This window comes from Mastigoproctus giganteus, chromosome 4 (genome assembly GCF_048544385.1).
Source record: "Mastigoproctus giganteus isolate SK-2022 chromosome 4, ASM4854438v1, whole genome shotgun sequence".
NCBI lineage: Eukaryota > Metazoa > Arthropoda > Arachnida > Uropygi > Thelyphonidae > Mastigoproctus > Mastigoproctus giganteus.
Window position 1 is genome coordinate 126,448,047 of NC_143578.1, and position 861,787 is coordinate 127,309,833.

At 37.9% G+C, this 861,787-nt stretch overlaps 2 protein-coding genes across 2 annotated transcripts; both read right to left on the bottom strand.

Moving 5' to 3' along the window:
- Positions 1-29,513: 29,513 nt before the first annotated feature.
- LOC150087049 (intracellular coagulation inhibitor 1-like) lies at positions 29,514-60,603 on the bottom strand. Its single transcript, XM_090371780.1, has 2 exons — positions 60,525-60,603; positions 29,514-30,735 (listed from the first exon to the last, which is right to left on the bottom strand). The coding sequence occupies exon 2, from the start codon at positions 30,726-30,728 to the stop codon at positions 29,514-29,516; it is 1,215 nt and encodes a 404-aa protein (XP_090227906.1). The 5' UTR covers positions 30,729-30,735; positions 60,525-60,603.
- A 101,865-nt stretch (positions 60,604-162,468) lies between these two features.
- LOC150087050 (uncharacterized) lies at positions 162,469-660,626 on the bottom strand. Its single transcript, XM_090371781.1, has 2 exons — positions 659,727-660,626; positions 162,469-162,907 (listed from the first exon to the last, which is right to left on the bottom strand). Exons 1-2 carry the CDS (start codon positions 660,598-660,600, stop codon positions 162,522-162,524), a joined length of 1,260 nt encoding a protein of 419 aa, XP_090227907.1. The 5' UTR covers positions 660,601-660,626; the 3' UTR covers positions 162,469-162,521.
- Between the last annotated feature and the right edge of the window lie 201,161 nt (positions 660,627-861,787).

Consider the following 861,787-nt stretch of genomic DNA (forward strand, 5'->3'; position numbering starts at 1 on the left):
ATGTGTTTCGTGGCATTTTAAAATGAGTGATTGTAACGAGCAGCGATCTTGCGTCAAAATTTGTTGAAAATTAGAGGAAAGTGCAACAGAAACCTACGAAAGGTTTAGAACAGTTTTTGAAAATTATGATATGTGTGTTTTGAATATTTTTCAGCGGTCCAAAAAAGTCTGAAAAAAAAAAAACCCGCTTGTCCATCGAAAACCCTAGGGACTAACATCTGATGACTACGGGCTTGGCATACCCAGGGTCCTGAGCTCGATATCATCATTCTTCTCTTTCTTGGTGATTCCTTTCTACTTCTGACTCTCTCTCTCTTTCTTTTTCTCTCTCACTTTCAGGATAAGTCGGGATATATATTAATAATATATTCCCGGACTTATTATATTACCTTAATATAATAATAATATTATTATATTAATAAAATAATGATATTATAATATAATAATAATAATATATTATTATTATTATTATTATTATTATTATTGTTATTATTAGCCGTATAGTGCAAGGAAGCTTGAGGCTTATGCTGCACCAGTCAAAAAAAAAAAAAAAAAAATTCCTCGACTTACCCTGAGAGTGAAAGAGAGAAAGAGGGGCGCGATGGCCCAGTCGTTACAACACTGGACCCGGGATTCGAGTACCGCCTTGGCGGAAGCGAAGGCGGCTCCATCACGCTGGGAGACCTGTATAATAATAATAGCAATAAATTAGAATAATAATAATAAATAAATTAATAGTAATAAAAAAATTAATAAAATATATAAACATTTTGAAAGTTGCTCCAAGGGCCCTACCTACCCCAAGGTCGGAGTGGCCACTAAGGCAGATTGTGGCGCCATCTGGCGTCACTCGCGAGAACTACCATTGGACATAAGCCGAACCTAAACAGGTCCACCTCCAATAATGGATGATATCGCAGAAAAATATTAATCATACTGCATCGAGTGTGGCACAGGACTGAGTCACTTGCGTTCAGGCCTTAGGCAGAGGGATCGGTTTGAAAAATCAGAGACGGTCACCCGAGGATGACAGTGGAGCGAGTGATGCTATCCCCCATATGGCTGCCACAAGAGAAAGGCAAGACCATCCAGTCCCACCAACTGGAAGTGCTTCCTGCACAACTGCGCTAGTGACCACTCAGGAAGGCAAAAAACGCCAACGCATGAAGTGGAGCATCGAAATGAATGCTTACATCATGCAAACATACTACGAAATAACGAAACTAGAGACCGATATGACAACTTACAGGGCGAGACTACATACCAAGTGGCTGTACCGATTCCCGGATAGCCAGGTCACCGAACAGCAAATAGCAGGCCAGAGAAGGACCATCGTCGCGAAGAACCTAATAGCCCCTGCAATCTTGGAAAAAATCAAGCAGGACGTGAGAGATCAACTACAAAGGATAAAGAATGTGGAACCAGAGGAGGAAAAACATACCGCGGCCAAACCAGAGGAAGAAGAGCAAGAGGAAATACAACCAGCAGCAGCTGAAGTGGAAACAGACGAGGTCATGATATCCAGAATAGAGGACGAGTGGAAGAAGGGCCTAACAGAATTCAAAGGAATGAACCCCAGAAAGACTCACGTGACTCCGAAGCAGAGGTCGAATAGAACCTTGTGGAGAGTCACAGACCACCTGAATCGGCACATAATACCGCATTACATCGACAGCAATGGTGCAACACTGGAGGCCATCCACACAGCCGTCTATTGTGCTGCGGTAGCAGCCACGAGGATTCATTGAAGAGAAGCGAGAAATCAGCAGCAGAAGAACTGAAAATAGAAGGAACCACTAGCTTGGGAAAGAAGACTTCAGCAGAAGATAGAAGAATTAAGAGTCAAGATAGGTCAATTGACCAATGAGGCAATAGGAGTAATAAATTAATTGGAGAAGTGAAGAGCATCCTCAAGAGAGACAGCGTCCACTGCAAGCATGAGACAAAAAAATCATAGAATAGGAGAGTACTTTGACATATTGAAGCAGAACCTCCTTGCACTCAGCAAGAGACTACGCCGATACAAAGGGAACTCCAAGAGGAAAATAAACAACCGAATCTTTAATCACCCGCCTCCCAACAATGTACAAGATCCTGACCAGCTGCATAACCAGGAAGATAACAGACCACTGGATAACAGACTACTTCGGCCAATATGCCAGAGCATATTGGCCAAACAGCAGATAGGATGCAAGGAGCAATTAACCATAGATGCTGCAGTTATGTTACACGCATACAAGAAGCGCCGCAACATGTACACAGCCTACATCGATTACCGCAAGGCTTTGGACTCCGTGCCTCATAGCTGGCTAATAGAGGCGCTGGAAATCTACAAAGTCAATCCGATAGTGACAAACTTCCTAGGAGAAACGAAGGCGAAATGGAATTTCGACCTTAATGGTACCACCATTAAGGTCGAAAACATCACAACCAGGCCAATCCCCATCAGGAGAGGAATCTTTCAGTGAGATGACCTGGGAAAATTGTGGTTCTGTCTAACACTTAACCTGCTATATACCATGCTCAACAGTAGCAAGTACGAATATAACCTAAAAGAAGGAAGGAACAACCTGTACACCCTCACCCACCTGATGTATATGGATGACATCAAGCTCTACGCGGGAACCGAGAAGCAGCTTCAGCAACTACTCCAGATCACCGAAGAATTCAGCAAGGATATCAGGATGGAATTTGGTCTAGACAAATGCAAGACCCACGGATTGCAACAGGGAAAATTAGTCAACCCAAAATACCAGCTGCAGACTGATAAAGATCGAAGCCGTGGCAGAGGGAGAGGCCTACAAATACTTGCGGATGATGCAGGCTCAGCAGTTACAACACAAGAAAATTAAGGCCTGCCTGACCGAAAAATACCAACAGAGACTCAGAAGCCTGCTGAAAGCAAAGCTGAACGGAGGGAACACAGTTAAATCCATAAACACCTATGCAGTCCCAGTGCTAACATACTCCTTCGGGGTCATAGATTGGACCAACACTGAGCTGGCAGATATCATGAGAAAGACAAGTGGGCGGCGTTTGGTCAATGATGACCAAAAGCCGCCAACAACACCGGAGAGTTGCCACGGAGAGACTGACAATTTCCCGGGAAGTAGGAGGAAGTGACCTGATAGACCTCATTGAGCAACAGAAGACAGCAATAGTTAACCTGAAGGATTACTTCCAGAAACACACAGCAGCACTCCACCAGGCAATAAGAAAGATAGACAAGCGGTATATTCCACTCAACCTAAGCGAGGAGTCTCGCACCAACCAGGAGGTACAAACGAAGCTACAAAGGTGGGCAGAGAAGACAGTGCAGGGCAGACACAAGAATGGTCTCCATCAGGGTCACAGATAAAATTGTTTCCAATGCATGGTCTCACGAGCGGGACGCTCTTCCCCGAGACTGAAGGATTCATGCTCGCCATCCAAGACCAGGTAATTGCACCAGGAACTATAGAAAATACATCGCCAAGGAGCCCGGAGAGTTAGATGACACATGTCGACAATGCCACCTGGCCTAAGAAATGATCCAACACATCACCGCGGGATGCAAAGTGGTCACCCAGACTGGGTACACTCATAGACACGACGAGGTAGCCAGGATGTACTGTACTACAAGTACGAACCCCAGGCAGTACTAGAAACCCCAACCCACAAGCTGACTGGGACCGCACCATAATAACGGATAGGATAATTCCGCACAACAGACCGGACATAACCCTTGTGGACAAGAAGGAAAAGGCTACCTATCTGATTGACATAGCGGTACCCAACACTAGCAACCTGCAGAAATCCCATGGGGAAAAAGTCAGGAAGTACATGAACCTAAGACAGGAGATCAAAGAAATGTGGCATATGCAACAAGTAACGACCATGCCAATCAGCGTGTCAACCACAGGTATGGTGCCAAAGACCCTACATAACAGCCTAACAGCAATAGGTGTCCCAGCGAACACGTACAAGGAACTCCAGAAAGTTGAAATCCTGAACACCTGTAGGACAGTCAGAGAATTCCTCGACTAACAGTAACATCAGATATAACAACAACCCTGTGTACTTGGTAGCAATACCCCTAACGAGGTGGAAGCCCCAATCAGGGAGAAATAATATAAGAGCAGCAATAATAATAATAATGATCCTCGTTGGACAAGCGGCCATTTTCAACCCCAGTGATTCAATCATTGATTGAATCACTGGGTTTTAAAAGGGCCGCTCATCGATCTGTTCATAGTTCAAACCTAATGATTGAATAATTGGATTTGAAAATGGCCGCGCGTCCCCATGGTGATCTGATCAGAAGTGATCTACGTTCAACTATCCACGACATTGATAGTGAAATTGGTATTCTTATGGTACATCAATCAATTTTTAATACAACATTTGACGGATTGCAGCCAATGATGTGCTTCATTAATGATCATAAAGAGCAGCGAGTTTTTGCATGTCAGGATATCGTCAACGTGCTGCTGCTAACCCATACTTTGTTTTTTCTGTCTTTACCGACGAAGGATCTTGGGTGTATGGCTATGAACCAGAAAGTAGCGCTTTCAGTGAAAGACCACCTACTCCAAGCCCAAATAAGAAAGATATTCTCGATCAAATGTGAAGATTATGCTTATTATTTTTTGACTCATATTGGCTCCTTCAGTATGAATTTGTCTCATATGGCAAAATTAGGAACCAGAACATAAAAAGAGATCGAAAGCAAAGGCCCGATGATGTATAGTGCCGTTATGTGAAATAATGCAGGACCATCTGGATAGTAATGCAATTATACTGCAACCACAGCATTAATTTGTGAAGGGGTAGTCTTCACATTCATAAATGGCTTAATATCAAAGTTTTCAGATAATACAAAAGTTGGTGGGGTGCTTAACCCTCCCTACACCCCGCTTTTCCAGCGGGGTGTAGGGAGGACGGTGACGATACCACTGTGCTACACGCGCAGACATTCATTCCAAATGATTGCCTAGTTCTGCCTTGAACTTATTTATGTTTTCAACCTCTACTACAATAGATGAACGTTTTTTCCATCTATCAACCAGCCGCAGGCTAAAGGCAAATTCCGAATATCCATTGTACAATTGTCTTTTCTCAATTTGAATTTATTTGAATTCAGGTAAGTTATTTAAGCAAAAGGAAGAATCCCATCAGCATTGAGCTTGCTCAAACTATTCAAGTCCTTATACACCTCAGTTAGATCATCTCGCAGGTGCCTAGACCCCCAGACCTGCAATTTGTAAAATCTTTCTTGGTAAGTGCAACCCTTTGTTCCCCTCACAAATTAGTTTTCATTTGTCAGGTTAAGCTTCAGTTCTCACCTTTCAGCCCATCTGTTCGACTTTACTAGATTCTGTTGCAGTAGCATACTGTCTTTACTGTGATTAACAATCCTGCCAACCTTCGTATCGCCTGAAAACTTGGACATTAATCCTGATATACATATCTTCATCAATATCATTGATAAATACAGAAGAAAAAAAAAACAACGGGCCCAGCACCGAACCCTGGGGGACCCCACTAATAATATTAGTCCACAAAGAGCAGTGTCCATTGATTACCACTCTCTGTCTTCTCCCACTCAACCATCCTTTTATCCATTGCAGCAACTTGTTCCTATTGCCACACTGCTCCAATTTGTACAGTAGTCTTCCATGTGCAACAGTATCAAAAGCTTTCCTGAATTCCAGGTATATGAATAACAAAATTATTTTTTGCCTCCAGTTCCTTTGTGACCACATCATAGTATCCAATCAGATTTATCCTACAAGATTCATCTTTAACAAATCCATGCTGTGTCTGAACTATAACTGTAATCTTGTCTAGATGACCTTGCAGTGCTTTTTCAACCAGTGACTCTATTATTTTCCCTGGACCAGAAGTTAAATTATTAAATTGTACAAATTACTCGTATCACCCTTCGATCCGCTTTGAGAATTGGAGACACATTTGAACATCTCCAGTCCATGGGGACCTCCTCTGAGTCCGAAGAAGCGTTCATTTTTGTGGTTAAAGGCTTGCTTACTTCCTTTGCTGCCGCCTTTAATATAACTGGATAGATCGTATCCATTCCATGTGCCTTTTTTATGTTCCATTTCAACAATTTCTTCTCCTCTTTGCTCTCAGTTATTGCATCCTTTAGCTTTCTATTAAAGTTCGATAAACTTCTAGCATCCCCTTCGCGAAAGAATTCCTCATGTGTGAATGTAGACGCAAAATACTCATTCAGTTTATCAGCTACCTCAAAAGGTTCATCAACATTACAGTGGGCCCATCCTTTATCCTCGTCCTTCTAGAGTTTACTTAAGTAAAGAAGACTATTGTTTTTCTTTGCATTCTTTGCCGAAGATTTGTTATAACCTTCCTTCGCTTGCCTAACCTCTTTTGGACTTTATTAGAGACCAGCTGATATCTACCATAGTCTATTGTGTCACATGATAATTTATGCATGTCATGCTGTCACGAGTCTCATTAGTCCTCCATTTAGGCATAAACCTTGAACAGTATTTCTTAGTTGGGACAAAAAGTCTAGTAGTTCCAAGATTACTTCCCATTTAGAATATGTTGTTGGTAACATCAGCAGGTGATCCCATTGTATAGAATTTAAAAAGTCTGAGAACACTGTTCTCTTTACGAAAGCAAAAACGTTTACCTCTGATTGTAGTTACATCTTTAAGTAAATCCCACATCAGCACTCTGTGGTCACTGCCACCTAGTGGTTCCTTTTTCTGCAGATTCTTAATGCATGAATAATCACTGCTGATAATCAGCTCAAGAATAATACTTCCTGTAGCTGCATCTCGAACATTCTGCTGGAGAAAACAATCATCCAATAAATCCAGACAAGCCTTGCTAGTGTGCGAGTGACTATCCCACAAGTTCCACTCAATACCTGAGAAGTTAAAATCCCTATTTATAAGGCAATCTTATTTACTAGCCCAATATTTCTCTGTCTAGTTGTTCGTTGTAGTGAAAAGAATCATTAGGCCTATAACACACTCCTACTCTCAATTTTGTTTTCCCGTGCTTACGTCACACCAAACTGACTCAACATTGCACTGTCCACACTGCCTGTCAGCTGGATGCACTTCCTTAGATTTTGTGTTTCTAAACTAACAGCATTATCTCTCCTCCCTTTCTATCGCGTATCTCCTTTCTGTACACAAATTCCCCAAATTCCAATTCCGCTTTCCCTATCTGTGTGTGACACTACTCTCTGATATTTCAACAATATTCGCCTTTGATGTCTTCACCAGAACCTCAAATTTATCAAACTTATTTACTATATATCAAGCATTGGTATTCATGCAAGTATTACTACTATTATTATTATTATTATTATTATTATTATTATTGCTCTTATATTATTTCTCAATGATTGAGTGTTCCACCTCGTGACGGGTATTGCTATCAAGTACACAGGGTAGTTTTTGTTATGTCTGATGTTACTGTTGGTCGAGGAACTCTCTGACTATCCTACAGGTGCTCAGGATTGCGACTTTCTGCAGTTCCTTGTAGGTATTTGCTGGGAGACCTATTTCTAGTAGGCTCTTATGTAGGGACTTTGGCACCATACCTATATGCAACAGGATAACTGTTGCATATGACACATCTCTTTGATCTCCTGTCTTTGTTCGTGTGCTTTCTGATTTTTTCCTCATGGGCATTCTGCAGGTTACGAGTGTTGGGTACCGCTATGTCAATCAGATAGGTAGCCTTTTCCTTCTTGTCCACAAGAGTTATGTTCGGTCTGTTGTGCGGGATTGTCTTATCCGTTATTATGGCACGGTCCCAGTACGGTTTGTGGGTTGGGGTCTCTAGCACTGACTGGGGTTCGTACTTGTAGAACGTTACAGTTTGTTCGACCCACCGGTATTTCCATCCTAGCTTCTGATGTATTATCCTGGCTACCCGGTTGTGTCTATGAGTGTACAAAGTCTGGGTGATTACCTTGCATCCCGCGGTGACGTGTTGGATCGTTTCTGAGGCCAGGTTGCATCGTCGACATGTGTCATCGGACACTTCGGGCTCCTTGGCGATTAATACAGGATCTAAAGCCAACTTAACAAATTGGGTCATTGTCTTCCCTGCAAAATTTCTAAAATGTCTTTTTGAACAGGACAGACTTTATTTTGGGTATGAAGCCCATAAGTACAGTCGATTTACAATAGTGAAGACGTGCTTTAGATGCCTGGCTTTCGGTCATTCACCCACAACTGTAATCAAAAAGTAGTGTCGTGTGGTCATTGCGCCATCGGAGGACATGTATACGCAGACTGTCCTCAAAAACAGGATACACCAAAATGCATCAACTGGAAGATGCGTCACAAGGATTGCGATCACTCTGTAAAGGACACTTCATGTCCAGAATACCTTAGAGCACTGGAACAGGCTAAAACAAGAACCATTAATGAGTTACATCAACCAGACCTCTGCCCTTAATGTAACTTTCCCTAACCATCAGGATATTACCATACTGCAACTGAATGCTCATCGCTCCAAGAATGTCACAGATGAAGTCCGAGTTGCCATCACTGAGAATTCCTATGATTTGCTCTGCTTACAAGAACCCTATTTTTCCAGAAGTCTCCATGGACACAACTCAAAGTTAATGGGTTTCCCAATCTCTGCCCTGATCATACATGCTGACGCAGAACATCCAAAATCTGCAATAGTGTCATTTAATACTTCACTTGACATAACAGCCATTTCTTCCCTGTGTAGACCAAATGCTACGTTTACAAATCTCGTCACTTTCTCATACTTTCTATTTGGTATCACTTTACTGTCCTCCATCTGAAGCTGTCCAAATCTCCCTGAACTATCTATATTCTGTCATTGAAAAACTATGCCCATCACCAATCATTATAGCTACGGACTCCAATGCCAAGTCTCCATTATGGTTTAGTACCTCCACTGACCACAGAGGACGACGACTGGAGAACTTCATACTGGCACATAACCTGCACATCCTAAATAAATCCAATCAACCTTCTTCACAATAAATGGTGAGTCTAACATCGACCTAACTCTCACAACTGCAAACATCACTAACAAAATATCAAACTGGGCTGTGATGGAGGATCTAACATGTAGCGACCGCCGTGCAATTTCATTTAAACTAACCACAAATTTACAAAATCAGAGGTTACCTCAAGACTTGAGAAGATTTGCTATAAAACATAAAATGGCGACTGTTCTCGGAATCAGTTAAACATGACTTCCGTGATGAAATTTTAGATTCATTTAATCAGCTTAATGCTGAAGAACAAGCCTTCTATAGACAAACTGCCTTACTACGAGCAACTGAATGCTCGACTAAGAGAATAGCTCAAAAAAAATCATCTGTTCCCTGGTGGAATCCCTATCTAACGGTTTTAAGAAGACGTGTTCACAGGGCAAGAAACAGTATCAAAGACGGTGCTCTTGGCCTCCCAATGAAGTACAAAGAGGCAAAAATGAATACAGAACCATAAAATATCAGTATAGATATGAGTTGCCAATAGAGGATGTCCTCAGGGCTCTGTTCTGGGGCTGCTCTTCTGGAACATTACACTAAATACGTGGCTAACCAGACAGTTCGATTTTGTTACTCCATTCGCATATGCTGATGTCCTTGTCATTGTCTTCTCAGGCAACTCCAGGCAACAAATTCAAGAAAGAGCTTCTCTGGTCTTAAAGGATCTCATTAAATGGGCAACTCAACAAACTAAAAATAACTCCATCCAAAACCCGGCTCATGATCTTTAAAGGTCAACTAAATATCCATCGTCTTCCTATCTTGAAAATAGCTAACAAATAAATACCATATGTCAAGCACTTAAAACATCTTGGTTTGATCATTGATGATAGACTCAGTTTTACTCTCCACGTAAACCACCTAATAAATAAAATCAAGAAATTTACTATGGCTATTGTTCGGATTACGAGAACCGACTGGGGGCTTGGACGCAGAGTTCCTCTCTTATATTACAAGGCCGTATTCATACCTATACTGACAGTGGTAGAGAATGAAAAGGACCTAGGGGTAATTGTGCAGGCAGATATGAAGTTTTCTGAGCAGTGCAGACGGTCTGCAAGAGTAGCTCATGGTGTCTTGTCAGTGATATACAGGAATATTTTTTCTAGCAGAGATAAGGAGGTGATTATCCCCTTGTATAAGTCAATGGTCAGGCCACACCTTGAGTACTGTATACAGGTCTGGAGGCCTCATTTCAAGAAGGATGTAGAGCTGCTGGAACGAGTACAGAGAAGGGCAACAAGATTAGTGAATGGAACAAAGGATTGCTCTTAGAAAGAAAGGCTTAAGTTTTGCAAATTACAGTGTCTGGAGACTAGGCACTGACGCGGTGATCTGATAGAGGTGTATAAAGCCTTGGAGGGTTTGATAATGCTCAATGCCGATGGGATTCTTGCTCTTGCTGAAAATAATCACCTGAGAGGGCATAAATTCAAATTGAGGAAAGACAGATGTAGGATAGATGTGCGGAAATTTGCCTTTAGCCAGCGGGTAGTTGGTTGGTGGAACAGACTTCCATCCCTTGTTGTGGAAGTTGATAGCCTAAATAACTTTAAGGCTCAGATGGACAGGTATTTCAAACGATGGAGTGGTGAAATGGGAGTGGTTTTTTTTATTTATTTATTTTATTATTTTTTTTTTTATTTTTGGCTGATGCGTATGCCTCTACTAATGCTAATGCTGTCGCAACCTATGCTGCTCCGGTTTGGTATGACAGAATTAAGAACTTCAAACTGAAATCGAAACTACTGTCCTTGCAAAGATCCGTGATTCTTACAATGCTCTGTGCCTGCAGAACTGTCTCAACAGATGCCCTGCAGGTCATAGCTGGAGTATTACCTCTGGACTTGCACATTTTACATCATGCCTTCTGCTACTTTCAAAAATATGAGACCTCCATGGAATTCTATGGAATACAGAATGATGTCCTTGTAGACACCAAAGTTGAAAAAACCCGGATTTGGTCTGCTTTAACAAAATTTGGCAAGATAGTTGGAATATAACCCCTAAAGGCAGAACTACATATAAATTTATACCAGATGTTTCCTTTACTGCCAACAAGAAAAATTCCCTATGGTTCTCTCCAAACCTCTTTTATCATAACTGGACATGGCTCTTTAAACTCCAAACTCTTTCAGTTCAAAATAAGCATTACTGATTCTTGCCTTTGTCTCCAAGTGGAAGACTGGAACCACCTGCTTTATCACTGCCCTCTTTATGCTGACCTACAGAAATCCCTACAAGACTGTATAAACACCTTTTCACCTGACAACGAAAAACATCTAGTAGAATCTGCCTCACACCTTAGAATCCTACAACAATTTGCTTCTGATTTCTTTGCTAGAACAAAACTGCTGTTGTCCAATCCTGCTTCAGATTCACCTCCTACGGTGCTTCCAGCACCTTCAATAATGTCAGCCTCAAAAGTGAGCGGTGTCTTGCAAAGATAAAAAATTGTCACCTTGAATAGCTTAGAAGATCACATAGTTCCAGTTTTTTTTATTATTATTATTTTTTTTTTAATTTTATTTTTATTTTTTAGTTTTATCTCCTCAGGCCTGGGCAACCCGAGGATTGCTAGCACCCACTGGTATTGCACTACCTCCAGTGGGTGCGGGATTTGTCCAATCTTAGACAATTCACTTTTATTTATTTTTTTATCTATTTTTTTATTTTTAATTTTTTATTTTAAATTTATTTATATATATATTGTTTCTCTTTTTTTCTCTTCTTTTTTATTTTATTTATTTATTTTTTAATATATTTTATTTTTACTTTTGTGTAATATTTTTTTCTTTCCTTCTATTTTCTTTAGTGGTACCGGCTAGGGAAAATAGAAGAAAGTCTGGGCAACTGTTTATTTATTTATTTATTTATTTATCTGATTTTATTTTATATAATTTTACTTCACCATCATTTTATTTATTTATTTTATTAGCAATTTCCTTTTTCTCTTTCTTTGTATCTATATATATTTTTTCTTTTTTACTTTATTTTACTTTTTTTAATTCTGTTTTATTTTATTTTCATTTTTTTAATTAATTTTTTTTTATTTATTTTCCTACTCTTCTCTATAAATTTTTATCCTAGTTTATTTTATTTTACTTTTTTGCTTTTTTTAACTAACTTTTTTTTTTTTTTAATTATGATTTTATTTATTAATTTTTTCCTCTATGCTGGTACCCTAAGTTTGGGTAGCTGTGGGTACGGGATTTGCTGGCACCCATTGGTATAGTACTATCTCCTGTGGGTGCGGGACTTTGCCCTCTTCAGGGCAGACAAAGATTGTAATGGTCTATCTCCACTTGGCTAAGGACATATCTAGTTGTGGCCCACCTCCTCATGGTGTAGACGGGCATCGAGCACACTTTCCAGGAGATCGCCTGCCCGGTGGCAAAGATGCCAGAAACAACTAAACAACACATAATATACACAAACATAACACTACACGTTGCTGGCAGCTCTACAGAGTTTTGTATCATCACAGAGTAATAGGGTGGGGATGAACTCATGTTCCTGGAGCCGCTATACAGAAGATAATATACATGTCTACATGCTCATTCACAGGGAGGGGAGGTTAGAGTAGGACCTTTCTTGATAGATGCAGTACATGTTTGCGGACTTTAAAGGTGCCGTTGATGCCCTGTGTTGGAGAAGTATCCTCCACAGGCTAGAGCCACTCTATGTCCCAGAAATTTCTATAACCTCTTGAAGGATTACTCTTCAGACCACATTGTTCTGGTTCATTCAAATTTTGAACAAATATCATATGACATCCAGCGAGGTTGTCCCAGGGATTCATACTTTGCCCCCATGTGGCCAACAGTTCTTGTTGAGTTTCTTCTGAGTCACTTGGGGGACACTATAGCTGTTACCTACGATGGTGATCTGGTTTTATTTGTGTTGCGTGACGTGACTCCAGTAAAGAGATTGAAGACAAAGTTAGTACAGTTTTAAGCAAGCAGTTAGATTGGAGTGCCCTTCACAGACTCACTATTTCTAAGAAAAAACAGTGACTTTGTTATTGAGGGGTGGGCTAATGCATACTAGGCACCCATTATTAGGAGTGCAGGTGTCTCTTTGAAGAATGTTTCTAGCGTCAGGTATCTGGAGTTGCAATTGGAGAAGTGTCTCTTTATGACAGAACACGTAAAATATTTGAAAACAAAAGTTAAACTATTATATGAGAAGCTCCTGAGGGTTGTTAGAGTTAAGTGGGGCATAACAGGTCACACCTTAAATATGCTGTATGAATGTGTGTTTGTTCCCATTCTAACGTATGCCTCTTGGCTTGGTTTGAATGAGATACAAATGTGATAATTAAGAAGCATTTGTTTTCCGCCCAGAGATTTGCTCTTCTGGGGGTGACCAGGGCCTGCTGTACTGCAGCTACTGATACCTTGCAGGTCATTTTGGGCAAATTGCCTGTTGATTTTGTTTGTAATAAGAGCAGGGTCGAAATATTGTCTGCAAAGAGGCATTTCCACTGAGATTTTGGGCATCCGGTTGTGTCCAGTGGGAGGCCGCACTCAATTTTCATCAGATGGCTGCTGACGAGCAGAGAATACATGACGAATGTATGAATATTTGGCAAGACAGATGGAATCGTTCTGATAAAGGCAGGGATGCATTGTGTTTCTACTCTCCATCCCAACAGTAAGTTATAAGTTGTGGCCTTGGCTACAATTTAGTATGAGGGCATGTTTTCTTCTCACAGGGCATGGCACGTGGTCCAGGCTGAACCGGTTTGGCTTAGTCCCCTCTGAGTGTGGGGTGACAGAGACGGGCCGTCCTGTTGTTGTCTATTGTCCAAATTATTAGGACAGCTCCGAGTTAGTAAGAAGCACTTTAATTTTTAATGAGGATTCTCTTCCAGAGTTAGTTTTGGATAAAATTTTATATAAATTATTTCCAGAGTTTATAAATAATGTATTTAAAAGAAGAGCTGGAATTTTATCTATGAACGGCATACCTCTGCAAGGTCTGGGACGGTAACTGGATGCCTTAGACAGTGCAATGTGTTGTTCATTGCCTTCAGGCTAAACTACCATAGCTCTCTTTGCTCTTCATGATACACACTTCATCAGTTTTAGTATTATACTGTTCAGATAGATAGGTTTTATAGTGAATTTTATTCAGAATTTTATTTTTAAATTGAATTGTAATATATTTCATTCAACCGATTATGAATGGAAATGGAAATAATGCATATATAGTTTTTATAATATAAATATTTTATAAATAATATAAATATTAATTTCAGGGTGAAACAAAATTAAACATGAATGTAATTAGTGCTTATGGACTTCGTTCCAGTAGGTACATTTTAGTGAAGTGCCTAACATTAAGATGATGAGTATGGTAACACACCTATGAGTTTTATAGCCATTACTATCACAAGTGCATGAAGTGTTTTTGGCCTAACATTTACAGATAGAAAAACAAGATGATGGAGTTCCTATGTGATGAAACTATGGACCTTTAGACTTTCCTTAAGACTCAAGGGTATGAAGTGGTTTCCATATGGGAATGCCAGTTGAACGAACGACAGAAAAACGACCCTGTCATGAAAGAATTTTCTGCCGCTTTCACAAAGCAAGAACTGATTGTGGGAAGTAGCGTTCTCTGAGGTGGCAGAGTTGACTGCTTTAAACTTTACCACCAGGTGGCGGAACGTGAGAAAATACGTTATGTCGATTTATGCTTGCTCCACCCGTGGATCTGCCTTTCTTTTCAGGCACCCTATAGTCATCCTTTGTGACGTTGACAATTGTGCAGAGGCATTATTTGGAATTGTCCATTTTGGGTGCTCATGTTAGAAAAGCTATTTTTGCCTGTCTTGCCAATAAGCTCCAATGACAAGCTTGTCTTTCTGCTCTGCGGCACTTGTGCAGAGCAGATGTTGCCCAAATGTAATCGCAAAGACAGAAGTTTTTCTGGAATCTGGTGTACACCTGAGTTTTATCTTGTGGTTGAGATTGTCAAAATCTACAAAGTTTTGGCAATTTGAAGAGAGGCATAAGTCTTTGTTTGGTGGCTACATTGATACCTTCTTAAAAATTGAACAGGAAGCATCAGGATAGCCCGAAGGGATGTACCCTGACACGTATATCGACGACTTTAAGAAGAAAGAAGGTATCATTTTGCATACACACAAAATAGGGGCAAACCCCACATGGGGTGCACTTGCCAAATTATGTTTGAATTCTCTGTGGAGCGCCTCACCATGAGAACTAAAAGGGTGAACCTACAGTTTGTGATACCCAGTGGCTGATTCAGGGTAGGGGCACTGGGGCAGGTGCCCCCTGTTGTTTTTTGGAAAATATACACCAATCGTTTAAATTCCCTTTAACTACAAAAAAAATTTTTTTTTCCTTGTTAACATAGGATTTTATCTATTTTTGCATTGTGTCTCAGCTATTTTCAACTGACTACAGTTGGCAACACTGATACTGATATGATCGCCATTCTAGTTCGAGGCGTCATGCAGTTTGGTCCTGTGTAATGTTTACTTCAAAATAATTCAGAATTTAGCTGTGTGCCTGTGTGCACCAGTCACAGTATGTTTCAGTGTCATATTTATTCAAGGCAAAAAATGGTGCTCCCTCCCTGTCACAAATGGTACCCCTTTTGTCATTTTTTTTCTGGATTTGCCACTGGTGATACCTATCAAAGTATTGTAGAGCTTTTCTTAGATGACACTAAAATCATTCTCGAGGCCATGATGACAATGGAGGATATAATGATAATTGGATTCTCGCCGATCGAGGAAACAGAGGAACCCTAGAGATGCAGGAATGCAGTCATTGGCTCTTTTGTTGCTTCCTATGGCCGAAAAAGCTGTACAAAGCTATGGCCTTGTAGAATTTTATCCTCTGTGCCAATGACATAATACCGCGACACCGACAGTATAATTTTCATCTGCAATCTGGGCAACGAAAGTCCACCAATTGGTCACTCGCTTGGTAAGCTGATGGACGATTATATGGTGACTATATTGTCGAGTTCGCATCCACCCTTGGATGTCTTACTCCTTTAGGTCTGGAGGAGGAAGAATGGTGACTAAATGCAAAGGTCTGATGCTAAATGCCAAAAACGCCAGTGTAGTCAACTTGAACATTATGGCCACTGCAATACAAAGCCAACCAAATCAAATAATGTTTCCGTCCCTGTCTCCTTGAGTCCTCCGTAACAAAGAGGTTTGGCTTTACCGTCACTAAACGTGTAGTTGGATACGATACACAGACCTTCCCTTTTGAATATTTCTACGACACAGAGTGATGGATAACCACCTATCATGATAGCATTTGAAAATTCTGGTGAAATCTCCATATTTAACACTTGGCAGTCTTCAGTGGTTCCCTGGTGATGCCTCCTTTCCAAGGAGCCGTTGATGCACGGGAACATATTCATAGTCAATGAGTACGAATCTGTCTTTAGTCACAGAAAAAATGTTTTCTATTTCGCAATATAAAATCAGTTATATTCTCAGGAAGAGGAGATGCAAATTTCATTTCAAATCGAACACTTCTGCAATGCGTATAACTGACATATTCGCCGACTGCATTCTGATCCGGAGTTAAGTCGTTTACATAAAGACTGTTGCTTTCTGTGTAATACAAGAACGAGATATCATTCCCAGCATCGAGGTTACACTTGTTTAAATCTGTAAAAAGTGACAGGTAGGATCTCAAGTTATGTCCATGCTTGAAATTGGGACTAAGAGGGATGGAAGGATACTAAATATGGTCGGCAGTCAAAAGCAAGAAACACAAGTAGTAATGGTAAAATTTAAATGGGTTGATTTTAAAGGAACCATTGAAACTTTCACTGGACATAATACCTACGATCAGACATGCAGAGAACTGACCCATATAAATAATGTCTTGGGTTGAATCGCTCATCAAAGGGATGGATGGGAAAGGAAAAATAAGTAACATTAACCTTATTAATAGGATAAACAAGTGAGTGCTTTTCCAGAACGTTCATGTGGGCAAATTGAATCTGTGGGTCGTTTAACTTTGCAGACAAAAAGCCACACTTCTCTTATGAGTATTTTTGCCACGGAGTCTAGTGATAGAAGGCAGAATTCTGGGGAACTGTGAATGATTCTCAGGCGGAGCAACAGGTTGTTAACAACGTATTTTGCTCATTGGCCCAAATTTAGTCTGAGAAGTCCCAGCAGCTCTATAGATTTTAATTTCGAAAAGAATTTCATCACGTTGATGCTTGCCACTGTCAGTCCTGGAAAACATCTGCCCCATCTCACAAACCTTGTCTTTAACAAATAGCTCTGTACAAAATTGTGAATTTTTAACTTTGTGGTCAAAATTCAAAAGCGTTTCCAAATAAGCACCATAGGCTTATTATTATTATTATTATTAACCATATGGTGCAAAGAAGCCTAAGGCTTATGCTGCACCAGGCAAAAAAAAAAAATAATAAATAAAAAAATCTGAATTACCCAGAGAGCGAGAGAGAGAGAGAGAGAATCACAAAGAAAGAGAAGAATGATGATATCCAGCTCAGGATCCTGGGTGTGCCAAGCCCATACTCACCAGATGTGAGCCCCCGGGATTACGTAAGTGTCTGAGGCAAGGCTGACGAGTTTATCTTGCACAAAAAGATCAATGTAACTACATTGACAGTGGAAGAAATTATTAACAACACCCACGTTTTCGCATACATCCTCACCTGTAATTTGAGACACAAATAAGTTTTTCCTAGATCGAGATAGTCTTCCGACGTTCCCGGGTTGAAAAATTCAATCAGACTTGGCGTATCTACCAAAGCAAAAATGAAAGAGGTGACATAGGAAGAATGCTCGATGCAAAGATTAGTTGTGGGTTGAGTGGACAGATCCAGTTCTGACATCATGAGTTCTATCATTCGGAAATATTGTTTTGTTTCAAACGTCTGCCTCTTTCCTCAATGCGGACTTTTTACTTAATAGCCTGTCCCACTTCAGATGCATGATTTATAAATGCTTGATTCATGAGCACCCCAGAAATGACATCGTCAACTATACTACAACCTATGAACAGAACTTGGTGACAGATGAACCTAGCTGCGGATTTCAGAAGAGGGTAAAGAAATGTGTATGCATAACAGAAAAGACTTCCTAGCCCGTGACCTCTCTGGACCAGGGACCCCCTCTCTGGACCAGGGACCCCACGAAGTACTGACTTCCTCCAGTCTGCACGGAATAGTAATGAACATAGGCATTCGTAGCGATCGGAAATGCAGCTTAATTACGATTATTCCCAAAAGCTGACCGCTGTCTGTGCAAATTTGAATAGATATGGAGTAGAAAGTTGAAAGTAGCAATGGGTAATAATAATCTAAATGTGAAAATTCACCTTTATTTCTGAACGGTACTACTCGCAAAAGAGGTGCCTTGGTATTGCCTACAATCTAGTCTTTGATCACACTGCTGTATACGAAGTAGGAGTTAATGCCCCTATTTATATCACTTGGATTTTTAGAATGCACAGGCTCCTTCAAAGTCAGTACCTAGGTTGTCAAAGCCTAACAATACACCTAGTCCCATCTTAGGGAAGCGAAGATATATGTTGCTATCAATTTCAACGGAAACAAAACCATGGGTATTTACACTTACCTTAATTTCAGGAACAATTCATCGTAGCCTGTAGGATTTCTGAAACAGTGCTGTAATTACTATGGTGAATTTTGTACTCGTGTCAGGCTGCAGTCGACGGTCCACCAAATATGATTCTCCTTTCATCAGTGTTCGACAAAAGCGCACGATGTACAATGAAATCCGCGCAGATGGGAGAAATCCCAGGTGCCGTCCGACACGAACGTACCTTGTACAATGAAATCTTTCTCTTAACTCGGTGTGAACAACTTTCAACTCTGTGTTGTTATTAAGACTACACATATGTTCAATCAGTTTGGAAGAACTTTCATACTCTGGTTCTAAAAAGTAAAGCTCTGTACGCTGGGAAATATTATTCCAAGAATTAGGAATGTAGATTTCTGCTAAGGCAACTTCCCACTTGCCAGCGAGTGACAGTGCTGGGCAAAACAGCAGTAAAATTAGACGGCGTGTTTTCAGGATGTAAATCCATGCACGCGTTACTTTGAAGAGTTACGAAGAACATCGTTGGAACTAATTCAGGAGCTATATGAGGCACGATATCTGGTCCACTTTATGAGAACTTGATGTTGACTGCATCTTGTTCTTTACTGAAGTACTTTTTCAATCAGGAAAACGTCTGATGGCAGTTCGTCTTTGAGATTAAACTTCTGCAATTGCTGTTTGTAGAATGATCCCTCAATTGTTTCACTGGTACGGTCTTTAACTCTGTACACAACTGATCATCTTAGTTTTAAAACTTGAGAAATTTTAAACACTTCTCTACTCCAGTTCCCCAGAATCCTTTGTGGAATGGATGAGATGCACTGCTTAACTTGACACGATCGCGACTTTAAATTTAGGAATCTATTCTTTGGGTTTTTTTAAGTAAAATTTTCTATATTAATTATCTTCATTAAACAGGTGTTCATCTGCAGACGCTATCCCTATGGTGCAGTGAACTGCTCAGTTATAAGTGTCGACAATGCCGGGGAGAATGTGAATATATTTCTAGCTTTTAGATAAAGTTATCCATTTAAAGATTTTTTCTTTCAGGGTTCTGAAGAAACTTTTCGCTATCTAGTTTCCAGTCGTGTAAAAATTAATGTTAAGAAGCTTAAACAATGCATGTACAGCTTTATTTGTAAACTCCTTTCCCTGGTTGGTGTTAATGTTAAACGGAGTTTCTTCTTTAAAAATCGACGAATGCCTTAACCACTTTACTGTGAAGTCTTATTTTGAATTAGATGAACCCAGAAATCTCTCGAAGGCAGTCTACACAATACCAGAAGAAAATATATACTCTCATTCTCTTTGGACAGATTGGACACTTGTATGACGAACTCCCGGAACTATTATTTTGTTCCTCTGAAAATTAAATCATTGGGACTTATGTCGCACATAAGCGTGCTGGCTGGACAGTACTCTTTCACGATATGGCTGCGTAGCTTTGTATATTTTTGAAGGATGAGTACTATTGTGAAATTAAACTTTAAAAATTAAATGCTAAAGAGGTTAATGCTGACAAAAAACTTAACGGGTTTTAATGATGCAGACAAAATAAACAGCCTGATTTTCAAACGTTTGCATTGGAAATTTTTTAGTTTCAGGAAAACTCTTATTAGCTGGTAAAAATATACACTTAATTCTTGGTGAGGATTTGCACAAGTCAGGTTTGTTTTCAGCTTTCAACCAACAGATGGAGCCACACCGTGAAAATTCTAAAGTCAGATGGACTGCAACCAACAATTTGCTTTGTGGAAATGTCTACAAACATTATGGCTGCAGCAGAGCAACTGCAGGGCTGAGTGTGGTTTGCAGACGTGTGGTGGGAGACCCCCATCACAACACACAAATGAACACACGGACCCAGAATGCACTGGCACAAAATTTTCATCCCGAATACAAAGAATGCAACACTCCAATTTTCAAAATCATAATTAAGGTTTCCACAGAATGCAGTGCTCACGTAATTAACTTTTAAAATATTCACAAGTCCTGCTTTTGACATCACAACTGCTACATTCAAAGGCAACATCTAACCTGAAATTGCCATGGGACCTGTCAGGTGTGAGGATAAATTGCCAGAAACCAAGCACGGCAACTAAAGACCAGCTCAAGGTAAATTTTAAAATAAAATTGAAAAAATACTACTAACACCATCTGGAGAGATAAAATAATAACAAAAAATCAGTGCAACCAACCAGAAGAAACAACTGGAAGTAAGCAGCAGTGCCTGATGGAGTAGAAAAGAAACAGATCCGGAAGCAAACAGTGCCACCTGGCGGGCTATAAAAATTTGTGGCGTCACTTCCGTCTGCCATTACACTCGTTCAAACCCTCTCGCGATACCACTAACATGGACACGAGAAGGATTTTAACGGATATACTAGGTGCCACCCTTACATATACATGTCTTTCATCATTTATTTAACACAATTGGAAATCTTTTAGCACTTGTCAACAGAGTAAGAGAGCTGAAATTTGCTGGCTTTGTAATTTTTTGCTTTTTATGTTGATTTACACCAATGAGCCAAAAATAAATAAAATAAATTTTCTGTTTATACTCCGGGACGACCAAATGGTCAGAAGAGTTCACAAGATAGAAGAAACAGCACCATATTCAGCAGCCACAGGTTTGAACCCCAGTCACTCAAGGCATGTGTACTTATTCACCAGCATGCTGACCACTTGGCTATGGCAGCCTTCTGAAACATTATGACCAGCAAGTTATTATGCAAACCGAAACAACTGCAGATGAACTACGGCGCGTGCACGGATAGGGACACGGTACAAAAAACACCTGATACTGAGCTCTGTTAACCAGGGTTACTCTTGTTCTTCAGATAAAAAAAGGCAGCAAACTTAAGCGAGTTTGACAAAGGCCAAATAAATTGTAATGGCCAGACAACTGGTTCAGAGCATTTCTGAAACAGCACGGCTGGTGGGATGCTCACAGTCAGCCGTGGTTTGTATCTATCAAAAGTGGTGTGAGGAGGGAATACCCACTAACCGCCAGCGAGGTGTTGGGCAATCGCGGCTCATTGATACTCGAGGTGCACAAAGGCTCTCCCAGATGGTATATGGCAATAGAAGGGCGATTGTGGCATAACTCACCAGTAATTAGAATTCTGGTGAGGGGAGCAATGTGTCACAACACAAAGTACATCGAACACTGCTGAAAATAGGATTGTGTAGCCACAGGCCGCACCGAGTGCCCATGCTAACCATGATCCACAAGCGACAGCGCTTACAATGGGCTCGCGAGCATCGAAACTGGACCTTGATTGATTGAAAGAAGGTCGTTTGGTCTGATGAATCATGTTTCCTGTTACACCATGTGGACGGTCGGATACGTGTGCGTCGTTTACCTGGGAAAGTGATGGTATCTGGATGCACCGTGAGATGAAAACAAGCCGGTGGTGGCGGTGTCATGCTCTGGGCGGTGTTTTGCTGGATTACCCTGGGTCCAGTCATCCATGTGCTGGGCACTATGTCTACCATCTACCTAGACATCATTGCTGACCAGTAACACCTTTCATGGTAACGGTCTTCTCCACTTGTGGTGTCGTCTTTCAGCAGAATAATGCGCCATGCCACGCTGCCTGGATTGTTCGAGACTGGTTCGCGGAACATTAGGAGGACTTCTAGGTATTGCCCTGGCCTCCAAATTCCCCAGACATCAATCCCATCGAGCATCTGTGGTTTGTGTTGGAACAGGAACTGCGATCTGCGGCATTCAGCCACATACCTTACAGGAGTTAAAGAATCTGTTGGTTACGTGTTGGTACTAGATACCACAAAACACATTTAGAAATCTTGCAGCGTCCATGCCTTGCCGGGTACGAGCTGTTTTGGCTGCACATGGAGGACCAACATTATATTAGGTAGGTGGTCATAATGTTTTGGCTCATCAGTGTATTATTGGTATCATAATGGCTAGTGATGCAAGGAAGTAATTTTTTTTAATCTGCCAAAGAAAAAGGGAAATTTTCTCAATCATTGCTATAAAGTGATTATCCAAAGTGATTTGAACTGTACCAAATTCTCTGCCTCGACCACTGTATCAGTCAATTTATTCCAATGACCTAAAACAAGCCACTGAATATAAACTTCATGAGATCCAGCTTTTTGTTACTGTAAAATTTCTAACTCAAAGCCTTTTCACTACAACCACTGAAAATATACCTTCCTCGTTCATTCTACTCATCTGCTTCATGGTTTTATATACCTCTATTTGCTGTCCATCCCTGAGATATCTAGCTGCTAAATTTTGCAGTCATTACCTTCTAACCGTTTTTCATATGGAGACATCGACTACCAACGTTCATAAATGGTTGTTCCTCTTCTTTCAATCCCTCCTTGACGGTCTATGTCTTTCTTGAAAAGTGACCTCGAGACCTGAACACAATATTGTAAATGTCATTTTCGTCTTATATAAAGAGACAATGGCATCTTTTCCAGCTAAATCGTAGATATAGCTTAGCTTAATTTTTCAGCACTCGCCTCATAGTAATCCGCTTAGTTGGTTGAAAGTTTTACCGCGTACATAGTGGTTATGTGATTCTAATGACTTGCGAGAATTATAAATTTAAAAACTAAGTTATGGGCTTTAAAAATTTTTCTAAGAAAGGAAAGTGCACCTTCCATTCTATGGTTATCTAATTAATATAAATTAAATGAAGTGAGATAAAAGCTAATAGCCGCGCACGAGCGACTTTCGAAATCGTCTTCAGTTAGCTAACTGAAGACGATTTCGAAATGGTGGGGAGGAGAGAGAGCGCGCGAGTGTGTTATATACAGGTTGAGTTCCCGAGATGCATTTCAGTGCACGTGGAAACTTAAGTTTAGTCATTACATCACAGCACATAAGGACTCCTTAAAATATCATCATTCTTTTCCTCCTTGTTAAGGTCTTATACATCATAGACAGGATATGGTTTCCTAGCCCTTTGTTTACAATGCATGGAAATTTCATATCTAACTTAATTGATCCTAAATCTTCTCTGTCCTGAACCGCTTTTATCCACACTCTCCCTAGCTTATGAATAACCATTTGATTTCTCTTCCCTATGTGTAAAACCATACATTCAGAAGCATTCAACTTCAGTTACCATGTTCCAGACAATTTGTGTAGCCGATTGAATTCGTTGTAAAGCAAATTGGCCTGGTTCTGGTTGTTAACCACTTTTCACTCATCAGCATATTTCAGCTGCACTCTAGTCAAAGTCACTAAGGATGGCAAGTAACAGTAATGCTTTCACTTCTGATCCCTGAGGATGTCGACTTGCTACACGGGTCCGCCCTGAGATATGTTAATTTATGACTACGCTTCGTTTCTCATCTCTCTGCCAGCCTCTCAACGAATGATCTTACCAGTAATTTCAATTTGTTCCAGTTTTTGATATGAGGAACCATATCACGAGGTTTATGGGAGTCAGGTGTAAGTTGTTTGTTTTATCCAAATATTCTACAACCTAGTTCTATAATTAACTGAATTAGTCATAAAAGAACTCACATTCTCGAACCCATTTTGTAATCCATTAAATATCCTATCGCTATCGATATGATGCTATGTCATGTCCTTAACTGCAGACTCCATAATCTTTCCCAATATTGACATTAAAATCACTAATCTCTAATTGCCCACTAGTGGTCCTTTGCCCCTCCTTTGCGGATTAGGAAGAATTAGCACCTCAAGTCACTGGAGAAACTTAGCAGTTTGTAATTCCCTCGAGCGTAGAACATCCTCCACACACACACTGGGTGGAAAAGGCCTCGGCTCGAATCCCGTTAGGTATACCAGGAATTTTAACGTCTCCCCACCAATGTGATCAAGTTAGTTGGCCTTAGGTAAGGGTTGTATGGATTGTTGCTCCGGAAATTTGGGGTTTCGTCCAGCAAATATACAACAGAATAGACGTAATTTACACGCTTAACGAGAGTATCCACGAGCTAGGCAAAGAATTTAACTCCCGGGAACGGATAAGTTATTAAAAAAAATTGCTTTTTTATGGACCTAATTGTCATAGTAAATCGTATTCTATAAATAGCTTTATAGTCCTAGTCACGCTTTTTATTTTATTTTTTAATTTAGCTAGTGATTTTGTAGGTTACTACTTAATATAAGTAAAATATTTGTATCAATGATTTTGCGCGAATATCGTATTCCGTAACTTTGTACTGTAGTGGCAAATAGGTATCTCGGAGATGTGCGAATGTGTCCAATTCACAAATGTAGATCATAGGATGTCATGAGTAATTAGATCTGTAGCCCTTGTGGGTAGAACAGTTGGTAGAATTACCGTCCTCCCCACACCGAGTGGAAAAGACCAGATCTGGAGTCCTATCGATGATCGGAAGAATTTTTATGGACCTTTTCGCAAAGTGGCTGAGTTAGTACGTCTCAGGAGAGGGTAGCATGGTATTTTCTCTCGGAAACTCGGGTTTTTTCGTCCAGCAAACAGAAAATCGACATCGCAATTTACAGACAATGTGCGGAGCAATATGGCCTTAGGTCACTGATGCTCTAAAACCCTACAACAACAGAACTGTCAGCTTAACTTCTGTTCCAGGGAAAATAATGAAGTCACTGGTTAAAGAAGTGACACAGGACCATCTAAACAGGAATGCAGTTATACTGCAGTCACAGCAGTGATTTTTTAAGGGGTGATCTTGTTTGACCAATTTCATTGGATACGATGATGCAAAGGAACTGAATCCAAAAAATAATTGTGATATTATATACTTAGGTGTCAAGAAAGCTTTTGATACTTTTGCACATAAAGGACTGCTGTACAAATTGGAGCAGTAGGTCATTCGGGGAAAGTTGCTGCTTTCGATATAGGGATGGTTATTATATTGGTCTGATTAACATTGGTCTGATATTGGTCTGATTAACATCCTCAATGGGATGATGCAGAGCCTTATTTAATACCATCTGGTGGTTAACTTTGCTCAGTTTCATTCATTTTTACAATAAATATTTCTCTCTTCCTTTGTGGTTTAAACAGTCTTTGAACCGTAATGATCGTTGCAAAGTATTTTGTCAGCCATTTCTGCTGATTTCTTATGGCATTTCCTCTTCGATCAAATAAGGTGATTTATCTAATTCAATTTCTTGTGTTTTTTTTTTTTTTTTATATTCACTTGCAAAACGAATTCTGTCTCCATTTTGAGCTCTTTTCGCTAGTTTCAGCAGAATATCATACGAAATCAAGAAATTTCCGAAAAATTTAAGGTATTTTAGTTCTTTGTAAAGAAAGAATTCCTGTATGACATCTGATTTCATTTGTTGTTTCTGAAACATTAATCAGTTAGTTGTACACTTCAGTTATCTGATACAGAATTGCTTTAATCAGAATCATCTTAAACTGTTCTGTTCCACTTGATATGAAAATTTTTTCTACAACTATATCAGTTCATCACACTGTCCAACTGTTACAACATTTGTTTGTTCATGGAGTATAATGGTACTATAACTTGTAGAAATACACTGCAACATCTACAAATAACCTTTATTTAAAAGAAAGCTAATACTGTGTGCTGAAACCTATAACCTTTATGACAGCCTCTGATTAATCTCCATGAAACACTCTCCACCATTAAATGTTCATTAATATTTTCCACAACAATTCGACCTCCAAAGCAGCGAACAGTTCATCTGGTTTTTTTTTTTTTTGGTTTTTTTTTTGAGGGGTGGGGACCGTCTCTCCTCACATACACCCGACGATTCAATTCATCCAAAAGGTTCACTATAGGTCAGAGCTTTAGGCTGGCCAGTCCAACTTTCGAAGCTGATATCCTTAAACCAGTCAGTCACAACGCAAGCAGTATGAAGGAATATTGTCCTGCTGCTATAGAGACTTCCCTGAGGTGCTGCCAGGGTAACGGATTATTGTCCAGGCGTCTAGATAGACCCCGTAATCACGGTTTTGTCCAAAACAACCAATGGTCCCTGCGAAACCATGAAAACCGGTCCCAGACCATCACACTGCCTTCTTCAACTTCATTGTCGGAACAATGCAGTTTGACAGATAGCTTTCTCAGAGCATCTGCCACACCACGCATTAATATCAGACTGGTAGCCATGTACCATAACTTACCACTCCAACGGAAAGCTTTCCAGTGGTTTCAGCATGAGTCCGCTTCTATTTACTAATCACATCACCAATAATTGATCTAGGGAACTTAAATGCTGTTGAAATGTCATATACAGACTGATTGCTTATGTGGCACCCCTTATTATTCTGTAACTCCGTCAACTGCAGCAGCTTGCGTTCACAGTCGCCTTCAAAGCCTACAAGCATACTTTCAGTTGTCTGACACAGAATACTTGGTTAGGACGTGACCAGCTATCAACGGAGTGGGGTCCAAATTTATTTATTTTATTATTTTATTTTTTTATAAAAATAAAATAAAATAAATAAAAAAACACATGCAAGGTTTTTTCCTCCCAGAAACTGAGGACTTTGAAAATAATAAAATTTGAAAAATTTTCGGCAAAAATTAATTACGACGTACTGAAGTAATCGCCAAAAATATTTTGTCCAAATGAGACTTACAGTACATTAATAATATGGTAAGTTGGCAGGGACCTAGAAATATTTTAGTTATAGCGAAAATTTCGTTAAAACCGTATTTGTTGTAACGGCCTTTCACTTTAGTGTTTCACATCGAACTAAAGTTTCACTTTAGTTCGATGTGAAACCCAACTTTTACGTTATATGGCTAGATTTTAGTAAGGCTTTTGCTACCGTTCCTAATGAAGGGTTATTGTATAAATTATAGCAGTTCGAGACGCACACAAAAAAAGGAAAAAAAAAGAAAGAGAGATCGAGTGGTGGTTCAGAGTTTTTCAAAAATAAATAAAGAACAAATAAAAAAATAATAAATAAATAAAATAAAGAAATAAATGGGTATTTCTCAGAATGATGTGGAGTAAGTGTATGTCCCTCGGGGGTTAGTGCTCTTGTTTAATGATACTGATTAGGGAATATAGGAATAGTTGCTGTTTGTTAAAGACTTAAAGGCTGGGAGGGCCGGTAACGATCAGAAACAAGTTGCAATTGATAATGCCGCTTTAAATTCTTTTAAAGCGGCATTACAGATTGTAAGTGTGGTCAGAAAAATGGCAGTAAAGTTTAATCTACCAAATGCAAGGTATTGCACTTGGGGAATAGAAATACAAGCTTTCGAGGTAATAAATAAGCATAGAATAAAGATATAAGTGAAGTCTATGAAGATATAAAGAATAATTTACAGGCTTGGGAGAAGATTAAAGGATGCTCAGGACAAAGGCTGGATTTTGGTGTTCGTAGGCCTTAGGCACTTTTATTCTGAAATGTGCTAAAAAAGGGGGGGGGGGTAAAATGTTTCTTCTATTTTAACACTTTGACTGCGAATACGTCAATTAACGTGCCTCAAGTTTCAGCTATAATAAATGATAAACCACCTTAATTGACGGAGCAACCATCACTTCGATTCTTCGAGAACAGTCGCTAGATAGCATATGCGTATTGAATTGAAGCACCTAGATTCAACTGCGCACATGTTTTATCAGCTTGTTTTTCGTAAGTCACAATGAAAAGAATGAGGTGTTTTTTTTTGTTTTTTTTTTTTTTTATTTTCCCCTTCCTTCGTAGACCCTAAAAATTTCGTAGGCCCTAGGCACTGTGCCTATGGTGCCTAATGAGAAATCCGGCCCTGCACAGGATAACAACGAATTGAGATTAACATAGAGAAAGATATTAAGTTCTGCATGCAGTGTAAGCAGGCGGCATGAAAAATACTTTGTTTCTATTATTTATCGAATTTTGCAAGTAGAGAGGAGGCCATTATTTCCCTTTATAAGGCGACTGCGAGCTCACACTTGAAATATTGCATCTAGGTCTGAAAGTCATATTCTAAAGAAAGTTATAAGTGTAAAGCCTTTAGATTGGAGAAGACTTCTAAGCATTGTCCCCAAGAGGAACGGCTTATCAGATGTGGTTTTCCGAGCTTGGCAACTAGAAACCTCCCCAAAATTGGAATATTCTCACTGGTAAGGCAAGAGCGACAGACTACAACAGGATAAAATCTTAGAGAGAAACAGTAAAGTAGACCTTACGAAACATACCTCTGGAAAGCGAATTATTAACGTTAAAAGCAAATGCCTGCAAGGGAGGCGAGGCTGATCGTTCAGCGAAATTCAATGAGGAATTGTATAGGCACTTTCTGACCATAGAGTTTTCACCCTTTCATCCTATGAAGAATAAGTTCACTTTCGTGAATCATAATATTATGCCAATTTAATACTAATCATGTGACCTTTTCATATAGTGGAGTGGAAGCGTAATAAATATATCAATACTCGCTTTTTTATGCAGTGGGGAAGAGTAGCATTTTCTTGTTTGCCTCCAACTCATAAGTGCTTTGACAATTAAATGCCAAAACATCTATGAGCTTAAATTAATTAAGATAATTGGTAGTAATGACTTACTTAGGTACTACTACTAATGGTAATGCTCACACACACACACACCACATGCTTACAACATATGCTCCAAGGTTTTGCAACTTTTAAACACTAATTTGTTTTGCTAGATATATAAAGCAAAGAGGGGATCCATTTCAATCCAGCAAGAAGGTAAAAGTAGAAATAGTAATGTTTAACTTGAGACTTATCGCATTGGCACACCCAATGGGCAATAACATTTATTTATTTAACATGAGAAAATTAAGAACAAAAATAAAATTAATTAATTTTAACTGGAAAACTTACCATTTAAAATCATAAAATGAAAGATGACAGCATTTAAAATTAAGTGGAACGACTAACTCATTTTCAAAATTGCATTTTAATAGTGAAAAATTAGTTTTGTTTTTTTCACATTACCATTATGTTTTATTTCCTTACAGTTGACTGACTCGGCCCATGAAGAGAATAACACCTGTATGAGCGTCTCGGATAATAAACAAGAATGGGTGATCAGCAATGAATGAAGACACTAGTGGGCCGCCAATTCGGACTCCAGCTGCCACTCCTGTAACAGTAGTAGCTTCACTTCCTTCTTCGTCAACATCAATAACTGACTTATGAATCACTTTAGAAACAAACAATCCTTTCTTTGAAGTGATTCCTGACAGATCGGCTTCATCTTCAAACAATGATTTGATTCCCATCTCTTTCAACACTGTGATAAGATCATATTCTTCTTCAAGGTGGAAACGAGGAAGTGTAACCTGTAAAGGCACTTCACGCATACCTTGTATTATGTCTTCAATTACTGCAGCAGTTATTAGAGATTTTATTTGTGCTAGCCCATCGCGTTTCTCTGGAAGGATTACTAACATTGATACGTCCTTACCACTGTAAGGCAATTCTAACGCATAGCTTTCTAATTTTAGAACATACGTGTAACGAAATTTCCTTTTAATTCTCATCATAGGTACAGTTTTAGGGACCTGACCATTGTTATAAAATGTATCAGGCATAGTTAACCGTTGATCAAATCGTGTTTTCCAAGTACCTTTGAAGTAAACGGCATTAAGAAAAAACAGTCGGGTAAGGGGTTGTAGCGGTTCTTGTAGAAGAGTGGTAATTTTTCCATTTGTTTTCCAAGCGGTCCAGGCATTAACCCTTTTCAATATACTTGATGAGTCAACAAAATTCACTTCATGCACAGAAGCATTATAGAAATTGTCAATTTTATCTTTGTAATTGAATATAATGTGATAATCTTGTTGGACTAGCATTGTGTTGGCCATTCGAAGATCGTAATCCTTCTGGCCGATGGAAATAATTTGTAATATGCGTTTGAACCCTTCATGAATAGCATCTGGTTGTAGATCAGCAGAGTCATAACCTAACACAGATCTCATTTCTGCTTCTGTGTTTCCTTTAGCTCCAAGATAAATCATGGCTAAGGCAATAGAGGCGCTGAGAGGGGAGAAAAACTGGTTACCAGCAACAGGAAGATGACTCGAAAGAGAAAAGGCAAAGCCATTGACTGCTTCTATAACTCTTAATGGAGTACCTGGATAAATGACATCAACGAACTGGGATATAGCATACACATTCTCTTCAAAAGTAACGATCAAGGCGCACAACAGCAAAATTCTTTTCATGGTAACTCTGAAATTAATAAAAATAAAACTCAGTTTATAGAAATATTACCTATCCAATCTATATAAATTATGAACATCATACTACAGTATTTTAATCAGGAACGGATCCTGATTATCCCTCACTGATCCGTCACTGATGTTACGTAGAGTTCTTTTTAAAACTGACTATAGTAAACCAAAGTCAGTTTGAAAAGACAAAAATACTTTTACAACAAGCAGAAAACAATAACCTATAGAAAAACCAATATCATACTGATATTATTTTTCAAGATATTTTATATCTATAATTAAATATTTTTCCATTAAACTATTTTTTTTATTTTTAGCTTTTTTGTGTTACATGTTTGTAAATATCAGAAATATTGTCATAGAATACAGTATATATCCTTCAAATCAATATCGATATTTATTGAGGGAATGGTTCATTAAAATACGCATGATCTAGGTGCCTAATATGCTGAAAAAGTTCTTATGATGCTCTTCCTACATTATAGAAGATTACAAACTTCCTTTTTTTTTTTTTTTTTTTTTTTTTTAAGCTGTTAGTGTTTCGAATTATGCAATGTACAACTGTTTTCTTGAAGCCATAAAAGTGTACAAATTAATCAAGCAAACTTAGTTACATAACATTCTAAATTATGTGTATTTATTATTTCTTTCTTAGCACAGAAGATAGAAATTTTATTACCGAGTTTGAAGTTCCGACAAGAAAAATTACTTCGAAAAACCTTCATGGTCTTTGTAACATATTAACCTGTCTCAGCAAACATCGAGGATCGTTTAAAATGTTCAGAGGCGTTCCATCTAATTTATTTCTAAATTTATTACTAGGGCATTATTTTTTTTTAGTAACAAAACAGAAAAAAATGGCTTCTACTCTTTCAGCGTGACTTGAGTACCAATGTACATGCTCACGTGAATCGTTGCTAGGCAGCACATACTCTGGTAATGAACTAGCCCGTAGTTGCTTTGTCTGTTTAAAATTACGCTCCACTGCTCATATGCCGCGTTTTAAATGTTTGACTTCGTCTGCTTGACAAAATGAAAAAGAAAAAGTACGTAAATATAACAGTCCAACTTTCTTTCGCTGCGAATGATCAGTTTTCTGAAGTGATGATATAATACGAATCATAACCAATAATCTGAATTTAAAAATAAATATAAAATTATAATAAACTATTTTGTTGGAATTACTAAAAACGAAAAAAAAAAAAAAAAAATCCATCCCAACCCCCAACAATTTCAATTAGTTTGAGTACATGACTTCAAATTCTTATCGTTGTTTTTAACTATTATTGATTTTATTGCTAGTTGCGAGAACCCTATTCTGAATTAGTACGCCATTGAAACTGCTTAGAGGTTATCACCTACATCAATCTGTTGAATATTTTCAATAAAAATGTTCAGCGAATAGTGACGAACTCGAGAATATCAAACTCCAGAGTTTTATAACAAAGGCTAACATCAACAAAACAATTAACGGAAATAGTAGGGACAAATACACTTCACCTTGTGAAAGAGTTTCTGAATATAATTTTATGAAATTGCAACTGAAATGCAGAACAGCAAACTTTTGCAATTGTAGTATAATCAAGGAAGTAGTGAGAGATAAATGGAACAAAGGAATGAAAAGAAGAGGGAGCGTAAAAAAAAAAAAAAAAACTAACGAGCTGCGGATGGAGACTAATACTTTTTCAGGGGAGATTATAACGAAGGATACATTTTTTATGGCGTATTTACGTTGAGTTTTTATTCAGAAAACAGAAATTTCAAGTACTCACAGCGACAATCAGTTTTGATTTACAGAAAATGAAAAATGCACATTTTGAACTGCAACGGCAGTAATTCAGAAGTAGAAGGGTACTTTGCAATGGTTTCAGAAACATAAAATGTTCAATGAGAACCAATAACAAATTTGAACTAAATCCAATATACTGATATTTTGAGTAGCAGCTTCTGTTATAATATTATTAAAGCAGTGCGGTGGCAACGCTTTTTAAATCATCTGCATGCAACCAAGAAAATGTCATCCCACCGCACCACCACAAAAATGAAATGGTCTCTGTTCAAATAAAATGTGTACACTTTACTGCACTGAATTTTGATCATGGGGATCTCATTCTGCTCCCACTATAGACCGAGGGACGATTATTCAACCCATAAGGTGGGCTTAATGACCAAAACAAATACCATTATCGACAATTCTGCTTAAGTTGCTAATATCTGTTTAAATTAAAAAAAAAAAAAAGGGAATAAAAAATAAAAAAGATATTATTCAAATCTGCCTAAAACAATGACCCAAAAAAAAAAAACAAAATTCAAATAGAATTCAACATTATATATTACAACAATAAAATTCTGAAAAGTAAGTTTTAAACACAGATTACTAAATTCTTTCTTCGGCTAACAAAATCATAACAACGTCAAAGTTCGTATTGCCAGTAAGCTGGAATAAGTGTCTCGGAAATAACTTCAAAACCAAATTTCATAGAAACACTTTCGAATTTCTTTAAAAACAAATCATTTGATTTAACCCAAGCACATTTTAATATGTTTGCTATATAATCTGGTGAGTCATCGGAACGCCAAAAGACGACCCTGGTTTTAATAACTTAGGTAGAACTGGTTCGAGCTCACGTGATCGATGAATAGGGCAATTGTTTTTGATATCCTCTATCTTGTAAACTCCTTTGATCCTCACTCGATGCCGTCCCGGGGTATGAATAGAATTTGATATACTTTAATTTTAACAACCCTGTATATATATATATATATATATACAGGGTTGTTAAAATTAAAGTATCCCTATGTAGAGGGCTCTGGAGCGAGTTCTAAGGCTCGTACTGAAGAGAAATTTGGACAACAGGTACAACAAAGAATGCGCTCGCCATTTATTGGAAAAAAAAATTGTTTCAGAATTTGTCACTATATGGCGCTGTGGCAATACAAATCATTTGAACAGCGCTACAATTGTTCAATGTGTCCTCCATTTTGGTCAACAACAGTTTCCATTCGAAAAACAGCATTTTCTACAGCAGAATGTAACATGTCAACTGGAATAGCCAGCAAATGACGTCTAACTTCAGATCTGACATCCTTCCCGATACACCTGGTTCTTCAAAAACCACCACAACCAGAAGTCGCATGGGGTGAGGTTCGGTGATCGGGGTGGCCAAGATGTCTGGAAACAACGGCTGATGACCCGTTTCTCTGTAAAGTGTTGCCTTACCAATCTTTGGACACAACGGTGGATGTGGAGTGGCGTACCATCTTGCATGAATATGGTATCCTGAAGGCACCCACGTTGTTGCAGCTCTGGTATTGCGAAATTTGCCAACATTTCATAATATCGCTGTCCAGTGACGGAACAGTGTGGGGTCCAGTCGTTGTTACCTGTTCAAAAAAATATGGCCCCATAATGAATGTGGCCGTAAATCCACACCACACCACACTGTCACTTTTGGAGAATGCAACGGGACCTCTTAGATAACTCGAGGGTTTTCTTTTGCCGACAGTTGTGCGTATTCACTTGTCCATTTAAGCAGAAGTGGGCTTCATCACTCCAAAGGATGTTCCATGGCCAAGTGATGTCCACTGCCATTCGTGCCAGAAACTGAAGTGCGTATGTGAAACGAATATCTGCATCACCATGCTTTAGCTGCTGTAGCATGTGCACCTTGTAAGGACAGTACCACAACACCTGACGCATTACTAGCCTTACAGTAGAATACGGCATGTCACTTCACGAGAAACAGCTGGCACACTTGCGCTACCACATGGAGATTGACTTGATAAATCCAAGACAGCCATAGCCACATCTTCAACAAGAGAAGAGTCCATTCGTTTTCGACCTCTACCTGGTTGAACACCAAGATGTCCTGTCTCATCAAATTTCGCAATCATTTTGCGGACAGCACAAACAGTCATAGGTCCACATGGGCCTTATGCGCTTCTGACGCTGGAATTCTCTGATAGCCGCAGCTGCAATACTGCTGTCTGATAGTACAGCTTCACTAAAGCGCCTTTTCCTGATAGTACAGCTTCACTAATGGCGCCTTTTCCTGATAGTACAGCTTCACTAATGGCGCCTTTTCCTGATAGTACAGCTTCACTAATGGCGCCTTTTCCTGATAGTACAACTTCACTAATGGCGCCTTTTCCTGATAGTACAACTTCACTAATAGCGCCTTTTCCTGCAACGTTGTTGGCATTGCTGCTGTAGTGCAGGCAAACATCTACTGCGTGATTTTGAAGAGACTGCTTTGCTTTTATACAGTACAGTAGAGCTGAGTAGTGGCGCTGTGGCAATAACTTACGATTATGCAAATAACGTAAGTTATTTGCATAATCGTAACTAAGATAGTTACGCGCCATACAGTGACAAATTTTGTAACTTATTTTTTTTTTCCCCAATAAATGGCGAGCACATTCTTTATTGTACCTGTTGTCCAAATTTCTCTTCAGTACGAGCCTTAGAACTCGCTCCAGAGCCCTCTGCATAGAGATACTTTAATTTTAACAACCCTGTATGTATACAATAGGCCTTCGATTTAACAGACCCCACTTTAACGAACTTTGGATTTAACGGACAAAAATTTCTGTCCTAGAGGAAAAAAAATTCAGAACCTATTTATATCTGATAGCGTCGCACATCAGACAGATGTGCTAAAAATTCCTTCTAATGAAATAAAGGCTCTTTTACTGCTAGATAATGCACCTGCTCACCCTAATGCTGAGAGGTTAGTTAGCAGGAATGGGAGAATTAAACGCAACTGTTCCACATCATTCCCAGTTGCATTTTTGTTGCAACTTACAGTAATAAGGAGGCAGCACCTTGGTGCTGCCTCCTTATTACTGTAAGGCAAGTGAAGCTTGATGATTTCTTCAAGACCACTTCATCAACTGGACCTGTTTCACCACAACCCTCTACCAGCAAGGGATTAACACCTCTCTCTCCTGCCGACCGGGCTAGCCGAGTGGGTAAAGTACCTGCCCGGCAACCCAAAGGTCGCGGGTTCGATTCCCGCCTCGGGCTTGGATCAAAGTACTGCAAAAACGTTGGGAGGTGCAATATGGCCACAGAAGCCGATGCGCCAACAACTACCAAATCAAAAAAAAAAAAAAACCTCTCTCTCCATATGACAGTTGTTTCTGACTCTGAAAATTGAGATTCTTTCAATTAAGTTACTGTTAATATCGAATATTATGTAACTTTTTTTAACGTTTTTTTTATGTTTCTTATTCAATGGAGTTTAAGAATTTTAAAGTATTTTTTTCATTAAAGTTTTAAAGTATTTTTTCATTTCCGTCTCCACAGACGATTCATACAGGATAAATTTGAGGGTCCCCAACAGAAAGAAATCAAGGCTCGATAAATCAGGTGAGCGTGGGGACCAGGCAACGGGTCCACCACGGCCAATGCATCGATGCCCAAAACGCCTGTTCAAATGGTCACGAACACATCTTCCATAATGGGCAGACGCCCCGTCATGTTGAAACCAATGTTGCGTCTAACATTTGCTGGAACATCGTGAAGTAACCCTTGTAGAACTTGTTCAAGAAAGGTCCGATATTTAGCGGAGTTTATGCGGGATGGTAACAGGTATGGGCTGACTAAACAGTCACCGACCATACCTGCCCACACATTAATTGCGAAGCGATGTTGTGCCACATGGGACAGGTTCTTTACATATAATCTAACAAACTGGACAGTACATCCATCATGGACAACCAGTGATCACAACCCCATTACCTTCACGATAGCCACATTGCCTACAACACCAACCTTCCGCAGGAACTACGACACCCCAAGGTACAAAACTAAAAACGCAAACTGGGAACACTTTGACAGGAATCTAATAGATCTTACCAGGGAGCAACTGGAACAACAAAATGGGGATGTGAACAAGCTCCAGCAGAATATCACAGATACTATTAAAGAGGCGGCTAACAAAACCTTCCCACTCAAACAAAGGAAGCCCAGAACAGTCCCCTGGTGGACCCCAGCACTTGCAACACTAAGGAGGGAACTAAGAAAGGCTAGGAAGGAATTCCAAAAGGCAAAAAGAAACAACCACAATCAAGCGGAACTGGCCACTCTATATGAAACGTACAAAACAGCTAGGAACAATTATTTCAATAACATTCAAAAGGAGAAAAAACTAGCATGGGACAGACTAATTCAAAGAACACTGGGAAAAGATCCTTGGGGCTTACCGTACAAACTACTTATCAATAAGCTACATCCAACAACCCCATTAGCATCAATAGTAAAGCCTGACACAACGGAAACACTCTCCTGGAGTGCAACTATGGACACCATATTAGATGAAATTATATACCAAGATATAACTGTACCAGAAAACCTGGAACAGACAAACATTAGGATTCAGCACCTGACATATACTGCAGTGGCAGAAGAGGCACCGTTTACAGAACAGGAAATAGAAGCTGCGATCACATCTTTAAAGGATGGTAAAAGCCCTGGAATAGACCTGATTGAGGTCTCCATAATAAAAAGGGTATGGAAAACCTGCCCAGATATGCTGAGAAACCTTTATAACTCCTGTCTTGTAGCTGGCACCTTCCCTACAGCTTGGAAAACAGCCAACCTGAAAATTATATTAAAGTCCCCAGAAAAACCGACAAACCAGGCCACGTCATATCGACCAATAGCACTGTTACCCTTCCTTGGGAAAGTGCTGGAAAAACTCCTGGCCCAAAGACTCAGAAACTACTATAACTCAAAGGCACTAAATTCAAACGGGCAACTAGGCTTCACTCCACACAAGTGCACCACAGATGCAATTAACCTTATGCTAACAACAATTAAAAATTATAACCACAAATATGTCCTCGGCCTCTTCGTGGACTTCAAAGGGGCATTCGATACACTATGGTGGCCGAGTGCCCTTGCGAGGTTCCGAGAGGCTGGGGTATCAGCTCCAATCTACAAGCTTATGGACAGTTACTTTCAAGACCGGCGCGCAGTAGTCTCCTCGGGCTGTTGCTCAGTTATGCGAAAGATAACAAGAGGATGCCCGCAGGGTTCAGTCCTGGGACCCCTGTGCTGGAATATGGTGCTGGACGGGTGGCTAAATCTACCACATGGAGAGATTATACCCATCGCATACGCGGACGATCTCGCCCTGGTAATCCCAGGAAACTCACGCAAGGAACTCGAGGATAAAACAAACACAATCCTGCAGGAACTTTACACATGGAGCAATACTCATAAGTTGATAATATCAATACCAAAGACCAAGCAAATCCTTCTCAAAGGCCACCTCGACCTCAATAGACCACCAAATATTAAATTAGAAGGTCAAAGAATTGAACTAGTGCGTCAGCATAAATACCTGGGCATCTGGATAGATGACAAGCTATCCTTTCTGCCACACATCAGGCATATCGTCAAATCAATCAGGAAAATAGCAGGATGGCTCATTAACATCACAAAAGCCATATGGGGAATTAAATCCTCCACACTAAGCCTATACTACTCCTGCTTGTACATTCCCATTGTCTGCTATGGAGCCGGGGCCTGGGGTTACAGAGCACTGAACTCGGCTTGCAAAAAATACTTATTGCAGTCACAAAGAGTCTTTCTCCTGGCAACCTGCAGAGCATGCAGGACAATTTCTACTGAGGCCCTCCAGGTACTGTGCGGGAGACCACCCGTATACTTTGATGTAATCTACCACTACCTGGCACACAACCAACGGCTAGGCATACAGGCTACGCTGGGAGGAATTGCCAACGACACCAACCAAAGTATAAAAGAAAACAAAGCAAGAATTTATAGGGACATAGGCACAAAATGGCAGGATATCTGGCAAACAACAACTAAGGGAAGAGACACCTTCACCTTCTTCCCACAAATATATCTGCGAGACAAATCCAGGAACTGGTGGACACCAAGCATGCATACTACTTTTCTAATCACAGGACATGGTAGTCTCAACTCCAAACTCCACAAATTAGGCCTAACTCTCTCCCCCCTTTGTCAATGCGGCGAAGAAGAAACAGTGAAACACCTCATACTTGACTGTTACCTCTACACAGATCTGAGACATCCCCTGCTATTGGGGACTAACGTAACTAACGCTGGAGAATTCCCACAACTGATAGCTGGGGCAGAATCGCTCAAACTTCTTTCAGCTTTTGCAGGAAAATTATTCAGGCGAAGGGCGGCCCTCCAGCAGGAAGCACAGAGAGACAGTAGGTAAATGGGAAAATGAAAAGAAGGAATGAAGTGGAAGGGACTCAACAGAACAAGAAAATAGGAAGTAACGCAGAACGGAAGCACAATTATACTGAACTGAATAAGAAGCAAAAGTAAGGACTCAAGAACAAGACATCCCACAGCTTAGGAGCAGCGGAGCACACATAACTGTGATGTAGCTTCCTTGAAATTAGTGACTAACACTGAACATGCCCTAAAGAACTGGGTCGATGTCATAGGCCACATAGTGTCTTCAGTATGTGCGTTTTTTTTTTTTTTTTTTTATTTATTAGTGAGGACCCTACCTTCATAGGACAGGACCGAGATCTACGAGAAGCTGAGCAATCGAGAATTTCACTTGGTTATAGCCCTACAGGACTGGGTCGAAGCCACTGGCAATAATCATGTTTCCCGTTAACTACCCTGCCACACTGGCTTGTCCGTCCTTTTACTCGCAAAACACACAATGAACTCATCTCCACACACTCTAGGACAGGATTGAGCCCTGCAAGAATGTGTGTCTTGAATGCGGTGCTTCCCCTCAAGATGAAATTAAACCCTGTAGGACAAGCAAAGATAACTGTGAACTGTATAGCTATGATAATTATAAGATATTCTTAACTACCTTAGAACTGTTAAGTTGCTGTTGCGGTAGCGCTGTGGTTAAGGACACTGGTTGTGTCTTCGGCCGTAGTGTTGTTGCGACAGTGGCTGTTTTGCCAAGTATTTATATTGTCAACTGTAAAATTGTAGTAATTACTAACTTAGAAGAGTTCACTTTTGTTCAGGTTTGCTGTGGCTCCGGGGGTGCCGCGGTTGTGGTGCACTGGTTTGTGTCTGTCGCCGCGGCTCCGTCGTGGCTGCCGCAGGTGCATGGAATTGATTGTTACGCCGTGCCCTCTTCTGGCAGGATGGGCCCCTACAAGGGCCAATATTTGGTATAGATCGTTGGACAACCTAAACATTGAACATGCTAAATTCACTAGAAACACCCACTACTTTACTGCTCCCCTTAACTAAATCTAAATTCATCCACACGCTATGCTTTAATCTCCTGACGAAACTTAACTTATTTTAAATTATTACCACATTGTATGTAAAACACACTAGAAACATTCACTCCATTAATTGATCCCCACTCAACTAAACCAACTCTATCCACACTTGATGATTTACTCTTTTATTGCTATATTTATCTCTATTTTAATATTATTGTATAAACATATAGAGGTTCAAGAACCTCCTTTTGTGATAACCAGACTCCCTGGAGCGCCTCCACGTGGCTAGGGACGGGAGTCAGGACGCAAGATATATCTGTTCTTGCCTCCTGGCTGCAAAGTCTCCAGGTGCCGGCATACAACACTCAACAAAACAAACACTCAAACAAAAACCTCCCCATACACACACTCGCCGGCTTAAAAAACCTACAAGAATCATAGCGGCAATAGGGGAAACCCTGGAGGCTGCAGTAAACAAAAATACTTTGAATACTTTGTGCCACATGGGAGCGCACACCGTGCAGGTCCTCTGCTAATCCATACACTAGGTCCATAGGCACCTCCGTAGCCAGGTGGGAAGGAACAGCAGGTGCGTAGCACACGCTTCTTGATTAGACCGGGGTTGGAGCCCTTCACCACCAAATACGGAAGATGCGGAAAGGTCAGGGAATGACCACCGCATATCCCGGAGCAATATGGCCTTAGTTGCTAATGCTCCTAAAAAAAACCAAAACAACAACAACACTAGGTGCATGTCTGCCAGCTCACAGTTCGTATATCGAAGCATGCTCTTCGTGCGGCGACTACTGCTTGAATGAGTAAATCAGAAATTTTCCCTCTCGCGAACTGATGAACAGCGCCGTGTACCGACTTACGGTACTACATTTAAATAAACCCATGCAATCCTATAATAGCTCTGTGTTCATTTCTCCCTCCCAAACATAATTAAGAAAAGTTGTGTTTATACTCCATCCCCAACCTCGGTACGTGTCTCTTGATAGTAGAATATGGCTGCTTCCTCGTGGCTTGGATCGAGAGTTGGGGTAGGGGAGTCTTTGTTCTCCTTCCCCCTGACTGCTAAATGCCAGTTGCCGGCTTACAACATACAACAAAACACACATTGATATGGCTCCTCCGCAGTCAGGTGGGCAGGAGCAGCAGTGCGTAGCACACGTTTCTTGATTAGATCCGGGGTTCGAGCCCGTGACCACCAAATACGGAGGATATGGAAAGGTCAGGGAATGACCAGCGCATATCCCCCGAGCAATATGGCCTTAGTTGCTAAAAACCAAATAACAAACATAAATATACAAACGTTTCATCAGATTTTTTTTTTTTTTTTTTTAATGCCGGGCTTGGCACTTTGCCGTTAGATGACTCGGCGGCGTATAGGCGAAACCCTGGTTACCCCCTTTACAAACAAGAATTCTTTGAATACTCATGCTCCATCCCGACCACATAGATCAGAGGAGTTACAATTGGTCATTTGACAAGAATATTATCAACAGTATTGAACCATAGTAAACTCAAAGGCGTGCACTACTGTATTTCGTCATGAACAATTGGTTACTCCAAGTCAAAATGCGTACTCATTTTGCCGACCCAGAAAGACGGTGCCTGGATGTAGTCACTTCAAGTTTTCTGTGTTAACATTGCCTCGCTGTTAGGTATTAATAAAATTACATTGTGGATATTCATTTACTCATCAATTAGTTGTGGGGGTAATAAGACCAGCTAATTTTATGACGAGTTTAAAACAACGGTAATATTTTCAGCAGATATGTTATACTCTGTTCTAAGAGTATAACATTTCGAAGCAACGTGATTTGAATGAATAGCTGTGCCACTCGTAAGCAATCGGTACTTAGATAATTTAAGACTTAGGTAATTAAGTTTGTTTTGTAATTACTTAGATAACAAGCCTCTTGCCAATTAAAGAAAGGTAACAAAAATATTAGAGCAACAGTTGCGAGTGATTCATATAAAATCAGACGAGACAAAGCTGAGAACTTGCCTCAAATAAAAAAAAACAAGTTTTCTTATAATGTCATTGACCTTTTAGATTCACAACGATTTGCCAGTGCTAGCCAACCAATCGAGGGTTTAGTGCCAAGCAACGTTAAGTACAAAATTGCATTTTCTTTTTGCGATAACTTTAGTTTTACTTTATACAAATAACAATGCATATTATGTCATAGAACTGTATCTCTCTCTATTACTTTACAAGTTAGATTAAGCTGTAAGTACATTTCCGGTAAACCAAGAAAATTTAAAATGACTTTTTTGGTAAATTACAACAACGCATAAACTACAAAATGATTTTGTTTGACGCTAAACCCTCGAAATAAGCCTTCGTGTTATAATCACAGTCTTCCCCACACCCGGTGAAAAAGACCTGAGTCCTAATATTGTCAACGACGGGAATAATTTGTCTTTTTCGCAACTCAGCTGAGTTAGTCGATTTCGGGGTAGGGAAGCATGGCTTTTCTCCCGGAAACCCCGGTTTTTTTCATCCGGAAAACAGCAGATCGACCATAAAACACACGCAATTTGCAGACATATATATAGCGCTTTATGGCTAAGTTGCTGATGCGCCTAAAACCTTAAAAAAACCAACAACAAATATCACTTCTCAAAAAAGAAATAAATATAAAGAAATAAAATAAATGTGTTGTTTAAGTCCATATCAGGACTAAAACAACCGGATGAAAACACAGAAATGCTGCTTCTTAGTAACGATGTGTTCATGAAAAGCCACACTATTTGGCAACTATTGCTAAAAATTATTTTTCCTCGAAGCGAGAGCATTCAAATTGAATTTTGAATGCTGTCGCTTCCAGGCTTCCATCTTAACACGGCTCTAGTTAATATTGCCACAAATTAATACAGATAGTCGAATCCCATAGATAACCATGGTAGTACAAAAACAGTTTCAGCACCGCCACCGGCTACCTAGGTAAATACGCTGTTATAGGAGATATTTCGACCAAACAGCCACCACAGCCCGCTACAGTAATTGCTACAGCGCAGTTTGCGGTGGCTATACGATGATAGTTGTTGTAATAAGGTTTTAGGAGCATCAGGGACTAAGGCCATGTTGCTCCATGTATACTTCTGTAAATTGTGTGTGTGTGTTCTGAGGTCGATTTTCTGTTTTGTTCGGAGAAAAACCATGCTAACCTCACCACAGACTAACTAACTCAGCCACGTTGTGAAAAAGGCCATGAAAATTCTTCCCATCATTGACGCGACTTGAACTCAAGTCTTTTCCACCCGGTGTGTGGGGGACGGCGATACTACAAACTGTGCTTCAAACAAAGGAGACTATACGGTTAATGCATCGCTCGTGAGGTACAAACAGTTACTACAGTGAGCTACACGTCTTTAGCCAACTTCGGTTTATATTCATTTCGTACATTTGTACTTTAGCCAATTTCTGTAACCTAACTGTACACAAGTGTTATTATATTAATGTTAGGTTTCACTGTGTAATCACCGCAGCGCACTATGGACATTGCGGCAGAGAGGTTTGCAGTGGCTACGTGTAGAATGCATAGACTGTGAGCTACAAAACTACCGCATCGCAGTTTGTTTTTCCTCTTCTTGTACTTCGGTGATCTTTCACTCGCACCACATCAATTGGCCAGATCTACCAGAAATATCACTGCCTTCTTTCAAAAATACTCGAAGTAATTTATTCATATTCGCAAAATATACGACCATCCTTTCAGGAAGCACAAAAGAAATATGCATTTCTTTTGTGCTCTGTCAAGCGAGGCGTTGCAAACTTCATGGAAGTTGAATATCTATACTTACTAATTTCTGTAATATTCCTTATTTTTAATGAGATGCCTTCATCTCCCCTCCCTTACTTCCCCGTTCCAGCACAAACTGAACTCTATGGGTATCCAGTCACATCCCTTCTGCCATTGTGGAGATGAGAAGTCCTGGGCTCACGTTATGTACGAGTGCCCCCCCCCCCACCGGTTACAACTGTTAACAGTAATCCGAGGAACTCCCCGCAAGATCTATTAGATGACGAGAATGCATATATTGCATTCACTCGATTTGCCCAGGCTGTCTCACCACAAGGAGTGCCAAGATCATGCTGGTAGGACAGTCCAGAATGCTCCCCACTCCCTGCTAACCTCTTCGGGTGTAGAATAAATGTAGATCCGTGCTGCAGATAATATACTTAATCGGTAGAATACATGCTGGCGCCCAATTTAGGGTGCGGGATCACACAAGCGACACACTATATACTAATACATAAAGCTTTGCAGAGTTGACACGTGAAGGGTGGAGATGGGCTTAGTGGAGATGGGCTAAGAGCCACCTTCGGTACAGATAAAACACACACGTTTATTTCACCTGTTTATTTTGCTGATTTATTTTTACTGTATATAAATCTTGTATACTTTGAGAATGTACATAAAATGGTGTGTAAATAAAAATATGAAAAAATGAATGAATGAATTATTATTATTAGCCATATGATGCAATGAAGCCTGAGGTTTATGCTGCACCAGTCAAAAAATTTCTCAAGTTACCCTGAAAGAGAGAGAGAGAGAGAGAAAGAGAGAGATGGTGATATCCAGCTCGGGACCCTGGGTTCATCCCAGAGGCCCGGTAGAGACCTTAATATCACATTTTAAGTAATTAAATTAATTTTTAAAAATCGGTGAAAGTTCTATAAACTTAAAATAATAAAAAACGATTTTATTTTATTAATTTTTTTATATCATTGATATGTTAGAATTGACTTGCAGTGTTTTTAACTCTCACATCCAGATGTGGACACACGCAAACATAATGGGAGCGTAAGCACTCTGCACATGGATCTCCGTTGGCTCTCGACGCCCTCAGTATAATTTAATCTAATTGGAACACTAATGTTAAAATTATAATAATTAATATTAGAATTGTAATACATCAATATTAAGTATTCATTAATATTACAATTGAAACGCACACATTAAACCTAATTTTGAACTCTTATATACTCATTAAGTAAATCTTTACCAGACTTGGCCGAATAAAAACAGCTGAGGATATTGATTCTGAAATTGGGTCAAGAGCTGCATACCAAAGTATCTGCACATTTACTCAAAAAGACAACGCCAAATTATACCCCATTTACAGTGGAATGAGTACTTGGGGCTTCAGATCAGTTGCATTTACATCAATGTGGCCAGTTGGCACCCTAATCACAAAAACAACGGATGATACCGTATCCCATACTGACTGCAATTCAATACACCAACGGTTATATGCTAAAACTTTTATTAAAATAAATGAAAATAGAATGCAATTTTGATGTAAAAATAAAGTACACTGACAACTGTAGAGTCAAAAGCGATAAAAATATAGATAAAATTAAAATATACAGAATTGTAATACGGATTCTCAACTATGGATCACCTTCACGTAATATCACAGCTAATGGAGAAAGCAAATGAATATAAAACACCATTATGCCTGGCATTTGTGGATTATGAAAAGGCATTTGACTCCATACAGCATAAGGCAATGGAAAGACAAGGGCACTGGAAAGACAAGGCATAGATACCCCATACACTACGATTTTGAAGAAAATATATAAGAACGCTACCTCCTTTATTAGACTATACAAAGCCAGTAGCAAATTTAAAATTGAGAAAGGTGTTCGACAAGGAGACACAATATCTCCGAAGTTGTTTACTGCTGCCCTTGAGTAAGCTTTCAGAAGATTGGACTGGTCGCAGAAAGGAGAGTACCTAAACCATTTACGATTTGCAGAAGACATTGTGATCATAAGCCATGATTCCAAAGAATTAGAAGAAAATTTTAATCAGTTATGCAGAGTTAGTAAGGATTTCGGACTAAAGATGAATATGGCTAAAACAAAAGTAATGATGAACAAGTATGCCACAGAAAATTATATAATGATTGAAGGAGCTGTAATTGAAAAGGTGGATTCATATACTTACCTGGGACAAGTCATTAGCTGTAATAATGATAAATGGCTAGAAAACAAGAGAAGAATAAATTTCGGATGGACAGCATTCAGGAAATACATATATTCACATTCTGAGGAGCAATGTCCCAATTTGTCTGAAACGTAAAAAAATGAACCAATGTATACTCCCCACCATGACTTATGGAAGTGAAACTTGGTCACTTGCCAAAAGAATGGAAGAGAAGCTGAGAACTACACAGCGAAGAATGGAGCGAATTATATTGGGAATCAGACTATTTGATAAAAAGAGACACACATGGATTAGGCAGCAAACTCAAGTAAAGGACATTCTTATCAAAACTAAAGAACAAAATGGTTTTAGGCAAGGACACATAGCTCGAAGACATGATGACAGAGGGACTAAGAAAATAACAGAATGGTACTCAAGAGGAGCTAGAAGAAAACCTAGAACACGACAGAGATGGACAGATGAAATTCACGAGTTCATGGGTAGTAAATGGATGGCCATTGCACAAAACAGAAGGAACTGTAAAGTTCCTGGAAAGGCCTTCATCCTGCAGTGGATTGACAATGGCTGATGATGATGAATGCGTGTCCCTACTGACGTTATTGAAGAATGTATCGTGACAGTAAAGTTCAACTGTTGATAAAGGAGATGGTTGCCTTTGAAAGCTGCGGTGTTGTTTTATCACTTTTAATTTGTACTATTTCGTGTATATTTTATTTTTATCGCGTTTAATGTGGTTGTCAGTATATTTTATTTTTATATCAAAATGTTATCCTGTTTTGTTCTATTTTAATTAATTTTACTCAAGTTATTCAGTTGGCGTATTCAATTGCAGTTAGTACATTTCTCGATAAAATTAATAGAACACATAAAAAAAACGTGGTACAACTCGTGCAGCTTATGATGAAGCGAGACAAAATTTGGTATGGCGGTGTACTATAGAATAATGATGAAGTGAGAAACTTCGGACACGTATAAGGGACATTTATAGGGGTTGTATAAGAATTACCGAAAAAGGCCACATTGCAGAAGTCGATGCAAGATGCTTGAAAATATGGTCATATGACATCATTACGGCGTATGATCCACCTCCAACGGCTAAACAGCCCTGACAGCGGTGAACCATGCTCGATATAACGGTGTCTATAAGATTCTGTAGAAACAAATCCCATTCTTCCACCAGTGCAGATCTTAGCTAACCAAGTGAACGAGGAGTTGGCTGTCGGCGTGTAATGCGACACCCAAGAGCGTCACGCACACGTTCCATCGGATTTAAGTCTGCTGATCGTGCCAGCCACGGCAATCGTTGGATATCTTCAGTTTCAAGATATTTCACACCACTTGAGCTCTATGTGCAGTAGTGTTGTCGTGCATAAAAAGAAAATCTGTGCCAACCGCACCCCTAAAAAAAGTCACACATAGGGTTCTAGAATCTGTACTCGGTACCTCTGTTCAGTTACGATACCCCTATTAAAAACATGAAGGAAGGGTGCGGCCGTTGATCATTGTTCCGCCCTACTTTCTGTGATGTTGGAGGGATGGTATTGCATTCTTCGTTGTCTCCAAATTAAAAAAAGTCTAGAATCTGTTTGTGGGCTAAAACGGGACTCGTCAGAGAACAAAACTGAACCCATTTGTCAGGATTCCACATCACATGTTCATGGCACCAGTTTCGACGAGCTCTGCGATGGTTAGGGGTTAATGGGATACAAACCACCGGCTTCCTTGCGCAAAGTCCACTTGAATTTTGCCTTCCTTCCTAACACAGTCGGGACAAAAAAGAGGAATGATGTGGTCGCAAGCCGTGTTTTATAGGCATGAATAATTTGCATAATGTGCGGCTCTGTAAGGTGGTACATAGATTTCTATTGGATAGTCGGAATTTGCATGCCAGGATGCCTATTATATCAAATATATGCCTTTGGCGACACTGTTCACAATAAAATATTATTATTATTATAATTACTATCCACATAGTGCAAGAAAACCTGAGGCTTATGTTGCAACAGCCAAAAAAATTTTGGCTGGTGCAGAACCCTTAGCACACCCAGGACCCTGGGTGTGCCAAGACAATATTCACGAAATGTGTGCCCCTGGGGGTGTTCGTGAAAAACATTTTGTTCTATTAATTTGTTGAGCAATGTATGAGTCATAACTTTCCCAACCCTCGAGGTCTATTTGATGAATAGATACCCGTACCCCATTCATGACTGACAAACTATGAAACAGCACAATTGTTGGTCAACTTTCGAAAACCGCTACATCACACGTTCAGCTCCAATCACGATCTTCCACCAATAACTGCTATCGACCTGATATAACATTTTATAACCCAGCTTTTCGATCACTACCAATTCAGAGTATAATTTCCCCCAGGCCAAAACTGCTGAGGTGCCCAAAATCAACAACAGATAGATGAACATATCAAAATTCCCTATCACGCTGTCTTTACAGCGGCGCATTATAGCCGCAGTTGCTAATGCGCCAAAAAACCCAAACAAACAAGTCTTTACAGTTTTCTACCAAAATGTTCGGAGCCTCCGAAATAAGCTTGAAGCCCTCGAACAACTCCCTTTGTTCAACAACGCAGATGTAATTTGCCTATCTGAAATAGGGCTCGAACTTCAATAAGAGTCCATAACCTGTGCTGCTACTGCTGGATATTCTATACATCAGATTCATTCCAGAGGGAGCTAGGCATCTTCATAAAAGATGACAACCTTAAATTTGTTCACACCACGTCTAGTAACTCCTTATTCTATGAAGCAATACTCGTAACAGTGAGCTCAATGCCTATTTAATGGATATAACAGCAATTAACATCTCCCTAGTACCAGATATTGCTAGCATCGATGATCTACTGGCTGGTCAACTAGTAAATTGCACCCCTCTGCTACTCATCTGCTCTGCGGCTATTTTAACCTTCCACTGCATCCTTTCTCCTACGACTAATGAACAATCTGTTCCCAGCAAATAAAACAATAGGTAATGGTGAGCCAACAACAGGACTAATCGTCTCGACCTCATTCTACAAATCTGTCGATTCTGATAGATTTGTGCAAACACCCTCATTCGGGTGTTTGCAGAATCGAAATTCCACCAGAAACCTTCATATCAGATCAAGACCTGATTGCATTGCCTCTTTTATTGCCGATGCCTAACTACAATAGCCGTGACAGTGTGGAGAAGAGGGTTATAATTTCTCCGACTTTTCTTGATTCTAATAAGTGCTTAGAGGGAGCACAGCGTATGCCATGGCATGTACTAGAAGGATGTGACCCAATCCTCGCAGTTGATCTCATCACGAGATGGACATATACAGTCACCCTCTATGCATCGGCTAAAACTATTCACATTTCCCTGATGACCAGGACTTGGTGGACCAAAGATTTATCGTACAGTTTTGAGAATTAGCAGTTCTTTCACAAGTAGTGGAAAATCTCTGGCACCATTCAAGATAGGATCCTGTATTCCAGAGAAGGAGCTATTTTCAACCGACAAGGCATCAGCAATAAAGATATACAGAAGCTACCTTATCTAGGGTAAACGCGCCATAATCTACCAGACAGCATATTTAATGTTCGAATATTGATACAGATAACTGAATGGACTACATTGATAGATTGCAATCCAATACCACTATTGCAGCATTTGAATTTGTTCCTATTAATAATCTCTGTCTCTCTCTCTTTATCGTTTCTATCACCAGGCAGCAACTTATATATGCTATACACTCTCTACGCCCATCGAGTGCAGCAGACCAAGATAAGGTGCCTCATTTTAAAATTAAGTGCCTTAGCACCTACATCCTAGATGCAGTGCTCTCAATCTATAATTCAGTCCTCTCCACACGAGTATTCCCTGCCCAAAGAAAGGAATACTCTGTGATTCCACTGCCAAAAGTTCAAGTGCCAACAAGTTAAAGATCTCAGACTTATTTAAATTTTTTCCATCCTCCTCAAACTACTAGAAAACGCACTCCTTCAGGCATTAAGCCAGCAGCTCATGCCTCAGAAACTGAAACAGTCCACTTCGCAGTCACAAATAGATCAACCATAATAATAAACCTTATGGCGGGCACAGACATCCATCCTTCAAGCCTTGGAAACTAAATATGAATTAGCTATTGTATACTCTGATATTGAGGCTGCTTTTGACACCCCTGACATTACAACCTTTCTTAACATTTTACAATCCTTCGAGATAAATGCCGATTTTCTAGCTTTCTTCACCTCATATTTGAAGAATAGAAGTGCCGACCTCACAATGAAAAAGTCCCACTGTACCTGGAAAATCACTGCAGGAGTACCACAGATGGAGTTCTTTCTGGCCCTTTGTTCTTAGCCATGATTAACCCTTTTATGTCTCCCCATGACGATGCTACAATATATGCTGATGATGTAAAGATACTCTAATCCCACCAACAACAAATCCAATGGAAATAGACTCTTCAATTACCAACAGTCTGACCACACTTTAAACTTACTTGCAGAATTTCGATTTAAATTTTAACCCAAATACAGTAGACTTTCAGAATAACGGCACCTTTGGGGATTCAAGGTGCCATCATTTCGATGTTTTCCGTTATCTAGAAAGTTTTATATTTAATGCAGAAATAATTAGGCTAAATAAGAAATAGAGAGATTAAGAATGCAAGTTTATTAACTGCACATAAAAAACACAAACATGTTGACGATCCAATGTTATATTCTGCCATTAATACACTCCTTACGCCCCGTTCTATTTTCTTGATTATATCAAGTTTAGTCTGTGCGGGTAGCACGTGGTATCGTCACTGGCCTCCCCACACCGGATGGAAAAGGCCCTGGTTTGAATCCCGTCGATGGCGCGAGGAACTTTTATGGGCTTTTTCACTCCGTGGCTGAGTTAGTCGGTCTCAGGCGTAGATAGCAAGGTCCCCCCCCACCATAAACTGGAGTTTTTCGTCCAGCAAAACAGACAAATCGACCAGAGAGCACATGCAATTTACAGACACAATTACAGGTTTATATAATGAATTATGGGTGACCCTAATATAATAGTTTGGATTATAGCAAGTTCGTCACTAAGCTTTAATGTTGTTCTTTTCTTCTCTGTATGAGATTTATTAACTCTAGGAGCCATAGTGAGGGGTTTTTAATTTGAAATAAATGTAAAACAGCGTAGTTCCGTGATATCAGTACAGAATTCACTTTCAAAATAGCGAACGTAAACAAATACAGCAATCACGTGACTTGCAATTTTCTTTTTCCAGTTCCTACTATTAGTTCACACTCACACTATATATATTTATATATCTTGTTCAAATTTTCAATCGTTAATAAAATACTTTTTATTCATCCATTCAAGTTCAAATACATTTTTTTAAACTTGTAGTGGATGACACTTGATGTTAATACAGTTTTTTCAAATATTAATTCATTAATTAAATTTAATTAATTAATTTTAGTTTTATATGGGAGAAAAAAAATTCTCTTATATAAGATATTTAGCAGGATATAAATTTAGGAATAAAATTGAAATCAACAGGCAGTAGCTCAATCGGTAAGATGCAAGGATTTCATTATTTTTCACGAAGGTGAAGGTGAAGAATGCGAGTTCAATTCTTGCGAAAATCAATGAATTTTTGAAGTCGAAAGTTCGTTGTTGACCTAAGTAGGAATTGACTTCAAAATTTTTTTTTTTTTATATTACTTGTTTTTCGGCAAGACATCTGCGCTGTATGTAACTATCCGGTCTCAATTTGCCGTTAGCTCGAATGTTTATTTGGGGTATCGTTATTTCGACAGTCTATGGTCCACTTCCCTTAACATGAATTGTTGAGGAGGCTTCCATCCTGCAGTGGGTTGATAACGGCTGCACGTTACTTTTTTTTATTTCGACAGTCTACTGTAAATATGCAATAATGATATATTCACTCAAACCGAGCTCAACAGTGATTCAACCATCAGTAGTTTGTGGCACTCTCATCCTAGTTGTTACTAACCATGAACACCGTGACATCTATTTTGATCCTTAGCTAAGATTTATTAGCCATACAGAATTCCTCAGTAAGCGATTTAACACCTTACGCTGGAGAGCGAAACAGCACTTACTTCATATGAACGATGCTGCAGACCATAATTTATAGTTTGTAGATATCGGATAGTGGTTGGAGCATCATAGGAATTTGGGCATCTGCTTCGTCCTCACTCCAGAAACCGGAGTGCGCATGTGAATACTGGACCCTGAAATGGACCACTCATAAGCATCGCCGACCACCTCAACTTAGAACCGCCTGACATGGCTGAGCTATTAAATGTACCGAAGTTTCCCAAGTTAATTGATATCAGACGTTTTACTATTGCAAAAATTCGCAGGCACGATAAATGTCCCGAACATCTGGGACATCGGTCAGTGGCACAACCCTCTGCTGTCCTTGAGGTCTAACCCCACACTTATCCTAGTTTGAAACTGTCATCGTTTCTTACCTGCCCAGGCTCTTCCAAAAATACAGGCACCTCTATAACTTCGAAGTGACCTGCAGATTATATCTGTACAACTGGTATAATTCTTCCTAAAATTTGTTATAAACTGTGCCAGATTACCTAATGATGAAATCAGCCATCCGTATCGCCTGTTCGAGCAGCGTGGTAATTATTGAACTGCAACATCAGTTGTATTTCATCACAAGTTTGTAGGATCAACTCTGGTAATGCAGACCCATGGGGGCTACTTTATAAAATTGTAGGAAATAAATTATTTACCAAGAAGTGTCGAGATCGTATACAATGGTTTGGAAACCACTAACTGGACGGATTCTGTAAACATTATTCTCGATAATATTTTTCTACAGGACAATGTGTGTTCTGATTTTCACACCAATATTCGTTCTGCCAATACTCTGTATGTTTCTTCAATTAAGACTGAGCCTTTTAGTGCCATTGAGTTGGACACAGCGGTCAAGCAAGTGAAAGTTAATAAATGCTTAGGAATGGACATGCTGGAGAGTACCTTTATTGTGCGTCTCGCCAAGATTAAGCCCAGTATACTTCTACACTTTTCAATAAATGTTTATATGCTGGAACTTTCCCGGATCTGTGGAAGAGTGCCCTTATCAAGCTGATTAGGAAATCAGACAAGCCTTATTGGCCTTATTGGCCAACCTTGGTAAGCTATTAGAACGTTTAATTGCCCTGCGATTAAACACTTGTTATTGGAACGGGGACTAATTGCACCTAATCAATACGGATTCACTCCTGGAAGGCCTTGCGAGGACGCCCTTACTGATTTCATTTCTTCTGTTGAACACTCCAGTTTCAAGTACATATACTCTTGCTATCTTTATTAACTTCGAGGGTGCTTTTGATTTCCTTTGGTGGAAAAGTGCCCTCAAACGTTTACGTCATGCCGAATGTTCCCAGCAACTTTATCTTCTAATTAAAAGCTATTTTTCTAACAGATTTATCACCGTCCGATCTAAGTACAGACAAATTTTGCGTCAGGTCTTTCGAGGGTGTCCTCAAGGCTCATTTTGGGACCACTTTTCTGGAACACTTTGTTTTGCAAGGTTGAATTACCCGAACCTTTGACAATGTGAAGATCATCGCATATGCGGATGATTTGACAGTCCTTGTTAATTTCAATTCAAGATCTTCAATTGAAATATCTGCTGAGAAAGTTTTATCTTATCTTCAACAATGGACAGTTAAAAATTAGTTCTACCAAGACAAGAATCATGATCCTTGGCTCTAAATTGGACGTTCGTCGACCACCAATAGTTAAAATAAACAATACACAAATACCTCTAGTAATGGAAATTAAACTTTTGGGAATAACTATTGAGAGCAGCTTCAATTTTCTCCTTCATTTATCCAATCTGCGAATTAAGATCAGAAATTTCACCGGCGTTCTTGTCAGAGTTTCTAGAGCTGAGTGGGATCTTTCTAGAAAGTCTTTAAGAATTTACTGTAACTCTGTTTCTCCGTATGGTTTCCTATGCTGCTGGCGCTTGTTTGCATAGGGTGCGGACTGTACAATTTCGATCAGAATTGATGTCAATCCAGCGTACAATGTTACTTTGTATTTTGAAGATTTGTCGAACAGTTTCAACACCTGCTTTGCATGTTTTAGCTGGGACGTTACCACTCGATCTCTCTCTCTCCGTAATTTTCGGAGGCACATGTTATCGTCTGAAACATCAGATTCCCACTCAGATCCTTGGAATTTCTATTAACACTCAAGTCGATGTTAAAGCTGAACGACAAAGAATTTGGCAAGAGTTGATCAATTTGTGATCAACTCTTGGTGGGATAGCACAACACTGGGCAGTGTAACACGTGTTTTTTCTGAAGTTGACACTCTTATAGATAAAAAAATTTACAGTCTGGTTTAGTCTTGATTTGTTTACTTCCTATTTGTTATCAAGACATGGATCATTAAATAAGAAACTGTTTAAATTTCGCTTGTCTCTTACGGAACTCTGTCATTGCGGCGGTGTGGAAGATTGGCAGCTCTTGTCCCTCACACAGTGAATTTCGAGTAACTTTGCAGAATGCAATTCCCAACTTTTCATCAGGATTGGAACATAATTTTGTATCAAATGCCACCAGTTACCACGCGGCGCCTCCGTAGCCAGGTGGGAAGGAGCAGCAGTGCATAGCACACGCTTCTTGATTAGACTGGGGTTCGAGCCCATCACCACCAAATACGGAGAATGCGGAAAGGTCAGGGAATGACCACCGCATATCCCGGAGCAATATGGCCTTAGTTGCTAATGCTCCTAAAAAAAAAAAAAAAAAAAAAACCAAATAACAAAAAAAAAAAAAAAACCAGTTACCGCGCCCTTCAGGATTTTGCTAAGGCAACCTTTAATTTCTGATATTTATGTTAATTTTTAAAATTTAACGAGATTACTTGCTCTTTGAAACCTCAAAATATCATTTGTTTACCTCAATATTTTGAGGTTAATCTTGTGTACAGTATTTCATTTTAGTATAGTTGTTAAGATACTTTTTTTTTTTTTTTTTTTTTTAAACAATTTTTGGCTAGAGTCTTGGGCTCGAACTTTGTTGGGCTCTTGGCGTCCTTCTCTTCTGCTGCTGCTGGCTGGTAGCCCCTGGTCTACCTTCCCGTAGTGGTGGTCGCGCGCTTCCGACCTGTTCATTTCTGGCCATTTCTACAGAGTCCTCTATCTTAAAAGTGAAACGAGGCGGAGATGAACTAACGTTCTAGGTGCCGCCCTACACAAATACATACATTCCCTGCCATACTTTTTTCAGTGGTAATGTACAACGTTGTAAATATTTGTTATTTTTGTGATTTTTGCTTTTATTAAACATGCATTATTAATCAACTTTGTGTAATTAAATATTCTTGGTCTTTGTCTTCCTATTTTGTTCTTGACAATTTTATGCATCATTAATCACATTTATGTTATTTTATCTAAATGTAATACTTGCCATATAGCCGTTATGAGTATTGTAATAATGTTTTTCTAGTACTGCGAATTACTTAGCAACAATAAAGAACAAATTTATATACTTGACCGTGGTCTTTAAGATCACGGTAACATATTACAAAAAAAAAAAAAAAAAAAAAAAAAAAAGACTTCCGTGGTCATGGAACCATTCTAAAGGTATAAAAAAAGATATACTGTATATTGGTTTCCGTTGTTTTTATTATTATATATTTTTTAATATAATGTCCTGGTACTTGAATGCACTGTTCCATTTTTCGAATTTGATTCACTTCTGAATATTGTTCCTACACAAATTTCAGAAGTAAATCGAAATCGAAAGAGTGACTTTTTCGAGACTTTTGCCACTAATGGCTCTTTTCGAGATTCTTCCTAGTGAAAAATGTCACGATTCCATTTGAAAATCTGTTCACGTGAAGGTTAGATTAAAATTTTCTAAATGGACAGTATTTGCTGGAAGATAAAAATGGCTTTTGGAAGGGTATTTATCCTTTCGTAATAATACCCTTTAATGGCATATTGAACAGCACTGCACTTGTGAACAAGCACATTGTCAATTTTCGTTGGACCCCTTCTTGTAGCCACGTTAGAGATGTATAGACGCTGATGAACGAACTTTTCAATACCATATTCCAAGTGTAACTAAACACAAAGATCTCGGTGTAACCTTTGACCCAAACCTTAGGTTCAACTGTCACATCGAATGTGTTCTACGCAAGATCAGCCGAATGCGCTGGATTGCCCGTCAACATCTTCTTCATAACACAGACGCAAGAACCACAATCAGATATCTGGAAACCGTTGTGTATCCTACCTTTCTGTATGCCTCTGAAATATGGGCCTCCGCAGTACCTTCTCTCATGAAGCCCATCCTCGCCAGTGAATACTGGATACTGAAGTGGGCAACCTGCAAACATCGACTCCCCCCAACAGAGGACCACCAGCATGGCCGACCAACTTCAAACCCCCCCGGCTGCCTCAAATAATCGGCATGAGGAGAACTGCGACCACAGTCAAAATGCTGGTTGGCAAAATGAACTCCCCTGACTTCTGGGATATATGTCAGTGGCATGTTCCACTTCCTTCCTTACGAGCCGCCCCTCTTCTTCAACTACAATGGAACAGGCTGAAGATCAGTGACAGATTCCTACCTGGCCAAGTACTTCCTACAATACAAGCCCTGCTAACGATCGGAGTTGATCTCAAATTCGCTTCGGATCGCAATTACTGGCGCTCGTTGGCCAAATTTGTTCCCCTTTTGTTTGGCCCCTGATGTCGACTCATACCGATATCTCCAACCGCTATCTGCTATGAGGCGCAGAACGGCACGTCGCAGGCAAATCGACGAACTGTTTCACAAGAAAATGCGATACCGAACATCAATTTGGCACTGTGAAATATTCTGACTTGTGTGAATATGCTTTGTACATATGAACGTGTACATACCTTGGTGTATGTCTGCCTTATACTCATATCAATTGAATGGTTAATGCTACGTTTTTAAGTTAATTTAATGTTATGTTATCTTTTTGTTATACTGTACATATTTTTATATATACTGTACTGTACATATGTTTATATTACCCCATATCATTGTCAAGCTCCTGGCCTCCTGGCTGTGGCGGGCACATGATTGTATCTTTAGTGTACAATAAAGATTTTCACTCTCTCTCTCTCTCACCAGTAGATATATACATCTGTAATAGTTTCTGGAACCCTTATACGTAGATCTTTCATGATTAATTTTTCTATAGAAGCAACTCTTTCGGTATTGACAACAGCAGATAGTCGTCAAAACCTTAAGTCGCCTTCAATAAATTTCTGCCATGTTTAAATTCGTTGAGCCGCCCGGTTATTGTGGTATAATGAGGAGTAATTTTCTTATAAACATTTATCGTTGCTTTATGAATTTGCTTTCGATTGTTTCCATCCAGACAAGCGTTTAATAACAGTTTTAATTCTTGCTTCGAGATTTTCATTTCTCTATTACCTCGGGGGAAAAAAAAAGAAAGAAAGAAAGAAAGAAAATAAAACTTTTCGTTAAAAACAATTTGTGTTGAAAAATTCCTTTTTCCATTCAAGTATGCCAGAAATATAATTATATTATCCACTATTTTAATGTTTGTAGTTCCCTTATTCATTTGAAAATTTCAAAATTTTTTGAATGCTCCTCGTATTAGTTCAAATAGTTAGTAATACTTCCATAATAATATATTAATATTATTTCTATTATTTTAATAAAACTAAAATAAAATTTGTTGAAATGAATTGTAGTTCGTAGCGTCGGAACACTTAGGAATCCTTTCCCTAAATTATCGAGCTTTGCTTTGTACATCTATTGACATTTCTCATCTTTGCGAATAGCATTTCTCATCAATCGTAAAGTCAAATTTCGGGTTTTTACTAAAGCGAATTGGTAAATAGTAGACTTCACCCGATTTCGGGCGTTTACAACAACGTATATATAATCCGGCCAGATACAAATTGTAAGATTTGAGTGTTATAGGCCAGCGCAAACTCGACAATCTCGGAAGATGCGCAAACATGCCTCCACCATACCCTCTTCCGTGTTCGTTAACTACCACACCAAACAAAACTTCTGACTCTTCGTTTCCTTTCCCTTTCCTCCTAACGGCGGTATAGCAGTTTCGACACTGTCATACACCAGTTGCCATTACACAGGACCTTGAAAAGTTAGAAATTCAGGAATTTGATCGTTTATTTTATTATTAATGTAACGAAAATAATTCTGTGATATATTAATATTGTCATATTATTAGACAGTTTCCCTTGCTAATATTATACGCCAATCGGTTTATGCTTCATTAGATCAATCAGATTTGAGGTAATCAGATTCGATTTGGAGAAGAATTTTTGATAAAAAAATTATTAACTGGAGCATTTTAAAAGAACGAGTGTTCTCTTCCATTAACCATTATATACAGGTAGTTTCCTATTTAGAGATGAGTTCGTAGAAAGTATGATTTAAATCGAAACATTTTTCCATAGAAATAATTGATATAAGCAATAGATGCGTTCTTCCTATGGGAGACTTTATGTCCATACTTCTATATATTGTCGACTTATTTTCACCATCTGTGCCAAATGGCATAACAATAAGGAAGTACGAGTGTCAAAATACCACAAGCCCGAAGAACCTTGTTCACCCCCACACTACTCGTATGGATGGACCACGTCAGTGAAACTTTGCCACAGTCTTTGTACTTCTGTGTCATTCTGAAGTCATTGCACTTCTGTGTGCTTTCCCCTCATTGTGTTTTTACATTACAAATTTCACTGCTAAAAAGATTGCGTTTTACAACTTTTCCGCTGGCGTATATTAGTTACTTGCTAGCCTCATGAAGCGATTTAGGGTACAACTTGGTGAAACATTTTTCATAATGTAACTTTCTCAAGCTTTTCATTTTCTTTTGACCCCTACATTCCCTTCAGCTCATGGCTCAGGTACTGCTGTGCCATGAGATTATACACCACCGGTTACTATCATAATGAGTATCAAGCCAACAGAAAATTTGAACTATTCTGGCACATCTTTCAATTTTCAAATTGTCATTATAGTATAAACTTGCGACACACTTAAAAATTGTTATAATATATCACTGTGATTTTAGCGAAACCACTTAAATAGAGAAATATATGTAATATCTCGAAAATGTTAAAAAATGCAGATTCAAGAGAGAAGTAATTGGCGTAATTACTTTCACTATTATTATTTCAAAAGCATATTTTTACATTGTTTCTTTGCATTTCTGCAAAAATTGATATTTAATTTTGTTACCCCCCCACTTCCGTTTTTCTTTGATCTCTCTCGTTTTTTTTGTTTTTTTTTTTAGGTTCCCTTTCCCACTCCTCTCGAGAGTAATGTACTGGTTATAATAACCGCCTTACCACACCAAGTGGTAACCCTCCGTGACAGCACAGTGGTTTCGCTGCTTCTCAATCGTTTGGAGAGTTCTAAGTTCGATTGCTGTCAAATTTTTAACATCCTCTTCTATCGTGGCTGTAGTTGTTGAGTTTTAGGCGCATCAGCAATTTAGGCTACATTGCATCGTATTTAATATGGCTGTAAATTGCGTGTGTTCCGTGGTCGATATGCTTACCACACGGAAGGAAAAACCAGCTACCCTCGCCTGAGACGGATTAACTCAGCCAAGTTGTGAAAAAGGGCCATAAAAATTCCTCACGTCATTGACGGCACTCCAACTCAGGTGTCTTTTCTATCCGGTGTGGGGAGGACGGTGATTATAAGAACTGTGTTACACACGAAATAGAGGCTGTAGCCAGCCCTCTTAGGCTGAAAAAATACGGTTTCATATTTCTTCTACCTTCTACCTTTTCAGCCCGTGACACACACACAGTTGTACCCATATAATAATAGCACAGTATGGACGAAATTGCTAATACGCCAAAAACTCAGTGGCGAAACTACCATACTGCTAGGCCCACTACCGCCTGGGAACGCGAAGAGTTAGAGAGCCAGACAGCTGATTTGGTATTGTTATTAAAGATCACGTGGGAGCGGAGCTGTTCGTCAATGTTGGTGGTGGGGTGCCCAGATTTTATAGTTTCGGTCTTGCTAAAATCCGACAATCGCGTGTGAAAAACCAAGTTCGAAGTCCCTCAATGACGCGAGGAATTTTCATGATTTTATTTTAAACGTGGCTGACTTAGTCGGTCTCAGACGAAGGCTGTGTGAGTTTTTTCTCCAGAAAACTTGGGTTTTCGACCAGTAGACGGCAAAGCGACCCAAGAACAGACAATTACAGACATAATTCCCCCACCAATTACACCAATTCCCCCATCCCCACAAAAATAAAAACGTGAAGGCTAGATATGTCTTTGTAAGGCATATAGAGATATATCATACTGAATTAATTTCTTACTAATTAAATATTTTATCACTATAAAATATCTGTTTTCTTTGAATGGATTTCTTCTTAGTTCGTTCTATCACTGGGGACATTTTTTATTTAATAAAAATAAACAAAATAATTAAAACTAAAGTAAAATGAACGATAATTATTAATAATTTTCGAAGTGTTATTATTATTTATCTTTTTTTTCAAGGAAACATACTATTAAGAATAAATGAGGTTCATTTATGAAGCGCTTATTAACACGGCCCCTCACCTGAGTAATTCTGCACACTTGGATTGTTTTGGAGTCTAGCAGCTGGTGTCACCGTGCCCTTCCCACACTGTTCGTTTTCTGTGACTTCGTCAACACAGCGGCTACGATGTCTTAGTTTCCTTAGAAAAACCGGTTTCCTTTCTTACTATGACCGCTCTTATCGCCTCCTCTCGCTCACTCACCAAAAGACCTTGAGGAATACCCCCGGTATACTAATGATGATTGGCCATGACTTACGTTTGGAAGTCTTTCGCGTAGGTCAGATAACTGGTAGTATTACTTAATAAATGTATAGCGTGTATGAACTGTGAAACCAGTCCAGTCCTTGTTTTACAGCATCTAAGAGCAATGGAATTTAACTGCTATAACCTCTCGTGAACTCAGTGTATTATACTATAAACAGATGCAGTATTTGTATTACAAAGAAACGCAACGCCATCTATTAGTATTAGTGGAAAAATCTAATAATTTTCAGAATTTTAAGAATTTAGCGTATTTCGAGTCACAATAAAGTTAATCTCACTGCTAAATTTTTTGTTCCATGTTTGGAAAAAGCGGCTAAACAAATTGTCGACACAAGTTTTAAAAGTCAGTGTTAAAACTGACTTTTAAAACTTCGAGTTTCTTTTTAAATTTTTCATTTATTTCTTTGATTTGCTAAATGTTTGGAATCAACAATTTATTAATTTGTCTTTCTTCATACTGGAACAGTTATTTAGACTTACGGCAAAGCGTTGTCAGAGAGCTCGGAAGTAACTGAGAAAATGCTTAATCAGCATGCAATGTGAAATAATTTGATAAATTGAAAATAATTTGATAAATTGGAAATAATTTAGCTGAAATGTAAAAGTTTAATAGAAATGCAATAAAGTGATAAGCAAATTGTTATTAATTTAATTTAAATCTATAAAATTATATCGTAGGGCTGTTTTTAAGGCAAGTAAACAATAGGGGTACTTGGGTAATAGTCAAATAGTTAAGCAATTAATTATATTAACCAGTTGAATTTTGACATTGGGTACCAAAACAGAAGTTAATTAACCGCCAATGTAAAATGTTTTTAATTAACAAAAATTCAAACTTCTCAACGTCTGTCGGATATTCTGAGCATACAGTATTTGGTATTTTGTCAGATATTTTGGATAAAATACCAAATATCAGATACACATTACTTAGATGGCGTGCATGATTAATGCACTGTTTGAGAACCGCTGAAAGCTGATTTTGAAACAGTGGAAATATTTTTAGTTCCCAAATTTAAACTGCAGTTAACTGCCAAAAATTAAACTAAAATAAAATAAAACAATAAATTATTTTACAATAAAACAATTAGGCAGAATTAATTAAATCTGCCTAACCAGTTAGTCAGGATGGAACTGGCTTTTATTCGAATAAACTATTTTATTCATTTATTTATATAAAATAAAATGTCACCAAATAACTACTGACTGTTATATCGGTTAGGCAGATTTAGTATTATAGTATTTAACAATTTTTTATTACAATATTCGTTTGAACAACATTCATGTTTCAAACAGCTATAACTGTCTTAAGTAACTAAATAGCTCTTTATTTTGGAACCCTTTAGGAGATGGATTAATGTACCTAAACTCCTAAGGGCTGTTGTTACTAGAGGTTTACAGCGCAACAGTAGCTAAAGGCTATTTTAGGAAGCGCCATCTAAGGGGCATCAAGTATATTATTCAACAGCAAGTATTACTCACGTAGGTTTCAATATATTTAATTAATTAATTCATGAAATTTTCAAGAAAAATCTGTAGTGGCGTCTGGTTTGGGTTTGAAAAAATTATATTCTAAAATTTCTATATGTACTCCTGGATGACCACATTTTATAAATTGGTGTTTACCTGGAGGTCTGGAGGCCTCATTTTATGAAGGATGTAGATTTGCTTGAGCGTGTACAGAGAAGGGCAACAAGATTGGTGAGGGGAATGAAGGGATTCTCTTACCAAGAGAGGCTTAAGTTCTGCAAATTGCAGCGGCTGGAGACTAGGCACCTGCGAGGTGATCTGATTGAGGTGTATAAGGCCTTGAATGGGTTCAGCACGCTGAATTCTGATGCGATTCTTCTACTTGTTCAGATTACGAACATAAGGGGGCATAAATTCAAATTGAGGAAAGACAGATGTAGAATAGATGTGCGGAAATTTGCCTTTATAGCCAGCGGGTGGTTAATTGCTGGAACAAACTTTCATCTGTCGTTGTGTAAGTTGATAGGTTAAATAAATTTAAGGAGGAACTGGACAAACATTTAGAGGAAATTGTTGTGTAAATTTTTATTTATTTATTTATTTATTTATTTATTTTTTTTTTGGCTGATGCTGCATAAGCTTGCTTTCTTGCATCACATGCCATTAATACTGCTACTACTATTACCTCTTTATGAAACGAAAACCAATGTCAGGGAGAAAAAGGCAAAGTGTAGTCATCTACTGAACAATATAACTCGGTTGCCCCTTAAAAAATAAACTAAAATTAATAAAATACGAAATAATACAAATACATGATCCCTAAAAGAATCGATTCAAGGTCTTTTTATATAGGGCAGAAGAAAATTTCATACTAGTCTCTCTTAAATTAAAAGCAACACTTTTTTCCATATAAAAAATATGTTATCCATATATATTGTAGTAAAGTAAAGTGTAAAGTGTATTTAGTGTCAAGCGACTCCAGGGGTTTCCTCATCTCCGCGTTGGTTACATTTTGGGTGTACCAGTTGACTGGAAATGCCAGAGATTTAAAAGTGCATGGGCATTGTATATGTGCAGTGTCATGTACCATTGTTCTTCTGGTATTTTAGCCGCTGGACCCCTGCTGAGGCCCAACGTTTTCCCACTTTCGCCCCGTGGAGGCAGACCAGGTACCCAGTAGTCAATAGTTCACTCTGGCAGGTCCTGCCACCTAATTTCCTAAGGTATCAGTGACTAGGATCTAAAAAAAAAAAAAAAAAAGGTGAGGGGAGTGCACATGTACATACATACAAACATGCATATGCATACACATCAATTGGTATAGGTTAGTTCGCGTGGTGAAGGCGCTAGAATGAGAAGCGGAGAGTTTTGGGCGAAATTTATTTTGATGGTTAAATTTAGATTGTGGAGGACTTTCGCTTGCATATAGTTAGAGTCGGGGTAGAGACTGAAGACTTGGGGGATATTATCAGAGATAAGGAGCCGATAGAGAAGGTAGCTGCAGCTTGCAGTGGGGCATGCCCATGCCCCACCAGAAAGAAGAGAAGGGTGGCGGGAGTTGCAGGAGATATATTGTAGTGCAAAGTGCAAAGTGTGTTAAGTGTCTAACGGCACCAGGGGTTCCCCCCATCTCCGCGTTGATTTCATTGTGAGTGTACCAGTTCACTGGGAAGGCCAGAGATTTAAAAGTGTATGGATCATGTGAGTGTGTTGTGTTATGTACCGTTGTTCTTCTGGCCATTTAGCCGCTGGACCCCAGCTGAGGCCCAACGTTGCCCGCACTTCGCCCCGTGGAGGCAGACCAGGTAACCACTAGTTTAAATTTTCACTCTGGCAGGTCCTGCCACCTAGTTTCCTGGGATTTCAGTGGCTAGGACCTTAAAAAAAAAAAAAAAAAAAAAAAATTTTTTTTTTTTGCATGGGAATATTGCGCTAGAATTAGAAAAGCCAAAATGGTGGGCGAACAGCGTAATTTAGACACGGTTATTTTTGGCGTGTGGGACATTCGCTTGCATACAGATAGAGTTGGGTAGGGAGAATGAAGACTGGAGGATAAAGACAGAAGAATGGGGTCAATAGGGGAGACAACCCCAGGTAGAATCAGTGGGGCATGCCCATACCCCACCAGAGGGAAGAGTGGGGTCGGCAAGGAGGGGAGGAGACAGGAAAGCCATCACCTCCCCCCGCCGGGGTAAGGGAGAAGAAAGGGCCGAATAAGGGAGCCGGCTCAGATCACTAACATGGCGTGTACGTAGCAAAGCTGTGGCTTCGTCAGGTCCATGACAGTGTACAGTCCATTAGTTGGTCAGTGTTGGGATACGATCTCATCCACTGCTGTTCCAATAATCAGGGTGTCAGTGTGGGATGATGTCACTAAGGGGATATAGGTCTCCTCCAGTTAAGTCCTAGTCATTGTTGTCCGTTTCAGTGTTCAGATATATTGTAGTACTGAACACCATTATAAATGAATAAATTTTTATTGATTGTTCCATAACCTATAAATAATCAATGAAAAGGTACATTATGATTGTCGCGATAGGAAGCAGGGATTTAAAATATGACCTAAAATTTTTGCTATGACATCTGCTTTTTGATAGAATTTTTGTTTTATTAGTTTATTTAATAAATCATTTAACAAATGTGAATTTCTTTATGAGCTTAAAATCTGTTTTAGCACTGTTCCACTTCTGTATTGTCCCCTGTTCTCTCCGGCTTTCCTTATGAGGAAAGCCGGGGAGGAGAATAGGGGACAATACACAAGTGGAATCAGTAGTAATCGGCAAGCACGTTCAGACTCCACTTGCCTTCAAATCGCTTTTCTGTGCAAGAAATGTCCTGGTGAAATCATTCCCCATATTCATCGCATCATCAATGGTGGATGATTAACGTTCTGTTCTGGAATGTATGCTGTTCGAGATGACTAATTCTTGACAATGTAATGAGAACACTGCTGTCCCATTCGTACAAGAAACCAAGCTGATCAAGATGATTGTGTTTTATCTGAAGAGAACACTAGTTCCATTATGAATATAAACGGATACGTTATTCTTACACATTATGTAGCGACTTAAGCATCACAAACTGTGATAAATGCATATTAACCCTGCAATGATCACATCAACTTTTGACAACACCAAAATCTCAGTTGTTGATTTTCAGTTTTTGATCTCAGTTGTTGACAACACCAAAATCTCATTTTGTTCCTACTTGGGTATGGTATTCGACCTGAAACTGAGGTTTAGGATCCAACCAAATGAACTCATTTCACATGCCACTGGTCAATTATTTTCACAACTAAACAAAATACTGTAATCATGAAGAAAAACATCAGGACTATTGTTTACCCACTAATAATATGTACTTTGCAAGTATGAGCATCCTTTACCCCCCCCCCCCCAACTAACCAGAATGCTTTTCATGTTATCTGAATATTAGCTACTGAAGTGGGGCAATTGGAAATCGAATCTGCCATCTCAAAACAGAACAAAAATACTAGAAAATACATTAGGGCTTTCATATCTTTCAGACTGTATTTATTCTTAGCGTTCAGCCATGAAGCGGGGTTAATCTTTGCATCCCTCTCATAGGATATGCTTCACGAGGATTCTTATCCCACCTTAGATCTACCCCAGTCAGTTAGGTGTAGTGTAGTATGCTAGGGGACTGAGCCCTTCTGTTCCGGGAAAAATAATGGAGTCACTGGTTAATGATGCATTGCAGGATATCAACTAGACAAGGCTGCAGCAATAATTCAGACACAGCATGGGTTTGTTAAAGGAAAGTCTTGTCTAACAAATTTGATTACATACTTTGATGTGGTTACAAAGCAACTGGATGAAAAAAATAATTTTGATATCATATACTTGGATTTCAAAAAAACTTTTGACACTGTTGCGCATGGAAGACTACTGTACCAACTGGAGCAGAATGGTATTTAGGGTAAGTTGCTACAATGGACAAAAGGGTGGTTGAGTGGGAGAAGACAGAGGATGGTAATCAATGGACGCTGCTCTTCGTGGACTAATGTTATTAGTGGACTCCCCCCCAAAGTTCGGTGTTGGGCCCACTGCTGTTTTGTATATTTATCAGTGATATTGATGAAGGTATATCAGGCTTAGTGTCGAAGTTTGCAGATGATACAAAGGTTGGCAGGGTTGTTAATGACAGTAATGGCAGCGTGGTACTGTGATGGAATCTAGAAAATTTGGGCAGATGGGCTGAGAAATGGCAACTGAAGTTTAATACTGACAAAAGCAAAGTAGGCATATGGGTAGAAGTAACCCGAGAGGAACGTACCAACTGCGTGGTACCACAATGCGTGGCACAACTTAGGGTGGTAGAAAATGAAAAAAAATCTGGGAGTAATTGTGCAGTCAGATATGAAGTTATTTTGAACCATGCAGATAGGCTGCAAGAGCAGGTCATGGGGTTTTGTCAATGATATACAGGAATTTTGCTAGCAGGGAAAAGGAGGTCATCCTTCTGTATAAGTCAATGGTGAGGCCACGCCTTGAATGCTGCGTACAAGTCTGGGGCCTCATCTTAGGAAGGATGCAGATTTACTTGAGCGTGTACAGAGAAGGGCAACAAGATTGGTGCGGAGAATGAAGGGAACTTCTTACCAAGAGAGGCTTAAGTTCTGCAAATTGCAGCGGCAAGAGACTAGACACTTGCGAGGTGATCTGATTGAGGTGTGGAAGGCCTTCAATGGGTTGGGCACGATGAATTCTGATGGTATTCTTCCATTTGCTCAGATTACAAACCTATGGGGTCATAAATTCAAATTGAGGAAAGACAGTTGTAGAACAGATGTGTGGAAATTTGCCTTTAGCTAGCGGGTGGTTAATAGCTGGAACAAACTACCATCGTCGTTGTGGAAGTTGATAGCTTAAATAAAGTCAAGGAGGAACTGGACAAACTTTTAGAGGGAATGGTTGTGTGATTTTTTTATTTATTTATTATTATTATTATTTTATTTTATTATTATTATTTTTTTTTGGCTGATGCTATATAAGCTCATATGCTTGCTTTCTTGCCTCACATGCCTCTATTATTATTACTATTACATGGTCAAATGTCCATGAAGAATGGTAAGCACTGACTCAACAGAAATATTTCATTCCTTGGCAAACATAGACACTTTATGAAATCTGCCCTTCAGTGTTTTGGCACATTTTTGGAGTTGTCCCTTCCGTTGGTCGTCCTGACGAGAGTCGTTCACTAGATTTCCTACCACATTTAAATTGCTTACGCCAAAATTTTATCTGATATTCAGGAGGATCATCACCATATATAGCTTTCATGCGTTCATCAATAACGTTTGGTCCATTTCTGATTTTTTTTTTTTTTTTTAATTTGATGATGACCTAATGCTCCAGTTTCGAGAATCCATGTTTTCCTTTGTGTTGACTATTTAAATCTCTTCTCTTCTTCACTACATTGATACAAACCTGCGAAAATGAGATAAACACATTTACAGGAGTTTAATAATACTACAAATTTTTATATATCAACGTATTTAGAGTCCGGACAGACAACTTATTGAAAGCCCACGTATCAAATTCGACAACTTATTCCCAACAAGGCAAAATACACTGAATATTACCTTTAGGACTATTAGCATTAGCATAGGAACATGATGCAAGAAAGAAAGCTTATATAGCGCCAGCCAAAAAAAAAAAAATCTAATTTCACCCATCCACTCGCTCCAAATGATTGTCGGAGTTCTACCTTGAATCTATTTAAGCTATCAACTTCTACAACGACAGATGGAAGTTTGTTCCAGAAATGAACTACACGCTGGCCAAAGGGAAATTTCCACACATCTATCCTACAACTGTCTTTCCTCAATTTGAATTTATGCCCTTCCGGGCGATTATTCTGAGCAAGGGGAATAATCCCATCAGCATTGAGCATGCTCAAACCATTCAAGGCTTTATACGTCTCCATCAGATCACCTCGCAGGTGCCTAGCCTCCAGACACTATAATTTGCAAAAACATAAGCCTTTCTTTGTAAGAGCAACCCTTTGTTAAATTCACTAATCTTGTTGCCCTTCTCTGCACTCACTCCAGCAGCTCTACATCATTCCTAAAATGAGGCCTCCAGACCTGTATACAGTACTAAAGTTGTGGCCTGACCATTGCCTTATACAATCACCTCCTTATCTCTGTTAGAAAAAGTATTCCTGTATATCATTGACAAGACACCATGAGCTACTCTTGCAGACCGTCTGCACTGCTCAGAAAACTTCATATCTGCCTGCACAATTACCCCCAGGTCCTTTTCATTCTCTACCACTGTTAGTGTAGTACTACATAGTTGATACGTTACTCTGGGGTTACTGCTTCTCATATGCAGTACTTTACATTTGTCAATATTAAACTTCAATTGCCACCTCTAAGCCCATCTTCTGAACATTTCTAGATCTATTGCAGCAGCGTACTGTCATTAGTGTCATTAACAACCATGGCGACCTTCGTATCGTCTGCAAACTTGGACATTAAGCATGATACACCATCATCAATATCATTAATAAATACAGAAAACAACAATGGACCCAACACTGAACCCTGAGGGACTCCACTAATAACATTAGTCCACGAACATTGATTACCACTCTCTGTCTTCTCCCAGTCAACCATTCCTTTATCCATAGTAGCAATTTGCCTCCAATGCCGCACTGCTCCAATTTGTGCAGCAGCCTTCCATGTGCAACGGTATCAAAAGCCTTAAACAAAGGTGGTGCAAATGTTTTTTCCAGTATTATTGAGGATACTTTAAAGGTTCAGGGAAATTGCTAGTTATGGAGAGGGTGGATGTGGGCAATACTGACACGTTTATCTGATAATATTGGTCAAAGTAATTCTTGCACATACCTCAAGAGTTCTTATCTGTTTCCCCAACTGGACATATTATCTAGATGTTCTGGGGACAGAAAAGTTTCAAGTGAGCGGGTAGCTAATGCCAGGGAAGAGAGCCTAAAAAACTTCAAGGGTTGTGAAATATACAAGAACAGTAAGTCTTAATTGTTTATACAGTAATGTTAGAATTGTCGTCATTAAAATGAGCGAATTCGAACTGCTGGCTAAAACAATAACGCTGACATAATAGGGCTTACGCAAACGTGGTGCCACCCGGAAATAGGGGATAATGAGTTTCAGTACGGCTTATATAATGTATTTAGGAAGGATAGGGTAGACAGAAGGGGTGGTGTGGTAATGCTTCTTATCAGAAGCAGCCTGTGTGCGACGATAGTTTTCCCGGATTCAGACATTTCAGGTGCTAGTATAGAATCTGTATGGTGTGAGATAGTTGGAAACAAAGATATAATGCGAGTAGGAGTAATCTACAGACCAGGTGATTGTGAAGGTTGTGACGAAAGCCTCTACATGCAAATGGAACGGGCAAGCAAGCGTCAATGTCTTATTATGGGTGATTTCAATTTGTCTCTAATTGATTGGAGAAAATGGGAAGGAAACTCGACATGGGGAACAAAATTTTAAAATCAACTAGATGGCTGTTATTTGAATCAATATGTCAGGGAAAGTAATAGAGAAAAGAATATCCTAGACCACATGATCACCCATGAATCAGATGACATAACAGGGCTGACAGTAGAGGAACCATTAGCAGGTAATGATCACGGAGTTCTACGGTGGATGATGAAAAGAGAGGTAGCAGTAGTAAAAGGCAAAAGAATGGGTTATAATTTCAGAAAGGAAAATTACGATGCCTTAAGGTGCTACATGGCCTCTATTAACTGGGCAGATATCGCACAGAGAACGAATACAATTGAACTGTGGTATGCTTTTAAAACATTAATCACAGACGCCTTGAATGCGTATTTACCATTAAAAAAATACTCAAGGATACTCAGCATGGTTTTGTAAAGGGAAAATCATGTTTAACAAATCTGGTTCGCTATTTCGAAAGGGTCACTCACGAGCTGGATTTAGGGAATAATTTCGACATTGTTTATTTAGATTTCAGCAAAGATTTTGACTCAGTCCCACATGAGAGGCTGCTTTATAAGCTGGAACAGGTTGGAATCACTGGGAAAATCCTTAGATGGATATCAGGATGGCTTCAGGACAGGAGGCAGAGGGTTGTGATAAATAACTATTCCTCATATTGGGTTGATGTAAGAAGTGGGGCTCCCCAAGGATCAGTATTAGGATTGCTGTTGTTTTTAATTTTCATAAACGACATGGATGAAAGGATAGAGGGCGTCATGTCTAAATTTCCAGATTATGTTAAAATTGGTAGAGTAGTTAATGATCACTGTCAAGCTGAGCTTCTTCAGAGAGACCTAGATAGACTTCAGGAATGGTCAGAAAAATGCCAGCTATGCTTTAATCCAACAAAGTGTAAGGTATTACACCTGAGAAACAGTAATCCTAAAATAATTTATTCACTTGGCTTGGTGGAGTTCAACTAAACCCAGAACTGGAAGAAAGGGGCTTGGGTGTTACGATACGGTCAGACATGAAATTATCTGAGCATCGTAAACAGGTTGCAAGGAAGGCCCATGGTGTCCTATCGATGATCTATCAAACTTTTGCAAGTAGAGATAGAGACGTGATAATCCCATTATATAAGGCTTTTGTTAGACCACATTTGGAATACTGTGTTCAAGTATGGAGTTCGCACCTAAACAAAGACATCGAGCTTCTTGAAAGGGTGCAGAGACGGGTCACTCGCCTGGTGAGATCGGCAAAAGGGCGTCCTTATGGAGAAAGACTTCGAATATGTGGGTTGCAGAGTTTGGAAACTAGACACCTTAGAGGAGATTTGATTGAGGTGTTTAAGGCTCAGAGAGGCATCAGTAAAATGAATTAGGACGAAATTTTCAAAATTATAAATGATGCTAGAACTAGGGGACATAAATTCAAGTTACGGGAGGGGAGATGTTTAGATTGGATTGCAGGAAGTTTTATTTTAGCCACTTAGTTATAAATTACTGGAATAAGTTGCCTACATGGATGGTAGAGGCTGGGAAAATTCAAAGGTCATCTGGATAGTACCTTCAGGTGAGGGAAACGCATAGGATGATAGGTTTAATTTCCTTTTCTTTTATTAATTATTAGTTTGATTTTTTTTTTTTTTTTTTTTGGTGCAGCATAAGCCATAGGCCTTTTTTCACCATGTGGCCATTACTAATACTAATACTAATACTAAGACCCAAATATATGATATCAAAGTTATTCCCTGCATCCAGTTCCGTTGTGACCACATCGTATTATCCAACCAAATTGGTTAGACAAGACTTTCCCTTAACAAAACCATGCTGCTTCCGAGCTATAACTGAAGTCTTGTCTAGATGATCCTGCAGTGCTTCTTTAACCAGTGCCTCTATTAATTTCCCTGGAACAGAAGTTAAACTAACAGGTCTGTAATTACTTGTGTCGCCCTCTGATCCTCCTTTGTGAGTTGGGGTCACATTTGCACATCTCCAGTCCATGGGTACCTCCCCTGACTCCAAGGAAGCTCTCATAATTATGGCTAAGGGTTTGCTTACTTCCTTTGCTGCCTCTTTTAATATACCTGGATAGATCCTACTCACCTCAAATGCCTTTCTTATGTTTGTCTTCAACAATTTCTTCTGCACTTTGCTCTCGGTTATTACAAAATCATATAGCTCACTGCCAGAGTTTAATCAACCTCTGTCATTCCCCTTCCTGAATAACTCCTCATGTGTGAATGTAGATGCAAGATACTCATTTAGTTTGTTAACTATCTGAGCAGGATCATCAACAGTTGAACCATCGATATCCAGTGGACTAATCTGATTCACCCCCTTCCTTCTAGAGTTTATCTAAGTAAAGAACTCTTTGCTGTTTTTCTTTGCATCCTTTGCCAAAGATTTCTTGTAATCTGCCTTTGCCTGCCTTTTTTTGTTTTTTTTCGTTTTTTTTTTTTTTTTTTTTTAGGAGCATTAGCAACTAAGGCCATATTGCTCAAGGGATATGCGGTGGTCATTCCCTGACCTTTCCACATCCTCCGTATTTGGTGGTCACGGGCTCGCACCCCGGTCTAATCAAGAAGCGTGTGCTATGCACTGCTGTTCCTGGCTACGGAGGCGCCTTTGCCTGCCTACCCTCCTTTGTGACTTGGTTACAGACGATTATATCTATCTATCATAGGCTTCCGTTCACCCATTAATTTATATGTATCTCATGCATTTTTATTCTCCCACATGCCTCATTAGTTCATCTGACATCCATTTAGGCCTAAATTTTGAACAATATTTCTTAGTTGGTATGAAAAGCTTAGTAGCTTCCAAGATTAATTCTTTGAATACTTCCCATTTTTAATTTGCTGTTGGTAACATCATCAATTGGTCCCACCGTATAGAATTTAAATACTGGCTCAGACGTCCGTAGTCGCCTTTATGAAAGCAAAAACCCTTCCCTTTACCCCTGATGGTAGTTACCTCTTTGAGTAAATCCCACTTCAGCACACTGTGATCACTGCCACCTAGTGGTTCCTTTATCTGCAGATTCTTAATGCATGAAGAATCACTACTGATAATCAGATCAAGAGTATTACTCCTTCTAGTTGTCTCCTGAATATGCTGCTGTAGAAAACAATCACCCAATAAATCCAGAAAGGCCTTGCTAGTATGTGAGTGATCAACTTACAAATTCCAGTCAAAATCTGGGAAATTAAAATCCCTCATTATAAAACTCTCTGATTTACTGACCCACTCTATTTCCTTGTACGGTTGTTTAATGTACTCATCAGAGTCATTAGGCATATAACAGGCCTCTAACACACTCCTACTCTAAATTTTGATGTCGCAGTGCTTATGTCACACCAAACTGACTCGACACTGTACTGCCCAGCCATGTCGATTGGCTGTACTTCCTTGGAATTTATAAATCCAAGGAAGTACAGCCAGTCGACGTGTAACTGAATTAGTCGAGGAAATTTTAAAATTTTGCATATGCTGTTATGTGGAAAACCTGGTTATAGGGAAATATTTTTTTTTATGTGAGTCGGATAGTCGAGCACAAAATGAGCACTGGAACAAAGATCCGAATAAGGTTTTGTTTCCTCTGTTCCACATTAAACTGGAATTAATGAAACAATTTGTTAAAACATGAGATAAAAATTGTGATTGTTTTAAATATTTATGTACTAAATTTCCAAGTTTGTCAGAAGCAAAACTCAAAAAATGAATATTCATTGGGCCACAAATCGATTGAGAAAAATAGTTTGAATAATTAACGAGGAAATGGAAGGAATGGTTAGAACAGAAATGTAACTGAAAATTTCTTATGGAAAAGATCCAAATTATAAGATCATTTGAAAATATGTTAAATAAATAAATAAAAAAAAAAATTGGGAGATGTAATATCAGCTTGAAACTTCATTTTCTCCGTTCACACCTTGACTATTTTTCTGAACATTTCGAGGAGTTTGATGGAGAGTAAGGTGAACTATTCCATAACGATATCAAAGAAAGAGAGAGAGAAGATATCACGGTAGACAGATTATTAACTTTATGGCAGACTATTTTTGGACATTGAAAACAGAAACTTCCAACGAAACATCATGCAAACGAATATCAACTAAAACTCTTTGGAGAATAAAAGACTTAGAATTTTTAACATATATTTATTTATCATTTATAGTTTCTTCATTGTATTATTATTTCTCCCTGATGGAGGGTTCCACCCCCATAAGGGAGAAATAATAATACAATGGAATGATTACCTCCTGATCCCTGCTCCGAAAATTCCTCTATGTCATTGGAGAAAACCCTATGAGTCCTGGCAGGCCGTCTGCACTGCTCAGAGAACTTCATATCTGACTGTACAATTACCCCAGGTTTTTTTCATTTCACGTGCTGAGTGTACCACATAGCTGGGATTACTGCTCCCTATACGAGGTGCCACACATCTGTCAATATTAAATTCAGTTGCCACTTCTCAGGCCATCTGCCTCATTTGTCTAGATCTTGTTGCAGTAACATACCCTGATTACTGTGATTAACTACCCTATCAACCTTCGTCATCTACAAACTTAGACATTAAAGTCATTTTTTGCCTACATCAATATCATTAATAAATATTGAAAATAAAAATGGGCTCAGAATTAAACCCAGAGGACTCTGCCAATAACATTAGTCCAAGAAGAGCAATGCCCATCGATAACCACTCTCCGTCTTTTCCCATTCACATATCTCCTTACCCATAGCAACAACTTGCCCTTAATGCCACACGGCTCCACTTTGTACAGCAATCTTTTATTTGCAACAGTATCGAAAGCTTTTCTGAAATCTAAGTATATGAAGTCAAAATTTTTCTTTTGCATCCAGTTTCTTTGTTACTGTGTCGTAGTATCCAATGAGATTGGTTATACCTTAACAAATCCATGCTGTGACTGCTGTATAACTACATTCCTGTCTAGATAGTCCTCATTACTTCTTTAACCGGTAACATCCTTAGCTTCCCTGGGACAAAATTCTAGCTAACAGGTGCTTAATTACTCACGTCTTCCTTTAATCCCCCTTTGTGAATTGGGGAAATATTACTTCTTTCCAGTCCATGCGGACCTCTCCGAAAGCCAGGGACGTTCTCATAATTATGACTTAAGTTTGCTTACCTCTTTTGCCGCCTACTTTAATATAACTGGTTAGATCCCATTCATCCTAGGCGCCTTTCTTATATTTAGCTTCAACAATTTCTCCTTCACTTTCCTCTTATTCGTCACAAAATCATTCAGCTCCCTGCCAGAATTTGACTCACTTCTGGCGTTCCCATTCCTAAAAAATTCCTCATGTGTGAATATAGATGCAAAATAGCAATTCTGTTTGTCAGCAACCTGAACAGGATCATCAACAGTTAATCCATCCATATTTAGTGGACCAATGTGATTCAAACTCTTGCTTCTACTCTTTACGTAAGCAAAGACGTCTCTGCAGCTTTTCTTTGCATTTTTTGCAAGAGACCTCTTGCATTATGCCCTAGCTTGCTTAATCTACTTTTTGATTGCAGACTAGTTTATGTCTGCTGTAAGCATTTTTTAAATACTTTTTTATATTTAACAGTGAACTGTTTTCCTGAAATGGGAAAAATAAATAAATTTAACTAACTAATCGCTTTATTACTTTTGGATTTGTATGTTAATTTTATGTAATATGCAAAGAATTAATACGACGCGATTTTTGAATTCACCATAGCAATATATAAAATTACATAAAAAAAGTAAAACCACTTTCAAAAAGTTTTAATTTGAAAACTTCTATATGTATATTTAAAGTATGTCATTATTATTCATAAATAAATAGGTTAAATATTATTTATGCATTTTTCTACCGATTTACCAATTACTGTATATTATTTTGTACAATTTATCTAGAGGACACTAGAAGCATATGTGCTGGAAACCATTAATTGGTTAATGCCGCCTACTATTTCGGACCAAGCGACCGTACATATGAAGATTTTTGTGTGAAAAAAAGATTCAGGTTTGTTTTATAAGTTATTGTTTTTCTTATTACAGTTAAAACGTGTTTACCAGCGCAGTGCATGCTTAAAAACTTCCATCCATTTTATGTAATATTTATGCTTCAGTATTAATTTAACAAAATTCGACGTAGTTGCCCATAAATTTAATAAACAAGCATGTTCCGTTGCATTTTTGTACTGCTTTTATTTGTGTGATCGGAAAAGAATGTTCCGTAGCATTTTTTACTGTTTTTAGTTATTATATATCCAGGATGCTCCAGTACTCGAAATGTGCCGAAACGCCCTGGTTAGTATCACCGTTCCAGGTGATACTTAAGTTCAAAGCATTCGGGTCTTTAAACTTCCAAAACATTTTTACAAAATGTTAAGACTATCGATTACAAGCACGGGAATATTATGTCATTGATCTTAGCGCCTGAATATCAGAACCCAAAGAACTGGAGCATGAGGATTGTATGAGCCAGTTAAACTTTTGATTCCAGGAAGAGGAATAGGGTTGCCAGATTTCGCAAATAAAAATACAGGAAGCTCAATAAATTTGAATTATTTCTAATTGCCTATGCATATGTACATTAAAATAAAATAAAAATATTGCATGGGACATACTTATACTAAAAAGTATTCGTTGTTTATCTGAAATAAATATTAAGTATCTAAATTACATACCTCTTTCGTTATTTAAGTATACACTAATAAAAAATTAGATAATAGCAACCGCCGCAAGAATTGAAATGATTTAATTTAATTTAATCAATTTTAAATTTAATCTCACGGCAGCGTAAAAGGAGTTGAACCGTCATAACTAACCGTAAACAGGAGTTGAACCGTTGAAAGGGTTGCGAACTAACAATAAATTGAAGTACTGTTGCCATTTAAGTGATTTAAGCGCCAATTTCTGTGGCGGAAAAATAGCTCTAACCGCCGAATTTTTGTAATTTATTGAAAAAAAGCTAAATTCAGGACATTTAGGGTGTCCTGACAAAGTCAATACAAGACACAGGACAAAATCATTAAATACAGGACATGTCCTGTATTTAATCACATCCCTGGCAATCCTAAGGAGGAATCAAAATGTGTGTTAAATCCTGTTTTTGTTGTCATGTGTTAGCGTTTCAGTTATTTTTACAGTTCCAAGTCTGGATACTCCATTCTACATTATAATTCACATTAGCTACTTGGAATTAATAATAATTATTATTATTTTGAATTGGTCAACTTACTGCCTGAATCCAAATAATCAATTTAATCAATAACACATTCTCAGTTATATTTGTCTTGTATGTTAAATCCTGTTGTATTCTTAAATCTTAAGCCAGAGGAAACTTCTTTCGAAATGGTGAAAATGTATTTTTCCCTTTTTTAGCAGGGGTGAACACGAAAGGGAACAGTGAGATTATCTTTACTTATTATTAATTTATGGTTATTTATTTTTTTTTTCCTGCTAAGCCCGCGATGGGAACGCATAGTCTCTACCGTAGCTGTTGTTCAGTTTATAGCGTATTAGCATGTAATATCATGCTGCGATGTATATTATGTCTGTACAAGCGTGTGTGTTCTCTGACTGATTTGCATACTGTGGGGAATGAAAAACCCAGAATAACTCACGGGGGAAAGGAAACCCTACTCCTTCCTCCTCCCGGAATTGCCTAAGTATAGCCCTATTATGGAATTCTCCTAAGTATAACTCTGTTATGGAATTTCTCCAGTCTTCAAACGGGATTCGAACCTAGACCTCTTAAAACGGGTAGCAATTAGTGAAATTACTGTATTGTCATGAATTGAGTGGGTAGTGTTACAGTAGAGAGTTAGGTCGCGTGTTCAAATTCAGGCATTCCACAAATTACGGTGATGTTCTTAAATTCTATTTTGTAAAAATCCTAACCGTATTTAGGCATCCCAGAGCAAACCGAAAATTTATTTTGAATATCATCCTTTTCTCCCCTCCTGATTGGCCTCACAACTAACACAGTCCTATTGGTCACAAGCTTCGTTTCATGGCTAGCACAGCGCATATAGTCACAGTTCTTCTCGACATTTTTTCTCCACGCCGTGGCTGAGTTAGTCGCTCTCAGGCGAGGTTTATAGGGTTTTTCCCACTTGAAAATACTGATATGATACATTTCTGCTTTTAATTAGTGAAAAATTTAGAGCGAGCCTCTCATATAGAGGGTCACTCTAAATTTCTTTGAATATTTTTTGTTGTTTAACATGAATTTAAATATTAGTTAATAGTGTTGTCAATCGTCCTACTTTCGGTAGGGGACGGTTGGCAACCTTCTTTATCTTCTTTTTAATTATTTTACAATTAAAAAATAATAGCCAAAATGCAGAGGCCAGAAAAAAAAAAGAAAATATATAACTTTTTTGATCAACACTAGTGATATTTATTTATATTTTTATTGTTATTATTTTATAAGTACTGTTTTGTTCATGTATTCACTTTTTCATTCGTTCCTATCTGAATTGCTTTCACACTGTTAACCGCTGCACTGCTACCCGTATTGGGTATTATTGTAGGTCACACATGACACATCTCTTTTACAATATTGTTTATTTATATGTTTATAATAACTGTTATTGAAATTAATTTTGTAATTACAAACTCAGTTATTTTCCTTAAATAAATATTACTAGCGTGCGAAATATTTTCTTAAATAAATATAAAAAAAAAAAACATTTCTTTAATTAAATCAATGTTACTAGCATAGAAAAATGACATTAGCGTTTCCTTCATATTGTAAAAATATGGGCTTTTGTATTTACATACCAAGAAAAAGAAAAAAAAAAATCTAGTTAAGAATTTTTAAAAGTTGGCAACCCTAGTATTAATTTTATACTAACTGGACAATAATGCGTGCTATAAAAAGGAGGTGAATTAATAGAAGATATGGGAATAATAGTATTTTCTTGCTTTATAAACAGTATTTTTTTTTTTTTTTTACTTACAACGCGATAATGTAACATTGTATATATGATAATAGCGTGTTTGAGATTTTGGCCGCTTTGGCGCTAGTGCTACTTACGTTTAGCGCAAGCAACAAGCGTTTGTACAGCTAGAGATAAGCGAGTAGCAGGAAGTAAATAAGTCGATATTCAAGAGTGTAAGGCGGCAACTTTAAAAGTGAAGTTTTTTTAATATTACTAAAGGAGAATTAAGTAGTGAACTTCACTTTTGTGTGCGTTACATATTTATATGTAATTTTGCATTATTATTTCTAAAATAATTCTTTCATTTATTTTGCTTTGTAGACGTTTATAACTTTTATGTACTTAGAGCTGCTTACACTGAAAAGTGGAACTAGCTGCTATCGTCTGCTCTTGTGACTTTAGTGAAGGTCGAGAGAAATAATTCTGTAAATGAGTTTAATTCTGCACTCTAATTGGAACTAATCTTTCTACACAGGAATGGGGTTATAAAAGGATCTGCAGTAGTATTTTTAGAGAAGAAAATTTCTTATACTCGTAAATCGTCAAAATCACCAGGTAGGAACTTTTTATGGTAGGAGTATTTCTAATGGAACTTTTTTGAAGAATATCTTTAGATTTAAGGAGAATTTAGAGATGCTTTCTATTCTGAATTTCGGAGGCTTTTAATACACAAACTATAAATTTCCATAGTTTGCAAAATCTTTATATAAGCTTTCCATACTTAAAGTTATTTACAGTACTAAATTTTTATTACACAATTTCAAAGTTTATTGGATTAAATTCCTATGCTACTTATTAATATGTTTTATATTAAGTGTTTGGATGGCTTCCCTTACAAGATTTTTTAAATCACTGTATTATTAATTCCTAAATCTTAATTGTATTAATTGTTGTATTACTTAATGAAGTCAACTTTTACTTAACTGTTATGTGCAGTTCACTAAGTTTTTCCGTGAACTGTTATGTGCAGTTCGTTAAGTTCATCATTTTCCGAATATGTGAAAGATGTATGTGTAAAATGATATTTAAATAAAATATAAATGCTCAAGGCATAATATATTATGCGTTTAAAATACACCATAAAATATCAGCCGTAAATACACCATAGTGAACTCATAATGAAAAACTACGTCAGTAGTGTAAAGGCATCGATTTGATTCGATTGTATTTCATATTGTCACTACCTTCAAAACGAATCAGCATGTATTGAATAAGTAACGCCTTCCTCGGATAAGTAACGCCTTCACTAATAGAGAATGCTATTGTTACTTATTCTCAGTGGGCACTATCATCCAGAGTGTATTTTAAACTCACAATATATTATGCCTTGAGCATTTATATTTTATTTAAGTATTATCTTGCACACCTTTTGGCATCTCTCATATTGTGGAAATAACTTCACAACTGGCCTGACATGATTGCAATACCAGGGTACCTGCCCACCCACCGATGAAGGCACAACAAGCCTTGAAACGGTGCCGTCTGGGGGACCTGATGGCCACTGAGTTTCCTCGAATAGGTAACAACAATCTTCTCTACTGGGGAAGCGCTGCCTATTCGAGAAATATATGAGCTTTGAGTGTGAGTTGAAGGAGCAACTGTCCCTTTCTTCCTTCTGCGGCATTTTCTTCCTATACCTCTCCTACTATCACCTTCCTACATCTTTATCTCTTTTCTAAGTCTAATAGGGTACCGAGAACTTTATCCCATACCATATTTCAAAACGATACCGTCTGGGAGGGGGGGGGGGTCTTTATGAGGCCTTCGTTACCGCGAATAGATAACAACAGTCTTCCCTAATGAGGAAGCGTTGCCTATTGGGGATTCATGAGTGTTTAGTTCAGTGAGTGAGTATGAGGGGTAACTGTCCCTTTCCTCTTTCGACAGCATTTCTTCTTCTTCTCCTACTATCACTTTCCTACACCTTTTTTGCTTTCCTAAGTCTAATAGGGACAGTGGTGCCGTTTGGATGGTGGTGCCCACTGAGAATAAGTAACAATAGCCTTCTGTGTTAGTGAAGCGTTACTTATTCGAGGTAGTGCAATACATGGCAAGTCTTTGCGAAGGTAGTCACAATACGAGATACAACCAATCGATGGCTTTACACTAGGCCTGACGTAGCTGAGTGGTCAGGAGCGAGAGTCCATAGCACGCGTTCTTTGAGTGGACTGGGGTTCAAGCCCGTGAATACGATAAATATTTGTATTGACGATTTATTGTAAACTCTACTGACTTGGTTGTCGTGCCGGAGTATAAACAGAAAATTTATTTACTTATGTAGTTTTTCATTATGAGTTCACTATGGTGTATTTACACCGATATTTTATAGTAAATAGGGCCAGGGATCCTTTTTACAAAGTTTGTGATATTGTAGAAATTATCTTCAGAAAGAATTATCATCTTTCGAGGGCACGAAAGACAATATTGTTAGATGTAGGTACTAATGATATTAAGCTTAGGCAATCTGGGAACTGTGCTTCAGAGTAATGAGACGATATTGAGAACGTTATGGAGCGAAAAAAAAAAAAAAAAAGGTTGGTCTTAGGGCTGAATTTGAAAATGTCCCAGGCATCTGACAGGAAGGAAAACAGCTAATGATATTAAGCTTAGGCAATCTGGGAACTGTGCTTCAGAGTAATGAGACGATATTGAGAACGTTATGGAGCGAAAAAAAAAAAAAAAAAAAAAAGGTTGGTCTTAGGGCTGAATTTGAAAATGTCCCAGGCATCTGACAGGAAGGAAAACAGCTTTGTAACCACTTTAGTCCTAGGGAAATTTCGCAGCTCTTGGAGGGATTTTTCTCAGAAGTGATTGCGTTTATAGGAACAATTAACAGTAGCGACTGTTTTTATAGGGACGAGATATATTTGAATAGAAGGAGTAAAAGAATGTTTGTTGAGTGAAACAATATTATGTGATATGGAAAACTATTTGTGAGGGGGGAGCGATACAAAGAATACAAACTTAATGGTATCCATAAAGAGAGCTGAAATTTATTCTTACATAGTTGCTATTGGAAAATTCAGTAAGCTGGAAAGCAGGGCAGTGGATTAAAGGCCTATTGGGATCTTCATAGGACATGCTTCAAATGAGGTGTCTTAGAGTTACTAAGAGCATAAATAGGTAGACACATACTTACTTGCTTATACATTAATGCTAGGAGCATAGTAAATAAATTGGAAGAATTTGAAGTGTTGGTGAAGTCAAAAAATGCTCTTAGGAATATCGGAATATGGAGTTACTCTGATAAAGGGAATGCAACATTTGAAACGGAAAGTACAATGTGTACGGAAAGCACAAACATGACTGGAGAGGGGTTATATAAGGCTATGCAGTTATATGAAGGGCACAGTTTCTAAAACAGTACACCCAATATACAAGCAATGGTAAGTTAGGCTGAATATAAGCACGAAAAACAAAAATAAGAATAAGAAATGTCACAGTCCAGGCCATTGTGATAAGTGTAACCAAATATCCAGACAAACGGGGGGGGGGGGGAGAAATTAGGATGTTTATCATTCGGGATTTTAAATTTTCAAATACTGATTGGAACTTATGGTTTGAGTATTCACTTAGTATCAGAATAATTATGAATTTCTTGGATGACTGCTTCGATAATATATTAGAGAGGTTACAAGAGAAAGTATCAAAAAATCCATTTTGTATTCAGAATTATCAAGGAAAGGAACCTCTATATGCTAGCGATCATAATGTATTGATCTGGATTTATTCAAAGAAATTTATACTGCCAGGAGTAAATAGAAGAGATTTTTGATTGCGTAAAAGGTCAATACTAAAGGTATCCATAAACTAAAAGTTCTTAGTTTTTAAATAATTTTCAGTAGAAATTGCTGATGATGATTTAAATGGGAAGCATTCAGGGAATCACGGATGCTACTAAGCTTTTTATAAGACTAAGAAATATTGTTTAAGGTTTAGACCTAACTGAATATTAGATGAAATGATGAAACTAACGACAGAGAAGAAAATGCATGGGATTATTATAAATTATCAGCGGACAAAGAAGCTTAGCTTAGGTATAAATTACTCTGCATTCATGTTTAAGCGTAAAGCTTCTTTAAGCATGCTAAAGCGGCTTATGAGGAGTTTAGATATCTTTGCTTATGTTAAAACTAAAAGGAGAGGGGTGAACCACTAGTGCTGACCAGAAGCTGCTAAGTGGAAACCGAAGACTTCGATCGTATTGATGCGAAAGTGGGAGTGGACACTCTCTTACCAGTACAGTATATATTTTTGCTAGGGCGGCTCATAGAATGGTAGTTCAACTCAGCCTCGCTTCACTGTGATGCTACAAAACTCTGCAACAAAGGCTTGGCATATATTTAGTGTTATGTTTGTGTGTGTGTAGTGCGTGTTTTTTGTTGTTTTAGCCTCTTGGCTACCCACAAAAAAGCAATCACCTGAAAAGCTGCTTCTGAGTGTTATGGTGCAAAATAAACTAATACTTTAGGTATGTCTTGTATCTTAAATTCCTTGTACAAATACGATTAAATTATTCGTATTGAGAGGTTCAACATTAAATATAAAATCGCATCTTCAATATATAAATAGAATTAATACCGAATATTAAATATGTACCGAAGAATTTTTCTTACGAAAAACCAGATCTGTTCAATTATGAAACTTTAGTCAACTCTTTGTCTATTGAACATTTCATTAGCAAAAGTATGGAGCGCCTTCAAATTATAAGGATTTTCAATAAACTTAGTTTCTTGGCAGGTAATAACTAGTCCAACACATAACTCAAGTTTGTCCTAATATGTAGTGTGAACTATCTATTCTGCCAATTGTCCCCTAGTTTGTTCCAACATCTGTGTTTCTCTTTCTTAACGTCCTGATGTATATCAATCACAACTTCCATATATTCAGTAGGGATTTTCTTACGAACCTCTTAAGGGAGGGGCGCCTACGGTGTTTGTGGAGGGGGCACCACCGATGGTTTCCCACAACTGCGCCATAAGTACTCTTGTAAAGTATATATCATTCTGTAAAAGCTGGACAAAAGTATTATGTGTTGTATGTGAGAAGTATTATGTTGGGTTCTGTTTTTGTGGTCTGGCTTTTGGCTGTAGTACACCTAATGGGATCCCACTTTGCTAGGAGGCAAGCCAAGCTTCCCATTAAAGTGTAAAGTGTTTTCTGGTCAAAAGGCACTAGGGGTTTCCCCCCATCTCCGTGTAGTAAACATTGTCGTGTGATACAGGTAAAGGCCAGAGATTTAAAAGTGTATGGATATTGTGATGTGTAATGTTTTGTACCGTTGTTTACTGGCCTTTTAGTCGTTAGGCCCCTAATGGGACCGACCATTGCTCACAATTGGCCTTGTGGAGGCAGAGTAGGTACACCCAGTATAGTTATATTTACTCTGGCAGGTCCTGCCACCTAATTTCCTGAGATTTCAGTGGCTAGGACCTAAAAAAAAAGAAAAGTTACTATAATTTACGTTGAAAGGGGATAGGCCGAATGGTAACAGGGTTATTGAATGGTTGACTTAAGTTTTTGAGTGTGGGTTTGGAATAATTTTGGTTTCATTACACACGGTCGAAAAGTTAAGAGAGGGTGGGGAGGGTAAGACAGAGGTGGGGTCAATAGAGAAAGCGATCCCAGACGGTCAGTGAAGCATGCACATGCCCCACCAGAGGAAAGAAAATGAGGAGCAGCAGGGTCCCATTAAAATATAATACACTTTACATTTTAATGGGACCCTGCCCATTAAAATGTAAAGTGTATTTAGGGTCAAATGGCACCAGGGGTTTCCCCCCATCTCCCCGTAGTTTACATTGTCGTATGTAAAGACCAGAAATTTAAAATTGTGTGATCTTGGAGTGTGCGGTGTCATGTACTGTTGTTCGTCTGGCCATTTAGCCGCCAAACCTCAGCTGAGGCCCCATGTTGCCCGCACTTCGCCCCGTGGAGGCAGACCAGGTACCCAGTAGTTTGCATTTTAGTCTGACAGGTCGTGGCACCTAATTTTCTGAGATTTTAGTGGCTAGGACTTAAAGAAGAAAAAAAAAAGATTGTATAGTTTGACGTTCAATTGCATGTGGAGAGCGCTCGAAATCTGAAAGGCCAAAAATGTGGGCGAAAAGTAATTTGGAAAACGTTAAATTTTCACGTGTGGGGCGTACGCTTGCATGCAAGTAGATAGAGAGGGGAGGGAGACTGAAGACTGGGATCAAATAGTGAAGACGACCCCAGTCGGATGTTAGCAAGGCATGCCCATGCCCCACCAGAGGAAAAAGAAAGTGGCGTGGCGAGGAGATAGGAGGACCGTAACCCCACCCCGACAGGGAGGGGAGTAAAGTGGGCCGCGAAAGGCAGCCGGGACAGATCGCCAATAAGGCATAGCAGCAATATGTCTGCTATTTGGTCAAATCATTGGGTCGAGTCCGTGGATGTCACACAGTAGCAAACATAGTGCTACTGTGTGCTACTGTGGTTGTCACACAGTAGCACTATGTTTGCTATTTGGTCAAGAGTCCTTGGGTTTAGTCTGTGGGTCCAGTCCGTGGTTGTCACATAGTAGCAATATGTCTACTATTTGGTCAAGTCCTTGGGTCAAGTCCGTGGTTGTGACATCCGGGAGAAATCCCGGCTGTGAGTTGTTCTGTTTTCTCGCTCCACTGGGGCGATGGGCAGGAGACGAATTTACTTTGGTCCTGGTTGCTCCTGGTTCTGTAATACGTATTGGGTTTCGGTGATGAGGAGGCATCGAAGGTCATCATATAACTGGCAATGATACATAAGATGCTCCCATGTTTCTATGAGTCCACAATGGCAAAGAGGGGCGTCGCTGCGTCCAAAGTTCGACAGTTTGTCTGATGGCGCCGTGACTAGTAAGCAAATATGTTACTAGTAGTCCTGGGGAGAACCAGCGTGGATATTCCGGGTAGATAGCTTGTACTGTTGGCACGAATTTTCGTGTTTTTTGTCCTTTTGGTGAGTTCTTTCAGCGTGTCTGCCAGGTTTGTTGAAGATGTAAGGTGAAGAGAAGAAGAAGAAGAAGGGATAGTCTCTTCTTCTGCTTCTTCTCTGTTTTGGTGTCATTGGTTAAGTCTATTGTGAAGTTTTGACAGGTGGCAGTTGTGCCTTTGGAGAGGTTGTAGAGGAGACCACAGTGAACTGTCTCCGGGCCCATAAGGACTTGGAGCGCGTGAGTGCTGACTGTGTTGGAGGCTCTAGAGATAGTGGGCAAGATATAACGCTGTATTGTTTCAAGCTTTCTTCTATTTATTGCAGCGGTCGCTTTTTTATACCAGACTCCCGACGCATACAGGATGACTGGCAGGAAGACAGTTTTGTATGAAGAGGGCGAGGGTCTTTTTTCTCAGGTGCCAGTCCTTACGGGTGACCCTTGCGAAGAGGGAGCTGTAATTTTGTTCTGGAGGTAGTTTATATGGGGGGGGATGAAGGATAGATTCCTGTCTAATATGATACCAAGGTGCTTTAATTCAGTTGTGAGTTTGCAAGTGATCCCCAAATCAAAGTACACGCCTTTGATTTGGGGAGGTCTCCTGATGTCCAGGGTCCCTCGGAGTAGGATCGAGCTCTTTTTTTTTTTTTGAAGATATTGTCAGGTTGCTTCTATCGGCCCATTGTTTTAGGATGGCAAGCGCCCAGTTTTCTGTATTTTCCAGTTGTGCTCGGGAATCATCAGCCAGCATCTATTAGGTATGTTGAGAGTCTGACGGCTCCTGAGATTTCTCCCACCTCCGCATATGTTCTGTGTATCGGACAAGTCAGGGGTTTAAAAGTGTGTGGGGTGTGTACTATGTAGTATGTTGTGCCCATTGTTCGTCCGGCCTGTTAGCCGCCGGGCCCCTAGTGAGACTCGACGTTACCAATACCAGCCGCGGGAAGGCCGGCCGGCTATTACCAATATTTGTACTCTGGCGGATCCTGCCATTTACTTTGCAGAGATTTCTGCAAAGTAAGTGGCAGGACCACTTACTTTGCAGAATATTAATATGTAGGCAGGAGAATATTAATATGTATTAGTATTAATACTTAGCATCTAGTAAGTGTAAGTGCAAGTGTTTTCAGTGTCTAACGGCACCAGGGGTTTCCCCATCTCTGCATTGCTTTTATTGTGGGTGTACCAGTTCACTGGGAAGGCCAGAGATTTAAAAGTGTATGGATTATGGAAGTGTGGTGTTTTGTACCGTTGTACCGTTGTGGAGGGTGATGTTGCTTGAATAAATAAAGACCGAAATATGGGCGTAAGTTAATTTGGATTCATTGAATTTATGTGTGGGGGGAATTCGCTTGTGTAAAGATAGAGAGGGGGAGAGACTGAAGACTGGGAGAGTTAAAGGAGGAAGGATAAGGCCAATAGAGTAGGAGGCCTCAATTTGGTGTCAGTAGGGCATGCCCATGCCCTGCCAGAAGGAAGAAGGAAACAGTATGACCGTGGAGGGGAGGAAACAGTATGACCGTCTCATCCCCCCTGCCTGGGTGGGGTAGAAAGGGCCGGACAAGGGAGCTGGCACAGGTGGTCAATATGGCGTGTGTGCAGCCTGGCTGCAGAGTGGCTAGGTCAGCAGGTTCAGAACAGCATCACGACACTGGCCCCACCAGGAGGTACATCCAGGGACAAGGTCTCTAACGACTTGTTCACAGATCGGTTGAATGCCAGCGTCGGTTATGGGATCAAGGTCTCATCCAGTTTGGTCGTGGTCATGGTCATAGTTCTTCTATTTCCATTTTGGTCGTGGTCATGGTCATAGTTCTTCTATTTCCATTTTGGGTGGTCATTCTTTGTATGTGGTCACTTTCACTGTTTGTTCTGTTATCTGGGCGCCGATGCAGTGTTGTCACTTCTGCATATGGTGATTGTCACATTCTAGGGTAGTTCGTTGGGTAAATTACATGCGCTGTCGGTCCAGTTGACAGGGTGTCCATGTTTGATTGTGATGTTCGTGGGAGCAAAGTCCCGTCCGATATCGTGGTACTTTGATCTTTCTGGTTCAGTTGACAAAGTAACGGCACTCATGACAGCAGAGTCCCGTCCGATGAGTTGTAGTTGTAGTCAGGTCCTGCATCAGGCCTGGGGAGGTTGGGTCATTGCCCTTAGCCGGGTAAACAGCTCATGTGCAAAGCACGAGAGGGCCTTGTAGTGCTCCTCCTCATGTAATATAATGTGCTCCCGTTCCTTCGGATTAAAGCGTATCTTTGTGATGAAATGACATCTGATGTCCCCAAAGAGGGGACAATCGTGCATTAGGTGTGACCATGTTTGGTTTTCTCCGCAGTGGCATAATGGGAAATCCCTGATGCCGAAAGTTGCCAGCTTGGCATTAAAAGAGCCGTGCCCTGTTAGAAGAAAGGTGGTGTAGAGCCCCGGTGAGAACCAGTTTGGCTGTTCGGGATACACTTGGGTAATGTCCGGGATGAACGTTCGGGTTATCTCACCTTTAGTTAAGTCCGCCCATCGAGACTGCCAGGTTTGTTGAAGATATTTGGTTAGTCATTTCTTTTCTGCGTTGCTGTTGTTGGTCGGGTCTGTGGTGAAGCCAATGCAAGTTACATTGTTCCCTCTTGATAGTTGATATAGCATGCCACAGCGGACAATCTCCACGTCCAAGGGTAGGAGCCCCACAAGGGCCTGCAGTGCGTGTGAGCTGACCGTGCAGCATGCTCTGGAGACGGTGAGTAAGATGCTGCACTGTATCGTTTCTAGCTTTCTTTTATTGACTGTGGTGGTTGCTTTTTAAAACCAGATCCCTGCTGCATAGCTGATGGCTGGAATGAAGAAAGCCTTGTAAAAGATGGTCAGGGTTCTTTTCCTTAAGCCCCAATCCTTTCGCGAGACTCTTGCTATGAGGGCTGAGTAGTTTTTGATCTTTTTTTGTAGATATACGAGGTGTGGGGTGAATGAAAGATTTTTGTCAAGAATGATTCCTAGGTATTTTAATTCCGTGGTCAGTTTTATGGTTTTTCCTTCTATTTTTATCTGAGGTGGCCTCCTGATATCAAGGGAGCCTTTTAAAAGTATTGAGGATGTCTTATAAGGTGATATTCTTAAGTGATGATTTTTTGACCATTCTTGGAGGGTGTCTATGGCCCGGTTTGCAATAGCCTCAAGTTGTGCACGATTGTCCGCTTCTAGCATCAGGACCAGGTCATCTGCGAAGGCTTGAGCATCTTCTCCGTTTAGATCCTGGTTGAGGAAGCCGTCCAACACCAGGTTCTAGAGGAGAGGCCCCAGGACTGATCCCTGTGGGCATCCCCGGAACACCAGCCGGGTGAATTGGCTATAGGGTGTAGATACTGAGATCCTTCTGTCCGAAAGATAGGTTTTAATGCATTGGTATAAGTTGCTGGGAATGTTTGCCTCCCGGAGTCTGCCGAGGACACTTGGCCACCAAAGTGAGTCAAATGCCCCGGCAAAGTCGATGGAGATAATAAGGAAGTATTTACTATTGCTGTGTGTAGCTGCATTTATTATACGTTCCAGGGCATCCACGGTGGAACAATCGTCAAAAGCCAAATTGCTTGGGAGAGGGGAGGCCTGCTTCTTGGTAGTGAGTTTGTATCCTGCTGTGTAGTTGGTGTTCATACAATTTACTTAGTACTGGCTGTAGGGCTATGGGTCTGTATGACTCTGGGAGTTCCTGTGGTTTCTTCGGGTTCTTCAGTATTAGTCTAATTCGTGCTGTTCTCCAATCATGGGGAAAATATACTGCAGATGGAAAATATACTGCAAAAATAAGAAATAGGCAGTGGTTATATAAGTTTAATATAGTTGTTGGGATATATTCCACGGCCTTTTTTACAATTTCTGGCTCCAGGTAGTCTTCGCCGGTCGCCTATTTCTTATTTTTGCTGTCGCCAGATGGAGGTCCTCAAGTGTGAACGGGTCCTCCCGATGTGCTGGGCAATAATTAGTATTTTCCTCACAGACCAGAAGTTGCTCAGGAGTGTGGTCTGAGGGGAGTTTCTGGAAGGTGGTATTCAGGATATTGTCTATAGATTTGTGCCAGGATGTGGTATAGTGGCCATCGGGTGTCTTTGTCGAAGATATTACTTCTCCTTTTGGTAATTTATTAGTTGCCACTTTGTATACAACCCCCCAGGGGTCCTTATTTCCTGTTGTTGAGACTAGTGTCTCCCATGAACATTTTTTCCGGGTTCTTTCAGGGCTGTGCATTTGTTTCTGACCTCACGGTATTGTTGTCTGAGGACTTCTACCTCTGCCGCCGGCCAGCATCTAGAGTGTGTAGAGTGTGTTTAGTGTCAAAAGGCACCAGGGGTTCCCCCTATCTCCGCGTGCTATACATTGTGGGTGTGAAACAGAACACTGTCAATGCCAGAGGTTTAAAAGTACATGGATTTTGTATTTGTGTAGTGTCGTGTACCGTTGTTCATCTGGTCATTTAGCCGCTGGGCCCCTAATGGGACCCAACATTGCCCCACTCCGCCCCGTGGAGGCAGACCCACCACTATTATAGTTATTTACTCTGGCAGGTCCTGCCACCTAACTTCCTGAGATTTCAGTGGCAAGGACCTCAAAAAAAAAAAAAAAAAAAAACCGCTATAGATAGGGGTCAACCAAAACAAAGGGAATACTAGTTGGGCGATTTGATGTTGTGTTTTTGGGTGTAGAACTCAAGCAATCTGGAGTTGATTCGGACGCTAGTTGTAAGTTATAGAAGGGGAGGGAGACTGAAGACTGGGGGGAAAAGATAGAGATATGGGGTCCATAGGGAAGATGAGCCCAAGTCAGTGGAACAAGCCCATGCCCCACCAGAGTGAAAAAGAGGGGTGGCGAAGGTGGGAGGACACCAGGAATGAGCGGAGGCAAAGGACCACGCAAGGCAGCGTGGTTAGGAAGGCCTAATGGCAGCGCAGCTGAGCTGTGCTGGTGGGTTCTGTCACTCCTGGGACGAAGGAAGGAAGGAAGGAGGGTTTTTTTTTTTTTTTTTTCCTTCTCCTGAGAGGACTGTCATATCCAGGAAGTTTCTTACTTTGACCTTCAATGGGTGGTGTTTGGGTGCCGAACCCGTCTAGCAGTGAAGACAAACTGCGCAAACTCTGTAAAGGCGGCGTAGCGCTGCTCGTTCATCATAATCAGGTGCTCACAGTGCCGGGGATTTTCTTGCATTTTAATGGCAAACCTTAGCCGGAACTCGTCATATTCATGGCAATTATACATTACGTGATCCCACGTTTTTTTCAGCCCTGCAGTGACACAGTGGATCATCTTCAATGCCTAGGGATGTTAGCTTCGCTTTAAAGGGTCCGTGGCCTGTCCATAGAAATGTAGTATGGAGGCCTGGTGAGTACCAGGGAGGAGGCTTTGGACTGATGAGGTTCACAGAGGGAATGAACTTTTTGGTTATCAATCCTTTGTTGGTGGTGTCCCATGTCTCTTGCCAGATCCTGTACATAATTTCAGAGATTCTCTTCCTTTCCTGTTTGGGGTTATTATCAAGGTTAAGAGTGATGCTTGCTGTTTCGGTGGGAATTCTCTTCCTCAATCGTTGATACAATCCTCTTCTTATTACCTCTAGGTGTAGGGGTATACATCCAGCTAGAACATGTAGAGCTGGGGTGCTTACTGTACGGCACGCCCTTGTCACGGCATAGAACGCTGTATGGAGCCTAGTTTACGGCTATTTCGGTCGAGGGAGGCCCTAGTACACCATACTGAGGTTCCATAGCAAGCTATTGGGACAAATATGGCATTATAGATGAGGGCCAGAGCCCGGCGCTTAAGGCCCCAGTCTGCACGGCTCATACGGATGATCATGGCCGAGTATTTTTTTATTCGGCCAGCATCTAAGTGTAAAGTGTGTTTAGGGTCAAGCGGCACCAGGGGTTTCCCCCATCTCCGCTCGGCCAGCATCTAGTGGACAATAGATATACGTTCCTGTGGTTCACAATTTTATTTTGCAAAATAAAAAGTCTTACTAATGGGTCTATGCCATAGCTCCGCCGATTCGTATAGAAACAGCAGTCGAAGTCCACAGAAATTCCAGATAACTCAACAAAAACTCTGATATCTGCTTTGGTAAAAATATCATAAAAAAAATAAATCGGCTTCCCCCCCCCACCCAATCCCCAAGCTTAGTGCTTTTCCACCACGACAGTATTTCACAATTCCCGCAATTAATATGTAGGCAGAAACGCAGAAAACGTCACAGCCAAATTTGTGGAGTGAATCCTGTTATTTGTTAGTTAGGAGATAGCGGGAGTTTTCGGTTTGAGATGCTTTTGTGATGATACTCGTTTTGTCATATCATCTTTGGGGACCAATGCTTCTCTGTAGAACAGGCGTGTTAAACTTAGAAGTGTTCGCGGCCGGGGTTTCGCAGAGCGCATTCCGTGTACACAGCAATACCAGTATAACATTATTGAAAGCAATAAAATAAATATTTATTTTCAACTATTTCTCTTTTGAGCTAGATAAGCAATTTCATACCTGTAACAATTATTAGGATTGTGTAATTTTATGATTTTTTTAAAAATTTTATATTAGTTTATCTGCCAACCCGCTCTGGACCAGCGTGGCAGATTATGATCCAATTCCCTCAACATGAATTGATTGTTGAGGAGGCTTCCATCCTGCAGTGGATTGATAATGGCTACAGTTTACCAGTTTATTTACCATTATTTTAATGTATTAAAAAACAAAACAAAAAAAAAACTGTCATATTAAGGCCACCCTAGAATTACCTCATAAATCGGTGTGTATTATGCCTGTAAATTTCTTGTGGTTTTTTGTGACCTTGCTATCATTGCCTGAGACCGACTTATTCTGAATAGATTGAGCAAGTTTAATGTTGATGGAATTCTTCCTCTTGCTTAGACTTCATATATGACGGAGCATAAATTCGAATTGAGGATGGATGGCAGCAGGATAGATGTGCGGAAGTTTGTCTTCAGCCAGCAGGTAGTTGATTGTTGGAACAAACTTCCTTCTGTTAGTGAGGAAGTGGGTAGTTTGAATAAATTTAAGTAAGAACTAGACAAAATATCGGAGAGGATGGACAGGTGATATGGAATTTTTTTTAGCTGTGCTCTATAAGCTTGTTTTCTTGCATCATTTTCCACCAGTTTCCAAAGTTATTATTTACTAATACTGTGACTGAGTTAGTATTTACTAATATTAACTCAATCACAGAGTGTCCTCGTGGGTAGCACAGTTTTTAGAATTGCCGTCCTCCCCACACCGGGTGGAAAAGACGGAGTTCGAATCCTGTCGATGACGCGAGGAATTTTTGTGTCTTTTTCACAACGTGGCTGAGTTAGTTAGTCGGTCTCAAGCGAGGTAACATGGTTTCTTCTCCAGGAAACTTTGGTTTTTCGTCCAGCAAACAGAAAATTGACAGCAGAATTACAGAATACACGCAATTTAAGACACTATACATGGAGCAATATGGCTTTAGTCGCTGATGCGCCTAAAACTCTGTTACAACAATTACAGTGTCCTTTCCACCCAGGGTGGAAAGGACAGCCTGACTTCGCGCTACGGCGAAGTCAGTAGCCATGGTTGGTCTTGCGATCCTGTTCAAAGGCCAGTGTTCAATACTGAGAAAAGCTTTCAAGTTCTCAGTTGGCAGAGGACCAAATCTGTATGCTTATACAATGGGTTGGGGGGGGGAGAGCAAGTGGGTGCTAAGTGCCAAAGCAACTACGGCTATGAGGCGATAGATATTTCGTCTGTAAGATGCATGTGCTTTGTGATCGATTTTACTATATGTAAAAACCGAGTTTCAGGAAAAAATTAACTTTGAAATCTTCGCCTGTGACCGACTATCTCAGCCGCACGTTGTGAAAACAACGCCTTTATAAATTCTTGATGTGATTGTCGGGATTCGAATTCGGAAAGGGCGATGATTATATCCACTATACTACCCTGGAGGGTAATTGTATGGGAATATACTTTTTAAATAAGCTTGGGTTTCTAATTCATTTAACTCTTCTTTAACTGCCCAGAGTGCCACATAGGTTTTTGCTTTGATGTGATCATGTTATATTTTCTAAAATTCTATAGTTCCAATATTTCTAAAATATTACTGAAATATTCAAAGTGTAAAGATCCCAAAGATAATTTCCAAAATTATGGTAATACTATTTTTCATATGTGAAAATAATTATATTCAGTGGCGAAAGAAGGAATTTGGAGTGGAGAGACAGGAGGGCAATAGAAAGTACATTTAAAAACTCGATTTTCATAGTACGCCTTATAATATACGTACGAGTTAGTGCATTTGCACTAACTTGTACATCAGTTAACTCCCTACGTAACCTGAGGCTTTAGCCCTAAACTATTCTGTATTATAATATATAAAACTAAATCCAATTTTTCTTTGAAGGTTCATATGCATGCCTCTTTTCTTTCTGACCACTAATTAAAATAATTCAACATTTTTCTGACAATTGTTTAAAATATTTTCAAAGTAACTGCACAAAAAACAACAGTAAACTACCTTTCTTTTTGCTAGGAAATGACTTACACCCTTTTTATCATATTATTAGCACCATCTTAAAATTCGAAAAGTCTTAATTTCTCGGTCTCTTGGACTTTGAGATGCTTTGTGTGAATAGCCACCATGTCACCACGACCATTCAAGTAAGTAAAGTATTGTTCTTATGTCTTATTTTGCAGTTTAAAAGACAATAGTTCCATTTTTGTTTTCTATGTGTAATTGAACTTGTCCGTTTCGTGTGCTAAAACAGCATCTTGGAAGAATCCCTCTTCCAAGACGATGTTTTATGAACATCTTGGAATATGGAACCTTCTGTACTTCTTTCTTAGACATCATAAGGATATGTTATTGTGAGGTGATGAGTCAGTTTGATCTTTGTATTAACTTTAGTTTCGATTACATTTTGTATTCCAATCTAAATAAACATAAGGTAGTGGGGCTTTCTAGACAGATACACAGAGAAAAAGAAGAGAGAAGAACGCTAATTATTTTTCATCGATGGTACCCCATTGACCCTAGGGTTAAACTTGGCATTGACTGAAGTTTTAGTTTGCTCTGATAGATAGAACCTATTTGTGTAATCAAAAATTTTCTGTTCTAGTTGGAATAATCAATATACGTGTATTAGGAAAACTAAATCGAATGCACCCGAGATGCAACGCAGCACGTATATTGCCTAACTGATATTTTCGTTTGGATTGTCTTATAAATGTGTTTGTTTTTAAAGTGAAAGGACTCATTTTTTGAAGGACGGTTTCTTGCATTGGCTAAGGTAAAGAAAGCCAACACGAGAACTACGAGAAACGTCGGATAACTTACGCGGAAAATTAGTTTCCCGACACCGGACTCAAGCGCTGCTCGCTCGGTAAACAGACGGTAGGTGTTATCGGTCTGGAGCCGAAATCGAGAAGGATATATTGATTGACAGGTAGGCGTGGCAAACGATGAAATGATTGGTGGGCGAGACAAGACAAGTTACTGTGTAGTCATTGGTTGGCATTATAATGTGTATTTATGAGTAGAGAACGGTGCATAATAGTCTTGTGATGAACGGTAAACAGGTAATAGCAGCGATGAATCTTTTAAAGGTGAAAAAAATTTGTAAGGAAAATAAAATTGGGTCAAGATTCAGTAGCGGGTACAGCCAATGAGAATGAAGGAATGAAGGCAGCCGGCTCCACCCAGTGGGCGGAGTCAATTACGTCTAGACTATCACACTGACACGCAGTGCGTGTCACCTTGTGCCGCGCCGTGTTAGTTGTGTGTGTCATCCTGTGCCGCACGTGTTTTGATGTCACATGGTTGCGGTATAATAATCGGTCTTAATTTCATTCGTAAATTAAAGGTAAAGTTAAAAAATCCGGGGGTGTGGGGGGCAGGATCCCCCACATAGACGGGGGTCTGGGGGCAGAGCCCCCAGAAAAAAAAAGAAAAAAAAAATTAAATTAATTTTTTTTCTGAAAAATAAAGTAATTTCGAAATGTCGACTGAGGAAAGTGACGTGGCCACTTTCCTCCTCTTCTGAGCCTTCTCATTGGCTGATTAGTAATTTAAAAAAAAGAAAAAAAAAATTAAATTAATTTTTTTTCTGAAAAATAAAGTAATTTCGAAATGTCGACTGAGGAAAGTGACGTGGCCACTTTCCTCCTCTTCTGAGCCTTCTCATTGGCTGATTAGTAATTTAAAAAAAAGAAAAAAAAAATTAAATTAATTTTTTTTCTGAAAAATAAAGTAATTTCGAAATGTCGACTGAGGAAAGTGACGTGGCCACTTTCCTCCTCTTCTGTGCCTTCTCATTGGCTGATTAGTAATTTAAAAAAAAGAAAAAAAAAATTAAATTAATTTTTTTTCTGAAAAATAAAGTAATTTCGAAATGTCGACTGAGGAAAGTGACGTGGCCACTTTCCTCCTCTTCTGAGCCTTCTCATTGGCTGATTAGTAATTTAAAAAAAAGAAAAAAAAAATTAAATTAATTTTTTTTCTGAAAAATAAAGTAATTTCGAAATGTCGACTGAGGAAAGTGACGTGGCCACTTTCCTCCTCTTCTGTGCCTTCTCATTGGCTGATTAGTAATTTAAAAAAAAGAAAAAAAAAATTAAATTAATTTTTTTTCTGAAAAATAAAGTAATTTCGAAATGTCGACTGAGGAAAGTGACGTGGCCACTTTCCTCCTCTTCTGAGCCTTCTCATTGGCTGATTAGTAATTTAAAAAAAAGAAAAAAAAAATTAAATTAATTTTTTTTCTGAAAAATAAAGTAATTTCGAAATGTCGACTGAGGAAAGTGACGTGGCCACTTTCCTCCTCTTCTGAGCCTTCTCATTGGCTGATTAGTAATTTAAAAAAAAGAAAAAAAAAATTAAATTAATTTTTTTTCTGAAAAATAAAGTAATTTCGAAATGTCGACTGAGGAAAGTGACGTGGCCACTTTCCTCCTCTTCTGAGCCTTCTCATTGGCTGATTAGTAATTTAAAAAAAAGAAAAAAAAAATTAAATTAATTTTTTTTCTGAAAAATAAAGTAATTTCGAAATGTCGACTGAGGAAAGTGACGTGGCCACTTTCCTCCTCTTCTGAGCCTTCTCATTGGCTGATTAGTAATTTAAAAAAAAGAAAAAAAAAATAAATTAATTTTTTTTCTGAAAAATAAAGTAATTTCGAAATGTCGACTGAGAAAAGTGACGTGGCCACTTTCCTCCTCTTCTGAGCCTTCTCATTGGCTGATTAGTAATTTAAAAAAAAGAAAAAAAAATTAAATTAATTTTTTTTCTGAAAAATAAAGTAATTTCGAAATGTCGACTGAGGAAAGTGACGTGGCCACTTTCCTCCTCTTCTGAGCCTTCTCATTGGCTGATTAGTAATTTAAAAAAAAGAAAAAAAAATTAAATTAATTTTTTTTCTGAAAAATAAAGTAATTTCGAAATGTCGACTGAGGAAAGTGACGTGGCCACTTTCCTCCTCTTCTGAGCCTTCTCATTGGCTGATTAGTAATTCCTAATTACATTCGTAATTTAAATAAAAATTCGTAATAAAAAATAAAAGTAGCGTGAGAGCGACCCGAAAATTCGCTGAAACGGGGGTCTGGGGGCAGAGCCTCCAGAAAAAAAAAATTAAATTAATTTTTAAATGTCGACTGATGAAAGTGACATGGCCACTTTCCTCCTCTTCTGAGCCTTCTTATTACTAATCACTGATTAGTAATTCCTAAGTGCTTCTGCCGTATTCCTTTGTTTCCTCCTCTTCTGAGCCTTCTTATTACTAATCACTGATTAGTAATTCCTAAGTGCTTCTGCCGTATTCCTTTGTTTTAGGTATGTATTCTAATTTTTTTGTTCTGTGTTTAACCTATTTTTATTGCGCAATTTTCAATTTCGTGGTGTTTCTTCGTGAGCAAAAAAGACTATTTCGCAAACATCAATTAACATTGATGTTTGCGAAATACGTAGTCTTTTTTGCAATTCCCGGTCGAATTTTACGTTGTGCTGTATTACCTGCGGTCGAGAAAAGGGTTAGTTTTTTAATTTTAGTTTAAAGGGTTAGTTTTTTAAAGATAGTAAAGGCGAACTACAAAATAAAATTCTAATTTTTTTGTTCTGGGTTTAACCAATTTTTATTGCGCAATTTTTAATTTCGTGGTGTTTCTTCGTTTAATTGATGTTTGTGAAATAGTCTTTTTTGCAATTCCCGGTCGAATTTTACGTTGTGCTGTATTACCTGCGGTCGAGAAAAGGGTTAGTTTTTTTAAATTGTTCAGTTTATTTGCCTTTCCTTTTAGCGAAATTTCGGTTTAAATTACCTTTTCCCCTTTCCTTTTTCATCTTCTTTTTAGCTCAATCAGACTTATTCAAATGTCACGTGACATTTCGCGAAACCGTAGAAACGTGTATTTTGGTATTTGTATTTTTCTGATTATCGGGTTTATTCTTTGTTTTCAGCCGCCACATTCGTTGCTGTGCTACGTGCCATCTGCGTGTCACTTCGCATCCGCCGGGCGAGGAGAGGAGGGGGAACGCAGTGAGTGGGTGGAGTCACAACCCGTCATTCACTGCTTTCCCCCTTCCTCTCCTCGCCGCCATTTTTGGTGGCCGTACCCGATATTGAATCTTTACCTAAAATTGAATGTATTTCTAAATATGACTGTGATTCTAAAGAAAAAATGTAAGTTACCCCCCCTCCACTTCGGGAGGGGTTCAAGCTCCCATGGGATTCAAGTGGAGGTAACCTGACCTTTTTTTCACCATTATGGAAAGTGTTCATTAGGACAAGTTACGATTAGTGCTACTAAAGATACTAAACCGATATTATCGCGTGTTCTGTTCGCACACCAATTAGCACCTCGTTTGCCACGCCTATCTGTCAATCAATATATCGTTCTCGACTTTGCTCCAGACCGATAACACCTACCGTCTGTTTACCGAGCGAGCAGTGCTAGAGTGCCGTATCGGGAAACTAATTTTCCGTGTAAGCCACTTATTTACCAGCATAAAAATTTTCATGTGTAACTGAATTGTAACCTATAAGTCTCTTTCATTCTGAATCACTTTTAACTCCACTCTCCCCTAGCTTATAATTCTTGCAGAATTATAGTTGCAGAACTTAAGCCATTCTTGGCAAGAGCAACCCTTTTTTCCCTCACCAATCTCGTTGCTCTTCTCTATACTCCAATATAAGTGGAGAGCATGGAATTGGTAGGTTATCTCCATGTGCGTCTGGTCTAATGGCAGATGAAATATTAGGATACGCAATGTCTTTGCTCTGCATCCCTCTACATTAATTTAGCAAAAGTAACAGTCATAACAATAGTTTATAGGCTCCTGACAAATCATGGGAATTACAAATGGCATAGCCTTCTTTTTACCATTTTTCCCATAATCTCAATGCTTCAACACAGGTTTGGAAAACTATATGTAGAGCCCATTGTTTATCTTGGTGACTTGAGTTTCACTCCAAAATAAGCACAATATGCACTTTTTACAAATTCTGTAATACCCTGCCTTTGCTTGAGAACTATATAACTTGAGGACTTCCACAAATATAACAAAATAAGTTGGGATTGTTCAAAAGCTTGCATGAAGACATTTTACTCACTTTTCAGCACAAGTCTGACACAATAAATTCAAAAATAAACTGAGCTCACACTGATAAACACTGCTGTATGGAGCTCTCAAAGTCGAGAAACAAATGACTGAAGGCAGAGTTGCCAACATGTGATTTAGTTTACAAATTCCCAATGTTTACTCCTAACTTAATATATTCAATAACCCAACTCATGGCATCAACTTAAGTAATTTGTGATAAAACGGTATAGATAGAAAAAACAACAAAAATCATATTTCTGAAATCAGTGTAAAAAACTTAGTTAAAAATAGCTTACAAACATCAAACACCATGCAGAGTGGTGTTATTAGATGGGATTGACAGATGAAGTAAGGTGGGTAGCATCTTTTTTTGCTGATTTTGTAGTTTGTTTCCACTACTAATACTAATAGTATGGAAGAGTAGAGAAATTGTCCGGTTTTCAAGTGTATCATATGGCGGCATTCATTGTTCCAGGATCAATGACCAATAGTCCAAGCCCAAAGCATAAGATATAACCATAGATTGTGGCAGTACCTGCACAAACCATTATAGTTCGATAACACTCTTGCATTATTACTTTTATAACTATTGACTTTGCATTATTACTTTTATAACTATTGACTTTGCATTATTTTTCCTGGTGAGATCACACTTACATGTATCTAATTATTCACTTCACTCTTTGAAATACCTTGTGAATGGCACACTTATTTGTTCATCTCCAATCTCTAGATACTTTACCTGAATTCAAGGATGTTCTCATTATTTAGGGATAAAGGTTGGATTATACTACCTCTTTTTTTTTGCTTCTTTTAATAATCAGAGAGATTTCATCATCTAAGTTAATTTTTAGCTGCAATAATTTTGGTAGTCCAACTTCTTTTCCATTGTCATAAAATGATTTATCTTCCAGTCAGTATTAAGTAGAGTTTTGGTCTAATTGCCCATTTTAATTCCCCTCTTAAAATCTCATTACATGTGAATACAGATGCACATGATTTATTCAGTTTATCAGCAATATACAGGACTATCAAGCACTACTTGGTACTGCTAACATAAGCAAAGAATTCTTTTCTGCTCCCTTTGACTCTTAGCCAAAGGATACTCACATTTTTCCTTAAAATGCTGAACCCCCTGAGTAACCTGATTATAAACTAATTTATATGTACTATGGGATTCTGTGTGTAGTGACAAATTATATTCATTCAATACATTTTTTATTCTCTGCCATTAGTCTCATCAGTTCATTTGACATCCAATTAGGTCTAAACATTGAAAGGTATTTCTTAGTTAGTATAAAAAGCTTCTGTAATTTCTATGAACACTTCCCATATAGAATTTGCATTTGTTAATTTTCACTTTTTCCCATTTAAAAAGAATTTAAAAAGGATTAAAATTAAAGTTTTTTAATTTACAGTGAATCACTGCTGACAATGTAATCAAAAATATTGCTTTCTCTTGTCATCTTTCTAACATGTTAGCATTAGCATTAGTAGAGGCATTTGATGCAAGAAAGCAAGCTTATGCAGCATCAACCAAAAAAAAAAATAAATAAATAAAAAATAACCACTTCCACTTCACCCCTCTGTTCATTCAAAATACCTGTCCAGCTGAGCCTTAAACTTATTTAGGCTATCAACCTCCACCACAAGGGATGGAAGTCTGTTCCACCAACCAACCACCCGCTGGCTAAAGGCAAATTTCCGCACGTCTATCCTACATCTGTCTTTCCTCAATTTGAATTTATGCCCTCTCAGGTGATTATTCTGAGCAAGAGGAAGAATCCCATCAGCACTGAGCATGCTCAAACCATTCAAGGCTTTATACACCTCTATCAGATCACCTCGCTGGTGCCTAGTCTCCAGATACTGTAATTTGCAAAATTTAAGCCTTTCTTCATAAGAGCACCCCTTTGTTCCATTCACCAATCTTGTTGCCCTTCTCTGTACTCGTTCCAGCATCTCTACATTCTTCTTGAAATGAGGCCTCCAGACCTGAATACAGTACTCTAGGTGTGGCCTGACCATTGCCTTATACAAGGGAATAATCACCTCCTTATCCCTGCTAGAAAAATTCCTATATATCATCGACAATACACCATGAGCTACTCTTGCAGCCCGTCTGCACTGCTCAGAAAACTTCATATCTGCCTGCACAACCACCCCCAGGTCCCTTTCATTCTCTACCACTGTCAGTGTAGTACCACAGAGTTGATACGTTGCTCTGGGGTTGCTGTTTCCCATATGTAGTACTTTACATTTGTCAATGTTAAACTTCATTTGCCACCTCTAATTTATGCCCTTTCCAGATCCTGTTGCAGTAGCATAGTGTCAGTAGTGTCCTTGACAACCCTGCCAACCTTCGTATCGTCTGAAAACTTGGACATTAAGCTTGATATACCATCATCAATATCACTTATAAATACAGAGAACAATAAAGGACCCAATACTGAACCCTGAGGGACTCCACTAATAACATTAGTCCACGATGAGCAGTGTCCATTGATTACCACTCTCTGTCTTCTCCCCCTCAACCACCCCTTTATCCATAGCAGCAATTTGCCTCCAATGCCACACTGCTCCAATTTGTGCAGCAGTCTTCCATGTGCAACAGTATCAAAAGCCTTTCTAAGATCCAAGTATATAATATCAAAGTTATTCCCTGCATCCAGTTCTTTTGTGACTGCATCATAGTATCCAATCAAATTGGTCAGGCAAGACTTACCCTTAACAAAACCATGCTGTGTCTGAGCTATAACTGAAGTCTTGTCTAGATGATCCTGCAGTGCTTCTTTAACTAGTGCCTCCATTAATGTTCCGGGAACAGAAGTTAAACTGACAGGTCTATAATTGTTTGTGTCGCCCTTTGATCCTCCTTTGTGAATTGCGGTCACATTTGCACATCTCCAGTCCATGGGTACTTCCCCTGAGTCCAAGGAAGCTCTCATAATTATGGCTAAGGGTTTGCTTACTTCCTTTGCTGCCTCCTTTAATATAACTAGATAGATCCCATCCATCCCAAGTGCCTTTCTTGTATTTATCTTCAACAATTTCTCCTCCACTTTACTCTCAGTTATTACAAGATTCTCTAGCTTACTGCCAGAGTTGAATACACCTCTGGCATTCCCCTCGCTGAATAACTCCTCATGTGTGAATGTCGATGCAAAATATTCATTTAGTTTGTTAGCTACCTGAGCAGGATCATCAACAGTTGACCCATCGATATTCAGTGGACCAATCTGATTCATCCCCTTCCTTCTAGAGTTTACATAAGTAAAGAACTGTTTGCTGTTTTTCTTTGCATCTCTTGCCAAAGATTTCTCGTAATCTGCCTTCGCCTGCCTAACCTCCTTTGTAACTTGGTTACAGATCAACTTATATCTATCATAGGGTTCTGTGTCACGTGTTAATTTGTATGTATCCCATGCATTTTTCTTCTCTGCCATATGTCTCATTAGTTCATCTGACATCCACTTAGGCCTAAACTTTGAACAATATTTCTTAGTTGGTATGTAAAGCCTAGTAGCTTCCAAGATACGTTCTTTGAATGATTCCCATTTTGAATTTGCTGTTGGTAACATCATCAGTTGGTCCCACTGTATAGATTTTAAATATTGTCTCAGTCCATCGTAGTCGCCTTTACGAAAGCAATAACTCTTCCCTTTACCCCTAATGGTAGTTACCTCTTTGAGTAAATCCCACTTCAGCACACTGTGATCACTGCCACCTAGTGGTTCATTTATATGCAGATTCTTAATGCATGAAGAATACTGATAATCAAATCAAGAGTATTACTCCCTCTAGTTGCCTCCCGAACATGCTGATTTAGAAAACAATCATCCAATAAATCCACAAAAGCCTTGCTAGTGTGTGAATGACCAGCCCCCAAATTCCAGTCAATATCTGGGAAATTAAAATCCACCATTATAAGACTCTCTCTCTCTGATTTACTGGCCCACTCTATTTCCCTGTACAATTTCCTATTATACTCATCAGAGTCATTAGGCCTATAGCACACTCCTACTCTCAATTTTTATCTTCCAATGCTTATGTCACACCAAACTGACTTGACACTGCACTGTGCAGCAATGTCGATTGGCTTTACTTCCTTGGATTTTATGTATTTCTTAACTAATAGCATAACCCCTCCTCCCTTCCTATCCTGTCTATCCCTTCTGTAGACATTGTACTCCCCAAATTCCAGTTCTGCATTCCTTATATCTGTGTGACACCACGTCTCTGAAATCCCCACAATATCTGCCTTTGATGTTTTGAGCAATACCTCAAGTTCATCAAATTTATTTACTAAACTCCTAGCATTGGTGTACACGCAAGTATACATGCACCTGTTCTTTTTCTTAGCTACCCTAACACAACCCATGTGTTTACTTGTACCCCAATGATTCTCAGCAGTCTCTGAAATATCCTGCATCTTATTTTCCAGGCTGCGGCTCATTCCAATAGAAGCAGCGCAAGAATCACTTTCACCCCTGCCAGTGGCTACTGTTAATCTATTAGTCCTTGTATCCCCCCAATCTAGCAGTTTTCTGACCCACCTAACACTGCCTCGATAGCATCAGCAAACATTCTTGCACCTTTTCTATTTAAGTGTATCCCGTCTCTGTAGAAGCAGTCTCTCCTGTTAACAAGTACAGACCAGGCTGAAACCATGTTGATAAAATACAAAAATGTTCTTTTTCTGAGGTGGCACATCCACAAGTTCTAACTAATATCTGGAGAGTTAAAATCCACCGTGATAAGACATTGTGATTTTTGGCCAGCTCTGTCTGTGTAGTTATTTATCATAGTCACTTTGCCTAAAACATACTCCTACTCTCATTGCTTCTGTCCCACCAGACTGTTTCAACATTATATTTGCAACCTGTGTCTGCGTGTACTGTTTTGAAATTTGAAATCCGTGGGCATCTTAATGAAAAGCACAACTCCGCGCTATCCTCCTGTCATGACTGTCCTTTCCATGTACACATTGTACCCCCAATCTGAATTCTATATCTAAAATATCAGAGTGATAGCCATTTCAGCAACACCACTTTCTTATATCCCTATAATATCTGCATTTGATGTTTTAACTGAAATTTCGAATTTATTTTCTTTGATTCCAGCATTAACGTATAAGCAAATAAATATGTGTCTATTTGTCTAACAGAATCTATATAATTGATAATCCCATATGGCCTCTCAGGAAGCCTAGTAATCTTCCCCTCCCTCCCTGCTTCCCAGATTACTGAATCTACCAATAGAAACAAAGCAAAAATCAATCCCACCTTTGCTTATGGCTGCGATTAAACTATTAATCCCTTCTACCAAACTGACAGTTTTCTGGACCACATAATATATTCATAACGCCATCAGATATTCTTGCATCCCCTTCTATTCTGTGTATCCTATCTCTGTAGAAAAAGTCTTATTTATTTATTTAAATCCTATAGTACAATATATCCATTTCCAATATAGTCCATAAAAAGAAAAAGTCATGATATCAACTTATGTAAAAGTAGTATATTTATATATACACCAACTTCTTTAAAATAAATATATGAGTTAGATACAAGAATGAGAAAATATGCATACAAAATTTGATAATAACATGAGATATAAGGGAATGAAGAACAGAATTTATCCTGTATGTTAGTCTTTAATCATAAATTTCATTCATGATGAAAGACTAACATACAGGATAAATTCTGGAAAGAGGTAAAATATTTACATTGAGCTGTAGGTTGATATATATACAATTGATTGAATGTCAACTGTACCTTTCAAAATCACTGTTGTCAAATATTCAAATATTTGATGGCAGTAATTTTGAAAAATGATTTAATTTTGAAAGAAATACATGCTCTCACAGATTAAAGCTTACATACATTGTAAGTATCTGAGGCTGCTAATGCATACCTTCCCAGTAATATTGAATACACTGCTTACTTTTTTTTGGAAATGAAAGAAACCAGGGAAAGATTGAATCCAAGGCTGTTCAGATCAGCTGACATCCTTTTGATAAAGTTATATCTGGCTTGATCCAGTTTTTATTTCTTCATTTTAAAGTTAAGTTGAAGTCTCATAGTGGTTCTCACTATAATAGGAAATTTGACATAGAAGCTCTGGGACGTAGGAAATGCCATACTAACCTTATTCAAAACCTTGAGAGCCATAGTTTTCCCCTTTTCTTCTAGAGGTTTCAGTTTGAAATAGTAAATAAGGTAGTCATAGTAACCACTGATGTACCGATTGTAGTTGGATTTGAGATAAATACTGTAATAATGTAGGGATTCCACATTTGTGAAGAGAACAGCAAAACTTGGGTTACGAAATTGATAGGTTGATGATTCTTGACTGACATTATTATTATTAGTATAGTGGAAAATAATGCAAGAAAGCAAGCTTATACAGCATCATCCAAAAAAAAAAAAAATACCCAAACCAAATCTTCCCATCTCCCCTGCCTATACCCTCTAACAGTTTATCTAGTTCTTCCATGAATTTATTCAAACTGCCCATCTCTACAATATCAAGGGATAAGGTATCACCAATGGCAAATTTGAATGGGAAGCATTCAGGGAAGTAATCATAGGAGCTACTAGGCTTTTCATACCAACTAAAAAAAGGTTGAAGGCATAGACCTAAATGGATGTCAGATGAAATACTGAGACAAGTGGAAGAGAAGAAATTTAAGTGCATATCTCAAATTTTCCTTCTCTGCCACAAGTCCCATTAGTTCATTTGACATCCATTTAGGTCTATGCTTTGTTATGTATCTCTTGATTTGCATTAAAGTCTAGTAACTTCTATGATAATATTCCTGAATGCTTCTTATTTATAATTTGAAAGGAAAAGGCCTTTCCTTTTGTATTTGACAGTAGTTACATCTCTAAGTAAATCCCACATCAATACATTGTGATTGCTGTCACCTAGTGGATCTTTTATCTGATTCTTAACGCTTGAGGATCACTGCTGATAATCAGATCAAGAGTATTAATATCTCTTGTTGCCTCTTTAACATACTGGTAGGAAACAACCATCCAATAAATCCCTAAAAGGCCTGCTACCTTGTGAGTGACCAACTCACAAGTTTCAGTTAATATTCTGATTTATTGGCCCACTCTATATGTTTGTACAGTTGTTCATTATACTCATCACAGTCATTAGGCCTGTAACACACACACTCATACTCTCATTTTTGGTTTCCCATTGTTTATGTCACATCAAATTGTCTCAACATTGCATTGGATATCCGTGCCCACTGGGTGCACTGCCTTTGGTTTTATGTACTTCTTAACTGAGAGCATAACCCTCTCCTCCGCATGTCTTTTCTGTACATATTATGCTCTGGATATTCAAATTCTGAATCCTTTATATCTGAGTAATGCCATGTGTCGGATATCCCCTAATATCTGCATTTGATGATTTGATCAGTACTTCAAATTTATTTGCTCTGCTTTTATCATTAGTGTCATCATCTGTAACTGTTTTTAATTCTTAGTAACCCTAGAACACCCTATTTATTTACTGTTAGCATTAGTAGTGGCAAATGATACAAAAAAACCAAGATTACACAGCATCAGCCAAAAAAACAAAATTCCATTACATCTATTCAGTCCCTCCAAAGGTTTGTCTAGTTATTCCTTGAATTCATTCAAACTATCCACTTCCACAACAACAGATGGAAGCTTGGGCAGGAAATTAACCACCTCTTGTCTGAAGGCAAACTTCTGCACATCTGTTCTGCAACCATTCTTTCTCAGTTTGAATTTGTGCCCCCCCCATCACATTTTTACAGCAGCCTTTTATGTGCAGCACTATCAAAAGCTTTGTTGAAATCCAAGTATATATCATATCAAAATTATTTTATGCATCCAGTTGTTTTGTGAGCACATCATAATATCCAATCAAATTGGTTGGTGAGAAAAGATTTCCCCTTATCAAACCCATGCTGTGTCTGAAGTATAATTGCAGGCTTATCTAGAATTCTGCATTACTTTTTGAACCAGTGACTCCATTATATTCCTTGGAACAGAAGTTAAACTAACAAGTCTGTAATTACTCATGTCACTTTTTGATCCCCTTTGTGAATAGATTTGCACATCTCCAGTCCACGAGGATCCCCGGAATCCAAAGATGCTCTCATAATATATGTCTAAGGGTTGGTTAATGTCATTTGGGAAATCCAATTGTATTAGCCAAATTAGCGAAGCCAATTTGGCTAATACAATGATTTGGTCAATTCTGTGCAATATGGTGTTTTACACCATATTGCACAGAATATGGTGTAAAAGCAAGGCTGAAAAATGCAAAAATACTGTTCTGTAAAAAAGGTAATTTAATGATCATGCTACAGTTCATACTTCTGATAGAATGCATTAACCAGCCTCTTTTTTCTAATACACATTCTACGTTTTTTTTTTTTTTTTTTTTTTTGGGGGATCCTATAAAAAATAGATAAAGACAGGTTAAAGAATGGAAAACAATTTCTTTTCAGTTACTTTGTTTTCGCTGCTGTTGGTTGTATTTTTAGGAAATCCATATAGAATCAGTTGTTGTGGAGAACAAAGAAGAGATCATTAATGGATACTGGCTAGTTAATCGCATCTTCTCACATTCATTTTGCAACCCACGTTATGCTTTTTATTGAAAGCATTTAAAATTAGTGTGACCACCAAATACGGGGGATGCGGAAAAGTCAGGAAATAACCACCGCATATCCCCGGAGCAATATGGCCTTAGTTGCTAATGCTCCTGAAAACCAAATAACAACATTTAAAATTAGTGGTAGGCTAGTTCCATAGTAGCGTCCATAGGTTAAACGCAGGAGTAGCGACCAGGACAGGCAAGTAAGCTTTTCCTAGCCGTTGTGAAGGGGTCTTATTTTGCAGGGACAGGTAGTTTTACCCAGTGACGTGTTTCCCGTCGACCCGTGTTAACTGTCTACGCCCCTTAATTAGAGGCGTCCAGTAATTTCATGCAGGAAGGTGATTAAAAGGTGTTTTCACACCAAGCAACTGTATACAATGGCTGTGAATTTCATATTATTGTTTTGCCTCGTTTGTTTGATAAAATAAAAAAAAAAAAAAAAACTCTAGCTACCCGGTGTAAAGTAAAGTAAAGTGCAGCCATTATCAACCCACTGCAGGATGGAACCCTCCTCAGAAATTCATGCTGAGGGAAATGGACCATAATCTGCCACGCTGGTCCAGTGCGGGTTGGCAGATCGACCGTATTCAGCAGTCAGGGGCTTGAACCCCTGTCTACTCAAAGAGCGTGTGCTACTGAACTCGCGCTCTGACCACTCGGCTACGGAGACCTACCCGGTGTACCCCATAATAATTCTCCCGTCATGATGGGATCTGAAACGACGCATGCAGGCCGCGATATAGAAGGGTCCCCCCAAAGAGTTACTTAAATGATATAACATAGTTATAACAAAAAAATGGGGGAGCCCAAAAACAGCCATGCTCTCGGGCCATCGGACGGTACTAAAATAGTTGCGTGGATTGGTTGAGTATGCGCGTGTTGTCTTCAGTATAACTGTTCGTCCATATTGTAAAGTTGTTACAATATAGACAGATAGTCTTACTGAAGATAATAGGATCATACCCACTTTCCAATCTGCCTGCTTATAGGCAGGTTGGAGAGCCAGTTGAGTACTTTTGCACAAAATAAATTGATAAAAAAAATATTGTTTTCTTTTTTCTGTTACTTTATAAATTTCTTAATTCAATATATTGTTTTCTTTTTTCTGTTACTTTCTAAATTTCTTAATTCATCCCATTTAAGTGACGAAAATTTCTCTTAATTTTCCAAACTTTTTACTTCATTGATTTTAATATCTAGTCTGTATATGACACACCGAATTGTGCAGCTTACATCGAATTGTTATACTTACCAAATTGTCGTAGCCATCAATTGTCTTTGACCAAATGGTCAAACACCAAACTTCTCATACACCAAATTGCCTCGTATATCGAATTGTCATGTACCGAATTATCATGCGTCGAACTGTCGTACAACGAATTGTCTTACACCCAGTTGATGTGATCACTTTTGCAGGAACAAACAGTGAGTTTATGTTACGTGTTATGTTACTTTATGAGGGTCAGGAATGAAGTGTAGCAACATCTCGGGCATTCAAAAGAATGAAATGGATGCTTGTGATTTCAGCAGTTTTCTTAAGTTGAGGTCCGAATATGGCATCTTGCAGCCTTCATATATTTCAGTAAAATGAAAAGTTATTTCATTTCTTCTCTTCACTGCATTTTGTTTAACTGCAGTATAAAAAAGTTTTCTTTTTTTATTTATTTACTATCAGTTTATTAACACAAGGTTCACCCCCTGTACAGCAAGTGGGCTAGAAGGGTATACAGAAATTATAAAATATACTTTATACACTTTTGTACAAATTTTCAGCTCTTTACAATATAATGTATAAAAAAAACTATTAAATAGATATATACATTTACTAAATGTATTCCCTTTGAATTAACATAGATCTTGATAATTGAAGAGTTAAATACATAGGTTGACTTCTTTATCAGTAACTAACATAACAGATTTATTTATTCATTACATTATTGCATTTTATTTGGTCATATCATCAAATTTCTAATAAAAACTGCTCAATTTTCACAGCAATCCTGGTGATTTAGTCCAGATTTGGTCTATAATTTGGCTTCTGAAGGTTTTGTTGACTTCAAACTTTATCGGATCAGTGGAGACGGTGTTGAAGTGTTCCATGGTGTTACATGGGAACATTCCTTTTAGGGAGCCCAAGTTTAATAGTTTCATCCTAAGTGGGGAATGGCTTCTATTTCTTCTTCTTCTTGTTGGTGCGATGATATCTTTTATTGATGGGGCATCAATATGGCGAGTTAGCAGCTTGATAAGCGTTGACAGATTTTTTTTTAGGACAATTAGCTTCCAGGAGGTCATGCCTAGGTTGATTAGGAGAATGGATTTCGAGATTGTGAAGGGGTTCCCTCCCAGACCGTTCAGCCAGCGCAGAATCCAATATTCCATTGATAGAAATTTATTACATCGAGAGGTAGATGCAGAGGACCAGATTTCTGAGGCATATAGTGGTATGGGTGTGAGACATCTATTAATATATTGTCCAATCAGTCTGGTGTTGTGACAGCCTGCGAGCTCTTGGCGGATAGCCCAGAAAGCAGCATAGGTCTTCTTCTTTGCCTTTAGGAAGTGTTTCTCGAAATTTAAGTCTTCATCCCACGTTAGTCCCAGGTCAGTGCAAAGTGCAAAGTGTGTTAAGTGTCTAACGGCACCAGGGGTTCCCCCCATCTCCGCGTTGCTTTCATTGTGAGTGTACCAGTTCACTGGGAAGGCCAGAGATTTAAAAGTGTATGGATCATGTGAGTGTGTTGTGTTATGTACCGTTGTTCTTCTGGCCATTTAGCCGCTGGACCTCCAGCTGAGGCCCAACGTTGCCCGCACTTCGCCCCGTGGAGGCAGACCAGGTAACCACTAGTTTAAATTTGCACTCTGGCAGGTCCTGCCACATAGTTTCCTGGGATTTCAGTGGCTAGGACCTAAAAAAAAAAAAAAAAAAAAATTTGCATGGGAATATTGCGCTAGAATTAGAAAAGCCAAAATGGTGGGCGAACAGCGTAATTTAGACACGGTTATTTTTGGCGTGTGGGGCATTCGCTTGCATACAGATAGAGTTGGGTAGAGAGAATGAAGACTGGAGGGATAAAGACAGAAGAATGGGGTCAATAGAGGAGACGACCCCAGGTAGAATCAGTGGGGCATGCCCATACCCCACCAGAGGGAAGAGTGGGGTCGGCAAGGAGGGGAGGAGACAGGAAAGCCGTCACCTCCCCCCGCCGGGGTAAGGGAGAAGAAAGGGCCGAACAAGGGAGCCGGCTCAGATCACTAACATGGCGTGTATGTAGCAAAGCTGTGGCTTTATCAGGTCCATGACAGTGTACAGTCCATTAGTTGGTCAGTGTTGGGATACGATCTCATCCACTGCTGTTCCAATAATCAGGGTGTCAGTGTGGGATGGTGTCACTAAGGGGATATAGGTCTCATCCAGTAAAGTCCTAGTCATTGTTGTCCGTTTCAGTTGTCAGAGTTCCAGTGTCGAGTTTAGGGAAGTTGTGGTAATGCTCGTGGTCTGCTGAACAGTTCGTGCGCAAATTTCGAGAGGGCTCTATAGTACTCCTCCTCCGACAGTACAAGGTGTTCCCGATCCTTCGGGTTGAAACATATTTTTGTTATAAAGTGACATCTTATATCATCAAAGAGGGGGCATTCATGCATCAGATGTGTCCATGTCTGATATTCACCGCAGTGGCATAGTGGTGATTCTTTTATTCCGAAGGTCGAAAGTTTGGCATTAAAGGAACCATGTCCCGTTAGAAGGAAGGTGGTGTAGAGCCCCGGTGAGAACCAGGCCGGCTGGTGGGGGTAGACTTGGGTAACGTCCGGGATAAATTTCCGGGTTATGGCGCCTTTAGTTGATTCTGCCCATCGGGACCTCCAGGTTTGCCGGAGATGGTTGATAAGACGTTTTTTCTCTATGTTGCTGTTGTTGGCTGGATCGGTAGTGAAGCCGATGCAGGATACACTTTTACCTCTGGACAGTTGAAAGAGCATGCCGCAGCGGACAATTTCCACGTCCAGGGGGAGTGATCCTGCCAGGGCCTGCAGCGCATGAGAGCTGACAGTGCAGCATGCTCTTGTGATGGTGAGCAAGATGCTACGCTGTATTGATTCTAATTTCCTTTTGTTCACAGCCGTGGTTGCTTTGTTGTATCAAACCCCTGCAGCATATGAGACGGCAGGGATGAAACAAGCCTTGTAAAAGAGAGACAGGGTCTGTTTCCGTAGTCCCCAATCTTTTCGTGTGACTCTTGCTATGAGGGCTGAGTAGTTCCTGATCTTTCTCTGGAGATAGATGAGATGTGGGGTAAAGGATAAGTTTTTATCCAATACGATTCCGAGGTATTTTAGTTCTGTAGTTAGTTTAATCGTGGTTCCTTCTATTTTGATTTGTGGTGGCCTTCTCGTGTCGAGAGAACCCTTGAGGAGTATTGAGGATGTCTTGGTTGGTGATATTGTTAGGTGGTTCTGTTTCACCCACGTTTGCAGGGAGTCAATTGCCCGGTTTGCAGTGGCTTCCAGTTGTGCCTGGCTGTCCCCCTCCAGCATCAGGACGAGGTCGTCTGCAAATACTTGTGCATCTGCCCCATTGAGATTCTGATTGAGGAAGCCGTCCATCACCAGATTCCAAAGGAGTGGCCCCAGGATTGAACCTTGTGGGCACCCCCGGAAGATAGGCCGAGTAAGTTGAGAGTAGGGAGCACATACTGAGATCCTTCTATCAGATAGGTAGGTTTTGATACAGTGGTACAGGTTATTGGAGATATTTGCCTCCCGGAGTCTCCCGAGGACACTTGGCCACCAGAGTGAGTTAAATGTCCCGGCAAAATCGACAGAGATCATTAGGAAGTATTTGCGGTTACAGTTGTTAGCTGCGGTTATTATGCGTTCCAAGGCGTCTACAGTGGAGCAGCCTCTACGAAAGCCAAATTGTTTGGGGGATCGTAGCCCTGCTTCTAGGTAGTGGGTTTTTATTCTGTTGTGGAGTAAGTGTTCAAATAGTTTGCTCAGTACCGGTAATAGTGCTATAGGTCTGTACGACTCCGGAAGTTCCCGTGATTTTGTCGGATTCTTCAAGATCAGTCGGATCCGTGCAGATCTCCAGTCGTGAGGAAAGTAGCCTGCAGAGAGACAGTGATTGAACAGATTTAGGATAGTTGTTGGTATGTATTCTACGGCCTTTTATACGATCTCTGGTTTCAGATAGTCTTCACCAGGCATTTTCTTGTTTCGTATTTTGGCGGTCGCCAAGTAGAGGTCTGCTAGTGTGAATGGGTCTTCACGTTCTACTGGGTTGTAGTTTGCATTTTCTTCGCAGAGACGGAGCTGCTCCAGGGAGTGAGCTGTCAGGAGTTGCCGAAAGGTGGTATTGAGGATATTGTCTATTGATTGGTGCCATGATTTTGTATAGAAGCCAGCAGGTGTTTTAGTTGAGGGAACTACCTCTCCTTTGGGCAGCTTGTTCATTGCGACTTTATATACAATCCCGCAAGGGTACTCGTTCCCGGTAGTTGAAACTAGCATTTCCCAGGATCGTTTCTTTCGTGTTCTGATCAAGGCGGTGTATTCATTCCTGACCTCACGGTATTGCTGCCTGAGGACCTGCACCTCTGCTGCCGGCCAGGATCTTCTTGCTCGTTGAAAATTTTTTCTGCGTGTATTTACCTCATGTCGGAGTCTCTGAAGCTCCCGGCACCACCAGGGGACCGCGCCTGGGGATGGTTTCTTCCTTCTGATGGTTGCGTTTGCAGCCTCTATAATTATGTTTACAATGGCGCGTTGGTGTTGGTCCGGGGTAAGAGTTGCATAGTCAAAAGTTTGGACAGAGCCAGTCAGTGCTTCTTGAAATTGTTCCCAGTTGGCCTTGTCCACGGTGAATCTGTTGATGGTTATTCTAGGTGTGGGTTGTCTGTTAAGGGCACGGTGCATCTGGAATGTAATAACTCTGTGGTCAGAGGTTGTCCAATCCTCTCTGACCTTCCATGAAGATATATGTCCAGCAATGGAGCGGGTAGCAAAGCTTACATCTATTGTTGCTTCCCATAATGTGCTTGAGAACGTGGACGGATTGTTCGGCTGGTTTAGTATTGCCAGGCTATTGTTGGTGAGGAATTCTTCGAGGCGCTGGCCGTTAGTAGTACCACGTCGGTCAGGGGTTGCACTGTGCCACGCCGGCGACCTGCAGTTAACATCTGCACAGACTATTACTTTGGCGTTGGGGAGCTCTTGGAGAACGTTTTGCAGGTAATGTATTTCAGGGGGGGTGTCTTCACCAGGTCGACAGTATAATGATATTGCATAGAATTCTCCTAATGGGGAGATGATTTGAGCACAGGCAGCCCATTTATTGCAGAGATGAGTTATCTTTGTTACCGTGAGGTCAGGATTGCGAACTATCAAGGCTGCCCAGGGGATATCTCCGTCATGCTGAACTATTTTATATGTGAGGGGATAGCCTTTCACCTCTTTCTTGTGCGTGTAAGGCTCCTGGAGAAAGAGGACATCAAGATTGTCTTCATCGGCCTTCTTCTTTAGTTGCGCGGCAACAGCTTTAGCCCGTTGTGCATTATGTTGAGCAAATTTCATTGTGTTTACATTATTGCTTTTATGAAGAGTTCCCATAATCGGTTCTTGATTGTCGAGCACTTTTGGCTTTTATGTATACGGGGCAGTTTCTGTCTCTAATGGAGTGATCTGCCGGTAGTTTTAAGGCTTTGCAGTTTGCGCACACTGGTCGGGCGGTTTTATTAGGGCAGGAGTTGTAGTTGTGGCCTATGTCTGCACAGTGCCCACAAGTTGGGGAGGTTTATGGTTGCACACACGTATGTGTGGTATGGCCGAATCGGCAACACCGGAAGCATTTGGTCACAGCCACGTGCTCTCTAAAGCGGTGGCTGCCCCAATTGATATAAATCCGTGTCTGTTGGCTGATTATCTTCCAGGCTCTTGGGGCTAACTCAATCACCCAGTTTGTGGCGTTACCGTTTCTGGGCTTTGTCTGGTATTTAGGTGTGATTAGCACCGATGGGTCAATATCTGGAATGTCGTGCTGCAGGTTTCTTCTGTAGATTTCGTCCTGTAGTTGGGTTGGAGAGAGGTCACTTCCAGTGTCGTAAATTACAATACTCGGTCCCTTTCTCTTGGGGATCTCTGCATGGAGACCCAGGGAGGGCACTTTCTGGTTTTCAATGATTTTATTCGCCTCTTCCTGTGTCTCAGTTTCAATAATAATGCCGACGTTGCGAGTCTTCCTCATCGATTTTATTCTGGTGGTTTTAAAATCTTCACCAAGGTTAGTAATTACCGAGTTTTTCACCTCTTCGCTTGTATGGTGAGTCTCTGGTGTGGCTGGCCTTAAGATGACCAGATGTGGGCGTTGTAGTAGGGGCCCCTTCTTCATGCTGGGGGCAGCAGGAATCGGCTGTTGCTCTATTGTTGTGGTCCTCAGCGCTTGGGCGTATGTGGGGACGCGCTGTGGCATTTTGTTCGCCACACAATCCATATAAGCCTGGAGCTTCGCTGTTGCTCTTTCACTCTCTAGGAAAGTTTCTATCAGGAGTGTGTCCAGCTTATTCCACAAGTTGACGATTTGGGCTCTAAGCCCTGTGGTCACCCTATTGGTTTGCTCCTTGAACAGTGTTTCCAGAGCAGCCTTGAGGAACATTGATTTTTCATGTACGATGCCCTCTGGCAGGGTGGGATCCAGAGGCAGATCCGGTTGTTTCTCCTCGCTGGCGTCTTTTTGACTTTGCTGGTTGTCGTGTATTTCTTTTGGCTCCTTAGGCTCAGTGTGTGAGCGTGTCTCCCGCTGCAAATTTGGCACTATTCCCTTCCTATTCTTTCTCTTGCTTGTCTGGGGGGCCCCAAAGCGGGGGTCCACCGCTTCATCCTTGTGTTCGATGATAATGGGATCATCGTTTGGGTTTTGCTGCATGGTGTCCTGGTTATTATCAGGTTTTCCCTCCATGTCGGGTAAAATCCGGATTATTGAGCCGATTCGGTTTAACGGGGTTTTGTGGGTTCCCGTGAGAGGGCTCGTGAAAAGGTGCTGATTGTCGCCGGTAGCAGGTCTGTAGGTGGAATAGCGGCTGAACAGTCCGTCAGCGAGGTTTTGTGCTGGCCCCCACTGCCCACAGGTTGGGGGGGAGAACAAACAAATGTTAGAATGCACCTAGAGCAGTGGAATTAGTACCCTATAGCGTTTTTGGGGCTGCTGAAGATGATGGTGATGCCAAAAACACAATAGAATTCACTGGAGAAGAGTTTGTTCCTCACCATGAAAAGTTTATGGTGGGGGGGGGAAGTTCACTAAAAACATATTTCTCAGCTGTTTAAGACAGTTAAAAGCACAAATTGTTGTAGCTCTCTTTCAGCCCGATAAAAACACTGTTGGGGCACCCTCCCCAGTCAAGTGCACACTACCAACGTGGCCTCCGCTTTATAATCGGTGCCTCTCTATGGCCCTGCTTCCAGCCACATGGTGACCATTGTAGTCTGGCAAACAAAGGACACAGATAAAAACGCTGGTCCCAGGTCAGTATGAAATGAAACTTTGGGGACTGACTCACCATTAACCATAACTCGAATGTCATTCTTAACTCGAATGTCATTCCTCTTTGTGATTGTAATGTGCGCTGACTTGGCATTGTTGAGTTGGAGTGCAGCTCGCTGTAAAAAGTCAATTAACTGTTGGATTTGCTTGGAGGTTTCATTGTTAATTTCATGTATCTGATTGGGGTATTTTGAATTGATAAAGAATTTTAGATCATCAGCGAAGGAACTAAAATTTAGTTTTTTTGCGAGGAATGGTTCAAGTAAATAAATTTTCTGTTTATACTCCGGGAAGACCAAACGGTCAGAGGAGTTCACAAGATAGACAGATTACAAGAAACAGCACCGTATTCAGCAGTCACGGGCTTGAACCCCGGTCACTCAAAGCACGTATACTTATGCACCCGCGCACCTGACCACTAGGCTACGGGTTGTCGACATCACCCCACCTTGAGGTACACCCCTCGTTGCATAAGTTATTTTCTGGTGAGTTCCGTTGGTTATAATTAAGTGTCTCCGCTGTAGTAAGGACTTCAGAATGCTGACAATTTGGTTAGATACTTTGAAATATTCTATTAAGATGCGTATAAGTGTAGGAATGGAGACAGTATCGAAGGCAGATTTGATATCGAAGAAGATTATGTCTAGTTGGGCTCTGTCATTCAAGGCTTTTTGTGCTCTGAAGAGAGTATCGAGGAGATTAGAGGTCGTGGACCTATGGTGCAGGACTGTGTGGAGGTAGGGTGGTCGGTGAGAAAAACAGTGTTGAATAATCACTGGGTGTATGAATTTTTCAAATATCTTTAATAATGTGCATCCTATGGAGATTGGACGGAAGTCCTTAGGCATCTTGGGATTTCCAATTTTAGGGACAGGTTTGACATAATAAGATTTCCAGATTTCCGGTATGGTGCCTGTCTTTAGAATGGAAGATGTTTAAGAGAAGATCCACTATGTACACAGAGCACACCTTAACTATAAACAGCGGTATACCGTCAGGGCCCTTAGTAGCTTTGTTGGGCAGGCCATTTATGGCGTCAATGAGCTGCTACTTAGTGATAATAACATCATCCATGGAGAAAGAGTGTTCTGGTTTACACTAGGTAGGGGCGAAAATTCAGTGGTCGCATCTTGATGATCGAAAGAAATGCGAGTCCACTCCTTAAATAGCTTTCAATCCATGTTGAGATGGTTGTTGCGCTTTGGGAAAATTCTCCTGGTTTTTGTAATTTGGGATAATATATACTGTTGATGTGCTCCTCTCTTGAAGCGAAGGAAACGAGCTCTCTCTCTTTTAAAGGTTTCGTGGTCTGTACTGCTTCTCGATTTTAACCATTTTCCATATGCCCTCTGCTTACTTCTAAAGGCAATTTTCATATCCGAATGGAACCACCACTGGGTTCTCTCAGTAATTCTGACTTGTTTAGACGCTCCGATCGTGGCGATATGTCTCAATTGCTCAACTAGGGTCTGGATTGCTTCTTCAACGGATAGCGACGATAAATTATCCCAATTAATTGTTGAGAGATGGTTGATAACTATATCAGGTTTCAGGAATTTTGGAGAAAAAATCAGATCAGAGTGAGTATCCGAATAGTAATTTCTAATTTTCTTTTCCGATAATGTTGGTATGGAGAAGGTACAGGTGATAGGTGAGTGATCTGATGAAAATGTGAAGGGGTTGGGTATGTTATTACAGTTGGGGAAGTTGTGGAACACTAGGTCTAAAGCTTGACCTTTTCTCGTTGGCGGTGTGATATGTCTCCTAAGGTATAAAGAATTCAAGGTTAACGTTAAGTCTTGTAGAGCTTTTACATGTCTTGGGACTGGCATATTGAAGTCTCCACCTACAACAGTTTGTTGAGTAGGGGCTAAGCTTGTTACTAACCAGGTCTGAAGTTCAATCCGTGTAACTTCGGAATGGTCAGGAGTTATTAGAGAACTGTCGAGAACGTTTCTATTCGAAGAGTAGTGGTCTTTTGAAAACTGGCAATAGTCGTCCACACTAGCACATCGGCGTTAGGTTGCTTTAAAAAATCAGGAACAGTGATCGACTGCGAACCGAACTGAGACGAATGATACAGTAACACCGTCTGCCTTTGCGTATTCTTTTATGCTCAAATGTGGACTCAGCTTTACGTTTCAGAAGCGAAGATGTTCGACAGTCACTGCTTCTATGTTGCTGACATTGATATTCACTTGTGGGACTTCATGTGCAGAAAGTGGCGATTGTCAAAATTAAGCTGCTAAACTTAGTTAATGTTCATTTCATTGATTGTTTTTGGTAGCTCTGCAGAATTAGGAAGATTGCTCACTGTCTTACGACTGTGTGCGTCTGCGCGTAGCACAGTGGCATCTTCACCGTCCTCCCCACAGCGGGTGGAAAGGCCCCTTTTCGAATCCTGTCGATGACGCGAGGAATTTTAATGAGCTTTTTTCACTCCGTGGCTGAGTTAGTCGGTCACAGGAGAAGATAGCAAGGTTTTCCCCCCTAGAAACTGGGGGTTTTTCGTCCAGCAAAACAGGCAAATCCGCCAGAGAACACACGCAATTTACAGACATATTACATAAATGGGTATATGTAAAAAATTACGGGTAGTCCAAATATAATATATATATATATATATTGTCTTACGACTGTTCTTGAATGCAATAAAATCAATAAACTTGTCATTGGGTTTTAGAAGCATCAACAACTAGGGCCATGTTGCTCCGTGTATTGTCTAAATTGAGTGTGTTCTGAGGTCGATTTTTTGTTTTGCTGGACAAAAAACCCGAGTTTCCGGGAGAAAAAACCATGCAATAAAAGATCCTTTTCTTTTATTAATTATTATTATTTATTTATTATCATTGTTTTATTCGTTTTTTTTTTTTTTTGTTTTTTTTTGGCTGGTGCAGCATAAGCCATAGGCGTTCTTGCACCATGCTGCCATTCCTAATACTAACTCTCACCTGAGACCGACTAACTCAGTCACGTTGTGAAAAAGGACCCATAAAAAATTCTCCCGTCATCAACGGGATTCGAACTCGGGTCTTTTCTACCTGGTATAGGGAGGACAGTGATCCTACCAACTGTGCTACTCGTGAGGGCAATAATCTTATATTGCACACAACCAGAGAGTGGCCAATGAATGCCCATCACAGCTTATAATGTTAGGGTTTTGACACATTTGACAAGAGTATACGAAAACATACAATTAGAAATTCGCAATAATGAAAATTAATAAGTTATGTTAACAGTTGCGATAATGGAAAGTTAGGTGTAATGAAATATAGGTTTACAATTTTCTTTAAAAAAAGTTGAAGGTAAATTATAGTTAAAGAGAAAATTATGTGATATTTACATAAAAATTACATGTAATTATAAAAATACGTATACACAAAATATCAGTTCCGGTTGGCATAACTGCCAAAGCGTGCAATTTTAGTGTCGTGCAATGCGCGACACCAGATATTCAGTTGTACATTCCATAACATAGCCGAGATTTTCCATCTTAAGCGTTGTTGTTTGTGTTGTAGGGTTTTAGGAGCATCAGCGACTAAGGCTGTATTGTTTCATATGCTGGTTTTTTCTCCCAAGTTTCCTGGAGAAAAACTATGCTGTTCTCACCTAAGACCGACTAACTTAGCCACATTGTGAAAAAGGACCCATAAAAATTCCTCATGTCATTGGCGGGACTCAAACTCGAGTCTTTTCCACCCGGTGTCTAGAGGACGGCTATTCTACTAACTGTGCTGCTCATGAGGGCATCTTAAATGCAAACCAAATCCTGCGTTCACTGTTGATTTTTATACGTCACAATTTGTACCAGATCCCAATGAGACAGCTCACCTATTGGACTGGAGAAGCATTGGCACTCATTTTGGTGGGATATAGCTCTAGGCTTCATCACTAGGCTAGGCCTGAGTTTAAGGGAAATCGAAGTGATAGGATGAGTCCCTATATAGTCCCCATAGAACAATTAGAACAATGTTGTTGATAAGTTCTTCCGGTAACATCGTCCATCCCTCTGTCAGTGCCATCTTCAGCTGTGAACATTTTCTGGTGGGTGTGGACGTGCCGCTAGGCGTCTCCCCAGAGCGTCCCATATGTGTTCGATGGGATTTAGATCGTTAGACGGGCAGGCCAATCCATACGAACAATGTCCTCACTTTTCAAAAGCATGTGAACAGCTGCAGTGCGATGGGATGTAGCGTTATCATCCATAAACACGAACTCGGGGACAATGGCACCTCGGAACAGACGCACGTGAGGAAGAATTACCTCAGTACAGTAGCATGCACCGGTTACAGTACCGCCTTCCAGTATCTGTAGTTGTGTAAGTTCATATAAGATAACGCATCCCCAGACTAGAACACCTCGACCACCATATCGATCCCTTTCAGTGATGTTTGCGAGGTGATACTGTGTGCCAACCTCTCGCCAGATTAGCTGACGTCCAGAATCGCTGCTGATACTGAATCTACTCTCATCAGTAAAGAGGCCCTTACCTCATTGCTCTGCTGTCCAGTCCTTGTGTTCGATGCACCACCGTAAACGGTGTTCCGATGGGCAGGTGTTAAAGGGATTAGCATTAGTAGAGGCATTTGATGCAAGAAAGCAAGCTTATGCAGCATCAGCCAAAAAAAAAAAAAAAAACCCACTTCACTTCACCCCTCTGTTCGTTCAAAATACCTGTCCAGCTGAGCCTTAAACTTATTTAGGCTATCAACCTCCACCACAAGGGATGGAAGTCTGTTCCACCAACCAACCACCCTCTGGCTAAAGGCAAACTTCCGCACGTCTATCCTACATCTGTCTTTCCTCAATTTGAATTTATGCCCTCTCAGGTGATTTTTCTGAGCTAGAGGAAGAGTCCCATCAGCATTGAGCATGCTTAAACCATTCAAGGCTTTATACACCTCTATCAGATCACCTCGCTCTATCAGATCACCTAGTCTCCAGACACCGTAATTTGCAAAACTTAAGCGTTTCTTCGTAAGAGCACCCCTTTGTTCCATTCACTAATCTTGTTGCCCTTCTCTGTACTCGTTCCAGCAGCTCTACATCCTTCTTGAAATGAGGCCTCCAGACCTGTATACAGTACTCTAAGTGTGGCCTGACCATTGCCTTATACAATGGAATAATCACCTCCTTATCCCTGCTGGAAAAATTATTGTATATCATTGACAATACTCCATGAGCTACTCTTGCAGCCCGTCTGCACTGCTCAGAGAACTTCATATCTGCTTGCACAACCACCCCCAATCCCTTTCATTCTATACCACTGTCAGTGTAGTACCACAGAGTTGATACGTTGCTCTGGGTTTGCTGTTTCCCATGTGTAGTACTTTACATTTGTCAATGTTAAACTTCATTTGCCACCTCTCAGCCCATCTGCTCAACCTTTCCAGATCCTGTTGCAGCAGCATAGTGTCAGTAGTGTCCTTGACAACCCTGCCAACCTTTGTATCGTCTGCAAACTTGGACATTAAGCTTGATATACCATCATGAATATCATTTATAAATACAGAAAACAATAATGGACCCAACACTGAGCCCTGAGGGACTCCACTAATAACATTAGTCCACGATGAGCAGTGTCCATTGATTACCACTCTCTGTCTTCTCCCCCTCAACCACCCCTTTATCCATAGCAGCAATTTGCCTCCAATGTCACACTGCTCCAATTTGTGTAGCAGTCTTCCATGTGCAACAGTATCAAAAGCCTTTCTAAGATCCAAGTATATAATATCAAAGTTATTCCCTGCATCCAGTTCTTCTGTGACTGCATCATAGTATCCAATCAAGTTGGTCAGGCAAGACTTCCCCTTAACAAAACCATGCTGTGTCTGAGCTATAACTGAAGTCTTGTCTAAATGATCCTGCAGTGCTTCTTTAACCAGTGCCTCCATTAATTTTCCTGGAACAGAAGTTAAGCTCACAGGTCTATAATTACTTGTGTCAGCCTTTGATCCTCCTTTGTGAATTGGGGTCACATTTGCACATTTCCAGTCTATGGGTACCTCCCCTGAGTCCAAGGAAGCTCTCATAATTATGGCTAAGGGTTTGCTTACTTCCTTTGCTGCCTCCTTTAATATAACTGGATAGATCCCATCCACCCCGGGTGCCTTTCTTGTGTTTATCTTCAACAGTTTCTCCTCCACTTTACTCCCAGTTATTTCAAGATTCTGTAGCTTACTGCTAGAGTTGAATACACCTCTGGCATTCCCCTTGCTGAATAACTCCTCATGTGTGAATGTCGATGCAAAATATTCATTTAGTTTGTTAGCTACCTGAGCAGGATCATCAACAGTTGACCCATCAATATCAAGTGGACCAATCTGATTCATCCCCTTCCTTCTAGAGTTTACATAAGTAAAGAACTCTTTTCTGTTTTTCTTTGCATCCCTTGGCAAGGATTTCTCGTAATCTGCCTTCGCCTGCCTAACCTCCTTTGTAACTTGGTTGCATATCGACTTGTATCTATCATAGGCTTCTGTGTCATGTGTTAATTTGTTAGTATCCCATGCATTTTTCTTCTCTGCCATATGCCTCATTAGTTCATCTGACATCCATTTTGGCCTAAACCTTGAACAATATTTCTTAGTTGGTATGTAAAGCCTAGTAGCTTCCAAGATAAGTTCTTTGAATGCTTTCCATTTTGAATTTGCTGTTGGTAACATCATCAGTTGGTCCCACTGTATAGAATTTAAATACTGTCTCAGTTCATCGTAGTCGCCTTTACGGAAGCAATAACCCTTCCCTTTACCCCTAATGGTAGTTACCTCTTTGAGTAAATCCCACTTCAGCACACTGTGATCACTGCCACCTAGTGGTTCATTTATCTGCAGATTCGTAATGCATGAAGAATCACTGCTGATAATCAAATCAAGAGCATTACTCCCTGTAGTTGCCTCCCAAACATGCCGATGTAGAAAACAATCATCCAATAAATCCACAAAAGCCCTGCTAGTGCGTGAGTAACCAGCCCCCAAATTCCAGTCAGTATCTGGGAAATTAAAATCTCCCATTATAAGACTCTCTGATTTACTAGCCCACTCTATTTCCCTGTACAGTTCCTTATTATACTCATCAGAGTCATTAGGCCTATAGCACACCCCTACTCTCAATTTTGATCTCCCAATGCTTATGTCACACCAAACTGACTCAACACTGCACTGTCCAGCGATGTCGACTGGCTTCACTTCCTTGGTTTTTATGTGTTTCTTAACTAATAGCATAACCCCTCCCCCCCTTCCTATCCTGTCTATCCTTTCTGTAGACGTTGTACTCCCCAAATTCCAGTTCTGCATTCCTTATATCTGTGTGACACCACGTCTCTGATATCCCAACAATATCTGCCTTTGATGTTTTCAGCAATACCTCAAATTCATCAAATTTATTTACTAAACTCCTAGCATTGGTGTACAAGCAAGTATAAATGCACCTATTTCTATTCTTAGCTACCCTAACACAATCCATGTGTTTACTTGTACCGCAATGACTCCCGGCAGTCTCTGAAATATCCTGCATCTTGTTTTTCAGGCTTCTGCTCATTCCAATAGAAGCAGTGCAAGAATCTCTTTCACCTCTGCCAGTGGCTACTGTTAATCTATTCGTCTTTGTCTCCCCCCAAGCTAGCAGTTTTCCGACCCACCTAACACTGCCTCGATAGCATCAGCAAATATACTTGCACCCTTTCTATTTAAGTGTATCCCATCCCTGTAGAAGCAATCTCTCCTGTTAACAAGTACAGTCCAGGCTGAAAAAAATTCTACCTCAGTACAGTAGCATGCACCTGTTACAGTACCGCCTTCCAGTATCTGTAGTTGTGTAAGTTCATATAAGATAACGCATCCCCAGACTAGAACACCTCGACCACCATATCGATCCCTTTCAGTGATGTTTGCGAGGTGATACTGTGTGCCAACCTCTCACCAGATTAGCTGACGTCCAGAATCGCTGCTGAGACTGAATCTACTCTCATCAGTAAAGAGTACCTTACCTCATTGCTCTGCTGTCCAGTCCTTGTGTTCGATGCACCACCGTAAACGGTGTTCCGATGGGCAGGTGTTAAAGGGATACAGCGTACTGGCCATCGGGCAAACAGTCCCCCTTTGTGGAGTTGCCTGGCCACAGTAAACCGCGATATCCTGCGTCCTGTGCTCCTGTGCAGTTGGTTTGCAGTGGATCCCGCTGTCTAGTGTCGGTCCCTCTTGGCCTGTAGGAGTATATAGCGGTCATCATTGAGCGTTGTTTTTCGTGGACGACCACCTGGTCCTTGGAACAGCTGTACTTGTCGTTCTGAAGGCAAACCACGCGCGTGAGACGATGCTATTGGCGATACCGAACTCTGCAGCCACACTCCTCGCACTTCGACCTTCCCAATTATTAGACCCCAGGTAAAGTCATCCAGATGTTGTCTACTGGCCATTTCGTTCATGGATTGGCATTGATACTCTTTCAGCTTGGACTTAAAGAAAATGGGTTGTGTAAATGTGGAGAGCTTGAAACATCTGAGCATGTTATGCTTGACTGCAATTATTATGTTGACTTGAGAATGGAATTGGAACTATCAATTGGCTATCTGGAGAAAGAGAGACTCCATGTTATGTTCACTGATAAAAGGTTATTTACTTATTTTAATAAGTACGTTTCGGAAGTCTTTAAAAGAAGATTTAGATTGCTGGGTAGTAGTGGCACGCCTCCAAGTGGCAGGGATGTCAACTCATCCAATTAGGATCAATGGATAGAAAATCAAAGTTGATTCTCCTTGCATGAGGCTAAGTGGCCAGATAGGAATTGTTTATTGTTCGGTTATTATTTATTTATTTATTTATTAACAAAATTGAATTCTAAAAGTTAGGAAAAATCCCATTCTCTGACATTACCGCGGATAGGCTACGGCCTCGGTAGCGGATTCGGCGAATGGAGGTTAAAATGGAATGGAATGGCCATTTCGTTCCACTGGTATTGCACTACCTCCAGTGGGTGCGGATTTCGTGCACTTTGGCATATAAAAGGTTTTTAAAAAAAAAAACCCAGGCCTGGCTACTCGTGCCTGGGGACAGGCACCAGACAGCAGCTGCACAGGTGTTGGCTGCTCCTTTGCAGAGGTCCTACATTCAATACAGATCCACTAGGTGGAGATGGGCTGTGCCTAGGGGGCCACCCTTGATACCAGGACACACACACACGTGTTTTGTACTGTGTTTCCTCAACTGTATTGTGAACAAAAAATATATATATATATGCTATGGTAATTATATATATGAGAATGAAAATGTACATAAAATTGTATATAGATTATTGTTTATGTTTCTTGAAATTGTACATAATATTTGGGTGTGTAAATAAATGAAAAAAAAAAAAAAAAATGAATGGCCATTTCGTTGTCTGTAGCACTGTATGAAACCAATCGAACGTCTGCAACAATCGTGCTCACCATTCGGTAATTTGCACTTAACTGCTGAACTAACTCCTGCTTTTATCTGTTTATGTGAGCCCTCTCATGACGATTCACATTTTTGCTTGTGCACCAGCTTTCTACTGAACGGCCACATTTATGCAAATCGCCGCAGGCTGTTTCGTTTGATTTTGTAATTGTAACCTTTAGAAATAGTGTTAGTCCTTAAGTTTTGCAGGCGCCTCCGTAGCCAGGTGGGAAGGAGCAGCAACAGTGTAGCACACGCTTCTTGATTAGACCGGGGTTCGAGCTCATCACCACCGGATGCGGAAAGGTCAGGGAATGACCACCGCATATTCCTGGAGCAATATGGCCTTAGTTGCTAATAATGCTCCTAAAAAAAATAATAAGTTTTGCCCACCAGTGTACAATTTGCTATGCTGACGTGAACACAAGGCATGTTTTTTTTTTATAACATATATTAGGGGTACAATACAGCTTACAGGTATCTGACATTTACATTAACAATAACTTTCTCGCAACATTTATCTTGTTCCATTCGTCACTCTGCATTTAGATCAGACAGAAACTCCTAATAGACACCCACACATTTATTATGATTATTTTTTTACAAATCACAATCATTCACCTAGTTTTCATATAGCTTGTACATGACCTTCCATTCATACCACATTTTAAACATCTTAACCTGAAAATTTTAAGGTTTTTATTGTATTTATTATTATTTTTATTTAAATATACATATTCAAAGTGTTTAAAATAATTAAATGCACTTGGCATAATACTTTAAGAGTTTAATATCTATATAATATCGGTGTTTAGATACACCATAGACACTCTTAAAAAACTACAAAGTAGTTGTTGTGGGCATCATTTGCTCTTTCTCATGTTGTGCTCTGCCTTCACGACGAGTTGCCATGATACTGCACTACCTCAAATAAGTAACGCTTCACTAATAGAGAAGACTATTAGTCTTCACTAATAGAGAAGATTATTAGTCTTCACTAATAGAGAAGATTATTAGTCTTCACTAATAGAGAAGATTATTCTTCTCTTTTAGTCTTCACTAATAGAGAAGATTATTAGTCTTCTCTATTAGTGAAGCGTTATTTATTTGAGGTAGTGCAGTATCATGGCAACTCGTCGTGAAGGCAGAGCACAATATGAGAAAGAGCAAATGATGCCCACAACAACTACTGTACTTTGCAGTTTTTTAAGAGTGTCTATGGTGTATCTAAACACCGATATTATATATTCAAAGTGTACATTGAAACAGTTAATTGGCATTCTCATTCAACTCATCAGTCGCACACATTTGTTTCTATTCACTCGACACGGCATTCTGAGTATGGACAAGACTCACTTTCTTTTGTGTGGTTAAGTTTATACATGTTTCTATCCTGAATATATTCACTCACATATAACAGAGGGATATACCCTTATAACATTTAGCACATGCATTCGTTCATTCAACAAAGACATTACACATGCATTCTTTCACTCCTACAATTACTTGCTAACAACGACGACCGCAAAGAGCTCCAAGTAGATATGCACATTCACTTAGTCCTTGCAGTTGCTCATGTGCTTGCATACAACATTTACTTCTATGCTTACATACAGTCATTAAAGCACATATTTACCTACACTATGCGATGACTTGTGTATTAAATATTACATGGTTGTAATATCACCCATATCTTCACCCATATGCTTGTTCTCATATAATTTCGGGCTTGTATGCATCCAATCACCCTATCACTCAGTCTTACTAGATCACACACACACACGCATTTAAAACCTAACACTTACTATAGTGCAGGGCAAGGATCATGTATTACCTAGTTGTCTATGTCCGGGGTTTGTCACAGTCAGTATTTTCTTGATTTGTTTATGTTGGGAGTTATCGCAGTTTGAGTAGTCATAGTTTGGTTACTTCTTCGCGTCTCAAAGACTTTTTGGGCGAAATCTGCGACGGTCGTGTAGTGAGTTTCCTCACTAATGAGGAGTTGCTCATTTCCACGTATTAGAAGTCCAATTGTTGTGATCAGTGTACTTCTGTAGGGATGATAACTGGGGCAGTAATAAAGAATATGCTCCCAATCCTCAGCACCACAGGTACATTTCGGGTACCAAGTGAGACCTAACTGGCCTAATTTGATATTCAGGGGAACCATGCCCTGTAAGTAAAAAGGTGCTGTAAAGATCAGGGGCATACAAGCGAGGTGGTTTTGGGAGGAAGAACAAGGGTTACCTGTGGAAGGAATCTCCAAGTGACTTCCCCTTTAGTAGTCTCAAACTCTCAGTTTGCCAGACAGACAGACAGACAGAGAGAGAGAGAGAGAGAGAGAGAGAGAGAGAGAGAGAGAGAGAGAGAGAGAGAGAGAGAGAGAGAGTATATCTGGGATTCTCTTCCTTTCTCTGTTGATGTCGCTTTCCAGTACTCAAGGTAACTGTTGGATCTGTCTTTCTACTCCCTATTGGATAGCATACTTCAATCCACGGTAGCACCTGGAGTGGGGTATGCTTAAAGTACAGAAAGCCGCTGTGCTTGTTAATAAGATGATTCACTGGATGGAGTCATGTTTAGCTCTGTTTCTTGCTAGCGTTGCTCTTTAGAACCAGGTACCTGCACCATAATTGATGAATGGGAGAAACATTTCCTTATATTTAAGTGCAAGAGTACTAATTGCAAGTTCTCATTCGGCATAGATAATTCTTGCTATCATACCAACATAGTTTCTACTTTTCTGCCTATGTTAATAAGATGCGGATAGAGGGTAACTTGTGATTGAATATTATTCCTAGGTATTTCATTTTGACAATTAGTGCTATTGTCTTACCTCCTGCAATTTTTATTTCTGATTGTCTTCTTAGTTTGCCTTTTAACTGAATTGATTTGGTTTTAGTATTAGTAGAGGCATATATTGCAAGAAAGCAAGCTTATTTAGCATCAGCAAAAAAAAAAAAAAAAATCCGTCCATTCGCACCAAAAGTTTTCTAGTTCAGCCTTGAATTTATTTAAGCTGTCAACTTCCACAACGACAGATGGCAGCTTGTGCCAGCAGTCAACCACCCGCTGGCTAAAAGCAAACTTCCGCATTTCTATTCTGAAACCGTCTTTCCTCAATTTGAATTTATGCCCTCTCACGCCCGAAATCTGAGCAAGCTGAAGAATTCCATCTGCAATGAGCTTGCTCAAACAATTCAAGGCATTTATACACATCAATCAGATCACCTTGCAGGAACCTAATCTCCAGACGCTGCAATTTGCAGAAGTTAAGCCTATATTCGTAACAGCAACCCTTTGTTCCGTTCACTAATCTCGTTGTCCTTCTCTGTACTCGTTCTAGTAGCTCAATATCTTCCCCAAACCTATATGCAGTACTTAAGGTGTGGCCTGACCATTGCCCTATACAAGGGCATAATCGCCTCTTTATCCTTGCTAGCAAAATTCCTATATATCATTGATAAGACCCGATGAGCTACTCTTGCAGCTTGTCTGCGCTGTCTGGAAAACTTCATATCTGACTGCACAATTACCCCCCAGGTCTTTTTCATTCTCCACTACCCTGAGTATAGTACCGCACACTTGGTATGTTACTCTGGTGTTACTGGTACCCATATGCAGTAGTTCGCATTTGTCAATGTTATAAACTTCAGTTGCCGCCCCTCAGCCCATCTCCTCAACTTTTCGAGATCCTGTTGCAGTAGCGTACCGTCCTTGCTGTTATTAACAACCCTATCAGCCTTCGTATCGTCTGCAAACTTAGACATTAAGCCTGATATACCTTCATCAGTATCATTGATAAATACAGAAAACAATGGGTAAAATATTGGGGAATTTCCCCAATATTTCCCCTAATTAAACAATGGGGAATTCCACAAATAACATTTGTCCATGAAAAGCAGTGTCCACTGATTACCACTCTGTCTTCTCCCACTCAACCAATATTTTACCCACTGTAGCAAATTGCCATTAATGCCATACTGCTCCAACTTGTACAGTAGTCTTCAATGTGCAGCAGTATCAAACGCTTTCTTAAAACCCAAGTACTGTATATGATATCAAAATTATTTTTTTAATCTAGTTCCTTTGTGTCCACACCATAGTATCCAATTAAATTGGTCAGACAAGACTTCCCCTTGCAAATTGGTCAGACAAGACTTCCCCTTGTAAATTGGTCAGACAAGGCAAACCCATGCTCTGCCTGAACTATAACTGTGGTCTTGTCTCGATGATTCTACGTTGCTTCTTTAACCTGTGACTACATTATTTTCCCGGGAATAGAAGTTAAACTAACATGTCTGTAATTGTTCGTGTCACATTTCGATCCCCTTTGTGAATTGGGGAAACATTTGCACATCTCCAGTCCGTGGGGGCCCTCCCCTGAATCCAAGGATGCCTTCATAATCATGGCTAAGGGCCTGCTTACTTCCTTTGCTGCCTCCTTTAATACAACTGGATAGATCCCATCCACCCCAGGTGCCTTCCTTATGTTTAAATTCAGCAATTTTTCTCCACTTTTCTCTCAGTTATTACAAAATCATTTAGTTCCCTGCCTGAGTTTGATAAGCTTCTAGCATTCCTCTCCTTAACTCCTCACGTGTAAATGTAGATGCAAAATACTCATTCAGTTTGTCAGCTATCTAAGCAGAATCATGAACAATCGAAACATCGATATCAAGTGGACCAATCTGATTCATCCCCTTCCTTCTAGAATTTACATAAATAAGAAGTCTTTAATGTTTTTCTTTGCATCCTCTACCAAAGATTTCTCTTAAATTTCCTTTGCTTGCCTAACCTTCTTTGTGACTTATTTACAGACTATCATATATCTATCATAGGCATCTGTGTCTTCTGATAATTTATATGCGTCCCATGCATTTTTCTTTTCTGCCACAGGTCTGTGCTTGTTAACAGGAGAGATTGCTTCTACAGGAATAGGATATACTTAAATATAAGGGGTGCAAGAATATTTGCTGATGCTATTGAGGCAATGTTAAGTGGGCCGGAAAACTGCTAGCTTGGGGAGATTCACAGACTAATAGATTAACAGTAGTTGTAGGCAGAGGTGGAAATGATTCTTGCACTGCTTCTATTGGAATGAGTAGCAGCCTGTAAAGCCAGTTACTGGGGATTTCAGGAACTGCCTGGGGGTTATGAAACAAGTAAATACATGGGCTGTGTTCGAGTAACTAAGAATAAGAACAGGTGCATGTATACTTGCATGTACACCAATGCTAGGAGTATAGTAAATAAATTTGATGAATTTAAAGTGCTGGTCAAGACATCCAAGTTGGATATTGTTGGGATATCAGACGTCGTGCCACCCAGATATAACGGATGCAGAATTGGAATTTGATGGGTACAATGTGTACAGACAGGATAGACAAGATAAGAAGGGAGGACTATGCTATTAGTTAAGAAACACATAAAATCTAAGGAATTGCATCCATTTGATGTAGATGGACAGTGCAATGTTGAGTCAATTTGGTGTGACATAAGCACTAGGAAAGCAAAAATGAAGGTAGGAGTTTGTTATAGGCCTAATGACTCTGATGAGTACAATGAGCAATTGTACAGAGAAATACACTGGGCCAGTAAATCAGAGTGTCTTATAATGGGAGATTTTTAAATTCCCAAATATAGACTGGAAATTGTGGGTTGGTCAGTCGCACACTAGCAAGGCTTTTGTGGATTTATTGGATGATTGTTTTCTACAGCACCATGTTAGAGAGGCAACAAGAGGGAGTTGCTCTTGATCTGATTATCAGCAGTGATTATTCGTGCATTAAGAATTTGCAGATAAAGGAACCACTAGGTGGCAGTGATCACAGTGTATTGATGTGGGATTTACTTAAAGATGTAACTACCATCAGGGATAAAGTGAAGGGATTTTGCTTTCGTAAAGGTGACTACATAGTCTCAGAGATTTTTTAGGTTCTATACAGTGAGACCAACTGATGATGTTGCCAACAGAAAATTCACAGCAAATTTTAAATGGGAAGCATTCAAGGAAGTAATTTTGGAAGCTACTAGCCTTTTTGTTTCAAGTGAGAAATGCCGTTCTAAGTTTAGGTCCAAATGAATTTCAGATGAAATAATGAGACTCGTGGCAGAGAAGAAAAATGTGTAGGATGCACATAAATTTTCAGGCGAAACAGAAGCCAATGGTAGATACAAGGTAGTCTGTAATCAAGTCAGCAAAGGATGCAAAGAAAACCAGCAAAGACCTCTTTATTATATAAACTCTAAAAGGGAGGGAATGAATCATATTGGTGCACTTGATGTCAATGGTTCAACTGTAGATGATTATTCTCAGATAGCTGAGGAACTAGATGAGTATTTTTCATCTACAATTCACACATGAATAGTTATTCAAGGAGGAGAGGGCCAGATGTTTATCAAACTCTAACAGGGAGTTAAATTATTTTGTAATAACTGAGAGCAAAGTGGAGGAGAAATTGTTGAAATTAAACATAACAAAGGCACTTGAGGTGGATGGGATCTATCCAGTTATATTAAAGGAGGTGGCAAATAAAGTAAGCAAACCCTTAGCCATAATTATGAGAGCTTCCTTGGACTTAGGGGGAGGTCCCCATGGACTGGAGGTGTGAAAATGTATCTCCAATTCACAAAGGGAGATCAAAGGATGACACTAGTAATTACAGACCTGTTAGTTTGACTTCTGTCCAGGGAAAATAATGGAGTCACTGGTTAAAGAATTATTGCAGGATCATCTAGACAAGACAGCAGTAATAATTCAGACACACCATGGGTTTGTCAAGGGACAGTCTTGTCTAACCAATTTGATTGGATACTATGATGTGGTCACAAAGGAACTGGATGCAAAAAATAATTTTGATATTATTTACTTGGCTTTCAGGAAAGTTTTTGACACTGTTGCATATGGAAGACTACTGCACAAATTGGAGCAGTATGGCATTAAGGGAAATTTGCTACAATGGATAAAAGGATGGTTGAGTGGGAGAAGACAGAGAGTGGTAATTAAAGGGTACTGCTCTACGTGGACTAATGTTATGGGTGGTCCCTTATGGTTCAGTTTTGGGCCCATTGTTGTTTTGTATATTTATCAATGATATTGATGAAGGTATACAAGGTTCACCGTGTACCGGTGAACTCTACAATAAAGATCTTATTTATTTAGTATATCAAGCTTAATGTCAAAGTTTGCAGATGATACAAAGGTTGGCAGGGTTGTTATTAACAGTAACGACAGCATACTGCTGCTACAGGATCTGGAAAACTTGGGTAGATGAGCTGAGAAGTGGCAACTGAAGTTTAACATTGACAAATGCAAAGTATTGCCTATGGGTAGCAGTAACCGCAGAGAAATGTACCAACTATGTGGTATTACACTCAGGGTAGTGGAGATTGAAAGAGACCTGGGGATAATTGTGCAGTCAGATATGAAGTTTTCTGAGGAGTGCAGACAGGCCGCAAGATTAGGTCATGGGGTCTTGTCAATGATATACAGGAATTTTTCGAGCAGGGATAAGGAGGTGATTATCTTCTTGTATAAAGCATTGGTCAGGCCACATCTTGAGTACTGCGTACAGGTCTGGAAGCCTCATTTTAGGAAGGATGTAGAGTTGCTAGAACGAGTACAGAGAAGAGCAACAAGACTGGTGAAAGGAACAAAGGGGTGCTCTTATGAAGAAAGGCTTAAATCTGCAAATGGCAGCTCCTGGAGACTAGGCACCTGCGAGGCGATCTGATTGAGGTGTACAAGGCCTTGAATGGATTGAGCATGCTCAATGCTGATGGGAGTCTTCCTCTTTCTCAGATTACAAACCTAAGGGGGCATAGATTCAAACTAACTGAGAAAAGACAGTTGTAGAATACATGTGCGGAAGTTTCCCTTTAGCCAGCGGATAGTTGATTGCTGGAACAGCCTTCCATCTGTTGTTGTGGAAGTTGATGGCAGAACTAGACAAACATTTGGAATTAATGGATCAGTGAAATGAGAAGGGTTGTTTATTTTATTATTATTATTTTTTTTTTTGGATGATGCTGTATAAGCTTCCTTTCTTGCGTCATGTGCCTCTACTAATGTTAATGTTTATGTCTCATTAGTTCCTCTGACATCCATTTAGGCCTAAACCTGGAACTGTATTTCTTAGTTGGTATGAAAAGCCTAGTAGCTTCCAAGATTAATTTATTGAATGCTTCCCATTTAGGGTTTGTTGTTAATAACATCATTGGTTCAAATTTAAATTCTATACATTGGTTCCCACTGTATAGAATTTAAAAACTGTCTGAGACCACTGTAGTCACCTTTAAGAAAGAAAAACCCTTCCCTTTACCCCGGATGGTAGTTACATCTTGGAGTAATTCCCACCTGAATACACTGCGATCTCTGCCACCTAGTGGGTCCTTTATCTGTATATTCTTAAGCATGAATAATTACTGCTAATAATCAGATCAAGAGCAGTACTCCCTCTGGTTGCCTCTCGAACATGCTGTTGTAGAAAACAATCATCCAATAAATCCACAAAATTCTTGCGGGAAGGTAAATCCCGCATTATTAGAAAATCTGATTTATTGGCCCACTGTATTTCTCCGTAGAATTGTTCGTTGTACTCATCAGAGTCATTAGGCCTATTACACACTCTTACTCTCAACTTTGCTTTCCCAGTGCTTACGTTACACCAAACTGACTCAACACTGAACTGTCCACCCATGTCAACTGGATGTGCTTCCTTAGATTTTGGGTTTCTTGACTAATAGCATGACCCCTCATCTCCTATCTTGTCTATCTTTTCTTTACCCATTGCACTCCCCAAATTCCAATTCTGCATTCCTTATCTCTGTGTACCACCACGTCTCTAATATCCCAACAATATCCGCCTTTGGTATCATCACCAGCACCTCAAATTCATCAAATTTATTTACTATACTCCTAGCATTGGTCTACCTTTTTTTTTTTTTTTTTTTTTTATGAAAACCCCAAACACCAAAGGTATGAAAACCTATAGTACTTAGTACCGTGCATGGGTTTAAGGAGAAGAATGGAGAAGGGGGATGCCGGGAACTTTGGTAGAGACTAAACATGGGTTTCACCACTTGCAAGTATTAGTATTAGCATTAGTAGAGGCATTTGATGCAAGAAAGCAAGCTTATGCAGCATCAGCCAAAAAAAAAAAAAAAAAAAAACCACTTCCACTTCACCCCTCTGTTCGTTCAAAATATCTGTCCAGCTGAGCCTTAAATTTATTTAGGCTATCAACTTCCACGACAAGGGATGGAAGTCTGTTCCACCAACCAACCACCCTCTGGCTAAAGGCAAATTTACGCACGTCTATCCTGCATCTGTCTTTCCTCAATTTGAAGTTATGCCCTCAGGTGATTATTCTGAGCGAGAGGAAGAATCCCATCAGCATTGAGCATGCTCAAACCATTCAAGGCTTTATACACCTCTATCAGATCACCTCGCTGATGCCTAGTCTCCAGACACTGTAATTTGCAAAACTTAAGCCTTTCTTCATAAGAGCACCCCTTTGTTCCATTCACTAATCTTGTTGCCCTTCTCTGTACCCGTTCCAGCAGCTCTACATCCTTCTTGAAATGAGGCCTCCAAACCTGTATACAGTACTCTAGGTGTGGCCTGACCATTGCCTTATACAAGGGAATAATCACCTCCTTATCCCTGCTAGAAAAATTCCTATATATCATTGACAATACACCATGAGCTACTCTTGCAGCCCGTCTGCACTGCTCAGAGAACTTCATATTTGCCTGCACAACCACCCCCAGGTCCCTTTCATTCTCTACCACTGTCAGTGTAGTACCACAGAGTTGATACGTTGCTCTGGGGTTGCTGTTTCCCATGTGTAGTACTTTACATTTGTCATTCTCTACCACTGTCAGTGTAGTACCACAGAGTTGATACGTTGCTCTGGGGTTGCTGTTTCCCATGTGTAGTACTTTACATTTGTCAATGTTAAACTTCATTTGCCACCGCTCAGCCCTTCTGCTCAACCTTTCCAGATCCTGTTGCAGCAGCATAGTGTCAGGAGTGTCCTTGACAGCCTGCCTACCTTTGTATCGTCTGCAAACTTCGACATTAAGTTTGATATACCCTCATCAATATCATTTATGAATACAGAAAACAAAAACGACCCAACACTGAGCCCTGAGCGACTCCACTAATAACATTAGTCCACGATGAGCAGTGTCCATTGATAACCACTCTCTGTCTTCTCCCCCTCAGCCACCCCTTTATCCACAGCAGCAATTTACCTCCAATGCCACACTGCTCCAATTTGTGCAGCAGTCTTCCATGTGCAAAAGTATCAAAAGCCTTTCTAAGATCCAAGTATATAATATCAAAGTTATTCCCTGCATCCAGTTCGTTTGTGACTGCATCATAGTATCCAATCAAGTTGGTCAGGCAAGACTTCCCCTTAACAAAACCATGCTGTGTCCGAGCTATAGCTGAAGTCTTGTCTAGATGATCCTGCAGTGCTTCTTTAACTAGTGCCTCCATTAATTTTCCTGAACAGAAGTTAAACTCAGAGGTCTATAATTACTTGTGTCAGCCTTTGATCCTCCTTTGTGAATTGGGGTGACATTTGCATATCTCCAGTCTGTGAGTACCTCCCCTGAGTCCAAGGAAGCTCTCATAATTATGGCTAAGGGTTTGCTTACTTCCTTTGCTGCTTCCTTTAATATAACTGGATAGATCCCATCCACCCCGGGTGCCTTTCTTGTGTTTATCTTCAACAATTTCTCCTCCACTTTACTCTCAGTTATTACAAGATTCTCTAGCTTACTGCTAGAGTTGAATACACCTCTGGCTTTCCCCTCGCTAAATAACTCCTCATGTGTGAATGTCGATGCAAAATATTCATTTAGTTTGTTAGCTACCTGAGCAGGATCATCAACAGTTGACCCATCGATATCAAGTGGACCAATCTGATTCATCCCCTTCCTTCTAGAGTTTACATAAGTAAAGAACTCTTTGCATCCTTTGCCAAAGATTTTTCGTAATCTGCCTTCTCCTGCCTAACCTCCTTTGTAACTTGGTTACAGATCAACTTGTGACTATCATAGGCTTCTGTGTCACGTGTTAATTTGTATGTATCCGATGCATTTTTCTTCTCTGCCATATGTCTCATTAGTTCATCTGACATCCATTAAGCCTGAACCTTGAACAATATTTCTTAGTTGGTATGTAAAGCCTACTAGTTTCCAAGATACGTTCTTTCAATGCTTCCCATTTTGAATTTGCTGTTGGTAACATCATCAGTTTTTCCAACTGTATAGAATTTAAATACTGTTTCAGTCCATCGTAGTCGCCTTTACGAAAGCAATAACCTTTTCCTTTACCCCTAATGGTAGTTATCTCTTTGAGTAAATCCCACTTCAGCACACTGTGATCACTCCCGCTTAGTGGTCCATTTATCTGCAGATTCTTAATGCATGAAGAATCACTACTCATAATCAAATCAAGAGTATTACTCCCTCTAGTTGCCTCCCGAACATGCTGATGTAGAAAATAATCATCCAATAAATCCACAAAAGCCTTGCTAGTGTGTGAGTGACCAGCCCCCAAATTCCAGTCAATATCTGGGAAATTAAAATCTCCCATTATAAGACTTTCTGATTTACTGGCCCTCTCTATTTCCCTGTGCAGTTTCTTATTATACTCATCAGAGGCATTAGGCCTATAGCACACTCCTACTCTCAATTTTGATCTCCCAATGCTTATGTCACACCAAACTGACTCGACACTGCACTGTCCAGCGATGTCGACTGGCTTCACTTCCTTGGATTTTATGTGTTTCTTAACTAATAGCATAACCCCTCCCCCACTTCCTATCCAGTCTATCCTTTCTGTAGACGTTGTACTCCCCAAATTCCAGTTCTGCATTCCTTATATCTGTGTGACACCACGTCTCTGATATCCCAACAATATCTGCCTTTGATGTTTTGAGCAATACCTCAAATTCATCAAATTTATTTACTAAACTAACTCCTAGCATTGGTGTACAAGCAAGTATACATGCACCTATTTCTATTCTTAGCTACCCTAACACAACCCATGTGTTTACTTGTACCGCAATGACTCCCCGCAGTCTCTGAAATATCCTGCATCTTGTTTTTCAGGCTTCTGCTCATTCCAATAGAAGCAGTGCAAGAATCTCTTTCACCTCTGCCAGTGGCTACTGTTAATCTATTCGTCTTTGTCTCCCCCCAAGCTAGCAGTTTTCCGACCCACCTAACACTGCCTCGATAGCATCAGCAAATATACTTGCACCCTTTCTATTTAAGTGTATCCCATCCCTGTAGAAGCAATCTCTCCTGTTAACAAGTACAGTCCAGGCTGAAAAAAATTGTACCTCTTATTATGTGCATGTACACAAGTATACATGCACATATTCTTACTCTTATTTACCCTAACACAACCCATGTATTTATTTGTTCCATAATTATTCTCAGCAGTCCTTGAAATCCCTAGCACCTGGCTTTCCAGGCTGCTGTTCATTCAGTGCAAGAATCACTTTCGCCTCTGCCTGTGACTACTGTTTATCTTTTACTCTGTGAATTCCCCCCCCCCCCTAAGGTAGCAGTTTTCCGACGACTTAACACTGTCTCGATAGCATCAACAAATATTCTTGCACCCTTTCTGTTTAGGTGTATCCCATCCCTGTAGAAAGAATCTGTCTTGCTAACATGCACAAAACACGCTGCGAAAAATTCTACCCCATGATCTTGCACCCTTTTTGTTTAAGTGTATCCCATCCCTGTAGAAAGAATCTGTCTTGCTAACATGCACAGACCACGCTGTGAAAAATTGTACCCCATGAGTCTTGCACAATCTCTCCAGAGCCGAATTGATTGACAAGGCTCTCATCATATACTTCCTCTTATCATGTCTGGGCAGAATTGCAGATTCTTTCAAATTTAACCGTGACTCGCGACTTTTTTTCAACATTGACCTGAACTTGTTAAGTAAGTCCGCAGCTCTACTTTTAATGTCATTAGTGCCAACGTGTACAACAATATCACCCTTTGTCTGAGCAATAGCGCAGTGGTATCGTCACTGTCCACTCCACACCGGGTGGAGAAGGCCCGGGTTTCGAATCCTGTCGATGACGCGAGGAACGTTTATGGGCTTTTTTCACTCCGTGGCTGAGTTATTCGGTCTCAGGCGTAGATAGCAAGTTTTTTCCTCCCGGGTTTTTCGTCCAGGAAAACAGGCAAAACGACGAGAGAATACACAATTTACAGACAAAATTCATATGGGTAGCTGAATTAACATTCTGTGTGATCCTAATAAATAGTTAATGTCACCCTTTGTGCCGTTAAAAGATGATATCTGATCTACAACGTCTTCAACCTTTGCCTGGCAGACATTCCACCTGGTCCTATTCCTATTCCGTCTATCCTTTTTGCACAATATCCAGCACAATTTTAGTGCTGGATATTGTTACCGTGTGGGTTTTACCCCATTCCTGAAGAGTGTTTAATGCGAAATTGGCATGCTGCTCTCGAACAGCCTTCACAAGCAAAGCAACGTCGTCTACAAACTGACTGTCGGTCCTATATCCATCCAACGAACTCATTCAGTACTAGGTTCCAAAAACAGGGACCCATCACTGAACTCTTTGGGGTATCCTTGTGCTACTCTTCTTGTATTGCACTGGCATCTGGTTTTAACTGAAACATGTCTTTCTCAGAGGTAATCCTCTATGCTCCTATTTAGGTTTTGTGGTAAAGTCTGCGAAGTATGCTGGGCCACCATAATGCATCAAAAGCACCAGCAAAATCAGTGCATTTGGCAAGAAGGTATGTTTCCTGTGTTGTGTGTTGCTACTTTTATCACATAATCCATGGCATCCTCTGTGGATCATCTTGGTTTAAATTCATATTACTGTTCGGATTTCAAGTTTTCACCCAGATAGTGGCTATCAAGGCTCCTTGTCCAAAACTGGTAACAAGGGCAATAGATCTGTATGATTTAGGATAAGTTGGCAGTCTTTATGGATTTTTTAGTATTAGTTTTATGTTTGCTTGTTTCCAGATGGTAGGAAAGTATTAGTTTCATGTTGGCTTGTTTCCGGATGACATGGAAGTACAACAGTTATCTTTTCTAGACAGTGGTTGTACAATTATAAGAGATGATCTGAAAAGTTTTTGTCCAGTTCTTTAACCATTTCGATTTCTATTAAGGTTACCTGAGCATTCCTTGTTTAATACAGGAAGTACATAATGTATAGTGTTTCTTGTCAAGCAGCTCCGTTGGTCTCCCCTAACTCCGCATCAACGGACAACATTGTAATGCAATACAAACTCTATAAAAGCTATAGAGTATGTGTTTACCGTGTAGTCTGCATCATGTAGTGTTGCGTTATGTTGGGCTAGTAGTGGCATAGTAGTATTTAGGGTCAGGCGCCACCAGTGGTTTCCCACATCTGGTGGGAAAAAAAACCCCACTCTCTGGAAGTTTTTATTGGAAGAGGAGTGTGGGGGGGTGATAGTTTTATTTGGAGAAAAGGTAAAGGTAAAGATGGTGGATGATGGGAAGACGTTCACCAGCAAATAGGAAGTTAAAGGTACAGAAACCTCCTTCGCAGGGGAGGAATGTTAAGAGTAGAGTAAGGTTTTGTGGTGGTAGGGTCCATCAGGCGAAACGTTTGGGTTGGGGGGGGTTGGCCATGGACACAGCGGGAAGCAAAAGTCACAGACCAAGGGGTTCCCGTGTGGGGAGAGTGGGAAAGATTAACGCTATGGTTATCAGTACATTATTTAAATCGCATACTGCCCAGACCAGCTGCAGCCAGTGTCAGCAAATCCCACGCCATACTGCATGCCACTAAGGGGGTGGGAGGCACCTCCGTAGCCAAGTGGGCAGGAGCAACAGTGCGTAGCACACGCTTCTTGATTAGACCTGGGTTCGAGCCCGTGACCACCAAATACGGAGGATGCGGAAAGGTCAGGGAATGACCATCGCATATCCCCGGAGCAATATGGCCTTAGTTGCTAATGCTCCTAAAAACCAAATAACAACAAAACTAAGGGGGGAGGGTGCATGTCAGCAACAGGGGATTTCCTAGGTTGGTTGCCGATCTGCGTTAGTCAGGTTGGGGATCTGTCAGAAGAAACATACACATTCCACGTATATGCAAGTGCCATGTCATGCAAACAAATACACAGGAAACTTCTTTTTTTTTTTTTTTGGACATATATATTTGGATGTTTTTAGGTATATTGAGGTGTTTAAGGCCTTAAGTGGATTGAGTTAGCTCAATATTGATGGCATTCTTCCTCTTGCTGGGACTATACACACACACACACGTGAGTGGGCATAAATTCAAATTGAGGAAGGAGGTTGCAAGACAGATGTGCATAAATTTGCCTTCAGCCAGTGGGTGGTTGATTGTTGGAAGAAATTTCCCTCTGTTGTGAAAGTGGGCAGTGTGAATAAATTCAGGGAAGAACTAGACAAATTCTTAGAGGGGATGGACAGGTGAGGTGGGTAATTTTTTTTTTTTTTTTTGCTGATGCTCTATATTCTTTCTTGCATCATTTACCGCTATTAATACTATTACTAGCATCAGAAGGCAGCGCACGCACACACAGACTGACAACGAGTATCATCAAATGCACACGAGCGTTTACATAATAAGTAAAGTGGGAACTTGCTGTGCCATTCGGCATCGGTATTTGGATTGGGTTGCAAATTTATCCATATCCACTCCACCCGATTCCGATATTTGAATGGCTGGTAGTGACTGCACTGGTGTGAATTTATCGCTCAGTTTGAATCTACATAACTTTGGCATCAGCGTTGGGGCTATCCTTAAGGATTCTAGAGATTCTAGAAAGAATCTCTATAATCCTTTAGGAGAATTTCATCCCAAAATTTCTAGAATCTCTGTAAGAGATTCTAGAAATTTTGAGATGAAATGACACTAGCTAGCAGTTTGGTAGAAGTTGTGAGCCTTCTGGTGTTTATTGTGATGGTAGCCTTGGCAGCGCTATCTTGTCTTGCCGTTTGGGTAGTCCTTAACTCTGGAGGAATCTAATGTTTCCGAAAGGCCCACTTTTCAGTATAGATTTTTTTTCTTTACTTCTGGGACTGCTGATGCCAAATACACCACTCAAAAGACGTTTTCGACAGTGCAGAGTTCCCGAACTGTAAGTGTTTGGTAAATATTAGCCGGTTTGCACATTCTTTCACCAAACATTTCAGTGCTCCTATTCCACTGTCTTGCTGCCTTCTACACGTGCTGTCTTGCTGTGTGAATAAGCTCCTATGCTCAAATATGGTTAACGCGAGAAGGCGAAAATACAATATGACGTCAAAATCACGCAATATATTACAGAGTTATCGGTTAGCACAATATTCTTGATGATAAAAAAACAAAAGTGTAATTCTCCTACGTCCTAGAATATAAAATAGCTCAAAAGGTGGCATGATAACTACATCGGTCTAGGGTCATGCTTCTACCTTTTTCAGCTGGGCTGTTTTGTAAGTAAAAGTCTGTTTGTTGCTTATACTCTTATATCAGTGAATGAAAGCTCTGGGATTGTCTGTGAGAAGGTGTTTATTTCATCTCGTTTGCTAATATGGAAATAGATTTACTCGTCCTATAAAAGTATTATAAGTATAAAAGTAGGATAATGTATGAAAACAAGTTTCGAAAACAGAAAGCAGGATAATGGAAAGAACATCAAAGCAAACAAGTTAGTGACAAAATTTTGCCAGATTTAATCCCCTAGTACAGCGTGTATTTCTCGTTGATACGGCATGCAGACTGAAGTGAAAGAGATGAAGTGTTACCGACAAGGCCATATGGAAACGGCCTTTGAAAAAAATTGGACAGTTTTCAAATAAAGAAACCGTATAACAAAAGAAATAAACGTGAAAAAAATTACTCCAGAGAATGATGCAAACGCTTGCTGTTTTTTTCGACCGGGATCCAAGTGGTTCATGAGTTAAGAAGTAAGACAGAAGCAGTATGGTCTCTCGTTGCTCACTTGTGCTACTTATGTCTTACTTTTTGTCAGGACCAGATCAGTTAGTATCTTAGTAGGGTTTGATCCGATTTTAATGGCGGCCAAGAGATATGAGCCGATTGTCGGTATGGTAGTTTTGCCACTCGGGTTGGGAGGGGAAAAATGTATTTACATTTTGCAGCCAGGCGCCATTTTGTTTTTGTTTTTATTTTTTCTCGTTAGATGGCGATAGTGGTCTTTTCAGAATATAATTTTCAGTGAACTTGCAGGTAGAGCTGGAACTGGACAGGAGCGCTAATCCTCTTGAAAAGTTATTTTTAAAATCAAGCTCAATGCGTTGCAGTTGTTAAATTTCCAAAGGAAAAAAAATATTTCGATATGTTAAATTAATATGTTCATTGTTAATGCACATTACAAGGCCGAACACCTTCGTTTATTTTTCTTGATAACCTTTTTGGAATTTGCTTTTGCTATACTGGTAGGTATTTGGACTGGTAGGTATTATGGTTACCTATACCATAATACTTTTCTCTCCACTGATAACTGATATTTATCTATTTCATTAACTGGGACGTCCGAATGCCAAAACAATGAAAATGTGTATAATGTTCGCATGTTTTTTGTAGAATGTTTATTAAATAGATATTTGATAAACATTTGACAAAATATAATTGCCAGCAAAGAAATTGCAAAGCAGGCTATAAAGCCACCCACATGCGATGAATGAGTTAACTTGAGGATATCGCTAGCGATCCTCATGATATGTCATTACCCTTCGTTGTGATGTGCCTACTTGCTAGGTGCTGAGTGGTTTAGGAAACGCAGTTCTTGGATAATGAGTACATCCATTCGTGTGCTAGAATACGATATACGGTAAGTTGTTCTGTGTGGCGTAGAAAAATGTTCATACCATCCATTATAAATATTTGAAAGTGTAGACATTCATTATGAATGCACGAGAAGTAGGTAATGAATTTACATGTTAGTTAAAATGTCTATTGAAACTTGTTACATTCGAATGTCACTATTAGGATAAGCCATGAAGAATAATTTGGGCATAGCTTACAATATTATGGGATTGAACTCTACTATCTCCCCAAGGTAACAGTTGTCACTGCCTCTACATTCTTTTCTTATGCGAATCATAAGGACTGCTTGTAGGGAAAGTGCAATAAGTCCGATCGACTTATTGCACTTTATAATCGGACAGAAATCTGACTATGGAGTGCAACAAGTAGTGAGATTTCCCACTGCTTACAGAGCGAAATTACTACTGTTTCTTGATAAAATACAATCACATAAAATTTATGTAAGTGTACTAAATGTGTAAATGAATCCAACGAGTAAATGTAAACATATAAGCGATGCTTACAGATCGGGTTTATTTTTCTTGATCACCTTTTTCAGAGATGCACTACTTTCTGAAACTTTTGGTGTGTAGAATAGGGAGCTGAGTATGCTGAATCTGTAGTAGTTATTGCGTAGAAATAACAGTAACTGTGCTACGAGGGGCGCTGAATAATATCTACCTAAGGTACTTCCCATAGTTATATTTCAATGATTCATGATTTATCATGTTCCTACATATTTAAACTTGAATCATGCTATTTTGATCCCATTATATTTTTAGGTTGTGCTGCTGTAACAAAAAGATACCTATATCAAATTATGGATTTTCTGAAATTGGAGCATCGTTCAGTCATCAAGTTTCTCACCAAAGAAGGAAATGGGCCAAAGGCCATTCATGAAAGGATGTTGGATGTGTATGGCAACAATGAACCTTCAGAGTACCAGGTGAAATTCTGGTCAAAACAATTTAAGTGGGATAGGGAGTCCATCGAAGGTATTCCACATCCCGGAAGGCCTGTGACAGCGACCCGAAATGTACCAAGCTGTGGAAATCCTTGTGCTGAATGATAGACGTTTAAAGGTGTCCCAAATCTCTAGGGAATGTGATATATCTGAGGAAGCAGTTATAACCCTCCTCCATGAACATTTGGGGGATTACTAAGGTCAGCGCAAGGTGGGTCACCAGATTTCTGATCCCTCTGCAGAAGCTATTCAGAGTACGGTGCTGTGAGGAGAATTTAGAGTTTTATGGAAGGGATTCTGAAACTGTCATCGCCAGAATTGTTTCGGGTTCATCACTGGGATCCTGAGATAAAGCAAGAATCAATGCAATGGAAGCACAAAGGTTCTTCCCCACCCAAAAACTTTTAGCTGCCAAGATTATGACCACCATTTTTTGGGATGCTGAGGGAATTTTGCATATTCACTACTTGGAACACAAGCAGACAGTCACTGGGGAGTCATATGTATACCTACTGTACAACCTAATGGAAGTCACAAAGAAAAAATGCTGTGGAAAACTTCCTAGAGGTGTGCTGCTTATTCACGACAACGCACCATTGCACTGGTCACATGATATCGCTGCTGCTGTGAGAGACTTGTGACTTTACAGAACTTACTCACCCACCTTATAGTTCGGATCTGGCCCATAGTTACTATTTCCTATTTCGACACCTCAAGAATAAAGTATGTGGACGTCGCTTTGCTGATGATAATGAACTGAAGTCTGCTGTTTCTGAGTTCTTTGATGGACAGGATAAAGAATTTTATTTGTCTGAAATTTTCTCATTTCCAACAAAATGGAACAAGTGTATTGCAGTTCAGGGGAGTTACATTGAAAAATAAAAATAGATTTTTGCCTTTGTCTCAAATGCCTTTCCTAGGTAGGTAGATGATTTATTGAACGTCTCCTGTAATTCTCTGTTCGTTGCAGCTGATGTCTACTTTTATGCCTCTAACCGTCGGAATGAGTGATATAACCTCTTTGTTTGTGTCGTGGACTTCGTCATTTAATAGCACAACATCACGTGGCATACAAGTTAAGTCCTTTAGATTAGCGTCAGAGCAACTCATCTTATCTGCAGTATTAAAATCAAGCCTTTTCTAGTAGGTGGATTTGGACGTCATATTCGTTTCAGTGTTCACTTTTGGCAATTCAGTTTAGACTGAGTGAGTAGTAAGTTTGAAGTAACAGATTTTTTTAATATGTAATTTGTAAAAGAAATATTTTTGCATTTTAGAGATATGCAATTTGTGTTTTAGATTTACTACGGATCATGTTAACCAAAAACTTTCGAAATAACAGTGACAAAAATATTTCAAGTAATATTCATTACATCTGTTTTCTATTTTTAATTATCAGCACCAAGTAGATGGAAAAATAGAAATACATAAACATTATTTATTTTACTTAATTGGTGTTTATTTATTCATCTGCATATTTAGTGAAAAGAAAACAATGACACGAGTTATCTTTCTTCTAAACTTTATTACATTTCTCACACATAAAGGAAACAGTGACTGCTCGGATTACAAGCCTGTAGGTATGTTGCATGACAGCATCAGAGAGGGAAAAAGAAAGAAAGAGAGAGAGAGAGAGAGAGAGAGAGAGAGAGAGAGAGATGTGAAGGGATGCATAGAGGGGATGAGATAGATGTGGGGGTAGTAATGAAAATGAATTTAGACTTGCCAAGCACTGTTAAGAAGAAAAATAAATAAAAGACAAGCAAAATATTAAAATATCCAAATACACAGAAAGAACTAATGGAATGAGGAAATTTGTGGGCCGAACACAAATCAAACTAACGAAGTGTTCGACACTTGAGTATAAATCAGCAAGGAAGATGTTTGCCAGCATACACATTATAAATGTTTATTGCCTCGAGGTCGGATACCAAGGAATGAACTGATATGTTTCACTTAGTATGAATAATATACACGAGCCTGCACCTTTCATTAACAACAACAACAATAATAAATAAATAATAAATACAATAGCGACTAAATTATTTCAGGATTTTCAAAATAAAAAAAAAATAAAACACAAAACCAAATTTTAGATAATTCGGGATATACAGTAATTTTTTCATTCATTCATTCATTCAAAAATCTTATTCCATGTAATCAAATAAAATATTAAATGAACAATTTCACATAAAATGCAGCTGTTTTGACGTTGGCATGTGAAAAGCAAAAATAAAAGTAAATACAGTTATTGTTTAACAATTCTGGTATATAATAATAAGGCAACGACAGTTAAAAACTGACAAAATATTGAATCGACTTAACTAAAATTATTTAAATATTTGAATAGTACACATCTGAAATGTAAAAATCGGAAAACATTTTATGATTGTTGGAAAATACACATCTTCATTGTAAATAATTTACAAGTTTTTCATTAAAACAAGTATTAGAAATGGCACCTAATCGATACTATCACACGATATAAAGCCTATTTACAAATTATCATCTAACAATTGCCTTCCATTGAATAAAAGCTGATTTTACAAAATAAGTGTAACTGAGAATGGAAGAAATTAAAAGAATAAAAGTAATTCTCACAGCAATTTGACTGTAATGTGGACTAAGCTTCACTTATGTTACATGGTTAAAATAAACTCATAAACAAATGTAGATTATTGAGAACGAAGTAAGAACAGAGCAGTATTATCAAAATGAGATTACTTATGATACAGTATTAAGCCCTGGCAGGAAAAAAAAAAAACCTTAGTTGCAACATTACATTAACAAAAGTTATACAGTAATAGTGTTCTGTTTGCCCAACATTCACCATTTTTATTAACTACATCTAATAACAAAAGAAAATGCAACGTGCTAAAATAAAAGGGATGAGGGTCCAGAAATATGTACACAGTCAATGCATATTTCTGTGGTAAGGGGGATCGCTAAGACCCCAGCCACATTATATAGTGCAAGAATGTCAACTACGGCAACATACACAGTGAGGAAACAATGTTCTAAACACGCCTATACAAAGATATTGCTTTTTACTGTGCTCAGTTTTATAATTACTTTCCACAGTGGGAAGCGGCGAGTTGCCGAGAGCATGGAAAAGTTCGGAAAAGAACTTCCATTCGCCCTGCCGAGTCTGAGTTCGAGAGGAAAGAGAAGATAGAAAGATAGAGACAGAATAGGTAGACAGAAGATAGATAGATAGACAGAGATGAACCGTTTTACAAAAATAGGATACCTGCTCCAGCGTCTGTCTCGTGTACTACGAAGCGTGAACTGAGCCCGCGAGCAGCTGTACAAACGCTGCATTGTTGTGAAAGTACTCTGTAATGACTCTAAAATAGCTTGCTGTTGTGGACAATGAGATTTAGCTACAATACCAATTCTAAACTATCAGGTAAAATGGTAATCGTGGCTCTATGGGTAGAGAGATTCTAATTGAAAATGAACAATCCAATAAAACCTTTTTGGTTTGATACTCGTAATAAAATTCGGCCTGATAAATGGAATTAACACGAGTCCTTCTTTTGGAAAAAATAATAAAAAGAAAAAAAAACAAAAAAACCGTCCTTCTTGAAATCGTATCGATAAAAGGCATCCATAACCTTTCGTAGTGAAAGGAGTGAGACGTTCATTAACATTATTAATTACTCCAAAATGTAATTAACAATCATAATTCAAACGTTGCGAAAAGATGACGCGCCACACACGGCGGGAAATTAACAAAAGTGGCCGATTGGAGGCGCTAATTAATGGCAGCACGTGATTACGTTATGAGTCTTGCAGACATGAAGTGGGGGGGGGATTATGATCTAAATAACATCTGTACAAGAACGCTGATCGACACAGCGACATGAGCATTGATATTCAGGACACAATGTTCCGTAGTTTGCACTTTCGAAAATAATCGATACCAACATTGCAGGCACTGTTGACGAGATTATAGCGTCGGGAACTTAACAGTCTTGCACAGGTTGTTTGCATGTGGAAGATAACCCTAACATGGAAAATGGCTTACATTTCTTCCTCTGTATCTGCTGCGCATCACAAAATATATGAGGACTGTATTAGGGTTAACGTTCCATTTCAGTCGAGAGAGAGAGAGAGAGAGTGTGTGTGTGTGTGTGTGTGTGTGTGTGTGTGTGTGTGTGTGTGTGTGTGCGCGCGCGCGCGTGGTGGATGAATATATAATTTTTGTTGAATGGCACAAGTTTTTTTTATATTTTCAGACAGGTATGATTTTATAGATTTCTCCTGTTATGGGAGAGTGACCTTAAATTTAGGATTCACTTATCTCCTATTGTATATCCCGTACTGAATATTTTTAAGAATACCTTGGTTCATTAGAATATAAAAGAAAAGGGAAGAAACAGCTTTGAAACCTTTGTTTAAAATTGGCACCCAAGTCGGATTTCAACGTCTTAAATATTTTAAAGGAAAACGTGCCATCCTCTCTAACTAGCCTGACTGTCTCTACCCATATTAGCTTATTTTTCTTTTTTGTTATTTGGTTCCTTTCTACATCCAAATTTATTGCTGTTCAAATACAGATTTATTCTGCTTTCTTTTTGTTGACCATAACTTACATACTTACACATTTCTAAAAGTTGTGTACTGATTATTGAATAAGTTTTTGATCTGAGAGATAAATTGAATTTTAAATAAATACACTTTAAAAATAATAAAATGAAGTAAGCTGAATAGAGTAACAAAGCCCAGTATTAAATAAAGTAACAAAACGTTTTTTCTAGAAAACACAGCAAAATAAACTAAATAACCAAACAAATAAAGAATGTAAAAAAATAGCATGTAAAGTGTTACCTGTAAATAAGCAAAACAGATATTTATTTAAAGTATACCCAGTAAAATAAAATAAAATAAAATATTTCCAGAAGCTTTCGGAACTCGTGTCCCTTTCTCAACTGACAGAATTTTTTTTAAATACATTACAAGCAAACTGTGGCACGTTACTCATTCGTCATTGTTGTAGCACGGACGTGTGCTGCCTTGCGCCAGTGATCATCCATCAATAAAACGGTTGTCTCCAGGATTGGATGTATACGCATGCCTTTCTGGCGATTTAATGCCTTAGGGTTGTTCATTATGTTTAGTGACTCTAGCCATAGGCGGTGGCGAAAGTGTCGCGCGTGGTCCACTATCTCAAAGTCGCGCTTGGGGTCAAGATCGTGGTTGGTAGCCCAAAAATGTTCTGCAAGCGCGGACTGGTCAGTTTCGGCAAGCCGGATTGCTCTGTCGTGTTCCGTGAGGCGATCCTGGAGACGTCTCGATGTCTCACCTACGTAGCAACTGTTACAGGCCCTACAGGTGATACGGTACACTACATTGCTGCGTAAGACAGGTGTGACAGGGGTCTTCACACTGGAGACAAGTGAACGTAGGTTCCTACCTGGTAATTGTACACATTTTATGTTGTAACTTCTCAGGATCTTCGAGATACGTCCTGACACTCCTGGATAGTACGGAATGTAGGCGGATGATATGCCGACTTGCTTCGGAGGTCTTGGGTTGGAAGTAAGCTCTTGTGCCTGTAACAAGCATCTGTTTAGTACATGGGATGGATAACCGCATCTGGTTAAGTCCGCCTTCACACGGGAGATCTCGTTACGTCTAATTGTGTCGGTGCTGGAATGGCTCCAGGCCCTGGAGAACAGGGTGCGGGCAGTGCTATTGAGATGGCTTGGAGCGTGGCCGGACCCGTAGTTGGTGAATTGACCGCACCACATGGGTTTGCGGTATACTGAGGTCTCTAGATGTGGGCCTACGCGATGCACTAGCACGTCCAGAAACGGGAGCGAACCGTCCACCTCTGATTCTACGGTAAACTTGATGAAATTGGATAGAGAGTTGAGGTATTCTAGTAGTACCGTTTCAGAACCACGTGGTATTATGGTAAAAATATCGTCGACATATCTACACCACGTTGTAATAGGTGTAGGTGGGTTCTGGTGTATCTGCTTCTCCAGATCTTCCATGGCGATGTTAGCTACTACGGAACTGACAGGGGCACCCATAGCAGTGCCATGTACTTGTTTGTAGAGTGAGTCTTCAAAGGTGAAGATGCTGCTAGAGAGGCATAGGTTGAGGGCGGTACAGATGTCATCAGTGGATAGTGACGTCCTGGATTGGAGGCTTAAGTCGCTCTCAAGGAGCCTTCTGGCGCAGTGCACGGCCTGTTGGACGGGAATCGAGGTGAATAAAGAAACCACGTCAAATGATGCCATGACAGAGTTATCAGGGATTGAAATGTCCTTAATGGTGTTAATGAATTCACTGCTGTTTTTAACGGTGTGAGATGTATTACCTATAAGAGGCGAGAGGAGGCTCGCGATGTGTTTGGACAGTTCATACGTTGGGGCACTGCAGCAAGACACTATAGGTCTGAGAGGAATACCCGGTTTATGGATCTTTGGTAATCCGTAGAATTGTGGTAGTTGACAGCCAGTACCACGCAGAAGATGGTGAGTCGCGGTCGGGATCTTCTTATCTTTAAGCCATGCGTGGACAAGTTTATTAACATTTGCTTCCAGACGTTTCAAGACTTTAACGGGAGGATCAGGTAGAGGTTCATATACGTTAGGATCGAGTAATAGGGCCAAGGCTTTCTCTCGGTAGGCTGATCGGTCCAGCACAACAGTCCGGCGCCCTTTATCCGCAGGAAGTACAACGATGGAGTTGTCTTTTCTTATAGATGACAGGGCGGCACGTTGGCGGTGGTTGAGGTTTGAGCACGTTTTTCGAGTGTTGCGGAGGACTGCGGCAGTCTTGAATCGGATCTCGTTGGCAGTTTCTTCGGGAAGGTTGGTAATACTGGCTTCTATGCCCATAGCGAGCTGTGTGATGGGAGGTTTCGATGGTATAACGGCGAATTTCATACCGTTTGATAAAACACTCAGCTGCTCGTTGGACAGTTGTTTGTTACTTAGATTCAAGACGAAAGAAGTCGTGTCGTCTGAACGAGTGTTCGTCTTTAAGGAGTTGGTTTCTATGCTCAAGTTTATGAACTTGCGCTGTTGGCGTAAACGGTAGGTATCCGAGGTCTGACTAGCCCGATGGCAGATGGTATGTATAAGGTTTGTAAATACAATAGGCGAGACCTTACCTTGTATATGTTGTAACAGTCTGGACTTGTTGTAGTCAGCGTTCCTGATTTCATGGTGGAGATGGGATATCCATAAATTTAACGTGCGCAGGCTGAAGTTAAAGCAGGCACGATCCATATGAGAGTTGTGGAACGGGGCTTTGTATCGGAACCCTTTAGGTATAATTCGATTGCTTTTGCATCTGTGGGCGAAGCGTAAATGTTGCCTGTAGCGAGCTATTGAGAGGAAGCATTTTTGCAACTGTGCACAATCGTTGTAGGTATTATGGCCATAAAGTGATCGAATAGTGACAAATGGGCCTGGAGTACTGGGGTCCATAGTTTAACAGATATTTATTTAAAGTATACCCAGTAAAATAAAATAAAATAAAATATTTCCAGAAGCTTTCGGAACTCGTGTCCCTTTCTCAACTGGGACACGAGTTCCGAAAGCTTCTGGAAATATTTTATTTTATTTTATTTTACTGGGTATACTTTAAATAAATATCTGTTAAACTATGGACCCCAGTACTCCAGGCCCATTTGTCACTATTCGATCACTTTATGGCCATAATACCTACAACGATTGTGCACAGTTGCAAAAATGCTTCCTCTCAATAGCTCGCTACAGGCAACATTTACGCTTCGCCCACAGATGCAAAAGCAATCGAATTATACCTAAAGGGTTCCGATACAAAGCCCCGTTCCACAACTCTCATATGGATCGTGCCTGCTTTAACTTCAGCCTGCGCACGTTAAATTTATGGATATCCCATCTCCACCATGAAATCAGGAACGCTGACTACAACAAGTCCAGACTGTTACAACATATACAAGGTAAGGTCTCGCCTATTGTATTTACAAACCTTATACATACCATCTGCCATCGGGCTAGTCAGACCTCGGATACCTACCGTTTACGCCAACAGCGCAAGTTCATAAACTTGAGCATAGAAACCAACTCCTTAAAGACGAACACTCGTTCAGACGACACGACTTCTTTCGTCTTGAATCTAAGTAACAAACAACTGTCCAACGAGCAGCTGAGTGTTTTATCAAACGGTATGAAATTCGCCGTTATACCATCGAAACCTCCCATCACACAGCTCGCTATGGGCATAGAAGCCAGTATTACCAACCTTCCCGAAGAAACTGCCAACGAGATCCGATTCAAGACTGCCGCAGTCCTCCGCAACACTCGAAAAACGTGCTCAAACCTCAACCACCGCCAACGTGCCGCCCTGTCATCTATAAGAAAAGACAACTCCATCGTTGTACTTCCTGCGGATAAAGGGCGCCGGACTGTTGTGCTGGACCGATCAGCCTACCGAGAGAAAGCCTTGGCCCTATTACTCGATCCTAACGTATATGAACCTCTACCTGATCCTCCCGTTAAAGTCTTGAAACGTCTGGAAGCAAATGTTAATAAACTTGTCCACGCATGGCTTAAAGATAAGAAGATCCCGACCGCGACTCACCATCTTCTGCGTGGTACTGGCTGTCAACTACCACAATTCTACGGATTACCAAAGATCCATAAACCGGGTATTCCTCTCAGACCTATAGTGTCTTGCTGCAGTGCCCCAACGTATGAACTGTCCAAACACATCGCGAGCCTCCTCTCGCCTCTTATAGGTAATACATCTCACACCGTTAAAAAACAGCAGTGAATTCATTAACACCATTAAGGACATTTCAATCCCTGATAACTCTGTCATGGCATCATTTGACGTGGTTTCTTTATTCACCTCGATTCCCGTCCAACAGGCCGTGCACTGCGCCAGAAGGCTCCTTGAGAGCGACTTAAGCCTCCAATCCAGGACGTCACTATCCACTGATGACATCTGTACCGCCCTCAACCTATGCCTCTCTAGCAGCATCTTCACCTTTGAAGACTCACTCTACAAACAAGTACATGGCACTGCTATGGGTGCCCCTGTCAGTTCCGTAGTAGCTAACATCGCCATGGAAGATCTGGAGAAGCAGATACACCAGAACCCACCTACACCTATTACAACGTGGTGTAGATATGTCGACGATATTTTTACCATAATACCACGTGGTTCTGAAACGGTACTACTAGAATACCTCAACTCTCTATCCAATTTCATCAAGTTTACCGTAGAATCAGAGGTGGACGGTTCGCTCCCGTTTCTGGACGTGCTAGTGCATCGCGTAGGCCCACATCTAGAGACCTCAGTATACCGCAAACCCATGTGGTGCGGTCAATTCACCAACTACGGGTCCGGCCACGCTCCAAGCCATCTCAATAGCACTGCCCGCACCCTGTTCTCCAGGGCCTGGAGCCATTCCAGCACCGACACAATTAGACGTAACGAGATCTCCCGTGTGAAGGCGGACTTAACCAGATGCGGTTATCCATCCCATGTACTAAACAGATGCTTGTTACAGGCACAAGAGCTTACTTCCAACCCAAGACCTCCGAAGCAAGTCGGCATATCATCCGCCTACATTCCGTACTATCCAGGAGTGTCAGGACGTATCTCGAAGATCCTGAGAAGTTACAACATAAAATGTGTACAATTACCAGGTAGGAACCTACGTTCACTTGTCTCCAGTGTGAAGACCCCTGTCACACCTGTCTTACGCAGCAATGTAGTGTACCGTATCACCTGTAGGGCCTGTAACAGTTGCTACGTAGGTGAGACATCGAGACGTCTCCAGGATCGCCTCACGGAACACGACAGAGCAATCCGGCTTGCCGAAACTGACCAGTCCGCGCTTGCAGAACATTTTTGGGCTACCAACCACGATCTTGACCCCAAGCGCGACTTTGAGATAGTGGACCACGCGCGACACTTTCGCCACCGCCTATGGCTAGAGTCACTAAACATAATGAACAACCCTAAGGCATTAAATCGCCAGAAAGGCATGCGTATACATCCAATCCTGGAGACAACCGTTTTATTGATGGATGATCACTGGCGCAAGGCAGCACACGTCCGTGCTACAACAATGACGAATGAGTAACGTGCCACAGTTTGCTTGTAATGTATTTAAAAAAAAAATTCTGTCAGTTGAGAAAGGGACACGAGTTCCGAAAGCTTCTGGAAATATTTTATTTTATTTTATTTTACTGGGTATACTTTAAATAAATATCTGTTAAACTATGGACCCCAGTACTCCAGGCCCATTTGTCACTAAATAAGCAAAAGTCAAATATACTCATGAATAAATGATCAGGATCGGACTGGGCCAGGAAGATATCGAGCAAAATCGTAGAAGCTTCAACCTCCCCTTGGATCTTAATAAGGCCTTTGGACGCGTACTACATTTCCAAACAAAAACACTTTTTTTTTGTGGGAGGATTTCTTTCTAGTCCGACCCTGTAAATAATGACGTGCATGATTAGTGAACGAGAGAGAGAGAGAGAGAAGACATGCAACATACTTGGACTTCCCGTTTGATATTGATATATGCGTACACGAGACAGACTTCACATTTTACGTTGTGTGATATTTATATCAAACTGCAGTTTTAAGCGATTTCTTCTTTCTCCCATTTATTGGCCTCTTTACTACTAATGAGTATTATTTTTAATGCTTTGTAACTAAAATATATATTTTTCCTTGTTATTTGTTTTCCTAACCGATTTGCAATTAAAACCTAGATTTACTTGTTTACACATGCGGTCTCAAATTGAATTCTCCTCATTTAATATATCGGTTCTTTTGCTGATTATATTATACCACATAGCAGTATTCGCTCATCGTATGTAGTTTGATCTCTTTCCGTCTTTGAAACACTCTAACATCATCCTATCTCTGTACCAGTCTTTGTTTTTCGTTTTTTATTTACCTCTAACAGCTCTCTCTCTTCAATTTGTATGGGTGTCATTCTGGTCTTTTAACGATTGAATAAATAATTAATGAACGTTAAATAAGACTAAAGAAAAGATTTTAATGTCATTTCCTCTGTTTGCATTGAATATTCACTTGTATGTGAAGCATCAGGTTACCTAACAATTAGCTATTAATTACGATTCGTTACTTGATAATTAATAATCACATATTGAGACTACATATATCTACAGAGTTTGATCTTCTTAACTTTATTTTATTAATATATTTTTAAGAATTAGTTTTTCAGTCTCTCTGAGATATGAAATGTGTTCGAAATTCATATGCTCTTTCCTGTTTTGCCTTTCCAATTTACCTTGTTTTTATCAACACGCAGTGGCTGTCTTTAGTGAACTATAGAGAGGGGGACAACTATATATACAAATCTGTTAATCAGTACAGATTACGGTTCGATTTTAAATTTCTCTTTTTATATTGTGATAATGTCGATGTACAATGAAGAAAGTAGTATTCTATTTTATTGTAAATAAAGTGTGGAAAACAGTTTTGTGAACGAATCACGATGAGTGTAATTCAATTTAATTATTAATGAGATTTCAGTTCTTTTTGAAATTTAAATCTCGTTTGATAAAATATTATGATTGCGTACAATACTTTAAAATACATTATTTTGTTTTAATATGTTTAATTATCAATATAAAGTGTTAATTGTTAAAGAATTTCTTATATTGTAGTAAAATGATAAGTGTCATTATTTTCAAAGGGGGTTATACTAATTAAAAATGTGGGTTAGACAGTTACTAGGAATATTAACAAAAGATTATGTAAGTGTTAACACTAATTATTAATATTGTATAAAAAAAAGTGAAAGTGTAAACACGATTACAAGAACTTTGATCAAAGCGTTTTTGAAAAGGTTAATATTACTTTAAATCGATCAGTTAATAGAGATAGGCTTGACGACCTCTGCTGAGACTTCTGCTAAACATGGATTATTATGCTTTAAAGCCTTTCAATTATTGTTGGTGGATATTCCATGCTTAACTACGTTAAGAGAAACAAACTGGAATCATCAATGATTAAATTGGGACTACAGACCGAAAGGAAAACAAACTTCAGAATATATTTGAGCATGCAAGAAATCACACCGAAGACAAAATCGAAGACACGTCACCTTTAGAATACAAAAATATCAAATAGTTATTACATAAAGAAATATTATAACGCACTCAAATTTGATTAAATGAAAAATTATATTGGATATGCTGGAAGATTTTATTTTTCTCAAACGTGAGAAATTTGAGGAAACCTTGAGACTTAACTCATAAAAATTAGTGAAATATTGTTTAGGAGCGAACATTTGTCTAGAAATGCATTGCTTTTACAAATGAAAATACTTTAAATATCATTGTAATAATGTTATTATGATAAAGTTTTAAATTTTTTCTAGATACTGAAGTTTAAAAGAATAAGTTAGATGGTAGATAGTTATTATTATTACTTTTTTTTTTTTTTAGAAATCGCATTTTCTGTTTGAAATGTTACCTACCAAGAATATCAAAATATTTGAAATATAAATAAAAATTAATAATATTATAATATCCTTAGGTGACAAATTTTTGGTTTATGGTTTAATTAGTTATTAATATTTTTAGGTAAATCTTATAATTCAGACGACTTTCCAGGCTACTAAGGGTATTGTTAAGAATGTTTTACTTTATTTTATTTTCAGAAATTAATACTGTCATAATAATTTTTTCGTTGTTATTTTTCTGGTGAAACGAGTACCATTACGAAATTGTTAATTTTTTTTTTACAAGTATAGAGTAGCCAAAATCACGTAATTCTAAATAAAAATAAATAATAAGTGTGCACGTCTAATAACTTTTTATTGCAAAAAATCAAGTTTATAACGTGTTGAACGTTTGAATGCAAACCCTCCAAGAATTCAACAAAGTTTGCCGCTGTGTGGAAAATGCAGTCACTCTTCGAACTGGACACCGTATGTAGCTAAATTATAATTAACTGATTACCGTTTTATACAGAAAGCGTCAGTGCATAATGTGAGAAAGCAAACAGAATGTTAATTACGTAGATAATAATAACAAAGAAACAAAAATAATTTCATTTATTAAAAAAAATCGCATAAAATTGTACCTGAAAGTTCATTGATGTGCAGTGTTTTTCAGAGAAAAAGAAAAAGACATATCAAGTTTACTGGAGAATAAACACCCTTATGTAATATGATCGTAAATATAACGTGTTTGTTCCTAGTCGGTTTGCTTGGTTCTCTGGATGAAAGAGCCGAGTTTCTGAGGGAAAAAGAAAAACCTTATTTTTTACGCCCGAGACCGACTGATTCAGCCACGGAGTGAATTAGCCCATAAAAGTTCCTTGTGTCATTAACAGGATTCGAACCAAATCATTTCCGCCCGTGTGAGGCGAACGGTGATCATAACCACTGTGCTACTATCCGACCCGCACAGACGTTGCTAAGAAAAGTACAAAAAAAAAAAAAAAAAACAACAACAAAAAAGCATATATATATTATATTAGGGTTACCCGTAATTTAATACATAAACCCGTATTTGTGTCTGTAAATTGTGTGTGTTCTCTGGTCGATTTGCTTGTTTTGCTGGACGAAAAAACCCCAGTTTCTGGGGGAGGGGAACCCTTGCTATCTACGCCTGAGACCGACTAACTCAGCCACGGAGTGAAAAAAAGCCCATTAAAGTTTCTCGCGTCATCGAGGAAATTCGAACGCGGGCCTTTTTCATCCAGTGTGGGGAGGACGGTGTCGATACCACTGTGCTACCCGCGCAGACAAAAGAAAAGTACAACTTTTCATTTTATAGAAAATAAAATATGAAGTAGTTAAAGCTTAAATGTACTTCATTAACAACAAAAAAAAAAAAAAAATCAAAAATCAAAATGAGGTGTCGCCACTGTCTACAACCAAATATCTATATTGAGCAGCAAATGCAATGGCCTTCTGATATTTAGCATGTAATAAAAATGTATTGTCATCTTTTAACAAACCGTTCTGTTGATAACAGTGCTTATCTTCGCTGTTAATTACATCTGAAACCTTAAGTAAATGAAAGATCATTAAAGTTCAGCGAACTATTTGCCATCTGAATTCAGCATGACATTAAATGTTTCAATTGTAGTAATTTGTTCAATTCTGGCAGTCATTTTCAGCTTATTACGCTAATTTCAATAAAAAACTTAAGAGTTGTAATTACGGCCGATAAAGCTCAGTCTGATGGCATCTAGGCATAATTAGACACGTGCCAACAGTATTGGCTTCAGACAACATAAATTGTGGACTCGAGGAACAGATGATCTTAGAGCAGTTGCTGTCTGGCGGCACTCAGCGGAGGAGTTGAGAACAGATGGCAGATATAGAACTATATTGTATTACTGTATACCTGAACCGAGCATATGCATTTTCATAAAGCTGCTAATCTTATATTACAAAAATGAATTCCCTAAGTTTTTTCAGTCAACAAGTTAGAAAAATCATTACCGTTTCCTGTGCAGATTGTGAATATAAATGGTATATACCAAGAAAGAAACCAAACTGCAGCTTTTATGTAAATATTTCTAAGTTCTTTATGTTTTAGTTTTTATGTAAATGTTTTTGACGTTAATAGATTACATTTATTAATTGTTATTGGATGTGATTTGTACAAAATGGGTGTATTGTGCAATTATATACAACTGCTCACTTTAATATCTTATGCTCCTTTACAAATATTTAACTTTTTATTAATATAAAAGCTACATTCTTAGAATTTAAGTGCTTTTTGCACTTTATATAGCCTTATTGATTGAGAAACATTTAAAATCGTCACTTCCAGTTTAAGTTTAAAAAAAATATGTAGTAAAATTGCCAGAATGTTTTGCTTTTTTACAGAATTTAAATTTAGGGAGATTAGAGAGCATATGAGGGCCGGAGGGGGCGCAGACAAAGTATCTAAAATATAATATAGATTAGATGAGTTCAACCCACTTTAAAAGTATTTTAGTATGAGAATGAAGGGACACAAATATGATTAGGGTCGGAGTACACCTGCTTTTATGTATAATTTGGAATCATACCAATTTGCTCTACTTCCTCAGTGAATGGTTGTAGTTTAGTGAACGAAAAGCAAATGATAATACATAAATATAAAATAGTTATCATACTTATTTAAATACCTGTGCGAGTGAAATCCACTTGTATACAGGTATATACAATACGAGTGTGATATTATGTGTATAAATGTTTTACAGGAAGCTGGCATACTTCGTGTTAGTTATTTTTATTATGCTATCCATGACCATTTATATTAGTATTATTTATTTATATTTACATTATTAGGCTATCCATAACCATTTATAATTACTATTAGGTATTAAGTTTCGAAGTTATTGATAATTCATAAAAGCAGTTATTATGCTTCAGAATATGACTCTTAACCCACAATGCATCGCAGGCTGGTGTGTACCGCTCTAAGTCGACGTCCTGCTTAGTTTTTAGACAAGGAATATAGCAGTAACCGTTTTGCGGACTGACAAAACATATCCGCAGGCTGGCGGTTGAGAAACACTGCTTTAGAACACATGTAATAAGGCCTAGAGATTTATGTATTTCACAATAAATCTAAATATAATTTTATTAATTAGTGTTTTTTAGGTAATTCGAGAGAGAGAGAGAGAGAGAGAGAGAGTAACCAGCATTTTTGGTTTTTATGCAACAAATTAGAATTTCTGGTGAACTTTTTTCAGTTTCCAAATTTTTCTTAAGTATTTCAATTAAGATCTGCAAACAGCCAAGATTAATGAAACAAAAAAATACGCAATCGCTTCTTAAGTTTAGAAAGAATTTTATATATGAAAATTCTGTGAGACATTTATAGATTTATATAGTTTAAGGTCTCCCTATTCAACTTCCAGCTTATCCTTTTAATCTCTTTGGTGGAACGTTTTACATGACTAGAACTGTGAAGTTTTTCAATAACTAAAGGAACCATTCTGGAAACAAATTATAAATTTCTATGAATAATGAAAAGAAAAAAAATTAAATTCCCATTTCGGTAAAATGGAGTAATATCACGATTTTTCTGTGCTTCTAACTATAAGTATAATCAGAAAGATACAAGTGCAAAAACCTAAAAAGAGCCAGTCTGGAGATTTCTGTAAGCTTATGTGTTCTTTCTTGAAGATATAATTCTTTCTTGGGATATTTACTCAAAATTAAGCAAATTCTATTAAATAGAGCAATAGAGGGAATTGTGTTCTGGTTTCTCACCACAAAAAATATTTTCATTGAAGCTTATATCGTTCTGTTCGGCTATGTAATAAATAAATAAATTGAGAGAAACCTTTTGGTTGGAGATTTTATCTGATTACGAGTTTATCAGAGCTGTTTGCTATCTAAGAGATTTTTATGATCTAAAAGCGTTTCTTGATTCTTTAGGCACTCTTTAACTATATTTCAATCAAGGCTGGTTTAAAATTTTCCAGCGTAGGTAAAATTAAGAGCGCCCGCTGTTTCAGACTGATAAAATTATGAAATACGCGCATTTGCATTCCTAATATGTTGTAATATCGAGGCATTTCTAAGCAAACCCATTGACAGCGTGAAACTCATTTGTAGCCTTCAAAATTTTGTCGCCGAAAATCCGTATAGGTGAAGTCAGACTTGATTTCGATTATTGATACTATACACTTATTTGATGAATTATTTAGCATCTGCTATACACTGCAGATGCTAAATAATTCCTTTATATAAATAATAAATAAATTTTAGTTGTAATTTTCTATTGGTTTTTATTTGGCATAATAGCCTATACAAATTGTTTCGAAGTCCGTCTTTCAAGGTTTTATAAACTATTCAGTTTAGTGAGAGAGTTCAAAGATTTTCATTCCGAATATGTATAGTTACACAGCATTAAAGATTAGCCTATTCCTAAGGGCCGTATTGTGAAACTCCAGACTGACCTTTTTTAATTATTGATTTCTTGCTGTTATATTGACACATAATATAAATAATTACAATATTCTATAATATAAATTAACATTCAAAATATAAACGGCATAAATAAATATATTCATAAATAATTATCTACATATATAGTTACATTTGTGTTTTTATGTTTTGAAATTTCGATGTTTGTTAAATAAATACATTGTATATATATATTTTACAAATTATATTTAAATAAATGGAATCTCACAGGTGTGTTAAAATCTACGACCGTTTACTTTTAATATATATATATTTTTTCTAAACATCACATTACAAAGATGCTCTATCTTGTCACCTAGCGGTACATTTAGACGTTGTTCTTTCGTTTTTACAGGAACGGAAACAAGCCAGATAAGCCTAGGCGTTACTGTACACATTTATAGCTTTCTCAACTTATCTACCCGGTCGTGTTTCCTTTAGGAATGTTGCAGCAGTATATAGAACTTTGAGCCGTAAGTTATTTCATTGTCAGACCGCCTCTCCTAATATTGACATCAACCTACGAGCATGCTAAGCCTAATCATTATTACCAGTCCTATTTCTGCCTAGAACTAAGCATTCTTCTGTGTTTTTGTCATACCCCTGATGCAGCGAGGGAAAAAAACAAGTTCTAACTTACGTCGTTAATTCTACTGAATACAAAACACGCGCTTTGAAGGAACTTTTGGCATGTCCTTTCAAAAAAGATTTATTTATGGAACAGTGTGCTTTTATTCACTTTGAGTGAAAATTGGGCAAGTTTTAAGCTTTTATAGGGTATGATACTTTTAAAGACTTCATTTTGTTTTTTTCCCTGCTTTTTTTATGATCAGGCTTAGCAGCGAGGATTACCTCGTTTCACAAGTACATGAATAATTATTCTAAATAGGCTTAAAGACTAGATTGTGCATGGACTGGTGACTTCTCCTGGTGTTACAGCGAACTATCTTCACCCATCCTTCTTTAGTCCTTTATGTGCTTTCACTTCGGCAGGTAGCGCTGCTGTTGAAAGAGAGGGTTGGTTATGACGTGGTTACAGCCACAACTGTTGCAACAGGCGTTACTGTGGTTGTGAGGATGGGTGTCGGTGTTGGGGTGGGAGTAGTGGAGGTGGAAAGAGAGCTGTTGGCGATTGTTGCACTGCTTGAGCTGGTTGTCTTGCATTTGTCCTCATCCTGCCATTTGTCCTGGGAACGCCTCCTGGCATTCATAAAGAAGTTACCCACAGTGCTTAGCTCGAGCCCTAACTGCTGTGAAATGGTGATCTGCATCTCCTTGGAGGGCCGTTTGGTTTCCTTAAAAATAGCTTGTAGGGTACGCCGTTGGAGGTCTGTAAACACAAGACGAGGCTTTTTGGGGGCGTTGGGATGCTTTTGCTGTTGCTGTTGTTCTTCTTTCCGCTTGCAAGCTGAAAAAAATAATAAAGAATGTGAATAATACTTTTTTACTTAGGCATGTTATTCATATTGTAATGAAATTTGAATTTTTCTGGCATTTTTTGCCATTTCTTCTTTCCCATCAAGTATATTTCCTGAAATTACACAGAGGTCCTGATGTATATAAATAAAGAAAAAGAGTTAAATGACATGTATCAATATATAAAATAAGTATTTAAAAACAACAGTAACATCAACTTGCTAGTCATTTCATGATGAACAGATTTTGTCCTAGTATAGTTCATAAATACAAATTCGCCAACGGGAATTTCTTTTGGACTTTTTTTTTTTTTTTTTTGCTTGATTTATCTTAATTTATTTGCTATTATTACATAGCCCATAAGATATCATCACCACATTCTGGCTAAATCATTAAACCATTATTCAATATCTAGTAGTTTTACGTTTGCCCGTATTACAGCGTGTACACATCGTCGTATGAATTCCACTAAGTGTCGTCGGATGGAGTCTAGCTTAGATAACCCAGCTGATGTTTTGGATGAATTGAATAGGTACTTTGCATCGGTCTTTACTGATGAAAGGCCCTTCATGCTGAGAAGAGACTGTGCGAGTGAGGCTGAGCCATATGAAATTAGTGATGTCGTAATTACAGATGATTGTTTATTAGAAAAACTTTTTTTTGAGCATAAAGGCAAGTAAGGCTCCTGGAGTTAATGGCATATACTCTGTAGTTTTGAGGGAGAGCGCGAGCGAGTGCATTAAACCGGTGTGGTTAATTATGAGGGCATCTTTGGACACAAGCGAGATTGTTTTGTATTGGAAAATTGCCAATGTATCGCCAATATATAATGCGGTTCTAAGGGTGAAGTTGGTAACTACAGACCCGTAGTTTGACTTCGGTGGTAGAAAAAATCTAAGTGGCAATGATTAAGCGTGAAATCCAGGAACATTTAGATATATGGAATTCTGAAGGTCACACAACATGGCTTTGTTAAGGGTATTTTGTAGGCTGTTTTGGCACAGTCACAGAAGTTACTGAGCTGGATTTAGGGAACAATTTCGACATAGTTTATTGGGATTTTAGCAAAAAATTTGACTTGGTCCCTCATGAGAGGTTACTGTAGAAGCTTGAACAGGTTGGGCTTACTGGTAAGATCTATGCTGAATTGCTGGGTGACTGTAGGGCTGAACTGTAGGGCTGAAGGCAGAGGGTTGTAATTAATGGATATTCTTCAGACTAGTGTAACATCGGTAGTTTGTTTGTTGTTTGTTATTTGGTTTTTAGGAGCATTAGCAACTAAGGCTATATTGCTCCGGGATATGCGGTGGTCATTCCCTGACCTTTCCGCATCCTCCGTATTTGGTGGTGACGGGTTCGAACCCGGGTCTAATCAAGAAGCGTGTGCTACGCACTGCTGCTCCTTCCCACCTGGCTAGGGAGGCGCCGTAACATCAGTAGTGGAGTCCCTCAAGGATCGGGTCTTGGACCACTGTTGTTTCTCATTTTCATAAATGACATCGACGAAGGAATAGAAGGCGTGATGTCAAAGTTTGCAGATGAAGTAAAGATTGGCAGAGTCGTTAATGATCAGTGCCATGCAGTGCTCCTTCGGGATGACTTGAACAGACTTCAGAGATGGTCAAAGAAGTGGCTATATTTTAATTCTGCTAAATGTAAGGGCTACACTTGGGGAACAACAACCCACAAATAAATTATACACTTCATGGGGTTGAATTAAAAACAGTGGAGGAGGAAAGGGATCTGGGCGTTACGATACGAGCAGAGATGAAGTTTTATTAACAGTGTAAACAGGCAGCCAGGAAAGCACATGGTGTCCCATACATGATTTATCGAATGTTATCCTGTACAGATATGGAGGTCATAATCTATCTGTATACAGATAGATTATTCAGCCTATGGACGAAAAACTCGCGTTTCGGGGAGGGGAAAAAAAAACACATGCTACCCTCACCTGAAACCGACTAACTCAGCCGCGTTGTGAAAAAGGCCCATAAAAATTCCTCGTGTCATTTACGGGATTCGAACTCGGGTCTTTTCTCGTTCACCTATCAATTGTGCTACTCGCCATGGCTTGCTACCTGGCCCCTGTCTTTCTTATCAAAAATAACACTACTCTAGTTTATTTTATTCATTCCTATAAAGCATTTAGGGCGTAAGCCTCAAGCTATGGAAAAGTCTAGACTATGTATAAGTATAGTGCGAAAGCATCAATAATACATAGCCAAATCTGAATGAACAGAATATTAGCAAAGCGGCATCGTTTTAAGTTATATCTCATATTGTGAATACCTTCACAACGAGTTGCCATGATATTGCACTACTTCGAATAAGTAACGCTTCACCTGAGGAGAAGACTAATGTTACTTATTCTCAGATGGATACCACCACCCAGACTAACTCCACAATATGAGAGATGCCTGATGGTGTATGATGTATTTAGACTATAAAGCAATTATTGATGCTTTCGCACTATACTTATACATCGTCTAGACTTTTCCATAGCTTGAGGCTTACGCCCTAAATGCTTTATAGTCTAAATACATCATACACCATCAGGCATCTCTCATATTGTGGAGTTATACTTCATAACTGTTTTGCCATCATTGCATCACTCGGGTACCTACCCACTCACCGAAGAAGGGCCAAATAGCCCTGAAACGGTGCCGCCAGGGGGAGCCTGATGATGTCCGGAGTTTCCAAGAATAGGTAACAACAGCCTTCTCCACTGGGGAAGCGTTGCCTATTCGAGGAGTTTATGAGTTTTTGAGTAGTGTGAGTTGAAGGAGTTACTGTCCCTTTCATTCTTCTACACCGTTTCTTTTCCTCTTCCACTCCTACTATTACTTTCCCTCTACCTGTTTGCTTTTTTTAAGTCTAATAGGGACAAGTGGATAGTCGAGTTATTATCCCACACATATACAAATAGCCCTGAAACGGTGCCGTCTGGGTGGTGGTATCCATCTGAGAATAAGTAACATTAGTCTTCTCCTCAGGTGAAGCGTTACTTATTCGAAGTAGTGCAATATCATGGCAACTCGTTGTGAAGGTATTCATAATATGAGATATAACTTAAAACGATGCCGCTTTGCTAATATTCTGTTCATTCAGATTTGGCTATGTATTATTGATGCTTTCGCACTATACTTATACATAGTTTTTCATTCCTTTAAAACTTGATACATCTCAGTCAGGCCGTCCTCCCTACTTTAGATAACCTAGTTTCTAGTTTTTGTGGTTCACAGTCTTGCGTGACGGTTTAGTGCTTATGCCACTTGTCACTCATTTGGAGAGGTCTGGGTCGAAGCTCATCAATTTCAAGTTCTGTAAGTTACTGCCGTCATAGCTAGTGGTAAGATGCAACAGTAAGCACTACGCCCGCATGATTATTAATACCACAGTGTTCTTCTTGTATTCTTTCTTTCTTTCGTAAAATACTCTGACCGTGTGTCACAGTTTCGAAGTTGATACAGAAAATTTACAAGAGTTGTTCAATAAAGAATAATCATAAATTTTTATGAACAACGGTACTGCTTGCTATTGTAGTTGAGCTGCGGAATTTAAGACGAAACCAAGCTGTATCTCATAACAACTGCGCAGTTGACTCGTGCGCACGGTGTGTTCTTGGCGGTCTGTCAAGTTTATCCTATTCAGTTTCGCCTACGTAACAATGGGCCTGACACGCGAGGAACAGTATGCTGCTCTCAAATTTTCTTTTCGTCTCATTAAAACATCAGCTGAAGCTTACCAAATGTTAAAAGAGCTTATGGTAAATCTATGCTTCCATATAGCACACTCTGAGGTGGTTTAGAATGTTTAAAGATGGACGTGATCCAATCACAAAAATCGGTGGTCCTGGAGCTCTAACCACTGCTGTCACCACAGAAACCATAAACACTGCTGTAATTTTGAGAGAAAATCGTCGTATAACAGTAAGGCAACTGGCAGAGATGTTCATAATATTAGTAGGAAGCACGCATAGTATCCCCCATGACCATTTGCATATGACATGTGTTTGTGCACGCTGGGTTCCAAGACTACTCACACCTGAGCAACAGCAAGTTCGTATGGAGGTGTGTCAGGAGCTCCAGCAGATATTTACCGAAGACAGTGAGGTTTTGCACAAAGTGATAACGGCGGATGAGACATGGTTGCATTCTTTCCACCCAGAGAATAAGCAAGCAGCTCTGTTTGGATGGCTGCATCATCGCCAATACCTTAAAAATCAAAAGTTGTGGCTTCTGCAGAAATATTATGGTCATCTCTTTTTCTGACATCAAGGAATGGCGTACCAGCATGTTGTGTCATCATACTACTGTTATGGTACCTTACTGCAGAACTGTACTGCACTTTGTGGGAGCATATTTGTCGCAAACGACCGCAACTGCACGCAGGTGGGTGGATGCTGCATCATGACAATACGAGACCTCACATTGGTCATTCTGTTACCCAGTACTTAGCCAGAATTAATGTCAAATGTGTTCGTCATCCGCCCTACAGCCCTGACCTTGCTGCGTGCGATTTTTTTTTTTATTTCCAAAGTAAAAGGAGAGGTGCTGAGAGGTTTGCAGAGGTGCTGCGAGGAAATCTTTTCCAGTCCAAAAGTTGTAAAGACATCGGAGGCGATTCTCAAACGCATGTCAAAAAATGGCTTCCACATGTTTTTGAAGAATGGCAGAAACGTTGAAGTACATTTCATCAAATGGGGGCAACTTTGAAAAGGACATCAAAATATGGATAATTAATAAAGGTATGTGGATGCTGCATCGTGAAAAAAAATTACGATCATTCTTTATTGAAAAGCCCTCGTATTTAATTGCAATCACTTTTTAATATTACGATAATTAAGAGGTTTACGCTAAATTATATTTTTTAAAAGTGTCATGTGAAATCACAAAAGTTGCATAAAATTGTGAAAACGTCCAAAAATTTTGAAGATCATTTGATGTTCGCATTACAAATGTATCTCCCGAAACCAATTACAAACGTATGCAGGCCGTCAACAGAAATACATAAAAAAACTTCTTTGCTGTAAAATCTGAAATATCAAAAAAGAGATGTTTTCCAAAAATATTCTTTTAGTTTTGGATCAAGCTTACTGTCACCGGTGTTTTCACAAAGAAAACAAAACCCATAAAGAGAAAAAAAAATTTAAAACACGCACTTGAAGGCAGAGCCATCTGTCACTAACGGCGGAGAAATCTACAACAATTCACCCACAAATGTATTCACGTATTTCTTTGAGCAGAGTCTTTCCATACCGGTCTGTGATTGATGGCGCAGCTCTGGAGCGTGTATAATTGATAACGGCCCCAGTGATCTCGAAACGTGCGCATTCTCTGATTTCAGTTTAAAAACTATGAAGTACATCAGGCTTAAAATTAATATTACTGCTTTCCGGAACTTTTGTTAAAAGAAAGCTAGATAAATTATTTAGAGGTAACCTTCACTGACTGCGCTTAGCTAAATATTGTTTGTTGTCGAGAAGAAGTACCATGTAAAGGCAGTAAAATGAGCCTGCAGTAAACGATTACAAAAAAAAGGGTGCTAATTCACTTTAATATACCTTATATTAACACCATTAGATCTGCGCTCTCTTTACTTGTAAATTTATATTCGTAATACAATGAGACTTTGATTATCCGAACGATCAAGGAACCGACAGATAGCGCCACCCACATGCACTACACATATATCAGTTTGTTTTATTCCATGGAATATTTTAGAGGAAAACATTTAATTTAAAATAACGAGAAGGCAAACATTTTTTTGGGGAAAACACTTGATAGTGCTAAAATCTTTTGGAAAAATTCAAACGCGAAGTGTTTTTCTCTTTAAGGTTCAGTGAAGTGGTAGTAATATAGTGTAGTACTAGTATTAGCCGTATGGTGCAAGGTAGCTCTGAGCTCTTGCTGTGCCAGCCAAAAAAAAAAAAAAAAAAAAAAAAAAAGAAAAGAAAAGAAAAAAAAGTAACAACCAACTATTTGATTCCTTCCGCACGTAGGTATCCATTTAACCTGAGCTTTGAATTTCTCCAAGCTGGCGACAGTTTAGCAGTCTCAAACATCCCATGGAGGCAACTTATTCCAATAATCAACAACTCGCAAAACGAGTGACTCAATTAACAAGTAATACGAATTAAAAAGTAATACTGTTTATGTAACCTTGCCAGTAGCACAATGCTTATATAATCTCTGACCTTCAACACCACGTAGAAAATGCAGGAGTTCGAATCCTGTCAAAGGAGGAATTATTAAGGTCTGTTTTCACACAGTGGCTGAGGTAGTCGGCTTTTATTCCAACAATGGTTATGGAATACATAATCCGAGTCAATCACAAATTTGGTATAACTAAGAAACTGAAGACTATTAATGGTACCAATTTAGCCACTGAATACGTTAACGAACAGTCTCGGACATTAAATTCTGTTTTGGCTTTCCAAGTGGCCTGATATCTTCTTGGTTTCCAGCTGATGAGGATCTTGTATATCGTTGGGAGGCATGCGATTGGCCTGTATTTTTCAGAGTTTCTTGTATCTTTGTCTTTAGGTTTCAGATATGTGATTCCTTCGGGATTGTCTCTGGGTGCCTTATCAGTGGAGTGAACTGCTCAGCTAGGTGGTTGTGTGTGCAAGTGAGCTTATTGTACAAGTACGCTGAAAGGACAGAATTCATGAAATACCTGGTTTCTGGGCAACGCAATGCTGTCATCCCTCTCGCTAGTGGACGAACCCACAGCTTGTGAGGTATATAGGCACATTGAATTCACTGAATGTGGGATGATAGTGGGTGCCCGACGCATGGGTCACTCTATGGCGAGGGTGGTACAGAAATTGCACTATCCCCGTTCGACAGTATACAGAGTGTATCGGGAATACGCCATTTCCGGAATAATATCTCATCGTGGACAGCACTGTGGGCGGAAAAAGGTGGTGGATGAACGTAGCCGTCGACGTCTGTCTCGCATTGTTTCAGACAACCGGAGAGCGACAGTGACACAAATCACTGCCGACATCAAGGAGAGAAGTGCCAGAAACGTCTCCACGAAGACCATCAGTCGATCATTAGCCGCAATAGGTTATGGGAGCTGCCCACTCCCATTGCTAACACCACGACACAGGACTCTACCCTCAACTGGGCGAAAGAACATCGGCACTGAACCTTGGATAATTGGAGACGGGTCTCCTGGTCCGATGAGTCACGTTTCCAGTTATTTCGAGCGGACGGAAGGATGTGTATCTTTCCGTCCGCTCAACAAGGAACTGTTCAGGCAGGTGTACGGTTCGGTAATGGTCTGGAGCGTGTTCAACTGGCACACATTGGTACCTGAATTCATGAAATTCATGGTACGTACCTGAATTCATGGTACGTCTAAACGCATCAATGAACGGTCCAGGTTATTATTATTATTATTTTAGGGTTGCCCGTAATTAAATACATTAACCCGTATTTTGTGTCTGTAAATTGCGTATGTTCTATGGTTGATTTGCCTGTTTTGCTGGACGAAAAAACCCCAGTTACTGGGGAGAAAAACCTTGCTATCTACTCCTGAGACCAACTAACTCAGCCACGGAGTGAAAAAAGCCCATTAAAGTTCCTCGCGTCATCGACGGGATTCGAACCCAGGCCTTTTCCACCCGGTGTGGGGAGGACGGTGACGATACAACTGTGCTACTCGCGCAGACAACGGTCCATGTTAGGTGTCCATCCTTCCAGACCAGCTACATCCCATCATGGCCATCATGCACCCACAAGACGATGGACTCTTCCAGCAGGAAAATGCGCCTCCCCACAGAACCGTAGTGACTAGAATATGGTCCGAACAGCATTCCGCAGATTTTACCACCATGGAATGGCCTCCCCGTTCATCGGACATGAAGCCTGTGGAGCATCTTTGGGAAGCTGTGGAAAGGTCCGTTCGAGCTTTGGATCCTCCACCCAGGAATGCGACGGAATTATGGACAGCGGTGCAGCAAGCATGGATGTAAATACCTGTGGAAAGCTTTCGTGAACTAGTGGACTCAATGCCTTGCCGTGTGACTGCCCTTATCCGGGCGAAAGATGGGCCTACCCGTTACTAGGTAGGTATCCACTCAGTGTAGTTGGGGAGGTGATCTATTTCTGGAGTTCGCCAGTTGTGGGAGTTCCTGATCGACTGGTTTACTTCTTCCTCTCGAATCTCCCCTCCCCTCTCTCTCTTCTCTTGTATGTCCTTGGTTTTCTTCTGTTCTAGTTCTATCCAGGAGGCTCGTTTGTTATGTCTTACTTCCCTCCTCCATATGTTGCTCCAGAACTCCTCGATCGTCTTCTGCTTGGGTGGTCCGTTTCCTTCTTTCCCATGTACTCCTGCAGAAGGCTGTTTGGTCCTCATTGAAAATTCGGTTATTTATTTCCTCTGGAAGCTCGCTTTGTAGTGGCGTAGTCTTTTACTGAGTGCGAGGAGGTTCTGCTTCAGTGTTTCCAAGTATTCTCCTATTCTCTAATTTTTGGTCTCGTGTTTGCTGTAGACGCTGTCTCTCTTGAGGATGCTCTTCACTTTTCCAATCAGTTTCTTACTCCTATTACCTTGTTGGTACTGGGTTAATTGGCCTATCTCGACTCTTAATTTTTCTATCTTCTGCTGAAGTCTTCTTTCCAAACCTGGCGGTTCCTTCTGTTTTCGTTTCTTCTGCTGCTGCTCTCTCGTTTCTCTTCTATTAATCCTAGTGGCTGCTATGGCAGCACAGTATACGGCAGTGTGGATCGTCTCCAGTGTTGCACCGTTGTTGTCGAGGTAATGTGGTATTATTTGCCGATTGAGGTGGTCTGTGACTCTCCACAAGTTCTGTTGGGCCTCTGCTTCGGTATCATGTAAGTCTCTGTGGGGTTCGTTCCTTCGAATTCTGTTAGGGCCTTCTATTCTGGATATCATGATCTCGTTTCTTTCTACTTCAGCTGCTCTGGGTTGTATTTCTTCCTGCTCTTCCTCCTATGCTTCCGTATTGGCCATATTCTTTGTTCTTTGTAGATGATCGCTCACATCCTGCTTGATTTTTTCCAAGATTTCAGGAGCTATCAGGTTCTCACAATGGTCCTTCTCTGGTTCGCTATTCGCTGTTCGATGACCTGAATATCCGGGAATCGTTCCAACCACTTGGTATGTAGTCTCAACCTGTACATTGTCATATCGTTCTCTAGCTTGGTTATTTCGTAGTATGTGCGCATGATGTACATATTCATTTCGATGCTCCACTTGATGCGTTGGCGTTTTCATCCTTCCTGGGCGGTCAGAGTGTGTGTTTAGAGTGTAGAGTGTGTTTAGTGTCAAACGGCATCAGGGGTTACCCCCATTTCCACGTGCTATACATTGTGGGTGTGAAACAGAACACTGTCAATGTCAGAGGTTTAAAAGTACATGGATTTTGTATTTGTGTAGTGTTGTGTACCGTTGTTCATCTGGTCATTTAGCCGTTGGGCCCCTAATGGGACCCAACGTTGCCCCACTCCGCCCTGTGGAGGCAGACCAGGTACACTACTTAGTTATTTACTCTGGCAGGTCCTGCCACCTAATTTCCTGAGATTTCAGTGGCAAGGACCTAAAAAAAAAAAACAAAAAAAAAAAAAAAACACGCTATAGATAGGGGTCAGCCAAAACAAAGGGAGTACTAGTTGGGCGATTTGATGTTGTTAAGTTTTTGGATGTAGGGCTCAAACAATTTGGAGTTGATTCAGACACTAGTTGTAAGTTAGAGAAGAGGAGGGAGACTGAAGACTGGGGGGAAAAGACAGAGATACGGGGTCCATAGGGAAGATGACCCCAAGTCAGTGGAGCAGGCTCATGCTCCACCAGAGTGAAAAAGAGGGGTGGCGAGGGGGGAGGACACCAGGGATGAACTCCCCCTCCCTCCAGGGAGTGGAGTTCATCCCTGGCGTTCCAACCACTTGGTATGTAGTCTCGACCTGTACATTGTCATATCGTTCTCTAGCTTGGTTATTTCGTAGTATGCCCACATGATGTACATATTCATTTCGATGCTTCACTTGTTGCGTTGGCGTTTTCATCCTTCCTGGGCGGTCACTAGCGCAGTTGTGCAGGAAGCACTTCCATTAGTGGGCTGTACGGTCTTTCCTTTCTCTTGTGGTAGCCATACGGGGGAGCAGCGCCACTTATCTCCGACCTTTCGAATCGACCTCTCTGCCTAAGGCGGTCAGGCCTTAGGCAGAGGGGTTATTATTATTATTAATTTTTTTTTTTTTGGCTGATGCAGAAAATGTTTTCTCATTTGCATCATTTGGCCTTACTAATATTGATACTAGTAGGTATACAAACAATATACATTTTTGTATGTAGAAATAACAATACATATTCATAACTGCGAATAAAATTAGATTTTACTAAATACTGGAGACCCACGAATTTAAATCTCCATGACAGATATCATTGAATGAATTTAATGACAGGTGTAATCATTGCTTTCACAGTCGAACAGTAAAAGGTTTATAAAGTATTTATTAGAGATTTCTTTACGTGAAAATATAAGGCTAACTTACTTGTGATCATCACAACTGCGAGTAGAGAAACTGTTAATTTCCTTTCGTATCCAATTCTCATATCCTCCCATCCTCACCCAGCGAGGATATGAGAGGTTTTGTTTGTTTCACACTTTCTTTCTGTGAAGCTGGAATTACTATTAGATTCCTTTTGTAGTCATCAGTTGTTACCTGCTCATGAGCAGGAGAGTTGTCTCCTGCTCATATTGTGTGAATAATCGTAATATGGATTGTAGATTTTTTTGTTTGTTTTTTGGAATAAAACACGTAATAGTCTAGGGGTAATAAACCTTGTATCTCCTCCCTTGACGTACACATTCCCAGGTGGATATGTAAAAAGTTCCTTTGTTTGCGATGGGATCAAATTTTTAATCGCACTTTTCCAGATTGGTGGCGAGTACATTATTGCTACCCAAGGCACCAATCTGCTACTGAATTTAAGCAAAATATGTTTTATAAAACTTCTCTAGTGGTTAGCGATTGAAAGAGATTTAATTCTTTTTACCATTTAAGAAAGAAACCGTGCTGTTTTCATCTTATTCACCTTAACCTAAGGTAAATACATAAAGAAACCCGCAATTCATACAGAATACCTGACGACACTGATTTTATTTCAATGGTAAGATTTTTAACAGTTAAAATGGGTTTTGAGAATTGTTATCCTGTATAATTGATAACGTTCTGTTTATCCTTCATTCTACTCAGCTATCTGATATGCAGCGAGAGAGAGAGAGATATCACAGCAACTGGGAGGGATATGTTACTTCAATAAGACATGATAAATTCTTTGACAGGCTGAAAAATAGCAGTTTTTCAGTGGTATAAAACTATAAAATTGAAGGTTTTTGCATCTGGTGGGCAGTAATCCTAGAGTAGCATACAATTTGGACAGTCCCAACTCAGTATAGTTTGTAAAGAAAAGGGCTTTGGACTAACTATACGATATAATCTAATATAAATTTCTCAAGACGGCATAGGCTGATGGAACAGTTTATAATAGAGTTCTCTTAATGGTATACAGGAATGTTTTTTTTTGTTATATAAATCAGTAGCAGGGCTATTCTCGGATGTTATATACATGACTTAGAAACTTCATTTTAGGAAAGAGACGGGCCTGTTTGGGAGGATACAAGAAGCGCGACAGGATTAATTAAGAGCCCTTTGTGCTCTTAACTAATCCAGTCGCTCTTCCTCTTCAAATTTCTCTTGATAAAGGCTATTCTTATCAAGGGATAGACTCTTGGGTCAGGTAATTTTGGAAACCACTGATTTGCAGGTTGACCCGATTTAATTGTTTAAAGCCTTAAATTGGTTGAGTAAACAAAATGGCGAGGACAATCTAACCTGTTCATTACATACACAACAGGAACATAACATAAAATAGATATCCAAAATTTTTATTTAGTCAATAATGATTTACCATGCTCTTGTTGAGGTTGAATTTTTGCCTAAATTTAAAGAGGGATTGGACAAATGAAATGAAAGTTTCTTTTTTTTTGTTTATGTTAAATATATGCTTGTTCTCTGCATCATTTTACTAACACGGATACTGTACTAAGTTATTTTATGATTATGATGTATGTTTTTTTTATATTGATATTAACGGCTCCGAAGAGTGCAGTCATAACTGTCAGTGTGTTACGGGTATGTATTCATGGCCGATTTACATTTTGTGCGGACTGAAAAATCCAGAATAATTCACGAATAAAGAGCTCTCGATGTATATAATCTTCTGTGCAATACAATAAAATATAATACTAATGGCGAATTATATATATATATATTTTTAAACCTATTATGTTCCTTAAACCCACGAAATGGCAGTTTCCCCATTAGTAATTCAATGTTTCCAACATTTTTTTTTGGTGGGGGGGGGGGGGGGAATAATTCACTGCTGATATTCACCGACCTTGTTTTGAACTAATTTTCCACAGAAGCGACGAAAAGCAGTCAAAAGCGTGTATCAGTTAATCAGAATCATTCTAAATTATTGTGCATTACTCTAAAACGCTGATCATTTACAAAATGAAGTATTCTAATTTCATATTCCCAATTTACAGTATCATGTTTGTTGATTTAGATATCAATGAGATTATATGGTTTGTGATAAATAGGCTGCATAAATAGTCATGTATATATGCACTCCTCTTTATGTGTTTTCTGGAAATGTTTGCCTGCTTTTTAATGAAAGCGGTCCGCGAAGAAGAAACAATAGGTTAACAAAAGAATAGGCCCTGAGAGTCAACGTCTTCGGCAAACAATGCGTGGGTACGTGAGGAAGCATACAGTGGTGTGGGTGGGGGTGGTTTTACTGCATCACACCGTCCAATATAGTGATGAGAACTCGCACACCTGGGAGGAGCTAATCGCGTGACGCTTCTCCACAATGAAGATAATGCAGTAGCTTGGCAATGCTATGAGAAACTGAGGTATTAGTCTGCTCACATGATGTCGCATCTCGGTCTGTCAGGGTGGTTCTACTCTCTCCTCCTAAAAATAAGTTCAGTACAAGTCTTTGCTTTTATTTCAATTACTGCTGTTTTCTGCTGTTTCGATCAGGTTTAGACTTTCGGAGTAATTCCGGAGATATCTTGAATTGTGTTTTGTGACTCTGCATATTATTCAGAGATAATGACTTAATAAAATGAAATAAAAATAATAATTAATAATAATCAGATATTTTACTGTAGTCGAGAAGACGATTTATTTTACAATAATATGCTTTTGAAACCTGCCTCATTGAAAGCTAATTCACTGTTAACACTTTTGCGATTTAGATTGAATTGTCGAATTTCAGGTGGCCACAACAAGAACAACTTAGAGTGCCACAACAAGAAACGCATTACCGCTCAGAAAGGGTCTAAGAACTTCGGTTCAAACGTGTAGTATGCACGTGCATACTGCACCCGATTTATCTTGATTGTTAGAGTCAGGATGAGTTGTTTTGTCCAAGAATATATTCTGACCTTTCACGGGGTATCGGTGTATTATTAAACTTTTTCTTGGATTAAAGTAGTAATAAAAAAACTCTTCTACCACATGAATGGAGAACTAAGGATTTTTATTTAGAGTCACATCAATACGTATTGTTAATGACTATATCAGAAAGCTACTTTTCAAGACAATACTGCTTATCGTATTCAGACTTTATGGTTGTGGTAAAGCATACAGTTGCAGGAGATCCGCTGAAAACCAGTCAGATTGCGCTCAGCGGAGATTATAAGCTCACTACAATTATAAGGCTTGAACACGAATATGAGTGATTTCATTATTATTTTAATCTTTAAGATGGTAAATCATTTAATACTCTTGTTCTAATTTATTATTATGTATTATTTTTGCTTATAGAAATATTCACGTAAGAGCTTCATGGACCATTTACTTAAGAATAAGTAACAAATGCCACTTGGATACACAGAAGCTTTTTAATGTACTGATGTTTCAAAAATTATAATCAATAGCATTAAAATTATTATTTACACCAAGTGGTCACTTATTAGGTACACTTACCTAATAGCAAGTAGATCCCATTTTACCCCAGAACAGACCCTGGATGCGTCATGGCGTGCACTTCACGAGGTATTGAAAGAATGTTTAAAGGATGATGATCCATGTTGACTCCACTGCTTCCCAGAGTTGTTGAAATTAAATGGTTGCAGATCTCTATTGCGAAGAGGCGCCTCCGTAGCCAGGTGGGCAGGAGCAGCAGTGCGTAGCACACGCTTCTTGATTAGACTGGGTTCGAGCCTGTGACCACCAAATACGGAGGGATGCAGAAAGGTCAGGAATGACCACCGCATATCCCCGGAGCAATATGGCCTAAGTTGCCAATGCTCCTAAAAACCAAACAAACTATTGCGAAGAGTTCCTTCCACCTCTTCTCACAGTTGCTCAATTGGACTCAGAGCTAGTGACTGGGGAGGCCCATGCAACAGGCTGAATTCACTTTCGCGTAACCAGTTGTGTGCAGCTCTGGCCTTGGGACATGGCGTATTATCCCTTTGGAAGAATCAATTCGCAAATGGATGCACATGAAGGGATGTGGCTGGTTGGAAAGTTTACACATAACCTGTGACATCAAAATGTTGCTCCATCAGTGCCAAGAGGAGCTCAATATTCATCACGAAAATCCTTTCTTCACCATTACTCCGCTGTCACCAGCTTGCAGTGTTGACTTGGTAGGATGAGTCCATTGAATTATGCTATTTCCGCCATACTATGCTCCTCCGGTCATCGAAGAAGTGGAATAGCAGCAACTGGGATTCGTGAAATCAGGAAATGTTTTTATAATTCTTCACTGTCCAACGTTGGTGTTTCTGATCTTGCCTTAACCGCACTCGCATGTTTTTAGCTGACAGGACTAGAACGCGGTTCAATCGTCGATTGCGATAATAACTCGTCGTACTATGCCATCCGTGACAAGGTACGACGAATTCCGCATTCTGAATGATTTTTGTAATGGGTTGTTATTTGACAGACTGCAGCCTTTCTGTTACCCTGAAAAATTCCTTTGGCACCTCGCATTAACGAACTGTTTCTGACTACAGGATTTCCGTTGGTAGTAGTAGTAGTAGTGGTATGTGATGCAAGAAAGCAAGTGTATAAGCATATGCAGCATCAGCCAAAAAAAAAAAAAAAAAAAAAAAATCACACCATTCCCTCCAATTGCCTGTCCAGTTCCTCCTTAAATTTATTCAGCCTATCAACTTCCACAACGACAGATGGAAGTTTGTTCCAGCAATTAACCACCCGCTGGCTATAAAGGCAAATTTCCGCACATCTATTCTACATCTGTCCTTTCTTAATTTGAATTTATGCCCCCTTAGATTCGTAATCTGAACAAGTGGAAGGATCCCATCAGAATTCAGCGTGCTCAACCCATTCAAGGCCTTATACACCTCAATCACATCACCGCGCAGGTGCCTAGTCTCCAGCCACTGCAATTTGCAGAACTTAAGCTTCTCTTGGTAAGAGAATCCCTTCATTCCCCTCACCAATCGTGTTGCTCTTCTCTGTACACGCTCAAGCAAATCTACATCCTTCCTAAAATGAGGCCTCCAGACCTGTACGCAGTACTCAAGGCGAGGCCTGACCATTGCCTTATACAGAGAGACAATCACCTCCTTCTCCCTGCTAGCAAAATTCCTATATATCATTGACAAAACCCCCAGGACCTGCCCTGGCAGCCTGTCTGCATTGCTCAGAAAACTTCATATCTGACTGCACAATTACTCCCATGTCTTTTTCATTTTCTATCACCTTAAGCGTAGTACCACACAGTTGGTATGTTTCTCTGGGGTTACTTCTACCCATATGCAGTACTTTGCATTTGCCAAGGTTAAACTTCAGTTGCCACTTCTTAGCCCATCTGCCCAAATTATCTAGATCCTGTTGCAGTAGCACGCTGCCATTACTGTCATTAACAACCCTGCCAACCTTTGTATCATCTGCAAACTTCGACATTAAGCCTGATATACCTTCATCAATATCATTGATGAAGGTATATCAGGTATATACAAAACAACAGTGGACCTAACACCGAACCCTGTGGGACTCCACTAATAACATTAGTCCACGAAGAGCAGCACCCATTGATTACCACCCTCTGTCTTCTCCCACTTAACCATCCTTTTATCCATTGTAGCAACTTACCCTTAATACCATTCTGCTCCAATTTGTACAATAGTCTTCCATGCGCAACAGTGTCAAAAGCTTTCCTGAAATCCAAATATATATCAAAATTATTTTTTGCATCCAGTTCCTTTGTAACCCATCATAATATCCTATCAAATTTGTCAGACAAGACTTTCCCTTAACAAACCCATGCTGTGTCTGAATTATTGCTGCAGTCTTGTCTAGATGATCCTGCAATGCATCTTTAACCAGTGACTCCATTATTTTACCCGGAACAGAAGTTAAACTAACTGGTCTGTAATTACTCGTGTCACCCTTCGATCCCCCTTTGTGAATTAGGGATACATTTGCACATTTCCAGTCCGTGGGAACCTCCCCTGAGTCCAAGGATTCTCTCATAATTATGGCTAAGGGTTTGCTTAGTTGCTTTGCCGCCTCCTTTAATATAACTGGATAGATCCCATCCACCCCAGGTGCTTTTCTTATGTTTAACTTCAACAGTTTCTCCTCCACTTTGCTTTCCGTTATTACAAAATCATTAAGTATCCTGCTACAATTTGATAAACGTCTGCCATTTTCAAACCTTAATAATTCGTCATGTGTGAATGTAGATGCAAAATACTCATTCAGTTTGTTTGCTATCTAAGCAGGATCATCAAAACTCGAACCATCGATGTCAAGTGGACCAATCAGATTCATCCCCTTCCTTTTAGAGTTTATATAAGTAAAGAAATCCTTGCTGTTTTTCTTAGCATCTTTTGCCAAAGATTTCTCGTAATCCGCCTTCGCCTGCCGAACCTCCTTTGTGACCTGATTACAGACTAGTTTATATCTGCCATAGGCTTCTGAGTCGCTTGAAAATTTATATGCATCCCATGCATTTTTATTCTCTGTCACGAGTCTCATTAGTTCATTAGATAACCATTTAGGCCTAAACCTTGAACAATATTTCTTAATAGGTATGAAACTTTTAGTAGCATCCACGATTAATTCCTTGAATGCTTCCCACTTAGAATTTACTGTTGGTAACATCGTCAGTTGATCCCACTGTACAGAATTTAAAAACTGTCGGAGACCACTGTACTCACCTTTACGGAAGCAAAAACCCTTTCCTTTACCCCTGATAGTAATTAAATCTTTAAAGTAAATCCCACATCAGTACACTGTGATCACTGCTACCTAGTGGCTCCTTTATCTGCAAATTCTTAATACACGAATGATCACTGCTACCTAGTGGCTCATTTATCTGCAAATTCTTACTACACGAATGATCACTGCTGTTAACCAGATCAAGAGTATTACTCTCTCTGAACATGCTGCAGCAGAAAACAATCATCCAATAAATCCACAAAAGTCTGACTAGTGTGTGAGTGACCAACCCACAAGTTCCAGTTAATATCTGGGAAGTTAAAATCCCCCATTATAAGACATTCCGATTCACTAGCCCACTCTATTTCTCTGTACAATTGTTCATTGTACTCATTCGAGTCATTAGGCCTATAACACACTCCTACTCTTATTTTTGCTTTCGCAGTGCTTATGTCACACCGAACTGACTCAACAGTGCACTGTTCATCCATATCAAGTGGATGCACTTCTTTTGATTTTGTTTTTCTTAATTAGCAGCATAACACCTCCTCCCTTTCTATCCTGTCTATCCTTTCAGTACACATTGTACTCCCCAAATTCCAGTTCAGCATTCCTTATATCTGTGTGACACCACGTCTCTGCTGTCCCAACAATATCCGCCTTTGATGTCTTGACCAACACTTCAAATTCATCAAATTTATTTACTATACTTCTAGCATTGGTATACATGCAAGCATACATGCTCCTACTCCTATTCCTAGTTACCTTAACACATCCCATATACCCACCTATTTCAGGATGATTGCCATCCGTTCCCTGAAACCCCCAACACCCCACGCTCCAGGTCGCTACTTATTCTAATAGAAGTTGTGCAAGAATCACCTTCACCTCTGCCTACGGTTACTGTTAAACTATTAGTCCTTGTATCCCCCAAGCTATCAGTTTTCCGACCCACCTAACACTGCCTCGATAGCATCAGCAAATATTCTTGCACCCTTTCTATTTAAGTGTATCCCATCTCTATAGAAGCAGTCTCCCCTGTTAACAAGTACAGTCCAGGCTGAAAAAAATTCTACCTCTTGAGCCTTGCACATTCTTTCCAGGGCAGAAGTGATCGACAAGGCTCTCATCATATACTCCCTTCTATCGTGTCTGGGCAGAATTGCAACACTTTCAAATTCAACCCTAATTCTCGGCTTTTGTTCAACAGTGACTTGTACTTGTTAAGTAATTCTGCCGGTCCCCTACTCCTAATATCATTAGTGCCAACGTGTACAACTATATCACCTTTTGTGCACTTAAAAGATGCTATCCGCTCTACAACATCATCAACCTTTGCCCCTGGCAGACATTCCCTGGTCCTGTTCCACCTATCCTTTTTTTTCCCGTTTCCCTGACAATAGAGTCTCCAACAACTATTAGTTCCTGTGGGACCAGCGCATTCTGCCTTGGGGGTTGCTGCAGTGTTGCGTGATGACCAACTGCAAGCTCTGGCGTTGATGTGGGCAGCTGAGAGCCTGACGGGCCCCTCAATTTAGATCTTTCGGGGGCATCCACCCTGTCCTTCAAACTTTCATATAGGCCCATAACAACGCTGAGTTGTCGCCTGATTTCCTTACACTCCTTTCATCGCGCACACACAATGGCATCCCCCATGGCAATATCATGTTCCGTTCCAGAGAGTTCGGCAAACATTTCACAAGTAGCACATTTTTTTAGGCTCTGATGCGTTGGAGAATTGCCTTCCTCAGTTCTCCCCCGAGTCACAGCACTCCTGCCACTTTGTGCTCGTTGCTTTGCTGCTCTAGTTTGGGGCATGATACTTTAAATTAATACAATCAATCAGTTAAATTAATTAAATGTCAATACTACACTATCTAATAGAAACAGTGAAGCGTTTTACTCTATAAATTATACGTTAGAGCTACCTAACTACCTCAATTAAAAATTTGAATTCCCAACCACTATATACAAAAACAATGGCTGCAAGATTCGAACAAAATAACGGTTTTACGTATATTAAGTATTACGTATATCTACAAAAACTGTTTATCTAAATTAAAATAAAAATAACCAGCGTAACTATAACTATAAGACTACGTATTAAGTACAATATAAAATAACAATTATGTAAATAAAAAGGCAAACACATCGTTTTTTCGGAGCCTGCAACTCACAACTGTAATTTTTAAAGAGAGTCAGCGACTCTCTCATGTATAAATAACGATATACCCGAGACACAGTTGTACGTGAAAACTTCCGTAGAGTTTCAATTTCCAAGTTACTCATACCGGTTTAAAAAAAAAAAAAAAAAAAAAAAATTGTTATTATTTTTTTATTTATTTATTTTATTTTATTTTATTTATTTATTATTATTTATTTTATTTTATTTTTTATTTATTATTATTATTAAAAAAAAATTTTTTTAAGGTCCTAGCCACTGAAATCTCAGGAAATTAGGTGGCAGGACCTGCCAGAGTAAATAACTATAATAGTGGTGTTCCTGATCTGCCTCCACGAGGCAGAGTGTGGACAACGTTGGGTCCCATTAGGGGCCCAGCGGCTAAATGACCAGAGGAACAACGGTACACGACACTACACATGTACAAAATCCATACACTTTTAAACCTCTGGCATTGACAGTGTTCTGTTTCACACCCACAATGTATAGCACGCGGAGATGGGGGAAACCCCTGGTGCCGTTTGACACTAAACACACTCTACACTCTACCGGCGTTTCTGACACCGACTGCCATGCCCTATTTAAAGTAAATTAAATGTTTCGTTTTGCTCATTCTGGCATTGAATTGTAGGAACTGAGGATGCCGATACTGAAGGAGTTCTCTATTCCATGAAAAGGTCTCAATTGCACCTTTCGACACCTTTTTGAATCCAAGTTATATAACTAATCCAGGTTGTAATATTCCCAGGCTTATCCAGCACCAGCCAAAAAAAAAAAAAAAAAAAACTAAAAAAAAAAAAAAAAAAACCTTTTAATTTCTTCCTTCCTTCCAAAACTTTTTCCAAATTACGTTTATTCAAATTAGCCACCTTCACATTAGGTGGAAGTTTATTCCAACGATTGATTGAACAGCATTCTTTTCCAATATGAATTTATGTCGCCTTATTTTATTCATCTCAAAAAGGGCAAAGATGCCATCAGAATTTAGTTTACTTGAAAATGTACTCCCGCAGGACCATCAAGTCAGAGAAGTTTACAATAAATCATGAATACAATCGTTAATTGTATTTAGTTATCACGCGAGCTTGAACCACGGTCCGGTCATAGTGTGTACTACTGTACTCTCGCTCTTGACCACTCGACTGGGTGAGGCCTAAATTCATTATCTGTTTTATTTTATTTTATTTTATTTATACTCAGGTACAACCACACGGCCAGAGGAGTTCACAAGGTAGACCGAATACAAGAAGCAGCACCGTATCTAGTAATCACGTGGGCATGAAACATGGCAACTCAAAGCGTGTGTATTTTTGCACCCTTGTGCCTGACCACTTGGCTACGGCGGCCAACTCTTTTTCAAGCCTTATACACTTCAGTTAAGAACTTATATATGAATACTGAAAGGACAGAATTCATGGGACACCTGGTTCCTGGGCAACGCGACCCTGTCACTCCTCTCGCTAGTGGACGAACCCACCGCTTGGAAGGTACACTGCATCACTGTACTGTATTCACATAGACGGTAATTTAATATCAGTTTGAATAAATGTCGTGAGTAAACCGACTTTGAAAGAGGGATGATAGTGGGTGTCCGACGCATAGGTCCTCTATTGCGGAAGTGGTACAGAAATTGCATTATCCCCGTTCGACAGTATCAAGAGTGTATCGGGAATATGCCATTTCCCAAATAACATCTCATCATGGATAACGCTATGGACGGAGAAAGGTGGTGGATGAACGTGGCCATCGACGTCTGTTTCACATTGTTTCATCCAACCAGAGAGCAACAGTGGCACAAATCACCACCGACTTCAAAGAAGGAGTGCCAGAAACGTCTCCACCAAGACCATCAGGCGATCATTAGCTGCAATAGGTTAGGGGAGCCGCCGACCCACCAGAGTCCCATTGCTAACCTAACACCACGAATGAGGACTCTACGCCTCAACTGGGTGAAAGAACATCGGCACTGGACCTTGGATGATTGGAGACGGGTCTCCTGGTCCAATGAGTCCCGTTTCCAGTTACTGTATTTCGAGTGGACGGTAGGTACGTGTCTGACAGAAACCGCACGAAGCTATGCACCCGCCATGTCAACAAGGAACTGTTCAGGCAGGTGGACGGTAGGTAATGGTCTGGGGCGTGTTCAACTGGCACACGTTGGGACCTCTGGTACGTCTAGACGCATCTCAGAACGGTCCAAGTTACGTGTTCATCCTTGAAGATCATCTGCATCCCTTCTTGGTCATCGTGCACACACAGGGCAATGGACTCTTCCAGCAGGAACATGCGCCTCCCCACAGAGCTGTGCGGACTAGAATATGGTTCGAAGAGCATTCCGCAGATTTTTTGAGCACCATGGAATGGCCTCCCCGTTCACCGGACATGAACCCTGTGGAGCATCTTTCGGATGCTCTACAGGATTTTACACCCAGGAATGCGAGGGAATTATGTACAGCGGTGCAGCTGTCCATCGAGTTTAGTAAAGAAGTTTGAACAGTCTGGTTTGTAATACACAATAAGAAGAGTTATTCGCAGGATGAAGTTCGTAAGTATGCTAGAAAATATTTTACCTATATAGGAAGCAATTACTCGCAATCCACGGAATCTATAAGACGATTGTCTCACTTTTATACGTACACCCACTTTAAGCATTTTTCCACAAGACTTAAAATTGTTTCTTTACAAAACGCGCTAATTTGAACAGTACAAGAACTGAAAAATAACAATATAAAATATATATATGATACTGGATTAGGGATGATTGGAATTATTATATTTAGTTATGACGAAACCCAAAAATAAGGAAAGGATGTGATGCTACAAACGCCGGGAAATTTAGGTTACTTAAAGGCATTTTGACTTTGAGGGAGTTCGAATAATGGGAACATAGAAACGTTAAAACATTTAAAAATTTTCAAGCTGCGTTTCCAGTTTGGTTGGTGTTGACAGGGAATAATATTACACGTTTTCTGAATAATTTTCCAGGTGATGGTAGATGGCTCTCTGTCTTCTAATTTCTTAGCTAATTCTGGTGTTCCACAAAGTTATAGTGCAAGGAAAAGAGTGTGTTCTTTCTTCCACTCTTTTCTTCCTATATGTTCATGACCTTCTTCAAATGTAGTTAATTTCAATCCTTCTAAAACTCAATCTACTTTACTGGAAAAAAAATAAAAATAAAGGAATCTGTTCCTCCCGTGCTCGTAAACACAACAGAAATAGAGCATCCTCTGCGTCGAAGAAACTAGGTTTTTTTTGCTGTTAGTTTCCTTATAAACAGCTACCGATTCTGTACACAACGCAAATCCACCCTACCGTGGAACTCTCTCTCTCTCTCTCTCTCTCTCTCTCTCTCTCTCTCTCTCTCTCTCTGATACACACATGCACATACATAGACGTTCATTTCTGCTATAATATTAGAGCTCAGATGAATCAACCTACACTTCTGACACTTAAGTGTATTGCAAGTAAAATTTCTGTTTCATTACAATAATATAACCAATTTTAAATTAATTTTTAAATAACAGCAAATAACATTCTTAACTATAACATGCGTTTTCAAGCTGCGCTGCAGTAAGTGATGCAACGATTTTGAAAAATGTGATGCGCCAATACAAAACTGAATTCGATTTTATCACAAAAATCCTTGTACGTAGCGAGTGGATAATGTACTGTTCTCTCTCTCTCTCTCTCTCTCTCTCGTGGACTGTAAAAGGGCTGGTTTCAATTCCCGCATCTGACTATCTAAGCTGAAGGTACTTCCGTCGGGGACGAACTTGAAGGATTACTTCCAGAAAAACACAGCGCCACTCTACCAGGCCATAAGGAACATAGACAAGAGGCATATCTTATTAAACCTAAGCGAGGATACCCCTCCCGCCGAGAGGGGGAAAACAAAGCTAGAAAGATAGGCAAAGAAGACACTACAATGACTTCCATCAAGACCACATAGATAAAATGGCTCACAAGCGGTTCCCTCTTCCTCAAGACTGAAGTATTCATGCTCGCCATCCAAGGCCAGGCAGTCAACACCAGGAACTACAGAAAGTACATCGCCAAGAACTTCGGAGTGACAGATAATACATGTCAACGATGCCAGTTGGCCCCAGTAACAATCCAGCACACCACCGCGGTATGCAGGATGATCACTCGTAGACACGATCATATTGCCAGGATGATACATCAGAAGATAGTGAAAAAATACCAGTTGATCAAAGAAAGTGTACCATATTACAAGTACGAACCTCAGGCCGTACTAGAGACCCCTACTCACAAACTATTCTGGGAACGTGCCATAATAACCAGGCTGTTCGGGGTGCCCACTGATGTGGAAACAAAAATGTTAATAATAACAGACAAGACGATCCCCCACAAAAGACAAGATATCCTCATCGACAAGAAGGAAAAGGCTATCTACCTGATCAACATGTCGGTGCCCAACATTAGCAACCTCCAGAAAACCTACGAGGAAAATATCAAGGAGTCAAAGAAATGTGGCACATGGAACAAATAATGGCCATCCCAGTGATCGTGTCAAACCACCGGTATGGTGCTGAAGATCCTCCATGAGAACCTAGCAGCAATAGGCCTCCCAGAGAACACTTACATGGAACTTCAGAAAGCCGCGATCCCTAACGCCTGTAGGAGAGTAAGAGAGTTCTTCGACCAACATTAAAAGCAATAATAGTACAAGCCATCCCATGGTACCAGTACCCGTAATTGGGTGGAAAAAATCACGTAAAGGATTTTTTTCACCCCAAGGCGAGTAAAGGAGAAAAAGTTTTTAAAATAATAAATGCCAGTTTATTCTAAACGATTGAGCTCCAACACAGCCGACAGGCTAGAAGTGTGCATTACATCCTCCTGTCGCGAACTAAGAAAGGAAAGCTGAACTGGTAGAAGTTGGGATATCTTTTCATTGCTGTAAGAATGACAGTTTTATATGATTGTACATTGTTGACTGTTTGGCAGACATATTTTTGTCTCCACGTATGTTATGTAATCGAAATTATTCGCATTCTAAGAAACAAGACAACAATTGGAGACCAGATTTTAATAGGCTGTAAGGCTTCCTTTAGCGTTTGGTACTGCACGTAGTCTTAGTGGAAAACTTTCTACCCGCTAATGGTATTTATAGACGGAAATATCCTTTTTTCGGTAGAAGTTTTTTTTTTTGTTTTTTTGTAAGTGATGTTGATCTTCACAGATGGACTCCGACCCCGCTATGAACTAAACAGAACTCCTAGCCAAAGTTTTGTGATGAGGTCATCACCCCTTTAAAAAATATAAGACGTTCCTAAAAAAATTGCATTCAGTGTAGAAGAATGGCGTTTTGTCATTGAGGGTGTTATTATATTACTTCTTTACAGTCCACCACCCCTACCACAAAATGCAAGCCCAAACCAGCAGACTGCTACTATCATGGTGTCAGCTAAAATCATTAGACTATAAGGAATCCGAATTTCAGGGGCGAATACGATGGTGCCATTCTGATAGGTTAGTACCTCTGAGCAGAATACCATCCTTCACCCTCTTGGATGATTATTTGGAAACGTTTCAGAGATTTCGCGTCAAATTACACGGTTTTTTTAATCAATATTAAACTTAAAAATTTTCATAAATTTCACGCGCCTACCTCAAGTTCCAGAAGAAGTACCAATAAATAGATCTGACCTAAAATTTAGCTACGAATATGTGTACTTTTATAAATTAATATATAGTATCGGTGTAAATACACCATAGTTAACCCATAAATTTGAACTACGTAAATAGTGTAGAAGGCATAGTTTTAATTGTATCTCATATTGTTGACTGCTTGTATCGGTGTAAATTCACCATAGTTAATTAAATTAAAACGATGCCTTCTACACTACTTACGTAGTTCAAATTTATGGGTTAACTATGGTGTATTTACACTGATACTATATAGATAATTACCAAAACCCATAAGAATTATGCCTTGTGAATTTCGTTTTCAAATCACATTTTTACCAACACCCTTTGGCATCTCTCATATTTTGGATATAACTTCGCAACTGTAAGGGTATGTTGCATTATCAGGGTACCTGCCCGCCCACTGATGAAGCCCGATTGCTTCGAAACGATTGTTTAGAAGCTAGTTTGTGAATTGTTTCGTTCAGATGTGTTCTACTCGTTCTGAAGGTTGAGGAAAGTGTCCGATCGTATCAAGAGGTTAGGGGCGGTCCTTTCAGCTGAGGTTACCCCCTTGAGGGGAACCTCCTTTAGGAGGGTAGTAAGTGATTGATTTTCTTTTGTTTTACATTTCTTTGAAATTTATTTCTGCCAAGTTAGGTATTTTCGTTTTGCTGGTGTCAGGCAGGATACGGGATTTTTAACTATTCATTTTCCTTAAGGAACGGAGATTAATTATGGCACAGTTCTTTTTTAGGGAAAGAACAGTGAAGTTTCAGACTACAGAGGTTTGTCCAATTAGAGAGGTAATGCGGGGAGTGACTCAGGTTGTTTCGGTTCACGAGGCAGAAATCTCAGTTGGTCTTGAAAACAGTAGAGGCAAGAGAAAAGGTTTTGAAAGGGTTTTCTATTAGAAATGTCATGATCAAACCTGTGCAAATTGGTAACATACGCAAAGTGGTTACTATTGACAGGTTTCCGGTAGAAATGTCTAATAGTCCTGTCGAGAGCTTTTTTTAACAAGTTTGGTAAGGTTGTTAAGATTCACAGGAAAGAATATGAGGAATGGCCAGGTGTAGAAACAGGCACGGTGCAAATTCATATTGACATGAAAACGCCCGTGCCAAACATAATCGATTTGATAGGTCACAGGTTATTAATAAATTACCCAGGAGTTCAGAAAGTTTGTGTGAGGTGTGTGGAGGTAAAGACCATTTGGGAGCAGAATGCCAAAAATCACGTTGTTTTGATTGTAATGGCACAGGTCATATTACGGCCAACTTCCTTAATAATTGTAAAAAATGTGGAGCTTCCACACATAAATTCATTCAATGCCCGGAACGCACGTTTGCCGAAAGAGTTACTGGTGGGGAAGGACAGCAGAAAGCGAGCGAGCCGCCAAAAGATATGCCTAACGCTGAGAGCGCGGAAACTATAGTAGCGCAGAGAGGTGAGACGCAGATTAAAGAAATCACACCAACATTTACAATAGGGTACGATATGTCGGCAACACAATCGGAACACGCGGAACTAACCGAGGACATGGAAGCGGAAAATACAGTACAAAATGTACATAAGCGAGGGGAGAAGGAAGAAATAAGCGGTAAAACTAAAAGAGCAAAAGGGGGAACAGAGGAAATTCAAGAAGAGACCGAAACAAAACAAATAGAGGGGAAAGAGGTATCGATTTTGTCAGGCGGTAAAAAAGATTTGCAAAACACTTTCGGGGTCTGATTCGGATTCAGATGGCATACAAACAAGGGAATACGAAGGAATAGAATGGTTAAATGTAGTAGGAAACACAAAATAATACAGGGAATATACTCGTAGCTTGGCGGAAATTGTTAAAACTCGAGGAGAACCGATTTTTCTTTGGAATGAAAACGAGGAGGGTGAAGTAGTAAATATACAGTTCGCTTGAGGAGATTTCGTTATTTCCAATATTAGAAACAAGAATGTTGGAGATATCACTGTGTTGCTCACCAATAACAAATTAAAGTTAAATGCTAAACATAGGAATATCTTAGCAGAAGTTGTAGTAAAATTCTGCTCATAATGTCTCGAATAACATTTATGTCGTTAAATGTACAGGGTCTGAGAGCAGTTAACAAACAAAGGATGATATGGCAAATTATGATGAACATGGGGGTGAAGATTTGGTTTCTACAAGAAACCCACTTCGCAAGTTTAGCAGACATCCAGCAGTTTCAAAACAGATACCGGTTGTTAGGATTTTGGAGTTTTGGGACAAATTGATCCGCAGGGGTGGGAATAGTAGTGGTTCCTCCAATTTTAGGGACTGTACGACTGGCGGGTAGGGATACAGAAGGTCGGGTTGTGGCAGTGGATTGGAGTTATGGGGGGGCGCACAATTAGACTAATCTGTGTCTAGTCCAAATTCGACTTTAGGAAGGAAAACTCTGTTTCAGGGACTGGGCAACTATATGAGGGGGCTGCAGTGGGTTGTAATGGCAGGGGACTGGAACTGCGTTCCTGACCCCATTATGGACAAAATTCTGTGGGGGGGAACCCCGCATCATGGTACAGTAGGGGGGGTGTTCGTGAATTAATCAGGGTTTGTACTAAATGGAACTTGGTAGACGTCTGGAGGGAAAAAAATCCGGGGGAAACGAGCGACCACCAGAATAGCCAATAATATAAGAACTAAGATAGATCGCACTTATGCAACGAGTCAGTTGAAGGATAAGATGACAATGATACGGCATGTGAAATTTGCGGGAGGTCGACAAGTTTCAGATCACATGGCAGTAATGTGGAAGGGAGATTTATTTAATTACCAACGTTAGTGTGGGAAAAGGCTATTGGAAGCTCAACCCAGCAGTTCTGGAGAGAGAGGATTGGGACTTTACAACAGTTATGAAAAAGATAGAGCAAGGTGGAAATGAGTGGGAAATGTGGACGAAAATTAAAGAAAGTGCTAAATCATTTTATTACTCAAAAATTAAGGAAAGAAACGAACAACACAGAAATAGACTGAAAGATCTCTTACAAGAAAAAAGAATTTACCAGCGGTTCGGGGATGAAAGGGCAACAGCAGAAGTACAAGCGATTATTGACGGTATAATATTGGAAGAAGAGAAAGAAAAGGCGCGAAAAATACAGCTGAAATTTAGGGAGGCTGATAGTCCTTCAGCTGCGTTTTACCAAAGAAGACTAAGGCTAAATAATTTAGCCAAAACGGTTCAGGAAATTAAAGACTCTGACAACACATTCTACAACGCTAACTATTATGAATAATTTTGTAAATTACTATGAAAAAGAACTTTCTTTGCAGAAAAAAAGGGAGAGACGACTCCATTCGGACGATTGAACAATTCACACCCGAGCAAAAAGCATTACAGGACAGGGAAATAATTATGGGGGGATCTAACTGTGGCTCTAAAATCATGTAAATTATGACGCGTGCCGGGACCGGATGGTTTGGGCGTTGAACTTGTTAGCGCCTATTCTTCTGGCCGTCTTTAACAAATTTTTTCAGGAAGGGGTTGTACCCGAAGGCTTTTTAAATGCCTACACTACTTTCATTCCGAAGCATGGACAAGATTTAACGAAAATTGGTAACTGGAGACCTATAACGTTGGCTAACTGTGACTACAAAATATTTGCAAAGATTTTGATAGCTAAGTTAAAACGCGACGCAATCCAAGTAGTTAGAAGCACACAGTGCTACGGTATACCGGCGAGGCGGATAGAATATAACCTTTGGCTATTAAAAGATATATTAGAATATCGGAAACGAACGAGTTACAATTTAGCGTTAGTAGCAATCGACCTAGAAAAGGCTTTCGATAGAATCGACCACGACTACCTTTTCTCTATAATTAAAGATACGAACATAGGATCTCAGTTGTTTACGGTCCTGAGAAATCTATATACACGTAGTAGCACACGACTTTTGATAAATGGAGAAATTTCGAAAAACATTAAAATTGATAGGGGAGTAAAACAAGGATGTCCGCTTAGTCCTTTGTTATTTACCTTAGCACTAGAACCACTACTGGGAAGAATAGACAGATCTGAGGCCATTCAGGGGATACCGTTGCCAAAGCCGGCAGAGCAGTGTAAATGTATAGTGTATGCGGATGATGTTACCGCCACTCTCACGACGAGTTATGCGGTGGAAGAATTTATGTCACTCGTTACTTCTTTTGGTAAAAAGTCGGGGTTAAACATAAACGAAGATAAAACTAGGATCAAATTGTTAGGGGAATGGGTACATCGACCTTTACCACAACGAGAAGTGGAGTCGGATAAATCGATTCAAATATTGGAGTTCCGTTTAGATAGAGTCCCATGCTACCTGTAGGAGGGCTCACCACTAAAATACGGGAAGTGGGACAATTTTCTTTTGAGAACAAATCCATTATTGTTAGAACCGTAATTCTTCCTATAATCTTATACACGGTGTTTATAACAGGAATCACAGCTAGGACAATGAGACGATTTTACGTTCCAACATTTCAGTTTCTATGGGGAGGAAAACGGCAAGAGATAGCGCAGAAATTTTTATTTTTACCGTGGGAAGATGGGGGAATAAGTATCCCAAAAATTAATTTGAGGTGTAGCTGTAAGAGACTGCTGGACGTGGCTAATATGGTGCAAAATATTTTATGGGATTTAATACAGCCTTAATTAAAGGCGGCAATTATCTAGGGCCAGAAGCAGAGACAATTCCTATATATTACAAAAAAATTCGGGATACGTGCACGCAGTTAAGGGAGAAAGATATAGATCCTTTTAAGGGTGGTTTAAAACGACTCTACTGGGCACTGTTTAACTCAGAAAAGCCAAATTTAGGAAACCATAATGCGCAGTTGTTTTTTAAAAATCTAAAAATTGGCGGAAACTACCCATCGCATATTGATTTTTCGTGGAGGGTTAGTTACGGAAACATACCAGTGAACGATATCACATATAGATTTAGTCAGACAGGCAACAGATTATACGAATTTTGTACCGAAATTGAAATAGTGTACCATTTATTTTATTACTGTCGATTCGCGCTGGAAGTTTGGAAGAGAATTTGTAGATTTTTGAGGGTAAGACAGTTCACGCTGGAGGAGGTAATATACTTGCAATTCAATCATCCCTTGGGCAAGAAAAAAATGTTCACGATATTTTTAATTACAGAGGCAAAATATCATGTGTGGAAGCTTCGAAAACGGAAAAGGTTTGGGACCTTTAGGGGATCTCTTTTGTACTTGAAACAAACAATGTCTGCTTCCATGCAAAGGTTTTTACAGTTGGAAAAATGGCGTTTAGGGTCTGATAAGTTTCTGAAAAGGTGGCGAGAGTACTGGTTTTAGTTATTTGGAAAAAAAAGCACCTGGTTTTTTTTTTTTTTTTTTTTCGTTTATTACAAAATTCAGTTTTCTTGATAAAAAATCTAGATCTATTAGGCTCTCAAAACAGTTCCATGATATAGGTTTAAATTTTATAACTCATTTGTTTGGTTTAATAGATCTGGTCCAATGTTTTTTTTTTTTTCACATTAAATTCACAATAGCTTCGAAACGATCGTCTGGGTGGTGGTATCCTCTGAAAATAAATAACAGTAGTCTTCTCTACTAGAGAAGCGTTATTTATTTGAAGTAGTGCAATACCGCTATCTCGTTGTTGAAGGCAACCACAATATGAGATACAATTAAAACGATGCCTTCTACGCTACTTACCTAGTTCATATTTATGGGTTAACTATGGTGTATTTACACCGATACTATATAGTTAATTACTAAAACCCATAAGAAGTAAGCCTTGTGCATTTCGTTTTCAAATAAATAAATATATACCTGAATACATTTAATCTCAAAGAAATAAAATGCGAATAAGAGAAATAAATAAATTAAAAATGCTTCGTACCTGTATTAGTGGGATTCGTCCATATTTCGTTAAAAAGTGTTTCATTAAAACAGTATTTCATTAAAAAAGTGTTTCATTAAAAGTGTGGGACACGTCCTACACTTTGCGAGTCACTGGCGTGTACTATTTCAGCTAATTCAGACGGAGGTCTATGGAAAGTCGATAAGCTCCGAAATGCGTCGTTCGCAGTCCTCTCGTGTAGCTCGTTGGTTATAGTTTGTCTTTCCACACGGTGTGGAAAAGTCCTGAACTCGAGCCCTAATGAGACGAGTGGAACTTGTCAGGGCTGTTTTTATTATTCAGAACGTAACGGTTTAGTTCAGATTCCAGTGGTAGCATTACATCCAGTCAGTCGAATCACATGGCTTAAATGATGGTAAAAGCGCTGTCTAGAGGAGCATTGACTTTGAGTCTTGTCAAGCCATTACACATGAATTCATCATAACCTGTAACTTTTAACGGTTAATCCAGAATTGGCTACCCGGGTCTAATTGTGATGAGCGCTACTGCTATAAATCAAGTTGTGCAACAAGTATACTGTAAAGAATTAAATGAAAATCGAGCATGTGTAAATAGGTTCAATAGGACATTTAACGTTTACATTTTGAACTTAAGATGAAAACGATCTTTTTCCATTGACTGAGCTATAGCTAGCTGGCTTACTATACATAGAGGTAATACCGCCCGCCAACATTGTGGCATAAATGCTTATTCTTTAAATTTATTAATCAGTACAGATTGAAGTGCTATAACGCATTTTTTGTCGATTATTTTTTTAACATAGCATGTGCAACAAAAATGTGCCATATGTCCTTTGCAGTTTTATTGCATCAAGAGCTTGAAAACCGAGAAACTGTCCGGAGTCCCCGGGTTTGGCAGTTGTAGATAATTTTGTAGCACCTATCATCACTGGCCCCGCTAAAGGAAATGGCTTGCCTGACCACTATTCAGGCTAGCTACTGCTGTGCTTATCATAGCGTGATTTTACAATTAATGTGCCTACTTGAGTTACTAATGCTTTAAACGATCTGTTAACAGATTCATGACTGTTTATAATTAAGTATTAATTTAATTCAGTTATATAAATACATTTGAGAGGTAATAACATGCAAAGCGGCTTCATTACTCCAAATAGCATACATGCAGGGTTTCTATTAATCTCTTTCCCATTGGGCAGTGGCGTGTACCAGGTAACTAAAACTGGTAATACTAACCAGGCAATAGAGTACATGATATCATTGAATATGGAATGAGACATTTTTAGATTGGAGGCAGAAGGTAGTTTATTTGTGAAACAATTCTAGAATAATGTATTGGTGTTTGAGGAGGAAGTTGGCATTTATCAGTCGGGTGCGTAACATGCATATTTTCCGAGAAGGAGATGTATATGTATTTATTTTGTTTATTATCCAAATTATTTTCTGCAATGCTGAGAGAGAGAGGAGATGATAAGATAAGATCAAGTTAATGTATGCAGGCGTTACGTTTCAGGGGCGTTCATAAATACAATGCAATCCGCTTGCTCTAATTATGAATAATGTTAGCATCTTTGTGCAGCCCGATCGGACTATATAAATAAAATTTATATACGTATAAATAAAATTTACTGGTGTGCTGTGAAAGTGATTACGTAACATACCAATTTGTTCTTGAACTCACTTTCTATTCCTACTAATTACTTTTTTTTCAGTAGAGCGTTAACCCTTTGTAATTCTTGATTTTATTATTCTCTTTATTTGTATTTAATGGTTTGTATGGATTTCCAGAAACATTGCGACAGTTTCATTTGTATTGTGAGTTTCTCGAAGAAACGGTGGATAGTCAAATTAAAGTATTTTATATTACTCAATTTTAATATTTTTTTCTGCCCACTTCCACCTTTTTATGTACACATTTCTGTCTTGCATCAGTAACTAATGCTAAACAGCTGCATTCTTGTTCCATCGGTTATTGTTATCACCTTAGTTGATTCCAGAAGTGATCACAATAAGCGGCGTCGACTGTAGTAGTAATTCATGATTTATAACAAAAAAAAGTTAAATGTCTGTTTATTTCCAAAAAGCAACTACTTTTATGCGCAAACTGAGAACATTTCGTTTCTGCGCATCTTTCGTATTGCCTCTTCATTCCTCCAGCGCACGGCAAAAATACAATAATATCCGATGCTTCAGATACAATATATGGTATGTGGATAATGCGATATGTATAAAAACAATTATAATTTCCTAGTTTCAATTGGCCCGATTTCAGTGAAATTTGGGATGGCTGGACAAATCTTTCTAAAAGAGCCAAATATAGCGTTTTCTGAAAATCCATATATTGGGAGTCGAGTTATTGCATGCGGATCGACGGACAAAGAAATAATAATTGCCAGATTCTGCTGGTCAGATTTTAATGAAATTGGATTTTATGACAAATCTTTCGAAAATAGCGAAATATAATATTTTTCGAAATGAATCCACTGGGAGTCAAGTTATTATTTGCGGACGGGCGGACAGCCAGCCGGATGGACGTGATGAAGATAATAGGCGTTTTACGCAAATATCATACATGTGCCTAAAATTAAGAAGTTCGGAGTAAATTCCTAGTCATTGAGCCAGAAGGCTCTTTTACATATCAGTGACTTAAGTTTTTCTCCTCCATGTAAAATACTAACTATAACCAATTCATGTTTACAGTATTTACATTATTACACTGTGATTGAAGTATTTTCCGAATTATATTATTACAGGGTTTCTCAAAGTGTGGAATGCTACTCCCTAGGGGATTGCAAGCATCTTAGAGGAGGAGTTGCAGCTGAATACAGTGTAATGTATAAAAAATCACCTTCGTTCATAGTAAAAATTAGGGTTAAATTTCAGATATGCTATTAACACTCGCTTCATTCCAAATCACAAGACACAAGCCCCTTTTCCCGGTCACATACTGTTTATGTCTTTCTTCTATTTTCATCATGGTGTTGGCAGGTGCAGTCGTGGCAAAAAAATCTAAGGTTAATAAAGTTTTATTTGATGTCTGTTCATTAGTTAACCGTATTTATATTTCTTACTACTGGATTCTAAATTTAATATTTTTTGTTTATTTCCAACAAAATATTAGTTATTAAAGTTACGGGAATATTTATTTATTGCCCAATTTTAACCTCAAGGTAATCATTAGTTTTACTCATGGGGGAAGGAGGAGGTGGGGTCGCGCTATCACAAAGTTTGAGAACCTCTATTATTACATTAATAAAAATATCCAATAAATATTACACATCAAAGATACAGGGTGAAGACTAAGTAATTTCCCACTTTTCAAAATTAATAACGAAAAATGTTTTACTGTGATTAATCAGTACACATGGGATTTTTTAAACAATAAAAATTGGAAAAAAAAGTTGAACACCAGGGATGCCAAAGTGACAAATTAGAAAAATAGCACGAAGATAAATTTTTCAGCAGTCTATTGACGATCGAAGCTCTAGGTATCCACCAATTCCTCACAGCTAGCTTCAAATTTTCCTATGGAATGTTCACTACCGTCCGAATTGTGCCCTTCACATCTGAAAGAGTTGAAGGGAAATCTCTGTAAACACGGTGTTTCAGATGTCTCCACAACCAAAGAAGTCCGCTGAAGTAAGGTCGAACGATCTTTCAAGGCCAGGTACAGGTGAAACCCGTTATAACGCGATGCTCGGTGTCAAAAGAATCACATTGCGATATAAGCGGGATCGTGTTACAAAATTATAGCCATTTTTCGGCAGTCAAATTTCATATTTACTATCAATTTTGATTGTCTTTTTTTGTGCGATAATTGCAATACTACGTCTAAGAAAAATCACGCAAAGAATAATAATGGAAATAATATGCAATTGCGTTGTTTCAATCTTTTATTTACGCACTATACAATTAAGTATTTAAAAAACCAATAGTCGTCTTGTATTTAACAACGTGAATATTGGTTTATTTATATTGGGTTTATGTATATTTAATGCATTAACTCGATGGCACACACCTGTTGTCAAAAAACAAATCAATACTCATAAAAACTGCTTTTCACGTGGTTGTACTGACTGTTACGTTCGTGTTTTGAAATTAGCAAACAGTAGAAAATTCTGGACAAAAAGGAAAACATAATGCACTCCGTGTTCTTTTAACTACTAAGTAAACATTAGCGAACAAACTTTTGCACATTTGAGTCGTTACTTTCAAGTCTTTCATTTAAAAAAAAACAATGAAGGGTTGACTGTTTCATTACAATTCTGTTTCTTTTTAACAATTTCAGTAAGGCGTTTTAACTGTAAAATTGAAAGGGAATCTACCTTTTTTGTTTCAAGAAATTTTTAAGGCCAGTTTGCAAACCAGCAAGTGCCTCCGCGACCTTAGGTGGTGGTGGCTCTGGCTCCTCGTCTTCATCGTCTTCGGTTGCATCTGGATCATGGCTTTCGCCAGTAACATTTTCCATTATTCCCAACATTCTGTCTGTTGTGGCCCTTCTTTCTCTATCGACGAACTGTGCCAGTACTCGATCGACATTGGCCATATCATCTTCTCTCAGGCCTTCATTAGTGTACTTTTCCAAGAACTGGTCAGCAGCAACGACATCTTCCTCTTTAAAGCGCTCAAAGTCACTTTCTACATCACTGTCACTGGCTACTTGAGAGTTATCCGGGATCAGACTTGCACCCAATATATTTCTCCTACAATCTTCTTGATACCCTCTTCAGAATTCAGCGCACCCTTAACAACAAATCACAGATTGATATCATATTCCTCGACATAAAATCGGCTTATGACAGAACACACCTCCCAGCTCTTTTTACCATTCTGAATCACTACTTCGGCCTGGCGGATACCTTACTTCAAATTTTGAAGTCTATTTTATTCCCTAGACATCTGTCTGTGACCCACAATGACTTTCAAGTAACTATTAACGTCTCAAGAGGCATCCCACAAGGAAGCGTACTGTCAGCTATCCTGTTTGCAGCAGTTTTGGAGCCTTTCCTTGCTCAGAATCCGAACTTTGTCTCTTATGTCGACGATCTGAAGTTCTACGTGAGCTCAGATTATAATCATCAGATTCATGATATCAAACCAACGAGCTTCTAGGCAGATATTGAGCTTGGAAAGTTATCTTGCCACAATAGGGCTGCATCTGAGCCCTTCTAAATCAGCACAACTGACGATAACCAAGAAGAAAGTCAAAAATGATATCCAAATCTTTGTTAGTGGGGAACCGGTGCAAAAGGTGACCTCTTATACTGATCTTGGCCTCACCTGGGACATTGGGCTCACATTTCAGCCTCACTTTGCCAGGATGAGGCAGAAGACGTACGCTGCTCTTTGGGCATTGCGTCAAGAGCTCGTTGGTGTGCATCAGCCAGCGCTGCTTCTTCGGCACATGCTGAGGTGTATTACGCCGATTCCTCTCTATGCTTCAGAAATTTGGTCATCTGCCCCTGCCTCATACATTCAGAAGTATCTCAGTTTAGAATACTGGTTGCTTAGATGGATGAACAGGGTGGTAGGCCACCCCCTAACTATCTCCAGATCTATCCTACAAGCAAATCTGGGCACCACTCCCTGGAGACATATCATCATGACAAAAAATGTCCTCACGCTCGCACGGCTTATAACGAGACGAATTGATGCTTCATCGGTATCCACATTAATCTCTGGCCCTAGGAGGGCAAGAGGGGAGCACCCTGACTCCTGTCTCCCTCTACGTCTTACGCTGTCAAGCATTGATTCCCTGAGGAACATGTTTCCAGCCAATTGTCTTCGGATCTTCAATAAATTTAAGTTCCACCCTGATAGGTTCTGTGAAGACAAGCCCTACAGGAAGGAAATCTTCAAGAACTGCTACCAGATTATGAGCTTATAATACTCACCTGCTCCTGGACAGACTGTGTTTTTTTTTTTTTTTTTTTTAAACTTGCCTATTTGTATATGACAAAGACTTTGTCTTCATGCAATCATATGTTTTGTATATTTTGTACATTTCTGTATATTTAATCCTGTAAAAGTCTCGGGTAGAGCACGCATGTACTCTTGTTTATTGTACATTGTGTTCCTCGCACCTTAGTCTGTAAATATTCACACCCTTCTGGCACAGAGCCGTCCCCGGGTGACCCAAGGTTTCTTGGGAAATAAACTGATTTTAATAATTTTGATATTCACCTTTTCGTCACAGTTTCCCACGCTTCACTACCAATATAACTTCCTTTAAGTTCAGCTTTAAAAATGAGGTAACAGAATCCTCACTAGTGATTATGGTGTTTTTCGGTAAGTAGCTCACTTGGATTTTACCATCTCTGTTTATTAGGTTATCGGCAGGAAGATAGATAGGGCAGCTATCCAGCAGCAAGAGAGCTTTGGTATCCAGCCCTTGTTGCCGTAAGTGTTTATGTACATCAGGTACAAATTGCTTATGAAACCAGTTTTCTTAAATACTGGCAGTCATCCATGCATTTTTGCTAAAGTCATAGGCAAATGGCATAGAGGCCATGTTCACATGATGAAAGCACCGTGGCGATTTAAAATTTCCTACACAAAGTGGCTTCAGTTTGTGATTTCCTGTTTGGTTTACACAGAAAAGTACGGTCACTCTGTCTTTCATTTGCATAATGGCCATGTTCACATGATGAAAGCACCGTGGCGATTTAAAATTTCCTACACAAAGTGGCTTCAGTTTGTGATTTCCTGTTTGGTTTACACAGAAAAGTACGGTCACTCTGTCTTTCATTTGCTTGAAGCCTTGTGTTCTTTGAGCGTTGTTCTTACAAGCCAAAGTGGAATTGGATAATATTTTATAACCAAGTCCAGTCTTATCACAGTTATATACCTGTTCTGCGGTATAGCCACCGTCTTAAATTATATTCTGAAGCTGGGCAGGGTAAGAGAATGCACCTTCATCATCGGCTGAACGTATCTCACCTGATATAGCCGCTTTGGTTATTCTGTGCTGCTTTTTAAAACGCGTTAGCCATCCTTTACTTGCAGTGAATGCTGTGGACTCATTTCCATGAAGATTGTTGTGGAATTTTTTAGCTTTGGTTTACAGATGGGGTCCAGATAGAGGTGTGTCTTCAGATCGTTATTGAACAAGCCACTGAAACAGCTTTATCCAATTGTTCGTCTTGAGGTTGCCGATTGTTGTTTCCATAGACTTGGCTGCATCACGAAGTTTCTCCTCTTCTTTCTTCCATCCATGCACTGTAGATTCATTCACTCCAAGGTCTCTAGTCAATTGAGTTTGCTGGATTTCATTCTTGATTCTGCCAAGAAGAGCAATTTTTTCTTCTATAGTAAACTTATTCCGGTTTTTTTTTTTTTTTTTTGAAGTTTCAGACATTTCTTTAAATTTATACTGTATTTTAAAAATACAGCTTGCAATTTGAGAAACAAGAAAAATTGACATTTTTCCGTGCGGAAAAAGTTTTCTGCACGAAAATCCTACATATTTCCCTCTTATTTGCATATCTTCGCCTAACTAATTTGTACAGACCCAATTACTATGTTATTTCTTAAACTTATTCTTCTCATACATTACTACAATATGATCTAAGCCATAAGGCCGAGAAGTGATTCTCATACGTTACTAACGCCAACTTTGTTTCCCTTACCACGGTACCTTTTCCGTGGTAAGGTAACAAACTATGTTACTTTTGAACTACACCGAGCCACCTTTCCCAAAAATAACTAAATACCGCGTCTTAAATGGTATGATAGAGGAATTAAATTGATGTTGATTACCTCGCTGAGCAGCCTTTAAAACCACAGTCTTTTTACTTTACTACTTTGCTTTGTCTTATTGTTCCTTTAGAACAATATTGAAATTTGAACACTAATATTCGAACAATATTATTGTGCATAAACACGAATGGAATTTCTAAATGATTTCTGATCATGAAATGAATTTATAATTTTATAAGAGAAAGTTTGCTCAAATAGCATACCTAAGTTTGGAAGAAGGGAAATAGGACAGAAAGATTTTGAATGTGCAGGTTGCCCGGCTTTTTATTGTGATTAAAAATTAAGTTAATACAGGCCCACCTTCTCGTACCGATCCACCTGCTGAGGATGGGTACCGCTTTGCTGCTGCCCAGTTAAGATGGCACATGCAGACCATCTTTGCTTCTGTTCTATGGTGGCCCCAAGACTTTCGTCCAAATCCACCTAGAATTATAATCAAACATGTACTCTATGAATATTACAAGTGGCCTGAACATATATTCAGGCTAGCTCACCACCAGGAAGCAGTCACCTGGGCAGCTGCTTCCCAGGGGTGGCTCTCATTGTGCGAATTGGCACCAATCCAGCACCCACCTGAGGTAGTGCTATACAGGCGGGCGCCCGCACCCAGGCTGCCCAATCCCGAGTGCAGCAAAAAATATATATATATAATAAATAAATACTTATAAATAAAATAAGAAATAAAAACAACAAATTAAAATAAAATAATAATTAAACAAAAAAAAATTTTTTTTTTCAATTAAATTTCTCCCCACATAGCCAAAGTAAGCTAGGGGGAAAAATAATAATAAAAAAAAATAAACAACCTGCCATTCCATTTATGGAAAAACACATTGCAATCCCGCACCAAGTAGTCAATACTAATTATCCTGGCGCCAGCATCCCGCGTTCTAATAACTCACTAGATTGCCAGAAAAAAAATAAAATAATATATATGTGTATATAAAAATAGGGATAAATGTAAAAGTTTTTTCAGATCAGATTAATGCCATCAATAGTAGATTGAACATTACATCAGTCTGTAATCTAGTTATTATAGTAAAAGTATAATATGTACTACAGTATATAGATGCTGAATATGTATATAAACAAAACAGTATACAGAGGGCCATAAGGCCAAGATAACTTATAAAGACTAAGATAGCCTATATATGTCTACAATGCCATACTCTGGAAATAAACATATAATTAGTAATAGTATATAAATATATAAGCCAATAATGATTATGTAGCTAATTATTGATATACAGATACATAGAAAGGGCCTTTTTCACTAACCCTTTCAATATATCCCACCAATAATTAACAGAGCTATCTGTTTCTGATTGCTATCTGCCTGTTTAACTAAGTCCAATTCTTAAACATAAAGGCTAATTTGGTTATAATTTAACAGTAAACAGGCAAGATAACATTTAGCCCGACAGATAACTTCGAAACGAATAAATAGAAGACCAACTATAATTTTCAATTTCTGTTGTTGTAGTTTTATTTGATTTATATTTATGCAAAAGAAAGCTGCTGCTGACGTAAGGAGAAAGGAAGTAGGGATAAGTATAGTAATAGTACCTCAATTTCCCTCGAATTGCTCTTAATAGATCTTGAGGTATGAAAAATTAGGGTTATATAGTAAAAGGTGAAAAGTAAAGAAAACAGCTTTATATAATTGTACTTAGGATATATACCAGGAGCGTAACTTCCCAACCCTTTAGTAAGGGATCCTGGTATGTCTATAAGAGGACACCAGTTGGTGTTTAATAGATAAAGATAATGATGAAATATGGAATAATAAGGAAATAAAGGAATGGCTAATTCGAAAAATTCCTAAAGACTAACTGATTTTATAATAAATTACTATTACTAATTATTACTATACTATTACTAATTATGTTTATTTCCTGGATATGGCATTGTAAACCTACATAGGCTATCTTAGTCTTTATGAGTTATTTTGTCCTTATGGCCAACTGTATACTGTTGTGTTTATATACATATTCAGCATCTATATAGTACATATTATGCTTTTACTATAATAACTATATATATATATATATATATATATATATAAACTAAGTATAAACTAAGTTATGTTTATATACATATTCAGCATCTATATAGTACATATTATGCTTTTACTATAATAACTATATATATATATATATATATATATATATAAACTAAGTAAATAAAAATAAAAAAATAATAATAAAATAAAAATCCTCCCCCTCCACAAGGTAAATTTAAGCCAGGGTGGAAAAAAAAGTAAGCATTTATGAACTGTAAGCAACAGAAAAGAGTTCTCCTCTTCTTAAAAACTAATCTTGCAAAATTTTGTAAGGCCTGAAAGAATTCTTTATTATCTAAATATACGTACTCTTGGCTTCTCACAAGGTGTGGCACAACAAGCATTAACACCCTCTTATAGTCCTCATATATTGGGAAATCAAATAAAATATGATCCCACGATTCTGGCAGTGTGATTGTACAATTAGGATGAGTTTCTAACCCGAAATAAAACAACTTTTGGTTCAAAGACCCATGCTTCGTAATTAAATATGATGCTTCCATATTTGGATAAAACCATTTCTTATTTTTGACATTGTGATTAAACGGCACATTGGGAATAAATAATCTGATAACTTCTCCAGTTAAACTCTGCTCTCGACGATATTGCCACATCTCTACTAATCTACTTCTAATCACTTCCTTTTTTTTTAACATCATCCATACAAGTAACATTTAATCCCCAAAAGCTTGTTCTTACCATTTTTCTCAAGAAATAACAAAACTCTATAAATATCATATAAATCTAAAGGCAATACCCCTCCAATTACCTGTAAAGCATTTGTTGAAACGGTCTTGCATGCTCTTATAAAAGCCGTCATTATTACTCTCTCTCTCTAGGGATAATAACTTTTGTCTAAACTTACCAGGCAGGCCTGATGTAGCAGTGTGGTTAATAGCGCGAGTGCAGTAGCACACGCGTGATTGACTTAGTGATTGATTTATTGTAAAATCCACTGACCTGGTGGTCGTGCCGGAGTATAAACAAGAACATTATAATACAAAGGGTACTAGGAAAGTTTTGCAATACAGCTTTGTTTATTTAATTTTTTCAAAGTAATTTCCTCTACATTCAATACACCTCTCCATCCTCCGAAACCAATCTTTAAACCAGTTCTGCCAAGTTTCACTAGGGAGTAAAGCACACTCGTTGTCCCAAGCCCGTAGAAGGTCCTCATCACTGGAAACCGCCTCCCTTTTAGCTTCATTTTCACATGCGGGAACAGTGCAAAGTCGCAGGGAGCAAGGTCAGGACTGTAGGGAGGGTGCTCGAGAAGTTTCAGTCCTGTCGTGGTCAAATATTCGGTGCAGGCTTTGGCGCGGTGAGCTGCAGCATTATCGTGATGGAGGTACCAGGTGTCCATTCTTGACTTTGGCCGCAGGTTCTTCATAGATCCAATGACTTTAGGCAGGCATTGTTCAGTATACCACTTAGCTGTGACTGTCTTCTGCGTGTCCAAAACGACACGTTCCACAATTCCACTCGATTTGAAAAATTCAGCTATCATTTTCTTCTTTACAGATCGGGATTTTCTGACAATTACGGGTGTGTCGTCATCATCAAAGACCCAAACTTTGTTTTGAGCCTTGGTCGGCAGATCGTAATAGTACAGCCAAGTCTCGTCACCTTTCACGATGTTGTTCACATACCGAGATTGTCCCTTATCAAACTTTTTTAACATCTCCCGGCACCAAGTCACACGTTGTGTCATCTGCTCTTCAGTCAGTTGATGAGGCACCCAGAGAGAACAAAGTTTCTTCACGTGCAAATGATCTTGCAGAATCGAACGAATTGCTGGTGCATTTAGGCCCAAAGTATCCTCTGTCTGTTGGTAGGTCACTCGCCCGTTTTCGTCAAGCATTTTCCTCACAGCAGTAACGTTTTCCTCCGTAACTGACGTTCGTGGCCTTCCCGGCCTCTCAGAATCCTCCAGAGTGAAATTTCCCCTTTGGAATTCTCTATACCACCTGAATATCGTTGTACGATGTGGACAATCATCATCTAGTGCAAGAGTCATTTCTTCTAAGCACTGGTCTATGGTTAAACCACGCACGAAATTATACCGCAGAACTGTCCTTATCTCATTTCGTGACCACGATGCCATCGCAAGCACTTTACACTCTCACTACTAATGAATAACTGAGCCCATCGACTTGGCGCGGCGGCTACTATGCACGTATGAACATGTCTCAACATGCAGCAACAAGCAGCTTCCTGTGATTCATTGTTGCGTCATATTGCAAAACTTTCCTAGTACCCTTTTACACGCTTAAACCATACAGAGACAGCGTATACTACGAATGGGAGAATTATTGCCTTATAATATAAACTCAATACCCTTTTCCAAAGTCCTCAATCAGTTTTTGTTACTCTAATAATATAATTGCTGATGTAAAGTTTTTGATCTTATTACTTATATAATGAAGATGCGGGAAAAATGTCAATTTGTAATCTAGTAAAATGCCTAAGTATTTAACTTGAGATCTCAAAGGTATTTGCTTTCCATTAACTATTAATTTCGGTGGCCTTCCATAATCTAACTTGCCTTTCACCAACATCATTACTATCTTACTATCTGAGATCTTAAGTTTATTTACACCTGTCCACATACTCAGATCTTTTACTACAACTCCCATCGTCTGCTGTAATACTAACCTAGATTTACCCTCAGTACATATTACTAAATCATCTGCATACGCAACCAATTTACAATGCGGAATTTCTTTCTCCAGCCACTGATTTAACAACAAATTCCAAAACACCGGACCGAGCACCGATCCTTGCGGACAGTCTCTATTAATAGATCTACCAAATTTCAAATGTTGTGAATATACTTGAACTATCGTACTACTTAAATAACTTCTTAATGTTTGATACAATATTTGAGGACAATTTATTTTTCTTAATGAGCATAAAATGCTCTCGTACCACACCTTGTCAAGCGCACCTTCAAAATCTACAAATAATGCCAAAACATATTTACTTGTTGATTGTGAACTATAACTGACTAATGTATTTATAGCATCTTCGGTTGAAAGACCTTTTCTAAATCCAAACTTACCTATAGACTCAAATTTTGGACTTAATAAACACAAGTTCTAATCTTAAAAGTAACAACGTCTCAAAACTTTTTCCCATATTTGCCAACAGCGAAATAGGTCTATATCCTCTAGGATCACTAATAGCTTTACCAGGTTTATGTATAAGCCTTAGAAGGGCAATTTTCCAGAACCCGTGGAAAACTACCTTCCAATAAACACTTATTATACATAACTACCAATATCTCAGGATAGTATTCATCCATCTTAGTTATACAATTATTTTCTATCATATCCATGCCTGGAGTTTTTTATTTTCATTTAATTTAGAACATATCATTAATAACTCCTGGTAAAAAAAAAAAAAAAAAAAAAAGGTAAACTGCAGCCATTGTCAACCCACTGCAAGATGGAAGCCTCCTCAACAATCCATATTAAGGGAAATGGACCATAATCTGGTCGCTAAATCGACCGTATTTAGCAGTCAGGAGCTTGAACCCCGGTTTACTCAAAGAGCGTGTGCTACTGCACTCCCGCTCCTGACCACTCAGCTAGGAAGGCCTTAATAACTCTTGAGTAGTGAACAATTGTATGTCATTATTTCCTACATAACTAAAATTATCAACCCTAATTTTCTTTTGTTCCTCAGTATCATTATCCATAGTATCATACACAAACAGCTCATCTGTAATAGTTTTAATGGTTGAAAGCCAATCACAAGTTTCTATATTATTTGAATTAACCGTATTAATAACATTATTAATATGCAATTTGTCTTTTGACAATTTAAACAAAAGGCACATACAGACCACATGTGATTTCCATTTGGACAAGCTAGAGCATTCTGTAAACAATACGATAACTGGCGAAGTTGAACTCTATTCCAGGTGCCGCCGCTACACTGAATAGCTGTATGTATATACGCATACATGTTTTTCTTTAGAGTATTTTATTATTTATGGATTTGTATAAGATGATCTATAACCAGAAGGAGTTTCTCTGCAGAACCGGATAATTGTATAAGAAAAGTATTTGCATATAAAAAAAAAATGAAAATGTCTATTGTTCTGACGGGTCCCTCCCACTAACTGAAATATTTCTGAAATTTTGTTTTCTTTGTTCGTAAAATTTTTTTGTTTTCACATACTATTCTTGTCCAGATAAATAGCCATTTGCAGGACTTTTGTGTTTTACAAATTTTTAAAAATATACTGTATGTTCAAACACTTTGCAGTAAAGTTACAAGTCGTTTATTATTACGGAAATCAAAGGCTAATGCGTATTATCGCGGTTTCGCGTTAAACTGAAAATATCACCACGTGTTCATAAGGAATATAAAATATTGATCTTCAGTGGCTAAAAATACGTTTCAACTGACGAAAAATGGAAGCCATGCTTGCATCGCGTTATAAGCGGAATCGCGTTTTAACGGGTTTCAGCTGTATGTGGAAAAATGGCGATTGATAATTCGCTCTTCCGTGAGGGTTTCACATAGGGGCTGTAATTATTTTCAAGCAGCACCACACTACATCCATCCAGCACCAGAATTAATAAACTACGTTAATTTATCTCGGGATAATTCTAGTCCTCAGTTGTTAATGGTTTCAAAGAAAAAGCGACCATTAATAGCATGTTCCGTAATTTAGAGTTGAGTGATTCCTCAATGTGCAGATGACCATTATCTCTAGCGAAATTCGAAATTTGTGCCATTATAGATCCATCAAGGTGAAAGTTTATATCATCTTTTCATATGATGTATAGCCATTCTGGATCTTTTGGAGAAAATCTTTATTGCAACTAGTGAATACAATGTGAAGTATTGGTAAAATTGCAACTGTCCCGTCACGGCTAAAGACCAGGGGCTCACATCATAATTAATTAATTATGTACACACGATATAAAAGTACAAATTAACGTTGATAAAATAAAAGTAAAAAATGTAATATACTATAATGATACCTCGCATGATGCAAGTATTAACTGTATTTACAGGTAAGGTTATATTTACAATTTATGTAATAAACACGAATGGTATTCATACCGGCTATGTAGGTATTACATCTATGCGCTCTGGTTTACAGAAGCATGGCTATGGTGAGACCTAGTCCCCCACACGTAGCAAACAAATTTTGTTACTAGGAGGTTTAATAACAGTGCTTTTTTTGCGTGGGTCATTGTTGGCACTCCTCGGATAAAGGCAAAATGCCATCTAGTACTTAAAGTCTAGCACACCGCAGTACGGCATATTGCAGATCATTCTTATCCATATACAACGGTATGGCAACAGGCAGGTCCCGTATCACTGAGTTTTGTTTTTGGAAACTGGAAATAGTACACACGGGAGACCTTTACAGGTGTTACTGAGGGGAGCACGACATTTTTCTTGACTTCTGGGATGCGAGCGAGCTTCTAAGACCTTTCCTATAGCTTCTACCGGTGTGAAACTTATTCAAGTCGGCATCGAGGTGCTGTACTTCAGTTAGCATTTGATTTTGGAGGAAGCGATCTGAGAGATGAAGTCTCCGATGCTTCGTCGTGTAGAGAATTGGGGTTGACCGAAGTTCTGGCCTGGGTATTGTCCAGTAACACATATCACAAATGGACGGTGTTGAGGTTTGGTCTGTGATCATTGTAACTGCGGCTACCAGTCGCGGTATTTCAGTAATAACAGGTAGTCGCTGCATGTCTATTGAAGTAGTGGAGGTTGTACTTCTGACCTGTGGTGGGAGACAAGAGTTCCGGTTGGCCAATTTAAGAACCCAGAATTCTGCTGCAAGGATTGGCTTTTTCGTTGTAGTAGCTGCCGATGCCTACACTTCAGCGGCGTAGAGGAGGAGATTACTGTTTTAATGTATTTTTTAATTATTTGAGGATCCTTGATATAAATTAAGTGATGTTAATTGTTCATCGAAGAGGTTTACGCTCTAGCACAGTAGTATCGTTACGGTCCTCCCACATCCAATGGAAAAGATCCGGATTCGAGTCCCGTTGATGACGCGAGGAATTTTTTTATGCTTTTTTTTTTTCACTCCATGGACTGAGTTAGTCGGTTTCAGGGCGTAGATAGCAAGATTCCTCCCCACCCCGGAAAGTCGGGTTTTTCGTCCAACAAAACAGGAAAATCGATCAGAGAACACACGCAATTTATAGGCACAATACACATGGGGTTGAAGTGACTTTCTAGCTGACCCTAATATAGTAGTTTTATTTTTCCATCGAAGAGAGGCTGCCCTGGACGTAAACTTGTCTACGTGAGCATAAAACCGGAGTTTTGGGTAAAATACTATTCCCAAATCTGAGTGGGTAGGAGTGGCTGATATTGCAGTTCCATCGAGCTTTGGAGCTATTACTGTTGGGATTGGTTTGAGGGGGAACCACTCGTTTTGTTTTTTGTGTATTAATTGACAGTCCATACTGATAGATATGAGGCTACGTTGATAAGACTGTTATTAATGTTATGTGGTGGCTTCAGGGTCATTGTTGAGGGCAATTGGCGATGATGATTTTCTCTTTCTTTCACGGACAAGAGATGCAAATGTAAATAACAGGCCAGATTATGTATCGTGGTCCAGGCAATAGCAGTAACACAAGAGGTATGACGAGAACTAGATAAGCGCAACGAATTTGATCAGGCTTGTTGTTGCCCTGGATCAATTGTTTGAATTACTTCTTGTAATGCTGACGGACCATCACTTCTAGGATTTGGAGTTAATTAGCCCTTTTCGAAATGCTGTGCAATGTTTAATACGGTTGCTATCGATCAAGTAGGCTTTGACAAATTTTTCTAATCCTGGTACGCTCTGGGGACTGCAATAACACTGTCGCCATCCTTGTAAAAATTTTAATTAAAAGTGCTTTATCTTTAGGCAACATTTAAGAAAAACCTCGACTGGGCTTGGTACTTAAGTTAGGGATATAGCTTCAATCTCTTTACCTTGACTATTACAAAGACTAAAATGAGTAGCCATTCGAATTCTCCGCTCACATTTGTTTTTATAATATTCGACCAATTGCTATTGTTTAAAGAATCCAACATATACTTGTAAAAAAAAAAAACCTCTTTTTTTATATATAGTTTGCCAGTTATTTATTTATAAACGTAGGAAAGGACTTTATAACCACCCCATATAGAGTAAAAAATAAATTTTAAGAATCAATTTTTTATAAAACTGTTATGTTAGCAATAAATCTTTCTTATTGCATGTCGATGATCACAAACACAACATAACATGGAACTTTTATTTAAAAAAAAGTTAAATCCTTAGTGAAACGGCATTCTGATACGGTTACTTTGACATTGTTAAAGCAATCCTATGTTTTCTGTTGCATATTAATACAATGCTACTAGAGGCAATACGAAATATAAGAAATAAGAAGCGATATTTTCGTTTTTCGTTAATCAGTTGAACTATAGTTTTAATAATTCAGATAAACGTTTAGGTTATTTGAATTTAGTGTATTTCAGTTTTGTTTTTGTTGTCTTAGATAGAAATAAAAATACTTTCATATCCAGTTCATCATTTAGTGAGGAATTAGAGCTACCGAAACCTAGAATTGAACGGTAGATATGAATTTGAACTGAAATAAATACTACAACGGGTTGCTATAAAAATTTTTTAACAACAAAAAAACTAATAGTAAATAAAATAAACAATAAAGTAAAACTTAAAACAACTGGCTACTTAGATGTTCGAACAGTCATAATTTGTTTAGAATGGAAAGTTTTATTGTAATTTAATTAAAGTCATTATTTTCCATTAATGAAAAACCGAGAATTCTATGTGATATAGTGAAGTGAAAGAAACGGAGCCCAATGAAGAAATTTAAAACTAAGTTGCAGGAAATGTTTTGTATTCTCAGTTGCATCTATTTTAACAGCGCGGAATATTTGAGCTTCGCATCATCTTAAAGAGACCAGACCCATTCAACTACCGTCTAGAATTAAAATGTTTTAAATTTCAATAGTTTTACATACGAAAAGAGATATATCAAAAACTGCTGTGAGGGTAACTTCAATACTTAATGAAAAATTTAGTTTCTTAAGAAATTTTTAATTTAAGAAATCTAGGCGAGAGATAGATCAATAGGTAGGTAGCTATATGAGAAAATGAATAGTCACTTCTCTCCATCATAAACTCTTTTTAACTTTCCAGTCTCTTACTGCTGCTGGCGCCGCCCCTTTCGTGCATTTTTTTGTTTTCGGCTTTTTATTTGTGTTTATATTTATACTGCGCCGTTGCATATAATAATGTGGGTTTAGTTTTTCACACGGTTTAATTTTAGCTAAATTTTTGAGTTTATTTGGGTTTATATTTTCAAGTGACCTTAGCTGTTTGTAATGTATCAGTTGAGATCCCATTATAGGGTGACTAAGTTTTCCTTTTATAACGGGACGTCCCGTTGTCGAGTGAAATGTCCAGTTGGCCCTACAAAGCGTGGTCACGTTTTCTACAAAGCCGTTGATACTTTTGGGACTAAAACACTTAAAACTCATCATATCTGTAAAATTCAGTTTTATAAGACATTATGTGGATAACATTTCAGGTTAAAAAAGTATTTATGAAACACTCATAACAATCATTTATTAGTGGAAATAAGAATATTCATACTATTCTCATTCCACAAGCAGCCGACCAATTCAACTTAGTCAAACTCACTGCCTCTGTCATGTTGCTTTCGAACTGGCAAAGACAGTGAGTCTTGCTAAGTTTAATGCGAAATTGGATGGTTACCTTGTGCAATGGGAATAGTATGAATATTCAGTTTTGTTTTTTTTTTTTTTTTGGCTGATTGATGTAGAAATCTACTTCTATGCATCATTTGGTCTTACTAATACAGTACACAATAAATTTCATTATGATAGAGTTATCTATGTTATTTACTGTACGTTTCTAATTTACGTCGCAGTCATGTGTTTGCGTCATTTTAAAACTATAGATATGTACCGCTTTTTTTATTTTTTAAAATCTAGTCAGCTTATCCTATTAACAACTGAAACTCCTATGGAGATTGGTAACTCGCAAAACATTAGCAACAGTTATTACGAAATATTTTTACGTAAGCTGCCAGATTTAGGTTCGTTACTTTTTTTGTATTCTCGCATGTGTTGCCATTATTTGTGATATTTCTAATCTTAACAAATCTAAACATTGATCTATGAATAAAGTATATTTTGATGTCACAATACATGACCAGGGACAGAAACTTTCGTGGAATTATTCAAATCAAACGTCAGTATTATGTGCTGATTATAATTATTTCAATAACCAATTTGAGAAAATGCATACTTTCTGTATGCGATCCTTGCAGCGATGATTAAAAGGGGGGGGGGAACTACTTTTCTTTATATAGTTGAAAAGAAGACGCTCGTGAAATTTTAGAATGAAACCTACATTATTATTTTTACTTCCAACAAAACCAGATCTACCAATTATGAACAATGTGATTAAATACTAAATATATAACGTAAAAATATTGAAAAAGCCGGCCATTGAGAACGTATTAGGTTATTACACTTTGAAGTGTCATATTTCAATTTTCTTGGTGGGTTAAGAGTTAACGAAGAAACAAAAAATGGAAAAAAAAAAAAAGCCAACAAAATAAAATCCTAGGTCTTCTCCTGAGCATTAATTATTTAACAAAGAATTGTTCAGCAGTCATGGTCAAAACGAAACAGCACGAAAACATAAATTAATATAAATCATTGATGAAGTTATAAAATTTAACATTTTCATTGTGTCAAAAAAAAAAAAAACTGCTGTACACCTACCGTGACTAAAGTCCGGTGGTCCGGACGAGAAGGTTCCCGGACCTGATTCGGACTGCGATCCGGCTTTTGCCTCTCGGCCTAAAATATCAATATTGAAGAAATAAATTTTAACAAGGTAAATTATCTGAGCATAAATTAAGATGAATGAAGCAAGTGGGTAAATTAGACTGTTATATACAGATTATTTCTCACTCTTCCTTTGCATTTTCTCCTTCTCTCGCTTTTATCTATCTTTCTTTCTGTCTTTCTCAATTAGTTCTCTCGCTCTTTCATTCAGCTTATTTGTTTTTGGTTGTTGTATTCTTGTTCTCTCTCTCTCTCTCTCTCTCTCTCTCTCTCTCTCTCTCTCTCTCTCCACCCCCCGTCTCTGTCTGTCTGTCTGATTGAGATATTTAAGGCTAGTGGTAGTTTCTCTTTGTGTATTTATTTTATAACCCGTATTTATGTTATATTGGATATTATTATATGTTTAATTCTCTTACGCCCTTGCTTCCCCTTCTCGAAATCGATAAATACTTCCTGAGGAATGGCAGAAACTTTTATGAGCTTTCTCATACCGTGGTTGAGTTAGTCGGTCTCCACTGAGAATTGGTTGTATAGGTTTTTCGCCATTCAAATCAGACAAACTGACCATAGAATACACGCAATTTTCAGACACAATGCACTCACGCGTCATGGCCTTCTTTTTCTTGGAGTACAAATTATAAACAACTCAGCCTCTTCTCTTCTAAAGTACAGGTGGTTATCTCTGATTTGTCTCGTTTATCTTTTCATTATGACCATATTCATCTATTGTTTATCTGTTTTATTAATAATTGTTTCTTATTGAGTTTTTTATTTTTAAGTTTAAATTCCTCCGTCTTCCTCTCCACTTCCATGCTGTAAGTAATCTCGAATCTGGCTTTCTTTTCATTTACGATTGTATTCCATTTCCGCAGATTCTTTAATATTTCTCTTCAAGTATTCACATGATTTATTTTACTCTTGGATATAAGCATAAAATAGATCAATAGGAATGACTATTTTCAAATAAAAAAAACTGGGAGGAAAATATGAATTTTCTAACCGTTTATTGACAATAATAATACATTCTCAAGGTAGGTTCCAAGAAACGGCACATTGCATGCAAAAAGAGGAACGATCAGAGAAGGAATTTGACTCTTATTTGAGTTGCTCACTAATTCTACTGTCAAAGTCACAAAACATACATATCTACAGAACTAACAAAAACTTATAAACTATAAAATATAGATATACTTCTTCAAATGAATTAATTTCAGGCGACACTTACAACTGGATATAGTAAACTTCTTGATATAGTTTTTAATCTGTAGTTATTATGAAATTAACGCAATTTATCTATGTATATATTAATAGCATCATTAATACACAGCCATTTCTGAATAAACAGAATATTTGTAAGGCGGCATCGTTTTAAGTTATATCTCATATTGTGGATACCTTCACAACGAGTTGCCATGACAACTCGTTGTATTCAGAAATAGCTGTGTGTTAATGATGCTATTGCACTTAATATATACATAGTCTAAATTTGCTCGCAGCTTGAGGCTTTAGCCCTAAATGCATCTTAGTCGCAATCTATCTACTATTTTAAATAAACTCTTATATGTTAGACCTTATCGTTGAGCATATGGTTAGAATTAAAGCAACTAAAGAGAGCTTCACCGTATGTGCTTTGTCAATAGAGGAGACAGGAGAAATAATAATAATAAAAGTAAACAGATCATTCCTTAGAATTTATAGATCCGATTTCGTGGAAGTAAATAGAACTAATCATGCCTAAATCACTTTATTTAACAGTATCCAAGAAGCTGCTCCTCGAAGTAGGTTTCTTTCTATGCCTTTCTATTAATTTAGATTGAAAAATGTTACACATGAGAACCATGTGGAATGTGAGTGAACGAAGAGCTTAAGTGCTCTGAAGAGATGATATAAATAATGTATGTAATGTATCTATGTATAATATCAATAGTGTGTCTATAAGTTTTTATGTATACCTCAGATTTTATACTTATACATGCTATTTTTTAAGAGTGATTTCAAGATCTATAATAATATACGTGTGAGTTTGCTATTGCGATAGAAGTTATATTATTCGTGGCAAACCCTGCCACAAAGCTTGGTTTGTCAAGTAATAGTTACGGGGACTAAGTGGTCGTAAATGGATGTGTTTTTTATTGTTAATTATTGAGACTTGATGAATAGTTGGGCTACAGTCCAAGTAGCGCCTTAATAAGGGAGGTCATCGCTATCTGCCACTTGCGGGTTGAAGCGATCTGAGAAATTCTTCCGGTCGAATCCAGGAAGAATTTCTAAAGTCCTCTTCAATGGAGGCCGTAGTTAGCCGATCTCAGGCAGAGGGAGTACGGTTTTTCACAGTGAGTTATTTGGGATTTTACTGCCCGCACAGCATGAAAATCAGCCCACGAACAAACGGTTTTTTGACAAAAGATACAGAAGTAGGCGCTTGCTGCTTCAGACTGAAGCAGACATAGATGCCTCAGACTAAAACAGATATATATTCCTCAGTCAGACTAGAGCACCAAAGCAAAAGGGCTCAGGGAAGAACTGAAGGGATAGTTTTCCTATCACGGCTTTACAAAATGTGCTTTACAAAATGTGCTATTTGACGTTTGTAGAAGTATGGAACGGAGGTGTGGTGTGTGTGTGCGCGCGCGTGCGTGCGTAGTTAAAAGAGTGTGAGAAAATTAAGAACGAACTCAGCGTTTTGATGGGCGTTATAGGAGCTTGGAGAACAGAGTAGATGCCCTCGAAGGAAAGACGGGTAGGCAAGTTAAGGAAAATTATGAAAGGTTTTTGGCAAAGGATGCAAAGAAAAAAAGCAAAGACTTCTTTACTTATATAAAAATTAGAAGGAAGGGAATGAATCACATAGATATCAATGGTTTAACTGTTGATGACCCTGCAGGTTGCTGCTTATAAACTGAATAGGTTTCTATCTACATTCACACATGATATATTCTTTAGGGAAGAGTGATGTTAGAAGTGTATTAAATTCTAACAAGGAGTGAAGTGATTTTGTAATAACTGAGAGGAAATTGGAAGAGAAATTTTCTTAGCTAAACGTAAAAAACGCACCTGGGTGAATGGGATCTATCCAATTATATTAAAGGAGACAGCAAAAAGAGGTACACAAACTCTCGTCAACCGGTGCACTACCACCACTTTGCTTATTGGACACTTGACGTGGGGAAACCCGTGTTTAGTCACCAGAGCAAAGTTTCCGGGACTTCCTTCCTTCCAATCTCCTTCAATCCATGCACAGTACTAAGTACTTATAGGTTTTGATACCTTTCGTGTTTGGGGCTTTCATAAAATGAAAAAAAAAAAAAAAAAAAACACAAACTTTAGCTATAATTATGAGAGTATCTTTGAATCCAGGGGAGACTCCTGTGGACTGGAGATGTGCGAATGCATCCTCATTTCAACAAGTTGGGGGAATCGAATGGTGATAAGAGTAACTTTAGACCTATTAGCTTAACTTCTGTTCCATGAAAATAATGGAGTCACTGGTTAAAGAAGTAATGCAAGACCATCTAGACAGGAATTCAATTATACTGCAGTCACAGCATGAATTTGTTAAGGAGCGAAAGTTTCTGACCAATTCTGAGATGCAATAAAAAAAAAGAACTGGATCAATAAATTAATTTTGATATCATATACTTGAATTTCAGGGAAGCTCTTGTTGCTGTTGCACATGTTGTTGTAGTAGGGTTTTAGGAGCATTAGCGACTAAGGCCGTATTTCCACGTGTATATTTGTAAATTGCGTGTGTTCTGAGGTGATTTTCTGTTTTAATGGACGAAAAGTCCGAGTTTTCGGAAGGAAAAACCACACTACCCTTGCCTGAGACCGATTAACTCAGCCACGTTGAGAAAATGACCCGTAAAAATTCCTCATGTCATTGACGGGACTCGAACTCAGGTCATTTCCATCCGGTGTGGGGCCGTTGCACATAAAAGACTGCTGTACAAATTGGAGCAGTGTGGCATTAAGGGCAAGTCACTGCTCTGATTAAAGGGATGGTTGAGTGGGAGAAGACAGCGAGTGGTTATTAATGGACGCTGCTCTTTTCGGACTATTATTAGTAGAGTCACCTCCCCCCAGGGCTCAGTGCTGAGACCATTATTATTGTCTATATTTATTTATGATATTGTTTAAGGTATATGTCTAAGTTTGCAGGGAAGTTAATGACAGAAAACAAGGTATGCTACTGCAACATCTAGAAAATTAGGCAGATGGACTGAGAAATGGCAATTGAAATTTAGCATTGATAAATGCAATGTACTGAACGTTGGTAGCAATAATTCCAGATTAATGTACCAACTGTGTGGTACTAAACACCAAGGTAGGGGAAAATGAAAAAGTCCTGTGGCTAATATCAAGATCTGTGCAGTCTGATATGAAGTTCTCTGAGCAGTGCATACAGGTTATTGGGACCGCTCATGGGGGCTTTGTGAATGAGATACAGGAATTTTTTCTAGCAGAGATTTGAAGGTGATTATCCCATTATATACAGGAACGATTCTGTTGTATCATGAGTACTGCATAGGGGTATGGAGGCATCATTTATGAAGGATGTGGTTTACCTGGAACGAGAAGGGCAATGGGATTAGTGAGGTGAACAAAAGTGTTTTCTTTACAAGAAAGGCTTCATTTCTACAAAATTTCAGTCTGAAGAGTATGCGCCTGCGAGGTGATCTGATTAAGGTGTTTAAGGCATTGAAGAACAAAATCATTTTGTTCTTCAGAAGATTGAGCAAGGTCAATGTTGATGACATTCTACACTTGTCCAGGCTACACACGAGGGGTATAAATTCAAATTGAGAAAGAATGGTTGCAGGATACATTTTATTAATGTGCGTCCCTTGCCACTGCTAACACATATAACACGAATATTACTAGCGATAAAAATACATATAAAATGAATATTGCTTACTAATCAAATTGAACAAATATGCAACACTGCATATTTCGTTAATTTTATTGGTTTTTCAGACACTAATTTCTGAAAAATGATTTTGTTCTTTGAAAACGTAACAGAATATTACATAAATATTAGCTCGGACAAACGTTTCAATTAGCGTCAGTATTATTTTTATCTAATTTTCTTGCCATTAATAAAGTTGGATGGAATACATTCTTTGTATTATATATGTATTAACAGTTCAGTTTTACTGTAAACTTTAGAGAATATGCGGTTGTAGCTACCTTTCAAAAAGCCAAAAATGAAGTCCACTGCTAAACTTAGAATCTTGAATTTCCAATCGCGGAAATGATTTTAATATGGATGACTGTATTTTTATTTTCTGTTTGTATCAAAAGAGTTCCGTGCAGGAAAAAAAAATTCAAAATCGACCAACATATGAGAAAAGCATCGTACTTCGTAGCAAAAAAAAAAAAAAAAAAAAAAAAACGAAAAATTGCCAGATAAGTCGCTTTGAATTAAGCCATTCACCTCAACAGAAGAGAAAAGCCACTTTTCATTTGATTAAGTTAAATAATCAAGTTTTAGTTTTATTAAAAAATTAATAAATAAAAATATTTCAGTGGAATTTACCTTGAGAAAGGATTATCTTAATGCTATTTTATGTTATGGAATTCCTGAAATTTGTCAAGATATTGGAGGAAAATAAATCTGGTTGTCCGCCGCCGATGAAAAGGCAGATGCTTGTGGCCATTATAGTGCTCATTTGGTATATGGGAAATTAAAACACGGAACTTTCTCGTCTGCATTTGCTTGCTTGTAAGGTTCTCCATAATAAGAAATACTGTATAGTTGCAAGCTTTGTGAATGAATTATGGCCAGACTGAGAATCCAGATTCTGCTTTACAGGTTTTCTATTCAAACTTTAACCGCATTATTTGCTTACATTCAATTTAAGAGAATTTTGGCAAAGTTAATAAAGATTTTTCTTATATTTTATAAAAACGATCTCCGTTAAAGCTCTTACACGCATAGCTATTTACAGACATATGAAACCTGGCCTTTATCTCACAATAGAGCCTATTTTGGGGAAGTGGGATCATGGTTACATGTAGCAATGTCTTATGCCAGAAATTTTGGCATTGTGTTATTCTAAAGAGTTGTCAGTGCTTTGGATATCGCAGATGCTACAGATATTGGCGCTGCTAAGGCAATTTTTTCCGCTTATTTGGTTGGAAAATTTGTTTCATCGAGACTCATTTTTCTTGGTTACCTAATTCTATAATCAAACTTAGCAATGAAACTTTTTCGGTGCAATGCAACTGGAATATTTATTTCTTATTTTCTCCTCTGGTAACGTTCCAGGAGAGAAAATAAGAAATAAATTATAATACGTTAAAATAAGGATTCCGGATTACATATTTTAAAAATAAAGATGTGACTGTCTTAACAGACAATGAAATGAAATGAAAAGGTACTTTTTATTTCAAGTTGCTGTATTCGGGTTTTAGGAACATTAGCGATTAAGGCCATATTGCTCCGTATATACTGTGTGTAAAGTAAATTGCGTGTGTTCTGTGGTCAATTTTCTGTTTGTTGGACGAAAAACCCGCGTTTCCGGGAGAAAAAACAATGCTACCCTCGTCTGAGACCGACTAACCCAGCCAAGTTGTGAAAAGGCCCATAAAATTCCTCACGTCACATCATCGACGGAACTCGAACTCAAATCTTTCCACCCGGTGTGGGGGAGCACGGCGATTCTACCAACTATGCCACGAGGGCTTTATTTCAAGTAGAGGCTGCGAAGACTTATTTCTGGATGAGAAAAGATCATTTTCTATCTTTATAATGATTTTAGATGATAAAAGCCACAGATATACAATGGACACATTGAAAAATATTACTAAAACAAAAGGTTAAACATATGCAATTTGTAGAAACAATCAATTAACATTTGCGCAAGTTGTAAAATGATCCTTTTTAGAAAATTCTTTATTAACGGTTTCGTACTTTAAAGTATTGGATATAAAGAAATTGTTATTCAAATAACCGTATTAAACTGATAATACATATAACATATTTTATATATAATATAACAGAATTATTCAATAATTCTGTTATATAATTGCATATAACAGAATTTTTGTATAATTTATTGCGTGTCACATTTTTTCTGCTTTTAATTCATATTATGCTTATTTTTAGTGCATATTATCTGATGTCTAGTTATCAGTTTGATAAATATACAAATCATGAATTAATACTATTTGCTCATCATAATAATCACAGCAAACGTGAAATAACGTTATATTTCAATTGTTATTAAAATCCAGGAGGGAGGAAGTAAGTAAGCAAGTAAAGTAGTACAAAACTTTACTTGTTAAGTTTTTTGTAATAAGTTGAGTGAATATTACGTTGAGTTATGTGCAGTAATGTGAAAACAGTTATCTTTATTCACACACTGCCCAAAAAAAAAATACTTTATTCAGTATCGCATTGAGCCGCCTTTGTCTTGTTTTCAATAATAGCAAGTGTGCGACATGGATTTTATAAGTTGTTTTGGTCTAATTGTAACCAGCAAAATATCGCACAGCTACAGCAAAGTTGAAGGAGGAGGACTTCGTTGCCGAATAGCTCTCTCCTACATATTCTCAATAGGATTGAGGTCAAGTGAATGTAGGGGCCAGGGTGGCAATCCGTGTCATGTTCTCTGAACTATTCTTTGCAAGATTCTGGCACGATATGCTGTTGTATTATCATCCATAAAGTGGCCGTTACCTTCGGGATGAAAGTACAGTATAACATTGTAGGGTACAGTAGATCTGATACAAAATTCAGGTACTCTCTGGATGACATTCGAACTTCCACCGGTATCAGCGGATCCAGTCCGTGCCAACATAACATTTCCCATACCGTGATACCACCTCCAGTTGCTTGGATTGTCTTAACAAGGCACGCAGGGTCCATCTATTCGTGTGGTTCTTGCCACGCTGGCTACCTACCATCAGTGCAAAATAGTGCGTATCGTGATTTGTCTGATCACACAACTTTCTTACATTATTTCCAATGTCCAATCAAGACGTTCTCGGCACCATTGAAAGTGAATTTTTTTCTATTTTTCTCTGAAACACGTGGCTTCCGCATAGGCAGGCACGTTTTTGAATTATGGCTCCTGCTAAACATGCACACACACACATGGTAAGACCCTTTTCAAAGTCTGATGGATCACGCGTTTCCCCCATTCTGACTTCAGTTACTGCAGTCCAACACCTTGTTCAGTCTTTTTACTCAACAAGGCAACACGTTATCACCCACTTCACAGTTTTCTTTGCATCTATATATAAAAAGTTGAGTGCATTTCTTCTATCTGTGACTGTATTAAAGGTTCGTATTTTTTCGCCGGTGTATGTATATTATTGGTATTTTGATCAATTAGTAACAAGATAATTAGTTATTTTATTTTCACTTCCATTAATCATACAAATGAAAAAATTCATATAATGTAAGAAATAAAAATCGAACTTGCGAAATTGTCGCACGCACTACCGCGTTATCTAACCTGTTTTTTTCGAACCATTCATAAACAAGCATCTTTACATCACTCGCTAAAGTCATCCCTCGCAGCTTAGTCGGCACGATACGCTACCGTCTGCCAGTCTTGCCCTTGTGGGTAGCACAGTTGGTAGAATCACCATCCCCCCAACTCCGGGTGAACGTGGTTGAGTTAGTCGGTCGCAGGCGAGGGTAACATGGGTTTTTTCTCCCGGAAACTCAGCTTTTTCGTCCAGCAAAACAGAAAATCGACTACAGAACACACGCAATTTACAGGCATAATATACCGCGCAATATGACCTAAGTTGTTGATGCGCCTAAAACCCAACAACAAAAACTGACACTCTTGTCCAGATTCCATTCCTGTTGACTGGAGTTGTCTTCTTCAATCAAGTTAGCCAATGTGAAGCGGAGAGGCGCACACACACCGTAATAATTTGAGTTTGAATTATTTGCTATGCTCAGCGGATATGAGGCGATTCCCAGGTGCCGCCAAAACAGAATGAATACTCATGCACTACTTGCTATGCTTTAGTGTTCCGTGCAGTATCCACTAGGAAGTGATGACACCTAATTAAGTACTATTTATTCGTGAACGTCGGCAGTAATCGGGAAAAAAAAAAAAAAAAACTGGGTTATTTCACCTCGGTTTTTCATCAGTCCTGCTTCTTGGAAATCTATCAATTTCAGATCAGCACATACGATCACCCTCTCGTATAAAGAGAGGAAATTTTTCTTCTTATTCAAGAAGGAAAAATAATACATTTTTGCTTGCGTTCCAAAGGATGTATTTTTTCCTAATATCAACGAAATGAAACTGCAGCAGCTTTCCTGGTGCTAGAAACTTCAAGTGACCACGAACTAGATTATTTTGAAAACATTTCATAAATAATTCATGCACAACTGAAATTTCTTCATTTAAGTGATTTTCTTGAAACATTAAGATACTGTATGCATATCGCTAGAAAAATACATCACATTTTCATACGAGTTATGTATGCGGATAATCTCAAGTAGTGATCTGCAATCCTGTAATTGCGTGTCAGTGTAATTGCTTGCCAGCCAACTAATCCACTATTAGTTGGCTGGCCCGTAATTAAATTTCGAAAATTAACCTCGAATAGTCTTTTTTTTGAAAATAAAAGAGAATACTAGAAAATATACAAATAGTTAAAATCACTGATGCTCAGGTGTTAACAAAAAAAAAAATAAAATAAAATAAAAAAAATAATAATAAATAAATAAATAAAAAAAAAATATATATATATATATATACTCGTCATTTTTGAAACAAAACTCTAGGTTTTAACCCGTAAACAAAGATGCGCATAACATAACTTCTTACGACGTACATATATATATATTTTTTTTTATGAAAACCCCAAACACGAAAATTATCAAAACCTTTAGTACTTAGTACCGTGCATGAGTTGAAAGAGAAGTATGGGGGGGGGTTGCAGGGAACTTTGCTCTAGAGACTAAACATGGGTTCACCACTTCAAGCCTCTAATAAGCAGAGTGGTGGTATTGCACCGGTTGATGAACCATCTAAAAAAAACCAGCTGTTTTCTGTGTAATTTCTCTGGAATCTTTGTATTTTTCGTTGTCGTTGTCACTATCAAATTCAGAATAGCCATCATTTAGAAAATGTTACAAAGGCATTGTTTGGATGATTCTTTGAGTTAGAAGGCAATATGAAGTAAGATAGCAGGATAAAGTCAAGGCGAAGTGGCTAGGTGACTGAATGTAACTCGCTGCGTTGTAACCAAACTTTGCAACCAGTTCCAAAATAGGCTAATTTTCTCTCGTAAGTCTAATTCAAGACCGTTCTCGTGTAACTTGGAAGAAGTTGGTGTTATTGGTAAAATCCTAAGCTGGCTAAAAGATAGAAGGTTGTCATAAACGGTTGAGATTCAGGGTGGACCAACATAACAAGCGGGGGGGGGGGGTCCTTCAGGGATCGGTGTTGAATCATCCCCTCCTATTTCTAATTTTCATAAATGATATGACGAAGCTGTCTAATGTAAGCTCTTAAAGTGTGCTGACGATTTGAAGTGGGAAAGGTGGCTAACCATTCGAGCCAGGCCATGTTTCATCAAAAAGGTTTGGATAGGTTGCATATATGGTGCGAAAAATGCCAAATAAAGTTTAATGCGTCTCTTCTAAGGTTATGTATTCTCTTCTAAGATTATGTAAAGTTATATATTTGGGGACCCTGCAACCGCATTTCGGATATTGTATTCAGGTCTGGAAGCTGCACATAAAAAAAAAATGACATAGAACTTCTGGAGAGGGTTCATAGAAGGGCGACATACTGATGATAAGTGCAAAGCGATGCACATATGAAGAACGGCTTAGAAGGTGGACTGCAAAGATTGACTACCAGACATCTAATGGGAGATATAATTGAAATGTATAAGGCACTGAGCAAAATTATTGAGGAAGGTCTGTACTTCCTCGTAGGTTAGACACCAACAATGAGACACAAATATAAAAACCTCAGGGAATAACAGAAGTCTGGATCTCATGAAGTTCATCTATAGGAAGCGAGCTGTCGAACATCGGTATGAATTGCCTCCCAAAGTGGTGAAATCAAAGAGGCTGGCTTATTTTAAAGCAGAATTGGAGATTACCTTGCGGGGATAGAATAATGTGAATATTCCGTTTATTGTTATTATTAGTTTATTTTTGGCCGATGCTATTCAAATTTCGCTTTCTTGCTTCATTTGTCCATACTTACTTACTAATAAATACACTTACACACAAAATGTTGTTATCTGATCCTAACTGCGACGCGCCATATCGCTGTGGGAACTTGCTTCAGAGCTTTCTTGATGTACAAGGAGGGCTTCTCTCTAGACCTTCTGTTTATAGAAGACTTCAAGAAGGTTGATTTTGCACGACGACCGCCTACTCCCTTGATTCCTTTATGCAAAAAAAAAAAAAAAAAAAAAAACTCATTTGAATTGGTGTTGAAAGCACCAATTCGAATTGACCTGAGACCAATGGGTCATGATGTTTCTCACTGATGAATCGAGATACAGTTCAGTGGGATTCTCGACACACTTTTTTTTTTTTTTTTTTTTTTTTGAGGGACTGGGAATCAGATTCCACCTCATTAACATCTCGGATAGAGGCACGTTTCGAAATATGCACCTAAATATTCCGCTATTGTGGTTACTTAAACCCCAACTAACTATACCCTGATTTTTCATTTGTTGATTAGTTATCGTTAATCAACAATCAGGAAAATCTGAAGGACGTTTTATTGAGTTTCCAATAGTACATGGACATTCTTCTGAACATTTGATGATGACAGTGTTGAAAAATTCAAGAATTCGGATTAAACATTCAGAATTGCGTTGGCTAGTGCTATTTTAAAGCAAGGAACATGGTAGGAAAATATATTGGTCAAGAATAAAAGATGAAGGTGTATATCGAACTTTGTATCCTGTGATGCTCTTATCCTGTGGGAGAATGTGGTTCAAAGTAATTCTTTTGCTGATATTTCAGCATCCTGCTCGTGTCGTGGACGGGTACTAGGGAGCTGCCTTCCTGGTGATCGCCGCTTACCATAATAAAACAACAACACCGCACACACTATGCAGACATAACACCATACTCATTTCTGGCCATTTTATAGAGCTCTGTGTTCATCACAGTATACAGTGGCGGAGTTGAACTAACTTTTACGTGCCGCCCTACCTAAGACATAACACACGTTCACATGGCCCTCCTGCAGGGTATGTTGAACTATTGTTTGGGAGCCGCCATTCTTAAGAAACTAATTATATCCTGCAGGGCCTTTATTGCTTTTATCTTTAATGAACCCATTGATAGGAGATACAATGGCTAAACTTAGTTCAAAAATGAAACATTTAATTTTTTTTTTTTTTTTCGGACAAGGTGGTCACATTTCCCCGTATCAGTTTTCAATGCTTTGGTTGCGTCAACAATCAAAGTATCTCACAGAAGCTTGACTTTCTTGTTCTGCTGTTAATTGAATATGATTTGACAGCCGCTGTAGATTTTTAGGATGCTATTGATGAATTTTCAAAAAACTTGATTAAAAATAATTTTAGTTAAATTCGTTTTCTTTCTTTCTTTTTTTTTATTTTGAATTTCTGATAATTAAGGTCTTACTATTTACTTTTTGGTATGGATTTTTAAGATCTTCATTATTCCATTGTGTTTAATCTGTGCTGATATTATTAAAGAAGCACTACTATCTAAAACTACAATAAAATTAATAACCCACTTAATTTTAAGTGCCTACTATGCTGGTCTATCTTAAATCTGTATCTTATATTAAAATTTTTTGATCAGATAAAAATTTAAATAAATTGATATAAGTTTTCTTAGTCGTTGTTGTAGGGTTTTAGCACATCAGCGACTTAGGCCATATTGCTCCGAATATATATATATACATACTGTCTGTAAATTTCATGTGTATGTGGTAGATAGTGTGTTTTGTTGGACGAAAAACCCTAATTTCCAGGAGAAGAAACCATGCAACTCTTGCCTGAGACCGACTAACTGAACCAGTTTGCGAAAACGATCCATAAAAATTCTTAAATTTTCTCTCGTCATTTAAGGGTTTCAAACCCGGACCTTTTACACCCGGTGTGGGGAGAACGCTGCATAGATGCACCGTGCTATCTGTGAGTGCCGCCCTTCTTAGCTCTTCAAATAAAATTGATTACCAACTTTATAAAGTAAATAAGTTATTGAAAAAGAGCAAAAGTAGGCCCATTCCACGAATATGAATTGTGTGTTAATTATCATAAATTATTTAATGCATAAATTTATGAATTTTCACAATATGCTCTGGCCCTACTTTTCAGGAAAATGGCCCGTTATACATTACTAGCTCCTTATCGATCAACTTGAAATGATGCGAAAAACTGCAGAATAGTCCGTACACGTTTCGTCTTCCAGTTATGGTTCCCAACCTTAAAGAAACCTGATATACGATATGAGCGTTCTCAATACTTTGATGATTGGGGCAAGAGGAAGAGGGTAAGTCAAAAATTAAATTATTGATGCATATGTCAAAATTAAGTCAATTTGAGTTCGAACACTCAATTTTTGTGTATGTAAATGCTAAATTAATTCGCATAACAAATTTATAAGTCAATGAGACCAGAGGGATGAATATAGAAGGATGGGGGTAAACACTTGTGCTTAAATCCCATTTTCATTTGGTTCCGTGATATTTCTTTAAAATACTTGTATATAGATTGCTTCAATTAAAATGACACCAAGGTCTATCTCGTTTATTTTTACGTTTAGAGTATTTGTCTTCTGAACCTTTTTTGCAGTTTTTAGGCTGAAATTCTATTCTTGAATTTAATGCTAAAATTGGACTATTTCTAAATTGAATTTTCCGAATGAACTGCTTCTTTTTTTTTCCGGTGGGAAGTTTTCTTGTCCTCAGCGTACTCTGAAAACGTAATTGATTTATTTCTGAAACGAACTTAAACCGATTTTATTTGAAAAAAAAAAATGATCGCAGTGTGAGCAATAAGATGAAATCAGAAAAATAACAAAGAAACAAAGCATTTGCTCATCCTCAGTAGTGTAAACACACGACTCCCGAAGAAGACAAATCCACCAAAGCATGAGTGCCACTTTCGCACTAAATGAAATTACATAAATACAAGGAATCCACACGAATTATGTATTGAGGGGAATATCCAACTTGTGAACTCCAGTAATTCAAATTGTAGAATTAATTTGCTGCATTAGTTTCGTGGTATATTTAGTGATTTTTTTTATTCATAACCATTTTTATCTTTATAGAAAAGTTAGTGACCTTTCATATTATTGAATATAGAGAAATTGAATTTATTCATGGTACATTGGCAAAATCAAAATGTCGTATAAATCGAATAAGACTGCACATATCTCATTATAATTATACCTTAAGAAGAATAGTTTTTAATTCTCCAATGCAATTTTTTTTCACTGAAACATTAATGAATATTCTCTTAGATAGATAGATAGATAGATAGATAGATAGATAGATAGGTATTATTAATATCTCTTATCTTAGATATTACTAACCGTGCAATTAAAATTGACTTTACGGTACACGACAACATTTCTGTGACTTTATTTATTGTCATTTGTTTACATTCAACGAATTCAACCACTAGCACTACCTTTTAGTCATTATAGACGTTTACAGATGTAAATAAGTTCCGTTGTTAGTGGTTAATGTTTATTGAAATCTGTTTCTCCAAAACAGCAAAACCACTGGGTATATTTCTCTGTTCTTTTTATTCTATTTTAAAATCCGGTTCCTCTCAGTCTCTCGAGGGTGCGGGATTTTAAAGAGAGCTTAATGTTTGTTGATTTCTGCGGGAGTGGGATCGAGGAAGCGCATGTAATCACAATTGGTCATAAAAGCTTCCCATGTACCAACGAAATATGCGATGAAAGTTTGGCGTTGATCCGACTTTCCCTCCTCGAGTAATGTTAGAACATCAAACTGTAGAATGATTAGAACGTTGAGCTGTTGAATCGGAATTGATCATAAAATCTTTCAGAATTGAAAGAACATACACTGAAAATTTGTTATCAATCTGAGTTTTCTTTATACAGCAGCGATTTACAACCCGTTTTTAGGATGCGACATATTCACATTTCAGCAATTTCGCGACCTAATGTGTTCTGTGATATCACAGCAATACTGGAATCCTAAAATTTTTACTAAAAATTTTAACACTATTGTAATTAAAATTACGGTTAAATTTATTATGACTTTATGATTTACGATTTACCTATGTGTCAGCCATCAAAGTTTGAGAAACTTTATGGTACTGTAATCCTTAAACATATGAAACATATCTGTAGAGAAAACTCGAAATTTTGCTAAAATTTTCGGAACTTCTGTTGATCCGATTTTGAGGAAATTTGGGACAGTTCGGCAAATCCAAAAAAAAAAAACAAAAAAGGATTCATATATAAAATTTAATGAAAATTTGCTCACTGTGGTCGAGTTATTACTTGCTTACATGCCAAAAAGGTTTCGGGAAGGCATAATTAAAATCATGTTTTTCAAAAAAGACCTTGTGGAATGGGGAAAGAAGAACCAGACAGGATTCATAATGCGAAACTTGGCTGAAAGAGCAGCAGACATGTGAGGAAATTTTTATGTAAATATATTTATTAATTAATACAATAAAAATATTGAAACGTAATTAAATGTTAATAAAAATGGTAAGTACATTCCTTGTATTGTATGGCTAAATGAACCCGTTATTCATTCATGCAATTATTACAGTGAACACGTAACTGTATTTGCTGCTTGTCTGTACAAATTTCATATAACCGTGTCTTTCTTTAGTCTTTAGTACATTTTACTATGGTCCTGTAATTTAATTTGTAATTTGTAATGTAATTTGCCATGTATAGTCTACTTTTATGGTCTTGTAATTTGCTATTGACCTTGGTTGTTGCGATTTATCTGTTCAGGAATGGGCTTTTTTTATGAAAACCCCAAACACGAAAGGTATTTGAACCTATAGTACTTAGTACTGTCTCAGCTGAAGATAGAGAAGATGAAAAAAGATACTTATTGACATTAGACTTAAATTTCTGTAGATTGTAATTTTCAGGAAATACGCGTGAAGGGAGGTAATTTCAGAAAACGGGACTTGAAGGAATAAATCAGTAAGAAGAAGAAAAAAGTTGGTTCTGAATTTGAAGTTGGACAGTAAACTTTTGGATAATTGTTTTTAGCTACTTTTATTGCTAGCATACATTGGTACCACATGCGATGGAATTTCCATAAACAGGAAATAATGGAGGATTTACCTGATTGTTTGATATTGGGAGGAAAGACCTATTCGTATGTTCCTTTGGTTGTTTGTAAGTTATTTTTTCATAGCCATTGCAGTGAGCTTTGCGCTTCAAGTAGTAGTAGTAGCTTATGTGATGCAAGAAAGAAAGCTTGTGTAGCATCAGCCAAAAAAAATTCACACATCCATTCCCCTTCTAAAAGTTTGTGCAGCCCTTGAATTTATTTAAGCTATCAACTTCCACAGCGACAGATGGAAGTTTGTTCCAGCAATCAAACACCCGCTGGCTAAAGGCAAATTTCCGCACATCTATTTCACAACTGTCTTTCCTTAATTTGAATTTATGTCCCCCCCCCCCTCAGGTTTGTAATCTGAGCAAAAGGAAGAATCCCATCAGAATTGAGCTTGCTCAATCCATTCAAGACCTTATGCATCTCAATCAGATCACCTGGCAGGTGCCTAGTCTCCAGACGCTGCAATTTGCAGAACTCAAGCCTTTCTTGGTAAAAGGACCCCTTCGTTCCCCTCACCAATCTTGTTGCCCTTCCCTGTACTTGCTCAAGCAACTCTACATCGTTCCAAAATGAGGCCTTGTACGCAATTCTCAAGGCGTGGCCTGACCATTGCCTTATACAAAGGGATAATCACCTCCTTTTCCCCTGCTAACTTTATTTCTTTGTATCAGCCTGACAAACTCCGCCTAATGGCATTGCCTTGTACAAAGGGATAATCACATCCTTTTCCCTGCTAACAAAATTCCCGTATTTCATTGACAATACCCCATGACCTGCTCTGGCAGCCTGTCTGCACTGTTCGGAAAACTTCATATCTGACTGCACAATAATTCCCAGGTCTTTTTCATTTTCGACCACCCTAAGTGTCGTACCACACAGTTGGTACGTTTCTCTGGGGTTACTTCTACCCATATGCAGTACTTTGCATTTGTCAGTTATAAACTTCAGTTGCCACTCCTCAGCCCGTTTGCTCAACTTTTATAGATCATCCTGTTGCAGTAGCACACTGCCATTACTGTCATTAACAACCCTGCCAACCTTTGTATCATCTGCATACTTGGATATTAAGCCTGGTATACCTTCATCAATATCATTGATAAATATACAAAACAATAGTGGACCCAACACCAAACCCTGGGGGACTCCACTAATAACATTAGTCCACGAAGAGTAGCGTCCACTGATTACCACTCTCTGTCTTCTTCCACTGAACACCCCTTTTATCCATTGTAGCAACTTGCCCTTAATACTATACTGCTCCAATTTGTACAGTAGTCTTCATGCGCAACAATATCAGAAGCTTTCATGAAATCCAAGTATCTGAGTACTGTCACTGTCCCATGAATTATTATATTATTTATTTAAGTACTTTCAACTCAACATCTGCAGGTCACGACTCTAGGTGAGGATTAAGAAAAGCACACAGGCATGTTACCTACTATGATTTCCCACAAAACATTTGAATAATACCGTTGTATGCAACAAGTTAAATAAGAGATTGTCATAAGATTACCTTTATTTTTTTATAACAAGAATTACCATAACGAGTAGCTAGTTTATTCTAAACTAGTCACTCGCACCCCCAGTTTGTTTCTACGTTCCATTTGATAATACCTTGACATATATAATGATATTCTGTATTAAGGAGCTATACAGTTTATCTCTACATTTTTCTGTAAATTTATAAATTGTCAAATTTATAAATATACAAAGAATTTACCTTTTATTTGTTTGTTTTTTTATATTGGAGCTTTTTATTACGCTTTATTATTTCATCAACAGTTTTATGAAAATCTTTCTAATATATGTTTATCAATCAAGCTCAGCATCGGTTATCTCTTTCCTTCTCAACCCATATTACGGTACTTCAGTATTATACGTTCCATAACTGTTGTTATGGTAACCCCAAAAAATGTTCATGGAATCTCTTTTTGTTGCTATCATAATGACAGTAATAACACAGCAAACCCTCACTTTAACGGCCTTCGGAAACAGTAGACAGTGTCAATTGAACCAGGTTTGTCCGTACGAAGCAGATCGACGTAAAGTGTCTCAGACTGAGTATTTACTATCAATTAGAAACTTTTCTCTGATAGAAAGCCAGGATTTCTTCCATCATCGTCCACCGGCCTGTCGAGCGGTTAGACGTTACTAGTGTGGCATGTGAACCTCAAGAGTGGATATTGGAGAACTGCAGACCCTACATAAGCTGTAGTTAGCGTCACCACAATGCTACACTGCAAAATTTCAAGTTATGCTGTTCCACTGATTTCACCCTTTTCATAAAATTAACATAACTTGGGCGACTACATGTAAGTTGTATCACCAAAAGTATCTGAACGCACTTGGAATTTCGAAAAAAAATTTTTTTTAACTCAGACTGACTGAACTTTTCTGAATTTTGACCCAAATACAAAATTTTATTTTTAAGTAATCCAGTTTTGCCTTTTGTTGTACTACAGCTCATTTACTATTCAAATTATTTCTTTGAAATTTCAACTTTTTATTTTGAGTTGCTTTGCAGTGGAAATTCATCGTTCATCTTGGTGATCTTAAAAGATTTTCCAGTCTTTTGAAATCGTCTGTACGAGAAAAAATTCCAAAGTGAATTCGAAACGCCGACGAAACTGGGGAGGTTATCTAGTTAAATGGAACTTTTGTTTGAATTTTACGTGGTATCTAATAAAGTAATAATTTGCTCTGAAATGTGACGTTCGGAGTTTTTGTTTACATATAATTGAACGCTTTAAAGTTTCTTTTTCAATTAAATTGAGTTGTTGGGGATACAAAAATATTTCACTTGCTGTCCCGAAAATTCGTGTAACAAATGTATGGGAAATTTGACAGATAACATTTGACAGTTCTCCACTCTCACCGGTAAGTATAGCTTGTTATCTAACCACTACCCACTGGTAGTGCCCTCTTGCGTCAAGCTGTTGCTGCGCCCCTAGCGGTGACCGTATTAATTATAGAGGAGTACAGCATTTCTTTTGAATTATGGATGGATAGGGGTGCAATTACCAGCACGTGCTGCAGTGGCGCGGGGCATTTACATCGTGAATAAGCAGAGGGGAGCGAAGGAGGGATAGGTCATTTATATTCAAAATTTCCTCTACATAATGGCTATGGTAACAGTGTAGAACTTTCCTGCGCCGTCACGAATGCCATCTGTTTCAGAAACAACAACAAACACGGCTATATATCTAATGTATCTCGATAGGAGCTTTTAGGAAGGGAGAAAATTCCGGAATAGGTGAACAGCTGGTGAGCTGCTGTTGGAGTCGAAAAGTTCTTTCCTTTCTGAGAAGTCCGTTGTTTAGAAATATAGAACTATCAGTACTACTTGATAAAAAATGATTCATATTCGAGAACGGGACGTATATACATATACTTGGTGAACGTAAGAAAAACAAAAGGGAAAGCGAAAACAAAAAGGATTGCAGTCTAGAAAGCAGGTAAAAAAATCAAAACAGTTCATAGGGAGTGAGAAGAGGAAAAGATAATGTCAGTATATAAAATTGTTGCTTTGGATTTAATTATAGTACACAACGGGACTTATGCCATGAATCATCAGAGTGTATCGTATCTGTAAATTGTGCCTCTTCTATTGCTATTAAAAAAAACTACACTGACGTATCTGTAAATACGTATATGTATCGTATCTGTAAATTGTGCCTCTTCTATTGCTATTAAAAAAAACTACACTGACTAAATGCAGTAGATCTTTGAAGGAAAGAAGTATTTACAGAAATTTATTGTCCTTCCAACGTGATCGGATCACAAACGTATTACAATGAGGAGTAGCGAAGCCACTGTACTGTTACAGAGGTTCTTTCTGTTTGTCCGTTTTCAGGTTTAACTGTATAATGTTATTCTTTTAAAAAGTTTTTGAAACAAAAATAGTTTTGATAATCTTATTTCGTATCTGCAGAAAGTGAAGCAGACACTAAAAGATTACAGATCTTTGTAGCTAAGTAATAGAGAAGCTTATGCATATTGCTATGGTTGTGGTGAAAATGCTTCACTGGTCCAGAGCGCTTTTTATGTAGGGGACTTGGACACCAATTCCGATCCCTACACCATTTCCAGGGAAGCTTACCTGTCTATCCTTAACCCATCCACGGTACTAGCCTGCTATTAACTTCTTTCAATAAAAATTATAGTGCGGGTTACAAATCGAGCGTTAGAAGATGCGCATTATCCATCCGGCATCCATTAATGATCTCTACTTTTGGTCTCTGTAACAAAGGGACCATGTGCCATTTCTTAAAAAATGCAGCTTACAGACATGAAAGTTAAAGTGTGAACAAGGTTCTTTTGTATCTCAAACTTTAACCCGTCCGTGGCATAGTTTTTAATCTTTAACCTCTCAGTACCACTTTTTTCAAATTCTGAAGCAAAATGTACAGTTCCATCAAAAATATAAAATATCAAGAACGGTATCATGATCAATCAGTCCGCCATTTTCATTGCAATTGTCTGCTTTGCTTTGCCCTATTCCGAATTCTCCCAAAGAATTCGCGGAATCGTACTCACCGAATTATCAGTCGCCAAAAAAAAAAAATATATATATATATATATGTATTATTTGCCACCCGAATAACCAAATTCATCTGCCGTGCATTATGTCCGTAAATTGCATGTGTTCTGTGGTAGATTTGCCCGTTTTGCTGGACGAAAAACCCGTGTCGGGAAGTAAAAACCTTGCTATCTACCCCTGGCACACATTCATCAGGGTACATTACGCCTTAGAGAACATGGGCGCTTCGCACATAGAGTACGAGCAGGTAGGCCCAGAAGCATAACACCTAATGTTGAGGAAAGGGTTAGAAAGAATAATAAAAAAAAATTGATATTAGGGTCCCCTATAAATGATTACATCTACCCATATTTATTTTGTCTATAAATTGCGTGTGTTCTCTGGTCGATTTGCCTGTTTCCTGGACGAAAAAACCCCAGTTTCTGGCGGGGGGGGGGGAAACCTTGCTATCTACGCAGCAACAGAGTGAAAAAAGCCCACTAAAGTTCTTCGCGTTATCGACGGGATTCGAACCCGGGCCTTTTCCACCTCGTGTGGGGAGTGCGGTGACGATACCACAGTACTACACGCGCAGACTGTTAGAAAGAATATAGTGGATATAGTTTTATTGTTATGCGGTTCCCGTGGTTTCCCACAAATCCGCGTTAAGTACTCTGTTAACATTGCAAAGCCAGTCAGTGTGGGTTGTGTGAGTAGTGTGTTGTTTGACTGGTCTCTTCGTTACTGGGAGGTGCGATCACCAGGAAGGAGCCTCCCAGCATCCGTCTACTGGCATGAGGAGCCGGACCAGGGAGTTAAAAGACATCTGGCGGGCCGTCCACACTCCTGCAGGAGCGAGAGTGGGAAGGGCCAAGGAAAGAGCAGAGAATAGACAGGAAAGTGGAAGACAGCGGGGGATGACAGAGCGTAGGTATCCCCCCAAGGCGAAAAGGAGCAGGAAGAGTGCTAGGTGCAGTTGTGGGAGTCCTGGAGAAGAACTGTTGGTAGGGCGAAGAGAGTAGGTAAAGTTCAAATTAAAGAGTCCGAGATCGTAAAAATGGAGAATCACGGAGCGGCGTCGACAGGGCCGGCCGCAATTTGCAGTTACATGACTGGAAGTTTCCGGTGCTGGGTATCAGTTCCTGTGTGGAGGAGGTTATCTAGGAGTAGTGTTTGGGAGTTGCAGGTGATGCCAGCGACGACGAAAGACCTCGTTAGCATAAGTGGTTAGTGCACGGAAAGCATCGTTAGATTCCAGTAACTTGGTTTCTGGCCGAAGTATATTGTATATTGTCCAGAGCACATGGGCTTTCGGTATACCGAAGTTTCCAGATGTGAGCTCACCCGCTTCACTAAGACATCCAGGAAGAAAAGAAACGGTGTTGTTCGACTCTAATTCTACTGTGAACTGGATGAAGCGGCGTAGGGAGTTGATGTTGTGCTTCTGAAACTCGGGGGATAATAGTGAAGATGTTATCGACATTCTGGCACCAGAAAGTGACAGGGCGAGCAGGTTCAGGAACATGTGCTCCTCCAATTACCTCACTTTTACTAAAAATGAGGTAATTTTCTTTGGCGATTTTAACGTTCACAACCTCAGTTGGTTTCAGTTTTCGAGTTTCACTGGCCCAGCTTGTCAATATGCAGAAGTTTTTTGCAATTATTTATGGCCTCACTCAGCTTGTTAATTTACCTACCAGATGTACCAGACAGTCCTAACCACACACCCAAAACACTTGATCTTTTTCTCACACACAAAAAAAAAAAAAACCCTTCAAAGTACACGGTCAATGTCAGTGGCCCTCTCCGCACCTCAGATCACAACTTGACGATGGTTTCTTCTGCAGTGGAATCTCTCTCTCTCTCTCTCTCTCTCTCTCTCTCTCTCTCTCTCTCTCTCTCTCTCTCACATGGCCATTCGTGTTTTTTTTTTGGCATAACTTATGATATGTGATATCATCCCATTTCATAACTTATGAAATGGGATGATCCGCGAGATTTCTATTTTCTTTTTCCTCTGTTGGAATTAATTTGAATTACTGTTTTAATCTTCTGATCACAAAGTTTGCTCAGATCGTGTCTGCAGCTAATTTTGTAGAGATGAGATCCTTTATTCCACATTCCACTTTAGAACCTCTTTGTTTATCTAAACCTTGGTTTTCCAACAAATGCGGAAAGGCTGTTCAAGATAAGAACATTGTATATCTCAAATGGCTTGCATCAAATATACAGCTTCATTTTCTACCTACAGTTAAAGCTTGCAACAATTGTAAAGTACTTATTAATCAATTGAAACTAGAATTTGAACAGGCTAAGAGTAGAAAACGTGTTTCTTTTCCAAAGCTATTGGCGGCAACTTCTTCCCATCTACACTCCCACTTCTGTTAAAACCTGATGGTTCTATTTCTTCCTCAGCTGAACATAAAGCCGACTTACTAGCATCCTACTTTTCTTCTAACTTTTGTATTGATGATAAACCTCCTCCTACCATACCCAGCACACTCCACTCACTAGTTGCCTTCCGTAAAACGATAGAAGAATTCTGAACTCACCTGCTGTTAAGAAAGCACCAAGTCCTGATGGTACTTCTCCACTTGTTCTCAAAAGCTGTGCTCCTTAGCTTACTCCTCTTCTGTGTCGCCTTTTTACCCATTCTTATTCCACTAGTGCTTATTCCTTCTGCTTGGAAATTTGCTCATATCTAGCTAGTCTCTAAGAAAAGGATAAAAAACCCCTCCCCTCCAGTTATAGCCCTATTCCACTTACCCGTACGTTTCCAAAGTAGTGGAACATATGATTAACCACCAACTCGTAAACTATATCGAAACCTTCCATCTGATCAATGAACTCCAATATGGATTCCGTCAATGTCGATCATATGGTTATATATTGGCTTATGTTACTCATCTGTGGACAAATTCAGTGGAAAAGTTTGGTGGAACTTAGGCAGTTGCTCTTGACATTTCTAAGTCTTTTTATCGTGCTTGGATCAAAAGACTTCTAAACGTGACCACAGCCTATGGATTGCCGATCATTTTTTTGCAACGGGGGTATCACATTTTTTGTCTGACCGCTCACTGCGAAACTGCAAGTGATATTAGATTGCTGTCTGTCTTCTAACTTCTCCGCTAATACTGGTGTTCCCAAGGTGCAGTTCTTTCTACTGTTCTTTTCTTCTTGTATATTAATGACTTTCTCCCACTGACTAGAAATCCTATCTATAGTTTTGTCGATGATAGCACATTGCATTCCACCTTCCACTTTGAGAAACCTTGCTCTGCACAAACAGCTTCGACTTCTAGATTATACACTATCAATTTCTTAAATGGTAATGTCCAGGTAATTCTCCAGTGGGAAAAGAAAACGTAAGTTAACTTTAGTCCCTCCAAAACTTAGTCCTGTCTTATTTCGCGCAAAAAAAAAGAGTGTACCGCTCCTTGCTCATCTTCGATGACCCTCAGATTCCTAGATTCACATATCCCTATTAGGGATTGCATGCTGTTCCTGAAAATTACAACCTACAGAAATTCAATCTACTGCCAACAATTATCTTCCGCCTTCTTGATCCTCAATCCGCACAGGGTAACTAAGTACTATAGGTTCTAAGTTCTAATATGTTTCGTATGTGGGACTTTCATAAAAAAAAAAGATAAAGAAACTGATGATGGTATCAGAAGTTCAGATTACGCTGTTATACATGATTTCCACAGTATGAGTTACAGAAGCATCATTTTTATTAAGTTAAAAAACAAAACAAAAAAATAAATAAATACAATGGATTTTCATCAGATGAACTGGTGTATTATCCGAAATTTCCAACGCTGCACTAGCCTATATAGGGAAAAAAACCTCTAAAATTATAAGTTCGGTTATTTTCTGTAACAAAAAAAAAAAAAAAAAAACCAAACTATATTTAGGCCACCCGAATAATTAAATTCATCTGCCGCGTTGTGCCTGATGTCTGTTAATTGCGTGTGTTCTATGGTCGATTTGTCTGTTTGCTGGACGAAAAACCCCAGTTTTCTAGGGGTAAAAAACCTTGCTATCTATGCCTGAGACCGACTAATTCAGCCACGGAGTGAAAAAAAGCCCATTAAAGTTCCTCGCGTCACCGACGGGATTCGAATTCGGGCCTTTTCCACCCGGTGTGGGGGAGACTGTGACGATACCACTGTGCTACACGCGCAGACGGTTATTTTCTGTAACAGAGCATTGAATGATAATCATTACAATAAACGTGTATTTTATATATATATATATATATATATATATATATATATATATATATATTTATTATTATTTTTTATCGCTGGAACACAATGTGTCTCTGTAACAGCTTCTGTAGTGGCATAATTAGTTTTAGACAGCCTAAGAAATGTGCCTTTAGAAATGATACCTTCAAATAATTATGCACTGAAACAGTTTTCTAGTTGACGGAAATGCAGTTTCGAATATGCGATTTTAAATTACGAGCAATATGAATACAGCTGTAATGTATATGGTAGCGCACTGTTTCTTGCCCATATAAAGTGCATGTGTAGCGATAGTTAATAAGTAGTAAAGCCAGGTCGTTAAAGTGCTAGGTCGTATCCAAGACAACCAACAATGGCAAATCTTTGCTGCTTGTAAGAGCTGGAACGGCTGACGCACCGCTGTTTGGCTGGAGTCTTTAAACACTCACTTTATAGATTGCTGTAAACAAGGAATTATTGCAGGGACTAGGAAATTCTCGAGACTTCTTACTGGGCTGTTTTAATGGCCATCGTGAGGCTCTTAGCAAAACCATCAAATAGAATATATTAGAGCCAGAGAGAGAATGTTCCCCATCCTAAAATTATGTAATTTTTATATAAAGGCAAACATTTTAGATAAAAATTTCCGAGCTTTTGTTTTCATTTTTGCAAGACGGATTAATTGAATACATTGACTCGGTACCAAATAGACAGTATCACATTATGGAGTTGCGTTTAATGTTGTCTCTCAGAAAATAGCTGAACTTTTATATTTTTAAGGATCTTTCAGTATGCGTAATTTTTTAATATACTTGTGACGGCAGTTGTATACTGTAGTCTAGAATTTAAAACCTTTTTTCTCAGGTACCACAAAAAAAATGTATTAAATCTCATACTACTACAATTTTTTTCACAGTAATATGATTTTTACTATGAAATAATTATTGAAAGTTTCTCGTAAGAAATCTATACTATCGTACCAAAGGTCATGAGACACTTATAGATACAAAAAAAAACAAAAAAAAAAACACTTATTTCTTTAAAGAAATTAAAATGTCGTTTAGCCAACATTTAGCCGTAATGATTACTTCGCTGAGTCGTAGAATGCTTTCCTTCTTCTAATATCTGGTAGAAAGATGGTAGTATTGTGTTCCACTCTTTCTTTGAAGCATTCTTGAGCCAACTCAACTAACAAAGAGTCATCTTGGACCTGCCGTAATTTTGAGTTCTAGTTTATTACAGAAGCTGATCGTTTCTGTAATAAAGATAAAGTTGAAGATAAAGTCCTGTGCTCATCCCGGAATGTTCCGATATTTTACCCCTTCAGACTACGCATTCACAATTCTTGCTTTGAGATATAGAGCTTATTGGATGGTGTAAGAGCAGCTTTAATAAAATATCGAAGATGTAGGGCACGCAGATTTGCATTGCATAGAACACCAATGCGACGCAACATTCGTGGTTCTATGCACTGCTGCCAGTGAACCTATTCCATACCATGAGAATCGCTCCCAGATTGACATACTGTCCTCCTCTTCCCAACTTTGCAGTTGGAACAACGCACTCAAGTAATAAGCATCCTCCATATCCAGACACATACGTCAGTATGAAAGATTGTGTAGCGTGATTTCATCCCTATCACTTTAGGACAAATTTTCATTAATCATAGACCAGGTTCAGTATGCCTTGCATTATCATTATCAACATATATTTTCTGTAAATGTTTGGTGTGGCATTCTTAGGTACAATCTTATTGGTCCTGATTTTTTACTAGCAAAGCTTTCAAAAATGATCTACCTACATTTTCTGTGGAATAATTTATGGGAACTATTGGAAGACATGTACCGTGAAAATCGGCAGAGGGTTGGTTCTTGTATGAATGTGCACCACCCACTATCCTAGATGTTCCTGGATTTTTAAATACGGAATACAATAAGGATAAGGAATGGATTGGTCGGAATGGCGCTATACAACAGCCACCATGATCACCCGAACTCATACCCTTAGTTTACTTTGTGTGTGGTCATATGAAATATAGGGTTTATTCTGCTCGTATTACAACGTAGGATAAACTTGCATTTTGAAAGTTTCTGAAACCCTTAAGAATAATCGTGAAACGATAACACATGGCAATAAATCATGGATTCGTCGTGCTGAAAACTGCATTGAACAAAGTGAAGGTCACGTTAAACAGTTGCTGCAGATGTTTTCCTTTTAGAGTTTTTTCAATTTCTTTTTGTCTATTTATGATTAATGTTTAATATCTAATAAAGACTTTTGAGGCATATGTTTATAGGAACCTTTTTTACCTGTGCTATATATTACATAATCCAGTTACATGTAGAAGGGTTTGTCTATCAATTATGCTAAAATAGATGAAATATAGTGGGTGGGTGGATAGATAGATACTCCCGCTTAAAAGTTTGGAATCACGTTTCATTTTTCTCAATTTTCAAAGTTTTTATTAAAATAGGACCAACTTATTTACTAATTTTTATTAAAACATTTTCTGTTATGTATAAAAGTCAAAGAACTTAAATAATATTTACGAAATTTCTAGAATATTTCAGGAAGGTGTAAAAGACTCCTTCTAGGTGATTCTAGAATATTCTATAAAGTGGTAGTGTTGTTCCATTATTATAGAAGATTATTGATGATTTTACAGTGTTTTTGCAATAATATAAATTGAGGAGTAAGAGCTATAACTTATAAAATCGAACACCCTTCATTCAGAAATAGCGTTTTGTGAAATAAGGAAGAAATAAGAAAGTGGGTTGAAAAAAAGAAGTGCTATGATGTCTGTATAAAGAAAATTATTCTATGAGAGGTATTGCCAAAAAACCTAGTGTTTCATTTAAAGGAGCACAAACTACCATTGGACGAGTCAGAAGACTAACAAACCACGATCGGGGCGACCGCGCATGACAACGGAAGCCCAAGATAAGATCATAACACCAATTTCCAAACGCAGTCGATGACTTACTGCACCTAAAATCCGAACTCAGTTCAATAGGAACAGAGAAAATCTAGTGTCTACATCCAAAGTAAAACTACCAGGACTTCACGGTCGTGCAGCAGTCAAAAACCTTTATAAAAAAACGGTTGATTTAGGCTAAGAACATTCAGTATTCGACAGTTGAAGATTGGAAAAACGTACTATGGACGGATGAATCCAAATTTGAAAATTTTGGGACCAAGCATAGAGTTTATGTGAGACAATCAATTGAAACAAAAAATGGAGCCACATTATTTAGTGCCTACAGTCAAGCAGGGTTCCATCATGATCTGGGGTTGCTTCTGTTTTTCGGGAGTAGCTGACATAGTCAGAATTGAAGGAATTAAAAAAAAAAAAAAAGGCTATAAAAACATTCTTGAACGTAATGCAGTATCCTCTGGACTTGGACTTTGTGGAATAAATTTTATATTACAACAACATAATGACCCGAAGCACAGCTCTAAGCTGTGCAGAGACTTTCTGGCAACTAAACAACAGGAGGGTATTGCAGTTATGGTTTGGCCACCCCAATCACCTGACTTAAACCCAATAGTGCTTTTATGGGATCATATAGACCGGAAAGTCTGCCCATGTTTACTAAATTTATGGAAAACTTTTCAGATCGCTTCGAATGATGTTTTTCAAGCACTATTATAAAATTAATCTACATAATGCCACATCTGAGTAAGCTAGTGATAAAATCGCGTGGAGGATATTTTGATGAAAATCAGTGTAGTTGTTAATATTAATCATTTCACTACTTTTTGCTTGTATATTTTGTAATGCCTAATAAAAAATCTTAATACTTTTTGTCTGCCATACGCTGTGATTCAAAACTTTTAGGCTAGGCGGTAGTGTATATAGGAGTTATAGAACAGGGAAACCCCGTCATTCTTCTCTGAAACCTAAAAGGTTAGAAGATTGAAAGACTAGGCATACATTAGAAAGATGTCGAAATTACAAAGCAGAAAAAGCCTGAACCGAATATAACTACGGTTTACCAAGTTCGTTATTTCCGTCCTGAACAGTAGATAGCTGAACAGTGGACAGCGTCTGTGCGTAGTATCTGGATATATAATTTACAAAAAGCGACAAACAACTAACTTCAGCTAAAATAATTAGAACAACCAAGAACTCGTATTTTATAATTAACGGACTCAATATGCAAATAAGAGTTATCATTTTCCATCGCTAACTTTCCAAGAAGTTCATGTTTGTTTATGTTAAGGAAGTAGTCTATAGGAAAGCAGAAACATCAATTCCCTCTTCTGGAGAACCGATTAGTTCAGAAAGTGGAAAAATTTGGAAGCATATACACTGAGTGGACAGAAATCATGGGATGCCTACCTAGTAACGGGTAGGCCCACCTTTCTCCCGAATAAGGACAGTCACACGGAGAGGCATTGAGTCCACTAGTTCACGAAAACGTTCCACAGGTATTTCCATCCATGCAAAGCTCGAATGGAACTTTCTATAGCATCCCAAACGTGCTCCACAGGGTTCATGTTCGGTGAACGGGAAGGCCATTCCACGGTGGTAAAATATGCGGAATACTCTTCGAACCATATTCTAGTCACCACGACCCTCTGGAGAGGCGCATTGTCCTGCTGGAAAAGCCCATTGCTCTGTGGGTGCACGATAACCATGAAGGGATGCAGATGGTCTGAAAGGATAGACACGTAACCTGGGCCGTTCAGAGATGCGTCTAGACGTACCAGAGATCCCAACGTGTGCCAGTTGAATACGTCCCAGACGACCTGCCTGAAAAGTTCCTTGTTGATATGACGGATGCATAGCTTCGGGCGGCTTCCGCCAGATACACATTCTTCCGTCCGTTCGAAATAACTGGAAACGGGACTCATCGGACCAGGAAACCAGTCTCCAATCATCCAAGGTCCAGTGCCGATGTTCTTTCGTCCAGTTGAGGCTTAGAGTCCTGTGTCGTGGTGTTAGCAATAGGACTCTGGTGGGTCGGCGGCTCTCATAACCTATCCTATTGCAGATAATGATTGCTTGATGGTTTTGGTGGAGACGTTTCTGGCACCTCCCTCGTTGAAGTCAGCGGTGATTTGTGCCACTTTCGCTTTTCGGTTGGCTGAAACAGTGCGAGACAGATGTCGATGGGCACATTCGTTCACCACTTTTCTCCGCTCACAGCGTTGTCCACGATGAGATGTTATTCCGGAAATGGCGTATTCCCGATACACTCTTGATACTGTCGAATGGGGATAGTGCAATTTCTGTACCATCTCAGCGATAGAGTGACTCATGCGTTGGGCACCCACTATCATCCCTCTTTCAAAGTCAATTAACTTACGACGTTTATCCATACTGACATCGAATTACCGTCTACGTGAATGCAGTGTACTTATATATCTGCCAAGCGGTGGGTTCGTCCACTAGCAGTAGGGGTGACAGCGTCGCGTTGCCTAGGAACTAGGTATTTCATGAATTCTGTGCTTTTATGTAGTAGGAAGATGTATAAAGCAAAGAGCAAAGGTATTATACCAATATAACTTCGGGTTTACCCAGCTGATCCATCCGTCCCAGCAGCTGAGCAGTGGATAACAACGTTGTGTAATGCCTTAGAAAATAGAAGGGAACATAATTGATAAACAGTGAAATATAATAAAACTTAAAATTTAATAAAATATTAAAGTAACTAAAATAACTAATACATATAGGCAACCACCAGTCATCATTTCAAGCACGTGCAACTGGCAGTTGCTCACAGACGTCCATAGTACTGCGATTACCAAAATTACTAGACAATCGATCACGTTACCCCAATGTGTTGTATGAATTTAGGATTAATTCATTTACTCTAGAAAGGATAGCTATAGTGTATGGAAAAAATTGCATTACTTGCCGTACCAGCGGTCAAAATTTTCACTCTTTAGCGAGTGCTTCAAATCGGTAACGAATTAAAATTGAACAAATTTAAATTAATTCAAATTAATTTGACTTTTTTGCCAATAGAAATACTAATTAATTGATCAAATTTAATCGAAGTTAAATTTAAAATAAAGGAGATTTTTTAAGCTAAATAAGGTCAAAACTAATAAATTAGACTAATAAAACAATATATAACTATAAAGGAACTAAAAGGTCGAGGAAAAAAAAAAACTAATAAAATCGAAACTAATAAAATGAAATGCGAAATTAATAAAATACTTGTTCATTATCCAGGCAGAATTGGTATGACTTTTCTACAGTATAATAATCCAGAATAATATACATATTTATAACTTCAATCCAATTGTGAATCAATGGTTATTGTCTTGGGAAGAAGCCTAGATTTAGAATATTGTTAAATTTTAGGTTGTTACTGTTTTAAGGTGGCAAATATTCATTGGTAAATCAGAGCACTGCTTCAGTGTAAGAAGTCAGCAGTGCAAAAATCAGATAGGGGAATTAGCTAAAAGATGAGTAAAAACACTTAATTGTACTTGTCATCATAATTTGTGCTGTTCTGCTGAATGTAAAATATAACAGTCATTTAACATTAATTTAATTTTTTCGATATCTGCCAGTGAATAGATATCGTAAAAGCATTTTTGTGATAGACCTTCGAGGAACTGTTAAGTTACATGTAACTGGCAATTTCGCATTTACTGGATTACACATACAGTGGTAGTAGCGAAACTGTTAAAATACAATGGCACAAACGGCGGTTAATTCTAATACACACAATTTATTACAAACCTGCCCACAGAACTGCTTTAATAGTACTTCTTTACGCTATTATAATCCATGGAAATGTTTATGCCATTGTTTGACGTACACACAGTGCTACATAACAGCAACTGACGCTCAAAGAAGGAGGGCTTTCATGTCTCTATTGGTGTCCAAGCGAATATAAGGTATGGACAGGATAGAGGCGGCTTTGTTTCCCGTGAGCACCTCACGCGTAGGAATCCTGCTGTGCAACCTTATGTCAGATGTATTCCACTTCAGAGTCCAGAAATAATGCTCATGTTCCGGCCACCACCCAATCTGAGATCTAAGACGGTCTCAGATTGTGCGATGTATACAAAGGAGGTATCAGTATGTAAGATAATATCGGTTAGAGCAAATTGAGATCATGTTCGTCGGTGCTAAAATAGGCAGTTTATTATTGTTATATTTTTTTAAATCTTGCATTTAGCGTAAAACTATCAGATACACCATCGGAAAAGCAGTTTGCAGACACAGCTGGACATCTAAGTTAAGTATAAGCAAATCGCCTCCGTAGCGGGCTCCGTTTTCTAAGTATAATAAAAGACTATCTAACACACAGTTCTAAATTGTGAATGATTATGAAATTTACTTATTCTCCACTAAAATTGATCAAGCAGATATGTGGACAGATTCAAAAGCTATATTGAAAAAGTAAAATACAATTAAAAATCTGTTTTACCAAGAATAAAATACTTGTACACTGAGTGGACAAAAATCATGGGAATATATCTAGTAACGGGTAGGTCCACCTTGCGCCGGATAAGGCGAAAGATGGACCTACCTATTATAAAGAAAGGGCAATCACACGACGAGGCATTGAGTCCTCTAGTTCACGAAAGCGTTCCACAGGTATTTTTTCCATGCCTGCTGCACCGCTGCCCATAATTCCGTCGCCTTCCTGGATGAAGGCTCCAAAGCTCGAACGGACCTTTCCACAGCATCCTAAAGATGCTTCACAGGTGAACGGGGAGACTGTTCCATGGTGGTGAAATCTGCAGAATGCTCTTCGAACCGTGTTCTAGTCACCACGGCTCTATGGGGAGGCTCATTGTCCTGTTGGAAGAGTCCACTACCCTGTGGGTGCACGATGACCATAAAGGGATGCAGATGCTCTGCAAGGATGGACACGTAACCTGGATCGTTCAGTGATGCGTCTAAACGTACCAGAGGTCCTAACGTGTGCCAGTTGAACACGTCCCAGACCATTACCGACCGTCCACCAGCTTGAACAGTTCCTTGTTGACATGGCGGGTGCATAGCTTCGTGCAGTTTCCACCATATACGCACCCTCTCGTCCGCTCTAAATAAAGGGAAACGGGACTCAACGGACCAGGAGACCTGTTGCCGTTTCTTCGTCTCCAATCATCCAAGGTCCAATGCCGACGTACTTTCGCCCAGTTGAGGCGTGCAGTCCTGTGTCGTAGTATTAGCAATTGGACTCTGGTGAGTCGGCGATTCCCATAACCTAATGATCGCCTGATGGTCTTGGTGAGACGTTTCGGGCATCTCCCTCGTTGAAGTCGGCGGTGATTTGTGCCACTGTCGCTTTCCGGTTGGCTGAAACAATACGAGACAGACGGCCACGTTCATCCACCACCTTTCTCCGTCCACAGCTCTGTCCACCATGAGATGTTATTCCGGAAATGGCGTATGCCCGGTACACTCTTGATATTGTCGAACGGGGATAGTGCAGTTTCTGTACCACCCCCGCCATAGAGTGACCCATGCGTCGGGTACCCACTATCATTCCTCTTTCAAAGTCGGTTAACTCAAGACGTTTATCCATACTGACATTGAATTACTGTATACGTGAATGCAGTATGCCTGTATACCTGCTAAGCGGTGGGTTCGTCCATTAGCGATAGGGGTGATAGCATCGCATTGGCTAGGAACCAGGTCTCCCATGAATTCAGTACTTTCAATGTGTTCAAACGTTGCATTTCCATTCCACATTTAGCACAGAACTAGTGTCCATTGGATTTTGTATATAGGACGGCGACATATAAAATATAAAACACTTAGGATAGAGTCTTTAGTTTAATAGTAATGTGATTGAGGGGGACCAGAAACACAGCAACAAAAATAATACTATAATCCGATGAATTTTGCGAGAAAAAGAAATCAAAATGATTCATTTAGGTATTTTATGATAACGATTTCTTACACTATCGGCTGCTTAAATTCCCAACATTAAAGTTTAATTTTTAAGCGATTAAGATTGTGATCAACATTTTAAACATATACACGTATGTTGCATTGACCTATAACTACAGCACTATCGTTTAGGAAAATGCAGTCTAGTAGAACAAAAATTAAGTCCCATAAATATCTATTCGAATATATCCTTGTAACACTAATGAACTGTGTGGGGTATGGAAAACTTGTACAACCGTGGATGTAAATTCATACCTTATTATAGCAAGAACAAAAGAAGAAAAATATGAATAAATAAATCTTTCTTATTTCCTCTTTCTCCACCAGTTGAGTTAAATTCGAAATAGTCCAGCACGAATATCTTTTTTTTTTTTTTTTTCTGTCTTTTTCTTATTCTCAAACGACTTTCCATCGCTCTTTATCTGTGGCAGTACTGTGTATGTTTAGTCCTGTTCGTTTGGTTGTTACCATAGCGACGCTTGCGCTGTACCTAGCGTGGAAATGTACACCTGGCTCCATGCTGTTAGCTACAAACAACAGAAGCAGGTGGTCATGATATTTTGATATAAACGACCTATTTGCTGGGTACTCTAACAGTCGGCCTTTCGTGCGGTGCTTATCTAATAGCGGCGTTCGTCTGCTGCATTTTCATTAAAGTTCAGTTTTTCCAATTGTGTCCGCTGGACGCAAAATGTGGATTTATATAAATACATATGTACACAGAAAATATCTTTTGCTTTTTCTGTTGTCTGTCCCAATGCGATTATATAACGATCGAATCATTGCTTTCATTCATGCTGTCAATATTATTAAAAACAAGATTCTCTGTGCTACTCATATTTTTTTTCAGTGTATAAACATGTGAATTCCCCAGTCTTTTCTGAAAATTTCAGTATTTTTAACCACCTTCTTACTTAATATGGTTTGTTTTTTCCCAACAAAATAAAATAGGAAAACATAGAACAAATAATTGTTGTGGTAATTTTTTCGCTTACCACCAATAATTGATTGTAAATCCAATATGGTAGGTTGATAATCATCAGTATACAGTACTGAGATTATGGGCTAGTGCCATTGCGACGGCAATAGATCCACTACGTCCATAATATATATATATACTGTATTATTTTATTAAATATATGTATTGGTTTATGGGGAAGGATATCGTAAGAGACATACCTAAATAAGTAAAGTATGTTACATATACACAAAGGAGTTTACATAAGTAAAGAATTCTGCTGTTTTTCTTTCCATCATTTTCCAAAGATTTTTCGTAATCTGCCTTCGCTTGCTTAACTTCCTTTTTTTGTGACTTGATTACAAATTAGCTGGTATCTATCACAGGCTTCTGTGTCACCTGATAATTTATACGCATCCCATGCATTTTTCTTCTCTTCCACAAGTTTAATTAGTTCAACTGACATCCGTTTAGGCCTAAACCTTAAACAGTATTTCTTAGTTGATATCAAAAGCCTAGTAGCTTCCAAGATTAATTCCTTGAATGTTTCCCGTTTAGAATTTGCTGTTAGTAACATCATCAGTTGGTCCCTATTCTATAGAATTTTAAAAACTGTCTGAGACCACTGTAGTCAGCTTTACGAAAGCCAAAACCCTTCCCTTTACCCCTGATGGTAGTGACACTGTGATCAATGCCACCTAGTGGTTCCTTCATCTGCAAATTCGTAATGCACGAACAATCACTGCTGATAATCAGATCAAGTATATTACTCTCTCTGGTTGCCTCTCGAACATACTGATGTAGAAAACCATCATCCAATAAATCCACAAAAATCTTGCTAGCGTGCGAGTGACTAATCCACAAGTTCCAGTCAATATCTGGGAAGTTAAAATCCCCCATTATAAGACATTCTTATTTACTGGCCCACTCTATTTCTCTATACAATTGTTGGTTGTACTCATCAGAGTCACTAGACCTATAATACACTCCTCTCATTTTTGTTCTTCCAGTGCTCATGTCACACCAAACTGACTCCATATTGCACTGTCCATCTATATCAACTGGATGCGCTTCCTTACATTTCATGTGTTTCTTATATAACCCCTAACAGTATAAACCCTCCTCCCTTCCTATCCTGTCTATCTTTTCTGTACACATCGTATTCCCCAAATTCCAATTTTGCATCCCTTATATCTGGGTGGCACGACGTCTGATATCCCAACAATATCCGCCTTGGATGTCTTGACCAGCACTTCAAATTCATCATATTTATTTACTATACTCTCTAGCTTTGGCGTACATGCAAGTATACATGCACCTGTTCTTACTATTAGTTACCATAACACAGCCCATGTATTTACTTATTCCATGACGATTCCCCCAGTCCCTGAAATCCCCAGCACCTTGCTTTCCAAACATTTTAGGTAGGATATAGAGTTGCTAGAACGAGTACAGAGAAGGGCAACAAGCTTAGTGAGGGGAATGAAGTGGCCCTCTTACCAAGTAAGGATTAAGTTCTGCAAATCGCAGCGTCTGGAGACTAGGCTTCTAAAAGGTGATCTGATTGAGGTGTATAAGACCTTGAGTGGTTTGAACAAGCTCAAAGCTGATGGGATTCTTCCTCCTGCTCAGATTATGAACCTGGGGGCATAAATTCAAATCGAGGAAAGACAGTTGTAGAATAGATGTGTGGAAATTTGCCTTTAGCAGGTAATTTAACCAGCGGGTAATTGATTGCTGGAACAAACCTCCGTCTGCCAGTGTGGAAGTTGATAGCTTAAATAAATTCAAGGAACAACTAGACAAAGTTTTGGAGTTAACGTTTGGGTGAGATGGGATTTTTTTTATGGTTGATGCTGTGTAAGCTTCTTTTCTTTCATTATATACCTCTAGTAATGCTAATGCTAAGATGAACTTAGGTAAAATTAATTTTTGCCTCAGTGCATGTTAATCATTACATCGAAGATAAGCATCGGAGCAGAAGAATTGTTTTTGTGAGATATAAGAATTGACTGAGTTTTAGAAGGATTAAAATCAACCAAATTATCTTTGCCCCACTCGAGAATTACCTGGAAATAATCATTTAAAGAATTGATAGTGGATATTCGAGAAGTTGTAGCTGGTTGTGCAGGGCAAGGTTTCTCAAACTGGAAGGTGGAATGTAACATGCTATCATCAGTGAAACTATGGATAGGATTTCCATTCAATGGAAGAAGTTCATTAATATACAAGAGAAAAAGAATGGGAGAAAGAACTGAGCCTTGGGGAACACCAGCATTAGTGGAGAAATTAGAAGACAGAGATCCGTCATCCGCAGTGAGCGGCCAGAGAGAAAAGTAGATACGAAGTTGCAAAACAGTTGGCAAACCATAAGATGAAAGCTTATTTAGAAGTCATTTATTCCAGACACAATCAAGAGCGTTTGACATGTCAAGAGCAACTGCTTGAGTGTCACCAAACTTTTCCATGAATTTGTCCATAGATGGTTTTTTTTTTTTTTTTTTGTAGTTTGTTGGCGCATCGGCTTCTGTGGCCATAATGCACCTCCCAAGGTTTTTTTTGCAGTACTTTGATCCAATCCCGAGGCGGGATTCGAACCCGCGACCTTTGGGTTGCCAGGCAGGTACTTTATCCATCTGGCTAGCCCGGTCGGCCCATAGATGGGTAGCATAAGCCAGAATATCACCAGTGGCTCTACACTGACGGAATCCATACTGGTGATTGTTGATCAGACGGAAGGTTTCTAGCTAGCTTAAGAGTTGGCGGTTAGTTGCTTTCTTCATTAGTTCAGAAATAAGAGGTAAGTGCAATGGGACGATAATTGGGTGGGAGGCAGGTCTCCACCTTTTAGAAGCGGCTGGATATATGAGCAAATTAACAAGCAGAAGGAAACACCTTTAGAATATGAAAGCTACAAAAGGCGACAGAATAGGAAGTAAGTTCAGGAGCACAGGTTTTACGAACAAGTAGAGAAATACCATCAGGACCCGGAGCTATCTTATTATAAGATTAGTCAAAGTCCCACTGACATTCTTTTGACGGAAGACCACAATAAGCATTGAATGAAGTGTACTGGGAATGGTAGGAGGTGGCTTACCAAGATTACCAATACGCGAGCTGGAAGGAAAATAGGATGCTAGCAGGTCAGCTTTATCTTTGGCTGAAGTGGCTATAGAACCACCTGAGGTGAGAACAGAGATGGGCAAAAGTTGCGGCCAGTAGCTTTGTCAGGAGGACAGAATGCTCGACTACCATTTGGACAAAAAGCAAGTTTTCTATTCTTAGCCTGTTCGAAATCTGGTTTGGACTGATTAATAACTGTTTTACAATTTTTGCGATATTTGGTGTAGGCAGAAAACGAACCTGGAGATTTGGATACAATACAATTACGATATGCAACATTCTTTTCTTGAACAGCCTTAGCACATTTATTGGAAAACTAAGGTTTAGATAAAGGACAACATTTTAAGGTGGAGCGTGAAATAAAGGATTTCATCCCTACAAGAATAATAAAAAAAATCTAATTATTATATTGAATACATAAACTCCCCGTATAAGTTAGTGCAAACCATCATATTAGTACGCAGCAAACTCTGAATTAGCAAAAACGGCATCGTTATAGTTAAATCTCATATTGTGAATACCTTCACAACGAGGTGCCATGATATTGCACTACTTCGAATAAGTAACGCTTCACCAAAGGAGAAGACTATTGTTACTAAATCTCAGCGGATACCACACAGACGGCACCGTTCCTTTAGTAACTCCTTCAACTCACACCACTCAAAACTCCTCGAATAGGCACTGCTTTCCCAGTAGAGAAGACTGTTGTTACCTATTCTTGGAAACTCCTGGCACATCGGATACCACCCAGACGGCACCGTTTCGGGGCTATTTTGTATATGTGTGGGATAATGAGTCTACTATTCACTTGTCCCTATTAGACTTAGTAAATCAGAAAGTACAGGGGATGTAATAGTAGGAGTGAAAGAAGAAAAGAAACTGTATAGAAGAATGAAAGGGACAGTAACTCCTTCAACTCAGACCACTCAAAACTCCTCGAATAGGCAACACTTCCCCAGTAGAGAAAACTGTTATTAACTATTCCTGTAAACTACGGGCAGCATCTGGCTCCCCTGATGACCGTTTCAGGCCCTTCTTCGGTGGGCGGGTGGGTAGGTACCCTGGTGATGCAATGATGACAAAACAGTTGAGTATAACTCCACAACATGAGAGATGCCTGATGGTGTATAAAGTGAATTTAAACTTAAACACTGTAAGGGCTTAAGTCTCAGGCTGGAAAGAATTAGACAACGTACAAGTTAGTGCAAACGCATCATATTAGTAAGCAGCAAACTGTGAATTAGCAAAGAATGCGTTTGCGCTAACTTGTACGTTGTCTAATCCCTCGAAGCCTGAGGCTTAAGCCCTTACAGTGTATCAATTTAAATTCACTTTATACACCCTCAGGCATTGCTCATATTGTAGAGTTATACTTCGTTTGTTGTTTGTTATTTTAGTTTTTAGGAGCATTAGCAACTTAAGGCCATATTGCTCCGGGATATGCGGTGGTCATTCCCTGACCTTTCCGCATCCTCCGTATTTGGTGGTGACGGGCTCGAACCCCGGTCTAATCAAGAAGCATGTGCTACGCACTGCTGCTCCTTCCCACCTGGCTACGGAGGCGCCGAGTTATACTTCACAACTGTTTTGTCATCATTGCATCACCAGGGTACCTATCCACCCGCCCACCGAAGAAGGGCCAAATAGTCCTGAAACGGTCATCAGGGGGAGCCAGATGCTGCCCGTAGTTTACAGGAACAGTTAATAACAGTTTTCTCTATTGGTGAAGTGTTGCCTAGTCGAGGAGTTTTTGAGTGGTGTGAGCTGATGGAGTTACTGTCCCTTTCATTCTTCTACACAGTTTCTTTTCCTCTTCCACTCCTACTATTACTTTCTCTCTACTTTTTTGCTTTTCTAAATCTAAAAGGGAAAAGTGGATAGTAGAGTTATTATCCCACACATATACCAAAATAGCCCCAAAACCGTCACCAGGGGGAGCCTGATGCTCCCGGGAGTTGCCAAGAATAGATAACAACAGTCTTCTCTACTGGGCCAGCGTTGCCTATTCGAGGAGTTTGAGTTTTTGAGTGGTGTGAGTTGGAGTTACTGTCCCCTTCATTCTTCTACACCGTTTCTCGTTCTATTCCACTCCTACTATTACTTTCCATCTACTTTTTTTGCTTTTCTAAGTCCAATAGGGACAAGTGGATAGTAGAGTTATTATCCCACACATATGCAAAATAGCCCCGAAACGGTGCCGTCTGGGTATAGTCTTCTCCTTTGGTGACGCGTTACTTATTCGAAGTAGTGCAATATCATGGCACCTCGTTGTGAAGGTATTCACAATATGAGATTTAACTAAAACGATGCTTTTTTGGTAATTCAGAGTTTGCTGCATACTAATATGATGCGTTTGCACTAACTTGTACGTTGTCTAATTCTCTCGCAGCCTGAGACTTAAGCCCTTAAAGTGTTTCAATATAAACCCGTATTTGTGTCTGTAAATTGCGTGTGTTCTCTGGTTGATTTGCCTGGTTTGCTGGACGAAAGAAACCCAGTATCTGGTGGGAAAACAGAATAGCAAGGGGAACCTTGCTATCCACGCCTGAGGCCGACTAACTCAGCCACCGAGTGAAAAAAGCCCGCTAAAGTTCCTCATATCACCGATGGGATTCGAATTCGGGCCTTTTCCACCAGGTGTCGGGAGGACGGAGACGATACCACTGTGCTACAGCGCAGACATTCTACAAAAATAATTTCACCGAAACGATCTGAGCAAATTTTGACATCGGAAGATTCGGAACAGTAATCAGATCAAGGGAAAGAAGAAAACAAATCTCGCAGATCATCCCATTTTGCATTCTTTTAATGCAAACAACACGAGTACGGCCACGAGAGAAAGGCTCCATTGCAGAAGAGGCTATCACCAAGTTGTGATCCGAGCTGCCTAGAGGACCACTCACCGTGTACTTAGAAGGGTTGTTTGTGAGAAAAAGATCAAGCGCATTGGCTGCGTCGTTAGAATTGTCTAGTAGGTAAATTTAACAATCTGTGTGAGGTCATTAGTAATAAAAAAGCCTCAGCATCTCGACTAGCTGGGTTCGTGTGAGTGGGCAACGGAAGGCATCTAGAGTTTTGAACATTAAAATCCCCAAGGAAAATTGCCTCACTGTTTAACTCAAGATTCAGTAAGAATACAAAACACACCCATTAAGGAAAAACCGTCAGGGGGTATGATAAAAAAAAACATATACTGAAAGGATATTGAAGTAGAGTCCTAAGCACCAACAATCAACTCTCCCAAGCCAACATAGGCCCATCGCTTGCGCCTCTGTATTGCTAAAAATTCTGGAAAAAGCACTGCTACCGTCCATCACCCATCAAATTCTCTGTGACAGTCCTCAGCAAATACACTACGGGATATCAAGAAGGTCAATTATAACTAACCTTGCAACAACCATACTGCACATCTTAGAAGTCTTAGAACAAAGACAGGAATTGTCAGTTATATCTCTTGACATCCATTTTGCATTTGATATCGTCTATATACCCAATCTTCTACATCTCTTAGAAAACTACTTAAATTTTCTAGGCGATTTTCTCTGGTTCCTAGAATCTCTCCTATCCAAGAGGACCCTTGTGCTAAAGATTGGAATAAAGACCTTCCTGCGTCACATAACTGCCGGTGTGCCTCAAGGAGGAGGTCCTGCCTGGCGTTCTCTTCACGACAAACATGGTGCCTTTTGTGGCCAACAAATGCAATTGGATCACATATGCAGACGATGTCAAGCTCCTTACTAGGATATCGCCATCCGACTCGACAGCCGAAACCACTCAGAAAATCAATAGCAAACTACAGGACATGGGTGACTACCTTAATGCTTTCAACCTCCAAATTAACCCCCTGAAATCGGCACAAATAATTTTTTCACTAAAGGGCAGCCCAACAACGTTGTAGCCTGTTCTCAATGGCTCCTCAGTTCCAAGTGTTCAAACGCACAAAGATCTGGGGGTCGTTTTCGGCTCGAAGTTATCCTTCAACGATCACATAAACCTCATACAGTCGAGGCTGAATTCACTACTCTGGGTCGCCAAACAACAGCTGCTCCACACCACCGACCCACAACTGGTTTAAAAAGATACATCATATCAATCCTTTATCCGACAATACTGTATTCTTCAGAGATATGGGCCTCGGCTGCCGAATCCAACATTAAAAGAATATTATCTGCCGAATTCTGGCTTCTAAAATTGGCTAACACCAACCTCCACCTTCCCCCAGCTCTCAGATCGCGCAGTTAGCAGATGCCCTTCAACTGCGCAGGCTCCGATCCTACATCGGAGAAAGAAGGCTGCTGTTCACCATGAAGATTGTCACCGGTAAAATTACAGAGCCGAACTTCTGGGATCACTGCTCTTGGCGCATTCCTCCACCTTATCTCCGGTCATCAGCACAGCTGCTAGCAAACCATAACCGGCTAGTATTAACCGGCAGATTCCTGCCAAAGCAAATGCTCACTGCAAAATGACGGGCACTTCCAAGAAGTCAACAATAAAAAATATAGGAAGGGAATCCTCGTCGAAGTGAAAATGTAGACCTGTGCTTTGTTGCCTTCCAATAATCTGGTTTTATGTAACATATGTTTTTCTCATGTGTATCTCTTTTGTAAATATGTATTGTAAACCCCTGGAACCACCATGCCGGATGGGACTAATTGTTTGTATATCATGCAGCAATTAAAGATTCTGTTCTATTCTATATACCTAATATCGAGTCCGAACTCCATGGGCTCTCAGACTGTCATGCACACTTTACGTCAAAGCTATTACAGGGTGCTTGAACGCCTCTGGGGACTTGAATTGTGATGAATCTATTAGCGTCTGGAGGTTGGTGGATCTGCACATTTGACAGCCGGTTTAACCTCGTCCTACATATGCTCGATGGGGTTAAATTCTGGGGGGGGGGGATTATGGGACACTTGAGGCAAGTGGTGTCTTCAAAGTGTTCAGCAAACCCTTTTCTGCATACGTCTGGCTCGATGGCATGGTGCATCCAGAAGACTCCGTCATAGTCAGGGAATAGTAGCAACATCGACGTGTGTATGTGGTCTGCAATTATCATGATGCGATAGGTCTCTGCCTTCAAACATCCTTTCGCACGTGTCAGAGGAACATGAATATCCCATAAAACATTCCTCACACCAGAACACTGTCGCTATCAGCTACATTGCCTGTACCATACAGCACATGGAGTCCTTTGCCTATGTTTTCGTCGCCATATGTGATCATGTGTATGGGTTTCCTGTCCATGGTAACTCTTAGGCATATTTTATTTTATTTTTTTATTTTTATTAATAACAAGGGACACAACAAGTAACTATTAACAGTGTATCTGTGATCGAACAATGAACAGACTTGATAACAATGATAAGAAATCCAACAGTAAGATAACACATTGATATAGAGATTCAAACATTAAAATCATGTGTACAAAAAAGGAAAGTATGTGCATTAAGTTAAGTTACCGGTAAAACAAATAATAAATAAATGAATTAGAGAATATAAAAATAATAAAAATAAATAATAATAATAAACTACAATAATTAGATGAGAGCTGGTCACTTTGCAGTTCAAGAGAAGAGGCAAACTTGTGGATGGAGTTCGTCAGTGACTGGGAGTTATCAAAAAAGTCAATGAGAGAGTCATTTGCTGATTTGCATCAGCAAATGACTGTTCAGTCGACTGAACTATGTCTCTCTCCTCGTGATATCTCTGTGATGGAATACAGAATCTCTGCAAAATGGGCCCGACATAGTGTTAATGTGTGTTTGTGTATGTGTTAGTGCGTGTACTGCAGTATGTGTTGTTTATATTAGACCACTTTGCCTGGTGCCCATCCATCGGCGCTGGAACCCTGCCTGGTCCAGTAGTCTGTGCATATAAGCACAAAATCCCTCACCGACCGGTCGGTCTGCCATACCAGTGGATGTCAACGATCCCGTACTCGGGGTGCCTAGTCCTGAGTGCCCAGCAAAAAAAAAAAAAAAAAAAAAAAAAAAGGAAAGGGGGAACACCCTAAAGGAAAGAAAAACCCAAGCTGCTTGGAGAGGAAAAAAAATAATAATAAAAAAATGAATAATAGAAAATGGAGAGAGTCTTAACTATGTGGCTTGCAATAATTGCCTTCTCTTAGAAAATACACTACAACAAAAACGCTGAAAGGCATGAAAATTAATACTATCAGCTTAACATCAGTAACGTCATGTATATGTACCGTTTGAAGTAGTTGTCTTTCCTCTTGATACAGATTACAATCAAATAAAACGTTTCCAATCATCATACAATACAGAGACACAAGCACTATCCTTCACTAACCCCAACTGAAACAATTTCGCTTAAGGATCCATGTCCTGCTAATATAAAAGGCGTTTTCATAGCTGGGTAAAACCACATGGTTTTATTATTCAATAAAAGATGTACGTCGGGTAATAAACATCTGGTCACTGATGTCGGGTAATAAACATCTGGTCCACCTACTTTTCCATATATTATGCAGTTCGTTTAATATCCTGTTTTTTTGGTTCAGACTTAATACCGTTGACCATATCAGTAATTATACTTATAAAGTCAACAACCCTACCCTTCTTAAAATGATCTTGAAGGGCATTTGTTGATACTGTCCTACAAACACGGTATATTGCTAGTAATATTATTCTCTGCATAGAACTTAATTTATTTTTCACTTTCACTTGAACTACTGTCCTAAACCAAATTCCAGCATGGTATGACTATTGGAAGAAAAATTACTTTGTAGTATAAACAGAGTTTTTTTTTTTATTCAAACCCCAACAAGATCTAGTAACCCTAATTAGAGCACCACATGTGATCAAAAGGAAGCTCAATTTTTCCGATCACCACAACTTCATCCAGTTATCTTGCCTAACCGGAATGTTCCCTGCTCCAAGTTGAGACGCTGACGTCTGTGATGTATAGTCAGGCTGTGACGATGAGTTGGCAGTCTACTCTTATACGCCAGCCGATGGAGAGCACGTTGAACGGTTTTACTGCAAAGTACTCTGGACTGTCCTACATTGCACTCTGCGCAACCATGACCGTACTGTTGTTGATTCGCAACAGAAGCTGCAGTTGACTCTCACCCGTTTATCCATCATCAGTTTCGAATTACAGGTTTTGTTTGTGCAAGCTGATTGTTTTGTGTCTTGTCTTCTACTCGTAGTACACTCGCGCATGGTTAGGTCAGAAACAATCGACAGACTCACTGTCTCAGAGATGGACACATTTCTTGATCAACATATTGGCAGTGTTTTGTGAAAGGCGCCACCGGTGGTTTCCCACATGTGCGCCATGGTACTTTGTGAAGAATTACAGATTCTCTGTAAAAGCCAGAAAAAGCGTAATGTCTGGTTTGTGTCAGAGGAGTGCTACGTTTTGTTGTTCTGTCTCTAGCTGCTTGGCCGCAGGGTCCCTAAGGGAACCCCACGTTGCCCGCCACCACCCCACCACTGGAAGGTGAGCCTGGCTGCCCATTATACTCTGGCTGGCCTCCGCCAGGGTTGCCTGAGCTTCCCGACAGAGACCAAGTTAAAAAAAAAAAAAAAAAAAGAAGAGAACTAGAAGAAGATCGGATTGAAAGGGGAATGAATTTGGGTGGATTGACAGGAGAGAATTAATCCACCCTAGCTTAGACGAAGTAAGGGAAAGGATGAGGGTTTAAGAGTCACAGGGGACAGGCGCCGCTGTGTAATTGCCCTGTGTAATCTGTTTATACTACAAATATTGGCATAGTACTTGTAGATCCTGCACTGTGGTGAGTGCCAGCAATCCCGCACCTAGATCGGTGCCAGCAGTATATCCTACCCATCTTAGGTTTGCAATGACTTTTAAATCCCGCACTCCGAGGAGTGCCAGCATCCTGCACCTTGGATGGTGCCTGCAATAAATCCGACGCTATTCAGGTTAGCATGGTCCTGTCTATTGTTCTGGGGGGTTGGAGAGTTATCCCACGCCGGTCTGGTTTAGTTCTTGGGCTTTGAGTTTTGCAATCTTAGCTCGCCTAAGTGCAAATGTTTCCTGCGCGTAGGTGGTTAATGCCCTTATAGGTATCTTCCTCGAGTAGCAGAGTGAATTCTTGATTGGGAGAGTTCCTCTATATTGTGGTGAGGAATTTAAGCCTAACGTTGTCGTAGCTGGGGCACCGAGTGCCCCAGCTACGACAACGACACATGGTGCCCCCAGCACTACTCTTCGCCGCAGTGGCAACGTGGATCATTCTCGATTCCCATGGCCGTCAGTGTTTGTTGGAAGGATCCATGCCCGGTGATGATAAAGGTTACATGGAGACCAGGCGAAAACCAGAGTGGAGGTACTGGGTGAGTTGTACTTATAGCTGGAAGGAATCGTTTCGTGATTGCCCCCTTTGTTGTGGTGTCCCAGTCATGTTGCCATATCAGTTGTTCGGTTATCAGTTGTCTTTCCTGCCTGGGGCCGTTTGTGATGTCAAGTTGAAGATTGAGCAGTTGGGTTGGAACTCCCTGGCATCCGTGGTCTTGGCGCATTATAGCCCTAGCTGCTAATGCGCCAATAAAATCGAAATCAAATCAAATCAAATCAAAAATCCCTGGCATCCAGTTATTACCTGCAGAACAGCGGTGCTAACGGTGCAGCACGCCCTGCAAATTGAAAGGAGCATGAACCTCTGGCTTGAATCCAGCTTACGATTGTTTCTTGCTAGGATGGCTTTTGGGTACCAGACCATAAGCCCCCAGTCTGCCCTGCTGACCCGCCTTGTCATAGCAGTGTACCTTTTGTATTTTGTTGGCTAGACACTTTAGGTGGTGGTAGAAGGTAAGCCCCGAGTCTAAGAAGAGGTAGCTTGACTTCAGTGCGCAGTCATACGGGTGTAAAGTTTAATTTTATTGTATGCGGTCTCCTGATTTGTAGTCTGCCTTTAAGGAGTATGGATTTTGTTTTCTCTACTGAAATGGTAAGGTTGTGCAGGGCCGCCCAGTTCTGTAGTTTCACCAGTGCTCCATTTGCCATTGTCTCCAGGGTCGCCCTGGTATCAGCACATACCAAAAGGACAAGATCATCCGCGAAAGCCAAGGCTCAACCCCCCCTCCCCCCAGGTACATGCCAGGAACTCGTCCAGGACAATAGACAAGAGGAACGGGTCAACCGCAAGCCCTGCCAACAGCCTCGATCGATGTACCTCTTCACTGTCTGGAATTTGCTGGTAACCTGGACTTTTCTACCAGTTGGATATGACCTTAAGCTGTTATTATTATTATTATTATCTGTTTATTTCCATAAGGTAACCACCCCGGGACGGCAAAGTGCCAGGAGGGTGCTAAGTACATATCAGGGTACGAGATATGTACTTAGTTGTTGTATAAGTTGATGGGAACATTTGACTGCTGAGCCGCCCTAGTCGATCAAAGGCCCCAGCGAAGTCTACCATGATTGCAAGGCAGTACTTAAAGGCTGTGTGGGTTGCTTGAGCGATTAATCTGTTGATGGCATCTTCTGTACTGCAACCTGCTTTGAATCCAAATTGCTTGTCACTTGGAAGTTTTTGTTCATCATATCTGGCGGGTCTTCACGAACAAAATTCAAATTATTATATTAAGGCCACCTGTAATCTCTTACATATACCCATATATGTATTATGACTGTAAATTGCGTGTGTTCTCTGGTCGATTTCCTGTTAGAGGTGATTGTTGCTTTGTTTCTAGCTTATTTTTATAATTTAAATTTATTTTGAATATTAGGGTATATTGGTACTCTGGTATCAGAACTGTACCTTTGACGCATTCATTTCGTGGTATGTTAGTCTTAAGAATATCTTTTATTTCTTCGAAAGTCTCTATTGTCAAAACGAATATAATTCAGATACGGATATTTAACTTTTATAAATGTGCGACCAAAGTGTCTTTAAAAACCAAAGTTTATTCAGAGTATCATTTGCACTGATGTATTCTTCGCTCAACTGGCAATGAGTGTATTTATTGAATAAGAAACTGGACTTCCAACAACCTGACTGAAAATCATAAAATAAAATTAAATAGTTAATTCTAAGAGAATTTCAAAAACTCACTGACGTCTTCGATGTGGGAGACTGTCTGCTCTCTGGTTTTCATTGCGTGTCTGATACTCTGCAATGAAACAAGAGAGCAAGTCTCAGTACCCAGGAATACACACTGTTATATTGAAGCTTATGTATACAGTTATATATATCACAAATCATTATGTACACCATGTTACCAAAAGTTTCACCCTTGTTGGTAGCAGAGTGATTACGATTATTGAATTTGTACGGGGTATGGTAAAGACCACACGTCGTACAAATTCAATAATACTCCTCCTGTCAAGACTGGAGGAGTATTTATGGGTGCTTTTTTTCACTGGCTGGGTTAGTTGGCCTCATAAACGTCGTATGGTCATCCCACCAAAAACTCGAGGTTTTATTATTATTATTAGCTACATGGTGCAAGGAAGCCTGAGGCTTATCAACCTTTGAATGTTACAGACAGAATACATTGACACTTCACAGCCTTAGTTTCTTTGTCTCAAAAGAAAAGTGTTGGGGCATGAAGAGGACAACGGTTTACGGATCAAATTTTTTATAGCAGAAGAACTTTTTTTGCGTATGGGATAATCCAGCACAGAGTTTTCGTGGAACAGTTTTCACAGATCTATATTATGAATAGACGAGTTTGATTTTTCCATTCCTCTAACAGAGCAATTTAAACTGGGAAAGTGACGTTTATCCCCGTGGATGAGTTTCACATCTTTCTATTTCAACCACGTGTCTTTCAGTCTCATATCGGAGTCTGAATGACTCATCCATCAGTATCATTATTTCCCCAGAGTAAACGATAAAACACCGAAGTTTTTGAACTGAAGTTTCTGGAGAAAGGTTAGCTCCTACGCCATAAAACTGCAACAACGTTCAGCTTCATCTACAAAAACTATCAGTCTAACATCATAAGAGCTCGGCATTAAGGTAGATGTTAGCGCCATCAAAACCAAATTCCTATCCTATTCTTCTTTTGTGCTCTCTTGCCCTAGAGCTCACCTCCACGAGTTTCTTAACCCAGTAGTCTGGCCGACAGGTGCCGTAATTAAGCCATTTATTGAAACAAAAAATGACACCAACCACAAGACCCCTATTATACACTAATAGCAATCAATTTTCAAGAGACAAATGGATGGTACACAAATGTCATTAACTTTCTTTCTACAAAATGTTAGGAGCCTAGCTAACAAGCTCCATACTTTGCAAGCCCTGCTCCTTCAGGAAGACATAGATTTCATCTGCATCTCGGAAACTTGGATTTATGAGGGAAAACACATCGGGGTGCTCCTCTCCTTCACTCGTTATCACTATCTAGCAAACTCCAGAAAAGATAAGAGAGGAGGCAGAGTTATCATCTTCTTCAAGACCTGTTTCAGGCAGCTACATGTTCACAGCAGTAAAACGCCACACTACGAAGCAGTCATTGCAATTTTCAGCAAGAATGGAAAAAGGATCCAAATCGGCTCGTGTATCTCCCGCCAGGACTCATCCCATCAATCAGAGAAGACCTTTTTGCATGATTATGGTCCCATCTTCTGCCAGAAATCAAAACAACCATTTTAGGGGATTTTAATATGCCTATGCCAAGGTTCAGGGAGGCAAGGCAAGACATGGAAAATACCATGCTTACCTTGGGACTTACCCCTCCTCCCCCGAATACTCCACCGACCAGGGGTAATCAGGTTCTTGACAGCATCTTTCACAATTTCGAGAAAATTCACATCATTCCCTATAATTCCAAGTTCAAGTCGGACCACTTCCCAATTGTTTTTGAATCCGCACAGGCACCTGCAACCTCAGTCTCAGTGAGCAAATTCCTGGACCCCGTGCGTATTGTAACTACGTTCTCAACTGACCTGATGAAGCCAAATGTTATCCTCACTGAACTTAAAGCGTTCAATTGGAACAACCTCAACTCCAAACCTATGGACAAAGCAATAAATGCTCTTTCTAACGAACTGAAACACATAGCTCTCATTGGTGCGTCGAAGGCATGTAAAATCTCCTCAAAAACCAAGCGGTGGTTCTGCTTTGAGGCAAAGCATGCTTTCAATCTAAAACAAAAAAACCTACTGAACTTGGAAAAGGTCTGGATCCCTGCAAGTCCACATAAATTACAGCAAACAAAGAGCCAATTTCCTGCGCGTAAGGAGGAAGGTCCATCAGTATACTCAAAGAAGATTCAGGCGTTCTAAACGCATCGCTACTACACGTGGACGTTAGGTGGTAATGGATGAAGAAACCTTCAATGGGTACAGTCAACCTTCCACCCTGATCTAGAACATCTTCCCCTTCATGTAGCGGCCATCACAGATACAGCCAGGACCTCACTTACGCATGTTACGATCTCGCAAGATATGATAATGAAAGCAATTCATAGCCTACCCAACAAACCTACAGTTTGTCCCGACGGATTTCCGCTCTTCATTCTCAAAATTTGCAGCGTCTACGTGATCGACCTTTTGCATAGCATATTCAACCGCATTCTATCACACCCTACCAGTACCGAAAACTAACAAACCGAATGTCCTAAAAGGCTACAGAGCAATCTCCATACCCTGCGGGCTGCTAAAAGTCTTTGAAAAATCGATCCAGCCCATCTTAGTCGAACACTGTTTCAACGGACGACCACAGCATCTCCATACTGTTATTCCGACAAAGTCCACACTGTCTAATCTGTTAATGACCAGCTGGGCAATCCAAAAGCCCTAATTACCAAGAAACAACTCGAAACCGTGTTCCTGGATGTAGAAGCAGCTTTTGACACATTTTGCACAAGAGAGCTGGTAAAAATTTCCTTCATCAGAATTGAAGGAAACCTACTTGTTATTCTAAACCAATTTCTTAACAACAGAAAAATTATTATCAAAATTAACCATACATTGGAGAGCGCCATCACGGCCTCCGTCGGCATCCCACAAGGGGGTGTTCTTTCCTCGTGGTTTTTGCCACTGCTTTGGAGCCTTTCCTTGCGAAGCACCCAAGCTTCCTTTCATATGCTGACGATATCAAGATGCTCGTCACATTAGATGATCCAGCAAAAGCAGATACAGTCGCCTTTAAAACGCAGAACATCCTGGTTGAACTTCAGGATTATCTACGATGTCTCGGACTGAAGTTAATCCCTCAGAAAGCAGCTCAGATGACCTTCACAAAAAGGAAGACAAAGAATGAAATTACACTGAAAAATCAGCGGACCGTCATTGAAAAGGTAAACTCGCACACCGATTTGGGGTTGAAGTTGGATGACAGACTAACCTTCAAAGACCACCTCAAAATGGCCAGGCAGAAAACGCTCGATGCTCTCTGGGCAATCCGACAGGAGCTGGTTGGTCTTAGGCCTCAAGAGTTCATCTTGGATTACGTGCAAAGAAATTTGATCCCCGTACCACTCTATGCATCTGTGCCTTGGGACAGAGTATTGGCTCCTGAGACGGTTAAACAGGGTGATGGGCCACCCTTTTACCATCTCTCGGAGCGTGCTCTATGCAAACCTCGGCCTGAAACCATGTGAAACCATCATTAAGGAGAGGAACCTGCACACATTGGCTCAACTCCTTTGTGGCCGAATGGATTCACCCGACATCTAATCTGGGAAGTGACGACAAACTCTCGGACTATCCAACGAACCCGGTACAGTGCAACACCTTGTCCACGATATTCACTACGAAACCTGCAATACCTAGAATCAGTGTTTCCGGCTAATACGGTCGGACCATATAACTCCTTCGGAATCGATGCCTCAGCTTTCTGCAGCTCGAAGCGCTAGACAGGACACCCTGAAAGAACTGCACAAAGTAGAACTATTGGCTGTATCGCATTCACAGAGTTGAAACTTCAATGTTATATCATATCAGCTTATTTGTAAATACAATTTGTGTTCATATATTTTTTAAACTTAATGTGTTTATATATTTATTATATAATTTGAATATTTGTTATGTATACCCCTCTTTCCGAACCAGGCCGTTCCGGGAAATAAAAAGATGTTAATAATAATAATACAGTGAAACTTCTCCTAACGGACACCTCTCGTTAACGGACATTTTCAAATTCCCCAACTCACCTCTATTGGTTTTAACGTGTTTGCAGCTTCTGTCTAGCGGACATTCTCTGTAACGGACGCGGACAGACAATCTGCACTGTTTCGTTTAGATTAGCACTTAATTTGATCTCCCCATAACGGACTGCGGGAGAGCTCACGGCCCTTTTTCTAGGAACTTTTCTTCCACGTATTGCCTCAATCATGTGTTTATTTTCTATTTCCGATTCTCTGAATTTTATCAAGGTTTACGTCGCGGTTCTAAACCCTTTTTCAAGAATTTTAAGGCTCGTGTAAAACTTCTGATGAATTCGGTGTGTGCACGGGGGGAGAATTTTGTCGGCCTTTCGTCTTTTCAGTTTCAGTTTTCAGTTTTGTTCAGTGTCGTGTGAAATGCACAATGTCTTCTCGTAAACATTTAACTTTAAAAGATAAAGTCGAACTCATTAAGGTGTATGATCGGCAAAAAAATAGCGTTTGCAATCTCGCTGCAAAATTCAAAATCGGGAAGACGCAGGTAAGCGACATCCTAAAGAAAAAAAAATGAACTGCTCAAATAATTTCGGCAACACGGAAATGATTAGGTTCAAAAATCATTTCCGAAAACTGTTAGACTTCAAATTGACAATGTTATGTATGAGTGGTTTTGTCGCGAACGTTCTAAAAAAATTCCCATTAATGGGCCTATTATTAGGGAAAAGGCTTTGGAGGTTGCGAAATCTATGGGAGTAAATGAGTTCAAAGCTTCTGTGGGATGGCTAGACAAGTTCAAAACTCGGCATAAAATTTCTTGGAAAACCGTAAGTGGCGAAGGTGGATCTGTTGATACTGGGGTTGTAACAGAGTGGAACTGGAAGATTTATGTCGTGATTTTGAAGCTAAGGATATTTACAACTGTGACGAAACAGGGTTGTTTTTTAAAGCTCTTCCTGAAAAAACAATGAGTCTAAAAAACGAAAAGTGCCAGGGCGGAAAAATTTCTAAGAAACGCTTGACTGTACTATTGTGTACAAATATGCTGGGAGACTTGGAACAACCTCTTGTTATAGGAAAACAACAAAATCCTCGTTGTTTCAAGGGCATAAAGTTGAATCTTTTGAATGTTGACTGGAAGTCTAATAAAAAAACGTGGATGACACGAGATATCATGAGCGAATGGATAAGTCACTTTAACCAAAACATGATTCGTCAAAACAGAAAAATTATTCTTTTCATGGATAATGCTGCATCTCACCCGCACATTGAATTGTCCAACATTCAAATCGTTTTTCTGCCACCAAACACATCTGCAGAGTGTCAGCCCTTGGATCAAGGGATAATAAAAAATTTTAAACTTCACTACAGAAAACGTGTTTTAAGACATCTCATTGCAAACATGAACGATGTAACATGTGCGAGTGACCTTGCAAAGAAAATCAGCATCCTAGATGCGATTCAATGGATTTCCTCTTCAGTAAACGCAATTAGAAAACAAACTGCCGTGAACTGTTTTGTAAAGTCTGACTTCTCAAACGCAAAAATTGAAGTTGTGAATAGCAATGTGGAGCACCAAGAAGAACAAGAACTTCAACATCTATTGATAATGTACGACACTTCAGCTACAAGTGACCCTGGCTACAAAGATATAGACTCGAACCTCACTACAGAAGATGGTGCTCTAGATATCAACGACATTATCATCGATATTTCTCAAGAAGTTCCTCATGAGGATGAAGAAATGGAAGGAGGTCATTCTATCGAAGAACATATTAACGACGAACCACCGATGAAAATAGAAGCGCTCATACAAATCAATCGTTTAAAAATGTTTTTCGCCGCTGAAGAAGATACTGAAGGACTTTCAATGGTTTCTTCACTCCAAACAAATGTTGAAAACAAAATTATCAGCCGGAAGAAGGTGCAGAAGAAAATAAGTGATTACTGTATGTATTTTTCTTAAGATAAAGTCATAATATGCATAGCACAATTGTATGTATATTATTTACAAAAATATTGTGCAAAATCTGTATATAATTTAATTTAATTTTACATTAAACGTTTACCGATTTTTTTTTATCTCTTGTGTATGTAATTGTATATTATTTACAAAAATATTGTTCAAAATCTGTATATATTTTAATTTAATTTTACATTAAACGTTTAACGATTTTTCTTTCTTTCTTTTTTTTTTTTTCTCCCTCAGACTTCTTGTTAGCGGACACTTCTCTCTAACGGACACATTTTCGTTCCCCATGGCTGTCCGTTAAAGGGAAGTTTCACTTACCACGAAAAGTAGTACTTAAACGATCGGACTACCACCTTGCTTCGCAGTTGGTTTTGGTTCGTTGCAGGCCAATTTCAAAACGGTGGGTGGCTACCGGGTTGTTTTTTCACAAGGACCTGGATAGTCGTACATGCACGTTCTCTGTAATGAAAACAGTGGATATCGAGATTCGTCACTGCAAGGAATCTTTTCCATTTCTTTCGAGGCAAGTTCCTATGAGCAAGACACTTGCACCAGTCGCTATTTATTAACTTTTGTCATGAAGGGTTTGTGGCGGCAATTTGTCCTTGGAGCCACTGTTCATACAACGCTCTGTGTACAGGTACCTCATGCAGACTGACAAATTTCTCTACGTTTGGCTCCTTGGGGAATTTATTTGGTAGCGAAGGAATGACGAACTGCCTTCTTCTTGTACGACGTTCCCAAAGGTTTTCGGAATGTTAAGAAGCTCCTAAATCCAAAATTTGATGTCTAGCCGCGTGCGTCTGCGCGGTAGCACGGTGGTATTGTCGCCGTCATTCTCACACCGGGTGGAAAAGGTCCGGGTTCGAATCCCGTCGATGACGCGAGGAACTTTAATGGGCTTTTTTCACTACGAGTTAGTCAGTCTCGGGTGTAGATAGCAAGGTTTTTCTCCACAGAAACTGGGTTTTTTTGCGTCCAGCAAAACAGGCAAATCGACCAGAGAACACACGCAATTTACAGACAAAATAAATATATGGGTAGATGTAATCATTTACGGGTGACTCTAATATCATAATTTCGTTGTTTTTTTTTTGTCCAGCCGTGTGCTATTCCATCACTTTCCCATATCTAAATTTGCAGAGCTTGTTTTGCTTGCATGCCTATTATAAATGGCACTTTGTTTTGCAGCTTCATTTTTAGCTCCGTGCTCTGTTAAAGCTTTCCATAATCAGCAATTTATGCATAAAATATAGTTAAAAATTAGTGTAAGAATACTTTGGTAATATACTGTAATATGTATTTCTTATGCAGCATATAGAAAATATACAAAAAGTACTAGTCTGCTAATGTATCCTATACCATTTTACAAAACTAGACAACAGTTAATTAGTAGCACCAACACTTTTTCCCATTTACGAGGTTAACCCCCTCAAATTCCATTTTTTTTTTTTTTTTTTTTTGCCGAATAACGTTTAATATGACTGACTTGTGATCTTCAGGAAAGGAAACAGGCATTTTGCTTTCCTATGCATAGTTTTCGTCTCCACTTCCAGAAGTATTTGAATGCAGCTATCAAGAATGGAGGATGTCTGAGTCGATTTGGAAATGAAATATTCGCCTATAGGCAAATATTTCATTTCACTGAGAAAGGAGTGAAAAGATACAAGCTGTAGACAGGAAGAAAGTGAGTTAACAGGTTCAAAAGTGGTGCCATGCCCTGTGGATAACAATTGGATGTCCGAACAACGACTGATTGCAATAAGTTGGGGATTGTCGAATTGATAGTATATTACGCAAGCCGAATTGAGTGATGTTGTTATTGGTCATCATGCTGTTTATGACGGTTAACCAACTTGATTGCGGTAAGGTTTGTGCTAGGCAGGTACCGCGCTTGCTTATCGACGTGCATACTGAGGAACCTGCTTCATTGATATAAACAACTGAGAGGAGACAACTTCCCTTCACCAATGATAACTGATTAAGAATCGGAAGCACCATTATGAGCCTCTGACTAAACAGTAGTCTAAGGGATGGAGATAAGGCAATTTTCTACTTACGAAAAAGCTCAAAGCATAAGCATCTACTACTACGCTTTTGGAGAGTTACGGGCAGTATTCTGCGTGTAAGGCGGTTGATGGTAAGTACTCGAAATCAATCTTAAGATAGATACTGAGTCTACGGTGCTATACAGTGATGACTGACAGGTCTTGACAATCTTAAAGGTTTTGCTGAGGTAGGCTACAACAGTTTCCGATGCCGACTCTGAGGCTACAGAAATAGATGCTGTTTTCGTATACGGTAATAACGTTAGTTGTTATTTGCTCCTCTATGAAAGACCTGAAGAGGAAGGAAGGGTCTGAATTGGATATATAGTTTATTATATGCAGTTTTATAAACAGTTTTGCTTGTAAAGAGTGTGAGATTGAGATCACTAGATCCTCCTTTTTTACGAAGGGTAAGAATTTAGTTTAACGACCTGAAGGAAGATACCATTTTAAAGAAACGAATGTTAAAGAATCAGGAAAGATGTAATCAATTCATCTTGACAGGTCTTAATTAGAATAGGCGGTACTTTGTCAGGTCCAGGGAAAATATTTATTCTGAAATCGATAATTTATGAAACACTCTTGATAATTTTGTTTCTCTTCAGCATTGCGCACCTCGTTATTCAATACATGGTATATTTCATCACTTGGGTGAAGCAATATTACATCACTTCCTTTACTTACACCTCATTTTTACCAGAATTACAGTGGACAGAGTAGGAAGAGGGCTTTATCTGTCCACTTCCTAATGTCGTTTCTTATATTTGTCATTCACTGTTTGACACCGTTGTTCTCTTATAAGTCGTCATGTTTCCAAATGTTTCCCGCGTCAGATAACTTCGATCATTCAGCAGTATCGTTTTACCAAGAACGCACCGGGTGAAAGGTTCCCAAATTCTGCAGATTTTGTGTTTTCTTTTCTTATGTATTATTTATACTTTATTTTTGCAACAAAATCAGTGGCTCTGTGCGCAGGTTAAATGAGAAGAAACGATTATCCCCACTTTGGAAAGGAAATCAAAAATTTTGAGCAGTCGATATCGAACGTGAAGAAGTGACTAAAATTCTATAGGATAAAAGTGTCATATTAGTGCCACCCGAAAACTAACTCATCTGCCCATGTGTATTATGTCCATAAATTGGGTGTATCTGTGGTCGATTTGCCTCTTTTGATGGACGAAAAACCCGAGTTTCTGGAGACGGGGACCTGCTATCGACGCTCACGACTGACTAATTCAGCCACAGAGTAAAAAAAGCCCATAAAATTTCCTCGCGTCATTGACGGGTTTCGAACCCAGGCATTAAAATTCCTTGCGTCATCATTCTTTTCCATCCGGTGTGGGGAGGACAGAGATTCAGCCACGATGGCAGAACCCCTGGTCTATCAGTTATAATTAGGCATCGCGGTTACGACAGTGAATATAAGCACCGTCCTCTCCACACCGGGTAGAAAAGGTCCGAGTTCGAATCCCGTCAATGACGCCAGGAAATTTTAGCGCTTTCTCTGCAACGTGGCTGAGTTAGTCGATCTTAGGCGGGGATAACAATGTTTTTCTCTTGGAAACTCAGGTTTTTCGTCAAGGCAAATCGACCACAGAACACGCGCAATTTACCGATTTACAATATCATCTAAGTCGCTGATGAGCTTAAAACAAGAACTGTTGTTATGAGTCCTTAATCTTGTTCACGAATAGTAATCATATAAACCTATGGCCTAACACATTTCTCGATATCGTTGAAGCAAAATGAACACTAATTTTTCTGAGGAAAGATTTCCACCATGCACAATTAGCTATAAAGCTGCTTTGGCGAATGGCCAATTCAAACAACTTAATTTGCCGATTCTCCATCTTAATTCGTCCTGGTTTGACGAATTTTCTCATTTCCTGAATAGAACCGGAAGTTTGGTTGTGCCGGATAATAGATTGCCGAATTTGAGGTGTCCGACTCTGTAAGAAACTGAGGGATGGGGTTTAAAAAACATGAACGACCTTGGAATTCTCACACTAAAATTGATCACAAAAACCTGAGGACGTAAATACAAACCATTGGAGAAACTTAGTAGAATAGACCTCGGGAAGTTTCCATTTGGCTAACGTGTTACCGAATACTGGAATAAACTGCATTCCTATGTGGTCAAGGTTGACGGTCTGGTGAAACTTAAAGAGCAGCTCGATCGATTCCTTCCGGAGGTGAAAGGAATATGACAGTAGCGGATATATATTGCTCGACAAAATTAACAGAACAAAATATTTTCCATGAATATTTTATGGTGAGCAGTGTCGCCAAACTCGAATATTTGATATAATAGGCATCCTGACAGGCAAATTCTGAGTATCCAATAGAAATCGATCTACCACCTTACAGAGCCGCACATTATGCAAATTATTCATGCCTATAAAAACACGAGTTGCGATCACATCACTTAATTCCCGTTTTTAGTCTTTCTCAGTGGTATAGCCACATCTCCAGTTCTCAGGATGGCAAGTCATCGTCGTTAAAATGATTCTTTGAGATAGCAGGCCGTTGGACGACTTGAAGACGGACAGTCGCAGTCGCAGGTGGAGGTCTCACATTGGCTAAATGTGTCACATAGTGGCGTCTCGGTACTATGGAACTAGTTTTCTCACTCCGTGGCTGAGTTAGTCGGTTTCAGGGGTAGATAGCAAAGTTCCCCCCCCACGGAATCTGGGGTTTTTCGTCCAGAAAAACAGGCAAATCGACCAGAGAACACACGCAATTTACAGACCCAATACACATGGATAGTTGAATTAACATTCTGAGTGATCCTAATAAATAAATAAACTGGAGACAGGAACCATTACAAGAAGAGCTGGCCAAGGGCTACGTCAATCAGAACAGACCGCTAGCTGTGCTAGCTGTACTATCTGGCTCTAACAGTAAAACCTGTGGCCGCAGCAAGCTGAACTGTTTCTTAAAGTTGTTGCGGCCACGTGAAAACATTTCCAACCAGACTGTGTTCAGAAGGCTCAATTAAAGTGGACTCTACTCAGGGAAGCCAGTGGTTTGTATCCTATTAACTGTCTGCGCGGGTAGCACAGTGATATCGTCACTTTCCTCCCCACACCGGGTGGAAAAGGCCCGGATTCGAATCCAGTCGATGACGCGAGGAACTTTAATGGGCTTTTTTCACTCCGTGGCTGAGTTAGTCGGTCTCAGGCGTAGATAGCAAGGTTTTTCTCCCCAGAAACTGGGGTATTTTTCGACCAGCAAAACAGGGAAATCGACCAGCGAACACACGCAGTTTACAGACGTAGTATATAAACGGGTGTATGTAAGAAATTACGGGTGGCCCTAATATGAATTTGAAATCTGAATCCATTAACTCATAATAAATTTACTAAATACTTGTTTAAATGAAGAGGTGTTTCCAAAATCTTGGAAACTGGAAAATCTGAAACTGCTATTAAAGAATTATGACAAGCTGCTAAATGTACCTGCTTCATATAGGCTATAGCCCTTCTGCCGATTCTCGATAAAGTTATGGAGAAATTAATTGTAATAATGTTTCAAAATTGCTATTGGCTAAGGAGTTACATGCAAAAACGCAATTTGGTTTTACAAAAGGAATGTCCACAATAGATGCAATTAAAAAGATCATGGATTCAGTTTCTTCTTCACAGTCTAAATATGTCCTCGGCCTCATCGTGGACTTCAAAGGGGCCTTTGACACCGTTTGGTGGAAGAGTGTCGTGGCGAGGTTCCGGGGTTTCTGTTCCTATTTACCGGCTTATTTCAAGTTACTTTAGTGATAGATTTGTTTCTGTTACTTCAGGTTATTGTTCTGTGACCAGATCTATCACTAGGGGCTGCCCTCAGGAATCCGTTCTCGGCCCTGTTTGCTGGAATCGTGGTTCTTGATGGGTGGCTCTCTGTGAACCGGGATAAAGTTCTGAAAATTGCTTACGCCGATGATCTTGTTATGTTAATTTTTGGAGAATCAAGGTCAGAATTAGAAAACAGAGCTAATGATATATTGGATGACTTAAATTGTTGGTGTTTAACACATACATTAAAAATTTCAATCCCTAAAACTAATCAGATGTTGTTAAAAGGCTGCTTAAATTTAAATTGATCCCCCCCTCCAATTAATAAATTTCATAGTGAAGCAATTAATTTTTTTTTATGTAAACCCCAAACAGGAGAGGTATTAGAACCTATAGTACTTAGTACCGTGCCAGGGTTGGAGGTTGAGAAGTCGACAGAAGATATTTGTTGACATTGGACTTGAACTTCTGTAGATTGTAATTTTCAGGAAATACGTATGAAGGAAGGTTGTTCCAGAAAACGGCAGCTGAAGGAATAAACGAGGAAGATGAAAAGTTGGTTCTGTGAGTTTGAAGTTGGACAATAAATGGATGTTGGCTGGTGGCGCCATGTGTTCGGACTGTTTTGAAAGAGAGAGAGCAGGAATTATAGAAGCCAAGTCAGAAGAATAGTGCCAATGGAAGAATCTTTTGAAGAGGCATGCAACAGAAGCAGTACGTCTATGAGACAGCGAGTGGAGAGACTCTGTTAGAGATGTATTATTGATTAACCCAGTGGTTTTGAACCGGGGTGCCGCAACAACATTCCAGGGGTACCACGTAATTTGGGTTTAAGTTACTTAAACTTATTATTTTTTTAAAATTTTTATGTTTATTTAATTATAAAAAGGTATACAGTATCTTATTAATTTTGTGGTTATCTATAATTGATGTTTACTTAGTACCTCTATATAAAGAACAAAATTATTATATACTGTATATATATAATTTGTAATATGATATGTAATTTTTATAATTATATTATTGTAATAACTATCATATAACATATATATATATATATAACATATACACATAATTATAAAATGCATATACACAGAGGAAGCAAATCATATCTAACAGGCAGAATTGAGTAGGGGTGCCGCAAAATAAAATAAATTACTTAGGGGTGCCGTTATTAAAAAAAGGTTGAAAACCACTGATTAACCTAACTGCCCTCTTCTGAACGAAATCAAGAAGCCTGAGAGAAGTTTTGGGGGCACCACCCGAGATGTGGGAACAATATTCCATGGTAGGACGGATTTGCGATTTGTACAGAGTGAACAGCTGTTTGGAAGAAAAGTAACGTCGAGAGCGAAAGAGAAAACAAAGTTTTTTAGATGCAGAGGAAGCAATATTTGTAATGTGCTTGTGCCAAGAGAGAGATTAGAAGTCAGGGTAATCCCCAAAAGATATATATCATTTTGGCTAGAAATCGGAGTGTCACTAAAGATAAGCATAGGAGCAGAAGAATCCTTTTTGAGAGATATAAGACAAGACTGAGTTTTAGAAGGGTTGAAATCAACTAAGTTGTCTTTGCCCCACTGGAGAATTACCTGAAATTGGCATTTAAGGAATTGGTAGCAGATTTTCGAGAAGTTGAAGCTGTTTCAGCAGGGCAAGGTTTCTCAAAATGTAAAGTAGAATACAATGTGCTATCACCGGCAGAACTATGGATAGGATTTCCAGTGAATGGAAGAAGGTAATTAATATACAAGAGCAAATGAGTGGGGGAAAGAACTGAACCTTGGGGGACACTGGCATTAGTGGAGAAGTTAGAAGACAGAGAGCCATCTACCATCACCCTCAGTGAGTGATTAGAGAGAAAACTGGATAACCAATTACTAAAAGCAGTTGGCAAACCATAAAATGGAAGCTTGTTTAGAAGACCTTTATGCCGAACACGATCGAAAGCCTTTGAGATGTCAAGAGCAACTACTTGTGTTTCACCGAACCTTTCCATTGAATTAGTCCATAAATGGGTAACATAAGCCAGATATCACCAGTGGATCGACACTGACGGAATCCATACTGGCGATCGTTGATCAGATGGAAGGTTTCTAGGTAGTTTAAGAGTTGGCTGTTTGATTTCTCCATTACTTTAGAAAGAATAGAAGTCACCCTTTGTGACACAGCTGTTTGTTTTGATTTAGTATGCTACATCTCCAGCTGGGCTTTTCAAATTATTTTTGTAAAGCTTATATGATGGGCCCCCAAAAGGTCTCTCTATTTCCTCTTGTTTGAACAAGCTCTATCCATGGTTTAAATTTTTCATTTGCAACTCTACCTCTTATGTGGGTTTTTTTTTTGCAACCACTGATATTCCAATCTGAGTTGTTGCTGACAGTCAATTCCCCATGCTTATTCTCTTGTTACTTCTTTCTTCCTCTATTTTGATCCCAGAATAGAGTTGGCGGTTAATTGATTTCTCCATTACTTTAGAAAGAGTATAAGTAATTGCAATGGGACGATAACTGGATGGGAGTGATTTGTCACCCTTTTTAGGAACTGGCTGGATATGAGCACAAGTGAAGAAATATCATCGGGACCTGCCTCTTTCTTAGCATCGAGATTCGTCAAAATCCTTCTGACATCCTTTTGACGGAAGACCACAGGAAGCATTGAATGGAGCGTGTTGGGAATGGTGGGAGGTGTTTTACCAATATCATTAATACATGAGTTGGAAGAAAAATGGGATGCTAGCAGGTCAGCTTTATCGTTGGCTGAAGTGACAACAGAACCATCTAGTGTGGACAGAGGTGGGAGCAGAGATGGGCAAAAGTTGCGGCCAATAGCTTTGACAAAAGACCAGAATGCTCGGCTACCATTGTGCAAGAAGCAAGTTTTCTACTCTTAGCCTGTTCAAACTTTAGTTTGGATTGATTAATAACTGCTTTACAATTGTTGCGAGCTTTGGTGTAGGGAGAAAATGAAACTGAAGAATTAGAAACAAGCCAATTACGATATGCAACGTTCTTCTCTTGAACAGTCTTAGTTCATTTATTGGAAAACCAAGGTTTAAATTAAGGACGAGATTTTTGGGTCGAGTGTGGAATAAAGGATTCCATTCCGGCAAGAATAAAAATCAAATTATTATTATTTTAGGGTTGCCCGTAATTAAATACATTAACCCGTATTTGTGTCTGTAAATTGCGTATGTTCTATGGTTGATTTGCCTGTTTTGCTGGACGAAAAAACCCCAGTTACTGGCGAGAAAAACCTTGCTATCTACGCCTGAGACCAACTAACTCAGCCACGGAGTGAAAAAAGCCCATTAAAGTTCCTCGAGTCATCGACGGGATTCGAACCCAGGCCTTTTCCACCCAGTGTGGGGAGGACGGTGACGATACCACTGTGCTACTCGCGCAGACTTCCGGCAAGAATAATTTCACTGACATGATCTGAACAAACATTGACATCAGAAGTTTTGAAACAATAATCCGACCAAGGAAAAGAAGAAAAGAAATCTCGCAGGTCATCTCATTTTGCATTCTTGTAATGCCAAACCATACGAGGTTGGGAAAAGCCATCAGATAAAGGCTCCATTGGAGAAGAGACAATCACAAAGTTGTGATCTGAGGTGCCTAAAGGGTCTCTCACTTCGACGGTGTACTTAGAAGGGTTGTTTGTGAGAAAAAGATCAAGCGTGTTGGCTGTATGGTTAGGATTATCCGGTATTCTTGTAGGTAAATGAACAATCTGTGCAAGGTCATTAGTAATTGCAAAAGCCTCAGCATCTCGACCAGCTGGCTCAGTGTGATTGGAGAATGGACGCCAGCTGGAGTTGTGAACATTAAAATCACTAAGGAAAATTACTTCACCGTTAGTAAAGTTGGAGTGGAGAAAGTCAAGTTGCAAAGAGAGGAAGTCAAAGAGCTCCAAGTGATTAGTGGAGTTGGGAGAACGGTAGAGACAACAGATGAATTTGACATAATGAGGTAGAGAGATTTTAAGACAGAGAAGATCGAAAAGAGGAGATTGCAAATTACCAAGTCTCTGAGAGATAATATTGGAACGGACATATGCACTAGTACCACCTTTGAGGCGAAAGGAATCATACAGTGAATAATTTGGGCAACTGAGATGAGCAGTAGTTGAATCAACCGATTGAGATTCTGTCAGAAAAAGTAGTTGGCGTTTGGCAGACTGCAAGTGGAAATGGACGTCGTTGAGATTAGAATCGAGACCTCGTATATTTGTGAAATGAATTAGGAAGTGTTTGGGAGGTTTAGATCTTTTCGCAGATAAGCTTACTCTATTCGTTTGACAATTCATTGTGTATTCAATAGTACGAAAAAGTGGATGGGACATGCTGTATGAAGTAATCAAATTTTTGGATATGGCATACACATTGTAAGAATATACCCAGATCCTTGACATAACGTGGCCTCGACAAAGCCCCCGCATACACACTCTCGGACTCCGTCCAGTCACTATCTGGCAGAGTAGAGGTTGCAAGATTATATATTAGCTGATCCGGAACCCTCCTACAGAGTTACCTATTGGTTCGGTCCGGTGTACTAACTAGCGGCCAGCCTGCGAACACCGTTTTAGAGCTGTACCCTCGAAATGTAAGGAAGATTGGATCTCGCCACGTTGCTCATCATAACCTCAAAAATCATCAATCATCTGCATGATGGAAGAGATGGGGTAGTGTTGACCGGAACTTAACTCTGGAGACTAAACATGGGTTCCAACACTTAAAGCCTCCAATAAGCAAAGTGGTGATATTGCACCGGTTGATGAGAGTCATCTACCACCTAGTACTGCCTGGTAACACAGATGGGCGGCATTCCTCCATGTGGTGTAGGCGCCACAACTCGACCCCTGATTACGTTGGTTCACATCTGGGTGGTCATCCACCGTGTGTTTGTGCATGGAGGTTATGCTCAGCATCACTAACAGTCCCACCCCACCATCGGGAAGGTGGGACTGTTAGAAATGCTGAGGATTTAGCTGATACAGACCGTCCGGATTTCGCCGAAATTGGGTCCACTTGACTTGGGTGTCACCCGAATATCAGTTCTATCAGCGTTTTAGACTCCCAGGTTGCAAGTACAGCTTGTCTGGCATATCTGAGAGAATGTCTGTGACAACATGAAAATATTTGTGAATTATGTTGGATGACCGCTTTAATTTTGTTAATCATGCTAAATACGTATTAAATAAGATCAAGGTGTTGACAGGTAAAATAATGAGAATCACCAAAAATGTCTTGGGCCTTAAGCCCTCTAGTCTCAAATTCTATGATACTTGTTTATTTTTACCAATAACTGGTAAATTGTAGCCCCAGGCTCCAGATCTGCTGGAGCCTGGGGCTACAGAGTTAATCGTTGTTTAGTTAGAAAATGCCTTTTCCAGGCACAGTGCTTTTTTCTTTTGGCTGTGTCTAGAGCCTGTAGAACAATTTCGACCGTTTCTCTGTTGTAGGATACCAGTACAATATGAAGTAATTTTTGATTACCTGCAGTATCATCATAGGTAGAATCTACTAGCTGGTGTGGGGAATTACTTTCTTAATCTCGTTTTACCAGAAAATGGTGAAATTGCTAGGCTTCGGAGTGATTTTTAAGGGTGCAGCAAGACTGGAGTGAATCAGAGTTAGGTAGAATTACAAATAAATTCATTCCTCATATCTTGGAATATAATAAACAGATGAACTGATTTAATCCTGTGTTTAATCTTACGTTTCTGTTAACAGGACACGGGAACCTTAACAGCCAGTTATTCTCTTTTGGTTTGGTCAACTCTTCTCTCTGTCATTGCGGTGGTCCCGAGACTGTGGAGCATCTGTTATTTGACTGTAATATTTGGATATTAGACGTGACCTACAAATCCTAACTGGAATGTTCGATTCCATCAATTGGACTCAGTTCTTAGAGAATAAGGATAATTGTATGGCTTTATCTGAATATGTAGATAAGATGTTTAACAAAAGAAATTCTATAATGAATAGAATTATACCTTGAAGTGACTAACACAGTTGTGGTTCTTTACTTAATTAGTATGCATTTGGATTCTAAGATTAATAGAAAACAATGATATGATATTGAGCTGGTTGTTTCATGAATGGAATTTTGTACACAGTTGTAAATAATCTTCGGACCGAAGTTAAGGGTCGTGTTTCTGTCCAGATTAATGATTCTGGAATAAAACTTGGAAAGAGTATTAAATGTATTTATGCGGTATTGCTAAACGTTAAACTATAGATCTAGTTATATTAGGATTGAATCAGACAGATGATTGGTTTAATTAGTTTTGAAAGTGATATGTTATTGAGTATTATGTTTATTGAACTTGGATTGCACTGCTGATACCTAGCTACTCTATATGAGACTTGGTTTGTACATGGTTGGATATCTGTCCCATGTATGCGACATTGGCTCACAGAAGTATTGTGGAAATTGATGATTGGTTTGTCCACGCTGTAGATATGGCAATTGTAGATGGATGAGACAAGATTCTTAGGTCTCTGTATTTAGCTTAGTGTGAATAATAAGTGTTTTTTTCTGTTTCGAGTTGTTTGTAAGGACCAAACTTAGGATGTTTGATTTGTAGGGCAATATGGTGGAACTTGACGATTTAAGCATGGTAACATACATGCTGTATATTGATTTCTCTTTTAGGTGTATATGTGTTGGGGGCGCCTCCGTAGCCAGGTGGGAAGGAGCAGCGGTGCGTAGCACACGCTTCTTGATTAGACCGGGGTTCGAGCCCGTCACCACCAAATACGGAAGATGCGGAAAGGTCAGGAAATGACCACCGCATCTCCCGGAGCAATATGGCCTTAGTTGCTAATGCTCCTAAAAACCAAATAACAACAACAACAACAATATGTGTTGGTTAACCTACTTGATAGGGTTAATTAAATTCTATCCTCTAAAATGGATGGAGTTTACATGCTAAAGCTAATTTTATCGTTATTGTTTCGTTGTAGAATGTTAGAGTTTTCTTTACTGTTTATTATGAGTGTTCTGATTTCTTCCCATAAGTGCAGGAGTGAAAGCACCCTTCTTGCACTGGTTAAATTAAATTCATCTCTAAAAATGATTGTAGTTTTGATAACCAAATTTGGTATTTACTTATTGCTGTAAATAGTCATTTGTCTATTCTTCTCTAGTTAAGAGAAATGTTAAATTGTTGGCTTTGTAAATAATGTGTATATTAGTTTTACTTTTGATTTGGTTGTGTGGCCTTACCGAATATGTGCAAGCTTTGTCCACTAGGGTCTTATATTCTTTACTCTTTAATCTCTCGCTTTCTGCGCCGGCACTCAACATTCAGAATATCACCTATCTAAACTTTACACAGCAACACTTATTCACACTTGCCGGCTTTGGCCTGTTTGGTTTTCAGACGCTACTGCGGTCATAGGAGAAACCCTGGAGACTGCCTCAAAAAACAAGAATACCTTAAATATCTTAAAACCCATAAACCCCAAATCACCGCAGAGCTCTAATCTGAAAGTAACTCCCCCAATTTTTTGGGGAGTTACTTTCGTTTTTCTGTCCATACAACATGCAAATAGCCGATGAACTCACGCTTGTTCAGACATAATATACACAACGCGATACCACTTTCTAGATGTAAATGTATAACAACAACAATGATTAAATTGCGAGATTTATTCGCAATTTAAATTTTTAATTCTGTTACTCTTTATAACTTCAGATTTATACTGCGAGTGAACAGAGACCTATACCCTTCTTTTTAATGGGATATCACGTTTAAATGTTATTTTGTTTTAACGCATAAAGCTTGAAATAGGTGTCGTAGTGTGGCATTTATTTCACTTCCTTTGTTGGAAATTCTCTCAGAATTTTATCAGGTTGCCTCATTTTCTACTAGGTAACATTTCAGTTACTAATGATTTCCACGAGTCATAAGTATTCATAGTAATCACAGCTAATTAGAAAATACAGTAGTTAAAAGGTTTGAAAGAACTGGCTTTTATACCTGTCTTTAGCTGCTATCTCTATATGTTGTTTGTTGTTTGTTTGTTATTAAGAGCATTAGCAACTAAGGCCATATTGCTCCGGGATATGCGGTGGTCATTCCCTGACCTTTCCGCATTCTCTGTATTTGGTGGTGACGGGCTCGAACCCAGGTCTAATCAAGAAGGGTGTGTGGTACGCACTGCTGCTCATTCCCACCTGGCTACGGAGGGGCCTGCTATCTCTATAAGCCAGAAAATGCCATTTTAAAACATGCTTCCTACTTATTCTGTTCTATATAATTATTAGTACTGCAGTATTGCTATAAACTATGTTTAAAGTCTTGTGTATTTCAAGGACAGGTATTTCCTTTTTATTATAAGAAGGGTTCTCTATAATATAATTTATAATTATATAATAGAGAACCCTTCTAAATTACATGATTTTTTAAGAATTTAAAATCTAATCAATTTTGCAATCGAAATTTATAACATTCGGTCATAACTCAATATCCACTTTTGGCGGAATCTTGAATAAATTGAAGAATCTGATTTGTCGGTTTCTTATTAAACAAAGAATCCAATAAAACGAACAATCTATCTTCACCAGCATTACTTGGAAAAGTTTTTAGTTTCATTTTGGAAAATATTGTCATGGAAATTCTCTCTCTCTCTCTTTCTCTCTCTCTCTCTCTCTCTCTCTCAATGCTAATGAAATGACCAAGACAAATAGAAAACAAATGACGACTAAACGACCGATTTCTTTACTACTACTATAGTAACATTTTGCAAGCCTGTTATGATAAGCAAGCTACCTATTACATATTGAATTCCTCTAGTAAAAAAAGATCAAGAATGGAGATGGATCCATAGATGCATAATGTCGATGGAGAAAACTGTGAAGAGTAGTTATTAAGGAGAAAAGGCATTGGTGCAAGTAAAGAAAATCTGTCGCATTGTGCAGTGGTAAACGGTTTTCTGATGTGTAATTTTTCATTCAGGCCCACTTGCTCAGCATAGTTGAATATCAATTGAAGAAAGATATACATAAAACATACTATAGTCTGATAAAGTAGTCATGGAAACAGGCGACAAACGTTTAGCGACGTGTGATCATTAATTCACCCAAAGCCTACATTCTGTCGACCAATCGAATGATGGAAACAAAATAGGTCTCTAACTGATAACAGAATATGGGAAATAAAACGTTAAACTTTGTATCTCCTAAAAAGGTTTATATGAGAAAGCAAATAATTCTTGATTTTCATGCCAAATAAAGGTAAATTTTTCATCAATTTTTTATTGAAGATCAAATGTTCACTATTTTCTAACAAGCAATCAAAACAGGACATTGAGTTCTCCACAGCTGCTTTCGGAATTTCAGATGGAATGATCACTACATATCTCCAGACGGACTGCATCCTTCAAATTTGAAAGAGTTGTTGTTTGTTGTTGCACTTCATCAATTCTTTGAATCACTTCTTGTGATGCTGACGGATGACCACTTCTACTTAGGAGTTAGGTAACCCTCTTTGAACCTCACAAATCAAACCAAATTATTTATTAGGGTCACCCGTAATTGATTACCCCTACCCATGTGTTTTGTGTCTGTAAATTGCGAGTGTTCTCTAGTCGCTTTGCCTGTTTTTCTGGATGAAAAACCCCAGTTTTAAGGGAAAAATCCTTGCTATCTACCACTGAGACCGATTAACTCGGCTACGGAGTAAGCGTCATCGACGGGATTCGAACCCGAGCCTTTTCCACCCGGTGTGGGGAGTGCGGTGACGACACCACTGCGCTAACGCACAGACTTTGAAACGCACAACAATATACATGTATACGCTTCTTCTCAAACAGGGAAGCTTTGAGACAATATTTGTCTTTGATACGCTCTGAGGATTGCAATAACATTATCGCCATTTCTGTAATAAAGTTTAGGTTAAAAGTATTTTTTCTTTAGGCACCGTTTTAAAGTGAACTTGATTGGCCTTTGCTTATGTCTAAAATTTCAAGTTTTATCTTGGCCACGAAGAATAAGTTACCGACGAGCAAACACTCGAATTCTTCGATCCCACAATCATTTCTTTTTATAACAAACGTCAAAGTTAATTTAAAAACATGCTTCCTACTTATTCTGTTCTATATAATTATTAGTACTGCAGTATTGCTATAAACTATGTTTAAAGTCTTGTGTATTTCAAGGACAGGTATTTCCTTTTTATTATAAGAAGGGTTCTCTATAATATAATTTATAATTATATAATAGAGAATTATATAATTCTCTATTATATAATTATAAATTATATAATAGAAAATTATATAGAGTGATTAGAATAGAGAATTAAATAGAGAATTAGAATAAATAGAGTGATTTATTTATTCCAAAAATATTGGAATAAATAAATCACTTAGCCCTCTGGCATCTAAATTTCGAACAAATTTTTTTTTTTGTTTAAGACAACTCACACAATGAAAAAAAAAAAAATAAAACAAAAACGTTTTTCGATACCACCTATAATTTTAGTTATTAATTTTTAAAAGTGGGAAAGGGCTCTATAACGACTGTCTACGTAGAGTATTTTTATCAAAAAAAGTATAAAGTGGATTCTGAATATGTATTTTTTCATGAGATGTGGTCGGACGAATATTTTTGTGTTCTGATGAATGGAAAGCTTTATGTTTAATTTGCAATGAAATTATTGCTGATTTTTAAAGAGTATAACACTTTAGGCATAACGTTACAAGTTGAAGCACAAAGAAAAACACAAACATTGTGTCGGCGCTCTGCAAAGGGAATAAAAAGTGGTGGCTGCAAAAGGGAACTTGAGTCTTCAGAAAGCAATCTGATGATGGTTCTTTTACGTTTTGGGCAAGTTATTGTGTTGCTCGCCTTTTGGATAAAGAATGTAAATCTTTTTTCCAATGGGAAATTCGCAAAAATAGTTTTCAAAACAGTGTAAGTGATTTGTCTGGGGGAAAAAGAAACTAAGTTTGTATCATGCAACAATGATACGACGATTAAGAAAGAAATACAGTATAACCCAGTGAATGTATTTAATAACACAAATATACAGCAGAAGCTTTCGAGGCTGACGAGCCTCTTTGTCAACTAATAGATTGAAATTTGAATTCAACTGATATAGTTATGCGTGCAGTGAGCTGAGAGTGAAGTCACGTTATTCAAGGTGGTTTCCTATTTGTTGTCGCACGGACATCGCTGTTTTACTCCAGTGTTTGTCGAGGTGTAGAATGGTTGGCTCCAGGATTGGGTGCATTCTCATGCCTTTGCAGCGGTTTATGGCCTTCGGATTGTTTAATATATTAAGTGACTCTAGCCATGCGCGGTGGCAAAAGTGTCGCGAGTGGTCCACTATTTCGAAGTCACGTTTGGGATCGACATCGTGGCATGATGACACGATCTCGATGACATCTGCGCCGCCCTCAACCTATGCTTATCAAGCAGCATCTTCACCTTTGAGGATTCAGTCTACTAACAAGTGCATGGCACTGCCATGGGTGCCCTTGTCAGCTCTGTGGTAGCCAGCATCGCCATGGAATACTTAGAGGAGCAGATACACCTGAACCCACCTGTACCTATTACAACATTGTGCAGATACGTTGACGATATTTTCACTGTAATACCAAGTGGTTCTGAAACAGCATTACTAGAATACCTTAATTCCCTGTCTAATTTCATACAGTTTACTCTAGAGTTAGAAATCAACGAGGCGCTCCCGTTCCTGGATGTCTTAGTGCAACGCGTAGGCGCACGTCTAGAGACTTCGGTATACCGTAAACCTATGTGGTGCGGAAAATTTACAAACTACAGATCCAGCCATGCACCCAGTCATCTCAACAGCATTGCCCGCAGCCTATTCTCCAGAGCTTGAAGCCATTCTAGCACTGATGCAATCAGACGCAACGAGATTTCCCTGTGAGGACAGACCTGACCAAATGTGGATATCCATCCCATGTGCTAGACAGATGCCTATTACAAGCACAAGAACTCGCATCCCACCCAAAACTCCCGAACCAAGACAGTATACAATCCGCCTATATTCCCTATTATCCAGGTGTGTCAGGTCGGATCTCAAAAATCCTCAGAAATTACAACATCAAATGCGTACAGTTACCCTGCAAAAACTTACTTTCGCTCGTCTCCAGTGTGAAGACCCCTGTCACACCTCTCTTACGCAGCAATGTAATATACCGCATCACCTGCAGAGACTGTGGCAGCTGCTACATAGGTGAGACATCAAGACGTCTTCAAGATCGCCTTACGGAGCATGACAGAGCAATCCGGCTTGCCGAAACTGACCAGTCCGCAGTCGCGGAACATTTTTGGGCCACCAACCGCGATCTCGATCTCAAGCGTGACTTCGAAATAGTGTGCCACTCGCGACACTTTCGCCACCGCGCATGGCTAGAGTCACTTAATATATTAAACAATCTTAAGGCCATAAACCACTGCAAAGGCATGAGAATGCACTCCATCCTGGAGACAACCATTCTACACCTCGACAAACACTGGAGTAAAACAGCGCATGTCCGTGCGACAACAATAGGAAACTGGCTTGAATAACGTGACTTCACTCTCAGCTCACTGCACGCATAACTATATCAGTTGTATTCAAATTTCAATCTATTAGTTGACAAAGAGGCTCGTCAGCCTCGAAAGCTTCTGCTGTATATTTGTGTTATTAAATACATTCACTGGGCTATACTGTATTTCTTTCTTAACTATGGACCCCAGTACACAAGGCCCTTTCGTGATAATGATACAACGAGTTGAAGATATTAGTGACTTATTTAAACAACTGAGGAAGAAAGCTGTTGTTGTTGTAGGGTTTTAAGCGCATCAGCAACCAATGCCAAATTGCGCCGTATATACTGTCTATAAATTGCGCGTGTTCTTTGGTCGATTTTATATTTGCGGGGAAAAAAAAACTCGAGTTTCCGCGTGAAAAAAAAAAAAACCATGCTACTTTGCCAGAGACCGACTAACTCAGCCAAGTTGTGAAAAAGGCCCATAAAAATTCCTCACCTTATAGAAGGAATTTGAACTCATGTCGTTTCCACCTGGTGTAGAGAGAATGGTGATTCTATCAATTGTGCTACCCACGAATGCAAGGAGAGCAATAGAATTTGAAAGCTCTTGGAATGAGATTAGCTGACACTGTTTGACTTCAGGTGATAGTGCCAAAATGTTTTTTTTTTTCCTTTTTGTTATCATTGTTTCCTTTTTCCTCATTGCTTTTTATACAAATATAAAAATATTAATCATTACAAATATAAATTTTAATATTAATATTTATATTTGTATTTGTAAATTTTACAATTTGCTTTTTTATACGCGGTTCAGTCTCCTTTAAAACTAAAGAGCACAAGAATTTATTGCTGCTACTTCCAGTAGATTACTGGAGTAGGTCTAGTGTGTAATGCAGAGGGAGGGAGAGAGGGAGGGAGGAAGGGAATAGAGGGAGAAATATGTAGAAATACACATTTATTCTATTGAAGAGATTTGTTTACATCTTACCCTCCCAATAACAGACTCCTCAGTGTCATGTATACAGTGTTGCAATTGGACACGTCGTTGCTTCTCTCTCTATTGAATGCAAGGAGAGCAATAGAATTTGAAAGCTCTTGGAATGAGATTAGCTGACACTGTTTGACTTCAGGTGATAGTGCCAAAATGTTTTTTTTTCCCTTTTTGTTATCATTGTTTCCTTTTTCCTCATTGTTTTTATATAAATATAAAAATATTAATCATTACAAATATAAATTTTAATATTAATATTTATATTTGTATTTGTAAATTTTACAATTTGCTTTTTTATACGCGGTTCAGTCTCCTTTAAAACTAAAGAGCACAAGAATTTATTGCTTCTACTTTCAGTAGATTACTGGAGTAGGTCTAGTGCGGTGTTTCCCAACGTGGGTCCCACGCCCCACATGGGGGAAATTCAAAAATTGCTCGTCTAGAGTTTAAAACAACCGCCTACTATGACTTAACTTGTACAAAAGAAGAATTGTTGGTAAAGTCTCTGTTTATTGCTCATACTGCAACTGTCAATCGTACTCTTGAGGCTAGTTATGAAATTTCTTTACTCATTGCTAAATCTGGGAAAAATCATACTATAGGAGAGAATTTAATCAAACCATCAATATCAGCATTTCTTAAAACAGTTCTGGAAAAAGATGACAAAGACGTGAAAGCTATGCCACTTAATAACAATACTGTTAGCGGAAGAATAGATGAAATGAGTAAAGGTATTGAAATACAACTTGTTGGAAAGCTGAAAACAAGAAAATTCTCAGTGCAAATGGATTAATCAACTTTGAGAGACAGTGAAGCCGTACTGATAACTTATGTAAGATATATTGATAAAGGTAATTTTGCTGAAGAAATGTTATTCCGTAAATCGTTAGAGAGCACCACTACCTCCAAAGATATATATAATAAGCTAAAAAATTACTTAGATGACAATAATATACCAATGAAAAATATAACATCTTGTGCTCCTAATATGATGGGCAAGAAAAATGGCTGCTTAAAATTGGTGAAAGATGAGAATCCAGAAATGCTTCTTGTGCATTGTGTTATTCATAGGGAAAACTTGTGTCTCTTCAAGCTTTTTTGTGAAGAACAAAATGAAGACCATGTGAGACTTTTACTTCACACTGAAGTAAGTTGGCTCTCGAAAGGGAACTGCTTGAAAAGATTTATGGAACTATTTGATACTATTAGTGACTTTTTAAGTGACAAACCTAAAATGAAGCATCTGTTAGCGGTCGATGGTAAAGCATTTGTGAGTTATTTAGCCGATATCTTTGAAAAAGTAAATATATTAAATAAAATGTCTTCGCAAAAGCGAAGACATTTGGTTTCATTACATTTATTAAATTATGTCAAAAATATATTTGTAAAAAAAGTTTGAACAGTTTCGTTGTCTGCAAAAATGTGAAGTGACTGATACCGCTGTATTTGTTATTGTTGATCATCTGAAAATTCTGTCCGATGATTTAAAAGAAAGGTTTTTTGATTTAAAACAAATTGATTTTCCAACCTGGATGATGCAACCAATGTTAGTGGATTTGTCTGATGTATCAATGCAGTACCAAGAAGAATTCTCAGAAATGCAAAATGATGAGTCAGTTAAAACTTTATTCAATATAAAAGAAGCGATGGCATGGCTTTGTGATGAAACAGAAATTAAATACCCAAATTCAACCAACTTTGCAAGAGAGCTGTCGTTACCATTTCCATCTTCATATTTAGCTGAATGTGGATTTAGTGCCATAAATGATTTGTTACTAAAGAAAAGAAATCGACTGGATATCACAATGTCTATTATATGTTTTGAAAATTTACTTACTATTTTTTTCTTAATAATTTCCTAATGATTTCTTCCTAAAACCTAAGTCTCGTGTCCTGAACAAGTTGTAATTAGGCTTCATTTAGGGAATAATTCAATTTTTGAATATAAAAAATATGTATATCGGTGTTTCCCAACGTTACATAGGGAACATCAGAATTTTAGAAAGACTTAGGTGGGGCATGGTAAAAAAAAGGTTGGGAAACACCGGTCTAGTGTGTAATGCAGAGGGAGGGAGGAAGGGAATAGAGGGAGAAATATGTAGAAATACACATTTATTCTATTGAAGAGATTTGTTTACATCTTACCCTCCCAATAACAGACTCCTCAGTGTCATGTATACAGTGTTGCAATTGGACACGTCGTTGCTTCTCTCTCTATTGATTTTCGTGTTTTTTTTTCCATAAATTTATTTTGGAATTATTTTTGTAACCTTCTAACAGTTACCGTTTTTGTTAAAGATGAATATTTATTTTACCCTTGATTATGGAAACATAAAAGTTCAGTAAGTGCTGAAAGTGAATTTGTGTGAAAAGAGGAAGGAAAGTTATGATATTGGAGCAAAAACAAAAGTGCTTGATAAGACTTGCGCGTGGAAACGATATTGGTAGGGCGACTTTTAGAAGTGAATAAATCAACATTACAACTATCAAGAAAAATGCGCGCAGGTGTCGCATGGAACATTGAAAAGTTCTGAAGTGCCTTACGTATTCCGTGACCATAATTTATAGATGATGAAAAAGTCCCTAAATATATGGAGAGGAGACAGGCTCATGAAAAAGTGCCCATAAAAATTAAAACCCTTCTCTACTGATTAAGGGTTTTAAGTACCGCACTATACGGAAGGCCAAGCGGTTTCACAAGCATTTTGTCGAAACTTCAGATCGAATGCAGGTGCGGAAGACGTTAAATTTCAAGCCAGTTGGGGCTTGTTCGAAAGGTTTCAAAGACATATGGTCTGCATAGCATAAAATATGGGAGAATCTGCCTCAGCAGATCACGATTTCTGCAATGTTTCCTGAGCAACTGAAGAAGATGATTCAGGAGAAACGTTCCATACGGTAGCAGGGTTTTAACGCTTGATTTATTTAGGAAGCAGATGTCTTCTAGAACTTATATTTAGAAGAATGAAAGACCATTTAACTCCCATGCGCTAAAGAGGAAAATGGAGACAATATCTCTATCTTTTGGAGGTCTAACTACGCGACGTGGGTTACTGCAGCCATGTTTGTAGTCTGGTTCAACCAATTTTATGTACCTGAGGCGGAGCGATATTTCGGGAAATATATCGCTCCGCTAAGGCTTTAAAAAAAAACCTGTTATATTAAGATTACCCGAGAACAATCCATGTGTATTATATCCATTGATTGTGCATAGTTTTTTCCCTGATCGATCTGTACGTTGCCGGAAGAAAAGCCCGAATTTCCTGGAGAAAAAAGCTTGCTGTCCTCACCTTAAACCAACTAACTAGCCACAAAGTGAAAAAGCCCATAAATTTCCTGTCAATTACAGTTGAGGCTTTTCCAACCGACCTGGGGAAAGCCACTTATCTGCCCCCGAGGACTTGGACCAAAGTGTTATAGCAACAATGAAGAATTATTACATTAATTGTACGTTTACTCGCATTTTGGGCGGCATGAATAGGAACTCAAAGTTAACAGTGGCGCATTGCTGGAAAAACTGTAACACTGTGGATTGCTTAAACATTACAAAAGTTTTCAATGATGAGATAATGCTGTTGACATTGAACGCCTGTTGGAGGAAAAAGTTGGAACGAGGCATTCTTCCGGATTCTTCTGTTGGAGGAAAACGTTGGAACAAGGACTTGGCATTCTTCCGGATGCTGCTGAGGTGCACTACCTTATAGAGGTAGCAAAACGTTTGGAAGGCAGTGGACTCACTGACATGCAGCCTAATGATGTTCAGGTGCTTATTCAGTCTCACTTGCAGGAGTTTACAGCTGGGAGACTTTGAAGACACTAAATCTTCTTGTAGAAATGAGAACGATGTCATAGAAAAACCAGTTATAGCTTACATTTTATGGAATAAGCTGGTTATAGAACGTAGCTTAACTTTTAAGAATGGGTATCAAGAATTGTTGAGATCCTATAAGGAGGTGTAGTCGGAGATGAGAAGTGAAACGATTCTCACGTTTTGAAAATCAAAGCAAAAAAGTCTGTTATTGACTCTCAACCTGATCGAGAGATCAAATTATTATATTAGGGTTACCCGTAAATGATTACATAAACCCGTATTTGTGTCTGTAAATTGCGTGTGTTATCTGTCGTTTTTCTGGACTAAAAAACCCCAGTTTCTGGAGGGAAAAATCTTGCTATCTACGCCTGAGACAGACTAACGCAGCTATGGAGTAAAAAAAGCCCATTAAAGTTCCTCACGTCATCGACGGGATTCGAACCCGTGCCTTTTCCATCCGGTGTGGGGAGGACGGTGACGATACCACTGTGCTACCGCGCAGTCGCAATTTATAGACAAGTATAAACGAAGCAACCTTATTCGCTCATGCTCCTAAAACCCTACCTACTACTACTACTACAATTCAAAGACACTGAATAGCTAGCCGCCACCAGATAAGAGTAATGATACTACTCAATAATTAACCCTCATTCGAGACATAACAGAATTCTTTGAGGTAGTCAAACAACTAACTACCTTGTCTTAAAAGTTTACATGACACAAGAGGGGAAGATTTTTTTGTTTTTGAGTGTTTGTAAGATTATGAAGGAACTAGAGTTGCCCTCACCATAATTAAAGGGGATGACTAGACTTCAAGCATAACTGGTAAAATTAGGCGAGAAATGGACAAACGAACACCTGAATTTTGGATCTTTGTAAAAATAAATAATTTGGATCTTTGTAAAAATAAATTAATACCAATTAATTAAAATTTGTATTAATTTATTTGTATTAAAAATTAATACAAATACACGGATATGAAGGCCAACAGCAATACACAGGAGATATTGTGCAGAATATGGAGTATTCTGATCAGAAAAAACGTGAACATAAAAAATAATTAAATAAAATAATATAAAAATAATAATCATAACACAGCCTGAGATGAGTTCATTTCATGTACCTGGCATAAAAGTTCTGGAGAGATTTGGTTCTTTATATCTCCATCTGATGAGAAGCCGTATTAGTAGTGGAGGTAATTTGGTGCAAGGATCCAATTAAAGTTGAAGTGTATGATACCTCTATTAGGTGGTTATTGTCCTCGGAATATGTCATCATCCGGAAGGCAGATTCTTTCGCTGACTGACATTATAATTTACCAGCTCAATATTTTAATAACACCGTCACAGACCTATATACTGTATAAGATGGTTTTGCTGTTTCTGGATCGGGTATTTTTGTGGCCTTTGTAGAAATGAACACAGAAGCGATATTAATAAAACATATTTGCACTTTGAGATGTGTTTCGCGTGTTTGGAGAGGCCACATATTGCATCAAGGGCGCGGAAAACATTCTCGATAGTTTAATTTGTATCTTTGCTTCATTGAAAGGATGCAATTATTTAAAAAATTCCAACTACTGTAATGTTTTTTTTTTGAGAAACTTGTATATGCTCACTAGTTTAAATTTTACACAGGTAGTATATACAAGTAGTTCCTGCTAATGTTCTTGGTATTGGCTTAAGAAGGAAAAAAAAAAATGTTATGTCAAAATAATGCTTATGGATTTGCTCGAAATTTCTTTGGGAAATATGTTATTAAGGGAGCTTTTTAAGTCAATCTTTGACATAAGCTGTTGCTTTTTTTTGTTCCTTCTATCATTTATTTTGATCAGCAGATATGAATTTGGGGAAGTTGCCATTGAAGGCCGCTCCAGTTCTTAGTAACACCCATCCATCAAACCCCAACAGCTGATGGTGGGCTATTCTAATTACCCGGTCTCCATAGTAACCTGTATAGGCAATCATGTACTTTTGGGTCAGACTAGGAACGTCTGGCATCGAAAGAACGGACAGGGAATAACCTCTGGCACACATACACACATACTGACGGACGTTCACTACAGTTTGTTCCTGACGTTTGGACATTAATCTGGTCTTCCGGAAAATTTCGTTGGCCATTGCCAGAGCTCGTGAATCACACACGTCACCGTTGCTGTAGATCAGAATGTTATTTCTTTTTCTTTTCTCGAACCTTCCCTTCCCCTTCCTTTTCTCTGTGTTCAATGATTGGTGAGGAGTTCAGTGACATTATTAATATTATTAATGAGGAATTGCTGTTTTTGAGTGCGAATTTGTTAATAAAATGGTAGTATATAGAGGTGATTTATAATATGTTGATTTCGGCTGGATTATAAATTCCAAAATTTTAAGAGCTGTAATGTAAAATATTCATGTAACATTCACTCGGCAAAAGGGCGTCCTTATGAAGAAAGACTTCGAATATGTGGGTTGCAGAGTTTGGAAACTAGACACCTTAGAGGAGATTTGATTGAGGTGTTTAAGGCTCTGAGAGGCATCAGTAAACTGAATGAGGACAAAATTTTCAAGATTATAAATGATGCTAGAACTAGGGGACATAAATTCAAGTTACGCGGGGAAATGTTTAGATTGGACTGCAGGAAGTTTTATTTTAGCCAGCGAGTTATAAATTACTGGAATAAGTTGCCTTCATGGGTGGTAGAGGCCGACAGTTTGGGGAAATTCAAAGGTCATCTGGATAGTACTTTCGGGTAAGGGAAGCGCATAGGATGATAGGATTAATTTCCTTTTTATTTAATTTTTAATTTCATTTTATTATTTTTATTTCTTTATTAATTATTATTATTTATTTATTTAATTTTTGTTTTTATCATTGTTTTGTTCGGATTTTTTTTTTTTTTTTTTTGGCTGGTGCAGCATAAGCCATAGGCTTTCTTGCACCATACGGCCGTTACTAATAAAAAAAAAAAAAAAAAAAATTAAGATGTACAAAAAATCAACAATAATCGTTGTTATCTTGCACGCAGTAAGAGAAAGTAGGCAAAACAGTGTGTGCCTCTCGTTGCCGAGGCATTTATAAATTTAGTAAAAAATTTACAAGGAAAATCGCTCGTTTTTGAGGAAATCGAACATAGATGCCTTTAGCAAGAAAGACATCTTTCGCTGTCCTGCAACTAGGCTAAACCGCTTTAGTGCATATGTGGACTGCATCAAGTAGAGCCTGATCATTGTGCACATTTTGTGGCCCTTTATTAAATCAGTTTTGAAACCCTGAACTGACTTCTGTACAACAGAGTGCACAGTATTGAGAATACATCAGGTAGATTAATAACGTTATTACAGTAGCGAATATTATACAATCCAATATTTGCAACCCATACTATATCATCCGACCCAAGATTTGCCATCACAGGAGGAAGTCTTAACGGTTTGCCAATTAAGTATTTTTATTTATTTTATATTATATCACAAAACATCATTCATTAAATAAGTGAAACATTAAAAATCCAGTTCGAAGAATGTGACAGAAATAATGGGAATTTATGAATAGAAATAATCATTTTAAAGGATATAATGATTATATAGTTTTCTTAGATTATATAATTTCAATTATATTAATGTTAAATAACGTTAAATCATGTAATGCTTAGATAATATACTGATACTTGACTTAGATTAGCGACATTCTCGTTAGCACAAGCACAAGTGGTTTAATTATATTTGATTAGAGTAAATAGCGATAATGCAGTGCCGGTACCAATGAAACCATGGTTTAGGTTTTCAGGGATGTAGAATTGTGTTTAATTTAATAGATCAATATCTCATACAATCTAAATATGAGGTTGAGGATCGCGTAAATCCAATGTAAAACAATTAGGTATATCACACGGTTATCACATTCTTGAAACTGTACAAGTATGGCAGCCTGGATGAGTGGAGGGTTGGGAGCAAGGAATAAATGAAGAAATCAAGGACGTTATTGTTAGCTCTTCTTTTTAATGGCATATATTGTTTTCAGTTGTGTAGTCAAAGGAAACTTGTGGACACAGACACAGAAATTAGGAAAAAGTATTCGGAAATCAGAAGAAACTTGTGTCACACTTTAAATAGAGAAAGAAAACCACTTTAAATAGAGAAAGAAAAGAATATCGTTTTTTTCACCTATTTAATTTTTTTTTTTTTGGTAGTAGTTGGCTCATCGGCTTCTGTGGCCATAATGCATCTCCCAAGGTTTTTGCAGTACATTGATCCAAGCCCGAGGCGGGATTCGAACCCGCGACCTTTGGGTTGCCAGGCAGGCAACCCGGCATTTAATTTTGTGGAAAGCTCTTTAAGCCAATTGTTCGAATGTCTGGAAGTGATAAAACGCTTTTTGAGAGAGCAACTAGAAATATAAAGTAAATAAGGAAGATTACTATTTTTAGGCATTTTCTGAAATGAATATGTACTTATATGCATATAAGTACATATTCATTTCAGCATGTTTTCCCTTCTACATATATTTTAGACTCAAATTCGATCGATTTTCATGAAATTTTCTGTTTTGTCTTTTAGAAAGATTTGTCTAGAAAGATCTTAGAAAGTTTGCCTTTCAAGAAACAGGGATCTTCTTCATTTCCTTTCTTTCTTCACTTTCTTTTTGTTTGTGTCAAAAAAGTTTCTTTTCCTGGCCCTCAACCAGTCCCCAGCCCCTAACAACAGTCTGCAAAAAAAAAAAAAAAAAAATCGTTATTTACTCTCCTTTCGTCTGGTCAAGTTTCTTCTAGTTTTTCAACTTTTGACCAACTAGTGCTATTACAAAATAATACCGCTGTCGTACCCCGAATTACATGCACCAATTCTAGCATCTAGCATAGAATTCATCGAATCTTCTTACTCATCGAGTTGTCGTGCCTTCCAAATTGTCTTTCACGGAATTGTCACATACATCGGATTTTCTGCACCAAATTTTCGTGCTGAAATGCGCGAAAATTTGCGGAATGCACTTTCTGCACCACTAAAGGTTACAAAAATTTTAAAACGAAAAAAAAAAAAATAATAATAAATAAATAAAATAATAAATGATAATATTGAAAAATGAACAGACTTTAGTTAGTTATTCTGTGGTTAACATCATTTTCCGAGACAAATTCATCCGTTGCACACTACAGGCTATAATTGAAATACCGAAAGCATAATGTAATGTCTGAAATAATTAAAATATAATTTTAAAATAATTTTAAATGTTATTAGTACTTGCGCAAATTCATAATTAAAATACATTCTTGAATTGTTAAAATTTATATTGGCATGTTAGAATTAAATCTTCATAGTATAACTCGACATTATAGCAACAAGCCATTTGATCAGCGGGTCCAAATGAGGTGCTACTGCCAGTGTTACCTCTTTTCTTTCCCTGCGTAAAATATATTTTCTTTTATTTCTTCTGATTTAGTGTGATGGGAGATGGTATGCACGTGACATTTCGATTTACAGACGAAACGTCCCGGATATTGAAGAAAGAAGAGGAGGAAGCTTGCATTGAGGAAGAAGGAAGTGAGAAAGTCGGAGAGTCACTGTTATTGGCCTTGTAGGTAAGGGCTCGTTGTTTCTCTTTCTCTTCGAACAACCTGTCAGAAGTGGTACCGATCTTATGCTTGAATAAATAATTCGACGAACCTGCATGTAGTTCGACTGCGCTGACTGGAAGCTAAATGAGGAAAAAAAGAAAATCAAAACGCAGCTGGGCGATAGGGTTAATAGCTTCTACTAAACGCCGTATGCAGGTTTAATAAATACCCGACGACAGCTTTCCTTAGATGCCGTAACAACCCATGTAAAATTCATGTCGGCGGACTAATAGCTACGGGTTTACACACCCCACAAGGCTTTTATAAATATTTGATTACTATTGACAGATGAAGTGGCACGCCGTTCCAAATCGTCGGCGGTCTCGCCGGAAGGCATAAAGAGAGAGAACGAAAGAGAGATTCTGGTTTCTAAGAGTTCTCTAGACAACAGAAAAATAACTTGTTTTAGGCTATGTAATTAAAGTAACGCGAGAAAAGGCTCCGGAAATCTGGAGGGGATCTGCAGCGTTTCGTGATTAAACATGGTAATGAAGTTGTAGTGAGACTGCACTTGAACGTGCAAATTAACTCCACCCTCACGTACGTAATGTTGTTCCCGTGTAGAACATGGTTCTAGAGAAGAAAGTTTGTGTATGCTCCGGTCATTTGACCTTTCCAAAGAAAAGATGATGCCATTAATGATCGAGAAAGCAAAATATTTTTGCCTATACTGTATTGAAGATCTCGTATGCGGCACCTGGCGACAATTAGTTTGTTTGACTTGGTAGTATCTCATTAAGTAGAGTTACTTCATTAGGAATGGCTAAACCGATCTGGGTCATGTTTCAGATTATTTTGAGTTTCAGATTATATTGAGTTCATCTTTTTTCAGTTATCTTTTTTCTACTTGGTGTATTTCGTTGAGTCCAGCTTCTTAATTAAGTACTTTTAAACCGGAGTAGGTCATGTTTAAGATTATAGTGAGTTAGACGAACGCAAAATGTTCAAACATATGCATATATCCAGTCATCCTAAACACTTTTAATCTTTCTTTCCCTCCTTATAATTCGTGTATTCTATTACCATTTAAGTTTTCAGCACATTAGAAAGCTGACCGAAATTTTTTTTTTCCTGATCTTTCGCTGTTGTTCTGATAGATTATTTGTTCACTTACGTGATTACAAATAATCTAAACAAAAATTATCTGCTCTTAGTAAAACGCACTCTACAGTACATTTAAATTAGTTTCGTTTAATACATACACCGTGCATTAATGATATAGATAGTCGTGATAATGTTTTTGTACGCCCTTTGACATTGTCCGGAAAGTCATTTTTCCCAATGCAGATTTCGACAATTTTTCCGTAACCATGATTTTAGTCATTACCAGTTTTTCGAATAGTCTAATTGTTTGCTTCACATGTATCGTTATGGACGAAAGTAACTTCTTTAGTCCACCTTGAATCTGAGGTTCTTGAAGGATTTTCTGGCTCTCTTCCAGGATTTCTGGCGTAAGTAAAAAGTTTCCTCCGATTCCTTTTTACTGACATTTTACAGCCCAACGAATTGCCACAACAACATTACTCCACAACTATTTACAGATGGTTCTGCTGTTGATGAAATGGATCTTATGAGCACGTGACAACAGCGATATAACCTTGAAAGCACTTCTACACAGTTCGTTGCTTTAAGTTTTATGTTGTCGTTGTTCAGAAAGTTTCCTCTAAATGTTGATAAATATTTATTGTTAAAAAAGCTAAAAGAGTAAGTAATAGACATGTCTTCTTTTATCATAATGGACTGTGAGTGAATTTTAAAATGTTACGACGAAAATAACAGTTTTTTGCACTTAACTAAAAACAGAAAGAAAATTTCTAGTGATGTGTTTTAAGAAATTCTTCTTAACTTTTAAAAAAATTAGCAGGAAAAGGGAACAGACCAGAATGTTATAGAATTTGACTCTTTTGACCAGAATGTCATAGACCCCTTTTAATAAACAAAAAAAAAAAAAAAAAAAAAATCACCGTTTATTAACAGAGAGAGAGAGAGAGCGATTTAAAAAAATCGCTTGAGAATTTATTGAGTAACCTCCACGATTTTTCTCATAGCTTTCGCTTTTTCGCTCTCATGATATCACAGTTCTTGTGATGCTATTATATTTATATTGTATAAGGGAGGGACAATATAACAAAATTATGATGGCCGTGAGTTATTTTAGCCGTACTTACGCGTTTTGAGACCCGAGGCACAAAATTATTTTGAGGCCCCTGAACTTTTTTTGATAAAGTATGACAATAAAAATTTTGTATTGCCAAAATAATTTATTTATATAACATACTAATTAAATACAAGTATTATATAAAATACAAGAAGTCGACAGAATAATAGTTTGAACAATACCTGTATGGTACCAAATATTAACACAATATTAAATATAAACTAAGAATATAAGAATATTTAATATATTCTGTCCAGCCTTATAATAACCCCAGACTATCTGCAACCCATATTCAGACAGGGCATTTTTAAACTTCACCGGTTACTATTGAGTTAAAATGTTTTTTTTTTCCCTCGCTGTTATTTTCGCAAATTTATCAATTATGTCGTCATAATTTATAGAGTTCGTTACCTCCTACTCGATAAATAATAATGATAAATCAGACATTTTGCCATGCATTAAAAACGCGGACAGTACGCCGCGTTTTTAATACGGACAGTACACCCTATTAGAGAATTAGGAGAGTAATTTTCCTTTAGTAAATGTAAAGTCATCTGTTGTTTCGAAGAAATGTCATCCACACTTTTGGTAAATTTCACCTGTCTCTGTTTACATGGTAGGTAGAAGTGGGTCCTAGTTTGGATCAGTCTGTTAAAAAAATCGCTTTAAAAATTGGGATTACAGATGTTCTGCGTGCTCCCTTCTATGATGAGGCCCAAGCTTAGCCCTCATGTGCATGTTCATAAGTACATCCCTGCATATGAGGAGGGCTCAAAAAACGATTTGTATTCAACCAGAAGTAGTGGTGAAAGAAGGTTGAAACAAACAACATGGCCGCCGTAGCCAAGTGGTCAAGCACGTGGGTGCATAAGTACACGTGCCTTGAGTGACTGGGGTTCAAGCCTGTGACTGCTAAATACGGTGCTGCTTCTTGTATTTCTCTATCTTGTGAACTCCTCTGACCGTTTAGTCGTCCCGGAGTATAAACCGAAAATTTATTTAACATGTATTGCACTTTTTCAACATAGTCACCAGACAAAATGACACATTTTTGCCACCACTCAATACACTTCCGCAGGCCAGTTTTGTAGAGAGTCCTCTGACTGTCCTTCAAACCACGATTCCGCAGCATAAGTCACCTCATCATCAGCAGCAAAGTGTTTTCCATGAAGAAAGGACTTCAGGGCAAGAAAAAGTAAGAAATTCTAGGGTGCAGGGTCAGGGAAATAATCAGGATGCGTCAGTATTTCAAACCCACATTTGTTAGCACACTTCACTACAGCATGTGAGGAATACGCAGAGGCATTATCATGGAGCAGGCGCACATCTTTTGGCGGCTTTCAGTGTATTTTTTATTTTTTTTAGTAGCACGTAACTTTATGCAGAGGATGGAATAATACTTCGCCGTCACAGTTCAGTCCTTTTTAAGTAAATCTGTTAGTATTACACCATGCTGATCCCCCCCCCCTCCAAATGACAGCGTCACCTCCAGCACTTGGCTACACCTTTGCTTTTTAGGAGGAGGGATTTTGCATGCTTCCTTTGTTTTGCTATTTGTTTACTTTCGGGATCATAGTGATAGATCCAAGTTTCATCCATGGTGACTAGCCGTGATAAAAACTCTTGTTTTTCTTGGCACATCGACAACATTTTGCCCTTTCCTTCTTCTGGTAAAGGATCAGAAGTCTGGGAACCCATCTAGCAGACACTTTACTCATATGCAACTGTTGATGAATGATATTTTCCACAGATTACACTAATTTGGAGCTCTGCCACTAGTCTTTGACGCTAATATGGCGATCGTCCAGGATTAATGCCTCAGTTTTTGCAACACTCTCTTCTGTTACAGCAGTTGCTCGGCGTCCTGATATTTCTTCATCTGTTACTGAGATTCTTCCATATTTGAATTGTTTATTACCAATATGCACCAACGCTAACCTGATCAGTCTTCTCTATAAACAGTGGCCATTTTTTCGTGAATTGTTTCGGGTCTTTCCCTTGCAGAAAGAGGAACCGAATTACTGATCTGTATTCCACTTTATCTATTGTAACATTTCACTTCATTCAGCGCTGCAAAGAAAAAAATGTGAATTGTCAGTTCAAAGCAAAATTTATGGGGTTGCTATAGAGATTTCAAGGTATCAAACACACAAAAAAAATCATATTTATATCGCAATTACTTCTGAGTGAATACAAATCTTTTTTTGAACCTCACCGCCCCTTCGTACAAAACGTTGTTGAAACCTATAGTACTCCTGCCCTGGGAAGCCAAAAGAAACTTTATGATATTGGAATTGCTGTAAATCTCGTAGTTTTCAGGATTTGTGAACATCACTCAAAAAGTTGATATTTTGAAATTGAGATAAGTTAAGAATTGGTCTCAAATTTTGACGGGATTCGAACAGGGGCCTTTTCCACCCCGTATCAGACGATTATAACCACAACTTTGATTTCCTGCTATATTTGGCTTGTTTGCTGAGGCTCACAGTAATTCCATTACTACATTCCGCTAGTCGTTACTAAAAACATTTATTTCTACAGCATACTAGCGGTATGTTGTAGAAAGAAAAGAAATATCTGAAAAGTTGGTATTTTCAAGAATTTCCATACAGAGATATATACCAAGCGGCTGCAAATAATAGATAACAGTTGCTGAAGAACAGCAGTTTTGTTTAACAGGCTTGTCTTTAGTTTGTCTGCCGATCCATGGATGCCATGTGCTCGAGCAAATGTACCTATAGCTGCATAACTTTAAAAAGTGCTATCAGGCCATGAGTAGCTCATACATTTTCTCTGATACAGGCAAGCCCATCAGAATACACGCAGTATGGTATATTCGAAATATAAAAATTATTTATTTTTAATAAATAATTTCCAGGTGATTCTTTGGGTCTAACAAAGTAGATTTTCAAGATGATTCAGGACATTTAAGTGAATCATGTATTATTAACTTCTCTCAATTAAATATATGTTGCATTAATTGATGTGGGGTACACAGACAGTGGAGTCGATCACTACAAATGACACCACATTAACTTTTTCCATTGGTTTTACTATTGATATCTTTAAAATATATTTTAGTTAAAATATATTGATATAGGTAAAAGTTAGGCAAGGGTATCTTGTATGAAATTATGAAATTTTTACATATGGTGCACACACACACACACAGTATTTCTCCCGCCCACACACGTATTTGGGAAGCGAACTCAATGAAGCTTAGCGAGAGAACACCTTCAAGAGAACACTTAGACAGTGTTATTATTTTTATATTACATTTAAACTTACCGAGTCTATTTCGATATTGGATGCTATAAATTTATTGAATAATGCCTGGAACAACGTTACTTAGACAACCATGTCGAATTGCTCCAAGAAATAGAAATTTTAATTGTAGAAGAAGAAGAAGATGGAAATGAAGAAAGCAACTTACCATTATCTGAATGGTTACTATGTAACAACATTGTAGGTTTTAATACAGATAACATCGATGAATTTGTATGAGTCGATGGCAACTTGTTAGCTAGTGGTCTTCCTACAAAGAGTGACATTGTAGATGCTGTGCTCAATAAAGAAGATAACAACGATGATGATATGATGACAAGTGAAAGTGATCAGGCTTCTGCAGTTCCAGACCTCAGTCCAGATGCTGAAGAATTTGTTCCGGAAAAAAACAGCTGCGCGATCCCAAAAATCGAGCTCTAGCTCTCTTTATCTCCGAGAGCATAATCGTGCTTCCTCGCAACGTGTTGACACAGGCAGACAACCGATATCCAACACTATTAGTAATCAACAGAAACCGAACGATTTGTATGAGCACTGTCAAAATGATCGCTCTGAGCATTATCCTGAAGTGCCTTCCCATAATAGCTTGCCTACAAACCCCCCAAATTTTAAGTTTCCCCGCAGAAGCAACAGATATGCAAGCATAATAGGAACAAGAAATACGCAGCCTTGCTTTAAAATTAGAAACAGAAATAATTTGAAGCTTAGAAGTAGTAACATTTTTGTTAGCAGGCTAGACCCTAATACTACCTCCCAGCAGATGGACCACCTACTATTAGAGCTAGAAATTCGAGGTGGAGCTTTCAAATTAAAAACCAAACATCCCACATATTCATAATTTAGAATTGAGCTAAATAATTGTGACCTACAACAATATCTAAATCCTGATATCTGGCCAAATGCCAGATATCAGGATATGTCTGCTCATCATGCCATTTTATGGAGCTATTGGAGGATCGGTCAACAAGGCTAGTGAAAAGTTACCAACCAATTCTCAATCTGCTGAACTCTCTGCATAGCTAGAGAATGATATTCCTGATTCTCATCCTAATCCATCATTTAACCTGCCACCTAATACATCTGTTTGCAAACATCCTTCCAACAGATATGTCCATCTCAGCATTTTTCTTCAAAATGTAAGAAGCATAAAAAATAAACTGTCTACGCTTATTTCATTAATGGTTGAAGAATCGCATGACATCATATGTTTAGTGGAAACGTGGATGCAGGAATCTTTACAAGATGTTTTCCTACTGCCGAAGAATCTCAGCTACACGCCATACATGACATCAAGAATGAATCGTAGAGGTGGTGGGACAGCAATAATTTTAAAATCCAATATTAAAGTTTTGAACACATACAACTCTAATACCTTCAACTTTGAGGGAATTTCCCTATTAATCCAAATTAAGGATTCTTTGCTTCAAATTTATAATATTTATATTCCGCCTGGACCTACTGATGACATCATTAACGAAGTAATAACCAGGATCACTACTGTTCTTAAGCCTCAAACTAACATCATTATAATGGGCGACTTTAACCTTCCCCTGCCCAAATATAATTTACAAATGAAGCTGCTGTCCAACTCATTTTTCGCCCTAGTAGCTAAAAAAATCAACGTCCCTGTTACAAGAGGTAATCAAGCGCATGATCTTGTATACTTTAACTTTCCACTGCATGAAAAACTTAGTAGGAACATTACATTTAAATCTGACCACAAAAGTATAGAACTTCAAGCAACAATTTTCTGCGGGAATCCTCGCCCCCCTCTGGAAATCACTAAAAGAATATCATCAATTAAATTCCTTCAGAAAGAAAAGTTTTTGCAGCTCTTAAAATACTGCCCATGGGATTCTCTTAAAAATATTCCTATACAGGACGCCACCTTTCCTCTTATAAAATGGCTGAATCAACTGAAAACAGAGTCGCATCCAAACTTGTTAGAATATCTTCTCACTCCAAACCTTGGTTCAAATTCCACCTGAAACCCTACTTTAAAAATAAGCAAAAATGCCACAGACAGTGGAAGAAATACGGCACTTCATCAGCACACATAAAATATAAAAAGAGCAGAGCATTGTTTCAACTCAAAAAAATTCAGTCATACAAAAATTATGTTATATCCACGCTAAAGCACAACAAAAGAGCACTTTCTACAAAAACAACAGTTACCTTACAGCACGATCTAGTTTTTGAATGGATAAGATGCAATATGAAAACAAGTAATTCTGACATTTGCACTGAAGGTATACAAAACAGATTTATATCACTCAATTCTTATGAGCAAGCAGACAACGTGCAACATGATGTGTCTCCGGGTCAAGCCCTGCTGATTAACCAACTTGTGAACAAGAATACAGTTCAGCGTGCAGCTAACCAAATACGCCCTGATAGTAGTGAAGGTCCTGACGGCATCCCTGGTTTTATTATTAGATTTTCCAGTGTATACATCATTGATTCGTTAGTGCATATTATTTCCAGGTGCATCTCCCAGTCATTCCTTCCAAGACAGTGGAAAACTTTCAGGATTACGCTGATTCCTAAAAAAGCTTGCAGAAATAACCATCCCGGCCATTGGCCAATTGCTGTTTCGTCAATAATTACTAAAATTATTGAAAAAATTATGCTCCCATATCTTCAACATGCAATCTTCGCTAATGCACTTGTCAATATGCATTTTGGTCCTAGAGGGCGCTCCACAACAACAAGCCTAGCTGACACCATTGTACACATCTAAACTGCATTTCAAGATAAGGCACAATGCGATGTATTTTATTTTGACATTAAAGGTGCTTTTGACAACATAGATCTCAAAAAAGCTTTTGAAATACTAAAAAATCATTTTCTCGTTGACACAATGATTATTTCCTATCTTCAATACAGCCTAAATCGCAGATTTCTCCTCTTCCCCACTAGTACTGACAATATTCTCGTCACAACCTCAACAGCCATTCCTCAAGGAGCCGTTCTCTCCAGTACGATATTTTCAGCATCCCTTCAACCACTTTTACAAGAAAATCCGAATCTACTGGCATATGCCGATGATTTAAAGTTATTTATAATCTCCAAAGCCAGTGATGATATTCAGAAAGTTATCAATGATGCGAATTCACAGATTTGCGAAATCAAGTACCTGAAAGATCTCAATCTGAATATAAATTCAAGCAAATCTGCTCAAATTACTTATTCCCTTCAGAAACAACCCAACCACATAGAAATAAAAATTGCAGATGTCCCAATCCCAAATGTATATGCTCACAAAGACCTTGGAGTTGTTTTTGATAAAAATCTCTCCTTTAATGCTCACTATTTATATGTTGCTCAAAAAATTCAAAAAGCAAAATGGTTAATCAAACAAGAAGCAGCAGCGATTCAAGACAGAAAAACAGTTATTAAGCATGTTCAAAGATGCATCTTTCCCATTCTGTCCTATGCTTCCGAAATCTGGTCTGGTGCTCCTCAAGTAACCGTCAATAAATTCCTTGCCCTAGAATATTGGGTTCTTAGATGGCTCAATAGTAAGCTTCGTTTTCCCCATACAATATCCAGGCAACAGCTTTATGAAAATCTAAAAACAAAGCCTCTGCAACAGATGATCAGGGAGTCTGGAGTCATGCTTCTTGCAAAGTTAATCACTTCTGCATGCGATGCACCAAACTTGGCCATATAATAGCTGCTCCCAACAGGGAAAATTCAAGAAACCAGCGATTCAAATCCAACCTCTCCAGGCTCAAACAAATGGACAGAATGTTCCCCACTTCATCCCTTCACCTAATAAATCATCACAACATTGATTGCAACAGGTTAATCAACTCTGAAGCCTACAGGAGTCAGATCTCCGATAAAATGAAAAAAATAATGCAACCTAGTAATTGCAACTGAAAGCCAAATGTCCTGTTCTGCAAATTCTTTTTTAACTCATAACTATAATTCCTAGTCATTGTTAATGTCTGTATGAAATCTGCTATGTACATATATTCGATTATTTTATGTCATTCCCTTTGTATTATTACCTGCCCCTAGCCATGTGCTGTGATGGGCTTGCTGTATTTGCAATAAATGAATATTTATTTATTTTTTTATTTATTATTAATATTTTCCTTGTTTCTCTATGTTTGCAAATTACTATTCCTGTATAACTGTCAAAATTGTTCATCACTAAATTTATATTTCATATTATATTCTTTTTTTTCCCTGTTGCTCATGACGATGTTCTTTTTTTTCCATCGGACTGCACTATCTGATGTGAGGTACACAAATGGTGGAATCGATCAATACGAAAGACACCACATTAACTTTTTCCATTAGTTTTACTATTGATAAGTTATATTTTAGTTAAAATTTTAAATAAGTTTTTGTTCTAATAAGGTTTAGTTAAAATATATTGATATAGGAATCCTACAGAGCTAAAAATTATCTCTGATGGCTGATTTGTGGGTTCGGCCGTGTATATCGCCACGTACATAATCAGATGCATATACATTACTCGGACTTCTTCCACTCTAGGAAGCATCCGAATGAGTACTAGCCAATCCTAATACCTACTAGAGCGTTTTTAATTTGCATTTGCTAAAGTCATTTGTATTTTATATATTTATTAACTTCTCCCACTGGATAAAATTGAAATGATTCCTAAGCCCATAATTTCGAAAATTGAAACCCTTTTCCTTCACCCTTGAAACTGTTATTTTTATATCCCATTTTGTTCCATTGTGACCCCTTTTTGATAATGATTTTTCTACTTCTTAAGATACTTAATATCGCTTAAAAAAATTACTGAATTAATTTTTAAATACAGGGTGAACCGAAATATGTACACAGCCCAATATATTTTCGGTTATTTCAATTATTAATGCATAGATAATTATAATAGAAGCTGAAATATTTGGATTGATTATTATTATTATTATAAATGTTGAAATCGTCCTCCTCTTCCCGAATGCAAGCGCGAACTCTTTTTCAGCATTCTTTGTGACACGGCGTAGTATTTCAACAGTTGCGATATGGTTTATCGACGTGTAAAGGTTGTTGATGTATACCACACCTTACAGAAAGCACCGAAGATAAAAATCTGGGGCTTACGAATTTTTGAAAATAACGGCTTGTTGAATTTGTTTTAAGAAAATGCTACCAGTGAGTGACTGAAATTCATAACATAAAACCAACAGAGCAATCGGACATCTAGGGATGACGAGTAGATCCTGTTGCAGTCTGAATGGAGTTCTGTCAAGTTGTAAACAGTAAATTAAAGCATAGTTTGGGTTGTGTGTATTTTGAATTACCGCGTTTTAAACATCTCAAAGAGTTATTAAAAATTAATGACCCATCTGAATATTAAATTTCTGTGGATTATTAGTAAATAAATACAAGATTATTATTGATTAAGAGCAGGAGTTTATATTGCTGTTAAAAAGAAATTAAAACATAACATCAAAAACTGGCAATTTATTAATGAAAGAATGATCTCATTGGGTTTGACAATGCATGGGAAAGAAATATATGTTTTGGGAATATATGCCCCGACTAATGACACCTTTAAGGATGAATTTTGGGAGGATCTGAGAAAACTAATAGAAAAAATCCCTAAGAACAAAGAGATATTGTTAATGGGGGGGGATTCAATGCAAGAGTAGGAACTGAACAAAATAGCAAAGTTCTTGGAAGATTCGGAGAGAAAGAGAGGAACGACAACGGAGATAGACTATTCAATCTTTGTGAACAGTTCGACTTGAGAATAAACAACACATTTTTTTTTTCCACACAAGGATATCCATAAATATGCTTGGTCGCAGGAGACAAGACAAATTAGATCAGTTATAGATTACATTATTTCAAAACATTCAGGAACATACGCATTGAAAGATATCAGAGTTTATTGAGTAGCCGAATGTGGATCTGACCATTTTCTTGTTAAAACAACACTAAGGTGGAACAGAATTAAAAAACATAAGAGTGGACAACCAACTATGCAAGGAAGGAGAAATACTACAAGTGGATCAATTTAACGTTGAACTACTTCAGGACGACAGCATTAGAAACAACTTCTTCCAGAGATTGGATGCTGCAATTAACATAGAGATAAAAGGTAATGCTGAAGAAATCTACGAATATTTAAAACATATATTGTAAAAAAATATCTGATGAAATCCTAGGTAAAAAGAAAAGCCAAGGACCAAAAAAGACCTGGATTAGAGAGAACGTAAGAGCTGCTGTAGAGGAAAAGAAATTTGCATATCAGAAATGGCTGGGTGAAAGGAATAATGCATATAGGAACATTTATGTTGAAAGGAAGAAAATAGCCAATCGGTTGGTAGTAAATGAAGAATAAGATATGAAGTGCACGACTATTAATAGCAAATGGCTTCAAGCGATCAGCGGAATCGTGGAAGGTCCTTAAAGACTTGATAAAACAGAATAAACGCAACGCTGGTTTGCAATTAATACCTTTGAAAGATTGGATGAAGTACTATGAAGGACTTTTAAAAGAAGACTGGGGAGAGTTCAAGACAGTGGAGGATTTCGGTGTGGAAGACTCGGGCTTAAAAGTTTCTGTTAGGGAAGTGGAACTCTTACTAAAGGAGGGAAGGAATGGTAAATCACCTGGACTTGGAGGGATTTATATGGAACTTCTGAAATACAGAGGAAGAGGAGTGGCTGTTTTGATACAAAAACTGTTAAATGATATACTGAGAGGAGAAGAAATACCGAAAGAAATGACAACAGGAGAAAAGCTGTTCAAATTACAGAGGAATATGCGTCCTGAACCCGCTGTTAAGGATTCTTGGAAAATGGATCAGGAACCATTTAGAAGTCCGAATCGAGGATTCAGAATAACAAACTGGTTTTTCAGCCGGGAGGTCATGTATAGACCATATCCGAACAGTACGTCAGATCCTTGAAAAATGCCAATCGAATGGATTTTCATTGACCTTGAAAAGGCATATGACAGTATTCCAAGAAAACTCTTATGGGAAGCACTGAAAGAGGTAAATATTGGTGGACAATTGATTACCATTATAAGACAATTTACATGAATAATAGATGCAGAATTAAAGTGGGATCAGCTTTGTCACCTGAATTCCACACTTCAAAAGGCTTATTACAAGGCTGTTGCATGTCACCAACACTTTTCAAAATTTATGTCGACATTTGCCTAAGATCCTGGTCAAAAATGCAATAAAATGGGATTGCCGATCAATAAGAACACCTATATTCACAATTTACTTTTGTAGGCGATCAGGTAATGATAGTACAAGACTTAAAAGATGCAGACTATGCATGTCGTAAATTGTTTGAGGAATATAAACAATAGGGTCTAAAAATCAATTTTATCAAGACTGAAATGTTGTCTTCAGGATTTTATTTATTTAGACATTCAAAATATTGAAGGTTTTAAAATCAAACAACTCCATAAATTCAAATATTTGGGATCAATCTTACAAAGTGATGGATCATCCCAAGCAGAGATCAATAAGAGAATTGCAGACGGCAGAAAGGTTATCGGCATGTTAACTTCTGTTCTGTGGAGCAGTAATATTCTAAATAAAACAAAGAAACTTAATTTCAAACGATTGTATAAAGTCTTTTATTGTATGGAGCGGAAACCTGGACGTTGAATAGGCGAAGGGAAAACAAATTGCTCTCCACAGAAATGGATTTTTTGAGACGCTCAGCAAGAACTTCTAGAAGAGACAGGAAATGGAATCAAGACATAAGAGAGAAATGGAAGTTGTTGTTGTTGTTGCTCTGGAGGTTTAATGGCACATCAGCTGCTAAGGCTATAATGTGCCTTGAGAAATGGAAGTGAAAAAGAATGTTATTGACACTATCAAAGAAAAGCGCTTAACATGATATGGATATGTAACACGGATGCAAGAAACCAGATGTCCAAAGGCTATCGTGGAATAGATACTTCCTGGAAGAAGGAGAAGAGGACTTGGATGGATGGCGTACGAGAGTGCATGACAGCCGAGGTTTAACTGACCAAGACACCTTGAATCGCACTTTATGGCGGGAAAAAATTCCTGCCAAAAAATAACTTGTAGGCTGAGGAAACCCATTGTAAATGAAAGCACTCCTCTTGAAGAAGAAGAATATTGTTTCATTCTGTAGAACAGTATTTGTACATATAACATCTAAATAAAGCGTGAATTTTAATAGTTTATCGCCCCCCAGGCGATGTCAAAGTAGTTCAGTTTCTTAAGGAAAGAAACTGAACTACTTGAGCACCCTTTGTGTGGACTATCCGGTAGAGGGTAACTGGTAATCTGGTTACAAAATATTAAGGACGATACGTATAAGAAAGCAAAACCCTTTTGAGTAAAAATAACGAACTTCTTACTCTGAGTCTCGTATACAAAAAAAGGTTTGAAATAATTTTTCCTTGTGATTCCAAACACTGGCCAGTGTTGCATCTGAAATTTTAAATACCTGTTGAATCGCCCAGGAAATTTGAAAGATTATTTATATTTATATGGTAAATGGATTTTTACAATAGCACAAAATAAAAATTCTTTCTGCTTGGTGTCTATCAGACAGCGGGCTACTACTGTAATTATTCAGACATTTTTACAAAAGGAACAAGTTTCCCGAAAATCAATTACTATACAATAGTATAGTAATTTTTATTAAAAACAATAGTATAGTATTTTTATTAAAAACAATAGTATAGTATTTTTATTAAAAACAATAGTTTTTAATAAAAATATATATAAAAAAAAACGAGAAATTTATCGAAATTCCTGTTCATTAACAATCACCCATTGGATTCTTGTAGTCATCTACGCCATTTTATGAACTAAATAGCATATCGAAACATTATTTTTATTATTATTTCTTGAAAAAAATCATATTTCTTTTAAGTATCTTTCGTTCGGTTGTAGGTTGTGAATCATCCTTAAGAAATCTGATGGTTCTCATAAACATGTATTAATCTACTTCATTTTCCAGATAATCAGAATTGGAATCCAAATCTTCGATTTATAAAAATTTCAATAATCGATTCATTTTATGAGAGGTAAGAGTATGAATGGCTGACAGTATTGCGGTATCGCAATCTAATAAAATTCGCCTTCTGTAGAAGAGGAAATTGAAAAATATATTTAATCTATTTAAGCTTCTATTTTAATTGGATTTTTTTTGTCATCAATAGCCTACATAGAAGCTTAATTAAAATCTATAGCTCCGTAAAATAATCTGAATCTCTAAATCATAAAAATTTGTAGAAACGACGATACTAGCAAGCGGTGGAAGGTTTTAAAATTAATAGTTTCACCATTTTGTTTGGAAATCTCGGAATAAGTAAAAAAAAAAATAAATAAATACGTTTTCTGCTTATAGTTTGGGATTACAAGTCAAAGGATTGCACCAGGTAGAAAGAGAATACAAGAACTTCATAATATTTAGCAGTTACGTGAGCTCCGTCCCTGTTTTTTAACCACGGGTGAAGAGTTCTCATAGAAATGAAAAGTCTCATTCAGTGACTGGAAACTTAAAAGTTCTCCATAATAACATATTTAGATCTGCCTGACCACTGTACCTCTATTCATAAATATCATAAATAGTCATTATATTCATAACAATTATTCGCGCGCTCCTAGTAGAGTTTTTTTGTTTGTTTGTTTTCCCAACTAAAATACGCTTACGTTACACCAGACATACTCAATATTTTCTTGCGTCTTCATTGATCGTATACGCCCTTCTTGAATCGATGACTTGCTTAAAATTGTCAATCAGTTCTTCTTCGTTCCTTCCTGGCACGTGCCTTTCTTGTATACTTTGTACATGTGATATCATGTTCTGCATCTCTTTTATCAAAATGATACTGCGAATTTCTGAATGCGACCTTTCCGCATTGGTGCGAGGAAAGGTACTACGATTCCGTGACTAACAGAATCTTCGGATGCGGTGCAATCCACTGTTGGGTTTTCGTCTCTGGGGTCTTGTTAAGGATCTAGTCTATCCGCTTCCATTACCAGCAAATTTGCATGAATTGAAGAACAGAATCAGAGTTCCTTTTGTTGATGTGTCACCTGACAAGGGATGGTGGGGGCATAGCACAACATGGCTTTCATCATGACGTTTTCTGCACGAATAGTAACAGTCATATCGAGATAGCTGTCACCAGTAAAATATTTTAAGAACACGGATTTCATTCAGTGCTTGGTATGTGTTATAAATTAGAAATGCTTGAAGAAGTTATAGGCATACACGACTCTGAAGCTACTTTTGCGCGCGCACACACACACACACACACACACACACACACACACACACACACACACACACACACACACACACACACACACACACACACACACACACACATCTTGCCATTTATTAATCCTAACCAAATTGAAAGGTAGTGCTCCTGAGTAAAAATCTACTGTGGACTCGTGACTTAGGTATTTTTTGCCTTGTATGTATTGGGAATGACCTCTGGACGTTTTAGCATATGCAGACATGGCAACTTTTTGAAAACATCTATATATATATCTATGGATCGAAATATACCGTAATTGTTTCCTGAGAGTTGACCACCATTCATTCCTTTTTTGGATGAGTTAGCTGATCAGTAAGCAGATGAGTAAGAAAATCAATTGAAAATGTATTTTAATTGATTTGCTTTTGGAAAAAATCCAAGAAAATTTGGACTTTTTCCATTTTTATGTGACTTTATCTTCCTTCTTCTTTAATTTTTTATATGTATCATGTAAAATTAAATTTCACGTTGTATATATATAGAATCGTATGCATTTTATATTGATTTTATTTTTTCCTTGAAGCGGTTCGTACTTCTTCTTCTTTTCCGATTAAGAATTCTATTTGTTTGGTATAAGATAGATCGTATTTTTAAAGCTTATTATTCTTTGTCTTCCTCTACCTTTGGATAGAGGAAGACCATGGTACGAGTATTTGCACGAATAGTAACAGTCACATCGAGATAGCTGTCACCAGTAAGAGATTTTAAGAACACGGCTTTCATTCAGTGCTTGGTATGTATTATAAATTAGAAATGCTTGAAGAAGTTATAGGCATACACGATTCTGAAGCTACTTTTGCTACTTGCCGATCTCAGTGATGAATATATTTTACAGACATTCACACATAATACACACAGCACAATATGGCCTCACACGATAATACATTATAAAAATAACAACAGCAAATCATATATAGAAAATTTATGGCTTTTATTCAAAATGTTAAAGTCTCTAGAATACTGAAGTTCGCTAAACATTTTATAAGCAAAGTTTATTTTGGTAATAACTGTTGAAATTTGTAACATTTGAACCAAATTTAATGTGAACTGGTTAGCTGCTTGCCGTTATGCGTCTGTCTTTCCTCAAAAAGTTCAGTTACACAAATTGAACGAAACCTTCATTTGAACATCACATGGTGAAGTTTTAGTAAAACGTTTCTCAACTACATATAAAATTTTAGCCCTGTGATACGTTTCTGATCGAACATGTGCATAAAATGCAACGCAATGAGCAAACTATCACACTTGTTCTTTGACTCGAATTCGGTGTATTTTTTTTTATTCCGGTAGCGATGCGAGGAACTAAACAGTCATGCCTGAAATGACCAGCGGTTAAAGAAAATATGTTCTCTAATCAGTGTTCCTTCTTTTACGACATTTGTATAACTTTACAGACAGTTATGAGGAGTTTTACTGGAGACACGTAAGTGAATTCATAGAGGTTAAAGTGGTTCATGAAGTAAGAAGGATCGCAATCATATAAAGGTATTAAAATTATTTTTTGATTTTATAATAAAAATCTCTATTAAATATTATTTAATAGAGATTTTTAAGGTACATGAAAATTTTGTGAATATATATAGAGAAATATTTGATGTGTTATTATTATCATCGGCATTCCATGATAATGGAATGAAATTTAGGAAATAAACAAGTTGTTATGCAAATGTGTAGAGGTTTATTACTTAATATTCAACATCCGATGCAGTTTTCATGAAATATTATATTTGGCTCTTTTAGAAAATTTTGTCACGAAATTTCAAATTCCCTTAAAATCGAACAAATAAATTTTTTTCCTGACTGTTCTATAGTTATTGTAGGAAATTCCAGCAGTGTGCTAGAGTGAATGAGTAATATCAGTGGACGCAGTACAGAAATCTTTTCTGTACAAGCGCTGCACATATTAAAATGGTTGCCTTTTGAAGAGTTGGTTCGTTCGTAGCTATTAATTTAATAAATATATAAATAACGAATTATTACAGTTTGATTATCTCTCGTCAGTTACATACGATCCGGAAAATGCCCGTTGTGTATAAATTTTTATTTTATTTAATTGTGGGGGAACAAGTGAAACATTACGAAACGTTTAGTGAATGTGACGTTTTGAGGCACGGGCAGTGAAGCGAAAATAATAACTTTATTTTATTAATAAGTTAGTTAATTAATTAATACATGATTAATTAATGAAAGTTAATTAGTTATTTACTTTACTCCTGTTAATCGCAGAAAATAGAAAAATTCAACCAATTTAAAGAAAAGAAATGTAATCGCGCCTGAACAAGTTGCGTACGTAATGCGTACATTACATAATTTGTTTTATTGAATTTCCCTATGACAGGACAAAGCAGCAGTAAATTGATATTGGCAAGTAAAGCGTTAATTGTGGCTTAGATGAAACGAACTGTTAATTAGGAACATTCTCTCCCTCTCTCTAATTGAGAAATGAAATCAAGTTGTCTTATACTTGCAATAATATTTCTTTATATTTTAAAATGGATTCTATTTACTTGATCATAGTTATGTCAATTGTACTCTGCAAGCATGATTTTTTTTAAAGAAAGAAAACCGTTGTGTTTAGTTTAAATAATAAATATTTCTTTAGGCTGACTGCACTTATGGTGGTTGACATCTATGAGAAATGACATTGTCTTTACTGCCTCGAATAGGTCGAAACTGAATATTTATAGGGCAGCAAAACAGTGCGTATATATGAAAGGCCGAAAATGACAACACGTCTGTGGCACGAGCTCCTCTCGTCATCGTATGATCCAAACATAAATCACAAAGCAGTGCAAAGTGTGGAATATAACGGACTTCTAAATGTAAAAGGGAGGTGGTAGATGAAGACGGTGGAAATGGGACGAGAAGAGTGAGAAACCATCCCTTGACTTGGACAGAAAATGCCATCAACTCCGATCCATCCACGTTTAAGCGCTGTCTTTGCAATTCATTTATCTTCCTTAATTCAGACAAATGGCTTGCCTCTCAAACCCAGCGCCGCGGTTGAACAGTTTGGTTACTCCGTAGATTGAAGCCGAGCATCCGACGATCGCTGCTCTATCATGCACTCCAGTGTGACACCTAAGAAACGAACGAAAGCTAAAGAATGTCTCGCCAGAGGCGTGTGAATGTATGTATATATACACGTGCGTGCTCACGTGCCTAAGAGAGTATACAGAAGAGGTGTGTTTTTTTTGGGGGGGGGGTAGTTATTATGCATCGAAGGGCTGCGGTTATAAGAGTGATGCTGGTTGTGACATGCAGTATGTAGCTTACATTGGATGTAATGCTAAGGGGTGGGAAAAGGATGAGGTGATGATGATGACGACGCATCTGTTTGGAATGGAATGAGAAAGTGAAAATGTCAGAACATAGGTTCCGATTAGTTCTGTCAGGAAGGATTATTAAGTCTACATTGCTTCCAAGCAACCAAAGAACAAACAATTCAGTCTCTTACTGAAGAAATACTCTTAACCTCACTCAGTATGCTCATCATAAATCTTATTTAAATGCACAACCGTTGCTTATTTTGTTATGGGTAGTGTTTTAGTATGAGTAAAAGTAATTTATTTAAGTAGAATTAAGAAACACCTGCTGATAGCATTTTAAAATATGTTAATATTTTAATTCATTTTTATTGTGTTGTTTTAAGAAGCTTATTAGGAGAATTCAGAAACATTGTTTATCGTTTTTGCTTTAAAACAGATTTTTCTTTTTCTTTTTTTTTTTTTTTTTTTTTTTTTTTGGAGACTGTAAATAGCCAACAACATAATATGCCTCCAGTGGCATTTGCGCTTGAAGTAGCGGAGGAATTTTTAGAGGCCTCTTCAACTGGACTGAAATTAGCGGATCGCAGGCGAAGGGAGAAAAGTTCCCGCGTGATTTATTCATGTTTCTGAGCCCGTACAACATGCAAATAACGAGTCCACAAGCGCGCGCGCGCACACACACACACACACACACACACACACACACACACACACACACACACACACACACACACACACACACACACACACACACACACACACACACGCACGAATATAATATATACAATAAAGACCATATGAATTGGCCCACTATGACTGAAGTAGTCGATACGCCAAAAACTCTCCAAAACAAAAAACAGTTGCAGCACCTTAATAGTCACACGCATTTTTGGAACTGTTCAAAGCTAAATGAATAGAGATAATAAAAGTACAAGCTTTTGTGAAACCGAAAATATACTTATAACTTATCTTACAAGAAGCAAAAACTGCGACATTACTTTTCAACAGCTTTGTTCTTCACATAATAAGTAAATAAATTTCATATATAGGGCGAGAGTAGATGTGATCTAATGCAATACTGGTCTCTCGGGAAAGAGTGAAATTGCAGTAGAAGTAATCTCTAAATTTATTATTATTCATTTATGAGGTTGGTGTTCAAATTATTTTAAAATAATTTGATACCTGGTAGGTTAGCATCTTTCCGTCGGATGAGGCGAAGACTGTCGCTGGCCCAGTAAAGACTGTTGTGATGATTCAAATGGTTTTTTAATTTGAAAGTTACCTCATCTGACCATACAATTACATCCTGAAAATCACCATTTCCAGAAAAACAGCTTCACTGTTCTTCTGGCAATACCACAGACAATATTTGTCAATACTCGATTGACTCAAAGGCAGTTCTCCGAACACTGTCTTGTTGGCTTCTTTGGTAACTGGCTGTATGCAACGTCTTGGATGTTTTCACCACCTCTTGATGTTCTTTTCCTCCAACAACTTTACTTTTCTTATTAATATTGTGAACAGTTCCATGTTCTTTAAGGTAATCACAGAGACGGGGTTTTAGATGCGTTAACGCTTTTGTGCCGTATTCCCGTTCACGTATATACGCTGAACCTTCTTTAACGTTTTCATACTTCAAATAAATAAATTCTTTATTGCTAATAAGTACAGGACATGTTCTAGAGACAATAATACTCAACACGGCGACATGGTCAGGAGTTTTACATTTTAAATGAATTATAAATGAAATTAATTGGAAAAAAAAAAAACCCGTTACATGGAAATTATGAGTTACAAACATGTAAATTATAATAATGAAAAATGAGGACTAAACGTCATATGGAGGAAATTATCCCAGTTCTACAGATGGAATCCACTCGAGGAGCATGGACGGTATTTGTAGTCGGTAACTAATTTCTGAAGGTCGACTCCAAGACGGAGCAGTGCCTGAATTTTGGGGAGTGCCTGGGCAGGTAGAAACCGACTACACAGTTTCAACCGGTTGTATTTGAGGATTAGTGTGGGCTCTGACCTCAAGGATGGCGTAGGATTGTGCCACTGACAGAAATCCCAGATGTTTGGGGCGTTTATTACTCCTGTGTACATTTTTACTGAAGTCATTAAACGCCTGCTGTCAATTAACCTCGGGAGCCTGGGTACATTTAGCTGCTCAGCCATGTCAGTTGTTCTCAATTGAGGGGGTCGGCGATGTTTATTTGTGGCCCATTTCAGGGTCCAGTATTCACACGAGAACACCGGTTTTTGAAGTGAAGGCGACGCAGATGCCCAAATTTCAGCAGCGTATAAAATAGCAGGATAAACAGTGGCTTGAAGATATCTGGTAGTGGTTGCGGCATCGTTGGAATGAAGTAAGTGTTGTTTCGCTTTCCAGCGTAGGGTGTTAAAACGCTTCCGGAGGTATTCTGTGTGATCATTAAATTTCAGCTTCGGATCAAAATAGACCCCGAGATCTTTATGGCAGGTAACCACTGGAATTAGAGTACCTAAAACTGAAGGTTGAATTATTGTTGGTTGCTGTTTCAATGAGTAAGCCATTATTGCAGATTTTGACGGGTTAAGGTTTAATCCAAACATCTTCAAGTAAGTTGAAAGAGTGGTCAAGTTCTTTGTGATGGAAGACGTAATTTCCATTGGGTTTGCGGACGGTGGGATTAAGGTAAGAAACTTTATATCGTCGGCATATATTAGAGCATCATCACGATGACTCATGAAAGGAATCAGAATCGCTGAGAAGAGAAGGCCATACAGGACACCACCTTGTGGGACTCCTGCATTAATTTTTCTTGTAAAGTGGGTTTTCTTCAAAGTGAGGTGAACACTTCTATTCTTCAATAAGGCGGTGAGGAAAGCTAGTAGGTCTCCATTAATCCTGAAGAAGAATTGCAGGAGTCTGAGAAGGGCTGTGACGTCTAGGCTGTCAAAAGCAGCTTCAATGTCAGCGTACACTATAGCTAATTCAGATTTAGTTTCGAAGGCTTGAAGAATTGATGTCTGTGCGGCCATGAGGTTTGTTATGGTGGATCTATTTTCGACTGCGAAATGGAACTGTTTCGGCTTCTTTGGCATCAGCTGTTTGTTTAATGCTGGAAGGAGTACCTTTTCTAGAAGTTTGAGGAGGGTGGAAGAAGTTGAAATTGGTCTGAAATCTTTCTAGTACCATTGCGGAACTCATTTCCTTTTTTCGAATGTAACTTGATTATTCTCCATATAAAAATGAGTAACCAGTAAATTACTCATTACACATAAAAATGTGTAATGAGTAATCTACAACATAATTAAACTTATTAAAAACATAATTGTTTATTTTAACCTTAAATTATTCAAATTGGCCATTCTGTCATACTTCTGATGATATTTTGGTGGCATTTGTAGGTAAATATTCCGTTTGTCATCCTGCACTGCAGTGGTCTTAGTTGTTGCTGTATCCATTATCATTGACTTTCTGTGGGTGCTAAAGTTCGTAATAATAATAATTTATTCCTGATAGCTGGTAGCATACATTTTGTTATATGGTTACAAAAATGTATATAGTTCCTCTTAATTTTAAAACCTAAAGTAGTCTTTGACTTACTTTATGGTTAATAATTTAAATATTATGGTTAATAATTTAAATATTCTTAAATTAATTAATTTTACAATCGTTCATTTAGTTGACTGAGATATTTTAAGCTTGTTATATAGGGCTGGCTAAAATTCAATATTAAAAATGGCCATGAACAGTTTTATAGCAACTTAAAATCTTGTTCAATAGTCAAGCTTAATTTGAATTACTCTTTACCTCATGATAAAATCTTTTCTTGTTGAGAAATATGTTACAGTACCTTCATCAGAGCCCTGATGTTTCTAATTCGGAATAAAACCTGGAAATCCCAGTTTTCAAGCAATCAAGGCTCCTTTTAAAGTGCTGCAACAAATTGCGAACATAAAAAATGTTATCTTGGTGTAAAAAGTTAGAATTGATTTTGATGGATAACCCCAACGACGAAAAGAACCGGTTCAAAGTCATGATTATTCACTCGATCTCTCCCTAATTATAACTTGAAATGGTTTTATTTAATAAAATCGATTATTGCGTACGAATATTTAACTCTTGCGAATACGAAGATGGGAAGTAACGTGCGCTACAAGCAAATGAAGCTTTACTTGCAGAGCTTGAAACTTAAGGTTTTATTCGATTGGGAGTTCCTACTGTTTTGTCTTCTACTCTCAAGAGGATATGAATTTTACTATTCATGTGTTGATATCAAAAATTTGCATGTTACATATAGTGATTTCATTACGTTTACCATGCGAATTTAAATTGTTATCGTTATCAAACTGATTTGTTAACTTTATACTGTGCTTTTGAATCCAGTTTAAACTGATTTTTATATCTACTTTAGAGGCTAAAAAAAAAAAAAAAAAAAAAAAAACAGGAACGCGCCTTTCCGACTTCTAATATTACTCATTTCATTAAAATTACCTTTTCATTTTCTTCTGGAACCAAAAGTGCTACAAAGCAACCAAACGAAATCTATCTCAACTGAAACAGAGCACGAAGTTCTGCTAGAGGACCCTGAATGTTATAATTGCTATGGCAGGACCGAGCCGGAAAGAAATGTCTCAAGTATTTATCACGTCAACCCTGTAATCAAAACTGCGCTTCTGGCATCTCTCACGTTCATATGTGAACTGATAGAAGAGAGGGAGGCACGAAGAGATGTCAGTGATTTTCATCCATGTTGAATTTAAAGATGCAAAGTCTGACTGACAAAGTGCTCTCGACTCTGAAAATTGTAGAGCGAATAAGGTTGCAGCCAAGGTTAACCTTTACTCCCCTTTCTAACAAATCACTGATTTATGTCTTTGATCTGACAGTGTTAATATTAAAATAGTTGTCTGTTTCCTAATGTTTAAGAAACGCACTTATAATTCTGATAGTTTCGTGTATCAGTAAGAGTTCATTAAGTGGAAAAGTTCAAATATTTTGCCATTTTCTGTAGCCACTGAAAGAAAAATTTTAATTTTATTACGCGCACTGCTAGGGATGTACGCTGAATTCGACTTTTGGTGTTTTTCACTGAGCGTTACTTTTATTATTATTGCAGAATCATACCAGTGTAATAAGTGAATTAGGTTTTGCCTTATAGATTTTTACAAGATTTACCACATTTAACCACTTAGTTTAATTTAGTTTAATTCGGGAAGGTGAAATTAAAAATTAAGTTGCTCCCGAGATTTAAAGCTTCGGTTAAAATTAAAATACAATTACGCATATAATTGTATTTGAATACTGAAATTTAAATTGTATTCAAATTTTCAATTTTTAATGGTTATTTTCATTTTTCTTTATTTTTATTAAGTTTTCATGCTTTTTTAATAATATTTCTAATATCCCTATCCTATTTGCTGCATTTCTTTGTAGCATTTAGGAGTGGTGTCAGCTTCTTCTATCTGAGATCGGCTAACTACGACCGCGAATGAAGAGGCTTTTAAGAATTCTTACATTCACCAGTGGGATTTGAACCCAGACCTTTAAACGAGTGGCGAAATCACTACAATGACATTGTTGTGATTCACAGCCGATTTAATATTGTTTATACCAAATCTCACTGTGAATATAACGAAGTATGGCTGGACAGTTACAGTAATGATTTCGTAAGTTAAAATTGAATTGTTTGAATTGAATTATTTGCTTTCATCCTTTTCAAAGTTGCTCCTTTGGGCAGTTCTACTCGAACCCACTCTCTTCTGCTGCCGTTGGAAGCATGTTTGGAACTGGTTTATTGATATCGATTTTAGTGCTGCTGCTGCTGCTGGATTTCTTCTAATCATCCAAAAGTTGTTCCTTTCAGCGAAATTTTGATACTTTGGAATAGAAAGAAGTCAGATGGAGCCAAATCGAGAAAGTACGGAGAGGTCCATCTGGACGATCTGTTTTTCTATCAGAATTAATTGCCTTGCCGATTACGTAGTGTTAACTGGGCGAAGTAATTTTTAACTGAAAAACAGATGCTTCAGATATCTAGCCACCAATTTGCCATTGACTCCATTTGACTTCTCTTCCCACCTATGAAATGGAACATTATGAATTTTTGGAGGAAGTCGAATACGTCTAGTGCTTATTCGTAAACGAATACCAAAGATGCTTATCAGTAAATGAGTTCCAGAGATTCTTCCAATTTATTTCAGTAGTATTGGAATTCGAAGCCATTTAATTTTCACATTATCTAGATGTGAGTCCGATTTAAGAATGATTAATGTCATTCTTTAATCAGTCTTATAGGAACTGTAAAGGTGTGAAACACCATTATAGTTCCTGATTGAGCGACTCAAGATTTTCATTATTTTATAATTATTTTTGATTATAAAACCATTTCTTTTAAAGCACAAATTTCTTAATCTAATAAATAGCACCTTGATCGTTTGGTAACCTTTCTAATTCAACAGTCATGTTTAATACCTTCCGGTTAGCACACGTTTCAAAGTAGGGTAGTTATAAATCCTTCTAATTTCTAAGTATTAATAACTTGAAAAACTGTAGGTCCTGTCGAAAAACGATTTTTGCATTTCAATAAATACAAGTAGGATTTTTTAAATAATAAAAAAGTTCGAAATTTGACCACCACGGAATAAGCGATTTGTTCACTCTAGTGAACAAATTAAAGTATGATATGGATCTGTATGATATGAATTTATATTACAGTATGATATGGATTTGTGTTACTGTATGCTATGAATTTATATTACAGTATGATATGGATTTGTGTTACTGTATGATATGAATTTATATTACAGTATGATATGGATTTAAGTCATAGCTATTATTTGTCCTTTTTCTTTGAGAAAAATACAAACAAAACATTAACAATCGAGGAGATTTTGAGGTATGTACACTTAACGGCATATGATATCTAGCCTATTGGCGGTCAAAATTATCCCAGAGAGAAATGAACGTGTTTTGAAGGCAAGGAACTTTAATAATATTGAAAACCAAGCTAAGAATGTAAATTTTAACATTAAATTGTAACTTCTTATTATTGATTTTTAAAGCAAAAATTGCAAATGAATATTTCAATCTTTGTTTGATGTGCAATTACTCGCTTTGCCGCCAACCACAGAAAATTTAAATCCATTAGCCAATTAGGCTTAATGCGAACTTGCACAACAGATTGAAGAAGCTGATATGAAGCAAACAAATGAATTTTAAAATGGTCATTACTGTTTATTTAAGTTATTTGGTGAATAATTTAACATTACATAATTTATTATTTTAGCCAAGATACGTACAATAATTCCATTGGCAATTAGTATTAAAATAGTATAATGATGAAAGGAAGCAAACGTATTCAGCATTCTCAAAAAAAAAAAAAAAACCCTATCTCATATTATTCCCCTAATCAAAAAGCGCCTATTCAATTCTTCCCTGAATTTTGCCAAACTCTCCTCCTCGGCTAAATTGCAGGAAACTTATTCCAACGTTCCACAACAAGCTGCTCGATTAAGTCTACTATTCTTTCGTAAGATGTTACAGTTGTACACTTCAGTTCTTGTCTCACTCGTCAGTAGAAATATGTTTCTTGCTCATTCACTTTACCACTCAGCTTCAGAACTTAGTACATTGTAATCAACGCCTCCTGTAAGATGTCTAGATATTATGCTCTACAAACCACATCTACGCGTAAGCCGCCTCTCATAGGTATAATGCTTAACGCTCTTTGCCAATCTATTCGCTCTTCTTTGTGCCATCTTCATATAATGTTGTATATCTTTCTTTAGATGCAGCCTCCAGACCTAGTTACAATATTAAAATTGTGTTCCACCAGGTTATAAAGAAGGATAATGAGCCTTTCTGTATACTTTCATCCTCTTTGTTCCAACCCTCCCCACATGTAATTCTTTAATGCATACTTTTTAAGATAAATAAATATAATTTCTTTTTAATGTGTTTTTTGTTTATTGTCATCGGACATTTTTTATTTTGGTCATTACTGTTAGATGAAAGCAACTCACTTTTCCCTATGGCGGTAAAGCCACTTGCCACTCATTTAGAAATATCTTGGTGTGGATACTGTCGCTGATTGCAGGAATTTTTGAAGTACTTTGCATTCGTTGTTGAATTAGCCGATATGTAGTGGTGTTTAATTTTTAGCCGAAATTAATCAGAATTTTTCCTTCCAGGTTTGCAGCCGAGTACACATGTAGTACAGATATACACTGGTGTTCAAAGAAAGTGCATCACTTCGGAATTTCACATTTCTAATCCTTTTTTGGCGATTTTTTTTTTTTTTTTTGGTTTGGTAGTTGTTGGCGCATCGGCCTCTGTGGCCATATTGCACCTCCCAAGGTTTTTGCAGTGCTTTGATCCAAGCCCGAGGCGAGAATCGAACCCGCGACCTTTGGGTTGCCGGGCAGGTACTTTACCCACTCGGCTAGCCCGGTCGGCTTTTTGGCGATGGTATGTTACTTTAATGACTAGCATCACAAATAGAAATATACACAAAAGATATTTATTAATAGTTAAGGCAAAGCTAAGTAATATTTGACAGGGGCTTTCAAAATATTCCAAAATGAGCATTTGCAACCTTTATACAACAGTTTTGGTAAACACCACAATTATGGCTGAAATATTATGAGAAGCCCACAATTTGCTTCAGTTTATTATTTTAAATGGAAAACAAAATGAAAAGTTCGCCAAATGCAAACTAATATTTATTTGAACCGCCTCTAGCCCTGATGACAGCAGCACACCGTCGAGGCATTGACAAGATCAGTTTCTGAAGGAAATCAACTGATAGTTCGTGGTTCCAAACACGAACGAATTATGGCTTCCTGAAGTTCACGAAGGGTCTTTGGTTTCTTTCTGGCCACTGCAGATTCCACACGATGCCAACAGTTCTCTATAGGATTCAGGTCCGGGCTGTTTCTTGGCCAACTAACAGTTGTAATGGACCGTTCTTCCAACCATTTTTTTCACCTGTAACAAAAGCAAACACATTATTGTTGAATGTCTAATGCAGAAATGAAGCTAAAGTAACTACAGAAGTGCCTATTTACACTTTCCGCCCGATGACAAGGAGCAGAGTCGTCCTGAAAGATGCAGTTACTTGGCAGGTTGAAATGGTCTCTAATGATTGGCAGCAATTTGCCTTCCAATATAGTCAGGTATCCATTGGCATTTACGGAACCTTTTATAAACTGCAGTGGACCTACTCCGCGATACGAAATGCAACCCCATATCATTTGGCTGGTAGGGAATTTCACTGGAGACACCATACACCCAGAGAGTCTACGGCGAATCGTTTGTCTCCCATCAGAGGCATGCAGGTTGAATTTCTAATCTGAGAAAATAACTGATTTCCACTGCTCGGCGATCCATTTGACATGTTCCTTACACTAAATTAATCGGTCTTTTTCATTTTTTGTGTGAGAAGGGGCTTCTTCTTAGGACGGCGGGCTACGAGTCCATTTTTGAAGAGGCGTCTTCTGACTATTACTGCACTTGCTACCACTCTTGTATGTTCTTCCCATCCTCTTTTCAACTCAGACGAAGAAGCTTTACGGTTTTTAAGGCATAAGCGCTTCAAAACGCGGTCCTGTTTTGGCGTAGAGACTCGTTTGCAGCGTCCAGTTCCTTTTTTCCTATCAGCAGAACCAGTATTCTTGAGTTTGGAAAGAAACCTACTCACTGTCGACTGATTACAAGACACTCTATAAAGCAATATGACGGGAAGAGCATCCTTCCTCACGTAAATGAACAATAGTACTCTTTCTTCGTGGCGTCAGCTGTACGTAACTCGCCATCCTGACACAGACAAGGAATGACTGCAACTCTTTCAGAGCGTGCTTATATAGCTGAAAGTAAGAGCTGATGCAATATTACGTCATCACCTACGCGTGTCAGTCTTACCTGATGCAATCTGTAAGAGATATTGCCATATACTTACGTTACTTACGTTATTCGGACGACAATTACAATTTTAAGGAGTGGTGCACTTTCTTTGAACGCCCGTGTGTATGTCACACTAGCATTATCAGATGTCGGTAGAAAGCGCGTTACCAAGGACGGGAGGAAGGGAGGACTGAATGTGAAGGCTTTTGGCCTTCCAGTCGAATATCCCATAGTAGACAAGGTTTCCGGTTAATAAAACATTTTTTGTGATAGAATAAACATTACGAATGGCAAATGGCATAAGTTTTAATGATTTAATTTTAAATATAATTGTGTTAAATTAATTTGTCTGTCGGATAAGTATTAATATATTTATAAGTATTTTCCCTATGGCGGATAAGTATTTTCCCTATGGCGGTAAAGCCACTTGCCACTCATTTAGAAATATCTTGGTGTGGATACTGTCGCTGATTGCAGGAATTTTTGAAGTACTTTGCATTCGTTGTTGAATTAGCCGATATGTATCGCTATATCCAAAAATTTCATTAATTTATACAGCCACCTTAGCTTTAATTTGTCAGTTAGATTTAGGGATTAATTTCATTTCTAGTCTCGGAAAAATGTTCGTGAAAAGGGCATGTAATGCTGTCCTCCACCACTCCGTTGAAAATCTACTATGTGAAAAATGGAACATTTTCCTTGTTAACTGCCGAATTCCTGAGATGTGCAAGGAAGGAAGGTGAAGATGTCGAGTGTCATAACATGTGGAAGAAAGAGTGAGTCCACTTAGTTAAAACGGAAATAGAAAAGACTGAAGTGATAAAAAGTGAACGAAGAAAATTATGGGTAATAAGAGAGACGAATGAAGATTGTTATTTAGTGTTCGCTGCCTAATATGTTTCTATCTTATTGTTTTAGGATACAGGCGGCTTGTTATCTTTCTTTCTCGCTGTCAGAGAACATCAGTGGACCACCGAGCTGGTATCGCTGAAGGCCTGTCACTTCAAAAAAAAAAAAAAATACTAAACTAGTTATTCATCTTTTCTTACCTTATCTGCCTAAACATGATTTAATGTTTCATTCTAAGGTCATAATGCTTCCCGAGAGGTTTTAAATTGGTGACTTGGTCTAATACATAACCATGTGCGCTTTATTTGCGTGGCTGTAACACCTTTCCAATCTCAGCTAGCGGTGAGATGCTTTCATCGTTCTTACCTAGCATATCCACCAATATGATTCTTGTATTAAGCTGTTCCACTATTTCCAGCCTTTCCCAATCAAATTCCAATCAATCACCTCAAGTTTCATTAAGGTTCAAGAGACGAATGAAACTTCCAGCTTTTAACAACAGCTGCATGCTCATATACGCACCATGAGGAGAGAGTTGCGCGTGTCATGCATTTTACCTTCGTTACGTCACATCTTAACTTACTCCTTATGTTGTTAATAAGTTTTCTTTAATAATATTTTTCCTTATGGTTAAGACTAACATTTCCTTTATAACTTCGTTACGTCACATCTTAACTTACTCCTTATGTTGTTAATAAGTTTTCTTTAATAATATTTTTCCTTATGGTTAAGACTAACATTTCCTTTATAACTTAGATTTTGAGGAGATCGTAAACCAAAATTGAAGGAGCATCATAAGAAGGCATAAAGCCGAACTGCCATTACTGATTCAACTGGCCAGATGACTCTATTATGAAGCTATGCGGTAAGTTTAGTTCTTTAAATGATTATTATTCTCTAACCATTGTTAATTTTTCATATTTCAGTTTTTAGCGGTGAAAGTCGGTTAATCAAATATTTAGACTAACTTTCATTCAGCGATACCACGCAGCACAATAGTTACGTGGTACTATGATATTGCGTGGTATCACAGAATGAAACTGAGTGTCAAGCTAAGAAGGGGCAATCTGATACTTTTAATTGTTGATGCCATCCTTCTTTAATTCGTATGCAGTTTTTGTTAATAACTGTTAAGGTAAGTAATCAGGGAAGATGGCTTCCCTTATTACTTACCTTAACAGTTATTAACTGTCTTCAACAACTAAGAGTATATGAATAATAATGTATATAATCACAGAAATTTGAATTTTAGAACTTTTTGTTCTTGGCAGTTGCAGTGCACAGAAATAATTATGTAAAGCTGCGTACACAGTAATTATTCCATTATGTGTGTGTCTCCGTTAATGATAGACAACCGACTTTCTTAGTATGAAAATAATTTGAAAAATCTGATAAATCTCTGCGTGTTTATTTCTTTGTTTGCTTATTGTTAATTTAATTGATTTACTCGTTGTATTTTATTCATAATTTCCGCTGTAAAGTTTTATTTAAATGGAAAACGATATGATGTTCGGCATGATGCAGCTTTCCTTGACCTACTGGAACCAGTGTGTGTAGATGTTAAATCTTTACTGCTTTTATACATTAGGATGATCTTTATGCGTAACATTATAACTTATAGAAAAATTGGCCTCTCCTTTAAAGAGAAATAGGTGAGTAATACCACTAAATTAGATTTGATTTTTGATTTGGTAGTTGTTGGCGCATCGGCTTCTGTGGCCATATTGCACCTCCCAAGGTTTTTGCAGTACTTTGATCCAAGCCCGAGGCGGGAATCGAACCCGCGACCTTTGGGTTGCCGGGCAGGTACTTTACCCACTCGGCTAGCCCGGTCGGCACTAAATTAGAATGTAGTATGTTTAATATGTGATCTTAAATTTTGTGCCACTCACTATTTCATTGGGAAAGTATTAGTATTTATTATTATTAGCAATGGCCACATGGTGCAAGGAAGCCTATGGCTTATGCTGCACCAGCAAAAAAATAAATAAAATAATAATAACAAATAAATAAATAAAATAACAAAAAAATGAATAAAATAAAATGATAAGAATAAAATAATAATAATAATAAAAAGAAAACAATTAATAAATAAGAGAAAAGCAAAAGGACAACCTAAACGTTTCTCTCCTCCCGTAGGTGACCTTTGAATTTCCCCAAACTGTCAGCCTCTACCTTCCAGTCTAAACTTAGACTAAATTGAAATTATGGCCCCTAGTTCTTTACAACCGTGAAAATTTCGTCCTAATTCATTTTGCTTATGCCTCTCAGAGCCTTAAACACCTCAATCAAGTCTCCTCTAAGGTGTCTAGTTTCCAAGCTCTGCAACCCACATATTCGAAGTCTTTCCTCATATGGACGCCCTTTTGCCGATCTCATCAGGCGAGTTGCCCGTCTCTGGACCCTTTCAAGAAGCACAATTGGCTTTCTTTAGGTGCGATCTCCATACCTGAACACAGTATTCCAAGTGTGGTCTAACAATAGCCTTATACAATGGGATTATGACGTTCTTATCTCTACTAGCGATTGTTCGATAAATCATCGATAGGACACCATAGGCCTTCCTTTCAACCTGTCTACAATGCTCAGAGAACTTAGTCTGACCGTATCGTAACGCCTAAGTCCCTTTCCTCCACTACCGGCTTTAGTTTAACTCCGCCAAGTGTATAAGTTATTTTGGGGTTACTGTTCCCCAGGTGCAATACCTTACAGTTTGCAGGATTAAAGCATAGCTGCCATTTTTCTGACCATCCCTGAAGTCTATCTAGGTCATTCTGAAGAAGCTCTGCTTAGCGGCGATCATTAAACACTCTACCAATCTTTATATCATCTGCAAATTTAGACATCACGCCCTCTATCCCTTCATCGATGTCATTTATGAAAATCAAAAACAACTGTGGTCCTAATACTGATCCTTGGGGAACCTCACTTCTTACACCAACCCAATTTGAGGAATACCATTTATCACAACCATCTGCCTCCTGCCCTGAAGTCATCCAGCTATCCATATAAGGACTTTCCCTGTGATTCCAACCTGTTTCAGCTTATAAAATAACCGCTCATGTGGGACTGAGTCAAGTGCTTTGCTGAAATCCAAATAAACAGTCGAAATTATTCCCAAAGTCCAGCTTTTGAGTGATTCTATCAAAATAGCTAACCAGATTAGTTAAACATGATTTTCCCCTTTACAAAACCATGCTGAGTATCCTACAGAATTCCATTTATATCTAAATGATCCTGAATTCCAACTTTAATCATTGTCTCCATGATTTTCCCTACTACTGAAGTTAGACTAACCGTCCGGTAATTTCCCACTTCAGTCTTAGAATCGCCCTTATGTATTGGAGATACATTGGCACTTTTGCAATCCAGCGGAATCACTCCCGAGTCTAGTGATGCTCGCATAAGGAAACATGAGATTTATATACGAATAAACTTTTATTATAATTAATAATATAACAAATTAAATACTTTTTTTTTTTTTTTACTTTTATAACTGATATTTGGAGCTTCCCTAATCAGCATCAAAAACGAAACAGCAATTTTGATACAGGCCATTCAAAAGCCTTCTGGCTAGAAAATGTCAGTTTGATGGAATAAACGTGTTCACATCTGATTTTAAAAAAATCTAAATGCGAATGCAGGAAGTGTATGCTGTTGTTGTTTTGTTTGGTTTTTAGGAGCATTAGCAACTAAGGCCATATTGCTCCAGGATATGCGGTGGTCATTCCCTGACCTTTCCGCATCCTCCATATTTGGTGGTGACGGGCTCGAACCCCCGTCTAATCAAGAAGCGTGTTCTACGCACTGCTACTCCTTCCCTGGCTACGGAGGCGCCGGAAGTGTATGTAGACTAGATTGCTATTTAAATAAACTCCCACCTACCATTGTGGAGGTTGGAAATTTATCTAAATTTAAAGAGGGATTGAATAAACCTTGAAAGAAAAGTATCCCAAAAGTAAATGAAAGGTTGTGTAATTTTATATAGCTAAGGCTTAGAGTACCTCCTGTTAACTTAGTAAAATTTTTAGCAAAAGCTTATGTCCCAGTACTTACGTCTTAAATCCGTATTATCGTTTAAATTCCATAGGAAATAAAAGTGAAAGTGTATTATTCTGGTCTGTGAAATTGGACCATGCATCTTGTGACATGTTTCTTTTTAGCCAGAATTTGTGATAGTGTTTTTGGCGTAACAGTTTATATTTGTCCCTATATCTTTTCTTTAATTCGTGTCTGCCGATGGCTGGATGTTACTAAATACATTAACCACAACTGCCAAAACCTCTATCGTTCCGCCTATCCCTTCTAGCTTTCTACTTCTATGTAAACAAAAAACGTGAATATTCTAAAATTCTTGTAAAATACTTTTCCAGTAAACTACATATCAAATTTCTTAAGAAATGTCTCGACAACGACATTATTCAAAAATTCGCTCGTGTATATTACAGGCGAAACATGTCGGAAGTATCCCAAAATATTGTTCGACAATCTTCGCTAGCCATCGTCAGACACAAATTAAAGAAACGATATAGGTACAAATATAAACTGTTACACCAAATACATTATTACAAATTCTGGCTAAAAAGAAACATGTCACAAGATGCATGGTCCAATTTCACAGACCAGAATAATATACTTTCACTTTTATTTACAATGGAATTTAAACGACAATACGGATTTAAGAAGTGAGTACTGGGAAATAAACTTTTGCTAAAAATTTTAATATTAAATGAAAGATGTAATGTGATTTATTTTATTTTGTGTATTTTTTGGCTGGTGCTTCATAAACTTGCTTTCTTGCATCATTTTGCCGATACAAATTCTAATATAATTCCGATTGTGAAATCAAATGAGGCGTCATAGATGTCGATGGACTGAGTCTGGGTCCTTAAATTAAGATGCTTCAAGTTCATTGTCCGATTCGTTTCTTGATTCTTCATTCAAAGTTCATCCATCAAATGGCTGAAGTATTGATAGGTTTTTCATCATTGGAGTAACCTAATGGCAAATAGAGAAAGCCAAACCTGAAGAATAATGTCTGGAAAGGAGGATTATTATCATACTTTCCAGACATTATTTGCGACTTTAAATAACTAACTGTTTCTGTAGCGCACAACAACTAAAGGTTAAAAGTTATATAAACTGGCCGTAAGAAAGTTGTAAGATAGCCGTCCGAATATGATTATAAGCAGCATTATACTTCTCTTTATAGAGAAGCGTTGCTTATTAGCAGTGCATGTGGTGATAGCCTGCCTTTCGGTTAGACTTTATATTTTTTTCTTGTGCTATAAAAATGGAAGCAGGTCCTGTAATGTATCTTTAGACAAAATGTTTAATGCACTGACAAGCTTTAGAACAATTATTAACTCAATTTTGGAAATGAAGTATTAATTTATGTATTATATGTAATATGTCTGCATATAAATGTAAAACCTGTAGTTCTGACTTGTCGACCTGTTAATTAATGGACATCAGCAAGTTTTTAATTAGATACTTGTAATTCAAGTTGAAAATGTTAGTATGGACATATATTCTATTCTCAAGCGTTACAGAGCAATGGGAATTTAAAGTTGCGCACTTAGTTTTTGCTGAAAATTGGGCAAATGGAAAATAAATCACTGTAATTAATTCTTAACTATTGCTGATTTCATTATGTAAAATAGAAAAAAAAAAAAAAACAGGTGACAGTAATTTTTTGTACATAACATAGAGTACGTTTTAAGTAAATACCACCATGATGTTTTAATACTGTTCAGAATTGACGACACCATTATCTTTGCACAGGCTTTTTTGCATTTCGACTCAAAATCACCTAATTAGAATTGGAAGGGGCATAAATTAATCTTATCCAATTTCGCCATATGACCACCGTAGTCCAGTGGTGAGGCGCGAGAATGCATAAGTACACGTGCCTTGAGTGACCTGGTTTCAAGTCCGTGATTGCTGAATACGGTGCTGTTTGTTCCATTCTTTCTGTCTTGTGAACTCCTCTTACTGTATAGTCGTCTCGGAGTATAAACAGAAAATTTATTTTTTATTTAAAATAAGAGTGAGTTACACAGTACGTGGCACTATCCAAAAGTTATGAGAATGATTTCATAAGAACGTTCCCTCTAGTTAGTTCTAATTTTTATAGCTGGGTATGTTAAGGTATACTCAGCTATAAAAATACACAGTGGTATACTCTATACTTTCGCAGTACATATTCTCGCTTACACCATTTTGTGTTGCGTTAGTCATGGATACGAAGCCGTTTAATGAAAACGTATACATGCGACGTACTTTGTGATTTTTATAATTAATTAAATCCAAACAAAATGTCTTCATAAAGTTTTATGCAGACTTAGTAAAGTCTGAGTTTTTTTCAGACTTAGTAAAGCTGTGGGAACGTAAAACATGTTACGAATCACCTTTGGAGAAGCACTTTATGAAAAGCACGAATGTTAATGTGCACTGTTTGAGAAAGTCAAATGATTTTGCCCTCCCATCTCACTTACTCCTTGGAATTTTTCTGTGCAACTTTTTATTTCCAAAAACGAAATTGAACCTCAGAGGAAAGCTATTTAAAGATGTCTTTTAGATCAAGTAAAAATCGTTGCAGATACTGGTGCTTGACTTATTACGAAAAAAATAATTGCAGACATGCTTCAAGCAGTGGGAATCGATGGCTTTATTAAGTCGTAAGGGAGAGTATTTTTTAAGGTGGAGATATGATATAAAAATTAGGCGAGTGAATGCATTCTCATAACGTCCTGTAACATCTCGTCTGTGAATTTATGAAGTCTGCATAATGCAGATTTATTTGATGTCAATTGTATTTATACAGATATACATGTATAATATATGTGTGTAATCCATCGGAATCGGTCAAGCAGCTAGCAGACAGGTCCACCTATATGCACGCTGCATATATCATTTTATATTAATCAATTAAAATATTTTAACAATAAGATTTTTGCATGAAATATAAGCCAGCAGCTAATGTGAAAGCTAAATTTATTTGTGTTTGGCAATATCATATGGCAAAACCCAAGTGTAAAAAAGTGTGTTTATTCCATTTTAAAGCATTGGCGTAACTATTTTTGAATCACTGTACAGTAAGTTGTGTTTTCAGTTTCTGCCGTTATGTATTTATGGAAAGTGTTGATTCTGAATTCAGGTTCTGTTTGCTAGAAACGCTTTAGTAAGACGATAAATCTTGTTCTCTTGAGAAGTTAGTTTTCGTGAGAAGTCTCCCTTCCAAACTGATTGATTTGCTCAGTTTGGAAGTCAAAGCTATTCGCTCTGTTTCCCAACAAATTGATTATTCGAATTAAACTAGTCTCACTTCAATTAACTTGGATAATCAACATCCTACTGCAACAGAAAAAAAAGGGGAGACTAAGTAAAACTACATTGTTCATTGCACGATTTCTAACTAAATATGGTATAAATAGCTTGTCTGAATTGTTTTCCCAAATGTGATAGGCTGTAGATTTTCAAACTGTGTTTAGAGCATCACTAGAGATGTTATTCATATATATGCACGAGAAAAGTCGTAGCCTCTTTTGTTCTCCTCTACGAGCAAGTCACTTACATAGAAAATCTACTAATTATTCTGCTATTTGAAAGGCTATATTCAGTAGAAACTACTGAATATAGCTTTTCGAATAGCAGAATAATTAGTAGATTTTCCATTAGTAGATTTTCCAAGAACCAGCTGGTTCTTGAATTAAAAGGATTTTTTCTAAGTGGGAATTCTTAAATTTGGAGATGACCACAGTTTGAAGCATGGAACAGAATGCTTTTCGAGTCACAGAGCATTACCGAAGTTCGTTGTTTGGAATTAGCACAGAGAGCAAAACGGAGGAGAAATTGTTGAAGTTAAACATAAGAAAAGAACCTGGGGTGGATGGGATCTATCCAGTTATATTAAAGGAGACGGCAAAGCAACTAAGCAAAACCTTAGCCATAATTATGAGAGCATCATTGGACTCAGGGAAGATTCCCACGGACTGGAGTTGTGCAAATGTATCCCCAATTCACAAAGGGGGATCGAAGGGTGACACGAGTAATTACAGACCAGTTAGTTTAACTTCTGTTCCGGGTAAAATAATGGAGTAACTGGTTAAAGATGCATTGCAGGATCATCTAGACAAGACTGCAGCAATAATTCAAACACAGCATGGGTTTGTTAAGGGAAAGTCTTGTCTGACAAATTTGATAGGATATTATGATATGGTTACAAAGGAACTGGATGCAAAAAATAATTTTGATATCATATATTTGGATTTCAGGAAAGCTTTTGACACTGTTGCGCATGGAAGACTATTGTACAGATTGGAGCACAATGGTATTAAGGGTAAGTTGCTACAATGGATAAAAGGATGGTTAAGTGGGAGAAGACAGAGGGTGGTAATCAAAGGGTGCTGCTCTTCGTGCACTAATGTTATTAGTGGAGTCCCACAGGGTTCGGTGTTGGGTCCACTGTTGTTTTGTGTATTTATCAATGATATTGATGAAGGTATATCAGGTTTAATATCGAAGTTTGCAGATGATACAAAGGTTGGCAGGGTTGTTAATGACAGTAATGGCAGTGTGCTACTGCAACAGGATCTAGATAATTTGGGCAGATGGGTTAAGAAGTGGCAACTGAAGTTTAACCTTGATAAATACAAAGTACTGCATATGGGTAGAAGTAACCCCAGAGAAACGTACCAACTGTGTGGTACTGCACTTAAGGTGGTAGAAAATGAAAAAGATCTGTGAGTAATTGTGCAGTCAGATATGAAGTTTTCTGAGCAATGCAGACAGTCTGCCAGGGCAGGTCATGGGGTTTTGTCAATGATATATAGGAATTTTGCTAGCAGGGAGAAGGAGGTGATTGTCCCTCTGTATAAGGCAATGGTCAGGCCACGCCTTGAGTACTGCGTACAGGTCTGGAGGCCTCATTTTAGGAAGGATGTAGATTTACTTGAGCGTGTACAGAGAAGGGCAACAAGATTGGTGAGAGGAATGAAGGGATCCTCTTACCAAGAGAGGCTTAAGTTCTGCAAATTGCAGTGGCTGGAGACTAGGCACCTGCGCGGTGATGTGATTGAGGTGTATAAGGCCTTGAATGGGTTGAGCACGCTGAATTCTGATGGGATCCTTCCACTTGTTCAGATTACGAACCTAAGGGGGCATAAATTCAAATTAAGAAAGGACAGATGTAGAATAGATGTGCGGAAATTTGCATTTAGCCAGCGGGTGGTTAATTGCTGGAACAAACTTCCATTTGTCGTTGTGGAAGTTGATAGGTTGAATAAATTTAAGGAGGAACTGGACAGGCATTTGGAGGGAATGGTGTGATTTTTTTTTTTTTTTTTTTGGCTGATGCTGCATAAGCTCATACACTTGCTTTCTTGCATCACATGCCACTACCACTACTACTACTACTACTACTACATTTAAGGCAATGAGGTGCGAATATATAGTGTCTGTAAACTGTAAACTCTATGTATTTTGTGGAAGTTTACCACAGTATATACAGGGAATTCAGAATTTGTAGCATTCTGATTTTTCATCCTTCAATATGTTTTGAAGGATGAAAAATCAGAATTCTGAGGACAAACACCATGCAACCCTCCCAAAGACAACTAGACTTGGCCTAGTCAAGTTGGAACTCAATCCAAGCTATATCTACATAGTGTGAAAGGACAGCAATCACCTTCGTTTTTAAGAATATTTATCAAATAGAAAATGTTCTTAAAAACAATATTGAACCCACGCGGGTAGCACAGTAGAAGCGATCACTGCCGTATCACGTAGGCTGTAAAAGACTTGGGTTCAAGCCGTCAAAGCTGGAGAAACTTTTATAGGCCTTTTCCATAAAATGGACAAGTTAGTCAGTTCTGGTCGAGGATTTCTCAGGTTTTCACTCTGGAGACCTGGGTTTTTCATCCAACAAAGCAGGTAAACTAATCATTAAAATACATGCAATTTAAAGACACAGTACACAGCAACAACAAAGTTTTGACATCAACAAAACGAAGATCAATAACAAGGCAAAGCATATAATAAAGATATACCGTACAGTGACCATGGAAGAGGGCATAAGTATTTTCTTGATATCCAAATGATTTTTAAAGATTCCGCATTCAGCAGAAAATTTAGGGGAAAATGGCCTTCACCGGTTCACAAAACTTTCCACAGGATTTTACTGTGCGCAATAAAAAAAATGCCAACACGAAGGTTGAACAGGACTTAACGATAAGAGCTGAACTGTGTTTACGTACGAAACGTGTATACAAAGCCAGTGGCGCGTTATCCTATAGGCACAAAAGATCCGCCTAGACCCCGATCAGAGGGGGCACCAAAATCTCTCATTGCTCTTTTTTTACTAATATTTTAGAGAATATTTTAGATTAAAGATGAATTAACGCATTTTATACATTTCGCTTAAATTCACCCTCTTTAATGTACAAAGCAATTCAAGGAGGACTAGTATCAACTTTTCCTAATGTGAACATAAACCCAGGGAGCTCACATCTGGTGAGTATGGGCTTGGCACACACAGGGTTCTGAGCTCGATATCATTATTCTTCTCTTTCTTGGTGATTCCCTTCTACTTCTCTCTCTCTCTCAGGGTAACTCGGAATTTTTTTTTTTTAGCTGGCGCAGCATAAGCCTCAGGCTTCCTTGCACTATATGGCTAATAATAATAATAATAATAATAATAATAATAAAGTCGAAAACATCACAACCAGGCCAATCCCCATCAGGAGAGGAACCTTTCAGGTAGATGATCTGAGCCCATTGGGGTTCTGTCTAGCACTTAACCCGCTATTCACCATGCAACAGCAGCAAGTACGGATATAACCTCAAAGAAAGAAGGAAGAACCTGTACACTCTCACCCACCTGATGTACATGGATGACATCAAGCTCTACGCGGGAACCGAGAAGCACCTCCAGCAACTACTCCAGATCTCCGAAAAATTCAGCAGTTATATTAGGATGGAATCTGGTCTAGAGAAATGAAAGACCCACGGATTGCACCAGGGAAAAGTAGTCAACCGAAACTACCAGCTGCAGACTGGTAAAGAGATCGAAGCCATGGCAGAGGGAGAGGCCTACAAATACTTGGGGATGATGAAGGCTCAGCAGTTACAGCACAAGGAAATTAAGGCCTGCCTGACCAAAAAATACCATTAGAGACTCAGAAACCTGCTGAAAGCAAAGCTGAATGGAGGAAACACAGTTAAAGCCATAAACACCTATGCAGTCCCATTGCTAATATACACCTTCGGAGTCATAGATTAGACTAACACCGAGCTAGAGGATATCAGGAGAAAGACAAGGACATGATGACCAAGAGCCGTCAACACCACCCGAGATCTGCCGTGGAGAGGAGACTGACAATTGCCAGAGAAGGAGGACGGGGCCTGATAGACCTCATTGAGCAACAGAAGACAGCGATAGTTAACCTGAAGGATTACTTCCAGAAACACACAGCAGCACTCCACCAGGCCATAAGGAAGATAGACACGCGGTATACCCCACTCAACCTAAGCGAGGAGTCCTCCCCTCAACCAGGAGGTACAAACGAAGCTAGAAAGATGGGCAGAGAAGACACTCCATGATAGTCACTACAGTGACCTCCATCACGATCACATAGATAAAACTGCTTCCAATGCATGGCTCACGAGCGGGACGCTCTTCCCCGAGACTGAAGCTTGCCATCCAAGACCAGGTAATCAACACCAGAAATTATAGAAAATACATTGCCAAGGAGCCCGGAGTGTCCGATGATTCATGTCGACGATGCCACCTGGCCTCAGAAATGATCCAACACATCACCGCGGGATGCAAGGTGATCACCCAGACTGAGTACACTCATAGACACGACCAGATAGCAAGAATAATACATCAGAAGCTAGCGAGGAAATACCAGTTGACCAAGGAAAGTGTACCATATTACAAGCACGAACCACAGGCAGTACTAGAGACCCCAACCAACAAGCTGTACTGGGATCGCGCCATAATAACGGATAGGACAATCCCGCACAACAGACCGGACATAACCATTGTGGACAAGAAGGAAAAGACTACCTATCTGATTGACACAGCGGTACACAACACTAGCAACCTGCAGAAAACCCATGGGGAAAAAATCAGGAAGTACACGAACCTAAGACAGGAGATCAAAGAGATGTGGCATATGGAACAAGTATCGACCATCCCGATCATCGTGTCAACCACAGGTATGGTGCCAAAGACCCTACATAACAGCCTAGCAGCAATAGTTCCCCCAGCGAACACCTACAAGGAACTCCAGAAAGTCGCAATCCTGAACACCTGTAGGATAGCCAGAGAGTTCCTCGACTAACAGTAACACCAGGCATAACAGCAACAACCACTCTGTGTACTTGGTAGCAATACCCGTCATGAGGTGGAACCCCCAGGCAGGGATAAATAATATAATAATAAGAATAATTTAAAAAATATTTTTGTCAATTCCTGTTTCGAACGCATCAGCAGAACGATCGTTCTCTGTACTTAAAAGAGTTAAGAATTATATAAGAAATTTACTTGGACAAGAAAAATTAAGTAATTTGGCAATGATTTGTATTGAGAATGATATTATAAACAGGATTGATTATAATGAACTGATATATAATTTCTCAGCCCAAAACGCACGAAAAGTCCAAATAAAGTAGTGTAAAAATACTTATTATATTAAGTGTGTGTGTTATTTTTGAATTATTCTTCTGGGTTAGATATTTTTCTTATGTTATCTAATTTGTTTGTTTTGTTGTCAGAATAAAATGAAATTGAAAATGTTTTTTTATTAGTTTTTTCTTTAAATGGGGTCCCCAAATTTCATTTTGCCTTGGGGCCCCATGAAGGTATAAAGCGCCACTGTACAAAGCCAGACACACTGATCAGCTCTTATGGTAGTCTCTAACTTGCTATAGCACCCTCCAGTAGTTACAGAATTAAAGCTGTGGTTCATCAAGAAATAAAATATTCAAACTCTTTATACACCATGATAAATAATTTCCCATAAAAGAGCATCGCGTTACAAGCCCTTTACCAGGTCCTTGTTCACGTGCACAATGAGTCAAAACAAAGGTTAAAAATTTGTCTTTCTCAAACTGACGTTATTTCTTAAGAAGCATCTCCAGTCCAGTGTCTAGACTCACTAGAGTTTTCGCAGCCTCGCGTTCCACAGCACCCCTAGCCATGCTCTCCGTTTAGTCCCTACTTAATTTTATTATTATTATTAGCCATATGGTGCAAGGAAGCCTGAGGCTTATGCTGCACCAGCCAAAAAAAAAAAAAATTCCCGAGTTACCCTGAGAGAGAGAGAGAGAGAGAGAGAGAGAGAGAGAGAGAGAGAGAGAGAGAGAGAGAGAGAGAGAGAGAGAGAATGAATGAATGAATGAAGGATGAAGGAATGAGAGAATGAAAGAAAAGAATGATGATATCCAGCTCAGGACCCTGGGTTTGCCAAGCCCATACTCACCAGATGTGATCACCTGGGATTTATTGTTGAAAGTCCCTTTCCATAATTTCTATATATTTCCATTTGTTTCTGTTTAAAGCCACATGGCTAAATTTCTTAATATAAGGCTTCTTTCTTTTTTAAAAGTCTCTTCTCCCTCCCCGCAACGGCAAAGTTCCTGTCACTGTATGCATGAATGCATTCCAACGCGTCCAATCCCGCCATGTTCCCTTTGGTTACGTGTTTGTTGTGATCATCTATGCGCATTTCATGTCTTCTTCCGGTATCGTCTATGTATACTTTTCCACATTTACACATATTTTTGTATATTATATACACTTTCTGTTATGCTCTGTTGTTGGATCTTTGAACCAAATTTTTGTATATTATATACACTTTCTGTTATGCTCTGTTGTTGGATCTTTGAACCAAACCCTCCCCCAGTTTCCCATCTTATTAATCGGCTTAAAGCCCGTAATTTTTATAGATTCTTTTTGTTTTATCGCCAATACCTTTTATGTGCGGAATTACTACCACTGCTTTGTAATCTATATTGCACGTCGTGTTATTGTTTGTGTTCGAATATTTTTCTATGGTCTTGTTGATTAAATTAATTAGGTACGCATTATTTAATAATAATTCTTTAACAGTGCTTATTTCCTCCGCGATTTTTTATCCTTATCTCAAATTTTACATCTATTCGTTAAAGTGTTTGACATTTTTGAAAATAACTTTTTTAGTTTTGTGCAAGTGATTACACGCAATGTTTATGTATCGGCCCGAATTCGTCGGGTTTCTGTACTCTTGTGAACATAACCTAGTCTTTCTCTTTAGTCACTAGTATGTCCAAGAAAGGCAAGCTATTATTGATCACAATCTCAAATTTAAACTTAATGGTCTGATGAATGCCGTTTAGATGGTCTGAATTTATGTAATTCTTCCTGTCCATGTTCCCAAATTATGAACGCATCATCCACGAAACAGATCCATAGGGATGGCTGCTCCTCTAAGTTCTCCCTGAACAGATCCGCAGTAATCGGGATAATAGATTCCCCGTACTGAGGTCTGTCTTTTGTATGTATATTTTGTCTTCGAACTTAAAAAAAAACCTATTATCATGAAATGTATAAGGGTTCTGTTATATCTTTTCTATTTTTTTTTTTTTTATTTTGTGGCACTTTCTTCCCAACCAGTGATTTTTCTTTTTATGATGTTAGCAACTTAATCTACAGGGACCCTAATACTGAGACTTGATAGAATGCCCCCAGTTTTTATGCGTTCCTATTTAATTACTACTACTACTTTGATGAATTCCTCGGAATTAGTGAATATGTCTTCAGGGACTTAATTTTAGAGGCTACTAGGCTTTTCATTCCAAATAAGAAATACTGTTCAAGGTTTAGACCTAAATAGATGTCGGATGAATTAATGAGGCTCGTGGCAGAGAAGAAAAATTTTTGTTATTCATATAAAGTATCAGGTAACACAGAAGAAACAAAGAAGCCTATGGCAGATATAAACTAGTCTGTAATCAAGTCACAAAGGAGGTTAGGCAGGCGAAGGCAGATTACGAGAAATCTTTGACAAAGGTTGCAAAGAAAAACAGCAAAGAATATTTTACTTATGTAAACTCTAGAAGGAAAGGGATGAATCGGATTGGACCAATTAACACAGATGGGTTGCCTATTGATGATTATGCTCAGGTAGCTGATAAACTGAATGAGTATTTTGCATCTACATTCACACATGAGGAGTTATTCAATGAGGGGAGTGCCAGACGTTTATCAAACTATAACAGGAAGCTAAGTGATTTTGTAATAACTGAGAGCAAAGTGGAGGAGAAATTGTTGAAGTTAAACATAAAAAAGGCATCTGGAGTGGACGAGATCTATCCAGTTATATTAAAAGAGGCAGCAAAGGAAGTAAGCAAACCCTTAGCCATAATTATGAGAGCTTCCTTGGACTCAGCGGAGGTCCCCATGGACTTAATAACTGAGAGCAAAGTGGAGGAAAAATTGTTGAAGTTAAACATAAAAAAGGCACCTGGGGTGGACGAGATCTATCCAGTTATATTAAAAGAGGCAGCAAAGGAAGGTGTGCAAATGTATCACCAATTCACAAAGGAGGTTGAAAGGGTGACACAAGTAACTATAGACCTGTTAGTTAACTTGTCTGCGCGGGTAGCACAGTGGTATCGTCACCGTCCTCCCCACACCGGGTGAAAAAGGCCTGGGTTCGAATCTCGTCGATGACGCGAGGAACTTTAATGGGCTTTTTTCACTCCGTGGTTGAGTTAGTCGGTCTCAGGCGTAGATAGCAAGGTTTTTCTCCCCAGTAACTGGGGTTTTTTCGTCCAGCAAAACAGGCAAATCGACCATAGAACATACGCAATTTACAGACACAAATACGGGTTAATATATTTAATTACGGGCAACCCTAAAATAATAATAATAATAATGTTAGTTTAACTTGTGTTCCTGCGAAAATAATGGAATTGCTGGTTAAAGAAGCATTGCAGGACCATCTAGAGAAGACTGCAGTAATAGTTAAGACACAGCATGGGTTTGTTAAAGGGAGGTCTTGTCTGACCAATTTGATAGGATACTATGATGTGGTCACAACAGAACTGAATGCCAAATATAATTTTGATTTCATATACTTGGATTTCAGGAAAGCTTTTGATACTGTTGCAAATGCTGTACAAATTGGAGAGGTATAGCATTAAGCGTAAGTTGCTACAATGGATAAAGGGATGGTTGAGTGGGAGATGACAGAGAGTGGTAATCAATGGACACTGCTCTTCTTGGACAAATGTTATTAGTGGAGTTCCCCAGGGTTCGGTGTTGGTCCCATTGTTGTTTTGTATTTTATCAATGATATTGATGAAAGTATATCAGGTTTAATGTCCAAGTTTGTTGATGATTACAAAGGTTGGCAGCGTTGTTAACGACAGTAAAGACAGTATGCTACTCCAACTGGATCTAGATAAGTTGGGAAAATGGGCTGAGAAGTTGCAACTGAAGTTTAACATTGACAATTGCAAAGTACTGCATATGGGTAGCAATAACCAAAGAGAAACGTACCAACTGTGTGGTACTACATTCAGGGAAGTGGAAAGTGAAAAAGTCCTGGAGGTAATTGTGAAGTCAAATATGAAGTTCGCTGAGCAGTGCAGACGGACATTAACCAGGGCAGGTTAATGATATATAGGAATTTTGCTAGCAGGGACAGGAAGGTTATTATCCTGTTATACAAGGCAATGGTCAGGCCACACCTAGATTACTGTGTACAGGTTTGGAGGCCTCATTTTAGGAAGGATATAGAGTTGCTAGAACGAGTAGAAAGAAGGGCAACAAGATTGGTGAGGGGAACAAATGGGTGCTCTTACCAAGAAAGGCTTAAGTCCTGCAAATTGCAGCGCTTGGAGAGTAGGCACCTGCGAGGTGATCTGATTGAGGTGTATAAGGCCTTGAATGGGTTGAGCAAGCTGAATGCTGATGGGATTCTTCCTCTTGCTCAGATTAAGAACCTGAGGGGTGCACAGTTTCAAATTGAGGAAAGACAGTTGTAGAATAGATGTGCGGAAATTTGCTTTTAGCCAGCGGGGTAGTTTATTGGTGGAACAGACTTTCATCCTTTGTTGTGGAAGTTGATAACCTAAATAAATATAAGGCTGAGCTGGACAGGCATTTGGAACGAATGTAGGAGTGAAATGGGAGAATGTTTTTTTTGGCTGATGCTGCATAAGCTTGCTTTCTTGCATCGTATGCCTCTACTAATGCTAATGCTAATGTTCTCCTTCAACGGTGATAAAGATTTCATCAGCCATTTGGCTAAATTCTGTGCTGGGATAAACTTACTTATTATTGGCCTTATGGGATTACTCTGTGAATTTAATGCTATCAAACAGAATGGAGATTCGGTATTTTTGTGCCTAATTAAATAGTATGTTCTTTTTTTGATGATGTTTTTTGCTAGTAATGTTTTCGTGGTTTTCAAGATTTGCCTTTCTCTAGCTTTATAGTTGGGAATTTCTTAATTTTTCTGTATGTTCCCCGTTTATCTAATATGGTCCGTTACTTTGGAAATATAATCTGTTTTTTTTTTAATATGACTGTGCTCTTATTATCTTAATGGCGTTATCTTCTTTTAATTTTTTAACGTCCTCTGTTCTTTCCCTGTTAAGTAAAGTTTAAATACTAAATTATGTTATATTTATTTAAGTTGTGCGCCATTATCTTGTTCCTCCATTCCCTTGTTAACCTCTTTTTCTGTAGCTGTTCTGTAATCAATAAGTGGGAAATTTCTCAGCGAAATGCTAAAGTTTAAAATCTATGCGTTAAAATGTTTAACTTCTGTGCTTTGAGAACTCTATCTCTAATATTGACTACTGAATTCGAATCTCTCTTACTTGAAAATAACTCAAGTGGGCTTCTACTGTCCTATAGAGTCTTCATTTTTCTGTTCAGCTTTTCTATTGTCTTTTTTCTAACCCTATTCAGATACTTCTTATGGAAATTTGACGAAGCGCGCCATTTAGAGACATGATTAAAGATGCGGTTATTATTCACAGGGTGGTTCAGAAAAAAGGAAAGAAATAACAGAAATAGAAATAATTCACGCTCATTTTTTTTCAGTTATCTTTCTTTTGAATGATCTCTAACAATGCGCAATCAGGAGGATTCGCACCAAATATATGCCACCTAGCGGAAAAAGTAAATTTATAAATTTATTTTATTGATTGTATTTATTTAGTACATATCACACTGAAACAACATGAGAGGCTGGGTTAATTCGCGAATCGCTGTCGCATGATCCACAATGTGAGTAGATTGAATTTTTCCCCAATCGTGCAAAGAGTTGCTTTCCAAGTCTTATTGAATATGTTGTTTAATTTGGCAATTAAAAATATTTCAGACTATTATCGGAAATCAGTATTTCTTGGTTTAACGTTGAAGATGTGTTTTTGAACCGTATTAGTTGTCGGTTAGTTGTGAAAGAACCAGAATTAGTAGAATTTCTACGCATCTTTTTTTTTTTTTTTCAATTATACTTTGCAAAAAATGTGCTTAAGAATCCAATATTGAACTCGAAGAAGTTTGTTTTCTTTTGTACGTTGCTTATTTAGTAATAACTTTATTATATTTTTTTCCTAAGTAGATGTAGCGCTGGAATGTGATAAAAGTGCGAATCACTTTCTTATACTAATGTTCATTGTCTAATCTGAATCGTTCAGCCTCACCAAACAGGAAGTTATTTAGTGAAAGTATAAGAAAAATGCTGTTGGTTCGTGTTGAGTTGAATCAGACCTTCGGATAACTGTTGAATGGAATGTTCTGTGATGAATTGTGAAGTTAGATCTTAAACGGTGGAGTTTTTTTATTGGTAAAAATATTTCAAATTTGCAGTATTATTTTACTTTCTACACTGCCTTGCAGTAAATATCAAAACAGATACACGATCGCAGACTTTGAATCATTTCAGTAAACTGTACATTTGAATAATTCAAGAGCTGCCCATAAATAGTAGGCGCTCTAGAATTGTGTGATGAAAGAAGTGGAGGGTGTCTAGCATTCTTATTGAAGAAACGGTAAGTGAATGGATTATAAATAGCATAACATCTTATTAAAACCAATAATTTTCTCAGCCTGGGCTAAATCAGAACTAATTTCTGACTTTGGAAGAATATTTTAACCACCGAGTTAACCAACACAAGATATTTTTCGTAAATTTGCTTTTGTAATAAACTTACCAGTCTCCCCGTAGATGTCAGCACATTCACGCGTACTCATGCGTAATGATTCCGCTGTAGAGCTTATTTGGGCAGCATTTCTTTTACCGGAGATCGCTGAAAGCATCGAAAAATAAGATTTCTTTGGTCCATTAGTTTAAGAAGGTCTCAGAAGACATGCTTATAAATAAACAACAAAGACAATAATATTTTATTTTTGTTTATAAGTTTTATTACGGTAGATCTTGATATGTTTCATCTCCAGCTAAAATCCAAACAAATTGTAATGCTAAGTAGACGTTTCGAATAAACGCTCAGGACGTAAATAATTTCACAGACTATAGGAAACTGCCCATCTGTAATATTTATTTAACACAGAAGCTAATTATATATCCTATTTAATCCAGTGGTATCTCTATTCCTTATACTAATTTCTAGATTTTTTCGTGTGCCTTGAACACCTTGTAAGATAAACATTGCCGGAAAAGTGCTCGCATTATTGATTACAACCATCACTGAGGAAACAAGGAATCTAATCTTAGAAGGCCAGATCAGTATTTGAAAATAGTAGTTATAAATTCTTATAGTTGCAATATTTTAAGACAATAGCCAGTTATAAATTCTTATAGTTGCAATAATGTAAGACAATAGTCAGTTATAAATTACTTGGTCCGTAATCAACAGGCAACCTACAGAACCACAGTTATTTGAATGTATAAGCACAAACCTTTCTTCTGGTTCAAAAGAAACGTTTGTGCTTATCAACTCCAATAACTTAGGTTTGTTCAGCTCAGAAGATGTAAAAAAATGGGACAATAATCAAGGTATATACCGTAGTATAATGCCATATACAAATTTGTACATTCCATTCATGAGCCAAAACATTATGACTATTCCTGTTTCCACGGGTAGATGCATTCCACAGCACCTAGGAGTAACGTCACCAAGCACTGCAATACCGACAGGCACAGGTACTGCCTGTCAATTCGTCAGTACGAAACCTTTGTAGTGGGAAAGGAAAGGACCTGGCAGAGCTTTAACGGGGAATGATTTGTGGTGCTAGAAGGCTGGGCCAGCATATCAGCAACTGCCAGCATTGTCGGCTTTTCGAGGGCCGCCGTACTGAAGGTATTGCAGGAATGGTCCGAAGAGGGACAACAACGGCCCAACGTTTTCGGACGGGGTAGACCACTTACAATACACGGCTCAAGATCCCTCAGTTAACAGCGGTCTGCAACCAGGGGGCTCAAAGAAACGTTTCCAAGCACACCATTCAACGGACGCCCTTGAGGATAGGCCTACGGAGTAGGCGACCTGTTCCTGTCTCCACGTTAACCAACCGTCATCGATACCTCTGGACATGAGAGCACCTTTCCTGGACATTGGACGTCTGGAAAAGTCACTTGCTCTAATGAATCAAGGTTCCAGCTCCGCCATGCCGATGGACAGGTGTATATTTGACGGCGGGCAAGCGAACAGCTGCAACCAGACTGCACGGTTGGACGAAAATAGGCTGGCGGCGGTGGTATCAGGGTTTGGGGAATGTTTTCATGGACATCACTGGGTACCCTCATCCCCATTTAACACACTCTCACTTTTAATTCTACCTTAGCGGACCAAAGTTTGCCCTATGTGGTGACCGTGTATCCAGATGACACTAGACTCTTTTAACAAGGCAACGCCCCGTGTCACAAGGCCACATTGTGTAGGAATGTTTAAAAAAAGGATCATGTCGAGCATTTCGTCTGCTCCTCTAGCCGCCAAATTCCTCCTATAGCAATCCTACTGAATTATTATTATTATTATTAATATCAATTTATTTCCGAAGAAATGTCCTTTTACAGCTATGCAGCTAGAGGACAAGAGTTATATACAGAGAAAAAACATAAAATACAGACATATGCATTGCATACAGAGCCAGATACAATATACGGCCTTAAACAGCCACTGGTGAAGATACAAAAACATAAAGTTATAACAAATACAAAAACATAAAGTTACAAGTACAAAAACATAAAGTTACAACAAATAAAAGTGCATCCGGATACATCGAAGCGTGGATATTGCGGTATCACAGAGAGTCCACCTAGAGCATGACTAAGGCATACATGTCTGCAAGAATGGAAGATCTGTAGGTTCTGTCCTTGCAAAGTTTCTCTGCGTCTATGGCTAATCTGTTAAATATTTGGAAGGAGTTGTGTGGAAACATGTTGTCCAAGGAGGACATGCTACGCAGCTTTGATCTGTATGGGGAGGTGTTGGACTGGCATCTTCTCCTGTCGGACGGTCTGGCGATGATATCCCAAATATCGGGTGACCTCAGTTTTCCGGATAGAAGCTGAGAGAGGGTAAGAAGGTTCCTAGAGATGATGTGATACCTCCAAGGAAGCGTATTAAGATTGGTGACCAGAACAGATTTTGAGAATGTAGGTGTTAGCCCGGCAACCCTATTTAGCCATTTCAAGATCCAGAATTCCAGGGAGAGGAACCTGGCTTGATATGATGAGGGTGCTGAGGACCATATAGTCGAGGCATATAATGGAATTGGGAAAATACAACGAAGAATGTATTTGATGATAAGGTCCGGGTTATGGAAGTTGGAGATCTCTTGTTTTACTGCCCATAAAGCCGAATATGTTTTCGTTCGAGTGGCATTAAAGTGAGGCAAGAAGGTGAGGTCTTTGTCCCAGATGATACCCAAATCTTTATGTTGGGTGACTTTTTTAACTGGAGAATTCGCAATAATGATGTCCACATCGTTGGTATTTTTCTTCTTGGTGATAGAGAGTTGTGCAGTTTTCTCTTTATTAATGGAGAGCCCAATCGCATGAAGGTAGTTTTCCAGTTCATGTAGCTGTCGGTTGGAGCTCACAGTAATAGACTGGAGAGACTGGGGGCATTTTGTGATGACGAAGAACTTAATATCATCTGCGTAGGTGGTAAAATTAGTACGGTTTGATAGGAAGGGTTCTAAAGATGCGGCGAAGAGGGCGGCAGAGAGAACGCCCCCTTGGGGAAGCCCTCTGGAGCAGAGAATGTGGTGATTATGGTTTTGATTTCTGATCCATAGGATCCTGGACTGAAGGAGTTTCCTAAGGAGAACTAAGATGTTGCCAGAGATTTTGAAATAGTTGCACAGTATGGTACATAATGCATGGGTGGACAGATTGTCAAAGGCCGCCTTAATGTCGAGAAACACAATATCCAGTTGCTCTTTGTTGCTTAAGGTACTTTCAATTCTGAACAGTGTGTCCAAGAGGTTGGTGATCGTGGAACGTCCAGGTAGTACACTATGGAGGTATGGAGGTTTGTGGCCGAACATGTGATGGATGAGAGCAGGAAGTATGGCTTTTTCCAAGATTTTGAGAAAAGTGCATCCTACAGAAATTGGTCTGTAGTCATTAGGCAATTTTGGGTTAGACTTTTTTGGAACTGGAGAAACATAATATGTGTTCCAGATAGCAGGGTAAACTCCTGTTACGAGGACGGAATTGAATGCATCAAGCAAGAGATCAATGATATATACACTGCACAGTTTAACCATGAAAATAGGGAATCCATTCGGGCCAGTGGTAGACTTGTTGGGAAGACTGTTGATGACCTCAGTAAGGCGTTCCTTTGTGATGGCTATTTTATCCAGTGATGTCTGGTTAGCTGGTGGATTAACCCGAATAAAGGGGTTTGGGGCAGATAGGGGCTTAGTTGCGAGCGAGTTAGCCCATGCAAGGAAGGTGTCAGTGGACATGGGGGACTGTTGATTCTTGTTGGTGAAGATTCTTTTCCCAAGTTTCATTCTGTGTGCAATCTAGTCATTCTGCGCCTTCCTCCGAATGCGTAGGAAGCGTGCCCGATGTTTTTTATAGAGTTGGTAGTCGGCTAGATCCAGTGTTTTTTGCCATTTCCTGTATAGTTTCTGTTTCATGATGAAGGCGAGTTTTGCGTCGCTGGTAAACCAGTTCTTGGTCCTGGGAGACAGGCGTACAGATTTGGAGGCCCCTTCACAGGCGATTTCTTTTAACAAGTTTGCTAAATTGGTAAGCGTTTGATCAGGATGGCTAGCAGCAATTTTTTTCCAGTCTGTAGCTTTTAGTCTTTGTAGGATGATTTGAGGTTGCATATATTTTAATGAAAAGATCTTGAGTTGGGATTCTTTATGGTCATGTTGTTCAAGTTGTCGGGGAGAACATAGACATTCACTATCAAAGGAAATTGGGAGGTGATCTGATGCAAACTTAAAAATCGGCGTTGTGAGAGTAAGATGGTCAAGGTTATGAAAGAAGAGGTCTAGGTTTTGATGTCGTCTTGTAGGTTGCGTATGGGTTAGTCTAAGGCCTAGAGATGAGAAGGAGCGTACGACGTCCTTCAAAGCAGCTTCGTGTCTTGGGGAGGGCATGTTGAAATCTCCTAAAACAAAGGTGAGCATGTGAGGCTTGAGGTGGGTTATAATCCAGGTAGTTAGCTCATCCCTTGTGTCGGGATTATGGTCAGGAGGTAAATATACCGCTAAAACTTGAGTTCTCACTTCTTTAACTGTAAAAATTGCAGAAATGGCTTCAAATGCAGGGGAGTCGCTGAGTTGTGCACACACAAGGTGATGGATGTCTTTGTAAATGATGGAGACGTCACCTCCACGTTTGTGGTCCCTGCCGTTGCAAACATTTTTGTAATGGTGAGGAGTGGCCAAGTGGGTGAGTTGTCTTCCATGGTTAAGCCAAGTTTCCTGGATACAGATGAAATCATATTCGTCGAGCAGTAGGAGAGATTGCAGAGGGGCCAATTTGTTAACAATGCTGCGCACATTTTGCGAGAAGACCCTGATTGTGTGGCATGGATGGAGGTTTTTTGGAATAGATGATTGCTATTGTAGAGGACGAGTAAGCAGGGATTGCTGAGGGGATGGCCTTTTTTCGTCAGAGAAGGGTCTGATAAGTATACCTGGAGGCCAGAAGTCGGGATCCAGAACTTTTTCGTAGGCAGAGGGTGAACATCTTACTAGAAATGAGGCGTAGCCAGTTTGCCTAGTTTTAAGCTGTTTTACTTCGATGCGGACATTGTGTTCCACAAGAAACATTCTCTTTATGGAATCGGGGCTTGTTGAGGGTCCAAACCGGGAGACAAATATCTTGGTTCTGGGCAAAGCGACAGAGATGTCATATTTCTCTGCGAGCGTCTGTTTACTAGGGTGAGTCTTTGATAATCGCTTGTTGACTAATGTTGTTGGAATTCTTTGTTTGCCTTCTAGTGGGGGAGAAAATGGGGCGGGGCTCTTGCTTCTCGAAACACATCTCTGGTCAGCGATTCTCGGTTCAGTAGCTTGGTCATGTCTGTCGTGTGGTACAATATGATCATTTCTTTCGTGAAACAGAGTCAACTTATTAGTGTGGTTCACTACACGGGTGGCTTTGTTTACTTCCTGTGGACGTTTGCCGCTTTTCTTCTTCTGATCCCGATTCTCAAGTGATTTAAGGAACTTGCAGTAATCTGATTTGATTAGAAGAGTTTGTTTGTGGGATGAAGTGGAACGCAGAATTCGCCAGTCCACACCAATGCCTCGCTCACCGTTACCGAACTCCGGGACGTCGTTCTGTCCCAGCTAGTCTAGAACTGTATCTGAGGGCACCTTCTGTGGTCTCGTGGAGTCGATGCCAAGCCAGATGTGAGCAGTTATCACGCGACAGGTGGCCTAACACGCTATTAGGTAGGTGGTCATAAATGCTAAATTATTTGGCTCGTGAGTATAATGTAATATGTGTACTTATCTTCTGTCTGGCAGTTTTAATTATTTGATATGTAACTTTTTGTAATGTTGTCTTTATCGAAACTCCATTCAGAACTGTATATCTATGTATTTTTATTACTCCTACTACATAAAAGTATTCCTTCTTTATTAAAAAGAAATTTTTAGATTGCAAGCGGAATGATAGGAACTGAAAAGGACAAAGAAGATAAAAGTGTTTTTTTTTTCGTATCTTAGTGAATGGTTCTCATAATAGTGACCAGGTGAAGAATTCATTAATTACTGGATGCTTTGTAGTCAAGTAAAGCGCCATCTACACTGAGGAGGCCATATTTTCTTCATCTCTCTCTCTCTCTCTCACACACACACACGCACTTATGCAATAACGTCGTACCGATGCCCAAGACAGTATCCGTTTGTGTCACTGCCGCTAATAAATCTGCTGTGAATATATCATAACATCCTCCCATTGTTTAACCGATTTTTTGTTCTCATCAAAATTGGAAGAAACTGCCACAGTTTCTTCCAGAACTATAGGGAGAATAAGTTTAGAGTTGCATTGACAGCGATTAATCATGCTCAGTTTGCGGTCTTACCGTCGTTGAATACCTCATTCAACGACGATGTGCCATTGATAAGGAAAAAGAAACAGGGGACCGAACGAGATGAAGCATAATGTTTTACAAAGAACAGATACAAATTTACATTCTTCACTTCTTTAATTATTTGAAACTTTTCTGTGGGTATTCCATTCGATTTGCATTTTCTCATAAGTTAATCTTTAAACCAATGCAAACAGAAAGTGATAGATGTTAAAGAAATTGCACTGGATTGAATTTTGATACTCTTCGGTATGCCGTTCTGACACAGTTTGAAACTCCCTTTTGGAAAGATCAGCGTTAAAATTTCGTTAAGGATGGGAGGAAGAGAATGCAGTAAACCATCTCAGGCGGAGGTGGATCGAGATTTCAACCTGGACACTTCAGATTTGCATTTAATAAAGTTTAGAGAAAACTCATTATTTAGAGAATCTCCAAGTTTTACGTCTAGTAAGAATTATATAATTACAAGAAAGCAAAGTGATTAATTCGACCCAATCGTATAATCACGTTGAAACAACTATCGAATAAAAAAAAAAAAAAAAAAGGTAAACTGCAGCCATTATCAACCCACTGCAGGATGGAAGCCTCCTCAACAATTCATGCTGAGGGATATGGACCATAATCTACCACGCTGGTCCGGTGCGGGTTGGCAGATCGACTGTATTTAGCAGTCAGGGGCTTGAAGCCCGGTCTACTCAAAGAGCGTGTGCTACTGCACTCCCGCTCCTGACCACTCGGCTACGGAGGCTAGCCGACTCGTACAGAAAGGAACCGCTACAAGCTGACCTCTCCCCCCCCCAAATTCGAAGAATCACAAAGGGATAAATTTTTGGTTATGATTTAGCCATCCTTCTATTGCCGATCGGTAGCTACCACAAAGTGATGTGTGTGTGTGTGTGGGGTACCCTTGACCTGTTTGAGTCACTGATACGTATTCCTAAATATGTTTCGTATGTAGTTAAGTTCCACTAAAACCTTGCCTGTCCTGCCTTTGACACTAGTATATCAACGATATCGCAGACATAGCGGAAGAACTTTTAAGAGAGCTTTTCTCGACTAGTAATAACCATAAAAATTATAATAATTATAATATATTATTGTGAATTAGTAAATAATATTAATCATTATTTCCCAGCGTCAAAACGTCTATCCATTCCTCCTTCAATTTTGAAAAAAACTGTCCGTCTTGCTCATCCTTTCTGACGTTCCACAATGCGCTATCCAAAGATAAACTTCATGAGGTGTAGTCTATCTACTTTTCTTTCTTAATATTTTATAGTTATATTCTTTGGTTTTTGTTTCACTTACCAGTGAGAATATGCTTCTCTAATTTATTTTTCTAATCCCCCATTCGCTTCAATTAAATCCCTCCTATGGTATCTAGTTGCTAAGCTCTGAAGACCACATCTTTTAAGCTGTTCATAGGAAACATACTTCTTGATTAACACCTTTCATCAATTTAGTCGCTCTTCTTTGCACCTTCTCCCGAAGTTGTATATCTTTCTTTGGATGCAGCTTTAGACCTGGTTGTAATATTCCATGTTTGTTCGTAGTATTATCTTATACAGGGGGATAATGACCTTCTCTCTACGATAAACCATTAACAGAACATAACCTTTTCGCTGCCTGTTATACTGCATGTTGAACTTCATGTCTCTCAGAACCGTAATCCTGAAATCTCTCACATCCAGTAGATCCTTTAATTCCTCTCCACCTACTCAAAAAACTACTCCTGGTTTTTCCGAAATGCAGTACTTTACGTTTGGTATCATTAAATTTCAGCTGATATTTTTCAGCCCGTATTTGCAGTCGGTACAAATCCTTTTGTAGGAGCCACAGCCTGGCTCTGATCGTTAACCACCCTCCCAACCTTTAAGTCATCGGCAAGCTTTGCAGCTTCCTTTGTATTCGCTCATACTTAAGGGTCCTCACTTACCATTCCATTTCACTCTGATGAATACCCACGCATGACACATCACCCTTTCTCTAATCCATCAACGAAACTTCGAACTTCGTTGTTATCCCGATCTGCTCTAATTTACACAATAACTTGTCGGAAGAATTATGTCAAAATCTGTACGAAAATTCAGATATATAATTTCAAAATTGTTGCTTATACAACTGCTTTATAACCTCGTCATAGCAACTTACGAGATCAGTCAGGCAAGATTTACCCTTTACGAAACAATGTTGAGAATCATTTAGGATTTCATTCTTCCTGTCTTGTATTTCGTCTTTAACCGTAGATTCGTAATCTTACCCACCACAGAAATCTAACTCATGTGTACGATTATAATTAGGCATTGCTTCTTTGGCTCTTCCTGATTTCAGGATACATTAGCACTTCTCCAGTGTAAGGGAATAATCCCCGAATCTAATTACACGATCTCATTATCATTACTGATGGTTGGACGCAATCACTTGCAGCCTTTTTCACTAAAATTGTTTCACTACGTTATCCATCCCTGCGGCTTTGCACCCTCTCTTTCAATTTCAGTAGTTCTTTTCTGATATCATCAAGTCGCTTATTTTACAATAGTTCCACTTGTCTTCACTAATGTTGTCTCAATAGTAAAGATCGTTGCAAAATACCTATTCAGTTGGCCCTCATTTAAGCTGGTTGTTGATTATACCCCACTGTGATCTTTCAAGGGGCCTATCGAATTTACCTTCTGTTTCTGCGCCTTCTATTCCCTTTTCTTAGCATTCGCTAATTATTTTTCATACTTAACTTTTACAAGTGTTATCCCGTCAGCCCCTTTTTTATATACATATTTGCTTGTAATTATCCTGAGAATGGTTGGTTGGGTTTTATTGGCGCATTAGCAACTAAGGCTATGCGCCTATCCTGAGAATCAGTGTCGTGCAATAGACTATAATTTTCCCATGGTTTTTCTTTTTCTCAAGTTTTTCAGCCCTCTTGTCACCGTTTGGCGCATTTTTTGCGGCGATTCTTAGTTGGAAGGAATGTTTATGTATAAAGCTCTGACCTTTCACTCTGACCATCGAAATTTTATTGGATATTATGACACTTTGACATTATGATCACTCCTCACTATCGGCTTCTGAACTGCAATATTTTTGATATTGCTTGGACCCTTTATGAGAACTGAGTCAAGGTTATTTAACCCCTTGTGCTTTTTATAACTTGTTGAAATAAATAGTAGTTATCTAGTCGATTCAAGAAACTATTCCCGCCACGTTTATTGCATGTCCTCGATATAAAGTCTGTAACTGGAGAAATTAAAGTCGCCCATAATAACTCACTCGCTCTTCTTTGCCCGTCCAATTTGTCTGAGGAGATTACACTTCGGACGCGTTTGGCCCGTGACACTCCCCCCCTAGGCGCCTCCGTAGCCAGATGGGAAGAAGCAGCAGTGCTTCTTCCCAGCACACTCTTCTTGATTAGACCGGGGCTCGAGCCCGTCACCACCAAATACGGAAGATGCGGAAAGGTCAGGGAATGATCACCGCATATCCCGGAGCAATATGGCCTTAGTTGCTAATGCTCCTAAAAACCAAATAACAAACAAACAAACAAACAGACACTCCCCCCCCACCAATATCCCACTATCATATTTCTATACTCACCATCTACCGACTTGATCAGACTCTAGAAATCGCCTTGTTGCTTTCAAGCAGTATTTCATAAGCAACATAACTGCCCGCCACTTCGCTTCTCCCTATTTCTTCCAAACGCACTACTCACTAATGAAATTCACCATCACCTATCCTTGAATGGGGCCGTGTTCCAACAATTTCTGCAACATCAATATTAGTTGATCTGTCCAGTAGCCCAAGTTCATTGATAGCCTGGTCAATTTTTTTTTTTTATTTTTCTTTCGTAATGTATCCTTTATATTTACTTACCCAATCCTTTCTATGTGGCGTGCAACTACGGGAGATGGTTGTGTCTAATTCATTGGGTCTTTCCATTCATTATAGATTTCGAAGTATCCCACAAGTACTCTTGAGGATGGTTCAAATGTAACTTTGGTCGATACACTTAATCTTAGTCTTATTAGAGACGTTCCTATCTTCCTCATTTATTAATTCCCTTGAATCCTTAAGACCTTCTCCTCTATGGCATTAGCAAAGACTCTTGCATCTCGCCTGTCCAAGTGAATTCCATCCTTGAAAATAAATGACGTAATAGGAGGGACTATATAATAACAGTCTACAAGACTGTTATTATATTTTTACTCCTATTATGTCTAGATAGAATTGCAAACATACATGAATAATTCTTGACTGCTCTGACGAACTTTCTGATTATTTACTTATTATTAGAAATACACAAATAATCCTCCCCTTCTTTCTAGTGGTTCACGAGTGTCTGGAGATTACGCTAACCTCACGACAGTCTGGAATTTCACTTTCCTTTCCTTCCCCCCCCCAGGTATTTATGCTCACTGCTACCGTGCAAATATTAACAGTTGATAAAGGCAACATACAATTGCCTAAAGCTCCTATGTTTTAGAGTTTCATTATATTTTTAACGCTTTTAATTCAGTATATTTTAAACACTTTATAGCAATATTTTATTGTGCTTATTGTACATTTTAATCGAAGTTAATATATTTTATTTGCATATTTTTAACAATATATAAATAATCTGGAAATTCGTAGGAGCAGTCAAGAATTATTCATGTATTCTGTTCCAGGCCTCCGAGGGTTTTTCTATTGTCAAATTCTAAATATAATAACATCTTGGCCTATATCGGGACATTTTTCTAACATCACCTTATATTTCTTGTCAGATCGTTTTTGTTTCAAGTCATCAGTTCTCACATGTATAACCATATGAATCCATATCCCTTAAGAAATGGGAGTAATATTATCAATTTTAGCATGTGGTAGACACATCTCGTTCTGTTCACCTATCTCGATTATAGAATACATTCCCAGTTTCCGTAACAAATGAATGGACCACTGACATTACCTTATTTGATACAAGAGTATTCTCCATCTGATGATCCATTCTCAATACCAGATCCTTTGTGAGAGCGTCCCTTGGTTTAGTGCTCGACACACTTGAGTAACTGCCTGCCCCCAGATTTGTAACTATTCGCTGTCTTAGAAACTCAGTCTCGTCCATTAATAAGCCAAATATCAATGAAATAAAATTAATAATAAATTATTATTATAAATTAGAATTTATGTGCAATTTAAAATATTATTGTAACATGCATAGGAATCGCGAAAAGTCAAAATGTGTAATTTCTTTCAACTGTTGGTGATTAGAACAAAATCAGCAGCATTAAAATTTGTGCTCAGCCATATAAATTAGGACAAAAATAGAAAAATCAGCGAGATTACTCATAGCCCGATGCAGTGTGTACTCTTTCGCAGCTATAATTTGATCTCAATAATCACAAGTCTTCGTATTCGTCCATCTCATTGCTATGTAGAATTTCACAAGTGATTGGTTTTTATGCTTAACAATCGTGGCTTTTGTTGTTCTTGTAAGCGGCAGAGAGAGAGAGAGAGAGAGAGAGAGAGAGAGAGAGAGAGAGAGAGAGAGAGGAGCAATACTAATAATAAGGCCATGAACATATCATGGCCTTATCAGTGTTAATTATGAGTATATTAATTGCATGTTTTAGAGATGGGAAATGATTATGTATACCTTTCCTGGTCCCTAGCCCTCGGCCCCAGTGTGAAAAGAATCCTTTATATAGTAGAAAATTCTTATAGGATGCTACACCTCATTGCCTTCATATTAGAAAATGTAATCAGTGTTCACTGACTAATCCAGACCTTCAATTTTGTTTACTTCTAGCACTGTTCTCTTATGGGTAGGACGAGAGAACGTAATCAACACTTTGAGAGGAGCATTTTCAGAGCCCGGAATCTCCTGGTATGGGGGTGAATTTCTGTGGTTTGATCAGGTGCAAAGAAGAATATCCCCTTGTAGTTTGTGAGATGATCTATGCTGGTGCTATTGGATAAACTCACGTGTTAATGGACGCTATTTTGTTATATTTCTCGTTGTCGAAGGCTTTGACCTAAGTTTGCTTCAGCATTAAATTTCCTATTCCGCAAAACATCTCGCATAATGTGAATATATCTTATCACTGGGTTGTTACGCCTTTCACTGTGCCTATTTTCCCTGTGATGAGGCTTTAATATGCTCCAAAGCTGGCCGTATGGATAACGGCACTTTTCAGACAAATAATAATATACTTCTCCTATGTAGCAATTGGATGATTTTATTTGAACTGCTAGTTCAATTCCGAAGTGACTAATGTTGATTTGTTTCACAATATTGATGCATTTCTTAGCAAGCTTAGTTTGCTTATAGCTATGTACAAAATTGAGGCTGTTACCCTAAATGTGCAGCAAATTTTAATAGCTCTTGTACGCCTGAAGTTTTGCTTTAAATTTACTTTAATTCTCATGGATGATAATGTTCTTGCACTTAAACTGATGTTGAAAATTACATGCAGTAGCAAGGAATTTTCGCAAGGTTTAGTACTTATGTGCCGTACTTAGCAGCAATAAAGCAGTTTATTAGTGAGTTTCGGCAAATTTAAATTCCTATTGAGCTATATTAAGGATGCCCTGAGGAAATTAGCTGCAGCTCTTCCAGGCACCAGCATTTTTGAACAGAGTATATGGGAGTATTCAATCGCATGAGGAGTTCTTGTTACTTATCCACCTTATAAATTCACTTATTGGTACTATTTACGGACGCTGCGAGGCTTGCAATTAGATGTTGTGAATAATGAAGGCTTTTCTACTACTCTGTTTATATGCAGGAAATCGCTTATTGTTTAAACTGATTTTGTTGAAATTCATCACTTCGGGTCCTTAAATAAAAACTTTTCTACCAAATTTGATTTTGGTACACTTTGAATAATCGGAATACATTCATTACTTCCTTGTACAGTGGGATACTACCTTATCTGGACTTCCCGTAATCATGCGTTTTGTCGGTTGATTTATCTCTCAAATCATGGGGTAGGGTATATTTAAAAAAGTACTTGTAGATAAATCTCACAGTTTAACGTTTTCTGCTATTTAATAAATATTATTCTCTGTTTCTGCACTGCCGTTTTTGGTATACATCATGCAAGTTCTAGCTTCGTCAAATACTAGTTACTAGAGCAACTCGGAAAAATAGTCCGATACGAAATTCAAATGAAGTGATTTGGCGCTACTCGTTCTGAATTTTTTAATCATCTTAAAGTCGATGTAAATACTACATTTGTAAATATTAATCATTTATCAACATTTTTTTTTTTTTGTTTTTATATACGAGTACATGTACAAAAAAAGGGCGCCGTAGCCAATTAGTCAATATAAAGGGTAGAGTAGTACACGCCTTTGAGTTGACCGTGGTTCAGGCCCGTGTGACTGTTAAATATGGTGATGTTATTGCATTGTTTATATTGCTCCGTTTGATCGTTTTGGGGTATAAAGAGAAAACTGTTTATTTCAATAAAAGCTTTGTTATCGCCCGCAAGGGAATTTTCGGTTATCTAAATTTTTTGGTTTTAGCCAGAAAACTTTAGATCAGATAACAATCTAAGCGTAGCATCATTCCAGGAAATCTCAATGGATTAAAATAGTAAAACTAAAATTTTTGATTTGAACCAATGTAAACCTTACTGTAAGCATCAAAAAAGTATGTAGGAGAATCGAAAAAAAAAAAAAAAAAAAAGTAAAATTTAATGTTATTTTATTAACAAATAACTAATTATTTCACTGTACCGTAACATCACTTCAAACTAAATATTGGTTAATTTTCTTGATCGACATCGATGCCTTTATTCTTAGTTGAGTTGAACTTAAAATGTAAATAACTACAATATTCGATTTTAACAAGATTTAACTTTTTATATAGGAGGGTCCACCAAGCAGTACATAATTATTTCAGTTTTGCATTTTGGTAGTTTCCTGTAATTTGACGTGTGACATTTAAAAACTGAATCGAATGATAAGTTACATTTTTATAATATGGACCGCAAAGAAAACTATTGGCCACCCTCTTCATGTTTTAAAATGTAAATACGAAGTAAAGTAGCTGTGAATCAAAATGCAATAAAAGCTCTTTTATTGTATTTTGATTCGTAATTACTTTTAATAGCTCTTGTTCTTTTCCTAGATGTGTTAATAAAATATCAACTGCGTTTGAACACTTTTGTGTGGTGTTATTATGGATGATATATTGTCCTATTAATAATAACTGTCCCACTAATAATACAGTCAGAACAAAAATGCAGTGAAATGCATCTGCTTGCTCGGTCGTATCTTACTTGTCTCGCCTTGTATGGAATTGATTTTTCGAGTTTTGATACATTTCTCAGTGTTTTTAAGGGGCTATTATTGGTGTAATTCATTGTAAAATTGAGTTTCTGAATAAGTTTTTCAATAGTTACATAAAGATCTTCTTTAGGTGTGCCTGCCAGCAGATCTTCGTCGAACTGAAAGGTTGATCTGAACGCGGTTCATTGGCTAAGCAGTAGTCGTCAGATACAAACTTCTGAAACTGTTGTTGACATTTCCTTGCATTTAGACCTTCCTCACAGTATACATTTTTAATGTTTTCTTGGCTGCAGTCACGTTATTCTCTTTCTTATTTTCATAAATTATGATATGCCTAATGATTTCTGACACTTCCATCTTGCATGAAGGTATGCGGTTGCGTGAATTTTTCAAGGAAAACTGTTTCATGAATGTTTGGAATCTAGAACAAATATCCATTCGACAGTTCTTCATCAGTGTAAATAGTAACTGACATTGCCCTCCATTCTCCTTGTTGCGATAGGATTCTGTATCCACCCCAAAAATCTCCGCATGCAGGTGGTGCTCAGTGATTCTTAGAACAGGTATTTCTCTTTCATAGAATCGCCTTTCAGGTACCGAGCATACAAAAGAAATTGTGCAAAGAGGCAATATCATTCAGTTCATGTAACTGTAGTGCGAAGTATAGACTTGGATTTATTACTACACGTACTTAATATAGAATAAAATGTCTTCCCTCATAAATGCATCTTACCACAGTGCTTTCATTGACATCTGGTTCAGCTTGCCTAAGACAAATGCAACTGATTCTACTAGATATGGATTGCTCTTCTCGCAGTTTTCAATAATGGAGAGCAGTGCGAGAAGAGGCTGCAAGAACAGCTTAATTTGCTTAATGTGGCCAATGGAAATCACACGGATGGATTTCAGAATGCAATCCTTTTTAAAGAATTCACGGTGTTTTCTTGAAATTCTGCATGACTTCTTTCGAAACGGTGCTTCAATTAGATGAGTTTCATGCATTCTGTACCTGTGACTTTGCCGCAACGAATGCATTGAGGCTTTTTAGTTGACTTATCGACAGTACTAGTGAACTCCAGTTTATAAATACAAACACTTCTTTATATGCCTTTATCATTCTTGAAGTTATGTTTCACCAATTAAACAAATTAAAGAAATGGCAGGGCAATTATTTACTAACATCAAAACTCTGACAAAATAATTTTATATAGCTGTACAGTTTCACTGATAGTACTTTTGTAAAACTCAGAATACTTTTGAATCATAAAAAACTAGACGTACGATTATATTTCAAAAATTGAATGAAAAAAATTACTATTCTTATTAATGTTAATATATTAATTAAATAATTATACATCAGTAATTAATTATTAATTATCTATAGTAATTAAAGAATAATATAGCTTACGAAGCTGAAAATCGAACGCTCTGTGCACCTTACGCTTTATCAGGAAAAGCTGAGCCATAGTTGTTCTTTGGTTTGCAAGTATTTTATGTGATATTTTCGGAAACTAGGAGGAATGAACATTTTTCTTCAGATGTTAAGACAAGTTACTTAAAATCGTAACTTGAAGTTGTAAAGTGTTCCAGCTTCGGCTCGAGATAAAAATGTTGTCTCGGACGAAGCATACTTTCAGCGCCTCCATACTATTGGTACAGTAATATGGGAATATAAGATAAATATAACATAAAAACATAAAATATATTTTTTAAATTTATTTTAAGAATGCGAATTAAAAAATATATAAAGAATAAATACATAATAAAATAAAATAAAAATAAACAAAGGTGTTCAAATAAACCTTTTTATATATTTTTATTTCTTCGAGCACTTGGCACACTTTGAATCGTGGCGTCTTTGCCAATCCTTCAGTCAGCGAGTGTACCTCGAGCCGACTCTGTTGCTGCACGTCTCACGCAGGATCAGTAGTTGTTTGCAATATACTTGCCAGTTTCTCAACCCACACTCGGGTTTCGCCTCTTTGGTAGTTAATAAAGTTAAGAAATGTCTTTTGAAGTTGTGTTATTATTAACGCAACCTCAAAACTCACATCGGCCTTTTAGCTCCGGTTTGATAAGTCTACCCAAACCCGGATTTATACTTTGGAGTGACATCGGTGGAATGAAGGCATGGTGAAGATCTGAGCAACTCAGCGATGAAATATATCCACAATATTGAGATGTTAGAAGGTGCGTAAGTAAAGTACACATAGTTAAGGGCTTTTGCCTTAGTTAAGTCTAGGACAAAAGTCACAAGCAATGAAAGGCTGTATAAAATCACTGTACATATCGCGCATAGCCTCTTTCGATTCTGAAGTTCGTTTGGACTGATTCGCATAAACTGTGAGTAACTGCTATCAGAGCTAATCGATGCGCTCCCAAGATATCCATCGATTTGATTTGACAGAGTGATTGTGCATTTTCTTCATAGAAAAAATTTATCGAGGTTACCATACCCATTTATTAGTACGATTATCAATAATAGTAATAACAGTTTATTCGAGATGCATGTAGAACCCTTCCACTAATACAGACTATGAAAGCCAAGTCAGCTTATCGATTAGTTTTGTTAGCTGCTGCTGGAACACTTTAGCGCTTACGATTATCATATCTTCAATTTGCCTATGGTTTATCGAGAATATGATTACATTCGCAGCTAGGAAGAGCCACACCAGCACTTGACCTCTCACTCTCTTTTTATTAATGAACAGTGCCTAACCAACTATAGCAGAATTGTTCTAAGGGTACTGAGAAAACTTGTGTTCGAGTGACGTAAATGACATATATAAGTTTTAAGGTATGTAAAAAAAAAGAAGAAACAATAGTCAAAAAAAGTTTTGTTTTAGTTTTAGATGATTGTTATAATTGTTCTTGCGTTAAATTTTATTTATCAAATTGGAGTTTATTTTCTGTTCTTTGCTTTGATTCCTTTTTCTTTACTTCTCAGTGCGGTTTCGTATTAAATTGAAGTGAAATTTCTCTGTACAGATTGAAGTTCTTATTTAAGTTTATTTGGTCTCAATTAGCAGTAATGATTATCACAATTACTGTAAACTAAACAGAAAGTACGAACGGATGATTTTTATTTAGGTGTTCTTTGCCTACCACAAACTAAGAACTTCATTTGAACGGACATGCATTCCCTTAGCAGTGTCTTATTATAGTCTTGAATAGTTTATTGCAAATGGCCTTTCCAGTTTCTCCCGTGTCTTAAGTCTAAACAGCAGATATAAAAAGGAATGCTAAGTATCCCAGGTGACACGTTTCCATGGCAATGTTAAAACTCTATCAGCATTTTCCTCCCGCCTAACCCCCCACCTCCTCACTTGTACTGCCAACTGTCTTGCCTTAGCAACCGTTCTCCTAAGGAGAACAGGAGTCATTATTCAGTGACTGTAGCAGTCGACTGTTGAACAAAGGGTGCTCATAAAACCTGATACGGACCATAAATAAAGTTCTATTGAAGCACATCTAGCTAATCTGCCTCCTACCGATCGCTTTCTTGAATTGCAGAGAGCACGGATTGCAACGGTGGGCGTCGACATGAAACAAATGGCTTCGCTTTTGTTTGCTGTGTTTATTGCTTTTGTAGGTCTGAAGACAATGCCCCTAGCTGACTCTCTGAACTGTCGATTATTAAATGTAACAGAGCCATACATTTATGTGTTGCTTATCGCAGGCTTTGGGATGCTACACAATAGTCAGCCTGTGGAGTCGAATGAAAGCTTTACAGTGCCCTCTATTGTCACAGTAAATAAGAAAGATATTGAGAAATTAAGAAATTCGTCGAAATATAGGAAATTTGGTATAGTTCGATGTATACTTATTTATGGCTCATTGTGAAATCCTGGAAATAGAATGTTAATTGGTATATAGATCCTAGCTTGGTGAAATTAATTTTATGAAACCTGCCTTTTGTATAGTTGTTCCTTTTAAACTTTGTCGATTAGATGTAGCTTGGCGATAGAAACATATTTTCTGTTTGTATCAGAAATATTAAACACATTTAGTACACGTTAAATATATTCGATTTAGGAATATGGATTTCTCAATTAATTTATAGAAAATCTGATTTTAATTCTTCATTTTAAGGAGGAATCAACATCTTAATAAAACGACAAAATATTTTTCAGAAATGAGGGCGTTTTGAGGGCTGTTTGTTTTTAACAAGTTGACCTAACCATTTGCATACGTCTCGAACATCTTTCAATAAAGTCAAATTTTCAAAAATATTGTATTATCAAATTAAATGATATGAGTAATTATTTTTAAACAATAGCGGAAAATAAACAGTTATTTAAAATGATAATGATACGTTTATGCACAATACACTACTCGAATTTTAGTTTAGTTATTATCAAATTCTTTCATTAGCATGCATTTCTTTATAAAACATCATACACAATATTTGCGGTGCAGAATTTCCTTGATTGATATCTGAGTCTGCCCTGTCTGTGAATATTTGGGATTCAAACAGGTAAAAAAGGAAACTTTTACAATACGGAATTCTCGTTAATAAAATATTTTATTTTTAATAATAAGGTGTGAACATGACATTAGAGATACTTGTAACAAATCGCGACGGCTTCCAGTACACTCTTGTCCATTCCGATCCTTGTATCTAAGTGTATTGCAGAATGTTCCACTTGACATCGATGGTTCGACTGTTGATGATCCTGCTCAGATAGCAAACAAACTGAGTGAGTATTTTGCATCTACATTCACACGTGAGGAATTATTACAATTTGAAAATGGAAGAAGGTTATCAAATTGTAGCAGCGTGCTTAATGATTTTGTAATAACTGAGAGCAAAGTGGAGGAGAAATTGTTGAAGTTAAACACAAGAAAGGCACCTGGGGTGGATGAGATCTATCCAGTTATTTTAAAGGAGGCGGCAAAGCAACTAAGCAAACCCTTAGCCATAATTATGAGAGCATCCTTGGACTCAGGGGAGGTTCCCACGGACTGGAGATGTGCAAATGTGTCCCCAATTCACAAAGGTGGATCGAAGGGTGACACGAGTAATTACAGACCAGTTAGTTTAACTTCTGTTCCGGGTAAAATAATGGAGTCGCTGGTTAAAGATGCATTGCAGGATCATCTAGACAAGACTGCAGCAATAATTCAAACACAGCATGGGTTTGTTAAGGGAAAGTCTTGTCTGACAAATTTGATTGGTTATTATGATGTGGTCACAAAGGAACTGGATGCAAAAAATAATTTTGATATCATATACTTGGATTTCAGGAAAGCTTTTGACACTGTTGCGCATGGAAGACTACTGTACAAATTGGAGCAGAATGGTATTAAGGGTAAGTTGCTACAATGGATAAAAGGATGGTTAAGTGGGAGAAGACAGAGGGTGGTAATCAATGGGTGCTGCTCTTCGTGGACTAATGTTATTAGTGGAGTCCCACAGGGTTCGGTGTTGGGTCCACTGTTGTTTTGTGTATTTATCAATGATATTGATGAAGGTATATCAGGCTTAATGTCGAAGTTTGTAGATGACACAAAGGTTGGCAGGGTTGTTAATGACAGTAATGGCAGTGTGCTACTGCAACAGGATCTAGATAATTTGGGCAGATGGGCTAAGAAGTGGCAACTGAAGTTCAACCTTGACAAATGCAAAGTGCTGCACATGGGTAGAAGTAACCCCAGAGAAACGTACTAACTGTGTGGTACTACACTTAAGGTGGTAGAAAATGAAAAAGACCTGGGAGTAATTGTGCAGTCAGATATGAAGTTTTCTGAGCAGTGCAGACAGGCTGCTAGGGCGGGTAATGGGGTTTTGTCAATGATATATAGGAATTTTGCTAGCAGGGAAAAGGAGGTGATTGTCCCTCTGTATAAGGCGATGGTCAGGCCACGCCTTGAGTACTGCGTACAGGTCTGGAGGCCTCATTTTAGGAAGGATGTAGATTTGCTTGAGCGTGTACAGAGAAGAGCAACACGATTGGTGAGGGGAATGAAGGGATTCTCTTACCAAGAGAGGCTTAAGTTCTGCAAATTGCAGTGGCTGGAGACTAGGCACCTGCGCGGTGATCTGATTGAGGTCTATAAGGCCTTGAATGGGTTGAGCACGCTGAATTCTGATGGGATCCTTCCACTTGTTCAGATTACCAACCTACGGGGACATAAGTTCAAATTAAGAAAGGACAGGTGTAGAATAGATGTGCGGAAATTTTCCTTTAGCCAGCGGGAACAAACTTCCATCTGTCGTTGTGGAAGTTGATAGGTTAAATAAATTTAAGGAGGAACTGGACAGGCATTTGGAGGGAATGGTGTGATTTTTTTTTTTTTTTTTTTTGGCTGATGCTGCATAAGCTCCTACACTTGCTTTCTTGCATCATGTGCCACTACTACTACTACTACTAATGTCGAGATTGGTTATGAAGGTCAAAAATTAGATTTCTGCTTAATGCTCAGTGATTAATTTACTTAATCATTAAATTCTCTTCCTAGTGAGATGCTTTTTTATTGATATTTCTTATTAATATCACTTCGTTAATTTTTCTGTCAAAAGAATCAAGGAATAGTTAATAGTGAAGTGGGGCGAACCTGGGTTGAGATTTGATCGTATATACTCTACGTTATACTAGCTTACGTGAAACTGTTTTATCTCTTGATATCTGTTTTTCTTGAAACTGTTTTATTGAACATTACTAGTTCAGCTGTTACCGTTGTTTATATAATATCCTGATTTGCAATGTAAACTTAATTTCGTATTTAAAAATTAACTAATTGAATTTTGTTTAATATTACAAACTCAGTGCCTCGTTGAGACTCTTTGAATGATATACTATATGATTTATCTTTGCAGATGAAAACAATATTGCACACCAACATATATTCAAGAACAGTATAATATACTCAGTATATTATACTGTATAATAGCTAGGTTCAGTTAACTGGATTATTTTTTTGTATAGTTCTTTATCCATCCCGAATTTATAACGTACTCTGCTGAAACAAGAAATTCCATAAATGACGTTGGATTTTGTAACAAGCTACAAAAATTGCAGTATTTTTTTTTTCTTATCCAGTTCTGCTTCTTTTTTTTTCCCCCAAATTGCAGTACTTCTACTACTGAGCTCGATGTTTAGCTTCTTGGTGTCTTTTAATGATACACAAAAGGGCAAGAGATGCAATAAAAATATTAGATCTTGCCTCATGTTTATTCTCAAGGAAGGCTCGTGAACGAAACACACTTGCTTAATGTAATAATCGTTGTTAAAAGAGATTGGTATGCCTTCATCATTTCAAGTTGGCATGGTCCAGTCAAACGCGTATGCTAGAGCACTCTCGCTCTTGATCACTCGGCTGAGTCATACAGACGATGAACTGCTAATGGCAGAAAATAAAAATATTTTGCAATGATGCTATATAATTATATAAAGGCAAAATAATATAATATGGAAATATCCACAGGGAAAACAAAAAAAGCTTAACAATAGCAAAAGAACCATTGAGATGTGAATTAGAATTAAATAGAAAATTGAAGAACAATTTTGAAGTTTAAATCTAAAAATACAGATAAGTAGTTTAGAAATAATTAAAAAATAGAAGAACAAACATTGAAATCAAGTAGAATCTCGGGGGCATTAAATAATATAATTTGAAACAATCCAGTTATTTGATCAAGACGCTAATTTAATATATATATATATACATATATATATATATATATATATAAAACTAGAGTAACACCTATAATAATGTAAGAAGCTGAGACATGGATTGCAGCAGAAAAAATAAAACAAATAAATGAAACTAAAGGAATGGAAACATTAAAAGAAAATAACTCACAAAACATTATGAGATAAAGTTAAAAGTGAGGAAATCAGGAAATAATTTAAAATGCAATCTGTTAACCAGCATATATATAATAGGAAAAAAATACTTGGAAAATAGATAGATAGAACGGAGAACGACAGGTGGTAAAAATATTTAAGAATTGGACACCCATAAGCAATTAAAGTAGTATTAGTATTAGTAATGACCACATGGTGTAAGGAACCTATGGCTTATGCTCCGCCAGCAAAAAAAAAAAAAAAAAAAATAATAATAATAAAAACAAAATAACAAAAAATGCATAAAATAAAATAATAATAATAACAAATTAATAATAATAAGAAGAAAATTAAAAAATAATAAAAATAAAAATTAATAAGAGAAAAGGACAACCTATGCATTTCCCACCTCCCTTAGATAATTATCCAGCTGAACTTTGAATTTCCCCAGACTGTCAGCCTCTACCAACCATGCAGGTAACTTATTCCAGTAATTTATAACTAACTGGCTAAAATAAAACTTTCTGCAATCCAGTCTAAACAACTCCCCTCGTAACTTGAAATTATGGGCTCCATTTCTAGAATCATTTATAACCGTGAAAATTTCGCCCTTATTCATTTTGCTTATGCCTCTCAGAGCCTTAAGCACCTCAGTTAAGTCTCCTCTAAGGTGTCTAGTTTCCAGGCTCTGCAACCCATATATTCAAAGTATTTCCTCATATGGACCCCCTTTTGCCGATCTCACCAGGCGAGTTACCCGTCTTTGTACCCTTTCAAGAAGAACAATGTCTTTCTTTAGATGCGGTCTCTATACTCGAACACAGTATTCCAAGTGTGGTCTAACAATAGCCTTATATAATAGGATTATGACGTCCTTATCTCTACTAGTGATTGTTCGATAAATCATCGATAGGACACTATAGGCCCTCCTTCCAACCAGTCTACAAGGCTCGGAGAACTTCATATCTGACCGTATCGTAACACCCAAGTCCCTTTCCTCCACTACCGGCTTAAGTTCAACTCCGCCAAGTGTATAAGTTATTTTGGGGTTACTGTTCCTCAGGTGCAATACCTTACACTTTGCAGAATTAAAGCATAGCTGTCATTTTTCAGACCATCCGTGAAATCTATCTAGGTCATTCTGAAAAAACTCTGCTTGGCCGCGATCATTAACTACTCTACCAATCTTTACATCATCTGCAAATTTAGACATCACGCCCTCTATCCCTTCATCGATGTCATTTATGAAAATCAAAAACAACAATGGTCCTAATACTGATCCTTGGGGAACCCCACTTCTTACATCAACCCAATCTGAGGAATAGCCATTTATCACAACTCTCTGCCTCCTGCCCTGAAGCCATCCAGCTATCCATCTAAGAATTTTCCCTGTGATTCCAACCTGTTACAGCTTATAAAGTAACTGCTTGTGTGGGACTGAGTCAAATGATTTTCTGAAATCCAAATAAACAACGTCGAAATTATTCCCTAAGTCTAGCTCTTGAGTGACCCTGTTAAAAGAGCTAACCAGATTAGTTAAACACAATTTTCCCTTTACAAAACCATGCTGAGTATCCTTCAGAATTCATTTCTCTCTAAGTGATCCTGAACTTCACCCTTGATCATTGTCTCCACGATTTTCCCTACTACTGAAGTTAGACTAACCGGCCGGTAGTTTCCCATTTAATTCTTAGAACCGCCCTTATGTATTGGAGATACATTGGCACTTTTGCAATCCAACGGAATCACTCCTGAGTCCAGTGATGCTCTCATAATTAGCCTCAATGGTTCAGTGCACTCACCTGACGCCTCCTTTAAGATTATAGGGTAAATGCTATCAACTCCAGGAGCCTTACTGGCCTGTAGGCTCGAAAGTTTTTTCATTAAAGAAACGTGTGAAATTTCAACATCATTAATTACATTTTTTAAACTTCACTCCCAGAATTTCTCATTTAGTAGAGAAAGATCAAGAAGATGGAAATATGATCCGTCTTCAAATCAACAAGTAGAATGCTTGATGGGGAAGAAGAAGAAGAAAACAAAAAGAATGAACACTGCCGGATTAAGGTACGAGCTAGCATGGCCCTTGGCCAGGACGCCATTCTTCATAAGGGGCGTTAAATTTTACAAATCATGAAAAAAAATTATATATATATATATCCTTAATAAAGTGGCGCCGAAAAATATTTTTGTTGGGGTGCGGAAATACCTTGGACCGGGACTGAGAAATAATAAATAAAAATATTTATTTATTTATCTAGTTGGGCCGTGCTATATGTCTTTGTGTGTACCAATATAATTTAGACCGTTGGTTAGAACTAATTTCGCTGCGAGAGCTTCTATGCTATCTAAATTTAATAAGTTGCTATTTCTTGTGAGATATATACCATTAGTTATACATTTTATGTATAATTAAGCGATTGTTGTCTCTGCCTATCTACTGATAAGATTATAACTTTTAAACAGTATCGAATTGATTCGTTTCTAAGGAATGCAGTAGTGTCAATTTTTTGTTTTGTTTTTCTAACTGAGATAGAGAGAGGATAAGAAAACAAAAAATGAAAATCAATTTACTAGCAAAATTAATTAATTATAATTAATTGTCTTTTTCTGAAGACCCTCTCTTTTGTGTTTGTATTTCAAAATTGTTGTTAATGTTTTTTTCCGTCATGTTAGGAATCCCTCTGTGTAGCCTTTTCTAATGCTCCTAAAAACCAAATAACAACAACGTGTAGCATTTATCAGAAATTAGAGAGAGAGAGCTACAAGGGTAGCACTTTCTTCGGTGTATTTTAAAGATGACATAGTGAGGGGAACTGAACAGATCAGAGCTTGTAATGAGCACACACACGACATAAAATGTAAAGAACGAAAGATGCTTGTCTTTATTTAAATAACCATCTATTGGAGTCCTCGTCGTAACCACAAAAGAGAAGTCAGCAAGTGATGACTCCAGCTCACCCTGTACCTCAAAAATGCTTTCATTTGGTGGGCATGTTATAAGAATAACCGGTCAACCCGTCTTTCAAGCTATAAATGCTTCATAAAGGCGACAAGTGGAATTCTGTAATCCTGTCAGGTGAGATTGAAACAGCCATTTAACATATTTCAATTTCAACCGACTTATTGAATATGTGTATGTGTGTTTTGAATTTTAGCTAAATAACAGACTGGTCAACTAAAAATGTACCCCAGTGTCGATTTGCATTTACCAGTTCTGTGCTTAAGTGAAAATCTACAAATTTTCTTACTGTTTGAAAAGCTGTGCATTGCATGCACTTAACGTATATTTCATCTTTTTCTTTCTGTATTTTCTGCTGCCCTCTCGCTCCTGTGAGCACGACTGTGCATATGTATAGCCCACTCACTCGCTGACTGTTTCTTTCCCTTATTCGCCAAAGCATCGCCCCCCCACCTTCACTCGTACAAAATGAACTCCGTCTTGCCTATAGCCGTGGCTACTGTCGCTCTTGCCGACATAGAAACGGAGTTAGTAACTGAAGGTCATTTTTCACTCTGGATTGTCGCAAAGTTGCCGGAATGGTCGGGTGAGTGTCAACGATGAAAAATGAGAGACAGCTCGAGAGTTTTAATATATATAAAAAAGCTCCGCCATTTGCAACAGACAGTTACATTGGCCGACGTTCCTAATGCTGTTTTCATAGGGAACAGCTAAGTCGGCACCAAATTCTGTTTGCAACACAGAGTACGTCGGCCAGAAGGGAAAAAAAAGACCTACCTTCTCCTTCGTTTATCTTTTCCCCGCCCGCCACGTTACCTCATATCCAAGTCAACGACGGCAGTAGTACGGTGATTGCATGCCCGATTACCCCTGCATCGGAAACAAGTGGCGTTCGTCTGCCTAATAATCAAGCATTGAATACGGGAAGGTAGAGTCATCTGCTGCTTAACTGGTATTAAAAACATACATTGTTGTTGGACAGAGACGGAAAAAGTACTGCCGACACCGGTTGTGATGAGGGGGATGTTGGAGGAAAGAGGAGATGAGAGGGTGGACGTGTGGGGGGGGAAGAGGAGGAGTTGGTTAGACTAGACTGAGTTGGCAGGAAGATTTGCTTGTTGTCAGTCGATTTTTTGCTCGAGCTAAAATGGAAATGGAAGGGAGGGAAAAAATGCGGAAATGGCAAAAGCCAACACTAGTAGGCTCGGTGTAGGGGAGATCTCTCCATTACTACTTGGATCACCAAGTTTTTTTGTTCTTTCTTTTAAGGAGAGATATCCGCTTCCTGCCAAGATCAAGTAAAAAAAAAATAGAACAGTAACCGAAGACGAAAAGATCGGTTGGCTGCAACGTGTGGTGGGGAAAAAAAGAGAGAAAAAAGAAATGAAAGCTGTTATCTCCCAACCTGTATTAGCCTCTCAAGTTCCCTTTTTTTTCGTTCTTATACTGTTTTATATTTACATAGGAGGTCAGAAAGAGTAAAGATTCGAGCATCATTTGGACTGTCATATGTGAAACATTCCTATATTAACTTATAAAGACCGCCAATTGAAGTCGATTTCAAAACATAAATGACATTACACTAATAAAATTTACATTTAATCTTTCTTTTTGTAGTTAGCCGCTTACTAAAAACAACTAATTCAATTCTTCGGTAAAAGAATATTTAAAAAACCTAAAAACCTTTAAGGTTTTTTAAATATTCTTTCAGCGGCATGGTGTGCAGGTATATCAAGAAATGGAAATAGGTAATAACTAGCACTTCAGAATAAGGAGTACAGGAAGTACCACGAAACGTCTGAGAATAATCTGTAATTCTTTAAGAAATTAAAGGCATATTAAACTCCATGGCAGGTTGAAGTGCACAATTTAAATTTCATTTTAATTTTACCGAATGTTACTCCTTGGGCTGTTTGGCTTTATCGTGTACTTTCTTATACAATGTAATTAAATTTATAATTCTTCTGTAATAAGTAATAAAAAGTTAATTATCAAACGTCTCAAGTTCATTGATTATAATCAAGTTATGCCAGGTTCGAATACGTGTGATTCGGTCTATGTCCAAAGCAGTGATTAAATATTACTTTTCAAAAACTTTTACCATATATTCTATTAGCACCCACTAGATATAATAAAAATCTTAAAGGATTTTGATTGCTTGTTTTTGGGTATAGGAATTATGATGTTATATTTTCAGATAAGGGAGAGTAATTCAACTGTAGAATTCCGTTGAAGGCTTTGAAGTGTAGATTTAAGAAGATAATGGGAATTTCTCTGATCTTAGAGTTGCTGTGTTGGATAGTTTGTTGATTCCAGGTTTAATTGTTATTTATTAGTTGAGGGGAGTTCGTTCCTGCTCTTGGCTCAGGAGAAAAGGGTATTTGGGTTGACTGAGTCCGCATTAAGATCTTGAAGGGTGTGGCTGGCACGATTAAGCGTATCGATTGTTCTGTCTTAGCGGATATTTACAACCTCGTGACACACTTTTGCTCAGTGGTGCGTTTATGACTAGATACATTAGGCCCAATATTTAGGGGCCCAGACAGTTGATTACATACAAATTCACAAATGTTTCTATCGGGGGGGGGGGATCCCAAATTTCCGTAGCGCCGTGGGACTCAACTGATTAAAAATATGCTGTTGTTTTTACGTTGTTCAAAATTAGTCTTGCGTCAAGTGAAACAACAACTATAATGGTAAATAACATGTAAAAATTAAAATAACATAAGGATAGAACTTCAGCTGAACAGTAAAATGTTTTCACATCTAAGAAATGCATCATGCGGCGTGAAATGCAAATAATACGATCTAGGATTGTCAAGATGTGAATATTTACATTATTCTAAAGATATTTTATTTAGTAACAACCTTGTCAAAATTGGCAAATATTGAACATTTTGTAGATAAATACTACTTAAAAGTAGCAGGGAAGAATTATATTTTGTGGTGTGGACAATAACATTATGAAAATTAGTTACATAGGTTGAGTAGCGGAACCGTTTTCATCTTGTTTCTTCGGGTTCAGTATTAAAGATGGAAATTTAGTGATTTTTTGATAAAATACTAATACAATTGAAATTATAATATTTGATATTTCCCAATGAATTTAACAGACTTTGCTCCTGGCTTGAATAAAGCTGCATACAAAAAGCATGGTAATGATGAACGGAAATCAATACACTAAAAACGAAATTGTAAGCGAAAAAAAGCTTATTTTTTGCAAAAAAAAAAAAAAAAAAAAAAGAGAAAATTTTTATACCGTATTTTGTTTAAGAGATTTTCTCTTAAACAAAATACGGTATAGAAAAATGTAAAATAAAATCGACAAATTATTTGAAGAAAAATCAGAAAAATTAATTAAACCTGAGAACTTATTCATATTCTTAAAATGAATGGGAATCGTATAATATATTTAAAAAGTGGCTAAAGATTATTTTTAGTAAACAAGAATCAGTTGGTTTTCTTTCTCGAGAAAAAAGATTCGTATTTTATTTCTTTCGTGAACTTATTGATAAACAATAACCTTAAAGATTTTGGTTGTACTGAACAATTTTATAACAGACATGTAAGTTGGAGGATATAACATATAAAATTCAATTTCTAAAATTCCTTGCGAAATATCAATTCAGTGCAAATGCCCTAACAACTGTGGCAAAACTATAATAAATATAATAAATGCCCTAACTTCAGTGGCAAAACTATAATAAATACTTTATTAAGAAAGTCGGGCTTCTAAAATATTGCATGATCATAACCACTGTGCCAGCTGCGAGAGATTTTTTTTTGAGCCACCAGCCAACTTAGCATCAGAAAGATAAACATTGTTAAGTTGGAAAAGCTTGCACCATCCTTGTCCTATCTTGAAAATCCTCGGTCAGTACGAGACACGATGAAGTTCAAATTTAAAATAAATATATAGCAGCTAATCAACATGCGAAAGTAGTGTTTGTCTATCAGGTTCTATAAATCTCTGGTGAAACAGTTTAAAAAAGTATTGTTAGTAACAAAAGGGTGCCACTGTGAAATTCAGGAATAGCAGTAATATCAGATTTCTGTAATAAAATATCAAATTTCATATCATATTTCTAATATTAAGGCACCAAAGTTTTGGGCATTCTGTGTCCAGAAAACAGTAACATATTCTTTTCACAGTCGTTATACTAACTGCTTAACTCATTTAATGGACCAGTAACTATGAAGTGTTGTCTTAGTTTTATCTGTGAACATAGAAGATATTTGCATTTACCGCCTGCTCTCTTACAACGTATAGTAATCACTTTTTGACCAATTGTTAAATGTATTATTTTGGCCGAATCTGTTTATTAGCTGTCATGATTTCTTATGTTTACCAGGTTAACCTATATTAGTACACTAGTAAATACTCAATAGTACGTTGAATGAACTGTCACCCGTTATAAACTATCTATGCATAACTAGCCTACGATCACTTCGTTACTTGATTTTTTGGCTTATATTACTATTCCCTTTTTCAATACATGGATAAATAAACAATTATTATTACAATATTTGAAACATGAAAATGAAAAATAAATGCAAAAAAAAAAAAAAAAAGATAACGGTGACAACAACATCGAAAGAAGCGATGAAAACAGATTACGATAATTAAAAACACTTCGACTGTCTCACTGGGTTTCTAACAAAGACTCCTGCAGCCCGATTCCTCTCGTTAGCAACTGCCTCACTACTTGATAAGGACGACTGTTTGTCTGCGTGCTTCTCCTTCCCGCGAGGTGACAAGCTGTTACTCCGGATTCCCACCCCTAGGGTAGCGCGAGAAGCCATTGGTGCGACGGCGACAGCTCATAGAAAACTGCTTACACGTTGACACGTGAGCCGAGACAGCTGGAGGTGACGGCGCGAAAGATATCCGCACACTTACTTTTGTGATGAATGAAGTTCCACGGTCAGCACCACACAGAGTTGAAAGGACAACAGCAAAGATGGTGGAGAGGATGGGAAAGAATGGACACGGAGGCGGGGGAGAAGGTGCGAACCAGAACGTGGACATTTTTTTTTTTAGTTAGAATAAAAAAGAGACCGCTGGACACCTGTGTATCGCCGAAATCCATCAGTACTCCCGAGCACCACATGCCGTTAATGTGGTGATTTCTTTATCTCTCTCTCTCTTTTTTATTTTTCCCCAGACCTGGAAGGTGAATTCTGACGCTTCACCTTTTATGGCTTCTAATATTAGGTTGCCTTGACGACCGTTTGTCGACACATCATTCTAGTGAAACGAGAGATGCTATTTTTTCCCCCTTCAGCTTAAAGTGGGCACTGTCTTAAAATAGTTTTTCTCAGTTTACTTATGAAAGGAATGAATTCAGGGAGACAGATGTCTTGTTTTCTTTGACTCGCTTTGCTCTAGCAGACCTATACTTATTCCATAGAACTACGAATTTAAAGCTACACCATTTTGAAGTATGGCTGCACCATTTTGAACATTACTAACAGTTACTCACATCGCGCTTCACTAGGCGTTAGATTAATAAAATATTGGTTCTCTAATGCAGGGTGGCCAGAACCTCTCTTTGCATGGAATGTTTTGTTCTCAATATATTTTTATGTTAAAGAGAAGAACAAATCTTTACTGGATACCTAATAAGGACATGCTAGTACACTAGTAGGACTCCCTTAACGAATACCAGCCAGGCGTTTGCATGATATAGGTGATTGTTGTAGTGTAGGTAAACGCTAAAAGTAATAAAAATATTTAACAAATATATTATTAAAAGATTAGAAAGCAATAAATTAATAAATTAGCAATAAATTAAGAGAATTAGAATACTGTGCATCAGAAAATATATTAAGAGGCAAAGAAAAATATTCGAGAACATAAAATATGATTGTTTGAGGACAAAACACTCCATGCAAAGGAGTCTTGTAGCTTCTGTGTAAAATCGTAACTTTTGTGGTTCTCGAACTGTAGGGCTCGAATGTACAGTGTACACTGTTTATTGCGATCAAGAATAATGTTATTTTTATGAAATCCCGATCAAACATATACCGAAACAGAAAAAAAAACGACGTTTATTGTAATCAGAGCTTCGGTTTTTGTTATCAATTTTCTGCTTTATTGCGGTTAATGAATTGTACAGTGGAGGTGATTATGATTTGTCCTTGATCTCTGACACGCTGCGTGTAGTTACAGCTGTTGCCTCGTGGAGTTCGACGTTGTTACTCCGTGAAAGTACGTACTGTTTTACCAGTCACTGTTTTACAGTGGCGCTTTAACCCTTTTCTAATTCTTGATGTTAATATTTTCTCTATTTGTTTTTAACGGTTTGAATGGATTTCCAGAAACATTACTGTAACTTTCTCCAAGAAGTAATGGACAGCCAAATTAAAGTATTTTATATTGTTCAATTTTAATGTTTTATTTCTGTCCACTTCCACCTTTTTAAGTACACATTTCCGCTCTACATCAATAAACAACGCTGAACAGCTGCTTTTTTTGTTTCTTTGGTTATTGTTATCACTTTAGCTGATTTCTTAAGTGATCACAACAAACTGTATTTCAAGTGAGGCGCAGAATAAATATATACTTTATTTTAATTTTCATGAGAAATTTTTTTAGTAAACATTTCAACATCGCTAATTTCCCACTGCCCAGCGTCACTCTCACAGCCTCTGCTCACTATAGAAGGTTTTTCATCTGTAAAAATCGATGCGAAGTACTTGCTCAATTCATCAGCAACATCAGCTGGGTTGTCTAAGACTTGACCACGCCAATTATTCTAAGGTCTGATTTGATCTGATTCGTTTTCTCTTCTTTGTGTTCATATACAGGGAAAATACATTGTCCAGTTATTTGCTCTCTTAGCTGGTGCTTTCTCTTAGGGTGAAAGGTGTGAAGTGTATTTAGTGTCAGACGGCACCAGGGGTTTCCGCCATCTCCGCGTAGTTTTCATTGTGGGTGTACCACTTCGCTGTAAATGCCAGTCTGCTTTCTCATAGTCAGATTTTCCTAACCGAACCTTTTTTTTTTGTGGTTCTATTTCATATTAACTTTGCGCTCTGTAGTTTTCTCCATGCCATCCCTTTCTATTCTGTATTTATATCTATCTTGGCATCCTTCTTGTGCTATATTTTTAACAGTATACTAGGGGGCTTCACCACCTGCTCGCTGTGCTCAGCCACCCCCGTGCACGCTTTTCTACGTAAAATGTAGACGTATATGGAGTAAATCAAATCTTTTCTACGTAAAAGACACACCTGTCGAAACTCACTGGTCGATATCTTGTCAGAAAATGACATATGTAATTATTTACCTATGCCTTTGTAGTGCGCGGTATTCTCGCGGTCGAATAAATATTACGGTAAAAGTCCAGAACGGTGTATATCCTCTAACATGGCGGCAAGCAAAGTAGTGGGAAAGCAGTGATTGACAAGTTGTGACTCGCATATTTCGACAAACGGACAGGAACAAAGCAGTGATTGGCAGGCGCCACTGCTTTCTCCGTCCACTGTCCTCCTTGGTTGATATGCCTAGGGTGTTTATCCCCACATTTGCCGCTGTTTTGAAATAGGGAACTCGTTTTCCCATTCTAAAGCAGCGGGATAGAGGGAGCAACACCCTATCTAAGCTAAACCCTTCCCCCCTCGACGACACAAAACAATCAGTAAAGGAAGGTGCCTTCACCTGTCAATTATCGCTGTCTTCCTCGCTTTCATCGAAGTACCTGCCGGTGTATACTATACTCGACTTCAGCCAATATCACCATGTAATTACCTGCATTTACATAGGTCACTTAGAAAAAGGCCTTTTGCTTCGGGTTCCATAGTACATGAGGAATATTGTTACATCCCAAAGAGCAGGACTAAAATATTTAATTGAAATATTTACAAACTATACAAATATTTAAAATATTTACAAAATACCAACACTACGGTATTTACAAATATACAATATCCATTAATATACAAAAAACGTTACAATGGAGCATCAAATGGATGACAGTGAATCACGTGCACGATGTTGGTTTACGTTATGGAGGCAGTTGTCAATAATTAATTGCATTTGTAGTGACGTAATTGCCTCGCCCTCTTCTCCCATTGGCTCTAATAAATAACACTAGGAGGAAAACGTTTTTAATGTATAGATAGATAGATATGCATTCATGGCTTCTGTGACTATAACTTTAAATATACACTGTGCTGCCACTTTGTTAGGTACACCTACCTAGTACCGTGTTGAGCCTCCTTTAGCCTTCAAAACAGCCTGAATTCGTCTAGGCATGGATTGAACAATATGCTGAAAACGTTATGAAGGAATGGAGTACCATACAGACATGAGTGTGTCACGCAGTTCCTTGAGATTTGACGGAGGTGTATGCCTGCAGCGAACAGCTCTTTCCAGCTCATCCCAAAGATGTTTAATAGGATTGAGATCCGTACTGAGCGAGCCACTGTAGCAAAGAAAAGTCATTGTTATGTTCCTGGAACCATTCCATAGTGATTCAGGCTTTGTTCACCGGCGCATTATCCTGTTGGAAGTAACCATCTCACTGAGGATAAACTGTCAACATGAACGGATGCACTTGGTTGGCAACGATGTTTAGGTACAATGTGGCATTCAGACGTGAATCTATGGGTATCAATGGACCCAACGTGTACCAAGAAAACATTCCCTACACCATAACACTGCCCCCACCACCTTGCACAGTAGTTGTCAGACATGACGGGTCCATGGATTCATGTTGTTTTCGCCAAATTCTGAGTCTTCCATCAACATGATGCACCAGGAACGTCGACTCGTCAGACCAAGCAACTGTTTTCCAATCCTCGATAGTCCAGTGCTAGTGTTGCTGTGCCCACAGGAGGCGTGCTCTCTTGTTCTTCATTGATAACAAAGGTACGCGATGTGGCCGTAGGCTGTTATAGCCCATTCGCCACAAAGTGCGACTAGTGGTTCTTTGCGATATTTTGTTCTGCGTACCAAGGTTGTATTCTGACGTGATGTGTGACATTGTGGCCCGTCTGTTTGCTTGCACAATTCTAGCCATCCTTCTCCGACCTCTCTCATCAATATGCGATTTGATTTTCTTCCACAGGAGTGCCGTTGAGAGGATGTTTTCTATCGTTGCACCATTCTCGATACACCGTTGAAACTGTGGTGCGTAAAAAGTTCAGGAGAACTGCCGTTTCAGAGATGCTTTGTCCAGCACGTCTTGCACCTACTACCATACCACGTTCGAAGTCCGTTAGATCACTCCTTTCTCCTTTTCCCCATTCTTGATACGGTTTGTACGCTTAACTGATACTAGAAAGGTTGTTATGCTGTATTCATATCCACAACTGTGATCATGTGAATTGCAACGTTGTGGGACAAACCATTTGTGTCCACAGCAAGGGGTGTACCTAATAAAGTGTCAGCACAGTGTATTTCATAATTCTAATGTACTGGCCTTCCGTGTGGTATCTGCCAAGTTTATCGAAGCTATGTAGCGTCTCGAACTGTCATAGGCCATTTTATATAAACCTTTGCATTTACCTTTAACAACTGCAGCCTCTTTCTTCTTATTGCAACTAAGGACTGCATGATCACGCCCTGCTGATGGTTCCTGTACTGTGAGCTCTGTGATGTCATTTAGTTCGTAGACCATGATAATCAAGTCAAGAATATACTTACCGGAAGTGTTTTCTCTAGCATTCTGAAACAAATAATAATCACCTAGTTTATTTGAAAATTTTGTCCCAATGATGAGTTTTCCTCCCATTTACTCCAGTAAAAAAAATTCTGTTTATACTCCGGCATGACAACCAAGTCAGTAGAGTTTACGATAAATCGTCAATACAAATATTTATCGTATTTAGTAGTCACGGGTTTAAACCCCAGTCCATTCAAAGAACGCGTGCTATGTACTTTAGTTCCTGACCACTCGACTACGTTAGGCCTCTGGGGTCACATTGAAATCACCCATAAATTCATATTTGCTCATTCCATCTGTATGTAGAAACTTTAGTAGAAATTCTTCACAATCTTCTGATCTATAGAATATCACTACTCTCATTTTACCTTTGCATCCGACTACATCACACCACACAGATTCTATTCTGGCATGTGTAGGTTCTGAAATGCTCAGGCTGTTTTTGATAAGAAACATACTCCCTGCTCCTTTTATCTTGCCTGTCCTTTCTAATTATATTATACATGCTGTAGTAAAACTAATCATCTCCTATTTCCGGTTAACACCACATTTCCATTAGCCTTATTATGTCAGCATTATTTGTCCTAATCGGGAGTTCAAATTCACTCACTTTATTGACAGCATTCCTGATATTACTGTAGACACAGTTAAGGCTAGGTGTTCTTGTATAGTTACTACACTGGCACATCCCTTAAAGTTTATTAAAGCTTATTTGCCTAGTATTACCTTCCCGTTTGTTTTAATAATCTCTATAATCTCTATAGGATGTGTTTAATAATTTCTATAGGATGTGTGCAAGCGTTACTTTGACGCACCGTTTATCTTACCATTTATAAAAGCAGTTCTATCCCTGTCCACGCTAACTAGCAAGTTACCTTAACTCTTAAAACCTCCTCTGATATTGGCAATGACTTTTGCACCATTTTTATACAAATACATTTCATCTCTACAAAATAATTTTTTCTACATACCACGGTGATAAAAAAAATCTCTTCAAAAGCTTTGTAGATTTCCTCAAGTCTTGATTTAATCTACAACACTTTCATTACTTAGTTCTATCGTGGCTGCGCAGTATTGCAGACATACCTTTTGGCTTAGCTCGCAGCATATTTTCCAACTTGTCTGGTCTTACTTGTGCATACCCAGGAGGATTTATATTACTCACATCTTATCTTTTATTTTTGTATATGTGAGTCAGACGATTCTAAAATTCTGTTCACAAAATTAGTAGGAGCGTTTGATTAGAACATGGCTATTTTTAATAATATCTCAGTGGGGTGTGATTTTAATAAAATTGAGCCAATGCTTACGGTAACTCGAACGATAATTTTATTGGAAACACACAAACAGTTGTTCTTTATTATATTTTGAATCCTTGATGTACGCATTTCTATTAGTTGTATCTGAAATATCAAGTACCATACTTATTTTATTAATGAATTTTGCCCTAAATTACTTGAGAGTAAAATGTCCCTTAAGAGAATGGTGAATATTCAAAATAAAGGTTTAAGGTTTAACTGTGTAAATTACACATCGAAGGGCTTAATTTCTCTGTGTTGTTTCAACTTTTAGTGTAATTGCAAAATTGTTCGATTAATTGTAATAATAATGCCCCCTCCCCCGAGTTATCCTGCCTTTTCAGGGGGAAATGGACTTTTCGGATTGATTTACACTTAAAAAAATCAAAATATCTTACACATAGCGATATCGAGAGAGAGAGAGAGAGAGAGAGATTCATAGTTTAATGTCACTTATTTGATCATTAGTATTTTTAACTATGCACTCTTTGAAAGTGCTTTTGGTCACGAGATATCATATCAGTCCTAGAGAAAACTCTGTGATTGGTAATAATAATAAGTCAGGCCTAACAGGGATTTAATTGTAAAGCATGACTTAGCTGATATATTGCCGTGAAAGTCTTAGACATTTGTGATTACAGATCTTTGTTCTCAAACTTATCGCATTTAACGAAATTATCACGTGTTCGTTCGAAGGGATGATCTATTTCATCAATGAGTCACACAAAAAATTGCTCATCTATCGAAAAGGCTGCCTTTTGCTCATGTAGTGTACTTACCAATCACACCAGGCGAACTATCTTATCTGAGGCAATGACTTAATGAGACGTCACTATTGATTACCATCCTCGTTAAGCTTTGAATGTCCTCGCTTAATAAAACATCCGCAGGGGAAAACATGCCGACCGCATTCTTCGGTATACCGGTGCATCTCCGTAGAAGTTTAATCCTTTCTGAGACCAGTAGGAACTTCAGGGGGGGAAGATACTGCACTCGTGGGAGAAACCTTTGGTAATTAATGGCTGGTTACAACTTCATTGGATGCTGGTAAATCCGCCACTTAGAGTAAATGAGTTGAGCGTATGATGACGACTATCTCGAAAAGAGACACATCTTTGGAGAAATAGAGCCCATCGGCTATTTGTATTTCAGTCACCTGCTCCACGTGCTCAAGACAAACATATCCACTCATCATATCTATATAATGTTTTAAATATGAAGTTGAAATCTCGAAGAAGTGGATTAGTAGAAGTCTAATACTGACAAATGGATTAATTTGTCAGTATTAGATGAGTTTAGAGCAAACTCATCTAAAGTGAGTTTGCTCTAAACTCACTTTAGATGTACGTGAAACCACAGATGCGATATATCTTATTACTCTGTGCGTGAAATCTCTGAGTTACCTGATATATATCACGAGCCAACTGTAACTATTACGCTCCAGAAATGGCTGGTGGTGAACACGTAGATGAATCACAGTTTAATGTTAACCCCTGGCACCACCATGCCGTGACGGGACTAATTGTATGTCTATCATTGCTGCAATTAAAGATTAAAGATTAAAGATAATTGCTTTAAATGAAGGTATGTAATTTACCCACCTCCATTTGAGAAGGCTATCTTTCCGAGTCCTCTTTTGGATAATCGTTTTTTTCCGAAAACAGCGTGGGGAACAAGGTGAATATGTACAGAACTTTTCATACGTTTCTACGGTGGAATTCCTGCATGAGCATACGCATTAAAAAGAAGTACAGAAATAGCAAATTCTCCTCTAATAGCTGCGCACAATGATCGCATAAGGCTGTGCAGAGACAAAATTCTGAATTTGTAAGATTATGTATAATTATTTGGAGATTGGATATTTATTTTTAACATATAATATACACAGCAGGCATGCGCCCAGTTAAAGTGTATAACAGAGTAGAAAAAAGATAACAGAACAAAGCTTTTATCACTTCAAGCGTATCATATACGCATTGTATCATAATGCGTATATCACTTCAAGCATCTGAAATAAATACTGTATTAAGAAAATTGCGGTAGCTCTCGTTCGACTTGAGGTATTTCAGCATGTACAAATCGAGAAGTTGCTTTGAAAACATTTTACACCAAATTCAATCAGATATTTTTGTAAATCAAGATCGACTGCTTGAGTTGGTTCAAAAATTTCCACGAATTTTTCCTATAGGTATAGATGGAATAACTAATAAGTATATTATTTGTTGAGTAACGGAATCCCTAATTAAAATTAAATTTTACAAAAGGTTTAAATATGAGTTTGGTGTTAATGAAATTCTTCGTTACTTTAGCAAATAGGAGAGAGTTAGAGGACGATTGAATAATGAACAGCCTTTTATTGAGACCTGAATTTTAGAAATCTGCCAGAAAATGTTTCCACACACAGGATGAGGGCCGCGTGTCTAGATTGATCCAAATGTCTAGAAGATCCGAATGACTAGACTGTCAGTAATCAGAACAATTATTTTTCCGATTGATGATAGCCTTATTATTGAAAGTCTAGTCATTTAGATCTTCTCTGCCTTTCCGTACAGATTTTAGTGGGTCTGTGGTAATGAAAACATTTTTGCTATTTTCTTAATTCTGCTGAAGAATGCTAAAAAGAGGAGAGTTTAAGACAGGTTGATAAGTTCTACATTGCTCATAAATATAACGAATAAAATGTAATTAGTAAAGCACAGCAGTTTATGGACGGTGTTCGTTTCACAACTGCTATGTTTTTTTTTTGTTTTTTTTCAAAAATAGATTTTTCCACCCTTTTCATTTATTACCTTACTGAATTTAAAAATCCCAAAACGGCTAATGATAAAAATCTTACTTAATTTTACGAGAAGTAAATTTATTTATTTTCTCTGTACTCTAAAAGTTTTTATCATATTTTCAAATCCTCTCCTCCTTGTTTAGAGCCCTGTAGTTTGGTTCAAGAAACTTTTAAGGAATAAAATTTATTTATTCATCAATTTATTCATAAATTGATGAACCTATATAATATTAAAAAAACTATCTTTGTCTGCATTTATTTTATTTCTTTGAACTTGGGTATGCTGATTCCGAATATGACCTTCGTTTTTGTAAAGAACGAATTGTTTGCCAGAAGTGAAAAGAAGAATAAATATGCAATAATAATATTATCAGTTTTATTAATAGTATTAACGTCTGTACAGAATCGAATTTTAATCTTTGCCACAAGTAAACAAGAAACTGAAAAATCACAAATAAAAAGTAGAAACCCTCTTCTGTTTAATTTTCAGTCACAAATCGGAAATACACTATGCTAAGACATTTTGCAACAAGCTATATGATTGCTATTCATCACAGTATATTCTAGAGAGGAGAGTACAAGGGTTCTAAGGGCCAAATTGCATAAAAAACTTGACAGTGGGGAACCAAGAGTAGGCAGTGACTAAAGCGCCATAAAATGGGTTTTATCTAAAGAAACTTATGTAGTCAAAGGAAAAGGCGAGAGTTTCAAAAGAGAGGATTATAAAGAAATGAGATATTTCTTGGGCTCGATGAACTGGAAAGGCTGCTGTGTTGTGTCAGATACAAATATGCAATGGGAAATATGGGAAAGATTTATGCTTGAAGCCACAAACTCATTCGTACCACTGGTCAAGTCTGGTAAACGTAATTTATTTAAATGGATGATAGGTGAGGTTAAGAGTTCAATTGGGCAAAACAAATAAGCATGGAACAGTTAGAGACACACATGATTCTGATGTGTATGAGCATTAAAGAGCATACGTAACAAAACCACTGATGGGGTCATGGCCGGCGCTAGCGTTTGTGGCGCCTTAGGCAAAACCTTGTAATGGCGCCTAATTCATGTCGTATCTTAACACACATATGCGTATGCAGTAGCGCATCTATTTATATGTATATTTGTATAATTATAAAATGTGCTATATTTGTATAATTTTAAAATGTGGTATATTTGTATAATTGTAGATAGTGAAAACTAACAGTACAATAAATAAGAAAAGATATTTTATATTTAGGGTAGAGAGAAAGTAGAAATTTGATATTGAATGTTATATGTAAAACATATTTTATTGACGGGGCGGTGCCTATGGCAAGTGCCTCTCTTGCTAGCTCCGGACCTAGCTGGGGTAAGATGGACGAAACCTGATTATGAGAAATCACTAGCAAAGAGCGCAGTAACCCAGTAACCACAGTAATCCACTTAAAGTGACTCTGAACTGGACAACCAAAAAAACCACGACTGTAACCTTTTGGCGATCTGGGTTGGACACCTTGTCTGGCCCACTTTCTCTCCCTATCCTGGCGGGGGGAGGGGACGGTCCCCCCGTTTATTTCTCCTGATGCGGCATGGGCATGCCGCACTGACATCTGGGGTCATCTTCCCTATTGACCCCATACTTCTATCTTTCCCCTCCAGTCTTCAATCTTTTCCCCCACTCTCTCTATACATTACAGTGTACGCCCCACACGACAAAAACTTAAATAAACTTCCAAATTCTAACAGCCAAATCGCGCATCAATTCCGAAATTTAACCTCATTAGCGAACCACCTCTTAAAATCGCGTTATTATTATTATTTATTTATTTATTTTTTTTTTTTTTAAGGCCCTAGCCACTGAAATCTCAGGAAATTAGGTGGCAGGGCCTACCAGAGGAAATAACTATAATACTGGTGTACCTGGTCTGCCTCCACGGCGCTGAGTGTGGACAAAGTTGGGGGTCCCAGCAGGGGTCTAGCGGCTAAATGGCCAGAGGAACAACGATACACAACACAATATTTCCAAATCCCATACACTTTTAAATCCCTGGCCTTAACAGTAATCTGTTACACCCACAAAGAAAACCACGCGGAGATGGGGGTGAACCCCTTGTGCCGTTTGACATGAATACACTTTCCACTTTTTAGCAAAGAGCGCTAAGAACTAGGATAGGGAGTTTTCATGTGAATATATATATTTGTATATAAAGCAACTCAAATAGGCCCATTAATTAGTTGCCGTGAAAGGTCTATAGAAATCCTAGAAGAAATGGCAATGAGTTGAACGGATAATTCTCAATGATATTTACACTCCAAAGCAAGTTGGAGCCGCTGTTAAGGGTCATATCGTCGTAAAATAAGTGATCTCAGAGAAGTATTTCTTAGAAAAGCTAATGAGGAGGTTAAAGGAAGTCAAGGCTGCAGGAGAGAATGGTATACAGAATGGTCCAAAGTAAGGAAACTGAAAGCTATTTTGAATAACTCCTGATGTAAATATGTCTAATCTAATCATTTTTCATTGTTTCAGAATAATTTGAGCATAAGAAAAGTACTATGAACCTTACAATGAAAGAGAGGATTGAAACTGTAGAGTGATATTCAAAATACGAAAATGCAGAAGTTGCACGCCAGTTCAAGAAGGTTGTTTGGCATGACCCACCCACAAAATAGACCATAAAGCAAATTGTGAAGAAGTTTAATGAAGGGGTAACGGTGTACAATTGAAACGTAGTAGATCATGTATCTCCAAAACATCTGAAATTTTGAGCTTGTAAGAGGGAGGTATCGAAAGAAGTACGAAAAACTTTAAGGAAAGCGAAGTTGTTTGGAATTGAAAATACTTAAAACAAGCTAAAATATAAAGGAACGTGACTACAAGGTCTATCCTGTTGCTACAACGTTATAATGAAGAGTATCCAGACAAAATACAGTATTGGAATTTTCCGAACGGTTTTTGACCATGTATTATAAACCAAGATATACTTGACAGTGTTTTGTGGTCTGATGAAGTCTCGCTAAATGGAATTGTTAATATGAATAGCTTGTTTATTATGAATGACAATTTTATTCTTTCCTGTTTCCTTTATTTCATTTTTTATTCTGTTTAATCCTGTTTCCTTTATTTAATTTTTATTCTGTTTAATCCTGTTTATCTCTATTTCTAATTTTATTCTTTATCCTGTTTATTCTTTAACAAGGATTTAAACGTTTCTACCTAGGTAGTCTAGAATTTTGACAGCAGTTGTTCTCGAACCTTTTTTTTTTTTTTTGAAGGAGCCTTGACAGTAGAAAGCGACCTGAGACTGCTAAAAGATAAAATCATTCCATTAATGTAGTTCAGAATCAGTTTTTTATAATTTTTTTTATTCAGGATGGAGCACCAGCTCACTATTCAAAAATTCTCAGCTAATTCTTACATGAAAAGTTTGTAAGTCGATGGATCGGATTCAGTGGAATGGCTACCACGCTCCTCAAATTGAACACCTGCGTTTACATTTTTTTGGAGGATTTTTAAAGGATAAAGTATTTAGTAATAAGCACAGGTCTCTTCTGGAACTTTAGCTGTCAATAATTACAGAATTTGAGAATATTTCATAGGAATTATGCCTTGCTGTTTGTCGTCCTGTGACCAAAAGACTACAGTTTTGTAAAGACCAAAATGGCAGCCATATTGAACGGGTGTAATTTTTTTAATCTATTTGTGCCCTTCTTATTGTGCTATGTTTAAAATATATATTTAAAATAATGTTATTTACAGTCAAATATGTTTCCTTACTTATGAACCACCCTGCATATTTAGTTATAATTAAAAAGGTTGCCTTATGAATGTATCAAAACATTTGGTATGTTAATGAGAGGACCGTTGGACTCTCAAGGTGAGAAGGATGATTGATAATTCGAGCCAGTCCATTTAAAAGACTTGGATCGATTGCATACACTCATGAATCAAACGTTTCATCCCACAGCATCTAGTTGCGACGTCACCGATCGGCACAGCATATATAGTGATGACACGGATAGTATTTATCTGTTCTTCAGTAAAAAGCCCGTGCAATGGGGAAAGAGAAGGACCTGAACCGTTTCTCCTTCAAACTCAGGTTGAAGGAGAAACGATTTGCAGTGTTAGGAAGGCAGGTCCAACATCTGAACAACCGCACGCATTGCCTACTGTTCAAGGGGCCCCGTAGGGAAGGTGTGGTGGGAATGGTCCGAAGAGGGACTCAAAAACTCAACAAATCGGGAAGAGGAGACCACCACTGTTGACAGTCGAGGTAAATGGCGGTTGGCACTTGCTTTCTGGAATAACAAACGGCTCACAATCTCTCAGTTAATGACGCCTACAACCAGGGTGCACAGAGAACCGTTTCAAGCACACCATCCAAGAATACTCTCTGGCGGATAGGCTCAAGGAGTAGGCGACCTGTTCATATGCCCATGTAGACAGACCGTCATCAACACTTCCGCCTGCAGTGCTCACGACAGCACTGTTCCTGAATACTGAACGACTGGAAAAGAGTTGCCTAGTCTGATAAATCAAGGTTCCAGCTCCATTGTGTTGATGGACCAGTGCGTATATTCGATGGCGAGCAGGCCTGTAACCAAACTGCACGGATAGATGAAATCAGGCCAGCGGCAATTGTATCATGGTTTGGGGGATATTTTCGTGGACATTACTGGGTCCCCTCTTACCCATTTAACGCACCCACACTGGCAGATCCTACCTCGGAATTGCTTCAGACCAAGTTTTTCCCTACTACAAAATTTCAGTGAATAACGGAAGAGTGGATCTCATGAAGTTCACCTATGGTAACCATGTAACTAGATGACACTGGACTCTTTGAACAAAACAACGCCCCTTGTGAGAAGGCCAGCATTGTGCAGGAATGGTTCGAGGATCCTGTTCGAGTTCATTCCACAGATGTTCACTACATCAAACATTTGTTAGATGCGGAGGAACACAGCATTCGCCAGTCCACGCCAGGGCCTCGTCCGGTTGCGAAATTCGGGACGTCCTCCTGTCCATCTAGTCCGTGATGCTTCAGGGCATCTTCCGCGGTCTAGTGGGGTAAAAACCAGGCAGGCGGAAGTGGTTATCACAGTGAAAGGCGATTCGACACACTATTAGGTAGGTAGTCCTAATATTTTGGCTCATGAGTGTAAATGGTCCAAAAAATAGCAGCTAAACTTTAATGCTTCTATAAATGTAAGGTATGCATATATATATATATATAAAGCATCCATAAAATTACTGAGTTTAGGTTGTAAAGATGTAAAATTATAGTTAAAGTGTAATATATAGAACACCCAATTAATGCCATCAAACGATCGAACATTACATCGGACGTTATGTATATACTAAATAGATACGTTATAGTGTAAAGTTAATATCTTTAAAGTTTGAAAATCCATATAGCCATAGTCCTGCCATATCTCCAGTATACATGAAAACCAAAATATAAATCATATTAAGTAAATTAATAAAATAATAAAATAATAAGCCCAACACAGGAAAATTATTTTGCAAGGAACTTTGTCGAGGGCTAAACCCTTACAAAATAACCAACCCATGCTAGACTGAGCCATCGGTTTCTGTTATCATGGGGCTAAATATCATATGGGGCTAAATGTCATCCAGCCTGTATCATTTATAAATTGTTGTTATGTATTACGGTACGACACTTGTTGTTTTGGCATTCTAGACTTACATTTGTCTCAAATCTTACGTTAATGTTATACTAAATTATTCCACATTTCCACTATTATATTATTTTGGCTTTAGTATACAGGCAGATGATAACAGAAACCGATGGCTCAGTCTAGCATGGGTTGGTTATTTTGTAAGGGTTTAGCCCTCGACAAAGTTCCTTGCAAAATAATTTTCCTGTGTTGGGCTTATTATTTTATTATTTTATTAATTTACTTAATATGATTTATATTTTGGTTTTCATGTATACTGGAGATATGGCAGGACTATGGCTATATGGATTTTCAAACTTTAAAGATATTAACTTTACACTATAACGTATCTATTTAGTATATATATATATATATATGCATACCTTATATATATATATGCATACCTTATATATATATAATATATAATATATATATTTATTTTTTTTTTTTTTTTTCATGTGAAAAAGTCTTATAAAGTGTGAACTGCCAAGTTTTACAACTAGATATTTAAGAGAGATCTGAATGAGGTGTTTAAAATTGCTGAAGATTTTGAGAAAAATGAACGAGGAAGGTCCGTTCTTCCTTGTAGGCGAGACAACAAGGCTGCACAAATATAAAATTTCAGTGAATAACAGAAGACTAGATCTCATGAAGTACACATATGGGCAGTCGTTCGTCGAACACTGGAATAAGTTGCCTTCAAAAGTGGCAGAAGCAAATTCAAAATAGAATGGGATGGCTACCTTATGGGAATAGAATAGTTTAAATATTATTTTATTTTTGGCTGATTCATAAAACGTTCACTTCTTGCATCATTTTGATTTATTAATACTAAGGATAATAATAATAAAAATATATCTGAAAAGGTACATTTGAACATCTTTGTCTTTGTAGTCATTGGGATTATCCAGAACCAAGAACCAGATATAGTCGCCCATCTTAGTCTCATCCCGCCTTCCTTGGTACCTCTTCTCCATTGACTATATGCCCTATTGGAATCTCTCTCCGTACTCCACTAACATCGTCCCATTTTTGTCTGAAAATATCCATACGAAATTGCACATAGTGGAACTTAATTGACATTCTGCATTCAATTTTTTTTAAAATTTCAATCACTTTTTCAACTACTTTTTTGTAATTTTAACTCTGAATATTACTAAGAAAGCCGTTCACTACAAGATGAAAAGACTGTGACATTTTGCTCATCATCAGTCATTTTATCTATTTTTGTGAAGTTTTGTAGATCAGTCATTTTATCTATTTTTATCTACTTTTACCAATTCACAAGTTAGCAGATGTCAACATCTGCTAACTTGTGAATTGGTAAAAGTGACATCTTGTACTTCTGCATCAGTTTTGAAAACATGCTTGACGGTTTCGTTTTGAGCACACCATCCAAGTTGTTGGCCCAGTCCCAGCGTGATATGGAGTGGTGGAAGAAAGATTGTTTCATGGAATCAAGGGAGTGTTTGCTAAATTGTATGCACCGGGTTGTAACTCATTTATGGTAGACTCTTTGTTCTCTTCTCTTGTAGAGAGATCTATTACCCTTCTGTCCCAGAGGCAGAGAAAGCAAGAGAACATAGTGAAACCACCTTATAAATCCAGAATGAACTCCAGTATTTTGAAAGTCTCAGAGACATCCCATTTATGTTAGTCATACTTGGTCTTCTGAATACATTCTCCACATGCTCATAGATTTCTTCATAAAGATAATCAAATCGAAACAGTCAAATCAAAGGAACAGCACAGCGATTATACACTATTAAGAGCGAATATTTCTTTTTCAGTATTGTGGAAATCTTGCAGCTGGGATTCGGTATATTTTACTCTGTTATACGATACCTTAGGAATCCTGCGCTGAATTTGGTTAAACCCAATCTTCAGTTATTCATCCAATTCTTTTGCTGATTAGGGAAGTGTGGTACTTTACGTCAACACTTCTGATCTGTAATCTCAAATCCCGTTCACCAGATTCATCATCCAGTTCTGAATAATCTTCTCTGGAAGGTGGAATTAGCGAGTCCTAATTTTGTGTCCCTCGAGCAATAGAAGATAATATGTTGGGGTAAACCGTAGCTTTTCGATCAGCAGACATTTTAAACTTTGATATATCCATGCAAAAGTAGCAGTCGGTTTTTTGGGCTCTCTCCATATTTTAAATATTGTATAGCAAAAGTGTGTGCTTGATCTGCAAGACGACATCAGAAATGAGGTGCTTACAACTTGTCTTAATCACCCATAGGAATTTAAAAATAGACTTCCCATGCAGTCCAAAAATTGGTGCCACCAACGATGTTATGCCTCATCTGTTTCAGAGGAGTTAAATAATACCCACATGCAGCAGAACGAGTTTGGAGATAACTTACACCTTCGTTCGGTAGTCTTAGCAAAAAAAAAAAAAAAAAAAAAAGAAAAGAAAAAAAGGAGGGGGGCAATTGGGGGGTGGAAACGACACCATTGGATTCACCTCACGATACATATAAGAAATAGTGTTGTATGAGTATATGTAAATAAATATAAAGAATGAAATCTGCCGCTGCTGTACTGTTCCGTAACCTCTGATTTCTATGTGCAATAGCTACTCTTTAGAATATAATTCCGGACATTAGAAACTGTTAGAGACGTTAGTTGTTATGTGTTGATATTAAAATATCATGAAAGTGCTTCAAGTATATAATTATCCGTTCAGTATCCAGCATGCAATATGTCCCACCATATTCGAAACGAAATTATTTATACCAGCTGCACAACATAACCTAATGAAGCTACTGATAACTTTTGGAAATCGCTGTAATATTGGGGAGCGAAAGTAAAACATTCGTTTACTATTCTCAAAACGAAGTCTTTCCCCCACCCTTCATTATTTTCATCCATTATCCAGAACAGATCTCGAGGGAAAACTAGCATTGATCACTCTATACATAGAGCTACAGTGGGGTGGGGTGCTGGGGGGAACTGATACGTTGCTAGTGAAAAAGGAGTTATAACAGATCTGTATCGTTACTGTGACGTCTTGTTTACTCGCGGCAGCGTTCACGTGTCTCCTACCTGACTCTAGACACGCGGTTCAATGACACGATGTGTTGCCTCCTGCTCGTCGAGATGTTCGATACCGTTGAAGAGAAAACTTCGGATTGTACTCGACAGATTAACCTTTCAGCCGTGACTTTGCCTGCGGTGGTAGAGACTGGGGGATTCTATTGTGGTAATCTTTTAGTTGGTGTATGTAATGGTTAAAAGAGATATATAAGGCACGAATTGAAAATGGTAATCATAATTATGTGCTTGTAATAGGTTGTCGCTGCAGTGAATGTGGTACAGTACTCGTAAATCCAGTACCTTAGCTAGCTGTTATGAACTGCTTACATTTGGTAGGAAACTCCAGTTATGTGTTGGTTGCTTAAAGGGAAGATTATAACTGACTGTTACCTTGGCATTAGTATACTAAAGATTACCATACAGTTAAAACATTTATTTGATATTCCTAAGTACAGTTCAGAAATTCATAAGATAAAATTTCTTTTGTTTTCTTAAATGCGAACGATACTACAGAAATGAATTTGGAATTCTTTCTGCGGCCAGAACGTAAGGCAAAGCTGAAACAAGCACAGGAAAGTAACATTCAAAGAAAAAGAAAAGGAAAAGCAATCAAGTTTTATCCTCTCTCTCTCTCTCTCTCTCTCTCTCTCTCTCTCTCTCTCTCTCTCTCTCTCTCTCTAATAGAAATAAAGTTTATCCTGTGTGAGATTCCACTCTAGCAGTAAAGCCAGTACCTTTAACAAAGACAACCAAGAAGCAATTACCGAACACTTTCCGAGCCTATTAATTTGACTATTAAGCTCGCTTATATCTGGATTAATTATCAGACCATTCATCTTCCTTCAACAATCCAATTAACTGTTTACACGGCTAGCAAAGGCCATTTACCAACGTACATTGGCTAAGAACATTTCATTGCTGGCTGGAAGATGAGTTGACGCACGGAATGAAACTGTTAATTAGACTACTAGCACATGGTAACTGGAGACGCTTGCTCTGAGAAAAATCGCCCTACAATATATGTTTATTCCTATCATTTAAATACTGAAGGTAGGGAGAAGAAAAGAATAAATGCTTCTCCTGCGCAGAAAATAAACAAATAACAACAAACGTAGGCAAGTTATAGATGATCTGATTCTCTCTTATTCGCAAATCAAAAAGAATACTGAGTGCAGTGGCGTAAGTAGAAAAAGTGGGCCCCAATGCAAAGTTTAGTGTGGCCCCCCTGAAAATATTTGTTTTGGTTAAAATTAAAACAAAATAACGATACAACGGTAAACGTGTATTTAAAATCTTTATCAATGCAATATAAAAACAAAATTAATATTAAATTCTGTGAATATAAAAATGAAAAATAAATTCTGAAAATTAAATGAAGTAATATATTGACTTACGTAATTTAGAATGGTTTTTGTCTAGATTTGGCATTGGCAAAATCATTAATTAATTTAAAAACGTCCAGTCTTTCAGCTTCTTGTTCTTTTACGCTAAGCAGTGCTAGCACTCATAGATGTTGTTGTTGTTGTCCCATGGTATTTCTCAAATAATTCTTAATTAATTTTAATTTCGAGAAAAAGCCTTCCGCGGTTGATACAATAACCGGATTTGTCAAAAATAATATCAACAAGCGCACACTTCCGAAAAATTAGCACTCATATCGTAGTATTTTACTATGACTAGTTCTGCAAATTCACGAATAGTTTTAATTTTTGCAATTTCACTTTTAGGGACTTTACCCAAAGTAGTAATTGCATTGAAAATGATTCTGAAAAGTCACTTGAAAATTTCTTTTGCACGTTTTCTGCGTTTTTTATAATGGAATTTTCATCCCTTTGGATTAATTGAGTTGGAGTAGAAATGCAAACAAGTCAGAAAATGTATTTAGTCCTTGAAATCTTGTGCTAGAGTTCAGAGTTGCGTTGTTTTCTACGATGGCTGAATAAGCTCCTATGAAACAGCAACTGCGAAGCAGCCAGGGCCTTTTTTGATATATAAACTGAGAGGACAAAAGACCCCGCAGGCCCAACCGCATGGTCCTCCCAGTAATACTCAGAAATATTATAGATGCAATAGTAATACTATACCCAATAATAATGATCCCAATAAATGGGCCCCTACTCCCAATAAGTGGGCCCAATTTGACTTTGCCCCACCCGCAGTCACAAATCCTTAAAAATTTACCTGGAAGCAGCAGCTATGCTAATACCATTTCACCTCAATTCACTGCAGTTTCGCTTGTGCTGTGCTGTTAGCTAACAATAAACAAGCTTCTTGCGAAAAATTATTGTTCTTAAACATAGCAAATTTATCATAAACATAACTAAAAAACTTACATTTTTACTCGATTAAATTTTTTTCGCTTTCAGGCAGGAGGGCAGTGTGCCCCCTTTCGATCGTAGGCCCCAGTGCACCGCACTGGCTGCATTGGCATGGTTACGCCACTGACTGAGAGAAACAGTCAACTGAAAAAAAATGTATACATTCAGCAGACAGTTTACTAGTCACAATATCTAGTATTGTGTACAACGACTATACGTGCCAGGATATCAGCGTTTTCCCCTTATCATAGGCTCTTTAAAATGATGTAATGGTCTGGTGACTGACTGACCACTTTATTAAATCTTCTTCTTTATCTTCGCCTTCTTCCCACGTTTATATGGGGGTCGGCATTTCCATCCTTAATTTTTTCCTCCATTCCTCCTATCCTGGGCTTCCTCTCTCCTCCATCCTCTCTCTTTTAAATCCTCTGCCACCTTGTCCTTCCATCTCAGCTTAGGTCTCCCCCTCTTCCTCTTCCCTAACACCTCTTCCCCACGTACTCCTCACTTCTTCGTTCGACATGTCCAAGCCACCTCAAACTAGATTCCTGCATTTTTTTTACTCAGAGGCCCCACCTCTGATGTAGTCATTTCTTATCCTGTCCTTCCTCGTCACACCACACATCCATCTTAGTATCCTCATCTCCGCCACTTCCATCTTTTTTTCCTGGGCCCTTGTAATCGCCCATATCTCAGCACCGTACACCAATGCGGGTCTGACTACAGTTTATACGATCTTCCCTTCATTCGGCAATTTACTTTCTTATTACATAGCACCCCACCCATCTTTCTCCAGTTCAACCATCCACATTGCACTCTGTGCTGTATTTCTGCACTCAATCCTCTACCCCTCTCTTAAATTTCGAAACTGATGATAGCTTTTCTTCCTGCAGTTTTATAGAACTCTCATCTCATTCAATGCCATGTATTCTGTCTTTGTTCTACTTATCCTCATGCGTCTCTCTTCCAACGCTTTCTCCATTCCTCTAATTTCTTCTCTACCTTTCCATGGGATGGTTCGCACAATACGATATCGTCCACGAAGAGCATACTCCATGGTGCTCTACTCTTCACGTCTCTCACCAACACATCCATTACCAGATCGAACAGACATAGGCTGAGAGCTGATCCCTGGTGCAGTCCAACTACTACAGAGACCCCCCCCCCCTCAGTCATACCTACACTACTCTTAACCTGTCACCGCTCCCTCGTACATTTCCTATACAAGCCTTACGTACTTTTCTGATGCACCCTTCTCCCTCATGCATTTCCATACCTCTTGTTTGGGCACTCTATCATATGCTTTTTTCAGGTCTATGAACACCATATGCAACTCTACTTGCATCTCCCTGTACCTTTCCATCATCTGCCTTAAAGCAAAGATCGCATCTGTTGTTCCTCTTCTCGGCATGAAACCGAACTGTTCCTCTCCAATTTCCGTCTCCTACCTTATCCTTCCTTCCACATTCCTTCCCAGATCTTCATCGAATGAGACATTAGCTTTATTCACCTGTACTTCCCACATTCTTGCACATCACCCTTTCCTTTATAGATTGGCACAAGTATACTTTCCCTCCACTCATCTGGTATCCTCTCTTGCTGCCACAGTTTTTCCATAAGGTCTCATAAGATATCGATCCCTTCTTCGCCCATACTTCTCCATACCTCTACTGGTATCTGATTAGCACCTACTGCTTTCCCCCTCTTCATTTTTCTGAGTGCACTTTCCACTTCTTTCCTGCTTATGCCCTCCACTACACTTTCATTCGTCTCTCCATCCTCGCATAATTCTCTTGGGTTTTCCTCATTTAATAACTTCTTAAAATAGTCTTTCCACCTTTCCTTAACCTTCTCCTGGTCCTGCATCACCACTCTTCTCTCATCTTTTATCTGTTTTATTGATGAGAAGTCCTTTGATGCCTTGTCTTTCGCGTTGGCTATTCTCATCAACTGCCTGGCACAAGTATACTTTCCCTCCACTCATCTGGTATCCTCTCCTGCTGCCACAGTTTTTCCATAAGGTCCCATAAGGTATCGATCCCTTCTTCGCCCATACTTCTCCATACCTCTACTAGTATATAAATAATTAATAATTTTTTCTGTTTATACTCCGGGACGACCAAACGGCCAGAGGAGTTCACAAGATAGGCACCGTATTCAGCAGGCACGGGCTTGAACCCCGGTCACTCAAGGCACGTGTACTTATGCACCCGCGCGCCTGACCACTAGGCTACGGCTAGCCAATTTAAAGTACCTTTTCTTGTACTCATTCAAAGGAACATAGAATGAGCAAGTTAAGCTTTTTGTTAACTGATATAATATGATCAGCACCTACTGCTTTCCCCCTTTATTGATCACTATATTGACCTCTTTATTAAATACACCTATCTAATAGTGAGTTGGGTCTCCTTTAGCTTTCAGAATAGTCCAGATTCATACTGGCATGGACTCAACTAGGTGGTGAAAGCGTGCGTTCCACAGGGATATTGGTGCAATGTAATTTAGTTTCCTCCCATAGTTTTTTCAGATTGGATCTCTACTCGCTCTATCCCATCTCACAGGTTCTGAATTAGATTGACATAGGTAACTGAGGAGGTCACCTAGTAAAATGAATTCACTGTCACGTTCCTGGAACCAGTTCTGTACAATTCTAAACCTTGTGACATTATCTTGTTGGAAGATCTCATTCGAAGATGGATATATTTTAGCCATGAAGAGATTACCTGGTCGGAAAAAAATTCCAAATAATCTTTTGTATTCATATATTACTCCAAAGGACCCAATGCACCAGAAAAACTCTCCCCAACCGTTACACCACCACTATTAGCCCACATAGTTGATATCTGGCGGAATGGGTCCTTGAAATAACGCTGTTTTCCATATTCGGGTTTTGCCATCAGCTGGAAACATCAGAAACCGGATTCTTCAGACCTGGCAGCGTTTTTTCAATCCTAAACCGTATAGAGCATTGGTTGTTCCTGAGCTCACTTTTGCTGACAGGAGTGGAACTCAGTTTCGTCATTAGCTACGATCCCTATCCGTGACAAGGTAAGACGGATTGGGCATTCTGAAATGTCTCATTCGTCATCATCATCATCATCATTCTACTCTTCCGTTTGGCACGGTTGAGCCCCTATTTAAATATCGTCCTCCATTGTTGTCGATCTCTTGAATCTTGTATCATTTGTTGATAGCTTTGAAAGTCTGTGTTTTCCTTTAGGCATTGGAACCATTCTCTTTTGTTTCTTCGTGGTGGTCTCTTATCTCCAATTCTTCCTGGTGGTCTCTTATCTCCAATTCTTCCTGTCAGTACTACGTTAGGCAGCTGTGTTGTTTCATCCGGTTCACATGTCCAAACCACTGAAGTTGTTTTTTGTAGATCTGCTCTATTATTCTGCGTTCAAAATTTAGATATCGCCTTACTTGTTCATTAGTTTTATGTTCTCTCCAATTTGTTTTATTGATTTTCCTTAGACATCTCATTTCAAATACCATTATTTTTTGCGTTTCTTTCTTATTTATTCTCCAATTCTGTGATCCATAAGTTTCTGTGGATATGATGACAGTTTCATATAGTTTAAGTTTTAGACTATGTGAGATTTTATTGCTCTTCCATATGTTTTTGAGTTTGTTCATGTTTGTCCATCCGATGTTCAGTCTGTGATTAATTTGGTCAATATTACTTAAATTTCCGGTTATTAGAGAGCCCCGGTGTACAAATTTTTGTACTTGTTCTATTTGTTGATTTTGGATGTTTATGTTTATGTCTTCTATGTTTTTTTCCCATTTGCATTACTTTGGTTTTATTTATATTAGTATTAATTCCATAATTGTTGCTTGCTTTATCGATGTTTGTTAATATTTCTTTTAGTTCTTCTTTGGTTTCTGTTAAAATCACAGTATCATCTGCATATTTTCTGTGGTTTATATTTTTTCCATTTATTATTGTGCCTCTTTTTTCTTCAATTGATTTCATTAGTTATTCTAGATAGATATTAAATAGATATGGAGATAAAGGGCATCCCTGCATGACTCCTTTCTCTATTTCAAATTTCTCTGTTTTAAGGTTGTTGAATTTTAATATTGCTCTTGTATTTTTGTAGAAATTTTTTACAAACATGGTTATTTCATGATAAAGTGGGATATTTTGTAGCTGCTTCATTAAATTTTCTCTATTTACAGAGTCAAATGCCTGCTTGAAAACGATGAAGCACATATCATGAGGTTTCTTCTTATATTACAATATTTTTCTGCAGTGATGTTTAGTGTGAATATTTGATCTGTTGTTGATCTGTCTTTTCTAAATCCTACTTGTTGCTCCCCTATTGTTTCTTCATATATTTTAAGTATCCTATTTTGTAAGATCCTTATAAAGATTTTATATATATGGTTTAAAAGGGTAATGGGTCTATAATTCTGACAATTTTCAATAGTTTGTATCTTTTAATTTTTCTTGTAGTGTTTTTTCCATAAATTTCCTTTATTTTGTCTTCTTCAAATCGTGATATATTTAATATTGCTCTAATGTTCTTTGGCTTCGTATTTTTAAGTTTCCATTTAATTGTTGCTGCTAGCAGTTCATGGTCGGTGTCAAATCTGTACTTCTAAGAGTTTTAACATGTTGAATGGATGATTTCCAGTTATTATTTATTAAAATGTAGTTAATGCACTTTTTTGTATTTCCATCTGGTGATGTCCATATATATTTATGTTGAGATCTGTGGTAGACCAATGTGTTGGTGATAAATTGTTTATTTTCTTTGCAAAAGTTCAAGAGTTCTTCTCCTCGCTCATTCCTATTTCCTATCCCGAACTTTCCTAATACGTCGCTAAAGTCTGTCGAAAAGCCTCCAACTTTTGCGTTAAAGTCTCCCATTATTATTAAAATATCTTTTTGTTTATGTTATCTATGGTTTCTTGTAGGTCTGAATATAAGGCAGCTGTCTCTGTATCATCATGTGAGGAGTCTGGGGCATATACCTGGATTATTTTTATGAAGATTCCTTTTTCTTTACCTTTTATTCTTAAACTTATCATTCTTGGGCTGCGTGGGTGAATTTCTATTATTAAATTTAATAGATATTTCTTTACTATGAAAGCGACTCCTTCTCTATGTATGTTTTCATATCCAATGTTCCTTCTGTCATATCCAATGCTCCTTCTTCTGTACGATGTGTCTCTGACATTCGTGCGATATCCCATTTGATCTTTTTTAATTCTTCTTCTACCAGTTTTATTTTTCCGGGCTTGTAAAGCGATCTTACGTTTAGCGTTGAGAGATACATTTGAGTTTTGGCTGACCATATAGCTTTCTTTACAGCTGTTCTCCATGGTACAAGAACAGCCGCGTCGGTTACCCCGGACGGGGTAGCATGAAAGTTTATCTTACAATGACTGAGATCCATAGAGTTTAACGCAGATAATGCAGCCGGCTTGCCATTCCTCTGGTGTATAATCCCCAATTTAGATGAGACCAGTATCTTGGAAGAGTGGCAGACTTCCACTGTTGCTGAAGATAGATCCTCCATCTTCACCTGTAACCCAGGCAGGGGCTCATCCCAGGTACTGTCGGCCGGAGCCAGCCAAGCCCAGGGGTTTTTTTATATGAGGTATGCTCCACTCCCTCCTCCTTTCTCATTCGGGCTTGGGACCGGCAATGGCGGCAATGTCTCATTGGTTACCACTATCGTACCGGGTATTGTTATTTGACTGACGGAACTTTTCTGTTATTCTTTACGCCTTTCCCCCGTTTGCCTCTCGCATTAATGAGCTGCTCCGACAACAGGATCACTGTTGATACACCCGAGACATAGTCGTATATCAAACACTTCAAGGTTGCAGGTGCTGGTGCTCACTGCTATGTCACATTCAAAGTCAGTCATTTAAATCTTTCTTATCTGTTTCTCTAACTGAATTGTGCATATACAACGTCTATATGTATCTGCATACCTGCTTTATATCTTATGGTATGAATATGCGATGCTGTTACTAAAGGAAACCCCCATCGAATGAAAAGGGCAGGAATACCTAATAAAGTGACCTACTCAGTTCCATACGACTGATTTTCTCCATTCGATATTATCCCACAAATGCTATTTTGGTTCATGATCTGGCGGCCCTGCAGTACAGAGAAGATGGGTGAAGTCACTACTATGCTACTACAAATATTTGCGAGCAGTAAGAACCCAATAGTACAGCGCATTATTTTGCTGGCGGTGTGGATCGAAGTAATGGGATACATGTACCCTGCTTCGATTTATAAGTGTGCTCTATCGTGTTTGGAGTTGTCTACAGGTATCGGAGATCAGTGTCAGGAAAGTTATCGTTCAGATGCGTTTACGGTTGCGGATATAGTAACCGTTAACACGCAGTCGTTTTCAGTACATTCACAATGAAATAATGAAGACTGACATAACCGATTTTGAAAGTGGAATGATAACAATTCGTATAATTGTGCTGGTGTCACCAGAACAGCACTATGCTAACATGTTTCCTCTACAATGGTATCAAAAGAATACTAGGAATGGCTCATTATATATGAAGATATATTAAAAACAGTGGAGTAGAATGAGCAGACGAAACGGCTAGTCAATGCGCCAGGCACTTGAAACGTGTTATGTGTAGTTGTCATAATGATGTTTCGGCCGTGTTTCGGCGATTTGCTGTTGCCCAAGTCCTTTTCATGTACTTTCCAGTGTTCAGGTAAATCCATTCATTCCAGGGCCAGCCCTAAGCCGATTCAGCCGATTGAATCCAAACCAGCCCCGCTCCTACCCTTTTTATTATTTTCTTTTTTTAAGGACTTATTTGGTGTTGAATTTGCTGACTATTTGAAAAACAGCATTATGCGTCAAATTTTTCTGCTTGTTCTGAGCCTACCATTCAATGTGGTGTAGCAAAGACCTTGGATTTTAACAAAGCAATAAAGGGATTTGCAGAGAGAAAAGCAAGGAGGAATAGGCTTTAAGTATAAATAGAAACTCTACAGTTACCTAAACGCTCATTTGCGCAAGACGACAAGAGCATGACTACGTACAGACCTATGTGTGTTTAGCAGTAATTTTCTATTGCAAAATAGTCCTTTGTCATGTGCATTGTAAGAACAAAATAACACAAATTGCACACACGTTTTCACTAATAATAAAAACGTGTGTGAAATTTGTGTTATTTTATGTCCATACTAGAAGGAACTGCAAAACCACCCTAAATAGAGCCCCACACTTTCTGTGGCTCATTCTGATTCATTATTTCTATATGTGGCAATTTGAATTACGAAAAGTGTTCTATTTAAACAATAAGACAAATTTAGTATCTATTAGTAGAGCTCAAATTAATTTTGTTGTTTTAACCATAGTGTTTTGCCATGTCTTGAATGGAAAAGGAAAATGGAAAACAGTCTTGGTTTTCCAATGAAAAAATCAAGACTGTTTTCCATTTTGTCTTGTAAAGGTGATCAATTACAATATATTTTAGTTATGTGCGAGTTGTATATAATGCAGTTCTGAAGTAATTAAACAGTTTTCACGCAATAACTTTTATTCGTTTTCCTTCATTAGTATTGAAGTATTGTGAGTTCATAGACCAAAACAACGCCTCAGGAGAGTGATTTAATCAAATTAAAATCATTATTAGAAGTAAAAGGTAAATGAATTATCCAGATTTTCTACAAAGTGAAATAATTTACGGTTAACATTTTTTTTTTTTTACCACATTAAAAGAATATTTTTTTTTTGTTTTTTTTTTGTCTGATTTGGAATAATATGAGTTATTTTTCTCCACCCTCAGTAGTTAAAGTCACCGAGCTCAACTAAATAGATGAATAAGTGTTTGGACGATGCTGAACACCTTGTTAAAAACAAGATGGAAATCGTTAGACATTTTTAAAAATGTGCTTGAAATAGGAATAGTAGCAGCTAATGTCTTCTACTTTTTTATAAAAAAGATTGATGCGTACTCCACCTGTGTATGTATGCGCAGTTTCAGCAGGCAGGTGAATGATAATTTCCATCGGGATTAAACTATGGGAAAAAATAGAAGCAAGACAATAAAAGTAGTTCAGTTTGTCAGGCATTATAACATTACATGAACACCAACAGATATCGTAGTGATATTACACGTTTAAGACTTTTACCTCAGTGCTTTTCAACCTTTTTCAAATACAGACCACTTTTGTATTTGATGCAGAAGTCACGGACCGCTTTTATATTTAATGGCCATAGACCACAAAAATATTAAACTATGCTTGCAAATTTATTTATAACTATTTTTTAAATATAGTGATATGTACTCATGCTTATCAAATGTATACGTTAGGTTTTTAAGACATACCTGTATCGCTGACCACATAATGGCTCTGTTTTATTGTCAAGTCAGCGGACCACTTGGCCCGCGAATGGAAAACGTTACACTAGATATTTAACTTTTAGGCACTTTTAAGCCATCGTGATCTGGGCGTTGTATTCGACTCCAAACTTCGATTCAACGCCCACATAGACATGCTCCTCACACGTGCTTCAAGACTCCGGTGGATAGTAAAAGAGCATCTCCTTCATATCAGAGATAAAAAGACAACCGTGAGGTACATAAGAACAATTATCTTTCCACTTTTACTCTATGCTGCTGAAATTTGGGCGTCATCGGCACCGTCAATAAAGAAACCACTCTTTGCCACAGAATTCTGGCTCCTAAAGTGGGCCAACAGGAAGCACAACCTTCCTTTCAACATTCGTACCACGCAGCTTGCCAACTCTCTCGGGATTCCACGGCTTCCCACTTTAGTCGACGACCAACGCCTCCTAGCAACAGTCAAGATGTAACAGGCATAATTGCAACACCTTCATTCTGGGATACCTGTGGCTGGAGGATCCCCCCCCCCCTGCTGCCCTTAGGGCCAATCCAGAGCTCTACTCGCATTCAGCATGACTCCATCTCTCGGACAGGTTCCTCCCTCAGCAAATGCTCAAGCAAACCCAGGCACTTGACGCCGACTTGAACAAATTCGCTGTTGACCGGACTTACCCGAAAAAAATTATGACTAGTAGGACTAATCAGCAATGACGGATGTGTACCTTGCATCTGTTCCTGTCTGATTGAGCTGGTGCTCTTATCTCGATGTTAAGTCAGTTAAATCAAACTTAACTCTCGTAAGAATTTCTCTCCTTTGTATCAAAATATATTTCCATTGTGTTTTGGCCGTGAAGGGCATTAAAGATTCTCTCTCTCTCTCTCTCTCTCTCTCTCTCTCTCTCTTAATATAACTTCAGTATAACACGTATGGACAAAAGAAGACTTCATTTTCGATTATATAAGTAAATTGAAGTAATTATGTGCACAGAATTGATTACATTTAGTTTTTTATCATTTATTTGAGAAAAGTATTTAATATGCCTTATTAATGAAAAATTATATAGTAACATATCCACGAAAAGAAGTAACAGTTAATGGATCAGGGCTTTCACCAAAATACTCCATTTTAATCTGATTATTTATGTAGTTATGGTGAAGTTCTTTCCCAAGCATAGTAGTTACGATCACTTTTCCTTCTATATTTTGTGGAAAAGGAAAACGCATTGGATTCTAAAAACGGATTCAAATTAAGTTCCAATTTCAATGAAAACTAATCAGGTAATGAAAACCACGATAATCTGAAAGTATAGGCTATCCTGCCAAAGTTGATGGGACAATCCGCTGATTGCAGGAAATGGTATGTAACTACGAAATATGCACATATTTTGTCTTATAAAAGTGATGAGGGGTTAGTTCGGAATTCATTTTGGACTTTTTTTCTTTTGACAGTTCCACTTCGTCTCCTAAATGTGCACAAGAATGCGTGCCAAATATTTATTACCTGTCAAGAATGTAATAATAAATCTCTATTGAGACACAAAACAGCAACATATTGTTCAGTAATAAATTGTTCATAAATTGTTAGTAATGCGATTTATTACAAATAATCAGAAGCACAATTCCCTGATCCTTTAAAAGCAAAGGGAACCAGCTGATAACGCGCTTTTACACAAATAATTTACTCCACAATTTTTAATACTGCTAATATTGAATGTACAGTATGCTTTTATATTTTAAGTGTAGTGTAGAGTATAAAATGACATGCTGGGGTTTTAAATAGAAATTTTTTGGGCCTTTAATAGGGAAAGTTTTAATATCGTGGCTGAGTTAGTCGGTCTTGGAAATGGGCCTCATGGTTAAATAACTTAATATTAAATCCTCCACAATGACTTAATTAAATCTGCATAGTTATTGTCGCTATAACACCCAGTTACACGTGTAAACGTATGTTATAACCGTAAGAGTTTACAAATATAAAGAAGAATAGTTTATGCAATTGGGTCCTTAATATCTGCGAGAGAGAGAGAGAGAGAGAGAGAGAGAGAGAGAGAGAGAGAGAGAGAGTGCGCGGATACATGGTTGTTGAACGGTACTGCTTCAACAGCCTTTTTTTCGTATCTAAATTAGTTGTTTTATGTTACTTTTACCTCATTTTTAAGCGTTATAATTCTGTTTTGGAATAATTCATTTGAACTTGCAGTACTTCATATACTAAACTGGTATAGTACTTCATATACTAAACATTGCATTCCTAGATAACCACTGGTATTATCTTTTAAGAAAAATACATTCCTTAAATATATATCTCTATTTAGACTATGTATATAAAGTGCTTAGCATCATAATACACAGCCATTTCTGAATAAACAGAAAATTTTTTAAGGTGGCATCGTTTTAGGTTATATCTCATATTGTGAATACCTTCACAATGATGCTAAGCACTTTATATACATAGTCTAAATTTGTTCGCAGCTTGAGGCTCTAGCCCTAAATGCGCCTTAGTCTAAATACATCATACACCATCAGGCATCTCTCATATTGTGGAGTTATACTTCATAACTGTTTTTGCCATCATTGCATCACTTGGGTACCTACCCACTCACTGACGAAGGGCCAAATAGCCCTGAAACAGTGCTGTCTGGGTGGTGGTACCTATCTGAGAATAAGTAACACTAGTCTTCTCCTTAGGTGAAGCGTTACTTATTCGAAGTAGTGCAATATCATGGCAACTCGTTGTGAAGGTATTCACAATATGAGATATAACCTAAAACGATGCCACCTTAAAAAAATTTCTGTTTATTCAGAAATGGCTGTGTATTATGATGCTAAGCACTTTATATACATAGTCTAAATTTGTTCGCAGCTTGAGGCTCTAGCCCTAAATGCGCCTTATATCTCTATTTTTATGATAATATCCTTCTTGAAGTCTGGGTTAGAATTCCATCAGTGACTGAAAGAATTTTTAAACGTTTTGATGTAGTTTACACCACTCCGGCGGTTGGAGTATTAATTCCCCCCTCCCTCCTGACCTCTTACTTGCTTAGCCTTCATAACATGCACACTGCTTGATAAATTCACACTTCATACGAGCATAAATACAGGGAATAAATGCGAAATAATCGAGGCGACAACAATTCCCAAGGATATAACTAAGCGATCGTTGTCCTTTTATACCTGTCGTTTTATTTATTTATTATTTTTTTGTATGAAAAACATTTAAAAAATGGTACTTAGTACTGTGTTTATGGGTTGAAGGCTGACAAGATACTTGTTGACATTAGACTAATTTCTATAGAAATTAAAAGTAGAAAAATTGTGAAGGAAGGTTGCTCTATAGAACACGAATTAGAAGGGATAAATGAGGAAAACTTAGTTCAGTGAGTTTGGATTTGGACAATAAATGGATCTTGACTGGTTGGAGCACCTGTTCGGTTCGGAAGAAGACAGTTGGGGAATTAGAGACTAATTCAGAACAGTACCCATGGACGTATCTATAGATATAGCATGCAGCAAACGTTAAACGTCTGAGACAGACAGACAGTGTGGAGACTTTGCAAGGGTGGGTCATTACTTAACCTCATGCCTACTTTTCAACAGAGTCTAGGAGATTGAGAGAGATTTTGCGGCACTAGTCCAGATATAGGGACAGAATACCATGGTAGAACTGATTTGAAAATTGTGCAGTGAATAGCCTTTTGGAAGAAAAGTAGAGTAGCCAAAAGCAAAAAATAAAAGTTTCTTTGATGCAGAGGAAGCAGTAATTATGAAGTGCTTATACCAGCTTGGAAGTCAGGTTAATCCCTAATAGAGGTATACAATCTTTTCTAGATATCTGAGTGTCATAGAAGATGAGCATAGAACTGTATTTTGCAAGAAATGTAAGAAGACAGGACTGGGTTTTTAGAAGGATTTAAGTTAGTTTTTCTGGTCCCAATAGAGAATCTCCCGAAGGTTGGCACCTTAGAAATTGGTGGTGGATATTTAAGAAATTGAAGCTATTTGTGCAGGGCAAGGTTTCTCAAACTGGACGGTGGGATGTGGTGTGCTATCATTAGCAAAACTCTGGATAGAATTTAGAATCAATGAAAGAAAGTCATTAATATACAAGAGGAAAACAGCAGGAGAAAGAAGTGAATCGTGGAAAACACCAACATTAGTGAAGAAGTTAGGAAACAGTCATTCGCTATAGCTCGCAGTGAGCAATCAGAGAGAAACTGGGTAGCACAGTTGGTACAATCACCGTCCTTTCCACATCGGATGGAAAAGACCTGAGTTCGAATCCCTTCGGTTACATGAAGAATTTTCATGCGCCTTTTTTTGACAGTTATCGGTTTCAGGTGAGGGTAGCAGGTTTTGTCTTCTGGAAACTCAGGTTTTTTGTCCAGCAAACACAAGAAATTTATAGGCATAATATATATGGCGCACTATGACCTGTCATTGATGCGCCTAAAACTCCACAACAAACAAGGTTTACTTACAGTTCTAACATCGTGAAGGTGCATGCAGAGGATCTGATTATTACTGAACGAATGGACTTTACCGAAATTCTGTCCAGTGGACTCACAAGTGGGATTTGAATATCAGTTCAATCAACAATATAGGTGGCAAGCCCTAACTATCACACCTCGAAGATTGTCTGTGACAAACTTCAGTTTTGGAGTAATGCGAGTTCTAGCTCATTCTAGATGGGAGGATATTTATGGGTTTCGTGTCGTGGTCACGTTAGTTGGTGTCGATTGACCATTACACCGTTCGCTCTCCCGGACACTGAGTTTTTTTGCAGTAAAACCGGCCATCGGATATAATCAATTTACAGACATAATTAACTAACACATCATTGCCTAAGTTATCTCGTCAGAAAAGAAGCCATACTTTAGAATGTACCCTTTTTTTTTTCTTTTAACAAATTAACTTACTTATTCCTTAATCAATATCAACTCTAACGTTTTAATGAAATTAAAACCGGAAGTGCCACTCTTTTCAAATAAATAGCTAGGAATTCCACTTTACATGACTGAGTGAGCGTGTAAATGATCTAAATTTTTTTGTCAGGCATCTTCATCTTATATATAGCTAAACTCAGTGCTCATGGCATCCTTCCTCTTGATCAGACTACACTGATGAAGGCATAAATTCAAATTGGGGAAGGATCGTTTCAGGATAGATGTGCGGAATTTGCCTTCAGCAAGCGGGTAGTTCATTATTGGAAAAACTTCCATCTGGTATTATAGAAATGTGTAGTTTGAATAAATTCAAGGAAGAACGAGACACTATTAGAGAGGATGGACAAGTGATATAGGAAGCGGTGGTTTGGCTAATGCTATTGCTAATACGTACAGTGGTGTTTTGGAGAGCACCTAAGGCTCCAGTAATTGGGCTCTAGCCTTAGGTACTCAATCGTTTCAAGCCAAAATGCTATGAAAATAATGATGAGGGAATTTGTTTTCCCTTTTTATTTATCATTAAAGCTAGAATTTTTTTATCTCTCGAGATTTCTTATATAAAGGTATTAGTAAAATAATAAGAGGAGCTTACCTCAATATAGTGCGTAGAACACTTCCGTATGATACCCTCCAGAAATTAAAACGGAAAAAACGAAAAAATCGACAACTTACCGGTACATTAGAGTAAAATATAAATAATTAAAAAAAATCAATTTAACACAATTCAAATCAATTTAAAACAATTAAAAATCAAATTAACGCAATTAAAAGAATCTAACGAAAATATTCAAAACGATTATTATTTTACTAATATTATTATCAACGTAGAACATATTGAGTAGTACAGCTCTGATTCATACTATCTAATATTATTATCAACGTAGAACATATTGAGTAGTACAGCTCTGATTCATACTATCTATATTAAGGTATAAAGGTGAACGTTGGCAGCTCGTGTTAAATGCTAAAAACATACTCCTTTCATTTCAAAGGAGGAGTATAACTTAAAATGAATCAGCATATTTATTTAAACGATTAAATAAAAATGTCGGCTTCGTAAAGTCCAACCTACTCTGCCTTTAGATTAACTAAATTACTCGCACTTCTTATATCTACTGAAGAACCATTATCAGTGATAATAATTCCAAAACTGCCGTGTGTTTAAACTGTGATCACCATGGCAACCGGAATACATAAACAAACAGCCTATTTCCAACCGGTGATGAATGTTATAAATCTTGCGTAAGTCTTTTCAAAGAAGCCATTTCCAGCTGCCTCACAAATTGCATCATTTGAATCAGTCGAGTACAATGTAAAAGGGAACAAATCAGTACAAGTAGTACGGTGTACGTAGATCTATTGTGGAAAAACAACGTCTACTTTATGAAAGGAAGAAGCTTCATTTTGAAATTGTGGAAGCTTCTTCCACTAAATAATACTTCATAAAGCGTCGATTAAAGAGAGAGAGAGAGAGAGAGAGAGAGAGAGAGAGAGAGAGAGAGAGAGAGAGAGAGAGAGAGAGAGAGAGATTTCTGCACTTCTCCAACTCGTTCCTAGCCTCTCTAAGTAACGGTCCTTCCTCTACCGTCATCTCTTTGTGGCAGCCTCCCAGACAGCCCATAAATCACCGGGAACATAGGATACGAAGCAGAGTTCCATTAAATCGCTTGACGGGGAAGGGTCAGTGTTTTCAATAACGTTGGTCTTCTCATCAGCGTGGACAGTTATAAGGCAGCAGAACGCCAGATTTGTCACTGTCATGTCATTGGTCACTCTAGACAGAAACCCCCGCCAACATCTGGCAAATGGAATCGCGTGCGACGTGCTCCGGGACAATTTTCTGCCGAAAAACATTTCCTGTTCGTAATCGTTCTGTACGTTTCAATCTGAAGTCAAATTCCACAAAAAATAGACTGCCCACGCTCTGTCCTCTTTCTGACTACACCAGACCCCCTAGCTAGCAATCATTATTCGTTCCGACCACGTCAGAGTACGATTGTCAATTTAGAGCACACGTGCGACTGTAGACGGAGAACGGGTCGCCACTTTTAATAACATCTACAGAGTACCCGACTACAAAAGAGCGGTAAACCATATTGTCCAACACACACACACACAATCCGTAGCAGCCTTTCAGATGAGCCCTATTTAGAACAGGAAGAGGTGCACTGGAACAGACCACTGCTGGTATGTTTTCCACATAATGCTAAAGAATACCTGGGCGATTGCAAGTCCTTCCTTGCGATAAAAAGTCCAGGTTCACATGACTGATAGGATGACTTACCGTTCCTTCATCATTCACCAGAAAGTACTTCGATTTTCTGTGACAAACTAAATAACACATCACCATAGTGAGCAGCAATAATAGTAATCCCTCCTGAACAGGAGGGATTACTATTAAGTTTAAGTTTAAGTTTAAGTTTAAGGAGGAACTGGACAGGCATTTGGAGGGTATGGTGTGATTTTTTTTTTTTTTTTTGGCTGATGCTGCATAAGCTCCTACACTTGCTTTCTTGCATCAAGTGCCACTACTACTACTACTACTACCTCCTGTCAGAGGTATGTGTACGTTGTGTGGAACTCAGTGTGATGACTAGCTTCTAGTATATGCGTGATGATTTAAAAAGTCTTGGGCTTAGCTGTAAAATGTTAAATACATGCACTAAATATAAATTCGCGTAAATTATACATTAATTTATAATAAAATCTTTTTTACATGCATGACTATAATGTTTTATTTCAGCAATAATGTATTCGAACTTTGGATTCATATAGTTTTATGTCATGTATTGAAACATTCTTTTGACACTTGGGCACATTAGGAAACAAAAGATTATAAAATCTATATCCTTTTGGATGTAAATCATCCCAAATGATTTATATCAGAAAGGCGGGAATCTGGAGCATACCTTTAACTTGGCCCATAACTGAGAGAAGTATTCTTAAGTTTTAATGGACTGAGCACATGAAAGATATGCTAACCCCATATACTTCGCCTGGTGAGGCATGGGGCATGGCTTACTGACCACCTGGGGTTGCCTTCCCTAATACCCCCATGCTTCTGTCTTTTCTCCCAGTCTTCAATACCTCCCCCCTACTCTAACTAATACGCCAGCGTAAACCCCACACAACTAATCAAAATTAACGATTTCTAATTTGAAACCTCAACCACATCGCTTTTCTAAAGTTGTGTCCCCCGTTTTTTTGTTATTATTATTTTATTTATTTATTTATTTATTTATTATTATTTTTTATTTATTTATTATTATTATTTTTTATTTATTTATTATTTATTATTTATTTTTTTATTTATTTTATTTTATTTTTTATTTTTATTTATTTATTTTTTAGGTCCTTGCCACTGAAATCTCAGGAAATTAGGTGGCAGGACCTGACAGAGTGAAAACTTAAAATTACTTTGTACCTGATCTGCTTCCACGAGGCATAGCGTGGACAACGTTGGGCTCCAGCAGGGGTCCAGCGGCTAAATGGCCGGAGGAACAACGATACAGAACACTACACTTACAAAATCCATACACTTTTAAATCTCTGGCCTATACAGTGAACTGTTACACCTACATAGTGTGCATAGTGTTAGAGTCAGGCGCCACCTGTGGTTTCCCACATCTGCGCCATATGTACACTGTGAAGAAATACAGTACTACTGTAGATGCCAGAAAAGTGTTGTGTGTTGGATGTGTAGTATTGTGTTGGGTTCTGTTGTGTGTCCTGGCATTTGGCTGCAGGGCTCCTGGTGGAACCCCACGTTGCCCGCACACACCACTAGGAGGTAGCCAGGCTGTCCATAATTCTCTGGCTAGTCTCAGTCAGGGTCGCCTCAGCTTCCTGAGCGGAGACCAAGTTAAAAAAAAAAAATACCAATACAAATAATAATAAAAAATAAATAATAAAATAAATAAATTAATTAAAAAAAGCGATTACAGGGTGTACAGAAGAAGAAGGGGAATGAAAGTAAGAGTAAGAGGATATAGGCGAAGCATCCCCAACCAATCAGTGGACACTCATCAGGCGAAGGCGAAGAAAAGGGAAGGAATGGGGTCGAAAGTGACTGTACAATACAAGAGAGCACAGATAGGATCGCCATTTGGCGCCTCTGTCATTGACATCGGGTGGTGTCCATCCAGGGGTTTAATTCAATCCAATGGTAGCTTTCAAACTCCAATCGTCGGAGAGTTGTCCGTTTGATGGTGTGACAGTCAAGTTCATGACTGTCTAGTCTGGATGAAAGTCCATCATGGTCTCAAACCGACTGTTGTCTTCCTTGAGACCGTTGTGGTGCCTGTACAGGAACTGTAGATAAGGATTTCCTTCGGCTGAAGAGCTCTTGTGCGAAACGCGTAAAAGCTGTATATTCCTTCCTACTATCAAGCAGGTGTGTTACACCTACAATGAAAGCAACGCGGAGATGGGGGAACCCCTGGTGCGGTTAGACACGAACACACTATATACTATGCTAAATACACTATGCACGAAGTGTTTCGCCGATTTAAGCCATTTAATGCGAATCATCTTGTTCAGGATGTTAAACAGCACTGCTCTAAGTATATCGTTTAAGATCGAGATCGTATAAAAATGGCATTCTTATACGATCTCGCGTTTTTCGTATCTACATTAGTTGTTTTGTGTTACTTTTACCCTCATTTTTAAGTGTTATAATTTTGTTTTGGAATAATTCATTTGAACTTGCAGTACTTCATATACTAAACTGGTATAGTACTTCATAAACTAAATATTGCATTCCTAGATAACCACTGGTATTATCTTTTAAGAAAAGTACATTCCTTAAATATATATATCTCCATTTTTATGATAATATCCTTCTTGAGGTCTGGGTTCGAATTCCGTCGGTGACTGGAAGAATTTTTGAAAGTTTTGATGCAGTTTGCATCACTCCGGCGGTTGGAGTATTAATCCCCCCCCCCCCGACCTCTTACTGCTTAGCCTTCATAACATGTACACTGCTTGATAAATGCACACTTCATACCATGTACACTGCTTGATAAATACACACTTCATACGAGCATAAATACAGGGAATAACTGCGAAATAACAGAAAATACAAAAGACATTCTGTATATTCTGTTAGGACGTCTTCATTTATTATAGAATTATGACTGAAAGAGAGAGAAGTAGAGTGCGGAGAGTGTTTTCCAAAATTCTGCAAAAGAATATGTTAGACTATCCTATTAACTTGTTGATCTGAAGATGACCATTATAAGAAGAAGAACAACAACAATAAGGTTTATACAGAGTAAATTCATCATCTTTTCGGTGAAGACCTTTTTCCATTCCAGAACACGATAGACTTTATGCAAAAGTTTTTATTTTGTATACCTGCAAAATAAATATGGAAGGCTGAGTGTAAATTCAGAGCTGTATTAGTTAATTTACTGGTCTGGAGAACTATTTAAACTGCTTCTCTTTCATCTTTAATCCCCCTTTCCGTAGATCGGATCAGTTTTCATAAGCAAGTTATTACCGCAAAAAAAAAAAAAAAAAAAAAACAGAGTAAAACTCTATAGAATTTTGAATAGCCATATTTATCTTGCGTCCTCAATTCATAGAGAGGATGGCACACACGTACACAACGCACTGCATAACTGAAAGATCTTCCCCCCATCTTTTTCTAGTTCTTTCCTTCCCCCTTCCCATCTCCGATAAGACCTCGACAACAGAGAGACTATGAGCAATAGGATGAGTTCTCTTTGAAAGTCACGGCGTATTTTCAAAAGAGACTGCAGTACAGTTGGAGGGATATGCCATGCGGTTATTGCGCCCGAGTGAATTGCCATGGCAACAGCAGACATTTTTTGGTTGCTTGGGTAACAACACATATCAAGCTAAACGGATTACACTGCAAGCTCCGGCAATAATTATGTTACACCACCACAAGTCAACAAAGCCTCGATTTGTAATCAGGTTAGAAGTTGAGAACAAATATAGAACGCTAAGAGCCTTACAACCTGTTCTAAGTTCTGGGGGAAGAGTGGGTTAAAAATTGTATTGCAACCAGATCGTTTTTTTTCCCCTTATAATTCGAAATAATAAATAGATATGCTTTAGATTGATAATTGCTTAAATTCTACATAACAAAATTAAAAAAAAAAAAAAAAGAGTGTAGTAACCGATACACATTTTATAATTTATTTCGTATGATGTGAGCACGAAGGAACCAGTTTTTCCCTGCTTCCTTCGTGGACTTGAAATCCAACCGTAACCGGAGGTGCAGCACCATCGTGATATTTAAGCCCGAGGCGGGATTCGAACCCGCGACTTTTGGGGTTGCCAGGCAGGCACTTAACCCACCTGGCTAGCCCGGTCGGCACATTTCATGATCATTATTGGGAATAAATATAGTATTAGTATTACTTGTATGGTTCAAGGAAGCCCTGGACTTTTGATGCACCGGCCAAAAAAATAAATAAATAAAATACAAATAAATAAAACATAAAACAAAATAATAAACAACCTATTTCTCTCTTCCTTTATGTTGATGTGTATGGTATTAGTCGTATAGTGTGTGCTTTTGCCTGTGCTTTTGCTGAACTTGGCCAAAGAAATAATAATTATGAATAAAAAAAAGTAAATAAAAGGAACCACCTATTCGGCTCCGTCTGCTTCCGTACATATCTTTGCCATGCTATCCAGCTATGCTTTGAATTCCCCAAACTGTCAGCCTCAACCACCCATGGAGGTAACTTATTCCAATAGTGTACAACTCGCTGGATTAAAAAAAAAAAAACTTCCTGCAATCCAGTCTAAAACCTCTTTCCCCGTAATTTTATGTTTTATACTTCTGAAATCATTTATAACAGTGAAAAATTTCACGCTTGTTCACCTCTCAGAGCCTTATACACTTCACTCAAATCTCTTATAAGGTGTCATATTTCTAACTTCTGCAGCCACATATTTGAAGTCTTTCTTCATATAGTCGCCCTTTTGATGATCTCTCCAAGGCACATTACTCGTCTTTGGACCCATTCATGATTCTCGTTTTTTTTAAAGTGCAGTCTCCATATCTGGACACAGTGTTTCAAGTGTGATCTCACAATTGCCTTATGCAATGGAATTATAACTTCCCTATCTCTACAAGAAAATGTTCGATAAATTATTGATAGGACTCCATAGGTTTTTAGTTGAACTCCGCCAAATGTGTAAGTTATTTTGGGGATGCTATTGTTAATCACAATCCTCTGCAGTGCAGAAGATTGTGATTAACAGTTGACGTTATTAAAAGCCTTCACCGCAGCCATCCTGCAGTCCATCTAAGGACTTAAGGATAACTTGAGGATAGTAGCACTCTTAGTCAACTTTATAAATGCAACTGTTACAATCATTTTAGTTTCAGTTACATTTTATAGATGTTAACTATACTCATAGTCCATTTTACTCTTCGGGAAGAGAATATAAAACACTTTTTTAATGTTTTTTTAAGAATTGCTTATGCCATCTTTTTTAATTGTTATTTTTATTTCACTTTATTTTTACTCCAACTCATATTCTCCTCGCTGTAGTACAGTAGTTATAATCATCCTCCCACTTTATTGGAAAAGGCCACAGGTGGATTCTCGTCTATGACACGAGGAATTTTTTGTTTTTCCTTTTTTTTTCACAGCGTGGCTGAGTTAGTCAATCTCAGGCGAGAGTTGCATGCTTTCTCCTCCCTGAAACGTATTTATCGCCCATCAAACGGCAAACCGATACCAAAAATACCACAGTTATAGACATAATATGCCCTCGCTGTAGCACAGTTGATATAATCTCCATCCTCCCCACATCGGGTGGAAAAGACCTAAGTTCGAATTCCGTCGATGACGTAAGGAATTTTTATGGGCCTTTTTCACAATGTGGCTGAGTTGGGGTCTTAGGCGATGGTTGCGCGGATTTTCGTCCAGTAAACAGGCAAATCGGCCTAAGTCGTTAAAGCGCCTAAAAATCCTGTAACAAAAAAAAACAAAAACAGACAAAATATACTTACGCTTTATTGCTTTAGTTTCATTGGTACTTAACACACACACCCTAAGAATAATGCTAGAAGGATATATATATATATAAGGCTGCCATAGCCGAGTGTTCAGGCAAAAAGGGTGCATTAGTACACTTGCCTTGAGTGATCGCGGTTCAAGCCCGAGACTGCTAAATACGGTGCCGTTTCTTGTATTCTCTCTATGTTGTGAACTACTCTGACCGTGTGGTCGTCTCGGAGTATAAAGAGAAAATTTATTTCTATATATATACATGTATATATATATATATATATATATATATATATACACACCCAAGGGTGCAGTATATACACTCAAGGATACAAAATTCAAATTATTATATTAGGACCACCCGTAATTTCTTACATATACCTGTACTATGGCGGACAAAAAAACTGTATCACGTTAAAAAAAGTAACATTTGTAGTGAAATGTATAAGATATTGTTTGATTACAGTTATTTTGTTTGTCGCAAAGCAAAGGTATTGCGTCATATAACGCTTCTATTGCATCAGACAGTAATTGCAAGGTATTGCGTCATATAATGCTTCTATTGCATCAAACAGTAATTGCAAGGTATTGCATCAGTCGTTTCTATAAATACAGCGTCGGAAGGGTATACACACTCATTAGTATCCTGTTTTGCGGAGGTGCAAGCTTGGCTTGCACCTCCGCAAAACATAACACCAAGAAAAAAAAGTGTAGCTATTTCTCTGTACCAGGAAGGGCTTTCTACGCTTCCTCTCGCTGATAAAATAGGCTGCTACCAGTCAACAGTATCCCGGGTGCTGAAATTAAAGCGTGAAAACGGTGATGTGAAGAGAAGAGCTGGATCAGGCCGTAAGGGATTGACTACGCCTTCCTAAGATTGATATTTGAAACGGCTATGCCTTCGTAACCGCCATGCTAGTGCTCCTGATCTTAAAGTGGACTTTGAGATGGCCTCTGGTCCAAAGACTGCTTTCGGAATGTAGTCTGCATGCCTATTGCCCCAAGAAGCAGCCTTTGTTGACCTAACAAATGAGGAAGAAGCAACTTACTTGGGCTAAAACGCACGTTTCATAGACAAAAGAGCAATGGGACACTGTCATCTTTTCTGACGAATCGAAATTCAACATGCATGGCTCGGATGTGAGGCGATATGTCAGAAGACGAAAATCGGAGGCATACTATCCTGACTGCATAACACCGACTGTAAAGTTCCCCACTGGTCAGATGGTCTGGGGATGCATAACAAGCAAAGGGGAGGGTCGAATTAAGTTTATTTTTTACAACAGGTCTCAGCACCTTGCCACACAGCAAAATTGGTATGTTTTATGTTATTTAGATTTAATGATGAGTTTGTCTTCTTGTCTCACGAGGCTTAAAACATACACCAAAGTTTTCCCTCGTTTTTCTCCCTTAAGTCATACCTCAGAAATGCTGGCATTATAGTGTTGGACTGGCCCGGCAACAGTACAAATTTGAACCCTATTGAAAATTTCTGGTACTTAATGTCGGCTAAAATTGCTCAGAAGAAGCCAACAAGTAAGATTCAGCTGTAGGAGAGCATTGTAAGGGTGTGGTACCACGAAATTGAGCAACTGTATATCCAGAAGTTGATTAACTCTAATAGTAGTATATACTGTAAATCAGCTTATTTTGCTGATTTACAGTATATAATACTATTACGTTAGCTTGTCATTTCAGTTTGTACACGTAAATTCAATAAAATGTATGTTTGGTTGTTACGATTGCCATTTGCATGATTTCTCATATTTCCATTAATTACGCATTTTATCCTCTAAGGAAGATATTTATGGCAATTAGGTATATCAGGTGGAGTCCTTTTTATTATATTTCATTCACAGAGATATATATCGCATCTAACAAATGCATTTCGAACATTTCTGCAACCCACAATGCAGCCCAAAACATATTATTTGCGAAATTCACAAGTGATGCAGTTTTTTTTGTCTGCCACTGTATATGCATTGTGTTTGTAAATTGCGTGTGTTCTCTGGTCGATTTTCCTGTTTTGCTGGACGAAAAAATGCCAGTTTCTGGGGGTAGGGAAACCTTATTATCTATGCCTGATACCGGCTAACTCAGCCACGGAATTAAAAAAGCCCATCAAAGTTCCGCGCGCCATGAACGGGATTCGAACCCAGGCCTTTTCCACCCGGTGTGCGAGGGACGGTGACGATACCACTGCGCTACCCGGGCAGACACCCAAGGGTTCAGTATATGTACCTGAGCCCGTGTATATCAAGGGTACAGAAATACACAGTGGTAGCACAGTTACTAGGATCGCTGTCCTCCCCACACCGTATGGAAAAGACCTGAGTTCAGTTCCGTCGATGACGGGAGGAATTTTTATGGGATTTTTTCAGAACGTGGATAAGTTAGCCGGTCTCAGGCGAAGATAGCACAGTTTTTTCTCCCGGAGACTCGAGTGTTTCGTTTAAAAAAAAAAAACAGAAAATAAACCTCAGAACACACTCTATTTAGAGATAATATACACGGAGCAATATGGCCTTAGTCGCTGATGCCCCTAAAATTCTACTACTGCTACGACAACAGAAGTACACGCGCGTTGAGTAACTGTGGTTCAAGCTCGCGCGACTACTAAATACGGGAATGTTCTTGTATCTTTCTGCCTTGTGAACTCTTCTGACATAATGTGGTTGTCTCGGGGTATAAACAGAATATGTATAATAAATATAAATGCAACAAGGCATAATACTATAAGAGCTTAAAGTTATCTATTAAATATTGGTGTAGAACACCATCATCATCATCATCAACCATTTTCAATCCACTGCAGGATGAGGGCCTCTCCAGCAACTTTCCAGTTCCTTCTGTTTTGAGCACTGGCCATCCATTTACTACTCAAAAACTCATGAATTTCATCTATCCATCTCCGCCTTTGTCTTCCAGGTTTTCTTCTAGCTCCTCTTGGGTACAATTCTGTTATTTTCTTAGTCCATCTGTCATCATGTCTTCGAGCTATATGTCCTGCCCAAGACCATTTTAGTTCTTTAGTTTTGATAAGAATGTCCTTTACTTGAGTTTGCTGCCTAATCCATGTGTTTCTCTTCTTAAATAACAGTCTGATTCCCAATATAATTCGTTCCATTCTTCGCTGTGTAGTTCTTAGCTTCTCTTCCATTCTTTTGGTGAGTGCCCAAGTTTCACTTCCATAAGTCATGGTGAGGAGTATACATTGATTCATTATTTTACGTTTCAGACAAACTGGGATATTGCTCTTCAGTATGTGACTATATTTCCTGAATGCTATCCATCCAAAATTTATTCTTCTCTTGACTTCCAGCCATTTATCATTATTACAGCTAATAACTTGTCCCAGATAAGTATATGACTCAACCTTTTCAATTACTGCTCCTTCAATCATTATTTCCCTTTCCGTGGCATACTTGTTCATCATTACTTTTGTTTTAGCCATATTCATCTTTAGTCCAAAATCCTTACTAACTGTGCATAACTGATTAAGATTTTCCTCTAATTCTTTGGGATCGTGGCTTATGACCACAATGTCATCTGCAAATCGTAAATGGTTTAGGTACTCTCCGTTCACATTGACTCCTTTCTGCGACCAGTCTAATCTTCTGAAAGCTCTTCAAGGGCAGCAGTAAACAGCTTCGGAGATATTGTGTCTCCTTGTCGAACTCCTTTCTCGATTTTAAATTTGCTACTGTCTTTGTCTAGTCTAATAAAGGATGTAGCACTATCATATATTTTCTCAAAATCATAATATATGGAGTATCTATGCCTTGTCTTTCCAGTGCCCGAAACATTGCCTTATGCTGTATGGAGTCAAATGCCTTTTCATAATCCACAAATGCCAGGAATAATGGTGTTTTATATTCATTTGCTTTCTCCATTAGCTGTGATATTACGTGAAGGTGATCCATAGTTGAGAATCCTGTCCTAAAGCCAGCTTGCTCTTTCGGTTGATTCTCATCAGGTATTCTTTCTAATCTGTTAGTGATGACCCTTGTGAACAACTTGTAGATATGGGATAACAGGCTGATTGGTCTATAATTTCCAATTTCTGATTTATATCCTTTCTTATGCAGCAAAACTATGATTGCATTATTCCACTGCTTAGGCATCACACCTTTTCTAATGCACTTTGTGAAGAGCCTTGCCAGTTTTTGTGTTATGTCTCTTCCTCCCAATTTTAACAACTCTAAAGTAACTTCATCATCCCCCGGGGCTTTCCGATTCTTCATTTTCTTCAATGCATGTTCTTCATTTTCTTCAATGCATGTTCTTCATTTTCTTCAATGCAGAACACTATAGATAGCTGTTAAACGAAAACTACGTTTGTAGTGTCCAAGGCATCGTTTTAGTGGTATCTCATATTGTAATCATCCTTCACAACGAGTTTTTTTTTTTTTTTTTATTTGAACCCCAAACACGGGAGGTATTAGAACCTATAGTACTTAGTACCATGCTTGGGTTGGAGGTTGAGAAGACGAAAGAAGATATTTGTTGACATTGCACTTGAACTTCTGTAGATTGTAATTTTAAGGAAATACGTATGAAGGAAGGTTGTTCCAGAAAACGGCAGTTGAATGAATAAATGAGGAAGATGAAAAGTTGGTTCTGTGGGTTTGACGTTGGACAGTAAATGGATGTTGGCTGGTGGCGGCACGTGTTCGGACCGTTTTGAAAGAGAGAGCGGGAATTATTGAAGCCAATTCAGACGAACAGTGCCCATGGAAGTATCTGTAGAAGAGGCATGCAGCAGAAACAGTACGTCTATGAGAAAGCGAGTGGAGAGACTCTGTTAGAGATGAATCATCAATTAACCTAACTGCCCTCTTCTGAATGGAATCAAGAAGCCGGAGAGAGGTTTGGGCACCATCCCAGATGTGGGAACAATATTCCATGGCAGGGCGGATTTGCGATTTATACAGAGTGAGCAACTGTTTGGAAGAAAAGTAACGCCGAGAGCGAAACGGAAAACCAAGTTTTTTAGATGCAGAGGAAGCAATATTTGTGATGTGCTTGTGCCAAGAGAGATTAGAAGTCAGGGTAATCCCCAAAAGAGATATATCATTTTGCCTAGAAATCGGAGTGTCACTAAAGATAAGCATAGGAGCAGAAGAATCCTTTTTGAGAGATATAAGACAAGACTGAGTTTTAGAAGGTTTGAAATCAACTAAGTTGTCTTTTCCCCACTGGAGAATTACCTGAAGATCGGCATTTAAGGAATTGGTAGCAGATTTTCGAGAAGTTGAAGCTGATTGAGCAGGACAAGGTTTTCTAAAATGGAAAGTGGAATGCAATGCGCTATCATCGGCAAAACTATGGATAGGATTTCCAGTCAATGGAAGAAGGTCATTAATATACAAGAGGAAAAGAGTGGGGAAAGAACTGAACCTTGGGGGACACCAGCATTAGTAGAGAAGTTAGAAGACAGAGCGCCATCTACCATCACCCTCAGTGAGCGATCAGAGAGAAAACTGGATAATCAATTACTAAAAACAGTTGGCAAACCATAAGATGGAAGCTTGTTTAGAAGACCTTTATGCCAAACACGATCAAAAGCCTTTGAGATGTCAAGACAAACTACTTGTGTTTCACCGAACCTTTCCATTGAATTACTCCATAAATGGGTAACATAAGCCAGAATATCACCAGTGGATCGATACTGACGGAATCCATACTGGCGATCGTTGATCAGACGGAAGGTTTCCAGGTAGTTTAAGAGTTGGCAGTTAATTGAGTTCTCCATTACTTTATAAAGAGTAGAAGTAATTGCAATAGGACGATAATTGGATGGGAGGGATTTGTCGCCCTTTTTAGGAACTGCTGGACATGAGCAAATTTCCAAGCAGAAGAAAAACACCTTTGGAATAAGAAAGTGAAAAAAGGCGGCAAAGAATAGGAGTAAGTTCAGGAGCACAGGTTTTGAGAATAAGCGGAGAAATACCATCAGGACCTGGAGCTTTCTTAGCATCAAGTTTCATCAAAATCCTCCTGATATCCTTTTGACGGAAGACCACAGGAGGCATTGAATGGAGCGTGTTGGGAATGGTGGGAGGTGTTTTGCCAATATCATTAATACATGAGCTGGAAGAAAAATGGGATGCTAGCAGGTCAGCTTTATCCTTGGCTGAAGTGACAACAGAACCATCTGGTTTGGACAGAGGTTGGAGCAGAGATGGACAAAAGTTGCGGCCAATAGCTTTGGCAAAAGACCAGAATGCTCGGCTACCATTAGGGCACGAAGCAAGTTTTCTACTCTTAGCCTGTTCAAACTCTAGTTTGTACTGATTAATAACTGCTTTACAATTGTTGCGAGCTTTGGTGTAGGCAGAAAATGAAACTGAAGAATTAGAAACAAGCCAATTACGATATGCAACATTCTTCTCTTGAACAGCCTTAGCACATTTATTGGAAAACCAAGGTTTAGATAAAGGACGAGATTTTAAAATGGAGTGTGGGATAAAGGATTCCATTCCTGCAAGAATAATTTCACTGACACGATCTGAGCAAACGTTGACATCAGAAGTTTTGAAACAGTAATCCGACCATGGAAAAGAAGAAAAGAAATCTCGCAGGTCATCCCATTTTGCATTCTTGTAATGCCAAACAACACAAGGTTGGGAATAGCCATGAGATAAAGGTTCCATTGAAGAAGAGACAATCACCAAGTTGTGATCTCAAGTGCCTAAAGGACCTCTCACTTCGACTGTGTACTTAGAAGGGTTGTTTGTGAGAAAAAGATCAAGCGTGTTGGCTGTATGATTAGGATTGTCCGGTATTCTTGTAGTTAAAGGAACAATCTGTGCTTAGTCATTAGTAATTGCAAAAGCCTCGGCATCTCGACCTGCTGGGTCGATGTGACTAAAAAACGGAAGCCAGCTGGAGTTGTGAACATTAAAATCACCAAGGAAAATTACCCCACTGTTAGAAACGTTGGACTGGAGAAAGTCAAGTTTCAAAGAGAGGAAGTCAAAGAGCTCCAAGTGATTAGTGGAGTTGGGAGAACGGTAGAGACAACAAATGAATTTGACACAATGAGGTAGAGAGATTTTAAGCCAGAGAAGATCAAAGAGAGAAGATTCCAAATTGCCAAGTGTCTGACAGGGAATATCAGAACGGACATAAGCACAAGTACTACCTTTGAGGCGAAAGGAATGATACAGCGAATAATTTAAGCATCTGAGATGAGCAGTAGTTGAATCTACCGATAACTGAGATTCTATCAGAAAGAGTACATGGGGTTTGGCAGACTGCAAGTGGAAATGGACATCATTGAGATTAGAATTGAAACCACGTATATTTGTGAAATGAATTAGGAAGTGCTTGGGAGGTTTAGATCTTTTCGCAGATAAGCTTGCTCTATTAGTTTGACAATTCATGGTGATTCAATAGTAAGAAAAAAGTGGGTGGGACATGCTGTATGAAGTAATGAAATTTTTGGATATGGCGTACATGTGGTAAGAATATACCCAATCCTTGACATAACGTGGCCTCTACAATGCTCCCCGCGTACACACTACTCGGACTCCCTCCAGTCACTATTTGGCAGAGTAGAGGTAGCAAGATTATACACTATCTGATCCGAAAGCGTCCTAGAGAGTTACCAATAGGTTCGGTCCGGTGTACTAACTAGCGGCTGGCCTGCGAACACCGTTTTAGAGCTGTACCCTGAAATGTAAGGAATATTGGATCTCCCCCCGACGTTCAGCGTAACTTCAAAAGTCATCAATCATACTGCATGATGGAAGACATAGGGAAGGGTTGACCTGAACTTAGCTCTAGAGACTAAACATGGGTTCGACCACTTCAAGCCTCCAATAAGCAAAGTGGTGGCATTTCACCGGTTAATGAGAGTAATCTACTACCTAGTACTGCCTGGTAACATAGAGGGCCGGCGTTCCTCCATGTGGTGTGGGCGCCACACCTCGACCCCCTGCTTACGTTGGTTCACACCTGGGTGTTCACCCACCATGTACTTGTGCATGGAGGTTATACCCAGGATTACTAACAATCCCACCATCATGAAGGTGCAAGCAGAGGATTTGGCTGTCACAGACCGTCCGGACTTCGGCGAAATTGGGTCCACTTGACTTGAGTGTCACCCGTATATCAGTTCCATCAGCGTTTTAGACTCCCCAGGTAGCAAGTACAGCTTGGCTGACATATCTGAGAGAATGTCTGTGACAATCTCAAGGAGTTACCATTTATTGCACTACCTCGAATAAGTAACGCTTCTCTAATAGAGAACACTATTGTTACTTACTCTCGGTGAGCATCACCACCCAGAAGGCACCGTTTCAAGGCTAGTTGGCCTTTCATCGGTGGGTGGGCAGGTACTCTGAGATACAACTAAAACGATGCCTTTGACACTACAAACGTAGTGTTCTTTTAAAAGATAACTATTGTGTATCTACACCAATATTTAACAGAATATTTATTTATTATCATCTTTTCTGGGTAAATTTCCTGCTGCTATGATTCTCTCACATCTGAGAGTGTGTATATATATATATATATATATACTAGCATATCTGAAGTGGGATTTTGTCGAGATATATTATAGAAATATAAAAAGATGCAGAAGGTATTTGTCATTTACAATCGAAATATCACACCGAAACGAAATCGGCTAATCTGAATGTGGAAAACAGATAGAGAGAAAAGCCTTTTGTCAGCACTTAGTGGACTACGGATTTCGAAGCGTCCTACCTTTTCCAAGTAATCAAGTGTACGGCAGTTAACCGTACCAAAGTTGAACATCGACCAGTGAGAATGCACATTTTCAGAAGCTCGAAAATATAATTTTTTTGAGAAATAGCGACAAATGGTGCTCATCAAGAAATACCTGTTGAATGCAGTTTTATGTGTATACCGCATTCAAAGAATTGCAATAAACAGGGATTCCTTGAATGAGTTGTCGCTCAAGTATGTTTCACTACTTTCTTGATGAAGGTGATGAAAGGTTTGTGAGCGACATAAAGATAAGTTCAGTGGTATCAAAATTGGAGGAGTGGCAATGAACGACGAATCTCGAAATACATATTTTGACCGATTGCAAGAATTTTTATTTGGTATCAGTCCGGGAGACGTTTCGAAAAGCATTGCATCGTCTCAGCTATATAATGCATTTGTGTTAGGCAAGTTGGACTGATGGATTTTGCAGACACCGTTGTAGAAGTGATCCTCTAACATCCTCGATAGTGTTGTTCTTCCGACACTGACTCAGTTTTATGGTTTAGTAGCTTAGTTTCTTCAACAGGATAATGGCCCGTGTCACAAAGTTTGTTGTGTAACGGTTTGGTCTGATGTGGCTATTAGGCTCAGACTGTGTTTTTCTGAGATGTTTCTTTACTGGTTTCTGAGCCTAATAGAAATGCCGTGAAACATATCGGAAACAAAACAAAGGGGAAGAAGTTGTTCACAGCTGAGAAAACGTTATAGTCAATTAAAAGTTTTTGTTTAATTTATTCCTCTTTATTCCTCCGGCAGAGGAATGGCGAAATTTTTCATTCGACTCGTGTCATAAATGGATGAAAATTGTTCCACCTAATATGGCCTATATTAGCTGATATAGGCCAAATTAATATTTCCACCTAATATTCCTAAGATTCCACCTAATATGGCCTATATTAGCTGATATTGTTCCACCTAATATGGCCTATACAGCTGATATTATAGATCACAAGAAACTTTATGTAGAGTTTAATACGTATGTATATTACATAGACATTCATGTTCCTGTTACTTGTCTCTTCGCCCATTTAAGTTAGGACGTGTTTATTTACTAATTTTTCTTCTTTATTTTGTTATGTTGTTAACCTTCTACTGGATGTTTGTCCGAAGTTTGTTTTGGAAACCACCAACTTCAGCTATTATTGTTATTACGAGAATTTATTCAATCGAAGTAATTAAGTTCAAGTATCTCCAAAGAAAGATATCGGGGGGGGGGGGATTGAGGATTACCAGTGGCTACTGAATTGCATCACCACTTCCTTTTTTATCTGTCTTATTATGCTTTAACCAAACTACGTTCGGACGACCCATGCAAAATGAGGGGCTCACTGTCCCCACACTGTAATCCTCGAAGCAGTTTGAGAGTAGGCATTTTCCATTGACGAGTGTTACATTGCTCCGATCCTAGTAACTAAGCTTCTTAGCAATTCATTCAACGGGAAGCTCCTTTCATCATGGAGTACGTATTGAAGAATAGATGGACCCTCTACCTGCATTTATGGAAATATTTATGGAAAATATTACACATAGCAGGTGAGTTGGTTCTCGGATGGTCCTAACATTTTAGTTAGTTATTTTTCTAACGTATAGATTTGTGCTATAGCATCATGTTTATAGCCAACTACTAAGTAGTTACAAAATTGGTATAATTTAAGTATATCTTATATTGTGAATGCCTTCACAGCGAGTTGCCATGGTATTACCCTACCTTGAATAACTAACGTTTCTCTAATAGAGGACTACTGTTATTTAATCTCAGCGGATACTACCACCCAGATGGCGGCACCGTTTCAGAGCTTATTGGCTTTTCATCGGTGGGTGGGCAGGTACCCTGGTGTTGCAGTGATGACAACTCAGTTGCGAAGTATAACTCCACAATATGAGAGATGCCTGATGGTGTATAGTAATTGAAAATTGCATGGTTACTAGCGTGGTTTAGGGCAATAGCCTCAGGTTCTGAAGAAGTTATTGCCCTAAAAAAACCATGTAACTTTCAATTATTGTACACCATCAGGAATCTCTCATATTGTGGAGTTATACTTCGCAACTGGGTTGTCATTATTGCAACACTAGGGTACCTGCCAATCCACCGACGAAGAGCCAATAATTTCTGAAACGGTCATCGGGGGTATTGATGCTGCCCGGAGTTTCCGAGAATAGGTAAGAATAGACAACAGTCTTCTCTACTGGGGAAGCGTTGTCTATTCGAGGAGTTTTTGAGTGATGTGAGTTGAAGAAGTTATTGTCCCTTTCATTCTTTTACATAGTTTCTTTTATTCTTCCACTCCTACTATTACTTTCCCTCTACTTTTTGCTTTTCTAAGTCTAATAGGGACAAGTGGATAGTAAAGTTATTATCCCACATATATACAATAAGCTCTGGAACGGTGCCGTTTGGATGGTGGTGTTGGTATCCACCGAGATTAAGTAACAGTAGTCTTCTCTGTTAGAGAAACGTTACTTATTCGAGGTAGGGCAATACCATGGCAACTCGTTGTGAAGGCATTCACAATATGAGATATACTTAAATGATGCCAATTTTGTAACTACTTATTAGTTGGCTACGTATAAACACGAGCTACACAAAAAATATACGTTAATTAACTTCTTCGTAACCTGAGGCTATTGCCCTAAACTACCCATGTAATTTTTAGTTATTTATTTATTATTATTATTTTTATTTTTGTACACAAATCCCTAATTCTCGCCTCTTGAATAACTTTGTGAACAGATCGGGCCTGGTTGTTAAAAATATTTAGCTAAAATTCCATTCATTCATTTTTCGTGCATTTTGCATTTTCCAGGATGTCCAGAGCAAGCCTTGTTTGAAACGCTGCTCTTGACTTTAAAACATCGCAGTATGGTTCGTTCCGAGCAAACATATGACTTCGCTTTGGCGTTTGTCGTCGATGGAATTCATCACCGGCTTCCCACTGACTTCTACCAACAACATGCAGTAATGTAATAACAGCTGTGTTACTGCTGGTTGGTTGCTGCATGTTGCTACCAACTATATTAACAATATGCACAACTGAAATTCCCTTGCGTTTTGTAGACTGAAAATTGGTTCTACCGATATTTTTTCGTCGGAATAAAGAATGTTAATTAATGATTAATTAACATTAATTAATAAATTTATTAATGTATTGTTCTATCAATGGTTAGAGAAGTTTCTAAATAAGAAAAAAATCGTATTAAAATTTCCTGTATATTATATCCGAAAATTACCTTATCTACCAGTGTGTATTATGTCTGTAAATTGTGTGAATTCTCTGGTCGGTTTACCTGTTTTTGCCGGACGAAAAACTCGAGTTTCCATGGGGAGAGAAACTTTGCTGTCTTCTCCTGAGACCGACTAACTCAGCTTACAGAATGAAAAACAACCATAAAAGTTCCTCCCGTCATTGACGGGATTCGAACCTGAGCCTTTACCACTGGGTGTGGGGTGGACGGTGATTAAAACCACTGTTATATTTCGAATACTTATAAGAACATAACACATATAGAATAAAAAATTATAACAATTAAAGAACTTCAGTAAAAAAAAAAAAAACTAATGCACAGCATATAATGATTCGCGCAAAGCAGTAGAGACAAATATCACTACTATATAAAGAAATATGCAAAATAACTGAAGGAAGGAATGAGAAGAGTAGTAAAGAAGATAACGTAAAATTGGAACAGCAAAGTAAACCTGTAACATTACTATTATTAGTGACCGTGTCTTCAGTTGCATTTCATATATTTTACGTTGATTATATAAGAACAAGTTCAGATATCTAATCAATCATTTTCATAGAAATTTGGAACCGTATGGCTAAAGGGACTCCCATTTTCCTTATTATCTATTGAGTGACTGGTTTATTAAGTAAACCAATCTGATAGCGACTATCACCTCCTTTAGAGATGCCTATTTGCTATCAGACATTGGCGCCTCCGTAGCCAGGTAGGCAGGAGCAACAGTGCGTAGCACACGCTTCCTGATTACACTGGGGTTCGAGCCCATGACCACCAAATACAGAGCATGCGGAAGGTCAGGAAATGATCACCGCATTTCCCCAGCCGGGATAATGGGTGAGGGGTGACGTCAGGAAGGGCATCCGGCCTTAAAAAATTTCATGCCAAAACAGTAAAAAAACCGCTGACCTCATATATATAATGGGAAAAAGGCGAGGACAAAAAAAAAATTGCAATCAGACATTGAGTCACTCCACGAGATATCAGAAGCTTTCTATAGCATTTGTTCAGCCAGACTCGAAGGTATTCAGACTCAGTCTGAATGTTTCTGGATCGCTACCGCCAACTTCTGGTGTCACCTCATCAAAAAATTGCTCTATATGGTTTGAAATTTGTCAACAGGCCAATAAATATGATAGTTATGCTCCTATTGCAGTTCTGAACGATTCGCGTCTTGTGACATGGAACTATTCTGTCGGAAATAACAATTTCTAGAAGGATAAACTACTTATCTATCTGGTAATGGTTATCAAGAAGGCTGCGGTATTCAGAAGTTACTCTTCCAGTATCAGGGAATATAACGTACACCATGTAAGCATTCTCCATATCATCGCAATTATGCCACCAATGTGGAGTGTTAACACACCGCAAGATGTCCATTGATTTGTACCTCTATCGCCATATTGTAGTCTTACATCAGTATTGACAATTAGAACCGGTACTCGACGGACCATCTGGCGGCCTTTTCCCTCTTCTAAAATATCCAATGTAGGTGTTCTTCCGCCCAGTTTGCTTATAGCTACTAATTTTTAACTAAAAGAGTTTATTCGCTGCTACATCCCATCCATAGCAGGATCCTGCGTATTATGCGTTCTTTTTACTCCTTTGTACGCCGTTGTTGCACTGCGCTGTCATTTGACCGATTTTGGCCAGTTTGTTAGGCTGTGATTTTTTTCATCATCCGTCAAGATATTTTGACGGATGATGAAAAATATTTTGCAAGATATTTTGTTGTTTACCATTCTCGGTTCATTATAGACACTCTTATACGTGAATACCCCAGCAGAACAGCGGTGTCCTTACTACTTTGTAGGGACACTGGTGCGATTATCATACTACGCTCAAAATCACATATCTCGCTGAGAGTCTATTCTCTTGTTGATTTGTGCGCGCGCGCGCGCACACACACACACACACACACACACACACACACACACACACACACACACACACACACACACACACACACACACACACATTTCAGCTTCACGTGTTCGAACCAATCTATCTTATATACGTGACACTGTCTCTGATGGAGCAGTGGATGAGGCCAGTTTATTGGTTTACCGAATAAACTGGCCACTAAATATATATCTATATATATTTGTTTGAAAAGTTATGAAAATATAAATAAAGTCTGCGAACTCTTGGTTAAGATAAATACACAGTATTAAAAAGTTAAAACAGTTTTTAATATATAGAAATATTATTGTTAATCGTCAAAGTTTTTATATTTTTTGTGGCTGAATTGTATTCTCATTTTCATCGACGATATTTACAACTATTTTGAAGTATTACAACTATTATAATTTCGAAGTTAGATTTCATTTAGTACGCAAATTAGAAAGGAAGGACACAGAGAGCAAGATCTGTTTAGGAACTCACACTCATGATATTCACATGGAGATTTATCACACATTTCTGTGTGTGCGTTTGTATATTGTCCAGCATAAAAATTATGTCGATGCTAAGAAGCCTGTTCCAACATATTTAGTTTTCTGATTTGATGAAAAAATGCCTCTAGTTTTCTGTGCTCACTGTAGGAAGTGTTTTGATAAACAGTGTACGATCTCGAGGACTGATGTCTCCATGATCTAGTGTGCCCTGTTCATGTACAAAAGACGTTGTATATGTGTCGGAGAGTAGAAAGGGCACTTCGGGAATATCTGAAAAGAGGCCGTTTAAGAAATGAAGTGAAAGATAGTTGAGCCTCTTCAACTCGCACAAGGAAAAGTATTCCTTCCTTGCCTTATCTGGTGCCGAGAACAGTCGTCCGTAACGCTTTTATAAAATTTTCATGGCTCGCGGTAGTGTGGGGGTGAAATCGTGTGGAACTCGGCAGTGCAAGGCAATGTTATCGCACTTCTGCCGCTCTTTAATGGCAGGATAATCACGTGCGGCCTAATGTGCCAAGGCAATGTGGTCTTCTTCAAGGGGGTGGGAGACAAGTTCTGCTTCTGGGTGTTTGGTCTGCGTTTTCTTTCTTTGCTCCCCTGGACAAAATGAAGCGTAACAGTGATTGCCGAAATGTAGGTTTAAAGATTTTTCCCAGTAGCTAAACGAGAATAGCATGCATCACCCTTTAATAATCTCCAGCCTTAAAAAATGTACAGGGCCATCTTCTCATCCAATTAGACAAGTAAAATACACTGATGAAAAAAAAAATTGAAATTAAAAATTTCTCTTTGCCGTTACCCCTTTGTTTAGATTTCAATTTTATTAAAAGTTATCTTAAGATCCATCTATTCTGAACGCATATGGGTAAACTGAAATTTTATGACTGTTTGTGATACGGATGTGGTGAGATCAGTGATAGCACATTTGAAACTGAAATTTCAAAAATATATATAAAAAAAATAAAAATAATAAATTAAATAAATAAAAATGACAATAAGACTTTGTAAGGCGCTTAAGTATGCGGCTAACTTGTTAAAATGTGCTCGTTTTGATTTGTCTTACTTTTTTTAAATTGCTTTATTATCTTGTTTTAGATTGTTTTTATTATTTATGTTAAACTGTCTTAAATTAGCAGTAACTCCGCCTATCTTGCAAGAATTAAATGGGTTATCTGCATTTCTCACACTGTTAGCATTGGTGCATTAGTTATATTTTACAGATTGTGCTAACGAATGCAACAATGAAATGAAAAGCAAATATTCGGCCAGAAGAAGATACTCGATACTCCACCACAGGGAATGCATTATATACATATATATATATATACAAAGAAATCCGAATATAGCATTGCAATCACCGAAACCTTCAGTACCAGACAACAGGAACTAATTTCCACCAGAAAACGCGCAGAGAGAGAGAGAGGATGTATCTGAACGTTGTTGCGAACCAGATTCATCCCATAATGCTGGCATATACGGACCTCGACAGGCTGTTCCAATATGATTGTAGTGTTACCCTGCTCAAGGCGTGAATTGTACGTGAATAGTATGCAACCACTCACGTACCAGCGAGATGCAACATCTACGATGATCTGCAGATATGAATCCTGTCAAAAATTTGTGAGATTATCTAGAATGCCGCATCAGATTATCGGACTCAGTAATCAAGGAATCTGACTAACTGAATTAGGTCATTCTCAAATTCTCAAATAGGAATTGTGTGACCACAATGAGAGGAATAAAAGAGAAGAAAGAATTACCGCTGGCATTGCCACTGTTTGTAGCCCTATGTGCTGTTACACATGTTCCCTAATATTTTGGTAGGATGTGTATTATTAGTAACAATTATTAGTTTTTCACAATGAAAATTCATGGTGATACCCAAACACAAGTGCATTTGACAAGAGGGAGCAAATGTGTTAAATGTGTTTCTCCCCCCCCTCCCACATACACACACTTATTCGCGTTGCGCTTTAAGAGCTAGGATGAGATCCTTTAAACTCAAAATAACTAGCTAACTACGGATCTACTGTTAGCGTATGAAATTAGATTTTGGTTCCCGTGAAATTAATACCACACCCAAAATGTATGCTGCCCTAGATTATTTTGCAGAACTTAATAAGTTTGAGACTTGTTTCACTGAAATCCCCTATAGAAATTAAATAAGGCATCATGCGATCTCAGTTAGATTGATTAAGCTAACCACCGAGGCAACTAATCCACATACTTCCTAAATCGCATATGTTTTAGGAAAGATCAGAGTTTCTCGGGGGGCAGAGGGAGGGACCCTGAACCTCCACATAAGAGCGGCTTACTGTTATCGAACATGGGCAAAAGATAAGCATTTGCTCCCCTAACAAAGCCATTGCCAGGACCCTTTAGTTCAGTTGATGTGCGTTGTGCTAACAAAGCCAGTGTCATATTTTACGCCTGTAATATGTTTTCCACTTTATTAATTGGCCTTCTTTTAATAAATATATTTTATCCTTTGTTTATTCATCTCATTCCTCAATGGAGCCTTTCCTGAACTGAAGTCATTTCCCAGTATGTCGCCCTACCATTGGTGCATTTTATCTGCCATAAAACCTTCCATTAAACGTGTACTTTCTTTAACATCCGTGATGCATTTCTCAGAATTCATCCCTAAGCTGTCCCACTTTCTTCCATTCCTCTGAATGTCGCACTTCACGCACCTTGTGATAGAAGCCCGTGCTATCAGGCGGACAACCAGACCACCATCGGCCGACAATTGTCAAGTTACTGTAGTGTTTGTTGTTCTGCCGTCGCCATACGATTTCACCCGTCAGTGGAGGTGGCCGTTTTAGCTTAACACAACGGAAATAACGGCGACTAGGGACCATCATTGATCTCGTGAAACGCATCCTGATACGAACCTGTTGACTGATTAGTACCATGGTAACCGGAGCAACGGAAACTACCTTAAGAAAAAAAAAAAAAAAAACATCTAAGAAGATGTGTTTCGATTTGGTTGATGGCAGGTTGGAGTGTAGGGATATTTCAAGAACTGTGGCTGTAATTGCGACCATTGTGCTTTCACTATATGTGATTTGCATCTCTAACTGCGAGTGTTATTCATTTCTGGGGGGGGGGGGGGGAACAGCTCTCTCTGATCTTTCGCGGACAACTTTTAAATACCAAATGAATCTACTGATTCATATGTCGCTCCATGATTTTTTAAGAAATGACCGCTCCGCTCCGATCACCAAGGTCAACATTTCTGGGCTTCACTGAATTACGTCATTCATTAGTTGACATTAATAAGTATTAATTTACCGTTGCATGGTAATTGTTAACGAAACGAAATGGAAATAGTAATTTTGCATTAATTGAATAATTTAAGTAATTTTAGGAACTTTTGAATGAAAATATATTATTCAAAAACGTGATTGTTTATTAATTATGTTTTAAAATAATGTCTATCCCCAAAGGAATAAAAAGGAACACGCTTTAATTACATCAGCGCGTGTATTCATATTCCTGAACCGACCTAGACCTTGACTTGAACCTATTGATTTAGTACTCGTATTGATTCAGACCACTGTCATCTTTTGGATGCGAAGAGACTTGGATGAAGCCTTTCGCTTAGCAGTGGTGATCTCACAATTAAAAACCGCCTGACTGTCAGTTGTCAGTAATTCGTTTCAGGTGTCAGAAGCGCACAACCACAACACCTTATTAGAAATTGAGTTCAGACATTGTGTACTGAGGTTTTTTAACTGAGGTAATTGGTATTTTCTTTTGTGCGAACACGGATAAAGGATATACAGCCGTCTCCTAATAATAGGTATGTGCCCAATTCTTTTTATATATAGACTGGAAGAACTTCATAAAAACCCTTTTCAGTTTTGATTGTCATTAGACGACCTCAGGTGGAGGGGTACAAGGCTTTTTCTCATGAGTATTCCAGTTGTTTCCCTGTTCGGTTGGTAAACTACTGTGCTAATTAAACACGTTGTAGCCCGATGCTTTTGCGTATATGTTGTTTATATCACTTTGTTTTGTGTGAAATACTAAATAAATAATAAATATGTGGTGATCATGTTAATCATACGTTACTTTAGTAAATTTGTCCAGTTTTACGTAATCAGCTAAAAAGCAGATAGTTTTCGGAACTTCTGCATTTTGTTCAACGCTCGCACAGTTGACTTCAACATAATTACCATTGTGAAAATGGCAGGCACCATTTGATTAATTCTTTGTGGTGAAGAGCGATAGGGAAAAAAGAAGGCAGCACAAAGTCAAGCCAAGTTCAAGTTTAAGTCATGTTCAAGTGGTTGAATACGGTTAGTATTTGTAAGTAGCCTATGGCACTATTTCCAGAATAGAAGACCATTTTGAGGCCCTTCTCATGTTTAGCCAGCAGATATGAATTTGGATACCCATCTTAGATACTAAGGAAAACGTACAAATTGCGTGCTTCAACTCATTAGAAATGATGCTCAGGAACCTACCTTGTAGGACATTACTGCTCACATACTATTTAAGTATTATTTCATTGGTAAATGTTACCGCTATTGCAAAAATATCTCTTACTGTTATCGAAGGCCTACTCTTTCAATGTACTTATTGTTCTGACGTGCTCATTCCTTCAAAAATCCTGATTTTCCGGGGTGGGGAGGGAAATGTCAACTTCTACTTCACGTGAATAAAAAATTTTAAATAATTTTATATCATAATTTTATTTTATTTTCTTGATATTTGTTTTTGAAGATACAGCCTTTCTGGGTTATATTTCTATACTTATAATGATTGGTTGCAGTTCATATATTTGATTAGGATCCTCTTGTGATGGATTTATAACGCGCTCACAAGGTCTATGCACTGAATTCTGATTATATATTTCAACATTGTGCATAAACTCTTCCAGTGTTGAAGCAACAATCGGTAGAAAACATAAACTAATTATTATAATGAATTACGAAAATCAAAATTAAATTCTGCGTAAAATAGAAGCACTTTCAACACAGTATCAGCAATCCAGTTGTTAGAAATTAGTGGGCAGTATAACTATATATTTATGATAGTCTTTCTCTGTAATGGCAACAGTAACCTCAGTCCACAAGTCAGGATTTCAGTGATGAATTAAAAAATAGCCTTTTTGTCACATAAAATTTAAACATTTCATATTTTCATTTTTAAATATTTTAATAAATTTTAAGGAAACTAATATAATGATTAAAACTGTAACAGGAAAGTCAAAAAAGATGCCATTATCAAATTTTCCATGAGAGTCACCTCAAACTTTTTTCGTGAACCACATTTTGGAAACACTGCAGGGGTATCCCAAAATTGGTTTATTTAAGTGTTTATATTTGCCCCTTAATATCTGAGAACCGGTGTATTTAGAAAGGATTTTTTCTGGATCATGATATATCGGAAAAAAATCCTTCTTTATTTATCCGAAATACGTTCAGCGTTTTCCGGCATCGTGTAGTGGTAACTTAATCAAATATAAACAGATTCCAGTCGTTAACAAATTCTCACACTACTAGTAGAATTATCTTAATGTCTATTCCCCCCCCCCATTCACAAATATTTTCCTATTTATGCACTTTATTACATATGAGTCACTATAGAAATGTGTCCATTCTCGAATGCTGTGGTAATATAGAAGGCCGATGGCAATTTTCTCTGATACTGGAGAGGGAATAACTTTTCGTTTGCTTTTGGATATGAAGAGTTTCTGAAACGCCTGTTAGCCAATGGACTATTCATGTGTAGGGCTTTTACGATTTAGCATCTTTACTACTAAATTACAACTGAGTGTACTTTATAATATTATTAGGATGAACTTTTAATTCGAATAAAATACATACTTAGGACAAAAGATGCTGGCTAGTGCGAGTAATGTTTTATTCTGTTTGTTATTGAATATGTTTCCACCCACAGTATTAAATGAATCCATATCTGTTAGACATTCGGAAACTTCGCTTGCCTAACAACCTGTAAGGCAGCTCCGCCAGCTGCCAAAATACTTTTTTTTTTTCTCTCTCTCTTTTTTTTTTTTTTTTTTTGTTCAGGTCTTATTACACACAGAGAAAATGGCGAATGCGCTCAAGAAAAGAAACTGTTTCGGTGGCTAATCAAATTGCAGGTCACGTGGAGGACAGCCAGGAAGCTTCAGCCATCTCTCGGGAATTATCCCACGGGAAATCTCGATATGTCATTTTCGAAATGACGGTAAGTCCGTGAGCTCTCGACCTAGAGATCACCGCTCCTTGTGTCCATCCATCCGTGAACACTGCATTCTTTTGTTTTCGAATGCTCTCCTAGGGAGCGCTCCAAAGTCAAGACAGAGACAAGCTCATAAGAAACTCACAGGCTACACCTGGGAAGCGTGAGCCATTGCGAAGCGAAAGGAAAGTATTGCTTTTTTCGCAGACACTAAATTAGAGCTAGATATACAGGCCGAAAGGTTAAGGTGTTAAGCTCTATTTGTCACTTCGAGTGGGTGAACCCACGTGCCCCTCGGAAATGACCGTGTACACCGATTATGAGTGATCTTTATTGTAAATCGTTAATAATCTATCGACAACAAAGACGATATCTCGTAACACAATAATGAAAGCTTTATGTGTCGAAGGGACTTGTCATTTGAGATTTTACAGAATTTGATCTTAAATTCTTAGCTTTGGATGACAGTTGCTTTTAGGGTCAGTTCACCTTTGTTGTCTATTGACATTAGGTATCCGAATTTATGAAAGTAATCCAGAGATATAAAATAATATTCTGGTTTCGTTATGTCATTAACTGCAAACAAATTTTAATGAGTTTTGTTATTGGTTATGCCGTTAATATTAAATTTTTACTATATATATAGTTATATATTTTACATATTTAATTTTCAACTGTATTTACGCAAATATAATTAAATTTTCCTTTTATTTCTTAGAAAATCATAAATTATATTTTAAATATAAAAAAAAAAAAAATAAATAAATGTATACAATATAACTGTATACAGATATGTATGTATATGCAACCCCATAGTCAATGGCCGTAACCGGGTCTCTCTTAGGAGAAAATAAAGATAATAATTTAATGAACTTACCTTTTTAATAAGCATTACATTTCTTAAACTTTCTCATAATTTCTGCAAGCTAACTAGCATTTATTTTTGAGAATTGTTCCCTCGACTTTGTTCGAAATTCCTTGTGATTTCAATGGTAAACCCTGAGCACTATTTTTATTCAGGTTGATGGATTCATTTCGTTTATCTCTTGAGAAAACATTCCTTAAGGTTATCTTAATATTTCAGAAATTTTCATCTAAGGCTTGCCTTGTCTGCTGAGTTACCTCTTAATTGCCACTTTTAACATCCATTTAATATTCCTTCGCTTATGGTATACCCATAAGTGGTTCGCCATAAGTGGCGAACGCACTGATACTCTCCTTTGTGACAGTATCAGTGGGTTGACCACTTGTTACTCGTTTGAATGCGGGGAAAATTCTTATTGGCCTCTTCAATCGAGGGGGTTTGTATTTAGCCGATATCAGTTGCCTGGAGTAAGGATTTCCTCTTGTGAGTTAATCCGATTTTTTTGACCGACGCATCATGTATGGGCCCTGCGAACGTACACCTGTACAAGCATAATACACAAGAGAAACTACAGCACGATCACAAGGCCCAGATATCTTTTTCCAGCTACATTGTAAGTAATTGGAAACATGTAATTTACTTATTCTCAAGAGAAAAGATGAAACATGCGCTACTATGAACAAGACTTTATTCATTTTCTCTTGCTTTAATTAATTTCTTAATTAGGAAATGGCCATTTACTATCGGATATCAGTATTTAATCTTCAAAATTACAGATGCATCCTTTCATCATCACATCTTTATGATTTTTGATGCACTGACATCATTAATTGCTTATTTTCTATTCACAGAACTTCCTCGCAGTTTCTTTAAAATCACTGGTTGCTGGAGTCCAGTCTCTGTTCGTTGAATGCCTGTTCTTAAGTCATTTATGTATTAAGCTAAAGTCAAATACAACTCATTTTGATGCAGGGAACAAATTATTTATAGGTAAGTGAACTTCAGAATATTTTTTTCCATGTACAGACAGTTTGTGTAAATATGTCGAAACAGAAATATAGAATATAAAAAAGGAGAAAACAAAACAAAGTGGAATGAACAGATTAGGATATAAAGTTTCCGTGAAGCGAATACAGATTAAGAGAGAGAGAGAGAGAGAGAGAGAGAGGGAGAGAGGGGGGGGGGGGGTAATAAGAAACAAAGAACAGAACTGGTGAATATAAAATTAAGAGAATAAAACTTGAGGCCATTTTATTTTTCTTAAACTTTTATTTAAGAGAAAATTTTGTCCTCAAGATGTGGATGTTAATTGTGCAAATTAACTTATCTGCACAGGCCGTTTATAATGAGAACTCGAGACAGCACAGCAGAAAGTTTAATTTGTTCCGGAAGAATAAACAAGTTATCAGCTATTTAAGTGTACTGCAAACAGACCAGGCCATCTTACAAACGAAAAGGATGTTTGTTTTTATCCAGAACCAAAGAAAAGTAAAATATACCTCTTCATTTCCATTGTTATTGTATATAAGTTATTTGCATCACTAATTCGGTTAGGAATATGTAATGCGATGGAGGTCCAGAGCATTTAAATGTGACCTTGGTGGGGGAGGGAAGGAGGAGAAACGGACCTAGAGGTAAAATATGCACACAGAAAAAGGAAGAAAGACAGCAAAAAATAAGGATTGGCTAAATGATAAGATCATTTAACAAACATCTGTATAAAAACCTCAAATGATGCAAGGCGACCAAGCTGGGAAGTCGGCAAATAACCTAATTATGGGAAAACAAGGAACAAAGAATGCGCACAGGAAAACATTAACTAACGACCTAAATGGAAGTCAAGCGCTGGAAACAAAAAAAAAAAAAAAAAAAGAACCCGACCGACAAAGCAGTCAATAATGGCGAGGAAAAAAGGCATACGAAGACGATTTAAAAATATTAAGGATTTTTAAATTAAATTTTGCTTCGTATTTATTCGCCGTCTAATAGAAAACTATTGTTGAATTTATGTATTTAAGCGCAAAAATACATGAAAATTAGAACATGCTTTGTTGCTAAGAAATTCTTATAATGAATATTTTACTCATTAAGTCATATATTCTTACATATTCTTTTATCAAGCAAAATTACTTCAGATGTTGGACAAAAATTTTGACCATCACTTAGTAGAGTAAATAATGTAATTTATGCCATTTGCTCTAAGTATCTCGAAAAGTGATAGTCTTTATGCCATACTAGAACGTGGGCGTGCTGACATTTACATTTTATATAATGCGCAGTGCGCGCCAAACTTGAAAGTTAGCTGCCAATTTCCTTCCAATGAAAAAGAACCGCTGAATGCTACGTGTTTTGTCAGATTTGAACCATCAATCCGCTTATGCTGCATGCAAGAAACGCTATTAATTTGCCACATGCAATCAACTGTTCTGATTTTTAAACCAAATTTATTTTATTTGAGATTAATACAAGTGGTTACGCTAAGTGGATGCATGTAGGGCAATTTGATTAACTCACTTTTTTCCGTTTTAGCTGCCATGACTTATTTTTGTTATAAAAATTCTCTACAGTATGGTAGAGAACTACCATACTGTAGAGAATTGTTTATGATAAAAGGATTCGTTTGTTAATACCAAAGCTCATAAATTCATTTATTGCGCTTTTTTTTGGTATATTGGATGTGTTTCCAGATTTTCAGCGAAAAACTGATAACCGAGAGATGAAATTCTTCACTCGAATTTGGATCACTGAAAAAAAAAAAAAACATTCTACAACAAGGGTTGGTCAGCTATGGCGCTGGTGCCATGGCAGCATCCGCGACTACCATGAATGGATCTGTAGATGGTTTCATGTAATCACTCCAACGTGCATTGTCACGTAACTAACACTAAACAGAGGGCAAGCGTGCCCCTGTTCCAGTTTAAACAAAGTGAAGCCCACTCCCCCACCAACCTTAGTGCATTTCAGATATCTTCATTCCCATTTTAATAATAACAAAAGATAATTTTCTTGCACATATAGTACAATCCCTGACTTCAACAATTCGTTATTGGCACCAGAGATTCCACAATATAGAGAAACCAACGCATGCGGTCTCAGACATCTAGGAAGCTTGTAATGTACCGGCTTCCTAGATGTCGGAAATGCTTTGAGATATGAGTCAAGACTGAAACACTAATTATTAAGTCTAAAATTAACAGGTTTTAATAGTGATTCGTTGTTTCTCATCTTATTGAGTAATCACACATGAAATGACAATAAATTAAATGCCCACCACCATTTTTTTTTTTTTTTCATCATCTTCTTCTTCTTCTTCTTCTTCCTTTATGTGCAGGTTCCACTGTCTTTGCCATATATGAAACATTGCTGCAACTAATCATCTGCAGGTCCATTTTAATAGTGTTTTCTCATTTCTTTGAATCTCTTCAGCTCATTCATTCAAAATAATATTCTTTAAGTTTTCATTTGCGAACAAGTTGTATAGGGAAATATCAGGCGATATTACTGTGGGTATTCTAACACTTTTTGAGGAGAGGGGAATTTCCTTATCGAAAGAAATGTGAGAAGCGCGTTGTCGTGATTCAAAACATGTTTCTCCTTTTTTGACCGTTTTCAACGAATAAATTGTTGTAAACATTTCATAACTTTAAGGTAGATTGTCTGGTGACTGTTTGTTGTGGAGGAACAAATTCGTAATGGATACTTCCTTCATTATCGAAACAAATAAATCAGCACCTTTTTCAAAATAATGTGGCGATACTATTGAAAGAACTTCCATAATGAAAAATTGAAAATGATTTTCAGGCGTTTTAGAGAAGTTGGATATACGTCAAGGTCAGAAAGAGAGTACTTTGAAGTTGACCAAACCCAAAAGGTTAGTAAAAAGAAATTATTTGCAGATTTTCGATTAATCATATTGTAGTGGAGAACGTAGTTTAAAAAAGTAATGTGGTCCATGGTGCTTATGATAAACAATAATTAAAACTGCTGGTAAACAATTATTAAACCCCTATTATTAGTCATTATTCCGACTCTTTAAAAGCAAGAAGTTTAAAAGCAAATAACTTATTAAAATTCCCATTTTTCACTCAGTGTTTTGAAATATTCTATGTTGTTCTTTTCTCGAAAAGGTTTTTTAAAGATGCTTGTTGCAAACATCTAACGGACATGTGTGTTCGTCTTGAAAAACGCACCGATTCTATCTGTTTATCTATCATATATCAATATTGTTTTTGAGTATGTTTGTTCAGGATATTGGCTTCAGGTTTTGCATCTACAGAGATAAATCATAATATCATTCGAAAAATTTCAACCAGGAATTGAGTTTATGATTTTAACCAAAATTTAATAATTTATGTGTTTAATAATTTATAATTGATGATTTATATAATTCATGCATTTTGCAAACGTAATTAACTGACTTCGTAAATCAGAATATTATAAGCACATCACAGTAGTGTAATTGTTAAAAGGGTTTAATATATATATATATATACAGTGGTGGGATTCAGCCGGTTCGCACCGGTTGGGCAGAATCGATACCTAATTTTTTGTTGAGTTCGGCGAACCGGTTGTTAAAATGGCACTTGTGATCAGGGTTCTCTCTAAGGTGGGCGCCTGGTAGTCTATGCCATTTATTAATTCAGCAAGAAATTTTCGTTTAGTATCGATAAAATGAAGAAAATGCATGTTCTGACTGATGTTTATCAATGGTATAAGCATAGTGCTTTGTTTATAAAAGTTTATGATATGACCACACGTGGACAGAACCAGTAAAAATATTCAAATATATTGGCACATATCCGCTCCTACTCTATAATATATTAAAATAAAATATTTTTAAATTTTTTTTGCAGTAGCCCTTAAAAGGATGAAAAGGCAACAGAGTTTGACAGATTTTTTTCAATAACAAACCAAAATCAGAATTTGTTGTATTAGAATTGGCCTTGGATTCAGTTACATCACCAACAATTTTCGTTGAACTAGTTGAATTGGAAAAACAAGATGCAGAGACAATATGTTTTTCAGTTATGGAAAGTTTAAATAATGTTGGGCTTACTAAGAACTACCTAGAAAAAAATTAATAGGATTTTGCTCCGATGGTGCCAGCGTTATGCTTGGGAGAAAATCTGGAGTGAGCACTAGGATTGTAAAAGAGTTTCCAAACATAATAATATGGCACTGTTTAAATCATCGCCTCCATCTTGTTTTAGATGATTCGATAAAGGAAACAAAGCAAGTAAATCATTTTGAAATATTTATTGATAAGATATATACTATTTTTCATCAATCCAATAAGAACCAAACTGAACTTTCCAAAATATCCGAACAACTTGGAATTGAAATTATAAAGATTGGTAGAGTTTTGGGACCAAGATGGGCTGCCTGAAGTTTAAGGTCAACCCTAGCTGTGTGGCGCGCTTATCCAGCGCTACATCACTATTTTTATTCAAATAAAAAGTACTTAGGTATGGCTGCCCGTCTTGAAAAATATATATTTTATAACTGATTTGGCATTGATGATTGATATTTTAAACGAAATTTCTCTTCTTTCAAATGTACTGCAAGCAAGAAATGTAGACATAATAAAGGCTGAAAAACTCGTGATAAGATCTATTAAAGCATTTCAAATGCTTGGAAAGGAAAAGGTTCCATACGAAAAAAAAGTTGATGAATTAATTACTTCAGAAACCTTCAAAACTATAAAATTTGTAGAAAATCATCGATTTGTCTCGGGCTTTCTCGAGAAAGACTTTTAGAAAACATCATAACGAATTTGAAAAAAAAAAAAAGACTAATGGATTGTGAACATTTAAAAGCAAGTTGTAGCCAATTTCAAGAGAGGAATAAATTACAATTTCTCAATTTTTTGGAGCCAGATTACTGGAATATTGAAGAAGTACTAGTTCCATGGAAAGCAGCTGAAGAACAATTGCTCGTATTTAATGACATTTTAATTACCAAATTGATATTAATGATTATCGGGATTTCTTGGAAAACGTTTTAAAAAATTCCCAGAATTATGCAATTCCTGAAAGTGTTCAAAGAGCTAAAAATATTGTCAGAACAATTGCTATAAGTTCAGCAGAAGAGGAAAGGGGTTTTTCAAAGATGAACATAATATGTTCAGAGAAGAGAAGTCGCCTAACTGTTTCTAATATATCAAACACAATGACTATTAGTCTAATCAGCCTACCTCTAAAGGAATGGGATCCTACTCCTACAGTGGTTAAGGATAGATCACTCAGCCGATGATGCTCGGATAAAAGCTCGGATAAAATTGCAAGCGAGGACGCCAATCAAGAAGCAATATGGAAATATCTTAAATAACAGTTTTAGTTTTTTGTCAGGTATTATTTAATATTTTTTCATTAATATTTTAAAACTCTTTCTTATAGAGGTCCACAAAACATAATCTAGTTTTGTGGACCTCTTTTATTGTTCTTATTTAAGTATTAACTGCATGAAATAATAAACTACCTTTCGGTACATAGTTTTTTTATACTTAGAACGGTCATTAGGGCAGCGAACCGGTTGTTAAATTATTTCAGTCCCACCACTGTATATATATATATATATATATATATATATATATGTGTGTGTGTGTGTGTTTTCATTACTTCGGGTATACGTGATGAAATCTAGAGACACTTTTTTTTTTCTAGTATTCTTTGCTTATTTTGACAGAAGAAACGAAGTGAGATAAATGAAAGATATAAATAAATAATCATGTCACCGGGAAGTGAATTTACTATTAAATAAAATAACCAATTACTGAACGTTAATATGGAACCTTGGAACCTATTTTTCACCTAAAACAGCCCCCACAGTATTTTTCGATTCACTGGAACACAAACGTTACAGAATCAATCACAGAAAAATGGCATACCTCCTGGTAAAATAAAACGAAATGACTATTTTGAATATGTGTTGTAGAAGTGCAGTATACTAAATATGTAATCATAGTATTAATTCTTAACATTAAAAAATGCTCTCTTCAAATATTTGAGAATGTGTGCTGGTAAATGTTAGGCCTTAGTGCTATAGTTATCAGTTTAATATTCTTTAAAAAAATCCGCATAGAAGACAGTACTTTAAATCTTACCCGGCTATACGCTTGGTTAGATCAACTTATTATTTATTAAAGCGTTATTAAGAGGCACACGTATTCCTTCTTAGCATAACGCTTTTATAACTATTCCTTAAACAGTTCACCCGTTTAATGATAAACATTTAAGAAATACAGAACACAGACTGAAAATTTGAACTGTCGCTTTCCTAAGTACTGTACATTAATTTCCTACCGAAGTCTACACTTTCTACTCCCTTGTTTTCTTAATAACAACTACTGGGAGGAGATATTCTGTTGCTATTTTGAAAACCACTAAAATCTGTCTGTCTGTCTGTCTCTCTCTCTCTCTCTCTCTCATCAAAATAACATTTCCCTTACTAATACAGCGCACTATTAATAAACTGAACCTCTCTCCCTCTCTCGGTTTCTCTCTATATACATTTCTCCACACTATGATCTATGCTACTCATTACTCCGGACCGTGTTCCTGCGCGGTGCTTTACCCTACTTCTGGCGCTTGCAACCATCTGTATCAGTCGTTGCTATGGTAACTGCTCGCTGTCCATTACCACCCTTATGGCAACCATTATCGTGGAGGTGTTAAGCGTAAAGGTACCCTTTTGACGGAATGAGGTGATATTTCTTTTTGTTACCCTCGTGGCAGTTTCGCGAAATATAAGTAATTTTGTTATATAATTCCGTCTCTGCGTCACTAGTCATGTCTTGGTGCTTCGAAATGTCTCGAGAATTTACACTATGCAGAACCACATTTGACCAATATATATATATCTGTGCATGAAGTTGTATTAGGGACGGATTCACAATTGTAGAGAAGACGATGCTCCTTATGAACGTTCACAATAATACTGTCTTTACTGTGGTTCGGAATTTTACCTTAATAGTAGAAACAATATCAATTTCATATGGAAAAAATAATAGTATCGTTGGTTTTGCATAAGAAAAATCCTGATAAGCTTTTGAAACATAAATGTTATGGGGTTACAGTAATGATAAAAGTGATGAATATTTGGACTTATAAATTCAGTTGTCATTTATGATTATATCACTACATAATCATTTTTAAATACCGAGCTTTAAATACTACTTGTGATATTAATACTTATTTTGATAATAAGTATTTAATATTTCAAGAACTTATCAGGACTTTTCATATGCAAAACTAATGATATTATTATTTATATTAGTAAATGTTAGCAAAAAATATATGAAATTTTTATATCGTGTTAGTTAGCTATTAATAGTGGTCTTAAAATTATATATGATATAGTAACGCACGAGTTACTATTGATTTTATTGTCTTAGATCTATGGTCCAAGAGAAAGTAACAAAAAAGAGAATAAATTTGCGCGATCATTATGGTTGTGGCTTTCTAGGTATAGGTTTCACAGCTCTCTCTCTCTTTCTCATCCCCTTCCCTCTCACATCGAACTATAGTAACAAACATTGCACATTTAGTATTCTCTTAATATTTTTCTTATGATTTTTTACTGAACAGAAGACCTAGCTGTTCCTTTGATGATATGTTTCTCTAATGTTCGTAAATTAAAAAAAATTGTTTAGTTTTAATCTGTTGTCGGCGTGTTTGTGTACTGAATCACAAAAACAAAATCTATTTATTTCATTCTCTTTCATTGAAACTGTACATTTTTACAGCTTTAGATTAAATAAGATGACAGATCTGCAAGTTCTGTGTCCTTATTGAAAGATTTAGCGACAAAATTAATCCATAAATCATTGCCATTTTTTACTCACGTGATTTGTTTGTCTTTCTTCGAGCGTAATGTTTAGACTGTAAATTATATCTCGTTTTTCTGGCACATAGTCAGATGAAACTATTTATTTGGCATGGCTTTGTTGTTTAAATACTGACACACGTTTTTTGTCTTATCCTCTCTAACAACCGTTATTTAACGCTTTCGTCTTATTAAGTATATCATTCCTTCTGAAGTACTTTCCAGCAGAAAACTATGAAGGATGGAAACAAAATGGACAGAAAGAGAGGAAGTATCAGTAAACCTCTTTGGTTTTCGGATTACAAGTAAGTCCTAGTACTACGAGCTGTTTCTTTGGTGTTCGGAGGACCACCTGAGCCCCAGCTCGGTGTGCTGCACCGAGGAGGGAAAGCGCACTCGATGGGTAGATTACAGGGCGGGAGTATGTAATGAAATGAAAGAGATTTTTTCCTGTCTCTTTCTCTCACAGAACAACGAAAGAATATTCTTCGCTCTGTAGAACATCCCAACTAACCTCAACATTATTGTAATCATACAAATTGAGTTCTATATAGTTCAGCTGACTACTTAATTTTTTAAATTCCTGTTAAACACGTCTTCGCTATTAAGCACATTATACATGTTGAATTCATAAATTTTATGATAATCGCTGATTTTTCTAGAACAGGTTTCTAGAAAAATCAGCGATTCTCGACTTATTATAATGGAATATATCGTATCTTAAAAATCTAAGAAACCGTTATTTCATCTGTGTGATGGAGAATGCCATGAGCGAGCTACTTAGCGCATCGATCTCATATTGTGGAGGCACTTCGCCACGAGTTGCCTTTTTATTGCACTGCTTTAAATAAAAGCAAGTGATCCAATGGAGAAGTATGTTGTTTTTTTATTTAAAGTGTATTCACTACCCAGACTCGGGTTGGGACCGTAAAGTCTCATCAGTGGGTAGATAGGCATTGTGCAATGCGGACCTTGCCATCGATGAGTTTGCTGCTTATCTCCAAGACAGGTAACCGAACAGAGAAGAACAGATGAGACAGATTTATTACAAAAATTCGTTAGTACTGGCTGTCTAAATAGTTTTCTTTTGCTATTAGAACTGCCCATGTGAGGAATTTGTAATATCTTTTTCGAAAAAATTCCAACAAACCTATTTTAAAGTGGAAAAGTGTTTTTTGTTTTATTTTATTTACTTATTAGGACGTATTTACTATGTAATGAAGTGGTGAAACCCATGTTTAGTCTCTAGAGCAAAGTTTCCGGCATCCCCCTCCCCCCATACTTCTCCTTCAACCCATGCACGGTACTAAGTACTATATGTTTTGATACCTTTCGTGTTTGGGGTTTTCATAAAAAAAAAAAAAAAATTAAATTAAATAAAATTAAGTTTTGTGCATTTTCTCTTGTAAGGTGAAATATAATTATAACACGTAAAGTCCCGAACCCCCACCTCCTCTCTACGGGAAGGTTGATTGATTGTTATACAATTTGTTTTGATAATCTTGGTATTCTTGTATTCAAAGAGCTGAACCTCACTTTATGAAAGCTTGTATTCAAAGCACTAAGCCTTTATGAAAGCTATATAAAGCCGTAATATATCGGGCATAGCCTCTTTCTATATATCATTTATTCTGAAGATAAAATAACTTGTTGATAAAATAATTTATATCTTTAACAGGTTGCCCGTAAATTTTGATTTGATGAGGCTAATAAATTGTATTATTGTTAAATATTATTTACAATCCAAAGAACTTCTTAACGCCTTAACAAGTTTTTTGGATTGTAAAATTTATTGCCTGGTATTTGAAAAAATGCCCGACAAAATAGATAACGATTTTAAAATCTTTAATATCTAGACTAAGGCGCATTTAGGGCTAGAGCCTCAAGCTGCGAACAAATTTAGACTATGTATATAAAGTGCTTAGCATCATAATACACAGCCATTTCTGAATAAACAGAAAATTTTTAAGGTGGCATCGTTTTAGGTTATATCTCATATTGTGAATGCCTTCATAACGAGTTGCCATGATATTGCACTACTTCGAATAAGTAACGCTTCACCTAAGGAGAAGACTAGTGTTACTTATTCTCAGATAGGTACCACCACCCAGACAGCACTGTTTCAGGGCTATTTGGCCCTTCGTCAGTGAGTGGGTAGGTACCCAAGTGATGCAATGATGGCAAAAACAGTTATGAAGTATAACTCCACAATATGAGAGATGCCTGATGGTGTATGATGTATTTAGACTAAGGCGCATTTAGGGCTAGAGCCTCAAGCTGCGAACAAATTTAGACTATGTATATAAAGTGCTTAGCATCATAATACACAGCCATTTCTGAATAAACAGAAAATTTTTAAGGTGGCATCGTTTTAGGTTATATCTCATATTGTGAATACCTTCAACACCTTAAAAATTTTCTGTTTATTCAGAAATGGCTGTGTATTATGATGCTAAGCACTTTATATACATAGTCTAAATTTGTTCGCAGCTTGAGGCTCTAGCCCTAAATGCGCCTTAGTCTAAATACATCATACACCATCAGGCATGCATCTCTCATATTGTGGAGTTATACTTCATAACTGTTTTTGCCATCATTGCATCACTTGGGTACCTACCCACTCACTGACGAAGGGCCAAATAGCCCTGAAACAGTGCTGTCTGGGTGGTGGTACCTATCTGAGAATAAGTAACACTAGTCTTCTCCTTAGGTGAAGCGTTACTTATTCGAAGTAGTGCAATATCATGGCAACTCGTTGTGAAGGTATTCACAATATGAGATATAACCTAAAACGATGCCACCTTAAAAATTTTCTGTTTATTCAGAAATGGCTGTGTATTATGATGCTAAGCACTTTATATACATAATCTTTAATATCTTTAATGAGTTTTTGTGTAAAGGAGCCTACTTGTGAGTAATAAACGCTGCATTGTATTGTATTGTATGTACACGACAAACTTGTGAAATTTGTAAAAACATATTTAGATATAAATTATTATAAATAAACAAAGCACTTGTTGTTAGGGCTAATCCTAAAAGGTCTGCAATGCATTTGAAATATAGTAATAAAATTATTATTATTATTATTATTATTTTATTATTATTATTATTCTATAACAAAACTTGGTATATCGAAGAATAGATCAAGAAGAACGCGTTCTATTTCAATTGCCTAATTATTTCCGAAATTTAAATGTGACTTTGTTCATAGCTGAAATGACAACACGTTTATTTCCACTGAAACTGTATTTAAGCTTTTCTTTTGCGGTTAGGAATGGATTTATAATCATGTATGTAGAAACATGAACTACATTAATACTTTGAAAAAGTCTTTGGAAAAGTAGTTACGAACATGAATATTAAATATCGTGGTGATGTCATGTTAAACACAGTAATAGAATCGTGATTAGTAAAGAATGGTTAATAAAAACATTAGTAGTTTAGAGAAAATGTTTTATAAAGTTGTCCACGAATCAATAAAATATATAGTTTTTTAAAAAATAAGGTAGACGTTTATACAAATGGATTTCAACTTTAGTATTGTCCCATCTCATAAGAGCCTTAAAGAGTGTTTCGCGCGATGCTCCTCCGTTTTGCTGGGAAGCAGCCTCCACCGGTGTAACATCAGCCCTTTCTTACGCGTGTTGGAAGAGTTCAACTAATGTTTATCTGTATTCAGAAGTAGCACATAAGACGCCTAAGTCGTTAATCATTTAGGAAGAGGACGTGTCTGACAACTCGCTCCTTGAATCGAAGAATCTGAAGATTAAGGAGACGTTCTTGGAAAATTCCATTATTTTAAAAGGGGAGGCGTATTTTAAACTATGCAAATAAAGAGCAATTACTTTCTTGTTTTTCTTTCCCCCAAATAAATTATTTGATTTCGGAGAACGGCAGTACTAAATAACGTTTTGTTTTGTTAATTATTTTTTTAATTTTAGAATTAAAAATTCAAGGTAATTATTTACACACGCGTATTAACATAAATATGAAAATAAAAAATACTGCAACAACAAAATTTCTTGTTCATTCAAAAGTGTAAACGATAATAAATTATATAAAATATATAATAATAGCAGTTTCACTACAATTGCGATGCTAAATCAAGTTGTAAATGAAACCAAACATTTATGCATACATAAAAGTAACAGAAAAGTATTCAAATTTACATTCTCAAAAAATTTTAAATGGTATTTTGATTTTTTAAGGGTTATCGAATAAGTAGGTGATAATCCTAGAAAAACAAAGAACTTGAAGTACTGACTTGGAACAACAGTCGACCAAGTACATGATTGTCATTTGTGTTGTTCGTCATAAGAACAAATTCTTAAGAAAGCGTGCTGTATTTTAACTTCAATGTCAGGAATCAGATACGCATTTCATAGTGAAATATATCTGGTTATAACATAAATGTTTATTGCCACCAAAACTCAAATCTCAGAATGTTGCTCCCTGTGAGATTCGTGTTCTCTGCTTGAGTAAATTGTGCCTGTTTGCACTTTGCGAACCAATATCACTAGCATCGTCTGTTCCTCTTTGCCTTTTATTTTACTTCTGTTTTCCAAATCTCCTTTGATTTTCAGCTTGTAATATTTTTACATAAACCAAATTCCTTACTCCTACTCCTGGAAAAAAAATCAAAGCTGTCGTTTTTCATACGGTTATTAATTATGTATATAAAACAGTGTACGCATTACTTTTATTCCACTTTTCCTACAGCCAGGCAGTATTTCTTCTTCATACAGAAGATAATAAATGGGGGGAAAAAAAACGTTATAGCAATGACACATTCGCTACCCTACTATTTCACAAAATTTTGGCGTACACTCTACATTGGATTCTTACAACGAATACTGAATATGAGAGCAATATCTCGTACGTTGCTTTCTTAAAAAATTCAATTCAGACGTTTCTGAATTTTGGGTTTTAAATATTGAAATCATGTATAAGTGACTGTTTCAAATAAATGATGCTGATATATCCGAAATTAAGTTATATTAAATCAGCATTCGTATTGCTATTAAAAGTAAATAGACTTTTACGAGAACAAACGAAGATCGGATCAGAACTCGGAATTATTTTATTGAAACATACTTAAGCTTACCGAAACACTAAACTCATAACACATCAACCACGCTCAATATATATATATAAAACTTTCATCCAATATCTATTTTCCATTAGAGTGATATGTAGAATTTACCACATATGAAGAAAATCTTACCAAAATGTAGTGTAATTAGATGAATTTCTTGTCCCATGACAGTTTTCAAAGTTATTTTCACAGATAATGGAGAATAATTAAAATTGTCTGGTTAATTAATTCTGCGGCCTCTTAAAAGTTAAGCAGGGCAAACGGGAACAGCCATCCTGTGTAAACATCTCTTTATTTAGCATCCGTCCGCATCCCATTTCTTCAAAAGATACGTGGAGTTTCTCAGGTATACTTGCAATGTTATCGCCATCGAGACAGTGTACTAGCGAGCCCTTTACGGAAACCGCTAATCTCGTCGGTTGCTAGGCAACCGAATTTCTTTCTGCGCCAGCGAAGACATAATTACGAAAGATTTCTTTTAGCCCAGAGTCAAACAAGCCTAGTTAAGCCTTCTGTTGCGTCACACGTAATGTAGCCCGCCCCCCAACACACACACACACACACACACACACACACACACACACACACACACACACACACACACACACACACACACACACACACACACACACACACACACAGAGCGCATTCCCTAAACTGTCAAAGAAACGTTGTCGCTAATGGGTACTGCTTTATTTTCAAACAAATCTTGTATATTTCGTTTGCAACCACCTGACCTATCTCGTTTGATCTCGAAACACCTCGGGATTTTAAAGGAGCGCATCATTTTATACCTAATTTAGGAACGTTCTCCCTCTTAAGTGTAAAGGGGGTTCGGCATCTTGATATAATCAAGCTCGAATTTTGGTTTGTTGATGGCACAGATTCTACTTACATGTGTCTTTGTGGAATTAGACATTGCCGATTTTAGTTTTTTTTTCGAATCAAAGTGTACTAAACATAGGCATGCATTTCGAAATCATTACCTGTCTTTCCTTTTTAATGATTATAGTACGCTTTTATTGTGAACGTATTCTAACAGGGATCTCTTTTTTTTAAAAAAATCTGTAAATATCAGTTTTTTTTTTTTTTCATTTTACTAAAGTAAAACTTTTTTAAAAATACTTTTCTATGGAATTAAAAATTATAACGGAATAAATTATAATAGACTCGTCTTCTAATAACGAAATTTGTGAAACACATTTGTAAACAGCTCTTTTTATCCGAGGTAAACTTTGTAGGTGGTTATTTAATAGTCATAATTACGATGGGTCAATGACTTAATGTAAATACAAAGATTCAATTATTTCTTCGTACTCTTTTGTTTTTAGCAGCAGTGTCTATACGTAATGCCAAATTGTCAGTTTCTTAAAAACTGACTGAAAGTAAAAAAAGGTTCATAGCGATATTAAGCTGTTATGGTCATCAGCAGTTTATTATGCTACTCTCGTCAGAGCGTTATCCACCTGCATTAAAACAATACCAATCATTGTTTTAACTAAAATTTTTCTATATTCGCGAGTCATTGCTATCCGCATTGATTTCGCTTAATTTTAGCAAATTAAGCAGTATTCCAAATATAGACATCGGCTTTTTGCGAGCATTGAGAAATATTGGGGGAAAAACCTGCATTAAATAACATGTGCCATTGTTGCTATTTTTCACTTTAAAACCACCGATCAGAAGGAAAACTTACTCAGTGAAATCTGTCAAAATAAGCCACGTTTGACTTATTTAAATATTGAGGATTCAGATTGAAGAGTCACTCATGTTATTAATAACCACCCAATTGATATTTGCATGTTGAGGTGATAATAGCAATGACTGGAAAAAATTAGTTTTTAACAGCTGTTTGTTTTTTTATTGTTTATATGGTTACCACAACCACAAAAGCTTGTACAGGTTAAAAAAAGGAATGCTGGGAGAAAGCCGTTGACACTGAACGGTTTTCATGAAACTCAGTTTTCAGGAAATTCGCTTGATAGCAAGGATGTTTCAAAATACGGTGAGCTCGGTAAGGTAATATTGAACTACGAACAGGTTTACTGTTTTTGTGGGCGTGTTGTAACTTATTTAGAAGAAAGTAACAGAGTCAAATAACAGTTTATAAGAACAATACGCTTGGCAGAAGAAGAAAAATGCAGAACTTGAACATTTGTATGATAGTGAATAGGACGAATTTGTGTGGGTGTGTCATTGATTAATCTCTCCTTTACGCTCCCCTTTTGAACAGAGTCCGCAGTTTTTGGAGAGACTTGAGGGAAACCTCGCGAGATGTTGGAGCAGTATTCTATACTAAGGTGAATTTCGATTTAGGCATTTTTTTCTCCATTTAAAATGCTTTTTTATTATTTTTTAGAAGAAAATACAATTACGATTTTCTCTACCAAACAAAAAAACAATCAATGATTTTATATTAAGGGTTCCTCGAACTTATGGTCAGTTTCCCTCTTTCCTGGACGAAAAACCTCTAATTTCCAGGAAAAGATTGAAACTTTGTAATCTTCCCCCGAATGTGGCCGATTATCTCGGCCAAATTGTGCAAAAAGGCCATGCGAATTCCTCGAGTCTTTGACTGGATTAGAACTCAGGAATTTTCCACATGGTGTGGGAGGAAAGAAATCATAACAACTGTGCTACCCACAAGGGCAGCTTGTAGGGCAGTCAGATTATTCGCTAGCTGACTGTAATACTCGTGAAGTATTACTATTAGATTTTGTGTCTTCTGACCTTCTGTAGATCTACTTTTAGTATTGTTTTAGTATTAGAATAGAATCTCATAATGATGCAATTAAAGATTCTATTCTAGAATGGACAAAAACCTATGAAAGTATTGAATCTCGCTATCAATTTTGCAAGTTTTTGCAATATAAACATTTTACATCATATCAGGTTCGAGCTTTTATATTTAATAATCAATGACTTCCAGTTTATTGAAATAAAAGATGCTTTAATAGTTTCTTGTTACGTATTCTTATTATGTCTTTTTTTTTCGTGTAAAGTACTTTAAATTACAACACAAATTTAGGACTGTAGTACACTAACTTGTACGTCTTTTTCTTCGTTATTCTTGCAGTCTTTTTTGAAGTGAGCAGGCTTTTTAAAGGATTCGGAAGATTATTAATTATTCGGCTTTACCTTTTTTTTGCGATTTGTTTTCTTCTCATTCTGTTTTCTTAGCGATGAGACTATCCAAGGACAACAATTTATTTTGAGTATGATTTTAAGCAAGATTCATTCATTTCACATTGTTGTACAGTGTACATTTTTCGTCGACTTGGTGACGCTTTTCATTCGTTATCACAAAGAAATTTCACTGCTTACTTTTTTTCATATTGCTATTTACTCATTTAGCATCCTACTACTAAATTTCTTCCTCCTGTTACACCGTTTTAAACAGTGACGTACACTCCCACTACATACGATTATATTGCGCACATGAAATATGGTTCAAGCATATTTCTCTAATTTTCATAATTAACGAGCTGCAAAATTTTAATTGAAATCGGAGATCCATCCCATACATTAAACTGTTTTTCACTGTGGTTAATTAAGCAGAGATTGTCATAAATATTTTATGAGTTGGATGAAAGAAATCTTTTATGGTTGCAGGTTAATTTTTGCTGTAGGAAATATTCTTAAATTTATAGTAGCATACAGAATTCACTTTAAAAATTCATTCTCTTTCTATACTGTATGTTGTGTATATACCAGAATACGGATACAGATCGTGTAATCTTTTCTACACAGCAAACAATATTGTGCTAACACTTATTTTGTACTTTTTCCCCCCATCTGTTTGATTTTTATTAGTTTTGATTGCCTTTTGAGTTTTCTTAATAAGTGCCAAACAGCGAGTAATTCCGTCCTTATTATTTATTGAATAATTTAATTATAACAGCATTTTTTGGAATCATTAGCATGTTTAACTAGAAAATACTTTCCATTTTTCCTAAAGTGATATTTTTGTACGGCTCCTTTTCAGTTTTACTTGTGATACTTGCTGTTTCTTCGGTAACTCAGCAGAAGGAGCAGTGTCGAGAACCGTTAGAATATGAGAGAGAAAAACTGTTTTCGTGATATCTGCGCGAATTTTTTTACATCTTTCGCGTGTTGATTATCGCTACAGTCAAGGTTTTGCAAAATTGGCAGGGTGGGGTTGCACTAGATGCGAAAACGCGTGGGCTACGACATACAAAAGGATCCCTAAAACGCTTGTTAAATGTTTGTTTTTAGAGGGGGAACCCCCAAAAGTATATTATCTTTTTGTATTAAATATTCAGAAAGTATTTATAATAAATCTATTCTTTGCGAAGACATGCGCATAAAGAAGTACATATATCAGGCAAAAGTCTCTAATAACAACAAAAATACAATTCAGCTAAATAGAATTCATGTAATTTCTGCAGCACCGTTATCATGAACATTGGTCTTGTCATCAGTAAAATACACTTTTATTTTGAGATGTATTATTGCATTTTCTTAGTACATCGATGCTATTATCTTGACTGATGTTTCAATGATACTTCCGTCTCGTCTGAGTACTAGCAGGTGGCAAGCCATTGGCAGGCGTGTCACACTGTAACACGCGAAGGCATTTTTGGTGATAGTGCAAAGCGTCGGCGACCAGCAATGGTTGATGGTTATTAAACTGATATTATGTAACATTAAAAATTGAAGCTTCTTCTGTTTCTAAGAATATTATTGCTCTGTATTTTATTGCGTTGTATGAAATAAGTTGTAAAATATATTTTTAATCCATTTTGACCTTTTACTTCCTTGTTGATCAGGTTTTTTTGTAAATGAAGGGTTTTCCTTTCTGCTCTTAATATTGTCATCGATCGCCGTACCCCTAATGTGCGATGAAGTGGATCATTGAGATAATGTTAAAAGAAGCAATGCGCACCCATAAACGAGTAGGCCTATGAAAAATAGCTTATTTGATTTATCTGAAAGAGGAGGGAACGTGATTTGACAACTTAATAGATAATAAATTAAATAAATACATACCGTTACACCACGTGAAATTGATTTAAGATATGTATTGAAATGTGTCTACCTTAGTACACGCTTAAAACAGTTTGGAGACGTTATAAGTTAATGGATGGAGCTATCGCGAGCAATTCAGGTTTAAAGTTAATCGATATGAAATTAGATTCCTACTCCCTTAGTTCAGCATTCTGAATAATGGTCAGAAACTGAAATTGAGAACGAAAGTGAGGCAATATAAATACATGACCAAGGTAGGCCTATCTATTATTACTTGAGTAGAACCGGCGATCATCCCGAAACTCGACTCTCCTTTTGAAACAATACCTGAAGCTTTTTGGACAACCAAAGAAAACCAATAGATTAAAAGTAATAAGCTAAATTACTATATAATTCAGAAACTGAAAGGGTAAAAGATTATAAACTTACAAAAGGGTAGGAGTGAACAGAGAAACTTATCAAGGGAAAATGAATTCTCTAGGTAAAATTTATATGATATATATTTAAATAAAAATAAATATATATCCTGAAATACAACAGAAATACTTTTTTTTGTTAGCGCATCGGCTTCTGTTGCCATAATGCACCTCCTAAAGTTTTTTTTTTTTTTTTTTTCATTTTATTGTGATCCAAACCCGAGGCGGAATTCGATCCCACGACGTTTGTGTTGCCACGCAAGCACTTTACCCGCCTGGTTAGCCCGGTCGGCAACAGAAATACTAAATCTTGCCAAAAACAGTAAAAACTCACATAATACGATATAAACTGCTGATAATCAGATTAGATGGTTCTTAATATTTCATACAAGTGGGTAGGGGGATTAAAAATTCACTTATAGCCTAATTACCTATAACCAAAAGAGATGATTAAATATCATTGTGTATTATTTTATCAATGTATTTTTGTTGATTTCCCTAGCCTACCTATTTGAAAGCGAAACTCTAAATAGATATTAAGTTTCGCACGAAACTGAATAAGTTTCTATCAGTGAAACTCAATAAATTCAAATGCATCATGTACGTTAGGATTCGATTCGACAAGGTTTGCTTTTGTATATGTTTTTTTTTTTTTTTTCAGTCTGTGCCTTCGTCATGTTACTTGAATTCTCAAGAGAAACATATAATTTGGAGTTTTACCTTATCTTGTCTGCATTTGAGTGAATAGCTTCTATCCACTCGCTCTCTTGGCAACCCTACATTAATATTTCGAGGTCCTCACGGAAATTTACTTGCTAGGACACGTTTCACATTCTGAGAAATCGCGCCCAAGGGAAGATCGATTATGAAACCAACATCCGCTTGAGTGATCTTTCATATATGGGCGAACGAGAATACGTTGAGGAAGGTCAGATAAGTGATGAGAGAAGAAAAACTTAAACCTTTTTTGTTGCACTACCCTTGGCAGTGACATACAAATATTGCCTGAAAGTTAAATGAAAATGTGTTATTAATTCTGCATAATTTTCGAACGAAAGTAGAAATTAATAAAGTTAAGTTGCAATACTTATTTTGAAATAATGTAGTCGATAATACCGCTGAATTTACAGTAGCCAAAATATTCTTACTAATCGGATTAGTAATGAATGATGATTTTGAATATTTGTTGCTTGTTATTGCATAGTTCTGATCTAATTTAAGCAATGGTGCCCATTTTTATATCACTGTATATTTCTTTTATAGAGAAGTCAGTATCTAATTTATTCGTTTATTTATGTATAAAATAAACAAATTTACGTATAATTTATTTGTTTATTTACGTATAGAATGGTCTCCAAGTATGCTTCCCTGAATACTATGGAGACCATTCTTTTATTTTAATGTATAATTAAATTTGATGAAAATAATTAAATTAAATGACTGATAAAATTAATAATAAACAGAAACAAGTATACACATATTTTTCCAGTATTTACTTTGTTAGAAAAGAAAAACACGTAATGATAAACATATGGGATTAAAATATTTAAAAGGATTGGAAAATTTATGTAATGAGAATAACCTCAAAATAAACCCATAGACATTCATCGCATGAAAGGAACCTTAAAACTAACATTATAATGAAAGGAAGTAATGGATTTAATCTAATAAATAAAAGATAAAAATATAAGTAATAAAACATAACTAATATTAATAGTGTAGTAATAATAATAATAGTAATAATAAAATGCTATTTTGAAAGGGTCACTCACGAGCTGGCTTTAGGGAATAATTTCGACATTGTTTATTTCGATTTCAGCAAAGCTTTTGACTCAGTCCGACATGAGCGGTTGCTCTATAAGCTGGAACAGGTTGGAAACACTGGGAAAATCCTTAGATGGATAGCAGGATGACTGCAGGGCAGGAGGCAGAGTGTTGTGATAAATGGCTATTCCTCAGATTGTGTTGATGTAAGAAGTGGGGTTCCCCAAGGATCAATATTAGGACCACTGTTGTTTTTAATTTTCATAAACGACATCGATGAAGGGATAGAGGGCGTGATGTCTAAATTTGCAGATGATGTTAAAATTGGTAGAGTAGTCAATGATCACTGTCATGCTGAGCTTCTTCAGAGAGACCTAGATAGACTTCAGGAATGGTCAGAAAAATGGCAGCTATGCTTTAATCCAACAAAGTGTAAGGTATTACACCTGGGAAACAGTAATCCCAAAATAACTTATTCACTTGGTGGAGTTCGACTAAACCCAGTACTGGAGAAAAGGAATTTGTGTGTTTCGATACGGTCAGACATGAAATTCTCTGAGCATTGTAAACAGGTTGCAAAGAAGGCCCATGGTGTCTTATCGATGATTTATCCAACTTTTGAAAGTAGAGATAGGGACGTGATAATCCCATTATATAAGGCTTTTGTTAGACCACACTTGTAATACTGTGTTCAAGTATGGAGACCGCACCTAAAGAAAGACATCGAGCTTCTTGAAAGGGTGCAAAGACGGGTAACTCGCCTGGTGAGATCGGCAAAAGGGCGTCCTTATGAAGAAAGATTTCGAATATGTGGGTTGCAGAGTTTGGAAACTAGACAACTTAGAGGAGATTTGATTGAGGTGTTTAAGGCTCTGAGAGGCATCAGTAAAATGAATGAGGACGAAATTTTCAAGATTATAAATGATGCTAGAACTAGGGGACATAAATTCATATTACGGGGGGAAATGTTTAGATTGGACTGCAGGAAGTTTTATTTTAGCCAGTGAGTTATAAATTACTGGAATAAGTTGCCTACATGGCTGGTAGAGGCTGACAGTTTGGGGAAATTCAAAGGTCATCTGGATAGTACCTTCGGGTGAGGGAAGCGCATAGGATGGTAAGTTTAATTTCCTTTTCTATTATTAATTATTATTATTTATTTATTTTTTTATCATTGTTTTGTTTGTTTTTTTTTTTTTTTTTTGGCTGGTGCAGCATAAGCCATAGGCTTTCTTGCATCATGCGGCCATTACTAATACTAATACTAATACTAATAAAATAAATAACAAATTAAAACTAATTAGTACCTATTATAAAGATACATCCCTTAAAATGTAATATTACTTTCAAATATTTTAAGGGATAAAAATGTCATATTAGGGCCACCCGAGAATCACCTCTCCTAGCTGTGTGAATTATGTTTGTAAATTGTGTACTGTATGTGTGTTTTCTCTGGTTGGATTACCTGTTTTGCAGGAAGAAAAACCTTTGTTATTTTCACCTGAGACAGAAATTCATTCACTGAATGAAAAAAGCCATAAAAATTCCTCACGTCATTGTCGGGATCCGAATTTATGCCTTTTCTACCCGGCGATGGGAGGTTGATGATTATGACCACTGTGCTATCCAGAACTATTTAAACGGTAAAAATGAAATAAAAAAGAAGATATTTAAAATATATGTGAAATATAGTAATAATTATTATTATTAGTAGTAGCAGTAGTGGTGGTTTCTCGTAGGTAGCACAATTAGTATAACCACCGCCCTCCCCACACCGGGTGGAAAAGACCTCAGTTCGAATCTCGTCAATGACGCAATGAAATTTTATGGGCCTTTTTCACAACGTGACTGAGTTAGTCGGTCTCAGGTTAAAGGCTTGCTTAACCTCTTTTTCTGTCTCCTGTAATATAACTGGATAGATCCCATCTATCTCAGGTTCCCTTTTTATGTTTACCTTCAACAATTTGCTGTTGGTAACTTCATCAGTTGGTCCCACGACATAGAATTGAAAAACTGGCTAAGACTGCTCTAGTCACCTTGCTGAAAGCAAAAGCCCTGTTTCTTGCCATTGACAGTAACTACATGTTTAAGTAGATCCCACATTAATACGTAGTTATCAGTGCCATCTAGCGGGTATTTTGTCTGCAGATTCTTAATACATGAAGGCTCACTGTTGATAATTATATCAAGAGTGTTGCTTTCTCTTGGTGCTTCGCTAACATTCTAGTGTAGGAAACAATCATCCAATAAATCCACAACAGTCTGGCTACCATTTAAGTGTCCAACCGATAAGGCAGTCACTAACTGGAAAATTAGTTTCCCATTATAAGACATGTTGATTTATTGGCTTACTTTATATGCTGTACAGGTGTTTTTTATGTTCATCATCATTAGGCCTATAGCACACTCCTACCTTAATTTTTGTTTTTCAGTACTTATTTCACACCAAACTGACTCAACATTGCACTGGTCACCCATGTCAACTGGATGCATTGCCTTAGACTTTATGTGCTTCTTGACTAAGAGCATATCCCCTGTCTTGTCTATTCTTTCTGTACAGTTTTAGGGGTAACACAGTGGTTATAATCACCGTCCTTCCCACACCGGGTGGAAAAGGCCCGGATTCTAATCTCGTCAGTGACGCAAGGAACGTTTATGTACCTTAACTCCGAGGCCGAGTTAGTCGGTCTCAGCTGTGGACAGCAAGTTTTTTTACCTGAAACTTCGGTTTCTTGTCCAACAAAACAGGCTAATTGACTAGAGAATACATGAAATTTTTGGACATATTACACATGGGCAGATGAGTTGGTTCAAGGGTAACTGAGAACCAACTCATCTGCTCAACTCATCATACTGTATGATTGTTTTTGTCCTTTCTGTACACATTGTACTCATACTCAAATTCAGAATATTTTATTTTATTTGAGTGACACCATGTCTGATATCCCCACAATGTCTGCATTTGATGATTTGTCAGCATTCCAAATTCATCAGATTTGTTTATTTTGCTCCTAGCATTAGCGTACATACACATATACCTGCGACTGTATTTACTCTTAATAACTCTAGCACAACCCATCTATTTGCTTGTTCCACGAGGCCTTGAAAGGTCCCAACAGGCCTTGAAATTCCCGACACCTTTCTTTTCAAGCTTCTGAATTTTTAATAGAAGCGGTGCAAGAACCACCTTTAACTCTGCCTGCTGTTACTGTTAATCTATTAGTCCCAGGCTACTGTTTTCCGGCCCACCTAACTGCCTCGATAACATATCAGATATTCTTATACCCCTTCTGTTTAAGTGTCTCCAATATCTGTAGAAACGTCGCCCGTGTTAACGTGCCTAAACTAATTTAAAATTTCTTTTATCGGGGATAATCTGACGCTATTTATCGTACTCATTTCTTATTTCACTGTAAGGTGTTATAAAATATTTTAGAGAAAAATAAATTTCTCTACAATAATGAGATTCATGCAGTTATAAAAACAACAAGATATTTATTGAGTGCACTCAATAAATATCTTGTTGTTTTTATAACTGCAGTCTTTATAACTAGCGGTCGGCCTGCGAACACCGGTTTAGAGCTGTACCCTCGAAATGTAAGGAATAATGGATCTCCCCACGATGTTCATCATAACCTCAAAAGTCATCAATCATACTGCATGATGTAAGAGATGGGAAAGGGCTGACCGGAACTTAGCTCTAGAGACTAAACATGGGTTCCACCAATTCAAGCCTCCAATAAGCAAAGTGGTGGTATTGCACCGGTTAATGAGAGTCATCTACCACCTAGTACTGCCTTGTAACATAGAGGGGCGGCATTCCTCCATGTGGTGTGGGCGCCACACCTCGACCCCTGCTTACGTTAATTCACACCTGGGTGGTCACCCACCATGTACTTGTGCATGGAGGTTATACCCAGGATTACTAACAGTTCCACCATCGTGAAGGTGCAAGCCGAGGATTTGGCTGTCACAGACCGTTCGGACTTGGCCATAATTGGTTCCATTTGACTTGAGTGTCACCCGAATATCAGTTCCATCAGCGTTTTAGACTCCCAGGTAGCAAGTACAGCTTGTCTGGCATATCTGAGAGAATGTCTCTTCAACCTCAAGGACCTGAGGACCTATGCACCAGTTTAAATAAAAACAACGGCTACATGCCCAATTCAAGAGATCACCCGCAGAAAGTTCATACTCAGCGTACTCAATAGCCAGATACAATTTCCAGAAAACAAGAAGCAGGCTATAAACTCGTTCATAGAGAAGCGGATAGCGTGTGGCCAGCGATCCTGGTCGGTCAATCACATCTGGTCAGCAGAATCATTAGAGCTGGCCGAATGGTGCGATCGTGTCACCCGGTTCGTCAAAACAGACAGTGCATCTGCGGACTCCCCCTGGGAACAGTGCACACTACGACATAACTAATCTCACTAACGTGACAATTGGCGAAGAGAAGCTAATCAAAGCCATCAACGCTCTGTCCAATAAGAAGTCAATGGAAAGTGACTCTGTTCCCACCTTTTGCCTTAAAGTTGCCTCTTACTTCATCAGCGATGATCTGACAAAGTTGTTTAACAGAATTTTACAACAGGGAGTCGTTCCAAACGCTTCGCTAAATTATAGAGTCATCCCAATTCCAAAGGTGCAGAATCCGACCTCTTCTGCTGACTATAGGCCTATTTCAATCTCCTCCCCTTTTCCCAAATGCCTGGAGAAGTGCTTGTTTAAAGTGTTTGCCAATCAGATCCTTTCCCAGAGACCTCAGCATACACATTACGCCCTCTCATAAAGATCGCCAATAACATGCATACAGGCTCTGAATTTGAAAACCCTTCAAGCCTGCATTCTGTTTTTCTTGATCTGAAAGTGGCCTTTGATTCAGTGCAAGTTAAGCCACTTATGTGCCTCCTGGAGAAATACTACGGTTTCACGGGTAATGTCTCGAAGGTCCTCAGAAATTTTCTGACCAAGAGGTGTACCGACTCTCACAATACAGGTGGAAGTCGGTATACCCCAAGGTGGATCGTTGTCGGCACTACCTTTTTCAGCAATATTTATTCCACTAATGAATGAAATATCTGCGTTTATGGCCTACGCCGACGACATACCGGGCAGAGGAATAATCGAATTCTGTCACCCTGAACAAATATCTCTCCTCTTTCTGTGAGTACGCTAACGATTTTGGGCTTAAAATAAACCATGAAAAATCCAGATATATCATCTTCTCACCTAGAGCACAAGCAGACCTCAATCCAGCAGCCTCTCTGCAGCCCTCCATTGCGGGGCATGTTCTCGTCGCCACTCATTCCGTAAAATTCCTAGGAGTGGTAATGGACGAAAACCTAACGTATAAGTAACAAATCCAGCAACTGCGTTCAAGAGCATTACGGGCTTTCTGGGGTATGAAACTTGATCTCTGTAGAGTGCACAACAAGGAAACAGTCAGAAAATTTCTCCTCTACTACTTTAGTTCTATCATCAATTATGGTATTGAAGTTTGGTCGGCTGCTCCTGTGTCCAGTCTGAAGACGCTCTGGGGTCTGGAATTCTGGGTCCTAAAGTGGGCCAACAGTTGGGCTCACCTACCCCATACAACATCAAAATCACAGCTCTGCATAAATCTGAGATACACCCCGGCCCAGCACTTGGCATATGCGAGGAAGCTCACAATGGCGATTAATCTGTGCTCCGCTGCTCTCGACTTCGTTAATATCTGGGAAATCGTAGGCTGGAAAATCCCTAGTAGAGCCCTCAGAAACCGTCCAGTGCTCTTTTCTGACCTGCAGAAGCTCTCGACCTTCAAGCGGCACTTTCCGAACAGCATCATCGGTGCGCTGAACTCCGCAAACATTGATTTGGATGTGTGGTCCAGAGATTCTGTCTACAGAGAAGAAAAGCGCAAATTCATAGTCAAGTGCAGTCAGCATTCCTGCAATTGTCAGCGGAATAACTTCCAGTGAAAGTCTCCAGACTGCCTCAATGTGGTGCAGCTTGTATATAATAACTATAAAATCTATGTACTATAAGGGAATATAAGTCTGTATAATCAATCTATTATAATAACTATAAAATACATTTATTGCAATGTTAGATGTGTGTATAGTGCACTGTCTATGTATTTGCTGTGTACCCACGTAGTTTTTATGTACTGAATGTAATGTATCCAGTTAATTGTAAGATTCATCTGGTTGCCTGTAGCGGGAATCGTGTCCTACATTTCTATGAATAAAGAATTTTATTATTATCTGGCGCCCGACTACCATGCCACTTTCAAAGTCTCTTACATGTTTGACTTGCCTATTCTCGCCGAATTGCACATGTACAGCCTGGTGCCAACACGTGATGCTGTTATTGAAAGTGCCAGCTTAGTATATAGACTACAATGAAAAAAAATTTCGACGACCTAATTTTTAGGTGTCCTCCCTGTGACCAAAGTTAAAATGCATGTAATGCAGGATAGTAACATAGAATGAATACTTATACTATGAAAAATATTACCAGAGAGCATATACAGTAGTGCATAATAATAACAGTGTAAGCACAACTAAAAATGAAATTTATGAAATGGGGCAAATTTACTATCACTCCTTTGATTATTAAGAATTTTATCAGAAACTTCTCAGATGGAGAAGCGATTAAAACATATAAATGAACATAACTGACTATTTTGAGTGGTATGTAATGGAATCGTAGTAAGAGAGTCCTACTACAACGTGGAACATTTAAAATTCAGTGCCTACGGGCAGAGATGGGGTACAAGAAAGTGAAGCATAAATAGAAAAGAGGGTAATTCTTGGAGAATGAATTAGGGTTGTAAACTTGAGTGCAATCAGTCCTTTGTGTGTTGAGTGGTTTATTAACAGTCAACCCACAAGGACTCGCAAATCTTTAATATTGCATATTGCTTAATATTCTGAGTATTCTCTGAGATGATAAAGGATACTTTTCCGGTAACATGAAAAAGCGAATGAGTATAACCTGTACTGAGAATGAGAAAACCTGTATAGACTCCAACCTGTTCACTAAAGCCTGTTGATGGTTTTAGTGAACAGGTTTGCACTTATCTATATTTGGTGTTCCCCGTCTTGTAATCCAAGATAGAGAGTGACAAAACTATTTACAAGCTATATCAAGCTGGTTATTAAAGCTTCTGTGTGGACGATATCGTTATTCAAAACGAATTTAGGCCATATAATACATCTGAAAAGCCTCAGATAGGGTTCAAGGTATCTTTCTCAAAAATGTGAAGATCGGCATGACCATTCATCGTAATGCTCCTCCACACCACTGCGATGATCTGACCACTGCGATAGTGTTCCCTCTATCTAAAGAAACAGGGCGTGTTTCACGTTCTCTCCGTATACGGACATTTTAAGAATCAGTGTCATTATTTAATCTTAATTTATCTGTAAAGGGAAAATTGGTCTTGACTTCAAAGACCGTATTGGTCTTGACTTCAAAGACCGTATTGGTCTTGACTTCAAAGACCGTATTGTATTTTCAAATCAGAAGGGTTTTGATGTGACGAATGCCAAGTGGAATATTTTTCAAATTATGGGCCGTCTCGCATAGAGTTCTCATTTCCCGACGCCTTCTGTATATATATTTTGTCTTGAAGTGTCATTCCTGTAGTTACCAAGCGCTCAAAGAGAACTACTTGGCTATCCTCCCTTTCCTATGCGACCCCTGCTTTCGACTAGTGAGCTGGAATAATGTCATCCTGGAATATTGCAACTCTTTATCTTAAACGCGTCTTCGAAATATCTCTTCTGATGTCGTAATACTCTTTAATTATCATTGTTTACGTTTAAGGCTCTGGCTGTGGCTTCTTGCGATCCTATCACTAGCTGTCCGAATCTTCTAAACATTGCGTTGTAGAGAAGGAAACCTAATAGGATGCACCTGTATCGTGTTAGATAGGTTTATAGGCGGTCTATAGATGTGCGCTGTTTTAATGGAACTTCTCTAAGTTACCCATTTTAATATTTCGAAACTTAAAGCGCCTGATGACGCCGCATTCAGATTTATCATATTAATTACATCAGGGCGTGAAATTTCATTTAAAAATTTAGGAAAATACTTGAAAAACTTTTGCACACGCTTGTATGGTTTTTTTTTTTCCAGATTTTTTTTTCACTGGAACAGAATATCTTACAGTATTGTAGAGGACATCACTATTAAAGAAAAATATTTATTAGAGAAATCCTTTATGTCTGAAGAGATGTGGAGGCTTCATACAATGTTACCGCAATCAGACTCCAGAGATTTTACAACAATGAATATGAAGTACGTATTAAAAGTTATTGTGAGGCGCAGCTCAACTCACTGTTGTTCGAACACTGAGAACTCGGTTTTGTGTGGCGCTATGGTAATGCTATCTTACTGAAGTGCTAATGCTATCTTACTGAAGTCTGTGCAGTGGTTATAATCATTGTCCTCCCTGCACCGGATGGAAAAGGCCCGGGTTCGAATCCTGTAAATAGAACTGTTACGAGCATTTTTCACTCCGTGGCTGAGTTAGCCGGTCTCAGGTGTGGACAGCAAGGTTCCTCCCCTACCCCCCACCCGCACATACAGAAACTTGTGTTTTCGGATTTTTCGTCCAGCGAAACAGGCATATCAACCAGGGAATACACCCAATTTATGGACATAATACACATGGACATATAAATTAGTTCTTGGGTGGCCCTAATATGTCAGTTTTTTACTGAAATATAGGAGAAAGAAAGAAAACAGCGTTTTTTGATAGACAGTAGATAGATAGTAGAAATTTAAATGAGTGTGTTTTATGGAACATTTGGTGTAACGTTGTAGAGATCTTTCAGATAAAAATTTTCTCGTTGTAGCTATTTATCATTCTTTTAACGGTTCAGAAGTTTATAGGTAGAATTAAGGCTGCGTTTGTGATCAAATATTTAAGTAATTATGTTCCAGAGAAATTCTCGGTTCAATAATTAATACTATGGTAGCCAGCTGAATTTCTTTAGGTTTGGTGATTGATGTAATTATCGATTTTTATTATAATTAACTGCTACATCTGTTTATTCTATTATCATTTTTATTATCTTAATATACTTAGGATTAGTATATATAATAATAATAATAATAATAATAATAATAATAATCTTTATTAATAAATCATATACATTAGTGATTCCTTATACAGAAAACCAGAGGAATCTTACAATACTTTGTCTATACAAGTGAGCAAACAGAGATACAGAGTTAAGCTACATTAAGGAGTTACATAAAATAACGAATAAAGATAAAAAAAGTAATAATAGTAATTAAAAAAACTGTGAGATACTGTTGACAGGAAGTGGGATGTTTTCATAGTTTTATGCTATGCTATTCTTTTGTCTACTACTGGAATCACAAGTAGCTTTCAAATGTTCGTTCTCTTTACTGATGTTATCCTATTCTCGTATAGTGTGTATGCGTGTGTGAGACCGAGAGAGAGAGAGAGAGAGAGAGAGAGCTATGAAGCGGACGAAAGGAGGACGCCAACTGCTTCGGCGCCAGTCGGTCGTTGTCATCTGTAAAAATGTCGGGGTGGTCAACCAAAAGTTATAGGTCTTGCATTCCTTACTGCCTGCTATGAGGACATAAAAGTAACTATTTCTTTAGTTCTTCAGGTAATATCTTAAATAGCTCTACATAAACTTTCGGTAGAGTGTATCACATTGATGCCTTCCCTCACATTACTTTTAAGGTTAAGTTCCAAAAATGTCATGCGTACAGTTTAGAATTTGTAATATTATTTTTTAGCTTTAGTTCAAGATCATTAACAGCTTTGGTTTTTTACACTCGATCATCACTGTGGAACATATTGCAATGGACTTTTTTAAAGTAAAAGTATTAAAAGAACAGGGTTTTTCCTTTTATTATTGTAATGTATAAGGGAACATGCACGTTTCTTGCCTTTAGTTTCAAGTTTTTATTCTTGAAATTAAACTTACTCATGCCAGTCCCCCCATCAGTTTTTTATTTAGCCATCTTGCTTGCATTATTAGGGCACGAAAGTGTTCCTAAATATTATATTTTGAATTTTATTTCCCAGGTAAATTTGAATGCCTTAAATTAAGTTTCATGATTATATATTGTTTATTTTGATTGGATGTGGCAAGTAAAAATTCATTCAGGAATTTAATGTCAATGTTAACGTGGCATAATGAATTTGTTTTGGTTACTAAACAATGCTTGGTTTTGCTTTCAGATAAAAGTTTGAAGAGCATCTGAATGCGCACGAAATTATATTTTGTATGCATTCAAAAAACATTGATTATTGAAAAAATATTTCAGTAACTTCATTGGATTTAAAATTTGTTCTTTTTTCAACTTGTAGTGTTTTTTTTTTTTTTTTTTTTGTTTTTTTTGTAAGTTCAGTGAGAAACATTTTTCGTTTCTCCTCTGATAGTCACTTGGAAGTCGCTTCTTATTGTGGCTCATCGAAGATCATGTGAGGTTTCAGCAACCACATAAACTCAATAGAAAGCTATTACAGAAATATGATAGTTTGGGAAGATGGAAAAACAGAAAAACGATTTATTTACTCTCCTACAGTTTATACAATTTTATTGGTATGGGATATTAATTTTTATTTATTGTTCTGCAAGTAGCTCATGAAATTCCGGACTGCAAGATCTGTTATACACCATTCATCTGATGACCTTGTTGCTGAATTAACCACGTGTTTTTTAATGATACGTATACAAGGGAAAAAAACGTAATTTTCGGGTGTATAAAGCAAGAATCTTGTGCAGCATGTGCAGCTGAAATAAAATTTATTCTATTTTAGGTTAGTAATGTATCCCTGGTAATGAACACTTTTTTCAAGAAAAGGGTGAACAGAAAGTGGACATGGAAGAGTCCAAATGGATTAACAACTAATGAAATCGACTTCATCCTCACTAACAGAAGGTATATTGTGAATGATGTTACCATCCTGAATAAGGTAAATGTTGGAAGCGATCACAGGATGGTAAGATGTACACTTGATATAGATGTAGGAAAGGAAAGGAAAAAACTGACTCGAGTAAATAATACAAAGGTCTTTGAAATAACAGAGGAGGAGAAAAAGCAGTATGTACTGGAACTTAAGAACAAGTTTGAGCTTCTGCAGACTGCTCAGGACCAAGATATCGACGAGGAATATTACAACTTTCTGAAAGTGATAAAGCCCAAGAAACCTATAGGGAAACAGAAATCCAAAGAAGAAAAAATTAGTCAAGAAACACTTGTCATGATGAACCAAAGACGACAAATGAAGAGCAAGAAAAACACTGACAGGGAGAAAATTGAGTATACTGAGTTATGCAAAGCCATTAGAAAGAGACTCAGAGAGGACATAAGAAGATTTAACACAAGAAAAGTAGAACAAGCATTAAGGGAAAACAAAGGACTTAAATCAGCAGCCAAGAGCAGTAATACAGAAAGACAAATGATACTGAAACTGAAGAATAGCGATGGTGTACTTATAAACAGCAGAGAAGGCATAATTCAAATAGCAGAAGACTACTATAGAGAATTATACAAGGAGCGAGGGAATGATACCAGCAGTGGGGAAGATGGATTGCAAAGTAGCAACACATACGACATACCCGCTATTCTTCCTGATGAGGTAGAACATGCATTGAAGAAAATGAAGAATCGGAAAGCCCCGGGGGAAGATGAAGTTACTGTAGAGTTGTTAAAATTGGGAGGAAGAGACCTAACACAAAAAATGGCAAGGCTCTTCACAAAGTGCATTAGAAAAGGTGTGATGCCTAAGCAGTGGAATAATGCAATCATAGTTTTGCTGCATAAGAAAGGAGATAAATCAGAAATTGGAAATTATAGACCAATTAGCTTGTTATCCCATATCTACAAGTTGTTCACAAGGGTCATTACTAACAGATTAGAAAGAATACTTGATGAGAATCAACCGAAAGAGCAAGCTGGCTTTAGGACAGGATTCTCAACTATGGACCACCTTCACGTAATATCACAGCTAATGGAGAAAGCAAATGAATATAAAACACCATTATGCCTGGCATTTGTGGATTATGAAAAGGCATTTGACTCCATACAGCATAAGGCAATGTTTCGGGCACTGGAAAGACAAGGCATAGATACTCCATATATTATGATTTTGAAGAAAATATATGAGAGTGCTACATCCTTTATTAGACTAGACAAAGACAGTAGCAAATTTAAAATCGAGAAAGGAGTTCGACAAGGAGACACAATATCTCCGAAGTTGTTTACTGCTGCCCTTGAGGAAGCTTTCAGAAGATTAGACTGGTCGCAGAAAGGAGTCAATGTGAACGGAGAGTACCTAAACCATTTACGATTTGCAGATGACATTGTGGTCATAAGCCACGATCCCAAAGAATTAGAGGAAAATCTTAATCAGTTATGCACAGTTAGTAAGGATTTTGGACTAAAGATGAATATGGCTAAAACAAAAGTAATGATGAACAAGTATGCCACGGAAAGGGAAATAATGATTGAAGGAGCAGTAATTGAAAAGGTGGAGTCATATACTTATCTGGGACAAGTTATTAGCTGTAATAATGATAAATGGCTGGAAGTCAAGAGAAGAATAAATTTTGGATGGATAGCATTCAGGAAATATAGTCACATACTGAAGAGCAATATCCCAGTTTGTCTGAAACGTAAAATAATGAATCAATGTATACTCCCCACCATGACTTATGGAAGTGAAACTTGGGCACTCACCAAAAGAATGGAAGAGAAGCTGAGAACTACACAGCGAAGAATGGAACGAATTATATTGGGAATCAGACTGTTAGATAAGAAGAGAAACACATGGATTAGGCAGCAAACTCAAGTAAAGGACATTCTTATCAAAACTAAAGAACTAAAATGGTCTTGGGCAGGACACATAGCTCGAAGACATGATGACAGATGGACTAAGAAAATAACAGAATGGTATCCAAGAGGAGCTAGAAGAAAACCTGGAAGACAAAGGCGGAGATGGATAGATGAAATTCATGAGTTTTTGAGTAGTAAATGGATGGCCAGTGCTCAAAACAGAAGGAACTGGAAAGTTGCTGGAGAGGCCTTCATCCTGCAGTGGATTTAAAATGGCTGATGATGATGATGATGAATGTATCCCTTCCCCTGTAATGTGATTTCAGAATTATAGATCCATAATGGAAAAGTTTTTTCGTCAAAAAGGCTTAAAATCTTTCCGAAGGAATGATATTCTGGTACACACTACATCTTACTTTACGTACCCATAAATAAAACTTTTACTCTTGCATGTCCATAATTCTGAGATACCCTGTATATAAAATTACCAACTGAGATTTTCTGCTTTCAATATCTGTGATTTAGCATGAACCGTTCATTGAGGAAGTGATGGTGTAAGCAGGTGAAAGTAATGCACATTTACTGATATCGTTCTGTACTGCTGCATAATGGTTAAAAAAATAATCAAAACTTACGTGTAATTGTTATTCTGTTTAACATTAAATCGTTGCGGAGTTTATTATCGTAAGAAGGGCACTCATTGAAAACAGAATTGTTCGTCGGCCATTGTATTAAACATGTGGTAAAATTCTGTATTCGAAATTTAATCTTCCTTCTTTCTTTTGACCGGTTTTCAAATGATATCAGAAGGTGAAGAGCTATCTTGCTGAGGCTATTCGAAAAATACTTGAATGTTAAGTAAGTGCCATTTCATTTTTTTTTTTTCGTCTTTAGGGAAAAACGTTAACTTCTATGGATAAGATAAGATCGGAAAGCTCGCCGGTCCACTCAACGATTAGGGAGAGAGAGAGAGAGAGAGGAAACTGATGCCACCGATCCAATAAACAAAGGACTTCGATATACGCTCCTCCCGCGAGACACCAGGAAGTACTCTTGACTGTCTCGTGCCTCCCGTGCCAACATTCCACGCGACCTCAGATACCACTTTATCAAGGTTTTATGAATCCAATTACAACGACCAAAATCAATAGGGTCGTACTGCTCCACGAACGACACCGCTACAGGTGAGGCTGAGCGGGGGGTGCTACCAGAGATACCGGAGATGTGCTGTTTAAAGCAACGAACGAAAGCATTACGACAGGAAGTACTCCTTGACAATCGAATTTTGGAAAAGATTAAAGCTTATTGACTTCTTGGGTGCTACATAATGCTGTTTTGTGCTAAGTAGCATCACTGACAATGTGATCTGAAATATCAGATAGGCATGTCAGCCTTTCTGCTATTGCCCATTTTTACAAAGCCTTTTTACATCGTCTGGTTTTTTAACCTTTTTTGCTTGCATCACTTAACCTTAACAATAATTTTCTCTCCGGAAGAACATAAGAAAAAAAAAAAAAGAACAGAATTTACATACCCTGGTATTATGTAATGAATGCGAAGATGTAATTATTGAAGTTCGTTAACAGTGCGCATCTTCTCATGAATACAGTACTATATTTGAATTCTCCGGGAATGATTTTTTTTTGGTTATTCTTTATCTGTTTTTTCCCATTTTTCATCGTGAATATTCTCGCTGCTTATGGATTATTGTTTAATTGGCTTCGATTCCTGTTGAAATTATAGCATTTAATCTTTCAGGTTGTTCGTAAAAACAGACTTTCTCTGGATTTGTGTGATTTCTATTGAATCATGCATAATTTTAGTAGTAATTTATGATGGCCTAATTCTGTTGGTACGAGTCGAACCGTTCAAGTTATCTACCATAAAATATTTATTTATAGGAAATAAATAATTCTGTTGCTCATTAAAACAAAACTACTGTAATGTAATTTGATCAGCTATTATAAATGAAGGACTGTGATTGTTGCACATTTTTACAGAACATGTTTTTTATATTACAGCGCTAAATTGCACTGCCTGCAGTGAAAGTATCATTTTCATACTTTCACAGAACATGTTTTTTTTATATTTCAGCGCTAAATTCCACTATCCACACTTATCCGCAGCGAAAGTAACATTTGCTTAGAAAAGTACCTACACGTACCAGAGATACTAAGCTTCTAGTAAATCAGTTGTATTGTATTTCTAAATCATCAGCGTAATTTTTGCTTTATACGAAAGATCGTGTAAAGAAAAAAATTGATATTTATATGTTTTCTACTAAATATATTGGCAACTATATACAGAAAAAGCTGTCGCAACTTTTTTTTTCTGTAGATATCGTAGATATTTACTTAGCTTGTGCTTCCGCCCCATTTATAAAGTTTTTTTTTTTCATTTGTAAATGTGCCTCTAAGTGTTTGCATTATAGTTGTTCCCAGTTCTCCGTTATTATTTTGTCATCTTTTTGTAGATTTGTCGTTACAAATGGATCCAGTTTGCAGGATTAAGTAATTTCTTAAATAATAATATTTATAGTGTAGCTCTTCAATTTTCGTAATAATAATTAACTAGATAATTAGCAATATCATTTTTTTTTATTCAAAGCTCGCTTGTGAATTCAGTTTGGTTTAATGAATTTGGAACAGTAAATTGAAATGAAAGAGGGATGAAATTAATTTTAATTTTACAAGTTTCGCAACTGCTTCATTACTCATTCGTCGCTGGACAGTCATGGTCTTGTGGTTGCGTGCAGATAAGAAGTTTTATACATTGCAAGTTCCATCCTATACTACGTCACAAATTCGTGTTTAGCGCTTACTGTTGGTGGACACGTCATAATAACGATGAATGAAAATCGTTATTCTGTTTACAAAGAGCATCGGGTACCACTGACAGTTTGCTCCCCTTGCGATCTCAGATTCTAAATTAAGGACAACAAACCTTGAATTTTTGTGATTTACTAATGTTTTTGAGTAGCAAGTAGCGTCGGTCAAGTATAAGCAGTCATCTATTATTCCTTAAAATGTGGTCATCTCTGAGACGAATTAGTGCAAGCTGTTAGTTTATTTGTTTTAGATTAAGATTAAGTCAAGTTAGCTAAGTCTTTGAGGTATCAGTACATGACGTCTGAAAAAGTGTGGATGCTAAGGTCGGTTTACTTGTTTTTTGGAAAAAAATATACAAATAAAATTTCCAGGATTTTTTCCTTTAAACTGAGAAGAATCATGTAACTTTCGCTTTAAACTGAGAAGTTGGCCACAGTGTGAACTAGTTCATAAAAAAATTATTCCCGTGACGAATGAAATTGAACTGAGGCTATTTTCTGCACGATGTGGAAAAACAGCTATCATAACCAGTATGCTGACCGCAAGGACGAAGTAGTTTAAGTAAATAATTCTCCGATTTATTTTAAGTACATTATTTAAAATTTATCTGCGATGACTACCTTACAGTAGAGGATTTTCATCTTGCTATTTGCATTTAATTCATACTGTTTTTCCACATATTGTGGAAAGGCCTGAATTCTAATCCCATCGTGAGGGAAAGGAAATGGGTTTTAATGGGGGTCTTTCGGGTTGCCAAATTAGTCGGTATCGGAGGGTTCAGTTTTCTTTCAGGAAATCCGAGTTCTTTTGTCTAGGAAAAACGACGTTTAGACTAACACGCAGCTTAGAGGTTTTGTATGTATACTGAAGTTTACATTTATATAAATGTTCCGGCGTATCAAGGCCTTAGTTGCTTAGGTTCAAATACTGAACAAACGACGGCACTATTTAATATCGACTGATGATTTAATATTGACTGAGTTCATTGGAAAGTTAGTCTAAGAATAAGATTATACCATTACCAGAGTTTATCTGCTCGGTCTGATATCAGAAATATGAAGAATACTGTTATTAATTACATCCCAAAAGAAAAGCAAATAATATCTGTGTAAAGAATTTTGGCTTTCCAGGAGTAAATTTTATTTTTGTCTACAAAACGAAGCACCTTCTACGAAAACAGAGCAGGTCTTGGGTCAAGTTTTCTGGTTAAAAAGAAGTTGCCTTTTTTTATAAAACAAAAAGCCATACAAAATATGGAGAAGATTGGGTTTAGGCACACTCGGTACATGTAAGAAAGGGCCAGTTTCATTAGATTCAAAAACATTTACACTATTCAACAGTCTATGAAATATTGAACAATTAAAATTTAAAAAGAATACATGCAAAACAGCTCAATCACTTTGATCTCAAAAGCGAACACGTCTTGTTCCAGGTGTGTAGAACAGAGCAAGAAAACACCGTTGTGACAAATTGAAATAACAAAGAAACACTTGATTTCTGCAATAAACAATTTTCGCATAAACTGACAGTCGGTTTCAATGGATTTCCTATTTCCATTGAAAACATATGCAGCGTATACATTTTAGAACTCACTGCTATATATAAATAATGAATATCTAAGTTTCCTTTACTTATCTTACATTTGGAACTAACTCTTCCTAAAACCAGTTTTAAAAATAAAATAACTGAAATATCCAGAAGATCTTTGACCAATAAATATGATGTGTACGTTCCCAAAAAATCTTTTAAAAAGCGAATAAAATGAATTGTAGGCCACCACAATTTATCATTCTAAATAGATCGAGCACCCAACCTATGTGTCACCTCCCTCTTTTGGATTAGTCACTCTTTCATTTGCAAAAAGCAACTTGGTATTTCCTTCTAGGACATAAAGCCAGTTTTTGCTATGATAAGCATGTGTCAGTAGTACACATTTTTGCCATGTGTCAGTAGTACACATTTTTGCCATGTGTCAGTAGTACACATTTTTGCCATGTGTCAGTAGTACACATCCCTAAACAGAATGCTAATATTATAAACAACGTATCATCCAAAAAGAATTATTTCAAAGAAGACACAGTGAGACTCAAATTATATAAAGAAAACTTCACAGTCTCAGGAGAAGTTGCTTAAGATGGAATCCTTTATGTACACTTCGTTTGGCGGCTGCTTCGAAGCTTTCTTTTATGCAAAAACCCAAGTTTTAGTTTTACGCAGACAACCTGAAGGTGTTCATTACATCAGGCGACCCAAACCAGACCCAAATAATCACCTATAAAGCACACTCCCAGAACTTAAACGTGTCTGGTATCTGCTGATCTTAAACTAAACCACCAAAATTCATTGCAAATAATGTTCAGCCAACGAACAAGTACAAAATGTCAGTATATCAAAGAATCAAAAAACTGTCATATAGGCCACCGAGCTGTCTTATCTGCCTATTTGTATTATGTTCATAAATAGTGTCGGTTCTCTGGTCGATTTGCCTGTTTTACTGGACGACAAACCCTAGTTCTGGTTGGGGGGTATGGATAGCAAGCCTGAGACTGACTAACACAGCCACGTAGTGAAAAAAAACTCATAAGATCCTGGCGTCATTGAAGGGATTCGAACCAAGGCTTCCACTTCCACCTGGTGGTTTAACCACTGTGCTAACCACACAGATTGAATCCATTAAAAGAAAACTGAAAAGGTTGACTCACACGGACTTGCAATAGCAGCTTTTCCTTCACTGAAAACTTCACAGTCACCTCACAGCAAAGGCCGTTGCCTCCCATTTGAACATAAGGAAATAATTTATTGTCATCATCATCAACCTGAGCTTGCCATGCCTTGTGCCCAGCATTGTATCGTCCAAATGATTCTGTTGAGGTCTGTTAATTAGTTAGTCGCTCCTCTGTATTCTTGACCTGAAGTAGTTGTAGGGTTTTAGGAGAAATAGCGACTAAGGCCATATTGCGCCGCGTATAATGTCTCTAAATTGCCTGTGTTCTGAGGTCGATTTTCTGTTTTTCTGGACGAAAAACCCGAGTTTCGGAAAGAAAAAGCTATGCTATCCTCCCTTGAAACCTTCTGAGTCAGCCACGTTGTGAAAAAGGCCAATTTCTTCACGTCATCGACGGGACTCGAACTCAGGTATTTTTCACCCGGTGTGGGGAGGACGGCGATCCTTTCAACTGTGCTACCCCGCAAGGGCTTGACCTGAGGTAATCGATACTTAAATGGTTAAGGGTTAAACCAATTGAGTATCCATTAGATCGTTCAGAACCCCCCTCTCACGGTCTCGATGTCTCGCCTAATCACAAACACCTGCAAACCATCTCTTGAAATTTCAGAATACATTCGCAAACATTACTGTCTTTCTCAGCTGTTTATAAACAGAATTTCGTGCAACAGCCTTTTTTAACCAGATCTGAAAAATGCTGTTACACGAAACGAGCCGAGCATGAGCAGCTATCATATCATGAGCGGGTTTTCGTCCAGAAAAACAGGTCAAATTATTCATTTCATGATCTTTATATTCATTTATTGAATGAATTAATGAATATAAAGTAATGATATGTGATGTAATATGTCAAGAAATAAAAAATAAAGAGAATACATGAAGACATATACCGAAAAGTCCAATTTTTTTTAGAAAACTGTGAACTTAAAAATCCTCTTATTTTGCTATTTCTTCGTTTTGGGGCTCATTCTGAATCGCCGATAATTCCAATGTTCAGTGATTTTATTACATTTGAACAGCGATGCAGAGAAACACAATACTCGTCGAAATTAATCTCTTGGTGAAATTACTCTTTTTTTTTTTACAAGCATAACCAAAAAGAGATCGTCGTAAACCCAGAACTGGTCGATACATCTTCATGAGTCTATGCGTCATACTGTATTATGTGGGGACTTTTGTGTTTATTGTGATATTTATAACATGTGTCCAAAATTATAACCGATAATGCCATACAGGTGTTATTTAGTATATATTACAACCAAAGGAAAGTGCGGTTACAATACCTAGAGTGTTTACCATTTCGGGAAGAGGCACAAGGGCAGGGGCAGCTTCCCTGGGCACAGCTTTAGAGGGAAGTTGAGGGAGGACATAGTTATTTGTTTTTTTTTTTTTTTTTTTAGGAGCATTAGCAACTAAGGCCATATTGCCCCGGGATATGTGGTGGTCATTCCCTGACCTTTCTGCATCCTCCGTATTTGGTGGTGACGGGCTCGAACCCCGGTCTAATCAAGAAGCGTGTGCTACACACTGCTGCTCCTTCCCACCTGGCTACGGAGGCGCCAGGAGGACATAGTATTCGGAGGTTCGGTTAAATTGGGAACAAGCGCACACCTGGGTGGAAATGTACGTAGGTATGCTTCTTTGTAGTTTAAGTGACAATGTCCTTAGCCTTAACTGAAAATTCTTCCTTAGCTGAAAATAAAATAATTTCAGAACTTTTGATTGTCAAGAAAACTTAATAATAACTGGATAATTTGCAAAAATTTCACAGCTAGATTCACGCATTTGGTCCTTGCTCAAGATTTTTTACAGAAGGCAGCATTTCTTAGTATTAAAAAAGAAACAAACATATTTTCCTCTCGTCTCGGTTGGTTGATTTTACGGCTTAGTTTAAGGCCACGAGGCGTCAGTGTTTTTTTTTTTTTTTTTTTTTTTTATCTTAAATTGCATGTATCCTATGGTCGGCTTTCGTGTTTACTCAATAAAAAATCTGAATTTACAGCAGGGAAGAAATCCATGTAACCCTCGCCCAAGAACATAATATATATATATATATATATATATAAAACTTCCACTCGTCTTGGCGGAACTCTTGAATTTTCCATACGGTATGGTTACCAGGAAATGCCTGGTTTCCACACAGTGTGGAAGGACGGCAATTGTAACTACTTTTCTTTTATTGCACTTTGAAAATAAAGTAAGCGAATAAAAGAGTAAAATAAAAGAATGCAGTAAGAGAGTAAAAAAATGACCAGAAAATAAAATAAAATATCATTTATACACTCTTAAGTTGGCTGTTTAAGGAAAGCATTTTTAGAGTACCAACGAATGCAGTTGGAAAGAAAGAGCTATTCCTTAAAATGCAAGCCAAAGTGCAAAAATCAGATTAAAATGCAACCCAGGGAGTGATAATCTAATTAAAACGCAACCCAATTTGCAATACAGTAAAATTTTATTAAAAATGGATGCAGAAGTTAATTAAGCTACTACAGACTGTTACAGAATCTCTCTCTCTCTCTCTCTCGTCCGTTTACGTTCGGGTTCAGAGTTACTCACGCTGTATGTTTGAATCCATTTTATATTATAAATGGAAATATTTCTCTCACCTCTAACCACATATGAAATTCTGTATTATAAACAGAAAGTTTTATTAAGCAGGATACAGTTCAGAATTCTTTGCGTCAGTCTTATCTGACATATGCATGTTCAATTATTTATTAGTGAATGTCTTTTGGAATTACGAAAATGATTTGCGTGCAAAGTACTGTCTGAAAATAAACGTACATTCTTTTCGGGAAAAACCAATGTAACACACTACATTAATAAATGCCTGCTCTCCGAGTACCACTGCTATCACAGCGAAACCGTTTTCTGCCACCTGTCAAAAATATCTCACTCCATATTCAATGACATCATGTGCATTGTTGTCATAGTTAACAGTGTCTACTAATGCTTTTTTTGATAAATTTATAACCCTGTACAATTTGAAAAGATCTTGATTGCTTCGTGTGAATTGGCACATGGAACGGACTTCTGGACTGTGCTCTCCCCCGCTCTTAGTGCCCTCCTCTCATTTAGTGGCAGACCTAGGTAGTCTATCTGCTCTTGGGAAAAGTCCCTAAAAGTGTGCTCCAGACAGCGGTAATGACTAGGAGTGTGCGAACTATGTAGCTGTCCCATATTCACCTTCAGAGAGAGAGAGAGAGAGAGAGAGAGAGAGAGAGAGAGCCTGCACAATAAGACCTGATACATGTGAATTGCAGTGGTTTGCTAATAGGGAGTTGCAAGAGTGTGATTATACCTAGCTACACTTCTGATTTTCGGTATACAGTATTTAATTTATTTATAATATAGTTTATTAGAGAAATCTGCACACTTTTTTTGCTTTTACATATCACTCGTTTGATTGAAATGTAATTTATTGCCTATCCAAATTTGGCTATGGGTGGTGACAGTAGTAATTTGTGTTTAATTCAGTGCTACACTGAATTACTTGTACTGTATTACAATGCACAGCGCAATATTTTAACGTTTGTAACTTACAGCACCACGCCGGTCTTTTCTTCTAGCCAGCGAGTAGTTGAGACTGACGGTTTGAAGAAATTCCAAGGTAAAGTGGATAGTTACCTACATGCGGAGGGAAGTGCATAATATGTATTTTCTTATCTACTTTTTTTTTTATATTTGTTTTGCTGGTGCAGCAAAAGCCTGTGGCTTCTTTGCACTATATGACTAATATTAATACTAATACTTCATACCGCAGATATCAGTAGAAGTCCTCAGAGAAGTTTCGATCACCATATCTGCTTCTTTGTATACTGTGTGCTAATAGGGAGTTGCATATAATTTATTCACTTGTCTCAGTTTAAGGTAAATCTAGTTATACAATATTATACAGTTTGTATTTTATTGGCTATACAATGTTAATAGAAAACCGGATATTATTACTTTACAGAATTCAGAATTGCACTTTATCCCTTCATCGATGTCATTTATGAAAATCAAAAACAACAGTGATCCTAATACTGATCCTTGGGGAACGCCACTTCTAACATCAACCCAATCTGAGAAATTACCATTTATCACAACCCTCTGTCTCGTGTCCCGAAGCCACCCTGCTATCCATCTAAGGATTTTCCCTGTGATTCCAATCTGTTCCAGTTTATAAAGTAACCGCTCATGTGGGACTGAGTCAAATGCTTTACTGAAATCCAAATAAAGAACGTCGAAATTATTCTCTAAATCCAGCTCTTGAGTGACCCTGTTAAAATAGCTAACCAGATTAATTAAACATGGTTTTCCCTTTACAAAACTATGCTGACTATCCTTCAGAATTCTATTTCTATCTAAATGATCCTGAATTCCACCGGTGATCATTATCTCCATGATTTTCCCTACTACTGAAGTTATACTGACCGGCCTGTAATTTCCCCTCCTTCAAAACATGTTAACTGGCTTGTGAACACTTTCAACTGACAGGCTTCTGTCACATTGTTGGACCTTTGAGAGCACTTGTTTAAGGACCAACGCAAATTCTTCCGGTCGGTATTCCATATGGATTGTTATTGTTACTTACCATCGCAATAAAAGCCGTGATACTAATTACTTTTCGCGACATACGGAATATGCAACATCTGTTTCTTGGGTCTGCACTAGCAGATCTCAAAGGAAGGTGCGAGGTTTCCTCTGCCTTTTGTTTCCCCCAATTCCACAAGGAGGAAATCAGTCCCGAAAATATATGTACAATACAGGCATAATATACGTACGATGGGGAATAATAAATCATCCTCCTTGGTATTTATTTGCTACCAGGATTAGTATTAGAACAGCTCTCTCTCTCTCTCTCTCTCTCTCTCTCTCTCTCTCTCTCTCGCTCGCTCGCTCGCGCGCGCGCGCGCACACACACACACACACACACACACACACACACACACACACTTCAGAATAAGAAATGTACTAAATACATACGAAGTGCTATCTTTAAGTACATTGAGCTGCCCGTTTTAGCAAAAAAAAAAAAAAAAAACCATTGATACCACCCTTTCCTGTATGTTCTAAGTACAGTAACTAATACATTGTGCAAGTCACCTAACAGGGCATACAGATTTATCTTATTTAAACTTTTATTTTCCCATTGATTTTTTTTAAAAAAATAATTCTCGTTTTCATATAAATAAATAAATTTTCATTTATTGCAACTACAGCAAGCCCATCGCAGCACTAGGCTAGGGGCATAAATTCAGTACAAAGGAGACAAATATTAATATAAAAAAATGCTCTATATATACATTAACAACGAATATAAATTATAATGATCAAAAATATATATTGCAGAACATCACATTTGGCTCTCGGATGTAGTTACTGGGTTGCAGGCAGGCAGTTGTTTGTATTTCTCATAATTTGTTTGGAAATGAGATTCCCGTAGGCTCCAGAGTTGAGCAACCTCTTACAATCAATGTTGTGATAATATATGAGGTGAAGGGATACATTGGGGAACATCCTGTCCATTTGTTTTAGTCTGGATTTGAATTGTTGTTGGTTTCTTGAGTTTTCTCTGTTGGTGGGAGCTATTATGTTGGCTAGGTTTGGTGAATTGGTTGCAGAAGTAATTAACTTTGCAAGAAGCATGACTCCAGACTCGTTGATCATCTGTAGCAGAGGCTTTGTTTTTAAGTTTTTATAGGTTGCAACTAACTGTAGCCATTACGCGAAATTACTAAATACAGCAGACTCTCGATTTACCGGAATCGGATTAACCGGGACACTTCAAGACTCCATATTTAAAAAAAAAAAAAAAAAAATCAACCAGAAATCATAAAATTCAAGTAATAACTAGAATAGGTATAAACAAGTCGTAAATAAGCGACAAGAAGCGGCGTTATAAGTCGTCATTGGGAGATTAATTGGGAGATCATCTTTGTAGTATGGGCTTGGCACACCCAGGATCCTGAGCTGGATATCATCATTCTTCTCTTTCTTGGTGATTCCTTTCTCTCTCTCTCTCTCTCTCTCTCTCTCTCTCTCTCTCTCTCAGGGTAACTCGGAAATTTTTTCGGCTGGTGCAGCATAAGCCTCAAGCTTCCTTGCACCATATGGCTTTAGTTTCTAATGCTCCTAAAAACCAAATAACAAACAACCATATGGCTAATAATAATAATACGCCTCAGGCTTCCTTGCACCATGCAATAATAATAATAATTTACAGAAAATTGAATTTTGACCGTTATCATGGTGCTGACTAAGAGAATAAGCGACAGCGGTACTAGTAAATCTACCAAGAAAAGGAAAGCGATCGATTTGGATCAGAAAATTAAACTAATAAGAATGCATGCAAACGGTCAACCAAGTATCGCGCTGAATTCAGATTTGTTTTTTGGTTTCTAGGAGCATTAGCAACTAAGGCCATATTGCTCCGGGGATATGCGGTGGTGATTCCCTGACCTTTCTGCATCCTCCGTATTTGGTGGTCACGGGCTCGAACCCCGGTCTAATCAAGATGCGTGTGCTGCTCCTGCCCACCTGGCTACGGAGGCGCCTCAGATTTGTCAATAATGATATAGCAGCAATATGTTACTAGTCATTCCCGAGTTACGTAAAACTTGACGAAGTAATAAGTCCTGGAACGTATCTCTTACATATTTCGGGGACTTCTGTATTTTTGGATTAATCGGGAAATCGATTATCCGAGTGTTTTTTACCATCTATCCCGGAAAATCGAGAGTCTACTGTAATATTAATTTTAATATTGCTCAACTTCTTCAGTTTCCATTGAGTTGTATAGATAACCATAAAGCAACTGGTTCCGTGATGCTTATTGCAAATAAATAAAAGAAATTTTCTTTTTATACTCCGAGACGACCACAGAGGAGTACACACGTTAGTGAGAATACAAGAGCATCACCGTATTTATTAATCATATGGGCTTGAATAATGCGTTTGAATGACGCTGTAATTCAAGCCCATATACTTCTGTATCCGCGTACTTGACTGCTAGGTCCCTTACAGATAATTTTACACTGATACATAGCAAGTAGTTATCCTCATACCCTCTATACACCCGGCCGGCGTCCCCGTCGCTAGGTATGGTAACGCCTGGTCCTACTAGGGGCCCGGCGGTCAACAGGCCGGATGAACAATGAGCACAACAAACTATATACCACATGACCAATACATTATTTTAAACCTCTGGCATAGACAGGTTACTGTCACTCGATACATAGCACATACGCGGAGATGGGAGAAATCCCCGGAGTCGTCTGGCCCTCAACATACCTATACCCTCTATACACTTAGTGGTCTTACAGGGTTGAGTCCCAACGTTTTTTCAATATCTGCTTCTTCAAGCAGCTGCATAGTCGCTTAAATTACAATTTGTTTACATCTGAAATTCAGGCTCGCAACTCTTAGACTTTAGTAATATATGATTTAGAGATTATTACCTTTTAGCTTATTTACAAGCCATTTTTAACATATTCGGTAGAGAATTATTCTCTAGTGAACATATGAAGGCAGAGTCACCTGGAAATATTTATTATCGCGAAGCAAGGTTGGACAAAAAAGCCGAAAGACTGGTATTGGATTTTTCACTCATCGTAGGTATATCCATTTATAGACGTGATACAGCCGGTAGTGCAGTAGCTTCTGGGTGAAAGAAAAAAGAATTTACTTAGGTGAGATCATTAACACGTGCGAAACGTGCGTTCGCTTATATACACCTGGGAGCCATAGATGGCATCCACCAACTGTGTACACCGATACACGACAGATTAAAGGTAAACATGCCTTCTACGCACCTCTGTACAACATATCACACGCACATACATGCACACACTAACCCATTCGCCTGCTGAATAAAAGGTGGCGGTAAGCTGGCTTACTTCAGTGAAAGTGCCTCCCCCCAGTTACCATAGTAACATGAACAACAGCACTTGGTGTTCAAACCGACGGGCATGCATTAACTTCAGTGTGTATGGTGGGGAGGGCTGAAACACGAAAACAAAATTTGCCTCTCTAGCCCAACTCATTTCGCTACACAAACATTCTGGCCCACACAAGTGGTATGTACGTTCTATTATCACTCGGCCCAGTCCTGGGTGGCGCAATAAAATTATCCACCGACATGTGCATCTGTTTGTCAGAGGTCTAGAGAAGAAAGAGAGAGAGAGAGAGAGAGAGAGAGAGAGAGAGAGAGAGAGAGAGACAAAGGGACCTGCTTCTACCACTCGTCGCCTGCGGGAATCCTTAATCCCGTGATTCCACGCAAAGGGCAGGGCGGTCTCGTTAACCGCAAGTTTATTACCTGCCACGAGAAGCGAGCAAGACAAAATACCCAGGGGGTCCAATTACGTCTTTCATCGTTTCCTGCTCCTATGAGAAATGACGCGAAGAGCGGCGAACAATATGGAGTCACAGCGAGAGATGATTGAGGATCCCATAGTCTTACAGAGACATAAAATTCACGAGAACTGGATTAAGATAACTCACTGTTTGCAGCACTTTGCAACGGTCTCTTGGAAGCCTTTTCACGCTTATAAACACCGTATTAAAACTATGTTTCGTGTGGCAGCTTTCGAACGTGTAGTGAAATCCCTCAAGAGGCTGATGGTACCTCTTACCAAACCTTTTAGTTCCAAATAATGTTGCTGCTGCTAAAGGGCTTGGAATTTTAATAACTTGAAGAGAGTTCATTCTTTCTTTTCAATCTGGAAACAGCTTTTCATGCAGCTTTTTAGTACATATGTCCCATGTCGAGCTGGGTTCATTCATTTTGTATCCCAAATCCTTAATGTCCTTCAAGCTCTTGTTTAGATTTCGTTTTGTATTCACCATAAGAGAATGTGCACGATATTGCAATTCAATCACTTCTTAGATTCTGCTTTTTTTCTACACAGGCGAAATTTTCTTTGCCCTTATTTATTGTTTATTTTATTTTATGTTTATACTCTGGGACGACCACATAAGGTCAGAATATACACACACAAAATATAGAGAGAATACACGAACATTGCCGTATTTAGTGGTGACGCGGGTTTCAACCACGGTCACTCAAAGCCCGTGTACTTCTGTGCCCTCGCGCTTGCCATTCAGTGGTCAAGTACAAAAGTGCAGTAACAAACACTGAGTGGACTGTAGTTCACGCCCGTGGTTGCTAAATACGATTAACGACTGCATTCATGATTTATTGTAACTCCTCTGTCCTGGTGGTTGTGCCGGAGTGTAAACAAGAATCAGAGGAATAGTGGAGTGCTATGATGAAATTGTCTTGAATGATATGTAATTGTCTGTCTCCTTGATAACTGATATTTCCTTCAGAACACTAGCCGCGTCAATGGTGAATAAAATATGTATATTACAGCCACCCTAGCGTAACGTGATATACAGAAGAATGACAGTTAGAGATAAATTATCACAAATAATAGTAACAACATGGTCGAGGCGGAGAGCTTGATAAAGTTCAAAGTGGAATTGGATGGTCATTTATTGGCAATGGGGAAAGTTTGAATGAGTGTAATTTTTTTTTTTTTTTTTTTGGCAAATGCAGAAAAAGTCGGTTCCTTGCATCAATTAACCAAAATAACAGAGAGAGAGAGAGAGAGAGAAAGAAAGAAAAAAAAAAAAGAGAGAGAGAGTAGGCCACATGGTAGTTGAGAAATAATTAGTAACATGTAAATCTTGAACTATATTTCATTCCTATATTATTTTATTAATACGTATTATATTTACATGATGTTATTTATGATTTTTAAATGAATTGCTCAAACTGTTTTTAGTATTTACTTCTCGTTAAATATCATTTTTGGTAAACTGTCTTACGATCCACACTGTCCATGTATACGAGGTATGGCAATAAAGTTCCCGGACGGATGCAGTAAAAAGAACGCAAATTGAAGGAGCTCAAAAATGGTTTTATTTTTATTCAAGGTAATCATCACCTGATTGAATGCACTTATTACACCGTTATAAAAGTTTATGAAAAGAGTCAGCGAAAGTGTCCAAAGAGACGACGTTCAGTTCGGCCGATAACGTTTTTCCATATATCCTCAAGATCCTGAAATCTCTTTCCTTTGAGGGCAGTGTTCCCCTTAGGAAATAAGAAGAAGTCTGCTGGTGCTAGATCGCAAGAGTAGGGTGGATGGTTGATCTGTACAATGCCATGCTTAGGCAGAAATATATTCACAACTAGTGCGAAATTGGCGAGGGCATTGTCGTACAAAATAAACAAGCTGCCTTTCTCTGGAAATTGAAAGCTCACCCGGGAAATGCTCTTCAATAGTTTTTGAAGCACCTGTGCGTACAATGCGGCATTAACTTTCTTCTCTTCAGGTTCAAATTCCTTATGAATCACATCCTTTCTTGTCGAAAAAACTCTCTTGTTCAGTACGACCCCCCCTTCGTCTCTTTGTCAATGTAATCCTAATTTCCTCGACAATACAGTCGAGGAAATTAGGATTATCTTGACAAGTCTGGATGACGTTTTCGCATGATGGCGCTCTTCGTTACTCCTACTGATCTGTGACGCTGTGCGGCACAAATTTTGCACAGACCTTCCTTTTCCCTAAATTGTCTTGCAGAATTTAACGAATCGTCTCCTTATTCATATCCAACTCATTAATCATCACTCTGAGAGTCAAACAACGATCTCATGCCACAGTTTCCCAAACTTTTGCAACTCCGTCCTCATTTCGAGAGGTTGACGGACGCCCATTTCTTGGGTCATCACGAACATCGTCACATCCGTCTTTTATCAGTTCTTAAATAGTCTTAACCAGTAAAACAGTTTTTAACATTTCATACGTTTCTGTTCAGATTTTCCTAGTTTAAACTTCCTCCAGCAGATGGGAACTAGGAAATCTCAGTACCACCATCTACTGGAGGAAGTTCGAACTACAACATACCATTTTCGTTTATTTGCAAACTCATCGACCATGACTGCAACAGCACCAGTCCGGGAACTTTATCGTCACGCCTCGTATATGTGCTATATATATTTTTAAATTTCCCTAAAAATATATATATATTGTTACAATAAATTTCAACAAGAATTAGAGAAATTTTTCACTTTATAGTTATTTCTAATTCAATTGTAATTACATAATTTAACGTGAGGACAAAAGACGCATTTTTTTACTTAATAATAAAAAAAAGTAAGGCTTATTAGCACTGAAATTAAAGTATAAGGTTCTCATAGCATATTGTGGAGCAGGTAGCTACTAGTATATCTTACATGCTTTAGTAGTTGTCTAACTGCATTAAACATTAAATAAAAGCATTAATGTGACTGCGATTTAATCAAATTAAAATAAAAATAATACCACACATCCGAATAGCACTAATTTCATTTATACATGAATCATGACGTGTGCTTTTTGTGGGTCGGGTAACCGATGACTTTTATTTCGGGATGCTTATTTATTCATTGTAATACTTTATTCAATTTCATTTTAATTTGTGTTTTGCCTTTTGCGCATCATATTTCGAATCTTTAATGGAACTGAAGGGAGGCACTGCGAAATCATGTTCTAACGAAACTGTAGCACGATTGTTATCTCTATTTTTAAAAAAAAAATTCATTGAAATCAACCCTCCATACTGTATTTGAAAATATAGGGATTATCATCTTTTTGTGTTAATTAGTATTGAATTATACGGTTGAATTATAAGCAGGAATTTCGGATTCGGTTGCGCTGGTCACCCTAAGGAGATTGCGTACAGACGAATACTACTAGTGCGCCAGTAATTTAATCAAATCAAAATAAAAATAATACCACACATTCGAATAGCATTTTTACTTAGCTTCTCAAGTGGATAGCTTATAAAGCATATCACCACTGAAGCTTACATCCCAGCTGGTAAACTTGATTAATTACAATAGTTTCAGACATTAACCATTAACACCTATGATTTTTGGAACATTTCTCAGTGGAGAATTTCCCTTTAATTCTTGAGGGCCTGGCTAGCCAAATAAAAAAGTAAAAATAGATTGTGGCTGTCAGACAGTTTTTATTTTTTCCCCCATGCCAAATGACATGTAACTTTCAGCGTGCGGATACATGCTACAGCTGGTTTACCGATGACCACACATGTAGGAAACAAATTTCACTCAACGACTTTCTACTCATATAGCGAAGCCTCGTAATGATGTTCACTAAACTGAAATGCTTTACCATTGAGAAAACTTATTATTCTAGAGAGCTCGTCTAATCCGACGTACCTCTGAAGATTAACATTTTGATTAGTTCTTAGTGTTTTCATTATCAGTCTGAATATCACCTGTACTGAAACTGTACAGAGTATTTCTTCACTAACAAGCTTTATCACCTAATCCCAGTTTCTAGGACTATACGTTCCTTGAGTGGACCGGGGTTCAAGCCCGTGACTACTAAATACGATAAATATTTGTATTGACGATTTATCGTAAACTCTACTGACTTGGTTGTCGTGCCGGAGTATAAACAGAAAAATTTATTTATTTATTTATTATTATTGCTAACTTTGAATTATCTCACTACCTGTTTTCTTCTGTTAACCTACCAACTTCTGCAGCTGGCTGTAAAATTTATAACCTTAATTTATTTTATTATTTGAAAAAAAAATTGCCTCAATTTTTATTCATATATTATTAATTTTAAAACTATATCTTCATGTTAATCGCATGGCCTCATAGCCGTGGTGCGTATTGCATCAGTAAGCTCTGTATGCTGTTCATTCTCCTTAAATTCCAAGAAATAATTATATTTGCAATTACATCAATCATTTTCTTAACCCAAATGCATTTAAGAGTCTATTAAAATTACTCGTGAATCCTGTTTTTCCTTACTATTATCGTTATGTTTTTTGTTTTATCTGTGTTGTATAATTACTGTTTCTATATAAAATTGTAAATAATATTTAATGTAATCATTAGCTTTTATGCACATGCAAAATCCCTATCCTTTTAGACTGAAGAGTCGCAGCGTTATACTGTAGTACATCTAGCATGCAATAACGATTCTTTATTCATTTATTCAATTTCATATATACAGGATTCTGTTGACTGTTTCTATCCACCACATTTATTTTAAACTCGTTTTTTCCTTTTTTTTCCTTTTGTTTCTTTCAATCTCTCTTTCTCTCTATTGAAATTGCTTTCGTTACTTTTTGGTGTCTTTTTTTATTGTTTCTCCCTTGTTGCTTCTTTAACAAACAGGACTCTTAAACACTAGAAATGTCTTATTTGGGTTTTGAACCTGGCAGACGAATAGAGTAGAAAGAAGCCCTGTTAAGAGTCACAAACATCACCACAACTAAGAGAAGATGCCGGCAGCAAGAAACCTCGACAGCTAAACTCCACTTACGAGCCAGCTTTCCAAACAACATCGCATTTTCCACTGCTCCTCGCGCTGCGGGCAGTACGTGTCCTTTGAGTCTAAAAACAGAAGACAGTTTTCTACTGCAGATGTTCTAATATCGAGAAACATTTCTTTTTCTTTTCTTTAATATAGCTCTGCTAATAACAAAAAAATCCAGATAAATGAGTCTGATAAGAAGCCATTTTTGATACTCTTCGACTTTTATGTAAATATTATCCTGCAGCCTCTCTTGAAGCATGTACTGTATTCCTGTTGGGGTAGTCACCCGGGCACAGTGAACTTAAATTGACAAATATGGATTGCTGAGATTTTTTAATGAAAAGTTTTGATGCAAATTTTAGACCAGGGTTTCATCACAATGGAAGGCCTTCATTAAACAAAAAAATTACGTAGAACTCAGTCAATAATCAAGGATTATAATGTCATAAAACACTGTCCCCTATAAGTAATTATTCAGTTGTTTCCATTGTACTGGGACAATGGATCTGCTCTTTTTACGATTTTCTTAATAAATATTCACTATTGTTAATGTTATTCATCCCATTTCTTCACGTTTCGCCTCGTTTGTTTGTTTGTTGTTTGGTTTTTAGGAGCATTAGCAGCTAAGGCCGTATTGCTCCGGGATATGCGGTGGTCATTCCCTGACCTTTCCGCATCCTCCTTATTTGGTGGTGACGAGCTCGAACCTCGGTCTAATCAAGAAGCGTGTGCTACGCACTGCTGCTCCTTCCCACATGTCTACGGAGGCGCCTTAACGTTTCGCCTCCTTTGATTCTGTTGAAAAAATGGTTATTCGGTAACTGCAGTGTTGCACAAAACTGCAGTTACCGAATTTCATTACTGTGTCATGTTAATAGCTCAGTAATACAACTCTGTGTTAATAATATGATTGAGTTATTATTGATATTATTATTGAGTTATTAATAATGTTAATAACTCAGTAATTAAAAATACTGCAGGTCTTTCTCTGCGATACAGACTTGCAGTATCATGAGGTATTATAGTTAAATGTTCTGTAACTGTATATCTAGCAGCTATATTTATAATCGATTTAAGGGCGTACACGTTGTCTCAAAAGATTGTAATGTTTATGCCCGTGTGCTCGCACGCCTTGTCTTTTGTTGACTCGAGTTGTACGGCGTGTTACAATGGTAATTATCCTTGTCAATGCTTATCCTTACCTTCCTCCTGATTATCACAGCTTAATGCAACTATAACAGGGAGAAAAACAATTCACGCTCTCTCATTGTCTTGGTATGAAGGGAAGCGAACTGAGTGACCTTGAGTCGCCTGTTTGTTCTTTTACTACCTTTTATAATCAATAGTTGGTGTAACACAATGGAAATCTGATTATCCCATTGGTCTGGATCTCCTAAAGGTTCCTTTAATAGATGTTGATTTCCATATACTTTGAGAGCGAAGTAGTATTTAGGCCTGTAATTTGGTTGTCGTTGCATAGAGATGAGATAATTTTATGAAGGTATAGTTAACTGCAAATCCATTAACCTGTAGATTGGTTACTTTGTTAGTCGATAATATAGTTTCATTGGTGTATGACGAAACCTGAGATCATGAAACAGGCTGCATCTATTGAAGAAAAGTTTCATTATTGTTAGCCTTGTTCGAATTCTTCCCTCAGTGGGGGAAATTTAAATTTTTTGTGGCAAAAGTATTCTTATGAAGAATGTTGTCAACGTGCAAGAAATGCGATGTTTAATAAAATCTGATAATTATTTTTATGCGAAATACTTAACGGCTTTGCAAATTTTGTTAGTGTGTTAATTATGTTTATGTTAATTCATAGCCTTTCACAAAATGACTGGGAAAATACTGCAAATGAAAAAGCAAAACACAGCAATGAAGAAAAATGTAATTGAATTTGATCTCGAATTAAAATATTCTCCATTTCTTCTGTAACACTTAGGAACACAAGCTTTGATCCTCCTCCTCATTATTACGCAATGGGCTATTCACAATTTACCGAAAGCGATTTAATTTTTTAAACACCCCTTTCATCTTCGAAACACTTCGTAACACCAGTTTTGAATCATAGACTCTCCATTATTATATAACGAAATACTCCAATTCAAGGCATATTTATTATGTGGGGGAAAAAAAACTGTTTAACATCCATGCGATTATTCCCCTCCCCACGAATAACGCTTCGCAGTATTTTCTGATTCATTTCCACTCCTCACATTATGTAATTTATGAATACGCCGTTTGGCTAGCTTGACCCTTCTTCTAACAGGACCGATCTTAAGTTATTAAGAGATTTTATAAATCATATTAAATATTATGATTATATTATTATATACACCCTTCACATTTGTAATTCCCGATTGTTATTAAACTACATCAGAAATTCTTCATCATGTTTTCGTCACGTTGTTCATATTCTTTTTGTTCAATTTAAGTGTATTAAAAAAAGGGTTCAGGGCTGAAAGCCTCAGACTACGGGAAATTTACTAAACCAACAAGTTAGCGCAAAGCATCATTTTAGTTCGTAAAAAATCACCGAAGTAGGTGAAATGTAACAAAAGAGGTGTAACAAAAACATACCATCACCTATTCGGTGATTTACTGCCAACTAAAATGATGCTTTGCACTAAATTGTTCGTCTATTAAAGTGTATTTAAAAGAAAAAAAGAAGTTATATAAAATTGTATGGTTAACTGGAATTATAGCGTAAGATAGAATTTTATCATTTGAAGCACCAAAATAAAAAAAAATGCCTCTTTGAATAATAGTATAATGTTGTCTACTGTATATCTGCAATCGCAGTTGTTGTAATTTTTCAGTAAAGGTTTTTAGACGATAAGATAAAATTTAACTGTCAAGGAAATAAAAATAGCCTCCTGTCTTGCCTTATGATTAAGTCTCCTTCATTCAAATGAAGGAGACAGTTATTCGGCAAGACAGGAGACTATTAACAGTACAGCTAAGTATGGTCTGATGATGGCCTGGCAGGATTTCCAAAACATTACCGAATTGCATAGTGCGTTTAGTCAATAAAGCTAAATAATTGTATCTATATATGGATGTGGCCATATTAAGGGAGAAAGAGGATCAAATTAAACTTTTGTTAGTATCTAATTTGCTATAGCATTTAAATAAATTAGTTCATTGGACGGAGTAAATTTCCCCCTTCCCGACACGTTTTATGTTTATATTTTGACATGATCACCTAGGGTTAGAGGAATTTAGAAGATAGAGACTACTTCAATATTATCGTATTTCGTAGTATCACGAAACACTGACAGTTTTAAATTTACCTCAATCCTTATAAAGCTTTAATTTCGCCATTCGGGTCATCATGTTTATGCCGTTTCCAAACAGTGTAACCTGCCGAACTGAAATCAGTCTTGGTAAAAATGGCCTTCCCTTAACAAAGCTATTTTCCACGAAATCTAGATTTCTCCAACTATATTAAAACCATTTTATGATTCTGTTAGAATTCCAATCCTGTTTAGATATCCTTATATTTTCCCATGCTTTTGCACAGAAATGAAGCTTACAGGACAGAAGTTCGCATTTCTCTCTTCGAATCGCCTTCGTGAATAGCAGAGTCGTTTACTCATCTTCAGCCTATAGGGACTTATCCTGAGTCAAAGAATACTTTCATTATTATAGCTAATGGACTGATGACCCCATCCACTGCTGATGTTTTTTAATATAATTGAATAGCGTTCATCAACTCTTGGCACCGTTCGCTTTTAACCGTGATATATATTTTGTGTGACATTTAACGCCAAATGTCAGTCATCTGCTAGCATCGTAACGTTTAGTGGACCTTCTCCAGCTCTCTCAGATGAGAATCTTATCACCTTGAGCTGTTTCAGCAATCTGGATGCCATATTTGGGAAGACATTCAGAACCCTTTCTACCTCCACCTTGTGATTGGACTACTTTCATCCTGCTGACCGCTGTCTACAACAGTGATTCACTGCTGTGGACAGCAGTTTGAATTTTACCCGTGTTGTGCCATGAAATGCTGCTCTGGTATAAATGATATCCATGCACAATCGAACTGAGTGATGTATGGTCAGAACAGGTTATTTAAAATCGTCTATATTTTGCATATCAGAGTGAAGTGCAAAGGTTATCATTTCTATCAGTTACTTGATCCCTGTGTAAAGTTCAGTTCGATTTACAATGGTAAGTGTGCAAACATAACTTACCTTAACTTTCCATACTGGTATATTTATTCAGATTACTTGCAAGCAGTTCAGTTTCATGAACTCTCACTGTTATTATCTAATTGGTCAATGTCATCCATAGTGTCCATATACGCAAAAAATTCTTTACCACCGTTCGTTGCAATTTTAGCCAAAGACCTCATTTTAACCCCTTCCCCCGAGTAATTTATTACGTAGTAATTATTAGTTATAGGATTTAGGGTTCCCTGAAAATTTATAGTCAGCGCCTGCATACAATGATTTCTTCTCCGCATTAAGGTCATCAGATTCTTTCAGATTGAGAACTCTACATCTAAAATCTCTTCAACTCATTCATACACCCTCTTTTGTGACAATAGCACACTAAGCAACATAGGATGAATTTCAATGGGTTTCATCTGTTTTGCGTTAAAATATCATGCAACAGTTCCCATCTCGGTTCAAATTTTATCCCCTTCAGTGGATTGCGATAATTAGCACTTAGGAGTGCTAACTAACGCATAATATAAGTAGTTCCATATATCGATGATTTTACGTTGAATGTGTAGTTGCAAATAATGATCCACTTTTGCTGTTTGCATTTGAATTACTGGTTGGCGCTAACACGTCCTTCCGTCTGATGAATAGCGCACATTGAGATTCATCGCTTCAAATAAATTTTTATACTATTCAGATTGTGGTTTCTTTACGCATGACTTCAGTAAAAGTTGCGCATGAACTTTTGTGAAGAAAGAAAGGTTTATGGGGATAGCTGGTCCATAGAATGAAGGATACGATTTCCTTGTTGACTCAACACTCTCTATACAGTGACGCACGAAATTTTCCTGTACGTTCCCTAGCCTCTTGGATGATTCTTTGACAACTTATGGCATGGTTTTACCGGACTGTAGCTTCAAAATGTTTTTGGATTTCTGTTTTTGACATATTTATGTCAAAATATGTGGTCTCTCTTGTCATTGTTCAACTTTGTCATAGCCAACGTCCGAGGACCGCCAAAAAGTGTGTGTGTTATACATCTATATATATATATATATATATATATTTTATCCGTATAGTTTACTTTCCATTAGGATCCCTGAAAATAATGCCGGGGGATAAAAAACAATCAACATAAGATAACCTCCCTGCTGACTGCCTGTTTAAGAAAAATACTCATTAAAAAGACATTACGTTTCAGATAGTCTCTCTCTCTCTCTCTCTCTCTTTCCTGGTCATCCAGGCTGTGTAATAGAGTTAAGGATATTTCCTACATCATTAACCTCCGTATGTTTGTTCAATCATTTCCCTAGTTTTTATATATGTTCTAAACTCAAATGTCTTTTCGCATGTTTCAAACAGTCCAGGAACGAGACTGCTAATCAAGAATGTGAACTCTCCAGACTGTTTATGATGCTGATAGAGTGTCCTTTTAATACAGCATTTCTTTAATTATAGGTCTTAATGGCAGTCTTTACTACCTTCGACGTTAATTCCTTTCTCCTGGTTTTAATTGACATTTTCTTGCAAGAACCAGAGATTGTATCCCACAGAAAACGGATGGAATGTCGCTGGAAATCGAAATAAAAACTACTGGAGGAGTTCAAATTTGTCTTTGGTAAAATAAGAGATGGTAAATGGGGAAATGGAAAGACAGTCTTTATTATGCTTATTTCATTTTTTGTAGGAATCATAAAGTCTGAATGTGTTCGTTTTATGCATATTCACAGCATTCTTTTTAAAAAAAACTAACAATCACTTAAAAGTTTATTATTTATTAGTATATTTATTATAGTGACATAGTGTTAATTGTCTTGCGGCACTGGGGTTCCTCCAACTCCGCGTAGTATTTCTGTGATGCATAAGTTTACTGTAAAGGCCAGATTGTGTTTGTGTAAATGTCTGATTTGTGCAATGTAGTATTGGGTTATGTTGTCTATATTATTTTCATCTGGCCTCTTAGCCATAGGACACTTGGAAATCAAGTATATATATATATATATATATATAAAGGAATAGACGAAAGATGAAGAAATGGAAGGGAGAAAGGGATAAAAAGAGGGGAAATCTGAAAAGGAGCATGGGGTGACAGTTTGCTTTTGAAACAAAAAGGAAAAGCATAGGAGGTGGATGATAGGAAGAAAAAGGGGATAGAAGGACACCCCTGCAGAAGCAACCCACCTTCTGCTGGGGGGGACTGTTAAGAGGGAGACACAGAAGTACGATGGTAGGTCCCACCAGGCGAAAAGTATAGGAGAGGAGGAGGGCACGGAAAGGGCGGGTTCCCTTGGGAGGTGAAGGGATGAATGTCATAGGGCTAGAGTGAGTATATTTATTATACTGATATTTCGTAATATCAGTATATTTATTATAGGTATAGGTATGTTGAGGGTCTGACGGCTCCGGGGATTTCTCCCATCTCCGCGTATGTTCTATGTATCGAGTGACAGTACCCTGTCTATGCCAGAGGTTTAAAAATAATGTATGGGTCATGTGGTATGTAGTTTGTTGTGCCCATTGTTCATCCGGCCTGTTGGCCGCCGGGTCCCTAGTGGGACCCGGCGTTACCATACCTAGCGACGGGGACGCCGACCGGGTGTACCAAGAGACTAATTATACTCTGGCAGGTCCTGCCACTTACTTTCCTGGGATTTCGGTGACTAGGACCTAAAATAAAGGTTGGAGTTATCGCTGTTGATTTAAGTAAAATTGCATTTAGAAAGCGCTGCGTGGGGTTTTACGCTGAAAGAACTATTTCTAGAGAGCCTAAAAGGTTGGGCAAAATTTGATGTGATTTAAATTTGGACATGTGGGAGCAGTCGCTGTACAAGAGAAAGTAATGGGAGGGAGGGTGTAGACGGGGGGGATGAAATAGGAAGAAGAAGGGGTCGGATAGGAAGGTGATCCCCCATTTTAAGTGGGGCATGCCCATGCCCCACGACATGGGAGGCGAGGAGAGGGAAAAAAATAATAATAAAAAATAAAAAAATAAATAAATAAAATAAATAAATAAAAAATTTTAAAAAAATATGGGGAGAAGAGGAGAAGAACAAATACCCCCTCCCCCCTCCCTGGAAAAAAAAAAAAAAACCGCACAAGGGAGTGCAGTTTTGGGTCGACAGTAGGCCAACCAAATCATCCTCAAGTCTTGACTTTCTGTTGTAAGCTGAGTTTTTTTTTACTTGTTTGACCTCCTGCATTCTTTCTAGTCGGGTTTGCCTTTGGTATATTTCTATCATTGTTTTCCTTCTAGAAAATAGATCCTGGGCATATTGACTGAGTGCCTTGTAGTCCTCCTGAGTGTCTAACAGTCTGGGTTCTTGGATATATTGGATTGCTGTTATTAGGCGTAGTCGTAGGTCATCATACAAATCGCACTCAAACATTAGGTGTCTCCAGGACTCTGGTTTGCCACAGGGACAGTCCGCGTTATTTATGATGCCAAGTTGGTGAAGTTTATTTTATTATACTGATATCACGAAATATTTATACTCTTATATTTCCAGTACATCTGTATATTTATTATAATTCTTCAAACGTATGCCTTTAATTGCGCTCTCTCGTCGTCTGTTTTTTTTTTCTAATATTATATACGTGTATATTTTAATTTATACTTATGCAGTTGCTTTTAATTAATACTGTCGATGGAACCATTATGGTTATACTTGCTTCTTTATTTGTATGGACCTGAAGCAGAGGCCAAGCTATAAATTCTGTCTCTCCCTGCTAGTTTCTTCTTACGGCCCCTCGTTATCTTTAACAACCATACCAAACTAGTAGTTGGGTCCCTCTACTCCTCGGTGACAGAACTGGTGGTATGGTAGTTTTATCACTGACCTGAACTGCACTTGCAATTAATGATAATAACAGGAATTTCTGAATACTTATCTTTCTAAATACTTACCTTATGTATAGAATTGTTACATTATAATGAATATTTGGTGGAGAATAAAAAAATATATATTTGTTGCATTATTTTCTTTGGTAAAAATGTAACCCCGACTGATTTCATCTTGTGGAAGTTGGATTTATGGTCATTATGTTATGGGAGTATTATCAATCAGTAGTAGTTGGAATATCGATTTGATCTGATAACCATTAAGAATAATTATAATTATTCTTATTGGTTATAGATGTTGAAATTATGGGCTTATGTTTTAAGTCGCTGCAGCTTCTCCATAAGTTATACGAGGGGGTATCAAAACGTTCGCACCCTGACCTAGATAACACATCAGTAAGAAGATGCCGTTTTTAATATAAGTTGTCTTCATATTTAATAACTAACATGTGAAATTTCATTCCCGTAGGTGAGACAAAGTGGAGTATCGAGCAGTGATCAAGTTCCTGCATTTGCAGGGCAAGAAAGCTCAGTAAATCGAGGAAGAAATGAAAGTTGTGTATGGGCAGAATTGTCCATCCTATGCCACTATAAACAAGTGGAAACGGGCGTTCCAGTGCGGTCGTACAAGTGTCTTTGGCGAGCAAAGTGAAGGAAGGCCATCAACATTCACAGACAGTGAGACGGTTGCAAAGGTTGAGCAGCTGGTGCTGAGTGACAGACGTGTGACATTCATTCCATCGCAAATGCAGTGAGAATTAGTTATGGGTCTACCCACAGCATTTTACATGACCATCTGCACGTGTGTAAGGTCTCTGCACGATGAGTTCTAAGATTGCTGACGCCTTTGCAGAAGCAATGTCGAATGCAATGTTCTCGCCAACTGTTGGATTTGTGTAATGTGGATGTTGAGAACATTTTGGATCGGTTGGTGACAAATGAGTGTACCAGTATGATCCAGAGACTAAAGACATGTCAAAGCAGTGGAAGCACACCTCCTCCCCATCTCCCAAAAAGGCCAAGACAACTCCATCTGCGAAGAAGGTAAGGTGATGTTGTCCGTGTTTTGGGACAGAAAAGGGGTTATCCTGACAGATTACCTACCTTGTGGTTTCACACTTACCGAAGAATACTACAGAAATCTTTTGAAAAAGTTACCCGGTGCTTTGTTTGAAGGTGAAAAGGCGTGGAATGCTAACCAAAGGTGTCCGTCTTCTGTCAGACAATGTGCCTGCTCACATGGCCGTTGCCACCACCAACTTGGTGCTCAGTGCGGTTTCGACTACTGCAGCACTCATCCTATTCTCTTGATCCAGCACCGTCAGACTTCTTGTTTCAAGAAATGAAGAAACCATTGCTTGGACGCCGCTTTATAATTCGTCTGAGGAAGTCATCAATGAAGTGGAATCGTGGTTTCAGGCAGAAAGTGTAGACTTCAATTATCAAGGCATTAAACAATTGATCTATACATGGGAGAAATGTGTTACCTTACATGGAGAGTACATAGAAAAGGATTAAAGTCCCTGTGAAGTTTCACTTTTCTAGGGCTGTTATTTCTAGGTAAAGGTACGAACTTTTGATACCCACTCGTATCTAGCGTGGCTCTCAATGCATGGTCTGCTTCATAACTAATTCGAGATGTTAGCGTACATAGCCGAATTAATTTCACATCCTAACTTCAGTTATGGTTAAGTAATGGTTACAGTTTTTCTGAGACTGTGTACTAGTTCCAGAAAATTTCAGTGAGAAGGGAAAGGAAAGTTTTGCCACTTAGGGACTTTTTAGATTTAAAAAGAAAATTGTGTTCTTATCCTCCTTCATATTTTCCTCCACAAAAAATAAAATTCTTTAAAGAAGACTAATTTTATAAGATTTTTATTGAGGAACTGGCTTAGAGGGCTTAGGGTTATTCGCGATAGATATTACGCATAATATGCACCATTCAGACATTCATGAAGGCTGGGCTGAACCCTCTGGTTTGGGCTGATCATTGGCAGGGATCATATATACGATTTTATCCCCAGTTCAAAATATACTTTGAACTTTATTGCTTCGATATCTGCCAGGCAGTGTGCTTGGACATATTTGCTTAAGCTTTCCATGCCGTTCCCATTTGCATTTCAGTAATCATTTGTCTTTTTCCTTCACTTATACTGATTACAGATTACGGATTGAAATAAATCGGCCATTTTAGGAGCATTAAAATGAAAAAAAAAAAAAAAAAAAAAAATGTGTATATACGCTGAGTGATCACTGAATTATGACCACCTACCTAATACTTTGTAGGTCCTCCTTTTGCCCTCAGTACAGCAGCTATTCGACATGGCATTGATTCAACAAGATGTCGGAAGCGTTCGGGAGGTATGGCCAACCAAGCTGTGTGTGTGTAATGCGGTCAGCAATGCAGGTAGCCGACCGGGCTAGCCGGGTGGGTAAAGTGCCTGCCTGGCAACCCAAAGGTCGCGGGTTCGAATTCCGCCTCGGGTTTGGATCAGAGTAGAAAAATGCGAAAACCTTGGGAGGCGCAATATGGCTACAGAAGCCGATGCGCCAACAACTAACAAAAAATAAAAAAAAATAAAAATTACAATGCAGGTATGGAAGTGATTGGTGCATCCAGACGCCTGATATGCCTTTCCATAATGTCCCACAAGTGCTCTATGGGATTGATATCGGCCGAGTTCGGAGGCCAATCAATATGCTGGGAGTCAGAACTGTGTTCCTCAAACCATTCCTGCACAATAAGTGCCCGATGGCTCGGCGCATTGTCATCTTGGAAGAAACCATCGCCATTCGGGAAAAAGTGTAACATAGCGGGGTGTACACAGTCAACAAGCAGATGACGATAGCAGAGACCACTGATACGTTGTTCTACATGTACCAGGGGTTCAAGTTCCTGCCAGTGAAACATTCCCCACACCATACGACCGCCTCCACCGGCCTGCACTTTTGATACCGTGCATGATTGATGAAGAGCCTCATGTTGTTGATGCCAAATCCGTACACGACCATCCAAGGTGTGGTATAAATAACGTGACATTTTCTCTCTTCCTTTCGGTTTTTATTATTATTTATTTAATTATTTTATTATTTCTAGATGACTGCTGCTTCTGGGTATCCAAGCGGCCAGAACATTATCACAGAACACACACACATAATACACGCAAATCTAGGTCATTCACATATCTGGCCATTTGTAGTGATACTGTTCTTCCCAGAGATATGAGGCGGAGTTGAACTGACGTTCTAGAAGCCGTCCCTTACATAAACACATGTCCATGTCCACACTTTAACTACGGCGGCTCTCGAATACCCCACCAGTTCAGCCGTTTGGGAAATCGCGGCACCAGCTCGTCGAGCACCCACAATCTGTCATTTATCAAAGTCCGATAAATCCTTCCTTTTACTCATCACGCTGGGAATTTTACTACCTACTGAACCACTGACGCCTTATCTATGCTACGTAGATCAACAAACTATGCACCCTCGTACCTCACGTGGTCAACGGGTCGCATTCAGTTTTCATAGAGGTGGTCATAATTCAGTGATCACTCAGTATATATATATATATATATATATATATATACTGAGTGATTTCCTTTTGTTAGCTAATTTAGCCTTTATTCAGCAAATATTAATCAATTCTCAGTTGTACTTATATTGTTGCAGCAATCGGTCGGGCTAAATATCATCCAGCCTGGATTCAACCAAATTACGGTTTAGACATACTCCCTTAATGGTCGGCCAGCTTAATAGTTTATTATTGGCTTATTTAGTACTTAAGTTTAACTTAAAGTAATTATCCATAATTATGGACTTTTTGGTCACGGTATACAGGCAGATGATAAGAGAAACCGATAGCTCAGCCTAACATGGGTTGGATATTTTGTAGGGGTTTAGCCCTCGACAAAGTCCCTTGCAAAATACCGTTCCCACGTAAGACTTATTATATTAATTATCTTATTATTATATATGTTTTTATGTATGCCGGGGCTACTGTTGGCTTGAGGCTGCATCGATTTCCAAACCATGGAGGGCACTTACACTATAACTTATCTAATTATGGTATATATATATATATATATATATATATATATGGGTTCTTTATTTCAGGGCTATTAATCGAACTATTGTCTAAATCTGAAATTAAAGAATGTTTTTTATTTCTCTCTTTTTGCAAAATAAAAAAATACAAATTTCGAGGAAAGCGATGCTGGAAGACAGCTCTCATTCACGGCAATAACATCAGGACTCCCACCCTTCTTTTCCGCGTTCCCAATATAAGAAATAGAAACGTGCACTTAGTTAATTCTCGTTACATGTTAAGAAAGGGGGACCCTCCTTTACTTTAAGTCAGGTCCAATGCTTAAAAATTTAGCAGTTAAAAAGGAAAGCAAGTTTAATTAGTACAGATTAGTTATTAGATGTATACATGTTGAGGGAAGGAAAAATAGCCCCTCTCCCTATTAACCAGAGTAAAAATGCATTGTTGCTTATCCCAGAGGGCATCGTTAGTATCTGGCTATAGTTGATCGTTATGAGCTGCAAGTGTTGTTGGTGATTCTCGCACGCATCAATTAGTTTCACTAATTAAGGAGGACACCGTGGCCACTGTAACAACCGTCTCACGATCTATCAGTTTAGCACGTTCCAGCAAGGCAAACTTGGTGTTTCCTTGCTACAGTTAATCCAGAATACAGTTAATGTTTTATTAGAATAGATGTGAAAATACTTAACAGCTTTTATACGGTGACCATTTTACTTAAAAAAAGTTTGACTTTATAACGAATAATTGTATATTGTACATGAAATACAGCCAGTACATAGCCTGTCAAAGAACGTCGTATTTATTCATCATAAGGAAATGATTTGGGGGACACTAATCGAGTTGAAACTACTGTATTAAGATTACAACTAAAATGTGTAAAATATGTAACCATTTATTTCATATTTAATTTTTTTTTAATTTATGAAACAGCCCATAAGTATACAAGTGTTCGAATTCTGACCCGGGCCTAAGTTTAAGTTTAAGAGATTTTTCACTAGAATTTTTTGGAAATTCTTGAATTTAATTTTAAAATTAGTCTAAATATTACCGTTTCAATTTTTATAAAATTTCTAACATGAAATTTTTATCTCTCAATTGATTTTTATTGTTCTTCATGACGAAGAAGACGAAACCGATGACTAGTTTCTCTAGAAACATACTTAGAAATAATTGTGAAACGAAACAAACCATATTATATGAGTAATTTTTAAAATAAGTTGTTTTTTCATGTTATGTTTGCGTAATTCTGTCTTCCAGAGTACGAAGGACTTCTGTACAGGCATAGTCGTTTTTTTTTTTTTTTTTTGGTTTTTTTTTTTGCAACCAAATTGATTTACATTCATTCTAAGAAGGCACTTTTGTTAGTTAAATGCATAGTAACGAGATCCGTGAACTGTATATGAGGTTTTTAGATGCATATAGGCCCTAAATTTATTTTCATAAAAGCTATTGTCTTCATAGGTGGTCGACGAATTCCTTCATAGCGAGGACTCAATGGTTATACCTATCCACCTAGGTCTAGCGGCTTTAAATGTAATAATATTACATTTAAGTGTTGTGACTCTTTGAGCGAGTGTTGGTTATTTACCTAAGTTTTTCATGCGACACATGTTATTTTGACGTAAATAAGTTGATTTTTAACATTTTTATTAGCATATAAAGCTTAGCTGATTATATTCATCCTCTCACTTCTTGCCCTATACGTGTACAAATTAAATTTAAAAATATAGTAATAAAAATATGTATATGGAATATTTTTTTTTAAAAACCTTCAATTCAGTGTAAAACAAATTGAAAACCACTGTGTGTGTGTGTGTTAAAAATATTAACTGTCTTTTCGCTATACTCTGCAAATGGCTAGGTGTACATGTATTTTCGAACAATAAAGATAAAAATAAAATTTTCATCCGCAGAACTGTCGCATACAAGTATAACACACTAGATGTTATTTCGAATTCCTTATATTCTAAGGGTTTTTCCTCATTCTGTAAACAGCAGTGATTTAAAGGATATGAGAACTTTTCAAAATAAAAAAATACTAATTGAATATTGCTTTATAATGCAAGATTCTACAGGTATTTTTCTAATTTGAAACTCTTATTGAATGAGCACACGATGGTAATTTTCAACAAGTATACACGTAGTTTAATATTAGTGAAAAAAAATCATAAATAAATATATGTGCAAAAAAATCTTCATCATAAAACTGTCATGGGGAAAAGTAAATCATTTTTGAGAAGAAATTAGTGAGAAACAGACACATTATGTCTATATTCATGTGTTAAAAGAGAAGATGAAAAAATTATAATTATTTGGGATGTAGTAATGTAATTGTTTTTTGTTTTTATTTTTATTAGAAAAGTTCTTTTCGTGAAACTGAAAACAGCTCTGGAATGTTGCAGGACATCTTGAGGTCAGAAAACTTCCAAATGTGTTATACTCGTACAGCGTTATTAATGTATTTATTCAGAAACTAGTTCATCTTCAGATGTTTAGACATACGAAAATTATTAAGAAAATATGTATACATCGAAAGCAAAAGTTTTAAACTTTATAACCATATTGTATTACCGAGTTCTCGTTGTCTCTTTCTCTTTATCTCTTTCCCTATTTGATATCTAACGCTCTACCGCCTCTTATCTTATTTACAGATGTGTGCAGTAGTGCTGCCATCTAACTGTACCTTTCCGAAATCAGACTGAAAACTATCTTTTTTTGTATTTTTCCCTTCTCCCCACCTCTCTTCGCTTGAGATGAACAAGCCAAAGCTTGCGCTAGCTTCTAACCGAGTGTTTTTATAATTCACCAGCTGTTGCCGGGAAGCATCATTTCTTTGCTTGCCACTCCTCCTCCTTTTCCTCCTTCAGACGTTGCAAGTATTCTCTGGACTTTTCCTAGCCACATGCATCTCTCGTTCGTCCTCGCTCTTTTCTTCTCTCTCTCTCTCTCTCTCTCTCTCTCTCTCTCTCTCTCTCTCTCTCTCTCTCTCTCTCTCTCTCTCTCTCTATCTGTTTCATCCTACGCGCATGTGTCATGTGTCCGCGAGCAAACAGAGCTGCTTCAAGTTGCACAGAAGTAATCGCATTTCCTAGCCAGAATAACATGTAAATGAGAGCAAGAGATTGGGTTATCATCCTCCTGGGATGGCAGTCGTCATGGAAACGGCTTACTCGATCTTTGTGTGTATGTGCCAGAGAGCACTTTGACCCGCTGCATCTTTCGAATTCCAAAAGTCTTTCTACTCTAACAGCTCTGCACCAAACGTCTTCATTAACATGGACATTAAAAGTGCTTGAAGCTATGCACCAGCCACCACTACATTAAAGGTTCTCCTTGTTCTTTCGCTGTTCCTTCGTATTTTATTTCTTTTTCACAAAGAATTAAATAAGCAAATAGTAAAAACACTATAACGGCCTCAATAATTTCTTCTTTAGCTATGATTTAAGTTATTTATGAAGATTATCTCATTCCAGCACATTTCCTTTCATCATGTTGTGTTTAAAAAAAAACTTTGCTGATATTTCATTCTTGTTATATAACATACCTTAGATTTTCTCGTACCATGAGGTTGCCTATTCTGACAAAGGAGGAATCGAGACACTTCTTGTTTAGCGGAATAGGTAATATCGAATATTAAAACATTTGTAATCATAAAAATATTTTGCTTGATCGCAATTCACCTTCATCACTGTTTACACTTTCGCCACCAGATGTAAGATGACTATTAGCGTTTCCAAAGATCAAAGCAGTCATGTGTCCACGATGACACCCACGGGGATGCAAAAGCATGGTGAGTTAGTGAAGCATTGACATTCAGGGAGTGAGCTGAAGCTGCGCTGTGGGAATATCGGCGTTTCGTAATCTTCGTCGTGATCCATGTTCCAATAAAGCTGTGAACAATTTGATAAAGAAGTCTGAGATCTAGGTTCTACGTGCGATAGACATGTACCTGTAGAGAAACTGTTTCTGATGGCTTTGCTGCAGAAGAGCTGAAATGCAAAACTTACTGCTAATGCGAGTTCGGTGTCCCTTTATTTAGCTGTGCCTTTATCCACGGTGATGAAAGAACTTCACACAATACTTGGCATTTTCCTTATAAGATCGTCCAGGTTCAAGCAACTGAAGCAAATGGTTACTGCATGACATTGACTTTTCACTACAGTTTCTTGCCAAGATGGAAAAAGATGAGAAAAAGATGCCCAACAGCATCCTGTGGACAGCTGAAGTACACACTTTGCTCTGTTGGCAGTGAACATCCGAAATTGTGTCATTTAATCAAACTGCTTTAATTCTGGTTAAATTAATTCAGAAGCATGTTACACTCATCAAATGAAATAAGGAGGTTTTTTTTTGTCCTTTCTCTGCTTGTCTGCTATTGTCTGCCCTCTTTATTATTATTTTTTTGTTTTTCCAGGAACTAACGGCACAAAGGCCAAAAATTAGTGATATAATAGTTTACCACACATTATGGCCTTTACGTAGTACCTCACCAAAACGCATGATAGCACGGGTCATCTACCTACTTTGTTTGAGCGACAGACAATGTAAAGGTTTATTTTCATGAAAGCAGTGCTCCATAATACATTGGTCAACAAATCAAGGAGATCCTCAACGAGCATTTTTCTGAGAAGGTCATTTCTCCTCACTTTCATGAGTATATTCCAGTCCTTCAACTCCTCTGTAAGTGTTATGAGTTTAGATAAGCATAGGCGTTGCTAAATTCCTCTGATTCAGTGAAATTTAATACACTGTGTTGCCAGAAGTACTGGGGATTTCCGAAGTACTTGGTGCGGGCATAAACTCCCACACCAACAAAACGGAAAATAACGGTATACAAATCAGATTTTAAAAGAATGTGGGGCCTCATTTAGTTTGTGATACAGACTACAGGTGATAATGTCTCAACTTTTAAATGATAATTTAAAAGATTAGAGCGCTCTAATCCATTTTAAAAACAGACGTGGAGATTACTATTTTGAAACTATGAATAGTGATGGTTTCGATACTGAAATTTTTATTGGATACTGAACACAGCATCCTTGTTTATCTACGGCCTTAACAAATTGTTTCATTGTTTTAGGTTTATATGGAGCGGTGGCAGAGCACTTGTCGGAGGGACAAGCGGCATATTAATGATGCTTTTGCTTCCATGTGTGAGATTAGTCCTATTTTGGACATATTTCTCATGTCTTTCTAAAAAAAACAAAAAGAATAAAGAACCTTTATTAACGTTAGAAAGTGGCAATTAAAAAGCTTAGAACACATTTTTATTACGAAAAATAAAAAATAGAATCGTGATAATTGGGGGCACAACACAAATGTTGTTATGCCATTTTTTGAAAACTCTAATGTCTAGGGAAAAATAACAATGGTTTTTGTTAATCCCATTAGCTTTTCAATAAAGTTGTGAGCAGTTTTTGGTTAGCAAAAACCGTGTACCAAAGTAATGCTCTGATGGATATCAGTCAATCGTAATGAAAAATAATATTCTTTGTTGTACGTCTCTTTCATTTGATTGACTTAGTGTTGTAACAGCACTGCACAGGGAAAATCTAATTTAAATATTATTTTCTCCTAGTAAAAATAAATTTTAAAAACCGTAAAAAAAGTTCTCGCAAGTTAGATATTCGTCTTCTACTATCTCAACTGTAAAGATTGCTGTTTGTGCCTACACCGAGATTTCAGGTTTGAATTCCAGCCAGAGGACGTTTTTACTTCCTTCTTGAAAAAGAGAGAATGGAACCCCCGCTCCCCTCTTCCACTGCTAACATGTATCTTTGCCTTCTTTTTTTTTATTTTCGTTTATTTCTTCCTTCCTTCCACCCCAGGCCGTTTGCCTCCATATGATCGCCTCCTCGAGCTTATCCACGCACAATATGTTTCTACAGTGGAGCCTGGTAACAGCTGTGATACACGGAGAATGCTTCAGCACAAACAGGCGGCAGGACCCTTTCAGTCTACACCCCTGCAGCACTTCTGCCAATAGCAATGTCTGCCACACCGCTCGCCTCCTCCTCCCCTCTCACATGCTGTGGTTTAATATGTGTAGCGCATTTATGGTGTCAGAAAGAAAAGACATTGAAGTGATGGGCGATAACATGACTAAGACAAGGGTTTTATTTAAAATAAAATCTTAAACAGTCATAAATGGGATATGGTTCGATAGAAAATTCTTTTCATATGACAGATTTGAAATCAAATAGTTTAAAGGTTTTTTAGTCTTTCCTGCAAACATTGGGAGCTGTTATAATTACATGAATAAACAGTAATGGTGAAGCGAACTTAATACACAAATAGTGATGCGTTTCCGTAATCATACCTTTAAATGAATAATAATTATTGCAGTATAATAAGTGTTAGCTTAATTTCTAGTTAATTCTTAAAATCTCCGAATGCCCATTTCATTTCTTGTAAGGCCTTCCTTGCATTACGTTTTAAACTTCTGGTATAGTTCTGTTTTGTATCTGCTTGTTTTATTTTTGATATATTTTTATTCCTCTCAATTAGTGCTTCATCGTCGATATTCCCCCACCTCTGGTTTAGTGTCTCATAAAAACTTCTGAAGTTCTGAAGAATGATTTGAAACGTGCATTATTTCCCATGGTTAGAAAGAAAATTATAAGCAAAATAAAAGTCTGTGGCTTCTATCGGATGTTCCCGGAGGTTACAAAATTATACAGTTTTACTCGTATTTTCAAAGTTAAGGTCTTGATAGTTAATATTTCAAAATTGACATTTTCTCAGTAGTGGACACATAAGCAGTGACAGGTTGAAACTTCGTCTTAATCTTCTCCAGATGTGCTATTTTAACTGGTAGTCATGAGTAGTTACTTATTCCAAAGTCTCTCGAACTTATTAAATGACCTGGAAGACTTTATAGAGGAGAAAATCTGTTTCAAATTTTTTAATCTGGAAATTTAAGCCTTTCTGTGCAACTAACTTCTTATATAACGAGATCTTCAGTTAGTTCTTCTCAATAGTTTACAACTTCCAGATTAAAAAAAAATATCACCCTCGTGTGTAGCACAGTTAATAATAATTACCGTCTTCCTTACACCGGGTCGAAAAGACATGAGTTCAAATTCCGCCAATGATGGGAGGAATTTTTATAAGTCTTTTCACAATGTCGCTGAGTTAGTTGATCTCAGATGAGGTAGCATGGCTTTTTTTTTTTTTTTTTTTTTTAACTCTCTGAAAAGTCTGGTTTACCATCCAGCAAACAGGCAACTCGACCACGAAACATATTCAGTTTACAGACATAATACATAAAAACGCAATAGCCTAAGTCGCTGATGCACCTACACAACACAAGAAAAATATTCTAAAAAAAAAAAAAAAAGCACAAGGGAACCCTAGTATGCTGAGAGCGTAATTCACTAATCTTGCCTCGGATTTCTCTAACAGTTATCGTATTTTAAGTAACTTTGCTTCCTTATATCTTGTTCTAGCGGACGAGTTCAAGGGAAGATACAAAGCAAAGTGCACCCAACGATTTAAAACTAATCCTAGCGATGTTTTGTGGTTGTCCCATGAAAGAATGTCATTGGTGAGATATGGCTGGATCAGGAAAAACAAAATGACCAGTATAAGGAAGATAGAATTTACCCAGGCTGCTAAACAGACAAGACGAGAATCCTTGCCAGTAACACTGTCTTGTTTCTTATTATTAAACAGGATAGCTTGATGATTTGGTTAATTGTCCCATTTTGACTAAGAAACTAAACAAGAGACCATGTGTAAATTGGTTGTGTAATGTGGGAATAAAATTCGTAACATTAAAAGCACAGAAAATATATAGTGTTAAAATTTCCATTTAGAAATATAAGAGTAAATTGTCAATTTTATGGGGTCCAGTTTAACTGACTTCGAATTTAATGGATGAAAACTTCATCATGACCCTAAGGAAAATGGTAAAAAAAAAAAAAAAAGGCTTGTGTATCTGAGTGTTGTCTATCTGTTTGCTCTGAAAGTAAAGCTGTTAGAGAAGTTAAACTATGGTGTGTCTGTTTTCTACGCCTGTGTGGGATTGGAGTTTAAAAAAAAAATAAAAAAACTGTGTCAGATATTGTAAAAAGCAAAGTGACCATTAAGGAGCCTGCCTCTGAAAATTCACCAACATCTCAAATTTGGTTTCGTAGTCCCCACTCTGAATAATAGTTTTCGTGGTACCACTGTACGGTCACGATAATCCTCTACTAACCATGTATCAACCAATAAAGTAAACTAAATAGTAATACCTTGCTTTTTATAGTTTAGCTCTATTTCAGTGTTTGTAACACACACACACGCACACACTTAAATTTTCAATTATGTGGGGTATAAATGACCTCGGGAAAAAACTTTCGACTTAACGGACATTGGCCATAACAGACCACCCCGTACCGGCATTCGAAAATTGTATTTCAAAAAATTTTTTTTTTTTAATTTTCCGCTATGGTTTTTTTTTTTATCATAATTTTTTCATTTGTTGTAGAACAATTTAAATCATATTTCGCTTTATATGTCTATAAATTGAGTGTGTTCTGTGAGCGATTTGCTCTTTGCTGGACGAAAAACCCGTGGTTTTTGCTCTCTTTATTAACGCGAGAACCGACTAACTGAAAAAGACTCATATATATTCCTTGCCTCATTGACAGGATTCAAAGTCAGGTTCCATCCGGTGTGGTAAAAGCGGTGATTTTACCAACTTTGCTACCCATGAGGGCTTTGTTTTTTTTTATCGATAATTAAAATACTGTACAGTTGCCGCGGGATATTGTAAATAAGTACGAAGTATTTGCGTTTAAACAGATTTTTTGAAAAATAATCTGTTGCAGTATTTTGCGTACCCTGTATATACGCAAATATAGCAATCACTTCATACTTGTGGTACTTACCTTATTTAAGGCGAGGTTTTATTAGATTTATTCCAATATTAGATTTATTTTATATTACTTTACCTATTTAAAATGTCACGATCTCTTAATTGGCACAGGTCTCTGTCAATGGATTTATGTTGTATTAATTCATGATTTGTGGATTAGAAGTTGGTCAAATATATATATATATATATATAAAAGGAAAACAATAAAACAATAAGAAATATGGGGAGTTAGTAAAAGCTGTGTAACTGTTTCATCACTGGACTGAACAGTTGCGTCACTGTTCAGTCCAGTGATGCCCAGTGTTTTGCCCAGTTCAAGGTAGTGCCAAGTCCGCTCCAGATCTTTCATGACTTTCCTAATCCTTAGAGCCAGTCCTTTTCCTGCGTTATTGATTAGTCTTGCCGACTTCCCTTATGTATATTATTCTGGTGACTAAACACTTTTCATCTTGGAGATTATCTGAAGCAGTTGGTGATAAGTTGATTGAACAATAGATTTTTTGGCTAATTTACGCAGATTCTCATAAATTCATCTATATCATTCATCTATATAAACTTGAAATATATCAAAATTTTTAAATTTCTTACTTCTCTAAAATATGAAATATTCATTCTGGTTTTGGTAGGCACTGTATGTTATTTTGGCACAACGTGTTCTGGAAGAATGTTAAAGAACAACCTTAATTCACTAAGAATTTCATAGGTGGCGCTTCCATCAGCTTTTAATTAACTTGTGTCTATCCGTACTTATTATCATACAAAGAACGTACATCTTAGGATGACAAAGCAGTAATTAGACACGAGAGCGAGCCTTGGAAACGTCACAGTACATTTCCCCGCTCCATTGTTCGGTTAGAGTCGAGAAGAAATTAATGGCCGCTGAAATTTTGTCACACAGGGATGACTTTACTTAGCACATAAATTTAGACAAAGTTCTTCACAGTGGGGAGGAACTGCTCAATTCTTAAGTATATCTCAAAGTTAAGTATCTCAGCAATTTTCTCTGCAGTAGCTCAGATGATTATAAAGGAAACATTGTGATATTTCCGACAATTCGTTATATATATAATTTCTGCTGTGCCGAAAGAAATATTTATAGAATTAGCACAAGATATTATATTTTGTTTCTTTAGTTATATTTCTTATTAAGAAGTATGCCGATACCGTGATGTGGTCAAGCTATTTCATGCGATTGTGCCTTGATGAGTGGAATACTGAGTTAACTTTAATTAAAAATTCGTTTTTAGTCAATGTTCTTTCCTCAATGAGCGTGATCATACTTTCAGTTCAGTATTCTAAGAAAACGATATTATGAAATCAAATAGACGTAGTGCAGATTTAATTGTTATATTAAGATTTCACTTCAAGTCGCAATTAATTGGTATGATGAAAAAGAAAAGAAAATTTGGGGAATTTAGCACAAAAAATGTGTAAATGTTTTGATTAATCTGCATACAATAAGAAAACATGATAACCAAGTTTTTTTTGCAGTTTATCAATGGAAAAGAAAATCTGCAAATAAGGTCGATAGGTGTTATATAACTTAACTAGCACGTATGTTATTGAAAACAATTCGTAAAAGGGTAAGCATCGCGTGCTATGATTCTCATGTAAGAAACTGGATTTAAAGAATTGAAATTAGTAGTTAGCATAGTGACGCTTTCCGTGGAACAACGGATTTCTCTTGCAATCTGTTATTATCAAACGGTAATATCGTAACAATTGCCCTTAAAATGTATAGAGGAGAACATAGAATGCGAAAAAAAAAGGTAAAGGTACAGTACTTGGGTAGGAAATTACTTACTCGACTACTTGCGACTGCCCCTCTTCAAGCTGTCCAAACGGCCCGCCGTAATGAATCATCTAAAAGACGATGACTTGCCATCCTGAGTACTGGAGATGTGGCTATCCCACTGAGCAAGCCAAAAAACGGAAATGAAGTGATTTGGTCGCAACCTGTGTTTTTATAGGCATGTTTTCACTACTACTGCTCGACAAAATTAAGAGAACATGTAGAAAACGTAGTAAACTCGTGCAGCTTGCGATGCATGGGACAAAATTTGGTATGGTGGTGGTGTACCATACAATAAAGATGAAATAAGGAGACAGCGAGAAATTTTGGACAGGTACAAGGGACATTTATAGTGGTTGTATAAGAATTTCTAAAAAGGTCACATTATAGAAGTTGATGCAAGGTGCTAGAAAATATGGTCACATGACATCAGCACGGCGTATGATCCCTCTCCAACAGATAAACAGCCCTGACAGCGGTGAACCATACTCGATATAAGGATGTCTATAAGATTCCGTAGAAACAAATCCCATTCTTCCACCAGCGCAGACCTTCGCTCACGAAGTGACCGAGAAGTTGGCTGTTGGTGTGCAATGCGACGCCCATGGGCATCCCACACTTGTTTGATCGGATTTAAGTCTGGTGGTCGTGTGGCCAGGAGAGTCGCTAGTTGTTTTCAGTTTCAAGCTACTCCTCCACCACCACCTGAGCGATTTTCTTTTCACAACGACACTGCACATTGGTGCAGTGTCGTTGTGAAATGACACTGCACCAATGTGCAGTGTCAAATGGTGTACAGACCTGTACACCATTTGTCAAATGGTGTACAGGTTGGGAGCCCTGACAAATGGTGTACTTGGGAGCCCTGACAAATGGTGTACAGACCTGTACACCATTTGTCAGGGCTCCCAAGTCACATGTTCATGGCACTATTTTCGACGAGCTCTGCGATGATTTGGAGTTAATGGGATACAAACCGCTTTTAGCGCCAGATAGCGGCCTGTTCTGGTTAATGTAGCCCACGGGCGACCTTGGTCAGCTCTTCTTGCAATGGTTCCTGTCTCCTGAAATTGCTTCCATAGTGCCGAGTGACACTGCGTGACGCATTAAGCCAACTTGCCACCTGCGACTGCCCAGCTTCAAGCCGTCCAAATGGCCCGCCATAAAGAATCATCCAAAGGACGATGACTTGTCATCCTGAGTAGTGGAGACGTGGCTATCCCACTGAGCAAGCAAAAAACGGAAATGAAGTGTTTAGTCGCAACCCGTGTTTTTATAGGCATGAATAATTTGCATAATGTGCACTCTGTAAGGTGATAGATCAATTTCTATTGGATACTCGGAATTTGCATGTCAGGATGCCTATTATAGCAGATATTGGCCTTCGGCGACACTGTCACAATAAAATATTCATGAAAAACATTTTTTTCTATTAATTTTATCGAGCAGTACAATATTTATGTAGAACAATAGGACACATTGGCTATCCTATGCACGGGGAATGATGTGCAGTAGCACAGCCAATATGGTGGTCATAATGACGAGCATGTGCCCAACTTAGTGTAGCTTAGTGTTATTCAGTTTTTACAGCGAAAGGCATGTCGTCAGCAAACATTTATCTCCTATGAAGAAGGTTATCGAAAACTGTATGTCACGCCCACGAGTGCACGAATGAGAAAATCTTACCATGAACGAAGAAAAACATCGGTGATCGCCATAGCCAAGGAAATTAAAGATTTTCGAAAGCACTGGAAAAGTTATACTGATGCTATTCTTCCGCGCAGAGAGAGACTGTTGTCATTGAGTGAAACAGTCAGTCCACGAAATTATACCCTTGTGGTAGCACAGTTAGTAGAATCGGCGTCCTCCCCACATCAGTGGAAAAAACCTGAGTTCGAATCTCGTTTATGATGCGAGGAATTTTTATTTGTCTTTTTGACCGACTAATTCAGTCACAACGTGGCTGAGTTAGTCGGTCTCAGACGAAAGTATTATGGCTTTTTCTCCTTAAAACTCGGATTTTTCGTCCAGCAACCAGCAAATTGACCAAGAAATCGGGCAATTTACGGACATATTATATACGAGGCAATATGTCCTAAGTTGCTGATATTCCTAAAACCCTACAACACAACAAAACCACTAAATTAGGCACGAATCCTTATAGCCTATCAACTCCTCCTATCAAGAATAAAATACTGAGACGTTTGACTGATGGTGTTATTTTGGTTCACGAGAATGCCCACCCGCACTTCGTTCAACCCACTGTGGGAGCCGACCGGGCTAGCCGAGTGGGTAAAGTACCTGCCCGGCAACCCAAAGGTCGCGGGTTCGATTCTCGCCTCGGGCTTGGATCAAAGTACTGCAAAAACCTTGGGAGGTGCAATATGGCCACAGAAGCCGATGCGCCAACAACTACCAAATCAAAAAAAAAAAAAAAAAAAAAAAAAAACACTGTGGGAACCGTCTGGAAACACAATTAGAAGTGATTTAGCATTCTCGGCACAGTTCTTCTCACTTCCGGTTCCATACGGAGGATGGGGCAAAGGACACCCCCAAACAATGGTGCCAAAAAGGTTTTATGAACAGGGTTCATAAAAAGTGGCGTATATATGCATAAATTCCTAAATTGTGGTGGAAATTTCTTTTAAAAAATATATGACTAATTATTAGTAAAAAAAATCTAATTTTTATTTGACTCACACTCTAAATTCTCTAGAATTCGATCTAACCAATCTTAAAATGAGTCTAGACGTCTATATTGTAAAACATATCTCTTTTGGTACTGTAAACTCTTACGCTCTTGCATGTAAGCCCAGAAACAGAAAGTGTAATAATAAAATGGTTAAGTAATAAGAACTGTTTTATGTTAAGCATTTGATCCTTCACCAGAAAATGATGATCAGCAGTTTATTTTATTCAGGAAAAGGCTTTTAAAAATGCATATATTGCACACAGACATGTCTGGAATGAAAATTCTCAACGAGTGATAATTGATGACTGAAGGGAGAATTCGCAGGAACTTTCATAATTTTATTAAACTTATAAGTACGACTGATTTCGAAGAATTTATTTTCTACTTTTGAATTAGCTCCAAAGAAGATCAGGCCATGAGATCTCTGTCTGCCTCTCTGAGAGAGAGAGAGAGAGAGAGAGAGAGAGAGAGAGAGAGAGAGATTCTAATATAGAATATATGTACAATTCATAGAGCGTGCTAGTACATAAAAGTACAAAGTAACAATAAATAAAAGCTATAGAAAGGGAGAAGAAAGCCGCAAATCTAATTACTAATCCTTAAAAACAGTTATCCTGACCCACGAAGTATTGTAAATATACGGAACGAAATGTTAATATAATTTGAGAAGTGCATGCATACAGAAAACTCTCGTATAGTGTTTTTGGAAATTCGAATCGAACCCGACTGTACCTATTGCAAAATTGTAGTCTGAATAGGTGAAGGCGGTTAGCTTCGCTGCCGGATAGATGCTAAACTATTTAAGAATAGAAATAGCAGCGGTAGGAAATATTTAGCTTGGAGTTAGTATAGAACTCCGTTTGAAATCCAGCTTACAGTTTTGGATATCAAGCTCCTTGAATGATTCATTTGCAAACATCAGAACGAGGGTAGCCTACTTTTTTTCTGCGAACGGTTTTAAGTTTCGTTATTATTCATGAGAAAGTGCTGCTATTGGTATGCAGATAGCACACGTATCACCGCTTTAACTGGATACTATCCTATACCCTGGTCTATATTTCAACAAAACCAATGAAATATTCAGGTAACTATGGGACGTCGAACATCTGCTTTTGTTTCATTTCTTGCAGTTTGCTATAGTAACTCTTAACAAACGAGTAAGCAGCGTGAAAAATCGCCTCTATTCGAGCTTAGTTAATGCGAATTCTATATTTTCAGTGAAATGTACCTTAAAATATTGCTAATAGACTTAATAAATTGTTTTGTCTTGAAAGAAATGCATAAGAGATTTCAACAGTTAATGCCTTTTACTTGATGGTGATTAGCTTGGGTTGATTGTGGGTCGGCGCGTACAAAAAAAGTTTTTTCTTTTTGGCTTATCACGACTATGGTCTTAGAGAGTTTAATTTTATTTCTTACATCAAAAAGAAAACCTAATGAGATTTGAGAGAGAGAGAGAGAGAGAGAGAAAGGGGGAATGCAACTTTACTAGTTTTCTGTAGTCTTATTTGCTTCTGATTGGCATAACATTCAACAGTCTTGTTGAATGTTTGTCATAATCGAAACAGTAAAAATTATCAAATTGTGAGATTTGGAAATTTGGTTCAGATTTTAACAGTAGAAATGGTAATGTGCCATACATTCGCCTTCCCTATCTCCATTTGGTTGCCGGTCGATTTTGATTGCCGGACTGTTAGTCGCCACTGGTAATATTCTGTCGATCAGTGGTGTAGTGAATTCGTTTGTAGCGGGTTTCGTGCACGCGTATGCTCGCGCGTACGCGCACCCACACACACTGAACTTTAAATTTCGAATATATCAGTGCGAAATAGTTGTTGCTCTGACGGTTTTACGAGTTTTTTGTATTTTATTGATAATGTTTTTTATTTTACAGGATGTTTGTCAGGTCAGGGATACAACATAAGGAGACTTCTCCCACTTCAAGGAATGAAGGTATGGATGTTTATTTTAGTTTTGATATATAGGTGTTACAGATAAAAAAATTGATAACTATGTTAACATCACAAATGATCAGAAATGGCATCCATTAAAAATTCAAATATGAATATTTAATATTAATTGTTACCACCTCTTTCCAATAAGAATTTATTTATAAGATTAATTAAGAAATTAATTGCAATTGATGAATACTTAGGGTACAATAATTAATTAAAAGAGTCGTTACTGTGTCTTCATGGGAAAATTAACAGTAATGAAGAGTATTTAATTAATCTGTATAACACTTCAAATGCCTTTGAATGCCTACAGGCATTTAACAAAAATTGAATCTTCTCTGATAACCGTTTTAACAAATTAATTTACAAAGAAAACGAAACGTTACAGTGGTCTTGAAGGTACTGCTGACATGATTGAAAGACCGGAAGACGTCAACAGCGAAATATAACGGCAGCCGACAATGTCTTTGCATGTGATGACTGTAACCCCCCCCCCTTTTTTTCATCAAATTTTTTCGATATAGCTCTGCAGGACAATCACCTTCTGAAATAATCATGTTTTTGTTTTATTTATATTTTATTTGATAATATAGAATTTCCAAGCAAAAATCCAAATATCTTACTTCAAAATGATTGGTATAGTTGCTCAGTGACTCTTAAATAGATAAGTTAATGAAACATAAGAAATCGTTTAATTTGATTTTGTATAAATACTGCATTTTGCAGAAAGTTTGAAGAATTAATTTATTCTGCTCCTTCAGAAAATATAGAAATGCGTAGTCTGTCATGTAAAAGCCATCTTCTGAAGAAATCCTAGCACAAAGTTGTGCTAGTGTATACATTATTATAAGCAGCGTTTTATTGTGGGCTATAAGATAGAAAATCAAGGGAGAGAGAGAGAGAGAGAGAGAGAGAGAGAGAGAGAGAGAGAGAGAGAGAGAGAGAGAGATGCTACCGAGGATCTATGTGCTGTTAATAGGAGACAAACGCTAATGAAGAATAATAATAATAAAAAAAGACTTAATCGGCGTGGGACAGAGAATATATTTGCATGTGTGCAAGATGTGTGTGAAAATAACACAGGAACGGTATGTTTATATATCTATTGGTGAATGAATTGCCTTTCCACAATTTGTCCCATATAGCCTTAATCCATTCTCATATTATATTTGTACCTAGGAGGTAGAGTAATAATTAACTCTTTTTCACAGCTACTCATCTTGTTACTTCAATTAAAAAGGAAAATATCTCAAGTCTAAGTTTATATTTCTTAGTAACATAAGATCTGCATTTCTACAAAATTCGTTTTCCGGTTAGCCTATCCGTTCCTGGGTGGAAGGTTCTTGACTCGGTGCCATTAGAATTAACATATGTAAGCTACAAAAGAAATGGAAAGATTACCGTTTTTATAACCAAATGGCGAAACGCCAGGGTATATTAGTACATGCGTTTGGATTTGACTGTACTTTGTAATTGCATTTTTTTTTTTATTCTATATGTTTAGTGAGTCTGCGCGTGTAGTAGCACAGTGGTTTCGTCACCGTCCTCCCCACACCAGGTGGAAAAGGCCCGGGTTTGAATCCCATTGATGACGCGAGGAACTTCAATGGGCTTTTTTTCACTCCGTGGCTGAGTTAGTCGGTCTCCGGCGAAGATAACAAGGTTTTTCCCACGGCAACTCGGGTTTTTCATCCAGCAAAACAGACAAATCGACCATTGAACACGTGTAATTTACGGACATAATACACAATGCACGGTAGATGAATTTAATTATTCCGGTGGCCTAAAAAAATAATTTTTTTTTTATATATATATTTTTTTAGTGACTTATGCACTGAATAATAATAGGAGCACTTTGAAGATAGATTTTATGAATGCACTTCAGTAGGAAAATGCGCATTCTCGTATGTTACGAGAGTTATAATACGTAACCCATTATAGTAGCCCTTGTTCTCAACGCCATAATATTTTTAAGTCCCGTATACAGTTTTTTTGAACTTAGGTGCTATCTCTCTCTACTTTACAATATGGTCTCTGAAAGGAAGTATACTCTGCAGATTCTACCGCTCTGTTTTGCTACCCCAGTGGTGACAAATTATGCGCTGTATAATTCATATTTGATATTATGCGCTGTATAATTCATATTTGATATTATGTGTCACATGCATATTCTGTTATGTTTCACAAATATGTACATGTATAAAAATTCATGTTTTTGTCTTGTAACTTCATAATTTATAATGATAATTATAAATTATGATGCGTGATGGATTATTAATAAATTATTAATAACCCATCATTCTAATCCGAATTTGGTCAGCATAAACGGACTACTTGCCTACCTTTCTTAGGGCTGCGTCTCCATTAGGGAGTTAACATTTGTACCTTAATCTACATCTGTATATATTTACCTACGAGGTGTATCTGTACATTCGTGTGATTAATATATGTTGGAACGGGATCGTTCGATGATTGGGCTGGATCGAAATGAGCAGAAGACGAATAACAGCAGACCAATTGTGGGCAGAATTCAATGTGTGTTGCAGGCAACGTGAATTCACAAAAATGATCAGAAGCGGGTTGAACGAAGTTGGATACAATGACTGGATTGCTGTGCGAAAAACCGCACATAAAACTCATCATGAATCTGTTATCTATGCTGCTGCTATTGTTGTTGTTGTTATTGGGTTTTAGGAGCATCGGTGACTAAGGCCATGTTGCTCCATGTATATTGTCTGTAAATTTCCTGTGCTCTGAGGTCGATTTCTGTTTGCTGGACGAAAAACCCGAGTTTCCGGGAGGAAAAAATCGTGCTACCCACGCCTGAGATCAACTAACTCAGCCACGTTGTGTAAAATACCCATAACAATTCTTCCCATTATCGACGAGATTCGAGATCAGGTCTTTTCCAACCGGTGTTGGGAGGACGGCGGTCCTACCAGGAGTGCTACCCACGAGGGCTGTGATCCGTGCTCCCGGCAATATTAGACACTTAGATCTTTGACAATCGAGCAGTGGCGAAAAAAGCTTAGTATAATGAATCATCTATTCTTTTGGCGGGAATGGAAGTGGCGATAGCTGAAGGGACTTTTCATAACGAGTATCTGCATCCAATATTCAAAATTAATGAAATAAATTAAATGTTGGTATTAATTAATTAAAGATTTAAAATTTAAAAAATTAAAAAATTAAAGATTATAATGATTTATGCACCAACATCGAGCCATGATGATGAAGAGGTTGAAGAAATGTACACTGAAATTGAGACTCTTCTAGATGAGCAGAAAACCCACTACACTATTATTATGGGAGACTTCAATGCTAAGGTTGGAAAAAGACAAAACAGCACAGAAAGGGGAACTATAGGAAATTTTGGAATTGGTGAAAGAAATGAAAGAGGTGAAAGACTTGTGGAATTTGCAGAATCTCAAGGACTGTCAGTAATGAACACTTTTTTCAAGAAACGGGTGAACAGAAAGTGGACATGGAAGAGTCCAAATGGATTAACTACTAATGAAATCGACTTCATCCTCACTAACAGAAGATATATTGTGAATGATGTTACCGTCCTGAATAAGGTAAATGTTGGAAGTGATCACAGAATGGTAAGATGTACACTTGATATAGATGTAGGAAAGGAAAGGAAAAAACTGACTCGAGTAAATAATACAAAGGTCTTTGAAATAACAGAGGAGGAGAAAAAGCAGTATGTACTGGAACTTAAGAACAAGTTTGAGCTTCTGCAGACTGCTGAGGACCAAGATATCGACGAGGAATATTACAACTTTTTGAAAGTGATAAAGCCCAAGAAACCTATAGGGAAAAAGAAATCCAAAGAAGAAAAAATTAGTCAAGAAACACTTGTCATGATGAACCGAAGACGACAAATGAAAAGCAAGAAAAACACTGACAGGGAGAAAATCGAGTATACTGAGTTATGCAAAGCCATTAGAAAGAGACTCAGAGAGGACATAAGAAGATTTAACACAAGAAAAGTAGAACAAGCATTAAGGGAAAACAAAGGATTTAAATCAGCAGCCATGAGCAGTAATACAGAAAGACAAATGATACTGAAACTGAAGAATAGCGATGGTGTACTTATAAACAGCAGAGAAGGCATAATTCAAATAGCAGAAGACTACTATAGAGAATTATACAAGGAGCAGGGGAATGATGCCAGCAGTGGGGAAGATGGATTGCAAAGTAGCAACACGTACGACATACCCAATATTCTTCCTGATGAGGTAGAGCATGCATTGAAGAAAATGAAGAATCAGAAAGCCCCGGGGGAAGATGAAGTTACTGTAGAGTTGTTAAAATTGGGAGGAAGAGACATAACACAAAAACTGGCAAGGCTCTTCACAAAGTGCATTAGAAAAGGTGTGACGCCTAAGCAGTGGAATAATGCAATCATAGTTTTGCTGCATAAGAAAGGAGATAAATCAGAAATTGGAAATTATAGACCAATTAGCTTGCTATCCCACATCTACAAGTTGTTCACAAGGGTCATTACTAACAGATTAGAAAGAATACTGGATGAGAATCAACCGAAAGAGCAAGCTGGCTTTAGGACAGGATCCTCAACTATGGATCACCTTCATGTAATATCACAGCTAATGGAGAAAGCAAATGAATATAAAATACCATTATGCCTGGCATTTGTGGATTATGAAAAGGCATTTGACTCCATACAGCATAAGGCAATGTTTCGGGCACTGGAAAGACAAGGCATTGATACCCCATATATTATGATTTTGAAGAAAATATACGAGAGTGCTACCTCCTTTATTAGACTAGACAAAGACAGTAGGAAATTTAAAATTGAGAAAGGAGTTCGACAAGGAGACACAATATCTCCGAAGCTGTTTACTGCTGCCCTTGAGGAAGCTTTCAGAAGATTAGACTGGTCGCAGAAAGGAGTCAATGTGAATGGAGAGTACCTAAACCATTTACGATTTGCAGATGACATTGTGGTCATAAGCCATGATCCCAAAGAATTAGAGGAAAATCTTAATCAGTTATGCACAGCTAGTAAGGATTTTGGACTAAAGATGAATATGGCTAAAACAAAAGTAATGATGAACAAGTATGCCACAGAAAGGGAAATAATGATTGAAGGAGCAGTAATTGAAAAGGTGGAGTCATATACTTATCTGGGACAAGTTATTAGCTGTAATAATGATAAATGGCTGGAAGTCAAGAGAAGAATAAATTTTGGATGGATAGCATTCAGGAAATATAGTCACATACTGAAGAGCAATATCCCAGTTTGTCTGAAACGTAAAATAATGGACCAATGTATACTCCCCATCATGACTTATGGAAGTGAAACTTGGGCACTCACCAAAAGAATGGAAGAGAAGCTGAGAACTACACAGCGAAGAATGGAACGAATCATATTGGGAATAAGACTGTTAGATAAGAAGAGAAACACATGGATTAGGCAACAAACTCAAGTAAAGGACATTCTTATCAAAACTAAAGAACTAAAATGGTCTTGGGCAGGACACATAGCTCGAAGACATGATGACAGATGGACTAAGAAAATAACAGAATGGTATCCAAGAGGAGCTAGAAGAAAACCTGGAAGACAAAGGCGGAGATGGATAGATGAAATTCATGAGTTTGTCTGTAGTAAATGGATGTCCAGTGCTCAAAACAGAAGGAACTGGAAAGTTGCTGGAGAGGCCTTCATCCTGCAGTGGATTGAAAATGGCTGATGATGATGATGATGATGATGATTAATTAATGGCCCAAGCGTGTGCTTATAATTGTAAGAGGCGCCTCCATAGCCACGTGGGAAGGAGCAGCAGTGCGTAGCACACGCTTCTTGATTATACCGGGGTTCGAGCCCGTCACTACCAAATACGGAGGATGCGGAAAGATCAAGGAATGACCACCGCATATCCCGGAGCAATATGGCCTTAGTTGCTAATACTGCTAAAAACCAAATAACAAACAAACAAACATAATTGTAAGAGTGTATTATGTTTGTAAAGTATGGGTCACGGGCTGATTTGCATGTTGCCGGTTTGAAAACTTGGAATCACTACGCCCTCCGCCTGAGATCGGCTAGCTGCATCCACGAATGAACAGGACATTGCAAATTTCTTCAGTAATCGACGGGAATCCAGACATCTTCAAACGAGTTACAGACGGTGGTGTATCGTATGTGATGGCCTCCAAGGAGACCCGCTTGCAACGATCAAGGGTTTCGATTCTGTAATGACGGGAGACATATTCACCTGGTTTCACATAGTTCATTTCATCCGAGTAGACTGCCATTTCACTATCACGAGGTACGTGACAATCCTGATCTGCACCCCATATTGTAGTATTTCTGTCTTTCTGTATCTGTCTGGTCTGATTGGTCTCTCGAGAATAACAATGTTACTCCTCAAAAGTATAGTACTGTTAATCCTTGGGTTGAATGTTAGAAGGATAAAGTTACCCAATTGCCATGGTCCCGCCAATCACATGACATCACTGTTATAGAATATTTGTGGGAGTTTCTAGAGCGGTGCTTTCCACAGAAGTTTCCATTACCATTCAGTCTACTTAAATTGGCGACTTATTATGCTAACAAATAGTGGCAGATCCCTGTAGGAGAGTTACAAAGTTTTATAAGTTCCTTGCTACGCTGTATAAAGTGCCCTCTTGGTCGTACAAGATGGCCCAGCACAATACTCAGTGACTTTTGATAGACGTTTCCATTATTCTGTTCACTACCTGTTACTATCTGTATCTCTCGACGGATCAGGATTCGAGGAAGACAAAACTTCCTTAACTTATTTTTAAAGTCCTGTTTAGTCGAATTTTGATCACAAAGAATTTTAAATAAAATTTAAGATGATTTTGTCATATATTCTTGATTTTTTGTTCTGATAACATGCCTCCAACCTTAATATATCTGTAGAACGTTTCTCCTAAGTTTGAAAGTGTAGCTGCTACGAATAAGTAGCGTAATTCTTAAATGGACAATTGTATTTTGGTAACTACTCGTATATTGCTTATTAACATCCCAGGAAGAATAAATGTTCTAAAAGGACTCGGTAACTTTGTATCTAAAGGGTTATTTAAGTAATTCCTTGGATATCCGCAGTCTTCGAAAGGGATATTTTTTATGAATACTGCGTCATTTTTTCTTTCAGTATCTTCATCAAAGTGGGTTACGGGTCTTTTTTTTTCTTTTTAATTGATTTTATTTTAATCCACCATTTACCTGACATTTATTTTGTTTTTTAAGAGAATCAGTTTTCTAATATAAAACATAAATTAATCTCTACCTTTCCACCTAAAAAATTATTCGTTTCTAGATAAAATAAATTTTAATTATTTTATAAATTGTTCTTCTTAAAATCATCTAGATAAGCAGCCCTGCTCTAGGAGGAATCCTACTGGGTTCTATGATGTGTGTGACTCAAAGAAAAGGCCACAGAGAATACTGAAATACTGTTACCAAGGTAGGGTGCGGGAACATCAGCGCTTGCGGCGTTTGTTTATTCTGCACTCAACTACGGCAGTGCTCATACTGTGAATGTAATAAACGCGCATGTTAGCCTTCTTTCACTGCTACCCTGAGACTGCACATCTTAACGGAACCGAATGGAGAGAGAGATGGGGGATGGAAGTAAAACAAATGCATATGTATTTCCATACGAAGAACACGGAACAGGAAGTTTCGTTGACATTCATAAAACTCAGGCCACAAAATGAACTTGAATTCAAAAGCATATGTTTGAATAAACTTCAATAAATCCGTCAAGTAATGATTAAAAAATTCAAGAAATTATATAGTGATAATTCGTTTACTCGGAAGGAGCCATAACACAGACTATTGGAAACACAAACTGAAAGTCAAAGAGAAACCGAAACTTTATTTTGGAGGGTTTTTTTTTTTTTTTTTTGGTAGTTGTTGGCGCATCGGCTTCTGTCTCCATAATGCACCTCCTAAGGTTTTTGCAGTACTTTGATCCAAGCCCGAGGCGGGATTCGAACCCCCGACCTTTGGGTTGCCAGGCAGGCACTTTACCCACCCGGCTAGCCCTGTCGGCTGTTCTGGAGGGTATGAAACTAATTATTACGTATTTCCATACGAAATGCATGGTCAAAGTAAGGTTTTTGTTGACGATCTTAAACTTCGGGCTACAAATTAACCCTAATTCAAAAGTATAAGAGATTTATGGTGAAAGCATAGCTTTATTCCTTTATACATTTCTTTATAGTTATCCGAACTCTAGATTTTGAAAATCGGAAAAGCGCTGCTTTCGACACGTATTTCGCTATTACTTTTTATGACTTTACTATTGTATTACTTTTCTTTACTTATTGACTGTAATAAGGTGTATTTGTAGTTTTTGTAACAAACAAAATTCTTTTGGTATATGCTAAATCGCAGGGTACTTATAATTTCTGGAGCATCCCCTATATCCGTCATTTTGCAGTATGATTGATGTAATTTGAGAATATGATGGGCATCATAGTAAAAACCAGCCTTCCTTACATTTCGAGGTTACAGCTCTAAAACGGTTTTCACGGACTGACCGCTAGATTGTCCATAGCAGCGTTTCCCAAAGTGGGGTCAGCGGACTCCTGGGGGTCCGTAGACCAGTTCGAAGGGCTCCGCGAAACCGATTTTCTGGAACTGGTCAAATTATTCGTTATCAATTGATGATAAATAAAGTTATTATTATATATTTATGTAAAATAAGAATAAAGTTGAATTGTTTTAAACATAAAACTTTGAATTTTCTCTTCAGAAAATTCAGTGTTCATATTTGTATATACACACAGAGAGAGAAACATATGCATATATATAATAATATAGACGTTGAGTATGGGGTAAAGTGTAAGTGTAGTGTAAGGAACCATTTGCCAAACCCATAGTAAAAATGCATGCCACTACCTTGAAACGACAAAATCATCGTAATTGCAACACTAAGTACTTTCACTTAACTTATTTCACAATATTTTCTTTACTGGTACTGACGTTCATTTTTGCTATGGGTTCAATAGATGGTTCCTTAGACTATACTTTACCCAACACCCAAAGTCTATATTGTTATCTACATTCCTTATAGTTGCTGGGTTCTTGATATTATTAATGAAATAATCTAGAGCTATAATCCTTTATACATTTCTATATATGGGTCCGCAAACATTTTTTTGATTTTTGAAGGGGTCCGTAGATCTCAGTAGTTTGGGAACCACTGGTCCACAGAACCGGACCTATTGGTAACTGTAGGAGGCATCCGGATTAGCCAGTGTATTATCTCGATGCCTCTTCTCTGCCAAATAGTGACTGGAAGGAGTCAAAGTAGTGTGTACGTTGGAGACATTGTCGAGGCCACGTTATGTCAGAGGGGCTGGACATAGGGCATGTTCTTGCTGTGTGTATGCCATATCCAAAAATTGCATTACTTCGTACAGCATGTCCACTCCTCCACTTTTACTTTAGCACTGAACGCATGAATCGTCAAATTATCAGAAGAAACTTTTTTACTTTAAGATCTAAATCTCCTGAAAACTTCCTCGTTCATTTCACAAATATACGTGGTCTCAGTTCCAATCTCAGTGATATCGATTTCCATCTACAGTCTGCCAGGCCTCATCTCCTTTTTATGAATCCAAATTATCGATTACTTCAGCCACTGCTCAAACACACAGTTCCACCGGAAATGATACCAACAGTCAACAGTGCATATGTGTGCTTCCAAAATATTATAAACGTCGATGTTGACAAGGAGTTTTTGTGTTTTGTTTTTTGCTAAAGCAACTGAGGCGTCACTGTATTTCGATTATAAATCGGGCGAATTGCATTGCGGGTTTCCTCTTTAGCTTAATGAAAACCAAGTTTCTTTTTTTTGGGGGGGGGGAACAACATGGGGAAACATCCTTATTGAAGACTGACTAACTGGGCCACATTGTTAAATGGGGGGAGGGGGTAGAAACAAAGTTCCTGCTGGCTTAGAAAAAAGTACATACAAATTGCACCAATAAAATATATAAGCTCAAAAAAACTTTCGATAGAAGAATGGTATTCGAAGCTAAACAACTTTAAATATTGAGACTGTCTGTTACGTAGTGCCTACACCTCTACAGTTTATTATAAAGTTGTCTGTAGGACATGTTTTCTGAATCCTCGAATAAGAAAAAAAAATTGTGAATTTTTACAAACAATCTCTTTTCTGAGAGAGAGAGAGAGAGAGAGAGAGAGAGAGAGAGAGAGAGTTTGTATGAGACAGACAATTTTAAAAAGAATTGATGTTTTCTTTTTTTTAAACTGAGAAGTTGCATTCAAAAAATTATACAAATTGGAAATTGCTATTTGCAGGCTAAATGAATATGATGGTTAATAAATCATCATATTCATTTAGAAATTATGAAGAATATTTTCAAACATTCCATTGAGCAGAAAATGCCTCCATGCCGGAAAATACTTTTATGTGGAATCTTGATTACAGAAATAAAGGGTGAAGAAAATGACAAATTTCTGTTGCTGTTAAACATAAACTAAACGGAATTTCGCAGTCATATTTTGAGAATTTTCCAGAATTTGTCTTCATGTAGGAAGGAATATTAACATATTAACTAGGCTATGATGATGCTCTTTTTGCAAAAGGAAAGCGAGCTCATTTATTCCCATTTTTCAAAATTTATTTCAAGAGTTTTAACCTCTCTGGTTTAAAAATATCCAAAACATAAATATATTCTCAACGACTTCCTTTACTGTAGTCGGGCCCAACTTTCATCTTTAACTGTTCCTGTTAAATTATCATCTGTTTTTCATAATGTGGAATCTTGATTATTCCCATCTTTATTCCTCCGTCCGTCAGTTCATTTCTTACAGTTCCTTTCTTTCTTTCTTTCGCCTTATTTTATCTCTTTTTACTGTACTGTACTTTGTATATTCCCTTCGTGTTGCTTTTTGCAGTTTCACTGTTTTCATTCTATTAATAAACATATTTGTGAGATTTTTGACATTTAACTTTTACATTTTTCGTCATTAGTCTCAGTTAAAAATCTGTACGGAAAAAAATAGTCCCTATAACACAGATCTTAAAGTTTAGGACTGTGGATGTTTCTGTTATAGTCACAGAATATTAATATGTTTCTCTTGCCCTTTACTCCCTCACCAGCGGTCGCTGTGAGCACAGATAAATTGTCAAAAGTGGCGAGGAGAAAGAGGTATTGTCTGTACGAGTACAGCGTCCTCTAGTGACAGGTAAAGATGAAGATGAGTTGTTCCCACCCCGCCTTGATTGTTCCCTAGTGACAGGTCGTCTGAAGTCGGGGCCTGCATCTGCGCAGTAGATTCCAAGCATGAAGGTCGGCGCCAAAATAGGCTAACCAATCCAATTGCGTTCCCGATAAAGAAGTACTCAAGGCACAATTCTTTGTTGACGTCATCCTGTATGTCACCTTATCAACGTTTGGACCTGGCATCTAAAGAAAAGAAAATTGTAGTCAGTGTAGGTGTTTACAGCGAAATTCACGTAGTTAGAGGAGGATTATGACCACTTTCCAATTTGCTGGGAGTAGCGACTCTCATCTAGTTAATTTCACAGAAACAACTGAAGTGAGGTCTGTTCGCTGCTGAAAAAAGATTTTGGTTGACTGGGATAATACGAATGTAAAAGTTATTTTCAAACTACGTGGATCATTGCAAGATCATTGTAATTAAGTGACAAGCTGTCTTGCGTTCAATCAATTAATAAGAGACCACTGTCAGCAAATGTTGAACATTTAGCTTTTAAGAAAATATCACGTAGCTCCACGGTTACTGTTACAAAACACACACGCACAAACAACTGCAGTTTTTTGTTGAATACTGGCATGGCACAGTGATGCCTGAAAGTTCTATATTTGGAAAAATTGTAAAAAAAATCATCTGCGGGTAGAAAATTAACTGATACGCGTAAGTAGGAATGAGAGAACAGTGATACGTTTTTAACAAGATCGTGAACTACGATATAATTTCATGAACTGGGTTTTTCTTTCTAGTGAAATTACTCTCCCAAAATTCTAAAAATAGCCATTCCCGTTAAGTGTCCATTTCTCAAGAAACATTTTTACTCTACAATACGCTTAAAGAATTTAATGGGATTAGCAGGAGTATATAGAAGATCAGATGGAAAAATGCTCTGATTTAGCAGCAAAAAATAAAAATATCTTTAATCACGGAGAAGTTTATCTATAGGAGTGAAATTTTGCACAGAATGTATTACAGGCAACTCTCGGTTTACAAACGTTCGCTATAACGAACGTCACAATCATTCAAAATTTCTTAATGTCAACAATAGATAGAGTTCCTTATAAAACGAAATGCCAAACGTATAGTGAACATAATTGTAAGATTTAAATAAATAAACTTTTAAAAATGTATTTATTACAATAATTATCAGGAAATTGTTGAACTGGGCAATAAAATGGACCTCGACCTTGATGTGACTGACGTGGGAGTGCTTTTGGACTCGCATTTTGAGGAATTAACGACCGATGAAATAATTGAAATAGAGACACATCTAAATTCAAAAGTAACAGAAAAACCTGATATCCCACAGCCTCCCAGAACATTTACAAGGCATAAAATGACTGCAGCTTTTAAATCAATTTCTGAAGGGTTCGCAATCATTGAAGAAGAAGACGCAAATATGAAAAGAATTGCAATAGTGAAAAGAGGCGTTTATGACAGTCTAGCATGCTACCGTGAGATTTTTGAAGAAAAAAAAAATCTAACGGTGCAATCTTCTATAAAAACATATTTTAAAAAAGTGGAAAACCCAGCTGTTTCTTCATTATCAGACGCCCTTCCATCTACCTCATCTGCACCTAGTGTCACTTATGTGGAAAATATTGAACTCTGATGAAGATATTGACGAATAAAAGTTGAATACATATGTATGTACAGTACATATATTATGTTAGTACGCATTTTCTTTATTTCTGTTTTGTAACTCTTTATGTTTTTAATTAAAATTAAAAAGTACGATATCTTGTTTTTTCATTCTTTTTTATTTTATTTTACGTTACGTATCGTGTACGATAAACCATAACGCATACATACATTATAATAAAACGTATTGTATAGACCATTCGATGTTTAGTACATGGTTTCATGCTTTAAAATGGCTGTTAATTTATACGACACGTATCGTAAAAGCTCAGGAATGCAAGATACACATACCGAACAAAACGTATAACAAACAACGTCTTGGAACAGAACTCGTTCGTAAACCCAGAGTTGCCTGTATATTATAAACTAGATAGAAAAAGGTTTTTAATTTTCCCACGAACACTTATTTTTCCAAACTGCCAGGATGGCCTTTAAAAACAAATTTCACTGCTTTTTCACTCAATTCACTTTCGTCTGATTCTTAAAGTTATACAGTATTTGAAAATAGAATACACATGTACTCGTACAATACAGGCACTACGGTGATTTTGGAAGGACTGACTGCTTTAACCGGCGCATTATAGCCTTAGATGCTAATGCGCCATAAAATCTTAAAACAACAACAACTGCTTTAGCCTGTGTGTTTCACTTTTGTCGTGGCTTGTGTTTTACCCTAGCTTCTGAAAAACATATTCTATTTTTTTTTTAATTGTACATATTATCAACTAAACTTTTAAAAAATTTTGGAATACATGGCTGATCTTGTGGACGCAACCGGACCGCTCGTTTACAGACAATTGACCGACACTAATTGATTTTTACTTATTGTTCTGCACGTTATTTTTATAAACTACAGTATTGTTCTGCGCACTATTGTTAATTATTAATGTTCTGCAAACTATCGTTGCCGATTATGGTTCTCCAAACTATTTGTGACTGCTGTTTTTATATTAACGGCAGAGTATTTATTAAAGGGCATTTTTTAGACTACATTAATAGTGCACTGCATATTATCAAGAATATCCGTACACCTGCATGTTTCTTAAGAACATTTTATATTGATACAGTACTTAATGACGGATCGGCCCATAATGTACCGCAATTTGTCACCTTCCACATTCCAAGTACTAATTATGATGGGTTGTGCATCTGGTACAACCAATCATATGGCCTCTTATGGAATGCTGTTAACCAGCATTCCATGAGAACTGACGGGATCTGTCTTTGCGCCCTCTGTTTTTCAGTCAATTTCTGTAGTAGTAACACCACAATGTTAGCACATTTGGTGACTAGGCTAGCCAACGTTAATCTATGGTGTTGCAGTTTTGCTTCGTTGGCATAAACATATTGATTGATATGGAATCCTATGATGACTTTCTGTTGGAGTAGCTGAGCTCAACGCCTCGATTCATCTTAGTACTGTATATTTCGTTTATATATATATATATATATATATTTTTTTTTTTTTATGTAAACCCCAAACACGAGAGGTAGTAGAACCTATAGTACTTAGGACCGTGCTTGGGTTGGAGGTTGAGAAGACGAAAGAAGATATTTGTTGACATTGGACTTGAACTTCTGTAGACTGTAATTTTCAGGAAATACGTATGAAGTAAGGTTGTTCCAGAAAACGGCAGTTGAATGAATAAACGAGGAAGATGAAAAGTTGGTTCTGTGAGTTTGAAGTTGAATAGTAAATGCATGTTGGATGGAGGCTGCACGTGTTCGGACTGTTTTGAAAGAGAGAGCGGGAATTATACAAGCCACTTCATACAAAGAGTGCCCATGGAAGTATCTGTAGAAGAGGCATGCAGCAGAAACAGTACGTCTCTGAGACAGCGAGCGGATAGCCTCTGTTAGAGATGAATCATTAATTAACCATACTGCCTTCTTCTGAATGGAATCAAGAAGCCTGAGAGAGGTTTGGGGGCACCACCCCAGATGTGGGAACAATATTCCATGGTAGGGCGGATTTGCGATTTATACAGAGTGAGCAGCTGTTTGGAAGAAAAGTAACACCGAGAGCGAAAGAGAAAATCAAGTTTTTTACATGGAGAGGAAGCAATATTTGTAATGTGCTTGTGCCAAGAGAGATTAGAAGTCAAGGTAATTCCCAAAAGAGATATATCATTTTGCCTAGAAATCGAAGTGTCACTAAAGATAAGCATAGGAGCAGAAGAATCCTTTTTGCGAGATATAAGACAAGACTGAGTTTTCGAAGGGTTGAAATCAAATAAGTTGTCTTTGCCCCACTGAGAATTACCTGAAGATCGGCATTTAAGGAATTGGTAGCAGATTTTCGAGAAGTTTAAGCTGATTGAGCAGAGCAAGTTTTCTCAAAATGGAAAGTGGAATGCGATGTGTATCATCGGCAAAACTATGGATAGGATTTCCAGTCAATGGAAGAAGGTCAATAATATACAAGAGGAAAAGAGTCGGGGAAAGAACTGAACCTTGGGGGACACCGGCATTAGTGGAGAAGTTAGAAGACGAGAGTCATCTACCATCACCCTCAGTGAGCGATCAGAGAGAAAACTGGATAACCAATTACAAAAAAACAGTTGGCAAACCATAAGATGGAAACTTGTTTAGAAGACCTTTGCGCCCAAAGGTCCTTTGAGATGTCAAGATCAACTACTTGTGTTTCACCTAACCTTTCCATTGAATTAGTCCATAAATGCGTTACTTAAACCAGAATATCACCAGTGGATCGACACTGACGGAATCCATACTGGCGATCGTTGATCAGACGGAAGGTTTCTAGGTAGTTAATTTAAGAGTTGGCGGTTAATTGATTTCTCCATTACTTTAGAAAGAGTTGAAGTAATTGCAATGGGACGATAATTGGATGGGAGGGATTTGTCACCCTTTTCAGGAACTGGCTGGATATGAGCAAATTTCCAAGCAGAAGGAAAAACACCTTTGGAATAACAAAGTGAAAAAAGGCGGAAAAAAAAGGAATAAGTTCAGGAGCACAGATTTTGAGAACAAGTGGAGAAATACCATCGGGACCTGGAGCTTTCTTAGCATCACGGTTCGTCAAAATCCTTCTGACATCCTTTTGACGGAAGACCACAGGAGGCATTGAATGGAGCGTGTTGAGAATGGTGAGAGGTGTTTTACCAAGATCATTAATACACGAGTTGGAAGAAAAATGGGATGCTAGCAGGTCAGCTTTATCCTTGGCTGAAGTGACAACAGAACCATCTGGATTGGACAGAGGTGGGAGCAGAGATGGGCAAAAGTTGCGGCCAGTAGCTTTGGCGAGAGACGAGTATGCTCGGCTACCATTAGGGCAAGAAGCACGTTTTCTACTCTTGGCCTGTTCAAACTAGTTTGGACTGATTAATAACTGCCTTACAATTGTTGCGAGCTTTGGTGTAGGCAAAAAATGAAACTGAAAAATTGGAAACAAGCCAATTACGATATGCAACGTTCTTCTCTTGAACAGCCTTAGCACATTTATTGGAAAACTAAGGTTTAGATAAAGGACGAGATTTTAAAGTGGAGTGTGGAATAGAGGATTCCATTCCTACAAGAATAATTTCACTGACACGATCTGAACAAACGTTAACATCAGAAGTTTTGAAAGAGAATCCGACCATGGAAAAGAAGAAAAGAAATCTCGCAGTTCATCCCATTCTGCATTCTTGTAATGCCAAACAATACGAGGTTGGGAATAGCCATGAGATAAAGGCTGTATTGGTGAAGAGACAATCGCTAAATTGTGATCTGAGGTGCCTAAAGGACTCTCACCTCGACCGTGTACTTAGAAGGGTTGTTTGTGAGAAAAAGATCAAGCGTGTTGGATGTATGGTTAGCATTGTCCAGTATTCTTGTAGGTAAATGAACAATCAGTGCAAGGTCATTGCACTGATTGTTCATTTACTTAATTGCAAGGGCCTTTTGCTCAGGCTTTTGCAAGTAATTGCAAAAGCTTGAGCACCTCAACCAGCTGGGTTGGTGTGACTAGAAAACGGAAGCCAGCTGGAGTTGTGAACATTAAAATCACCAATGAAGATTACCTCACTGTTAGGAAAATTGGACTGGAGAAAGTCAAGTTGCAAAGAGAGGAAGTCAAAGAGCTCCAAGTGATTAGTGGAGTTGGGAGAACGGTAGAGAGAACAGATGAATTTGAAACAATGAGGTAGAGAGATATTAAGCCAGAGAAGATCAAAGAGAGGAGATTCCAAATTGCCAAGTCTCTGACAGGGAATATCAGAACGGACATATGCACAAGTACCACCTTTGAGGCGAAAGGAATCATACAGCGAATAATTTGGGCATCTGAGATGAGCAGTAGTTGAATCAACCGATAACTGAGATTCTGTCAGAAAAAGTACATGGGGTTTGGCAGACTGCAGGTGGAAATGGACATTGTTAAGATTAGAATTGAGACCACGTATATTTGTGAAATGAATTAGGAAGTGCTTGGGAGGTTTAGATCTTTTCGCAGATAAACTTGCTCTATTAATTTGACAATTCATGATGTATTCAATAGTAAGAAAAAGTGGGTGGGACATGCTGTATGAAGTAATGAAATATTTGGATATGGAGTACACATGGTAAGAATATACCCAGATCATTGACATAACGTGGCCTCGACAAGGGTTCCCCCCCCCCCGTATACACACTACTCGGTCTTCCTCCAGTCACTATCTGGCAGAGTATAGAGGTAGCAAGATTATACACTAGCTGATCCGGAAGCCTTCTAGAGAGTTACTAATAGGTTCGGTCCGGTGTACTAACTAGCGGCCGACCTGCGAACACCGTTTTAGAGCTGTACCCTCGAAATGTAAAGAATATTGGATCTCGTAACGATGTTCATCATAATCTCAAAAGTCATCAATCTGCATGAGAAAACCGGAACTTAGCTCTAGAGACTAAACATGGGTTTCCCCCACTTCAATTTACTTCTATTACGAACGTAGTTGCTTTTATATTTACGTGGTTAGTAGGTATGGTTGTGACTGGGTACTTTTTTCAATGTAGTGTGCATATAATCTTTTTTTAGCCAAACTAATCCATTCAAATTGTTGAATATATCATTATATACGAAAATACATGCATTAAATTAATGTGTTACGACCAGTTTTATTTATTGACAAAAATGGGGCCTGCCTCCCTATAGAGGACATTGCTAAATAATTACACGTGCATGCAATGCATATACACTTGGTCGCCACCAATTGATTTATTTATAGGTATCATGTAAAACAGTAATTAATAGCGTTAATAAATTAATTTTATTTGTTTTATTTATTTTAGTAATTTCAAATATAAATTTTAAAAATACAGAAATAAATTAATGTAGCGTAAAATGCCGTGCTATTTGCAATAGCTGCAATTGCAATTAGTTACAATCATAAGCAAACTTAAATTGTAAATTGTAAATATAACGCGAATGTTATTTTAGAAATATATATATAAAATATAAATAATCAGTGGATTGCTTTTTAAAAAAAAACACTGAAGCAGTCTTACAATCCCCATCATCAATCTTGATAACCATATATGCACTGTATTTTATAGTATATTAAAATGTACTAAAAACATGTGCGATGAACATGTGTTCTATATAATCCTGTGTAACTGTATAACTGTGAATCCCTAAGTAGAAGTAGCGATATAATTGTAAGTTCCTATGCACCGTTATAACTGTGTATATTTGTTAACTGTGTGTCTCTATATCTTAGCTTCGTATTTATTTCAAATACAGTTTTCAACATTAATTTTAGCAACTATTAATGAAATACTCTTAAGTATTAGATGTGGATGCATTTATTCGTAATAGCACTTTTATCCGTATATCGCAGAAGTTTTTAAGTATCGTATACCATCGTTTATTGACCAGTCAGTAATGGCACCCTCGCTAGTAACCCACATTTATGCTTGTCAATCGACAGCTTTCAACAGGCAAGAATTTTAGATAAATTAAATGCTTATACTCCGAAGGGCAAGGAAATTTGTAACTAAAGAGGAATTAGCAAATAATGTATACAAATGCTTGTAAATTGTAAGGATTGTGCATTTCTTGGCAAAGACTGTATATATATATATATATATATATATATATATATATATATATATATATATATATATATATATATATATATATATATATATATACACAACGAAGAGCCAAAACATTATGACCACCTACCTAAATGATGTTAGTCCTCCACGTGCAGCCAAAACAGCTCGTACTCGGCGAGGCATGGACGCTACAAGATTTCTAATTGTGTCTTATTGTATCTCGTACCAACAAATAACCAGCAGATCCTTTAATTCCTGTAGGGTCCATGGTTGAGACGCCGCAGATCGGAGTTGCTGTTCCAACACAAACCACAGATGCTCGATGGGATTGATGTCTGGGGAAATTTGGAGGCCAGTACAATAGCTGGAAGTCTTCTTCATGTTCCGCGAACCAATCTCGAACAATCCGGGCGATGTGGCATGGCGCATTATTCTGCTGAAATATGGCACACCAGAGGGGTAGAACGTTGCCATAATAGGGTGTACCTGGTCAGCAATGATGTATAAGTATAGGTATATTTGGGTCTAACAGTTCCTGGGATTTCTTCCATCTCCGCGTATGTACCAATGTATCGGACAAGCCAGGGATTTAAAAATATCTTAGGTCATGTGGTATGTAGCATGTTGTGCCCTTTGTTCATCCGGCCTGTTAGCCGCTGGGCCTCTAATGGGACCCGACGTTACCATACCCTGCCACGGGGAGGCCGGCCGGGTTTTACCTGTACTATATATACTCTGGCGGGTCCTGCCACCTACTTTCCTGGGATTTCAGTGGCTAGGACCTAATGATGTTTAGGTAGGTGGTAGAGTGTCCGGAACATGATGACTGGTTGGCGCCTCCGTAGCCAGGTGGGTAGGAGCAGCAGTGCATAGCACATGCTTCTTGATTAGACCGGAGTTCGAGCCCGTCACCACCAAATACGGAGGATGTGGAAAGGTCGGGGAATGACCACCGCATATCTCCGGAGCAATATGGCCTTAGTTGCTAATGCTCCTAAAAACCAAATAACAAACAACAGGATGACTGGACCCAGGGTATCCCAGCAGAACGTCGCCCAAATCATGACACCGCCGCCACCGGCTTGAATTCATCCCACGGTGCATCCAGGTGCCATCACTTCCCCAGGTAAGCGACGCACACGTACCCCGCCGTCCACATGATGCAATAGGAAACGTGATTCATCGGACCATACGACCTTCTTCTAATCACTCAAGGTCCAGTTTCGATGCTCGCATGCCCATTGTAGGCGCTTTCGCCGGTGAACCGTGGTTAATATGGGCACTCGGAGCGTCGTGCGGCTACGCAGCCCCATTTTCAGCAGGGTTCGATGTACTGTGTGTTGTAACACATTACTCCCGTCACCAGCATTCCAATTACCGGCTAGTTGCGCCACAGTAGCCCTTCTGTTGCCACGTACCATCCTGGAGAGAGCCCTCGCTCACCTCGATGAGCCGTGTTCGTCCAACGCCTCGCCGGCGGTTTGTGGATTTTTCCTCCTCGGACCACTTTCGGTAGGTACTAACCACGGCTGACTGTGAGCACCCCACCAGCCGTGCCGTTTCGGATATGCTCTAACCCAGTCGTCTGGCCATTACAATTTGGCCTTTGTCAAACTCGCTTAAGTCCGCTGCCTTTCCCATCTGAAGAACAAGAGTAACACTGATTAACGGAGTTCAGTATCAGGTGTTTTTATACCGTGTCCCGACCTGCGCACGAGCCGTAGTTCACGTGCAGTTTCTTCGATTTGCATAACAACTCGCTGGTCATAATATTTTGGCTCGTCGGCGTATAATATGTGGTATATAGTATTTTTATATTGAAGAAAATCATATTAAGATATATACTCCAGTAGATTTATAGAAAACGCAAGAGATAATAAAAGGAAAAAAGTTTTATTTCCATAATACAACTCATTAGACAATGATAGAAGAGAGATAAAAGAAAACTAATAAAATATGCCTAATAATAAATAAATAATTACAAAACTGACAAAATAAGGATGTTGTCACACAACTTTCAAAACCGGCTTCTCATCAAGTGTCAATTGCCAGGATTTTAAACAAAATAGCAACACGTGTCTTCATTTCTGATGTAAACCACAAGGCCAAAGGGTAAAAAGCAAAAATATATTTTTTTAATAAAATTTTGTTATAATTTTTTTATAAAGTAATATATATATATATATATATATATATATTTACCAAATTTTTTGATAAAAAAATTAAGATTATTTGTTAATTCATTGTTATATTTGTTAAGGTTTTAGTTCTAGGCCTTTAGAGCTAGAAGCATTATATGCTGGTTTGCTCTGTGATGTGTGTGTGTGTTATTAAGTTATATATATATATATGCATTTTTTCCAAAGGACCAGAGGAAAGGCATCTTAGTTCATCCTTGAACCTTCCATAATACTGCTAGTGAAGGTTTTAATTAATCTTTTTCATTAATTCATTAAGCAAAAATTAATTAATCTGTAACTATTAATCTTAGTTTAATATGTAAACTGAGTAGTTTTGTAAACATTTCTGATTTAATCCATAGTTGTGGTCATTCTTTTATCATTAACTTCAAACTGAAACTTTGCAATATATTGCTGCAGTAAAACGATGCTTGGTAATATAATACGAGTCAGAATTATGAATTCAGTTTTAGGAAAACAACTTTCTGTCTGGCAGGGGTTTCAATTTTTCATGCATTTTAATATTTTTTTCAAAATACCATTACAAACTTAGATAATTAACAAGGATTATTTTATTCACAAAAGGGTTGTATTAATCACCTTCAGAAGGATGTGGAAATTCCCATCCAAGTGCGTAAAAAAATTAATGGATTCAACAGTATTACCCTACTCCCCTTTTTATGAGTTCCATTTTGAATAGCAATGAAAGGAGCTTAAAACATCTGAGAAACAACTACCTGTACTTCTACAGAATTGCCTGCTTTTTCATAACATAACCACCAAAGTAAAGTAGCCTACATTACATACTAAAGATTATTTATTATAAGAGGACACTACATTCCTTCCCTCCCACTCGTATAATGGCTTCTCTCAAGCAGTTATTATTTCATCTACCGATGCATGAATGAAGCTTTACCGTAATATAATATGTGTTCTAGATTACCATATGGAGTACATGTTTTCGTTATAACATTTCGTAGCCATATTTGCGCTGTACTTCTCTTCCTCCTACCTAGTCTTTCCCTAATGTTACGCATGAACTACATGAACGAATGCAATTCGACATTCACAGTTCATTCGGTCACCCCCCCCCCCATCACACATCATACACTTTGTCACAGCATCTAACAAATGAACGGAAGAACGGCTACCGCAAGCTCTATTTTCACGTACTGGACCACCGCTACTGATCCCATTTTTCACGGGGCGAGTTATTTTAGAGCGACGATGGCCTCACGAGAGCCAACACAAGTGGCGGCTGCTGACGAGGAATTGTGGGATGGGATACTATTCGCTCTCTCTCTCCCGATGCTCCCAGAGCCAATAAACGCCGACGACACTGTGGGTTCTGTTTCACGCCGATTAACTCAGCTTGATTTATTTATTCTGTGGGTCTGTGCCTTGATCTTGATACTCCTTAAGGGAGAACATCAGCTCATTTCTCTCGTTTTCTTTGAAACTGGGCTAATTTACTATCTGGCATCGCGTTATTAACTGCAATGAACTTATTGATGATGATGATTGCAATAAAAAACACTGCTATTATTTTCTGTCAGCTCATCTCAGATGAAATCTTTATAAGAGAGCATCTATTTTATAATGAATAAATGCTTTGAAAGTAATATGACTTTACTTCCTTTATAACATTAAGATACACTATATTCTGAATTTGAAATTTAATCTTCTTGAAGGAATTTTAAAATACTGTTTACAAAGTGCTTTCTTGGATGATTAAATAGCTACACTATTGTTTTAATTATTTCATGTTGAATCTAATTTCTCCCAAACATTTTATTCTCCTTTAATGTTTTCCCTTGAGCTATATTTCGGAATTCCATCGTGTTGTTAATTATTGGCTGTCGACTATTCTTTCCTGTAGTTTAATCGCAGGCTATAAAGCAATTTCCCTACCACCCCATTCCTCATCTTTCCCACTTTCCTGTGTCTCATCTTCTTTTTAATTCTAGGATGTACAATATTGTATTACACACTTCGTATAGTATTTTCGTCATCGATTATCTCCTCCTGTCTCTTCATTTATTCTGTCTGCTGTTGACCTTGTCTCACAGCATCTTGCATAAATCTATTTGCAGTATACTACTTCCAAAGCGTGTAGTCTTCACTTCTTCCCTTTCGTTTACCATTGTGTGTGTGTGTGTGTGAAAGTAACTGACTTTCCTCAGCAATGCATCTAAAGCCATATGCTTCCAAAAATAATTGCCTTATCATTACTGCCACGTCCTTTTCGGAAAGTATATTTCATTTCTTAGAATAAAAAGTTTGAAGGAATTAATCCGATGAAGGATGCGAAACTTTAAAACCACGTTCTCGCAACTTGGTTTGTAACGGTTTTGTGTTTTTGCTGTACAGCCAGGATCGTTGTTGGAAAGAGAGAGAGAGCGAGAGCGCTTTCGGCAACATTCACCTAACATATTAGTTGATGTTATAGAAACTCCGAATTTTGTTCTTCATTTTGTAATTTTTTTTAAGGGCAGCTTATAAACCTGATCTTTAACGAAGTCGTAAATGGAAAAATAATCCAACGGTGTGCGAGGTCCAAGGATCGCTTTCACCAGAGACTCGGACCCCTCACCCCATTCTACCGATTTGTAAAGTTCGTAACCTGAAATTTTAGCACGTTGCAGAGATCAAACTGTATGAAGAAAATTCCAGTGCCAGTTATAAATGGTATATCTTCTAGAAGGCCATTTTCCATATCATCTGTGAAAACTTCATTGAATTTGCATTGTAATCTGAAATTTCTGTTTATACTCCGGCACGACAACCAAGTCAGTAGAGTTTACAATAAATCGTCAATACAAAATTTATCGTATTTAGTAGTCACGGGCTTGAACCCAAGTCCACTCAAGGAACGCGTGCTATGCACTCTTGCTCCTGACCACTCGGCTACGTCAGGCCCTGATTATTGAACGAGAAAAATACACTGTAAAGCAATCTAACAAATAATAACATTTATATCCCCATTTTTGCTTTTAATATTATTTACCGATTAACACTGAAACACTCATTTTTCGCTGTCACTAATAAAAACCTCGAAAGGATGGCGTTTAGTTTAAATACTTTTTCACTAGGTTAAAGATTTTGTTGCTTGATTTTGCAGCCAAACAATAAAGGTTATGAGGAGTCACAGTATAGTGGGGTGGTTTGCCTGTATGCTGGATAAAATAAAATCTTAGTTTCCTGGTCAAAAAAAAAAAAAAAAATGCTCTCTTCGCTTGAGGCTGACTTACTGGAGGATGGTGTACAGAAAATAAAAACCACAAATCCTGTTCCTTCTTGATGGTAAATGATCTGACAGGAGGAAGCCAGTTCCACATGGACGATGAGGCGAGGTAAGCCTTCAAACAATGGTGTCGACGGTGGCCAAAATACTTTTCTCGGCAGGGTATAAAAAATCTGGTATGCAGATAGGATAAGTGTCTAAAGTGTGATGGTGATTTTTTGAAAAATTAAGTACCAATTAGTATTTTCATCTAAAGATGCATAGAAATTTTTTTATACCTTTGGCACTGTGGTTAAAAACTTAATAGTTCAATAGTTACTCGTAATCAAGACAACGATGAAACGCCAGTGTGCCCACAGTGCCAACGTCGAAATGCATACCAAGAAGGACCAAGAAGGGCAAAGAATAGCGATGGCGAAAACAAAACCAAATTAATAAGAAATTTCAATCTCAATCGGATTTAAACTTCAATCTCCGATGCAATTGACTGAATTAGACTAACCTGTATTCTTACAAACTGTAGTTATGTTATGTTATTTGGTTTTTAGGAGCATTAGCAACTAAGGCCATATTGCTCCGGGGATATGCGGTGGTCATTCCCTGACCTGTCCGCATCCTCCGTATTTGGTGGTCATGGGCTCGAACCCCGGTCTAATCAAGAAGCGTGTGCTACGCACTGCCGCTCCTGCTCACCTGGGCGCCAATCCAAACTAGTAATGTTGCAGGCCAGGCTTCGCATGAGCCACAGAAAGGTGTTAATTTTTTCATGAATCCACCATTCTTTTACGCGCTTAGCTAATACCCTCCTCTCCAACTGGGCTGTGCTTGTAATAATTGTAAGATTACTGTCAGTAAATATATTTTATAATAAATGCTTATCTTAAACATCCATTGCCTTCGCTGATAGCACAATGGTAATGATCTATGTTAAGGTTCTCGATGTTCCGTATGTCTCGAATCGCATTGCGACATACGGATTTTTTGTGGATTTTATCACATTATAACTGAGTTTTTTATTAGAACAGCTTAATGTTGCAATGATGCAGACTTTTCATCATCTGTCAAAAATATCCCCAGTCTTTTTTTATTTTTCCTTTTGCCAAAAGTTAATCGGTCTTTGGAGGGGGCTCTCTGTTTTTCTTCCCTAAACACAGACTTTTCTTCCAGAAAAAACACAAGTCTACCATGAAATATGTTACATACTGATAATGCACTGACCGTCATAGCATCTGAATAAATTGTTATGAAAGTGGATGTGAAAAGAATAAAAATTCTCTTCATAACCGCTATAAGCATATTACGGTGAAAAACAAAACAATTTATCTCACATCTTGAAAACCCTATTTTTAACTAACCAGTTTATTTCACTGTAATTTTTATTTGAAGATGTAAACACCATTTTACCTTATTGTTACATTACGTTTACCTCGTCATCCTCGCTCAGTGTAGTAGTAACGTTTCCTAGCAATGCTAATGACCACATACTATACTTAATGTGATGTCAACCGTCATAGGTAATATTTTGCAAATATTTTGCAAGGCTCCGTCTGTCTAAACTGTACGATGCGCATTAGTTGTCTAGTTCTTTATCGAGTCAATTCCTCCCAAAGTTTAAAGAAGAATTTTATGATTTTTATTTTTTATTCCACCCCTTCCCCAGCTCTACAGATATGTCTGTTTCCTCAGTAGCTTTTGGTTAAATAGAGATTAGCAATAGAGCGGCAAAAGTAGAAACTTCATAATTGTAGGCTGTTTACAGTTTGTAGTGGTTGGGGTTAAAATGCAATGAAGGTGACACGGAAATACGTTCACAAATGCAAATAGATACACATGACGCAGGAAAGTTAGAATCGCAGATGAATTGCGTCTGCCGCTTTTTAAAGATTACATGAAAAGAGAATGAGAGTTATATCGATCGATCGCATATAGCTTAAATGCGCGTAAACAGATAAGGCTGGTTTTAAAAATTGAGTCATGTCTGTAATTCTGTGGTCTGATGGACAGATCCAACTGCTAAAATTGACTTTCGCGTCCATCCTTTACGCTTTACACTTAATTTTGTAAAATCTGTTTAAATTTGCAAAAAACATTCAAGAATACTCCGAGGATTCACACTTGATCCAGAAATAGAGTATTTTTAGAGAGATTGCCAGTCCAAAAATGAGATTTGGTTTTGAAGCATATTTTAGTGGAATTTTAATTTTTTTTTCATGTAAATCCTTTACATGAAAAACAGATCTCCGTTACGAAACTAAAACATTATTATGTGAATAGGGTACATGATACAAACTTGAAACCACTTCCGGGTGATAGAGAAGATCTTCAAGTTTTTTTTTTATCAGCCGGAAAATGTACGTTCTGTAGTAGATGGCAGCGTAATCACAAAACTGTAATGATGGCGAAATTTGACCATTTGCGCAATAAGTTGTTGAATGGTGTATAAACCTTTATTAATCCTTTGGCGAGGCTACCATTACAGGCATCGTGTATCTGTACATGTTACATAATTTTCTTATGCTCCAACTGCAGGATAACAATGATGGCGACTTGATTTTCTAACAAGACGGGACTTTTGCCAAATTACCAGAAAGTTCGTGCATACCTGAATACGTTTCCTGGAGTGTGGAAGAGGGAGATCGATTTTGTGGCACTCACGATCTCCTGATTTGACTCCTTTTACACTTTATTCTCTGGAGATTAGTGAGAGACCAGGTGTATGTTCCGCATATGTATGTCAGGAACTATTATGGAATTTAAACAACGCATTTGTGAAGCAAATAACATTTTAGGTTTTGTAAAAGAAGGTTGACACGCTTCATTTCTCTTTGCGCAAAAATGTGCGATTTCATGACCATTAACATTTATAATTCGTTATAGTTCGTTAAAGTTAGGAATTTTACCTGAATCTTATATTAGCATATATACTTTAAATATTCCCATTTATCATCATTTACGTATAGGTTTAATCCTATTAATCTGTGAAAATTGACAGCACTTGGGTGGTAGGTGGCGCACAATAAACTTCAGAGTTTTGCCAGCCTGTATAATACACTTACGTTGTAAACAAAGAGGAAAATTAAATAGCATGATGACAGATGCGATAAAAATGTGACGAAAGTCAGAAATCAGTTTGGTGAATAAAATGGAGATACAACTTGCACAGAGATAAAAAAAAAATGACTGAGAAATAATCGGAATATATTTTTAAATATTTTAAAGTGAACGAAGATTTTAATATCATAATCATTGATTAGTCGTGCATTACGTATAATTACACTCTGTAGCGAGAGGTTGAAACGGTAGACTAGAATATCGAAAGTAACTTGTTTACATGCATAAACTCTTCGGACAGGCAACTGAAATAGAGAGAGAAAATAAGGGGAGTCAAGTTATAATTAAGCATTTTACTAAACCACAGCGCTTACAAAGGTGCAAAAATCAATATGATAATAGAATAGGTAAGCGCAAAAACATACATATTACATAAATTTGCACTGAATATTTTCTACTTGTTTATTGAATAGTTGAGATGGGAATGACCAATTATGTCAGAATAATTGGTTATCCCCATCAAGATTTGAGGGGACTACTTGTTTGTATAGGATAAATGAAGGACCTGTTAAGAAAATAGCATTCTGTATGATCAGACCAAGCAGCTAAAAAAAAAAAAAAAAACTGAAAACCAACATCAGTATGGAATCTGTATATCAAATCTAATACATATACCTGTATCAACAGAATACTTGAGGTGGTTTACAGTACCACCTCACTGACTTACTGACTTACTGTCTTCTGATGGAGGGTATAGCTCTTGTGGAATCATCAGCAGGATCCCCAGACTTAAATCCAACGTAGCATGGGATGCTCTGGGTTTCTCTTCCCTCTAAAAAACCTCACTGAATTTGCCTCAGCTCTTACTTAAGGATGGGAATCGCAACCTACACACTAATTAACAGGTTCAGGATGAGTTGCTCACGCTTTTATTGTTACCCAAGCAGATCACTTGTGTTATTAGGGTTCCAATGAATGATTGACAAGCCCTTTTCGGTTGCTCATGGGTGTATTCTGAGGTGTAATATTTAATCTGAAATTTACTTTGACTGAGCATTGTAAATATATAAAAAGAAAGGCATTACTAGCGTTCCTCAACTTGAAAATTGATAGCGTCTGGGAGAGAAGGAGCAGTAATAACAAAGCATTCATATTGTATGAAATATGTATTAACTTCTATGTTATATCAGTATTAAGGTATGCCTCCCCTCCACAGATATTGTCTACTGATAGCAAATTAAATTTATTGTAACTACATGAAATGAAATATCGGTTATTAAAATTTGCTAATTCCCAAGTAAAATTTACTAAGAGTAATTTCGAAGCGTTTAATGTTTAAATTTACAGTTACACCCTCATCATTCATAGATGGCAAAGAAGTATTATAGATATGACAAGCCATTAAATATCTGTAATTGATGACATTTTTCTAATGTGGCGCTTCATAAGAATGGCATAATAGGAAAAGTATCTATAATACGCACCTATTAATTTGAACAGTCGTGTGGCTGCTCCAATACAATGGATATTAACAGAATTATTATTATTTTTAATTATAAATAAAATATAGGAAATATTCGATTTACGTGTTCTTTAAATAGGAGACTCTTTTTCTTCTGTTTCTGCTGCTCAGTTTTGTTGCTTCTGCACTATTTTCTCATTTGACAGTTGGGCTAAACGTGCCTGCGACTGTTCTTGCACATAATGAACTTCTGCAAACTCAACCGTTCTTCTGACTTGGCTGTTTGCCGAAATCACAATGTTTTTTGGCATCTGGTTTAACTTCAAAATTAATGCTTTTCACGCTTTCTTTTCCTTTCTTTTCGTTCTTTCATATTGAGATGGGTCAATGGTGAGCGTTAAAAACCAAAGAAATCAAGTACATGAGGCTTCAGTGTATTATCTGTAATCGCTACTGTTTTTGCTGGACGATAAACCTGAGTTTTCAGGGGATAAAAATGCTGCCCTTGCCCAAGACCGTCTAATTCAATCATGGTGTCAAAAAAAAGTTGATCAAAATTCTTCCAGATAAATGGGATTCGAATACAGGATATTTCCACACAATGTAGAGGGATTGCGATCGTAATCACAGTATTAGTTACAAGAACGGATGAAGAATAAACTAATAAACTTTTAAGATATTAAAATAGTTAAAATAATGCGCAGCGCGATTTTTTTCTGCTGAGAAACTGGCGCATCAAAGTGATGCGGCATCTGTTAGAGTAATAACGTATCGTGTGCACTGCTAAACAGGTTTCGCACGCACAAGCAGAAATAGTTCCTTAAATGAGCGAGGTAGGTAAATTGAGTTCGTCAATACAAAGACTTGCTGTAATTTGTCCAAAGTCTATTCATCACCTTCACACTTTTACCATGCATTACAATGCCGTTTTCAGGTACAGTATTCACTGTTTATTGAGCCTTCCAGGCTAGCATATTGGTTATTGTCTGTCTTTCCACTCTGTGGTGAATCTGGATTCGAATTTTGTCAAAGAGGGGAGAATTTTTTTTTTTTTTTTTTTACATACTGTGACCGAGTTAGCTAGTCTTAAGCGAGAAATATATATTTATTTATTTAATTATTTATTATATTTATTTTTTCCTCAGACTCGGGTTTACCATCCAGTAAAATAGACAAACCGACGCTAACATAGAATACACACAATTTACATACCAAACATGCTGATGCCTTGTGTCTTTAGTTGCTTTAGCGTAGTTCAAAACACGCACTGTTTATCCAATAATACATTATTTACGTATTAAAGAATGTATTATCGGACGAATACTGCAGCCTGTCTCAACTTATTAACATATGCTCAGCGATAGTTATTTATTAAAATAAGTTGAGCCATTTTGTATTGGGTGTTCCGTGAAACGAGAACCAGACTACAGGACGTTAATTAGATGATACTGCGTTGAAATTGTTGTATGAGTCTGTGTACCATTTGAAGCGTTACAGACCTTTGGCCATTTCAAGTTTTCAAGTTATGAGTGAATGACACACCTGCTTAAATCTGTTGAGAAGTACGAGAATAGTGAAGTAAATTTAGAATAAACTTCAGTCATTCGAGAGTTATAAAAAATTGAGTTGGCAAAAACCTCAGTTAAGTTTGTAACTAAAAGAAAACTAAGTTATGAAGAAAGTCATCATGATTTTTTTCGGTCTGTACTACTAATAAACAGTACTGCTTCCTAAAGGGAAATATATTGCTAATTATACGCATTGCGTGCTCATTACCTAGAACCTAGATCCTCCTTTCAGATATTATTGTCTTCTCATTGGCGGGTAACCAGGCACCATCGATATAGGTCATGACAATCTAGTGATGAAATATTTATACAAAAATGAGAGGTATTCAAAAGCCATATTGCAGAAATACTTACCGATGAGAAGACAATTTCTGAAATGGCGATCAGAGTAATGGCATGCATTACAAATAAATAGCAACGTATTTCTCCCTAGGGAGCAGGGCTGTTTATTTGAAGTATAGGACTGAAGAAAGCCATGAGGATTTTCTTCACAATATGACATTGGTACATTTAATAGCAAACCTAGTTTTCTCTTAGCTAAGTTTATAACTGAGGCTTTTAGCAACTAACAGAGCAGAAAAATACCTGATTCAGGTATTCTGCATATGGGCATATACAAGGCATATGGTACCTTCATTAGTATGGTCGTGGCAGTCCTTATGTGTGGTAACTGAAGTCATATCTCACTTCCCCCTTGTTTCGTCCTTTGGGGCTACAAGGAGGACTTAGTGTTCTTAAAAATCGTAGAGAGAGAAAAAACCTACATAGAGAATGCTGGCTCTCATTTTATACAGAAGTCTAACGTCACTAAAATGACATGTTGGTGGCGTATGTATCTAAAAATTACTCTAATTTTGCCAGTTAACAAAAATCACTGTTACCTAATGTTATCACCTCTTGTAAACTATTAAATAAAATGCTTATGAATTTAGTGATTTCTATTTCATTTAATAGTTTACAGGAGGCAATAACAAAATATATTATAAAACATATATTCCATTTCTAACCGTTACAGGCCGATGCGAATTTTAAATATAAATTCAATTTTTTAAATTTAAATGTGCATCGGGCCGTAACGGTTAGAAATGGAATACCGTATTTCCCCATGTATAAGACGCACCCTTTTTGGAAAAATTTGAGGTATAAAAACTGGGTGCGTCTTATACAGTGGTTGTAGATTTTTTTACTTGCATTTCCCTCTTTTTCGCGCTTGTTGTCTTTGCGTTCATTGTTTCGCACTTGTTACCGGTATATTTGGTTACGTTTTGCCACGTTCTGCCCAGAAATGGCTCAGAAAAAAATTTTCGTACAGTTCTGAATTCAAGTTAAAAGTGATCCAGTTTGCAAAAGTGAATGGAAATCGTGCTGCTGAACGTAAGTTTGGTCCTCTTCCAACTGAGAAAACAATCCGAGATTGGCTACGGGAAGAAGAAACACTACTGAAAACGCCACAGCAGAAGAAGGTCATGAGAGGCAAGTCAGCAAAATGGCCTGATTTAGAGAGGGAATTGAAGATATTGATTGAAGAGCAGAGGGCAATTGGAATTCCTGTGTCCACAAAGATGGTTCAGCATGCAAGAAGAATTGCTGACGAAAAAGAAGTTATTGATTTCAAAGGAGAACACAATTGGTGCTTCAGGTTCATGAAACGGAATGGACTAAGCATGTGTACACGCACCAGACTTGCCCAAAAGAGGCCTGAAAGCTGAGCAGAAGGTTCTTGAATTTCATCGTTTTGTCATTCAATGTCGGAAGACACATCAGTTTGAGTTGGGACAGATTGCAAATATGGACGAAGTCCTCCAATTTGATGTCCCAAGTAACAGAACTGTTGATAAGAAGGGGGTGAAAACTGTAACTGTGAAGACAAGTGGAAAAGAGCCATTATACAGTTGTTCTAGCTTGTTGTGCCGACGGAACCAAGCTGCCTCCTATGCTGATTTTCAAACGCAAAACAATGCCAAAAGAAGACATTCCTCCGGGAGTGATTGTCCACATTCATGACAAGGGTTGGATGGATCAGGATGGGATGAAGATCTGCTTTGAGAAAGTTTGGAGCAGGAGACCAGTTGGGCTCTTACGCAAACCTGCCCTATTGGTGCTTGATCAGTTCAGGGCACACAGCAAAAAACACAAAGAAGATTGCTGCAGAGCAAAAAACAAAACTTGCCGTCATACCTGGAAGCTTGACATCTCAGCTCCAACCACTTGATGTCAGCATTAACAAACTCTTCAAAGCTGCCATGAGAGACGAATGGAACCAATGGATGAAGTCTTTTGGGGACAATTTGACACCAGCAGGAAGAGTGAAGAAACCAACTATAGGAGAAGTTTGTACCTGGGTGAAAAGATCCTGGGATAATATCAAGATTGAGATCGTTGTCAAGTCATTTAAGAAGTGTGGCATTTCAAATGCCATAGATGGAATGAGGACGAGGCAATATATGAAGATAGTGATTCGTCATCAGACAGATGAGGACAAGCTAATGGATGGGAGTTTTGACAGTGATGAGGAGTTGTATGAATTTTATGATGAATAAAACGAGTTCAATAACTTTGTAATACATTTTTTTTCAAATTTCGGGCCCCAAAATTAAGGTGCGTCTTGTACATGGGAGCGTGTTATACAGGGGAAATACGGTATATGTTTTATAATATATTTTTTTTCAAAATCATAATTAGCAATCTCTTGAAGTTTGGCTGTCGTTTGTCGAAACACTATATTTCCATGGTGCATGGAAGAACATATCATGTTGAAATGCTGAAATGCTATCCGAAATCCTTACGAAAAGCAACAACTAACCTGAAAATAAACATTAGTGATATACTTTTACGATAATTATGCAATCTTCTGTTAATATTTCGATTTGTGATGTGTTATTCTTCGTATGAAATATAAATGTAGGTATACAGAGAGAGAAACATGATTAGAAATCTTGAAATTAAATATATCTTGAGGACCAGTGGCGGATTCAGGGTAGGGGCACCGGGGAATGTGCCCCCCCCCCTGTCGTTTTATGGAAAATATACACCGATCATTTAAATTCCCTTTAGCTACAAAAAAGTTTTTTTTTTTTTTTTCAATGTTAACACAGGATTTTATCTATTTTTGCATTGCGGCTCAGCTGTTTTCAACTGACTACAGTTGGCAACACTGATGCTAATGTGATCGCCATTCTAGTGCACAAAATGATGCTCCCCTGTCACAAATGGTGCCTCTCCTGACATTTTTTTCTGGATCCACCACTGTCGAGGACTATTTCAAAATTTTTGCCATTTGAGCCTGTCATATTTGTATACCCGTCTACTGCTGATTCTCTCTTTTAATGTTAAAAATTTGCTTTCTTTACTGGCCAATATAGTGTGGAATAGTCTTAACTAAAATTCCCAGCGTGTGTATGTTTGTTGAATACTTCATCAGTCACACATGACAATTGTTGATTTATCGGCTAGCAAACTCGTGCAACAGGAGCTTATTATCAGAACGGCCGTAAGGTTGTAGAACTAGTCTAAGGCCACACACACTACAACTTTATTGACCTACATACATAATGTACTACTGCCAGTACCGCCGTGTTCTGCTAGTCGGAGACGTCCCTAGCAACCCTCTTATTGATCTTTGTGCTTTCCTTCGTGGCCAACTTAGGAAGTAGTGTAACTACAGAGGTCTATGTGTCTATGTTGCCACTTTTGCCTTATCCGGGGTGTTTGTAAGAATCTTATCTCTCTCTCTCTCTCTCTCTCTCTCTCTCATCATTCGTTCTCCAGCTTTGGTAATTAAAACAAAGAAACAATATACTGTACTTGTAATAATAACTAGAGTTGAACTGTGTGAAGTCGCTTAATAATAATAATAAAACTGAAAAAATCGCTGTGCTAATATAAAAAGTTAAGAGAAAAAGTATCCGAAAATGAAAGTACAGCGAAAGAAATACAAAAGAAAACAAACTTTCTTTTGTTTTTCTCATTGTTTACTTTCTTATTTTTTAGAGCAATTTGTTACATCTTTCTCACTTTTTTGTATTTTATTTTATCAGGAGATTTACTGCCTTACCATTTATCTAATATGTCACTCTTCACGTCCGTTTTATTTATCTATTGATTTTTATTTTGGATGTTTTTTTGTTTTTTTTTTTTTTTTTTCTATCCTTGTTTGCTCCTCTTTTGCGGGTCCTGTAATCCAGCCAGTAAATTCTTTCTTTAAGGTTCGCCAGTAAATTTTTGTCTTATTTAGTGTAAATACAGTCTTTTGAAGTGGTCAGCCGTGTTCGATCTTCCACTTTTCTTATGACGACATGAAAAAAAAAAAAAAAAAAATTCTGTAGATTGTGGAATTCGATACTAACCTGCTTTTTTCCCCTACTGAAGTCTCCAAATATTTTCTCCACAGTGTTTGTAACATAAAGAACACAATAGTTTTTGTTTCATTGTTGACTTGTAGAGAATTTAGTTTTATTTTAGTCCCTTTAGAAAAGTGATACATTTTGAAGATAGTTCCCTTCTTACTCTAATTCCTACAGAGAGAGAGAGATAATTCATTCTCTTAAAAGACGCCAGAAGGGAGCTGAAGTCCGTGACCTCTTTATCGGAAGACAAACGCGTCGGAGCGTTGCCAACTAATTAAATCCCCGACAGACACTAGTAGAAGCGTTGATGTGCGCTGAACATATCACATTCGGTAGCAGGGTGCGTTATATTTCACCTCAACTTTCGGACTATCGTCTCATTTTGAAGGTTTTGTGAAGAAGGAATCTGTTTATCCTTTCTCTTAATGTAAACTCAAAATATTAAGGTTCATTTAACGCATGCACACTAGGCGCCGTGTTCTTCCCACTCCATTCACTTCCAGCAGAACATTTGTATTCTTTAACTGATAGCTATGGTATTATCATAGAGATTGTTGGACATCTGTTTTTTAGCAATCAGAAATAACTGAAAGCGTAGTCTGGTGGTTTCGTCTAATTTTCTGTATTTTACCGCGCATCAAGCACAGCGCATAGTAGCCCACCAGACTGGCAGTGAAATAGCCAACCCAGAATTCACGTGTGACCGAAGATGTCTGTGTGATTTACTCTGTTAATCTGTAGTGCGGGGAACTTTAAGATCATAAAGACTAACTGACAGAGCATGCTATCTGTAACCCCTAGCATTGTCGCTGTTGTGGGTATTATTGCATCAGGCAATCATGTAACCAATCACTGCCTGCAATAAAGATATATATTAAATTATAGTAGATGCAGGAAAGTAAGAATCTTTTAGATTTCGTATAAACTGCTATAACATTGTCTACCATTATAATATTTAAAATCGATTTATTGCCAAAAGCGACAAAAATTCATACTTAGTAAAGGTTATCCCGATACATTTTCCTAGAGGGTGTTACCATAGTTTAAAATAGTTTGTTTTATAACCAAATTTTAGGAAAATTATTCAGTTTTGTTCTTTAGGAAATTGGATGAATGACGGAAATCCCACTCCAGAAAATACACTGTAGCTACGTATACAGAATACTGTAAACAGTAATTCATCACTTACACATCACAGATTTCGGGAAATATCTTGAGACTCTTTCATTAAACTGAAAAAAATTTAAACGTATTATCTAAATTAAAAAGATTGAGTTTTAAATAAATATTCAGCTTAGCTTGGAATTTGAATATTTTAATATTGTAACAATTCGGAACTCGGGCTGAGCTACAACTCAGATTTTACCCTAGGTTACCCATATACGCAATTTGTTTTCCGTAATCGGTGTTATATTAATTAACAATATTAACCATAACCATTACCACTCTTTAAACTTCTATCTTCAGCGGAATATTGAAGAAATTCTCTTCTCGAATCACTTGGACATAGTGAATTCGAAATTATTAAACTGATCACGTCTCAAAAAATCGGATTACTCCTACTGAATTTATTTAACGATAAAGTTTGATTTTTTTTCATTTTGATTTTAATATTTAGAATATGATAGGTCGTTTTTTTTTTTTTTTTTTTTTTTTTGCAATATGGAAGATCGAAAATTAAATTATTAAGAAACTACTAATTCAAAATGTGAAGGTAAAGAAACAGAACAATTCCTCTCCCTCTCCCCGCTTTTTAATAACTATATCAAATCTACTGTTGGACTTCCTATTCTCTCTCTCCTTCTTCGCGGCTGCGGTCGTGGTAGCAGTAATTGGCAACATATACTGAAAGGAAGGTAGCCCTTAAAATTTAATCGAAGAGTTATGGTTTTTGAGGCCTAAAGAGCTGGTTGATGCGCTTGCTAATATTTGCCCGGCAATTCTTTATTCATCTATGTAGAAGATGCCATTTCTTATATTGCGTAGTCGCTTTATCTGGCTCCTGAGGAGATTTACACTCAGTGGTTGAAAGGTTATTGATGAGATTTAAACTTATCGCCGTTGGAAGGACCCGTTAAATACGGTGTCGCATTAGCTGACCGCTTATCATACACTAATGGTCTTAACAACAGATCCACCGTGACAGTATGGAGGTTTCGCCATTTAGCACTCATTTGGACTGGACTTGTTTGGTCTGTGACTGAAGGAATTTCTAAAGTCTTCTTCAATCTAGGCCATAGTTAGCCGATCTGTCGAATTAAGTTCCCTCGGGTAGATAGTCCGCGTTTTTTAGTTTCGCAACATGCAAATCGGTAAACATTTCTACAGAGATATAACATGCAATGGCATAATATGGTCTGTGTCGGTGACCCAACAACAACAACTTAACAACACAAACCACCCAAATCGAAGTTTGAGATCGCGCTTGTGATCTCAACTGTGAGCGACAACGCATCCCTGAATAAGCAGAATTGATTTATTTACCATAATATCAAAAGATGATTTGCTTACAAGTACATTTATGAAGCTGCAAGGGTCTCTTGCAGTTTCATAGATGTCATTTTTACCGAATTCCTGCTATGTTTCAGAAATTTTAGAAATTAATGTTGTTCTGTCGGGTGGTTTCCATAGCATTTTATAGGGCTCGTGCTTTAACTGTTTCTACGAACAATTCATTACTCAGATAAATAGAAGTGGTATTTATGACGAAAGTGTGTTCAGAAATAAGAAATAAAGAAACAGCTTCTTAGCAAGCTTTGCGAGAGCGCAACAAATTATCCAAGGTGACCTTTTGAAATATAAAAAAGAATCTCCACACAATATATTTCCTAAGTAATCGGAGTTAGCATGTGATCAGTAGCAAGAAACTATTGTAATCCAACAAAGCAAAAAAAAAAGTTAATGGACGGCAGGAGACGAATCATAACCCACCCCAAATACAGTAGACGCTTCTGCTGCGTTCTTTATTCTTTTCCCGTATCATGCCGTTTCTCCACGTCTCTAGCCCCCGGGCAGCACAATGGAAACGGTCCATGTATAAACCAACTGCTGACTCACATGGTACAACAGGGTATGGCCATGGGTTGCCAAGCAACCGCCACAAACCACCGCCTTCTTGAGCCAGGCGGTGCGTGTGCTCCTTGTGGCAACACTCTAGGCGCGCGGTGGTCCTTCAGCAGAAAACAGCCGAGCGGTCGTGAGCTGCAGATTAGGTGGCTTTATACAGTGTCCCCACATTGGATGTTCTTTGTTTGGTGAACAGAAAGGCAGAGTTAAAAGGGAATGAAGGGGAGGGGAAAGCAGAAGGAAAAATATAAAAAGCACTTTAACCTTATTATTACAGACAGCACCGAAGGATTCGATGTTTCAGGGTTGTTAACCACCTCATTTTTAACCTAAATTCCAGGATTAAAGGGCTGTGATGCTGACGGCTTCATGCCAACGTAATTACTGCGATCAAATTAAAGAGCTTTGCAGCGTAAGCAGCTGCGGTGTGCCATCAGAGGGCGTTGGCCTAGTTTTACCTGACTTGTAGCTCTTTATGTGCAGCATGGTATAAACAACATACCTGATAAAAACGGAGAGCGTTTGGTCCAAAATCACTATTTTGGACCTCAGTAGTTGAAAAGTGCTGCTGTAGCGCGGCTGCTCGACTTTTCAGTGAACACTGATCCATCTGCTGCAAGAAATATGTATCCGTCTAGGAATTTGAAAGCATTTTGAAGATTGATATGATATTCTTCTTTTGTGTATGGTTTATCAGCACGGTTTAACTACTGAATGATGTAAAAAAACGAAAAAAAAAAAACAAACCGATTGTTTTTTCGTCGTGGAAAAATAACGACATCTGGTACAGAGGAACTCTTAGAGAGCTGTTATTTATTTACACACACACAGAAATGCAGTAGAATTAACAGAACATGTACCAAACCATGTTGCATTTAATGTTATTGTTGTGACGTTCATAGTTCGAGAAAATTGTTTTATTGTAGAGACTTTATTTTCGATCATATATAAAGACATACGAAAGGATCTAGTTTGAAAAGGGCAGGGCTGCCTTTCAGCATTTCAAAACCTGAGAGTATATTGTTGAAATGCACCCTTTTTACAGTGAGCGGATTATTCTTTGATTCTCTCATTATTTCATGGTACCTTGCTCCAAGAACGAAACATTAACAGTTATTTGGTAGTGTTCAGAGCGATGTACATTGTCCCATTTGTGGGAGATTTCTGCTGATTCTCTTCCTGTCGTTACTTAGTATTTCAAAGGCAGTTATTCCGACACAAGCAACCAACTGCCAGTGTAACTGCAGCGTTGTCTGAGAAATCATATCAAAGATTGTGTCATTTCTCGGAACTCACTTTTTCGTATCCTTTTCGCTCTCCATATCTTTCGCCACCTGGCGCCTATTTGTAGGTGCACACAGCATATACAGGTCATGTTTATATCATCCTAGCGTTGTACTCTCTTTCCGTTACTCCCACACTAATTGATCATTTGTGATATCAAAAGGAGAAATAAGTTTATTATTATTATTTTTTTGAAGTTTGTAGCGCAGAACTTGCACAGCCTTATGTGTTTGCCTCATACCTGCATATTGAAAAGGTCTAGGCTGAGTCTCTCTCTCTGTGATACGCTTTTATCTGATGTCCGATTTGAAGCAGCGATAGTAGTAAAAGTTCTCTAGGAAAATTTTTTTTACTTAAAAATGTGGTAAAGTTATCAATGATATTATGCAATTTAAAAGAAGTTTCAAAGCTGCATATGAACTTGGAGGCACTTGTTTTTTATTATGTCTAAAACAAATCATGATGGCTCAGGTGGGTTAACTTGGACGCGAACTGAAAATTGGAAATATTACTTAGGAAAAATACATATTGGTACTGATCATGCATTTTCCATTCTGTTTGTTTACGAAATAACTGACATTCATGCTATAAGGGTGAACTTCCTTGGAAATAAATTTAATGATTTAATTCAAAAATATTTATACTTCTTTTTTTAGTAACATTTAATTAGCTTACGTTTCAGTGGTCCCTGGGAAGATTTCAGCCCAATGTCAATTTTGTAGCCCCTGCACACACTACTTCTTCCATCACAGAAATAAATATATATAAATGAATGCATGTTTCGGCATTATGGATATCCAGTCTGCACTCGACAGCATAGACATCCAGCCCCTCTTGCAACTTTGTGAGAAGGGATACCAGATAAAGGGCAATATACTGGAATTCTTAAAGTCGCTACTTACGACCAGGGTCCTTCACCTGAATGTGAATAAAAAATCTTTCACAAGGAAAGTTTGTGTAGGTGTTCCCGAGGGCGGAGTTCTTTCAGGGCTCCTCTTTATGGCTGCCATCTACACATTCCTGTGCCAGCAAACATAATTTATCAGCTATGCAGACGACTTGAAGCTCCTCTATCGCATCCACGGGATCGCCCGACCTGATTCTGTTTCTGAAACCATTATGAACAGCCTTAAGAATCTGATTACATACTTGGAACAGTTTTCTCTTAAGATAAATCCAAACAAATCTGCAAAAATGGTGTTCTCACTCAAATCAAACCCAACGCAACTAATCCTGGAAATCCACGGAACACCCAACACCCCAATCACCAAGCACAGAGATTTCGGCATGCATTTTCTTCGACCCTAAACTCAGTTTCAAACACCATGTTGCAGACATTCACAACAAGGTCTGCAGATCCAGATGGCTTGCCAAACAACACCTTCATATCACAGAGCCTGAGTACACGCTCCAATACATATACCGGTTTCTGCAGCCAGTCATCACCTACGGTTCAGAAATCTGGGCGTCGGCAACGAAAACCACGCAAAAAATCATTGCATCTGATGAGTATTGGCTTCTTCGGTGGGTCCTCTTCAAGCATAAACTGCCACCACTCACACACACCACTCACCCAACTTGTAAATTACAGAAAAGTCTCCAAACGGATATTCACCTTCCGCTCGCTCGTGTCAATTAAAATGATAGTGGGTGAAGTCAATACGCTAAGTTTTTGGCAGATGTGCAATTGGATGATCCCCTCGAAACCCTTAAGAGCCCTCCTCTCTCTGCAGTCTGTGGCGTGGAGGCTCAGGATAGGCGATTGATTCCTGCCCATGGAGATGCTCCACAACGTCCAGGAGATGGACTACAAAAGTTCATAGAGGACAAATCCTATAGAAGACGCATCATCAGGGAACAGCTTTCGTCTTCAGCCGAGTGACTGCCATCGTCTTTTCATCGCTTTTCATGTTCTTTCATTTCCCATGTTAATATTAATTTTATATGAAAAATATGTAATTATATTTTACATATAAAATATAATTACATATTTTTATGTAAGGCGAGTTTTACGTAATTTTTCCTGTATTAGTTATTTTATGTTAAACCCCTATCATTGTCGCTGTTATGGGTATTATTGCATCAGGCAATCATGTAACCATTCACTGCCTGCAATAAAGATATTACTAATTACTCGAGAAATGATTCGAATTGATTTAGAATTGATTCGACTTTTTGAATCAATTCTAAAATTTCAGTGTCTGTTTTGTTGTTGATCTTGGGGAGTTTTGTGGTCCAGTTCCGGTTCATTATTCAGAAATAGTATATTCCGATTATTCAGAGATATTACATTCCGATTTCGCACATCATCCCAGAGAAACATCGCGGCGAATTTGAAACAGAGGCTTATTTTCAAATGTTTTCAAAAGTATTACAATATTTTTAGAGAACTTTGTACCAGATTTCATGTCGATAGGTTGGTTAACCTCTTTTCTCTGCATCTGTCTCCCTTTAAGAAGTACTGCCACACAAATATCATCTTATGGCCACTTATTGCGTGAGCATCACGTAGTCAAGGCGAGTTAAGAACTCACGGAGATGGTAAAATAAGATGCATATAAAAATTGTTGCATACAGCTGTTGAATACAGTATATTTTTAATGCTAAAAAAATACATTTACTAAAGACAGTTGACACTTTTTTATACAAATAACATAGATATAAAAATATATTAGCATCAACCCAAGCTTAACATAAAAACAGAGATTTATATATACTTGAAACTAATGAATGGCGAGAGTTATTGAAAACATTATAAAGTATGCAGCAGTGCCATGGAAGGAAGGAAGAAAGAAAGAAAGAAAGAAGAAAATAAAAAGGAGGAAGAAGGGTAGAAAACAGAGAAGATCAGGAAAGAGAAGCGGAGAGGAAAATAGTGGGAAGAAGAGAGAGAGAGAGAGAGAGGGGGGGGGGTGGAAAAGGAAGAAGGAAAATAAAAAATAAAAGTAAAGACCTTCTTTGGATGTATGTGAAAATACAACATACAGTACTAGGGAACACGCTCTGACTTCTCCCTGCATAAATTTTAACAACAAATTTCCAAACTAAATCGTGGTTTTCCACGTGCGTAATCAATAATCTGTGTATTATTCTGCAGAAAGTTATGTCAGTCCTGCTAACAGTGCACAAAAATAAGTGGCGGTGCTGTAGTGCTTTCTTCTATAGGCCACCCATTTTCATGTTTATAAGCATAAATCTCATTCTGATGTCATAATCGGATATATCTAATCGGGTTTAAATTACATCAGGAGGTTACATTTCATGTAAAAATTTACCTAATTTTAATTAAAAAATAAATATATAGTAACTTAACTTTTTTATTCGTATGTTAACATTAACATACTTTCTGAATTAAGGGAAAGAAAGTGAACTTTGTATATTATTTTGTAAAGAATCTTATTAACTGTAATGCTTTTGAAAAACTAAAACTAATTTGTTAGTTTTATCTATTAAGTTATATTTTCTGCTAATTAATCGGCATTAATTTTAATTTTAAATTAAGTTTAAAATGATTGAATTAGATAATGAAAGTTATCCTAATAAAATATGATCGCAGTCGTAACTTCAGTGATAATACTTAATATTTTCTTGAATTATCTTCTCAGTTTTTTTATTTATTTTTAATTTTTTGAAGACCAACAAAATGTGTTAATGTAGGTTTCATTGTCTTGTAAACATTATTTTCCGAGACCACAGTTTGAAAACTTTGTGCAGTACACCGTGCAAGACAGCTACATTATGTAAAAGCAAAGGTTGGTTGGTTATTATAGGATTTTAGGCTCATCAGCGACTTATTGCGTGTGTTCTGTGACCGATTTGCTGTTTGTTCGACGAAAAACCCGATTTTCCGAAATAAAAAACCATGCTACCCTCGCCTGAGATAGACTAACTCAGCCGCAGGTCAAAGAAAAAAAAGCAGCTAAGTGAGAACGGTCATTCCGAAAACTTAGAAAATAATAATGAAAAGCAGAGACAAGTGATATAATATTGCTTAAATCTTGCAGGGTTTCTTTAAACAGCCCTGAATAAACAAATTAATGAATTTAGAGGATTTATTTACTCGTACTATCTACAATACTTGTCATTTATATCAGAATGATAGTAGACCGTTGAGTTTCTAAGAGAATTCATTAACATGTGTAATAAGGCGGTTCATGGTAGTGTCTAAGACCAATGTTTATTTCCCTTAGCTGCCATAAAACTCTTTCTTCACTTTCAGTGAATTTCACATGACACATAATATGAAGCTAAGCTGTGTGACTGTTATTTACTTTTCATTGGGCCTTGCTTGAGTATGATTTAATTGCAAAATGAGAATGGAATTTTTGACAGAAAATTATGTTAAACGGCGTTCAAAGGGGAGTTCCTATTTCTTGTAGAAGCTTTTCATATGAAAGGGAAAGGTTTAATTAATTAAAAACAAAAGCAAGACTACACTTCCTTCTTAGTCTTTTCGTTACTGATAATTGTAATTTAAAAATTTAAAAAAGTTACTGAAGTGTTTATTCTTTTCGCCTCTTTTTGTTTTGACACCCTATACGAAGTACAGCGTGTGCCTGTTGGGTTTGTATCAATACCGTGCCTTGTTTTCAATCCGCGATGTACAGCTCCCGTTGATATGCTTCCATGACTAGCAACTGAATACATACTTTGTTTCGTTGTAAGATGAGACATGCAGAAAATTGTCCTTGTTACCAGGAGGAATAAGAAGGCAGACGTAAACGACGACCAGATGACTAAGTGACAGAGTACTTAGAAAACTTGAGCTGTACGACCGGAGGGGAGGAAGACTGGGGAGGGGGATGGTGAAAATGACTCGAGTTTTCTCACTACTGTCTCAAGCTTAACTAATGACTTACATGTCACTGACAAGAGGTTGGCGGAATCTTTCTAATTATGTTAATTAGACACGCTGATTACTTCATTAATTAGTTTAATTGCATATATCTGCATGTTTTAGCAGAAAAGACATTTCTCTGATCCATAAGTGGGTTCAGTATCCTGGATGAATTCTCTGTATCGATGACTTTTTTTTAAATTCAGTCTTCAAGATTTAAAGGTCTGCGTATTTACGTTTTATCGATTATTTCATCTGAACTTCAGTAACTTTGCCTTTCTACGCTAAACATCGCAACAAACAACTGGCAGTTGCCAAGCAACACAGTCTTAAGCTGAAATTCAATTATTTAAAAATTCTTGCAAATGCCTTAAACCTTTAGATGGCTTTAGTCCTACAGGTGCTAAAACGAGTAATGTTTTCTTGGAATATAATAGCAACTACGAAACTTCTGACATGCGCAAAAAAGTAACATATCGAAGATATAATATGAATTCTCGAAGTTCGCTGCTGCTCAGTTATTTTTATTATATCTTTATTGGGTTTGCTTGGATTCATTCTTCTAAGATGTGTTTTGATTGTGAACCATGTTTTAAGTTAACAACAGGTTGTGCTGTTATTTTTGTGGTCTAGAATTGAGTTAAAAGTGAATTTCTGATTCTGTCTGCAGTTGGCAGACTGGAATAATTGTATATATGTAAATAGCTATGTTGCTAGCTCTGCACCATAGCAGAGATTTTGGTTTTAGGGTTTTGGTTTTAAGATTTTACATTGTAGTTTTGGTATTAAAGTTTTTGGGTGTATATATGTAAATAGCTATATTTCTGGCTCTGCACTATAAAACATTATAGTTTTAGTTTTAAAGTGTTTAAGGCTGTGTTAAAATTGATCCACTATATGTTTCTTTTCCTGTAAACTTTTTCACACTTCTCTCTCTTATTACTCAGGGGATGTCTTTTCTTTCTTCCCCTTGCTTTCTGTCCACTTTCCTTCCCTTCCATTTCCCATACTATTCCACCTAAATCCTATTTCCTTTCCTTGAATACCTTGGGGCTCCCAGGCTTGCTTGATAGTCCCAGTAAGAGTCTATTTTTTGGTGGTTGATTCTGGTTGCTTCCACGTGGCTTGGGATGGGAGTCAGGGTGCGGGGGATCAGGTGTCCTCTGGCCCCCTGGCTGCGAAATGCTAGGTGCCGGCACTCAACATTCAACACAACCTACACATATATACTGTACATACCTACACATACACTCACTTGCCTTTGCGCTAGTCTTGTCAGATGTATCAGCGACTTATAGGGGAAGCCCTAGAGACCGCCGTACAATACACAAATACTTTAAATACTTTAAATATCTTTAATGCAGTCCATATTAGTGTTCTGTTTTATTCACTCTTTTTCACTATGCCATAAATTTCCAGTTATAGCATAATTTATAACCATCCAATGTATGCAACTTATTCTTCAATGAAAACTCTAATTGTCAGAAGTCCAACAAAATGTACGATTATTAAAAGCAATACGTCATTAAGGTAACCACTTGTATGGTTCCAAACATTTACGGAAATCAAGTTTTTCACGGTAAAAATAACCAATTTTGTCCATAATTAATCTTATTCTTCTTTTACTACACGTACTCTTTCCAATAGATCGATCCGTGCTAAAGTCCTTGAGGTTGTCACAGACATTCTCTCAGATATGCCAGACAAGCTGTACTTGCTACCTGGGAGTCTAAAACGCTGAAGGAACTGATATTCGGTTGACACTCAAGTCAAGTGGACCCAATTTCTTCGGCAACGTCCGGACGGTCTGTGACAGTCAAATCCCATCCCTGCACCTTCACGATGGTGGGACTGTTAGCAATCCTCAGTATAACCTCCATGCACAAGCACACGGTGGGTGACCACCCAGGTGTGAACCAACGTAAGCAGGGGTCGAGGTGTGGCGCCCACACCACATGGAGGAATGCCGCCCCTCTGTGTTACCAGGCAGTACTAGGTGGCAGATGACTCTCATCAACCGGTGCAATACCACCACTTTGCTTATTGGAGGCTTGAAGTGGTGGAACCCATGTTTAGTCTCCAGAGCTAAGTTCCGGTTAACCCTTCCCCATCTGAAGTGGTGGAACCCATGTTTAGTATCCAGAGCTAAGTTCCGGTCAACCCTTCCCTATCTTTTCCATCATGCAGTATGATTGAAGACTTTTGAAGTTATGATGAACATCGTGGCGAGATCCAATCTTCCTTGCATTTCGAGGGTACAGCTCTAAAACGGTGTTCGCAGGCCGGCCGCTAGTTAGTACACTAGAGCGAACCTATTAGTAACTCTCTAGGAGGCTTCCCGAACAGCTAGTGTATAATCTTGCTACCTCTATTCTGCCAGATAGTGACTGGAGGGAGTCCGAGTAGTGTGTATGCGGGGGGGGGGCATTGTCGAGGCCGCATTATCTCAAGGAACTGGGTATATTCTTACCATGTGTACGCCATATCCAAAAATTTCATTACTTCATACAGCATGTCCCACACACTTTTTCTTACTATTGAATACACCATGAATTGTCAAACTAATAGAGTAAGCTTATCTGCGAAAAGATCTAAACCTCCCAAACACTTCCTAATTCATTTCACAAATATACCTGATCTCAATTCTAATCTCAATGATGTCCATTTCCATTTACAGTCTGCCAAACCCCATGTACTTTTTCTGACAAAATTCCAGTTATCGGTTGATTCAACTACTGCTCATCTCAGTTGCCCTAATTATTCGCTGTATGATTCATTTCGCCACAAAGGTGGTACTTGTGAATATGTCGGTTCCGTTATTTCCTGTTAGAGACGTGGTAATTTGAAATCTCCTCTTTTCGCTCTTCTCTGGCTTAAAATCTCTCTACCTCATTGTGTCAAATTCATCTGTTTTCTCTACCGTTCTCCCTTATCACTTGGAGCTCTTTGACTTCCTCTCTTTGCAACTTGACTTTCTCCAGTCTAATTTTGCTAACAGTGAGGTAATCTTCATTGGTGATTTTAATGTTCACAACTCCAGCTGGCTTCCGTTTTCTAGTCACACCGACCCAGCTGGTTGAGATGCTCAGGCTTTTGCAATTACTAATGACCTTGCACTGATTGTTCATTTACCTACAAGAATACTGGACAATGCTAACCATACATCCAACACGCTTGATCTTTTTCTCACAAACAACCCTTCTAAGTACACGGTCGAGATGAGAGTCCTTTAGGCACCTCAGATCACAATTTGGCGATTGTCTCTTCTCCAATAGAGCCTTTATCTCATGGCTATTCCCAACCTCGTATGTTTGGCATTACAAGATTGCAAAATGGGATGACCTGGGAGATTTCTTTTCTTCTTTTCCATGGTTGGATTACTGTTTCAAAACTTCTCATGTCACCGTTTGCTCAGATCGTGTCAGTGAAATTATTCTTGCAGGAATGGAATCCTTTATCCCTCACGCAACTTTAAAATCTCGTCCTGTATCTAAACCTTGATTTTCCAATAAATGTTCTAAGGCTGTTCAAAAAAAGAACGTTGCATATCGTAATTGCTTGTTTCTAATTCTTCAGTTTCATTTTCTGACTTCATTTTCTTACTGGGCTTCTTGATTCCATTCAGTTAGGTTAATTAATGATTCATTTCTAACAGAGTCTCTCCACTCGCTGTCTCATATACGCACTGTTTCTGCTGCATGCCTCTTCTACAGATACTTCAATGGGCACTGTTCTTCTGAATTGGCTTCTATAATTCCCGCTGTCTCTTTCAAAACAGTCCGAACACGTGCCGCCACCAGCCAACATCCATTTACTGTCCAACTTCAAACCCACAGAACCAACTTTTCATCTTCCTCATTTATTCATTCAGCTGCCGTTTTCTGGAACAACCTTCCTTCATACATGTTTCCTGAAAATTACAATCTACAGAAGTTCAAGTCCAATATCAACCAATATCTTCTTTCGTCTTCTCAACCTCCAACCCAAGCACGGTACTAAGTACTATAGGTTATAATACCTCTCGTGTTTGGGGTTCTCATAAAAAAAAAAAAAAAACACCAAAGCTCGCAACAATTGTAAAGCAGTTATTAATCAGTCCAAACTAGAGTTTGAACAGTCTAAGAGTAGAAAACTTGCTTCTTGCCCTAATGGTAGCCGAGCATTCTGGTCTCTTGCGAAAGCTATTGGCCGCAACTTTTCCCCATCTCTGCTCCCACCTCTGTCCAAACAGATGGTTCTGTTGTCACTTCAGCCAATGATAAAACTGATCTGCTAGCATCCCATTTTTCTTCCAACTCATGTATTAATGATCTTGTTAAAACACCTCCCACCATTCCCAACACGCTCCATTCAATGCCTCCTGTGGTATTCCGTCAAAAGGATGTCAGAAGGATTTTGACGAATCTCGATGCTAAGAAAGCTCCAGGTCCCGATGGTATTTCTCCACTTGTTCTCAAAATCTGTGCTCCTGAACTTATTCCTTTTTCTTTCCGCCTTTTTTCACTTTGTTATTCCAAAGGTGTTTTTCCTTCTGCTTGGAAATTTGCTCATATCCAGCCAGTTCCTAAAAAGGGACTGGCTGGATATGGACAAATCCCTCCCATCCAATTATCGTTCCATTGAAATTACTTCTACTCCATTCTAAAGTAATGGAGAAATCAATTAACCTCCAACTCTTAAACTACCTAGAAACCTTCCGGCTGATCAACGATTGCCAGTATGGATTTCGTCAGTGTCGATCCACTAGTGATATTCTGGCTTATGTTACTCATTTATGGACTAATTCAATGGAAAAGTTCGGTGAAACACAAGCAGTTTCTCTTGACATCTCAAAGACTTTCAATCGTATTTGGCATAAAGGTCTTCTAAACAAGCTTCCATCTTATGGTTTACCAACTGTTTTTTGTAATTGGTTATCCAGTTTTCTCTCTGATAGCTCACTGAGGGTGATGGTAGATGGCTCTCTGTCTTCGAACTTCTCCACCAATGCTGGTGTCCCCAAGGTTCAGTACTTTCCTCCACTCTTTTCCTCTTGTATATTAATGACCTTCTTTCATTTACTGGAAATCCTATCCATAGTTTTGCCGATGATAGCACATTGCATTCCACTTTCCATTTTGAGAAACCTTGTCCTGCTCAATCAGCTTCAACTTCTCGAAAATCTGCTACCAATTCCTTAAATGCCGATCTCCAGGTAATTCTCCGGTGGGGCAAAGACAACTTAGTTGATTTCAATCCTAAAACTCAGTCTCATATCTCGTAAAAAGGATTCTTCTGCTCCTTTGCTTATCTTTGGTGACGCTCCGATTTCTAGGCAAAATGTTATATCTCTTTTGGGTTTTACCCTTACTTCTAATCTCTCTTGCCACAAGCACATTACAAATATTGCTTCCTCTGCATCTAAAAAACTTGGTTTTCCGTTTCGCTCTCGGCGTTACTTTTCTTCCAAACAGCTGCTCACTCTTTACAAATCGCAAATCCGCCCTACCATGGAATATTGTTACCACATCTGGGGTGGTGCTCCTAGTAATAGCGAGGCGTCTTGATTCCGTTCAGAAGAGGGCAGTTAGGTTAATTAATGATTCATCTCTAACAGAGTCTCCCCACTCGCTATCCCATAGACGTACTGTTTCTGCTGCACGCCTCTTCTACAGATATTTCCATGGGCACTCTTCTTCCGAATTGGCTTCTATAATTCCCGCTCTCTCTTTCAGAACAGTCCGAACACGTGCCACCACCAACCAACATCCATTTACTGTCCAACTTCAAACTCACAGAACGAACTTTTCATCTTCCTCGTTTATTCATTCAACGGTCGTTTTCTGGAACAACCTTCCTTCATACATATTTCCTGAAAATTTCAGTCTACAGAAGTTCAAGTCCAATGTCAACCAATATCTTCTTTCCTCTTCTCAACCTCCAACCGAAGCACGGTACTATAGGTTCTAATACCTCTCTTGTTTGGGGTTTACATAAAAAAAAAAGAAAAAAAAAAGTGAATTTCCCAACCTGCTTCAAGATGTGGCTTAATGGCTACTTTATAATAGAAGCATCACCTCATTGTCTCTACGGCATTGGCGAAGTATTGTCTGTTTTATCGTTAATAGAACTCCTAGAAGTCCGTCTGAGGGCTTCTGAACCTTTTAGGAGCAAAGCACAAAACAAGTATCAATGCATTAACTAGTTCATTCCAGGAGTCAATGTTGGGAGCGATTATGACTTAGTAATAGCGACGATAAAATTAAACAGAGAGAGAGAGAGAGAGAGAGAGAGAGACTAAATTTTTAAACAGTAAATAATCACCAAGATTATTATTTACTTTTCTGTAGATTTCTGCCAACACAAAACAACTGTTGACAGATTTAGAAACCCCTAATTTCCACTCCTTGTAATTCGAATGATGCTGAAACACTAGTTGAAAATCATTTTGTCATATAATTAGTGCAACAGCGGATAAAGTGTGGGTGACATAAGAACGAAATGAAAACCAAGCAGAAATATGGAGATAAGCCGAAGGTGAATTTAGAAATGATAAACAATTTTAAAATAAATTAAAGACTAAAATAATTGGGTTGTTGTCGTTGACGCTATTGTTTTTGGAATTTCCATTTGGCTGTAAGACTAGTTCATTTGGTTTCACGTCTGCTGCAGTGTGTGTGTGTGTGTGTGTGTGTGTGTGCGTGCGCGCGCGCGCGCTCTAACTGGCTGTAAAACATGTAAACGTGCCCTGGCTGTAAAACATGTAGAACATTGTCACTTATAAAATGTCCTATTCCAAAAATCACATTAATTGATATTTTATTTCTTCCTTTCTTGTATTCGTATTATTGTGTAATTCTGTAATTATTGTATAAATCATATATTCTGATTTTTACATTTCTGGTCGATTTCTATTAAAATATAAAATTGCTTATAAACAGTTTTAGTAATTATCATTGTTATTTATTATAAATAATTGATATTTAAATTAATATCATTATTAATATCTATCCCATTTCAAATTTCCTTTTTTCTTATCCATATCCATATCATCCATATGGAAAATTTGAAGGAGTAAACTACACTGCTCGAAAAAAAAATTAATTATACCGTCCATAAATAAACTATAACTACTATGTCTGCCAGGGGTAAAGGTTGATGACATTGTAGAGCAGATATCATCTTTTAAGGGCACAAAGGATGATACTGTTGTACACGTTGGCACTAATGATATTAAGAGTAGGAGACCGGCAGAATAACTTAACAAGTACAGGTCACTGTTGAAAAAAAGCCATGAATTAGGGTTGAATTTGAAAGTGTCTGCAATTCTGCACAGACACGATAGGAGGGAGTATATGATGAGAGCCTTGTCGATGAATTCGGCCCTGGAAAGATTGTGGAAGGCTGAAGGGGTAGAATTCTTTTCAGCCTTGTCTGTACTTGTTAACAGGAGACACTGCTTCTACAGGGATAGGATACACTTAAATAGAAAGGGTGCATGATTATTTGCTGATGCTATCGAGGCAGGGTTAGGTGGGTCGGAAAACTGCTAGCTTGGGGGGATACAAGGACTAATAGATTAATAGTAGCCAATGGCAGAGGTGAAAGTGATTCTTGCACTGCTTCTATTGGAATCAGCAGCAGCCTGGAAAAAAAGATGCAGGGTATTTCAGGGACTGCTGGGAGTCATTGCGGTACAAGTAAACACATGGGTTGTGTTAGGGTAGCTAAGAATAGGAACAGGTGCAGGTATACTTGCGTGTACACCAATGCTAGGAGTTTGGTAAATAAATTTGATGAATATGAGATATTGCTCAGAACATCAAAGGCAGATATTGTTGGGATATCAGAGACGTGGTGTCACACAGATATAAGGAATGCAGAACTGGAATTCGGGGAGTACAATATGTACAGGAAGGGAGGAGGGGTTATGCTATTAGTTAAGAAACACATAAAATCCAAGGAAGTGAAGCCAGTCGACATCGCTGGACAGTGCAGTGTCGAGTCAATTTGGTGTGACATAAGCATTGGGAGATCAAAATTAAGGGTAGGAGTGTGTTATAGGCCTAATGACTCTGATGAGTATAATAAGGAACTGTACAGGGAAACAGAGTGGGCCAGTAAATCAGAGTCTTATAATGGGGGATTTTAATTTCTCAGATATTGACTGGAATTTGTGGGTTGGTCACTCACACACTAGCAAGGCTTTTGTGGATTTATTGGATGATTGTTTTCTACATCAGCATGTTCAGGAGGCAACTAGAGGGAGTAATACTCTTGATCTGATTATCAGTAGTGATTCTTCATGCATTAAGAATCTGCAGATAAAGGAACCTCTAGGTGGCAGTGATCACAGTGTGCTGAATTGGGATTTACTCAAAGAGGTAACTGCCATCAGGGGTAAAGGGAAGGGTTTTTGTTTTCGTAAAGGTGACTACGGGGGTCTGAGACAGTATTTAAATTCTGTACGGTGGGACCAACTGATGATGTTACCAACAGAAAATTCAAAATGGGAAACATTCAAAGAATTAATCTTGGAAACTACTAGGCTTTACATACCAACTAAGAAATAACGTTCAAGGTTTAGGTCTAAATGGATGTCAGATGAACTAGTGAGATATATGGCAGAAAAGAAAAATGCATGGGATACATAAAAATTAATGGGTGACATGGAAGCCTATGATAGATATAAGCTGGTCTGTAACCAAGTCACAAAGGAGATTAGGCAGGCAAAGGCTGATTATGAGAAATCCTTGGCAAAGGATGCAAGAAAAACAACAAAGAGTTAACTAAAAAACTAACTTTAAGAGTTAACTTAACTAAACTCTAGAAGGAAAGGGATGAATCAGATTGGTCCACTGGATATTGATAGTTCAACTTTGATGATCCTGCTCAGGTGGCTAACAAACTAAATGAGTATTTTGCATCTACATTCACCCATAAGGAGTTGTTCATGGGGGTGGTGGGGAGTGCCGGAGGTGAGTTAATCTCTGGCAGTGAGCTGGATGATTTTGTAATAACTGAGAGGAAAGTGCAGGAGAAATTGTGTTGAAGATAAACATAAAAAAGGTACCCGGGGTGGATGGGATCTATCCAATTATATTAAAGGAGGCAGCAAAGGAAGTAAGCAAACCCTTAGCCATAATTATGAGAGCTTCTTTAGACTCAGGGGAGGTACCCATGGACTGGAGATGTGCAAATGTGACCTCAATTCACAAAGGAGGATCAAAGGGTAACACAAGTAATTATAGACCTGTTAGTTTAACTTCTGTTCCAGGAAAATTAATAGAGGCACTGGTTAAAGAAGCACTGCAGGATCATCTAGACAAGACTTCAGTTATAGCTCGGACACAGCATGATTTTGTTAAGGGAAAGTCTTGCCTGACCAATTTGATTGGATACTATGATGTGGTCACAAAGGAACTGGACGCAGGGAATAACTTTGATATCATATATTTGGATCTTAGAAAGGCTTTTGATACTGTTGCACATGGAAGACTGCTGCACGAATTGGAGCAGTGTGGCATTGGAGGCAAATTGCTGCTATGGATAAAGGGATGGTTGAGTGGGAGAAGACAGTGAGTGCTAATCAATGGACACTGCTAATTGTGGACTAATGTTATTAGTAGAGTCCCTCAGGGTTCAGTATTGGATCCATTCTTGTTTTCTGTATTTATAAATGATATTGATGATGGTGTATCAGGCTTAATGTCCAAGTTTGCAGACGATTCGAATGTTGTCAGGGTTGTTAAGGACACTAATGACAGTACGCCGCTGCAACAGGATCTAGAAAAGTTGAGCAGGTGGGCTGAGAGGTGGCAAATGAAGTTTAACATTGATAAATGTATAGTACTACGTATGGGAAGCAGCAACCCCAGAGTGACGTATCAACTCTATAGTACTACACTGACAGTGGTAGAGAACGATAAGGACCTGAGGGTAATTGTGCAGGCAGATATGAAGTTTTCTGAGCAGTGCAGACGGTCTGCATGCATAGCTCTTGGTGTCTTGTCAATGATATACAGGAATTTTTCTAGCAGGGATACGGAAGTGATTATATAATGGGATAAATAAGGCAATGGTCAGGCCACACCTTGAGTACTGTATACAGGTCTGGAGGCCTCATTTTAAGAAGGATGTAGAGATGTTGGAACGAGTACAGAGAAGGGCAACAAGATTAGTGAATGGAACAAAGGGTTGCTCTTATGAAGAAAGGCTTAAATTTTGCAAATTACAGTATCTGGAGACTAGGCACCTGCGAGGTGATATGATTGAGGTGTATAAAGCCCTGAATGGCTTGAGCATGCTCAATGCTGATGGAATTCTTCCTCTTGCTCAGTATAATCATTTGAGAGGGCATAAATTCAAATTGAGGAAAGACAGATGTAGGATAGATGTGCGGAAGTTTGCCTTTAGCCAGCAGGTGGTTGGTTGGTGGAACAGACTTCCATTCTTTGTTGTGGAAATTTATAGCCTAAATAAATTTAAGGCTGAGCTGGACAGGTACTTGGAACGAACGGAGGGGTGAAATGGTAGCGTGTTTTTTTTTGGCTGATGATGCATAATCTTGCTTTCTTGCTTCATAAGCTTCTGCTAATGCTAATGCTAATTCTAATACTACTACTAATAATAATAATAATAATGAAAGAGACACGATTAGCCCGGTGGTTACGATGCCGGACAACCAATATCATGGAACCAGTTCGAATCCCACCGCGTAAAAAAAAAAAAAAATCGCTGAAGACGGAAAATAATTGCGATAGTTGTGTTACTGGACCTAACTCCCCCCGAAGTCGAAATGACGGCTGAGTCAAAGAGTGGCGTCATCTGGTGTTGATCCCATAACTACTACCACCCACCACTGGAAGCCAGAGCTAAACCACGTCCACCTTCATAACAGGACGAAGAAGAGTTGTAGAAATATTGAACATACTGCATCGAGTGTGGCGCAGGATACAGTCACTCGCTCTTTCAGATCTTTGTCAGAAGGGTTAGTTCGAAAAGTCCGAGACAGTCTCTCGCAGACGACATTGAAGCGAGTGGCGCTATTTCTCGCATGGCTACCATAGCTGAAGAGCAAACACAATTCAACCTACTGGAAGTGCAACTGCACTAGTTACCACCCAGGAAAGAAGAATAAGCCAACGCATGAAGCGAAGCATCGAAATAAATGCGTTCATTATGCGACGTACTACGAAGTAACGAAACTATAGACAGACGTGACAATGTACAGGACGAAGCTACACATGAAGCGGTTGTTTGGAACAATTCACGACTCTTCAGATCATCGAACGAATAGCAGACCAGAGACTAACTATCGTCAAGAAGACCCTGATAGCTCCTGTGTGTGTGTGATCTTGGAAAAAATCAAGCATGATGTGAGCAACTAATTACAAACAAAAACGAGTACGGACATAGCGGAACTAGAACTGGAGAAGGAACAGCAAGGACAAGGACTACAACCCAGAGAAGCTGAAGTGCAAACAGACAAGATCGCTATATCCAGAATAGAAGAAGAATGCCTATCAGAATTCGAGCGAATGGACCCCACAAAGACCAACACCATACCGAAGCAGAGACCCAACAGAATCCTTTGGTAAGTCACAGACCGCCTCAATACTCGAAGAATACTGGATTATCTCAACAACATCCGCACAGAAATTACGCTGTAGCAGCCACTAGGATGAACGGATTGGAAAGCTGAGAACAAAATAACACAAAACACAAAGACAAGGAACCAGCTATAGCAGAAGATAGAGGAGATAAGAGTGAAGATAGGCCAACTACCCAAGTGGTAACAGAAGTAAGAATCTGATCAGAAAAGTGAAAGCCATCATTCAAGAAAGACAATATCCACAGCAAACACGAAACCTATATTCAGAGGCTCGAAGAATACCTTGACACTCACAAGCAGAAATTCCTGGCACTCAGCAAGAGATTTTGAAGAACAGCATGAGGAACAGAATCGTATCTTCCCAGGGTGATATAAATTATTGCAATCAATGTGAATTTTAACAGGGATACCAAAATATTGAAATCCAAGTGAGCTGTTTCTATCAGGAAGGACATGCATGCTCTGAAAGTTTCTATCTAATTCCTCATCAGGTTAATCTAAAACAATAAATACTAAAGAAATCCAGGTAACAAAGCACTCTGAAGTTCCAAGTTGACTGATACAGACGCCCTGGTGAGTAGCATAGTTGGTATAATTACCGTTCTCCCCACACCGACTGGAAAAGACCTGAGTTAGAATCCTGTCAGTGATGCGAGGAATTTCTGTGGGTCTTTTTCACAACTTGGCTTTGTTATTCGGTCTCAGGCAAGGGTACCGCGGTTGTTTCGTTCAACAAACAGCGAATCTACATAGAACATACGCAATTTATAGACATGGTGCAATATGGCCTATGTTGCTGATACGCCAAAAACCCTACAACAACCAACCAACCAATCTGACACAGACAACTTTATTATAATAGCCGCCCATGGGATTGGCAGCTGCTATAATGGAGGTTCGTGCTAGCACATAGTAAATCATGTCACCTTTAGTAATTGTCTTTTGCTCCATAGCTTATAAAAGTGCATGATGCTGTATTCCCATCTTAAAATTCATCAGTACAACATCCTTGAAAGCTAATGCTCCAGCATCAAGCGCACATTCACCACTGGGTTCCCTTTAGTGTTATAGTAAGGCCAGATATTGTTGTTGCATTTCCATAAAGTCAAGAGTAAAGCAATACGTGCGATTGAATTGAGCGTAGTTCTAGCCCAATAGATTGCTAAATGTGGTAATGTTATTGTATTCTCTCTTTCTCTCTCCTAAACTTCGATAACTGTATATGGCCATCCCGGAATATTTATATATATATATATATTTCACGGAGAGCAATATTTGCACAAGCCTGATGCATCTGGCTCTTTCCTAATTCCTAGATCCACAGAGTATGAGGATCTCCTCGAACTGTTTTGGTCATCAAGATATTTCTGTAAATCCTCCAAAAAGTTATAATATTAATTCAGCCTTCACCATTTCAAATGTAGAAATGAACGAACATAAAGATGACATAATAAGCGGAAGAGGTTTTGTTTTGCTTTTATGGCCTGAGTGACATGAATTCTTTAAGGTACAGTTCAGTTCCCCCAGTATTTGTATTTATTTTGATCAACGACTCACTAGCACATTTCAAGCTAGAAATACCAGTGGCTAGTATATGAACTATAAAAATGCGTTTATTTCTACCAATTCTTGCATGTCCATCACTGTTATGCTAATTTTTACTTTTACGTACAGTGTCAAATGAAAAAATGAAAAGGCGTTTTTATGGATAATGTTATTAGTAGAAAAGTTATTAGTACAAATGAAAATCTGTATTTCGATCCAAATTGTCTCATTTGTTTTCTTCAGCATATTTTTTGATAAAATACGTTGAGTAATTTTCTACTTTGAGTAGTTTTTTATACGTTGAGTAATTTTACGTGCATAGATGTAGCAATAATTACGCTTTAATAAAGTGAAAATTGTCCGAAAATAGCGGAATCACAGGTAGAAATCGCTTAAGAATAGTAGAACAGAATTCTAGAAATTCGTTGAAGTGGGGGGGAGGCGTATAAAATTGGACCCAATTTACAAGCAGCTGGGTTATTAAAAATTCCAATTTCCAATGATTAAAGTAGTAGAAGCAGGGCCAATGGGAGAATACGTTCCATGATTATAATGCATATAAAGTCAATTAAAACATTATAATAAAATCATTAATTTGATATAATTAAGTGATAAAAACTTAATCGTATGTTTAAAATAAATCACCGTTTTAAATAAATGAAAATGAAACAGTTTAATCACAGAATAGGGAAGTAATGAGACCTTCCCTAAGGATTGGTTTACAATTCCTAATACTGCCCCCTCTCTTCCCCACACACACGCTCCAAAGAGAAGCCGCTGTACTGTATGACAGTAATAGCCTCTACTTTTCTTTAGCAGACGTGTTTGGCACAGTGAGATGCGTGTCTCTGTTAAACACGATTGAAGTTTTGGGAAATACTTTCGATTATAAAGATAATATTGAAGGCAACGATTATTCTTAATAGTTTCGTTGGCTTTAATTACGAGTAGTTTTTCTTAATTATATTCTAAACTGTTAAGTGAGGGGGAAAAAAGTTCTTTCAAAATTTTAATAAAGTACAGGTTAATGACACCATTAATGACAAAATGAAAAACAAATAAGCGAAAGAGTATAGAATATGTTTCCCATATAAGATAATTATCAAGATAGAGAAGTTTAAAATGTATCTTTAATCGAAAAGCGAAGGAAAATTAAAGACTAAAGCACATTTTTACCATATTGTTAGAAAAAAGCCAGTGATGATCAATAGTACTGTTTGAGATATTCATGGAACAGACGTACATATACATTTTTTTTTTGATTATCCGAAGCTCTCTCTACCTGCCACTGATATCTTGTAGTTGCACTTCATAAATAAAAAAATCAACTAGTAGCTCCAACACACACACACACACACACACAAGTGCTGTCGGTAGCTTTGTGTCTTGTCAAGCAGTCTCTGGCAAGTACCTAGCAGTAGAACGCAACATTTAGTGTAGACGGTGAGAAAGCGGACAGTGCAAATAATTCACGACACACAGACGCTGCCATGGCGACATACAGCAATACGTGATTACTGCGTCCCTCGCTTAGTCATAATAGAACAGCTGAAATCAGCGTTGCGTTAGTGTTTTTTCTTTTTTTAAAAAAGGTCAGCGGTACTGCTGTTCTCTCTCTCTGTATATGTGTGTGTGTTGGTGACGAGATCATTACTGTTACGAAATATTGTCCTTTTAGTTGTAGTGTTGTTTGGACACAGTTAACTGCAGGAAAATGGTGCCAGACTGTCTAACTCTTAGGCCAGCCATTAGTGACTCAAAGAGAACACCTCTTGATATAATAGCTGACGCAGTATGTGGGTTGTGTTCAGATGTCATTGAGAAATAGTGGCACCTAGATTAAAATCACACACTCTTCTTTACAGATAGCGCAAAACTTAAACAGCTTGACAACTTGCATCACTCGGAAAATAATTCCAACGAATGCGGAATTCATATTCATCTGAAAAGTTACTTTTGGAAACACTGTGTTTAAAGAAGTTATCCACATATCAATGTGCATAGGGGTGGCTCACATATAAACAAACCACACTGCAAACCATAGAAAATTGATTTTAGGTGACACGAGTGTGGACCTTGTAATTGAATATCGGCATTCAGCCTAGCATGGTTGTTCCGCCGGAATGCATAAATTAGTACATATGCTGTAGGAAAAAAATCATTTAGTAATTTAGATGATGAGAAATTTCCTTTTTTTTTTTTATTGTCGTTTGATGTTTCAAGTGTCCTTTTTATTATTGTTAAAATGTTCCATAGTATCATCAAATTACACTTAGTTGTTAGATAAATATCCTGGTGGCATCACAGAATATATTTTTTAAAGAAATACTGAGATTTTAACTGAATTCCGTGCCTTAATAAACGCAATTCATATTTTAAACGTCGTTTCCACTTTTATGAAATCCGAATACGCTTGTCTTATCTAAATCAAACTCGAGAACTTTATGATTTTCTTTTGGTTTAGATTGCAGAGCTGCCTTTGAAAAGTCCCAAATGTGTTAATCACGGATCCTTAGAAAGTGGACACGGTTCACGCATTTATGTCTTAACTAAAAACACACATTGACAGTTGAACTGGAAGAAGCTGATCCCACTTGGTTTAACGTTAATAAACAAAGGTTTGTTGAGGTGTGTATTATTCTTTATTTCACATATTCAGAAAAACACTCCAACTTTGTTATTTTTTTATTTTTGAATTAGGACATTTATATAATTCTCCCTTAAGTCTGTTTCAATAGTTTGTCTTTACGACTTCTCCGTGGAAATTCCCATTATGAATAGCAAATTTAAATTTCCTTTGTTTTTCTTTAAGAACTGGGAATTATATGCCATTTTTGTGAAGTAAAATTGTTTTCGTCAGTCGCAAAAGTCGACTCCTTCTTCGTGTAGTACTCTTTCAAGTACTCCAAAGTGGCAAATCTAACAAGAAAATAAATGTTAAACAAAACAGAAGAACAAAAATATAAAGCATAAAAATAAAAAAAAATAGATAAAAAAAAGTATTTTCAAACAAAAATATAAAGCATAAAAATAAAAAAAATAGATAAAAACAGTATTTTCAAACAAAAATAATAATAAAGCAGTAACGATGTGAATAAATAAAGATAAACATTTTAAATCAGAATGAAATAAATAAAATTTTACCTTTTAAATAAAATATAAAAGAAACAAAAAAATATTAAATTATGTTTCATTCTACAGTATAATAGTTTCAGTATTCGATTTGAAGCTATATGAAAGGAATCATTTTTAAAAATATAAATGAAAATGCAAAGCCTTTCACAAGTTTTTCCGTCTGAAAATGGAATTATTTCGGTCTAATTTTTTGTTAACTATTTTTTGTCACTACCTGAACAAATCATGTCTGAACTTAGAACACTATTCATCTTCTGTTACCCTAGCAAACTACTATCACTCCAGAAAAATACTTGAAAAGATTTTATACCTTGCATCATCCTCCAGTCCTTAGAACGCAGTGATAAAAATGGAAACTTACGAAGCTCTCCCTTACAATGTCAATTTCCAATTCTTTCAAAGAAATGTTCGTTAGTTCTTCTTTTTCCATGTTACCGCTTTAAGTGCCTTGTTTCTAAGCCGGTCTAAAAAACCGCTACACACACACACACACACACACACACACACACACACACACACACACACACACACACACACAGAAGAAAGAGAAATGAGAGATGATTATCAACTCCAAGCTCCGTAATGAGGATTAGAAGAAAAATTCTTCTAAGAAAACAAACTGACGATTCAGGCGATTACACTCGCTGCTTTCTTTTTAAATTTTAAATGAGCGGTTTCTGACGTCCTCTAGGAGAACGTAGAGTGGTAGCAGCACGAAATAGACACGCGAGAATAAATCTTCCTCGACGACTAGGAAATACCCACCCCCGTTTAGCTACTGTATATCAAAAATGGTATAACACGCAAATAAATCGGATGTTTGAGAAGTTTGTTTATGCTATGAAAATTGTGCAAAATAGTAAAAAAACATGAACCACATTCTTATTCTGCGAAGGGAGAAAAGAGAACAGGAAGGCTGCTTTATCTCATGTAAATTCTTCCAGAGAAGACGAGAGTGGGCTGAGGAGATGTATGTTGTTTAAATATTAATCGCTCGTACGATAAGACGCCGAATATTTAAACTGTGGATACTAATAATGCAACGACAATGGAAAAGTTATATATAATAATTTTGAGACATTTATTAAATTAATAAACTATGTTCAGAGGATAGATTTCATAAGCTTATAAAGGTTTATTAAATTTAAAAGTTTTGCAACACATTTGTGAGTGAATGAGCTTCATCTGAATGGCACTTCTACAAATTCAGCCATTTTGTTTTCATATTCACACGGTTGGATAAAATTTAAATCATGCTCTGGACCGATTGTTCTTCTCTTGGCCAAAAATTATTTGATGTTTTTAACAAATCAGTTTTACGTAATGTCATTATTACTGAAGACGTTTCTTGTGGAGCAGATTAGGCTATACGGAATGTTTCTGACTAAAAGTGCATTAATAATTAACTGAACTTAAGCATCAAATTCCCTTTTTTTTTTTGGCTCTTTTGTTTCCTTAAACTGAAAGATTTTTTGGTCTCTAGCAATGTTATGAAGACAATGTCTTTAAGATAAAATTAGTTTTTTTGTTTTGGGCTAGGGCCAAGGCTGCTCAGGCCATGAGGGCGTCTATGTTTTCTTTCCTTTTATTTGCATGTATTCTTGAAACTGTTGCTATTTAGGGAATAGAAATACAATACAATACTTCCTTGGAAAACTTTGGGAGATGATCGAATCCAATCACGCTTGAAAACGCCTCCGAGAGTGGGAATTCCAAAATTATTTATTTTAGACCAAGTCGACAGCAAAGATCATCACGAAAAAGTGGTTAGAATTCCGTTAATTAATAAAGCAATTTGTTAAATTGCAGATACTAAGAACATAACATTATTATGGTTAAAAAGGCCTATGCGCTCCGGATTCATACTTAGTAAAATAAATTACGGCTTTCTCAGAGCGAATTGTAACAGGTTTAATAAATATACATAGAAACATACAAAGCTTTCGGTTGGTTAGACAACCTTCTTCAGTTGAAACAAAAACATAAAAAAAAAACATTATTATAATTACATACTGAAAGATTACATTGCATATAGTTAGCTCATATGATTCAAGTACTTTAAACTGAATTTGGATATCAAATAAATGCCATATTACACGATATGGCATTCGTGTGATATTCAAGTTCAGTTTATAGCTTGAGAACTCTGGTGTGTTCTCGACTATTAATGGTAAGCATCACGTATGCGTAACCCATAGCTGCCTTGTTAAATTCATTTCTCCGATAGTTTGAGCTTGCAATTGAAGAAGAATGTGAAGAAATGAGAATGGACTTCTTTTGTAATGGCATATTGACTTATGAGTTTGGTATCTGAAAGTTCTAATTTTCAGCCGGTTACTTGTAATGTAATGAAAATTATTAAAAAAGTACAATTACAGTGCAAGCACAGTTAAGCATTATTTGTGGGATTTGAAAGTGCTCTTTGCATAATTTTGCCAGTTGAATGAGCTACTTGTGTAACTCATTCAGCTGGCAAAATTATGCAACTCATTCAGCTGGCAAAATTATGCAACTCATTCAAATGCTGCATCATGTAAAGTTAAAATTCTTAATCACACCAAATATACACATTATATATTTTATTTGGCGCAATTTGTTTTTGCATTTCTTCTCGTCGAAAACAATTCACCGATTGTGCTTTTATGTCATGAATGGTTGAAAAGCCGAGATCATAATCCTTTATCAATAAATTACACTTTTTACCTTTTTGAAGTGGAGTCTTTTGGGACCCCTCCACTTGTTACGCTGATCCACCCTGAGGACTGACCATTTTTGACAACTTTCTGTCTCCTATCATACCAGCATGCTAGTAAGCGTAGGATCTTACCAGTAACTCCACTTCTCCCAGTTTATATAGCAATCTTCCATGTGTGTTAAGCATCAAAGTAAGTAAGGCTGTGAGGAGAAAGTGTATTGTGATGTTGATTATATACACTGTGATACCCACGAGGGTGCCATCTGTTAGAAACGGTATCAAAAGCTTTATTAAAGGCCACCGTAGGTGAGTGGTCAGGCGCGAGGATGCATGAGCACCGTGGTTCAAGTAACCGTGTAAGTAACCATGGTTCAAGCCTGGATGGCTGCTAAATAAGGTGCTGTTGTTTGTATTCTTCTCTCTCTGACTTGTGAAACTCCTCTGACCTGTGAACTCTAAACTGTTTAATGACTGCATCATAGTAATTTATCAGATTGATTAGACATAACATTCCCTTAAAGAACCTATTCAAGATACCATCCTTGTAAATGGTCCTGAATCGCATCCTTCACTACAGACTACATAATCTTTCCCACCATAGAATTCAAACTCATTGGTCGATAGTTACACAACTCCTCTTTAGCACCACCTTTATGTATTAGTGTATTTTTCACTGGAGATGTGCTTTATATATTAGCACTTTTCCAGTCTAAGGGGATCTCCCAAGACTTTAATTATGCTCTCATTAACATTTCTAACGCTCTCAGAGAGGAATGCAAGTGTAATGTCGTCCTTTTCCACCACCACAACCGAACTAGCAGTTCCATGAATCATCAGTGCCTCTTCAATGATATGAGCAAAAAAACCTTTGCACCCACTCTTTAAATTAATACCGTCTTTGCAAAATAAATTCCGCTAACAACTAAGGCAGGCCATGCTGACAAACATTTTTCCCATGTCTTGCAGAGTCCCTCTAGTCTAGAGTTAATTCACAAGGCTTCTCATGATGAAATCTCTCCTGTCCTTTCATAAGCAATCATTCGTTGCGTTTTAAATTATTAGTCCCCACATGTATTACTATGCATTGACTAGTCCCATTATGAGGTGATAAACTGCTTGTCTATATTTGTACCCATCCGTTGATATAATTTGATTGTGTGTCATCTGTCTTTTCTTTCTAACAGAATATGTTCTCTGTCTTCCTCACAACTGAGTTCTCATTTAAGACTATCCTGCGGAACCAAAGCACTCTGTACCGGTCGTTCCATTCCTGAAGCCTGATTCGTAAGTTCGTTGCCCGTTGTATCATTAGACACCTGAGTCTCTGCTGAGCCCACAGAGATTGAATATACTCCGTGACATAAACTTGCTTTCTCGGAAACTCATTTTCGCCTAACAGTATGTCTATTTTGATTTCAGTTAGCTGCAGTCCTGAACTGTAAATTCAGATACATATGTCTGATATAGTTATATATATTTGAATTATACTGCTTAGTACACTGGGTTAAGTTTTACAAGGAATTCTTACTTTCGAATTACATATTTCCGCCAAAATTGCCGATAACTAAGGCTCACTGAATATTAAACTATTTTATAATTCCAATTATAAACAGTACTGTTTATAATTTATGAGATTTGTTTCTTGAAATATAAATAATAATTGTCCGTTAAAAAGGAGTCATTAAACAAATATAAATAAAAGTCAGAAAAAAAACTTGCTAAAATGGATACCCATTACTGTGTGTAATAGTTTAATAGTTATTATGCATTTAAAGCAGGGATTGGAAACATACCGGCATTGATATCAAGAGAGACCCTATATGTCCCGATTGGCACCATTAGATACTTTAATTTTATCATTCTAACAGGACATTGCCATGAAAGTCGCCACAAAAGCAGTCTAGCCTTCCCGATTTACAATTCAATTTCAACGTCTTCTTCTTCTTCTTTAATGCTGCCGAATGGCGTTTGCGACTTCGTTTTGATATTGTTTCAACGTCAAGTTCTCTAAATACATTTCAAAAATCCTACTTATCCAGTGGTATGCATCCAAATTAACAGCACATCGGTAGGCTTTGCAAATAGAGGGCACCTCTCCCAATTTCAGAAATTCCGTACTGGCACTAGCAACCCTCTACTTCCCCAGTATCTGATTAAACCCGGTACGCAAATCCTCACACTTGGCACGCAGTATCTAAACGGTTGTTGACCCCTGATTTAAAGCATGGTTACAGCAACAAATACACAGGGTAGACCACAAATCATGAGCACTTCATTCATCTATTTACCATTACTTTTTTTTGCACATACTTATGTCTGAATTTTTGATGTTTCAGGCAACTAAAAATTTCATTGTAGTTATGGAAGAAACATCAGTTGAGAAAACAATGCACACAGAACTGAATGTTAGTAACTGTCGTTATTGTTTAGGATAAGTCTATAGCTTTTAGGCGAGTTCTCAAAAGTGTGAAGTTCATGTTGTCTTCACACCTATCTATCCATATATGACAACTCGTGCGTATATGATAATTCTTTTAGAAAAAATTTCTTGAGTCTCCCTAAATGTCCTTAAGAACTGGCCAATAAACTGCGGATTTATTTATTTTTATAAGATAGGAGAGCCAAACAATGGAGTCTTCAAACAGTACGCAGATAGGTGTCAACAATAATTTATCTATCTATTAGTTATTAGCGCATGTGCTGTGAGCTTTCACTGTTTTGTTAGCATGTGAGTGTTTTTTTTATGAGTAAATGGAAAATGTTTTAGACTGATACATAGAAGTAGTGGTAGTAGTGGCATGTGATGCAACAAAGCAAGTATGAGCTTATGCAGCATCAGCCAAAAAAAAAAAAAAAAAAAAATTACAAAACAATTCCCTTTAAATGTTTGTTTATTTAACCTATCAACTTCCACATAATAATTTAATAGTTATTATGTGAAAGTTTGTTCCGGCAATTAACCACCCGCTGGCTACAGGCAAATTTCCGCATATCCATTCTACATCTGTCTTTCCTCAATATGAATTAATGCCCCCTTAGGTTCGTAATCTGAACAAGTGGAAGAATCCCATCAGAATTCAGCGTGCTCAACCCATTCAAGGCCTTATACACCTCAATCAGATCATATCGCAGGTGCCTAGTCTCCAGCCGCTGCAATTTGCAGAACTTAAGCCTCTCTTGGTAAGAGGATCCCTTCATTCCCCTCACCAATCTTGTTGTCCTTCTCTTCTCTGTACACGCTCAAACAAATCTACATCCTTCCTAAAATGAGGCATCCAGACCTATACGCAGTACTCAAGGCATGGCCTGACCGTTGCTTTATACAGAGGGACAATCACCTCCTTTTTCCTGCTAGCAAAATTCCTGTATATCATTGTCAAAATCCCATGACCTGCCCTGGCAGTCTGTCTGCATTGCTCAGAAAATTTCATATATGACTGCACAATTACTCCCAGGTCTTTTTCATTTTCTACCACTTTAAGTGTAGTACCACACAGTTGGTACGTTTCTCTGGAGTTATTTCTACCCATATGCAGTATTTTGCATTTGTCAACGTTAAACTTCAGTTGCCGCTTCTCAGCCCATCTGCCCAAATTTTCCAGATCCCGTTGCAGTAGCACACTGCCATTATTGTCATTAACAACCCTTCCAACCTTTGTACCATCTGCAAACTTCGCATATATATATACTGTGCTGCCACTTTATTAGTTACACCTACCTGGTAGCGTGTTGAGCCTCCTTTAGCCTTCAAAACAACCTGAATTCGTCTAGGCATGGATTGAACAAGATGCTGAAAACGTTGTGCAGGAATGAAGTACCATGCAGACCTGAGTGTGTCGCTCAATTCCTTGAGATTCGAAGGAGGTATAAGCCTACAGCCCTTTCCAGCTCATTCCAAAGATGTTCGTTAGGATTGAGATCCATGGACTGAGCGGGCCACTGCAGCAAAGAAAAGTCATTGTCATGTTCCTGGAACCATTCCATAGTGATTCAGGCTTTGTGCACCGGCGCATTATCCTGCTGGAAGTAACCATCTGACTGAGGATAAACTGTCAACATGAACGGATGCACTTGGTCAGCAACGATGTTTATGTACGATGTGACATTTAGACGTGAATCTATGGGTATCAATGGATTCAACGTGTACCAAGAAAACATTCGCCACACCATAACACTGTCCCAACCACCTTTCACAGTAGTCGTCAGACATTATGGGTCCATGAATCCATGTTGTTTTCACCAAATTCTGAGTAGTCCATCAACATGATGCACCAGGAACTTCGACTCGTCAGACCAAACGACTGTTTTCCAATCGTCGATAGTCCAGTGCTGGTGTTGCTGTACCCACAGGAGGCGTGCTCTCTTGTTCTTCATTGATAACAAAGGTACACGATGTGGCCGTCGGCTGTTGTAGCCCATTCGCGACAAAGTGCGAGTAGTGGTCCGCTGCGATATTTTGTTCTGCGCACCAAGGTTGTATTCTGACGTGATGTGTGACATTGTGGCCCGTCTGTTTGCTTGCACAATTCTAGCCATCCTTCTCCGACCTCTCTCATCAACATGCGATTTGATTTTCTTCCACAGGAGTGCCGTTGAGAGTATGTTTTCTGTTCGCTGCACTATTCTCGATACACCCTTGAAACTGTTGTGCGTGAAAATTTCAGGAGAACTGCAGTTTCAGAGATGCTTTGTCCAGCACGTCTTGCACGTACTACCATGCCACGTTCGAAGTCCGTTAGATCACTCCTTTTCTACATTTTTGCTACGGTTTGTACGCTTAACTGATACTAGAAAGGTTGTTCTGCTGCATTTATATAAACAAGTGTGGTCATGTCACTTGCAACGTTGTGGGACAAACCATTTGAATGCACAGCAAGGGTGTACCTAATAAAGTGGGAGCACAGTGTAAATATATATATATTCCTGGCAAAAGGAAAGTAATCTATACTGCATGGCTACTTTATTAGGATCATGAGCTAATTTGGACAGCTATTGGTTCGAATCACTTCTACAACATAGTGTCGACAAGATGTTAAAAAGTTAACGAGGAATATTGGACCATTAAAATGACAAAACGTCCCTCAATTCCTGGAATGACGTGGATAGAACATTGTGCTGACGACCACACCTTTCCAGTTCATCCAAGATGCTCAATGGAATTGAAATCGAAGATTGGGCAGTTCAGTACAGATGCTTGAAGTCATCCTCGTGTTTCTCAAACCGTTCTTTCGTGGTGGATCATGGCATTATCATCTTCATCCTGATCTGCAACAATTTTTGGGTATTTTTCTGATATTCATAGCGTCGTCCACGAAAACATGCTCTACACCATTACACCTCCTCTCGTAGCCTGTATGATGAAAAGAGTAAATCAAGACTCATCTCACCGCATACCGTACCACCAGTCCTCTGTAGAACCTTTCTAGCAATGGCGAGGTGTTTGGTAAAGGAAATGCATTACCATATCGTTATATCAACTGATTACCGTTCGCTTTCAGGTTTTTAAAAAAAAAATACATAAAATTATGTTATTTTTTGCTCTTTTCTTAAATATCTGTAATACTCTTAACCTGTTTACTGAAAACTGTTGAACGGGTCCTTTAATACCTGTTGACAATATTTAAATTTCAATAAAGATAAATATTATTCGTTTTATATCCGGATGGCATAAATCCAGTCATGACGTTTGCTCAGATATTATCTCCTTTCATTATCCATATTTGGTTGAAATCGGTAGATAGTTGTAAATAAATGGCTACCATCCTGTTTAAAAATGTAAAACTGCAGCTATAATCAGAATCTACCATTGTGAAAAGTTTTGTTAAAATTTGTTGGCAACTGTAGGCTATATGCTGATTCAAAAAACGTAATCGGTGGCTGTTTTTTTTTTCAAGATACAAGGAGAGAAAATAGCAGATTGAAATGTGCTCTTCAAGTCTACGAGTACTAGTCATTAAATTCTATTATAATCGGTCTTAATTATAGAAAATATGTTCATTATAAAAGTTCAAAATGGTCTGCATTTTCTTTCAAGATGAAGTAGAAAAATAATTTTGCCTAAAACCCATTCGTATCTATTCTCCATAACTGTCGTCAACCTTGATGAAAATTTACATCTCGTTCTTTAGCTATAAGCAATGCGCACTCATCCTCTCTTATTAATAGTTAATAACGATGATATATCGCAGATAGTAAAGAACATTTAGGGATAGTTACCTTGAAACCAGCTGTAAGTGTTTAACTATTCCTTGTTCCCGTTGCATGTGATATTTTTTAGAAGCAGAACTCAGTAATCCAAAAGTATAGTTAGAATTCTTTAATGCCCAAGTCCTTTAGTATGGCTTTATCAATAGCTCCTTATCTAGTGGGGCAGGCAATAGTTTAAGAGGGGCATTTTCTGAGTAGGATCCTCACTAGACAGTCATTGATATTGATATTAGTTTTTGGCTTCAATTGTTTGGCATTCCTATTCAAAACATTTTAGATTAAAAAAGAACAGCTGGAGAAAAAAAAATTTAGACTTACAAAGTTAAATTGACGAAAAAAAAAAGAATTAAAATATAAACAGAACAAGAACAAAGTCAGAAGCATGACAAAGGGGGGGGGGGAGACACAGGTAATAAAAGAAAATTTTGAAGTGGCAGACGATAAGAAAAATGACCAGTAAAACTCTTCTTAAAAATTTAAATCCGCCTGGGAATAAGAAAAAGTTGGCATGTTGCCAAGTACTGCTCCGGGAGACAGAGGACACAGAGTAGCGAGAGGCTGATCTTGTAGCATCCAGCTTAGCAGGGCATAGTAACAGGAAGAAGAAGGAATGGAAGTAGCTTTAACCTACACGTGATGACAGTTACAATCTCCGCTATTGTAGTTGGCATCCGCTCAGATCACCCGAATTATGCAGCTGCTTATGTTGTATCTTAACCTCATTATCATACATAAAACGCTGTTTAATTAACGCGGACTTTCTACGGCCATTTAGCTACAAAAACGCTGTTATTAACGCACACTTTGTCTTTGAGACCAGAAGTGCTTTAATCGCAAATTAAAATTTCTTAACGAATTCTTCGTGAATATAAGACCGCTAACGTGGTAAAGGTGCTTTAAGTTCAGCTGATTGCTTTTATTCTTGCTATCTCAGTTAAATGATCTTTGTTATTACAACTATTCTTTCAAAACTCCCTGCATACTGAGGGATATGAGTCACTTTTGACTTATGTATTACTTTGAATAGGTTAAAAGCAATAAACATAAATGTTTATCGTGCATTTTTATACTGGAAAAAAAAAAAAAGTAATATGGTAAAATAAAAATAAAACTCGTTTTATGAGCAAATTAATATTATGTATATCAACTTGATGTCAATACTTTTGACGAATTCCAAATATTTCAAATAATGAGCTTTAATAAAAAGTATATGTTATTAGAAATAGTTTTCGAATTATTAATATCTTTAGTAATTATATGTTGGAAAAATTAAATTAAAACTTTAAAAAAAAAATAAATATTGCTTTAGAGATAACAGAGTTATTTTGGGCAAAGGAGAATTTGCGAACCGGTAACTTGTGCTACCAATGCTTTAAGGAGTTTGTTTACCTAAGTGTCAGCCTTGTGTTAAGAAGTACTGCAATAAAATTCTCTTTCAGGAAGTATTTGAAACAAAATATTTTCGTTGAGCATTTATGTACTGGAAAGTTTTTCTCACTTTCCAAACTGAATCTTAGAAGAAGATTAAGCAAAGGATTTTTTTTGTCTCCAAGTGTGTATTTTTTTGCATCTTTGAAAATGTAAAATTTAAAGATGCTCTGTATGAAGATGCTATTAATAGCATTAGACTGTCTAAAACGATGTAAAGGACTTTATTTGTATCTGCCAAAAGAGATTATCCAGTTCGGAATGGAACTTAACCAAACTCTCCCCCATGGTCACGTTTACAGATAATTTATTAAAATAATCTATATCTCGCTCGCGGGCCAGTGGCAAACTTCTTAAGATTCAGTCTTCTGTTACTCTAAGGTTTTATATTTGCTTCTGTTGTTCTTGTCTCGCCTGCCAGAGAGATATTTGACTAACTTCTGATACTACTGTTTAACAGTGGGTACTGATTTTTCTTGGTGTTTTATTTAAAAATATGAATATTCATGTCAGACTGTTCCCAAATAAATTAGCTTTGGTGAGGACACACGTTGTTAAAGAGATAGTTTGCGAATTATTAATACCTTCTCTTTATTAACTGTACATTACATTAATTAAAACGTGTTAATTGATAATAGTTATTGTTCTTATCGTTAATTTAATTGTTAACGATAATTAAACGTGTTATTGTCACTGTATTCCATCTAAAGGTTAAGTATAATTTTCTAATTTGAATATCGAAGCGATCTCATCCAAGTTTAATATAATAAAGATCCACAACCTGGATGAGGCTTTCCATGGTGCTGTTTTCTATAAATAGATAATTACGCTACAATAATTTTCTCTCTTTCGTATATTTCTACGTGAAATAATACATAGTAATTGAGAATTTTAAAGTCCTAACCAATATAACATTTATTGGTTATTGTTAATGGAAAGGTACGGGGAAATTAACATTTTCATCCCTTTTGTAATAATTTTTGTGAATCACAGCTTCTTTTTAAATTTGAGGTTTGTTGACTAGTTCTTTCTCATTAATTTCATTCATGTGCTTTAATTTTTTTTTTTTTTCGGATATCGGTCTCATTACTAAAGTTTTTCTGAGCTTTCTATTTCTTTTTCGAGATGACGTTCCTTTCTTGTGAATCTGAAAGTCTTTCCGTGTGTTCTTTCTTCCATACGTGCACAGTGACATTCCTTAAGACTTCCAAGTCTACTCCACTGAACTCACTGTTGTATGCAGACTTGTCGATAGCATAAGAAACCAAACATGTCATTTACACCGAAACGCACTGAGATTTTGAGAGCAACCCGGTCAAATTTACGAAGTTACTTGGTGCCCGGAGGAGGTTTAGAGCATCACCGAGGAAAACTCGGTCGTTTCGCTCTTCAAACGGAAACATATTGCTGTAAAAGTTCACCATCTCTCGGTCTGAGCGGAGCGTGCAGTGCACTAGAAATAAGTTCACTCCAAGTGAGGGCTGCACCACGTGACGGTTGAGTACTTGAGGAAAGCCAATAAGGAAGTATTGATAAATACAAACACCGTCCACCAAGGTAATGCAAAGTTATGTCATCAAGCCTTCTTTCTTTAGATCTTTTATGGACTACTCTGAAGAAGTCGCGAATGTATAAGTCATTAATACAGAACGAAGTGTTGGCTGTACTGTTCGAGAACCTTAGCTGCGATACAGTTTTCTTGTTAAAATAGAAACATCCAGTGAAAACGATATGTGATTAAATCTTGAGAATGTGGTATATTGAGGTGTTGCGTTAAATTTTAGCTAGCATTTTCTACTAGCTAAAAGCCAGTGGCGTATTTCGCCACCCCTCCAGGCAGAATATCAAGTTTTGGCCTCTATGCCACCATAAGTATCGCCACAATCATTGCGATAATTTTAATGAAATTTGAAACAATAGATCTGGTTCAATCAATATTTGTCAAATCTTGTTAACTTTATTATTACCCGTATACAAGTATCTGACTCTTTTAAAATGCATCTCATCACCGTATGTTCTCTGCTATCTGACAGACTCATTGGTTGTCCATGAGCCGGTCATGTTCTTAACAACCCATAAGTGTTCCTCATTCAGACGGAAATGAAACTAGGGATTTTTTCACACGGCACGGAAGAACAGCAATACTAGCCATTATACAAGCCGCGAGGGCTCATTTAATTTAACGTTTGTTTAACATTTCTCCATGCTTTTTGAATTAACTGAGCTTTTCCCTTACAGTGTCATAAGATACCCTTGTAACGTATGTCCTATTTGTTTTGTGTAATGTATCCATAAATGCGTGCGGTTTTTGTCTAGTGTCAATATTTTGTCAGTAGTTGAAGTTTTTATATTTTTGGGACTGCGGCGTGTATATGTTTTGCATAAATGTATACCAGTACTGTGATATATATATATATATATATATATATATATATATATATATATATATATATATATATATATATATATATATTCCTGCCATTCAGTTTAGATGTACAAAATTTAAAATAAAATAATTTAGTAAAAAATTTTGCTGAACTTGCACTAAACTGTCTGGAAACCATCGTTATGTTTTAGCTTCTTGATAAGATATGTACCTTGGTTTATGATTATTTATTTATTCTTTCTATCTTTTTATGCTATTAGTTATAATTAATTTAGCCTCATTATAAAAAAGCCATTATTATTTAATTTTTTAAAAATTATTTTAAAATTTACTTAACTTACTATTCTCTAAAAGTGCATTTTATTTTACTGCTCCCTCTCGGCTATAGCTGCTTAGCGCTGGTCGTATATGTTCGCCATATTTTCATAACCGTTCCGTTCCACTTGTTAGTCATACTTTTGTTTTCTCCAGTAAAAAAATTCGTAGAAAGCCCTCCTTAGCCTTTCTTTATTTATTTTATTTCTCGCAAACTATTGAAGATATGTCAAAACTAAATCATATTTGGAATCAGCATACTCAAATTTAGAAATAAACATCAAGAAACGCAGATAAACAAAATTTTGGAATTTTTTTTAATAGTGTAATTAATTTATTTATAAATTGACTTGTTAAGCGCGATTAAGGACTTACTCTATCGTAAATGTCTTATTTGATGCTGTCTAATGCTACGGAATACACTTGGAAATACATCTGACTGTAGATCAAATATCGTTTCGTAGTATAATTATGTGATGTTATATAATGAATATATTTGCATAAAGTATCCTTCATTGTAAACTTCAGTATTATATTAATAGGCATATTTCCTATTCAGTTTTTACGTGGTCTTCAAATGGATTGTTAATAACCCCAAAATTTCTAATTAAATCCCTTAAATTTTTGTTGCCTGTACAGAAAACAGGCTATTTCTAACCTTCTTCTTCATTCATACCCATACACTTCATCTAGTTCCCTTTCATACTGTTTACTAATTGCCAAACTCTCTCTCTCTCTCTCTAGTTTTTGGACAGTATAAATGTGGGCAGCACCTATACATGTACTTTAGAAATTACATATACAATCGCCTGTACTGTTATCTGAAAGGAAGCACCTGGAGCCAAAGATGTCGGAGTAGACTACTCATTAAGCTTGCTGAAATCTGTGCTGTTACATCTTTTGTTCCGGGTAGTTGAACATATCCGATGGAAGCGTCACAAACTTTACAATGTTGGTGGGCGTCTGACGTCATTTGTGACGCAGTTAGAGTTTGAAATGACGAAAGCGCCTTTCTGAAAAGAACTGTAGAAGTAAAGCATTAAGGATGCACTGATTGATTATGGCAGTGCTGCACAGGAGTACCATCATGTGTAATAAATAGCTTTATGTCACCGGCTGATAGAGTAACAATTCACTTTACAGCAAAGACATTTTTTTAATTAAAAAAAATGTTTAATGACTGGAATTTTATAAGGACCTTTTAATTACAATAGGGGAAAAATTAGATTTAATTTTATTCTGCCGGGTGGACTGAAACATTTTACTACTATATGGATAGTTTCTGCTAATTGGACTAATTCATGTTTGTGAAGAGTAGTATATTCTTTGGTACTTAGTTGTCACGGTACATCGTTGTTTACTACTCGTTTAGGCAGGTCGAGATTCGATGGCTGGAGGAATTTTTAAAGTTTTCGGGGGAATTCCCAGTTATTTCAGCCCCCCCCCCCCAATCCTGAGAATCGGCCCACGAACCCACACTTGTACAGATAAAATACACAACATGAATAAGAGTAACGTCATCCTTTGTCTTAAAAATATTTTGAATTTTGTGTCATGCTGACTTGAATAAACATTGAGCTATTAAAGATTTACTATGCAGATATATATTAAGTGGTATTACTAAATGTAAGTAGAGTACAGTGCTACTGGCCGATTAGTTCCTTCAAATATATATTGAAATATTGAAAATAACAGCAAGAAATGTACGAAATGAACTATCCAGTCATTCCGTACTTTTATGTACTTGCTTCCGAATGAGCTGCTTGGTTCGGTAGTTATTATTGAATAGTTATCAAAAAGTGTAGCTTGTTCTAAAATATGTTTTATTTACTGGGATCAGTTCCAAATTTTTATTATGAGGTTGCATGTATAAAACTTATCATTTTTCAAAAAACTGTTACTGAAATCGGACATGACATGGCCCATTAACGTTAGTATTGTATTAATATAAATAAAATTTTGCATTTATAAATCTAGATTTATTTTACTCGGAAAAGGAGAACATGATAATGACGTAAATTCTCATTTTTAAATTTGTTCTGACTTTTCCTATGATATATACAAGAAAAATATACATTGGAATTAAGAATTTTACTTGCTGCCCTTCTGTTTATAAAGTTCAGAAAATTTTCCACACGCTCTTATTGTTTTGAACAAATTTCATGTTTTGTTGATAAGGTAGGCCTGCATTGCTCAACAAAGTTTCCTTGCATCATTGAGGATTGAGTATATATGAAACTGAAGCTCAATTGTTTATTTATTTAGTTTCATAGTTACCTCAGTTTTTTCTGTCCTGGAAAACCTGACACGCTAAGCGACTGATTAATTTTCCTCCTAGTTAGTTAAATTGGTTTTTCTCTTCTAATGCTTGGTATATTTCTATAAATAATAGATACAGTTACTTGGTGGTCAAAATATCAACAATACTTAAGATGGGTAATCGTCGAGATCCTGTAGTTGTTTCTCCATTAGTAGCTAATCCCATCTTCATTCCTTATCTTCAGCTGTCTTCATTCGGTTTCCCGGTTTAAGCAAAAGCATCGTGCATTCTCTAATGATCATGTTTCCTCTCTAAATCACTTAATGAGGTACGCTCTGATCAGGTACTAAATTGGTCCACCGATAACACTACTACTTTTGCGTGCATACCAAATTCAAGTTTTAAATTGTCAATCACATGAACATAACAGTTGAGCTCGCATATCTATCTCTTGACGTCACTAGCTTAGATGTCCCTTATATCTTTTGACCCCGCCAAGGTTAATGTAATTATATTCCTTGTCGCTGAAACCACACCCACAACCCCCACCCTAATGGGGTGTGTGCTGCTTTTTGTAATTAGCCACGGTTCTGTTAGGCCATGAGAGGATCTTTTGTATAAGGTCATTTTTCTGTTTATCTAAATTTAATATCTTGAAAGCTTATTTGGTATATAAATTCCATTTATTTCATGTCACATTTCTGGCAGTCAGCATTAGTATTTGGATCTTTGCTCCCTGAAGAGTTATATGATAAACTGATATATTTATTTAAATTTAGCCGAAAGTTTATTTTAATAAGAAGGTTTATAATGAGACGAATTAACATATTCACACTGATCTTTTATATACCGACATAAAAAAAAAAAAATATGTCATGCTGCTTCACTACCCAAAACTCCAGTGATTAATTTTTTCACTTTAATGGAAAATTTTATGAAACGGAAATGCTCGTTAATAAGATATCTTTTTTAATAATCAGATATGCACACAGCATTACCGATTGTGTGTGTGTGTGTGTGTGTGTGTGTGTGTGTGTGTGTGTGTGTGTGTGTGTGTGTGTGTGTGTGTGTGTGTGTGTGTGTGTGTGTGGTTTGTTACTATTGTTTATTCAGTTTAGTTCTGCTGTATTTTTATAACGTATAGAAATAGTAATTTCCATTTTTATTTACGCATCATCTTTAACATCAATAAAAAATAAATAACACGACTAAATATGTACTGAAAACGTAAAAATATTATATTTCATTTGAAAGAATATTTTTCTAAGAAATATAGTATCGAATGAATTTTTTATAAACTCTATTCTGAAATAAAGTACAACCGATTTACTTTCTATCGTTAATGTTCACGTATTAATAAGTTGATTTTTGTTTTTGATGTTAAATATTACTTTTAATTTATTTAATTTTTTGTGTAATATAAAAAATGTGATTTGAATTTAACCCAAATTGAATAAGTTTATCTACTTCATTACCCAAAACTCAAGTGATTAATTTTGTTTTGTTTTTTAAAACGAATGGACCGTTTACTAGAATATTTCTAGAGTGAAAGACTTAAATCCTGAAAAAAAAGGAGGCCTCTTTCGTTATGGTCCCATGTCTGCTTTTCTTATGTTTCTTTGATCAGTACTTTTTTTTGCAAGGAAAGTACCTGTACGCAATTCTTGGTCTTACAGACTGCATTCTCTCTCTCCCCCCCCCCCCACCAAGCCAGTTCTGTTTGCAGTTTCTTGATTCATATTCGCAATATAGAATGCACTCGATATAGTGGTTTACATAATTGACTTAAAACAAAACTAGCATATATTCCTGCATCAACCATTCTTGATTTTGTACAGATAATATTTATTCTGAGCTGTTTTGTTTAAAGGAGACTTGAAAAACACTAGTAATATGGGAAGCGGTCTGGGACACGGAAAGATTTTCTTTAGAATGGAATTTTAATGGGATGTTGTTGCTGACCTTATAGTAAACTGCTGTGGTGATTACAGGAAAATTAAGTAATCATAATATGTTTTCGAATCTTGTGTGTGACAAACTGATTGCATTATTTTACATATTCTGCAATAAATATATTGGTAATGTATGTAGAAATTTAGATTTTCCAAATATAAAAATACAATGTATTTAGTTCATTGAAAGGTTGATTTTGTTTTTATGTGCATACGCCATCGAAAGCCTGAAATAATTTATTGCTAGTTGGTTAAAATCATTACACAGTTTTGTTATTACTAGTAGCCCAGCCAGGAAATGAAAAGCATCAACGTATGGAAACGCACAGATGGTGTACATAAAATAATGATAGAAATATTATGAGTTTAGTCTATTTTGAGATAGTTTTAATTCTTAATTAAACTTAAGGTGAAGATGTGAGTGCAGGTCTGATATGGTTTAGCATCTCCCCTCCGTTTTACCTCGGTGACGTTTCCTGCAGAGCTGCCTTCTGGATGCTGCATACTCTTGAAATTTATTCTTGCCTGTTAGCTATAGTGTCTTATACGTAAAATAAAGTGTGGGATAAATGATAAGCTTGAAATTAATAGTGCCGCTCCATCAATAAAAACAATCACGAACTATACTTTTGTTAAGATGTAGGAAACAGGAATATTCTCTCATAGCTGATTCCGCTTTCTGTCGAGTTCACAACTATCTGAACTAAAGGAATCAGTTTATTCTTCCAGACAGCACACATCCCGAAAGCATCAATATTGTAATTATGTCTACAAAATTCTGTTTACTTTTCCTTGTGTCCTCTTACTTTCCAAGGCTGCAGGAGGTCCTTTCCTGCTTCTAATCTATCCGTCAGCGAGATACTGTTATCTCCAGTTATCCCAGCAGTTCTATGGCGATCATTACCGCTACGCCTCTGATTAAAGGTGGAGACAAAGCAAGTGGCGGTGATTGATATTTGGTACCCAAGTAACCTGCCCGAGCTGTGTAGCCGCGCTACGATAAGACACGCTGACTGACGAAGCTATAGACAGGCCTCAAGTGAATTGTGACGTATTGAACGCCCTGGGGTTTGGTCGTCCTTACAGCACGGAATCGGGGCCACACTCTTGTTTCGTTAGAGAGGGGGAAATAGGAGGGGCGCAGGACACTGGTACAATTAACACAAAGAGATGCAACAAGAGATTCATCAAAAGAAGAAAAAGTATAAAGTGAGAAAAAATAAGATAAGAGACGAACCGAGAGGGAATGAAGAGGAGCGATAGGAGAGTGGAAATCGATTAGTTCGAAGAAATAAGGGGAGTCGAGGAGTTTAAAATTTGACGATAATTCGAATATAAATAAGAAAATGAAATAAAAAAATTGAATCGTACACGATTTAAATCTTGGGATGTAGTTTAAATCATGAAGCAATAAATGAGTAATAAATTAAATAAATTAAGTAAATGTAAATATAAAAAACTGATTAATTTTAAAGTTTATTAATTGGTTAATTTTAAAATTTATCAGTGTCCAGTGTCGACATAATTCCCAATTTTATATAATAATAATAAAATATAAAAAATAAAATAAAATATATATAATATATAATAAAATATATATTTTTTATTTAGTTAGCTAAAAGGCTGGCCGGGTATATGTACTTTGAATTAAACGTGAAAGGCATCCGCCCTAAGAAGAAAGTTATTAGAATTAATAAAGAATTTATGAAAAAAACTAGATAAAATACATGCTACCAGTTATGAAGAGTACATTGAATGGCACTTTGTCAGGCGGTGGGCACCGTTTAACATATTTAAACGATAATTCGCAAAACTATTCGTTTATGAATGTGTTTTACCAATTATAGCTAGGCCAGCAGATAGGAAACTAGTTATAGTAATTTAAATTTAACAGCTTACTGATAAAATATCTATAACTCGTAAAGAATAATCAGAAAAAAGGATAGCTTTGCCAATTATGGTTTAAATATATTGAATTATGCTAGCTCCTGATAACGTGCAATTCAATATATTCTCTTTATAATTAATAATATATATTCTGTCTAAATTTGTATATAAATTCTTTATCAAATTTAATAGTCTTCTGCTCAGGACAGACGCACTTGGTTTTAACTCAAGTTACATATATCTAGCCGTACCCCCTTTTAACTAAACAGATTATTCCTGCTTTACAGCTTAAATAAACATGTTCCCATTCAAAACGGATGCAGTGTTCAATCGATTCTCGAAGACATTCAGCTCATCTGGATACTTTACTCTATATTTACTAATTAGCATTCTTTTTCTTCTTCTTTAAAGTAATATATATATATATATAAGTTTATTTTTATATGTACAAAAAAAGGTAGAATAATAAATACTCTATGTAAAATTCCGGTCGTCACTAGCAACTAGCTTGTAACTGAAGCCATAATTCATGTGTTTTTAGTGGAGGAATACTTCTGAATGTTTTCGAACTCTAGAACAGTTGATGTCATGTTTTTTTTTTATTATAGTAATAACAGTTTCATCTTAACTGTAAGTGTAGATTCTGGAAGCGAGACGTTCGTAGTTGAAATGAGTACTAGTGCGTTTGAATTTTAAACGAAGTAAAATGAGCGTTTATTTGAAAAGGAATATCTTTGAAGACAAACAGTATTTACTTACTCAAATTAGTCCTTCCTACTGGATACGTCTTTCCATTTAAATAGGATAAGTACAGTACGAAAAAATGTGCCTAATATTATTATAAGTCTCGTCCTATTCCTCATTCAGACCGAAGCCTGGTTTGGTTTTATATGTACATAAATGCTTGCGGCGCTAGCCAGTATCTACTCGTTTCTGTTCCGCCTCTTCTAAGTGAAAAGTAACAGATGAAAACGTGTAGAAAAGGTCATCCAATCTTCAATGCATTTCCAATACAGACTTTTTGAAACAGCTGAATGTGCCATATCGAGTACTCCGGGGCTTACATAATGGTAAACTCTTTTGTAATGATAGTGTCGAAATAGTCCATCAAAAGAGTCTGACTAGAGTTCTAAACAGACGTTTAGGTCTTCATTAGAGTGTGAGATGGGAAGACTGTTCGTTTCAGCATTTATTTGTTAAATCGATACTGTATTTACAAATCGGTTGTAAATATTGGGAAGAGTACAATATAAACTTATTCCTAATACAGAGAAAATTGAAATAATGGTTAAGGTAAGGAAATGAAATATTGTTTAAGGTAATATCAGCACTTAAATAATTTAAATTCAGAGAATTTAAATCAGCCATACGCTTTTCAGAATATTACTTTCGTGTGAAAAATTCATTTCGATTGTCTTTTGGCAAATAGATGGCTCAAATGGGGATCGCAGAAATGGGACACGAGAGGCAAATGGGGATCCAATCGCTTTATTGCTAATTGATATTAATTTTCGTCCTGTCAATAAAATAACAGTAAAAATTATTATTTTTACTGTTATTTTATTGACTACGGAAAAGTCACGTGCATCTTATATAGATGACGTTAACGATCCATTATTTGTTCTGATGTCGCATGCTCTTAAAGAGTTTTTAATAGTAGTTCATTGCAGGGGTAAAATAAGTGGGTCGAATAAAATTTGTTTTCTCGGAAGTAATCTATATTTTTCCATAACACAGTTAATTCATTCTCATTGTAATTTCGACTATTACTTAAGACTACTTATAAAGAGGGCGGAGTCCATATACCACGCATTAATCTTCCATGCGGAATTTTGATATTATCATTTCATTTCATTTATTTTTATTTTTTTTGTTTCTTCTGGTCAAAAAAAATAATAATAAATAAATAAAATATCATGATTTTAAGTACTTTCAGGTACCATCAAGCTTTACACATTTTAACTTTTGCTGGAAGAGCTGTCAGAAGTATTAATTTCTCATAATATTAATGTGGCTTTATTTCTTTTTAATTGCCTATACAGAAACTAGACTATAAGTAATATCTCTCTCTTTCTCTTTCTCTCTCTATAAAAATTAAATTATCTCTCCTTATTATTAAGGAATAGCTTTAATATAATTAATCTACACCGCTATAACAACCTCTGTTCTTTTAACTATTAATGTCAGTTAGAAGGCTAAATCTTTCTTTGGTTTGCGGCCTGCGTTCTGTTCATCTTGAACCAGTGTTTATAAAATTTTGTAAGAGGTATCTCCTCTTTACGCTCTGATTTTTGGAGTTATCTGGATTTACTCTTTTATTTTGAATTCCGCCTGAGGATAATTTATTGGAAAAGATTTTCTCGGAGAAATCAAATACTCCAGTCCTATTTAATGTGTTGAGAATAATAAAAATTTTAGCAGGACTGCAAGTTTGTTTATTAAGTAGCCACAGCCGTGTTTAGCATTCTTAACAAATGTCTTAATGCGTCCACCTCACGCAATGGAAGCAATTTCCCCCCAACCCCCGCCCCAACTCCTGCGATTTCCGCTTGCTTTATTCATTAGCTAAATGCTGCCAGAACGAAATGGGGAAACCTGTAGGCAAACATATACACACTATCACGAAGCCGTGTTGTGATCGCTGCTTCTTGTGGAAGCCAGGTTTTATCTATCTGTGTCAGTCGTTAACTCGCTCTCTCCTCATTAGGTACGCTTGGATGCTAGCAATATACTATTTATGAAAGTTACCGGAAGCCTGTACCATATGCTCTTCGAACAGTGCAATACGACACGTTAATATACCGAATAGCTGATTAATGCGGCTGAAAGGCCAAATGAGAACTAAGTGCCAGCAACCCTTCACTCCAAATGAGCGCTACAGTTAGTTTGCCGTCCAAGTAGTGACCTCGTTAATTTAGTTGACTAAGTGCATTGAGAACGTTTTCATAAATAAGAAGGCTTTCTTTCCTATCTGATGGGCAGTTAACTATGCGTGCATCAATACATCTCTCCACCCAGCTGATTAACTTGTGTTAAAAGTGATTCGTGTGAAGACAGGTGTTATTATCGTTCCCATCCCCCACCAGAGAAAGCAGTTGGAGTATTTCGCTTGCATAGATACTCAGTTCCCTATTCTACCTTAACATGAGATCAATATCAACATCTAAGTAAGAAGAGGCAATATGCGATAGTGCCGATTATTATCCTGAATTTTAAGAAAGTGGGACAGTAATGCTTAATACGACAATATTTCCAATAATTTAAAATTACTGTAAGAGAAATAGTAATTTCATGCTTTTATGCAGAAAATAAATTTTCGAAATTAATTAAGATTAATTGTCTGTTAACACCACATCCGAGCGACAGATTATATTCATTAAATTATGTAATTTTTTTTTAAAGTTAACAAATAAAAAACTTAGGCGCAATAGGTATATAGATATAAGTTAAGAATTGTATTATTATTATTTGAATGAGTAACTTCAGTAGGAGCATTTTATGTTTAATATTATTATTATTATTAATATAACATAAAATACTGTATCCAGTTCAAAAACTGAAGTTAAATCTATTCTTAAAAAATCTTAACACTATTTTTGAAGAGTCGAATCTGCAAAGAAATGTCTCACAAAATTTAAGGAACCCAAAAGCAATTACTTTGCCTCACCCTGGGATACTAAATAGATTTGGACATAGGCACACAATGAATATAATAAACAACTTGTTGGCTAGCATTGATTCCGGCTCAGGAGAAGTTACCCCATCTCCAAATTCAAATTCCTAATAAGAAAATTCTTATTCTTGATACTCAATGACACAGTAGATTAGAATTGATATGCAGATAAACTATTACCTCTGTTTACAGTGTGGAATGTACTATGTGTAGTGACTTCATAGTTTTTTCTGTAAGATAACAAATTTGTACAAAACTGTTGTAAAGGAAGAATTACAACTTGTCGTCAAGAAATTTACTTTTCTTAACAAGTTCATTTATTGTAAACGAATTCTCTTGATAAATAAAATTGTATTGTATTATTATTATTATTATTATTATTATTATTTTCCTCTTAGTATAACATTTTTAACAAAAAAAAAAAACCCTTCATTTATAACACTGTGACGATAAAAATATGCAGATAGCATTATAGTACCATGTCAAAAATATACTTTTCACACAGTGCAGTTTTTATAAGGTCATTTCTGTATTGCAAAACCTGTGTAGGAATATTTCAGTTTGATGGAGATCTAGATATTTCGTGAGAAATATATAATCTTTGATGATATTTCCTGACTAGATATTTCTCACGAAATATCTAGTCTGTTGGATTAGATGAGAAATTTCTGCAACCCATATTATATATATTATTAAAATATATTTAGATTGTAAGCTAATTCCACTTATTAAAGACAATGTCGTCATAAACATGGCTTTTCTGTTCTGGATCACCACGCTCTGGTTGGCGCAGCGTGCCATTTTTGTGCGGCTCTTTGTTTTTATTATTTTAGTTGGTAAATTTTTGGGTTAGGTTTGTATGAAATAGGCTTTAGAGATTTTATGAAACTTATACATTGTTTTATCAGGTTATCAATAAATATTCTTCTGTCTACGTTTTTTTCCTTATTTATGTTACTAATACTACAGAAACTTTCGGTGGTATTAGTATTAGTACTACTTAACCTTCTGTAATTCCCTCTATTACGAATTGTTCTGTCTAGTTCAATATTCAATGGTTTTACTTCAGAAGGCTTACTACAGACCTTAAACTCCTACTCTGTGACCAATCAGGCAAATATGATTAGACTGATGTCTTGCAAAGTACACACATTGATATCTGCCTAGAACAACCAGAAATTTCAACTCCTTCCACATCTCAAAGTCAAATATGGACACAATGAAATACTCATCCCAGCATGCTCTTTAAATTTATTTTTTTCTCATTTTACGGACTGACGATCTAAGAGTTGTATCCTATAGTTATTTTTCTTTATTTTTTAACTTTTAAATTTTACTTATTTTAACTTATTTATTTTTCTCCGGTATTTAGCTTACCCATTTTATTTCGCTATACTATCTATTGAAAAACCTTTTAGCGGTAGCATATCAGCTCATAAAATGGGCTAACCTCAAATCTGGCTTTGTTTACATATCTCCAGGACCCCTCTTTCTAAATTTTAGTTTTCCTGACATTAAGTTACTTATCGCGCTCTAAAATCTCTATCGTCCTTCCTTCACAATTATATAACTGGGGATGATTCACACCTTTTATTTGGAGCAGAATTGGCTGATATATTCTCCTCATGTATATTAGGCCCATAAAAACCCTAGATAAGTTTTTTATAGACCCAATCCTTCACCTTACTAAGGCATTTAATATTGATCCTAAACTATTACACAATGATAAAAAGTGAAAACAGAAATCCTCCACAAGATTCTTACACTGGAACAATTGCTATTTTTTTATAAATTTCATTTTGCATTATCGCTCAGTAATGTATTATCGCTGTTATTTAACGTTTGTATATGTAGAATAGAATAGAATAGAATCTTTAATTGCAGCAATGATAGACATACAATTAGTCCCGTCACGGCATGGTGGTGCCAGGGGTTAACAAAACATATTTACAAAAGAGATACACATGAGAAAAAAAGAAAAATCAGATTATTAACAAAGCACAGTTTTACATTTTCAGTTCGACGAGGATACCCTTCCTGTATTTTTTATTATTGACCACTTCTTGGAGGTCCCCGTCGATGGCTTTGTTTATATCTTAATATGTATCTGATATTGTTATGTAACTGAGTGTTTATGTATATATTAATGTGTTTTTTCCTTAGTTGGATAGATTGTCTAGTTTTCCTGAGTTGTAACAATTTAAGAAATAATGTATAATACTTTTTTATATGAAGTTTGTACAGCGTATTTTCTCTGACATAGTACATTACCTTGTCTTGACAGATGGTTCATGTCAACTAATAGCAGTCTCTGGTACAGTTAACGACTGCGTGGTTGTTACTCCTGTTATTTCAGTGTTTATTAACTAATTGTTGTAGTAAAAGGCTCCGTATTCTGTTTAAAGGACTCTTTTAAACAGAATACTCTTCTCATTAATCCATCAATTACAAATTTTAATTTCCCCATTTTTGTCGGAATTGGATTAAAAATAAATGATTGCTGTCTTATATTGCCAAACTCAAAAGTACCTATTAGTGAATATTACTCACTATTTCGAAGTGAGTGTTGTCCTCTGCTTCATGTAAAATATTTCGCTGTTTAGTTTCACTGCATCATGTCAACGACAGCAGCCGTGTGCTAGATACTAAATATTCCTGAGGGCAGATAGCCTCCTGTCTTTCCTCTCTTAGTCATTTTGGCATCGGCTTATATTCACTAACAGGGCCCATAATGTTCTGCTGCAATATTGGAGAGGTTGGCATGAACCATTTGTTTGGGTGTCTTAGTTTCAATGAGGCCGCTTCCAAGTGCTGGGAGAATGTTCCTTCTCTCTTTCTATGCCTAAGCCTATCTCTCCGTTGGGACCAACCATATTACTGCCTGCCCACGCTATCGTGCAGCGGTGCTTAGCAACGAAATCCCAAACGAACAGTGACTTTCTTCTCGTGCCTTTTGCTACCATCTAGGTTTCGTACTGAGACTGTGTGTGTCCGTTCGTAGTCCTCGTAGACTCCTCCCTTGATAAATATGGCCAAATCGTGAAAGGAGTGTTCGTCAAAGAAAAGTGAGAGAAGAAAAAAAGATTTTAAGAGGGTGGGTGGGACAAGTACTGGGTGAAGTAAAACGAAAAAAATCTATGGAAAACTGATTTAATGTAGCTACATGCAACAATGGAATTTATAAACTAATATATATTTTGCGAAAAAAAGAAAGAGCTAAAATTTTAAAAATACGAGTAGCATTTATAAAATAAAATTATTTACTTATTACTTAGATAAGGCTGTTCAGGAAATCCAATTACTTAGGTCATACCAGTCTACAAAGAACTAAAACCATTAAAAGTGCATCACTGGTGTTATCCACTACTAGTAATATTCTTTTAATGGTAAACAGAGAGAGATTTTCAAATGAATATCTTCTCTTATCAGAAAGTTAATAAGATACATATTGAAAACATAGGTATAATAAATAACTAAAGAACATAACATAGAAGAATATAAATAAATCGTATTGTGTAGAACGAGATTATAAAAAATTAACTATCAAATTGAAATAAAACATTTAGTTAACGGTTTTGATTTGAAAAATAAAACAACAGTTCAAATTTGAAAGGTCTGAATTGATCTCTATAAGAACACAATCACATCAAAATAAAGCAATAAGAATATTAATGACCAAAACCACGTGGTTTTTGATTAATGTTCAAAAGCCATGTAATCAATAACATAAAGCAGTTATTGATCATGTGGCTTTTCAGTCATCAAAGCACTTATTTTGATCTGTATATGATAACTGTAAAATGTCTTGTATTACATAAAAAACTTAAGTAATGATAACTTCCGATGGCACTATAATAACACAGCAGTGTTGTGAAAGAAGCCCATAACTGTTTCTCCTTGCCATTAACGCTATTGGTACTCAAACCTCTTCCACCCGGTGTCTGAGGAGAGCGATTATAACCACTTTGCTACATGGCACGAGCAATCGTGCCATGTAAGGGAATTAACACTAAATGCTGCAACTTTGGAACAGACTATGCTGAAGATTCTTGTGTCTAGGGCAGTGTTACGATCGCTGTCCTTTCACACATCGTAGGAAAGTTAGATTCCCTTCGAGACGGAAAGGATTTTGTGTGGGCTATTTTTCATACTGCAGCTGAGTTATTTGCCTCAAGCTGGGGTTGGCCCGCTTTTCTTCCCAGAAACTCGGATTTTTCATCCAAAAAATTGACCATAGAATAAGCACAATTTACAGTTTGCAGTACAGACATCTCATGGCTTTGTATATATAGATGAAAACTGCTAATCAAATAAGCAAGTTATTCAAAGGTGAAATAAGAAATTAGCTATCTCACAAATACATATGATACTATGTATTTGTAGACACTGTGGAGTTTATATAACTTTAAATCAAAAAGAAATTACCTAAATTTCTGACTAAAATATTTAGTGGACCGATACCTCACGCACATTTCTCTGTTAAATGTTAATTATCCAGCTTATTTCGCTTGATTCCACCAATTTTAAGGTAAATACCAGAGTTGCATTGGATAAACGTTGAGGCTGTTTTGCTACGAGGATTCAGTTTATCGTATTCAGAGTTGTGGTTCACCGACTCAGTCAGACTTGTGCGAGTCTATTGTTGGATTTTGGAAGGTCTGTTGAACTGGTTAAGACCAGTAGTTATATTTGATGGGAGTTGCTCCCATTAGCGTGCTCTTTATTAAGGGTTTTCTAACAAGATATGTCGCGAGTCAGTTGTTTTATAATGATTAAATGCTAATTAATTGAGAGCACACCCTAGACTATCCATAAGGAGCGTGCGTTTTAAGGTAAATTTACTCGCTTTGCAAAGATTTAGCACGGATTTGTTTTGCATTAAAAAAAAGCTCTATGAAGCTGTGTGACCTTTTAGATTTACATATTTTTGCATAAATTTTTACCTATGGCACAAACGTTCATGGTTCTGATAAAGTGGCCAGACAATGTAGAAGACTCGCGTTTGTAAGATACGTCCCAAAAATATTTATGAAAGAGACCTGTAATAGTGTGTTTATTATATAATAAGACACAACCTCATGTTTGTATTTCACTGTGATATAAGAAATGCATAATTCCTCCACCCACCTTTGTTTCTTTACTAAAATAAAGTATCAGATATAAATGACTCACATTTGAACCATCTAAGTCGCTTTATTCGGTCAACTTTCAAAATACACTTAAACTTATAATTTTAGGATAGAATTTGAAGTTCTTCAAATTTACTGTGATAATTTATTCTTCTCTACCAAACGTAGGGAGTTCCATGTCGTCTAACCCACAATATGCATTTATTAATAAAATTAATTCCGGTTGGGCCACCTTTTATTTTAATATTCCATTCTTCCTTCAAAGTAGCAGTGAGCTCCTGTAATAAGAGGACCTTTGTGAAAGCGCCCGAATCTGATTCATCCCAAAGGTACTCTGTTCTGTCCATATTGGAGTTTTGCGATGGCCACAGCATTGTCTCGACTTTTTCACAGATAACATGTGACATGCTTTGTGACAAATGGCGTTGTCGTTGCAAGATGAAAGAATCGGTTCCATTAAATTATCTCAGTGTAAGATACACAGCATTAACAAATACATGAAGATTTAGCTCAGCAGTCACAATTCTAGGCACTGCGATCAACTGACCGAGGCCATACCACTTGAAAACATCCCCGCATCATAACATTCCCATTTATAAACTTCATTGATGAGACAATAGGTTTGAAAACATTTGCCAGGATATTTTCAGACTCGGACAAGTCCATCCGACTCGAAGACCACACCCATACCATCGTATTGCCACCACCGATCTTCCTTTCTTTTATTTTGGTTATTTTACGTTACCTTTCCTTTTGTAGTAACAAAATGTTGCCAGCTATCGATTTGAGAATGTTTAATTGCTGTGCATAATCATGCGCCGAAATTTGTTCAGTACGATATCCAGCATCAGACTTCTCTGAAAGTCTGTCAATTTTTTCCCATGAATAATCTCCAAGTGAGAATTTCCTGCCATAGAACGTGATGATCACTAAACTGCTTTTCATATAACGAAGTCTGGCGCCCTTTCCTCCAATCGACGTGTCCATTAATTTTGAAAATATAAATGTCAAACACATTCTGTACGTGTGTGTGTGTGTGTTAATTGTGAAGCAATGGTTGGTTTTTTTTTATGGCACAAAACGACTACGGTTTAATGTACCACGATTGTGAAGCAATGTTAGATGTATTAGGTAGTGATAATCTTCGAAGGAAGTTGTTTTCTTATAATTGTATAAAGTCTGCGTGGTCAAGGGCAAGGGAACGTGCGCTTGGTGAACGTGATTCAAGCCCGCGTGATACTAAATACGGTGATTTTCTTGTTATTCTACATTGTGAATTCCTCTGACCTTATGTGGGTGTCCAACAGAAAATTTATTTTATCTTTTATTAAAGATAACAGGCGTTAATAAAACAAAATAAATAAATAAATAACTTTTGGATTACTGTATTATTCTGCTAGGTAGCTTCGTTCTACATTTGTATGTTTTTTTTTTTCAGTGAAACTGCGTTTAAAGGCAAAACTCGAAATATCACATGGTTCTGTTTTAATTAAATAAAATCAAGGTAGCACCACAGACATAAATCAAAATACCCATAAATGAAACCACTTGGTGAGCGAGTTCTTCAGTTTTCTCCTATAATAAAACAGAAACATCTGTTCCAAGGTGTTTCCCGAGAATGATGGGGGGGGGGGGGGAAGTAATGTAAGGACCTTGTATAGTGACTTAATAAGAGACTTAATAATTTAGCTAGAAAGGAAAAAAATGGACAATATACGACCTTAACAGATTTGCGCTGTCAGACTAACTTTTACTGTCTCAGATTTAGTTGTTAGTAGGAGGATGCAATCTGTGCTCACATTTAGACACGGAATGAGTGTCGAATTAAATACCTGTTTCATTCACTAGTGTGTGTAGTTTCCTTGTGTGTGTAGTTTCCATGGGAATAACTAAAGTATATCATCACGACTATTAACCTCTTGATAGGGCTTAGAACTACTTCTTATCCAAACCAAGCACATATCATTGCCGTTTTTACACTCTTTTCCAAGAGTGAAAAATAAGAGTAATAGTAATGATAAATATTAATCTATATTGATATTAAACATATATTTTGATATCAGTTGTGACCCCGGTGGGCTGTAATAACATCGGTAACTCTTTGGAAGGCATGCATTTTATTAAAAATTTTTGTATGTAGATATTGGAATATTGCTCTATTTCCTGCTTAGGATTGCAACTAGTTCACTGCTTGAACTAAGCGTCTTGCTTTAATTCTTTATTCCAGAACATCCCAAAGCTGTTCGTTTGGGATTCACATCTTAGCTCTGAACTAGAAATGGCATAATCATCATTATAATTCTCTTCAAACTATTACATCTACTGTACTTTGTCGAAAAAAAATTTCTCCCATACTAATGGAAATATGGTTCCTCTTTTCCAAAAATTGCCACAATGTAGGTAGGGTAAAATTTTTCAGAATGTTATAATAGGTAGCTGTATTCATGGTTTTATCATTTGGCTCAGCTGAAAACTAGTGTACTAAACCACATAAATCAGCCCCATGCCATCCAGCCACCACCACCACCGCTGTTGATGCAGTACTGTTGGGTGAAATCGGTTTTTGAGCACACACTACACCGGGCTGCGTCCATCTGATGTCTGGACCATGTGGCCTATTTCACATTGCATACCAGTTTCTGCCACTGCTGTAATGTCCAATGCTTCTGTTCTCTGCGCAACTATGTTTAATCTATTTTATGAAGTGTTTTTCTGATGGTTGTTGGCTTTACGCTTATTTCAGTTCTGTTTATTGTCTCCCGAGTTAGTTAATTACGGCGTCTTTACGATTTCCTCTCATTATCTATTTCCATTGTTAATATGCCTGAACGTCTCTAATGGTAGTCTGCCTAGTTTAAAATGAATGGTCGCATTGCCTTCTTTATTCCATTGACTTCATTTCAGTGAGGTTTCCAACAGTTCATTTTGCGTATCCGAATAGTTTTGTTGTGCGGTGTGTGGACTTGCTCACTATGTACAATCTATTATCACATCAGTTATTAAGGGAATATAGGTTATTTTCTTTCCATTATGTTGATTGTGCATGTCTTTTATATTTGACTTTTAACTACTGCAGCACTGTCATCTATCTGTCATATGGCCTCTGGAATTAAGAAATATTTATTGCAGTAATAATAATACGAATCGATACATTCAAATATTTCCCTTCACGGCCACCAGGCTAGAAGTTATCAGTGATAATACAGCATATAAGAGAAATGGATAAATAATAATAACACAGGAAATTAGGAAATAATTTCCTAATTTCCTCTGTTAATACATATATGGAAGCATAAAATGAAGCTCAAATTACATGCAACACAATATACAAAGAAAATACAGGTAGCAACAAATAATTTTATCTTGTAATACAAAACAGGTAAGGTTCTTTGCATTGAAGCAGAAGTAGTAAGTTCATCTTTACTCATCTTAATACTGAAAAGTTAATAAGCCACCTTCATATCAAATGGTATTGTTGACTTTTGGAATTAAGATGAGCTTCGAGGAGAAGGATCAAGCACAAGGAAGTACAATTCAAGGATACGGCGTCTGTATTCCCTGTCACAAGCAAACTTATTAAGGTTAGCATCCAATGACTGGGCACATGAGAGCAGCTAAAAAGACAGAAACCTATCGGATAAGTGAAGGGGGCCGAGTTGTGGGCACAGAGTTGGAATAGCTCTGAGAGAAGTCTGAGGAACTCTTCAAGAGCACAAGTTCCAGAATGAAGGTGCCAGAATCTTGCCAACGATCATTTTGAGAGTCGTGTTAAGGCGTTTCACCCTAATCAGCGTGTGAAGCCTGTGAATATGTAGCAGACTGGCCATTTCAGTTCTAACTGTGCAGGAAGTTTATGTTTGTTTATGGTCCATTTTAAGAAAAAACTCAGCAGCGAAAAGTGGCCTAATTGTACTAGGATCAGCAGATGCCCATATCTCTGAAGCATATAAAAGGGGAGGGTATGCCGTTATTTTTTATATATTTTCTGGTAGTTGTGACTTCATTAATATAATGCAAATGCTGTTTGGCAATCCGTTGGAGTCGAACTGCCTGGGTGAGCAGTTTGTCCGTGTGGTTACTGAAGCAGAGCTTAGGGTCAAAAACAACCCCTAGATCAGTATGCTTATTGACGATGGGGATAGGAGCATTACACAGTGTTGGCTGAATATAGTAAGGCGTTTTCTTTAAGGAGAATATCTTAAATTCAGACTTTTCTAGGTTTATTTTTAGTCCGAGCTGGTTGAGGTAGTTTGCAAATTCCACAAGTGTATTATTAATTGATGCTCTTATCACAAGAAGATCGTCGTGTGGAGTAATAAGTGCAAACAGCTTCATATCATCAGAATAGCATAAAATATCATGCCTGGACTCCACAAGTGGGGATAATTATATTTTGATATCCTCCAAAATAAATAAATATGTATATATTGGAAGATAGCGTAAGTATATAGAGTAAATACAAATTAATATTTTAACTGCATTCCAGCTTATCGCTTATATATATATATATGTCTGTAGAACCGTGTATTTACCTGCCAATTTGTAAACTATGTGGACTGAAAACATAGAATAACTCACGGGGAAAGTCCTAGTCTTTCCATCTGATTGGATAACTGCAACCTCGATCGAAGAGAAAATTTATTACTTAATAAATTTCTCCAGTCTTCAATGATACAAATCCAGACCTTACCAAACGAGTAGTAGACGGCGATATATCAGGCCGACTAAACTGCCATGTTGGTTCATATATATATATATACACGCAGAATAAATCAAAAGTAGCTTCACACAGTCAGTGCCTTTTAATATTATACTATGTTTACACAAAAGAAACTCTTATTAATCGCAATGTTGTGCTGCAACCCTTAGATCGGACTAGTATCTATATATCACTGCAGTTATTATGAGTGATTATATTTCAAACCCGTGAGGCCTATTTTAAAAATACATAGACAAATTGTATTCAGAGAAAATTAGTACAAATACAAAGTTGCAGCGTAAGTAACAGTTACAACTTTTCAATTACTTCCAGCAAATAATACAGCACACATCCGAATGGTAATCAACCTCTTTGGACTATGTATATAAAGTGCTTAGCATCATAATACACAGCCATTTCTGAATAAACAGAAAATTTTTAAGGTGGCATCGTTTTAGGTTATATCTCATATTGTGAATGCCTTCACAACGAGTTGCGCCTTAGTCAACCTCTTTGTTAAAAGCACTGTAACATGGCTGGCTAATGTAAGTATGTCGATTGCTGCAATGATCCTTTTCTTTCCTTTTCTTCTGTTCTCTTTTTGGGTCTTAGTTTCAAATGGTATGGGACGCAGGTACGATTCTGTGACCATTTCGCTCACTGAATTTCCACAAAAGGAAATCCAGAATAGGAGGTTCAGTGAGCGAGTTGGCTACAGAATTGAACCTGTGCTCCCTACTTTTGGCCTGGAAAGCGTAGATAAACAAACATCTTCGAAAATCCTTATAGAAGTGAGGGAGTACCATATTGTTGGAAGAATGTATTGTTTGCCATTATTATCATGAGAAAATTATTATTGTTATTTATTATTATTATTATTTCTCCCTGATTGGGGGTTCCACCCCGTGACGGGTACTGCTGTCAAGTACCCAGGGTAGTTGTTGTCTGGTGTTAATTTTGGTCGAGGAACTCTCTGGCTATTTTACAGGTGTTCAGGATTGCGACTTTCTGGAGTTCCTTGTAGGTGTTCTCTGGGAGACCTATTGCTGCTAGGCTGTTATGTAGGGCCTTTGGAACCACACCGTTGGTTGACACGATGATCGGGATGGTCGTTACTTGTTGCATATGACACATCCGTTTGATCTTATGTCTTAAGTTCTTGTACTTCCTGATCTTTTCCTCATGAGTAATCTATAGGTTTCCAGTTGGACACCGCCATGTAAATCAGGTAGGTAGCCTTTTCCTTCTTGTCGACAAGGGTTATGTCTGGTCTATTTTTGCAGGATTGCGTTGTCCGTTATTATAGCGCGGTCCCAGTACGGCTTATGGGTTGGGGTCTCTAGTACTGTTTGAGGCACACTTTCTTTGAACAACTGGTATTTCCTCGCTAGTTTCTAAGTATTATCCTGGCTACCTGGTCGTGTCTACGAGTGTACTCTGTCTGGATGATCGCCTTGCATCCTGCGGTGATGTGTTCGCTAGTTTCTGAGGCCAGATGACATCGTCGACATGTGACATCTGACACTCGGGGCTCCTTGACTATGTAATTTTCTACAATTTCTGGTGTTTATTGTCTGGTCTTCGATGGCGAGCATGAACCCTTCAGTCTCAGGGAGGAGCCTCCCGGTCGTGAGATATGCATTGAAAGCTATTTTATCCATGTGATCTTGATGGAGGTCATTGTAATGTGGAGTATCTTCTTTGTCCATCTTTCTAGCTTCATTTATGCCGTCTGGGAGGGAGGACACTCCTCGCTTATGTTGAGTGGGGTATGTCGCTTGTCTTGCTTCCTTATGGCCTAGAGTGCTGCTGTGTTTTTCTGGAAGTAATAATTCAGTTTTTCTGTGTTTTTCTGGACGTAATCCTTAGCTATCGCTGTTTCCTGTTGCTCGATGAGGTCTATCAAGCATCTTTCCCCCTCTTTCCGAGCTATTGTCAGTCTCTCCACGGCTGACTTCGGGTGGTGTTGGCGGCTCTTGGTCATCATTGTCCCTGTCTTTCTCATGATATCCTCCAGCTCGGTGTTAGTCCAATCTATGATCCCAAAGGTGCATGTTAACACTGAGACTGGCACAGGTGTTTATGGCTTTAACTGTGTTCCCTCCGTTCAGCTTTGCTTTGAGCAGGCTTCTTAATCTCTGATGGTATTTTCGGTCAGCCTGGTCTTGATTTCCTTGTGCCCTTACTGTTGAGCCTGCATCATCCCAAGGTATTTATAGGCTTCTCTCTCTCTCCGTCATGGCTTCGATCACTTTACCTGTCTGCAGCTGGTAGTTCTGGCCGACTAATTTCCCCTGGTGCAGTCCGTGGGTCTTGCATTTGTCTAGACCAAATTCCATCCTGATATCATTGCTGAATTTTTCGGTGACTCGGAGCATTTGCTGGAGTTACTTCTCTGTTGCCGCGTGGAGCCTGATGTCATCCATATACATCAGGTGGGAGAGGACGTACAAGTTTTTCCTTCCTTCCTTCTTTGAGATTATTATTATTATTAGTAGTAGTATTAAATAAGTTTTGTTAACCATTTTCCTTCACTCTCTTGCACAACCTTCCTGCTGGCTAGAATGAGGCAGAAATGGGAATACACCGATAATAATACTTCCATAATAGCATGCAAATAATTAATAACATATCCTGTAATCGTTATTAGTGCATGGTATGGGTAGAAATAATCGTTAATGTTATCGTAGTTATTATTCAATAAAATGTATAGAGGCACAGTGCCAAGTACTGTTATTACAGTGAAGATGTGTGTATGTACTTTTTATGCAGTTTACCTTATACAGTTTAAATACACTGAGTTTGCTTTGCATTAGCAACACCCCCCCCCCCTTCTGTAGCAATGCACTGGTCTGTTACGCTGGTGAAGGCCCAAAGTTGAGAACTTTGAATGGGCATGTTAGCACCAATGATGAGCCACCGTCATGTGAAAATCTGTCGCTTGACCTGATTAATCCCGTTTCCAACTGTATCTTGCTTATTCACTTATCCGCATTTGGAGAAAGCAATATGAGCGCATGGCGCCGTGATGCACTGTAAGTGTCCGGCAGGCTGAAGGCGTAGTATTATGGTTTAGGGACCGTTTTCGGTATGTTCTGCTTCCTCTGATTACCATTAATCAACAGCCCAATGGAACGCCTACCTTTATAGAATACCCGATCAAGTACATCCCTTCACGATGACGGTGTATCCAGATAACTCCGACGTGTATCAACAAGATAACGCGCCATTCCATAAGGCCTGGCAGGTTCCTAACTGGTTTCAGGAACATGACAGTGAATTCTCCGATATCCTGTGGCCTCCCATTTCAACCAGTCTCAACCCAATTGAGCATGTTTGGGATTTGTTGGAAAAGGACATTCAGTGCTACGACAAATCATCCAATGATAATGTGCGAGTTTAACTGGACACATTGTGCAGCGCATGGGTAGACCTATGCAATACCTTGTGAAGTCCACGAGAAAATAATTTATCATTATTTTCTCATGGAGCCGATAGTACAAACCATATTAATCACAACGGAATCAGTCAATTCGCCATCATATCTTGGTATATGGGACCGGTGATCGCTCATTTTGTTTAGAAGGACGTACCGTATACCCTTCTGAAACTTGCAGTACAAAACAAGGCAACTTTGGGTGGGACTGTCTCGGACGCATTCTAAAACCAGGGTTTCAAGCTTGGCTGAAATTTGCCTTATTTGTTAGCAGGTGGGAGAAGAAATAAAAACTAGCCGGTTTCAGAAAATGTTCAGCAGTTCACAGCGACACTCAGGGACTTTTTCTTTTCCTATAGCCAATAGATACAGTATTTGGGTTAAAATTAAATTATCATGAAAATGAACAAAAACTTCTATTGATGTAGAAATATTTTTTTTATTTTAAAACGTTTTAACCCCTTTCTTATACTATATACATACAGTATATAGTTTCAGATACAGTATTAGATACAGTACAGCCAATAGATACAGTATTTGTGCTAAAATTAAATTATCATGAAAATGAGCAAAAACTTCTATTGCTGTAGAAATATTTTTTTATTTTAAAACGTTTTAACCCCTTTCTTATACTAGCACTTTGTTTTTTTTTTTACAATTTGTCTTCTATTGCATTAAATTTGAGGAATGCACCAAGTTATTTAGCTAAGAAGCTTAGTATGCTTAGTATTGAAATGAGATACAGTTAATTAAAATTCGGTATACTGTATATGTATCTCTGCTCTATTGTCTCCTTTCTCTCAATATAAAAAAGGCATTACTGATGTGTTGGAAGCTGTTGTTGAAGGACCGAGAAAGAAATTTATCGAGGTTTACACGCATGAAAAGCAGAAACGTCAACTTTTCTATCTTCTTTAGGATTAGATATGAAATAGCATTTTTTATAAGCAGAAGGATATTTCAATGTACAAGAGAAGAGGTAGATGACTCCTGTTTACAAAATTTCATTTGTTTGTTTACTATTGCAGATAGCTCATTCCAGTGATTGTTGTTAATTGGAATAGTTTTGGAAGTGGAATTTTTTAAACATGAAAATATGAGATTAAATGTTACAAAAACTGAAAGAATAATTGAATAAGTCCATGGAATATGCTGGGGTGGTTTTAATGTTAATCCTGAGGTGATGGAGAAAGTAGCCGAGTGGTCAGCGTAAGCGTTTGAGTTGACTTTGGTTCGAGCTTGCGTAATCGGTAAATACAGTAATGCTTTTGTATTATTTATATTGTAAACCCTTCTCATTCTACTGTATATGACCGTCTAGGATCCTGTATAAAAGGAAAATTAAGCCTTGCGTAGCAGATCGGTTGGCAGATGCAGTTGTGCACGCGTTTGAGTTGCTCGTGGTTCGAGCTCTCGTAACTGCTAAGTACAGTTAATTATTGCATTCATTGTGAAAAATTAGTTGTAAACTCCCCTGACCTCGTGGTTGTGCTGGAGTATAAACAGAGATTATTGTTTGAAATTCATTCATTGTGAAACGTGTACTATGATATGTCCGTTCTGTGATCAAGCGTTATTCCATAATGTGATTTTTATTGCTAGTCGGATCGCTTAAGCCTATTTGGATTAATTTTTTACTTAATTTATAACCATAAACAGATTCAAGATTAATAATCTTGATCTGTTTGTGGAATAAATTTAGCTGTTTTTGGTCGCTAAATGACTCATTATGCACTTTTTCCGTATATTGTAATTGCGTGAAAATATAAATATAAAATCTATATGAAAATACATTTTTTACGTTGGGACAGCGTGTATTGTATAATCAGTAGAAATTTATAAATTATAATTGTGTGGAAAAAGACTACATGGCCTCATCGCAGCTTTTAATCATAATTTATGAATTTCATATTTCATTGGGGTTATGTCTTGTTAGGAATACATGCGACGTCATTTCCATGCTCGTGCATGCTATATGCAGATGGTTTTAGCATCAATATATCGTGTTCGCTTTTAACCCCTTTGAAGATGTCTATAGCTCCGTTCAGCAGGAAGTTTCTATTGTATTTCTTCACGTGCCTCCCCCCATTCCCCATCCCCATCGCTCAGCTAAAAGTCGGGGTGGAAACGTATTCTTTCATTATTAATGCACGGGTTGACGGTATTGTTGCGAACACCTTCCCGTATGACTCTTGGGAAATGAAGTGAGCGAGACTCTGAAGGTCCAACAGTGGGGAAAAATTAGACTTCCAAGTAATACAGATCTCAAATGTGCTGCCTGCTACGATAGGAAATTTGCAAAATTCTCACATTGAGAAAATCGTTATAAATAAATCTCAGCTTACATTTTAAACTGCCAGTTTTCTTCTGCCTCTTTTCGGCGTAATTGTACTCTAAAATTAAATAAAAATTAAAATATTGCAATTACGTACCTGTTTTACTACGCAAAAGTACTATAAACCTTTATTACTACACTTCGTTTAAATCGCAAAGAATATTTTAAAGATACTTGGTGATTTTAATGCAGAGTAGTGTAAAATACGCACATTCGTAATTCGTGTGCCCCTTCCTATACATATTTCTTTTTCAACTTTACTCCAAGTTTCATTTATATTCTCAAAATTTAGTCATATATATGTAAATTTCTGGCTGGCCTACTTTTCTCGTGCGTATATTATGTATAAAGTATAGTGTACTTTATGCATAGTTTTCAATTTTACAAAATTTTAAATTTTTTAATGAAATTTGAATTTAATTTATAATTCAAAATGAAATTTTCAATTCGAATATAAATATAATTATATTCAAGTTGAATGAAATCAGCCTAATTTAATTCAGATCTTCAAAGCTGTCGATCTGTTTTAATTAATAATTAGAAAATTAATTACGTCAGTAGTCAGCAAGATTTGCAGTTTATTCTATCTTTCATTAAAGATTTCCTCAAAGTGATTTTTTTATATATACAGTATATTGGAATTGACTTGGGCAGACAAGAAAAAATAAGTTTCTTTCTGTGCATTCATAGAGGAATATTAGAAAAAAAAAAATAAAAAGATTTGTGACGTCTGCTGTAACTCTCATTAAACTGTTCCATGTCGCTTCAAATTGAAGCACATAATAACACAACAAAAAGGTCTGCTGTACACACTTTAGTATATTTTCCTTGCTCGAGGGAGAAATTCTGTGATTCAAGCTTAACCCTAAGGAAGAGACTATCTTCACTTCCAGAGCTTATCTTGTGTAGGAAACTGACGTGGGAGGATGAAGATAACAGATATGCTGCTAAGGCAGGGGTGTGAAAGAAATAACTCATCAGCAATTTTGACGTTTCTCTATCTCTTTCACAATCCAAATTGCTGAATCCCTTCGATATTTGGCTTAAAAAAGTGTTTAATATCTCTCATTGTTTTTTTTTACTGGGGTTATTTTAGAGGAAAAGAATATGCTTATTTGACATGCAATTTCGATTTGGAGCTTTAATATATATAGATAATGTTTGATGAGTTTATATATAAAATGACAGTGTTTACTGCTTAATCTCTTAAAGAAATTGATATGTTCAACATGGCGGAAATAGTTCTTTGGACGCGTTTAACATCGCCTAGTTATTAAAAATAACAAAAATATTTATTTATGTTTTCTATTTCTTTAATTTTTTCTCACTAATAAAATATAACATCAGCTTTTGTGCAGCATTTTACGTATATGGTGGTTCTTCGATTATTTCTAGAGGTAGTTCTGCTGAAATTTATACTGTAACAAAGTTTTTTATCCTAATATTGCAGTATATTATTGTACGCATGCTTTGTTACTGGGTCTCACCTTAGGAAACATCTTCGAAAAAATAAATCTCTGCATTCACACAGCTAACAAAACGAAAAGGCACTTTGAAAATGGTAGTAGAAAAATGTATGTAATGTGTATTTTGTGTCGCCGTTTGCGTGTGATTTTGTATTATTTTTACTTTAGCTTCCATATTCCAAGTTCCTCTACAGACTTAACTGATAATTTGAACAGATTTATACACCTTCAGGACATGGCAAAGTATCCTGTGCAGTGCTTGTCATTAAATGTATTCATTTCAACTTTAAAGAAATGAAAAGGTATTTTAACTTTTTCGTAAGAATGTGTAAAGCCATAAAAACATTGCAAAATTCATAACTGAGTGTAATATCGGTGGTTGCATGTTTCCAAGTAGTTCATTTTGAAGCGTGACACTTCGTTACCACTATAGACTCAAACGTTAGCAGTTTACTGTGCTGCAGATATCGTTATCATTCCAGTAGAAGTTTCAAGGCAGAATCAGAGGTTCTAGTCTGTCAGACTCAGTATAATGGCATATCTGCAGCCTTCTATTCTAGCTACTACATTATTTTCGCCTTGGAAAATAAATTATGCAAAGGTAAGGCCGGAAACGCGTATGCAACTGAGCATGTGGAACTGAACTGAGGTTCCTGATACGTTTTGCTTTCTTAGATAGTTCTTGGAAATAAAGCGGAATAGGGAGGAAAGTTACTAAACATAAGTGTACTGGTAAAAGAAACAGCATATGCGAGTAAAAGAGATTGGTAATCAAACCGCGCAATCGCCTTAGAAACATTTCTTGTCTAATATAATTCCTAGTGCCTTTTTCTGGCTATAAGTTGCCTTGAGAGCCATTCAGCATCTTCTCATATGGAAGGAATACACTCACCATCTATAGGGTATTTTCACGTGGGAATAAATTTTAAGCGGTAATTCGCAGCTAGTTTATGTTATACAAAAATTTATGCTTACGGTTGAAGCGATATATTGACCAATAATGACATAACCGTTATTTTTTTACTTGATCTAGTATTTGTTTATTTAGACTTGTTGGAACAAATAGGTCAGACCTGGAGCAATTTCAATTTTTAAAATTCAGCAATTGGAACAAATACGAAAAAAATTTTTAATTACAATTTTCTTTTCAATTGCAATTGCATTTGAGGGGACGTTGATTCAAATCCGCGTAACTACTATTAAATCCGTGTAAACTCCTCTGACTTGCTCGTAAAACCGTCCTTGAACATAAACCCAACTTTTTTTTTAAATCATCGGCAACCTGATGGAATTTCATTCTAAGTACTGCAGTAGTACAAAAGTTATATGTTGGCTTTCAGTCACTCTGATTTGTTATCAAAGAAGTACTTTTTTTTCAGGTACAGCGCATATTCATAACTGAACATCCACAATCTTCGGATTGTTTTCCTTCAGACTGCTTAAGAGGAGTGATATTCATTAATAAAGTTCACATACTGGGAAGAATTAAAACTTTCGGTGATAACTATTCAGACACATTTCAAGTGTCATCAAACATGTTGAAAAAAATTTGTGCTTCCGCTAGGGAAGGAGGACACTTTCAACATTCACTGAACTCGCTATTATAATGATGTTTATAATAATAATAATATAAATAAAACTTATTGACTGAAATGTGGTAAGGGCCTTAACACATTTCAGTCAATACGTTTTAACACATCATTGCATCACTGGGGGTACCTACCACCATCCGAAGAAGGGCCAAATAGCCCTGAAACGGTACCGTCTGGGTGGTGGCATCCGCTGAGAATAAATAACAACAGTCTTCTCCTTTGGTGAAGCGTTACTTATTCGAAGTATTGCAATATCATGGCAACTCGTTGTGAAGGTATTCACAATATGAGATATAACTTAAATGATGCCGCATTTGCATATTTGTGCTAATTCAGAGTTTAGTTGCGTACTAATATGATGCGTTTGCACTAACTTATACGTTGTATAAAACTTATTATAATTTCTATTATAAGTATATTAATAATAATTAAAATAAAACTGAAAATATACAATGGTTCCGTGTCTTTTGGATGTCTTTTGAATCAGCTTGTATGATGATAGCTGACGTACATTGAGTGGACAGAAATCATGGGATACCTACTTGGTAACAGGTAGGCCCATCTTTCGCCCGGATAAGGGCAGTTACACGGCGAGGCATTGAGTTCACTAGTTCACGAAAGCGCTCCACAGGTATTTCCATCCATGCTATCTGCATCTCTGTCCATAATTCCGTCGCATTCGTGGTTGGATGATCCAAAGCTCGAACGGACCTTTCCACGGCATTCCAAAGATGCTCCACAGGGTTCATGTCCGCTGAACGGGGAGACCATTCCATGGTAGTAGAATCAGCGGAATGCTCTTCGAATCATGTTCCAGTTACAATGGCTTTGTGAGGAGGCGCCTTGTCCTGCTGGAAGAGTCCGTTGCCATGTGGGTGCACGATGACCATGAAGGGATGCGGATTTTTATTTATTTTTTATCTTATTAATAACAAGATACACAACAGGTAACTATTAACAGTGTATCTGAGATCAGAACAATAAACATAATAACAATAAGAGATCCAACAGGAAGATAAACATTGATATAGATTCAAACATTAAAATCATATGTACAAAAGAGGATTGCATTAAGTTAAGTTACCGGTAAAACACGTAATAATTAATCAGTTAGAGAATAGAAAAATAATAAAACACATAAACTACAATAATTAGATCAGAGCTAGTCACTTTGCAGTTTAAGAGAAGAGGCAAACTTGTGGATGGAGTTCATCAGTGATTGGAAGTTGTCAATGAGAGAGTCATTTGCTGATTTGCTGATTCTGTTCAGTGGACTGAACTTCATAAAGTCCATGGTGGCAGAGTCAAGGCGAAACGGTGTAAGGTTCCTGACTTGTCTACAAGGAGCATTGAAGTTGATTTTGCTAAGGATAAAAAAGATGTTCTGCAAGGATGGACACGTTACCTGGTCCGTTCAGAGATGCGTCTAGACCTACCAGAGGTCCCAACGTGTGCCAGATGAACACGTTCCAGACCATTACCGACCGTCCACCTGCCTGTCCTTGTTGACATGACGGGTGCAAAGCTTCGTGCGGTTTCTGCCAGATACGCACCCTCCCGTCCGCTCGAAATAGCTGGAAATGGGAGTCATCGGACCAGGAGACTGGTATTCAATCATCCAAAGTCCAGTGCTGATGTTCTTTTGCCCAGTTGAGGCGTAGAGTATTGTGTCGTGGTGTTAGCAACGAGGTTCTGATTGATCGGCGGCTCCCATAACCTATTGCGGCTAATGATCGCTTGATGGTCTTGGTGGAGACATTTCTGGCACCTCCCTCTTTGAAGTCGGCGGTGATTTGTGCCACTGTCGCTCTCCAGTTGGCTGAAAAAAATGCGAGACAGACGTCGACGTCAACATTCATTCACCACCTTTCTTCGCCCACAGCACTGTCCACGATGAGATGTTATTCCGGAAATGGCGTATTCTTGATACCGTCGAATGGGGATAGGTGCAATTTCTGTACCATCGCCGCGATAGAGTGACCCATGCGTCGGGCACCCACTGTCATCCCTCTTTAAAAGTCGATTAACTCACGATGTTTATTCATACTGACATTCGAATTATCGTCTACATGAATGCAGTGTACCTATATAGCTGCCAAGCCTTGGGTTCGTCCACTAGCAAGAGGGATGACAGCGTCGCGTTGCCCAGGAACCAGGTATCCCATGAATTCTGTCTTTCCAATGTACAAGAAAGGCTGTTGTTTTGCTGTTGTAGATATACTTTTAAAAGAACTGTAAGGTTTATCTCAAAAGTGCATTTTGTACGGTAAATATATATTTTCGCATTGCATTTATAGTTACGTCATTCATGGATCAATTGTGATTGGTAAGACAAGTAACAGATGTGAACTGAGGAGAAAATTAATGTACCATAGAAATTTTTCTAGAACTGTTTATTCTTCAAACGATAATGGTAACTTTTGCAGTATAATGTTGTCACTATTATTACAAGAATCCACTGCTCCAATATAGCCTTCTATCTCCTTTTTTTATTTATTTTGTTCATTTTTCTGAACTATTGTCTTCGTAGCGAGTGTTTTAATTCAGCTTTAGCAGGTGCTCATAATTCTAATTTACAAAAATGGGAAGAAGAAACCTATCCCAGGAATCATCATATTCAGTTATGTCTCCAAAATCTTTGAAACGCTAATTTACTCAATATCTACTTTCGTCCTTCATGGTTTCTTCTTAAAACTGCACTCTTTCCAGGTATGCCGTGTTTACCTATCAAGATTAGTATGTGCCACTTTACACATACTAATCTTGATAGGTAAACAGATTCACTATTACACAATATAGCTCATGCGTTTGAATTTGTTCATCCCGAAATTGCTTTCTTTAAACTCTCTATTCGTATGTTTTTCTTTACTGAATCTTCTTGAACGGCTACTTGATAATATTCATTTATCTGTTTTCGTTGAATCTGACGTTTCAAATTTGTTTTTCCTGATCAAATGGAGAATTACATGGCTAGCCATTAGATCCTCATCTGGTTATACTATTTATTCTCAGTGTTCCCGACTGCAGAATTGAGTGGTAAATGGTCATGGATGAGCTAATTCTTTACAAATTTTTTAAGTTATTTTTGAACAGCGCAAAAACTCAGTTTTGTTTTACCTCTCTCCACCCTCCTTGCTGAGCAAGAAAACACGTTTGTCATATTTTAACGTTGAGTACAATTTTGGCATTGGTTTTGTTCTGCATTCAGGATTTTGGAAGGAATCACACAGTTTAAATTTTCACTATTTCTATATATATATATATACATTCAAATGCATATAAATTAAAATTTGTTTTCAGATTGTTAAGGCTACTAGACCTCAGAATTATTCTGTGTATGCGGATACCCCATTTGTCGAAAGCAGATTTCAGGTGTTCTAAGTTTTCCAGTGAGTAGCCAGTACAAGTAATGGTCACCTCACTTCTCTTGAGACTATTAATATTTGAAGGATGCAACGAAGTAACAGAAAGTGATGACTGCTACTTTTGTGTGGTTAACATTTCAATATATAAGAAGGCTAAAGGTTAAGGAAGTGTTAAATATCCAAGCATAGAATAGCATCCTCTGTTGTTTCGGTTCCATGCAATGAAGCCTTTCATTTTCCAGTCCTTTCCCCATCGTTTGAAGCAAGCAGAGTTAGAAGATTCATATAGGTATAGGTATAGGTATAGGTATGTTGAGGGTCTGACGGCTCCGGGGATTTCTCCCATCTCCGCGTATGTTCTTTGTATCGAGTGACAGTACCCTGTCTATGCCAGAGGTTTAAAAATAATGTATGGGTCATGTGGTATGTAGTTTGTTGTGCCCATTGTTCATCCGGCCTGTTGGCCGCCGGGCCCCCAGTGGGACCCGGCGTTACCATACCTAGCGACGGGGACGCCGGCCGGGTGTACCAAGAGACTAATTATACTCTGGCAGGTCCTGCCACTTACTTTCCTGGGATTTCGGTGACGAGGACCTAAAATAAAGGTTGGAGTTATCGCTAAGTTGGAGTTATCAGAAGATTCATATAGTGAACAGGGAACAATCATTAGGTTATGACACTAACGAGGAGTTTTCCTAATTATATGAAGCATAATCACTCTGCGTATTCGTACGCACGAAATAACTAACATTTTTTGATGATTCATAGCTGATAGTAGGATTGACGCTTACCGCTCGATTTTTATTTGCAATGAGCAATCAGTACTTATACCACATTTAACGGGGAATATATATACATACATGAGTTATATACAAACAACACATATAAATAACATATACATGAGTTATATGTTGTTCATTTGTGAATATTAAGGATAATTGTTGGAACACTTAAGCATATACAGTGAACATTGATCTCATCCGTCCCTCAGTTAACCGTATATTTGATTATACGTGTGTTGCCTTTTTAGGCGTGTAATAGGTGCAGGTGCATATATATATATATATGTATATATATATATATATATATGCACCTGCACCTATTGTGTTTACTGTGTATATCCGTTTTTCTGTTCGTCCGTCCATTCGCATGTAACAGTGAGACCCGTAGAAGATGAATTTTAATGAAATTTTATATTTGGCCCTTTCAAAAATATTTGTCGAGCCACTTCAAATTTTTAAAAGCGAACAAATAATAATTGCTAGATTAAATTCATAGATTAGATGTAGTTTTAATGTAGTATTGTTAACTTTAGACAGTCCATTCATGATTCGAGTGTATTGTTATGTAAGATTTGTGAACGTGGTGTCGCTAGTGAAGAGATACATATAAAGGGTGTATCGTAACATGTGGGACCCACTCCAGGGATGGATTTAGGACCTAAAAACAATTTTAAAAAGTTCATATAATTGTAGGTGTAATTTCGCCTTGTTTCCGAGCTGTGTGCCTGAAATTCTTTCCACAGACTGAGTTAGCATACATGGCTCTATTCAACTGTTTACAAACAATGCTTGATATCTCATAGAGGGCCTTGATATAGTTATGTAAACAAGATCCGTAGTGTTCTCTGAGTGATTTCAGTTAGTTCTCCTGATAAGGGCACTACATTTTGAGCTTGTTTTTAACATTTCGATACTGTGCATTTGCTGTGATAATGGAGGCTTATTCAAATAGAGATGGCAGATATCTGTCTCATGCTAGATGACTTGCTAGATGCAATGCAGCCAAGGCAAGATGGCTGAATGCAGAAGACTTCCCTAATCGTCATGTGCCAAAGACCTTTCTGAGAATACACGAACGCCTTGCAGAAATTGGTTCATTTAGAAAACGAGTTTCGGATGCTGATAGATACATCAGCACCAGAACTGTTGATTTAGAAGAACGGATCGTCAATGACGTTGAAGAAAATGATGGTGACAGCACTCGAAGGATAACAGAAAACGCAGGACATATGACTGTTTGGAGAACTTTATGGTACCAGCAGCTTTATCTATATCATCTTCAGAGAGTACAAAGACTTACTGAAGCTGACTTCCCGCCACGAGAAGCTTTTTGTACATGGTTTCTGCAGATGTGTGCTCGTGATCAGCATTCCCTATCCACTGTATTGTTTACTGATGAAGCTAGATTTACTAGAGATGGTGTGGTCAACTTTCACAACGCTCATCGATGGGTTGAAAAAATCTTGATTTCATTTTTCAATTAAGACACTAGCAACAGTTCAACATGAATATGTGGGCAGGAATAATCGGCGACAATTTAATCGGGCCTGTTGTTCTGCCCGGGAGATTAACAGGAGTATACTACTGCAAGTTTTTCAGAGAACATTTAAATGAATTGTTGCAAGAAAGTTATTCGTCGTATGTGGTCTATGCACGACGGTTCTCCGCCTCATTTTAGTCGTGTCACTATAAACGTTTTGGATGAGCGATCCCCTAATAAATGGATAGGTACTGCAGGACCCATTGCCTGTCCTTCACGCTCCCGGAACTGAATCCACTAGATTTTTATGGGGCTGTCTGAATGCTATTGTTTCTTTTATACCAACTGATAACATTGAAATGTTCCATTAGCGTGTGGAACAAGGTGGCCAGCAAATCTGAGAGACACTTGGAACTTTTGAGCGAATGAGGAGATATATGATAAGAAGTTTTCAGGCTTGATTCAGGCGCACGGTGGTCATTTTGACCATTTTCTGTAAACGTAAGCAGATTGTTAACTGGAGCACAAAAATGGCTGTTACTCGGAAGAGAGGCTAAATCAGACCTATATTTACATGAACTTTTTTAAAATTATTTTTAGGCCCTAAATCCATCCCTGAAGTATGTTGTTCATATGTATATATATATATATATATATATATATAGACTATGTGGGAGAAGAGTAACAAATATTATAAAGTTGTAATTTAACTGAACGGTTAAGTTTATAGAACGTAAAATTATACTTTTATCAAGTGTTCTATAAAGTTATAATCTAAATAATTAATTGATAAGGAGATAACTATATTTACTCTTCACTTAATCAGAGAAAAAGAAAAAAAAATTAATTTTAGAAAAAAATCGAACGTGCCTAAAAGTAATGCGTACGTTAACTAACTTGCTTTAAGTTAAATAACATTAAAAATACTGTTTTAATGTTTTTTAATTTCTTGCTTTGGCATAGTGATTATTTATTTTATTTTATTAGAACCTAGCGGATAGTTGAGTGTCGGCTTAGTAGAGGGTAAAACAATACAGACTACCGTTTTTATTTGTATTTATAAAATAAATGCACCGTGGATCTACAGTACGCGGACTTTCCCTATCTAAATACCACACATGATTGTTTTCATTGAAATGGTGGTAAAGTTACTCACTGTTTTCCTACTCTGTGTGTATCTTTTCTTTAGAAAACGTCCACTAAATGTAAACGTTTCTTTTCATATTTACGGGAAATTATAACCAATACGAGTATATGTGAAAGTAGTTTCAACATAAAAAAAGTTATAAGATTACTGGCTATAAGTTAATTTTTTCTTCTGTTCTTGTTTTAAAAAAATATAAAATTATTTGCATGTATCGATGAGTTTCGCTTGTAGGTATTGCATAGTAGTAGCTTGACATGCATATCGTACATTTTCTTTGAATAAATTGTTTAATTGAAAATATATTTGTATTGCGTTGTATACAAATGGCTAATTTCCTGTGAATACATTATATTTTTTGATTTACTGGCACCATGCACCCGTGATTAGCCCAGGTAATCAAGGTTTCACTGTACAGTATATCTGTTATGTCATATGCCTTTATTCAAAGTTCGAAAAGTAGCATTCCAGCTTTCTTGGAATTATAACAGACCTTGAATTTTTAACTGTGCATTATCATTCTACATTCTGAATTTCAAATTTTGAGAATAGATGAATGAAAAGACATAAATTAACCGTAAACAATGGCATAAATAAATTTGGAGTATGCGATAGTTTTAAATTCAATTTAAGGACAAAAATGAAATTTAAATAAAACTTTGTCCGTTAATCAAAACGAAGACAATTTCGGGGACAGTTTGGTTTAATCTTTAAAATATACTCATTTCGTCGAGACTTTTCTTTCGAATAAGAATGAAAAACAAAGGTTTCTAAGGGGCTTTTAAATTTATATGCTAATATCTCTGTCGATGTGCTTAAGTAAATCTCATTGAGATTAAAAAGTCATCGAGATATGGAATCAATTATCTACTGATGGAATGCTGATTCCCTCTCTCTCGCTCACACTGGAAAGCCGAGCTAGGAATGACGTCATCAAGATCCGTGCATTAAGCTACAAATTGTAGTGTCTACTTATCTTTATACAAAACCTATAGGCAAATATCATTAATCATGTCGTCGGGTACTTCCTGTTTTCTTCAGATGGAATTTTTCCATCCACTGCCAACTTCTGTTCTCCGTTTCCTTCTCATGGACTTGTTGCTCAGTCTAGGCTGTCTGCCTCTGTTGCAGCATTATCGACTATATCGTTCTGAGTTTTTTTTCTGTCATTCTCAGAAAAAGTTTTTATACAAGTTGATTCCATTGTTATCAAGTAGTTGTATACGTAACCATGGCTTCAAAAACACTGTTTCGGGTTAGGGGTTTTTTTTTTTTTTTTTTTTCTTTCTCTCCTCTCAGGCGCGTTCTGATTGATGATATTTGTTTCTTGCTTTTACACTTTCTGTAATCTGAAAACCAAACAGGTTAACTTTGGATTAGTAAAGAAATATCTTGGTGAAAATATTAAGATGTATTTTGACGATAGATGAACCCTTCAATCTGAACATTTATATTCTTTAAATGAACCTTTCATTTTTTTTATCTAACTCTTTAAGCCTTCTTGTTAGGTAAGTTAGGATATTTTTGAGACACTTTCTCTTATTTGATGTCAGCGTTACTGAATTAAGTTTACAGCAGATAATTAAAATGTATTTCCTACCTAAAAGTTTTCAGTGCAGATTTCGGATAAAATCCCTACTGTTTCCTAAGTTGACAGTTCTCGTGTAGGGAATATGTATTTATAAAGTCCTAATCTTCCATGTTTCCTCTAGCTCTCGTGGACAGCACAATTCTTATGATCATTGTCCTTCCATACCTTGTGGAAGGTCTCCGTTCAAATCTCATGCAGATGGAAGGAATGTTTATAGCGTTTTTTTTTCTTCATTTCATTCCAGTTAGTCGGTCTGGGGCGAGGCTTCCTGAAAATTCGCGTTTTTCGTCCAGCAGACAGGGGCAAACCGATCGAAGAATACACACAAATAGACACATTATACACAATACCCTCATGGTCTGACCTGTCCTGGAATTTAAAACACACACACACTTGGTGTATACATTGTTTTTTCATTCAGTATAAGACAAAAATCTAATTATTTTTTTTCTGTATCCATTTATAGCAGACTATCTACTGTCTGTCTTGCCGACCGTCCTAGTCAGGTGGGTAAAGTTCCTACCTGGCAACCCAAAGGTCGTGGGTTCGAATCCCGCCCTCGGGCTTGGATCAAGGTACTGCAAAAACCTTGGGAGGTGCACTATGGCCACAGAAGCCGATGCGCCAACAATTACCAAAAAAAAAATTGTCTGTCTTCTCATATATTTCTCGAATTTTGAGAGGAGCTGACATCGTTATAATATAAAAATGATAGCCAAGATAAGATCTGAGTGTTTCTTTGTTTTACTTACATTAAATCAGTTTCTGTTTTACTGATCCATGCTTGAAATACTCTTTTAAATACTCAAAAACTTGCGAAGAAAAAAAAAATGCTCAAACTGATCTTTAAGTTAAGTTAATGCTTTTATTATTTATTTATTTTTTTTGTTAGTAATGGCCACATGGTGCAAGGAAGCCTATGGCTTATGCTGCACCAGCCAAAAAATATATAATAAATAAATAAATAAAATAAAATAATAAGAATAAGAATAAAAACAAATTAATAATAAAAAAAAGAAAAAAAATTAATAATAATAATAATAAGAAGAAGAAAATTAATATATATATATATATATATATATATATATAATAATAATGAGAAGAAGAAAATTAAAAAAAAAAATAATAATAATAATTAATAGAGTGAAAAGGAAACGGACAACCTATGCATTTCCCTCCTCCCTTAGGTAATTACTAGCTGACCTTTGAATTTCCCCAGACTGTCAGCCCCTATCACCCATATAGGTAACTTATTCCAGTAATTTATAACTCGCTGGCTAAAATAAAACATCCTGCAATCCAGTCTAAACAACTCCCCCCGTAACTTGGAATTATGACCCCTTCTAGAATCATTTATAACCGTGAAAATTTCGTCCTTATTCATTTTGCTTATGCCTCTCAGAGCCTTAAACACCTCAATCAAGTCTCCTGTAAGGTGCCTAGTTTCTAAGCTCTGCAACCCACATATTCCAAGTCTTTCCTCATATGGACGCCCTTTTGCCGATCTCACCAGGCGAGTTACCGGTCTTTGGACCCTTTCAAGAAGCACACTGGCTTTCTTTAGGTGCGGTCTCCATACTTGAACACAGTATTCCAAGTGTGGTCTAACAATAGCCTTATATAATAGGATTATGACGTCCTTATCTATACTAGCAATTGTTCTATAAATCATCGATAGGACGCCATGGGGCCCTCCTTGCAACCAGTCCACAATTCTCGGATAACTTCATATCTGACCGTATCGTAACACCCAAATCTCTTTCCACCACTAACGACTTTAGTTCAACTCTGCCAAGTGTATAAGTTATTTTGGAGTTACTGTTCCCCAGGTGCAATACCTTACACTTTGCTGGATTAAAGCATAGCTGCCATTTTTCTGACCATCCTTGAAGTCTATCTAGGTAATTTTGAAGAAACTCTGCTTGGCAGCAATCATTATATCATCTCTACCAGGCTTTACATCTACCAATCCTTGCACTCTACCAATCTTTACATCATCTGCAAATTTAGACATCACGCCCTCTAGCCCTTCATCGATGTCATTTGTGAAAATCAAACACAACAGTGGTCCTAATAGTGATCCTTGGGGACCGGCACTTCTTACATCAACCCAGTCTGAGGAATAACCATTTATCACAACCCACTGCCTCCTGCCCTGAAGCCATCCAGTTGTCCATCTAAGGATTTTCCCTGTAATTCCAACCTGTTTCAGCTTATAAAGTAACTACTCACCTGGCTATAAAGTAACCTCTCACGTTTTTATTGTAGTTACTAAAACGTTCTTGTAAGAAGTTTAACAAATGTTTTTAATATCCTTCTTTTTTGTAAAATTTGTAAATATTTAGACATATATGACTTTTGTGATATGATATTCTTTGCATTCAATCCATGATATTTTTTGCATTCATTCCATGATATAATCTTTTTTTTTTTTTTTTAAATTCCGGAAGACTGAATTACTTGGATTGTGTATATGTGAATTTTTTTTAATCTTTTTATAGACACTGCATGTCGGAAAGTTTCAATAAATTAGCATTCTTGGCTGCTTTCAATGGTTACGACAACTGTTTATCCACATAATGTGGAATAGGCTAACGTTCGAGTTACATCGGAACGGAGAAATACTTTTTGAAAATAATAAGACAGTCGAATTAATCAGTGTCAAATAAGAGTTGCTTAGTTTTATTTTCTCTCTAAAAGTGACGATTTTATCCTAATTCAATATATGATTCGTGAACTTCAGCTCTTATGTTCATGACCGGCTTTTTCAGCTCCTCCCAGCAATATCAGCCTTCTCAAGTCATCGTGTAGGACTCAACAACTGATGTACGACTTCCTGCGTTATACTAACCTCTTTGGTCTGCATGTCGACCCCTTCAAGATTAATTATTTACCGTTTGCTCCTTCGACAATCTCTTCTTTCTTACAAGTTAGAATTCGATCTAAATTAATTTCCACTGTAAACCAGATTAAATTCTTAGGAGTACATCTAGATTCGAAACGTCTCTTCTCAGTCCCTTGCACAAAGATTCGGCCTACTATTTTAACAGCGTTTTGATTTATGAAGCGCGATCTCGCTCTACTTCATAATTCAAACTATATGGAAATAATTTGCTATCTATATCGTATACCTCGCTTCCTTTATGCATCACTAATTTGGCCTTTCATCTTGAAATCCGCCCTTCAGCCTATCATGTAGGCCAAATATTTTCTTGTCAGATGGTTAAATACCAAGCTTGGACATCCTATTTGTGTTATCTCGACTTCAACTGTACCAACAAACTGAAATAGTGCCTGCCTGTTACTGTTCGTTGGCAATGTAAAGCGATTCTGTGTTTTGTAACACTGATCACTGTCCAACGTGACTTCCTTAACGTCTGGGAGTTTATTCAGTGGCAAATTCCACCCAAGACTACCAGAAACATTCCGTCTCTTCAATTTAACTCTTCAGAATAAACATATTTGATTCTTCATTCATCAACAACTCCGTCAAGTTAGCTACCTCCATCGATCTTGACCCTAATGTTTGGATTCACGACAAGGTGCATTGAAAAAAAATATTTTAAATTCGCTCATATCAAACTTTTAATTTTTCAACTTGTTACTCTCCAGTTTCTCTGAGCTTGTCATTTTTATTTTATTCTTTCCTTTGTTAAAGCCACATTCACTTATTTTATATTTTATTATTATCATTCAATTTATGTAAACCCTTCCAGCTTGGTTGTACCAAATTGCCGTTACTTTATTAGATGACAATAAATGATTTATATATATGTGTAAAGAAGCAAACCGAGCATGCAAGTTATAGACACGATTTGCTCATGTTCAGAGTTCTAAACTGTTTGGGCCTTTTATTGTGGGCTCCCCATCCAACCCCATCCAGGACTGAGTAATCTTTAAATAAAGAACCGAAAATCCGTTCTTTATTTTAGTTCCATCCATCTTTAGAGTACATATCTAAATTAGAACCGTGCAAAGAAACAGAATAGGTATATATTTACTATGGAATGCTCAGCTCATACAAACAAAATTTAATTAAAGTTTGCTGGAAGAACATACATAGATGATGAAATGCCACTCTGATTTTATTTCTATTTTTAAATATCGGTATTCCATGCTAACTCGAGTGAAATTCCTTTATCGAATCATGGAAACCTGGAAATGATCAAATAACTCCTACAACTAATGTTATTCTCCATGTTGACATATATTAAAATAGATTTTGAGTAAGGAAACTAGACAGCCTTAATCTCTTAGCGGCCAACACCAATAGCAACGTATCAAGTGCCACACAGTTAAACCGCTACTTGCAAGTAGTGGGAAGGAGCTGCCTTTGTAATAAAGCAGGTGTTCCTTCAAACTAAAAGTAGCTTGGATAACCAGGATATAAAACTATATATTATAGTGTAAGGTTTTCCAGATGAAGTTTGGTCGTCTGTAACGGAACACACAACACACACACACAGCAGAAGCGATGCGATTAATGGAGCACGTCCTATTACGCCGAGAGAAATGGGAGGGGCATTACTGTGCGCAGTAGTTTCCTCTTAAATTAACATCTCATGTTACAAATCTGATGTGATTTAGTCTCAATTCTAAAGATGTTAGACGTAAAATATGAAGAGATTGATGAAGAAAATACAGAAAATGGAGCTTATTGAGAAAATGATTTTGACATTTGATTGAACGCAAAGAGATTCGTGTTCGCTTGTTTTTTCCCCTTTTCTCTGGAATGTCTGTTGCATCGAATACTAAGAATGTGGAAGAAGCAGACATTTCGGCAGGTAAACTCAGCTAAAGCAACTTCTTGACAGATAACAAATATCAGATGCATACGTAGTTACCACATAGTTTTCTATAAGCTGATAAATTTAACACATAACTTATAAAGATATCAGTTGATCTGGACTTCTGATACCTTGATAATTATCTATTCCCAAAAAATCTAAAACAAATTTATTCTCAATGTTCGGTTTATCGAGTAGTTGTTAAATCAGTTTGAAAGCTTAAATTTAATTCCATTGTAAATCAAAGAAGAAATAAAATACCCTTTAATTGAGTTGCCAGTACTGTACAACGTTTCATTAATGGAGTGATCGCATAATCTCATTCATATCTGTTGCAAGCAAAGTATTTCGTGTTTCGTAATTTGGCTTGAGGAAGGAGAACCTAGTTTATCTTTCCTATAATTTGAATATAAGAGGGATCATTTAAAGTAATTCGCTGAACTTAGATAGAGAGTAGCATTCACTCTGCATTAAATTAAACTATCACGTTATTCAACAGAGAAACAGGACAGAAAGATGAATAAGCATTTCATGCCTTATGCATCAGTTCTTCATCGGAGAAACTAACAATGAAATCAGAACAACTGAATGTTTATCTTTCTTTGTTATTTATCTTAGCCAGTGATTGGATTTCGCAGTGTCCATTTATAACTAATCATTCACTGCTTTCGAAGCCGTTAATCTACTAGGAATATTACTTTTTTATTATGACTTTTTTCTCCTTATGGGATTAAAATAATCCCAGCAGTTTAGCGGCTTCGAAAGCACTTATTAATATTATTTCTAGTCTCTCCTAACAACTTTCTATAGCGTGCTGGATATCAATAATAAAGGCAAAACTTGTTATGAACTGAATTGCGAAAAGGCTTTTCTGCTGTTTCTCGAAAATTTTCTACTTTCTCAATTCAAATTACCACCTCGTTAGCTTTGATTTATTTACTTATAATATGTTATTACCGTGTGCCCAAGGATGTGGTATCCGGCATAACGGAACACCTGTGAATTAAGGAAGGTGGCCAAGGGCTTTGATAAATAAAAAAATTCTCCCAGAAATGGATTGCTTGGTGGGGGGGGGCGAAAAGAGTTACGTGGATCTAATGATTTAGATCGAGAGAGTGAGAAGACTTTTGCTTGTGAGGACACGTAAAAAAACTAAACACAAGTGAGGAGCCAACTCTGAACATACAGAGAAAAATATTAGGCAGTTTAAAGTCATTTATTAGTCCTACCCTTCCATACTGACACTATGGAGTATGGAAGGGTAAGATGAGCCGTGTATTGTTTTTCTGCACTATAGTTACTTCAGCATATTTAGTATGCTTCTTCCCCACAGCATTTGCATCGTTTGTAGGAATCAGTAGTTCATGGAAGTGTGACACGCCCGCGCTTAGGAAGGAAATTTCGAGCATTTGTTGCGAATCTTTTGTATAAAACAGAAATAATGTAATAAAAATAATCAATAAATAAATAAATAAATGAAATGTTATGTGAGCGCTTTTTATTTGACTAGAAAATTTCAAGACATTTTAACTCAGTAAAGAGATTTTTCGGTCTCATATTCACATGAACATTTATCTTTATTATTGATTTTTCCAGCACGCTCCCAAAATTTTGCAGAAGTGTTCTGGATTATGCTGTATAGTGTTATGGATTATGCTGTATTATTAGTGCAAAACTTGAAGAGCTCGATTTAGTTGTGGAGAAAATATTTTGTTCCATATTGAATTGTGTACAAATATACACGTATTATATGCAGTATTTGAAATTTGTCACTATTATGCATAAAGGCTGACCATTTCCCTTGAATAGAATGTAGATCTAAGATTTCGAGTAATTACAGACCAGTTAGTTTAACTTCTGTTCCGGGTAAAATAATGGAGTCGCTGGTTAAAGATGCATTGCAGGATCATCTAGACAAGACTGCAGCAATAATTCAGACACAGCATGGGTTTGTTAAGGGAAAGTCTTGTCTGACAAATTTGATAGGATATTATGATGTGGTTACAAAGGAACTGGATGCGAAAAATAATTTTGATATCATATATTTGGATTTCAGGAAAGCTTTTGACACTGTTGCGCATGGAAGACTATTGTACAAATTGGAGCAGAATGGTATTAAGGGTAAGTTGCTACAATGGATAAAAGGATGGTTAAGTGCGAGAAGACAGAGGGTGGTAATCAATGGGTGCTGCTCTTCTTGGACTAATGTTATTAGTGGAGTCCCACAGGGTTCGGTGTTAGGTCCACTGTTGTTTTGTGTATTTATCAATGATATTGATGAAGGTATATCAGGCTTAATGTCGAAGTTTGCAGATGATACAAAGGTTGGCAGGGTTGTTATTGACAGTAATGGCAGTCTGCTACTGCAACAGGATCTAGATAATTTGGGCAGATGGGCTAAGAAGTGGCAACTGAAGTTTAACCTTGACAAATGCAAAGTACTGCATATGGGTAGAAATAACCCCAGAGAAACGTACCAACTGTGTGGTACTACACTTAAGGTGGTAGAAAATGAAAAAGACCTGGGAGTAATTGTGCAGTCAGATATGAAGTTCTCTGAGCAATGCAGACAGGCTGCCAGGGCAGGTCATGGGGTTTTGTCAATGATATATAGGAATTTTGCTAGCAGAGAAAAGGAGGTGATTATCCCTCTGTATAAGGCAATGGTCAGGCCACGCCTTGAGTACTGTGTACAGGTCTGGAGACCTCATTTTAGGAAGGATGTAGATTTACTTGAGCGGGTACAGAGAAGGGCAACAAGATTGGTGAGGGGAATGAAGGGATCCTCTTACCAAGAGAGGCTTAAGTTCTGCAAATTGCAGTGGCTGGAGACTAGGCACCTGCGCGGTGATCTGATTGAGGTATATAAGGCCTTGAATGGATTGAGCACGCTGAATTCTGATGGGATCCTTCCACTTGTTCAGATTACGAACCTAAGGGGGCATAAATTCAAATTAAGAAAAGACAGATGTAGAATAGATGTGCGGAAATTTGCCTTTAGCCAGCGGGTGTTAATTGCTGGAACAAACTTCCATCTGTCGTTGTGGAAGTTGATAGCTTGAATAAATTTAAGGAGGAACTGGACAGGCATTTGGAGGGAATGGTGTGATTTTTTTTTTGGCTGATGCTGCATAAGCTCATACATTTGCTTTCTTGCATCACAATGCCACTACTACTACTACTACTATTTTTTTAATGAACCTTGAGATTCCTTACATGTGTCAGTGTAACACTGCATTCCACTGTTAATTCTTTTCCAAAAACAATGCTGTGGTTCATAACTTTTCCTTAATTGATATAAATACATTTTTGTGAATTACAATTGCATTTTCTTTTATGTTTCCATGGTTTAAATGGCGGGTACTATTTCTGTATACCTTGTTTAAGTTCTATTTCCTATTGCTTGTAAAAGGTTTTCTGTTAAGGAAACTGTGCTATGAAGATTGTGCAAAAAGTAGTGGTAACACGGCTGCCACAAACTAAATCTTTGTTTATAGGTATTAAAATAATTCTGAAAATAGGTATTAAAATAATTTTAAAAAATAAGTATTAAAATAATGAAAATAAAATAATCCTAAAAATAATTCTGGCCTCTGTCCAAATCAATCCAAAAGATGCAGGAGCAGTTTGGTATATTTGAAGAATAGCGAGGGCGTCATCTATTCTTAGTGGTATTCCTTATGTTTTGCAAGAGCTAAGTTTATCTCTTCATCTTATGGAACAAATCAAAGTCAAAGGCCCGGAGAATTAGGGAGTAGTTTTTAAGGAATTTTCATTGATATCACTGCAGTAATGACTTCTCTGCAGCCACACTGCAACTTGCATTTCGTGCAAGGTGATTGGCTGTCTGTCTCCAGGAAATAGCGGTGTTTATGTGGTATTGCTTGGGGCAGATGCTTTTCCAGAAAAGAATGGTGGTAGGTGTCATTTATATAGTTGGCTTGTAATAGCATCATATAGAATGACGATATCCACTTGTACGCAATAATCAGCATCACGCTCACATTCCCTATATCTTGTCTGATTTTTTTTTTTTTTTTTTTTTTGACAGGGAAAACGTTAACGGTCAAATCCACTAAATTGGCGTTTTCAGACCTGGCCTGTAAGTTCGATCCAGGTCTCATCCCGTACGATTATGTTTCAGAGAAACGTCGCTGCCAGACAGCAATAGACGCGCTGCCAGACGACTGTTGATATCAGATGCCTCTAGGATGTTTAAAATGGACGATTCGTTCAAGAAGCTAGAGCTTACTTGACGGAAATGTGACTGTTAAATACTTGCAAAAAAAAAAAAAAAAAGATCTCGAGAAATTAAGTCTCTGTCTTCACATCTTGTGTTTCGCCATTTTTTGCCTTTTAGACAGCAATATTCCCGAAATGGTCGTGTTACTATTACTTTTGAATAGCCCCATATTTATTTCTACATTTTGTGTTGATAAGGATTATCTTTATTAATTAATTCCTCCACTGTGTGATATCTTGTTGGAGCTGTTTCGAAAGCAATTTAATAAACATCAGTCTGCTTTGTCAGTGTGGCCTATAGTAGTTAATCCATATATGTTACCTTGACGAACTCTAGTACATATTTAGATCTCGAGAGATTAATTCTCTGTCTTCACATCTTGTGTTTCGCCATTTTTTGCCTTTTAGACAGCATTACTTATTCCGAGTCTCAGGCACTTAACATAAATTGTAAGATATTTAGTATTTTAACATATAAGAAACTAACCTATTTAGAATTTAATTACTAAAGTATTTTAATTATTTAAAAAGTATTTAATTACAAATTAGCCCTTGCTTTATTTATTGTTAATTTAAGAATCATTATTAACTATGACTTATATTTTGTTAAATATATACATCAGAAAACCCGTAAAGCGTTCTCTAAAATGGATCTTATCTCAAGTGACAAATGCCATATGACATGAAATGCATATGAAAAAATATTATGCATTGCATTAGTTTTGTCTGCCTTCAAATTTGTTTGTTTGGTGTTTACGCACTCTGTCTTTAGTAAATATATTTGAATTTAATATATATATATATATATATCTAAATTTGAAAATATTCAAATAAGACTTTTAAAATTTTTAAATAATCTCTTGCCAATGTATATTATAACTCACAATTATCATAGCATATATTTTTCATTTTGAATAAATATAAAGTAATATTCCTTGAAATAAGTAGAATGGAATTAGGGTCTGAAATTAAAGTACTAATCAGCAGTACAGTAGTAACAATAAAGTAACGGTAGCAGAGACCGGAATCAGCTGTAACGCAAGTCAATATAACACTTCTACTTTACCTCCTACCTTACTTGCCAAGTGCTATTTGAGCAAGGCACAATCATGTTGCGAACTATGAAACGGAAGACTTTTGCTTTCAATTAACGAGTTGTGTGTGTGTGCAATAGGTTTAACTTATTTTTCCGACAATTAAGTAAAATTGCTGTATCACAGGTAAAAATCTATTATGTTATGCCATTATATTACAAACATGAATTTACTTCTCAATTTTATTTTATGGTAAAGTATTTTGCCAGTGATGACATCATGGGAACAGTTATAACGTTTCAAATGGAGACATTATAAATACGTTAGAGCTTGCTACATTAGCATTTACTTTGTACAGTCAGATGCGTTTAGATTATTATTTCAATTTGATAAGCAATTTCAAAATATTAGAAGGAAGGTATTCTTGTTCGAATAAAGAGAGAGAGCGAGCAGTTGTATAATTCTTCTAAGAATAAAAGAGTTCTACTAGCAAAATCTCTACGTTATATTAATTTTCACATCAGTTTACATTTTTACAATCGACCATCGCAGTTACAACTGACTCCGAGTGTGTGGAAATTCAAACAATGTGTCTCTGTCAAAATGTTTAAAAATGCAAATATAAACGCTACAGTTCTTTGAAAGCGATCACAAAGAACAACCCGTATTGTACGTAAATTTCTTCAGTAATTTATTATTATTTAATCCTTGTGACTTTATTATCTCCAGGAAAGTGTTTAGTAACAGTTATATTGTATGTTGCCAGCAATCATCCTGGCATACTTCTGGCAGAAGCTGATAGTTCTTTACAGAATATTTGGAACACAAGTGGCTTTTTAATGGCAGTTTTACTTTCACAACGTGCATCTACCTGACACTGTACTATAACTTAATCAAATAACTTAATCTTGTACTATAACTTAATCAATTTTCAACCCAAGCACGGTACTAAGTACTATAGGTTTTGATACCTTTCGTGTTTGGGGTTTTCATAAAAAAAAAATAAATAAATAAAAATAAGTTGTATTCTGCATCGGTGGCTGCATGCATCCTCAGGAGCATTTTTGGAACAAAGTTTTGTGGCTTTCGCTTTTTGCACAGTCTAGACCAGTGCTTTTTTAGCCATTTTACAAACCCACTCTTTTTTTTCGCGTAGTCCCCAGTATCAATTGGGCGAAAAAAAACAATCACATATGCTTTTACAAATTAAATAAAAATAATTAATTCCAAAATATCTGCGGATGAGATGAGATTATTTTTTAGGGGAATCCAAGGTTCCATAGAACGCGGTTTTAAAACCTCTAGTCTAGGCATTGGCTATTCCAAGTTTCATCTCTGTGCCCTTCATGGTTGCCAACTAACGGCTGCCAAAGTGAAGCAATTTAATAAACTACCGTTTATTTTTATTTTGTACTTAGCACATTGTTAAGGGGTGTGTAATCTGTTATATACTTGTTTTAAATAAGCATATGAACACTGATAGGTGTTTCTATAAAAACGTACACTCTTCCTTGAAGCATTAGTTGAGTTTCTTGCAAACAGAATTTTGTGGCATCATGTCTCGTATATAAATATCCTTTTTATCGAGTGAACTGTCTGTTACAAGTTGCCTATGCTTGTACTGATAACGACCGATACACCTTCAGGTGATGAACGTAACCTACGATAAACTGATACGAGAGTTGTTTCTACTATTACCAGGGCATAACTGTAAAATCTCATTTCTACAATAGATAATTAGCATTTTCGTAGCACATAATAATAAAAAAATCATTAAATACGAGACTCTGTTGAGCTTTTAAAAGAGGATAGTTGCTGCCAGTTGTAACAGTTTTGCTACTTTCTTATCTTTGTCGTGACTTGATAGAGAGAGAGAGAGAGAGAGAGAGATATCGATTTAGAAGTTCTGCGTTCGTATGACCTTGCCGAGAACGAAAGAGGGCGGGTGAAAACTTCCCGTAAACTAACATGATTTAAGACCAGGGATAAGGTGGAAGTACATTGTTTTTATTTCTGCTCAGAGATTTTTATCAATGAGCAGTACTAAAACGAGGATGAAATGTTATTTATTAGTTGCTTGATTTAATTAAGTTGATGAGCAAATCTCAAGTATTATAAAAAAAAGAGAGAACTGGTCTGTTTAACGAACCCCTTATTGTAACTTTAACTTGTGTATTATTTGATTACCATATAAGTTCTATATATCACCATAGATTCTGGTTGACCCTCTATGATAAATCCTCGACGTAAAAAGGAAGATGAATTTTATAACATATGCCACTTATTCAGAGAGAGATTATGCACGAGGATCACTAATAACTACTTAGCACACATCATACATTTTACAGTTTACTTTTCTCTAAAGGATATTTGCTAAAACGAATCAGTCGTCCTAGTTAGTAGGCAATTTTGGGTTTCCATTTCTAAAGTGAGTAGTAATTCATTTAAAATATATTTAGTCTTGTAGACTGCAAATGAATACACTAAACGAGCCTGAGTGATTGTTATTATTATTATTATTTATTATTTTTCCCTGACGGGGGGGGGTTCCACCTCGTGACAGGTATTGCTATCAAGTACGCAGGGTGGTTGTCATGTCTGGTATTACTGTTGGTCGAGGAACTCTCTGACTATCCTATAGGTATTCAGGATTGCGACTTTCTGGAGTTCCTTGTAGGTGTTCTCTGGGAGACCTATTGCTGCTAGGCTGCTATGTATGGTCTTTGGCACCATACTGGTGGTTGACACGATGATTGGGATGGCCATTCCTTGTTGAATATGCCATATCTCTTTGATCTCCTGTCTTAGGTTCGTGTACTTCCTGATTTTTCCTCATGGGTTTTCTAGAGGTTGCCAGTGTTGGGCACCCCTATGTCAGTCAGATTGGTAGCGTTTTCCTTCTTGTCGACAAGGGTTATGTCCGGTCTGTTTTTGCGGGATTGTCTTATCCGTTATTATAGCGTGGTCTCAGTACAGCCTGCGGTACACTTTCTTTGATTAACTAGTTAGCTAACTTCTGATGTATTATCGTGGCTACCTGATCGTGTCTAAGAGTGTACTCCGTCTGGGTGATTACCTTGCATCCTGTGGTGATGTGTTGGATCGTTTCTGAGGCCAGGTAGCATCATCGACATGTGTCATCTGACACTCCGGGCTCCTTTGTGATTTTTTTCTATACTTTCTGGTGTTGATTATCTGGTCTTGGATGGCGAGCATGAATCCTTCAGTCTCGAAGAGGAGCGTCCCGCTTGTGAGCTATGCATTGGAAGCCATTTTATCTATGTGATCTTGATGCAGACCAGTGTAATCTTTACCATGGAGTGTCTTCTTTGCCCATCATTCTAGCTTCGTTTGTGCCGTCTGGGACGGAGGATACTCTTCGCTTGTGTGTCTTTCTTATATCCTGGTAGAGTGCTGCTGCGTTTTTCTTTTCCTTCAGGTTAGCTATCGCTGTTTTCTGTTGCTCGATGAGGTCTATCAGGCCTCTTCCTTCTTCTTTCCGAGCTATTGCCAGTCTCTCCACGGCTGACTTCGGGTGTGACATTTTCTTCTTCTTATTATTATTATTTACTAACTCCCCTCTAGTGCAGTATGCTGTCAAAGAGGTGAATTATGTGTCTTTGTGCTGCTTGTAAATATCTTCAAGGTACATGAAGCTTGCAGTATTAAAATAAGAATAAATAAATAAAATAAATAGTCAAGAAGAATAACCTTCTCGTACAAATTGAACTTCTGTTTACTCCAGAAAGTAGATTCTATTTATAGAACACACACACACACACACACACACACACACACACACACACACACACACACACACACACACACACACACACACACACACACGATGTGTCAAAGAGAGAATTACGATAAAGAAAATAAAATATTTTTATGTTTCAATAGAGATAAAAAAACTGCATGTTACATCAGTCGGTGCTGTCACTTTTCAGACTGATACTGAGACAAAATAATTCGACTTGTTGCATATTTATGCTAGAGATTCCTGAAAAATAATCATAATGGGCGAAAACAAAAAAAAGTTTATGGAAGTTCTCCACATATTTTAAAGAAAAAGGTACTTTTAAAGAAACCAAATTCTGTTTAAAAAAGGCGCACATCTTGACACGAAGCCAAATTGTTTAAAAGCTTGCCGAACATTATTCTAAAAGAAGACTACCAACGTCCAAATAACAGCCAAAGAAACTGGAGTAATCTCAATAAGCAGAGAATTCTTAAAAACAGCTGAAAGGGTGCATGAAAGAAGATTGCAGTAACTTTTAAAAATACTAAAAGTAATTTTGTAAATTAGTTGGAGTTTGAGAAAGTGCTCATTTACAAGTGAGGCAGTTTCTACATTATTAACTCCTTTTAAAGTTAAGGGCACAGAAATTAGCTTACATTATTTAATATAATTGAAATACTATTCAGTCTCTCGCTTGAATGTTGCTGGTCTGCTACTAGTGAGCATGCATTTGGATAGCTTCTATTTATACTCCATGTACCGTCTCACCTATGCAGTTTATAGTTAAACAAGTTAGTCATAAGCTGATATTTAATATCGTATACTTATAATATATAACGATATTCATACATGTATCTGAATAGCATTGTAATTTTACTAAGGTGAAATGAAAGAAAGTGCCACAATCCTTTCTTAAAAGAATCCTGGCGCGCATGTGTATGTTTCTGTTTCTTGGAAAGGGACGTCACTGTTAAACAATGGAGTGTCATTGAACGAGCTATACCTGGATCAATGTCATTTCTTTGCTAACTGCTTATATTATCGTCTCTCTCTCTCTCTCTCTCTCTCTCTCTCTATCTCTCTCTCTCTCTCTGGTGGATCAACTCCCACAGGGGCTTTTCCTTGTTTTTTGTCCACTGGAAAGTGTTAGTTTAACGTTTTAATGTAAAACTACTCGATATCAGAATCGTCTGATGCAGACATTACGTATTTTTGCGGTAGCTGCATCGCTCCCGTCACTTCTGCTGTTAACTATTCACCTTTTATACAGTCCTGATGGACCGAATGTAGCGTATCATATGTTATATAGATTTGGACATAAGGTGTAAATGTACGTAAAGTATTATGCATACATTATATCAAAACTACAGAATACATTTAACATTTCTTTTTTTATATATATTGTGTGACTGCCGCGAATGGTCAGAAAATATATCAAAGAATATTTCATTTCTCGTGATGCCATAATTTTGGTATCACGAGAACTGTTTATTATAAAGACAAACGTGGTTATGTCTTCAATACTATGCTAAGCTTAACTTTAAATGTGGTATTAATTTGCAGCATTTGTTTCGTCGTAATTAATGTTTATTTTTCTAAAAATCTTGGTAACAAAATGTTGTGTTCTACCTCGAAATTCTACCGTTTTGACCTGTTCAAAATTATGGAAAGTGGGAGGACTTTCATTCTCTCTCTCTCTCTCTCTCTCTCTCTCTCTCTCTCTCTCTCTCTCTCTCTCTCTCTCTCTCTCTTGTCATTATCTCCCTGCCATGAAATTTGAGACCATCTGCAATCTAATGCAGGAACAATAGGTATTGAAACCGGCTGCCGTAACCAGTGCTTCAACTTTTAAATAAATAGCAGATTAACCTTTCTGTCATGCCATTTGTTTAGAGGTAGTTTAATACCAAGGCAACTAGTGGCAAAGGCAATTTCGTTTTAGTGCTAGCATTAGATCACAGGCAAACCCGAAAGCGTTTCCATGGTATTTGTTAGGCAGTTAAAACCTTTCCGACGAAATAATAGGATAAGAAAGGCTTCTACTTTTCATAACCATGATTTTCACATTTAGCATTTAAAAACTAAACTTTGGTGGCACCAGCTGAGTAACACTCGTTAATCTTAAATAGTGACTCCATATTGTGTAGTTTAGGTTAAGCGCCATGGCTACTAAGAAATTAGGCTTCGTTTTATTATTTCTGTAAATTATGTGTATTCTATGATCAGTTTTCCTGTTTTGAGGGATGAGCTCTGGGGGGGGGGACTATGCGACTCTCACCATTAATTTGTAACTTAGTCCTACAATTTTTCTGAAATTTTAGTGATTCTTGCGGTTGGCTACGAACCATCTTCAATACATCCAGTAAAGAGTTAATAAAATATTACACAATTTGGATACACACTATTTTACCAAACGCTGTATGTAACAACGAAACATATAAATATTTTGATTATAAAGGCCAATAGGTTAGTCCGGACTTCACTGCAAACATGTATGCTGAACGGCGAGCAAATGATAAGAGCTAACGGTTTCATAGTAGAATGTTAGTTGGATTTCAGGTGGGAAAATGGTCTGTCTGTGCTCTTTCTGAGGAATTAAACATTCTCAAGTCCATAACTGACTGGCAATGTGCTAAAGAAATAGAAGTCCAGAGGTGACATTGATGATAAAAAAAGGACCCGGATATACATGAAACAGTACTGGCTTGAGTCGATGCGCCTTGAGACGACTGTTTATATCCGTCAATTTCGCCTTCAGACTCTAGAGAATCTGATTTTGGAGCTGCGAGCTGCCACAGGTAAACTTGTGTTTCCATTAGAACTACCATGGGTGTTCTTCGAAGATCTGAAGCCCACAAGGCTTTGATAACATAGAAAAAATAACGCACACCGTCAACTGGCATGGAGCAAAGACACCAAACTGGCTGGGGATCAATGGAAATCGGTCCTGTAGAGCGCCGAATCAAGCTATATTCCCTTCCAATCTGATAAACGTGTTTAGGTATGGAGGATGTACTGAAAACTCTGACAACCCGAGTGTGTTGGCCAGACTGTAAAATTGTGAATTGGAGATTTTATACTCTGGGAGTATTTCTCGAGATATAGATATATATCTTTATTTGTTTCAGTAAATGAATGTTTTGCTCATAACCATAAGTGTACCACGATATTTGATGTCTTTAATTTTTCCATATGCAAATGAAATGGGCAAGTAAGCGTGAATATCTTATTATGGGTGATTTTAATTTTTCTCTAATTGATTGGAGCAAATGGAAGGAAACTACACATGGGAGACAACATTTTTAAATCAACTAGATGATTGTTATTTGTACTAACATGTCAGAGAAAGTACTAGGGAAAAGAATATTCTAGTCATCATCATCCATAAACCAGGTGACAAAATATGGCTGACAATACAGGAACCACAGGCACAATATGGCCTCAGCAGCACGTGCCATTAAACAACAAACCAACCAACAGGAACTACTAGCAGGAGGCGATCACAGAGTTCTACGGTGGTGGAGGATGAAGAGGAGAGACGTAGCAGTAGTTAAGGCAAAGGAATGGATTATGAATTCAGAAAAGGAAATTACGATGCCTTAACTTGCTACATGGCCTCTTTTAACTGGGTAGATATCTCACGGAGAGCGAATACAATTGAATGATGGTATACGTTTAAAACATTAATAATAGAAGCCTTGAATGAATATATATCATTAAAAAATACTTCACGAGGAGGGATTCCAAGTTGGATAAATAATGATGTTGTCAGATTACTTGAGCAGAAAAAGATGGCATGGAAAAGTTACAGGGCAATAAAAAGTACTGAGCCTATAACAGCTGCAAATTGATCTGTAATAATGCCACAGAAAAGGTTAGGCTGGCAAAGGCAGATTATGAGAAATCGCTGGCAAAGGGAGAAAAGAGTGCGGTTAAGGAATTTTTCACATATAAGTGCAAAGAAGAAGGACAAACCAGATCGGACCCTTATGTAATGGACGTGGGATAGTATTAGACACCCCAGCTGATGTTGCAGTTGAACTCAACAGTTACTTTGCAACTACATTTACAGAAAACAAACCCTTTATGTCAATAAGAAATTATGGGAGTGAAGTTGAAAAATATGTAAATAATGATGTTTAAATATTTCACATGAAAAAACTGTCGCGCCTAACGGCGAGTACGGCTCCTGGAGTTGATGGCATATACCCTAAAATATTAAGGGAGGCGGGAAGTGAGTGCATTGAACTATTGAAGCTAATTATGAGAGCATCACTGGACTGGGGAGTGATTCCGTTGGATTTGAAGAGTGCCAATGTATCTCCAATACATAAAGGCGGTTCTAAGAGTGAAGTGGGAAATTACCCTCAGGTCAGTCTAACTTCAGTAGTAGGGAATATCATGGAGGCAATGATAAAGGGTGGAATTCAGGATCATTTAGATACAAATGGAATTCTGAAGGATACTCAACATGGTTTTGTAAAGGGAAAATTATGTTTAACAAATCTGGTTAGCTGTTTTGACAGGGTCACTCGTGAGATCGATTTTGGGAATAATTTCGACATTGTTTATTTGGATTTCAGCAAAACTTGACTCAGTCCCGCATGAGCGGTTACTTTATAAGCTGGACCAGATTAAAACCACGGGGAAAATCCTTAGATGGGTAGCAGGATGACTTCAGGGCAGGAGGGGGGGGAGGCAGAGGGCTATGATAAATGGTTATTCCTCAGATTTGGTTGATGTGAGAAGTGGAGTTCCCCGAGGAAGAGTATTAGTTATTTTTGATTTTCATAAATGACATCGATGAAGGGGTAGAGGGCGTGATGTCTAAATTTGCAGATAATGTAAAGATTGGTAGGGTAGTTAATGAACATTGCCAAGCAAAGCTTCTTCAGAGTGACCTAGATAGACTTCATGGATGGTCAGAAAAATGGCAGCTATGCTTTAATCCAGCAAAGTGTAAGGTATTACACCTGGGGAACCGTAACTCCAAAATAACTTATACGCTTGGTGGAGTCGAATTAAAGCCAGTAGTGTGGGAAGGGACTTGGGTGTTACGATACAGTCAGAAATGTTCTCCGAGCATTGCAGACAGGTTGCAAAGAATGCCCATGCTGTCGTATCGATGATTTAACGAACATTTGCTAATAAAGATAGACTTCGTAATCCCATTGTTACTGTGTTCAAGTATGGAGACCGCACCTAAAGAAAGGCATTCTTTACGTGAGGCATTCTTCTTGAAACGATCCAAAGACTGTTAACGGGAAACTCACTTGGTGAGATCGGCAAAAGGTTATTCGAAGTCTTTCGAATATGTGGGTTGTAGAACTTGGAAACTAGGCACCTTAGAAGAGACTTGACAGATGTTTAAGGCTCTGAGAGGCATAAGTAAAATGAATGAGGACGAAATTTTCACGGTTATAAATGATTCTAGCGGCCATTAATTCATGTTACGGGAGAAGAGGTTTAGACTGGATTGCAGGGCGGCACCTCTGTAGCCAGGTGGGAAGGAGCAGCAGTGCGTAGCACACGCTTCTTGATTAGACCGGGGTTCGAGCCCGTGACCAACAAATACGGAGGATGCGGAAAAGTTAGGAATGATCACCGCATATCCCTGAGCAATATGGCCTTAGTTGCTAATGCTCATAAAAACCAAAAATAACATATAACTGGATTGCAGGAAGTTTTATTTTAGCCAGCGAGTTATAAATTACTGTAATAAGTCACCACATGGGTGGTAGAGACTGACAGTTTGGGGAAATTCAATTGTCAGCTATATAGTTACCTACGGGAGGAGAGAAACGCATATAGGTTGTATATTTCCTTTTTTATTATTTATTTTTAAAATAATTTCCTTCCTATTATTATTTTCTTATTTTGTTTTGGCTGGTGCAGCATAAGCCATAGGCTTCCTTACACCATGTGGCCATTGCAAATATTAACACTATTTTCATAGATGGCGACTTTCATTTTGATTCTTTTTAAAGGAATTTTAGTCGTGAGAAATAGCTAACGACCTGAAAAAATGCTTTTAAATATATAGTAGACTCTCGATTATCCATGGTGGATGGGATATAAATTTTCCTGGATAATCGTAACACCGCAAAATGAAAGAAAAACTCGTAAATGTGTTAAAAACTTAAATTTATTTACATATATACTGCTATTCATGTTTATAAAAGTATGCTTTGACATAAGAAAATTTTATTTAAAATTTAATATGTACATATTATTTTTAAAAAGGAAAACAGTGAAGTTCACTTTATCTTTTAGTTTGCCTTTATGTGAATGGTGATACGTAAATTTGGAAGCATCATCTTGTCAGCCAGAGTGGCGTCTCCTTGTTGTACCATGTAGTCGAGCTGCGACTCATAAAGTTGATACTTTAGCACCTTTCATGATTTTTAATAAGCTGAAGGTGTTGCTTAGTTGAAAGAACAACCCTTTTTTGTTTTAATATGATGGACGCATACGTACTCAAATTAAAAAAAAAAAACCTATCAGAGAATGATGTTAAAATTAACTGTACAATAGTATAACTGAAAGATTTTTATATATGACCTGAGGGAGTATGTAGGCAGAAAATAATGGCGGGACGCAGCTTCTGAGAAATTCAAAGGTCTTGTCTACAAGAACATTTAAAATGTAAATAAACAACACCTGCAACAGATTCAGAGTAATTGTTTTTGTTATCTAACTTACACTGACTTAAATTTTTCACAGGCCGTACAGACTCGGTTAATCTACAACCCAGATAAACTACTGTCGAATGTAAATGAAAGTTTTAAGTGTTTTCTTGAAGATTTCTTTATTGTGTTTATGTTTTTATTATGTAAAATTTGCATTTAAATTGTGGTTATGTTTTTGCATAGTACTCGGATTATTCTGTTTTTGTTTCTGTTTTATCTTATCAAAAAGACATTTTGCTAAGATAAAACATTACATTTTATTTAAAAAGAGAATAATGTTTTTAAACAAAAATGTAATTAGAATTTAAAGTCATACCATTTAGCGAGATTATCAGGAGATATTTTTGTTAATTGCTCATCTATATGATATTATTATTTTTTTCTATTTTTTCTTATGCGAAAAAATAGAAAACCAACTGTTTTCTTTGTGTGGTAATTTAAACTCTACTTATCAGATTGTATACCCAGAAATGAGGAGAATGTGCTATTAATCTTTGACTAATTTTTTTCCACAAGAATTTATATACGTAGATATATCTCATCTTAGGAACACTGTATAAAGGGGATAAAACCGGGAGATTGGGTAGCAACAGAGAGAGAGAAAGAGAGAGAGAGAGAAACCTGCTTGGCGATTTGCATGTATTTGGAATAAGAAAATCAGTGCCGTCGTAAGATTAAATTTTATTGGGAATTGGATGAAAGTGTTTACGATGTCGAAACCGAAGTAGCATGGCTTCCTTTGAGTGGACTGAGCGTGTTTACGTGGATTAAATTGAAGTAACACGACTTTTATCCTGAAAATAATGCTAAACTCGGTGCAAAAAGAAAGACAAAATCACAGACTGATAACATTCGGGTCCTTCACATGATTATACAACTCCATTGCCTCCTCTTGTGGATTGCAGATGCAACTAAAACTAAATTCAAACACTCTCTTACACCGGCGATGAATTTAGGTTGAAATTACGGAGCAGTTTTTTTATGTCGAGCGTTAGTGTTACGGTCTCTTTTTTTTTTTTTTTTTTTTCAGAATAGCAGTTTTGTATTGTTAAAGCAGAATTTGTTCTGCCTTCCTAAGATATTTCCTAATACTAATAGTTTCTCATGTTTCTTTAAGAAAAAAAAATCTCAGTAACGAATCGGTTCCACTTAATTTAACCTAGGTATTTCTTGTTTGCAATGAAATATTAGTTTGTATTTTTACTACGACAACTTAATTATACAAAATCATTTAGAATTTTTCTGCTAAATTTCGGAATCAGTTCTGGGGAGATTAGTTTCCGACAAAAGAGGAAGGCAAGAAGGGCTTCTACTTTTCATAACCATGATTTTTACATTTGGAATTTAAAATTTTAAAAACTGAACTTTGTTCTAAAACGCCTTCGTGCTCAGTTAATTCTTCTTGGTATTTTGCTTGCAATAGAGTCGACTGATCAGTAAGATAAATGTCGAGTCCCTCAAGAACACTCTTTCACTATTACAACCCCTTCTCACGGTCAACTCCGTTGCACATCACTCCATTCTCAGATGTATAGGAAAAAATTAACGCTTTCAGACAGTAAGCGAGTTGCGCCACTGCTAGCCTTTTCCTATTACACCTCAGGTAGAGGAATGTAGCGTGGAGTGGATGCACATTGACATTGTGAAAGTCCGAAAAATAACAGCCTTTTCACACTGCTGATATCACACCTAAGATTGCAATAACAGCTGTTGTTGCATGTATCAGCAGGACAGAGCATCTCTGTATTTCAGGAGACGAAGGGCTCGATTAAAATTGTTATCAGTGGTAGATTGCGATTGGGGACTATATATGTGTCTTCCTTCTTTTCGATTTAATCCACTAGATTTTACTTGTCTAAACTATCCAATGTATAGTGCCAAAGTGTGTCTACTCAGGAAAGGTTGCTTCAGCATATTGAGTTGGTGCTGACGACGTACGTCCCATCCACCACTTTAACAGTTGTATGAAATGTGAGGAGTCATGTACCCACTCTGAAAGTGCGATATATTTTACTTAAATATTATACAGAAATAGATTCGTGAGTAAGAGAGAGTCTGAGTTCTTTTTTTATGATTAGTAAAATTTTAAGATGCTCGGCGAAACGTGTTTTCGCACTTACCCGTGTTCGTAAGATTTTTATTATTATTATTATTATTATTTGACCAACACGCTTCCGAATTTTTCAGGTGAAATAAAAACCACCTTATGTGAAACATTTTATCAATTATAATTTCATATAAATTGCGAATTGAGAAGTAGTGCATAATAAGCATCTCAAAAATATTACAAACATTTACTGTACAAAGTATTTTGAACACTTATAGAATTTGCATTTCTAAATGAAGTAAACAGAGGTTAAGCTATTTCAGTAAGGATCTGTTTCTCTTCTACATTCAAAAATTTACAAGTAATGATGAAACGAAATTTCTCATAGTTTACAAAACACCGTCAATACCAACATTGATTTAGCCGCATGAAAGAGGAAGAATAAGAAGAAGCTTATTATCTGGTTGTAGTGAATATTTTTTCCTAATAATTACCTTTTGTGCTCATATCATTTATTGAAAATTTAACAGGCAGATGTATTATAATAATAACGCATCTACCTGCTTTCCGATTTAGGTCCGTTAGATATTTTTATGTTACAACTTAACATCTGACGCTTGAGAGTACATACAAATTTCTCTGTAAGAAATTCTCAAACATAAGTTTCAAAGTGACGAACTACAGTCTATGTGGAAGATGTTTCTTTCACGACGTAATGAAACAGATATTTACGGTGTATAACTGTATATGCGCAATAAGCTAGATGGAAGTAGTACCCTGATTTTTTTTTTAAAACTCAACACGGAATAATTTTATGTAAAGTAAGAGGCCTTTCTCGTTCTCTTTTGTGCTTTTCTGGCGAGTAGGTAAATTAAACATCCTGGTAAATATTTAGCAATGATTTTAGTTCTTCGTCTTTTTTTTTTTTTTTTTGGAATGTCTTAATTTCTTTCGAGTCAGTTCGAGAACTAATCTTCAATCCTGATAATACAATTTCCATTGAACATACGTTTTCTTAGTCAATGCCAATGTTTCAATACTTAGTTTCACTTTAAAAGAAGTTTTAAATTTGATAATTTCAATTTCATTAGAAGTAAAATTTAATTAGAAAAATCTAAGCAACTTGACAATTGGAATATTTTTATAAGTGTCTTTCTGGTGAGTGTGCATAGGATATATTTTATTTTTTAAAGAATGTGTTTCTAAGTATTAATTTATCTTAGAAGTTCTTTCAGTGATAGCATCTTACCTCTTAACTTAATTTATGTATTAAATGGAAATAACTAGTCTGTAGACTTGCTGCTTTATCTGGTAGATAACAGCTAGTTGCGTAAAGAATTTAATGTTTTAAGATGGATGATTGAAAATAATAGTAACTGCATTCCATAGTTAATTTCTACCCCTCTTTCCCTACTGAAATCATTAATATTTATACAATATATTTAAACCGGAGGCATATTTCACGAAAACTTAGAGACGGAAACCTTTTCATCACAAAGAAAAAAATATCATATTGAAAGGAAACATTTAAAACATTTAATTTTACTACGAACTTTTTATTTTAAACTATTTTAATTGTTTTTATAGAAAAAGCTGCACATCGAGCTGTTTGATTTCATCTCGACGATATCTCTTTCCCTAGAATGAAAATTATGGTTTAAAGAATTTGTTGATGAATAGTTTCGTTCAGTATTTTTTTCAAGGATAAGAAGTATCTACCTATCGGTATAGAAGTGACAAATGTTATGAAATATTGCTACTTCTATATTTCATTAAAATATGCTTTTGATTTCTTAAATGCCTGCTGAATTGCATAAAAGATGGTTTTCGCGTTCCAATATATTTTTAATCCCAGTTGTACTTGCAGAGCATCACAATGTTGTTCATTCTTGGCGGAGCACTGCCGTTTAAAAATTGATTGTTATTTCTTTGGAGAGGCATGGATTTGAATCCGATGTGATTGTAGAAATTCTAAAATGCCGCTCCTTCAGTCGAGGCTTGGTTAGTCGATCTCCAAGAGAATGAGTATGGTTTCCTCTCGTGAGTTATTGCATATTTTTTTCAGCTGGCACCGCATGCCGGCAATGAACACACTCCTACAGCCATAATATCAAGAACATACCTAAACTAAGACATCAAGCTTCTTGAAAAGATCCAAAAATGGGCGAAGCGTTTTGAGAAAAACGCTTCGCCCATATGAGAAAAGATTTCAAATATACAACTACAGAGCTTGATAACTAGGCCCTTGGAGGGATTTCATTGGGTTCTCTAAGGCTCTAAGAGGGGAATAGTAAAATGAATCTGTGAAATTTTCACAATTATAAATGAGGCTGGAATCAAGAAACATTCAAATTACGGGAAAAACAGTATAAAATGAATTGTAGTAAGTTTTCTTTTAGCTAACGAGTTGTATATCACTGGAATAAAGTTACCTACATGGGTAGTTGAGGTTGACAGTTTGGGAAAATTCGGATAAGCACTCACGTGGCGAGAGAACACTTTAAAGAGAGTTTGTTATTTATTATTGTTTATTTATTTACTTATTTTTTTTATTTTGCTAGTACAGCAAAAACGTAGCGCTTCCTAGTTTAAGTGTGTATTAGTATTAATACTCCTACTAATATAATAATAATATTCATACTAATACACCAACCGCAATATGTCGTGAGATTTTGATCTGCCTTAAATTCAAGGAAAACAAGCGCAACAACAACACACAACTCGGAGGCGGGGTAATAATTCTTAAAGGCTCCTTAATCGAGGCTATAGATATCCGTTATTCCCTGTTTTTCAGCCTGTTCAATATTCAAATCGGCCCGTGAAACGAACACTGATAAATCCTAATACATGACAAAACCTCATGAAATAGAGTACCGCATGAAGTAGGGCACTATGCCCGATTAGTCATTGCGTCAAAATTCCCAAAGGCAACAACTTGAAGTTGAACATTTTAAATGAAACCGATTCAAAAAGAGAAAGGAGAAGTATTTTTCCATACCATATTCACTCCAGTTTTTCAAATTAGAACCGGTTTGTTCATTTTCCGTCAAGCACCACAAAATTCAGCTGCAACTTTTTTTTGTTTTTCGTAAAATAACGTGGGCGAGCAGGTGATTCGTGCACAATCCAAACAAGGTCGTTCTACTAAAAACGTTTGATATTTGATAATAATAATAAGTCCACGCTGTTTTATTTGTCTGAAATAATGCAGACTCGATTAGTGGGCAGCCTTTTACGGATGAAAAAGTCCAATTGCAGTGTTTTTATATACATTTATACAAAAGGTCGAGGAAGGAAGGAAGACGTGATGTATAGATTTCCACTGTACATTGCATCCTGCACCAATAATTCTCACCCATTTGCAACTTAGCTGAAAGTGGCGTGTGTCTGAATTGGATAAGTGGGTACAACTATTCTAGGATGATAGAAATAGAACCGCAAACTTAATTGCTATTAGATCGCTTTCTCTGGTAGTTAGAGTGTTTTACATTCTTATCCTGGTGTTATTGCTGGTTTCATTTGAAAACCATTGATTTTCAAATATTTAGTTTAATATTTGTTATTTTTCAGAACGAATGGAAAGCGTCTACTTGTCATATTATATCAAGTTTCGGGAAAGATTGGCATCACTTTCAGTCCCCCCTACTCCTATTATGTTAAGCAGTTTATAAATAAGCTAAGATGATATCATAATTGCTGTATAAACTATTCTTTAGAATAGAGGAATAATGTAGAATATACAAAAGCGAAAACATAGTCTGCGTTTAAGATTGAAAATTTTTTATGAACATGTTGAATTAGTGAAGTGTGGAGCAACAGAATTTTTGCCATTATACTTTTTTCTTCTGGTGATAGCAATGGCGATTGATAGTAGTCAAGAGGATGCTACAAGTCTATTTGAATGCAATATATTATGTAATACAGCACAAGGACAGTAGACAGGTAGATTAAGATTAATATCTCGAATTCTGTAACATATACAATGCTTTCGAAGCAAAATCCAGATTTTTCATGCAATCTTCCTCTTTCACGGTAATCAGTCCCTTTACAGAGCGAATCACATTTAGAAATTGCGATTGCTGAACAAGTAGACGTTTCTTTAAAGAAATACTGATAACGAAAACTGGAGATCATCTTGAATTACGAATAACTAGAAATTCGTACTAATTACTTTGTATTTTAATCAAAGTTACGAGAATGTTTTGAAATTCGTGGCTATATTCCAAATGTACATTCAGCACATTTTTGTTCTAAAAATGGGAATGAACATTAGTCTCAGGAATAATTTTGCATGTTTACCTGTACCAGATAATTTTATAACTTTCGAGTTTAAGGAATATTTAAGTTGAAATTTGTCTTAACTTTGTACAAAATGCCAGACGACTAGTTTGATAATAATCATCAGTTAAACAATAATCAGATAGAAATGAAGTACAGTAAACTGTTCTTTATTTCTATCTGAATTTATAAATGGGGTAACGTTTCAAATCTTGATTTTTTTTTACAAGCATGAATATTTGATACAGGCGCACAGCAGAGTAAACATAATACACGGAATAAGGTTCTTACTGCTTTGGTTTAGATTATACTATTAGAAAGAAATGTTTGTGAGGATTTTTTGCAATGCATCATTGTTTGCATAATCATTACAGACTTAGTCGTGTGTTACACGACAAAGAAATTAGTTTCCCAAATGGATAAATTACCTTCTTATAAAGTAGGAAACTTCTCACCAATACATAATGCGTATTAATGATGGTATTTAATGATAAATTTTTGTTTTTGTGAATGTATCAGTCACCAGAAATAATGATATCGTCAATCCACGGTTATTTCTTTGCTCTTATTTTTATCCAGTCATCCTGGAGAAACAGTTCTCTTTGAACACCATTAATTCGTGGATTATATCCTTTTAGTCCGCTTCGGAGGGCTTATAATTCCTAGATTTAGGTTATATTTCATTGTAAAGTATCTTACCTCTCTCGTCATACACGCCATGCATTGCGATATTTTTATATATTCTTTTCGAAGCTAAAATTAAAATATCCGTACAGTTGTTTCTAACAACATAGTTTTGTGTCACATGAACTTTCAAGCTGCGTGAATAGTTTAAACTTGGTACACTATATCAATAATAAATAATTTTAATGAAACTTGGGTTTTTTTGTTGTATTTTGCAAGAGAAATATAATAATATAACAAGAGGATATAAAATATTCTTGAACATAATCCTTCATCTTATGAACATGAATCCAAATTTACATTCCATATTACTGTTAAATGTGCCTTTTGGAAATTGTGTTAGTTAGAAATAAAACTTTTTTATAAATATTCTTTTTAATCAGTTTAAAATATTCTTATGATAATATGAGCAATTTTAGCAATCGTTACTAAGATAAAATTTGTGTATCATGAGCTTCAGGATAAAAGTTTTCGATAAAATTTCATGCAGTAAATGTAATTAATTTTGATTAAATATGTTGATGGGCAACTGCCTATACATACCGAAATATTATAACCGATATAAACTCAGCAAAGTGATAAGCATATTGCCTGCATCCTTACACTGCGCTTGAAAGAACACCGCTGTTGTCGAAATAAATTAAATATTATATGGAGTAATTTCGGCACTTGTTTATACTGTGCATATTTAGCATCTTGATAAATATCAAGTTCTATGAAAAAGTGATATTTCTGATGATAATGTCGTATAAAGAACACACATATAAGGAACATAAAATAAACAAATACAGCATGTTTCAGCAAATTTATCAAGAACATTTGTTACGTTATCAATACTCTTAAAACTACTCTAAATGATATGAACAAATTTAAACAGAAAACTATTAAATATTAATGACAGAAGAGGAATAGCAATTAAATCATATTTTTCAAATCTGTAAAACACACAAGTATATTAAAAGTATTTTATCAGCAGACTGTCGTTTATTGTATTTGTATAAGCCAGTTTTCTGCAGTACTAATTGAATTCTTCAATGAGAAAGTAGGTATTTTTAAGACCATTTAAAAGAAAAAATATATAAAAATCATCCTTGTTCATATTAATCGGGAAAATGCTTAAATTAAGTAGTTTTTATTCATTTCAAAGTCCTCTTGTACTTCCCCAGAAATCTAGATTGGTCATAGTTGTTTACAAAATAACATCCACTTGCATCTAAATTGTTTTTATTTTCATCAGAGTAAAGCAAAAATCGTGGGCAACAATATTTCCTAAAGTAAAACGCATCAAAGATTTTAATAAAATATCTACATATTCGAATATCTCAAAATGGCAGTTTTAACTTTGAGCTATACCACAACTTTACTATTATATACGTGATTTCATATACTGTATAGAAATCTCAGGATAATTATTTTTGTGACTTCCGTTTCACTGTAAGGCAAACGTTGTTGTGGAGAAAGCATCTTTACAGGGTTGTTTTATTTTGCTTCCTTTTGAACTCATTTGCACTGTAACTTTGATGTCCAAGACACGTAACTTTATGAATGAAAGTTTATGTGGTTTATATTTAAATCAAATAAAATTTCACAATATGGTGAAATTTTATGGTGAAAAATGGTCCACTGCAAGTGTATCAGTATCTTTTCAGTGTTGCTTAAATTTATCACACATTTATAAATATTCATAATTTTCTTAGATTAATTCAAGGCAAGTGTTTTGTTTACCAGTTCATAATACTGAACTCACTATTTCATTGTTATGAACATAATTTGAATATGATTTCATATCTCGTCAGGTATGAAATTATATTCAAAGGTTCAAATAATAGAAAGTAAGGTTCATTTGTTTCAACAACAGTTAACAGAAGCAAATAGGAATAATAATTAAATAAAAAATAAAGTGTAACCTGAATGCTTTAATACTACAATATGTGCGTTTTCTTTCACATTTAGGCTGTATAATGAGTTCACAAGTAGGCATGTAATAGTCCAAGTCATAGAAATAATTTTATAACGCGACACAGCAGAAAAGAATTCCGTTTTGGAAGTCGTCACAGTTCAAACTAGTTTCAAAACTTGTCGTTAATATCCGTGCATATAAAATGGTATGCAACTAGTTCTTTTTCTTTTACCTCTCAGACAAGTAGAGCCTATCTGGCAAATACAAGAATATATCCTACAGCAAACTGACGCCAAAACATTTTCATGTGAACTAATTAAACTACACAATTTCGGTGTCATTCACATATGCTATAATGCTGATAAACTATTATTTAGAGGGTGCTACCAAATTAACTGTAACAATGTAACTGACCATTACATTGCTATTCTAAAGAAAGGAAAATCTAAATAAAAACATTTTCACCATCGCTGTTGAAAACTAATCATCGTTTCAGGCCATTTAGAAAGTGGCAGGTATTTTCCATTACTCACCTCAACACTTAATGATTACAATGTAATAGTCTGATACTTATGCATGCCAATGGTTGAATAGAAAATTCAGTATTAGCTGCCATGAAATATTCATATTCTTTGATGATTTTTGCAAATTTTGTATAGTAATTGGTTAGTGAAATCATCGATTCAAAATAATTATTATTTTGAAAGCACTATAGAGTAATGACATATGATAAATAATTAAATATTGAAAGTTGATTAAAATGAATTTTATTTTGCACGAAACTGCTAATTAACATCACATTAATTTGATTTCTCTTTTATCCATTCCTACCATTCTTCAATTGCTCTCTCTTTCCATCCCCTATCTCACCGCTTTCGCTCGCACCCCACCCCTTTTCTTCATTTATCTCTTCTCACTCCTCCTAGCAATCTTCCCCTTTTTGTTTGTTTCGATTATTGTCAGAATTATGTTATCTGACGAATTTACAGATACAACCCGTTCTGTGATTCTGTTTTCTGTAAAAAAAAAAATGTTTCTTCTAAAAGACATGCGCTGGTGGAAATAAAAATACATTCTTATTGCTGCGTCGTGACTCTCCACACCACCGGACAATAGCAAGTAATTCTCCCGAAGCGATAAATTGGCTCTTCTACAGGCTCCAAATAACCTGACATACACGTCCATAGCATGGTAAAGTAATAAGCACTACTACTAGCACACGTGGCGTCGCTACTGCGCTCTGCTACTATATATGATTCTACTGTATCTATTTTTGTTTATCTTGGGAGTGTTTTAATAACCAAAGGATGGAAAAGAATATTACCATGGAAACGCATTAAATGGATGTCTGTAACCTCTTTGAAGAATGTGTAATTAGTGAGTGAAATTGTTAAAGCCTCTCTCTCTCTCTCTCTCTCACACACACACACACACACACACACACACACACACACACACACACACACACACACACACACACACACACACACACACACACACACACACACACACACACACACACACACACACACACTTTTTCTGTCTTTCAGTCTTCTCTCATTCCTTTCGCTTGCTTCACTGAAACACTTTCACAAGCACAAGAATCTGTTTCTTTTAAATTAAATTACATTTCATTTGATCATACATATATAATATTAACTAAGAAAATATGGACAATAATATTATTTTTGCGGTAAGGTAATTTTAAAAACAAAATATTGTTAAATGAGTCCCTTTCTCAAAAATTTCATTAGTTCACATGTATCATTTAATTTTATTATTCTGAAAGTTATCAAAATATTATTTGCTGTTTAAGATTTAGAGTGATTTCTGTCAAAATCTTTCGGTGTCTCAAATTATTGGCTCTATTTGATATATGATAAAAATTAAAGTATATGGTAAACTGCTTTTTATAATCTTTTAGAGTGCCAATTTATAATTACAATCTAAATTTTTAAAAATATTATATGAATTAGAATTTGAACACCTACATGTATAGTAGAATTTTGATTGTTTACCTTTTATCTTGAGCATATGGATATAGAAAGAGTACTTACCTGCTAATCGAAGTGCAGACATTCTCTGGAATTCTGGCTCCTCAAGCCACTTATACATCCTTCGAAAAGTCTCCCGGCCAGATTTCAGCTTGCTCCATGGCTTTGGATTTCGTAAGAGGTCGGACAAAGTACCCTGTGAACGACAGAGTACACGTTGGGCAAAGATGGCCTGTGGGATACTGTAGCGTTTCAACTCGGCACTTATCCTCTGAGCTAGTTCTTTAGTGTTAATCTCTTCCACTTCGTCTGCTGAGCTATTTTTGGATGCTGAAGATGAGGAGGAGGACGAAGAAGAAATGATGCTCTTGTTGGCGGGGATGCTGTTATTTGTGACACTTGTATTAATTCCCCCACTTGCTATAGGTAACGACGCAGCCACGGTTATTGCAGATACAAGGTTAGGGACAGCCTGCACGGGGACGTTAGACTGTGCCGCTGCCAAAGTTACCGCTAAAGGGGTAGCAGCAGGTGCCGAAAATGTTACGGCAGGTACAATAGCCATTGGGGTGACAAGGGTAGTTGTGGTGACCGGTTTGATATCATGGCTACTTGGAGGAGTGGCAGGGTCTTGCAGTTGGGCCGAAGGTGGGGTACTGGGAGCATTAAGGCCGTTCAGTGTTTGCATCATTGAAGTTGGTGTGTGCAGGGTAACGGTGGGACTCTGAGGTGATCCAATACCCCTGGACAATTCTCTGTGAGTGTAGGATTCAAATCCAGTGGGCGACATGCTTTTCTCCGGTGAATGCAACCCGTTTTGAGAATACGGTGGCGAAGGAATACCTCCTGGCTGTGACCCAAGTCCGTTAGCTGTCATCATTGACACCGCTGATGCATGAGTGACCCCTAAGGTGGGACTCATATTCATTCCTGACATAGTCCCTAACTTCTCGTACTGGAAGTTCATTCCCATACCGAGGTTATTCTGCATCAAAGCGAAACTCCCGCTCACGTTACCCGGATGCGCGTAATGAGAGAACTTGTCCGACATCGTCGAGATGGGGGGAAGGGGTTGCAGCGGAGTGAGTGTAGCATAGCTGCTCGAAGTTGAAAATCCCGGCGATAGGCGACCATTTAAGCTGTGATAGGCCGGTTCGGCCAGAGCTCTAAAGTCCGTGGCATCTATCATACTTGTAGGGACCCCAACGTCGTCGGCGTCCGAGCGGGCAATATCGGAGGCTAGCTCGTGCGCTGGGAGTAAGTCCGGGGGTTCTACGGTGTCGACACTGCCGACGCTACCGACTGGTTCGACTGTCTCCACTGGTTCCACGGACTCCACTGCTACAGTCTCACCACCACTCGCCGACTCTCCGATATCTCGTTCGCCTAGCTCTCCCATGTTTTCCATGATTTGCGCGTTTTAATGGCAATCAAGATGCATCGAACGGTTCTGTGACACTCCTAGCCGTGCCGTAGATGGATTTTAACGATCGACGATTGGATTTTGGGGCGTACTTAGAAGCCAGGAGTGGACAATCTGCGAGGAAACCCGTACCTATCCGCCATGTTTACACAGTGATGACTGCGCATTAGCAGGTGCGCAGGATTTGTGAGCTACTGCGCAAGCGTTCTATGCCTCACCCTGCCTGTTTTTGTTCGTCTGCTTCTACCCGTGCCTGCACCACACCAAGTCCCTACCTAGTTTTCCGAAACGCTGCGTTTTTCGTTGGCGATTTGGTAACAGTAACAGAGTGGACTGCGTGAGTAACCTATTGACTCACCTTATGGTCACAGTCCTCCGACAGAGGAAACTTGCGCTTCCATCCAAGAAGAAAGACGTAAACACAGAAAAAGTGGCTCAAACACGCGATTACTACAAGCAGACGAATTTCCGATATTTGGATCTCGTAATCGATATCTATTGTCCTTGCACTTCTCCCTCCGCCCTACTCACTTCACTCTAGTCGTAGCACAGCCAGTGTACACAGCTCACGCGCCAGACTGGGGTGACTACAGCCTAACACGTGCCGCCGCCAAGCAGCTCCTGGGCTAAATCCTACAATGACAACGCCAGCTGCTACCGCGAATTCGTTTTGCCGCCATCTTGATAGGGATGTTGTTAGTCAGGGAGAGAATGAGAGGTTTAAAGAGAAACCATGTGCACGGAACTGTGGACGTAACGTTGTGACTAAAGATGGAGATGGCAATGTATTCTCCGCCCAGAGAAAACACGCAAGGATATTTCTGTGAAAGCTCTTAGGGGAAACAACTGCTGGAAATCCTTTGTTCTTTCTTCTGTTATTTCGCTGATATTATTTCTAACATTTTACATTGATTCTACCTTTTGTATTTCTCATTTATGATTTCCTTCTGTAATCCAAACCATTCCTCCCCTGCACCTTTTATCTGTTTTTCTCTCTATCTGTCTATGTTTTGTGCATTAGTCAAGGTTTCATTTCGTAATTTTAGCTTATATATTTACCCCTCTTTATCCCTTCTAGACCCTCTAGATATACAATTCATGCCGTTTCTTCCTTTATATTTTATTCCTTTGAAAGAATAATTTGTTGTAATATATGGATTCAACAAATATGCTTCTCTTTATGAAAATCCTACTAAAACAGTATTCATATATATACACTCATTTGAATATAAGGGATTTGAATTACTTTTCGTAATTTTTAATCAGTCTTATTTTTATTGTATTATATATTAATTTCCATTCTGAAATGCTTTCATATTTTTCATTCGAAAAATTGCCATAGTGCCGTGTTATATAATGATATTATATGGATGCAGACAAAAAATAAAAGATCCATAAACTTACTCAAGCGTCTTACCAAATATTCATATACCATTATTAAATCCCATAAGGCTAATATGATATGAATTCGTTTGTCTCATTTGCCAAAATGTACTGCTTGATAATTGTTGCAAACTCTTCTCTATAGAACTTAACTATATTTATAAGGAATCATTTAGCGTCGAGTGAATGCAAATAATGTTATGGATTCTGATATATAGCTTTATTTTTTTAGGTTATGATATATCAATCATAACCAAGTTATTTAATATTCATTGAGTGATGCAGTGCTTGGGTAATAATTTAATAAATCATATATTTACAAAAATTATCTTCCTAGTAAGCTGAAATAAATTTACTTTTAGGTTGACCTTTTTATTTTGCAACTGTTATCTTTAAAAATATTATAAAATTTTAATATTCTTACAGAATATTTATAGTTCTCGATGCTTTGTTATTGCTTACTCATGTGCGGTTCTTGTTTTAAATAATAATCAGGCGCTAATCTGTATTCACTGAACTGATGATGATGGCTTTCTCTATTGAGAAGAAGGGGCCCCAGATTTGTTAAAATATAGCTGATGTATAACAAAGTTACCTTGCAATTTGAAAATTATATTTTTCGGAAAACTTCATACTGAAAATATAAAAGACATGGTAGAAAATTTAAAAACAAACCTTTATTCTCATTCGTTTTTAATACATGTAAATACATGTAAATAATTGACATGTGATCCACATTTTATCGGGTGTTTTAAACCGTTTAACAACATAATATATGTATGTATGTATCTTACTCGCAGGAATGTGATTTATTTGATTTTAGAAATTTTTTAGTAATATTTCCCGTTTTGGCTATGAAATAGTAATCGTAGTGCCCTTCATTCGATTTCCAGCTGGTTTTTCTAAGTTATAAGCCTGAGGAAATGATGCACCCCAGATTTTTAGGTAGAATAGTTTGAAATAAGGTGGAACAACAGGAAAGGAATGTAATGTGAAATGCAATTTTCACTTCCAAAGAGGTCTTCTACTTATCCTCTAATACACTGTTTCTTGTTTACTCGTAACCCGTCACTATGCGCCATCTGGCGTTAATAGATACAAAAAGAATAATGTAATGGGTAATTTACGAGTCGTGTTTATTGTTATCAATGTACTTATATGACATGAGTTGAAGCTGTTAGGTTCTACATAAACACACGTATTGAAGTAGAAAGAGAGTGTTGTGCGGGTATATTTTCTGTAAAATCCTGAAATATGTTTCGCTAATTTCTCTTTAACTAACACAATGAAGCCTTCAAACTAACTCAACCATGACTCTACTCAGTATTTGGATAACATTGCCGCTAGCGTCTGAGAGCCGGAAGGAACCCGGGGCCCACGAGCTACTCCGTTGCATGCAACACAGTATACGTACGTTCAGAAATAATTAAACTGACGTGCAGTAGCGACCAACACGAATGTCACCGTGCGTAGCAAGGCCTCTGGTTACCATAGCAACCGGCAGAGGGTGGCTCTGCTAACATGCACGGACCAACCCGCCGAGTGGCGGACTGAACGCAGAGGTCAGGGGTGTGTGGTAGGAACGGCGGAAACTTGCGGACGCAGCACTAGAGAGATGAAACGCTGACCTCAAGCGCTCGGGCTGGCGCTTTGCGGCCTTTTATAACGTGCTGTGTAAGCGGAGGACGAAGAAGAAAAAAAATTGCAGGAAAATATGCGAGTTATTTTAAACACGTTGAAGCGGGGATACAAAAATGGTTACAGCACACACACATTACATGTTCACAGTTTGAATTGCAGTTACCAACATACACAACTGTGCTAGAGGATTAAGTGCTGAGGTACAGGTACATGTAATGCTAGGTGGGTGGCGCCTTCAAGAGAGTACGTAATGTGCGTGTGTTGTATGAGGGAGAGTGGGGGATATAAACGAGAGAGTTGTTGGAGCTACTCAGGCTAAGGTGCTCCATTTTTAACCACCGTATATGACATGCCTGTTTAACCTTAAAAATTCTAGCTCGAACTTCCCCTGTAAATGTAGCTATCCGGCATAGTTGTATGTTATGCGGTGAACACGTGCACCGGAATGGCAGAGGAATAAATACTGTGTATATATATATATATATATATATATATAAACATCTAAACATACAAGACATTTGGTCTTTCCATTTGATTATTTCTATGAATTAATCATAAACACTATAATGACACAGTTATATTATAACCGGTGAAGTTCATTATGAATATATAAAATGTATTTAGGGAAAAAGATTAATTTGTAAGTCGATTTTTATAGATGTAGTTAGCAACAATATGCGACACCTGTCATTAGATATATATCCATATCCAGCCATATGAATAAAGAATAAAATCGTTATTTATGTTATACATTAATGTGAAAAAGAAACTTTATGCATTAATGAACCCTGATATTAATGAATTATTAATACACAAAACTATGAATTCTCGGAAATAGTTTTTTATAAATCACGCTTAAGTGATAAAAGGAATCTAATTCTTAAGTGATGAAAGGAATCTGCTTGACTTCCATATGTCCAGGGATAAGGAGAAACTGAAATTAATTTCGAACTTGTTACTGTATATTTAAATCAGTGTCTAGCGAACAAAGATACATTGCTGAGTCTTTTGTTTGCCGGAAGCCCTTTCCAGTTGCTGGAGGGAATTCATGGTACACTAGAAAAATGATTCTCTCATCAGTCGTCTTGAAATTTAAATTAGATTGTTCATTCCATTCAGAGATTTTAAAATGTAAATAGGTTTTTATTCGAGGAAAAAAAGTATGAATGCGCTGGCCATTCTCGAATTACTGGTTTAGAGAGTTCTCCTCTAGAATGACGCTTCTCAACTTTTCTTGTTCTTACTTTCTTCCAGGTATGCTGTCTGTTGATAGGGTCATTATGTACTACAATCCTTTGAAAAACTTTAAAAAAAAAGAACTTTAAAAGGGCCATATATTTAAAGAACTGCTCGATCGTACCATCGGATGTTTTAGATTTTCTCACTTTTTCTCTTTTCAGTTCATTTTCTCGTCTCGATTTGTATTTTTACAAATACCAGTGAGCTATTTCAGTATAAAACATGGAAATTCAGCAAATGTTTTTATTTATTTGTATATTTAAAAATACAGAGAGAAGCTTATTTGTTTTGCAACAAGAAAAGTAATAATATAATGACACATGGGTGTGTCATTATATTATTTCTTTAAATTGAATAAAATAAATGAATTTTCTGTTTATACTCCGGTATGGTTACACAAGGTCAGAGGAGCTCACAGGACAGAGAGAATACAAGAACATTACCGTAATTATTACTACGCAGGCATAAATGGCGGTCACTCAAAACGCGCGTACTTCTGTACACTCGAGTAAAAAAAACAAAAAAACAAGCTATTATATTTAGGCCACCCGAATAATTAAATTCATTTGCCGTGCTGTGTCTTATGTCTGTTAATTCCGTTCTATGGTCTGTCTGTTAATTGTGTTCTATGGTCGATTTGTCTGTTTGCTGGACGAAAAATCCTAGTTTCTGGGGAAAAACCTTGCTATCTACGCCTGAGACGATCACTTGGATAGGGTGGCATTTGCATATACTTTGGTCAATTTGCCTATGTGCTAGATGAAAACCCAAATGTTTGGTGAAAGAAAACTATGCATCGCCCAAAAATGGCTAATGTCGCAGCAGTGTTAAAAATTTCCCGTAAAACTTCCGCCGCCTAGAAGGAAATTTAGCCCAGACTTTTTCCAGAGGTATGGAAAGACAGCGATTGTAATCCACTGTGCTAACCGCGAAGGCACACAGAAAGATCTGCATTATACTTTTGTTAAATCTTTTGTTGCTATGTTTTTTTCCCATAATCATACATTTTTGGCAATAGCAGCAGGGCTACGAATAAAGAATGCGACGCAACGTAAGGAAACAATAGTCAAAGATATTTTATTATATAGGTAGTGCTCTATTATAGTGTTGTTGAGGCTGGCGTGTATTACTAATTTTCTAAGAACAAAATAACGTAGATTATGCAAACTCTTCCTCTTAGCATCATATTACTGCACAGGAACGCTAGTTTCATGTTAAACCGTTCGGCAGTAACTACAAGTGAAACAGAAGATATTCATTGTCGGTCACACACTCACACATGTAGTGTGTGTGTGTGAGAGAGACTGTATGTATGTATATATATATATATATATATATATTTTTTTTTTTTTTTTTTATGCCGCTGTCTATATATTTCAGTTAAAATATCAAACATTTTTTGTGCTTCTAGGATGTCGTCTTCTGTTTTTCTAATAGAGCCTCTAGTATTTCTGTATGTCATCAAGATTTTATTATATTAATTAGTTGGTGAGAATGTACTTAGTTTCCAGAATCATTCTTCTCACAATGATCTAGGCCTGATGACACGTTTAGTGGAACTCCGAAACTTAGCCAATCTGTATTAAGAGTTCAGATTGAAGTGATAACATTTCAGTAAATAGCCTATACAAATTTTCGCATAGTATAATAGCGTCTTTATTTTATTAACTGCTTTTATCGCCTGTAATTATATGATGCCAACTTTAGAAATTCGAAAATGGAAATATAGATAAGTTGATTTTCTTCTATTTAATATTAGTAATTAAGGTTGATAAAATTAAATTTTTATGTCAGATTCGAATTTTTTTAAAAGAAGTACAGCTTTGTAAGTCTTAGGTGATCTCCCTCTCATCAGGAAAGGATGAATTAGGCAATCATATTTTGATATTTTGTGTATAAATCGAGTGTTATTTAAATACTGTCATTATATTATAATTATTATTACGTATTTTAATAACTCACTTTCTAGAAATTAATAAATTATAGCATATTTAAAATAAATTCCTGCCCATCATTAAGGTAAAGCGTTGAAAAAAAGGAAAACAATAAAAATAAAATTCTATTTTCGTTTAGTACAAAGGACGCGCTACCATTTATACTTTGGAAATCAAAGGGAGTGCGTACAGTAGAGCAAGGCGCCTCCGTAGCCAGGTGGGAAGGAGCAGCAGCAGTGCGTAGCACACGCTTCTTGATTAGACCGGGGTTCGAGCCCGTCACCACCAAATACGGAGGATGCGGAAAGGTCAGGGAATGACCACCGCATATTCCCGGAGCAATATGGCATTAGTTGCTAATGCTCCTAAATAACAACAACAGCAGTAGAGCAAGACAATAGACACAAACTGAGAGTATATGTATTATTACTTTGAAATTATCATCCATCATCATATGAACCAATGATAATTCAGGTTTACACTTGTTCAAATATTTTAGTACTTTTAGTACCGCATCACAAAAAAAATATATAAATAAATAAATAATAATAAAAATAAAGACATATGGTAAATTTTATAATGAATTTTCTCTTAGTAATACCATCATCGTAAAAGAGTTAAAATATTGTAAAAGGATTACTAAAATTAATAACATTAAAAAATGCATGTTTTATGAATGTGAAAAATGGCTTTCAACACTCATATTTATTACACATTAATGAAAAATAATTGAAGAAAATATAACACTTTATCTTAATTTTCACAAAAAATAAGAACATAAACAAATAAATTAGAAATTACAACATTTAATAGTGAAAAATATTTTTAAATAAGGTAGAGAGGAAAAAAAACATAACTGAATTATCTCTGTTGATTTTTAAACCTGTTCTTCTTCGTCATGCTAAACTCCAAGGGGTCCCTCATCTGCTTCCTCATTTCGTATGGCATAGGAGAAATAAATGGCAAAAGTTCCATCATACCATCATATTCTTTGCTTCATCTTCGTGATTGTTGGTTCTGCCTGAGAATGATTTGCTGTTTGCGATAAATAACAATTTTAGTTTGTCTTTTTAATTCAAAATCCAACCAAATTTTGCTTTTAAATTCAAAAAGATAATCATATTTTCTTTTAAATTTAAAAACTTGAAATCCATTCATTCTTAAAGGATCTCTTTGTATAATTTCAAAGGAACGACTTTTTCATACCGAAATGCATTGCATCTTTAACGAGTTGACGGGCAAATTTTTAGGTTTTTTTCGCCTCATAATGCTCTTTTCTAAGACTGGTATAGAAAAAACTCTTCGTACTGCATTCTATAGCTGACAAACTTTATCTTGTGACGAGCTGATGTGATGTTCTCTGTTTTAATATTTTTTCTTCACAGATACCCACGTTTGTAACTTCGGACCCAAAAAAATATTAGTATTATAAACCTCAAGATTATCTAAAAAGATTCCTTGGTAGTAAGTGAAATACGATGCAGTTTGGTGTTCTAAATTTTAAAAGTTTTAAAATTGCCTCTATAAATAATCACAAATAATGTGTAAACAATTTCCTCAAATACTCAAAACATTTTTATGATGATAACCTTACGCTGACTTACATCACTCTTTCTGAACAGTTTCTAATTTTTATTCAGTGATGATGTATTGATCCTTAGCTAGTAAAATAAAAGGAAACAAGTGTGAAGTTGTACATTTAAAACTGAGTAAATAAATAAATAAATGTACGTGAGTAAGTGAATGTTTTTTTTTTTTTAAATTAGAATCACCACTCAGATTCTCACCAGCTCGAATGTTCTCTACCACATGGAAGGTCCATGACAGCCAGAATTCACTTGATTATCCTTCTCTCCCTTTCCGTAGACCTCTCTCCTTCAGCGATTTGCACATTAGTTTTATCGAGTTATTGAACGCTCCAATTCTGTATCTCCATTTCACACTTTCAAACCTAGTCTGTATCCAACGTGACATCGGCTCCTCATTCTGAGAAGGCGAATTTTAATTAGTTTTGGTGGTGTCAGTTCCCATTCTTACGTAAAGGTCAGAACAAGGGCAGTAGAGTTTCTGAGTCGGGGGATGTAACTATAGCAACCTTCTGCCTAGGGCATCACAGATATACTTTATTGGATTGAGGTCTTGGAGATCTGGTAGATCGTTATATACGGGCTATGCTCTCCCTCTTAGTTAATGATAATGTATGACCTTACAGGGACACATATTATCTGGACAAACGTCTTCAAAAGAGAGGCGACCAGGAACTCATCTCGATACCATACAACAATGAGAGCTCCTCTGGGGAACACATGGAGTTCTGGATGCCATTAACAATTATTCCAACCCACTCATTTAAACCACCACCTTCAAACGATTCTCTTTCGGATACGTTAACGGGATAGATCTGGTTCCTAATTCGCTCCAAACGAAGGTTCCGACTGAAGACTGTATCTTGACTCTTCAGTGAAATGCAACATGTTCTGTTGCTCCTGGATCCAGCTGACCTGCTGTTGGCACAAATTCAAACGAACTGTTTTGCGCATAGGGTACCAGAGAAAACAGACGGCTGGTAAATGTGCAAAAATACCCCTAAAGACTAGTCACTATGCCAGAATACATGCCCTCTTATAGATCCAGTAATCTTTGAAGAAAAATGCTGTGTTGTGAAGTCGACATCTCTCAGTCCGTGCTCAATAACGGCTATGTTTCCTGGAAGTGAAAGGAGGACAGACTTGGGAAGGTTTCTAGAAACAGTTTGCATATATTTGGAAATGGTTTCATTGTTTCTAATGATTTTGAGCTGCTGGCCACTTCGGCTTGATTTTGCCCTGCTTATATTTTCCCTATTTGTTCTCTACCTCCAAGAATCACCAAGACATCTTTTTGAATGATTTTTGAGGCTCAGAGCAAATAGTGAGAACATAGACAGAATATTTGCTGATAAAAAACAGATTGTTTTTTTCTGGTTTTCCGATTTGTAAGTTGTAACAGGTTGTTCGCGGCTTTGTTTATGGTCAGACATAGATAGTTTTTTTTTAATAAATTACGAATATTCGTTTCTATTTTTATTTGTATGGAAAAATTTATTTGCATTGATGTATTTATTTCTTTGTTTTTGAGGCGCCATCGTAGTTTCGTCTACGACTCTCTCTCTCTTCTTCCCTCCCTCACTACCTCTCTCTCTCTCCTTCCCTCCCTCACTACCTCTCTCTCTCTCCTTCCCTCCCTCACTACCTCTCTCTCTCTCATTACATATATAGGCGCGGCACGGTATGCTAAGCAGAGTATGTAGAACATGTGTGTAACGAACTGTACGGCACACACGTGAGCTGCGCCACGATAGAATCATTCATATTAGTGTAGCATTCTGCGCTGTAAATGCAGTCTCTAAAGCAGAAACACCATCAGTTGAAAATTTTCTTTATTTACTGAGAACATTGTTTGAAGTAAGCAGTGATTTGCAAGCGACATAAATAATTCAAAAATAGGTCGTCAGTTACACGCGGACCTGCACTGAAATGGTCAAGAACCTGCCATTAACGCTGAAACTCTTTGAAATGCCTTGCACGAGAAGACTGAGAATATGTGCGTGGGTCTCTGCTTGCAACATGAAGCAGTGCTATCAAGTGGGGAAACAGTTTTCTGCACCGGATTGCTGTTGGAGTTGAGCACGTACTACCAGTGTCAATATGTTATTGCTCGCATTTTTTATTTCATTTCCGAGAACTGTTACTTACAGATTTTTGCAATTACACACTTTAGTATAGACTACAAAATGAAAGAAATAGACTAAGTGTTCAAGTAGACTGAGTGCTGCCACTGCATTATTTGCTATCGCACAAATATTTCTCTGTGGGGGAGGATTTTTAGACAGCCCTCCTACAGCCCTGAGCTTTGTTTTTTGTGAATTCCGAATGTTTGGCTCCTTAAGAAAAAAAAACTATGAAAGAGTAAGCGTGTAAACAGGGACGATTATGCATGGTAACGAGATCATTTAGAAAGCAAAACTTGAATTCCAGGGAAATGGATTTGTTCGTATAAGTTGGACAAATTCTCAAACACCTGCATTAATTCTTTCTGTGATATTGCAACGAAAAGTAAATTACATACACTTTACACGTTTTCTTAGTTTCATTCGAATAGCTTTTATAAATACAAATATTATTTCTTGTGTCTTCTTACGTTTCTTAATGTTCTCTCTTATGAGAGAACATTAAGAAACGTATTGCTGGTAAAATACTGAGGGAACAAAAATATCCTCGTGATCGTTTCCTTCTACATCATGTGGTATAAGCCCGTGTTCGGGCTCCATCAACACGGGAAAAATTTTTATGCTATTTTTAAAACTGGCGAAGTTTGTCTAGAGAGAGAGGGTTGCACGAAAACCACCCGTGTGTGAATCATATCACACACTGAAACTGGGGTTCAACATCCATTAAATAAAAACCACTATCTGGTATACACCGACGTCCATATTCTTACTTGCTTTGGTGCAAAGCAAATAAAACAACGATTACAACAAAAGCTATGTACAATTGAGTTTCGCACTTACCCACTGTGAAGCGAACTGAAATTGGGCATGCAGATCAAATAATTGATGAAAATGCAACGAATACAGTTTTTGCATATGCACATCGTTCTTATTGAAGCGAATATGTGTCGCTATAAATAGTCTAGCGCTCTCTCCATATATGTGAAGATGTTTCAGGAGACAGGAGAAATATCTAGAAGAACCGTACAAAGTTGATCAACTATCATACCGTCAGCATATGATTGATACCTGACCCTAAGTGCCAGACGATTTAGGAAGACGAATGCAATTCCTGTCAGAATTTTCAGTCGTCTCAGAACGGAACACTTCCCTAAGAACTGTGGTGTGTCTTCGGCTAGAGTAGAGAGGGAGAAACTGTACGCAATATGACCTGTGATTTGTAGCTCTCTCATGTTATAGCAGAGAACAATCAACTTATTGTCGGGAGCTTCTCACTTGGACAGAAGAGAATAGGTTCAAAATGATGTCAACAAATGAACTTCAGATTCAATGTACCGTAAAACTGTATAATATTTGTCTCTAATTCATGTGATATTCTTGCATACACCGACTAAATAGGAAATGAAGCCTGAAAAATTAATCAAGATTGCATATTTTGTTTAACTTTTCAAGTCTTTGTGTGTGATCTTAAACGTTTGGCACAAATAATAAGGAAATAAAATAAAATCCGTTTATATATAAAACTACATAAAATGATTTGGAAAAACTGCAAAATTCTAGTGAATTTTGCAGTTTTTCTACGGTATGTCTCTGTATAGTCTTAAAGGCGTGAAAAATTAAGTATATAGAAGTTCTAAATAAAATCCACCTAACCGAGGCGAACTTCATTTGATTTTCTTAAAAATTGATATTACTGGTATCAAACTCTAAGCCATAAAGAAATATCTCTTTATATCTCTTTCATATCTTTTATATCTCATAAAGAGATATCTCTTTATATATCTTGGTTAACTTTTTCAAACTTCACTTTCTGTTTTTTTTTTTTTTTTGCCGGAATCGGTCAGAATATAATATGTATCTTACTCCCTATCCAGATAAAGGACATTTTAGTTTAGATGACACAACAACAACAACAACAACAACAACCTATTCTTTGTTTTGTTGTTGTGCCAAAGCAGCTAAAGCTATGCTGGATGAAGAATCCGACTTTCCGAAAGGAAAATAAGCATGATATTCTCCAGTGGTCAATTAACTTATATATTATGTGAAGAAAAGGTAATAAAAATTCCTCTCGTTTTTACGGGATTCAAACCCAGACCTTTTTCCACACGGCTATGGATATGCGAGAATGGTAATTTCTGTGTTACTCGCTAAGGCGAGGAACTGTAACTGTTGTGAAATACAGCAACGAAACTGTCCTTAATTTCTTTTAAAGGACAATAATTATGCTCCCTCGTAAGAACACAACTGGTAAAGCACTTTCTTCAGAGTAAGGATGTTTCCCGAATAGAGTGGGGTGGCCCTAGAAGTTCCTAGAGCTGAACTCCATTGAGCATTCATGGAATGATCTTGTGAAACAGACTTCGAATGAATAGTGATTATTCGAAGTCTCTCCCCCAGGGCGTTTCATCAATTATGAAGCTTTCTTCTGAAAGGGTGGACTTCAGTAACTGTTTACAATTCCTAAACACCCTCATTAGCATCATTATTTTACCTTGTGAGTATTGCTTAGCTGACTGGGATAATCATATCTCTCTCTATAACCTCCTCTGCTGGATACTCATTTCAGCTATCCACAGTTTCAGAGACGACATGTGCTTTACCCGTAACTGTTGCGTTATAATATAATTTACCTGTGGGCAAAATTTAACTGGCTTAAATTACATAGCACTATATGATAGTTATATTTTAAAAATTAAAATCTTTAGACTTACTAATGCAGCTCAAGCAAAATAGCTCAATACTTTACGCAGAGATAAAAACAAATGGTCGGAAAAAAACATGGAAGAGGCGTAATATTGTGCAGCGCAATCCTCAGAAATTCAACCAGGGGGACAGTGGGAAATGAACAAGCTGGCACTGGGAAAACAAGCTATTCGACTTTTTCGGAACTCTTGCACTGTTTTATGTTAAGTTTTTACGAAATATTAAAATATTTAACATAAAGCGTAACTTTAAAAAAGTGCAAGAATAAATATTCCTATATAACTAAATAAAACAAAATTTGAACAACAGGATCGTCATTATTGAGTCCTTTTGGAAAAGGGTTAATAATCCCTAACCGTTCCCCTCTGAATTGCTTCTTTTTAGAAAGAGTATATTTCCCCCCGTTTTTTTCGATTGAGTTACATATGTTGTTTTTCATTTAGTGAGAAACAAAGATACAAACAGAATGTACAGGTGACAGAATGCAAGGCTCACTATTTGTAACAAAAAATATTGCCGTTTGTAACTCGTCCATAGATTCCGTGAAGGCAGATTGAGATTCCAACTAGGGATATTAACAATAATTTCCTCTAAGTGCAAATAGCCATTTTTTTCGCAAAATGTTTAGTAGATAGGCCAAAAAATATACGGAGATAATACCATGAATGTAAAGAATATCTCGAACTACAAATTAGCTTTTACTGAAAGGTGCTCTGCAAAAAACAGTAATTAATATTTTAAAAATCCAAGGCCATTAGTGATGGAATTGCCTGTAGTGCACTTAAATGAGGTAATGGAAAATTATCTGCGAAAGATTTTTAAAATACTTAAAAATTTGACAGTGAAAGTGCCCTTTCTATTTTATCCGTTTTCCTCGTTCGCTTTTTTTTGTTATAAAATCTCAAAAACTTTTACTTTCTCGCTTAGAAAATGATCTAACTGATGAAACTTGAACTGATTACTGCCAGTGAAGCAAAAATTCGTATGTTATATCAGAAATAATCAGTGTGATTCACTTCAATTACGTACATTGAAACGATTTGAAATAATACATTAACGTATTACTCCAAAAAGGCAAATTTGTTTTATGGTCTTGTCAGCCACACGTAACGGTGAAAATGGTAAGTTTATTTGTGCGAAAAATTAAAAATTATACAGCAAACAAAGTTCTTATTATTAACTTTCGAGCGAGTATTGTTACAATATTTATAATTATAACATCAGTAAAAACTATTTACTGATATGGCAGGGGAAAGTTATTACTGATTATGGCAGGGGAAAGTTATTACATTTTTGTTTCAGCTTATTTTAAGCACTCGGGCCAGAAAAGATTCGCCATTGCTGTTATATTCCTTTTTTTTTATCTCATTTAAAGCGTTTAAGAATTTTAAGGTACGTTTAGAAAGAAGTTCTGAAACCAATTCCTGTTAGACACGTGCTCAGAAACTATAGAGCAAACACAAAACACGAAGACATTGTAATTGCAAATAAAAATTAACTTTTCATTATTTAATAAAAAAAAAACTGTCTTTGATTTTCCCAGTAAGAAACGTTGCGCCTAACCTGTTACAACATACAAATCGCGTAACTCAATAAAAATAGCCCACTTTGGGAAATGCTGTATGTCGTGTTTATCGTTCACACTATTGATATCAAGATTGTCACTGTGAAAATGTCATAAAAGAACACCTTTTGGATGATCCTTGGAAGTGAAAGCAAATATCGAGAATAGGGGCAGGACGAAGTAAAGCGGAAGTGGCCAGGCAGCCGAGTATGGTAAATTAGGCTGTGAATCCACTTCCAAAACGCTCAAATCTGATCTATAAGACCCTTACAATCTTGTCCTGCTGTCACCTCCAGGCATGAAGGGCGTTTGCTAGCTCTAAATGGTAGCTACTATTGATTTGTCAGCATGAATATTTCTGAAGAAATATTAATTTCACAATCTGGCACAACTACTAAGTGAGAGGGTTTGCAATTAATCATTTTTCACAATGAAATAAGATAGCTAAGCGTATTTAGCAGTTATGAGGGTTTCAACCATGGTACGCTCAAACGCTTGTACCCAAGCGCTTCACCACTTGACTACGTTGGGCCTTAAACTTTCTTCCAAATATGCTGTCTGTTGGTGGGGGTCGATGCATGATGGTCAGCTGTCTGCTGTGGGGGGGTGAAATGAAGGTGTTTAATAAATATACATATATATAATAATGCTTTATTAATTATTCATTATTTGCTTTACAGGAGAATTGCAGATTCGTGGGAACTTCTCAATTGTGTATAATTCCCTTCGGAAAGGCTGAGTGTTCAGGGATAACAAACTCACAAATTAATAAACAACAAAGTTTATTTACATATATATGTAAATAAACATATATATGTAAAAAACATATGAATATACAACATAATATACAATTGAATAAAAAACATGTAATATGCATACAAAGTTAAATCAGGATACCTTGCAAATTTTATTCTTATATTAACAGTCAATATGCTATTTTCATCATTATACTCTGTGTTCTCACCATTCGGTTACAATACACTGAAGACCAATCATAACTTTCCTAAAGTCTCTATTTGTTATTAGTCTTTCAGATGAACCAACAATTCTTCATAAATACAAACACTATATTCAATTATCTATCCTTAAAACATAATCAAAACTTCTCATAGGATTCAATTATCTGTCCTTAAAACATTCAAAGATTCTCACTATATAGTTCAATTATCCTTCTACCCTATTATAATCATCTGAACAACAATTTAATCTATTACTTATCTTTCGTTTCTCTTGCATTTTACAATAACCCTTTTGAATTAATTAAACTCTGTTAGTATATATATAATTTACTTAAGAGATAATTTATCTATCAATTTACTTCTAGTGCTATCCCTTTTTCATTAATTAATCACTGTACTGTTTCACTAACAGTCCTTGTTAACTTTCAGTACTTTTGTATGCAATAAAGAGTTCTTCATTTTTGGCTCTCTGAGGATCTTCTTCATCTGCTTCACCTGAATCTGCTATAGATAATTATCAGGAACTCTTTGCTGCATGGGTCTGGCGTTCTTTCTCCACCTTATTCGGGCTACCATCCATTCGCTGCTTCCTTCCTTCTCATTGAGCTACTAATTCCGCATTTTCGCTCCTTTCTCTCGAGCTACTGATTCTGCGGATTTCGCTCCTTCTCTCTCCACCTTATTAAAACCTATCACAAGGAAAACTCATAGGGCATCTCACTCTAACTCCTTCTCCACTCCACTTTATTAAAACTTATCACAAGGAAAACTCATGGGGCATTTCACACTAACTCCTTCTCCACTCCACTTTATTAAAACTTATCACAAGGAAAAACTCATAGGGTGCTATTTTTCCGCTCCACCTATTAAGAACTTTTTTTAGAAGAAAACTTCCCAGGGCGCTACCCTTCTCTTTTCCCACCACGACCAAACACTCAACTGTTAACTGACACATATTTCCTACCACAACAGAACCCTCAACTGTCCATGTTACTAACTCATTTTACTTATCTCGACGAAAATCTCGACTGCTGTGTCCGCTGACTATTTCATTTTTCCTAGCACCAACAAAAACTCAACTTAGAATCCCACCAACCCATTTCCATAAACACCCACATGAATCTCAACTTTGGGATCTGACTGTCTCTTTTCACATTTTCTAACACAAAACTTAAAACTTCAACTGTGTCTCCCCTAACTCATTTCCATAAACACCCATATGAATCTCAACTCGGGGTTCCGTGTCTATCTTCCCCTGTTCACTCACTTTTTGTTCATCTCAATTTCTGTACCGCTTACATATGTCAAATCCGCCCTAGTTTTCAGTTTAACCAATCTTACTCATTTTATCAACTTTCTCTCTCTTCTTATTTGCCCATTTTATTTTCTCAAGCTGATTCCTTGTTGCTCGATCTAACTTCTTATTTTAAGAAATTTGTAAACTTTCTCAGGCTGTCAGTACCTTTGAAGTCAGCCGCTTATAGTTATACTTTAGCAGACTAATTTCCCACGATCTATAAAACTTGCCATCACTTCCAGCCAGACAGACTTAAATCTAATTCCCAGCATTTGTTCCGTTTATACCACCTTGTCTCCTCTTCAGGTGTCACCGATTAAAGAAATGTCCCGACAGCATATGGTCCACCGCGCCATTGTTTTCCAGAGTTGACACCTTCTGCTAATAGCAGTTGCTACTAGTTTCTATTGTTCTGGTTTGCTTGTGTGAGCTGGGAGTCGAAGTGTCCCTAGGCTGCTAATAGCTTTTCACTTACCGCTCCCCTTGTATAGACGTTGTCTAATTTAATCCCTTCGGCTTGTAAGGTTCGCTCCCCCATATTGCCATATTATAAGTTTTACTTTAAATTAATCTCCCTCCTCCACAAAATATTATATTTGTAAGATTTTACATCTTACACTGCGTTTTCTGTCTGCGCGGTAGCACAGTGGTGCCGTCACCGTCCATACTCTGCTTAAATTTTCATTTTCTTCCTATTTTCTAAAACATCTGGCCACAACCCTCTCCTTTGTGCACAAACCAAACCCTTCTGTAATTTTCTTATTTTTTTTTCACACGGCAGTATGACCTTTTCATGTTTGCCGGTCACCTCCAAAAACCTAGTTTCGTGTTCACACTTTCTCTGCTAAATATGGCCAACTTACCCAAATATCAGCTACCCTGAAGCTGTTTTCTTTTTACGCAAACACTGGACGTCCACTCATTTCTTATTTACTTCCTAATGCTGGCTTAGATCAAAGGCGACGCTTCATAACCCAATTTCACGGTCTTATTGTTCTTGCCCTTAGTAATCGCTTTCTCGCCCGTTCGCAAATGGCACCCCTTTTTTTGTTTCCATTTAGGCGCTATTTTAACACATACGTCTATAACTTTCCCATCCCCAATTCCTGTGTTTCTCCCTTTCTATCGCCTTTCCTGGATTTATTCTAGCTAAAATAAATATTTCTTTTATATTTTAAGATCTAAGTCTTATAAGGATAATGCTCAGAGCGACTATTTTGACAGTGCACATACAAATTGCTCGGTTTCTGTTGATTGCTAATAATGGTGGGTATCGGTTGTCTGCCTCTCCCAACACGTTGCGAGAAAGCACGATTGTGCTCTCGAAGAGAAAGAGAGCTAGAGCTAGATGAATCTTCAAATTGTATGTTTTTTACTTTATTTGAATCACACAGCTTCACTTAATTTTCTTGTAAAATTAATTCTTATCATAATATGGTAATCCACACTGCCTTTGACAACACGGTTGCCTCTATGATTTTTTCCTTTTAGTTATAGCACTTTTTTGTCACTACCTCACTGTGCCGGGAGTGGGTAATTTGCGTGCTTGCTGCCTTCCTTGGATGTGGTAGCCGTTTCTCAGGCTCCCTCTGGAATCGAACCCTGATTCTCAGTTACCCGTTACGACCATGGTAGGCGCATAACCTACCATCGGCAGTTGATAAGGCAGACACTTGAAAGCTGCGGATTCGGATAAGGAGTGATCCTCATAACAGAATATTAAATAATCATATCGTCTTGAAAAACTAATTAATGCTTGGCGTTTTAGACTATGAGTTGCACAGAAACAGCGAAAGAACTAACTGAGTTGAATTCAAAAGAGAAACATCAGAAAATTTCTAGGAAATTGATATAATTAAATAATAACGATGCAAAATTAAACATCAGATGGGCTGATAAAATTAGCAGCTTCCCTATAGTAATTGTTTCAGAAGGCCGCAGTTTAGTGTGTTAAATAAGAAACGTCTTAAAGATCAAAAACTGCAATTCTAAGTTAGAAAAATGCATTTCAGCGTAGACTATTATATCGTTTCGCCTTCGTTTTGAAAGCTTTCTTTGTAATAAAAATTTATGACGGTTTCATTTTGAAGTGTATAACTGAATTCTTTATCGCTGAGGCAGCCAAAATCTTAATCTGCAGAAACCCCACCAAGGGAGCTCTCATAAAAGAATATTTTGATTTATTTTGAAAAAAGTTATTGTGTGGCTTTTTAGTCTTTACAAACCAATTCGGTATCCTATGCATGACTAATATATCTTTTGAGCATTTTTCTACGTTAGTTTCTTTCTATGCTTTCTACGAAATTCATCCCTATTGCCATTTTCAGTTTAAATGGTTCACTGCAACACTTCCTTTCCCATTTAATAAAAAACACAACACGCGGATAAATGGATGTCCTAATGACTTTTCCTTAAGAGGCTGTCGACTGCAGAGTTGTTTCTTTCCTTGGTTTTTCTATAGAGTTGGATGATTTCTCGCTCATTTAACTCGCTTAAATCCATTAAAATCGATCATCAAATAATTGTATTAATTAAAGTCCTTATATATTGCACTTTTATGGAATAATTGGCAAATTTCATGATACTGCTGAAGATTCACCAAAACAATTATTCATACATTTAAACTATGAATGTGAAAGATGATTATTATTCGGCTATGTTAATTAAAGCTTAGAGCTTAGGGCTTTCGTTTTATTAATGCAGAAAAAGCACCATCATTTGCATTGATAAGGTTAATTTTCACCAAAAAAATAAGAATTTTTAGTTTTTATATTTATTTGGCCTATCTCTCTCTCTCTCTTTTTTTTTTTTTTTTTGCTCGCAGCACCTTATCACGTTAATGGCTGTTTCTTTTTAATAATATAATTAATAATATACTTTCTGGATCTTCACAGAACAATTATTTTTACTTGAGGAATTAATTTATTTTAAATTTTCTTAAACTTACCCATAGTTTTGGCACTAAATCCGGAATTTCTAAATGTCATTTGTTCATTTTTAAATGCAATACAACGCATTCAACAACAATAATTGGACAAGCTATTGTTTTTTTTTTTTTAAATTCAACAATATGTAACATTTGAAAGACGATGGTACGCTCTGCTATTTACAAAATTTATCTTATACAGGATGATTCAGGGAGAAAGATGATAACATCGGGAGCTGAAGACAGATGTCATTTTGCACACAAATGTGCGCATGTATCCGATTCTGTACGGTTGTGGAGCTATGGCTATTTTAATTTTTTAAAAAAATGGCTATGCAGGTTTCAAGGGAAAAAATAAAAATGATCAAACGTACCAAGCGAAATATTTATTCATACCAATTACGTTTGCTTATTGTTTAAATTTTATTGCTTTTATTATTTTTCTTTTTTTTTTTATCATTCAGAACCCCACAGCCATTGTTTACAATACACGCAGTAACTCCGTAACTGTTCAAATCGGACACATCTTTATATCAAGTTTATTTTGTTCAAAATGACTGTTGACATAAACTAACGAGGTTATGATCTTTAGCCCGAATAACCTCTATATACAGATTGTTTCTTAATTACATCAGCAAAATTACAGGAGAAGTTCTTATATGCGAAAACAACTGAACGGTTTCCTATAAGCAGATGTCTGATTCCGGACGGTTATGTTTAGGTTATTTGAATAAAAAAAAGAAATTAGCTATAGAATTTTGAATGATAAAAATTAATATAATAAGAAGAAATAAGAATTAGCAAACATGTCCCTAATATTAATAAACATTTTACAAAGTATGTACCTGCTTCCTTTTATTTATTTTTTTACCATTCAAAACTCCATAGTCATTTTTAAAGCAGTTTTTACTCCTAAAAACTATGTCCAACTGCACCTTAAAAAATATGAGCTTCTTGAAAGGGTACAAATTCGGGCAACCAGCATGGATCAACCTGATCTGCACGTATGATGATAGACTTTAAATGTGTGGATTACAGAACTTGACCACCAGGCTCCTTAGATCAAAAGCAAAAACCTGAGATATCCCAGCAGTGTATAACCGATACTAATACTAAAACTAACCATTCAGACTCCGGCATTTCCTTTTACATGAATTATATGAATTGTTTTACTTGTTTTGGTACACAGAACTACCCTTATACTTTTTCGGTGTGATTTAGAAAAACAGTATATTTCGTGTTACATTGGTATCGCTGAACAATTATTAAAGAGAGAGCAACAAGCGATTTGTCTTTCAGATAATAATGCCATGATAAAAATCGAAATCTGTCATTAAGGACAAATTTAAATGCTTGTAATAGGAAATTCCATATAAGTTCTAGGAGATGATTATATCGAAGTCAGTTAGTTTGCCTATAAGTGCTGGAAAAAAGATTCTCATTATGCTCTTTTTCGCTTTCTCGGAATTTTGCACTACAAGTGCAACTGCAAGTAAAGACGTGACATGGAACGTTGTAAATTATCAATGGCACAGCAATAAAACTACACTCCAGGTGATTTTATCTACCAAGTGTCGTACCCGTGAATTTATTTTTTCTTTCTTTTTTGTGTGCAGTGGATGGTTGTTTTGCTGCTGGTTACATGAAACCTGCTAACTAGGTTGCTTTTAATTTAGATTACATGTTTGAACATTATAATGATAATGCGTAATAATGACATTTTGTAATAAATTCATAATATTTTAGTATTTATAGTGTCAAATTACACAAAGAAGCAAGCTTATATTTTTCTATATCTTGTTTAAGCATCATACCCTGATTTCGTCGTTAACACCCTGCCAGTCTTCGTATCATCAGCAAACTTTGACATTAAACTTGATATGTCTTCATCAATATTATCGTTAATAAATTGAAAACAATAAAGGGCTTAGCACTGAACCCTGAGGTACTGCGCTAATAACATTAGTCCAAGAAAAGCAGTGCCCATTGATAACCACTCTCTGCCTTCTGCCACTCAACTGTCTCTTTATCCAAGGCAGGAAGTAACTTCCCCGCCACACCTCTCTAATTTAAATAGCAGTTTTTCACTTGGAACAGTATCAAAAGCTTTGCCGAAATCTAAATACATTGTATATGATTTCAAAATAATTTTTTATCCATTTCCTTTACTACTTCGCTGTAGCAGTCAATCAGAGTGGTCAGAAAAGATCTTCCTTTAACGAATCCTTGCTGTGATTGGCTTATAACAGCATTCCTGTCAAGATGATCCTGCATTACTTTGATCACTGACTCAATTATCTTTATTTTGAATAAAAATTTCTTCGAATATGCTGCACAATGACTTTCACTATTAAAGCGATGATTATTTCAGAAAAGACTGACATATTTCTTTTCAGTATGGTTTGCCTTTTACCGGAAGTTACCTGACAACAGCCAAAATTGTTACTTTATTATAGTGGTGCAGTTTTTTATAAACAATTAACAGCATTTTTTGCACTTTATGTCATTTAACAGTTCCGTCATCATTTCTCCATCGTGTGTAGGAAGATGAATAAATAAATTTTTCTGTTTATACTCCGGCACGACAACCAAGTCAGTAGAGTTTACAATAAATCGTCAATATAAATATTTATCGTATTTAGTAGTCACGGGCTTGAACCTCGGTTCACACAAGGAACGCGTGCTATGCACTCTCGCTCCTGACCACTGGGCTACGTCAGGCCTATGGCTGTTGAGGAATGTTCTCTATGCATTTTTGGCAGATATGGCAGATAGGTGCTGTCAGCAAAGTGTAATTTGTGTTGTAGAGATAATATGCAAGCATCCATTTTTGACAGTATTCATTCAGAGTAGCTGTATAATAAATAATTGTTTTACAGCTGTCTCTTTCTCAACTTGCTGCAGCATTCCTCTCGTGTTTTATCATATAAGATCATTTTCCCCTCGTGTCTTTAGTTGCTATGGTAATTGAAGCTTAGCACCGTTACGTAACCATAGGTGTACGATGTTGTCGTACCGCTTCACCGTGTTCTTGTATTCGGAACTTCGCAATTCACCGCTTATGATTATACATTGCATTACCAATTTATTATTTATTAAAGAACCAAGCGTTTCAGTATCTACACACATCATGTAGTAGGAAAATGAAACAGCCCCTGACTTATGATTTAAATAGTCGACAGACTTATAAGAGGAGCTGCAGTCCTTCAGTGAAGTCAGTTAAGGTTTATTGTGCACAAGGCAGAAACCTGAGATTTATGAGAGACGTGTGCATAGATGCTTTTGCAGCATCATTAATGTTACACGCAGCAATGGAATTCACCTTTGTGTCAGTGGTCTGTGGACCACTGTAAACATGTAATACAGTGAGACGAATTGCATTTCCTATTGTTTTGCACTGACAGATGCATATGGAGGAAGTCAAGCAAAGCAATGAGTTCTTAATGCATGCTGTGGGCATGTGGGGTTACTATTCTCGTGTTGGGGCAATCTTTGTGGTGAGACATACTTCCTCGTTATCTTGGAGAGCCTTGTAACTCGAAAGGTCTTCCTGGTAGTAAGTGGTTATGATCACTGTTCTGCTTACACCGAATTGGAAAGGCCCGTGTTCGAATCTAGTTAGTGACGCGAGGAACTTTGATGCACTTTTTTCCCCCATTACGTGTTTAAGTTAATCGGTCTCATGTGTCGATTCAAGGTTTTTTTTTAACCTTCCCCCTGAAATTCGGGATTTTCCGGTCCAGAAAAACAGTAAAATCGACCAGAGAACAGACAAAAATGTATGGACTTAAAATGCACATAGGCAAACATGATAACTCTTGAGTGGCCTGAATTTGACAGATTTTTTTTTATAAGAGCACTGTCCTTATATAGGGAGAGAGTAGAATTATCCATTATCCCCATGCTCGAAAATCGAATAATTTTGGATGATATTTTAAAGCTTCAAAGATCGTCTTACAAGTATACAAGGATTGACGAATTTATACAGAAATATACGTTATTGTGATTTTCGTCATTTTTACTGAAAGTAATATGAATTACACCCATACAAATAATCTTATTACTATCTTCATAAATCTAGTTTAGACTTAATAAAAATTAAAATGAGCTTTTTTAAATTGGAATTAGCTGGAATTAAATTAGAATTAGTTGTTAATCATAATAAATAAATAAATAAATAAATAAATAAATAATTCGCTAATAAATAAATAAATAAATAAATAATTCGCTAATAAATAAATAAATAAATAAATAATCCTTTCCTTGAAATCATAATATAGACTAATGATATGCAATTTATATGAGGATCTAAAACGTAAACTAAACTGAAACTCAAAAAAAAAAAAAAAAAAAAAAAAAGATGAAATAGAAAAATTCATTCCCCTCCAGTAGGAAAATTGAAATTAAATTTTCTTAATTTCTCAATGAAGTAAAATAAATTATACCTCAATTAAAGAAAAAAATTATTTAGAATCTTAATTTCTGCTGTTCTCAAGAATGATGTAAGAATATATTAATTTTAATTTAATTTTATTATATTATATTGTCAGACTGTTAAATCCCATGTAATGGTTACAGTAAATTATGAGCCTAAAGCTTCCACGCTAGTGAAGTAACAACACTCCTCGCCAATTATTTTAAATCAATTTCTTCTTCAGCTACTCTTGATACAACAAAGTAAAATGGCGATTATTAAAATAAAGTATTCTGACCTGATATTTTCTTTGAAATTATAAACGTAAAGATTATGCCAGAAAAAAAATCGCGATTTTTTGATTACACTTTACTAGATCGTAAAGTGTAATAAAAAAAAATCATCTTTGACGACACCTACTAAGTTTCGAACAGCTAGAACCGAAATCATGAACGATGGCATTTATGCTCACGCCCGCTACTTACTCTACCGAATCAATATTAATGATAAATAGGATACACACGCCTGCTGCTTACTCTACCGAATCAACGTTTGGAAGAGGTTAGGCCAATAGTCTAATTACCCATTTGATTGTAGCCATTTGTTGAATAGCATGATTGCAACAATACAAGTATTTGTATTGTTACAGTCATATTATCATGTTGGATCATGTTACTCTGCCATGCTTTGTCGCAAATTACACATGCAGCACTAAGAAATCTCAAGAAACGACAGTATCCACGCATAATACACTATCGAAACTATGACTTCGCTCAGGATCTCAACGAGTACAAGCGCGAGATGGTAACGCTGCACATTCCATTTCGCAATGAGGGAACAGAGATACTGTCAGAGATTAAATATGTCAAGATCTACGACGACAATGAAGAGCTCATACTAGATCGTAAATTGTATGAATCGGACTTGGACATTCGCTAAACGATTGAAATATGTAAGACGATGTGTCAAGACAACGACGACGTTGACCCTGACGAAGCATGCGGTAATGACCTGCATAGTTTTGTAACGCGACTGCGAGAAGAGCCCTTTCGAAACTTTTACAATCATCAAAACAGCGAGATGAATGTGGATCTAAAGCACGCTACGCTCAATTGCAAATAAACGCGAAAATTTGATGACCAACGAAGACTTCTGCAACTGAATGAGAATGGCCGATGACAAGCAAAAGATTCTACTCATACATGTAATTTGGAGTCTGTTATCTCCCAGTCACGAACCGATTCAAATATTCTTGACCGGCCCAGCTGGTTGCAAAAAAACGTTTATGATTCGCCTCTTGATGGGAATATACAACCGCTTCAGTAATACAGACTTGTACTGTAACGTCTACATTACATGCGCTTCGACTGGTAGAGCTGAAACGCTTGTAATGTAATGATCTTGGATGTGCTCACAGCTGGTTTATGCCAGCTTTGCGCACATCCAAGGTCACTGCCCTCAAGATATCCATTTCTCTGGTTACTAAAAGGTTTCTGCCACGGGTGGCAATGATTAACCTAAAGCCACCTAAGTGGTATGCCCCGAATCATAAACGTTTTTCTGCAACCAGCTGGTTTATTCCAGCTCTGAGCACATACAAGATCACCTCCCATGATCCTTTGCGCGACCTCATCTCCCGACTCCATTTTTTCTTTGTTATGGAACGGAAATGACGCCAAATGATCTTATTTCCACGCCGCAAAATCGTGACAAATTGATTTTTCTACCGCCCGAAATTTAGTAGGTGCCGGCGAAGACGTTTACACATAAAAAAAAAAAAAAAAGTTATTTCATATTCTGTTACAGTCTGCGCGAGTAGCAGAGTGGTATCGTCACGGTCCTCACCACACTGGGTGGAAAAGGCCCGGGTTCGAATCCCATCGATGTATGCCAGGAACATGTATGGGCTTTTTTCACGCCGTTGCTCAGTTAACCCCCGGAAGAACTGGGGTTTTTCGTCTACCAATGCATTCAGATCGATCAGAGAACACACGCAATTCACAGACAAGGTACACATGGTTAGTTGAAAGTGTTTTTCCAGGCAGAGCCGGAACTAAGGCGGGGCGCCAGCACCAGGTGCAGCATTTTAAGGGCGTATTCGACCAGTTATATATTTTAAAATTGCTTCATTTTTGATTTAATTACAGTCGGACCTGTGTTTAACGAACTCCTTTACAGCGAATATTTTGAATTCCTTTTGGTAATTCAAATTACATTTACATTTACCTTTAATTACATTTAAAAGTTTCTGTAGATTGAAAAAAAATTCCATATAACGAACGGATTACGAGATATACTTAACTTTGTATGATTTGTTTCCACCTCTGTCCTTTAGGCAATTTAAGCAATTAGAAAGCGCAAATTAAGGGTTAAAGGATTACCGTTTCACAATATAAGTAGAACGTAAAACGTATGCAGCCATCTATTCCACATACCGCGAAGTCATGCTGGTCAACTGCTTTCTATAGCTGTCAAAAGATTAAGGCGTTTTCCCAACATGGATAATTAGCTTCTGGATTAATAGCTTCTGGTCAATTGTGTTCTTTGTTTATAATAAAAATAAAAATTTTATTAAAAGAAATACTGCATTATCTTTGTATGTACTTATGATTCCAAAAATTTTTGTGAGTGAAAAAAAATTATAAATTCGGGATTTATAATCACTTACGGAAAAAATACCAGGGAGGAACAGTGTTTTACAATTTCCGAAAATAACAAACTCCAATTACAAAGTTCTGTAAAGTATGGCCCGTTCTGTGACGTCACACCTCTGAGCTTTTTTGTTTGTCCTCCAGTGCTAACCTGGCGCCTTTTTGTTTTGTTATATTAATTGTATTATGTAAATTATTTTATTAATAAATATATTCGAATCGTAGACCGTTGCAATAGTTATTTTTATAAATTCATAAAGATTGCACAGGCGTAGCAGGGGGGCAGAGGAGGAATTTACCCCGGGCGCCGAGCTTCTGGGCCGCAAACTGAGAGAATTATCTAACACAATCAAGAGCACCAGGTAGACATGTTTCCCCCGGGCGCCGACGACCCTAGCTAAGTTACTGAAAGTTTGACTACCTGCATATAGTGGGGCGTACTTATAACACTTTTTCCCCAGGCGTAGGATTGCCTAGTTCCAGCTCTGTTTCCAGGTGACCCTAATATTATAGCTTATACTTGCCACAACTCATAAGGCAAGACGTTCACAATTTTTGACAAGAATACAGTCATTAAACGTATTTTTCAGTCACTTGGGCCTGACCAAATGACTGAAAAGTCAGCTCACACACTTCTTCTACGGCACTCGCACATTAATCACTCGGTCGCGTCCTGACATCATTCCTCTTATATTTTGTAAGCATTGCATTGACTAGAAAACTTCATTGCTTTACATATTTCATGAATCAATAGAAGTGGTGTGATTGTAGTGCTTATTTTAAAATGGTCCAATTGCTCAACTTAGCACTATTGCATAATTATTAGATGCAAAAATACATCACAAATGTCTTGCTGTTTCTCTTACTTTCCGTCAGCTGGTGAACAATTTTTCGTTGATAGCTCCTTTGTAATCAATTCGGAAACTCGGGATCTCTTATTCCTTTGAAAAATTACGGGAGAAACTGGATTATTCAGGTTTTGCGGATCTCCATAAGCTATTTGATGTAGTCCGTCTTAAAAACTAAGTTAAAAATGATGGTTTGAGGGGGAGACTAGTGTTGATCTGGTTATATAATTGCACTATATGAAGTGTATGTCGCACTCCAAAGCAACTTAGGCGATGAGCTGTCAGTAAATGCTCAAGAGTTTGCCAAACACTTTTCTAGAATTCAAACAAATGATACATTGAGACCTGCCTCATTTCCTGACTTCACACCTGTTAAAGATGATATCCTCATTAATCTCTTTGTCACTGATGAAGATTTAAATTCGGCATTAAAAAGCATGAAAAATGACTATACTAGAGGCCCAGATGACATTCCAGGCTTATTTTGGAAAAGGACTGTCACTACATTGAAACCCCTCATACTGCGGATCTTCAACCTGTCTCTCAGGCTGGGGAAGTATCCTAAGCACTTTAAGCAGGTCAATATAGTTCCTATTTTCAAAAAAGGTGATAAAAATGACGTATGCGATTACAGACCCATAACCTTGCAAAACAGCCTGGCTAAACTCTTCGACACAGCAGTGCACAAACATCTCTTCAACATGGTTTCTGCAGTGGCAAGTCAGTAGTCACAAATTTACTTCCTTTCTGGCAATACACCTCTGAAGCTCTTGATAACCACCTACAAGTTGATGCAGTCTACACAGACATATCTAAGGCATTTGATAAAGTCCCGCACGAACAACTTCTGGAAAAACTTAAGCTATATGGTATCCGTGACCCTTTGCTCTCATGGCTACGCAGCTATATTACGCATCGTTCCTTGAGCGTTATCATCGATCAAGTGAACTCAGACTGTTTTATACCACTAAGCGGAGTACCACAAGGCTCTCCCTTAGGTCCTCTTCTCTTCATTGTTTTCGTAAATGATCTTCCTTCTTTCATCTGCACCTCCAATGTTCAAGTTGCTCTCTATGCAGATGATCTTAAGATCTACTCAGCAGTGAAGGAGACTACCGATTCTCAACAACTTCAATGTGCTCTCAATAAATTCTCTCTGTGGCTATCTCTGAATGGCTTGTCTGCTAACCCCTCGAAGTGCAAAGTAGGGATTCTAGGGATTCTCCACTTAGGGATTCTCTTTTCCAGCAGTGCTAAATTCGATGCCCATGTCCTTAAAATCACCAGCAACGCATTCAAAACACTGGGATTCATCAAACGGAACACATACAAGTTCAAAAACTACAGATATGCGGTTATCCTTTATAAAACTATTGTTCTGCCAATCCTTGAATTCAGTTCACCCATCTGGAATCCTCACACAAAGACTTTAACTAACAAAATTGAAGCAGTCCAAAAAAACTTTATCCGTTACCTTACGTACCGCAATCCTCTATTCTATCACTCAGTGTATTATGAATCGCTGTGTGATTACTTTCATCTGAGGCCTCTGTACGCTAGAAGAATTACTGCTGACATTGCCCTTCTAGCCAAAGTAATCACTGGAATTTACGAAGCATCTGATATCCTGAGTAAAATAAACTTCAATGCTCCTTGTAGACAAGTCAGGAACCTTACACCGTTTCGCCTTGACTCTGCCAACACGGACTTAATGAAGTTCAGTCCACTGAACAGAATCAGCAAATCAGCAAATGACTCTCGCATTGACTTCTTTGACAACTCCCAATCACTGATGAACTCCATCCACAAGTTTGCCTCTTCACTTAAACTGCAAAGTGACTAGCTCTCATCTAATTATTGTAGTTTGTGTTTTTTATTATTTTACTATTCTCTAACTGATTAATTATTACTTGTTTTACCGGTAACTTAACTTAATACAATCCTCGTTTGTACATATGCTTTTATTGTTTGAATATATATCAATGTTTATCGTCCTGTTGGACTTCATATTATTGTTATTATGTTTATTGATCTGATCTCAGATACACTGTTAATGGTTACCTGTTGTGTATCTTGTTATTAATAAAATAAAAAAAAATAAATAAAATAAAAAATTGCGTGTATCCTGTAGTCTGGGTTCGTATCCCATTTGATACGGAAGAATAAATTTTAAAGGTCCTTTCGAGATTGTGGTTAGCAGAATTCAGGCAAGGAGTAGGATTTTTCCAAATGAATTATTCCTAGTTTTCAGCCTTTGCAACATGAAAGTCAGCCCACGAACACACACTTGAGGAGACAATCATGTCCACTAAACCATAAGAACTGGTGCATTGTAACCAAAGGTAGTCTGTTCAAAACATCCACCAGTCTACATCTTCTTTTACTTCTATATCCTTGTAGACGTAGATGCATGAAACACAATAATAACGAACGAAAATGAAAATTTTGAGACGAAGGCGTTAGTTAGAGACCTCTTTATAACGAAGTGATATCCTTTCGTTGTTTCTTTGCATGTTTGGTATACACAGTGAGGTATACACATCACTTTACGTAGGCATTCTTTGCTTTCATTACGTGAGCTATTACGTGTAACGCAAACGCTAAACAAACACTTATAAGAACCTCTGTTCATTACTACACAGAAAACACTATGTGCCATTAAGTTTTTTCCCTTATATTTTCTATTCTGGATTTATATGGCTTGCGATGACAAAACATTCGACTCTTTAATATTCTGTCCACTTGGTGAGGTTAATTAGTAATTAGCATAAAGGCAATGGAGTGTTTGCACTACAAACCTACAACCTCACTAAACAAAAACCATACCTGATTAAATCGTCACGGTAAGCGAGCGCAACGGTTTCTAATAAAGGGCCAACCAAACTCACGTGGCACTTAATTAAAAAACTGCTAAGCGTTGTTTTTATGCTTCAACCGACAGCCACGTCAGGATGTAAAAAAAGAGAGGAGAAAATAGAGTTAACGACATTTCAACGACAGTTATTGCCGCAATGGTTCTAGCCATCCGAAAATTCTGGGGAGAGCCAAAATGTTTCCCTGCATCTCTTTATTATTGTATATGTTTTTGTTTAGTTCATTTTAATCTAATAGCGTTCATTTTAACCTAATAGCATTTGTAGATTTATGCATGATGCAAAAAACCCAATAACAATAAACAGTCAGAAACAGTCTTCTTTCAGAGACTTCCTTATAGGGAAAAGCAAAAAACATGAGAAAAATACTCAAATCTTCTAAACTTTGATGAATATGATATTTTCGTAGTACTGAACAACCATAAACATTTTAAAAGTAAATAACCGAAAGGTTATTTTGTCTTCTTAACTTTATTATCCGTAATTTGTATGTTTTATTTCATTTCCAATTTTTGTTAATGTGTAGTTGGCATCCAATATCGTTAGCATTTTGCTGTTTGTGGGTAAGACGAAGATCGCGAATTTAATAAGTATTTGAGAAACGGTTTTTCAGACTTAAACTAAGTCCTCGTACAGTTTAAGACTTCAGACTATAAATAGTATGAAAAAGTACCCGTGTTCGTAATTTCTGTCATTATATTTGAGATGAATCTACTTTTATTTAAAAAAAGAATAATGTATATGAAAGGCAGTTGCATAGTTATGATGTACGTTACATATATCTAGCCTCTGCGGCTAGTATGGTGATTATAATTGCCGTCTTTAACATAGTACGGAAAAGAGGCCTGGTATGAATCCCGGCTCAGCCTGAGCATCTTTCTATGGGCTTTTTTTTTGCCTGTGCGAAAAACATAGTAATAAAAATAAATAAACAAATAAATAAAATAAAGCAATTTAAGTTGGTCTCGGGCGAGGGTTACAAGGTTTCTGCACAAATTCGAAGCATAAACATAGCTAGTGGAATTACACAACGATGATGAATATTTGGGATGAAATGTAAATTTATTATTTATTGGATTTACTACATAAATACCTTTTTAATTCTTGTAATTGCATAAAACATATTTTCAGTCTACGAATTTTACTCTCGAATTTGTGAGTAGGGGAACTCATTATTATGGGATTCACAGCTCATTTTATCACGTATAATCTTCCAAGATCTTGTGTTTCCAAGGTAGGTGAGAAGGGGTAAAGCATGACGACAATGCATTTTACGGCTTTTGGGGCGTTATGTAACACCCCAAAGACCGTCAATGTTAACATTGTCTGCAGTGAATACGGAATTATCTTTTGTGAGAGAATAGTGGTTTTGCCACATCGCTCTTTTGAAGAGGTCTTGGTTCAATATTTTATTGGATTCATCGTAAGGCAAATTAGCAATGCCTCCTTTTTATAGGTATTGATTTGACTGGTTTCACATTACACATCGTAATAACAAACAGGCATAGATAATGCAGCAAACATTCAGGGAATGGCTAATATAATTTGGTCTAGAAATGACTAATATAATCGATATTTTATACGAAATGGGAAAGTTTTAGTGATGCCTGCCAAATATGCAGTACAATATTCTCTCTTTTAAAGTATTTTTTCCTGCCGAACACTATTTCACACACCAGACCAAGGCATAATCGCAATTTTTTAAATGCTATTACCGACGACGACGAATCGTTCTCATACTTATGAATCTGGATATAGACTTACAGTTGAAGAGTGATATGAAGTTAGCCGCTAAGTTTGCTTGGAATTGTATCAAGTTATCTACGATGCAAAACTCTTTCTAGAAATTTTAATTGCCGTTAATTTTTGTCGAAACAAATGTGCTCCAAACGATAATGAAGATAAATTACCATAAGTCACTGTAGAAAATGGTGTTTCCATTGCAGAAGCTGTCTCGTGTTTAGATTTAGTAAAAGTTTTTTTTTTTTTTTTTTTTTTGTGATGTCGCAAGGCAGGAAGGTGCATGCCGAGAATGGAGTATACCAGATAAAGTGAGGTTTTCGGGAACTTGAGTGTAAAATGTAACGAAAAAAATATAATTTAGATGAATGGATTAAAAGATAAAAAGAGTTGAAATTTGTCACTTATGTTTTCCATCGATTTTTTAATAATACTGCACGGTATTTCATCCGTTTTGTTGAAGTTACTTTTAGAACGAATTTATGGATATAACGAGGTTTTCATCATCCCCTTCCAATTCGTTATAAACGGCTTCCACTGTATATAACATTGTTCCATAGAACACAAGTAGAAGGAATAAATGAAAAATGAGAAAGAAGGAAAAGTGGTTGCTCTATGAGTTTGGAGTTGAGTAATGAAAAGGTATTTACTAGTAGACCTGTTTTTCTACCTGTTTCAAAGAAAGAGATGCAATTAGAGATGCCAATAAAGAAGAGCGGTCCCCATGAGAATATCTGTAACAAAGACATGCAGCAGGAAACTGAACGTCTGTTTGATAGAGAGAGTAGAGTGAGTTTGTTAGAATTATTAGTAATTAACCTAACTGCTCTCGTTTAGATCGTTCCTGATTATTTTAGAGAAGTTTTGGGGGATTTTTTCTTAGATGTAGACGCAGGACGGATTTGTATTACTCCATTATAGGATGGATTTTCAGCTTTCTACAATGTTAGCAACAACTTAATAAAATTAAAGGAAAGCCCAGTTTTTGTTGTTATAATTAAGAAGGTCTAAATGTAGAGGAAGCGAAATGTTTGTACCGAAGAATGTTAACAGTTAGAGTTAATTTCATTAAAGAAATACTTGTAAAAGAATAAGAGAAGTTTACCTCAATATCATACGTAGAACACTTTCGTATGATACTCGCCAAAAATTAAAACGAAAACAATTTAAAAAAATCGAAAATCTTACATTACAGTAAGAAATAATTAGCAATAATTAAAAATCAAATGAACACAATTAAAAATAAAATGAACACGATTAAAAATCAATTTAACACAATTAAAAATTAAGTAAAAAATTAATTTAACGAAAAAAATGCAAAATGATTTTCCTTTCTGAAGCTGACAATGCTTTTCGACCGTATGTCGTGATCACAAGAATAAAAATTACCGAATAGGGGTGAGAACTTAAATAGGGATTATTTGTCTTCCTCAGTCAGCCTCCGTAGCCGAGTGGTCAGGAGCGGGAGTGCAGTAGCACACGCTCTCTGAGTAGACTGGGGGTTCAAGCCCCTGACTGCTGAATACGGTCGATCTGCCAACCCGCACTGGACCAGCGTGGCAGATTATGGTCCATTTCCCTCAGCATGAGTTGTTGAGGAGGCTTCCATCCTGCATTGGGTTGATAATGGCTGCACTTTACCTTTTACCTTATTTATCTTCGCGCATGCGCGTAAAGACCATGAGTCGGAGATTAGATATGGCCGGCGAACATTAACAGAATTCTGGTGTAATTTAATTTCGACGGTTTCTGCAATTATTAGTCTCGTATAATTATACTGGACACTATGTATTTTGGCCTCGTTAAATAAAAAAGTATGTTTTTCAATAACGGCATGAAAGGCTAATTCTGACGCTGCTGAACGAGAAGCACGAACTGAGGCCGCGTGTTGATTAACACGAAAATTCAGAGGAAACCGCGTAGAACCCTGATAAGACGAGTCGCAATCACCGCAAGAAATGTTGAATACTAGGTCAGTTATTTGTGTTGCAAACGAGGAAACGCTGAGCGAATTTTCAGTATAGTGTGTAATTTCCGTATTGGCCTGGGTAAAAATTTAAATTCGGTATCTTTAAAGAATCTGTTAAGTTGTTTGTGCCACTGTTCAACATATGGGACAGAAATAAAGTATTTTTTGATATTACTATTGTTTATTGGTGTATTTTTGTATTCTATCCTTAGCTTGTACCCTAATTCTGTCTATTGTAGCAAGTGGGTAACCCCTGTTTAAGAATCTGCTGGTTAATATTTGTATTTCTGAGTCCAAAGCAGATTGCGTCGTTGAATATTTATAAGCATTGAGAAATTGTTATAGTCTAGAATGAATATTATTAAACGAATGTAAAATGTCTTGGATAGTGCTACTATCGATAATGACTAGAACATCGTCTAAATACTTCCCATAGTATGTGATACGGGGTAGAAAAGGCGTAAAAATATATACAATCAATCGTTGAGAGATAGAAAAGCTATTAAAGAGATATGTTCTTGCCTGCAAATATGAATTTTGTATTAAAGATGGGCGTGAGAGTAGTGAATTCCTGTTTTACGAGAAATAAGACAGAAGTAGATTTTAGAAGAACTGAAGTTTACCAAGTTTCCCCACTATTTCCATTTAGATAATTACCTAAAGAAATGTATTATTTCTTGCAAAGTATAAAATCAAAATCTACCTTTTAAATATTATGCATGGGAATGTAATTCCATGAATACTGAGGTGCAAATTACTGAGTAAAAGACAGTTAATTCTACCCAAGTAGTGAACTGTGTGAAATGTGTTGGTTTATTGGGCATTGAACTGTATCCCCATACAAATTACTAAGTAAAAGACACTTAAAGGTATCTTTTGTTCAATAATTCATACTAATTCATACAACTGAAAATATACACCTGCAAAGATAATGTGGAAGTTCTGCGAAGAGGAGTCCTCCTTGAGATCATTTTCAGAGTTGTGTCGGTGGCAGCCTTTGACAGAAACGACATTTTATTCTATGCAGATGGCATTATTTTACAGATAAAGTGTTTATTTTGATTGTTTATTTAATAAATGTCAAATTTAATTGACAGATAAATTGATGACACTTAATACTAGTTTTCACAACATGTTACTGATAAAATAAACTACAGCCAACCAAATGGCAAATTAACTCGACCAACTTGAATTAAAATTCAGAAAGTCCAGATCACCTCTATTAATATATCTCTGAAGAACATCCTTACTCAAGTCGCTCCCGTACTTCAAGTCTCCCATCAACGTACTGATTTGGTATAACGTTCGATCCAATCTTCGTTTGTAGAGCCATGTGGAAGGCCTGCACCTGAATCTGTATCGTACGAAATGGCAGAGGAAGCAGAACATACAGTGGCGGACAAACAAACTGCATCACTTGTGAATTTTGCAAATAATGTGTTTTGCGTTGCATTGTAGGTTGCATAAATGTTCGAAATGCATTTGTTAGATGCGATATATATTTCTGTGAATGAAGTACAATAAAAAGACTCCACTTGATATACCAAACTGACATAAATATCTTCCCAAAGGGTAAAATGCGTAATTAATGGAAATAAGAGAAATCATGCAAATGGCAATCATGACAACCAAACATAGATTTTATTGCATTTACGTGTACAAACTGAAATGACAAGTTAACATAATAGTATTATGTACTGTAAATCGGCAAAGTAAGTCCTCAATATTTTGTTGTTCCTCCTCAAGCTGCAATTGCAGCCTTGCAACGATCTGGCCCAATTTCTTGGTACCACACCCTTACTTGTTGAATATTACTTGTTGGCTTCTTCTGAGCAATTTTAGACGACATTATGTACCAGCAATTTTCAATAGGATTGAAATCTGACTGTTGCTGAGCCAGTCCAACACTATAATGTCAGCATTTCTGAGGTATGACTGCACCTTAAGGGAGAAAAACGAGGGAAAACATTGGTGTATGTTTTAAGCCTTGTGAGACAAGAAAACAAACTCATCATTAAATCTAAATGGCATAAAACTTACCAGTTTTGCTGTGTGGCAAGGTGCTGAGTCCTGTTAAAAATGCAGTTTTGGACGTCTGTGTGGTGATCCCTAATAACGGGTTTAAGGCTCTTTTGTCCATGAAACATGCATTTTAGCCCAAGCTAATAAGCTTTCCGTTAATAAGCTTAATTCGCCGCACTCCTTTGCTGGTTATGCATCCCCAGACCATCTGACCGGCGAGAAACTTTACAGTTGGTGTTATGCAGTCAGGATGGTATGCGTCCGATTTTCATCTTCTGACATCGCTTCCCATCCTAGGCCATGCAGGTTGAATTTCGATTCGTCAGAAAAGATGACGGTGTCCCATTGCTCTTTTGTCCATGGAACATGCATTTTAGCCCAAGCAAGTAGCTTCTTCTTTATTTGTTGGGCAACAAAGGCTTCTTCTTGGGCCGATAGGCAAGCAGACCACATTCTGAAATCCTTCTTTGGATAGTTCGTGCACTTGTTTCAACACCAGAGGCCATCTCAAAGTCCACTTTTAGATCAGGAGCACTAGCATGACGATTACGAAGGCATAGCCTTTCCATTATCGATCTTGGGAAGGCGTAGTCACTCTCTTACGGCCCGATCCAGGTCTTCTCTTCACATCACCAGTTTCACGCCTTAATTTCAGCACCCGGGATACTGTTGACTGGTGGCAGCCTATTTTTCAGCGATAGCACACGTAGAAAGCCATTCCTGGGACAGAGCAACAGCTACACTTTTTTTTGTTGGTGTTAACAGAACATATGGAGCCATGCTTACACCTCCGAAAAACAGGATACTAATGGGTGTGCATACCCTTCCAACGCCGTATTTATAGAAACGGCTGATGCAATACCTTTCAATTACTGTCTGATGCAATGCCTTTGCTTTGCGACAAACAAAATTAACCATCTCTAGAGCGATCCTACTTTCCAATTTCAGTATTCCTTCGTGGAAACAGACAATTAACACAAGAAACATTCATATTAGACCAACTGCTAACAGGAAGATTACAGGCTCCCAACCATTGCATCTGATGAGTACTGACTTCTTCGGTGGGTCCTCTTCAAGCATAAACTGCCACCACTCACACATACTTCAGATATCACTCAACTTCTAAATTACAGAAAAGTCTTCAAACGGTTATTCACCCTCCACTTTCTCGTGTCAATTAAAATGATAGCGGGTGAAGTCAATACGCCAATTTTTAGGCAGATATGCAATTGGGGGATTCCCCCCCCCCGAAACCCTTAAGAGCCCTCCCCTATCTGCAGTCTGTGGCCTGCAGGCTCAGAATAGGCGATAGATGGAGATGATCCACAACGTCCAGGAGATGGATGTGGACTACAAAAAGTTCATAGAGAAGACAAATCCTACAGAAGACGCATCATCAGGGAACAGCTTTCGTCTTCAGCCGAGTGACTGCCATCGTCTTTTTATCGCTTTTCATGTTCTTTCATTTCCCATGTTAACATTAATTTTATATGTAAAATATGTAATTATACGTTTTATGTTTTAATATATGTTTTATGGAATTTTTTGTGTATTAGTTATTTTATGTTAAACCCCTATCATTGTCGCTGTTATGTGTATTATTGCATCAGGTAATCATGTAACCATTCACGGCGTGCAATAAAGAAATTACTAAAATAACTGTAATCAAATAATATTTTATACGTTTCACTACAATGTTACTTTTTTTAAGGTGATGCAGTTTTTTTGTCAGCCACTGTATTCTGCATTCGGAAACTTGCAGAAATCAGGAATGACATTCTGTGGTTTCTTTTATCCAGTATTTCTTTACGGCCTAGAGATTTGGGGATCGACAACACTTCCTTGGAACTTGTCATCTTTGCCTCTTAAAGAACTTATATGCTCAAACATATTGACTTTTCAGTTAGGTGGCATATAAACATCGATACTACACTTTCTCCGCATCACCTAGAAACTTACAGTTATACTTGAAATATCAAGATTCTCAGGAAAGATGCAGAACATTAGTCTAATTATCACACCAAAAATGCTTGTACCGCTCATCTCAACGTCCAGTGTAGTCCTCTTGGTGGGAAACACAATAGTTATAATCACTGTCCTCACACGTGTGAGAAGACTATGATTATAAATGAGTTTAATTTTTAAAAATTTAACAATGGCGTAAGGAAAATATATCGGGTTTTTCATGTGTTCAGGTTATCGGTTTCAGGAAAGATTTGTACGGTTTCTCTCTCTTTCTTTGTCACTCGGGTTTTTTGTCCAGCAAACAGGCAAGCCTCCAAGAGAATGCACTAATTTACAGATGTACTAATTTACACGCACGCACGCATGAACATTGAGTCTAATATCTGGAATAAATATGGTTGGACCGTCCCCTTTGTTCCCTCAGAGCTAGTACATCACTCTGCGCAGTATAAACAAGGCTTCAATGGAGAGACAGATTTCTGCAAAAGATCGATAATTGCAGAGTCCAGAATCTTGACGCAGAGTATTCAAAATTCGTCATCGGTAATACCTATGGGCGGCATGTGCTAATATAAATTGAATTATTTAAGTCGAAACCGATATTGGCGTTAACTGACTTTTTTTTATCACTTCTGCTCTTATATGTAACGTTCTATCTAACAGTTTCTGTTTTACGTATTTGTTATCTTGTAATATATTTGTAAAAATGTCGTGCTTTGTGGAGATTTCAAAATTTTTGTTCCAACTGCTGCATGGCATTGACATATGCCAGTGCTATTGAAAAAAAGCTTGCCGAACTCCGACGGTATCTCAGTAGCTTTAGGCTTCAGATCAACCTTGCTGAATCTGCCTAGATTTATTACTTTTGGAAGTGGGCTCCACTCGCATATCACTTGGGGCGTTCTAACGCGGAATGTGCAATCCCACATTGGGACTGCATTTAATTCTGATCTCTTGTTCTAACATATCTACAGAGTGCTGACAAAATTTCAAAGGTTGCGAAGACTGCAAAAAACCAACTGCTTCATGTCTGAGATCAACGGCTAGTGCAGAACTGTATCTTCACAACAATGTATGCTGCCATCATCAATGGTATGAAAATCTGGAATCTACCATCTCGGCCATGATTAAAGAATTTACAGCAGTTGCTGTAAATGGTTCTCATTCAAATTGCATTCTTTAAAAGAAAGGAAAAACAATCTGATCAGTACTGTGCATAAGACGATTACCCGCAACTGAAAAGAAGCTACTCTTCTCAACCAAAATTAATATCGCACAACTAAACATGGGATCAAGATGGAAAGCAATTCTAGATCAATTCCTTCAAAAGAAAATACTTGGTCAAATGTAAACACGTCACTGTGACTTTCTCCATACCGAACACTTTTCCCCAATTCCAAATGTCTTCTCCTCTCTTCGTCCTCCACACTTCACAGGTAGAACAGCACACTCAGTTCAGTAAGCATTCTGCATGCATCCTCCCTACCTAAATTGCTCCATCGGAATGGAACAATATCTAGCGTGACTCGTCGCTCTACATGACCATCCATTAATTCGCAGTACAGATTCACCGTGTGACGTTTTATTTTTTTTATCAAAGGTTTGTGGGCTGCAACTGTTCTTAAAAATGTATAGCATACAACTCTCTACGTGTCCAGGAAATACCTGCAAGTTTATCAGTGGCCGTCCGTGGCTCCAAAATCATATTCTTGAGGGTTTGATGGTGAGATGGGATAACCGTCATTCTTAAGATACGCTGATTCCTGTCAGTCAGTATATTTATACCTACCTTGTCGTTTCTTGGGCTCACTATCACATTCTGATACTGCATTCCGTGGCAGCTTGGTTTGCACACTACATCTGCCCCTCTTTTGGTGTGGCCTGGATTCGTTTCCCATCGATGACTGGAGGGGTTTTCTAAAATCCTCTTCAATAGTGGCTGAAGTTAACCGATCCGAGGAAGAGGGAGTAAAGTTTGCCAGTGAGTAATTTCAAACGCACAACATTCAAATCGTCCTTGAACATACATTTCAACAAAGAAATACAGAATACTGATGCTTCCGACGAGCTCTGGTGCCTTTAAAATAACAACAATTTTAAAATTTTTTTCACCTCTTGCCTTCCATTTATTCAGCAATTTTCTGATTGTTGACTTCGAATGTCTGTGAGGATGGAATGGTGGTTATAATCACCGTCCACCACACATTTAGTGGAAAAGGCCCGATTTCGATTCCCGTCGGTGACGCGAGAAACTTCTATAGGCTTTTTTCACTCCGTGGCTGAATTAGATGATCTCATCGGTGAACAGCAAAGGTCACCTCTCCTTGCTTCCGGAAACTCAGGTTTCTCCTCTAGTAAAGCAGGCAAATAGACTAAATAACACATGCATAGGCAGATGAATTGGTTCTATTATGACAGTTTTTATTATTATTTTTTGTCTACTTGGAACGTTTAATTTCTGATTAACACGCAAAGACGTTTTCCCTACATGGCATCCAAACTTCATTCTCTTCTGAAAATCTGTCAGCTCTTATCGTGATTTCGTCGTCCATTTAAAATAAATTCTGGTTAATCAGTGATCACCTTTAGGCCAAAATATTTGCATATTTTATAGTCACATACAATTTCCTGCAGTCCGAGAAGTGCTCCCCCCCCGACTTTAGCATTATCATTAGCATTAGCATTGGCATTAGTAAAGGCACACGATGCAAGAAAGCAAGCTTATATAGCATCAGCCAAAAAAAGCACAACAAATCTGATTTCACCATCCACTCACTCCAAAGGTTTGTATAGTTCTGCCTTAAATCTATTTAAGCTATCAACTTCTACAATGACAGATGGAAATTTGTTCCAACAATCACCACAAGCTGACTAAAGGCAAACCCGCACATCTATCCTACAACTTTCTTTCCTCAATTTGAATTTATGCCTTCTCAGGAGATTATTCTGAGCAAGAGGAACAATCCCATCAGCATTGAGCACGCTCAAGCCATTCAAGGCTTTATACACCTCAATTAGATCACCTCCCAGGTGCCTAGTCTCCAGACACTTTAATTTGCAAAACTTAAGCCTTTCTTCGTAAGACAACCCTTTGTTCCATTCACTAATCTTGTTTCCCTTCTATGCACTCGCTCCAGCAGCTCTACATCCTTCCTAAAATGAGGCCTCCAGACCTGTATACAGTACTCAAGGTGTGGCCTGACCATTGCATCGTACAAGGGGATAATTACCTCCTTATCCATGCTAGAAAAATTCCTATATATCATTGACAATACACCATGAGCTACTCTTCCAGACCGTCTGCACTGCTCAGAAAACTTCATATCTGCCTGCACAATTACCCCCAGGTCCTTTTCATTCTCTACCACTGTCATTGTAGTACCATTCAGTTGATACGTTATACTGCTTATGCAGTAACCCCAGAGTAACCCCACCATATGGAGTATTTTACATTTACATTTGTCAATGATTTTTGGTAGGATAGCGTATAACATATGAATATGTCCCATATAAAGAGTGAGTCATGAGGAAAATGTATAATTTCAGGATGTGATTTCTAAGGTCATGCTGAGTAAAATCGAGGGTCCAATTCGAAATGGAACAGTTTTTTGTTACAATTCTGAAATGAGTGTCTGGTTAATTACTCTTTAGGCCAAAATATTTGCTTATTTGATACACAAAAATTCCGAAACGAATAAGAATAAATAGACATGCGCGCAGTATGAATAAGCACTTTTCTTGATTATCTTATCTTCTTCTTGTCTGCTTATCTTATTCTTTTATATTATTTTTTACCATTCAATACTCCATCAGCATTTTTAAAATTCAAACAACCATAACACCGCAATCGTTTGAAATCGGACACATTAAGATATAACATTTTTACTCGAGATGACCTCAGACAAACTTGTGTACACATTCCTCTTAACTCACCCTATATAGTGCATGCTCCCACCCTCCTCCACCTCCCATGCCATCCGGCATAAGAGTGACTGCGCCTCGTATTATTAGGATCGGCTAATATCTCTGCCGTTGAACCCCGGATATCTTCTTTCCTTAATGGATAATATTATATGAAGTCTCCCCTTCAGACAATAAATATTCCTTAATGAAAATGTGTATTTCTTACTTTTCCCTCTAACATATACAACAAGTGTATTGTTATAATTCCTTTACTGCCATTACATAAATCATAGAGAAAAACAACAAAATATACCACACCACTAATCGCTCTAGTAGAGGAGTTTACAAAAAGAAACAGATTCATTCTGCATCACAGAGAAGACATAACACCTTAAGTAACAAAGGTTTCTACAGAATGAACAATCTTGGTAATTACAAACTAGAGCAGTATGCCTCACATATTTGAAGTACACAATATTATTGACCCACATTAGAATCTATATTGTAGTTTAACAGGTTTATGCTAACATTTACACAAGATTATTCTGATTTTATCTACACAAAGGTATCGTTTCTTGGGGGGTATCGCACATCCTTTTGATAGGTATGAACCATTCAACTAAATTCCAGATATTTAAAAACATTTCTACACAATAACAGAATTAATCATGATAAAAATACTTAATTACCGTCTATAGATTACAGACATATATTGAAACTGTGTAAGGTATAGGAATATATTTTTTTGGAAATTTAGTGTTACAATTACACCACTTTATAATTGGCGGATATTAGACTAATCTGGTTAATCTATTGAACCATACAAATTGACTTAACCTCACGTACCGCCCGTTAAAATTTAAAGTACTACCTTGTGTTGATTCAGTTTGGTCATAAATGTTTTTTGAAAAGTCGACTGTATTCAGAGTATTTTAGTAAAATATTAAGAGGAGTTTACCTCAATATAGTGCGTAGTCATTTTGAGGTAAACTCCTCTTAATATTTTACTAATATTATTATCAACGTAGAACATATTGAGTAGTACAGCTCTGATTCATACTATCTAGAGTATTTTAGAATGCATGCAATAAATGTTAAGAGTATATTTCTACAACACATAGCCACCAATAATTACAAAATGGTGCAAAGTAGTCATTTTACTTTTCCCGGAGGTATGCCAGATTCAGCAATCGACTCTGTTTGTGATACAAATGGATCACAGGATGCCATGGAAGTTGATTACAAAAGATGAAAAATGAAGTTCCAGTTAAACGATCAGTGTTAGTTTATTTAATCGTTAAATTCCCTCCCCTTCCCAATGACATGCATTTTTATTTATATATTTCATTTATATCACTTCTTTCCGTTTTTTTTTTTTTCTGTATAAAAATGAAAGAATAGTTGGGGGAAAAAACCATTTACATTGGGATTTTATACGTATACCGGGAGTTATAGGCGTCTCCGTAGCCAGGTGGGAAGGAGCAGCAGTGCGTAGCACACGCTTCTTGATTAGACCGGGGTTCGAGCCCGTCACCACCAAATACGGAGGATGCGGGAAGATTAGGGAATGACCACCGCATATCCCGGAGCAATATGGCCTTAGTTGCTAATGCTCCTAAAAACCAAATAACAACAACAACAACCGGGCTTTATAAAAACACAAAACCCTTTTATCAATTATGCTACTCTTTCGTGTGGTGGTATTATGTTTATGATATTTTGATTTACAATGTCTGGCAATCATTCGCGAAAAAAAGTATTAATTTCATTATTTCTTATTTAAAAATTATCTATTTAAATGTCGTTTAATACTAAAATTAACCAAATAATAATTGTGAAACTGGAGGACGATATCGTGAACAAATACGAGATTATCTGATATTTAAGAACGGTTTTAATATTCTAAAGCATGTGAATAGATAGAAATTAAATATAAATTGACAAATTTTAAGATGGTAAGTTTATCACAGTGAGTGTATCGCAAATCTAATTTCATTTTTAGGAGGTAAGTAAAACTGGAGAAGAAAGAGATTTAAATGATGCCTTGTCCAAATTTCACAGAAAAGGAAAGCAAATTGCAAAGGGTGTAAACTACGAACATTTATGCTCGGAGTTTACACCCTTTGGGCACTGGAATTATACGATAGCATGCCACTCATCTGATACCCATCTATATTCAAGGTGTGGTGATATAAAACGAGTGGGAGGTCTATAATGTAGGAATTTGCCATCTTGACTGTATTTAGCTATCGAATCCAGCCCATATTAAAATGAATTATAGACGGATTATATGGTATTAGGGGTTGAAAGACCTTTCATTGAAGAAATGTGCTTCGTGTTCATATGGATATTATTAGTTTTTTTTGGTAGTTGTTGGCGCCTCGGCTTCGGTGGCCATAATGCACCTCCCAAGGTTTTTGCAGTACTTTGATCCAAGCCCGAGGCGGGATTCGAACCCGCTCCATTTGGGTTGCCACGCAGGCACTTTACCCACCCGACTAGCGTTATTAGTTGAGTAAGGTCTTTTAAAGTTGAATAGTTTGTTTTAATTCTAAATTGATATGCAGTAAAGCCAATAGAGCGTGACTTGAAAAAAAAAAAAAAAAAAAAAAACTTGTAGAAAATATTGATATCCACTATATTGGATGATTCATACTTCATTTACGTTTACTTGTTTGTGTGATTGATCATCTACAGACATCGACATCTGCTATTTTTCAGTGCAGTGGCGTCATTTCTTTTAAAACCCTGAGAGTTGTCAACCACAGTAAAGTACTTAACTTTAAATGTTAAGTGTATGAATTATTTCTAAGCACGGCACGTTAATGTAGGAGATGAGAAACGAAACATGTGATATTGTAGGTATTCATATGTCTTTGTGTTGCTTGACATAAGATTATAATAAAAGGACTGAAGGGGAAACTAACGTGTGCTCGTCTGATTTTTCGTGTGTTCTCACCGTTGTTTGAAGCATAATTCTTTTATATCACGCATAATGACCACTTTCTGTCATATTCGCCTGTCTGGATTCGTACAATAGGGTGCTGTTATTATTGGCGTCAGTTTTATTATGTTTCTATAAAATATCTTCTTTTGTTGCAGAATATGTCTTATTCCTGCCCTCGTTCTCATCTGAGCAATGAGTTCTGTTAAGTCCTTGCGGTGATACATTTGTAAATATAAGGCATTACAAAAGCCTAGAAAATATTAAAAAGCGATTACGGGAGATCTATTAGTTACAGAGGAATGCAGCTTTGCTACAGATTTTTTTTTGGGGGGGGGGGGGTGTATATTGAAACAAAACTATTAGTTCTGTGCATCGCCAAATGGGAACACTTGCATAAAGGTGCGTCAAGGTAGTTCCATGATTATCATTTATGTTAATAAATGATAATCATGGAACTACCATGGAGCTTGTAATTCATAACCGTATTTGTATATTTTGCCTGTTGAAGTGTGCTCATGGGCCGATTTCTATGTTATACGGGCTGATAGAACAATAATAACTCACCGAGGAACTCATTTATTGTTGATCCTATCTTGTCGTTATTTAACAAGATCCTGCATCAAAAATTTTTCCCTCCTATGTTGCATGTCTATCTAGCAAGACCGCTGCCGAAAATACGCTCTGCTTATCAGCCCAGTCACTCCCGTCCAATTTCTTCTGCATCAAGCCTATTAACGCTCTTTGATAAATCTCTTCTGAGAAGGTTAACCACCCAAATAATGCCACAACAGTCACCACAGATCCTCTATGCTACTCGGTAAAGATCCACAGCTACAAATCTAGTCACCACCACTACCAAGATCCTCGAGGCATTTGAGCAAGGTTCGGAAATCACCGTTACGTATATCGACGTCCAGGCAGCATTTGATTCCATATCCGTTCACGCGTTGGCAAGACTACGACGTGAGTATTTCCTCATTGGTGGAGAAGTGCTCTGGTTTATTCAGAAAATGCTTGAAAACAGAATTGTTATTGCTCATGACGGAAATCTAGCATTGCCATTGCGAGCAATATTTCTGTTATGGGAATTGCATCAGCCATACATGTAAATTTTTTTCACTGATTGCAATAAAGATATACAGATATACAGAATCTGCGATACACAAGGACTATTACAGCTGGAGTTCTACAAGGTCCTGTCTGGAACTTTGTTATCAGCTGTTCTCGTGCCGTTCGTGACGGACTGAACTGATATTATCACCTTTGCTGACAACATAAAACTGTTCGCCCCATCGATCCTGGAGACACTGCTAACTACATTAATGCCTTAATCCTTTAGAAAACCGGAACCTTCAGGCCTTCCTCTCCGGTTTCGGTCTTCACATCAATTCTCAGAAGTCAAAACAGTTGACTTTCTCGCTTAAAGTCCTCTCTCGAGGACTCAACAATAGTGCAATGCATTTTAAGAGGATCCGCGATTTCTGCTGTCCAACAACATGCTGATCTGGGTGTTATTTTTGACCAGAAGCTTTCCTTTCTACCACACCTAGACCACCTGAAAATAAAGTTCTGTCGACTCCGGTGGATGCTTAAGCAACAACTTATACACGTCCATGACCAGACTGTTGGGTGCCGACATATTTAGACATGTGTATATCCGGTCGTGCTCTATGGCGCCAAAGTCTGGACTTCGACTGCTACGACGCATTTAAGATTAATTTTCGCAAGGAATTCTAGCTATTGAAGTGGGCCCTGTCGAAATTTCGGCTTCCTCCTATACCAAGGACCACCCAGCTGGCGGCAGCTCTCAACATCAGACGTCTTCCTGCCATCATTCATGAGAGACTAGTCTTTGCTGTCAAAATGATGGTTGGCATTATTTCTGAACCAGACATCTGGACTAACTGCGGATGGAGAATCCCGGTATCAAGCCTTAGGGCCAATCCAGTCCTTTAGGCCATCCCAAACTGGTTAAATTTATTCGATTGATTTTTACCGTGCAAATGCTGCAGTACACACCGGTATACTCCTTAGACGGCGACCTCTACAAGTTCGAAGTCGATAAGAAATATAGGCAGAACTTACTCCATAGACTTCGTTCTTAGGACTACGTCACAGGACATTGGAACCTTGGACAGGTCTGCTCCCGAAGACCTGTCCATCGCTGCCATGGATCCATCACTGCAGCATTCAAACCTTTCTCGTGAACTGCAGTATAAAAGGACTTCTCCTTGCAAACACGCGGTCGTAAATATATTTTCATGTGTAAGTTTGTCATTTTTGTATAATTGGTCATAATGATATATTTTTTTGTTTTTGATTTTTGTTTATTCTTCTCATCTTTGTTTATGTTGTGTTATTCCTTTTCTGTAAACCCCTGACTTGTAGCCGTGAAGGCTGTTGCGTACAGCAATGTGCATTCTGTATACAATAAAGAGTTCTTTTGTTCCCTAAACTTTTGTTCGTAAAGGTCATTTGAGCTGATTTAGCATGATTACGTTCTAGACTGATTGAATCTAGATACATTTCTAGTTGTTGTATTTTTTGATTGGCCAGTTGATTGATGGTAGCTGCTTGATTAGGGTTAGATGATATTATGTAGAATTTATGTCGTCCACATAAGACAGAAAATCCTGTTGTGATGCAAGGAAGGGTTCAAGGGCTGCAGCATTAGTAAGGGGGAAAGGACCCCTCCCTGTGGTACTCGTCTAGTGACCAGGCACCTATATTGATAGTTTTGATGAGTGACTAGAAGCTCTCTAGGTTTTAGAATTGCTTGTAAAACTTGTAGAGCATTACCAGTCACATTGAAATAGTTCTTCAAGATATATATTAATGCATCAATACTGACACGGTCATATGCTGATTTTACATCGAAGAAGACGACATCAAGTTGCGCATGGCCGCTAAGGGATCTTTGTATTCTTGTAAGTGTGTCATGCAGGTTGGTACTAGTAGACCTGCCTTTGATTACTGTGTGGAGGTAGGGAGGCCTGTGGTTGAAGCAATGTTCTGTAAGTGCAGGGTAATGGCCTTCTCGAAGAGTCAGCAATCCACAGCTGATGGGGACCGGCCTGTAGTCCTTCGGTCCTTTCGGATGTTTACATTTTGGTATTGGGCGCACAAAGTACGAGTTCCAGATTTCTGGGGAATCTGCGTTAGTTATAATTTGATTAAAAATATGCAACAGAATATAAACAATGTAAACGCTGCATATTTGTAAATTGAACAATAGACTAAAGTCAGCAGTAGGTCCCGCCTGGACCTACTGCTGACTTTAGCGGTAGCTTCTTTATGATCTCGATCAGATGGTCTCTCCTGATAGCGAAATTAGAGAATACGGGGTAGCTCGTGTATCCTACCACAGGAAGGACGGACTGATTATGCTGCTGATTGGGCTGCTCGAAGGCCGATTTCGCCCATTACCTGAAGCTCTTCTATTCCATTGTTGACTAATTACGCGTAAGCGCGTGTATTCTTTTTGAGAGTGGCATCCTGTCTATAATCAGCTTCCTGTGAGCCATTATTTTTTTGTTTCAAAAATAAAGCTCTTTCCCTTTTATATGCGATGAGATCTTGTTGATTAATCGTCCTTTTCCATCGTCGGTAAGCCTTTTGCTTGCGATGAAAAGCGAGTTTGATATCAGAATTGAACCATGGGGTAGTTCTTGATGTAATCTGAACTTCTGATGCCCTTGCCAGCGCTTCTTGTCTGAGTTCTTCAGCTAAGCAAGATAAAGCTTCCCTCGGAGGGAGGATATATAGATTCTGCCAGTTAAACTCTGTTAGGCGTTTAAGAATTTGAGGCGATCGAGATGTGGTCTGACCGGAACTTAAAGAAGGATGACATGATATGCATGCATGATGTCCAAATTGTGATAGAGTAGATCTGAGGTATTATTCCCTCTAGTTGGGGTATCTACAACGTGTATGAGCCAAGGTCCCTTCTAGCATCTTGCTATTGGAGGTAGGGAGGCCCGTGGTTGAAGCAGTGTTCTGTAAGTGCAGGGTGGCCTTCCTCGAAGAGTCTTCGAATGGCCTTCTCGAAGAGTCAGCAATCCACGTGGTTTATCTGTAATTGATTCTGGAATCCCTACAATTATCACAGTCTTCTGTGATAACTGTAGGGATTCTAGAATCAAGATTACAGATAAACCACGTGTGGTGTTCCAACCTCGTGTCTTCAGTATGGTCTGGGGGTAGGTAGACTGCACACTTGCAATTTATATGTCTCCTTGGCTAAATTTAACACAGGACCTCAAAGTTATCCTTTTCGCTGTATTTCATTTTCCCCATCAAAAAAAAGGCATCTTTATGGGAGTATGGCTACACCCTACCTCTTCTAGAGCCTCTCGAGTTTACTAGAGCATTGTACCTCATGGGTTGGGAGAGAATTTCCAGCTTGTTCCCCTCAAGGAGCCATGTTTCAGTAATGCAAATAAGATCGAACTCATCTAGATGAAGGAGAGACTGTAATGTTTCAAGTTTGTTAACGAGGCTTCTGACATTTATTATTACTCTTTATCGGTTATTCTTTATTAATTTATCAGGTTATCTTTATTAGTATTTATTATCAATATCCTTTTTTACTACAAGACTTTCAGGAATGATATATCTACATTTTTTGCCGGAAAACTTTGACAACTATTAGAAGACAGTCCCCTTGTTGTTGTTATTCTTGTAGAGTTTTAGAAGCATCAGCGAATAAGGTCATATTGCTCTGTATATACTGTCTGTAAATTAAATTGCGTGTGTTCTATGGGCGATTTTCTGTTTTTTGGGCGAAAAATCCGAGTTTCGAGAGAAAAAAAAATTGCTAATTTCGACTGAGAAAGGACCTATAAAGATTCTTCACATCATCGACGGAACTCGAACTCAGGTCTTTTTCACTCGGTGAGGAGGACGAGGATTCTACCAAATATGCTACCTACGAGCGCACGACATGCACCTTGAAAATTGGCATGGGTTATGATTTATGCGTGAAGGTGCACCAGTCCCCCACTTTTATATGATCTTTCTCACTTTCTAAATACGGAGTACAATAACAGATGGATTGTTTGGAACGGCCCTGTAAATTGGCCATTGCAGTCTCTGGACTTCACACCTTTAGATTATTTTGTGTGAAGTTAAATGACATCCTGGATAATGTACCCATATTACCAAGCAAGACAAACTGAGAATTCGCATTTTGAGAGCTGCTTAAACCATTTGGAATAGTGCTAGAATTATAAATATGCCAGGGAATCGACTATTCGTCGTCAGAAATGCTGCCCTGAACGAAATGAAGCTCACGTTGAACAGTTGCTTCAGACCTTTTCCTTTTAGATGTTTATTTAAATTTCTTTTGAATGTTTTTTAATTTAAGATTAATGTTTAATATCTTATAAATAAAAACTTTTTGAAACACATGTTTATAGGAACTGATTTCCTTATTTTTAGCTGTATCTTATGATCTTACTTAGATTTGTTCCGTGCAGTTTTGAAAAACTTTGTATGTATTTTCATGCATGGTCGTGTTCGTCTTGAACGAGGTTTCTTTGTTTTTTATCGAATTTCAGGTTTTCATTCGATTCCTCACTCATGGATCGGCATAAGTACGAGAAGGAGATGAAATTAGTTTTATTATTATTATTATTTTACCATAGTTAGGTCAATTTTGCAATATGAGTAACAACATACACTGAGTGGCCACTTTATTAAGTACATCTACCTAAGAAGGAGGGACCTTTAGCCCTTAGAGCAAAGCATGACTCAGCAAGGTGTTGAAACCGTGATACAGGGATACGTTTAGTCAGTTATCACTTCCCATAGTGTTACCAACTAAATGGTGCGAAGCTCTACTCTGAACTGCTTGTGCTACCTCATCCCAAAGGTGCTCATTTGGATTGGGATCTGCTAACTGAAAAAGACTCTTCTGTTTCTGGAAACAGAGGAACATTTCAATACCACAGGTTACCTGGAAATTGTTTCCCAAAAGACCCATCGCTTAATGGCTGCAGTTTATCCATCTGCGAAGAGGTTCTTCGAACAGGATAGTATGCCATACCTCAAGGCCAAAATTGTACAGAACTGGTTCCCGTAATATAAGGATGAATTTGGCTTGCTGGTCTAGTGAACCCGCAGCCACAAGATTCTAATCCAATTGAGCACTTGCGAGATGAGGTGGAATGAGGTCTTCGAAGCAGAGATCTGCTGCGGTCCAATTTGTAACAACTTTGGGAAGAAATTAAGTCAATATGAACTAGCGTCACTGCGGCACGCTTTCGATACCTCGTTCGGTCCATGCGACTAAACACCCAGGCAGTTCTGAAGGCTACTGAGGAAACCTACTTGCTAATAAGTAATTTCCCTAATAAAGTGGCCACTAAGTGTAAATCAACGATAGTACACCCTGTCCAAAGCACGAAATCCTTTAACATGTACTCAATTATGCCTTTATAGAATGTAAAGGCCCTGACGGAATCCCTAGTTTTATTATTAGATTGTCCAGTGCATACATCGTTGATTCGTTAGTGTATATCATTTCCAGGTGCGTTTCTCAGCTATTCCTTCCAAGACAATGGAAAACTTTCAGGATTACGCTGATTCCTAAAAAAAGCTTGCAGTATTAACCATACCGGCCATCGACCAATTGTTCTTTCGTCAATAATTACAAAAGTTATTTAATTATTAAAAAAATCACTCGGGCTGACACTGTTTTGCGCTTCCAAACTGCGTTTCAAGATAAGGCACAATGCGATGTATTTTACTTAGACATCAAAGGTGTATTCAAAAACATAGATCTCAAAAATCTTTTGAAATACTAAAAAATCATTTCTTCGTTGACACAATGATTATTTCCTATCTTCAGTACAGCCTAATGATCGCAGATTTCTTCTCTTCCCCACTGACAATATTCTCGTCACAATTTCAACAGACATTCCTCATAGTGGTGTTCTCTCCACCTGTATTTTCAGCATCTCTTCAGCCACTTCTACAAGAAAATCCAGATCTACTGGCATATGCCGATGATTTAAATTATTTATAATCTCCAAAGCCAGTGATGATATTCGCAAAGTTATCCATGATGCCAATTTACAGATTTGTGAAATCATCAAGTATCTGAAAGATCTCAATCTGACTATAAATGCAAGCAAAAAAAACAAATCTGCCCAAATTACTTATTCCCTTCAGAAACAATCCAACCACATAGAAATAAAAATTGCAGAAGTCCCAATCCGAAATGTCTATGCTCACAAAGACCTTGGAGTTTTTTTTTGATAAAAATCTCTCCTTTAATGTCCACTATTTATATGTTGCTCAAAAAAATTGAAAAATTGAAATGGTTAATCAAACAAGAAACAGCAGCGATTCAAGACAAAAAAATTGGGGTGGGTTGTGTACGGGGACACAACCGCAATCGTTTAAGGCATGAATCCGTCATTGTGTTATTAGAGAAAGGGTAAGATATAAATGAATAAAGTCTTGGCGGTTATAAGTGAAGTGTAATTTTATTTATCAAATGCCGATGATAGGAGAAGTAAGATACAAATGGCATAGTATTTACGTCGATGTTTCTTACAAAGGTTAAAGCTATACAAGTGTTGCCCAGAGCAGTTGGCGATGTAGAAATGAACTTCAAATTGAACTCACGTTGAACTTTTGAATTTTTCTTTCCTATGATATACGTTTCTTACATTTCTGTTCATATTTTCTTTGCAATGTTTTCGACATTATGAAAATTTTCTTCAACTCGGCACAGTTACCGGCTTATAACTTTACACATTTTATTTTATCGGTTATTATTACTAAATAATATTGTAGATCCTGTTATTCTCTACAAATCGACACCAATTTCAACGTCCTATCTCTTTTCAATCCAAAGTTACACACTGCCCAAACGCCGCGCGGCGTCGCCATTTTCTGTGTTCACGCGCAAGCGCTACCCCCCCCCCCCACCGCTGCACACCCCACTACCCACCATTTTAGATATGGACATAAATCCTCTATCCAACAAAATCTAAATCATTAGATTATCATGTATATTTTACGAGATATAAGCGCGACAAATCTTGTGTTTTGGTCGCTAGAGTTTTCGTAGAGACCACCCTATACCGGATCGAATTTAAAGACGTATTCACATCAAAAAACAATCATTAAGCATGTTCAAAGATGCATCTTTCCCATTCTGTCCTATGCTTCCGAAATCTGATCTGGTGCTCCTCAAGTAGCCGTAAAGAAATTCCTTGCCCTAGAATATTGGGTTCTTAGAGGGCTCAATAGTAAGCTTCGTTTTCCCCATACAATATCCAGGCAACAGCTTTATGAAAACTTAAAAACAAAGCCTCTGCAACAGATGATCAATGTGTCTGAGTCATGCTTCTTGCAAAGTTAATTACTTCTGCATGCGATTCACCAAGCTTAGCTAATATAATAACTGCTCCCAACAGAGAAAATTCAAGAAACCACAATTCAAATCCAACCTCTCCAGGCTCAAACTAATGGACAGAATGTTCCCCAGTGCAATCCTTCACTTCCTAAATCATCACAACATTGATTGCAAAAGGTTACTTAACTCGGAAGCCTGCATGAGTCAGATATCCGATAAAATGAAGAGAAATAAAAACAACAGCCTGCCTTCAACCCAGCACTGCAAATGTGCTGTTCTGCAAAATTTTTATTAATTCATAAGTATAATTCCTATTCATTGTTAATGTTTATATGAAATCTGCTATGTATTCGATTATTTTATTTACTTTGTATCGTATTATCTGCCCTTAGCCATGTGCTGTGGGGGGCTTGCTGTATTTGCAATAAATGAATACTTATTTATGATCACTGTAACGTGTCGATTTACGGCAACCTTCATTATAGGCCCAGTCGTTTTTCAAGAAAACTGTCGTACTGAAAACTGTGCGGTTTTGCAACTATTGGCATGCTACAACTATAACAGCGTGTATGCGTGGTCATAACAGCTGTTTTATAAGACTGCATATATCTGGAGATATATACAAGAATTGCTGTGACAGCGTATTACCAGTGAAAGGATGTCAGATACTCATTTCTCACAATGTAATCGTCTTGATCGTCCGACCCCATTCCTTGAATCTTTTGGCATCATTCCATACCTAGCTATCCTGAAAGTGAAAGATAGTATCACACGGCACGAGAGAAATATCACCCCTATATGTAACGTGCTGAAATTGACCATGCTGTTTCTCAATTTGAGGTTTTGCTACACCACAGCGGTGACATCACCGCAGCTCTTACGAGGCACTTACTGACGAATACCTCCACTTGGAACAAACGGTATCGTTAACATAGTATCGTGCTAAATGTAATAGATAACAGTCATGCTACATGTTATGTACTACTGATAATGTAGACATGTCGACATGTGTTTTGTCTTATGTAGACCGGCTCTCAAATGCTACTTCAGCATAGCCGTGGTACACTAATGATACAAACACTGTACAGAAATGCCAGAAATATGTGTAGTGCTATGTTTGTGCTGTGCATGTGTTGTTATGTTGTTTAGTTGTTTCTGGTTACTTTTCTACCAGAAAGGTGCAGCCTGGTACCCGTCTATGCCATTAGGAGGCGGGCCACAGCTGAGCGCGAATCTCAGCAAACCTCGAGTGTCACGTACTGAATGTCAAAACCATTCAAAAAGAAGTAAATAAAATTAGAAAAAATAATAATAAGGATTTGAAAATTTAAAAATATAATAAAGAATTTATAGAAAACTACACAACAAATCCCACACCAGTGCAAGGCCAGCAAGGACAAACACAGCAGAGGTAAGAATAGCAGAAAAAGAGAGAGGAAGAATAAAAAGTAAATAAAAACTTGATAGACGAAAAGGAAAAGAGAGGAAATGAAAGGAAATAGGGGGAAGAGATATAGGTTCTACACAGGATAGCCTGTGCTAGCAGAGTATTCCGCTTCAGGACCAGCAGGAGATAGAAGACTGGAAAATTGGCCGTTGACCATTCTCGAGTATGATTAAGAACTGTCCAAATCGAATGTGATAGTGAAGCTGGTTACTTGAACTAAAGACGGCTGAAGTGATGATGGTAACACGTACTGGAGAGGATGGAAGTGATGGCCTGGACTGAAAGTGGAACCTGAGTAATTGAAGTTACAGGAACTGAAGTACTAGTGATGAGTTGCCCACGTCTGGTGAAGGTTTTATGAGCAAAATCTTGCAGAAGATTAAACTTTTCTTTGTTGCCAGTCTTCTGGGTGGCCACAGTTAGAGGAGAGAATCAGATAGATTAAGCATAGCAAGTTTAGTTTGAAGGGAACTATGGCCGGTTAAAAGAAAACGAGTATGGAAACTTGGACAGAATCATTTTAGAATAGACTTTTATAAAGGAGAAGACAGGTGGTTACTTTCTTGTGACCATACCTTTGGAAGAAGAAGGACACAACTTCCAGAGTCGGACTAGATGGTTCCAGCAACAAGTATCTTCAGTTTTAGAATCACAACGGATATTAACACGTATTCAGAGTTATATCTAAAACATTCAACGGAAATGGCATGTCTGATAGAAACAAAAACTTCGATAAGCAATTTGGAGGTCCAAAGGTAAGCAACCATTTAAATCCTGTAGCGCAGCTGTCGAAACAGTGCGACAGGACGACAAGAACAACTCATCATTAAAAGCATAAGTCTTTGGATGGAAAGGAGTTTCTCTTGGATGGTATCCTTCTTAGCATACCAGAACGAAGCACCAGCGCCATAGGTACGATAGGAAGAAACACCACTTTATACGAAAGAAGAAGGGTATGGTAGTTAATATTCCAGGATTGATGTGACAGACGGACATGCATGGAATTATACTTGATAATTTTATCATGAAGGTGCAAGACATGTTTCTGGAAGTTTAATTTACGATCTAGAATGATACACAAAAATTTATGTGAGTCAACCATAGATAGAAAGAGAAATCAAAAAATTTAACATTCAGAAGCCTGGAAACGTTAAGATAGAGTAGCTCAGTCTTGTCAGGAAAAAGTGTAAGTTTATTAATAACAGACCAAGGGCACAGATCATTCATAATGTTATGAATTGATAATATCATTCATAATGGCAAGTACTTTCCAGAGGATTCCCGATTACACAAAAATATAAAGTAATGAAGTGACTGCATTTCCATAGACTATGACAGTGTTAGCGGCACGTTTTTCATTCTGTATGCATAACCACAGATCATGCCCGCGTGGGGCACACTTAGTATAATCACCATCCTCACCACACCGTGTGAGAAAGACCTGAATTCAAATCCCGTCAATAACGAGAGGAATTTTTAATTTGTATAGGCCTTTTCACAACCTGGCTGAGTTAGTCAGTCTCAGGCGAGGGTAGCATGGTTTTATCTCCCCCAGAAACTCGGGTTTTTCGGCCAGCAAACAGAAAATCGATACACTACGCAATATGGCCTAAGTTTCTTATGTGCCTAAAACCCTACAACAACAAAATCACGTTTCATGTGACAGATTAATCGTTTACTCTTCCCTAGTGGCGAGTTTTGAAACTATATTGTTTTTCATGTAATTCTCTTCTGCATCCTCTGAAGAACCCGATTTCTTATCCTCAGTTAGCTAGAGCTCCAGATAGCTCTATAAACGGATAATTTAATTGTGATTAGCCAGTTGTTTTCGCACTTCTTAAGAAACAGCAGTTTTTAATTAAGTGGGCACTATTTTGCTCTGCACATTCTTTTAGGAAACACAACATGAATAAATATATGTGCTGTAGATTTCACCTATTATATGAATAGTCTGGCGTCCTGCATGGTCCCCTGGGTTGGCACTGTGGTTATAATCACTGTATCTTCCCACACCGGAGCAATATGGTCGCTGATGCTCCTAAAATCCTATAACAACATCAACAGCAACAACAACAACCTCTCCACACCGGGTGGAAAAAGGCCTGAGTTCGAATCTCGTTAATGTAGAGAGGAATGTTTATGGGAATTTTTCAGAACGGGCTGAGTTAGTCGATCTCAGACGAAGGCTGCACCCACGGCGCCTCCGTAGCCAGGTGGGCAGGAACAGCAATGCGTAGCATACACTTCTTGATTAGACCGGGGTTCGAGCCCGTGACCACCAAATACGGAGGATGCGGAAAGTCAGGGAATTACCACCCCATATCCTCTGAGCAATGTGGCTTTAGTTGCTAATGCTCCGAAAAACCAAACAACACCAGCTTAACCCACACATTCATTTTGCATTATTTTATTAATTTGTAGCTTGAATTCTATTACGAAACTTGTAATGGACTCACTTATAAAATTTATTCAGATGACTGTTCCATCAACGGATAGTGAAAACATAATCAATATCGCATGAAACGAAATAGCATAAAGTGCTCCTTATGATGATGACAACTTGATTCATTGGGTTAATAATATAGCTGCTTGACGACTAGAAAAAAAGGATTACAAGTATATTTTAGAAATGCCTTTTATTGCCTTGCTATCATGCTACCATTTACAACCATATAGATTTCTAAATTCATTGTGAATCTCTGGAATTGCCCCATAGATCGATTTTATAAGTTAATATTTTTACTTGCTCTTCTTTCTTCCTTCGTTTTCCTCTTTCATTGCCTCAGGATTCGTACGTCTATCGAGATGATGAATGGCAACAAAGGAGCTACCAATTTAACTACTTCCTACCTGTCATGCAGATTTTCCCAGACGGTGTTCAATGTTATAGAAAGGAAGTTTAATAAAATTTTTTTAGCTTTGTGATTTCTTCGAAAATCGAAACGAGAATAGAATAACAAACAGGAATAAAAAACAAAAATAAATTATCGAAATTCAAAAGATAACACATACGAAAAGAAAAACTGTGTGCTGTCTAAATTTGGTTACGATTCACTATAATTTTTCTTATAAATGCGTTATACAAAACCCGGACGAGAGAAAGATTTTCAAATTAATGCATCTTTTGACGCCTGCTTTCAGTTTTGGAATACAAAAATTATGTAATTTTTATGCATAATAAAGTGTCAGTATCTTCTTAAGCAAAAGTTGCTTAAGAAGGTATTAAGATCAAGCAATACTGAGTTATTCGTGTTTTAATTTCAGAAGTAGACATCTATAGTATCTTATGGAGGACGGCACATCAGTTCAACTCTGCCTTCATACACTGTAATGAACACAGAACTCTGTGAAAGGCCAGAAATGTGTGTACTGTTATATTTGTGGCAGTGTGTATGTGTGTGTTGTTTGGTTTTTCTGGCCATTTTTTTATTATTATTATTAAATTCATTTATTATTATAGCAAGTGATTGCTTTCACCCCTTTTACACAGCCGACCGGTTAGAAGGGTGTACAAAAATGCAAGAATGGCAATTTTTACAATGCAATATTTACAAATCATGTTTACAATATTTACAGAAGTGCGAATCATTTACAGTATTATTTACAGAATGTAGTTATCGACAACTTTAGAAGAGGAGATTATTCACAGTACCATTTAAAAGTAGATGTCCAACAGCTATTTTATATTTTGGTCATTCCCTCCTATTCAAGCTTCTTCTTCATACCTCTATAGTTCAAGCAGGCTGTAAGTTTCAGAGAGGCTCTTCACTCTGTACTGCTCTTGCCTTCACAGTATTTCACAGGATCTATTGCAATGTATTGAAAAGGGGGAACTGCGTTGTTTGGAAAGAAGTTCTTCAGACAGCACAGGTTGGATAGTGCAGAATGCAACAGTAAGTAGGGATTGTCATTACTGCGTCCAGCACGTGGAGTAGCGATAACTCCGTGAAGACTGGGGCCGTCAATCACGCCAGTTAGCATCTGAGACAGAAGAAGAATATTCCTGGTTGCAATGTGAACTCTCCAGGGAGTGATATTTAAGTTGGCATGGAGCTGGTGAATGCGCTGCCCGTGACTCTATTCATCTATCTCATTACCTAGTACTCGACTGCCAGGAATCTTTTTATGTACGAGATCGGTGTAGAAGACCAGATTGGTGAAGCATATAGTGCGATTGGTTGTAAGCACCGATGGACGTATCCACCGACTACATCGACGTGGAGTAACCCCGTCAGCTCTTGTCGAATTGCCCACATCGCCGAAAAAGTCTTAGTTTTCATGGTCGAAAAATGGTTTTGAAAAGTGAGGCCCTCGTGCCAAGTCAAGCCGAGGTCGGTGTGAGACTTCACTTTCCTTATCTGCACTCCGTTGTGATAGGCTGTGATGTCATTTTTGATTCTCTTTTTTGTAAATGTGATTTGGGCTGATTTAGATATGTTTAGCTCCAGACCTATCTGCAGTAGATAGGTTACAAAAGGCTGTTGATCAGGACGGCGGCTCGCTGATTTATCATGTGGGTTTGTTCAGAGTCATTTGATTTTATATATAATTTGAGGTCATCTGCATATATTATGAGAAATCAGTGTATCTTGCGAGGAAAGGTTCAAGGGCCGCTGCGAACCATAAACCGAACAGGACACCTCCCTGCGGTACTCCTCGCGTTATAACACGCTCCTGTTTGAATGAAGGATTTATGGCTGATGATGAGTTGTCTTGGCGTAAGGATGAGGTTGATGGCTTTTAGCAGGCTTCTTGTAATGCCAAAATATTTTTCCAGAATGTAGATGAGAGCGGGAATTGAGAGTTTATCATAAGCAGATGAAATATCAAGTAAGGTGACGTCCAGCTGAGATTTACTGTTGACAGCTGTTTGAATTTTAAACAGGGTGTCTAGTAAGTTTATATATGTAGATCTTGTGGGGATCACAGTATGCAGATGTTTGGGTCTATGGGAGAAGCATTGTTCGATCAGTGCTGATAAGATAGTTTTCTCAAACACTTTTAATAGAGTGCAGACCACCGAGATCGGTCTGAAGTCCTTAGGCTTCTTAGGGTTTCTTCTTTTGGGTATCAGTTGTACCCTGTAGTGATTCCATATTGTCGGGATTGATCCGGGATTTAATATCTGATTAAAGATTGACAGAAAGGGCTTCACAACGAAGGCACTGAACACTTTAACTATGAATAGAGAAAAACCGTCAGGACAAATTGTAGTTTTATTGGGAAGGCTATTGATGGTATTTATAAGGTGTTGCTTTGTTAGAGATATAGTTGAAAGGGGCTGTCTGGAATGTGTGAGGAAATCGCCCAGTTTTGGGGTTTTTGGGTTTGATTGTGCCTCGTTGAAAGTCAAAGATACCCATTCCTGAAATACCTTCTCTTCCATATGGAAAACTTTTTTGCATTTAGATGCAATACGTTTGGAGTGATTTATTCTGTTGAGTACCAGCTGCCGGATTGCTTTTCTTTTGTATTTAAGGAAGTTTGCCCGCTCTTTCTTGTACATCTGGTAGTCAGCTGAGTATTGAAACTTTTTCCATTTTCTGAAAGTTTTTTGTTTTCTCTTGAATGATTCTCTGACTTCAGCATTGAACCATGCATTGGATCTGTCAGATAATTTTATTTGCTTGGATGCTCCTTGGGTGGCAATTTCAACTAGCTCGTCAGCAAGGCTAGATATTGCGATGTCCACTGGTCCATTTTGTCACCAGGAGGGCGGTTACCAGGAAAGCGATCACCTGGAAAGCCTGCCCAGTGTCCGTCTACACCGGTGTTTCCCAACCTTTTTTTTACCATGCCCCACCTAAGTCTTTCTAAACTTCTGATGCCCCCTATGTAACGTTGGGAAACACCGATATATATATTTTTTATATTCAAAAATTGAATTATTCCCTAAATGAAGCCTAATTACAACTTGTTCAGGACACGAGACTTAGGTTTTAGGAAGAAATCATTAGGAAAAATTAAGAAAAAAAATAGGAAGTAAATTTTCAAAACATACAATAGACATTGTGATATCCAGTCGATTTCTTTTCTTTAGTAACAAATCATTTATGGAACTAAATCCACATTCAGCTAAATATGAAGATGGAAACGGTAACAATAGCTCTCTTGCAAAGTTGGTTGAATTTGGGTATTTTATTTCTGTTTCATCACAAAGCCATGCCATCGCTTCTTTTATATTGAATAAAGTTTTAACTGACTCATCATTTTGCATTTCTGAGAATTCTTCTTGGTACTGCATTGATACATCAGACAAATCCACTAACATTGGTTGCATCATCCAGGTTGGAAAATCAATTTGTTTTAAATCAAAAAACCTTTCTTTTAAATCATCGGACAGAATTTTCAGCTGATCAACAATAACAAATACAGCGGTATCAGTCACTTCACATTTTTGCAGACAACGAAACTGTTCAAACTTTTTTTACAAATATATTTTTGACATAATTTAATAAATGTAATGAAACCAAATGTCTTCGCTTTTGCATCGACGAGAGTTTTATTTGTTCCTTGAAGTTGTTTATTTAATATATTTAGTTTTTCAAAGATATCGGCTAAATAACTCACAAATGCTTTACCATCGACCGTTAACAGATGCTTCATTTTAGGTTTGTCACTTAAAAAGTCACTAATAGTATCAAATAGTTCCATAAATCTTTTCAAGCAGTTCCCTTTCGAGAGCCACCTTACTTCAGTGTGAAGTAAAAGTCTCACATGGTCTTCATTTTGTTCTTCACAAAAAAGCTTGAAGAGACACAAGTTTTCCCTAACACAATGCACAAGAAGCATTTCTGGATTCTCATCTTTCATCAATTTTAAGCAGCCATTTTTCTTGCCCATCATATTAGGAGCACCATCTGCAGCGCAAGGTTATATTTTTCATTGGTATATTATTGTCATCTAAGTAATTTTTTAGCTTATTATATATATCTTTGGAGGTAGTGGTGCTCTCTAACGATTTACAGAATAACATTTCTTCAGCAAAATTACCTTTATCAATATATCTTACATAAGTTATCAGTACGGCTTCACTGTCTCTCAAAGTTGAGTCATCCATTTGCACTGAGAATTTTCTTGTTTTCAGCTTTCCAACAAGTTGTATTTCAATATCTTCACTCATTTCATCTATTCTTCCGCTAACAGTATTGTTATTGAGTGGCATAGCTTTCACGTCTTTGTCATCTTTTTCAAGAACTGTTTTAAGAAATGCTGATATTGATGGTTTGATTAAATTCTCTCCTATAGTATGATTTTTCCCAGATTTAGCAATGAGTAAAGAAATTTCATAACTAGCCTCAAGAGTACGATTGATAGTTGCAGTATGAGCAATAAACAGAGACTTTACCAACAATTCTTCTTTTGTACAAGTTAAGTCATAGTAGGCGGTTGTTTTAAACTCTAGACGAGCAATTTTTGAATTGCCCCCCTGAACAATCAAATTTCCCCCATGTGGGGCGTGGGACCCACGTTGGGAAACACCGGTCTACACAGTGGGGAGGTAGGCCACAACTCCGCATGTACCGTGGCACCCTTGACAGTCACGCACTAAATGTTCAAAGCGAGTTAGGAACAATTCAAGAGAACCCCGTGCCATCAAGCCGACACACACACACACACACACACACACACACACACACACACACACACACACACACACACACACACACACACACACACACACACACACACACACACACACGAGACAAGGCAGCAGAAGGCGTAGTAAAATTTTCAGAAATCTATAAAAAACTGGTTGGCGAGTTGATATTGGTTTTTGTATGGTTTTTAGGCGCATCAGCAGCTTAGACCATATTGCTCGTATATATAATGGTCTGTGATTTGCGTTTGTTCTGTCGTCGATTTGTTGTTTGAGTTTGCGGGAGAAAACCCATGCTGCCCTCGGCTGAGATCGAATATAAAAATTCCTCACTTCATTGACGGGATTCGAACTTAGTTCCTTTCTACCCGTTGAGGAGAGGACAGTGATTGCACTAACTGTGCTATCCACGAAGACGTATAAGAATGAAGCAGCAGTGTAAAGGTGAAGAAACATTTGCATTTCTTCTGTCTATGACTGTCTTAATGCAAAGGTTCGTATTTTTTTGTGTCTCTTAATCTGTGTATTCCCCCAAACTAGCATTTTTCCGATCCACATACACTGTCTCAATTTCAGCAGCAAATATTCCTGTCTACCTTCCATTTATGTAGATCCCATCCCTATAAACATCGTCTCTCCTGTTAACATAAAAAAACAGTTTCTATAAAAATCGTCTCTCCTGTTAACATAAAAAAACAGTTTCTATAAAAATCGTCTCTCCTCTTTACAAGTACAGACCATTTTAGATATATCAGTGATGTTATCGGATTATTAATTACTGTCAGATGTAATTTGGGTTCTTGTAGTCTATCCTATCCATTTCCATTTTTACACGTGAGGTATAAATAAAATTCATGCGCTGAAGTTCATACCGCTTGACTAGCGACTTTCGAAAGGAATATTGTTCACAATGAAGTTCTTCAAAGATTCTGCACTGGATTGTAATATCTACTTTTTTTGTAACACTGGCTATTGATAATTGTGAGGTGTGGTGATGACGTCTTGCTTCATTGAGTATAAAGACTGCACAGGCTATTCTACTGCAGTAATCTGAAGCCACAGTTGGGGGAGAACGTGGGTCAGAATTTGAAACAGGTCTTATCGTGAGTTCATGTTTCGAAGGAGCCACGATTCAAGAAACGAAAACACATAACTGGTTTCTCAAAAAGTGTCCATCTCAAAGGCATAAATGTGGCAGAAAAACAATATTTCAAGAGCGAACATTCGTACTCTCAGGAGGACTGTAGGGGAAAATAGGACATTCAGTGTGGAGAAAATAATATCGGAATTCAACCAAGCCCAGAACTGCCCAATTCAACCCATGCCATGCTCAGGGAATTCAAGAAATTGGGTATTGCAGTCGATGCCTATTCGGAAGCCACTTGTTTTCAGAGAAAAGCAGAAAAATCCACTTGCAAGGGTAGAGAGCGTCCTGATTGGACCATGGAACAGTGGAAGAAAGTCATGTGGTCTGACGAATCATGATACACTCTGTTTGCACTGATGGTAGGCAGAGAGTGTACCTAGATCCTGAAGAAACGACGACCCAAGCATCTGTAGGTGGTATCATGGTATTGAGAATGTTTTTTTGGCATGAACTGGGTCCGATGATACCAGTGAAATGTCAAATATCATCCAGGGAGTACCTGAATTTTGTATTAGATCCACTGCACCCTGCAAATGTTATACCTTTATCCCGAAGGCGATTGCCAGTTTATGGATGACAGTGCAATGGCGCGTGCCAGAATGGTGCAAAAATAGTTTGAAGAACATGATACCGATTTTTATCATCTTCCCAGGACAACACATTCACCTAGTCTCAATCCTATTGAAAATATGTAGGATATGCTGGAAAGAGCTGTTCGCCAACGAAGTCCTCTGCCTTCAACTTTGTCGCAGCTGCGCGATATATTTTGCTGGAAGAATGGTTAAAATTAGACCAAAACGCACTAAAACATTGTATAATCCATTATGCGCCGCACATTTCCTGTTATGCGAAACAAAGGCGGCATGATTCAATGCTGAATAAAGGTTCGTAGTTTTTTTTTTTTTTTTTGTTTTTCTGCCAGTGTGTGTAGTTTATCAGCAGCCGCAAGCAAAGGCGAAACTAAGTCCGAAGTCTTGAAGTGCATCTGTTCCGGGACATGCGCCGGCCTCAGGTTGCTAGAGTAACGTTGTAAAATTAGTTGAGTGAATATTACATCTGAATTCAACCAAGCCCATAACAATTACTTTTATATGTTATTAGTTAATTAATTTGTAAAAAAAAACATTAGCTATATACTTTTCCTTTCTGTTAATCATATAGAAAGAAAGTCAAATAACTTAACAAATAAAAATCGAATACGCTTGAAATGTAACCTGCGTACATTAACTAACTGCTTCATTTCTCCTTATAAATAAAGCAAAAGTCAGCCTTATATCGCATCATTTTTCTATTGTAAAATATTTATGGCTACCGGTAATGAAGTTTTACACTCCAAATAGAGTAAATAAATCTTCTTAGGATTTATTTATTCCATTATTACAAAGGTTCTCCTCAACCTAACATCGAAAAGTCATGCCTTTATTCTTTTTTTTCATTTTCTTCTATCTTCCCAATCTCCGTCCACCAGTCCTCTTCTATTCATGGCTGCTCTCACACCCTACATCCCCGTCCTTCATGGTCTTCCTCTCTTTTCCTTCTCCAAAGCATCCATTACATGGCTCCTCTGGGCAATCGTCGTCCTCCAGAGTAAATAAATAAACAAATAAATATCCTTAAATAAATATAACAACACAGCATCCATTTAGTTTATTACAAATCATGCAGCCTTAAAACCTAAGAGGAGTCATCATACATAATTACAATGTCCTGCTTATCTAATAATTTGCAATAAAATCTTTACGGTTGCAAACACTTGAGCCTTCTTTCCTTTTATAGTTACTTTGAATACATTAGTGAAAAAAGAAAATACCCAGACGAGTATAGCATATCCTGTATTTTCCATCTATAATTTAAATTTGTAGGTATCTCTTTTATAAATCAATTAATTTATACCTTCTCCAACACTAATACTTATAGAATTAAATTATTTATCCTTTTAGGTTATTATGTTTATACCTCATCAATTATTTAGTTATCAAAATTCTTCCCTTGGCTGTCTAATATAAAAACCTAGTTTTTCTCATCTCTTCAGACCTATATAAGTATATAGACAGAATCTACTAAAAATGTTTTCTTGATACTCTTTTGTTCTAAATTCTCGTTCTCCTGGATATTATGGGAAGAATTTTTTTCTAAATAAAAGTAATATTTATAGTTTAGTAGGCAGTATATATAAGAGTAATATACAGTGTAATTTATAGTTTAGTCCATATAAACTCCTTTTTACTTTCTTATTTTCCTTCTTCTTTCTTCATATCACGAAATTTAATAATAAACGTACATTGCCCTACTATACTAAAACTAAAAAACTAAAGTATATAATTGTTTAGTTTTTTTTTTTTTTAGTGCTACACGCCGACGGACGCTTTCACGTGTGTGTGTGTGTGTGTGTGTGTGTGTTGCACAAGCAACACGAGTCCATGGACCCATTGCGCATGATGCCCACTATCCAGGGAATTGGTAGTTGCTGGCAAGAATTAGGACCCTTGGTGCATGAACCAACGTTTCACTAATGAGGTATAAAATAAAAGAAGCTGTTATATTAGGGTTACATAGAAAGTCGAGCGGCCTCCGTAGCCGCTCGAGTTATAAATAAACAAATAAATAAAATAAAGCAATTTAAGTTGGTCTCGGGCGAGGGTTACAAGGTTTCTGCACAAATTCGAAGCATAAACATAGCTAGTGGAATTACACAACGATGATGAATATTTGGGATGAAATGTAAATTTATTATTTATTGGATTTACTACATAAATACCTTTTTAATTCTTGTAATTGCATAAAACATATTTTCAGTCTACGAATTTTACTCTCGAATTTGTGAGTAGGGGAACTCATTATTATGGGATTCACAGCTCATTTTATCACGTATAATCTTCCAAGATCTTGTGTTTCCAAGGTAGGTGAGAAGGGGTAAAGCATGACGACAATGCATTTTACGGCTTTTGGGGCGTTATGTAACACCCCAAAGACCGTCAATGTTAACATTGTCTGCAGTGAATACGGAATTATCTTTTGTGAGAGAATAGTGGTTTTGCCACATCGCTCTTTTGAAGAGGTCTTGGTTCAATATTTTATTGGATTCATCGTAAGGCAAATTAGCAATGCCTCCTTTTTATAGGTATTGATTTGACTGGTTTCACATTACACATCGTAATAACAAACAGGCATAGATAATGCAGCAAACATTCAGGGAATGGCTAATATAATTTGGTCTAGAAATGACTAATATAATCGATATTTTATACGAAATGGGAAAGTTTTAGTGATGCCTGCCAAATATGCAGTACAATATTCTCTCTTTTAAAGTATTTTTTCCTGCCGAACACTATTTCACACACCAGACCAAGGCATAATCGCAATTTTTTAAATGCTATTACCGACGACGACGAATCGTTCTCATACTTATGAATCTGGATATAGACTTACAGTTGAAGAGTGATATGAAGTTAGCCGCTAAGTTTGCTTGGAATTGTATCAAGTTATCTACGATGCAAAACTCTTTCTAGAAATTTTAATTGCCGTTAATTTTTGTCGAAACAAATGTGCTCCAAACGATAATGAAGATAAATTACCATAAGTCACTGTAGAAAATGGTGTTTCCATTGCAGAAGCTGTCTCGTGTTTAGATTTAGTAAAAGTTTTTTTTTTTTTTTTTTTTTGTGATGTCGCAAGGCAGGAAGGTGCATGCCGAGAATGGAGTATACCAGATAAAGTGAGGTTTTCGGGAACTTGAGTGTAAAATGTAACGAAAAAAATATAATTTAGATGAATGGATTAAAAGATAAAAAGAGTTGAAATTTGTCACTTATGTTTTCCATCGATTTTTTAATAATACTGCACGGTATTTCATCCGTTTTGTTGAAGTTACTTTTAGAACGAATTTATGGATATAACGAGGTTTTCATCATCCCCTTCCAATTCGTTATAAACGGCTTCCACTGTATATAACATTGTTCCATAGAACACAAGTAGAAGGAATAAATGAAAAATGAGAAAGAAGGAAAAGTGGTTGCTCTATGAGTTTGGAGTTGAGTAATGAAAAGGTATTTACTAGTAGACCTGTTTTTCTACCTGTTTCAAAGAAAGAGATGCAATTAGAGATGCCAATAAAGAAGAGCGGTCCCCATGAGAATATCTGTAACAAAGACATGCAGCAGGAAACTGAACGTCTGTTTGATAGAGAGAGTAGAGTGAGTTTGTTAGAATTATTAGTAATTAACCTAACTGCTCTCGTTTAGATCGTTCCTGATTATTTTAGAGAAGTTTTGGGGGATTTTTTCTTAGATGTAGACGCAGGACGGATTTGTATTACTCCATTATAGGATGGATTTTCAGCTTTCTACAATGTTAGCAACAACTTAATAAAATTAAAGGAAAGCCCAGTTTTTGTTGTTATAATTAAGAAGGTCTAAATGTAGAGGAAGCGAAATGTTTGTACCGAAGAATGTTAACAGTTAGAGTTAATTTCATTAAAGAAATACTTGTAAAAGAATAAGAGAAGTTTACCTCAATATCATACGTAGAACACTTTCGTATGATACTCGCCAAAAATTAAAACGAAAACAATTTAAAAAAATCGAAAATCTTACATTACAGTAAGAAATAATTAGCAATAATTAAAAATCAAATGAACACAATTAAAAATAAAATGAACACGATTAAAAATCAATTTAACACAATTAAAAATTAAGTAAAAAATTAATTTAACGAAAAAAATGCAAAATGATTTTCCTTTCTGAAGCTGACAATGCTTTTCGACCGTATGTCGTGATCACAAGAATAAAAATTACCGAATAGGGGTGAGAACTTAAATAGGGATTATTTGTCTTCCTCAGTCAGCCTCCGTAGCCGAGTGGTCAGGAGCGGGAGTGCAGTAGCACACGCTCTCTGAGTAGACTGGGGGTTCAAGCCCCTGACTGCTGAATACGGTCGATCTGCCAACCCGCACTGGACCAGCGTGGCAGATTATGGTTCATTTCTCTCAATATGAATCGGTGAGGAGGTTTCCATCCCGCAGTGGGTTGATAATGGCTGCAGTTTGTCTTTTATCTAGAAAGTCACTTCAACTACCCATGTTTATTGTGTCTGTAAATTGCATGTGTTCTCTGGTCCTGCTTTGCTGGACGAAAAAAAACCTTTTTTCCGGGGAGAAACCTTGCTATCTACGCCTGAGACCGACTAACCAATCATGGAGTGAAAAAAAAGCCGATAAAATTCCTTGCATCATTGACGGGATTCGAACCCGGGCCTTTTCCGCCCGGGGTGGGGGAGAACGGTGATGGTACTACTGTGCTACATGCTCATACTGTATCATGTCTGTAAAGTGCAAAGTGTATTGATGTCTAGCGGCACCAGAGGTTTCGTCCACCTCCACATAGCTTTCATTGTAGGTGCACCAGTTCGCTGAGAATGCCAGAGATTTAAAAGTGTGTGGATATTGTTGATGTGTAGTGTTATGTACCGTTGTTCCTCTGGCCATTTAGCCACCGGACTCCTGCTGGATCCCGACATTGCCCTCACTTCGCCCCGTGGAGGCAGAACAGGTACCCAGTAGTTTCTATTTTACTCTGTCAGGTCTTGCTACTTACCTTCCTGAGATTTCAGTGGCTAGGACCTAAAAATAAATAAATAAATAAATAAAATTATATATATGCACGCACACACAATTGTGTATGCATAACATATTTTGGCATTTGAGTTCATTTGCGTGAGGGAGTTTTCGCTTGATTGATAGGGCCGAAAATATGGGCGAATGGTATTTTAGACATAATTAGATTTAGGTGTGTGGGGCATTCGCTTGCGTAAAGATAGAGTGGGAGGGAGATCTTCGAGAAAGACAGAAGTATCGGTGACCCCCAGGAGGTCACTGAGGCAGGCCCATGCCTCACCAGGAGAAGGAAAAGGGGTGGCAGGGGGAGGGGGCGGAAGAAACCATCCCCCCGTCGGGGGAGTGGGATGAGGAAGGTACCAGACAAGGGAGTCTGGTACGATCGCCAACTGGCGTCTGCAGAAATGCTGCGCATTGACCCAGCTAGTGGGTCCAAGATTGGTAGTCATGTCCATGATGTCATCCATGAGACAGGGTCCCGTCCGTGTTCGTTGCTTATCCTTATTCAGTTTGTTTCCTTGGTCCTCCATTTCTTGGAGGGGTAAGGAGGGTACCAGGGAGGGGAGTCTTGTATTGTGCACTGTCTCTCTACTGTAGGATTTCTACTACTGGTCCAGCTCTCTACGGAGTAAAGTTTGGTAATCATATTCGGGATGTCATCCATGGGACAGGGGTTTCGTCCATGTTAGTTGCTGTCTGATTTGGTTTGCGTCCTTAAGATGAGGTCTACCGGCAGCTCTTAGGAGACCGTTTGCATCCTGCCATGTTACATTTTTTTCCAGAACAGAAACTGTATCTTCCAAGATGACAATGTACCGTGTCATCTTGCCTGCACTGTGCACGAGTGGTTCGAGGAACACAGTGAAGATATCACCAATCTTTATTGGTGATAAAGATGGGAAGTGAGGAATATGTACACGCAACCGCCATCTATTCCGACACTGTAGAAAGCCTTGCAGGTAGCATGATTGCCGATCCCTACGGACGTCTTTAGACATATAGTGAAGGCAATGCTTTATCGATGCGAACGGTGCCCTAACACGGTATTAAGTAGGTGGACAAAATTCAGTGATCAGTCTCAATGTATATATTTCAGTTAATATTAGTGTTATAATATAATTAATGTTAGATAATTTCCTCCCTGGTGTTATTGAAAAATGGCAACCGAAAAAAAAAAAAAAAAGTTTGTCTTTTTGTCGAATATGGCACGAAGATTCTTAGTAGGTTTTATTCACTTATTTGAAGTTGCAGTTTTGCTTTAAATTTATTATTGGGGTAATTTATGTAACTATTTACAAGAATAAAAATGCAATTACCAGGTGAATAGTTTATTAAGGTAGTTTATTAATTTACCTCCTTGCTGTCAAAAGTAAATTATGTTGAAAGGAGATTTTCCCGTTTGAAGCATGTTTTCTTCGGAATGTCCGCGCTAATTCTCTATCATCACTTCTTAGCAGTCACTCAGTTACTATAGTAAGCAGATGCCCAATTTCAAATTCGGCCACTGGATTTTGCGCCAAATATTATACATGCTAGTTTTGCTGCAAAATACGGTATATAAATTTATTTGGATAATGAGTTTCCATTAACTATTATGAATTCGCTATAGAATATAATTGCAATTTTTATCGAGGGATTTTTGTGCTAGCAGGCCCGTATTTGCAGTTGTTTTTCGAATTTGAAGCACAGTTGTTTTCTGTTCTTACTAGAGGAGCAGTCCCTCATTAATATTACCCAATATCTAACTCGTTTCGCAAAACCTAATTATCCAAAGATGATGTTTATATGTCGAACTGAGGGATGCCGTACACAAGTTAACAATTGTCGTCATGAGAGATAAGCGTGGTACGAGATGGCACGCATCGCAGCTGTCACGAGCCTGTTGCTTTGGCGTAACCACGCCTCCAGACCGAATGCACGCGAACGAGTAGCGTTCATTTCTTAGAACAGTTACAAGTATTGCTGTTTACAGCCGCAGGACATGTTGCCTTTTCCTTGCATTTCATTAAAGTTTCAGAGCTGTGTCACTGGTCTGTCATGGCTGGTGACCAGTAGTCTAAGAATTAATTTTGTAAAGGGATTTTCACAGAACTTTAAAAAAAAAAAATGATTTGTTTTATATTTTCAAATAATCTTCTGGATTTTTAGGTTACTTTGTTTTATTTTCTCCACGCTGTTATGCTATGTTTATTGCAAATTACAAATTTAGGTTCTCTCACACTGCGTACTGTCGTTGTTGCAATGACAATGCTGCAGTCGTTATGGGTAGTGACACTAATTCAGACCGTAGAAAACAGCGTATATTTTTGAATTCACGCTAATTTCTATGTACTTCATTCCAAACATCAGAGGTGAGTTATATGTAGTATCGTGTGTGTAGTTTATTGTTGCACTGGATTACATGGCATGAACACTCAACTGGCGATGAATTCCAGCAAGTATTAAATTTTTCATCCGCAGACATTAAACTGCACCCCACCTCTTTAAAATACCCAACATTAGTTGCATTGCCATTTTCGAACAGTTGTCGAACAACATCCAGCTGGAACTTTATGAATGCTACTACCTGGTAGTGTAATTAGTACGCGCGCGAGCACACACACACACACACTTCACTTCACTTAACAAGTACTTCGTCGGTTGATGAATTTTCGGTACTAACACGGAAAAATAATCTGGTGAAAAATCATAAAATGAGAGACACTTTCGACTTTAGGAATGCCAACTGAGAAGACAAACTCATTTTCCAGAGTTAAAAATAGGTCTGTTCGTTGAGAATACGGATGAATATCAGGTAGCTGAACCTTTAGTAGAATATGAAGAAATATCAAAGTAAGACAAAGTTTTTGAAAATTTTATGTTTACAGTTGACACAGCGCCCTCTAAATGCAGCTATGAACGTAACTGATTTACACACCAAAAATAATAAGTTTGTTTCTTGTATAGGAAGTAATATTGTTGATTTTTAAATATTTTTGAAGTATGACCGCATTTTATAGTGCATAGGCCTTACACAGAACTCACGGTTCCTAACAGTATTTCAATTTCCGAGGAAGACAATAAAACGGAATGTTACAAAAAATATATCTGAGTATCACACTTCAGAATTTTTTCGCAAATATAGTAGTTGATATCTTTGCTACATCTTTTTGAAATTGATTTGTTTTCATTAAAATCGGATTTTTTAATGATTTTAAGTATCGACGCTAATTTTCAGATCTTGATATGGAAAATTACTTGATATTTTTATTGTTGTTATTAATAATAATAATTACTCATATAGCAGCATCAAAGATTATATTACGTTCTGTGTGTGTGTGTGTGTGTGTGTGTGTGTTGCAATATGCAAGCCGGCTAGTGAGCCGAACTGCATATCGTGTGGGCGGATAAAATCCAGAATAACTTAGGGGCGACCCTACTTTTTTCGCATGAGATCGACTAATTACAGCCCCAATTAAAGAGGCTCTTAAAGGTTTCATCAGTCTCCTACTGCAGACATTTCCAAACCAGACATTTGTCGAACTTGTCAATCGTTTGGAGAGTTCTGGGAATGGTCGAATCAGTTGAGAGTTGCCATTACTGATGTTGCATTAGGTGTTGCCAAATTAATAATAAATACAGTCTAATTTCTCATTAAATAAACTTTTCTTACATTAGCATTAGTACTCTAGGTGTGGCCTGACCATTGCCTTATACAAGGGAATAATCACCTCCTTATCCCTGCTGGAAAAATTCCTGTATATCATTGACAATACTCCATGAGCTACTCTTGCAGCCCGTCTGCACTGCTCAGAGAACTTCATATCTGCCTGCACAACCACTCCCAAGTCCCTTTCATTCTCTACCACTGTCAGTGTAGTACCACAGAGTTGATACGTTGCTCTGGGGTTGCTGTTTCCCATGTGTAGTACTTTACATTTGTCAATGTTAAACTTCATTTGCCACCTCTCAGCCCATCTGCTCAACCTTTCCAGATTCTGTTGCAGCAGCATAGTGTCAGTAGTGTCTTTGACAACCCTGCCAACCTTTGTATCGTCTGCAAACTTGGACATTAAGTTTGATATACCATCATCAATATCATTTATAAATACAGAAAATAATAATGGACCCAACACTGAGCCCTGAGGGACTCCACTAATAACATTAGTCCACGATGAGCAGTGTCCATTGATTACCACTCTCTGTCTTCTCCCCCTCAACCACCCCTTTATCCATAGCAGCAATTTGCCTCCAATGTCACACTGCTCCAATTTGTGTAGCAGTCTTCCATGTGCAACAGTATCAAAAGCCTTTCTGAGATCCAAGTATATAATATCAAAGCTATTCCCTGCATCCAGTTCTTTTGTGACTGCATCATAGTATCCAATCAAATTGGTCAGGCAAGACTTCCCCTTAAAAAAACCATGCTGTGTCCGAGCTATAACTGAAGTCTTGTCTAAATGATCCTGCAGTGCTTCTTTAACCAGTGCCTCCATTAATTTTCCTGGAACAGAAGTTAAGCTCACAGGTCTATAATTACTTGTGTCAGCCTTTGATCCTCCTTTGTGAATTGGGGTCACATTTGCACATTTCCAGTCTATGGGTACCTCCCCTGAGTCCAAGGAAGCTCTCATAATTATGGCTAACGGTTTGCTTACTTCCTTTGCTGCCTCCTTTAATATAACTGGATAGATCCCATCCACCCCGGGTGCCTTTCTTGTTTTATCTTCAACAATTTCTCCTCCACTTTACTCCCAGTTATTTCAAGATTCTGTAGCTTACTGCTAGAGTTGAATACACCTCTGGCATTCCCCTCGCTGAATAACTCCTCATGTGTGAATGTCGATGCAAAATATTCATTTAGTTTGTTAGCTACCTGAGCAGGATCATCAACAGTTGACCCATCAATATCAAGTGGACCAATCTGATTCATCCCCTTCCTTCTAGAGTTTACATAAGTAAAGAACTCTTTGCTGTTTTTCTTTGCATCCCTTGCCAAGGATTTCTCGTAATCTGCCTTCGCCTGCCTAACCTCCTTTGTAACTTGGTTGCACATCAACTTATATCTATCATAGGCTTCTGTGTCATGTGTTAATTTGTAAGTATCCCATGCATTTTTCTTCTCTGCCGTATGCCTCATTAGTTCATCTGACATCCATTTTGGCCTAAACCTTGAACAATATTTCTTAGTTGGTATGTAAAGCCTAGTAGCTTCCAAGATAAGTTCTTTGAATGCTTCCCATTTTGAATTTGCTGTTGGTAACATCATCAGTTGGTCCCACTGTATAGAATTTAAATACTGTCTCAGTCCATCGTAGTCGCCTTTACGGAAGCAATAATCCTTCCCTTTACCCCTAATGGTAGTTACCTCTTTGAGTAAATCCCACTTCAGCACACTGTGATCACTGCCACCTAGTGGTTCATTTATCTACAGATTCTTAATGCATGAAGAATCACTGCTGATAATCAAATCAAGAGTATTACTCCCTCTAGTTGCCCCCCGAACATGCTGATGTAGAAAACAATCATCCAATAAATCTACAAGAGCCCTGCTAGTGTGTGAGTGACCAGCCCCCAAATTCCAGTCAATATCTGGGAAATTAAAATCTCCCATTATAAGACTCTCTGATTTATTGGCCCACTCTATTTCCCTGTACAGTTTCTTATTATACTCATCAGAGTCATTAGGCCTATAGCACGCTCCTACTCTCAATTTTGATCTCCCAATGCTTATGTCACACCAAACTGACTCAACACTGCTCTGTCCAGCGATGTCGACTGGCTTCACTTCCTTGATTTTTATGTGTTTCTTAACTAATAGCATAACCCTTCCCCCCTTCCTATCCTGTCTATCCTTTCTGTAGACGTTGTACTCCCCAAATTCCAGTTCTGCATCCCTTATATCTGTGTGACACCACGTCTCTGATATCCCAACAATATCTGCCTTTAATGTTTTGAGCAATACCTCAAATTCATCAAATTTGTTTACTAAACTCCTAGCATTGGTGTACACGCAAGTATACCTGCACCTGTTTCTATTCTTAGCTACCCTAACACAACCCATGTGTTTACTTGTACCGCAATGGCTCCCAGCAGTCTCTGAAATATCATGCATCTTGTTTTTCAGGCTTCTGCTCATTCTAATAGAAGCAGTGCAAGAATCTCTTTCACCTCTGCCAGTGGCTACTGTCAATCTATTGGTCTTTGTCTCCCCCCAAGCTAGCAGTTTTCCGACTCACCTAACACTGCCTCGATAGCATCAGCAAATATTCTTGCACCCTTTCTATTTAAGTGTAACCCATTCCTGTAGAAGCAATCTCTCCTGTTAACAAGTACAGTCGAGGCTTAAAAAAATTCTACCCCTTGAGCCTTGCACAATCTTTCCAGGGCCGAATTGATCGACAAGGCTCTCATCATATACTCCCTCCTATCGTGTCTGGGCAGAATTGCAGACACTTTCAAATTCAACCCTAATTCTCGGCTTTTGTTCAACAGTGACCTGTACTTGTTAAGTAATTCTGCCGGTCTCCTACTCTTAATATCATTAGTGCCAACGTGTACAACTATATCACCTTTTGTGCCCTTAAAAGATGATATTCGCTCTACAACGTCATCAACCTTTGTCCCTGGCAGACATACCCTGGTCCTGTTCCACCTATCCTTACGACAAAGATAAAGATGTTTACTATTCGCAGAACAAAGACCTTGAAGGTGATATTGTCCAGTATACTTCTTTGCTACCAAGATTTCGAAACCGGCTATTGAAATACTATTAATGCGTCATACCAGCGGTTAGGAACCGTGAGTTCTGTGTACGACCTGTGCACTATACAATGCGGCCACTCTTCAAAAACGGTCATACTTCAAAAATATTTATAAACAGCACTATTACTTCCTATTCAAGAAACAACTTGATTATCTGTGGAGGGATAAAACTATAAACAACAGTCTGTCACTGGTTTAAGTCTTTTTTAGCATCTGTGACCTAAGAGTATAAGCACGAATGGCAGTTGGTTAACTGCAACTCTGGTATCTTGGCAGCATATCTAACTTCTTCGTTAAACCATGAAGGTTGAATACTCTCACAGGACAACTGGACTGGTTTTCTCGTTGCATATTGGATGCTGGTTTCATAGGTAGAAAGTATCTGTAGGAAACTTCAAATGTACGAATTCATTGGGAGTGCTTTACCATTTCTTTACCTGATTAAATAAATAAATAAATAAAATGATAATGAAGCAATAGTCATGCTGGAGTGATCAGAATACTAGGGAAATAGCAACTATCGTACACGTCGCAAAGACATATATGAGTTTCTTCCTTTTTTATTTTTTATTTTTCAGTTCTCCAAAAATAAACTTCAGGTTAGGCGCGTTTACATATTTTTGTGCTCAACGTAAAAACGATCTCAACGGTTGAATCAGATTTGTATAATGACCACTTTTACATCACGTGAATATTAAGGTAGTTTATTTGGCTATTAACTAAATCACTATGCATTATTTTTATAGTGATTTAGTCTTCGGGAACCTTGCAGGAACCAACCCTCAGACCATATATAGGTTGATTTTTAATGGCAGAAAAAAAAAAAAAAGAATAAACCAAATTACCATTATGTTAAAATTAATATTACATATATAAGAAGTTTTGTATATCTCTCTATACATTAAAAAAGTTTTCCTCCTAGTGATATTTATTCGAGCCGATTGGAGAAGAGGGCGGGGCAATTACGTCACTACAAATGCGCAGGTAAATAAGGAACTGATCGAAACTAATCAGGAAATGACATAGGTCATTTCCTGATTAGATTTCGATCAGTGTGTTTTAATGTTAGTATATTAGTATAGTGTTACTATTATACAAATAATAACGTTATACAATACAAAACTATACGAATATTTACAAAAAACTAAACTATTTACAATCATACCTCTACTATATTTCGGGACGATGGGTCCCTTCATTAGCTGATATTAATATACAAAAAAAAAGTTACAATGAAACATCAAATGATGCCGGGCGTGGTCATGTATTGGACAGTGAAGCACGTGCACGAGGTTGGTGAACGTTAAATGGAAGGAACACAAATGGGTTACTGGGCAGAATCAGACACTTTCTGTTGACAATGTACGGCATGTACGTGGGACGCATGCCAAAGTTCGTCGCTTTGAAAGACAACTGCCTCCATAACGTTCACCAACCTTGTGCAGGTGCTTCACTGTCTAATACATGACCACTCCTGGCATCATTTGATGTTCCATTGTAATGTCAGCTGATTAAGGAACTCTATATAGTTTGTATATTTTGTAAATATTTTAGTAGTATTTCGTAAATATTTTAAATATTTGTATAGTTCGTAAATATTTTAGTCCTGCTCTTTCGGATGCAACAATATTCCTCATGCATTATGGAATCTGATGCAAAAGGCCTTTTCCTAAGTGACCTAAGTAAACACAGGTAAATAATTACATAGTGATGTTTATTCGACCTTGAGAATGCCGCGAGGTTGGGTAGCCAATGGGGATGCGCCAGCAGGGTAATTAGGTCACTAAAAATGCACAGGTAAATAATTACATAGGTCATTTCCTGATGTGATATCGATCAGTGCGTTTCGACAGGTGTGTTTTTACGTAGAAAAGATTTGACTTACTCCGTGATACTTCTACATTTTACGTAGAAAAACGTGCTCGGAGGTTGGCGAGCAAAGCGAGCAGGGGGCGGAGCCCCCTAGTATAATATTAATATAATGTTAAAATTAATATTACATATACAAGGAGTTTTGTATATGTTTGGTGGCCGAGTGTCCTGGCGAGGTCCAGAGAGGCCGGTGTCTCTGCTCCTATTTACCGTCTCCTTTTGAATTACTTTGATTCTCGCAGCATTAGTTTCCTCAGGATTCTGCTCTGTCTCCAGATCTGTTTCTAGGGGCTGCCCTCAGGGCTCTGTTCTTGGCCCTGTGTGCTGGAACATGGTCCTTGATGGGTGGCTCTTGGTTGATCGAGACAACATCCTTCAGATAGCTTATGCAGACGACGTTGCTATTCTGATTTTTGGTAATTCCCGCCGGGAGCTAGAGTGCAGAGCAAATGAAGTTCTAGAGGATTTGGATATCTGGTGTCAAACACATAAACTTCAAATTTCTACTAATAAAACAAAACAAATGTTGCTAAAAGGCTCTCTTGATGTGAATAGACCACCTGTGATTAAGTTGAATGGAGAAATGATTAGGAGCACTCGGCAGCATAAATACTTAGGAATTTATTTTGATGACCGTCTTCATTTCAATTACCATGCAAAATATATACTTCAGAAAATAAAAGCTATGACCTATAAAATTATTAAGATTACCAGGAGTACTTTTGGTGTAAAGAAATCTTCCATTAAATTATACTACTCTTGTATATTTATACCAATTGTGTGTTATGCGGCTGGGGCCTGGGGATACAGAATCGGGAACTCCCTTGTTCAAAAATATCTTACTCAAGCACAAAGATTCTTCCTTCTCGCTGTAAGTAGAGCTTGTCGAACTGTCTCCACAGCTGCTCTCCAGGTCCTCAGTCATCGACTGCCAATCCAATATGAAGTAATGTTACATTATCTTGTATATTGTAGAAGAAAAAATATTCCTGCGATTGTAAAAGGCATAACATATAATACTGACTTGCAAGAAAATGTAGACATTAAAAGAATGAGAAATGAATGTTGTAGAGCATGGCAAAATACCTGGTCCACCTCTACTTTGGGTAGGGAGACCTTTAAGTTTTTTCCCGAGGTTGTTGATTACGACAAGAAAATGGACTGGTTCAATCCTGGTTTATACGTTACGTTTTTATATACCGGTCATGGAAGTCTTAACTTTAAATTGTTCTCACTAGGATTAAGTAACACTCCTCTCTGTAGTTGCGGTGCTCAAGAAACTGTTGAGCATCTCGTCTTTCATTGTCCTCTGTACGACGATTTAAGACTAGACTTTCAACTTCTCACAAATGTATTTGACTGCTCCGAACTGCCGAGATTGGTTAACTGTTCTGAATATTACACTGCCTTCTCCACCTATGCAGAGAAATTGTTTAAACGGAGAAAAAGAATTCTTGCTCCTGAGGTTCAGTAAAATGCTAAACTGTTTCTTTCGATTACACTTACCTGATGTATTGATCAGTCTGCTGGACTCCGAAGCCCAGTATTTCACTGTATCATCACTGTATATAGTCTTTTTATGTACCATCATTGTATATAGTCTTTTTATGTACCATCATTGTATATAGTCTTTTTATGTACCATCACTGTAAATAGTCTTTTCATGTATAATTAATCATTATAAATTGTGCACAATGTATAGATTACTTTCAGCGGCGAATAGGGGAAACCCTGGAGCCCGCCAAAAAAAAATAATAAAATACTTTGAATATGTAATATTAATTTTAACATACTAGTAATTTCGTTTATTCCTTTTTCTTTCTGCCCTTAAAAAATAGCCTATGTGTTGTCTGAGGTTGGGTTTCGGCAAGGTTCCCGAACCTTAATGTATTGATTTAGTTAATAGCTAAATAAATTATGCTAATATTCGGGTGGTATAAGAGTGGTTATTATAGAAATCTGTGTTCTGTGAAAATCACCAGATAACGTTGTATGGTTCTCCAACTATATTAGATCTCAACGGCGTCGAAATTGGCAGTTTAACTTTGAAAAATATATTTCGCTCGTTTCATAAAATATAGCATCAGATCTGTTTTACTGAACATAAAAGATTACATGCTGCGTTTACTGATAAACGTTGCGTGCAACATCCAATACAGTTTACGATTGCCATTTGTACAAAAATCGTTGTTCATCACTGCATAATACAGTAATTTATTTCAGACTTTTGCATTCTAAGAGTTGTTATTAAATTTGGAATCAAATCAATTCTGTTAAGATGACCTGCGAATAGCTGATAATTGAAAAAAAAAAAATAAAAATATTAACAAGTCGTTTATAATTGAAACACTCCTTATTTAAAAACAGTATTAATCCGTAGACCATGTCTCTTAAACTTAAACCTTTCCTTCACAGTTGAAGAACAAAGAATATACAAATGGCATGAACATCATGAAACTAACCTTAGAGAAGCAAAGATGAAACTTAAAATTTAAACGTATACACTAACCAAGTGAAAATCCAAACGAATTTTTATCTTCCTCATGTGGCCCTCGGCAGAATTTTTGCTATAAAAATAGCTATTTAGGTATTTGTGTTTTGCTAATGTTGTTAGTATACAATGTCCGTATATAATAGCCGAAGTAAAAAAAAAAATATCGTTCCTGTAAATGGCGCTTTCCTGCATAGTTTAGAACTGCAATGTTATAGCAGCTATAATCTTCTTGTGGTGAAGCATCCTTTGAAGGGGCAGGTTTTCTTTTCTTGCTCAGCTTATATGCATCGATTTTATTCAGCACTAGTAAATATGTAAAGTTTTAATGCATATTCTCAAATTCTGTGTTGTAAAAATTTAGAAGTACACCACGACATAGGGTTTGTGATTTTCATGTTTTGCTCTGATTCATTCTGTGTCAAGTCGATCTAACATCTTTGAGGCGTTTGACACACTTAGGAACAAAAGCCGCAGAACTCTTTATTGCACACAAAAGACACACACCGTACACAATACCTTTCACGGCTACAAGCCAGGGGTTTACAGTAAGGCTAATACAATCAAGTAAGATCGGAGATAAAAAACGATATTATTACTAATTATAAAAGTGTAGGATTAAACATTGGAGAAAACAAATTGAAAACTTACATATGAAAATATATACACAACAGCATGTTATCAAGTTAAATTATTCTACAGGGAGCAGTTCTTTTACAGTGCTGGATTCATCTGAGCAGGCGCAGAAAGTTGGAACAATGTAGTTAGGGATCCATGGCAGTGATGGACAGGTCCTCGGGAGCAGGTTCTAATGTCCTGTGACGTGATCCTGAGAAGGAAGTCGATGGAGTAATTTCTGTCTATATTTTTAATCCAATGCGAACTTGTAGAGGTCGCCATCCAAGGAGTGTATATACTGCAACATTTTCACGTGTAAGAAGCGATCGGATAACTTTGACCGGTTTGGGGTGGCCTGAAGGACTGGATTTACCCGAAAGCTTGGTACTGGGATTCTCCATCCGCAGTTAGCCCAGAAGTCTGGTTCCGAAATAATGCCAACCATCATTTTTAAAGCAAAGACGAGTCTTCTCTCATGGATAATGGCAGGAAGACGTCTGTTGTTTAGAGCTGCCGCCATCTGGGTGGTCCTTGGTGCAGGGGGAAGCCGAAATTTCCATTAGGCCCACTTCTATAGCCAAAATTCGTCCCCAAATCCGTCTCAGATGCGTTGCGGCAGTTGAGGTCCAGACTTCTGCGCCATAAAGTATGACCTGATAGACACATGTTTTAATATATCTGCACCCAACAGCCTGATCATGTACATGCATAAATTGTTGCGTAAGCATCCACCGGAGTCGGCAGAACTTTATTTGCAAGTGGTCTATGTGTGGTAGAAAGGAGAACTTCTGGTCAAAAATAACGCCCTGATCGGTGTGTTGCTGAACAGCAGAAATCGCGGATCCTCTTATATTGGTTCCGTTTGAGCGAGAAAGTCAACTGTTTCGACTTCTCAGGATTGATGTGAAGGCCGAAACCGGAGAGGAAGGCCTCGAGGTTCTTGATTTTCTGTACGATTAAGGCATTTGTGTAGTCAGCAGTGTCTACAGGGTTGATAGTAGTGAATAGCTTTATATCATCATCGAAGGTGATAATATCAGTTCAGCCCGTCACGAAAGGCAGATTTATTTTTATTTAATAGCTAATTGCATCAATGTGATATTCATATTACCTTCCACCACATGCTACACTGTTCGACGAAATTAACAGAGCACGTAGAAAAAATGGTGCAACTCGTGCAACTTACGATAAAGCGGACCAAAATTTGGTATGGTGGTGAACCATAGAATAACGATGAAATGAGGAGACAGCGAGAAGCTTCAGACAAGTATAAGAGACATTTATAGGTGTTGTATAAGAATTATCAAAAAGGTCAGAAGAAGATTAGAAGTCGATAAATAATGCTCAGAAATATGGCCAAATAACATCAGGACGATATATGATCCCCTCCAACATCTAAACAGGCCTGATAGCGGTGAACCATGCTGATATAAGGGTGTCTATAAGATTCTGTGGCAACAAATCCCATTTTTCTGCCAGCGCAGACCGAAGATCGCCAAGGAGTGGCCTGTCAGCGTGCAATGCGACGACCAAGAATGTCCGGCACATGTTCGATCGGATTTAAGTAACGATCGTTCTGGCCACAGCAGTCGTTGGATATTTTCAGTTTCAAGATCTTCCTCCACCATTTGAGCTTTATGTGCAGTAGCGTTCTCGTGCATGAAAAGAAAATCCGAGCCAACCGCACCCCTAAAAAGTCGCACAGGGTTCTAGGATCTATTCTCGGTACCTCTGTGCAGTTACTGTACCCCTATCAAAAACATGAAGGAGATGCGGCTGTTGATCATTATTCCACCCCACACGAGAACACTGCCTCCACCGTAAGTGTCCCTTTCTCTGATATTGGAGGGATGGTAACCATTTCTCGTTGTCTCCATATGAAATATGGAGACAACGAGAAATCTGTTTGTAGGCTAAAACGGGACTTATCAGAGGAGAGAACTGTGCCTAATTTTTTTATCCCACTTCATCACAAGCTGCAAGAGTTACACCACGTTTTCTATGTTCTGTTAATTTTGTTGAGCAGTGTATTTATTTTTCTGTTTCGAGAGATTGTTGAGTGTTTGTAGAATTCACCAGCAAAACCAAATTAATTGTTTTAAAACCTTTTTTTAAAGAAAATTACTAAAGAAAAGTATTAATAAACATGTACACTGCACATGCTTATTAATTAATAAGCAGATTTCTCTGACCTCTGATTATTGAAAATGGCAAAAATTATACTTTTTAAGGTTTCCAGAATTCAGTAATGCGATGGATAAATTTATTTTTTGCGGTATTTTTACATTTCACATAAAAGCATTAAACAGCTTAAACTGTATTATCATAAAGTAATTGGACAAACTGTTCTTTTACCATTATGGACTAATAAAGACTGCTAAATGGTAGTTTATCATAATTATTCCTCCCATCCACTTTCATTTGACTTAGCTTAAAGAGATGTAAAATCTTTAAGAACAACGTATTAATAATTCAGTCGGTAAATAAATTAATCCGTCTAACAGCGATCAATAAGATATTCATGGGCTTTCACTCTGTATTTATCTTAATAAAACAGGATTATTAATTTAATCATTTTCTTACTCTGATTTCATAAAATGTTCGTTTAGATTTTAATAGCCTTTAAATATTTATGATACATCATTTATAACTGTCATTGTGGTCAAACATCTTAAAAATTTCGTGTAGTTTCCTCCTTTCTTTTAATCATCTGTACTTTTCAGAAATAACCCTCGATTATGAGCGAATATGAATTTAATAACGAAAAATTATAATAATATGCACTTATTTGGGATATCATTAGACACACACACACACACACACACACACACACACACACACACACACACACACACACACACACACACACACAAACATCCAAAATAATAGATGCATGCAAGCATACTACACCGCTCGACAAAATTAAGAGTACAAAATGCTTTTCATGAATATTTTATTGTGAACAGTGTCACCAATGGCGAATATTTGATATATTAGGCATCCTGCATGCAAATTCCGAGTATCCAATAGAAATCGATTTACCACCTTACATACCGCACATTATGCAAATTATTCATGCCTATAAAAACACGAGTTGCGACCACCTCACTTTATTTCCCTTTTTTGGCTTGCTCAGTGAGATCAGTATTCAGGATGGCGAGTCATCGTCGTTGATGATTCTTTGAGATGGCAGGCGATCTAGACAAATGCAAGACACACGGATTGCACCAGGGGAAATTAATCAACCGAAACTACAAGCTGCAGACTGACAAAGAGACCGAAGCCATCGCAAAGGGAGAGGCCTACAAATACTTGGGGATGATGCAAGCTCAACAGTTACAGCACAAGGAAATTAAGACCTGCCTGTCCGAAAAATACCATCAGAACTCAGAAGCCTGCTGAAAGCAAAGCTGGACGGAAGGAACATAGTTAAAGCCATAAACACCTATGCAGTCCCAGTGCTAACAAACTTCTTTGGGGTCATAGATTAGACTAATACCGAGCTGGAAGATGTGATGAGAAAGACAAGGACAATGATGACCCAGAGCCACCAACACCACCTGAAGTCAGCTGTGGAGAGACTGAGAATAGCTTGGAAAGAAGGAGGAAGGGGCCTGACAGACCTCATTGAGCAACAAAAGAGACAGTGGTAGCTAACCTGGAGGATTACTTCCAGAAAAACACAGCTGCACTCTACCAGGCCATAAGGAAGACAGACAAGCGGCATACGCCACTCAACCTAAGCCGTTCAGATGGAGCAAACGAAGCTAGAAAGATGGGCGAAGAAGACAAACCATGGTCGACACTTTAATGACCTCCATCAAGACCACATAAATAAAACGGCTTCCAGTGCACGGTTCATGAGCAGGTCGCTCTTCCCCAAGGCTGAAGGATTCATGCTCGTCATCCAACACCAGGACTTATAGAAATTGCATAACAAAGGAGCCCGGAGTGTCAGATGACACACGTCCATAATGCCACTTGGCCTTAGAAATGCTCCAACACATCACCGCAGGATGCAAGGTGATCACCCAGACAGAGTATACTCGTATTATGATAATAACAATAATAATAATAATAATAATAATAATAACACGACCAGCAGCCAGGATAATACACCAGAAGCTAGCGAAGAAATATCAGTCAAAGAAAAAGATCAAAGAAAATGTGCCGTATTACAAGTAAGAACCCCAGGCGTACTAGATACCCCAACCCACAAGCTTTACTGAGACTGCGCCATAATAATGGACAAGACAATCCCCCACAACGGACCGGACATAGCACTTATCGATAATAAGGAAAAGGCTGCTTATCTGATTGGCATAGTGGTGCCCGGCACTGGCAACCTCCAGAAAACCGGCAAGGAAAAGATGAATATCTTTATTGCAGGCAGTAGTAGTAGTAGTAGTAGTAGTGGCATGTGATGCAAGAAAACAAGTGTATGAGCTTATGCAGCATCAGCCAAAAAAAAAAAAAAATCACACCGTTCCCTCCAAATGCTTGTCCAGTTCCTCCTTAAATTTATTTAATCTATCAACTTCCACAACGACAGATTGAAGTTTGTTCCAGCAATTAACCACCCGCTGGCTAAAGGCAAATTTCCGCACATCTATTCTACCTCTGTCTTTTCTTAATTTGAATTTACGCCCCCTTAGGTTCGTAATCTGAACAAGTGGAAGGATCCCATCAGAATTCAGCGTGCTTAACCCATTCAAGGCTTTATACACCTCAATCAGATCACCGCGCAGGTGCCTAGTCTCCAGCCATTGCAATTTGCAGAACTTAAGCCTCTCTTGGTAAGAGGATACCGATCTTTCCTTCTCTGTACACGCTCAAGCAAATCTACATCCTTCTTAAAATGAGGCCTCCAGACCTGTACGCAGTACTCAAGGCGTGGCCTGACCATTGCCTTATACAGAGGAACAATCACTTCCTTTTCCCTGCTAGCAAAATTCCTATATATCATTGACAAAACCTCATCACCTGCCCTGGCAGCCTGTCGGCATTGCTTAGAAAACTTCATATCTGACTGCACAATTACTCCCAGGTCTTTTTCATTTTCTACCCCCTTAAGTGTAGTACCACACAGTTGGTACGTTTCTCTGGGGTTACTTCTACCCATATGCAGTAATTTGCATTTGTCAAGGTTAAACTTCAGTTGCCACTTCTTAGCCCATCTGCCCAAATTTTCTAGATCTTGTTGCAGTAGCGCACACTGCCATTACTGTCATTAACAACCCTGCCAACCTTTGTATCATCTGAAAACTTCGACACTAAGCCTGATATACCTTCATCAATATCATCGATAAATATACAAAACAACAGTGGACCCAACACCGAACCCTGTGGGACTCCACTAATAACATTAGTCCACGAAGAGCAGCACCCATTGATTACCACCCTCTGACTTCTCCCACTCAACCATCCTTTTATCCATTGTAGCAACTTACCCTTAATACCATTCTGATCCAATTTGTACAAGTCTTCCATGCGCAACAGTGTCAAAAGCTTTCCTGAAATCCAAATATATGATATCAAGATTATATTTTGCATCCAGTTCCTTTGTAACTACATCATAATATTCTATGAAATTTGTCAGACAAGACTTTCCCTTAACAAACCCATGCTGTGTCTGAATTATTGCTGCAGTCTTGTCTAGATGATCCTGCAATGCATCTTTAACCAGTGACTCCATTATTTTACCCGGAACAGAAGTTAAACTAACTGGTCTGTAATTACTCGTGTCACCCTTCGATCTCCCTTTGTGAATTGGGGATACATTTGCACATCTCCAGTCCGTGGGGACCTCCTCTGAGTCTAAGGATGCTCTCATAACCCTGGCACTACCATGCCATGACGAGAATATTTGTATGTAGGTTATACTACACTTAAAGATTCTATTATTATTATTATTATTATGGCTGCTGCTTTTTTTTTTTTTTTTTTTTTTGCACCTTACGTTTCAGACACCCGGCTAGATTACAACGCACACACAAGATAAGAAAATACATGAACATTCTACTGTCTTTAGTAGTTGTGCACGATCATTCAAGGCGCGCGCACTTTTGTACCCTCTTGATTGACCACTCGGCGACTTGGGCATTTGTCTAGATTCACACAACGATTATACTGAACGCACGTGTTCATGTGTAGCTTTTAAAATTTTGGTGTTGTTTCATCGTAAATTGGGCAGCACTAGATTTCATGTTATTAACCACACGTTATAACTACTTGTTGTTATTTGGTTTTTAGGAGCATTAGCAACTAAGGCCATATTGCTCCTGGGATATGCGGTGGTCATTTCCTGACATTTCCGTATCCTCCGTATTTGGTGGTCACGGGCTCGAACCCCCTGTCTGATCAAGAAGCGTGTGCTACGCACTGCTGCTCCTGCCCACCTGGCTACGGAGGCGCCAATCTGAAGTAGTAGCCTCTTAGAATGTCTCCAGTCTCTGATTGGGATTCGAACCTTGACCTCTCCAAACCAGAGAAATTAGTGAATCTACTCTGAAAATTATTTGGGTATATGATGAAATTTTTGTTTTCTTGTATGTGTGCAGTCACGAGTAGTTATACTCTGAAATATTTTATGAGAAAAAATATGTGATTCACATAATGCAACTGAGAGCTTTATTGGATCATCTGAAATGCGATTGCATATTCGGTGCAATGGAGTTTTTTAAGTGGTCAGATTCTTTCCGTATTAGGGGAGCTGAATTCCGGGATCTGTTTGTTTAGTATACGTAAAAAAAAACAAACTTCGCAAGTTACGTATCATGGTGTTGTCTTTTGCAGTTAACGCCTCTGGTTCGTAATGAATCGTATATTCATTCATATTGTGATCTGAAGGAACTTCGTGTGATTTGTGATCGCTATGAAAAAATATAAAAATCTGTTCGATATTATTTAACCCAGACAGTCTCACGGGTTTCCTTTACAAATATAATTGCCATTGTTCAAAATACCGGAGCGAGCCCGTAACATTAATCATCAGACATGCATAGTGTTGGATTAGCAACGGAAACCTCACAATTTGCAAAACTGCGCACAAGGAACTGATCAATCAAGGCACTTATGCCAAAATATTTCGGACTTTTTTTTTTTTTTTTTAGTTTTGCTTTTTCTTTGAAGTAATTTCTGATATGTATACAAGATTATTGCCTTTCTTCGGTTGCTTGAATCAGAACAATGGCGCTTGGCTGCACTTGGTTCCTAGCGCTCTGATAAAGAATACGGCTTCCCTATCGTCCTAAAGACTCGCAATAATCAGCTATTATGTGAAGGGTCGGTTTTATTTTTGTCCCTCCTTGTAATGTGTCATCACATTAAGCCATACCATCAACTCCGTTCTTCCCTAACAATGAGACGACTTATCTGTGCTAATTTTTCAAACTAAATTACCCCTCTCATCATGTCCATATATGAGGACGCACTATGCAGATATCGCCTAATTACACTGCTGTTGTTTCACGTTCTTCAGTTGCCAACAGGCGGCGACACGGTCACCCCTACAAACTCTCTTATTCGATCACTTCTCTTTACAATGGGGGAGAGTATAATTTACACAATAAAAAAAACAAAAAAAAAACAAAAAAAAAAAAACCAGAAATGTGAGGGATGGTAGAATTTAATTTGGGACCAAGAAGAATAGACAGCTGTTTTTTCTTTCTGCAACGAAATAAAAACACCATAAAGCGGCGTACATTTTTTGTTCTTTTTTGTTCTTTTTTTTTTTTTTTTTTTTGAGTCGTTTAACTTTCTCAGTAACTGAGCGATAATATGTTTATTATGGAGTTGTCAAAAGTATCCCACATCGCAAGCTTCGGCTGTTTAAAGAATAATAAATAAATATATAAAAAAGCGTTAATTAGCATTTCCTGTTTATTTTTAAAAATAAAGTTCGAGTTTCGTGAGTGAGATAATATTGTTTGCAACACGAAATAAATATGTGAGATGGGGATGCGAGGGAGGGATTGGTTTGATCATGGGACTTGTTCTTGTTTACACAAGAAAGTACTAAGCAGTTCTACTCGATGAGTTATAAGTTAGAAAGCATTTCTCAGATAACGCAACTAATTAGTGAGGAACAATTATGGAAAAGTATAGCAAAATCGACATGATTACAAGAAACAAAAGTTTGCTTTAAATTATATGTCAATAGTATAGCATGACAATTAGATTACAGATGCTTAAGAAAACAAAACTTATGTGGAAACGATATGGAGTATACTGTTCTTGTCTAATACTCTCTCTCTCTCTCTCTCTCTCTCTCTCTCTCTCTCTCTCTCTCTCTCTCTGGGAATACATAGAGTGGAAAGTCAAGGGCAACGTGGAAAAAAACATATAACCGAAGAATACTGGGTCATTTTAACCTAAATATACAAGGAAAGAAACGCGCATTGTCGTTCCTTTATCATAAAATGTCTCATGGTAATGGTTACTGTATAGGTAGATAGTAAATATCTTTATTGCATTCAGTGAATAGTTACATGGATGCCTGATGCAATACCCGTTAGAGTGACAATGCTATGGGTTTAAAATAAAATTAATCAATGCTGGAAAAATTACAAAAAAACATATATTACAACATAAAATGTATAATTACATATACGAATTTGTAAAAATTATACATTAATACGGGAAATGAAAGAACATTTTTTCCCCGCATTAATACGGGAAATGAAAGAACACGGCGCGACGAGTGTGGCAGTCACTCAGCTGAAGACGAAAGCTGTTCCCTCATGATGCGTCTTCTGTAGGATTTGTCCACTATGAACGTTTTGTAGTCGACATCCATCTCCAGGACGTTGTAGAGTATCTCCATGGGCAGGAATCTGTCACCTATACTGAGCTTCCACACCACAGACTGCAGAGAAGGGAGGGCTCTTAAAGGTTTCTGGGGGATCCTCCAATTGCACATCTGCCAAAAACTTGACGTGATTTCACCCGCTATCATTGAGACGAGTAAGCGGAGGATGAAGATCCCTTCCGTGACTTTTCTGTAATTAAGTAGTTTGGTAATATCTGAAGTATGTGTGAGAGGTGGCAGTTTAGGCTTGAAGAGGACCCACCGAAGAAACCAGTACTCATCAGATGCAATGGTTTTTAGCGTGGTTTTCGTTCCCGACGCCTAGATTTCTGCTCCGTAGGTGATGACTGGCTGCAGAAACCGGTATATATATTGGAGCGTGTACTCAGGCTCTGTGACATGATGGGGGAGGTGTTGTTTGGCAGGCCATCTGGATCTGCAGACCTTGTTGTGAATATCTGCAACATGGTGTTTGAAGCTGAGTTTAGGGTCGAAGATAGATATATACTGTATATTAAAGTGAATGTAGATATGGATCACTGCTTTCCACTGCTAAGCTGCTGAACGAAGAGTGTTAGTTAAAGTATGATAATATAAAAAAAAATCAATGGTATGATAATATAAGAAAAAAATTCATAAAATACAGGGTGAATCATAACATATGATACTCACTTCAGGAATGAATTTAGGATTTAAAAACTAAAAAAAGTTCATGTAAACATTAGGTCTGATTTTGCCTTGTTTCCGAGTTACAACCATTTTTTGTGGTCCAGCAACCATTTGTTTATGTTTACAAGAATTGCTCAAAATGATCACCGTGCACCTGAATAAAAGCCTGAGAAAACCTGATCATAGACCTCCTCACCTCACCTCAAAAGTTCCAAGTGTCTGTCGGATTTGGTGTCCTGGTGCTGATGGGTCTATCACCATCTGAAACTCGTTTTCTAAATGAACCAGTTTCCGCAAGGCGTTCATGTATTCTTAGAAATGTGTTCTTATTTGGCAAATAACGATTAGAGAAGTTTTCTGCATACAGACATCTTGTTTCGGCTGCATTGCATCTAGCAAGTCCATACATGAGATGCATGTGATATGGGGATGTCGTCTCTCGATTTAAATAATTCTCCATTATCACAGCAAGTGTACAGTATTAAAATGTTAATAATAAGCTCCAAATGTAGTTCCCTTTTCAGGAACTAACTGAAATCACCCAAAGAACACGACGGTGTAGTCTATATATATATATAGACTACACCGTCGTATATATATATATATATATACTGGTGTGCGAAACTTCAGGACCAGTCATATTTTCACCTGTAGCTTCTCATAGGAGTGGCCTGGATATGGGAAAAGCATACCAAACGAACCTCGTAAAATACAGAAATGATGAAGGAAACAACAATGAAAACAAAACGGTACAGAGGGACTTTATTCAAAAATGGCAACATAGCAGTGGTTTCCATGATACAGATGCATCACTGCCAAAGATGGAACAAAGGAAGAGGTGGTTCTCATTAGGAGATATGGCCACCCCTAATTTCGATGCAGGCTTTGCACTGCCTGTCCATACTTAGAATAATGTTGTTGATAAGTTCTTGCGGTAACATCGCCCATTCCTCTGTCAGCGCCATCTTCAGCTGGTGAACATTTTCTGATAGGTGTGGACGTGCCGCTAGGCGTCTCCCCAGAGCGTCCCATATGTGTTCGATGGGATTTTGATCGTCAGAACGGGCAGGCCAATCCATAGGAACAATGTCCTCACTTTTCAAAAGCATATCAACAGCTGCAGTGCGATGGGGTGTGGTGTTATCATCCATAAACACGAACTCGGGGCCAATAGCACCTCGGACCAGACGCTCATGGGGAAGGATTACCTCAGTACAGTAGCGTGCACCGGTTACAGTACCGCCTTGCAGTATCTAGAGTTGTGTACGTCCATCTAAGATAACGCTTCCCCAGACGAGAACACCTCGACCGCCATATCGATCCTTTCAGTGATGTTTGCGGGGTGATACCGTATGCCAACCTCTCGCCAGATTAGCTGACTTACAGAATCGCTGCTGAGACTGAATCTACTCTCATCAGTAAAGAGTACCTTACCCCACTGAGCTGCTGTCCAGTTCTTGTGTTCGATGCACCACTGTAAACGGTGTCTCCGATGGGCAGGTGTTAAAAGGACACAGCATACTGGCCGTCGGGCAAACAGTCCACCTTTCTGGAGTCGCCTGGCCACAGTAAACCGCGATATCCTGTTTCCTGTGCAGCTGGTTTGCAATGGATTCCGCTATCTGGTGTCGGTCACTCTTGGCCTGTAGGAGTATATAGCGGTCATCACTGGGCGTTGTTTTTCGTGGACGACCGACCAACATTCCAACATTTATTTGTACACGCACAATTATTACACACATATATATATATATATATATATATATATATATATTAATAGTTATATTAGTGATAAAAGGAAAGCAAGAAATAAAGCAAAGCAAGAAAGTTAAAAGACAATAACTAATATTTATGGGTTAATGCAGTTGCAAGCAATCATGCAATACACCCACAATGTCTATAGAATATCATTAGAAAAAGTAAATCAATCCAATAATAAGAATACCATCAAGGACTTAAGAAAACGCAAAAAAAAAAAAAAAAAAAAAATATTATTATCGCTTTTTACCGACAATCTAGATGACTTCAACTGGGGCCAACCACCCAGAATGAAGGCAAAAAACGACAAGAAGTTCTCTGTTTCTGTGATGATCAATATATGCTAAGTAATTTAAATCTAAACCAAATATAAACCAGTATAGGCCGAACATAAATCGAATATAAATAAATCGAATGAAGATAATTAATTAAGAAAAATTTTGAAATATTAGAATCAAAGGTAAGGAATATAAGTAAAATATAAATGTAAGCATATATTAATCATCGTTGACCCGACAGAGAACGTAATTTAAGGATTAAAACAAGATTAAATATATAATACATACTACATTTGACCGTATCTAGGACATAATGTAATAGTCGTCAAAATAATATGTGGTGCCCCCTATGTGATGGATACGGTAAAAATAAATAATTAAATTAAATTAACGCAAAGAGAAACATGCAGATAGTAAGAAGAAAAACTAAAGGAGTAGGAAAAATAGAACCTGAACTCCACAAAGGCGAAAAATAGTGGTATAGATAAGAAATAGTTTCTCCTACGTCCTCGGATTGCCCTAATAATTTCGGAGAAATAAAAATAAAGAGTGTAGGACAGCTTAAAGGCATTACAAGATATAAGTTGTGGCCACAACTTAAAGGCATTACAAGATATAAGTTGTGGCCACAACTTATATCTTGTAATGCCTTTAAGCTGTCCTACACTCTTTATTTTTATTTCTCCGAAATTATTAGGGCAATCCGAGGACGTAGGAGAAACTATTTCTTATCTATACCACTATTTTTCGCCTTTGTGGAGTTCAGGTTCTATTTTTCCTACTCCTTTAGTTTTTCTTCTTACTATCTGCATGTTTCTCTTTGCGTTAATTTAATTTAATTATTTATTTTTACCGTATCCATCACATAGGGGGCACCACATATTATTTTGACGACTATTACATTATGTCCTAGATACGGTCAAATGTAGTATGTATTATATATTTAATCTTGTTTTAATCCTTAAATTACGTTCTCTGTCGGGTCAACGATGATTAATATATGCTTACATTTATATTTTACTTATATTCCTTACCTTTGATTCTAATATTTCAAAATTTTTCTTAATTAATTATCTTCATTCGATTTATTTATATTCGATTTATGTTCGGCCTATACTGGTTTATATTTGGTTTAGATTTAAATTACTTAGCATATATTGATCATCACAGAAACAGAGAACTTCTTGTCGTTTTTTGCCTTCATTCTGGGTGGTTGGCCCCAGTTGAAGTCATCTAGATTGTCGGTAAAAAGCGATAATAATATTTTTTTTTTTTTTTTTTTTTTTTTGAGTTTTCTTAAGTCCTTGATGGTATTCTTATTATTGGATTGATTTACTTTTTCTAATGATATTCTATATATATATATATATATATATATATATATACAATATTTACAAAAAGATATAGATATACAATTTTATATACATTAACATTCTCGTTACACATATATAAGACATTATGTTATACCTCCTGGTGCACATTGTACGTGTATCTCAGAGTCAAAGGTGGCTCCTAGGCAAAAGCCCATCTCCACCTAGTTCATCTGTTTTGGCGTAGAACCTCAACAAATCTAGCCTAAAAACATGTGCGAGGTATTTTACCACCGCCAATATAAGACAGCTGTTTCCCGGTGCCCTTCTATAGGCCCGGGTTTACGTTATGTATTTGTGCCGAATGACAAGTTCCGCACCCACTGGATGTAGTGCAATACCAGTGGGTGTCAACAAATGAATTACTAGTGGAGAACTTCCACAAATTATCCTCACTTACACCCACTAATTATTATACTAAACAGATATATACAATACTTTTTTTTAAAATATGCTCAGAGTCTCTGATTTTCTGAGAACAAAGAAAACAATTTATAACATACATCTTTACAATAACAATTGACATAAATCTTGTCAATAACAATTGGCCAAAATCAATGCAACATTAATTAACGTAAATCAACACAATAGCAATCCATATAAGTCAACACAATAACAATTAACTTAAATATTCTGTTTACACTTAAACCTTTTGTCGTTTGGTCATTTGTGAAGTCAATTCCCAGAAGAAAACTGAAGTTCTTAGCTGAGTCCTCAATATGAAAACTGATCTTGAGAAGGTTTGCAGAGCAGTAAAGTTATTATGGTCTTCAACTAAGATATTTACATTGTTCTCCAATAAGATTGGAACCGCAGACATTAAATCCGTTCTAAGTTGAGAGTACAATGGACAGTTCAGAAGTACATGAATCCACGTTTCATATTCCCCACATGTGCAGTAAGGATCAGGCTCCAGGCCAAGCTCAAATAACTTAGCCCGGAGGGACCCATGCCATGTTAGCAGATAAGAAGTTGTCATAAAAGGTCTAAACCACGAAATAACTCCAGGGGTTGTTGAGAATTCCACTTGCGCAATATACTTTCTTGTTACAAGCCCAAATTCGCTCTCATCCCATCTTTTTTGCCGGACAACAGTAAATTCCTTCCAAATCCTTTTCTTCTATCTTTTAAAGTCGCTGGCTGGGTCAGTCGTAATTCCAAGTATTGTCATTGACTGTCCTTTTTTTAGGTAGTAAATCAAACCCAGAAAAGCAATAAATAAATCTACAGGAATCGTACCACCAAGTATTTGGAGTACGTTGTGTGAAACAGTCCTTGGAATATAAACCTTCTCTGATCTTTGTGTGGAAATACGTTTCTGTTTCACTTTTACCTTTGATACTTTTTGGTACCAAACACTTGCTGCGTGTGATATAATAGACCAACAGTGGTCCTTCGAACAGCTGTACCTGTCGTTCTGAAGGCCGATCACCCACGTGAGACGATGCTATGGGCGATACCGAACTCTGCAGCCACACTCCTCGCATTTTGATCTTCCTCGAGCTTTCCAATTATTCGACCCCGGTAAAATCATCCAGATGTTGTGTACTGGCCATTTCGTTCTCTGTAGCACTGTATGAAACCAAACTTCGATCTTCAGGTAATTCTCCAGTGGGGCAAAGAAAACTTAGTTGATTTCAACCCTTCTAAAACTCAATCTTGTCTTATATCTCGCAAAAAGGATTCTTCTGCTCCTATGCTTATTTTTGGTGACACTCCAATTTCTAGGCAAAATGATATATCTCTTTTGGGGATTACCTTGACTTCTAATCTCTCTTGGCACAAGCACATTACAAATATTGCTTCCTCTGAATCTAAAAACTTGGTTTTCCCTTTCGCTCTCGGCACAAGCACATTACAAATATTGCTTCCTCTGAATCTAAAAACTTGGTTTTCCCTTTCGCTCTCGGCGTTACTTTTCTTCCAAACAGCTGCTCACTCTGTATAAATCGCAAATCCGCCCTGCCATGGAATATTGTTCCCACATCTGGGGTGGTGCCCCCAAAACCTCTCTCAGGCTTCTTGATTCCATTCAGAAGAGGGCAGTTAGGTTAATTAATGATTCATCTCTAACAGATTCTCTCCACTCGTTGTCTCAAAGACGTACTGTTTCTGCTGCATGCCTCTTCTACAGATATTTCCATGGGCACTGTTCTTCCGAATTGGCTTCTATAATTCCCGCTCTCTCTTTCAAAACAGTTCGAACACGTGCCGCCACCAATTAAAAATCCATTTGCTGTCCAACTTCAAACCTACAGAACCAACTTTTCATCTTCCTCATTTATTCATTCAACTGCCGTTTTCTGGAACAACCTTCCTTCATACGTATTTCCTGAAAATTACAATCTACAGAAGTTCAAGTCCAATGTCAACAAATATTTTCTTTCGTTTTCTCAACCTCCAACCCAAGCACGGTACTAAGTACTATAGGTAATTACCTATAGTACTTAGTACCTCTCGTGTTTGGGGTTTACATAAAAAAAAAAAAAAAACAAAACATCGAACGTCTGTAACAATCGTGCTCACCATTCTGTAATATGTACATAACTGCTGAACTGCTGCTTTTATCTGTTTATATGAGCTCTCTCATCCGGATTCAAATTTTTGCATGTGCGCCAGCTTTCTACTGAACGGCTACAGTTATTCAAATCGCCACAGGCTGTTTCCTTTGAGTTTGTGGTTGTAACCTTTAGAAAATAGTGTTGGTCCTTAAGTTTTGCACACTAGTGTATAAAAGTGTTTCAGAAGGAATGCGATCCTAAAATAATTTATAAAAATTGCAAATTAATGAAAATACCAAATAATATGAATTTTCAAAAAATACCAATTAATTAATTCAAATTTATATGTGCCCTCTTGATAGCACCAGGTCCAAATTACGTGAGATGTCACTAAAAACAGAGAAACAAAAATAAAATAAAATATACGGTAAGCCAAGAAAGTGGCGAATAAAATATTTTTTATTTATAATCAGATTGTTTCCGTAAAATGTGGTAGGTAATGCTTTGCAGCCGCCTGTTTGCTATACGATTTTCTTTTTCCTTTGTCTGCTTTTCTTTCCTTTATTTTTATTTAGTTAAAGTTTATACACGTGTATGTGCGTGTTTATTAAAATTACAATTAATTAAAAGATTAAAATCACATAATTTGTTTAGGGCAGTAGCCTCAGGTTACGAAGAAGTTAACTAACGTATAAGTTTGTGCTATAGCATTATATTTATACGTAGCCAACTACTAAATAGTTAAAAAATTGGAATCATTTAAGTATATGTCATATTGTCAATGTCTTCGCAACGAGTTACCATGGTATTGCACAACGTCGGTTATAAGTAACAGTAGTCTTCTCTATTAGAGAAGCGTTACTTATTTGAGGTAGCGCAATACAATGGCAACTCTTTGTGAAGGCATTCACAATATGAGATATACTTAAATTATGCCAGTTTTGTAACTACTTAATAGTAGCTGGCTACGTATAAACCTAATGCTATAGCACAAAGCTATACGTTAGATTAAAATCTTTATTACATTGCAATAATGCAGCAAAGAGCCAGGGGTTTTTCATCTAAAACTGAAATAAGGCTGGATGGCTCACATTATGATCCTGAGTCTCTACTTCTGTGATGCAATTTGTCAGAATATTACAGATATGAAAAAGATTAACACAAAGAATAAAGTAAGATAAAATTATAGGAAATTTAGAAAAAGGTAATCGCGGATGACACTTTCCAATTGGACTTCCGGTTTTATCACAGTTGCGTAAACCTTCTGTCCTACAATGCTATGTTTGTAATGGCACCTTTTCGGTACTTTTTGTTACATATAAATTGATGGAGATCTGCATCCAGGTCCTGAATGGTCTGAAGCGTGCTGATCGGAGTGAAATGGTCAGCTAGGCGGAACCTATTGCAGTTGCTCTGGAAGGAGGGAAAGGCTCTGAGGGTTTCATATGGGATCCCCCAGTAGCAAATGCCATAGAAATCAGGAGAGGTGTGTAGCCTGTAATCAGTTTTATGGTCGTAGTCAGTCTTTCTTCAAACTTTGATTTCATAGTAATTGAGGGCTGTTGTAATGGTGGTAATATGGATATCATTTTATTATTATCTTTATTTCTCCTAGGAGACACCCGATTACAGCTACTCGCCAGGGGATGAAGTTGCATATTTAATTAAAAATACATGTAATGCAGTACTTGTTATATGATTTATACAATATTTATTTATGAACTAAATATATCTGGATTATACAATATAAGAATATCTGGATTATACAATGCTAGAAATATCCGTTATCTGCTTAAGGCATAACACTTAATTAATATAAACAAGTAAAACTTTGTATTGTTGTGTTTAAGGCATATCTTCTGAGTTGATCCAAGTAGTCGGAGATTTACCATATTTACATCACCACAAATATTTACAGCTGAACAGCGTACAACATGAAACAACGAAACTACAGGTGCGACAGTGATACAATATAATACAATATAGTACAATTTAATACCAAATAATAACTTGAAAGTTCATTTTACCGTTTCCAGCAGCCGGTTTCTTCTGTGGGTAATGAGGTTGGGATTCCTAGAGCCCGCCAGCTCGTGTCTGGGAGATGAGGGCGCTGTATCAGTTTCCTTGCAGCTCTATCTGCAGGAACAGTTTTGAGCACTTCTTTTCTATATGATTTGGCTTGTACTGAGTTTTTCAGGATTGACACTTAGCTTATTAAATAGTTTTATAGTGTTTGCTGGAAAGAATCTTCCTAGACTATCCAACTATGTAAATGCAGCCCTGAGTTGCAGTTCCTTATCTGAAACTCATCTTTGATTTACTCCCGGTGTTATTATCCACTGTCGGGCTTTCGGTGAACCCAGCCGACCCGTTAAGAGCTGAGCAAGCGTCATTATATTTTTTGCGGTAACGATTTGTCTCCAGCCTCTAAGTTGGAGTATAATATAATATAGCTCTTGAGATGGTAAAAGACCTAGCTGAAATTCTATTTAGCTACCTCAAGAGCCAGTATTCAAGCCCAAGGAAAGCCTTGATATTGCTTTCAGGAGATGAAGACTAGATTTGTGACGCGTATAGGGGAATTAGGATAACACATCTGTTGATATATTGCCTCATTAAACGAGGGTGTCGAATGCCTATGAGCTCCTACCTGGTTATCCAGAGCGCCGCATACGTTTTCTTGCGAATGTATGCCAAGTGTGGAAGGAAGTTCAGCCCTTCATCCCATATGAGTCTCAAGATGTGACTGAACCTTTTGGACAAGGATGTCGTTCACATATATTTCTATTTTGTTCGAATTTATTTTATTTGTGAAGTCCTGATTTCATTTCAGTGTAGCCCGATACAGTCTAGATATTTTTGTACATGTTTAATTTTGGTGTTAGCCAATTGGTTGCAGAAGTCAGCTGATTTCTGATCTTCTGAGGCAATAAAAAATTTAATGTCATCTGCATATGTGATGAACTGTTTCCTGTTTAGAGCTAAGAAGGGCTCTAGCACTATGGCAAAAAAGTCCTACAAGGTGGCGACAAGACGCCACCTTGTAGGACTCCTTTATCAACTTGGTACTTAGCACACATGTATCCGTTTGTTACTGCAATTTGTCTGCGTTGAAGAGTGTTCTTTAAAAAATGGAGGACACTCCCGTAATGAGGAAGTAGTCTCGCAGAATAACTGTGAGAGCTGGGATGGGATAGATATATTGTCATATGCTGCTGCCACATCTAAAAAAACGAAATCCAGTTGCTACTTCTTATTTAGCGCTTGCTGGATCCTTAGCAGTGTCCCCATGAGGTTGGTGCTGGTCGATCTCTGAGCAATGTTGGATGATGATGTCCAGGATTGTTTTGCGAAGATTTTTATCTATGATATAGATGAAGATTTTTATCTTCATCTATATGACGAATTATTGAAAAAAACTTAAAATAGGACTCAATGGCCCACTGTTTTCAGTTTTAAATTGTGTAATTTATTGGGCATGTTTCTATGGATGGTTTATAGTATCAACGACGTAATATTTCACATTGGCTTCGGCGTTTTCAGAGAACATTGTTTAAATTTGTTCATAATTGGCTCGTAAATTGTGCTGTATTGGTCTTCTCTTTAAAGTATTCCAAATTTTTAGGTATATATTCGTTCCACAACACTCTTTCTCACAATTTACTTCCACCCCTCTTTGTTCTCTTTAATGTTTCTTTATTAAGAATTGTTCTAACGTGACATTGAACATAAACGGAAAATAAACGGGAGTGGTATATTGTAGCTCAGTCTTCCTCCAACATATGGTTGTACAGAGATTGTCCAGTATGCTGACAGGTTGTAACAATCAGTTTCGTTAGTAGCGTTAACGATCTCTGTCACAATTTGCAATGAGCAAGAACGAATATCAAATTTTGCTTTAAAATGGGAAACGCAATAGAAACGTATCAAATGTTAAAAACTGTTTATGGTTATGAAACTTTTAAGTCTTCCAGTACGTTTGAATAGTATAAGCGGTTCAAAGACTGGTGTGAGGATCTTCGCGATGACCCAAGAGGAGGGCGTCCATTAATCTCTGATAAAAGAAGGCAGAGTTGCAAAAGTTCAGGATATTGTGGCAAGAGATCGTCGTTTTACCCTCAGAATGATGGCTTGTGAAGTTGATATGAATAAGGAGACGATTCGTGAAATTCTGTATGAAGATTTAGGGTAAAGGACGGTCCGTAAAAAATTTGTGTCGCACAGCCTCACGGATGAGCAGAAGAAACAAAGGGTGTCGTGTATCACCGTACGAATACTTAATCCACACTTTGCAAGACAATCCTAATTTCCTCGACTGTATTTTCATTGGAGATATGTGTTGGGTGTTTCAGAATGACCCAGAGACGAGGTATCATGCAGTGAACTTCAAAATCATCACCAAGGTCCAAAAGGTTTCGTTTACAGAAGTCCAGGATCAATACGATGCTGATCATGTTTTTCGACAAACAGTGTGATTTACAAGGAATTTGTTCCTGAAGGGGAGATAGTCAATGCTGCGTTCTACGCACAGGTGATTCAAAGACTATTGATGCGCATTTCCATGGTGAGGCGGCAAGTTCAAGAGAAAGGTAGCTGGTTCTTGTTGCACGACAATGCCCACTCCCAGTCCGCACTTATTGTGAAAATGTTTCTGACGAAACATGGAATTATGCAAATCAACATTCCACTCTACTCTCCGAATTTAGCACCAGCGGACTTCTTCCCCTTTCCCAAAGTGAAAACTGCCCTTCAAGGAAGGAGATTTCAGGATGTTGAGAACATAACGAAAAACGTGACCGTCGGAATGAACGTCATCTCTTTGGACGCTTTCTCTGACTCTTTTAGGAATTTTTAGTACCGTGTAATAAGTGCATTCAATCAAGTGGTGATTACATAAATAAAAGTAAAACCATTTCGGAGTTCCATCACTTTGTGTTCTTTTCATTGCACCAGTTCGGTAACTTTATTTATACACGAGGTGTGTGTATATATACACATCTCGTATATGCGCGCGTGCACGCACACACACTTCTATCAAAAGTCGTGGGACACAAAGTACTGTTTTTGCAGTAGGATCACTAGTTAATGTTGTAGTTACGCTTTCGCGCTGTGTGGAAAAGGCCGAATACAAATTCAGTCGAGATGGAAAGAATATTTTATGGACTTTTTCGTGGCTTTATAGATCGGTCTTGAAGAGCGTTGCCTGGTTTTATCTTCTGAAAACTTGTTTTTTTTTTTTCGCCCAGTAAGCAGACAAACGGAATAATCGGACATTTACGCATGCATACAGTGACGCATCACAGCCTTCGTTGCCTTGGCACTCAACCAACAACACAACAAAACTACCGACCCTTGAGGTGGATTGGTAACGAACGTGATTGTGAGAAAGGTGTGTTGAAGAAGCAGGTGAATCTTAACTTTTAGCTTGAAAAAATTCTTCACAAAATGATACATGTTACAGTCGCTCATTTTGTGAATAAAATCTCTTAAACTTTTATTTCCGAGGGATTGAAAACGAACAAAAGGTGCTCGTGATAGTGGCTAATGCCGCTATATACACAGCAAGGGCAGAAAAACCGCTTGCAGCATTCTGTTCGAACCTGTCTCCTATAACGTTTTAAAGGAGGTAAAATGCATACTCCTTGATGAATAATATTATAACCGTGCTTGATGTTGCTCTGCCACTGTCGCCATTTCAGTCCAGTAGTGATATTTGGTTTGAAGTTTCTTCATTTCATGATTCAACACCTCGATTGTGCTGTGGTTTTAGCTGCTAGTGAGCCATAAAAAGTAAGACAACACTTTGTTGTCAAGGAGATCGCTTTTTTCACGTGTTGCAGCACGTGAATAAATTTGTATTTAGCAAGCTTAAAACGCAACGTCAGATTGAAATATGAGTCAAATCCTAACCATTAATCAGACTCCTTTTTATTGTTTAGCTAATTTAATCGAAATTGTTGAGAAATGCAGCGCTTATTTACATGATGCTTTACTTGCTGTGGACACTTGATATGGTCTTTATTTCTGCAACCTTTTTTTGAACAAAAAGCTTACCGTCACAAGAATGTGGCTGTAATGGAATGAAAAGATGAGGAAGATCATTTCCAACAGCATTAGTAGAGGCATTTGATGCAAGAAAGCAAGCTTATGCAGCATCAGCCAAAAAAAAAAAAAAAAAAAACCACTTCCACTTCACCCCTCTGTTCGTTCAAAATACCTGTCCAGCTGAGCCTTAAACTTATTTAGGCTATCAACCTCCACCACAAGGGATGGAAGTCTGTTCCACCAACCAACCACCCGCTGGCTAAAGGCAAATTTCCGCACGTCTATCCTACATCTGTCTTTCCTCAATTTGAATTTATGCCCTCTCAGGTGATTATTCTGAGCTAGAGGAAGAATCCCATCAGCATTGAGCATGCTTAAACCATTCAAGGCTTTATACACCTCTATCAGATCACCTCGCTGGTGCCTAGTCTCCAGACACTGTAATTTGCAAAACTTAAGCCTTTCTTCGTAAGAGCACCCCTTTGTTCCATTCACTAATCTTGTTGCCCTTCTCTGTACTCGTTCCAGCAGCTCTACATCCTTCTTGAAATGAGGCCTCCAGACCTGTATACAGTACTCTAGGTGTGGCCTGACCATCGCCTTATACAATGGAATAATCACCTCCTTATCCCTGCTGGAAAAATTCCTGTATATCATTGACAATACTCCATGAGCTACTCTTGCAGCCCGTCTGCACTGCTCAGAGAACTTCATATCTGCCTGCACAATCACCCCCAAGTCCCTTTCATTCTCTACCACTGTCAGTGTTGTACCATAGAGTTGATACGTTGCTCTGGGGTTGCTGTTTCCCATGTGTAGTACTTTACATTTGTCAATGTTAAACTTCATTTGCCACCTCTCAGCCCATCTGCTCAACCTTTCCAGATCCTGTTGCAGAAGCATAGTGTCAGTAGTGTCCTTGACAACCCTGCCAACCTTTGTATCGTCTGCAAACTTGGACATTAATCCCGATATACCATCATCAATATCATTTATAAATACAGAAAACAATAATGGACCCAACACTGAGCCCTGAGGGACTCCACTAATAACATCAGTCCACGATGAGCAGTGTCCATTGATTACCACTCTCTGTCTTCTCCCCCTCAACCACCCCTTTATCCATAGCAGCAATTTGCCTCCAATGTCACACTGCTCCAATTTGTGTAGCAGTCTTCCATGTGCAACAGTATCAAAAGCCTTTCTAAGATCCAAGTATATAATATCAAAGTTATTCCCTGCATCCAGTTCTTTTGTGACTGCATCATAGTATCCAATCAAGTTGGTCAGGCAAGACTTCCTCTTAACAAAACCATGCTGTGTCTGAGCTATAACTGAAGTCTTGTCTAAATGATCCTGCAGTGCGTCTTTACAGTTCCGGAAACAGTTCCGGCTTCGAGTTGGTATACCAGTCAACAAGTATTTGGACTATACCAGTGCAGTTATTTTTGCTGGTTCACATCATGATACAAATACTGTCCAATCACATATACTAATGTCGGAAGGTATTTTCTGCTTTCAAGGTATTTATCTTTGATCAAATGCCCATCTTCACGTCTGACAACTTATTAAATGTTGTGTTGCGCCAATTAAATGATAACATTCATGCTCAATATTCACTATTCAATAATGTTCATTTTAATTTTCTTGAAGTATATTTAAATTTTATAGCAAAATATACTGAACTATTAAAGCATAATTTAGTATTTTAATTCATATTCAATTCCTTTTTAGAGCATGCATTATAAATCTAGATTGCATGTATAAATCATCATAAATCTAGATTTTTAATGCATATAAATCCTCTGATTAATTATGAGAGTTATAGTATGTTTAAGAATGCTTTTGTATAATATATGTGTAACATATTCATTATATATTCGATCTGGCCATGTGTCAAAATTTCCATTAATTTTTTTTAGACACCACCAATGCCATTAAAATTCGAAAAGAAAACTGAAACCCGAAAAGCGGGTACTGTGTCATATGATTGCAGCCCTTAAGAATAACGTAAGTTGTCTATTTTTTATCTAGGAAGTAATTCTCCATCTGTCCTTGTTACCTTCCCTTATCGTTGAGATTTTGTTCCACAAGTTGTACTTCCAGTACTTTTGAAATTCATATCTCTCTTTTCTTTGGACTCCACCGAGTTAAGAAATAACTCTGTGGAGTCCAAAGAAAAAAGAGATTTTTATCCGAAAAACTTTCTAAGGAAAAGACAGCATAAATATCTTTTAGTGTATGTTATTTTAGTGTATTCATTTTGTTGATATAATAAATAAAAAATTGACCCAGCACCATTTTTTTAACATTGAGTTTACTAGTAAATCTAATTATACTTTATAAAATCTTGAATGTCTGTTAGTTCATGATATTTGCATAGAGTTTTGCATCAACAAAGGTAAATCATATATCACTCGAAAACTCTGAACCAGGAATCGAGTTTATGATAGTAACCAAAATTTGAATAGTTAATTTATTTGTAAATACGAAATTAAGTAATCAATGCATTTGCGCAAATGACTACAGGCATTGTACATGAGGATGGAGGCTCTGCCTTTTTATGCATTTTCTACATTGATATATAAAAAAATAATATACATGTATAAGGTTAATATATAAGGTATAATATATATAAAATATATACTGTATAATATATAAGGTTCCCTCAATGCATAATGCATATTAGCTGCTGCAAGGCGTTCTTTACAATACACTCGAATGTGTTACTCAGAGCATGTCATAAAATCTGAGATATCAAGAAAAATATGTACTTGATGAAACTGTATCATATCCTTTTAAGGGCATTACTATAAGATTCATTTAAATTTATATAATTACAAAATTAAGAGTGTCGGTCCAACAAAATATGGGCCGATAACATTGAGTATGAGCGTTCGGGATGGCGAAACAACTGTTACAATGTGTTCTCGTACTGTTTACAAGTGTTTTCAGTTGTAGTGAACAATCTCTCCTGTACCAGAGCGAACTTAGTCCATGACCAGTGCGACGGGGATTTTTCGTGCCACTGTTCGACTCTGTGCAGCTATCCAGACATATTCTGTTCGATTCATGTCCGAGATTTGGCTAACCACCCCATCTACTCCGCGCTTTGAAGGAATTTGTCGACTAGCTAAGCCCTAAGTGGGAGACCCTTATCTTCCATGAAAGTAAATTCGGGGCCTGGGGCTCCGCTGAAAAGCCACAAATAGGCCTCAAAGATTTCCTTGCTATACTTACGAGCAGTTAAGCTGTTTTTCACAAATAAGTGGAGATTAGTGCAGCCATTTATCATGTTTTTCCTGACCATGGAATTATAGTGATTCTTACCCTAGAGGAATGGAAGCATGTATCGCATTTTCTCAAGACTTAGTCGTGACTCCTCTGTAAAGAGAACGTTGGTCACACTGTGTAAAAGGCTTTACTTGAGATACGTAATCGAAGTGTTTAAAAATTAACACCTCACTGTTCTTTTTCGTGCAATTTTAAATGGTTCGCAAAAGTTAAAAAATAGGAACTTTTAAGTATTTCTGCTTTAGTGATTCAGTAAACTGTTTGCATAAAAAATGTAGATCACTTGTCCAATTTTTAAACATTTAGAGTACATTGATCCTTTGGCAAAGACTTCAGAGGCAGTTTTTTTACCAGATTATACGGAATATGTGAGACGATCCATTTCGCCAGGGACACAAAATCGGCCTTCTCACATAGCGTCGCTCTTCCTTCAACCTTCTCACAAAGAAGTGGTGATCAGTTCGGCCATTTATCATGATGCTACTACAGACCATGCCACGATAGTGGTTCTTACCTGATGTTAGAACTCGATAGAGCCTCCGCAGCTTAAATAAATAAATATAGTCTTTATTTGGTAAGAGAAACTACACATAAATCCCTTTACGGCTCAGGAATGCCAGGGGTTTACGATCTCAGAGTGCAGTTATAAATAGCAAATAACAATTAGATTAATAGGAAAATACATCAATAGATCAATACGTTAGTTAATACGAGTAAAAATTAACAACAAATAGCAGTTATGTTAAGATAATGACATGCGAAATTAATTACAGACTACTTATATACACGAGAACCATAGATCAACATAGACGGATGTTTAATCCCTTATAGAGGACTCATTAGATGATGATACAAGGAATACTCTGGAGGCATCAGAAATGGAAGACAGGTTGCAGCAGATCTAGGTGATTCGACTTTACTGAGGTTCCATACGCTCAGGACTTTACCATACAAAATAGATGTGTGCAGACAATCGCAAGGTTGATGATGTGAGCACTGTAACTTTGATTGTAGAAGAGGGGATCTCTATAGTAAGGAAACCTCTGATGCTCGACACGCTCAGGAGAATATGCTTTCTCCTGAGCGTGTCGAACCTTTGGTTCAGAAGAAATCTGTCAATCAGAGCAAGTCTGTTGGTGTGACTGACGAGGATCAGAGTGGATCTGATCCTCGTCAGGATCTCAGGTTGTTTCTCGTAGTTTAGGAGTTGGACCATTGGTCCAACCCCTAAACTACGAGATCTTGACAGCACTCCGTCAGATTTTTATGTGGGACTTCATACTTTGGTAAATAACGCTCTCCAGTCATCCAACAGACCCAACACGGGCATCCGATTGGAATTACATTCTTCACAACATAACACAACTTTCAATGACACAGCATTCCAAAGGACGAATTACGACGATTTGTGCACTAGGCAAGTCGACGCTGTGCTGTGCATTGCGTGCTGTGCTGTTTGGTTTGTGTGATGTTCTATAAAGCTGCTGTTATGTAAGTCTGACGCTGTGGTTGATGTTCTTACTTATTTTCCTTGTACTAATATCATTTTCTGCGGCGTTCATAAGCTCCTGATTGGCAATATTTAATGAGTAGTGGCGGGATCTACTCTTTTGAAAACTCTCTGGTCTCTTTCTGTCAATCTCTTTCGTCTGCCCCAACGTTTCTTTGCTGTAGTAGAATCATGGAGTTTATGTGATGATTAAGTCAGCCACCGTTGATCTCAGGTGTTGCAGTTTTGTAGAAATATCAGGAACAGGATTGATTGCTCATATGACTCGCCGCTGGAAGTTGCTTGGTTCAACGCCTCTACTCATCTACTGTATTTCATTGACCTGCTTAGTATGTACAGAAGTTTTTGTGCGTATTTTTGACATGTGAATAATGGGTGTGGTTCATTTTCCCCAAATATCAGTGGCGCCCGTATATTTTTGGTAGTATGTTTTATATAGCGTTAGTTATGTTTTTTGTGTTGTGATTTTTTTGTCTATTCTCAGTTTTTGAACATTGTAATTTAAATATGATGCAAATATTATAAGTAATTCTATACTCTCTGTCTCTGTCTCTCTCTCTCCCTCTCTCTCTCTCTCTCCCTCTCTCTCTCTCTCTCGTTTAGAGAGCTAAACGCATTTAAGTTAAGTTTATATTCTAGGGAATGTTATATCCATGTTGTGTGAAGAGTTGCAAAGTTTTGCGTTTAGAGAGCTAAACGCAAAACTACCTGATACGTTATCTCTTGAAATATTCTCTGCCAAACTAATATTTATGGCACTCACCGATAAAGATTTATTTATTTGCTATTTTTATTTATTGTTTCAGTTTAAATTAAAGTTCTGTTATTTTTTATTTTTATTATTTGATATAACATTAATAGATAACACGTTGTCAGGGCGTACAAAAGAGGCTTTGTTAGCTTCTGTTACTAATATGTGTTTTTCAACGAGAAACTCCGTGTTATGAATGTAAATAAGATACTAACTTCATGTCTTGTTATTTTCTTTTAAAATATGGAATTATCGATAACTGTAGGCCTTTTTAATTTTATTCCATTTTATAGTTTTTATATAAAATAATTCCAGCCTTAAGATGAATAACTCTGTGTATGAGGAAACATTCCAATTTCCGAGAGGCAGCTGAAATGCATGACTATTAAAAATGTGGATAATGTATCCACTGCTCAAGAACAGCTGGTCCAACTATCTACAGAAACCTTTTTATTCAGATAAAAGATAGAGAAAGTCATAGTGTCTTGGAAATAAAAAAAAGACAAGGACGGCGTGGAATCTGTCACTTAAGACGGATGTACAGCCTGCGACAGATGTTGGAGCTAGGAATGATGGGAGGATCACAGATCAAGAAGAAGAGCAACTGTGTTGTGAAAGAAGACGCGAATTTGTCACGGTAAACCCAGCTGGAGGTTAGAGAAGTAAAAAAAAATGCAGTCTTAAAAGGGCTAGGAGTCAGTACTGAACCCAGGCGATATCAAAAACATATGCTTACTATGATCACTTACTATGATCAACATTACAATTTCTGTTTCTCTTTTGTTAGAAGTTAAGTTTATATTCTAGGGAATGTTATATCCATGGTTTGTGAAGAGTTGCAAATTAGAATGGTAAATAACCAGCAATACGTGAAAGTGTACTATTCTCCACCTAGAAAAATAATCGTAAACCAGAATGACGTAATTTCATAGAATGTATGACCTCTGCTAATAATTGTACCGTGACTATGAAAATTACTTAACATTGTTAATTTTCTCACACTCCTCTCTGTTTCAATAATTTTGCCACTTCTTACATTAGTTTTATATAGAATAACTGATTAACTTTCCTATTTGATGGGCTCATTATACTGAAGGGTTTATTTTTTTCCACTTTCACAAGAATCCTGTGACCCACAGATGAAAGGGAAAAATACAACGATGATTATTATTCTAATAAAGATTTCTTATTTCTTTCAAGCAAACCTTTTTAGGGAGAGCAATAAATTGTGAGGTAAACTGGTTATTTTGTACCGTATGCACGTTTGTAGGTCAGATTATGAATAAAATAAACATGTATTGTATTTGTTGTGGTTTGGTTTTTTATGAGCATTACCAACTAAGGCCATATTTCTCCGGGATATGTGGTGGTCATTCCCTGACCTTTCTGCATCCTCCGTATTTGGTGGTGACGGGCTCGAACGCTGGTCTAATCAAGAAGCGTGTGTTACGCACTGCTGTTCCTTCCCATCTGGCTACGGAGGCGCCCGTTTTGTTGTGTATAAATCTTTTAATTTGTATTATCGTATTGTTGTTGTAGGGTTTTTGGCGCATCAGCGACTTAGACTATATCGCTCTGATGTATTGTGTATATAAATTGCGTGTTTTCTGTGGTCGGTTTCGGGAAGAAAACCATGTAACCCTAAAACCGACTAACTCAGCGGCGTTCTGAAATAAAGCCAAACGGAAATTCCTCGCGTAATTGACGGGATTCGGACCCTGGACTTTTCCACTCTTGGGTGGGGTGGACAGTGCTTATATATCTGTATTGAACGTAGGACCACTGTAGAGGAGCAGCCAACACCTGGGCAGCTGCTGCTGCCTGGTGCCTGTCCCCAGGCACGAGCTCCAGCCTTGGTTTTTTTTTTTTTTTTTTTTTTTTTTGCGGGCTCTCAGGTCTGGGCAGCCTGGGAGCGGGATAGCTGGCACCCACTGGTATTGCACTACCTCCAGTGGGTGCAGGATTTCGTGCACTTTGGCATGTAAGAGGATAAAAAAACCCAGGACTACTCGTGCCTGGGGACAGGCACCAGGCTACAGCAGCTGCCCAGTTGTTGGCTGCTCCTCTACAGTGGTCCTACATTCAATACAGATCCACTAGGTGGAGATGGGCTATGCCTAGGGACCACCCTTGATACCAGGACACACACACATGTGTTTTGTACAGTGTTTCCTCAAGTGTATTCTGAACAAAAGATATAATATATGACAGGATAATTATATATGAGAATAAAAATGTACATAAAATTGTATATAAATTATTGTTTTTTTTGAGATTGTACATAATATTTGAGTGTGTAAATAAATAAATAAATAGCTGCTTATATGCCCTGGCTATCTGTGAGGGCTTAATATGTTGCGTGAAAGACATACACGAGACTTTCATACATGAGGCTGTTGTAATAAGAAATCTTTATTAGAATAATAATCATCGTATTATTTCTTCCTTCCATCACTGGGTCACTGGATTCTTGTGAAATTGGAGAAAGAAACTCTTCAATATAATGAACCCGTTAAATAGGAAAGTTAATCAGTTATTCTATATAAAACTAATGAGCAATATATGTAAATAGGTAAATGAAGCACACTAGCTGACATAATATTTTGGCTTAGCAGTTAAGTTTCTCTTGAACCTTGAAATGGAAATAAATCGTTCCTTGGCAAGGCCCCAAACTATCGCTCAAGCCTGAATACAGTTAGTTGACGTTTCAGAACCAATTTGGCCACCATTTTCAAAAAGGTAGAGTAACTACTACAGAGATAAAGTTAATAATTGGAAAAATTATATGACAAATTGAAAAAGCAAGGGTTAAAAGTTTTGCAAGTAAATCCTATGACCAGCAAATTAAATTAATTTAAGGAAAAGGAACAAACATTTAACAGGATAACAAGTCCACGAGTGCATACTAAAAGCTAAAGGATATTTTTGGTGATAGACTACTATTTGTGAATGGATCCTGATTGACTGAAAACCCGAGTTTAGATAGGGACACTAGCGCGCAGATAACAGAACTGGTTGGAAACGGATACCCCGGCACCAGCCCTAAGATCTACTGACTCTCTCTCTCTCTCTCTCTCTCTCTCTCTCTCTCTCTCTCTCTCTCTCTCTGAATGTCATCAAATCAGTACAACTCCCCTCTCTCTTAGTATTTAGAGACATTCAGGGACATTTGGTATGCGTTCGTTGAGACCTGCCTCCTCGTGGCAGAGAAGAGAAGAAAAGCAGGAATTTAATCCTTTGATGATTATTACCTCCTGTCTGCTAAATAGCCAGTCGACGACGAAACAACACTCCCCAACACTACACTACACAAAACAAACACTAATCACACGACTGGCTTACAGATTTTTCACTTACAGCAAAGGTTAATACGAGGGAGCTAAACTGAGGTGCTGCCTTGCCTTAAACGGATACCGGCACCTAAAGATCCCAACAAATCTGCTAAAATTGTTCATTGTATTTTCCAGTAAAGGCGCTTCCATTATGCTAAGTCTTACTAACTCTTGTCATTTAATTTAAAAAACTTTGCGACTAATTCTAACTATAGGAGAGAGTTGTAGTAGTAGCTGTGTGGTTCTCCCAATTTTGTAGTGCCTCATATATACACTGAGTGATCACTGAATTATGACCACCTACCTAATACTTCGTAGGTCCTCCTTTTACCCTCAGTACAGCAGCTATCCGACGTGTGCATTGATTCAACAAGATGTCGGAAGCGTTTGGGAGGTGTGGCCAACCAAGCTGTGTGCAATGCGGCCAGCAATGCAGGTATGGAGGTGATTGGTATCCAGACGCCTGATATACCTTTCCATAGTGTCCTACAACTGCTCTACGGGATTGATATCGGCGGAGTTCGGAGGCCAATGCTGGAAGTCAGAACTGTGTTCCTCAAACCATTCCTGCGCAACAAGTGCCCGATGGCTCGGCGCATTGTCATCTTGGAAGACATCATCGCCATTCAGGAAAAAGTGTGACATAGCTGGGTGTACACAGTCAGCAAGCAGTTGACGATAGCGGAGACCAGTGATACGTTGTTCCACATGCATCAGGGGGTACAAGTTCAAGTTCGTGCCAGTGAAACATGCCCCACACCGTACAACCGCCTTCACCTTTGATACCATTCACTTTTGCACTTTTGATACCATTCATGATGGATCAAGAGCCTCATGTTGTTGACGCCAAATCCGTACATGACCATCCACGGTGTGGAGTAAATAACGTGACTCATCCGACCGGCACACCTTCTTCCAGTCTTTTAACGTCAAACTTGCATGCTCTTTACACCAGGCGAGTCTTTTACGCCGATGAACCTTGGTTAGGAGAGGATGCCGTAGGGATCGTCTGCTGGTATAGCCCATACGTGCGAGCGTGCAACGCATGGTCATGCCAGATATTGTTCCGGGTTGGGGCCAACCCGAAACAATATCTGGAATTTTGTTGTGCGTTCACTTTGTTGTCTGTTCTTAATCATTATTATATCCTACATGAAGTTTGTAAATATCTTATTTTATATATTGTAACTTAAATATATTGCAAATAATATACACTGAGTTGGGACTTCATTAGGTACATCTATCTAATAGCCAGTAGGCCTGAGCACAGCCTAGATTCTTCGTGGCGTGTACACAAAAGCTTGCCACAGGGATGCTGACTGGTCGATGTTGAGTCAGTTGGTTTCGAGGTTGTTGTAAATTGGTTAGTTACTTGTTTGCAGATTTCTTCTCCAAAGAGCTCAATTCCACCTTATTTTCATATGATTTCAATTTGATTGGCTTCAGTTTGATTGGGATCTGCTGAATGGGAAGATCGCCTCACTAGGCTGAATTCGTTCTCATGTTCTGGCTTTATGACACGGTGCATTATAATGTTCTAAGACCCTATTTAAAAATTTGCGATAACTTTGCGACAGCTGAATGTTGCTATAGTGGTATAAATAGGATCAATGTGCTGCTGTTGTTGTTGTTCTTGGGTTTTAGGAGCATCAGCAACTAAGACCGTATTGTTCCGTGTATACTGTGTGTAAATTGTATGTGTTCTGAGGTCGATTTGCATTTGCTGGGCGAAAAACCTGAATTTCTTGGAGAAAAAACTATGATACCCTCACCTGAGACCGACTAACTCAGTCACGTTATGAAAAAAAGGCCTATAAAATTTCCTCCCGTCACCGACAGGATTCGAACTCAGATCTTTTCCACCCGGTGTGGGGAGGACGTTGATCCTGCCAACTGTGCTACCCAGGAGGGCGGATCAATGTGCACCACTAAAACACATTCCACCGCAAACAGTGTGCATTGTCGACATCCGGCAGGATAGTTCCGTGGACTCGTGCAGTTTTCGCTATACTGTGGTCTGGTCCTCCTGGTGAGAGACTGTCTTGTCTGGCTTCCTGGTTAAAATCCTTGAACACTTTAATTACAGCACTCGCAAATAGCTCGCAACTTTCGCAGTTTACGTAATACTGCCATAGATCAGCTCAAGTCACAACAAAAGAACAGACAATAAGAATAAATGTGTCAACAGGGTCGATCCCTGGGAGAGATCCTGTTTTGGATGTTTTGGATACTTGTTCTTGATAACAGCTTCTACATAATTTTGAGCATACCTTTACATTGGTATAGGATGACGACAGGGCTGTAGTGGAGGGTATCCGCGAGCATACGCCGTATACCCTTTGGATTTTTTTAGGTAAACAGCGTATACCTTCTGGTTTTTGAAAGACCTGAAAACACAAATGTTAAAATATTTACTGAAAATTTATAATATATATATTTATATATTATATATATATATATATATAAATATATATATATATAATATTTATATATATTCTGTCCTTTCAGTGAGTGGCTAGGACACTCACTGAAAGGACAGAATTCATGGGATACCTCGTTCCTGAGCAAGGCGACGCTGTCACCCCTCTCGCTCGTGGTCCAACTCGTGGACTTAGCAGGTATAAAGGTACACAGCTTCACTGCATTCACGTAGACCGTTCGATGTCTATATGGATAAACGTCGTGAGTTAACCGATTTTTAAAGAGGGATAATAGTGGGTACCCTACGAATGGGTCACTCTATCGTGGGAGTGGTATTCGGTATTTGGTATGTTGAGGGTCTAGCGGCTCCTGGGATTTCTCCCATCTCCGCGGTGTTCTCTGTATCGAGTGACAGTACCCTGTCAAGCCACAGATTTAAAGTGTGTGGATCATGTATAGTGTTGTCTGTTGTTCCCATTGTTCATCTGGCTTATTGGCCATCGGACCCCTGATGGGACCCAACGTTGCCCATACCGCGCCACGAGGAGGCTAGCCAGGTGTTACCAGTAAGGAATCAGTACTCTCGCAGGTCCTGCCACCTACTTTCCTCAGATTTCAGTGGTTAGGGCCAAAAAAAAAAAAATGCTTTAATCGCTGTTGATGCTTTTGTTTAGTTACAGAGATTTGCTTTAAGAGCGAGAAGGGATTGTGCGCTAAATGTTAAAGAAATAAAAGATGGATAAAGAGAAATAAATATAAATAATGACAGAAAGAGAGAAATGGAAAAATAATAGAGGGTGGATGAATTAAGGCGATTACCGGACTTGCAATTCTTGCGCTTGGGTACCTTAACTCCGAACCAACCCTCTGAAGAACGCATTTGACCCTTCACATTTATTTTCTTAGATTATCCTATTTCTAAACAAGAGTAGGCAATAATAATACGTTGTTTGTTCTTAATATGAAAAATTGCCAGTCTCATATTTCTCATCTAACAGAAATTTTCTCTTAAATGTCGAGTCATCCCCCCTACCGAGTTTAATGAGCATATCATTAATATAATTTTCAATCGCATTCCTTTTGTTTCGCAGATCATTCTCCGAGGAACATCTTGCCTTTTATCACACTCCAGCAGAAAAACAAAGCATTTCTCTGAAGTAGCAATCCCTGACTATTAGCAAACTATAGAGCACTGATAAAAGTGATTGTACCCTAGAATCCAACTGTCATTTGCAATGATACTGCAGCTCTTTGCACTCGAGAGGAGCCTTTGTTTCTAAGTGTCGCTGGGAGGAACGCAACGAGCAAATCTTTTCAAAATAAATTACGCGTAAAAATCTGCTTCCAGAGATAAACACCATGTAGATGGTTTCGTCTTTTCAACCTGTTTCATTTGTGTTATCGCACTTGTCGGAAAATGCCAACATTACCAATTTTAAAACTAAAGTTCTTTCTCTATCTCTCTCTCTCATTTTAGTTACCACCATGTGTACAATATATATATATATATATATATATATATATATATTTATACCATGTATCAGGAACTGCGTTTCTATACTTGTCCATAACAGTAGAAGAAATGTGAAATAAAAGCAAAAAGAAAAAAAAATTAGCACATTCTTTTACAGTATGGACAAGATAGCCCCAACGCAGTGTCAATGATATGAAAATTATTAAGATAAAAATAAGGATAAGGCTAAAAATATAATTAAGTGTTTTCAGAGGTGGGAAAAAGGTTTTGAAATATATTCAGATTTTTGAGTAAATATGAAAAAATATTTTAGTTTTGGAATTTTGTGAAGATTAGAAGAATTTAAAATAAATAGTAACAAGCACATTGTATAGGCAGAGATATTAAATTGAGGATGGGGAAGGGATAAAGGCGTAGTTAAATCAAGACGAAAATAGCGATAGACTGCGGATAGCTGGAACGTTAGTATCACCCTCGTATTGCACTAATAGCTCTGCGAACGGGAAGAAAGGTAGAATTTGAAAGTAGAAAGGTAAAAAGTATAGAAAAAGTTATTAAAACATACTGGACTAGCTGGGGTTGTAAAGCCCAACCTTTTAGTAAGGGCCCTGGCTTTGTAAAGAGTTAGTATAAAAAGGAGATGAATACCAAATGTTTGTACTGCAGGGAAAAAGCAGGCGAAAAAATATGTAAGTCAAAACAGGTCTAGAAACGAACCGAAACCGAAAGTATAATAAGAAAGGGAACGATACCTGGAGTTTTCAAGTAGAACGTAGCGGAAGGAAGATGGTAAGAAAATAAAGCGCACATATTTAGTAGAGTAAATGAATGTACCTAAAGGATCACTAATGTAGTTATCTACCTTAGCTACAGGATAAAGCAATTTATAGCAGCATAACAGACTTGATAGAGAGTTGTGAAGAAGTGGAAATAGATATGGAAATAGTGACCCTTATAGTTGTATTTTGAACAAATAAGAGCGAGGAGATACATAAGAGTAGCGTTAGAAAAGAGCGAGTACAGGTAGTTATCGACTTTACGAGTTAATTCGTTCCTAGCGCGCGCTCGTAAAGCGGGAATTGATTTCCCATAGTCTTAAGGTTAAAAATAGGGGTTACGTTCTGAACAATGAAATTAGTTAACTAATTAGTTTATGTTTCAACAATGATTGATTTATCGAAAGAAATGAAAACGCAGCCTGTAAAATCAAGCAAATTATAATAATAGAGAAATTATTTACGACTTAAAAATGTTAAAGAATGTTTATTCTTCATCATCATCGACTAAATGTACACTCGTTGATCACTCATTATTGGCTCGGCACTCGTTGGTTTGTTGCACAAGGAGTCGTCTTCTTCAGAAATGTTTCAAGAGGCGTTTGTTTCCAAGATAATCTTCTCTTTTAATTATAATTTACCCCCAGGGGCTCACATCTGGTGAGTATGGGCTTGGCACACCCAGGGTCCTGAGCTGGATATCATCATTCTTCTCCTTTTTGGTGATTCCTTTTTCTCTCTCTCTGTTTCTCTCTCTCTCTCTCTCTCTCTCTCTCTCTCTCTCTCTCTCTCTCTCTCTCTCTCTCTCTCTCTCTCTCTCTCTCTCTCTCTCAGGGTAACTCGGGAATTTTTTTTTGGCTGGTGCAGCATAAGCCTCAGGCTTCCTTGCATCATATGGCTAATAATAATAATAATAATAATAATAATTTCACGATTGCATGCATAAGCATTTTTTAACGACACTCACAAATTGCAACTAACACGATTCGCGTGGAGTAACAAGTTTACGGAACTTAAAAAAAAAGGAATGAAGAGAAGATTCTGAAAATGTATTTGTTTTTTATACGATTGAAAATTTTAGTAAAGGGGAAACACATTTCACCATAATACTTTAAAAAACCACACAGTTCTATCGGTATTTTCACAAATGCAAGAACCTGCAGTACAGAAAAGCCCAATAAACCGGAAAGTGGAAATTGTTTTTATTATTCTTTGGTCGTGACCTCCAGAAATGTGCTTTAGAAAAATATCACAAAGGCGTTTAAAATTGATTCTTATAGCGGAACATATGATAACGATGAAAGTGTAGTGCATTTTAATGATTTGAATTGGTAACTAATACAATTTACAAACCACGCTCATGACCTTTTATGTGGCCTTATGATCACGCTCGTGACCTTAAAACTAACATTTTAGAGAGATAAATAGCTTAGTTATACAACGAAAATTTCAACTTCCGAGATCTTGAAACGAATTACAGAAAAACAATGTGTTATTGGGTTCACATTACGATGTTTTCACGATACGATGGTGTCTCTGGAACTGATTAATATCGTAAAGCGGGGTACACCGTATTGTATAGCTACGCACGTGATTTGAAATGTGGTATTTATGAATGTTTAACATTCATTTTTTGCAATTAATGTTCATATTTTCGATTTTGTTGATACTTGATACTTGGGGAAAAAAACTCGTAAAGCGAGAACTGCCTATATCTGTAACATAGAAATGTGGTTGGAATAAAAGGACTTTACTGAAGTCATTTTATTCCTTTTATTTTATTATAAAGTCAAAAGATATACAAAAATAAAACAGTTCGTTGATAAATAAAAAGTATTGAACATAGCCGTAATAAAACGAATAGAAAGGAGACCAGGTGAAATAGCTACTACTGTATATACTTAGCAAAAAAGGATGTTGTATAATTCTAGTATAAAAATCGAAATTATACCAATTATTGGGGGGGGGGTATAGCTAACACATAAAAATTTTTAATATCCAGGAAATGAATAATTATGTAAGCATAAATAACAGGAAATATGCAAAGAACAACATAAAATCCTGAGATGGAGAGGTCAGATTAAGACTTAAGAATTATAACCTGTAGTCCAAGATGGAGTGAAGAAAAACTGAAATTGGGCTATAGGTTATGATTCTTAAGTCTTAATCTGACCTCTCCATCTCAGGATTTTATGTTGTTCTTTGCATATTTCCTGCTATGTATGCTTACATAGGTAATTATTCATTTCCTGGATATTAAAATTTTTATGTGTTATACATAAAAAATAAAACATTTTATTTACCTGTACCCCCTAAATTGGTATAATTTCGATGTATATACTAGAAATTAGCATTAAGTAGAGACATACGATGCAAGAAAGCAAGCTTATGCAGCATCAGCCAAAAAAAAAAAAAAACCCTCCCATTTTTCACCCCTCTATTCGTTCCAAATGCCTATCCAGCTAAGCCTTAAATTTATTTAGACTATCAACTTACACAACAAAAGATGGAAGTCTGTTCCATCAATCAACTACCCGCTGTCAAAAGGCAAATTTCCACACATCTATTCTACAACTGTCTTCCTTCAATTTGAAACTGTGTCCCCCCTCAGGTTCTTAATCTGAGCAAGAGGAAAAATACCATCAGCATTCAGCTTGCTCAATCCATTCAAGGCCTTACTCTCCAGTCGCTGCAATTTGCCTGGAGCAGATACCTACTCTCTAGGTGCTGTAATTTGTCTGGAGTAGATACCTACTCTCCAGGCGCTGCCTTTCTTGGTAAAAGCACCCCTTTGTTCCCCTCACCAATCTTGTTGCCCTTCTTTGTACTCGTTTTAACAACTCTACATACTTCCTAAAATGAGGCCTCCAGAACTGTACACAGTACTGTAGGTGTGGCCTGACCACTGCAAAATTGTCAGGCTACACCTAGCAAAATTCCTATACATATATCATTGACAAGATTCCATGACCTGCCCTGGCAGCTCGTCTGCATTGCTCAGCGAACTTCATATTTGACTGCACAATTACCCCCAGGTCTTTTTCACTTTCCACTTCCCTGAGTGTAGTACCATACAGTTGGTACGTTCCTCTTCTGTTATTTCTACCTATATGCAGTACTTTGCATTTGTCAGTGTTAAACTTCAGTTGCCACTTTTCAGCCCAACTTATCTAGATCCTGTTGGAGTAGCATACTGTCTTTACTGTCGTTAATAATGCTCACTTAAGAAGTAAATTGAAAGAAGTTTTTTTTTTCTGAAATTAAAAACTCTTTGTTGCTGATCGGGATACTTTTCAGGTTTTCCAGGATTTTGCAGAGTTAGCGTTCTCCAGAAGGAACGGGTTTTAATTTAATGTATAAGAGTATGAAGAGTGTATACAAGATGGTGACAGCAAGAATCTTACGTCTCTCTCTCTCTCTCTCTCTCTCTCTCTATATATATATATATATATATATATATATATATATACAACACCGGAATTTTTTAATCCGGCCACCTTTTGCCACATCATCAGGTGTGTCAGGCATATATCAGGGTGGATCGTTTTTGTCTCGATTTGAGACAGAAAAAGATCAATTGAACTGACCCACCTTCCTGTAGCGTTGACGAGTTCTCAGAAGCAGCTTTCCAGTAATTGCTGCTTCTTGATAGCCAAGCAGCCAGCACAATACAAGGCGCCACCTGCGTTTTCTCATATCAGTACTCTTGTGATGAATACAAAACCCCTCTGTAAAAGCCAGATAAGTGTTTTTATTGTATGTGTAAGGTGGTGTTCTGTTCTAGCTACTTGGCCACAGGGTCGCTGTGGGACTGTACGTTGCCTGCCACCACTGCTGGGAGGTGAGCCAGGCTGTCCACAGTACTCTGGCTGTTTTCCGTCAGGAGTCGAATGAGCTTCTTGATGGAGAACACACACAAAAAAAAATATATGAGTGAAGGAGATACTGAAGGTTGGGGGTTAAAAGGGAGGAGGAAGAAGGAAGGACGAGGAGAAGGCGTCCTCCAAATGAGGTTGGTAGGAAGGCAGCAAAGGCCATTGGTCTGGGAAGCACACCTAGATGGAGCCATATCCGATAAGTAGGGCGGATACTACAATAGCTCGAACTTACTGTCACTCAGTGTTGCCTGAGTCACAGTCACAAACACTGTGCGCATTATCTTAATGCAAGATAATTCCTTTGGCTAATTGCCCGCGCCTCTTGAGATTCAATTCCTCATGGAAACGTATCAGTAACTTTGAATAATACTCGGCATTGAGGTATTGTTATGAGATTGTGCAGCATTTTGAAGCTAATGAAACTCAGTTTTGTGGGTAGTATGTCACTATAGACAAAACATGAGTGCATCACTTCGACCATGAAACAAAAGAACATTCGAAATTGTGGAAGCATCCCTCGTTTTTCCCCGTTCGTTGACAACATTCCAGGAAATCAACCATGATCACGCCTTCTGCATCCCAGAAGAAGGATGCCATGAACTTCCCAGCCAACTTCTGCATCCGAAACTTTTTTAGGAGGGGGTAACGAGGGATGCTTCCACAATTTCGAGTGTTCTTTTGTTTCATGGTCGAAGTGATGCACTCATGTTTTGTCTATAGTGACATACTACCCACAAAACTCAGTTTCATTAGCTTCAAAATGCTGCACAATCTCATAACAACACCTCACTCTAGCCCCTCTGCTTTGCACTCAGTTCTCTAGCAGTGTTGAATTCAGAGTGTTTGCACCAGTGGGGGGATATAAACTTCAGGGATACATGCGACGGGGAGGGAGAATGTCACCTTCGGGGAGTATATTTAGTATATGTGTATATATATTTTTATTATCATTTAATATTTACGTGAATGTTATAATAAGAGAATATGAAAAATCAAAATAGGAAACAAAATGAAATATTTATTATTTAACATCTAAATACAGTACTAATAGTCAGTTCACAAAAACCACATTACTGACAATCACAGTTTAATAATATGAAATTCGCAGATTAACATTCGGAAAAAAATCATAAAAATTATAATCAAATATTCAAGTATTGTAATAATCTTATTTTTCTTTGTATGTGTATCAACCACTTCATTTGTTAATTTTTCCGATTACTCATTCGGGCCGAAAGCGTATCTTCGTGCAATCTTGCAATATTACAGTACAGATACATATACACAAGCACTGTATTTTTATTATACATGCAATTCCACAAGGGTCTGTTCTCAGCGCCACCTTGTTTGCAATGAGAATGAATCATATAATTGAACTCATTCCGAAAACTGTGGATTCATTCCTTTCGCAGACGATTTCACAATTTCTTGTCATTCTCAAAACATGCATTAAATATCAATCAATCGCATCCTAACATGGATGAGACAAAATGGTTATAGACTAGCCAGCCAGAAATCTACTACCATTCACTTTTGTACTAGACGAAATATGTATCCTGAACCCGAAGTCCACTTGAATAACCACCCTCTTCCCATAGCTAATAGTATTCTTCTACTAGGATTGTTCTTTGACAGTAAGTTAAATTTCCAAAAGCACATTGAACGTCTCCGGACTACTTGTCAAAAAAAACTGAACATACTCAGAATCTTATCAGCCACAACATAGGGAGCAGATCGTTACAGCCCGCTTCATTTATATAGAACCATAATCAGATAACGACTGGACTACGGCGCACCTGTCTTCGACTCTGCTTTATCTCGCCTCAACCCTATTCAACATTCAGCTCTCAGAACAGCACTAGGTGCGTTCAGAACATTTCCAGTGCAAAGTTTCTATGTTGAAGCCCATGAACCTCCTCTAAATACCAAGATCCAAAGCCAGATGACCCATCCTAATTGGTCAATACTTTATAATCCGCAGTTTATGACCTTCTATAAAAACAAACCACAGACAGTTCGGCCTGCTGGTATTATGCTAAAGCAACTAGCAGAAGATTGGGATATACACTTCAATAAAACCTTGCAAGATCCTATAGATCGCGACCCTCCATGGTCTGTCATCATGCCATCTTGTGACAATTATTTCCACCAGTGAGATAAACACTCTCCATCAGACATTAACATCCAACAGCTACACATTTCGCATACTCAACATTATCCTGACTTCGCTAAAATATATACAGATGGATCGAAGTCTGAGAGTGGATCGGGTGCAGCACTAGTATTCCCTGATACTACCATTTCTCTATTTCTTCCAACAGAGTGTAGTAGCTACACGACTGAATTATATGCCATAAAGCTTGCTATAGAAAATATTTCCCATATGCCAATTCAAAAGAGCATAATATGCACAGACTCTCAAAGTTCCTTATTAGCCTTGCAAAGCAACTCCCCACCTACTCACCCGTTATTAAAACTCATTAGAACAGAGTTGATACGTCTCAGAGAGCATCAACAAAAGGTTATCTTCTGCTGGATCCCAGGCCATACTGGAATACCAGGAAATGAAATTGCGGATGATGCTACCAAACATCCATCCAGATCAGCCACAACGAATTCCCTAGTACCGTTCACTGATTATAAAATGAATATACAAAGTATATTCATTTTATATTACAAGCTCTATCTTTGCAGCCATTCAAAGATAGGCGTGTAGTACAGAAACTACTCGCCTATCTTGCAATAGGCGAGTAGTTTCTGTAGTCATTATAAAGAAATATGACCTTTTGCAACTACTGTAAAAATACTGTAATTCAACATTCAGAAATATAGTAAAAGATGGGGAAGAAATCAGAAATAACTGCGGTTGAATAAATTTCCTAACATTTTAAAACAATTAATTATTAATACAGGCAACCCCCGTATAACACAGTATTTCTACAACACGGTTTCGCTCTAACACGATTGATAAATTACGGCAATCCTTACACAACACCGTCCGTATATAACACGGTTAGAGAATTTCGGTAAATCTCGCATAACAGGATATTTTTGAGCTTTTGTGCGGGGAAAACCCTGCTATTATGTTGGATGTAATTTTTCAATGTTTCCACTCTTTTTGAATCCCCGCTGTTGACTCACTAGTCAAAAAAAAATTATTGAGAAATCCCTGTATTTATTTTGTTGGGAAATTCCCGTGTCACATTCTGTGCTATTGAACTTGTACTTGTTGACCTTGTGGAAAAATCTAGGTTTCGATTTTTTATTACTATTGGATAGCACACCAGGCCATCCAAAAGATTTAAGTTATCCAAACGTTGAAGTTATGTTCCTACCGCCACAGTTGTACTGGGTTAATACAACTTCTTTCATTCAGCCTTTAGATCACTCTCAGGGTAATTCAGATTTTTTTTTTTTTTTTTTTTTGCCCGGTGCCTCAGGCTTCCTTGCACCTGCTGGTGCAAGGAAGCCTTCCAAACCCAGATTACTGATTTTTTAAAGAGAGCAGAAGATACACGAAATCTAGAATGGTGTATTTTTGTTAGCTTTTGGAACGTAACCCCCTTTTTGTACTTTTTCTTAATCCCGTATAACACAGTTTCGCACAACACGACATTTTACAGGAACCTAATAACCGTGTTATACGAGGGTTACCTGTATATACATATTAAGAAATGACTACTTACATGATGCGAAAAATATATTTTAGTACACTTTTAAGAATTATTTTGCAAAATATTTAATTATTTTTTGTTGTACACTGGATTTTTCTGTACATCATTCATAAAAATGTTCGCATTGTTTAAACACTCAAATATATCTTCTTCACACTGAAAGCCTCTACGCAAAGTTTCAAAAGCTGCCGACATTTCATATTTGGAAAGTTTAATATTGCCCTGATTTTCATCCAACCCATCGTCGATATTGTCACTAGTTCTTTGGAATACTTTTTTTGGAGTCGCTCGGATATTCAGTTACTCTGACATCATTATCAACTCCTAAAAATTCCTCAAGAACAATTTCCTCAATGATCAAACAAACCTCTGGCTTGGAGTCCTCCATAAGATTGCTGAATATCTAGTTGGTAATTCGTCCCTCTCATTGCTACTAATTAATGTTTTAGCAAAACCTGCTTTTGCAAAACAATTCTGAAACATTGTTTCCATCACATCTTGTCTCCACACTTTAGCCAACTGTGATATGCACATCCGCAAATCTATAATAGACTCTATAGTTTGGTTAGTTTCTATTTTCAGTATGCACCCTCGGTAGCGCATTTTCAAATTCTTGATAATGACTTGGTCCATTGGCTGCAGTTTAGACGAGGCATTTGGAGGGAAGAAAACGAGCTTCACACTGGTAAATTTCGAAATTACTGAGTGAAGTTAGGCAGGAAAATTGTTGACAATCAACGCGATTTTCTGTTTTTTTTTTTGTCATCTTTCTATCGAAATTTAAAATGCACTGTTAAAAATTTCACTTGTCATCCAAGATTTTTTTTTGTAGTTGCAGTCCAACTCTAATGATTTTACTCCTTTGAAACATGGGGGTTGTTTCTTTTTTCCTGTTACCAAAAGCTGCAGTTTTTCATTACCAGCCAGTAATTCTCTCCTTACTGTTTTTACCACCTAAACATTTATCATCTTTAAAAGTCACTGTCTTGTTCATCAAACATTTAAAAAATAGACCTGTTTCATCCAACGTTGAATATGTCTTTGGGATCGTAGTCCTCCATAATTTTTTTTCAAAACTGTTTCTTTTCAATGGGTATAGTCTTCTTCGATTACAACTCCACTTTATCCAGAAGCAACTTTTTCGAGTAAGCCATGGCGCTTTTTAAATTTGTCCAGCCAGCCAGAACTGGCTTTGAATGTTTTATGTCCCAGAAAAGATGCCTACTCCATAGCCTCTTCTTTTATTAATGGCCCTGATATCAGCATTCTTTGGTCTCGAATCAACGTCACCCACTTAAAAACAGCTTCATCTACATCTTCATACAGGCATAAAATCGCACGCTTCTGACTAGGTCCCGTTTCCTTAAACAGAGAAGGGAAAGATTGGGAAGGGAGATTGAGAAGGGAAACTGGGTTTTTCAGAATAGTTGGCCCAGTACTGGCAGGGATACCAAATTTTAAAGCGATTTCTTTTCTTTTCTTTTTTTAACTGCCCGATCTACACTATTAAGCACTTCCACTTTTTCCACTACTCGACATTGTAAGGTTGCTTGCACAGCAGCTAAAATAAAACTGATTTAGGGACCACTTGTATCTACCATGTAAACAAAAACAGGTGAAATTTAGTGAGCTTGAATGACTCATTTCTGGGAAACAACAGATGAATTTCCGGGATAAAGGAAAATCACTCTCTCATAATTCTCTTGCTTACAGTAGAAAACAGGTTGACTAGAACCAATATCTGCGTTGGAAATGTGTCTTAATCTTTGTCATTGGCGGCTGTATAGGTTTTACGGGCAACACTAAATTGTGAAATGTTTTAGCTCTTCATTCGTGCTCTTAAGAATTAATCCCTTTAGCTCTTAAAAGCTGAAGGGATTAATTCTTCAAAAAAATCATTTTAGCTCTTAATTCGTGCTTTCTACAGCATCAGCTCTATTGGCCAGAGAAATTGAGATAATCGACTCCAGAGAAGAAAAATAGACAGAAATTTCTCTATTGGCCAGAAGTTCTCATGCCAATAGAGAAATTACCTCTAGCCTTTAGGACAGAAGTCTTTAGGGTCTCTCGAAATAGTTCGTTATGCGTAGTGTGCATAGGGTTAGGGGTCTGGCGCCACCTATGGTTTTCCACATCTGCGCCATATGTACGCTGTGAAGAAATACAGTACTACTACCAAACTATTATTATTTTAAGGCCACCCAAATAATGAAATTCATCTGCCGTGCATTGTGTATTATGTTTGTAAATTGTGTGTGTTATCTGGTCGATTTGCCTGTTTTGCTGGACGAAAAACCCGAGTAGCTGGGGGGGGGGGGGACCTTGCTATCTACGCCTGAGATCGACTAACTCAGCCACGGAGTGAAAAAAGCCCATTAAAATTCCTCGCGTCATTAACGGGATTTGAACCCGGCTTTTCCACCCGGTGTGGGGAGGATGGTGATGATATTACTGTGCTACCCGCGCAGACAATACAGTACTACAGTAAATCAGTTCGTTATATGGAAATTTTCTTCGTTATACAGAAACTACTTTTAATGTAATGACCAAGGGGAAATCAAAGAAATTCGCTTAATAGAAAAATTCGCTATATGGAAGTTCGTTAAAGAGCGATCTGACTATATATATAGTCAAACCACTATCAATAAGAAGCATATACTAACTGTTTATGAAACAATGAAAATTTCGACCCTTTTAAGAAAAGCAGTGATTAATAAAATTGTTCTTCTGAAGATGACTTCTGAGAAAAGTTTCGTGTTAGTTGTACAATGAGTATATGACATTGCAATACAGATTTCACATAGTGGTTATCTTGAAACTATTTAAAAGCCTCTTTTCAGAGAAACGGGTCCTTTTTTGATTCCATCTCTCTCTCTCTCTCTCTCTCTCTCTCTCTCTCTCTCAGTAGCTACACTATTTAGATTAATATATACATAGAAAGATAGCTTCAGTCCTTTAGTCTATCCATTAAACTAATGTAAATTCCATTCATGACTTTAACTACCCCCTCGCGCTTCCAAGAAGATAGGAATAAGAAAAAAATATATTAACAGTTTTCTAAATGTACCGCACTGACTTCGCATTCTCTAAAAGACTGATGTTTTCGAGGCCATTTGGGAATAGAAGCTCTACAGGGCTTTTAAAGTTTCAGAAACAAATCGATTAAAAGAGGTTGTTTTCGTTGTCTAACGTCATTAACTTTAATTTCATTCTGTTGTCTTTCACGTTTTCCCACTTTCACGTGCTGCAAAACAGCGCTCTGGTGATATTCAAAAGAGGAGCATCTCATAATGCAAAGATGGGTGAAGGGAACTTAGTGTCTGATCTTTTTCAAACCACTTGTCTGTTTTACTTGATAACGCTGAATTTCTATTTTGTTTATTGAAATTGGTTTTTACATTTTGTATTGGAAGCGTTCAAGATTCTTTAAGGAACCATGGACTTAAGTTAGAAATCCATAATTTGAAATTGTTTCACAAGATAGTTTTACATCTGGTATAAATAATCTTTATTTATCCTAACAAATGAATTATAAGTAAAGAAATATACATTGTGAAGAGATACATTCGCTTCGCGATAGTACAGTTCCCGAGGATTTATACAAACAAAAACAGGGCTTGAAATGCCAAATTTTTCGTTAGGATATTTATCCATATGTGCAGGACACAGATTTTTATCCAGTCTTTCTTTAAATTTAATCAAATTATCCACTTCCACAATCCTAATTTGCATCCTTCTATTTGTTCTAACAACCCTGTATATGCATCGTCTGAGAAAGGGAAGGATACCATCAGCATTTAGTTTACTCAACCCATTTAATGTTCAGTTTCCAGATGCTGCAATTTACAGAATTCAAGGCTTTCCTTGAAAGAGTACCCTTCTATGTCTCTGACTGATCTTATTCTCTTTATTGCTAATAGTATAAATCATCAGCCAAAATAAAATAATAATTATTTATTTATTATTAAAATAGACCAGAATATCTATACCATTCCCAGTCACTTAATTCTGTTCCAACCTTATCCAGACTCACTGCTACGAAAGACCTCACGAGTAACACAGTTGGTATAATTACCATCAAGATTATTTCTCTATTTAGCTCATCCGGATGTATATGAGGTTTCTGGCAGCATCGGCAATTAGGAGTCTGTCAGCAGCATGGTCAGATGATGTATATCGGCAAGATGCATGAAACGACACCTTAATGTATAGTGGTTTAGGCAAATTCTTAATAAACTATATTATTAATTTCGCGTGGTATAAAATATATTTTTTTTTTCCCATTGTTATGTGGGGTCAGCGTTTTTATTGTTTTGGCATGCAATTTTTACGGCCGAATGCCCTTCCTGACGCCAACCCTCACCCTTTATTCGGGCTGGGAATATGCGGTGGTCACTCCCCGACCTGCCGCATCCTCCGTATTTGGTGGGTACGGGCTCGAACCCCCGTCTAATCAAGAAGCGTGTGCTATGCCCACCTGGCTATGGAGGCGCCTGTAAAATATAATAATAATCTTAATGGAAAATAACTACATGTACTTAACGTCCTTCCCTAACTATAATTACCATCATTCCCACACCAAATAGAAAAGATCTGAGTTCGAACACCATCAATGATGCGAGGAATTTTATAGGCCTTGTTCACAAAGTAGTTGGAATCAGACGAGGGTAACAACATTTTTTATCCCGGAAACTCGGGTTTTTCGTCCGGCAAATAGCAAGTTCACCACAGAACAAACGCAGTATTGATATTTAATATTAGAAATGACCATATGGTGCAAGGAAGCCTAAGGCTTATGCTGCACCAGCCACAAAGAAAGAAAAAAAAAAGAGTGAAATAATAATTTAAAAAATTAAATTAAATAAATAATTAATAAATAGTAAAATTATACGAAATAGACAACCTCTGCGTTTCCCCTCCTCCGTAGGTAATTATCCAGCTGACCATTGAATTTTTCCAAACTGTCAGCCTCTACCACCCATGTAGGTAGTTTATTCCAGTAATTTATAATTCGCTGGCTAAAATAGAACTTCCTGCGATCCAGTCTAAACATCTCCCCCGTAATTTGAATTTATTTATTTATCTTATGGAAAAAAAATAAAATAAAATACACATAAATGAATACATATAACAAAAAAGGAAGAGAGCATTAAAAAGAAAAACTCATATATTTACAATTGTATATCCAAATTAATAACATATTCAATTGATACCGGAGTCAATATCAGGAATTCTTCCGGTTTTCCGCAAAACGCTCTCAGGATACAGTCTTGGGTAATATGTTGCACAGTCTGTCTATCAGCACCACAGTCACATCGTGAAGTATAACTCTTATTCCACTTAGAAAGGAAATCCACACACCTGCCATGTCTAGTTCTTATTCGGTTTATTTTGGTCCAGATCTTCCGAGGTAGGTTAAAACTATCCGATTTTTCCGAAATCCATTTAGTATTTTCAAGTCCTGGAAGAGAAAGTTGGCTACATTCATGTATTCATTCCTTTAAGAAATTAAAATTAATAATTTTCAATCTCTCCGCTGTTCTAATAGGAGGATGTCTAGATCTTATTCTATTTATACCTATATCTGGTAGGTCGTTATGGATGGGTAAATGCAGATTTGCCATAATTTTCTGGTATTTCTTTAGCAGCCATTGAGTTGGAGTTGATCTGATTGTGCCTGAAATCAGACGCATCGTACTATTAAGGTGTGTATCGATTAATTTGGTATGAGGACTGTTAATCCAGACAGCAGCACAGTACTCAGCCACGGAATAAACAAGACCCCATAGCTGAGCATCGAAGAGTTTTTGCCTTAGAGCCCCAAGTCGTTCCACAGAGTTGCTGCAAAATATTGTTCCGGGATTTTAATTTTGCTGCAGTCTTAGTTAAGAGAGAGAGAGAGACAGAGACAGAGAAAATCTTTATTGACTAAAGATACAATAATGTGCCCTCCACAGCCAGGAGGCCAGGGGCTTGACAATGATATAGGGTTAATATAAAAATATGTACAGTATAACAAAAAGATAACATAACATTAAATTAACTTAAAAACGTAGCATTAACCATTAAGTAGATATGAGTATAAGGCAGACATACACCAAGGTATGTACACATTCATATGTACAAAGCACATATTTCAGAATATTCACACAAGTCAGAATATTTCACAGTGCCATATTGATGTTTAGTATCGCATTTTCTTGTGAAACAGTTAATCGATTTGCCTGCGACGTGCCGTTCTGCGCCTCATAGGAAATAGCAAGTGGAGATATCAGTAACAGTCGACATCAGGGGCCAAACAAAAGGGGAAAAGTTGAAACTAAGGTCTGGGTCGAAGGTTACACCGAGATCTTTGCGTTTAGTTACACTTGGAATAACTGCACCCTCCAGTGAGGATTGTATGAATGTGGGACACTTCTGAGAGAGAAAACCATAATAACGGATATTTGGGGGTTCAGTTTAAGACCAAACAAGTTTGGCCAACGAGCGCCTGTAATTGCGATCCGAAGCGAATTTCAGGAGATCAACTCCGATCGTTAGCAGGGCTTGTATTGTAGGAAGTACTTGGCCAGGTGGGAATCTGTCACTGATCTTCAGCCTGTTCCATTGTAGTTGAAGAAGAGGGGCTGCTCGTAAGGAAGGAAGTGGAACATGCCACTGACATATATCTCAGAAGTCAGGGGAGTTGATTTTGCCAACCAGCATTTGGACTGTGGTCACAGTTCTCCTCATGCCGATTATTTGAGGCAGCCGCGGGATTTGAAGTTGGTCGGCCATTCTGGTGGTCCTCTGTTGGGGGGGGAGTCGATGTTTGCGGGTTGCACACTTCAGTATCCAGTATTCACTGGCGAGGATGGGCTTCATGAGAGAAGGTACTGCGGAGGCCCATATTTCAGAGGCATACAGAAAGGTAGGATACACAACGGTTTCCAGATATCTTTGCGTCTGTGTTATAAAGACGATGTTGACGGGTAATCCAGCGCATTCGGCTGATCTTGCGTAGAACACATTCGATGTGACAGTTGAACCTAAGGTTTGGGTCGAAGGTTACACCGAGATCTTTGTGTTTAGTTACACTTGGAATAACTGCACCCTCCAGTGAGGGTTGTATGAATGTGGGACACTTCTTGAGAGAGAAAACCATAATAACGGATTTTTGGGGGTTCAGTTTAAGACCAAAATGGTTGAGATGGCTACAGAAAGCTGTTATTTTATTACAGATTTCCGATGTGATCACTCGTCTGTCGGCTGATGGTGGTATTTCCGTTAGCAACTTTATATTGTCGGCGTAGGTAATAACATCATCTCTGTTACACACAAACGGAATAAGGAGGGCGGTAAAAAGTAACCCCGATAAAACGCCACCTTGCGGCACACCTGCATTGATGGATCGGGTATAGGAGAGGTTGCGATGATTGAGGTACACTGTTCTATTCCAGAGGAGCGAGTGCAGAAAAGCGAAAACCTCGCATTTGATCCGAAATAAATTGGTTAGGAGATTCAGAAGGGCTGAGATGTTCAGGCTATTAAAGACAGCTTCGATATTGGCATAAACAACCGCCATTTCTGATCTGGCCTCAAAAGCATTTAGAATTTCCGTTTGGACTGCCAGAAGGTTGGAGACAGTTGATCTATTAGGGAGAACATAATGGAGTTGCTTAAGTGATATTTATAGGATAAAGTTCTTTCAAGAGTGACGCCCTGATATTTTGGACATCTATTATGATGTAATAAAATACCATCAAGGTACTTTTCAATATCATAATTTGTCATTTTATTATTAAGGTGGAAACATGTTACTTCCGTTTTATTTTTATTTAGTTGAAGTCTCTATATACGGAAATATTCTCCTAAGATCGAAAGATCACTTGTAAGTGTCTGTTCAGTCTTTCTTAAAGTTTCATGTCTTGTAGCCAGAACCCAGTCAGCATAACTAACCAAATTTCCTTGATCTTGTTTTAGGCATATCTGCTATATACAGACTGAACAGAAGAGGAGCCAGAACAGAGCCTTGTGGTAGGCCATTATTCAGCTTCTTCTGTACACTAACCCTGTCACCCCTGACAACCTTAAATAATTTATCACACATCATATTATTAATTAGACGTGCTATAGTCCTACATGGTATCACCTGAAGGAGTTTATAAATTATCCCCTCTCTTCAGACTGTATCATATGCAGATGTTAAATCTATAAAGGCAGCAGAGGTTTTTAAACATTGTTGATATACAGCCTCTATATAGGTTGTCAGCGAGAGGACCTGATCAGTGCAACAGACCCTGGTCTGAATCCTGCTTGCTCAACAGGAACATGTTCTATAATTTTCTGACCGATTCTATTCATTAGTAGTCGTTCCAAAAGCTTATAGCAGACGCTCAGTAAGGCAATTGGGCGATAGCTTTCTGGTTTATTGCTCAATTTACCCTGCTTTAAAATAGCAATGATTTTTGTCTGCTTAAAGGATCGAGGCAGCTTACCAGTCCTAAGAATATCTGAGAAAAATCTCGAAAGCCACGTCTTAGCATGTTTGCCACAGTTTATCAGAAATTCAGGATGGATTCCATTGAATCCTGGCGCCTTGCCTGATTTAACACTGCCTATGGCTGTCGTGATTTCTTAATTTTTAAATGGTTGAGAATATTCCGATTCAGCAAGATATGTAGTCTTCAGAGTTTTGAAGTTTTTCTTTATATGAATAGTATGCTTTTTATCTCTTGATACTCTGGACAGTGTAACTATGTGCTCAGCAATCTTATTTGGAGTAATTAAAGAATTGTCTCGTATTAATGGATTTCCACCACTTAATTTCCTTAACAAGGACCATGCCTGCCTGCTTAAATGTTTAAAATCTAAAGGCTCAACGGTATTAATCCATTTCTCTTGAGGAGTCATATCAAGGCTACGTAGTAATTCGTCGGCTATTTCCTGCTTATTATTCTTCAAATATTCATTACATAAATTTTCGCTATTTTCATTCCAGCCAGGAATGTGTTGTTTCCTATAACCTCTAGGGATATGTTTTTTGGCTGTGGCTTTAACAATTCCTGTAAATCTATCGTAATTTTTATAGGTTGGAGGGATCCATCTGAGACATTTGTCTAGCTCATCGGAAAATTCTTTCCATCTGGCCCTCTTAAAGTTCCATCGTGGTAGAGGCACAGATGTCACTGATGATATCTGGACACCAATTTGAAGAATCACTGGTCGATGTTGGCTATGAGGGAAGTCGTCATGAACTCTGTGGGTTACCATCAAAGGTTGGTCCATCTTATCCTTGGATACAAAACAGAGATCCGGGCTATAATCTCTTTCCCAGACTGCTGATTTGAAAGTGCCTTTATCTTTTGCATCATAGACAAGGTAGTTATTATTGTCTTCTGCCCAATTTAGTAATGTTTCTCCGTTTAAGTCATTCTTTCTATAATTACCTTCGCCGTGATGACTATTAAAGTCACTCACATATACTGCTGGATGATCATGTAGGTGTAAAACGTGTGCTGGCCATAGGGTAATAGGAGGTTTATATACATTTACCACTGTGATATGTCCTATCTTAACTGTGATAGTGTAGATATTATCTTTTATATCCGTCAATATTAATACCGCGTTCTCAAGAGTATATCTTGCATAAGTAACAGTACCATATGCACGATGATAGGTTACCCCGATAATATCGTATCCTGGTATGATTCCTCTCTTCCGAAGTTGATCTTTCATCTATAATAGAGTTTCCTGAATGACAACCAGGTCAACTTTGTTATCTCTTAAAATTTTTCACAGGTACTGACGTTTTACTCTACTACTTCCTTCAATGTTTTTTTTTTTTTTTTTTTTTTTTTGGCTGGTGCAGCATAAGCCATAGGCTTTCTTGCACCATGCGGCCGTTACTAATACTAATACTAATACTAATGTTAAGCTGACAGATCCGGACACTTGGTCCGATCTCTCTAATCATTGTATCCATGCCTGTGTGAAAGCCAGGAGATCCTAAGATAGTTTGGCTGCCTAAAATATGTTAGCTTATTTAGCGTTACCCAGGGTGCACCACGTGGAGGCGATCTAGCACTACACCCCAACTTGAATTTATGGCCCGTAGTTCTAGAATCATTTATAACCGTGAAAATTACGTCCTCACCTCATTTCTTTTACTCTTGCTTCTCACAGCCATAAACACCTCAATCAAGTCTCCTCTAAGATGCCTAGTTTCGACGCTGTAGAACCCACATATTTGAATTTCCTCATATGGAAGCCCTTTTGCCGATCTCACCAGGCGAGTTACCCGTATTTGGACTCTTTCAAGAAGCTGGATCTCTTTTTTTAGTTGTGGTCTCCATACTTGAACACAGTATTCCAAGTGTGGTCTAACAATACCCTCATATATTGGGGTTATGACGTCCTTATCTCTACTAGCAAATGTTCGATAAATCAATGATAGGACATTATGGGCCTTACTTGCAACATGTCTACAGTACTCAGAGAACTTTTTTTTCATGTCTTACCGTATCGTAACTGCCAAGTCCCTTTCTTCCACTACTGACTTTAGTTCAACTCCACCAAGTGTATCAGGTGTAAAACCTTGCACTTTGCCGGATTAAAGCAAAGCTACCACTTTTCTGACCAACCCTGAAGACTATCTAGGTCACCCTGAAGGCTTGGCGCTGATCATTAACCACTATGCCAATCAAAAGCCAGATTTCCGATAGCCGAAAATCCCGCCAGGCTAAAATCCCGACAGGCCAAAATCTCGACATACCGATTGTATTTAAAAAAGCAAAGTTAGAGTCTATATCTCAGAAACTGTATTTGCAATAAAAAATGTTTTTCATGTCATCAAAACGGTCACTAAAAACATTAAATTTTTAATGGTTTATGTCATATCAATGAATAAACAACACCAGTGTATATACAGTAAACCCCCGCTATTCGCGGTTTCGCGTATTCGCTGTCGCTGATTTAATATAAAATGAAACCTAAAAAAATGTGAATTTTAAAGCGCCGTGAACATTTTCCGCTATAAAAAAACATGGGCGTGGCTAAAATTATCTTTCCCGGTCAAAACAGTGCTCAGTGGGTGGGGGAGAAGGGTGACAAAATCGCGAGTATGGATGTTTCTCGCTAATCCTTGTTCAGTATGTGTTATGCGCTTGTCATGGAAGCTTTCGTCGTTTGCTTTTAATTTATATGCTTATAAATTGAATAAATTTATCAATTTAAAAATTGATATGCTTACAAAAGTGAAAAACTACCGTTTTGCAGCGTAAAACAGACTTTTTCGAGTGTATTAACGGTAGAAAGTGACTTGATTGTAAACAAGTTCTTTCTAACCCGTACAAAAATATGGCTACGAATAACAAGGGAATTGTGAAAAGATCAAAGAAGGTGATGAGATTAGCGAGTAAAATTCAGTTATTAGACAAAATTTCTAATGGTGAAAGTGTCTCCGTGGCAAAACATTATAAAATCAATAAGTCAATGGTACGATCAATCAAGAAATCGGAAGAAAAAATCCGCCGTAGTGTCCGTGAAAACGCGCTAATTGCTTCAAAAATCTGCTCTGTAACTCGTGACGTTAAATTAGAAAAAAATGGAAAAAGCTTTAAATCTGTGGATAGAAGACCCAACTCAAAATAAAATTCCGTTAAGTTCACTCATCATTCGTGAAAAGGCAAAACTCCTTTATCAACACTTTAGCGAAACAGGTGATAGTACTGACGTGATAAGTTTTTTAGTTAGCAAAGGCGTTGGGTTGAAAGATTTCTTTGAAATTTCCAATTAATATTTCATTTAATATTAAATTGTTTCTTATTTTCATTTCAATGCCATATGCTTGCATTTCACTATGTACTGTCTATGTACATAGTCATATTATGAAAGTACATATAATACATACAAAGACAAAATTTTAGACTAGTTTTTCTTATATATTTCATACTTTGGAACGGAACCCCTTTATTACTATGGGAGCCATTAACTCAGTATTCGTGTTTTCGGTATTCGGGGCATTTCTCAGGAACGTAACCCCCGCGAATAGCGAGGGTTTACTGTATATATATAAACACTGGTGTTAAAAGAAAGTGCATCACCTAGTAATTTCACATTTCTGACTCTTTTTCGCGATGGTATATTACATTAATGACTAGCATCACAAATAGAAATATAAACAATAGATATTTATTATTTATAGTTAAGGCAAAGCTAAGTAATATTTGACAGGTGCTCTCAAAATATTCCAAAATGAGCATTTGCAACCTTTATACAACAGTTTTGGTAAACACGACAATTATGACTGAAATGTTATCAGAAGCCCTCAGTTTGCTTTATCATTTTAAATGGAAAACAAAATAAAAAGTTCACCAGGTGCAAACTAATATTTAGTTGAACCGCCTCTGGTCCTGATGACAGCAGCAGCACACCTTCGAGGCATTGACAAGATCAATTTCTGAAGATAATCAACTGATAGTTCGTGGTTCCAAACACGAATTATCAAGTTCACGAAGGGTCTTTGGTTTCTTTCTGGCAACTGCAGATTCCCCACTATGCCAACAGTTTAGAAATCTTTATTGCAATAATAATAATAATACAATGGATACATTGCAATGTAGCCCTTCACGGCCACAAAGCCAGGGGTTAACAGTAATATTACAATATGCAATAAAAAGAAATTAATAAATTAAATATAAAAAAATGCATATGTGAACGAATAAAAGTAAATACAGCTCAACACTCAAAGTATAATACAATTATAAACATCACAACGTAAAAGAATATATAGGTGGAAAACTGCAAGGTTGGTTGGTAAGCCATCTTCATGTCATATTGCTGGCTTGCGGCATTAAGGTGAGCTTCAAGGAGAAGGATCAGGGATAGGGAAGTACTTCCCTATCCCTGATCCCTAAATTGTACAATTTAGGGATGCGACGTCTGTACTCCCTGTCACAAGAAAACTTATTAAGGTCAGCATCCAAAGACTGGGCACATGAAAGTAGCTGAAATGGCAGAAACCTATCGGATAGATGGCGACGGCTGAGATGTGGGCACAGAGTTGGAGTCGCTCTGAGGGAAGGCTGAGGGACTTTCCAAGAACACAGGTCCTAGAATGATGGTGCCGAAATCTTGCCAGTGATCATTTTTACAGTTGTGGTAAGGCATTTCACCCTAATCAGCATGGGAAGCCTGTGAATTTTTATCAAACTGGCCATTTCATCCTTAACTGTGGAGGAAGTTTATGTTTGTTTATGGCCCATTTTAAGAGCCAGAACTCAATAGAAAAGAGTGGTCGAATTGTATTAGAGGCAGCAGATGCCCATACTTCTGCAGTACATAGAAGTGGAGAGTATACTGTGCTTTTTTTATATATCTTCTGATGGTCGTTACTTCATTAATATAATGCAAATGCTGTTTGGCCATCCATCGGAGTCGAGCTGCCTGGGTGAGCAGCTTTTCCATGTGGTTACCAAAGCAGAGCTTAGAATCAAAAACAACCCCCAGATCAGTATGTTTCTTGACGATGGGAATAGAAGAATTACATAGTGTTGGCTGAATATAGGAAGGCGTTTTTAATGAGAATATCATAAATTCAGACTTTTCTGGATTTATTTTTAGTCCAAACTGGTTGGGGTAATTTGCAAATTCCAGGAGCATATATTGTTAATTGATGCTGTTATCATGAGAAGATCATCATGTGGAGAAATCAGTGTGAGGAGTTTCATATCATCAGCATAACATAGAGTATCATGCCTGGACTCAACAAACGGCGAGATAAGCGCTGTAAACAAGAGCCCAGATAAGACACCACCATGTGGAACGCCTGAAGAGACACATCGCTCGTATGTTTGGCCGTGGAGAGTATGCCGGATTATTCTATTTTGAAGGAGTGAAGTGAGGAACTGTAGAGTGTCTCCCTCGATTTCATAATGGTCTGAAAGTAGCTTCAGCATTGCAAGAACGTTTATTGAGTCGAAAGCTGCTTCGAGGTCTACATAGGTGACTGCAAGCTCTGCATGAGATTCAAACGCAGATAGGATAGAGCTGGTGGTGGCTAAGAGATTGGTTACAGTGGATCTATGAGGAAGGGAGTTGTGTATTTGATGAGGCTGATGTTGAAGAAGTTGTTTAGTTAGAATGGGGAGAAGTACCTTCTCTAGGAGTTTTAGAAGACTTGAGATTGGCCGGTAATGCTTAAGAAGAGTAGGAGATTCAATTTTTGGTATAGGCTTCACAAGGTAGATGTTCCACTGCTGGGCAAAGAAATAACTTGACAAAATAGCATTAAAAATAGTTAGGAGACCCAAAATGTATGGGCTAAGACATTTAATGATGAATTGGGGTATTTCATCTGCACCTGCCTTAGCAGAAGCCGGAGTAGAATTTATTTCAGCAATAAGCTGTTCCCTGGAGATTGATACTGCAGATAGTGTGTCAGGTGGGATTCCAGTTGTTGATGTCTGAAGATCAGCACATTGTTCCGAGTTCGAGGTAAATCTAGATATAAAGTCTAGCCACTGGTCAGGTTCAAGTTTTAGGGAGAAATCAGAAGGCCGTTTAAAATAGGGGGTTTTTCCTCTACGAAGGGTAGTGTCCATATAATTCTTAATTGCTTGAGATTTCAGCTTGTTGAATGTTGCACGGGCTCTAGAGTAGTCTATCCTGTCTTGAACACTTTGCGACTGCTTCCACATTTTGCGCAGTTGCTGTTTTAATCTGAAGCTCATATTAAGATGGGAAGTCCACTATGCTCTGGACCGAGGCATAATAGAAATTCTCTTTGATACTGCAAATGTCGCAATCGTTTTAAGTCAATTAGTAAGCAGATTCACTGCAATTTCAAGATCACAGTTTTCTAGGACTGACCACAGGATGGCAGAGGCAGCCTCAACACATTTAACAGTGCTCAAAAATCTGGGACTTAGTATTACTCTGGTGTTAGTTGAATTCACAACATTGAAGTTTGGAGCAGGTATCTGTAATATAACAATAATTAGTTTGTGGTCCGAATTAAAATAAGTCTCTGGCAGGTAATCAGGTGTGCAAGGAAAGGAGGCAGGGATGAGATCTAGTTGATTGTTACCTCTGGTCGGGAGATCGTTGATCATTTGTAACCCTGTACAAGATAGGTTTGACAGGAGCATTTGCTGAAGGTTAGCTAGCTGGGGAGGAAGACTAAAGTCTCCACAGACAAAGTGCAAGGTTGAAGGATGAAGGTGGTTAATGATCCACTTTGATATTTCATAGATGGCGTCATATGAAGGGGCTTGGGGTATATACAGGGTAATTCACTACCAGTGCGACAAACATGCAGTCCGAAAAGCCTTCGTCATGCGGTAGAGGACGTTGAACGGGAGGTCGCGTGAACAGCGATCCCGCTGGAAGTCAGCATTTGCGAACCGTTTCTGTTGAAGAAACCAAGTAGCAAAAGTCCTCCGGAGTGGATAATCTGCAGGCTCCAATGATTGGACGCGTTGCAGATGGTATGAACTCATTTGGTTTGTTGACAGTATCCTCCATACAGTGGATTGGGAAATATCCAATCGTTGGCCTATCGCTCGAGTACTCGTTCTCGGATTGCCTTCTGCAAGACGTAGGACATTCTCCTCATTGTCTGGCGTCCTCGTCGTTTGCTCTCGATTTATGGTACCTCTCGTGAAACAACCAGTGTCACGTTACCTTCTGTGCACACGTGCGAAAATCGTATGATGAGGAGCACGTCTGTGCGTGAAACGTTCCTGGTACAAGCGCAGAGCGGCGGCCCGTTACAGCCCGCAGCTCCATACGCGAGGTGCATGTCGCCCAGTTCAACGTTTGAATACTCGTCCATCCTACTGCCTCTGGAACCGGTTCGCAAATGCTGACCTCCAGCGGGATCGCTGTTCACGCGACCTCCCGTTCAACGTCCTCTACCGCATGACGAAGGCATTTCGGACCCTGCAATGCTATGTGATTCCGATTCGTCTTTGTGCCCCCTACACCTCCTGCAAGTTTGTCGTACTGGTAGTGAATCACCCTGTATATAGCAATTAAATCTATAAGGACGCTATGGTAGCTGAGAGTAACAGCAAGAGCTCCATATGCTTGTGTTTGGCTAGAAACTTGGTGAACAAGTGAGGCCTGTGAGCTAGTTCTCTATAGGATTCAGGTCCGGGCTGTTTCCTGGCCAGCTAAGAGTTGTAATGGACTGTTCTTCCAACCACTTTTTCACCTGTAACAAATGTAAACACGTTACTGCCGAACCTCTAATGCAGAAATGAAACTAAAGTACCTACTGAAGTACCCACTTACACTTTTCGCCCGATGACAAGGGGAAGAGAAGTCCTGAAAGATCCAGTTAATTGGCAGGTTGAAATGGTTTCTAATGGTTGGCAGCTATTTGCCTTCCAATATAGCCAGGTATCCATTGGCATTTACGGAACCTTTTATACATTTTTGTCTGCGCGTGTAGCACCGTGGTATCGTCACCGTCCTCCCCACGCTGGGTTGAAAAGGCCTGGGTTCGAATCAACCCCGATGAGGCGGGGAACTTTTATCAGCTTTTACCAACCTGAGACTGCTTCCGAAACCATCATCATCAACATCAAGTATTTAACAAAAACCTTTTGTTACATATTTAGCACAGTTCTCTCTTCAGATTAACACAAATAAATCTGCACAAATTGTGTTCTCACTAAAATCACACGCAACTCAACTAAACCTTAAAATCCGTGCACCTCCATCCCTCGTAACCAAGCACAGAGATCTCGGGGATCATCTTTTACCCTAAACTCAGCTTTAAACACCATGTAGCAATTATTCACAACAAGGTCTGCCGATCCAAATGCCTTACCAAACAGCACCTCCTTCATGTCACAGAGTCTCTTATGTATTTATGAGACTGTGATTCAATATATTTATCGTTTTCTTCAGCTAGTCATGTCATTACCTACGGAACTGAAATCTGGGCGTCGGCAGCGAGAACCATCTCATCTGATTAGTACTGGCTGCTTCAGTGGGTGCTCTTCAAGCACAAACTTCCACCCCCACAAACACTTCAGAAATGACCAAATTTCTAAACTACAAAAAAGTCTCAGAACGGATCTTCACCCTCCGCTTACTCGTCACCATTAAAATGATAGCGGGTGAAATCAATACGCCAAGTTTTTGACAGGTGTGTAATTGGAGAATCCCCAAGAGATGGATGCTGATTACAAAAAATTCATTGAGGACAAAGCCTACAGAAGGCACATCGTCAGGAAGCAGCTCTCCTCTTCAACAGAGTGACTGTCGTTGTTTTTCCTTGATCAGATGGCTACTATTGTGAGAAAAAAAAAGCGTTTTCTTGTGTTTACAACTTGCTTTGTGTTTTTTTCCCTGTTTTAGTTCCTTTCTATGTTAAACGCCTAGCATTTTTGCAGTTGTTGGCATTGCATCAGGCATGCATGTAAAATTTACTTATTTTCCCTGATTCAAATAAAGATATAATCAGTTCACAAAACCACATTACTGACAATCACAGTTTGATGATATGAAAATCACCGATTAAAATTTGCAAAAAAATCATACAAATTATAATCAAACGTTTAAGTGTTATAATAATCTTAATATACGAGTACTTCAATCTTAAGTATTATAATAATAAGAAGAAAATGTGATATTTTTTCCTGTTATCCCTTTCAAGATATCCTGCCGGCGCCGACGGTCATGCCTAATGTACTTGTCAAAAAAATTCATGAAAGTACTGCTCATAACAAATAACAAATGGTCCTTGAGGTTGTCACAGACATTCTCTCAGATATGCCAGACAAGCTATACTTGCTACCTGGGAGTCCAAAATGCTGATGGAACTGTTATTCGGTTGACATTCAAGTCAGTTGGACCAAATTTCGGTGAAGTCCGGACGATCTGTGACAGCCAAATCCTCTGCTTGCAGCTTCACGATGGTGGGACTGTTAGTGACCCTGGGTATAACATCCATGCACAAGCACAGTGTGGGTGACCACCCAGGTGTGAACCAACATAAGCAGGGGTCGAGGTGTGGCGTCCACACCACATAGACGAATGCCTCCCCTATGTATTACCAGGCAATACTAGGTGGTAGATGACTCTCATCGATCGGTGTAATACCACCACTTTGCTTATCGGAGGCTTGGAAGTGGTGGGACCAATGTTTAGTCTCCAAGCTAAGTTCCGGTCAACCCTTCCCCATCTCTTCCATCATGCAGTATGACTAATGACTTTTGAGGTTATGATGAACACCATGGCGAGATACAAACTTCCTTACGTTTTGAGGGTACAGCTATAAAGCAGTGTTCGCAGGCCGGCTGCTAGTTAGTACACCAGAATGAACCTATTAGTAACTCTCTAGGAGGCTTCCAGATCACTTAGTGTATAATCTTGCTACCTCTACTCTGCTACCTCCTCCCGGACTCCCTCCAGTGTAGAGGAGGGAGTAGTGTAGTGTATATTCTTACCATGTGTGTATGCGGGGGGACATTGTCGAGGCCACGTTATGTCAAGGATCTGGGTATATTCTTACCATGTGTACGCCATATCCAAAAATTTCATTAGTTCATACAGCATGTCCCACCCACTTTTTCTTACTATTGAATACACCATGAATTGTCAAACTAATAGAGCAAGCTTATCTGCGAAAAGATCTAAACCTGCCAAGCACTTCCTAATTCATTTCACAAATATACATGGTTTCAATTCTAATCTCAACGATGTCCATTTCCACTTGCAATCTGCCAAACCCCATGTACTTTTTCTGACAGAATCCCAGTTATCGGTTGATTCAACTACTGCTCATCTCAGTTGCCTTAATTATTCGCTGTATGATTCATTTCACGTCAAAGGTGGTACTTGTACATGTGTCCGTTCCGATATTCCTTCTCAGAGACTTGGTAATTTGGAATCTCCTCTTTTCGATCTTCTATGGCTTAAAATATCTCTACCTCATTGTGTCAAATTCATCTGTTGTCTCTACCGTTCTCCAAACTCCCCTAATCACTTGGAGTTCTTTGACTTCTTCTCTTTGTAACTTGACTGTCTCTAGTCCAACTTTCCTAACCCTGAGGTAAATTTCCTTGATGATTTTAATGTTCACAACTCCAGTTGGCTTCCGTTTTCTAGTCACACCGACACAGCTGGTTGAGATGCTGAGGCTTTTTCAATTACTAATGACCTTGCACAGATTGTCCATTTACCTACAAGAATACCGCACAGTCCTACCCATACAGCCAACACGCTTGATCTGATCTTTTTCTCGCAAACAACCCTTCTAAATACACTGTCGAAGTGAGTGGTCCTTTGGGCACCTCAGATCACTACTTGGTGATTGTCTCTTCTCCAATGGAGCCTTTATCTCATGGCTATTCCCAACCTCGTATTGTTTGGCATTACAAGAATGCAGAATGGGATGACCTGCGAGATTTCTTTTCTTCTTTTCCTTGGTCGGATTCTCTTTCAAAACTTCTGATGTTAAAGTTTGGTCAGATCGTGTCAGTGAAATTATTTTTGTAGGAATGTCTGCGCGTGTAGCACAGTGGTATCGTCACCGTCCTCCCCACACCGGGTGGAAAAGCTTGGGTTCGAATCCCGTCGATGATGCGAGGAACTTTAATGGGCTTTTTTCACTCCGTGGCTGAGTTAGTTGGTCTCAGGCGTAGATAGCAAGGTTTTTCTCCCCAGTTACTGGGGTTTTTTCGTCCAGCAAAACAGGCAAATCAACCATAGAACATACGCGATTTACAGACACAAATACGGGTTAATGTATTTAATTACGGGTAACCCTAAAATAATAATAAATAATAATAATAATAAATATTCTTGTTGGAATGGAATCCTCTGTTCCACACTGCAATTTAAAATCTCGTCCTTTATCTAAACCTTAGTTTTCCAATAAATGTGCTAAGGCTGTTCAAGAGAAGAACGTTGCGTATCGTAATTGGCTTGTTTCCAATTCTTCAGTTTCATTTTCTGCCTACACCAAAGCTCGAAAGAAACAATTGTAAATCAGTTATTAATCAATCCAAACTATATTTCGAACAGGTTAAGAGTAGAAAACTTGCTTCTTGCCCTAATGGTAGCCGAGCATTCGGGTCTCTTACCAAAGCCATTGGCCGCAACTTTTGGCCATCTCTGCTCTAACCTCTGTCCAAACCAGATAGTTCTCTTGTCACTTCAGCCAAGGATAAAGCTGACCTGCTAGCATCCCATTTTTCTTCTAACCGATGTATTGATGATCTTGTTAAAATACCTCCCACCATTCCTAACACGCTCCATTCAATGTCTCCTGTGATCTTCCGTCAAAAGGATGTCAGAAGAATTTTGACGAGTCTTGATGCTAAGAAAGCTCCAGGTCCTGATGGTATTTCTCCACTTGTTCTGAAAACCTGTGTTCCTGAACTTACTCCTGTTCTTTGCCGGCTTTTTTCACTTTCTTTTCCAAAGGTATTTTCCTTCTGATTGGAAATTTGCTCGTATCCAGCGAGTTCCTAAAAGGAGCGACAAATCCCTCCCATCCAGTTATCGTTCCATTGCAATTATTTCTACTCTTTCTAAAGTAATGGAGAAATCAATTAACCGGCAACTCTTAAACTACCTAGAAACCTTCCGTCTGATCAACGATCGCCAGTATGGATTCAGTTAGTGTCGATCCACTGGTGATATTCTAGCTTATGTTACTCATTTATCGACTAATTCAATGGAAAGGTTCAGTGAAAAACAAATAGTTGCTCTTGACATCTCAAAGGCTTTCTATCATGTTTGGCATAAAGGTTTTCTAAACAAACTTCCATATTATGGTTTACCAATTGTTTTTTTTTTGTAATTGGTTATCCAGTTTTCTCTCGTTGCGCTCACTGAGATGATGATAAATGGCTTTCTGTCTTCTAACTTCTCCATTAATGCTGGTGTCTCCCAAAGTTCAGTTCTTTTGCTCACTCTTTTCCTCTTGTATTTTAATGACCTCCTTCCATTGACTGAAAATCCTATCCATAGTTTTGCCGATGATAGCACATTACATCCCCTTTTCCATTTTGAGAAACCTTACCCTGCTCAATCAGCTTCAACTTCTCGAATATCCGCTACCAATTGCTTAAATACCGATCTCCAAGTAATTCTCCAGTGGGACAAAGACAACTTAGTTGATTTCAATCTTTCTAAAACTCAGTCTTGTTTTATATCTCGCAAAAAGAATTCTTCTGCTCCTATGCTTATTTTTGGTGTCACTCCGATTTCTAAGCAAAATGATATATCTCTTTTGGGGATTACCCTGATTTCTAATCTCTCTCAGCACAAGCACGTTACAAAAATTGCTTCCTCTGCATCTAAAAAACTTGGTTTTCTATTTCGCTCTCGGCGTTACTTTTCTTCCAAACAGTTGTTCACTCTGTACAAATCGCAAATCCGCCCTACTATAGAATATTGTTCCCACATCGGGGGTGGCTCCCCCAAAACCTCTCTCAGGTTTCTAGATTCCATTCAGAAGAGGGCAGTTAGGTTAATTAATGACTCCTCTCTAACAGAGTCTCTCCACTCGCTGTATCATAGACGTTCTATTTCTGCTGCTTTCGTTTTCTACAGATACTTCCATGGGCACTGTTCTTCTGAATTGGCTTCAATAATTCCCGCTCTCTCTTTCAAAACAGTCCGAACACCTGCCACCACTCGTCAACATATATTTACTGTCCAACTTCAAACTCACAGAACCAACTTTTCACCTTCCTCGCTTATTCATTCAACTGCCGTTTTCTGGAACAACCTTCCTTTATACGTATTTCTTGAAAATTACAGTCTACAGAAGTTCAAGTCTAATCTCAACAAATATCTTCTTTCGTCTTCTCAACCTCCGACACAAGCACGATATTAAGTAGTATAAGTTATAATACCTCTCGTGTTTGGGGTTTTCATTAATTTAAAAAAAAAAAAAAAATATATATATATATACAGGGTGTCTCGAAAATATTGGTACAAACGTTTAGGGGAGGTAGGTAACATCTAAAGGAATGTGAATCGCATAGGAACCCATAATCGGAAACGTCACGGGAAAGTAGTAGCTGAGGCACAAGAAGCAGAAATGACACAAGACAGTAATTAGTGGCAAACATTTATTTGACATAATATTAACAATGGAGTACGAGATGGATGCATTTCATGATGTTACAACAGATGCTCGAAGGTTCCACCATGAGATGCGATGCATGTGTGACACCGACGCAGCATGTATTGGCGGACACGGTCGAACACACCTGGAGTTTCTTTGATAGTAGCAGCAGCGCAGACGAGTCTCGCCACGAGATCCATTTCTATCACCACAGGCGATTCATATACAATAGATTTGAGGGCCCCCCACAGAAAGAAATCAAGGCTCGATAAATCAGGCGAGCGTGGGGGGCCAGGCAAAGGGTCCACCACGGCCAATCCATCGACGCCCAAAACGCCTGTTCAAATGGTCACGAACACACCTTCCATAATGGGCAGGCGCCCCGTCATGTTGAAACCAATTGTTGCGTCTCACATTTGCTGGAAAATCGTCATGTAACCTTGGTAGAACTTGTTCAAGAAAGATCCGATATTCAGCGGAGTTCATGCGGGAGGGTAACAGGTATGGGCTGACTAAGCAATCACCGACCATACCTGCCCACACATTTATTGCGAAGCGATGTTGTTCCGCATGGGGGCGCACACCGTGTGGTTGTTGTGAACCACACATGAGCATTGTACTGATTGAATAAGCCTTCCCGAGTGAAACAAGCCTCATCCGTGCAGAAAACATAGGCTGGAAAACTCAAGTCTTGAACACTTTCTTGGAGAAACCACTGCGCAAAAGCCACATGTGCAGGACGTTTTGGGGGAGCAGTAACTGAACCCTTTGGAGATGAAAGGCGTGTAAGGAATCGTCGTACCAGACACGCTGTACACTGCAACGAGACACTCACAAGGCAGAGGCAATGGCACGGGTGCTGGTAGTAGGATTATTCTGGACGGCATTCAACACACTTTCTTCCATGGCGGGAGTTCGTGTCGAACGTGGTCTGCCCGCACTATTCCTGTTACCTCTAAATGACCCATAATCGCACAAATTTTTATGCATACGCGCAAACAAACGGTGGCCCAGTACATGTTTGGGAGGCGTCCTCCATAAATTCATTGAGCTGCTCGTCCATTGCCCTCTGTTAATCCATACACTAGGTGCATGTCTGCCAACTCACAGTTCGTATATCGATGCATGCTCTTCGTGCAGCGACTACTGCTTGAATGATTAAACCAGAAATTTTCTCTCTCGCGAACTGATGAACAGCGCCGTGTACCGACTTACGGTGACGTTTCCGGTTATGGGTTCCTATGCGATTCACATTCCTTTAGATGTTACCTACCTCCCCTAAACGTTTGTGCCAATATTTTTGAGACACTCTGTATATATATACCTGTATAATTATAGTTTTAGTTATGCTAATGATATTTATGATGCAGCTGCCAAAATACATTACTCTAAATTTTCATATTTTTTTATCTTTAGCATTTCAATGCTATACCTATAATTATTGCACATTATAGCCTTAGTCGCTGATGCGCCAATAAAACCCAAAACAACCAACCTATAATTATTGCTCAAAGGCCCTATACAAATACCAAAATTCTGCTTAAAAAATTACCAATCGTATGCAATATAATAAAGGAAAATTAATTAAGTTGTTTTTATTGACTAATCGGATTTTAAAACTGTTTGCTTCTGTAACAAAAAAAAAAACATGGTCTTATAATTGAGAGAAATATTTGTCATTAAAATTTTTGTTATTTTTTATATTCTTTCTATACAAAATTAATGTAATGAGCTAAATTTTTACTTACAAATAAATATATAGAATTATATTCATATATTTTTTCAATATGGTAAGTACTGTCGGGATTCTGGCCTGTCGGGATTTTGGCCGCCGGGCTTTTGGCTGTCTGGATTTTGGACCAGACCCCAAATTTAGACATCATGCCCTCTATGCCTTTATCGATGTCATTTAAGAAAATCAAAAACAACATGGTCCCAATACTGATCCTTGGGGAATTCCACTTTTTACATTAACCCAATCTGAGCAATAAGCATTTATTACACCCCTCTGACTCCTGCCCTGAGTCAGAGGGAAAAATCATCCTGGTATCCATCTAAGGATTTTCCAGCTTATAAAGTAACCGCTCATGTGCGACTGAGTCAAATGCTTTACTGAAATCCAAATAAACAATGTCGAAATTATTTCCTAAATCCACCTCATGAGTGACCCTCTCAAAATAGCTAACCAGATTTGTTAAACATGATTTTCTCTTTACAAAACCATGCTGAGATTCCTTCACAATTCCATTTCTTTCCAAAGATCCTGAATTCCACCCTTAATCATTGCCTGCCTGATTTTTCCGACTACTTGATTTTCTCACTTCACTCTTAGAACCGCCCTTATGTATTGGAGATATATTGGCACTTTTTTTTCCAATCCAACGGAATCACTCCCTAGTCCAGTAATGCTCTCATAATTAGCCTCAATGGTTCAATGCACTCACTTGCTGCCTCCCTTAAAATTATAGGGTTTATGTTATCAACCCCAGGAGCCTTACTGTCCTGTAGACTGGAAAGTTTTTTCCTTAAATAATGTTAAATTTTCATTATCGTTAATTACATATTTTTCAACTTCACTCCCATTATTTCCCATTGACATAAAGGGTTTTTCTTCTGTGTATGTCGATGCAACGTAACTGTAGAGTTCAACTGCAACATCAGCTGAGGTATCTAATACTATCCCACGCCCACTACATAAGGGTCCAATCTGGTTTGCCCTTCTCTTCTTTGCATTTATATAAGAGAAGAATTCCTTATCCTTATCTGCTGTCTTTGCCAGCGATTTCTCATAATCTGTCTCTGCCAGACTAACCTTTGCTGTGGCACTATTACAGATCAATTTGTAGCTGTTACAGTCTTCAATACTTTTTATTGCTCTGTAATTTTTCCATTCTGCTTTTTTTTTCTTTTTTTGCTCAAGAAATCTGGCAACTTTATTAGTTATTCAACTTGGAATCCACCTTGTGGAGTATAGTTTAATGATATATAAGCATTCAAGGCTTCTGTGATTAATGCTTTAAAGGTATACTATAATTCAATTGTATTCGCTATCTGTGAAATATCTACTCAGTTAATAGTGAGGCCATATTGCTCCGGGATATGCGGTGGTCATTCCCTGACCTTTCTGCATCCTCCGTATTTGGTGGTGACGGGCTCGAACCCCGGTCTAATCAAGAAGCGTGTGCTACGCACTGCTGCTCCTTCCCACCTGGCTACGGAGGCGCCTTGTTAGTAGTAGTATTAGCAGTGGCCGCATAGTGAAAGGAAGCCTATGGTTTGTGCTGCACCAGCTAAGAAAATAATAATAATAAAAAAATGATAATAATAAATAAATAATAATAAAAATGATAATAAAAAATAAATAATAATAAAAATAATAAGAAGAAAATTTTTAAAAAATAAATAATTGCTAAGAGGAAAGGAAATAGACAACCTATGCGTTTCCCTCCTTCCTTAGGTAATTATCCAGCTAACCTATGAATTTACCCAAACTATTAGCCTCTATCATCCATGTGGTGACTTATTCCAGTAATTTATAACTCGCTGGCTAAAATAAAACTTCCTACAGTCCAGTGTAAACATCTTCCCCCGTAACATGAAATTATGGCTCCTATTTCTAGAATCATTTATAACCGTGAATATTTCGTCCTCATTCATTTTACTTATGCCTCGCAGAGCCTCCCAAACACCCCAATCAATTCTCCTCTAAGGTGCCTAGTTTCCAAACTCTGCAACCCACATATTCGAAGTCTTTCCTCATATGGACGCCCTTTTGTCGATCCCACCAGGCGAGTTACCCGTCTTTGGACCCTTTCAAGAAGTATAATGTCTTTCTTTAGGTTCAGTCTCCATACCTGAACACAGTATTCCAAGTGCGGTCTAACAATAGCTTTATATAATGGGATCGTGACGTCCTTATCTCTACTAGCAATTGTTCGATAAATCATCGATAGGACACCATGAGCCTTCCTTGCAACCTGTCTACGATGCTCGGAGAACTTCATGTCTGACCTTATCGTAACACGCAAGTCCTTTTCCGCTATTACCGGCTTTCGTTCAGCTCCATCAAGTGTATAAGTTATTTAGGGGTTACTGTTCCCCAGGTGTAATACCTTACACTTTGCTGGATTAAAGCATAGCTTCCATTTTCTTACCATGCTTCACGTCTATCTAGGTCACTCTGAAGAAGCTCTGCTTGACGGTGATGAGTAATTGCTCTACCAATCTTTACATCATCTGCAAATTTAGACATCACGCCCTCTATGCCTTTATCGATGTCATTTAGGAAAATCAAAAACAACAGTGGTCCTAATACTGATCCTTTGGGAACCCCACTTCTTACATCAACCCAATCTGAGGAATAACCATTTATCACAACTCTCTGTCCTCCTGCCCTGGAGCCATCCTGCTATCCATCTAAGGATCTTCCCTGTGATTCCAGTCTGTTCCAGCTTATAAAGTAACCGCTCATGTGGGACTGAGTCAAATGCTTTGCTGAAATCCAAATATACAATGTTGAAATTATTCCCTAAGTCTAGCTCTTGAGGGACCCTGTCAAAATAGCTGACCATATTAGTTAAACATGATTTTCCCTCTAAAAACCATGCTGAGTATCCTTCAGCATTCCATTTCTATCTAAATGATCCTGAATTTTACCCTTCATCATTTTCTCCATGATTTTCCCTACTACTGAAATTAGACTGACCGGCCGGCAATTTCCCACTTCACTCTTAGAGCTGCCCTTATGTATCGGAAATACATTGGCACTTTTCCAATCCAACAAAATCACTCCCGAGAGCAGTGATGCTGTCATCATTAGCCTCAATGGTTCAATGCACTCACTTGCCGACTTGCTTAAGATTATATCTGATCATAGGCTCGAAAGTTTTTACATTAAATAAATGTGAAATTTCAAAATCATTAATTACATTTTTTTTCAACTTCACTCCCATAATTTCTCATTGGCACTAAGGGTTTTGGTTTTTCTTCTGTAAATATCGATGCAAAGTAACTGTTGAGTTCATCTACAGCTTCAGCTGGGGTATCTAATGCTGTCCCACACCCATTACAAAAGGGTCCGACCTGGTTTGTCCTTCTCTTCTTTGCATTTATATACTATGTGATGAGTTCCTTATCCCAACTCTTTGCCAGCGATATCTCATATTCCACCTTTGCCAGTCTAACCTTTTCTGTGGCACTATTACAGATCAATATGTAGTTGTTACAGGCTTCAGTACTTTTTATTGCTCTGTAACTTTTCCATGCCGTCTTTTTCTGCTCAAGTAATCTGGAAACTTCCTTATTCGTCCAACTTGGAATCTTCCCCGTGGAGTATTTTTAACGGTGTATAAACATTCAACTTCTGTGATTAATATTTTAAAGGTATATCATAATTCATTTGTATTCGCTCTCTGTTGGATATCTACCCACTTAATAGAGGCCATGTAGCATCTCAAGCCGTCGTAATATTCTTTCCTGAAATTATAACCAATTCCTTTGCCTTTAACTACTGCTACTTCTCTTTTCATCGTCCACTGTGTAACACCATGATCACTTCCTGACTAGTTCCTGTAGTGCCAGCCTTATTATGTCCTCTGGTTAGTGGGTGATGATGAGGTCTAAGATATTCTTTTCCTAATACTTTCCCTGATATGTTGATATAAATAATAATCATATAGTTGATTTAAAAATTTTGTCCCCATGTGGAGTTTCCTTCCCATTTGCTCCAATAAGTTAGAGGCAAATCAAAATCACTCATAATAAGACATCGATGCTCACTTGTCCATCCATTTGCATGTAGAGGCTCTCTTCATAATCTTCACATTCACCTGGCCTGTAGATTACTCCCATTCTCGTTATACCTTTGCTTCTAACTATCTGACACCATACAGATTTTATACTAGCATGCGAAACGTTTGAATCCGGGAAAGCTTTCGTTGCGCTCAGGCTGCTTTTGATAAGAAGCATGACCCCACCACCCCTTCTATCTTCCCTTTCCTTCCTAAATACATTATACATACCGTACTGAAACTCATCATCCCCTATCTCCTGGTGGCAGCACGTTTCCATGAGCCCCATTATGTCAGCGTTACTTTTCCTAACCAGCAGTTAGAATTCACTCATTTTTTGATGACACTTTTGACATTACTATATAAACAAATAAGACTTAGTGTGCGTCAAATTCACCTACAGCAAACTGTTCAGCGCACTCTCATCTTATAATGAACCCAAAACTCAATTCACAGAACATATCCTGAATGGAATCAAAAATAACACCAACAGGATATTGATCTTAATCCTGACCTAACAGGAATCTCTCGACATCCACAAAGGAAGCTATCTGACAAGCCCACCAACCCAAAAAAGGACTTTTCTACAGTAGATACAAGAACTCCAAGCAATCCCTGAGCTTCATGAATCCATGTGCCTCCTCTCATCCCCTAAGAGAAGATTATCCAAGTCCTCTACCCAGTGTGGGACACTGCTCATTGTCTACAAGTCACCCTTGGCTGAAGAAGATTAAATTGCTGACACTGGGCTCTTGCCCAGTGTGGGACCCACTCACTTGCTGGCACCTCTTCTCTTCGAGGTGTAGGACATACTGATTTTCCTACTTGTGTAGGAACTCACATAAATACTCCTCTGGGAGTGGGACTGGCATTTGACTTATCAAATGCAGGGTCATGCTATTAGGCAACCTGACTTTGTGGGTCACTTGACCTCACAATCTTTTCTCTTCTTCCTGAGGTAGGGTGGGCTCTCCCAAAGGGGAGCCCACCCTACCTTGCCCTCTTTCTTCTGCTTACCTTCTTTCTTCTCAATCTCTCACCCCCTCTCCTAGTTCAAAAAAAAAAAAAAAAAAAGGAAAAAAAGAAAAAAAATTATTATTATTTTTTTTCTTTTATATATATATTTTTTTATTATTATTATTTTTTTTTTATTTTATTTATTTAATTTTTATTTTTTATTATTTTTTTATTATTATTTTTTTTTTTTTTTTTTTTTTTGGCCCTCCCTGGGTAGCTCAGGCTAACTGCGGGGTCGACCAGCCAGAGTTCTCTTCCCACTTACCTGGTCCGGCTCCCAATGCCGGTAACTAGCGGTCTGTGGTGTTCCACAGATCCTAGGCTAAGCGGCCAGATGAACAACATAACCCGCACTAAGCAAACATGAACATACACTAACATATGCTATCTGGCCTTGACAGTACTGTCTTACTTCCCAAGAGATTCAAATGCGGAGTTGTGCGAAAGCACCGGTGCCGCCTGTCAAAAAATACTATGTCACTATGTTCTTGTCTATTAAGTAACCTGACATACCCCTTAAAGTTATTTAAGCTCGCTTCCCTGGCATTAGCTACCTGCTCATTTGAAACGTTTCTGCCCTCAGAACATCTTACTCATATGTTCTGTTGCGGTAACAAACATGAACTCTTGAGGTATGTGCAAGCGTTACTTTGAACAATATTATCAGATAAACGTTTTTCTATATTACCCTTGTCCCCCCCCAAACTAGCAATTTCCCTGAACCTTTAAGGTATCCTTAATAATACTGGCAGAAACTCTTGCACCACCTTTGTTTAAATGTATCCCGTCTCTTCAAACTTGATTAGAGGCCAGGTAACACCTTAAGCTGTCGCAGTTTCTTCTCCTGAAATTAAATCCCATTCCTTTAACTACTGCTACCTCTCTCTTCATCGTCCACTGTAGAACTCCGCGATTACTTCCCTCTTGCTACTGTTTCCAGTTCTGTTCAGCCCTGTTATGTCATCTGGTTCATGGGTGATGTTCTGTTGTACAATATATTATTTTCCCTGGCATGTTGATACAAATAACAATCATCTAGTTGATTTAAATATTTTGTCCCCCATGTCAAGTTTCCTTCCCATTTTCTCCAATCAATTAGAAGCAAATTAATATCACCCATAGAAAAAGACATTTACGCTTACTTACCCATGCCATTTGCATGTAGAGGCTCTCATCATAATCTTCACAATCACCTGGCCACTCCCACTCCCATTACACCTTTGCTTCCAACTATCTCACACCATACAGATTCTGTACTAGCATGCGAAACGTCTGAATCCGGGAAAGCTTTTGTCGCGCTCAGGCTGCTTTTGATAAGAAGCGTATCCCCTTCTATCTGCACTATACTGCCTAAATACATTGCACATATCGTACTGAAACTCATCATCCCCTTTTTCCGGGTGGCACCACGTTTCCTTAAGCCCTGTTATGTCAGCGTTACTTGTTCCGTGAATTCGAACTGCTTAACCAGCAGTTCGAATTCACTCATTTTATTGACGACACTTCTGACATTACTGTACAAACAATTAAGACTTTGTGTTTTTGTATAGTTAACTACCCTGACACACCCTTTAAAGTTATTTAAGCTCGCTTCCCTGTCATTTGCTACCTGCTCATTAGAAACATTTCTGCCCTCAGAATATCTTGCTAATATGATATGTTGCGGTAACAAACAAGAGGTATATGCAAGCATTACTTTGACCAATATTATCAGATAAACGCGTATCTGTATACCCCCCCCCCCAAACAAGCAGTTTCCCTCAACCTTTAAGGTATCCTCAATGATACTGGCAAAAACTCTTGCACCACCTTTGTTTAAATGTATCCCGTCTCTACAAAACGGATTCCTACTACCTACGAATGCGGTCCAAGCCGATTAAAATTTCCGCTCAAAAGTCTTATAGTCTTCAAGTTTTGAGTTAATCCACAAGGCTTTCGGCATAATATAATCCCTCGTATCGTGCCTGGGCAGAATTGCAGAAACATAGACATTCTGACCTAACTCGAGCATTTCTTCAGCACGGTCCTATAATTGTCTAATGAAACGTCAGATTGTGTTTGCTTAATATTATTAGTCTCCACATGAATAATAATATTTTCCTTACCTCCCTTAAAATCTTTCAGTCTGTTGGTGCATCATTAATTGTTGTTCCCGGCAGACATATCCTGGTTCTAGTCCACCAATACTTATTACAAAAAATATTTCCCGTTTTCCTGACAAAGGAGAGCTAATAGAACTAAGTCCTGAACCAGAGCAGTTATAATTATAACTATAATTATAATTATTTATTATTATTATTATTATTATTATTATTATAACTGCTACCAGACATGACGTAGCCAGTGTTCAGTAGTAAGGGTGCAGTAACACACATCACATTGAGTGGATCGGGCTTCAAGCCCCGTGATTACTAAAAATTGTGAAATGTTAACAAAAGGTGTCCGTCTTCTGTCAGATAATGCACCGCTCACACCGCCGTTGCCACCACCAATTTTGTTGCCAGTGCGGCTTCGAACTACTGCAGCACCCACCGTTTTCTCCTAACCTAGCTCCGTCAGACTTCTTGTTTGGAGAAATGAAGAACCAATTGCGTGGACGCGTTTTAATTCGTCTATGGAAGTCATCAATGAAGTGGAATCGTTGTTTCAGGCAAAAGGTGCAGACTTATATGATCAAGGCATTAAACAACTGATTCATAGATGCGAGAAATGTATTACTATGCATGGAGAGTACATAGAAAAGGATTAAAGTTCCTGTGAAGTTCCACTTTTCTAGGGCTAGTATATCTATGTAAGGGTACCAACTTTTTTTTATATCATCTCGTATATGCAGATGTTATTCTGTTCGTCTGGTTATGGAGGAAATCAGCTACGTACAATTTCAACTCTTTTATTTGTTTAATTGGATCTCCTATCTCGTTTATTGCTTGGAACCATTTTTCCCTCTTCTGTCTTATTTGTTCTCTGGTTGGTTTCTCACTTTTTTTGGCCCTTTTCGTACTCAAGGGACTTGGAGGACATGGATCTAAGTCTTCATTATTAGTGCCATCGCCATTATTGGGAGTTCTTTTCCTTAAAATTCTCATTTCTAAGTATGGTTTTGTCTCAATGCGTAGATCGTTATTTCCAGATAATCCTTTTATCTTCAGCCTTTTATATGCTAAGCCTTTTATGTTCAATATTTTGTACTTTTCCAGTCATTTTGTCCATTTTCACTTGTTCCTTTATATTATGAGTAGTACTGTACAGCTAGTTAAACTCAAATATCGCGATTTTCCAGTTTTGGCTCAAAAACCGTTATAAACAAAGAAAACTAACTCAGATTCTGGTAATACGTTCTAACTGTTATTATCATTATTATTATCATTAGCCATATGGTGCAAGGAAGCCTGAGGCTTTTGCTGCAACAGCCAAAAAAAAAAAAAAATTCTAATTTACCCTAAGAGAGAGAGAAAGAAGTAGAAGGAAATCACCAAGGAAGAGAAGAATGATGATATCCAGCTCAGGACCCTGGGTGTGCCAAGCCCATGCTCACCAGATGTGAGCCCCTGAGGTTAATTTGTTAAAGTAAGATTTCCCATCTTGCTTTACCATCTCGCGAGGAGTGCCACAGGGGGGAGTTCTTTCGGCTACCCTCTTCGCGGCCACCCTGGAGCCGTTTCTTGCACGGTACTACAATTTTATAACATATGCTGACGATGTAAAATTCTCCATCACTTCCAAAGACCATGAATCAGCAGAAGGTATTTGCCAGATGGGAAATAGCACAATTCGAGAATTTGAGAGGTACCTGGATTGCATCGGGCTCCGTATTAATGCACAGAAGTCTGCCCAAATGACCATAACTTACAAGCAGAATAAAAATGACATCTCGATCTCTGTGAACGGGTCTAGTGTGGAAAAAGTGCACTCTCACCTGGACCTGGGTCTTAAGTGGGATGACAGACTCACCTTTGCTCAACACTTCGCCCATATGAAGACAAAAATATTCGCTGCTTTATGGGCTACTAGACAGGAACTGGTAGGAATTAGAGATCCTCGGCTAGCGACCAAGTACATTTTAATGTGTGTCCTGCCAATTGCAATGTATGCCTCGCAAATCTGGTCTCAGCTCCAGATTCACATTATAAGTCCGTCCTTGGGATCGAGTACTGGTTCTTGCGATGGCTTAACAGAGTTGCTGGCCACCCTTTTACTATCTCAAGGGCCATTCTCTACTCAAACCTTAACATCACACCCTGGATGCAGCGGACAATTAACAGGAACATACACACTCTCGCACAAATGCTAACAGGCAGAGTAGATGCTCCAGTCCTGGATAATATTCTAGTCAAACCGCGTGCCACTGCTAACGTTGCGGAGAAGTAAATAATCCACTGCGTCCAGTCCTGAACAGTCTTAGTAGCCTGCAAAGATTCTTCCCATCAAATACAGCAAAAGTATTTAACTCACTACACATAGATGCCGAAAAACTGTGTGAGGATGCAGCATACCGGAAAGAGATCTTCCAGAATTCGTACAGACTGAAATATGAATCGGCTGCAAAGTACCAAAGAATTGTGAGTAAAAGTGAAACTTTCCGTTTTAAGAACAATAATAATTTGGTAAGCTGTTGACTGGAAAAATATACCTTCTGTAACAGTCATGTAAATATGTAAGTTATATATTGAATTATTAGTGAATTGTAAATATAGGATTTGTATAATGTATGTACAGAATCATTAATGTGCAAATACTGTATATATTAAACATAAAATGTGTATATAATATTTCGGGACGTGACTACGTGTTCAGTATATGTAACCCACTGCACGTAGTATCTCGTACCCTGATATGTACTTAGTACTCTCCTGGCACTTTGCCATCCCGGGTTGGGTTCCTTATGGAAATAAACAGATAATAATAATAATAATAATAATAATAATAATAATAATAATAAAATATGGCTAATGTAGCTAATTTTTCTTGTAATATACTCAAAGTCCCTATGTTCTTGAGGTGTAGGCAAACCACTAACTATAATAGTTTGATTGCCCCTGCTACCGCTGTAGCGATTCCTCTGAACAAAGCACTCTCAAAAACACAAAAATAACGAAAACTATAGCAAAAATAATTTTTACCTGGAATAATTCACTTGTAGGTACTTTTAAAAACAAAAACTCCATTGTAAAATCCAAGTAGTAATGCAAGAAACCAACGCGTCGAGGTCCACTATTCGTCGTTTGCATATCAAGTGGAGCTCATCAAAATGTCCCATAGTGTATAGTGTTATTTGTAATGCGGCTCCGGTAGTTCCCCCCAAACTCCCTGTAAGCCAATGTGATGAATACAAAACTGTAAAGGCTAGATTTATGTAGGTTAGTGAGTGTTCGTGTAGTATTAGTGTGGGGTTGTGTTTTTCATCAGACCTCTTATCCTAGGGGCCTGTGTTTTCACACGAAAACCTCTAGTTTACCGTCCAGCGCCGCGAGGAGGCGGGCTGGGCAGTAGGGAGTAGTAGTAGTGGCATTTGATGCAAGAAAGCAAGCTTATGCAGCATCAGCCAAAAAAAAAAAAAAAAAAAAAAATTTCACACAACCATTCCCTCTAAATGTTTGTCCAGTTCCTCTTTTAAATTTATTTAACCTATCAACTTCCACAACGACAGATAGAAGTTTGTTCCAGCAATTAATCTGAACAAGCCGAAGAATCCCTTCAGAATTCAGCGTACTCAACCCATTCAAGTACTTATACACCTCAGTCAGATCACCGCCCAGGTGCCTAGTCTCCAGCCACTGCAATTTGCAGAATTTAAGCCTCTCTTGGTAAGAGAATCCCTTCATTCCCCTCACCAATCTTGTTGCCCTTCTCTGTACACGCTCAAGCAAATCTACATCCTTCCTAAAATGAAGCCTCCAGACCTGTACGCAGTACTCAAAGCGTGACCTGACCATTGCCTTATACAGAAGGACAATCACCTCCTTTTCTCTGCTAGCAAAATTCCTATATATCATTGACAAAACTCCATGACCTGCCCTGGCAGCCTGTCTGCATTTCTCAGAAAACTTCATATCTGACTGCACAATTACTCCCAGGTCTTTTTCATTTTCTACCATGTTAAGTGTAGTAACACACAGTTGGTACATTTCTCTGGGGTTATGCAGTACTTTGCATTTTTCAAGGTTAAACTTCAGTTGCCACTTCTCAGCCCATCTGCTCAAATTTTCTAGATCCTCTTGCAGTAGCACACTGCCATTACTGTCATTAACAACCCTGCCAACCTTTCTACCATCTGCAAACTTCGACACTAAGCCTGATATACCTTCATCAATATCATTGATAAATATACAAAACAACAGTGGACCCAACACCGAACCCTGTGGGACTCCACTAATAACATTAGTCCACGAAGAGCAGCACCCATTGATTACCATCCTTTGTCTTCTCCCACTCAACCATCCTTTTATCCATTGTAGCAACTTACCCTTATTACCATTCTGCTCCAATTTGTACAATAGTTTTCCATGCGCAACAGTGTCAAAAGCTTTCCTGAAATCCAAATATATGATATCAAAATTATATTTTGCATCCAGTTCCTTTGTAACCACATCATATCCTATGAAATTTGTCAGACAAGACTTTCCCTTAACAAACCCATGCTGTGTCTGAATTATTGCTGCAGTCTTGTCTAGATGATCCTGAAATGTATCTTTAACCAGTGACTCGATTATTTTACCCGAAACAGAAGTTAAACTAACTGGTCTGTAATTACTCTTGTCACCCTTCGATCCCCCTTTGTTAATTGGGGATACAGTTGCACATATCCAGTCAGTGGGGACCTCCCCTGAGTCCAAGGATGCTCTCATAATTATGGCTAAGGGTTTGCTTACTTCCTTTGCAGCCTCCTTTAATATAACTGGATAGATCCCATCCACCCTAGGTGCCTTTCTTATGTTTAACTTCAGCAATTTCTCCTCCACTTTGCTCTCAGTTATTACAAAATCATTAAGCACCCTGCTACAATTTGGGTGTTCGCCTCGCCAGTGCGAACTGGCGAGGCGAACCCTGTGGCATCCACGGCTATAGACAGGGTGAGCCCAGTAAAAAAAAAAAAGATGAAAATGATAGTATTGGGAAGACAGGAAGTGGGAGGGGGTTAAAGTGGTAGAGAAAAAGAGGAGGGCAGTAGTATAGGTGCCCGCCTGATTGAAAGGGTGACAGTATAGGTCCCCTCAGGACTGGATTCCCATCCTGCCCTCGGGGGTAGAATTGACAGGTGGCAGTGGAGTTGCCCATCAGGCAAAAAGTGGAGGGCACCCAGGCTGGGGGAGAGACTAGGGGAGTGAGAGAACAGGTGGTAGGAGAGAAAGTTCATAGGGAAATTTTTTCTGCTAATTCCCATACTGGCTTGGGATAAGTCCTGCTGTCCAGTGTCTGTGTCGCACAGCACTCTGGCTAATTTGCTACTGTGTGGTGGCTGCTTGCGTAGGCAGGGGGCTATGCTGGTCCATCTGCCCACTAGTCAGTCCAAGGGAGAAAGTAGGGTGACAAGCAAATTTTTCCCATTCAATAGTCATTCGCTCTCTGCTCTCATTTTTTTTTTTTTTTTTTTTTTTACATTTTCTTCTGATTTTGCGCTTTTTTAACGGAAAATGTATTTCCGTTATGTATTTTTTTTTCTCTTTCTCATTTTTCCTTCTTCTTTCTTATACCAGGGAAGAATGCAAGTGTGTGGTGTATCTTAATATTCTAGATAACTAATAATTAAATTTAAGTAACTTAAAAGGAGAATAGAACAAGAAGTAAGGTTACTAAGTACTAAGCTTAGACATATATGTATTTTATTCTTTCTCACTCACACGCATACGCTCATTCATTCTTCTGGTATTCATCTCATATGTTCGGCTCTTTCTTACTGGTCTGCACTCCTCTGGCACTCCAACTTACTAGTATTTTTCAGTTGCAGTGCAGCCCCGGTTGCATTCACGCAGGTTGTTGTTATTTGGATTTTAGGAGCATTAGCAACTAAGGCCATATTGCTCCGGGATATGCGGTGGTCATTCCCTGACCTCCCCGCATCCCCCCCTATTTGGTGGTGACGGGCTCGAACCCCGGTCTAATCAAGAAGCGTGTGCTGCGCACTGCTGCTCCTTCCCACCTGGCTACGGAGGCGCCTAAATATTCACGCAGGTCAAGGAGGAGTACAGTGTGTTGGTTTTGTTAGTATATAGATCAGGTTGTGTTATTATCTCATGCTAAATCGCTTATTATTATTTTATTATTTTTTAAGTGTGTATTCATACATCGAATTACATTCATTCCTTCACTCTCTCTCTCTCTCCCATTTACCACAACACTCATTCACTCTCTCTTGCTCCCTTACTGGGTAACTCTCTTCCACCAAAATTAACATTCATTCCCTTTTACCATAACTCCTTTTTCACTCAATCATTTAGTGCCCAACACATTTTCTCAGTCTTGTACTTAATCACTTTTACTTAATGAAGTGGCCCAGTGTGATTCAACCCATTCCTTCTTCTATTAATATAGCATAGAAGTCTTTGCTTTAACTGTTAATATACCGGTAAGCTGTTCTTTTCATTTTTTGCCAGAGACTTCTTATAATAATTTTCCTTAGGTTGCCTAACTTTCTCGGTGACTTGATTAAACGCCAATTTATATACATAGCCTTCTTGTAGACTTATAATTTATACGCATCCCATTCATTTTTCTTCTCTGCCACGTGTCGCAGTAGTTCATATGACATCCATTTAGATCTAAGCCTTGAACGGTATTTTTTCGTTGGTATGAAACGCCAAGTAATAATAGTAATAATAATAATAATAGGGAAGTAATAATAGTAGCTTCTATTATTACTTCCCATTTAGAATTTGCTGTTAGTATCATCATCAATTGGCCTCACTGCACAGAATTTAAAAACTATCTGAGAGTGATGTACTCACTCTCTATCTGACAAAAGCTTCTCCCTTTACCCTTGACAGTAGTTATGTTTTTAATTGAATTCCAGATTAGTACACTGATCGCTGCCACCCAGTGGGTCCTTTACCTGCATATTCTTAATGCATGAAGAATCACAATTGATGCATGAAGCAATACAGTTGCTTCATGCATCAATTGTGCATGATCAATTGTATTGCTTCCTCTTGTTCCCTCTCTAACATGCTGCTGTAAAAAACAGTCGTCCAAGAAATACAGCCAGGCCTCGCATAACGCTAGTTCGATTAACGCTATTTGAAAAATTATACCACTTTACACGATACAAATTTCCAGTTAACGCGATCTTTTTTTTTTTTTGTTTTATGCAATAGTTTAAAAAGATTTGAATCTCGCGTTAAGCTTACCGCGAGCCGTATAGTCAATAAACAAACGTTTGCCTGCTGCCCGCCTCAGTGTGTTCTATCAACCATCGGAAGAAGACGCGTTACTTGTTTGTCTCCTGCTAATAAAGTCAATGCTCACTTGCATAAAAATTCAAATCTTTAAATGAGCCATATGAAAATGTTACCGCGAAGGAGATAACGCTAAAAGAATTAGATGAAATCTTTCGTATCGCAGAGAACCTCAAACAAAAGGTTTGAGGTTCTCTGCGATATTTATTTCGCCAGGGCCAGAAAAGATTGTTGTCGGCTATCGGAAATTTATTGATGAAAAGAGAAAGTCAACACTGTTGAAATATTTCCGCAACAGTCATTTCTTCATTGTGAATTTTATGTCAGAGGTTCCCAAACTTTCTCGGTTCACGGCGCCCTTGGTGTCTCAGTAATTTTTTTTTGAGGCGCACCCAGACCAAAAGAAATACCTAACAGTTCCGTTTAGTAGTTAGGTCCAAACAACTTAATAAGAAATGCTGAAACTGTGAACTACCTCGAGCTAGTAGTTCGCGCGGTGTCCGACAGATGTCGAGTATCGCTGTATTTCCCTCGAAATTTTAAAATATTCCGCGATGCACAGTTTGGGAACCGCTATTTTATGCAATAAACATTTAATTCCATAATTATTTTCATTATCTTTTACATTGTATACAGTTAGTTATTTAAAAGGTAGTTTTAAAATTCTTTATGGACATTCCAGAAGGTCAAGGACCAATTATAATTTTTCCTATTGATTATTTTATTCGATTAGCGTGTTTCCGTTTTGCGCGATGCGCTCGCGGGACGAATTAATCGCGTTAATCGAGGCCAGCCTGTATACAAAAGTCTTGTTAGTGTGTGAGTAACCAATCCACAAATTCCAGTCAACATCTGGAAACTGAAAATACCCCATTATACGACATTCTAATTTACTGGCTCCCTCTATTTCTCCGTATTGCTGTTTGATGTACTCATCACAGTTATTAGGCCTATAACACACTCCTAGTCTCAATTTTGTTTTCCCGGTGCTTATATCACACCAAGCTGACTCAACATTGCACTGGTCACCCAGGTTGACTGGATGTAGTGCCTTAGATTAATTGGCTTCTTAACTAAGAGCATTACCTTTCCACTCCTCCTGTCCTGTCTTGTCTGTCCTTCCTGTATAGGCGCCTCCGTAGCCAAGTGGGCAGGAGCAGCAGTGCATAGCACACGCTTCTTGATTAGACCGGGATTCGAGCCCGTGACCACCAAATACGGAGGATCCGGAAAGGTCAGGGAATGACCACCGCATATCCCCGGAGTAATATGGCCTTAGTTGCCAATAAAATAACAACAACCTTACTGTATACATTGTAATCCCCATAATCAAATTCAGCATCGCTTATGTCTCCGCTATCCTTACAATGTCTGCATTCGATATCTTAATCAGTATTTCAATTTTATCAGGTTATTTTCAATGTTTGTAGACTCCTCTGACCGTCTCGGAGTATAAACAGAAATTTTATTTTAAGTATACATGTATGTGTTCTTACTCGTAGGTTTTTTTTTTTTTTTTTTTTTTATGAAAACCCCAAACACGAAAGGTATCAAAACCTATAGTAGTTAGTACCGTGCATGGGTTGAAGGAGAAGTATAGGGGGAGGGGGATGCCGGAGACTTAGCTCTAGAGCAGGGGTGGGCAACAGCCGGCCCGCGACGATGTTGAATCGGGCCCCCTCGGTAAATGCATAAATATAGAAAATCCATACCTGACTACACTCGCCGTAAACGTTCGGCTTAATTCGGTTCAATCGGGAATCGCGACCAGTACAACAGTAACCAAGTGATTCTACGCAGCGTCAAAGAGTTATTTCCTAATTATTATTGTAGCATCGATCGAACGAAGTTCCTTTGGGTTTGACTTCTTATTGAAAAAAATAATATTGGTGCGAGATATTTTATGTTTTATGCCTTTTCTAATTATTACAATTTTTAATTTAATATAATTTATAGCCCATAAAATGAGCCAATTAAAAAAAAAAAGAAAAATTGATGCCGAATGCCGCATTTTCAATGATAATTGGACATTCAGATATTTAATTGCAAATATAGACGATAAAGCTGTTTGTTTGGTTTGTAACGAAACTATTTCCATTTTTAAAGAATATAATCTAAAAAGGCATTTTTCAAAAAAAACATTTCTTAAAATATAAGCTATTTTCACCGGAACAAATGAAAATTGAAGCAGAAAATTTAAAATGTGGTTTGCGTAAGCAACAAAATACTTTGAAAATTTTGTCAAAACAGATAGAGCTCTGACAAATTTAAATATTGTATTTACTTTTTTTGAAAATACATTAATAATTTGGTAATTCAAGTACAAAGGGTACTAGGAAAGTTTTGCAATACAGCTTTGTTTATTTAATTTTTTCAAAGTAATTTCCTCTACATTCAATACACCTCTCCATCCTCCGAAACCAATCTTTAAACCAGTTCTGCCAAGTTTCACTAGGGAGTAAAGCACACTCGTTGTCCCAAGCCCGTAGAAGGTCCTCATCACTGGAAAACCGCCTCCCTTTTAGCTTCATTTTCACATGCGGGAACAGTGCAAAGTCGCAGGGAGCAAGGTCTGGACTGTAGGGAGGGTGCTCGAGAAGTTTCAGTCCTGTCGTGGTCAAATATTCGGTGCAGGCTTTGGCGCGGTGAGCTCTAGCATTATCGTGATGGAGGTACCAGGTGTCCATTCTTGACTTTGGCCGCAGGTTCTTCATAGATCCAATGACTTTAGGCAGGCATTGTTCAGTATACCACTTAGCTGTGACTGTCTTCTGCGTGTCCAAAACGACACGTTCCACAATTCCACTCGATTTAAAAAATACAGCTATCATTTTCTTCTTTACAGATCGGGATTTTCTGACAATTACGGGTGTGTCGTCATCATCAAAGACCCAAACTTTGTTTTGAGCCTTGGTCGGCAGATCGTAATAGTACAGCCAAGTCTCGTCACCTGTCACGATGTTGTTCACATACCAAGATTGTCCCTTATCAAACTTTTTTAACATCTCCCGGCACCAAGTCACACGTCGTGTCATCTGCTCTTCAGTCAGTTGATGCGGCACCCAGAGAGAACAAAGTTTCTTCATGTGCAAATGATCTTGCAGAATCGAACGAATTGCTGGTGCATTTAGGCCCAAAGTATCCTCTATCTGTTAGTAGGTCACTCGCCTGTTTTCGTCAAGCATTTTCCTCACAGCAGTAACGTTTTCCTCCGTAACTGACGTTCGTGGCCTTCCCGGCCTCTCAGAATCCTCCAGAGTGAAATTTCCCCTTTGGAATTCTCTATACCACCTGAATATCGTTGTACGATGTGGACAATCATCATCTAGTGCAAGAGTCATTTCTTCTAAGCACTGGTCTATGGTTAAACCACGCACGAAATTATACCGCAAAACTGTCCTTATCTCATTTCGTGACCACGATGCCATCGCAAGCACTTTACACTCTCACTACTAATGAATAACTGAGCCCATAACATGACTTGGCGCGGCGGCTACTATGCACGTATGAACATGTCTCAACATGCAGCAACAAGCAGCTTCCTGTGATTCATTGTTGCGTCATATTGCAAAACTTTCCTAGTACCCTTTGTAATATAACATTTTTTAGATTCTGATTTTTTTTATTAAATCGTTCAATCTATTCCGGCCCGCATCATGATGCGAAAATTTCATTCGGCCCGCTGACGAAAAAAGTTGCCCACCCCTGCTCTAGAGACTAAACATGGGTTTCACCACTTCAAGCTTCCAATAAGCAAAGTGATGATATTTCACCGATTGATGAAAGTTAACTTAACACAGCCCATGTAAATACATGGACTGTGTTTAGTTAACTAAGAGTAAGAACATAGTAAATACTAGTTCCGTGATTATGCATGCTGGGCTTGAAATCCCAGAGACCTTGCTTTCCAGGCTGCTGCATGTTCCAATAGAAGCAGTTCAAGAATCACTTTTTCCCCTGTCTGCTGCTCTAAAGAGCGCCAGCGACAAGCATGTTCAGCCGGTTCTGTCGAACAGGGGCCCCGCTGACAAATGTTTTAAATAATATCATTTGCGTCTTTTCCGCATTTCTATCAACGAGCTTACTGGTGTCTAAATGGCTAGTCACCCACATTATCGTCGCTCCAAGAGCACTTTCGCGAGTCGACTTCAAAATTACTCTGAGCGTATACTTCATTCTCAATGTGTATGTTTCGTTTGATATTGAACATTTAAAATAGTTTCCGTAGAACGAACAAAATTTCCATAGAACGAACGGCGGATTACGAGAGACTTGACTGGAAACGCATTGCTCACACCTCTGGCCTTCAGGCAATTGGTGTTGCTGCTAAGTATGAATTCCAAGTCAAAGAGATTACCATTCTGCAACTAAGGGTAAAACGTATCCAACCACCTGTCCCACAGACGGTTGGCGGCCTCATTACAGATTGATGCTGTTCACGAATTAATCAAAAATGTCTCTGATGCGTCGTTTAAGAAGTAACAGAGGAGGAAGAATCATGTACCTTGGTGGTCTGGGGAATTGACAAACTTAAGGAAAGACTTACGTGTTGCAAGGAGAAACTTCCAGCGTGCTAAAAGGAGAAATTGTCCCAGAGATGAGGTAGAACGTCTGAATGATATCTATAGAATGGCAAGACGTTATTATTTCAACCAGATATATGGAAATAAAAAATCTTCTTGGGAACAATTAGCTAAACAAACTCTGCAGAAGGAGCTTTGGGGCCTGGCTTATAAGATTGCTGCTGATAAGTTACATCCTAGTGAAATTTTCTTAACCATAATGGTTAATGACTGTGAGACTTGTCGTGGACTGAGTCCATGAATGCGATCCTGGACGAGATTATTTGTCAAGATGTTACTGTTCCAGAAAATTCGGAACAGTTTAAGATGAGAATGGATCAACATACGTACGAGGATCTTGTGGAAGAAGAGGAATTTTCTAATCAGGAAATTGGCAAGACTGTTGCTTCTTTGAAGGACAATAAATGTCCGGGTCTGGATCTGCTTGAGGTCGTGGTTATAAAGAGAGTTTGGTCCGTCGTTCCAAAATTAATTTTTGATCTGTTAAATTCCTGCTTGGTTGACAGTCTATTCTCTAACCCTTGGAAAGAGACAAATCTCAAAATTCTGTTGAAAAACCTCCAATTTTGCCTTCTTCTTCTTATGGCCCCATACCGTTGTTGCCCGTTTTGAGAAAAGTATTGGAGAAACTAATAGTTTATTGATTCATGAATTATTATACTGACAAAACTTTACAAACAACTAATCAATTTGGGTTCTGCAAAGGAGGAACAACCGTTGATGCCATTCGGCTAGTCATTGATTCTGTACAATCTGCAACTGCTAAATATGTCTTCGGCCTCTTTGTGGACTCCAAAGGGGCCTTTGACACCGTATGGTGGCAAAGTGTCCCGGCGAGGTTCCGGGTGGCTGGGGTCTCTGCCTCCATTTATCGTTTAATCTCTGGTTATTTCGAGGATAGAGCTCTCTTGGTTTACTCTCGTACTTGCTGTGTTAAAAGAAATGTCACAAGGGGCTGCTCTCAGGGATCGGTCTTTGGGCCGTATTGCTGGACCATGGTCCTTGATGGGTGGTTCGTAACGGAACATGAAAATGTTATCAAGGCAGCATATGCTGACGACTTGGCGGTTTTAATTTTTGGAGAGTCACGACCTCAATTAGAACAACATGCAAACAATGTTCTACAGGATTTAGACAAATGTGTTCATAAGTTAAAAATTTCAATTGATAAAACAAAGTAGATGCTTCTTAAGGGATATTTAAATTTAAATAGGTCCCCTACCTTAAAATTGAATAACCAAACCATTAAATTAGTCAGGAATTATAAGTATCTTGGTATTATCATGGACAATCGGTTCAGTTTCATCGCTCATGTCCGGTATTTTGTTCAAAAAATTGAAGTACTGACTGTAAAGATCATGAGAATCTCCAAGAATTTTTGGGGTATAAAACCTGTCACTTTAAAATTGTATTACAAATGTGTCTTCTTGCCCATTATTTGCTATGCTGCTGGCGCTTGGGGTTTCCAGATAAATAATAACTCAGTTAGAAAATTTCTTACTCAGACTCAGCACATTTTTATTCTGGTCGTAACTGGGATCTGCAGAACTGTGTCTACGATAGCTCTACAGGTACTGACTGGAAGGCTTTCTATTCAGTATGAGGTCATTTATCATTATTTACAGTTTTTTCGTAGGAAGGCTATTACTGCAAAGTTAGGAGAGTATGCTATAGATTTGGATATGCTTGTCAAGGAAGATAATGAAAGAATTAGGAGAGAACTTATAAATAGTTGGAGCCGACCGGGCTAGCCGAGTGGGTAAAGTACCTGCCCGGCAACCCAAAGGTCGCGGGTTCGATTCCCGCCTCGGGCTTGGATCAAAGTACTGCAAAAACCTTGGGAGGTGCAATATGGCCACAGAAGCCGATGCGCCAACAACTACCAAATCAAAAAAAAAAAAAAAATAAAATAAATAGTTGGCAGTCTTCATGGACGGTTGCTGATTTAGGTAGAGCTACATTAATTTTTTTTCCAAATGTGTCAGTTTCCTAACCAAAAGGTGACCTGGTTTTGTCCAGGCTTAAATTTATCATTTCTACTTTCAGGGCATGACAATCTGAACTCCAAGCTGTTTGCTTTGGGGTTGGCTGCCTCGCCACTTTGTATGTGAGGTGTCCCAGAAACAATAGAACACTTAGTTTTAATTGTAACCTGTACGTAGATCTAAGACAGGAATTACAAATCCTGACTGATGTTTACCTGGAGGATGACTTAACTCGTTTAGTGGAGACAAAGGAAAATTATATGGCCTTCTCTAGTTTTGCCAATAAGGCGTTCAAAAGACGTAAAAGACTTTTGGGTAGAAATAATTAGAGTTTATAAATTTAGTGTGGTTTCGGTTTTCACCTTGTTCTGGAATGGGTACGAGTTTTCTTTTTCTAACTGATCATTTGAAGCTCTTTTCCTTGTTGAACAGGCTGGAATTAGGTTATTTTAATAATAATAAATTCTTTATTGCTGATAAGTACAGAATATGTACTAGAGACAATAATACTCATCACGGCGACATGGCCAGGAGTTTTACATTATAAATTAGATTAATTGGCAAAAAAAAATTTACCGTTACAGGGAAATTATTAGTTACACAAAATTAAACATGTAAAAATTAAATTATAATAATGAAAATATGAGGACTGAACGTCATACGGAGGAAATTATCCCAGTTCCACAGATGTAATCCACTTGAGGAGCATGTGACGGTATTTGTAGTCGGTAGCCAATTTCTGAAGGTCGACTCCAAGACGGAGCAGTTCCTGAATTTTGGGGAGTGCCTGGGCAGGTAGGAACCGACTACACAGTTTCAGCCGGTTGTATTTGAGGTTTAGTGTGGGCTCTGACCTCAAGGATGGCGGAGGAGTGTGCCACTGACAGAAATCCCAGATGTTTGGGGCGTTTATCACTCCTGTGTACATTTTTACTGAAGTCATTAAACGCCTGCTGTCAAATAACCTCGGGAGCCTGGATACATCTAGCTGCTCAGCCATGTCAGTTTTTTCTCTGTTGAGCGGGTCGGCGATGCTTATTTGTGGCCCATTTCAGGGTCCAGTATTCACACGAGAACACCGGTTTTTGAAGTGAGGGCGATGCAGAAGCCCAAATCTCAGCAGCGTATAAAATAGCCGGATAAACAGTGGTTTTAAGATATCTGGTAGTGGTTGCGGCATCGTTGCAATGAAGTAAGTGTTGTTTCGCTCTCCAGCGTAGGGTGTTAAATCGCTTCCGGAGGTATTCTCTGTAAACATTAAATTTCAGCTTCTGATCAAAATAGACACCGAGATCCTTATGGCAGGTAACCACTGGGATGAGAGTACCTAAAACTGAAGGTTGATGGTTGGTGTTTCAATGAGTAAATCATTATTGCAGATTTTGAAGGGTTAAGGTTTCAAACATCTTCAAGTAAGTTGAAAGGGCGGTCAAGTTCTCTGTAATGGAAGACGTAATTGTCATTGGGTTTGCAGACGGTGGGATTAATGTAAGAAACTTTATATCGTCGGCATATATTATAGCATCATCCCGAGGACTCATGAAAGGAATCAGAATGGCTGAGAAGAGAAGGCCAGACAGGACACCACCTTGTGGGACTCCTGCATTGATTTTTCTTGTAAAGTGGGTCTTCTTCAAAGTGAGGTGGACACTTCTATTCCTCAATAAGGCGGTGAGGAAAGCTAGTAGGTCTCCATTAATCCTGAAGAATTGCAGAAGACTGAGAAGGGCTGTGACGTCTAGGCTGTCAGAAGCAGCTTCAATATCGGCGTACACTATAGCTAATTCAGATTTAGTTTCGAAGGCTTGAAGAATTGATGTCTGTGCGGCCATGAGATTTGTTATGGTGAATCTATTTTCGACTGCGAAATGGAACTGTTTCGGCTTCTGTGGCATCAGCTGTTTGTTTAATGCTGGAAGGAGTACCTTTTCTGGAAGTTTGAGGAGGGTGGAAGAAGTTGCGATTGGTCTGAAATCTTTTAGGCTTGTTGGTGCTTTAACCTTAGGTAATGGCCTCACAGAGTATTCATTCCATTGAGCAGGAAAAACTCGTGTGGGAAGAACAGAGTTGTAGATTGAGAGTAAAGCATCTAGCATATAGGGGCTAAGGCATTTAATTATGAAATAAGGTATCTTATCACATCCTGCGGTACTAGATGGACGCAGGGAGTTAATAGCATATATCAGTTGCTGTCTTGTGATGGAAATTATGGAGAGGTCATCAGTAGAAGCAAATTGAGAGTTTTGGAGAGGGATTTCAGCAGAAGCGGAATTGGTTTTGAATCTTGAAATGTAGTCCATCCAGTTGGGTTGTGCCAGACATTTTCCACTGCCTGTGAAGGTACTGCTTGTTGTGGAAACTGCGCGCTAGATCTTTGGTCCACCAAGCTCTAGTTCTTGGAGAAATGTGTACGGTTTTGGCTGACGCATAGAGGGCGACTGTATTTATCCATCTTGTGATTAGGTCAACTGCGAGGATTGGGTCACATCCATCAAGCACATGCCATGGAATAGACTGCGCTGCCTCGAGGCACTTTTTTGGATCCAGAAAATTCGGAGAGAATATGATTTTCTTTTCAACAATATTACGGCAATTGAAGCTGGGCAAAGGCAGAACAAGAAGTAATGCAATTGGGTCGTGATCTGAATTGAAGGACGTTTCTGGTGGAATGTCGACTCTGCAAATTCCAGAACATAGAATCAAGTCAAGGCGATTGGCGCCTCTCGTTGACTCCTCATTGATAATCGTGAACTTTAATGGAGAGAGATTGTTCATTAGTCGTTGAAGGAGAGGGCTTAGGTGGGGTAGAAGGTTAAAATCGCCACAGAGAATGTGCCTGGAGCTGGGTGTATGTAGATTGCCACTATATCGATTAAACAGGCATTGAACTTCACAGTCACGAGTAGTGCTTCATAAAATAAGGAGTTGCTAGATGTGACATGCACAAATTTCAGGTTGGAATCCTTGACGAAGATGGCAACACCGCCGCCTCTAGATTGAGATCTTGATGTGAAGAACGATGGAAATCCAGCGGCCGGAGCATAGGCTATTGACTCCTGGTCAGGTTCAAGCCATGTTTCTGATAGACAAATTACATCCATGCTGTTGGACAACAAGAGTTGTTCGAGAGTTTCAAGCTTATTTCGGAGGCTCCGGACATTTTGGTAGAAAACTCTAAGGGTGAGCTGAAAGGGAATTTTTATAAGTGCTGATCTCTTTGTAGATTCTTTTGAACACCTCAACAGATTAGGCCTGGTGGAAATTATACTGTTAATTGAAAGTGATTGAAAAGCAGGGTTATGTGGTATTGGGATGTTTATAAGCAGTAACTGGGGCAAGAAAGTGATTGGAGCTGGACGTGTGGTGCGGTGGTTTTCGACAGTCGAGAGACACTAGTGTAGTTTCACAATTAGTTAGTCATGCAGGGGGGAGCTGTATCATCTTTCGGTTTTGCTCATAAGATGAAGTTGAATTGGATGGTTTTGGGTCTTTCGATTCGTAAAAAGGCCTGATTAGAGAGTGCCAACTGGCCATACAGATGTGAATGCAACTGATCTGAATGCCCGACTTTCGCAAACTACTCTAAAGGACGAGTAATTTTGCGTTTTCTTGAGTAAATTTGCAGATACTTTGGTATGCAGTTCTTTACTCACTGCAGCCTCAATTTCCTCAGCAGTTGTCACTGGCCCCAGTCGGGAAATAAAAGGCTTCCGTGCTGGGAGGTGAAAGGCTTGCTCATCGATCTCAGAATAGAGGACGTGGAGGTACCAATCCTAATATGACCCTTTTCCTTGATATTGGCAGGATGACTCTTATTTTGAAAGGGTGATCTGGGGAAATGAGGGTTCTGATTAGCTGTTAATTGAGATGAAACAGAACGGGTAGCAGCGATTTTTGCCCAAGTTTGTTTGTTCATGACAGATGAGCAATGGCTGCTTTCAGACAGCAGCATAGATGGTAAAACTGAGGTCAATTTTGGAGGTGGGATGCTAATTTGATGGGCTGCCATTTGTGGATCGCACCTCTGTTCAGCTTCTTGACACGAATTCATGATCGGGACTTCGCTGCTTGCTACATTAGGGAATTGATATTCCTCTGAAAGGTAATTGGCTCCCTGAGTATTTGGGCAACATTCCAATTCGGCGGGATCGTGTAAGGTTAAAATATCTAACTCTGCGGATTGGGCGGTGGATTGAGTGTTGATTCTGTTAACTGGTTCATTTTGTTTGGAAAACGTACGAATTTTGAAGCATCCGGTTTTGAGTTGCATATTAGTATACAGATCATTAAGAGCAGACATCCGTTTATCTATTAACACAGATATGAAATTTCTTTGCAACTCATCTGCTACAGACTTGCTTATTGACTCATTCTGGATTTCTGGCGTTGGGTTGTCCTGTATAGGATTAAAGATAGAAATAACGAACTGATAGTTTTGTCTTCAAGCCAAATCAAAATTTGGTTTGAAGACGAAGTATGAGTGAACATATTTGGATTGCCTAGATATAGGTCAACCGATAGAAATGATTAGGACTGGGAAATATTGAAATGATTTTCTTAATTTCACATGTACATTTTGTGGTTACTTTTCTTGAAAGACTGACTATACAGGGTGTCTTAAAAATACACGGCATAACTTCAGGAATGAGTTCCCCATATATAGACAATAAAAATATTTTATATCAACATAGTTCCGGAAATGCTTGGTTTCCGAGTTTTGAAGGTCTGTCTATGACACTTAACTGTTCATATCACAGTCGAACGTTGAACAGCCCGTTACATTGCTATTCTGCGTGTGCTGATTCCAGGAGTGGCATGCACAACATCCAAAATCTCCTCCTCTACTTCAGGAGTCGTAGATCTTGATCGTCCTCTGTCGGCAGCACGAGGTGTAAAGGTCCCATGTTCACAATGGCGACGATGCATACCTTCAAACGTTTTCCTGCCTGGACATCTTCGTTCTGGGAACCTCTCGTGGTACAAACGACGAGCCTCCAGAGCATTGCCGTCCGCCAAACCGTACATAAAGTGCATATCCGCTTGCTCCTGATTTCAGTACATGGTCGGAATGGAAAACCACCAGATTCTGTCAGTACCTTGTGATGAAGGAAATCGCCTGCGGGAGATAAGACATTCCGGTTAATAACTCGGAAACCAAGCATTTCCGGAACTATGTTGATATAAAATATTTTATTGTCTACCTATGAGGAACTCATTCCTGAAGTTATGCCGTGTATTTTTGAGATACCCTGTATAATAACACAGCTGTCGGGTTGTCTATACGAATAACTTCCTATAGACAACCCGAAATTACATGGGTTACCATGTAAGCGAAGAGGTCATTTTGTATGGTAATTTGCGAATGAAGTTAGTACAGTTATGGTGCTGCTGTTGTGTCAAGGAGTTTAATGGTAAATAAATTGGGTTGGTATTGTGGTAGGTCTGTGTTAAGTTGGCAGTAGATGTTGGATATAGATCAAGGTTACATAATGGTTTTACATCCAAACGCAAAAGTGTAATTTTGTATATAGTTATTCTTTAATTGAAGTTAATATGTAAAGGAGTGCAAATTTAATTAATTAGTAGTTAGCCATACAAAATAAGAATTATTGGCTAAGCTCCCTAATTCAGATGAGCTATTTAACTTTGTTGTATAAGTATTATATGTATGTTACTGTTGTATCAAGGAGTTTAATGGTAAGGGAATTGTGTTGGTCCGTGTTAAGATGGATCTAGACCAAGGTTACATGATGGTTCTACATCCAAATGCAAAAGTGTATTTTGTTGTATATAGTTATTCTTGAATTGAAGTTAAGATGTAAATGAGTGCAAAATTTGAAAGATTTGGTATATAATTTTTTTTTTTATGAAATTTCCAAACACCGAAAGGTATCAAAACCTATAGTACTCAGTACCGTGCATGGGTTGAAGGAGAAGTGGGGGGGGGGGTGCCGGAAACTTTGCTATAGAGACTAAACATGTGTTTCACCACTTCAAGCTTCCAATAAGCAAAGTGGTGGTACTACACCAGTGGATGAGAGTCATCTACCGCCTAAAATTATGCTACGTTTGTAAAATTTAAGTCGTTATAAGTATTTAGTTAAAAAAGTACAATTTAATTGACAATGTAGTTTAACAGGTTTATTAATTTTACTGATTAATTGATAGTATTATATACTATACTATACTAAGCTAACCCTATCTAGTACGGGATATAACTTTGTATGTAAACTATTTCAAAATAACATTGTATGTAAACTATTTCAAAATAACATTGTATGTAAACTATTTCAAAATAACATTGTATGTAAACTATGTCAAAATTATTCCCTAACCCCAGCTCATGGAAGGAGCTCATCAAGCCCCTTCCTTCTTTCCGTGCAATGGTCAGTCTTTCCATGGCTAACTTTAGGTGGTGTTGGTGGTTCTTGATCATCATTGTCCTTGTCTTCCTCCAGCTTGGTGTTATCCTCTAGCTTGGTGTTAGACAAATCTAAAAGGGTATGTTAGCACTGGGGTATGTTAATAGATATTTATGGCTTTCACTATGTTCCCTCCATTCAGCTTTGCTTTGATCAGGCATCTGCATCCCTGAATGGTATTTAGGTATATAGGCTTACAAAAGAAGTTTTTTTTTTTTTTTTTTGGTTAAGCTCTCTGATTCAGATGAGCTATTTAACTTTGATGTTTAAGTATGATGTGTTGAATTGCTGTTTTAGTTCCATATAGTGCCGGCCATTCCAGTGTGGTTCATATCTGGTTGGAAGGATGTTTATTTGGATTTGCTCTTGTATGACCTCTGTTTTGTTGTGCCAGTGATTGGTTTGTCTTTTAGTTATAAGGCAATATGTGTGTTTCTTTTTTTTTTTTTTTTGTATTTTCATGATTACTTTATATATAAGATAAATTTTGGGGTGATTTCCAGAGTGTTGATTGTGCCCAAATTGTGATGTAAATCGTGTATAGGCTATGGCGACAGTACTATTGTTTACTAGTCACTCTGCTGCTGCTTTTTTTTTTTTTTTTCAGGGGATGTCTCCTTCTTCTTTCCCCCACTGTCTGTACTATCCCCCCACTGTCTGTACAGAAACTGTAACTGACGAAGTCTTTTCCCTTAGATCCAGCTTGGAAGCTCTCATGGCCAAGCCAACCAACCGGATTACGTCTGCGACTCGCGGAGATATAATAAAGATATGGAGCCAGATGGAACGCATCCTTTTTGACCTTCACGTCAACAACGAGCTGCTCAAAGCCAAAGTGGAAACCTATCAGGAAGAGCGTGGAAATGAAATGCTACAGCGCACCCGCTCTTATGCAGATGCACTGAGGAATCCTTCAAAAAAGATTACTGAAGCACACAAGCCAACCCAGATAAAGAAAACGATTCTAAAGGAGCAACATCTGGTTGCATTAAAACCAACAGAAGACAGCCCCATGGAATCGAGCGAAGCCGTCAAGACAGCCGTTGTACAAAAATTAGCAAGCGACTTAAAGAACACCCGTATCAAATCAATAAGAAAAACCAGGAACATCGGAGTAATAATTGAGACTGCAACGCGACACGAAGCCCAGACAATACTGGACAACCCAAAAATTTCCACCATGGGACTCACAGCTGAGACACCCAAAAAGAAAGGCCCAGCCATTATTGTTTTCGGCATCAATAAAAACCTCAAACCGGAACAAGTGGCTGACGAAATCTATTGTAGAAACCTTCAAGGTGAAAGCGAATTTACCAGCATAGAAGATGCAATACAACCAAAGTATCAGACTAAAGGAAAATCCTCCCAAAATGTAAACTGGGTCATTGACCTCTCGGCACAAGCTTGGCAAGTAATTAAGCAGCAGGACAGGATGTACCTCGAGTGGACCTGCCATAGGTTCAAAGAACACATAGTCGTCCCAAAGTGCTTTCGCTGTTGCAGGTTCGGCCATACTACACCCACATGTACACAGGTCGATTCCACGTGTGGGCACTGTGCCCAGAAAGGGCATAACTTTAACACCTGCCCTAACAAAACTGAAGAACCGGTTTGCGCCAACTGTAAACTAGCAAAAATGGATTACAAGCATTCGATAAGGGATAACAAGTGCCCGGTTTATCTGAAAGCAAGAAGCACACAACAACAAAGAATCAACTATGGCCCCATATAAGACATATAACTGTAACATCATGAAATTTATGCAGCTAAATGCTCAGCGAGCGCGTGCAGTCGTGGACCAAATAAGAATAAAGGCTGACGAAAACAATACAGACGTCCTGTTCATCCAAGAGCCCTATACAAATGCAAGAAAAGTCAGGGGATATCCGCTTACGTACAAAATTATACAATCAGAAGAAGACACTCCGTGGGCGGTTATCCTTGTTCGGAACCCGCACATAACTGCCACCAAAATCCACACCCTCTGTACCCCATGGGCGGTGTGCGCCCAGCTTATAGGACCTATGGGATCGTTCCACGTCATCTTATTGTATTGTCGTCCAGGCGAAGATATAGCCCCTGCCATCAGGTATCTGCAAACAGTCCAAGCCCTCCTCCCAGATGGGAAGATTATTCTCTGTGCCAACGTAAATTGCCGTTCTGCAATGTGGCACAGCAACTCGGAAGATCGCCCGGGCAATCACAACGGCCGGCAACTCGAGAACTCGATCACTAAGATCACTGACTGGAAAGTCCGCGAGGCTTGGACAACTTCCGACCATAGGGCGATTACTTTTACCCTTCAACGCTCAATAGAATCAGCACCTCCGCCTAGAAACAATATCATCCGTTATGCAATTAACAAAGCAGACTGGAACCTCTTTAATTTAACGGTCTAAGCTTCCCTTCAAATTCCTGGAAACACCAATCTCACCGACCTCAACCACAACCAGCATCAGAGGAAAATAACATCAATCATAACCAATGTCTGTGACAAAACAATCAAGAAGAAACACCCTTTCCCGAGTGCTGTCCCATGGTGGTGCAACCAACTGTATCATCTCCGCCATCAGGTTCATACAGCACGGAAATCATTTCAACGTGCTCGCCGTACCTGGCCCCCTCATGAAGTTGATGCCCTACGCAATAACTATCGTAGGCTAAGAAATGATTACACTAGTTTAATTAGAGCCAAGAAGAAACAGTCTTGGGAGCACCTGGTCTCCACGACTGGAAACAGCACCCCCTGGGGAGTTGTGTATCGCATTGTTACGAACAAGCTCCCCAGGGGTGAGGTCATCTCCTCTACAGTCACCCCGCAGGGCACCACAACCCTCACATGGGAAGAGTCAGTAAACAACATCTTGGACACCCTGTTCCCTCTAAACACAGATCCTCAATCCAGCCAGCAACAAGAAATCTGTACTTTCAACCGCCTTTCAACTTAGATGAATTAAAACTTTCCATTGGCAAAACAAAAAACAAAAAAAGCCCAGGGTTAGATTTCATTGAAGCAGAAGTAATTAAGAAGCTTGCAGAGACGCAATCAAATCTCCTTCTCAGCCTGTACAACCATTGTCTGGAAGTTGGACTCTTCCCAGATGACTGGAAAGAGGCCAATCTATGCCTCATTTTGAAGAACCCAAGTAAACCACTAGAGCAGCCAAGGTCATACAGACCCATAGCACTCCTTCCCGTTTTAAGCAAAATATTTGAACGTCTTCTCTTATCCAGATTGGAAAAACACTATAAAAATGCAAATCTCCAGTCCCCAAACCAGTTTGGTTTTCGGGCAGGCCGTTCAGCAGAAGATGCTCTTCGACAGCTCACGGATTCAGTCAAAAATTCAGCCACCAAATACTTCTTAGTAATATCAGTGGACTTCGCCGGGGCCTTTGACTTGCTCTGGTGGCCAAGTACACTACGAAGACTCAGAGCAGCTAGCGTTCCAACAAATCTTTACAGCTGCATACAGGACTATCTTCACAACAGAAGTGTTACAGTCAGAAATGCCTATCGACAAGTCTCCAGAAATGTCTACAGAGGATGCCCCCAGGGCTCTGTCCTTGGTCCTTTCCTATGGAATGTGGTCATGGACGAGTTCCTGAACCTAGACCTGGGGGATGTTTCCACCCAAGCCTTAGCAGACGACTTGATACTGACAGTCACTGGAAACTCCAGAGCTTCCCTGGAAACAACAGCCAACGGAGCCCTTACAAAGCTAGAAGAATGGGCCAGCCTCCATAAACTCCATATATCCACTGAGAAAACTACTTCAATTCTACTCAGAGGAACCCTTCAAATAAGCAGGCCGCCGCAGATTAAAATTGCTGGTAGAACTATCAAACTGACAACTGAGATGAAGTACCTTGGGGTAATTCTCGACCCCAAGCTCACATTTTACCCGCATATAGACTACCTTCATCGCAAAGTCAGGAACTACACGGCAATGGTAGTGAGGATCAGCAGGTCTGACTGGGGCCTAAATCGACGCTAGCTGCAAATGCTATACAAAGCTGTATTCATTCCCACTATAACCTACTGTGCAGGTGTCTGGTTTCATCGTGCACTCATTGTTCGTAACCAAAGGAAGCTCACCTCCATCCAGCGTAATATCCTTCTCACTATCACCCGTGCCTGCTGCACAGTAAGCAACCCAGCGCTCCAAGTCTTGGCAGGAGTTCTCCCTCTGGACCTGCAGATAATTCGCAAAGGTGTGCACTACCGGCTCGCAAAGGGACTCCCTACCACCATCCTGGATTTCACTACAAACCCAGCAAACACCATCAAAGAAGAAAAAAACGCCTTGCAGTTTTTTTACAAGAATTTTTTAGGTAAGAATTTTTTAGTGATGCCTTACATCACTAAAAAATTCTTACCTGAAATAGCCCAGATCTACCCTCAAGCTCCAGCATGGTACAGCCCAGGGTTATATACCACTTTCCTGATTACAGGCCATGGATCTATAAATCACAAACTTGCCTCTATGAACATCATGGATGATCCTCGCTGTCTTTGTGGTGAAAACGAAGACTGGGATCACCTATTCTATGTTTGTCCGCTCTACGAGGACCTGCGAACGTTGCTCATATCAAAAATACATGCCTTGCCTCGAGGAAATGAACATTTTCTGATCAATGAGGAAGAACAGTACCACGCTTTTTCTGCCTTCGCCCATGATCTCTTCACCAGAAGAAGATCACTGGTACAACGTCCTGGAACTGATGCACATTGATGAACACTCTTTCTCATATACTGAACATCTTCACCTAGATTGTGACCACTTCTAGCTACTGGACTTGACACTCAGGTCGCTTGAATTGTTTCATCCGTGTCTCTCTTGATACGTGATTGCCTTCCCACCCTCTCGAGGGGCCTCTTCTTCCACTTCCGCTTAGGTGAGAGAATTCCCACCCAACCTGTGAGGATGCCTTCCCTTACATCCTCCGTCGCTCTGTCTATACTTCCTTCCTTTACCCCCTCCAGTACATCCTGTACTCCCTGTACCCTATTATATTATTTTATATATATCTTTTTTTTTTTTTTTTTTCTTGGTCTCTTTCCAGGAAGCCCAGGTGACCTGGAGGAGACTAGCCAGAGAATTATAGGCAGCCTGGCTACCTCCTAGTGGTGTGTGCGGCAACGTGGGGTCCCATCAGGGGCCCCAGCACAATACTTCATTTACAACACAAAAAATTTTTTCTGGCTTTCACAGTGATACTGTTTGTCTCCACAGAGTATATATGGCGCAGATGTGGGAAACCACCGGAAGCGCCTTTCCCCCAAAACTATGCACACTATGCACTATGTACTATTCCCTCCCCCTTCCTTTCCCACACTTCTCCTTCTATTTCCCTTTCTCCATTCATTCAGTCTTTCAAGTTCTCTTTAAATCCCAATAAGAGTCTCCACCTGGTTGTGGAACCTGGCTGCCTCCAAGTGGCTTGGGATGGCAGTCGGTGAAAGGTGTTCCATACCCCCTGGCTTCGAAAAGCCAGGCGCCGGCACTCAACACACACACACACACACACACACACACACACACACACACACACACACACACACACACACACACAGTTGCCGGCCTTGGCCTAGTGCCTTCAGAAGCTACAGCGGCGTATAGGGGAGGCCGCTACAAAGGAAAAAAAAAATATATATATATATGTAATAATAAATAAATAAAATGTTTATCTTCGCTGTTCATCTGATTGGTTAACGTTTACTAACATTCAATACAGCAGACAAATATTGTAATTCATTTGAAATAAATACAGCACATGTACATGAAATTGCAGACTTGCGTTAATTTTCTTATTATCTGGATTTGTGTTTCATATTTATATTTCGCAGTTACGAAATAGTTTGTTTATACCATATATTTCAATTTTTTCTGAAGGTAAGTAATTTTTATAATTAAAAATATAACAATGTGAAACTTATTTGTTAGCATATGCTTATATCTTCGATTCTCTACACGATTTTATTTTTTTAGCATTGCTTTTAAATATCACGAAACTTACCTTCTAATTCGTACAAAGGGTACTAGGAAAGTTTTGCAATATGACGCAACAATGAATCACAGGAAGCTGCTTGTTGCTGCATGTTGAGACATGTTCATACGTGCATAGTAGCCGCCGCGCCAAGTCATGTTATGGGCTCAGTTATTCATTAGTAGTGAGAGTGTAAAGTGCTTGCGATGGCATCGTGGTCACGAAATGAGATAAGGACAGTTTTGCGGTATAATTTCGTGCGTGGTTTAACCATAGACCAGTGCTTAGAAGAAATGACTCTTGCACTAGATGATGATTGTCCACATCGTACAACGATATTCAGGTGGTATAGAGAATTCCAAAGGGGAAATTTCACTCTGGAGGATTCTGAGAAGCCGGGAAGGCCACGAACGTCAGTTACGGAGGAAAACGTTACTGCTGTGAGGAAAATGCTTGACGAAAACAGGCGAGTGACCTACCAACAGATAGAGGATACTTTGGGCCTAAATGCACCAGCAATTCGTTCGATTCTGCAAGATCATTTGCACGTGAAGAAACTTTGTTCTCTCTGGGTGCCGCATCAACTGACTGAAGAGCAGATGACACGACGTGTGACTTGGTGCCGGGAGATGTTAAAAAAGTTTGATAAGGGACAATCTCGGTATGTGAACAACATCGTGACAGGTGACGAGACTTGGCTCTACTATTACGATCTGCCGACCAAGGCTCAAAACAAAGTTTGGATCTTTGATGATGACGACACACCCGTAATTGTCAGAAAATCCCGATCTGTAAAGAAGAAAATGATAGCTGTATTTTTCAAATCGAGTGGAATTGTGGAACGTGTCGTTTTGGACACGCAGAAGACAGTCACAGCTAAGTGGTATACTGAACAATGCCTGCCTAAAGTCATTGGATCTGTGAAGAACCTGCGGCCAAAGTCAAGAATGGACACCTGGTACCTCCATCACGATAATGCTCCAGCTCACCGCGCCAAAGCCTGCACCGAATATTTGACCACGACAGGGCTGAAACTTCTCGAGCACCCTCCCTACAGTCCAGACCTTGCTCCCTGCGACTTTGCACTGTTCCCGCATGTGAAAATGAAGCTAAAAGGGAGGCGGTTTTCCAGTGATGAGGACCTTCTACGGGCTTGGGACAACGAGTGTGCTTTACTCCCTAGTGAAACTTGGCAGAACTGGTTTAAAGATTGGTTTCGGAGGATGGAGAGGTGTATTGAATGTAGAGGAAATTACTTTGAAAAAATTAAATAAACAAAGCTGTATTGCAAAACTTTCCTAGTACCCTTTGTATGGTTAAAATATGATGACGAAATTAAAATGGAATTTTTTTTCCCCGTTTTAATTTCTTTTTCCCAGGGAGAAAAAGTGCACTCTTTTACTGTGATTTAGAATTGAAAGTTTATTTTCAGAATGATTTTGCTATTTTTGTTTGTTGTTTCATTATATTATAAATGTGAGATATGTTGTAAATCTTTTTTTTTTACAATAAATTAATAATAATAATTTACGCCTTATTTTATTTTTTTAATCTAGATATTTTGGGGCGGCAAATTTGATTTCGCTTACTGGCAGCACAAAAAAGGGTCACAGCTGCCCTGTGTTTTGAAAAATTTTAAAATCGTTATAAAAAATAACAAATCATTATTATTGTGTAGTATCATTTACTAAAGTGATATTATAAATACTAAAATGTGTAATATTTTAAAATACTTTTTTATTCCTTACCGTAATCGACTGCTCTTATGCTATACAGGTACACTGATAATTTTTAAGAAATTAATGTTTATAAAGACAAAAAAAATTTTATGTAAATAATTTACATGATATAAATACCTTTAATAATAACGGAAACACAGACTTAATTTATATAATATGAAAATATTTTATTTTCACCTTAATAGCTTATAAATTAAATTAATTATTTTTAAATTTAATTATTTCTAAGTAAAAAGTCCGTTAAGAAAATGAAATATCTTGGAGTCTTCATTGACAGAGGTCTTAGATTTGACACCCATATCAATTTTCTATCTGAAAAGGTTGCAAAATTTGTTAACATGATAGCAAGAATTACTAAGAAGGATTGGGGTATTAGAGGTAGGGCACTATCTCTTCTTTATGACTGTGTTTTCCTTCCTATTGTTTCGTACGGTATCTCAGCTTGGATAAACTGTTAATTAAAAAAAAAAAACTATAAAAAAACTGTATTCCATTTAGAGGATGATGCTCCTGAAGATGGCTCTAGTTTGTAGAACTGTCTCCACTGATGCACTCCAGATTGTCACAAGGAAAATGCCAATTGATCTCTTTTTGATTTACAGAGTAATGATTTTCAACATTCGGCATGGAACTCCTTTTATTATTCGTGATATTGAGTTGGATTTGGGTAATGATCCTAAGAATGAAGCCAAGCGAATCTTAGCTAGCTTAATGACTCTTTGGAATCATAGATGTGCTAAATCAAATAAAGGTGAAATAATTCGTAAGTTCTTTCCCTCTGTTGTTGTTCTCTCAGAAAAATGGTGTGTGCCTAATCTACAAACAATGTTTTTATTAACCAGTCATGGCTCTTATTTTTTAGCAAAGCTGAATCAGCTGGGTGTTTCAGAAAGGTTGAGTGTCACTGCACGGCTCTGGAGACATGAGTCATGTTTTATATTATTGTCATGAGTACTTGGATCTCAGAGATGAATTTTTATTTGCTAGTCCAAATCTTGCTCACCTGACTGAGGGCGATGAGGCTCAATTAATTAAGATTGAGGAAGATTTTCAGATTTCCAAAATAAATTTTTCCAAGAAATATTTTTCCATTGTTCCAGAGAAGATTAGTGCTGCTTCAACTTGAGGAGAGAAGAGTAGAAGGCTAATAGACTATCATCTCATGTTGACTTCATAAGGTCAGTGGCTCCTTCCACTACATTGGTCTTATTTATTTCATATGGTTCATTGTGCCATGTGCTTGTCCTGTAGTTCCTTGTGCCTCCATTTATATTTCTGATTTATATTTCTGTATCTCATATGAATCTGTATATCATATGAAGGTGTATAATACATATATGTATATAGCGGATTTGCGATAGGGAGTGCTTGCTAATAAAAATGAAAAAAAAAATTAGTTCTAATCTCGTCGATGACGCGAGGAACTCTAATCGGTGTTTTTTATATCTCCGTTTCTGAGTTAGCGAGTTTCAGGCGTTGATCGCAAGGTTTTTTACCCCAGAAACTGGAGAAAAACCTTGCCAATCGACTAGCAAAACAGACAAATAGACCAGAGAACACACACAATTTGCAGTCACAGAATACGGGTATATGTAAGAAATTACTGGGTGACCCTGATATAATATTATTTATATATATATTTTTTTTTAGTTCCTAGTTTTGATTTCCCTGTCTTTAATGGCGAGCATGAATCCTTCAGTCTCTGGGAAAGAGCCTTCCTTTCGTGAGCCAAGTGTTGGGAGCCACCTTATGTATGTAGTCTTGATGGGTCCTAGTGTCTGCCATGGAGTATCTTCTTCGCCCATCTTTCTATCTTTGTTTCTTCTGTCTGTGTGAGTGCTGTTCCCTTGGAGAGATCGAGTGTTCTGTGTCCTTTCTTACAGCTTGGTAGATTGGTGCTGTGTTTTCCTGGAAGTAATCCGCAGGTTCTTAATCGCCTTCTTCTCTTGTTCAGTGAGATCAGTCAATCCCATCCCTCCTTTTTTTCGGGCGATTGTAAGTCTCTCGATGGCCTACTTCGGGTGGTATTGGTGATCATTATCCTGTTCGATCTCATAATCTCCTCCAGGTCGGTGTTGGTCCAATCTATGATCCCGAAGGAGTACTGGGACTGCAAAAGTGCTTATGGCTGTGACCATGTTCTGCCATTCAGCTTTGATTTTAGCAGGCTTCTTAGTCTCTGATGGTATTTTTCAGTGATTAATTGATTGATTTATGAGTTTTTGGCGCAAGAGCTACTGTGGCTAAAATGCGCCCATATTTTTCAGTGAGGCGCGCGTTGATCTCCTTGTGTTCTTATTGTTGGGTATACATTATGCCCCGATGTCTGTGGTTTGAAGAGGAAGACTCTCATGCTACCGGTGTTTACTTCCTTCTTACACTTACCCAGTGCCAGCAGTGCTTGTCTCAATAGCACGCATGCGTCGCAAATTTTCACCATCTGCATAAAGATCTGTACAGCACACCCATTTTATGCCAAGATCAGCTACCAGACTGCAAAAATTTGACCTGAAGAGTCTGTTCTCCTGGACTCCGCGAAGACTGAAGAGGTTTCAAGTTAAATTCTTCTTTTGTCTCAGTATCATCACTTTTAGATATTAAATTTGCTCTTCGCATATATTTCTGATTTAAGTTAACATGAATGATAAACAACCTACTGCAGCTGATATCTTTTCTCCGTTGCCATCTCTTGGTGAGATCTCAACACCTCTGATCCCTCAAGTGCCATTGACTCAATCACCGGAACCGACTACTGCCTCTCAGGAAAGCTCATCTTCAAAAGTTGCTACTGATTCTCTTTCACAATCAACTCTTGACAAAGAACGTCAGACGGAGCTCCCTTCGAGTAATAAACTTGGAACTGCAGGTGCAGAGGAGAAAAATAATTTAACAAATGCTCAGGCAAGCGACCCGGGACAGAATGTTCTTATTTTATATGACAGAATTGCAAAAATTAGACGGGATCTCTCTAGCTTCCTTTCTTATGAAGGCAACAAAATTACCAAGCAATCAGGTAACACTATAATGGATAAATGGCTCAATTTGGAGACTGTTGCGACTTATCTCCTTGTAGAGAACGAAAAGCTAAAGGCCCTAAACATAGAAATGAATACACGTACCAATCTTTTGGAAAGAGTTATAAATACATTTTCCGGTATAACAACAACAAATAAGGCTTGTTTGGCCAAACAATCTGTTAGTGACAGTTCCTCTACAGACAAACCTACATTAAGACATGATGCGTCCCCTTCCCCGATTGTCACGGATGATTCAACTTTGCAGGAAGACACTGCTACTGACACTTCTATTGTCAGGACCTTTGCTGATGCTGTCCGTTCCGCTGCAAATGTTCCTAAAGTGAAACCTGACAATGTCTTAATTCTTAGAGCTTCTGAAAACAGTGATTGTAAGTCAAGTGCTGACGTTAAGACATTGGTGGCTAAAACTCTTAAATCGGATTTAAAAAATGTTAAGATCAAGTCTCTTAGACTAGTAAGGAACAAAGGAGTCTTGCTGGAAACGGGCTCTAAAGCAGATTTGGAGTGTTTGTCCTCCTCGGAGTCTTTTACATCTGCAGGTATCAGCTCAGATGTTCCTCGAAAAGGAAACCCCACTGTACTGATTTATGATGTCCCAAATGAATTGACACGTGACGAGATACTTGAAAGTTTATATAACAAAAATCTTGACGATTCGGATTTTACATTTGAGGAGGTTAAGAACGGAACTTTCTTTCGTTTCTCAACTAAAGCAAGGTCAAATTTATCTGTAAACTGGGCTGTTAGTTTTTCTCCCAAGATTTACAAACATATAATTACTCAGGAGCGCATATTTCTTGCCTGGAGTTCCCATAGACACAGACCTTATATTGTTGTGACGAAATGCTTTCACTGCTTGGGATATGGTCACACCGCTCAGTACTGCACGCGCGAGTCCCCGTCTTGCAGTCACTGTGCGCAGGGTGGTCATGTGTTTAACGAGTGTCCCAATAAAAACGAAGAGCCATCGTGTATCAATTGTAAGAGAGGAAAACGTGACTTTCACCATTCGGTTAGAGATAGCAACTGTCCTGTCCACAAAAAGGCCTTGGAAACAGCACGAGTGAGGATTACCGATGAGTAACATACCCAATTCCAGTGTATATAGTGTAAATAATTCCCCTGCTGGTGATGTTAATAGTACGAACTTGCCTAGTGTTCAGTCTATTAATCTGAAATTTATGCAGATCAACGGGCATCATTCTCGAGTTGTTTCGGACGAGATAAGATTAACAGCAGAACAAAACTCAATCGACATCATCACTATTCAAGAGCCATATTTTGCTAAAGGGCGAATGGGAGATTGTTCAAAGATCACAGGTTATTCTCTTTCCACCCGAGTAATCCAACCTGCTCACCAGCAACCGAAGACTTGTATTGTTGTATTAAACGACAAAATTGATGCAACTGTCATTAATGGTCTCTGTCACCAAACTGCAACTTGTATCCTTGTCACATATTCTATCATGACCTTTTATATCATCTCAATATACTGCCCTCCATCTGAAGACTTAAATAATTCATTAAATTATTTAGAATCCACATTGAATTTTCTGGGTCCTCATAATGTACTTATTTCAGCGGATGTAAACGCCAAGTCTAAGTTTTGGTTTAGTGCACGCTCTGATGCTCGAGGGCAATTACTGGAAGAATTTATTATTAATAATAATATGAAGATTTTTAACAGACCTCGACAGTTCACTACGTTCTCCAGCTTCTCCGGAGAATCAAATATGGATATCACTTTTTCAAATTCCTTTTAGCTATCAACGATTGGACTGTACAGCCTAACTGGACAACAAGTGACCATCGGGCAATTTCTTTCTCGGTCTCCGTACCTTCTCCTCCCTCAGATTCGAGTATCTGTGTGCCTGAGTACGTTCGCTTCTCAATTAATAACATTAATTGGGACATATTTGAATACTCTGTAAATGCTGATTTCTCCAAACTGACTAACTCTCATTTTGACGCCATGTCTGTGTTTGAAGCTGCGACACAGATTCAAAAAATTTTTTTGATTGATGCATCATATAAATCATCAAGGAAAAAACGTGTCAATTCCAGAACTTGTTCCTGGTGGTCGTCAGAATTATCTTTGCTTCGGAAACAGGTCCACCACGCTCGACGCACCTATCAGCGCAATCGTCATTTGTCTCGGGCTGATGTTCGCATCTTTTATAATAATTACGTTGATCTCAAGAAACGTTATGTGAAGGCAATTGCTACCAGGAAGAAGGAAACTTGGACAGAATTTGTGCACAACTCTGGTAATGCAGACCCGTGGGGGCTACTTTATAAAATTGTAAGAAATAAATTATTTACACAAGAAGTGTATGGATCGATCATATACAATGGTCTGGAGACCACTAACTGGACGGATTCTGTAAACATTATTCTAGATAATCTTTTTCTACAGGACAATGTGAGCTCCGACTCTGATTTTCACACTAATATTCGTTCTGCCAATTCTCTGTATGTTTCTTCAATTACGACTGAGCCTTTTAGTGCCATCGAGCTGGACACAGCGGTCAAACAAGTGAAAGTTAAGAAATGCCCAGGGATGGACATGCTGGAGTAGTACGGCTCACCAAGATTAAGCCCAGTATACTTCTACAACTTTTCGATAAATGTTTAGATGCTGGGACTTTCCCAGATCTGTGGAAGACAGCCCTTATCAAGCTGATTAGGAAATCTGACAAGCTCCCCCAGGAACCGAGGTCTTATCGGCCTAAAGCTTTATTGGCCAACCTTGGTAAGCTATTAGAACGTTTAATTGCCCTGCGATTAAACAACTTGTTATTGGAACGGGGATTAATTGCGCCTAATCAATACGGATTCACTCCTGGAAGGTCCTGCGAGGACGCCCTTGTAGACTTCATTTCTTCTGTTGAACACTCCAGTTAGTATTAGTATTAGTATTAGTATTAGTAACGGCCGCATGGTGCAAGAAAGCCTATGGCTTATGCTGCACCAGCCAAAAAAAAAAATCCGAACAAAACAATGATAAAAACAAAAAAAAAAAAAATAATAATAATAAATAAATAACTAAATAATAATAATTAATAAATAAAAAAAATAAAATAAAAGGAAATTAAACCTATCATCCTATGTGCTTCCCTTACCCGAAAGTACTATCCAGATGACCTTTGAATTTCCCCAAACTGTCGGCCTCTACCACCCATGAAGGCAACTTATTCCAGTAATTTATAACTCGCTGGCTAAAATAGAACTTCCTGCAATCCAATCTAAACATTTCCCCCCGTAACTTGAATTTATGTCCCCTAGTTCTAGCATCATTTATAATCTTGAAAATTTCGTCCTCATTCATTTTACTGATGCCTCTCAGAGCCTTAAACACCTCAATCAAATCTCCTCTAAGGTGTCTAGTTTCCAAACTCTGCAACCCACATATTCGAAGTCTTTCTTCATAAGGACGCCCTTTTGCCGATCTCACCAGGCGAGTTACCCTTCTTTGCACCCTTTCAAGAAGCTCGATGTCTTTCTTCAGGTGCGGTCTCCATACTTGAACACAGTATTCCAAGTGTGGTCTAACATAAGCCTTATATAATGGGATTATCACGTCCCTATCTCTACTTGCAAAAGTTCGATAGATCATCGATAGGACACCATGGGCCTTCCTTGCAACCTGTTTACAATGCTCAGAGAATTTCATGTCTGACCGTATCGTAACACCCAAGTCCCTTTCCTCCAGTACTGGCTTTAGTTGAACTCCACCAAGTGAATAAGTTTTTTTGGGATTACTGTTTCCCAGGTGTAATACCTTACACTTTGTTGGATTAAAGCACAGCTGCCATTTTTCTGACCATTCCTGAAGTCTATCTAGGTCTCTCTGAAGAAGCTCAGCTTGACAGTGATCATTAACTACTCTCCCAATTTTAACATCATCTGCAAATTTAGACATCACGCCCTCTATCCCTTCATCAATGTCGTTTATGAAAATTAAAAACAACAGTGGTCCTAATACTGATCCTTGGGGAACCCCACTTCTTACATCAACCCAATCTGAGGAATAGCCATTTATCACAACCCTCTGCCTCCTGCCCTGAAGCCATCCTTCTATCCATCTAAGGATTTTCCCAGTGATTCCAACCTGTTCCAGCTTATAAAGCAACCGCTCATGTGGGACTGAGTCAAAAGCTTTGCTGAAATCTAAATAAACAATGTCGAAATTATTCCCTAAATCCAGCTCGTGAGTGACCCTTTCGAAATAGCGAACCAGATTTGTTAAACATGATTTTCCCTTTACGAAACCATGCTGAGTATCCTTGAGAATTTCAATTCGATCCAAATGATCCTGAATTCCACCCTTGATCATTGCCTCCATGATTTTCCCTACTACTGAAGTCAGACTGACAGGTCGATAATTTCCAACTTCACTTTTAGAGCCACCCTTATGTATGGGAGATACATTTGCACTTTTCCAATCCAAGGGAATCTCCCCAGAGTCTAATGATGCTCGCATAATTAGCCTCAATGGTTCAATGCACTCGCTTGCTGCCTCTCTTAAGATTATAGGGTATATTCCATCAACTCCAGGAGCCTTACTGGTCTGTAGGCTCGAAAGTTTTTTCATTAAATAATCTTGCGAAATTTCAATATCATTAATTACATATTTTTTAACTTCGCTCCCACAATTTCCCTTTGCCACAAAAGGCTTTTCATTTGTAAATATTGATGCAAAATAACTGTTGAGTTCATCTGCAACGGCAGCTGGTGTATTTATTACTATCCCCTTTCCCTTACATAAAGGTCCGATCTGGTTTGTCCTGCTCTTCTTGGCATTTATATATGTGAAGAATTCTTTATCCCCCCTCTTTGCTCTGTTTGCTAGTGATTTCTCATAAACTGCCTTTGCCTGTCGAACCTTTTCTGTGGCTCTATTACACATCACCTTGTAGCTGTTATACGCTTCAGTACTTTTTATTGTTCTGTAACCTTTCCATGCCACCTTTTTCTGCTCAAGTAATGCGGCAACTTCACTAGTCATCCAACTTGGAACCCTCCTCGTGGAGTATTTTTTTAATGGTATATACGCATTCAAGGCATCTGTGATTAATGTTTTAAAAGCGTACCACAGTTCAATTGTATTCATTCTCTGCGCGATATCTACCCAGTTAATAGAGGCCATGTAGTACCTTAAGGCATCGTAATTTCCTTTTCTGAAATTAAAACCCATTCCTTTGCCTTTTACTTCTGCTACCTCTCTCGTCATCATCCACCGTAGAACTCCGTGATCACTTCCTGCTACTGGTTCCTCTACTGTCAGCCCTGTTATGTCATCTGATTCATGTGTGATGATGAGGTCTAGGATATTCTTTTCTCTAGTATTTTCCCTGACATGTTGATACAAATAACAGTCATCTAGTTGATTTAAAAATTTTGTTCCCCATGTCGAGTTTCCTTCCCATTTACTCCAATCAATTAGAGGCAGATTGAAATCACCCATAATAAGGCATTGACGCTTACTTGCCCATTCCATTTGCATGTAGAGGCTTTTGTCATAATCTTCACAATCACCTGGTCTGTAGATTACTCCTACTCGCATTATACCTTTGTTTCCAACTATCTCACACCATACAGACTCTATACTAGCATGTGAGACGTCTGAATCCGGGAAAGCTATCGTCGCACTCAGGCTGCTTCTGATAAGAAGCATTACCCCACCACCCCTTCTATCTAACCTATCCTTCCTAAATACATTATACAAGCCGTACTGAAACTCATCATCCCCAATTTCCGGGTGGCACCACGTCTCTGTAAGCCCTATTATGTCCGCGTTACTTGTTTTAACCAGCAGTTCGAATTCGCTCATTTTATTGACGACACTTCTAACGTTACTGTATAAACAATTAAGATTTACTGTTCTTGTATATTTAACAACCCTAACACAACCCTTGAAGTTTTTTAGGCTCTCTTCCCTGGCATTAGCTCCCCGCCCACGTGAAACGTTTGTGCCCCCAGAACATCTAGATAATACGTCCAGTTGGGGTAACAGATAAGAACTCTTGAGGTATGTGCAAGAGTTACTTTGACCAATATTATCAGATAAACGCGTGTCAGTATTACCCACATCCCCCCTAACTAGCAGTTTCCCTGAACCTTTAAGGTATCCTCAATAATACTGGCAAAAACTTTTGCACCACCTTTGTTTAAGTGTATCCCGTCTCTACAAAACAAATTCCTTCTACCTACAAGTGTGGGCCATGCTGATAGAAATTTACCCCCTAAAGCCTTGCAGATTCCTTCAAGTCTTGAGTTAATCCACAAGGCTCTTAACATATAATCCCTCCTATCGTGTCTGGGCAGAATTGCAGACACATAGACATTATGGCCTAGCTTCAAGTTTCAAGTATGGCCCAGTTATGGGCCATACTTGGAAGCTAGGAAGTACTTTTGATCAGTGGCTGCTGCTTGCACCAAGAGATTTCTCAGGGCATCCACCGTTGACAGCCCCTGACGGAAGCCATACTGTTTTGGATGCCAGGTTTGCTTGAAGGTAGTGGTTTTGTATTCTAGTCAGGAGGAGTCTCTCAAGGAGTTTGCTAAAGCAGGTGTTGAAACTGTTCGACAAATCTTCAAAATACAAAGTAACATTGTACGCTGGATTGACATCAATTTTGATTGAAATTGTACAGTCCGCACCCTATGGAACCAAGCGCCAGCAGCATAGGTAACCACAGGGAGAAATACAGAGTTACAGTAGATTCTTAAACATCTTCTAGAAAGAGCCCACTCAGTTCTAGAAACGCTGACAAAAGCGCCGGTTAAATTTCTGATCTTAATTCGCAGATTGGATAAATGAGGGAGAAAGTTTAACTTGCTGTCAATAGTTATTCGCAAAAGTTTAATTTCCGTTATTAGAGGTATTTGTCTGTTGTTTATTTTAACTCTTGGTGGTCGACGAACATCCAATTTAGAGCCAAGGATCATAATTTTTGTCTTGGTAGAACTAATTTTTAACTTATTTTCAACTGTCCATTGTTGAAGATCAGATAGAACTTTCTCAGCGGATATTTCAATAGAAGACCTTGAATTTCCACCAACAAGGACTGTCAAATCATCCGCATATGCCATGATCTTCACGTTGTCAAAAGTTCTGGTAATCCAACCTTGCAGGACAAAGTTCCAGAAAAGTGGTCCCAAAATGGAGCCTTGAGGACACCCTCGAAAGACCTGACGGAAAATTTGTCTGTACTTAGATCTGGCGGTGATAAATCTGTTAGAGAAATAGCTCTTAATTAGAAGATAAAGTTGCTGGGAACATTCAGCATGACGTAAACGTTCGAAGGCACTTTCCCACCAAAGGGAATCAAAAGCACCCTCGAAGTCAATAAAGATAGCAAGAGTATACTTGAAACTGGGCCATAACTTGAAGTATGGCCCATACTTCAAGTATGGCCCATACCTGTCTGACAGACGTATCACGATAAACACCCCATATAGAACGCTTACAAGACAAATACACAGAGGCTGCCCACAGGGCTCTGTACTGGGACCAATACTGTGGAACATCACAATGGATGAACTCCTTAATACGGACATTGGTGAAGCATCCTCGCAAGCCTTCGCAGATGACCTCATCCTTATGGTCGCCGGAAACAGCAGACTACAACTTGAAACAAAGGCAAACCATGCCCTACAAATTCTTCTGAAATGGACCGAAAAGCACAATCTGAGGATCTCCAAAGAAAAAACTAATTCTATCCTCCTAAGGGGCTTCCTTGATCCGAGGAGACCCCCTCAGATCAAGATTGGTACCACCACACTGAGACTATCAAAAGAGCTCAAGTACCTGGGTGTAATACTTGACGCCACTCTTTCCTTTAAAACGCATCTCAACTACACCAGGAAGAAAATTAGGGGCTACACGGCCCTCATCACCAGGGTCGCAAAAAGGGACTGGAGGCTAAACAGCAAAACCCTCAAACTCATATACAAAGCAGCCTTTATACCGATAGCAACCTATGCATCGGGAGCATGATACTCTAAAGTCACCATGGCAGTAAACCACGGGTTACTCGACTCCATTCACAGAGCCATGCTATTAGCCATCACACGGGCCTGCAGCACAGTAAGCACACATGCGCTGCAGGTACTGGCTGGAACCCTTCCACTCGACCTGGAAGTGGCCAGAATCGGTATCCTCTATGAAATTTCTAAGGGGAACGCCTGCACCTTCATGGGCTTCAATGCAGATCCCACTGCTAACCGAGCGACCGAAAAGAAAAGGCTCACTGCCCACCTCACGCAAATATGGCAATCTAGATGGGACAACTCTTCCAAGGGAGAGATCACTAGGAAATTTCTCCCCAACATTGAGAAATTGCATCCGAAGGCCCCGCTGTGGTTCTCACCGGGCCTCTATACAACCTTTCTACTTAACGGACACGGAGCATTCAAGGCAAAACTCACAGCCCTGGTCATCACGGAGGACCCTGCCTGCTGCTGTGGAGAGTCTGAGAGCTGGCAGCATCTCATGTACGATTGCCGGCTCTACGATGACCTTCGCTGCCAGCTCATCTCCAGGATCACCTTCTTGCCCAGAGACAGAGAAAAGCACCTACTCGACAGTAAAGAGCAATACATTGCATTCTCCAAATTCGCAGAAGACCTCTACAAGAGGAGACGTACCCTCATTGTACAACAACCAAACCGTGACCAACAGCAATAAAACTAATTCAAGCTGAGAACTGAAAACGACAAAGTGTCATGACTGCCGCATCGTGGACCCTACAAGGAAACGGATTCTACCAAGAATAAAGGACACGGCTTACAACCATTAGAATGACTACAACCCTGGACTTTTCAAAGGAACACACCGACCTGGATCGTGCAGTTCACTGCCACCAAGCCATTTTGGCGAACAAAATCGAGCACCTGACTCGATTACTTTAAACCCAAACCCAGGCGGGAAGAGGGGAGACACCCTGTCCCCCCTCTCTCCGCCGACCCTCCTTTTCCTTCTGGTGAGGCATGGACATGCCTCACTGACCACCTGGGGACATCTACTCTGTCGCCCCCATACTTCTACCTTTACCCCCCACCCTTCTGCCTCTCCTCCCCCACTCTATCTATACACGATGTAAACACCCTACATCCTAAATTAATCAAATCAAAAATAATTTTCGCCCAGTCTCGGTCTATCATATCCACTGCCCTGCTCTTGCCGTTTGAATGCATGGACGCTATGCGCTGTATGCAAACATTCAAAAATAAATTACAACTGCATGTGTATATATATATATACACATGCAGTTGTAATTTATACATGTGTATGTGTATGTGTATATCAGTTGTAATTTATACATGTTGCATGTGTATATATACATATACACACTTATATATCTCCAATTTTTTTTTTTTTTTTTAGGTCCTAGCTGCCGAAATCTCAGGAAATTAAGCGGCAGGACCTGCCAGAGTAACTTAAGTCAAGTGAGTTCCTGGTCTGCCTCCACTGGGCGAAAGTGGGGCAACGTTGGGCCTCAATAGGGGTCCAGCGGCTAAATGACCAGATGAACAACAGTACACGACACCACACAAATACAATTCCCACACACTTTTAAATCTCTGGCTTTTCCAGTCAACTGGTTCACCCACAATGTAAACTACGCGGAGATGGGGGAAACCCCTGGTGCCGTTGGACCCTAAACACACTTTCACTTTCACTTTCACCTGCTTTACAAGTTTTAGCCGGGACGTTACCACTCGATCGCTACGTAATTTTCAGAGGCTTATGTTATCGCCTGAAACGTCAGATTCCCACTCAGATCCTTGATATTTCTATTAACACTCAAGTCGATGTTAAAGCCGAACGACAAAAATTTGGCAAGAGTTGATCAACTTGTGGCAGGGTAGGTGGGATGACACAACACTGGGCAGTGTAACGCGTAAGTTTTATCCTGAAGTTGACTCTCTTACGGATAAAAAATCTACAGTCTGGTTTAGCCTTGACTTGTTTACCTCCTATTTGATATCAGGACACGGATCATTAAATAAGAAATTGTTTAAATTTCGCTTGTCTCCTACGGAACTCTGCCATTGTGGCGGTGTGGAAGATTGGCAGCACGTGTTGTACTCTTGTCCCTCATACAGTGAATTTCGAGTAATTCTGCAGAATGCAATTCCCAACTTTTCATCAGGATTGGAACCTAATTTTGTATCAAATGCCACGAGTTACCGCGCTCTTCAGAATTATGCTAAGGCAACCTTCAATAAAAGGCTCGCGATCCTTTCTGCAATGACTACACATGCAAATGTTTCAAATTCAGCTCAAGACTCTTCACCTTCACTGCAATGACGTTCATTTTCTCAACAAGATCTAAAATTCTGGACTTGTGCTTTGTGTGTTGTGTTTTTTTTTTTTTTTTTTTTTTTTTGAAACTCTACATGTGTCCTACAACTACAACTCAATTTGGCGATGAAAATTCCTGTGTTCCTTTGCTCGGATGGCTGTTAACTGACACTGACGTTGCTACTAATGACTGCAGAACTTACTGGATTTAACCTCAACTGTTTTTAAGGTTTGTGCCTGCTTCTGGACTTGTGCAAAGTTTTGTCGGTTGAATGGTACTGTTATCCTTAATTATTTTCTTTGAACTTTTTTTTTTTATGCTAATATGCATAAGATTACTTTCATTGTTTACTTTGAAATTATCTGTGTTTACCTCAATCTGATGAGCTTTTCTTTTGTACAGTATTTAATCTTTGTGTAGTTGTATAAGTTAACGAGGCGAAGATGAACCAACGTTCCAGGTGCCGCCCAAGACAAATAAATACATACATACAAAATACATACATTTACAAAACCATCTTAGTCTGCGTTCGTAGCACAGTGGTATCGTCACCGTTCTCCCCACACCGGGTAGAAAAGGCCTGGGTTCGAATTCCGGCGAGGAAATTTAGTGGGCTTTTCTCACTCCGTGGCTGAGTTAGTCGGTCTCAGGCGTAGATAGCAAGGTTTTTTCCCTCAGAAACTGGGGTTTTTTCGTCCAGCAAAACAGGCAAATCGACCAGAGAACACACGCAATACGAGTTAATGTAATCATTTACGGGTAACCCTAATATAGAATTTAATTTTTTTTTTTACAAAACCATCTTCTTACCAGCTGTGTGCTATGGTGCAGCCATATGGTTCCCTCGTGCCATCATTTCACGTAATAAAGCAAGGCTACTTACAATTCAACGCAATATCCTCCTCACCGTGACTAGAGCTTGCCGCACCGTCAGTAATCCTGCCCTGCAGGTCTTAGCAGATACTCTTCCTCTGGACCTGTATCTGCTAAGATACAGGTCCAGAGGAAGCAACACATAATGGCAACACATAATGTATGAATGTGAATATTATGAGGATCTCCGAAACATCCTGATAACCAAGACTACATACCTTCCTCCTAATCGGTAACACCTTTTACTGAACACTAAAGAAGAATGCAGAGCGTTCAGTAAGTTTGTGCAGGATCTTTTCGCAAGGAGATTAGCAAAGTAGACCATAGACCCACACCAAATGAGCAAGAAACCTAAGTAAGGGAATGGTGCCCCCTATCAACAAATCCTTACTGACTGAACACCCAGAAATGACACCTAAACTTGACGCTACTAAATAGAAAGGGCAATGAACAAGGAGGAGGATACCTATGGCGACACGACCCTGATGATGTATATGTCCCTCATGTCTGATGGACCAGAACTGACTACCCACAATGCGCCAAGTAGTTGTACAAGATTCCCTACCAAAACCGAAACTAGCAAATAAAAGAACTGGAAATACAACTGAAGTATGACAAATACTAACTAATGGAACGATCTTCTAGTCCCCCAGTCAGGATGTTAGGAAGAACAACAATCTGAATCTGACCTTCTGCCATTTGGCGATCTAAACCGGGTGCCCTAACCTGGTTTCTTTAAATCCCCACCCGCTGGCAGGGGGGAGGGACGGTTTCCATCTCCTCCTCTCATCCCTTAGGTGATATGGCCTATTGGTGAACCAAAACCGCACTCCCTTGTGTAGATGTGATTTTCCTATTTTCTGGGGGGGGGAGAGTATTTGCTCTTCTCCCCTCCTCGCCTCCCCATATTTCACTCTGGTGGGGCATGGGCATGCCCACTGAAAATGGGGGGTTCCCTTCCTATCCGACCCTTCTTTTTCCTATTTCACCCCCCAGTCTTCACCCTCCTAACACTTTCTCTTGCTGCTCCGTGCAGTGAGCCAGTTCTACAGGCACTGCTCCGTGCCTGTAGAACTGGCTCACTTCAGCTATGACGTATCGGTCATAGCTGGAGTATTACCTCTGGACTTGCACATTTTACATCGTGCCTTCTGCTATTTTCAAAAACATCAGACCTCCATGGCATTCTATAGAATACAGTAAGATGAGTTTGTAGATACCAAAGCTGAAAAAAACCCCGGATTTTGTTTTTGCTTTAACAAAAATTTGCCAAGATCGTTGGAATACAACCCCTAAAGGCAGAACTACATATAAATTTATACCAGACTTCTCCTTTACTGCCAACAAGAAAAATTCCCTATGGAATTTTTCTCTCTAAACCTCTACACATCATTTATCATAACTGGACGTGGCTCTTTCAACTCCAAACTCTTTCAGTTCAGAATAAGCAATACCGATTCTTGCCTTTGTCTCCAACGTTTGTTCCAGCAATTAACCACCCACTGACTAAAGGCAAATTTACACACGTCTATTCTACAGCTGTCTTATTGGAAGCTTGAAGTGGTGAAACCCATGTTTAGTCTCTAGAGCAAAGTTTCAAGCATCCCCCCCTCCCCCCATACTTCTCCTTCAACCAATGCACAGTACTAAGTACTATAGGTTTTGATACCTTTCATGTTTGGGGTTTTTCATAAAAAAAAAAAAAAACTGGAAGACTGGAACCACCTGCTGAGTCACTGCCCTCTTTATGCTGACCTACGGAAATTCCTACAAGACCTTATAAACACCTTCTCACCTGGCAACGAAAAACATCTAGTAGAATCTGCCTCACACCTTGTAATCCTACAACAATTTGCTTCTGATTGATTTGCTAGAAGAAAACTTCTGTTGGCCAGTCCTGCTTCAGCTTCACCTCCTACGGTGCCTCCAGCACCTTCAATAATGTCAGCTTCAACAGTAATTGGTGTTTTGCAAAGATACAATATTATCACCTTTAATAGCTTTTAGAAGATCACAGATCAATTTTTTTTTTTTTTTTTTTTTTAAATATTTACTTTTATTCCCTCAGGCTTGGGCAACCCGAGGATTGCCGGCATCCCCTGGTATTGCACTGCTTCCAGTGGGTGCAGGATTTGTCCAATCTTTGACAATTCACTTTTATTTTTTTATCTAATTTTTTTTCTTTTAAATTTATTTATATATTTTTTTTTCTCTTTTCTTTTTTTTATTTTATTTATTTATTATTTTTTTTAATATATTTTATTTATTTACTTTTGTGTAATTTTTTTTCTTCTATTTAAAGAAAATAGAAGTCTGGGCAACTGTTTTTTTTTTTTTTTATCATCTTATTTTATTTTATATAATTTTACTTCACCTTCATTTTATTTATTTATTTATTTTATTAGCAATTTCCTTTTTTTTTACTTTGTATCTATATATATTTTTTTTTCATTTCATTTTACTTTTTTTATATACTGTTTTATTTTATTTTTATAATTTTTTAATTAAATACATGTTTAAATTTTTTTTCTACTCTTATCTATAAATTTTTAACTTAGTTTATTTTATTTTACTTTTTCTTTCTTTTTTATAATTAACTTTTTTTTTTAACTAACTTTTTTCTTTATTTATTTATTATTATTTTTTTTTAATTATGATTTTACTTATTAATTTTTTCTCTATGCTGGTACCTTAAGTTTGGGTAGCTGTGGGTTTGGGATTTGCCTGCATCTACTAGTATAGCACTATCTCCAGTGCGTGCGGACTTCGCCCTCTTCAGGGCAGACAAAGATTGCAATGGTCTATCTACACTTGGCTAAGGACATATCAGTTGTGGCCCACCTCCTCGTGTAGACGGGCACCGGGCATGCTTTCCAGGAGATCGCCTGCCGGTGGCAAAGAGGCCAGAAACAACTAAACAACAACACATAATATACACAAACATAACACTACACGTTTCTGGCCGCTCTATGGAGTTTTGTATCATCACAGAGTAACAGGGCCGAGATGAACTTATGTTCCTGGAACCGCTATACAGAAGACACTATACACGTCTACATACCACATGACCCATACATTATTTTTAAACCTGTGGCATAGACAGGGTACTGTCACTCGATATGTAGAACACACGCGGAGATGAGAAAAATCTCCGGAGCCGTCTTACCCCCAACATACCTATACCTATAACATATGAGTCGGCTAACACACCATGTTAGTTGGTTGCCATTAAAAAGACTCCACGACCAGCAGCAGGTCGTGGAGTCTTTTTAATGATATATAGGAATTTTGCTAGCAAGGACAAGGAAGCGATTATCCCGTTGTACAAGGCAATGGTCAGGCCAGACCTTGAGTACTGTGTACAGATCTGGCGGCCTCATTTTAGCAAAGATGTGGCACGAGTACAAAGAAGGGCAACAAGATTGGTGAGGGAAACAAAGGAGTGCTCATACCAAGAAAGGCTCTGCGCGTGTAGCACAGTGGTATTGTCACGGTCCTCCCCACACCGGGTGGAAAAGGCCCAGGTTCGAATCCCGTCGATCACGCCAGGAACTTTAATCGGCTTTTTTTCGCTCCGTGCCTGAGTTAGTCGGTCTCACACGTAGAAAGCCATGTTTTTTCTCCAGAAACTGGGGTTTTTTCGTTCAGCAAAACAGGCAAATTGACCAGAAAATACACGTAATTTACAATCATAATACCTATATGGGTATATATAAGAGATTACGGCTGGCCCTAATATAATAATTTGAATTTGAATACCAAGAAAGGATTAAGTTCTGCAAATTGCAGCTCCTGGAGACTAGACACCTGTGAAGTGATTTGATTGAGGTGTATAAGGCCTTGAACGGGTTGAGCAAGCTCAATGCTGATGGGATTCTTTTTCTCTTGCTCAGATTACGAACTTGAGGGCGCACAAATTCAAATTGAGGAAAGACAGTTGTAGAATAGATGTGTGGAAATTTGCCTTTAGCCAGCAGGTAGTTGATTACTGTAACAGACTTCCATCTCTTGTTGTGGAAGTTGATAGCTTAAATAAATTTAAGTTTGAGCTAGACAGGCATTTGGAGTGAGTGAATGGGTAAAATGGGATTTTTTTTTTTTTTTTTGGCTGACGCTGCATAAGCTTTTTTTCTTGCATCGTATGCCTAAAACTAATGCTAATATCACTACACTTACACATCCAACACACCACATACAAATGGCCGGTTTCAGCATAAGCTTCTACAGAAGATGTACAACGGCAGCTAATTTGGGGAACCCTGGGATCTGCTACAACACATGAGTATCCTCTGAATAGTAGTAGTGCAGTCTGTGCGTGTAGCACAGTGGTATCATCACCATCCTCCACAAAAGGCCCGGT

Bases quoted from the DNA above. Each gene is read 5' to 3' on its own strand.
- LOC150087049 (XM_090371780.1), bottom strand. From the start codon at position 30,728: ATGAAAAGAATTTTGCTGTTGTGCGCCTTGATCGTTACTTTTGAAGAG.
- LOC150087050 (XM_090371781.1), bottom strand. From the start codon at position 660,600: ATGTCAGGAATGAATATGAGTCCCACCTTAGGGGTCACTCATGCATCA. The intron at 162,908-659,726 runs GTAAGTACTCTT...TATTTTTTTCAG, and splicing joins GTCTGCACTTCGATTAGCAG to CTTGCAAGCGGAAAGAAGAA.